This window comes from Calonectris borealis, chromosome W (genome assembly GCF_964195595.1).
Source record: "Calonectris borealis chromosome W, bCalBor7.hap1.2, whole genome shotgun sequence".
Lineage (NCBI taxonomy): Eukaryota > Metazoa > Chordata > Aves > Procellariiformes > Procellariidae > Calonectris > Calonectris borealis.
In genome coordinates, this window is record NC_134351.1 from 44727944 (window position 1) to 45881376 (window position 1153433).

General features: G+C 42.5%; 7 protein-coding genes, 2 long non-coding RNA genes and 1 pseudogene across 42 annotated transcripts; 4 read left to right on the forward strand and 6 right to left on the reverse strand.

The window, feature by feature from the left end:
* Nucleotides 1–1642: 1642 nt before the first annotated feature.
* On the reverse strand, nucleotides 1643–55873 carry LOC142075057 (uncharacterized). 8 transcript variants are annotated; one of them, XM_075136051.1, is made up of 16 exons: nucleotides 55658–55687; nucleotides 46392–46419; nucleotides 46286–46314; nucleotides 42365–43669; nucleotides 40103–40166; nucleotides 38933–39056; nucleotides 38527–38642; nucleotides 29512–29676; nucleotides 28317–28495; nucleotides 27574–27704; nucleotides 25915–26029; nucleotides 23238–23357; nucleotides 20311–20880; nucleotides 7078–7173; nucleotides 6082–6217; nucleotides 1643–4342 (listed from the first exon to the last, which is right to left on the reverse strand). In XM_075136051.1, the coding sequence occupies exons 7-16, from the start codon at nucleotides 38587–38589 to the stop codon at nucleotides 4190–4192; spliced, it is 1728 nt and encodes a 575-aa protein (XP_074992152.1). In that variant the 5' UTR covers nucleotides 38590–38642; nucleotides 38933–39056; nucleotides 40103–40166; nucleotides 42365–43669; nucleotides 46286–46314; nucleotides 46392–46419; nucleotides 55658–55687; the 3' UTR covers nucleotides 1643–4189. The 8 variants fall into 8 exon arrangements, with proteins under 8 accessions (XP_074992152.1, XP_074992154.1, XP_074992153.1 ...); XM_075136053.1 differs by lacking the exons at nucleotides 46286–46314; nucleotides 46392–46419; nucleotides 55658–55687 and adding an exon at nucleotides 44593–44839; XM_075136052.1 differs by lacking the exons at nucleotides 46286–46314; nucleotides 46392–46419; nucleotides 55658–55687 and adding an exon at nucleotides 44589–44839.
* Nucleotides 55874–92370: 36497 nt separating this feature from the next.
* LOC142074733 (erbin-like) lies at nucleotides 92371–273678 on the reverse strand. Of its 20 annotated transcripts, none has more exons than XM_075135580.1 (29): nucleotides 273300–273677; nucleotides 272891–273076; nucleotides 226665–226709; nucleotides 224828–224884; nucleotides 200934–201131; nucleotides 195454–195571; nucleotides 175822–175900; nucleotides 174945–175034; nucleotides 160548–160604; nucleotides 153765–153828; nucleotides 152009–152083; nucleotides 150535–150679; nucleotides 150017–150089; nucleotides 148779–148908; nucleotides 148316–148431; nucleotides 147135–147204; nucleotides 145998–146097; nucleotides 143269–143390; nucleotides 134915–135085; nucleotides 131998–132180; nucleotides 129603–129720; nucleotides 127684–127867; nucleotides 125246–126767; nucleotides 117481–117624; nucleotides 116513–116644; nucleotides 108039–108248; nucleotides 106768–106860; nucleotides 106106–106180; nucleotides 100904–101117 (listed from the first exon to the last, which is right to left on the reverse strand). In XM_075135580.1, exons 5-29 carry the CDS (start codon nucleotides 201120–201122, stop codon nucleotides 100989–100991), a joined length of 4389 nt encoding a protein of 1462 aa, XP_074991681.1. In that variant the 5' UTR covers nucleotides 201123–201131; nucleotides 224828–224884; nucleotides 226665–226709; nucleotides 272891–273076; nucleotides 273300–273677; the 3' UTR covers nucleotides 100904–100988. The 20 variants fall into 20 exon arrangements, with proteins under 20 accessions (XP_074991692.1, XP_074991675.1, XP_074991690.1 ...); XM_075135579.1 differs by having other exon boundaries at nucleotides 272891–273137; XM_075135577.1 differs by having other exon boundaries at nucleotides 272891–273142.
* Nucleotides 273679–343492: 69814 nt separating this feature from the next.
* LOC142074738 (uncharacterized) lies at nucleotides 343493–525431 on the reverse strand. Of its 2 annotated transcripts, none has more exons than XR_012670688.1 (3): nucleotides 525407–525431; nucleotides 345174–345459; nucleotides 343493–344615 (listed from the first exon to the last, which is right to left on the reverse strand). It is a non-coding gene; the product is annotated as an uncharacterized LOC142074738 (long non-coding RNA). The 2 variants fall into 2 exon arrangements; XR_012670687.1 differs by lacking the exon at nucleotides 525407–525431 and adding an exon at nucleotides 348963–349109.
* Nucleotides 349220–386814, forward strand: LOC142074734 (small glutamine-rich tetratricopeptide repeat-containing protein beta). The gene is made up of 11 exons (XM_075135593.1): nucleotides 349220–349305; nucleotides 350851–350977; nucleotides 367723–367826; nucleotides 368607–368676; nucleotides 375167–375266; nucleotides 377554–377658; nucleotides 382524–382662; nucleotides 382750–382812; nucleotides 384775–384812; nucleotides 385059–385142; nucleotides 386621–386814. Exons 2-11 carry the CDS (start codon nucleotides 350878–350880, stop codon nucleotides 386730–386732), a joined length of 915 nt encoding a protein of 304 aa, XP_074991694.1. The 5' UTR covers nucleotides 349220–349305; nucleotides 350851–350877; the 3' UTR covers nucleotides 386733–386814.
* On the reverse strand, nucleotides 450644–468952 carry LOC142074737 (trafficking protein particle complex subunit 13-like). The gene is made up of 5 exons (XM_075135600.1): nucleotides 468899–468952; nucleotides 456862–456961; nucleotides 454760–454844; nucleotides 453893–454020; nucleotides 450644–450701 (listed from the first exon to the last, which is right to left on the reverse strand). The coding sequence occupies exons 2-5, from the start codon at nucleotides 456939–456941 to the stop codon at nucleotides 450686–450688; spliced, it is 309 nt and encodes a 102-aa protein (XP_074991701.1). The 5' UTR covers nucleotides 456942–456961; nucleotides 468899–468952; the 3' UTR covers nucleotides 450644–450685.
* Nucleotides 468776–469555, reverse strand: LOC142074987 (shieldin complex subunit 3 pseudogene; annotated as a pseudogene).
* Nucleotides 473043–923942, forward strand: LOC142074739 (uncharacterized). Its single transcript, XR_012670689.1, has 5 exons — nucleotides 473043–473135; nucleotides 474059–474221; nucleotides 482761–482882; nucleotides 489738–489872; nucleotides 923931–923942. It is a non-coding gene; the product is annotated as an uncharacterized LOC142074739 (long non-coding RNA).
* LOC142074735 (centromere protein K-like) lies at nucleotides 492173–522970 on the forward strand. Of its 4 annotated transcripts, XM_075135597.1 has the most exons (10): nucleotides 492173–492255; nucleotides 501889–501990; nucleotides 507948–508004; nucleotides 510675–510747; nucleotides 515002–515048; nucleotides 515460–515542; nucleotides 515664–515762; nucleotides 516055–516187; nucleotides 519507–519560; nucleotides 522511–522970. In XM_075135597.1, exons 1-10 carry the CDS (start codon nucleotides 492253–492255, stop codon nucleotides 522667–522669), a joined length of 810 nt encoding a protein of 269 aa, XP_074991698.1. In that variant the 5' UTR covers nucleotides 492173–492252; the 3' UTR covers nucleotides 522670–522970. The 4 variants fall into 4 exon arrangements, with proteins under 4 accessions (XP_074991698.1, XP_074991695.1, XP_074991697.1 ...); XM_075135594.1 differs by lacking the exon at nucleotides 515460–515542 and having other exon boundaries at nucleotides 515614–515762; XM_075135595.1 differs by lacking the exon at nucleotides 515460–515542 and having other exon boundaries at nucleotides 492227–492255; nucleotides 501935–501990; nucleotides 515614–515762.
* Nucleotides 596736–800894, forward strand: LOC142074782 (A disintegrin and metalloproteinase with thrombospondin motifs 6-like). Of its 3 annotated transcripts, none has more exons than XM_075135655.1 (24): nucleotides 596736–596832; nucleotides 597611–597975; nucleotides 608769–608937; nucleotides 616237–616454; nucleotides 616990–617073; nucleotides 617564–617709; nucleotides 683372–683415; nucleotides 696091–696196; nucleotides 707336–707482; nucleotides 716190–716331; nucleotides 727096–727203; nucleotides 733825–733970; nucleotides 736179–736242; nucleotides 746618–746720; nucleotides 747858–747991; nucleotides 750562–750685; nucleotides 751937–752017; nucleotides 756847–757010; nucleotides 758748–758886; nucleotides 779533–779662; nucleotides 783136–783340; nucleotides 793048–793224; nucleotides 794519–794675; nucleotides 800785–800894. In XM_075135655.1, exons 1-24 carry the CDS (start codon nucleotides 596736–596738, stop codon nucleotides 800892–800894), a joined length of 3360 nt encoding a protein of 1119 aa, XP_074991756.1. The 3 variants fall into 3 exon arrangements, with proteins under 3 accessions (XP_074991756.1, XP_074991757.1, XP_074991755.1); XM_075135656.1 differs by having other exon boundaries at nucleotides 616240–616454; XM_075135654.1 differs by lacking the exon at nucleotides 596736–596832 and having other exon boundaries at nucleotides 597490–597975.
* Nucleotides 923943–1008415: 84473 nt separating the features above from the next.
* Nucleotides 1008416–1112429, reverse strand: LOC142074736 (regulator of G-protein signaling 7-binding protein-like). Of its 2 annotated transcripts, XM_075135598.1 has the most exons (6): nucleotides 1112271–1112429; nucleotides 1104193–1104359; nucleotides 1048288–1048418; nucleotides 1014043–1014190; nucleotides 1011205–1011275; nucleotides 1008416–1008507 (listed from the first exon to the last, which is right to left on the reverse strand). In XM_075135598.1, the coding sequence occupies exons 1-6, from the start codon at nucleotides 1112427–1112429 to the stop codon at nucleotides 1008416–1008418; spliced, it is 768 nt and encodes a 255-aa protein (XP_074991699.1). The 2 variants fall into 2 exon arrangements, with proteins under 2 accessions (XP_074991699.1, XP_074991700.1); XM_075135599.1 differs by lacking the exons at nucleotides 1008416–1008507; nucleotides 1104193–1104359; nucleotides 1112271–1112429 and having other exon boundaries at nucleotides 1011243–1011273; nucleotides 1048288–1048351.
* Between the last annotated feature and the right edge of the window lie 41004 nt (nucleotides 1112430–1153433).

Sequence of the window (1153433 nt, forward strand, 5' to 3'; positions counted from 1 at the left end):
GCTATAAAACTGAAAGTATCACCAAGTGGCAGACGGGACCCATAATATGCCCCAATTTGCAACACTTCGTTGTTCAGAATTCACGTCTTTAAAATTATATGGTTTACCATTATAATGCAATTTTCAAACTAAGAAAAAAAAATTTCATTACAAACTAACAAAAAGACAGTGATGCAGAGATGCTTCAGACCTGAAAGTAGAAGATACACACATCGTTATGGCATTACTGCTCGCAACAGTCATACACATGAATGAAAAAAATAACTGATCACAGTAATAAGGACAAGTATGCAGTATACAAGAATTTGTATCATACAAAGCAGCCTTTACTTATTATCTCTTCCTTAGACCAAAAGAAAAATCACAGAAATCCCTAAATCTAAAAACTATTACAAAATACCAGTTCAAGCTAAGGGCAACACAGATAAGCTACCACGTAACAAACAGATTTGCAGAGTTTCAAATTAATTTCAGGTATTGCCTTAGATGTAACTGGGCTGGAGAACACTAGCAAGCAATGACAAGCATGCTTCAGACTGCAGAATTTACCTTCTTAGCAGCAGAGTAAATGCACTCAAATGGTCAGCTCATTTCAGAATCCAAGCTGTATGTAGGTTGCCACTGTTAGCCAGCTAATTTAAAGCTAGTTCAGATGTATCTATCTGAAATTGCAATCAAAGAAATTAGCGGGTGACTAATGAGTAGGCAGAACCCACGTCTCACCGATTTCTCAGGCATTGTTCAGATGTTTCTAGTTTCCAACTTAAGTGCTTTTTTCCCCTCTTAGTTCTAATTCTGAAATCCAAGATTTTTTACACACCATACTATTAACAGTGTTTGCAAACAAAATTTCATCCCTCACATCTGGGTTTACCATTTACTTCAATGAATTTATCTAAGTCACAGCCACCTCTATTTTGAGCTTGGAATCCTGCTTCATCCACCAGCAGTTGTCTTCTGCTACCTTCCTCTTTTAAAATCCAAAGAAAAATCCTATCTGTTTTCCAGAAACACTGTTGTGAAATAACTGTGGTCACTAATGGAAGCTTCCAAATAAGTGCTTTACATGGTCTTAGCAAAATGGCACAATATCACTTTTCTGAGCAATTACGAGTCACAACTTTTTCAAATAAAGGCTGATTCAAATGAAATTACATTTAAAACAATACAGCTATCATGAACTACACTGTTCTCAAAACCTCCACTCAATTTCATCTCATTTATAAAGTGCAAAACCAAACAACCTGACATGGCAGCGCAGCATGCAAACTTATTAACGATGAAGGCAATGAACTTCCAGTGGAAGATGTACACATTTAATGGATGATGCATACAATCCTGGCGGAACAAGCAGGAACTTCATTACTGTGCTATGCTACTGGTTTAAAAATGAGCTACCCTCTGCAGAGATAGGCATTTTACAGAATAATAGTTCTCTAGTGGTGGCTTTTTAGGAAGAGGGGAACCGTAAAACACCTAATACGAATAGATATAACTTAACTACTTCACAGATCTGCACAGTATTTACAAAGCAAAACCAGAAAATACAGCATTTGTAAGAAAATATGACTTGGGGTGGGGAGGAAATTTATGTGTTTGGTGGATTTTCTTTTGTTTGTTTGTTTGTTCACCTTTTAAAAAAAAAAACAAACCAAACAACTTTTTGTAAAGGAACCATTAATTCACATACAATATAACAATGTGCTGCATATGGACTTACACATGTGATAAGTTAGCTAGTAAGGCTGCCATCCTTAACTATTAATTTTCAAAGGCATGTTTCTTAGCTAACTGTACACAATCCTTTACATATTCTGTAACTGCTATATAATAGAGCTATGCAATTTCAGGATAACAAAACTCAGGAAATCAAACTAATCTCAGCTGAAACATGATACACTGCAAGAATTCTAATTTATCCCAAAGGAAAAACTTAGCTTTTCAAAGATATTATAAATAATACATGTATATTTTCACTTGTATCCACATTTCAAATCAAAGAAGCTGCCTGAATAAGATCAGATCAACTAAAAGTATGTATCAGCACAAACTACCCTCTAAAATACTTAATTTTATTAGTGAAATGGTACCAAAGATAACAAGTATACAAAGAATCTCTTTGCTCTATGCTACTTACACATCATAAATAAGACAGCTGTTGTTGCAAGACACAATCCTTCACAGTCTTTCTATAAGCATACATATTTGTCATTCTTTTATCAGAATAAGCTGTTTACCAGTCAACAGCATGTGGCTTAAACATCACAAAAATGACTGTCTATACTTTACATGGTAAAGCATTTTCTGTAGTCTTAAATTTACACAGTGGCAAGAACATAAAATCCTATAAAAAAAAAAAAAGAGTGATGAAGCAGCTTCACAATCAAATTGGGTTTCATTACCTTAGGAATTGGGCAAATTTTTCATTCCCTGTAATAAGCTTTGCTTTTTATTTTTTTTTTTTGTAAGAATCAACTATGCAAAGGAAAAGAAAAACAAATTGAAAGCAAATAGCTAATATGCTATTAAGTTTTTTTTAACTGAAAGAAAGAACTCTTCCCATGAGGTAAGGCAATTAAGTCATTTGATTGTATTAAGTTGTATTAAAAATAATCTACTTGATTTTAGGTATAAATTTTAAAGGTATGACTCTTAAGAAATCTCACAATGATGAAACTGATTAAATTAGTTCAGAGAGTACAAGCCATGTTTTACCTTGACAAAAATATTTGCTTTGTCATTCTCTTCTTACATGCTTTCTCTTTAAAGAATGAAAAAAGAATCTCTACCATATAACTCCTGTGTAAATTAGAACTCTTTTTTCCCAAATTATTTATCCCCTCAGCTTTGCATACGATTCCTTTTATATCACCCAACAGGTATGAGAGATGATGATGGAGAGGTAACAAGGCCATCCAAATGTAGATTAAATGTCTAAAGGGCTGTCTGATGCAGGTGATCAGAAAATGCTTTGTATTCAGCTACTACTTTTGTACAGTGGTGGTACCCAAAATGCATCTTTGCTTTCACCTATAAATCGCTTCTAAAAAAAAAAGTAAAAATGGAGCTTTAGTATTTTAACAAGTGAATCAAACAATTGTTCTGACAAATCACTTGCATTCTTGTCTACAGTATGGTGGTGGCAAAATAGCAATAGAGATCATGTAAGATTTAGCTGAAAATGAGTAATAGCACATATACATTTCTAGAAAATACCACATTGTTTTAAGAAGGCACTAAAGCTTCTGCTTGTGCTCCCATTTTTTTTTTAAGCAAATAAGAAAAAAATTATTTTCATAATGGCACCTGTACCATTTACAGCTGAACAGACACACTGCAGTACGGCTCAGAACAAAGCTGTAAGTTCTAATAATATCATACAGATGTGCTCACTTCTGGAAGGACAAAAGAAAACAAGAAAACAAAACAACCCCAAAATAACCCAGTAAGCTAACTTATTATCTATAACACAGCAATGTTCCTTTTGGGAACAGAAAAGTAGCATGCATTGTTCAAATACTTTAAAAGAAATATTCATTTTAGGGATATTAGTAAGAAATTGTTTTAAATAAAACCCAAGAATACCAAGCAGTGAGCAAATGAAAAACAAACTAGTCAGTGGGCATTTAATATAAGAACTGTAAAACTGTGTTTATGTTTAAAAACCCTTTTTCTATAGTTTTCATTTACAACAAAAGAAATTGTGTATATTTATGCACCATTTCCAAGCACATCAAACAGTACACATTGAAGTTTTTGTGGATTTTTTTAACCCACAAAGTAAAACAATACAAAATTCATCAACGAGCAGTATTTTAAACAACCTTCAATGCATATCTTCAGCTTTTTTTGGATAGTACAGGTTTACATCTTTCAGTTTCTACTTATTTGTAACAGCTTATGGCAAAAATAACGTAAATCATTTTACAAATAAGCACAGCCATCATGGAAATGCATGGATTTTCAGAGATGAATAGTTCTGATGGCATCTGCCTTTTCATGGTATAACTACTGGTCCATGCTCTCTTGCTTTACAGCAAGAAATCAATGAAGCTATCGCAAGAATTGGAAGAGCTACTAGTACTATCACCATGTTCAGGTTGATTGCTTTGACATTTTCTTCCTCATTCTGGGAAATAAAAAGCTTTGGATTTCATTCCTTAGTTGAGTCAGAGGTCCATTCTTCGTTTTAAACCTCTTCCATTTTAACTGAGAGGTTTTCGTCATTTGGTTGACAGTTCCCATTCTGTTGTAGTTTGACTTCATCTGTCCTTTGTGTATCTCTATTGCCTACTTCCTTGTCAGTTTCTGAATTCAGATCCTCTTTAGTGTGATCTTTGTCCTACCAAAGATAAAATTATTTTACAAAAAAAAAAAAAAATAATCATACTCTTAGCATTACAGGATACGACTTCCAACCAACTCTTGGTATTTTGATTGCCTCAATTTCTACACACCTATCTTGTCTCAGCAATTTTCAGAATAAAGGTGTCAGCTCTTTTTTTTTTTTTTTTAAAAAAAAAAAAAAAAAGCTTTCTTTTCCATTGGCTGAAGTTAGGCACTCATAACAATGCATCACCCAAGAAATCATTGCCATAAAGTCATCTGTCTTTATCATCAATACTCAGGTAAAACAGAATAAGCAGCATCGTGGGACCTATGAGAAACAGCTCCAGAAATTAAGACTTCACCATATTTTCTAAATAAAACAGGATTACAATTTTTCTTTCATATTTTTTGTCAGGTAACTGATAAATTTTAAGAGAATTCTTGGGTAAGACAATTATTTAAGCATGTGGACAGAGTCACCTAAATCAGCTGTTTTATAACAGCTGAATAATTCAGAGTACCACAAACTACTCTTTAAAGGCATGCTGCTTTTCAAATTCTAAGATTAAACAATTTGAAGATGTTTCTTTTCTTAATCACACCACCTTTATTTTGCAAGGGAAAAATCCCATACTGCTCTTCCCCAAATCTTCAACTTTACTCCTGGAGAGTCCAATATGCAGCCCAGGACCAAAGCAACCAAGGGAGAGGCTGAACCACAGAGTGAAAGTTTATTAAAAATCTTTTCAGCTTGACAGCCTGTGCTGGTTTTGGCTGGGATAGAGTTAATTTTCTTCACAGAAGCTAATATGGGGCTATGTTTTGGATTTGTGCTGAAAACAGCGTTGATAACACAGGGATGTTTTGGTTACTGCTGAGCAGTGCTTACACAGAGTCAAGGTCTTCTCTGCTTCTCACACCACCCCACCAGCAAGGAGGCTGGGGGTGCACAAGAAGTTGGGAGGGGACACAGCTGGGACAGCTGACCCCAACTGACCAAAGGGATATTCCATACCATATGATGTCATGCTCAGCATATAAGGCTGGGGGAAGAAGGAGGAAGGGGGGGAACTTCGGAGTGATGGCGTTTGTCTTCCCAAGTAACCGTTACGCATGATGGAGCCCTACTTTCCTGGAGATGGCTGAACACCTGCCTGCCAATGGGAAGTAGTGAATGAATTCCTTGGTTTGCTTTGCTTGCGCGCGCAGCTTTTGCTTTCCCTATTAAACTGTCTTTATCTCAACCCATGAGTTTTCTCACTTTTACCCTTCCCATCTCACTTTTACTCTCCCCCATCCCACCGTGGGGGAGTGAGCGAGTGGCTGTGTGGTGCTTAGTTGCCGGCTGGGGTTAAACCACGACACAACCAAGCTAACCCTGAACCCTGCTGCTTAGTTACACAGTCTGCTTCCTGCCTGCTCATACAGATAGGCAGCCAGCCAACTCCTAACATATGGCACAGAACAGAAAAGAGAGCGAAAGGAAAACAAAGTGTTTCCATAACCTATTCACACAAGCTCCTATAGGTCCAGTAAAGTTCAAACACACAGACTTCTCAAACTGGCCTAACATCAACTGGAGAATGACTTTCATGTCTCCGACTGGCAAAACCTAAACCCAAGTGGCAATAATTTGGTAAGAAAAACAGGGGAAAAAGGGTGAGGAAAAGAAAGAAAAAGAAGGGAGGGAATTCCAATAATCATTCCACTTGCAGCACTCCACTCTGCTTATCACTTGGTCACACAGCTTACCTTCAAAATAGTGGTGCTTTTGTCAGATTTCTCCTTTCCCTCTTTTTCTTTACTGCTTTTTTTCTTGGAGGTAGAGCATTCCCTTTCTCTTCTTTCATTATTTGTATCCTTTACTCTTTTTCTTTCTTTCTTGTTTCTGTTTAAGAAAATTTTTACTCAAATCAGAATTTGATCCAACAGCAACAAATGTACTACCAATGCATACTTGAGTGTACTGTACAGTAAATTGCACAGTACAGTAACTAAGAATGTTGGTATCCTGGTTTGCTTTCCTTCAGAAAGGTTCAGTCACCTTCAAACCATTTAACTGCAAACTAAACTCTCATCTGGGGGGTTTCCAAAAAAAACCCAAAAAACAAAACAAAACAAACAAAAAACCCAAACAAACAAAAACAAACAAAACAAACAAACAAAAAAACAAACACACTCCCAAAACATAACAAAAACCCCTTCATAAAGACAAGGGGAATTTTTGATTGAAGAGAGCTAAAGAACACGTGTTCAGTATACATGGTATTTGCAAAGAGAAAACCAAATTAATCTGTATCCAATGAAGGGCTTTTATTGATTTGAAGCAAATTTGCATCGCTAACAGATATAAAACTCTCTAATTGAAAGCATACCAAAGATCAAATCCATGACGTGTTTTTTTTGTTTTGTTTTAAATTAGAACTGAATCATACCGACCAATTAAAATTATCTGAGATGACTAGTGAAAAGTCAGTAAATCAATGAAAATACTTCCCAAATTGTTTTCAATATATGTATCTGCATCCACCTTCTAGTGTTCTGTTTATTGAAAAACAAACCTTTTCCTTAGAAAATAAAATTATTATTAAAGAGCTTCTTGCATAACAAAAAAAATCCAGAAGAAACACAAACTGAGTTAGCTCCTTTCATAACACTGATCTCTATGTCATATTTCAATTTAACAAAAATACTATAACTTTTTCCTCCTTTACTGCTCATTAACTTTTATGTTTATATCAAACCGACCTTCTCGGAGAAGGAGTCTGTGAAGACTTTCTTTTTGTTGTTTTAGATGTTTTGGGAGACTTGGAGGGACTTCTGCTCTTCCTTATACGCCTTTCTCTGGAGGACCAAGAAATTCAAGATCACCAAAGAAGAAAAATAATAAACTCAGGAACTGCATAAAAACAGAAAGCTCTTAAAATGATCTGACACAACTAAATAAATATCCCTGAATTTAACAGTATATATCACCAATAATATATGAAGTGTACAAAGCAAAAAAAAAAATTTTCATATGTTTCAGTTTGATGGGAAAGGGGAGAATGGAAGTGGGAAGTAGGAAAAAAAAAGTTGTGCCCTTTCAGATTTTAGTTTTATGTTTATCCTCACATGCTTGTACTTATACCTGATAACAATGGAAACACACTGAATTCACTAATCCTGTATTAAGTAAGAGTTTCTTCAGTCAGGAAAAGAATCCAATTGAATGAAAAGCCACATTAAGACAAAAGGCATAACTTGAGCAATACAAACACCAAAACTTAACATTACAAGCTTAAGATCACCGGAATTTCAGTTCAGCTTGACTGAAGTTTAATTCCTGAATACATAAGCTAGCATTCCTATTGGTTTAGAAGCAAACAGTGCAAAATGAAGCTTAAGCTGTTGTCAAAATCAAAATGAATAAGTTAATATCTATTGTTTTCCTAGCAGTTCATGCTCAGCAAACCTATGTATCATTCTATAACGCACTGAAGAGCTCTTAGTATTTTACAAAATAGCTGTTTTACACAAATGTATGGAATTTGCTGAAGTTGCTGTTATGGAGTCTGATCTCTAATAGAACAGAACATTAAATAACTGGTTGCAAACACACTGAGGCACATGTTAAAATAAAGTAAAAACTGAGCAAGTAAAGCTTCATTCAATGTAAACGTAGAACCTATCTCTGTCAAAGTAAGATGACTCTTTCCTATCACCTCTTCATAGAGCAGGAAAAGCAGACAGGAAGAACCATCAAAAAAACCAGGGAAATTAAAAACTAATTGACAGGGCACTTGAAGATACAGCACAAAATCTACAATTACGCATACCAGCTTTTTCAATTCACACCTAATTTCTTTAATATTTAGAAAGACCAAGAAAACAACAGTTATTAGATAAATTACAAAAGGATATATTAAGATATACCTAGTATCATTATCTGGATTCATACTCTGACAATATCATCTAGCCTGACCTCCTGAAGCTGCACAGGACAAAAGTTCATAACTATTTTGTTCAGCAAGCTCTTAAGTTTGATTCGATCCTTGGTAAACAAAAATATAAAGTGGTCTCAAAATCATGGAAAAAAAAAACCCACAATCATTGATCAGCTGTTCACTGGTTAACATGCACCTCATTTTGAACATCCTCACATTTATCATCACCTTTTTTCAAATTAGGATATTGGAAATGAATATATTATTCTGACAGTGCTCCCACTTGGTCTACATTGAGTACATCTCCACTTTATTTTGCTTTTCTGCATACATATCTGTGAGCAACCAAGTAAGTGCCCTAGTAATTGCGTTCAAACTAGAAACTGTTTATTCATGAAATCTAATTTTCAGTTTCTGCTTTTCATATTTCAAGTTGAAGAACTACAGCTGTGTCTGACAGCATTCCTATCTCTATGTTACATTTGTCTATAAAAAGATTTTTGTGCACCTGTTTTTAATAAAACTCTTAGGCAAAACTAATACAGCAAAAATTAAGAAAAAGAAGTTTGAAAACTTTGATAGTGATCCCATGTCTCTAAATCATACACAGAACTAACATTCTTGTCTCAAAGGAAAAATCCCACAGGCTCATGACTGGAGGCAAATTCCGGTTGATTTAAATAAAGTTAACTAGGAACGGCTCCAAGATTTGCCTTAGACCAACACTGGGTCTAGCACTGCTAGGATCTTTTAATTCTGAGACAGAGAGAAGCTTTGGGGCAGAGAGATTTCTCAACACCTGTCTCCAACTAGCAGTACTTGGAAGAATGGTGGCAGTGTGAACCAACTCCCTGGAAAAAGAGGTAGCTTTCAGCCTCTTCATATTCTGTTTACCCCTAATTAAGGCACAAATTTTGTTTTTGACCCTGATGGAATCTAAGCCTTGCTAATGCCAGCAGAAATTGCCAGTGGAATATATGGGGTCCCTCTGCCTTCTTTAGGTAAAAAAAAAAAAGCAAAAAATTAAGAAAAAATCCCAGACAGACAATATTTAATGGGTAAGACTGACTGGACTTGATATTACCAACTTCAGGTTGGGCCATTACTGGGTTACAAAGGAAGATACCACTTCAGCCATCAAGAAGTCTTCTCTTTGGACAAAGCCCCTACCTATCGCCTTTGCTGACCTGTAGATGTCTCTTGGAAAAGGAGCCAGATTCTCCTCTTCCTCTGGTCAGTGTCTCTTCCTTCAGCTAGTGTCTTGGTTTTGGCTGGGATAGAGTTAAATTTCTTCCTAGTGCTCTGTTTTGGATTTAGTATGAGAAGAATGTTGACAGCAACAACTGAAAACATCAGTGTGTTAAGTACCCTGCTAGTCAAGGACATTCAGCTTCCATGCTCTACCAAGCGCTGGGAAGGAGCACAGCCGGGACAGCTGGCCCAGCTGGCTAATGGGGTATTCCATACCGTGTGACGTCATGCTCAGTATATGAATGGTAGGCGTGATCCAGGAAGTACCGATCCCTACTTGGTTATCGGTCAGCGCGGGTGGTGAGCAACTGCAATGTGCATCACTCACTTTGTGTATCCCATTATTATTATTATTATTATTTCTTTTTCTGTTCTATTAAACTGTCTTTATCTCAATCCACGAGTTCTTTTTTTTTTTTTTTCCTCCCCGATTCTGTAGCCCATCCCACTGGGGGTGGGGAGCGAGCGAGCAGCTGCGTGGTGTTTGGCTGCCTGCCAGGTTAAACCACGACAGTCCTTTTTGGCGCCCAACGTGGGGCACGAAGGGTTGAGATAACGACACATCTGACCCGAACGGGTTAAAACAAATTTGTTATAAGCATTCATTATATCAGTTTAGTAGTCACTGGTCACAATGTTGGTTTATTTGCTCTCAGAGTTGTTGGATCTGTACTTGGAGATTTGGTATATAGCACCTCTTACTGGCTGTATATACTGCTGATAATCAGTATTTACGTGGGGTTTATCATCTCTGGGAGATGGATTAAGGTCATCGCTTTGCTAAACTGTCTAACACTGGCTTTATGATATGATAAAATTATTGGTCAGGAGACTGTACTAAGCACTGCCGTCATCCCTGTGCTTCAGGAGCTATCTCTCGGAAACTATTAGTAATTACACTTTTTACCTCTTCTCCTTGAAGAGCCAATTTACGGGGGAGACAGCTTCCTTCACCTTCCCCTTCTCCTCCAGGCTGATTACAATAGCTCTTGAGGATTTTGAATATCCCTGGGATGTTCAAACCAGCATGTTCCTATTGCTATGTCTCCTGAGTGTGTTTCAGGCCTTGTTTAAGGTTAAACAACTATTGAATACCACCCAGAGATCTGCCCTGAGGCTGGATAGTTATGAGTAGCAGGGTGTGTGGGATAGTATGGGCAAGTGCCTAGGACAGTGGGCACCTCCAATGTTTTGAAGCGTCACCCCTGAACAAGTGCAGAATGCTGAAAAACTAGTAAAATATTTGGAAAACGTATGCTGTCACCCTGGCAATTCCAGAGAGACCCAGATTACTACAATGTGAAGGGGCCTGGCCCACGCCTACCGAGCCCTGTTCAACACTATTCAGAACCCTCAAGGGGGAAAGAAGGTCTCCGGATCTGATGACAAAATGACAAGCACTGCGGCTACTCCAACCCCCGCGACGGGCACTGCAGCTGAACCAGAGGACCAACCCTTGCTGGTATCAGTCACCCCTGTACAGAAGAGGAAATCTTGGAAGCGGAAGTCAGGTCATTTAGAAAGGAATGATGAAAAAGCAGGGCCATCACGAGGAGGGGAGGAGGAAGAAAAAGAAGAACTCCTAAACGAGACAGAAACCACCTGATCCCTATCCCTGCGTGAGTTGTGAGATATGCAAAAAGATTTCAGTCATCGTTCAGGCGAGCATATTGTCACCTGGCTGCTCCGATGCTGGGATAATGGGGCCAGTAGCCTGGAATTAGAGGGGAAGGAAGCCAAACAGCTGGGAACCCTTGCTAGGGAAGGGGGCATTGACAAAGCGATTGGAAAACGGGCACAAGTCCTCAGCCTCTGGAGGCGACTCCTATCAGGCGTGAAGGAAAGGTATCCCTTCAAAGATGATGTTATATATCGCCTAGGCAAGTGGACCACTATGGAGAGGTATCGAGTACCTGAGAGAATTAGCCATGCTGGAGATGGTTTATAGTGACCTGGACAACAACCAAATGCCCAAAGATCCAGATGAAGTCCAGTGCACGCGACCCATGTGGCAGAAGTTGGTACGGAGCGCACCAGCGTCATATGCCAGTTCGTTGGCAGTACTTTCCTGGAAAGCGGAAGAAGCACCAACGGTGGATGAGGTGGTTAGCAGACTTCGGGATTTTGAAGAAACAGTCTCCTTCTGTGGAGAAACTGTCCCGGGAGGTCCAGCAACTCAAAGAGGAGATGTCCTATTCTCCACATGTACAGCCCAGTATCTCAGCCATTAGGAGTCAGCGTCCTACTGCTCAAGACAGAGGATATAGAAGGTACACACCACGGGGCTCCCTGTGGTTTTACCTGCGCAACCACGGAGAGGACATGAGGCAGTGGGATGGAAAACCTACCTTGACCCTAGAGGCACGGGTACGTGAGTTGCAAGGAAAAACAATGACACAAGGGGGTTCTCCAAGGAAAAATGCTGCTCCAGTTTTCAGGAAAAACCTGTCTCACGATGGTCCAGTTTCCAGTGAACAGTTCCCCAGACAGAGTAGAAGGGTTGATCTTACTTTGGATTGTAATGAAGAAATTCTGGACTCGCGATTGCAAGAAGTGAGTAAGGAATACTATGACCAGGACTAGAGGGGCCCTGCCTCCAGCCAGGTGGAGGAAAGGGACAACCGGGTTTACTGGACTGTGTGGATTCAATGGCCTGGCACATCAGACCCACAGGAGTATAAGGCTCTCGTAGACACCGGTGCACAGTCTACCCTGATGCCATCAAGCTATGAAGGGGCAGAATCCATCTGTATTTCTGGAGTGACAGGGGGATCCCAAGAGTTAACTGCATTGGAGGCCGAAGTGAGCCTGACCGGGAATGAGTGGCAAAAGCACCCCATTGTGACTGGCCCAGAGGCTCCGTGCATCCTTGGCATAGACTACCTCAGGAGAGGGTATTTCAAGGACCCAAAAGGGTACCGGTGGGCTTTTGTAATAGCTGCCCTGGAGACGGAGGAAATTAAACAGCTGTCTACCTTACCCGGTCTCTCGTAGGACCCTTCTGTTGTGGGGTTGCTGAGGGTTGAAGAACAACAAGTACCAATCGCTACCACAAAAGTGCACTGGCGGCAATATCGCACCAACCAAGACTCCCTGCTTCCCATCCATAAGCTGATTTGTCGACTGGAGAGCCAAGGAGTGATCAGCAAGACTCGCTCACCCTTTAACAGTCCCTAACAGTAGACTGCCGTGGCCTGAACAAAGTCACGCTGCCACTGAGTGCTGCCGTGCCAGACATGCTAGAACTTCAATACGAACTGGAGTCAAAGGTAGCCAAGTGGTTCGCCACAAATGATATCGCTAATGCGTTCTTCTCAATCCCTTTGGCGGCAGAGTGCAGGCCACAGTTTGCTTTCACTTGGAGGGGCGTCCAGTACACCTGGAACCGACTGCCCCAGGGGTGGAAACACAGCCCTACCATTTGCCATGGACTGATCCAGACTGCACTGGAACAGGGTGAGGCTCCAGAACACCTGCAATACATTGATGACATCATTGTATGGGGCAACACAGCAGAAGAAGTTTTTGAGAAAGGGGAGAGAATAGTCCAAATTCTTCTGAAGGCTGGTTTTGCCATAAAACAAAGTAAGGTCAAGGGACCTGCACAGGAGATCCAGTTTTTAGGAATAACATGGCAAGGTGGATGTCGTCGTCAGATCCCAATGGATGTGATCAACAAAATAACAGCCATGTCCCCACCAACTAGCAAAAAGGAAACACAAGCTTTCTTAGGCGTTGTGGGCTTTTGGAGAATGCATATTCCAGATTACAGCCTGATTGTAAGCCCTCTCTATCAAGTGACCAGGAAGAAGAAGGATTTCACATGGGGCCCTGAGCAACAACAAGCCTTTGACCAAATTAAACGGGAGATAGTTCAGGCAGTAGCCCTTGGGCCAGTCCGGGCAGAACAAAATGTAAAGAATGTGCAGCTGGGGAGAATAGCCCTACCTGGAGCCTCTGGCAAAAAGCACCAGTGGAGACTCGAGGTCAACCCTCAGGGTTTTGGAGTCAGGGACACGGAGGATCCGAGGCCCGCTATACTCCAACTGAGAAGGAGATATTAGAATCACAGAATCATTAAGATTGGAAAAGACCTCTAAGATCATCGAGTCCAACAGTCAACCCAACACCACCATGCCCTAGTGGGGGGGCATGTCCCTAAGCGCCTCATCTACACGTCTTTTAAATACCTCCAGGGATGGTGACTCAACCACTTCCCTGGGCAGCCTGTTCCAAGGCCTGACCACTCTTTCAGTAAAGAAATTTCTCCTAACGTCCAATCTAAACCTCCCTTGGCGCAACTTGAGGCCATTTCCTCTCATCCTATCACTAGTTACTTGGCAGAAGAGACCAACACCCACCTCGCTACAACCTCCTTTCAGGTAGTTGTAGAGCGCGATGAGGTCTCCCCTCAGCCTCCTCTTCCCCAGACTAAACAGTCCCAGTTCCCTCAGCTACTCCTCATAGGACTTGTTCTCTAGACCCTTCACCAGCTTCGTTGCCCTTCTCTGGACACGCTCCAACACCTCAATGTCTTTCTTGTAGTTAGGGGCCCAAAACTGAACACTATTCAAGGTGTGGCCTCACCAGAGCCGATGACAGGGGGACGATCACTTCCCTGCTCCTGCTGGCCACACTATTTCTGATACAGGCCAGGAATTGATATTGGCAGCATATGAAGGGATTTAAGCTGCTTCGGAAGTGGTTGGTACTGAAGCACAGCTCCTCCTGGCACCCCAACTGCCAGTGCTGGGCTGGATGTTGAAAAGGGAGGGTCCCCTCTACACATCATGCAACCGATGCTACGTGGAGTAAGTGGGTCGCACTGATAACACAACGCGCCCAATTAGGAAACCCCAGTCGCCCAGGAATCTTGGAAGTGATCACAAACTGGCCAGAAGGCAAAGATTTTGGAATATCCCCAGAGGAGGAGGTGACGCGTGCTGAAGAGGCCCCACTGTATAACAAACTACCAGAAAATGAGAAGCAATATGCCCTCTTCACTAACGGGTCCTGTCGCCTTGTGGGAAAGCATCGGAGGTGGAAAGCTGCTGTATGGAGTCCTATACGCCAAGTTGCAGAAACTGCTGAAGGAGAAGGTGAATTGAGCCAGTTTGCAGAGGTGAAAGCCATCCAGCTGGCCTTGGACATTGCTGAACGAGAAAAATGGCCAGTACTTTATCTCTATACTGACTCATGGATGGTGGCAAATGCCCTGTGGGGGTGGTTGCAGCAGTGGAAGCAGAACAACTGGCAGCGCAGAGGCAAACCCATCTGGGCTGCCGCATTGGGGCAAGATATTGCTGCCCGAGTAGAGAACCTGACTGTAAAAGTACGTCACGTAGATGCTCACGTACCCAAGAGTCGGGCCACTGAAGAACACCAAAACCACCAGCAGGTGGACCAGGCTGCTAAGATTGAAGTGGCTCAGGTGGATCTGGACTGGCAACATAAGGGTGAATTATTTATAGCTCTGTGGGCCCATGACACCTCAGGCCATCAAGGAAGAGATGCAACATACAGATGGGCTCGTGATCGAGGGGTGGACTTGACCATGGACGCTATTGCATAGGTTATCCATGAATGTGAAACGTGCACTGCAATCAAACAAGCCAAGCAAGTAAAGCCTCTTTGGTATGGGGGACGATGGTTGAAATATAAATATGGGGAGGCCTGGCAGACTGATTATATCACACTCCCACAAACCCAACAAGGCAAGCGCTATGTGCTCACCATGGTGGAAACAATCACTGGGTGGTTAGAAACATATCCTGTGCCCCATGCCACCGCCCGGAACACCATCCTGGGCCTTGAAAAGCAAGTCTTATGGAGACATGGCACCCCAGAAAGAATTGAGTCAGACAACAGGACTCACTTCCGAAACACCCTCATAGACACCTGGGCCAAAGAGCATGGCATTGAGTGGGTATATCACATCCCCTACCATGCACCAGCCTCCGGGAAAATCGAACGATACAATGGACTGCTAAAGACTACGCTGAGGGCAATGGGTGGTGGGACATTCAAGCATTGGGACACACATTTAGCAAAGGCCACCTGGTTAGTCAACACTAGGGGATCTTTCAACCGAGCTGGCCCTGCCCAATCCAAACCCTTACGTACTGTAGAGGGGGATAAAGTCCCTGTCATGCACATCGGAAATATGCTGGGAAAGACAGTCTGGGTTACTCCTGCCTCTGGCAAGGGAAAACCCATTCGTGGGATTGCTTTTGCTCAAGGACCTGGGTGCACTTGGTAGGTAATGTGAAAGGATGGGGAGGTCCGGTGTGTACCTCAAGGGGATTTGATTTTGGGAGAAAATAGCCAATGAACTGAATTGTATGATGTTAATTGTTATATGATATTGTATATCATTATTTCTATGGTTGCTATCAATGGTATAGCAGTAAAAATCACCCAGATTAATGAAGAAGGAACTCTGATGAAACCGAGCAAAGTGCAACGATGATAGAACCGGCCGAGCGCAGCAATACTGGAATCAGAACTGGCTTCAGGATGCAACAGCTCAACACCACACCCCATCTCTCCTGCCCTGAAAGACTGTTATGACAGATGGAGCCCAAAGTCATGGACTAAATGAACTCAATGGGCAGTTTAGAGGGATGGCCCATAGACTAAGAGAATGATATCTCTGTGTGTGTGTGTGCGCACGTAAAAAATATATATGTAAAGACAAGAAAGGTGGTGGTGATTAATTGGAATGTATTAGAAAATGTGAGACCTAAGCATAACGTAAATGGTATAGAATAAGGGGTGGATACTGTCCTGGTTCCGGCTGGGACAGAGTTAATTTTCTTCCTAGTGCTGTGTTTTGGATTTAGTATGAGAAAATGTTGATAACACACTGATGTTTTCAGTTGTTGCTAAGTACCCTGCTATTTAAGGACATTCAGCTTCCATGCTCTAGAAGAGGCTGGGAGGGAGGATAGCCGGGACAGCTAGCCCAGCTGGCCCACGGTATATTCCATACCATGTGATGTCATGCTCAGTATATGAATGGTAGGCGTGATCCAGGAAGTAGCGATCGCTACTTGGTTATCGGTCAGCAGGTGGTGAGCAATTGCATTGTGCATCACTCAATTTGTATATTCCATTATTATTATTATTTCTTTTTCTGTTCTATTAAACTGTCTTTATCTCAATCCATGAGGGTTTTTTTTTTGTTTTTTTTGGGGGTTTTTTTGTTTGTTTTGGGTTTGTTTTTTTTTTTCTCCCCAATTCTGTCCCCCATCCCACTGGGGGCGGGGAGTGAGCGAGCAGCTGCGTGGTGTTTGGCTGCCTGCCGGGTTAAACCACAACAGCTAGCCATCAAAAATAGCCATCTGATTTCTAGTACTTGCATGCTGTTTGTCAGTAAAGCAAGGTGAGCTGCCACCTAGTTCTTCGAAGGTCATGTATGTTCTTTTCCACCTCTTCTCCAGAAAGACTAGAAGACTATTTGTCCAATATTTTACGCTCTTCAGAAAAAGGATCTGCATCTTCAAAAACAGTCCCAATTCAATGCTGAGCGTCAATCCAGACAGCTGAAATGCCAGGTTGTTGGATAATCTTCCCCTGAATGGTTTGTAACCATTTCAACTAGGCAAAATCAATCACGAAAGTAAATGGACACCCCTAAATACAAGCTAACTGGGATTTGGTAGCCAAACCTATTGACAAATACTTTTCAGAATAACAGAATTACTGAGGTTGGAAGAGCACTCTGGAGAACACCTAGTCCAGACCCCCACCCTTCCAAAACAGGATCAACTAAAGCAGGTTACTCAGTGTCATGGCCAGTCAGGTTTTTAATATCTCCAGGGATGGAGACTCCACAATCTCTCTGGGCAACTGGTTCCAGTTTGCCCAGAAAACACACAATTTAAACATTAGAAAAAACCTTTTGTTTCCCATATTTCAATATATGTCCACTGCCTCTTGCCCTGTCACTGGCCATCACTGAGAAGAGTCAGGCTCCATCTTCTTAACACTCTCCCATCAGGTATTCAATACGCACTAGTAAGATACCCCCTCAGCCTTCTCTTCTCCAGGCTAAACAATCCCAGCCCTCTCAGCCTCTCCTTGTATGACGGATACATATAAAAAACAGTGTATTTCTCCCATCCTCCATCTTCCAAAAGAACATTGTCCCTGTTTAATAGCATCTGGACAAAAAATTAATTTAATATCAAAGTAGGGCTTTGTACTGTGAGTCCATTAGAAGAGATGCACTTAATTTCACTAGAATTCTCTGCCCAAGTACATGACATTTGAGCCTTCCATGACGATTTCTTAAATAGCGGGATGCTTAAAGGGGAGCATAACTGTTGCAAACTAGAGTATGAATTTTTTGTAACATCCAGCTAACTACATTTGTTATTTGACATTAGGAACTGGGTCTTCCATCAAGGCTCTTATATAAGCTACACATTACTGTATTGGGTTTGTGTGGCAAGGTTTTGGTAGCAGGGGGGCTACAGGGGTGGCTTCTGTGAGAAGATGCCAGAAGCTGCCCCTGTGTCCGACAGAGCCAGTATCAGCCGGCTCCAAGACAGACCCACCACTGACCAAAGCTGAGCCAATCAGCAACGGTGGTAGTGCCTCTGTGATAACATATTTAAGAAGGGGGAAAAAACTGCTGCACAGCAGCAGCCAGAAGAGAGGAGTGAGAATATGTGAGAGAAACAACTCTGCAGACACCAAGGTCAGTGAAGAAGGAGGGGGAGGAGGTGCTCCAGGTGCCAGAGCAGAGATTCCCCTGCAGCCCGTGGCGAAGACCATGGTGAAGCAGGTTGTCCCCCTGCAGCCCATGGAGGTCCATGGTGGAGCAGATATCCACCTGCAGCCCATGGAGGACCCCATGCCAGAGCAGGTAGATGCGCCCGAAGGAGGCTGTGACCCCGTGGAGAGAGGAGCCCATGCTGGAGCAGGTTTGCTGGGCAGGACTTGTGACCCCGCGTGGGGGACCCATGCTGGAGCAGTCCTTTCCTGAAGGACTGCACCCTATGGAAAAGGGCCCACGTTGGAGCAGTTCGCGAAGAACTGCAGCTCGTGGGAAGGACCCACGCTGGAGCAGTTCGTGGAGGACTGTCTCCCATGGGAGGGACCCCACGCTGGAGCAGGGGAAGAGTGTGAGGAGGAAGGAGCAGCAGAGACAACGTGTGATGAACTGATGGCAACCCCTATTCCCCACCCCCCTGCGCCACTCGGTGAGGGAAGGAGGTAGAGAAATTGGGAGTGAAGTTGAGCCTGGGCAGAAGGGAGGGGTGGGGGGAAGGTGTTTTAAGATTTGGTTTTATTTCTCATTACCCTACTCTGATTTGATTGGCAACAAATTAAACTAATTTCCCCGAGTTGAGTCTGTTTTGCCCATGACAGTAATTGGTGAGTGATCTCCTCCTGTCCTTATCTTGACCTACAAGCCTTTCGTTATATTTTTTCTCCCCCTGTGCAGCTGAGAAGGGGGAGTGATAGAGTGACTTGGTGGGCACCTGGTGTCCAGCCAAGGTCAACCCACCACAATTACTTATCTAATTCAACACTCCTGAGGCATACAGGCAGAAAATATTATGTTTTCAAAACTGACAGAACTATCTCTGCTCTGTGCAGGTATTCAACCCATAAAATAATGTTAACAATGCATTAAAATAGGAAGCTGCATATGCTTAAAGAAGCCACAGTGTTTTGCCCACAAACCTCCAAAACAACATGGACATTTCATATAACCCAAACAGAATGTTCAGAAACCATTACAGCCTTTTCTGCATTATATGAACCATGAACTCCTGAATTCTGAGGGCTATGGAAATTTTGCTTTTGCCCAGGGAAGTGATTATAATACGTAGAACTTTTCCCAATTCATCCAGCATTTAATTCTCTCAAGGTAACAGATAAAATTTGGTATCTAAATTTGACATGTGATATTATTGAACTCCGTAATTGCTGAGGTTTTCAGAAAGGACTTTTTCCACCAAAGCTTCTGAACTTAAGTTAGCTGCAACGCTTTTAGAATATGCCCGAGTTAGTCCACTTACAGAGCTTATAATCAATCTCACAGCCTCCTTTTGCTATACTGAATTTATCCAGACTTCCACCCAGTTTACCCTCCCTCAGAGGCAAAAACAACAGCTAGATTAACCTTGACTGCTTTCCTGTTTACTGTCAGCATGGTTAAGGAATGTTAATTTTTACTTGTATCTGGCCACCTAACCAGCAAAACAAGGTATCCTTATCTTCCAACTGAGATACATTCACTTTCTGAATAGCTAGCCAGCCAAGTGACATGCTTGCTTCCTGCTGTTCAGCCATCCAGCCAAGAAAATTCATTGCTCGCCATCCTTAAGGTGGCCAAGTGGCAAATACTACCACCCAACTGTTCATAAGCGCAAGGAATTGCTCTACAGACCAACACTGTACAGTATGTAAGTAACCAAGGAACTATGTAACAGTGACTCAAACTTTCATCAGGACAAAGATGATATTTGATGTCCCTCTATCATAACTTTTGGATGGCTCCAACAGAGAAATGGCATAAGAACCATCTACTTACTGTCCTCAAGGACTATACTATACAGTTATGTGAAAGGCAAGCACCAGCTGCCCAACAAGAAACTATTTTCTATCAAGCATTGTACAGAGCTCTTTGTAATACATTTTACTTTATAGGAAAATCTACAAAACAGAAAGAATACAAATTGAATTAGTGACATGGTGATATTGATACATAAAAATTAGGATGCACGTTTTTCATGGTGCGTCACTGTACTGACAAGTCCAAAAAGGCATGAAAAAATTCTAAACAAACCTGCTGGAGCTACGAGATCTTCTTGAAGAGCTATAGCTTCTTGGGGGTGTTCTGGATCTTTTCTCTTTCTTCTTTTTATCATCTCTCTCTTTTTCTCTTTCTCGCTCCTTCTTCTCCTTATCCTCATCTTTTTCCTTTTCTTTGTCTCTGTCCTTCTCTTTGTCCCCTCCTTTGTCCTTATCTCCCTCCTTGTCCTTAATCTTCTCTCTGTCCTTCTCCCCCTCTTTCTCAACATCATCTTTTTCCTTGTTCTGGTCTACCTCTTCCCTGTCTTTTTCCTTCTCCTTATCTTTGTCCTTTTCCCTGTCCTTGTCCCTGTCTTTGTCCTTATCCTTGTCCCTGTCTCTATCCCTATCCTTGTCTCTGACTATCTCTCGATCTTTGTTTCGCTCTCTCCCCCTCTCCCGGTCCTTCTTGTCCTTATCCCTGTTTCTCTCTTTATCTCGCTCTCTTTCCCTTTCTTTGTCTCTGTCCCGGTCTCTCTCCTTCTCTTTGTCTCGGTCTCTCTCTTTCTCCTTTTCTTTGGCCTTTTCTTTTTCCTTGACCTTTTCTTTGTCTCTTTTCTTGTCCCTGTGAAAAGCCAAACACAAATCCATTAATTCATCTTTGAACTTTCCAGTAAAAATTACAACTAACTCTTTAGCATACATTAATTGTTCAAGAGAAAATATGTGTTTCTGTTGAAAAATAATAATTACTCAAAATTTTAATTTTCCACCCCTGTTCACCATGAGGGAGAGGCTATATAGCTAGGAAAAATTTGGAAACCAAATTGGGGAAGGGGGGGCCAAAATCAAATCAAACCGTGATCTTCAAAGTGATGTTATTACACGTTGAAAGAATATGTCTTTTCATCTCACAGCTACATTACTATACATACATATATTTTCTACATTTTGTCAGGAGTGAGACAAACTCTACAATTTGTAAATCCATTCTTTACTAAAAGTGTGTCCACGTAAAATGGACTGCAGATTAACCACCCCCACATGAATAATGACAGCTGACTGGACAGAAGTCTTTATTCTACAGTGTTCTCTCACATAAATATCCTGGAACTGCTTGGAAGTCCAACATCAATTAATACACAGAAACAAAAAACCAGGGATAAAATTTCACCAAATTCCCTCAAAAGGCAAATATAAGGTCAAAACTCAACCAAGACAATTCAATCATCTGTAATGTCATTAGGAATTTGAAAATTATTGAAAAATTGTTAAGACAGTAAAAACAGAAGCAAGGTAACAGAACAAGTCAGCTTCTTTGGAATAGGCAGAATGATACATGTTCATAAAAACAGTGAGGAAAATTCCAGTGGATGTTCTAGTAGTCAAGCCAAATAAAAATTTATTAGATCACAGCTTTGGCTGGAAGATTACATTTTGGTAAAGGATTATTTGGAAGCGCAAGACTCTGAACCATCTTTCCTTTCTAGCAAAGAGAAGAGAGACACACGACTCCTAGACCTGCCTCTAGGACATATGAAAATGAACAATTGTTCAGAGAGAGAAACAGGAGAAAGCACAAGAGAAGTTGATCAGCAGGCCTTTTCATGTCCAAGAGAACCAGACTGACAGAAGTTGCTGTGTCTATTGGTATTGGTACCTATTCTAGGATTTTTAAAGATTCTTAAAGAGAGTCTTTCAGACATGAAAGGCTCTACACACAGCCCCCACCTTTCTTCTTTGGAACAAGTGTTTGGCTACTAATAAATAGTAGGCTTGTTTCATGGTCTGTGACCTGAAGACTTTGGTTCCCATCAGGTTTTGGCAAATACCTCTTTAGATGTCTCACAGAAGGAATGTAAGATCATAAAGATGAAACAGCACACAATCCCTGCAATAGCAAGGGGTCTCACAATGACCCAAGAAGCGCCTTCCAGTTATTTATCACAGAGATTTCATCGGGCTTGCCCCTTCCAGTGAGCAGATATCTCAAGAAGCTCCAGACAACAGCAACAGAGAGTCAAAAGGATCCATCAATGAAGCCCAGCTATGTAGCCTACTCCTAACTGTTCCCACCGAGGTCCACAGATCTGCAGTTCTCTTCCCCACAAAACTTCTCCCCTCAGAAAACAAGAGACAACTGCACAACCTAAGTATGAAGCTCCCTTTAAATGAGTCAGGGGAATTACAGAAAGAAAAGTACCAAGGCTTCTATTCATGAAGCTACTTTCATAGGCACTTTTGTTTTGTGAATATTCACTATTTCATCCCTCAGAAAATTACGTTATCACCCAAGGAGATAAAGGAATTATCTTGTTGGAATTTCACAGTTCAATAATTAGACAATCAGACTTAAAAATTAATAGACCAGGTAAAATATAGATGTATTAGATCCTGAAATGTAAATATGCCACATAACAGACATATGCATTTGTGCCTATAGCAGTGTATGGCCAATATGAAATAGCCAAAGGCAAAAATAAAAGCTCATGCACAAAAACTTTATACATGTTCTCAGAATGCAGGATCAAGTTCAGCCTGAATCCAATCTTCTCAACAGATATAGATTGAAGAAGCATCATCCACTTTTTTGTGCGTTGCACAGGCTACACAGAACATACCTAATCCGTTGGTTTAAGTCTGACAATTAAAGTTACCTATTTTTGATCAGCTTGCACATTGGTATAAATGTAGACTAGACTTTGGTATCAAAGTTTAGGTACCTCAGTGTTGTGGTTTAACCCCCGTAGGCACCACATGAGTTACTATGAAGAAAATTAACTATATCCCAACCAAAACCAGTACACTCAGCATAAAAATTTACTTTCTATTCTTTTGTCCCACAAACAAAGCCTAGAGACAGGCTAAAGCATTTAGAGATTCCATCTTTTACCATCACCTAAAAGGTTTGTTAGATTTTTTTCAAAAACTTTGTACTGTGTGCTAAGAACAACAGTATCATTTCTTAGGAATGGAACTCACCGAGAATGAGAACGACTTCTTGATTTCCGCCTTTCCCTAGATCTAGACCGTTTTTTCAGGGGACTTCTGGATCTGCGTCTGTCCTTGTGTCTTGAGAGCGATCTGTTGCCAGATCTACTTCTATATGAACAACGCCAGAAGAAAAAGACTTTAATATTGAAACTTCGTAAAAATTAGGTCAACCAAGAAGGGAAAAAAACCACATAAATCTTGCCTCACTACATAAAACTATATAGAGTTACATCTCAGTAATATACTGCCTACCAACATTTTTGTAAATATGGATACTTTAAGCTTCACCAGGTGCACATGCTCTCCTTTGAAACAATGCACCATTTAAGTAATACTCATGTTTCATAATAACTTCCATGAATATTCTGGAAAATATAAATTCATATCATATTAGGATAGCTGTCCTTATTAAATCTAGTGCATAAAATCTACTATAGACAATTTCTAGCAGCTTGTAAAAATAATTAGTTACATTTTTCTTCTTTTCCAGGCCCAGTCACTTATTGCAGTCTTGGTCAATGAAGAAAGATGGCTTTAACTGGCCTCTTTGTTCTCCAGCCTTACAATTTAATTGAACTTTTTTTTTTTTTTTTAAAAAAAAAAAAAACCCACTATCTGTGGTTCAGCATTTAGTCAAGTTACCTTTTCAGTTGAAAGGATATGTTAGCATGGATTTGAATTATAAGAGTTCTCAAGAAAAGGAATGAGCATTTACTACATGATAAATAAGGAATGCAAATAATGTGCAGATACTCCAATAGAAATCCAATTAAAGTCTTCTGATAAACATATATAGTATAGTCTCAGATTTGATGAAGAAAACAAGACTTTTAAAAATTACTATACTCTTTTTTCCCAAAATATTCCCTATATTTGGAAGATCATATTCCCTAGGAAAACAAAAATAAAAAGCTGAATTTGAACATTAAGTTTCAAAAGAACGCATCATGGGATACTTTGCCTGAGAGGTTAAGGTACAATGAAGTTAAACTTACCAAAGACAGAAATTCATGTATATTACTCAATAAATTCTGAAGAACAGGGAGATACAAAAAATACCAGCTCCACCTGTCTTCTGCAGCTCAAGACACACAGAGTAAGATATACCAAGAGGAGAGGAGAGGCAATCATTTTTTACCTACAGCTTTGCTCCACGTATCAGTGTAGAAATACAAACTAATTACAGGGAAAATTAATTACAATTTAGTCCAAATAAGACCTTGAATAAATTTTATATCATAGAGATGAAAGCGATTTAGGGGTTTTATAAAAACAGTAAAACTGGAAAGTGGTAAGGATAGTTTATTCTTAGGGATGAAGTTGCCTCAACAGATCAGACCGGCCTTTTTTCAGCATGTTCTCAAAACTGACAGTAACGGTGGTAAAATCATTAAAAATAAAAAATAACTATCAACAATTGTTTAAAGCATAGGTTTTCTGCAAGTAAAAAAAATGCAAATTTATCTTCTAAAAATCAATTTGGTTTGTGTCAGTACAAAATAGCACTGAGATTACTGCAGTGTTACACAAAACTAAGACTGTTTTTCAGTTATGTCCTGAGTTAGAGAAACAGAAGAGAAGCAAGCAATAAGGAAATGAACAAATGATTCTTCTTGCATTAAAAAGGTACCCAATGTTTTGATGTCATTAGATAACATGTACTGTATAACACTATTACAAAACGGAAGCCTGCACTTAGATCATATTTGTTTGGTAGTGTAACTGATGTGGTGTGTCCCTCTGGCCAGCTTTTCTGTATGTAAAAGAATTCTAGTTGCCCTGTTAAAAGGCAATGGATGAAAGAATGCAACAATGCTGTCGCTGCAACACTGATAACACTCACGTTTTTAAAGTGTAAGCTATCAAATACATTTTGAGTTTGTTTTTTTTTTTTGATACTTAATGTATCCAAATATCTTTAGATTGATTATGTAAATTATCAGAAGACATTCCTGACATTGAACCATTTCAGGAAGCATTTGTAAGTCTCACATAGCAAGACTGTCTCATTCTTGGAAAAAAAATCTTAATGGGTAAACTTTAAGGGTGATCTAGTAATTTTATTTCCTCCTATATTTCAAAGCCTGTTTCAGAACTGAACAAATTAGCAAGGCAAACAAACTCTGAAGAATGAAAAACTGCCCCTAAAGCCTTTTTCTTCTGGCTTTTAAAAAATATAGCTTTACATTTACAGTACAGTAAATAAAAATACTGCATTTGTTAACTAGATGTTTAGAAGTTCAGGACAGCAGGAACTTTCTACTAGCAAAACCAGCCAGCCTATCTGTTCAGTGTTAACAGTAAACTAAATGTTCCATCCACAAAACACAGATAACTATTTCTTTTTAAAATACAGAGGTCACAAAATGAAATTAGGCTACATGGCACATAAAGGACCTTCTAGCGTGTTTTACCTGAAAGTAATCCTGAAAACATTTAGCATTTAGAGGGAAAGAGTATCTGTTCAGAAACAAAATTCCTAGTTACTCTGATCTGGTCAGTGTAAGTTACTAATCTTCTCTACAGGGATACTTGTCTCATAACTCAGTAAGAAATCTCAGTAACCACTACCAGGGAAAAAAAAAACCAACCAACAAAACAAACAAACAAAAAACCAAACAACAGTAGTATGATTTCTTAGTCCAAAATAAAAAAATATACCTACCTGTGTTTTGAGTGTGATCTTTTCCTTCTAGATCGGGATTTTGAGCTAGACCTGGATTCTGAACGAGAATGGGAACGAGATCGACCGCCTTTTCTTTCACTGCTCTTTCCAGACTCTGAGAGGAAAAAACCACTTTGCAGTGTAAGCTCAGAACATTTAAAGATCCCAGTTAACAATCTGGCACAAGTGGAATGTACCACACATATAGTGCAAGGGGCCTATGCTTTGCACATCTTCCTTCTTTGCAAATATCCTTCAGAAACATCCAAGAAAGTCATTGCATATACTCGTTGAGTGCAGCCATCCTGCAGCAGTACACATAAACCAGATAATTATAAACAGCTAGCTCTGTTAGGAATGGGATTTATGTTGCTGCCACAATGCACAAGATTACAACACGTTCTCCTCTGGTATATTATGTAATATAACTACTTCTTTTTTTTTTTAAAATAACCTCGGAAGAATAGAGTAAATTTAGAGGGCATAAATTTGAAAACAAGCATAAAATGTAAATAATAATTAGTACTTTCTATACTTTTAGATATTCCAACCACTGTACAAATATTGAAGTTCTATTCCTCGAACACTGTTTTGGGGGAGGAAGGGATGGAGAAAAGGGGGTGAAAAGTTTGATCCAAAGGCCAGGAAGTCAACAGAAAGCTTACCAGTGACCTCAGCAGACTTTGGTTCAGACTCTAAAAGATTATTATTCTGCTGCTTAACACTGAGGAAATGTTAGAACTATTTTTCTCCCAACCCTAAAAAACAACAGAAAATACTCCCCTTCCCTCCCACCCCACCCCCACCCCCCACCCCACCCCCCCCCCCACCCCCCCACAAAAAAAAAAAAACCTCCTCAAGACCCTCCACTATCTAACCTACATAAGTCAATGTCTGGGTTTCTTAGTAAGAAGAATGACAAAATCTTGCTGATGAAAAGAAAAAGGACGATTTCAACTTTAAGTTTAACAAGTTGAGAATTTTTATGCTGTGGTTTTGCAATCAGTTTAAGTCAGCATAAATCAGCACCGAAATGTCTGTCTAACCACTCAACCCACCAACACCTTTCTCCTTGACCTGGCGTTTCAGTGTTAACAGGGATCAGGGAACCAATCTGGATGAAAAAAGTCCATTACAATATGTTAAGTTTTATCCCAGATTCATTCTCTGATCCCATTTGCTATGAGGATGCACATAGTCTTGAGCTAGCATGAAAAAGCATAGCACAGTGACAAAATTAACTTGCTGAAGGAAAGCATAATATTGCTGCTTTCAGCAGCATGCTAGCTCCCCCTGATCATGAAACTATGGCATTAATGGGTGTTAGAGAACAAAACAAAATATAAAGCATTTTTTTTAAGTTTATAAGTACTTTGAACTTTAAAAGCACCAACATTAAGTTTTAATTTAGTATTGACTTAGTATTTTTAAAAACATTCAGTGAGCATGCATCTGAAAATAAGATATGATGAAATAAAAAGTCAGCTTCATTCCACTGCTTTGTTGCATGAAGACAATTTTGATTCTTTTCTTTTGTTTTCCCCCACACATGTTGTTCACCTTTGAGTACCCTTTTCCTGTGTTTGAAAGTGCTCTTAAAAGCATGTGCCAAAGTACACACAGAACATGTCTGTTAGGTAATGAAGATAATATACCTACCTGGCTCAATAGCAGCAGATATGAAAGACTGGGCTTCCCTTACTCTCTTCATCACTTCTTCCAGTTCTTTGGCAGCAGCTTGTGGTGTCATTTCAGGAGGCTTCACTATTGCATTATTGGAGTGATTTATTCTAAATTAAGGAAAAATAAAACCTTTAACTCCCAAACACTTTAAAAGGGAAAATGAAAAACAAATAAGAAAAGAAAACACCTCAACTTCCACATATGACTAAAAACTTCAAAGTTCAGCAAAACTACAGATTTTTCCTAACACTCATCTGTTCTAAGTATCTGAAATATGTCTTTTATTGCTTTCAAATCTTACCACTTTTAAATAAATGCGGCACAATATTTCTGTGTTAAAATATTTTCTAGTAGAAGCCTGGAAATCTGTTTCTCTATTTCAGATCAAATCTCTACATTAAGACCTACTAATTACATACACATCATATATAAAGCTTAATTAGTACCAAGGACTTTGCAAATTCTCTCACTGTTATGGCTTTCACTAATTCAAGATTAAATGTAGAAATATTTTACTCGATACCATCCATATTCTTCTTGGAGAAAGTTATGCCCAACCTTGAAATTGGAGTTCATAAAAGTGTTCCAGTTTACTAACAATAGGTCCTTATATTGAAAAAATATTCATCACAGCAGTTTCCTGCACATCAGAGTCATAAATGTATAAGTATACTAAGAAATCTCTCATTCAATATTCATATGGATAATTAATTTCTTACTTCAGTGGCCTGTCTCCAAACATAACTCCATTAAAGGCAAGAGCTCGAGGTACAGAATTTTGGTCTGCAAATTCCACAAAAGCAAATCGTGTTGGTTGTGTCTCATCACCTGCCATTCGCACAAATTTGACTTCTCCAACTTGCTTAAAGAATTCAAGCAGCTGATCTGCTGTTGTAGTCTAGAAAGAGTCAAAGACCTCAGCTGAAGTAAAATATATAATGAAAACCACTTATCCAACATATCAGGTAATCTAAGAGCTACAGATTTTGGAACCATTATTACACAAGTGTCATGAATTTAGTAATGTTACACTTTAAGAGAGAAAGGTATTTTTTCTTCCATTAATCTAAAGAATATACTACAATTTAAAATAGTGCAACCACAAGCCCTGAAGTCCTACATCTAGGTTAAAAAAGCACTTGCACAGGATTTTGCACTTTTCAGGCAACTCATTTGAGATAACTGATGAGGAATTTCCTTATACACCTATGTCCAAGCTATTGATTGTGAATTTTGTTCAATGAAAAAAAAAATCCAAACAGTATTACAAGACTTTGCTTTTATCCGTTTTTCTACTAGCTTCCAGCTTGTTTTATTTTATTGCAATCAACAGTACTTTTACACTCTAGTAGCTACTTTGGCAGTCAAAAAAACCCAAAATCAAATACTTATAGTGCCATCATTCAACAGCAAATTGTTTTTCAATTAATTCAATCAATTACTGAAAAAACAAATTTCTGACAGACCTAACTTTCCTGTCAGAGAAACTCAAAGGTATTTATGCTAATTTTGCAACTTCCACTAGGACAAATCATTCCTTCTTACTGTACTTAAACAACTGCACAGTGTTGTGGGGGACAGCTACCATGATCTCACGACTTCTGAGGCATTGTTCAGCTAACACAACCCAGCTGGACATTTGATCAACACACACAATCATAAGTATGTTTCTTGAATTCAGCTACAGTGTGATTTCTCTGGTATCCTGCTAGAATGAATTCCACAGTCTGGTATGATCGGCAAAGGAGCATTCAGAATTTGAAATATCACTAGTAACCAAAAAGAGTATTTTTTTTTTGTTGTTTAAATTCCTATTGGCATCAACTAACAAAAACTCTTAACATGTAAGTTTATAATTCATAAATTACAATTCTGCATCTTCCATTAGTATTGCCAATAAAAAAAAAAAGCTACCTGTGAATTCAAGTTTCCAACGTAGACTGTTCTTCTGATTTCATCAATTTTGGATGGGTCCACATTCCCCATAATTGGTGGCTGTGGTATTTCTCCCAGTGCTGCAATGTTAGGGTCTAATGCTGCTGCTGGTATAGCCCCCAAAGTGCCAAGTGAAACACCAAGCTGGAAAACACAAAAATAGAATATGCTTTGCAAACAAGCACTGGTGGGAGATACTTCACTTGTTAATACCTGCCTGCCTTGTGCATTTCTATAAAAATAAATCTAATGAATATAGGCAAGACTTTAAACTGTAAGGTCCCAGCTGAGTACTGTATTGGGTTTATGCGGCAAGGTTTTAGTAGCAGAGGAGGTGCCCTGAAGGAAGCTGTGACCCTGTGGAGAGCCTGCGCTGGAGCAGGCTCCTGGCAGGACCTGTAGCACCATAGAGAGAGGAGCCCACACTGGAGCAGGTTTTCTGGCAGGACCTGTGACCACGTGGGGGACCCACACTGGAGCTGTCCTTTCCTGAAGGACTGCACCCCATGGAAAGGACACGTGGAAAGGACCCACGCTGGAGCAGTTTGTAAAGAAATGCAGCTCGTGGGAAGGACCCACATTGGAGAAGTTCGTGAAGGACTGTCTCCTGTGGGAGGGACCCCACACTGGAGCAGGGGAAGAGTGTGAGGAGGAAGGAGCGGCAGAGACAACGTGTGATGAACTGACTGCAACCCCCATTACCCGTCCCCCTGCTCCACTGTGGGGGGAGGAGGTAGAGAAAATCGGGAGTGAAGTTGAGCCCATGAAGAAGGGAGGGGTGGGGGGAAGGTGTTTTTAGATTTGTTCTTATTTCTCATTATCCTACTCTGTTGTTAATTGGCAATAAATTAAATTAATTTTCCCCAAGTCGAGTCTGTTTTGCCCGTGACGGTAATTGGTGAGTGATCTCTCCCTGTCCTTATCTCGACCCACGAGCCTTTCGTTATATTTTTCTCTCCCCTATCCAGCTGAGGATGGGAGTGATAGTGGCTTGGTGGGCACCTGGCGTCCAGCCAAGATCAACCCACCACAATTACTTTTTTTAAAGAATAAAAATCTACCCATAAATAACCTTCTACAGTTAAGATTTTCTGTGTGCTATCAGTTACCATCTTATCAAAGATGTCTGGCCAGGGATGCAGTATATCAATCAGAAAACATACAGGCTTGAATTTCTAATGCTTACAGTCAATCAAATTGAGTAAGATGCCTTCAAACACTGTTAATATTCTTATTTTTTGCCACAACATGTATTATAAGTGGATGAGGAATTGCTGAGGCCTTGCCCAGCAAGGGAAGAAGGGAATTTGCAGTGCCCAGGGCCAATTTGTTCCATAACAGACATCAGTCCATCAAAGGGACAGATAAGGTACCTTTTGGACAAACATATCACGTAAGGCAAGATTAAATACAGTTGAAACGCGAAGGATATTAAGTCTAAGAACTTTCCCTACAAACACAGTCACTTCCTAGAGAATGAGGACAATACAACTCTCATTTTTAGAATTGGGAATTGAAATCTCTCCTGGGGAATGTTATAAATAAAAGTCACTTAAAAATCACTACTAAATTGGTCTGCTGAGTTCCTGGTTTGAATTTTATTTTCTCCACCCAAAAAAGCAACTGCCTTTCCAGCAAACGAAGTTTCTAACAAGTGTTAGACATTCTCAACAAGCCACCAGTAATTTTTTTTTTATATAAGAAGAGAAAACTACTCTGTCTTTACTTGAAATCAGCCTTTTATTATTGAACAGAGGGTTATACAGCTTGACTTCCTCTTTGATATTCTAAAACTCACAGATAATTTATTAAAGATGTATATAAAAACAAAGTGAATTTACCTTAGAAGGTTAGTTTAGAAATTAATGTCTCTAAACACCGCTATTAGAATCATAGAATCATAGAATCATACAGGTTGGAAAAGACCTCTAAGATCATCGTGTCCAACCGTCAACCCAACACCACCATGCCCACTACACCATGTCCCTAAGGGCCTCATCTACACGTCTTTTAAATACCTCCAGGGATGGTGACTCCACCACTTCCCTGGGCAGCCTGTTCCAAGGCCTGACCACTCTTTCAGTAAAGAAATTTTTCCTAATGTTCAATCTAAACCTCCCTTGGCGCAACTTGAGGCCATTTCCTCTTGTCCTATCGCTAGTTACTTGGCAGAAGAGACCAACACCCACCTCGCTACACCCTCCTTTCAGGTAGTTGTAGAGCGCGATGAGGTCTCCCCTCAGCCTCCTCTTCTCCAGGCTAAACAACCCCAGTTCCCTCAGCCACTCCTCATAAGACTTGTGCTCCAGGCCCTTCACCAGCTTCGTTGCCCTCCTCTGGACGCGCTCCAGCACCTCCATGTCCTTCTTGTAGTGAGGGGCCCAAAACTGAACACAGTATTCGAGGTGCGGCCTCACCAGTGCCGAGTACAGGGGCACGATCACCTCCCTGCTCCTGCTGGCCACACTATTTCTGATACAGGCCAGGATGCCGTTGGCCTTCTTGGCCACCTGAGCACACTGCCGGCTCATGTTCAGCCGGCTGTCAACCAGTACCCCCAGGTCCTTTTCCTCTGGGCAGCTGTCCAGCCACTCTTCCCCAAGCCTGTAGCGTTGCCTGGGGTTGTTGTGGCCGAAGTGCAGGACGCGGCACTTGGCCTTGTTGAACCTCATACAGTTGGCCTCGGCCCATCGATCCAGCCTGTCCAGGTCCCTCTGCAGAGCCTTCCTACCCTCCAGCAGATCAACACTCCCGCCCAACTTGGTGTCATCTGCAAACTTACTGAGGGAGCACTCAATCCCCTCATCCAGATCGTTGATAAAGATATTGAACAGGACCGGCCCCAAAACTGAGCCCTGGGGAACACCGCTCGTGACCGGCCGCCAACTGGATTTAACTCCGTTCACCACAACTCTCTGGGCTCGGCCGTCCAGCCAGTTTTCTACCCAGCGAAGAGTGTACCTGTCTAGGCCGTGAGCCGCCAGCTTCTCTAGGAGAATGCTGTGGGAGACAGTGTCAAAGGCCTTACTGAAGTCCAAGTAGACCACATCCACTGCCTTTCCCTCATCCACTAGGCGGGTCACCTGGTCATAGAAGGAGATCAGGTTGGTCAAGCAGGACCTGCCTTCCATGAACCCGTGCTGGCTGGGCCTGATCCCCTGGTTGTCCCGGACATGGCTCGTGAGCACCCTCAAAACCAACCGCTCCATGATCTTCCCCGGCACCGAGGTCAGGCTGACCGGCCTGTAGTTCCCCGGATCCTCCTTCCGGCCCTTCTTGTAGATGGGAGTCACATTGGCGAGCCTCCAGTCGTCCGGGACCTCCCCAGTTAACCAGGACTGCTGGTAAATGATGGAGAGCGGCTCGGCAAGCTCCTCCGCCAGCTCCCTCAGAACCCTCGGGTGGATCCCATCCGGCCCCATAGACTTGTGAACATCCAGGTGGCATAGCAGGTCATGAACTTCATCCTCTTGAATTATGGGGGGTTTATCCTGCTCGTCGTCCCTGTCTTCCAGCTCAGGGGGCTGAGTACCCTGAGGATAACCACTCTGACTACTAAAGACTGAGGCAAAGAAGGCATTGAGTACCTCAGCCTTTTCCTCATCCTTGGTGGCAACGTTCCCCCCCGCATCCAGTAGAGGATGGAGATTCTCCTTGGCTCTCCTTTTGTCATTAACATACTTATAAAAGCATTTTTTGTTGTCTCTCACGACAGTGGCCAGGTTGAGTTCTAGCTGGGCTTTTGCCTTTCTAATTTCCTCTCTGCACGACCTAACGCGATCCCTGTACTCTTCTTGAGTTGCCTGACCCTTCCTCCACAAGTGATAAACTCTCCTTTTTTCCCTGAGTCCCAGCCAGAGCTCCCCGTTCAGCCAGGCCGGTCGCCTTCCCCGCCCGTTCTTCTTGCGGCACATGGGGACAGCCCGCTCCTGCGCCTTTAAGACTTCCTTCTTGAAGAACGTCCAGCCTTCCTGGACCCCTTTGCCCTTCAGGACCGTCTCCCAAGGGACCCTCTCGACCAGTGTCCTGAGCAGGCCAAAGTCCGCCCGCCGGAAGTCCATGGTAGCGGTTTTGCTGGCCCCCCTCTTTACTTCACCAAGTATCGAGAATTCTACCATTTCATGGTCGCTAAGCCCAAGCCGGCCTCCGACCACCACATCTCCCACCAGCCCTTCTCTGTTCGTGAACAGCAGGTCAAGCGAGGCATCTCCCCTGGTGGGCTCGCTTACCAGCTGCGTCAGGAAGTTATCCTCCACACACTCCAGGAACCTCCTCGACTGTTTCCTCTCTGCCGTGTGGTATTTCCAGCAGACATCCGGAAAGTTGAAGTCCCCCACAAGAACAAGGGCTAGCAACTGGGAGACTTCTGCCAGCCTCTGGTAGAATATTTCGTCTGCCTCCTCTTCCTGGCCAGGTGGTCTATAACAGACCCCCAGCAGGATATCTGCCTTGTTGGCCTTCCCCCTCATCCTTACCCACAAGCACTCGACCTCGTCATCACTACCATCGAGCTCTAGACAGTCGAAGCACTCCCTAACATACAGGGCTACCCCACCGCCTCTCCTTCCTCGCCTGTTCCTTCTGAAAAGCTTATAGCCGTCCATTGCAGCACTCCAATCGTGCGACTCATCCCACCATGTTTCCGTGATGGCGACTAAGTCATAGCTACCCCGCTGCACAATGGCTTCCAGCTCCTCCTGTTTGCCGCCCATGCTGCGTGCATTGGTATAGATGCACTTGAGCTGGGCTGCCGATTTCTCCCCCGACAATGGCGTGCGGACCCTAGGCTCTTCTCTAGAGAGCCTGGTTTTATCCCCGTCCCCCTTCGAATCTAGTTTAAAGCCCTCTCGATGAGCCCGGCCAACTCACACGCGAGAATCCTTTTCCCCCTGCGAGACAGCTGAACTCCGTCCGTCGCCAGCAGGCCCGGTGCCATGTAAACCTCCCCGTGGTCAAAGAAGCCAAAATTCTGTCGATGGCACCAGCCCCTGAGCCACGTGTTGATCCGATGAGTTTTCCTGTTCCTTTCGGTGTTCTGCCCTGCCACTAAAGGGATCGAGGAAAAAACTACCTGTGCTCCCGATCCTCCCACCAGTCGCCCCAGCGCCCTGAAGTCCCTTTTGATCCCTTCGGGACTTCTCCCTGCAACCTCCTCACTGCCAGCCTGTATAACCAGTAGTGGGTAGTAATCGGAGGCCTGCACGAGACTAGGGAGTTTCCTAGTAATGTCCTTCACCCGGGCCCCAGGGAGGCAGCAGACTTCCCTGTGGGATGGGTCCGGCCGACAAATTGGGCCCTCGGTCCCCCTCAGAAGGGAATCACCAATGACAATTACCCTCCTTTTTTTCTTAGCGGAGGCAGTCGTAATTTGTGGGGCTGGCTGCCTCTCCTCGGGCAACCCCCTGGATGGGCCTTCATCTTCGTCCTCGTTCGTCTGGCCCTCAAGTTCCAGAGCCCCGTATCTGTTGTGTAGGGGCAGCTGGGAAGGTTGAGGCGAGGAAGGCCGGCCGGGGGTTCGCCTGGCGCCCCGAGCAGGGACCTGTGTCCATTCCCCTCCGTCGCCTGGGTCTCCTCCTTCTGCCTGGTGGCAAGAGGGCAGGGGTTCCTCTGCTTCTTGCGGAGCCTCCGTGTGCTGCCCTTGCCTCAGGGATGGCAGGGTGCGGCTCCACCAATCTATCTCTCTCTCGCACTCCCTGATGCTCCTTAGCCTCTCCACTTCCTCCTTCAGCTCTGCCACCAGGCTGAGCAGATCATCCACCTGGTCGCAACGCACGCAGGCGTCGTCTCTGCTGCCCTCCTGTACAAGGGACAGCCTCAGGCACTCCCTGCAGCCGGAGGCCTGGACAGATGTGTGTTTGCGTAGGGGCTCCGTCTGGGTAGCCACGTTTCTCCTGGCGATGGCTTTCGGCCGAGTGGATACCATGGCCAGGTCCTCTTCTGGGAGGGCAACGACCACGAGCTGAGCTGGCCTCTGGAGCCTGGAGGAGGGCTGCGCCCTGCTCGCACGAACTGCCGCGCAAACTGCCGCGCCACGCCCTTCTGACGCGCCACGCCCTGTTTGCCCGCCCTGTTCGCCGCGCTCCGGGTCGCTCGCGCTCCCTGGGGGCTGCTCTTGTACCTGAGGGGGTTCGGCTGCCGTCCCTCCTGGCCCCGCCCACGCTGAGTCAGAGCTGCCGCTCGTCAGGAGCTCGCTCCGCCGGCTCGGGGGAGGGGGGCTGGGGCACCCTCTCGCTCCCCTGCGCTGTTGCCGCCGCGGTTTCGCCGCTTCAGGAAGGGTCCCCCGGCGCGATCCTCCGCTCCGGAGCCCTTCGCCTCGGTGGCTTCGAATGAAACGAAATGGCGGGTGCCCTGGGTTTTAAACTGCCGCCGTCCCTCCTGGCCCCGCCCACGCTGAGTCAGAGCTGCCGCTCGTCAGGAGCTCGCTCCGCCGGCTCGGGGGAGGGGGGCTGGGGCACCCTCTCGCTCCCCTGCGCTGTTGCCTTCGCGGTTTTCGCCGCAGTTTCGCCGCTTCAGGAAGGGTCCCCCGGCGCGATCCTCCGCTCCGGAGCCCTTCGCCTCGGTGGCTTCGAATGAAACGAAATGGCGGGTGCCCTGGGTTTTAAACTGCCACCGTCCCTCCTGGCCCCGCCCACGCTGAGTCAGAGCTGCCGCTCGTCAGGAGCTCGCTCCGCCGGCTCGGGGGAGGGGGGCTGGGGCACCCTCTCGCTCCCCTGCGCTGTTGCCTTCGCGGTTTTCGCCGCGGTTTCGCCGCTTCAGGAAGGGTCCCCCGGCGCGATCCTCCGCTCCGGAGCCCTTCGCCTCGGTTCTGTTTAATATCTTTATCAATGATGTGGATGAGGGGATCGAGTGCACCCTCAGTAAGTTTGCAGACGACACCAAGTTGGGTGGGAGTGTTGATCTGCTCGAGGGTAGGAAGGCTCTGCAGAGGGACCTGGACAGGCTGGATCAATGGGCTGAGGCCAATTGTACAAGATTCAACAAGGCCAAGTGCCGGGTCCTGCACTTCGGCCACAACAACCCCAGGCAACGCTACAGGCTTGGGGAAGAGTGGCTGGAAAGCTGCCCAGAGGAAAAGGACCTGGGGGTGGTGTTGGTCGACAGTCGGCTGCATATGAGCTGGCAGTGTGCCCAGGTGGCCAAGAAGGCCAACGGCATCCTGGCCTGTATCAGAAATAGTGTGGCCAGCAGGAGTAGGGAGGTGATCGTCCCCCTGTACTCTGCACTGGTGAGGCCACACCTCGAATACTGTGTTCCGTTTTGGGCCCCTCACTACAAGAAGGACATGGAGGTGCTGGAGCGTGTCCAGAGGAGTGCAACGAAGCTGGTGAAGGGCCTGGAGCACAAGTCTTATGAGGAGTGGCTGAGGGAACTGGGACTGTTTAGTCTGGAGAAAAGGAGGCTGAGGGAAGACCTCATTGCGCTCTACAACTACCTGAAGGGAGGTTGTAGCGAGGTAGGTGTTGGTCTCTTCTCCCAAGTACCAAGTGATAGGATGAGAGGAAATAGCCTCAAGTTGCACCAGGGGAGGTTTAGATTGGATATTAGGAAAAATTTCTTCACCGAAAGGGTTGTCAGGCCTTGGAACAGGCTGCCCAGGGAAGTGGTTGAGTCACCATCCCTGGAGGTATTTAAAAGATGTGTAGACGTGGCGCTTAGGGACATGGTTTAGCGGTGGACTTGGTCGTGTTAGGTTTACGGTTGGACTCGATGATCTTAAAGGTTTTTTCCAACCTAAATGATTCTATGATTCTATGATTATTTATATTTCATTAGCAGCAATTATGCAGCGGAACCATGAGTAAGCACATTTTGTTTTATGAAATGCCTAAACTATTACTTCACATATCAATGAGGGCAGTATCACCCATTTTAAGACAAAAAAAGCCAACATTCTTGTGAACTAAAAATGTTTTTCGAAGTCATGCAATTTCTCTTATACAATGACAGTTATGAACCATAAACAGAATTAGCCTAAACCTCTAACTGGTGACTTTGATTCCACTGTTTCATTATAATAAGTTGTACACTCTAAAACAGCTGTTGGAGTACAAGCTTCAAAAAGCATGCTGACCTTTGTGCATGTTTTTGAAACATTGCAGAAGAAATTAAACTTGGTTAAAGCAATTTTTTTATGGAAGGAAGGAAAGAAGGAAGACACAAATACATTCATTTCTTTTAGGATGCTGATCAGTATCAGCTAAGAACATGAGAGTGGGAATAATGTTTCTGGTAATGGAGACAGATGAGGAATCATTTAAGGACAGATAGGTTTAGGAATCTGCAGGACACCCTTAACACGAGTCAAAAATCCAGGATGGTACCAGTAACAACATCAATACACACACTGCACCAATATGTTTGGAAGACTGAGGACTTTCATCTTCAAATAACATGGGGTTAGTGACATTAAGCCCAATTTTTTTCAAGTAGGATTTACTATTTCCAGAATTCTCGCTGAATAGGGCACAGCAGCCTGCTGATGTCAAGAAAGGCTTACAGAGGCAAAAGGGAACTGAGCAGAAGCAGCAGCAGCTAGCTCCTATGCTTTTTGCAGTGAAAACATTGTTAGGCTAACAGTCAAAAACCCTGTCATAGAGATATCAAGTAAAAGCACCCTAATGCAGCATTTTAATATTCCGAAGAACTGTGTCAATTTAACTATTATGTTTTAACAAATTTTTAGGAGGTGGATAGCATTGCCACTGGATCAAATTAATGGGTCTAGGGAAGGGACAACAATTAAAATGGACACAACCAAAACCAGTATTTACCCACTATTTTGCAAAACAAGAATCTGAAAGAAACACCCAGGAAAGGTAGTGCATGGACATCTTGTGATCTACCCTCAAAAGAGGCACCACAGCTAAATCCTCACTGATTTAGCATATAAGAGGACAACATCCACGGATCAGATAGTTCTTGTTCTCTGAACACAGAAAGGCTACTGAGTATAGAGGAAAACCAGAAATCACACAGGGACTGAATTTTACTTACTGTAGTCAAAGGGGTTGGTGTAGGTATAGGAAGCAACCCTGCACCAGGCATCAGGCTTGTCATAGTAGGAGCAGGCGCCAATAGAGAAAGGGCTTTGGCTTCATCTGGGATTTTACCTGAAGAAGCAAATGAAAGTGTTACACAGAGTTGGAATACTGCACAGATGTTATTCTTTCTATGATTTTACAATTACCCTTGCATTTAAAAAAGTAATAAATAAGAATGAATCTATCTACCAGATCCTTACAAAGAAACAAATACAAACTTAAGTATTTCCTTTTACCCTGCTCTACTAGGAAAAACAAAAGTGAGCAAAACTTCAAAGACTAGCAATCTCATTAATGGATTATTATTTTAAAAACTGAATAATGTACACAATTATTTAACACTTTGAGCTATGGGTCACCTGTACTGGAAACTTAATGTTCATGAACCAAACGATATCAAGCATGGACGCTTTCCCAGGGCGGTGTTTTCACGGTGATCGAAAGTTGTTTTACACATGACAACCGTTCGTGTTGGCTGCATCACTAATAGCACACAGAACATCAGATACAGAAAAGAAGAACATTTTTTAAAGTTTAATCCCCAGAAATGGCAAATAACCAAATCAGTTAAAAAAAAAAAAAAAAAAAAAAAAAAAGAAGAGAACAAAGTATGTGCTAACTGAAATTAGTGCGCTTTTTCCCCCTCTGGTGTTACCTACTTTTGATGTAAAAATAAATAATAATAAAATAAAAACTATTGTGACTCAACACAAGACATACTACAAGTGAAGTTGGGAGTGGAGGAGGAGGGCGGAAAAATTCAGATTTGTACTGTCTTACATTCTAGGTCACCTCAGTTTATCTGAAACTTTGATAAATTAGCTTTAAATTTACTGAGATTGAAGAAAATCATAACTGATCAGCTAAACAAGCTATATTTTCCTAAAATATGTATTTCCTACTATTATAACCATATTATATTCCCCATCATGCTAAAAGTTTAAGTAATATCTAATCTGAACTAAACACAGGTTTCATTCAAAGTTAGTTACAATTAGACTGCTAAACGAACCCCCAAAAAATCTTCAAAAATCAAAAGATGTAATAGTTAATTACAAATACAATTAAATGTATGTATTAAATTTGAAATACAAAGGGATTTAAACTGGTACAAACATTAAACACTGAACTGAAAAACTACAGAAAGGAAGTTCTAATTATACTAGGTATCTATGATCTATTCAAAATTACTGGCGTAACTGTATATATGCTATCCAACTGAGCCCTTTGGTATTACCCCATGCACTTTAATAAAGTAAATGCTTTTATTTAAACAATGTTTTAAAAGTCAAGGTATATACAAATACTGTGCCAGTGGCTTTTACTGCTTTGGTTCAAACTGTATATGTTTTAACTATAAACCCCCTAACTTCAGGATTTAAAAATTAATATATAAATATTGTTATCAAAAAGCAAAATATGAGATAAGTTTCAAAACACTGTGCAATTTTAGCTATATGAGTTCCAATAAACCCCACAGGAATCATACTACTTTAAAAAAATAAAAAGAAGACAAAAGTGTTGCAAACCTGTTCTACAGATCTGCAGCAAGGACTGGGTTACAGTTGGATATGACCAAAGGACAAAACAAATCTAAATGAAAATTAATTTATATGTAGCATGGGTGGAATAGAAAAGATAAAATAACAGTACTCTCTTTTTTTTTTTTCTCATGCCTCCTATTTAGATTTATTTTTTTTACATTAAGTTTTGAGGCACCTTGCTCCTTAACATGTAACAAACCACTTGATTTTGCTATCTAAAGGAGAAAAATAGGAAATTAGCACTTAAGAATTAACTGCACAATTATGCCTTCCAGGGCTTTTTTAAAAACATGCATGAATCTGAGTCGTCGTCATAATGTTCAGCACTCTTTACAGGTCTCATTTTGAAGTCAGGCATGCAATGAGAGGTGTACCCAATTTGCCTGACTGCTCATGAGAATCGGGTACTTTGCTGCACATCCTGCCTACTACGTAGCTAACTAACAGGCTTCCACATATACAGTTCCAGCAACTGTGCGTGCAAATTAGGCATACAATTATATACCAGTTCTTCTGAAAATCAAAATACTTAAGTGTTTTCAAAAGATTGATGAACCAGACCTTATCCTGAACAGCCAGCATCTTGCAATTAACTGGATACTCATACAGGTTTCTACAGGATCAACAGGCATGGCTTAAGTAAATCCAATGGCAGAAATGGCTCCTAAAGTGGTGCATCTGCATTCTAATTTAGATCCTTGGTCAGTAATGTACATAAGCATATGCCTAATCTAAGTATGCACTTACATACAGCCAATTCAATATACACTTAACCAGATAAACTTAAGAGATGCTTAAGGCATTTAGCCCTTTTAAATAGGAACTGAGTTATGCACATAACTAAACAGACAGGGAGTCAAGTTCAGAAAGGTACTTAAATACAATTCTAAACTTTAAGCATATGGGTCATCTTACTGAAATAATTGGAATTATTCATTTGCTCAAACGTTGCTTAAGGAATCCACTGAACACTTTCAATTAAGTAAACTATTATAGCAGTTCAAAAAATGAATAACATGCATATCTAAATTATAAAGTTAGCAGTATTATTTACAGGATACTTTGGTCCCTCAACAACTTAATGTTTTATTTTAAATACAAAATCTAGTTGGTCAGTTCCATGCCACAAACAAAGATCTGCTCGTTTATTTTATTCAAGAATGAGGAATCTGTATCTCTACAGACAGAATCCTGAAAATTTGCCTGTATTTTCAGAGATACTGTCTTTTCAAAAGATCCCCCTCTAGTTTTTAAGATCGGGTCAAACTTTTTAACAATTCTATAGAAAATAAACTGTTGGGGGGGGAACAAAACAACAAAAAAACACCACAAAACCTGAAATATCTTGCAAATTTACTTCCCTGTTCTTTAGACAGTTTTGAAAAACAAATTAATATGTGAGGCCAAATAACCTCACGAGTTACAGCCTTTAAGTTTTGGAATGATATCTCCATGAATTTATTTATAAAAGGAATACAAGCCCTTAAAGATACAACAAAACATGTGGGTAATGACAAATTAGGACACTTGAGTTTAAGAATAACTGTTTCGGTTTTTAAACTCATGGTATTTAAAAGCTGAATGGAAATGAGGTAAAGATATTTATTTTCTAATAAGGGAAACAGACAAAATAAATATGCCACATCTATACCACATCCTTAGAACCTTATGAGTGTTTAGTAAATTACAGATTCTATGATCATTTATTTATTTATTCTTCGCTTTGCAAAGGAATCTGGAAGCAAATGTAGATTAGCTCTGCATTGCCTAGAGATACCTTATGCTTCTTCAGAAATGTACAGTTGTCCTAAATATCAGTTATGATTGTTACTTTTTTTTTTGTATCATCAAAGTGCTTAAGAGCCCTAGTCAACCTAGTCCATACCAGAATCCATTTTGCTAAATGCTGAACAGAAGTATCTGTGTTAAGCAGGTACTAATCACAGTATTTTTATCCCCCTCCATGTGCTCAGAAGAAATTAATTTTCTACTCTTTGTACTGAAACTACATGGTTAATCCTCCCCTCCCCCCAAAACTGCTTCAGCAATAAGTACATATGTTTGTTTTAAAAATACTTTCTGTTCACATCTATTCGAAACATAATTAAAGGAATTGTTATTTTCCTACTATTTTAAATCAATGGAAAATGCACACTTACAAATAAAATAATTTCTGTGTGATCCAATTCATGATTCTTATTGGATTTAGCAGCAGAGATTAAAGAGATTACAACTACTGGCAATTACCTCAACTGGCACAGCTAAATCCAACAGAGATCACAAAGCAAAGCTCTTCCCAGCTGCAGTTCACAGCCTGGTGCATTACCAGTGAAACCACTTGGTCCCAATGCAGCTGGCTGGGAAGAGCAATGCCTGAGGACTAGACACACCACCTGGTCCAGCACTTCTGTTTCAGGGCTTCCGTTTCACATGAAAGAAGAACGAACATCATTTAGGGATGAGAACCTTCTCAATCACTCCAGCATGAACTGCCAGGGCTTCTGAGATTGTGAGATGACACTTTTTTTTTTTTAAACTCTTCTTGAAATAATCACCATTGGAGCATGTAAAAGCGCAATACACACATACATACACACATACATACACACACACGCACACAGAACTTTTCAATCTTCCCACAAATAACAGTGTTAAAAGACAATGTGCCTCACATAACACATTCCAACCAAAACCTCAGGCTGCATTTGTACTTATGAGTGGTAAACAGTTTTTTCTAAAAATTACAAAAATAAAAGGATGAAATCTTACTGCCACTGACCTCACTGGAGCAAGGTTTCATCAGAAGCAAACAAATATTTCATGACATTCAATATTCATGAAAGTTGAATATCAGAAATAATTATTTTAAACTCTTCATATTAGACATAAATAGAAAGCCTTCTTTTAAACAGACCATGCAACCTAAAATAAAACTACTCTGCTGAGAAGAGGAAAAATAGCAGAGAAAGATCATGATTTTACTTTGTAAAGTTAATTTCTCCAGAAAGTAAGAGTTTCAACTGTCCTCTTCCAAGATAAGCTCATGAAGCATAACATATGAAAGAATGCATCTTAAAACTGATATATTTTTCACTATTCCAGTCTGACACAATGTGCTCATCTGTTGAATTTGGATGCTTAAGTGTATTCCAAACCAAATTTATCCATAATTCACAGCATAAAACTTAGTTAATCATATTCTAAATTCTGTGTATACCATCCACAAGCAGCTTCAGGTCAACTTCAAAATGAAACACTGTGAACCCTTTACAAAACATCATTTTTTCAGAACTGAATTACCAGTTCACAAGTACAAGGGAAAGAGATTTAACAGAACAAAACAAAAAAGGGAAAAAATAAAAGAAAAATAAAAGAAACAAAGGAAAGAAAGCAAAATAAAATAAAAACAGAGACAGGGCGTCCATCTTCAGCAGGCCAGACTTCGATCTCATTTCCCCCATGAAGGTTTCACTTGGCGGCAGGTTTAGTGGCATGGCAAACAATGCCTAACTCAGGCAAGTGTAACAGGTCTGCCTTGGCCAGTCTAGTCATCTAATAATGCACAAATATCACACAGAAAGAACATACAAAACCAAATTAATAGTCAAAATCCATCTACTAGACAATGTGGACATAAAATTTAGAATGATTAGGGTGGCATCTTTGTTTATCTTTCAACCTTTGCGTTCTCAAAGTATAACGTTTAAAGAAAAACCTACTGATACACACAAAAGAAAGTCATATTTTGACAACTCGATAATGTTACTTCATTTACAATTACATTTTTGTTAAATTGTTTATTAAATGTCACAAAATTAACATTGTTTTCATTGTGTAGCGATTCCCTCCTCATACTCCCTTGATTTACCACTGTTTAAATACACTCCAAATTTCAGATTTTATTCTGGTTTTTAAAACCAAGTTTTCAGAGTTCCGTTTTACCTCTCCTCTATGCTCGATTCGGCGCATGAAACGTTTTATTACTGGCACTGTTGGCCATAGATATAATTTAACCTTCCAGTAGAATATAGCCATTGCTACTTTTAAAGCCCATGATACACTCCACTGACTCAGTTAACAATGATACATAGTGAATCAAAAATGTTGCACTGTGGTCTCCAAAGCCATGCTTATTCCACAGAATAAATTCCTCAGAAAGTTAAACCTATATGAATTCACATCTTTACAAATTAAAACTAGTGATTCTGTTAAAAAGTTACATGGAAACAGCATTCTGACTTTAAAAAAATTTGACCTCACAACCCAATCACTTGTTCACCTAATTATGCATAAATCTCTCTGGGGTCCAGAATGATCTGGAACAGTGACAATTTTTCTGTAATACATTTTCTCAGAAATGCCTAATAAGTCAGCTACAAACAGGGTTGGAACAAGATTTCTCAGAACTTTGATTTTATTCTCCTTCCACTCATTGTCTACCATCAAGAGACACAGGAAAATGTAGCTTTACCTGCCTGTTGCCATATCACGTCAGGCAGTGATCTCATCACAAGAAAAACACCAGGAAGTGTTGTTCATTCATTAGGTGGCAATCTTTCCTCTCTGGCAGTACTGAACCAGTGTTAAGGTCTTTTCAATGAAACGTAAAACTAAGATCCTAAAGAATTTGTAGTCAATTATTTAAGGGCAATTTTTCAATAATAAGGACTGGTCTGATACATTTTGCCTACCCAAAGCCTCTACAAAGCTTCAAGTGGATACAGCAATATCCTCTTTGTGGTTTAAGAACAAGTTCCAAAAATAAAACCAAAAAGCCCCCAAAACAAAGCATAAAAGCAACTAAAAATCTAAGCTTCACAAAGACTTGTTAATATGCCCATATTAGCAAGGCTACAAGAATAGACAATATATTGTAGGTCATTTTAGAGTCTATGAAATTTTGGAGACTTGTCAGAGTTTGCTAGGAACACCCTAGACCATTATTATAGCAGCACTAATCTCATGCTATCCAGATCATGATGTGGCAAACATGCTAAAAAATGGTACTCTAGGACCACTGTTAACAAACTCCAAGAAGTCAACAGTATTTTTTGAACCAAAACCTGACTCTTGCAGTTAGAAAAGTCCTGTTAATAGGACTGTTAAAAGTCCAGATCCAAATGGGCAGATGCTCAATTCCCACAATGATCCCAATGAAGTCAATGGGGCTCTGCCTAACTCCAGTGATCTGCCTACAGTAGAGCCATGCTTCATAGAACTGTATTCAGATCTGGGATAGTATACTAACAAGAACAACTACCTTGTATTCAACACATCTGTAAAAGCATGACCTCAAAGCTAGTTAAAGGAACACTTGTAAATTTAGTATTCGCCAAGCATTTTATTTTATTAAGAGTTATAAAAATATTTTACACTAGAAACATTCTGTACAGCTGATGGAATTTTTAAAGAGATATCTAAAATCAAAAAGGAGTACCAGTATGCATAAGAAAGCCTTTTTATTGCACACAAAGTAATATTTTCCACAGGAACAAGAAAGGAAAACTGAATTTTTTTTTTTATTAAACTAGCAGGTAAACATTTATATTCAAACAGTAATTATCACCACAAATGCAAAATATTTTAGATTACATGAATCTAAAATGGTCAAATGCATATATCACATGTCTACAAGACAAAATTAGGATTCAGTCTAAAAAAAATGGAAAAATAATTAGTATCTAAAAAAAAAAAAAAACCCACAAACCAAAAAAAAACCCAAACAAACAAACAAAAAAAACACCAAACAAAAAACCCCACCACACCAAGAGCGGTACATTAAGATCCAAACTGCAATGTTATCGGTGCCAGGAAATTGCCTAATCTTTTCAGTGCTCCATTGACTTCAGTGAGAACTTTGTGTGGGAATAAGCTTGCCAACACAAACAATATTGAAGGGAATTATTTTACCTTCTTTTCCCCCAAAATATGTAATAACTATGGAAAATTGAATTATCCTAATTTAAATCAACTAATTTTTTCTAATGCTGAATTTCAATTAAATCTATATAATTGGGTTTCTTCATTCAATTTTCAATTTTGTTTCAAGACTTTTTTTTAAAAAGCAATAAAATAACAATAGAGCACCACCTCCTTACATAGAAAGCTTAAAACAATTAGCAGACAGGACAAAGATCAACATTACAGAAGAATGTCTAAAATACCAACCTTCTGCGCAGGGCACAACTATCAAAGCTCTGTCAATAAAAACCGTGTTAGTTAGATGCTGGGCCACACCAACACTTGATGCTTCACGAAACTTAATATAACATACTTTGGAGGAAAAAGCAAGAGGTGCGTTGCTGCAAGATAAAAGGAAAAAAAAACAATTAGCCACATTAAATAATTGTATGCATGTATTTTCAAATATTATTTCTTAATTAAAAAAAAAAAAAAAAAAAAAAGGTTTTAGACTTCCTGGAAAAGGTACCCAAAAGACAAGAGTATAGAAATTTACTAATTTGCCTACCTACTAAGTCACTAAAAAAAGCATAGCATAGCCCCTCCTCCTTTTTAATGGAAACTTACAGAAGCCAAAATCCCAAATTAACAAGGCTGATTTTCTTTACAAATCTTGCTAAACAACATTCACCAGTATATTCCAAATTACTATTGTAAGTAGCACATTTACTTGACACATTTGTCAAGTAAATAATTTATAGTTTATCTTTTATCCTCCAAAAGTCAGACAATAAGCCCAGTCATTTTTAGTGGGTCCTTCAGATATTAGCCCATATTAACCAATACTCTTTCTTAGGCCCTCACGAAAGAAGTTTTGTTAATTCATATTAAGATAAAAGCAGTTCTTGAGAGTTCTTTCAAATGTTAGGTCTTAGAGTTCACTAATGTAACAAAAATCCTTTTTATCATCTGCCTTAGTTTGGCATAGTGTAGTACAGGATAACACTGGAGGAGGTAGGAGGAATTCACTATTAGGCTAGAATAAGGAAAAAAATTAAAAATATGTATGTTGGGTAATTTGCTTTTTCATTAGAAAGTACACCAACAGAGACATCAGAAAGCACAATAGATAAACTTTGTAATCTTGATCGAAAACAAAGTTTGCTTTAAAAAATGTATTCCCTAGTCAAGCTTTATACTCTTTATACAAGAAGTTTATTTCTTCATATGAAGTAAGTACAGGTGAAGCCTTTAAAGACAGAATACAATAGGATATTGCTGGAACATCAGCAAGTACCATTTGAAAAAAACATCTGTCTTCTAGCAAAGTAGTAAATCATGGAAAATACCCTGCATGAACTGTTTAATCCTGACCCTCCCTCAACTGAAACAGAAACACTTGTCAACTTTCTGGAAGTACCAGAAGCAGTTCAAGTTTAGCCCAATCCATCTTGTAGTCCCTCAAATTCCAAGCAGGTACTCCCAAAGTTGTTGTATGGAATTAATCAGGCTTTAATATTTAAATACAAACTCAGAAGTTTTAGACACATTATTTCATCATATTAATTGCATAAATGAACCAAGAACTTAGTCTGAGGCAGGCAGATTGGCACATTTCTGGTTACCAGAAAGATAACATCTAGGTAAAATATCTAGAGAGCTGGCCAACTTCAGAATGGCAATCAGAAACATTTATGATGGAAAATTCTGTGAAAACAGAGACATTGAAGAAGCAAAAATAAACAGGGAGTGGGAGAAACATAAATATGAAAGTCAACCTTATACAATTTAGAAAAACATTGCAAGATGACTACATTTCTTCTGTCCATTTAGCTTGTCTGTAGTGGACAATGTTTTCACAGTTTCAAGTTTTCACGTTCAGGAAGGAAATAAATGTATAAAATGGCTTTTGAGCCATCTGTAAGGTCTTGGTTCAGAACACTTTCCATCAGAGCTGACAAAGAGCTATGACTTTCTCAGTACTCAGCAGAAATGTTTGCATACAACTTGCAATCTTAGATATTCTGAAGAGCCAGACTTTGCTCACTGCAAAGATATTTTTTTTTTAATGGCCACAGTTTTTTTTGTTTGGTTTGGTTTGGGGGGTGGGGGGATGGAAGGAGGTCTGTGTGAGTGGGTTTGGAGGGGAGGGTGTTTTGGTTTTTTTTGTTGTTGTTTGGGGTTTGTTTGTTTTTAAATGCACATGCCAGTGTTACAATCCAAATGGCTGAAGCCTCCGCTGAAGATTCTGTGGTCCAGACTTCTAACATCTCTTGGCTTTTTCCTTTTTTGTTTTCATTGCTAACTCAAAACCATAATTCTGTTCCAGGCAGTTCCAGGCTCCATAAATAATCCTTATAAATTTCAACATCTATAGAGCCAGCTATGACAAGTGTATTTTTTATAATATTTCCCCCCCTGTATTTCCTGGATTTCAATCACAAAAGCTATCTGGAAAGTATGTTAAAAAATATTAACATCAGAACACTGCTGCAACAAGGCTCTAAAAAGAAGTCTTGATACGAAGTGTTTTCTGAAGGTTAAGCTAATCATGCAATTCACTGGAGAAGTGATGAAGAGGAGAAATTCTCTTATAAGGAGACCACCTCTGCTGAAAACACATCAATGCTGCATCTACATCGAGGGAGACAATTAAGATCCAAAAGATCTAAAATTCTAAAAGGTTTCACAGTGATTGAGTCCTCTCCTTTTACAAAGTGGGCCTCCTAAACTTCCACAGTAGGCTTCGTAAGAAGTCTTTCTTAAAACAGAAAAGTCCTATTCTTTTTTAATTTCTTCTGTTCCATTTTTTCTGCCAACCTTTTCTGAGGTTGAATTGAGGTAGAGTCATAGTCTTCTTCCTAGGGTTACAAAGCACCGATGCAAAAAAGCAAGTCCTACATCTCTGATTTAAAGTTACTATAATCCAGTTTCTTTAGGAAAGCAAGAAAACTCAAAAAGGAAATCAAGATCTGAATAGTATTCAGATGTTTCTGCCATTTTTGTTTTCCTTTGTAGGGAGACAGTAACATCCATCTCCCAACAGAACCACCACCAATCAAAAACATAAGAATGACCTATTCAGAAAGCTACAGTGAAAAATCAAATAAAAGGCTACAAAACATCCCTCTAAGGGTCCAAATTTTCTCAGGGTGGTGGTGGTGGTGGAGAAGACAACAGAAATGAATAACCTATCAAAATAAGTAGTTCTGGAATAATTGTGCAGATCACATTTAAATAAGGCTCTGCGTGTTTTATCTCAAAGGCCTTATCTATACCACAGTCACTGCAGGATATAACGATGTCTAAAACACTCGCTTGTACTAGCCTCCAAAACCACTCCAGAACATCCAGAAGCAAACAGTATTATAGCAGGGCTTTCAACACCTAATGCAGACAGTTTGTGCCTCCCTGCTTTCAAACAATTCATTCCGCAAAAATTCAATTGTTGCTCAATAAAGCTTTTCAACATTTTACTGTTCAAAAATCCTCTTACAGCCACATTTGAAGGCTTCTCACTACAAATGTAATTTTGAAGGCTTCTCTGAAACACAGACTTCAACTGGGTGACAAGTGTAACGCAAAAGCATGACTGGGACTAAGAATCTGATTACAGATGTCACTGGTCTCCTAGTGTGCCGAAAAACAATTCTAAGCTGTGTGAGTAGTTGGCATACTGGAGTACATACCCAAGGCAAAAGACCTGTCACACCCTGCAAACCAGCTTCAGATTTCAACTGTACTGCAAACTGAAAGTGATCTATAAAGACTGGTCTCGGTCTTGTTCAGAACTGTGAGAAAAAGAAGCCATACTTCATCTTTGCACAAAAGTCTATTTAAACAACCAACAGAAAGGTACCAAATACTTTCTTGGACAACACATTTTGTAAGTTTAAGCATAAGTAACTTTAGGCTGATAAAAAACAACAACAAAAAAAAAACCACCCACACAGCAAAGAGACAAAAGTTTCAGAGAATATTCTACAAAGCAGGGAACACAGCATACCCTCTCATGCTCCTGGCATCACCACGCGAGTGTGGTTTCTCAGAGATCTTTTGCATGCACGGGCTTGCAGGATGCCTCCCTCCTATCTCCTTAATGGCCTCTGCGTATTCCCACTTGAGAAAACTCAATAAGCACTGAAAGTTTTGCAAATGGCAAACTGAGGAACACTTGTTAAACAATGACAGCAATTATCCATTCTCAACATGGGAATTCAGATCTCTAGCCAAATCAGGACCATACACAGATATTCAAAACTTCAGGAGTTTTTCCTCAGACTTTGATGACAAAATATCACTGAAGCTGACAGTGAAGCCCCACTAAAGCCACCCTCTTCTACACAGAAGTGGCAAATCCACACCGAGGCCCTGATGTAGTAACAACTCTTAGTACATAAACTAATTCTCTTACACAGGCTGTGACTGTAATATTATTTTCTGGTCTTGTTGACTGTTTCACCCTATCTAATCATAATTTTCCAAGTCATTTTCATATATACACCTTTAACTTCTCTTTACGATATTTAAGTCTTTAGCTTCAGGAAGAAACCAGATCTCATTTGGTAAAATTAGAAACCTGCAATTCAGTCATCCTATTTTCCTCAAGATGTAAGCAAAAGGGAAAATACTATACGTACAAGTAAATTAAAAAACCCAACAACATAGAAAACCTATTTTCTGAAAGGATTTTACAATCATCCCTTACTTTCATTTCTGAGCAGTTGGTAAAAAAAAAAAAAAAATTCTCTGAATATCCTTCTTCTCAAGGCTAAAGCTCTGTTTATGGGACAGGGAAGAAGAGGTAACCAAAATGCTTGGCAATAGTAATGAAATGGAATAAAAGGGGTCTCTGAGCACTGAAAGCCACCTACAGCAGTCTTTAAGAGACAAGTCTTACAAGGAAAGGGTTAAAAATCTCATGAAGTCAAATTTTCTTGGGCAAGTTTTTGATATCAATTTTAAACCAATACAGCAGACAGTTGCAGCATGACAAAACATAAACTCTGCTAGTCTCTTTAAGATTTGATAATCAAATACAAATTACTTAAGAGTAAAATGAGTGGATAAAAAAAAAAAATACCACCTTTTTTCCCACCTCCACATAACTTATACTTGTTTACTGATGTTATTCATCAAATAGGTGCTTTCAATTTTTAGATTAAAGTTTCAACGGAAAGCCTTCCAGAGAGCAGAACAGTATATAGTTGTACCATCAAGTCAAATTTAAAATTTTCTTGTAAGAAAATAGGTAAATACAGCCACCAGTAACAAGCATCTCTGACCCACTGAAAGATGATTCACGTTAATGGTTTTTCAATAAAAATAAATATTGCTTTCAGTGCCAATGAAGCCTCACTGACAAGTAGCTAAAATCAGGATGATGACCATATGGAAACAACTTCTTCAGTGCCAAGAGTTTCCAATGCCCTCAATGCTGAATCTGAAAGTGGACTACTCGCAGTTCACACAGGCCTCTTTGGAAAATAACAATAATAATAAAGTAGCATTTACTGCCATCTGCATAAAGTGGAAAGCCTCTAATACACGAGATAGACACTTCCTCATGGAGAACTAGGCTTTCAGGAACATGACAGGTATGAAATCATCCTTCTTAAAGGGATGTCTGATTAGCAGTGACTGAAGAAACTGAAGGGCTTTGATGAATGAAGATAAAACGTGAAGTGACAAACTACCAAAGAGCATAGTGTGATTTAACTCAACATTCATAAAAGTCCTCCCAATCAATTCAGTATACAAAATAAAGGACCCTAACAGAAACTGCTACTTTAAAACCACAGTCTTAAGATATTAATTGCTGGGAAAAGTCACCGGGTTCAGGAAGCTCGCTAGGAATACTGAAGAGTCATCTTAAAGAACCTGCAGTTTATTTAATGCATTAAAAAACTGAGGTGGTTTCTCTCTCTCTTCCCCTCCACATTTTGCATGCTTACAAGAACTTTAAGTGAACTAATCTAACATGAATATGCTTTCTATTTAATGTAATCTGTAAGTAATTATATTCAACAATTGAGACTTCCTGTTAGTTTTTTAAAGAAATTCTCTGTTGCACCCTATAAAACCAAGGGACATGTTAATGATAGGAGACTGGAGAAATGTAGAAAATGGATAAAAAGGAACTCTTCTCTCTTATAATGCTAGTTCAGAAAACCATAGCATAGCCCTATACTTTGTTCTACAATCATTGAAGAGCCTATAGGTGCCAGATACATCATCCTCGCTCCCCAGTAAGTCATAAACCTTCTCTTTTTTTTTTTTTTCATTCAAGTCAGCAGTAGGGTGCTGCACAATGAATTATAGTGGAACAGTGTTATCAAAGGAATTTCCTATAAGGTTGAAATGATCACCTGATCAAATTCACCACTTCTACAAACCTCTTGGATTGCTCTGACAGAGAAAAATATCAGAGGATTAGGAAGAAAAAAAAAATCCAAAGCTAACATGTAATGCTGCATCTTCCAAGAATGGGAAAAAGTATTTAAAAAAGAAATTAAATTATCAAGAGCAATGCTCCAAAATGGTCCATATCCTTGACCAAGTTAATTCACAAATACCAGAATGAGATTTATTTCCTTTCAATCAAAAAAAAAAAAAGTAGTTTTGTTATTAAAAAATTTAAGTATTTAATACAATCAGATTTTATGGATTAGACTTCAGCAGATTAAGGGAAAAAGTAGAAGGCTGACAAACATGACTGACTTGGAAGAGGTGAAGGATAATTTATACTCTTATTTGGAAAAACCATAATGCTGGATTAGAAAAAGGGGACTTTATATGCTTTATAAAGTGTGTGTATGCATGTAAATATACATACATATGTCTACATATTCTGTTTACTGTTGAGCATCAACAGAGCTAGAAGTTCATATCCATTAGAAATAAACATGCCCAGCAAAGGCAATGGGATTGCAAATATTACAGTAAATCTCTTAACTTAAACGCCCCCCTTTTTTTTTATACATGAGATGATGCATACAGAAGAGAACACAACTTCACTCTGCTCTGCAAACTCATGCTTGACTAAGTAAACGTATTCTGTGTGTACGCTCAATATTTGCAATACAGAATTAGAGAGAAAACAGGTTACAATTCTACACAACGCAACATGTAACTTCATTTCACCACATCGCTTTATCTATAAAAAAGTTAGGATAATACTCTTTTAATATTACACTATATATTATTCTTGAAACAAGAACTGTTGGCTTTATGTTTTTAACTATGTGCTTCTGTACAAAGGCTAGCAAATGGGGTCCCAATCTCAGTGAAAACTTTTACTTAACTTAGGTAACACAAATATTCTGGAACAACTGAAAGCTACCATGTCACCTTCCTCTTATTCCTCAGCATGAAATAAATTTAAAAGAGCATATTAATATTTGTCGTTCAGTAGTCAATATCCATGAGACCTGTAATTCACTAATTCAGTTTACTGAATTATATTTTTCAGCTAGAAACCGGACTGAAAAGTGAATTTCCCACTGTTCCATGAAGGTAACAAAATTCATGCTCTAGAATACATCGGAAGTTTAGATTTCTTACAGAAATGTTTTTAAAGCAAAGACTAGGATGACATGAATTTTTGTCTAATGTTGACTCTAATGTAAAAAGCAAACTTCCTTTTTAATTGAATTAATAGAAAGAATGTATTTTAAAAAAATCTAAGCCTTAAATCATTAAACACCTAAGGAAAAAATAGGAGCAGAAAATAATTTTAACAAACTGCAGACATCTATTGTAGCATCTTTTTGCTTGAGATACCTTTGCTACCCATGCACTTGTCAATGAAACACTATTTTCTAAACTTATCATAATATTATTAAAATATATTTTCAGAGAGTCAATAGGAAGCATGTTTTTACTGTTTCACAAGAAGGGCATTAGATTAAATACTTAATTTTTTTCCAAGGCAATAATTTGAAAGTCAGGTCAAATGTCCAGAACTATTTGGCAAGGAAATGCATATTTCTAAAAGTTATGCATAAAAATTGTAAAAAAACCCAAGAGTAAAATAAGTAATCACAATCCCACATCCTATCTCTGAAAACTAAATCATTTAGAACTGATCTTTACTGCATTATAAACTTGACATTTCCAAGTCAAATCCTGCTATGGTACTGGATTTTAATATTTTATGCATATACACAGACTGGCAAAATTTTATACATAGGCACAAACATTATTTGCATACAAACGTCAAGAAAATATCTATTTGCCTTAAAATCTGCTATATAACTTAGTGAAAAATAAGAGCAACAGCTATAACAAAAAATATATTAAGTCAGGAGAAAACAAGTGTATTAAGTGTATTGTGGAACAAGTCCAAAGTAAAAACCTAGAAAACTGTACTAAAATCACCATAAATCTATTAAAGAGTGTTTAAAATTTGGTAAGGCTGTTTTATCTTTACATGAATGGATGCCTATTACATATAATTTATATACATATTAAATCATATTTAATTTTTCTGAATGGTCCTCATTCAAACCTAACCAAGTATAATCTAGAAACTGATAAAAATGGACAAATACCAACTTTTTTGCTATTTAGTTTTAAAAAAAAAATTGAAATTTTATTCCTCTGTCTTCTTTGTATCAGAATTGAAGTATGGATGTGAATGACTCCCCCTGCCCCTTTCTGCTATTCCTATTTAATTTTCATAAGGAAAAAGATAAATGGTTTGAAAGGGCACGTCTGTCATTCACTTCCTAATACAACAGATGCGTTAAGAAAAAAATATTTATTTTCCTCCCCTGTTCTGTTGGCCACCATCTGCTTGGAAGAAACACCGAGGTTCGCAAAATAACATTATCTCCCATCTGAGAGGATCCCTCGCATGCAGCTGACGTAATGAGGACAGCTACAATTTTGAGAAACGTGTAATGTCCGTTATTAACTTTCATTTACTGCAAACGTCTTATCGGGAGCATTTCTGAGCACAGGGCAAGTACCGTTCCTCTGTTAACAGCTATGCTGGCTTCTGTTCGAGCGGCCCTTTCTCGAAGGATAAAAGAGCCCTTCGAACAAAAAGAGTTGGTCCCGTCGGCACGCATCGCCCGGGCGGCGCGGCCTGGCAGCCAGCCGGGTGGGTGTCGGGCCTAGGGCGCTCCCGCCCGACCCCCCTCCACTTGAGATGAGTCCGAGTGAAGAGAAAGGTGGGCCACAGAAAAGAGGTTTTCAGGAAAAGGGGGGAAACGAGACCTGCGCCGGGGAAGCGCTTCGAGGCAGCCTGGGAGCACGGTTCTCGCCAGGCCTTAGGCTGTGACTCAGTGCCAGCAGTCCCCACCAGGTGACCGCGGCCCTGGCCGCCACCACGATAACACAAAACCCGCCGTGTTTCTACAAGCCGCTCGGGAGATGCTGCAGCTGCTCCCCTCCTCCGGACCAGGGCCGCCATCTTAGGTCCGGGCGAAGCCCCTTTCCCCTAACGCTTCTGCCCCATACAAAGGGGTGGGACCACGTGACCCCCCTCCCTGTGCGGGAGACTCTGGTGCTCACGCTCAAGATGGCACATAGGGCCTTCTGCCTCTTCCCTTCCTTCCATCCTCCCGACCCCTCTAGACCTCTTCCTCATCCTAAGTCTCTATCGCTCCAGAGGCCGGCGCAGGCCTTACTTACTCCGGGGGATAGAGGCGTAACTCCTCGATATCTCCCAGGAAGCCGAAGAGAGTCCGCATCTGCTCACTGGTCACTGCCGAGGACAGGTTCGTGACCTGGATGACAGACGTGGGGCCCAAGGGGAAGCCAAGCGGCACCCCGATCCCTCCGCTGTTCATCATGGCGGAGCCTGCACAACCGCTCCGCTCGCGGCGGTGCCACACACAGCCGGAGAGGCGGGCCTGACGACAGAGAGGAGCGCGCGGCGCCTGCTAGAGCGTCCTAGCACGCGGGCGCTCTAGCGGCGAACTCAACTGCTCCCTGGAGGTGTTTCTGGGCGGGCAGCCGTTCTTTCTGTGCCGGCTGGGGCTCACGGGGTAGCGGGCGCCCTCGCTCCGCGCAGACGAGACTCCAAGCTCGGCCGCGAGGGCTCCCCTGCAAGAGGGGAGGGGAAAAAAAACCTCTCTTCCCTCCGGTTTCTCAAGGAGCCAGCCCGGGGCCGCGTCCCCCCCTCCCTTCACGCACACGCTACCCGCCCCTGGCTGCCAGGGGCCCGGACCGCAGATCCTGCGGGGGGTGGGGGGGCGCGGGAAGGAGCAGCCCCGGCGGCCGCATAGCAGAGGAAGCGAACACGACGGCCCGGACGCCGCACGCACCGGCCTGCTGGGGTGACTGAGGTGGTTAGATAGCTCCATCACACGTGGGGAAGGTGCAGCTGTGAGCACATCTGACGAACGGGGCCTGAGTACCTTGTTAAATGGTTTCCTTGTCCTTTAGCAAAGCGAAAGGCTGCTTATTTTAAAACTGGAATATCAAAGAGTCTAGGTACAAAACCCCACCTTTAATAGGTCAGGTTTAGCTCTATTAATCGATTTGGCATGAAATCCACTGAATGCTCTGCTAGCAAATTAAAACATGCCCACAAGAAATGGAAGGAAAAATAGATTTCCCATTTAAATGCTCTTTTGGTAGCCAAGTTAAATAAGAGGCAGTTTAATTACCCTAGGGAATAAACCCTTGAAAACTTACCCTAACTACGTTTAAACGGGAAGGGTTGTAATGGAATAGGTTGTTAATGGTTTTGTTATAATTTGACTGGTGTCCTGGTTTCGGCTGGGATAGAGTTAAATTTCTTCCTAGTGCTGTGTTTTGGATTTAGTATGAGAAGAATGTTGATAACACATTGATGTTTTTAGTTGTTGCTAAGTACCCTGCTATTTAAGGACTTTTCAGCTTCCCATGCACAAGAGGTTGGGAGGGAGCATAGCCAGTCCAGCTAGCTAATGGGGTATTCCATACCATGTGATGTCATGCTCACTATATGAATGGTAGGCGTGTTCCAGGAAGTAGCGATCACTACTTGGTTATCAGTCAGAGGGTGGTGAGCAATTGCATTGTGCATCACTCATTTTGTATATTCTATCATTATTATTATTATTATTTTCCCTTCCTTTTCTGTTCCATGAAACTGTCTTTCTCTCAACCCACGAGTTTTTCTCACTCTTAACCTTCCGATTCTCTCCCGGTGGGGGGAGTGAGCGAACGGCTGCGTGGTGTTTGGCTGCCTGCTGGGTTAAACCACGACAACTGGGAATCTATACCAATTAAATTGATTTTACCTGGAGTTACAGTTCAAGTTCTCTTTAAAAGTTAAATTGACTGGAGAAAATGAGACTGAGCACTATGCATGTGGGTGATCAGTATTAAGGATCTAACTGCAGTCTTTCTTAGGTGGTAAAGAACTATGTATCTTGGCACTGAAAGACTTAAGGTTTCAGGCATGAATATTTTAGCTTTTAAGACCTTCCATACCCCAAGCCTGAACTGAGAAGGGACTGAAGTATTTTTTAAGCTAGCTATATCTGGGCTGAAAAAGATTGCAAATTTGTGATACTTCCCTGAGCAAGTAGGTCAGTTGTCTTGGAATCTTCATAGATAAGCCTGGGTAGTGCTTCCTTTATTGATGCTTAATATGTTACAGGATTTTAAGTAATTCCAAGCAATTGTCAGAGCTTTATTTTATTTAAAAATGCCTACGCATATGTTTCAGGTAGTACTTATTTCAAAATGCTAATCTGTGCACTCATATTCTTTTTCTAAATGGAATCCAGATTCCAAAAATAAAAGATTTAAGATCCAAGTTAAATCCTTTCTTTCAGCCATCCTAATAGCTTCTTAATTAGCTTAAGCTTAGAGAAGTTTAACTGGAGAATTCAAGATCTTTTGTTATATATTATGCAAAATTAAACTCTGGTATGATTATTCTATCTATAGGAATATTACATAAAGATTTCCTGTGTTTTCACTAGTAGATTTCATCCGAAGACAGTTAGCAGAGGTGTAGAAGCTATTACTGCTTTGAACATTCGTGTCCTTTCTCCTTGCATCTCTCAGTGAAGGGTACCAGAAAAATGACCTCTAAAATACACAAACAGAAAAATTCTGTGCTGTCAGAACTGACTGGGATACCCCGCCTCAGGTAAAGCCTTTAATAGTAAATATGAAATTCTGAGCTACTGGTCTTATTCCCAAAAACAAAACAAAAGCAAAACACTGTTTAAATTTTATATTTGTCAGTCCCTACCACAGGACAAAATTAGCTTGGAAAATAATATGAAAAAAATTAATTTGGATTTCAGAAGAATAGCAAATAAAAAAAGAAACAATGCCGAAAGCCTTGGTTCACACAGGCTGCCATTAAAATGCCAGATGCAAACAAAGAATCTGTTTTAGCCAAACTGTTCAAAATTTAAAAGTATTTAAGAGCCGCTCCCTCTCCTATGATAAAAAACAGCTATTGAGGAGAAAAAGTTAAATAAAATGGGTAGACATGCAGGAGGGGAATCAATGTACAAGCACTGCCCTAACATCATCTTCTCTCTAACCAATGGTTAACAGACCTGCCCTAACATCTTCTTACAGGATGCTGTAGGCCAAGAGAAAACGTTAGCTCTGATGTAAGTGCTAGAATAATACATGTAGGGGCTTCTTTTCAGTTTTGCTCACCTGTTTTTATACTTTTAGTAGCTGGATTGTTGCACTTAGATTCAGTAAATAAATTCTTTCATTTTACCTTCAACTTACTCATACGAGCAATAATGTCAGGTTAACTAGCAAAGACCAAGGTATTCCATGCCTGCAGTGCCGAAATCCTTAAACTTCTCTGTCGTGGTTTAACCTGGCAGGCAGCGAAATACCACGCAGCCGCTCGCTCACTCCCGCCACAAACAGTGGGACGGGGAGAGAATCGGAAGGGTAAGAGTGAGAAAAACTCGTGGCTTGAGATAAAGACAGTTTAATAGAACAGAAAAAGGGAAAATAATAATGATAATGATAGAATATACAATATGAGTGATGTACGATGCAATTGCTCACCACCTGTGCTGACCGATAACCAAGTAGCAATTGCTACTTCCTGGAACACGCCTACCATTTATATACTGAGCATGACGTCACATCGTATGGAATACCCCATTGGCCAGCTGGGCTAGCTGTCCTGGCTGTGCTCCCTCCCAACGCTTGTTTTCTTTTGTTTTTGTTTTCTTGAGCTGAATGTCCTTGACTAGCAGGGTACTTAGCAACAACTGAAAACAGCAGTGTGTTATCAACATTCTTCTAATACTAAATCCAAAACACAGCACTAGGAAGAAATTTAACCCTATTCCAGCCGAAACTAGGACAGTATCTACCCCTTATTCTATACCATTTACGTCATGCCTAAGTCTCACATTTTTCAATACATTCCAATTAATCACCACCACCTTTCTTGTCTTTATATATATATATATACACACACACACACAGAGATATCAATCCCTTAGTCTATGGGCCATCCCTCTAAAATGTCCACTGAGTTCATTTAGTCCACGATTTTGGGCTCCATCTGTCATAACAGTCTTTCAGGGCAGGAGAGATGGTGTGTGGTGTTGGACTGTTGCATCCTGAAGCCAGTTCTCATTTCAGTAGTGCTGCGCTCGTCCGGTTCTATCATCGTTGCACTTTGCTCGGTTTCATCGGAGATAGTTCATTCTTTGTTAATCCAGGTGATTTTCACTGCTATACCAATGATAGCAACCATAGAAATAATGATATACAATATCATATAACAATTGACATCATACAATTCAGTTCATTGGCTATTTTCACCCAAAATCAAGTCCCCTTGAGGTACACACCGGACCTCCCCATCCTTTCGCATTACCCACCAAGTGCACCCAGGTCCTTGAGCAAAAGCAATCCCACGGATGGGTTTTCCCTTGCCCGAGGCAGGAGTAACCCAGACTGTCTTCCCCAGCATATTTCTGATGTCCACAACAGGGACTTTATCTCCATCTACAGTACGTAAGGGTTTTGATTGGGCAGGGCCAGCTCGATTGAAAGATCCCCTAGTGTTGACTAACCACGTGGCTTTTGCTAAATGTGTATCCCAATGCTTGAATGTTCCACCACCCATTGCCCTCAGAGTAGTCTTTAGCAGTCCGTTGTATCGTTCGATTTTCCTGGAGGCTGGTGCATGATAGGGGATGTGATAGACCCACTCAATGCCATGCTCTTTAGCCCAGGTGTCTATGAGGGTGTTTCGGAAATGAGTCCCGTTGTCTGACTCAATTCTTTCTGGGGTGCCATGTCGCCATAAGACTTGCTTTTCAAGGCCCAGGATGGTGTTCCGGGCGGTGGCATGGGGCACGGGATATGTTTCCAGCCATCCGGTGGTTGCTTCCACCATGGTGAGCACATAGCACTTGCCGTGGCGGGTTTGTGGGAGTGTAATATAATCAATCTGCCAGGCCTCCCCATATTTATATTTCAGCCATCGTCCCCCATACCAGAGAGGCTTTTCTCGCTTGACTTGCTTGATTGCAGCGCATGTTTCACATTCATGGATAACCTGTGCAATAGCGTCCATGGTCAAGTCCACTCCTCGATCACGAGCCCATCTGTATGTTGCATCTCTTCCTTGATGGCCCGAGGCATCATGGGCCCACTGGTCTATAAATAATTCACCCTTATGTTGCCAGTCCAGATCCACCTGAGCCACTTCAATCTTAGCAGCCTGGTCTACCTGCTGGTTGTTTTGGTGTTCTTCAGTGGCCCGACTCTTGGGTACGTGAGCATCTACGTGACGTACTTTTACAGTCAGGTTCTCTACCCAGGCAGCAATATCTTGCCACAACGCGGCAGCCCAGATGGGTTTACCTCTGTGGCTGCCATTTGTTCTGCTTCCATTGCTGCAACCACCCCCACAGGGCATTTGCCACCATCCATGATTCAGTATAGAGATAAAGTACTGGCCATTTTTCTTGTTCAGCAGTATCCAAAGTGTCCTGGTTCCGGCTGGGACAGAGTTAACTTTCTTCCCAGTAGCTGGGGGGGTGTGCTGTGTTTTGGGTTTGGTATGAGAGGAGCGTTGATGGCCCATTGATGCTTTGATTGTTGCTGGATGGTGCTTGCACAGGGGACTTTTTTTTTGGCCTCCCATGCGCTGCCAAGTGCTGGGGAAGCTGGGGGAGGGGGGAGCATAGCCGGGGCGGTTGACCCAACTGGCCAATGGGGTATTCTATACCATGTGACGTCATGCTCAGTATAAAAACCAGGGGGGTGGGGTGGGGCTCACCCCCCCCCCCCGTTCGTGACACGCGGTCAGTGGTCAGTGAGCAGTTGCATTGTGCATTGCCTGCTTTGTACATTCTGTTATTGTTGTTCTTATCATTGTTATTATTACTGTTCTACTTTGGTTTATTTCCATTATTAAACTGCTTTTATCTCAACCCGCGAGTTTTCCTACTTGTGCCCTCCCGATTCTCTCCCCCATCCTACCGGAGTGGGGGGTGAGCGAGAGGCTGCGTGGTGTTTAGCTGATGGCTAGTGTTAAACCACGACAGTCCTTTTTGGCCCCCTGAATTTTTGATTCCTCTGTTCTTGATATTAATTTATCTGATCTGCACCATGCTCTTCTTTTTACTGTACATGTTAAAGATTGGTTTTGGGTTTTGCAGTCTGCTGTGCTCTGCAGTGATTAGTGATGTTTTGCCTGGGAGATTTGTTACTAAAACGCTGGCATTCGGGGATATTTGGTATTTGGGATTTGTACTGAAGCCGTTTCTGTATTTCGGGTACCACCTCATGGAGACCATTAGCAATTATACCTCTTCCTCTGAGAGATTTTTTATGGAGGAAATAGAGAATGGCACCCTCGCTACCTTTCTCTATGATGTCGTCTCCTTTGTTAAAATAACTTGCCAGTACCTTGAACATCCCTGGGTAGTTAAGATACATCTTTTGGTATTCCTTGGGAATATTGTTTTGGTTTTGTCTAAGCAATTTAAGAATATCATCCAGAGATCTGCCCCGAGGCTGGATAGTTTTGAGTGACAGGGTGTGTGGGATAGCATGGGCAAATGCCTAGGACAGTGGGCACCCCCAGTGTTTTGGAACTTCACCCCTGAGCAAGTGCAGAATCCTGAAAAATTAGTAGAATATTTGGAAGAAGTATGCTGTCACCCTGGCCATTCTAGGGAGACGCAAATCACTGCAATGTGCTGGGGCCTGACCCATGCCTACCGAGCCCTGTTTAACACTACTCAGAATCCTCAAGGGGAAGAGAAGGTCTCTGCATCTGATGACATAATAACAGGCCCTGAGGCTACCCCACCCCCCACGGCAGGCATGGTGGCTACTCCACCCCCTGCGACATAGAACCAACACATGCCGGTATCAGTCGCCCCTATACAAAAAAGAAAATGCACAAGAAAATCAGCTCGTTTAGTAAGGGATGAAAATGAACCAGGGCCATCACGAGAACAGGAGGAGGAGGAGGCAGAACCCATAAATGAGATGGTAACCACCCGATCCCTATCTCTGGGTGAGCTGCGAGATGTGCGGAAAGATTTCAGTCCTTGTCCAGGCGAGCACATTGTCACCTGGCTGCTCCGATGCTGGGATAACGGGGCCAGTAGCCTGGAATTAGAGGGTAGGGAAGCCAAGCAGCTGGGATCCCTTGCTAGGGAAGGGGGCATTGACAAAGCCATTGGACAAGGGGCACAAGTCCTCAGCCTCTGGAGGCGACTCCTGTCAGGCGTGAAGGAAAGGTATCCCTTCAAGGAAGATGTTATATGTCACCCAGGCAAGTGGACCACCATGGAGAGAGGTATCCAGTACCTGAGGGAATTAGCCATGCTGGAGGTGATTTATGATGACCTGAACAACGAGCAATTACCCAAAGATCCAGATGAAGTCAAATGCACCTGACCCATGTGGCGCACCATCATCGTATGCCAACTCATTGGCAGTAATGACCTGGAAAGATGGAGAGGAACAAACGGTGGATGAACTGGCTGGCCAACTGCGGCAGTACGATGAAAGTCTCTCTTCCTCCCTATGGGCCTGCGTCTCTGCTGTGGAGAAACTGTCTTGTGATGCCCAGCAACTTAAGGAAGACATGTCCTACTCCCCACCTGTACGGACCAGTATCTCAGCCATTAGGAGAAAGCGTCCCTCTGCTCAAGAGAGAAGATATCATGGATACACACCCCGGGGCACCCTGTGGTTTTACTTGCGTGACCATGGAGAGGACATGAGGCACTGGGATGGAAAATCTAACTCGACCCTAGAGGCACGGGTACGTTAGTTGCAAGGAAAAACAACCACAAAAGGGGGTTCTTCAAGGAAAACTGCTGCTCCAGTCTCCAGTGAGCAGTTCCCCAGAAAGAGTAGAAGGGCTGATTCCACTTCCGACCTTAATAAAGGGACATCTGATTCGTACTTACAAGAAGTGAGTAGCGAATACGATGACCAGGACTAGAGGGGCCCTGCCTCCAGCCAGGTGGAGGAAAGGGGCAACCGGGTTTACTGGACTGTGTGGATTCGATGGCCTGGCACATCAGACCCACAGGAGTATAAGGCTCTCATAGACACCGGTGCACAGTCTACCCTGATGCCATCAAGCTATAAAGGGGCAGAACCCATCTGTATTTCTGGAGTGACAGGGGGATCCCAAGAGTTAACTGTGTTGGAGGCCGAAGTGAGCCTAACCGGGAACGAGTGGCAGAAGCACCCCATTGTGACTGGCCCAGAGGCTCCGTGCATCCTTGGCATAGACTACCTCAGGAGAGGGTATTTCAAGGACCCAAAAGGGTACCGGTGGGCTTTTGGTATAGCTGCCCTGGAGACGGAGGAAATTAAACAGCTGTCCACCTTGCCTGGTCTCTCGGAGGACCCTTCTGTTGTGGGGTTGCTGAGGGTCGAAGAACAACAGGTGCCGATCGCTACCACAACAGTGCATCAGAGGCAATATTGCACCAACCGAGACTCCCTGCTTCCCATCCATAAGCTGATTCGTCGACCGGAGAGCCAAGGAGTGATCAGCAAGATTCGCTCACCTTTTAACAGTCCCATATGGCCAGTGCGAAAGTCCAATGGAGAGTGGAGACTAACAGTAGACTACCGTGGCCTGAACAAAGTCACGCTGCCACTGAGTGCTGCCGTGCCGGACATGCTAGAACTCCAATATGAACTGGAGTCAAAGGCAGCCAAGTGGTTCGCCACAAATGATATCGCTAATGCGTTCTTCTCAATCTCTTTGGCGGCAGAGTGCAGGCCACAGTTTGCTTTCACTTGGAGGGGCGTCCAGTACACCTGGAACCGACTGCCCCAGGGGTGGAAACACAGCCCTACCATTTGCCATGGACTGATCCACACCGCACTGGAACAGGGTGAGGCTCCAGAACACCTCCAATACATTGATGACATCATCGTATGGGGCAACACAGCAGAAGAAGTTTTTGAGAAAGGGGAGAGAATAGTCCAAATCCTTCTGAAGGCCAGTTTTGCCATAAAACAAAGTAAGGTCAAGGGACCTGCTCAGGAGATCCAGTTTTTAGGAATAAAAAGGCAGGCCGGACGTCGTCAGATCCCAATGGATGTGATCAACAAAATAACAGCCATGTCCCCACCAACTAGCAAAAAGGAAACACAAGCCACCTTAGGCGTGGTGGGTTTTTGGAGAATGCATATTCCAGACTACAGCCTGATTGTAAGCCCTCTCTATCACGTGACTAGGAAGAAGAACGACTTCAAAAGGGGCCCTGAGCAACGAAAAGCCTTTGACCAAATTAAACGGGAGATAGTTCATGCAGTAGCCCTTGGGCCAGTCCGGGCAGGACAAGATGTTTAAGAATGTGCTCTACACCGCAGCCGGGGAGAATGGCCCTACCTGGAGCCTCTGGCAGAAAGCACCAGGGGAGACTCGAGGTCGACCCTTAGGGTTCTGGAGTCGGGGATACAGAGGATCCGAGGCACGCTACACTCCAACTGAGAAGGAGATATTGGCAGCATATGAAGGGATTCGAGCTGCTTTGGAAGTGGTTGGTACTGAAGCACAGCTCCTCCTGGCACCCCGACTGCCGGTGCTGGGCTGCATGTTCAAAGGGAGGGTCCCCTCTACACAACATGCAACCGATGCTACGTGGAGTAAGTGGGTCGCACTGATCACACAACAGGCCCAAATAGGAAATCCCAGTCGCCCAGGAATCTTGGAAGTGATTACGAACTGGCCAGAAGGCAAGGATTTCATAATATCCCCAGAGGAGGAGGTGACGCGTGCTGAAGAGCCCCCACTGTATAACAAACTACCAGAAAATGCGAAGCAATATGCCCTGTTCACTGATGGGTCCTGTCGCCTTGTGGGAAAGCATCGGAGGTGGAAAGCTGCTGTATGGAGTCCTATACGCCAAGTTGCAGAAACTGCTGAAGGAGAAGGTGAATTGAGCCAGTTTGCAGAGGTGAAAGCCATCCAGCTGCCTTTGTGTCCTGGTTTAACCCCAGCCAGCAACTAAACACCACGCAGCCATTCGCTCACCCCCCACTCCGGTAGGATGGGGGAGATAATCGGGAGGGTACAAGTAGGAAAACTCACGGATTGAGATAAAAGCAGTATAATAATGGAAATAAAACAAAATAGAACAGTAATAATAACAATGATAACAACAGTAATAGAATATACGAAGCAGGTGATGCACAATGCAACTGCTCACCACCTGACAACTGACGCCCAGCCTGTCCCGAGCCGCGAGAGCCACCCCTTCCCGGACCACGCCTCCTAATTATATACTGAGCATGATGTCACATGGTATGGAATACCCCATTGGCCAGCTGGGTCAACTGCCCCGGCTATGCTCCCCCCGCCAGCTTCCCATGCACCTGGCAGCGCATGGGAGGCTGAAGAGTCCCTGGTGCAAGCCCCACTCAGCAACAACCAAAACATCAATGGGCCATCAACATTCCTCTCATACCAAACCCAAAACACAGCACCCCCACCAGCTACTAGAAAGAAAGTTAACTCTATCCCAGCCAAAACCAGGACACACCTTTCCTGGAAGAAGAAAGTTATTATTTAATAATTCCTATTCTTAATGTGTAAAAAGAAGTGCAAATTATGCTTCGAAGAGAACTGATTTATCCGCAACCATTGCTTAGTCAAAACACTTACATTCCCTTTTTTCTTTCCCTTTCCTTCAAAGTTGCTCCAGAAATTAGACTGAGTGGGACTTTGCAATTCAGAGGGTTCCCCTGGTGAGCACAGTTTTCAGATACTGTGAAGGCAAATGATAAGTGATAAACCATCCATGCATCAACAATATGAGTGTTCATGAGGACAAATAAGCAATCCTTTCTGAAAACAAAAAAGTGGGGTTTTTTAGAGGTACAGAGCAAATCTCAGAATATGGAGCATTTGCTTGTCCTTACAACAACATACTTTTTTTGTTTCATTAAGCAGCTGAGTTTTTCCTGTGTATAGAAAATAATCTTCCCCTAAAACTGCATCATTCCCTCTTCCTTTTAGCTTCTGAAAAACCAACAGCAATACATTACCCTTACAGAGATAATGAAACTTAAATTCCATGTTACCTATGTGTAAAAAGGTAAAGTCTTTAAACAAAAGCAACTATTAACCTTTTGTCTAAGATTGTATTTCCTGGTCTTTCCACAAGGTTTAAAAAGCATTTACTGGGAAATGTTAATTGCAAGTAGCAGTAGCAAAATATTTGCAATTCAGAAGGAGGTTACAGTAAAACCTGTTTTAAATTATCAGGAGAAAAGTCTTTTTCCTTACAAGAAGTCACCTTTAAAGTAGACAGCAGGTAGTCTGTTAGAGGTGGACATCAGTATGGCATTTACTGCACTTCCCATGCTTAGGGAATGGAAATCAAATGAGGTAAGATAAAGACAGAAACATTAGAAAGCCTTCTTTAAATGGAGCCTTAAAGACTTCCAAAACAATGTTATCCACAGAGTGCATATATTTGACATAAAATCTAATAGTTCTAAGTCTTGAGTAATTTACAAAAGGTAAAATTTAACTTCAGATTCAACTACTACTGGAGCACTTAAGGCTGCACAGCCTAAATACTATGACCATTAGATGGTGGTGATGAGCAGAAACAAACTCTACAACTCACAAAGAGTTATAAAGCAGGTATGTTTATTACGGCGCCGGGTGCAAGGGGGATCGCTCCTCCTAACTTGCACACCGGATCATGAAACAAGCATCCATTTATTACACAAAACATGCATATTCATTACGGTAGGTTGGGTTATTACAATTAATAGGCATAACTATGATGTCATCCTCAGGTACTCAGTACCATAAATCTCCTCCTTCTGGCGCTTGCGCACTGCCATCGGGTGGTCATCTGTTGGGGTCTTTTGGATGAAGGCTCACAGTCTTCACCATGTATTTTCACCTTTGGCCCAGAATGCTGAGTTGGCAGATGACTGCTTCTTGTAGACAATGGAGTTCCTGTTATCTATGCAATTCTTGCTTGCACCAAGGTTGCAGCGTCTTGCCTTATTCTTCAGTGTGTTTACAACAGCATCTATCTTATCTAAGTTGCTAAGCTACAAATAGGTCGCATCATTAACTTTTATCATCCTATTCTTCAATTCAGTGGAGTTTGGGTCCTGAGAGGAGGGAACAAAGCAAATAGCAGGATCACAACCCTCCACTTCAGGAGAGCAGGCCTTTGCCTGCTCATGGACTGGCCTGGAAGACTCCCATGGGAGATGGTTCTAAAAAGAAGAAGGGCCCAAGAGAGCTGAGGGTTTTTTAAGGATCACCTCCTCCAAGCTCAGGAAGTCAAGCCTAGGTTGTAGGAGGCTTGTAGAAGTAAACAGGGAGCTCCTGACAGAAGTAAAACATAGTAAACAAACATACATGAGGTAGAAGCAGGGTCAGATCACCCAGAAGGAATACAGAGGCACTATCTGAGTGTACAAAGACAAGGTTAGGAAAGCCAAAGCCCATCTAGAGTTGAATCAAGTGAGGGAGGTGAATAGCAACAAGACGGCCTTCTACAAACATAGCAGAAGGAAGATGAGGGAAAGCATGGGCCCGCTGCTGAATGGGGCAGGGGTCCTGGTGACAAAGTATATGGAAAAGGCTAGAGTACTTAATGCCTTCTTCATCTCAGTCTTTACTGGTAAGACTTGCTTCTGGAAATTGCAAGCCCCTGAGACCAGTGGGAAAGTCTGGAGCAAGGAAGATGTACCTTTGACAGAGGAGAATCAGATTAGGGAATATTGAAATGAATTGGACATACACAAGTCCATGGGACCTGATGGGATGTTCCTGTGAGTGTTGAGGAAACTAGCCAATGTCACTGCGAGACCACCATTAATTATCTTTGAAAGGTTGTGGTGTTTGGGGGAGGTGAATGTCACCCCTAGATTCCAGATGGGCAAGAAGGAGCATTTGGAAAACTACGGGCCAGTCAGCCTCACCTCAATCCCTGGGAAAGTGACAGAGCAAATCCTCCTGGAAGCCATTTTCAAACATATTAAGGACAAGAAGGTGATCGGGAGTTATGAGCATGGATTTATGAAGAGAAAATCATGCCTGACCAACCTGATAGCCTTCTGCAATGAAATGACTGGCTCCATGAATGAGGGGAGAACAGCTGATAGTGTTTATCTTGACTTTAGCAAGGCTTTTGTGACTGCATCCCATAACATCCTCATAGACAAACTGATGAAGTGCAGACTAGATGAGTGGGCAATCAGGTGCAATGGAAGCTGGCTGAACTGCCCTGCTCAAAGGGTTGGGATCAGTGGCACAAAATCCAGCTAGCAATGAGTCAATAGTGGTGTACCCCAGGGTCAATAATGGGTCCAATACTATTATATCTTCATTAATGATCTGGACAGTGGGGCAGAGTGCAACCTCAGCAGGTTTGCAGATGATACAGAATTCAGAGAAGCAGCTGATACATCAGAGTGTACATGCTGCCATTCAGAGGGACCTCAAAAGATTGGAGAAATGGGCTGACAGGCATCTCATCTTGTCGAGCAAAGGGAAATGCAAAGTCCTGTACCTGGGCAGGAATAACCCCATGCACCAGTACATGCTGGGGGCCAACTGGCTGGAAAGCCAGCTGGCAGAAAAGGACCTAGGAATCCTGTTGAATACGTTTAACGTGAGCAAGCAACGCACCCTTGTTGTAAAGAAGGCCAACAGACCCCTGGGCTGCATTAGCAAGATCAGCAGCAGGTTGAGGAAGGTGATCCTTGCCCTCTACTCAGTACTGGTGAGGCCACATCTGGAACGTTGTGTCCGGTGCTGAGCTCCCCAGCTCAGGAGGCTTCTTATCAATGTGAATAAGTACCAGATGGAAGAGTATAAACAAGACAGCCAGACTCTTCTCAGTGGTGTCCAATGACAGGACAAGAGGCAATGGGCACAAACTGAAATACAGGAATATTAGATATTAGATATTCAAAACCTGACTGGTTGTGGCCCTGAGTAACCTGCTCTAGTTGACCTTGTTTTGAGCAGGGTGGGGTTGGACTGGGTGATCTCCAGAGGTCCCTTCCAGCCTCAGGAATTCTGTGATTCTGTGAGAATAAACGGTGCTTTCCTGAACTGAGTTCACTTATTCACTGGGCAATCACCAAGCGTATGAAATTTAACAAGACCAAGTGTTGGATTCTGCACCTGGGATGGGGTAATCCTGGTTATACATAGCTAGCCAGTCGAGGGAGGCGATTGTCCCCCTCTACACTGCACTGGTGCGGCCCCACCTCGAGTACTGTGTGCAGTTTTGGGCGCCTCAGTATAAGGACATCAAAATATTAGAGTGTGTCCAGAGGAGGGTGACCAAGATGGTGAAAGGTCTCGAGGGCAAGACTTATGAGGAGCAGCTGAGGTCACTTGGCTTGTTCAGCTTGGAGAAGAGAAGGCTGAGGGGTGACCTCATCACAGTCTACAACTTCCTCAAGGGGGGCAGCGGAGGGGGAGGTGCTGATCTCCTCTCTCTGGTGACCAGCAATAGGACACAAGGAAATGGTATGAAGCTGCATCAGGGGAAGTTCAGATTGGACATTAGGAAAAGGTTCTTCACTGAGAGGGTGGTCGGTCACTGGAACAGGCTCCCCAGGGAAGTGGTCACGGCACCAAGCCTGTCAGCATTCAAGGAGCATCTGGACGATGCTCTTAGTCATATGGTTTAGTGTTAGGTAGTCCTGCAAGGAGCAGGGAGTTGGACGTGATGATCCTTATGGGTCCCTTCCAACTCGAGATATTCTATGATTCTTCAAGGAAAGAGAATCTAACAGACTTTAATTCTTACTGTCATTGCCAAAACCATTGATTAGAGAGAACCAGCGATGCTTTGCTCAGTTGCTGTCGCGAATGAGTGGTTTAGAGGCCCCTTAAAGAATCACCATCAAAGTATTAGCAGAAAGTGATTTTAATAGAGATTTATAAAAGTACGACTTAACAGAGTTCGATGGCAAGGTTCACTCTATCACTTACTACATGGATAAAGTATACAAAGGAAAATCGTGTTAGAATTGAGTTGGAATGATTTATACAGAGACTGAGGACGTAAAAGTGTAAGGGAGACCCTCCCGTTGAGTCACAAGGTTCAGAGAGGACCCCCTTGCTTTCTAAACTCCTGATGGAGCTTAGGTGCGGCTGGATCCACTCTTAGTCTCAGACTTGGTCAACAGTTTATGTCTAAGGGATTATATGTGTTTAGCAGCAGTCTAAGGTTCATTCACAGTTTTAAGATAGATCATAAGATTTTAGCAGACTATATTTGCCAACGGGTACCTCCATCAATTCACACACACACGCACACAGACACAGAGATAGATAAATATACAAAGGTATACATGTTAAAAATTCCCCTCGAGTTCAGAGAAATATTCACGTCAAACGTCTCAGCATTACTCAAAGGGCGAGGCATGAGCCTCGAGGAGTGAAGGGTTTCAGCCCAGGTCCCGTCATCAGCTTTCAGTGACAGTCCTCCGAATATCGCAGACTCGAGAGTTTGCGAGCTCTGAGAGGCGTCCCACTCAGAGGGAGATGCTGGGCGCAGCCTGCTGCAGTCCAGGAGAGCTCAAAGGGTCTCACTTAGGACCACCGTTTATAGGTTCGCAAGATGATTGGCTTTAGTCATCCATAAATTTCCATCCTGGCCACAGTCCCAGGTGGTAATTACTAAAATTCTCAAGGTTTCAGTAACAATGATATCATTCCACTTGAGCTACGACTCAGATAAGGGTATTAGGGGATGACACCTGGGGCAGGCAGTGGGAGTACGTTCCCAGCCTCAGCTATGCAGAGTTTCTGATACGGTCAAGGAGCGCTTAACCGCCAGACTCATTACACCAAGGCCAAGGTTTCACGGGAATTTCTGAGGTCAACAAGCAGCCCAGATCAACAAGCAGCCCAGGAGAAAGGGGGGAAGGAATGCACTACCACAATCTACCCTGTGACTAAAGTAAATCCATCTTGATCACAGAGTGGCAGTGTGGTCGCCTCTTGCCTCTGTGCCTATAAACAGATCAATGCCATATTCCAATTGTAATTTGAGGGAAATTTTTGGTTGGTATACTTAATTATTAAGGTTTTATTAAATACAATTAAGCAATGTTATATATGCGAAGAGGTTTTGGTAATAGTGCTACCTGTCTAGTTATCTCCCACACTCTAACATATAGAACAATGTTCAACAGCAAGCATAATACAACAGAAATTAGTAAAATTGCAATGGGATGTAACATCCAATTCAAAGTTCCTGTTGCTGTCAGTGACCATCTGTCGTGGTTTAACCTGGCAGGCAGCCAAATACCACGCAGCCGCTCACTCACTCCCCCCGCCTCAGCGGGGCGGGGAGAGAATCGGAAGGGTGAGCGTGAGGAAAGAAACTCGTGGGTTGAGATAAAGATAGTTTAATAGAAGAGAAAAGAGAAAATAATAATAATAACAATAAATAATATATACAAAATGAGTGATGAACAATGCAATTGCTCACCACCCGCGCTGACCGATAACCAAGTAGCGATCGGTACTTCCTGGATCACGCCTACCCTTCATATACTGAGCATGACGTCACATGGTATGGAATACCCCGTTTGCCAGCTGGGCTAGCTGTCCTGGCTGTGTTCCCTCCTCCCAGTCTTGGGGGGGTAGTAGCTTGTAGCTTCCTGGAGGATAGTTGTCCTTGACAAGATACTTAGCAACAACTGAAAACATCAGTGTGTTATCAACATTCTTCTCATACTAAATCCAAAACACAGCACTAGGAAGAAATGTTACCTCTCTCCCAGCCGAAACCAAGACAGTATCCACCCCTTATTCTATACCATTTACGTCATGCTTAGATTTCAGAATTTCTAATACATTCTAATTAATCACCATCACCTCTCTCGTCTTTATATTTATATATACACAGATATCATTCCCTTAGTCTATGGGCCATCCCTCTAAAATGTCCATTGAGTTCATTTAGTCCATGACTTCAGGCTCCATCTGTCATAACAGTCTTTCAGGGCAGGAGAGATGATGTGTGGTATTGGACTGTTGCATCCTGAAGCCAGTTCTGATTTCCAGTATTGCTGCGCTCGTCCGGTTCTACCATCGTTGCACTTGGCTCAGTTTCATTGAAGTTAGTTCGTTCTTCATTAATCCAGGTGATTTTGCTGCTATAGCAACTATAGAGATAATGATGATATACAATATCATATAACAATTAACATCATACAATTCGGTTCATTGGCTATTTTCACCCAAAATCAAATCCCCTTGAGGTACACACCGGACTTCCCCATCCTTTCGCATTACCCACCAAGTGCACCAAGGTCCTTGAGTAAAAGCAATCCCACGGATGGGTTTTCCCTTGCCAGAAGCAGGAGTAACCCAGACCGCCTTCCCCAGCATATTTTTTATGTGCACGACAGGGACTTTATCTCCATCTACAGTACGTAAGAGTTTTGATTGGGCAGGGCCAGCTCGATTGAAAGATCCCCTGGTGTTGACTAACCAGGTAGCTTTTGCTAAATGTGTATCCCAATGCTTGAATGTCCCACCACCCATTGCCCTCAGCGTAGTCTTTAGCAGTCCATTGCATCGTTCGATTTTCCTGGAGGCTGGTGCATGATAGGGAATGTGATATACCCACTCAATGCCATGCTCTTTGGCCCAGGTGTCTATGAGGGTGTTTTGGAAATGAGTCCTGTTGTCTGACTCAATTCTTTCTGGGGTGCCATGTCGCCATAAGACTTGCTTTTCAAGGCCCAGGATGGTGTTCCGGGCAGTGGCATGGGGCACGGGATATGTGTCCAGCCATCCGGTGGTTGCTTCCACCATGGTGAGCACATAGCACTTGCCTTGTTGGGTTTGTGGGAGTGTGATATAATCAATCTGCCAGGCCTCCCCATATTTGTATTTCAGCCATCGTCCTCCATACCAGAGAGGCTTTACTCGCTTGGCTTGCTTGATGGCAGCGCATGTTTCACATTCGTGGATAACCTGTGCAATAGCGTCCATGGTCAAGTCCACCCCTCGATCACGAGCCCATCTATATGTTGCATCTCTTCCTTGATGGCCTGAGGCATCATGGGCCCACAGAGCTATAAATAATTCACCCTTATGTTGCCAGTCCAGATCCACCTGGGCCACTTCAATCTTAGCAGCCTGGTCCACCTGCTGGTTGTTTTGGTGCTCTTCAGTGGCCCGACTCTTGGGTACGTGAGCATCTATGTGACGTACTTTTACAGTCAGGTTCTCTACCCGGGCAGCAATATCTTGCCACAATGCGGCAGCCCAGGTGGGTTTGCCTCTGCGCTGCCAGTTGTTCTGCTTCCATTGCTGCAACCACCCCCACAGGGCATTTGCCACCATCCATGATTCAGTATAGAGATAAAGTACTGGCCATTTTTCTCGTTCAGCAATGTCCAAGGCCAGCTGGATGGCTTTCACCTCTGCAAACTGGCTTGACACACCTTCTCCCTCAGCAGATTCTGTGACTTGTCATGTAGGACTCCATACAGCAGCTTTCCACCTCCGATGCTTTCCCACAAGGCGACAGGACCCATCAGTGAACAGGGCATATTGCTTCTCATTTTCTGGTAGTTTGTTATATGGTGGGGCCTCTTCAGCACGCGTCACCTCCTCCTCTGGGGATATTCCAAATTCTTTGCCTTCTGGACACTTCGTGATCACTTCCAAGATTCCTGGGCGACTGGGGTTTCCTATTCGGGCCTGTTGTGTGATCATAGAATCATAGAATCATAGAATCATTAAGGTTGGAAAAGACCTCTAAGATCATCGTGTCCAACCGTCAACCCAACATACCATGCCCACTACACCATGTCCCAAAGGGCCTCATCTACACGTCTTTTAAATACTTCCAGGGATGGTGACTCAACCACTTCCCTGGGCAGCCTGTTCCAAGGCCTGACCACTCTTTCAGTAAAGAAATTTCTCCTAATGTCCAATCTAAACCTCCCTTGGCGCAACTTGAGGCCATGTCCTCTCGTCCTATCGCTAGTTACTTGGCAGAAGAGACCAACACCCACCTCGCTACAACCTCCCTTCAGGTAGTTGCAGAGCGCGATGAGGTCTCCCCTCAGCCTCCTCTTCTCCAGACTAAACAGTCCCAGTTCCCTCAGCCGCTCCTCATAAGACTTGTGCTCCAGGCCCTTCACCAGCTTCGTTGCACTCCTCTGGACACGCTCCAGCACCTCCATTTCCTTCTTGTAGTGAGGGGCCCAAAACGGAACACAGTATTCGAGGTGTGGCCTCACCAGTGCCGAGTACAGGGGCACGATCACCTCCCTACTCCTGCTGGCCACACTATTTCTGATACAGGCCAGGATGCCGTTGGCCTTCTTGGCCACCTGGGCACACTGCCGGCTCATGTTCAGCCGGCTGTCAATCAGCACCCCCAGGTCCTTTTCCTCTGGGCAGCTTTCCAGCCACTCTTCCCCAAGCCTGTAGCGTTGCCTGGGGTTGTTGTGGCCGAAGTGCAGGATCCGGCACTTGGCCTTGTTGAACCTCATACAGTTGGCCTCGGCCCATCGATCCAGCCTGTCCAGGTCCCTCTGCAGAGCCTTCCTACCCTCGAGCAGATCAACACTCCCGCCCAACTTGGTGTTGTCTGCAAACTTACTGAGGGAGCACTCGATCCCCTCATCCAGATCGTTGATAAAGATATTGAACAGGACCGGCCCCAGTACTGAGCCCTGGGGAACACCGCTCGTGACCGGCCGCCAACTGGATTTAACTCCGTTGACCACAACTCTCTGGGCTCGGCCGTCCAGCCAGTTTTTTACCCAGCAAAGAGTGTACCTGTCTAGGCTGTGAGCCGCCAGCTTCTCTAGGAGAATGCTGTGGGAGACATCGTCAAAGGCTTTACTGAAGTCCAGGTAGACCACATCCACAGCCTTTCCCTAATCCACGAGGCGGGTCACCTGGTCATAGAAGGAGATCAGGTTGGTCAAGCAGGACCTGCCTTCCATGAACCCGTGCTGGCTGGGCCTGATCCCCTGGTTGTCCCGGACATGGCTTGTGAGCGCCCTCAAAACTAACTGCTCCAGAATCTTCCCCAGCACCGAGGTCAGAGCGCATTCTTTACATCTTTTCCTGCCCGGACTGGCCCAAGGCCTACTGCATGAACTATCTCCTGTTTAATTTGTTCAAAGGCTTGTCGTTGCTCAGGGCCCCATTTGAAGTCGTTCTTCTTCCTGGTCACGTGATAGAGAGGGCTTACAATCTGACTGTAATTTGGAATATGCATTCTCCAAAAACCCACCACGCCTAAGAAAGCTTGTGTTTCCTTTTTGCTAGTTGGTGGGGACATGGCTGTTATTTTGTTGATCACATCCATTGGGGTCTGACGATGTCCATCTTGCCATTTTATTCCTAAAAACTGGATCTCCTGTGCAGGTCCCTTGACCTTACTTTGTTTTATGGCAAAACCAGATTTCAGAAGGATTTGAATTATTTTCTTCCCCTTCTCAAAAAATTCTTCTGCTGTGTTGCCCCATACGATGACGTCATCAATGTACTGCAGGTGCTCTGGAGCCTCACCCTGTTCCAGTGCGGTGTGGATCAGTCCATGGCAAATGGTAGGGCTGTGTTTCCACCCCTGGGGCAGTCGGTTCCAGGTGTACTGGATGCCCCTCCAAGTGAAAGCAAACTGTGGCCTGCACTCTGCCGCCAACGGGATTGAGAAGAACGCATTAGCAATATCAGTTGTGGCGTACCACTTGGCTGCCTTTGGCTCCAGTTCGTATTGGAGTTCTAGCATGTCCGGCACGGCAGCACTCAGTGGCAGCGTGACTTTGTTCAGGCCACGGTAGTCTACTGTTAGTCTCCACTCTCCATTGGACTTTCGCACTGGCCATATGGGACTGTTAAAGGGTGAGCGAGTCTTGCTGATCACTCCTTGGCTCTCCGGTCGACGAATCAGCTTATGGATGGGAAGCAGGGAATCTCGGTTGGTGCAATATTGCCTCTGGTGCACCGTTGTGGTAGCAATCGGCACCTGTTGTTCTTCGGCCCTCAGCAACCCCACAACAGAAGGGTCCTCCGAGAGACCGGGCAAGGTGGACAGCTGTTTAATTTCCTCCGTCTCCAAGGCAGCTATACCAAAAGCCCACCGGTACCCTTTTGGGTCCTTGAAATACCCTCTCCTGAGGTAGTCTATGCCAAGGATGCACGGAGCTTCTGGGCCAGTCACAATGGGGTGCTTTTGCCACTCATTCCCAGTTAGGCTCGCTTCGGCCTCCAATACAGTTAACTCTTGGGATCCCCCTGTCACTCCAGAAATACAAATGGGTTCTGCCCCTTTATAGCTTGATGGCATCAGGGTACGCTGTGCACCGGTGTCTACGAGGGCCTTATACTCCTGTGGGTCTGATGTGCCAGGCCATCGAATCCACACAGTCCAGTAAACCCGGTTGTCCCTTTCCTCCACCTGGCTGGAGGCAGGGCCCCTCTAGTTCTGGTCATAATATCTCTCACTTCTTGCAAACGCGAGTTAAGAATTTCTTCATTACAATCCAAAGTAAGATCAGCCCTTCTACTCTGTGTGGGGAACTGTTCACTGGAAACTGGACCGTCGTGAGACAGATTTTTCCTGAAAACTGGAGCAGCATTTTTCCTGAGAGAACCCCCTTGTGTGATTGTTTTTTCTTGCAAGTCACGTACCCGTGCCTCTAGGGTCAAGGTAGGTTTTCCATCCCACTGCCTCATGTCCTCTCCGTGGTCACGCAGGTAAAACCACAGGGAGCCCCGGGGTGTGTACTTTCTATATCCTCTTGAGCAGTAGGACGCTGACTCCTTATGGCTGAGATACTGGTCCGTACAGGTGGAGAATAGTACATATCCTCTTTGATTTGCTGGACCTTCCGGGACAGTTTCTCCACAGCCGAGACAAGGGAGGAGGAGAGAGTTTCTTCGAAATCCCGGAGTCTGCTAACCACGACATCCACCGTTGGTGCTTCTTCCTCTGGCCAGGAAAATGTTGCCAACGAACTGGCATATGACGCTGGTGCGCTCCGTACCAACTTCCGCCACGTGGGTCGCGTGCACTGGACTTCATCTGGATCTTTGGGTGTTTGGTTGTTGTCCAGGTCACTATAAACCACCTCCAGCACACCTAGTTCTCTCAGGTACTGGATACCTCTCTCCATAGTGGTCCATTTGCCTGGGCGATATATAACATCTTCCTTGAAGGGATACCTTTCCTTCACGCTTGACAGGAGTCGCCTCCAGAGGCTGAGGACCTGTGTCCCTTTTCCAATGGCTTTGTCAATGCCCCCTTCCCTAGCAAGGGATCCCAGCTGTTTGGCTTCCTTCCCCTCTACTTCCAGGCTACTGGCCCCATTATCCCAGCATCGGAGCAGCCAGGTAACAATATGCTCGCCTGGACGACAGCTGAAATGTTTCCGCATATCTCGCAACTCACTCAGGGATAGGGACCGGGTGGTTTCTGTCTCATTTATGAGTTCTTCCTCTTCCTCCTCCCCTCCTCGTGATGGCCCTGCTTTTCCATCATCCTTTTCTAAACGACCTGACTTCCGCTTCCAAGATTTCCTCTTCTGTACAGGGGCGACGGATACCAGCAAGGGTTGGTCCTCTTGTTCAGCTGTAGTGCCTGTTGCTGGGGTTTGGGTAGCTGCAGTGCCTGTCGCGGGTGTTGGAGTAACTGTGGTGACTGTTGCCGGAGTTTGAGTGGCTGCAGTGCCTGTGACGGGGGTTGGAGTACCAGCAGTGTCTGTTGTTGGGGTTTGAGTAGCCACAGTGCCTGTTGCAGGGGTTGGAGTAACTGTGGTGACTGTTGCTGGGGTTTGAGTAGCCACAGTGCCTGTCGTGGGCGTTGAAGTACCTGCAGTGTCTGTCGTGGGGGTTTGAGTAGCCACTGTGTCTGTTGCCGGGGTTGATCTCTGGACAATATTCCTAAATAGTTGTTTAACCCTAAAGAAGACCTGAACCACATTCAGGAGACATAGCAATAGGAACATGCTTGTTTGAACATCCTAGGGATATTCAAAATTCTCAGGGAGTATTGTGGACGTATTTATGAAGAGGATAGAAGAAAAAGGACTTTCTGAAGTTATGGAAGGGAAGATGAACAAGTCGGACAAAGTTTCCCATCCTGTCTCCCCCTTAGATTCATTCTCCAAGGGGAAAAAAGTGTAATTACTAATAGTTTCTAAGAGGTGGTTCCCAAGGTACAGAGGTGACAGCAGTGCTGAGTACAGGTACCAGATTAGTCTTACAATCAACGATTTTATTACATCTTAAAACAGCAGCAAAATGATAATCTTGGCCCAGTTCTGAATAGCAATAAACAGCACAACCGGGAACATATACTGTAAGCAAGGTATTACATATTGCTATTTTAACTCTATCCCAGCCGAAACCAAGACACCATCCAAATAAGGCATCCCACCAGTGATGTTCTCCATCCTTCTTGTCCTTTTCTAGGACATGATGTATCTTCTCTGCATCATGATGGACGGTAATCAGAGTTCTTTGTCTGTTGTTTTGAATTTGTTTTGGCAATTGACTCAGGTCATCGTGTTGTAACAGTTTTCGTACTAATGTAAGATTCATTCCAATGGGGGTAGCTAGTAGATCTTGATAAGATGTATAGCTTGATTGTAACAGCTGATGGGTTGTAACAGGAGTTGAATAGTTCAAGTCGCATCCCATCATTTTGTTAAAGTTACAAATACAGATATTTGGAGATTATATATTTCCACAGTGGTGTTGTCTGTAAATATAGAATCACAAAGGGTTCTCATACAAGCACATCCATTTCCAACATATTTAAGTACAGTTTCAGAGGTTTCATCAGGATGTATTTCAAAATGACAAACATTTTGTCCAGTGTCAAGACAAATGTCTTGGGCCTTAATGGTATTGCTTTCACAAATAAATCCCTGTTGTTCCCGTATAATACATGCATCAACATCAATAGTTTGCCATTTGTTCCCATTTTGTTGGGCCCATACTCTATGTTCTAACGGATAGAGGACAGTTCCGTTGTGATTTAATCCCAGCGCAATGATTGGGTATATGGTGTATACCAAAGCATTGCATATTGTCAAAACAAAAGCTGTGACTTTGCTGTCAGTGGGGTCATAAGTAAAATTAACTAGACGCCACCGAGATTGGAATTCCCCTTCAAATTTAGTTGCGTTATCCCAAATTAGTTTTCGGATTTCAGTGGGCAAGGTGCCCTCATCACTTTCCCTTATAATTGCTGCCATTGCAGATTGTATCCATAATTGAGCTTGGATGCAGCTAAGAGCTAGAGAAACGTTATTTTGAATTATGCCAAATGCATCTATAATTAGTCGGTGGTCTTCTTCATTAATTCTTTTCCATTTAGGCAATATATTAGCCAAAAGCCATTGACTAGTTCATAGTGCTGTCAAAGAAGATCGTAATGGGTGTTCTAATTTATGTAAATCACTTGTTGCCGCACTTAGTTTTATTGCTAAAACTTGAGCATCTATGCTGTTCAGTATTCCTAGTCCTGTTCCCAGAATGCCAGTCACATCTCTCCTTCATCGTTTTGGAGAGGTGAGGGTTCGTCCATGCAGCCACACTAACCATCCTGAATAAGATGTATTCAGGAATGGTGAGCAGGTATGTTTAATTGCAGAGATATTAACTTGCATTGATAGCTCCACTCATTTGAGAGACCATGATGGATTAAATAGCATTTGCTGCCAATTGCCTGGTTAATGTTGTAGCAAACAATATTTGGAATTGCTCAGTAAATCGTATAAAGTAATACTTTTTATTGGCCAAGCAGCATATAGAATATCAAGCATATTATTGTCAACCTAAGTACAACTGTAAGATAGTGTACAAAGAGCTTTGTCTGATAAACCTTCTGTGGGTACATGAAAATCTCAATGAATTTGCACCACTGTGTCCTGGTTTTGGCTGGGATAGAGTTAATTTTCTTCCTAGTAGCTGGTATAGTGCTGTGTTTTGGATTTAGTATGAGAAGAATGTTGATAACACACTGATGTTTTTAGTTGTTGCTAAGTACCCTGCTAGTCAAGGACTCTTCAGAGTCTGGGAGGGAGCATAGCCGGGACAGCTGGCCAACGGGGGGTATTCCATACCATATGACGTCATGCTCAGTATATAAGGCTGGGGGAAGAAGAAGGAGGGGGGACGTTCGGAGTGATGGCATTTGTCTTCCCAAGTAACCGTTACGTGTGATGGAGCCCTGCTTTCCTGGAGATGGTTGAACACCTGCCTGCCGATGGGAAGTAGTGAATGAATTCCTTGGTTTGCTTTGCTTGTGTGCGCGGCTTTTGCTTTCCCTATTAAACTGTCTTTATCTCAACCCACGAGTTTTCTCACTCTTACCCTTCCAATTCTCTCCCCATCCCACTGGTGGTGGGGGGAGTGAGCGAGCAGCTGCGTGGTGTTTGGCTGCCTGCCAGGTTAAATCATGACAGTCCTTTTTGGCGCCCAACGTGGGGCTCGAAGGCTTCAAGATAACAAGAGGTTTGATTGGAATGTGCTAGATATTGAATTTATAGCTGTTATTGGTGTTCAGCTATTAATTGGCAGGCTCCTGTGCTTGCCATGGGGCTTGCTTGCCTTCCTGTGTATTAAAGTCTAGTGCTCGTTAGTGGCTGCTTTTTGCTTTCGCTGCTTGCTGTACTGCTGTGCTGCTTATCATCTGACTCTGCTGTGCCTGGGAACATTTTGATAATAGCAATGGCCATGCGCCTGGGCTGGCAGATGGCCAGGGCATCGCTGCTGTTTCTGTGCTGCTGTACTGGACAGGCTGGAACTCCAGTGTGAACTCGAGTCGAAGGGACCGTGACCTGTGGATGAGTCCACGTGGGAGCAGGACACCCCGAGGCATCTGTGGCCGTGGATAAGCCCATGCCAGAGCAGGTACATCTTGAAGCATCTGTGGCCGTGGTTATGTCTGTGCCGCAGCAGGTATACCTCTGAAGGGATTGTGGCCTAAGGATAAGTCCACGCTGGAGAAGTGTCCTGGTTTCGGCTGGGATAGGGTTAAATTTCTTCCTAGTGCTGTGTTTTGGATTTAGTATGAGGAGAATGTTGATAACACACTGATGTTTTCAGTTGTTGCTAAGTACCCTGCTAGCCAAGGACAGCTCCCATGCCTACTGACTGAGCTAGGTACACAAGATGGGAGGGAACATAATCAGGACAGCCAGCCCAGCTGGCTAATGGGGTATTCCATACTATGTGACGTCATGCTCAGTATATGAAGGGTAGGCGTGTTCCAGGAAGTACCGATCGCTACTTGGTTATCGGTCAGCATGGGTGGTGAGCAATTGCATTGTGCATCACTCATTTTGTATATTTTATCATTATCATTATTATTTTCCCTTTTTCTGTTCTATTAAACTGTCTTTATCTCAACCCACGAGTTTTTCTCACTCTTACCCTTCCGATTCTCTCCCTGTCCCACTGGGGGGGTGGGGGGAGTGAGTGAGCGGCTGTGTGGTATTTGGCTGCCTGCCAGGTTAAACCATGACAAGAAGGTACACCTCAAAGCATCTGTGGCTGTGGATAAGTCCATGCTACAGCAGGAACACCTTGAAGCATCAGTGGCTATGGATGCGGTCATGATGGAGCACCTCAAAGCGTGTGGCCATGGATAAGCCCACGACAGAGCAGGTACACCCCTGGAGGGACTGCAGCCATGGGTAAGGCCATGTTGGAGCAGGTTTACTCCTGAAGGGACTGTGGCTGTGGGTAAGGCCACGCTGGAGCAGGTATATCTCTGAAGGCATTGTGGCCCATGGAGAAGGCCACGCTGGAACGGGTGCACCTCAAAGCGACTGTGGCTGTGGATAAGTCCATGCCGCAGCAGGTATACCCCTGGAGAGACTGTGGCTCATAGATGAGGCTCCACTTGGAGCAGGTACTCCCCTAAGGAACTGCAGTCTGTGGATAAGTCCAAACCAGAGCAGGGGCAAGGGGAGGAGTTCATCGCAACGTTAAACCCTATGGTCTGGTCCAAAGGGACCAGGGGTGGAGACTGTAATGGATATACCTTTAAATTGTTGTAACCCATTATTTGAGTTGCATGTTATGGGAATTGCTATAGCAGAAACCCCTTGTTGCTAGCCAGTCTAGGAGCAAGGGGAGGAGTTCAGCAAAAACAGCTAATCTCAGAGATTTGTATCTGTCAAAGTATTTGCCTGTATATCAAACTGCTTTTCCCACTTGTCATAATATTTTTCTCAATCACCAGTTATTCTTTGTGTGGTGTTGTAGCACCTGTTACTCACCTGACTTACTGTAATGCTCTGTTAAATAAATAGACCAATAGGTACATTGTTCAGGGAAGAACTGCACATGTGGTGGTAGGATGGCCGTATGACTGATATTCCTTTCAGCGGATGTTTCTTAGCTGATTTTGGTTGTCAAATGACTAGATGTTTCAGTGTAGGCTATTTAAGTATCAACTCACATTAATATATTTGCAGGATGCTAAACGACACACTCTTTGTTCTGTTTTTCAGTCAGGCTTTCATAATTCTGCAATTATGCACTGAACTCAAAAAAAGCTAGCGGTCTTTAGGGAAAAAAATGTCCAAACATTAACCATTGTATAACCCAGTTTGAATTTAGGGAACTTTTGACATCTTATTGAGACTTCAAGAAAAGTTTGAGTGAATAGTACAAATTTTTAAAATACTGCCATCATTTAACCATAGCTAGCACCTTTGGGTCTCATTAAAGCATTCAAGTTGCGTTAAGTTGTTGTGGTTTAACCTGGCAGGCAGCCAAATACCATGCAGCCGCTTGCTCACTCCCCCCACCCCGCAGTGGGATGGGGAGAGAATCGGAAGGGTGAGAGTGAGAAAAAAATCGTGGGTTGAGATAAAGACAGTTTAATAGGACAGAAAAGAGAAAATAATAATAATAATAGAATATACAAAATGAGTGATGCACAATGCAATTGCTCACCACCCACGCTGACTGATAACCAAGTAGCGATCGGTACTTCCTGGATCATGCCTACCGTTCATATACTGAGCATGACGTCACATGGTATGGAATACCCCATTAGCCAGCTGGGCTGACTGTCCTGATTATGTTCCCTCCCATCTTGTGTACCTAGCTCAGTCAGTAGGCACGGGAGCTGTCCTTGGACTAGGAGGGCACGTAGCAACAACTGAAAACATCAGTGTGTTATCAACATTCTCCTCATACTAAATCCAAAACACAGCACTAGGAAGAAATTTAACCCTGTCCCAGCCGAAACCAGGACAAGGCCCCACTGTATAAGAAACTACCAGAAAATGAGAAGCAATATGCCCTGTTCACTGATGGGTCCTGTCGCCTTGTGGGTAAGCATCGGAGATGGAAAGCTGCTGTATGGAGTCCTATACGCCAAGTTGCAGAAACTGCTGAAGGAGAAGGTGAATCGAGCCAGTTTGCAGAGGTGAAAGCCATCCAGCTGGCTTTGGACATTGCTGAACGTGAAAAATGGCCAGTACTTTATCTCTATACTGACTCATGGATGGTGGCAAATGCCCTGTGGGGGTGGTTGCAGCAGTGGAAGCAGAACAACTGGCAGCGCAGAGGCAAACCCACCTGGGCTGCCGCATTGGGGCAAGATATTGCTGCCCGAGTAGAGAACCTGACTGTAAAAGTACGTCACGTAGATGCTCACGTACCCAAGAGTCGGGCCAATGAAGAACATCAAAACAACCAGCAGGTGGACCAGGCTGCTAAGATTGAAGTGGCTCAGGTGGATCTGGACTGGCAACATAAGGGTGAATTATTTATAGCTCTGTGGGCCCATGACGCCTCAGGCCATCAAGGAAGAGATGCAACATATAGATGGGCTCGTGATCGAGGGGTGGACTTGACAATGGATGCTATTGCACAGGTTATCCACGAATGTGAAACATGCGCTGCAATCAAGCAAGTCAAGCGAGTAAAGCCTCTTTGGTATGGAGGACGATGGTTGAAATACAAATATGGGGAGGCCTGGCAGATTGATTATATCACACTCCCACAAACCCACCAAGGCAAGCGCTATGTGCTCACCATGGTGGAAGCAACCACCGGCTGGCTAGAAACATACCCTATGCCCCATGCCACTGCCCGGAACACCATCCTGGGCCTTGAAAAGCAAGTCTTATGGCGACATGGCACCCCAGAAAGAATTGAGTCAGACAACGGGACTCACTTCCGAAACACCCTCATAGACACCTAGGCCAAAGAGCATGACATTGAGTGGGTCTATCACATCCCCTACCATGCACCAGCCTCCGGGAAAATTGAACGATACAATGGACTGCTAAAGACAACACTGAGGGCAATGGGTGGTGGGACATTCAAGCATTGGGATACACATTTAGCAAAAGCCACCTGGTTAGTCAACACCAGGGGATCTTTCAATCGAGCTGGCCCTGCCCAATCAAGACTCTTACGTACTGTAGATGGAGATAAAGTCCCTGTCGTGCACATAAGAAATATGCTGGGGAAGACAGTCTGGGTTACTCCTGCCTCTGGCAAGGGAAAACCCATTCGTGGGATTGCTTTTGCTCAACGACCTGGGTGCACTTGGTGGGTAATGTGAAAGGATGGGGAGGTTCAGTATGTACCTCAAGGGGATTTGATTTTGGGTGAAAATAGCCAATGAACTGAATTTTATGATGTCAGTTGTTATATGATATTGTATATCATTATTTCTATGGTTGCTATCAATGGTATAGCAGTGAAAATCACCCAGATTAATGAAGAATGAACTAACTCCGATGAAACCGAGCAAAGTGCAACGATGATAGAACTGAATGAGTGCAGCAGTACCGAAATGAGAACTGGCTTCAGGATGCAACAGCCCAACACCACACACCATCTCTCTGGCCCTGAAAGACTGTTATGACAGATGGAGCCCAAAGTTGTGGACTAAAAGAACTCAATGGACATTTGTATATATTTATGTATATATATGTATGTATATGTATTATATGTATATATGTATGTATATGTATTATATATGTATATATATATAAAAGATAGTGGTGATTAATTGAAATGTATCGAAAAATGTGATACCTAAGCATAACGTAAATGGTATGGAATAAGGGGTGGATACTGTCCTGGTTTCGGCTGGGATAGGGTTAAATTTCTTCCTAGTGCTGTGTTTTGGATTTAGTATGAGGAGAATGTTGATAACACACTGATGTTTTCAGTTGTTGCTAAGTGCCCTCCTAGTCCAAGGACAGCTCCCGTGCCTACTGACTGAGCTAGGTACACAAGGTGGGAGGGAACATAATCAGGACAGTTGGCCCAGCTGGCTAATGGGGTATTCCATACCATGTGACGTCATGCTCAGTATATGAATGGTAGGCGTGATCCAGGAAGTACCGATCGCTACTTGGTTATCGGTCAGCGCGGGTGGTGAGCAATTGCATTGTGCATCACTCATTTTGTATATTCTATCATTATTTATTATCATTATTTTCCCTTTTCTGTTCTATTAAACTGTCTTTATCTCAACCCACGAGTTTTCCTCACTCTTACCCTTCCGATTCTCTCCCCGTCCCATTGGGGGGTGGGGGGAGTGAGTGAGCGGCTGCGTGGTATTTGGCTGCCTGCCAGATTAAACCAGCTAGCAGCTGGTGTGGTACTGTGTTTTGGGTGTGGTATGAGAGGAATGTTGATGGCACATTGATGCTTTAGTTGTTTTTAAGTAGTGCTTACATGGTCAAGGACTTTTCGGCTTCCCATGCTCTGCCGGATGCATGAGAAGCTGGGAGGGAGCATAGCCAGGACAGCTAACCCAACTGGCCAATGGGGTATTCCATACCATGTGACGTCATGCTCATTATATAAATAGGAGGCGTGTTCTGGGAAGTGGGGTGGCTCTTGCAGCTTGGGACAGGCTGGGTGTCGGTTGGCAGGTGGGGAGCAGTTGCATTGTGCATCGCCTGCTTTGTATATGCTATTATTGTTGTTATCATTGTTATTATTACTGTTCTACTTTGTTTTATTTCCATTATTAAATTGTTTTTATCTCAACCCACGAGTTTTCCTATTTGTGCCCTCCTGATTCTCTCCCCCATCCTACCGGAGTTGGGGAGTGAGTGAGTGGCTGCGTGGTGTTTAGTTGCTGGCTAGGGTTAAACCACAACAATATCCCTACCCAACAAAATTCTGGAAAGATTTTTCTAGCATAAAATTTCTCTAGTAGTGTTGTGTTTGTTTGTTTGTTTGTTTTTTCCCCCAGATGAAACTTGAGTTTGAAATCTTAAAATCCTACTGACATTGAGATTAACAGATGAACACTACATAATCAATGGTAGCAGCTGAAACCTTTTCAAACTTCCTGCTTCTGGATGGCAGTCAACTATATAAACTGACATTGGTAAACTGAAACAGCTGTGAGATTTCTGCATCTGCTTTTTATCTGGTTTATGGCAAACACATGATAAAAGTTAGGATTGTTGTATTTAGCATAGTAGTATCAGTTATAAGAGTCACGTTAGCAGCTATATGAGTGTGTTTTATCTTGAAGTTCCCCTTCTCCCCATAAAATTGTTTAAATCCAAGATGGAGTAGCACTTCTCAGCTTTCAGTTCTTTTTGAACTTACTCCAAAATAAGATGAGGGACTTAGCTGACAACCAATAGCATCTCGATAGTACTTTTATCTCTGGATCTCCAAGTGCATATTAACAAAGGAAAATTATCACTACCATTTACAGACTGGGAAAATGCACCCAAGCAGGTAAAAGATAGATCTGAGAACAGATTCTGCATCCAATTATCATTTCAGGGCAGCATTTCTTCAGTCACTTATAAAATCTAGTATCTGTTTTCCAGACAACAGTACTTGGATTACAGAAGCATGTCTTCTTCAAAAGGGATTTTTAAAAGACCCTCTTTTAAGCTGTATAAAATTCTACCTATTAATTTTTTAAGTTTATATTAAACTAAAAATTTTTTAATATACTTTTAAAACCAGTATGTGTAAATATGTCTGTGTAGGAGAAGGAAAATAAAATGTTTAAAATCAGCTTTTTTTTTTTTTTTAATTTAATTGAGTGTTTGCTGACAGATGTGCTACTTGCTCTTTTTCTGGCAGGACATGCTATTGGAACTGTTCAGGTCCCTGCTATTTCTGGAGGAAAAAAAAGCATCTTTTTCCTTTGCTGTGAGGTTCATCCTGCTGTGAGTCACAGTATATAACTCTATATAAAGGGGAGATGTTTTTAAATCTCAAAAATACCTATCTGAAGAGGATAGTTCAAAGGAGTTGGATAGAAAATTCTGGAATTCACTTGGAAGTACTTCCTTTGCCTTCCAGCCAGAGTTTGTAGGATCAGGGCAAGAAGTTTAAATACATTTAGGACATTGACACCAAAGTCTCATTCCTCTAAAGCCAAATAATTTCACATATAGTGCAGAAACTGAGGAAATGGGCCTTTCTATTTTAGTGCTTGACTCTGGCACACAAACACAGTTCCAGTCTACCCATTAGATAAGAAATTTCCTTTTTTTTTTTTGCAATATTTGAATTACTGTCTTCATACATATTGGTTTGGTAAACTGGAATTCATAGAGTATCATCTTCAGATGGATAATATCACCTGGAACTGGAAAATCACAACAGTAGTGAGTTTTTGGTTTGGGGATATTGTTTTGAAGGAAGATAATCCAGGTATTGTCGCAGCTAAAGTGGCTGCTTTACTTTGCTCTCACATGCTGAATTTAAAAGAATTTTTTTTTGGCCTTAAATTGGAAAAATAATATCAGTATTGCTCATATCAGTCAACCAAATTCTTTTTATCTGTGACATAGAAAAAATATGAATAATGGTAGATTGCACACTTTTAAAAAAAAAAATCTGATCATGCATGTCTTGCTGCGTTTCAAGATGAGGAGGTCTGGGCACAATCACACTTTGCCAGTAGTTCTAGTTCCCAGCCTCCTTCATTGCATCAGAATACAGGCTTCCAATGACAATAAAAGGATTAGAACCTTTATAATTGTAAAGTTAGAAAATATACCAGAATATAACTCAGTGTGAATAAACATTAACATTTTATTTATAACTTTTATTTGAAAGTGGTATAAAATATACATTATTGCAAAACAAATTGAGTTCAGTAAGTACTAATGCTGAAAATTCTTTTTGGTATCTTAAGATGTTTTGGTATCTTAAGATGCCTTAAAATATAAGCACATCACGATTAACACTATAATAGAATAATTACAATCTCCAATTAAAAAAACACTACATGTCACTTACTGCAGAGTCAGTCCCATTATTCAAATCACCAAGTGTATTTTCATAGCTTTTTTAATTAAAATGCAGTAGAAACAAAATTGTTTGGAGGTTTTACAGCATGGTTTCTAACCCTTGCATGCATCAACTCCAACCTCATCAGTCATTTCACATTACAGTCAGCAAATGAGAAAATTTTACATGATTATTTCCTTTTTCCCAGGACTTAATGTCAGCTAACCAGCTGTTAAAATCTCTTTCAATGTTTATTAAAAAAAACCTCACTTTTTCAGTAGAGGAGCCATGGCTTTCAACTGAAGAATGGCAGAAACATTCTCAGCAAAAATACCTTCTCCATATTCAAAACCAGTTGTTGATTATTCTATTGTGAGTGGAAGTTGTTACAGACAAAAATCAATCAAACGTGCCAAAATGTTATGATGTTAGGAGCTTCGACACAATACTTTCGAATCACGTATTTTGCCAGTGCATACTTATAATTCAGTAGAAAGCTTTTTCCCCCTTATTGTTGGTTTGTTGTTTTTTTTTCCCCAGAGTTTCTTTCACAAATCATCAACATCAGCAATTGAATGAGAATTTCTCTGTAGAGCATCTGGTTCATCTGCTACCAGTTTCTCTATTAAGAGACAGTCCTTAAGTTTATCCAAATCGGTATTTTCACACATCTGACACAGAAGGGTGAATATTCCGTAGTTTTTTCATTAATTTGTACAACATAAATAGTTCAGCAATTTACAGTGTCCAACCATGCCTCATGAAATGTATGCAGTGCAGAGCCATACTCCCCTTTTTGTTATGCAGCTGCAAAAATAGATGTTGCAGACTACTGTAATTGGAAATGTAATTCCTGATGCTCAAAAGTTCGGGCCATGCAGAAAAGCTACATAATTTCAGTAATATGACCTTTAACGTGGAACTGTTCTTGGCCATCTCGGGACCCTTGCCAGCCAAGTCACATGATACTTGTTCTCTTGCATCTTCTTACATCTCTAAAACTTTTAATCAGGTATTCATATAAATGTGAGTGGCTGAAAGTGTCCTCACTCAGCCATTAAGATACACAAGCTATATGTTAACTGAATCTTTCACAGCTCAGTAATATTTATCCATAGCTACTTAATAGATTTTTCCCTTAAATGGGATAATTGTAACCTACTTTTGAAATGCACAAAATCTTGTGCAGAGTATTTCCAATGTAGTCGAAAATATGTAAGTTGTAATGCTTATTTCATGTTTTCTCCTCTTTTAGGCCAAATAGCTGCTTCTTTTTCTATACTTAATTCTTGTCCTTAATACAAAGCAATATTTCAAATTGCAGTACAGAAATACAAGTCATGTTCTTGCAGACAATATCAGGAAAAGCAAACACAAGAAGGCAGAGAGCTGAAAATCAGGGAGTGCGACAGAGGAGAGGGGCTGGACTGCAAGGAGTGGTGATGCCATACTTGAAATGAGGCTCTTGGAAAGTGGTAGAAGAGGGGGAACTCCTGGGAACCCTCTGAGAAACTTGAGGGTACCTGCTGCTGCCAGGTAAGGACAAGGCAAGGGGAGCCACAGGGCTGCAGGCCTGGGGAAGCTCTGGCAGCTTTTAGCAAGCATGGTCAGCTGCCCTTGATGCAGGGTGCCTGGAGCCTTTGTTGCAGCTACCCCTGCTTTGGGACGGTGAAGCTCCCACCTTTTTAGCTGGTGCTAGGGAGAGGCCTGTCTCAGAGCTTGGTGGATCAGAGGGAGTGTCTGGGGCCTCTCCCAGACCTTTCCTGCAGGAGGTGCACTGCTCTTGGAGAGCTGTGCTGCCAAGTGGAGGAGTTATGGAAGTCAGCAGGCTGCACAGCATCAGAGAGAGACAGGATCTCCTCAGAGACCCTACAGCTTCAAGAGCCCTGGACCCCTGCCACAGTGCAGGCCTGGGCAGAGCCTGTCAGAACCCCAAGTGGAAAATCTGTGGAAGGCGATGGCTGGAAGCTGGTGTCTTCCAGCACCACATATAATGCTCCTGCTCCACCTGCAATTCATTGCCCTCAAAGCTGAGGAAGACCTGGGGTGCTTTCAAGCAAAGCATCTGGACAGACTGACCTGAGCCATGCCAGACACCTGGAGGAAGCAGTGAGTGATGTAGTGGGCAACTCCCAGCTGTGGGGCACAGAGGCACCCACCTGCCAACCTGACCTGCTGGCTAGAGAAGCTTGATGTTTGCCAGGGGCCTGGATCCAGGATGTTGTGGAGAGACTGCCAAAGTTTGTCCAACCCCCTGACTATGACCCCTTGCTGTTCTTCCATGTGGGCACCAGCAATACCTCCAGGGCAACCAGTCTCTGGGGGGAATGGTCAGGGGCATGGGGTCCCAGGTGCTCTTCTCCTCAATCCTGCTAGAGAGGGGAGAGGGCATGAGGAGGAGGGGACTGATACTGAGCATCAACAATTGGTCAGCAACATGGTTTTGGTTTCTATCAGCATGGGACCCTCTTTGAGGATCAATGTCTGCTTGGAGAAATGGGATCCACCTCACTAAGCACTGGTGGGGATGTAGCAACTCTTAATATTCACATAATTAAGTAATCATATAATCTCTATGTCGCAGGTGAATTATTAAGAGAAGTCATCATTGTGGGATTAACTAAAAGGGCTTTACTAATGATGATCAAATGGTAATTAATCGACGATTGAAAATCAAATGGTAATCAAATGGTGATTAAGCAATAATTGAATGGTAATTAAACAGTGATTTGATGATGATTTAAATGATTTAAATGATGATTTAGACAATGATTTAGACAGCGGTCAAACACTCTACTACTTACTACACTTCTAATAATTAAGCTATAGCTGGATATATAAATGTCGCTAGCATACAATATACTTTTAGGCCTAATGTAAAATGTCGCTTACCTCATTATAGATATCAGATGCCGGGTAAGGGGTCTCTCAACCTCGAGGAGTAAACCTGAGAAACATCCCTGCTCAAGGGGGAGATCACTGCCGTGCATCCTGCTGCTGTACAGGAGAGCTCAATGGGCTCGGAGGGGCTACAGATATTTATAGCGTAAAGTGATTGACTCGTAGTCAAACCCCCCTTTGGTGTACGTGCAGGTATGCAGCTGTAGCAGTTTTAGTTTTGTCTAGTCCCAGCTCAGGCTGGTACTGTTAGCTCCTGCTAAGACGTGGCCTAGACTCCGTGTCTCCTGAGAAGATATGGCCTAGCACAATTCTCAAGGTTTGCACAGCAAGGCTGATTTCAGTCAGGCCTACTTGTTGGTGATGCCTGAACCAAAGTACTGTTCACTCGGTCAGAGTGGGTGCATCTGTTACACTCTAGCCATCACTTTCAAAAATATGACAAGTCTAGAAATTTAAAATCTTTTCACTATTGGAACATATGTCTGTACAGAAACGGTGTGTGCACCTCCTCTGTGTAACCTGAAAGCCCTGGCTACTGAATAAATAACATGGATAGCTGTAGAAAGCTTAATTTCTTAAACAAAAATAAACTACAAAGACAGCAATATGATGTGAAATGTGATATGAAATTGATTTTTATCAGTTTCCAGTGGCTTTTTTTCTTAGCTCATCATTATAAAAGCTTCCTCTCCCTGCCAACAGTCATAATTAGTTTTCTTTAGTCTTCATAATTGTAAGAAGAATCATATGGAGTCATGTCACAGAAAATTAAATCATGTATTTTATTGCTTACTTGTTGAGGATGAATAAGAACGTGAATTAAAAACAGTGGGTTCCTAAGCCTGGAAGCAACCGCCTCGTAGATATATAATGCTTTTATCAGCTTGTTGCAGTAATACTTCTGTACATTGGAGATCATTCTGCTTAGTGAAACAGTAACATTTAGCATTTCAGGAAAACTGTCAGTTCAAGTATAAAATGATAAATTCTTAAAGAACCTTCACTGTTATATGGGCAAAGCAAGAACTACCTAAATGACCTCTGCTGTGATAAGTATGCATCAATGCTTTAGTGGAACAGCACATTAGGTTCATTCACTCTTGACAAATGTGAATGTACTCTTAAACTTTCTCAACTGGAGTGAGAATATACAAGATGTCACTTAAAATACAATTTTGTGGAACAAGTAAAGACAAAACCAGTTTTTCCAAAATCACCCCCTGTGGCATGAGATAAGGTTTTCTTTTTGGATGTTTACTTTCAAACCCAAGTTGTAAGGCAGAACTTGACGTTCATTTGGCATTAGCCAATCATTCGAGTAGCTCTTTACTTACTTTACCACATAACCCTTATGTATCTCATTAGAGCACTCCCAAGACGCTCTTAATTTTAACCCTGCTCCTTGACTTAACCACCCCTCTCTGCTATTGAAACTTCTTAATTTGCATCAAAGACTACTCATCTCTTCAGGAGAGCAGCCACTGGCTGCCCTAGCTGATTTCATTGCAAGATCGGGTTATTCACAAAGGTATTTATTCTGAATAACCTGGTCTTGCAATGAAATCAGCTAGAGCAGACCCCTGGGCACTGAGATGCACAGAGCCAGAAACACAAATAAGCCTTTACTAACAGATATTGATAGAGGACTAAGGTCTACAGAAACTATAGAAGAATAAAAACATGTTATGGAGAATTGCCTATAAGTTAAAGAAGTCAATTACACACAGCTTTAAAGAGCATTAGTTTATTATCTATTGTCTGTGTGTTATCTCAGAAAGTCTAATTATATACAAAAATTTGGAATGTTGAATAAATGCTGATCAATAAAAACATTTAATAGCTGTTGACAAGGTAATATTTCTAAACAAAAACAAAATAATCATAAAGGTTTGATTCTGTGTGTTGCTTATTGCTATGTTTGTGTTCATAGAATGCTTTCAAGTATATACACATTTTTTTAACTCCAGTCCAAAAAAGAAACTAAAAAATATTTACATAATAAATATGTGGGAGACTTCATCTTTTCATTACATCAGTTGAACTGATTATTTAATGACCTATTAAGAATAGAAAGAATTAACAGAGTTTGCATCAACTCATTGCCATGCTGAGTAACTTAGGCTGCTGATGGATTTTATTCTGTTCCAAAATGTAGTTTAAGATGCATTCAAAATGAAAAGTGCCAATATTGTCTCTTCTCCTGCTGAATCCTGACTGGACTAGTTCAGGAGACATCTTTCTCCCACTCTCTGCAAAATCATCTAGTTTGACATGTGTTTACCTTTACACACAGACACTGAAGGAACAAACACATTTCAGTCCACTGAAAACTCCAATGTTTACTGAATAACTCATGTTTTATTAGATAGTTAATTTGCTAATTTACTGAAGACGAGCTTTGGCCAAGTATTTATATTTTTTAAGTACGTTAATAGCAAGAGGAGGTCTAAAGAAAACGTTGGCCCAATACTTGTTGAAGATGGTCACTTGACAAATAGGGATGAAGAAAAAGCGGAGGCATTCAATGCTTTTTTTCCCCCCCCCTCAGTCTTTAATAATACTGACAGACCTTGGACTGTCCAGTCCTCTGAGTCGGAGGACCACGGGTGCGGAAACAGTGACTTTCCATTTGTGGACACTGAAATTGTAAGGGACCAGCTGTATCAGCTGAATGTTCACAGGTCCATGGGGCCTGATGGGATTCATCCCAGAGTACTGAAGGAGCTAGCGGATGTTATGGCAGGACCCCTCTCGATCATCTACCAAAGGTCTTGGGAGTCTGGGGAGGTCCCCGCTGAATGGAAGCTAGCCAATGTTATGCCAATTTACAAGCAGGGCGAGAGGGAAGACCCAGGAAACTACAGACCTGTTAGTCTAACCTCAGTTCCTGGAAAAAATATGGAGCAGATCATACTGGGTGCTACTGAAAGGCATTTAAAGGACAATGCAATCATCAGGCACAGTCAACATGGGTTCACAAAGGGAAAGTCCTGTTTAACTAATTTGATATCCTTCTACGATAAGGTCACCTGCCTAGTGGATGAAGGGAAGGCGGTGGATGTAGTTTTTCTGGATTATAGTAAGGCTTTTGATACTGTCCCTCACAGCATCCTTCTGGACAAGTTGTCCAACCATGGGATGAGCGGGTTCACGGTGCGCTGGGTGAAGAACTGGCTGAACAACAGGGCTCAAAGGGTTGTAGTGAATGGGGCTACATCTGGCTGGCGACCGGTCACCAGCAGTGTTCCTCAGGGGTCAATTCTAGGGCCAGTTCTGTTCAATATATTTATCAACGATCTGGATGCAGGAGTTGAATGCACCATTAGCAAGTTTGCTGATGATACCAAACTGGGAAGTGCTGTTGACTCTCTTGAGGGACAAGAGGCCTTGCAGAGGGATCTGGATAGATTGGAGCACTGGGCAATCATCAGTGGCATGAAATTTGACAAGTCCAAATGCCAGATTCTGCACCTGGGATGGAGTAATGCCAGGCATAAGTATAAATTGGGAGAGGAGTGGCTGGAGAGCAGCCCTGCAGAAAGGGATCTGGGGCTGCCGGTCAACAGCAGGCTCTGTATGAGTCAGCAGCGTGCCCTGGCAGCCAAGAGGGCAAACCGCATCCTGAGGTGCATCAAACACACTATAACCAGCCGGTCAAGAGAGGTGATTATCCCACTGTATTTAGCGTTGGTGCAGCCTCACCTTGAGTACTGTGTGCAGTTTTGGGCCCCACAATTTAAGAAGGATGTTCAGGTCCTTGAATACATCCAGAGAAGGGCAACAAAGCTGGTGAAAGGGCTGGAAGGCAAGTCCTATGAGGAGTGGCTAAGGACTCTGGGTTTGTCTAGTTTGGAGAAAAGGAGGCTGAGGGACGACCTCATTGCTCTCTACAGCTTCCTGAGGAGGGGAAGTGGAGAGGGAGGGGCTGAGCTCTTCTCCCTGGTATCCAGTGACAGGACGCGTGGGAATGGTTCAAAGCTGCGCCAGGGGAGGTTAGACTGGACATTAGGAAGCATTTCTTTACCGAGAGGGTGGTCAAACACTGAAAGAGGCTTCCTAGAGAGGTGGTCGATGCCCCATGCCTGTCAGTGTTTAAGAGGCATCTTGACAATGCCCTTAATAACATGCTTTAACTTGATCAGCCCTGAATTGGTCAGGCAGTTGGACTAGATGATCGTTGTAGGTCCCTTCCAACTATTCTATTCTATTTCCACAAGAAGTACTAAACTTCTTGCTATAAATCTCTACTCCTACAGTTCTACCAGAGCCAAACAGTTTTTGGTAGAATTTTCCTGTGATAAGTAAATCTGAAAATTAAGTTTAAAACTTCTGTTACCATTAAAGTAAAATACAATACAGTATAATTCCTCAGTGATATATTTAAATGTACTGCAAAATGTATACAAAGTCAGTCCAAGATCAGTAAAGAATCAGTTCTGCTTTTTGGACTTTTCCCCTTCCCAAAGATACAGGTTATGTAGAAGACCAAGTTAATTTAGGACTTGTCTGTATGCATTCCCTTTAAAAGGCAGTGTGAACATTTTGCATTTTCAGTTAAAAAACCAGAAACTAAACAACAACAAAACACATCTTAGAAGGGGAACACTGAAGCCTGCCATTATATAGCTATGCTTCTCATTCTTTTCTTCGAAGATTAACAGCACACAGAAAATAAGTGAATTTTATCAAAATACAGCACATTTCTGCTAATATATCAAAAAAATCACTTCCTCTGTAAATATTACCAAAAATCAATTAAAAAGAATTAAAATATACAAAGAGTAGCTAAAGGGTTTCAATTAAAATTATTAGAACTATACACAGTACAATAACCAATAGTTAACATCTTTGAAAGAAGTGCAATAATATTGGAGTTCACTTATCTAAGTACTGCCTGTTTATTACCACTAGCTATGTATAATTCCTCTCTCTTCCAGCTCGTTGTCCCAAAACTACAGAAGGCTGGTGTTTTTGCTAGCTTTATTAAAAGCATTTACTTTTGTACACATGGGTTGAAAAAAGCAACTTATACCCGTTTCAAACCACCAACTTATATATAATTAAAAATGAACTGCAATAACTGAATATTGCTCCAATGACAGGCTAATGATTAGCCCTGATTAAAAACAGTTATTGGTCTTCTATGGCACTTTTCCCTGGTCCATAACAACTGCATATTAATTATCACTGCAGATTATGCAGTCTCTATTCAATTACAAAGGAGAAAGAGAAAAATAAAGTTAATGTTTCTGGTAAACAAAATTAATAAAAGCATAATTGAATACTTTATACAGTAATAAGGAACAAAGGCAGCCTGTGATAAATCACTATTACATTAATATAGTTAGAAACTGTTTAATGACTCTGAAGTGTCTAGTTCACCTTTAATATTACCTGTAGGAACAGCCCTTTAAGAAACATCATTATGAACTGGTGAGTTGTAAGTACACCCTCCCTTTGCTCTCCATCTCACCACAGCAATTCTCCATCACTGTTCAAAGTTTCAAAAACTTGCTTTGGTTACCTAGCTCCATATGTATGGTTTCCTTTTTGATTAACAAGGCAATGCAAAGGCCAAACAAAATCGAGATGACTTTCATAACCTTTCCTGCATCATTTACTTTGTTTGTGTTTAAATATATATTACAGGCAACAACCTTAAAAACTAGCCATTTCAGTTTCATTTTTAAAATCTTTAAGGTTAAAATAGAGTACTTTTTATAAAGATAAGTATCACCATTTGCACAAAATTGGGGATTTCCATGGCAGAGAAAAACCTCTGGGCACATTTCCACAGTACAGTTGAAAAAATTCTATATGCAATAAAACCCAACTAAACATGAATCACATGTGGCAAATGAATATTCAATGACTACATTAAGAACAAATCCTGTAGAATATCACAAATTTGTAGCTACAGTCTTCCTAAAAAAACACCGTAAGCTTTTATTACATTTTCTATTGGTAGACATACACTCCAGAACTAAACACTTTTTCTTCTTTCTTGATTCCAGATTTAGATAGCAGATAGTTGTTTCACCTGACCTTTATTTCTGTCCAACCAGCACCACCTTCCATCTACCCATTCATCTATACAATGTGCACATAGCAAAGCCAATGTTTCATATCTTCTGTCCACATCTACAGAAGTGGTTTCAGCATAACACATTAATATCTGGTGAATAAAAATAAAGGCAATAAACAGCTACAGGACAGACAGTCCTGCCATCTGTCCATTGGCTACAACCAAGGCTTCGCAAAGCCTTGCACAAAGTTTAGTAATGTGTATGAATTATCCAAAAATAAACCTACCATCTGTACAAAAAAACCCCACAGGTTTGTTCATGGAGGAGTGTTCCTTAGATTGCTATAATGCTTAAAAACAAGTTTATTCACCATATGAATTTCCAAAATGATTTCTTGAACGTTCTATACAGTGCTTTTTCCCCCTTTAACCACAAGTTCAGGATTTAATTTCCTGTACAAATTTTGATCATAATTCTTTTCAAGTTCCTTTCGTGTATAAAAATAGGCAAAATATTCAGTTTCCCATAAGTCTTTCAATGAATCCTGCTGGCTTTTCCCGTCAATCCACAGTATTTATGAAGAAACTTCTCGTACAATGACGAGTTCCACTGCATTCTGAAAACTCTTTAGCAAAGATACTGCTTTTCCATGATCAATATTGATGAAACTGTATCCATTTGCCTAAAAAGAAAATTTTAAAATTGAAAATTAGTCTCACATTTCACGTTAGTTTAAGCTTGAACTAAGTGTAAAATAATCAAATTTTATATGAATGCAGACAATAAAACACTGCAGCTTTGCAGACTACATTGTTGATATGAGTTGAACACGTACCTATAAGCTACAAGAAATTAAACAATTGCGTTAGCCTTCTGTCATGGTTTAACCCCAGTCAGCAACTAAATACAACACAGCCGCTTGCTCACCCTCCCCCCCACCCCGGTGGGATGGGGGAGAGAATGGGGGGAAAAAAAGTAAAACCCGTGGGTTGAGATAAAGACAGTTTAATAGGACAGCAAAGGAAGAGAAAATAATAATAACAACAATAATAATGATAAAAGAATATACAAAACAAGTGATGCACAATGCAATTGCTCACCACCTGACGACCGATGCCCAGCCTGTCCCCAAGCAGCGATAACTGTGCCCCGGCCAACTCCCCCCAGTTTATATACTGAGCTGTGCTGCCCCATATGATGATGTCATCAATGTATCGGAGGTGTTCCGGAGCCTCACCCTCTTCCAGTGCGGTGTGGATCAGTCCATGGCAAATGGTAGGGCTGTGTTTCCACCCCTGGGGCAGTTGGTTCCAGGTGTACTGGACGCCCCTCCAAGTGAAAGCAAACTGTGGCCTGCACTCTGCTGCCAAAGGGATGGAGAAGAACGCATTAGCAATATCAGTTGTGGCGTACCACTTGGCTGCCTTTGACTCCAGTTCGTATTGGAGTTCTAGCATGTCTGGCACGGCAGCACTCACTGGTGGCGTGACTTCGTTCAGGCCACGGCAGTCTACTGTTAGTCTCCACTCTCCATTGGACTTTCGCACTGGCCATATGGGACTGTTAAAGGGTGAGCGAGTCTTGCTGATCACTCCTTGGCTCTCCAGTCGACGAATCAGCTTATGGATGGGAAGCAGGGAGTCTCGGTTGGTGCGATATTGCCACCGGTGCACTGTTGTAGTAGCGATTGGTACCTGTTTTTCTTCGACCCTCAGCAACCCCACAACAGAAGGGTCCTCCGAGAGACCGGGCAAGGTGGACAGCTGTTTAGTTTCCTCCGTCTCCAGGGCAGCTATACCAAAAGCCCACCGGTACCCTTTTGGGTCCTTGAAATACCCTCTCCTGAGGTAGTCTATGCCAAGGATGCACGGAGCCTCTGGGCCAGTCACAATGGGGTGCTTCTGCCACTCCTTCCTGGTTAGGCTCACTTCGGCCTCCAATACAGTTAACTCTTGGGATCCCCCTGTCACTCCAGAAATACAAATGGGTTCTGCCCCTTCATAGCTTGATGGCATCAGGGTAGACTGTGCACCGGTGTCTACGAGAGCCTTATACTCCTGTGGGTCTGATGTGCCAGGCCATCGAATCCACACAGTCCAGTAAACCCGGTTGTCCCTTTCCTCCACCTGGCTGGAGGCAGGGCCCCTCTAGTCCTGGTCATAGTACTCGTTACTTCTTGTAAATGCGAATCAGAAGTCTCTTCATTAAGATCAGAAGGAAGATCAGCCCTTCTACTCTGTCTGGGGAACTGCTCACTGGAGACTGGAGCAGCAATTTTCCTGGAAGAACCCCCTTGTGTCATTGTTTTTCCTTGCAACTCACGTACCCGTGCCTCTAGGGTCGAGGTAGGTTTTCCATCCCAATTCCTCATGTCCTCTCCGTGGTCACGCAGGTAAAACCACAGGGTGCCCCGGGGTGTGTATCCACGATATCTTCTCTCTTGAAGAGAGGGACGCTTACTCCTAATGGCTGAGATACTGGTCCGTAGAGGCGGGGAGTAGGACATATCCTCTTTGAATTGCTGGAACTCTCGGGACAGTTTCTCGGCTATCATGTCCGGCAGTTTCTCCACAGCCGAGACGCAGGCCCGTAGGGAGGAAGAGAGACTTTCTTCATATTGCCAGAGTTAGCCAGTCAATTCATCCACCATTTGTTCCTCTCTGTCTTTCCAGGTCATTACTGCCAATGAGTTGGCGTACGATGATGGTGCGCTCCGTACAAACTTCTGCCACATGGGTCGCGTGCACTTGACTTCATCTGGATCTTTGGGTAATTGCTCGTTGTTCAGGTCATCATAAATCACCTCCAGCATGGCTAATTCCCTCAGGTAATGGATACCTCTCCCCATGGTGGTCCACTTGCCTGGGTGGCATATAACATCTTCCTTGAAGGGATACCTTTCCTTCACGCCTGACAGCAGTCGCCTCCAGAGGCTGAGGACCTGTGTCCCTTTTCTAATCGCTTTGTCAATGCCCCCTTCCCTAGCAAGGGATCCCAGCTGTTTGGCTTCCCTACCCTCTAATTCCAGGCTACTGGCCCCATTATCCCAGCATCGGAGCAGGCAGGTAACAATATGCTCGCCTGGACGACGGCTGAAATCTTTCCGCATATCTCGCAGCTCACTCAGGGATAGGGATCGGGTGGTTACCATCTCGTTTATGAGTTCTCCCTCTCCCTCTGAGGAAGAGGAGGAACCCTCTTGCTGAGTTCTTCCTTGAGGGGGAAGTGGGGAATTCTTCCTCTTCCTCCTCCTGTTCTCGTGATGGCCTTGCTTCAGAGTAGTCTGCCTCCTCGCTGGCGGGGCAGTATGCTTCTTCCTCCTGCTCCCTCTTATGAGGAGCTTCTTCATCCCTTACTAAAAGAGCTGACTTTCGCTTCCAAGGTTTCTTCTTGTGTATGGGGGCGACTGATACCAGCACGGGTTGGTTCTCTGGTTCAGCTGCAGTGCCTGTCTCAGGGGTTGGAGTAGCCGCAGTGCCTGTTGCTGGGGTTGGAGTAGACGCAGTATTTTTAAATGTTTTTTTAATCCTAAGCAAGACCTGACATACATTCAGGAGACATAGCAATAGGAACATGCTGGTTTGAACATCCCAAGGATATTCAAAATTCTCAAGAGCTATTGTAATTAGCCTGGAGGAGAAGGGGAAGATGGAGGAAGGTGTCTCCCCCTATGCCTAGTGGATGAGGGAAAGGCTGTGGATGTGGTCTACCTGGACTTCAGTAAAGCCTTTGACACTGTCTCCCACAGCATTCTCCTAGAGAAGCTGGCGGCTCACGGCTTAGACAGGTACACTCTTCGCTGGGTAAAAAACTGGCTGGACGGCCGAGCCCAGAGAGTTGTGGTGAACGGAGTTAAATCCATTTGGCGGCCGGTCATGAGCGGTGTTCCCCAGGGCTCAGTTTTGGGGCCGGTCTTGTTCAATATCTTTATCAATGATCTGGACGAGGGGATCGAGTGCTCCCTCAGTAAGTTTGCAGATGACACCAAGTTGGGTGGGAGTGTTGATCTGCTCGAGGGTAGGAAGGCTCTGCAGAGGGACCTGGACAGGCTGGATCGATGGGCCGAGGCCAACTGTATGAGTGCCGGGTCCTGCACTTCGGCCACCACAACCCCATGCAATGCTACAGGCTTGGGCAAGAGTGGCTGGAAAGCTGCCCAGAGGAAAAGGACCTGGGGGTGCTGGTCAACAGCCGGCTGAACATGAGCCGGCAGTGTGCCCAGGTGGCCAAGAAGGCCAACGGCATCCTGGCCTGTATCAGAAATAGTGTGGCCAGCAGGACTAGGGAGGTGATCGTGCCCCTGTACTCGGCACTGGTGAGGCTGCACCTCGAATCCTGTGTTCACTTTTGGGCCCCTCACTACAAGAAGGACATGGAGGTGCTGTAGCGTGTCCAGAGGAGGGCAACGAAGCTGGTGAAGGGCCTGGAGCACAAGTCCTATGAGGAGTGGCTGAGGGAACTGGGGTTGTTTAGCCTGGAGAAGAGGAGGCTGAGGGGAGACCTCATCGCGCTCTACAACTACCTGAAAGGAGGTTGTAGTGAGGTGGGTGTTGGTCTCTTCTGCCAAGTAACTAGCGATAGGACGAGAGGAAATGGCCTCAAGTTGCGCCAAGGGAGGTTTAGATTGGACATTAGGAGAAATTTCTTTACTGAAAGAGTGGTCAGGCCTTGGAACAGGCTGCCCAGGGAAGTGGTTGAGTCACCATCCCTGGAAGTATTTAAAAGACGTGTAGATGAGGCGCTTAGGGACATGGTGTAGTGGATATGGTGCTGTTGGGTTGACGGTTGGACTCGATGATCTTAGAGGTCTTTTCCAACCTGTATGATTCTATGATTCTATGATTCTAGGTTGGCTCTCCGAGGAGAAAAAGTAAAAAGTGTAATTATTAATAGTTTTCGATAGATGGCTCCCGAAGTACAGAGGTGATGGCAACGCTGAGTACAAATACCAGATTGGTCTCATGACCAATAATTTTATCATACCATAAGCCAGTGTTACACAGTACAGCAAAGCGATAACGTTAATCCAATCCCAGAGGTGATAAACAGCACATAAATACTGAGAAACAGTATATACGGCAAGTAAGGTGTTATATAACACAACTCTGAGAATAAATACAACTTTGAGAGCAAATAAATCAACATTGTGACCAGTGACTACTTAACTCATATAATGAATGCTTATAACAAATTTGTTTTAACACGCTCTGGTCAGACCTGTTTTTATCTCAACCCTTCGAGCCCCACGTTGGGTGCCAAAAAGGACTGTCATGGTTTAACCCCAGTTGGCAACTAAGTACCACACAGCTGCTCGCTCACCCTTCCCCCCCCCCCCCGGTGGGATGGGGGAAAGAATCAGGGGAAAAAAAAAGTATAATTCGTGGGTTGAGATAAAGACAGTTTAATAGGACAGCAAAGGAAGAGAAAATAATAACAATCATAGAATCATAGAACCATTAAGGTTGGAAAAGACCTCTAAGATCATCGAGTCCAACTGTCAACCCAACACCACCATACCCACTACACCATGTCCCTAAGGGCCTCATCTACACGTCTTTTAAATACTTCCAGGGATGGTGACTCAACCACTTCCCTGGGCAGCCTGTTCCAAAATAACAATAATAATAACAATAGTAATGATAAAAGAATATACAAAACAAGTGATGTACAATGCAATTGCTCACCACCTGCTGATCGATGCCCAGCCCGTCCCCGAGCAGCGATCGCTGCTTCCGGGACCATGCCTCCTAGTTTATATACTGAGCATGACGTCATATGGTATGGAATATCCCTTTGGCCAGTTTGGGTCAGCTGTCCTGGCTACGCTCCCTCCCAGCTTCTTGTGCACCTCCTCGCTTGACTAGAATAAGCACTACTTAGCAACAACTAAAACATCAACATTCTTCTCATACTAAATCCAAAACACAGCACTATACAAGCTACTAGGAAGAAAATTAACTCTATTCCAGCCGAAACCAGAACACCTTGGAAGAATTTTGGTCCGAAGGTATTTAATATATTTGCATATAACCAAAAGAGAAAGCTGAACTTTAAGCCATTAACATCAGGCATCAAATTCATCAGCCTTAATACAGCCACACCAAAAAAAGAAAATGCAGTACAAATGATACATCCCAGTTTAAATACTAGAAATGGCATTTGTGATAAATTAAAACTATTGAAGCCTTCAACAAAAAAACATTCATGGCATTGGGAGCCATTTTAGTAGGACTTTACTCCCCTTTCTAGCACTCCAGTTTCTTCCCATGCTTTGGGTGTTCTCCTCTGTGTTCCTCTGTATCCTCAAAAATCCAGTACCTTTAATTCCTTATGAAATATGTATCTAGGGGAACTCTCACCTTTCATGTGAGGGGTTGATTTCACAAGAAGGAGAGCATGTTATCATTCAGCAATTAAATCCAGACAATTTAAACAGGCAATCTGGTGGGAACTGATCCAACTTACCACAAGGCCTGCTATTATAGCTTGGGAGTTGAGACAGTAGTAATAGGAAGTAGAAAAGAGCTTAGAATACTTGTTACTAACAGTAAAACCATTATATTGTGACACACTAATTCCACACCCCTACCAGTCTACCCTTTTGCGGAACACAGTTCAGACTGGATGTAATGAAAATTCCCGTCCCCCTGCCATGTCTAGCAGTGGACCAGGTTGCTCTGAGAGGTTATAGACTGTTCAGAGAGCAAAAGTGGCAATAACCCTTCCAAATCATCATCTGTACAGAATGTCCTAGCCCTAACCTAATATGCAACAATATCTTAAGAGTTACATGCAATTATCTAGTCACTAGTCACGTAAAATATTTTTATTAGACATATGTATTAGACACGCATTATAATATGCATGTCTAATGCATGTTTTACAGAGAATGTTGCAAAATCAAGCATAGCAAAGTCATTTTGGGAGAGATGATATTCAGTCAAAAACTGCAGATGTCTAAGCGGCAACAAGACAGTAGGACTGTTGTTACATTGTCACTGGGATTATCACGAGTATAAAGAACATGCTGTTACACAAAAAAAATATTGTTAGTTATGAGAAATGAAACAGCCTGTAATTGTCTAAGCATGCAAATGCATGCAAATGCAACTTCTTCAGCTCTTTTTCAAACTATGAATTCCTCATTAAACAAAAAGCAAAACCCAAGCAGAGCGCCAGCATGACAAAAGGAAACTTCATTATAAATGTCACACAGACAAATGAAATTCCATAAATACAGGAATAAACTAATAAAACTAAAGTCACCCTTTCACACATGTTCCACTCTATAAATATGTAACGAATATGCTTCCAGTATTTTCAAAGGTTTAACATGCTTCTTGTTCCTGTATGGAGTGTTGGAGGGTTCCCCTCCTTCCTATATCAGTAAGAGAACTAGGACTTAAAGCCAGCTTTCTCTTGCCCCAATGAGGAAGAACAAGTACAGAACTATTTGCCACGATCAAAAACAAGCTATCTTTTAGTTGGAACAACTTGATCTCTTAGTTTTTTTTTTGTCTGTGTGCTTGTTGGCTTTTTCTTTCATTGGAATAATTATGCTGTGTGTTCAGGGTTTTTTTTTTTTAGAAAACAGAAATGCAGCAGAGTTGACTCTATAAGCATTCTCAAACTAGCAATGTGGTGAATAATTAATAATTTTTAACAAGCTCTGCAACTTTAAGGGTGGCTACAGCACTGTTCAAATGTCCTGTTAGCCTGTTTCCCTAAGAAAGTAAGGCTTATATAATCCCTTTGTCCATTTCCTTGACCCCTTCCCAAATAACTTATGAGCCCATCAGATAAATTTCAAACAAATCTGATACAATAGAGGTTTGAAAGGTACCGACTTCCTACAGAAGAGAACTGCACAGCTGCAGCCCAGAAGCCATGGCTCCTGAAGCAATCTACTTGGCTCGCCTGCAGTAGATGGGGCAGCCAGGAGGTACATGCTGTGATCAGACAGATATCAGCCAGCTAAGAGGTAGCTTCTGCCCAGCCTTTCAGCTGGAGGAGAGGCAGCAAAGACTGGCAAGAACTGCAGGATGGAGGGGGATGTAAGAGTTGCATCTGGGGAGAGGGGTTGTGAGGGGCAACTGCTGGTGTTCAGACAACGCATTATTCAGAAAACTGCATGTGAATAACCACAAGTTAAATAACTGAATGATAGTAAAGCCTAATGAAAACGCTCATCTTCCATCTTGAATGACAACATTAGGCCTGTTTTTTGTCTTTAAAAGTGTGAAAAATGTCCAGAATTTGAAAAATGATCCAACTGATTAATGCTTCAGCCTGTGTCACCTATCCTAATGTTAGGTGGAAGAAAACTAAAAGCATAATCCCAGAATATAAGAATGCTTCTGGAAAAGATACTGGCAATCTATATAAAAATTAAATATTCAGCTCTTAGAAAAGGTGCAAACTAAAAATGAACTGTTATATTACACAGGCTAGTTAATTAGAGGACTACAGTACCTGAATTATTTTATCTCCAGGCTGCAACAACTTAGACGCTGGTCCTTTTGGTTGCACTCTGGTTACAAATATACCCTTGAAAAACAGAGGTGGAAAACATCTTTAACAACTTATTTCATAAATATTGTGGTAGCAGGAAACAGATGCAATTCAAAACATCTCAATTTTCCATCCTAAGTAGAAGAGAATGCGATATTATTCTACAGATCTACTGGCTTTTGTGACTGTCTTCCTTTTCTGATGTTAAATCCAGGAGAATTGCCTTTAAAAGAATATTGAAGGGCAAATTCTGACTGCCTTTGTTTAATTTGGCAGATGTACATGTCAAGATGAATTATCAACCACCAGAAATAAGGCTGTAGGCTAAATCATGTTCTCTTTTAAGAGGCTTCCTAATTGTAAACTCCATAATTCGCTTTCTCAAATCTGTTGACTGATATCTAGAACAGTGCAAGAAACACTCAGACAGAATAATCCTCTGTGACCACAGTGGTTGCCTACCACCTTGATTTTCCATAATAATTTGTCCTCAATTTTCTCCCATCAAGCCCTGGAATTTAGTGGCTTGGGTTTGGGGGATATACATATTTTTTAATTTGGTAAAAACTAGAAAAAAAAATTAATCAGAATGATTTTAAGATGCATTAGTATAAAATACTCACATCATCTTCAGGTCTGAATGGATTCCCTCTACCACCAACTCCTCCTGATATACTAAATCCAAGTTCTGGATCCTTGTCAATTCTCACTCGAATCTAAATAGTTACATCCAAAGTTAGAAGAACTGGCTGAAAATTTGCATCCAAAGCTACCATAATGAAATTATTATTAAGGAATTCAGTTGAACAAAAGCTTTTAAAAAGAAAAAAAAACCTCAGAAAAAACATTTATCACAATTCAAGAAAGTATTATATTTCATAATATTAATTCAGAACAAGATTCCAATACAACAGCATCTTGTATCATTGTACACAAGTTTTACTCCAATATCGCTATGATTATAATCATAGTAGTCCATGTAGGCTTTAAATTCAGATATTTAGATATTGTGTAAATGAATTTAATGTCCCCAGCAAATATACATGTTCATATGAAAGAACTTGTTCTTCCTATTTCTTTGCTACTTCTAGCTGAATTTTAAAAATCAAACCTAGTTCCTACTTTCACTTTAAGTTCTACACAGCCAACACTGTCTCCCCTTTCTCTTGCCAGAAGAGTTGACTAGAAAACTTATTTTACACAAAAAGTGGACGTTCTCATTCTAGCACAGAATTAAAACACAGCTCTCAGTATTTTCTTAAAAAAAAAACAAAAAACAATACAGAGGAAACATCCTGTGTCCAAGAACAGAAAGTTAGTTGCCCACAATGAAAGAGCCATTAAATTGTATAAGAATTTCTTATCCACATCTGTCTATCATAAATAAAACTGATAATTATAAGGCACACATCAGATGCTTACACTTTTTTTATCCTGGTTTTTGTTTAGGGCTGCACACTTCTACATTTGCAGGTTTTTGAACCATTCTGGATAGCAATGAATAGATGCAAAGTACTCTAAGTTGTACTGCTACTTTGTATTTTTTCAGTTACTACATCAATAATTAGTTGGTGATCAATAAATGTAGTCAAGAAATAAATTTCTATCTCAGTATAAAGATGCAAGCATAAGTTTCTGGTACATGCTGTTAAGAAACTACCGCATTTCTCTTTAAAAAATGTTCACATTAAAAGGAAAAAGAGCTCAAAACTAGAAGGAATGTGCGATTTCATTAGTAGAACTGCACTGAGATAACATTGTCTTCTGCTGGAGATAAATTCCTATATGATTTCTGTCACCATCTACAGAGAAACAGTAATAAAAAAACCCAATATAACAATTCATTGTCACTGACAGACAGATGTCATATATTCAAGTTAGATTTTATCCTTACCTCTTGCTTTGCCAATTCGTGGCTTTGTCTGGGGGAACAATGAGACTGGGTATAGGGAGGTTGGTGGGCAACTTTCAACATCAGATAATCAATTAATTGTTCTCTAGATGGATGTATTGCTACTGATGATTGAGGAAGGAGATGATGGACTTGGCTGTAGATTGCCTGAGGTCTTTGAGGCTGGCACATTTGTCCATTTGTCAAAGGTATCTGAATAAAACATGAATACTCAATGTCATACTTTTTATAAGTAGCAATCCTCAATTCCTCCTTTATTATTTCAATATTTCTCACGCTTGACTGCTTTTAATTCTAGGAACATTACTAAAGCAACTCTTCTGGATCATGTACAATTGCACTCAATTTTCATTATATTCATCAGCTCTGACCTCCTGAGAAAAAAATCTGAAAAACAAAAACTTACTCTGAGTGCTAATCTACTAGAACAGACTAGACAAGGTCTTTGCTTTTAGCACTTGCTTCACTGAGTTATCTCAATCATTATTTTCTGGCAGTGCAACTGGTAGTATTGACACTTGGTTGATATCATTATAGTTTGCACTTTTATTGCATAAAATTCAGAGATTTTTGTTACAGTTCCCAGTAGATCATACACAAAATAAGAATCCCACACAGCTAGCAGACAGAAATTATATGGTCTCTGAGCATCTTTTGGTGACTACTTCACAAGAAAACCTGAGCAAATTCACATACAAGCTCAAGATTTTAATATGAAAACTGTAATGATATTTCCAATAAATGTTATTTTACTAAAACATGTGTCATTGATTTGATAGGTATAATGATGACAGCAGTAAGGTACACAACTGTAAAGACATACAGTGCATTCAAACCATTTCACTAAGAACGATGCTGAAGATGATGTTTCTTACTGAAGCATCAGAGTTACTGTTCAGCTCTACAGCTCAGTGTTGAGATGGGCAGCCTTTTCCCTCCTCGCCCGTATGCCTCGTGCTCTTACCCAGCCTAAGTAGTCACTCATCCAACTGTATGATTCCCACATTAAAAAAATGCTAGTCTTGAGTTACAGATTTTTCTGACTACCACCATTATCCCACTAGTTATAGGATACAAGGATATTAAAATACTCTATTTCTCAATATTATAAATACCTGAAGAGTGCAAATTTCAACCTTTAACCATGCTACGTGAATGGACACATATCAGAACCTATTCTGTTAAGATGAGTTTTTTATGCCAAAATGATTCTGAGAAATGGTAATGTGTGTGCGTAATTTTTTTTAGATTATTTACAGATCAGATGTATTAAATTTACATGATTTTCTACTGCCTTTTCTGAAAATCTAAAGCATGACAGGTGTTGTGGTTTAACCTGGCAGGCAGCCAAATACCACACAGCCGCTCACTCACACCCCCCGCCCCCTCAGTGGGACGGGGAGAGAATCGGAAGGGTAAGAGTGAGAAAAACTCGTGGGTTGAGATAAAGACAGTTTAATAGAACAGAAAAAGGGAAAATAATAATGATGATGATAAAATATACAAAATGAGTGATGCACAATGCAATTGCTCACCACCCACGCTGACCGATAACCAAGTAGCGATCGGTAGTTCCTGGATCACGCCTACCATTCATATACTGAGCATGATGTCACATGGTATGGAATACCCCATTGGCCAGCTGGGCCAGCTGTCCTGGCTATGCTCCCTCCCAGCCTCTGCTTGGTAGCACGGAAGCGGTCCTTGACAAGGTACTTAGCAACAACTGAAAACATCAGTGTGTTATCAACATTCTTCTCATAATAAATCCAAAACACAGCACTAGGAAGAAATTTAACCCTATCCCAGCCGAAACCACCCCTTATTCTATACCATCTACGTCATGCCTAGGTCTCACATTTTTCAATACATTCCAATTAATCACCACCACCTTTCTTGTCTTTTTATATATATATATATACATATACACACACACAGATATCATTCCCTTAGTCTATGGGCCATCCCTCTAAAATGTCCATTGAGTTCATTTAGTCCACAACTTTGAGCTCCATCTGTCATAACAGTCTTTCAGGGCAGGAGAGATGGTGTGTGGTATTGGACTGTTGCATCCTGAAGCCAGTTCTGGTTCCATTATCGCTGCGCTCGTCCGGTTCTATCATCGTTGGACTTTGCTCGGTTTCATCAGAGTTAGTTCATTCTTCATTAATCTGGGTGATTTTTACTGCTATACCATTGATAGCAACCATAGAAATGATGATATACAATATCATATAACAATTAACATCATACAATCCAGTTCATTGGCTATTTTCACCCAAAATCAAATCCCCTTGAGGTACACACCAGACTTCCCCATCCTTTCGCATCACCCACCAAGTGCACACAGGTCCTTGAGCAAAAGCAAACCCACGGATGGGTTTTCCCTTGCCAGAGGCAGGAGTAACCCAGACTGTCTTCCCCAGCATATTTCTTATGTGCACGACAGGGACTTTATCTCCATCTACAGTACGTAAGGGTTTTGATTGGGCAGGGCCAGCTCGAGTGACAGATCCCCTGGTGTAGACTAACCAGGTGGCTTTTGCCAAATGTGTATCCCAATGCTTGAATGTCCCACCACCCATTGCTCTCAGCGTAGTCTTTAGCAGTCCATCGTATCGTTCGATTTTCCCAGAGGCTGGTGCATGGTAGGGGATGTGATATACCCACTCAATGCCATGCTCTTTGGCCCAGGTGTCTATGAGGGTGTTTTGGAAATGAGACCCACTGTCTGACTCAATTCTTTCTGGGGTGCCATGTCGCCATAAGACTTGCTTTTCAAGGCCCGGGATGGTGTTCTGGGCGGTGGCATGGGGCACGGGATATGTTTCCAGTGATCCGGTGGTTGCTTCCACCATGGTGAGCACATGGCGCTTGCCTTGTTGGGTTTGTGGGAGTGTGATATAATCAATATGCCAGGCCTTCCCATATTTATATTTCAACCATCGTCCTCCATACCAGAGAGGCTTTACTCGCTTGGCTTGCTTGACTGCAGCGCACGTTTCACATTCATGGATAACCTGTGCAATAGCGTCCATGGTCAAGTCCACCCCTCAATCACGAGCCCATCTATATGTTGCATCTCTTCCTTGATGGCCTGAGGTGTCATGGGCCCACTAAGCTATCAATAATTCACCCTTATGTTGCCAGTCCAGATCCACCTGAGCCACTTCAATCTTAGCAGCCTGGTCCACCTGCTGGTTGTTTTGGTGTTCTTCAGTGGCCCGACTCTTGGGTACGTGAGCATCTACGTGACATGTTTTTACAGCCAGGTTCTCTACCCAGGCAGCAATATCTTGCCACAATGCGGCAGCCCAGATGGGTTTGCCTCTGCGCTGCCAGTTGTTCTGCTTCCACTGCTGCAACCACCCCCACAGGGCATTTGCCACCATCCATGAGTCAGTATAGAGATAAAGTACTGGCCATTTTTCACGTTCAGCAATGTCCAAGGCCAGCTGGATGGCTTTCACCTCTGCAAACTGGCTCGATTCTCCTTCTCCTTCAGCAGTTTCTGCAACTTGGCGTATAGGACTCCATACAGCAGCTTTCCACCTCCGATGCTTTCCCACAAGGCGACAGGACCCATCAGTGAACAGGGCATATTGCTTCTCATTTTCTGGTAGTTTATTATAGAGTGGGGCCTCTTCAGCACGCATCACCTCCTCCGCTGGGGATATTCCAAAATCTTTGCCTTCTGGCCAGCTCGTGATCACCTCCAAGATTCCTGGGCGACTGGGGTTTCCTATTTGGGCCCGTTGTGTGATCAGTGTGACCCACTTACTCCACGTAGCATCGGTTGCATGATGTGTAGAGGGGACCCTCCCTTTGAACATCCAGACCAGCACCGGCAGTCGGGGTGCCAGGAGGAGCTGTGCTTCAGTACCAACCACTTCCAAAGCAGCTCGAACCCCTTCATATGCTGCCAATATCTCCTTCTCAGTTGGAGTGTAGCGGGCCTCGGATCCTCTGTATCCCCGACTCCAGAACCCTAAGGGTCGACCTCGAGTCTCCCCTGGTGCTTTCTGCCAGAGGCTCCAGGTAGGGCCATTCTCCCTGGCTGCGGTGTAGAGCACATTCTTTACATCTTGTCCTGCCCGGACTGGCCCAAGGGCTACTGCATGAACTATCTCCCATTTAATTTGGTCAAAGGCTTGTTGTTGCTCAGGGCCCCATTTGAAGTCGTTCTTCTTCCTAGTCACGTGATAGAGAGGGCTTACAATCAGGCTGTAGTCTGGAATATGCATTCTCCAAAAGCCCACAATGCCTAAGAAAGGTTGTGTTTCCTTTTTGCTAGTTGGTGGGGACATGGCTGTTATTTTGTTGATCACATCCATTGGGATCTGACGACGTCCATCTTGCCATTTTATTCCTAAAAACTGGATCTCCTGTGCAGGTCCCTTGACCTTACTTTGTTTTATGGCAAAACCAGCCTTCAGAAGGATTTGAATTATTTTCTTCCCTTTCTCAAAAACTTCTTCTGCTGTGCTGCCCCACACAATGATGTCATCAATGTATTGGAGGTGTTCGGGAGCCTCACCCTGTTTCAGTGCGGTGTGGATCAGTCCATGGCAAATGGTAGGGCTGTGTTTCCACCCCTGGGGCAGTCGGTTCCAGGTGTACTGGACGCCCCTCCAAGTGAAAGCAAACTGTGGCCTGCACTCTGCCGCCAACGGGATTGAGAAGAACGCAATAGCGATGTCAATTGTGGCGTACCACTTGGCTGCCTTTGACGCCAGTTCATATTGAAGTTCTAGCATGTCCGGCACGGCAGCACTCAGTGGCGGTGTGACTTCATTCAGGGCACGGTAGTCCACTGTTAGTCTCCACTGTCCATTGGACTTTCGCACTGGCCATATGGGACTGTTAAAGGGTGAGCGAGTCTTGCTGATCACTCCTTGGCTCTCCAGTCGACGAATCAGCTTATGGATGGGAAGCAGGGAGTCTTGGTTGGTGCGATAGTGCCGCCAGTGCACCGTTGTGGTAGCGATCGGCACCTGTTGTTCTTTGACCCTCAGCAACCCCACAACAGAAGGGTCCTCCGAGAGACCAGGCAAGGTGGACAGCTGTTTAGTTTCCTCCGTCTCCAGGGCAGCTATACCAAAAGCCCACCGGTACCCTTTTGGGTCCTTGAAATACCCTCTCCTGAGGTAGTCTATGCCAAGGATGCACGGAGCCTCTGGGCCAGTCACAATAGGGTGCTTCTGCCTCTCATTCCCGGTTAGGCTCACTTCGGCCTCCAATACAGTTAACTCTTGGGATCCCCCTGTCACTCCAGAAATACAAATGGGTTCTGCCCCTTCATAGCTTGATGGCATCAGGGTACACTGTGCACTGGTGTCTATGAGAGCTTTATACTCCTGTGGGTCTGATGTGCCAGGCCATCGAATCCACACAGTCCAGTAAACCCGGTTGTCCCTTTCCTCCACCTGGCTGGAGGCAGGGCCCCTCTAGTTCTGGTCATAGTATCCATCTCTCATTTCTTGCAAACGTGAGTCAAGAATTCCTTCATTACAATCCAAAGTAAGATCAGCCCTTCTACTCTGTCTGGGGAACTGTTCACTGGAAACTGAACCGTCATGAGACAGATTTTTCCTGAAAACTGGAGCAGCATTTTTCCTGGGAGAACCCCCTTGTGTGATTGTTTTTCCTTGCAACTCACGTACACATGCCTCTAGGGTCAAGGTAGGTTTTCCATCCCACTGCCTCATGTCCTCTCCGTGGTCACAGAAGTAAATCCACAGGGAGCCCCATGGTGTGTACCTTCTATATCCTCTCTCTTGAGCAGGAAAAACACTGACTCCTAATGACTGAGATACTAGTCCATACAGGTGGAGAATAGGACATATCCTCTTTGAATTGCTGGACCTCCCGGGACAGTTTCTCCACAGCCGAGACAGGGGAGGAGGAGACAGTTTCTTCGTATTCCCGGAGTCTGCTAACAACATCATCCACCGTTGGTGCTTCTTCCTCTTTCCAGGACAGTACTGCCAACGAACTGGCATACGATACTGGTGTGCTCCGTACCAACTTCCTCCACATGGGTCGCGTGCACTGGTGTCCTGGTTTCTGCAGGATCTTTGGGCGTTTGGTTGTTGTCCAGGTCACTATAAACCACCTCCAGCACACCTAGTTCTCTCAGGTACTGGATACCTCTCTCCATAGTGGTCCGTTTGCCTAGGCGATATAGAACATCTTCTTTGAAGGGATACCTTTCCTTCAAGCCTGACAGCAGTCACCTCCAGAGGCTGAGGACCTGTGTCCCTTTTCCAATTGCTTTGTCAATGCCCCCTTCCCTAGCAAGGGATCCCAGCTGCTTGGCTTCCTTCCCCTCTAATTCCAGGCTACTGGCCCCATTATCCCAGCATCGGAGCAGCCAGGTAACAATATGCTCGCCTGGACGACGGCTGAAATCTTTCCGCATATCTCGCAACTCACTCAGGGATAGGGATCGGGTGGTTTCCGTCTCGTTTATGAGTTCTTCCTCTTCCTCCTCCCCTCCTCGTGATGGCCCTGCTTTTCCATCATCCCTTTCTAAACGACCTGACTTTTGCTTCCAAGATTTCCTCTTATGTATAGGGGTGACGGATACCAGCAAGGGTTGGTCCTCTGGTTCAGCTGTAGTGCCTGTTGCCGGGGTTTGAGTAGCCACAGTGCTTGTCATGGGGGTTGGAGTAGCCGCAGTGCCTGTCGTGGGGGTTTGAGCAGCCACCGTGTCTGTTGCCGGGGTTGGTCTCTGGACAGTATTCCTGAATAGTTGTTTAACCCTAAACAAGACCTGAACCACATTCAGGAGACATAGCAATAGGAACATGCTTGTTTGAACATCCCAAGGATATTCAAAATTCTCAGGGAGTATTGTGGACGTATTTATGAAGAGGATAGAAGAAAAAGGAGTTTCTGACGATATGGAAGGGAAGATGAACAAGTGGGGGTAAGTCTTCCCCCGTCTCCCCCATAAATTCATTCTCCGAGGAGAAAAAAGTGTAATTACTAATAGTTTCTAAGAGGTGGTTCCCGAGGCACAGAGATGACGGCAGTGCCGAGTACAGATACCAGATTAGACTTCCGACCAATGATTTCATCACATCATAAAATAGCAGCAAAATGGTAAACTTGGCCCAGTTCTGAATAGTGATAAACAGCACAAAAGGGAACATATACTGCAAGGAAGGTATTACATAACCCAACACTGAGAGTCAGCCCCACAACTTTGAGAGCCAATAAATCAACATTGTGACCAATCAATATAATGAATGCTTATAACCAATTTTGCCTTAACACGCTTTGGTCAGATCTATCGTTATCTCAACCCTTCGAGCCCCACGTTGGGCGTCAAAAAGGACTTTCGTGGTTTAACCTGGCAGGCAGTCAAACACCACGCAGCCGGTCACTCACTCCCCCACCCCCAAAGTGGGACGGGGAGAGAATCGGAAGGGTAAGAGTGAGAAAAACTCGTGGGTTGAGATAAAGACAGTTTAATAGAACAGAAAAGGGAAAATAAGAATAATAATGATAGAATATACAAAATGAGTGATGCACAGTGCAATTGCTCACCACCCGCGCTGACCGATAACCAAGTAGCGATCGCTACTTCCTGGATCACGCCTACCATTCATATACTGAGCATGATGTCACATGGTATGGAATACCCCGTTGGCCAGCTGGGCCAGCTGTCCTGGCTATGCTCCCTCCCAGCCTCTGCTTGGTAGCACGGAAGCGGTCCTTGACAAGGTACTTAGCAACAACTAAAAACATCAGTGTGTTATCAACATTCTTCTCATACTAAATCTAAAACACAGCACTAGGAAGAAATTTAACTCTATCCCAGCCGAAACCAGGACAACAGGAAAACTATTTTTTGTTGCATTGCCAGAAGTAGAGTTTACATAGGCAACATGTATCAACAACTATGCAAATTCCCAATATCCAATGTCTGTAGAAATGCAACTGAAATTACTGAATTTATAAAAAGAAAATAGATTGCTGCATCATAATAACTTACAAGCATCCGTTTAGTTTCATTGTAGTAAGTCCTGCCTGTGTAGATGGTCCTTAGAGATGAATACAGAATGTCTCCTACAAATTCTAGTTTATCATCAGAATTTCATCACAATAGATTTCAAGTTTGTTCTCTAAAAGGTTTAATCAGCTTCAATTTGCTTTCCTGAAATCATCTGCCATATTCCAATTTCCACTTTCAATTATGTCTTTTGCTGCAAATTTCTTCTTTCAAAGCCCCTGCTGAAGAAAAATGAAAACTATCCCCTTTCATATAGTTAACTATTTTGTCTTCCAAAAAGAGGATGCTATTTCAGTTACGCCACATTCAATACCTGGGTGAAAGTCAAATCCTGTTTTAGATTTTAAAGAAGCACCAGTTCCAACTGCTATCCCAGCGTATGTTTCTATAAATAATAATAAATATATCCTATCCATAGTGTCATGTAGATCATTACCTGCACAGCTATTTTCTTCATGCTGTCCAGAGGAATATCTTTGAGACTAAGCATGGTAGATGAGTAATTCTGCTGTCCTGAAATGAATACCTCATCCTGGCATTGGTCTCGTGGAGTAGAAGCCTGGGGATGCTTAAAACAGAATGGAGCAGTAAAAGAAGAATGTCCTCATATTATTCAAATTAAAAAATTCTCATAAGAAGCCCAGAATAAAACATTTTAAGGGCTTTATCATTCTTTATCTTCTTTGATTAACTAGTACATTGTTTATGTAGAAAAATCTTACTAGCCAAAACACCACACACATAAAATATTGCTGGATATTTACAAAAACTAGCAACTGCAGAGGTGTCTTTGATCACCAATACATTGATAAGAAAACTCAACAAATGCTAAAGACTGCCTATTCAAGGATTCACATGGTTAAAAGAAGTCTTCTGTTGACTTTATCCTGCTCACTACGGATACCATAACATCACTCAGGATGCTCAGAGTTAAGGAGTCATTTCCTCACATTTTCTTACAAACTAGAAAATTTTCTTGAATGCCTAAAGTATCTTACAGTACAGTTTACATCATCAGAATTTGTTTGGGGGAGGAAAAAGCATAATAAAATTTTGTTCAAACCTTTATCAACCTAGGTTAAATTCAGAATGGTAATCTCTTGTTCACATATGTACAACGAAACCAGACAGTTTTACATATGTTCAACCATCTATAAAAGCCAATTAGAAAACTCAACTTCATGACATTAAATTGAAAAGCCTTGCAATAAAGTTAAAGCATATGAAGTGAAGGCAAAGTCTTTGATTTAATGTCTATAAAAAAAAATCCAGCACATAAATTACATTATTTTTATTGAAAGCATTGTCCGTATATAAAAGGATAACTCTATCAATTTAAGGACACCTCTCACAGTTTATTCTTTCCCCTTCTATATATTGCAATAGCCTCCTGTAGGTACTCACTCGAACAATGTGCACACCAGAACCTCTTCTGTCTGCAACACTCAAGGCAACACTACCCTGGCTGCCATGCAGATCCCTAGAGCTGCCATAGTGAAAGCTGCTAACTGCAGCATAATTGGAATTAAAGGACCTAGACAGCATGCTCTGAATGAAGAGGGGACAGATTTAACACAGATTAGTGCAGCATGCATAAACCACAAGACATGTTATACATAGACTAATACAAACATATTCCATTGTCATGCAAGATAAAAAACATGCAAGAACAGTGCCACTGTGATGAATAAAACAACTCAGTGACCCCTATTTACCTTTATTTACTGTAAATCAGCATGCAATCAGCAGTTTACATGCAGAATTACATGTAAATAAAGTAATTCAAATGTTCATGTATCTGGAAAAACAACAAAGGTGCACAGCTTATCAAAATTTCTAGGTTTTCATTAAATTTGCAATATATAAAATATGTTGTAGGAAGAGGAGCTGGCAGTCAAGATACACACCTGTGGAAAACCATCTAATTACCAGTCATTATTTTGTCTCATTTTTTCCCCCCATTACTGGTACAGTACAAATAAAAATTTACACAGAGATTTGACTGTTTGACTGGGTTTTCTTGTTATTGCAATGCTGTCAACATCCACAATGCATTCCAATAACACTTCATTCAAGAACGTGAATGAGCCTCATTTAAAGAAAAAGAGGCTGGTAAGAAACCTTGGAGTCCATCCCTGTGCCACTGTAGGCAATCAAACAGGTAATGTGAGCTCATGGACAGAAGTGATAGTGGTTTGGTTTTGAGCTTCATTACCTTGCAAACCTGACCTCTGCAGTATTGGCAAGGGTAATAGAAAGAAAGCAGTAGACATTACCGTCTTGCCACCATGGACTTTTGTAGTTATAAGAACAAAACAAAATAAAAACACTGCACAAAAGAAGAAAAGGAAACCCCCTGTGTGCCACCTGAGAAATGAAACAAACCTATCTTAAAACAGTGACAAAGACCCATGAAAAAATATGATCATAGTAAAAGATATACCACAAAGCATCAAAACTCAGCAAATCCAAAGTTGTTTTTTTTTAAAGTTTCTAATTTTTCCAAGTAAAAAAAAGTTCAAAATATATATTGTTTGACTAAGATACTGCAACAACTCTTACATGAACAAATACATTTTGGTGTTTGTCTGTTGACTACACATACTAATCTGATTTTGAAAATAGTCACTAGTCTTCAGGCAGACATTTGCTCTTTCATACTAGCTTTATCTTGTGAAACTAAAACTAGTTTAATAATCAAAGTCATATGCCTCTGCATATTCATACTCCCCAGATGCTCTGGTAGCACAATCATTTGAAACCCCCTTGGAAAATAGTATTTACTGACAATACTTGGCTTTTCTTGGCCAAGGCTCTTGGATAACACTCACTCAATGGCACAGTGAGCTTTCTTCATGCTCCTCTTCTACACATATCTTGTTCTCTAGTCAATATATTTTTCAAGCTTCCAGACAAGTCTCCAGAAGCTTTTCCCCTCTTGAGAAGGGAAAATTGTACTCAGCATTCAAGTCTCTCTTTACTAAACATTCTATCTGAGCTTACTGCTCCTCTAAGTTTTGGTCCAAACACCCAAATGAAACTGCTAAAGCCAGTTTTCCTTAGCTCCTTAGTGTCTCAAAGCATCTTCCTACAACTCTTAAAATATTCTATATAATTAGCCAGGTGGCCTTTTCCCCGCTTGTACAGGCAACTCCCTGAAGTCTCCTTACAGGAAGCTTCTCTCAGAGGCTCCTATATCTCTACATCTTCTGTAAATGGCAAAAAGACAAATAAAAATAGAAGGAATGCATGGTGAGACTAGAAAGTTATCTTCTGAAAGTGTCTCTAGCAGATCATCTTACTATAAAGATCCCTAGATCCATTAGATTCACTCTTCTCTTAGAAGGACCCAAAGAGATGGTCAATAAATAGTGACAATCTAAGGTAGATCTGCAATAGGAGGTAGAACTTTCCTACAATTTGTAGAGGCATGAACTTTTCCATCAGGAATTAAGATTTCAGTTAACTCAGTTTAGTGTAGTTCAAGGTGATTACATAGCCTGAGAGTAGTTTTATTCAAGGGTTTATAAAATCTCCTTTCTTGGTAGAGACTTTTTCCAAAATACAGAAACCGATTGTGCAATTGATGTAGGGAAGACATGAGAAGTACTGCAAAAAACATTTTTCTCCTTCTCTACATTGGGCACAGTGTCTCAACACTAAATTAGAAGGAACCCACAAGTACAAACTGTACAGAAAAAATACTATTTTAAATTACATGGAGTTGTAAGAAAGCTTTAGTTTAACACAAGAAGATATTCCCAGTGACAAATCTAGGAAGTATTCTTCCTCTACCTATTTTTAGCTGGGAAGAGAGAAACTGAGGCATTTGGAGAGTGAATGGTATCCCTCTTAATTTTGCTTCTCAACACAAGCACGATGAAGGTAGTACATTTCCTAGGAAGATTTCTGAAGATTGCTGCACCAGAGAAGACACTTCCAGAAATATGAATATGCAGATGCCACAAAAAACCCCCGATTTTAATTTCAATTTATTAAAAATAAATTAAATATGGAATAAATGTATGGTCTAAACTTCAGATTAAATATGAATGTTAATTCCAAGTACCACCTGCATTCTCTACCTGATTTGCTACAGTGTCTTAGGGCATAATGACCTGCAAAATAATAATTCAAATATTTGAGACTTGAGAAATCTCATTTCAGCTACTCTAAACTAATATACACTAACAAATATACATGCTATGTTCCATTATATTTTTGTGAAAGCTAAGTTTACTAGAAATCAGTTATTCAGCTGTGAAGAACACATATTAAAAGCTACAATATATCAAGAAAAAATGGCTATGTATAAAGTAAAAAAGTATTCGGCATATAAATCAGGATTTGTAGTCAAAATCAGCCTCTAAAGGAATCAGTTTAGATGCAGGCAGCTAGTAGCATAGTTTTGGGGTTTATTTACATTCTTTTTGAATGCTAAGAATCAGAAAATATTCTCTATTTTGCAGCTTACAAGAGAATTAACAATTTCAGATTTCAAAAGGGTGTCTTTCGGGAATTGAAGTGCCTTAACACATTTACTTAGGTGCAAGACAATAGTGGAATTTACGTAGAAGAATTTCTATTGGATAATACTGTCGTAATTTTAAGACTGGCTAGAGTCTCTCATGGCAATCCATTAAATTTTGGTATAGAAAGGAACTAATAAAATTCAAATATCTGCAGGGAACAAGACTCTACATTCTACTTATCTTAGAATAGCCTTAACTGGTAATTTAACTTCTAAGCTTAAGTATTAGCCTTTTTAAGAATGTATTTATTTTATAGTACTTAGAATCAATTGCCAGCTAAAGGTGGACATAAATAATCCTTTGAGGCTATATTAAATGTCTAGAAATCCCTTCACTTTTCATTCCCACCTTGACTATCTAAAATTCTTTAGTTAAATTTGATTGGAAAAAGTTTGCTCAAAGTATTCTGGAACACTTGAAATGCTTAAAATTGATGCTTAAAGCCTTTCTGAATAAAAGCACGCAAGCTAAAAAAGCTTTGTTTGAAATCTTATAGAATTCTAGTAAGATACCAGTTTATCCCAAAGAAGAGGAACTTAAACATTATGAAACTATTCTCCTTCAGTCACGAGGGAGGGGAAAAAAAAATTATTAGGTTTCTGATCCTGCAAAAAAAAAAAAAAAGTATCTTCAATAAGTGACAGCATTCCTATTGAAGTTACATATGGAAAATTACATATAATTTAAATTCTACTGTCATAAAATGTTTGCGGGGTCAGAACTTTTGTTGTTTACATTCAAAATGCACAAGAATTTTATTCCTTTTGAAGTGTGATGTATTGATTTCTGAACTCCACAAAATATCATTATAACACATTGATGGTTCAGTAGTCCATTAAAAATGGAGAAACAAAATAAAACTGAAATAAAAATTTAAAACTGACAGCTAGTGAATGGATAGCATTCCTGTAATTTATCAGTGTCAAAATATTCTTCAGGCTATGATCTTACAAATACTTAAGCACTTAATTTTATGTGTGCACAGACCCACTGTAGTTACTTCCCTTGACATATTTAAACAAGCTTAATTTGGAAAGAATCTGAGGCCATACCAATTAAAATATTTTTCTAAATTAGGTATGTAGAGAAAAAAAACAACTCAGGAAAAAAATTCAAACTTTGATTAAAACTGCAATTCTATATCAATACTGAAACACTTGGACTTTTTTTTTTAAAATAAGGCACCATACACTGGCAACTTTGAGAATAAAACCACCTATTTTAATTTCTGAAATGGAAAGTAGGAATCTAACTTTATGACCTCTTCTCTGAAAGCTCTGCCATTCTAGATAAATAGTAGATAAAGTAGATAAAAAATAGAGCACTTAATTCCAGATGAAATTAGAATTGAAAGCAAACATGCACCTGATGAACTCCCAAGAGATCCACAACAACAAAAAAAGAAAATATACATATGTAAGGAAAGGATAGAATCAGGCCCAGCAACTGTTTCTGCCTACTCAGCACATAGAAATATAATAGATATTTGCAGATAACCATTGCAGATATTTATTATTGCAGTTTACAGATGAGAAATTCCTCTACCACACAATAAAATGTGTGTGACTAGTGTTTTACACAGGCAGTATTAGTTTAAATTCCTAAATGAAAACTTTCAACAAGAGTACTATAGAACACTACTGTGACATATCAGGTAGTAAAATTGGCAAGTCACACTCCAAAAGAAAATATGTTGAAAAATATTACTGTTCTTAAAAACTCACCTGTACACTAAATTTATAAGGTTGGGGGGTGGGGCAGAATTGATTGCATACTTTCCAACAGCTTACATATATAACCACTAGAGAGAGAGCAGCTTGACATTTAAAGAAGCCCTTTTCTCTATCCCACAATAAAATATGCTCTGTATCAGGTAAGCAAATAGTTTCTCCTGAATATATGCAAAATTTCTATTTACAAATAGTCTCATGAACTGTTTTCACCTTCCTTCAACCAGATGGATAATTTTAGTTGATCGGAGTATGCCCCCTTACATCTTGTCAAAGGTTACAAATGCTGGTTACTTGGCTGGAATCCATTGTTAATAATTTTTGCTGGACTTAAAACTATCCTGTATCTCTCCTCATGCAAATTAAACTCTTGAAAGGTTTTTTTTCCACCTGTATCAGGTAAAAAGGGCTAATAAAAAAACCAAGAACTAGCTTCTCCAATTTTGACCAATAATCAGACACTGTTTATTTAAGTGGGTTCACCCACCCCACCCCCCTCCAGTTACTAAATTTCATAAAAACAAAACCAAACAAGTACTTCAGGAGTTTAAAAAAAAAAAACAACAAAACCAACCCCAAAAAACCCACTACACACTCTTTCCTAAGAAGCACAGCATAGAAATAATAAACATGATTAAATTCAATAACAGACTCTGAAGAGTCACAGCAAAGGCAATACTATTAACCTATACTCTTCTGTATAACCACAGGCAAGAAGATATGAATTAAATATTCATCATAAGGCTTAATTTTGTATACCTGTTTTTGTCAGTGTTGTATCTTATGCTTTTAAAAAAAGAAACACCATTTTAAATCCATGAAAGCTTTGTCAAAGCAATTTCCAATAAATGCTTGTTCCTTAAATAAGCTCTGTAATTACTGAAATTTTTTTCAGACTTCAAAACATTTCAGAAGTCTGGTTTAAGCCTCCTCACAAAAAGCTAATTTTTAATTACAAACAGAAATATCTGAAAACATTATTTTAAAAGAACAAAGAAATATCCAGTGAATCCCTAGATTTTCCACATTATCTTATTTGCCAGCTACCATATAGGATCATATCTACATTTTTCACAGTTCAGATTTTTTTTTTAAAAAGTCAGTCATATCCCAGAGAATATAAAGTAGACAATTATATACACATTCACTTTTAAACCCATAAATAAGTCTCAGATTGCTAAGTAAAAGCTACTTTAAAACTCTTCAAGGCCAGAACAAAAGAAATACATACAAAACAGACTTCTAAAGATCTGTTAAATTAGATGCACAGCTAAGAACTCAATAACAGCTATTCCATATCAATCTAGTAGGAAACAAAAATTAAAGTTTACATATAAAGCATGATAGAAAGTATGGACAGATATAAAAGGAATCAAGTCAGGCAATCAACTTCACTTCAGTCAAGGTGACTACACTGCTACAATACCTGAACAGATCTCACTGGCATATTAAACATCGTTCCTAACATGTCAAATGTAGATGATATAGGAAGGAGCTATAAACAAATTGCATTAGCAGTATGCTGAAGTTTTGTTTCCCTCTCCATTCAAGTATTGCTGGGGTTCTTACTTCTCTATTGTTTCATGTAAGATTTGATATGTGCATCCAGGAGAACAGAAGATCAAAGAATGCACTATTAGGGTTGGAACATGGTGAGGTTTGTGATCGCCTCATGGGACAAAGGGTCCCCACACTACAGCACAGTACTGTGAAAGTCTTAAAATATTTTATGTTGTACCTGACTCAAAATGGATCAGAACAACAGGTGTGGCTGTTGCACAGGCCTCTTTAAAACCAAACAAAACCCATCCCTTTCTATCAACAGAAGTTATGCAACTTAAAACAAACAAAACCAAACCCATCCCTCCAAATACTTGGATTTTCAAAGAAAAATCATAGTTAAAAGTAATTTTTTCAACCATCTCCAATTAAATTTCTTTAGCTATCAAGGATATTGAAGTATTTAGCACAATAATCACAAACCAAACTATGTTCTTTCAAAAGAAAAAGAAAATCCATCTAGCTGGCATAATCAAAACGTGTTTTAGCTTTTTTACTTCCCCTCCAAGGAAACAGGATCAGGTAATGACATTCTGCCCAATATTTAGTGATGATATTTAAAATTGGTTTAGCTGGACAGCATAGATTTCACTCTTCCAGTCTCAAATTCTTTGAAGATATATAATTGTTAAACTCTACATATCAGCTCAAATTCTTGATAGCGTTTACAGTACATAAAGAATCCTTTTCATCATCTCTAGTTATATCAAAACCTCCTATGATTTCCTGAAATGAACAAGATTTTTAAGTTTTCTCATCTCACAGAAATAAATATTCATTCAACAATCTGTCAAATATCCAACTTCAAAAGACAACTGGCTTGGAGGCAAATATATGTTAATTATGGCTTTTGAATTCTTCAGCAACTGAAGCTGTAGACCTATACTTCCAAATATATTTTACTGATTTTCTTTTCCTTGTTCTTAAAGTGAAGAAATAGGGGAAAAAGGCAAAACAGAAATATCAAGAAGCGTAAGGGAATATTTTAGTATAATATGAATACAATGCTACAACAACAATAAAAATTACCTGGCTTAAAAGAGCTGGCCTTGAAGTCCAGCAGGTCAATATGACATTATTTAATGTATTCTAAAGTAATTGGACTAAGCTGGCATGTATGATGTAAAAACAACAGGGACTTTTTTTTTCTTTGGGGGAAAAGTTCATTTACAGTCTACCATTTGACTGTTTCTCACATATTCAGCACAAACATGTTTATCCCTTTTAAGGCAGAATCAGAAGTACATTTTCACTGGTAATTAAAAGCAGTTCAAAACACAGAATATTTAACTTATTCCATATCCAGATAACAGAAAGGTAGAAAAGTTTAAAAATTATTATTTTTACCTTTTCTAGCTTTTTAGCCTCAATATGTCGCAGCACCTGTTCCCTCCAGTCATGAGGGACTTTACTTTTTCCTGGAGGGTCTAATAAAGAGTGGTCAGAGTTAACCCTTGGGTTTGATCTCTTTGAAGGGCTAGTCCATGAGTAATTAAAGTCACTAACTGACATAGTTCTTTCTGGTATTTCATTCACCGATGGCTGAGCACTCTGTGGTCGAGATACATTTGGACCATCAATGCTATATGTCCTGGCAGAAAGAGGTCTCTGTTGCCCAGACATTACTGGTGGAGCTCTTCCCACTGAATGCAAGTCTCTGTATGTTAAATAGTCCCCTTCAGGAACCTGGGCCCGCCTTGAAGGTCCAGTATCCCCAACATTTATAGAAGCTGTAGAGGATACACTGCTCTGCCTTTGAAGAGTGTGTCTGGTTACTCCTGGGAGCAGTCTATCATTCGGTGGAATAGCCCACACATCTACGTGTCTCCCAGCCATCTGTTGATGAGTGTTATACGCAGCGCTGGCTCGGACATTGTTATGATTGGATAAATTCATATTGGCAGAATGCTTTACATAGCTGGGGATTTCTGTGCTGTCAGACCTAAGCAGACGTGAAGGAGGTAAGCTGCCTTGTTCTACTTGGGTGTTTTGTTTCTGGGGCCACAAGGTGTCTTTCGTTGTTGCACTGCTGCTGTACTGAATATTATACTGGGGAGTACAGAACATCTGTGCACCACTTGTCACTGATCCTCTCACTGCATTAGCACCTTCAGGATTGTGATTTGAGTCAAACTTGAACACAGTTTTTGTAGAAGATACTAAATCAGATGACAATGATGGCCCAGGAAAAACCTGCAAAGGCTGATCATACAGAAGAGTAGCAGATTTACTTCGGACTATGTTTTTTCCATCTGCACTACCAGATGCTGATTTTACCACTGAGTTTGGCTGTTGAGATCCATTCTCATTGACAATATCATAGATTTTCAGACCAGTGTCCATACTGGTGATGCTGTGAGATTTCATCACAGGAACACTTCTCTGTGGGGACAAATCTTCAGTACTCCTTGAAACAGACAGCTCAGCAGAAGAATCACCATCAACTGTAGTGCTTCTCGTTAGTTCGTCTTTACTGGGAGACTGTACTGCTTCCTCAGGATGTCCATTTACTTTATTTATAGGATATTTATTTCCATTTTCCAAGTACTCGCTTTCTTCTTTCATATTGTTAATCAAAAAGCCCTTTACTGAAACTATTTCCTGTGTTTGTAACCTTTCTACAGTAACTGGCACTGCCTCTTCACTAACCAGTTTATTGATATTCATGTTTATTTGGTCTGATTTGTGAGACTCCTCCGTAGGAGTACTTAGATCAACACCTTTTCTTATCAGGCCTAATCTTTCTTCAATGCTTAATTCGTATTCTGACAAATTTGTAAACTTCTCTTGCACATTTATTTTTTCTTCTACTGTAATGCTCAATTCACCTCCATTTTGCAAAAGATTATTCAAATTTTCATCTTCTTGCCTGGAAAAAAAGATGGCTCTTAAAAGAAATTCCAAAAGGAACCAACATATTCCTTTAAGAACTGTTTTAGAAAAAATAATCATTAACATGCAACACAGCCATACTGTACACACAATACAGGACAAAGACCAATATACAACCAAATTCATTATTTGCTATCTTACCATTACAAAAATATATTATACAGAGGGCTCATTTTGGCAACTCTTGTTTGTGTCATCAATTACGTGACCATGTTCTGATTTCAGATGTTTAATTAAATTCAACAGGAATTATTAAAGACAGTTTAAAAGTGTCAAAAAGTACAAAGCAACAATAACTCAATTATTTTTAATCAAATACTTGCAAGTTCCATGAGAATTTTGGATAAATGTCTTGTTTCTATTGGCAAATTAAAAAAAAAAAAGGCACCTTTTTAACTAGAACCACAAAAAGAGAAACAACCTGTAAGTCCATTCTTTATAAGTTTCTAAATGCTTTTTATAATTAAGTTAGTAATCAAATTGATCTTCAACATTATGCAAATAAAAACACAGAGCTTTTAAAATGGTGTTTTGAAAGTATTTTGCAGGGAAAACAAATTATTAAGGATGAAATTATTATACCATATTAATAGAACAGATGGGAACCATGTCTTATATACTAAAATTGGCCTCTGAATTTTATTGTCCTCCTTGTTTTTTGTTGGTTTTGGGTTTGGTGTTGTTTTGGGTGGGGTTTTTTTTTTGTTTGTTTTGTTTTGTTTTTTTAAGAGAACTATTCCATTATTTAACATTATTTTAAAACATTAAAATTTAAATTATTTCATGAATTATAAAGGAATCATTAATGAATTAAAGGAATGGACATGTAATATGAAAGATTAAGTAACATTTGTCTATTATATTTGCTCAGTGGTATACAGTATTTTACAAACCTGATCTTGGATAAAACAGCAGCATGTGTTTCTTTGTCTGGAGAACAGAGAGAAATATCTTGGCTACTATCAGTATTTAAGGAAACAGAATCTGACATTCGAGAAGGAGAGGAACAGTTGCTGTTATTTTGATTGCTATTGTGGGTAGCTTCATCTGATAAGGAATCAGCATCTTTTGAATCATCTGAAATAAAAATTTGCCAATTTAGTTAAATGGCTATTAAACAGATGTCTGTAACGTGTATGTTACAGTGTTTAGAAATTGTATCTTGTTCTTCAGTAATACTTATTACTGGAAACTAACATATAAGCTAACACCTTTGCAAACTTTGTATAAACTTACAAAAGACTGTTGGCAATAGTTCCTATTTTTTATATATTTGTCTCAATGTAAACAGCCCTCACCTGTTAATGAAATTTAACTTGTTGCTTTATTCCAAGTTTTCTCGGCATAAGCTAGTGCACTACATTATGTAATATTTCCCAAAAATATCTATCAAATCATATTTCTGTTTTTGCAATGATTCCAAAGTTTTCAATTACATGAGTCTATTGGCCCTTATGAATACAAAGTACACTGCTTCACATGCAGGATTTTGAAAGTGTACACAATTCCTGCTTTTAAACATTCTATCATTGTTAAATATCTATTTATTAGACCAAACAGTCTGGAAAGACCTAGATCACTGGATGAGCTCTATATAGTTTTATAAATGGAAAAAACAGGAAAGAAAAATGTTCTTCTGCAGAGTTGGAACCAACGCATTCCCATGCTTTGCAGATCACTTAGGACAACATTTTCAGAGTCATTTACACCTGTTCACATTGATTCTTGCATAATGCATGCATACTCACATCATACATCCATATAAAAATCATTTATCTGCAGGACTTCAAGCCAGCCATGATTTTGACATGGGCAAACATAAGTGTACAAACAAATACATTTAAATTTTTACTTCAAGACACAGTTACAGGTGCCAAAAGCATAAATTTTGTGAAACTAATTTCTATCTCCAGAGACAAGAAAGAAGTTTTGACTTAGTACTTTAGCCAGTCATAAAAACCCAAATATGGCATTGATAAACATCAGTCTTTTCACCTGCATGTGATCCTCAGCAGACTCTTCTTGCTACCTCCACGTGGTTTTCCTTCATCCTCACTAAATCTTACCCTTTTACATGTAATGGCCAGAAAAGCCTTTTGTCCTGGAAAGTACTGGACTAGGATATCATATGAAGCAAAATACAATTTGCTCTTCAACTGTTAAATTTTGTTTTCTCTGAATCCTAGGTCATTCCTTACTCTTAAGGAAATGGTTACCCAGACTGAAATTATCTTTCGGAAAATATAAAACTTAGTTAACAAAAACAATGTTCTGAAGTTTCCTGTGAGAGGAAAGAAGAAAAAATAAGAGTAAAGCGATTCTGGAGAAGGAGTTGCCACAAGAGAAGTTTATTCTTAAACCTCAGGAAGAGAGCACAGCTTCTCTGAGAAATTTAAACAAGTGATATTGCTGCCAAAAGCAGCAATAGTCCACAAAATCGGGGGGTGGGGGGAATATGGAATATTTCCAAGGTAAATACCACTTTCTGCAATCCTTTTCTTAAACATATCAAGAGTGTGTTCAAGCTAAAGGTCCCCCAAAACACAAGCATCCCCTTTCCCCCTCTGCTTTTAAACTAATGACAAGAATCAAGAAAATTAGGATGTGAACACAGCTTTCTCTACCACACACTCAAGTATAAGATAATGCAGAATTTTTTTTCTGCTTTCATTACTTAACTAGAGAATTGATCATCTATCTTAAAACACAAAAATCTACTTTTACATAATTCAATTGGAAAAACCAGCCATTTTGAGTCATGAAATTATCAGAATCATACACCACTTCTATTGTTTTTTTAATGGTATCTAACCTTTTTTGTTATTGCTAAGAGCTATCACTTTTGGTTGATTTATGGAGGTTTCTATCAGCGGTGGTCGCATTTCTGCCATTTTCATCTCTTCATCAGAGGAGAGTTCTTCTGATTCCTGCTAAAGGAAGACCAGCTTTATTATGCTGTGCATTTTAAAGAAGTGCTTAAAAGGTTAAGTAAATGCTATCTAAACTGTCACCCACTGAACAATAAAAGGGAAAAAGATAAACAAGCAACATAACAGAAGTATAACATAGCAACTGTGTAGTGCATTTGTAGTGCGAGTCAACTGAATTTAGTAATATTTGCCATTGAATTATCTTTAAGCAGCAGCATAGGCAGATTTGCATTGTCACTGATGAACAGTCAAACCGGTACTAACTTCAGCTACAAGAACCTACTCGGAGCAAGCAGATGCAGCCTCTGTTCCGCCACTGGAGAGAACCTCCAGTTGAGTTCAAGTCAGAAAGTTATCACTGAACCAGCGAACACCCCAGACTGACTATCTGGGTATTGGTTTTGCAGAAAAGAGCTCAAACTGAAACAGCTACAGAGTAGCATTACCAAGACAACCTTAGGAATGGAGAGCTATGCTGTGAGAAAAGACTGAATGACCTTGGCTTGCCTAGTCTAGCAAAAAAAAAGAGCAAGCGTAGCTTGGGTTGATACCTTTAAGTTTACATTGGGGGTAAATTCCAAAAGGAACAGAAGTTATTTATCTTCAGGAACAACAGTGGCAGAAGAATAAAGTGATGCTGAAAACATTTCGTCTAGAAATCACTAGTTCCTAACTATAAGATGGAGCTCAGTGCACTTAAGAAAGAGATTAACTGACAAAGCTGCTGCAAGAGCAGCCATGCGACTGATTCAGTATCCTACTGCCAGGCCTATATCCCTATCATCTTCAAAAAACAATTGTTTTCAGTAATATTTTGAAGGGAAAAAGCCTTCTTTCCCTAAAGTAGAAACTTCTTGCTAGTAAGAATGCTTCCTCTTTCAAATGCTACAAAAATCTATGTCACAGATTGCAAAAATAGTCTGTCAATGTTCACTTTTTCTTACAAGTTTCAGAACATTTAATGTGTAGAACCTACTGGAACACCATCTTTCCCATGATACTACCTACCTGGCCAGTTCTTTGCACTGAAGGAAGGACAAACCTGACTGAGATGTAGCAAACAATGTATGATAGTCTTAATTAAAAAAATCCACTTGTTTCTCTGCAATCGGAACAAACCACCTCTTCACTGCCTTTACAACATTGCCTTTCCCCTTGGATGTAACATACAAGAAGTGTAATCAATGTTGAAATGAAAAAAACCCACAAACTTATATGCATGCAAAGTTTAGATATCTGGATTCAACTGCAATAGAGTTACCAGCAGGTTATTACATGGAAGTAAGGAATTCAGTATCCCTGATCGACTACGCACTGCTGCCTCATTTACTTACTGGCATACAGCCAGCTTCAAAGAATTGCTGTCACTATCATTAGACAACTAATATGATTTTCTGAAATTATATATTTAAAATAAAGAAAAATATCAAAACCAATATTTTCAGAAAGGATGTAGAAGCAGGAACACGCTAGTGGGGAAAGAGCCAGCAACAGCCACAACTGCTTGTCACAAAGCCTCTTCAGCAAAAGCGCGATATACACATGTTCCACTGCTTACACAACACAGGCAAAAATAATCTGCTCGTGAAATTATGAAAAAAGCATTTTACAGGTTGTGATTGGCAACTGATGAAGTGACAAGTTCCAAAATTTGTCATAAGTCTGAAACACATTCTAAATAAAAAACGAATACATGGTGTTTGTCACAGAGACGTACAAAGAGTTCAGAAGTTAAAAATTTCTGACTCTTTATAAGGAGTAGATACAATTTCAGTCATAGTCATGACAGTTCACTAAGAAATACAGAGGAATACATTTTTTTAAACCTACCTTTTACTTTTCATTCCAAATGAATGGGCACAGTCACTTAGATATACAAGTTTTTGATTGCTCCCACAAATCAGATATACTGACATTTCAGTGACAATTATAATCAATTATTTACTGAACAACTGACAATCAAGCAAAAACTGGAAAATCCTATCTAAGTACGAGTCTTTTCACAGTTTGATACTTAGGTCAAGTTTTAATTGAGTTTGCTTTATTTTTCTTTAAATGTATACATCTTTCATTATGAACTTTTTATTAGCTATTTCAACTTTTACTTAATATAGTCTGAAGTGAGGAAAATATCGCATTACAAACCATCTGTACTTACAGCACTTATGGATGGCTATTTTCTATCGTCAACATAAATTTTCATCTCTCAGAGTAACAAATTCAATACAACACCAGCACAATTCTTTGACTGCTATGATGTTCATCGCAATGCTATACCTTGAGCATGTCTTCACGGTTGACAATTGTTTTCGTGTTCTGCAAGGTTTTAACAAGTGCAGTCATCTGTGAATTTGCAGTGCCGTGCTCAGCTTCTGGTTCAGTAGGCTTCTGCACAGAGCTTCCTGCTGAATACTGCTTTCTCTCATCTGCTTTGTTCTTTATTGAAGCAATTTCTGAAGTCTACAGGATTAAGAACATTAGCAGAAAAAACAACCTGAAAGGTTTTCTTTCAGTAACATATGATAGTTAGTTGAATCAGAAAAAAAAGGAGAGTTTATCACTTGTGGAAGAAGGGGCAGGCAACTCGAGAAGAGTACAGGGATCTCATTAGGTCATGCAGAGAGGAAATTAGAAAGGCAAAAGCCCAGCTAGAACTCAACCTGGCCACTGTCGTGAGAGACAACAAAAAATGTTTTTACAAATCTATTAATGACAAAAAGAGAGCCAAGGAGAATCTCCATCCTTTATTGGATGCAGGGGGGAACATTGCCACCGAGGACGAGGAAAAGGCTGAGGTACTCAGTGCCTTCTTTGCCTCAGTCTTTAACAGCCAGACCAGTTATCCTCAGGATACTCAGCCCCCTGAGCTGGAAGACAGGGACAGCGAGCAGGATAAACCCCCCATAATCCAAGAGGAAGCAGTTAACGACCTGCTACGCCACCTGGATGCTCACAAGTCTATGGGGCCGGATGGGATCCACCTGAGGGTACTGAGGGAGCTGGCGGAGGAGCTTGCCAAGCCACTCTCCATCATTTACCAGCAGTCCTGGTTAACTGGGGAGGTCCCGGATGACTGGAGGCTTGCCAATGTGACGCCCATCTACAAGAAGGGCCGGAAGGAGGATCCGGGGAACTACAGGCCGGTCAGCCTGACCTCGGTGCCAGGGGAGATTATGGAGCGGTTCATCTTAAGGGCGCTCACAAGCCATGTCCGGGACAACCAGGGGATCAGGTCCAGCCAGCACAGGTTCATGGAAGGCAGGTCCTGCTTGACCAACCTGATCTCCTTCTATGACCAGGTGACCTGCCTAGTGGATGAGGGAAAGGCTGTGGATGTGGTCTACCTGGACTTCAGTAAAGCCTTTGACACTGTCTCCCACAGCATTCTCCTAGAGAAGCTGGCGGCTCACGGCTTAGACAGGTACACTCTTCGCTGGGTAAAAAACTGGCTGGACGGCCGAGCCCAGAGAGTTGTGGTCAACGGAGTTAAATCCAGTTGGCGGCTGGTCACGAGCGGTGTTCCCCAGGGCTCAGTACTGGGGCCGGTCCTCTTCAATATCTTTATGAATGATCTGGATGAGGGGATTGAGTGCTCCCTCAGTAAGTTTGCAGACGACACCAAGTTGGGCGGGAGTGTTGATCTGCTCGAGGGTAGGAAGGCTCTGCAGAGGGACCTGGACAGGCTGGATCGATGGGCCGAGGCCAACTGTATGAGGTTCAACAAGGCCAAGTGCCGGGTCCTGCACTTCGGCCACCACAACCCCAGGCAACGCTACAGGCTTGGGGAAGAGTGGCTGGAAAGCTGCCCAGAGGAAAAGGACCTGGGGGTGCTGGCTGACAGCCGGCTGAACATGAGCCGGCAGTGTGCCCAGGTGGCCAAGAAGGCCAACGGCATCCTGGCCTGTATCAGGAATAGTGTGGCCAGCAGGAGCAGGGAGGTGATCGTGCCCCTGTACTCGGCACTGGTGAGGCCGCACCTCGAATACTGTGTTCCGTTTTGGGCCCCTCACTACAAGAAGGACACTGAGGTGCTGGAGCGTGTCCAGAGAAGGGCAACGAAGCTGGTGAAGGGCCTGGAGCACAAGCCTTATGAGGAGCGGCTGAGGGAACTGGGACTGTTTAGCCTGGAGAAGAGGAGGCTGAGGGGAGACCTCATCGCGCTCTACAACTACCTGAAAGGAGGTTGTAGAGAGGCCGGTGTCAGTCTCTTCTGCCAAGTAACTAGCAATAGGACGAGAGGAAATGGCCTCAAGTTGCACCAGGGGAGGTTTAGATTGGACATTAGGAAAAATTTCTTTACTGAAAGAGTGGTCAGGCCTTGGAACAGGCTGCCCAGGGAAGTGGTTGAGTCAGCATCCCTGGAGGTATTTAAAAAACATGTAGATGAGGCGCTTAGGGACATGGTTTAGTGGGCATGGTGTGTTGGGTTGACGGTTGGACTCAATGATCTTAGAGGTCTTTTCCAACCTTAATGGTTCTATGATTCTATGATTCTCGAGTTAACATTATATATTTTGGGAAACTATGGAAAGGAAAATCTGAGCTTTGAAATTATAAAGTATGAAATGCACCAGGTTGAGAGAAATCTCTGCAGATTACTGAGGTACAGTCCCTACCCTTTGCCAATCAGTTTGACTCTCCTCCTTATTGGGGTCAATTTGTTCCATTAAATTTCCAGTTAAATAAAAAAAGGCCAAGAATATCTACAATGAGAAATGTCAGCACCAAACAGTAGTCCTATCACGCTACATCAACCTGTTAGCAACTCCTGTGCCAACTTGCTACAATTGCCTTCCCAACTTATCGTCCAAAACCTTCAGTCATGAGGGCAGTGGCAAAATCCTTAGAGATTATCCTGATTTTCATTGTGAAGTCTGGCAGACAAAGGAGGATCAGAGGATGACAAAGATGCCATCCTCGAGAAAACGAAGCAGCTAGCTTCTTAACACATCCATAGTTTGTATTTGCCTGAGAAACAAGTCACTTTCCTTGTTCTTAGTCTCAGAGGAAAATTGCTACTGCAAAACAGACATTTATTACAGACTTCTTTAGACAGTGAAGAAGTAAGTTCTGTTCTTTGACATTTTTTCCTGCTAAAGCATTAACGTTGAGAAAGAAGATAATTAAAAGGAATCAGTGACACTCTAGATCTTTGGAATTTCTTGCAAAGTCAGAAGAGAATATTATATCTAACCTTTACCCCCACATCTTTTACAGAAACTGTCTGGCCTTCTCGTTTTGACTCCTTGGCAATATTTTCAGTAGATTCTTCATCCTTTAGCCTATGTACAATTGTCTGGACTGTTTTAACCATATTCTTCAGTTCATCAGGATACGGAGTTGGATATCTCTTCAGGTTGCCTTCCTGTGTAACAAAAAGCAATAATGTTCCGAATTTAATTAAATGCTATAATTAAAACATCAGTTTTAAAACAGACAATGAATTAGGACAAAACACTCAGCAGAGCAATCCAGGATCTCCACTTTGCTGTTCGAGTCTACCTGGATGTGGTGGGTTGACCCTGGCTGGACGCCAGGTGCCCACCAAAGCCACTCTATCACTCCCCCTCCTCAGCTGGACAGGGGAGAGAAAATATGATGAAAGGCTCGTGGGTCGAGATAAGGACAGGGAGAGATCACTCACCAATTACCATCACGGGCAAAACAGACTCAACTTGGGGAAAATTAATTTAATTTATTACCAATCAAATGAGAGTAAGATAATGAGAAATTAAAACTAAATCTTAAAACACCTTCCCCCCACCCCTCCCTTCTTCCCGGGCTCAACTTTGCTCCTGATTTTCTCTACCTCCTCCCCCCTAGTGGCACAGGGGGATGGGGAATGGGGGTTGCAGTCAGTTCATCACACGTTGTCTCTGCTGCCCCTTCCTCCTCAGCGGGAGGACTCCTCACACTCTTCCCCTGCTCCAGCGTGGGGTCCCACCCATGGGAGACAGTCCTCCATGAACTTCTCCAACGTGGGTCCTTCCCATGGGCTGCAGTTCTTCACGAATTGCTCCAGTGTGGGTCCTTTCCACGGGGTGCAGTCCTTCAGGAACAGACTGCTCCAGCGTGGGTCCCCCACAGGGCTCTAGCGCGGGCTCTCCACGGGGTCACAGCTTCCTTCGGGTGCATCTACCTGCTCTGGCATGGGGTCCTCCACGGGCTGCAGGTGGATATCTGCTCCACCATTAACCTCCATGGGCTGCAGGGGGACAGCCTGCTTCACCATGGTCTTCACCACAGGCTCTTTTCCGGCTTGTCCTGGTTTCGGCTGGGATAGGGTTAAATTTCTCCCTAGTGCTGTGTTTTGGATTTAGTATGAGGAGAATGTTGATAACACACTGATGTTTTCAGTTGTTGCTAAGTGCCCTCCTAGTCCAAGGACAGCTCCCAGGCCTACTGACTGAGCTAGGTACACAAGATGGGAGGGAACATAATCAGGACAGCCAGCCCAGCTGGCCAATGGGGTATTCCATACCATGTGACGTCATGCTCAGTATATGAACGGTAGGCGTGATCCAGGAAGTACCGATCGCTACTTGGTTATCGGTCAGCGCGGGTGGTGAGCAATTGCATTGTGCATCACTCATTTTGTATATTCTATCATTATTTATTATCATTATTCTCCCTTTTCTGTTCTATTAAACTGTCTTTATCTCAACCCACGAGTTTTTCTCACTCTTACCCTTCCGATTCTCTCCCCGTCCCATTGGGGGGCGGGGGGAGTGAGTGAGCGGCTGTGTGGTATTTGGCTGCCTGCCAGGTTAAACCACGACAGTCCTTTTTGGCGCCCAACATGGGGCACGAAGGGTTGAGATAACGATAGATCTGACCAAAGTGTGTTAAGGCAAAATTGTTATAAGCATCCATTATATTGATTGGTCACAATGTTGATGTATTGGCTGTCAAAGTTGTGGGGCTGGCTCTCAATGTTGGGTCATGTAATACCTTGCTTGCAGTATGTGTTCCCGTTTGTGCTGTTTATCATTATTCGGAACTGGGCCAAGATTATCATTTTGTTGCTGTTTTATGAGGTGATAAAATCATTGGTCGTAAGTCTAATCTGGTATCTGCACTCGGCACTGCCGTCATTTCTGTACCTCGGGAACCACCTCTTAGAGATTATTGGTAATTGCACTTGTTTCTCCTCGGAGAATGAATTTAAGGGGGAGACAGGATGGGACACTCTCTCCCACTTGTTCATCTTCCCTTCCATATCGTCAGAAACTCCTTTTTCTTCTATCCTCTTCACAAAGATGTCCACAATATTCCCTGAGAATTTTGAATATCCTTGGGATGTTCAAACAAGCATGTTCATATTGCTATGTCTCCTGAATGTGGTTCAGGCCTTGTTTAGGGTTAAACAACTATTCAGGAATACTGTCCAGAGATCAACCCTCAGGAACAAGAAAAGAGGGAGGGCAAGCAGCGGTGCCTCATCGGGGCGGGCGGAGCGGCGAGTCTCGGGGGCGGCTACAGACACGGTGGCTACTCAAAACCCCACGACAGGCACTGCGGCTACTCCAACCCCCATGACAACCCCTGTGGCTACTCAAACCCCGGCAACAGTCACCGTAGCTTCTCCAACCCCTGCGACAGGCACTGCAGCCACTCAAGCTCCGGCAACAGGCACTACAGTTACTCCAACCCCCATGACAAGCACTGCAGCTACCCAAACCCCAGCAACAGGCACTACAGCTGAACCAGAGGACCAACCCTTGCTGGTATCCGTTGCCCCTGTACAGAAGAGGAAATCTTGGAAGCGGAGATCAGGTCGTTTAGAAAGAGATGATGAAAGAGCAGGGCCATCACAAGGAGGGGAGGAGGAAGAGGAAGAACTCATAAACGAGACGGAAACCACCCGATCCCTATCCCTGAGTGAGCTGCGAGATATGCGGAAAGATTTTAGCCGTCGTCCAGGCGAGCATATTGTTACCTGGCTGCTCCGATGCTGGGATAATGGGGCCAGTAGCCTGGAAGTAGAGGGGAAGGAAGCCAAACAGCTGGGATCCCTTGCTAGGGAAGGGGGCATTGACAAAGCCATTGGAAAAGGGACACAGGTCCTCAGCCTCTGGAGGTGACTCCTGTCAGGCGTGAAGGAAAGGTATCCCTTCAAGGAAGATGTTATATATCGCCTAGGCAAATGGACCACTATGGAGAGAGGTATCCATTACCTGAGAGAATTAGGCGTGCTGGAGGTGGTTTATAGTGACCTGAACGACAACCAAACGCCCAAAGATCCAGATGACATCCAGTGCACGCGACCCATGTGGCGGAAGTTGGTACGGAGTGCACCAGCATCGTACGCCAGTTCGTTGGCAGTACTGTGCTGGAAAGAGGAAGAAGCACCAACGGTGGATGAGGTGGATAGCAGACTTCGGGATTTTGAAGAAACTATCTCCTCCTCCCTTGTCTCGGCTGTAGAGAAACTGTCCCGAGAGGTCCAGCAACTCAAAGACAATAGGTCCTATTCTCCACCTGTACGGACCAGTATCTCAGCCATTAGGAGTCAGCGTTTTTATCCTCAAGAGAGAGGATATCGAAAGTACACACCACGGGGCACCCTGTGGTTTCACCTGCGTGACCACAGAGAGGACATGAGGCAGTGGGATGGAAAACCTACCTTCATCCTAGAGGCACGTGTACGTGAGTTGCAAGGAAAAACAATCACACAAGGGGGTTCTCCCAGGAAAAATGCTGCTCCAGTTTTCAGGAAAACCCTGTCTCATGACGGTCCAGTTTCCAGTGAACAGTTCCCCAGACAGAGTAGAAGGGCTGATCTTACTTTGGACTGTAATGAAGGAATTCTTGACTCACGTTTGCAAGAAGTGAGAAGCGGATACTATGACCAGAACTAGAGGGGCCCTGCCTCCGGCCAGGTGGAGGAAAGGGACAACCGGGTTTACTGGACTGTGTGGATTCGATGGCCTGGCACATCAGACCCACAGGAGTATAAGGCTCTCGTAGACACTGGTGCACAGTGCACCCTAATGCCATCAAGCTATAAAGGGGCAGAACCCATCTGTATTTCTGGAGTGACAGGGGGATCCCAAGAGTTAACTGTGTTGGAGGCCGAAGTGAGCCTAACTGGGAACGAGTGGCAGAAGCACCCCATTGTGACTGGCCCAGAGGCTCCGTGCATCCTTGGCATAGACTACCTCAAGAGAAGGTATTTTAAGGACCCAAAAGGATATCGGTGGGCTTTTGGTATAGCTGCCCTGGAGACGGAGGAAATTAAACAGCTGTCCACCCTGCCAGGTCTCTCGGAGGACCCTTCTGTTGTGGGGTTGCTGAGGGTTGAAGAACAACAAATACCAATCGCTACCACAACAGTGCATCGGCGACAATACCGCACCAACCGAGATTCCCTGATCCCCATCCATGAGCTGATTCGTCGACTGGAGAGCCAAGGAGTGATCAGCAAGACTCACTCACCCTTTAACAGTCCCATATGGCCAGTGCGAAAGTCCAATGGAGAGTGGAGACTAACAGTAGACTACCGTGGCCTGAACGAAGTCACGCCGCCACTGAGTGCTGCCGTGCCGGACATGCTAGAACTTCAATACGAACTGGAGTCGAAGGCAGCCAAGTGGTACGCCACCACTGACATTGCTAATGCCTTCTTCTCCATCCCTTTGGCAGCAGAGTGCAGGCCACAGTTTGCTTTCACTTGGAGGGGCGTCCAGTACACCTGGAACCGACTGCCCCAGGGGTGGAAACACAGCCCTACCATTTGCCATGGACTGATCCACACCGCACTGGAACAGGGTGAGGCTCCAGAACACCTGCAATACATTGATGACATCATCGTGTGGGGCAACACAGCAGAAGAAGTTTTTGAGAAAGGGGAGAGAATAATTCAAATCCTTCTGAAAGCCGGTTTTGCCATAAAACAAAGTAAGGTCAAGGGACCTGCACAGGAGATCCAGTTTTTAGGAATAAAATGGCAAGATGGACGTCGTCAGATCCCAATGGATGTGATCAACAAAATAACAGCCATGTCCCCACCAACTAGCAAAAGGGAAACACAAGCTTTCTTAGGCGTTGTGGGCTTTTGGAGAATGCATATTCCAAATTACAGTCAGATCGTAAGCCCCCTCTATCAAGTGACCAGGAAGAAGAACGACTTCAGATGGGGCCCTGAGCAACGACAAGCCTTTGAACAAATTAAACAGGAGATAGTTCATGCAGTAGCGCTTGGGCCAGTCTGGGCAGGACAAGATGTGAAGAATGTGCTCTACAACGCAGCCGGGGAGAATGGCCCTACCTGGAGCCTCTGGCAGAAAGCACCAGGGGAGACTCGAGGTCGACCCTTAGGGTTCTGGAGTCGGGGATACAGAGGATCCGAGGCCCGCTACACTCCAACTGAGAAGGAGATATTGGCAGCATATGAAGGGATTCGAGCTGCTTCGGAAGTGGTTGGCACTGAAGCACAGCTCCTCCTGGCACCCCGACTGCCGGTGCTGGGCTGGATGTTCAAAGGGAGGGTCCCCTCCACACATCATGCAACCGATGCTACGTGGAGTAAGTGGGTCGCACTGATCACACAACGGGCCCAAATAGGAAACCCCAGTCGCCCAGGAATCTTGGAAGTGATCACAAACTGGCCAGAAGGCAAAGATTTTGGCATATCCACAGAGGAGGAGGTGACACGTGCTGAAGAAGCCCCACTGTATAATAAACTACCAGAAAACGAGAAGCAATATGCCCTGTTCACTGATGGGTTCTGTCGCCTTGTGGGAAAACATCGGAGGTGGAAAGCTGCTGTATGGAGTCCTATACGCCAAGTTGCAGAAAATGCTGAAGGAGAAGGTGAATCGAGCCAGTTTGCAGAGGTGAAAGCCATCCAGCTGGCCTTGGATATTGCTGAACGAGAAAAATGGCCAGTACTTTATCTCTATACTGACTCATGGATGGTGGCAAATGCCCTGTGGGGGTGGTTGCAGCAATGGAAGCAGAACAACTGGCAGCGCAGAGGTAAACCCATCTGGGCTGCCACGTTGTGGCGAGATATTGCTGCCCGAGTAGAGAACCTGGCTGTAAAAGTACGTCACGTAGATGCTCACGTACCCAAGAGTCGGGCCAATGAAGAACATCAAAACAACCAGCAGGTGGACCAGGCTGCTAAGATTGAAGTGGCTCAGGTGGATCTGGACTGGCAACATAAGGGTGAATTATTTATAGCTCGGTGGGCCCATGATGCCTCAGGCCATCAAGGAAGAGATGCAACATATAGATGGGCTCATGATCGAGGGGTGGACTTAACCATGGACGCTATTGCACAGGTTATCCATGAATGTGAAACGTGCGCTGCAATCAAACAAGCCAAGCGAGTAAAGCCTCTTTGGTATGGAGGACGATGGTTGAAATACAAATATGGGGAGGCCTGGCAGATTGATTATATCACACTCCCACAAACCCGGCATGGCAAACGCTATGTGCTCACCATGGTGGAAGCAACCACCGGCTGGCTAGAAACATACCCTGTGCCTCATGCCACTGCCCGGAACACCATCCTGGGCCTTGAAAAGCAAGTCCTATGGCGACATGGCACCCCAGAAAGAATTGAGTCAGACAACGGGACTCATTTCCAAAACACCCTCATAGACACCTGGGCCAAAGAGCATGGCATTGAGTGGGTCTATCACATCCCCTACCATGCACCAGCCTCCGGGAAAATCGAACGATACAACGGGCTGCTAAAGACAACACTGAGGGCAATGGGTGGTGGGACATTCAAGCATTGGGATACACATTTAGCAAAAGCCACCTGGTTAGTCAACACCAGGGGGTCTGTTAATCGAGCTGGCCCTGCCCAGTCAAGACTCTTACGTACTGTAGATGGAGATAAAGTCCCTGTCGTGCACATAAGAAATATCCTTGGGAAGACAGTCTGGGTTACTCCTGCCTCTGGCAAGGGAAAACCCATCCGTGGGATTGCTTTTGCTCAAGGACCTGGGTGCACTTGGTGGGTGATGCGAAAGGATGGGCAAGTCCGGTGTGTACCTCAAGGGGATTTGATTTTGGGTGAAAATAGCCAATGAACTGAATTTTATGATGTCAATTGTTATATGATATTGTATATCATTATTTCTATGGTTGCTATCAATGGTATAGCAGTGAAAATCACCCAGATTAATGAATGAACTAACTCCGATGAAACCGAGCAAAGTGCAACGATGATAGAACTGAACGAGTGCAGCAGTACCGAAATGAGAACTGGCTTCAGGATGCAACAGCCCAACACCACACACCATCCTTCTGGCCCTGAAAGACTGTTATGACAGATGGAGCCCAAAGTTGTGGACTAAAAGAACTCAGTGGACATTTATATATATTTATGTGTATATATGTATGTATATGTATTATATGTATATATGTATGTATATGTATTATATATGTATATATATAAAAAGATAGTGGTGATTAATTGAAAGGTATCGAAAAATGTGAGACCTAAGCATAAAGTAAATGGTATGGAATAAGGGGTGGATACTGTCCTGGTTTCGGCTGGGATAGGGTTAAATTTCTTCCTAGTGCTGTGTTTTGGATTTAGTATGAGGAGAATGTTGATAACACACTGATGTTTTCAGTTGTTGCTAAGTGCCCTCCTAGTCCAAGGACAGCTCCCGTGCCTACTGACTGAGCTAGGTACACAAGATGGGAGGGAACATAATCAGGACAGCCAGCCCAGCTGGCCAATGGGGTATTGCATACCATGTGACGTCATGCTCAGTATATGAAGGGTAGGCGTGATCCAGGAAGTACCGATCGCTACTTGGTTATCGGTCAGCGCGGGTGGTGAGCAATTGCATTGTGCATCACTCATTTTGTATATTCTATCATTATTTATTATCATTATTCTCCCTTTTCTGTTCTATTAAACTGTCTTTATCTCAACCCACGAGTTTTTCTCACTCTTACCCTTCCGATTCTCTCCCCGTCCCATTGGGGGGCGGGGGGAGTGAGTGAGCGGCTGCGTGGTATTTGGCTGCCTGCCAGGTTAAACCACGACACGGCTGCTGTTGTGCAGCAGTTTTTTCCCCCCTTCTTAAATATGTTATCACAGAGGCGCTACCACCATCATTGATTGGCTCAGCCTTGGCCAGTGGCGGGTCCGTCTTGGAGCTGGCTGGCATTGGCTCTATTAGACATGGGGGAAGCTTCTGGCATCTTCTCACAGAAGCCACCCCTGTAGCCCTCCCTCCTACCAAAACCTTGCCACGCAAACCCAATACACTGGATTAACTCAGACTTAAGTTTATAAAACTCAGCAAGATTACAAATAATTATGCCCTACATTGGCTTACATCAGCTGTGAATTTTCCCCTTGTGTTCCACTTTAAATGATCGGGGGGGGCGGGGGGCGCGCGCAGGGTGAAGTGTTTCATCCTGTTAGATACTCTTAAACTAATAACTGAAGACTTGATTTCTTCAGCAGAGCAAAATCCACAGCCAGAGTAAGGAAAATGATGGGATTCGGGGGTAGGAGGAGGAGAAGAGGGAGCGAAGACCCAAGTATTAAAAAATAAATTCAATACTAACCCGAGGCGGTGCCTCTCTCTCATCTTTGTCTTCATCACACTCAAACGCCACCTGAGCACGCTGTTTCCTCTGTTCCTCCCACAAAGATGGATTGAAACTTTCATTATCAGATATGAACATAACTAAATAATAATAAAAAAAGACTCTCGTAAGAATAAGATACATTATGTAAAATAAAAATCCTCTTTTTCTTTTTCTTGGATGGGATTGGTGGTTTTTTGTATGTATTCTTAAAAGATAAGAGACTAGTAGCACCATAAATTGACGACTAGCTGCGCTGCTACTGTTTTATGAACTTGGCTGTATTTTCATAATAGTAAAATCCCTATCTGTAAAGTAAAAAAAATTTCATACACAGAGCTGTACACTAGTTTGAACACTCACAGTTGCAAATTTTCAGCAGAACTCTGCTGCAAAGTATTTTTATTCATATATGTATAAATATGAAAATATGTATTTTATATATAAACAAGTAAATGATACATATATATATTTATGTAGCCTGACTTCAGTGAGGTGGTCTCATTAAGCATGTATAAGAGCATTCACCTGATTTCACTTAATGAAAATTAAAAAAAAAAAAAGGAAGAATAAAAATGACTTACTGAGAAAAACCTGCATTATTACTAATCCTGAAAAAAACAAAAGCACCTAAAACTTAAGGTAAACACATGATTTTGCAGAAGTTATATAAACGACAGGAGCTTTACAAAGTATTACTTGCATAATTTTACAAGAGAAAAAAAAATAAAGTCTTTTGGTTACCCATTGTCTCTTATTCTAGCATGTCGCCATGCCTTGTGTTACATTAGCCAGGTTCTACTTTAGCATGCCAAATAGTCTAATAAATCTGTCACCACCATCCCAGCAAACCTATATACTTCACTGGCAATGCCAAGACTGTTCATATTAACTATATCTTGTCCTGGTTTCAGCTGGGATAGAGTTCAATTTCTTCCTAGTGTTGTGTTTTGGATTTAGTATGAGAAGAATGTTGATAACACACTGATGTTTTTAGTTGTTGCTAAGTAGTCTAGTAGTCAAGGACTTTTCAGCTTCCCATGCTGTGCCAGGTGCACAAGAAGCTGGGAGGGAGCATAGCCGGGACAGCTGGCCCAGCTGGCCAATGGGGTATTCCATACCATATGACGTCATGCTCAGTATATAAATAAGAGGCATGGTCCAGGAAGTAGCGATCGCTGCTTGGGCATTGCTTGGCGGGTGGTGAGCAATTGTATTGTGCATCACTCATTTTGTATATTCTATCATTATTGTTATTATTACTATTATCATCATTTTCCCTTCCTTTTCTGTTCTATTAAGCTGTCTTTATCTCAATCCACAAATTTTACTTTTTTTTTCTGATTCTCTCCCCCATCCCACTGTGGGGGGTGGGGAGTGAGCAAGCGGCTGTGTGGTGTTTGGCTGCCTGCTGGGTTAAACCACAACAATCTGAAATAGAAAAATGCTTAATTATAGGGCTCACCAAATGCATTGGAATATTTGTTACATTGCGTTTATTGCGTAAACTTACAATTTTAACACATCTGAAAAATATTCTGATAGACTTCACTATCACTGAAACAGTTCCTGGCACAAAAAAAGAACTTTCTAAAGTATTTTAGGAATTTTAAAAAGGTTATCTATTAAATTTTAAACTTTCTGTTTGGAATGACTGCCTCAGATGGAGATATTCTGCCAAACAAGCACCCCTTTCCTCATCTACAATAAGAAACCTCGCTACTGGGGTAAAATAAAGTTCAAATGGAGAGAACGCTTTCAGGAACTATCTTCAGCTTCGCTGACAATTTCCAAATGATTTTATAATTCTCACATTCTATCAGAGGTATTGCACATGCGTTATCTGCATTAGAAGGTGCTAAAACTGATGTACAATTTACTGTTTTTGCAGATATTTTTGATTACTCAGTGTACTAGATACTTGTGCCATTTAACAGAAAATGTTGCCACTTTTCAATTTTCAATTATTCCCATTGATACCTGCCCTCCCATTTCTGTTAAAGAAGCACAAGTTTTTTCCTTTTGCCCGTGGGGGAAGGAAAGTAGAGAAATATAGAGACTTTACTCTCTTTCTCTAACTCCTGATGGGGTTACTCATGGAATGTTACTCATTTTCCTAAATATTTCATAAGTGTGCAGAAATAACTTTCTGGCGAGGTCTTAATGTTCTGGGCCTAACCTTTTATAAAACAGTTTGAACTAAATGTGAGGAAAATGCATTTTTTTTCTGGACTGATTTTTTTTTCTTCTTTTAAAATAAAATACAGAATGCTATGTACTTTTCAGAAAATACGTACTCAGTAATGGATGAAACATTTTGTCTAACATTTTGTTAAAATAGTCAGTCTGAGGCAGACACCTGGCAAGGAGAATTTCAACCCAAACCATTAAGCACTGCCGGAATGAAACAGGGTGTCACACTGGGAAGTGGCAACCATCAAAGAACGTGATCCCACCAGTCCATTCCTCACCTCACTCCCCATACATGCACACTTCCAACTGGAACAGTTTCACCTAGAATTTACTAATATGTGGATCACATTTTTAAGTTACTGTTCTCATTCTTCAGATGTAACTCTTCATCACTTACAAGTTTACTTCAAACTTGTATTTAAGTATTATCTAGTGAAAATCATGTTAGCTGGACTGTCTTCCCATTATTATTTTCAAAAGTGAGCATTCTGACAGGGTATTTCAGAAATTCTTACCATCCTCGGTCCTTGGTTGCTGGGGGAACATGTAATTAGTAAGCACTGTTTTCTGTGTGTCAGGGTCAGCTTCTTTTTGAAGAGGGATAAGTGGTTTAGACTAAGAAGCAAATGAAAGGAGGGTATGTTATAAGAATATATATGTGTAAAAAGTAAATATGATCTACATATCACAGAGCATGCCTGCCCCACTACTTTGAAGATTACTCTGCCTTGTATTAAACCATTTCTCCTCTGAATAATTTTCACAAAAAGAAGTTATTAACATGTCTGTCTTTGATTGACGACTGGCTTTGACTGAGAACTGAAACTCAGTAACAGCTTTAAGAGAAGAGCAAACACTGGATATTCTAAAAGTAACCCAGTTTCTTGCTAGGACTTATTACTGTCCCAAAGGAGGCTGATGTGGAATACACAGATATATTTAGCCATTTAAAGCTGTGGACAATCATATATAGAGAAAAATTTTGTACTCAATTTTTTATATTGACACCAGATTGAATATCCCCCACCCCTTACATAAAAGGGCAGGGGATTCTTGAAATTACTGTATTGGTAAAAGTGCTTTCATTATACTACACCTGAGGTTAGTGGATTTCTGGCAGCCCTGTACACCTTAATGCCATTCAGGAAATCAGCATAGTACAGAGGGCTTCAATACACAGGAAAAATACAAGCCACAAGCCCATGAGTTACTTCTCAATAGCTTGAAACTTGGATAGTCACAGAGTTCAAAGGTGGGACAAGAAACCCAGCACAAAAAAAGGCATGCTAAGTTTCCCCAATGGTATATCTGTGGAAGAAACAGCATGCTACACATTCAAGTACTAGCTTATCAAGCACTACCTTTCCTGTGTAAACAAGCCTGAACTAAGAAAAAAACAAAAACCAAAAAAACATCATCTGTTAAATTGCATTTCCTAATGGCACAGAACTTTGCCAGAAATATGAAAGTCTCCAAAGTCAGGTAGGCTCAGTGTTGTTTGTTTTAGGAGAACCAACACAAGTAACAATGTCAAGGAAGTACTGATGTATATACACGGTACCACGTCTCATTATTTAACAGATGGCTCTGTACTTGTCAATTCCATTAGGAATAAAGTCAACATCATTATTTTTAATTTTTAAAAACTTAACCTGATTGTCTGATAGCCACATAGCAGTGAGCTGTTGCAGTTTTGTAAAGGTAAATGGCAAATTCTTCAGTCTGTAAATCACAAGAAGAGTTTATGTAAGTACACTTATCATACACTTATCAATACTGTTAAGAAACAATGCTGCATTAGCCTGTAAAATGCTTAAAAAAAAGACATTTACAGATATAGTTAAATGAATAAACTATTGACAGTTGAAAGGCAACAGCTTTTATTTTAGATTCAAAGCTATACCCAGAATTAAAAAAAAAACACATTTCTGTCCAGTTTAGCAAGCAGATTAAAAAAATGAGACAATGTAACTTGAATTTAACTCAGTTCAGTGAACTGAATACAATTTTGAAGACAATCATTGGCATTGTGTGTAAATCAACTATCCAACTTAAAATCAAGGCTATTTTCATATTTTAATCTGAATCCTCAGCAATTTTATCTTTCAATACACATGCACTCCAATTAAGAAAAAAGTGCTACACCTGAAAAAAAGTGCTGTTTTTCCCCAAGAAACATGTATGGGAATGGGGCTGCCCTGGTAAATGAAAGCTGTGGCATTAATGGATAAATCAAGCTATAGATGGAGTACAGAGAAGCTGGATTGGCAGAACAGGATGGAGAGCTCAGTCTTATCTCTCCCAATACATTGAAATTCTACAAATTGGCAATTCCCAAAAGAGAAATGTTTTGTCAGTTTTTAATGACCAGCTCTAATAAAACACAACTCCCTTTTTCCCCCTTCTCCAGCACACTCAAGTGTTTTACAATATACTGTGATACTGTTTTGTGTCCTCCATATGCAACACAGGAAGCTATTAATTTTTAAGTAAGAATCAAAGTTTTATGAAAATAACCAAACTAATTCCCTAGAAAAATACATGCTAACAATCATCAATGTTTTGAAGCTGTGCTTCGATGCATGTGATTAAGTCATTAAAATAAATACAGCTTAATACAATGGAACTGCAAGATCCAGAATACAACAATAATACATTAAATACATGCATCTCAGTCAGCTTCTAAGCTCTGGGTGAGATAAGGAAAGATAGCATAATATATTCATAACAATACCTCTACTTACATTTGGGGGATAGACATCAGTTACAATACAATATATGCAATGTGATTGGATTTTACACAGCTTCTATTTGAATTAATGTATTCACAAACCTATTGTCACTCAGATTGATGACTTTTAATTTCTGCATATCACCCATTTCTTCAGGGAGAAATTCAAGCTTATTAGAATGCAGAAACAACACTGTTAAATGCTTCCAGTTTCCAATCTGAAAAAAAAACCCCAAAGAATTAATTCATCTTCACAACTCTAAATACACAAATTTTTACTGTTTTAAAACAATTAGTATTACAGCTATTTTTGCTTGTAAAGTACAATTAGATTTATTCTTACATATTAAACCTTCTTTTAGCTTCAATACACTAGCAACAAATTTCTACTTCTTCCTTAAAAAAAATTCAGAATTTCATTATTTGAAAGTTTGCATATTTGTATACACCTGCCTTTAAAAACATACACACAGAAAATCTACTCAAGAATTAACTTATCCAAAAGTTGTACAGACTATATAGTTTAAGATACATAAAAATTTTAGTTTTGTAACTAAATACATACCTCCGATGGCAGCTGTGTTAAAAAGTTATGATCTGCAGCAAATGTCCTTATGTTAGAGAGTTGCCCAACAGACGAAGGCAATGTTTCAATCTCATTGAAACTACAGTCCAGTTCTTCTACTGATAGTAACCTGAAGAATAAAAAAGAAAAAGAAAAAAGAAAAAGAAAAAGAAAAAAGAATTACTCCTCTATACAGGTTAATTCATCCAACATTAATTGAATACTTTAAGTTTAAGTTAAGTTAATACCACTATCCATCACGAATCTCAAATTAAATTCAAAATAAAACTCTGAAACCCAAGGGAATTCAAATCCAAGAGAAATCCTTTACTAATTGCCTAAATTGTGTTTGGGTTTTGGGTTTTTTTTTGTTGGTTGGTGGGTTGCTTTTTGGTTTTGTTTTTTAAAATCTCCTTTACACTGTCCTCATAAGAGAGCTTTCAGCAAAAACAGGGGGGTCAGCAACATCAAATGCTTGTGTACTACATGAAAACGTGCTAGTGCAAGGCACTGAAACATTCAGAGTGGGACAGATCATAGCCAAACAGGAGTCGAGGGCAGTTTCTGAACAAGAAAAGAATTTAAAGAGTTAGAGACAGTGAACCTAAGCCTTTGGCAGCAAAGAAGTATTTTTTAAATTCTGACAACAAAACATAACCTACATTAATTATAATAGGAGAACAGAAATTGGAACAAATACCCTTCATTTGTATAGCACTTAATTCTGAACCAATTATTTTTGCTGTCATTTGTGAGTTTTAAATTAAATTGCTGAACACCAAATTATACATTAAAAAATCCCGCTGATTAACAGGTGAAAATTCTCCTTATAATATAAAAAAGATAAACGTGTGTGTTCAGATTCACTTTTTAAAAGCTTTTTGATACTGGTTCAATCATTTGCAATATTTACCACAGCTATGTTACTGCCAAAAAAACACTTTCAGACAGCTGACTGCCTTTTTAAACATCTTTTCTTTCACATTCAATTTTTCTTTTATAAATTGGTGGCTGCATTAATGAGTGAGGAACATAGGTCTTTTGATATTAAATAATACGTAAATAATATATATGCTATGAACTAGAAGTAAAAATTGAAAGCAAGTGCTTTCATATCTAAGACGTTTATATGGAAAAAATTAAATCAAGTAGGTGTAAAAACATTCAAAAGAGGAGCCACTGTTACAGAAAAGTGTGCAGAAAGGCAATGCAACCTTTTATTCAGGTGAAATACCTACCCTCCTATGGAGTCTGGCAAATAAATTAATTGGTTTTCATCAATTTTAAGTGTTGTTACCTTCTTCAGGGAACCTGTAGTAAAATGAACAAGTAAATCAAAAAGGGCATTTCAGTTCATTAAATTTAGTTTTAATTTTAAATTAAGGGGAAAAAAACCTATGGGCAAGCAACCACATCTTCTGTATTCCCTTGGCATGCCTATGGTGCTATATATCTACTAAAGAAATAAGCAGACAAGCTTACAGAACTTGTTTGCCAGCTTACCATTGGCCAGCCATGGGGGGGATCTTTTTACTGTTACAGTCAACAGTTTCTCATCCATTTACAAACTACTGTATAAAGCCAAGAATGCTCCAAAACAAATATAAATGTTATTATTCAGCTATACATTACAGCTTTATCCAAAACAGGAACAAATCAATTGAAACTTAGATCTAAAATGCCATTTGTCTATTTTCAAGTGTTCTGTGTCTAAACTATAAGCTTTTAAGAACATGAATTAACTGAAAATACAAACCAATAGACTCTGGCAGTTGCTGAAGTGAATTACTGGATAACAGTAGGTCTTGTAGGCTTTCACAACCTGAAATACCTTCTTCAACTACTTCAATGTTGTTTTTAGAAACATCCAAGTAGGTCAGTAGTTTCAAAGTTCCTATGAACTAAAAGCAAGAGAAAATAATGCATTCTAGGAAGTACAAGTTCAAAACAAAAAAAGCTGGCAGATTTGACAACAAACTGTCTCTCAAGTGTAATGCCACAGGAAAAGAGAAATCCTATTTATAGTGCTGAAATACAATTTTATGCAAAATATCCAAACTTTATAATGAAATATTTTGTGCAGATATGCACAGTTGATGTTTTTCCACACACACAGACACACCACAGTTATTCTGCAGGTGTCTCTAAAGTCAGTCTGCTGTAAATTCAACTGTTTGATCAGTTATCATGAATCAAGTGACTGAAGCTTTAGAACAGACTTCAGAGAAATGTACACAGTGTAACATAAGGACATAATTAAGGCTCCAGTAAAGTCTTTTAATGCTTATTTTTTGCCTTTTGTGTAAAACTGCATCCTATTTAACCTAAAAACCAACAACGATGAATCCCTAATTGTACTAAACTGAAAAAACAAGCCAAAATATAAGTTTGCATTACATTTCCATATGAACCAAGAATAAGCTTAAAGATTTGTGCACACTACTCTACTGAAATCTTCACAGGGAAGATGCAGTCACTTTCACAAATACAGTTTTACTTTTACTGTAGAGTAGAAAGGTTTAATACATCCACTCAACTCTTCTTCAAAGAAGAATTAGCTGAAGTGAGGAAAGACAGTAGAGAAGGCAAGAAACCCTCATATCAGAAGATTGCTAGCTATTTTAAGTCTGAAAACAGACCAGCTGCTTCCCAAATTTCAAATACTAGTTTACTCGATCGTAAACACAGGTTCACAAATGCTGCAATAATAGGTCATCTCGGACCTCATGTAATTCTAAGAGATGTCAGGAAAACCTGGTTTTAGTCAACAGAACATTTTCTCAGGAACTGGCTATACTCCATGTATACACGGCAAAAAATTCTGAACAGTCATTGCTTGTTTTACAGCCGTGACCAGTAAAAATTCACACAACATATTTATCCCGTAAATACCTGCTTGCTGTCTAACACAAAATAATTCTTTTTTGGAAGGACCAGTCAACGCTAAATTTCATCCAGCATTTGATGTAGGATTTTTACTCCTTTCCTAAACTGTAACATAATTTTTAGATGAGAGGATTATAACTTTCAGTGAAAGAAAAGCTGTGTACCCAACTCTTATGATCAGTGACAATTTCTAAGTAGACTAGTCAAGCATTTAAGTGGCATTTAGCCTTTTGGCTTTAAGTAACATTAAAATTATATAGCAACTTTAACATATATGATAGCTGACAAAGCAAATACCACTGTAAATTAAAATACTAAATGTTTAACACAGTAAAAGGATTTACCCCTGGAATAAGTGTTAGTCTATTACCATCCATCCAAAATTCCTTTAACCCACTCAGTTGTTCAAGTACTTCAGGCTGTAAAGGAAACAGTTTTTTAAAAACTTCATACAAAAATAGTGAAAGGCAAAAACAACTTCAGTGATTAATCTATTGCAACTTTAAGTAACGTCTTATAGCTGTTATATACACTGTTTCATTGGGTCATCAAATAAAACCCAGATAATTCACTTTTTAAAATGTAAATACATACTAGATATACAAAAATCTTTTAAAAACTTAAATTCCATCAACTCAGAAGAGCTGTTTTCCAAAAACCACAAAGTTTTTGTGGGTTTTGGGAAATGGGAAAGAAATTTTAATTTTCTAGCAGCAAACAAAGGATGCATCTGCCTGATACAAGCAAACCACTCTATCCATAAAGTGAAGTGCAGGATATGCTCCCACTACAACTTAATGTTAGAAGTATCTTATGTATCAGGGAAAGACCATGTCTTGATAAACATCCATGTTGCATATGCTTTCCTATTTAAACTTCCCTCCTGAGAAAGTAATACAAAACAGGTGCTACTGCACCTTAACAACTACAACCAAGTTCAGTCAAACGCAGAACTCAATTTTGTTATATTGTAAGTATACAGTATTCCTGCATAAATTGCAGTCTTGGCTCCCAATAATTAATTTTCCAAGAGAAAATCTTAACTGAAGACTACCTTTCAGACATATCTTTACCCAAAAAGCAGTTTCAAACCTTTCTGTGCTTTTACCAAAAGATCTTAATGAAATAAGTTACCAGTAGTTGACTCTTCCAGATAAAAGGCTGGTAGAGATGAAGCAATCTGCCAAAAATATACCCAAACAGGTAATTTTACAGCCTATACTTGGTTCCTGACTGTTATGGCTTAATGTGGGCCTGAGCATGTTAGTTTAAGGCTCCCACATGAATATCTACAGTGTAATGAGAATATGGCAGTAACGGTAACGGCTAGAAGTATAATACTAAAGAACAATTCCTTAAATACACTTCCTTATCTGCCAAACCATACAGCTAGACAAGTGTTCAGCTCTGCATGATCTGTGGCTAATGAAGTACCCTACTGGTGGCACACAGAGGCTTGACTTTGTTATACAGCAGGTCAGTATGTCCCACTATACTTCTATTTCAATTCCCTTATACAGGAAAGTACTTGTAGAAGCAGAGGGATGTTAAGTGATTGTAAAAGGAAGATGTATTTGTCTGACATCATGAACAGGAAACAAGCTGATCCATATTGAAGGAAAAATCTGAGCACCTCAACTGTAAATACTATTTTGAATAATATTCAAACTTATAATTAATATAGTTTCCTTTGGATCTAAATAGTTTGTACACACTAATAAAAGTAGGTTATGCACAGCTTATACAGAACTTGCAACATTAAATACATTATGACCAATAAGTGTTTAGAATTTATTATAAGTCAAATGATTATGTTTATAATTCAAACACATATTACCATTAACTTTTTACCAGTAATGTAGCCACACTATACCACAGTGTTTTATTTTCAAATTGAGGAAGAACACATACTCATATTCATAAGAATATGCACATAATTTTTATAACAGGCTCTATAAAGTAGCATAAGGTATACATAATATTTGCTCAGTAGCAAAACTCTTAAAGCTGATTTTTACATTTTCATATTGATTAAAAATAGATTAAAGGATAAAGAGATTTATAAAAGATACAAAGCCTTGTTACTTAGGCAAAACTCACCACTTCTGTGAATTCATTACTTCCTAAGTCCAGTCTCTCCAGCTGAGTCAGTCTGGACATGGTTCTGCACAAGAAGGGGATTAATAAGGAATTAGATTTAAGAAAATACCAGTTACATCCAATCTTCCTGTATTCATACAAATATATTATTTTAATCAGTATTAAGTAGTGATGCTGTTCTGTTACTGGACTGATATCTAAATAAGGTCAAATTTTCACACACTGTTCAACTAGGCACACATTAATGATCATGCTGACTGTGACTCACACAAAGAGTACACTGCAACTCATCTACAGATTAGTTTACAAAAACTAAAGACCACTAGAGTCATCCTTATGATAAAGAGTAACTCTGAAGTTACTCTTCTTTTGAGTGCCTTTCACCTCCAGTCCTTTGAATGCTTTTCACCTCCAGTCATAATCAACGTTCTCAGTAGCCACAGGCTAGTTAACTACATGTTTTACTCCCAAAGAAAGACCACTGCCTAATGATTAGATAAAACAGAAAAGACCACTGTTGAATCACAGTAACCACCAACACCTTTCTCCCTCTCCAGGCTGCTGACAAAGTTGCTTCCATATGATATGGTCTGGAATCCTAATTATTCCTCTAGTCCTACAACAAATCAGATTACTAAATTGGATTTCATGACACATCAATACTCTTCAAGCCATCTTAGGGCAAAGATTAAATCAATGACTGAAATAAAGTAAAATCCATTCTTTCAAGCTGTGTTTTGGCAAAATTTTTCCTCCATTTAAGTTTACTTTGGGGACCCCACTGCACGTGGTTGTCTACACGATCAGTCAACAGCAGTACTACCTAAAAATATTTTCAAAGGGGCTGTGAATCCCTCATATGATGTTATGTTCTGTATTTATTTAATAATAGCTTTCAAAAGAACAATTAATATATCAAAAACTTTCAAATATAAACCATAAGTGTGTACATACTATAAAATTCTGGAAAAACTAAATAAGAGCTTCTAACTGGGAGAATCTTTTGTATTATCAGAATATAAGTATGAACACTAATATCTTTAAAAAACATCTGCATGAGCACAAGATGCTCTATGCAGATATTCAAAGTTCCAGTTGTTCTTCAAAGACCTTACACTATTACAGTTATTCTGAATACACAGTTCAAAAATTACATTCTACTGAAAAATGCCTTATTTATTGAAAGTAAGTTTAAGCGATTATTAATATTATCCATGAAATAATCTCCAAAAAGGATTACACTCAACATCTATCTATAGACTTGATTTTCATTACATTATAGTAATCATGCTAGGGACAAACTAGGAATTTAGCATAAATAAGTAAAGACATGACCAAGACAAAAGCAGAAGCCATTTTTATTGCACTGCACACACAGTATACACAGGCTTTAGGGGAAAGCCTTTAACTCGCATTCCCACTGTCTCAAAGAAGAAAAAAACAAAAACAAAAACAAAAACACAACACAACACGAGAAGGCTACCTCCAGAAGAATCCAAGAAACATTTTCCCTCATTTCTCGAGGCTCATAAACAGGATGAACAATAAGCCAACTGCTAAAATTCATTTTCCAAATTCTAACAAATTATTTAAGTCCCTCTGAAATACTGCGTAAGCTGAATTTCTCAAAGCTTTATGAGACTGTGCCAATACCAATTTTAGTGCCATATGCTGTGAATAAATTTGCCCCAATGCATCTCCCTGAAGCACAGCTGAAGACTCACTTAAAGGATCTAGCATATCATTTTGCAGCTTTCAGAACTTTGTGGGCAACACCATAATCTACTTTTACTGATGGCTTCAATTTAAAAAGGTTTTCCATTTCTTCTGTTTTCAAGCTATGCTAGCTAGACTGTGGGCTACTAGAGAGCAGTCCAAAACTCCACTGACAATCTAAGTTTCAGCCTCAAAAAGCAGATTAAGGGAGATCACAGCTATGTGGGATGGAATTTGACAAATTAGTTTCAATACAGATAAATGATTATTTGGGGGAAAAAAAAGGCTTATTTTAACATTTTTATAGTCCTTTCGTTTCAACAGTTTTTAGACAGTGCCTTGATTTTTATTTGAACTGAATTTTCAGCTTAAAAATAAACACAAATTTTAAAAATGAAGGAAAAAAACAGGTAACAAAATTTAAAAAGTTCAATCTGATTTAAGTGAATTTTGATGAGGCTGAATTGAAACAAAGTTGGCTGGGGCTTTTTACTGCAGTTTGAGATAAAAGGATTTTTTTCTTTCAGTTCAACATGAACTCTTCTCTTTTTATTTTAATGGTTTGGTAAAAATAAAAAAAAAAATCAATCTCCCAAACCAATAAACTCGAAGGTCTGAGTGATTTTTTTTTCCCCTTCCTCCTGTACACCATTCAACTCTGAGGCCAAACTCTTTTACACAGCTAACACCAGATTCACAGAATCTAAGCAATAATGCCCGCCCCTCCCTGCTGCCAAATTACACCAGATACACAAATTCCACTCCAAACAAACCCAAGATCTAGGTGATCCCTCCCCTTCCCATCCTGCTAGTGCTACATCCTCAATGGCTTTAAGGCAACCCAAAGTTGCCATTCTTGCCTCAATCTTCACTGTCTTATTTACAAAAACAACCCCATGTGGTGGTGCATTCCTTTCCCCCCTTTTTCCCAGGGTCACTCTTTGACCTCAGGAACTCCTGATAAACTTTGGCCCTCCTGTAATGAGTTGGGCAGTGAAGCATCCCTTGACTGTTCCCAGAACTCTTGCATGGCCGAAGTGAGGAACAGCACTGACCGTAACAGAACTTTCGTTACCTAACCCAGGTGGGGGACAAAGTTGGGGATAATCTGTCATTCCCTGACACCCCTATCTGAGTTGTAACTTGAGTGGAACGGCACCATTGTTGAAATCCTGGGAATTGTCACGGATGACTAAAGCCAATCTGACAAATCTATAAACAGTGGTCCTTAGTGAGACCCTTTGAGCTCTCCTGGACCGCAGCAGGCTGCACCCAGCATCTCCCTCTGAGTGGGATGCCTCTCAGAGTTCGCAAACTCTCAAGTTTGTGATATTCGGAGGACCACTGGGACCTGGGCTGAAACACTCCTTGGCTGAGACACTCCTCGGGGCTCAACCCTTCGCCCGTTGAGAAATGCCAAGGAATTTAACATGAGTATTTCACGAGACTCAAGGGAAATTTTTAACAGGTATACCTTTATACATTTATCTAGCTCTAGGCCTTTATAAATTTATTTAGCTTTGGGCCCTTACATGTGAATTGATCTAGGTCTTTTGTGTGTGTGTGTGTTTGTGTGTATTGATTTAGATAATCAGTAATAAGCATAATCTGTAATCAAGTCACTTTAGTAGATGTAGTAAACTTGATTACCTCACCTTGTAACTGCTAAATTAGTCAATGATTAAGTGCTGTTAAAATCTTATGATCTACCTTAAAACTGTGAATGAACTTTAGGTCGCTGCTAAACACATATAACCCCTTAGGCATAAAACCGTTGCCCAGGTCTGAGACTAGGGGTAGATCCAGCCGCACCTAGACTCCTCTCTGAGAAGGAGTTTAGAGAGCAAGGGGGTCTACTCTGAACCTTGTGACTCAACGGAAGGGTCTCCCTTACACTTTTTCCCTCAATCTCAGCACAAATCATTCCAACACAACTCTGACAGGATTTTCCCCTGTGTATATTTAATCCGTGTAATAAGTAATAGAGTGAACCTTGCCATCGAATTCTGTTAAGTCACGCTTTTATAAATTTCTATTAAAATCACTTTTGCTGATACCTTTGCCAGTGATTCTTTAAGCGGCTTCAAAACCACTCATTCGTGACACCCCAAAAAACAACAAAAACAACCCCACACAAACAAACTGTTACAGTTTTTCCAGCAAGGGCCCTGGCCTTACCATTTGGATCCAGAACAAATATCTGCAAATCTCTCTCAAGTATCTGCAAAATTAATGTTACGTAACTTTGACAGTATAACAAAGCAACTTTACTGATTTTACGCTGCCTTCTTTTTTTGCCAAAATGTCTCTAATCTAGCAAACATAGCCACTCAACTGTAACACACACACAATGTGTTTGCAAGACCAGGGCCTCAGTTATTTTCCTCCCCTTCCCTACTGCCTGCCTAATTTATAGCACTTTCAGCTATTTTATGACAATGTTTCCTAAAACTAATATCTATTTGCTTTTCTGTGTTGTTTATAGAGCAACAATACCTTCAGACAAAATGCAAACAAATCTTCTCATACACTGAAAATGTTAAAGTAACAGGAAAATTCAATGCTAAAGGAAGAGGAACACAGGACTGGAAACAAAAATTTACTAGATCACTGAATTACACCTATTTCTATCTCTGCCACAGCATTATGTAATCCCTTTCATAAACTGAAAAATCTGTTTCGTAATTCATATTATTGAACTTGCTGTCAGCACGTACACATGCATGCTCAGCATGTACTGTATGTAGATCGTTATGGAGGTGCTGCAGAGGACATCATCATGACATCCACTGTTTAGTTTTTCAGCAAGGATGAAACCCTGAAAACACTGAATTCAAGAAAAAAATTCCCAGCAATTTCAACAGAAGTGTTTGGCTTAAATATATTACAGCATTTAAGTGTCTCTTATCACTACAAGAGACCTCCGTAAACTATTCTTTTTAAAATATCGCATGTAATTCATGCTATTTGTGTTAATTATGGCAATTAAAGTCAGACTAATTTTATAAACAAAATCTGTATTAGCTATAAGTTTTAATTATAACTACTGTTCCTCAGTTGGGAGTAACTTAATTTACAGAGCTACTACCCCAAATTACATGTCCTCTATTTTTTTCTACTGAAAATAAGCAATAGCAGAAAGAGCAAAGAAGGATACAGAATATTTATATCACATGAATGAGTAGAATATTTCACACTTGGAAGATTTAAATTCACACTTTTTGATGCTATACGTTTCATTCCAGATGCGAGTTTTGGCATTTTCATACAGCAGACACCACAGTATGGTATCTAGGCACACAAAAAGGGAATTCCAATAGAACATACCCCTTGTTCATGTCTTAGGCACATAGTTAGCTAGTCACTAGAAAAGCTGGCTGTTGTACTTAAAAGGGCTGGCAACTCAAACTTCAGCCTACTGCATGCAAGTCTCTGCTAGCATATGAGCTGGACAGAATGAATATTCAATTGTTAGTGCCTCCTCTTCTCCACTGTCCTGGTTTTGGCTGGGATGGAGTTGATTTTCTTCCTATTAACTGGTATAGTGCTGTGTTTTGGATGTAGTGTGAGAATAATGTTGATGACACACTGATGTTTTGGTTGTTGCTAGGTAATGTTTACGCTAGTCAAGGACTTTTCATCTTCCCATGCCCTGCCAGATGTGCAGGGGGCTGGGAGGGAGCGTGGCCAGGACGGCTGGCCCAGCTGGCCAATGGGCTATTCCATACCATATGACGTCATGCTCAGCATATAAGGCTGGGCGAAGAAGAAGGAGGGGGGGCGTTCGGAGTGATGGCGTTTGTCTTCCCAAGTAACCGTTATGCATGATGGAGCCCTGCTTTCCTGGCGATGGCTGAACACCTGCCTGCCGATGGGAAGTAGTGAATGAATTCCTTGTTTTGCTTTGCTTGCGTGCGCGGCTTTTGCTTTCCCTATTAAACTGTCTTTATCTCAACCCATGAGTTTTTCTCACTTTTACCCTTCTGATTCTCTCCCCCATCACACCCGGTGGGGGGGTGAGCGAGCGGCTGCGTGGTGCTCAGTGGCCGGCTGGGGTTAAACCACGACATCCACCAAAACATCTGAAACCAGTACCTCTCTTTACCAGTGTTTGTTGCCAGAGGAGGACCCCTTTCATTGCACACCACAACATATTTAGGACTCTACAGCTAGTTATTCACATCCCATCTTTGGGATCTCTGTTTCTCTCTTCATTGGCCTTTTATACCTCTGGGGTCCAAGTCAGAAAATTCAGAGCAATACTCTAGCTCATAGAAACAGCAGGAACTGCAACACCGTCAACCTGGGTTTGTTTGATGAAGTGAGTGAGATTTGCAAGGCAGGGCTTAGAAGGGTGCTAGACTTTAAGAGATAAGTACAATTGCATTTACTGTTAAAACAAATCCTATAACAATTTCCATAGCTATTTTACAATTACAGAAAACACAGCTGACTAATATGCATCCATTATGTTAAACAAGCCTGTTGCATTACAGAATACATACTGCATAAACAGACTCTGTGCGACACAGTAAGGAGTTTTTACTTTCTTTAGCAGTGAAGTATATTAAACAGAAAAAAATTTGTTCACATCACGTGAATCACATTCCCTCAGTCATTCTGAGCAAGCATCTCAAACTCCACATTTGACTTAGAGATAATGCCTAAGTTTCAGGCACTCAGCCATCAGAACGGTACCCAGACAGGCATCTGGGCACCAATACAATGCTGTGTGCAAAAAGCATCAGACACCTCAGAACGATCATCCTGAAGTGCCCACATGCTGACTTAAAAGCTTGACAGGTGGATCAGAAATTGAGAGCTGGAGAGGGACAGGAAAAATTCAGAAATCTTTGAATAGGCAAATCTCTGAATAGGAAGACCAGTGAGTCTGAAAAGAGATATAATTTCAGCAGGATGAAGGGAAAGTTCCTCGTGAGAACTTAGCCCAGTTACGTAGCTACATGTTTTAAGCTGTGATCTACTTTTCAATATGCACTACATTATTAGTATAACTACAGAAAAAAACCCTCCAAAGTATTTTAAATAAATTTCATAAATACTTACTTTGGCAATATTTTTAACTGGTTTTCTCTAAGTTCCAATATCTGGAGTTTAGTTAATCTGTAACAGAAAGGCATAACAAATTATCACAATATACTGTACTTTATGACAAAAGCAATCTCACAACTTATTTACGTTGCTAAATTTCAAAAAAGATCTAGCAGTTTGAAATATTTTTTGTGTAAGAATACAAGTATGTTTTCTGCAGAAATCTGCATGTTATTTTAAATTCATTTATTCATTGGGGTTTGATTTTGGTAAAGCAGCAAACTGGATCTTGCCTGCTTTTCTGCATCTGCTTGAACACAGTTATTTTCCATCATCCCATAGATTTTTATGGGTACAAGTTATCATCATATACAGAAGTAAACAGGAAATAATAGAAGAAAGGCAGGATCAGTCTGCACAAGTTAAGATGCTGAATTTCTAATACAGGCAATGTAACAAACCATTTGTTTTGGTTTAACCCTAGCCAGCAACTAAACACCACACAGCTGCTCGCTCTCTCCCCCGACTCTGGTGGGATGGGGGAGAGAATCGGAAGAGTAAAAGTAAGAAAAACTCGTGGGTTGAGATAACAACAGTTTAATAATTGAAAAAAAGTAAAATAGTAGTAGTAGTAGTAATAATAATAAAGAAAAAATAATATACAAAGCAAGTGATGCAAAAAGGCAATTGCTCACCACCTGCCAAACGATGCCCAGCGAGCCCCCGAGCAGTGATCGCTGCTCCCCAGACGACTCCCCACCAGACCTCTCCCCCAGTTTATATACTGAGCAAGACATCATATGGTATGGAATACCCCGTTGGCCAGTTTGGGTCAGCTGTCCTGACTATGCTCCCTCCCAGCTTCTTGTGCACCGGGCAGAGCATGGGAAGCTGAAAAGTCCTTGACTAGGGTAAATACTACTTCGCAACAACTAAAACATCAGTGTGTTATCAACATTCTTCTCATACTAAATCCAAAACATGGCACTATACCAGCTACTAGGAAGAAAATTAACTCTATCCCAGCTGAAACCAGGACAGTATCCACCTCTTATTCTAAACCATCTATGTCATGCCTAGGTCTCACATTTTCCACTACATTCCAATTAATCACCACCACCTTTCCTGTCTTTTGATATATACACGCAGATATCACTCCCTTAGTCTATGGGCCATCCCTCTAAAATGTCCATTGAGTTCATTTAGTCCACGACTTTGGGCTCCATCTGTCATAACAGTCTTTCAGGGCAGGAGAGATGGTGTGTGGTGTTGGGCTGTTGCATCCTGAAGCCAGTTCTGATTCCATTATTGCTGTGCTTGTCCAGTTCCATCATTGCTGCACTTTGCTCGGTTTCATCAGAGCTCCTTCTTCATTAATCTGGGCGATTCTTACTGCAATACCGTTGATATGACATATATCAACCATAGAAGTGATAACATACAGTATTATATAACAATCAACATCATACAATTCAGTTCATTGGCTATTTTCACCCAAAATCAAATCCCCTTGAGGTACACACCAGACTTCCCCATCCTTTCGCATTACCCACCAAGTGCACCCAGGTCCCTGAGCAAAAGCAATCCCACAGATGGGTTTTCCCTCGCCCGAGGCAGGAAAACCCCAGACTGTCTTCCCCAGCATATTCTTTATGTGCACGACAGGGACTTTATCCCCCTCTACCGTACGTAATGGTTTGGATTGGGCAGGGCCAGCTCGAGTGACAGATCCCCTGGTGTAGACTAACCAGGTGGCTTTTGCTAAATGTGTATCCCAATGCTTGAATGTCCCACCACTCATTGCCCTCAGTGTTGTCTTTAGCAGCCCGTTGTATCGTTCAATTTTTCCCAGAGGCTGGTGCATGGTAGGGGATGTGATAGACCCACTCAATGCCATGCTCTTTGGCCCAGGTGTCTATGAGGGTGTTTCGGAAATGAGTCCCGTTGTCTGACTCAATTCTTCCTGGGGTGCCATGTCGCCATAGGACTTGCTTTTCAAGGCCCAGGATGGTGTTCCGGGCGGTGGCATGGGGCACGGGATATGTTTCCAGCCATCCGGTGGTTGCTTCCACCATGGTGAGCACGTGGCGCTTGCCTTGGTGGGTTTGTGGGAGTGTGATATAATCAATCTGCCAGGCCTCCCCATATTTATATTTCAACCATCGTCCTCCATACCAAAGAGGCTTTACTCGCTTCGCTTGTTTGATTGCAGCGCATGTTTCACATTCATGGATAACCTGTGCAATAGCGTCCATGGTCAAGTCCACCCCTCAATCACGAGCCCATCTATATGTTGCATCTCTTCCTTGATGGCCTGAGGTGTCATGGGCCCACAGAGCTATAAATAATTCACCCTTATGTTGCCAGTCCAGATCCACCTGAGCCACTTCAATCTTAGCAGCCTGGTCCACCTGCTGGTTGTTTTGATGTTCCTCAGTGGCCCGACTCCTGGGTACGTGAGCATCTACGTGACGTACTTTTACACTCAGGTTCTCTACCCGGGCAGCAATATCTTGCCACAATGCGGCAGCCCAGATGGGTTTACCTCTGTGGCTGCCAGTTGTTCTGCTTCCACTGCTGCAACCACCCCCACAGGGCGTTTGCCACCATCCATGAGTCAGTATAGAGATAAAGTACTGGCCATTTTTCTCGTTCAGCAATGTCCAAGGCCAGCTGGATGGCTTTCACCTCTGCAAACTGGCTCGATTCACCTTCTCCTTCAGTAGTTCCTGCAACTTGGCGTATAGGACTCCATACAGCAGCTTTCCATCTCCGATGCTTTCCCACAAGGCGACAGGACCCATCAGTGAACAGGGCATATTGCTTCTCCTTTTCTGGTAGTTTTTTATACAGTGGGGCCTCTTCAGCACGTGTCACCTCCTCCTCTGGGGATATTCCAAATTCTTTGCCTTCTGGCCAGATCGTGATCACTTCCAAGATTCCTGGGCGACTGGGGGTTCCTATTCGGGCCCGTTGTATGATCTGTGAGACCCACTTATTCCACGTAGCATCGGTTGCATGATGTGTAGAGGGGACCCTCCCTTTGAACATCCAGCCCAGCACCGGCAGTCGGGGTGCCAGGAGGAGCTGTGCTTCAGTACCAACCACTTCCAAAGCAGCTCGAACCCCTTCATATGCTGCCAATATCTCCTTCTCAGTTGGAGTGTAGCGGGCCTCGGATCCTCTGTATCCCCGATTCCAGAACCCTAAGGGTCGACCTCGAGTCTCCCCTGGTGCTTTCTGCCAGAGGCTCCAGGTAGGGCCATTCTCCCTGGCTGCGGTGTAGAGCACATTCTTCACATCGTGTCCTGCCCAGACTGGCCCAAGGGCTACTGCCTGTACTATCTCCCGTTTAATTTATTCAAAGGCTTGTTGTTGCTCAGGGCCCCATTTGAAATTGTTCTTCTTCTGAGTCATTTGATAGAGAGAGCTTACGATCAGGCTGTAATCTGGAATATGCATTCTCCAAAAGCCCACAATGCCTAAGAAAGCTTGTGTTTCCTTTTTGCTAGTTGGTGGGGACATGGCTGTTATTTTGTTGATCACATCCATTGGGATCTGATGATGCCCATCTTGCCATTTTATTCCTAAAAATGGGATCTCCTGTGCAGGTCCCTTCAGATTGAGAAGAATGCATTAGCGATATCAGTTGTGGCGTACCACTTGGCTGCCTTCGACTCCAGTTCATATTGGAGTTCTAGCATGTCCGGCACGGCAGCACTCAGTGGCGGCGTGACTTCGTTCAGGCCACGGTACTCCACTGTTAGTCTCCACTCCCCATTGGACTTTCGCACTGGCCATATGGGGCTGTTGAAGGGTGAGCGAGTCTTGCTGATCACTCCTTGGCTCTCCAGTCGACGAATCAGCTTATGGATGGGAAGCAGTGAGTCTCGGTTGGTGCGATATTGCCGCCAGTGCACTGTTGTGGTAGCGATCGGCAGCTGTTGTTCTTGGACCCTCAGCAACCCCGCAACAGAAGGGTCCTCCGAGAGACCAGGCAAGGTGGACAGCTGTTTAATTTCCTCCGTCTCCAGGGCAGCTATACCAAAAGCCCACCGGTACCCTTTTGGGTCCTTGAAATACCCTCTGCTGAGGTAGTCTATGCCAAGGATGCACGGAGCCTCTGGGCCAGTCACAATGGGGTGCTTCTGCCACTCATTCCCGGTCAGGCTCACTTCGGCCTCCAATACAGTTAACTCTTGGGATCCCCCTGTCACTCCAGAAATACAGATGGGTTCTGCCCCTTCATAGCTTGATGGCATCAGGGTACACTGTGCACCAGTGTCTACGAGAGCCTTATACTCCTGTGGGTCTGATGTGCCAGGCCATCGAATCCACACAGTCCAGTAAACCCGGTTGCCCCTTTCCTCCACCTGGCTGGAGGCAGGGCCCCTCTAGTCCTGGTCATCGTATTCGCTACTCACTTCTTGTAAGTACGAATCAGATGTCCCTTTATTAAGGTCGGAAGTGGAATCAGCCCTTCTGCTCTGTCTGGGGAACAGCTCACTGGAGACTGGAGCATCTTTTGTGGTTGTGTTTCCTTGCAACTCACGTATCCGTGCCTCTAGGGTCAAGGTAGATTTTCCATCCCACTTCCTCATGTCCTCTCCGTGGTCATGCAGGTAAAACCACAGGGTGCCCTGGGGTGTCTATCCACGATATCTCCTCTCTTGAGCAGAGGGACACTTACTCCTAATGGCTGAGACACTGGTCCATACAGGTGGGGAGTAGGACATAACCTCTTTGAGTTGCTGGACCTCCTGAGACAGTTTCTCCACAGCAGAGACACAGGCCCGTAGGGAGGAGGAGAGACTTTATTCATATTGCCGTAGTTGGCCAGCCAGTTCATCCACCGTTTGTTCCTCTCCATCTTTCCAGGTCATTACTGCCAATGGGTTTGCATACGATGCTGGTGTGCTCCATACAAACTTCCGCCACATGGGTCGGGTGCATTTGACTTCATCTGGATCTTTGGGTAATTGCTTGTTGTTCAGGTCATCACAAATCACCTCCAGCATGGCTAATTCCCTCAAGTACTGGATACCTCTCTCCATGGTGGTCCACTTGCCTGGGTGGCATATAACATCTTCCTTGAAGGGATACCTTTCCTTCACACCTGACAGGAGTCGCCTCCAGAGGCTGAGAGCTTCTGCCCCTTGTCCAATCGCTTTGTCAATGCCCCCTTCCCTAGAAAGGGATCCCAGCTGCTTGGCTTCCCTACCCTCTAATTCCAGGCTACCGGCCCCATTATCCCAGAATCGGAACAGCCAGGTGACAATGTGCTCGCCTGGACGACGAGTGAAATCTTTTCGCATATCTCGCAGCTCAGCCAGGGATAGGGATCGGGTGGTTACCATCTCATTTATGGCTTCTGCCTTTTCCTCCTCTTTTTGTCGTGATGGCCCTGGTTCATCTTCATCCCTTACTAAATGAGCTGATTTTCTTGTGTATTTCTTCTTCTGTATAGGGGCGACTGATACCGGCACAGGTCGGTTCTCTGTCATGGGGGTTGGAGTAGCTGCCGTGCCTGTCGTTTTGTCATCAGATCCAGAGACCTTTTCTTTACCTTGAGGGTTCTGAGTAGCGTTGAACAGGGCTCAGTAGGCATGGGCCAGGCCCCAGCACATTGCAGTGATTTGTGTCTCCCTAGAATGGCCATGGTGACAAAATACTTTTCCCAAATATTCTACTAATTTTTCAGGATTCTGCACTTGTTCAGGGGTGAAGTTTCAAAACACTGGAGGTGCCCACTGTCCTAGGTACTTGACCATACTATCCCACTCACCCTGCCACTCATAACTATCCGGCCTCGGGGCAGATCTCTGGATCATATTCTTAAATTGCTTATTAACGTTAGACAAAACCAAAACAATATTCCCAAGAAATACCAATAGATGCATCTTAAATACCCAAGGATGTTCAAGATACTGAAAAGTTATTGTAATGAAGGAGCAAACATCATAGAGGAAGGTAGTGAAGGTGCCATCCTGTATTTCCTCCATAAAAAACCTCTCAGAGGAAGAGGTATAATTGCTAATGGTCTCCATGAGGTGGGACCCAAAATACAGTAACGGCTTCATTACAAATCCCAAATAACCCCCAATGCCAGCGTTTTAATAACATATCTCCCAGGCAAAACATCACTAATCACTGCAGAGCACAGCAGACTGCAAAACCCAACACCAGTCTTTAACATGTACAGCAAAAACAAGAGCATGGTGCAGATCAGATAAATTAATATCGAGACCAGATGAATCAATATTGTGACCGGCAACTGTTAACAGATATAAATTCCTTAGTACGCTCTAGTTAATCTGTTGTCATCTCAACCCTTCGTGCCCCACGTTGGGGGCTAAAAAGGACTGTCGTGGTTTAACCCTAGCCAGCAACTAAACACCACACAGTCGCTCGCTCACTCCCCCCACCTCCAGTGGGATGGGGGAGAGAATCAGAAGAGTAAAAGTAAGAAAACTCGTGCATTGACATAAAAATAGTTTAATAATTGAAATAAAGTAAAATAATAATAATAATAATAATAATAATAATAATAATAATAATAATAGAACATACAAAGCAGGCGATGCAGTTGCTCACCACCCGCTAACCGATGCCCGGCCAGTCCCCGAGCAGCGATCGCTGCCCCCGCACCTAACTCCCCCCAGCTTATACACTGAGCATGACATCATATGGTATGGAATATCCCTTTGGCCATTTTGGGTCAGCTGTCTTAGCTATGCTCCCTCCCAGCTTCCTGTGCACCTGGCAGAGCATGGGAAGCTGAAAAGTCCTTGACTACTGTAACCACTACTTAGCAACAACTACAACATCAGTGTGTTATCTACATTATTCTCATACTAAATCTAAGACACAGCACTATACCAGCTACTAGGAAGAAAATTCACTCTATCCCAGCCGAAACCAGGACACTGGGATGGAGTTAACTTTCCCCATAGCAGCCCTCATAGTGATGTGCTTTGTATTGGTAGCTAGAAAGGTGTTGATAACGCACCAGTGTTTTGGCTACTGCTGAGCAGTGCTGGCACAGCATCAAGGCTGCGTCTCCAACATCCCCCCTCACCCCCAAAGGCCAGTAGGCTGGGGGTGGGCAAGAGCTTGGGAGGGGACATAGCCAGGACAGCTGACCCAAACTGACCAAAGGGATATTCCATACCATGTGACATCTGCTCAGCAATAAAAGCTAAGAGAAAGGAGGAGGAGGGGGGGCATTTGTTATTAAGGCGTTTGTCTTCCGGAGGAACCGCTATGCGTACTGAAGCCCTACTTCCCGGGAAGTGGCTGGACATCGCCTGCTCATGGGAAGTAGGGAATAATTTCTTTTTGTTTTCCTTTGCTTCCATACGCAGCCTTTGCTTTTCTTTATTAAACTGCCTTTATCTTGACCCACGAGGTTTTTTCCATCTTATTTTCTCCCCGCTTTCCTGCTGAGGAGGGGAGTGATACAGCGGCTTGGTGGGCACTTGGCGGCCAGCCAAGGTCAACCCACCACAGTCCTCTTTGGCACCCAACATGGGGCACAAGACAACGGCAGTTTTGTATTAACTGTGCTATAGCTATAGTAGTTACTAAGTGGCAAGCTTCTGTGCGGGTCATGGAGTTTGTTGGCTGCCCTGCTTATCTCTCTATTCTCCTGAGCTTGGGAACATGTTAGTACAAACAATGGCTATGTGCTTTGCCCTGGCATTGATGCCCTTACTGTGCTGGGGGAGCTATCTTGTGGAGAGGATGAGGGAATACACCTCCCTCTTCCTACCCGGGATTGATGTGGGTGGTTTTATTACGCAGGCTCCCGAGGTCCTTGTTCACCCTTACGTGAGCTGTTTAATACTACTAATTAACACAGTCGGCATACTGTGGGGGTTGCGGAATCTGGTGTCGTCCCGGTGTAAGAGGAGACAACTTTTGGGTGAGGTGATACTGAAACGTGCCCTGAGGCGGCCGGTCCCTGGGAGGCAGGGTGTGTGGAAGGATTTGGGCAGGTGCCTAGGATGGTGATCATCTCCCATAGCCTGGGACTTTATACCTGAACAGGCAAGTAACCCTGGTAAACTGACGCGCCACCTGATAGAAGGGTGCCTTGCCTACCCCAATGAAACCCAGCAGCTTCTAGCACTGTACTGGGGCCTGGCCTGTTCCTACCAAGCCACAGTTCAGTACTCTCAGAGGGCTGAGGTTAAGGCAGGGACCCAAACCACCTCTGAGAACACCTTGACTGAGACCGGGGTGTAAACTACATCTGAGGACATGATAGTAGAGATAGGGACCCAAACCGCATCTGAGGACACCATGGTTGAGATAGGGACCCAAACAACAACTACTACAGTAGGTGCCCCAGTAGTGAAAAAGAAATAGTGGACAAGGAGGTCAACGGGTCCATATCATTGATTAGTAAGGGAGGAAGAGGAAGAGGAAGGGTTTGATCAAGAAGCCAGTCCTTCAGCAGAGAAACGGGAGGAAGGAGTGAGAGAAATCAGACAAGAGGCAGAAACTACCTGGTCCCTGACCTCAAAAGAACTTCGAGACATGCGGAAAGATTACAGCTGCCAGCCAGGTGAGCAGATTGCTGCCTGGCTGCTCCGATGCTGGGATAGCGGGGCCGACAGTCAGCAATTGGAAGCTAAGGAAGCCCAACAGCTGGGATCCCTTGCTAGAAACCGGGGAATTGACAGAGGAATTGGAAAAGAGGCAGCAATTTGCAGTCTCTGGAGATGGCTCCTCTCAAGTGTGAGGGCAAGATATCCATTCAAGGAAGATCTTGTGAACTCCCCAGGAAAGTGGACTACTGCAGATGAAGGCATCCAGTACCTGAGAGAATTAGCGGTGCTGGAAGTCATCTACAGTGATCCAGATGATGTCAAGGTGTGGTGGTGCATTCCTCCCCCCTTCTTTTCCTTTGGGCTACAATACGATCTCAGAACCTTCTGTTAAGCTTTAGCTTAACAGTGTATGAGTGGGGCGGTTAAGCGTCCCTTGGCCGTACGAAGCACTCTTGCATGGCTAAGGTGGGGAACAACACTGATCGTACCAGGGACACTAGCTACATGATCAAGGTAGGGAACAGAAACAAGAGATAATTCGTCATCTCTGACAGCTCTGAAGCTTTCCCTACCTGGATCATAGCTCAAGTGGAACAATACCATTGTTACCGTGAAACAATACCATAATTACTACCCTGGACCACCTCGGATAGTAGCCAAAATGGAAATTTACTGATGACTAAAGCCAATCATCTTGCAAACCTATAAACAGCGGTACCAAGTGAGACCCTTTGAGCTCTCCTGGACCGCAGCGGGCTGCATCCAGAATCTCCCTCTGAGTGGGACGCTTCTCAGAGTCCGCTAACTCGAATTTGCGATACTCGGAGGATCACCGAGATTTTGGGCTGAGACACTCCTCGGGGCTCAGCTCTCCGCCCATTGGGAAATGCCAAGCATTTGACGTGAGTATTTCACGGGACTCGAGGGGAATTTTTAACAGGTATACCTTTATAAATTAACTAACTCTAGGCCTTTCATTTAGCTTTGGTACCATATTCATATGCATATATATATATGTATTGATTGATCTAGATCTTTTTGCGTGCTTATCTATATAATTACTAACAAGTATAACCTGTAGTTAAGTTGTTTTAATCTTTGTAGTATTTGTAGCAACTTGACTAATTCTTTGTGCAAGCTGTCAAATTGATCAATGCTTAAGCATTGTAAGACTCTAAGTTGCTGCTAAAACCCTTAACCCTTGAGTCATAAACCGTTGCCCAGGTCTGAGACTAAGGGTAGATCCAGCCGCACCTAGGCTCCTTTTTGAGAAGGAGTTTAGAAAGCAAAGGGATCTACCTCCCAACGGGAGGTCCTTCCTATCCCTTTCTGTATTAGACATAAACCGTTGTCCAAGTCTGAGACTAAGATTGGGTCCAGTGGGATCTCTTCTGAACCTCGTGACTCAACGGGAGGGTCCCCCTTTTACCTTTTACCTTTTTTACCCTTTTACCCTTCTACCCTTAATCTCTGTACAAATCATTCCAACACAATTCTAATACGATTTTCCCCTGTGTAACTTAATCCGTGTAATAAGTAATAGAGGGAACCTTGCCATCAAATTCTGTTAAGTCACGTTTCTATAAATTTCTATTAAAATCACCCTTTGCCAATACCTTGCCAGTGATTCTTTACGCGGCCTTAAAACCACCCATTCGTGACACAAGGTCGCCAAAGATCCAGAGGATGTCCTGTGCATACGGGCCATGTGGAGGAAGGGGGGTCCAAAATACCCCAGCGTCATATTCTAACAGCTTGGCAGCAATGTATTGCCCAGATATGGATACACCAACTGTGGAGAGAGTGTCTTCTCGGCTCCAAAACTTTGAAGAAAATCTCTGTCCCTCCTCATCCCAACAGGCCAGCGCCTCGGCTGTCAGGGGCACCCCACGGAGTCAGTCCCCTCCTGCCCCGGTCAGAGGGAAAGGGAGCCCCAGGCGCATACCGCGTGGCACGCTCTGGTTCTTCCTGTGTGACCAGGGGGAGGACATGAGGAAGTGGGATGGTGAACCCACCTTTAAGCTGGAAGCCCGTGTACGCGAACTGAGAGGGAAGACAGCTGTTAAGAAGAGGCCACCCAAGACGACTGTCAGCTTAGTTGCTGTAGAGACACAAGAAGGCAATCTCCCAGACAAGGAAGGACTGAGATCACCTCCCTTGATCCCGGTGAGGGGACTTCTGGTCTGGCACTGCAAGGGTCAGACAGTGAATACTCCGACCAGGAACAGGACTAGAGGGTCCCTGCCTTCGGCCAGGAGGAGGAAAGGGATGACCGGGTATACTGGACTGCGTGGATTCGATGGCCTGGCACATCAGACCCACAGAAGTATAAGGCTCTCGTAGACACTGGTGCACAGTGTACCCTGATGCCATCAGGGTATAGGGGCACGGAATGCATCTGGATCTCTGGAGTGACAGGGGGATGCCAACAATTGTCTGTATTGGAGGCTGAGGTGAGCTTAACAGGGGACAAGTGGCAAAAGCACCCCATTGTGACCAGCCCAGAGGCCCCTTGTATCCTTGGCATAGACTACCTCAAGAGAGGGTATTTCAAAGACCCAAAAGGGTACCGGTGGGCTTTTGGTATAGCTGCCTTGGAGACGGAGGAAATTAAAGAGCTGTCCACCTTGCCTGGTCTCTCGGAGGACCCTTCTGTTGTGGGGCTGCTGAGGGTCGAGGAACAACAGGTGCCGATTGCTATCACAACGGTGCACTGGCAGCAATATCGCACCAACCAAGATTCCCTGCTTCCCATCCATGAGCTGATTCGTCGACTGGAGAGCCAAGGAGTGATCAGCAAGACTCGCTCACCCTTTAACAGTCCCATATGGCCAGTGCGAAAGTCCAATGGAGAGTGGAGACTAACAGTAGACTACCGTGGCCTGAACAAAGTCACGCCACCACCGAGTGCTGCTGTACCAGACGTGCTAGAGCTCCAATACGAACTGGAGTCAAAGGCAGCCAAGTGGTATGCTACAATTTACATTGCCAATGCGCTTTTTTCAAGTCCTTTGGCAGCAGAATGCAGGCCACAGTTTGCTTTCCCGTGGAGGGGTGTCCAGTACACCTGGAACCGACTGCCCCAGGGGTGGAAACACAGCCCTACCATTTGTCATGGACTAATCCAAACTGCACTGGAAAAGGGTGATGCCCCTGAACATCTACAATATATCGATGACATCATCGTGTGGGGCAACAAGGCAGAAGAAGTGTTTGAGAAGGGAAAAAGAGTGATTCAGATTCTTCTGAAAGCTGGTTTCGCCATAAAAAGAAGCAAGGTCAAGGGACCTGCACAGGAGATCCAGTTCTTGGGAGTAAAATGGCAGGATGGACGCCGTCATGTCCCTATGGATTTGGTCAACAAGATAGCAACTATGTCTCCACCAGCTAACAAGAAGGAAACTGTCCTGGTTTCAGCTGGGATAGAGTTAATTTTCTTCCTAGTAGCTGGTATAGTGCTGTGTTTTGGATTTAGTATGAGAAGAATGTTGATAACACACTGATGTTTTAGTTGTTGCGAAGTAGTGCTTACCCTAGTCAAGGACTTTTCAGCTTCCCATGCTCTGCCAGGTGCACAAGAAGCTGGGAGGGAGCACAGCCAGGACAGCTAACCCAAAATGGCCAACGGGGTATTCCATATCATATGACGTCAAGCTCAGTACATAAACTGGGGGTTGGTCGGGGAGGGGGATCGCTGCTTGGGGATGGGATGGGCATCGGTCGGCGGGTGGTGAGCAATTGCATTGTGCATCACTCATTTTGTATATTCTACCATTATTATTATTATTTTCCCTTCCTTTTCTGTTCTATTAAACTGTCTTTATCTCAATCCACAAATTTTACTTTTTTTTCCAATTCTCTCCCCCATCCCACTGACGGGGAGGGGAGTGAGTGAGAAGCTGTGTGTTGTTCGGCTGCCTGCCGGGTTAAAACACAACAGAAACACAAGCTTTCCTAGGCCTTGTGGGATTCTGGAGAATGCATATTCCAGGTCATAGTCAACTTGTGAGCCCTCTGTATCGAGTAAACCGAAAGAAGAACTATTCTGAGTGGGGCCTTGAGCAACAACAAACCTTTGAGCAGATCAAACAGGAGATAGCTCATGCGGTAGCTCTTGGGCCTGTCCGGACAGGAGCAGCTGTGCAAAATGTACTCTACACTGCAGCTGGGAAGCATGGTCTCACCTGGAGCCTCTGGCAGAAAACACCAGGAGAAACCCGAGGTCGACCTCTAGGGTTTTGGAGCCGGGGCTATCGAGGATCAGAAGGCCACTACACCCTGACTGAAAAAGAGATACTAGCAGCATATGAGGGGGTTTGAGCCGCTTCAGAAGTTGTTGGTACAGAAGCATATCTCCTCTTGGCACCGCAATTGCCCGTGCTACACTGGATGTTCAAAGGAACCATCCCCTCTACACATCACGCAACCAGCGCTACATGGAGTAAGCGGGTAGCATTGATCACGCAACGGGCTCGACTGGGGTAACCCAACCGCCCAGGAATCCTGGAAGAGATCATGGACTGGCCAGAAGGCAGAGATTTTGGAGCATCGCCTGAGGAGGTGGCTCGTGCCCAAGAGTCATCACCATATAATGAGTTATCAGAAGATGAAAGGCATTATGCTTTGTTTACTGATGGATCCTGTCGTGTGGTAGGAAACCATCGGAAGTGGAAAGCTGCTGTGTGGAGTCCCACACGACAAGTTGTTGAAGCCACTGAAGGAGAAGGTGAGTCCAAGTCAGTTTGCAGAAGTGAAAGCCATCCAACTAGCCCTAGAGATTGCTGAAGGAGAAAAGTGGCCAGTACTCTATCTCTGTACTGACTCCTGGATGGTGGCTAATGCCCTATGGGGGTGGCTACAGCAGTGGAAGACGACCAATTGGCAGCGCAGGGGTAAACCCATCTGGGCTGCTGCGTTGTAGCAAGACATCGCTGCCCGGGTAGAAAACATTGCTCTAAAGGTACATCATGTAGATGCTCACATGCCCAAAAGCCACGGCACTGAAGAACATCGAAACAATGAACAGGTAGTCAAGGTTGTCAAAATTGAAGTAGCTCAGGTAGACCTGGACTGGGAGCATAAGGGTGAGCTATTTGTAGCTTGATGGGCCCACAAAACATCGGGACATCTAGGGAGAGATGCAACATACAGATGGGCTCGTGATCGAGGGGTGGACTTGACCATGGAGGCCATCACACAGGTCACCCATGAATGTGAAACATGTGCCACAATCAAGCGAGCCACACGAGTAAAGTCTCCCTGGAATAGAGGGCGGTGGCTGGGTTCTTCCTTTTAGCAATATTATCCTTTCTCTTTTGCTCCCAAGATTTAATCCATTTTAAAGAGGTAGGGATTTATTATTTGTCTCTTATTTAAGCTATTACATGGAACAATTTTGCTTAGTCAGCACACCATAAATATGCTGTCTCTTAAAGATTCCTGACAACAAGGCACTCAAGAATTATAGATGTGCATGAAGGAATCTGTGCATCCAGGAGAGGACAAGTGGAATTACATATGTCTCTATTTCCTCCACTTCAATTACTAAATAATAACCAGGCCATATTTCAGAAATACTAGTCTCCCATACTTATCAGACTTGTGTTGTAGAAGCAGCAAGTATGTAAATGAGTTTTATTTCTTGGGTCTTTATAAGCATTCTGTCTGTCCCTCAAAAGTCCAGTTTAAATAATGGTGATAAAGATTTGGGGTTTTTTTGTAACTGATATGTTGCATAAATGGATCGGTAATGTATACTTCTTCCCCTCCTCCAGTTCACACTGCTTAAGAAGCAGCAGAAACTGCTCTGCATAAATTTAAAACTAAATATAGATACTAAGTTTCAAATTCAACTTACCTGCCAAAGTTGGCTGGCAAAAACTCAAGAAAAGCATCATTCAGGTACAGCTGCGTTAGGTTTAACAGTTGGGAAAATCCATCTGGAAGCCTATATAGAAATAAAATAATGTAGTGCCTTTGTTTCAATTATATTCAGGGCATTACGTCATATTTTGTTAAACAACAGCATAGTATTGAAGTCCTACATATTGATAACATTAAAATTAAGGTGGTACCAGAATTTCTACAAAATTGCACTAGATACCTGTTCACTATAAGATTAGTTTCAAAATTATTTTTAAGTATTGAGGACAATATCTACAGGCAATAAAAACTACAAACAACAAATGTAGTCTTGCTATGTATTTGTGATCTCCTAACACCTAATGTGGAGGAGGCATTCATTAGAGAAGATAAATTAAAACCTATGCAACACTTTTTTTTCCCCCAGAAGAGTTACCTTGCGCAAAGTTTATATCTCTGGCAGTGCTACTTCCGGCAAATTAATTTTGTCACTATAGAAGGTGACAGGGAAATCTACTCATATAAGCTGAGTTTGAAAAAACAGTGGTACAGGCTTTAGAGTAAAATTAATTATTGTTATTAAGAAACAAAACTCTGCGTATTTCTCTAACTTCACAGAGAAGTGATGGACTTAAAGCTGAGAAAGCCACATGGTATAACGTAGGATTGCTCACATAGCCTATTAACTTGGGCAAAATATTTTACTGACATAGCTATACTGTATTCCAGTGCAATGAGGTTAATGAAGATACTTCTCAGGTAACTCTGCTCCTTGCCTCCAAAGGTTGGCTCATGAAAAGTTGTCTGGGGCATGTTTGAGACTCAGCAGTGTTTGCATAAAATACAAAACATGACAAAAATGACAAACTTACTTTGAAATTGGATTTACACTGGCCTCAACAACTGCCAAGACTTTACAGTTTTTTATATTTTCTGGAAACTCCTGTATGCCTGCAAGATACAGGGAGAGGTAGGGAAACATTCATTTAGCAACCATTGGACTGGTTCTCTGATATTTCATTTTAGATACAGTTTTCATTAAAAAAACCACTCTTATGCAATATCAATTCTTTTACTATTTTATTCCTAAAGCATTTCATACTGCCACTTAGCAGGCAGCTCAAACAGCATTATAAACACACAGTGCACTAACAATTCCCACTGCTCATTACCAAATATTAAAGTACTTGTACTTTGTAATGTACTTAAGATCAGGCCCTCAGTCTCAATTTTTTATTTTTTATTTTTTTTAAAAGGCATTCATACACATGGTAGAACAAAGTTTCCAACAGGATTTGTTTGTCAAATGCATGGCTTGTATGACATCCAGGTTAAATGGTAAGGCTTCAAGTCCTAAAGTAGGTTTACAGCATTCATGGTTCTGAACAGATCTCTCAAAATGTGACATATGCTTGGTGTTAGCTTCAAATTATTTGTAGAGAAGGAAAAAAAATGCTGCAGACACATTTATGTCTTAAAACTAAAACAATAAGGAACCTCCTCATCTTCTAAGGTTATCTCCTTAGAAGTGATAACCTTATCCCTGCCAGAGTGAATTTGCAACCCACATATCTGCCAAAATTTCTATTTGTCAGAAGCTGACAAAACAGACCTTGAAAACAGAAGACAGGTATCCGCCATGTCAGTAAGAAACCATTCTGCTGACTTTCACCTCAATCTTTACTATACAATAAAACCAAATAAAACCATGGTTATCACATCTGCATTTGCTTTTGCAGTGTATCACTACATTGTTCTTATACCCTGGGACAGGTGTTTTTGTTTTAAACAAACTCATCTTAAGTATAACAAACATTTATACTGTGATCTTTCCACTTGGATTAAAAATACACTAATTTTTTTCAAGAAAAACCCATATGCTAGTAAAACAAAGTTAGTTTAAAAAAACTGTTTTTTTCAGGTAATACATCTTAGCTATTTGTCTTTCAATTACTGCATGCAATTGTGTCTGCTTCTAGAGTGCTTTATCAGGTGTGTGGAGAGGGCAGCCTGAACCCAGGGAACAAGACCACTAAGAAGGAACTATACTCTGTGCATGCTCTCTTTTAGTCTAGTGACAGAGTGAAATTTCATGCTGCTCCAAGCAACATTAACTCTCTTACAGTCCAGCTGCAGAGAGAAAGACAAGGGCAGCGTGTCTTCTAATTCAGATTAGCAGGTGGAACTTGGTTTCGTCTCTCCATGTGTGTGTTCTGAGAATATGGAAACAGAAAAAAATGTGGTGAAGCATCAACTGCTAAGTAAAGTTTTTACTTACATAAGAAATTACACAATTTCTGATGCTAGCTTAGAGTTTGGTTCTTTCTATGTTTGTGCAGTAACAAGACTGAACTGGTATATTATGACATGAGAGGTGACAATACCACCTGACAAGAAAAGTAGCCACAAAATACATACTTTCACATTAAGTCAATTGGTGATGTTGAGGGGGAAAGTCACTATGCTGACTTTTCTATAAATTCAACTTGAGTAGAAACTCCAATTCTGCCAAAGTAGCCTTTTAGGTCTTTCTTGACAGAAACTTGTTTGTCATACAAAATGGTTGAAACACTTACTTTTGACTCATACCAGGTGTTGTACTCTATTATCGAGAGGTGAAAGGTAAGAAAAGCACACTAAGTCACACAGTTAATCCAAGTGTTTAAATATCTCTAAGTATCACGGATCCTTTTGGGAAATAGCTTGTTGAACTCAAGGACAATAAAATATAGAAGTGGAGGGGGCCAGGAGGAATTGAATCATCAACTGTAATATAGGCCAAGATTTCTGACACTTCTGGTTTACTACCATGTGTGTGCATGTATATGCACACATGTGTAAATAAATATATAGCTTTATATATATGGCTTTAGCCATGTAAATTTTACTGAGGTTGTGAGTGGGGTCAAAGCAGGAGGAGAAGGCAGGGGTTACTGATTCAATTCACTATCACTCTCACAGTTCAGGATCAAAACTAAAAAGATAATACTTATAATGTAATGAAGCTTCATTTCTGGAAAGCAGCAGTGATATTTTTCAAGTCCAAAGGCAGGTTTAAAGAAAGATTAGAAAAATACCATAGAAAGACTAAAAATATACCTTACTTATTGCTGTCATATAGTCTTTGTATTAAGAGAAACACATTTCCAAGAAATTTAAATATGTATTATCTTAATTCCAGTTGTAGCAATAAGCCTCTTTCACCAAACAAGAATATCCAAACATGCACATGGAAAGCATCCAACATGACACAGAATCCTGAACCATGGCAGATGCAGAAAAATCTAGCACATAAGAGGCCTGTATAAATGAAGCTATGGACAATTTGTATGAAGTGGTCTTCCATTGTCTAAAAAGTACATCAAGACCCCTTTATTGCTGATGATATAACTTTGCCTTCTTAAAATAAGTGTCTACAATAACCAGAGTAAACTGCTGCTAAGCTCTTCCTTGGAGTTAGAGTTGTGTTTCAGATTCACTCTGCGCCATTAGTTTTGCTGTTTGAATCACATAGAGAGATTCTCTAAGCTCAGTTGTTCTGAAAGATGGTCATACTACTGGGTCTTGGCTTGGTCCTTGGATGAAAGATTGCTCTGGTCCAACATGTTAAAACTCATGTTTTTAATACTAATATTAGTTTCCACTGCCTGTGTCAAGAATTTATTGAAACACAGAAGACTTAAGTCTGTGATAACTACCTAGAAAACAAAACACACAGCACATCTGCTAGAGAGAAGAATGTCAATGTAAACTTACTCTCAAAAGAACAGCCAAATAAAATATTAGCTATGCAAATACAGACATGTTAAATCAGTATGCTTTTGTATATAATCAGAGGACTCTACAGTAGTCTCTTCTTTGACTATGCCTTGGGCAAGAGGCAGCAACAGTTTTAACAACAAATTAACAACAGAAATGCAACTGATGAGAAAGCTAACAATGAAGGAGCCCATTAATTTAATTTTGCTTGTTCTTAGAGCCAGGATTGTTATAGTATACACAGTCTTTACCAACCTCACTCAACACTTCAGTACGGATAAGTGGCAGCCATCATTCAAAAGAGCAGTAAATTGGGAATGACAGCATGAAATACACCTAATGTTTGTAGTACAGATTCAGAAGATAGAAAAAAAATTAGGAGACTGCTCCTCTCTGCCAGATGATAGAAAGTTGCATTTACTAACTGGCTATACAACAACCTTCAGACACTCACTTTTCCTCAGCTATATCCCTCCTGCATGCTAGAAACATGGAGATACTGTTGGATTAGTATTCTTTCCGTTCTCTCACCAAGAAAGCAAATTCAAAAAGCAAGTAAGAAAGAGAGAAGGCAGAGACACACTGGAGAAAGAGATGAGAGAAGGACAAAGGGCTGTAAGGAGCACTTTATAAGAGGAGCTGTTGTTCTTTCTCTGCTTTCCATCTATCCTTAGTGTCCTGAACCTTCTTCCCCTGTTAAGAAAGCTCAGCAAATCTCGAGGATCTCTGTGACCACATCTTTCCACACTCCTTTTGTAAGACTGTGCTAATTAATCCATTTGATAGCCACCCCCCCACCCTCCATAAGCATCTGTTCAAATGAACACTGTAAACTGAGATCCACATTCCTTTCTAAACCCCATTTTCCTTTAGGGTCTTTTACTGCTTCCTTCATACACTGATACTCAAGGATTATAGAAGAGGAAGACAGTGCTACAGATTACTTGGGAGTTATCTAGTCTGTTGCAGCCTTATCCCACTTACCTTGAGAAGCATCATGTGGACAGGTTCTTCATCCTGCTGTTTCCTACTTTACATGATAACAACCATCACCCCCAACCCATTTCAGTGCTGTAGCTGATTTACAGATCACGCTTACTATTTTACAAAAAAACCACAAACCATCACACTTGTGGACTATGACCATCTGCAGAGCACAACAGGAGAAAATGCGATTTGCTGGTAATCTTTAATTCTAACCACCAGATCCACAAACTGAATTGAGAGTAAAGTTCTTTTTGTAGTGTAGTTTCCCACAGAAATGAGATTTGCGTAATAGCATTTAGTATTTACTTGTCTGTTTCTTTCCCAAATTTGAGGCACTTTTAAACTCACTGGCCAGTTTCTACCAAAAACAATACTTAAAAAAAAAGGGGGGGGGGAATGGAGACACGACACAACAGCTGGAAGACCATTAAGGAAAATTTGGCAGTAAGGTAAGGAAGAGGAATCTAAAATTCTTGTCTGGACTGAGCCAAAAGCAGAAAGCTTTCATCATTCAGAACTCTACTTGGCAAAAATTCGCCAGCTAACCAGCCTAACCTACAGAGTGGTGTTTAATCAGGATCCCAGACCAGCTGCAGCACACGCCCAAAGGGGATACCAAAAAGGTCATATAGGGATTTTGGGTCAATGGCCATAAGTCTGAAGGTAATCAACCTCAGTTCTGGATCACATAGCACGGCTGAAGTAAGGAATTTCGCCTGATCTCTAACTCCCCGAGATTTTTCACTCAGAAATACTGGCAATTCCAGATTTACAGAAAATTGTGCAAGTTGCATCTGCTGCTGGCAGAAGCCTTCACTGCAATGGATCCCAGAGCTGACACCCCAGTACACTGCTGTTTCAGCTCTACTGCAGATGGGGGCTTGCTCTGCTGTTCATACTCTAGTCATGTAGTTGTATTTTTCTTCACAATCAAATGCTATAAGTAGTATGCCCAAACTTCAGTTATTCAAACCATTAGTGCTAGACAGCAGTGGCAGTGCCTCCAAATCAAGTTCTACCTCTTCTCACACAGAAACGTTTTAAACCAGCTTGCCAAAAAAAAGTATTAGCTCAATTCCTAAAAAGCACAGAGAAAGAAAATCACTAACAAATGAGACCTGCGGAAGCCATATGGGTGATGTCCCTAAAGGAAAGTGTTTACAGATGGATCTCTCAGTTTGTGGGGAATGTGAGAAAAAAAAAATTTTCTCTCCAAACAACAAGCAGAGAGCGCCACACCAAAAAGCCCTCTTGCTGCAAGACAAATGAAACTACAGCCCACTGTGCACCCTTCCCACTCTGTACCCTTACAAGTGTAGAGGACACAGAGGCAAACATACAGGCTCAGTTTGCATGAATACAAAAGCAACCTTAATTACGTACATTCCTCCCTCAGCTAATCTATTCATCCTGGTCTCAACTTCTGGGCAAGCAGCTATTAGGACCTGCCTGAAAGCAGCACCACCATAAAAAGAGCAGCTTTTGTCTGTTCTTCCACTCAGGCCTCTGCTACAACTGTCCTTCCAGCATATATGGATCAAACATGGCAATCAAAATATTTTAAGAGCTCAAGAATACATGCCACAACTGTCCCAAAGATTATGTAAAAATGTTTGTAAAAGCTGAAAGTTTAAACTGAAAACTTAAAGTAAAGTATCAGTCACAGTCTGTATTATACATTTATATAATTTGCTTTAATTTAGGATTTCTGCATACCTTCTGAATCAAAAGCAGCATTTTTCATTATTGAAAGTAAGCAGTGTGTTCGAGCCCAATCAATTCACTGCACAATGCTGACTCATCCATCCTTCCTTTTGAACATTCATTACTCTTTCCAAAATTCTTAAAGGATCCCCTGCCACAGCTAGTTTCAGATCAACCAGGATCTCAGGTTTCCAGAAGATGCCTGACCAGTCTGTAGGGCAGCAGTAACACCTTCCTGCTCAGAGCTGGAGTCGCAGCTCGGCACAAGGTTGGCCTCTGTGTACAAGGTGGTACTCAGTACACTAGTAGTCTCCAAACAGCTTAGGAGCCTCTGGCTTATTTAGTGAAAACCTATCCTAAATCAATCATTTCAAGAGAAAGGAGCAACTATTGCATATATACTTCTGTCTAGTTCTGCAAACAGATATCCCAAAGCTTTTTGAAACCTGCTATATGTCACATCAGTTGCTCCTCTTGCACTCTCATAAGGAAGATGGTGACAACTGCTGGAGCACTAAAACTAGTAAAATCCCTTGCAACTTGGTTTTCCTTGTATATGAGCATTACAGAAGCCGTGGTTTTCTGTCTGTCTCTTACTAAAGGCAAAAATATATAAGCTTGGAGACATGTGGAAGAAGCCTACCTTTCTCAAGAAGTACAACTCAAATAACAAATCTGTCATAGGTTTAACCTATCATTATTAAACTTGTTATAGATTTAATAAAACACAGATTTTAATACACTTATACAGCTTTTCATTCTCTACTCTCTCCACTTTGTTCACACAGAAAAGTTCCCTTATTAAAAAACATTTGCTTTTATCAAGGAAATCAATAATCTAAAAAAAACTTACAAAATGTTTACAAAATTCTGAAAACAAACTCCATTGGATTCCCTGATTTTTATTTGAAGCGACTTTGCTTGACAAGAATCTACTTACAGCTTAGTAAGCAGATTCACCTCTCCATCTTCACTTTACAAAGTCCTTTTCTCCAGTTCTACATGTTCTGAAAGTTTTAAAGTTTCCTTTCCCGTTTTTCTTCCCTTTAACAATGGTCACTTGGAGGTTTGTAAGCTACGACTACACTGGGGGCTGCTTTGTTAAGTTTATACAATGAAAAATGGAAGTTGAATCTTTATTTGGAGGGTTCTTTGGAGTTTTTTTGGAAGGGAAAAAGAGATAACATTTGTACAGTCCATGTAATGATTAATGCAAAAATGTCAGTCGAGCTACAAATCTGACAGGAGCAAGTTAAACAGTATTTTCATTTAAAAAAAAAAAAAAAGAAAGGAAAAAAAAAAGGGAAATACTTCCATAGGGAGATTTTTAAGCTTTTCTAATGTGATTTAAAGAAAAATGTACTCTTATTGGTTGTGATAACTATTACAATATATTTAGTTTTACAATAAAATACAGCATTGGCAATATATTTGGTGTTCATTTTGCTAATGAGGCGGGTACTTAACTACATACATTTATATAGTAATAAAACATGTTTACTCACAATTAAGACAAAAGGCTCTTTTGCAAAATAAGCGTCCACATGTGGAAAAATCAGCAGCATTAAGATGCAAACTGCTTTTTTATAGCATTTCTCATCTTTTAAAAATAAAGATTCTATGCTCACATGTATGCCATATTTACAAAGTTGGCTCTCAAAAATAAGCTTTTCATCTTCATGCTGCTTTGAACCCATTAGAAGTCTGAGTCAAGTTTAGTATTTCTAAAATTTTTGTTTTGAGAGCGCTTGTGAAATTCAAAATTTTAAATTTTTAATCTGAAAGCTAAAAACTCATGCCAATTCTGTGAAGTTCAGACAGTAATGAATCCTATTTTATGTTGTATGTTAGCCTCCTGATCTGTTTAAATGGATAATGCCTCCTCATCACTTTCTCCAACAACCATAACTTGTGCTGCTAAATTATCAGAGCTGATGCAGGGCAGAGAAAGCAAGAGGACAGTCACAGGGGTTTAAAGTTGGTTTTGTGGAGTTTTGGTTTGGTTTTTTTATTCCTTGTATACACATGTACTGGCACAACTAGGATACTCTAGCAAGCCCACAAGAGTCTTACAAGTGTTCATCCTCAAACCGTTTGGAAGAGCTTCAATTTTTAGAGTAAGGTATCTCTAGGTCTGCTCTAGCTATTATTGTTGTTGTTATCATTGTTATTATTACTGTTCTACTTTGTTTTATTTCCATTATTAAACTGTTTTTATCTCAACCCACGAGTTTTCCTCCTTGTGCCCTCCCGATTCTCTCCCCCATCCTACCGGAGTGGGGGGTGAGCAAGCAGCTGCGTGGTGTTTAGTTGCTGGCTGGGGTTAAACCATGACAGGGGAGTATGTGTTTGTTTTCTTGGTTTTAGTTTGTGTATTTTTCCACTAAGGTTCCCCTGCAATGCAGACTGACAAATTATCATGTTTAAATTTGCTGTAACATCGCAGTGAAAGAGAACCACTCTAATATATTAAGAGACTGTTAAAGATACCTTTATTTCTAAAACACCATGTTTCTTTTGGTCTTAACTAGTTATTTTCTAATCTTGCTATTTAATACTCCAAAGGCCTGAATAATATAGAACTTAAAAATTCAATCTTTTTCTTTCACCACCTGTGAGCAGGGAAAAACGGACCGTCTCACCACTTCCCACTATGCTAGCTCCACAGGCACAAGGGGTTTCAAGTGCATTTCTCAGGCTTCCAGGGAAGCCAGATTTCCCTGGCAGTCACCTCATCGTATGCTTCAGCCTTTCGAATCACTTGGTTCTAGTAACCTGTAAAGCTAACTCTTCTGTCCATTTATAAACGTCATCATACACTGTACATGCATGCTTTCCCCTTCTTCAAAGAGGAGGTAAAAATATTTCCATGACAGTCCTCCACATTGTCCCAGATGCAGACTAAGGCTGGCATCCCAGAGCCATAAGGAAATGACTGTCCCCTAAAGGTTAATAAACCCAGAAAGAGACAAATTTAGTGATGAAGAGAGTTGTTGTGGGGTTTTTTGGTGTTTGGTTGTTTTTTTTTCCTGTACAACTGCTGATATATAAATAATTTAGCCATAGAGGATTAAAAAAAAAATAATTGAAGTTTTTCTTTAGCTTCATAAATAAAACACTTGTTTTTTCTATGTAGGCCTTAAATTATGTTGCAACTTCTCTTTAGGATGTAACCCAGTAGGACTGGGAGAAAAGGGCATCTCTTCATGCTTTATACAATGCAGGATGTAATTAGTAACGCAGTTTATTTATTGTACCATTTGTTCAAGAATCATTTCATCTTTGTGACTAGGATAGCATCAAGCTTCAGGTAAAAGCTCCAAAGCTGAAGCGTACCTGGAAAGAAGTAATGGAACACCTTTGATATTAAGGGCTCACAATAGCCTTGGGAATTAAGTTAAAATGCTATAAAAGGACAACTCACTACTTGCAAAAAACTACAGAATTTATTGCCTTTAGTCTTGGCAAGAGGCAGAGTTAAAACTAACTCTATTTCATGTTTGCCGCACACATAGCAGCGGTTTGATATTTTAGGCTACATCTATGTCATGACCTCTTCAGCAGCCATGAATAATATATTCCCAACCAAACAGATGTACAAAGACTTCTGTATGCTCCAGAACATACAACCATTACAGGCTTGTACTCTGTAATTCAGCACATGCCTTAAAATATCCATCACTTCATGTGAAGACTAGATATATTGACAGAGGAGTCAAATGAAGACTACTGAATAAAAACTCCACCCTGTCTGGCTCAAGAAGGCCCAATAACAAAAGGTGCTGGATGCTGGGAGCATACAGGGAAACATGCATGTCTCCTGGCTTTTCTGTACTTTACTAAATCTTCCCTAGGATTCTGCTTTTGGCCACTGTCGGAGACAGGACACTAGACTAGGTGAATGTCCTGGTTCCAGCTGGGACAGGGTTAACTTTCTTCCCAGTAGCTTGGGGGGTGTGCTGTGTTTTGGGTTTAGTGTGAAAGGAGAGTTGATGGCCCATTGATGCTTTGGCTGTTGCTGGGTGATGCTTGCACCGGGAGGGGGGAGCACAGCCGGGGTGGTGGACCCAGCTGGCCAATGGGGTATTCTATACCATGTGACATCAAGCTCAGTATAAAAACCAGGTGGGGGGGGGGGCTTGCCCGCCGTTCGTGACACGCGGTCGGCGGTCGGTGAGCGGTTGTGTTGTGCATTGCCTGCTTTGTGTATTCTGTTATTGTTGTTGTTCTCATTGTTATTATTACTGTTCTACTCAGTTTTATTTCAATTATTAAACTGTTTTTATCTCAACCCGGGAGCTTTCCTACTTGTGCCCTCCCGATTCTCTCCCCCATCCCACTGGAGGTGGGGGTGATCGAGCGGCTGCATGGAGTTTATTTTTGCTGGCTGGGGTTAAACCACGACAGTCCTTTTTGGCGCCCAACGTGGGGCACGAAGGGTTGAGATAACGACAGATTATTTAGAGCATATTAAGGAATTTATATCTGGTAACATATTAATTTGTTCTGCACCATGCTCTTGTTTTTACTGTACCTGTTAAAAATTGGAGTTGGGTTTTGTAGTCTGTTGTGCTCTGCCGTGATTAATGATGTTTTGCCTGGGAGATTTGTTACTAAAACGCTGGCACTGGGGGTTATTTGGTATTTGGGATTCGTAATGAAGCCGTTTCTGCATTTCGGGTACCACCTCATGGAGACCATTAGCAATTATACCTTTTCCTCTGAGAGATTTTTTATGGAGGAAATAGAGAATGGCACCCTCGCTACCTTTCTCTATGATGTCGTCTCCTTCGTTAAAATAACTTGCCAGTACCTTGAACATCCCTGGGTAGTTAAGATACATCTTTTGGTACTCCTTGGGAATATTGTTTTGGTTTTATCCAAGGTTAGTAAGCAATTTAAGAATGTCATCCAGAGATCTGCCCAAAGGCTGGACAGTTATGAGTGGCAGGGCGAGTGGGATAGCATGGGCAAATGCCTAGGACGATGGGCACCCCCAGTGTTCTGGAACTTTACCCCTGAACAAGTGCAGAACCCTGAAAAATTAGTAGAATATTTGGAAGAAGTATGCTGTCACCCTGGCCATTCTAGGGAGACACAAATCACTACAATGTGCTGGGACCTGGCCCATGCCTACCAAGCCCTATTTAACACCACTCAGAACCCCCAAGGGGAAGAAAACCTCTCTGCAGCTGATGACAAAGCAACAGGCCCTGTGGCTACCCCATCCCCCAAGGCAAGCACAGCGGCTACCCCACCCCCCACGGCAAGCACAGCGGTTACCCCACGGCAGGCACGGCAGCTGCTCTGCACCCTGCGACAGAGAACCAACCCATGCCAGTATCAGTTGCCCCTATACAAAAAAGAAAATGCACAAGAAAATCAGCTCATTTAGTAAGGGATGAAGATGAACCAGGGCCATCACGAGAACAGGAGGAGGAGGAGGCAGAACCCGTAAATGAGATGTTAACCACCCGATCCCTATCTCTGGGTGAGCTGCGAGATATGCGAAAAGACTTCAGCCATCTCCAGGCGAGCACATTGTCACCTGGCTGCTCTGATGCTGGGATAACGGGGCCAGTAGCCTGGAATTAGAGGGTAGGGAAGCCAAGCAGCTGGGATCCCTTGCTAGGGAAGGGGGCATTGACAAAGCGATTGGACAAGGGGCACAAGTCCTCAGCCTCTGGAGGCGACTCCTGTCAGGTGTGAAGGAAAGGTATCCCTTCAAGGAAGATGTTATATGCCACCCAGGCAAGTGGACCACCATGGAGAGAGGTATCCAGTACCTGAGGGAATTAGCCATGCTGGAAGTGATTTATGATGACCTGAACAATGAGCAGTTATCCAAAGACCCAGATGAAGTCAAATGCAACCGACCGATGTGGCGGAAGTTTGTATGGAGCGCACCAGCGTCACATACAAACTCATTGGCAATAATGACCTGGAGAGATGGAGAGGAACAAACAGTGGATGAACTGGCTGGCCAACTCTGGCAATATGAAGAAAGTCTCTCTTCCTCCCTACGGGCCTGTGTCTCTGCTGTGGAGAAACTGTCTTGGGAGGTCCAGCAACTCAAAGAGGATATGTCCTGCTCCCCATCTGCACGGGCCAGTGTCTCAGCCATTAGGAGCAAGCGTCCCTCTGCTCAAGAGAGGAGACATCGTGGGTACACACCCCGGGGCACCCTGTGGTTTTACCTGCGTGACCACGGGGAGGACATGAGGAAGTGGGATGGAAAACCTACCTCAGCCCTAGAGGCACGGGTACATGAGTTGCAAGGAAAAACAACCACAAAAGGGGGTTCTTCCAGGAAAACTGCTGCTCCAGTCTCCAGTGAGTTCCCCAGACTGAGTAGAAGGGCTGATTCCACTTCCGACCTTAACAAAGGGACTTCTGACTCATACTTACAAGAAGTGGATAGCAAATATGATGACCAGGACTAGAGGGGCCCTGCCTCCGGCCAGGTGGAGGAAAGGGACAACCGGGTTTACTGGACTGTGTGGATTCGATGGCCTGGCACATCAGACCCACAGGAGTATAAGGCTCTCGTAGACACCGGTGCACAGTGTACCCTGATGCCATCAAGCTATGAAGGGGCAGAACCCATCTGTATTTCTGGAGTGACAGGGGGATCCCAAGAGTTAACTGTATTGGAGGCCGAAGTGAGCCTAACCGGGAATGAGTGGCAGAAGCACCCCATTGTGACTGGCCCAGAGGCTCCGTGCATCCTTGGCATAGACTACCTCAGGAGAGGGTATTTCAAGGACCCAAAAGGGTACCGGTGGGCTTTTGGTATAGCTGCCCTGGAGACGGAGGAAATTAAACAGCTGTCCACCTTGCCCGGTCTCTCGGAGGATCCTTCTGTTGTGGGGTTGTTGAAGGTCCAAGAACAATAGGTACCAATTGCTACCACAACAGTGCACCGGTGACAATACCGCACCAACCGAGACTCCCTGATCCCCATCCATGAGCTGATTCGTCGACTGGAGAGCCAAGGAGTGATCAGCAAGACTCGCTCACCCTTTAACAGTCCCATATGGCCAGTGCAAAAGTCCAATGGAGAGTGGAGACTAACAGTAGTCTACCGTGGCCTGAACGAAGTCACGCCGCCACTGAGTGCTGCCGTGCCGGACATGCTAGAACTTCAATACGAACTGGAGCCAAAGGCAGCCAAGTGGTATGCCAGAATTGACATCGCTAATGCATTCTTCTCCATCCCTTTGGCGGCAGAGTGCAGGCCACAGTTTGCTTTCACTTGGAGGGGCGTCCAGTACACCTGGAACCGACTGCCCCAGGGGTGGAAACACAGCCCTACCATTTGCCATGGACTGATCCACACCGCACTGGAACAGGGTGAGGCTCCAGAACACCTGCAATACATTGATGACATCATTGTGTGGGGCAGCACAGCAGAGGAAGTTTTTGAGAAAGGGGAGAGAATAGTCCAAATCCTTCTGAAGGCCGGCTTTGCCATAAAACAAAGTAACGTCAAGGGACCTGCACAGGAGATCCAGTTTTTAGGAATAAAATGGCAAGATGGACATCGTCAGATCCCAACGGATGTGATCAACAAAATAACAGCCATGTCTCCACCAACTAACAAAAAGGAAACGCAAGCTTTCTTAGGCGTTGTGGGTTTTTGGAGAATGCATATTCCAAATTACAGTCAGATCGTAAGCCCTCTCTATCACGTGACCAGGAAGAAGAACGACTTCAGATGGGGCCCTGAGCAACGACAAGCCTTTGAACAAATTAAACAGGAGATAGTTCAGGCAGTAGCCCTTGGGCCAGTCTGGGCAGGACAAGATGTAAAGAATTTGCTCTACACCGCAGCCGGGGAGAATGGCCCTACCTGGAGCCTCTGGCAGAAAGCACCAGGGGAGACTCGAGGTCGACCCTTAGGGTTCTGGAGTCGGGGATACAGAGGATCCGAGGCCCGCTACACTCCAACTGAGAAGGAGATATTGGCAGCATATGCAGGGGTTCAAGCTGCTTCGGAAGTGGTTGGCACTGAAGCACAGCTCCTCCTGGCACCCCGACTGCCGGTGCTGGGCTGGATGTTCAAAGGGAGGGTCCCCTCTACACATCATGCAACTGATGCTACGTGGAGTAAGTGGGTCGCACTGATCACACAACGGGCCCAAATAGGAAACCCCAGTCGCCCAGGAATCTTGGAGGTGATCACGAACTGGCCAGAAGGCAAAGATTTTGGAATATCCCCAGAGGAGGAGGTGACACGTGCTGAAGAGGCCCCGCCATATAACAAACTACCAGAAAACGAGAAGCAATATGCACTGTTCACTGATGGGTCCTGTTGCCTTGTGGGAAAACATCGGAGATGGAAGGCTGCGGTATGGAGTCCTATATGCCAAGTTGCAGAAAATGCTGAAGGAGAAGGTGAATCGAGTCAGTTTGCAGAGGTGAAAGACATCCAGCTGGCCTTGGACATTGCTGAACGAGAAAAATGGCCAGTACTTTATCTCTATACTGACTCATGGATGGTGGCAAATGCCCTGTGGGGATGGCTGCAGCAGTGGAAGCAGAACAACTGGCAGCGCAGAGGTAAACCCATCTGGGCTGCCGCATTGTGGCAAGATATTGCTGCCCGGGTAGAGAACCTGACTGTAAAAGTACGTCATGTAGATGCTCACGTACCCAAGAGTTGGGCCACTGAAGAACACCAAAACAACCAGCAGGTGGACCAGGCTGCTAAGATTGAAGTGGCCCAGGTGGATCTGGACTGGCAACATAAGGGTGAATTATTTATAGCTCGGTGGGCCCATGACACTTCAGGCCACCAAGGGAGAGATGCAACATATAGATGGGCTCGTGAGCGAGGGGTGGACTTGACCATGGACACTATTGCACAGGTTATCCATGAATGTGAAACATGCGCTGCAATCAAACAAGCCAAGTGAGTAAAGCCTCTTTGGTATGGAGGACGATGGTTGAAATACAAATATGGGGAGGCCTGGCAGATTGATTATATCACACTCCCACAAACCCGCCAAGGCAAGCGCTATGTGCTCACCATGGTGGAAGCAACCACAGGATGGCTGGAAACATATCCTGTGCCCCATGCCACTGCCCGGAACACCATCCTGGGCCTTGAAAAACAAGTCCTGTGGCGACATGGCACCCCAGAAAGAATTGAGTCAGACAACGGGACTCACTTCCAAAACACCCTCATAGACACCTGGGCCAAAGAGCATGGCATTGAGTGGGTCTATCACATCCCCTACCATGCACCAGCCTCCGGAAAAATCGAACGATACAACGGGCTGTTAAAGACAACACTGAGGGCAATGGGAGGTGGGACATTCAAGCATTGGGACACACATTTAGCAAAGGCCACCTGGTTAGTCAACACTAGGGGATCTGTCACTCGAGCTGGCCCTGCCCAGTCCAAACTCTTACGTACTGTAGAGGGAGATAAAGTCCCTGTCATGCACATAAGAAATATGCTGGGGAAGACAGTCTGGGTTACTCCTGCCTCTGGCAAGGGAAAACCCATCCGTGGGATTGCTTTTGCTCAGGGACCTGGGTGCACTTGGTGGGTGATGCGAAAGGATGGGGAAGTCCAATGTGTACCTCAAGGGGATTTAATTTTGGGTGAAAATAGCCAATGAACTGAATTGTACGATGTTAGTTATTACATAGTACTGTATGTCATCACTTCTATGGTTACCATATGCCATATTAACAGTATTACAGTAAGAATCACCCAGATTAATGTAGAATGAACTCCGATGAAACTGAGCAAGGTGCAAGGATGATAGAACCGGACGAGCGCCCAGAACTGGCCTCCGCATGCAAGAGCCCAACACCACACACCATCTCTCCTGCCCTGCAAGACTGTTATGACAGGTGGAACCCGAAGTCATGGACTAAATGAACTCAACGGACATTTTAGAGGGATGGCCCATGGACTAAGGGAATGATATCTCTGTGTGCGTATATATCAAAAGGCAGGGAAAAGTAGCGGTGACTAATTGGAATGTATGGGAAAATGTGAGACCTGGGCATGATGTAGATGGTATAGAATATGGGGTGGATATTGTCCTGGTTCCAGCTGGGACAGGGTTAACTTTCTTCCCAGTAGCTTGGGGGGTTGTCGTGGTTTAACCTGGCAGGCAGCCAAAATACCACGCAGCCGCTCGCTCACTCCCCCCGCCCCCCCAGCGGGACGGGGAGAGAATCGGAAGGGTAAGAGTGAGAAAAACTCGTGGGTTGAGATAAAGACAGTTTAATAGAACAGAAAAGGGAAAATAATGATAATAAATAATGATAGAATATACAAAATGAGTGATGCACAATGCAATTGCTCACCACCCGCGCTGACCGATAACCAAGTAGCGATCGGTACTTCCTGGAACACGCCTACCCTTCATATACTGAACATGACGTCACATGGTATGGAATACCCCGTTGGCCAGCTGGGCTGGCTGTCCTGATTATGTTCCCTCCCATCTTGTGTACCTAGCTCAGTCAGTAGGCACGGGAGCTGTCCTTGGACTAGGAGGGCACTTAGCAACAACTGAAAACATCGGTGTGTTATCAACATTCTCCTCATACTAAATCCAAAACACAGCACTAGGAAGAAATTTAACCCTATCCCAGCCGAAACCAGGACAGGGGTGTGCTGTGTTTTGGGTTTAGTGTGAAAGGAGAGTTGATGGCCCATTGATGCTTTGGCTGTTGCTGGGTGATGCTTGCACCGGGAGGGGGAAGCACAGCCGGGGTGGTGGACCCAGCTGGCCAATGGGGTATTCTATACCATGTGACATCATGCTGAGTATAAAAACCAGGTGGGGGGGGGCTTGCCCGCCGTTCGTGACACGCGGTCGGCGGTCGGTGAGCGGTTGTGTTGTGCATTGCCTGCTTTGTGTATTCTGTTATTGTTGTTGTTCTCATTGTTATTATTACTGTTCTACTTAGTTTTATTTCAATTATTAAACTGTTTTTATCTCAACCCGGGAGCTTTCCTACTTGTGCCCTCCCGATTCTCTCCCCCATTCCACCGGGGGGGGTGATCGAGCGGCTGCGTGGTGTTTATTTTGCTGGCTGGGGTTAAACCACGACAGTGAATCTTTGTTCTGATTAAATACGATTAAATATTAATTATCCACATTTGCACATCTGCTGTGCCTCTATTATACAGTTTTATATTTAAATCTGAAATGAAAAAGGCAAGACATTTTATGAGCTATTAAAACATCATAAAGATTGCTTTCTTAGACTAATACCTTTTATGTAAAGCACCTGCTATCTTGAAGAATTTCTACAATTTTGATTTTTCATCTAAATGTCAAAACAAATATTATGCGTGTGTGTGTGTAGTTCTACTTGGGAAGCTGGATGCTCTCTTGTGCAACAGGTCTCCCTCTGTCCTGTGTGAGCTAGCTGCGGAGCCAGACTCCGCATTTAATGAGGTAACCTGACCACATTTTAAAATTGAAGCTTCATTCATTTTTCTATCAGCTCTTTAGAAAATTAAATACTTCTCTCTGGTCAATACATTCCATTATGCCTGTGCCATAAACAGCTCAACTATCTTATATGAAAACCCTATCATATTTCATGTGTATTGGTATTTGAAAATTAAAGTCTAACTAACTATCCTTCAAAAATGCAACCTTTATAACTAAATGCATATTTGATCTACAAGCATCTATACTCCATGCTTTAGCTCCATCTACATCAGAAGAAAACACTTATGGTATATTAATACTACAAGAAAAAATAAGGAACTATCACCTGCATTTGCCACAACTGCAGGAATCTGAAAAACACACTCTATTTTAGAATTTGGCATCTCTCATCATCCTTCACTAAGATTAATCCCCTGCAATTTTTTTTAATAAATTAAGAGAAAGCAACCCCTGTGCTTCCCACAGTGTCTACTGCTTCCACACTGTATTATTTCAATATCTAACAAAGAAAAAGGAATAATCAGAGATATTTAATCAGTTTTGCTAGTCTTGGAAAACTAACAAAAAACCTTGCATTTAGCTCCATTATAGAGGAACATCACAACAATCATGGACAGTGAGAAACTGAGCTGTAAATTCTTACCAAGAGAAGAGGGAGACACAAGGGAAAAGAATAGGCTTGCAGTTATCAAGAAAAAAAAAATGTTCTGTGATTGCAACAGTGGATAGCTAAACAGAAAAGGCACTTAAGCCAACAAACTGAAGTCTCAAATATTACCAAATGTATTAGGATCCAAAATAAACAACACTATTTCTTACCTTGCCCAACAGGGACAAACAGGGACCCTGATTTGGGGTGGGTTTTTTGGTTTGGTTTTATTTTGGGTTTTTTCGTTTTTTTGTTTTTTTTTTTTTTTTTGGGGGGGTGGGGTGGGGTGGTGTGGTTTGTTTGGGTTTTTTTGTTTTGTTTTTTTTTTGTTGTTTTTTGTTTTTTGTTTTACAGAGCTTTGAGGAATGGTGGGAGACAAGATGTCCCAAGTAAATAAGCATGTGATCTCAGGACTATTTTTGATGTGCAACACTAGGCAGAGAAGCTATCCAAACCGTGATAAGATTGAGAACAGGCACATGATAATAGTTTAAATAAGTTTGTGTCCTATCATTTCTCTGAAAGGTGTTAAAAACAAAACAAAACAACCCCTAGAAAACAGAGCTTCATAGTTTACTGAGATAGCATATCATTCAGCTATTGCCTCCTTAAATTCTTTATATGCCTCAGAGGAACAAGTGCTCTTTCAGCAACTCTCTGAAGGCTTAGCTAAAGGTTACGCTATTTTGGATGGACAACTAACTCTCTAGCTGGTAAGTGACCAGCTGCCTACTTATGTACGTAAGCTAAGGAATTTGCCAGCACTAGAACTCAAAACCCCTTTTGCTGCTTTCAAGTCTTCTGCATTGTGAACTTGTGTTGGAAACAGTTAATCCTTTTAACAGTTCAGTCTAGGACAAAAAGATGATTCTTTCTCTGTTGCGTGTCACTGAAAGTTTAAGGCCAGTGTTCTTTAAGACAGACTATTAATCCACTTGTACCAGGAACAGAGCAGTGACAATCAGGTCAATTTATCACACTAAATGCTGTGTTCATTAGGCAGAAATAATAAAGTAACAGTTTAAGTATAGATTGGGCTACAATGGACAATAAAGGAGAATGCCAACACCTCAACAACTGGAATACTTTCTTAATAAAGCAGAACTTAGTTTTGTGGAGTCATAATTAGCTAGCTGTCCAAATAAAACAATGAATTTGATATGATAAAATCTTTGGCATATTTATATAATCCTTATTTTCAAATAATGTTTCAAGGAGAGGTCCTCTAACTTCACTTTGAATTAGTAAGACAAGACTATTATATCCTCATCAATTAGCATGATTGAATTCCCCCCCTCCCCCAAATAAGCCACGCAAACAAGTCTGATGAAAATATAAGTTATTTCAATTTCCTCACAGTTGCACGCATCTGCCAACTTGCCAAAACATCACCATTAATAAGATCCCATGCATACAATACTTGGCTGATGTTTCATAATTTATAAAAGGCTGACTTACACAGAATGATAGATTTTTAACAAGTCAGACAAGTGAACCAGTCATTGTCCATAGTCACTACTTCTCCCCATACAACAGAGGTTACCATCTGACAGCACAGCAGCCAAGTCCTACTACAATTTTCAGACAGCTCATTAAAATAAACTGAAAACAATTTTTTAATGAAACCAAATAGAACAGAGAATCCAGCAAAATTTTACAAATTCTTGTGCAAACTCTCTTCAGTATAGTGAAACATGAGGAAAGCCACTAAAAGTAATAAATTTGAGCGTATGCATTTTTGAAAGGATATAGAAATATTTTCACCTCAAAGTACAAACCAATTTGATAGAGATAATTAAAAACAAATATCACAGATCATAAGAGTATCTTTTATGTTAAGCAGTGATTTAGAGTAGTAATTTAAAATTTACTAGCTATGTAGCTTCTAGAAATTATAATTTCACTAGTATCTTTGTACAGTCAATGGCGATTTGCCTTTTAGCTACCCCAATATAATAAGTGAAGTGACTTACCATTCTTGCTGACATCCAGTTCCCTGAGATTAATGAGATTTGCAATGGATGCTGGCAATGTGGTTAGATCATTGTCTGGCAAACTCAGCTTGTGCAGAGACTGACAGTTAAAAAGTTGCTGTTGAAACAAAGAAAAAAAGTGAACGCGACTTTCTCTTAGTTTCCTCTATATATCTTTTATTTTTAATCCCTTTAAACTTCTGACCTTACGGCTTGAAGGCCAGACTGTTCAAAGTCTTTGGCTACAAAAACTTTATTTAACTAGTTTTATTCAAAATTGACTAAGTTTATGATGCTTAGGAAAGCAAAAAACTGCAAATGGTCACAACAAGCCAGCAGCTATGCTTAACACTTCCTACAAATTCCTTCCAGTATCTCAGAAATTGTGACCTGTAGTTACACATAGTCCTGCAAACACTGCAAAATATTTTCCATAATAAATATGCCGTGTGATACCCCAGAAGTAATTAGTTTCTTCAAAAAAGAAAAAAAAAAAAAGATACATTTTTAAAAGTCGAATAGTTCTGGAACACAGAATTTGATCTTCTCTAAAAGTTTAAATTTTATTCCATTATATCTTACAAGAAGTTCTGGGGGTTTTCCCCTTCCATGCTTCCTAGCTGAAGTACACCAAAATCCAACAAAATTATGATGAAAGCTAGTGAAAGTTTGATCTAAGGATATAGCAAACTGTATAATCTCTTCTGTATATATATGTATTATAATTTGTATCAAATATTAGCTCAGAGCCAGATCTCTTCCTATATGCAAGGCACCTTGAGATTCTTACCCAAAGCTTTACAAATTGACAAAATAGGGCAAGTAATATTACTGTAACAGTAGAAAAATATCCTCAAATGATACTCAAAGCTTACAGATAGTACAGAATAAATATCTGTAAGAAAGTGGATGAAAAGGTTCATCTGAACAATTTATGATGAAATATTCTTTTCCCAACAATTTTGGATAAGTTCATTCATAAATATCTGAGCTTAGTGTTCTTTTCTTACGGAATTCTGAGAAAAGATCAGACAAAACCAGGAAGTCTTCTACAACTAAAAAAAAAATTTATCCCGATCAATATCCTAGCAACAGGTTTAGTTCAACTGAAATTTCTTGGGTCTTTCTCAATTATGAGGCCATTATTTCAACCACAAACCATCGAACAAGCCCCATTCATTTAATGTTTGCATATACCACCCCAGAAAAAAAGCAGACAAATTAGCAAGGTGGACAGCTCAAGGAATGAGCTTTAACTTGCCTACTGATGTTTCCAATTCCTCAGAAATGTGTACCTGTTAGAACTAGTTGATATCATTAAGGCTCTGAAGAGTTAAAGCTACCTTAGAATATTATATGGGAATGAGAACTTTGATGAGCAAGAATATATACTTAAAACTCATCCCTGAAAACAATAATCTGGACTCCTGGAATCATTAGAAATTTCCCTGATTAGTCAGGTGAAAACAAATGCAGCACAAGGAATTGCAAGATCCCTAAAGGAAAAGAGAGGGGGGAAGGGGAGTTTTGTAGGGTGTTGACTTTGTAGTTGTTCCTTTTGTTGTTGTTGTTGTTTAATGTTTGCATATTCAGTGATTAAGTAGATCATCATTACTGGTAGTAAACATGAGAAGTAATATAATTAAGCTCTATTTTACTATAGGATTCCAATTTCTTCCCAACAGCAAAGTGAGCAGGAAAACTAAAACTGCTGCAGTTTGAGCTTCTTGGCTCAAATGCACACCGTGGCACTTGGGATAAACAGGGTACCTTTTCAGATGTGATTTAGCACACAAGATGAAAGCATTTCAAATGCCCAGTCACTTTTGAAACTGAGACTACAGCATTTCAGGTAAAGTGAATTCCTTCTCTACCACCATCTTTCTCCCCATCACAGTTTGCTCATGCTGCACCCTCGGCCAGTCAAATTAATTGAGAAACTATACTGTAAGAACCAATTTTTGAAGTATGTTGGGATTCTGAAAAGATTGAGGGCAATTAAAAACAAACAAACGAAAAAAAACCTAACCAACCACATACACTGACAGGCCATTTCAGCGATCAGGTTGACAAGACAGCCCAAAAACAGTTGTGTTGTGGCATACAAAGGGCAAATTGCAAAAGAGGAATAAGAACACACCACCAGGGCAAAGAGTAAAGGGGAAGAGTGGGAATTTCTTAATCAGGCTTCACAAAGCTGGAGACAGCCTAATAAGTACCACACCCTTCATCTGAGAGGATGGCTTAATTAGAAGCCTTTTTCAGAGTTGAAAGACTAAAAAAGCTTGGGTTAGGGAAAAGGCATACACAGCTTGAAACTCTGGCTCCAAATCAGCTAGGATCATTTCAAACATTACAGGCCTTCCCTTATGGACCTTCTATGGATAGTTTTAAGATTACAATTTCTATCAAATAATTAAATAAAACATTTTTACTATGTCTTTACTACTCCCTAATCTCTCTTCTTGTTTCCTTTACAGTATTTGAATTTACATGTGGGGTTTTTTTCTTATGAAAATTGAAAAGGTAGTAAAAAATAATGACCAAAATTACTTAAAAGCTGAAAAGAATACTTAGCTTCTCAAAAATAAGCCTATAAGGATGATTTATTACAATGTACAAATACATTAACATGAAGCAAGTGTAGGGTATTACAGGTCCCTGCAGTCCATCAAAGAAAAGCAAAAAGGAAAAAAACACAAATGTTCAAGCAGTCTTTCTAATTGTGTGGATAATTTAATCTTAGACTAGATCAAGGCAAGTAGTAGACTGCCCACCTTTCAGTTTACTCACGTATCAAAACTGGATTTCATATAGGAACTGATTAATGAAATCAAATGGCATGTAACAGAAAAGGAAGACAAAGCAGACTAACAGCCTCTTCTGGTCTAGAATGCCAACATGCATTAATTTGATCACTACAGTACAGTCTTTCTTCCTCTTTTAAGATTACTAAAAGGAATTTTTTAGAGAATTATCAGTTTGGAAAATGTTTGCTTAGTTTTTATGATTTGGGAAATAAATTAGAAATTTAATGCAAGAGGAGTTCAGAAGACTTAATTTTTTTGGCTAAGAAAGGTATTTTATTCTGTTTTTTAAGCATTCAATTTTATTCTTCTTTAATAAAGAATGAGAGACAGGAATGAAGTTCCGAAATCATCTGAAAAAATCTCAAAGGCTGATACAAAGTCTTTATAAGCAAGCTACTAAAACCTAAAGTATCTAAGTCTAGAGTAAAGAAATATCTGCTTGGGAAGAGACAAGAATAAAATAGTGGAAGTTCTAAACTGTAACAGACTTTGACAAAATGTCTAGTTTTAACTAATATGTTATTAGCTCTATTCAATGTACAAATACAGATTTTCATCGATGGCTTCTCAGGAGCATTTAAGGGTGGAGTTTCAAAAGCACTCAGCTGGTTTAAGTCAGCTTCACTGGAATCCAGGGCTTCTGATAAAGCAATTTCAGGATAGTAACTCAACAGTTATTTCCTTATTAGTTTCATTTATCTTTCAAAAAATACAAACCAGCAAAACCTGAAGTGGTTATAGGAAACTTTCCAAAAATCTAACAAGGCATTCTAAAGTTGTCCTGCCTGACAGTGAAGATTCGCACACAACTGTGACAAAAGTATTTTAAATATTAAATCTTTAATCTAACTATTAAGTCTTTAATTCCATCAAGGTAGGACCTAGTAATGGAAACAAGTCTATTGTAATGGTCTATTGTAATGATCACTTTGTACTTCCCAAAAGTCTCACTGGCACAAATTTTCATTCTTTTCTCTAGTATACTGTTAATTCAGTGTGCAGTTTGTCCTCAGATTTCAGAACAAACAACAAATATTAATTTCTATAATAAAGATGTAATCAAAGTGGCATTCCAGCTCTCTAGTTTTTGAACTTAAGTATACTTCAGAAAATCTCTTCAGTCACGTACCAAAGAAGAAAGCAGGACTTCAAGTGAATAGATACTTTGGACTGTAGTTGCATTTTGTGGGCACAGAGATCTGAACAAGACATTAATCTTGCTGCTTCTAACCTTTATGTGTTATCAGAGATTCAAAATAATGCAGCAATTTGTTGAATATAGTTAGTCAATTTGAGCAGACACTGCCACAGAAATAAATTAGCCTGCCTCTTCTGCTAGGTACCTTTCTTGGGCTGGATCAGTTGTTTAAGCAGTTTCATCCCAATTCAGTACAGCAAACTAGTCAAGCTGGAACGCATAAACATTCCTTAGAATCATAGAATCATTAAGGTTGGAAAAGACCTCTAAGATCATTGAGTCCAACCGTCAACCCAACACCACCATACCCACTACACCATGTCCCTAAGTGCCTCATCTACACGTCTTTTAAATACCTCCAGGGATGGTGACTCAACCACTTCCCTGGGCAGCCTGTTCCAAGGCCTGACCACTCTCTCAGTAAAGAAATTTTTCCTAATGTCCAATCTAAACCTCCCTTGGCGCAACTTGAGGCCATTTCCTCTCGCCCTATCGCTAGTTACTTGGCAGAAGAGACCAACACCCACCTCACTACAACCTCCCTTTAGGTAGTTGTAGAGCGCGATAAGGTCTCCCCTCAGCCTCCTCTTCTCCAGACTAAACAGTCCCAGTTCCCTCAGCCGCTCCTCATAAGGCTTGTGCACCAGACCCTTCACCAGCTTCGTTGCCCTCCTCTGGACACCCTCCAGCACCTCCATGTCCTTCTTGTAGTGAGGGGCCCAAAACGGAACACAGTATTCGAGGTGCGGCCTCACCAGGGCCGAGTACAGGGGCACGATCACCTCTCTAGTCCTGCTGGCCACACTATTTCTGATACAGGCCAGGATGCCGTTGGCCACCTTGGCCACCTGGGCACACTGCCGGCTCATGTTCAGCCGGCTGTCAATCAGCACCCCCAGGTCCTTTTCCTCTGGGCAGCTTTCCAGCCACTCTTCCCCAAGCCTGTAGCGTTGCCTGGGGTTGTTGTGGCCCAAGTGCAGGACCCGGAACTTGGCCTTGTTGAACCTCATACAGTTGGCCTCGGCCCATCGATCCAGCCTGTCCAGGTCCCTCTGCAGAGCCTTCCTACCCTCGAGCAGATCAACACTCCCGCCCAACTTGGTGTCGTCTGCAAACTTACTGAGGGAGCACTCGATCCCCTCATCCAGATCATTGATAAAGATATTGAACAGGACTGGCCCCAAAACTGAGCACTGGGGAACACCACTCATGATCGACCGCCAACTGGATTTAACTCCATTCACCACAACTCTCTGGGCTTGGCTGTCCAGCCAGTTTTTTACCCAGCGAAGAATACACCTGTCTAAGCCTTCTACTAGGGTTGCTTCTGCTGGGACCAACATTTACTTAAAAGTATTTGGCAAACTGCAGCCTAAAAGCTGAACCATGAAGCTAGACACTACCAGCTTCTACAAAGCTGATGAAGTAACAGAGTTAATAAATTTAACTAAAAGGAAAGCCACCCAACATACCTTTGGAAGCTCTTCGATTTGATTAGCATCTAAATAGAGCTCTTCCAAGGTCTTTTCAAAAGTAAAAATCTCCTTAGGCACCTGTTCCAGGCTGCAGTGAGAATAATCAAGCGTAGTGACAGTTTCCTCCTCCCCACGCAGACAGCGGCATGGCACCAGCCGCACAAACAAATTCCGCTTTGTTGTCATTTTCAGGCACTGTAAAACAGAAATTGGTCGATTTAAAAACCAACAAGACAACTTCAGAAATACTTGTGTGGGCAGCTTCTCAAACTTCCCCTTGGCTGCTAAATACTTAAAAAAGGAAGAAGTGTATACATACCTGCATATATGTGCGTGTGTGTATACACATATATGGGGGAGGGGGGAGAGAGAATTTATTTATTTTCTTTTAAACACAACAGATCTGTAGCAGTATTAAGTGTGGTTAAAACACCTACAGACCCCAGAGGATGAAGGAAAAATTTAGCCTGTAAACTGGTCACCCAACACAGCCCTACAATGCAGAGAAGCAGAAAATTTTGAAGCAGTTCTGAAGTGTCAATTCTGTTTTTACAACATAGCTTATCCTTACCTTTACAGAGGTTATTGGGATGATATTTTTGCTTAATACAACAAAATCCACCCTCTACAGAGCATTAAAATTTAGCTATAGGAAATCTAAATATTTTTTTGTGATGAATAAGATTAAATTCATGTACCTTAATTTCAAATCCCTCATTTAAAGACAGAATACAACACACAGAACCAGCATGGTTTCTACCAACTCTTCTATCTACAGTTTAAAAGGAAAGGTTTCCAAGTGCACAGATAAAGAAGTTCCTTCAATTTTTGCAATTCCATTCAGTTTGGAAAACTTCAACACATCTTGTTGTGCACACTGGAACTAATGAAACTTCACCTTGCTATGGAAATGTATCTTCCTCTAAACTCAGTCATTGCTACAGCAGTCCCCTCTACTCTCCATGGCTTCTATAATATTCCTCCTCAGCAGGAGAGACAAATCTAAATAGTGCAAACTGGCTAGCTGATTACCGACCACGTACACCAGCCACGTTCTGCCTCCTTTCTCTTCAGCAAGAGCACAAGTTTAGGTCTCTTTATTCTAATTAGCAACCAATTTTCACAAAATTCAGAAACAATAATCTTCAAAGTGTTACCTCAAGTTTCAAGTTTAGCTGAACTCAAATGACAGGCTCAATTTTTCAGGAAGGACCAACATGTGCAGACCGACAACATGATCATGTAAGCTTCATTTCCTCAGGAAATTGGTCTAAAAATACATACTTTTCCAAAACAGCACTGAATATTTATTTTTCTTAGTCAAACTACCAACACTCCAAATTAAAATATGCTTTTTTTAAAACCTTTTTTTTTTTTAATTGCAGAAATTATATTTGAACTTCTGGATTGGTGACAGGAAACTTACTTCTATAAGTGCAAAAAAAGTCTTTCAGACACATTTAGCAGAATTTACTTCAACATACACAAAGTACGTTAGGAATACAGGGAGAAAATAAAATACCGTGGTCACTGTGCTATATGAAGTCACAGGCTGCGTGACCCCTCTTCTTACTAAGACATGAAAAAAGGTCATGCACTTGGATTTTCATCTAGAAGCAGCTAGCTTGCCAAGTACTTCACAGTATGTTGAATTTATATGACAACAGGTCAAGGGGCTGCTGTACTTTAGTGTTTTCACTAAACAGAAATACATCTTACCACTCAGGCTGGATACAGCCAGATTCTACATCGATCCATTAAAAGGATGGAAAAAAACTCTTCATTAAGATGGTGGGATGTCAAGACTTCCTTCTTTAACAATGCATTAATGTTGCTAGGATTTTATTACAGTGTTGATTATGTATCAAAACACTTAACACTTTCCATAAAACTCCATCTCTGTTATTTAAATAAAAAGTGATCTAAAAAGAAGAATATTTAAATGTTTAGCAATGCAAAGCATTTCAAGACTGCAAATTCTATGCTGGGGATTTCCACAGAATGGGAAAGTCAACAAAAGAGACAGTATAACCTCCTCCTGCTTCTTCCACAGGAACAGGCTCCAGCATGGCATCCTCAAGCCACCCACAGCCAGATGCCAAAGATGCTACTGAAGCTGACGTACTCACTGAGTCAGAGCTACCCATGCCTTCTCCAAACCTCAGAGGCCACACGTGAAGACACAAGAGAAATTCCACTGCCAACATTTACAAATGAAAAAGCCTTTAATAAAAAGAAATATTGTCTCATTTTGTTCTATCGTTTCAGCGATCTGCAGAGCCGTGGAAAAACACACCACTTCAAAAAGAAGCACCAACAGCAGTCTCTTCAAACAGGAGTATAAACAGAAGAACATATGCCTTGGAAACAACAAGGACTGGAAGCAGAGATTTTACATGTGAGTTGATATGCTGGTTTTGGCTGGGATAGAATTAATTTTCAGGGATGTTTTAGTTATTGCTGAGCAGTGCTTACACAGAGTCAAGGCCTTCTCTGCTTCTCACACCACCCCACCAGCAAGGAGGCTGGGGGTGCACAAGAAGTTGGGAGGGGACACAGCTGGGACAGCTGACCCCAACTGACAAAAGGGATATTCCAGACCATATGATCTCATGCTCAGCATATAAAGCTGGGGGAAGAAGGAGGAAGGGGGGGACGTTCGGAGTGATGGCGTTTGTCTTCCCAAGTAACCGTTACGCATGATGGAGCCCTGCTTTCCTGGAGATGGCTGAACACCTGCCAGCCAATGGGAAGTAGTGAATGAATTCCTTGATTTGCTTTGCTTGCGTGCGTGGCTTTTGCTTTCCCTATTAAACCGTTTTTATCTCAACCCACGAGTTTTCTCACTTTTACTCTTCCGATTCTCCCCCATCCCATCAGAAGGGAGTGAGTGAGTGGCTGTGTGGTGCGTAGCTGCTGGCTGGGATTAAACCACAACAGCTGATTACCAGAAGCCTGGCAGGGGAAGAGATGCCTATATCATACTAGCTGTAGCCATCAATAAGTTTGCTTTGTCAAGTCGTTTCAACTTCTGAGAAATATGTTTTGGTTTCTAGAATATGAAAAAGTTAACTAGATGGTTCATATAAATATAGAAATAAGACACTCTTTTTCATTCAAATCCCTCACAAAGAGCACACATTACATAGGTAAAACCATCTGCCCCTTCTTTTTCAGTGGCTATTGTTTTCATACCTACTCTTACTTGCTCAGGTCTCAAAAGGTTCTGAAGCAACAAAACTCAAGGCCTAACAATGCAAAACACACATACTTAGTTTTCCTAACTTATTCCTTTATTCTGTAAGAGAGATCTTGAGATTTTGGCGGGGTTGGGGAGGAAGGGTTTTTAAAAAGATCACATGCATCCACAGCACCGGAAACATGCATGAATAAACAAATGCCTGTACAACATCACAATGTTAGGTCAAATCTCCAGTTGGTTATCACGTCAGTTAAAGTACCGAAACTAACAGCTCATGTACCAAGCCAAAATATTAAAACTCATATAAAAGTATCAAATAAAAAACCCTCTAAAAAAGGCCTACCCACCCAAACCCATTGATTTCACCAACTTGAGCATATATCTAATTAGAACGCTTAAACAACCAGAATGAACCAAGAGAGCTCCATATCCTGGTTTCGGCTAGAACAGAGTTAATTTTATTCCTAGTAGTTGGTATAGTGCTGTGTTTTGGATTTAGTATGAGAAGAATGTCGATAACACACTGATGTTTTCAGTTGTTGCTAAGTAGTGTTTACTCTAGTCAAGGACTTTTCAGCTTCCCATGCTCTGCCAGGTGCACAAGAAGCTAGGAGGGAATATAGACAGGACAGGTAACCCAACTGGCCAATGCGGTATTCCATACAATATGACATCATGCTCAGTATAAAAACTAGGAGGAGTAGTTCGGGAAGCAGCGATCGCTGCTCAGGGACTGGCTGCGCATCGGTCGGCGGGTGGTGAGCAACTGCAATGTGCATCACTCATCGTGTATAGCCTACAATTCTTGTAGTTGTTGTTGTTGTTATTATTATTGTTTTCCCTTCCTTTTCTGTTCGATTAAACTGACTTTATCTCAATCCACGAATTTCACTTTTTTTTTCCCCGATTCTCTCCCCCATCCCACTGGTACGGGGTGGGGAGTGAGAGAGCAGCTGTGTGGTTTTTGGCTGCCTGCCGGGTTAAACCACAACAGTCCTATTAGGTGCCCAACGTGGGGCACGAAGTGTTGAGATAACGACAGATCTGACCAAAGCGTGTTAAGGCAAAATTGGTTATAAGCAGTCATTATATTGGTTTAATAGTCACTGGTCACAATGTTGATTTATCGGCTCTCAAAGTTGTGGGGCTGGCTCTCAATGTTGGGTTATGTAATACCTTACTTGCAGTATATATCCCCTGTTGTGCTGTTTATCACTGCTTGGAACTGGGTCAAGGTTATCATTTTGCTGCACTGTGGAACACTGTTTTATGATATGATAAAATCATTGGTCGTGAGTCTAATCTGGTATCTGTACTCAGCATTGCCATCATCTCCATACCTTGGGAGCCACATCTTGAAAACTATTAATAACTACACTCTACCTTTTCTCCTCGGAAAACCAATCTATGGGGGAGACAGGGTGGGACACTTCCCCCCACTCCTTCACCTTCCCTTCCATATCTCCAGAAACTCCTTTTTCTTCTATCCTCTTCATGAAGCCATCCACAACAGTTCTTGAGAATTGTGAATATCCTTGGAATGTTCAAACAAGCATGTTCCTATGGCTATGTCTCCTGAATGTGGTTCAGGTCTTGTTTAGGGTTAAACAACTATTTAGGAATACCGTCCGGATATCAAGCCTGGCAACAGGCACCGCAGCTACTCCAGCCCCCTCAATAGGCACTGCAGCTATTCCAAGCCCCTCAACAGGCACTGCAGCTACTCCAACCTCAGTGACAGTCACCGCGGCTGAACCAGAGAACCAACCCGTGCCAGTATCAGTCACCCCTATACAGAAGAAGAAATACACAAGAAAATCAGCTCATTTAGTAAGGGATGAAAATGAACCAGGGCAATCACGACAACAGGAGGAGGAGGAGGCAGAACCCGTAAATGAGATGGTAACCACCCGATCCCTATCCCTGGGTGAGCTGCGAGATATGCGAAAAGACTTCAGCCGTCGTCCAGGCGAGCACATTGTCACCTGGCTGCTCCGATGCTGGGATAATGGGACCAATAGCCTGGAATTAGAGGGGAAGGAAGCCAAGCAGCTGGGATCCCTTGCTAGGGAGGGGGGCATTGACAAAGCGATTGGACAAGGGGCACAAGTCCTCAGCCTCTGGAGGCGACTCCTGTCAGGCGTGAAGGAAAGGTATCCCTTCAAGGAAGATGTTATATGCCACCCAGGCAAGTGGACCACCATGGAGAGAGGTATCCAGTACCTGAGGGAATTAGCCATGGTGGAGGTGATTTATGATGACCTGAACAACGAGCAATTACCCAAAGATCCAGATGAAGTCAAGTGCACCCGGCCCACGTGGCGGAAGTTTGTACGGAGCGCACCAGCATCGTATGCAAACTCATTGGCAATAATGACCTGGAAAGATGGAGAGGAAAAAACAGTGGAAGAACTGGCTGGCCAGCTCCGGCAATATGAAGAAAGTCTCTCTTTCTCCCTGCGGGCCTGCATCTCGGCTGTGGAGAAACTGCCGGACATGATAGCCGAGAAACTGTCCCGGGAATCCCAGCAACTCAAAGAGGATATGTCCTACTCCCCACCTGCATGGACCAGTATCTCAGCCATTAGGAGTAAGCGTCCCTCTGCTCAAGAGAGAAGATATCATGGGTACACACCCCGGGGCACCATGTGCTTTTACATACGTGACCACAGACAGAACATGAGGAAGTGGGATGGAAAATCTACCTTGACCCTGGAGGCACGGGTGAGTGACTTGCAAGGAAAAACAACCACAAAAGGGGGTTCTTCCAGGAAAACTGCTGCTCCAGTCTCCAGTGAGCAGTTCCCCAGAAACAGTAGAAGGCCTGATTCCACTTCCGACCTTAATAAAGGGACTTCTGACTCATACTTACAAGAAGTGGATAGCGAATATGATGACCAGGACTAGAGGGGCCCTGCCTCCGGCCAGGTGGAGGAAAGGGACAACCGGGTTTACTGGACTGTGTGGATTCGATGGCCTGGCACATCAGACCCACAGGAGTATAACGCTCTAGTAGACACTGGTGCACAGTGTACCCTGATGCCATCAAGCTATAAAGGGGCAGAACCCATTTGTATTTCTGGAGTGACAGGGGGATCCCAAGAGTTAACTGTATTGGAGGCCGAAGTGAGCCTAACCGGGAATGAGTGGCAGAAGCACCCCATTGTGACTGGCCCAGAGGCTCCGTGCATCCTTGGCATCGACTACCTCAGGAGAGGGTATTTCAAAGACCCAAAAGGGTACCAGTGGGCTTTTGGTATAGCTGCCCTGGAGACGGAGGAAATTAAACAGCTGTCCACCTTGCCTGGTCTCTCAAAGGATCCTTCTGTTGTGGGGCTGCTGAGGGTTGAAGAACAACACGTGCCGATCCCTACCACAACGGTGCACCAGCGGCAATATCGCACCAACCGAGACTCCCTGCTTCCCATCCATAAGCTGATTCATCGACTGGAGAGCCAAGGAGTGATCAGCAAGACTCGCTCACTCTTTAACAGTCCCATATGGCCAGTGCAAAAGTCCAATGGAGAGTGGAGACTAACAGTAGACTACCGTGGTCTAAACACCACTGTTGAGTGCTGCTGTGCCAGACGTGCTAGAACTTCAACACGAATTAAAGTAAAAGGCAGCCAGGTGGTACGCCACAATTCATATCGCTAATGCGTTCTTCTCAATCCCTTTGGCGGCAGAGTACAGGCCACAGTTTGCTTTCACTTGGAGGGGCGTCCAGTACACCTGGAACCGACTGCCCCAGGGGTGGAAACACAGCCCTACCATTTGCCATGGAGTGATCCACACCGCACTGGAACAGGGTGAGGCTCCAGAACACCTGCAATACATTGATGACATCATCGTGTGGGGCAGCACAGCAGAAGAAGTGTTTGAGAAAGGGGAGAGAATAATTCAAATCCTTCTGAAGGCCGGCTTTGCCATAAAACAAAGTAAGGTCAAGGGACCTGCACAGGAGATCCAGTTTTTAGGAATAAAATGGCAAGACGGACATCGTCAGATCCCAACGGATGTGATGAAGAAAATAACAGCCATGTCCCCACCAACTAGCAAAAAGGAAAAACAAGCTTTCTTAGGCGTTGTGGGTTTTTGGAGAATGCATATTCCAAATTACAGTCAGATCGTAAGCCCTCTCTATCACGTGACCAGGAAGAAGAATGACTTCAAATGGGGCCCTGAGCAACGACAAGCCTTTGAACAAATTAAACAGGAGATAGGAGAAGGAGATATTGGCAGCATATGAAGGGATTCGAGCTGCTTCGGAAGTGGTTGGTACTGAAGCACAGCTCCTCCTGGCACCCCGACTGCCGGTGCTGGGCTGGATGTTCAAAGGGAGGGTCCCCTCTACACATCATGCAACCGATGCTACGTGGAGTAAGTGGGTTGCACTGATCACACAACGGGCCCAAATAGGAAACCCCAGTCGCCCAGGAATCTTGGAAGTGATCACGAACTGGCCAGAAGGCAAAGATTTTGGAATATCCCCAGAGGAGGAGGTGACGCGTGCTGAAGAGGCCCCACCGTATAATAAACTACCAGAAAAAGAGAAGCAATATGCCCTGTTCACTGATGGGTCCTGTCGCCTTGTGGGAAAGCATCGGAGGTGGAAGGCTGCTGTACGGAGGCCTATACGCCAAGGTGCAGAAACTGCTGAGGGAGAAGGTGAGTCGAGCCAGTTTGCAGAGGTGAAGGCCATCCAGCTGGCCTTGGATATTGTTGAACAAGAAAAATGGCCAGTACTTTATCTCTGTACTGACTCATGGATGGTGTCAAAGGCCCTGTGGAAGCAGAAAAACTGGCAGCCGCATTGTGGCAAGATATTGCTGCCTGGGTAGAGAATCTGGCTGTAACAGTATATCATATAGATAGAATCATAGAATCATCAAGGTTGGAAAAGACCTCTAAGGTCATGGAGTCCAACCGTCAACCCAACACCACCATGCCCACTAAACCATGTCCCTAAGTGCCTCATCTACAGGTCTTTTAAATACTTCCAGGGATGGTGACTCAACCACTTTCGTGGGGAGCCTGTTGCAAGGCTTGACCACTCTTTCAGTAAAGAAATTTTTCCTAATGTCCAATCTAAACCTCCCTTGGCGCAACTTGAGGCCATAATGCTCATGTACCCAAGAGTCGGGCCACTGAGGAACATCAAAACAACCAGCAGGTGGACCAGGCTGCTAAGATTGAAGTGGCTCAGGTGGATCTGGACTGGCAACATAAGGGTGAATTATTTATAGCTCTGTGGGCCCATGACACCTCAGGCCATCAAGGAAGAGATGCAACATATAGATGGGCTCGTGATCGAGGGGGTGGACTTAACCATGGACGCTATTGCACAGGTTATCCATGAATGTGAAACATGCGCTGCCATCAAGCAAGCCAAGCGAGTAAAGCCTCTCTGGTATGGAGGACGATGGCTGAAATATAAATATGGGAAGGCCTGGCAGATTGATTATATCACACTCCCACAAACCCGCCAAGGCAAGTGCTATGTGCTCACCATGGTGGAAGCAACCACCGGATGGCTAGAAACATATCCCGTGCCCCATGCCACCGCCCGGAACACCATCCTGGGCCTTGAAAAGCAAGTCCTATGGCGACATGGCACCCCAGAAAGAATTGAGTCAGACAACGGGACTCATTTCCAAAACACCCTCATAGACACCTGGGCCAAAGAGCATGGCATTGAGTGGGTATATCACATCCCCTATCATGCACCAGCCTCCAGGAAAATCGAACGATACTGCTAAAGACTATGCTGAGGGCAATGGGTGGTGGGATATTCAAGCATTGGGATACACATTCAGCAAAAGCCACCTGGTTAGTCAACTCAAGGGGATCTGTCACTCGAGCTGGCCCTGCCCAATCAAAACCCTTACGTACTGTAGATGGAGATAAAGTCCCTGTCGTGCACATAAAAAATATGCTGGGGAAGACAGTCTGGGTTACTCCTGCCTCTGGCAAGGGAAAACCCATCCATGGGATGGCTTTTGCTCAAGGACCTGGGTGCACTTGGTGGGTAATGCAAAAGGATGGGGAAGTCTGGTGTGTACCTCAAGGGGATTTGATTTTGGGTGAAAATAGCCAATGAACTGAATTGTATGATGTCAATTGTTATATTATATGGTATGTCATCATTTCTATGGTTGCTATCAATGGTAACCCAAATTAACGAAGAATGAACTAACTCCGATGAAACTGAGCAAAGTGCAATGATGACAGACACGGACGAGCACAGCAGTACGGAAATGAGAACTGGCTGCAGGCTGCAGAAGCCTAGCACCACACACCATCTCTCCCGCCCTGAAAGACTGTTATGACAGATGGAGCCCAAAGTCATGGACTAAATGAACTCAATGGACATTTTAGAGGGATAGTCCATAGACTAAGGGAATGGTGTCTGTGTGTGCATATATATATATGTATATATAAAAAGAAAGATAGTGGCGATTAATTGAAATGTATCGAAAAATTTAAGACTTAAGCACGACATAAATGGTGTAGAATAAGGGGTGGATACTGTCCTGGTTTCAGCTGGGATAGGGTTAAATTTCTTCCTAGGGCTGTGTTTTGGATTTAGTATGAGGAGAATGTTGATAACACACTGATGTTTTCAGTTGTTGCTAAGTGCCCTCCTAGTCCAAGGACAGCTCCCGTGCCTACTGACTGAGCTAGGTACACAAGATGGGAGGGAACATAATCAGGACAGCTAGCCCAGCTGGCCAACGGGGTATTCCATACCATGTGACATCATGCTCAGTATATGAAGGGTAGGCGTGATCCAGGAAGTACCGATCGCTACTTGGAAGCAAGTGGAAAAGGGACATAGGCCCTCAGCCTCTGGAGGCGACTGCTGTCAGGCGTGAAGGAAAGGTATCCCTTCAAGGAAGATGTTACATATCGCCCAGGCAAATGGACTACTATGGAGAGATGTATCTGAGGGAATTAGGCGTGCTGGAGGTGGTTTATAGTGACCTGGACAACAACCAAACGTCCAAAGATCCAGATGACGTCCAGTGCACGCGACCCATGTGGCGGAAGTTGGTACGGAGTGCACCAGCGTCGTATGCCAGTTCGTTGGCAGTACTGTGCTGGAAAGAGGAAGAAGCACCAATGGTGGACGACATTGTTCGCAGACTCCGGGAATACGAAGAAACTGTCTCCTCCTCCCTTGTCTCGGCTGTGGAGAAACTGTCCCGGGAGGTCCAGAAACTCGAAGAGGGTATGTCCTATTCTCCACCTGTATGGACCAGTATCTCAGCCATTAGGAGTCAGTGTTCTTCTGCTCAAGAGAGAGGATATAGAAGGTACACACCACGGGGCACCCTGTGGTTTTACACGCGTGACCACAGAGAGGACATGAGGCAGTGGGATGGAAAACCTACCTTGAACCTAGAGGCACGGGTACCTGAGTTGCAAGGAAAAATAATCACACAAGGAGGTTTTTCCAGGAAAAATGCTGCTCCAATTGTCAGGAAAAACCTGTCTTACGACGGTCCAGTTTCCAGTGAACAGTTCCCCAGACAGAGTAGAAGGGCTGATCTTACTTTGGATTGTAATGAAGGAATTCTTGAGTCACATTTGCAAGAAGTGATAAACGAATACTATGACAAGGACTAGAGGGGCCCTGCCTCCAGCCAGGTGGAGGAAAGGGACAACCAGGTTTACTGGCCTGCGTCTGAGCTGTGGAGAAACTGCCTGACATGCTAGCCGAGAAATTGTCCTGGGAGTTCCAGTGATTCAAAGAGGATATGTACTAATCCCCACCTCTAAGAACCAGTATGTCAGCCATTAGGAGTAAGCGTCCTTCTGCTCAAGAGAGAAGATATCGTGGGTACACATAACGGGCCACCCTGTGGTTTTACCTGCACGACCACGGAGAGGACATGAGGAAGTGGGATGGAAAACCTACCTTCACCCTGGAGGAACGTGTACGAGAGTTGCAAGGAAAAACAACCACAAAAGGGGGTTCTTCCAGGAAAAACTGCTGCTCCAGTCTCCAGTGAGCAGTTCCCCATACAGAGTAGAAGGGCTGATTCCACTCCCGATCTCAATAAACGGACTTCTGATTCGTACTTACAAGAAGTGGGTAGCTGTCGTGGTTTAACCTGGCAGGCAGCCAAATACCACGCAGCCGCTCGCTCACTCCCCCCACCCCCCCCAGTGGGACAGGAAGAGAATCGGAAGGGTAAGAGTGAGGAAAAACTCGTTGGTTGAGATAAAGACAGTTTAATAGAACAGAAAAGGGAAAATAATGATAATAAATAATGATAGAATATACAAAATGAGTGATGCACAATGCAATTGCTCACCACCCACGAAGAAATGCCCAAAAACCAGCGATCGCTACTTCCTGGAACACGCCTACCATTCATATACTGAGCATGACGTCACATGGTATGGAATACCTCGTTGACCAGCTGGGCCAGCTTTCCCGGCTATGCTCCGTCCCAGCCTCTTGTGCACTTGGCAGAGCATGGGAAGCTGAATGTCCTTGACTACCAGGGTACTTAGCAACAACTGAAAACATCAGTGTGTTATCAACAGTCTTCTCATACTAAATCCAAAACACAGCACTAGGAAGAAATTTAACCCTATCCCAGCTGAAACCAGGACACATAGAATCATAGAATAGAATCGTAGAATAGTTTGGATTGGAAGGGACCTTTAAAGGTCATCTAGTCCAACCCCCCTGCCGTGGGCAGGGACATCTTCAACTAGATCAGGGTGCTCAGAGCCCCGTCCAACCTGACCTTGAATGTTTCCAGGGATGGGGCATCTACCACCTCTCCGGGCAACCTGTTCCAGTGTTTCACCACCCTCACAGTAAAGAATTTCTTCCTTCTATCTAGTCTAAATCTACCCTCTCTTAGTTTAAAACCATTCCCCCTTGTCCTGTCACAACAGGCCCTGCTAAAAAGTCTGCCCCCATCTTTCTTATAAGCCCCCTTTAAGTACTGATAGGCTGCAATAAGGTCTCCCCCAAGCCTTCTCTTCTCCAGGCTGAACAACCCCAACTCTCTCAGCCTTTCTTCATAGGAGAGGCGTTCCATCCCCCTGATCATTTTTGTGGCCCTCCTCTGGACCCGCTCCAACAGGACCATGTCTTTCCTGTGCTGAGGGCTCCAGAGCTGGACGCAGTACTCCAGGTGGGGTCTCACCAGAGCGTAGTAGAGGGTCAGAATCACCTCCCTCGACCTGCTGGCCATGCTTCTTTTGATGCAGCCCAGGATACGGTTGGCCTTCTGGGCTGTGACCGCACATTGCTGGCTCATGTCCAGCTTTTCATCCACCAACACCCCCCAAGTCCTTCTCGGCAGGGCTGCTCTCAATCCCTTCATCCCCCAGCCTGTATTGATACTGGGGGTTGCCCTGACCCAGGTGCAGGATCTTGCACTTGGCCTTGTTGAACCTCATGAGGTTCACATGGGCCCACTTCTCAAGCTTGTCCAGGTCCCTCTGGATGGCATCCCGTCCCTCGGGCATGTCGACCGCACCACTCAGCTTGGTGTCATCTGCAAACTTGCTGAGGGTGCACTCGATCCCACTGTCTATGTCATTGATGAAGATATTAAACAGTACTGGTCCCAATACAGACCCCTGAGGGACACCACTCGTCACCGATCTCCATCTGGACATTGAGCCGTTGACCACTACCCTCTGGATGCGACCATCCAACCAATTCCTCATCCACCGGACAGTTCACCCATCAAATCCATACCTCTTCAGTTTAGAGAGAAGGATGTTGTGGGGACAACTCACGCTTTTTACAAGTAGAATCTATTTTCACAGTAATTTTTTTCCTAATGTCTTAATTTGCTCTAAATATAATAGTTTCACTGTACCATTAGTCCCTTAAATTTCCTGTCTGATGCTAAGAGGATGGGACCGCTCATGCTCTAAGCTGGTGAAAGCACTTTAAAAAGGGCGTTTACCAGTTATATCAGCAGCAGAGCTGAAAATGAAACCAGCTATCAGATGTTTATAGAGAAAGGCAAGAACAATTAGGCACAAAAATATCTGGTCAGGTTCTTTTTAGTCCACTCCACTATCTACAAAGAAGTTCAGAATTATGGAGCTGAGTATGTGTAAACACAGGAAAGGCAAAGAAGTGAGGGGGTGGGTCATGTAACCTAACATGCAACCTAACAAACACAAAGAGGTTTATTTGGCCAACTGACAGAAGCCCCAACATACTCCTGTTGAAACAGAGAATTATTAAGAAAAAAAATTTGTTGTTTATTAAGAATCTTATTTAATCCACTAAAAAAACCAAAAATAATTGATTACTACTTCTACATTAAAAAATTAGTAAGAAATGAAGCTTCCTGTACTGGAAATAAAAAAAAGAACCAGTCTGTCTTTAGATATGTTAAAGGTTTTTCCTCTTCCTAAAGCAGCAACACACACCACAGAAGGTACCCAGATACAGGCTATTTGGCTTGCTGTTAAAAGAGGCTATACTGTGAAAACTCCCAGCACAATTTAAGTGAATCTCTTCCAGGTAACAACAGCACTAGTCCTCGTGAATTTGGGGAAACTGTAAGCATCTTAGTACTTGAAGGAACACAAAACATCCTCGGCTCTTACAGGAAATAAAGAACACAGTTCTTAGAAATTCTTTACAAGTATCTTGTTCTCTTTAGGAGAGGTAAGTATGACTCAAACCTGACAGCCCCTGACAAGGAGCTGAAACGTGAAAAGACAGTGTGTACTTTGACGAGACTGCCTCTTTGTAAGAGGCATTGGCATTCTCTGGTTGTGGTGTCAAAACCACATTTGGTGACAATGCCAAGTTTAAGATATTTTCACCTCCTCCTCCCTCCCATCCAAGCTATTTCTTTCTGTCTCTTATAGAAAAAAAAAAATATTTTTTAAAACTGGATTGGTTACATCATTCATTTCACTGAATGAGACTGGCAAACACTCAGGTCAGTACAAAACTATGAACCACAGTGCTGCACTCTGGGGGAGAGAACAAGCAGTAGGAAATAAAAGTGTTTTTTTGAACCATTTCACCATTTTAATGTGAAGCTATAGTCTGAGTCTCCCCGCTCGTCATATGAAAACAATGCTCAACTGCATCCATGCCTGCATGTCCTCACACAGGCAGGGAACACCAAAAACTACTATGTACTTGCTCACATACAGCATTCAGAGCAAATGAAATAAAAGGCATTACTCATGAAACAACAACGGGGAATGGTAACAACAGGAGGAGAAACATGTAAGTAAATACAGTAAATAACCAATTATTAAATGCAAAAATATGAAGGATGCTTACTACATTTTTGTGAGAAAATAAAGGGAACAGAGAGGGCAAAGATCAGTTTTGCTTTTACTGATTCAACAGCCACTAAGATACAAGCAAAACCAGTGATACTCTACTCCTAGCTCGCTCAAATACAAAAGCTGCTAACAAAACTCTAAGCTTCTCTTGGAGTTAACTACTTTCCAAGTTCTCAGTGTCTCTCTATATATTTTTTTAAAAACACACACACACACAACCAAAAAACACCCACCCACCTCCAAGGGCCAGGGCAGCAAGATAATTTCAGGTAACTCCAAGAAGATCAATACCAGGTATGAATTCTGGAGACATTTGCTGAAATCATCTGTTTCTTGTGTTCTATGAAGTAAATTCTAATTCTATTTACTATTTCTATTTGGTTTGGTTTGAAATATTCAGAAATCCTTCATACAATTAAGATCTGAAGTTCTTGATCAAACTGTTTTATAAAACCTCTTTACTTATTTATAATGGTGTTGATGGTATCAAAAACATTTTCTTGGTTCAACAACAGCATTCTCCTGCTTTATCTAAACTAGAGAGTACCTAACCAGATATTTGTTGCAACAGATATTTTCCAGCTTAAAAATTCATCTAAAGTGACTATGCTAAAACAAACCTGAAGTTATTATGACAAGTAAAACCCACCATAAGTATATCAAAAGAAATCTTTGGAATATTTATTTCTATTCATTTCCGTAACTGTAAAAAAGCAGCAATACAACAAAGCAGTCAGTACTTGGCCTTATCATGCCAAAAGCTTAACAATGACAGAAACAGATAGACTTTGTTAAAAAAACCCAGAAGTATTCTTTTTAAACTGAGAAAAGAAGCAACAAAACCTCTTGGCAAATACCTGCACAATAAGATATCCTACACACCCTTTAACTGAAATGCAGTAATATTCAATAGTCTGTTAAATTCCTAGACTAAGGCATAAGTAAGGCACAGGTATACAGGAGTACAGATCTGTAATTTAAAGGTAAGATACATTACAGAAACACCTTTAACAAAAAAGAGGACAAGGAAAATTATAGATTAAGTTTACAGTAAAAAATAAATTAGAATATGTTCAGATACCCAAACAATTGTAATTTTGGCTTTTTTTATATTTATATTGACTTTTTATATTAACACTACATAATAAACTCCCTCCCCCTTCATCACTACACAACCACAGTCCAGGTAGTTGCAATTTAGTTCTATCACATTTCCTTTTGCTCTGTTTTTAAGGCAGCTCTAGAAACTAACTTCCATCTGGACAGCCAAATTATTCAAGAAAGTGCCACTATAACATTTCATCTGAAGAATGATCTCTAGTTGTATACATTAACAATGCTGCCAAGATTAGTATTAGATCTGAGCTTAATTTCTGATGTTTGACTTGACTGCATATTCTTTGGGTAAGTACTTGTAGCGTTACTAAGAAAACATTAGAAGGAATAAATTGATTTCCAAACCCACTGTGCTTGAGTCTCACTTGTTTCTCCTCCCCAGATATCATTCCCTTAGTCTATGGCCCATCCCTCTGAAATGTCCATTGAGTTCATTTAGTCCATGACTTTGGGCTACATGTGCCATAACAGTCTTTCAGGGCAGGAGAGATGGTGTGTGGTATTGGACTGTTGCATCCTGAAGCCAGTTCTGATTCCATTATCGCTGCACTCATCCGGTTCTATCATTGTTGCACTTTGCTTGGTTTCATCAGAGTTCCTTCTTCATTAATCTGGGTGATTCCTACTGCTACACCATTGATATGGCATATCGCAACCATAGAAGTGATGATCATAGAATCATAGAATCATTAAGGTTGGAAAAGACCTCTATGATCATTGAGTCCAACCATCAACCCAACACCACCATACACACTACACCATGTCCCTAAGTGCCTCATCTACACATCTTTTAAATACCTCCAGGGATGGTGACTCAACCACTTCCCTGGGCAGCCTGTTCCAAGGCCTGACCACTCTTTCAGTAAAGAAATTTCTCTTAATGTCCAGCCTAAACCTCCCTTGGCACAACTTGAGGCCATTTCCTCTCGTCCTATCGCTAGTTACTTGGCAGAAGAGACCAACACCCACCTCACTACAACCTCCTTTCAGGTAGTTGTAGAGCACGATGAGGTCTCCCCTCAGCCTCCTCTTCTCCAGACTAAGAGACTATATAATATCATATAGCAATTAACATCAAACAATTCAGTTCATTGGCTATTTTGACCCAAAATCAAATCCCCTTGAGGTACACAACGGACTTCCCCATCCTTTCGCATTACCCACCAAGTGTACCCAGGTCCCTGAGCAAAAGCAATCCCACAGATGGGTTTTCCCTTGCCAGAGGCAGGAGTAACCCAGACTGTCTTCCCCAGCATATTTCTGATGTGCATGACAGGGACTTTATCTCCATCTACAGTATGTAAAAGTATTGATTGGGCAGGGCCAGCTCGACTGAAAGATCCCCTGGTGTTGACTAACTAACCAGGTGGCCTTTGCTAAATGTGTATCCCAATGCTTGAATGTCCCACCACCCATTGCCCTCAGTGTAGTCTTTAGCAGTCCGTTGTATCGTTTGATTTTCCCAGAGGCTGGTGCATGGTAGGGGATGTGATAGACCCACTCAATGCCATGCTCTTTGGCCCAGGTGTCTATGAGGGTGTTTCGGAAGTGAGTCCCATTGTCTGACTCAATTCTTTCTGGGGTGCCATGTCACCATAAGACTTGCTTTTCAAGGCCCAGGATAGTGTTCCTGGCGGTGGCATGGGGCACAGGATACGCTTCCACCATGGTGAGCACATAGTGCTTGCCTTGGCGGGTTTGTGGGAGTGTGATATAATCAGTCTGCCAGGCCTCCCCATATTTATATTTCAACCATCGTCCCCCATACCAAAGAGGCTTTTCTCGCTTGGCTTGCTTGATAGCAGCGCATGTTTCACATTCATGGATAACCTGTGCAATAGCGTCCATGGTCAAGTCCACCCCTCGATCACGAGCCCATCTATATGTTGCATCTCTTCCTTGATGGCCTGAGGCATCATGGGCCCACAGAGCTATAAATAATTCACCCTTATGTTGCCAGTCCAGATCCACCTGGGCCACTTCAATCTTAGCAGCCTGGTCCACCTGCTGGTTGTTTTGATGTTCCTCAGTGGCCCGACTCTTGGGTACGTGAGCATCTACGTGACGTACTTTGACAACCAGGTTCTCTACCCGGGCAGCAATATCTTGCCACAATGAGGCAGCCCAGATGGGTTTGCCTCTGCGCTGCCAGATGTTCTGCTTCCATTGCTGCAACCACCCCCACAGGGCATTTGCCACCATCCATGAGTCAGTACAGAGATAAAGTACTGGCCATTTTTCTCGTTCAGCAATGTCCAAGGCCAGCTGGATGGCTTTCACCTCTGCAAACTGGCTCGACTCACCTCCTTCAGCAGTTTCTGTGACTTGTCGTATAGGACTCCATACAGCAGCTTTCCACCTCCGATGCTTTCCCACAAGGCAACAGGACCCATCAGTGAACAGGGCATATTGCTTCTCATTTTCTGGTAGTTTGTTATTCAGTGGGGCCTCTTCAGCACGCATCACCTCCTCCTCTGGGGATATTCCAAAACCTTTGCCTTCTGGCCAGTTCGTGATCACCTCCAAGATTCCTGGGCGACTGGGGTTTCCTATTCGGGCCCGTTGTGTGATCAGTGCGACCCACTTACTCCACGTAGCATCGGTTGCATGATGTGTAGAGGGGACCCTCCCTTTGAACATCCAGCCCAGCACCGGCAGTCGGGGTGCCAGGAGGAGCTGTGCTTCAGTACCAACCACTTCCGAAGCAGCTCGAATCCCTTCATATGCTGCCAATATCTCCTTCTCAGTTGGAGTGTAGCGGGCCTCGGATCCTCTGTATCCCCGACTCCAGAACCCTAAGGGTTGACCTCGAGTCTCCCCTGGTGCTTTCTGCCAGAGGTTCCAGGCAGGGCCATTCTCCCTGGCTGCGGTGTAGAGCACATCCTTTACATCTTGTCCTGCCCAGACTGGCCCAAGGGCTACTGCCTGTACTATCTCCCGTTTAATTTGTTCAGAGGCTTGTTGCTATGCAGGGCCCCATTTGGAATCGTTCTTCTTCCGAGTCACTTGATAGAGAGAGCTTACGATCAGGCTGTAATCTGGAATATGCATTCTCCAAAAGCCCACAACGCCTAAGAAAGCTTGCGTTTCCTTTTTGCTAGTTGGTGAAGACATGGCTGTTATTTTGTTGATCACATCCATTGGGATCTGACGATGCCCATCTTGCCATTTTATTTCTAAAAATGGGATCTCCTGTGCAGGTCCCTTCAGATTGAGAAGAACGCATTAGCGATATCATTTGTGGCGTACCACTTGGCTGCCTTTGATTCCAGTTCATATTGAAGTTCTAGCATGTCCGGCACGGCAGCACTCAGTGGCGGCGTGACTTCGTTCAGGCCACGGTAGTCTACTGTTAGTCTCCACTCTCCATTGGACTTTCGCACTGGCCATATGGGACTGTTGAAGAGTGAGCGAGTCTTGCTGATCACTCCTTGGCTCTCCAGTCGACGAATCAGCTTATGGATGGGAAGCAGGGAGTCTTGGTTGGTGCGATATTGCCGCCAGTGCACTGTTGTGGTAGCAATTGGTACCTGTTGTTCTTCGACCCTCAGCAACCCCACAACAGAAGGGTCCTCCGAGAGACCGGGCAAGGTGGACAGCTGTTTAATTTCCTCCGTCTCCGGGGCAGCTATACCAAAAGCCCACCGGTACCCTTTTGGGTCCTTGAAATACCCTCTCCTGAGGTAGTCTATGCCAAGGATGCACGGAGCCTCTGGGCCAGTCACAATGGGGTGCTTTTGCCACTCCTTCCCGGTTAGGCTCACTCCAGCTTCCAATACAATTAAGTCTTGGGATCCCCCTGTCACTCCAGAAATACAAATGGGTTCTGCCCCTTCGTAGCTTGATGGCATCAGGGTACACTGTGCACCGGTGTCTACGAGAGCCTTATACTCCTGTGGGTCTGATGTGCCAGGCCATCGAATCCACACAGTCCAGTAAACCCGGTTGTCCCTTTCCTCCACCTGGCTGGAGGCAGGGCCCCTCTAGTCCTGGTCATCGTATTCGTTACCCACTTCTTGTAAGTATGAATCAGAAGTCCGTTTATTAAGATCAGAAGTGAAAACAGCCCTTCTACTCTGTCTGGGGAACGGCTCACTGGAGACTGGAGCAGCAGTTTTCCTGGAAGAACCCCCTTTTGTGATTGTTTTTCCTTGCGACTCATGTACCCGTGCCTCTAGGGTCGATGTAGATTTTCCATCCCACTTCCTCACGTCCTCTCTGTGGTCATGCAGGTAAAATCAGAGGGTGCCCCAGGGTGTTTATCCACGATATCTTCTCTCTTGAGCAGAGGGATGCTTACTCCTAATGGCTGAGATACTGGTCCATACAGGTGGGGACTAGGACATATCTTCTTTGAGTTGCTGGAACTCCACGTCACTATTGCCAATGAGTTTCCATGTGACAATGGTGTGCTCCGTACAAACTTCCGCCACATGGGTCGGGTGCACTTGACTTCATCTGGATCTTTGGGTAATTGCTTGTTGTTCAGGTCATCATAAATCACCTCCAGCATGGCTAATTCCCTCAGGTACTGGATACCTCTCTCCATGGTGGTCCACTTGCCTGGGTGGCATGTAACATATTCCTTGAAGGGATACCTTTCCTTCACACCTGACAGGAGTCGCCTCCAGAGGCTGAGGGCTTGTGCCCCTTGTCCAATCGCTTTGTCAATGCCCCCTTCCCTAGCAAGGGATCCCAGCTGCTTGGCTTCCCTACCCTCTAATTCCAGGCTACCGGCCCCATTATCCCAGAATCGGAGCAGCCAGGTGACAATGTGCTTGCCTGGACGACGACTGAAATCTTTTCGCATATCTCGCAGCTCACCCAGGGATAGGGATCGGGTAGTTACCATCTCATTTACGGGTTCTGCCTCTTCCTCCTCCTGTTCTCATGATGGCCCTGGTTCCTTTTCATCCCTTACTAAATGAGCTGATTTTCTTGTGTATTTCTTCTTCTGTATAGGGGCGAGTGATACCGTCACAGGTTGGTTCTCTGGTTCAGCCGCGGTGACTGTCGCTGGGATTTGAGTAGCTGCAGTGCCTGTTGAGGGGGTTGGAATAGTTGCAATGCCTGTTGCCAGGGTTTGAGTAGCTGCAGTGCCTGTGACGGGGGTTGGACTAACTGCAGTGCCTGTTGCCGGGCTTGGAATAGCTGCAGTGCCTGTGACAGGGGTTGGAATACCCGCGGTGTCTGTCGCCTGGGTTTGGGTGGCCACAGTGCCTGTTGCGGGGGTTTGAGTAGCTGCAGTGCCTGTCGCGGGGGTTGAAGTAGCCGCAGTACACGTGACGGGGGTTGAAGTAGCCGCAGTGCACGTGACGGGGGTTGAAGTAGCTGCAGTGCACGTGACGGGGGTTGAAGTAGCCGCAGTGCACGTGACGGGGGTTGAAGTAGCCGCAGTGCACGTGACGGGGGTTGATCTCCGGACAGTATTCCTAAATAGTTGTTTAACCCTAAACAAGACCTGAACCACATTCAGGAGACATAGCAATAGGAACATGCTTGTTTGAACATTCCAAGGATATTCAAAATTCTCAGGGAATATTGTGGACGGCTTCATGAAGATGATAGAAGAAAAAGGAGTTTCTGGAGATATGGAAGGGAAGGTGAAGGAGTGGGGGGAAGTGTCCCACCCCGTCTCCCCCTTAAATTCATTCTCTGAGGAGAAAAATGTGTAATTACTAATAGTTTCTGAGAGGTGGCTCCCGAGGTATGGAGATGACGGCAATGCTGAGTACAGATACCAGATTAGACTCACGACCAATGATTTTATCATATCATAGAACAGTGTTACACAGTGCAGCAAAATGATAACCTTGACCCAGTTCCGAACAGCGATAAACAGCACAGCAGGGAACATATACTGCAAGGAAGGTATTACATAACCCAACATTGAGAGCCAGCCCCACAACTTTGGGAGCCAATAAATCAACATTGTGACCAGCGACTATTAAACCAATATAATGAATGCTTATAACCAATTTTGCCTTAACACGCTTTGGTCAGATCTGTCGTTATCTCAACCCTTCGAGCCCTACGTTGGGTGCCAAAAAGGACTGTTGTGGTTTAACCTGGCAGGCAGCCAAACACCACACAGCCGCTCACTCACTCCCCCCACACACAGTGGGATGGGGGAGAGAATTGAAATAAAAGAAATCAAATTTGTGGATTGAGATAAAGACAGTTTAATCGAACAGAAAAGGAAGGGAAAATAATAATAATAAACATGATGGCAGAATATACAGAATGAGTGATGCACAACGTACTTGCTCACCACCCACCGACCGATAACCAAGTAGCGATCGCTACTTCCTGGATCATGCCTACCATTCATATACTGAGCATGACGTTATATGGTATGGAATACCCCGTTGGCCAGCTGGGCCAGCTGTCCTGGCTATGCTCCCTCCCAGCCTTTGAAGAGTCCTTGACTAGCAGCATACTCAGCAACAACTAAAAACATCAGTGTGTTATCAACATTCTTCTCATACTCAATCCAAAACACAGCATTAGGAAGAAATTTAAGCCGAAACCAGGACACTGGGAATATGAAATATTTATCCCAGTAGAATACTGAAGTGAACTCCATCCCGCACTAGCCACCATATCCCATTTTTTTTTTTTTTTTAAACATGTAGTACAAATAATCATGGCTACTGTACAGCTAGTCATCACAGCTATTTGGTACAGCTAGCTGTACCAAGCTACTTCAGAACAGCTTTGCTGTCAGAATTCACTAGTTTCTACATCAAATAACTCCATTTTCTTTTCCTTGTTGCTGTGATAAAGATCCATGGAAACATATAGGACAAGTTCCTGACTTTCTAGACAAAGAAAACAATGAAAATTAAATACACGGAGCAACCAGTCTAAGAGATGGTAAGCCTCTATAAGAGGTATAAAACCATATTAAACTGCTTATACTTCTGGCTTAGTCCTTTGAGGGATTATGTCTGGATCTACTGTACAATTAAGTGCTTTGTATCACAAACTGTCAACATCTATTCAAACAGAAAGGAAGAGATACTGTCTTGATTCCTTCAGTTATAACAACATAGTCAAAAGAGATGAACCAGCATAGGGGAAGGGAAGAGGCAATGCTAGTCATTTGTCCATAGGAAGCCACAAACCTTATGGAGCAGTAAGCACAGCTGAGGCAGTGTGGCAACAGCACAGTTTCTTAGCTCAGCAGAGAATGCCAAAGCACACAAAGCCTCCAGCCTTGCAGACTACACAAAAGGCTGGAAAAAAGCAAGCATGTGCACATGCTTCTACCTCCTTAAGTTACACGCTGTTTGTAGCAATGCCAGATAAAATATGCAGAAGATTTTGTATGTTTTAAACAGGTATTTTATAGTAAGTCTCAAAATTACAGTCACTGAAGTGTCAATATTTATTAGCATTTCCACAATCTGAGCAGCACTATTAATAAAATCGGAGCAGATGGAAGCTGCTGTCATATGTTGGGGTTTTTTTGGTGGGGGGGACACAACAACTCCTCCACAGAAATTCATACAGAAGTTCTGAAGACAAAATATTCTATTGGGCATTCTTTTTATTCTTGAGAAATACTTGCCTCTAGAAATCCTTACAATATGAGGCGAAAGCAACTTAGTGCCATCTCCACTGACATCATTTAATAAAGAAAAAGGCTGATTCTCAACATGTGTTGCTTTTCCACAGAGCTTTCAACAGAAAATTGAACTTTATTTGGCTTCTTAATACTTTTGATATTCTTAAATATGCTCTCTAGCTAAATAATGTTAATACACCAGTAAGAGAGAAATGACATGATACGATGTTCGCCTGGGCTTTAGATCAGCAAACCAGAAAGAAGAACAGTAAGAGGCCCAACAAGCATTCAAAGCATTTTTTCCAAGCAACTTTTATCCAAGTTTTCTGAAAACATGCTTATACTGCTTTTTAAAATTTTTTTTTTTAGTTGTTAGGAAAGATAAAATGCTAAAGCTCCACAAGTCAAAACATTTAATAATAGATATTAAGCTTTAAAACAGACACTTATTTTCTTGCAACTTAGTTTCCCATATATTCCCCTTTCTATATATGCACCCAATTACATGTAAATACATATCATTCACTTGGCTCTTCAACAGATATTTATAACTAAAAAAGTTGCCTTCAGAAGAACATGAGAGATGATGCAGAGTAAAATTCAAGTACTTTGGAGGTGATTATTACAACATATGAATAAAGAAAAGGATTTATATTTTAATATATTGTGCAGCTGGTTCAGAAGAAATAAAAATAATGTACTTACCACTGTGTTACTTTTTTCTCCCTGCTGTTTCTTCCCTGAGCTTTCAAAGTCAACATTCTGTTTAAGACAAAGGTACAAAAATTTTAGTCAACGCTATCCCTACTAGATAAGAATAAAATGATATTTTATTGTATTGGATATTTATTTTGCTTTCAGAGTTCTAGGTTGTGGTGTTTTTTTTTTTTTTTTTTTTTTACTTCATCACACCCACATGTTGTGTATCATCTTTTATTAGACATTGAAATACTTTAGGGAGGGACATATCTAATTTTATTTGCGCAGTACTTAAGAAATATGGCACCATGTCTTATAGGGACCATGGGAGTGCATAAAATGCTGGTGACACCCAACACACACTTCTGTAAGCAAGGAATGATTGGCTAAACACTGCATTAAGCAGATGCTGACTCACTAACACAGATAGCCTGTTAACTTAGTATGAGGAAGATAGACATCATCTAGATACTAAAGTGAATATGACTACCAAGCAGGAGAAAGAGAAGCACAGGGAATAAGAACCTTTGGCAAAGATTTTGGGCACAATATTTAACTGTATACTAAATTTTCCAACAGAAACTTGTGAAACTTAATCAAACGAGTCCCAGGATGAGTCATTCATCTGAATGACCCAAAGATTTTCACAGAGTGTGCACTCCTGTCCTAAAATACAAATGACCTGAGATTCAAGTCCTCTTGGACAACATTTAAGTGTAGGTTTCCAGCATCCCAGATGAATAACCTATTACTTATACCCCATTAATTAGAACTATAAAGGTGGTATATTTCCCTCCATTTAAAACCTACTCAGGTATACTCTGAATATACCTCCTGTATCAGGCAGACACTTTGTCATTTATGCCACAGCTTATGCACAAAATTGGATCCTAGAGCTGTTTAAGCTTATTAAAATACAGAAGGCTGTGGATACATGCTACAGCAGAAACCTAGGCATAGACGGAATTCAGACTGCAAATTTTACAGACTCTGTGAATGCTCGTGGCACTCTAAATGCATCAATTTGTCTTGTGCCTGTGGCCTTTTATTGCTACTGGCTAGTCCAGGAGATTCCGCACCACAGTTTGAGCTGCTAACCATCTGAGTTTTATATCTGAATTTATCAAATTAAGCATAAAATATACTGGACTCAATTGTTAGAACCAATAACCACCTAGTAGTTGTCTGAAATTAGGTTAGAAAATAGGTATTAGGAACTTGATGAATCTTTTACATTTCCCATATTTCAGAAACACAATTTTATAGCATAATAGATTTCGAATTAAAATTGTTAAAAAATAGCAACTGTTTGCTGTTAGTTTCTGCTATAATTGCATACTTAATTATAGATCTCACTCTACCAGCCAAGTCATGTTAGGGTAAGTAAATTGCCGAGTTCTCTTTCCTTCCAGGGCAGAGGTGAGCAGTGATAGTTGAGTAACACTGAAATCTATTTTTAGATGTCATCTCCCCCCACACACATGTACAGGCATAACTTTCCAATTAACAATTGCTATTATGAACCTTTTACTTCCTTCTGCCTTTATTTTGTTCCTCATTGCTTTACAAAGTTGAATGAGGAGATATCACTGACCAGTTTGATTACAGATACAATTAGCAATCTGAGAACTTACTTTCAAAATTGCTAAACATTCATAGCTACAAATGAAGATAACCTCTGCTGTGCTCTGAACATACAAAATGATACAAAAATATTAGGGTGTTATTGCTTGTTTGGGTGGGTTTAAAGAAAAAAAAAAAGAAGTCAGATACTTTTTTTAGCTTCAACTGTCAATTATTGTGCACATCAATTCACTGTCATAACAGTATATTATTAACTCACCCCATATGCCCATTATGAAGATCAATTCTTGAAAGTCAGTGTTCTCTATAAACAATAACAAAGGAAGAAACCAGGAGGAATAACAAACTTCTATATTCAAAACAGGAATTAGATAGTAGAGCAGGAACAAAGCAGAGAGATGAATTTTTATAAATGCACTGATTTGAAGTAGGGATATACCCTCAAGGCAAGTGTCCTATATTAAAACTTTTTAGTAAGCTGTGAACAACTGAACAGGTGTCTTACTGGAAGTTGAAATTTCCTGTTTGAACTGATATTAAATTCATAAGTAATGGCAACAGCTACTGATTGTGACTAACCATATACAACATCATAGCAAAATGTATTTTTACTCTATTACACTTCACACGGGCATGTGCCATCTGCCACTGAGGTATGCTCCATTTCTCCGTGACATTATCACATTACTCTTGAAAAGACTAATGCTGCTGCTTAATCTCATGGTTTGAGCCAATTTATAAACACTAAGCCTTGGCTTGCTGTCAGATCTCTTCACTACCTGCCTGAGAATCAATGATGACAAAGAGAGCAGATTGTCACTTTTTACCATATAATTTAAAGCTACCCAAACCCCTATTGCAAAGCTAATTTACATTCTGCAAATACTGTTCTAGAAGCGATTTGTTTTATGGATGGAATGGAGCTATACAATCCCCTTGGGTTTTTACTATGTAACAGGATTACAATCCTCTTCCAACACACAAAAACAATCTAGGACCACGAGCCACCTGAACTAAAAAGGCAAACAGTTCATTAAGGTAATAAAGATTTCTATAATTTGAAATCGCAAAGCTGCAAGGTAATTAATCCCCAGCTCGCAAGAAAGTTTAAGGAAATTAATATGCTGAATTCAACTGATTGGAAAATGGTCCTAGTTTTTTCTGAAACAAAAAAAAAAAAACCACAAACCACCAAACCACAAAAAACCACAAACAAACAAAACCACAACACTAAACCACTCTGCAGATGGAACTTGGACGTAACCAATGCAGAGATAGCTTTTGAATCTGAAAAAAACAAGAACACAATTGTTATTTAAAACCCTGAATAGAAGATGGCAGTGTCCGGAAAAGAACAGGATAGAGTTTTGCTGTGTTCCCTCTGATAATCATAGAATCATAGAATCATACAGGTTGGAAAAGACCTCTAAGATCATCGTGTCCAACCGTCAACCCAACACACCATGCCCACTACACCATGTCCCTAAGGGCCTCATCTACACGTCTTTTAAATACCTCCAGGGATGGTGACTCCACCACTTCCCTGGGCAGCCTGTTCCAAGGCCTGACCACTCTCTCAGTAAAGAAATTTCTCCTAATGTCCAATCTAAACCTCCCTTGGCGCAACTTGAGGCCATTTCCTCTCATCCTATCGCTAGTTACTTGGCAGAAGAGACCAACACCCACCTCGCTACAACCTCCTTTCAGGTAGTTGCAGAGCGCGATGAGGTCTCCCCTCAGCCTCCTCTTCTCCAGGCTAAACAGTCCCAGTTCCCTCAGCCGCTCCTCATAGGACTTGTGCTCCAGGCCCTTCACCAGCTTCGTTGCCCTTCTCTGGACACGCTCCAGCACCTCAATGTCCTTCTTGTAGTGAGGGGCCCAAAACGGAACACAGTATTCGAGGTTCTAGTGAGGGTTATTTTGCCTCAATTCTTAATGGCTTTTTATTAAACTTGATCTAAACTAATACAGCATAAGTGTAACATGCAGAAACTGCTGTTTGTGCATAGTCTGCAAATCATCAGTAGGTTTCTCCTCATTCCCAATTTCTCATTCTTTGAAGGGTCATCTTGGAGAAATACACTTCCTGGAGGAATGTGCCCTTCACATATTGACAGAAGTGCTACCAAACTGCATGCCCTGAAATGCATTTTGAAGATTATATTCATGCATTTTCCAAAACTCTTTTTACAGCAGTTGCCCATTCCAGTTCACAATATCTTCCAGTAATACATGAAATGGATTATTAGATCTGACAGACAAACAATGTTTTTTGTTTTGGTTTTATACATACAGCTCCATTCTCACTTCTGAGTGAAGAAGAAATCAGGATGTGAGCTCTAAAAACAACCTGATACCTGTTTAATCTCAAATCAATTCTTCTGGATCTTCCAGATCTTCTCCAACAAGCCAATATAAGATCTGGCCAAAAAAATTAAGTCTGTATTTAAACCTTTCATAGCAATAAAGCAAATCACCTGTTTACCTGATTACTGAATTTTTACTTCTTAGAGAGAAAAATGGACATTTATTCAACTGCATTAGATGACATCTCTGTGCAATATTCTGTCTAGCAATAAGACACTGCAACTAAAAAAAAAACCTTTTCCAACAGGTTGGGAAAAAAAAAGCACTAAAAAAATTTTTTTCTAGTAGGGAAAAATCTCAGTAATAAAGATCAGTACTGAGATTAACGGACTAATCCAATCTAGATACCAGTTTTCATTTTGATACCATTAAGGGATCAGAACTGAGACAGACTGATAATGTCATGGATAAAATCATTCAACACAGCTTTAATTCATGTGCTCCAAGACTAAGCACATAGTCCAGTTTTCCCATAAAACTATACAGATCTAGAAAAGAACGTATTTGAAGTTAACAGTAGTCTGGTGTTCACACCAATGAGAGACTGGACTGAGAATAAATGCTAACAAGCATGATCTATAAAAATAGAGACCAGAATAAGCACTAGCAGTTAGATATCAGTAGTGCTATTAGCACTCCAGTTAAAGAGAAACATTCTCAACAGCTTCAACTAGATCTGGCAGGCTAGTATCTAAATCAAAAATAGCAAACACTAAGAGCTTAACCAATTTATCTAACACCCACTAGTTTAATGAGTCTTAAACTTAAATCTTGCTAGATGTAAAAATGCCTGGGTAATCACTCCCTACAGAAACCACATCTCTATCTCCACTCAGTCGGTTATTGTTTGCTTTAAAAGCACATTTAAAGAAAACTACAGCTGACATGCTTCAAAAGGAGGGAAATTTAAAAGAGGAGCCTTTACTCTCAGTCAAAATTTTCTCTCTTGAGAGGTATGGGAATAAAAAGGAAAGTAAGGAAAGCCATATAAAAAAGGGAAAATAAAAACTTTGTTGGTTTGCTAACATGCCTTCTATCAGTCCAAGGTTTCTCAGACAACTAATACTACTTTACAGGCGATCCTTCCATTGACAGTGTCCTCAATAAAGACAAGAGCCCCGAAAGAGTAATTTCTTCTGTGTCTTCATCCATTCCATTGCAATTTCTTGCACTGGTGGTTAACCCATTCCTCTCCACTTCTGCTTGTTCCTCTTCTTCAGTATGTTTTTTCTGACCCCAAGTTGCTTCCCTTGCCTTTCTAACACTACAGTATCCCTTCCATCTCACAGGAAAGCCCTGGATGATGAGCACCTCTGGGGATTGCCTACTTAAATTCAGTGCACATAAAACCAGAACTTGATCTCAACCACCACCAACAACTGTTCTTATCACATGCTTTGATTACTTCTGTGGAAATCACTAGCATCCTGCCCATTACTCTGACCCACAACTCTGCTCAGTTGTTTCTCCCTTGAGTTGCTGTATTCATACCTCCCCCCTGGCCCAAACACCCAAACCAAAACCTTAAATACACAAACTTGCTCCGCTTACTATAAAAATAATTTCTACGACACTGCTTGACTGTGTTGCTGTTTTAGGTACCCCTATTTTCCCCCTTATCTATTAGACAGATAAGCAGCTTAGTTTCACTTATTTTTCCCCCAAACTATTTTCTTATTCAAAAATCAAGAGGGAGACTCCTAACCAGTCAACAAAGTTAGCTTCTATCACCATCATCAATTTTTCAAAACAATGTTTGAAAGCATCCACACACAGATATATAAAATTAATTCACTATTAATTCCTTCATCTTCTTCCTTATCACTTGCCTTCACAACAACGCTTAAAAATAAAATCCTGACAATTACCAGGCTACTGATGTGCAAATATCATTGCTCATCAAGCTAACCAATACTTACCACCACTCTCAACATCATGTGCTCCTCTATCCATCTAGGTCATTTTAACCTGTCCTGGAGGACATACAATCTGTTGTCTATCCCACACTTGCGTTGAATCATGATAGGTAATTCCTGTTTGTTAACTAAAACTCATTTGGGTTACATCATCAAAAAGGGTGATCATACTGTTCGGGAAAAAAATTCTTTTTAACCATACTGCTTTAAAACACATTAAAATGCATTACACATGTGACATCTGTACCAACATATGCATAATAAAACAGCAGAGTCGTACTAGTACTAGCATTTAGGCTTTCTAACTAGAACATTTAAAGCAGAGATATTTATCTGGTCTGTTTCTTTACTGTCCCAAAGAGCAGCAAGCAAAAATAAAAACAAAGTTTAAAAAACCATAAAATTCAAGAGAAGAAATACACTATGTCCTGACTGTCTTCCCATATAACGGAAATGAACAAACTGTGAGAATTAGCCCACAATTCTACCTTGCTATGTGCTGCGAGGAAAGACAGAAGGCTGTAGTCAAGCAATTTCGTTGACATCTTGCCCTGGTTTCGGCTGGGATAGAGTTAATTTTCTTCCTAGTAGCTGGTATAGTGCTGTGGTTTGGATTTAGTATGAGAAGAATGTTGATAACACACTGATGTTTCAGTTGTTGCTAAGTAGTGTTTATGGTAGTCAAGGACTTTTCAGCTTCCCATGCTCTGCCAGGTGCACAAGAAGCTGGGAGGGAACATAGCCAGGACAGCTGACCCAACTGGCCAATGAGGTATTCCATACCATATAACGTCATGCTCAGTAAAAAAACTAGGGGGAGTTGTCCTGGAAGCAGCGATCGCTGCTCAGGGACTGGCTGGGCATCGGTCGGCGGGTGGTGAGCAATTACGTTGTGCATCACTCATTCTGTATATTATACCACCATTATAATTATAATTATTTTCCCTTCCTTTTCTGTTCTATTAAACTGTCTTTATCTCATTCCACGAATTTTACTTTTTTTTTTTTTCTTCTTTTTCTTCTTTCTTCAATTCTCTCCCCCATCCCACTGGTGGGGGGTGGGGAGTAAGTGAGCGGCTGCATGGTGTTTTGCTGCCTGCCGGGTTAAACCACAACACATCTGAAATAACGTTGGTTTTTGGTTTGTTCCCCCCGCCCCTCCGTGCTTCGATTAGCTCAAATCACAGCTATAGAAACTGCCTTTATGCTTTCAGAGATTTTATCCTCTGGATTAGAGGGGAGGTGTTTCAGCTCCTAAATAAATGTGAATATATTTAGAACTGTGTATAGAGATACAGAATAAGTCTGGAATACCTTTTAATTGAAGTCTGTATTTTAGCAAAAATGGTAGGGAAGGAATGAAGGACCATCAGCAGCCATATAAGCATCTAGTTTGTGCAAGGGAATGGCTTGAGTTCTAAATAGCCTGGTAGTAGCAAAAAGACCGCAAGAGGCTTCTTCGTCTAGCCAAGGATGAGAGGTGGATCAAGCAGTTTCATATCCTCAAATAGCAACAGTAACATACTAAACATGAGCAGTGCTCCTTTCACACATATGCAACTAGTTCAAGGGGTAGAGGAGGGGAGCATAAGAAGAAAACATTTCACATTATATACCAGGGAAAAAATGAATCCTCTAACCTAAAAACAGATGGAAACAAATTCATTATAGGATTATAGTGAGTGATCAAGAAATTTAAAAAAAATGAGCCACTTGTCTGTTGAACAAGTCTACAAAGAAGTCAGATTTTTAAGTTTGATCATCAAGTCCTTCTGGATTTTCTCTAAGTCTCCTATTTTGCCAAGTAACTGAAACGTATCTGTTAAGCATATCAAAAACAAAGGGTTGGTATATTTTGTCTCATTCTCAAGCACCTTAGTGGCCCTAACATTAGTTTCCAAAATATTTTGGGTGGACTTCCTGCATCCTTCACTTTCTGCAGTCTTTAGCTTCTAACCCATAACTCATTGCTGTAGCTTTTTTCCTTCATTTAACTAACAGATGGACACTTTTCACTACTACAACATTACCTCATTTTAGATGTGATGTTTTCTAAGCATCTATTAAAACATCCTTAACTGATTTCCCTTTAAAACTGGAGTAGAAAAGAAATTTCTGTACAGATGATTTGGCTGAATGGCTTCCATGTTTTTTTTTTAAAAAGGAACAAATAAATGCTGCTGATTAAACTTTATTTTTATTATGTACAGTCAATATCAATTCATAGTCATTTATACTTTATCAAAAACAAAGAGGTTTTAAATATGCAGTTGGTTACTTGGCACCTTTCAATGTCAGGTGTTACTCCAAATCCTTCTACAATGACTTCTAAGAATATTGCATCCATCATCTTTTTTAATGAACATTAGCAGTATGAGACCACCTGCACATAAAAATTAAGTTTTCTGTACGTGACTGTAATTTGATGGTCGATAGCAAGCTATTTATGCTGTGGCTTACCAGAGAGAATACTGATTAACAGTCAAAAACAGGTAAAGTTATTTTAATCAAAATAGCACTATCCTTTTCCCTCACTTGGTCCTTCCTAAAATATAGGCAGCTATTTCAACAAACACATCACTCTTCCTACCAAGGGCCAGTAATACTAAACATACCAAGTATAAGCTTTTTAGCTACTCTTGTTTGAGGGGGAAAAAGTAACACTTCTTTCTTTATAACGATCCTTAGAATTATAGAATCAATTAGGTTGGAAAAGACCTTTAAGATCATCAAGTCCAACCATTAACCTAAAACTGCCAAGTCCACCACTAAACCATGTCCTTAAGTGCCACATCAACACGTCTTTTAAATACCTCCAGGGATGGTGACTCAACCACTTCCCTGGGCCATCAGTCCTTGATGACTTGTATTTTCAATATCTTGGTTTTGTATTAGAATAAAGTTTTTGTCTTTCTGCACATGCTTTATTTACTATTCTATTTGCCTCTCCTCTGTAACTGATGTTCACTTCAAGTTACTCTCTTCAGAGAAAAATCCATCATCTCTTTTTGCCCTAAAACCAAGCTACTGTTTCGTAATAGGAAAACCCACCACTTCCACACCACAGGAGGAATGTCAGAAGATCACCTGGACCTCTGGAAACACAGCGCACCTGCCTTTTGTTAATTCATACATTACAGTCTTCTAATTGTCTTCGTGTAAAATCGCTCAGAAGGAGAGTTTGTCTGTCTCAGACAGCTAAAGATCTTCATGGATGTGAAATCTGCAGGATGACAACTTGCACTCTTCCCATACTACCCCTTCCCTAAAAATCAAAGGCGATTCATTCTTCCTGCTTTCTGGGTACAAAGCTTCTTGCACTCTTCCCATACTACCCCTTCCCTAAAAATCAAAGGCAATTCATTCTTCCTGCTTTCTGGGTACAAAGCTTCTTTGGTCTGAACTAGCTGCAAACTAGCCAGCTGCATTTTCCACTCTTGTTCAGTGATAGCCAATATTTCTCATACTGATAGGGAGTTTTATAATACATCAGTCTGTGCAGCTCTCCACACCATTGTTGTATGACCCTCCAGACATAGTAACAGTACTGGAAGAAATCTGTACTTCATATAAATTCATACAATTAAATTTGTAAACTTGTACAATTTGTACTTCATATAAAAGAAAATATTTTGGCAGAAAAACAAACTATGGCACATCCATTACAGCTCCCCACAGTTGCTTATGACATCATTGGAAGTAAAGCATTTTACTAGTTAGGCATTTCTGCCTCATCGTCATTTCTTCCCATTAGCAGGGAAATATACTTTCATATTATAACGGATACAATTACATCATTAAGAAAAAAAAAATCAACGAAAAAAATAAATAAAAGGAGGAAATAGTCAGTTAGGTCTGTGAGTGACATAGAAACTGTATCTTAACTGAAGAAATAGGCACAGACATTCTTGAACCAGCAAACTGCATTGGCCAAGACCTTTAAAGACAACTGTCAAAAGGAAGTTTGCTTGCATAAATTAGTTAGCACTTAATTCTATCTCCACTAAACAATGTAGCTGGAAAAGAAGAGAAAGGAAAGAAGAAGAGGAAGCCAGAATGCGCCATGCTATTTAAATAAGTTAGACAGAAGTATTCTCTACATACTTTTCCTCCGAAACCAACCACACATGTTTATGGCACTGTATAAGAAGTGTTTATTTGCTAGTTGCTGAATTGACAAGTAGGATCCAAGAACTGCTTATGCAATACAAGAGGGAGTTTCCTAATGCCTAGCATTTGCATAGAACCAAACAAATTTGCCTAGATGCATTCAGGATGAACATTGTTTTCGTTAGACTATCCAATTCTGGCCATGTGACAACCAGGAAGCTTATCATGCAAGCCAACCCTCTGATAACCTAATCTTGTTTTAGACAGACTCCGTTAGCAGTATGCACATTTTAAGTGACAAACTAACTACTATTCTCCATAAATCCTCAAACTAAAATAACATTCAGCAAAGCAGTCTAAAATATTTTAGTGTTGAATGCCCATGGGCCCAAGAATCATTTCACCTATCAAGATAGCTTGTCCATACCTCTTCTGCGCTACAGGGAACACCAGGCTGATGGAACAACAGGTTCCCAACGCACATTGCCAAGATAAAACACATCTTGTGCTGACTGGATTAATCTTCATAGCTGAACCACCTGAGATACGTTTGAGCAGGCACTTCATGCCAGAACTTGTCAATAGAACTAGAAAGGGGGAGGTTTGGGCCAACATTTATTGCTACAAGGAGAAATGAATCAGCAACTCAAGAGGGCTCACAGAGTAAATATGCAAACCAGAGCTTATATAAGAAGCTTGGAACATTTCCAAAAACTACTGAAATAAAGGAGCCACAAGAATACTGAAGGGATGGGATACAGGGGCCCCTCTTTAGCCAATGTTGTTTTCTTTATTCAGGTGGAAGCTTTGAAGGCAGGACAATGAAACAGGATTTTCCTTGACTGACTCTAATTACACACAGCTTCAAAACTGCATCCTTAAATAAAGCATAGTCAGAAGACCAAATATACAATATTACTCCATTGCAAAAGAAGCTGCAATACTCTGTACAAGTGAAGATTTCAGGGACTTGTCAAATTCATCTATTAGGCAGAGTAGGGATTACAAAAAGTAAAAAAAAGAAATCTTACAAATTTTAGCATTTAACATCTGGTCTTAAAGTTCCTATCATATATTTCAGCTATACACAAGTAAGAACTCATTTATAACCTGTATGTTCACCATGTATTTCAGTACCTGTAAATATACTTTGATACATTACCTTCGTGCTGGACCTAAGCATTTAGTGGTGTGTTAATTGTGGATTTAGCAGCATGACAAATTATGGCACCTTTTCCAGAAATCTGTTCATTATAACACTTTGAGAAGCTGGAGAACACACACTCAATTGGTACTAAGAACCCTCTATCCAAAAGAATCACAAAACATCAGAAACACTTACTAGGTTTCTTAGGATACCTACAGTAAATACTTCATCATAACATGCTTTACAATTCAACTATTCAAGATCTGCTTGCAGCCACAAGCATACTGCAAAGCCAACGTTTGCTTCCTAATCCTGTTCTTTTTAGCTAGTAGAGATTTTCTTCCCCCAATAACGGCTCATTAATCAAGTCTGCCAATGAACCAACAATTAAGAGTTAACAAGGGATTAGACATAAAATAAGAGCAAACTACTGCAAAGCACCAAAAAATAAACTATAGATTAACCACTCCATTTGAGTTATCTTAATAAGACTTAACACAAGCGTTTCAATGCCAGAACAAGCAGATCCACAATGAAACTAGGATTATAAAACAAGACTCTAATTCAACATAAAATTATTCTCAACAAATAGGAGTATCAGCCTATTTTCTTATGCACATTAGGGAATGTTATTGAACAACATGAATAGCATAACACAGGAAAGGACCCTCTCTAAATCCAAGCTGTGCACTGTTGCTTGAACTCCCTGCTTTGTTATTGTTAGCTTAACAGTAAATAGGACAGTAATAGCTTATTAAAAGTCTCAGCCTATCCACATGATAAAATCTTTTGTGATGATTACTTCACAGTACCACTCACTAGTCAGAGAACTGTGAAAAAACTCTCAGAAGTTTAACAGAGAAAAATGGCACTTTATCCAATTCTCTGTAACCAAGGATCGATAGAAACAATAATTCTGAAGTTCTCACACAGTATATCAAGTACTTTTAGTAAATATAATCAAGATTTTCCTCTCAAAAAAAAAAAAAATTCTGTTCCTCAATATATTCTTGTCATTCATCTTTACTAACCTGTTTTATTAAAAAACTTTCCACATGTATTGGGTTTGCATGGCAAGGTTTTGGTAGTGGGGGGGCTACAGGGGTGGCTTCTGTGAGAAGATGCCAGAAGCTGCTCCCATGTCCGACAGAGCCAGTGCCAGCCGGCTCCAAGACAGACCCACCGCTGGCCAAAGCTGAGCCAATCAGCAATGATGGTAGTGCCTCTGTGATAACATATTTAAGAAGGGGAAAAAACTGCTGCGCAACAGCAGCCAGAAGAGAGGAGTGAGAATATGTGAGAGAAACAACTCTGCAGACACCAAGGTCAGTGATGAAGGAGGGGGAGGAGGTGCTCCAGGCGCTGGAGCAGAGATTCCCCTGCAGCCAGTGGTGAAGACCATGGTGAGGCAGGCTGTCCCCCTGCAGCCCATGGAGGTCCACGGTGGAGCAAATATCCACCTGCAGCCCATGGAGGACCCCATGCCAGAGCAGGTGGATGTGCCCGGAGGAAGCTGTGACCCCGTGGAAAGCCCATGCTGGAGCAGGCTCCTGGCAGGACCTGTGGCCCCATGGAGAGAGGAGTCCACGCTGGAGCAGGTTTTCTGGCAGGACTTGTGACCCCATGGGGGACCCACGCTGGAGCAGTCTGTTCCTGAAGGACTGCACCCCGTGGAAAGGACCCACACTGGAGCAGTTCATGAAGAACTGCAGCGCTTGGGAAGGACCCATGTTGGAGAAGTTCGTGGAGGACTGTCTCCCGTGGGAGGGACCCCATGCTGGAGCAGGGGAAGAGTGTGAGGATGTGGAGAAGAATTGTGGAATCAGGAGTTTCGGCCAAGATAAGATAGGACTTCGGCCTGTGCGCAAAGAACTAGCAGACGCATACATACGCCTGAGAATAAGACCTGAACACCTGGTTTAGTTGTCTCCTCTGTAAGGAAACTGTAAACATCAAAATGAAAAAGCTCTCAGCTAGGGATGCTGCTTGCAGTCACCCTGAGGTGGCAGATGTGGAAGCCAAAGAAGAATTGAATAAGGCAGAAGAGGTGGCCTAATGAGCACCAGCTGATTCAAGAGCTGAAACAGGTGAAGGGAATTGTGAGCAGACATGTGATAGTTGCTGGAAGGAAGAGAGACTGTTTTTCTTAGTATATAAGGGAGACGAATTGGGTGAAGAGAGAGGCAAAGGAGAGAGAGACAGGCAGACAGTGGGACTGCCCTGTTATGATAAAGGCTCCAGTATTGTAACAGTAAAGGATTCTGTGCATGTATATGTGAGGGTCTGCAATCATACACCACATGAGGAGGAAGGCGTGGCAGAGACAACGTATGATGAACTGACCGCCACACCCATTCCCCATCCCCCTGTGCCACTTGGGGGGAGGAGGCAGAGAAAATCAGGAGTGAAGTTGAGACTGGGGAGAAGGGAGGGATGGGGGGGAAGGTGTTCTAAGATTTGGTTTTATTTCTCATTACCCTACTCTGATTTGATTGGTAATAAATTAATTTAATTTCCCTGAGTCAAGTCTGTTTTGCCCGTGACAGTAATTGCTGAGTGATCTCCCTGTCCTTATCTCGACCCATGAGCCTTTTGTTATATTTTCTCTCCCCTGTGCAGCTGAGGAGGGGGAGTAATAGAGCAGCTTGGTGGGCACCTAGCATCCAGCCAAGGTCAACCCACCACACCCCACAAACCCATTTTCAAGCAAAAGTTCCAACACTTGTACTATCTTTTCATAATGGTTCCTAATTTAAATCTCGTAAGGCACCTGTATTTCCAAGCACATCATTTCTATAGTACTATTAAGCATTTAAGACAGTATTTTTGCTATTAAAATATTTCCCCTCTCGAAAGTCAAGCATTTTATATGGACATTTACAAATATTTGTGTGCATATTCTACCTTCATTCTTGAATCAGAGCAAGAGATGGAGAGAGGAGGGTGAAAAATGCGTTTGCTCAATGGTCCTAACTAGGATTAAGACAATATATTAAGATCAAACTTATCCTATTGGAGACACTACTCCAGTATATTAAGATCAAAACCTACAGTGATCTATTAAAGATTTTTGCAACGCTTCAATTAGGCATATACTTACTAAAAAAACTCCACACCATTCTGGTTATATTGTCCCTATAATTCTTTATGAGGAGCTATGTGTGACTGCTGTTGAATTAGGGGATTAAAAGAAGTTTAAATAAAAAACCCTTCAGTCTCAGCATCCCTCAGAAACGTACCACTAACAACTAAATTTATGTAAATGTAACAAGCATACAAAACCAAAACAGTACATCCTTTCAACTGCAAAAAAAATCCCAATCATATTAACCTTTCGCTGGATAGGATAAGAGCATTTAAGTTCGCTTACCCAGGGCAGAAGTATTTGTTTGAAACTGCTTTTATTTTTTGCATAGAGCTACCTGAATACATTACCATAAAATGGGTTACTGCCTTGCATACATTATGTAGCATTCAAAGTAAAAAAGTAATGCAGAAAATTATACCAGAAGCAATGGAAGCCAGACTGCCTATACACAAGTGCTCACACAGAGCCATATGAACATGTTAAAACCGCAGATACACAGACCATGTTCTGTGACCCAAGTGTGACAGACCCGTTCCACTGCAGTGAATAACCCTAGCACTTCTTGCCAGAAAACAGCCAGAGTTCTCACGCATCTTCCCTGCAAGCTATTATAATACAAATTCAGCAATTAAAACAAAAGTTTGTCATTCTTACATGTGAGGGTGAGAGAAGATATTAGTACACTGTAGAGTAACTGAAACAGTAAGTGCACTCAAAACATTTCTTTCCCCTTATCTCCTTCAACACATCTGGACAGTCACCTACCCAAATCACTCCACCACTGCCAATTCACACCATAGGAGTCTCAATTAGTTTCTGAACTTGGACCACAGAATCACCAGGACACAAAACAGAGTTTATGAAACCATCCACATGGATCTGTGAAAAAGAATTAAGAACTGTTTTCAAGATGATGAGTATAAGAGGCCTTGCACAAAAACTAAGACAGTTTCAAATCCACACATTAACTTTGTTTTACTTTAGAACTAAACACAGGAGACACAGAAGTGGTAACACGTAACTTACCACCACAACCACCATTCTACAATTACTCATTTTTGTCCTCTGCCAAATCTCAAAGTAATGCAAACAGAGGCAGCAGTGTACCAAAACACAAAAAAGGTAGAACTGATAATCATCTCATCCTTCTATGCCAGCCAAAAATAAAACATACACATTGATAGCAAGCTTGAGTTCTAAACAGCTCCCTTTCTGTTACTGGTATGAATGGAGTTTTAATGTAATTATCAAGTTAACAAACTGTAACTAAAACAAACAAGTAGTTATGTGCAGGACCTCAACTAGATGACTTCCTCTTAAAGCACTGCTGTTCTGGTGAGTCTGAAGTACATTCTCTAAAAGAGAACCTATACCACCCACGCTGTCACAAATACTCCCACAGCCCTCATGAGGAAATACAACTCCTTGCAAAAGATGAGGCTTTAAAAAAGCTGCAATTATTTTAATTGGACCCGCCAGCTGCCTTTCATTTAGCTTAACATGAGGTTTTATTGAAAGTCTGCAGTCACAGCCATTGGCAAGAGAGGAGACAGTTGCTTACAAGTAGGTTGGACCTATTTCTGAGAAGCTTACTCTGCCCGGTGAGCTTTTGTGGAGTACTGCCATATACTCTATATGTTGAGGATACAAAGTTTTATTATGTGGTCCTGGCTAGTAGGCTGGAATAATGCAGTAAGTCTAAGATGTATATGGAACACATCCATAGCCTCATCTTGACAACATTTGTTGGGGCCAGTTCAAATAAGGTGCCAAAATACAGAAGAAAGAGAGAACGATAAATTACAGAAGGATAGTTTTGTCATCTGCTTTCAAAACAGCAAACACATCACACACGCACAAAAAAAAAGAATTGTGTCTAATAAATCTAGGTAGGTTGATAACTGGAATCTTTCTTGAAAGAAAAAGATTCCTCAGGAACCAGATTCTAATTAGCATACTCTTTTCAGAAAGTATTCAATATACAGACACAAAACTGAGTTTTGAGATTCCTAAAACTTCTAAGACAAAGAACAGCAAGAGAATCGCCATTAAAATAACTGTTTCTGCTACTTCCAGAACACTCTGTGAGATTTAGCAAACTCTAAAACCTCCATACTAATAGGATTGTTTAACAGATCTCAGCTACCTTTTCCAAAACACTGCTGGTATCAGCTTCCCACAGTGCCATGGCCAGCACATCTAGAAACTGAAGGATGCCAGGGTTGATGACTGTACTGCTACTTTCCTGGCTTGCTTGGGAATAAAAAAATTGGGTTGCTGTCCCTTATGGTGGTGGCTCTGGAACTTTCCTTCTGGAATTTTCCTACTGCTTTCCCACCTACAGCCAAAATTTTTGTATGACTAAAATTATTAAAATAAGTATAGTATTAAATCAAGTTTATATCTGGCCAGCAACTCCCTTCATACACACCCCATTTAGGAACTGCTGCTCTATGATGTAAAGACTGAAACAGCTTTCTTGGCTCTTAACTAACAAGGGCTGAATAACTTCCCTCTCCCTTGTCTTGCAGTCTTCCACAGAAGGTTAAACTTTCAGTTCAATTTGAGATTTAAGTGGCATCCTTACAGATAGACAGTGGACTGCTGAACATGCCAACTCCTCCAGATTACGTGTCCGAGTTTGTGACTACCTCTAGCAAGTCTTAAATTCTGCAGTACCCTCCATTAGTGCTTCAATCACTGACCCTTCCACTATATCCCAGGTAGCAAGAAACAGAATACAGTAACTGTAGGGTTATATGAACAATTGCACAGATCATTACATGAAAGATGATTATCCAAGGACTGGAAAAGAGGACTGAAACACTCCTCTATCCTCCATTCTCTCCCCCTACTGACAAATAAGATGATGTTATACAAGTTCAAAAGACAGACATCAATTTAACTCCACTGGCAATTGCAATGCATTTCCCGTGACCATTAACCACTTTCTTGTTACTGAGTCAAAAATTCAAGGTTTTTCTCTTTAATAAAAAATTGACTACCCTGGCATACATGCTACAGGTGCTCAGTGTTGAGCTAGACCCCAAAAGTTAAGGGTTGGGGAGAAGGAGTAGGAAAATAAGCATTTTACACATCTTTAGAAGAAAGATCTTCTGCTCTGGCACTTCTTCCCTTAATTTAAGTTTTTCCCACAACATAACTTAGAAATTAAGTCGAACTAAGGCTACAGCTTACTCCTAGCTTTTTCATTATCACATACTACTTTTTTTTTTTTTTATTAAAAACACACGCTGCCTAATTAACACCAAGAACCAATTCCAACTCAAAGCCCTGATGGGCAGGTCACTGTATGAAAAAGCATCCATATTACATTTGAGTTATAAACTGTCCTGGTTCCAGCTGGGACAGAATTAACTTTCTTCCCAGTAGCTGGGGGGGTGCTGTGTTTTGGGTTTGGTATGAGAGGAATGTTGATGGCCCATTGATGCTTTGGTTGTTGGCCAGTGGAGCTTGCACCTGGGACTGTTTGGCTTCCCATGCTCTGCCAGGTGCATAGGAAGTTGGGTGGGGGGAGCACAGCCAGGGTGGCTGACCCAGCTGGCCAATGGGGTATTCCATACCATGTGACATCATGCTCAGTATATAATTAGGAGGCGTGGCCCAGGAAGGGGTGGGCTCTCACGGTTTGGGACAGGATGGGCGTCAGTTGGTGAGCAGTTGCATTGTGCATCACCTGCTTTGTATATCCTATTACTGTTGTTATCATTGTTATTATTACTGTTCTACTTTGTTTTATTTCCATTATTATACTGCTTTTATCTCAACCCACGAGTTTTCCTACTTGTGCCCTCCCGATTCTCTCCCCCATCCTACCGGAGTTGGGGGGTAAGCGAGCGGCTGCGTGGTGTTTAGTTGCTGGCTAGGGTTAAACCATGACAAAACTAATTTCAGAAGACTTATGAACAACCAGGACTTATCAGAACTAGATAGATTTGCACCGTTGAATGCACAAAATCATCCCTTGCAGACAATATCTGACAGAGAACAAGTATTTTTGTGGCTGCAAAGCCAAGTATGAGAACAATCAACTTGGATTTTATTCCACCTACCACACTTGTGAAAATCATGCTGCATTTCAAAAAAAAGTTGTGAATTAAAAAACAGAAGAAAATGTTTTCATTGTACTCTGTTTCTGGTCTTCTGTTACTGTTGTTCCTTTTTTCAATACCTCGACAACATTAAAGATCGGGGTCTGCCTAGCTATATGAAGTTTTGTTTAGCTATTGCAAAAAAGAAGGTGGGGTTAGTACTGCTATCAAACACTTCAGACTTTGAAAGAACATATCCTACAGCCCATGCTTAAATCAGTAGTAATATTATATTATAATCCAAGTTCATCTATCACTTTGACTAGACCTACTGGAGGAAGATGCCAGATGGAACATCGTAATGGACACTACTCTCATTTCATTACACATTCCACACAAAGCCAAAAAGCATCATCGCACCACTATCTTAACAATACAGGTGCGATTATTGATAGCAGTGTGCAATCAAAATGATCACTTAAAGCAGCAAAATTCATTAGAAATATTCCATTAATCAGGTTTTAAGAGGGTCAAAAAGACTATTTGAGATATTTGTTAGTCAGTTCTACTGCATCAGTAGATCTTGAATAAAAACTATCATTTTGCTTTCACAAGGAACAGAAAAAAATTCAGTTACTATTACATGATTCTCCTCTTTCCATTTTCATCTACCATGACAAAGGAAAAAAAGGATATTTAGATTTGTTTTAAGCATAGTTTAACTGAATCCATCATTCAAAAATAAGAGAAAAATAAGAGAAAAACATGAACTTATGAATTCATGAACACAATTACTAGGAGTGCACATACAAAATTGATAATTTAGCAGCTACATTAACGCAATTGGGTATGAACAGAATAAACAAATGTTCTCTGCAGTTACTTTCTGAAAGCAACTAAATACTTTGTATAACTGATTTTTTTAAGCGGGGCAAACAAAGGATGCATATAATTACAGATTACACACAACCAAATTATTTAGCCTATATTACAAGAAATTAGAATCATAGAATCATTAAGGTTGGAAAAGACCTCTGAGATCATTGAGTCCAACCGTCAACCCAACACCATGTCCACTAAACCATGTCCCTAAGCGCCTCATCTACACGTCTTTTAAATACCTCCAGGGATGGTGACTCAACCACTTCCCTGGGCAGCCTGTTCCAAGGCCTGACCACTCTTTCAGTAAAGAAATTTTTCCTAATGACCAATCTAAACCTCCCTTGGCGCAACTTGAGGCCATTTCCTCTCGTCCTATCGCTAGTTACTTGGCAGAAGAGACCAACAACCACCTCGCTACAACCTCCTTCCAGGTAGTTGTAGAGCGCAATGAGGTCTCCCCTGAGCCTCCTCTTCTCCAGGCTAAACAGTCCCAGTTCCCTCAGCTGCTCCTCATAGGACTTGTGCTCCAGGCCCTTCACCAGCTTCGTTGCCCTTCTCTGGACACGCTCCACCACCTCCATGTCCTTCTTGTAGTGAGGGGCCCAAAATGGAACACAGTATTCGAGGTGTGGCCTCACCAGGGCCGAGTACAGGGGCATGATCACCTCCCTACTCCTGCTGGCCCCACTATTTCTGATACAGGCCAGGATGCCATTGGCCTTCTTGGCCACCTGGGCACACTGCCGGCTCATGTTCAGCCGGCTGTCGACCAGCACCCCCAGGTCCTTTTCCTCTGGGCAGCTTTCCAGCCACTCTTCCCCAAGCCTGTAGCGTTGCCTGGGGTTGTTGTGGCCAAAGTGCAGGACCCGGAACTTGGCCTTGTTGAACCTCATACAGTTGGCCTCGGCCCATCGATCCAGCCTGTCCAGGTCCCTCTGCAGAGCCTTCCTACCCTCGAGCAGATCAACACTCCCACCCAACTTGGAGTCGTCTGCAAACTTACTGAGGGAGCACTCGATCCCCTCATCCAGATCATTGATAAAGATATTGAACAAGACCGGCCCCAGTACTGAGCCCTGGGGAACACCGCTCGTGACCGGCCGCCAACTGGATTTAACTCCGTTCACGACAACTCTCTGGGCTCGGCCGTCCAGCCAGTTTTTTACCCAGTGAAGAGTGTACCTGTCTAGGCCGTGAGCCGCCAGCTTCTCTAGGAGAATGCTGTGGGAGACAGCGTCAAAGGCTTTACTGAAGTCCAGGTAGACCACATCCACAGCCTTTCCCTCATCCACAAGGCGGGTCACCTTGTCATAGAAGGAGATCAGGTTGGTCAAGCAGGACCTGCCTTCCATGAACCCGTGCTGGCTGGGCCTGATCCCCTGGTTGTCCCGGACATGGCTCGTGAGCGCCCTCAAAACCAACCACTCCATGATCTTCCCCAGCACCGAGGTCAGGCTGACCGGCCTGTAATTCCCTGGATCCTCCTTCCGGCCCTTCTTGTAGATGGGAGTCACATTGGCAAGCCTCCAGTCGTCCGGGACTTCCCCAGTTAACCAGGACTGCTGGTAAATGATGGAGAGTGGCTCGGCAAGCTCCTCCGCCAGCTCCCTCAGTACCCTCGGGTGGATCCCATCTGGCCCCATAGACTTGTGAGCATCCAGGTGGCGTAGCAGGTCGTTAACTACTTCCTCTTGGATTATGGGGGGTTTATCCTGCTCGCTGTCCCTGTCTTCCAGCTCAGGGGGCTGAGTACCCTGAGGATAACTGCTCTGACTATTAAAGACTGAGGCAAAGAAGGCGTTGAATACCTCAGCCTTTTCCTCGTCCTTGGTGGCAACGTTCCCTCCCGCATCCAATAAAGGATGGAGATTCTCCTTGGCTCTCCTTTTGTCATTAATATACTTATAAAAGCATTTTTTGTTGTCTCTTACGACAGTGGCCAGGTTGAGTTCTATCTGGGCTTTTGCCTTTCTAATTTCCTCTCTGCACAACCTAACGAGATCCCTGTACTCTTCTTGAGTTGCCTACCCCTTCTTCCAAAGGTGATAAACTCTCCTTTCTTTCCTGAGTCCCAGCCAGAGCTCCCTGTTCAGCCAGGCCGGTCGTCTTCCCCGCCCGTTCTTCTTACGGCACATGGGGACAGCTTGCTCCTGCGCCTTTAAGACTTCCTTCTTGAAGAACGTCCAGCCTTCCTGGACCCCTTTGCCCTTCAGGACTGTCTCCCAAGGGACCCTCTCGACCAGTGTCCTGAGCAGGCCAAAGTCCGCCCGCCGGAAGTCCATGGGAGCGGTTTTGCTGGCCCCCCTCCTTACTTCACTAATTATTGAGTATTTTATCATTTCATGGTCGCTAAGCCCAAGCCGGCCTCCGACCACCACATCTCCCACCAGTCCTTCTCTGTTTGTGAACAGCAGGTCAAGCGATGTACCTCCCCTGGTAGGCTCGCTTACCAGCTGCGTCAGGAAGTTATCTTCCACACACTCCAGGAACCTCCTCGACTTGTTTCCTCTCTGCCGTGTGGTATTTCCAGCAGACATCCGGAAAGTTGAAGTCCCCCACGAGAACAAGGGCTAGCGACTGTGAGACTTCTGCCAGCCTCTGGTAGAATATTTCGTCTGCCTCCTCATCCTGGCTAGGTGGTCTATAACAGACTCCCAGCAGGATATCTGCCTTGTTGGCCTTCCCCCTCATCCTTACCCACAAGCACTCGACCTCGTCATCACTACCATTGAGCTCTAGACAGTCGAAGCACTCCCTAACATACAGGGCTACCCCACCGCCTCTCCTTCCTCGCCTGTCCCTTCTGAAGAGCTTATAGCCATCCGTTGATGGCTATAAGTTGTTTTGACACATTTATTCCACTCTTAAAAAAAAAAAAATCAGTAAGAAGTGCTTAAACATACTTCACTACTATCCTTCAAAGTATTAATAGATAATTTGGTTATACAGAAATTCAGTTTGCTGGAAGCTAAGCAATTGACAGGAGAGGGCATCAACTTGCAGGTGCTTTGTGAGCTTAGGTACTTGCCATTGAGCAGCTAAACTGTTTTTTTTACGCAACCTAAACACATAAATTTGACATTGGATCCTAGTTTCTTCTCCAGATGAATGACTCGAGGGGAAGGGAGGAAGGGGACCCTCCTCAGCAGTGTATGTTAATCTCACTAAACTCACCTTTACTACTGGCTATAATTTCAGCATGCAAGACTCACAGTTCATATCCAAGAATCAGGACTGATACCAGAAAATTTATTATCTTAGCAGAGACAGAGTCATTTCTGTTTTTTGGATCTTAAAATATCAATTTTCCCCTCTTATTTCAAGATATATACATATAAATATATACACGTATAATTAAAAAGCACTGTCCAACTTGTATTCTAATCACACAGCAGAATAAATGTAAAAATATGTATACAGTTATCTTTCATGAACCTTTTCTGCCCAGCGTTTTAAGACATGACAGAAGCACTGAAAATAGACTCCAGTCTCTCAAAAGTCTCTGACTCTTCCCCAAAAGAGACAAGACTATCTACAACATCCAAAAAAAACCCCCAAAAAAACAGAAAAAAAACCTACTTCACATTTTAAGTCAGAAAAACCCAGAAGGAAGATAACTAAAAAAACAGAAAAAGTGAATGCAGTTCATATTTCAGTCAAATACACACTTGGAGGGGGAGGGAGGAATACAAACATGAAGTTATGCCAAAAGAAAAAAAAACAAAACACAACACATGCCCTCAGGTTCAGAGTCAATTCCAATTTACCACACTCTAGATTCTTATTACAGATAGACTATCACAAATGAAGTAGACACGAGGGAAACATGAAAAAAAAGTACAATTATTTCATGCTCGCTTGCAAGGTCAACAGACACTTCATTTTTTAATTCCTAACTAGACTGTGAATGCATTTTTTAAGACAAATCCTAGTATATTTTGAATCGGGGGCGGGGGGGGGGAGGGGGGAAGACACTGCACCACATTATCTTGGTTTCACAAGGTAAAATTTCAGTCCCAGAGAATTTAATATCATTACAGTAGTTCCTCTCAAGTATGCAGAAGATCACCTTTCGGAAACTACCTTAAGGAAAGAATTCACTATCTCCAGATCCTGCATAGGTTAATCCTTGTACTACACAATTTGAAAGAAAAAACCACATTAGTTATCTTCTTGAATATAACACTCAAAATAATTTGGGACTTAATATATTCTACTGAGCTTTGTTTCCATTCTTGCACCCTATGAAAAGAAATTATCTTCCAGCAATCACTATTTCCTCTGACATGCTACATGAAATACTTATCAATCAACCAGAAGATAAGCAGTTATTTTGCAGATCAAAGAGCAGGACATACAAATAGGCAACTACTGGCATTAGAAATAGCTTATCTGCTTAAGGATAACTATCCATTTGACACATTGCTACTCCAATAAGTAGGCAACGTACAGCAAAGCTTCTCTTGCAGAAGTAATTGTTGCTACTACTGGTGTGTCTGAAGAAGGAAAAAAATCCACACAACTCAACTTAAATGTTTGTCATGCAGTGGCTCTAAAAATGCATTGCAGGGAACAGCAATGTAAACTCAGATCAAGAAATGAATGTTACTTGAGACTATAGGAACCAGGATACTTTCCCCCCCTCCATTAGGAAGGGGACAAAAACTCACTAGTGCTTTTCCACATCACTCCCACTCTAATCTCTTCAGAGAACCAGAGAGAAGCACAGTATTAAAAGTCTTAAAATGCTGATATCAAATCAAGAAAAACCTGTTTCTGTCTACCTCTTGCCAATCAATGCCACCTCCTCCCTACTGTATGGGCTTGGCCCTTCAGGGAGAGATGAGAGAAGGATCAGAAGCTTTGTTACCTGCACTTCATGAGTGCAGGACAGCCAAGTGTATGTGGCCCCATGCCACAGTCACAAGACACCTTCACACCAGGGTGGTAAATTTCCCAGATTTTAGAATTATGAAGCTAAATGCCTTCTGTTCTTCCATCCCCTGCCCCCTAAATTATGTTGCACCTTTAATCCCTCCATGAATGAAGGTGGTTCTACATTGCCCATCTGAGATTAAAAAGTAAAATATAATAATGGCACCCCACATTATCAGTGACAGACATTTCTAATTGCATCATTCCACCAGTGATAATACATAACATATGAACTTGTTTACTAATCACACTGACTGCCCATCACTTGTCAGTTCTCCATTCACACTAGCCTTGGGGTCTAACTTGAAAGCAGAGCATCCCACATGCAAGCACTGTTGACATACACATTTCAATCAAGAGATCCCTCCAGACGATGAAAAATATAAAGCCACCAGAAATCCCTAGGAACTAAAGAAACTAGGTACAAAAGTCTCAAGAGCAAGTACTCTGGAAGGTAGCTTTCAAGAAGAAAAGAAAAAAAAAAAAAAAATTACTTGACGCCCTCAGCAATGAAGGACTGAGCAGCTCTCCACTCTTCCTTTTCCAATTTCAGTCTTTACCGCGGTTAGTTATTTCCCACCACTACAGCAATTACAAACTATTTTACAGATAGGCATGAAATTCCCAGCCTACTGTCCAAAGTCTAGAAGTCAACCTGCATATGGCAAAAAAGCAGGAAAGACAGGGGGTGGTACACTTTATATCTGCCCCAAAAGAGACATAACTGGGTAAGTATTCCAGGTTTTAACTGTACTTTTGACTTTTATGGAAGGATTATTGAGGAACAAATCAGTGATGAAGAAAAGAACAAAATTTAAATTTACTGTGATTGAGTAAGAATGTTCCAACCCAGCAACTGGAACTCAAAAAAGCAAGTGAATTCCCATTGTGCTTAATCCAAACTAGAGACCGCTAAAGAAAGAGCAAGCCCTGCTTTCCCCTACTCACACCTGCCTTTTGTTAAATCTAAGGTTTGCCTAAACACACCATGAGTGCAATCAGTAACTGACTCAAAAAGACTAACCCTGCAAGATATTGGGGGGAATTTTTTTTCTAATTAGATCAGCTTACTAATCAACTCATTCACTGACCTTCAGTACCAAGTCTTCACAAATGAAGCAAAGGACCCACACAGGAAGAAGAGAACAGGAAGCATACTGCCTACTGTTGAAGGAGATTCAGGAGCTTGTAAGACTATATATTCAGTCACAGTCTTTCTAAATTAAGACTCCTTTAAATTAAAGGTGATAACTTTATTATTATTGATATTTTTCTCTTAGTATCAAAAAACATATGCAAGCATAGTTTAATGCTCACAACAGCACATTCAGGTAGCAAAATTCATTCATATGGGTCACATTTTATAATTTAGTCTGCCTTGGGTTCATAGTTGCCCTGGTTTCGGCTGGGATAGGGTTAAATTTCTTCCTAGGGCTGTGTTTTGGATTTAGTATGAGGAGAATGTTGATAACACACTGATGTTTTCAGTTGTTGCCAAGTACCCTCCTAGCCCAAGGACAGCTCCCATGCCTACTGACTGAGCTAGGTACACGAGATGGGAGGGAACATAATCAGGACAGCCAGCCCAGCTGGCTAATGGGGTATTCCATACCATGTGACGTCATGCTCAGTATATGAACGGTAGGCGTGATCCAGGAAGTACCGATCGCTACTTGGTTATCGGTCAGCGCGGGTGGTGAGCAATTGCATTGTTCATCACTCATATTGTATATTTTATCATTATTATTCTTATTTTCCCTTTTCTATTAAACTGTCTTTATCTCAACCCACGAGTTTTTCTCACTCTTACCCTTCCGATTCTCTCCCCGTCCCACTGTGGGGTGGGGAGTGAGCGAGCGGTTGCGTGGTGTTTGGCTGTCTGCCAGGTTAAACCACGACAATAGTTTTGATGGGTTTTTTTCTGAAAGAATCAACCAGTGAAGACAAGAAGTTTGGGGAGGGGGCAGGGGGGAACAATTAAAAAAAAAAAAAATTTAACCATGCCAAATATCTCAGTCCTGCAGGTATTCCAGGCAACCAAGAAGCAGCGAAGACACTCAGTCAGGTCAGCAAATAGTTATGGTCCAGACAGTGATTATGTCAGCAGTTCATGTTCTACATTGAGTTCAGAACTGAAAGAAATATTTACAGGATGTGGTCTTCTTAACTGGAAGACACCCTTGCTCAGCAAGTGCTATGCATATTTTTGCGACAAGAAGTCAATTACTTGCCTACAAAGCAATGCTTTACATTTTTAAAAGGCTTGAGGGAATGGGACTACAGTATTCAAAACAGACCAGCATCCCCAACATGGCAAGTTTAAATATTTTTTACACTTTCTTTTAACCAAAAAAACCCTCTTAAATTCCAAACTGACCAATACAAGGTGTCATGTCAAGAAGTGCTCATGGTAAACAGTTTTAATTGTTCAGTGGGGCTTAATTGTAATACTAAGGTTTAAAATATTTTGTAGAAAAATATTCAGTGAATATCAACCTGTAATTGAAACCGTGAATACTAAATAAATTTGTAAAAAGAAAAAAAATTGAGGCCTGAAATACAAAAGAGCCACTGCTGAGACAGGACACTGATCTAGATGAATCTTTCATCTGTCCCAGAGCTCTTAAAAAGCAACTGAAGATTCACAAGATGCACCTCAAACTTCCTATAGCATCAGAAGCTGCCATTTTATAGCAGATGATGCCCATTACTTAGAGCAGGATGCACCCTATTTCCAATCTTAAAAAGAAAGATGATTTCTCTCATATGAAGTCCATGTAATAAAACAGTTCCTGTTAACCTTTAGGTGTTGGGATGTAAAGCAAGTCTAATAATTGGAATGGATGAAACCAGTCTCTCTGCAGTGCACACAAGCTTCTAATCCAAATTCCTCTTCTACTGTCCCTCCTATAGTTGATTAATTAAAAGCCACCCACATCATGCACCTGAAAAAACACACCTAACAGTAAATCCTTATAGGAAGAAAGGGAAACAGCTTTTTTTTTTTAAAAAAAAAAAAAAAAGAAAAAAAAAGCTTCTGTGATGCTGTCTTCTGGCCTGCTCCCAAGTCAACATTATTAATGTCTTGGAGAGCCTAAGGAGAAGGGACACATTCAGGAAGAAACCACAAGAAAGGATGAAACAAAGCATAACAGCCAATATGCTTTTAAAAGTGACATCAATTATATGTCATGATTAATTAAATCACACAGAGTAGAATTAAATTGCAAAGTACCTTAAAAAAAAAAAAGTATCAAGACAACTATTTAATGGAGAGGTAACAAAAGAGATACTGGGTAAATCCAAGAAGTTGGTTCTACAATGCTATCAACAGCACAGAAAGATGTTAACAGAAAATCTGAAATGAACTCTAAAGAGGGGGAAAAAAAAAAAAACAAAAAACAAACAAACAAAAAAAACCCCACAAAACAAAAAAACCCCAAAACCTCAGTAGACTCCATAGCCTTACTTGTCTATTAAAACCAGAAATGGCAAGGGCTTTGATGAGAGTGTAAGTTGGTCAAACAATGAGAGAAGACAACATATTATAACTGCTGCAAATAAACTGCAGTTTGCCTCCTTTTACAGGTTCTGAACAGCAAAAACCAACCTTGTATTAAGATTAGGTTTTGTGGAACTGCATTAACACTATGATAGTAGCAAGTCCAACCTGAACAAGGATCTGTGAACTACTTTCCAAGTTCATTTGAAAGTGAATTCCTGTCACTAGTGAGGACCAAGACTGAACTGGGAATAAGTTTTTAACTTTTGATATTTCACACTGAAAATGTCAGAAAACCAGGACAGACTCTAAAGAAATAACAGATACCTCTAAGGTGGGGTGAGGAGGGGGACACCCATAGACACTTGCTACAGTGCAATGGAAGTACATTTCAGAAACACAAAAGGACAGAAAGAAAACATAGATCTGACAGAACACTTCTTCATGCTACTATTTCTGGTACTTCCTACACCTCAGTATCTACAGAACAGAGCTGTAGCCACTGATACCTGGGAGATGAGTAGAAACACTGAAATGAAACATGCAGGTCGGGCCACCCCTTGACTAGCAGGACCACTACTCGTTCATGAAACACAAAATTTGGCGAATAGAACGAAGACAGATGCCACACTTGACAGAAGAATTAAGGCTGAGAAGGAGGACAGTTCCTTTATTCCTGAACATGTTTTCTATAGATTCTCCCATAACTATTCCAAAGAAGGCTGAGACCAGACAAACTAACATACACCACAACCGGGGAAGACAGGTGGACTGCCAGAACAAATATGAAAGCACATGAGAACCCAACTGATGTGGGACTAGACACAAACAAGCAACTCCAGAAGTTGTTTTGGACTGTACACCTCGTATCTCAGCAGATGAGCACATCCTTAGTTGGTGGTATCATTACCACGGAACAGCTAAAAATTTCAGGGAGCAGGAAGGATAGAATTTAAAACAGAAAAAGAAACACAGGCATCTCCTCTTTCAATCCAGGAGACAGAAACAAATCAAGCTTCCACTCTGCTTCACATCTGAGCTCTTAATATCACCAAAAAAAAAAAAAAAAAAAGCATAGAAATGCTGATAATTATGGCCTCTACTACAGCCAGGCTTCAGATGAAACTACTTTATTATTAAATGTTTAGTTTAAGTAAATATATGCCTTCCACAGCTAGGAAAAGAAAACACTTGCCCTCATTCCCTCCTCTTTCAGGGACCTATAGCTTCCTACACAAGACAGAACAACACTAAGGACCTTACGCAAGATAATTCACCGAAGATGATTTTTAACTGTATGTTGTAATCATAGTGACGGAAAAGAAAAAGCAATTGAGAAACAAAAGACTCAGAAAGGACAAGGAAAATTGCTTTAAACATAAACAAACCCAGAGAAAGGAAGCATGTAAGAGACATATAAAATCAAGGCTTTCAAATTATTTCAGATAAGAAAAATCTATGCAAAATATTAGTTAGAAACAGATGCAATGGAATTACAGCTTCTAGAGAAACACGTATTTTTCTGTCAATTCAATTTTTCATGTCTTTGCCTTCCAACTAGGAGGAATCAAAATAACTACCACCTTCTTTGCAAACAAGGAAGTAATATGCAACAAAACACGCTCCGCCCTAGGCTTCTTTCTTTCTCATAATGAAATTCTGCAATATTTGGAGCTATTGTAAATGTTCCCACTTAGTGTCTTGAAAACTTGCTGAAATTACAGTTTCGGCAGAAGCAACATCCTTCACTGCTCATTTTTATTTTTTATTTTTTTTTATTTTCTTATTTAAACAACCCTTTTTTTCTATCTGCTGTATCAAGAACTTACATACAACTCTTAGGGATATAAAGAAACACAAAAGCTACCAGCCTTAAAAAAAAAAAACACATCACGCAAAAAATTAAAAAAACAAACAAACAAAACCCAAAAACACCACAAAACACCACCACCCCCCAAAATAAAACCCCAAAACAAACAAAACCAACCCCCACACCAGAAACCCGTATGCCTAGATATCCAAGAAGGAAAAAATAATACTCTTCTTCCTATACAGTACCCCTATTGATAAGTCTCTGTCCTGGTTTCAGCGGAGATAGAGTTCAATTTCTTCCTAGCGCTGTGTTTTGGATTTAGTATGAGAAGAATGTTGATAACACACTGATGTTTTCAGTTGTTGCTAAGTACCCTGCTAGTCAAGGACTTTTCAGCTTCCCATGCTGTGCCAGGTGCACAAGAAGCTGGGAGGGAGCATAGCCAGGACAGTTGGCCCACCTGGCCAACGGGGTATTCCATAACATATAACATCATGCTCAGTAAATATAAATAGGAGGCGTGGTCCAGCAAGTAGAGATCACTGCTTGGGTATCGCTCGGCAGGTGGTGAGCAACTGCACTGTGCATCACTCATTTTGTGTATTCTACCATCATTATTATTATTATCCCTTCCTTTTCTATTCTACTAAACTGTCTTTATCTCAAGCCACGAATTTTACTTTTTTTTTCCTTTTTCCTATTCTCTCCCCCATCCCACTGTGGGGGGAAGTGACAGAGCGGCTGTGTGGTGTTTGGCTGCCTGCCAGGTTTAACCACAACAGTCCTTTTTGGCGCCCAACGTGGGGCACGAAGGGTTGAGATAACAACAGATCTGACCAAAGCACGTTAAGGCAAAATTGGTTATAATCATTCATTATATAGGTTTAATAATTCCTGGTGACAATGTTTATTTATCAGCTCTCAAAGTTGTAGGGCTGCCTCTCAGTGTTGGGTTATGTAATACCTTGCTTGCAGTATATATTCCCTGTTGTGCTGTTTATCACTACTCAGAACTGGGTCAAGGTCATCATTTTGCTGCACTGTGTAACACTGTTCTATGATATAATAAAATCATTGGTCATAAGTCTAATCTAGTATCTAAACTCAGCACTGCCGTCATCTCTGTACCTCGGGAACCACCTCTAAGAAACTATTAGTAATTGCACCTTTTTCTCCTCGGAGAATGAATTTAAAGGGGAGACAGGATGGGACACTTTCTCCCACTTGTTCATCTTCCCTTCCATATCGTCAGAAACTCCTTTTTCCTCCATCCTCTTCACGAAGATGTCCACAACATTCCCTGAGAATTTTGAATATCCTTGGGATGTTCAAACAAGCATGATCATATTGCTATGTCTCCTGAATGTGGTTCAGGTCTTGTTTAAGGTTAAACAACTATTTGGGAATACCGTCCGGAGATCAACCCTCAGCAACAGGCACTGTGGCTACTCAAACCCCCGTCACAGGCACTATGCCTACTCAAACCCCGGCGACAGGCACTGCAGTTACTCCAACCCCCGCGACAGGCACTGCAGCTGAACCAAAGGACCAACCCTTGCTGGTACACGTTGCCCCTGTACAGAACAAGAAATCTTGGAAGCGGAAGTCAGGTCGTTTAGAAAGGGATGACGGAAAAGCAGGGCCATCACGAGGAGGGGAGGAGGAAGAGGAAGAACTCATAAACGAGACGGAAACCACCTGATCCATATCCCTGGGTGAGCTGCGAGATATGCGGAAAGATTTCAGCCGTCGTCCAGGCGAGCATATTGTCACCTGGCTGCTCCGATGCTGGGATAATGGGACCAGTAGCCTGGAATTAGAGGGGAAGGAAGCCAAACAGCTGGGATCCCTTGATAGGGAAGGGGGCATTGACAAAGCGATTGGAAAAGGTGCACAGGCCCTCAGCCTCTGGAGATGACTCCTGTCAGGCATGAAGGAAAGGTATCCCTTCAAGGAAGATGATATATGCCACCCAAGCAAATGCACCACTATGGAGAGAGGTATCCAGTACCTGAGAGAATTAGGCATGCTGGAGGTGGTTTATAGTGACCTGGACAACGAGCAAGTACCCAAAGATCCAGATGACGTCCAGTGCACGCGACCCATGTGGCGGAAGTTGGTACGGAGCGCACCAGCGTCATATGCCAATTCGTTGGCAGTACTGTGCTGGACAGAGGAAGAAGCACCAACGGTGGATGACGTGGTTGGCAGACTCTGGGAATACGAAGAAACTGTCTCCTCCTCCCTTGTCCCGGCTGTGGAGAAACTGTCCCGGGAGGTCCATCAACTCAAAGAGGACATGTCCTATTCTCCGCCTCTACGGACCAGTATCTCAGCCATTAGGAGTCAGCGTCCTACTGCTCAAGACAGAGGATATAGAAGCTACACACCACGGGGCACCCTGTGCTTTTACCTGTGTGACCACGGAGAGGACATGAGGCAGTGGGATGGAAAACCTACCTTGACCCTAGAGGCACGGGTACGTGAGTTGCAAGGAAAAACAATCACACAAGGGGGTTCTCCCAGGAAAAATGCTGCTCCAGTTTTCAGGAAAAACCTGTCTCACGACAGTCCAGTTTCCAGTGAACAGTTCCCCAGACAGAGCAGAAGGGCTGATCTTTGGATTGTAATGAAGAAATTTTTGACACGCGTTTGCAATAAGTGACAAATGAATACTATAACCAGAATTAGAGGGGCCCTGCCTCCGGCCAGGTGGAGGAAAGGGACAACCGGGTTTACTGGACTGTGTGGATTCGATGGCCTGGCACATCAGATCCACAGGAGTATAAGGCTCTCGTAGACACTGGTGCACAGTGTACCCTGATGCCATCAAGCTATAAAGGGGCAGAACCCATTTGTATTTCTGGAGTGACAGGGGGATCCCAAGAGTTAACTGTATTGGAGGCCAAAATGAGCCTGACCGGGAATGAGTGGCAAAACCACCCCATTGTGACTGGCCCAGAGGCTCCGTGCATCCTTGGCATAGACTACCTCAGGAGAGGGTATTTCAAGGACCCAAAAGGGTACCGGTGGGCTTTTGGTATAGCTGCCGTGGAGACGGAGGAAACTAAACAGCTGTCCACCTTGCCTGGTCTCTCGGAGGACCCTTCTGTTGTGGGGTTGCTGAGGGTTGAAGAACAACAAGTACCAATCGCTACCACAACAGTGCACCGGTGGCAATACCGCACCAACCGAGACACTCTGATCCCCATCCATGAGCTGATTTGTCGACTGGAGAGCCAAGGAGTGATCAGCAAGACTCGCTCACCCTTCAACAGTCCCATATGGCCAGTGCGAAAGTCCAATGGAGAGTGGAGACTAACAGTAGACTATCGTGGCCTGAACGAAGTCACGCCGCCACTGAGTGCTGCCGTGCCGGACATGCTAGAATTCCAATATGAACTGGAGTCGAAGGCAGCCAAGTGGTACGCCACAATTGACATTGCTAATGCCTTCTTCTCCATCCCTTTGGTGGCAGAGTGCAGGCCACAGTTTGCTTTCACTTGGAGGGGCGTCCAGTACACCTGGAACCGACTGCCCCAGGGGTGGAAACACAGCCCTACCATTTGCCATGGACTGATCCACACTACACTGGAACAGGGTGAGGCTCCAGAGCACCTGCAGTACATTGATGACATCATCGTATGGGGCAACACAGCAGAAGAAGTTTTTGAGAAAGGGAAGAAAATAATTCAAATCCTTCTGAAATCTGGTTTTGCCATAAAACAAAGTAAGGTCAAGGGACCTGCACAGGAGATCCAGTTGTTAGGAATAAAATGGCAAGATGGACGTCGTCAGATCCCAATGGATGTGATCAACAAAATAACAGCCATGTCTCCACCAACTAGCAAAAAGGAAACACAAGCTTTCTTAGGCGTTGTGGGCTTTTGGAGAATGCATATTCCAAATTACAGTCAGATCGTAAGCCCCCTCTATCAAGTGACCAGGAAGAAGAACAATTTCAAATGGGGCCCTGAGCAAAAACAAGCCTTTGAACAAATTAAACGGGAGATAGTTCATGCAGTAGCCCTTGGGCCAGTCCGGGCAGGACAAGATGTAAAGAATGTGCTCTACACCCCAGCCGGGGAGAATGGCCCTACCTGGAGCCTCTGGCAGAAAGCACCAGGGGAGACTCGAGGTCGACCCTTAGGGTTCTGGAGTCGGGGATACAGAGGATCCGAGGCCTGTTACACTCCAACTGAGAAGGAGATATTGGCAGCATATGAAGGGATTCGAGCTGCTTCGGAAGTGGTTGGTACTGAAGCACAGCTCCTCCTGGCACCCCGACTGCCGGTGCTGGGCTGGATGTTCAAGGGGAGGGTCCCCTCTACACATCATGCAACCGATGCTACGTGGAGTAAGTGGGTTGCACTGATCACACAACGGGCCCGAATAGGAAACCCCAGTCGCCCAGGAATCTTGGAGGTGATCACGAACTGGCCAGAAGGCAAAGATTTTGGCATATCCACAGAGGAGGAGGTAACACGTGCTGAAGAAGCCCCACCGTATAATAAACTACCAGAAAAAGAGAAGCAATATGCCCTGTTCACTGATGGGTCCTGTCGCCTTGTGGGAAAGCATCGGAGGTGGAAAGCTGCTGTATGGAGTCCTATACGCCAAGTTGCAGAAACTGCTGAGGGAGAAGGTGAATCGAGCCAGTTTGCAGAGGTGAAAGCCATCCAGCTGGCCTTGGACATTGCTGAACGAGAAAAATGGCCAGTACTTTATCTCTATACTGACTCATGGATGGTGGCAAATGCCCTGTGGGGGTGGCTGCAGCAGTGGAAGCAGAACAACTGGCAGCGCAGAGGTAAACCCATCTGGGCTGCCGCATTGTGGCAAGATATTGCTGCCCTGGTAGAGAACCTGACTGTAAAAGTACGTCACGTAGATGCTCATGTACCCAAGAGTCGGGCCACTGAAGAACACCAAAACCACCAGCAGGTGGACCAGGCTGCTAGGATTGAAGTGGCTCAGGTGGACCTGGACTGGCAACATAAGGGTGAATTATTGATAGCTTGGTGGGCCCATGACACCTCGGGCCATCAAGGAAGAGATGCAACATACAGATGGGCTCATGATTGAGGGGTGGACTTGACCATGGACGCTATTGCACAGGTTATCCATGAATGTGAAACATGCGCTGCAGTCAAGCAAGCCAAGCGAGTAAAGCCTCTCTGGTATGGAGGACGATGGTTGAAATATAAATATGGGGAGGCCTGGCAGATTGATTATATCACACTCCCCCAAACCCAACAAGGCAAGCGCTATGTGCTCACCATGGTGTAAGCAACCACCGGATGGCTAGAAACATACCCTATGCCCCATGCCACCGCCCGGAACACCATACCAGGCCTTGAAAAGCAAGTCTTATGGCGACATGGCACCCCAGAAAGAATTGAGTCAGACAACGGGACTCATTTCCAAAACACCCTCATAGACACCTGGGCCAAAGAGCATGGCATTGAGTGGGTCTATCACATCCCCTACCATGCACCAGCCTCCAGGAAAATCGAACGATACAATGGACTGCTAAAGACTACGCTGAGAGCAATGGGTGGTGGGACATTCAAGCATTGGGATACACATTTGGCAAAAGCCACCTGGTTAGTCAACACCAGGGGGTCTGTCACTCGAGCTGGCCCTGCCCAATCAAAACCATTACGTACTATAGAGGGGGATAAAGTCCCTGTCGTGCACATAAAGAATATGCTGGGGAAGACAGTCTGGGTTACTCCTGCCTCGGGCAAGGGAAAACCCATCCGTGGGATTGCTTTTGCTCAAGGGCCTGGGTGCACTTGGTGCGTGATGCGAAAGGATGGGGAAGTCCGATGTGTACCTCAAGGGGATTTGATTTTGGGTGAAAATAGCCAATGAACTGGATTGTATGATGTTAATTGCTGTATAATACTGTATGTCATCACTTCTATGGTTGATATATGTCATATCAACGGTATTGCAGTAAGAATCACCCAGATTAATGAAGAATGAACTCTGATGAAACCTCGCAAAGTGCAACAATGATAGAACCGGACGAGCGCAGCGATAATGGAATCAGAACTGGCTTCAGGATGCAACAGCCCAACACCACACACCATCTCTCCTGCCCTGAAAGACTGTTATGACAGATGGAGCCCAAAGTCATGGACTAAATGAACTCAATGGACATTTTAGAGGGATGGCCCATAGACTAAGGGAATGATATCTGTGCGTATACATCCTAAGACAGTGAATGTGGTGGTAATTAATTGGGATGTAGTGGAAAATGTGAGACCTGGGCGTGACGTAGATGGTATAGAATAAGGGGTGGATACTGTCCTGGTTTCGGCTGGGATAGAGTTAAATTTCTTCCTAGTGCTGTGTTTTGGATTTAGTATGAGAAGCATGTTGATGACACACTGATGTTTTCAGTTGTTGCCAAGTACCCTGCTAGTCAAGGACTTTTCAGCTTCCCGTGCTCTGCCAGGTGCACAAGAAGCTGGGAGGGAGCACAGCCAGGACAGCTGGCCCAGCTGGCCAATGGGGTATTCCATACCATGTGACATCATGCTCAGTATATGAATGGTAGGCGTGATCCAGGAAGTAGTGATCGCTCCGTGGTTATTGGTCAGCGCGGGTGGTGAGCAATTGCCTTGTGCATCACTCATTTTGTATATTCTACTATTATTATTATTTTCCCTTCCTTTTCTGTTCTATTAAACTGTCTTTATCTCAGTCCACGAATTTTACTTCCCCCCCTCCCCCCCAGTTCTCTCCCCCATCCCACTGTGTGGGGTGGGGATTGAGCGAGCAGCTGCATGGTGTTTGGCTGCCTGCTGGGTTAAACCACCACAGCCTCCTTGTTTCAATTTCAGTCTATGGCATATGTTAATCAAAAGAAAAAAAAAAGTCTATGGGGAAACAAACAGTATTGAAAATGCTGGAAGTATAAGTCAGCAATTGATATTCAATGCTATCCTCAATAATTAATACAAGAAGTCCTTTTTAACCCCTTAATTCAGGAAAGGAAACAGATTTGAAAAACTTAACTACCACATTCTGTTTCGTATGAGAGTGATATTTTTATTCATTTGACATATATTTTGGCATTCCAGAACAAAACTGCTCTCAACATGTTTGGCATTTCATGTACAATGCAGCCAGGAAACCAGTCCTTAGACTATGCAGCCATCTGCAGCAGATACCAAAGGTTTTTAAACAAGCAAGCTGCACTGCTGTAAATATGCAGCATTTCAATACACAGCGTAATTTCTCATCTATTAACTAGAGTTTCCATCTAATTGCCTGCAGATGAATTCAGGCAACCTGCAACGCATAACAGTTCAGCACAAACTAAAGCAGAAAGGGAAAAAAAAGAAAGTACTTCTTATCAGAAGATTCCTGGTTACTTGATTATTTTGTTTTCTAGATTGCATGGTCCTTGTATAAAAACAAAACAGCTCCCGATGCCCTGCTTTACATACACTTCCCCCAAAAAGTAATTGCCAGAATCCCTAGTTAAAGCTAGGATCATCAAACAACAGAGGTCAGAAGAACATAGGGGGCCCAAAACAATATGAGACTGAGAAACAAAGCAAGCAGAGGTTGGGTACATGGGAGGAGAAGGAGGAACCACACTCAAAACCCTCTAGCCAATAACAAAATGGATAAACTGCCCAAAAAAACTGCTGCACCAAATCTGAACAGGTTATACAACTCAGTCTGTTGTGAGAGGAACAGAAGTGGAAACACATTCTTAGACCAGAGTTTAAAAAAGAGTGGAGTGTACCTGGATGTGTGTATTCATTCTCCCTTTGGGGCTTGTTAGATTTCAAAAAAAAAAAAAAAAATCCTACCAAAAACACGCAAGTAAAGATGCATCCTGACACTTAAAATACTACGTAATGCCCTAATGAAAATTACTACTTACAGAAACAGCATACACAACTGGACTTCCATTTTACTTTAGAATACTTCCCCCTTAAAGAACACTTCTTTCTCTGTTTTATAAGTGTTACCCACCTCAACAAGGTAGGTTTTTTTTTGCTTTTGCATTTGTTTAGTATAAAATGCAGTACTACTAACAGTAAGCTTTTATTTACAATGCAGCTTTAAAAGAAGAGTTTTCCTTTAATACACCTTTTTCACTGCTACAATAAGGAGTAGCCACTATTTTTGTAAAGAGCAAAAGTTGAAAAATATTTAGGAAAACAGTATTTTCCAGATTCTAAGAATCTTCTCCCTCTAGTTTATACAATAATTATGACACATATTAGCTCAATATTATTCTCGGCAGTTTTAAGTCACTGTCCTGGCCAAATACAGGAATCCCTGAACTGTACCTATTGTCTATTTTATCTTCTACATTCATTTTACAACTGATACATAATTCCAGATCCATCCCAATTAGTAGCTCACAATTGTGATGCACAGGAATTAATCTTCTTCACCTGAACTGTGGTTCTAACTACAAGACTCTTCACATCTCCCATGTGGCTAAGCACAATTATTCTTGTCCTCTATTTACTCAGCTTTGCTCTCACAATGTGCATTTGTTTTTTGCCAACTTATATCTCCTTTCACTCCCAACACAGTAATGAAGCATTTAAACTAATATTTTTTGCACTAAATTATTTTTCTCTTCACTTAGTGTTGTGTTTCTCTATGCCAACAGATGATGACTAAAGAAAAAAAGAAGAGATCTTATGTTATTTTTATTTTACTACATCAGGCATTTTGAAGATCAGATAAGCAACTGTTACAACAAAATTAACAGATATTCTTGAATGGTTTCCAAAGTATTTTTGCCTCTCTAGATAGGGGAAGAACAATAGCTTACTGCTTACAATAAAAAAAAAAGAATTACTTGGAATTTAGACAATTATATTGAAGCACAGTTTCTCTTAAAGCGCTGTTATCAACACAGATGATAATTCACTATCTAAAGTTAAAAACAAGTTTTTCACCTGGCAGGAGTTTTAAGTAGAACTAAGATTCTTCCTTCCCATCACGGTGCAAATTATAGCCTCAAAACTGAATTCAAAGTTATTTTAATAACTTAGCTTAAAGTGTTACTTAACTTCTGACATCCTGTGCTTTCTAGCAGGAGGAAAAAAAAAAAAAAAAAGAGAGACTTACAATACTACTTTGACACTATTGAAGTAAAAACGTGGGACAGTGCCCTACTGATTTGCTATTAACACATCAGCCTCTTTCTCAGAATAGGAAAAGTGAACTGAATAGCACAATGTAGGAATTTCAGAAAATTTCATAACTGATTTCAAATAATTTTAATTGTCCAGTGGGTACTTCCCTTCAGACTTTTAAAAGATTAAAAGCAAGTTAATACAAGTTTGGGGAAAATGAGTAACATTCCGATTTTGAGTGAAAGTCATTCCTCTATAGATATTTCATACTCTGAAGTTGAAATTTAGAACTTTATCGAGATTTAACACAAATGGAATGATGGATTATCTATGAACCTAAAATGAGCAAATATATACTTGAATTCAGTGGAAACAGGCGGGGACTCACTCCATCTGGGACAGACGAAAGAGGGAGAGCACCATTTTTAAAAGTTTAAGGAACATCTTGTTGGTTCTTGACCAGTTGATTTATGTAGAGGGAAGAAAGAAGTAATAAAGAGGACAAGAAAAAAGTAGTGATTAAAGACTTATTTCTCTCCCATCCCATAACACTTTCTTTTAACCTGCTCCATCGGCAGGGCCATAATCTTTCCCTTGAGGCGTCACAGACTGCTGCAAAACCAATTCAGTAACACTAATGTCATGAAAGACTACAGGACATTTGAAATCTTGACAATACCTCTCCCACAGATTTCTTACAGGAAAATCCCACAGAAAAGTTTGCCTGCTCCGCTGCTTTTCTCTAGTAAGAGCAGCATTGCAAAAAGCACACAGGAATGCCGTGATCCTCAGCACTTCTGCTTTGCTTCAGTAAAGCAAGACAAAATAAATGCTCCTTGATAAACAGAGGAGCTCACCCAGATAAATACAAATGGAAGAGTAAATTATTCTCATCTAAGTCAATTAAAGTCTATTTTAAGTCTATCTTGCTTTTCTAGTATTTGTATTGTTTACTTTTTTTATTTGTTTAGATGAAACCTCTGGTACTGGACCCAAAGCATTAAAGTCTAGATTAAGAATAATGCACAGGAAGAACAGGATTTTCTAATAGTCACAGAAAGCTCCCTCCCCCACAAAATATCATTCAGAAAAAAGTATCCTAAAAGAAAAGACACAAATAAGATGCACTATAGTTAAACAACAGTATAGTAAAATAGTAAAGCTCCGATAGTTTCTCCCATATTAATGTTTCTGACCTTATCCATCAGAATCAGAGCTAGATGGCTTGCCAAATTCAGAGTTCCAATTGATTTCCCCTTCCTGTCACATTCCCAGAAAGGATGGAAACTCGCAGGTTTAACCATCTTTTTCTCCTCTTCCTACTTAGAATTGAGTCCTTAACTTAATTTTTACCTTGTTTTTAATAGTTTTCCAACACCTGTATGTGAACCAACAAAAGTGACCTTAAAGTAAAATTCTAGGTTTGTTCCAAATATTATTTTCTAGCATTCTTCACTCGATTCCCTCTGCCTGTAATTCCTCCCCAGAAAGAGATCTACTAAAGAATTCATAAATATTCTCCATTACTTACAATAAACCATCCTGTATAAGTTTACTAAAGCACAACTGAAATAAATGGTATAGAGGCTGGATCAGAAATATGTGAACTTTTGAATTTTCTTCCTCAGTGATGAGCTTTATTGCCAACCCAAAAAAAAAAAAAATTATAAAGCACCTCAGAATTTAAATGACCTGCAGCTCCAGGGTTAACATCACATATGATTATGTGACCAGAAGTAACCCAAAATAACTATGTTCTCCTAAAAGGAGCTAGCTACCAAGCTGACATTCCAGGTCACCACAGACTAATTTGCCACAGCAAGCAAGTGTACCAGCAGGCTATCAGTGCACATGAACAGCTGTCTGCATATCCATCTCCTCCTTCAGGTACGCCTACCAAAGTGTGGCCAAAGTGGAAACTAATTAAATTCAACATCTGCATGTAATACTCTGTAGCATAAGCATGGAAAGTGAGTATTTACAGAGCATTTAAGTCATGAAAGATTTAGACTGCCATACTTTTCAGTCTACTTTTACTGAAAATACAGGCCTCAACCTTGTAAATGCTTCTGCAGCCAAGCTTTTTGTTTGTTTTAACCACAAGCATGCATAAGCACGTACAGATTATTAAGCATAGCATTTCCACAGAGGAAAAAAAAACCCCACACTATAATTTACATTAGTATCATTATTTAAATATGAGTTCTCTGATATCCAGTTTCAAATATAAACCTCCATCCTATCTTCAGGGTTACCTGTAAGTACAGGCAGAAGACCTGCAGTAATTTGATCAAATTGCTGACAGTTGGGTTCATCTTCTAAACTATCATTTCTCCCCTCAAGGAGATTAATTCCAGGATGACTACAGTCACACGTGGGGGAAAAAAGCAGCAGTTCTTGAAAAGTTTCTTTACAGCCTACCAGAAGTCTTCCAGACAAGCCTGGAAACACTTTCCACCATCCAAACACTTAAAATGACATCCATAGTAATTTTGGATGACTGAACCTGTGACTGACGTTCACAGGCATCTGGCATTGCATTTCAGACATTTGTTTAGATGTACTGATGCAGCTCAAAACATCTATGCCCTCTCCTTCTTAGGAGGCTTTGGAAGTTTTAGAAGATACGTACTGAAAAACTCCAAAGACAAGGAGGGCAAAGAAGGCTAGGAAGGCTGAAGTAGTAATTTCTGCAACTGTACTAAACGCAGACCCCACATTAGGGGACAGAGGACTATGGAAGAACATGAAACTTTTCTTCCAGAACTGTCTGGGAAGACAGAGGGCCCCCCACACACACACAGGTGCTACAGGAACTTCCCATGCCAACTAGAGCTGAAACCTGATGAGAAGGCTCCAAAGGCAGCAGTAAAACTCAAAGCACAGTACTTCAGACACCAAGAGAGATACTGTTTTTCAACCATCCTTCTGCAGCTACCTTTAACAAACTAAAAGAACTTCAAATATTTTTAATTCGGTTATTAACATTGGAGCTTTCCCCACCAAGGAGAATAAGCCCCTGGCCACTTCAGAGGGAGATACCATCCATTCCAAATTAAAGTTGCATTAGAAATGTTTCATTTCAAGTATTTGTAACTTTTAGTAAGACTTCAAACCACTTCAGAGCTCCTTTACTCCTAAAGCTAGCCCCAGACAACTGACACAAGAAGTAGCCGCTGAGCACTAAGAGCTCACAGGAAGACAACTACACCCCAAGCATCTACTTCAGAAGTGCAATTTTAAGTTCAAAAGAACACAAAGCTCAACACTTTTAAAACAAGTATTTCCTTCCTAGCTGTTCCTAGAAAGGAAATTCTACTCAAATAGCTGCAGTCTCCTCCACTGGAAGTGTGTGATAATCCAGAATAGTCAGACGATTCACTACCTGGACCATGTTTATATATCTCTGTTCATTCCACCCCAGCCAACTTCATGACAGGGTCTACAAGACATGAAGCACAGCACTGTACATGTTGAGCTATACAAACTTGGAGAATTCAGTGTGCTTAGAAGACTTTTGTGTTTGGAAAGGGAGCTCATGCACCCAGTGAATTCTGAACTGATCACTCTGAGGATACCAATTTGCAATTTCTTCTAGTTATTATTCTCACAATGTGCATCTAAATAAGAGAATCGTAAAGAATGTTTGCTTTTAACAGTTGTTTTACTTTGCATATATAACAGTTTTATACTTGCAGAATTCAGTTATACAAAAGCATGAAACAAAAGTTTGAGAAACCATAGTTCTATTTACAAAAGATTCAAGGGTATATAATATTGCATTTTTTAAAATTGAGAAGCTATGAAAAGAGTTGTGCATTTTGGAATCACTTACCTTCTTTCTGGTAGCTTTGCTCTTACAGGGACAGAAGTTGTCTTTACTATCATAAGTAATCTTCAGGGCCTAGACTGTGCCTAATCATTGGACAGATACAGAACAGAGGAAGGCACAAAGCATTCCCCCGCCTTCTTTAATCAACAAAGTTGTGTAAAAGACTTGTTACCTAACGTTTTCTTGGCCTTGCCAAAAGATAGGACAGAAGAGTATGGCCATCCCATTCATTATCTACTGAAGTGGATAAAGAGGGGAGGAGAGTACACACTATCTTATCTAACAAGATTCAGCCTTCAAATGCAAGAAGCTCCAGAGGCTCCGCTTCTGACATTATTACAACTTCCAGAACAGCCACAGCAGCCAAGATAGTTCATATTGTCCTCAGGCTCTGCTTAATCATCACTCCTTGTTCCTATGTATAACGATCGCTTAGTATCAAGTATTTACAAATTAGTTCCGGATACAGAAACAACTAATCTACTTTTCAACTTAAACCACCCTAGGGAAGCTAGTCACAATGCTGATGTTCTCCAACATAAGTATGCTTCAGTTTGGTTTCATTTAGATCAAAAGAAGAGGTTTGTTTAGTGTTATTTCTCAATCATGCAAAGTCACAATGTATTTTTAAAGGTGGAAGGTGCAATTTAGTGTTGAAACATTATGCCCCTGTATCACCTTCAGGGGAAGTACAGGTGAAACTAAACAAAGAGTAATAAGCCAAATGCCCATATTGAAATGTAAGCATCTGTCCTGGTTTCGGCTGGGATAGAGTTAATTTTCTTCCTAGTAGCTGGTATAGTGCTGTGTTTTGGATGTAGTATGAGAATAATGTTGATAACACACTGATGTTTCAGTTGTTGCTAAGTAGTGCTTATGCTAGTCAAGGACTCTTCAGCTTCCCGTGCTCTGCCAGGTGCACAAGAAGCTGGGAGGGAACACAGCCAGGACAGCTAGCCCAACTGGCCAATGGGGTATTCCATACCATATAACGTCATGCTCAGCATATAAGGCTGGGGGAAGAAGGAGGAAGGGGGGGATGTTTGGAGTGATGGCATTTGTCTTCCCAAGTAACCATTACGCATGATGGAGCCCTGCTTTCCTGGAGATGGCTGAACACCTGCCTGCCGATGGGAAGTAGTGAATGAACTCCCAAGTTGGGTGGGAGTGTTGATCTGCTCGAGGGTAGGAAGGCTCTGCAGAGGGACCTGGACAGGCTGGATCGATGGGCCGAGGCCAACTGTACGAGGTTCAACAAGGCCAAGTGCCGGGTCCTGCACTTCGGCCACAACAACCCCAGGCAACGCTACAGGCTTGGGGAAGAGTGGCTGGAAAGCTGCCCAGAGGAAAAGGACCTGGGGGTGCTGGTCGACAGCCGGCTGAACATGAGCCGGCAGTGTGCCCAGGTGGCCAAGAAGGCCAATGGCATCCTGGCCTGTATCAGAAATAGTGGGGCCAGCAGGAGCAGGGAGGTGATCGTGCCCCTGTACTCGGCACTGGTGAGGCCGCACCTCGAATACTGTGTTCCGTTTTGGGCCCCTCACTACAAGAAGGACATGGAGGTGCTGGAGCGTGTCCAGAGGAGGGCAACGAAGCTGGTGAAGGGCCTGGAGCACAAGTCTTATGAGGAGCGGCTGAGGGAACTGGGGTTGTTTAGCCTGGAGAAGAGGAGGCTGAGGGGAGACCTCATCGCGCTCTACAACTACCTGAAAGGAGGTTGTAGTGAGGTGGGTGTTGGTCTCTTCTGCCAAGTAACTAGCGATAGGACAAGAGGAAATGGCCTCAAGTTGCGCCAAGGGGGGTTTAGATTGGACATTAGGAGAAATTTCTTTACTGAAAGAGTGGTCAGGCCTTGGAACAGGCTGCCCAGGGAAGTGGTGGAGTCACCATCCCTGGAGGTATTTAAAAGACGTGTAGATGAGGCGCTTAGGGACATGGTGTAGTGGACATGGTGTGTTGGGTTGACGGTTGGACACGATGATCTTGGAGGTCTTTTCCAACCTGTATGATTCTATGAATTCCTCGGTTTGCTTTGCTTGCGTGCGCGGCTTTTGCTTTCCCTATTAAACTGTCTTTTAACTCAACCCACGAGTTTTCTCACTTTTACCCTTCTGATTCTCTCCCCCATCCCACTGGAGGGGGAGTGAGCGAGTGGCTGAGTGGTGCTTAGTTGCTGGCTGGGGTTAAACCACAACAGCATCATAGAAACAAGTATCTTAGAAAGAACTGGTAACTAATGAGGAAGAGCAGCAGAAAAAGCAAAATTATCCCAATTACTATATAATAAAAATACTACCAATTCCAGTATAACAATATTCACTTTTTCCATTTTTCTTACACAGACAGAAGATGAGATTTATAAATCTCTCCTAAATCAGCATCCTCGCTCTCAAAACTTAACATTTATAAGGTTTTACTCACAATACACAAACATTGTATTCTTAATTAGAATGAAGGCTGTATTTCAATAAAGTAATCTTTTCACAACAAAAATATCCTTCAAAAAACCCCACACCCATCTTTTCATTAGAGCAGTCAAGTTTCTCTCTGTATCATCTGTCCCCTTATAATCTTAAGCTCAGTAGAATTGCTTAACAATTAATTATTACTGAAGTATCCTAGGCAGTGTTATTTAGGCCCACTAATTTTTACTGATATTTACTCAGCAGGAGATAGTGTGCCAGCTGTGCTGATACAGCAGGCTCTGCATGCCACCTTCACAGTTGGAAACTGCAGTGGCACACTGCAGCTGCTCTCCAAGAGATGAAAAGAACTATAAGGATTACAGAAAATCCATGTTTGAAGCTTTGACAAGCTCCCACCCTGTCAAAAAAAGTATTTCTTGTCCAGAACTGGACCAGAGTCTGCCGTGCAAGTAGCCACAGAACTGTTTACAAGTTACCCACAACACTAAAGTTCCTAACACTAAGTTCCAAAGACACTAAGCTAGCAATTTAATAGGTTACTGCAAATATTGTGCTTTTTAAATGTGAAAAAAAAAAGTTATTTATGGACTATTTACTACATAAACTGATAAACATGTTACCGTTAACGTTTTCATTCTGATGTGAAAAGTGTTGTCTGACATATTGTTTTACTTAAGTTGACAAAGGTAAAATAGTGATGTTTCTAAATCTTCATTTTCCAGATAATTCACATTTAACTACCTATATCAACTGTCACCATCAACATCTGCATGCTCACATAGAGATACAACCTACTATTTTCATACCCGCAAGTGTAGCTTTTCCATCAACTCAACTAGTTACTTGTTCGGAAAAGGTTAGATTTGTAATTCCTCTGTGTGGAGTAAACATCAGACCCTCCTTTAGCAGATCAGGTTATTCCATAGGGAGAATCTACTGAAAAGATGACATATCAAACATTTGATCTTTACGTAACATTTTCCCTAGAAGATTTTCCTTTTTGCTTGGGAGCAGGAAGGACAAACAAAACAAGAAACCAAAGCGGACAGCCAATGATTCATTACACTCCTACAGGAAAGCTGAGTTGAGGAATATGCTTCCATCCCCTTCTATTTCTAGAACCTACACTAACATGCTACCTTTAATGTATGTTACATATGTGCAAGCCTTCCCTTAGCTTTGATGTTCCAAGCATGGCGCTCTATGCCTAGGACTACAGACTCCAAATGAATTCCACTGAGGACAAATCATAACACTGTTTTCTTACATCACCAGCTTAATACACTAAGCAACTTTCAAATCAGTAATACTTTCTCCATGGAGTCCCCTAATCAATTCTATATGAATATGATGTGCAAACAGATACCCTATTGAGCACTACATTTATACCAAACATTATCTACTGGGCAGCTTATTCGTAAGACAAATCTATTCATATTTTTACTAATATGATAATCATTCTCATGATAATCATATTCCATAGTATGCCATATGCTGTAACTTCTAGCTCTTTGATTGCAAGCATACCTACTTAAAATTACCGAAGTTTACATGAGTTTAATTTAATTCATGAGCAAGGAACAGCCAGGTCAAAAGAATGTTTCCCCAAGCAATCGACACGTACCTATGAAAGTGTTGTTTCAAACACGAGCTACCGTGTGTATACTTAAATCATTTTATTCATAATATGAATATCAATGTCAGCCCAATTTTTAGTTGAGATGGTTGATCTCGAGAAAGAATACACTCCTTCATAACTCCTAATCTATGTTAATGACATGAATGGCATTCTACGATATAACTATTAGCTGTAAAAGCAGTACTGAATTACACTTTCATGATTAAAAATGACCTTATCCATAGCTACCATGGTGACAAAACACTGATGTAAAAAGTTGTGGCTCCACTACAAGGATCTATTCTTCTACACGACATTGAAAAATATCAAGTGGATCATGAGAAACAGAAAAGGTCTGAAAAGAAACAAAATTGCATCCGTTAAGAACATAGTGGTTTACAACTAAATTTGTCATGCATTGCTACATTTCCCACCCCCCCAAGAATCTCAAGTCATTATTAGGACTGAAACACTGCTTTGGAAAGCAATCGTTCTTTGTGAAAGGATTACTCTATTTAGACTCCATTGCTTTTCTGCCAAGCATCAGCCATATAAGGAAAATGAAGTTCACTGTCATTTATTTTGTTCAGCCCTTTCAAACGCCTACTAAGAATAACCTTTATTGCTGCCTGGAAAGGTAAGTCTATAAATTGCAAGCTAAATCATTTACTTGTTATCAGCCACAGAAGCCACTTTAGGTCAGTTAAATGTTAACATTTTTCCCCTCACACTATATCAAACATATGGAGCTGGATTAATAACTTTTTCATCATACACTACATTACTTGGTGCTGTTAAAGAACTACATATGTAGGACTCTTAAAATTTTTTTGCATAGAAATGACTTTGTCCAAGTCTCACAAATACCAACACATCTCAGACACTTGAGAGACTGAAGCACGCACATCCTACCTGACCAACATGCTGCTTTTGAATTTGTCAAACAGGAACAAAAATTTAAATAAGCTAATACAGAGCTATGGCTTCTAGCTCATTTTGAATGTTCACAATACGAGAAATTCCTTGCCTTCACGAAAGAACTAACCCATAATTGCCTCTTTGAGGCATGTGAAATGAATCTGTGGTGAGCAATACTGCTTTCACTACATGCAACTAGTTAGTTGGCATAACATCACAAGCACCAGCAGTACAAAACCTTACACCAAAACTTCGCATTTAGTTTCCCCTCCAACAGCTTCAAACGGAACTCCTTTAAAAAATGATAAAGGAGAAAGTGGTCACCAAAACCAAACAAGGCTACATTAACTCAGAGGTTCAACTACACATACTTTTAATAAGTCAGACCACTAGCTAGCTTTTTTTTTTTTTTTTAAATTGAGGTTCTTAAGATAAACTTGTGCAAGGATCAAAATGCAATACAGACCTCTCCTATACAAGCTGAAAAATATGCAATCCAATTCGTCATCTTGAGGACAGAAAGGGGGCAGAGGGGAGGAAGAGAGGTGGTGGCAGCAGTCGAGGGGAAAAACTGCAACAACATTTACAGGGGACTACGAGGAAACATTTTTACAAAGAAATTTAACAGCTATCTTGAAGACGACCGGCTAGACACTAACCGATATTCCAGAAAACAAGGTAAAAGACAAACAAGAAACAGCAGATACAGGGAGCACCAAGCCTCAAGATCTTTCGATTAAATAAAAGAGATTACCTCCTTTAGAACTTTCTTATTTCCTGAGAACTTAATTATACTTGCAGGGTTAGCAATCGTTTTGGAAGGGAAGGAGCTGAAGAAGCACAGTCACGGAGTCGAGCAGTTTCAGTTCAATACGAACAAAGAGACTTCTGTGTCTGAGGAGCTTAAAAACTTTCGATCTCCCCAGATTCTTTCTTCAATCTCCATGATCACGTCCATACAAACAGCATTTCGGCAAGAGGGGGAGAAACACAAAGGACAGCTAAACTATGCAAGGCAGAAAAAAAAACAAAAAAATAAAGGCCAAAAACAGGATATCAAAATGAAGCGTAAACTCCTTCCTTCTTCCCCGCCCCCTTCAGCAGAGGAAGGATTTTTCTGTTGTTGTTGCTGCTGCTCCCCAAGCCTTTACCATTTAATTTACCTTGTCTGTCGAACGCCTAAACCAGATCCAGCAGGCAGGAGTTTCTTCCGAACCCAAGGAAATATATTAAATCCAATCGAGTTTTCTTCTCGTTAAGGGGGAAGGGGGGAAAGGAGAGCGAGGGGAAAGAAAAAAGAAAAAAGATGCAACAGCTTTCGACGACGACGGGGGCGCTTGCGGAGTGCAGCGTGCGACGTGCGTGTGCACTGGGGGAGGACGTCAGCGGAGCCGGGCTCCTCCCGGCTCCTGCCGGCGGCGGCGCCGAAGTCTGCCCCGCGACCGCCCGACAGAAACGATGCCCGGCGGCGAGACCGCAGTGCCCCTCGCCCACCTGCCTCCCCGGCGCGCTCAGCGCCGCCACTCCGCCCCCAACTCCTCACCCCGAAGCCGCGCTGCCCGAGAGCGGCGGCCACCGCCTCCGCACTGCCGCCGCGGGCACGAGGGGAGCGGGATGGCCGCCTCCCTCACCTGCCCGCCCGCTGCCGCCCTCTCTCCCCGCCTCCTTTCGCACACTTCCCCCTTCTCCCTCCGATTCAGCCTCCCGCCCCCTCCCTGGCCTCAGCGAGGACCGGGGGAGACAGCAGATCTATAGAGTAGAGGAATGCCCTACAGGGGAAGGAACGGGGACGGTAAGAAGACGCAGCGCCACGAACCACCGCCCAGGCTGGGGGAGGTACCACAGCGGCGGGGGTGGGGGTGAGCGGAGCGGGCAGGCGCGGCGCTCGCGCCCCCACTGGTCGCAACGGAAGGAGGGAGGGAGGGAGGGAGGGAACGAGCGAGAGCCGCCACTACCGAGCCCCACTGGCCTCCCCTCTCCCCGCACTGGTGTGAGGCTGAGCCGCGGCTCAGGCAATCCCGAGCCAGGGGCGTCGTGAGGGACGGGCCGCCGCAGCCAATGGCGCTCAGCGGGGGGCGGGAGCGCGCTGTGTAGGAATGGGGCGAGGTGGGGGCTGGGGGCGTTAGCGCGGGGGTCAGGGGCCGGGGTGCAAAGGGCAGGGACGGGGCGGGGGCGCGGTTGTGAGGGCGGGGGGGGGGGCCAGGAGAGCTGACGGGGAGAGGTGGGAGTGGTGCGCTGCAGAGGGGACGTGTCCCGGGGCTGTGTAACGGGCCCTCCCGCCTCTGCCCGACGTGCGGTCCGGGTCGGGCCGGGGACTGGGATGGGGCCTGTCTGCGGGCCGGGCCAGGCCGCGGCGGGTGCCTGCGGGGGCCCTTCCTGTCCCGGTAACCACACGGGACTGAGGGACCCCTGCTCTAGGGTACAGGTGTTGCTGGTTTCCCCCCGCGTTTTTGGCATAGTTTGTCTTCTGCAGAGGCACGTCAGTTGCCCAGACAAATTCAATCCCGAATGACAAATGTTTCCTCGGGCATAAGCAGCTCAGCTTCCTAATTTAATAATTGCACGTATTATATCCAAATCACTGAAACGATTGATCACGTATCCGGCATTTGATGTCTTACGTTCATGGCCGTCCCAGCAGCTGCCACCCCATAGTGCCTTACACTCCCTAACTTTCAGTTACCAGGAATTGGGAGAACAAACACATCTGGGAAAACCTAACAACCTCCACCCAAACACAATGTTTGAATATATTATATTAAACTTTGATGCAAACAACAATTAAAGTAATGCCACATATATACTCACACTGTTTCACATAAACCCCAGAATACAGTTGTATTTTTTCTTCAAATATTTCAACCCCTCGGTGCAACATTACGTTATTGAAAATGCTGTTAACTGTAACATAGTAATGTACAAATATGTTTGAAAAGCAGCCAATGGGTTTATTGTAGGTCACACGACTTCAATATTCATGTTTGTTAGATCTCAACAGTACATTGATGGAAATGTTTTTCTGTTTAATTTCCTTGTTTGTTTGAAATAGGTATTTGATAACCTATTGTGTATACAATATGCCATTTTAACAGTCCTGGAGCCTGAAGTTCTGCTCAGCCACAAAACAGTGCACAAAGCTGACAGCAGGGTGGATTTGCACATGCTGCTCACCTTATGCTCCTTAATTGTGTTCTGCAGACACCACGTCTAAGGACAGAGGTAGTTTTGTTTTCACGCCCATTTAATCCCTGGCTTCTCTACTGGGACTGCCACCAGCTAAGCTGGGATCGTGTTTTATTATGATAATCTGTTTACTGAGAAATGGACAAAATGCTAAAAAATGCCATTTTACATGAGCCACTGAACAGCAACAGAAAATGGTATGTCAGGTTAGTATCGACCTGCCCCTGATTTTAGCATACAACTAGAAGTGAAAAGTCCTTTAAACCCTCACCAGTCCCTGAATGTAACTCCAATTGATAATTCCTGTTCAGGATCATTAGTTGCTTTGTTCAGTTTCTTAGGAGGCTTTGGATGAAGATGGTTTAATCTTTAGCAACAAAACATACAGTTCATCACATTTATAAAAGTCCACTATGTTTGTCGTGGTTTAACCCCGGCCGGCAACTAAGCACCACACAGCCGCTTGCTCACTCCCCCACGGTGGGATGGGGGAGAGAAGCAGAAGAGTAAAAGTGAGAAAGAAACTCATGGGTTGAGATAAAAACAGTTTAATAGGTAAAGCAAAAGCCACGCATGCAAGCAAAGCAAACCAAGGAATTCATTCCCTACTTCCCATCGGCAGGCAGGTGTTCAGCCATCTTCAGGATAGCAGGGCTCCATCATGCGTAATGGTTACTTGGGAAGACAGAACGCCATCACTCCAAACATCCCCCCCTTCCTCCTTCTTCCCCCAGCTTTATATGCTGAGCATGACGTCATATGGTATGGAATGTCCCTTTGGTCAGTTGGGGTCAGCTGTCCCGGCTGTGTCCCCTCCCAACTTCTTGTGCACCCCCAGCCTACTCGCTGGTGGGGTGGTGTGAGAAGCAGAAAAGGCCTTGACTCTGCGTAAGCACTGCTCAGCAATAATGAAAACATCCCTGTGTTATCAACACTGTTTCCAGCACAAATCCAAAACATAGCCCCATACAAGCTACTATGAAGGAAATTAACTCTATCCCAGCCAAAACCAGCACAATGTTTAACAATACTGTTATTTATTTAAAACTTCTTGTCTGTGTATGGGCATTGCATGTTTGACTATCCAATTTGTATCCAGATATAGAAAATGAGCATGCATTTCTACTAGGGTAATAATATTCACTTATTGTTTCTTTACTTTTCTACAAATCCTCTCTCCATCTTTACAGAGCATACAGTCCTCTTCGGGGACTACATCTATGCCTAAATTTAAATAATTAAACTAAATTAAATATAACCATCAGAGTTTGTAAAAAATAAAATTATATACATATATATATTTCCCAAAACATTAAATCACCTCCATTTTTTCTTGTTCAGATAAGCCATTTTCTTCAAATGACTCACCTTTGGACTAAGGCCGAGTATGAGAACTTCAGCCCCTCAAGTTAAAAGCACTGACAACAGATTTAGAATTTCTCGCTATAGTGCACTACACCAGTGCTATAATAAAATTACTAATATTTTATCTCATGAGAACAATTGATCATTCCTGTCTAATACCCAATAATGTATCTTTATCATAATTAATATGAATGCCTCTCTGTAACTGATGTCCTCCATCACGAACTCTTCAAGGAACCCATTTTATGCATGAATTATCAGAACCTTTTTTAATGTGAAAATGTTTGCTGCAAATTGCTCAATACATTTATTAATGCAGCGGGGAAATAGATGGGTGTGGGAAATTTATAGCAACTGTTGCTCCCATGGTGAATCTACCATGGTTGTAACGTTAGTTTCAGTGTAAGCACTGAAACTGAAGTTTCAGTGTACACACTTACGGTTTTAGCCATCAAAAATAAAAGCCTATCCAAAGTCTGCTGAAACTATAGCTAGTGTCGTGGTTTAACCCCAGCCGGCAACTAAGCACCACACAGCCGCTCGCTCACTCCCCCCACAATGGGATGGGGGAGAGAATCAGAAGGGTAAAAGTGAGAAAACTCATGGGTTGAGATAAAGACGGTTTAATAGGGAAAGCAAAAGCCGCACACGCAAGCAAAGCAAAACAAGGAATTCATTCACTACTTCCCATCAGCAGGCAGGTCTTCAGCCATCTCCAGGAAAGCAGGGCTCCATCATGCATAACGGTTACTTAGGAAGACAAACGCCATCACTCCAAACGTCCCCCCCTTCTTCTTCTTCACCCAGCCTTATATGCTGAGCATGACGTCATATGGTATGGAATAGCCCATTGGCCAGCTGGGCCAGCCGTCCTGGCCATGCTCCCTCCCAGCCCCCCGCACACCTGGTAGGGCACGGGAAGATGAAAAGTCCTTGACTAGCGTAAACATTACTTAGCAACAACTAAAACATCAGTGTGTTATCACCATTATTCTCATACTACATCCAAAACACAGCACTATACCAGTTAATAGGAAGAAAATCAACTCCATCCCAGCCAAAACCAGGACAGTATCCACCCCTTATTCCATACCATTTACGTCATGCTCAGGTCCCACACTATCCAATACATTCTCATTAACCGCCACCCCCCTTCCCATCTCCTTTGATACAATACACAGATATCATTCCCTTAGTCTATGGATCAACCCTGTAAAATGTCTGTAAAATGTCCATAAATGTCCACAAAATGTCCACTGCGTTCATTTAGTCCATGACTTTGGGCTCCATCTGTTATGGTGGTCACTCAGGTCAGCAGAGGTGGTGTGTTGCGTTGAGTTACTGGGCACCAAAGCCGGCTCAGGTCAGGTCACTGCTGCACTTGCACTGCTTCTTGTAAGGCTTGTCCTGCGTTGGTTCAGGTGGTTCCTGCTATAGTAATTCCTATAACATTCAACTCAAATCCCAGGTTACAACAATTTAAAGGTATATCCATTACAATCTCCACCCCTGGTCCCTTTGGACCAGACCATCGGGTTTAACATTGCAATGAACTCCTCCCCTTGCTCTGCTCCGGCTTGGACTTATCCACAGACTGCAGTCCCTTAGGGGTGTACCTGCCCCAAGTGGAGCCTTATCTATGAGCCACAGTCTCTCCAGGGGTATACCTGCTGCGGCATAGACTTATCCACGGCCACAGATGCTTTGAGGTGCGCCAGCTCCAGCGTGGCCTTATCCTTAGGCCACAATCCCTTCAGAGGTATATCTGCTGCGGCACGGACATAATCACAGCCACAGGCACTTCGAGATGTACCTGCTTGGGCTTATCCATGGCCACAGATGCCTCGGGGTGTCCTGCTCCCACGTGGACTCATCCACAGGTCACAGTCCCTTTGACTCGAGTTCACACTGGAGTTCCAGCCTGTCCAGTACAGCAGCACAGAAACAGCAGCGATGCCCTGGCCATCTGCCAGCCCAGGCGCATGGCCATTGCTGTTATCAGAATGTTCCCAGGCACAGCAGAGTAAGATGATAAGCAGCACAGCAAGCAGCGAAAGCAAAAAGCAGCCACTAACGAGCACTAGGCTCTCATACACAGTAAGGCAAGCAAGCCCCATGGCAAGCACAGAAGCCTGCCAATTAATAGCTGAACAGCAATAACAGCTATAAATTCGATCTAGCACATTCCAATCAAACCTGTCATTATCTCGAACCCTTCGAGCCCCATGTTGGGTGCCAAAAAGGACTGTCGTGGTTTAACCCCAGCCGGCAACTAAGCACCACACAGCCACTCGCTCACTCCCCCCAGGTGGGGTGGGGGAGAGAATCAGAAGGGTAAAAGTGAGAAAACTCGTGGCTTGAGATAAAGACAGTTTAATAGGGAAAGCAAAAGCCGCGCACGCAAGCAAAGCAAAACAAGGAATTCATTCACTACTTCCCATCGGCAGGCAGGCGTTCAGCCATCTCCAGGAAAGCAGGGCTCCATCACGTGTAACGGTTACTTGGGAAGACAAACGCCATCACTCCGAACGTCCCCCCCTTCTTCTTCCCCCAGCCTTATATGCTGAGCATGACGTCATATGGTATGGAATAGCCCATTGGCCAGCTGGGCCAGCCATCCTGGCCACGCTCCCTCCCAGCCCCCTGCACACCTCGCAGGGCATAGGAAGATGAAAAGTCCTTGACTAGCGTAAACATTACTTAGCAACAACTAAAACATCAGTGTGTTATCACCATTAATCTCATACTACATCCAAAACACAGCACTATACCAGTTAATAGAAGAAAATCAACTCCATCCCAGCTGAAACCAGGACAGCTAGCCAGACCACAGCTCCTGAAGACATTTTACATAGACAAGATACAAATATCTATATAAATTCAGAAAATACCAGGAGTTATCCCAGGGATTTAAAAGTGCTATAAATATAAAGACAATATTTAGATTACAGCTTCAACAGTCTCCAGCAACATTAATTCCCAGAGTTGGTATCCCAGTTACCATATAATTACAGATTAAGTGCACAAAGTACAAAATATAGTTACATAATGAGTCTTTTAAATGAGACTATGCAAGTGATCCCGCTGAAAGTTTAAACAAATTCTGAACGATTTCAAAGTAGACACCAAGCCCAAACTTCTCTCATTCAAATCTCTATTTTTACATTTGAACAGCAACATTAGTAAATACTGCAACAACATGCAGCTAAGCTGAAAGAACAATTGGTGAGACAGCCGCCTCTATGTTTGTCCCTTTCAAGAATTCAATGGTCTGAACAATGTATACATAGCTTTTCAGAGTAACAAGGTTTCATTGCTGCTTTTCCCTATTCTTACTACTGTTGTTCGTTATGTTCATGTGTGCTGTGGTTTAACCTGGCAGACAGCCAAACACCACACAGCCACTCGCTCACTCCCCTCACACACAGTGGGATGGGGGAGAGAATCGGAAAAAAAAAGTAAAATTCGTGGTTTGAGATAAAGACAGCTTAATAGAACAGAAAAGGAAGGAATAATGATGATGATGATGATGATGATGATGATGATGATGATAGAATATACAATATGAGTGATGCACAATGCAATTGCTCACCACCCGCTGACCGATAACCAAGCAGCGATTGCTACTTCCTGGAACACACCTCCTATTTATATACTGAGCATGATGTCACATGGTATGGAATACCCCGTTGGCCAGTTGGGTCAGCTGTCCTGGCTATGCTCCCTCCCAGCTTCTTGTGCACCTGGCAGAGCATGGGAAGCTGAAAAATCCTTGAGTAGAAGGGTACTTGGCAACAACTGAAAACATCAGTGTGTCATCAACATTCTTCTCATACTAAATCCAAAACACAGCACTAGGAAGAAATTGAACTCTATCCCAGCCGAAACCAGGATAATGTGTTTCCACTTTTCCAAGAGCTAGACTGAAAGGCCTCCAGGCTTCTTCTCATTACGTGCTCAGGTAGTGACTTGAATAGTGGATTTTAAGGTGATTTGAATTGGGACTTCTGGACATCATTGCAATATAAATATTAATAATTTCTGGAAGTAATAACTACCTGAAAGACATAATGAGACAATAAGTAATCTTTTCTCTAACAAGTGTATATTGAAGTTTGGTTGTTTATTTTGGATACTCCAGAATTTACATCTGCCCATGGTCCATTCAAAATGTCTTATTGTAACATTTTCTGAATTTATCTGACTCATAACTGGATTAAACCACATTTATGCTGGTGAAATCAACAAAAAAATGGTATAATTCAGTGGCAATTAAGGCTTAGATGTATATTGTTATGACTTCCTAAATGCATAATGCCTATCTACTATATTTAAAGAGAAGCTATGTAAACAACCTCTGTTCAATTTAACTTTGATACAATCCCAAATTTACCCTGTTTAAATATTGCGTTACGCCATACAAAGAGGTTTTCTCTATATTTGGTTGCATTATTTTTCAAATAGTGAAATCAAATAGAGCAATGAACATAAATGTATTGTGTGACTAAGTTTTGGAGTATTATGCAAGTACTAATAGAAAACCTTTGTAACACCACAACCTATTTTGTATGTGCTGTGTTCCAGAAATGGTTAGGAATGTTTTAGAACTATTTTTAAACATTTTATTGTGACTTTTTGTTTGTATTTCTCTAACTTGGTTACCATGGGTGAGCTCCTGAATTCTGACCAAGGAACGCTTGACACGGTGTTTTACATGGAGGAGAAAAGACAAAAAGGTGATGTTCCCTGATTTGGACAGTCTCCTTAACACGGACTTTAAGCTATGCTGCAGCCTCTTAGCCTAAGAGTCTGTTTTGACAGCTGATGCCCCCACATGAATCTTGCACTGGTCAAAACAAATGGAAAGGAATGAAAACTACAGCCATACCGTGTGAGGACATGGACATCTGCGGCTCATAATCATCAATCCTTTGCTCATAAGCTCCTGCAGAGCTGCTTCTGGCCACACTACAGACAAAGAGTTAAACGTGAAGTTGTCAGAAAAAGCCAACTATGAAGTTGCCTAAAATAAGCTATTTGCTCAGTATTTTGCCTATGCACTCATGATGGTTTTGAACTGCCTTTGGTAAGGTTCTTGGGTCTAAAAAGGGTAACAATGAATGCTGCTGAGGATATTTGTGTCCAAAAAACAATCCTAAAAAAATACTGTACCAACTTCTAATCAGACGTGGAATAGCTTTTCTATAGGAAATAAGTTACGCTAGCTCTATAGTAGCTCTATACTGGTTATATTGCTCTTCCAAGGTGTGATGGGTGCACTCCTCCTGTTTGAACTAACTATACTTTGGTTCAGGCAGTTGCTCAACAAGTAGGCCTAACTGAAGTTAACCCTGTTGTGCAAGGCTGTGCCACATCAGCGAGAACCCAGCAACAAACCACAAAACCAGTTTGGGCTGGAGACTGGGCTGATAAGTGTCAGAAACTGCATGAACACAGCAGAAAAATGACTACGAGCCAACCACTTTACGCTATAAATATCTGCAGCCACCAGGGTCTGCTGAGTTCTCCTGCACGGCAGTGGGCTGCATGGCGGTGATCTCCCCATGAGTAGGGACGCTCTCTCAAGGTTACTCCTCGAGGTTGAGAGATCCCTTACCCAGCATCTGATGTCTACAGTGAGGTAAGAGACATTTTTTACACATCAAACTATAGCTTAATTATTAAACGTGTAGTAAGTAGTAGAGTGCTTGACCGCCATTTAATCATTGTTTAATAAAACCTTTTGGTTAACCCCATGATGAGGACTCATCTCAATAATTCTCCTGCGACACAAGGTCAGTAATTAGTGCTGCATCCTGTAAAAAAACTATCACTCCTCTCTCTCCACTGGTAGGAAAGAAGAATTTCTGTGGCAAGTTTGTTTAAAATTAATTATGGTGGATTTTTTTAAGCTGATGAAAACCCATGAGAATGAGTTCTGGAGTAACAAGTTGGTGAATAGGTGATGTATAAATAGACACTGTAAATGTTATCACAAATATCATTCCAGAATTATTCTATATAGGCACATATATGATAATGATACATTATGATAATGATACCCATCATGCTAATCATTAAATAAATCCAGATTTCTCTAACTGTAGGATGAATTGCATTTATTTTACATTTTATGGCTTCCTCATCTCTATTCTGACCATTAATTTTTCTTACAAGGGGCTAACAATGACAATCCAAATCTCTTAGTAGTTTTTAGCAACACTGTTGTATATATGTGCACACTTAACAAATTCCTTACTTTTTACTTGTCATCTTATTTTCTGTGAATAATCTCAGTCATGTAAAAACAAGGACTAACAATATGTGAATTCCTGGCTTCAGTGTTGGCTCAATGATATTTAAGGTTGAATTTCTTATGGACTGCCATGTTTGGAACCACAGGTTAAATCCCTTTGAAGCAAGGAGATCCAGGCAGTCCAGTGAGATGAACTATCCTGTCTCTAGGCCTGTTAGACTAACAGATTGTACTTTAAGTAAAGAGTTTTTGATTTGTAGAAAAACTACCATGAAACATTTTTAGGAGAGTTCAAAAAACAATCCTTTTGATTATCCTCCATCTGTAAAATAGGGTTCATGATAAAAGATAACTTTAGTTTGGGGAAAATAATTACTTTTTTTCAGAATCTGTTAAAACAGTTGTAGATTTTTTTCATCATATAAGATTTTTAATTTTAAGTGTAATTAAAGGAGAATCAGTTTGTCTTCCCCGTTTCTCTTCTTTATGAAGTCTTCAGTTCACTTTCTTCAGTTATTTTTTCCCTTTCTTCTTCCCACCTGACAAATATAAATGACACAGTTCTAGGTGTTAAGAAATGTTCTCCATTTTTTAGTATTTTATCCCTTCTCCTTTGAACAAACAAAATATAAAAGATTGCCCTTGTATGACTAGCGGAACTGAAAACCATTATAGACATTTTTCATTTTCATATGGGAAGAATGGTTTCAGAGTGGCTTTTTAAAATCTAAAATAGACATTTTCAGTTATATCTGTCTTAAGTTCTAAGACATGAGAGTTGCAAACAGTGAAACTAAAGTATATTTTTAATGTTTTAATTCACAGGTTTCATCTACTAGTTTCTTCCATCAAAAGGATATTTTAATACAAGCCTTACATGGCAGATATGAGTAATATGCTAAATCAGTAAGGAAATATTGACTTTCCAGGCCTCAAAGGTGAAAAAGATGTGTATTAACTTATTTCCATGCTTGCAAACAAGCAAAAGCTCTCAACAGAGAAAGTGGCTTTACCAAGTGCTTCTGAGAAGAGCGCTTTAGTCTAGAGCTGTAATTACTCTTTATTATGATTTCTATAAATAAAATATTTTAAATAATTTACTTTGTTAAACTAAGGTTGAGAAAATGCATAGATTCTGATTAACCATGCTATTAGCAACATAGCAGAGTTTACAACTGAGCATCATGACAGCATCAACTCAACACATTTTTCATGAACATATTTCAAAGTGTTGTGATTAGACAGTGTACATTCAGATTAAACAGACACACAACTTTGGCGAGAAAGCCCCCCTTTGAATTTGCACAGAAAAGATTTAAGCAAGAAAAAAATAGCCTTGTTCTTTACTGTTGGTGAGACAAATCCACTTAAATCTAAATACAGGTGGCACAGAAACCTATCAATTAATGGAAAAACGTTCAGTGTAAAATACAGTTGCTGTTATAAGGCGCTTAGGGCATTGCTTTCCAACCTTCATATAGTGGTCTGTCTTTATCTGAAGTTAAAATTTATTGTATTATTTCCCTCTTCCTCCTATACCCATTTCATTTGCTGTAAGTTTATCTCACTTCTGTGCATTTTGAGAGTGCAGTTATGATGCTGTGGCTATTATACTGTGTGATACAAGTGAGACAAGGTTTGTAGAAGAGGTGCTATCTTTAATTAGACCAACTGATAGAACTGGAAAAAACAAACTAACTTTTGGACTTGACTGACATCCATTAATCAGATCTGACAAGTAGCAAAATCCAAACTAAATACAAGTGGGACATGATTTTTCTTAGTATAATAAAATTATTTTAATCAATTAAACCACTGGAGAGAAAACAGTTGCTAACATGAATGTACAGGGATGAATCAGCAAGAAAACTGTAAGCTTTAAAAACAATATTGCTAGTGAGCCCACAATTTGTTTATCCACCATTAAGAATTTAGTTCCCAGGATTATTTTTTAAATATGACTTGTAGGTCCCCTGTGAGGATGTGGACTGTGCAAGAGATGGAATATTTTCTTTATGACAAAAATATTCTCCTATCCTTTTCTGTGTTTTGTCCTTGATCAGTTATAGAATCATAGAATCATAGAATAGTTTGGATTGGAAGGGACCTTTAAAGGTCATCTAGTCCAACCCCCCTGCCGTGGGCAGGGACATCTTCAACTAGATCAGGGTGCTCAGAAGCCCGTCCAACCTGACCTTGAATGTTTCCAGGGATGGGGCATCTACCACCTCTCCGGGCAACCTGTTCCAGTGTTTCACCACCCTCACAGTAAAGAATTTCTTCCTTCTATCTGGTCTAAATCTACCCTCTTTTAGTTTAAAACCATTCCCCCTTGTCCTGTTGCAACAGGCCCTGCTAAAAAGTCTGTCCCCCTCTTTCTTATAAGCCCCCTTTAAGTATTGAAAGGCTGCAATAAGGTCTCCCCGAAGCCTTCTCTTCTCCAGGCTGAATAACCCCAACTCTCTCAGCCTTTCTTCATAGGAGAGGCGTTCCATCCCCCTGATCATTTTTGTGGCCCTCCTCTGGACCCGCTCCAACAGGTCCATGTCTTTCCTGTGCTGAGGGCTCCAGAGCTGGACGCAGTACTCCAGGTGGGGTCTCACCAGAGCAGAGTAGAGGGGCAGAATCACCTCCCTCGACCTGCTGGCCACGCTTCTTTGATGCAGCCCAAGATACGGTTGGCCTTCTGGGCTGCGAGCGCACATTGTCGGCTCAATATATCACATTTTAAAAGTGTATGAACAAGACCCATGGAAATTAATAGTTCTTTGGGGCACTGACATCAATTATGTTAAATACATTGGTATTCATGAATTTTGCATTTGCTGTGCCAGCAAGGTTTGTTTCTGATGGGTGTTTGTTAGTACAGGGGAAATTTGCTTTTGGATTGCAAGTTTAATACTGGAAGCGTTGTTTGAAAAGAGAGGTGGAAAAGGGCTCAAGGAAGAACTCTTCAAGGATGTGTTTTAGTAGATGCTGTAATTATTTAACAATTTTCTGTATACATACCAGCATTGAATAGTATGTATTAGACAGGAACATACTGTCAGTGAGGGTTTCCTTTCTGCATTGTTAGATTCATAGATGGTATTCAGGTGGCTAATTCAAATACACAGCCTGATTCTTGCAGGACAGTTCCAGAGAATTTTTTCTAGTGTCTTTTGCATGGTGGCTGATTTTGTGAAGAGTGTGTTGATTTGTGGTTTCCTATACAGGGTAATTTGTATTGTCACTTTTTGTCAGCCATGTTATCTAGAAAGATGATGTTCATATTCTAGTACGGGAAGAGCAGTAAATACTGAATTAGCAATGGAAATCAGTGGAGAAGTTCAGGTGATAAAGATGTGTATCTTTTAGATACAGAGTAGGTTTGGTGGCACAGTTCTCTGAAACACCTTCCAATGAGTAGTTCATGAACAGGCTGGCATACTGGTATGAGGGAGAAATTTTAAAACTTTTTCAAACATTGGTTGCCCCATCCTACTGATTTGCACAATTCTTTATGAGTAGCAGCCACCTCCATCTGAAAACCACTGATTTAGGTGTATCAGCATTTTATTAAAGGAGAGAAAAAATTGTACTCTTTTTTGGGTCTTTACCTTCAACAAAAACCATCTTGAATTAATCCACTGTACAACCAAGAGGCCTTTGGGAGAGAAATCCTCAAAGATGCAAATATACATAAATTACTTTTTAAGACATTCACATGTTGAATGACACTGTCCTTGTCAGGCTGTTCAGCATTTTAAATCTGCATAGACATTTTCTCATGCTAACTCTGAAGAAATAGGAAATTGCCAGGGTATGGTTGCATTCTTTTCCATGACATATCTATATTTACTATATGAGCTAATTTGCCTGCAATTCAGCTGTGTATTTATGTTTCAATATAACTATTAATAAATAGAGTTCTGTATATATATACACACATCAATCTGCTAAAGCCTAAATCTGAAATATGATATAAGTGATGAGCATTCATCCTTATAGTGTAAAACCTCTATAGCATAAGTTTAATTACTCTCTAATTTTAAGGCAAATAATTGTCAATAAAAATGTATGGACATGAAAGCTATGTGAATCACATGTAACTTTGGAAAAAAAATGAATGATGTCCCAGAAAGTTAGGTAATTGAACATGCATGCTGCTGCCACAGAGATTTAAAATATAAGGATCTGCTTTTTCAAATGTGGAGGTATTATTTTTCACATGACTAAGCTTGTTACCTTCACTGGGATTGTTAATAGAAATAGAGTTGTACACCTGACTAGATCTGTGACCTAAGAGCTTCTTTACATGCAGTCAGAAAAGTACACTAAATCTACATACGTTGAAACACCTTAATTTCATGTGATACAGTTTTTATGGACTACTCAGGCTGGCAATCTTGAAAAAGGAACATCAGCCGGTAAATCTCCTTGTTTTGCCTGGTTAATATGCTGTTAACGTGAAAAGTTGCACAAGACGTAGTTTTCTTCTGGTTCTCAGGTGAGGGAGTACGACTTGCAATGTTGCTGTGGGTATTTTAAATTTCTCTGCTCCTAACAACTGGCTGCACCCCTGCAGATCTCTCTTATTTCCCTAACCGCTCATTTCAGTTGCCTCCATTTGTACATTCCAGGCAGTGACCATGCCAGAAGTTTCAAGAGCTAGTTAAAAATGATATCTCAGCAAATATAATAGTATACTCACTCTCAGATGTTCAGTGGAAAATGCTCCTTTCTTTCCCTTGCTCTCCTTCCCCACCACATGCATTTTCTCTTTTCTCACCACCCCCTCAACTGCTTGAGCTTAGAAGGGATAACTCCTGAAAATCTCAGTATTGCAGCAAACAAGTCAAAGCTGTCTGTCATCACCTGTCAGCAATAATAAAAGAGGCACAAACCACTGTTAGCTACTGAAATTTTGAATAACCAAGCTTCACTGGAAACTTGGAACATTTCTTTAGGGAATAAAAATTTAATTTAAAATGCCAAAACGATTATTTTACAGCTGTCTTGTCCCTCACCCCAACAGGGAAAGCTATGCCTTCCCAGCCATATGTGATTACACTTCCAGAGGAGATTAGACTGCTTCTGTTCCACCATGTATAGGAAACATCCTCATTGTCACTCACTATTCAATGTGGAAAGCATTTTACTTTTGATGGATTACAATCATCAACAAGATGCTATAAATACTTAGTAAAGACAGTTGAGGTATTTTAAGGATGGAAGACTGTTGGACATACTAGTTTAAGAAAGCAAATGATTAGGCCTGTGTCACGAATGAGTGGTTTAGAGGCCGCTCATAGAATCACTGTCAAAGGTATTAGCAGAAAGTGATTTTAATAGAAATTTATAAAAGCGTGACTTAACAGAGTTCGATGGCAAGGTTCACTCTATCACTTACTACACGGATGAAGCATACAAAGGAAAAGAGCATGGGAAGCTGAATAGTCCTTGGCTAGGGTAACCACTACTTAGCAACAACTAAAACATCAGTGTGTTATCAACCTTATCCTCATACTAAATCCAAAACACAGCACTATACCAGCTACTAGGAAGAAAATTAACTCTATCCCAGCTGAAACCAGGGTATCGTGTTAGAATTGAGTTGGAATGATTTATACAGAGGCCGAGGACGAAAAGGTTAAGGGAGACCCTCCCGTTGAGTCACGAGGTTCAGAGAAGACCCGGCTGGATCCAATCTTAGTCTCAGACTTGGTCAATGGTTTATGTCTAATACAAAAAGGGTAAGGAGACCCTCCCATTGAGTCACGAGGTTCAGAGTAGGCCCGGCTAGATCTAGCCCTAGTCTCAGACTTGGTCAACGGTATATATCTAAGGGATTATATGTGTTTAGCAGCAGTCTACAGTTCGTTCACAATCTTAAGATAGATCATAAGATTTTAGCAGCCTATATTTGCTAGCGGATACCTCCATCAATTCACACACACACACACACAAAGATAAATATACAAAGGTATACCTGTTAAAAATCCCCCTCGAGTTCAGTGAAATACTCACGTCAAATGTCTTGGCATTTCTCAACGGGCGAAGGGTTGAGTCTCGAGGAGTGTTGCAGCCCAGGTCCTGTGCCAGTCGGCGACGGTCCTCTGAATATCGCAAACTTGAGAGTTTGCAAACTCTGAGGAGCGTTCCACTCAGAGAGAGATGCTGGGCGCATCCCGCTGCAGTCCAGGAGAGCTCAAAGGGCCTCACTTGAGAATGCTGTTTATAGGGTCACAAGATGATTGACTTTAGTCATCCGTCAAAACTCTCAAGGTTTCAGTAACAATGGTATCGTTCCACTTGAGCTACAACTCAGATAAGGGTATCAGGGGATGACAATTATCCCCGCTCTCGTCCTCCACTTGGGCCAGGCAGCGGAAGTTTCTGGTACAATCAGTACATTCCCCAACCTCAGCTATGAAACAGTTCCTGATACGGTAAAGGGACACTTCACCGCCTGACTCATTACACCAAGGCCAAGGTTTAACGGGAGTTTCTGAGATCATGGAGTGGCCCAGGAAGGGTGGGAGGGATGCACCACCACAGCCTGCTAAACAATTACCAAATGTACAGGTATGTGGACAGTATATGAACAGTTAAAATGAAGAGATTAACCTGAAACAAAGCGAAGAATGCATTTTTTATTTTGTGCACTGCTCCATGATTTTTATTTTTCTCACTTTTTACATGCAATGCTCTTAACTTCATCACCTTTTTTTTCATCACCCTTCCTTCTCCTTTTCTTTCATCTAAGTCTTCTTACCACCCTTTCTGCCACAACACCCCCCCACAACATGCAAACTGTTCTTTTCCTATGAATTCTTTCTTCCTGTAATGATTGCATGAAGAAGAAAATCACCTGGAGCACAGTGCTGCATTCTGTCTCCTATTTATGGGACTGGTGGGATGACTCACACAACTGGAGTGCTGCAATGGGGTAGCCCTGTATGTTTGGGAGTGTTTTGACTGTCTAGAGCTTGACGATGGTGATGAAAGGGTCAAGTGTTTATGGGTAAGAATCAGGGGGAAGGCCAATAAAGCAGATATCATGGTGGGAGTCTGTTATAGACCAACCAACCAGGATGAAGAGGCAGATGAAATATTCTATAATAGCTGGGAGAAGTCTCACAATCGCTAGCCCTTGTTCTCGTGGGGGACTTCAACTTATCAGATGTCTGCTGGAAATACAATACAGCGGAGAGGAAACAGTCTAGGAGGTTCCTGGAGGGTGTGGAAGATAACTTCCTGGCACAGTTGGTGAGTGAGCCAACTAGGGAAGGCGCCCCGCTGGACCTGTTGTTTGGGAACAGAGAAGGGCTTGTGGGTGATGTGATGGTTGGAGGCCATCTTGGGCATAGCGATCATGAAATGATAAGAGTTTTCGATTCTCAGAGAAGTAAGGAGGGAGGTTAGCAGAACTGCTACCTTGGACTTCCGGAGGGCAGACTTCGGCCTGTTTAGGGGCCTGGTTGACAGAGTCCCTTGGGAGGCAGTCCTGACGGGCAAAGGAGTCCAGGAAGGCTGGACATTCTTCAAGAAGGAAATCTTAAAGGCACAGGAGCAGGCCGTCCCTATGTGCCGAAAGATGAGCCGGCGGGGAAGGAGACTGGCCTGGCTGAACAAACAGCTTTGGCTGGAACTCAGGAAAAAAAAAAAAGAGAGTTTACGACCTTTGGAAGAAGGGGCAGGCAACTCAGGAGGACTACAAAGATGTCATGAGGCTATGCAGGGAGAAAATTAGAAGGGCCAAAGCCCAACTAGAACTTAATTTGGCTGCTGTGGTAAAAGACAATGAAAAATGTTTCTATAAATACATTAACAACAAAAGGAGGGCTAAGGAGAATCTCCATCCTTTATTGGATGCAGGGGGAAACATAGCGAGACAAAGGATGAGGAAAAGGCTGAGGTACTTAATGCCTTCTTTGCCTCAGTCTTTAAGAGTAAGACCAAATGTTCTCAGGGTACCCAGTCCCCTGAGCTGGAAGACAGGGACGGGGAGCAGAATGAAGCCCCCATAATCCAAGGGGAAATGGGTAGCGACCTGCTACACCTCTTAGACACACACAAGTCTATGGGGCCGGGTGGGATCCACCCAAGGGTACTGAGGGAGCTGGTGGAAGTGCTCACCAAGCCACTTTCAATCATGTATCAGCAGTCCTGGCTAAGCGGGGAGGTCCCCGTGGACTGGAGGTTAGCAAATGTGACGCTCATCTACAAGAAGGGCCGGAAGGAGGATCCGGGGAACTACAGGCCGGTCAGCCTGACCTCGGTGCCGGGGAAGGTCGTGGAGCAGATCATCTTGAGTGCCATCACGTGGCACGTACAGGACAACCAGGGGATCAGGCCCAGTCAGCATGGGTTTATGAAAGGCAGGTCCTGCTTGACTAACCTGATCTCCTTCTATGACAAGGTGACCCGCCTAGTGGATGAGGGAAAGGCTGTGGATGTGGTCTACCTGGACTTCAGTAAAGCCTTTGACACCGTCTCCCACAGCATTCTCCTAGAGAAGCTGGCTGCTCGTGGCTTGGACGGGCGTACTCTTCGCTGGGTAAAAAACTGTCTGGATGGCCAAGCCCAGAGAGTTGTGGTGAATGGAGTTAAATCCAGTTGGCGGCCGGTCACGAGCGGTGTTCCCCAGGGCTCAGTACTGGGGCCGGTCCTGTTCAATATCTTTATCAATGATCTGGATGAGGGGATCGAGTGCTCCCTCAGTAAGTTTGCAGACGACACCAAGCTGGGCGGGAGTGTTGATCTGCTCGAGGGTAGGAAGGCTCTGCAGAGGGACCTGGACAGGCTGGATCGATGGGCCGAGGCCAACTGTATGAGGTTTAACAAGGCCAAGTGCCGGGTCCTGCACTTGGATCACAACAATCCCATGCGACGCTACAGGCTTGGGGAAGAGTGGCTGGAAAGCTGCCCGGAGGAAAAGGACCTGGGGGTGCTGGTTGACAGCCGGCTGAACATGAGCCAGCAGTGTGCCCAGACGGCCAAGAGCATCCTGGCTTGTATCAGAAACAGTGTGGCCAGGAGGACTAGGGAGGTGATCGTGCCCCTGTACTCGGCCCTGGTGAGGCCGCACCTTGAATACTGTGTTCAGTTTTGGGCCCCTCACTACAAGAAAGACATTGAGGTGCTGGAGCGTGTCCAAAGAAGGGCAACGAAGCTGGTGAAGGGCCTGGAGCACAAGTCCTATGAGGAGCGGCTGAGGGAACTGGGGCTGTTTAGTCTGGAGAAGAGGAGGCTCAGGGGAGACCTTATCTCTCTCTACAACTACCTGAAAGCAGGTTGTAGTGAGGTGGGTGTCAGTCTCTTTTCCCAAGTACCAAGTGATAGGGAGAGAGGAAACAGCCTCAAGTTGCACCAGGGGAGGTTTAGATTGGATATTAGGAAAAATTTCTTCACCAAAAGGGTTGTCAAGCATTGGAACAGGCTGCCCAGGGAAGTGGTTGAGTCACCATCTCTGAGAGTATTTAAAAGACCTGTAGACGTGGTGCTTAGGGACATGGTTTAGTGGTGGACTTGGCAGTGTTAGGTTAACGGTTGGACTCGATGATCTTAAAGGTCTTTTCCAACCTAGATAATTCTATGATTCTATGATAAATGCTGATGGGAGCACAGATGCAGTCCTTCAAACATGTTCAAGATAGTTTTTCCACAGCTCATATTCTTAACATGCAAGTTTCAAGCAAACCCATCTACAATTAGGTCATTTTTTCTCCCCTCCCTCCTCAAGACCGTGCTATGTAGTCCTGGCAGCTCCTGGGCACAGCCACCGTTATACTCAGAAATCGGTGGCTAGAGCTGAGATGAAGCACTCTGAGCCCAGGTCAGGCCAACAGAGCCTTTTAAGGAGACACTGGAGGAACACACAGACAAAACTGCTTCCATGGCACGTACTGAATTTAAATCTGACGTGACCGAACCTTTCATAGTCTCCACCACATGCTGAGTGCACATCCAGCCATATGACAGGGGACAATTGCTTTTGGTCCCACAAAGGGTACACAAAGTAGTCACATGGCAGGATATGTCCCCCCACACACACACGCCAGGCAACCAGGAGGGTACGCTGTTGTATCATGTTAACAGATACCCATCCACCACGTTCTGGGGCGAGGATGGGAGTAGTCTAGGCACTTGCTCGTTCTGACAGCTCTGTCACGGCACTGAAGTGCTGCTGTGGTTTGAGCGAAGTGTATGGGAAGGAGCTGGATGAAGGCCATATCCTACGGGCATCCCCACACCCCTCAAATACATGCATGTGCTGCGACTTACTCCATTACACCAGCAAGAACCTGATCTCTGGGGGGCCACTTTGTTGCTAATCCTCAGCAGACCCTAAAAAATACAGAGACTGCAGGTGGCAATATTGTAAGGAAGAAAGAAATGGGTCTGTTGGAAAAGGTGGTGAAGGAGAAGGAATAGGGGAGGACTACCTCTGCTGCAAGAGAAGCTAGGGAAAGTTTGCGGCTGGATTTTTGTGGGAGATCAGCTTAAGTCTCCATTGGGTTCTGGATTTCTTTGCCAAAGATATATTTTAAACATAAGGTTTGTCTGTGACTTTTTCTTTCCCTGAGACAATTCATTATTTTGGCCCACCTTCATCTAGTACTGCTTGTGCATAAAGCAATCCTTCATACAGACAGGTCATAAACGTCAGGAAAGAATTTATAATAGAAATTCTGAGACCAATCTAAGTGCCCAATGCCAGGAACTGCTCTGCGGCACTGTGTGCACCCAGCCCTTTGTAAGAAACCTGGCCCATTAAAACTCTTGTTTATGGAAGATCCACTTGTTCTGGCTCTCAGTGGCATCTAGGACGTCAGCAGAGCTGTTGATCAGGACAAACTACTGCTTCTAATGCCATTAAGCAGAAGACTTCAGCGTGGCAGCACTGTGTATTTAAGTACCGGGACATCTGCTCTTTCATGGCACAAGTTATTTTAAGTAGGAAAGTATTCATAATGTCATGGGAGCTATTAAAAATAAAAGACATGTCAGTAGTATAACTTTCAAACAGCCTCACAACTGACATGTGACTGTATCTGTATGATCAAGGTAGCATTTCCAAACAGAGGCACTTTTACACTTTACCATTAGAGTTGTGGTTTTTTTACTAAATATACATACAGTATAAAATCTAAATGTTTTACAGTTCCAGGCAATTTAATGTAACTTAGTTTTTGGGTGGTCTGCTGTTATCAAAATCTCTCTCAATCTTGTTTTCAGAGAGAAAGGATAATCTTGTTAATTAGCTGATCTAGGATTTAGAAGCTCTGAACTCTGCATCCCAGTCTGCCACGGACCATTCGTAGCAGGAACACCGTAATCCCTCTAGCTTTGGATCGTATGCAACCTGGGACAGGGAACCTCCCTTATTTAGTATTTGCAGCATGACAGCACTCGGTACACCACTGTAATACAAATAATAGATACTGTAGTGTGAGAGGAACCTATCAAAGTTGTTAAACTCTTCTTGGTCACGTGCCAGTATCTGCTGAAACACTGCAGGAAACGTGACTGACAGAAGCAGCAGTCCTATGGAGTTGGAACGTTTGTCAGACAGACATGTCCCACCTGACAAAGCAATCTGTAGCTAATGTGCAACCACACAGAAAACACAGGAGTAACACGATGGCCCTTTAACCCCGAGTGTAAGGACATTAGTAAAATAATAAGAAGCTGAATGAGGACAAGAGGATGGCACAAGATGTCTTAGCCTCATACCATTGTCTCCATGTACACACACTATCAAAGTTTGATACTCAGTAACATGGTTTGTTCCAGTAAGTAGAAGGATCCAAGGAAAGCAGGCAGGCTCTACAGCATAAACATCCCAAGAACAGAGTACATCTTTCCCTTTCCCAATACAGGGACTAGTTGTGGTTAATAACCATGTAACTTGTCAGTAAAATAACAGGAGCACTGTATGAAGGTTATTATCAACAATTCTATATCTCCTTCCCCTGCCCCCAAGTTTGCTAGCCACCAAAACCTCTTTTTTCTTTCTTTTCTAGAAAAGGTAGGCCCATCACTTTGAGTTTTATCCCTTGCTAGTATATTAAGGGTTTTGCTGTGTAGAGGACAGTATAGCTTAGTTGTGAGGTATCTCTTAGCATGGAAAAGCCCTATGAACTTAAATTGATCTTTCTTTGCTTGAAATTAGGGAAGATAAAGCATGCCCAAGTATTAACTGTCACTTATTTTAGATATGTAGAATTAGAAAACTGATCCTGTGTCATAAAAGCAATGCCAAGATTAAAAGGAAATAAATAAAACAAATGCAAATATTTAAGGTCCTACATTCTGACATAAGTAATTAAAGTGCGTGCCCTGTTCTTCAAAATTGATGATTATCCAGTTCCTCCTTAAATTCTAAGACACCATATATTATTTAGCTATGATTTATCTATTGTTCTTATTTATTTCTTTTAAATAAACAGGATAGGTATAATCTCACTGTAAATAGCAGACTTGCTCAAGAGTGAAATTTAATATTAATTGCAGAATTGAATAAACTTTAATTAAACAAAAAGAAATGTATTAGCTAACAAAAATTTTCTTTTTAAAGTGTATCAGTGCTAATCAGAAAAAAATTAATATTTCTAGATGTTAATATTTCTAGAAGCATGGGAAAGGAATCAATGCTACATAATCCTTATGATCCTTATTTCATTATGATGTCATATTTTTAATATGCCCTATAGAGGCACCTGTTTGTAAAGCCAAACATTTTGCTCTCCCTGTTGGAGTGCTCTTGTTGGAGCTTGTTTTGAGCTCTGAAGCTCACCCAGGCAGAAAATAGGATACCTTATGATTTTCTCTTGCTCACGACTCCACTAAGATCACTTCAGAACTTTCACTCCAGAGCATGGCAATGTCACGCTTGGCTTTGCTGAGCACATGAATAACCAGCCACAACAGTCTGGAATCGTTTCTGCTTCATAAAGAAAACATGAACAGTTTGTGTTTACAACATGTGGGGATAAAACACAGTTACGTGCTAAAAGCTTAAATATCTAAGAAGTTGCTGCAGAAGTTGCTGCAGCTGATGGCAGCCTAAGTAAGTTTAACACTGACTGTAGGACAATGACATAAACCACGCCAAATACAGTCTGTTTACAATTTCAGACATGCTTGAAGCACTGGTGGGAATTTCTTTTTTGAAATTTGCCTAGCAGACAAGGCCCAAGAGTCAGGAAGTGGCAGAGCTGTTGTTCTCAGCCCAGGAGGCTGCAGAAAAAAATAGTTGCTGAGTCAGACAGAATTTCCCCTGAGGACTCTGGCTGCAGCCCAGCCTTTAGAAGACCTGCCAGTTCACCTAAGGGTAAAATCAAAGCTTTAAAAAAGCCTATACAGCTTACAAAGAGGGAATCTCATTATTAGGATAGCTTTTTGATATTTTAAGTTAGATCTGTGGCAAAGAAATCTCTGGAGTCTTGGAAAATCTGTACGCGCAATTTGTATAATATCTTTCCGAACTCAGCCACCACTGACGTAGCCCAGAGCTCTGAGCTGCTTGGCTGAATGCTGCTGTACCTGCTCCTGTTACCATGGAAATGGACATTGGCAAAAATAGGATAAGAGCTTTAAAGTAATTACCAATATCATTAGCACTTTCACCTTTTTGGAGATTGGCTCCCCCCAAAACCCCCAAATAGCGAAATCGTCCAATTCAGACTCATCAATACAGCAATTAGTGTCTAAAGAGGCATCAGTTAACATGATCAATGTGGGAATGACACAAGAAAGGAAGGCATTGTTGGAGCTCGGAAACAGTGGATTCCTGTGATGACTTTTGCTTATTAGTAATAAGAAACTCTTCTCCTTTGCTATGAGTCACTGTTCCAGTTTCACCCTTAATTAATTCAGAGTCAAGAGAAAGGGCACTAACGTGAAGAGAAGCTCCCAGCTGATGGCTCAATAAAGTTTGCAGAAGGAACTGAAGAGGGGGAGGGGAAAGAATTCATTATAGCAACAAATCTCGAGATAATAGAGAAGAAGAGACCTCAACAGACACGCTGTACAGCAGCCATATTGGGAAATCTAAGTACCAGTGCTTTTCATATTACACTGCAATTGTCTGAATGAAACGCATCAGACAATTAAATGCTCGTCAGAGCAGTGCTACCCAGCCATTATGCACACCACCAATCTTTCATCCAGGCAGGAAGTGCATCAGTTAGTACATTGTGATCTGCATCAGTTTCTACAACATTTCTAAAGCCATCAAAGGTCTCTTGCCTTTTCCAGCAACATCCCTTTTACCTACAGAGAAGTCACAAGGGAATTTTAGTTTCTGATCTATAATTTCATGCTGCTTCACTAAAAACACAATAGCCTGCTTGTATTCAGGTTGGATGCAGAACTCACCTTCAGTGACCAGTGAAGTGACTGTTTGCATAATTATTACTGCTTCTAACAACATTAACATTTGGCTGGATACAGCCTGAAATGTTTTTGCTATGGTTATTTAGCAGAAAGAAGATGCACTTTCAGAAGAAACTGATGAATGTTCTGAAGAAAGTTAGGGCAAGATAGTAGGCATACTTTTGTAGTAGATTTCTTGCTTTACTAGTGGATTTTGACAATCCCTAAACACATATTGTAATTTAAAAAAAATTGTTACTAATTTCCTTTGTTCATCTCATACTATTCTTTCAGAGTCTCATGAGACTGTGGGCTGCCTATGAGCAGGGCTGGGCAACAGAGTCGAGCTCCAGGTAGAGCCATCCAAAATGATGCTGTGTCCCTAGGGATGTCTTTTGTGCAAGTTCTACTTGCTAGTGCATCCATCCCCCCTCACCTGTTCCCTTTGGAATGTCTTGTTACTTAAGTGTTGTCATAGAGCCTAGTCACTGCACAGCAGAGCAAATAAAGCTGCTTTGTACCTCCTGCCCCCATCAAAAGGTAGCAAGATTCAACAGCACTAGGTGGTCTTTCACTTTGTTAGCTAAATACTGTTTTTTGCTTTAAGCTATGTATTGTTGTACAGCTGTTTCTCATACATCTGGATTTTCAGGATCCTTTAAGATGACAAGTAGTTTTCTCTTACTTATTCAGTGCAGGAATTTTTCTTAAAGACACTGAAATCCAAAGCTGTTGTTATTTTTCATAGAAATACTGTTGAGACAAAAGATTATATCATTTGGATACATTTGTCATAGTCTGTCTCCCTGCCTTACTGCTGTTAAGTGTTTTCAAATGAATGTGAGGATTAGGCTAAGTTCTTCCATTAAGGGCAAAACATCGCTGTGGGTGGAACACTTCTCTGCTTTCACCATGATGACATAGACCTAACTGGCTGGACAGCTTCCTTACAATAGAGAGCCCTTGAGATATATGCACACGAGACACACATTTTATCATAGCTCGTTTCAGAGAAGACCGAGTTTTTTTCCCACAAAGAAAGGTAAGTAGGGGCAAGAGTGGTGAAGATCATCCAGGCAGAGTGCTGGAGGGAACTGTCATGCCACGTGACTCCAGCAGGAAGTACTGTGGCTGCTGGGGACTGCGTTTTGCTCCGACACTCAGTTTGGACAATGACACTATCTGCTCCAAACGCTCTGAGAAGCTTCCAAGATTCCTGGGCTCCCTAGCTGCTACCCTGAGCCCTCCTGAATGGCTCTAATTCCCCAGAAAAACAAGACAGCCAAAGCTCTTGGTAACAACTTTACTTTCTTCAAAGTCTACTGCCAAATTTCTTCACTAACTAGCTTAAAAAAGTTAAACACATACAGAAAACCCACTGATGTTTGCATTAACCAAGTAACCATCTTTAGCAATAAGAGGGTCACAGCTGATACAGCCATGGTGTGTTTCGTAGGCCAGCAGAGCTACACCAGACTGAGTTCCAAGGCAAGCACTCAAAGAGTTAGGAGGTGCTATAATTAAGGTACATAAGGTTAGGAGGTGCATAATTACATTCAACCATAATTACACCCATTGGTGACTCTGCTTTATGATATAGTCTTCAATTACATGACCACCTCCTTTCTTCTTTTCCCTATGGGATCTTCAGCTGTGTCAGGACCATCTCCATGGCACAGCGCTGCAGAATTGCCCAAGTTGCCATTAAACATGCTGTTTAGGACACTGGGAAGTGCAGTAGCATTTGCATTGCACTGTGTCCAGGACAATCAGCCGTCATATGAAGTTAGGCTCAAGATAGAAATGTCTGAGGCATGAGAAGTCTGAACTCACAACTTAAAATGTTCTCATGCAGATTTGCAAAAAATTTACAGATTTGCATGTCTGGTTTGCATATTATTAAAGCCTGTATTTATAAATCTCTGCTGATATGCAACATCTTTATGAGCTGCTTTCTTAACTATAGGATAAGAAGCTACTTATCAGGACTGAACTTTTTCCACACAAAAGGCCTTATCCAGCCTCTATTTCTGTGGTAAAATTCTTATTGACTAAAATGGGAGCAGGATCATGCCTTTGGTACCTGCTATCCCCTCCGACTCCCAACAAAGCATTGTTCAGTTCAGCCAAACCAACAGAAAAAAATTCTGCAAGAGTCGTTTCTCAATTCATAGCACAAATATATGCACATAGCATGACAGACTGAAAGGCTATTACTACTGCTTACACTGAAAAAGTGAGCTGGTTTTTCAGATATACCTGGCAAATCTTTGTGTGTATGCTGAAGAGCAGAATGGAGCACTCATCTTTTACAGACAGTCACATGTCAGCGTCCCGAAGAAATATTTACATTGTGAGCAGCTAGTAGTAATCTTTCATAATTGCTGCTTATTAACACCTCTATACTTTTGAAGCATGGTAGAATCATAGTTTCAGTGTTACTTTTGAAATAACTAATGCAATGGCAATACAGAAGATTAGCTATTCATAATCTTAGGCTGTCTGAAATGAATGTAAATAATCTATATAGCAATTACATTGGTGGTACTAAAACACAGTCCCAAATGACAGGCCAACCTAAATCTGATTTTTAAAAAGATACCATTAAACTATATATCTCTTTATCATGTAAAACTAGACAACTAAATCATGGAGCTTGGTCTATAAGTGTACTTGAAAATTCAAAAAGATCATATGCTTCACCCAGTGCATGTAAAGACCTTATTTTGGTTTACTTAGCAGTATAACTATCTAACTTCTGAAATAGGAAGAATTGAAAAAGAAATTAGAAATATGCATCTATCAGACAAATATGCTGTATGCAAAAGGGGTACAGACTTACTAAGGGAGTCCAAACAAGAAGAGACCACAGGTTTCAGAATTAATTTAATTTTAATTTGCTGTGACCAACTTGGGAAACCATTTGTTACGGGCAAAAAGCAGGTGTGGATCCCTCAGGGATGAGGCACAACACTCAGCAAGTGAAAGTTTTGGCTTTATTGAAAGCATAGCGTTACCACAGTGGGAGCCCTGGGACACTGATGCTAGTCAAAATGGGGACACAACGCAGCGGAGCCCTGCTCAGGGGTGAAGCTCAAGGGAAAGCACCGCAGGGGTGGATAATAAAACTTGCGCTGATTAATGTATCATACATATGCAATGTCTTGTTTTGCTCATTAGTGAACTTGCTGATGTAATGCAGGTGCTGTTGTCCGAATTATGAGATCTGCAGCTGGCCGCCACGTTGGTGCCCGTGCAAGGGTATGTGCAGATGGGGGGGAGCAAACTATCCCGAGTTACCGTGACAAAGTCTTAGAATCATAGAATCATAGAATCATTAAGGTTGGAAAAGACCTCTAAGATCATCGAGTCTAACCGTCAACCCAACACCACCATGCCCACTAAACCATGTCCCTAAGCGCCTCATTTACACGTCTTTTAAATACTTCCAGGGATGGTGACTCAACCACTTCCCTGGGCAGCCTGTTCCAAGGCCTGGGCAGCCTGTTCGAAGGCCTGACCACTCTTTCAGTAAAGAAATTTCTCCTAATGTCCAGTCTAAACCTCCCTTGGCGCAACTTGAGGCCATTTCCTCTTGTCCTATCACTTGTTACTTGGGAGAAGAGACCAACACCCACCTCGCTACAACCTCCTTCCAGGTAGTTGTAGAGCGCGATGAGGTCTCCCCTCAGCCTCCTCTTCTCCGGGCTAAACAGTCCCAGTTCCCTCAGCCGCTCCTCATAAGGCTTGTGCTCCAGGCCCTTCACCAGCTTCGTTGCCCTTCTCTGGACATGCTCCAGCACCTCCATGACCTTCTTGTAGTGAGGGGCCCAAAACGGAACACAGTATTCGAGGTGCGGCCTCACCAGTGCCGAGTACAGGGGCACGATCACCTCCCTAGTCCTGCTGGCCCCACTATTTCTGATACAGGCCAGGATGCCGTTGGCCTTCTTGGCCACCTGGGCACACTGCCGGCTCATGTTCAGCCGGCTGTCAATCAGCACCCCCAGGTCCTTTTCCTCTGGGCAGCTTTCCAGCCACTCTTGCCCAAGCCTGTAGCGTTGCCTGGGGTTGTTGTGACCCAAGTGCAGGACCCGGCACTTGGCCTTCTTGAACCTCATACAATTGGCCTCAGTCCATCGATCCAGCCTGTCCAGGTCCCTCTGCAGAGCCTTCCTACCCTCGAGCAGATCAACACTCCCGCCCAGCTTGGTGTCGTCTGCAAACTTACTGAGGGAGCACTCAATCCCCTCGTCTAGATCATTGATAAAGATATTGAACAGGACCGGCCCCAGTACTGAGCCCTGGGGAACACCGCTCGTGACCGGCCGCCAACTGGATTTAACTCCGTTCACCACAACTCTCTGGGCTCGGCCGTCCAGCCAGTTTTTTTACCCAGCGAAGAGTGTACCTGTCTAGGCCGTGAGCCGCCAGCTTCTCTAGGAGAACGCCGTGGGAGACAGTGTCAAAGGCTTTACTGAAGTCCAGGTAGACCACATCCACAGCCCTTCCCTCATCCACTAGGCGGGTCACCTTGTCATAGAAGGAGATCAGGTTGGTCAAGCAGGACCTGCCTTCCATGAACCCGTGCTGGCTTTGCCTGATCCCCTGGTTGTCCCGGACATGGCTTGTGAGCGCCCTCAAAACAAACCGCTCCATGATCTTCCCCGGCACTGAGGTCAGGCTGACCGGCCTGTAGTTCCCCGGATCCTCCTTCCGGCCCTTCTTGTAGATGGGCGTCACATTGGCAAGCCTCCAGTCATCCGGGACCTCCCCTGTTAACCAGGACTGCTGGTAAATGATGGAGAGCAGCTCGGCAAGCTCCTCCGCCAGCTCTCTCAGTACCCTCGGGTGGATCCCATCCGGCCCCATAGACTTGTGAGCATCCAGGTGGCGTAGCAGGTCATTAACTTCTTCCTCTTGGATTATGGGGGGTTTATCCTGCTCGCCGTCCCTGTCTTCCAGCTCAGGGGGCTGAGTACCCTGAGGATAACTGCTCTGACTATTAAAGACTGAGGCAAAGAAGGCGTTAAGTACCTCAGCCTTATCCTCATCCTTGGTGGCAACGTTCCCCCCCGCATCCAATAGAGGATGGAGATTCTCCTTGGCTCTCCTTTTGTCATTAATATGCTTGTAAAAGCATTTTTTGTTGTCTCTCATGACAGTGGCCAGGTTGAGTTCTAGCTGGGCTTTTGCCTTTCTAATTTCCTCTCTGCACGACCTAACGAGATCCCTGTACTCTTCCTGAGTTGCCTGCCCCTTCTTCCAAAGGTGATAAACTCTCCTTTTTTTCCTGAGTCCCAGCCAGAGCTTCCCGTTCAGCCAGGCCGGTCGTCTTCCCCGCCTGTTCTTACGGCACATAGGGACAGCCTGCTCCTGCGCCTTTAAGACTTCCTTCTTGAAGAACGTCCAGCCTTCCTGGACCCCTTTGCCCTTCAGGACTGTCTCCCAAGGGACCCTCTCGACCAGTGTCCTGAGCAGGCCAAAGTCCGCCCTCCGGAAGTCCATGGGAGCGGTTTTGCTGGCCCCCCTCCTTACTTGACCAAGAATCGAGAATTCTATCATTTCATGGTTGCTAAGCCCAAGCCGGCCTCCGACCACCACATCTCCCACCAGTCCTTCTCTGTTTGTGAACACGCACCCTACACCATTCTATAAAATAACTCACTGAATGTACTTACCTTCCTGCAGCAGACCACTTGGCATGGTATTCTTGTTCAGCACCACAAATTCCATGAATAAAAACTTAGCAAGATTTTTGGCAGCAGGAACCGAACTATTTCTACCTTTACACTGGACAACCCAGATCTGTTATGACTCAGTGCCCCTGGAACAACTGGAGAAGGTTATCTGATATATTACATTACACCGTGATAAATAAGATTAAAGATCTTCTTATATATCTGGAAAAAACCCAAGTGTTTCAAATAAAGTTGTATTCCCTTCCTCCACCCTCCCACAGCAATAAATATTTTTAACTTCAATCTCTTATTTATAACCTGTTTGTAAACATGCACAACCTTAAATTTTCTTACTAATATCTCATTTACTCTAGGCCATACTCCTGGTGATATCTTTTCATGTTTCCACTTTTAAAAGTTAAACATCATGATATCAGATTTCACTATCAAGGAAGGATTAACTCTGAAGTTGAAGATTACAGTCATCTTCCTGTTTACTCCTATAATTGCTACCTCACTAAAGTGTCATCCTGCTTTTAGTTTCAACACGTCTTCCAATGAAGTACATATTGTTGTCATTTGGCAAGTTGCTTTCATGCCCTTGGCATTAAATACAATGCTCCTTTCTTAGTGTGTGACATCTACATTTGCATCTGTCAACCTGACATCCTTTTATTCATATCTCCAAGTGTTACACGTAGAGGAGAAGCCACATGGATATCTAGCACATTTTTCTTGCTGCAGCAGCCTTGTCAATAGTTGTTCTCACCAATAACTGTCAACCCTGGCTTGGATGTGTTGTGGGTTCTCTTCTGGGAGATAGTTCTAACTTCTTTTTTCAGTCTTTGAGCATACAGTTGTTTGAAATAACTGCCTTGATAGTTTCCTTAGCTGAGAAAGAGTATCTATATGTCTTTCAGGCTTTTGTTTTACAGCTCTTTCCACAGTGCGAGATTTCAGGTCTAAGTGAGAACCTAGAGGTAGCACTAATACATATCAATTAAATAATATGATGGCTAAAGTAAATCTAGCCCTTACAGAAAACATGGTATATTCTCTTTTTAAAGTTAACCACAAAGTTACCTTAGCAGACATTTAAATATTTGATGATCCTCACAGTTCATTTATTCTGTTAATGCAAGCTGACTAGACAGCTCACTTAACAAGCTTACCCTTGTACACCAAATTTATGTTTTACCTAAGCAAGAGTATCATCCCCCTTAAGTTCTCCCCTAAAAAAACCTGACCCACTGCATTGCAACCCAGAAATCATGTTATCTTTCTATTCAGACTGAACAGACCATTTAGGAAGACCTCTTCCCTTTTTGTCTTCATGGCAGACAGGTTCCTAGGTACAGCTCTACTGAAAACTTATCACACTGGATAGCAGGTGGTACAACAGGAATGCTAAAATTAAACCAATTTGTGATTTACACAATTTCTATCAGAACTCAAGCAAACCCAGCATCATCTCTAGGGAATGAGAGAGATGAAAGTCAGCCACCTTAAGCTTCATCCATGCTTCTACCAAGTACTATGTCACTGAAAAAATGTGGTTCGGTTCTTGAGAGCCATCCTAGACCAGAAGTTCCTCCTTCAGGTTAAGGGGTACTGCCTGAAGTCTCCAGCAGAGTAAACATGCATACAGTGCAAAAAGTGCATACAACAACCTGAAGGAAAAAAAGATGGCTATTTACCAGTAAATCAGAAGACCTTCATGTGTGTTTTTTTTTGTCTATATGCAGATTCATGCTTGCTCAATCTTTCCCTTGCTCACTAAGTTCCATAAGAAATGATGGAGGGGCCTATGGCTGGGCTTACCCAGGGTTTACCATGCCCGACAGGAAAGAGAACGAGCATGCCCCTGTAGGAAGAGATAAGGCATAAGTATACTTGGGCATAAGCACATTCATAATGTGAATATGTATACAGACAACATATCTACAACACCTTTCAACTTCCGATGATTTTCCTTTCCTGTAAAGAATGTGAGATTATTTGTATAAAAATAAAAATTCATTCTAAGGGGCAAATGCTATTAACGCTATTAAGTTTAATTGCATTATATTCATAAATATTTTACAGATAGCTGATTTAAACCCTGTAATCTTATGGGTCTTAATTCTGAATTTTCAATAGGATAAAATTCTCTTACTTCTTGACTAGTCTTGAAATATAAAAATAAACTTTTTAAAAATTATCAAGGTGACTAAAATGCATTCCTCTCAGTGCTTCCTCTCAAAGCACAATGTGCCATATATGTGTGCTTTGCAACATTTCTCATCAATATTTTAGGCCAAAACTCTTTCATGTTTAGAGTATAGAATCAACTAGTCCTTGTAAAAACCTTCTATTATTGACTATATTCATAACATTTTATACAGTATATGGTTGTATAAATCTGACAGATTTTGGCTGTAACTTATTTTGGATGTTGAGCCATGACTGGTTCTTAGCAAATAAAGAGTTTAATAAAAGAATAAGGAAAAAAACAAATTGATCAATTCTTTGCCAAGTGCTTCTCCTAGGTTTAAAGCATAAATCTCAGCTAACATGTGTGGTGGGTTGACCTTGGCTGGACACTAGGTGCCCACTAAGCCACTCGATCACTCCCCCTCCGCGGTGGGAAAGGGGGAAGAAAATGAGATGAAAAACTCATGGGTCAAGAAAAGGCAGTTTAATAAAGAAAAGCAAAGGCTGCGTATGGAAGCAAAGGAAAACAAAAAGAAATTATTCTCTACTTCCCGTGAGCAGGCGATGTCCAGCCACTTCCCGGGAAGTAGGGCTTCAGTACGCATAGCGGTTCCTCCGGAAGACAAACGCCTTAATAACAAATGCCCCCCCTCCTCCTCCTTTCTCTTAGCTTTTATTGCTGAGCAGATGTCACATGGTATGGAATATCCCTTTGGTCAGTTTGGGTCAGCTGTCCTGGCTATGTCCCCTCCCAAGCTCTTGCCCACCCCCAGCCTACTGGCCTTTGGGGGTGAGGGGGGATGTTGGAGACGCAGCCTTGATGCTGTGCCAGCACTGCTCAGCAGTAGCCAAAACACTGGTGTGTTATCAACACCTTTCTAGCTACCAATACAAAGCATAGCACTATGAGGGCTGCTATGGGAAAAATAACTCCATCTCAGCCAGAACCAATAAAATCTCCACCCCTTATTCCATACCATTTGTGTCATGCTCAGGTCCCACATAATTTAATACATATATCTATCTATATATATATATCTTCTAACCATCCCATTGTATTTAATTCTCATTACTGAAATCCCTTCTTACCAACACTTACAACTTATACTACATACTTAAACCATCTTTATACCCAACATACAGATTTATACATTTGCATTAACTACTGTCCCCTGTCCTTTAACAGATAGATATTGCTCTCCCATTCCACGGGCTTCCTCCAGTCCTCCAGATGATCGTAAGAACAGTCTATGACTTGGGCCCCATCTGTCAAGATGGGCGCTCAGGACAGGAGAAGCAGTATGTTCAATTGTTGGGCACCAACACCGGCTTGGTTTGGGTCATCGTTACACTTGCCCAGTTCCTTGCGAAGTTCGTGCTTCGTCAGTTCAGGTCCTTCCTGCCACATTACTTCCTACAACATACAACTCACATCACAAATTATTTTTCCCCCAAGGTTAAATCTCCTTCAGGCACACACCGGGTCTCCCTATCCTTCCACATTACCCACCAAGTACACCCAGTTCCTTGAGCGAAGACAATCCCATGTGATTCTTGGCCATGTAGTTTATGAGGTTATTTCAGAAATGAGTCCCATTGTCTGACTCAATTCTTTCTGGGGTATCATGTCGCCACAAAATTTGCCTTTCAAGGCCTAAAATGGTGTTTCGGGCAGTGGAATGGTTTACAGGGTATGTTTCTAGCCAACCAGTAGTTACTTCCACCATGGCGAGTATGTAGCACTTGCCTTGGCATGTTCTTGGCAGCGGTCCAATATAGTCAATTTGCCAGGCCTCGCCATATCAAAAACCCAGCCATGGCCCTCTATTCCAGGGAGACTTTACTTGTGTGGCTCGCTTGATTGCGGCACATGTTTCACATTGTCCTGGTTTTGGCTGGGATAGAGTTCAATTTCTTCCTAGTGCTGTGTTTTGGATTTAGTATGAGAAGAATGTTGATAACACACTGATGTTTTCAGTTGTTGCTAAGTACCCTGCTAGTCAAGGACTTTTCAGCTTCCCATGCTGTGCCAGGTGCACAAGAGGCTGGGAGGGAGCATAGCCGGGACAGCTGGCCCAACTGGCCAACGGGGTATTCCATACCATATGACATCATGCTCAGTATATAAATAGGAGGCGTGGTCTGGGAAGTAGCGATTGCTGCTTGGTTATCGGTCGGCAGGTGGTGAGCAATTGCATTGTGCATCACTCATTTTGTATATTCAACTATTATTATTATTATTATTATTATTATTATTATTATTATTATTATTATTATTATTATTATTATTATTTTCCCTTCCTTTTCTGTTCAATTAAACTGTCTTTATCTAGATCCACGAATTTTACTTTTTTTTTCCGATTCTCTCCCCCATCCCACTGTGGGCGGTGGGGAGTGAGCAAGTGGCTGTGTGGTGTTTGGCTGCCTGCCAGGTTAAACCACAACAGTCCTTTTTGGCACCCAACATGGGGCACGAAGGGTTGAGATAACGACAGATCTGACCAAAGTGCGTTAAGGCAAAATTGGTTATAAGCATTCATTATATTGGTTTAATAGTCACTGGTCACAATGTTGATTTATTGGCTCTCAAAGTTGTGGGGCTGGCTCTCAATGTTCGGTTATGTAATACCTTACTTGCAGTATATGTTCCCTGCTGTGCTGTTTATCACCGCTCGGAACTGGGTCAAGGTTATCATTTTGCTGCACTGTGTAACACTGTTTTATGATATGATAAAATCATTGGTCATGAGTCTAATCTGGTATCTGTACTCAGCATTGCCGTCATCTCTGTACCTCGGGAACTACCTCTTGGAAACTATTAATAATTGCACTCTTTTTTCCTCGGAGAACCAATCTATGGGGGAGACAGGGTGGAACACTTTCTCCCACTCCTTCACCTTCCCTTTCATATCTCTAGAAACTTCTTCTTCTTGAATCCTCTTCATGAAGCCCTCCACAACAGTTCTTGAGAATTTTGAATATCCTTGGGATGTTCAAACAAGCATGTTCCTATTGCTATGTCTCCTGAATGTGGTTCAGGTCTTGTTTAGGGTTAAACAACTATTTAGGAATACCGTCCAGAGATCAACCCTGGCAACAGACACTGTGGCTACTCAAACCCCAGCAACAGGCACTGTGGCTACCCAAACCCTGGCGACAGGCACCGCAGGTACTCCATCCCCTGCGACAGGCACTGCAGCTATTCCAACTCCGGCAACAGGCACTGCAGCTGAATCAGAGAACCAACCTGTGCTGGTATCAGTTGCCCCTATACAGAAGAAGAAATACACAAGAAAATCAGCTCATTTAGTAAGGGATGAAGATGAACCAGGGCCATCACGAGAACAGGAGGAGGAAGAGGCAGAAGCCATAAATGAGATGGTAACCACCCGATCCCTATTCCTGAATGAGCTGCGAGATATGTGAAAAGATTTCAGTCATCGTCCAGGCTGCCATCGGTTGGCGGGTCGTGAGCAGTTGCATTGTGCATCACCTGCTTTGTATATTCTATTATTATAATTTTTATCATTGTTATTATGACTGTTCTACTTTGGTTTATTTCCATTATTAAACTGTTTTTATCTCAACCCGCGCATTTTCCTACTTGTGCCCTCCCGGTTCTCTCCCCCATCTTACCGGAGTTGGGGGGTGAGCGAGCGGCTGCGTGGTGTTTAGCTGATGGCTAGGGTTAAACCATGACAGTCCTTTTTGGCCATCAATGTGGAGCACGAAGGGTTGAGATAACAACAGATTAACTAGACCGTATTAAGGAATTTATATCTGTTAACGGTTGCTGGTCACACTATTGATTCATCTGTTCTCAATATTAGTTTATCTGATCTGCACCATGCTCTTGTTTTTTGCTGTACATGTTAAAGATTGGTGTTGGGTTTTGTAGTCTGCTGTGCTCTGCAGTGATTAATGATGTTTTGCCTGGGAGATTTGTTATTAAAACACTGGCATTGGGGGTTATTTGGTATTTGGGATTTGTAATGAAGTTGTTACTGTATTTCGGGTACCACCTCATGGAGCAATTATACCGCTTCCTCTGAGAGGTTTTTTATGGAGGAAATACAGGATGGCACCTTCACTACCTTCCTCTATGATGTCGTCTCCTTCGTTAAGATAACTTGTCAGTACCTTGAACATCCCTGGGTAGTTAAGATACATCTACTGGTATTCCTTGGGAATATTGTTTTGGTTTTGCTAAGCAATTTAAGAATATCATCCAGAGATCTGCCCCAAGGCTGGATAGTTTTGAGTGGCAGGATGTGTGGCATAGCATGGGCAAATGCCTAGGACGGTGGGCACCCCCAGTGTTCTGGAACTTCACCCCTGAACAAGTGCAGAATCCTGAAAAATTAGTAGAATATTTGGAAGAAGTATGCTGTCACCCTGGCCATTCTAGGGAGACGCAAATCACTACAATGTGCTGGGGCCTGGCCCATGCCTACCAAGCCCTGTTCAACACTATTCAGAACATTCAAGGGGAAGAGAAGGTCTCTGCATCTGAGGACAAAACAACAGGCCCTGCGGCTCCCCCACCCCCCACGGCAGGCATGGCGGCTACCCCAAGCCCCATGGCAGGCATGGCAGCTACTCCACCCCCTGCGACAGAGAACCAACCTGTGCCAGTATCATAGAATCACAGAATCATAGAATCATTAAGGTTGGAAAAGACCTCAAAGATCATCGAGTCCAACCATCAAACCAACACCACCATGCCCACTACACCATGTCCCTAAGCGCCTCATCTACACGTCTTTTAAATACCTCCAGGGATGGTGACTCAACCACTTCCCTGGGCAGCCTGTTCCAAGGCTTGACCACTCTTTCAGTAAAGAAATTTCTCCTAATGTCCAGTCTAAACCTCCCTTGGCGCAACTTGAGGCCATTTCCTCTCGTCCTATCGCTAGTTACTTGGCAGAAGAGACCAACACCGGCCCCTCTACAACCTCCTTCCAGGTAGTTGTAGAGCGCGATGAGGTCTCCCCTCAGCCTCCTCTTCTCCGGGCTAAACAAGCCCAGTTCCCTCAGCTGCTCCTCATAAGGCTTGTGCTCCAGGCCCTTCACCAGCTTCGTTGCCCTTCTCTGGACATGCTCCAGCACCTCCATGACCTTCTTGTAGTGAGGGGCCCAAAACGGAACACAGTATTCAAGGTGCGGCCTCACCAGGGCCAAGTACAGGGGCACGATCACCTCCCTAGTCCTGCTGGCCACGCTATTTCTGATACAGGCCAGGATGCCATTGGCCTTCTTGGCCACCTGGGCACACTGCCGGCTCATGTTCAGCCGGCTGTTGACCAGCACCCCCAGGTCCTTTTCCTCTGGGCAGCTTTCCAGCCACTCTTCCCCAAGCCTGTAGCGTTGCATGGGGTTGTTGTGACCCAAGTGCAGGACCCGGCACTTGGCCTTGTTGAACCTCATACAGTTGGCCTCGGCCCATCGATCCAGCCTGTCCAGGTCCCTCTGCAGAGCCTTCCTACCCTCGAGCAGATCAACACTCCCGCCCAGCTTGGTGTCGTCTGCAAACTTACTGAGGGAGCACTCGTTCCCCTCATCCAGATCAGTCGCGCCTATAAAAAAAGAGAACACACAAGGAAATCAGGATATTTAGTAAGGGATGAAAATGAACCAGGGCCATGATGGGAACAGAAGGAGGAAGAGGCAGAACCAATAAATGAGATGATAACCACCCGATCCGTATCCCTATCCCTGAGTGAGCTGCGAGATATGCGGAAAGATTTCAGTCGTCGTCCAGGCAAGCACATTGTCACCTGGCTGCTCCGATGCTGGGATAACGGGGCCAGTAGCCTGGAATTAGAGGGTAGGGAAGCCAAGCAGCTGGGATCCTTTTCCAGGGAAGGGGCATTGACAAAGCCATTGGACAAGGGGCAGAAGCTCTCAGCCTCTGGAGGCGAATCCTGTCAGGCGGGAAGGAAAGGTATCCCTTCAAGGAAGATGTTACATGTCACCCAGGCAAGTGGACCACCATGGAGAGAGGTATCCAGTACCTGAGGGAATTAGGCATGCTGGAGGTGATTTATGACGACCTGAACAACGAGCAATTACCCAAAGATCCAGATGAAGTCAAGTGCACTCAACTCATGTGGCGGAAGTTTGTACGGAGCGCACCAGCATCGTATGCAAACTCATTGGCAATAATGACCTGGAAAGATGGAGAGGAACAAACGGTGGATGAAATGGCTGGCCAGCTCCGGCAATACGAATAAAGTCTCTCTTCCTCCCTACGGGCCTGCATCTCGGCTGTGGAGAAACTGCTGGACCCGCTAGCCGAGAAACTGTCCCGGGAGTTCCAGCAACTCAAAGAGGATATGTCCTACTCCCCACCTGCATGGACCAGTGTCTCAGCCATTAGGAGTAAGCGTCCCTCTGCTCAAGAGGGGAGATATCATGGGTACACACCCCGGGGCACCCTGTGGTTTTACCTGCGTGACCACGGAGAGGACATGACGAAGTGGGATGGAAAATCTACCTCAGCCCTAGAGGCAGGGGTACATGAGTTGCAAGGAAAAACAACCACACAAGGGGGTTCTTTCAGAAAAACTGCTGTTCCATTTTCCAGTGAGCAGTTTGCCAGACAGAGTATAAGACCTGACTTTACTTCCGATCTTAATAAAGGGACTTTTGATTCGCATCTAGAAGAAGTGAGTAACGAGTACTATGACCAGAACTAGAGGGGCCCTGCCTCCGGCCAGGTGGAGGAAAGGGACAACTGGGTTTACTGGACTGTGTGGATTCGATGGCCTGGCACATCAGATCCACAGGAGTATAAGGCTCTAGTGGACACCGGTGCACAGTGTACCCTGATGCCATCAAGCTATAAAGGGGCAGAACCCATTTGTATTTCTGGAGTGACAGGGGGATCCCAAGAGTTAACTGTATTGGAGGCCGAAGTGAGCCTAACCGGGAATGAGTGGCAGAAGCACCCCATTGTGACTGGCCCAGAGGCTCCGTGCATCCTTGGCATAGACTACCTCAGGAGAGGGTATTTCAAGGACCCAAAAGGGTACCGGTGGGCTTTTGGTATAGCTGCCCTGGAGACAGAGGAAATTAAACAGCTGTCCACCTTGCCTGGTCTCTCGGAGGACCCTTCTGTTGTGGGGTTGCTGAGGGTTGAAGAACAACAGGTACCAATCGCTACCACAACAGTGCACCGGCGACAATATCGCACCAACCGAGATTCCCTGCTTCCCATTCATAAGCTGATTTGTCGACTGGAGAGCCAAGGAGTGATCAGCAAGACTCGCTCACCCTTTAACAGCCCCATATGGCCAGTGCGAAAGTCCAATGGAGAGTGGAGACTAACAGTAGACTACCGTGGCCTGAACGAAGTCACGCCGCCACTGAGTGCTGCCGTGCCGGACGTGCTAGAACTCCAATATGAACTGGAGTCAAAGGCAGCCAAGTGGTACGCCACAATGGATATCGCTAATGCGTTCTTCTCAATCCCTTTGGTGGTGGAGTGCAGGCCACAGTTTGCTTTCACTTGGAGGGGCGTCCAGTACACCTGGAACCAACTGCCCAGGGGTGGAAACACAGCCCTACCATTTGCCATGGACTGATCCACACTACACTGGAACAGGGTGAGGCTCCAGAACACCTGCAATGCATTGATGACATTATCATATGGGGCAACACAGCAGAAGAAGCTTTTGAGAAAGGGAAGAGAATAGTCCAAATCCTTCTGAAGGTCGGTTTTGCCATAATAGAAAGTAAGGTCAAGGGACCTGCACAGGAGATCCAGTTGTTAGGAATAAAATGGCAAGATGGATGTTGTCAGATCCCAATGGATGTGATCAACAAAATAACAGCCATGTCCCCACCAACTAGCAAAAAGGAAACACAAGCCTTCTTAGGCGTTGTGGGCTTTTGGAGAATGTATATTCCAGACTACAGCCTGATTGTAAGCCCCCTCTATCAAGTGACTCGGAAGAAGAAGGATTTCAAATGGGGCCCTGAGCAACAACAAGCCTTTGAACAAATTAAACAGGAGATAGTTCAGGCAGTAGCCCTTGGGCCAGTCCGGGCAGGACAAGATGTTTAAGAATGTGCTCTACACCGCAGCCTGGGAGAATGGCCCTACCTGGAGCCTCTGGCAGAAAGCACCAGGGGAGACTCGAGGTCGACCCTTAGGGTTCTGGAGTCGGGGATACAGAGGATCCGAGGCTCGCTACACTCCAACTGAGAAGGAGATATTGGCAGCATATGAAGGGATTCGAGCTGCTTCGGAAGGGGTTGGTACTGAAGCACAGCTCCTCCTGGCACCCCGACTGCCGGTGCTGGGCTGGATGTTCAAAGGGAGGGTCCCCTCTACACATCATGCAACCGACGCGACGTGGAGTAAGTGGGTCGCACTGATCACACAACGGGCCGGAATAGGAAACCCCGGTCGCCCAGGAATCTTGGAAGTGATCACGAACTGGCCAGAAGGCAAAGATTTTGGAATATCCCCAGAGGAGGAGGTGACACGTGCTGAAGAGGCCCCACTGTATAATAAACGACCAGAAAACGAGAAGCAATATGCCCTGTTCACTGATGGGTCCTGTCGCATTGTGGGAAAGCATCGGAGGTGGAAAGCTGCTGTATGGAGTCCTATACGCCAAGTTGCAGAAACTGCTGAAGGAGAAAGTGAATCGAGCCAGTTTGCAGAGGTGAAAGCCATCCAGCTGGCCTTGGATATTGCTGAACGAGAAAAATGGCCAGTACTTTATCTCTATACTGACTCATGGATGGTGGCAAATGCCCTGTGGGGGTGGTTGCAGCAGTGGAAGCAGAACAACTGGCAGCCACAGAGGTAAACCCATCTGGACTGCTGCATTGTGACAAGATATTGCTGCCCGAGTAGAGAACCTGACTGTAAAAGCATGTCACGTAGATGCTCACGTACCCAAGAGTCGGGCCACTGAGGAACATCAAAACAACCAGCAGGTGGACCAGGCTGCTAAGATTGAAGTGGCTCAGGTGACGCCTCGGGCCATCAAGGAAGAGATGCAACATACAGATGGGCTTGTGATTGAAGTGTGGACTTGACCATGGACGCTATTGCACAGGTTATCCATGAATGTGTAACATGCGCTGCAATCAAGCAAGCCAAGCGAGTAAAGCCTCTCTGGTATGGAGGACGATGGTTGAAATATAAATATGGGGAGGCCTGGCAGATTGATTATATCACACTCCCACAAACCCAACAAGGCAAGTGCTATGTGCTCACCATGGTGGAAGCAACCACCAGAGGGCTGGAAACATATCCTGTGCCCCATGTCACCACCCGGAACATCATCCCGGGCCTTGAAAAGCAAGTCTTATGGTGACATGGCACCCCAGAAAGAATTGAGTCAGACAACGGGACTCATTTCCGAAACACCCTCATAGACACCTGGGCCAAAGAGCATGGCATTGAGTGGGTATATCACATCCCCTACCATGCACCAGCCTCCGGGAAAATCGAACGATACTATGGACTGCTAAAGACTACGCTGAGAGCAATGGGTGGTGGGACATTCAAGCATTGGGATACACATTTAGCAAAGGCCACCTGGTTAGTCAACACCAGGGGATCTGTCACTCGAGCTGGCCCTGCCCAATCAAAACCCTTACGTACTGTAGAGGGGCATAAAGTCCCTGTCGTGCACATCAGAAATATGCTGGGGAAGACAGTCTGGGTTACTCCTGCCTCTGGCAAGGGAAAACCCATCCGTGGGATTGCTTTTGCTCAAGGACCTGGGTGCACTTGGTGGGTAATGCAAAAGGATGGGGAAGTCCGATGTGTACCTCAAGGGGATTTGATTTTGGGTGAAAATAGCCAATGAACTGGATTGTATGATGTTAATTGCTGTATAATACTGTATGTCATCACTTCTATGGTTGATATATGTCATATTAACGGTATTGCAGTAAGAATCACCCAGATTAATGAAGAAGGAACTCTGATAAAACCAAGCAAAGTGCAACAATGATGGAAATGGACAAGCACAGCAATAATGGAATCAGAATTGGCTTCAGGATGCAACAATCCAACACCACACACCATCTCTCCTGCCCTGAAAGACTGTTATGACAGATGGAGCCCAAAGTCATGGACTAAATGAACTCAACGGACATTTCAGAGGGATGGCCCATAGACTAAGGGAATGATATCTGTGTGTGTATATATCAAAAGACAAGGAAAATGGTGGTGATTAATTGGAATGTATTGGAAAATGTGAGTCCTAGGCATGACGTAGATGGTACAGAATAAGGGGTGGATACTGTCCTGGTTTCGGCTGGGATAGAGTTCAATTTCTTCCTAGTGCTGTGTTTTGGATTTAGTATGAGAAGCATGTTGATGACACACTGATGTTTTCAGTTGTTGATAAGTACCCTGCTAGTCAAGGACTTTTCAGCTTCCCATGCTGTGCCAGGTGCACAAGAAGCTGGGAGGGAGCATAGCCAGGACAGCTGACCCAACTGGCCAGCGGAGTATTCTATACCATATGACATCATGCTCAGTATATAAATAGGAGGCGTGGTCCGGGAAGTAGCGATTGCTGCTTGGTTATTGGTCAGCGGGTGGTGAGCAATTGCATTGCGCATCATTCATTTTGTATATTCAACCATTTTTTTATTATTGTTATAATTACTAATTATTTTCCCTTCCTTTTCTGTTCTATTAAACTGTCTTTAACTCAACCCACGAATTTTACGTTTTTTTTTTTGATTCTCTCCCCCATCCCACTGTGGGGTGGGGGCAGTGAGCGAGCAGCTTTGTGATGTTTGGCTGCCTGCAAGGTTAAACCACAACACACATTCATGGGTGACCTGTGTGATGGCCTCCATGGTCAAGTCCACCCCTCGATCACGAGCCCATCTGTATGTTGCATCTCTCCCTAGATGTCCCGATGTTTCGTGGGCCCATCAAGCTACAAATAGCTCACCCTTATGCTCCCAGTCCAGGTCTACCTGAGCTACTTCAATTTTGACAACCTTGACTACCTGTTCATTGTTTCGATGTTCTTCAGTGCCGTGGCTTTTGGGCATGTGAGCATCTACATGATGTACCTTTAGAGCAATGTTTTCTACCCGGGCAGCGATGTCTTGCTACAACGCAGCAGCCCAGATGGGTTTACCCCTGCGCTGCCAATTGGTCGTCTTCCACTGCTGTAGCCACCCCCATAGGGCATTAGCCACCATCCAGGAGTCAGTACAGAGATAGAGTACTGGCCACTTTTCTCCTTCAGCAATCTCTAGGGCTAGTTGGATGGCTTTCACTTCTGCAAACTGACTTGGACTCACCTTCTCCTTCAGTGGCTTCAACAACTTGTCGTGTGGGACTCCACACAGCAGCTTTCCACTTCCGATGGTTTCCTACCACACGACAGGATCCATCAGTAAACAAAGCATAACGCTTTTCATCTTCTGATAACTCATTATATGGTGATGACTCTTGGGCACGAGCCACCTCCTCAGGCAATGCTCCAAAATCTCTGCCTTCTGGCCAGTCCATGATCTCTTCCAGGATTCCTGGGCGGTTGGGTTACCCCAGTCGAGCCCGTTGCGTGATCAATGCTACCCGCTTACTCCATGTAGCGCTGGTTGCGTGATGTGTAGAGGGGATGGTTCCTTTGAACATCCAGTGTAGCACGGGCAATTGCGGTGCCAAGAGGAGATATGCTTCTGTACCAACAACTTCTGAAGCGGCTCAAACCCCCTCATATGCTGCTAGTATCTCTTTTTCAGTCAGGGTGTAGTGGCCTTCTGATCCTCGATAGCCCCAGCTCCAAAACCCTAGAGGTCGACCTCAGGTTCTCCTGGTGTTTTCTGCCAGAGGCTCCAGGTGAGACCATGCTCCCCAGCTGCAGTGTAGAGTACATTTTGCACAGCTGCTCCTGTCCAGACAGGCCCAAGAGCTACCGCATGAGCTATCTCCTGTTTTATTCTGTTCAAAGGTTTGTTGTTGCTCAAGGCCCCACTCAAAATAGGTCTTCTTTTGGTTTACTCGATAGAGAGGGCTCACAAGCTGACTATAACCTGGAATATGCATTCTCCAGAATCCCACAAGGCCTAGGAAAGTTTGTGTTTCTTTCTTGTTAGCTGGTGGAGACATAGTTGCTATCTTGTTGACCACATCCATAGGGACATGATGGTGTCCATCTTGCCATTTTACTCCCAAGAACTGGATCTCCTGTGCAGGTCCCTTGACCTTGCTTCTTTTTACGGTGAAACCAGCTTTCAGAAGAATCTGAATCACTCTTTTTCCCTTCTCAAACACTTCTTCTGCCTTGTTGTCCCACATGATGATGTCATAGATGTATCGCAGGTGTTCAGGGGCATCACTCTGTTCCCGTGCAGTTTGGATCAGTCCACGACAAATGGTAGGGCTGTGTTTCCACCCCTGGGGCAGTCGGTTCCAGGTGTACTGGACGCCCCTCCAAGTGAAAGCAAACTGTGGCCTGCACTCTGCCGCCAAAGGGATTGAGAAGAACGCATTAGCGATATCCTTTGTGGCGTACCACTTGGCTGCCTTTGACTCCAGTTCCTATCAGAGTTCTAGCATGTCCGGCACGGCAGCACCCAACGGCGGCGTGACTTTGTTCAGGCCACGATAGTCTACTGTGAACCTCCACTCTCCGTCAGACTTTTGCACTGGCCATATGGGACTATTAAAGGGTGAGTGAGTCTTGCTGATCACTCTCCTTGGCTCTCCAATTGATGAATCAGCTCATGGATGGGAGCCGGGGAGTCCCAGCTCGTGCGGTATTGCTGCCGGTGCACCATCCTGGTAGGAATTGGCACCTGCTGTTCTTCAACTCGCAGCAATCCCACAACGAAGGGATCTTCCAAGAGGCCAGGCAGGGTAGACAGCTGTTTGATCTTCTCTGTGTTCACGTTGGCTACACCAAAAGCCCATCGGTACTCCTTTGGGTCCTTGAAGTACCCTCTCCTGAGGTAGTCTATGCCAAGGATACAAGGGGCCTCTGGGCTGGTCACAATGGGGTGCTTTTGCCACTTGTCCCCTGTTAAGCTCACCTCAGCCTCCAATACAGACAATTGTTGGCATCCCCCTGTCACTCCAGAGATCCAGATGGGTTCCGTGCCCCTATACCCTGATGGCACCAGCGTACACTGTGCACCAGTGTCTGCCAAAGCCTTATACTTCTGTGGGTCTGATGTGCCAGGCCATCGAATCCACGCAGTCCAGTATACCCGGTCATCCCTTTCTTCCTCCTGGCCGAAGGCAGGGACCCTCTAGTCCTGTTCCTGGTCGGAGTATTCACTGTCTGACCCTTGCAGTGCCAGACCAGAAGTCCCCTCACCGGGATCAAGGGAGGTGATCTCAGTCCTTCCTTGTCTGGGAGATCGCTGATTGCCTTCTTGTGTCTCTACAGCAACTAAGCTGACAGTCGTCTTGGGTGGCCTCTTCTTAACAGCTGTCTTCCCTCTCAGTTCGCGTACACGGGCTTCCAGCTTAAAGGTGGGTTCACCATCCCACTTCCTCATGTCCTCCCCCTGGTCACACAGGAAGAACCAGAGTGTGCCACGTGGCATGCGCCTGGGGCTCCCTTTCCCTCTGACCGGGGCAGGAGGGGACTGACTCCGTGGGGTGCCCCTGACAGCCGAGGCGCTGGCCTGTTGGGATGAGGAGGGACAGAGATTTTCTTCAAAGTTTTGGAGCCGAGAAGACACTCTCTCCACAGTTGGTGTATCCATATCTGGGCAATACATTGCTGCCAAGCTGTTAGAATATGACGCTGGGGTATTTTGGACCCCCCTTCCTCCACATGGCCCGTATGCACAGGACATCCTCTGGATCTTTGGAGACCTTGATGTCATCTGGATCACTGTAGATGACTTCCAGCACCGCTAATTCTCTCAGGTACTGGATGCCTTCATCTGCGGTAGTCCACTTTCCTGGGGAGTTCACAAGATCTTCTTTGAACGGACATCTTGCCCTCACACTTGAGGGGAGCCGTCTCCAGAGACTGCAAATTGCTGCCTCTTTTCCAATTCCTCTGTCAATTCCCCGGTTTCTAGCAAGGGATCCCAGCTGTTGGGCTTCCTTAGCTTCCAATTGCTGACTGTCAGTCCCGCTATCCCAGCATCGGAGCAGCCAGGCAGCAATCTGCTCACCTGGCTGGCAGCTGTAATCTTTCCGCATGTCTCGAAGTTCTTTTGAGGTCAGGGACCAGGTAGTTTCCGCCTCTTGTCTGATTTCTCTCACTCCTTCCTCCCGTTTCTCTGCTGAAGGACTGGCTTCTTGATCAAACCCTTCCTCTTCTTCTTCCTCCCTTACTAATCAATGATATGGACCCGTTGACCTCCTTGTCCACTATTTCTTTTTCACTACTGGGGCACCTACTGTAGTAGTTGTTGTTTGGGTCCCTATCTCAACCATGGTGTCCTCAGATGCGGTTTGGGTCCCTGTCTCAATGATCATGTTCTTAGATGCAGTTTGGGTCCCTATCTCTACTATCATGTTGTGCTGGTTTTGGCTGGGATAGAGTTAATTTTCTTCACAGTAGCTAGTATGGGGCTATGTTTTGGATTTGTGCTGAAAACAGTGTTGATAACACAGGGATGTTTTCGTTACTGCTGAGCAGTGCTTACACAGAGTCAAGGCCTTTTCTGCTTCTCACACCGCCCCACCAGCGAGCAGGCTGGGGGTGCACAAGAAGTTGAGAGGGGACACAGCCGGGACAGCTGACCCCAACTGACCAAAGGGACATTCCATACCATATGATGTCATGCTCAGCTGTTGCGAATGAGTGGTTTAGAGGCTGCTCAAAGAATCACTGTTGAAGTTATTAGCAGAAAGTGATTTTAATAGAAATTTATAAAAGCGTGACTTAACAGAGTTCGATGGCAAGGTTCACTCTATCACTTACTACACGGATGAAGCATACAAAGGAAAAGAGCATGGGAAGCTGAATAGTCCTTGGCTAGGGTAACCACTACTTAGCAACAACTAAAACATCAGTGTGTTATCAACCTTATCCTCATACTAAATCCAAAACACAGCACTATACCAGCTACTAGGAAGAAAATTAACTCTATCCCAGCTGAAACCAGGGTATCGTGTTAGAATTGAGTTGGAATGATTTATACAGAGGCCGAGGACGAAAAGGTTAAGGGAGACCCTCCCGTTGAGTCACGAGGTTCAGAGAAGACCCGGCTGGATCCAATCTTAGTCTCAGACTTGGTCAATGGTTTATGTCTAATACAAAAAGGGTAAGGAGACCCTCCCATTGAGTCACGAGGTTCAGAGTAGGCCCGGCTAGATCTACCCCTAGTCTCAGACTTGGTCAACGGTATATGTCTAAGGGATTATATGTGTTTAGCAGCAGTCTACAGTTCATTCACAATCTTAAGATAGATCATAAGATTTTAGCAGACTATATTTGCTAGCAGGTACTTCCATCAATTCACACACACACGCACACGGATGCAAAGATGGATAAATATACAAAGGTATACCTGTTAAAAATCCCCCTCGAGTTCAGTGAAATACTCACGCAAAATGTCTTGGCATCTCTCAGCGGGCAAAGGGTTGAGCCTCGAGGAGTATTGCAGCTCAGGTCCCGTGCCAGCCGGCAACGGTCCTCCAAATATCGCAAACTCGAGAGTTTGCAAACTCTGAGGAGCATTCATCTCAGAGGGAGATTCTGGGCGCATCCCGCTGCGGTCCAGGAGAGCTCAAAGGGTCTCACTTGGGACGGCTGTTTATAGGGTCGCAAGATGATTGACTTTAGTCATCTGTAAATTTCCATCCTGGCCACAGTCCAAGGCGGTAGTGACTAAAATTCTGAAGGTTTCAGTGTTGTTACAATTGAGCTACAACTCAGATAAGATGGCGCCTGGGCCAGGCAGTGGGAGTACGTTCCCAGCCTCAGCCATGCAGAGTTTCTGATATGGTCAAGGAGCGCTCAACCGCCAGACTCGGTGCACTAAGGCCGAGGTTTCATGGGAATTTCTGAGATCAACGAGCGGCCCAGGAAAAGCGGGGGAATGCACCACCACATCAGCATATAAAGCTGGCGGACGGAGGAAAGGGGGACGTTCGGAGTGATGGCGTTTGTCTTCCCAAGTAACCATTACACGTGATGGAGCCCTGCTTTCCTGGAGATGGCTGAACACCTGCCTGCCGATGGGAAGTAGGGAATGAATTCCTTGCTTTGCTTTGCTTGCATGCGCGGCTTTTGCTTTACCTATTGAACTGTCTTTATCTCAACCCACGAGTTTTCTCACTTTTACTCTTCTGATTCTCTCCGCCATCCCACTGGAGGGGGAGTGAGCGAGCGGCTGTGTGGTGCTTAGTTGCCAGCTGGGGTTAAACCACGACAGTCCTTTTTGGTACCCAACGTGGGGCTCGAAGGGTTCGAGATAACGACAGGTTTGATTGGAATGTGCTAGATCGAATTTATAGCTGTTATTGCTGTTCAGCTATTAATTGGCAGGCTTCTGTGCTTGCCATGGGGCTTGCTTGCCTTACTGTATATGAGAGCCTAGTGCTCGTTAGTGGCTGCTTTTTGCTTTCGCTGCTTGCTGTGCTGCTTATCATCTTACTCTGCTGTGCCTGGGAACATTTTGATAACAGCAATGGCCATGCACCTGGGCTGGCAGATGGCCAGGGCATCGCTGCTGTTTCTGTGCTGCTGTACTGGACAGGCTGGAACTCCAGTGTGAACTCAAGTCGAAGGGACTATGACCTGTGGATGAGTCTACATGGGAGCAGGACACCCCGAAGCATCTGTGGCCATGGATAAGCCCATACCAGAGCAGGTACATCTTGAAGCATCTGTGGCCGTGGTTATGTCTGTGCCGCAGCAGGTATACCTCTGAAGGGATTGTGGCCTAAGGATAATTCCACGCTGGAGAAGGTACACCTTGAAGCATCTGTGGCTGTGGATAAGTCCATGCTACAGCAGGAACACCTTGAAGCATCAGTGGCTGTGCATGAGGTCATGCTGGAGCACCTCAAAGTGTGTGGCCGTAGATAAGCCCACGACAGAGCAGGTACACCCCTGGAGGGACTGCAGCCATGGGTAAGGCCATGTTGGAGCAGGTTTACTCCTGAAGGGACTGTGGCTGTGGGTAAGGCCACGCTGGAGCAGGTATATCTCTGAAGGCATTGTGGCCCATGGAGAAGGCCACGCTGGAACGGGTGCACCTCAAAGCGACTGTGGCTGTGGATAAGTCTATGCCGCAGCAGGTATACCCCCTGGAGAGACTGTGGCTCATAGATGAGGCTCCACTTGGAGCAGGTACACCCCTAAGGGACTGCAGTCTGTGGATAAGTCCAAGCCGGAGCAGGGGCAAGGAGAGTATATCACCAGCCATTCCATTTCACCCAGTCTAATACATTGTGTTTGGTGAAAGCATATCTCCTAGAAGAGCTTTCACTTTTCTTGATTTGAAGACATCAAGAGCTGACAACTCTACCAATTTTCTGAGCAGTTTGATCCAATATTTAGTCTTCACTGTTAAAAATGCTGTTATTTTCTCTTTGAAATGACTGGCCTCAGCTTCCAGCTGACATTCTCCTACTAGACTAAAGAACCTTTTAATATGTAATGGCTTACATCAAGATTCTGTGATGACTTAATTTTTTTTTTTCCCTAAGCTGAAAAGATAAAGCTTTTAAAAGTCTGTCTTTGAAAGTTTTCTCCAGCTCTCCGGTAAGCTCTGTGACTCTCTTCTGCTCTTTCTCCAATTTCCATACTGTATCAAACAGCAGGTTGATCTGGTACAGTATCCTATCTCTAACAGTGGCTAAAAGCAAATGCCTAAGAGAAGTATGAATAGGGCCGCCATATATGATATTTCCTCTGATCTCCACCCTCTACTTTGCAGGGAATTCCTGAGAAGGAAAATGGTTTTATGTATTTAAATACCTTCCATGGATTTCTCTTCCAAGACTGGAACTTGTTGAGTCTTATTTTGAACCCATGTAAACCTATCACCTCTACAATATCCTTGGCAAGGAGTTCCACAGCTTAACTCTATTCTACCTGCAGAACCACCGGTGTTTATTTGTAATAACAAGTCCTACTAGCCTCAGTTAAAAATTCAGTCACCAAAACTGCATGCAATTGCTGTGCCCATTTTACTACTGCCATATACAGAAAAAGCATCAGTAACCTGCTCTTATGCGATATTCTTGCACTCATCCATCATAAGATTGCTTAACCATTTTTGCTATAGTCTCATAACAATTCAGATTGAACCAACTACTATAACCAGCCTCAAGGTACTTTCAGAAGTCAGTACTTTCTAGAATACAGTCCACCAAGCTGTAGTTTTAACCTACCTACATTTTTAGTTACTACAGGCATGTTATATGTTACTTTGCCCATGCTACAGAATTTTTTAGGCTGAATGCCCAAAGCTTTCAAACAATCCAGAGAATTCTGTGACTGCTTTTTTTGGTTACTTACTGTCCTGGTTTCGGCTGGGATAGGGTTAAATTTCTTCCTAGGGCTGTGTTTTGGATTTAGTATGAGGAGAATGTTGATAACACACTGATGTTTTCAGTTGTTGCTAAGTACCCTGCTAGTCAAGGACTTTTCAGCTTCCCATGCTCTGCCAAGTGCACAAGAGGCTGGGAGGGAGCATAGCCGGGACAGCTGGCCCAACTGGCCAACGGGGTATTCCATACCATGTGACATCATGCTCAGTATATGAATGGTAGGCGTGTTCCAGGAAGTAGCGATCGTTGTTTTTTGGGCATTGCTCGGCAAGTGGTGAGCAATTGCATTGTGCATCACTCATTTTGTATATTCTATCATTATTGTTGTTGTTGTTATTATTATTATTTATTTTCCCTTCCTTTTCTGTTCTATTAAACTGTCTTTATCTCAATCCACGAATTTTACTTATTTTTTTTCGATTCTCTCCCCCATCCCACTGCAGGGGGTGGGGGGGAGTGAGCGAGCGGCTGTGTGGTGTTTGGCTGCCTGCCGGGTTAAACCATAACAGTCCTATAGTGTTATTTCAAATGAAAATATACAGCAATAAGTCAAATACCCCTTACATAAACCTCTCTACAATCACCTTCATCAGGCTTGTAATGGCCATAAATGATTATATCACACTTGTCTGACAAAGCTTGTTTTTCATAAAGCCACTTGCACTGTATTAATTACACTCATTGTTTAATTCTTCAGCAACAGAACTATATTTATTCTTTCCCACTGTTTTGCTGAAGACAGATTTCAAGCTATGTGACCAATAGTCACCTATTCACTCTTTTTGAACGCTGGAACTCATTAGCACTGTTCTAGTACAATGGTATATGCCCCATATCCCAAGATTAACAGCACTGGGAAAAAATCCCCCCCCCCAATTCTTGTAAGTTCATAGAGTGCAAGTTATTAAATCCTACTCATGTCAAAATATTTATTTTTAGTAGGTGGTGCTTAATATCCTCCTCAGTTATTAATGGATTGGAAAGTACCCCATTGTTCCCATATGATATAATTACATCATATTGCTTCTTTCTAAATGCAGAAGAGAAACAGTAATTAAAAATTGTCTTTTTTGTCATTTGCAATATTAGCATTTCTATCTACTAAAGGGTCTGTAACATAAATAGGATTTATTAGTTATTAATACATTAAATTACACATCTTATTGGCTATAATTCTTTCATCCATTTTTTCTTGATGGTATTAGCTTTCTTTATCATTTTTAACACTTTACAATTCCTTATTTTATAACTATTTCCTACTCCTGACTCCCCACTTCTGTTTTGTTTATTTTTAATTGCTGTTTTTACTGGTGGACAAATTGGTTCTTAATCAGAATTGTTCTCTAAATTGTGAAACTGTGGGATTTTGGCCAATTACATTTTAAAGACATACCACTTCTCATTCACAATTTTTCTTCCAATTTATTTTACTCATTGGCTCTCTTACCACTGATATCTTTAGCCTTTTTAATCCATCAGGAATATAGTGCAAGCAAGTATTGGTTGAGTCTATCCCTCTGTTAATCAATACTGAACAAAATTAGGTCATAATTATAGGTTTCTAGGCAACCACTAACTTTCAATTAATTTAATTTCTTCATCTTTATCTATCCTAATTAGGTCTAAAATAGATTGATTGTTGTTTGGTACCATGTCTTTTCTATCATCTACACTTTTTACAATGGCTAATGATAACTAGCTATACAGGATTTCCAGCATAGGCCCCACAAACTGAACTTCCCCCATAACATCGCACTTTTTCCTTCCGCCATGGGAAACTTTTAAAATATATTCATGAAGAAAATAATGGTGAAACAAAAAATAATCTCCAGATGTCAGGAAGAAGCACAAGTATTCAAGCAACAAGCTGGTGCATAATCTCATGTTCTTTGGAATGCAGACAAAAAGATAAGAAATCTATTCAGAGACAAACATGTCTTGTTTCTAATTCATAAAACAATGAAAAGCATTCACAGTAGCCTTTCATAAATCAGTATGCATTAAGCTACTGTCTTTTTCCTGCTATCTTCCTCTGACATTCATCCCAACCCTTCTACAACTATTGTCAAAACACCCTGCTCCAACTTCATCCTTCCACCTTGTGCTGGTTTTGGCTGGGATAGAGTTAATATTCTTCATAGTAGCTAGTATGGGGCTATGTTTTGGATTTGTGCTGAAAACAGCGTTGATAACACAGGGATGTTTTTGTTATTGCTGAGCAGTTCTTACACAGAGTCAAGGCCTTCTCTGCTTCTCACACCACCCCACCAGCAAGGAGGCTGGGGGTGCACAAGAAGTTGGGAGGGGACACAGCCAGGACAGCTGACCCCAACTGACCAAAGGGATATTCCAGACCATATGACATCATGCTCAGCATATAAAGCTGGGGGAAGAAGGAGGAAGCAGGGGACGTTCGGAGTGATGGCGTTTGTCTTCCCAAGTAACCGTTACACGTGATGGAGCCCTGCTTTCCTGGAGATGGCTGAACACCTGCCGGCCGATGGGAAGTAGGGAATGAATTCCTTGTTTTGCTTTGCTTGCATGCGCGACTTTTGCTTTACCTATTGAACTGTCTTTATCTCAACCCACGAGTTTTCTCACTTTTACTCTTCCGATTCTCTCCCCCATCCCACCGGGGAGGAGGGAGTGAGCGAGCGGCTGTGTGGTGCTTAGTTGCCGGCTGGGGTTAAACCACGACACACCTACTGCTTTCCTTCCTTTCCCTTTGACATGTGCTACCACATAACCTCCTGATGTCTAGCCTCTCTAATCCCTCCCAGTAACTGTTTCAGTCCTCAACACCCCCAGACATGTAACTCCCACTCGGCACATCCCCAGCTGCCACCTCTGTCCTTACCACTCACTATTCAACCAGCTCTATGCTTCTGGAAAACCCCTTCAGGAGTCTCTATTTAACTCAACTACCCCCCACTACCTGGGGGGGTACTGAAGGTATTTGTAAATTGTTTCATTTTTCAGAGGGGAAGCTGAGATCTTGACCTTGCGATTCACTTCTTTTTGCAGTAATTTTACTTCTCCCATACCAAATTACTACAGCCATTAGAATCAGTTGCTGCCTGGTTATCTGTTAAAACAGGGTTTAACAAAATTGTTAAACAAGATCAGCAGTTGACTGACCCTGATTAAAATGAGGAAGGTTTTTCTGCAATGTTGTTATATCAATAACATACAATAGAGAGCTATTTGTATAGGAAAACCAACTGTAGTAGTATTAGAAGCTCAAGTGACAGAGTCAATACTCCACTCACCTGATCTCTACAAACATGGACTCCCTAAGTCTTAATGCTCTCTCTTTATTAAGTCAGCATAATAACTGATAGCCACCACAGCTCAGAGAGCAAAATTTAAACTTTTTCTTCAGGCTGCTTTTACCATTCAGGTTTGATCACATGGCTTGCAAGCAATCCAGAGACAACCTACATGCTGGACCTATATCAGACAACTAGCAGCAGGGGCTGCTGAAGCCATTACCTAGCCATCTTGTGACCCAGTTGCATGGCCAACCCATTCTATCTTTTGCAGTGAAGCAGCAGAATAAGAAAGCCGTTACCTGTTAACCACTTCCTGAATGGTTAACACCACCCTCTCCTGAGTCTCCCATTTTACCCTTTCCCTTTTATTTGAAGCTTTTGTCGTGAATCCACCCAAAGTCCAATTTGAATATCTGACACAGGAAAAAAATTAATCCTAAATACTTCAGTATCTTAGTTACTATATACTGTATAACACACACTCTCTAAAGAACAGGAAAATAAACAATTAAATTATCATCATTAGCATCAGTACCGTCCTAAATCTAACTTTTAAATGTTATCACCATATATTTTTGTTTATAATTACTGCATTTGCAATTATCTACCTTGATCTGAGACTGCTGGTTTATGCAGAGAAAGGTCACCCTCATGTGGAAATCTGCCTAGCAGCTGTAAAAAGAAATACTGCATTTTGCTTCTTAATAAAGCTTCCATTGCTTAGATTTGCAGATTCATTTTTGGAAAGTATCACGTAGTAGATTTTTTTTACAACATTTTAGTTCATCGGAGCTCTCATTAAAGTGTGAAAGGGAAAAACCTTTGATAAGATAGGATTACAAGAATTTAAACACATGTTTAAAAAGAAAGCAAAATACATCCAAATCCAGTCAGAATGTAATGGAAATTAATCTGGGCAAAATTCACAGGTTTTATGATAATCTTGCATCCATCCTTTATAGCTGTTTTGAATACCATTCAAGAGGTTCTCTTATATGTGATTTTCACGTATCACATTTTCATGTCCCAGCAGAACTGGGGTCTAAAACTGTAACTGACTATGAGAATTAGGATTTACTTAATTATGTGCTCTAGTAAGACTACACAGTTAATATGTTTTGGCTACAAACTTTTATGTTTCCTCACATCCATAACTAGTGTGGTTCAAAAATAAGTCCTGTCAAATTTTCCATTTGAGAAACCAATCAAGTTCCTTTTTTTTTCTCCAGTTTAAATGCTTTAAAAGAAAAACACAGAAATAGTTTCAACTGAACATTCACAATTGGTTTTTTTTCCTCTGAAACACATAGATTTGACCCAAAGTGAATGCTTTCAGTTTTCTTTTGCTAGAAAAAGAGGCATAAGTCTTTTGAGTTGACCAGGAACATTTTCTTACTTTGCGGTTGAACAAACAAACAAAAATACCAACCATGTTTACAGCTATGGTTCAAATGTCTAAAATATATTAGCTAGTAACCAAAACTACTTTTTTTTCATATACATGTTGTAATACCAAAACCAAAGTAAGGTATGATACCTAAAGACATGAAAAGTGCACCTGGATTAGCAGTTTTATTTGGGTGGTGTAGAATTGGCTTGTGAGACTCATTTTTCCTGATCTTGCAGAAAAACTGCAAAAAAATTGATTACTTTCAAACTCCCACAACTGAAATCATTAAATCTATGAAGCTTTTTTGTAGCAATTCTGCATGCCACACTGGAAAGGAACAGGAAAATCTTGTATTGACTTTTACCATTCCCACCGGGGACATCATCTTCCCGTCCTTCCTTATATGTATCTCAAAATACTTCACAAACCAACTGAAACCATTATAATTGCTCAAGTATAACTTTTTAGTGCCAGTGTTGATATAATTTGGAAAACAAAGACCTGATTTGTGATCATCAACAAGAAATAAAAAGTGGTGGGAGAACCATAGGTTTTGGCTGTTTTTCCTCAATGAAGGGAAGAAAATGGTAGCTCAAATGGTAGGGTGTTTTTCTTTTTAGTTATACTATATAAGTTTCTAAATGATACAAGAATTTAACATGCATCAGAATGAAATCTAAAAGTATCACACAAGTTATCTCTGCTGTAAAGCAGTCTGGGGCGGATTCTCAGTCTTGAAATTTGTCAGGAAGCTAGACTGAACCCAAACCATGATTAAATCAAACACACTTCTTCTCCATCAAAAATATTCGTGAGCCATCAATACAATAGAATACAGAATAAAAAAGAATCTGTTTCTTTTATTGCTGGTAGTGTCCTTTTTTTCCCCTCCAGTTTTAAAATTCGTTCACAAGACATAGTTTAAGTGCATCTATTAAAAGAGAAACAAGGCATCAACTCCCCATACTGATTAGTATTATTTCATAAAAATTCAAAGAAATTACCATCCAAATTTCTCAGCTTCTGCACCTCTCAGAATTTTTCCCCATGTTCAATGTTGTAGTCCTACGCAATTTATAAATCACATTTTTACTTACGCAATTTAAAAAATCATCAAAAATTGACCCAAGTTCCCTAGAATGATACATAGTTAAGATGTGAAATACACTGACATTTCCAGCTCATTCCATACTTATATGCCATTACAAAGGAACCATAATCTTACTGAACACGTAACCCCTTACTCAATAGGAAAGCTCTCTGGCTTGGTTTACGCTCCAAGAAATTCTGAAGCATATCCGTCCCATCCAAAGATCCTCCAGGTTTCAAAATGAGGTTTCTGTATTTCATCCCAGCCTGATAAAAGGTAAAGTAGAATATGTTAGTATTTCTTATCTTGCAAACTGCCTCTTTTCTGTATTTGATGTGTATTTAAAAATCTACACGATTAAACATCTTCTCTCCTTCCAGATTTTCTTAATACCAAATCAGAATATACCACAAGTATAATTTAGATCTGCTGGAAGAACTCAAGACAGCAAAAGTTTAACCTATTCTCTAAGAAATCCTTTTTCTTGTGGTTTTACACTGAATTTACAATCACAACTTGTCTGGAAGACATTCTATAATGCATAACAAACACACAATCTCCACACAGTCTTCAGTGATGGATTATCCCTGTGACTGACTGGCAGGAAAAGGGAACCTAACATCCATTCGCTCTTAATTGATGATTTCTCTTTCTTTAATCTCTGTTTGGAGAACAGAGATGATAGTTCAGAGGTAGATATAGCACTGAGGAATAACATGGCACATTGTCGTGGTTTAACCCCAGCCAGCAACTAAGCACCACTCAGCCACTCGCTCACTCCCCCTCCAGTGGGATGGGGGAGACAATCAGAAGAGTAAAAGTGAGAAAACTCGTGGGTTGAGATAAAGACGGTTTAATAGGTAAAGCAAAAGCCGCACACGCAAGCAAAGCAAAACAAGGAATTCATTCCCTACTTCCCATCGGCCGGCAGGCAGGCGTTCAGCCATCTCCAGGAAAGCAGGGCTCCATCATGCATAACGGTTACTTGGGAAGACAAACGCCATCACTCCGAACGTCCCCCCCTTCCTCCTTCTTCCCCCAGCTTTATATGCTGAGCATGATGTCATATGGTCTGGAATATCCCTTTGGTCAGTTGGGGTCAGCTGTCCCAGCTGTGTCCCGTCCCAACTTCTTGTGCACCCCCAGCCTACTGGCTGGTGGGGTGGTGTGAGAAGCAGAGAAGGCCTTGACTCTGTGTAAGCACTGCTCAGCAGTAACCAAAACATCCCTGTGTTATCAACGCTGTTTTCAGCACAAATCCAAAACATAGCCCCATACTAGCTACTATGAAGAATATTAACTCTATCCCAGCCAAAACCAGCACATACATATATATACTGCTATGCATATAATACATTTATAATATATACAAACACATCTAACTCCCCTATTAAAGTATCTTAAGGTAATGGAGACTTAATTCAGGCTTTGTTTTCAGGAGGAAACATTATTACTTTAGAAGGAATGGATTCCTTTAAAAAGAATGAACCGAACTTCTGAGACAATAGTAAGTAATGAGGACTTTCTTAACAAGAGGTCATATTTTAAAGAACATATCTGGAAAATTTTGCGCCTCTGAGACATGACTATCATGACTATTTTGCATGTAGATGTCCTAGATACTTTTGATATTGAAGAAAACAATGTTCTTCCTTTTAGTCACTGTATATACACATATATATTTCCCACACACATCAAAGCTATAAGATTACAGAACTACACCGCTTCCTGATAGCTGTACTGCAAAAACAAGCAAAAGTCTTTTTAGCTGATGGACTTCCATGACTTAATTGCATTACCAATTGCATTGTCTGAATTAACAGCTGGAAAAAACTAAAATGGAAAATAATAATAATAATAATAAAAAATCACTGAAGCATTGCTTATATTTCTCTATTTGTGTCAGTTTCCTGAATATTAGCAGCAAATGAAGATATTGTTCCTTTTAGTTTAAAAGTGTTATTTGAGTAGACTTGAGTCTTTGCTGATGTCTGTCCAGAGTCAGTACATTGCTCAGTTCTAGGAAGACCAGAGATAATTTCAGATAATGGGCAAGAATCGAGGAGTGTGACAACTAACGAAGTTAGAGTTAAGTGTTTGCTGAAGAATTTTTATAGATACAGTCTCTGAAACTAGTTTCTATAACGGTTGCTCAAAACAGGAAGAGAGGTTTTATTCTAACAGGAAGAGGTAAGCCAATTTTCTAAAAGCCCTAGTCATGATAGCATAACTGTTTTCCTTTCCTGCTGTTCTGAACACTAGTCTAAATCTAGATATAATGAAGTATGAGTAACTACAAAATTCATATTGGTATCTAGTATTTGTTTAAAAAAGATTGTCCCACCTTGTGGAACTCTATTACACTTACATGGAATGCAAATAAGAAAAACAAGTTGAAAGAGAACCCATTTGAGAAGATAGCATTGCTCTGAGGAGGGAGGGCAAATCTCCACAGAGTTACCCCTGGAGTTATATCAGCATCCAAGCAAAGCGTGTGTCCGCACACATGTGCAAGAGCGCAAGTCACACACACACACACACACACGAATAAGATACAAGATAAGGTACAAGATGTGGAAAGAGAAGAGAATTGGGACCTTAAAATGGGAAGGCAGTGTATCTGCTGGGAAGGTGGAGAACGTGGACCCAGAGTTCTGGATTAAGAAGTTAAGAGGCTGTTTGAGCAACGCAGGGCTACAACACTTCTGTCTGGGATATGTTATGCACATTCAGTTAATTTGCCAACAGCTTTCATGTCTGTCAAGTGTTATGTGCAAATCAAATATAGACAATACATGCAGAAAATCTGATACTGTATTCATGCACAGTGCCTGCCTTGGGCTACCAGGAAAAAAAACCAAACAAACAAACAGAAAACCAAGGACCTTTCCCCACCCCCCCAATCTTAAATGAGCAAAGTTGGTGGGTAAAAAAGTCACATGGAGAGAAATGTAAAGGTATTTTAGTCCTGTGGGTAGCCTGGAAAACCAGAGCTGCTACTGTTCCTACAAATAGCGGTATCTGTCATCATAGCCTTTACTAATGGTGGTACCCATGCAAATAAATCCAGGAATTATTAATTCAATGAACTTAACTTTTTTAAGCTCTCACTTAATTCTTGATGGCACTGACAGTGATAGCGTACACAGAGAAGAAATGTAGTGGGCTGCTTATGTTTTACAGAGGATATTGTCTTTAAAGTTTCCCAGCAATTTTTTAAACGATATATTTTTATACGTATACTGGGGGGGGAGAGGGGAAAGATATACCTGTATTAGCGAGTCTAGACGCAGCAAGTTTCTCAAGGACAGTGTCTGCAACATGGCTCTCACCTTTATAATGTCTTGACATTTGTTGTAATGGTTCTTTATCCCACACCCAGTTCTCAAGCATTTGTGAAGATAACTCTACAAAGTCTGTTTCCACATGAGTTCCACTAAACCTAGCAAAATCAGTCTAAAAGGAAAAAACATTGTTTTAAATGAAAATAGAAGCCAGGATTTCTAGCAGAAACTTTCAGGTGCCAAAATTTCAGTGTTAATCACAACAAAAGGAATAATTTAAATGGGTCAACAATAAAAAAACAAACACTTGAAAGACAGGAGAGCAAAACACAGATAGAAGACTATCACCAAGCAACAAAATAGATTACTCGGTATTTATTTACTGCATTCTCTACTGGTGGGAAACACTACCTCAATTTTCTTAATATTATTGATTTTACCTTTGTCGTGGTTTAACCCGGCAGACAGCCAAACACCACAAAGCCGCTCGCTCACTGCCCCCCCACCCCCCCACTGGGATGGGGAGAGAATCGGAAGGGTAAGAGTGAAAAAAAGACCGTGGCTTGAGATAAAGACAGTTTAATGGAACAGAAAAGGAAGGGAAAATAATTAGTAGTAATAATAATAATAATGATAGAATATACAAAATGAGTGTAATTGCCGAGCAATGCCCAAAAAACAGCAATCGCTACTTCCTGGACATGTCTACCATTAATATACTAAGCATGACGTCACATGGTATGGAATACCCCGTTGGCCAGCTGGGACAGCTGTCCCGGCTACGCTCCCTCCCAGCTTCTTGTGCACGGGAAGCTGAGAAGTCCTTGACTAGCAGGGTAATTAGCAACAACTAAAAACATCAGTGTGTTATCAACATTCTTCTCATACTGATTCCAAAACACAGCACTAGGAAGAAATTGAACTCTATCCCAGCCAAAACCAGGACAGTATCCACCCCTTATTCTATACCATCTACGTCATGCCTAGGTCTCACATTTTCCAATACATTCCAATTAATCATCGCCACCGTCCTTGTCTTTTGATATATACACACAGATATCAATCCCTTAGTCTATGGGCCATCCCTCTAAAATGTCCATTGAGTTCATTTAGTCCACGACTTTGGGCTCCATCTGTCATAACAGTCTTTCAGGGCAGGAGAGATGGTGTGTGGTGTTGGATTGTTGCATCCTGAAGCCAGTCCTGATTCCATTATCGCTGCGCTCATCCGGTTCTATCATCGTTGCATTTTTCTCAGTTTCGTCAGAGTTCATTCTTCATTAATCTGGGTGATTTTTACTGCAATACCATTGATAGCAACCATAGAAGTGATGACATACGTTATTATACAGCAATCAATATCAGACAATTCAGTTCATTGGCTATTTTCACCCAAAATCAAATCCCCTTGAGGTACACACCGGACTTCCCCATCCTTTTGCATTACCCACCAAGTGCACCCAGGTCCTTGAGCAAAAGCAATCCCACGGATGGGTTTTCCCTTGCCAGAGGCAGGAGTAACCCAGACTGTCTTCCCCAGCATATTCTTTATATGCACGACAGGGACATTATCCCCCTCACAGTAGATAAGGGTTTTGATCGGGCAGGGCCAGCTCGGTTGAAAGATCCCCTAGTGTTGACTAACCAGGTGGCTTTTGCTAAATGTGTGTCCCAATGCTTGAATGTCCCACCACCCATTGCTCTCAGCGTAGTCTTTAGCAGTCCATTGTATCGTTCGATTTTCCCAGAGGCTGGTGCATGGTAGGGGATGTGATAGACCCACTCAATGCCATGCTCTTTAGCCCAGGTCTCTATGAGGGTGTTTCGGAAATGAGTCCTGTTGTCTGACTCAATTCTTTCTGGGGTGCCATGTTGCCATAGGACTTGCTTTTCAAGGCCCAGGATGGTGTTCCGGGCGGTGGCATGGGGCACAGGATATGTTTCCAGCCATCCTGTGGTTGCTTCCACCATGGTGAGCACATAGCGCTTGCTGTGGCGGGTTTGTGGGAGTGTGATATAATCAGTCTGCCAGGCCTCTCCATATTTATATTTCAACCATCGTCCTCCATACCAAAGAGGCTTTACTCGCTTGGCTTGCTTGATCGCAGCACGTGTTTCACATTCATGGATAACCTGGGCAATAGCGTCCATGGTCAAGTCCACCCCTCGATCACGAGCCCATCTGTATGTTGCATCTCTTCCTTGATGGCCTGAAAGTGTCATAGGCCTACCGAGCTATAAATAATTCACCCTTATGTTGCCAGTCCAGATCCACCTGAGCCACTTCAATCTTAGCAGCCTGGTCCACCTGCTGGTTGTTTTGATGTTCCTCAGTGGCCTGACTCCTGGGTACGTGAGCATCTATGTGACGTACTTTTACAGCCAGGTTCTCTACTCGGGCAGCAATATCTTGCCACAACGCGGCAGCCCAGGTGGGTTTACCTCTGCGCTGCCAGTTGTTCTGCTTCCACTGCTGCAACCACCCCCACAGGGCATTTGCCACCATCCATGAGTCAGTATAGAGATAAAGTACTGGCCATTTTTCTCGTTCAGCAATGTCCAAGGCCAGCTGGATGGCTTTCACCTCTGCAAACTGACCCGACTCACCTTCTCCTTCAGCAGTTTCTGCAACTTGGCGTATAGGACTCCATACAGCAGCTTTCCACCTCCGATGCTTTCCCACAAGGCGACAGGACCCATCAGTGAACAGGGCATATTGCTTCTCGTTTTCTGGTCGTTTATTATACAGTGGGGCCTCTTCAGCACGTGTCACCTCCTCCTCTGGGGATATTCCAAAATCTTTGCCTTCTGGCCAGTTCGTGATCACCTCCAAGATTCCTGGGCGACTGGGGTTTCCTATTCGGGCCCGTTGTGTGATCAGCGTGACCCACTTACTCCACGTCGCGTCGGTTGCATGATGTGTAGAGGGGACCCTCCCTTTGAACATCCAGCCCAGCACCGGCAGTCGGGGTGCCAGGAGGAGCTGTGCTTCAGTACCAACCACTTCCGAAGCAGCTCGAATCCCTTCATATGCTGCCAATATCTCCTTCTCAGTTGGAGTGTAGCGGGCCTCGGATCCTCTGTATCCCAGAACCCTAAGGGTCGACCTCGAGTCTCCCCTGGTGCTTTCTGCCAGAGGCTCCAGGTAGGGCCATTCTCCCCGGCTGCGGTGTAGAGCACATTCTTTACATCTTGTCCTGCCTGGACTGGCCCAAGGGCTACTACATGAACCAGCACCCGTTTAATTTGTTCAAAGGCTTGTCGTTGCTCAGGACCCCATTTGAAATCCTTCTTCTTCCGAGTCACTTGATAGAGAGGTCTTACGATCAGGCTGTAATTTGGAATATGCATCCTCCAAAAGCCCACAACGCCTAAGAAAGCTTGTGTTTCCTTTTTGCTAGTTGGTGGAGACATGGCTGTTATTTTGTTGATCACATCCATTGGGATCTGACGACGTCCATCTTGCCATTTTATTCCTAACAACTGGATCTCCTGTGCAGGTCCCTTGACCTTACTTTGTTTTATGGCAAAACCGGCCTTCAGAAGGATTTGAATTATTCTCTCCCCTTTCTCAAAAACTTCTTCTGCTGTGTTGCCCCATACAATGATGTCATCAATGTACTGCAGATGTTCCGGAGCCTCACCCTGTTCCAGTGCAGTCTGGATCAGTCCATGGCAAATGGTAGGGCTGTGTTTCCACCCCTGGGGCAGTCGGTTCCAGGTGTACTGGACGCCCCTCCAAGTGAAAGCAAACTGTGGCCTGCACTCTGCCGCCAAAGGGATTGAGAAGAACGCATTAGCGATATCAATTGTAGCGTACCACTTGGCTGCCTTTGACTCCAGTTCATATTGAAGTTCTAGCATGTCCGGCACGGCAGCACTCAGTGGCGGCGTGACTTCATTCAGGCCACGGTAGACTACTGTTAGTCTCCACTCTCCATTGGACTTTCGCGCTGGCCATATGGGACTGTTAAAGGGCGAGCGAGTCTTGCTGATCACTCCTTGGCTCTCCAGTCGACAAATCAGCTCATGGATGGGAATCAGGAAGTCTCGGTTGGTGAAATACTGCCACCGGTGCACTGTTGTGGTAGCGATCGGTACCTGTTGTTCTTCGACCCTCAGCAACCCCGCAACAGAAGGGTCCTCCGAGAGACCGGGCAAGGTGGACAGCTGTTTAGTTTCCTCCGTCTCCAAGGCAGCTATACCAAAAGCCCACCGATACCCTTTTGGGTCTTTGAAATACCTTCTCTTGAGGTAGTCTATGCCAAGGATGCACGGAGCCTCTGGGCCAGTCACAATGGGGTGCTTCTGCCACTCATTCCCGGTCAGGCTCACTTCGGCCTCCAATACAGTTAACTCTTGGGATCCCCCTGTCACTCCAGAAATACAGATGGGTTCTGCCCCTTTATAGCTTGATGGCATCAGAGTACACTGTGCACCAGTGTCTACGAGAGCCTTATACTCCTGTGGGTCTGATGTGCCAGGCCATTGAATCCACACAGTCCAGTAAACCCGGTTGTCCCTTTCCTCCACCTGGCCGGAGGCAGGGCCCCTCTATTTCTGATCAAAGTATCCATCTCTCACTTCTTGCAAACGTGAGTCAAGAATTTCTTCATCGCAATTACAATCCAAAGTAAGATCAGCCCTTCTACTCTGTCTGGGGAACTGTTCACTGGAAACTGGACCGTCGTGAGACAGGTTTTTCCTGAAAACTGGAGCAGCATTTTTCCTGGGAGAACCCCCTTGTGTGATTGTTTTTCCTTGCAACTCACGTACCCGTGCCTCTAGGATGAAGGTAGGTTTTCCATCCCACTGCCTCATGTCCTCTCCATGGTCATGCAGGTAAAACCACAGGGTGCCCCGTGGTGTGTACTTTCTATATCCTCTCTCTTGAGGAGAAAAACGCTGACACCTAATGGCTGAGATACTGGTCCGTACAGGTGGAGAATAGGACATACCCTCTTCAAGTTGCTGGACCTTCCGGGACAGTTTCTCCACAGCCGAGACAAGGGAGGAGGAGACAGTTTCTTCGAAATCCCGGAGTCTGCTAACCACGTCATCCACCGTTGGTGCTTCTTCCTCTTTCCAGGACAGGAGTGCCAACGAACTGGCATACGACGCTGATGCGCTCCGTACCAACTTCCACCACATGGGTCGCGTGCACTGGACGTCATCTGGATCTTTGGGCGTTTGGTCGTTGTCCAGGTCACTATAAACCACCTCCAGCACGCCTAATTCTCTCCGGTACTGGATACCTCTCTCCATAGTGGTCCACTTGCTTGGGTGATATATAACATCTTCCTTGAAGGGATACCTTTCCTTCACACCTGACAGCAGTCGCCTCCAGAGGCTGAGGACCTGTGTCCCTTTTCCAATCGCTTTGTCAATGCCCCCTTCCCTAGCAAGGGATCCCAGCTGTTTGGCTTCCTTCCCCTCTACTTCCAGGCTACTGGCCCCATTATCCCAGCATCGGAGCAGCCAGGTAACAATATGCTCGCCTGGACGACGGCTGAAATCTTTCCTCATATCTCGCAGCTCACTCAGGGATAGGGATCGGGTGGTTTCCGTCTCATTTATGAGTTCTTCCTCTTCCTCCTCCCCTCCTTGTGATGGCCCTGCTTTTCCATCATCCCTCTCTAAACGACCTGACTTCCGCTTCCAAGATTTCTTCTTCTGTACAGGGGCGACGGATACCAGCGACGGTTAGTCCTCTGGTTCAGCTGTAGTACCTGTCGCGAGGGTTTGGGTAGCTGCAGTGCCTGTCGCGGGGGTTGGAGTAATTGTAGTGACTGTTGCCGGGGTTTGAGTAGCCATAGTGGTTGTCGTGGGGGTTGAAGTAGCCACAGTGCCTGTCGTGGGGGTTTGAGTAGTCACCGTGTCTGTTGCTGGGATTGACCTCTGGACAGCATTCCTGAATAGTTGTTTAACTCTAAACAAGACCTGAACCACATTCAGGAGACATAGCAATATGATCATGCTCGTTTGAACATCCCAAGGATATTCAAAATTCTCAGGGAATATTGTGGACGTCTTCATGAAGAGGATAGAAGAAAAAGGAGTTTCTGACGATATGGAAGGGAAGATGAACAAGTGGGAGAAAGTGTCCCATCCTGTCTCCCCCCTAAATTCATCCTCCGAGGTGAAGAGGTAAAAAGTGTAATTATTAATAGTTTCCAAAAGATAGCTCCCGAAGAACAGGAATGACGGCAGTGCTGAGTACAGGCTCGTGACCAATAATTTTATCATAGCATAAAGCCAGGTCACACAGTATAGCAAAGCAATGACCTTAATCCATTTCCCAGAGATGACCAACCCCACATAAACACTGATAATCAGCAGTATAGACAGCCAGTAAGGTGCTACATACCAAAACTGCAAGAACAGATCCAACAACTCTGAGAGCAAATAAACCAACATTGTGAACATCGAGTACTAAACTGATATAATGAATGCGTATAACAAATTTGTTTTAACCCGTTTGGGTCAGATGTGTCGTTGTCTCATCCCTTTGAGCCCCACGTTGGGCGCCAAAACGGACTGTCGTGGTTTAACCTGGCAGGCAGCCAAACACCACGCAGCCGCTCACTCACTCCCCCACCCCCAGCGGGACGGGGAGAGAATCGAAAGGGTAAAAGTGAGAAAAACTCGTGGGTTGAGATAAAGACAGTTTAATAGAACAGAAAAAGGGAAAATGATAATGATAATGATAAAATATACAAAATGAGTGATGCACAATGCAATTGCTCACCACCCGCGCTGACTGATAACCAAGTAGCGATCGGTACTTCCTGGATCACGCCTACCATTCATATACTGAGCATGACGTCACATGGTATGGAATACCCCATTAGCCAGCTGGGCTGGCTGTCCTGATTATGTTCCCTCCCATCTCGTGTACCTAGCTCAGTCAGTAGGCATGGGAGCTGTCCTTGGACTAGGAGGGCACTTAGCAACAACTGAAAACATCAGTGTGTTATCAACATTCTCCTCATACTAAATCCAAAACACAGCCCTAGGAAGAAATTTAACCCTATCCCAGCCGAAACCAGGACAGTCATACTTTGAAAAGAGTCAGGGCAGCATACAGGTGAAAAAATGAAGCAGACCAAAAAAAATGGAGTGGGGGGGGCAGCTTTTTTTCAGCTTATCAGTTCCATCATCTATTTGATGTGTGACTTCAAAACAGTTGTACTGGCATAAACAAAGGGTCAAAAGAGCGCCAATAGCCACCTAAGCCTGCACTACTGCTAGAAAATACACGGGTTTAGTCTAGCAAAAGAGTCTCAAGATGATTGCTGTCATTAAGCATACCAGTTAAATGCCCCAAAGTGAAAAGAGCTATTGATGCTAAGAGGTAATACTGACATAAGAACAAATTAGAATAAATTGGTCAGGAATACATGTAAGCTAGAAATTTAAGAAACATTTGTAACCATCAGGGCAGTGAGATTCCGAAACAGCTGCCCAATAAGCATCATGGAAGTAAAAACAGCTCAATTTCTTTTTTATAACATGGAGCTTGACCAGTTTATAAAATGGATCATATTACTTGGTTACCTAAGGTAGCACAGGACTAGACTTGATCACCCCAATTGTCCCTTCCAGTCCCTATGTTCCTGTGAGGTCCTTCAAAATTAAAGCACCTTTATTTACCTTGTATTTTTACTATGAATATCTAACTGGCCTCTGCTAGCAACTTGCACTGGCCTTTTTTTGGGGTGAGTCCTATGGCATCTAATGATGTCAGTGGAATGACATACAGGGCAGACTGAAACATATTATGCATTTGTGTACTGCTTCATCCATCTATGAGAAGTTCAGGAGGAATGGCAGAGGTTTGGTTTGGACTTTCAGCTACAACAAAGACTATTATAGAAGCAGCTGTTTTCACAAATTATGGTATTAATCTGCCAATCCCAAAAGCAGTAACAATGACAGTTTTACCAAAAGCAGTGTAAGTTGAATAATAATTTAAAAGCTTAGTAGCTACTTCTACAAGAGGATTTTTAAGAAGAAATCAAAGCTTCTAAGTTATAGACTGCAACCATTGCTATTTTTGCTAGAATGCCAGGTAATTTATTTTATCCCACTGTCGTGAGAGACAACAAAAAATGCTTTTACAAGTATATTAATGACAAAAGGAGAGCCAAGGAGAATCTCCATCCTCTATTGGATGCGGGGGGGAACGTTGCCACCAAGGATGAGGATAAGGCTGAGGTACTCAACGCCTTCTTTGCCTCAGTCTTTAATAGTCAGAGCAGTTATCCTCAGGGTACTCAGCCCCCTGAGCTGGAAGACAGGGACGGCGAGCAGGATAAACCCTCCATAATCCAAGAGGAAGAAGTTAATGACCTGCTACGCCACCTGGACGCTCACAAGTCTATGGGGCCGGATGGGATCCACCCGAGGGTACTGAGGGAGCTGGCGGAGGAGCTTGCCGAGCCACTCTCCATCATTTACCAGCAGTCCTGGTTAACTGGGGAAGTCCCGGACGACTGGAGGCTCGCCAATGTGACGCCCATCTACAAGAAGGGCCGGAAGGAGGATCCGGAGAACTACAGGCCGGTCAGCCTGACCTCGGTGCCAGGGAAGATCATGGAGCGGTTCGTTTTGAGGGCGCTCACGAGCCATGTCTGGGACAACCAGGGGATCAGGCCCAGCCAGCACGGGTTCATGGAAGGCAGGTCCTGCTTGACCAACCTGATCTCCTTCTATGACAAGGTGACCCGCCTAGTGGATGAGGGAAAGGCTGTGGATGTGGTCTACCTGGACTTCAGTAAAGCCTTTGACACTGTCTCCCACAGCATTCTCCTAGAGAAGCTGGCGGCTCACGGCCTAGACAGGTACACTCTTCGCTGGGTAAAAAACTGGCTGGACGGCCGAGCCCAGAGAGTTGTGGTCAACGGAGTTAAATCCAGTTGGCGGCCGGTCACGAGCGGTGTTCCCCAGGGCTCAGTTTTGGGGCCGGTCCTGTTCAATATCTTTATCAATGATCTGGATGAGGGGATTGAGTGCTCCCTCAGTAAGTTTGCAGACGACACCAAGCTGGGCGGGAGTGTTGATCTGCTCGAGGGTAGGAAGGCTCTGCAGAGGGACCTGGACAGGCTGGATCGATGGGCCGAGGCCAACTGTATGAGGTTCAACAAGGCCAAGTGCCGGGTCCTGCACTTTGGCCACAACAACCCCAGGCAACGCTACAGGCTTGGGGAAGAGTGGCTGGAAAGCTGCCCAGAGGAAAAGGACCTGGGGGTGCTGGTCAACAGCCGGCTGAACATGAGCCGGCAGTGTGCCCAGGTGGCCAAGAAGGCCAACGGCATCCTGGCCTGTATTAGAAATAGTGTGGCCAGCAGGAGCAGGGAGGTGATCGTGCCCCTGTACTTGGCACTGGTGAGGCCACACCTCGAATACTGTGTTCCGTTTTGGGCCCCTCACTACAAGAAAGACATTGAGGTGCTGGAGCGTGTCCAGAGGAGGACAACGAAGCTGGTGAAGGGCCTGGAGCACAAGCCTTATGAGGAGCGGCTGAGGGAACTGGGGTTGTTTAGTCTGGAGAAGAGGAGGCTGAGGGGAGACCTCATCGCGCTCTACAACTACCTGAAAGGAGGTTGTAGTGAGGTGGGTGTTGGTCTCTTCTGCCAAGTAACTAGCGATAGGACGAGAGGAAATGGCCTCAAGTTGCGCCAAGGAAGGTTTAGATTGGACATTAGGAGAAATTTCTTTACTGAAAGAGTGGTCAGGCCTTGGAACAGGCTGCCCAGGGAAGTGGTTGAGTCACCGACCCTGGAAGTATTTAAAAGACGTGTAGATGAGGCCCTTAGGGACATGGTGTAGTGGGCATGGTGGTGTTGAGTTGACGGTTGGACACGATGATCTTAGAGGTCTTTTCCAACCTTAATGATTCTATGATTTTACCAACAAATCTACAATTTGATTACTTGCTGCTTCTGGAAAATATAAATTTGATTTTACAAATGAGAAGGACCTTTATAACACTCTTACAGCAATACAGTGGCCAACATAACTGCTGCAAAGACAAAGCAACTGAATTTACGGGCTGATTTTTAACTCGTGTAGTAAATATTTTAAACATATTAAACATTTATGTAAGTCTAGTTTTGTTTAAAAACATTTTCCATGACTGGAACATGCCAAGCAACCCTTTGTAATAGCACACTATTAAAATAAAACAAAAAAGCCACAATCTGTGAAGCAGAAGCAGCAAAGGGTAGTACCAGCTTTAGAAAATACAAACACAAGAACCTGCAAGCTTGTCCACAAGACGCTCCTACTAATGATTATCACTTTCTAATACAGTCAAGATTTAAGTCTGCTGTCTCATTTAATTCTGATTACATAGGGATAGCTATGATTCCATCCAAGACTCTTTAATGGTATTTTTAGTTTTCAAATTAGTCTTCCCCTAAACAGTATTAGTTACAATGACAAGTACAGTTTTACAGAATAATAAAATGTATTTACAAATGTATTTCTGGGAAACATATATACACATAGGTTTATTGTACTTGCTCATAGATCTGACAGTTCCATGTAGCCACACAAAATTCAGAGTACATCAGCTTCATGTAGGATGGAAAACTATATTCTCTGCTGACAAGAGGTCTGGGATAACAGCTTCAGGGGTAAAGTGGGAGCCAAGACAGGAGATTTTAAAAGGGAGGGGGGGGGGGGGGAGGGACTGTCACATTCAGATGATTTAGTCATCTTCTAGTTTTTAAATACTCTAAGGGCAAATAAATACAAAGATGCTTTTCTTGCTGCACCTTATGTACACTTCGGGAGGCATTCCTATGGATATAAATAAGAGCAGATTTGCAAATCACAACGAACACAATGAACTTATTTTTTAAGCAGTAATTTACTGTATGAAGCTTTGTAAAAGCTGCTAATTGAAAAATAAGAACAGCAAGATCATTTTGGTCTTTCTATCTTTTGAAATAGCAGATCTTAGTTAAACAACACTTCCTAGTCTTACAGGCTGCAGGAGAACCAGCGCTGCATGCTGGAAGCCAGCATTGTGTATGTGAAAACCATATTCATCAGGTAACTGCAATCAATCTTCACAGGGCCTCAATACTTTGACTCCACCTAGCAGCCTTGTTAAAAAAAAAATAGACACGTCCCATTAAGGCAACATAAAAACTGACAGTTTCCCTCAGGACAAATTATTTAATACTTGAATAATATGCCATATGTTGGCATTTCCCTGAAAGTAAGACTCAAGTGCTACCAAACATATATAAATGATAGCAGACAGGCATGGTTTAAGTAAAGCTTTCTAACAGCCAAGCCTCATATTCAGTGGAACATAAGACTTTTTTTTTTTCTTCAAATGAAGAAGTTAAAAAGCATTTCAGAAACAAACCACAGTAAGTATTCAGCAGCATCTAATATAATGTAAGATATACTGCAGTTGGTCTGTGTTCTCAGGATGGATTTTAACACAGAAATTTAACAGGCTACAATCTTTGCACTATTTAGATAACCTTAATTCTTGCTTGAATTTTAAATATATCTCCATATTGTTTCAGTTTTGACTCACAGTTTCAGACAAGAAGTAATTGTGTATTTTGTAGTAAAGCAAGGACAAAAATCAAGCAAAGTAAGCAGAGGACTGAGTAACCCAAGGCAAAATCAAGAATAAGTTTTTAAAAAAAAAAAAAAGCTAATCACAGGGCAACACTATTTCAATTGAGCTAAAGGAATGAGACCACAGCCCCAAAATATAAGTCATCACTTTTTCCTGCTGGACAAACACATTTGAAGTCCTCGTTACACTTCACTTCTCAGTCCTTTCACCCATTTGGCGCTTGACAGTGTCTAGAACAGTGAATACATGCCTTGAATTCTTGGGCCATTTTCCTTAGAAAAGTACTTGGCTCTGTGTCAGGACTGTGTTTGGCACAGACAGATCTCACTATGGCAAGAGGATAGCATGTTTAGTACTTCCTAATTTAAAGCTCCATAACTGCCATTAGAAACTTTTTTTCTTAAGCTGCATTTGAAGGAATAGAAGATGATCTAGCACCTTTTAACACTAAACCATTAATTTTGTCACTACACCTTTAGGGAAAAAAAAGGATTCTCTGCAACTTAGTTCACTATAAGCTCTACATTGATCATACTCCTATAATAGATATACTTTTAGCTCTTCAGATCAATGTGAGCGAATCAAAAAAGCTGCAAGTCATACAAACATTTTTAAATCTTTACTGATACATATATTACCCTCAGTGCTGCTTTTATGATCTTACTATCTGGCAACAAACACTTACTGGTTTCTCTGATACAATTAACATCAACAGCAAAGTAATTGAAAAAGGCACACTGTGGCAACTAATGGAAAATCCAGAACTTAAGTAGGAACTCATACATGAGCATAACATGTTACACTGTACTTGCATCCTCTCCCTTCCCCCCCGACCCCCTCCAACAGTCTTTAAACAAAAGGAATTTGGAAACTGGTGTGACTGACTTTTGTAAGAGGAGGCGATTTCCACACAGTAGTCTGGAGTGGACCACACAGAAGTGTCAGAGTACTGTTTTTGCAGTGTCTGATCTCTTCTCTCCCCACTCCTAAAATTAGGGTATCCATGGTTCTAGGGAAAAAAGAAGGAAAAAAAAAAAAAACAAAAAACCAACAAACAAACGAAAACCCAAACTTACTAGGACTGCTAAACTAGGCTTCAAACCCATTCTGTGAACTGAATCCTTTCTGTGTCACAGCAAACCTCCATCACAGCACACCTTGCTCGGAGGATCTGAGAAAGGAAGTTGAGCGATTTTTCAACACTCGCATGTAGACAATAAGTGTACTACACAATTTAATGCAGGAGGTGCTCATTAGGGTTATCTTATTGCTTGGTTCTACCATCAGGTGAACCATGCAATACACGGTGGAAAAAATATTGGTTTTAAGGCCCTACAGCTCTCTCAGGTGCTGCTGCATAAGCATATGTCTATCATGCCAGCAATATAAATAGCAGGTAAAGTGCATGCTATTTAGTGCAAACACCACACACTATTACTGCCAGGATAGTTCAGTACTTGAATGCAACCAGCTAATGCATGAAAAACAGCTTGTTGACTCCAACTAAAAAAGAAGTGGTGCTGCAGGACAGAGAAAACTATTAAGGAAGGTTTGTAAATGCAAAAGGTTTCTTTGATTTACACCCACAGTTAATCAGTTCAGCCTGTACCATAGTAATGTCCTTTGATTTCCCATTGATCTTAAGTCTCATACAGTCAAAACAGTGAGAAATGTTCTTTGCTATCACTAGTTGGTTGGAAAACTCTATGCCTTCATGGCAGATGATGACCTAATCTTGCTTATATGCACCACTTTAAGTCACTGTTCTTCTTGGGAAGACAGTGCATTATAGCATGCCATGATTGCTTCAATGCTTGCAAAATCCCCCCAAAAAACTGCTGCTGCAGTACACAGAGGAGGTTGTGCAGTCCACAGAGCACAGAGAAAGGGAAAAATTTTCCAAGTGTCCTGTCCGGCCCTTGCCATTGCTGAGGTGTTGGACCTGATAGTTTAATGAAAGTATACACACTCTCTCTACGGTGATAAGTATGATATAAGAAAGTGACTATAGAAGTTCTTCCTGTTTCTTTGCCTTCCAGTGCCATTCCCTGCTCCTCCTGCCTCTTTTCCCCAGACCCAGTTTCTTGCTGGTTTACTTCCTCATCAAGAGAAAAGCCAGTGTTCAGAGTTTTTCCAGAGTCCATGTATGTATATTTTCCTATTCAAAACCTGATTTTGAAAGAAAGACCCCAGAATTCTTTAATCCTAGAGAATTATTTTAGGACACTGAAATTAAATAAGTCACACTGCTTTTATTCCAATTTTTTCCATTACTAGGAATATCTATACTCAGACTACTGTGCTAATTTCATTAACCTACATTTTAGCCTTTTTCCATGCATTTTGTTAAAATAAATGTTAATCTTTGAATCTTTTGGATTCTAATAGGTAAGGTATTTAACTGGAAATAGCCTCCTTCCCAAAAGCTGCCTATTTTAACCAGAAGAATCAAACTTTCAGCGTTGTTTTATTCAACATAAGACATGCTTCTTGAAACTTGCTAAGAACTGTCATTTTTATCTCACATTAAGATGCCTGTGACCATTTGCTTAACTTTTTGAAGTTAGAGGTCACTATTTGGCATTCAAGATCACTCTCTTTTGTGAAATAATTATTTGGGCACACTCAAATGATGACTGACCAAAACAAAACAAACAAACAAAAAAATCACAATTAACAAACTGCAGTGATCATTTCCAGCTGTACTTACAACAAGCAATGAAAAAAATAAAATATTTAAATCAATATCTAATACTTTATTATTACTTAAGAAGGAGGTATCTTTAGTTTCCAAACGCAAATTGCAAATTTTTTTTTCCTAAAGAAAAAACCTTCCATCCTTCAAACACTTCCTTTCCTTTTTTCGTTTGAAAAATCTGTAGGACAAACAAGGACAGTCAACACAAAACATGGAGAACAGTGAAAATGACTATAGACAAAGAATGTAAATGTATATTGGGAGGAAAAAAAAATACTTGTGTACTTTATTTGACAACAGTAAATTGATCGATTCATTTACAACAGCAGAAGCTTTATGAAAAGATTCTGAATCTTATTTTCTAACTGCTAGTACCCCTCAATACTAATTCAACCTGAACAAAGGCTGTGAAATGAGACAAAAATGGTACGTTTTATGCAGTAAGCACATAATTGTCATTTCTCAAAAGTCCACAAGAGGTAACCATCTTCTTCATTTTACACTCAAGTTGAGCTCCATTCTCACCACCACGACATATTTACATTGTGACCTTTCAACTATTTCCATATTCTCTATTAAATCTGGTCCTTTGCTTATGTTCTTTTGTCCTCTCAATTTCCCCAGTGATGCTAATTTCAGGTTCTCATTTGTCTAGTTCATCTAGTACTGCCTACAAGCCTTCTTCCACACTGGTTTTCTGGGTCCATTTAGACCTAGTATTCATTACAAAGAAAACAATTACCACCTTATTTTAAAATCAATAATATATTTGTACTCGTCTCATCCCTCATATAATGTTAAATAGTGACACGCCTTTTTGTAAAGCTATTAAAAACACATTGCCCTGTCTTGTTTCACACATATCTTGCTGAAAAGCCCCACTGCTATAGTCTTAGCCTTGCTCTATTGCTTTCCTGCCCATTTCTTCTGCGGTACATCTGATACTCGGTGCAAGAATTATAAGACAGAGACCTCGCCTCACCCGCACTGTCCACCTGGAAGCTGTACCATAACGGTGGTTATTTCAGGGAAGGTGGACTGCGGGAAACACGCCAAGAGCTAAAGAAATAAACCCCACAGGATGTTGTCCTGGTTTCAGCTGGGATGGAGTTGATTTTCTTCCTATTAACTGGTATAGTGCTGTGTTTTGGATGTAGTATGAGAATAGTGTTGATAACACACTGATGTTTTAGTTGTTGCTCAGTAATGTTTATGCTAGTCAAGGACTTTTCATCTTCCCATGCCCTGCCAGGTGCGCAGGGGGCTGGGAGGGAGCGTGGCCAGGATGGCTGGCCCAGCTGGCCAATGGGCTATTCCATACCATATGACATCATGCTCAGCATATAAGGCTGGGCGAAGAAGAAGGAAGGGGGGGACATTTGGAGTGATGGTGTTTTGTCTTCCCAAGTAACCATTACACGCGATGGAGCCCTGCTTTCTTGGAGATGGCTGAACACCTGCCTGCCAATGGGAAGTAGGGAATGAATTCCTTGCTTTGCTTTGCTTGCATGCGCGGCTTTTGCTTTACCTATTGAACTGTCTTTATCTCAACCCATGAGTTTTTCTCACTTTTACCCTTCTGATTCTCTCCCCCATCCCACTGTGGGGGGAGTGAGCGAGCAGCTGTGTGGTGCTTAGTTGCCGGCTGGGGTTAAACCACGACAGTTTCCTGCCCTATTGTTTGCCTGGCCCCTCGGAGCACGCCCCGCACACCTGCAGCCCACCGCCCGGCCCGCCCCACCCCGCAGGCGACCGGGCGTTTCTCTCCTCAGAGCCGCTCAGCAGCTCCCCCCTCAGCCCGGCCGCACGGGGGTCAGCCAGACCCCACCGCCGCGCCAGGACGCCCGGCCACAGCCCAGGCCCATCTCCCCAAAGGACGAAAATCTCCCTGTCAGCCGCGGGCGGCTCAGGGCTCCCACACCAGAGACCACCCGCCGCGGCTGGCCATGAGGCGCCCCCCTCCCCTCCACGCCTACCTGCAAGCCGCGCCCACGCACAGGGCCAGCATAAGGAGGACGACGCGAAGGGAGGCGGGGTCGGAGAAGGAAGGTGCAGCTTCATGCCAGCTGCCGCAGGCATAGCCTACCGACCTGCGCATGCGCTTCCGTCTTCTCACGCCCTTCCCGCCGCTACCGAATGAGCGCGTGCCCGCTATGAGCACGCGCAGACACCGCACGTGCCCTCCCCCTGTGCCCTCTTACCCCCCGCGCTATCTTCCTCCCGTGCGCTGGCCCTCGCGTCCCTTTTCTCTCCCATCCAGCGGCGGTGCTGACAGGGACTGGGACGGTGTTTGTCGCGGGGTTCGCTGCGTCTCGCACGGTAAAGGTGGTGCCCGGTCTCTGTAGGGAGCCCCGCTCTGCGGGGGTGGGGAGGTTGCGCGCCTTCTCCCCGGAGCCCCTCGTCTCCGGAGCTCGGGGATGGGGGGTCGGATCAGGCCCCATCCGGGCGCTCACTGGGCCCGAGGCGGCGGGAGGGGCCGGGCGGTGCGACCGCTGTCCCCGCGGTGCCGAGGGGTCCCGCGGGTGGCGGGGCAGACCTACTCTCCGGGCCTGAGCGAGCGGCCCTGCGCCCGGGCCTGCCGCGGGACCGGGAGGTGGACGCGGGGGAGGGGAGGGGGGGTGGCGGCGGGCGGATCGTGGCCCCCACCTATAGAATCATAGAATAGTTTGGGTTGGAAGGGACCTTTAAAGGTCATCTAGTCTAACCCTCCCTGCAATGAGCAGGGACATCTTCAACTAGATCAGGTTGCTCAGAGCCCCGTCCAACCTGACCTTGAATGTTTCCAGGGATGGGGCATCTACCACCCTCACTGTAAAAAGTTTCTTCCTTATATTTAGTCTAAATCTACCCTCTTTTTGTTTAAAACCATTACCCCTATGCCCATGGGGGCCCGCCCGAGCCAACGGGGCCCCGTGCTGCCCGTCTGGTGGGGCCTCTCGGTGAGGAGTAGGGTACGGCGGCGGCCGCCACTTCCTCGACCCTTCTGTGCGGGGAGCTCAAACACGGCGGGCACCGCCGCTGTGCACCTCTGGCAGCGTCCCCGCGGTGGCGGTTGCTCGGCGTGAGTTTGGCTGCACATCGGTTTGCTCGGGGGTTGTAGAGGGAAAATAACTTAGCGAGGGTTGGCCCTAGTCTTGCCATTCATTTTATGCTTTTTTTTAACCTGCTTCCCCCGACGACTGGATAAGGTTGTGCCCTTTTAAATCGAAACGGTTTAAGGAAAAATAACTCAGAAAATTGGAACTAAAATTTTCCTCAAAGTTATGTAACTCCCAGCTGATGTGGAATGCAAATCAGACTGAGCCAGTAGTGTCACTAATCACAAGTGTGCGTTGAGGTCACAGTGTTCCAGTTTTTTGTCCAAAGTGAATATAAACCATTAAGCAGAGCACAATGTCAGAAAATAGAATAGCTTTTATTAAAGCATGTTTCATTATGTCATTATATTTATCAATGCAGCTTTTTAAACGATCATTTCTTAAGCATGTGTTCCTGCTTCAAAGTGCATGTGTCTTAGAAATAAAATCCAAACTATGTCCTTCAGAAAAAAAGTTGCTAAATTATCCTCGATGAACTCTCCCACAGGAATGAATCTGAAGAAATCTGCTCTTTTGCTGATAGTTAAATTAAATTATTACAGGAGTTCTCTATAATCCATACAATTTAATGAGTTGTTTCAAGGCATCGCTTTGTTGGGCTTTCTGCTGAAGGATAAGTTTTTGGGTATTGTGTGTACTTCTTACTGAGGTCAGTGGGAGGTTGGAATACTCAAGGAATTAACGGATGGGCCCAAAGCATGTGTCCTGACATATTCTAAAGCTTTTCTTATTTTTTTTTGAAATAAGAGATCCTATTCTTTTTAAGACATAGGAGAAACTCATCAATTTCAAAATGTCATCAGTCAAACGCTTGGTTTATGCAGTCATCCATTTCTTGAGAGAGCAGAGTCAGATGGATACTTTCACTCCAGATGAACAAGAAAGCTTGGAAGGTAAGTGATAAAGGTGCTAATGCTTGGGTAGGTATTATACATACATATGTTAAATTGCTTGATGTATATTATCATAGAAAGTAACTGGAGTGACCTAACTGCCACTACATATCTGTGAATAAGATCACGATCTTAATATTTCTGAGATTATTAATTTTAAAACATCTCTCACTTAAAAAATGTTCTAAAGTTATGAAATTTGTACTACCTTAATTTTGAGCAACAGTGTCATGGTTTAACCCCAGCTGGCAACTGAGCACCACACAGCCGCTCGCTCACTCCCCCAGGTGGGATGGGGGAAAGAATCAGAAGGGTAAAAGTGAGAAAACTTGTGGGTTGAGATAAAGACAGTTTAATAGGGAAAGCAAAAGCCACGCGCGCAAGCAAAGCAAAACAAGGAATTCATTCCCTACTTCCCATCGGCAGGCAGGCGTTCAGCCATCTCCAGGAAAGCAGGGCTCCATCACGCGTAATGGTTACTTGGGAAGACAAACGCCATCACTCCCAACGTCCCCCCCTTATTCTTCTTCACCCAGCCTTATATGCTGAGCATGACGTCATATGGTATGGAATAGCCCATTGGCCAGCTGGGCCAGCCATCCCGGCCACGCTCCCTCCCAGCTCCCCGTGTACCTGGCACGGCATGGGAAGATGAAAAGTCCTTGACTAGCGTAAACATTACTTAGCAACAACTAAAACATCAGTGTGTTATCAACATTATTCTCGTACTAAATCCAAAACACAGCACTATACCAGCTACTAGGAAGAAAATTAACTCTATATCCCAGCCGAAACCAGGACAAACAGGAACTTTGAATCACATCAAGTTAGGCAGTGCCATTATGCAGACTATGGGATGATTTGTCTATGTGTCCCACAACTTATTGCCAGCTGATTCTTTTTCACTTTACTTCTATGTTTGGTTTCTTTCTACATTTTATGTGTGATGGTAGCTGTGCTGGCTACGGAGGAAGTAAAACAATTACCATATATCAGTTTTGGTATATGGGAAGAACTCCTGTTTCATACTTGCAAGAATTCTGTGTAATTTATGAGGGAAGGCTAAGATATCCTAAGAATGTGGAAAATAAAATAAATGCTTTGCATTGCTTTTTCACTTGAATAGTGATTCGAAAGAGCACATGGTCGTGAATATTTTCAGTATGGTGTAGTTTCTATTAACAGAAGACATAGCTACAAAAAGATGGGCTTCCGTGTGTATTACTCTGTTGACAGACATTCATTAAGTCTTTGTAACTTCATAGTATCTATCTTTCTCCTTCATATTGCTCTCATTCCTTTTCCCTAATTCCTGGAGACTTCATGGGAGATGGTATCACAATGTGGAATTAAGCAAGAGAAGAACAAAGAGAGTCTTAATTCTGCAATGAGCTTTTCATAGAATCTATTTAAAAGACCTGTGCACTGTTTCAAGCAGTCTTTTGGTTGTATGACTCAACCAGAGGAGGAATTTGGAGGTAAGAGGGGGAAGTCTAGGACCAGCAGTGCAATAAACAACATCCAGGCAGTTGATCATTGAGTTACCTGAAATCTGAGGTGTGGGGAGTGGACTTTCCACAGGTGCAAAGCAAGTCCTGCTTCTCGGAGGCATAAACTTAAAAAGATAAAGCTGGAATGTTTTTCCTTCCAGTGTCTATTGGTTTTACAGTGCAGTTGTTCACTAATGTAAGCAAGAAAGAAACATTTGTACTATGATATTCAAAGGATATTTCCAAAAGAATAAAAACCAAAAGATTTGGTTTTACATCAGAATCTGGAGCATTTTGTAGATTTGAAAAGTGGTAGTCATCTATGAATTTAACCTGTATCAGGTTATGATGGTGTTCAGCTGATGAAAGAAAGCAATGTTTTTGGAAATCATATAATGAGAAATGAAGATATTCCTTTTGTTTTTATAATAAAACTGATAAACATTGGGTTGTGACTATGAAGGTTTACCTGATTACATGTCTTAGAGCAGCCTTAGCCAATATCTATATGAAGGTATGAACAATTTTAAGATTCTATTTTCTGAACAAAAAATATTATAAAACTTCAGTTGTGCTTAAATGCTGATGTAAAAAATACCATTTTAATACAGATATGAAATCCTAATTTTAGAGCTGTACCCTGCCAAAAGTATGGTACCATATGCTATGTGTTAGAGGATCAGAGGCGGGCATTCTGAATAATTGACTCATTTTAGTTGAGCAAAATATATTTAGTGCATGTGGAATAGCAATAGCCCAAGTACCACCCATTGAAGTGGTTAATGTTAGGTGGAGACATAAGGGATTAAAGAATTTGACTGTTGTTTTTCATTGGTACCTTATGTACTTTCTTGGTGCCTATGAAAAGATAAAAAAAGACACTGTATGATTAAATGTATGTGCCAAGAAGTAATTTAAACAGTTCCCATTCCCCAGAAAACAACAAAAAGCTAAAACATTACAAATAAAATTTAGACTTTATCAAAATAGAAGTCTAGCATGTATTCAAACTCCATTTATTTTGATAACCTGCATTCTGCATGTTTGAATTATAAAATTATGTCAATGATAGTGTAAATTTTCTCTAGGAATTTTGTACTTGATGAATAAAAATGTCTTAATTTGAGAAAACAGAGTAATCGGAAGGTAGACTGGAGAAATATATTCCCAACAATCTAGGATCTAGAGCAGTGATATAGATCTCTGGTGGTTAATGCTCAACCCTATTGTATGAACTAGCAACTTCTTTCAAGTTATATTTTAGATAGTGTGTTTAAATGGCAGTTATTTCCCTTTCCTGTTTATAGTTTCTAGGTTTTTTTCTTGTCTATAGCACCTATTTCTGTGGGATTAAAGTAGAAACTCCCTACAACGTGCACAAGGCTGTGATTTTTTTTCTTACTTCTGAGATCACTGTACCACAATGAATTTCTCTAAGGCAGTGTTTCCAAAACTGTGGGATGCACCCCTTAAGGTGAGGGATGCATGTAATACTTGAGATGGGGGAAGGTTATGTGTAAGATGAAGCAAGATGATATCAAGTACTAAAGGGGCCTCAGCAGCCCAATTAATATTCATTATTCAGTGATCAACAGCCTGCATGTGTGCTGTGACGCCTTGATGTTGCTCACAGCTTGTGCAAAAGATCCTGGAGCTGTGTGGCACTGGGAATGCTGAGCTGGGCTCCAGCATAGCCCAAGTGTTCTTGTTGCCAGGTAGTAGGTGTTTGCGTGAGCCCCGGCTGTTCAGCAGGGAGGTAGGTATCTGTACTGGTTTGCAAGGTGGTCAGTACAAGCTTCAGCAACTGCCTAGGCCTCTGAAAGTGTGTGTGACGATGGAGGTAATAGAGAGAACAGATAGCTTTGGCCTCTGAAATCAGACACAGGAAAAATCTTAGATTAATAGCTCGTGGTACAGCAAGTCTTTCCCAACTTACTGATGACTTCGAGCTTGCGGCAGTTGACAGTGCCTCGCTTTGGTAATGGGATAGTGAGATGCTGGCAGTTGAGTCTCTTGAGACACTTTTCAGACAAAAACAAATCTTCCCCCCTTTGACTTTACTGGGGTCAGGTTTTTACTTCACATTAAAACAGGGTAGTTATTGATCTTGTCACAACTTAATACATCTTCTGATTTGGAAAAGTTTCAGCTTTGGCTATGTTTATTTTTACACAGGTTTCTATTGTTGGCTTGCATGTTAAGCAGTGGTTATTATTCTAACCTACAGATTGATCCCATAAGAGTTCCTAATTTTGTTCTGCCTGTGATAGATTATAAGGATTATAAATTCAATTTTTCAGTCAAAGGAGAAATGTGGGAGTTCACTGTAACAACTGATTATTTCATGGAAATGCTTACTGGTAATAATACTGTACTCAGGATTATTTTGTTTAAGCATAATTTGCACTGCTGCACTTTGCAAAAATCTCATGTATGACAGAGAGTTGGTGTCACAGACTTAATGCCTTGAGAAAGATAAAGGGGGGGTTCTAATTTAAACTTATGAAAAACTAAAAATGAGGTGAGCCATTCAGGAAAGGGAATGCCTTCAGGTGAAAATAAGTTTGAGGGAAAAATTGGTAAGTATACTATAGGCAGTGGCTTCCTATTAAGTCACATAAGGAAAAACAAGATATGTAATTCCACTGATTTTATGATAAACCTGGTAAGAAATACTATTAATATATTGACTTGCGGAAACCGGACTCCACAATCTATGAGATTGTAAAGTAGGTATGTTTATTCAGCGCTGGGCGGCACGGGGGAGTAATCCCACCAAAATCGTGCGCGCCTCAATGCGGCACTCACCATAAATATATACAGTAAAATATTACATATTCATAAAGTTTTGTAATACGCCTATACATATGCATGACCTGTCCCTGCTTTGTATTAAAATGAGTTCCAAGAAGTCATTTCCATAGACCCCTCCCATCTGCGCTTGCGCATTGCCTCCTAGTGGTGGTCGTCGGGGGTCGTGGGGATGAAGGCTGATAGTTCCTCTTCGTCACCGCTAGTAACCTTTTGTTCTTGCGCAGGCTCAGTTGTCTTCTTGCTTTTGTCCAAACCGCAGGGTCAGTTTTAGCTGGCTTCTTGAGACAAGTTTTTAGTCTTTATCAGGAGCTGTCCTTGTGAGGCGCCTCAGTTAATTTACACCATAGCTAAGTCGGCCTTATCAGGCTGAGCCGGCCTTGTGAGGAACAAAGTATCAAGCCCCTACCTACTGATTCAATCTTCTACCTACTATTAATCATTCAACTACTAAAATTCCTTAATCCCTTGTCTCAGTCCCCCCTTTTCTAAAAAGTTAGTAAATTCTTTTACTCTATACTAAACCCTATACTAATTTTCTTTATATTATCCCATTCTTCTCCAGGTCCTTTATAAGATTTCTGCCTGTTTCAATTTGTTGTCGGTGCTGATAGACATACCTCAAGTGCCTTATTTGTTTTATCATTCGCCAATTTAAAACATACAGTATTGCAGATAAAGCAATACTAATAAGAACTAGAATTAGGAGAACAACAATAGGGTGACACAAGGTATTAAGGATACCTGTAGCAGTGGGCGACCATCCGAAAAGTATTTCCCACCATTTGTGTTCTCCATCCTTTTTTACCCACTTTAGAACTTTTTTTATTTTGTCTATGTCATGATGCACCGTTATCAAGGTCTCCTTTCCATTGTTTTTAACTTCTTCTAGTATCCGTGTTAAATCGTGATGCTGTAGTAATTCCTTCGTTCGAGCTAAATCCATCCCGAGGGATGTAGGTATCAATTCATGGAATAATGTATAATTAGATCTAAGAACCTGATGGGATATGACTGGAGCTATATAATTAAAGTCACATCCAATGATTTTAGTAAAATTGCAAATGCAAAAATTTGAGTGATTTTTAGTGTCTACCTTCGTGTCCTCTACAGATATAAAACTACAAGTAGTTCTCAAACATACGCAACCTTTGCCAGTGTATATTAATATGGTTTTAAGGTCAGCACTGGGGCGAATTTCAAAATGACAAACTTTCTGATCAGTGTCAAGACAAATATCTTGAGCATCGATAGCATTATTCTCACAAATGAACCCTTGTTGTTCTCGTACAATGCAAGATTCTAAATCTACAGTTTGCCATTCATTCCCTGTTTTTCGAGCCCATGCCCTATGTTCAAAAGGGTAAAGTAGAGTCTTGTTGTGATTCAGTCCTAACGCTATAATAGGGTGGATCATATATACTGTAGCTTTGCTAATAGTTAATACAAAAGCCTCGACTGTGTTTGTAGCAGGATCATAAGTAAAATTCACTAAGTTCCACCAAGACTGAAGTTTCTTTTCGAAGTCATTTGCATTGTCCCAAATTATTTTCCGAATTTCAGTGGGGAAGATTCCCTCTTCACCCTCTCTTAGGACTGAAGCAGTTACTGATTGCATCCACAATTGTGCCTGAATACAGCTGAGAGCTAGAGAAACATTATTTTGGAGCCCACCGAGTGAATTCATGATTATCTCATGGTCTCCTATGTTTATTCTTTCCCAATCAGGTAACACTTTTGACAGTAGCCACTGATGGGTTCCCAGAGCCAATAGGGAAGATCGTAAAGGCTGGTGTAATTTTGTCAGCTCGGTAGTAGAGGCAGCCAATTTATTCATTATTACCTCTGCGTCAATGCTATTTAGGACCCCTAACCCTGTACCTAAAATACCAGTTAAGTCTCTTGATATTCGTCTTTTATGCAGCCAGGTAGTCCACCCCTCGTAAGAGGTTTGCAAAAAAGGAGAACAGGCCGGTTGAATTTCTGAGACATTGTTCTGCATTTGCAATTTAACTTGTTTAAGGGACCAATCCGGGTTAAATAGCATTTGTTGTTGTCCTGTATTCCTTATTACATACGGCCCGACTTCATACACTCTAGGTTTGAGCTTGAGTGCATGAGGTGTGACCGGTGTGACCGTTGCAACAGGCCTTGCCACAGCATTTATCCTAAATTTAAATGAGAGTCCAATATTATCTCTGGCCCAGAGACAAACCACCTCAGTGGTTCTTATTAGTGTGAAGTTATGCCAACATTCTAATTCCCTTCCGGTACAGGCTGTTATGTTACTTGGAGGACAGGCTTCTGTGGTATCATCTATGGGACAGATGTTCCGATTACTAATCTGGGATGCCTTTTTATGGGTAGTAGTCCCATTAGTCATTCGGCATCCCACTTTGATTTCTTCTCCTACAGTCCCCTGGAGTTGATGAATTTCTGTAGTGTTACCCCATTCCCCTCTCAAGTATACCTGGCTTCCGTGTATGACCACGGTAGATAGATTTAAGCCTCTCAGATCAGACAATTTCCCCATGGATCTGGTATATTTGATATAAGCCTGAGACCAAAGCTGCTTAGTATTATCCTGGCTAGTAGTGCTTTCCCACCCCCAAATCATAATTATGACCGTGAAAAAAATAATTTTCCCGGTTGGGCTTGCGTGACCTTCCATGGAGATTTTTGTGCCTTCTTCACTCTGGTATGATGGATCCAGGCATTCTGTTCTTTGATTTTGATTGCTGTGAAGGAGGTGAGGAGTACTTGGAATGGTCCTTCCCACTGCGGCTCCAAAGTTTTCTCTGCAAGAGACTTTACATACACATAGTCTCCAGGTTGTATGTTATGTACAGGCCCATCCAAACCCCTGCTTCGAGTCCCAATCACATATTTCTCAACCTTCCTGAGTTGTTTCCCCAATGCAACCATGTAGGAGGTCATGATTTCATCCCCAACTTGCATGGACATCCCTTTCTGTACTCTGTAGGGTCGTCCATACAAGATTTCAAAAGGGCTCAGTCCTTCCTTTGCTCTTGGCCTAGTTCGTATGTGCAAAAGAGCCAAAGGGAGAGACTGAGGCCAGGCCAAGTTAGTTTCCTGTCCCAATTTCACAATCTGCTGTTTGATTAAGTGGTTCATTTTTTCTACTTGGCCACTCGACTGAGGGCGATATGGGGTATGAAGCTGCCAATCTATGCCCAAATGGCGGCTAATTTGTTGTACTACTTTGGAGATGAAATGTGGTCCTCTGTCAGAAGATATGGTTGCTGGAACCCCAAAACGTGGTATTATTTCTTGTATTAATATTTTAGTTACCTCCTGAGCCTTGGCTGTCCTGGTAGGGAATGCCTCTGGCCAACCTGAAAAGGTATCAGTTAATACCAATAAATATCGATACCCCCCTTTTCTTGGGAGTTCTGAAAAATCAATCTGCCATTGTTGCCCAGGCCCATTGCCTTTTCCAATTTGGCCCATTTCTGGTTTGGGGGTATTCTTGGGATTCGTCTGGAGACAGAGATCGCACTGCTGTGTCACTTGCCTTACAGTAGTGTATAAATTCCTAGCTATGATTTCTTTGATTAGTTGTTTATATAGGGCCTCTGCCCCCCAATGCCTCTTCCTATGTTCTTCCCTTATCAGAGACCATGTTAGATAGGAGGGAATGATTAGTTTCCCTTGTGGGGTGAGAGCCCACCCCTCTTTATTATATGACCCTTCTAGATCTGCAATAAGCTTCTGATCTTCTTTTGTATATCCTGGCTTACCTTCTAGGGAGATTCGCCCATCAGGGACTAAAGCCCCTTCTATTTTTACTTTTGCCTTGGCTGCCTGTTTTGCCTCTCTGTCCACCAGCTCATTTCCCCTTTCCAATTCCGAGCTCACTTTCTGGTGTGCCTTGATGTGTATAATTGCCACTTTCTCAGGGAGTTGTACTGCCTCCAACAGTCTCAAAATTTCCTCTGCGTGTTTAATATTCTTCCCTTGAGAGCTCAATAACCCTCTCTCTTTCCAGATTGCTCCATGTGCATGCACAACTCCGAAGGCATATCTTGAGTCTGTATAAATGTTTACAATTTTTCCTTGGGCCAATTCCAAGGCACGGGTTAGAGCGATTATCTCCGCTTTCTGTGCCGAGGTATTTAGGGGCAAAGGCTTTGATTCTATTATCTCCTGACTAGTGGTAATAGCATATCCCGCGTATCTTTTACCACTCAGGACATAGCTGCTTCCGTCTGTGAACCAGTTTTCTCTGTCTTCTACGGGGCTGTCTTTCAGATCTTGTCGGCTTGCATATGTTGCTTCAATGGTTTCTAAGCAGTCATGATGCACTGGTTCTCCTGTGTTTCCCTCTAGGAAAGAAGCTGGGTTGGCAATGTTAGTGACTGTTATTTCTACATCATCCTGTTCTACCAATATAGCCTGATATCTTGGAAATCTTTGTTGAGAAAGCCAATGTCCACCCTTCGCTTCCAGTACTGCAGATACTGTATGGGACACCAGCACAGTCATTTTCTGACCCAGGGTGAATTTTTGGGCTTCTTGTATGTTTAGTATTACAGCTGCGACTGCCCGCAAGCATCCAGGCCAGCCCTTCGCAGTTGTATCCAACTGTTTGGAAAAGTAGGCAACTGCTCGTCGATCGGGACCCAAATTCTGTGCTAGTATCCCCAGAGCAACCCCTTGTTTTTCGTGGGAAAAGAGGAGAAATGGCTGACTCACATCTGGGAGCCCCAAGGCTGGAGCTGACATCAAGGCTTTCTTTAGTTTCTCAAAGGCTCGTACGGCCTGGTTGTTCCATTCAAGGTGTCCCTGGTTGGTAGTTATTAGGGCATATAATGGTTTAACAAGCAGTCCATAATTATAAATCCACAGCCGACACCACCCAGTCATTCCCAAGAAAGTCCATAACTCTTTCACTGTTCGAGGTCTCTGGGTTTGGCAGATTGCCTCTTTGCGGGCTTGTCCCAAAGTTCTTTCCCCAGCACTGATTTCATAGCCTAAATAAATCACTTTGCGCTGTATTACTTGGGCTTTCTTCTTAGACACCCGGTACCCTTGGAGCCCCAAGAAATTTAATAGACTCACCGTCCAGGTGATACAATCGTTCTCTGTTTCGGTGGCAATCAGGATATCGTCCACGTATTGTAGCAGTTTTCCTTTTTCAGATGGGATTTCCCATGATTCCAAGTCCTTCGCAAGCTGATTGCCAAAAATGGTAGGGCTATTTTTGAATCCTTGTGGCAACACCGTCCAGGTGAGTTGAGTCTTGCGACCGGTTTTGGGGTTTTCCCATTCGAATGCAAACAATCTTTGGCTGGCTTCATGGAGAGGGAGGCAAAAGAAGGCATCTTTCAAGTCTATAACAGTAAACCAGGCTAATTCAGGTGTTAGTGTAGTCAACAGAGTATATGGATTCGCCACCACAGGGTAGAGATCCTCAGTTACCTTGTTTACAGCCCGTAGATCCTGGACCACACGGTACGACCCGTCAGGCTTACGAACTGGTAATATGGGTGTGTTAAAATTAGACTCACATTCTTTTAATAGTTCGAATTGTAAAAATTTTTCGATTATCGGCCGAATCCCTTCTCTATCTTCTCTCTTTAGGGGATATTGCTTAATCCTTACTGGTTGTTGGTTTCCCTTTTTAAGTTTAACTTCAACAGGTAATGCATTCTTTGCTCTTCCGGGTACATCGGTAGCCCATACCCCAGGGTATACCTGATTTAAGACTTCCTCCCTAATTTCTCCTTTTATGGAAGGACTGGTTAAGAATAAACTCAGGATTTGAATGTATTGTTGATCTTTTACTTTCAGAGAAATTTCTCCTTTTTCGAATATAATTTTTGCACCTAATTGTTCTAGCAAGTCTCTTCCCAATAGGGCCTTTGGAGAGTTGGGCATATATAGAAATCTGTGAATTCCCCATTGTTTTCCCAGTTTATATTTTAAAGGTTTACAAAAATACGCCTTTTCACTTTGGCCAGTTGCCCCCTTTACCATGATGTAATCATTCTCCAGGGGCATCAAGGCTTGATTCAAAACTGAGTATGTTGCCCCTGTATCAACTAAAAATTCTACCTCTTGTTGTTCCTTCCCTAGCTTTATTATAACCAGTGGATCCGCTAGGGTGGATTCCCCAGGTTCCCGTCAGTCCTTTTTCACATGAGCTACCACTTTCCTTGCCTGATAACTTCGTCCTCTTCCCCTATTCATCGGACATTCTCCTTTCCAATGACGAAACTTTTTGCATCGTGCACATTGATTTTTTTCTAAGCGAGGCGGTTCTCGCCTAGGTCTCCTTTCCTCTTTTTTCCTTACAACTGCCACTGTTCTCCTTTGTACCTGTTTGTATGCTTCTTCTCTGTTACTAAATACTCTCCATGCTTCATCTAGCAACACCTCCAAATTTCTACTTTCTGTAGTGCGTAGCTTCTGGAGCTTGCGCCTAATGTCCCCTGTGGACTGACCCAAAAACAGAGAGACTAGTTGTTGTATTCCTACCTCGGATCCAGGATCCAGCGGTGTGTTACGGCGCATTGCATCCCTCAGTCGATCCAGGAATTCAGATGGGGACTTGGAGGGACCTTGCTTAATTGCATATAGAGCCGACCAGTTTATGGTTTTGGGTATAGCCTTTTCCATTCCTCTCGAAATCCACTCCTGATACCCCTGTAGTTTTACCATTTCTGCAGATCTGTTCGCATCCCATTTTGGATCTTGTAGAGGGAAATATTCCTTAACATCCCCTCCTGTAGTCCTATAGTATTCATCAGCCAAACTCCCTGCTGTTTTTAAAATCAATTGCTTTTCTGTTTCAGTCATATAGTCTAATAATAATTGTATGTCCTTCCAATCAGGGTTATGTTGTTTCACAATAAACTGAAAATGTTTAGCTACACCGATCGGATCGCTCCTATAATCTTTTGCAACCCTTTTCCATTCCCCTAAATCAGTAGTGGAAAAAGGTACCTTGATTAGCATCGTCCCGCCATCAGGCGCCACCGCCTCTCGAAGAGGTGCCTGTAAGACTACTGGGGCAGTTTTCTTTCTGGTGCGGGAAGATACAGGGCTGTCCGGGGGGGTGGAAGTTTCGTCCGAGTCCGCATCCTGTTCCTGTGGTCGAGGGGGAGGCTTAAACAGGTCAGTTAGATCTGGTTCCGGCACCTGGTGAATTTTGTTTGCTTTCATATACCTCTGTCCAATACTGCATGCCGAGCAACACCGCTTCAGTTTACCTTTAAATTCTTTATTTTCTCGCTCAAGTGCGAGTACCATAGGGTCCTGTGGTGGCGCCGTTCCACAGTCCCTTTGCCACTCCGGATGGTTTCGGAGGGTGAAAAACATGTCTGCATATGAAACTTCATCCCACTTCCCTTCTCTCCTTAGAAATAGCATCAGTTGTAGGAGAGTATTGTAGTCTATTGATCCATTAAGTGGCCATTTAGCCTCACTTTCTAATTTATACAATGGCCACCATTGATTACAATATTTAATAAGAATTTTTCTATTTTCCGTCCCTCCGATCCCAACGATATCTCTCCAATGAGCAAGCACACAGCCCAAGGGGCTTTTCTTCAAGACTCCCTTTTGAGTGTTACCCATTTCGTATCTTCCCTTTATTGATCTTTTCTTTTAACCTTTAATAAGATGCCGGGACTGGTTTTCCTTCCCGCACTGTCTTAGTGACTTTATCGGAGGTTTTCTTATCATAGAACCCTCTAGATATACAATACTGCTTTTTCACAAAATTCTACAATGTTTTTGTACACAAAAGACGAAGGCTCGATCCTATCATTCACTTCATTCATCTCCGGCCGCTCTCCTTGCGGAGATTACAGAGCCGCGGATCAGAACTCCGCACTCGCTTCGCAGCTGTGCTGCGTCTCACTCATACAACACAGACACTCAGTCACACAATAAATTGTTGCAACAGATGATAATACTTATGGCCATGCCACGTACAACTCCTCAGACTAGTTGTACACCCACCCAGCAGCTGCAACCGTAAAGATGACCCAATCGCAATTGCAAGGAGGTCCGCTTACCCTTCTCCTGCTTCTTATATACCAGTCATTAGCAGGTCCGTCCTGGCTCCCAACACTGGGATGCAGCAGAAACCTCGGATTCACTCGATCTACTCCCAAGATTGCTAGCGGCCGCTCTATCGGTCAGCGAATCCTCCCTATTACCGTGCAGGGTACCCTCCTACCATACGGGGACTATGCTGCACGCCAGACGTCTCTGCGCGATTTACCAGCAGCCCCAGCCATGCGTACGACTTACAGGCCCCTCTCCTAAAACATACCTTTTCTTTCCGCGGACTCAGGAGGTTCTTGTCTACTCCCACGGTGAGCGGCTGGCAGCGGAGTCCCCTCCGAGGAAATGCTCGGGGCGCGCCCAGGGGCGTCCGCTCCTCAGCCGATCCCGCGGTGAAGCAGAGAGTCTCCTGCCTGGCTCGCCAAAACTGACTTGCAGAAACCGGACTCCACAATCTATGAGATTGTAAAGTAGGTATGTTTATTCAGCGCTGGGCGGCACGGGGGAGTAATCCCACCAAAATCGTGCGTGCCTCAATGCGGCACTTACCATAAATATATACAGTAAAATATTACATATTCATAGTTTTGTAATACGCCTATACATATGCATGACCTGTCCCTGCTTTGTATTAAAATGAGTTCCAAGAAGTCATTTCCATAGACCCCTCCCATCTGCGCTTGCGCATTGCCTCCTAGTGGTGGTCGTCGGGGGTCGTGGGGATGAAGGCTGATAGTTCCTCTTCGTCACCGCTAGTAACCTTTTGTTCTTGCGCAGGCTCAGTTGTCTTCTTACTTCTGTCCATACCGCAGGGTCAGTTTTAGCTGGCTTCTTGAGACAAGTTTTTAGTCTTTATCAGGAGCTGTCCTTGTGAGGTGCCTCAGTTAATTTACACCATAGCTAAGTCGGCCTTATCAGGCTGAGCCGGCCTTGTGAGGAACAAAGTATCAAGCCCCTACCTACTGATTCAATCTTCTAACTACTATTAATCATTCAACTACTAAAATTCCTTAATCCCTTGTCTCAATATAATTCAGAATTCAGCATAATCAGTGCTCACTTTACTATAATTAAGTTTTTCTACATAGCAGGAGACAAAGGAGTTTAACCCAAATCCTTCAGCACTCTTACTGAGTAGTTTAGAACCTGGCAAATTGATACATTTTTAGCATTTATAGGTTATAGGAGCAAGTTGTATGCATATTTAGCCATGTATTCAATTAGTGTTACATGTTATCAACATTAAATTTGTATCATACTTGACTTTTTCTGAATAATTTCTATTGTATGTTATCAGAGTTTTAAAAAAAAAAAGATTACCTCTTCCAAGTTTTACTATTTATTTTACAAGTTTACTTTTTCCTCCTTTCTCCCAGCTGTGATGTAGAAAATAGGCTCCTCAAACTGGCCTTACTGTTGTTAACCTTAAGTAATTTTACTTTTCTAATTTTGGATCAGCGTTAAGGTTCATTATAATGCAAATAAGAATTCAAATTATATTTATTATATTAACATTGGACTGAAATTCAATTTAAATTCTAAGACTCAGTTTTTACTGATACTTAATTTGAATTCAGCTACTCCTGGTTATAGAATCATAGAATAGTTTGGATTCGAAGGGACCTTTAAAGGTCATCTAGTCCAACCCCCCTGCCGTGGGCAGGGACATCTTCAACTAGATCAGGGTGCTCAGAGCCCCGTCCAACCTGACCTTGAATGTTTCCAGGGATGGGGCATCTACCACCTCTCCGGGCAACCTGTTCCAGTGTTTCACCACCCTCACAGTAAAGAATTTCTTCCTTCTATCTAGTCTAAATCTACCCTCTCTTAGTTTAAAACCATTCCCCCTTGTCCTGTCACAACAGGCCCTGCTAAAAAGTATGTCCCCATCTTTCTTATAAGCCCCCTTTAAGTACTGATAGGCTGCAATAAGGTCTCCCCCAAGCCTTCTCTTCTCCAGGCTGAATAACCCCAACTCTCTCAGCCTGTCCTCATAGGAGAGGCGTTCCATCCCCCTGATCATTTTTGTGGCCCTCCTCTGGACCCGCTCCAACAGGTCCATGTCTTTCCTGTGCTGAGGATTCCAGAGCTGGACGCAGTACTCCAGGTGGGGTCTCACCAGAGCAGAGTAGAGGGGCAGAATCACCTCCCTCGACCTGCTGGCCATGCTTCTTTTGATGCAGCCCAGGATACGGTTGGCCTTCTGGGCTGTGACCGCACATTGCTGGCTCACGTCCAGCTTTTCATCCACCAACACCCCCCAAGTCCTTCTCGGCAGGGCTGCTCTCAATCCCTTCATCCCCCAGCCTGTATTGATACTGGGGGTTGCCCTGACCCAGGTGCAGGACCTTGCACTTGGCCTTGTTGAATCTCATGAGGTTCACACGGGCCCACTTCTCGAGCTTGTCCAGGTCCCTCTGGATGGCATCCCGTCCCTCGGGCATGTCGACCGCACCACTCAGCTTGGTGTCATCTGCAAACTTGCTGAGGGTGCACTCAATCCCACTATGTCATTGATGAAGATATTAAACAGTACTGGTCCCAATACGGACCCCTGTGGGACACCACTCGTCACCAATCTCCATCTGGACATTGAGCCGTTGACCACTACCCTCTGGATGCGACCATCCAACCAATTCCTCACCCACCGGACAGTCCACCCATCAAATCCATACCTCTCCAGTTTAGAGAGAAGGATGTTGTGGGGGACCGTGTCAAAGGCCTTACAGAGGCCCAGATAGACGACATCGGTAGCCCTTCCCATGTCCACTGATGTAGTCACTCCATCATAGAAGGTCACTAGGTTGGTCAGGCAGGACTTGCCCTTGGTGAAGGGTTGTCTAGCTGTCTTGAATCACCTCCCTGTCCTCCATGTGCCTCAGCATAGCTTCCAGGAGGATCTGTTCCATGATCTTCCCAGGCACAGAGATGAGGCTGACTGGCCTGTAGTTCCCCGGGTCTTCCTTTTTTTCCCCTTTTTAAAAATGGGGGTTATGTTTCCCCTTTTCCAGTCAGCAGGAACTTCACCGGACTGCCACGACTTCTCAAATACGATGGATAGTGGCTTAGCAACTTCATCCACCAGTTCCCTCGGGACCCTTGGATGGATCTCATCGGGTCCCATGGACTTGTGCACCTTCAGGTTCCTTACATGGTCTCGATCTTGATCATGATCTTCTCCTACAGTGGGCAGCTCTTCATTCTCCCAGTCCCCGCCTTTGCCTTCTGCGGCTTGGGTGGTGAGGCTCAAGCACTTGCCGGTGAAGACTGTGGCAAAAAAGTCATTGAGTACCTCCGCCTTCTCCATATCCCGAGTAACCAGGTCTCTCATTTCCTTCCAGAGAGGGCCCACATTTTCCCTAGTCTTCCTTTTATCCCCGACGTACCTGTAGAAGCTTTTCTTGTTGCCCTTGACGTCCCTGGCCAGATTTAATTCTATCAGGGCTTTATCTCTAGTTCGGGTTAAAAAAGTAATATTTATAAAATAAAATATAACATAAAACTAATTTTTTTGTTCAAACTAGGCTTTACAAAGATTCTTCTTTGTTCCTCCTCAGTTTTCAGTCTAAAACATTTAGATGATATACCTTAATAAAAACATTCTACTAGATTCTCAAAATGAAAGGGAAAATATTAATATAATTTGAGATATTATAATTAACAGAATATATGTGTATAGAGGATTGTATATAGTAATTGCCATTTATCTTCTTTTGTTTAAAAATATGTGAGTGCATTTAAAACTTCATTTTGGTATTTGCTTCTACTTTTTTCAGAATTGCTTATTGTGAGTGTACTTGCGTTATTGCAGGATTGGGAGGGCCATTTAATCCTTACACAACAGAACATGTGAAAGGATACTGCAGATGTATTTTCTTATTAATGAAGCATTTTATTAATAAACAGTGTCTTCAAATCAATATATTTAATTCTAAAAAAGATAAGAGTAATAAGTATCTTGCATTTATTCTTTATTGTAAAGATGAGCCATTTTCTTCCAACTGTTATGCCACACAAATATATGGCAGTTTGGTTCTGGTGTTTTGGGGTGAGGTGTGTCACACATGCATAGTTGTATTATGAATTGTGGTGCTTTTTTATATACTCATATTTTTATGTAAAAAAGAAAAAAAAGACATCAAATGACTGAAAGAATTGAAATGAAAGTTTTAAATTTGTTTAAGAATAATGGCCGAACTATGTATAGATTCCTTATAGCTTATACTATTTTCCAGGCAGTCAATTCTGTGGGGATCAGGTAGCCTCTCTTTATTTTATGATGTGTTCCAAGGAGCTGCTTTTACTAGGTGAATAAGGAAATGAATCACAGCTTTATAAATAAATTAATGAAATTACACTTCTAAGAAACTGGTGACTTTTTTTCTTTTTTTTTTTTTTTCCTGTAAGTTGCAATTCAGTGTCTGGAGACTGTTTTTAAGATTAACCTGGAAGATACTCATCTTGCACCTCCACAGCATTTGATAGAAATGTTCACAAATTCTTTTTACAAGGTAAGAATTTAATTTAGATTTTAGAGTTACTTTGACAATATGTGCTGAGATTTCATATTGTATACACAACCTTAAAGTGCTGTATAGGTCAAAATGATGAGGAAACTTAAGGAAAACTTGAAAAAAGTGACACTTCCATAAAAGCTAGCAGAATGAGAATCTTTTGGGGCAGTGGGAGGAATTAATTTCAGCTAGACAAGGACAATTCCACATAGAAAATTAATAAACAGTGGATGTCTCGTTCTCACTTGAAGCATTTTATCTTTCAGTTAAGCATTTTGCAATTCCCAGAGATAAATGTCTGCAAAGTGCTTGAGGTCATCCGCAGTTTTCTGATGCTTCTCACTCCCTTCTGGAAATAATTTAGTTGTTCAGTTTTAAAAACATCCCATGAAGATTAACCTTAAAATGGGAACTTTAAAAATGTGTACTAATAATAGGTTCTATCTGGGAGTCCCCAGTACAGGAAGCACAGGAACCACCAGGATGGCAAATAGGAGAGTCAGAAGTAAAAAAACCCAAGATTGTAGAGACATGTTAACTCTCTTCACCTTGACTTCCTTAAAATGTGTGGTGAGCCATAAGATTTTTTTAGTAGTAGAAAGCAAGCTATCTTTCTCTTGTAAGGATGTTTTAGTGACATTTTAGTTCTTTCATACTTCCTGTGCGCTACAGAAAATCTGGTTGCTTGTTGATACAATGCTGCCCAGGATGAAATAACTTTTTAATATAATCAGGGCTTATATTTTAATGAAAAAATTTTGGTTTGTTTACGTACAGAATGACATGCTGCCTCTCTCAGATTCTTTACCAGAGGATGTTGAAAAAGCTGACCAACTGAAGGATGAAGGTTTGTAATAAACATAGAAATAAACATCTTATGCTTTTATTAAGATTTTTGGGTTATCATGGATAGTGATAGTATAGCAGCTGGGCAACACACACCCCGCACAAAAACTTAAACTTACATTCCATGGCGATTGTTATGTTGTAAGAGGGCTAAGTGATTTGCTCCATCTGGGGTTTAAGAAAATATAGCCTATTCTCTCCCTTGCTCAGGAGGTTGCTTAAAAACTACTCCTGGGCAGCATTCCTGAGTAGTAGAAGCTTTAAAGAATTAACAAGAATTAACAGTTATTGTTCGGTATATTATAGATGTGCCTGTTTGTCCATGGGATTTCTATACAGGTTTCTACTTTGTTGAAAAGGTTGTGTGATGTCAAGGATTATATGCTAGTTGAATATTAAAACATCGGTAACTGAAGCCAACGGAAAAATTCCTGTCAGCTTACTAGGGTTAGTATTTCACATGTGTGAAATAACTTGTGCGCTCTATAAAAACTGCAGAAAAGCCAGTTGGTTGTTTTCCCTTTGATAGATGTTATTGCTATTGATGTGAGGAAAAGCAGCTGTACCATAGAAGTCTTCACTAATACTACTCAAGAAGTAATCCATTTTATTTCCCCTAAAAAAAAAAAAGAAAGTAGCATGTAGCACCGATAACTGATATGAATTGGTATCAGGTGGATAGATGCTTTATAAATCACATTTTTTTATGACCTGTTGGATTTTCAGATATTTGAGTTTTATAGAAAAAATAAGTAAGTTTCTAATTGCAAGACAGATGTAATCGTCTCAAAAATTTCAGGATAATCATGTGGAATAAGTTCTACTGTATTTGAGAACAAGTTCCATGTCTGTCTTATCTTAAAACTGGTCATCTGTAGTCATGAATGCAGTCCATTACTGGCTCTGAAAGTAAGATTTGCTAATTGTTGAAGTTGCTCATTAGCTCTTTAATGCTAAGGATAAGAGCTCAAACAAGGTTAGGTCACAAGTGAAAATTAGTTTGTGAGTTATAATATACCTGCCGTGCATGCTGGCTTTTCATTTTGCTGTCTGTTACTGCCAGCTCATGGAAAGTGAAGAATACCTGCAGCACTCAGTATGGTTATTGGACTGTAGGGATAGATATTCAGCACTTTCCAGGTGTAGGTATTATAGCAATGCATGTTATAAATCATAGAATCATTTAGGATGGAAAAGACCCTTAAGACCATTGAGTCCAACCGTACACCTAACACTGCCAAGTCCACCACTAAACCATGTCCCTAAGCGCCACATCTACACGTCTTTTAAATACCTCCAGGGATGGTGACTCAACCACTTCCCTGGGCAGCCTGTTCCAAGGCTTGACAACCCTTTCGGTGAAGAAATTTTTCCTAATATCCAATCTAAACCTCCCCTGGCGCAACTTGAGGCCATTTCCTCTCGTCCTATCACTTGTTACTTGGCAGAAGAGACCAACACCCACCTCGCTACAACCTCCTTCCAGGTAGTTGCAGAGCGCGATGAGGTCTCCCCTCAGCCTCCTCTTCTCCAGGCTAAACAGTCCCAGTTCCCTCAGCCACTCCTCATAGGACTTGTTCTCCAGACCCTTCACCAGCTTCGTTGTCCTCCTCTGGACACGCTCCAGCACCTCAATGTCTTTGTTGTAGTGAGGGGCCCAAAACTGAACACAGTATTTGAGGTGCGGCCTCACCAGTGCTGAGTACAGGGGGACGATTGCTTCCCTACTCCTGCTGGCCCCACTATTTCTGATACAGGCCAGGATGCTGTTGGCCTTCTTGGCCACCTGGGCACACTGCCGGCTCATGTTCAGCCGGCTGTCGACCAGCACCCCCAGGTCCTTTTCCTCTGGGCAGCTTTCCAGCCACTCTTCCCCAAGCCTGTAGCGTTGCATGGGGTTGTGGTGGCCGAAGTGCAGGACCCGGCACTTGGCCTTGTTGAACCTCATACAGTTGGCCTCGGCCCATCGATCCAGCCTGTCCAGGTCCCTCTGCAGAGCCTTCCTACCCTCCAGCAGATCAACACTCCCGCCCAGCTTGGTGTCATCTGCAAACTTACCGGGGGTGCACTCGATCCCCTTGTCCAGATCATTGATAAAGATATTGAACAGGACCGGCCCCAGTACTGAGCCCTGGGGAACACCGCTCGTGACTGGCCGCCAACTGGATTTAACTCCGTTGACCACAACTCTCTGGGCTCGGCCGTCCAGCCATTTTTTTACCCAGCGAAGAGTACGCCCGTCCAAGCCATGAGCAGCCAGCTTCTCTAGGAGAATGCTGTGGGAGACAGTGTCAAAGGCTTTACTGAAGTCCAGGTAGACCACATCCACAGCCTTTCCCTCATCCACTAGGCGGGTCACCCGGTCATAGAAGGAGATCAGGTTGGTCAAGCAGGACCTGCCTTTCATAAACCCATGCTGACTGGGCCTGATCCCCTGGTTGTCCTGTACGTGCCGCGTGATGGCACTCAAGATGATCTGCTCCACGACCTTCCCCGGCACCGAGGTCAGGCTGACAGGCCTGTAGTTCCCCGGATCCTCCTTCCGGCCCTTCTTGTAGATGGGCGTCACATTTGCTAACCTCCAGTCCACGGGGACCTCCCCGCTTAGCCAGGACTGCTGATACATGATTGAAAGTGGCTTGGTGAGCACTTCCGCCAGCTCCCTCGGTACCCTTGGATGGATCCCATCTGGCCCCATAGACTTTTGTGTGTCTAAGAGGTCACTAACCATTTCCCTTTGGATTATGGGGGCTTCATTCTGCTCGCCGTCCCTGTCTTCCAGCTCAGGGGGCTGGGTACCCTGAGAACATCTGGTCTTACTCTTAAAGACTGAGGCAAAGAAGGCATTAAGTACCTCAGCCTTTTCCTCATCCTTTGTCTCGCTATGTTTCCCCCTGCATCCAATAAAGGATGGAGATTCTCCTTAGCCCTCCTTTTGTTGTTAATGTATTTATAGAAACATTTTTCATTGTCTTTTACCACAGCAGCCAAATTAAGTTCTAGTTGGGCTTTGGCCCTTCTAATTTTCTCCCTGCATAGCCTCATGACATCTTTGTAGTCCTCCTGAGTTGCCTGCCCCTTCTTCCAAAGGTCGTAAACTCTCTTTTTTTTTTTTCCTGAGTTCCAGCCAAAGCTGTTTGTTCAGCCAGGCCAGTCTCCTTCCCCGCCGGCTCATCTTTCGGCACATAGGGACGGCCTGCTCCTGTGCCTTTAAGATTTCCTTCTTGAAGAATGTCCAGCCTTCCTGGACTCCTTTGCCCGTCAGGACTGCCTCCCAAGGGACTCTGTCAACCAGGCCCCTAAACAGGCCGAAGTCTGCCCTCCGGAAGTCCAAGGTAGCAGTTCTGCTAACCTCCCTCCTTACTTCTCTGAGAATCGAAAACTCTTATCATTTCATGATCGCTATGCCCAAGATGGCCTCCAACCATCACATCACCCACAAGCCCTTCTCTGTTCCCAAACAACAGGTCCAGCGGGGCGCCTTCCCTAGTTGGCTCACTCACCAACTGTGCCAGGAAGTTATCTTCCACACCCTCCAGGAACCTCCTAGACTGTTTCCTCTCCGCTGTATTGTATTTCCAGCAGACATCTGATAAGTTGAAGTCCCCCACGAGAACAAGGGCTAGCGATTGTGAGACTTCTCCCAGCTATTATAGAATATTTCGTCTGCCTCTTCATCCTGGTTGGTTGGTCTATAACAGACTCCCACCATGATATCTGCTTTATTGGCCTTCCCCCTGATTCTTACCCATAAACACTTGACCCTTTCATCACCATCGTCAAGCTCTAGACAGTCAAAACACTCCCTAACATACAGGGCTACCCCACCGCCTCTCCTTGCTTGCCTATCCCTTCTGAAGAGCTTATAGCCATCCATTGCAACACTCCAGTTGTGTGAGTCATCCCACCATGTTTCCATGATTGCAACTATATCTTTCAGCCCTCAGGGATTTGTGAAATGGGCTAAGAAAATGAAATTAATGTGTACTATGCGTTAGTTGTTGTGTGGTGCTACTAAAGCAATTCCAAGTCTCTACTAAAAAAAGTGGAAGGGGTTTAAACAAAAGGCCATTTAAAGTGTCAGCTATCAGGGGCATTAGTAAGCAGTTTGGAACTGCTTGAAATGCTTTTGGTTAATTTCCCATAATAAAATTAAAACTTCTTGTCCTGTTTTCTAGTGCTGCTCTGTCATATTAATCCTTCTCATTTTCACACATGTATATCTATCACCAGTATCATGTTTTTTAGTTAAGAGTACTTTTCTGCCCAGGGTTAGGGAGATAAATTAAATAACTTGGTGAAGTCCATTTGAGTCATATCTTCTATAATACTGTAATTCTTTAACTCTGTCATTTCCTTGTTTCTATCTGTATGTCCTTACCTATGGAATAAGTTCCCTCACTGTTTTGGCTACCAGCCTGCTCCTCCTCTGCTCTCAAACCAGTCCTGGAACCTGTAGAAATTGGCTAATGAATGGTGAAACAAAATCAGATAGTTGAGTTTTCTTTTTTGGTTGTTATGAAACCAGGAAGCAATATACCCTCTGGACTAGTAAATACTTGAATTTATTTGCCTATCACTTGACACTTTGGCTTTATGTAAGCTACGTAGAGCACAGATTGTGTGCAGGTTTATATAATGTGACTGTGGCTGAATCCTAAAAAGAGCTGGGTATTACCACAGTGTAAATTATAACAATAGGTAGTATTTTTGTTATAAAGGACACACATTCAAAAGTATAACCATTTGTTTCTTTTTGTTTTGTCTTAAGAATTTTTGTCTTGCGTTAAAAGAAAATATTACAGTTGCTTTTCCTATTGTCCCAAATTGCTTAATCTCAGCAGAAATAGTAGGTCTAGCTATTTTTCTGTTTTCCTTTAGCCAATTTTGAGCTGGAGAGAGAGAGCAAGAATGGTACCCATTGATACTAGCTCCAACTTAGCCCCGTATCCCAGGTCATCTTTGGTTCAGAGCAGTATCAGAAATTCTAACTTTGATAGTCATCAATAGCAGTTTTGTTTTAGAGAAATGTTAACTGCTGCAATCTTGTTGAGTGCAGCTAACTTGCAAGTCTTTTAACTGACAATAGGATTTAGTGTGCAGACCTTTACCTTAGATCAAAGGAAAGATGTGTAGATGGTGGACCTAAAAATTAGGCAGATATGGTTACATTCTGTGTATATTTTGAAGGTATACATGCAACTACAGTTTCAATTTGCCTTCTCACTGGCAGGGATTGCTGACTACAGTTACAGTCTAGTATATCACTATTGTGAAGAGGTGATTTTGTACTACATTGATGATATTTAGTTACTTTAATCTCATTTTGTTTATTAAGCTCTCCATGTTCACAACTAAGTGCAAGTATAGTTGTTTTCATTTAGTACTGGCACCTGGAACTGCTTACTCCACAGCCTCTTGCTTTCTAGCAGAGATAAAATTGTTGCACTGACTGAAATTTTCCAGCCTTTGCTTATGCAGTTTTATACATCTGTAGTAACCTGTTGACCTATCCCTTCTCTTGCTTGTTTTGGGAGAGGGTTGAAATATTTTGCCAAAATACAAGGAAGTCAGTGAAAGTCTATAATTTTCCTAACAATTTATTGATGTTTTTGGGGAACCAAGGCTTCTGTAGGATCTAGCAGGCCAAGGATCCATAGTGGTGGGACCTTAAGCTTGGGCACTCTGAACTAGGACTTTTTTTCTACTACTTTATCATGAGGAGAGAAAGAAACTACCAGGACTGCCCTGTGTTGGGGAGGAAAGAATGTGTAAGATATCTTTTGTTTTGAAAGACCTTACTCCAGAATTTTCTTTCCATAGAAAAGTTACATTTTTCTAGTTTTTTCACTTTACTAGGCTTAAAAAATATGAAACTTCATTATAGAGCAGAAGTTCTGAGCTTTGAAGGTGAGAAATTTTACCTCTGAATCATTTTAGATTGCCTGTGCTATATGTGCTTTTCATTATCTTACTGAATGAATTATGTGACAACATCACAGAAATGGGGCTTATGCACTTGGTTTTGCTTTTGTTTGATTTTCCATGTTATATGGGTAGTTACAGGCAAGTCGTTGGGAGATGTGAGAAGATGAGACCAAAAAGGAATTAACATATAGCCTATTGGATTATGAGGCTTGCAAAGATAGTTAAGACTGATGAATCTATATTAGAGTGGAACTGCAATTACAATTACACTTCTCAACAAAGTGATCTTTGCTTTAACAGCAGAAACTATCTGGGAAGTGTGAAATAGCAAGATGAGAAGGGGAAGGTTTATGTGATGGACTACAATGTACATAATAAACTTGACAGACATAGTAGATATTTTTATTTGCATTATTCCATGCCAATTCAATTTAAAAGAATGTATCTCAAAAAAGTACAGTCATAACTGCCTTATATAGATGCTATAATGTGGCTGCTCTATTTCTTTCAAACATAGCACTGTATCTTTTAAATACTTAAGAGCTTTTTATAATTTATTTCAGGTAACAATCATATGAAAGAAGAAAATTATGGTGCTGCAGTGGATTGTTATACTAGTGCTATAGAACTGGATCCAAACAATGCAGTCTATTACTGCAACAGGTAAAAACAAAATAATATACACTTTTCATTCCTGAACTTCATGAACATTATTTTAAAGATAAATTGTGAAGTAGATCAAAACAACATGAGGCTAGAAAAACCCGCAATTCAGAAATGTATCGTGTTAAATTTGTAACAGATTTAAAGGAAAAGTGAGCTAATTCAGCATATCTGTATCAGTTAAAGGTGTAATATGGGCTTTAAAATTACTTGTAACACCTTGAGATCAGGTTTTTGTGAGTTAGGATGTCTATATTAAATTATAACTTAGGCTGTGGTTTCCAGTCCGTTGAGAGTAGTAAGAGCCTTTTTTCTGGTGTTCTAGTGACTTAGCTGCCATCTCTATCTCCCCTAGTATTGACTTTCCCTGGAAAAAAAATCATCAATGTGGATATACCATTTTGGAGATTTCAAGCACTGTATAAATACTCAGCATTTTTATGCATGACCTTTTGAAAAATAACAAGACTGTTGTAGTTTCATTGTATAATCAATTCTTCGCTGTAGTACTGAGATGGGACCAGAGGAAGTCTGGAAGGGCACGTTATCCCAGTAGCAGCAGTATGCTCTTTCAGTATACTGCCCTAAAGACCAGCATAAGAACAAAGGCAGTATAGTCTATGAGCCCTACTGGAACTGGCCTCCCTCTAGAGCCCCTCTGCTCTACACTTTTCAGTGCCTCTCTTGCCAGAAGGATTTACTAACTTAAGTGCAGTCAATCTGGCCTTGTGGCACTGTACCCAGTGGATTTTTCCATTTTTGGAGCTGTGCTTTCAGTACTTCAGAGTTTAGTTTGCGATAAATACAAGTGAATGATTCAGTGTTTCGCGGCAAGCATAAAGAGAAAGGGAATGCACAGTTTATTAATATTTTGCGTCTTTAAGACAGTAGTTCAAAGTGTAAATCATCTATTTTCCTTGAGAAAACTGACCACATATGTGATTTTAGGTAATATAAGTCCTGATTCAAAAGCCTCCCAAAATCACTGAATGGGCTTAAGCGCCAAATCTGTAATTGGCAAAAGAGTGGAAATACTTCACTGTGTGCTACATCATCACATATTACATTTGTGAGGACCAAAATGAATATTGATGTCAGTGAGCACGGTATATATATTTTGAGGGTGATGTGGTATCTTGAATAAACATAAGCCTTATCTTACTTAAGCTAGTATGGAAGCAATGGAGAATTATTGCCTTCAACAGTATTGCTTTTTACTCGCAACAGTGGAGAAAAAGAGAGAGCTGAGATGCCCTTGAAGTTTTAACTGGCCATATAATTTTTTGTAAACATGGAAAAAACATTTTCTGTTCAAACACGTGAGACTAAGCATTGTCCCCAATTTTTATCCATACATCTTCACTGGCATCTGCAGAGTTGGACAACTGTTAAGTAGCCTGAATATTTAAAAGATACAAGTAGTTCCATTCAGAAGAGATTTTAATCAAATTCAGAAAAAACATGCAATTTGGAGGTTATCACAGGATTGAATAGTGATGATTGTAGCATCTAGCATTCCTAATAAAAATGAAAAATGCTTTATGCAATGGAAATATTGTCATTTCTACTATAGTTTTTTAATCAAGGAAGAACAAATTAGAGTGTTTTGAGGCTTTTTAAGCAGGTAAAATTTTGAGTACTAATCTTTTCCAATGTCCTTTTTAATTTGGGCAAGTCTTTAGTCTTATTATATAAATGTCCACAACATTTAGTATTTCTCTGGTATAGAGATGCAATTCTAATTTAGTAATTCAGAGATTATTGAGAAATGTTATCCCAATTTACCTGCAAGCATGAGTTGCCTGCTAAAAAATTGAGCAGGGAAAAATCACAGCATTCCTTTGAGTGGCAGTAAAACTATACTTCTTACTGAAAAAGCGCAATTGTATAAAATACTTGTATTTAAACTACTACTTGAGAGTTTCACTTCTTGTAATAGGTTTTGTGATGTATTTTGTGCATAGTCATATGCTGGATCTAAAACAGTTCCTTAGAATTATTTATCCTTTATGTCTTCAAAGGTGAGTGTGTGTTCTTCAAAGCCCTAGTCTAGCAATGCACTTAAACACGTACTTAATTCAGAACATTTGCTTGTCCTGCTTAATTGAGGAAAGCTGAGGCATTGCCTAAATAGTGAATGAAAAGTCAGTAAGATTAAACAAGTCTAAAGTTAGTCATGGACACATGAATATCTAAGCTGTTTTTCGTTTGGGTTTTTTTTTTGCTGTTATTGGTGGGTTTTTTTTTTTTACAAAGCTCTGTCCCTTCCCTCCCCTCTTCCTCTTAGGGCTGCTGCTCAAAGTAAGCTCAACAACTACAGTGAAGCAATAAAGGACTGTGAGAGAGCCATAGCAATAGATCCAAAGTACAGCAAAGCATATGGGAGAATGGGGTAAGCTAATACAAATCTGAGTAAACGCTGAAGACCCAAGTGTAAATCACCATAGATTTTCTGAAATAAGTGGAACTATGTTGTTTTACTTAGCTGATATTCTTGTTCTGAAAGTGTAGCAACTTTCTGAAGATGACCCTATCAGGCTGTCAGCTTTAAGTTATATATAGGTAGTTGATCTCAGCATTTTCATATCAGATTTCGTCAGTTTGCTTTTTTTTTCTTTCAGTTTATCTGCAAGAAAAAGCTTTAACTTTGCAAATTTAGTTTAGGAAGTCATGCTATGTTTTTCTACCTCCTACCTAGTTATGAGTAATAAACATTCTGCAGTTGGAACAGTGAATCTGTTAATGATGCTGTTAGAGAACAGGATCCTAAAAGTATTGAGGCTTCACACTAGCAGGAATAGAGGCTTAATTTTTCTGTTCAATAACTCTCAGGAAGCAGATATTTTAGCAAGACTAAGCTATGTCCCTTTAGTAGTTTTTCTCAGTCATGTCTGAGAGATTAACAGTATTGCCTCTTTAGGCGGTGGGTCTGATTAAGTGCTATCTCAAAATAAATGATGCTCCTGAATGGGATATCTACTTGAGTGAAGGGCCGTTCTTCCGAGATGTGTAGCTTTTGCATTTTCAATAATGAAACATTGTGGGTGTGGGCTGAATGCTGCTTAAGGCTTTTGAGGTTATACCTACACTAGTAAATTAAAAAATACTTGGGATTGTTCTTTAGGGTGAGCTGGCACAAAATGGCCCATGTCCATATTATTAAAATCTAGTTTGCAGTATGGAGTGAGCACATCCAAACTGCCTATTGCTAAATTGCCTTGGCCTGTGTTAAATTCTGAACCATGCCCCAAAATTGTATGGGATAATGCTTGTTGGCTTGGGACAAAACCATGCCAGGGGGTGTTTATTTAAGATCAAAGATGATCGAATTCCATCACTTGTGTCCTGGTTTTGGCTGGGATAGGGTTAAATTTCTTCCTAGTGCTGTGTTTTGGATTTAGTATGAGGAGAATGTTGATAACACACTGATGTTTTCAGTTGTTGCCAAGTACCCTCCTAGTCCAAGGACAGCTCCCATGCCTACTGACTGAGCTAGGTACACAAGATGGGCGGGAACATAATCAGGACAGCCAGCCCAGCTGGCCAACGGGGTATTCCATACCATGTGACATCATGCTCAGTATATGAATGGTAGGCGTGATCCAGGAAGTAGTGATTGCTAGCCTCTTCAGCACGCATCACCTCCTCCTCTGGGGATATTCCAAAATCTTTGCCTTCTGGCCAGTTCGTGATCGAGGGGTGGACTTAACCATCCAGACTAACAGTAGACTACCGTGGCCTGAATGAAGTCACGCTGCCACCGAGTGCTGCCGTGACGGACATGCTAGAACTCCAATACGAACTGGAGTCAAGTTAGCCAAGTGGTACGCCACAACTGATATGGCTCATGCGTTCTTCTCAATCCCTTTGGCGGCAGAGTGCAGGCCACAGTTTGCTTTCACTTGGAGGGGCGTCCAGTACACCTGGAACCGACTGCCCCAGGGGTGGATACACAGCCCTCTCTATCAAGTGACCAGGAAGAAGAACGACTTCAAATGGGGCCCTGAGCAACAACAAGCCACTTTTCCTGATACAGTTTATTTTACTAGTACAAATGTAGCCTGACTGGCTTTTGAGATGGTTAATTCGCTTGGAAATTTTAGGGACTGTTGCATTGGTTTTGTCCTATTTAACTCTCTTGAGATCGTTTCTTCATATAGCACAACCCGAGATCCCCTGATTTCGGTGAGATGGAGGGAAGCTATAGGCTGATTTAACTGAAAATTCGAGGTTATTTTAGAGTTTTGGGTGTAAGACCAGTGTGCCTTTTGATACACAATGTAAGTGTGATCATTCTCAGGCAATCAAATGTCTCCTTTTTTTTTTTTTTTATTATTATTATTGTCTGGTTGTTTTGATAGAGGATATATTTTGAGCTACAGGCTGTTGCTTAACTCAGCAGATGGATATAATAATACATTTGGCATAGGCTGAATGAGGAAACAGTGCTTTTTTAGTAATAACTGAAAAAAGTGCAGAAAACACCTCAACAAAAAATACTTATGAGAAAGCTATGTTTTCTGACTGCATTATGCAGGCATATAATTTTTTCAGAGGATTTGACAGAAACTCTGTATGTGTCACAGAAAGAAGCAGAAGTGCCGCAGAAATATGCAGAGATGGGAGCCATGCAGACAGTTAAAGAGCATGACCCTGAGAGAGCACTTCTCTGGGTAGGAGGTGGGCTTGGAATTGTGAGAAAAGAAACTGTCGCCCGCTGTTCTGACTTGTATTGTGTTCCAAGAAGCAAATTTTTACATACTTTCTCTGTAAAAAAAAAAAAACAAACCACCACAATTGCATCACAGAAACACCAGATTGCATTTCTCGTCTGGTCAGAAACTATTCTGGCAAATTAACGGCCCAACAGGGAGAATGTTGTTTATGGGAGTAACTGTATTGAGGGAGATCATGGAACAGATCCTCCTGGAAGCTATGCTGAGGCACATGGAGGACAGGGAGGTGATTCAAGACAGCTAGACAACCCTTCACCAAGGGCAAGTCCTGCCTGACCAACCTAGTGGCCTTCTATGATGGAGTGACTACATCAGTGGACATGGGAAGGGCTACAGATGTCGTCTATCTGGGCCTCTGTAAGGCCTTTGACACGGTCCCCCACAACATCCCTCTCTCTAAACTGGAGAGGTATGGATTTGATGGGTGGACTGTCCGGTGGGTGAGGAATTGGTTGGATGGTCGCATCCAGAGGGTAGTGGTCAACGGCTCAATGTCCAGATGGAGATTGGTGACGAGTGGTGTCCCACAGGGGTCCGTATTGGGACCGGTACTGTTTAATATCTTCATCAATGACATAGACAGTGGGATTGAGTGCACCCTCAGCAAGTTTGCAGATGACACCAAGCTGAGTGGTGCGGTCGACACGCCCGAGGGACGGGATGCCATCCAGAGGGACCTGGACAAGCTCGAGAAGTGGGCCCGTGTGAACCTCATGAGATTCAACAAGGCCAAGTGCAAGGTCCTGCACCTGGGTCAGGGCAACCCCCAGTATCAATACAGGCTGGGGGATGAAGGGATTGAGAGCAGCCCTGCCGAGAAGGACTTGGGGGGTGTTGGTGGATGAAAAGCTGGACGTGAGCCAGCAATGTGCGGTCACAGCCCAGAAGGCCAACCGTATCCTGGGCTGCATCAAAAGAAGCATGGCCAGCAGGTCGAGGGAGGTGATTCTGACCCTCTACTACGCTCTGGTGAGACCCCACCTGGAGTACTGCGTCCAGCTCTGGAATCCTCAGCACAGGAAAGACATGGACCTGTTGGAGCGGGTCCAGAGGAGGGCCACAAAAATGATCAGGGGGATGGAACGCCTCTCCTATGAGGACAGGCTGAGAGAGTTGGGGTTATTCAGCCTGGAGAAGAGAAGGCTTGGGGGAGACCTTATTGCAGCCTATCAGTACTTAAAGGGGGCTTATAAGAAAGATGGGGGCAGACTTTTTAGCAGGGCCTGTTGTGACAGGACAAGGGGGAATGGTTTTAAACTAAGAGAGGGTAGATTTAGACTAGATAGAAGGAAGAAATTCTTTACTGTGAGGGTGGTGAAACACTGGAACAGGTTGCCCGGAGAGGTGGTAGATGCCCCATCCCTGGAAACATTCAAGGTCAGGTTGGACGGGGCTCTGAGCACCCTGATCTAGTTGAAGATGTCCCTGCCCACGGCAGGGGGGTTGGACTAGATGACCTTTAAAGGTCCCTTCGAATCCAAACTATTCTATGATTATATGACTTCTGGAATAGCTCAAAGAAAGATGATGTTTTAAATGTAGAAGCTAATAAAATTTCAAAACAAATACTCTTTCAAAAGTAGTAGATAATCTTGTCCTGTGCTCTCCTGAGCTGCTGGAGAAGAATCTTTTTCGAAACATAAAGCAGGCTTCCCTGATACAAGGGTTTCTTATAGAGTCTTACAGATGTTACTACTATCCCGTATAACCCCTTTGTCAAGCTGTTGAAGTAGAAGATCGAAGAGGAGAATCTTGCACTGATCCTAAGAAAAAATCTGTTACGCTGAAACTTGTGGTTCCAGTATTTGGTTTCTTGAAGCTGCAGTATCTTCACTGTACTTACCCACGTACCCTTATGAATAATATCTTGGATCAAAAGGACTGGAGGAAACATTTAGAGGAATTCCTGATTGTCAAACACCACACAGCCGCTCACTCACTCCCCCCACCCCCGCAGTGGGACAGGGAGAGAATCGGAAGGGTAGGACTGAGAAAACTCATGGGTTGAGATAAAGACAGTTTAATAGAACAGAAAAGGAAGGGAAAATAAATAATAATAATAATAGAATATACAAAATGAGTGTGTTATCATCATTCATCATATAACATCAGTGTGTTATCGACATTCTTCTCATACTAAATCCAAAACACAGCACTAGGAAGAAATTTAACTCTATCCCAGCTGAAACCAGGACACTGAGCTTATGCGAAATGTCCCGGATGCTGGATCCAGCTTGTGCTCTCAAATACAGACTAAATCACTTGATGATGCCAAAGACTTTTTAATGAAACTTGAATATATATGGAACAGACAGTGCAAGATGAGTTCTTGAGGGTTCATCTGTTCTGCAAAAATAAGGGCTTACACTAAGCAATAGTAGCACAATAGCAAAACTTGCTTTAACTTCGTGCTCATGGTAAAAATTAGTTGTGCAATACTGTTTTACTTAGAACAGGAAGTGTATCATTATCTTTTCATGCTCATTTATGTTCTACCTGGGATTTCTTTATTTCACGTTAGGTTGGCTCTGACCTCAGTGAATAAATATGAAGAAGCGGTTACAAGTTACCAAAAAGCACTGGATCTTGATCCAGAAAATGACTCTTATAAGTCAAATTTGAAAATAGCAGAACAGAAACTAAGAGACGTGTCCAGTCCCGTAAGTTAGCTCTGCATCTATTTATTTACAATAGTTTTAACTGGGATTTTGTAGGTAAACTTATCTTCAATTGTATTTTTTTTGTAGACTGGAACTGGACTGAGTTTTGACATGGCAAGCTTGATAAACAATCCTGCCTTCATTAGTATGGTGAGTATATTTCAAGCTTTACATTATATTGTTTTTAAAACTGAAGTTTTAAGAACAACTCTTGTTTAATAACACAAGTGATTTTAATCCTTATTATAATGGCAATGGTTTCATTATACTGAATTTAAACTTTTCTAAGTAATTTTATACTCAAACCAAGAAGTGAAGCATAAATCTCCTATAATGCCTGTCTTATTTCCAATTGATTCTATCCTACTTATGAACAACAACGTGCATAGATTGGCTATGCTGTTTTTATAGATGGCATGAATAGCAAAACACTTGTCAACAGCATGGTGAAAATATCTTTTCTGTTCTCCACATAGCAGCGAACAATGAATACAAAGAAATCACCTCTTAAGTGAATAGCAAACACACAGTGCTTTCCTTTACTTCCAGTACAATGGCAAATTGTGGTTTTGTTCCTCTGTAGTTTTTCTCCATGCATGGCTTTCTTAGCCAAATTGTATGAATTAACTTTGAAGAATAGAATTTGGAGAAAAAAAAATGTAAAAAATACTTATTTCCTTTGAGAACTCAGTTAAAACTTTGCTCCCCATCCGGTAGCTTCATTAGGACAGGACATTTTAACCAGTGCTTCAGTGTGGAAATGCACTGCATGCGAGAGAGATCAATACATTTGGTCTGATACTGTGGTCTAAATAATAGAGATGGTAGGCAAGGAAGAAGTGAACGAGTTCTCCAATGGCATTAGTGATTAAATAGCACTAGAACTCCTCATACCACTTCAATGGCCACGTGACTTATTCAGTCTGCATCTGTTTAGAGACAAAGATGTCCTCTTAAATATGGAGCTAACTATAGGGAAAGGGTTTTTGCATCATTTCCAGAAGATGCATGGTCAAGTGGATAGAACACAGGGCATTCAGCCAGGAATGAATGAATTATTTTCCTGTGGTGTGTTTTTTTGCTTTGTTTTGGTTTTAAGGAAAAAATTGACTCACTGTCTGACCTTGAGAAAGTTATTTCTCCATTTTGGGCCCCTAACCTAGATCAGACTTGTTACTGATGGAAGAGAGAAAAAATCCTATACTTCCCATAGAATTGACCCGAATTTGGCATTTTATATCCAACTGTAGACTAGAGAAAACAGTTGATTTACTTTTGAGAGGTTGTATGGAAATATATCAATCGATAAAATTAATACTGTGTATATCTGGTTTCTGTAGTACCTTTAATAAGATAGTGAATGAGCAGATACTGCATTGTGCCTATTGGTCTTGTATTCATAGAGATGGTGATTTCTGTAGGAATTACATTACTAACTTTAAACCATCACCTGGTTTATTCTATAGCATCTGTCCATATACACCCTTACACTGTGGTAAACTATAATTTTTGAGGTACCTTATGAATGATAAATTTAAATAACCTCATGCTTACTACAAAGCAAGAAGATATGCAAGTTATCACAGAAGATATATGTTACCACAAAACCATGGTACAAAGTAAGTCCCCACTGGTTTACTCTGCAATATTTTGTGGCCGTAATATTAACAGTTTATACCCACTAGTAATAATAGTTGCAAAACTGATTTATCCAGGCTGGGAATCGACAAAATACAGACCTTTCTCCAAAAAGCCCAATAGACAACCTTTGTTCTTGGAAGTCTTAAGTTAATTTTTTTTTTTTAAGTTTTCCGGTACTGGGTTTTTATGTTTAATATCTTGTTGTCATATTTTTCATGTCTGAATCTGTAACCAGTATTTGTTATCTAACATGTAACAAATTGTCTCAGCTTCATATCCTTGAAATACTTTCCTGTAATGATTCTTTTTGCTGGGGACCATACATCTCTGTGCACATAAACTTAGCTTAATTTTGTAATAAAACATAGAATACACCTTGTGGGTTTTTCTTTTTTTTTTTTTCCACATTTTCCTCAGTGATACCTAAGTAGTAAATGTGTTATAATTTCAGCTATATGTTGTCTATTCTAGGCAGCAAGCTTAATGCAGAATCCTCAAGTTCAACAATTGTAAGTATTAAAATGGAGTACCATTGAAACAAATGTCTTTAGGGGTTTGAATTAACAAGAGAAAAGGTGGATAGTACTGTATTCCTGAAAACGTAATTTTATTTTTGCTTACTGTAAATAGAACTACTGCAGTTTCTTCCTCTTGCAGCTTATTTCCTCCCAGCAATTCAACAAGGAACTACAGTTTATTGCTTACTGTAAAAGTCCCTGCATACCCCAATGCCAACACTGTGTTAACTGTTTCAGGATGTCGGGGATGATGTCAAATGCCATTGGTGGCCCTGCTGCGGGTGTTGGTGGCCTGTCGGATTTGTCCAGCCTGATCCATGCGTAAGTGTTATGAATTGCATAGTTTTAACCGTTACATTTGTAGAAGCATCATTGTGCACCATCTATTTAAAAGGGATAGTGTCAAGCCAATTATACTGTGGCCTGTCCTCATTGTATACCTGATTATTATTAAAACTGAGAACTTGAAGACTTATTTTCCACTATCTTGTTTGTTTGCTATCTACATTTCCATCAATTGGAATGACTGAACTGTGTGCTCAGTTTCACTTTCTGGTTCTCATACACTGTTTACTTTCTAAATGCCAGTTATTAAAAATGTTCCTTTAAACCTTTAGGTACTCCTACGTGTGCTTTCAAATTGTGTTAATCAATTTATTACCGGATATCCCAGACACTAGTTAGAAAAGCTACAGATTTATTTAGCACAGGTTTCAACAAGTTCTAAAGTTGACTCCTGACTGACCATGCCCTGACATCCCTCCATTTGGACTAGGAAGGCTTCAGGGAACTCGGTATACTAAGGAGAGGAGTGGCTTTTACAAAAATCAGGACCCAAGTCTTTTATAATATAATAATGATAATCCATCTGGAAGAGTCTGCACAAAAACATGCAATTTGCTTATATGGCAAGACCTCTTAACAAGCATCCAATTTCACTTTATTTCAGCATTCTAGCCTGTTTCAAACTATTTTTAAGTTTTGCCCCTTCAGGGCAAAAGTAATTTATAATTCACATCACAGACAGGAATGTGCCCCCACAAAATCAAGGGCTGTTTTCACAAAAATCATGTGCTATGCCTAGATCTATGAAAATGGTGGCTTTCCTTCAACCTGCACTGTGGTTTAAAGGAGTCTTGATAATTTGCTACTTGGAAAAATGCAGAAGTTACAGAGAATGCCATGAAGTAATATGTTTTACTTACTTGCTTTTTCTAGTAAACCAGGGTTATGCTTATCTTTTACACGGAATTAATCTCACCTATTAATTTTACTCTTAAGCTACAACTGTTATGGAGATGGATCTGTCATTACTTCAGTCATACAGGTGTAATTGTATGCTTGCTTTCTACTAATGACATCTTGTTGGCCATACAAGTTGGCAGCTGCATACTGTATTTCTGGAAAAAACAGAACTTCAACTATAAGAGTAGTTATCTTAAACAACTAGAATGGATCCTCTCAAAAAGAAGGGAGCAAATCACTGGAGCAGATTTGTTGCTAAATTTTAGTTTTAGCAAGTAAGATAATACTTTTTCCTCCATGCTATCAAGTAGAAGTAATAGTCCTAAAGAATGAAAATGAAGACCTGATGATAATCCTGTTTGGAGAGACTTTAACTAGATAAAGTGGTAATACTACAGATATCTTGCTGTATAGTCTTAATCAAGATATCTTTAGTCTTAACTTTCATTTAATGCAGCTTTCAGTTATATTAGGATATCCTGTTTTCTTACAAATGCTGCTTGTCAGGTTTTTTTTTTCCATTTGTTGATTTTACTTAAAACTGTTCAACACAGGGGGCAGCAGTTTGCACAGCAGATACAGCAGCAGAATCCAGAGCTCATAGAGCAACTGAGAAATCATGTCCGGAGCAGATCTTTCAGTGGCAGCACTGAAGAGCATTCCTGACTTAAAGGAGGCATGTGAATTGGAATGGTATATAACCCCAAAATGAATACCATAGTTAGTAGCAAAAGCACCACTGTAACTTCTGCTTTGAATAGAAGACAGAAAATTCTTTGTGCATGTTTGCAAACAAGAATAAATCTGTTAAACAGACCTATTGCACATAATTTGGAACATATCATTTATGTGTAGTTACTCCTCTGAAAATGAATACACTAAATAGATTAAGTGGTTAATTAAAATCCCTACGTACAAGTCATTTTCAGTATGTGCATTAGATTGATCTCCAGGGCTGTTGAGTGGGGAGGAGTTTCGTAGTAGGCTGATCTTGCATAACAGCTTAATTCTAAAATCCTAGTGTAAAAGGCACATTATTCTTATGGTGAAAATCGTTATGGCTGTACTCCCTGTCAAATATGCTATTGAAACAATAGGCCCATCTGATGTGCCCTTGTATAATGAGCATAAATCAGTGTTGGAGTATAGAATGTACTTAAAAATAATGCTTTAAAAGTTTCTTTAAGCCTGTGGAGGGGCTGTCATTAGTAACATGAAATACTTTTCAACTTCATTTGGCAGGAGAGAGGGAGATGATTGCATATGAAGGAGTACCACAAATTGTAGAGAAAGAGAAGACACTAATCCTGACTAGAATAATACACAGAAACCAAAATAGAACTTGGCTTGGGAAAGGAAAGATTATTAAGAACTTTTAGGCTTTTCTACTGCCGTGTCTACCCTCAAATCATGATGGTAGCCTTGGAGGTCAGCATTATGGCACTATTTTCCTAGGCATGGCAAACTGTATTACATTCCGTATTTATGCAGTATTTAATATAAGCTTAAAATTCTTAACTGTAATAAGCTAAAACTGATCCTATGATTGTACAAATAACTAGTACTGAAAATTTATCAAAAAATAACTGCCTTAGAAAGAAGGATTCTCTTTCTGTTCTTGTGTGGTAAATTACTGGCTTAAACAACTAAGGATTTTTAAGTTTCATTACATATATCTATCTTAAGTGATGGTTATATGGCCAAGTTAAAGATTTCTCCAGTCCACAGCATTTCTCTTCCTACCCTGCTCAGCTAATCTTACTCTTTCAGAGACCACTGATTTTCTGTATTTTATTATGTTACTGTCCTGGTTTCGGCTGGGATAGAGTTAAATTTCATCCTAGTGCTGTGTTTTGGATTTAGTATGAGAAGAATGTTGATAACACACTGATGTTTTCAGTTGTTGCTAAGTACCCTGTCAAGGACAGCTTCCATGCTCTACCAAGCAGAGGCTGGGAGGAGGGAGCATAGCCGGGACAGCTGGCCCAGCTGGCCAATGGGGTATTCCATACCATGTGATGTCATGCTCAGTATATGAATGGTAGGCGTGATCCAGGAAGTAGCAATCGCTACTTGGTTATCGGTCAGCACGGGTGGTGAGCAATTGCATTGTGCATCACTCATTTTGTATATTCCATCATCATCATTTTCCCTTTTCTGTTCTATTAAACTGTCACTACTTCAAAACCAATTTGATTCCTAAGACAAAGTGACCTCTGCTGGCCAGTTAGACTGGAGAAAGTATGTGGAGGAGTAACAATAGAGACTGCCAAATGGAGAAATACACAGGAACTCCTGGACCTCAGACATTAGATCTGATTCATCTTGTGGTCAAAAAAAGAGCACTTTGAGTAGAAGCAAATGCAAAATTTGGGGCTAAATCAGGCACTTGACTGTAACAAATGCTAGTTGTGCATCTATTGTATGAGTCGTCATCTACTAAAACAGGGGGAAAAATGCAGCTGGATCCAAGGAGAAATTAAAAGAATTGGAGAAAACACAAAAATAGGAAATCTATATTACCATCTGTTAAATAAAGAGGTAAAGCTTAATAGAGCAACTTAAACAACTGTAAGACATTTCATACTTTATTCGATAGAGCTTGCCTACACACAGCATTAAAATGTGTGGGTTTTTTTAAATTCTCTATATAAGTTGCTGTAGCTGCCTTTTTGAGGCTGTAGAGCTACTTAAGCTTTACATTAAATAGATTTCCAAATAACAGCTTCTGACTTAATATCTGATGACAAAGAAGAAAATCCCTAACACGATCTTCTTTCAGAGGTTGTTCCAATTCTGAATCTAATCCATTCAAGAAAACTGCTACTTAAGTTCAGTCACATTTAATAAGACAGAATACCATTTACAAGAAAGATCGATGGAGGCTGTAGGTGGGCTACAACTACTGTACAAACATTGCTTGGAGTAGTGTGTTGTGTCAGGAGAGAAGCATTGCTCCTAGCATATCTCCTATTAAACTTCATGTTTATTCTTAGTTCTCTCTTTCATATTTTCAACTGCTCACTACTAACTTTGATAAAGGGAACCAATAAATCCAGAGTGGACTGGACAGCACTGCAAGATCTCTCAACACTCAATTAATCCTTACTGTGTGACAGTGTAGTGGGTTGACCTTGGGCTGGACACTAGGTGCCTACCAAGCCGCTCTATCACTCCCCCTCCTCAGCAGGAAAGGGGGGAGAAAATAAGATGAAAAAGAACTCATGGGTCAAGATAAAGGCAGTTTAATAAAGCAAAAGCAAAGGCCGTGTGCAGAAGCAAAGGAAAACAAAAGATTTCTTCTTTACTTCCCACCAGCAGGCGATGTCCAGCCACTTCCCGGGAAGTAGGGCCTCAGCACGAGTAGCAGTTGCTCCGGAAGACAAATGCCTTAATAACAAATGCCCCCTGTCCTCCTCCTTTCTCTTAGCTTTTATTGCTGAGCAGATGTCATATGGTATGGAATATCCCTTTGGTCAGTTTGGGTCAGCTGTCCTGGCTATGTCCCCTCCCAAGCTCTTGCCCACCCCCAGCCTACTGGCCTTTGGGGGTGAGGGGGGATGTTGGAGAGGCAGCCTTGATGCTGTGCCAGCACTGCTCAGCAGTAGCCAAAACACTGGTGTGTTATCAACACCTTTCTAGCTACCAATACAAAGCACAGCACTATGAGGGCTGCTATGGGGAAAGTTAACTCCATCCCAGCCAGACCCAATATAGGCAGCAATCTTCATGCAGTCGGTTACCTTTCTCCTTCAAAACAGAAAGAGTATCAGGAACCTCTTCAGAGTTCCTTAAGAACTGCAAAATGTGATAATATTCAAAGACTGGCTATAGAAGTTGTACTGTCAAGTACAAGCCCTATAGCTTACTGGATTTTATGGGAGAACTATCCCCAAGGCTAAATGGAATGAAGCACTGATTAGTTATCTGAAAATTTCTCTTGAAATAATCTTTATAGAGCAGCAACTTTCATTTCGCATACTACACTATTGTCACGTTTAGGTTTTACTCCAGTACAGATCATATGTAACCAGAGTCTTTATTAAAACGTTGATGGCATTAGCTAACCCTTTAGGAATTTGCTACAACTGGCACAATACTTAACTTGTAAACATTCTTTGTTTCTTGTATATTAAAAGAAAGGGCTTTATAGCCTAAATAAAAAACAGTGAAACCAATAACAGGAGCTATCATTACATGCTTTTCCACTGAAGCCAGGAACAGAGAGATCATTTATGCTAAAATCTATTTTGCCTTAAATAGGCTAGATTGTTTCACAGAGTCATGCAATATGTCTTAATCACAGGGTAAGGAAGGAATCTTTTCCTGTGTAATAACTGCACTTTATTTTGCACTAAAATTTTTCATCCTGCTAGATCAAGTGGTAAATGAAACTACCAGTAAGTACTGCTTTAATTTAAGGTCAATTGCAGTTTATCATTCAATTGAACAAATATGCATTTAACACCTAATTGGTTTTGTATCATTACTGTTCCAGCATATAAGTGTGATAATTATTAGAGAAGAAAAAAGTTTTGCACTCAAATTGTAAACTCCTGTAACCTGCTTGTATGGAAATATATTCTTCTAACTATACCTGATAAGAAAAACAGCTAATGAAATATTCAGTGTAGAAATTGTTTCAGTTGCACTTCTGGTTTTGTAACAAGTACAAAGTAAAATCACTCACTCATACTGAGAAAGAACTAAGACTGCAACTTCGAAAGAAATCTTGATACACTGTTTGAAGGCTACAGATAGTCATACTGACAAAATGCAACTTGACTACCATATCTGTATCTCTCCTACCTCTGATTACCATATAGTTACATCTCCTTCAACTTGTGTCATTTTAACTTGAAAATAGATTATAAATAAAGCTATTTACATTTTTTGTGTGGATAGTTGTGGTTTTACTGGTTTGGTTTGTTGATATAGCTAGAGTAACAGGTAAATTGTATTCTTTTTTTTAAATTCTATTGGGTTAGCATGGCAAGGTTTTGGTGGTGGGGGGGCTACAGAGGTGGCTTCTGTGAGAAGATGCCAGAAGCTTCCCCTATTGTCCGATAGAGCCAGTGCCAGCCGGCTCCAGGATGAACCCACTGCTGGCCAAGGCTGAGCCAATCAGCGACGGTGGTAGCGCCTCTGTGATAACATATTTAAGAAGGGGAAAAAACTGCTGCACAACAGCAGCCGGGAGAGAGGAGTGAAAATATGTGAGAGCAACAACTCTGCAGATACCAAGGTCAGTGAAGAAGGAGGGGGAGGAGGTGCTCCAGGTGCCAGAGCAGAGATTCCCCTGCAGCCCGTGGTGAAGACCATGGTGAGGTAGGCTGTCCCCCTGCAGCCCATGGAGGTTAATGGTGGAGCAGATATCCACCTGCAGCCCGTGGAGGACCCCATGCCGGAACAGGTGGATGCGCCTGAAGGAAGCTGTGACCCCGTGGAGAGCCCATGCTGGAGCAGGCTCCTGGCAGGACCTGTGACCCCATGGAGAGAGGAGCCCACGCTGGAGCAGGTTTTCTGGCAGGACTTGTGACCCTGTGGAAAGGACCCATGCTAGAGCAGTTCGTGAAGAACTGTAGCCCGTGTGAAGAACCTATGTTGGAGAAGTTCGTGGAGGACTGTCTCCCGTGGGAGGGACCTCACGCTGGAACAGGGAAAGAGTGTGAGGAGGAAGGAGTGGTAGAGACAACGTGTGATGAACTGACCACCACCCCCATTCCCTGTCCCCCTGTGCCGCTTGTGGGGAGGAGGTAGAGAAATCAGGAGTGAAGTTGAGCCCGGGAAGAAGGGAGGGGTGGGGGGAAGGTGTTTTAAGATTTGTTCTTATTTCTCATTATCCTACTCTGATTTGATTGGCAACAAATTAAATTAATTTCCCCAAGTTGAGTCTGTTTTGCCTGTGTTGGTATTTGGTGAGTGATCTCTCCCTGTCCTTATCTCGACCCACGAGCCTTTCATCATATTTTTCTTCCCCTGTCCAGCTGAGGAGGAGGAGTGACAGAGCGGCTTGGTGGGCACCTGGCATCCAAGCCAAGGTCAACCCACCACATAAATACCTGTTTATATTGGTTGCTATGCATTTTATTAGATGTGCAGGATATAGGTTTTTTCTTTTTAAATTTCATACATAGGAAGGTCTTAAATAAATACTGTCAAAACTAACTAAGGTTGCTAAGTGCCAATACAGTAGCTGAGAAATATGATAAGCCACTGAGTAGACTTTTTAACACTAGTTAACTAGGAAGGCCAGTCACGATTTTCTGTATTAAATGGCTACCTTTAGGTGACCTTAGATATTTCAGCCAAACATATTTCCATACTTTGTCAAAAGAAAAGCTAGGGAAAAGTGCATTTCAGTGCTTAACCAAGTCCTGAATTCCTTCCTGCATATACTTTGGACTACTTGATCTAGGGCAGATATGCAGGCTTTTTCTCATTTTCCTAAAAATCTCCTTAAATGCCTGTTGTGGTTTAACCCAGCAGGCAGCCAAACACCACACAGCCGCTTGCTCACTCCCCCCACCCCCCCAGTGGGACAGGGAGAGAATCTGAAGGGTAAGAGTGAGAAAAACTCATAGGCTGAGATAAAGACAGTTTAATAGAACAGAAAAGGAAGGGGGGGAAAAAAAGAAACAATAACAATAATAATAATAATAGACTATACAAAATGAATGTACTCGCTGAGCAATGCCCAAAAACCAGCGATCGGTACTTCCTGGATCACGCCTACCATTCATATACTGAGCATGATGTCACATGGTATGGAATACCCCATTGGCCAGCTAGGCTAGCTGTCCCGGCTATGCTCCCTCCCAGCCTCTTCCAGAGCATGGAAGCTGAATGTTCTTGACTATCAGGGTACTTAGCAACAACTGAAAACATCAGTGTGTTATCAACATTCTTCTCATACTAAATCCAAAACACAGCACTAGGAAGAAATTTGACTCTATCCCAGCCGAAACCAGGACAGTATCCACCCCTTATTCTATACCATCTACGTCATGCCTAGGTCTCACATTTTCCAATACATTCCAATTAATCACCACCACCTTTATTGTCTTTTGATATATATACACACAGATATCATTCCCTTAGTCTATGGGCCATCCCTCTAAAATGTCCGTTGAGTTCATTTAGTCCATGCCTTTGGGCTCCATCTGTCATAACAGTCTTTCAGGGCAGGAGAGATGGTGTGTGGTGTTGGGCTGTTGCATCCTGAAGCAGGTCTGATGCCATTATTGCTGTGCTGTCCGGTTCTATCATCGTTGCACTTTGCTCGGTTTCATCAGAGTTCCTTCTTCATTAATCTGGGTGATTCTTACTGCAATACCATTGATAGCAACCATAGAAATAATGATATACAACATCATATAACAATTAACATCATACAATTCAGTTCATTGGCTATTTTCACCCAAAATCAAATCCCCTTGAGGTACACATCGGACCTCCACATCCTTTCGCATCACCCACCAAGTGCACCCAGGTCCTTGAGCAAAAGCAATCCCACGAATGGGTTTTCCCTTGCCAGAGGCAGGAGTAACCCAGACTGTCTTCCCCAGCATATTTCTGATGTGCACGACAGGGACTTTATCCCCCTCTACAGTACGTAAGGGTTTGGATTGGGCAGGGCCAGCTCGGTTGAAAGATCCCCTCGTGTTGACTAACCAGGTAGCTTTTGCTAAATGTGTGTCCCAATGCTTGAATGTCCCACCACCCATTGCTCTCAGCGTAGTCTTTAAAAGCCCGTTGTATCGTTCGATTTTCCCAGAGGCTGGTGCATGGTAGGGGATGTGATAGACCCACTCAATGCCATGCTCTTTGGCCCAGGTGTCTATGAGGGTGTTTCAGAAATGAGTCCCGTTGTCTGACTCAGTTCTTTCTGGGGTGCCATGTCGCCATAGGACTTGCTTTTCAAGGCCCAGGATGGTGTTCCGGGCAGTGGCATGGGGCACAGGATATGTTTCCAGCGATCCGGTGGTTGCTTCCACCATGGTGAGCACATAGCGCTTGCCCTGTCGGGTTTGTGGGAGTGTGATATAATCAATCTGCCAGACCTTCCCATATTTGTATTTCAACCATCGTCCTCCATACCAGAGAGGCTTTACTCACTTGGCTTGCTTAATTGCAGCGCATGTTTCACATTCATGGATAACCTGTGCAATAGCGTCCATGGTCAAGTCCACCCCTCGATCACGAGCCCATCTGTATGTTGCATCTCTTCCTTGATGGCCCAAAGCATCATGGGCCCACCAAGCTATAAATAATTCACCCTTATGTTGCCAGTCCAGATCCACCTGAGCCACTTCAATCTTAGCAGCCTGGTCCACCTGCTGGTTGTTTTGGTGTTCTTCAGTGGCCTGACTCCTGGGTACGTGAGCATCTACGTGACGTACTTTTACAGTCAGGTTCTCTACCCGGGCAGCAATATCTTGCCCCAATGCGGCAGCCCAGATGGGTTTGCCTCTGCGCTGCCAGTTGTTCTGCTTCCACTGCTGCAAGCACCCCCACAGGGCATTTGCCACCATCCATGAGTCAGTATAGAGATAAAGTACTGGCCATTTTTCTCGTTCAGCAATGTCCAAGGCCAGCTGGATGGCTTTCACCTCTGCAAACTGGCTCGATTCACCTTCTCCTTCAGCAGTTTCTGCAACTTCACGTATAGGACTCCATACAGCAGCTTTCCACCTCCAATGCTTTCCCACAAGGCGACAGGACCCATCAGTGAACAGGGCATATTGCTTCTCATTTTCTGATAGTTCATTATAGAGTGGGGCCTCTTCAGCACGTGTCACCTCCTCCTCTGGGGATATTCCAAAATCTTTGCCTTCTGGCCAGTTCGTGATCACCTCCAAGATTTCTGAGCGGCTGGGATTTGCGGTTTGGGCCCGTTGTGTGATCAGTGTGACCCACTTACTCCACGTAGCATCGGTTGCATGATGTGTAGAGGGGACCCTCCCTTTGAACATCCAGCCCAGCACCGGCAGTCGGGGTGCCAGGAGGAGCTGTGCTTCAGTGCCAACCACTTCCAAAGCAGCTCGAATCCCTTCATATGCTGCCAATATCTCCTTCTCAGTTGGAGTGTAGCAGGCCTCGGATTCTCTGTATCCCTGACTCCAGAACCCCAGGGGTCGACCTCGAGTCTCCCCTGGTGCTTTCTGCCAGGAGGCTCCAGGTAGGGCCATTCTCCCCAGCTGCGGTGTAGAGCACATTCTTCACATCTTGTCCTGCCTGGAGTGGCCCAAGGGCTACTGCCTGAACTATCTCCTGTTTAATTTGTTCAAAGGCTTGTTGTTGCTCAGGGCCCCATTTGAAGTCGTTCTTCTTCCTGGTCACTTGATAGAGAGGGCTTACAATCTGACTGGAATTTGGGATATGCATTCTCCAAAAGCCTACAACACCGAAGAAAGCTTGTGTTTCCTTTTTGCTAGCTTCTAGAGACATGGCTGTTATTTTGTTGATCACATCCATTGGGATCTGATGACGTCCATCTTGCCATTTCATTCCTAAAAACTGGATCTCCTGTGCAGGACCCTTGACCTTACTTTCTTTTATGGCAAAACCGGCCTTCAGAAGGATTTGAATTATTTTCTTCCCTTTCTCAAAAACTTCTTCTGCTGTGTTGCCCCATACAATGATGTCATCAATGTATTGCAGGTGTTCTGGAGCCTCACCCTGTTCTAGTGCGGTGTGGATCAGTCCATGGCAAATGGTAGGGCTGTGTTTCCACCCCTGGGGCAGTCGGTTCCAGGTGTACTGGACGCCCCTCCAAATGAAAGCAAACTGTGGCCTGCACTCTGCTGCCAAAGGGATTGAGAAGAACGCATTAGCGATATCATTTGTGGCGTACCACTTGTCTGCCTTTGACTCCAGTTCGTATTGGAGTTCTAGCATGTCCGGCACGGCAGGACTCAGTGGCACTCAGTGAAATACCCTCTCCTGAGGTAGTCGATGCCAAGGAAGCACGGAGCCTCTGGGCCAGTCACAATGGGGTGCTTCTGCCACTCATTCCCGGTTAGGCTCACTTCGGCCTCCAATACAGTTAACTCTTGGGATCCCCCTGTCACTCCAGAAATACAAATGGGTTCTGTCCCTTTATAGTTTGATGGCATCAGGGTAGACTGTGCACCAGTGTCTACTAGAGCTTTATACTCCTGTGGGTCTGATGTGCCAGGCCATTGAATCCACACAGTCCAGTAAACCCGGTTGTCCCTTTCCTCCACCTGGCTGGAGGCAGGGCCTCTCTAATTCTGATCATAGTATCCATCTCTCACTTCTTGCAAACCTGAGTCAAGAATTTCTTCATCGCAATTACAATCCAAAGTAAGATCAGCCCTTCTACTCTGTCTGGGGACCTGTTCACTGGAAACTGGACCGTCATGAGACAGGTTTTTCCTGAAAACTGGAGCAGCATTTTTCCTGGGAGAACCCCCTTGTGTCATTGTTTTTCCTTGCAACTCATGTACCCGTGCCTCTCGGATGAAGGTAGGTTTTCCATCCCACTGCCTCATGTCCTCTCCGTGGTCACGCAGGTAAAACCACAGGGTGCCCCGTGGTGTGTACTTTCTATATCCTCTCTCTTGAGGAGAAAAACGCTGACTCCTAATGGCTGAGATACTGGTCCGTACAGGTGGAGAATAGGACATAGCCTCTTTGAGTTGCTGGACCTTCCGGGACAGTTTCTCCACAGCCGAGACAAGGGAGGAGGAGACAGTTTCTTCGAAATCCCGGAGTCTGCTAACCACGTCATCCACCGTTGGTGCTTCTTCCTCTTTCCAGGACAGGAGTGCCAACGAACTGGCATACGATGCTGGTGCGCTCCGTACCAACTTCCACCACATGGGTCGCGTGCACTGGACGTCATCTGGATCTTTGGGCGTTTGGTTGTTGTCCAGGTCACTATAAACTACCTCCAACACATCTAATTCTCTCCGGTACTGGATACCTCTCTCCATAGTGGTCCATTTGCCTGGGCGATATATAACATCTTCCTTGAAGGGATACCTTTCCTTCACACCTGACAGCAGTCGCCTCCAGAGGCTGAGGACCTGTGTCCCTTTTCCAATCTCTTTGTCAATGCCCCCTTCCCTAGCAAGGGATCCCAGCTGTTTGGCTTCCTTCCCCTCTACTTCCAGGCTACTGGCCCCATTATCCCAGCATCAGAGCAGCCAAGTAACAATATGCTCGCCTGGACGACGGCTGAAATCTTTCCGCATATCTCGCAGCTCACTCAGGGATAGGGATCGGGTGGTTTCCGTCTCATTTATGAGTTCTTCCTCTTCCTCCTCCGCTCCTTGTGATGGCCCTGCTTTTCCATCATCCCTCTCTAAATGACCTGACTTCCGCTTCCAAGATTTCTTCTTCTGTACAGGGGCGACGGATACCAGCGACGGTTAGTCCTCTGGTTCAGCTGTAGTACCCGTCGCGAGGGTTTGGGTAGCTGCAGTGCCTGTCGCGGGGGTTGGAGTATTTGTAGTGACTGTTGCCGGGGTTTGAGTGGCTGCAGTGCTTGTCGCACTGGTTGGAGTAACTGCAGTGACTGTTGGCGGAGTTTGAGTAGCTGCAGTGCCTGTTGCGGGGGTTGGAGTAACTATAGTGACTGTTGCCGGGGTCTGAGTAGCCATAGTGGTTGTCGTGGGGGTTGAAGTAGCCACAGTGCCTGTCGCAGGGTTTTGAGTAGCCACAGTGGTTGTTGTGCGGGTTGAAGTAGCTACAGTGCCTGTCGTGGGGTTTTGAGTAGCCACAGTGCCTGTCGTGGGGGTTTGAGTAGTCACCGTGTCTGTTGCCGGGGTTGATCTCTGGACAGTATTCCTGAATAGTTGTTTAACTCTAAACAAGACCTGAACCACATTCAGGAGACATAGCAATATGATCATGCTTGTTTGAACATCCCAAGGATATTCAAGATTCTCAGGGAATATTGTGGACGTCTTCATGAAGAGGATAGAAGAAAAAGGAGTTTCTGAAGATATGGAAGGGAAGGTGAACAAGTGGGAGAAAGTGTCCCATCCTGTCTCCCCCCTAAATTCATCCTCTGAGGTGAAGAGGTAAAAAGTGTAATTATTAATAGTTTCCAAAAGATAGCTCCCAAAGAACAGGAATGATGGCAGTGCTGAGTACAGGCTTGTGACCAATAATTTTATCATAGCATAAAGCCAGGTCACACAGTATAGCAAAGCAATGACCTTAATCCATTTCCCAGAAATGACCAACCCCACATAAAAACTGATAATCAGCAGTATAGACAGCCAGTAAGGTGCTACATATCAAAACTCCAAGAACAGATCCAACAACTCTGAGAGCAAATAAACCAACATTGTGAACAGCGACTACTAAACTGATATAATGAATGCTTATAACAAATTTGTTTTAACCCGTTTGGGTCAGATGTGTCGTTATCTCATCCCTTTGAGCCCCACGTTGGGCGCCAAAAAGGACTGTCGTGGTTTAACCTGGCAGGCAGCCAAATACCACGCAGCCGCTCACTCACTCCCCCCGCCCCCAGCGGGACAGGGAGAGAATCGGAAGGGTAAGAGTGAGAAAAACTCGTGGGCTGAGATAAAGACAGTTTAATAGAACAGAAAAAGGGAAAATAATAATGATAATGATAAAATATACAAAATGAGTGATGTCCTTTTATGTTCCCTCCCATGTTGTGTACCTAGCTCAGTCAGTAGGCACGGGAGCTGTCCTTGGACTAGGAGGGCACTTAGCAACAACTGGAAACATCAGTGTGTTATCAACATTCTCCTCATACTAAATCCAAAACACAGCACTAGGGAGAAATTTAACCCTATCCCTGCCGAAACCAGGACAAGAGTAGAGGGGCAGAATCACCTCCCTCGACCTGCTGGCCACGTTTCTTTTGATGCAGCCCAGGATACGGTTGGACTTCTGGGCTACGAGCGCACATTGCTGGCTAATGTCCAACTTGCTGAGGGTGCACTCGATCCCACTGTCTATGTCATTGATGAAGATATTAAACAGTACTGGTCCCAATACGGACCCCTGCGGGACACCACTCGTCACCGACCTCCATCTGGACATTGAGCCGTTGACCACTACCCTCTGGATGCGACCATCCAACCAATTCCTCACCCACCGGACAGTCCACCCATCAAATCCATGTCCCTCCAGTTTAGAGAGAAGGATGTTTTGGGGGACCTGGCTTAGACAGGTACACTATTCGCTGGGTAAAACACTGGTTGGACGGCCGAGCCCAGAGAGTTGTGGTGAACAGAGTTAAATCCAGTTGGCGGCCGTTCACAAGCGGTGTTCCCCAGGGCTGAGTTTTGGGGCCGGTCCTGTTCAATATCTTTATCAACGATCGGGATGAGGGGATCGAGTGCTCCCTCAGTAAGTTTGCAGATGACACCAAGTTGGGCGGGAGTGTTGATCTGCTGGAGGGTAGGAAGGCTCTGCAGAGGGACCTGGACAGGCTGGATCGATGGGCTGAGGCCAACTGTATGAGGTTCAACAAGGCCAAGTTCCGGGTCCTGCACTTTGGCCACAACAACCCCATGCAATGCTACAGGCTTGGGGAAGAGTGGCTGGAAAGCTGCCCAGAGGAAAAGGACCCGGGGGTGCTGGTTGACAGCTGGCTGAACATGAGCCGGCAGTGTGCCCAGGTGGCCAAGAAGGCCAACGGCATCCTGGCCTGTATCAGAAATAGTGTGGCCAGCAGGACTAGGGAGGTGATCGTGCCCCTGTACTCGGCACTGGTGAGGCCGCACCTCGAATCCTGTGTTCACTTTTGGGCCCCTCACTACAAGAAGGACATGGAGGTGCTGGAGCGTGTCCAGAGAAGGGCAACGAAGCTGGTGAAGGGTCTGGAGCAGAAGTCCTATGAGGAGCGGCTGAGGGAACTGGGGTTGTTTAGCCTGGAGAAGAGGAGGCTGAGGGGAGACCTCATCGCGCTCTGCAACTACCTGAAAGGAGGTTGTAGCGAGGTGGGTGTTGGTCTCTTCTGCCAAGTAACTAGCGATAGGATGAGAGGAAATGGCCTCAAGTTGCGCCAAGGGAGGTTTAGATTGGACATTAGGAGAAATTTCTTTACTGAAAGAGTGGTCAGGCCTTGGAACAGGCTGCCCAGGGAAGTGGTTGAGTCACCATCCCTGGAGATATTTAAAAGACGTGTAAATGAGGCGCTTAGGGACATGGTGTAGTGGGCATGGTGGTGTTGGGTTGACGGTTAGACTCAGTTATCTTAGAGGTCTTTTCCAACCTTAATGATTCTAAAGGCCTTACAGAGGTCCAGATAGATGAAATCGGTAGCCCTTCCCATGTCCACTGATGTAGCCACTCCATCATAGAAGGTCACTAGGTTGGTCAGGCAGGAGTTGCCCTTGGTGAAGGGTTGTCTAGCTGTCTCGAATCACCTCCCTGTCCTCCATGTGCCTCAGCATAGCTTCCAGGAGGATCTGTTCCATGATCTTCCCAGGCACAGAGATGAGGCTGACTGGCCTGTAGTTCCCCGGGTCTTCCTTTTTTCCCCTTTTTAAAAATGGGGGTTATGTTTCCCCTTTTCCAGTCAGCGGGAACTTCACCGGACTGCCACGACTTCTCAAATACGATGGATAGTGGCTTAGCAACTTCATCCACCAGTTCCCTCAGGACCCTTGGATGGATCTCATCGGGTCCCATGGACTTGTGCACCTTCAGGTTCCTTACATGGTCTCGATCTTGATCATGATCTTCTCCTACAGTGGGCAGCTCTTCATTCTCCCAGTCCCCGCCTTTGCCTTCTGCGGCTTGGGTGGTGAGGCTCAAGCACTTGCCGGTGAAGACTGTGGCAAAAAAGTCATTGAGTACCTCCGCCTTCTCCATATCCCGGGTAACCAGGTCTCCCATTTCCTTCCAGAGAGGGCCCACATTTTCCCTAGTCTTCCTTTTATCCCCGACGTACCTGTAGAAGCTTTTCTTGTTGCCCTTGACGTCCCTGGCCAGATTTAATTCTATCAGGGCTTTAGCTTTCCTAACCTGATCCCTGGCTGCTCGGACAATTTCTCTGTATTCCTCCCAGGCTACCTGTCCTTGCTTCCACCCTCTGTAGGCTTCCTTTTTGTGTTTGAGTGTGTCCAGGAGCTCCTTGTTCATCCATGCAGGCCTCCTGGCGTTTTTGCCTGACTTCCTCTTTGTTGGGATGCATCGCTCCTGAGTTTGAAGGAGGTGATCCTTGAATATTAACCAGCTATCTTGGGGCCCTCTTCCCTCCAGGGCTTTGTCCCATGGCACTCTGCCAAGCAGATCCCTGAAGAGGCCAAAGTCTGCTCTCCTGAAGTCCAGGGTAGTGAGCTTGCTGCACGCCCTCCTCGGTGCCCTAAGGATCTTGAACTCCACCATTTCCTGGTGACTGCAGCCAAGGCTGCCCTTGACATCACCAATTAGCTCACTTGCATTGGTGACCATCAGGTCCACTATCGCATCCCCTCTGGTAGGGCTGTCTATTACCTGGCCTAAGAAGTTATCCTCGATGCACTCCAGGAGTCTCCTGGATTGCCTGCAGCTCGCTGTGCTACTTTTCCAGCAGATGTCGGGGTGGTTGAAGTCCCCCAGCAGGATGAGAGCCTGCGAGCGCGATGCCTCCTGTAGCTGGAGTAAAGAGGCTTCGTCAATAGGCTCCCCTTGATTGGGTGGCCTGTAGTAAACACCGACCACAAGGTTCCCTTTGTTGGCTCGGTCTCTAATTCTTACCCATAAGCTTTCAACCTGCTCATGGCTATTCTTTAGAGAAAGCTCTTCACAATCAACCATAATTTGGTTTGTTTTGTGGAGTGGTCTTGGAATTCACAAACTGTGTTCTTTTTGGATGGCATTAAACCAGACGATGCATGTCCACAGTATGCCAAGGGTGCTCCATCTGCTCATGGACATTCAGTCCAGGACTAGACTAGAACCAGTCCAAAGTAAACCCCAGGGCACATATGGAATAGATGTCAGGTCCTCAGCACCAACTGGTTTGCTGTACACACTGTCTCCTGCATCACTTGTTAATGTAGATGTAGCCTCAGTGAATTAGGGAGGATTACCTATGACAGTGCATGCCATTCCATTTTGCAAAAATCTCCTTGACTTTGCCACATTTGCCTTACAACAATTTTTTTGCTAAACATGGATATAGGAGAGCGTTCTTTTCCTTCTAGCTGCTTCTCCTAAAACAGTTGGCTTTGTGCTCGCCCATACTACAGAGACTGCCCTTGTCTGGGTGGTGGGCTTCCTTCTGATTAGCTCTCTGTGTAGCTTTTAAGAACGTTATTCTTGAGTAGCACAAGCAAGGAATTGTTTAGTTGATTCCATACTCTGAGCAATTCTTTCATTTTTGGATGAAGACTACATTCCTCCTTTTGGTTTTATTGTAAGGCCTTTACCTCTAGCCATCAGTTCTTGCAGTTATCTCATTGTTAAGGCCAACAGGTATGTGCTGGTTTAGGCCTTCTCATCTACTCTGATCCTGTCTTCGTTTTGTCAATTGCTGCGAAGTTTATTCTATAAAATACTGCTTTTATTGGTTTTTTTTCTTAATATATATCTGTCTTAATAGAGGAGACTAATGTTATGGCAAACTACCTGTTGTTTAGGGAATTAGGTATAATTTTTCCAGTAGATTCCTTCCTGTCACCTAATACAGCTGAAAATGTGTGCCCTTTTCCAGTGGTGGATAATTAGTTCTCTTTCTTGTAAGGTTCCAAACTTAGATTGCTCTACTGGTCTGAATTCTCCATCAGTTTGACATCCCTTTGCTCACTCTAATGTCCAATTTAATATGCTTTCTAAAAATGTCATCTGTCTTCAGTCTGTAATGAACCGTATATGACTAAAACCTGTTCCTAACCTGTCAATCACAGGCTTTCTGGGCCTCTTTGGGACTATCTTTTAATTGAGTTGTAAATGTAACTTTTACTACAGCATTCTTCTATCAGCAGAATTGGAACGTGTCACAACTAAGCCTTGTCAGGGAGGAGAAATTTTTCCCTTTTTTTTTCTTTCCTTAAAATCTATCATTTGTGGGGACTGAAAATCTAAAGCTTTTTATCTGCAGGTTACTGTCTTGAATCAGCCCCGGTTGGTAGTAACTAGGGTATTTATCATAGGTTTGTTAGTAGACCATATGAAATGTGTTCGGCTCTTGACAGAATTGGATAGTTGACAAGAGTTCATATCATGTGCCTTTCTAACTGGTGGCAATTAATTATTTTGGCAGAGGCTTGGAGGACTGAAATGGCAAGGAGGATGAACAATCTCTCAATTTCTTAGGAACAATGCTTTTTCTAACTATGTAGAATAGTGGTGGGCTTATGCAGGAAAACTATACTGATGTTGTCCATAGTATATCTGTTATCTGTCTAACAGAGAGGTCTTAGAATAAAGCTGATCTTCTCAGGAACCATATATGAGTATTCAAACTTTGAGGATGTGAACTATCTGAAAAACTTAGTAATAAAGTGTGTATTGTTTCCTATAAATAAACTGCACAGATCATCCTTGTCTAATGAATTGTTAAACGTATCAAGAAGGTGGTATTCGGTAGTGGATGGAGCACTGCTGTGATTTGGGAACAAATCAAAAGCATGAAGAGTCAATCTTCTTTCTTCAAATTGCTCTTATTTTAAGCTTGTTGCAGTAAATTAAAACTTAAGTAGTAAAAATTTCAACTTTGCTATCCAGTGTCTGAGAAATATGCATTCTTGTACCTTCTCAGGCTCCTGGTTATGGTAACGTAAGGCTTTCTCTGGAGACAATACCAGACACCGTAAATTTGGAAGAACCTTTTGACGTTACATGTAAAATAACAAATTGCAGGTAATGATGTCACGTGATTCTTGTGCTTTTTCCTGAGTGGGTAAGTTGTGGCTGTCTTGGTTTTATTTTTCAATACTTTCTCCTGAAACAACTCAAATCTGGTCTTTGCTATGAGTTGTAGCAACATGAAACTACTGGTCTATTACTTGAAACACATCTTTTGGATTACAATGATTTAAAAAAACCCAAACAAAAACAACTTCCATAATGATCTGTTAATACTGTTTGAACTAGGAAATTGCCAAAAATCTGTAGTGGAATTCCATGGAACTGGCTGCAGTATCTAAGATTGCACCCCATACTTAAATCACAAATCATCTTAGTTCTTAAACAAAATTAGTGCTTATATAGAATTTTTTTAAACTACAAGTAATTTTATGAGAATAAATGATGCCATTTGTATCCAGTCTGATTTTACTGCTAGTTCTGCACCACTCCTAGAATGCCTGCTAAACTTTGTTGACGTAGTCTTTTGTACGTAGTTATCCATGTTTTGACTTGATTTGTGTTTACACTATGATCCATGGTAGTCCTTTATAAAAGGGTTGCAAGAGTGACATTTAAATAAAGTAATTCTAAATAGAAGTTGAAGCCAGGGACTAAAGCATCTATCCATTTCTTGATGTAGAGGGCAACCCCTCCACCCCTCCTTCCTTGCCTGTCCCTTCTGAACAGCCTGTAGCCATCGATAGCCACACTCCAGTCATGGGATTTGTCCCACCATGTTTCAGTAATGGCAACCAGGTCGTAGCTTTCTAGCAGCACAGTGGCTTCCAACTCTTCCTGTTTGTTGCCCATGCTGCGTGCATTGGTGTAGAGGCACTTCAGCTGGGCTGTCAGCCATGTCACCTTCTTAGAGGAACACACCTTAATTCCTTTGAGGTATTTCACTGGTCTTTCCCTGTTGGCTCCTATTACCTCAGGAGCCCCTGGCTCATCTCCGTAAGACTTCAAGTGTGCTCCAGTGCACCCTGCACGTCACAGAGCAACAGGCTGAGGGTCCTCGCTAGTACCCCGTCCCTCAAATCTTGGCGTGTCATCCCACAGCTTGTCATGGGCAGGCCTGATGTTATCCCCTTCCCCCTTCAAGTCTAGTTTAAAGCTCTGTCAATGAGCCCTGCTAGCTCATGAGCAAAGACCCTCTTCCCCCTTTCAGAAAGGTGAATCCCATCCGACACCAGCAGGTCTGGTGCCATGTAGACCATCCCATTATCGAAAAACCCAAAATTCTGGTGCTGACACCAGCCACGGAGCCATGTGTCAATAGACTGAGTCCGTCTGTTTCTTCCAATGTCGCTGCCCGCAACTGGAAGGATAGAGGAAAAAATTACCTGTGCTCCAGATTCCCTTACCAACCGTCCCAAGGCCCTGAAGTCTCTTTTGATTGCCCTTGGACTACGTGTTGCAGCTTCATTGCCACCCACATGGAAGAGCAATAATGGGTAATAGTCCGAGGGCCGTACCAGGCTAGGAAGTTTCCTAGTGATGTCCTTAACCCGGGCCCCAGGGAGGCAGCAGACTTCCCTAAGAGGAGGGTCTGTCTGGCATATTGGACACTGTTCCCCTCAGAAGGGAGTCACCTACAACTATAACCTGTCTTTTCTTCCTCGAGGAGGTGGTCGTGATACAGGGGGTAGGCCTTTCTGACCTTGGCAACACCTCTGGTGTAGATGGACCGTCATCCACATCATCCATTGACTGGCCTTCCAAATCCAGAGCCTCATACCTGTTGTACAGAGGCACCCGGGAAGGCGAGGTGGGCAAGGAGAGGATTTGCCTTATGCACCAAGCGTGGACTTGCCTCAATTCACTCCTTTCCTTTAAGCTACTGCCTTCTGCCTGGCAGGGGGAGGATATAGGATCCCCTCGATCTTGTGTTTTTTTCTGGTGGCTGTTCCTGTTTCTGTCTCAGGGAGGGCAGAGCACGGTTCCACCAGTCTATCTCTTTCTCAGACTCCCTGGTGCTCCTTAACCTTTCTACTTCCTCTCGTAGCTCTGCCACCAGGCTGAGCAGATCGTCCACTTGGTCCCACCTCACAGAGCTGTTCTCACTACTGCCATCCATTACCAGTAAAAGGCTCTGGCACTCCCTGCAGCCTGAGACCTGGATGTCTGCATGTTTTCGTGGGAGCTCTGTCTAGGTTACCACATCCATTCTGGCGAGTGCAGAGGACATCGCTTTCTGCCGGGTGGATACCATAGCTAAGCTCCTTCTGAGAGGGTGAAGACCACCAAAGGAACTCGCCTCTTGAGTTGGTAGGGTGACTACGCCCTTCCGCGCAAGCTGACGCGCCACGCTCTGTTTGCCCGCTCTGTTCACAGCGCTCCCTAGGCTGCTTTTTAGAGTTGTGGGGGCTGGACGCGGTTGCTCTGGCAACGCCCAGGCCTCGTCAGCGTCTCTCGCGAGAGCTGCCGGCTCCTAGCTGGTCTCTCCGCTGCCCTGGCGTTTCCTTGCCTCAGGAAACACCCCTGCGCGCCAAGGTCTGCCGCTCCGCTGCGGATCGGGCCGGCTCCGGAGCAGCTACCCTCGGCGACTGACTGCTACCCTCGGTGACTGACCGCTACCCTCGGTGACTGACCATTTATTACCAATCAAATTTATTTATTTATTACCAATCAAATCAGAGCAGGGTAATGAGAAATAAAAACAAATCTTAAAACACCTTCCCCCTACCCCTCCCTTCTTCCCGGGCTCAACTCCCCAAATCTCTACCTCCTCCTTACGAGTGGCGCAGGGGGACGGCGAACGGTGATTGCAGTCAGTTCATCACGCGTTGTCTCTGCCGCTCCTTCCTCCTCACACTCTTCCCCTGCTCCAGCGTGGGGTCCCTCCCACAGGAGACAGTCCTCCACGAACTTCTCCAATGTGGGTCCTTCCCACGGGGCTGCAGTTCTTCAGGAACTGCTCCAGCGTGGGTCCTTTCCACGGGGTGCAGTCCTTCAGGAACAGACTGCTCCAGCGTAGGTCCCCCATGGGGTCACAAGTCCTGCCAGAAAACCTGTTCCAGCGTGGGCTCCTCTCTCCATGGGGCCACAGGTCCAGCCAGGAGCCTGCTCCAGCGTGGGCTTCCCACGGGGTCACAGCCTCCTTCGGGTACATCCACCTGCTCTGGCGTGGGGTCCTCCACGGGCTGCAGGTGGATATCTGCTCCACCGTGGACCTCCATGGGCTGAAGGGGGACAATCTGCTTCATCATATACTCAGATACAAGAGCAGCCCCCAGGGAGTGCGAGCGACCCGGAGCGCGGCGACCAGGGCGGGCAAACAGGACGTGGCGCGGCAGAAGGACGTGGCGCGGCAGTTCGCGCAGGCAGGGCGTGCAGGGAAGGCGAGCGGGCAGGGCACAGCCCCCCTCGAGGCTCTAGAGGGTAACTCAGCTAGTGGTCATCACCCTACCAGAAGAGGACCTAGCTATGGTTTCCACTCGGCCGAAAGCCATCGCCAGAAGGAATGTGGCGACCCAGACAGAGCCCCCACATAAACATAGAGCTGTCCAGGTCTCCGGCTGCAGGGAGTGCCTGAGCCTGTCCCTTGTACAGGAGGGCAGCAGAGACAATGCCTGTGTGAGGTGTGACCAGGTGGATGATCTGCTCAGACTGGTGGCAGAGCTGAAGGAAGAAGTGGAGAGGTTAAGGAGTATCAGGGAGTGTGAGAGGGAGATAGATTGGTGGAGCCACATCCTACCATCCCTGAGGCAAGGGCAGCACATGGAGGCTCCACAAGAAGCAGAGGATCCCCTGCCCTCTTGCCACCAGGCAGAAGGAGGGGACCTAGGGGACAGGGGGGAATGGACACAGGTCCCTGCTCGGGGCGCCAGGCGAACCCCCGCCCGGCCTCCCTCACCTCAACCTTCCCAGTTGCCCTTACACAACAGATATGGGGCCCTGGAACTTGAGGGCCAGACAAATGAGGATGCAGATGAAGGTCCATCCAGGGGGTTGCCCAGGGTGAGTAAGTCAGCCCCACACATTACGACTGCCTCTGCTAAGAAAAAAAGGAGGGTAATCATCATAGGTGATTCCCTTCTGAGGGGGACGGAGGGCCCAATATGCCAGCCAGACCCATCCCACAGGGAAGTCTGCTGCCTCCCTGGGGCCCGGGTTAAGGACATTACTAGGAAACTCCCCGGTCTGATACGGACCCCTGATTACTACCCACTGTTGGTTATGCAGGCTGGCAGTGAGGAGGTTGCAGAGAAAAGTCCCGAAGGGATCAAAAGGGACTTCAGGGCACTGGGGCAACTGGTGGAAGGATCGGGAGCACAGGTAGTGTATTCCTCAATCCCTTCAGTGGCAGGGAAGAATACTGAAGGGAACAGGAAAACTCACCGGATCAACACGTGGCTCAGGGGCTGGTGTCATTGGTGGAATTCTGGCTTCTTTGATCATGGGGAGGTTTACACGGAACCGGGCCTGCTGGCGACAGATGGAGTTCAGCTGTCTCACAGGGGGAAAAGGATTCTCGCGTATGAGTTGGCCAGGCTCATCGAGGGGGCTTTAAACTAGGTTCGAAGGGGGAAGGGGATAAAACCAGGCTCACTAGAGAAGAGCCTAGGGGTGGCATGCCAATGTTGGGGGCAAAATCGGTAGCCCAGCTCAAGTGCATCTACACCAATGCACGCAGCATGGGAGGCAAACAGGAGGAGCTGGAAGCCATTGTGCAGTGGGATAGCTATGACTTAGTCGCCATCACGGAAACATGGTGGGATGAGTCTCACGATTGGAGTGCTGCAATGGATGGCTATAAGCTCTTCAGAAGGGACAGGCGAGGAAGGAGAGGCGGTGGGGTAGCCCTGTATGTTAGGGAGTGCTTCAATTGTCTAGAGCTCAACAATTGTGATGATGAGGTCGAGTGCTTGTGGGTAAGGATGAGGGGGAAGGCCAACAAGGCAGATATCCTGCTGGGAGTCTGTTATAGACCACCTAACCAGGATGAGGAGGCAGACGAAATATTCTACCAGAGGCTGGCAGAAGTCTCACAGTCGCTAGCCCTTGTTCTCGTGGGGGACTTCAACTTTCCGGACGTCTGCTGGAAATACCACACGGCAGAGAGGAAACAGTCGAGGAGGTTCCTGGAGTGTGTGGAGGATAACTTCCTGACGCAGCTGGTAAGCGAGCCTACCAGGGGAGGTGCCTCGCTTGACCTGCTGTTCACAAACAGAGAAGGACTGGTGGGAGATGTGGTGGTCGGAGGCCGACTTGGGCTTAGCAACCATGAAATGATAGAATTCTCGATTCTTGGTCAAGTAAGGAGGGGGGCCAGCAAAACCGCTCCCATGGACTTCCGGAGGGCGGACTTTGGCCTGCTCAGGACACTGGTCGAGAGGGTCCCTTGGGAGACAGTCCGGAAGGGCAAAGGGGTCCAGGAAGGCTGGACGTTCTTCAAGAAGGAAGTCTTAAAGGCGCAGGAGCAAGCTGTCCCCATGTGCCGAAAGAAAAATGGGCGGGGAAGATGACCAGCCTGGCTGAACAGGGAGCTCTTGCTGGGACTCAGGAAAAAAAGGAGAGTTTATCACCTTTGGAAGAAGGGGCAGGCAACTCAAGAAGAGTACAGGGATCTCGTTAGGTCGTGCAGAGAGGAAATTAGAAATGGAAAAGCCCGACTAGAACTTAACCTGGCCACTGTCGTAAGAGACAACAAAAAATGTTTTTACAAATATATTAATGACAAAAAGAGAGCCAAGGAGAATCTCCATCCTTTATTGGATGCAGGGGGGAACATTGCCACCGAGGACGAGGAAAAGGCTGACGTAATTAATGCTTTCTTTGCCTCAATCTTTAATAGTCAGAGCAGTTATCCTCAGGGTACTCAGCCCCCTGAGCTGGAAGACAGGGATGGTGAGCAGGATAAACCCCCCATAATCCAAGAGGAAGCAGTTAACGACCTGCTACGCCACCTGGATGCTCACAAGTCTATGGGACCGGATGGGATCCACCCGAGGGTACTGAGGGAGCTGGCGGAGGAGCTTGCCAAGCCACTCTCCATCATTTACCAGCAGTCCTGGTTAACAGGGGAGGTCCCGGATGACTGGAGGCTTGCCAATGTGACGCCCATCTACAAGAAGGGCCGGAAGGAGGATCCGGGGAACTACAGGCCGGTCAGCCTGACCTTGGTGCCGGGGAAGATTATGGAGCGGTTCATCTTGAGGGTGCTCACAAGCCATGTGTGGGACAACCAGGGGATCAGGCCCAGCCAGCACGGGTTCATGGAAGGCAGGTCCTGCTTGACCAACCTGATCTTCTATGACCAGGTGACCTGCCTAGTGGATGAGGGAAAGGCTGTGGATCTGGTCTACCTGGACTTCAGTAAGGCCTTTGACACTGTCTCCCACAGCATTCTCCTAGAGAAGCTGGCGGCTCATGGCTTAGACAGGTGTACTCTTCGCTGGGTAAAAAACTGGCTGGACGGCCGAGCCCAGAGAGTTGTGGTCAACGGAGTTAAATCCAGTTGGTGGCCGGTCACGAGCGGTGTTCCCCAGGGCTCAGTTTTGGGGCCAGTCCTGTTCAATATCTTTATGAATGATCTGGACGAGGGGATCGAGTGCTCCCTCAGTAAGTTTGCAGACGACACCAAGCTGGGCGGGAGTGTTGATCTGCTCGAGGGTAGGAAGGCTCTGCAGAGGGACCTGGACAGGCTGGTTCGATGGGCTGAGGCCAACTGTATGAGGTTCAACAAGGCCAAGTGCCGGGTCCTGCACTTGGGTCACAACAACCCCATGCGACGCTACAGGCTTGGGGAAGAGTGGCTGGAAAGCTGCCCAGAGGAAAAGGACCTGGGGGTGCTGGTTCACATGAGCTGGCAGTGTGCCCAGGTGGCCAAGAAGGCCAATGGCATCCTGGCCTGTATCAGAAATGGTGTGGCCAGCAGGAGCAGGGAGGTGATCGTGCCCCTGTACTTGGCCCTGGTGAGGCCGCACCTCGAATACTGTGTTCCGTTTTGGGCCCCTCACTACAAGAAGGACATGGAGGTGCTGGAGCGTGTCCAGAGAAGGGCAACGAAGCTGGTGAAGGGCCTGGAGCACAAGTCTTATGAGGAGCGGCTGAGGGAACTGGGCTTGTTTAGCCCGGAGAAGAGGAGGCTGAGGGGAGACCTCATCGCGCTCTACAACTACCTGGAAGGAGGTTGTAGTGAGGTGGGTGTTGGTCTCTTCTGCCAAGTAACTAGCGATAGGACGAGAGGAAATGGCCTCAAGTTGTGCCAAGGGAGGTTTAGATTGGACATGAGGAAAAATTTCTTTACTGAAAGAGTGGTCAAGCCTTGGAACAAGCTGCCCAGGGAAGTGGTTGAGTCACCATCCCTGGAAGTATTTAAAAGACCTGTAGATGAGGCACTTAGGGACATGGTTTAGTGGGCATGGTGGTGTTGGGTTGATGGTTGGACTCGATGATCTTAGAGGTCTTTTCCAACCTTAATGATTCTATGATCATGGTCTTCACCACAGGCTGCAGGGGAATCTGATCCGGCGCCTAGAGCACCTCCTCCCCCTCCTTCTTCTCTGACCTTGGTGTCTGCATAGTTGTTTCTCTCACATATTCTCACTCCTCTCTTCTGGCTGCTGTTGCGCAGCAGGTTTTTTTCCCTTAAACACTGCTTCTGCCTTGTTGCCTCACACAATGATGTCATTGATGTATTGCAGATGTTCAGGGGCATCACTCTGTTCCCGTGCAGTTTGGATCAGTCCACGACAAATGGTAGGGCTGTGTTTCCACCCCTGGGGCAGTCGGTTCCAGGTGTACTGGACGCCCCTCCAAGTGAAAGCAAACTGTGGCCTGCACTCTGCCGCCAAAGGGATTGAGAAGAACGCATTAGCGATATCCTTTGTGGCGTACCACTTGGCTGCCTTTGACTCCAGTTCGTATTGAAGTTCTAACATGTCCGGCACGGCAGCACCCAACGGCGGCGTGACTTTGTTCAGGCCACGATAGTCTACTGTGAACCTCCACCCTCCGTCAGACTTTTGCACTGGCCATATGGGACTATTAAAGGGTGAGTGAGTCTTGCTGATCACTCTCCTTGGCTCTCCAATTGATGAATCAGCTCATGGATGGGAGCCGGGGAGTCCCAGCTCGTGCGTTATTGCTGCCGGTGCACCATCCTGGTAGGAATTGGCACCTGCTGTTCTTCAACTCGCAGCAATCCCACAACGAAGGGATCTTCCAAGAGGCCAGGCAGGGTAGACAGCTGTTTGATCTTCTCTGTGTTCACGTTGGCTACACCAAAAGCCCATCGGTACTCCTTTGGGTCCTTGAAGTACCCTCTCCTGAGGTAGTCTATGCCAAGGATACAAGGGGCCTCTGGGCTGGTCACAATGGGGTGCTTTTGCCACTTGTCCCCTGTTAAGCTCACCTCAGCCTCCAATACAGACAATTGTTGGCATCCCCCTGTCACTCCAGAGATCCAGATGGGTTCCGTGCCCCTATACCCTGATGGCACCAGCGTACACTGTGCACCAGTGTCTGCCAAAGCCTTATACTTCTGTGGGTCTGATGTGCCAGGCCATCGAATCCACGCAGTCCAGTATACCCGGTCATCCCTTTCTTCCTCCTGGCCGAAGGCAGGGACCCTCTAGTCCTGTTCCTGGTCGGAGTATTCACTGTCTGACCCTTGCAGTGCCAGACCAGAAGTCCCCTCACCGGGATCAAGGGAGGTGATCTCAGTCCTTCCTTGTCTGGGAGATCGCTGATTGCCTTCTTGTGTCTCTACAGCAACTAAGCTGACAGTCGTCTTGGGTGGCCTCTTCTTAACAGCTGTCTTCCCTCTCAGTTCGCGTACACGGGCTTCCAGCTTAAAGGTGGGTTCACCATCCCACTTCCTCATGTCCTCCCCCTGGTCACACAGGAAGAACCAGAGTGTGCCACGTGGCATGCGCCTGGGGCTCCCTTTCCCTCTGACCGGGGCAGGAGGGGACTGACTCCGTGGGGTGCCCCTGACAGCCGAGGCGCTGGCCTGTTGGGATGAGGAGGGACAGAGATTTTCTTCAAAGTTTTGGAGCCGAGAAGACACTCTCTCCACAGTTGGTGTATCCATATCTGGGCAATACATTGCTGCCAAGCTGTTAGAATATGACGCTGGGGTATTTTGGACCCCCCTTCCTCCACATGGCCCGTATGCACAGGACATCCTCTGGATCTTTGGAGACCTTGATGTCATCTGGATCACTGTAGATGACTTCCAGCACCGCTAATTCTCTCAGGTACTGGATGCCTTCATCTGCGGTAGTCCACTTTCCTGGGGAGTTCACAAGATCTTCTTTGAACGGACATCTTGCCCTCACACTTGAGGGGAGCCGTCTCCAGAGACTGCAAATTGCTGCCTCTTTTCCAATTCCTCTGTCAATTCCCCGGTTTCTAGCAAGGGATCCCAGCTGTTGGGCTTCCTTAGCTTCCAATTGCTGACTGTCAGTCCCGCTATCCCAGCATCGGAGCAGCCAGGCAGCAATCTGCTCACCTGGCTGGCAGCTGTAATCTTTCCGCATGTCTCGAAGTTCTTTTGAGGTCAGGGACCAGGTAGTTTCCGCCTCTTGTCTGATTTCTCTCACTCCTTCCTCCCGTTTCTCTGCTGAAGGACTGGCTTCTTGATCAAACCCTTCCTCTTCTTCTTCCTCCCTTACTAATCAATGATATGGACCCGTTGACCTCCTTGTCCACTATTTCTTTTTCACTACTGGGGCACCTACTGTAGTAGTTGTTGTTTGGGTCCCTATCTCAACCATGGTGTCCTCAGATGCGGTTTGGGTCCCTGTCTCAATGATCATGTTCTTAGATGCAGTTTGGGTCCCTATCTCTACTATCATGTTGTGCTGGTTTTGGCTGGGATAGAGTTAATTTTCTTCACAGTAGCTAGTATGGGGCTATGTTTTGGATTTGTGCTGAAAACAGTGTTGATAACACAGGGATGTTTTCGTTACTGCTGAGCAGTGCTTACACAGAGTCAAGGCCTTTTCTGCTTCTCACACCGCCCCACCAGCGAGCAGGCTGGGGGTGCACAAGAAGTTGAGAGGGGACACAGCCGGGACAGCTGACCCCAACTGACCAAAGGGACATTCCATACCATATGATGTCATGCTCAGCTGTTGCGAATGAGTGGTTTAGAGGCTGCTCAAAGAATCACTGTTGAAGTTATTAGCAGAAAGTGATTTTAATAGAAATTTATAAAAGCGTGACTTAACAGAGTTCGATGGCAAGGTTCACTCTATCACTTACTACACGGATGAAGCATACAAAGGAAAAGAGCATGGGAAGCTGAATAGTCCTTGGCTAGGGTAACCACTACTTAGCAACAACTAAAACATCAGTGTGTTATCAACCTTATCCTCATACTAAATCCAAAACACAGCACTATACCAGCTACTAGGAAGAAAATTAACTCTATCCCAGCTGAAACCAGGGTATCGTGTTAGAATTGAGTTGGAATGATTTATACAGAGGCCGAGGACGAAAAGGTTAAGGGAGACCCTCCCGTTGAGTCACGAGGTTCAGAGAAGACCCGGCTGGATCCAATCTTAGTCTCAGACTTGGTCAATGGTTTATGTCTAATACAAAAAGGGTAAGGAGACCCTCCCATTGAGTCACGAGGTTCAGAGTAGGCCCGGCTAGATCTACCCCTAGTCTCAGACTTGGTCAACGGTATATGTCTAAGGGATTATATGTGTTTAGCAGCAGTCTACAGTTCATTCACAATCTTAAGATAGATCATAAGATTTTAGCAGACTATATTTGCTAGCAGGTACTTCCATCAATTCACACACACACGCACACGGATGCAAAGATGGATAAATATACAAAGGTATACCTGTTAAAAATCCCCCTCGAGTTCAGTGAAATACTCACGCAAAATGTCTTGGCATCTCTCAGCGGGCAAAGGGTTGAGCCTCGAGGAGTATTGCAGCTCAGGTCCCGTGCCAGCCGGCAACGGTCCTCCAAATATCGCAAACTCGAGAGTTTGCAAACTCTGAGGAGCATTCATCTCAGAGGGAGATTCTGGGCGCATCCCGCTGCGGTCCAGGAGAGCTCAAAGGGTCTCACTTGGGACGGCTGTTTATAGGGTCGCAAGATGATTGACTTTAGTCATCTGTAAATTTCCATCCTGGCCACAGTCCAAGGCGGTAGTGACTAAAATTCTGAAGGTTTCAGTGTTGTTACAATTGAGCTACAACTCAGATAAGATGGCGCCTGGGCCAGGCAGTGGGAGTACGTTCCCAGCCTCAGCCATGCAGAGTTTCTGATATGGTCAAGGAGCGCTCAACCGCCAGACTCGGTGCACTAAGGCCGAGGTTTCATGGGAATTTCTGAGATCAACGAGCGGCCCAGGAAAAGCGGGGGAATGCACCACCACATCAGCATATAAAGCTGGCGGACGGAGGAAAGGGGGACGTTCGGAGTGATGGCGTTTGTCTTCCCAAGTAACCATTACACGTGATGGAGCCCTGCTTTCCTGGAGATGGCTGAACACCTGCCTGCCGATGGGAAGTAGGGAATGAATTCCTTGCTTTGCTTTGCTTGCATGCGCGGCTTTTGCTTTACCTATTGAACTGTCTTTATCTCAACCCACGAGTTTTCTCACTTTTACTCTTCTGATTCTCTCCGCCATCCCACTGGAGGGGGAGTGAGCGAGCGGCTGTGTGGTGCTTAGTTGCCAGCTGGGGTTAAACCACGACAGTCCTTTTTGGTACCCAACGTGGGGCTCGAAGGGTTCGAGATAACGACAGGTTTGATTGGAATGTGCTAGATCGAATTTATAGCTGTTATTGCTGTTCAGCTATTAATTGGCAGGCTTCTGTGCTTGCCATGGGGCTTGCTTGCCTTACTGTATATGAGAGCCTAGTGCTCGTTAGTGGCTGCTTTTTGCTTTCGCTGCTTGCTGTGCTGCTTATCATCTTACTCTGCTGTGCCTGGGAACATTTTGATAACAGCAATGGCCATGCACCTGGGCTGGCAGATGGCCAGGGCATCGCTGCTGTTTCTGTGCTGCTGTACTGGACAGGCTGGAACTCCAGTGTGAACTCAAGTCGAAGGGACTATGACCTGTGGATGAGTCTACATGGGAGCAGGACACCCCGAAGCATCTGTGGCCATGGATAAGCCCATACCAGAGCAGGTACATCTTGAAGCATCTGTGGCCGTGGTTATGTCTGTGCCGCAGCAGGTATACCTCTGAAGGGATTGTGGCCTAAGGATAATTCCACGCTGGAGAAGGTACACCTTGAAGCATCTGTGGCTGTGGATAAGTCCATGCTACAGCAGGAACACCTTGAAGCATCAGTGGCTGTGCATGAGGTCATGCTGGAGCACCTCAAAGTGTGTGGCCGTAGATAAGCCCACGACAGAGCAGGTACACCCCTGGAGGGACTGCAGCCATGGGTAAGGCCATGTTGGAGCAGGTTTACTCCTGAAGGGACTGTGGCTGTGGGTAAGGCCACGCTGGAGCAGGTATATCTCTGAAGGCATTGTGGCCCATGGAGAAGGCCACGCTGGAACGGGTGCACCTCAAAGCGACTGTGGCTGTGGATAAGTCTATGCCGCAGCAGGTATACCCCCTGGAGAGACTGTGGCTCATAGATGAGGCTCCACTTGGAGCAGGTACACCCCTAAGGGACTGCAGTCTGTGGATAAGTCCAAGCCGGAGCAGGGGCAAGGAGAGTATATCACCAGCCATTCCATTTCACCCAGTCTAATACATTGTGTTTGGTGAAAGCATATCTCCTAGAAGAGCTTTCACTTTTCTTGATTTGAAGACATCAAGAGCTGACAACTCTACCAATTTTCTGAGCAGTTTGATCCAATATTTAGTCTTCACTGTTAAAAATGCTGTTATTTTCTCTTTGAAATGACTGGCCTCAGCTTCCAGCTGACATTCTCCTACTAGACTAAAGAACCTTTTAATATGTAATGGCTTACATCAAGATTCTGTGATGACTTAATTTTTTTTTTTCCCTAAGCTGAAAAGATAAAGCTTTTAAAAGTCTGTCTTTGAAAGTTTTCTCCAGCTCTCCGGTAAGCTCTGTGACTCTCTTCTGCTCTTTCTCCAATTTCCATACTGTATCAAACAGCAGGTTGATCTGGTACAGTATCCTATCTCTAACAGTGGCTAAAAGCAAATGCCTAAGAGAAGTATGAATAGGGCCGCCATATATGATATTTCCTCTGATCTCCACCCTCTACTTTGCAGGGAATTCCTGAGAAGGAAAATGGTTTTATGTATTTAAATACCTTCCATGGATTTCTCTTCCAAGACTGGAACTTGTTGAGTCTTATTTTGAACCCATGTAAACCTATCACCTCTACAATATCCTTGGCAAGGAGTTCCACAGCTTAACTCTATTCTACCTGCAGAACCACCGGTGTTTATTTGTAATAACAAGTCCTACTAGCCTCAGTTAAAAATTCAGTCACCAAAACTGCATGCAATTGCTGTGCCCATTTTACTACTGCCATATACAGAAAAAGCATCAGTAACCTGCTCTTATGCGATATTCTTGCACTCATCCATCATAAGATTGCTTAACCATTTTTGCTATAGTCTCATAACAATTCAGATTGAACCAACTACTATAACCAGCCTCAAGGTACTTTCAGAAGTCAGTACTTTCTAGAATACAGTCCACCAAGCTGTAGTTTTAACCTACCTACATTTTTAGTTACTACAGGCATGTTATATGTTACTTTGCCCATGCTACAGAATTTTTTAGGCTGAATGCCCAAAGCTTTCAAACAATCCAGAGAATTCTGTGACTGCTTTTTTTGGTTACTTACTGTCCTGGTTTCGGCTGGGATAGGGTTAAATTTCTTCCTAGGGCTGTGTTTTGGATTTAGTATGAGGAGAATGTTGATAACACACTGATGTTTTCAGTTGTTGCTAAGTACCCTGCTAGTCAAGGACTTTTCAGCTTCCCATGCTCTGCCAAGTGCACAAGAGGCTGGGAGGGAGCATAGCCGGGACAGCTGGCCCAACTGGCCAACGGGGTATTCCATACCATGTGACATCATGCTCAGTATATGAATGGTAGGCGTGTTCCAGGAAGTAGCGATCGTTGTTTTTTGGGCATTGCTCGGCAAGTGGTGAGCAATTGCATTGTGCATCACTCATTTTGTATATTCTATCATTATTGTTGTTGTTGTTATTATTATTATTTATTTTCCCTTCCTTTTCTGTTCTATTAAACTGTCTTTATCTCAATCCACGAATTTTACTTATTTTTTTTCGATTCTCTCCCCCATCCCACTGCAGGGGGTGGGGGGGAGTGAGCGAGCGGCTGTGTGGTGTTTGGCTGCCTGCCGGGTTAAACCATAACAGTCCTATAGTGTTATTTCAAATGAAAATATACAGCAATAAGTCAAATACCCCTTACATAAACCTCTCTACAATCACCTTCATCAGGCTTGTAATGGCCATAAATGATTATATCACACTTGTCTGACAAAGCTTGTTTTTCATAAAGCCACTTGCACTGTATTAATTACACTCATTGTTTAATTCTTCAGCAACAGAACTATATTTATTCTTTCCCACTGTTTTGCTGAAGACAGATTTCAAGCTATGTGACCAATAGTCACCTATTCACTCTTTTTGAACGCTGGAACTCATTAGCACTGTTCTAGTACAATAGTATATGCCCCATATCCCAAGATTAACAGCACTGGGAAAAAATCCCCCCCCCCAATTCTTGTAAGTTCATAGAGTGCAAGTTATTAAATCCTACTCATGTCAAAATATTTATTTTTAGTAGGTGGTGCTTAATATCCTCCTCAGTTATTAATGGATTGGAAAGTACCCCATTGTTCCCATATGATATAATTACATCATATTGCTTCTTTCTAAATGCAGAAGAGAAACAGTAATTAAAAATTGTCTTTTTTGTCATTTGCAATATTAGCATTTCTATCTACTAAAGGGTCTGTAACATAAATAGGATTTATTAGTTATTAATACATTAAATTACACATCTTATTGGCTATAATTCTTTCATCCATTTTTTCTTGATGGTATTAGCTTTCTTTATCATTTTTAACACTTTACAATTCCTTATTTTATAACTATTTCCTACTCCTGACTCCCCACTTCTGTTTTGTTTATTTTTAATTGCTGTTTTTACTGGTGGACAAATTGGTTCTTAATCAGAATTGTTCTCTAAATTGTGAAACTGTGGGATTTTGGCCAATTACATTTTAAAGACATACCACTTCTCATTCACAATTTTTCTTCCAATTTATTTTACTCATTGGCTCTCTTACCACTGATATCTTTAGCCTTTTTAATCCATCAGGAATATAGTGCAAGCAAGTATTGGTTGAGTCTATCCCTCTGTTAATCAATACTGAACAAAATTAGGTCATAATTATAGGTTTCTAGGCAACCACTAACTTTCAATTAATTTAATTTCTTCATCTTTATCTATCCTAATTAGGTCTAAAATAGATTGATTGTTGTTTGGTACCATGTCTTTTCTATCATCTACACTTTTTACAATGGCTAATGATAACTAGCTATACAGGATTTCCAGCATAGGCCCCACAAACTGAACTTCCCCCATAACATCGCACTTTTTCCTTCCGCCATGGGAAACTTTTAAAATATATTCATGAAGAAAATAATGGTGAAACAAAAAATAATCTCCAGATGTCAGGAAGAAGCACAAGTATTCAAGCAACAAGCTGGTGCATAATCTCATGTTCTTTGGAATGCAGACAAAAAGATAAGAAATCTATTCAGAGACAAACATGTCTTGTTTCTAATTCATAAAACAATGAAAAGCATTCACAGTAGCCTTTCATAAATCAGTATGCATTAAGCTACTGTCTTTTTCCTGCTATCTTCCTCTGACATTCATCCCAACCCTTCTACAACTATTGTCAAAACACCCTGCTCCAACTTCATCCTTCCACCTTGTGCTGGTTTTGGCTGGGATAGAGTTAATATTCTTCATAGTAGCTAGTATGGGGCTATGTTTTGGATTTGTGCTGAAAACAGCGTTGATAACACAGGGATGTTTTTGTTATTGCTGAGCAGTTCTTACACAGAGTCAAGGCCTTCTCTGCTTCTCACACCACCCCACCAGCAAGGAGGCTGGGGGTGCACAAGAAGTTGGGAGGGGACACAGCCAGGACAGCTGACCCCAACTGACCAAAGGGATATTCCAGACCATATGACATCATGCTCAGCATATAAAGCTGGGGGAAGAAGGAGGAAGCAGGGGACGTTCGGAGTGATGGCGTTTGTCTTCCCAAGTAACCGTTACACGTGATGGAGCCCTGCTTTCCTGGAGATGGCTGAACACCTGCCGGCCGATGGGAAGTAGGGAATGAATTCCTTGTTTTGCTTTGCTTGCATGCGCGACTTTTGCTTTACCTATTGAACTGTCTTTATCTCAACCCACGAGTTTTCTCACTTTTACTCTTCCGATTCTCTCCCCCATCCCACCGGGGAGGAGGGAGTGAGCGAGCGGCTGTGTGGTGCTTAGTTGCCGGCTGGGGTTAAACCACGACACACCTACTGCTTTCCTTCCTTTCCCTTTGACATGTGCTACCACATAACCTCCTGATGTCTAGCCTCTCTAATCCCTCCCAGTAACTGTTTCAGTCCTCAACACCCCCAGACATGTAACTCCCACTCGGCACATCCCCAGCTGCCACCTCTGTCCTTACCACTCACTATTCAACCAGCTCTATGCTTCTGGAAAACCCCTTCAGGAGTCTCTATTTAACTCAACTACCCCCCACTACCTGGGGGGGTACTGAAGGTATTTGTAAATTGTTTCATTTTTCAGAGGGGAAGCTGAGATCTTGACCTTGCGATTCACTTCTTTTTGCAGTAATTTTACTTCTCCCATACCAAATTACTACAGCCATTAGAATCAGTTGCTGCCTGGTTATCTGTTAAAACAGGGTTTAACAAAATTGTTAAACAAGATCAGCAGTTGACTGACCCTGATTAAAATGAGGAAGGTTTTTCTGCAATGTTGTTATATCAATAACATACAATAGAGAGCTATTTGTATAGGAAAACCAACTGTAGTAGTATTAGAAGCTCAAGTGACAGAGTCAATACTCCACTCACCTGATCTCTACAAACATGGACTCCCTAAGTCTTAATGCTCTCTCTTTATTAAGTCAGCATAATAACTGATAGCCACCACAGCTCAGAGAGCAAAATTTAAACTTTTTCTTCAGGCTGCTTTTACCATTCAGGTTTGATCACATGGCTTGCAAGCAATCCAGAGACAACCTACATGCTGGACCTATATCAGACAACTAGCAGCAGGGGCTGCTGAAGCCATTACCTAGCCATCTTGTGACCCAGTTGCATGGCCAACCCATTCTATCTTTTGCAGTGAAGCAGCAGAATAAGAAAGCCGTTACCTGTTAACCACTTCCTGAATGGTTAACACCACCCTCTCCTGAGTCTCCCATTTTACCCTTTCCCTTTTATTTGAAGCTTTTGTCGTGAATCCACCCAAAGTCCAATTTGAATATCTGACACAGGAAAAAAATTAATCCTAAATACTTCAGTATCTTAGTTACTATATACTGTATAACACACACTCTCTAAAGAACAGGAAAATAAACAATTAAATTATCATCATTAGCATCAGTACCGTCCTAAATCTAACTTTTAAATGTTATCACCATATATTTTTGTTTATAATTACTGCATTTGCAATTATCTACCTTGATCTGAGACTGCTGGTTTATGCAGAGAAAGGTCACCCTCATGTGGAAATCTGCCTAGCAGCTGTAAAAAGAAATACTGCATTTTGCTTCTTAATAAAGCTTCCATTGCTTAGATTTGCAGATTCATTTTTGGAAAGTATCACGTAGTAGATTTTTTTTACAACATTTTAGTTCATCGGAGCTCTCATTAAAGTGTGAAAGGGAAAAACCTTTGATAAGATAGGATTACAAGAATTTAAACACATGTTTAAAAAGAAAGCAAAATACATCCAAATCCAGTCAGAATGTAATGGAAATTAATCTGGGCAAAATTCACAGGTTTTATGATAATCTTGCATCCATCCTTTATAGCTGTTTTGAATACCATTCAAGAGGTTCTCTTATATGTGATTTTCACGTATCACATTTTCATGTCCCAGCAGAACTGGGGTCTAAAACTGTAACTGACTATGAGAATTAGGATTTACTTAATTATGTGCTCTAGTAAGACTACACAGTTAATATGTTTTGGCTACAAACTTTTATGTTTCCTCACATCCATAACTAGTGTGGTTCAAAAATAAGTCCTGTCAAATTTTCCATTTGAGAAACCAATCAAGTTCCTTTTTTTTTCTCCAGTTTAAATGCTTTAAAAGAAAAACACAGAAATAGTTTCAACTGAACATTCACAATTGGTTTTTTTTCCTCTGAAACACATAGATTTGACCCAAAGTGAATGCTTTCAGTTTTCTTTTGCTAGAAAAAGAGGCATAAGTCTTTTGAGTTGACCAGGAACATTTTCTTACTTTGCGGTTGAACAAACAAACAAAAATACCAACCATGTTTACAGCTATGGTTCAAATGTCTAAAATATATTAGCTAGTAACCAAAACTACTTTTTTTTCATATACATGTTGTAATACCAAAACCAAAGTAAGGTATGATACCTAAAGACATGAAAAGTGCACCTGGATTAGCAGTTTTATTTGGGTGGTGTAGAATTGGCTTGTGAGACTCATTTTTCCTGATCTTGCAGAAAAACTGCAAAAAAATTGATTACTTTCAAACTCCCACAACTGAAATCATTAAATCTATGAAGCTTTTTTGTAGCAATTCTGCATGCCACACTGGAAAGGAACAGGAAAATCTTGTATTGACTTTTACCATTCCCACCGGGGACATCATCTTCCCGTCCTTCCTTATATGTATCTCAAAATACTTCACAAACCAACTGAAACCATTATAATTGCTCAAGTATAACTTTTTAGTGCCAGTGTTGATATAATTTGGAAAACAAAGACCTGATTTGTGATCATCAACAAGAAATAAAAAGTGGTGGGAGAACCATAGGTTTTGGCTGTTTTTCCTCAATGAAGGGAAGAAAATGGTAGCTCAAATGGTAGGGTGTTTTTCTTTTTAGTTATACTATATAAGTTTCTAAATGATACAAGAATTTAACATGCATCAGAATGAAATCTAAAAGTATCACACAAGTTATCTCTGCTGTAAAGCAGTCTGGGGCGGATTCTCAGTCTTGAAATTTGTCAGGAAGCTAGACTGAACCCAAACCATGATTAAATCAAACACACTTCTTCTCCATCAAAAATATTCGTGAGCCATCAATACAATAGAATACAGAATAAAAAAGAATCTGTTTCTTTTATTGCTGGTAGTGTCCTTTTTTTCCCCTCCAGTTTTAAAATTCGTTCACAAGACATAGTTTAAGTGCATCTATTAAAAGAGAAACAAGGCATCAACTCCCCATACTGATTAGTATTATTTCATAAAAATTCAAAGAAATTACCATCCAAATTTCTCAGCTTCTGCACCTCTCAGAATTTTTCCCCATGTTCAATGTTGTAGTCCTACGCAATTTATAAATCACATTTTTACTTACGCAATTTAAAAAATCATCAAAAATTGACCCAAGTTCCCTAGAATGATACATAGTTAAGATGTGAAATACACTGACATTTCCAGCTCATTCCATACTTATATGCCATTACAAAGGAACCATAATCTTACTGAACACGTAACCCCTTACTCAATAGGAAAGCTCTCTGGCTTGGTTTACGCTCCAAGAAATTCTGAAGCATATCCGTCCCATCCAAAGATCCTCCAGGTTTCAAAATGAGGTTTCTGTATTTCATCCCAGCCTGATAAAAGGTAAAGTAGAATATGTTAGTATTTCTTATCTTGCAAACTGCCTCTTTTCTGTATTTGATGTGTATTTAAAAATCTACACGATTAAACATCTTCTCTCCTTCCAGATTTTCTTAATACCAAATCAGAATATACCACAAGTATAATTTAGATCTGCTGGAAGAACTCAAGACAGCAAAAGTTTAACCTATTCTCTAAGAAATCCTTTTTCTTGTGGTTTTACACTGAATTTACAATCACAACTTGTCTGGAAGACATTCTATAATGCATAACAAACACACAATCTCCACACAGTCTTCAGTGATGGATTATCCCTGTGACTGACTGGCAGGAAAAGGGAACCTAACATCCATTCGCTCTTAATTGATGATTTCTCTTTCTTTAATCTCTGTTTGGAGAACAGAGATGATAGTTCAGAGGTAGATATAGCACTGAGGAATAACATGGCACATTGTCGTGGTTTAACCCCAGCCAGCAACTAAGCACCACTCAGCCACTCGCTCACTCCCCCTCCAGTGGGATGGGGGAGACAATCAGAAGAGTAAAAGTGAGAAAACTCGTGGGTTGAGATAAAGACGGTTTAATAGGTAAAGCAAAAGCCGCACACGCAAGCAAAGCAAAACAAGGAATTCATTCCCTACTTCCCATCGGCCGGCAGGCAGGCGTTCAGCCATCTCCAGGAAAGCAGGGCTCCATCATGCATAACGGTTACTTGGGAAGACAAACGCCATCACTCCGAACGTCCCCCCCTTCCTCCTTCTTCCCCCAGCTTTATATGCTGAGCATGATGTCATATGGTCTGGAATATCCCTTTGGTCAGTTGGGGTCAGCTGTCCCAGCTGTGTCCCGTCCCAACTTCTTGTGCACCCCCAGCCTACTGGCTGGTGGGGTGGTGTGAGAAGCAGAGAAGGCCTTGACTCTGTGTAAGCACTGCTCAGCAGTAACCAAAACATCCCTGTGTTATCAACGCTGTTTTCAGCACAAATCCAAAACATAGCCCCATACTAGCTACTATGAAGAATATTAACTCTATCCCAGCCAAAACCAGCACATACATATATATACTGCTATGCATATAATACATTTATAATATATACAAACACATCTAACTCCCCTATTAAAGTATCTTAAGGTAATGGAGACTTAATTCAGGCTTTGTTTTCAGGAGGAAACATTATTACTTTAGAAGGAATGGATTCCTTTAAAAAGAATGAACCGAACTTCTGAGACAATAGTAAGTAATGAGGACTTTCTTAACAAGAGGTCATATTTTAAAGAACATATCTGGAAAATTTTGCGCCTCTGAGACATGACTATCATGACTATTTTGCATGTAGATGTCCTAGATACTTTTGATATTGAAGAAAACAATGTTCTTCCTTTTAGTCACTGTATATACACATATATATTTCCCACACACATCAAAGCTATAAGATTACAGAACTACACCGCTTCCTGATAGCTGTACTGCAAAAACAAGCAAAAGTCTTTTTAGCTGATGGACTTCCATGACTTAATTGCATTACCAATTGCATTGTCTGAATTAACAGCTGGAAAAAACTAAAATGGAAAATAATAATAATAATAATAAAAAATCACTGAAGCATTGCTTATATTTCTCTATTTGTGTCAGTTTCCTGAATATTAGCAGCAAATGAAGATATTGTTCCTTTTAGTTTAAAAGTGTTATTTGAGTAGACTTGAGTCTTTGCTGATGTCTGTCCAGAGTCAGTACATTGCTCAGTTCTAGGAAGACCAGAGATAATTTCAGATAATGGGCAAGAATCGAGGAGTGTGACAACTAACGAAGTTAGAGTTAAGTGTTTGCTGAAGAATTTTTATAGATACAGTCTCTGAAACTAGTTTCTATAACGGTTGCTCAAAACAGGAAGAGAGGTTTTATTCTAACAGGAAGAGGTAAGCCAATTTTCTAAAAGCCCTAGTCATGATAGCATAACTGTTTTCCTTTCCTGCTGTTCTGAACACTAGTCTAAATCTAGATATAATGAAGTATGAGTAACTACAAAATTCATATTGGTATCTAGTATTTGTTTAAAAAAGATTGTCCCACCTTGTGGAACTCTATTACACTTACATGGAATGCAAATAAGAAAAACAAGTTGAAAGAGAACCCATTTGAGAAGATAGCATTGCTCTGAGGAGGGAGGGCAAATCTCCACAGAGTTACCCCTGGAGTTATATCAGCATCCAAGCAAAGCGTGTGTCCGCACACATGTGCAAGAGCGCAAGTCACACACACACACACACACACGAATAAGATACAAGATAAGGTACAAGATGTGGAAAGAGAAGAGAATTGGGACCTTAAAATGGGAAGGCAGTGTATCTGCTGGGAAGGTGGAGAACGTGGACCCAGAGTTCTGGATTAAGAAGTTAAGAGGCTGTTTGAGCAACGCAGGGCTACAACACTTCTGTCTGGGATATGTTATGCACATTCAGTTAATTTGCCAACAGCTTTCATGTCTGTCAAGTGTTATGTGCAAATCAAATATAGACAATACATGCAGAAAATCTGATACTGTATTCATGCACAGTGCCTGCCTTGGGCTACCAGGAAAAAAAACCAAACAAACAAACAGAAAACCAAGGACCTTTCCCCACCCCCCCAATCTTAAATGAGCAAAGTTGGTGGGTAAAAAAGTCACATGGAGAGAAATGTAAAGGTATTTTAGTCCTGTGGGTAGCCTGGAAAACCAGAGCTGCTACTGTTCCTACAAATAGCGGTATCTGTCATCATAGCCTTTACTAATGGTGGTACCCATGCAAATAAATCCAGGAATTATTAATTCAATGAACTTAACTTTTTTAAGCTCTCACTTAATTCTTGATGGCACTGACAGTGATAGCGTACACAGAGAAGAAATGTAGTGGGCTGCTTATGTTTTACAGAGGATATTGTCTTTAAAGTTTCCCAGCAATTTTTTAAACGATATATTTTTATACGTATACTGGGGGGGGAGAGGGGAAAGATATACCTGTATTAGCGAGTCTAGACGCAGCAAGTTTCTCAAGGACAGTGTCTGCAACATGGCTCTCACCTTTATAATGTCTTGACATTTGTTGTAATGGTTCTTTATCCCACACCCAGTTCTCAAGCATTTGTGAAGATAACTCTACAAAGTCTGTTTCCACATGAGTTCCACTAAACCTAGCAAAATCAGTCTAAAAGGAAAAAACATTGTTTTAAATGAAAATAGAAGCCAGGATTTCTAGCAGAAACTTTCAGGTGCCAAAATTTCAGTGTTAATCACAACAAAAGGAATAATTTAAATGGGTCAACAATAAAAAAACAAACACTTGAAAGACAGGAGAGCAAAACACAGATAGAAGACTATCACCAAGCAACAAAATAGATTACTCAGTATTTATTTACTGCATTCTCTACTGGTGGGAAACACTACCTCAATTTTCTTAATATTATTGATTTTACCTTTGTCGTGGTTTAACCCGGCAGACAGCCAAACACCACAAAGCCGCTCGCTCACTGCCCCCCCACCCCCCCACTGGGATGGGGAGAGAATCGGAAGGGTAAGAGTGAAAAAAAGACCGTGGCTTGAGATAAAGACAGTTTAATGGAACAGAAAAGGAAGGGAAAATAATTAGTAGTAATAATAATAATAATGATAGAATATACAAAATGAGTGTAATTGCCGAGCAATGCCCAAAAAACAGCAATCGCTACTTCCTGGACATGTCTACCATTAATATACTAAGCATGACGTCACATGGTATGGAATACCCCGTTGGCCAGCTGGGACAGCTGTCCCGGCTACGCTCCCTCCCAGCTTCTTGTGCACGGGAAGCTGAGAAGTCCTTGACTAGCAGGGTAATTAGCAACAACTAAAAACATCAGTGTGTTATCAACATTCTTCTCATACTGATTCCAAAACACAGCACTAGGAAGAAATTGAACTCTATCCCAGCCAAAACCAGGACAGTATCCACCCCTTATTCTATACCATCTACGTCATGCCTAGGTCTCACATTTTCCAATACATTCCAATTAATCATCGCCACCGTCCTTGTCTTTTGATATATACACACAGATATCAATCCCTTAGTCTATGGGCCATCCCTCTAAAATGTCCATTGAGTTCATTTAGTCCACGACTTTGGGCTCCATCTGTCATAACAGTCTTTCAGGGCAGGAGAGATGGTGTGTGGTGTTGGATTGTTGCATCCTGAAGCCAGTCCTGATTCCATTATCGCTGCGCTCATCCGGTTCTATCATCGTTGCATTTTCCTCAGTTTCGTCAGAGTTCATTCTTCATTAATCTGGGTGATTTTTACTGCAATACCATTGATAGCAACCATAGAAGTGATGACATACGTTATTATACAGCAATCAATATCAGACAATTCAGTTCATTGGCTATTTTCACCCAAAATCAAATCCCCTTGAGGTACACACCGGACTTCCCCATCCTTTTGCATTACCCACCAAGTGCACCCAGGTCCTTGAGCAAAAGCAATCCCACGGATGGGTTTTCCCTTGCCAGAGGCAGGAGTAACCCAGACTGTCTTCCCCAGCATATTCTTTATATGCACGACAGGGACTTTATCCCCTTCACAGTAGATAAGGGTTTGGATTGGGCAGGGCCAGCTCGGTTGAAAGATCCCCTAGTGTTGACTAACCAGGTGGCTTTTGCTAAATGTGTGTCCCAATGCTTGAATGTCCCACCACCCATTGCTCTCAGCGTAGTCTTTAGCAGTCCATTGTATCGTTCGATTTTCCCAGAGGCTGGTGCATGGTAGGGGATGTGATAGACCCACTCAATGCCATGCTCTTTAGCCCAGGTGTCTATGAGGGTGTTTCGGAAATGAGTCCTGTTGTCTGACTGTCGTGGTTTAACCTGGCAGGCAGCCAAATACCACACAGCCGCTCACTCACTCCCCCCGCCCCCCAATGGGACGGGGAGAGAATCGGAAGGGTAAGAGTGAGAAAAACTCGTGGGTTGAGATAAAGACAGTTTAATAGAACAGAAAAGGGAGAATAATGATAATAAATAATGATAGAATATACAAAATGAGTGATGCACAATGCAATTGCTCACCACCCGCGCTGACCGATAACCAAGTAGCGATCGGTACTTCCTGGATCACGCCTACCGTTCATATACTGAGCATGACGTCACATGGTATGGAATACCCCATTAGCCAGCTGGGCTGGCTGTCCTGATTATGTTCCCTCCCATCTTGTGTACCTAGCTCAGTCAGTAGGCACGGGAGCTGTCCTTGGACTAGGAGGGCACTTAGCAACAACTGAAAACATCAGTGTGTTATCAACATTCTTCTCATACTAAATCCAAAACACAGCACTAGGAAGAAATTTAACCCTATCCCTGCCGAAACTAGGACACTGACTCAATTCTTTCTGGGGTGCCATGTCGCCATAGGACTTGCTTTTCAAGGCCCAGGATGGTGTTCCGGGCGGTGGCATGGGGCACAGGATATGTTTCCAGCCATCCTGTGGTTGCTTCCACCATGGTGAGCACATAGCGCTTGCTGTGGCGGGTTTGTGGGAGTGTGATATAATCAGTCTGCCAGGCCTCTCCATATTTATATTTCAACCATCGTCCTCCATACCAAAGAGGCTTTACTCGCTTGGCTTGCTTGATCGCAGCACGTGTTTCACATTCATGGATAACCTGGGCAATAGCGTCCATGGTCAAGTCCACCCCTCGATCACGAGCCCATCTGTATGTTGCATCTCTTCCTTGATGGCCTGAAAGTGTCATAGGCCTACCGAGCTATAAATAATTCACCCTTATGTTGCCAGTCCAGATCCACCTGAGCCACTTCAATCTTAGCAGCCTGGTCCACCTGCTGGTTGTTTTGATGTTCCTCAGTGGCCTGACTCCTGGGTACGTGAGCATCTATGTGACGTACTTTTACAGTCAGGTTCTCTACTCGGGCAGCAATATCTTGCCACAACGCGGCAGCCCAGGTGGGTTTACCTCTGCGCTGCCAGTTGTTCTGCTTCCACTGCTGCAAGCACCCCCACAGGGCGTTTACCACCATCCATGAGTCAGTATAGAGATAAAGTACTGGCCATTTTTCTCATTCAGCAATGTCCAAGGCCAGCTGGATGGCTTTCACCTCTGCAAACTGGCTCGATTCACCTTCTCCTTCAGCAGTTTCTGTGACTTGTCGTATAGGACTCCATACAGCAGCTTTCCACCTCCGATGCTTTCCCACAAGGCGACAGGACCCATCAGTGAACAGGGCATATTGCTTCTCGTTTTCTGGTCGTTTGTTATACAGTGGGGCCTCTTCAGCACGTGTCACCTCCTCCTCTGGGGATATTCCAAAATCTTTGCCTTCTGGCCAGTTCGTGATTACCTCCAATATTCCTGGGCGACTGGGGTTTCCTATTCGGGCCCGTTGTGTGATCAGCGTGACCCACTTACTCCACGTCGCGTCAGTTGCATGATGTGTAGAGGGGACCCTCCCTCTCCATTGGAGTTTTGCACTGGCCATATGAGACTGTTAAAGGGTGAGCGAGTCTTGCTGATCACTCCTTGGCTCTCCAGTTGACGAATCAGTTTATGTATAGGAATCAAGGAGTCTCGGTTGGTGCGATATTGCCGCCAGTGCACTGTTGTGGTAGCGATTGGTACCTGTTGTTCTTCAACCCTCAGCAACCCCACAACAGAAGGGTCCTCCGAGAGACCAGGCAAGGTGGACAGCTGTTTAATTTCCTCCGTCTCCAGGGCAGCTATACCAAAAGCCCACCGGTACCCTTTTGGGTCCTTGAAATACCCTCTCCTGAGGTAGTCGATGCCAAGGATGCACGGAGCCTCTGGGCCAGTCACAATGGGGTGCTTCTGCCACTCATTCCCGGTTAGGCTCACTTTGGCCTCCAATACAGTTAACTCTTGGGATCCCCCTGTCACTCCAGAAATACAAATGGGTTCTGCCCCTTTATAGCTTGATGGCATCAGGGTACACTGTGCACCGGTGTCTACGAGACCCTTATACTCCTGTGGGTCTGATGTGCCAGGCCATCGAATCCACACAGTCCAGTAAACCCGGTTGTCCCTTTCCTCCACCTGGCTGGAGGCAGGGCCCCTCTAGTTCTGGTCATAGTGCTCGTTACTCACTTCCTGTAAATGCGAATCAAAAGTCCCTTTATTAAGATCAGAAGTGGAATCAGCCCTTCCACTCTGTCTGGGGAACTGCTCACCGGAAACTGGAACAGCAGTTTTCCTGGAAGAACCCCCTTGTGTGACTGTTTTTCCTTGCAACTCACGTACCCGTGCTTCTAGAGTCAATGTAGGTTTTCCATCCCACTTAGAATCATAGAATCATACAATCATTAAGGTTGGAAAAGACCTCTATGATCATCGAGTCCAACCATCAACTCAACACCACCATGCCCACTAAACCATGTCCCTAAGCGCCTCATCTACACGTCTTTTAAATACCTCCAGGGACCGTGACTCAACCACTTCCCTGGGCAGACTGTTCCAAGGCTTGACCACTCTTTGAGTAAAGAAATTTTTCCTAATGTCCAATCTAAACCTCCCTTGGTGCAACTTGAGGCCATTTCCTCTCGTCCTATCGCTAGTTACTTGGCAGAAGAGACCAACACCGGCCCCTCTACAACCTCCTTCCAGGTAGTTGTAGAGCGCGATGAGGTCTCCCCTCAGCCTCCTCTTCTCCAGACTAAACAACCCCAGTTCCCTCAGCTGCTCCTCATAAGACTTGTGCTCCAGGCCCTTCACCAGCTTCGTTGCCCTCCTCTGGACACACTCCAGCACCTCCATGTCCTTCTTGTAGTGAGGGGCCCAAAACTGAACACAGTATTCAAGGTGCAGCCTCACCAGGGACAAGTACAGGGGCACCATCACCTCCTTTCTCCTGCTGGCCACACTATTTCTGATACAGGCCAGGATGCCGTTGGCCTTCTTGGCCACCTGGGCACACTGCCGGCTCATGTTCAGCCGGCTGTCAATCAGCACCCCCAGGTCCTTTTCCTCTGGGCAGCTTTCCAGCCACTCTTCCCCAAGCCTGTAGCGTTGCATGGGGTTGTTGTGGCCGAAGTGCAGGACGCGGCACTTGGCCTTGTTGAACCTCATACAGTTGGCCTCGTCCCATCGATCCAGCCTGTCCAGGTCCCTCTGCAGAGCCTTCCTACCCTCGAGCAGATCAACACTCCCGCCCAGCTTGGTGTCGTCTGCAAACTTACTGAGGGAGCACTCGATCCCCTCGTCCAGATCATTGATAAAGATATTGAACAGGACCGGCCCCAGTACTGAGCCCTGGGGAACACTGCTCGTGACCGGCCACCAACTGGATTTAACTCCGTTGACCACAACTCTCTGGGTCCAGCCAGATTTTTTACCCAGCAAAGAGTGTACCTGTCTTAGCCATGAGCCGCCAACTTCTCTAGGAGAATGCTGTGGGAGACAGTGTCAAAGGCTTTACTGAAGTCCAGGTAGACCACATCCACAGCCTTTCCCTCATCCACTAGGCGGGTCACCCGGTTATAGAAGGAGATCAGGTTGGTCAAGCAGGACCTGCCTTCCATGAACCCGTGCTGGCTGGGCCTGATCCCCTGGTTGTCCCGGACATGGCTTGTGAGCGCCCTCAAAACGAACCGCTCCATAATTTTTCCTGGCACCGAGGTCAGGCTGACAGGTCTGTAGTTCCCCGGATCCTCCTTCCTCATGTCCTCTCTGTGTTTATGCAGGTAAAACCACAGGGTGCCCCGGGGCTTGTACCTTCTATATCTTCTTGCTCGAGCCGAGGTACACTTGCTCCTAATGGCTGAGATACTGGTCCATACAGGTGGGGAGTAGGACATATCTTTGAGTTGATGGAACTCCCGGGACAGTTTTTCAGACAGTTTCTCCACAGCAGAGACACAGGCCCGTAGGGAGGAAGAGAGACTTTCTTCATATTGCCGGAGTTGGCCAGCCAATTCATCCACCGTTTGTTCCTCTCCATCTTTCCAGGTCATTATTGCCAATGAGTTTGCATGCGATGCTGGTGCACTCTGTACAAACTTCCGCCACATGGGTCGCGTGCATTTGACTTCATCTGGATCTTTGGGTGATTTCTTGTTGTTCAGGTAATCATAAATCACCACCAGCATGGCTAATTCCCTCAGGTACTGGATACCTCTCTCCATGGTGGTCCATTTGCTTGGGTGATATATAACATCTTCCTTGAAGGGATACCTTTCCTTCACGCCTGACAGGAGTTGCCTCCAGAGGTTGAGGGCTTGTGCCCCTTGTCCAATCCCCCCTTCCCTAGAAAGGGATCCCAGCTGCTTGGCTTCCCTACCCTCTAATTCCAGGCTACTGGCCCCATTCTCCCAGCATCGGAGCAGCCAGGTGACAATGTGCTTGCCTGGATGACAACTGAAGTCTTTTCGCATATCTCACAGCTCACCCAGGGATAGGGATCGGGTGGTTACCATCTCATTTATGGCTTCTGCCTCTTCCTCCTCCTGTTCTCGTGATGGCCCTGGTTCATCTTCATCCCTTACTAAATGAGCTGATTTTCTTGTGTATTTCTTCTTCTGTATAGGGGCAACTGATACCAGCACAGGTTGGTTCTCTGGTTCAGTTGCAGCGTCTTTCGCCGGGGTTTGAGTAGCCACAGTGCCTGTCGCAGGGGTTTGAGTAGCCACAGTGCTTGCCGTGGGGGTTGGAGTAGATGTGGTGCCTGTCGCCGTGGTTTGAGTAGCCACCATGTCTGTTGCCGGGGTTGATTTCCGGATGGTGTTCCTAAATAGTTGTTTAACCCTAAACAAGACCTGAACCACATTCAGGAGACATAGCAATAGGAACATGCTTGTTTGAACATCCCAAGGATATTCAAAATTCTCAGGGAATATTGTGGACGTCTTCATGAAGAGGATAGAAGAAAAAGGAGTTTCTGAATATATGGAAGGGAAGATGAACAAGTGGGGGTAAGTGTCCCACCCTGTCTCCCCCATAGATTGGTTCTCCGAGGAGAAAAGAGTGTAATTACTAATAGTTTCTGGGAGGTGGTTCCCGAGGTACAGAGATGACGGCAATGCTGAGTACAGATACCAGATTAGACTCATGACCAATGATTTATCATATCAATCATTTCATAAAACAGTGTTACACAGTGCAGCAAAATGATAACCTTGACCCCGTTCCGAGCAGTGATAAACAGCACAGCAGGGAACATATACTGCAAGTAAGGTATTACATAACCCAACATTGAGAGCCAGCCCCACAACTTTGAGAGCCAATAAATCAACATTGTGACCAGCGACTATTAAACCAATATAATGACTGCTTATAACCAATTTTGCCTTAACACGCTTTGGTCAGATCTGTCATTATCTCAATGATTCGTGCCCCACGTTGGGCGCCAAAAAGGACTGTTGTGGTTTAACCTGGCAGGCAGCCAAACACCACACAGCCGCTCGTTCATTCCCCCACACACAGTGGGATGGGGGAGAGAATTGCAAAAAAATAAATATAAAATTTGTGGATTGAGATAAAGACAGTTTAATAGAACAGAAAAGAAAGGAGTAATAATAATAATAACAACAACAATAATAATAATAATAATGGTAGAATATACAAAATGAGTGATGCACAGTGCAATTGCTCACCACCCACCGACCGATACCCAAGCAGCAATCGCTACTTCCTGGACCACGCCTCCTATTTATATACTGAGCATGACGTCATATGGTATGGAATACCCCGTTGGCCAGTTGCGTTAGCTGTCCTGGCTGTGCTCTCTCCAAGCTTCTTCTGCACCTGGCAGAGCATGGGAAGCTGAAAAGTCCTTGACTAGCATAAACAGTACTTAGCAACAACTGAAAACATCAGTGTGTTATCAACATTCTTCTTATACTAAATCCAAAACACAGCACTAGGAAGAAATTGAACTCTATCCCAGCCGAAACCAGGACACACAGATAAGGTATGGTAGATAAAATTGACCCAAAAAAAGAGTTAGCTTTTTAGCAAGTTTAAAGTTTTTCCTGATTTTAAATCCATGCAATGGTTTGTATTTGAAATGTAAAAAAACAGTCCTTGTCATTTCACAGATTATTTTTATTTTGAGACCTTATATATGTGGATACTTCAAATTATGTGGTAACGTGTTCTAACAAAGCTACAATACTGCAGCTTATAACAAAATTTGGCATAATATAATCAGGAAAAACTCTTTTTGGAATATCCATCATTCCCAAAACCCAACTTGAATTGCAAACTTTATTTTCTTAAGCATCAGCATGTTTGTCTCCCTATATATGTTTGCAGGAACAGAACCTTTTACAGAGCCTTTTCCACGGCCCACCAAAGTCAGTGAGAGACTTTCTACAGACCGGGGCAGGTAATTCAATCCCGGGATTGCAGCAGGTTAGGATGACAGGGCATGCATTCTATGCACGAATTTCAGTGATCAACTTGTTTTGGATGCTACCTCAATATGAGTGTAGTGGTTTAACCCCAGCCGGCAACTAAGCACCACACAGCCACTCACTCACTCCCCCTCCAGTGGGATGGGGGAGACAATCAGAAGGGTAAAAGTGAGAAAACTCGTGGGTTGAGATAAAGACAGTTTAATAGGGAAAGCAAAAGCTGCGCACACAAGCAAAGCAAAACAAGGAATTCATTCACTACTTCCCATCAGCAGGCAGGTCTTCAGCCATCTCCAGGAAAGCAGGGCTCCATCATGTGTAACGGTTACTTGGGAAGACAAAACTGGCTGGACGGCCGAGCCCAGAGAGTTGTGGTCAACGGAGTTAAATCCAGTTGGCGGCCGGTCACGAGCGGTGTTCCCCAGGGCTCAGTACTGGGGCCGGTCTTGTTCAATATCTTTATCAACGATCTGGATGAGGGGATCGAGTGCTCCCTCAGTAAGTTTGCAGACGACACCAAGCTGGGCGGGAGTGTTGATCTGCTCGAGGGTAGGAAGGCTCTGCAGAGGGACCTGGACAGGCTGGATCGATGGAACGAGGCCAACTGTATGAGGTTCAACAAGGCCAAGTGCCGCGTCCTGCACTTCGGCCACAACAACCCCATGCAACGCTACAGGCTTGGGGAAGAGTGGCTGGAAAGCTGCCCGGAGGAAAAGGACCTGGGGGTGCTGATTGACAGCCGGCTGAACATGAGCCGGCAGTGTGCCCAGGTGGCCAAGAAGGCCAACGGCATCCTGGCCTGTATCAGAAATAGTGGGGCCAGCAGGAGTAGGGAGGTGATCGTGCCCCTGTACTCGGCACTGGTGAGGCCGCACCTCGAATACTGTGTTCCGTTTTGGGCCCCTCACTACAAGAAGGACATGGAGGTGCTGGAGTGTGTCCAGAGGAGGGCAACGAAGCTGGTGAAGGGTCTGGAGCACAAGCCTTATGAGGAGCGGCTGAGGGAACTGGGGTTGTTTAGCCTGGAGAAGAGGAGGCTGAGGGGAGACCTCATCGCGCTCTACAACTACCTGGAAGGAGGTTGTAGCGAAGTGGGTGTTGGTCTCTTCTGCCAAGTAACTAGCGATAGGACAAGAGGAAATGGCCTCAAGTTGCACCAAGGGAGGTTTAGATTGAACATTAGGAGAAATTTCTTTACTGAAAGAGTGGTCAGGCCTTGGAACAGGCTGCCCAGGGAAGTGGTGGAGTCACCATCCCTGGAGGTATTTAAAAGACGTGTAGATGAGGCCCTTAGGGACATGGTGTAGTGGGCATGGTGTGTTGGGTTGACGGTTGGACTCGATGATCTTAGAGGTCTTTTCCAACCTGTATGATTCTATGATTCTATGATTCTATGAAATGCCATCACTCCAAACGTCCCCCCCTTCCTCCTTCTTCCCCCAGCTTTATATGCTGAGCATGACGTCATATGGTATGGAATATCCCTTTGGTCAGTGTGGTGGTGCATTCATACCCCCCCTTTCTTCCCTGGGCCACTTGTTGATCTCAGAAATTTCCATGAAACCTTGGCCTTGATGTATTGAGTCTGGCGGTTGAGCGCTCCTTGACTGTATCAGAAACTCTGCATAGCTGAGGCTGGGAACATACTCCTACTGCCTGGCCCAGGTGTCCAGTAGAACAACACTGAAACCTTGAGAATTTTTTAGTAATTACCACCTGGGACTGTGGCCAGGATGGAAATTTACGGATGACTAAAGCCAACCATCTTGCGAACCTATAAACGGTGGTCCTAAGTGAGGCCCTTTGAGCTCTCCTGGACCGCAGCGGGCTGCACCCAGCATCTCCCTCTGAGTGGGACGCCTCTCAGAGCTTGCAATCTTTCGGGCCTACGATATTTGGAGGACCACTGGGTCCTGGGTGAGTCCCTTTCGAAGCGCAACCCTTCGCTCATTGAAAGGGAATGCCTAGACTTTCGACGTGAATATTTCTTCACTGAAATCGAGGGGAATTTTTAACAGGTACCTTCTGTATATTTTTTTTATATATATATTTCTCTGTGTGTGTGAACTGATAGTAAGCATAATCTGTAATTAAGTTGTGATTGGAGTAGACTTACTAACTCACTTTGCAAATATTGAATTAGTTAATGATTAAGCGTTACTAAAGTTTGTTAATGATTAGTTGATAATTAGGTGTTGCTAAATTGTGAATGAAACCTAGACTGCTGCCAAACACATATAGTCCCTGAAATATAAACCCTTAGATGATTTTCCTTTATATGTTTCTGTCCTGGTTCCAGCTGGGACAGGGTTAACTTTCTTCCCAGTAGCCTGGGGGGTGTGCTGTGTTTTGGGTTCGGTGTGAAAGGAGCGTTGATGGCCCATTGATGCTTTGGCTGTTGCTGGGTGATGCTTGCACCGGGAGGGGGGAGCACAGCCGGGGTGGTGGACCCAGCTGGCCAATGGGGTATTCTATACCATGTGACATCATGCTCAGTATAAAAACCAGGTGTGTGGGGGGGCTCGCCCCCCGTTCGTGACACGCGGTCGGCGGTCGGTGAGCGGTTCTGTTGTGCATTGCCTGCTTTGTGTATTCTGTTATTGTTGTTGTTCTCACTGTTATTATTACTGTTCTACTTAGTTTTATTTCAATTATTAAACTGTTTTTATCTCAACCCGGGAGCTTTCCTACTTGTGCCCTCCCGATTCTCTCCCCCATCCCACCGGGGGGGGGGTGATCGAGCGGCTGCGTGGCGTTTATTTTTGCTGGCTGGGGTTAAACCACGACAGTCCTTTTTGGCGCCCAACGTGGGGCACGAAGGGTTGAGATAACGACAGATTATTTAGAACATATTAAGGAATTTATATCTGGTAACATATTCGTTTGTTCTGCACCATGCTCTTGTTTTTACTGTACCTGTTAAAAATTGGAGTTGGGTTTTGTAGTCTGTTGTGCTCTGCCGTGATTAATGATGTTTTGCCTGGGAGATTTGTTACTAAAACGCTGGGATTGGGGGTTATTTGGTATTTGGGATTCGTAATGAAGCCGTTTCTGCATTTCGGGTACCACCTCATGGAGACCATTAGCAATTATACCTTTTCCTCCGAGAGATTTTTTATGGAGGAAATAGAGAATGGCACCCTCACTACCTTCATCTCCTTTGTTAAAATAACTTGCCAGTACCTTGAACATCCCTGGGTAGTTAAGATATATCTCTTGGTACTCCTTGGGAATATTGTTGCGGTTTTCTCCAAGGTTAGTAAGCAATTTAAGAATGTCATCCAGAGATCTGCCCCAAGGTTGGATAGTTATGAGTGGCAGGGCGAGTGGGATAGCATGGGCAAATGCCTAGGGCGATGGGCACCCCCAGTGTTCTGGAACTTTACCCCTGAACAAGTGAAGAACCCTGAAAAATTAGTAGAATATTTGGAAGAAGTATGCTGTCACCCTGGCCATTCCAGGGAGACGCAAAACACTACAATGTGCTGGGGCCTGGCCCACGCCTACCGAGCCCTGTTTAACACCACTCAGAACCCCCAAGGGGAAGGAAATGTCTCTGCAGCTGATGACAAAGCAACAGGCCCTGCGGCTACCCCACCCCCCACGGCAAGCACAGCGGCTCCCTCACCCCCCAGGGCAAGCACAGCAGCTACTCCGCCCCCTGCGACAGAGAACCAACCCACACCGGTATCAGTCGCCCCTATACAAAAAAGAAAATGCACAAGAAAATCAGCTCGTCTAGTAAGGGATGAAGATGAACCAGGGCCATCACGAGAACAGGAGGAGGAGGAGGCAGAACCCGTAAATGAGATGGTGACCACCCGATCCCTATCTCTGGGTGAGCTGCGAGATATGCGAAAAGACTTCAGCCGTCGTCCAGGGGAGCACATTGTCACCTGGCTGCTCCGATGCTGGGATAACGGGGCCAGTAGCCTGGAATTAGAGGGTAGGGAAGCCAAGCAGCTGGGATCCCTTTCTAGGGAAGGGGGCATTGACAAAGCAATTGGACAAGGGGCACAAGTCCTCAGCCTCTGGAGGCGACTCCTGTCAGGTGTGAAGGAAAGGTATCCCTTCAAGGAAGATGTTATATGCCACCCAGGCAAGTGGACCACCGTGGAGAGAGGTATCCAGTACCTGAGAGAATTAGCCGTGCTGGAAGTGATTTATGATGACCTGAACAACGAGCAGTTATCCAAAGACCCAGATGAGGTCAAATGCAACCGACCCATGTGGCGGAAGTTTGTACGGAGCGCACCAGCGTCACATGCAAACTCATTGGCAGTAATGACCTGGAGAGATGGAGAGGAACAAACAGTGGATGAACTGGCTGGCCAACTCCGGCAATATGAAGAAAGTCTCTCTTCCTCCCTACGGGCCTGTGTCTCTGCTGTGGAGAAACTGTCTCAGGAGGTCCAGCAAATCAAAGAGGATATGTCCTGCTTCCCCCCTGCACGGGCCAGCGTCTCAGCCATTAGGAGCAAACGTCCCTCTGCTCAAGAGAGGAGACATCGTGGGTACACACCCCGGGGCACCCTGTGGTTTTACCTGCGTGACCACGGAGAGGACATGAGGAAGTGGGATGGAAAACCTACCTCAGTCCTACAGGCACGGGTACATGAGTTGCAAGGGAAAACAACCACAAAAGGGGGTTCTTCCAGGAAAACCGCTGCTCCGATCTCCAGTGAGTTCCCCAGACAGAGTAGAAGGGCTGATTCCACTTCCGACCTTAACAAAGGGACTTCTGACTCATACTTACAAGAAGTAGATAGCGAATATGATGACCAGGACTAGAGGGGCCCTGCCTCCAGCCAGGTGGAGGAAAGGGACAACCGGGTTTACTGGACTGTGTGGATTCGATGGCCTGGCACATCAGATCCACAAGAATATAAGGCTCTCGTAGACACCGGTGCGCAGTGTACCCTGATGCCATCAGGCTATAAAGGGGCAGAACCCATTTGTATTTCTGGAGTGACAGGGGGATCCCAAGAGTTAACTGTGTTGGAGGCGGAAGTGAGCCTAACCGGGAAGGAGTGGCAGAAGCACCCCATTGTGACTGGCCCAGAAGCTCCGTGCATCCTTGGCATAGACTACCTCAGGAGAGGGTATTTCAAGGACCCAAAAGGGTACCGGTGGGCTTTTGGTATAGCTGCCCTGGAGACGGAGGAAATTAAACAGCTGTCCACCTTGCCCGGTCTTTCAGAGGATCCTTCTGTTGTGGGGTTGTTAAAGGTCCAAGAACAACAGGTGCCGATCGCTACCACAACAGTGCATCGGCGGCAATACCGCACCAACCGAGACTCCTTGATCCCCATCCATGTGCTGATTCGTCGACTGGAGAGCCAAGGAGTGATCAGCAAGACTCGCTCACCCTTTAACAGTCCCATATGGCCAGTGCGAAAGTCCAATGGAGAGTGGAGGCTAACAGTAGACTACCGTGGCCTGAACGAAGTGACGCCACCACTGAGTGCTGCCGTGCCGGACATGCTGGAACTTCAATACGAACTGGAGTCAAAGGCAGCCAAGTGGTACGCCACCATTGATATCGCTAATGCATTCTTCTCCATCCCTTTGGCGGCAGAGTGCAGGCCACAGTTTGCTTTCACTTGGAGGGGCGTCCAGTACACCTGGAACCGACTGCCCCAGGGGTGGAAACACAGCCCTACCATTTGCCATGGACTGATCCACACCACACTGGAACAGGGTGAGGCTCCAGAACACCTGCAATACATTGATGACATCATCGTGTGGGGCAACACAGCAGAGGAAGTTTTCAAGAAAGGGGAGAGAATAGTCCAAATCCTTCTGAAGGCCGGCTTTGCAATAAAACGAAGTAAGGTCAAGGGACCTGCACAGGAGATCCAGTTTTTAGGAATAAAATGGCAAGATGGACGTCGTCAGATCCCAACAGATGTGATCAATAAAATAACAGCCATGTCTCCACCAACTAACAAAAAGGAAACGCAAGCTTTCTTAGGCGTTGTGGGTTTTTGGAGAATGCATATTCCAAATTACAGTCAGATCGTAAGCCCTCTCTATCACGTGACCAGGAAGAAGAACGACTTCAGATGGGGCCCTGAGCAACGACAAGCATTTGAGCAAATTAAACAGGAGATAGTTCATGCAGTAGCCCTTGGGCCAGTCCGGGCAGGACAAGATGTGAAGAATGTGCTCTACACCGCAGCCGGGGAGAATGGCCCTACCTGGAGCCTCTGGCAGAAAGCACCAGGGGAGACTCGAGGTCGACCCTTAGGGTTCTGGAGTCGGGGATACAGAGGATCCGAGGCCCGCTACACTCCAACTGAGAAGGAGATATTGGCAGCATATGAAGGGGTTCAAGCTGCTTCGGAAGTGGTTGGCACTGAAGCACAGCTCCTCCTGGCACCCCGACTGCCGGTGCTGGGCTGGATGTTCAAAGGGAGCGTCCTCTCTACACATCATGCAACTGATGCTACGTGGAGTAAGTGGGTCGCGCTGATCACACAACGGGCCCGAATAGGAAACCCCAGTCGCCCAGGAATCTTGGAGGTGATCACGAACTGGCCAGAAGGCAAAGATTTTGGAATATCCCCAGAGGAGGAGGTGATGCGTGCTGAAGAGGCCCCACCATATAACAAACTACCAGAAAACGAGAAGCAATATGCCCTGTTCACGGATGGGTCCTGTCGCCTTGTGGGAAAACATCGGAGATGGAAGGCTGCTGTATGGAGTCCTATACGCCAAGTTGCAGAAACTGCTGAAGGAGAAGGTGAATCGAGTCAGTTTGCAGAGGTGAAAGCCATCCAGCTGGCCTTGGGCATTGCTGAACGAGAAAAATGGCCAGTACTTTATCTCTATACTGACTCATGGATGGTGGCAAATGCCCTGTGGGGGTGGTTGCAGCAGTGGAAGCAGAACAACTGGCAGCGCAGAGGTAAACCCATCTGGGCTGCCGCATTGTGGCAAGATATTGCTGCCCAGGTAGAGAACCTGACTGTAAAAGTACGACACGTAGATGCTCACGTACCCAAGAGTCGGGCCAGTGAAGAGCACCAAAACAACCAGCAGGTGGATCAGGCTGCCAAGATCGAAGTAGCTCAGGTAGATCTGGACTGGCAACATAAAGGTGAATTATTTATAGCTCGGTGGGCCCATGACACTTCAGGCCACCAAGGGAGAGATGCAACATATAGATGGGCTCGTGATCGAGGGGTGGACTTAACCATGGACACTATTGCACAGGTTATCCATGAATGTGAAACATGCGCTGCAATCAAGCAAGCCAAACGAGTAAAGCCTCTTTGGTATGGAGGACGATGGTTGAAGTATAAATATGGGGAGGCCTGGCAGATTGATTATATCACGCTCCCACAAACCCGACAGGGCAAGCGCTATGTGCTCACCATGGTGGAAGCAACCACAGGATGGCTGGAAACATATCCTGTGCCCCATGCCACCGCCCGGAACACCATCCTGGGCCTTGAAAAGCAAATCCTGTGGCGACATGGCACCCCAGAAAGAATTGAGTCAGACAACGGGACTCACTTCCGAAACGCCCTCATAGACACCTGGGCCAAAGAGCATGGCATTGAGTGGGTCTATCACATCCCCTACCATGCACCAGCCTCCGGGAAAATTGAACGATACAACGGGCTGCTAAAGACAACACTGAGGGCAATGGGTGGTGGGACATTCAAGCATTGGGACACACATTTAGCAAAGGCCACCTGGTTAGTGAACACTAGGGGATCTGTCACTCGAGCTGGCCCTGCCCAATCCAAACCCTTACGTGCTGTAGAGGGGGATAAAGTCCCTGTCGTGCATATGAGAAATATGCTGGGGAAGACAGTCTGGGTTGCTCCTGCCTCTGGCAAGGGAAAACCCATCCGTGGGATTGCTTTTGCTCAGGGACCTGGGTGCACTTGGTGGGTGATGAGAAAGGATGGGGAAGTCCAGTGTGTACCTCAGGGGGATTTAATTTTGGGTGAAAATAGCCAATGAACTGAATTGTACGATGTTAGTTATTACATAGTACTGTATGTCATCACTTTTATGGTTACCATATGCCATATTAACAGTATTACAGTAAGAATCACCCAGATTAATTTAGGATGAACGCCGATGAAACTGAGCAAGGTGCAACAATGATAGAACCAGACGAGCGCCCAGAACTGGCCTCCGCATGCAAGAGCCCAACACCACACACCATCTCTCCTGCCCTGCAAGACTGTTATGACAGGTGGAACCCGAAGTCATGGACTAAATGAACTCAACGGACGTTTTAGAGGGATGGCCCATGGACTAAGGGAATGATATCTCTGTGTGCGTATATATCAAAAGGCAGGGAAAAGGAGCGGTGACTAATTGGAATGTATGGGAAAATGTGAGACCTGGGCATGATGTAGATGGTATAGAATAAGGGGTGGATATTGTCCTGGTTCCAGCTGGGACAGGGTTAACTTTCTTCCCAGTAGCCTGGGGGGTGTGCTGTGTTTTGGGTTCGGTGTGAAAGGAGCGTTGATGGCCCATTGATGCTTTGGCTGTTGCTGGGTGATGCTTGCACCGGGAGGGGGGAGCACAGCCGGGGTGGTGGACCCAGCTGGCCAATGGGGTATTCTATACCATGTGACATCATGCTCAGTATAAAAACCAGGTGTGTGGGGGGGCTCGCCCCCCGTTCGTGACACGCGGTCGGCGGTCGGTGAGCGGTTCTGTTGTGCATTGCCTGCTTTGTGTATTCTGTTATTGTTGTTGTTCTCACTGTTATTATTACTGTTCTACTTAGTTTTATTTCAATTATTAAACTGTTTTTATCTCAACCCGGGAGCTTTCCTACTTGTGCCCTCCCGATTCTCTCCCCCATCCCACCGGGGGGGGGGTGATCGAGCGGCTGCGTGGCGTTTATTTTTGCTGGCTGGGGTTAAACCACGACAGTTTCATCCGTGTAATAAGTAATAGAGTGAACCTTGCCATCGAATTCTGTTAGGTCACACCTTTATAAATCTCTATTAAAATCACTTTCTGCTAATTTCTTTGATGGTGATTCTTTAAGCGGCCTCTAAACCACTCATTCGCGACAGTCAGTTGGGGTCAGGTGTCCTGGCTGTGTCCCCTCCCAGCTTGTCCCCTCCCATCCTACTCGCTGGTGGGGTGGTGTGAGAAGCAGAAAAGGCCTTGACTCTGTGTAAGCACTGCTCAGCAATAACGAAAACATCCCTGTGTTATCAATGCTGTTTCCAGCACAAATCCAAAACATAGCCCCATACTAGCTATTATGAAGAAAATTAACTCTACCCCAGCCAAAACCAGAACATTCTCCACCCCTTATTCCATACCATTTACGTCATGCTCAGGTCCTACACTGTCCAATACATCCTCATTAACCACCACCACCACCCTTCCCATCTTTTGATATAGTACGCAGATATCATTCCCTTAGTCTATGGACCACCCCTGTAAAATGTCTGTAAAATGTCCATAAATGTCCACAAAATGTCCACTGAGTTCTTTTAGTCCATGACTTTGGGCTCCATCTGTTATGGTGGTCGCTCAGGACAGGAGAGGTGGTGTGTTGCGTGGAGTTATTGGGCACCAAAGCCAGCTCAGGTCGTGTCACTGCTGCACTTGCACTGCTTGTTGTAAGGTTTGTCCTCCATTGGTTCAGGTGGTTCCTGCTATAGTAATTCCTATAACATGCAACTCAAATCATGGGTTACAACAATTTAAAGGTATATCCATTACAATCTCCACCCCTGGTCCCTTTGGACCAGACCATCGGGTTTAACATTGCAATGAATTCCTCCCCTTGCTCCTAGCCTGGCTAGCAACAAGGGGTTCCTGCTATAGTAATTCCCATAACATGCAACTCAAGTCCCGGGTTACAACAATTTAAAGGTATTTCCATTACAATCTCCACCCCTGGTCCCTTTGGGCCAGACCATAGGGTTTAATGTTGCAATGAACTCCTCCCCTTGCCTCTGCTCCGGCTTGGACTTATCCACAGACTGCAGTTCCTTAGGGGTGTACCTGCCCCAAGTGGAGCCTTATCTATGAGCCACAGTCTCTCCAGGGGTATACCTGCTGCGGCACGGACATAACCACGGCCTCAGACGCTTCGAGATGTACCTGCTCTGGCATGGGCTTATCCATGGCCACAGATGCTTCGGGGTGTCCTGCTCCCATGTGGACTCATCCATAGGTCACGGTCCCTTCGACTTGAGTTCACACTGGAGTTCCAGCCTGTCCAGTACAGCAGCACAGAAACAGCAGCGATGCCCTGGCCATCTGCCAGCCCAGGCGTGTGGCCACTGCTGTTATCAAAATGTTCCCAGGCACGACAGAGTCAGATGATAAGTAGCACAGCAAGCAGCGAAAGCAAAAAGCAGCCACTAACGAGCACTAGGCTCTCATATACAGTAAGGCAAGCAAGCCCCATGGCAAGCATAGAAGCCTGCCAATTAATAGCTGAACAGCAATAACAGCTATAAATTCCATCTAGCACATTCCAATCAAACTTGACAGCATCTCAAATGCTTTGAGCCCCACGTTGGGTACCAAAAAGGACTGTCATGGTTTAACCCCAGCTAGCAACTAAGCACCACACAGCCACTCACGCACTCCCCCACAGTGGGATGGGGGAGAGAATCAGAAAAGTGAGAAAACTCGTGGGTTGAGATAAAGACAAATAGGTAAAGCAAAAGCCGCGCATGCAAGCAAAGCAAAACAAGGAATTCATTCATCACTTCCCATCGGCAGGCAGGTGTTCAGCCATCTCCAGGAAAGCAGGGCTCCATCATGCGTAATGGTTACTTGGGAAGACAAACGCCATCACTCTGAACGTCCCCCCCTTCCTCCTTCTTCCCCCAGCTTTATATGCTGAGCATGACGTCATATGGTATGGAATATCCCTTTGGTCAGCTGGGGTCAGCTCTCCCAGCTGTGTCCCCTCCCATCTTCTTGTGCACCCCCAGCCTACTCGCTGGTGGGGTGGGGTGGTGGTGCATCTCCCCCACCCCTTTCTCCTGGGCCGCTCGTTGATCTCAGAAATTTCCATGAAACCTCGGCCTTAGTGCACTGAGTCTGGCAGTTGAGCGCTCCTTGACCATATCAGAAACTCTGCATGGCTGAGGCTGGGAACATACTCCCACTGCCTGGCCCAGGCGCCATCTTATCTGAGTTGTAGCTCAGTTGAAACAGCACCGAAACCTTCAGAATTTTAGTCACTACCGCCTTGGACTGTGGCCAGGATGGAAATTTACAGATGACTAAAGTCAATCATCTTGCGACCCTATAAACAGCCGTCCCAAGTGAGACCCTTTGAGCTCTCCTGGACCGCAGCGGGTTGCGCCCAGAATCTCCCTCTGAGATGAATGCTCCTCAGAGTTTGCAAACTCTCGAGTTTGCGATATTTGGAGGACCGTCGCCGGCTGGCACGGGACCTGAGCTGCAATACTCCTCGAGGCTCAACCCTTTGCCCGCTGAGAGATGCCAAGACATTTTGCGTGAGTATTTCACTGAATTCGAGGGGGATTTTTAACAGGTATACCTTTGTATATTCATCCATCTTTGCATCCGTGTGCGTGTGTGTGTGAATTGATGGAAGTACCTGCTAGCAAATATAGTCTGCTAAAATCTTATGATCTATCTTAAGATTGTGAATGAACCTTAGACTGCTGCTAAACACACAATCTTTAGACATATACCGTTGACCAAGTCTGGGACTAGGGGTAGGCCCAGCCAGGTCTTCTCTGCACCTCGTGACTCAACGGGAGGGTCTCCCTTAACCTTTTCATTCTCGGCCTCTGTATAAATCATTCCAACTCAATTCTAACACGATACCCTGGCTTCAGCTGGGATAGAGGTAATTTTCTTGCTAATTGCTGGCATAGTGCTGTGTTTTGGATTTAATATGAGAATAATGTTGATAACACGCTCACGTTTTAGTTGTTGCTAAGTAGCGTTTACATTAACCAAGGACTCCTCAGTTTCCCATGCTCTTTTCCTTTGTATGCTTCATCCGTGTAGTAAGTGATAGAGTGAACCTTGCCATCGAACTCTGCTAAGTCGCGCTTTTATAAATTTCTATTAAAATCACTTTCTGCTAATACCGTCAACAGTGATTCTTTGAGTGGCCTCTAAAACACTCATTTGCGACAGGTGGTGTGAGAAGCAGAAAAGGCCTTGATTCTGTGTAAGCACTGCTCAGCAATAATGAAAACATCCCTGTATTATCAACACTGTTTTCAGCACAAATCCAAAACATAGCCCCATACTAGCTACTATGAAGAAAATTAACTCTATCCCAGACAAAACCAGCACAATGAGTAACAAGCAAAAAGATTAAGGTTCAGCAGCATTCCTTGTCTTAGAAAAAAATGAAATTATGGATTACATTTTCTAGTAGAAAATAATTTTAGTGATAGACTTTATGAACAGATAGCATGAAATCTGTAACATTAATGGTAACAGTTTAACTGGTTAGTCAGCCTTTAAAGACCTTTAGTTAATCAATAACTGACACATACAATTTTTTTTTCTCCCCTGCTCCCATGGATAACAGTCTTCCTTAATATTCAGGATGAAGGTCTTGGTGCTTCTGACAGCAATGTAGTATCACATATAACATCTAACCAAAGACTTATTTCTAGTTTTGTTTTTGTTTTTTTAATATTATTTGACTTCTGTGGTCACAACACATAGCAACACTTTATATACTTTCAGAAATGAAATCAGAATGGTACTATATCAGTTTGCTAGGCAAATGAAAATCCCTCAGTTAATATCATCCACAGTCTTTAAAAAAAAAAAAAATTCAATCACATGGATACTATGGTAATGGGAGTCACATAAATTCCTGGACGGAAAGAACAAAAGGCATCAAAGCAGCCTTTTAAAACCTTTATGGGGTGGGAAAAAAAAGCAAAAAAAGAAAAATCCACAAATACCAGCTCAGACACCAAAGCTTCTCATAGATCTTTATCATGAGGAATTGGTAGCTAATTGAGGAATGGAGATATTTTATTCAGTCCTTTATCAAGGCCAATCAGTGTCGTGGTTTAACCCCAGCCGGCCACTGAGCACCACGCAGCCGCTCACCCCCCCCACAATGGGATGGGGGAAAGAATCAAAAGGGTAAAAGTGAGAAAACTCGTGGGTTGAGATAAAGACAGTTTAATAGGGAAAGCAAAAGCCGCGCACGCAAGCAAAGCAAACCAAGGAATTCATTCCCTACTTCCCATCGGCAGGCAGGTGTTCAGCCATCGCCAGGAAAGCAGGGCTCCATCACACGTAACGGTTACTTGGGAAGACAAACGCCATCACTCCGAACGTCCCCCCTCCTTCTTCTTCACCCAGCCTTATATGCTGAGCATAATGCCATATGGTATGGAATAGCCCATTGGCCAGCTGGACCAGCCGTCCCAACCACGCTCCCTCCCAGCCCCCCGCGCACCTGGCAGGGCACAGGAAGATGAAAAGTCCTTGACTAGGGTAAACATTACTTAGCAACAACTAAAACATCAGTGTGTTATCAACACTATTCTCATACTACATCCAAAACACAGCACTATACCAGTTAATAGGAAGAAAATCAACTCCATCCCAGCCGAAACCAGGACAATCAGTAAAACATTTTTGTAAGAAAAGAATACTTTTGACCTATGTCAAAAGTTTGCTGAAAATTTACCTTAGAAGGGTTTTATTTCCATTTGTTATGAAGTGTTTCAGCACAAAACAAAACTTACACCTGAAGTATAGAGACAGCAACATTTACTTTAAGATATCTGTCCCTCTTTCCTCTACCACATATTTTCTATCTGAAACAATAATATAATCCATGTACAAAATGGAGGTTTATTTTGTTCCCAGAGGAATTACCTAGTCTCTTAGGATTATTTTTGTTCTTAAGTCACAGCAGAAGACATTTCCAGACATTCCCATTTACATATAACGCTAGTTCTATAAAGCACTCGACCAGTGGTATGTGCTAACATTCTGACCCTACTTGGGTATCTCACGCCTAGTCAACCTAAGGACTGAAAAGCCTGTGGCCTAGATACATGTACCAAGATATTTTTAGGAAAACGTTTTTCTCTTTTTTCCTCTGTACTATGATATTTAAATCCCTTATGACCTATGCCTTGATTTATCCTCCTTCTAAATAAATTACACGCTATATATTAAAAGTCTCATAATTTACATGCTATTCATTCACAGCAGAGAAAAAAATCTTTATGGAAAATTCCCTGTACAACCCTGAACAAGACAGATCTTTGCATCTGGAATCCTCATTTGTAGACCAGAAATTATTATCTGTTATTTCTCCCTTCTGTTTTCTCTGTTGATACTGTCAGGAAGGGAAAGAAATATATCTTTTGCACCTCTATAGCCATAATCTTGCATGATGAACCGCAGGTGTGACTATGATGGAGCGAAATAGTTAGAACAATAGATTTGGAGACTCTCTGCTTTTCTACATGCAGATTCATAGCATGTATATCTGCTTAGTTAAAAACAAACAGGATAGCAAAATATTTTCTACTTAGTTTAACACAAGTTATTTTTCAAATTGCCAAAATTCCAAATATTTTCTTCTCCTCTCTCCCTGACACTTTGATCTTTTTTCCCCCGTCTACTATTCACTGCAGCATAAAGCACCTGCAACTTCACTGTATCTTTTAAACTATTTCAATGAAACTATTTCAGAATACTAATGAAGGTTTTCAACCAAATGAATAGCAGTGTAATAGTTGCCCATATGTCAGGGGTTATGGAATAAGTTTAATACTCATAATGGAAGCTCTCAAAGTACTTTGCAAGTATCATTCTGAGCTTCGTACAACCAATACAGAACATGCTCACTATCACAAAGCAAGTAAGTGATAACGATGGAAACAAATGTTCTAACTTCCTATGTTATGAACTACTCCTAATGAGATATTGTGGAAGTTTATACCCTACAACAGACCCATACAATACATATATCCACAGGGAATGTCTACAAATAAAAAGAATGCTGTATGCAATTTTTAAGAGTTTCCACTATCTGAGTCACCTTCAATTAAAATTCTTCCTGTAAATAGCTGAAGACAGATGCCTGAGTATGTCCAAAAAATATTTAGTGCATATATAAGGTCATTTAGTTTTGAAGTACTGTGTATAACTGCCACAAACCTAAAAATTAAATAATTTAACAGAGGGGTCATATTTACACCGGAAAAAAATAAATTTAAATTTCCCCAGTCTGGTAAATTATTATCTGCTTTCCAAACAATTAATCTCCCTTACAGTAAGTACTCTATCAGCCTAAATATACAAGCAATAACTGCAAATATTTGAGTTCATGGGAAAGCAGAAAATATGCAAAATTTTCAGTCAATTACATTAAGGTCCTGATGTGTCTGCCTTAGATACCATCTCTTTTCCCCTTCATCAAAAATAGATATTTTTTTAAACTAATTTATATAAATCCACCACCTAATTTTTTCCCTTTAGAACAGATCATCTTTCTAAGAAACTGCATACTTAAGAAGCTCTTTGAATTTAATCTAACCACCTAATGTGAAGTAATAAAAACCCAGCACACCAGAACAAACCCAAATACACACAGCTCTCACCTCAGCATTGCAGAATTTGGTTTTCACATCTAGTGGTTTAAGAACCTGAATAAAATGAAAAAAAAAGAGATTGACAATTGGTTTCTCAGACAACTTCAGCATAAACTGTTTATAAGCGTAGGATCTTTACTAAATTGTTATTTTTCTTTTTTTATCTTAAGCAGAAGAGATGCGTAATGGAATATATGATAGAATCAACTCATCTAAAACCTCACAATTTATAGTATATGCTAGCTGCTTCTTATTTACACACTTTACTGCTTTGCTACTGAGCAGTTTTCTCAGACTGATAACAAATACTTTTCCACCTAAGCACTGGCCTCTTACGAAACCAGACAAATCCAGTGCACTGAGTAGATCTAGGTCTTTAAAAGAACATTACATCCATCTTGTATCCTGAAGTGGTCTGCACTTGCTTTCAAGACGGAGCAAGAACCATGTAATATTTACAAGTCCTTCAGTGTTTTGCAGCAAACAAAAGCTGCTGAGGGCTTCTCTAAAAATAAATGATATAGAGAACTATTCATGTGATTAGCTTAAGAAACAAACCATTACTAGCCTTCACTTCCTTCTTGAAAATGCAACTGTTACAAGAAATTAAAAAAAAACAACCAACAATAAAACCCCACAAAAAAACACACCACACACAAAACCCCAACATTTTAATCACATAAGATTAAATCAGCAAGAGAGAACAATTTGATGATGTAAAAGGTGATAATAAAATGTTGGTTCTTAAGTGCTTGAATTTTGTGCATAAAGCCCCTACAGGTAACACATTCAAATATGAAATGGATATGCATTGATATAACTCAGAAATAATCTTCTATTATACTTATAAGGAAACAAATTTAAATTATCTTGCTGAAGACATTTATTTTCCTTTACACAGGGAAAATTTTCTTTTGTTTACATATAAATGTACAGCATCTTGAGAGACCCCTAAAGTTCCAAGTTGTGAACAAAGTTTTTAGCCCTGAAGAATTCAAGGTTAAAAAGTAGTCTTCATAGAGATTTTTGCATAACAGCCATAATGTTAAAAATCTTTCAAATAATCATAACTATCTCTCTCTCTAGTCGGGAAAAAAAGTCAAAATTTTAATGTAGGTGTTTGTTGGTTCCCCCCCCAAATATTTTACTTCAGTGAGCTGCTTATTCATTTCCCTAAATTCCGATGTTTTCTATCTCCTTCTGATAAACAAAGTCTTTCTGTTCATTCCAGTAAATTTCAAGTGGCATTCCAGTAAAGATCAAATAAGTATTGTGAGGTTCACAAAAAAAAAAAAAACCCAAACAAACAACAACCAAACCCTAGAAAGAATCATTCCTTCTCCATATAAAAATAATGGTGTTAATTACTCAGAGAAAGCTCTGGAACAAAAAGGCACTATTGATCAATATTAAAGTACATATATGGTTGAAAAAGAAGCTGTTTAAAGCCAATTGTAACAATAGTTCAACTTAAACGACCCTAGAAAACATAATGGAAAATGTTCAGAATCTGTCAAACAGAAAATGGTTTTTATGTTATAAAGTAGCTGGCGGCACCTCGATCACTAGCAGCCATCAATTCCTGTTATAAACACTGTTCAGTTGTCTGTAACGTTTTTTTTTGTTTGTTCATTCTCAGATTTTCTACCTGGGGTCTCCATGTCAAATTTAAAAAATAACAACCAAAATTACTCAGTGAAGTGTTTTTCTCATAATGAATCAGAGAGTATTTACAGAACGGTGTTAAAGTGTACATATACTTTTTTAGAAGCTCTTATGCTTCCTTTTTTTGAAGGAAAAGCTTCAAATTTGACAGATGATAACTGGCCTTAGCTATTTTGACATTAAAGTTGCCTGTGTTGGATTAAGTTAAAAAAACATATAGAAATTACAATATGTATGTAGACCCCTGAAAAACGTGTCCAAATAAGTGTCTGTATCAAATGTAAAGGAGACAAATCAACAATCCTGAATGAGGCTCTGGCAAGAACAAAGGTAGGGAGGGGAGAGAAGATGAGAACTGGAAGCCTGCAGATGCATACATCAGAGATCAGAGAAAGCCTAGAGGAGACAGAGGGACAGAATACTTAACACCTCGGGGACAAAGAAAGGAGAAATTGAAAGGGAAACACTTTCACAAGGAGAGCAAGACAAAACACACAAAGATGAAAATCAACTTCAATAAAGATGAAGAAATACTGCAGAGTTTCTGAGTTCAGAGGAGAGTATAACACAAAAATTGGTAGGGATCATTCCCTAGGACTGTCTATAAACATCTTGCCTAATCAATACCTGGCATTTCAAGGCCCACAAGTACTAACAGCACTAGGGTGTTCTTTGTCTGTAGCACATGGCAATTTAGCCTTCTAAAGACTGAAATACTTTTGTCTGAAGTATCTAGATTGAATATAGGGCTAAAAGAGCAAAATTAAATCACTTGTAACTTGCAAAAGATACAGGTCTGTGACGATATCTAAAAATGTATTCAGTAAAGCATGTCGCCTAATCCTCCTTTCTATGGAAAAGGGCCCACAATTACCCAAGTCTCAGCATATTTCTCTAAAAAATAAACATCCATTAAATAAACACACACATACATTAAGTTCCAATTTAAAAAAGGTTACACACAATAAAACAAAACAAGAATTTTACAATCTAAACTCAAAGGTTACATGTGTCAAAGTCAGAATGAACAATACTTGTTCTGTTTAAAAATAATCATAAAGCTGGCTGCTATAAAAAGATTTTTTAAAGGGTTGATTTTTCTTTCCCAATAAATGAATAAAAATTATAAGAGGTAATATTTATTACTTCTGAAATGTTTAACTGCATGGTAATTAGAAATCATCAGTTCATGTGAAGTTTGAAGCTATAGTTTTTACTGGTTCAATTTTAAAAGTAAAATATATTTTTAGTATGTAAAAGTGCTTTTAAAGTTATCAACTCTTTTAAAATGGGTTTTCCAGATTTACCTACTTATTACGAGTAGAATACTTCATGCAATACCTGAAATTTGAAGAACTTTCTGAAGTACATCTTCTCTCCTGTCTGCATAGTGTAACTTACTGCACAAGCTAAGCTGAAAGAAACAATTTTTTAAAAAATAATTTTTAATTACTTTAAATTTTGTGCCTATATCAAAGCAGAAACAGAATAGCATGCATGTGCTGCAGTTTCATCTAAGCTTGATTAAGCTCTGCCATAATTTAAAAAAAAAAAAAACAGAGAAAAATTTAAAACCTTACATGTGTGTTCCTATTTCCTTTACTTCATGATGGATCACATCATCAATACAACAGTCAGGTTTAAGTTCTGCCACTGCAGCACTAGAAGCTGAAAGGTTCAGGCACTGAGAACTTGTCTGAAGATCAGCCTGGGGACAGAAAAACAAAGCATTGGTTAGAACTACAGCTGCTTAAAGCAATCTGAAGAAAAATAACTTAGGTTGAAAAGTACTAGGTTTCACTGAGCATTCTGTAGCTACACACTTTTATACATATAATACAACTAAGATATGTTAAGATGACAAGATACTTGTCAAAGCTAAAGACAATTCTAAAATATATATAAATGGTCCAATCCTTTAACATGCAGCTTATAAAAAAATCTCCATTTACTTTTTACATTGAGTTCCACAATGATTTCTAGAATTTCTATTCTCAACGTATTGTTTGCTCAGCAGAAAATGCAAAAAAAAGATGCACTAGAAAAGAACTCATTTGAAATATAAGCAAAATAAAAGTTAACACATGCTTTACAGAGACTCGCTTCAATTACCTCATTGAAAGTGCAAGTAAGAGAATATAACCCCAATTTTTCGGCTGTGGAAGTTTAGCTACACCAATTCTCCAGAGAAGCTTTACAACCTATTCTTTTTTTTTTTTTTAAATACAATCCTAATTTTTTATTTTAATCTTTAAAGATTTCTATCATAATTCCTATTTTGATTTCTTATTGTTTCCAATTTCCAGGGATATTTTCTGGATTGGAAAAAGGGACAGATATTTCTTAAAGTCTATATATTAGCATTAAACATACCAGATATTGTCAGAAAACCTACTCAACATATTTTATTTTTTATAAATCCAGTAAGTAGATTTATCTTCACATACCTTCACTAGTATGTCCTTGACAACTTGATTACTATCATTATGTACACTAATGTAACTGGAAAACATCTCTCCCAGAAATATATTTCTGTGTTAAAAAAAAAAAAGTTTAGTAACAATTATTTTTTAAAAAAATACATAACATTTCACTAAAACACCTTTAAGTTTTAATTAATATATATACATCTATATAAATGTATTGGGTTTGCATGGCAAGGTTTCGGTAGCGGCGGGGGTTACAGGGGTGGCTTCTGTGAGGAGATGCCAGAAGCTTCCCCCATGTCCAATAGAGCCAGTGCCAGCCAGCTCCAAGAGGGACCCGCCACTGGCCAAGGCTGAGCCAATCAGCGACGGTGGTAGCACCTCTGTGATAACATATTCAAGAAGGGGGAAAAAACTGCTGCACAACAGCAGCCGGAAAAGAGGAGTGAGAATATGTGAGAGAAACAACTCTGCAGATACCAAGGTCAGTGATGAAGGAGGGGGAGGAGGTGCTCCAGGCGCCAGAGCAGAGATTCCCCTGCAGCCCGTGGTGAAGACCATGGTGAAGCAGGCTGTCCCCCTGCAGCCCATGGAGGTTAATGGTGGAGCAGATATCCACCTGCAGCCCGTGGAGGACCCCATGCCGGAGCAGGTGGATGCACCCCAAAGGAGACTGTGACCCCATGGAGAGCCCACACTGGACCAGGCTCTTGGCAGGACCTGTGACCCCGTGGAGAGAGGAGTCCACGCTGGAGCAGGTTTTCTGGCAGGACTTGTGACCCCGTGGGGGACCCATGCTGGAGCAGTCTGTTCCTGAAGGACTGCACCCCGTGGAAAGGACATGTGGAAAGGACCCACGCTGGAGCAGTTCGTGAAGAACTGCAGCCCTGTGGGAAGGACCCATGTTGGAGAAGTTCGTGGAGGACTGTCTCCCGTGGGAGGGACCCCGCGCTGGAGCAGGGGAAGAGTGTGAGGAGGAAGGAGTGGCATAGACAATACGTGATAAACTGACTGCAACCCCTATTCCCCATCCCCCTGCGCCGCTCGAGGGGAGGAGGTAGAGAAATCAGGAGTGAAGTTGAGCCTGGGAAGAAGGGAGGGGTGGGGGGGAGGTGTTTTAAGATTTGGTTTTATTTCTCATTACCCTACTCTGATTTGATTGGCAATAAATTAAATTAATTTCCCTGAGTCAAGTCTGTTTTGTCTGTGACAGTAATTGTTGAGTGATGTCCCTGTCCTTATCTCGACCCATGAGCCTTTCATTATATTTTTCTCTCCCCCTGTCCTGCTGAGGATGGGGAGTGATAGAGCAGCTTGGTGGGCACCTGGCATCCAGCCAGAGTCAACCCACCACAATATTTTAAGCTGTTCAGCAACCTTGCCAATACCAATTACTAGCTCCAGTTCTTATAATGCTACATAGAGGCAGTCTGTGAAGGCCCTAGAAGAGGCTTACATATAAGTTGCAGTAAACCCTACTCAGAGCACACAAGTCAATATAGTGCTTAAATTAGAAGCAACGGGTTCTATTATGGGAATCCCATTTGCTATGATTACAGAGCTGCATCAGACATAGCGGTCAAATGTTTTTCTCTCTCTTTATATCCAGAAGGCAACAGGATTCTTCCCAAGAGTCAAATGTGAGAATAGCTTAAGAGTTTGCCAGATCAAAGCCTAAAAGTACATTGGCAATTTCACACCCATACTTCTAAATGTCATCCTTCTAAGAGAAACAATTTCAAAAGAGAACAAACCAACCAGAATTTTTTTCTAGACAAAAATCTGAGAAGAAGATAGCTTACAGTATCCACAAAAAACACCATAGTAAACTCTGTCAGTATAAGCTGTGGTTTATAGTAGTGCATTATGTTAGAAATTCACCCACAGGTGCAAATTTATTTCAACTTCCAATCCTTATTACATTCAGAGTTAGGCTACAGACAAAGAACATCAGGCAGCACACATTTATACATTATTTCACATTATAAATCAAGCCACAGATTATTTTTAAAATGATTGCACATCTCATTGCATAACAATGATGTTCAAAAAAAGTAATAAACACATTACTGTTAAATGAATCCTAAACCTTGCATGCTACAATTATAATAATTCATTCTTACCCAAAATTTTGAGGCAAAGTCAGCATTTCTCCCAGCATCAAAGTTTCTGCTCCCTTTACAGTAGAAGGATCATCTTTCATGAGCTGGTTAAATAGGTTACCTGTAGAAACATCAAAATGCTAGTATCTAAATATTTGCCAACTCTAAAGCTTTGTCTGCATTTAAGTTACGACACTTAATCACTTATTTAGTCATAATTTATTTTAGACATACTTAATTTACAACCAACTTATTTAGGGATAAAATACATATCTATATGTCTGTCTATAAATTATAACTTACTTCCAGGCATTTGTGTCCATTAAATCATTCAGTATACATGCTGAAGGGCCCAATCCCAAAGGCCTTGCTCAAATTAACATTAAACTTTAAGGGAAATTCTGCCCGAGTAAAGCATATTACATAACAGAACTAATCAGCCCCACTTACTTTCTTCCCTCACTTGCTTTGCAGTTCCACACAATCCTCTTTTCTTGGATCTTTCCTTTGCCTCTTTCTTATACTTGACTTCTAGACTGCAACTATTACTGAGGGACAACCCAGAAACTTCCAATTTATGCCTTTCTATACACCAAGCATAACACAATTCAAAAGTGGTGATGCTTGCAAAATCATTTTCCATAGAACATTCATGTGTTGGTTCTAATTAGCAGGGAGTTTTCTCCAGATAAAGATAGTAATGCCAAACTTGTTTTCTACAATTACACATTTCTCTTTCTTACAGCTGCCTTCCATCTTACAATATATGCATGCTCCCTACCCCACAACAGCATCTACAGGGATATTGTGCTTAATTGCTCAGACTTTGAGGTCACGTGTTTGCAATATAATCACCAAGCTCTCAAAGCTGTAGGTCAATAGTTGTAGAGTGCACCTTGGTATTTGCCTATAGCCATCACCAAACATAAAATATATTGCTGTTTCAGATTACCGTCTATGGGAGGTTGTAAAACACCTCTAACATCTCAGTGTCTCAGACACTCATATTGCTTAAGCCTGGTAATACGTACATAATAACCAGTTAGTAGAAAAGACATACCTGGCAAATCTCTTTCTTCACAAGTCACTGGAATATTAGTGAATAAAGTAGGTTTGGTTAGCCTCATCACTGGGGGGGCGGGGGGGAGAAAAGGTCAATGAAACAAGTTTTTTGTGGGGTTTTGTTTTTTGGGTATGAAACCTCGGGAGGGTAACACCTTTTTGGATGACCTGGCCATTTTCAATGTAACAAATTCTCTGCTAACTATGAGATCCAAGAGCACTGCTGATGCCATTGCTCCCTCTTGCTTTATTCCCCTGGCACGCTTCTTGTCCCTCAAGCAGGGTCCATTACCCGGTGTGCAATAAGCCAATCTCATACACAGAGCCGAGATATTTATTTATTTCATGTCTGCGCAGAGATGAGTGCTAGGTGGTAACTCCGCAAAGCTAGCACACCTCAATTAACACACGGTAAACATTTTATACTCTCCGAGCAAAAGTTACCAGTACTTTTACATTTACACTTAGTCATCCTTACTTCTATTGGTTCTTGCAATGCCTCGTCTTCACTTAAAGCCACAGTGTCCTCTCTTCTTACTGCGCATATTCTGTGGGGAAGGGGCTTTGGTTGGTAGGAGGCTTTCCTGCCCGTGGGTGGGTTTTTTACCATGCTAATCAGGATAGTTCACCCGTAGTTCAAGTAGTTGTTTCTTTAGTTTTACCTGCAGTTTCTGTTCTCTTAGTGCTTATCTTGGTACTCCCTTATTTGGCCGACTTATCATGTTTCTTCCCCCAAGGCCATGCCCAGTTAACTCTCTACAGAGGTTGAATAATGTCTTCATGCCTTTATCTCACCAGAGCCTTCCTGGGATTCACCATCCTTGGTGCATCTAATCCCTCAGATAAACAATGTCAATGTAACCTAAAAGCTAACTCAAACATATGGATTTGATTAGACTACACACTAACATCTACTGCTTTCAATCTTATGTGCTAAAGGTTTTATATCTGTTACAGCGTTAAGTGCTTTGTGGACTTCAGGAGAAGTGTACCAGTTTCATCTTTTTGTGGACTCTTCTAGGCTAAAAGCCTGTTCTGTGATCCTGGTTGCTCTAGAATGGGACACTATGACTAATACGGACGCTTTCAGTCACACACTCCAGGATAAAAGGGATTGCATTATCACCCCAATCTCCAAAACATATGCAAGATAGACATACAACTCTAAAAGCCTAGATTATTTATACAACTGCTTTTTCTTTTAGTCACAAACTTTAAAATCAAACCAGCAAAAAAAATCACAAAAAACTCAGGAACCCAATTACAAAAAATATTTTATCGATACTGACAAATTCAAAAATCATTGAGATGTTGCTATTAAAAACCCCCCTGCTTCAAGAAAGCTGTATTTTCAAAGGCTATTTTAACTCAGAATACTCAAAATTACATTATATTTATTTGTATTACACATTTAAGATGTTGCTCCCTATTCATATAAACCACTGTCCCTGTCCTGGTTTCAGCTGGGATAGAATTAAATTTCTTCCTAGTGCTGTGTTTTGGATTTAGTATGAGAAGAATATTGATAACAAACTGATATTTTCAGTTGCTGCTAAGTACCCTGCTAGTCAAGGACTTTTCAGCTTCCAATGCTCTTGCAGGTGCACAAGAGGCTGGGAGGGAGCATAGCCGGGACAGCTGGCCCAGCTGGCCAACAGGGTATTCCATACCATGTGACGTCATGCTCAGTATATGAATGGTAGGCATGTCCAGGAAGTAGCGATCGCTGGTTTTTGGTCATTGCTCGGCGGGTGGTAAGCAATTGCATTGTGCTTCACTCATTTTGTATATTCTATTTTTTTTTTTTCCCTTCCTTTTCTGTTCTATTAAACTGTCTTCATCTCAACCCACGACTTTTCTCACTCTTACCCTTCTGATTCCCTCCACATCCCACTGTGTGTGGGGAGTGAGCAAGCAGCTGTGTAGTGTTTCGGTGCCTGCCAGGTTAAACCACAACAGTCCTTTTTGGCGCCCAATGTGGGGCTCGAAGGATTGACATAACGACACATCTGACCTAAGCAGGTTAAAACAAATTGTTATAAGCATTCATTATATCAGTTTAGTAGTCGCTGGTCACAATGTTGGTTTATTGCTCTCAGAGTTGTTGGATCTGTACTTGAAGTTTTGGTATGTAGCACCTTACTGGCTGTATATACTGCTGTTTGTCGGTATTTTTGTGGGGATTACCATCTCTGGGAGATGGATTAAGGTTATTGCTTTGCTACACTGTGTAACACTGGCTTATGGTATGATAAAAGTATTGGTCATGGGATTGTACTCAGCACTGCCATCATTCCCGTGCTTCAGGAGCTATTTCTCGGAAACTATTAGTAATTACACTTTTTACCTCTTCTCCTTGGAGAGCCAATTTACGGGGGAGACAGCTTCCTTCACCTTCCCCTTCTCTGCCAGGCTGATTACAATAGCTCTTGAGGATTTTGAATATCCTTGGGATGTTCAAACCAGCGTGTTCCTATTGCTATGTCTCCTGAATGCGTTTCAGGCCTTGTTTAAGGTTAAACAACTATTTAAGAATACCACCCAGAGATCTGCCCCAAGGCTGGATAGTTATGAGTGGCAGGGTAGTGGGGTAGTACGGGCAAGTGCCTAGGACAGTGGGCACCTCCAATGTTTTGGAGCTTCACCCCTGAACAAGTGCAGAATCCTGAAAAACTAGTGAAATATTTGGAAAACGTATGCTGTCACCCTGGCAATTCCAGAGAGACCCAGATTACTGCAACGTGCTGGGGCCTGGCCCATGCCTACCAAGCCCTGTTCAACACTATTCAGAACCCTCAAGGGGGAGAGAAGGTCTCTGGATCTGATAACAAAAAGACGGGCACTGCGGTCACTCCAACGTCCACAACAGACACTGCGCCTACTACAACCCCCGCAACGGGGGGCACTGCGGCTACTCCAACCCCCACGACGGGCACTGCGGCTACTCCAACCCCTGCAACAGGTACTACAGCTGAACCAGAGGACCAACCCTTGCTGGTATCCGTCGTCCCTGTACAGAAGAAGAAATCTTGTAAGGCGAAGTCAGGTTGTTTAGAAAGGGATGATGGAAAAGCAGGGCCATCACGAGGAGGGCAGGAGGAAGAGGAAGAACTCATAAACGAGACGGAAACCACCTGATCCCTATCCCTGAATGAGTTGCAAGTTATGCGGAAAGATTTCGGCCATCGTCCAGGCGAGCATATTGTCACCTGGCTGCTCCGATGCTGGGATAATGGGGCCAGTAGCCTGGAATTAGAGGGGAAGGAAGCCAAACAGCTGGGATCCCTTGCTAGGGAAGGGGGCATTGACAAAGCGATTGGAAAAGGGGCACAGGTCCTCAGCCTCTGGAGGCGACTGCTGTCAGGTGTGAAGGAAAGGTATCCCTTCAAGGAAGATGTTATATGCCACCCAGGCAAGTGGACCACCATGGAGAGAGGTATCCAGTACCTGAGAGAATTAGGCGTGCTGGAGGTGATTTATAGTGACCTGGACAACGAGCAAGTACCCAAAGATCCAGATGAAGTCCAGTGCATGCGACCCATGTGGCAGAAGTTAGTATGGAGTGCACTAGCATCACATGCTAGTTCGTTGGCAGTACTGTGCTGGAAAGAGGAAGAAGCACCAACGGTGGATGACGCGGTTGGCAGACTCCGGGAATACGAAGAAAGTCTCTCTTCCTCCCTTGTCTCAGCTGTGGAGAAACTGTCCCGGGAGTTCCAGCAACTCAAAGAGGATATGTCCTATTCTCCACCTGTACAGACCAGTATCTCAGCCATTAGGAGTCAGCGTTCTTCTGCTCAAGAGAGAGGATATAGAAAGTACACACCACGGGGCACCCTGCGGTTTTACCTGCATGACCACGGAGAGGACATGAGGCAGTGGGATGGAAAACCTACCTCGACCCTAGAGGCACAGGTACGTGAGTTGCAAAAAATAATCACACAAGGGGGTTCTCCCAGGAAAAATGCTGCTCCAACTTTCAGAAAAAAGCTGTCTCACGACGGTCCAGTTTCCAGTGAACAGTTCCCCAGACAGAGTAGAAGGCCTGATCTTACTTTGGATTGTAATGAAGAGATTCTTGACTTGCCTTTGCAAGAAGTGAGTAAGGAATACTATGACCAGGACTAGAGGGGCCCTGCCTCCAGCCAGGTAGAGGAAAGGGACAACCGGGTTTACTGGACTGTGTGGATTCGATGGCCTGGCACATCAGACCCACAGGAGTATAAGGCTCTCGTAGACACCGGTGCGCAGTGCACCCTGATGCCATCAAGCTATGAAGGGGCAGAACCCATTTGTATTTCTGGAGTGACAGGGGGATCCCAAGAGTTAACTGTATTGGAGGCCGAAGTGAGCCTAACCGGGAATGAGTGGCAGAAGCACCCCATTGTGACTGGCCCAGAGGCTCCGTGCATCCTTGGCATAGACTACCTCAGGAGAGGGTATTTCAAGGACCCAAAAGGGTACCGGTGGGCTTTTGGTATAGCTGCCCTGGAGACGGAGGAAATTAAACAGCTGTCCACGTTGCCTGGTCTCTCGGAGGACCCTTCTGTTGTGGGGTTGCTGAGGGTCGAAGAACAACAGGTACCAATCGCTACCACAACAGTGCACTGGCGGCAATATCGCACCAACCGAGACTCCTTGATTCCTATACATAAACTGATTCGTGAACTGGAGAGCCAAGGAATGATCAGCAAGACTCACTCACCCTTTAACAGTCTCATATGGCCAGTGCAAAACTCCAATGGAGAGTGGAGATTAACAGTAGACTACCGTGGCCTGAACGAAGTCACGCCGCCACTGAGTGCTGCCGTGCCAGACATGCTAGAACTTCAATATGAACTGGAATCAAAGGCAGCCAAGTGGTACGCCACAATTGACATTGCTAATGCATTCTTCTCAATCCCTTTGGCAGCAGAATGCAGGCCACAGATTCCTTTCACTTGGAGGGGCGTCCAGTACACCTGGAACCGACTGCCCCAGGGGTGGAAACACAGCCCTACCATTTGCCATGGACTGATCCACACCACACTGGAACAGGGTGAGGCTCCAGAACACCTGCAATAAATTGATGACATCATTGTATGGGGCAACACAGCAGAAGAAGTTTTTGAGAAAGGGGAGAGAATAGTCCAAATCCTTCTGAAGACCGGCTTTGCCATAAAACAAAGTAAGGTCAAGGGACCTGCACAGGAGATCCAGTTTTTAGGAATATAATGGCAGGACAGACGTTGTCAGATCCCAATGGATGTGATCAACAAAATAACAGCCATGTCCCCACCAATTAGCAAAAAGGAAACACAAGCTTTCTTAGGCGTTGTGGGCTTTTGGAGAATGCATATTCCAGATTACAGCCTGATTGTAAGCCCTCTCTATCAAGTGACCTGGAAGAAGAACGACTTCAAATGGGGCCCTGAGCAACAACAAGCCTTTGAACAAATTAAATGGGAGATAGTTCATGCAGTAGCCCTTGGGCCAGTCCAGGCAGGACAAGATGTAAAGAATGTGCTCTACACCGCAGCCGGGGAGAATGGCCCTACCTGGAGCCTCTGGCAGAAAGCACCAGGGGAGACTCAAGGTCGACCCTTAGGGTTCTGGAGTCGGGGATACAGAGGATCCGAGGCCAGGAATCTTGGAAGTGATCACGAACTGGCCAGAAGGCAAAGATTTTGGAATATGCCCAGAGGAGGAGGCGACATGTGCTGAAGAGGCCCCACTGTAAAAGAAACTGCCAGAAAATGAGAAGCAATATGCCCTGTTCACTGATAGGTCCTGTCGCCTTGTGGGAAAGCATCGGAGGTGGAAGGCTGCTGTATGGAGTCCTATACGCCAAGTTGCAGAAACTGCTGAAGGAGAAGGTGAATCGAGCCAGTTTGCAGAGGTGAAAGCCATCCAGCTGGCCTTGGACATTGCTGAACGAGAAAAATGGCCAGTACTTTATCTCTATACTGACTCATGGTTGGTGGCAAATGCCCTGTGGGGGTGGTTGAAGCAATGGAAGCAGAACAACTGGCAGCGCAGAGGTAAACCCATTTGGGCTGCCGCGTTGTGGCAAGATATTGCTGCCCGGGTAGAGAACCTGGTTGTCAAAGTACGTCATGTAGATGCTCACATACCCAAGAGTCGGGCCACTGAAGAACACCAAAACAACCAGCAGGTGGACCAGGCTGCTAAGATTGAAGTGGCTCAGGTGGATCTGGACTGGCAACAGAAGGGTGAATTAATTATAGCTCTGTGGGCCCATGACACCTCAGGCCATCAAGGCAGAGATGCAACATATAGATGGGCTCGTGATCGAGGGGTGGACTTAACCATGGATGCTATTGCCCAGGTTATCCATGAATGTGAATTGTGCGCTGCCATCAAGCAAGCCAAGCGAGTAAAGCCTCTTTGATATGGAGGACGATGGTTGAAATATAAATATGGGGAGGCCTGGCAGATTGATTATATCACACTCCCACAAACCCAACAAGGCAAGCGCTATGCGCTCACCATGGTGGAAGCAACCACCGGATGGCTGGAAACATATCCCGTGCCCCATGCCACTGCCCAGAACACCATCCTGGGCCTTGAAAAGCAAGTCCTATGGCGACATGGCACCCCAGAGAGAATTGAGTCAGACAACGGGACTCATTTCCGAAACACCCTCATAGACACCTGGGCCAAAGAGCATGGCATTGAGTGGGTCTATCACTTCCCCTACCATGCACCAGCCTCTGGGAAAATCGAATGATACAACGGGCTGCTGAAGACTACGCTGAGAGCAATGGGTGGTGGGACATTCAAGCATTGGGACACACATTTAGCAAAAGCCACCTGGTTAGTTAGTCAACACCAGGGGATCTTTCAATCGAGATGGCCCTGCGCAATCAAAGCTTTTTCTTACTGTAGAGGGGCATAACGTCCCTGTTGTGCACATAAGAAATATGCTGGGGAAGACAGTCTGGGTTACTCCTGCCTCTGGCAAGGGAAAACCCATCTGTGGGATTGCTTTTGCTCAAGGACCTGGGTGCACTTGGTGGGTAATGCGAAAGGATGGGGAAGTCTGGTGTGTACCTCAAGGGGATTTGATTTTGGGTGAAAATAGCCAGTGAACTGGATTGTAAGATGTTAATTGCTATGTGATATTGTATATCATCACTTCTATGGTTGCTATCAATGGTATTGTAGTAAAAATTACCCAGATTAATGAAGAATGAACTCCGATGAAACTGAGCAAAGTGCAACAATGATAGAACCGGACGAGCGCAGCAATACTGGAATCAGAACTGGCTTCAGGATGCAACAGTCCAACACCACACACCATCTCTCTGGCCCTGCAAGACTGTTATGACAGATGGAGCCCAAAGTCATGGACTAAATGAACTCAATGGACATTTTAGAGGGATGGCCCATAGACTAAGGGAATGATATCTCTGTGTATATATCAAAAGACAAGAAAGGTGGTGGTGATTAATTGGAATGTATTGGAAAATGTGAGACCTAGGCATGACGTAGATGGTATAGAATAAGGGGTGGATACTGTCTTGGTTTTGGCTGGGATAGAGTTCAATTTCTTCCTAGTGCTGTGTTTTGGATTTAGTATGAGAAGAATGTTGATAACACACTGATGTTTTCAGTTGTTTCCAAGTACCCTGCTAGTCAAGGACTTTTCAGCTTCCCATGCTGTGCCAGGTGCACAAGAAGCTGGGAGGGAGCATAGCCAGGACAGCCAGCCAGCCCAGCTGGCTAATGGGGTATTCCATACCATGTGACGTCATGCTCAGTATATGAATGGTAGGCGTGTCCAGGAAGTAGCAATCGCTGTTTTTTGGGCATTGCTCGGCTTGTACACTCAATTTGTATATTCTATCATTATTATTGTTATTATTATTATTATTTCCCTTCCTTTTCTGTTCTATTAAATTGTCTTTATCTCAACCCACGAGTTTTTCTCACTCTTACCCTTCCGATTCTCTCCCCCATCCCAGTGTGGGGTGGGTGGAGTGAGCAAGCGGCTTTGTGGTGTTTGGCTGCCTGCCGGGTTAAACCACAACAGTCCCTAGTCGTGCACATAGCTTCACATGAAAGCATTTGCATTAAACTTAAAGTTGAGCATTTGTAAACTTAGGTGTTGATCTGAATATGTAAAAATCGCTCATTCGTTTTTCTTCTAAACTTAACAAACATAAAACCATATATTTTCTGAAAACTAAAACTAAAAAAATGAAGGGATTTCTCTTAAATGCAACAAGTTAATCTACATCCTTAAACTGACACATGTATTGTACTTTTATCTTTATTGTACTTTTGTATATCTTATATGCTATCTTATACATCCAGTCAGCATTCACTATTTCCAACTGTAAAATATTCAATTATTTTGATACACATTTGGATGTAGTGGGCTGTATTGGTTCACAAGAACTTACACTACCATACAGCAGACCTATGCAAGTTAGCATCGACATGAACAAATCTCAGTTTTCACATTAAAATGGTAATACATTCTCTTTGTTATGGTGAAAAGTTGACAAACATCACCTCTGAAGGCTTAAAACCATGAGGTAAATAAAAAGCCCCAAAATATACAAAACAGAGTAAATGGAGAACCAGATTCAACATTGAAAATGAAAAAGATAGATACTGAATTATACATGCATATGAACTAAGGATTTCTGGAAGAGTTCAAAATGAAATTCTGGATTTCAGCTTGTACATTGGTGCTATCCAAGACTGTAAGAATTCTATAGAGAAACCCAATGCGGTGTTCACGTTTTATTACATGACAGTTATCCAGCTGAGGTGCTCACAGCTGGTAGTGTATGTATCATTATTCATATACAAGCCAACCCAAAGCAGCAGAAAGCTGACAGCTACCTCTGAATGGTGACACTGATCTCTCCTATTTAGCATGATGTTTGTTTAGCTCCATTGTCAGTGTATTAAATAAATATAGTGGAATTGTATTATTAGCAGTTACCTAATTGTATTCAGTTCTACAGTAAGCTCATATAAACTAGTACTTGCTGACTGTTTCTAAAGGAACAGTTACAGCTCAAGTTTAGTCACATGTTTAAAACAAAGATAACAGCAATAAATAAAATTAAAATAAAAACACTGAATGAAGTCAAAACACACATAAATTAAGATATGTAGATTATCGTATTTGATGGGACTACTAAATTAATATTAGAAAATATTGTATCTTTGCAGGACTACCTCTCATCTCTTGCTTTTCTTCTAAGATCCTAGATACAAAATACAACATTAAATGAAACTCAAATCACGTTGCATTCTACTACATTATATCTTTAAAAATTCTGACTGCACAAAGTAACTTTGTTACTATTAGTGTTAAGCTCAGAAGAATAATTTCAATGAAATAACTCAGCTATATAAGTGTTAAAACTAATAAAGACCCTCAGTTACTCCAGACAGCATTTTACATCAATTTTGCTAAGCGGTAATATTAAATGTCACATAAACACCCCAAATGTCAATATAAGACCGCCTTAACATTCAAAGTTTAGAAATACATGTCAATGATCCAAATTGAGCAATATCCTTAATTTTAAGCTACAAAGAGATATGTAATGCCTATAATAAAATATAATTATTCCAACATAAGGATGTCATCAAAAGAAAAATGTAAGTAAAAGTCCAAGGGGATTTTATTTAGTTTTCACACAGAGGGATCTCTGTTATGTTTATGTTCACTTTTATTTGATCGGTCTTAATGATAATCTAACAATCTGCAAATACCATTCACTTATTTTCCTCCTTTTCCAGATGCCACAGACCTTGATCTCCAGCTACAGCAAAATTATCTGGAGAGGAGTTAGGAGGGGTCCCTAAGAGAAATACATACCCATGCAGTCATATAGATCCCAGTTTATTTTCTCCACTGACCCTCCAAATATCACACTGAGCAGGGACAGCGTGACCTTGAAACAGTTTATTCTTTCAGGTGACAAAAAGTCATACTGAACTCAGCTTTTTACCACCATAAAACACATCCATATCCTCAGAGATCATTACCTCCCATAATGACAACAAATAGAGGTTTACAGATAGAAGTCCGATTTCTTCATTTCCTGACCTGTAGGAAGTTAGTGTTTTCTTGTTCCCCAATATAATTAGAGGCTCCCATATTGGTCATAGACAAAAGACCAGAAACATCGGGGGGGGAAATAATAATCTTATTACCAAAGTCATAAAACAGCAAATGCTAAAGTTGTTCATTATTCTTCAGCACACAACTTCCACTGAAATTTTCATTAATATTTCTGGGAAAATATGGATAACATTATTAAGACAGCATATCCATGCAACAGAAAGTAAGTCTGTATTTCATGCGAGGGCTACGCCTTCATTTAAAAAAAATAAAAAAAAACCCCAAACAACACCACACACACTACTTTCAGGAAATAATCAGATCTTGAAAGTCTCAGTGTCAAAAATAACTACAGATCCTTGTAGTGATTATAACAACTCACTTAATATTTTCCATCTCCTTCTAAATTCAAACAAAGCAGCACAGTGAGGATGTACTTTGCTTGACTGAAAGCATAACTTTTATTATCTGACACAGCTTGCCATAATAGCCTGGAATTTTTATTTTTACTTTTTTCCTTTAGACCACTGAGGTAGAGAAAAGCTACAAAATGCAGTACTAAACCAAACAGAAACTTACTAATCTTAATAGAACCATTCATAAGTTTCCTGGCAAAAAAAAAGTTAAATAAATATATTATTACAATTTAAAAACTGTAGCAAAGTAATATTAAATATTTTCTGCTCGTTAATTCATCAGTTGTTCTAAAGTTTGTATATTCTAAGCTGCTTAAAAACTCCAGTACTTCAGACAGCAATATTATGAAACTCTAACTTACAATTATAAACTAAATATAATTACAAATTTATGTACAAGCAAATTCATTTTATCAGTAAGGCTTAGCTTTTCCCTAAGAATATTTCTAACATATTCACAGTATAACATATCACAGAAAATCCATACCTGTCCCACAGATCTTTGGATAGTAGCATTGCAAGATGGCAATTCATTCTGTTTGATGGGTCTATTCAGTTTTATCCAGATGACCTCCAAATTCTGATTATTACATATAGACTTCAATTGTCCACTTTGCTCTGTAAAACACATGCAGTTTTAGTCTTTCCAAATTATTCCAGAGTTCTTGAGATACAGGAAGAATCTTTTCTTTAAGCTTAGGGCTAGGGAGAGAGACACTCCAAGACCTTTTCAATTTTTGTTTTCCATTAAGTTTCCATTAAGTGGTGGTTCTCCTTGATTGTCCAAGTTAATTGATCTGTGAACAGTTTGTGCTTGGATTAAAGTCTGCCCATGTTTCATGTTAGACTGAAACTCAATGAGATTTTTTGTGCAGTCATAATCAGGAGATCCTACAATATATTCTGAAGGTGTAGAAAATTGCTTCAATTCTTCTGCTTCCTCACAAGAAATAACAGGTGGTTGCTTTTTTGTTTTGAGGGGAAGTCTGTATAGATCATTTGGAAACCAGGGTGTAAATCTCAGTAACTGATGAATGGGAAACTCCCTCACTGCTGCTTCTGCAAATTTCTGCAGTTTTATTAGCTCTCTCTGATGTGGTCAACAATGCAAGACCACTTCCATGCTTGTACAGTAGGAATCCAGTTATTCTTAAGAAAAGGAACAGTCTCTTGATTAAGATTCTCAAATCTAGACCAAAGCATCCTATTTACAAGAATTTCCTTGCCCCGTGCTGCAAAGATCAGTGGAAAACAGGACCTAAAGCAGAAGTAGTATAAAAAAAATAAGATACTACCATATTAAGAAAAACATTGCTAGGATATTTTGCAAAAAAACCAACATGTAGTAAAAATAAGCTAGAGATATATATCAGAACATTCTCCTTTACTCACGTTGAACATTAGCGACTGTATTCCATCATTACCCGTGTAACTTCAGTACGCTGAACATTACCCGTATGCACGCAGTTTACTCAACATTGTCCCTCCCAAGAGGGACTTTTACTGTCACCATCTCATACTTGCCATCCATTTGTCATTATTCTTGCTATATTGTTGTGATGCGTATTAAAAAGAAAATTTTTCCCATTAAGGACAACTCAGAAGTTATCTCAGATGTCAAATTTTACATACTAAGGTAACCATCATTATCTTTTCCTAGAGATTATGTAAACATATGACTGTATTTCTAATAAGCGTAACACAGTATGAAGTGAAAAATTCATTTAAAACATCATCTTTAATAAGACATACAATTACTACTGCCTATTTTATAAAATTTACCAAATATATTTTTTTTAAGTATTTTCCTCCTACACTTCAACATGCTAAGCCAGGGCATATAAAGCAACTAGAAAACACATCGTATGTGATAAAAACCCTTCCTGAAATAGTACCGACAGATATAGCAGTTTTTAAAGTCACAGGTTAAAAGGGAAGTGCTATGGGCAAACTAAAGTTGTCTGCTTTTTTCCATTTTATATCAGAACTACACGTTTAGTTTTACTCTCAGAGCTTCTGAGCAATGCATGCAGACATCCTTTTGGAATAACTTAAGGACTTGATAATTCCTTAATTTATTAGACTTTTAGAATAACTTTTAGAATAACTGAAGAACTTGATAAGTCCTTACAGATTTTATACTCTAAAAAAATCCATCATTGCTTTCTTTCATACAAAGATTATATTAAATGCTGGGGGGGGGAGAAGAACTACAAACACTACTGTGAAACATAACATAACATGCACTCTCTTGCTCTCCTGGTTTTTTTTTCCTCCCTAACACATTCTGCAATCATTTCAGGCTCCCTGCCAGAGATCAGCAACATACAATGATATTAAAATCAATAAAACCTAGGATTGCTTAATCATTTCACTGTCAAGATTTTGTTTAAAATGAACACAATGCAAAGAAACCCTGATACCTTTCTCACTTCTATTTGCAAAATCTACAGCCTGGACACTGCACCAAATTCAATACAAGCCCAAGGATTCCATTGATTTCTCACAAAAGCAAAACAATTCATCATAAAACTTTTTGCTTTGAATTAATTACTGTCAGAATGCATTTGTAATGGCAGCTGATGGTGGGAGGGGAGGGCAGGGCAGGGCAGGCGGAGGCGCCGCAGCTACCGCCGCGGCACGAGCAGGCACGGCGGGTCGTGCTGTTGGTATCTTTTAGAGCCAGCAAGTGCTCCTGCTTGTGCTTGTTAACGTCCATGGCGCCAGCCTTCGCCCCTACGGGAGGGTAGACAGGCCAAAACGCTACCGGTAGCAGAAAACACGCAGATAGGAGAGACAGAATAAATGCGTATGCAAAACCCAGGCGCGGCAAATACCTCTGAACTCGGAAACAGCTGTCCCAGGATGCAACTCGTCACCGTCACAGCACCAGCACGGCGGGCGAAACTACAGCACCCAGAACGAATTGCCTCTTGCTTCCCCTCTCGCGGACGGGGTGGACGTTCCGAGAAGCCGCCTCGTCCTCCGTTGTGTGCTGGGATATGTAGTTCTTCATAAGCCACGGAGGTGGCTATGCCGCGCGGCACGACACCAAGTTGGGCGGGAGTGTTGATTTGCTCGAGGGTAGGAAGGCTCTGCAGAGGGACCTGGACAGGCTGGATCGATGGGCCGAGGCCAACTGTATGAGGTTCAACAAGGCCAAGTGCCGGGTCCTGCACTTGGGTCACAACAACCCCATGCAACGCTACAGGCTTGGGGAAGAGTGGCTGGAAAGCTGCCCAGAGGAAAAGGACCTGGGGGTGCTGGTCGACAGCCGGCTGAACATGAGCCAGCAGTGTGCCCAGGTGGCCAAGAAGGCCAACAGCATCCTGGCCTGTATCAGAAATAGTGTGGCCAGCAGGAGTAGGGAGGTGATCGTGCCCCTGTACTCGGCCCTGGTGAGGCCGCACCTCGAATACTATGTTCCGTTTTGGGCCCCTCACTACAAGAAGGACATGGAGGTGCTGGAGCGTGTCCAGAGAAGGGCAACGAAGCTGGTGAAGGGTCTAGAGAACAAGTCCTATGAGGAGCGGCTGAGGGAACTGGGACTGTTTAGTCTGGAGAAGAGGAGGCTGAGGGGAGACATCGCTCTCTACAACTACCTGAAAGGAGGTTGTAGCGTGGTGGGTGTCGGTCTCTTTTCCCAAGTACCAAACGGCCTCAAGTTGCGCCAGGGGAGGTTTAGATTGGATATTAGGAAAAATTTCTTCACCGAAAGGGTTGTCAAGCCTTGGAACAGGCTGCCCAGGGAAGTGGTTGAGTCACCATCCCTGGAGGTATTTAAAAGACGTGTAGATGTGTTGTCCCTCAAGCAGGGTCCGTTACCCGGTGTGCAATAAGCCAATCTCATACACAGAGCCGAGATATTTATTTATTTCATGTCTGCGCAGAGATGAGTGCTAGGTGGTAACTCCGCAAAGCTAGCACACCTCAATTAACACACGGTAAACATTTTATACTCTCCGAGCAAAAGTTACCAGTACTTTTACATTTACACTTAGTCATCCTTACTTCTATTGGTTCTTGCAATGCCTCGTCTTCACTTAAAGCCACAGTGTCCTCTCTTCTTACTGCGCATATTCTGTGGGGAAGGGGCTTTGGTTGGTAGGAGGCTTTCCTGCCCGTGGGTGGGTTTTTTACCATGCTAATCAGGATAGTTCACCCGTAGTTCAAGTAGTTGTTTCTTTAGTTTTACCTGCAGTTTCTGTTCTCTTAGTGCTTATCTTGGTACTCCCTTATTTGGCCGACTCATGGTGTCATGCTGTCTCTTCAAAGTCTTCCTGGAATTCATTACCTTTAGTACATCTAATAATGTCAAGATAACCTATAAGCTAACTCAAACATATAGATTTCATCAGTCTAGAGATGTTGTGCTTAAGGACATGGTTTAGTGGTGGACTTGGCAGCGTTAGGTTAACGGTTGGACTCGATGATCTTAAAGGTCTTTTCCAACCTAAATGATTCTATGATTTTACGATGGGAACCGTAGTTCTCTGGTGCAAATCAAAGGAGGCGGGCGCAGACCGGCTCGGTGTAGGAGTGCATGCGCTTACTGGGGCGGTGCTTGAGGGGTGGGTGATTGCTGGCTCCTTTCTGCTGGTGGCTGCTCTGCTCTTCCCAAGATGGCGGCCCTGGGTTTAAACAAGGTCGGGGCCGGTGCTGGGTTGGACGGCAGCTGGGGCTCCGGCGGCAGTGGCCGGGGCCCGGCTGGTGTCGTGGTGAAGGTGAGATGGGCTGACTGGTTCTTTGTGCTGTCCGGCTCGGCTGCCTCCTGCGGCAGGCCGGGCTGTGGCGGCTGGGGTTGCGCTGTAGTGAGGGGTCTCCGGGGCAGGAGGCTTTCCCTGAGGCGGTGGGGCTCGGGCCGGGCCTGGAGGCCGCTTTGGGGGTTCTTTCGTTGCCTTATCTGCGCAGAAGCCGCTCTGCCGCGGGGTGCCTCGGAGCGGGCTGCGAGGCCTCCGTGTGAGGGGAAGGGTAGCTGCCTCAAAGCGGGTAGCTGTCTCGGAAAAAATGTAACGCCTGGGCTCCGTGAAGGAGGACGGCCCGACGGGGAGGCTCTTGGTTAGCTGACGCAATTGTCTTACGGATTGTTGATTTTTTTGTTTTTAAATGACGATTAATTTTGCTTTTTTATTAGCGGTTTAATACGTTCTGGTCTCCCACTGTTTGTTCCTGGTACCTCGATGCTGCGTTTCTAGCTTCATAAATGATGAATTTGGTCTGACTGACCTTTTTATGTGGATCAGCTATGAATAGAAACTTTCTCCCCCTGTCTGCTTTGGCAGGGTCTTGCCCCCCCCCCCCCCCCCCCCCCCCCCCCCCGTTTCCTTTTCCTGAGAGGAAGTTTCTGCTTACTTAGTTGTACTGATTGACCAGTGGGCTTTTCTTGTGGCAGTGCATTAAATGAAGCAGGAAAGAACTAGTGGTGATCAGGTGGGATGCTGAAGAGTTAAAATGTTCTGTTCATGTCTATTTATTTTTTAACTGTCATTCTTATGATCATTATTTGTGTGTACAAAACAAAATTAATGACTCTATCTGCTGTGATTGCAGGAACTTTTATAAAATAAACTGTGTCAAATGGCTTACTGTAAGAAGTTTTGCTTTTTTATCAGCTTGAAAACAAATACGGTCTCTTCTTAAATTACAGGTTCTTGAGTGTGGAGTCTGTGAAGATGTATTTTCTTTGCAAGGTGACAAAGTTCCCTGGCTGCTTTTGTGTGGCCATACTGTCTGCCATGACTGTCTTACCCAGCTTCACCTTCATGGTAGAGCGGTTTGTTGTCCTTTTGATTGACAAGTTATTGAACTAGGTAAGAAAATGTAAGCCTAAAGTACTTAAAACCTGTCAGCCAAGACTGTAAGACTGTGAAATTTTAGCAAAAAATATACAAGAGCTAATTCCTGTTTGTGGGCTAGCAAACTCTGTTGCATGCTATGGCTATATCAGAATCTTTACAATTCATAGCTTTGATTTTGCTGAAAATCCATGAAAAGAGGGGAGGTACAGGAAAAGGAAAATGAATAGCTGGATGGTGTATGTAGATAATGCACAGGGCCCAATAATATGGGTGTACTAAATACATTGGTTTTGTGCAATGGTCTTTCTTAATGCTCCACTTCAGTGATAGTTAATATTTCCAAGTAATGAATGTGGAATGTTCTTTTTCATTCAGAGAAGCTCATAGCACTGTTAAGCATTAGTAAAATAGATATCTTAGAAAAAGGAAGTGATAAGATTTTATCTTTTTCTTCTCCTTGAACCTGGGCTTGCACCTATATTTACAAAGGGACTACTCTATTTTAAATTATTGTCTAAGGGTTCCTGCATGGGTATTGGTTTCCTGTTGTCCTAAACACTAAATAAACCATGCAATTAAATAGGTAGTTTCTTTGACAAACAGATGTGTCCAGATTCACGATGAAGTGATATTGAGGGAAGTATCAGTGTTAACAAACCTGTTTTTAAAGTATAAAGTAATTCTATACATGTGATAATTGATAGTGGCAGGTTATCAACAGGAATTTCACTACTGTAGAAGCATCTGCAGACAGTATTTGAAAGGATAAGATACAGCTTTTATCCTACAGTGGGAGTTTATTTTAGGCAAAAGATGACAAATGCTTATAATTCCTTCAGAATAGGAATTGCCTATTCAACATAGGGTTACAGAGAAGACAAGTTATCGGAAGAATTTGTACTGAGAACTTGTTAATAGAACTGGCTGCACTGGCTTTGAATAGTGGGGGGGAAAGGAGGAAAATCATCAGAGAAGGAGATATATAATGTAGTAATCCATGAAAGAAATGTTTAAATATCAAATTAGCTTGAATAAGAATTTACTTTGAAGTAAGAGAATCTGCTAGAGTGTAGATTAAACTGAGAGGAATACTAAGGCACTCTCTGGGATGCTTTCATGGAAATGGGAGTCAGGAAAAGAAATTGTGTGTTGTATGAAAGAGGGGGTTGTTTGGGGGGGTGGGGGGGAGAGTATGAGCATCATGAATGATTGACAATCTAGAAGATGTGGTTAAAAGTCACAATTTGTTTTACTTCTATCTATGACTGTACAGCTACATGAGATTTCTTGAAGTATGCTTTTAAGGGGGGTATGTTAGTGAATAAGACTCAATCCTACTGTTATGAAACATTTCTGTGTAAGACCACTGCTTGTATCTTGTAAACTAAAAGTAGCATTTTTATTCTAATAGGGAACTTGTCACTTTTTCATTGTGCATTTTTTTTTTCACCAGACATCTGAAAGTATCCTATCGTAATTTTTTATGGGTTTCAGGTTTAACAAAAATGAAGCTTTATAAATACATTTAAAGTTTCTTCATCTTTTATAATACTGATGAGCTTCTGATGAAACAGTGAAATGTTATTAAACCTGTAAGGCTTCTAACAGAAAGGAGGAGGGAAGAAAAGCTTCAGCTTTTGTGTCTAGGATAGTAGACTTGCAGCATACTGGCTAGTTCTAGAAAGAAGGGTGTTATGTTGTGACCAGCAGTTGCTCAAAAAACTGATAGGTGGAAAACTTTAGCAAAACAGCTTGAAAGTAAAAATACTTCTGTGAATAAAAATGTTCTGCCTGGTGATTTGGGGCAGAAGAGGGGTCATAGCCACTCTTAGTCTCACCACGTCCATAAGAACTGTCTTAAGAAATATTATAGCTTCCAGCATGTAAAGATGGGGTGTTTTGTGGAGTGCATCTCATCATGGCCCCTCTTTGAGGTGTCTGTGTGTTTGTTGTCTTGCGCTAATCACCTAGTAGTTACTGCTGTTGGTTAAATCCACTGAGCTTGTGGTTCTGTTTCCTTCTGAGAGCTCAGGAGTGGAGCTGGGAGGGAGGCATGGCAACTCTGGGCCTGTTACAGGGAAATTCTCATCCTTTCCTCCCTTCCATTTGAGGACCTGTGAGGAAACAAGCTCCATTTTCACCCATTTCTGCAATTGCCATTCTGCCCTTTAATGAGGTAGTCTCAAGAAGCTGTTTATTATCTAAATCTAGATTATAGGATCGCTGTCAAGAGAAAGTTCTGTCAAAAGAAAAGCTGTATAATCAGGGCATAAAGCTACCTGTGTTGAACAAAGTTCCTTAATCAGTAACTATGGGTTTTATGGATGCTTTTAGTTGGTCATTTAACCTATACAATTCAGCAGATAAACTTACTTGTTTTCCTTTGCTCTTATTACTAAATCACTTAATCCTATATTCATCCAAGTTTTCAGAAGGAGTCTTGGGAATTTTTTGAAAGAGATACTTGGGGATATATAAGAAAGCTGTATTTTTTTGTGGACACTTGGTTTAAATTTGCTGTCTTCTATACATATATAACTGTATGGGAAGGCAGGGTTAGAAGTACTTTGTCAATCAGGATTTGTGGAAATATGGAGTCTGCAAGTGAAAATTGACAACACATTGTTTACATCCTTAGCAAAATGTTCTAATAGTTCATAAAATCTTGCCATGAGAGGAAAAATATTTAGTCATGAACTGGTAGGACTAAAGCCTGTCCAAACCATATTACTTTGCAGAGTAGACTAAACTTTTTTTTTTTTGAGAGTTCTTTAATGAAGTTGCCTGTGACTAATTTTCCAGTGGAGAATTTTAAATGAGCATGTACGTGTTGAAGGTATGAGAGTTGTCTAGTGGTTATCTTCAACTGGATTAACATTCTTTAACCAAAAAGATGTAATGGAAAAGCTTTTTCAATTTTCAAGCTTTTGAAGCCATATATTCTGGAGATGATGTTGATTCAGGCAGTATATTGGGGGGAATATATAAAATGGTCTTTTTAGAAGACAACTCCTCTTAAAGCTTTTTCCTTAAAGTATCCTGATTTGGGAGAAGAGGTGAATCGTTTCTTGCAGCCTGCTTTCTCTCTTCTCCTTCCTGCGTGGGATTAGGTTTTTTTGAAATATGTAGACCAGGGAACTGTGGGGAAGGATGTGCTTATATAAATTTTGGAGGCTCTGGCTTCTCACTTTAGCTGAGCAGCTCTGCTAAGGAAGCCTTTAACAGTTTATGGCTCAGGTGAACTCTCCCTGCCATCATCACATAACAGGGCTGAAACTACTTTCTATCATTAGAACTTGTTGAACTGATGTATGCAAGTTCTGACATCCTTCATGAAATCCATTCCATTAGTATTGTCTACATTCATATATTTTTGCTAGTGTTTGAGTGCTAAGATAAAACTTGAAAACATTGTGCAAGAAAATGTGGCTATAACATAACATTCTCTCTGCTTTGTTCAGACATTTAGACACAAGTTGCTCTTTTATTCCTTGCATTATTTATAATCCTTTCACAGACAAGCTTCATGCTTTTTGAAAATGACATTTGTATTGTTGGCTGGAGTTGGTCTTGATATCTTCACACAGCTCTGTCACTATCTCATTCCTGGCTGACATACTTCCTGCTATTCATGTCTTACTCTTCTTTTGAGAAGAGACAGTCAGATTGTGTAGTGGTTTTGCAATGGGCACAAACATCCCCTGTAGGCACAAGGATGAGATCACTAGACTCTTTTACACTTGTGACCAAAGCAGAATTTGAATTAAAGTCTAAAAAATTAAATAGATGTATTTACGCGATTCATCTTTTAGTGTTTTTAATATAAAATAAACACTTGATCAGATGTGTTGAAAATGTGTATGTTGAGTATGCAGTAATTTTATAGTAGGTTTAGTGTAAAAAGAAGCAAAGTGGCTTTTTCTCAAATATGTAAACTTTATGGTAGATACCAGTGAAATGAGATGTGAATTTCTATATGATAATGCATGTTTTATAGGGTGTTTACTGGTTATAAATTTTGTTTTAGTAGATTAATAGTTGAGATGTATACTTGTAAGCTTTGCCTGTTTTTCCATCTGTGCCCAAGATTGACAGTGCATACCATATATACCCCGAGATTTGCGAATATAATAAAAAGCTAAAGTAAGAATGTAAAAGCAAGAGTGGGTTGAGATAAAGACAGTTTAATAGGTAAAGCAAAAGCCACGCATGCAAGCAAAGCAAAACAAGGAATTCATTCACTACTTCCCATCGGCAGGCAGGTGTTCAGCCATCCCCAGGAAAGCAGGGCTCCATCACGCGTAACGGTTACTGGGGAAGACAAACGCCATCACTCTGAACGTCCCCCCCCTTCCTCCTTCTTCCCCCAGCTTTATATGCTGAGCATGACGTCATATGGTCTGGAATATCCCTTTGGCCAGTTGGGGTCAGCTGTCCCGGCTGTGTCCCCTCCCAACTTCTTGTGCATCCCCAGCCTACTCACTGGTGGGGCGGCGTGAGAAACAGAAAAAAGCCTTGACTCTGTGTAAGCACTGCTCAGCAATAATGAAAACATCCTTGTGTTATCAACACTGTTTTCAGCACAAATCCAAAACATAGCCCCATACAAGCTACTATGAAGAAAATTAACTCTACCCCAGCCAAAACCACTACAGAGAATGATTCTTAACAAGCTGAAGATAGGAGAACTTGGAGATCCATTTTTGGCTTTTGTCGTCCCTTCCTTACAAACAATATTGTAACATATCTAGCTCTAAAAGCTTTGCCTTTTATGTAGTGAATATATTTGAACAGTGTTTATGTAATTCTACAAAGAGCCTTTATAGCAGTGTATACTCTTTGTGTTGCAAATCCAGACTCCTGTGGGAACTGAAGATCTGTATTGTTAGAACCATGAAAATGCTGATTATTCTCTGTCTATGTGTACCAAGCTGAGGAGCAGTGAAACATGAGTATTTGTGATGGGTACTTCATTTTGCTGGTTCTCATAACTGCCTGCTACTCATAGTAGTTGGTGTCTGTTCATTTGGAACAGCACTTTCACTCTAATGATGTATCAAAATCTATGGAGTGTTTGACAAATCTCAGTATTGAAGAAGAAAGACTTAATGTCTGTATAAGATCAGTGAGATGACATCTGAATTCCAGAAGGATGCAGAGGGCATACACCTACCAGGCCACCACAGGGCAGCATAATTTAGGAGTTATAAAACAACACTCAGGAGAACCAGACAAGTCAAATAGCCTGGGCTTTCTCTTTGGGAAAACATGTGGGATATAGTTTCTGTGAGTTCACGTCAGATGCGGACTTCTGTCAGACACCAGATATGTGCACTGAAAACGTCAAGAGTTTTTAGAGATCATCTGGAACCAACCTCAGGCTTCAGTTGCTGTTCTGCTAGTCTTTGCATCTGGATTATGAGAGGCAGCCCAACTTTTTTCTGGATCTGGCATTGTTTTCTAAAACTGTGTCTTCCAGATGATGCATGAAGCAAAGCGTAAATCAAATAAAGCATTTACAATAGTTCTTTATTAAATTTGAGTATGTTTGTTTGGGTTGTTTTTGTTTTTTTTACCATGACTAGCAGAAGTGCACTAAAGGGTTGGCTTATATTCTTAGATTGGTATGTTTGCATGAAGTATGAAAAATACTTGAATTACAAAAGCAGTATGCCATATGTAGTTTTGTCCAGATAGTGGTGTACCACACACTAAAAAGTAACCGCAGCTGCCTTTCCTTGTCTTATGAACACAGTTCAAAAGTTCTGTAATAAAATAGATGAGTCAATTTCTGGTCATACAGATTCTGTTTAAATACAAGGTGGTGCTTCCAGGTACCTTCTTAGCTACATGACTGTACATGTGTCACTACCCGAGGTGCTACTGGTAATGTTGTGCCTTCTGTCGTTCTACTCAAAGCTAGCAAAACCCCTGTATTTCTTTTTCTGAAGTTTGTACTTTGTGTACACTTCTGTAAACATCTGATAAAGAGATAAGGGCAATGTTATGTGACAAAACTAATGTCCTTCACATCTTGTCTTCCTTTCAGTGCACAAAAGAAGTACTCTATTAGTATTCAGTGGTAATGTTGAATATAATTAAGTAACTTCTTGAGCTTGCCTTTGTTCTCAGATATGTAGTTCCAAGAGCTGGTGAAAATAATTTGTTATGAGATAATAGGCATTGATGGGTTAACTCTGTGGTATTTGTTAGGAAAACAGGATGTTTGGAGGTTTAATGAGGATTGGTTTATATATCTGTTCTACCAATTTTGGTGAACTGAACATAATAAAATCCCTATGACAACAGCAGAAGACATCTTTTTTTTAAGTTCATTGTAGCGTTGAGGCAGGAGGAAGAGCACATGTGTTTCTTTACTTGTCCCTTCCAAATCAGGAATCATTAACAAGTAATTACACCCTGTGGCATGTATTGATCTATATATGAACAGCCTTGTTAGTGTCAATTAAGACTTAAACTGATTCTAAACTGTGAAGTAATAAGGGTTTAGTTTGGGCAGCAGACAACTACAAAAGTTGATCTGCCCCTGATTTTAAAGAAGAAGGGGGGGGAAGGAGGAAAAAAAAAAAAAACCACCACAGAAATCACACACTCATTCTGGAAATTCATAGTGAATTCAACACTAAGCTCCATTAAAAACACCTCTCTATAATCTCAGATCATTCAGCTGTAATTGGTCATTCCTGATTTCCAAAAGTATATAGTTGTGATTCAGCAGTGGTAGTCAGCCTATTGCAGTTAATAAAATATAACTCTCTAGATGTATATTGAGGAGAACCTCATATTCTGTATACTCAGTCCTTGAAAATGGCAAACATGCCATTTGAGGAATATCTGATAGCATACTACTAAAATATGTATTTTTAATTTTATATATAGCAACTCTGCTGAGAGGAAGTTGCTAGATGTTTTCTGCATTAGAAGTAAATAATTCTCTCATTCAGAAAGAGAATGAGAAAAGAATGAGCCAACCAGCTGGAGGGCAGCTTTGCAGAAAAGGACCTGGGGGTCCTGGTGGACTTGGTGTGCCCTTGCAGCGAAGGTGGCTAACAGCATCCTGGGCTGCATTAGAAGGAGTGTTGACAGCAAGTCCAGGGAGGTGATCCTTCCCCTCTCCTCAGCACTGGTGAAGTCACACCTGGAGTCCTGTGTCGAGTTCTGGGCTTCCCAGTACAAGAGAGATGGAGCTACTGGAAAGAGTCCAGTGAAAGGCCGCTAAGATGATGAAGGGACTGGAGTATCCCTCATATGAGGAAAGGGTAAGAGAGCTGGGACTGTTCAGTCTAGAGAAGAGAAGGCTCAGGGGGGAATCTCATCAATTTTTACGAATATCTGAAGGGAGGGTGGAAAGAAGACAGAACCAAGCAGTGTGTCCAGTGACAGGACAAGAGGCAGTGGGCACAAACTGAAACACAGGAAGTTCTGCCTGCACATAAGGAAACACTTTTTTACTGTGAGAGTGACTAAGCACAGGCACAGGTTGTTCAGAGAGATGGTGGAGTCTCCCTCCTTGGAGATCTTCAAAAGCTGTCTGGACATGGTCCTGGGCAACCAGCTCTAGGTGACCCTGCTTAAGCAGAGGGGCTGGGAAAGGTGACATCCAGAGGTCCCTTCCAACCTCAACCATTCTGTGGTTCTGTAATGACTAAAAAGTAATGACCCAGTGCTCAAAGATGATGCTTCATCTCTGAGGCACCTTTACCCTGCAACAGAGAAAATGTCTTTAAATTTATGACAGTGACGCTGAAAAAAGTCAAGGGATGATATTTTCTTGGAGAAGCAATCACTAGGGTTCTCGTATACTACATAGCCTATGCAGGTAGCATTTAGCAGCAGTCATTGGGATGCAATTCTGGTTTTGCTTCTCATCATGTTGCTTCATGTTAACCTCTACAAAATGAGGATGATAGAGGAGTAGACATGGACTTCTGCTTTGCTCTAGCGAGTATGAGAACTTCTTTTTTGCTGTATTGAAGTATTGTATGTGGGTCCTTCTTTATGAATTTTGTTTTAACTCTTATTCAGGTTTTTACTGGACTGAGAACTGCAATAGCTGTTGCATCTTGCTATTCAGGGAATATGAAGTTTGTCAGTGAATTCTTCACAGCTTCTGTTAGTACGGTAGAAATGTTCGCTGTACATAGTTATGCAAAATGTATTAATTTTTATGATACACATTATAGTTTGTGTGTTCCCTGTAGTCCTTAGTTGTTAGCTATCACAGATAATTATATAAGTGTTTTTACTGAGTTTTTGTAAATTTTAATAATCTTGGCATCTTCTAAGTAGGGAAAATCTGCATAAATATTAAATAGTTCCGTGATGGAAGGAAGGAAGAGGATGGAAAGGTAGTGTGAGCTTAAATAGAAAAAGTGGTAGCTGTATCTCACTCTAGTTAATATCACTGTAGTTAATGTCCTCTTAATATTTGTCAGAATCTTACCTGTGGTTTGTGGAGCTTCTCATGATGGTATTTGCTTGAGGCTTTACATGCTCTACTCCCTTTCATTTAACTCTTCCTCAAAAATAGGAGATTCTGGCGTCTGGGGCTTGAAAAAGAATTTTGCTTTGTTGGAACTCTTGGAATGGTTGCAGAATGGACATGCTGGGCAATGTGGGACAGCAGAAGAAGCCATTCGTCTGTCTGGAGAGGTACTGAGTTTTAAAAAAGCAAAAAAGTTTGTTACATTTGCTTAAAACTATCTTTAGATTTTAAAAAAAAAAGAAAGTCGCTTCCTTGCCAAATTTAATTTCACTAATAATGCTGCTGTTTTCTTTCAGTATATAGTATTAAGGCTTTAATTAATTGTTTCATAACTAAATGCTAATATGCACTGAATAAAGCAGCCCCACAACAGAAGGGTCCTCCGAGAGACCAGGCAAGGTGGACAGCTGTTTAATTTCCTCCGTCTCCAGGGCAGCTATACCAAAAGCCCACCGGTACCCTTTTGGGTCCTTGAAATACCCTCTCCTGAGGTAGTCGATGCCAAGGATGCACGGAGCCTCTGGGCCAGTCACAATGGGGTGCTTCTGCCACTCATTCCCGGTTAGGCTCACTTCGGCCTCCAATACAGTTAACTCTTGGGATCCCCCTGTCACTCCAGAAATACAGATGGGTTCTGCCCCTTTATAGCTTGATGGCATCAGGGTACACTGTGCACCAGTGTCTACGAGAGCCTTAAACTTCTGTGGGTCTGATGTGCCAGGCCATCGAATCCACACAGTCCAGTAAACCCGGTTGTCCCTTTCCTCCACCTGGCTGGAGGCAGGGCCCCTCTAGTCCTGGTCTTCATATTCGCTATCCACTTGTAAGTATGAATCAGAAGTCCCTTTATTAAGGTTGGAAGTGGAATCTGCCCTTCTACTCTGTCTGGGGAACTGCTCACTGGAGACTGGACCGTCGTGAGACAGGTTTTTTCTGAAAGCTGGAGCAGCATTTTTCCTGGGAGAACCCCCTTGTGTGATTGTTTTTCCTTGCAACTCACTCACCTGTGCCTCTAGGGTCGAGGTAGGTTTTCCATCCCACTGCCTCATGTCCTCTCCGTGGTCACGCAGGTAAAACCACAGGGTGCCCCCTGGATACCTCTCTCCATGGTGGTCCACTTGCCTGGGTGACATATAACGTCTTCCTTGAAGGGATACCTTTCCTTCACGCCTGACAGGAGTCGCCTCCAGAGGCTGAGGGCCTGTGTCCCTTTTCCAATCGCTTTGTCAATGCCCCCTTCACTAGCAAGGGATCCCAGCTGTTTGCCTTCCTTCTCCTCTAATTCCGGGCTACTGGCCCTGTTATCCCAGCATTGGAGCAGGCAGGTAACAATATGCTCGCCTGGACGACGGCTGAAATCTTTCTGCATATCTTGCAACTCACTCAGGGATAGGGATCGGGTGGTTTCCATCTCATTTATGAGTTCTTTCTCTTCCTCCTCCGCTCTTTGTGATGGCCCTGCTTTTCTATCATCCCTTTCTAAATTACCTGACTTTCACTTGCAAGATTTCCTTTTATGTATAGGGGCGACTGATACCAGCACGTGTAGGTCCTCTGGTTCAGCCGCAGTGCCCGTCGTGGGGGTGGAGTAGCCGCAGTGCCTGTCACGGGGGTTGGAGTAGGCGCAGTGCCTGTCATTTTGTCATCAGATCCGGAGACCTTCTCTTCCCCTTGAGGGTTCTGAATAGTGTTGAACAGGGCTCGGTAGGCATGGGCCAGGCCCCAGCACATTGCAGTGATCTGAGTCTCTCTGGAATTGCCAGGGTGACAGCATGCTTTCTCAAATATTTTACTAGTTTTTCAGGATTCTGCACTTGTTCAGGGGTGAAGCTCCAAAACATTGGAGGTGACCACTGTCCTAGGCACTTGCCCATACTACCCCACACACCCTGCCACTCATAACTATCCAGCCTTGGGGCAGATCTCTGGGTGGTATTCTTAAATAGTTGTTTAACCTTAAACAAGGCCTGAAACGCATTCAGGAGACATAGCAATAGGAACATGCTGGTTTGAACATCCCAAGGATATTCAAAATCCTCAAGAGCTATTGTAATCAGCCTGGCAGAGAAGGGGAAGGTGAAGGAAGCTGTCTCCCCCGTAAATTGGCTCTCCAAGGAGAAGAGGTAAAAAGTGTAATTTTTAATAGTTTCCGAGAGATAGCTCCTGAAGCACAGGAACGATGGCAGTGATGAGTACAATTCCATGACCAATGCTTTTATCATACCATAAGCCAGTGTTACACAGTGTAGCAAAGCGATAACCTTAATCCATCTCCCAGAGATGACAATCCCCATATAAATACCGACAAACAGCAGTATATACAGCCAGTAAGGTGCTACATACCAAAACTTCAAGTACAGATCCGACAACTCTGAGAGCAAATAAACCAACATTGTGACCAGCGACTACTAAACTGATATAATGAATGCTTATAACAATTTGTTTTAACTCGCTCAGGTCAGATGTGTCGTTATGTCAATCCTTCGAGCCCCATGTTGGGCGCCAAAAAGGACTGTCATGGTTTAACCCGGCAGGCAGCCAAACATCACACAGCTACTCGCTTACTCCCCACATCCCCCCATTGTGGCAGGGAGAGAATCGGAAGTGAAGTTTTTCACTCTTAGTGGAAAAAAACTCATGGGTTGAGATAAAGACAGTTTAATAGAACAGAAAAGGCAGGGAAATAATAATAATAATAATGATGATGATGATGATGATGATGATAATGATAGAATATATAAAATGAGTGATGCACGATGCAATTGCTCACCACCCGCACTGACCGATAACCAAGTAGCAATTGCTACTTCCTGGATCACGCCTACCATTCATATACTGAGCATGACATCACATGGTATGGAATACCCCATTGGCCAGCTGGGCTAGCTGTCCTGGCTATGCTCCCTCCCAGCCTCTTGTGCACTTGGCAGAGCATGGAAAATGTCCTTGACTAGCGGGGTTCTTAGTAACAACTAAAAACATCAGTGTGTTTTCAATATTCTTCTCATACTAAATCCAAAACACAGCACTAGGAAGAAATTTAACCCTATCCCAGCCGAAACCAGGACAGTTACTCATTTGGATATTTTAGTTACAGTGTTTTAAGGATAGTTTTCTAAAACTTCTTAGAAACTCTTCCTAAAGACTTTAATTCTTTTTCCCACGTAGTTGCCTTTTATAGTCATTTGATATCACTGCATCATGTGATAGCACTTCATTATCAAAACTGGCTGCTTTAATCATCTTAGTATTAACAACTGGTATGCAAAAGGTATGGTGCAGTGCCATTCTAGGAATATATAAGTGTCCTAAGTGCATATTTGTCCATTGGTGTTTTGTCTGCCTAACTTTGTAATTCTTTGTTCTGTAATGCCTGCTTTGGAGGAAATGAGTGGAGCCTGAATTATTTTAGCCTCCAAACATTTCCAACTTCCACACTATTTCTAAGACCACAGTAAGTTATTTATATATTAAGATGGACAGTCCCTTTATTTGATGCTTTTCTGAACTTCTCACAGCATTGAATCACCAGTTCTGAAAGTTGTTTTCATCATGCAAACACTAGGTTCACCCAACCTGGTGCAGTCCAACCACTCTACTTTTTTTTATAAGTGATTATGGGAAACAGGCAAATTTGTATGTTTACTTGTGTAATTGCTAGATGCCTATCTTATTCTCAGCATAATCTGTAATTCCTGATTGCATTTTAGATTGCAAGATGGTTTTAAATTCTTACTTGTCTTTCCTAAAAAAAAAAAATAAAATTTTAAATATGTAGTAAAATAAAAAAGATAATTAAGGAAGATACTTATGCTTGATCTTTGATATGTTGCTTTTAATTAATAGCATTTTGTCTTGGAACCAGAAGCAAACCAGATTTGTGCATCCATTTTAGACTTGGCTCACTGTATAAGAACCTTCACAGAAGAAATCTCAGATTATTCCAGAAAATTAGTTGGAATTGTTCAGCATAGAGAAGGAGGAGAACAAATAGTTGAAGATGGAGTTGGAATGGCCCATAGTGAACATGTATGCTTTTATTTTTTTCCACATGCACGCTTTTATTTTTTTCCACATGCACTGAATATTTGCTTTTTGTAATAACTGAGATGTAGTTTATGAGGTTGTTTTTAATCTTCTAACAAATGAAGAATTTTTCAGGGCAGTAAATTGTGCCATTTTAAGGAATTTCTTTGAAAATGATACATAGGTTTTGTAAGACAAGACCTTAAGTTCTTATCTCTGCCAAGTCGGTATTGAGGCTTAAGACAGCAGATAGAGGGGACCTTGTAGTCCATCACAATGTTTTTAGTCTACATGAAAATAGAGAGGCAGTAGGGAAAGCTGTTTAACTGCAAGTACAATATTGAAGTACTATGACAGATTGCACATCTGTTCTCAGGTGTTATGATACTATTGAAGCTTTTTTCCCCTGGTCATTTCTACTAAGATGTGTATATATACAAATAAGCTACTTGATTATTGGAGTAACTTCTTGAAGGATCTTGGTCTTAGGGCTTTTTAGACTTTCTATATAACTGGGACTTGAACTGTGAGGTAGCCAAGCAGATGTGAACATAAGTTAGAAATTGGAATAAAATGAAAAATGAACTTCTGGAATCAGCTGGTGTCCTTAATCCTCTTGATTTCTCGACTGCAACACTGTAGGTACCAGGGACTGCAGAGAATGCTTGCTCATGTGTTCAAACCTATTTTTCTGATCTTCCTGAAACCCTTTGTTGTCAGGAGGAAATGGCTCTTAGTGTTGTTGATGCTCATGTGAGAGAGAAGTTGATTTGGCTTAGACAACAGCAAGAAGACATGGCCATCCTCTTGCCACAGGTTTCAACAGCTTGCCTTCATTGTGAAAAGACTTTACAACAGGTAGGTTGGCAAGTGAGCCGTTACATCGGGCAAGATATGTGGAACTGCAAATTAAGTTTAGGCTACAAACGAAAAGGTTAAATGGTACTTTGCATTTTTGTTTCCTTTACAATGTTAAAACAATAATGGTATAACATGAGATTGGAAGTATTAATTACAAGGGGGTGTTAGACAAGGATAATCAGTACAAAAGCATCAAGTCCTCCAGTTGCTGGAAATTGTGTGGTGTGACTCTCTAGTCTAGAGTAATTTCTGGTTATTTGTGAGGTTAGTGGGAAGGAGAGATGAAACTGAAGGAAAAAACCTACAAGATTTATGGGAAGGATTTTATAGTTGCAGTTACCAGTGTAAGTGTTGGAAGGTAGTTGTCATGTGAGGCTGGTAGGAAAAAATGTGTTTGGACTAAATAACTTTCTGTAGCACTTGTAATACAGGTAATTCAAGATCATATTAAATGTGTGAAGAAAGTGGCTATATGAGAGTATCTGGTTGGTCCATTATTCACTTGATTTAATGACAGCAAAAAGTAGATAGCATATGTACTGAACAGTTGTATTGGGTTTATGTGGCAAGGTTTCGGTAGCGGCAGGGGGAGCGGGGCGGGGCTGCAGGGGTGGCTTCTGTGAGAAGATGCCAGAAGCTTCCCCCATGTCCAATAGAGCCAATGCCAGCTGGCTGCAAGATGGACCCACCGCTGGCCAAGGCCAAGCCAATCAGCGATGGTGGTAGCGCCTCTGTGATAACATATTCAAGAAGGGGGAAAAAACTGCTGCGCAACAGCAGCCGAAAGAGAGGAGTGAGAATATGTGAGAGAAACAACTCTGCAGACACCAAGGTCAGTGAAGAAGGAGGGGGAGGAGGTGCTCCAGGCGCCAGAGCAGAGATTCCCCTGCAGCCCGTGGTGAAGACCATGGTGAAGCAGGCTGTCCCCCTGCAGCCCATGGAGGTTAATGGTGGAGCATATATCCACCTGCAGCCCGTGGAGGACCCCACGCTGGAGCAGGTGGATGCACCCCAAAGGAGGCTGTGACCCCATGGAGAGCCCGCGCTGGAGCAGGCTCCTGGCAGGACCTGTGGCCCCGTGTAGAGAGAGGAGCCCACGCTGGAGCAGGTTTTCTGGCAGGACTTGTGACCCCGTGGGGGACCCACGCTGGAGCAGTCTGCTCCTGAAGGACTACAGCCCGTGGGAAGGACCTATGTTGGAGAAGTTCGTGAAGGACTGTCTCACGTGGGAGGGACCCCATGCTGGAGCAGGGGAAGAGTGTGAGGAGGAAGGAGTGGCATAGACAATACGTGATAAACTGACTGCAACCCCTATTCCCCATCCCCCTGCGCCGCTCGAGGGGAGGAGGTAGAGAAATCAGGAGTGAAGTTGAGCCTGGGAAGAAGGGAGGGGTGGGGGGAAGGTGTTTTAAGATTTGGTTTTATTTCTCATTACCCTACTCTGATTTGATTGGTAATAAATTAAATTAATTTTTCCCCAAGTCGAGTCTGTTTTGCCCGTGACAGTAATCGGTGAGTGATCTCCCTGTCCTTATCTTGACCCATGAGCCTTTTGTCATATTTTCTCTCCCCTGTCCAGTTGAGGAGGGGGAGTGATAGAGCGGCTCGGTGGACACCTGGCATCCACCCAAGGTCAACAGTAAATTGAGTGTGAGAAATTTTTTTAACCTGTTTAGAGATAGCGTCTGGTTGCTTATTCAAATGTACGTTTAACCATGCAAATGTTCCCATCATTAATGGGTGGATATTAATCTTCTTTTTGTGTTGTGTTCCTGTATGCTGCAAAGTAGCTGCTGGGATGATATATGAATAATATAAATATCCTTTATATATTACATTACTCTTTTATAATTTATATTCTTATTCCTACAGGACTAAGAGAGGTCAAAGAAAAAGGTGTTTTGTTTTTTAAACTGCAGAACTATTTAGTCTCTATTAGTATTAAGGAAGAATAACAAGGCCTTCACATCTGCATCGCAATTTTATATAAATCTTTTTTGTAAATATGCGTTTCTTTAACTAGAGTATTTCTATTTAAAATGCTTTATTTCCAGCCATCATATTTACATTGTGTTTGGTTGTATTAAGTAAGTTACTGAAGGAAAGGCATACTTTTGTTTTCTTTGTCTGTTTAGGATGACCACAGAGTAGTGTTGGCCAAACAGGAAATTACAAGATTGCTAGAAACATTACAGAAACAGCAGCAGCAGTTTACAGAACTTGCAGATCACGTACAGCTGCATGCTAGCATATCTATCACTTTTACAAAGGTATTCTTAATCTCATGAAAACATAGCTATCCACTTTATGAAGTCCCAAATGCCCCATTTGAAGTCGTTCTTCTTCCTGGTCACTTGATAGAGGGGGCTTACAGTCAGGCTGTAATCTGGAATATGCATTCTCCAAAAGCCCACAACACCTAAGAAAGCTTGTGTTTCCCTTTTGCTAGTTGGTGGGGACATGGCTGTTATTTTATTGATCACATCCATTGGGATCTGACGACATCCATCTTGCCATTTTAGTCCTAAAAACTGGATCTCCTGTGCAGGTCCCTTGACCTTACTTTGTTTTATGGCTCACCACCCGCCAACCAATGCCCAACCAGTCCCCAAGCAGCGATTGCTCCTCCCCAAACAACTCCCCCTAGCTTATATACTGAGCATGATGTCATATGGTATGGAATACCCCATTGGTCAGTTTGGGTCAGCTGTCCTGGCTGTGCCCCCTCACAGCTTCTTGTGCACCTGGCAGAGCATGGGAAGCTGAAAAGTCCTTGACTAGGGTAAACACTACTTTGCAACAACTAAAACATCAGTGTGTTAACATTCTTCTCATCCTAAATCCAAAACACAGCACTATGCCAGCTACTAGGAAGAAAATTAACTCTATCCCAGCCGAAACCAGGACAGGACTTTAAGAACCCCTTTTAGTCTATTTAAACAATTTTTATATTGCTTCTCAGTACACCCTTTCCTCTGCACTTAGTTTTCAAAAAAACTTAAAATACCACCTCTGGACATAATAACTTACCATTATTAAACTTCTACAATGAAAACTTCCTAGCATATACAAATATACAAAAATACATCTCTGACAATGAGATACAGTGGGGGGGGAAGACAGTACATGCTACATGTGTAATGACATCTCTGTGCATGTAACTGCATTCATACATCAAAGCACATGGTAGATTTTCAAGATAAACATGTTCAAATTCGAGGACTAAACAGAATAAGAAGAAAAATGAAGAAATTTTTTTTTTCATAAAGGTGCTTTTAGCTTTTGTTCTCCCTTAATTACCCTTGAATAGCTTACTCCAATTTTAGTCAAGAATATGCTAGGATTTTGTGCAAACATAATAAAAGGGGTTTCCACTGTGGCTTTGTGCTCAGACTTCTAGATTCTTGGTAGACTAAAGCCACTCAAACTCCACTTTCGCCCATACGGATGCTGCCTTTTAAAGCGACTATTACCTTGGTTTTCTGAATGTATACAAAGAATTTCAGCACAACATTTTTTAAGGTACTGCCAGAAAACAGAAGATCAACTGCACCTCATTTACTTCCAAAAACAAATGTATCCCTGTTGTTGTTAAGAGATTCAAGGTCCCACTCAGGTATCATAGCTTAAATTCTAAGCACTGGCATTTACCTATTTCATTGTTTAACTGGCCCACCTAAAATAATCTGTTTTTCTGGTTTTGTCTCTGATTTTTACATCCTAACTGTTAATACCTGTGCAATAGCATTTGTTACTGAATTGGCAGGCTTGCATCTGTTGAACAGTGTTAAACTCACATTTACATTACAATCATACCCACAGAGCTTTGAGTTGCTAGACACATCCATATGTGGACACATCAATACCATATGTCAAAATACAGCCTAGAGGCTTCTCCTACTCCTCCAGCTTAGGGCAGTGATCCAGAAGACAGTTAATTCCACAGCTATAAGCATCACTGCTTCAGCAATACAGACGCTGCAAAGCAGTGCCTCTTAGCCTAAGGGTGTCTTCCCGATGAAGTAGAAATATGGTATCCCTGGCCTATAATTCTGCACAGTGGTCAACTGCACCCGAGAAATCCCTCCGCAAAAAGCTCAGTCATTTTACGTACGAGACACCGCTTCAGGCAACAGGTTTCCACCCAAACACGAACACACCCACCCATGCGCCCCCAGCCCGGGGAGCGGGGGAACCGCCCAAGGGCGCTCCAGCTGCCAGGCGCCCCCACCCCGGGACCGCTCCCGCTCCCGCTCCCGGCGGGGCCTGCAGCCCCGACGCGAACCCAGCGCTCAGGACTCGGCCCGAGGCAGCACTGCGGACGCCTCACGGACCCCCACCCCACGCTCCAGAGAAGAGGCAGGCGGGTGAAGGCTCCACTCTTCCCGTTATCTCTCCTATTTTTCGCCTGCGCGGCCTACCCCCAGGAGCAGCCCGACCCAGCGCTCACGCTGCTGCTACTCATCCACCGCCTCTTCGCCACCGCCCACCGTCTTGGGCTGCTTTCGCTTACGTTCCGAGTCGGACGACGCCACGTTGCCCAACGTCACTTTCTCCGCCTCCCCCTCTGTGTCACAGCTAGTGAGCGCGGAGCGAACGCAGACGGGGACGTGGACTGGGCAGAACCGAGCGGAGCGCCGCGGAGCTGCCATGGTAATGGGCGCGAAGGGGGCGGCGGCGGCCGCGGGCCCCTGCCCCTCGGGCCGCCCGGGTGCCCGGAGCGTCGCCGCCGGCCCGAGGGGAGCTCTCAGGTTTTGGCGACTGAGCAGAGCAACTCCTTGCCCGTGGAGCCGGGGCAGCTGCGGCGCCTCGGGGCGGGGAGGCTCGCGGCCGTTAGGCCTGCGGGGGTGCTGGGGCGGGAGCGGGCTGGCCCCTGCGGCTATGTCCGCCTGTTCCTGCGTGGGAAAAGGATAGACTCAGCCCTAGCGTACGAGTCATAATCTCCTTTCCCATGTTTTCCTGTCGCTGGCTGTAGTTCCGGGGTTTATGTTAGGGAGAATGGGAGCTTCCTGTCTAACCTTTTTTTGTGATGTTATTTGTATCCTGCTTTTATTACTCTCCTTCCTAAGGTGAACTCCCGGTTTTCAGTCTTTTTTTTCCTATCGGTTTTCCCAGGGCTGCTGTTACTTTCCTTTCTCATCTCTGAATTTCTTCCACTAGTTGGTCGTTTTGTATTTGTTGACATGAGACACTTCCCATAAAGCTTACCTATTCCCTTGCCTAGTATAGAGCTCTCTTCAATTTCATGGTCTCTTCTGGTTCTGACGAATATAATGTGCCGTTTCCACACTTCTTGTTGATATTCCTTATCCAAAAGTGAAAGGTGAGAACTTTACAGAAATTTTGAAACCAGGAAAGAAAAACATTTTTCCTCTTAGGCGGGATTTTTTTTTTTTCTCATTTCTTTCGCAAACTAAACTTGTTTGCAAGCTGCCCAATTTATCCCAAGCTTATAATTCTTTAACAGGAGGCTTTGTTTTTTGAAAACTTTTGTAGGAAGGGTTTAGTATATTTATGAAATGAAAAAGTCTTTATTTTTAAACTACAACAGATAAACCTGCTATTTGAAAATTACCTATAATACACACTTGTCCCTGTGTGTATTTTTTACCTAATTATGTAGTTCCAAAATGAGGTATGAAGGAATAACATGTTGAAAGTGGAATGCATTAATATTAATGACACACACACACAAAAAAAAAGTCTTCAGTTTTCAGGTATGGCATACAGATAGAATCCTAATCTTACCATACAGAAATAGGGAAATTGCAAGCTACAAAGAAAAACATCTGAACAAACGTGACACTTTTTGATGCTTATACTTTATAAGGTAATTAACAGCACAGTATTAGGGACCACAAGTCAATTTGGCTTGCAGTACAGAGGCCTGTAGTATCTCCTCATAATACGTATATGTCCTGGTTCCACCTGGGACAGGGTTAACTTTCTTCCCAGTAGCTTGGGGGGTGTGCTGTGTTTTGGGTTTGGTGTGAAAGGAGAGTTGATGGCCCATTGATGCTTTGGCTGTTGCTGGGTGATGCTTGCACCGGGAGGGGGGAGCACAGCCGGGGTGGTGGACCCAGCTGGCCAATGGGGTATTCTATACCATGTGACATCATGCTGAGTATAAAAAACAGGTGTGTGGGGGGGGGCTTGCCCCCCCCCCCCCCGTTCGTGACACGCGGTCGGTGAGCAGTTGCGTTGTGCATTGCCTGCTTTGTGTATTCTGTTATTGTTGTTGTTCTCATTATTATTATTACTGTTCTACTCAGTTTTATTTCAATTATTAAACTGTTTTTATCTCAACCCGGGAGCTTTCCTACTTGTGCCCTCCCGATTCTCTCCCCCATCCCACCGGGGGGGGGGTGATCGAGCGGCTGCGTGGCGTTTATTTTTGCTGGCTGGGGTTAAACCACGACAGTCCTTTTTGGCGCCCAACGTGGGGCACGAAGGGTTGAGATAACGACAGATTATTTAGAACATATTAAGGAATTTATATCTGGTAACATATTCGTTTGTTCTGCACCATGCTCTTGTTTTTACTGTACCTGTTAAAAATTGGAGTTGGGTTTTGTAGTCTGTTGTGCTCTGCCGTGATTAATGATGTTTTGCCTGGGAGATTTGTTACTAAAACGCTGGGATTGGGGGTTATTTGGTATTTGGGATTCGTAATGAAGCCGTTTCTGCATTTCGGGTACCACCTCATGGAGACCATTAGCAATTATACCTTTTCCTCTGAGAGATTTTTTATGGAGGAAATAGAGAATGGCACCCTCGCTACCTTTCTCTATGATGTCGTCTCCTTCGTTAAAATAACTTGCCAGTACCTTGAACATCCCTGGGTAGTTAAGATACATCTCTTGGTACTCCTTGGGAATATTGTTGCGGTTTTCTCCAAGGTTAGTAAGCAATTTAAGAATGTCATCCAGAGATCTGCCCCAAGGCTGGATAGTTATGAGTGGCAGGGCGAGTGGGATAGCATGGGCAAATGCCTAGGGCGATGGGCACCCCCAGTGTTCTGGGACTTTACCCCTGAACAAGTGAAGAACCCTGAAAAATTAGTAGAATATTTGGAAGAAGTATGCTGTCACCCTGGCCATTCTAGGGAGATGCAAATCACTACAATGTGCTGGGGCCTGGCCCACGCCTACCGAGCCCTGCTTAACACCACTCAGAACCCCCAAGGGGAAGGAAACGTCTCTGCAGCTGATGACAAAGCAACAGGCCCTGTGGCTACCCCACCCCCCACGGCAAGCACAGCGGCTCCCTCACCCCCCAGGGCAGGCAAGGCAGCTACTCCGCCCCCTGCGACAGAGAACCAACCCATGCCGGTATCAGTCGCCCCTATACAAAAAAGAAAATGCACAAGAAAATCAGCTCGTCTAGTAAGGGATGAAGATGAACCAGGGCCATCACGAGAACAGGAGGAGGAGGAGGCAGAACCCGTAAATGAGATGGTGACCACCCGATCCCTATCTCTGAGTGAGCTGCGAGATATGCGAAAAGACTTCAGTCCTTGCCCAGGCGAGCACATTGTCACCTGGCTGCTCCGATGCTGGGATAACGGGGCCAGTAGCCTGGAATTAGAGGGTAGGGAAGCCAAGCAGCTGGGATCCCTTTCTAGGGAAGGGGGCATTGACAAAGCAATTGGACAAGGGGCACAAGTCATCAGCCTCTGGAGGCGACTCCTGTCAGGTGTGAAGGAAAGGTATCCCTTCAAGGAAGATGTTATATGCCACCCAGGCAAGTGGACCACCATGGAGAGAGGTATCCAGTACCTGAGGGAATTAGCCGTGCTGGAAGTGATTTATGATGACTTGAACAACGAGCAGTTATCCAAAGACCCAGATGAAGTCAAATGCAACCGACCGATGTGGCGGAAGTTTGTACGGAGCGCACCAGCATCACATGCAAACTCATTGGCAATAATGACCTGGAGAGATGGAGAGGAACAAACAGTGGATGAACTGGCTGGCCAACACCGGCAATATGAAGAAAGTCTCTCTTCCTCCCTACGGGCCTGTGTCTCTGCTGTGGAGAAACTGTCTCAGGAGGTCCAGCAACTCAAAGAGGATATGTCCTGCTCCCCACCTGCACGGGCCAGTGTCTCAGCCATTAGGAGCACACGTACCTCTGCTCAAGAGAGGAGACATCGTGGGTACACACCCCAGGGCACCCTGTGGTTTTACCTGCGTGACCACGGAGAGGACATGAGGAAGTGGGATGGAAAACCTACCTCAGCCCTAGAGGCACGGGTACATGAGTTGCAAGGAAAAACAACCACACAAGGGGGTTCTTCCAGGAAAACTGCTGCTCCAGTCTCCAGTGAGTTCCCCAGGCAGAGTAGAAGGGCTGATTCCACTTCCGACCTTAACGAAGGGACTTCTGATTCATACTTACAAGAAGTGGATAGCGAATATGATGACCAGGACTAGAGGGGCCCTGCCTCCAGCCAGGTGGAGGAAAGGGACAACTGGGTTTACTGGACTGTGTGGATTCGATGGCCTGGCACATCAGATCCACAAGAATATAAGGCTCTCGTAGACACCGGTGCGCAGTGTACCCTGATGCCATCAATCTATAAAGGGTCAGAACCCATTTGTATTTCTGGAGTGACAGGGGGATCCCAAGAGATAACTCTATTGGAGGCCAAAGTGAGCCTAACCGGGAATGAGTGGCAGAAGCACCCCATTGTGACTGGCCCAGAGGCTCCGTGCATCCTTGGCATCGACTACCTCAGGAGAGGGTATTTCAAGGACCCAAAAGGGTACCGGTGGGCTTTTGGTATAGCTGCCCTGGAGACGGAGGAAATGAAACAGCTGTCCACCTTGCCTGGTCTCTCAAAGGATCCTTCTGTTGTGGGGTTGTTGAAGGTCCAAGAACAACAGGTACCAATTGCTACCACAACAGTGTACCGGCGGCAATACCGCACAAACCGAGACTCCCTGATCCCCATCCATGAGCTGATTCGTCAACTGGAGAGCCAAGGAGTGATCAGCAAGACTCGCTCACCCTTCAACAGTCCCATATGGCCAGTGCGAAAGTCCAATGGAGAGTGGAGACTAACAGTAGACTACCGTGGCCTGAACGAAGTCACGCCGCCACTGAGTGCTGCCGTGCCGGACATGCTGGAGTACGAACTGGAGTCAAAGGCAGCCAAGTGGTACGCCACCATTGATATCGCTAATGCGTTCTTCTCAATCCCTTTGGCAGCAGAGTGCAGGCCACAGTTTGCTTTCACTTGGAGGGGCGTCCAGTAAACCTGGAACCGACTGCCCCAGGGGTGGAAACACAGCCCTACCATTTGCCATGGACTGATCCACACCGCACTGGAACAGGGTGAGGCTCCAGAGCACCTGCAATACATTGATGACATCATCGTGTGGGGCAACACAGCAGAGGAAGTTTTCGAGAAAGGGGAGAGAATAGTCCAAATCCTTCTGAAGGCCGGCTTTGCAATAAAACGAAGTAAGGTCAAGGGACCTGCACAGGAGATCCAGTTTTTAGGAATAAAATGGCAAGATGGACATCGTCAGATCCCAATGGCTGTGATCAACAAAATAACAGCCATGTCCCCACCAACTAGCAAAAAGGAAACACAAGCTTTCTTAGGCGTTGTGGGTTTTTGGAGAATGCATATTCCAAATTACAGTCAGATCGTAAGCCCTCTCTATCATGTCACCAGGAAGAAGAATGACTTCAAATGGGGCCCTGAGCAACGAAAAGCCTTTGAACAAATTAAACAGGAGATAGTTCAGGCAGTAGCCCTTGGGCCAGTCTGGGCAGGACAAGATGTGAAGAATGTGCTCTACACCGCAGCCGGGGAGAATGGTCCTACCTGGAGCCACTGGCAGAAAGCACCAGGGGAGACTCGAGGTCGACCCTTAGGGTTCTGGAGTCGGGGATACAGAGGATCTGAGGCCCGCTACACTCCAACTGAGAAGGAGATATTGGCAGCATATGAAGGGGTTCGAGCTGCTTCGGAAGTGGTTGGCACTGAAGCACAGCTCCTCCTGGCACCCCGACTGCCGGTGCTGGGCTGGATGTTCAAAGGGAGCGTCCCCTCTACACATCATGCAACTGATGCTACGTGGAGTAAGTGGGTCGCACTGATCACACAACGGGCCCGAATAGGAAACCCCAGTCGCCCAGGAATCTTGGAGGTGATCACGAACTGGCCAGAAGGCAAAGATTTTGGAATATCCCCAGAGGAGGAGGTGACGCGTGCTGAAGAGGCCTCACCATATAACAAACTACCAGAAAACGAGAAGCAATATGCCCTGTTCACTGATGGGTCCTGTCGCCTTGTGGGAAAACATCGGAGATGGAAGGCTGCGGTATGGAGTCCTATACGCCAAGTCGCAGAAACTGCTGAAGGAGAAGGTGAATCGAGTCAGTTTGCAGAGGTGAAAGCCATCCAGCTGGCCTTGGACATTGCCGAACGAGAAAAATGGCCAGTACTTTATCTCTATACTGACTCATGGATGGTGGCAAATGCCCTGTGGGGGTGGTTGCAGCAGTGGAAGCAGAACAACTGGCAGCGCAGAGGTAAACCCATCTGGGCTGCCGCATTGTGGCAAGATATTGCTGCCCAGGTAGAGAATCTGGTTGTAAAAGTACGTCACGTAGATGCTCACGTACCCAAGAGTCGGGCCAGTGAAGAGCACCAAAACAACCAGCAGGTGGATCAGGCTGCCAAGATCGAAGTAGCTCAGGTGGATCTGGACTGGCAACAGAAGGGTGAATTATTTATAGCTCGGTGGGCCCATGACACTTCAGGCCACCAAGGGAGAGATGCAACATATAGATGGGCTCATGATCGAGGGGTGGACTTGACCATGGACGCTATTGCACAGGTTATCCACGAATGTGAAACATGCGCTGCAATCAAGCAAGCCAAGCGAGTAAAGCCTCTTTGGTATGGAGGACGATGGCTGAAATACAAATATGGGGAGGCCTGGCAGATTGATTATATCACACTCCCACAAACCCAACAAGGCAAGCGCTATGTGCTCACCATGGTGGAAGCAACCACAGGATGGCTAGAAACATATCCTGTGCCCCATGCCACCGCCCGGAACACCATCCTGGGCCTTGAAAAGCAAGTCTTATGGCGACATGGCACCCCAGAAAGAATTGAGTCAGACAACGGGACTCATTTCCGAAACACCCTCATAGACACCTGGGCTAAAGAGCATGGCATTGAGTGGGTATATCACATCCCCTACCATGCACCAGCCTCCGGAAAAATTGAACGATACAACGGGCTGTTAAAGACTACGCTGAGGGCAATGGGTGGTGGGACATTCAAGCATTGGGACACACATTTAGCAAAGGCCACCTGGTTAGTCAACACTAGGGGATCTGTCACTCGAGCTGGCCCTGCCCAATCCAAACCCTTACGTGCTGTAGAGGGGGATAAAGTCCCTGTCGTGCATATGAGAAATATGCTGGGGAAGACAGTCTGGGTTGCTCCTGCCTCTGGCAAGGGAAAACCCATCCGTGGGATTGCTTTTGCTCAAGGACCTGGGTGCACTTGGTGGGTGATGAGAAAGGATGGGGAAGTCTGGTGTGTACCTCAAGGGGATTTAATTTTGGGTGAAAATAGCCAATGAACTGAATTGTACGATGTTAGTTATTACATAGTACTGTATGTCATCACTTCTATGGTTTCCATATGCCATATTAACAGTATTACAGTAAGAATCACCCAGATTAATGTAGGATGAACTCTGATGAAACTGAGCAAGGTGCAACAATGATAGAACCGGACGAGCGCCCAGACCTGGCCTCCGCATGCAAGAGCCCAACACCACACACCATCTCTCCTGCCCTGCAAGACTTTTATGACAGGTGGAACCCCAAGTCATGGACTAAATGAACTCAACGGATGTTTTAGAGGGATGGCCCATGGACTAAGGGAATGATATCTCTGCGTGCCTATATATCAAAAGGCAGGGAAAAGTAGCGGTGACTAATTGGAATGTATGGGGAAATGTGAGACCTGGGCATGATGTAGATGGTATAGAATAAGGGGTGGATATTGTCCTGGTTCCGGCTGGGACAGAGTTAACTTTCTTCCCAGTAGCTTGGGGGGTGTGCTGTGTTTTGGGTTTGGTGTGAAAGGAGCGTTGATGGCCCATTGATTCTTTGGCTGTTGCTGGGTGATGCTTGCACCGGGAGGGGGGAGCACAGCCGGAGTGGTGGACCCAGCTGGCCAATGGGGTATTCTATACCATGTGACATCATGCTGAGTATAAAAACCAGGTGTGGGGGGGGGCTCGCCCCCCGTTCGTGACACGCGGTCGGTGAGCGGTTGTGTTGTGCATTGCCTGCTTTGTGTATTCTGTTATTGTTGTTGTTCTCATTGTTATTATTACTGTTCTACTCAGTTTTATTTCAATTATTAAACTGTTTTTATCTCAACCCGGGAGCTTTCCTACTTGTGCCCTCCCAATTCTCTCCCCCATCCCACCGGGGGGGGTGTGATCGAGCGGCTGCGTGGTGTTTATTTTGCTGGCTGGGGTTAAACCACGACAGTATATTTTGAAACTTTGGGTAAAATCAATCATGGAAATTTTGAAGGTCAACAATAATCATTATAATTACTTAAACAGTTTTGGGTGTTAGTTTTTTTGGCTATATATTCAGAGATTTATTTCATATAATGTTTTCATGTTGATGGATCATATTATTGGGGGTGGTGGAGAGGGGGATAGGACTTTTTGTTCCACCCCAATACCCCTTTCCAATTTCCAAAGGTTTTTGTGTTGTTTTTTTTTTTTGTTCGGGCCCTCTCAGCTCTGCTGCTGAGCCTTTTTGCCATGATGAAAATTATCTGTTCAGGCTTTTTTGTTTGTTTGTCTTCTTGCCAGTTTTTGGTCTGAGGGGGGAAAAAAAAAGTATATCACCTCTCAAGACTGCTTAGTTTCTTTATTAGCCTTCTGGGGGGGGGGCTTTGCTGGAGGCATTTCAGAAGTCTTAATAAATTATGTGAACTAGTTCTCTTTTCTGTTATGGAGACATTCCAAGACTCTTAAGAAGATAAGGATTTTCCTTTGCAAAAACTGCGCTTGTTAGACCTTATCAGATCATGACAATCCAGACATTCTAGTGTTCTGTTTTTAATTATTGATGCAACAAATTTGCCAGGAAGGCTAAGTAGAAGTATTGCTACCTTTCAGTTCTCTAGAATGCTTCCAGTGTTCAGTGAGACATTCTGATTTTTTTTCTTAGCCACTCTACTATGGCATACTTAAACTTCGGAAGGACTAGTTGAATATTTCGCTCCTTTTAAATTATTTGTTTTTTCAACATATTTTTCTCTGATACCTCATTTTTGTTCTGAAAATGAACAAAAGGTTGACTTAGGAATTTATGCATCATTAAGAAGGCAGAGATGTGTTTTTCTTCTTTAGGTCTTTATCTTTTTTAATGTCTCCTTGTAATCTCTACCTATTTGGTGGGCTTACTGATCCATTTAAGTATTTTTAAAGGCTTCCTGCATCTTGTACAATTAGGAAATTTCTGTTGGTTGTTTTACCTTAAAAAAAAAAAAAATATACCCTTTGAGTGCCATTTTGGCCCTTCTGTTTTTTCCCCTCTTAATTGCTGTTGTCTTTTATGTATCTCTTTAGATTTAACTAGTATTACATTTCTGAATTTGTATTTGTTTCTGTTTGACCCAACAGTTTCTCAAACTTTTTAATTTAACCTGTGATGATTTTCTCTTGGCTGTCCTGGTGCCCTGTTTACTTGGTCGCCTGCATATATTTCAGGTTCTTTTGTTATTTGTTTTTCTAGTAACCTCCAGGACACTTGAATTCAGAGTCTTTGATTAACAAATGAAAGTTATCATAAGGAGAAATAGATTAGCACATTTATTAGAAGACAGAGTAGAAATAACTATGCTTAAGAACTTTGCAGATATATGGAAGAAAAGCATGGCTTTGTAGATGTGTACTTATTCTCTCATTGTTTCTTTAATAAAATTGTCAGAAAATAAAAAACACAAGTGCAGATAATCAAAGCAGTTTTGAAAATTTAGTACTTTGTGATTCAATAAAAAAAGTTATCAGTGTCTTCAAATTTTACTATAGTAATATGGTTAGCTGATTTTACTGAATGATTGGGTGCTGCCTAGAAATACAGGGAGTTAACTGAAAACTTTGGATTCAAAGGGATTGCTCTGTTACATATTTGACCTAAAGTAGCAGGTATGATTCAGTAACCCATTAATATTTATTGTAGATCTACATGGTAACTGTTCTGTTTGCTTGTTAATAGGCTGAAAAATTACCAGAAATCATCAATGACTCGGTTTCTCCTGTAGATGCCAAGGAAGAACTCTTGGATGAATGTGAGAGTATTTGGAAGCAGATGGAAGAGGTATGCAAATCACGAGTGTTGGACTAGATTTGTTGTAAACTTTTCTCAGTGGTTTTTGTTCATCTCCCCATCCTTCACTGCATGCTTACCTCACCCCCTCCAAAGAAACCACCACAAAAAAAAAAAAAAAAAAAAGAGGAAGAAGAAAAGATCTTCAAAAAGGTCAAAGGTAGAAGTGCTGGCAGGGGTGAAGAATGCCTTGCAGCGTTAAACTTTGTTTACAGTGTGCTGATGTTATGATTTAATTAAATAGAATGGGAGTATATGTTAAAACTAGGGAAAATATAAGTGTCCTGGTTCCGGCTGGGACAGAGTAAACTTTCTTCTCAGTAGCATGGGGGGTGTGCTGTGATTTGGGTTTAGTGTGAAAGGAGCGTTGATGGCCCATTGATGCTTTGGCTGTTGCTGGGGGAAGGAAGCACAGCCGGGGTGGTGGACCCAGCTGGCCAATGGGGCATTCTATACCATGTGACATCATGCTCAGTATAAAAACCAGGTGTGTGGGGGGCTCAGCACCCCCGTTCGTGACACGCGGTCGGTAAGCAGTTGCATTGTGCATCACCTGCTTTGTATATTCTGTTCTTGTTGTTGTTCTCATTGTTATTATTACTGTTCTACTTCGTTTTATTTCAATTATTAAACTGTTTTTATCTCAACCCGGGAGTTTTCCTACTTGTGCCCTCCCGATGCTCTCCCCCATCCCACCGGAGGTGGGGGGTGAGCGAGCGGCTGCGTGGGGTTTATTTGCTGGCTGGGGTTAAACCACGACAGTCCTTTTTGACGCCCAACCCGAAGGTTTGAGATAACAACAGATTAATTAGGAGCAAGCCTCCCTCTGCTCAAGAGAGGAGATATCATGGGTACACAGCCCGGGGCACCCTGTGGTTTTACCTGCGTGACCACGGAGAGGACATGAGGAAGTGGGATGGAAAACCTACCTCAGCCCTAGAGGCACGGGTACATGAGTTGCAAGGAAAAACAACCACACAAGGGGGTTCTTCCAGGAAAACTGCTGCTCCAGTCTCCAGTGAGCAGTTTCCCAGGCAGAGTAGAAGGGCTGATTCCACTTCCGACCTTAACGAAGGGACTTCTGATTCATACTTACAAGAAGTGGATAGCGAATATGATGACCAGGACTAGAGGGGCCCTGCCTCCAGCCAGGTGGAGGAAAGGGACAACCGGGTTTACTGGACTGTGTGGATTCGATGGCCTGGCACATCAGACCCACAGGAGTATAAGGCTCTCATAGACACCGGTGCACAGTCTACCCTGATGCCATCAAGCTATGAAGGGGCAGAACCCATCTGTATTTCTGGAGTGACAGGGGGATCCCAAGAGTTAACTGTATTGGAGGCCGAAGTGAGCCTAACCGGGAAGGAGTGGCAGAAGCACCCCATTGTGACTGGCCCAGAGGCTCCGTGCATCCTTGGCATAGACTACCTCAGGAGAGGGTATTTCAAGGACCCAAAAGGGTACCGGTGGGCTTTTGGTATAGCTGCCCTGGAGACGGAGGAAATTAAACAGCTGTCCACCTTGCCTGGTCTCTCGGAGGACCCTTCTGTTGTGGGGTTGCTGAGGGTCGAAGAACAACAGGTGCCAGTCGCTACCACAACAGTGCACCAGCGGCAATATCGCACCAACCGAGACTCCCTGCTTCCCATCCATGAGCTGATTCGTCGACTGGAGAGCCAAGGAGTGATCAGCAAGACTCGCTCACCCTTTAACAGTCCCATACGGCCAGTGCAAAAGTCTAATGGAGAGTGGAGACTAACAGTAGACTATTGTGGCTTGAACGAAGTCACGCAGCCACTGAGTGCTGCTGTGCCGGACATGCTAGAACTCCAATATGAACTGGAGTCAAAGGCAGCCAAGTGGTACGCCACAAATGATATCGATAATGCGTTCTTCTCAATCCCTTTGGCGGCAGAGTGCAGGCCACAGTTTGCTTTCACTTGGAGGGGCGTCCAGTAAACCTGGAACCGACTGCCCCAGGGGTGGAAACACAGCCCTACCATTTGCCATGGACTGATCCACACCGCACTGGAACAGGGTGAGGCTCCAGAGCACCTGCAATACATTGATGACATCATCGTGTGGGGCAACACAGCAGAGGAAGTTTTTGAGAAAGGGGAGAGAATAGTCCAAATCCTTCTGATGCCAGCTTTTGCCATAAAACAAAGTAAGGTCAAGGGACCTGCACAGGAGATCCAGTTTTTAGGAATAAAATGGCAAGATGGACGTTGTCAGATCCCAATGGCTGTGATCAATAAAATAACAGCCATGTCCCCACCAACTAGCAAAAAGGAAACGCAAGCTTTCTTAGGCATTGTGGGCTTTTGGAGAATGCATCTTCCAGACTACAGCCTGATTGTAAGCCCCCTCTATCAAGTGACTCGGAAGAAGAACAATGTCAAATGGGGCCCTGAGCAACAATAAGCCTTTGAACAAATTAAACACAGCTCCTCCTGGCACCCCGACTGCCGGTGCTGGGCTGGTTGTTCAAAGGGAGGGTCCCCTCTATACATCATGCAACCGATGCTACGTGGAGTAAGAGGGTCACACTGATCACACAAGGAGCCCGAATAGGAAACCCCAGTCGCCCAGGAATCTTGGAAGTGATCACGAACTGGCCAGAAGGCAAAGATTTTGGAATATCCCCAGCGGAGGAGGTGACGCGTGCTGAAGAGGCCCCACCATATAACAAACTACCAGAAAACGAGAAGCAATATGCCCTGTTCACTGATGGGTCCTGTCGCCTTGTGGGAAAGCATCGGGGCTGGAAAGCTGCGGTATGGAGTCCTATACGACACGTCACAGGTTATCCATGAATGTGAAACATGCGCTGCCATCAAGCAAGCCAAGCGAGTAAAGCCTCTTTGGTATGGAGGACGATGGTTGAAATACAAATATGGGGAGGCCTGGCAGGTGGATTATATCACGCTCCCACAAACCCAACAAGGCAAGCGCTATGTGCTCACCATGGTGGAAGTAACCACAGGATGGCTGGAAACATATCCCGTGCCCCATGCCACTGCCCGGAACACTCTCCTGGGCCTTGAAAAGCAAGTCCTATGGCGACATGGCACCCCAGAAAGAATTGAGTCAGACAACGGGACTCACTTCCGAAACACCCTCATAGACACCTGGGCCAAAGAGCATGGTTTTGAGTGGGTATATCACATCCCCTACCATGCACCAGCCTCCGGGAAAATCGAACGATACAACGGGCTGCTAAAGACTACGCTGAGGGCAATGGGTGGTGGGACATTCATGCATTGGGACACACATTTAGCAAAGGCCACCTGGTTAGTCAACACTCAGGGATCTGTCACTCGAGCTGGCCCTGCCCAGTCCAAACCCTTAAGTACTGTAGAGGGGGATAAAGTCCCTGTCGTGCATATGAGAAATATGCTGGGGAAGACGGTCTGGGTTACTCCTGCCTCTGGCAAGGGAAAACCCATCTGTGGGATTGCTTTTGCTCAGGGACCTGGGTGCACTTGGTGGGTAATGCGAAAGGATGGGGAAGTCCAATGTGTACCTCAAGGGGATTTGATTTTGGGTGAAAATAGCCAATGAACTGAATTGTATGTTGATAGTTACTATATAATACTGTATGTCATCACTTCTATGGTTACCATATGCCATATTAACAGTATTATAGTAAGAATCACCCAGATTAATGAAGAATGAACTCCGATGAAACCGAGCAAAGTGCAACAATGATAGAACCAGACGAGCGCCCAGAACTGGCCTCAGCATGCAACAGTCCAACACCACACACCATCTCTCCTGCCCTGAAAGACTGTTACGACAGATGGAACCCCAAGTCATGGACTAAATGAACTCAACGGACATTTTAGAGGGATGGCCCATGGACTAAGGGAATGATATCTTTGTGTGTGTATACATCAAAAGGCAGGAAAAGTAGTGATGACTAATTGGAATGTATGGGAAAATGTGAGACCTGGGCACGACGTAAGTGGTATAGAATAAGGGGTGGATATTGTCCTGGTTCCAGCTCGGACAGGGTTAATTTTCTTTCTAGTAGCTGGTGGGTGCTGTGTTTTGGGTTTGGTGTGAAAGGAGCGTTGATGGCCCATTGATGCTTTGGCTGTTGCTGGGTGGTGCTTGCACTGGGGGGAGCACAGCCAGGGTGGTGGACCCAGCTGGCCAATGGGGTATTCTATACCATGTGACATCATGCTGAGTATAAAAACCTCGCGGTCGGCGAGCAGTTGCATTGTGCATTGCCTGCTTTGTATATTCTGTTCTTGTTGTTGTTCTCATTGTTATTATTGCTGTTCTACTTTGTTTTATTTCAATTATTAAACTGTTTTTATCTCAACCCGGGAGTTTTCCTACTTGTGCCCTCCCGATTCTCTCCCCCATCCCACCGGAGGCGGGGGGTGAGCGAGCGGCTGCGTGGGGTTTATTTGCTGGCTGGGGTTAAACCACGACAATAAGCAATTTACTTGTGTTCTGGTAGTACCAGCAAAGTGAGACTTGAGATCCTTCTCTCTTTAGCGTCATGCAAGATGGGATTCAACTGCTGTTCACAAGTACTTTGGATCTTAAAGGAGAGAGAATGGAAGGTGAAAGAGGCTTAGAAGGACGATGGTGTTGGCATACGCTCGTGTAAGCTGACAGTTACATCCTCAAGAATAAAATTTCTCTCTCTCTCGATATGTGGTCCAATATGCTAATAATAACAACATTTTAGAGCGAGTTTTTTATTTACAGGAATCCCAGGAAAGATAAACTTTTTCTGTTATGTGTAAACTTAATGCTTGTTTATGTTATTAAGAAATTGGCACAATGCATATCTTAATATTGAACAAGTGGCAGGGAATCCTGTATCTAGGTTTCTGAAGTATTGTAATAAGTTATCAACAGAAGTTTTTGTTTGGCACCACTTCAGAGGATGTGAACTTTCTTTGAAATTTTCAGATTAGAAGGGAAGTTAGAATGTTTATTATTTTTAATTTAATTGAAAATCTTTGAAATCTTGTATCTCGTTTCCAGCGTCCCCAAAACAATACAGGAAATGATAATATGCATTATTTTTGGAAGTTGATTAAAAACAGTAGGATTTTTATTGCTTTGTGATTGTTGCATCCTGGATGCAAGCATGTTTCAGCAAAAAGTTTAAAGAACTAATAGTTATTGAATTAGCTCCCCAGGTTATATGGTTTATGATGTAATGTTCCGGTGACTGTCAGCATTAGCAATTTTTATTGGAGAAATCCTATATTGTGTTTGGTTCCAAATACTGCTTAGTAGAATACATCCTGCCCTGTCATGCGGCAGGATAAATTGCTGACAGTTATAAAACAAGAAGGAGTTTAGCAGGTGTCTCCTGCTGAAGCCTTGGATATCTGTGGTGGCCTGAATTTCAGACTTGATGTACATCCCATTGCAGTCAATGGGAGCTTATGTAGAGCACTCTTAAAAATCAGACTGTTTCTGAAGCGTATAGTATATTGCCCTGCTAAAGGAGTTGAAACAAAAAATGTGTATTATACTGTGATTGCTCTGTTTGGAGAGCCAGAATGGTAGCACCAAGTGTGTGAACTTGACAGCAGCTTCTCCGTTCAGCCTTTGTCATTGTCCATGACTCTCCTCTCTTCCCAGTTTCTTGTGTTCTTCATCTGTTCAGTGTCTTTCCCCATATCAACTTTTCCATAACTTGCCTTTTTCCTCAAATCATACATCATCTTTTGTTAGCTGCTGCTTTTCTACTTATCAATTAATTGAAGTTCTACTTTTTTACTGCAGTATGATTTCAAAATATTTATTCTTTGCTGTTCTGAGTCAGGCTCTGAGGGACATGGTAGGAGCCAAGTCAAAACTCTTTTTCCTATAGTAAACAACTTTTGTTGGAATTTCTAAACATCATGTTTCTTTCCTACAAAAGGGAAGATTAAGTAAACATTGTGTTTTGTTTGTTTTCTACCAAGTGTCAGAGCAAGCTAATGCTTCTAGGAACAGAAACACTGCAAAAATCAGATGCCAAGGTAAGACAGTATTTTTTTTTTTATTCTTCACAAAATATTTAGTTTTCTGTAAAAAAATGGCATGCTTCCAAAAGAAGGAAACTGAATTATCTTCACTTAGTCTCTAAAGCTGAGAGCTGTATTCTTATTAACTTTGAAGGTTTATTCTGAAGTATGTGTCCAGCAAATACTGAAAAGTTTCATTTATGTATAGCAAAGGTTCCGTGCAGTCCTGCCACACAATCTGATAAATGACTAACATAGGCAGCAAAATAGAGGGATGTGTAACTTTAATAGCCATTTGGACTATTTCCTAATCGGTGTATATGTAATTTGTGAAACTGTATATGGATCCCTTTAGTTTTTCTCTGGAACTTTGTATTTGCAAACTACAGTTGTTCCCCATTTGTGGATATCATTAAAAAACTGATGTGCTTGAATTAGAAATGAACTGGGCGATGTGGAGTGTGTGAATGTGAGCTCCCGTATCCCTCAAATTTTGGGGAACATGCAAAAAGGTAATGCTGGCTTACTGTTTAGTTGCTTGTAAATTCTAAATAGGAACCTTTAAAATGGAATTTATATGAGGACATGAAATCTGGAAAATATAAATAGTTAAACATTGACCTGGTCGGGTGGAATATGTAGGTTTTATAAATCTCCATCTTGCATGACTTCAGTAAGTGTATTCAGATAGTTAATTTATTTGACTGATTAAAAAAACGAGCACTTTTCTTCAGAGATATATCTGTTGATACATTCAGATATTTAGTTACTAGTTAATTACTAACATTAATCTCTTGCTAGTAATAAACTATGTTCTAAACTATTATTTAATCAGAACAAATTAAAAAAATGAAGATACATATTCAAATGCATAAAATACAATCTTTTTCTCCTTTTAGGACTCTCGATAAAATCATAAAAGTAGAAATAAATTTTGTATAATTTTAATTGGGTGTAGACTCAGGTTTTTATGTTTCTTTGCAGCTTTATTGAAGCACATCATACCTTTGCAATTAATACTTAAACTTTGGAGATGTGCTTTTCTTGAAAACTGCCATAGCAAGACAATGATTAAATGGAGTTGCAAGGGTAGATTGCACTTCATGATAGAAAGTAGGGAGGAAAGGACAAGGTCATGTTATACCCTCTGTCAGCAACTTTCATGGGATCTTATTGCAGCCCTAACATAGGCACTTGTATTTTCATTGTAGCTGGCAAAGAAGCTGTCGGTTTTTTCCTTGCTGTTGACCTTGTCACTGATGTTCGCTCCTTAATCACCTCAAGATTGTAATCTTGAAATGTATTCTGTGTGGTTTTATGCTTTAAATTTGGGGACTGATTCTGGTCTACAATGTAATAGTTTGCTTACTGAGCAGCATATTTTGCTGGGAATATATAAGGCATGAGAGAGAGACATCTGATGTACATATTTGCTGTATGCATTTGTTGAAAAGACTGTCCTTGATTTAAGGTTGCTGAATGGTAGTGTTAATTTAGTTGTAAGTTTTTTGTCGAGTTACTGGAATATCCAGAACATTTCATACATCCTTTTCTATCAAGTTTAAAGGATCAAAGAATGAGCTGATGGTGTTGTCAAGAGTAGTACTCCAGTATTACGAAAGAGATGACACCACCTGATTTGGAAAATAAGAAATGTTTGTCTGGTGATTATTTCTTTTGTTTTGTGTTTGTTTTCTTTTCCTTTATTTTAAAAGGTTGTCTTTTAAAGATGCACTTTACAAAGTTATTTTGAGTAGTGAAAAGCCAAACTTAAGTTTTCAATTCTTGAAATTTTTATTATGAGAGCTTGGCTGATGATTCTTAGCACATTTTTCTCTTAAATTTTTTTTTAGTTGATGAAAAGCCAAATGCAGTCTGCAGTGCCTTTTATGGAATGCTTGACCATATCAGCAGTACCTTTTGTATTTAAATGTATGCTTAATTTCTTATCAGATTACTTGTAATATGATATCTATATGTAATATATAATGTATTTGAAGAAAAATTATAGGTGCAGTCCCCAATTTCAGGAAGTGGAATAGTAATAATGAATATATTGTTTCTCTAGAACATAGTAAGATGTTAAAATAAGTACACTTTTTAAAATCTACAGTCATTTAGTTTGGGTTTTTCTTCATAAACTTCCCTGAACTGATGTTTTGTCTAATTGTTTCTATATTTTCAGTGATTACAGTGAGCTAGAACAGTAGTTCTAAAGGATTTTTGTTGAGTCCACAGATGTGGTTTTGATAGAAGATATATTTGACTACTGTTTTTTTGGAAGACAATCTTTTGTTTAGTCATCACACATATCTATCACAGTCCATTTAACCTTAAATGTGTATCAACCATGCATCTAAGGAGGAGCGAGGATGTGAAGTATTGTCATTGCTTCTAGTGGCTCATCTTCAGTTGTGGTAATTGTCTGATATTGCAAAGGAAATTAGGGGGAAAATTCCAACTCTAACTACTTCTGATTTCCCCCTTTTGAAAAAAAAGAATGAAAATGTTTCTTGATTCCTGCAAGTGGCTTTTTGAATCCTTTAAAGAAATAAGTGGTCTTTTGCGATAGGTGCTCTTTCATTTTGTGTAAACTTAATAATTGAATTTCTATCCCGTTCTGTCTCATTTTACTCCATTGCAACTCGGCACGCTTCAAAAGATGCTTCTTTTCTTGTTATACAGCTTTCCTTGTTAATGATGCGAGTGAAAGCTTTAACAGCGGAGTATAATCAATGGCAAAAAAGAAGTCCTGAAAGTAAGTAACTGCTTACATGTAAGGTATACGCATATAAACTTCTGCAAAGTCCCTTTCATCTAGGCATCTTAAACTGTGTATATATTGAATGTCTGCTAATTTGTATTATTATACTGTAACTACTTAAAATTAAATATTTCCCACAATAGCATGTACATTTCATTTCTATATCCTTTTAGCACTTTAGTTCTAAGTGAATTTAGAATTGCAAGTGAATTCTATTTTAACTTAATATTATGATTCTGGACAAATAAATGCATAATTTGTATCACTATTCATCAGTCAGAAAAGAACTGTTAGCACATCTCCTAAAATGTTTTGCCCCAAAAAAAAGTTCATTATGCTGTTACCCTCCTTCAGTGTTTTTTTTTTTTTCCTTTCTGTGCTTGTTTCTTCTCCTTCTTTTATTTGTACTTCCTTTTTAGGACAGTACTACTTTGGCAAAGAATTTTGTCTTTATTTTGTCTTTTAAGAAGCTGATATATTTTCTGTCTTTGCAAGTATTGCTAATAAACTAACAATAATTTACTCAGACATATTTTTAACCATACCTCCTTTGAAATTTTTTTTATTATTATTAATATTTCACAGAAGTGTTTTGTATTATAACGTACTAGCTGAAACTTTGAAATAAACCTTTAGTGGTAAGCCCACTACACTCTAATAAAATATCTAGCTTGGATTTAACAGGGGTCAAGATTTCAGGTCAAGAAAAAGTGGTAAAAGACACTTTAGTTCATTTTAACAGCACAGGAATCCAGATCACTTATTGATCCCAAGAAACACAAACCACTGAGACAAGTGGTAGCTTTTATAGTTGTTAGGCATTATCAGTCAAAAGGTATAAATTCCTCAGTTCTTCAAAATGCCTTCTGTACATAAGCATCAGTGCTAACTGATTTCATTCTTGTTGCAAGGCTGATGTGGCTAGACACTGATAAAATAAAACCATTCAGAATCTAAGTGTGAGTAAAGTGATCTGGTCTTTCAGATGTCCCATTTGGAGACTCCTAAAACAGTTTACACTGCACTATCATTAGTATTCTGGTAGCATTCACTGTTATGTCTCCTGTCAAGGACTCATTGGCATCTTTCAACCCGGTAAAACTTATTAGTTAATCTTTAAATGGATACATTGACTCATTTGAATATTTCTATGCCAGAAGAGGCTTGTTTGTTTTAGTCTTTTCAAAATGACAGAAATGTGTTGTAGACAGCAAATGGTGATTTCCAATACTTTGTCATTTGGCCAAATTGGAATGCATTTTCAGATGAACATTGAAGTCACTTCTTCAGTTTCTTTCCAAGTTCATGTACTTGTTGCATATCGTGATCAAGTAATAGGAGCTGGAAAAAATATTTCTTCTTTCTTATAAATAGATATTGTTGCTTTATTAGAATAAATTCATAGTTCATGTGCTTTGTAAGCCTGTCTCTAAGAATGATCAGCCTCAACTGCTTCTTAGAGGTATGTAGACCAAGAGTATGACATTGAATGAATTTGGGAAATACTTGTTCTTGGCTGCTATTCATGAATAAGCTGCTGTCTTAAAGCAAATGAATTGAAAGCACTTACAGTTTTTATCTGGGTAAAATACCTGGAAGTGTTAGGTTTCCTTACTAAAATATGTAATTATTTTAAACTTTGAGCTATTTGCTTAAAAATATTCTTGGGACTTGACCTATTTTTATTGACTTGCTGAATTGCTTCGCTCAACCATTCTTACTTGTTCCCAGGTCATAAGATTCATTATTAGAAATCTTAATTTTATACTAGAGAAATGATCTATGTGTATTATAATGCAAATAATATCATTTTGCAGTCAAAGCTTTGCCTTTTTGGCTATCTTTCTGAGGGAAGGAAAAAGAAATTGCTGCTAAGAATTTGAATAGAGTTATAGTGCTTGTATGAAAATGAAGAGTCTACTGTGTTTACATCTTCTGTGTCCATTTTGGCTTCTTTCTACCTATTGTAGAATGTCTGAATGAACCTAAATAGGAATAGCAGAAATACTAATTTCATACAATTTACTAATAGAGCATGAATGTCAGGCTGTCTTGTTAGTTTGGTTTCTGATTTTAGTAATGGCCAGTTCATTTCTTATAAATGAGGTCCTGTCAGCATTTCAATTTTAAACCTTATTTTCAGAGGTTATAACTTGGCAGTTCTATGTTTCTTTGGGCACAATATTGGCAAACAGGCTTGAATCCACAATGCAAATTTTATTTTTACAAAGCTTTTACTTTAGTCTCTTGTTCTTTCTCAATTTCTGGTACTATTTCTTTAGCTCTAGAGCTGCTAAATCAGCTAAATTAAAACTTTTTAATAAGCATTTGGCTCATATAAATAGAATTTAACTTTTACCTTTGCAAAATTAAGAAGTGGAAGCAACCATATCTTAAACTGTATAAAACAGTTGGGGGCTCTGCATAATTTCTGTTTTTCTTTGCAAAAATATCAGTATTCTGCCAAATTCTTCTTATTTTAATAGGAGTTTCTGTATATACGTGCATAGTAGTTGCTTTTACATTCCTAGCATCTGGTAGTATTTTGCTTTAGTAATTGTACTATGTATCACTAGGCAATTCTGTTTGTGACATTTGATTTTTGCAAGTGTAGTGATTCATATCTGAAAAAGCTTTAACTGCTTTTTTTAAAAGCAGCTGCCATAAATGTGTTGTTCCAGTGTTTTATGATCTGCACTGTCCCTTCACTAAATTAGGGTTAGTGATTTCTTTCCTGGGAAGATGTGGCTTCCTATTCTGATACTCATACAATCTGCAATACTATTGAATGGGAATCACATACTCAGGATGAGGTATTTAACAATGAAGTGTTAGAAACCAATAGTGGAAACTGAGAATTCCAGATAGTGAGGGCTCACGATAATTACAGGGGGTGGGGGGAAGAGTTGTATGGGTTTCTTCAAATATGCCAGTGAATCTGAATAAAAGCACACCAATGAATTTTATCATGTGTATGTAGGATATTTGTGTCATTAAAAAAAATTTGCTCTAATAATAATACAGACCGCTACCTCCCACAGCTCTTAAACATAAGCTTAATTTGGGAGCACTCTACTCAAATTTTGTGTCAAGATTTAGAGACAGTAATTCTCTAAGTAAAAGGGATTTTATTGCGACATGTAATTTAATGCTTTTTGAACTCAGTAGTTTTGCTGATTTTCATCTCTGAACAAACACTGCTTTTAAAACTACTAATTTCAAAATTTGTGGAGATTTAAAGCTATAAAATTACTTTATCAAAAAAAGTACTTTTATAAATTTATGAAATCAACTGTATTGTATTTAGGAGACATTTAATGTTTTTATGAGAGGGTTAAGGTTTTTCCTTTTTGTTAAAGGAAAACCTTTTATTGGAATAATTATTTTTTGTTAAAATTAGAGATTTGAAGCCCAAGCTTGGACAAAAAATATCCCTGTCATATTAAGATTTAAATCTCTTACAGTAGCTTTCATTTCTCCTGTTAATAGAGAGATTCAAATGTTTCACTTTTGAAAAAGTCATACATTTATCCAGATGCTGCAAGTTGACATGGAATTGAGAATTGATCAGAGTCCATTGAAGGCTATTAAATACAACAATTCACTTTTTATTCAGAAAATCCATGAGCCATAAATCACTGCGTTTTGCAGAAGCGTTCTGGGGAAATGTTACCACATCCTTGAATAGTACCATACTTGCCCTTAAGTACTGCTGTTGCTCAGGGTTGGAGTTAGGATATTAGCCTTGCTGGGCCTTTTGTCTCCCTGCATGTTGCTGTTCTTGTGAACAGTAAGGATCATGCCTTGCTTTGTAAGTTGTTTAAATCTGATAGATTTTACAATCCTGATCAAGCAGTTGGGAGGCTGTTTTACAAGGAATTGGAACACTGGAGGAATTTGATTGCCCATGTTGGTAATGTTGATGGAATCCCTTCCACTGAAAAATCAGGCTTGCTTATCTTGAAATATGACTGTACTTCACATTTCAATATTATGTACCTGAACTAGCTCAGGTACAAAAAAAAAACGCAGAAGCATTAACATCACACTTTTTTCAGTCTAATTTAATTTGCTGAAAAGTAACAGTAGATTAGCCCAGCAGGACACCACAAAATGTAGTTTAACTGCTGCTGATAGCCAAGCTAGTTTTTTAGAGGCTACACAAGTTTCTCTCTAGCCAGACTGATTTTCAGTATAAACAAGTCTACATCATACAATGCAAAAAACCCAATTAATTTTATTTTTCAGTAATTTCTACCAATCCAGGTGTACTGGTAGCATTAGGAAAAGAAGAGGTAAGTCTCTTCATTGAGATGATAAACTTTTGTTAAAAAAATGAAAAAAGTATATACAATTGCTACATTTTCCTATGACTACTCCTGTGGTGGACTACTGCTAAGATATTGTGTATGTTTCTTCAGGCACTGTTGTTGTTCTAATGTTTTTCTTCCCTTGTATTATAATTATTAAAATTTCCTGGTTGTAATGAATGATTTTTTTTTAAACAAAAAGAAAACTTTATTTATTGCATTTTATTATTAAAACTTTATATATTGCATTTCATACTTTATATAAAATAACATAACATTATATGTTACACAGAAGAGTCAGTATTCTTAGATCTAGAGTTCTGTGGAAATCTGCAAATATTTTGTTGAGTTCTTCCAGACTCTGCAAACTGTAGGTTCATTTTTGCTTTTTTATAGTTGCAGAAAGTAAAGAACGATCTCGAAATGGTGCTGTCAACAGTTCAGTCCAAGAATAAAAAAATTGAAGAAGACCTGAAAAGGTAATATGATAATTTGGACTTATGAATGCTGTAAACTTTTTTTACCACACCTTATTTTTTTGACTGTCCAGGAAAACTCTATTTATCTGTTGTGCCATTTCCTACTTCTCATGTTTCAAAGAGAACAGCAGTGGCATGAGGAACAGGAGCAGATACTAGATGCTCTTAATGGAATTGAAGAAGAGATGAAAAAACAAGTTGTACGATTTTCTGAAAAAAGGTATTTCTATAGTGTTGAGGGGTTTTTTTTATATTGAAGAATTTAAATATCAACAAGAGCAACTGAGCAAACAAACTCTTAAAAACATACTACTTGTTTTGTTAAATAGATGAAATAACTACTCAGTAATGCATATTTGAAACATGGAAAATATTGCTTATATCCTGTGATTCAAGATGTTGAACTTATAACAAAAGAAAATAAGGGATTTTTTACTTAAGAACAACTTTTTAATTATTTTCTTGGATTTCATATTCTATTGCTATGTTTTTACTATTGCTTTGGATACTAGAGCCTTTCAAGAACTGAAAAATAAAATGTTGAAACTAAGGGCGTATAAGGAAGAACTCGTGAATGCTTTGGGTGAATTCCTAGAAGAACATTTTCCCCTTCCACAGAAAGGTGGAAGTGCTAAAAAGAAAAAGGTAAGACTTTCTTATTAACTATTAAATTTGGAATGTTCAATTTTTATTTAATTACGCATAATATCTTTTTAAAGTCACTAGCATACAATCTTCAGTTATATTTTGAAATAACTATAGTTCTTACAGCTGATCCTTTATGTTTAATTGATATTTTTCAAGTTGGTTTATATTATTTAAGGCTGTTCCCAGCTGGATATTTTCTTTTTTAATGCATATATCCTTTACCAAATAAGATGCATAGCAATGTATTGTATTTCTTACTGAACTGCAAGCTGTGCCAAATTTGGAAATAGTGAGGGGTTCACTCCAAATTGTTCCGCTTTTTTTTTCTTTCTTTTTTTTTTTTTTACTGGACTAGGCAAGTGGATTCATATTTTCCTTGGCAAAGCAAATTTTAATTGTCTGACAATGTTTTTGGAACAATAATAAGGACAAGTGTTTATAATTACAGTGTAGTTTAGAATGTTAACCATCAGTTTCTCTTCAGGCAAACTCGGCCAAAAATTATCTTAAAACTTTAGGGAAAACAGGCAGTCAGGGAGTATTTTGCATAATAAATTCAAAGTCTACATTACCATTTGAAAGAATAGTTACAAAATAGCTACAAAAAAAGTGGGGGTTGATTTGTATTTCAGACACACTTAAGAACACAGAAATAGAAAGGATTTCTTGAATCCGGTTCCCTGTTATTGCAGACAACCACATAATTTCTTTAATACTATCATTGAGCTCCATTTTAAAACTAATTATTTTTGTTACTACTCTTTCTATTGGAGTTTGTTCTAGTGCCTCAGTACTTAAGATCATCGAGTCCACCACTAAAGCATGTCCCTAAGTGCCACAGTCTACATGTCTTTTAAATACTTCCAGGGATGGTGACTCAACCACTTCCCTGGGCAGCCTGTTCCAAGGCTTGACAACCCTTTCGGTGAAGAAATTTTTCCTAATATCCAATCTAAACCTCCCCTGGTGCAAATTGAGGCTATTTCCTCTCATCCTATCACTTGGTACTTGGGAAAAGAGACCGACACCCACCTCGCTACAACCTCCTTTCAGGTAGTTGTAGAGAGTGATAAGGTCTCCCCTCAGCCTCCTTTTCTCCAGACTAAACAGTCCCAGTTCCCTCAGCTGCTCCTCATAGGACTTGTTCTCTAGACCCTTCACCAGCTTCGTTGCCCTTCTTTGGACGCGCTCCACCACCTCCATGTCCTTCTTGTAGTGAGGGGCCCAAAACGGAACACAGTATTCGAGGTGCGGCCTCACCAGGGCCGAGTACAGGGGCACGATCACCTCCCTACTCCTGCTGGCCACACTATTTCTGATACAGGCCAGGATGCTGTTGGCCGCCTTGGCCACCTGGGCACACTGCCGGCTCATGTTCAGCCGGCTGTCAACCAGCACCCCCAGGTCCTTTTCCTCTGGGCAACTTTCCAGCCACTCTTCCCCAAGCCTGTAGCGTTGCCTGGGGTTGTTGTGGCCGAAGTGCAGGACCCGGCACTTGGCCTTGTTGAACCTCATACAGTTGGCCTCGTCCCATCGATCCAGCCTGTCCAGGTCCCTCTGCAGAGCCTTCCTACCCTCGAGCAGATCAACACTCCCGCCCAACTTGGTGTCGTCTGCAAACTTACTGAGGGAGCACTCGATCCCCTCATCCAGATCATTGATAAAGCTGTTTAACAAAATTGGCCCCAATACTGAGATACTTTTTTATCTCAGATAAAAAAAGACACATTTTTTCAACATAAGAAATATGAAAATTCATTTGTTGAGGAATATTCTTTATGCAAATCTATCTCGTGGAAGGGAGATGAAAGGTGCCTTTCAGGTTAAATAAATAAATGCTGAGCATCCTGCTTAAAAGTGACTTTATAAGTATTATTTAGAGGTGCTATTATATTGGTGACACTTAAAATATGTAAGTAATATAATTTTATAAAACAGTATACAAAATGTATATTATAGACCTAGCAAATTAAGTTTGCTAGTTCTGTGAGAGTGCAAACCTCTTTACACTAATATCCTTAGGTTTTTATTCTTTGTCGATCACTTTTAGTAATTACTGAAGTCATAACCTAATTTCAACTTTGAAATATGAATATTGAACCCACTACCTAAGTTACAAAGTAATATTTTTGGGTAGAGAAATGCAACAGTCAAGGCTACGAAGTATCTTCATGATTGCTCCAAGGAAGCTTTTGCAGCTTCTTAGCGTAGATTCTATTTCCTCAGCCTAGTATCAAGATAAAGGCACAAAGTTTTGCATTATTGAGCCCTAGCTCCATCATGGTTTGCAAGGTTTCCATGGAGCAGGCAGTATGTCCTCTTTTCTGAAGGTGAGAATATTAAGAACTGTGATGGAAAAAGGAGCCAGAATTTGCCTTTCATGAATTCTTCTTTATTGCCTGTATTCCTCTTCTGTTCCAGAAGTGGAGTTTGTGTAAGGTGCTGCACATCTGTTAGTGTCTTAGGACTTAAGTCAACACATTCAACAGCAGTGTTGAATAAGCAGCCACCAGCCACCAATGCTGTGTTATCTCCTTTATTTTGTTGAACATGAAGTAGATGGGGAAAACTGATAAAATTGAAAAATAAAAGAAGCAGGTTCACCATGCAACAGCACAAGCAGTTTTGTTAGCATTGCTGCCTAAGGAATCCATATCAATTTATAGGCAAATGGCTTGATTTGCTTGCTGCAAATGAAAACAAGTAATTTTCTAATGGATTGCTGTACAAATGATGTTTTATCAAGGACTTTTTTTTTTCTTCTAACTTTTTATGATTCTATTTCTTAAACTTGGCCAATTTTTTTAATTAAAGTCAGGGTAAGAGTAAACAAATATTCATTGGCAAATAATGAAAAAATATTAAGGTACTATGAACTGAAGTCTTGAGCTGTGTCAACTTTGCAGCTCATTGTAAACATTCTCTGAAGTCCAAGAAAAACATTATTATTTTTCCTAACAGATCATATTCACAGAATGTTTTGCACTGTACAACATTTATAAATATTATGTACTTGGTTTTATTTAAATGTAAACCCAGGTAGATATACTATAATCACTTAAGATTAATCTTCTTAACTAATAATTAATTCAAAAAATGTTACATTTAAAGTTTATGATATTGAACTGGTGGATGAATGTTTAAAACCTACCTTGTATTTGTGTCATGACTGAATGTAAGTAAAAGTCTTCATCTGTTGTGTACTATGCAATCAAATAATTGTGTGATTATTTTTCTTTGTCAGTTAAGACTTTTTCCTGAATATTTTTAGTTTTGGTTTTCTGTTAATATGGCTGGGGGGTGGTTATCCTTGCAGAATTCTTCTGAAGAGCCAGCTGTACAACTGATAACACTGCATGAAATTTTAGAGGTAAGATGGCTTTGTTATGTAGAGATTTGGGGGATTTTCTAATAATCAGATCTGATCACAATATATTAATAAGATACACTTAAGATAGTTAAATGAAAAGTAGAATGTTTAAGAATGTTATGTCAGATTTCTATTTTAATTCCTATCAAATTAAAACCCCAAATTTTTACGAGAGATGTGGCAATAATTTAGATAACTAAATCTTCAGTTTGAGCTGGAGAATTATTATCCCTTATTTCTTAATTTTATAATTATTTTAAAGAAGTTTTATGAGCCTTAGTGGCTCATATTAGGGGAGACATGCTATGCTTAACAAAAAAAATAAGTGTTCCATTTCATGCTATATTTTGTACTGTTTCAATAAAGTATTTCTGAAATGTAATACAAAAAGTTATCAAAGGACCAGTTAATGTGTAGTCTCTTGTATTAACTGGATTATCTTCTCATATGAGGAAATTAATGAATCTGATACATGTATTTCTAATCAATTTTATAAGTATGCCAACATATCTCAGTGTGTATTTTTAATCACGGTGCAATTTATGATTTTGAATTGCAAAGCATAATTTTGAAGGAGCATTAAAAATCTTTTCACTAGCATTGTTCCTTCACTTTGAAGTGAAATTTCCTATTCCTCCTCCATCCTCACTCTTCAGACAGTTGTAAGCATCTATGTGTAAGACCTTCTGGGGGGGAAGGGGAGGAAGTTTTTTTTCCTGAGGGAAAACTTGATGAATAACAACTTTCTGGTATTAAGATGCTACGATCTAGTCACTGTGACATTGTTGTACTTTAAAGCCCAGACACTGAATCTGTACTTGCATCATCAAAATCATTTTACATGTTTCAAGTATCTCAGCGTGCCTATTAATGCCAAATTAGGCAGAGCTTGAAAACAGATCAGAATTTAAAATAGCCATATTTCCTATGGAATTAAAATTTTGAAGCTTTTTTAATGCTTTATAATTGCCCTTTGTGGTTTTTTTTTTTTAATAATATTAATCTCCTCAAAATGTGAACACATCCAAGTAATGTCTGATTTCCATTTGGAAGAACATACTAGTTCCAGAAATTCAGACTTATTTTTAATTTTAACTATCTTGGTGTAAACTGTGAATGACCCTTATCTTTGTTTTATGTTTTGGGGTTTTTTTGTTGAGCAACTTGGTTCTAGCTTCAAGTGCCTGTTAAATTTCAAAACTGTTTTCTTAGGTACAGATAATAGTTTCTTAGAGACAAATGCGAAGTCATCTTTGCATTGTAATTACAGATTTAGGATTTGCTGCTGTACAAATGTAATTCATTCCCAGAATTACAACCAATGCATATGTTCCTAACCATGTCTCCTCAATACCCGTGTGTTTACTTTTTAAATAATGAAAGTGTACATTTTCAATAAATCCACTTTGATAAGCTATATGTATATATTTATATTACATAGGTATATCAGTACCTACTTCATTAAATTAGCATAAGATACCACAGCAAGCAGTAAACTCTTTTCTCATGCAAACCTCAGAATTTTTATTATACTACTTTTTATTTTAGTAATGAGCTGTATTTCTTTTTTAAAAATGTAGTCATTCTTTTCCTTTTAAACAGTTTGAGGATTATTCCTATCTGTTGAGAATTTAGTGAACTAGTTTAAGATTTGAAAGAATGTTTGCAATACAAATGTATGTAAAGTTATAGCCATAAAGGCTATTTTGGAATATCAGATGTCAGAAAAGTAACAGTTCATCTAAAATAATGTGTTTGGAGTAAATATTCAGAATTGGGGCAGATAAGTATAACAGACATAAACTGAAACAGTTCTTTGGAATGTTCTGAAAAAAGGAAGAGCAGTATTTTTAGAAAATAGCAATAGGTGAAAAAAAGAATAAAGTCTGGTAATGAGGATTTTGATGAGGTTTTCTTTAGCAGTAGAGAGGCAGGCAGAATATTTTGTACTTACTGAAATTGGGAAAGCTAGAATATTTAGAAGCTCTGAGTAGAAAGATGAAGTATCTGGGATGAATAGAGAGAGCACCATAAGATGGGTAATATTAAATAATCTGTAGGTATGTCTGCAGTATTCCCCGTGAGCAATATTATGAGGACATAAACATGGTCTCCAAGAACAGAAAAAGAATGTCAAAACTGATCTTTATTTTTAATTCCACTAACTAATACTATATTTAGATAAGGAAGGAAGGAGAAGTAAGGAAGTATCAAGAGGAGGTGAATTGTTGTAAGGTGCTTGTCATGCCCAAACAAGAAGTGATATTAAGAATTTGGATAATCCATTTGAGATGAGCAAAAAGATTTGATGTGCAAAAGTAGTGAAGTTGTAAACTATGACTGCGATGTTTAACTTTTGATAGGTGCAAACTAAAAATAATTCTTTCCAATCTAAGATGACAGATTATTTTTTTTAGTTTATTAGTGAGATGAAATTTAGAAAAATTGTAAAATGGACATTCTTCTCTGCTAAAATCTGAAAGAGTGAGGGAGAAAGACTATTTGTTGGTAGTAAGTCACTACGGTTTTGAGACAAGTGTTTTCCAAAAAATCTAGCTTTCCCTCTTTATTTAATGCTTTTAATCCCAAATTGACAGATATTGATTTAAAGATTAATTATATAAGGATTTTACCATCTTTATGTTCAGATTTTTTTAGACACTACCTAAAATACACTAAGAATTTTTGACAGATGGTGAAAAACTTAGTCTGGATAAAAGGAGAATTCTGGTTCTAATTTTTACATCAAAAAAGATGTAATGAAGTTAACTGGAAGTTCTTCATTTTACTTCTACCTTGAACAGGTCTTGTATTTCTCCTGTAGCCTTGTATTTCTTACGTAGGCAATATAACTGTCTCTTATTACAATAATTTGTACAAATTTGGCTAAAGTAGATCAAAATCTAGCTGTTTTGTTCATTTTCTAAATCTCATCCTTTTGATCTTCCAGATTCTTATAAAAAAATTAATGAGCACACCACATGAACCTTATTTAACAATCAATGACTCATTTTGGCCACCTTATATTGAGCTGCTGCTGCGATATGGAATTGCCCTGAGACATCCACAAGATCCAAACAGAATACGCCTAGAAGCCTTTCACCAATAGCGTGACCTACATGTTTACTTTAAAACAAAACAAAGCACCAGTACTCTTACTTGGAGGGAAGACATACTAATGTTTTATGATAAGCTTTTTTCATATCAGCAAACTCTTCTTGTTGGATAGGTTTGACTTTTTTTTTTTTTTTTAATAAAGTGTACATTTGGTCAGAGTGTGAAATATGAATAAAAGACAAAAATTTCTGCTTTAACTGCTCACAGTTAGAGTTGTTTTTCGGTTTTATGGCAAGTGATGCCAAGGTTTGCATTCTGGAGGGTTTTTTTCAGCTGCTTAAATAAGATGCAAATTCAGGTAATAGAAAAAGTAAAGATGTTTATCAGTCCTTTTAACTTTAAAAATCATATTTTTATATGTGACTTCTCTTTTATGTTAATTGCTTAGATTGCTTTAACTATTCTCAATTTACTTTAGTATTTTGTTGTGTTCTGTAGAGGTGTCCTGGTTTCGGCTGGGATAGAGTTAATTTTCTTCCTAGTAGCTGGTATAGTGCTGTGTTTTGGATTTAGGATGAGAATAATGTTGATAACACACTGATGTTGTAGTTGTTGCTAAGTAGTGTTTACCCTAGTCAAGGACTTTTCAGCTTCCCATGCTGTGCCAGGTGCACAAGAAGCTGTGAGGGGGCACAGCCAGGACAGCTGACCCAAACTGGCCAACGGGGTATTCCATACCATATGACATCATGCTCAGTATATAAACTGGGGGAGTTGGCTGGGGGGTGGCGACCGCTGCTCGGGAACTGGCTGAGCATTGGTTGGTGGGTGGTGAGCAATTACATTGTGCATTTTTTTTTATATTCTATTATTATTATTATTATTATTATTATTATTATTATTATTATTATTATTCCCTTCCTTTTCTGTTCTATTAAACTGTCTTTATCTCAATCCATGAATTTTACTTTTTTTTTTTTTTTATTCTCTCCCCCATCCCACTGTGGGTGGGGAATGAGCGAGCGGCTGTGTGGTGTTTCGCTGCCTGCCAGGTTAAACCACAAGAGGCAAAATTTGAAATAACTCAGGTCCTCCTATATGTGGCCTTGCAGACATTTGGAACTAACAGTGAAGTAGCATCTCAAGAATATGTTGTTTTTCAGAGGCTTTGCAAAAAAATATATTGGTTTTAAGATAAACACTTAGGAAAGCTGATGCATCTTTCTGTGCAAAGGGCTGCAGATGTTGAGCATGCAACTCTACAACTGCATGTTTCCTAAACAGCCTCTTTTTGTGTTATGCTATATTGCCTAACAGTATCTGTCTTCACTTTTCAGATCTAGTTAATCAAGGCTTATAACAGATCTCTGTTCTGTAGATTTCTACAGTTTCTAAGTTATATCAATTGACAGTTACCTTCTGAATAAATGCTGGCATTCTGTGTCATCCTGATCTGCTTTTCTATAGCCCTCGTTATTGTAGTCCATTTGTGCACAAATGATAACTTGCCCAATTTTACACAAATAGTCTCAAATTAACCCTAGAATTGAAACTGTAAATTCTACTCTTGCAGATCTGTAGTTACTATAACCTTGGGAAATTAAATCTGGTTAATAAAAGGCATATTTTAGTTTATTGAGGTAGGAACTTTTAATGATTTTTTTCAGTTCATAGAAAAATAAAGGATTGTATAGTTAAAGAAACTAAATGCAATGACTGAAATCAGGCTATTTTTTGCAGTTAGGTCTTGCAGCTACTGAAAATTACTACGAAAGTCTCTTCCTGAACAGGGCTCAATAGAGTATATCACATGACGACTTTACAAGGTGATATAAGGATACTTGGGGGAGGAAGGGGGGACCAATCCAGTGCAGGTTCTAGCATAATTGCCTCTTTTAGCCCTACTAAACATTAAGCAAAAAAAATTCATTGTCTTGTATTTTTTGAGTCAATGCTGTTAATTTTACCCACATAATTGGTGATTAGGCATGAGTATAGATTCTGGTGTGTGCTGTTGTGCATGAACATAGACTTTTATTTGTTTCATACTGCTTGTTCAACTGCCCTCCATTTTCTGAAGTCTAGCTCTGACTAATCTATATATATTTACCTTACAGTTTTTTTACTTAATTATTCAAATAGCTAAGTTTCTTGGCTTTGCTTTCTAGCATTGTGTCATGGTTTAACCCTAGCCGGCAACTAAGCACCACTCAGCCACTTGCTCACTCCCCCTCCAGTGGGATGGGGGAGAGAATCAGAAGGGTAAAAGTGAGAAAACTCGTGGGTTGAGATAAAGACAGTTTAATAGGGAAAGCAAAAGCTGCATGCGCAAGCAAAGCAAAACAAGGAATTCATTCGCTGCTTCTCCTCGGCAGGCAGGTGTTCAGCCATCTCCAGGAAAGCAGGGCTCCATCGCGTGTAACGGTTACTTGGGAAGACAAACGCCATCACTCCAAACGTGCCCCCTTTCCTTCTTCTTCCCCCAGCTTTATGTGCTGAGCATGATATCATATGGTATGGAATACCTCATTGGTCAGTTGGGTTAGCTGTCCTGGCTATGCTCCCTCCCAGCTTCTTGTGCACCTGGCCAAGCATGGGAAGCTGAGAAGTCCTTGACTAGAGTAAACACTACTTAGCAACAACTGAAACATCAGTGTGTTATCAACATTCTTATACTAAATCCAAAACACAGCACTAGGAAGAAATTGAACTCTATCCCAGCTGAAACCAGGACAGTATCCACCTTATTTCATACCATTTACACTATGCAATACATTCTCATTACTCACCATCCCCCTTCCCATCCTTTGATATAATACACAGCTATCATTCCCTTAGTGTATGGACCACCCCTGTAAAATGTCCATAAATGTCCACAAAATGTCCACTGAGTTCTTTTATTCTATGACTTTGGGTTCCATCTGTTATGGTGGTCACTCAGGACAGGAGAGGTGGTGTGTTGCATGGAGTTATTGGGCACCAAAGCCAGCTCAGGTCGGGTCACTGCTGCACTTGCACTGCTTCTTGTAAGGCTTGTCCTCCATTGGTTCAGGTGGTTCCTGCTATAGTAATTCCTATAACATTCAACTCAAATCCCAGGTTACAACAATTTAAAGGTATATCCATTACAATCTCCACCCCTGGTCCCTTTGGACCAGACCATCGGGTTTAACATTGCAATGAACTCCTCCCCTTGCTCTGCTCCGGCTTGGACTTATCCACAGACTGCAGTCCCTTAGGGGTGTATCTGCTCCAAGTGGAGCCTTATCTATGAGCCACAGTCTCTCCAGGGGTACACCTGCTGCATCATGGACTTATCCACAGCCACAGTCGCTTTGAGGTGCACTGGCTCCAGTGTGGCCTTACAGCCACAGTCCCTTCAGGAGTAAACCTGCTCCAACATGGCCTTACCCATGGCTGCAGTCCCTCCAGGGGTGTACCTGCTCTGTCGTGGGCTTATCCATGGCCACACGCTTTGAGGTGCTCCAGCATGACCTCATGCATAGCCACAGATGCTTCGAGGTGTACCTTCTCCAGCGTGGAATTATCCTTAGGCCACAATCCCTTCAGAGGTATATCTGCTGCGGCACGGACATAATCACAGCCACAGGCACTTCGAGATGTACCTGCTCTGGCATGGGCTTATCCACGGCCACAGACGCCTCGGGGTGTCCTGCTCCTGTGTGGACTCATCCACAGGTCACAGTCCCTTCGACTTGAGTTCACACTGGAGTTCCAGCCTGTCCAGTACAGCAGCACAGAAACAGCAGCGATGCCCTGGCCATCTGCCAGCCCAGGCGCATGGCCACTGCTGTTATCAAAATGTTTCCAGGCACAGCAGAGTCAGATGATAAGCAGCACAGCAAGCAGCGAAAGCAAAAAGCAGCCACTAACGAGCACTAGGCTCTCATATACAGTAAGGCAAGCAAGCCCCATGGCAAGCACAGAAGCCTGCCAATTAATAGCTGAACAGCAATAACAGCTATAAATTCCATCTAGCACATTCCAATCAAACCTGTCGTTATCTCAAACCTTTGGAGCCCCACGTTGGGCACCAAAAAGGACTCGTGGTTTAACCCCAGCTGGCAACTAAGCACCACACAGCCGCTCGCTCACTCCCCCACAGTGGGATGGGGGAGAGAATCAGAAGGGTAAAAGTGAGAAAACTCGTGGGTTGAGATAAAGACAGTTCAATAGGTAAAGCAAAAGCCATGCACGCAAGCAAAGCAAACCAAGGAATTCATTCACTACTTCCCATCGGCAGGCAGGTGTTCAGCCATCCCCAGGAAAGCAGGGCTCCATCATGCGTAATGGTTACTTGGGAAGACAACGCCATCACTCCTACCATCCCCCTTCCTCCTTATTCCCCGAGCTTTATATGCTGAGCGTGATGTCATATGGTATGGAATATCCCTTTGGTCAGCTGGGTTAGCTGTCCCGACTATGCTCCCTCTCAGCTTCTTGTGCACTTGGCAGAGCATGGGAGCTGTCCTTGACTGGCAGGGTACTTAGCAACAACTGAAAACATCAGTGTGTTATCAACATTCTTCTCATACTAAATCCAAAACACAGCACTATACCAGCTACTGGGAAGAAAATTGACTCTATCTCAGCTGAAACCAGGACACATTGTCTTGTTAGATTTTTTTTCTTCATTTGTTTTTAAATACTTAGTATTCTGCTATCCTTTCACCTTATTACTAATATTACAAAGCTCAAATACTTCATTAACCCTGGATGCCTGCTTCTGTGGTGACGTTGGTAAGTTGAATAAAAAAATGTTAAGCACTAAGTAGCTTCTCCAGTTTTAAAAAGAAAAAAAAACAACAAACCCAAAAAACCAAAAAACCAACCACCACCCCTCCCCCCCAAAAAAACCACCACAACTGAGAAGGCGATAGGATAGTCTATAAATAAGTGCTCTAGCGAAAATGAAATATTTGTTATTATTCATAACACAAACCAAATCTCATCCAAGTAAATTATCAGAATAGGTTTAAAAGAAAGCATTTATTCATATAAAGCTTTATATTAAATTATGGAACTCACTGCCATAAAATGTGCTGTAAAGGTTAAGTAAATTTTTTAAAAATGCCAATTTATAGAATTTAGATTCATGAGTTGTTATTAAACAAATTTGGCAATCGGCTGTTTCAGAAATCCCTATCCTGCCAATTGTTAGACCCTGAGAAGATATACATAGATATTCCTTGAGACTCTCTTGCAGCTCCACAGTATCTTATTGCCCTCCAGAAAGCCTTTTTCCTCAGGCTTCGGACATGCTCAGAACCCAATACTTCAGTGTAGAGCTTTTTCCTTAGGCTCAGTTAAGTCACTTACTACAGCAAAAGAAAAGCTGTAGAAAGCTGTAATCCATTTTCTCTCATGGCCTAAAATGCATTATCAGTTTTTAAGGGAAACTGATTCAGACTGAAACTGGGCTAGCTGGAAGCTGTTGCTCTTGGCAAGTAAATGGAAGAAGTTCAAGGCAGTAATGAAGAACAGATCTTCCTTATGAGAACAGCCTGGAATAGGATCTTCCATCAGTAGTATCAACAATCAGGAAGGTTGGGGAGTACATCTAAAGACAGAGTGTAGGGTAACTTATCAATTTTTTTTCTTCCGTGCATGTCTAATTGGCAGTTGTTTAATTGGAATTAACACTTCTGTAAATGCTAATATTGGGACTCTACCTATGTGCATTCTATGAAATAAGGATTTGCTTAGCTTAATGACAATTTTTAACTCTACAAAGCTAACATTAAAAAAGGCTGGGAAGTTTGATTAACATTCAGAGCTACCAGCCTGAGTAAGATGAAAATTTGATCTAACCCACAGTCGTCCATTCTTTGATTGTGACCTTTTAGTGGATAGTGTGACTATGGATAGTTATGAATTTTCTTAGGGGAGAGATACTGACAGGTTCAATTAACTGGACCTCTCTGTCATTTCACAATAATCATTTTGTGCCTGGTCCCAGTCAAGGGCCAACAATGAGCAACCTGCATTTACTTTCTTTAGATAAGTGTATAATCAAGTACGTTTGCTAGTGTAGAAATTAATACACAGGTACAAAACACTTCATTGTGAAAAAGCCACAAAGGATCAGAGGAAAGAGGTGAGCTTTCTACCCATGGTAAAGCTAAGGCACTAGAACTGCTTAACAGGTGCTTAGCTTCCAGTATGTTGTTGGGTTTTCAAAATGAGCCTGTATGTCCCCTTTCAGCTGTATGGGCCAGGAAGAGAGCCAAGTGTTCTCATAATGACCAATATTAAGTCCTTAACCAAGATTCCTATACATTTGTGTAGTCACTTTTTGAATTTTTTAATATCCAGAATGTCCTGTGACAAATAGTTTCACAGTTTAGCTACCTATTATATGAAGTAGAATATCCATTTGTTTACCAGACATGATACTGATCTGTCCTGGATAATATCAATAGACTTTTTCTGTTAGGGCTCATTTTTACATGGGTGAATTCCACTGAGCAACTCACAGTATAGAGGTCTACACAGTAAATCTGCTTTAGGGTGTGTTGTCCGAAAAGCGGATTCGTGCCCGGCGTGCAAGTAACCAATTCCACACGCTCAGGAGAGATATTGTTTTATTCAGGCCTGGGTGCTCGGTGGACTTGCCACAAATCAAGCACACCTGGTCTAGTCACCTTTCTGTTTATATCCATGCTTCTCATACATATTTTAAGATTCTTTTTTACATATTCATTAAATTTCCGAGAACTAATTATAATATTACATCATCCTAGACACATGCGCACTAAAGCCTTTAGGGTCTCCTTGAGGGTCTCGAGTGGTCTCTGGTGGTCGGTAGGGTAGTGAACTCTTCATGAACCCGTTCCTTTCTTTCCTTATAAGGTCGAGGTTTGTCTCCGAGCCATGTCTGGACCACGTTCATTTATGGTTCTTAATTTCAAGGTTAATCATTACTAGGGTCTAACAATACTACACACCTGCAAACACAATACCTGCTAGTTACCTAACTCCTAAGCAACAAGTCTTCATTGTTTAGAACTACAGAAGCGAGCAGTATGGAATAAGAAGTACTGTAACAGACTGTACCTACTGCATCAATTCCCCCCTTTGAGACTTATGATGTTGAGCATCATGAGTCTCACACTATTCACTTATAAGCATTTGGTCTACAAAAAGACATACATTGAAACATACAACAAGTAATTATAGCTAAGATGATGACCAGTATTGCAAGTAAAAATAACTGAGCTAATTTAAATTTGGAAGCCATGAAAATTTACTTCTCGGGTTAAAAGTTCCCAGATATTTCGATTTCTATTCCATTTTGGCAATAGAAATTGGGATTGAGCTTTACTGATCGCCGTAACTAATATCAACAGGCTCCACATTTTCTATTCCTAAACCCACAATTCCTAATTAATTTGGTTTCCTTTCTAACAATAAATATTTTAAATATCACAAATAATTCAGCAACATCTCTGGTGACTCATCAAGTACGCCTTAAAGTTAATTTCAATGGTTCCTTAGGTGTAGATGTCCACGGTCTAGGAGGTATTTTCTTTATTCTGATGTAATGAATCCAAGAGTTTATTTCTTCTAATTTTACAGCAGTGGTTGTTGTTAATAACACTTGGAAGGGTCCTTTCCACTTTTCTCCAAAGGGGTTGTCCTTCCACGTTCGCAGGTAGACTTGGTCTCCTGGACTGAATGAACGTACCAGAAATTCAAGGGGTAAAAGTGTGCTCAAAAGAATATATTTGTGTAAAGAACTCGCCATTTTACTCAGAGACAAGAGATATTCAGTTAACACTTTTTTCTCCTATTATGTGCATTTGTTCAAACCTTCCTGTTAGATTGACGTTATAAGGTTTGCCATACAGAATTTCAAATGGACTTATTTTTTCTCTAGCTCTCGGGGTCACCCTAATTCTTAACAAGGCAAGCGGTAAAGCTTCAATCCATTTCAACTGAGCTTCCTGACATATTTTAGAAATTTGTCTTTTTAATGTTTGGTTCATTCTCTCTATTTGTCTACTAAATTGTGATCTTCTTAGTGTCTTACTCACATTCATAATAACCTCCGCCACAAAATGTGGACCTCTGTCCGAGGATATCCCTAAAGGGACTCCAAATCTTGGAATAATTTCCTTTAATAAGTGTTTTGTTACCTTTTTTGCTTTGTTGGTTCGACACGGGAAAGCTTCTGGCCATTCAGAGAAGGTATCTACCAATACCAATAAATATCGGTATTGATTGCATCTTGGTAATTCTGAAAAATCTATTTGCCAATACTCACCGGGAGTTATGCTTTTCCTTACCTCTCCAGGAGGGGGTCGGATTTGTATTTTCGGATTGTTCCTAAGACAAATCTCACATTTATTACTCACAATTTTAGCAATCAATAGTATTTTAGTCCCTATTGCATATCTTTTTACCGACTCGACCATTGCTTCTGCTCCCATATATGTCTCAGCATGGCTTGTGACCATCAATTTCTTCATGATTTCGGGAGTTACTATACATTGTCCATGTGAAGTAATCCATCATCCTAGATCATTCTTTTTGCACTGTAATAGTTCAGCCAACTTTTTTTTTTTTTTTTCATTATAATTTGGGGTGTGGTATTCAGCGCTACATGCTTGGCAGCTTCATTTGCCTTTCAATTTCTTTGTATTACTTTTGAGTTTCCTCTTTGATGCGCTTTACAATGAATCACAGCAACTTCTTTGGGGTTTTTTTTTTGTACTGCTTTCAATAAATTTAAAATCTCTGTTCCATACTTCATAGGTGAGCCACTGGCAGACAAAGTTCTCGCTCTTTCTATATCGCTCCATGGGCATGAACAACTCCAAAAGCATATTTAGAGTCTGTATAAATATTAACTCTTTTACCTTTAGCCAGATCTAAAGCTCTTGTCAAAGCTGTTATCTTTGCCTTCTGGGCGGATGTATTTGGAGGTAATGCTTTTACTTCTCGATCTTCGGTTAAAGTTACCACGGCATAGCCAGCCCTCCTTGCTCCTTTCACAGCAAAGCTGCTTCCATCAGTAAATAATTCTTCATCCGCAGTCTGGAGAGGGACATCTTTCAGGTCTGGCCTGCTGGCATATACCTGTTTGATAATTCAAAATTATGTCATCTTGTTCCACTAACAGAGCTTGATATTGTAGATTGAGGGGGTGCCATCTTGCAAATGGCTTTTTTCCTATTATTTCCCAATCTTCATTGTCCTTGGGAAATCTCAAACCCCAAATAAATTACAGTTTGTTTTGCAATTTGTGCTTTCTTTTCTGACACCCTGTACCCAGCCATTCCCAAAAAATTTAGGAGGCTAACAGTCTTTTCTTTGCAGATCTCAATAGTATCTGCTCCCAATAGGATGTCATCAACATACTGAAGGAGGGTGATTTGATCTTCCTTACCGGACCACTGTTCCAGTTCCTTATTCAGGGCTGCTCCAAAGATAGTTGGGCTATTTTTAAACCCTCGTGGCAGCACAGTCCATCAGAGCTGAGTCCTCCTCCCAGTCGACAGATCTTCCCATTCAAAGGCAAAAATCTTTTGACTGTTTTCTTCCAAAGGTATACAAAAGAAAGCATCTTTCAGATCTATAACTGAGAAATATGCATTTGATTCATTGATAGTTGTTAGCAGCGTATATGGATTAGGGACTACTGGATGAATGTCCACCACTAACTGGTTTATTGCTCTTAGATCTTGAACCAGCCTATATCCTTGGTTATGTGGCTTTTTCACTGGAAGGACAGGAGTATTGTAATCAGATTGACATTCTCTTAAAAGTCCATATTTAAGTTATTTATTATTGGTTCCAAACCTTTTCTGGCTTCTATACTAATAGGATATTGTTTCTTTCTTACCGGTCGAACTCCTGTTTTCAATTCAACTTTTACCGGTTCCACATTTTTCACTCTTCCTGGTTTCTCCGTTGCCCAAACAAAAGGGTAAACTGCATCTTTAATCTCTTCTGGAATTTCTTCAGATTCATCTGTATTTGTCTGTAATAAATAAACTTGGGCTTGCCAGGCATTAGCTTCAGGAAAATGAACTTGGATTTTTCCTTTTTTAAAGGTAATTTGTGCTCCCAATTTATTCAATAAATCCCATCCTAAGAGAGGCATGGTGCATTCCGGTATATATAAAAATTCATGCATCAATGTTTTTACTCCAATTTTACATTTTAAAGGTTTCAACAAAGGCCTTACCTCTTTCTTTCCCATGACCCCAACAATAGATACATTAAATTTACTCATTGGTAATATTTTGCAACTATTTTATTTCCCAGCTTTACTGGAACCAGGGGCTCGGCTGGGAAAATATCTTCTTTTACCCCCGGTCCCCATCATTCAGATTCCTCTCCCATCATAAGCAGATCAGCTTCGGGTGGAATCTGTCGTGACTGACTAACTTTTCTATTTTCTGGACACTCGTTTTTCCAGTGTCCTTGTTTCTTACATGCAGCACATTGATTGATCCCTACTGGAGCAGACTGTCTAAATATATTTCCACATCCTCTACCTTTGCTTCTTAAATACCCTCTGCCTCTACCTTTCAAATATCTTCTTCCCTTACCTTCAGCACATCCTTGAGCATTCACAAAAGCAGCTGCCAGAATAGCAGCTTTCTGCTTCCTATCTTTTATTTTTTCTTTCTCCTGGTTTTTTTTTTCTTCTTCTTCTCTATTATTATATACTTTATAGGCAATCTCAGTCAACTGTGATATAGTCATCCCTGTAATGCCATCCACTTTCTGCAATTTCTTTCGAATATCAGGGGCTGCTTGTCCAACAAACAAAGTAGTGAATATTGCCCTGTTCTCATCACTTTCAGGCTCTAAATCCGTCCATTTTCTGGCTGCCTCACATAAGCATTCATAGAAGGTGGATGGGTCTTCTGTTTTCCCTTGAATTATCTGGGTTAATTTTGCTAAATTCTTTGGACGGGATATTCCATTTTTCACCCCATATAAAATCAATTGTTGATACTGTTTTATCATTAATTTCCCATCATTACTATTAGGATTCCAGTTTGGGTCCTGTGTCAGCATAAAATGAGCAGGACCTTCTCTTGCATTTATTCTTTCGTTTTCTATATTAGCTTTTTCCAATACTACCCTCTTTTCTTCAGGAGTTAACAAATTATTTAAAAAAATTTAAATATCTTGCCAATCTGGATTATGACTGTTAATAATTGTCTTAAAAGATCTATACACCTTTGCAGGATTTTCTCTATACGATCCTACCAATTCTTTCCAATTAATCAAATCAGAAGTAGTAAAAGGTATTTTCACAAACACTGGTTCCCCTCTTAGGCCCACAGCCTGATGAAGGGGTGCTAATAAGACAGACCCCTGCTGGGTCCTAGTTCTGCCAGCTATTGGACTAAATGTATTACTTCCCCTTGCTTCATTTTCAAAACTTTCATTTTTACTCGGTGCCATCAACATCTGTATATCTTCTTCCTCTTCTGGTTTTAAACACCGTTTTCCTATACTACAAGCAGAACAACAATGTGTTTTTGGTTCCTTGTCCTCCATCATCATCATCATCACATTAGAATCTGAGTCTAAAAGTTTACATTTCTTCCGAATTTCATGATCATTTCTCAAGCTAAAAAACAAGTCCACATAAGGGACCTCATCCCATTTACTCTGGTTGTCCACAAAATAACATAAGTTGCAAGATAGTACTATATTGCAAAGTTCCCAATTCTGGACATTTTATCTCATCTTCTAATTTATACATTGGCCACCATTTAGTACAATACTCAATTAATTTCTCCTTTCTCAAAGGATCTCCCCCAAATTTTCCCCAATGTTTTATGATGCATCCAAGGGGAGAGCAAGGTGTTACTTTAGACTGTTGAGTTCTGTGGTGGTGCATTCATACCCCCCCTTTCTTCCCTGGGCCACTTGTTGATCTGGGCCGCCTGTTGATCTCAGAAATTTCCATGAAACCTCAGCCTTGGTGTATTGAGTCTGGCAGTTGAGCACTCCTTGACTGTATCAGAAACTCTGCATAGCTGAGGCTGGGAACATCCTCCTACTGCCTGGCCCAGGTGTCCAGCAGAACAACACTGAAACCTTGAGAATTTTTTAGTAATTACCACCTGGACTGTGGCCAGGATGGAAATTTATGGATGACTAAAGCCAACCATCTTGCGAACCTATAAACGGTGGTCCTAAGTGAGGCCCTTTGAGCTCTCCTGGACCGCAGCGGCTGCACCCAGCATCTCCCTCTGAGTGGGACGCCTCTCAGAGCTTGCGATCTTTCAGGCCTGCGATATTCGGAGGACCACTGGGTCCTGGGTGAGTCCCTTTTGAAGCTCAACCCTTCGCCCGTTGAGAGGGAATGCCTAGACATTCGACGTGAATATTTCTTCACTGAAATCGAGGGGAATTTTTAACAGGTATACCTTCTGTATATTTTTATATATATATATGTTTCTCTGTGTATGTGAACTAATAGTAAGCATAATCTGTAATTAAGTTGTGATTGTAGTAGACTTACTAACCCACTTTGCAAATATTGAATAGTTAATGATTAGGCGTTACTAAAGTTTGTTAATGATTAGTTGATAATTAAGTGTTGCTAAATTGTGAATGAAACCTAGACTGTCCCTGAAATATAAACCCTTAGATGATTTTCCTTTATATGTTTCACCCGTGTAATAAGTAATAGAGTGAACCTTGCCATCGAATTCTATTAGGTCGCACCTTTATAAATCTCTATTAAAATCACTTTCTGCTAATTTCTTTGACGGTGATTCTTTAAGCGGCCTCTAAACCACTCACTTCCCATATTTTTACCTCAAAAGAACGTTCTTAACCACGACTTCATATACTCCAGTCGTCACTGTCAAACATATGAATGTACCTTTTACCTTTGGCGCCACAATTTCATATACTCCAGTCGTCACTGTCAAACGCATATGAATATACCTTTTTACCTTTGGCCACAATTCCTTACCAAATGCATGCGCAATTTTATACCCCAGAACAATATCTCATTTACCTTAGCGTTGCACCGTTGAGTCGCTCACCTGCTCTGGTTGGGGAGGATACTCATGGAGTCCCCGATCAAAAGGTCGGTGCGCGCTGGAGTCCAGAGAGCAGGGTCTCCCCACCGAGAGCCGGCAAGTCGATCCGGGCAAGGCTTCACAGCAGTCCCATCTGGGTCGCCAAACACTGTTGTCCGAAAAGCGGATTCGTGCCCGGCGTGCAAGTAACCAATTCCACACGCTCAGGAGAGATATTGTTTTATTCAGGCCTGGGTGCTCGGTGGACTTGCCACAAATCAAGCACACCTGATCTAATCACCTTTTTGCTTATATCTATGCTTCTCATACATATTTTAAGATTCTTTTTTACATATTCATTAAATTTCCGAGAACTAATTATAATATTACATCATCCTAGACACATGCGCACTAAAGCCTTTAGGGTCTCCTTGAGGGTCTCGGGTGGTCTCTGGTGGTCGGTAGGGTAGTGAACTCTTCATGAACCCGTTCCTTTCTTTCCTTATAAGGTCGAGGTTTGTCTCCGAGCCATGTCTGGACCACGTTCATTTATGGTTCTTAATTTCAAGGTTAATCATTACTAGGGTCTAACAATACTACACACCTGCAAACACAACACCTGCTAGTTACCTAACTCCTAAGCAACAAGTCTTCATTGTTTAGAATTAAAGAAGCGAGCAGTATGGAATAAGAGGTACTGTAACAGACTGTACCTACCGCATCAGGTGCATTTTGATACCCATTTGTTCTGGCCTTCTACTGCTGGTTACGAAGGTCGTGTACCCTATTCCTCCCTACTCAATTTTCCCCAGGCTTCCTTTCTCATTTCCTGCTACTTAGGATAAATTGTCTTGGTGACGAGAAACCTCAGTAGAAAGGGCAGACCTGTACAGTGGGTTTAAAACTAACACCGAGTATTAAATCTGTCACTTGAGTATGCTGTCCCTCTTCATGGAAAAAATTTCTATTTTGCATGTAGTTTGGCATAGATTCCATTGTACATACCTTTGTACCTTAGGTATGTAAGTTCATAAACTCTTAAATAGCTTTTTCGTAAAGCTATATATACACACCTCATGCATTAGTGTAAGGGAAAGGTCAGGATGGCATTGAAACTCTCCCTCTTATTGCTCATGGCAAGAAGACGCAGTCTGGATCAGTATAAATTCAAATCCTATCCTTGAAGAGAAAAAGTACTCTGTGAATTTAACTTTATTTCATGAGCTCATTAAGAAATATAATAAACAAACACGACAAACAGGGGCTCAATCCCCTTTTGCCCAAACTAGTCTATCATGTGAATTCACTTATTCACCATTCAAGTCATAAGGTTTCATAACTTATAACCCATAACTCTTAATTCGTGCACCTATGAGCAAAAGAAAAGAATTGGTTACCTAGCTGACGGTCACGGTGCGGGCGTCCCCTGTATCATACCAGAAAGCACGAAAGCCTCAGCAGTCCAGCTGCTGTTGGATCTGCTTCAAAAGCTTTTTGCGTAAGCTGATGTTTTATACCTTCCAGCTTGGAGGTTTGGTCTATACCATTTCCATGTTAGTGGATTTTGAGGAAACAGCTAGACAAAAGATAATGGCTGCTGGAGACAGCAATCTGCAGGTGATAATGGCTGCATAATGGCCCTTTAGCTCTTTCTGGCCACCTCTCCTGCCTACATGGTGCTCTTGCTTTGACCTAATGGCACTGCTCCCAGCATACATCAGGCCTTAGCATGAGCTGGGTTAGCCAAAATCTAAGCAGGAGTTGAGTGAACAGTCACACTCCACCCCTTGGTATAGACCAAACGTCTAGCAAACCCATTGCCTCAGTGAGTGGAGGTACTGTTACTCCTCTTGCCTTGTCAGGGGTGAGGGTAGGGGAAAGTTTTGAGCACTTTCACTGAAGTCTGGCTCCACAGTTTGTAATCAGGTACCAATTGATGGTACATGCTTTCAACATGGTGAGATAAGCAATAAACATGGATATTCAAGCACACTTAATAGCAAAGCTAATAAAATAGAACACAATAATACAATAATCATAGGATGTAACATAAGATGCAATATGCCAGTTGCAGATGGTGCATATCCCATAAAAATGTTATACCAGTGATGTCCAGCAGTTTGTTCAATTTCTGTTGCAATTCTGACAATTCAGCCGGTATCGTGTTTGATAGCAATAGTCACTTGTTTTTGATATGTAATAGCTTTTTCATAGCTGGCGATTAAGGACTCCGGTTCTTCAATTTGAGAGTATACTATATGTCCCATATTGGTCCGGACCAAGTTGTAGGCCAGAATTCCACCAGCACTGATCTGAGGTGTTGGATATGTTGGGCCTCACTGTCCATGTTATAGCGGAGGTTACCAGCTTCTGTGGGTTTGTTTGATTATCGCATAGTACATCAACATTTATGTGATAGAATGCCAGATGTCCCAATGTGAGGATTAGAATTGTCCAATGCATGAAGGCTCTTGTCTTTTTAGATTATGTCAACACTTCACCATAGTGAGTATTAACAAAGTTCCAGGGAACACTTAGTGTACTTTCTAGATGGATACTTTCCATAGTATGCAGGTCAAATGACAGATTTTCGCGTATTCGTCCAGAAGTTCAACAGTTCCTAGGGAGAGAGAAAGAAGGCCTAGGTCTTGGATCGTATCCAAGCCTCAGTAATGATTAATTTCACTCCAACAGCATCCACAGTTTCCCATATTTGTTTCCCATATTCCTTTCCCTTGAAAGTGCTGCAAAGTGACCCAGCATTTTCTGAATGATGGGTGCTGAATTCTCACCTGATCTCCTGGATGCCACACAGAGGTATTCAAAGCATCCTGCTGGTGTTGGTTCAGCACAGGGGATTGTTCATAACCTCTATATAGTGGACTGCCAGTAGGAGTCTGCCATGAGTTCAATGCTCGTACGGCTTCCCATAAGTTCATCCCCCAATTAGCATTACTGTTTTGCCATTTGAGCTGTTGTTTAAGCAACCCATTCCATCTTTCTACTATACCATTACTCTGACGTCAATAGGGTAAGTGGAAAGTCCACTTAACTCCATGCTTAAGACACCATTCCCATACTATTTTATTTTTAAAAGATATCACTTATACTAGGAACAGATGTAGTGAGCGGTTCAGTGGCAGCGTTCAAGACTCGGTAATCTACTGTTAGTTGCCACTTGCCATTAGGTTTCTTTACTGGCCATACAGGAGAATTGTAGGGGGAATGAGACTTGACAATGATTCCCAGTTCTTCCAGCTCCTTTATCAATTCAGTAACAGGACGAATAGCATCAGAAGGCAATTTGTATTGTGGTATATTAACTAGCTTGCTATAGGGTAAAGGAGCAGCTGTTTGCAACAGATTAACAGTCAGGGATGCATTTGTAGGAGGTAAACTGTGGCTGTGGGGCAAAGAGGGTGGTGTCCCTATTTCCCATTTTCCCCAGAGTCCACCCACAACTGACCCTTCAATACATCCATACCTAATATATTACGGGAACCCAAAAGTAAGGTCGGGCGGACTGTCTGTCCATTAGACAGAATTAGTTTAGCCCTGACCAGTGAGTGAGTAGTGATTTTCCTATTAACGCCTACAATAGAAACCAACTGCTTGCTAAATGGGGGATGTCCTTTGTAAGTGTCTTTATCTACCATCAATATTTGGGCTCCTGTGTCAATGAGGAATGTTGTAAGGTAGCAATCATTAACTGCAACCATCATCTCGGGATCCTCAGCAGTGGGAGTAGTGGCCGCCAGTACTTCCACTGAACCAAGCCCCGCCCCTAGTTTCCCACATATTCACGGTCTAGGTTTAGTGCTGATAGATTTGGGTATATCCCCAAGCTCACTTCCCTTGCATCCTATGGCTCCCTAGTCGTTATCCCTTTAAATCTTACGGTGTCACCCCCATCTCCTGACACAGGTCCCAGAGGGCTATCACGAGAAGTCAATGAGGGAAACCCAGCCAGTTGCCATAGGACAGGAGTTGGCAGCCCATTTAACTGGGAGAGAGCGGCTTATCTAAACACATTTTCCATAATCTCTTAGGATCAGTAGTAACTGAGGGCGTTTCCCAATTTCCTCTTTTTGCTTTTGTCTTTTGCATGGAGACAGCTGTCTCTTTTCTATTACATTTACTTTATCTGAGGTTCTCCCCTGGTTTTTATCATGTGGGGCGTATAGTGGTAAATCTGCTAGCATACATTGAAGGACCTCTTGGAAAGTAATACTGTTTAAGCCTGTCTTAATGGCTAAAGCTAAAGATTTCAACACTCCCTCAGCTCCCTTTATTATAGGTGGGAAGTGTACAGGCTCACAAGTCACCTCCCAAGGATTCGGTTCTGTGGGAGGGGGTTGTCTGGCACCCAGGGCAACAGGTGCTGGTCCTTCTGATTCAGCTAAAATAGCAGTTTTCAGCAGGGAGGTTTGCAGGCTGGCTGCCAAGTTCCAGGGCCACGCACCTTTTCCCCCACGGTCAGTGGGACGGATAGTGCGTCCTGATAGGGATTAACATCAAATACAAAGGAACAATGAAGAGATTTACAGTTCTTTGGTTGAAATGATGCAGATGGTTAGGAATACCTTGTGAATAGGCCGACCTGACACATAGTAGATAAAAAGGCCTTGAAACTTAATATTCTAGATAAGGAGGCCAACCTTGTATCTTGAGATAAGAGGGTGGTGCTAGTGAGAATTACACTACTTAAGCCAGGAGCTAGAACTAAGTATGTGTGAAGACTGAGACTTTTGCATATGTTAATGAATTCTGGGAAATGTAATGAATATGTATACTCTGATTGCATTTAACCCCTATGGTTAAGTGATTTGGCACGCACACTAGGTGGAGCGATCCCCTGTGCATCCAGCGCTGCAATAAAGAATACCTGCTTTCTAAAACTCTAAATTGAGTCTTAGAGAGTTTTTCGGAGACTTCTTCGTTTCAGTCCCTAGCGCAAAGCGCAAGTCCATAAGGGACTGGTAATATTTGGTATCTAACAATATTCCCGGACCTAATGCCAACGATCAAGCTTCAGCTGGGGCAAGGTGGAGCTGGTTGGCTCTGGCTGTCCAGATCCGAGCTAGCCAGTCCATGGGTGTTTCCCCTGGGTTAGCTCAGTATCCTCTCCTCCAGATCTCTTAACTCTAGGGCAGTAAACCCTCAAGTAGTTGTTGTGGAGGGAGGTGGGTTTTGTGCTCTGTTGTTCAGTCTTGATTACTGGTACCAAGAGGGCAGGGAATCATTTGTATTATCACCTTGCCCTGAGGGAAGGGTATGCAGGCCTGCTTGTTTCCAGATATCCCCATCCCAATCATCATCATACATGGCACAACAGACTTTAACCGGGTCTACCTTAGTAGCTTCCAACAACTTCCTCCTGTGCTCTTCAGCTTCTGCAATTATCTGGGGCTGAAGTTTTGACTCAGTTTCTTTCATAAACATTTTTTTTTCTGGGTATTGTAGACCCTTCCTCCACCAAATAAGTTACAAAACACTCAGGAATAGACACAGATCTTCCCCCCCCTTTCAGCTATTGATAATGACTGAAATTAGTCTGTCATAACTGTTTCACATCATTAATCAACAAACATAGCAGGTAAATCTTCTGCCCAAAGAGAGGAGACATCCCTGACAAATGCTACAGCCATTGCTCTTGCTCTCTTTAATCCTGCACCTGAATACTCAGATACAGCACTTAAGCTATTCTTATCTGTTACTGTCCTTCGGCCAAAATTTAGGAAACTTTAACAGTTACCCTTACTTCAAAGTAAGACATCTGTAATTCCAAGGGGAAGAAATATAAAAAGCATTGTGACCATTGATACCAACATGTTTATAATTAGATGCACATTGGAGTCTATGACTTTGACATTAATTTCATCAGCATCAGCTCTGTTGTTGTCCGAAAAGCGGATTCGTGCCCGGCGTGCAAGTAACCAATTCCACACGCTCAGGAGAGATATTGTTTTATTCAGGCCTGGGTGCTCGGTGGACTTGCCACAAATCAAGCACACCTGATCTAATCACCTTTTTGCTTATATCTATGCTTCTCATACATATTTTAAGATTCTTTTTTACATATTCATTAAATTTCCGAGAACTAATTATAATATTACATCATCCTAGACACATGCGCACTAAAGCCTTTAGGGTCTCCTTGAGGGTCTCGGGTGGTCTCTGGTGGTCGGTAGGGTAGTGAACTCTTCATGAACCCGTTCCTTTCTTTCCTTATAAGGTCGAGGTTTGTCTCCGAGCCATGTCTGGACCACGTTCATTTATGGTTCTTAATTTCAAGGTTAATCATTACTAGGGTCTAACAATACTACACACCTGCAAACACAACACCTGCTAGTTACCTAACTCCTAAGCAACAAGTCTTCATTGTTTAGAATTAAAGAAGCGAGCAGTATGGAATAAGAGGTACTGTAACAGACTGTACCTACTGCATCACTGTGACCAAGAGATCACATTTTCAGTTTCATATGCCTAGTGCCATATTTATAAATTAGTACAAATGCATCCAACTTATAAAGAAAAGTCAAGCAAAGCCAATTCATTAAAACATTTGTGGAATAATAACAAAAGGCAGTGTTAATAACAAAAAAGGTTTCACTGCTGAGACCTAAGTATACTAGCCTAGACAAGCAAGTTCTTCCTGGTACCAAAATAAGTCTTTGAAAACACTTTGTCCATCTTGACATATCAGATATGGCAGTAGTAATCACAAACAAAACTAAAATCGGGAAAGCATCCCATAGTGAGGTCCAACACATGAATGATGGCAAACAGACCACCTGTGGATTGCTGTAACTGTTGTCATCTTTGAGATCCCTTTTTTATGTCCTGAACTAAAGTTCTGTCACACATCTTGGAAAAAAAAAAGTGTTTCCTACCACCTACAGGTGATGTTTATTCAGACAGTTTTTATTGTATTTAGAGGAATCTCTCGCTGGAGTGTAGTATGGCTCAGGAGAAAATTCATTCCTTCCCAAGGCCAAGTGCCGGGTCCTGCACTTCGGCCACAACAACCCCATGCAACGCTACAGGCTTGGGGAAGAGTGGCTGGAAAGCTGCCCAGAGGAAAAGGACCTGGGGGTGCTGGTTGACAGCCGGCTGAACATGAGCCGGCAGTGTGCCCAGGTGGCCAAGAAGGCCAACAGCATCCTGGCCTGTATCAGAAATAGTGGGGCCAGCAGGAGTAGGGAGGTGATCGTGCCCCTGTACTCGGCACTGGTGAGGCCGCACCTCGAATACTGTGTTCCATTTTGGGCCCCTCACTACAAGGACATTGAGGTGCTGGAGCGTGTCCAGAGAAGGGCAACGAAGCTGGTGAAGGGTCTGGAGCACAAGTCTTATGAGGAGTGGCTGAGGAAACTGGGACTGTTTAGCCTGGAGAAGAGGAGGCTGAGGGGAGACCTCATCGCGCTCTACAACTACCTGAAAGGAGGTTGTAGCGAGGTGGGTGTTGGTCTCTTCTCCCAAGTAACTAGCGATAGGACGAGAGGAAATGGCCTCAAGTTGCACCAAGGGAGGTTTAGATTGGACATTAGGAAAAATTTCTTTACTGAAAGAGTGGTCAAGCCTTGGAACAGGCTGCCCAGGGAAGTGGTTGAGTCACCATCCCTGGAAGTATTTAAAAGACGTGTAGATGAGGTGCTTAGGGACATGGTGTAGTGGGCATGGTGGTGTTGGGTTGACGGTTGGACTCGATGATCTTAGAGGTCTTTTCCAACCTTAATGATTCTATGATTCTATGATCTTTTTAGGAAATCTTCCATTTTTCAGATGCATTTGTTCTCTTAGTCTGTCAGGCTGTCAATAACCTACAGATCTAAAAGCAGCTCTTGTAAATAATTTGGAGCTTAAAATTAAGGCAACAGTGATCCAAGAGAATGTACCCAGGTTATTCATATCTTTATTGTCAGCTCTCTAGTGTTCATATGGATCATCTGTGTAATGAAAGAGTTTTTAGCATGCTTGATCCATGGCTGCAGGAGTCACAATTCAGACACCTATTTAAAGGTGTCTGGGATTCCAGCTGAGGACAATATCTCATCTGTCTGTTCTTAAAAGAATTGATTGCCTAGTCTGCAGTTTCATGACATGAGCATGAATCACATTAAAACCATCCTGGAGCTGACTTTTGGAAACCCGGTTTCCACTGGACATGGTCAGAGACTACAGTTGATACTTGAACAGTAGACATTGTCAGCAATGGCAAACATATCTCATTTTATGCTCATATGGGAATTTTTGCACCTCACTCTTCAATAATTCTTTTCAAGGAGTTTATTATAAAAAGAAGTGGTTGCTTTGATTTACTTAGTTGTAGGAGAGATCATGCAGAAGTGTAAGCAGATATTTTTCTTATTTCCTTATTCTGAAGAAGAGGAAACTTCATCATATCCCAGATCAGAGGAAACCAAACACTACATATGTTATCATGGCTTCTGAATGGCGATACTTGTTTCTATCACTTCAGAGTCATGTTTTTTACTTAGAGGTTGTTTACATCATATTGCTATCCATCTGAGCTATAAGAAATATACCTGAGATTCACAGCTGAGCCAATCTTACTAGCACACAGAACTGCCCTTGGACTCTGAGATCTTAATTAAAACCTTGTCTGTCAATTCACATTTAGACAATTGGCTGATCATAACAGAACAATCTTGAGAAGTTTCATCCAGGCTTCTTGGTCAGCCACAATGAATCTTTGTGTTTTCTATATAAACCAATAGTGATCAAGATAGATGCCATGATAGCAACGAGCAGTAAGAACAGATTTCTTTGATCCTTACTAAGGTAGTGTTGTACTTGGCTGGGTTTATTTGATTAGGCCCATATCTCTGGAGTATTGATGCTGCTTAAAACCCCTCACAACTCTGACTCTGCTAAGCGTCAGATAAGCAGGAGGCTTCTCCATCTAACCCATATCATATTCTCCCAGTATTGAGCCAGTGGCTGCACCTTTAATATGGTCAAAAAAAAGATGTCAGTCACAACCCTGTCACCATCCAGGACATAATTCATGGATAAATGATCACCTGCTGAATCATAGGCCAAATCTGGGAGAATGATGCTTTAGGTTGTGACTGATTCAGTAGAAAATCTCAACCTAAGGGAGTGCTACTTGCCATTCAGCTTTGATGTGATCCAAATTGGCACGTACGTGAAGAGGAAAAAATGATGCATTCTACAGTAACTATTCTTCTGGACTGCGCGTACAGTGTAGAGCCCCTGATTCTTCTCGCTTTTCAGAATACATAGTTACAGCAAACTTCATATTGCAAGGAAATTGATTTAGCAACATGAACACCTTCTTGCAGGTAGTATTACAAGATTACAAGGAAGTGCAGACCATGTCTGCCCTCACAAACTCAACTCTACAAAAGATTACGATTGGTACAAACTTACCGTCATCACTTCCTAGTGAATTAACTAAATTGTTCTGGGTAATTTTTCAACTTTTGATGGTGGCATTAAAATTAACTGTTGTATTTGTCTGCATTTTGCTGCAGGTAAAAGAACTGTGATTTTGAAAGACTGGCATAAAAATTTCTGGATATAAAGTTTTGGCAGAAATATAGATGAGCTTTTTGCTTGTGTTTTTGGGAGAGAACAGGTGATGTTAATGAAGACTGCTACGGCTAGTTACAGGCATATAACCTTAGAAAAATAAGTGCACCTTGAAACCTAGAATAATCTTTAGTATTTTGGTACAACAGCACCACATTTTCTGTATCTTATATTGTATTTGAAACTTAAAAAAAAAAAGGAATTGTCAAATAAACAGCACATAAAACTTAGTCTGGGAAGGTATTGCTACCTTGCACCTGTTTACTTTAAGTCTCCAATACATCCTTTATGAGTTATTTATTCACAAAAGATAGCCAATCCATGTACTTTCTGAGAGAAAGTTTGTTTTTTTCAGTGCTTTGGTTTGGTTCACTGTTTTTTTCTTGTTGGATTTTTATTTTATTTGCTTGTTTATTTATTTTGCTTCAAACTGTTTTAGCATAGCAACTTTCTGATCACAATACTTTTACTTATTCTCATAGGTGAAATTTTAGTGATTAAGCCAGTGAGACTCTTTTTTCATGCATATTCTCAGGCAATACTAACACTATGTTTTAGTTCAGATTGTTTTCAGGTTAAACAATGTGCATTCCAAGGTACATCAGCAGTGCTGAACTACTCGTAATTATAATCAGCCATGGTTACAAAAAGTTCTTTGTTCTGCAAAAGTTTTAAATTCTGTACTTCACAAAATTTATTGTGTCAAATGAAACATAATCTTGCCTTCTCTATTTGGCAACAAATGCTGCTTGCAGATGCTTCCAAATGAGCTTTTGGTTTATAGTTAGCCAAGACAAATGTAATTTTGGTGGTATTCCTATTGTAACTGTAATTTAGGTTGCATTTAAATAAGTTCCTGGAGACTGTTTCAGGCAGAAAGACTTAAAATACAAATTAAAATAGCTTAATGTTGCAATCGACTTAATAAATAACCACTCCTTTACTATTTATAAATCATTTCCCCAACAATCAATTGCTCAAGTTTCCTTAAGATTATAAAGTGCTTTTATTTTGTTTAATAGAACACTGGGGAATTTTGATTGGTGACAAGGTGAGTCACTATTCTTGGTGTCATGATCTTCTAGAGACATCTTTGCCAGAATACTAAATTATCCACAATGGGTTTGCGTGGCAAGGTTTTGGTAGGAGGGGGGGTACAGGGGTGGCTTCTGTGAGAAGATGCCAGAAGCTTCCCCCATGTCCAATAGAGCCAATGCCAGTCAGCTCCAAGACGGACCCGCCACTGGCCAAGGCTGAGCCAATCAATGATGGTGGTAGCGCCTCTGTGATAACATATTTAAGAAGGGGGAAAAAACTGCTGCACAACAGCAGCCGGAAAAGAGGAGTGAGAATATGTGAGAGAAACAACTCTGCAGACACCAAGGTCAGTGAAGAAGGAGGGGGAGGAGGTGCACCAGGCGCCAGAGCAGAGATTCCCCTGCAGCCTGTGGTGAAGACCATGGTGAAGCAGGTTGTCCCCCTGCAGCCCATGGAGGTTAATGGTGGAGCAGATATCCACCTGCAGCCTGTGGAGGACCCCATGCCAGAGCAGGTGGATGCGCCCGAAGAAAGCTGTGACCCTGTGGAAAGCCCGTGCTGGAGCAGGCTCCTGGCAGGACCTGTGACCCCATGGAGAGAGGAGCCCACGCTGGAGCAGGTTTTCTGGCAGGACTTGTGACCCCATGGGGGACCCATGCTGGAGCAGTCTGTTCCTGAAGGACTGCACCCTGTGGAAAGGACCCACGCTGGAGCAGTTCGTGAAGAACTGCAGCCCGTGGGAAGGACCCATGTTGGAGAAGTTCGTGGAGGACTGTCTCCCGTGGGAGGGACCCCACGCTGGAGCAGGGGAAGAGTGAGGAGGAAGGAGCAGCAGAGACAACATCTGATGAACTGACTGCAACACCCATTTCCCATCCCCCTGCACTGCTCGAGGGGAGGAGGTAGAGAAATCTGGAGTGAAGTTGAGCCCGGGAAGAAGGGAGGGGTGGGGGGAAGGTGTTCTAAGATTTGGTTTTATTTCTCATTATCCTACTCTGATTTGATTGGTAATAAATTAAATTAATTTTCCCGAGTTGAGTCTGTTTTGCCTGTGATGGTAATTGGTGAGTGATCTCCCTGTCCTTATCTTGACCCATGAGCCTTTTGTTATATTTTCTCTCCCCTGTCCAGTTGAGGAGGGGGAGTGACAAAGCGGCTTGGTGGGCACCTGGCGTCCAGCCAAGGTCAACCCACCACACACAGAAACAAATTATAGTGATTAAAATTGCTATCTCATAATAGTTCATCTTTGGTACTTTTGCTTTTATTTAACAGAACTGTTCAATTTTCTGTGTGTTTGCATTGAATATAAAGCTCTTATGCTTAAATTATTAAATTATATTAATATATTATCAATTATAATTACCATAATTTAATTAATATTCAATACTTCATAATTAACTATTATTAATTTATATTAATAAATGAAGAGCGAGTGTTAATTTATGTTACTTTGCATGTGTAACTGGATGGAGTTGCATCTAGTTTTTTTATTTGAATGTGCAGCATGCTTTTATTTTAGTATGTGATAGAGAGCAATATCATAAGTCTCAAATTGATGTAGTGGATATAGTTTGTTAAGATTTGTTGTTTAAAGTTAGGTAACTAACGGGTGTTGTGTTTGTAGGTATGTAGATAAATTGTGTATCTTGAAAGCATTGTTAGGCTCCAGTAAGCAGTAATCACGGAAGTGGAACAGCCTTATAAGGAAGGAAAGGAACAGTGAAGAGACATGAGATTCCTTGGTTCGAATGATGTAGATGGGTTAGGAATGCTTCATGAATAGATAGGCCGGACATTCAATAGATAAAAGAACCTTGAAACTTTGTACTCTATGTTAATTAGATAGAGAAGCTAACCTTGTAGGGTTGATAGGGAAGGTATACTGGAATAAGCTAGCTTGTTACAAGTGAAAAACATGTAAACTAGGCCAAGGGACTAACAGAGCATGCGTGAAGACTGAGTTCAACCAGAGGGCACCGTGATGAAGACTATCGACGACCACCAGAGGACCCCGAAAGACCACAAGGGCGCATGCATCAGGGACATTTGCATATGTTAATGAATTCCGGGAAATAACATGAATATTCGGATTATTTCTCGGAAATGTAATGAATATGTATACTCTAATTGCATTTAACCCCTATGGTTACGTGATTTGGCACGCACACTAGGTGGAGCGATCCCCTGTGCGTCCAGTGCTGCAATAAAGAATACCTGCTTTCTAAAACTCTAAATTGAGTCTTAGAGAGTTTTTCGGAGACTTCTTCGTTTCAGATTGGCACCCCAGATGGGACCTCCTCTGCTTGCCTGCGGGACCCGCTGAGAAGAAGGACTCCCTTGGGTACCCCCAGAGACTTCTCCGGACGGACTCCTCACCTCATCCGGATCACCGCAGGAGCAGACAAAGGACTATCTATTTGATAAAGGTATTCTTTAACTTTTTGGCCAATTTGGGAGTAAGGGGATACCTGTAAGTCGTGAGGAGACGTCCTATGCGAGGTAAAGAGCATTGGTGCTCGCCCCTGGAAAATTTGGGAGTAAGGGGATACCTGTAAGTCGTGAGGAGACGTCCTACACGAGGTAAGGAGCATTGGTGCTCGCCCCTGGAAAGGTGGTACCCTCAAGTGCCTTGGGGTCTCCTAACTGTAGTGATAGGAGTTGTATGTGGCATTGCCATAATTATAGTCATCTGTTGTAAAATCCGGTACTGTGTATTATGGTTTAAACTGATCTGTGTGGACTTGTGGCAAACGGTTTACGGTTAACGATTTATGCTATATGTGAGCTTGATTGCTATTCTAATTGATACAGTTTGTGGTGTGAGTGAGAAGCATAATGGGCCCATTTGTGTGACTGAGTGTCTGCATTGTACGTGTGAGACGCAGCGCAGCTGCGAAGCGAGTGTGGAGTTCTGATCCGCGGTTCCGTGTTCTCTGCGAGGAGAGCGGCCAGAGATGAACGAAGTAGATGAAATGATATATGTATGAGTGTCTGAGAAAAATGTTCCCTACATACTGAAAATAGTTGTACCCCTATATTTATATTGGAGTATATTTGGTGTAATCAGAGGATAACTGTAAACAATGGGAATGAAATAATTTGTCAAATTTGGTTTAGTTAAAAGTGAAAAGGCTTTCCCTTTTCTATACAACAAATGTAAAAGTTGCCAGCCTATTATAGTGACCCGGTGTTTGAGGCATGAAAAGGTGATTAAGATAGACTCGCGAGGCAAGTCAGTCCACTGTTTTGGGTGTTGGGGGTGGAAAATTTTAGTGATTTTAAATCTAATTTTAACTACTCTTTGTGTAGGCAAGCAGGATGGGGGTCAACAGAGTGGAGGCATTGTGAAAAAGAGCTCCCATTTGGTAAAATCTGAATAAGCCCGCGGTAACTATTGTAAATATTTGTCCGTTTGCTGAGAGTGACATGACACAGGGGTTCAAGTCCCCTTCAATTGTTTTGTGTAAAGGTATTTTCTATCGTCATAGTGATTGAATATTTGTGTTGTTATGTGAAAAGTTTGTTTGTTTATGTGATTTCCTGTGTGTAAAATGGGATGAAGTAACGTATGCAGATATATTTTTCACTTTGCGAAACCATCCGGAATGGCACAAGGAGTGCGGTATAAATTTAGCACCTGAAGACCCTTTTGTATTGGCATTAGAAAAGGAACGACAGAAGGATCAGGGAAAGTCAAAGTGGTGTTGTTCAGCATGTAGCGTTGAGCAGAGATGTTTTGAGAACAAAGGAACAAGATAAAGAGGAAGAACTGGAAATGTTGATAGCGCCTCAGGCTAGGTTGCTAGAAAGGGGGGCAGAGGGGGTGTTGACTCATCTCCGAGTGAGAGTGATTTAGAAATTGCTGAGAACAAGAAATTTGGAGGTTTTACTAGATGAAGCATGGAGAGTGTTTAGTAATAGGGAGGAGGAGGACCGAAGGAAAGACAAGCGGGCGTTGGTAGCGGCGTTACAAGAAAATAAAGGATTTAGAAGTATGGGACTTAAGAGGCCTTTGGGAAAGGACCAATGTGCATGGTGTAGACAGAGGGGGCATTGGAAAGATGAGTGTCCAGAGAGACGGAAAGAAAAAGGGAGAATACAGGCACACGTTAAGGGGGATTGACGGGGACCTGGGGAATCTATCCTAGCGGATCCACTGGTTAAAATGAAGCTAGGAAAGCAGAGTAAAGAGGTTGAATTTTTGGTGGACACGGGTGCCTCTTACTCTGTATTAAACCAAGAATTAATACCTGTGGATAAGGATTTTGTGACTGTAATAGGAGCTACTGGCCAACAAGAGAAAGCTTTCTTTTTACAGCCGCTAAAATACAAGTTAGGAAAACAAATAGGGATACATAAGTTTTTGTATATGCCAAATTCTCCAAAATCCCTATTGGGACGAGATTTATTAGAACAATTGGGAGCAGAAATAACATTCAAAAGAGATAGGATGGAATTTAAAATTAAAAATGAACAATTAATCGAAGTCTTAAGTCTGGCTCTAATACAAGCTGAAAAAATAAAACAAATACCCCAAGAAATTTTAGATCAGGTATATCCAGGGGTGTGGGCCTCCGGGATACCTGGCAAGGCCAAAACTGCAGCACCAATAAAGATAGAATTAAAGCCAGGGGCTGGCCCAGTTAGAGTTAAACAGTATCCATTAAGGCTAGAAGATCGAAAGGGAATCAAAGAAATAATTGACAATTTCTTGCAATTTGGACTACTTGTGGAATGTGAGTCAAAGTATAATACTCCTATCTTACCTGTGAAAAAGCCGGATGGCAAAAGTTACAGATTGGTTCAAGATTTGAGAGCAATAAACAAAATTGTAGAAGACTTACACCCTGTGGTAGCGAATCCTTATACATTGCTAACTAAATTAAAGAATAGTCAAATGTGGTTTACTGTACTGGATTTAAAAGATGCCTTTTTCTGTCTGGCTTTGGCAAAAGAAAGCCAAAAATTATTTGCATTTGAATAGGAAAATCCCGATACAGGAAGAAAGACCCAATTAACCTGGACAGTGTTACCCCAAGGATTCAAGAATAGTCCTACTATCTTCGGTAATCAATTAGCACGAGAGATTGAAGCTTGGAATCCCCCGTCACAAGGCGGTACTCTATTACAATATGTGGATGACCTTTTAATTGCTACAGAAACAGAAAAAGAATGTGTGCAATGGACTGTAAATTTGCTTAACTTTTTGGGATTACGTGGATATTGAGTCTCTCAACAGAAAGCTCAGCTGGTACAATCACAAGTGACATATCTCGGATTTGAAATCTCGGGAGGACAAAGAGAACTCGGAGCGGAACGAAAAGAAGCTATTTGCCTCACACCAGAACCCAGGATGGTAAAAGAACTCAGAACCTTTCTTGGAATGACAGGTTGGTGCAGATTATGGATATATAATTATGGACTTTTGGTGAAACCACTGTATGAACTACTGAAAGAAAATCCGTTAGAACTAGTTTGGACAAGGGAAGCAAAGAGGGCATTTCAACAGTTAAAAATGGAACTTATGAGAGCCCCAGCTTTAGGCCTCCTAGATATTTCAAAACCCTTTTGGCTGTTTTCTCATGAGAGACAGGGCATAGCGCTGGGAGTGCTTGCTCAACGATTAGGACCCTACAAGAGAGCGGTTGCATACTTCTCCAAACAATTAGATGAAGTGAGTAAAGGATGGCCCAGATGCCTGCGAGCAGTGGCAGCGGTCGTCCTCAATACTCAGGAAGCTCGCAAGTTTACTATGGGTCAGAAAATAACGGTATTGGTCTCTCATACAGTTTCAGCAGTATTAGAACAAAAGGGGAGTCACTGGCTTTCTCCTCCTTGATTTTTGAAGTGCCAAGCTATTTTGGTAGAGCAGGATGATGTTAATGTACAGACTACTAATATTGTAAACCCAGCATCTTTCCTCAGTGGAGATACCTCAGAACCTGTGATGCATGACTGTTTGGAGACAATGGAAGCCGTCTATTCAAGTCGACCAGACCTAAAAGAAGAACCACTGGAGGATGCTGAGGACTCATGGTTCACAGATGGGAGCAGCTTTGTGAAGCAAGGAGAACGTAAAGCTGGGTATGCTGTGACTACCACCCATAAGGTAATAGAGGCTAAATCTTTACCTGTTGGGACATCTGCACAGAAGGCCGAAATAATTGCTTTGACTCGAGCCCTAGAATTGTCAAAAGGGAAGAAAATTAATATATGGACTGATTCTAAATATGCCTTTGGAGTGGTACATGCCCACGGAGCCATTTGGAAAGAACAAGGATTGCTTACAGCCCAAGGAAAACAGATAAAACATGCAAAACAAATTTTACAACTCCTAGAAGCTGTAAAATTGCCAGAGAAAGTGGCTATTATGCATTGCAGAGGACACCAAAAAGGTAACACTGAACAGGAAATTGGAAATTGGCAGATCATGAGGCCAGGCAAGCTGCAGAAAAGATGGAAGTTGAGGCATTGGCTTTGATTCCAGACGGTAAATTTCAAGTGTTAAAATTAAATTTAGGCTCTGAAAAATATTCAAAGGAAGATAGGAATTTGATTGATGACTTAGGAGAGAAAGAAAAAGATGACGGATGGGTATATACACCAGATGAACATATTATAATACCCTCCAGAATATTGTGGAAATTAATTTTAGATGAGCACAGCAAAACCATTGGGGAGCAGATGCTTTGTACAAGGATCTAAACAAAAGAATAGTAGGTTGTAATTTGTATACTGTGGTAAAACAAGTAACGCAGCAGTGTGAAATTTGTTTGAAAAATAACCCTAACACAACCAATAGGGTACAGGTAGGGACAATTGGAACAGGGCAACAATGGCAAATAGACTTTTCTGAACTCCCAAGAAAAAGGGGGGTATCGGTACTTGTTAGTGTTAACAGACACATTCTCAGGTTGGCCAGAAGCTTTCCCTTGCAGAACAAATAAAGCTCGAGAAGTCATCTGAGTATTGCTGAATGAAATTATACCTCGATTTGGAATACCAGCAGTAATATCATCAGATAGAGGTACTCACTTTTGCGCACAAATAGTTCAACAACTTAGTAAAATGCTAGGGGTTGAGTGGCAGTTACATACGCCACATCGACCCCAAGCAAGTGGGCAGGTTGAGAAGATGAATCATTTGATAAAACAACAATTAGCTAAAATTTGTCAAGAAACTAATCTATATTGGTATCAAGCGCTCCCACTTGCGTTGCTTAGGATCAGAACAAAACCGAGAACTAAGGAAAGCATAAGTCCTTTTGAAATTCTGTTTGGAAGGCCATACCAATTGCAATATAGAGGAGAAGATTTGAATCAATTAGGAGAAGGATATTTGCAACAGTATATGATTGCTCTAGGAAAACAATTGGGCCAAATAGAAAAGGTTGTCTTAGGAACCAGAGCTAGGGGCCTAGACCAACCGGTTCACCCTTTTAAGCCAGGGGATTGGGTTTATGTTAAAGTTTTTGCAGGTCAACGGCTAGAAGAAAAGTGGAAGGGACCATTCCAGGTGTTGCTGACGACCTTTACTGCAATCAAGATCAAGGAGCAGACACCCTGAATACACCATACTCGAGTGAAGAAAGCTTCACCTGGAGAATGGACTTCTGAGAGGACAGGACCATTAAAATTGAAACTTTCTTGAATGCGGTAAATTACACATGGGACTTTGACGTATTATACACTCATATTAGCTTTTGAGTAAGGAATGAAAACACTAAGAGACTTGATATTCCTTTGTTGCTTTTGGATAGAATTACTCCATGAGGGGTCAGGGAATCCATGGAAAAGAAACCTACATACAGACTTGTTACAAAGAACAGTCCAGATCGCTAATAAGTCAGACTGTTGGGCCTGTACTTATTTTCCGGAGCACTCAAAGAGGGGAGTTCCTTTAATTGGAATCCCTATACCAGATAGTATATCTTGGAACACTCTGTGGGTAAACACTTCTTTTAATGTAAGTAGGGAAATGAAAGAACAGGAATGGATAATTGAGACCCCAACTCCAGGACAAAACTATTGTACCTGTGTACAATGGTGTAACCCCCCACGAGGAATGGACAAAATCAGATGCCTAACAAAGACTGATTTTGTTGGAAATTATTCTAATTGTAATAAGACTATAAATAATAGGGGCTTAAGACTTGTTGAATCTTTTGAATGGCCGGTACCCAAAGGAAAAGGTTGGTATTGGATTTGTGGAAACAAGGCCCGCAAGGTCTTGCCACCAAATTGGTCAGGGATATGCGCTTTGGGAGCAGTAGTACCACACATTACTATGATTGAGAAGTTAGAATCTAAAATGTGGCTAAGAAAATACCTTTGAAGAAGTAAGAGAAGTGGAAATAACCCATTAGTAGAGACACCCACCGGGTTCCATTCTTTCACACGATGGTTTCTCCCATGGTTAGGAGTTGGTGAATTAGAGAAAGCTATATGTCGTGGTTTAATATGGCAGGCAGCCAAATACCATGCAGCCGCTCGCTCACTCCCCCCACCCCCCAGTGGGACGGGGAGAGAATCGGAAGGGTAGGAGCGAGAAAAACTCATGGGTTGAGATAAAGACAGTTTAATAGAACAGAAAAGGGAACATAATAATAATAATAATGATAGAATATACAAAATGAGTGATGCACAACGCAATTGCTCACCACCCGCGCTGACCGATAACCAAGTAGCGATCGGTACTTCCTGGATCACGCCTACCATTCATATACTGAGCATGACGTCACATGGTATGGAATACCCCATTAGCCAGCTGGGCTGGCTGTCCTGATTATGTTCCCTCCCATCTTGTGTACCTAGCTCAGTCAGTAGGCATGGGAGCTGTCCTTGGACTAGGAGGGCACTTAGCAACAACTGAAAACATCAGTGTGTTATCAACATTCTCCTCATACTAAATCCAAAACACAGCACTAGGAAGAAATTTAACACTATCCCAGCTGAAACCAGGACAGTATCCACCCCTTATTCCATACCATTTACGTTATGCTTAGGTCTCACAGTTTTCGATACATTTCAATTAATCACCACTATCTTTCTTTTTATATATACATATATATATGCGCACACACAGATATCATTCCCTTAGTCTATGGACTATCCCTTTAAAATGTCCACTGAGTTCATTTAGTCGATGACTTTGGGCTCCATCTGTCATAACAGTCTTTCAGGGCCGAAGAGATGGTGTGTGGTGTTGGGCTGTTGCATCCTGAAGCCAGTTCTCATTTCAGTACTGCTGCGCTCGTCCGGTTCAATCATCATTGCACTTCGCTAGGTTTCATCGCAGTTAGTTCATTCTTCATTAATCTGGGTGATTTTTACTGCTACACCATTGATAGCAACCATAGAAATAATGATATGCAATATCATATAACAATTGACATCATAAAATTCAGTTCATTGGCTATTTTCACCCAAAATCAAATCCCCTTGAGGTACACACCGGACCTCCCCATCCTTTCGCATCACCCACCCAGTGCACCCAGGTCCTTGAGCAAAAGCAATCCCACGGATGGGTTTTCCCTTGCCAGAGGCAGGAGTAACCCAGACTGTCTTCCCCAGCATATTTCTTATGTGCACGACAGGGACTTTATCTCCATCTACAGTACGTAAGGGTTTGGATTGGGCAGGGCCAGCTCGATTAACAGACCCCCTCGTGTTGACTAACCAGGTGGCTTTTGCTAAATGTGTATCCCAATGCTTGAATGTCCCACCACCCATTGCTCTCAGCGTAGTCTTTAGCAGCCCGTTGTATCGTTCGATTTTCCCGGAGGCTGGTGCATGGCAGGGGATGTGATAGACCCACTCAATGCCATGCTCTTTGGCCCAGGTGTCTATGAGGGTGTTTCGGAAATGAGTCCCATTGTCTGACTCAATTCTTTCTGGGGTGCCATGTCGCCATAGGACTTGCTTTTCAAGGCCCAGGATGGTGTTCCGGGAAGTGGCATGGGGCACAGCATATGTTTCCAGCCATCCGGTGGTTGCTTCCACCATGGTGAGCACATAGCGCTTGCCTTGTTGGGTTTGTGGGAGTGTGATATAATCAATCTGCCAGGCCTCCCCATATTTGTATTTCAGCCATCGTCCTCCATACCAAAGAGGCCTTACTCGCTTGGCTTGCTTGATTGCAGCACGTTTCACATTCATGGATAACCTGTGCAATAGCGTCCATGGTTAAGTCCACCCCTCGATCACGAGCCCATCTATATGTTGCATCTCTTCCTTGATGGCCCGAGGCGTCATGGGCCCACTGGTCTATAAATAATTCACCCTTATGTTGCCAGTCCAGACCCACTTCAATCTTAGCAGCCTGGTCCACCTGCTGGTTGTTTTGGTGTTCTTCAGTGGCCCGACTCTTGGGTACGTGAGCATCTACGTGACGTACTTTTACAGTCAGGTTCTCTACCCGGGCAGCAATATCTTGCCCCAATGCGGCAGCCCAGATGGGTTTACCTCTGCGCTGCCAGTTGTTCTGCTTCCACTGCTGCAACCACCCCCACAGGGCATTTGCCACCATCCATGAGTCAGTATAGAGATAAAGTACTGGCCATTTTTCTCGTTCAGCAATGTCCAAGGCCAGCTGGATGGCTTTCACCTCTGCAAACTGGCTTGATTCACCTTCTCCTTCAGCAGTTTCTGCAACTTCACGTATAGGACTCCATATAGCAGCTTTCCACCTCCAATGCTTTCCCACAAGGCGACAGGACCCATCAGTGAACAGGGCATATTGCTTCTCGTTTTCTGGTAGTTTGTTATTCAGTGGGGCCTCTTCAGCACGCGTCACCTCCTCCTCTGGGGATATTCCAAAATCTTTGCCTTCTGGCCAGTTTGTGATCACCTCCAAGATTCCTGGGCGACTGGGGTTTCCTATTCGGGCCTGTTGTGTGATCAGTGCGACCCACTTACTCCACGTAGCATCGGTTGCATGATGTGTAGAGGGGACCCTCCCTTTGAACATCCAGCCCAGCACCGGCAGTCGGGGTGCCAGGAGGAGCTGTGCTTCAGTACCAACCACTTCCGAAGCAGCTCGAACCCCTTCATATGCTGCCAATATCTCCTTCTCAGTTGGAGTGTAGCGGGCCTCGGATCCTCTGTATCCCCGACTCCAGAACCCTAAGGGTCGACCTCAAGTCTCCCCTGGTGCTTTCTGCCAGAGGCTCCAGGTAGGGCCATTCTCCCTGGCTGCGGTGTAGAGCACATTCTTTACATCTTGTCCTGCCCGGACTGGCCCAAGGGCTACTGCCTGAACTATCTCCCGTTTAATTTGTTCAAAGGCTTGTTGTTGCTCAGGGCCCCATTTGAAATCCTTCTTCTTCCGAGCCACTTGATAGAGGGGGCTTACAATCAGGCTGTAATTTGGAATATGCATTCTCCAATCGCCTAAGAAATGAGAGCTGTCCTTGGACTAGGAGGGTACTTAGCAACAACTGAAAACATCAGTGTGTTATCAACATTCTCCTCATACTAAATCCAAAACACAGCACTAGGAAGAAATTTAACCCTATCCCAGCCGAAACTAGGACACTATAGTAAATATATCTGCTATGATTGAGAAAATTGGGCACGAAACCTCTGATGCTATAAAGGCCTTGCAAGAAGTGTCTGAAATGGCAGAAATAAGCCTCCAGAATAGAATGGCTTTGGACATGATGTTAATCTCTCAAGGAGGAGTATGCACAATGCTAAACACAAGCTGTTGTGTATACGTAGATCAAAGTGGTAGAATTTCTACTGATCTAGAGGAAATCTGGAAACAAACAAAAATACTTCATGAAATACAGAAGGATGACACTTCATATGGAGTAGGGGAAACATTCAAATGGTTAACTTCATGGATTCCCGACCTTAGTCAATGGGTGAAAAAGCTGTTAGGTATTCTTATGATTGTTATATTAGGCTTTGTTTGCATATATGTAATAGTACAGTGTTTTTGGAAATGTTGTTCTGTAATTGGAAACCAAAGTTCTGAGAGAGTGAGACTAATATAAGAACTACAGTGAAGTTCCCCTTCTATGGTCTCAAAGGAGTTTAATTTATTGAGGGATATAGCTTTAACTATATACCCTCAAAAGAAAAGGGGAGATTGATAGAGAGCAATATCATAAGTCTCAAATTGATGTAGTGGATATAGTTTGTTAAGATTTGTTGTTTAAAGTTAGGTAACTAACGGGTGTTGTGTTTGTAGGTATGTAGATAAATTGTGTATCTTGAAAGCATTGTTAGGCTCCAGTAAGCAGTAATCACGGAAGTGGAACAGCCTTATAAGGAAGGAAAGGAACAGTGAAGAGACATGAGATTCCTTGGTTCGAATGATGTAGATGGGTTAGGAATGCTTCATGAATAGATAGGCCGGACATTCAATAGATAAAAGAACCTTGAAACTTTGTACTCTATGTTAATTAGATAGAGAAGCTAACCTTGTAGGGTTGATAGGGAAGGTATACTGGAATAAGCTAGCTTGTTACAAGTGAAAAACATGTAAACTAGGCCAAGGGACTAACAGAGCATGCGTGAAGACTGAGTTCAACCAGAGGGCACCGTGATGAAGACTATTGACGACCACCAGAGGACCCCGAAAGACCACCAAAGAGCACAAGGGCGCATGCATCAGGGACATTTGCATATGTTAATGAATTCCAGGAAATAACATGAATATTTGGATTATTTCTCAGATATGTAATGAATATGTATACTCTAATTGCATTTAACCCCTATGGTTACGTGATTTGGCACGCACACTAGGTGGAGCGATCCCCTGTGCGTCCAGTGCTGCAATAAAGAATACCCGCTTTCTAAAACTCTAAATTGAGTCTTAGAGAGTTTTCGGAGACTTCTTCGTTTCAGATGATTCCTTTTTGGACTTGAGTCTATTTCACTATTAGAGGGGTTTGTTTTGTGAAAGTCATTGCATTGACAGTTGTATTTTGATTAAGTCCAGGAACATGTTGGTTATAGTCCTGCAACACTGAACTGCAACACTGGAAAACTAGGTAACTGCTTTGTTGTATTTAAGAGAAGAATCCAAAGGCTGAGGTCAACGTGAATGAAGGGAACAGATCTGTGTTTCATCATGGAAAGGTGAAACTGTTCAACTGAGCTGAATTTAAAGTTAGATAGTCTGTTCAGAATAGTCCTCCTACCTGTTTTGCAAATTAAAAATTCAACTAAACTTTATCAGGTAGTTCCCAGATGGCTCTAACCTTGGAGGGCAAACCCTGACTGCAAACAAGAGCTTAGTTTTGACGCTCTCTGCGCATGAAGGCTAATGCTGCACAGTCAATACGTTCTTTGACTGACTGTTCAAGCTTTACAAAAATAGTGTAACCTGATCAAAGTCCCTTGTATATGACAGGATTCTGGTAACATTGCACGTAGCCTATGATTTGCAAAGATGAAATATTGAAAAGCTGGCAAAAGTATAAAAATAATACCATAACTGCATATGTGAGAGTCTCAGCGGAATTCTGCTAAGAACAACATATGAATTCGTATGTAACTTTCCTCCTACAGCTAGGACTGATGTGGGCAGTAACAAAAAAGCTGAATTTAAAAAACATTTGCAAGTCTCTTGACTGCTAACTTTGAGATGATTAACTCAGAAAGAAAGCTCTTACATATGGGTTACAGTTCAGGAACATTGAAGCTGACCTTGAGAATAACAACTATGTCTTGACTGAATTTGTCAAACAGTGACTGTTCTACATCAAGAAAAGTGTAGCTGCAGCAGTGTTCAAATTTTATAATGTAACACAGATACTAATTTTATGAAATACTACATCTCTACATCAACTGTGAATTACCACAAGAGAAGCAGCATTTGTTAGAGAGCTGAGTCACGTAAAGCAAATGAAATTGGGAGAAGACAGATGGAGCCCTGGTAGAATGTATGATAGGAATAGTACTTACAATGAAAAGTCTCCTATACCATGCCAGAAAAATCCTAAAACTCTATATAGAACTATCAGGAGTTAGATGTAAACCTTCACCTTAAATCTAGAGAGAGTTATTTTACTCAGCCAAATTAATTCCTGCACTAATTCTTTTCCATTAGAGATAGGACTGTCCGTGGGGCTATACCAGGGATGAAACTGTCCCACTGGATTACTGCAGCAGCAATGTTTACAAAGAAGCATTGTTGTGATTGTTTAACAAAGTTATCTTTGCAACATTTTAGCAGGGTTGTTTTCAAGCTGCTATTATTCAAAAATGCAATCAGTAAGATAGTCAGAATGCGCTTAATTCTGTGTGGGGTCACAAACCCGCTGCCAATTTTAAAAAGCAGGAGTACCTAGAAAAAATTAGAGACTGAAATGATCAAACTGAAGTTGATGTGTTTCACTTTCAAATATTTAATTTGTGGTAGCAGTTCAGAACTCAATTTAAGTAGTAAATTATATTGAAGTAATATTAGTATGTGATTTTCCAATAAACATGCATATGTATGGCAGGGATCAGGCTTATGTGAAAAAACATTATCAGCTATGGGAGTTTAGCAAATTATTAGCAAACTACACAATTGTCCATAATTGACAAATCAGTCTGAATCAGACCAAATGGAATATTTTTAGTATATTAAATAGAATGTTATATTTTCCCATGAAAATGTTTTATTTCAAAGATTTATGCCTGCTTTTTGGATGGTTATGGAAATCCTTTGCATAAATTTACTGACAATAGTAATAGTGATCAAAATTTCATTCTTGACTAACAGTATATTTCAAGTAAACTTAAGCGGTAAGCAATCATTGTAATGCTTTACTAATACTCTATGGCAGCTAGATATTAAAATAGTAATGTTTTTGTTTATAATCACTATTACTTTCCAAAACATTTGATAATTAATGGATAAGACAAGATGTGATCAATTTTAGAAAGTTGTTTTCCTATTTTGGCACAGTAATACATAATTAAGTACACATAACATGCTACTGTTTTTATATACTACTCAATATATGAAGCACTTATGTAACCTTTAGTAGTTGCCCTGGTTTCAGCTGGGGTAGAGTTAAATTTCTTCCTAGTGCTGTGTTTTGGATTTAGTATGAGAAGAATGTTGATAACACACTGATGTTTTCAGTTGTTGCTAAGTACTCTGCTAGTCAAGGACATTCAGCTTAAAAACAAAACAAAACAAAACAAAACAAGCATTGGGAGGGAGCACAGCCAGGACAGCTGGCCCAGCTGGCCAATGGGGTATTCCATACCATGTGACGTCATGCTCAGTATATGAATGGTAGGTGTGATCCAGGAAGAACCGATCGCTACTTGGTTATCGGTCAGCGCGGGTGGTGAGCAATTGCATTGTGCATCACTTATTTTGTATATTCTATCATTATCATTATTATTATTATTATTATTATTATTTTCCCTTTTCTGTTCTATTAAACTGTCTTTATCTCAATCCATGAGTTTTTCTCACTCTTACCATTTCAATTCTCTCCCCATCCCGCTGAGAGTGGGGGGAGTGAGTGAGCGGCTGCGTGGTATTTGGCTGCCTGCCAGGTTAAACCATGACAGTCCTTTTTGGCGCCCAACATGGGGCTCAAAGGGTTGAGATAACGACACATCTGACCCGAACGGGTTAAAACAAATTTGTTATAAGCATTCATTATATCAGTTTAGTACTTGCTGTTCACAATGTTGGTTTATTTGCTCTCAGAGTTGTTGGATCTGTTTTTGGAGTTGTGGTATATAGCACCTTACTGGACTGTGTGGATTCAATGGCCTGGCACATCAGACCCACAGGAGTAAAAGGCTCTCGTGGACACTGGTGCACAGTGTACCCTGATGCCATCAAGCTATGAAGGGGCAGAACCCATCTGTATTTCTGGAGTGACAGGGGGATCCCAAGAGTTAACTGTATTGGAGGCCGAAGTGAGCCTGACCGGGAATGAGTGGCAGAAGCACCCCATTGTGACTGGCCCAGAGGCTCCGTGCATCCTTGGCATAGACTACCTCAGGAGAGGGTATGTCAAGGACCCAAAAGGGTACCGGTGGGCTTTTGGTATAGCTGCCCTGGAGACGGAGGAAATTAAACATCTCTCCACCTTGCCCAGTCTCTCAGAGGACCCTTCTGTTGTGGGGTTGCTGAGGGTTGAAGAACAACAGGTACCAATCGCTACCACAACAGTGCACCGGCGGCAATATCGCACCAAGCGAGACTCTCTGATTCCCATCCATAAGCTGATTCGTCGACTGGAGAGCCAAGGAGTGATCAGCAAGACTTGCTCACCCTTTTACAGGCCCATATGGCCAGTGCGAAAGTCCAATGGAGAGTGGAGACTAACAGTAGACTACCGTGGCCTGAACGAAGTCACGCCGCCACTGAGTGCTGCCGTGCCGGACATGCTAGAACTCCAATACGAACTGGAGTCAAAGGCAGACAAGTGGTACGCCACAATTGACATAGCTAATGCATTCTTCTCAAGCCCTTTGGCGGCAGAGTGCAGGCCACAGTTTGCTTTCACTTGGAGGGGCGTCCACTGCCCCAGGGGTGGAAACACAGCCCTACCATTTGCAATGGACTGATCCAGACTGCCCTGGAACAGGGTGAGGCTCCAGAGCACCTGCAGTACATTGATGACATCATTGTGTGGGGCAACACAGCAGAAGCAGCTTTTGAGAAAGGGGAGAGAATAGTCCAAATCCTTCTGAAGGCCGGTTTTGCCATAAAACAAAGTAAGGTCAAGGGACCTGCACAGGAGATCCAGTTTTTAGGAATAAAATGGCAAGATGGACGTCGTCAGATCCCAATGGATGTGATCAACAAAATAACAGCCATGTCCCCACCAACTAGCAAAAAGGAAACACAAGCTTTCTTAGGCGTTGTGGGCTTTTGGAGAATGCATATTCCACATTACAGCCTGATTGTAAGCCCTCTCTATCAAGTGACCAGGAAGAAGAACGACTTTAAATGGGGCCCTGAGCAACAACAAGCCTTTGAACAAATTAAACAGGAGATAGTTCAGGCAGTAGCCCTTGGGCCAGTCCGGGCAGGACAAGATGTAAAGAATGTGCTCTACACCGCAGCCAGGGAGAATGGCCCTACCTGGAGCCTCTGGCAGAAAGCACCAGGGGAGACTCGAGGTCGACCCTTAGGGTTCTGGAGTCGGGGATACAGAGGATCCGAGGGCCGCTACACTCTAACCGAGAAAGAGATATTGGCAGCATATGAAGGGATTCGAGCTGCTTCGGAAGTGGTTGGTACTGAAGCACAGCTCCTCCTGGCACCCCGACTGCCGGTGCTGGGCTGGATGTTCAAAGGGACGGTCCCCTCTACACATCATGCAACCGATGCTACGTGGAGTAAGTGGGTCGCACTGATCACACAATGGGCCCGAATAGGAAACCCCAGTCGCCCAGGAATCTTGGAGGTGATCACAAACTGGCCAGAAGGCGAAGATTTTGGAATATCCCCAGAGGATGAGGTGACGCGTGCTGAAGAGGCCCCACTGAATAACAAACTACCAGAAAACGAGAAGCAATATGCCCTGTTCACTGATGGGTCCTGTCGCCTTGTGGGAAAACATCGGAGGTGGAAAACTGCTGTATGGTGTCCTATACGACAAGTCACAGAAACTGCTGAAGGAGAAGGTGAAACAAGTCAGTTTGCAGAGGTGAAAGCCATCCAGCTGGCCTTGGACATTGCTGAACGAGAAAAATGGCCAGTACTTTATCTCTGTACTGACTCATAGATGGTGGGAAATGCCCTGTGGGGGTGGTTGCAGCAGTGGAAGCAGAACAACTGGCAGCGTAGAGGTAAACCCATCTGGGCTGCCGCATTGGGGCAAGATATTGCTGCCCGGGTAGAGAACCTGACTGTAAAAGTACGTCACGTAGATGCTCACGTACCCAAGAGTCGGGCCACTGAAGAACACCAAAACAACCAGCAGGTGGACCAGGCTGCTAAGATTGAAGTGGGTCTGGACTGGCAACATAAGGGTGAATTATTTATAGACCAGTGGGCCCATGACACCTCGGGCCATCAAGAGATGCAACATATAGATGGGCTCGAGATCTAGGGGTGGACTTGACCATGGATGCTATTGCACAGGTTATCCATGAATGTGAAACGTGTGCTGCAATCAAGCAAGCCAAGCGAGTAAAGCCTCTCTGGTATGGGGGACAATGGTTGAAATATAAATATGGGGAGGCCTGGCAGATTGATTATATCACACTCCCACAAGCCCGCCAAGACAAGCGCTATGTGCTCACCATGGTGGAAGCAACCACCGGATGGCTGGAAACATGACCCGTGCCCCTATGCCACCGCCTGGAACACCATCCTGGGCCTTGAAAAGCAAGTCCTATGGAGACATGGCACCCCAGAAAGAATTGAGTCAGACAACGGGACTCATTTCCGAAACACCCTCATAGTCACCTGGGCCAAAGAGCACGGCATTGAGTGGGTCTATCACATCCCCTGCCATGCACCAGCCTCCGGGAAAATTGAACGATACAACGGGCTGCTAAAGACTACGCTGAGAGCAATGGGTGGTGGGACATTCAAGCATTGGGACACACATTTAGCAAAGGCCACCTGGTTAGTCAACACGAGGGGGTCTGTTAATCGAGCTGGCCCTGCCCAATCCAAACCCTTATGTACTGTAGAGGGGGATAAAGTCCCTGTCGTGCACATAAGAAATATGCTGGGGAAGACAGTCTGGGTTACTCCTGCCTCTGGCAAGGGAAAACCCATTCGTGGGATTGCTTTTGCTCAAGGACCTGGGTGCACTGGGTGGGTGATGCGAAAGGATGGGTAAGTCCGATGTGTACCTCAAGGGGATTTGATTTTGGGTGAAAATAGCCAATGAACTGGACTGTATGATGTTAATTGTTATATGATATTGTATATTATTATTTCTATGGTTTCTATCAATGGTATAGCAGTAAAAATCACCCAGATTAATGAAGAAGGAACTCCAATGAAACTAAGCAAAGTGCAACGATGATAGAACCAGATGAGCACAGCAATAATGGAATCAGACCTGGCTTCAGGATGCAACAGCCCAACACCACACACCATCTCTCCTGCCCTGAAAGACTGCTATGACAGATGGAGCCCAAAGTCATGGACTAAATGAACTCAATGGACATTTCAGAGGGATAGTCCATAGACTAAGGGAATGATATCTCTGTGTGTGTGTGTGTGTATATATATATAGACAAGAAAGTTGGTGGTGATTAATTGGAATGTATTAGAAAATGTGAGACCTAGGCATGACGTAGCTGGTATAGAAAAAGGGGTGGATACTGTCCTGGTTTCGTCTGGGATAGAGTTCGATTTCTTCCTAGTGCTGTGTTTTGGATTTAGTATGAGAAGAATGTTGATAACACACTGATGTTTTCAGTTGTTGCTAAGTACCCTGCTAGTGAAGGACATTCAGCTTAAAAAAACAAACCAAACCAAACCAAAACAAGCTTTGGGAGGGAGCATAGCCAGGACAGCTGGGCCAGCTGGCAATGGGGTATTCCGTACCAGGTAACGTCATGCTCGGTATATGAATGGTAGGCGTGTTCCAGGAAGTACCAATCGCTACTTGGTTATCGGTCGGTATGGGTGGTGAGCAATTGCATTGTGCATCACTCATTCTGTATATTCTATCATTATCAGTATTATTTTCCCTTTTCTGTTCTATTAAACTGTCTTTATCTCAACGCACGAGTTTTTCTCACTCTTACCCTTCCGGTTCTTTCCCCGTCCCACTGTCTGTGGGAAGTGAGTGAGTGGCTACATGGTATTTGGCTGCCTGAAAGGTTATACCAGGACAGTAGTCTAAATTAAAACAACAAAGAGCAAAATAGTTGTTACATTGTATGCTATGATGTTAAAATCTCAGTCCATATATTGCTTATAGAATAATTCTAGAGTAAGAATTGCCATTTCATTTTGGAAAACTGCCATTTTTTTCTTTTTTTTTTTTTGCTTCTATCATATTCACACCATTAGTTCATGCCACTAAAAAAGATCGTACAATAGATTTTTTGGAGAGTTTTTGTGTCTATTTCTTCTTTCCATCTTCTCCATACAAATTTTAAGTTTTCTTTCTCTATATTTTGTTCTTGACTTTCTCTTTTATGTTTTCTATTTCCTTTCTTCTCCCGTTTCTCCTTCCAAAGTCAGTACCGTCTAGGTCAAGCAGTATTCACAATGGGGTGTTCCCTAGCCCTATTGTAACTCAAAACAGACCTGTCTTTGGCTCTGAGCCTCTATCCAGATGCTTTCTTTGTGGCACAGCTTGCTCTGAAGATTTTTCTCTTCAAAGCTAATACATTAAAAAATTTTCATTTGGTTTCTGAGGCAATTCTGAGGGATGCATCTCTTTTTTTCTTACAGAAGCTAAGGGGCAAGAAATGGTCCCTTTCCCATTAAGAATGTTACCAGATGCACAGTTTTAGCTGCTTTGTGAACAGGACACTGCTTGCAATTGTTCCTCATTCAAATTAGTGAAAAATTCTCAGTTTAGGACATGTTTTTCTTTTTTAGAGTTTTCCAAAAACTTCCCTATAAACATGGGGTTATTAGTACATATATTATTATATTATTACATATATAAGGAAGAAATTTTTTACTATGAGGGTGGTGAGACACTGGAACAGGTTGCCCGGAGAGGTGGTAGATGCCCCATCCCTGGAAACATTCAAGGTCAGGTTGGATGGGGCTCTGAGCAACCTGATCTAGTTGAAGATGTTCCTGCTCACTGCAGCGGGGTTGGACTAGATGACCTTTAAAGGTCCCTTCCAACCCAAACTATTCTATGATTCTATGATTCTATTTCCCAATAATACAAGTGTGAGTTAACCCATTATGTTGTAAAACTGTGAAAGAAAATTTGGAGAATCTCACTGAATCATGTTAAAAGGAAAAGCCCTTGTATGAAGAATAAAAACAAAAAGTCTGTATCCCTCCCAACACGTTAGAAGGTATATGGGAAGAGCATCCTCCTCCAGCAGCTCATTATGTCATGTTTTAACCAGTGGAAAAAGAGTCAGCCTTGTTACAGACCATCAGCTATTGGGAATCATCTTGGATCTTCAGCTGCCTTCTTGTTCTGGGCAGTCAGCCTTCATCTGATCAGGATGCTGCTGCAAAGAGCAAGGAGATAAATACATTCAGAGAAGGGTAGATGCATCCCCCTTCCATTTCCAGCTTCTAGGAAACCCAGAGGACCTGGTAAGTCTCCTTATGGAGGAATGAACAGTTGCATTCCATGCAACTACAAAGCCTGTAAAATTTTTGATCCAGATACCATAACAATATTTCCTGGGGAGATAATTCTTCGTCTGTCACTTGTTGCTGACTCCAAAGAAGCAAGTCATCAGCACAAATATCAAACTCTGTGAGGGGTGCATACCTGAGCTGCTAAAGCAACAAAGAGGAGCTGTGGATGGAGGCGAGATGCAGATAGTTTGGTTAGCTCTGTGAATCATTCAGTTGTCCCTCTCCCATCTTCAGTGGAACACTTGTCAGATTAGCATATGAAACTGATAAACCAGAAGATATTTAGTATTACACGGAAAAACTACCTTGGGTTCCAATATCAACATGGAAAAAAGATGAGGGACAACTGACCCTGGTAATCACGTACCTGCACAGAGACAAATCTGGACCCTGCAGGGGAAGTCTGAAAGCATTGTGAGTGAACCTGCATGCCAGGTCCAGCTGGAAAATGCTAAAATACTACAAAAATGATTCCCACAGAAGCAAGCTGTGGGCCTCTCTTCTAGGTGCCCTTAGACTCTGTTATGATTTCCTTCCTACTAGCCTACTGCTTGATGCCAAGCCACTGATAGTGAAAATATTTAAAAAAAAAAAAAAAGATCACGCAAACAGGCCATAGGGATCCAGGTCATAGCTTTTGTTGGGCCTTCCAGTCCTTTGTTCCTAGAACATAAGAATGTCTTTCCATCAGAAAAGGACGTCATTTTCTTAACAATAGATTTTGGTACAAGGCAAACTCTGCCACACACAAAACTGGGAAGGTGGAAAAAGGAATTACAATCGCAAAAACAAGTTTGTTGGAAGAGGTTGACGAACAGCATTTTAGAGGCAAATTATGAATTTGTGCTATGCACTTAGCTCTGTATTTAGTCTATAGCCTAAGCGACCAGATTTTTAAGCATGTTGAATGTCTAGAGCTTCCATTACACTTTTTATACCAGGAACACTGTGGATCAAAGATCAAGCACGTGCTATGTACTACATTTCTATTTGCTATTTATTTATTACTGTTTTCTATCCTTACTTATTTAAAAAAAAAATGGTTACCAGTTAAGAGTTTGAAAGGGAGCATCTTTTCTTTACAAAGGTTTTGTACTTTGCTTGCCGATTACTGGCATTCTTTGGTCCTGGCAGATCAATTTATAGGAGCATAGTCCAAATTGTACTCCCTCTCTTAAGCTTTATGAAAAGTAAGAAAACTGGAAAATAACAACTTTTCAAAAAGTTGAATTTGGAACATGTTTCTGTAAATGTAGTGATGGAATAGTTGGAAATCTTTCAGTGTAAGGTGTGCCATTTAATTGACTTTTTTTTCCAGTTTTATGGAAGTTAAAATCCAGGCCATAGCTTGTTGTATTCTTTTTATGGAAAGGTTTCTCAGCTCTACAAAGGCCAAAAACAAAAAAAAAAAAGAAAGAACACCCCCCCCCCCAATCTATTTGGACTCCCAGATAGGATGTTAAAACCTTGGTACAAAGCAAAGGTGTGAACCTTGATTTGTATTACTGAATACCAGGACAACAAACCTATTTACCAGTCAAGAATAGATCTCTCCCCAGTTTTATGTTAAATCAATTCCAGTTACTCTAAATAATATTGACTTATTTGAAACAGGGTCATGAAACTGGGTCTCTCACATCTCAGCTAAGTGCTCTGGCTGTACAGTTTAACAGAAGACTGTATTTTGTCTCATTAAATGGGAAGACTTCCTTTTCAACTTCACCATCACTATTCCTGAACTCTCAAACTCAAAGAAAGGAGATGAAAACTGTGACCCATTGTAAGAGACTAATCACTGGTGGATATAAGCCCAAAGATATGTTCACTAGGTTTTCTTTGTTTTTTCTACAAACAAATTCTACAAATTTGAGGGGTGTTTATGGCTCCAAACACAAATTGTGTATTGGCAAGGAATGAAACAGCAGTGGAGGCAGTGCAACCTTGTCCTGGTTTTGGCTGGGACAGAGTTAAATTTCTTCCTAGTAGCTGGTATAGCACTGTGTTTTGGATTTAGTATGAGAAGAATGTTGATAACACACTGATGTTGTAGTTGTTGCCGAGTAGTGCTTACACTAGTCAAGGATGTTTCAGCTTCCCATGCTTGGCCAGGTGCACAAGAAGCCAGGAGGGAGCATAGCCAGGACAGCTGACCCAAACTGGCCAACGGGGTATTCCATACCATATGACGTCATGCTCAGCATATAAAGCTGGGGGAAGAAGAAGGAAGGGGGGCACGTTTGGAGTGATGGCGTTTGTCTTCCCAAATAACCGTTACGCATGATGGAGCCCTGCTTTCCTGGGGATGGCTGAACACCTGCCTGCCGATGGGAAGCAGTGAATGAATTCCTTGTTTTGCTTTGCTTGCGTGCACAGCTTTTGCTTTCCCTATTAAACTGTCTTTATCTCAACCCACGGGTTTTCTCACTTTCACTCTTCCGATTCTCTCCCCTATCCCACTGGGGGAGAGTGAGTGAGCGGCTGTGTGGTGCTTAGTTGCTGGCTGGGGTTAAACCACGACAAACCTGAAAAGCATTTGGCTCAGATAAAGACTGTTTTCTGCTAAACCGTTATTTTATTCAAGAAATATTGTGAGCAATATTAACTCTGTTGCTTCATTATATTTAGACTTAATATGGGATAGACATTAGAATATGAATGTCACACAGAAAAAAATCCCAAAGTTCTCGGTCTAAAAACACAATGGAAAAATCTCTATTTTCTATTTAATTTAAGGGATATGCATAAGGATTCTGAACATCTGACAATCATTTTCTTTTTCTGTCAAGTTGGTATACATTCATCTCAATGTTAGTATACATACTAAGGGTGGCTGTAAGATGTTTTAATGGGTCATTCCATCTTGCCTCCACATAAAAAGGGTTTGTAGGAATAATGGAAACTGGAGACAGACAGTCCTGTGTGTCAAAATTAGATTAGTAAAAATAAAGAAGCCAATCCTGCTTTCCTTGAAACCAAACACAATTACCTTGATTTCATTGTTTACAAAATCAGAGAATCATGCTGCTTCTTCTGTAATAGTTGTATTTTATTATTGATCTCTTAAACCAGAGTTCTTCATATTTATTCATCTCCTATCTAGTATCCATCAGGCTTACAACATACATGGCTAGTTTATAACATAATCTAATTTGAGATAAAGATACTAATTCTGCAATTAAGTTTTCTCTAGAATAAATGGACATCAGAGAACTCATAAACATCTGGGTTAAATTAATGTCTGCTGAGTCACACAGCCAACATTTGTTCATTTTAGTGGCACTTATTTTAAACAATCACAAGAGTGTGATACAATGATTCTTCCATATGATGTTGGATGAATCTCATATAGAAGTCCCAGGAACAGTTGAGAACCCTAACTAAAATTTGTTTTCTTTAAGTAAAAGTGACTATTCAAACTATTTTCCTCTTCCATTCCTTTCTAGAAAATCTGCATTCGGTTCAGATTTGCTGGTTAAACATGCACAGTGCTACAGATGACAGTAATTCATGAGAGAAATAAAGCAGTGCAATTGGATGCAGACTGGTGCAGGTAATAGAGCCAAAATGATTGTCAATGGCATGTTAGGTTGGCTGTATCTGCCACTTTTTCCATCTCCCTGAAACTTCCTTTTAGTACTATGAAGGAAAGGAAAGCAAAGCATCATTTTCACTAAATTTATTGATGGCTAAGATCCCTTTCTGAATCCAAGCTGGCCAAATCATAGGAGTTCAGTGTTGAACCAGATACAAAGGAATTTAAATTTAGTAGCTGCTGTGTGCCAAGCATATAGTCATTTTTCTTCAGCGAATTGGTTGAGTCCAGCACATTGGCAATGGGTAAGGGGAAACCTATTCTGCTTCCAGCTGGCCACTCTATAGCTCAGGGGTTTAAAGTATTATGCTGCCTGACGTGGGATGATTGCCTGATGACCAAGTGTGAAGTTGGGAAATACAAATTACCTACTCTGACAGAGCTGTAATATTTGTAGGGAGATTCTGATCTTGTTACCAGTATTATGTAAAAAACAATTAAGTATGTTTATTTTGGTAAAATAACAGGAAGAAAGATGGATAAGAAGTATATCCAAAATAAACTGTATTTTAAAAGGGGAATTCCTTTTAATTACTTTTTTTTCCTAAAGGGTAAAAGGCAGTGTTTGTTAATCATGCAAATTACCCTCTAACTGTACAGTTAATTAGTCCAAGTTAAATTTGACTGTGTTTAAAAAAAATTATTTGGGTAATCTAGACTACTTTTATTCAACCTCAAAAGCAGAACTACTTGTTGTGAGGGCCTGTACACCTGTCTGAAAAGCTGAATCTAAACTAGAGTATCAACAACAGGAAAGCCCTTTCCCCTTTCTCAGCTAATTCTCACAACTCAAAGTCCCGAATCTTCACCTGCCATTACGCTTTATGCTCAGCTTGTGAAGACAAATATAGTCATGAGTATTAAGAACGTCTTAATTGTAAATCTACAGTGCTTATAAGTTCACTATTATCAAACCATCTGAATGTTTCAGAAAATGCTTATTCAAAAACAAAGATGAGAAAAGCTAGGAATTTGAGATTAAACACAGTACTCTAACCAGAAGACAAGATCAGTTTGTTTTTTTAATAGCAAAGCATTATTTTATGAAAATTATAAAGAATTAATTAAAATAGTAGCCCTGCCCACCCTCCCAAAACTAGCATATGAACATTTTACATTTATAGATACATATTGGTTTTATATATATATATGAAACAAATCTATATTTAAATCTATATAAATAGACCTGAATAAAATAGTTTAATTTTTTTAATATGCATTTAAGTCACTAAGCTTGTGTGACCTTGCCAACTAATATACAGTAATATGTTTCTCATTTGTGAAAAGATGTTCAGTAAGCTAAGAGAGAAGGACCCGCTGGATTGCACATACTTACCATTAATATCCTTAATGCATCTCAGAGGTTAGGGGGAGAATTCACATTCCCTCTAAATAGGATCAGAGAAGGAGACAGAAGAGACAGAAGTAGGATAGCCGTGATATATTGTTGATTCCACTGCTGATGGTAGTTCGTTGTTGATGGACAAAGCACAGCATTCATTATTGTTGATCAGTGTCACTGTCTCACCTGAAAACACTGTAAGATTCAATGAGTGTATATTGCATACTTAAGTGCTTCATAACTGAGAAAAAACAAAAAGTAGCGATGGTCATCTTTTTCTACAGCTTTTTCATATTGAATCATATGAGATTCATTCCTGTGTTCCATGTAAAATACATACATGAAACAACTGGAAGAACTTCTGAGATGTTTAAAGGCCTAAATGTTAGCAAGGGGCAGAAGACACTTTGGTAGCAACACGTCCACCCAGGCACATTTACTTAGACATAAGTGATGTTTAATAGCACAAGCATAATGAGGTTCGTTCTTTGAGAAAAACAATCGTAGTATATCATACTCTACACAGTGTGGGCATTTTGTCACAGAGTTCTGTTCTCAAGATGAAAAAATCCTTTTCTGCACATCACATTTTGTTAAACTCCCCAAGTTATTGAACTAAAAATAAATAAAAAAGCACCTAGCCTCTGTCCTTCTTAGTTAGAGAGCAGCGATTAAACAAACAAGTGCAAAACTTTTTATCTTCAAAACTACATTTGGATTTCAAAAGAATTATAGTAATGTATTTTACACTCCATCTTTGGCAAGAAACCATGTAGTTGGTAAGAGATTTGTGTGTAGTTTTACTGTAGAGCAGTGCGTGAGGAATGCTGGGCTGCCCTGCCTATTCTGAAAGTTTTGCATCAGGCATTTCAAGCTTCTGAATTTCTTTTTTCCATGGAGTCTCAGAAAAAAACTTTGCAGAGATAGTGCACAAAGTGAATTCCCTGGTATTCTTTTGCAGTCAATTTGTTTCATCCCCCAAAAGAAAGACCTCAATAGAAGAGTATCCATTCACGTGCAAAGCCGAGAATCTGGGGCAAAACAAGAGCAAAGGTTAGCCCTGCACGCTCCCCCAAGCCTATTCAGAGAGAATCCCAATTCTCTTTCTCACCTCGGAAAGTCAGATATTGTATCTGGGGACAGAGAAAGAGAATGGCCCGGGGACAGCTATTCGAAAATGAGAAATAAAAATGCTCTGTGTGTAGACTTTAAATAGAAATGACAGGCTATACCCACAGGTGGTGCATAAAATTAATGATACTTTAAAAGAGGTATGAGCCTAGGCTAGGGAAATAAGCAGTCTTGCAGGGGTGGAAGTAGCTGTAAATGACCTCATTTTTACAATTACTAAAATGTACTTGGGCCTGATCTAAAATTTGTATCAGCTGAACTAAAGGTGTGATGTTGCACAAATTTAGTTAAACTATTTGATTTATGCAGATCCTTGAATTATAAAGTAATTAATGTTTAATTACACCTAGATCCTTTGTAGTCCCATTTGATCTCTTGGCAAATACCAACCATATCTGGTAAAACACAAACCTAAACTTTCAACTTCTGCACTACTCAGGATGATCTTTAACTGGCTTAGGAAATGGGAAAACCTTCCTCTTTAAGTTCTTGTTTTAAAGACAGCAGGAAAAATTCACAGTAGATACACATTCGCAGGTGGGATATCTCTGTCTGTGTTTGTACTCCTTGTGTGTGTACCTGGTTGCCCTTGTAAATACACTGTTAAATCATGATAGCTGTAGGTGTTGTCCGAAAAGCGGATTTGTGCCCGGCGTGCAAGTAACCAATTCCACACGCTCAGGAGAGATATTGTTTTATTCAGGCCTGGGTGCTCGGTGGACTTGCCACAAATCAAGCACACCTGGTCTAATCACCTTTCTGTTTATATCCATGCTTCTCATACATATTTTAAGATTCTCTTTTACATATTCATTAAATTTCCAAGAACTAATTATAATATTACATCATCCTAGACACATGCGCACTAAAGTCTTTGGGGTCTTCTTGAGGGTCTCGGGTGGTCTCTGGTGGTCGGCAGGGTAGTGAACTCTTCGTGAACCTGTTCCTTTCTTCCCTTATAAGGTCGAGGTTTGTCTCCGAGCCACGTCTGGATCACGTTCATTTATGGTTCTTGATTTTAAGGTTAATCTTTACTAGAGTCTAACAATACTACACACCTGCAAACACAATACCTAATTTTTTAAGCATCACATCTTCATTGTTTTAAAATTACAGAAACGAAGAGAACAGTATACAATGTTCGAAATTACAAAACGAACAAACTATACCTACTACATCAATTCCCCCCTTTGAGACTTATGATGTTAAGCATCATGAGTCTCACACCATTTACTTATAAACATTTGGTCTACAAAAAGACATACATTGAATCATACAACAAGTAATTATAACTAAAATGACGATCAGTATCGCAAATAAAAACAATTGCCTGAGCCAATTCAAATTTGGAAGCCACGAAAATAACCAAGAAAGGTCTAACCCTTCTCGTTCCTTAAATCCAGATGCTAAATTGTTCAATTGTTGAATTTTTTTCTCAACTAACTGTGAATTATCACTTAAATTAAAACAACACATACCTTTAAACTCTTCACAACCATGATTATGTCTTAAAAGTAAATAATCAATTGCAGCCCTGTTCTCAAGAGTAGCTTCTCTTATTTGTGTCATTTCCATGCCAATAGCTGAAAGTGCCTGAGAAGTATAATTTATATCTTTAACTAAAGCACAAGTAATTCTCCTTATGGTGTGATAATTCATGGCTACTCCAACTCCGGGTGCTAGGATAGCTGCAGCTGACATTTCACTTGAACTATATAAAGTGACTTGCGAGTCACAATCTTCTGATACTTGGTGTATACTCCTTTTAGCTTGTTCACTATGTTCTAAGTCCTTTTTATTTATCAGCAACGGAGCCATCCTCCCAATTGAACATGGACCTCCTGTTACATTTGCTGGGATATAAGAATATGCTATTCGCCCGCATAATAAAAACCATCCAAGAGGTAATTTAGTATGGGCCCAGGCATAACTCAGAAGATGAGTAGAGTTACACCTCAAAGGGGGTTGCAAACGTGTTAAATTTTCACATTTAGAAGTACAATTTACAAACTTAACACAATGTCCAGCTGGGAGTGTTCCTCGTACCTTAACTCTTAACATCCCTCTCTCCTTGTATCTAGTTGTTTTTCCCAGACTATAAATACTATGGTAAGTTAACTTGATGTCAAAGCTCTGAAACATCGTGTAGTTCCTTATCAATTCTAGAGGAGTTGGTATTCCTACAAGGCAAGAACTGTACGTTCCTCCTACTGAATTCTCTGCTGCAATACAAAAAGAAGACATGTTGGTTACTTCTCGGGCTAAAAGCTCCCAGATATTTCGATTTCTATCCCATTTTGGCAATAAAAATTGGGATTCAGCTTTACTGATCATCATAACTAATATCAACAAACTCCACGTTTTTACTTCTAAACCTCAATTTTTAAATAATTTGATTCCTCTTCTAACAGTAAAAATTTAACTATTACAAATAGTTCAGTAGTATTTCTTGGTGATTCATCAAGTACACCTTAAAGTTAACTTCAATGGTCCTTTAGGTATAGATGTCCACAATCTAGGAGGTATTTTCTTTATTCTAGTGTAGTGAATCCAAGAATCTATTCCTTCTAATTTTACAGCAGTGTTTGTTGTCAATAACACTTGAAAAGGTCCCTTCCACTTTTCTCCAAGGGGGTCGTCCTTCCACGTTCACAGGTAAACTTGATCTCCTGGACTGAATGAATGTACTGGAAATTCAAGAGGTAAAGGTGTCTTCAAAAGAACATACTTGTGTAAAGAACTCAGCACTTTACTCAAAGACAAGAGATACTCAGTTAATACTTTTTCCCCTATCACATGCATTTGTTCAGATTTTCCTGTTAGATTAACATTGTAAGGTTTACCATACAAAATTTCGAATGGACTTATTTTTTCTCTAGCTCTCAGGGTCACCCTAATTCTTAACAAGGCAAGTGGTAAAGCTTCGATCCATTTCAACTGAGCTTCCTGACATATCTTAGAAATCTGTCTCTTTAATGTTTGGTTCATTCTTTCTACTTGTCCACTAGATTGTGGCCTCCAAGGGGCATGCAAATCCCACTTGATTCCTAGTGTCTTACTCGTATTCTTAATAACCTCCGCCACAAAATGTGGACCTCTGTCCGAGGATATCCCTAAAGGGACTCCAAATCTTGGAATAATTTCCTTTAATAAGTGTTTTGTTACCTCTTTTGCCTTGTTGGTTCGACACGGGAAAGCTTCTGGCCATCCAGAGAAGGTATCTACCAATACCAATAAATATCGGTATTGATTGCACCTTGGTAATTCTGAAAAATCTATTTGCCAATACTCACTGGGAGTTATGCCTCTCCTTACCTCTCCAGGAGGGGGTCGGATTTGTATTTTCGGATTGTTCCTAAGACAAATCTCACATTTATTACTCACACTTTTAGCAATCAATAACATTTTAGTCCCTATTGCATATCTTTTTACCGATTCAACCATTGCTTCTGCTCCCATATGTGTCTCAGTATGGGTTTTGACCATCAGTTTTCTCATAATTTCGGGGGTTACTATACATTGTCCATGTGAAGTTATTCACCATCCTTGATCATTCTTTTTGCATTGTAATAGTTCAGCCAACTTATTCTCTTTTTTGTTATAATTTGGGGATTCTAGATGAATTTCTTTTGATGGAATTAAAACATAGATTGTGGTACTTAGCGCTACACACTTGGCAGCTTCATCTGCCTTTCAATTTCCTTGTATTGTTTTTGAATTCCCCTTTTGATGCGCTTTACAATGAATTACTGCAACTTCTTTAGGCTTCTGTACAGCTTCTAATAAATTTAAAATCTCTGCTCCATACTTTATAGGTGAACCACTGGCAGACAAAAGTCCTCGCTCTTTCCATATCGCTCCATGGGCATGAACAACTCCAAAAGCATATTTAGAATCTGTATAAATATTAACTCTTTTACCTTTAGCCAGATTTAAAGCTCTTGTCAAAGCTATGATCTCTGCCTTCTGGGCGGATGTATTTGGAGGTAATGCTTTTACTTCTCGATCTTCAGTTAAAGTTACCACGGCATAGCCAGCCTTCCTTTCTCCTTTCACAACAAAGCTGCTTCCATCAGTAAATAACTCTTCATCTGGAGTTTGGAGAGGAACATCTTTCAGGTCTGGCCTGCTGGCATATACCTGTTCAATAACTTGTAAACAATCATGATTAGGACCACTTTCTTTTTCAGTTGGCATTAAAGAAGCAGGGTTTAAAATTGCACTTACTTTCAAGGCGATATCATCTTGTTCCACTAACAGAGCTTGATATTGTAACAAGCGACTAGGGGTAAGCCAATGATGTCCTTTTTGTTCCAATACTGCAAGTACCGCATGTGGGATGTGAACCGTTATTTTCTGTCCCAATGTCAATTTTCTAGCTTCTTGAATGATAAGAACCGTTGCCGCAACTGCCCGCAAGCAGCTAGGCCATCCTGAGCTTACTTTATCTAATTGTTAGGAAAAGTAAGCCACTGGTCTTTTCCAGTCTCCCAAAAGTTGAGTTAAAACCCCCATAGCTACATGTCTCTTCTCATGAACAAATAGCTCAAAGGGTTTGGTCAGATTTGGGAGTCCTAAGGCTGGAGCTTTCATTAAAGTCCGTTTAATGTCATCAAAACTTTTTCGGCACTCTGGAGTCCATTCTAACAATTCTTCAGGGCCTTTGGTTGCCTCATACAATGGTTTTGCCATCAAACCATAATTTGGAATCCAAAGGCGACACCATCCAGTCATTCCTAGAAATCCTCTCAACTCTCTTTTGGATTGAGGGGGTGCCATCCTGCAAATGGCTTCTTTTCTACCATTTCCCAATCTTCACTGTCCTTGGGAAATCTCAAACCCCAAATAAATTACAGTTTGTTTTGCAATTTGTGCTTTCTTTTCTGACACCCTGTACCCAGCCATTCCCAAAAAATTTAGGAGGCTAACAGTCTTTTCTTTGCAGATTTCAATAGTATCTGCTCCCAATAGGATGTCATCAACATACTGAAGGACGGTGATTTGATCTTCCTTACCGGACCACTGTTCCAGTTCCTTATTCAGGGCTGCTCCAAAGATAGTTGGGCTATTTTTAAACCCTTGTGGCAGCACAGTCCAGCAGAGCTGAGTCCTCCTCCCAGTTGACGGATCTTCCCATTCAAAGGCAAAAATTTTTTGACTGTTTTCTTCCAGAGGTATACAAAAGAAAGCATCTTTCAGATCTATAACTGAGAAATATGCATTTGATTCATTGATAGTTGTTAGCAGCGTATATGGATTAGGGACTACTGGATGAATGTCCACCACTAACTGATTTATTGCTCTTAAATCTTGAACCAGCCTATATCCTTGGTTATGTGGCTTTTTCACTGGAAGGATAGGAGTATTGTAATCAGATTGGCATTCTCTTAAAAGTCCATATTTAAGAAAGTTATTTATTATTGGTTCCAAACCCTTTCTGGCTTCTATACTAATAGGATATTGTTTCTTTCTTACCGGTCGAACTCCTGTTTTCAATTCAACTTTTACCGGTTCCACATTCTTCGCTCTTCCTGGTTTCTCTGTTGCCCAGACAAAAGGGTAAACTGCATCTTTAATCTCTTCTGGAATTTCTTCAGATTCATCTGTATTTGTCTGTAATAAATAAACTTGGGCTTGCCAGGCATTAGCTTCAGGAAAATGAACTTGGATTTTTCCTTTTTTAAAGGTAATTTGTGCTCCCAATTTATTCAATAAATCCCATCCTAAGAGAGGCATGGTGCATTCCGGTATATATAAAAATTCATGCATCAATGTTTTTACTCCAATTTTACATTTTAAAGGTTTCAACAAAGGCCTTACCTCTTTCTTTCCCGTGACCCCAACAATAGGTACATTAAATTTACTTATTGGTCCTTTACATGTATTTATAACAGAATATTTTGCTGCAGTGTCCACTAAGAAATTGACTACTTCATCTCCCAGCTCTACTGGAACCAGGGGCTCGGCTGGGAAAATATCTTCTTTTACCCCCGGTTCCCATCATTCAGATTCCTCTCCCATCATAAGCAGATCAGCTTCAGGTGGAATCTGTCGTGGCTGACTAACTTTTCTATTTTCTGGACACTCGTTTTTCCAGTGTCCTTGTTTCTTACAGGCAGCACATTGATTAATCCCTACTGGAGAAGACTGTCTAAATATATTTCCACATCCTCTACCTTTGCCCCTTAAATACCCTCTGCCTCTACCTTTCAAATATCTTCTTCCCCTACCTTCAGCACATCCTTGAGCATTCACAAAAGCAGCTGCCAGAATAGCAGCTTTCTGCTTCCTATCTTTTATTTTTTCTTTCTCCTGGTTTTTTTTTTCTTCTTCTTCTCTATTATTATATACTTTATAGGCAATCTCAATCAACTGTGATATAGTCATCCCTGTAATGCCATCCACTTTCTGCAATTTCTTTCGAATATCAGGGGCTGCTTGTCCAACAAACAAAGTAGTGAATATTGCCCTGTTCTCATCACTTTCAGGCTCTAAATCCGTCCATTTTCTGGCTGCCTCACATAAGCGTTCATAGAAGGTGGATGGATCTTCTGTTTTCCCTTGAATTATCTGGGTTAATTTTGCCAAATTCTTTGGACGGGATATTCCATTTTTCACTCCATATAAAATCAATTGTTGATACTGTTTTATCATTAATTTCCCATCATTAGTATTAGGATTCCAGTTTGGGTCCTGTGTCGGCATAAAATGAGCAGGACCTTCTCTTGCATTTATTCTTTCGTTTTCCATATTAGCTTTTTCCAATACTACCCTCTTTTCTTCAGGAGTAAGCAAATTATTTAAAAGAATTTTAATATCTTGCCAATCTGGATTATGATTTTCAATAATTGTCCTAAAGGATCTATACATCTTTTCAGGGTTTTCTCTATATGACCCTGCTAGTTCTTTCCAATTCATTAAGTCAGAAGTTGTAAAAGGTACTTTCACAAATACGGGTTCCCCCCTTGGGCCCACAGCCTGACGAAGGGGTGCTAGTAAAACAGACCCCTGCTGGGTCCTAGTTCTGCCAGGTATTGGACTAAATGTATTACTTCCCCTTGCTCCAATTTCAGAACTTTCATTTCTACTCGGTGCCATCAACATCTGTATATCTTCTTCCTCTTCTCCTAGTTTTAAACACTGTTTTCCTATACTACAAGCAGAACAACAATGCGCTTTTGGTTCCTTGTCCTCCATCATCATCATCATTACATTAGAATCTGAGTCTAAAAGTTTACATTTCTTCCGAATCTCATGATCATTTCTCAAGCTAAAAAACAAGTCCACATAAGGGACCTCATCCCATTTACCCTGTAGTCTACAAAATAACATCAGTTGCAAGATAGTATTATACTGTAGAGTTCCCAATTCTGGCCATTTTTCCTCATCTTCCAATTTATACATTGGCCACCATCTAGTACAATACTCAATTAATTTCTCCTTTCTCAAAGGATCTCCCCCAAATTTTCCCCAATGTTTTATGATGCATCCAAGGGGAGAACAAGGAGTTACTTTAGACTATTGAGTTCCCATATTTTTACCCCAAAAGAACGTTCTTAACCACGACTTCATATACTCCAGTCGTCACTGTCAAACGTATATGAATGTACCTTTTACCTTTGGCGCCACAATTTCATATACTCCAGTCGTCACTGTCAAACGCATATGAATATACCTTTTTACCTTTGGCCACAATTCCTTACCAAATGCATGCGCAATTTTATACCTCAGAACAATATCTCATTTACCTTAGCGTTGCACCGTTGAGTCGCTCACCTGCTCTGGTCGGGGAGGATACTCACGGAGTCCCCGATCAAAAGGTCGGTGCGCGCTGGAGTCCGGAGAGCAGGGTCTCCCCACTGAGAGCCGGCAAGTCGATCCGGGCAAGGCTTCACAGCAGTCCCACCTGGGTCGCCAAAAACTGTTGTCCGAAAAGCGGATTCGTGCCCGGCGTGCAAGTTTTATTCAGGCCTGGGTGCTCGGTGGACTTGCCACAAATCAAGCACACCTGATCTAATCACCTTTCTGTTTATATCCATGCTTCTCATACATATTTTAAGATTCTCTTTTACATATTCATTAAATTTCCAAGAACTAATTATAATATTACATCATCCTAGACACATGCGCACTAAAGTCTTTGGGGTCTCCTTGAGGGTCTCGGGTGGTCTCTGGTGGTCGGCAGGGTAGTGAACTCTTCGTGAACCTGTTCCTTTCTTCCCTTATAAGGTCGAGGTTTGTCTCCGAGCCACGTCTGGATCACGTTCATTTATGGTTCTTGATTTTAAGGTTAATCTTTACTAGAGTCTAACAATACTACACACCTGCAAACACAATACCTAATTTTTTAAGCATCACATCTTCATTGTTTTAAAATTACAGAAATGAAGAGAACAGTATACAATGTTCGAAATTACAAAACGAACAAACTATACCTACTACATCATAGGTACTTACCGTTAGCTGAACTTTATACAGACTGGCATTACTGGAAGAGTTGTGTTATGTTTATAATTAAATCTATGCAGAAAACTGTTCATGTAATAATTTATATAAGAGCTTACTCTATTTATTGCCAGATAACCTAATCTGTGGATGAAATTGTGTAGATTTATAGATAGCTGGAATTGTGGATGCAATGAGCTAAAAATAAATGTCCAGTATTTTCTTCAAGCATGTAGATTTCTTTAGCTGTTACTCCATTTGCTTTGAATACTTTTATTTTGTCTGACAAATCTCTTGGTATACTATTAATTACAAAGTTTACAAAAATAATACATAGAAGTTATTACCACTAATTGAGTTTCAGGCATGGTGGGAATACAGAGAATGATTAAAAAAAAAAAAAAAGAAAGAAAAGAAAAACAGAAGTTAGAAGAAATTAGTGTTTCAGGAGCTCAGAAGGTTGCTGCTAGAATCAGCTTGAATCCTTATCAGAGTTTTCAGAGATGACCACATGGAGGATGAGGCCTCTTTTGATCTTGGCTCATCATGTAAGTACAAACACAGGAACAAGTTGCTTTTCCCTCCTCCTTTACCCTCAAACCTCTGTGAACAGCCACACACCATCATCTTCATATCTCTGGATAGTTTTATGGTTATTTCATGTTAGAATGCAAAACTGATAGCATATACTGTACAAGCCTGCTGAACCATAATATTGAGCTTCCTGAAAGTTTTTGATAAAAATTGAATCTTATCCTTTTTCAGTATAACTTGCCTATTGGTGCAAATAATCACTTAATGGCTATAGCAGGAACAGAAGTATGCTAAACCCAGTTCATATTTCAGTTCACAGATTGTGCCCAGAATATAGGCCTGTAACTAAGAAATGTAATCTTTTGACTCCCTAGAAACAAAAAGTTGTTTGTGATTCTAATGCACAGCTGATTTTTCAGCAAAATGTGAAAAAGACATTTTTGATGCTGGAAAACTTATGTTGTGATCTCTGATCTTTTATTGGAAGTCCTTTATTTTAGTTTTATCTTTAGAATATAACAGTATCCTTTTACCAAAAAATAACCAAAGATAAGTGCAAGACTGAACATATTTCAAGAATATTTAGTGGAATATCAGAAGATTCATAGGATTAAGTCCTATCAAAGGGTTATATAAATTTCAACCATCATGGTGTTTGCTCTTGCTCCCAGGCTTTGTAAAAGTGGCAGAGGGCTCTGAGAGGTTCATTTGACAAATAGCTGCAGTCATAACTAGGGGAACAGAAACTGTTCTTTTTTGGGACTTCTTTTTATTCCTTTTCTTTCATGGGAGATCACTGCTCTCACAGCAGAGTGCAAAATGCAATATATGGATACTCCTGAGCTGCCTCAGTGTGAAATCCAACAGCGTAGTGGACTCCAGTGGATGTCAGTGGACTCCAGTGGAAACTAGTGGGAAGTGCTTTTAAGTTAAGCCACTTACAATTTGTATTGAAGAAGCTGAAGAGTGCTCAACATAAAAACAGCTGCTGGGTCATACCAAAAGATTCGTCTGGCCCTGGATCTTGTCTCCAAGAGTGGCTACAAGGGTATAACTAGGGATAACTGGGCAAAGAACAGGGCAAGCATATATGGCAGTTCCCCTTTCTACTCCCCAGTGTCTAACCAGTTCCAGGTTAGGGACATATATGAAGGTCAGAGCCCTTACTGCCGCACAAACCATCTTCACGCAAAACCAGCCAATCCTAAATAAGCTGTAAAAGGGAAATGAAGGACATTTTAAGGGGGCCTTAAAAAAAACCTCAAGCAGAACACTGTCTTCCCTAAAAAAGGAGCTGTTAGTGCTGTGATAATCCTGTAAGAAAATGAACAATGAAGTTACTTGTGAGATAAGAGGAAAGAAATGTATTTACTAACCACATTCATATAATACCTTTACTGCATTTACAATAAGTCTTTGCATTTTTGGGGGATACCCAAAATTTACAAGGGGAGAGGTGAGCATTATAATTTTTTTTCCAATTCTTCTTTGAACCATTGGCTTAACAGCTTTTATTAAAGATAGTTCCATTTATAAACTGTTGCAAGACACTGTGGTAGAAAGAATTCCAGAAAACCATCTAAATTAGACAAAGTTGTAATCTGTGTCCAAAGCAGTATGTACTGTATGCTCTAGAGTCTTTAATAAATCTTTTCCAACTATACAGTCCAGGAATATGGAAAGGAAAGTCCAATTCTTTCCATTCAAAATAAATCCGTGCTCATTTCATGATCCAATTTTACAATCTCTGACATTAATGTATGCGTTCATGCTTTTATATAAAGCATACCAAGAAATGGGGAATCACCACATATTTCAGCAGATGCTAAATAAGCAGTCTGTGATGCTCATCAGTATGAGTACTGTAATTCTCCTTCAATTCAGAAACTAAACAAGTCACTTAAGTTCTTAGACTAATTCTGCACTGGGAGTGTCATTCCTAGAGCTGAGCACCAGACTGCAGAACGCTGCAGAATGCGCTGCATGGTAATAGCCAAGTCTTCTTGTGAGTTAATTCCAGATTTTTCATTCTAAAATCAAAATAACTGAATTCTTATGTATTTGCTAAGATTTTCTGCATAGCTTATATATGTTTCTGTGTATACTAATCTTTGAGGAATACCATTTGCCAAATTTTTCCATAGAGATTTTCCATATACATTTTCCACACATTGTACAATTTGTCTCAACTTTGTTCTCCATAACTCTTACAGATTGTTCAGATCTTATGAACAACTTTCTCTGGAAATAGGAAAATAACAAAACAAGAATACATAGAAAAACTATAATAAATATAGCTGGAAAATGCTCCCTTTAAACAAACTGTTATGCCTACTGAGCTAATCTTCTTTCTGGTATCTATCTCTTGACTTGGAAATCTGGAACTAGACAAAGCGGGGAAAAAATACTGTTTTTTACATAAAACAACTCCCTCAGATGAGTTATCTCTTGTTTTCTGCTTAGTACTATTCCTGTTCTTGTGTGGAACTGTATTATTTTTTCTATACTTTCTACTTTAATCTTAATGAGGATAGGATCAGTTCCATCTATTTGCCTGGAAAATTTGAGGCCAAAATCCATTCTGCTATAGGGATTCTCTAATCAGCTTGAGTGGTATAAGACTCTTCATTTCAGGTTTACTAGAGAGATATTTAATCTTACCCCTCCCACTGTCCATCCCTTCCACGTTTTGAGCAAGCTCAGAGTGTTACTCTCACCACATCCATATTCTCTGATCTTCTCTCTGCCCTGCCTCATCTGTGTTCCACCAGGGAGGAAACCGGCCAGGACATGCTGGAGGATGCCAAGCTTACATGACCTGAGTTTTCCAGTTTTATTTCCAAATCTTATACTAAAATAGTCGGGTTGGCCAGGTTCACAGAGTCTTGCAGAAACAAGGAGGCTTGGGTGACTATAAGCCCCACATCAGCATAACATATTGTGGTGGTGCATTCATACCCCCCCTTTCTTCCCTGGGCCACTTGTTGATCTGGGCCGCTTGTTGATGGTGACACATACACAGCTGATCGCAAGGAGCATCCTAGAAAAGGATGGTCTATCATCTTGCCTTGGGTAAGGCTCTTCGTATTTAAATGAAGACATTCTTGGATATCCGTATTGCTGGGCAGAAGTAGCCTCAAGGCCATACTTGAAACCAAATGCATCACTGTGAATTTTGTTTTAGAGGGCCATCAAGGACAGCTCAACTCAAAAGGGGTGCATTTTTCCAATTGAAAGTACACTTTGATATGCATTCTCTCTCTGAAATACAATGTGCCAGGCATAATAGCTTTTACTTCTCTCATTAGCCCTTGAGATGATGGCAAGTGGTTGGTATTAGGCTGAACACATGGCCCAGGGTCATTTCTAGAGATGTTTTTAGATCTCTTCCTGCAAGGGGAGATGAGATTTGTAAGCTATCTGAATTCAGGCTATTTACAGGGAAATGTCAGTGAAAAAGACTGGATCTCTATAGCACCATTACCTTCAAGCACCCCTAGAATCTTTTAGTTCAGGGGACTAAAAATGAAGCCCTTACGCACATCAAGAGCTTTTCTCCCTATAAGCACAGATAAAGCACAGAACCTATAGCACACATAAACGCAAGGTTATCATGTATTTTTTTTTTCCACTATATGGTCAACCAAAGTATTTTAGCAAGTGTATTTTTGTCATTTATAACATCATTTTATATTTAATTTAAAAAAAATTATTATTCTCTCCCCAAACACTGCTGGGATATTTCTAAATATGATAGGTTATTATCCTCAAGTCTTCACTGACCAGATCAAGATATATCTTGGGGAAAAAAACCCCCACACTTTCAAGCATGTCTATCCAAATGTATAGGTAACAAGAATCTCATCTTACAGCAACGCACTGCTCACCAAAGACTTATAGCTATCTTTTCTATATCTATTTCAGTTAATAGCAAGATTCCTGGAGTCAATCCCAAATACCTCTGAATATATCTAGCAATGTTAAATTGAAGTTTAATATAAATATTTATTTAAACAAAAAAAGTGTCTTTGCCAATCCTATCAGTTGTTGACTGACATACTAAAGGATTCAATGGCCTAAAGTAGAGAGTGCTTAATGCTTTAGCTAACTACTTCCATGGTCAGCAAAGACTAACAAACTGGTTAAGACATGGAGTAATATACTCTGCGCTCAATAAATGTGTGATCCTGTCCAGAGCTTCTGAGACACAGTTGCCCAAATGGGTTATACATATTATCAGAATTCACAATAGAATTCCTATCTCTGCTACAAAGACTTCTACTTGCAGCAAAGAAAAATTTATGCTAAGAATCTGCGTACTACTTTCCATGCAAGTTTCTTTTCTAAAAAGTTGCAGATCATCAAAAACATATATAGATATTATTTGGACTGAAGAAACAAAAATAAAAGTCATCAAATAAGCTCACTGTTTTTATTTGAATGAGGTTCACTCTGAAAAATTATTTTATGTAATAAAGCAAAACAAGTAAGTCAAACTGTATTGGGAATTCCGTCAGAAATTCTAATCACAGATGGTCAGGAATTTTTTTAACTGGAGCCAAAGCTTTTCCTAGTAATATACCAGTTTTGACAAAATTACTATTGGAAACATTTTCTCAGCTCCAGCAGCGGGTGTAGGCAAGAAAATGTAGTTGTCTGGGACAGGGAATAAATAACTTGTTGGTCTGGGCAAGCAGCTGGGTTTTGCAGAGCCCGTATATCTTTGCTTTGCTTGATTTAGAGCAGGGAGTTGAACCCATGTGAGGGCCCTAACCAGACAGTGATAAGCTGTCTTTCTTTTTAGCTTGATGAGTATTTAATCAGTTATACACAGTGGAGCAGCTCCAGCCACGGAGAGGCCAGTCTTCCACACCAGAATAGTCCCCAGCCTAGCCGTCAGACAGCAATGTGAGCATTCCCGAGTCTTATTCAGGCAGGATCTGATTTGAAGGCAGGTCTTCCAAATCCCATGAGGATACCATGAGCATGAGGCAATTGGCTATGATATGTGTCTGTCTGTTCAAAAGGTTATTTTTGGTCCTGATGCAGAATGGGGAAAAAACTCTCTCTTCACAATCTGTCCTTTCAAAAGGATAGACTCTCCCTGTTCTCCATACCACTGCGTTTGCAGAAAAGGTTGAGCAGAACCTGTCACAATGTCTATCCATGGAGACAGATGATGCAGCTAAGGTACACCTGGCTGCATCTGCTGCACAGCTTGCTCTGTGACTGTGGTTTATTTGTGTGGTTTATTCATCTTATAAATGAATTTGCTGCAGAAGCAGGAACTTTGGAATAGTAATAAAAAATACTCATCCATGCTCAACATTACAAATACCTGTTTTAATTAAGTAGACATACCCAGAAATACACACCAAAGCAGCAATTACCCATGCGCGTATATGATAAAGAAGAGGAAACGGAGGAACTCGCTCCCTGTGTGTCACATGGCAGTGAGCAGCGCTGCACCGCCCAGGGCACTCTCCCGCGCTCCTTCCCCGCTCGCCGACGCAGGATGGCGCTCTCGGTATGAGCAATTAAACCGGGGGTGGGGGCAGGTTGACAACGTATTTTGAGAATAAAGCGTTTCTCTCTCTGAATGCCTGTATTCCTAAGGAGCATTGGTTTTACAGCTCCGGTTTTCAATACGCTGATATATTCTGCTACTCCCCGAACCACTGTAACATTAATTTGCCCAAAGACTGTAAAAGGATCTCACAAATAAGTGTTTATTGTATTTAGTGGGAAGTTTCAGTATGACTGATGACAAATGTGACTACCTTTTTAAGGGGTTGTGCTTATTTTGTCATAACTACTGTTAAAAGAAATTTCACATACTTATATGTAGAAAACTAATTCCACTATAGCAGTGCTTCATATTAAAAAATGTGTGCAGTGTTTATTTGAAACGGTGAATGCCAGCCACAGGTCTGACTTCTCCATCTCACATGGCATGCAGCCAGCCCTAAGTGACCATTACTATGATGAGGACTGTTGACTCTGCAGGCTGATCCTGTTCTTTCAATCCTCGGAGAAATCCCAGAGTAGCTGTACTCTTTGACCTTTCACTGTGAATCATTTCACAGTTCAGCCAACTATTATAGATTCACCAGAAGAATTACACCTACTACCTCCAGCTCAGGAGGAAAACGTGCACACGCACACACACCACTTGGGAAATACTGTTAGCGGAAGCTTGAAACCTTAGAACCTAGATTCAGGAAGGATTTTTTTTTCTCTTTTTTTGGCTATCAGAAATTAACTTGGCGGTTACGAGAGCAAGTCTCAGATTCCACCCTCTCCCTCCCCCAGCAGCTTCTATCCCCTCACCACCGTTAGCTTCACTGAACACAAACGATCCCGCAGATCGCCGAGCTACCCTGTATCATTTGCACCTTTCTCCTGCTTTCGACGCGTACGCCAGATTGGGCTGGCGATCCCGCGACACGACGACCGCATCCGGATCGCCCCGCTCCCCCCCGCCCAGTGCCACCAGGTTCCTCGCCGCAAATGAAAGTGAAAGCGCTACGTGTGGCACCGCGCGGTGTGCGCGGGCAGGGTCGGGCCGGGCCCACGCGGGACCCCCGGCCGGTCGGCCAGGCCCCGGCCCCGCTGCGCTGCAGCCCCGGTGCGGCCGCGCTGCGGTGGTTACTCAGCTGCCGCTCGCTGCGCGGGCTTCAGAAACCGCCTCCCCAGCGCCGGCCGCTCGCCTCCCCTCAGCTGGAAATGATGGGGTTTTATTATTTTTCTTTTAATAAAGCTCGTTATGGAGCGCCTGCCCGGCGCCAACCGACTGCACACCGGAGCTGCGGCAGCTGTAGCACGGCCACCCCAGCACCTCCCTGCGGCGAGACTGGGCTCCTCGCTGGCGACGCTGCTCCCGCCTCACCCCGCGGCACCGGACGGGGGTCGCGCCGGGGACACCGACACCGACACCGACACCACCCCCTCCGCCGCGAAGTGCACGCAACCTCCCCCCCTCGCTGTTTTTCGTTACCCCGACTGTACCCCTGCCTCCCCCGCCGCCACGTGACGCGGCGCGCATGCGCGGCCACGCCGCCGGCTCGGGGCACATCTGCAGACTGACGTCAGTGTGCTCCGCGCCGTTCCCCGGGCGAGGCTGCCAAGGTTCCCTGCTGCTGCTGCTGCGTTCGGCTTGGCCAGGGGCCGGCAGGGAGAGGAGGTCTGGGGCTACTTCAACAAACTTTCCTGAGTCCTTCCTGCTCTGCCTGCCTTCCCCTCCCCCCCCCAACTCAGATGATATTCATATGGTATTTTGCACAGAGGACGCTGCTCAAGAGGAGGGCACCCACCCTAATATAAGCCTGTTTTTCCTTCCTTCCTTCCTTCCTCCCCCTCTTTTTGTTGGAAAGACAAAATGTGCAGGGTGATAGGTTGGGTGAATTGATGGCATCCTTCCTCCTGCCAAGCTAGACCGTTTTCTAAAAAACCCTTTTAGGAAGGCTAGAGAATTTTATTCTGTTGGAGAATATAACCCCGATGGTTGCTTGCACAGAGGGGAAAAGCAGAGAGGAATACGGGAATCGTCCTGTGCAATTTCTATTGTTTGAAACTTACTTTATATCAGAAATTGAAGATGAAAACGGTAAGGAAGATTTCACGCTATTCAATGAAACTTTTGCTTTTCTTGTGTCCCGAATAATGGTGTGTGCAGGGCTTTGGGGAGCGGGGGGAGGTTTATATTGCATTAGGCGAGGTGGATTTGGAGTAATTTCAGAGAAAAACCTTTGAGGATGGGGGAAGGGGGTGCGAGGATTTTCAACCGAAAAGAGTAGTGATTTATGAAATACGGTCTCGAATAGTGAAACTTTTAAAAATTTTTTTTCATATGTTAATACTAAATCGTTGGTAGAGGGAAAGGAAAAAAAAAAGAAAACCAAAGCAGCCCCCAAACCCCAACGACAACCCACAGCTAATCTGGATTGTTTTAAATTTAAAAAGCCCAGCGTTTTGTCGTGCCGTGTCCGGTGTCTGCTTTAGCGGTCAGACAAGTGCATATTTTGTACTGGAGCTCGAAAGGTCGGCGCGGCCGCGGTCCCGCAGCCTGATGCTGGCGGAGATGTCGGGCTCTCGGCGGGCTCATCAGGAAGATGGAAGCGTGTGGTTTTGATTTACTTCGAGCCGCTTGGGATTTGCCAGACTCTTAACCCCGCGGAGCCGTATCTATCGGCGTGTGTCTGTCTCCGTAGTGGCCCGGGGTTCAAAGGGACTTTGGTGGGGGGAGGTAAGTGGGCTCTCGCTCCCTGGCGATGTGTGTGCGGATTTTGTCTTCGCTAATTTATTTCATTGTTGTACAAGAAGAAAGAGAGAGAGAGAGAGAGAGAGAGAGAGAGAGAGATTGACTCTTGTTTTTGTTTGGGCTGCCGGTGCAACGCGTTTGGGCCAAACGCCAAGTGTCTGGGTCACACGCGTTTTATCCAAATAGATTCAGCGCTGCTGTCTGGAAATGGGCTGCTGAAAGTTAACTTTGGGATCAACTCGACCACAGCAACCAGACTCTTCCCTTCAGCCTCTCTAGGGAGGAGGGCGTGGCTTGCTTCCCCCCGCTCCCTTCTGAATTTTCTTTGAGGGATATGTGTCTGGTGACCTCCAACTTACTTCAATACTAGTATTTGCCGCTGTTTGTTTTTTTTTTTAAAAAAACTTTTTGTGTGTGCAGACGTGTGTTTGTGTGTATATAATATGCATGTGTATACGTGTTGGGCTGTGTGTGTAGACATTTTTCTAGCCTGTTGTTTTGGGTTTTTTTTTGTTTGCTTTTTCGCCTCCCCCCCCCCCCCCCCCCCCCCCTTAAAAATACAATTACAGCTGATCCCTCGGCAGGGGCAGAGGGGAGGCATGGGGCAGGCGGAGGGGAGAGGCTGTTCAGACAACAGCAGACCCTTCCCCTCCGGGGGGCGGCCGGCTGCGTCGTACATCGGGGCACGCACAGCAGCACTTTTATTCTTAACGCCTCGGTTTCTGATTAATACCCGGGGAGGAAAGATCCGTCTTTTCCCTTTGTACGTACCTCCCCCCCCCCCCCCCCCGCTTTCCCCAGCCTCCTCCCCGTTACCCCCCGGCCCCCGTTTCTTTTCACCAAGCCCTTCCAAGCGCGGTACTGTGCGTCGCTATTTACGCCTGGGGAGCTCCCAGGGGCATGGCTAATCCCCGGCTTTTCACGGCCAGCCCCGATACCTGTAATTGAATTTGTGTGATTGATGCCCGCCCTCCCCATTTCCTTAGCAACCACTCGTACCGCCGCCCTCCCGGACTGGGGAAGGCGGCGGGCACCTCGCGGCGGCAGGGGAAGCTCGCGCCCGCCCCCTCCCCCCGCGGGCAGGGGCGGCGCGCGGGCCGGCGGCCGTTGCTCGTGGGGGCCGAGCCGTCGAGGTGGGACGTGATGACAGCCCACCCCCCCCGCCCGCCAGGGAGCGGCGGAACCGTTTCCCGCTCGACGCGTTCGTCACTCTCCTCGGTCCGTCGGTTCCGCCCCGAAGCGTAACCCCCGGTTGGTCTGTGTGATCCGGCGCTGCTGTTTCGTGTTGTTTTGCACCTCGGCTGCTACCACGAGACCTCGTCGCCGCCAAGCGCGCGAGAGCCTGGCGGTTCTGTGGTGGCTGCCCCTGGTGTGGATACCCTGGGAGCGGTGGGGCCGTGGCTGTCCCTAGGAGCGGCGGTACAGGGAGGGGGAGGCGGCACGTGTGGTGATGCTCTGCCCGGCTCTGGGGATAGTGGTCTCTTGGCAGCTTGACTATCCTAAAATCATAGAATCATTAAGGTTGGAAAAGACCTCTAAGATCATCAAGTCCAACCATCAACACCACCATGCCCACTAAACCATGTCCCTAAGCGCCTCATCTACACGTCTTTTAAATACCTCCAGGGATGGTGACTCAACCACTTCCCTGGGCAGCCTGTTCCAAGGCTTGACCACTCTTTCAGTAAAGAAATTTTTCCTAATGTCCAATCTAAACCTCCCTTGGTGCAACTTGAGGCCATTTCCTCTCGTCCTATCGCTAGTTACTTGGCAGAAGAGACCAATACCCACCTCGCTACAACCTCCTTTCAGGTAGTTGTAGAGCATGATAAGGTCTCCCCTCAGCCTCCTCTTCTCCAAACTAAACAGTCCCAGTTCCCTCAGCCGCTCCTCATAAGACTTGTTCTCTAGGCCCTTCACCAGCTTCATTGCCCTTCTCTGGACACGCTCCAGCACCTCAATGTCCTTCTCGTAGTGAGGGGCCCAAAACTGAACACAGTATTCAAGGTACGGCCTCACCAGTGCCAAGTACAGGGGCACGATCACCTCCCTGCTCCTGCTGGCCACACCGTTTCTGATACAGGCCAGGATGCCGTTGGCCGCCTTGGCCACACTGCTGGCTCATGTTCAGCCGGTTGTCAGCCAGCACCCCCAGGTCCTTTTCCTCTGGGCAGCTTTCCAGCCACTCTTCCCCAAGCCTGTAGCGTTGCATGGGGTTGTTGTGGCCGAAGTGCAGGACCCGGCACTTGGCCTTGTTGAACCTCATACAGTTGGCCTCGGCCCATCGATCCAGCCTGTCCAGGTCCCTCTGCAGAGCCTTCCTACCCTCGAGCAGATCAACACTCCCGCCCAACTTGGTGTCGTCTGCAAACTTACTGAGGGTGCACTCGATCCCCTCATCCAGATGGTTGATAAAGATATTGAACAAGACTGGCCCCAGTACTGAGCCCTGGGGAACACCGCTCGTGACCGGCCACCAACTGGATTTAACTCCGTTCACCACAACTCTCTGGGCTCGGCCGTCCAGCCATTTTTTTACCCAGTGAAGAGTGTACCTGTCTAAGCCATGAGCCGCCAGCTTCTCTAGGAGAATGCCGTGGGAGACAGTGTCAAAGGCCTTACTGAAGTCCAGGTAGACCACATCCACAGTCTTTCCCTCATCCACTAGGCGGGTCACCTGGTCATAGAAGGAGATCAGGTTGGTCAAGCAGGACCTGCCTTCCATGAACCCGTACTGGCTGGGCCTGATCCCCTGTTTGCCCCGCACATGGCTTGTGAGCGCCCTCAAGATGAACCACTCCATAATCTTCCCTGGCACTGAGATCAGGCTGACCTTCAGCTACCTTCAGTTTAAGGGACGCCTTAGTTGCCCAAGGCGCCTTAACTATATCCCTTTGCTTAGATGGAGGTTCCCAAGGTGATTGGTCTGAGCAGTTTGTCTAGCCCCCCCCAAATCCACGTTCTGCCCCAAAGTAGTCTTCCTGTATGTGTTTGTGGCCTTTTTATTTTTCCCTCGTTGAGTTTTGGTGGGTAGGAAGCTCGTGGCACCAGTGACAGGACTGCCACTCTGTCGTCAGTGCCTCTGCAGAAATGCCAGTGCCATGCATCCGCTTCATCATTGGCATCTTGGATTTTGAAAAACGTCTTGTACTTTTTCTTTGCTACTCGGCAGAGCTTTTATAATTAGTCAGGAACTGTGGTTTTAGGTAAATGTTCAGGAAATGGAACCATACCTGCTCTTACTGTGGGTGAACATTTAGTTCAGCCACAAGGCAGAGGAAACATTTTTTATTGTAAGCTTAGTGTTGACAAAATATGTCATCTTCAGCACAATCAAAAGTGGAATGCTGAATATGTGCTATCTAGGCAGATAGAAAGAAAAAGGGTATAGACAGTGGATACTTTGAGGTTCCTACCTAACTTCATACTGGAAGTACTATATCTGGAGTTACTGGAGTGCTTTATCCTTCATGTCCATTACTACTCCTTAATTCAGAGCATTAATACAGCTACGTGTGGTCTATTTGTGTCAGTGCTCAAGCTGGATATAGTACTTTTGGAAAGGAGGCTAAAAATTCTTCTGAAACTTTCAGCAAGCTTAATGTGAAAGGAGATTTTTCTTGTGTGAAGCTTAGAATGAGGGAGGCTGTTTTGCACAGACCCCTGAAAAGATACTTAGATGCGGATGATTTGGACACTGTTGACCAAGGCTTAACATGGGCCAGTGGTGTCTAAATAATGGACGCTGTAGTTTAGTTTCAGTATTCTGAGCTACCTAGCACCTTAGGCGCTGTAGTTGCTGGAGATCTTAATGTTAGGGTAATTTATGATCAGCCTAACAGGCTGAACATGAGCTCCCTGTTATGATTTTTTTGGCTAAGTAAAAGCTGTGAGGCAATGTTATCTCTATATATGGCAATAATGAGCCGTTACTGGACTACAGTGTCCAATTGTGGTGTCTGTGCATAAAAAGGGATGCTGACAAATTGGAAAGGGTTCAGAAAAAAGCTGCAGAAATAATTAGACATCTGGAAACTGGATTGTATGGAGTGAGGTAAACCAAATAGGTTGAGCTGCTTATCAGGAAGCGTCAAGAGGTGCTTGTATCAGATTATAACTATCCATGCAAGGAGAAGAAAGCAGATCATTAGCAGACAGGGGTAAAGCAAGATTCAGTGACTGGAATTTGAAACTGGATGTTCTCAGATTGGAAATAAGCATGAATGTAGCTGAAGAGTATGGGATTGATTATGTCTCTTCAAAACTTGTAAAAGTCTAAAAGCTGTAATTAAATATTAGGTAGAAAATAAAGGTTTTACATGGAAGGCCAGACCAGAGATTTTATTAATATCCTTTGAGGCTTTGCCACATGTGAATGGCATCACTAAATCCTTATGCTTTCCCAGAAAAAAAATACTACTAAGTCTAAGCTATGCTTGCAAAGTATCTTTTATTCCCTCTACAAACCCGATTAAATCCTGTGTGCTGTCTTGAAAGATATTTAAAAAGTAGGTATTGGAATGATCAGATTAACCTCATTTACATAGTAATAATTAGATGCATTTCAAATTGGCTAAGAAGTTTCCTAATATTCACTGTGATGTTAGTAAATAGGATTTGCATGATGTTGATTTCTTTTTGAGATGACATGCTATGATTCTTTAACCTTTACAAATAATCCACTGGCTGCAGGGGTATTACCTGTCTGAATGAATGTTGTAAATCACTCCCAGAATTTTAGAAAGGCAAATTTATCTGGTGCGTGTATAAATGACTATGTATGCTTTTGGAAATTTGTTTTTAAACAGTTTTCCCTTCTCAGGTGTTCTGTTTCTCTATTGTCTGCCTCTGCAGAGTTTGCTCTATGCACAGGTGTGCTGAGCATGCTTAAGAGGACTGATTAGTACCAGCTGACACAACACATGGTTTGGTATCCCATGATACTGGACTGTTAGTTGGCTATGTAGACGTTCCATTTAACCCCCGGCCACAGCTAAAGCTGCTTTTTAGTATTGCTGCAATAGTGTTTTAAATGCCAAAAAAAAGGGGGGGGGAGTAACATGTTATTTGTTCAATCCTGTGACCTGCAAAATGAAAATAAAAATATATTCTACTATATCAAATTGTAGTTAATATGTATACAACAAACATTTGAAAACTTAGAATGTGTATGATGAATAGTTTCAAATACAGAATTTTGTTCTTTGGTAAATAACAAAATACATGCTGCAGAAAGATCAGATAACTGTACTCTGGATTCTTTCTCAGGTTCTTCCTTTGTCTGCCAGTCTATTGGGTCTAGTTATTCACTGCTGAAATCAATGAGTGCATAGCATTGATTATAGCTGGAACAAGTCTGAACACAGTATTTGAGCAACAAGAAACCTTAATTTTATGAATTCTTACACCTATTTAACATAAAGCAGATATGTGCATCTTAAGTTGTATGGAACTAGTAGTTCAAAGTTAATGGTAATTTATGGTTTTTGTAAGGTTGTGACCTTGGACCATGAAAGTGATAATGGTTGAATATTATTTCAAAAAGTTATATTGCATAGTTCACTATGATGACTTAGTGTTTTGCAGTATAGATCTGTTTTAACAGAAAGAATTTGCCTTGACTCGTTTTCTTTTGTTTTTCAGGAAAAGAAATGGAGCAAGTTCAGTTAACTATCCAGTCTAATGTCTTACTGATATCTTAAGGAATCTTACAAATACTTATTTTGAATTGAGAAAATGACTGCAGATATAGAAGAAAATACAGGTTGTTGGAAAAGAATACCTGTCAAAAAGTGAAACATCCAATAGTTAATTTGGAAGTAGTATAAAATACATATACCTGTTATGGTGCGATTCTGGAGTGGAGTTAACTCTGTAGCACGCAGGTAGCCCTCCAAGGAGGGGGGGGGGAAAAAGCAGCTTTCTGTTTTTCTAAATTATGGAAATTTTTTGGAAGATGTGGACATGGATTTTGAGCCTAGTCATGGTTTCATCGGAATTTCACAGTGACAACAGGCTTTCGTATAGTTCTCAAGGTAGGGGTCAGACCTCTGTAGCTGACAAGAAGCATTGATTTTTGCATTGCATTTGGGTAGCATTTTCTAAACCATGTTTATATAATTCATGAGATCATATGGGTTCTGCTCTTAGTTTTATCATGATTCATTGTCATGGAAGTTTAAATACAGCAAATCTGATTAAATTGTTGTTTTAATTTGTTTTTGTCTACTTTTAACTGTAGGAAAGCCTTGCAAATTAAATCTAGTAAAATGTTGTACTTGATAATAGTTTAGAGACTTGCCATAACATCATTAACATGTTTTTAAACTAGGAAGTAAGGATCTAATCTTACTTTGTTAATTTATAGGTTTTTAATGAAATGAAGAGTAGTTTACATGTTTTTACAGTATAATACTTTTCATTACTACTGTTTTTATTCTTGCAGGTGGATCTAATAGCTTTTGTCTTTGAATGGTATCACTGGGAAGAATACGTCCTTCTTAGGTAGAATTTAGCCCCAAATGTTCACATATTTTGGGTAAATAGGAAAAAGATATGTAGTTAAAAACTTTTGTATTTCCAGTGAAATCAAATTAATAGGAAACTGAACATGTTTTCTTGACTTAGAAAGACGTTTTCTTTTATTTAGTAAAACTCTTCATCTTGTGTTTACCTGAAAAGGACTTTTACTCATGAGGGTGATGAGATTTAGCCAAATATGGTTTATGTTTATACTACTACTTGTTGTTTCCTGTTATATTTTCTTCTCTTCTATGCCCATTACCTGGATTGTCTTACCTTGTGATTACAAAGAGGAATTCCTGTCTTACCTTGAACACTACCAACTAACAATCCCAATAAGGGTTGATCAAAATGGAGCCTTCCTCAGCTTTACTGTGAAAAATGCTAAACCTTCAAGAAGGAGGAGGAGTACAGACCCTTATGACCAAGAACTGGCAGCATCTAAATTATTTTTTAAACTTTCTGCCTATGGCAAGCACTTTCATTTAAACCTGACTCTCAACACAGATTTGGTGTCTAGACATTTTACAGTAGAATACTGGGGGAAAGATGGACCTCAATGGAAGCACGATTTTTTAGACCACTGTCATTACACAGGATATTTGCAAGACCAACACAGTACAACTAAAGTGGCCTTAAGCAACTGCAATGGTCTGGTAAGTGCACATTACATGTTCTAGTATAATAGTGTGCTTGTCCCTTTTTAAATTACAGAAGAACTACTTAATTGGCATATCTTTCAGTTTTTTGAGTCCCTGCGAGAAGCAAGCAGACAGGAAGGTGCAAAAACCCCCTAAAACCTGGTCTGGGTCCTGGGGAAAAGTTTTTCCAAGATCAATTGTAACTACTAAGACCCAATTCTGTAGTCCTTTAGCAGGCAACATTTTAAGTGTTTACACACACTAGGGCTGCAAGATTAGGTCTGTGCTGAGATCATTACAGGTTATAAAAATGTTACAAACTCAAGGAGGGGGAGGAAAACAGTGGGTCCTTTAGGATGCTGAATCTCTCTGGAGAGACATTGATTGAACTGAACACCCGCTTGCATTTTTGAGAATTTGGGTTTAGAAACTTTGAGTAAATAACAGAGAAGAGGAATTGCTTGGTGTAGAAGTCATCATTGCCATAAAATCAAAGAGTGAAGAAGAGAGCAGATCCTTTGCAAATACCAGCATCAGAAAGTAATTATTTACCTTTTTTAAAAATATTTTGTTTACAAATCATAAACAGTTGCATTTAAAAGTAGGATTAGAAATTCTCATCTCTTCTTTTACTGTTGATCACATGACAGTAGTACTTGCATGGGAAAAAGCTGCTTTTATTCCCAACAGAAATTAGAAAATAAATGCAAAAAATTAAAAACCAAACTATTGAGTAACAAAATACTAAAATAGAAGGGCATGACTAGAAAATACTAAATCAAGAGCCTAGTAATTTCTCTAGTAAAAATATATGTATATATTGTGGTTATTCATTCTGATTTTAATTATGGTAGAACGCTGGTCAATCATCTTGTTAGGAGTAGACAGATCTAACTAATTGCTAAAGGAAATAAAAAAAAAAGATTACACAGACTTGCTAAACTAATTCCTATTTATCCTTGGAAGTGCTGTTGAATAATGCATCTTGGGATGTTATTTACAAACAAGAGCCTGCTGCTTCAGACCTAGATAAGGATGCATTATATCCAGCTATTTGTGATGTCCCTGATACAGTCTAGGTTAACATTTTGGAGTACTCTTGAGGAAAAAGAATTTAATGGGGATTTCCAGGGCTAAGTGAAACTTTCGAAGAAATGTAGTTAAAATGGTGTTCCATTGAGTGTGGTATCACAGTTTGGTTAATGTAGACTTGCAGCTGATAGGTCTGAATGTAGTACAATTTTCACTTTAGTTTTGCAGTTCCTATGTAATAACATTTTTGTCACAGTTATTTAAGCTCTTAATATACTAGATCATTTTGCTTTAGAGTTCTTTTCAGCTAAAAATACTATGGAGAACAAATCCCTGCTTTCAGGACTCACTTCTTTAAAAGAGGCTGCGTACCTCTATATCTCCAGAATTTCTGCTGGTTGAGGCACAGACTGGTTGGCCCCCTTGGAACTTGCAGTCTGTGCCACAGTGCTCCTGTTTTGGTTCTTCTCTGACCTTGGCCAGGGAGTGAGCCAAGAATGCCTGCTCTTGCCTTAGCCGACTCTCGTTTTCCTTTCATGTTAGGAAAACAAGAGTGGGGATGAAGCAGGAAAAAGTCCATGTTTTCCTATCAGCTTTCCCCATCTCTCGCTCCTCATGGCACTAGTTTTCTTCAAAGAATTTAGCAGCACGGTAGGTGTCACTTCTAAATGAAGTTTTTGCTTCTGTGCCTCAGGCCCTGAGGTGACTTTTAGCACTCCTATTGCTGTGTGTTTTCCCTCTGCCCTCAGCCTTGCTGTTTTGCTGGAGTGGAGCTGTCTTGTTCTGTGGTTCAAGGTGTCAGTACATTAACTTAGTCTGTAAGTTAACTAGTGTGGAGTGCTTCCCAGTTAAATAGTCATCTTTGGTGCTTTTAGCTGTTGTCAGCTCTTCCGTATTTCTTCCAGGTATTCCTGGTCTGGATTAAGGCAGCCTCAGTTCTCTGGGCACACTGACTGGCACTCTCGAGTTCTTCTTGGTCATGCCTCTTACTTGGGACTGCAAGTGTCAGGTGTCTGCTGCATCTCCTAGAAAAGCCAAGTCACAAGTATGTGAGGCTCCTGTCATGCTCCGGAAGCAGCAGCAGGGGTGACACAAGGCTCTTTCTCAGAGAGGCAGGGATTCTGCAAAGGGGTGCAGTGGTAGGCTGTACTCATTATCATCCTCTACCGTACAGAAATTCCTCTGTCATACAGTGTTGGCAGGGCCTTCCAGAGCACTGAGTATAGGAGTTACCACTCCATTCAGATAAATCCATCACAGACTTATTTTTAAATGATGATTCCTACTGACAAATATTTTGTTATATAGCTGCTGGTTAGAACATGTTTAATAAAGCAATTGGCAGTGAATATTGAAGACACTATTACTTGTTTTAGAATTGGTGATAGTTTGGAATATGTTGTGCTCGAGACATTCATATTTTCCAGTCTGATTGTTGGTCTGTAAGAGACTGCCAGTCATATTCTGCATAGTCCTTGATTAACATCTGTCCCAGAGCCAGTCATTTTAAGTTGTCAGTAACTCTAAAACAAGTAGTAGCCTTTAGCATGAGTGTCACTCACAAGCAAAATTTAAGCATTCCATTTATACCAGTTGTCCTGTTAGACTTTGCTATTGCCAAATTTCTTCCCCTTAGTGAATGTTTTGAGTTATTCTGTTTAGTTATTCAGGGTGGGCAGGTAAGGCTATGGTTTAATTAACATAAGTTGTATGACTTTGAAGAACACTTGTAGTATCTTGAGATGAGTTCTAGTGCAAGAAGGACTTTCTCTCAGTTTCGTTATAACAAGTGACCAGCAGTCAGTTAATTTCCCTGTCACTATTTCCTGTTTCAGCCTCTCCCTCTATATTTCTCATTACCAAGCGCCCCAGAATTACAGGCTGCTACTTACTGAAGTTTCATTCCAGCAGTTTCCATCTGCTGGGCCCTGATTATGCTATATAAATTGTCTTAAGTTATGAGGAAAGCTCTATAATCCAGTGAGCAGTCATGTGAGGAAATTGAAGGTCTTGTTGGGCAGGCTTGCTGGCTTCCAAACTCATATTTACTTTAGTGGATGTTACATTTGTGGATGGATTGCAGGTTTGGCCTTCTCATGAAAGAGCCTGCAAAGAGCAGTATTTTGGGGCCTTTGAATGTTCGGTGCAAGGCAACAAGGCTGAAGCAGAAGTAGCTGAGGCATTGTCTCAGCTGAGTATGTCATACTGAAGAAAAGAAGAGAAGAAACAGTGGTAGACTGGCTGAAGAGAGAACTTCACCTCAAGGGAAAGAAGTTTGTTTAATTCTGAGGGGAGCAAGTCTTAAAGAAGAAAAGTTTTGGGGCTCATAGTAGTGGAATGAGCAGAAACCAAACTTTTTGCATTCTGACCCACCTCTGTCCTCTGCCAGGTGTCCAAGCTCTTAACTGAGTGCTCAAACAAGTTTTCTACAGTAGCAGATTTTCTCATTTTGAGCTGAAAAGCCCAGTAGTGGGAAACACTTTAAAACATGTAGAAAGTGATTATTATTAGGAAAGTGAATCGGAGGTTAAATCGTATTTTGGGGCTACTATGGTTCCAAGGAAATGTTTAGTGTAAAATGCCAAGTATTTCCATGGCATGTGAAGTTCCATGCACTGAGCAATGTTTGTGCTGGTGTGGTGGTGCATTCATACCCCCCTTCTTCCCTGGGCCACTTGTTGATCTGGGCCGCTCATTCGCGACAGCTGGGTAGCACAGATGTTTCCATCCAAACAGAAATTATAAAGAAAGCCCAAGCAGTAGACATTGGCTAAAAGCATGACCTTACTTGGTTAAAGGAAGAATTATTTTGCTGGAAGACTTCATGTTTTTTTCATGTATTCCTAAATTCATATGTGTATAAATTATTCACATTATTAAATTAGCTCATTTGAAAGCTGATTCTACCATAAAGAATGTATCTACTTTTATAGATCATAAATTGCATATAGTATGGTATTTTTGAATCATATGTAAAATAATGTATAATTTATAAAATAATTTATAAAGATAAGAAATTATATTGAAAGAGATTTAGTATTCTAGATCGATGTCTTTGGAGTTCTCTTTGGTACTAATGTGTATTTGCAGTATAGACTTAGTATTCAGAAAATTATATAAAAGCTGTCCCTGTTCTAGTTTTAAGATGTCTTGTAAGATTCCATGATGTACTGTCCCAGACCAGATCATTATTTTTTTTAATCTTTGGGAACACACTAAGCTAATGCAGTCTGTTTCCTCAGTCATAAAACCACACTGAAGTGTAGAGCCAGCTGTAGACATACTGAACAAGACTGACACATTTTCAGAACCTTCCATTACTACTGCTTTATATTAAAAATGGATAAAGCATAAAGTCTAGAAAGGTTCAAAGCAGGGAGAAATTGGAAAACAGTAGTACTGTGTGGAACAGGCACTTACTTGTCCTCCATAATTCAATTTGCTTCTGTGACTGATGGACATCCCCCATATGAAGTAGGGTAAGGCCCCAGCTAGACAGCCTGACACAAAAAGATTCCTTTTCACAAATTCAGGGGAACTCCATGTGGATTCACAGATTTGTCTGAGCATGTCAAACTGCTAGATCCAGACCTTATATATGTTAGCAGGAGTTGACAGTCTGTAGTGGGACTGGATAACACAGGACCTCAAACAATCTGTTTTAGATAATAATCTTGGGAATGTTGCTTGTAGTAACCTACTTGGGGCATTCAGCTTGTTTCTTAAATTCATGGTATTTTTGTCAAAACCTTTTGCTGGTCATTCTTATGTCTTAATGATATTTCTTATGCTTTGGAGCAGAAGTTTAATGTACAAACTGTTTAAGTTCAAATACAATGGCAAAACTAAAAAAAAAAAGCTAATTCCTTTTAATGCTTCAAAAAGGCATTATTTCAATCTCCTTTAGCAACTGAAACTGTGTTGTGCTCAAATAGTAGATAAGCCAAAAGTGTGTTTTAGAAAGTCGATTCGGATATAATAGCGTAATTCCCACTATTAATCAGGCATTGCTGAATGCATATACAATGGAAGCATCTCTAGCCACATGAATTTTCTAAACTCCTAATTAGAATAAATGGTGGTTGTCACTGAAATAGGTATTATGTACAGAATTTGGAGTGCTTGTTAAAAATCATTCACTTTGATTCAACAAGACCACTTGCATCAGTTTAATATTGGAAGAACAGTTTTGTTTGCAAGCAAATTTAATATATGTTAGGTTTAAAATGGTGTATATATATGCAGGGTTTACATGAAGGGCATATACAGGGAAAGTTGAGTTTCCAGTGTTTATCAAATCACTTAGCTAGCTGCAGCAACTGACCATATGCATATTCTGACTACCTGGTGGCAGGTGTGAGTTAAAATTTATTTGCAGTTCCTCAACTAAATGTTATTAAAATCTGTTTTTTTCTTAAACCACCATAGTGTTTGGGCAGATGAGATTACATGTTGACTAGGCATAGGAAAAATTGGTGATACTCTCCTAACCTTTTTCACTGCTGGTACCTGAAGGAACTGTGATGATAGTTTGCAGACATTAATAATAGTTTTTGCTTATTTTATATGCAATTTGTTTAGAGAATTAATGCTGCATTTTAGAGCTTGATGATGGTGATGAAAGGGTCGAGTGTTTATGGGTAAGAATCAGGGGGAAGGCCAACAAGGCAGACCACCCAACCAGGATGAAGAGGCAGACGAAATATTCTATAAGCAGCTGGGAGAAGTGTCACAATCGCTAGCCCTTGTTCTCGTGGGGGACTTCAACTTACCAGATGTCTGCTGGAAATACAATACAGCAGAGAGGAAACAGTCTAGGAGGTTCCTGGAGGGTGTGGAAGATAACTTCCTGGCACAGTTGGTGAGTGAGCCAACTAGGGAAGGCGCCCCGCTGGACCTGTTGTTTGGGAATAGAGAAGGGCTTGTGGGTGATGTGATGGTTGGAGGCCGTCTTGGGCATAGCGATCATGAAATGATAAGAGTTTTCGATTCTCGGAGAAGTAAGGAGGGTGGTTAGCAGAACTGCTACCTTGGACTTCCGGAGGGCAGACTTTGGCCTGTTTAGGGGCCTGGTTGACAGAGTCCCTTGGGAGGCAGTCCTGAAGGGCAAAGGAGTCCAGGAAGGCTGGACATTCTTCAAGAAGGAAATCTTAAAGGCGCAGGAGCAGGCCGTCCCCATGTGCCGAAAGACGAGCCGGCGGGGAAGAAGACTGGCCTGGCTGAACAGAGAGCTTTGGCTGGGACTCAGGAAAAAAAGGAGAGTTTACGACCTTTGGAAGAAGGGGCAGGCAACTCAGGAGGACTACAAGGATGTCATGAGGTTATGCAGGCAGAAAATTAGAAGGGCCAAAGCCCAACTAGAACTTAATTTGGCTGCTGTGGTAAAAGACAATGAAAAATGTGTCTATAAATACATTAGCAACAAAAGGAGGGCTAAGGAGAATCTCCATCCATTATTGGATGCAAGGGGAAATGTAGTGACAAAGGATGAGGAAAAGGCTGAGGTACTTAATGCCTTCTTTGCCTCAGTCTTTAATAGTAAGACCAGTTGTTCTTGGGGTACCCAGCCCCCTGAGCTGGAAGACAGGGACAGAGAGCAGAATGAAGCTACCATAATGCAAGGGGAAATGGTTAGTGACCTGCTACACCTCTTAGACACACACAAGTCTATGGGGCCGGGTGGGATCCACCCAAGGGTACTGAGGGAGCTGGCAGAAGTGCTCACCAAGCCACTTTCAATCCTTTATCAGCAGTCCTGGCTAAGCGGGGAGGTCCCCATGGACTGGAGGTTAGCAAATGTGACGCCCACCTACAAGAAGGGCCGGAAGGAGGATCCGGGGAACTACAGGCCTGTCAGCCTGACCTCAGTGCCGGGGAAGGTTATGGAGCAGATCGTCTTGAGTGCCATCACGTGGCACGTACAGGACAACCAGGTGATCAGGCCCAGTCAGCATGGGTTTATGAAAGGCAGGTCCTGCTTGACTAACATGATCTCCTTCTATGACAAGGTGACCCGCCTAGTGGATGAGGGAAAGGCTGTGGATGTGGTCTACCTGGACTTCAGTAAAGCCTTTGACACTGTCTCCCACAGCATTCTCCTAGAGAAGCTGGCGGCTCACGGCTTGGACGGGTGTACTCTTTGCTGGGTAAAAAACTGGCTGGATGGCCAGGCCCAAAGAGTTGTGGTGAATGGAGTTAAATCCAGTTGGCAGCCGGTCACGAGCGGTGTTCCCCAGGGCTCAGTATTGGGGCCAGTTCTGTTTAATATCTTTATCAATGATCTGGATGAGGGGATCGAGTGCTCCCTCAGTAAGTTTGCAGACGACACCAAGTTGGGCGGGAGTGTTGATCTGCTCGAGGGTAGGAAGGCTCTGCAGAGGGACCTGGACAGGCTGGATCGATGGGCCGAGGCCAACTGTATGAGGTTCAACAAGGCCAAGGGCCGGGTCCTGCACTTCGGCCACCACAACCCCATGCAACGCTACAGGCTTGGGGAAGAGTGGCTGGAAAGTTGCCCAGAGGAAAAGGACCTGGGGGTGCTGGTTGACAGCCGGCTGAACATGAGCCGGCAGTGTGCCCAGGTGGCCAAGGCGGCCAACAGCATCCTGGCCTGTATCAGAAATAGTGTGGCCAGCAGGAGTAGGGAGGTGATCGTGCCCCTGTACTCGGCCCTGGTGAGGCCGCACCTCGAATACTGTGTTCCGTTTTGGGCCCCTCACTGCAAGAAGGACATGGAGGTGCTGGAGCGTGTCCAGAGAAGGGCAACGAAGCTGGTGAAGGGCCTGGAGCACAAGTCTTATGAGGAGTGCCTGAGGGAACTGGGGCTGTTTAGCCTGGAGAAGAGGAGGCTGAGGGGAGACCTCATCGCACTCTACAACTACCTGAAAGGAGGTTGTAGTGAGGTGGGTGTTGGTCTCTTTTCCCAAGTACCAAGTGATAGGACGAGAGGAAATGGCCTCAAGTTGCACCAGGGGAGGTTTAGATTGGACATTAGGAGAAATTTCTTTACTGAAAGAGTGGTCAGGCCTTGGAACAGGCTGCCCAGGAAAGTGGTTGAGTCACCATCCCTGGAGGTACTTAAAAGACATGTAGACGTGGCGCCTAGGGACATGGTTTAGTGGTGGACTTGGCAGTGTTAGGTTTACGGTTGGACTTGATGATCTTAAAGGTCTTTTCCAACCTTAATGATTCTATGATTCTATGAATTAAGTGTTGTTTATGGCATCTGAATTGACTTGCTCAACTGAGGTAATCTCAGTGCTTAAAACTATTGGTTTCAGTATCTGATATAAATGCCTTATTCATGCTTAGACTTGTTAACCTGACTGGATTTGAGTACAGACATGAAGGATGTATGCCCTGGAGTAATCACCTTTAGGTTAAGGCCCTTCTGTTGTAGAGACAGGGCCACAGTTTGGATGATACCTCTGTCTCCTCAGGCTTGGCACGAAGCACACAGCCTGATGGTGTTGGCCAGAGCCACTCTGCAGGACTCTCTTTTCCTGTGGGAACATAATAATAGAGCTTATAATGGCTCAGGATTTGCTTGAACCCAGATGTCTGACATCTAGACTGGATGCAGTCCAGACTGTCAAGGTTCTTTCCGCACATCTGGCAAACCTAGTTATAATTTGGTTTATGTTTTCAAGACTATTTAAGCAGCAGTATACCAGTAAATGATTTATTTTATAGTAAAATCTTAGATTCCAAGTAAAAAGAAGGCATTGTGAGAGAAATTTGGTACCAGCATCATCCAGGTGAATATAGAATCATAGAATCATTAAGGTTGGAAAAGACCTCTAAGATCATCGAGTCCAACTGTCAACCCAACACCACCATACCCACTACACCATGTCCCTAAGCGCCTCATCTACACGTCTTTTAAATACTTCCAGGGATGGTGACTCAACCACTTCCCTGGGCAGCCTGTTCCAAGGCTTGACCACTCTATTTCAGTAAAGAAATTTTTCCTAATGTCCAATCTAAACCTCCCTTGGCACAACTTGAGGCCATTTCCTCTCGTCCTATTGCTAGTGACTTGGGAGAAGAGACCAACACCCACCTCGCTACAACCTCCTTTCAGGTAGTTGTAGAGCGCGATGAGGTCTCCCCTCAGCCTCCTCTTCTCCAGGCTAAACAACCCCAGTTCCCTCAGCCGCTCCTCATAAGGCTTGTGCTCCAGACCCTTCACCAGCTTCGTTGCCCTCCTCTGGACACGCTCCAGCACCTCCATGTCCTTCTTGTAGTGAGGGGCCCAAAACTGAACACGGTATTCGAGGTGCGGCCTCACCAGGGCCGAGTACAGGGGCACGATCACCTCCCTCCTCCTGCTGGCCCCACTATTTCTGATACAGGCCAGGATGCCGTTGGCCGCCTTGGCCACCTGGGCACACTGCCGGCTCATGTTCAGCCGGCTGTCAATCAGCACCCCCAGGTCCTTTTCCTCTGGGCAGCTTTCCAGCCCCTCTTCCCCAAGCCTGTAGCGTTGCCTGGGGTTGTGGTGGCCGAAGTGCAGGACCTGGCACTTGGCCTTGTTGAATCTCATACAGTTGGCCTCGGCCCATCGATCCAGCCTGTCCAGGTCCCTCTGCAGAGCCTTCCTACCCTCGAGCAGATCAACACTCCCGCCCAACTTGGTGTCATCTGCAAACTTACTGAGGGAGCACTCGATCCCCTCGTCCAGATCATTGATAAAGTTATTGAACAGGACCAGCCCCAAAAGTGTGCCCTGGGGAATACCACTTGTGACCGGCCGCCAACTGGATTTAACTCTGGGCTCGGCCGTCCAGCCAGTTTTTTACCCAGCGAAGAGTGTACCTGTCTAAGCCATGAGCCGCCAGCTTCTCTAGGAGAATGCTGTGGGAGACAGCGTCAAAGGCTTTACTGAAGTCCAGGTAGACTACATCCACAGCCTTTCAGTTTTAATTGATGAAGGTTGAGGAGATTGCATATCTCAACTTGGCCTGAAATCTCCCCTTTCTTCCGTAAACCACTTCCTGTTTGGAAGAAGCTGAATTGACAAATGTGAAAGTTATGAGAATAAAATATCTACTGTTCTGCACTGCAGTGTGAGGGGAAAAAATACGTTCATTTGTTATGGAGAATGAGGTCTAGTGCACAGTCTGCAACAACTTGGATTTACCAAAGATTTGTGGCGAGACCTTTTAAGGAATAAATGCTTTGTAGATAGTGTAGCCTAAGTTAATACTAATAATTTGATTTTAATAACTAGCTCAGTTCTGGAATTAAGCATCTGGGTGTAAAATGCTGAATGGTTTCCCTGAATGTATTTTCTAGAATTAATCCTTCATGTGGTTTTTCTTTGATGCAGTATGTGGCATTAAGCATCTACTGGTATGGCATCACAGAGGGATATCAGGCTCACCTTTTGAGCAAGGCCACTTTGGCTTGGCATCACTTTTAATGGGTAGGAATCACATAGTTTTGGAACATCTCTGTGAACAGATTGTTTGTCATATACCAAGAATATATCTTGCTTTCTTACCACATCTACCAAAAATGATAGGAAAAACTCCAGAAACAGGGCAATGATATTTTAATTCTTTTCTCATTGTGTTGCTTATAGGCACTTACTCCTGCTCCCACTAAAGTCAGTGGAGGAGAGCTGACTCATGCATTGTTTTCTGTGTTGGCTTATAGTTGTAGATTTCTTCACAGAAATAAATGATAATCAAATGTTATTTAAAATTAAGCTTTTTAAAAGGAGTTTTATATTGTCTTTTGCAAGTTTTTATTTTCTTCTTTTCTCCTTTAAGCATGGAGTCATTGCTACAGAAGATGAAGAGTATTTTATTGAGCCTTTAAGGAATCTAACAAAAAATTCCAGTAACTTTAGTTATGAGAATGGTCATCCTCATGTTATATACAAAAAATCTACCATGCACCAGCAACATCTCTATGATCATGGTCACTGTGGAGTCTCAGGTAAGTGAGTATGAGCGTTATTCCTTTTAAAAAATTATAACTTAAGACTTATTTTGAAGTATCTTGCTTGGTTCACATGTAAGGTACAGTGGAGAATGTAGCAATAGGAATCCTCCTTTTGGGTGATGCAGTGACTACTGTTAAAAAGTAGTTTTGCTTTTTTTCACATTCGGATCAAGAGTGTAGTGTCTTTCAAAAACTAATATACTGGGAGTAAGCCTTGTTTTATTCCTGTGTTGTGTACAGTGGTAATGATGAGCACAGGCTTCCTCAAAATGTGCTATAAATGTACTTTGTTCCCTGACTGGAAGGTGTGATTGAGTGACTAAGTATTACAGCTCAATGTTTAGTAAGTGTTCCATCTCATTTGAGGAAACTTGATGTGTAATAAATATGTGTTAGTATTATGATTTGTAATAAATTTGTAACTGGAGTCCACATCTTTCTCATTTATGGAGGTTTATGGTGTTTTGATACTGGCTTTTGGTTCAGTGGGTTAACATTATTCCATGATAGTTGAGATGTGATTTACAGGTGCCTTACAGGAAGGATTATATAGTTTTGATTGAGACATTTTCCTTGTAAAGCAGTTTTAACTTTCACAAAAACAATTTTTCAAGTACTCTCTGACATGATTTTCACTTGCTTAAACTGAAGCTGAAAACCAGTTTTTTGAAGACAGCTTGGAGTAAATCTGACATTACTTTAGAGTACTAAAATAATGGGTTTTTACGTAATAGAAAAATGTTCTAACCTTGTCATTTGTTTATATCTCAGAAATAGCTTGTTCTTAAAAGTTCAATCCTGGGCAGTTGTATTCCATAAGATTCAGTGCACAGGACAGGCTGACAAATACTAATCTTAAATTAAAACAATATCACTGTTCATTGATGTAACTTATTTCAGTTTCTTTTGGAGGTCATAACTTTTACTGGCACCAGCTGACTAAACTTACAGTGCAGATTGTCTTGTCCTGGTTTCGGCTGGGATAGAGTTAATTTTCTTCCTAGTAGCTGGTATAGTGCTATGTTTTGGACTTAGTATGAGAAGAATGTTGATAACAACACACTGATGTTTTAGTTGTTGCCAAGTAGTGCTTGCGCTAATCAAGGACTTTTCAGCTTCCCATGCTCTGCCAGGTGCACAAGAAGCTGGGAGGGAGCATAGCCAGGACAGCTAACCCAAACTGGCCAAAGGGATATTCCATACCATACGATGTCATGCTCAGTATATAAACTGGGGGGAGTTGGCCGGGGAGCAGTGACTGCTGCTCAGGGACTGGCTGGGCATCAGTTGGTGAGCAATTGTATTGTGCATCACTTATTTTGTATATTCTATCATCATTATTATTATTATTTTCCCTTCCTTTTCTGTTCTATTAAACTGTCTTTATCTCAATCCACGAATTTTACTTTTTTTTTTCGATTCTCTTCTCCATCCCACTGGTGGGGGGTGGGGAGCGAGCAAGCATCTGTGTGGTGTTTAGCTTCTGGCTGGGGCTAAACCACGACAGTCTACAAAGGCCCATGCTTGGGAGACAGTTTTTCCTGAGTGGTTCAGTTAACTGTGTTTAGACTCTACTTGTAGTGAATGTCAAACTTTATGTATGTAAGTTTGGAAGTGTTATTCCATCTACATGCTTCTAATGATTGCAAAACAAGTCTCCTAACTACTACTGTCTGCTAACTGATTGTAAAATAAGAGTACTAATGTATGTGGATGCTCCAATTTATGCATTTTACAACAGACATCTGTGAAGCATCCATCTTTTTCTTTCATTTTGTGGGGAATGCTGTCACTTAAGCCTCTTGAAATAAGTGGAAGGATCATGAAATGTAGGACAATGCTATTTTTACCATTATAATATTACTAGAAAAAGAAAATCTATTGGCCTCTGTCAGATGTTATCTTTTAGATTAATGCTTAGGAAGTCACTCTCTAAGTGAGGATGAAGCAGTGGCAGCTAGTTTGATCATGTTGCATCTAACTGTTCTGGTGGTATCTGTCGTATGGATCATAGGTCGATCAGAGCTACACATCTTGTGTGCATTTTTTTGTGAAACGTGCAGTAATCTTTATTATTTTAATGCTTTTCTCCTGGGTACCAAAACCTTTTAAACTCGTTTTCTGAGTGCTGTTTCAGCTTTGTCCCAAAGTGATATGGCATCCAAAGCATTTCCAGAATATCTAAAAAGTAAAATCAAATATTAATTTTCAGTTTCTCAGCTTTTAGACCCTAGGACTAAAGCCAGGTTTAGAGTAATAACATTTTGCTAGTAGAGTAAATCTTTGCGGCATTTAACTTTTTTTGGGAATTTTGAACACTCCAATTTTGTGGTTGGTTTTTATTTATTTATTTTAAAAAGTCTAAATGCAGTTGTAATAAAACTGTAACTGTATTTTTGCCAGTATATAATTTATTTTGTCTGGGGGACTGATTTTTTTTAGCTCTACCTTCAGAACACTTTTGCCAGTACAACATGCTGGGAGGAATCTGCTTGTGTAGCTGTGCCATTATTCATGGTCTGGCAAGTTTCCCCTACTGTAATCTAGACCTAAATTTATCATGTACCTGTTCTGTATCAGGGAAGTGGTCAGGATTTTGAAGTGTTGATAGAGACAAGGGGAGTGTTATTTTTGACCTTTCTGAGAAATGGCAATAATTGACAGAAAGTGGGGTAGGGAGTATGGAGAAAGGATGATCAGAATTGGTTGGTATGAGCAAGTGATGGACTACTTCATAGTAGATAGTAGAATTATGGTGGCAAATACAAGAGAAGAATTGGAGAGGCAGAGATAAAAATACTTCCCTATTTGACAGATAGTTTAGGTTCAGATAAGAAGATGGGATAGAATTGTGGCTGGTTTTCATAACCTAAATTAGATTTTAAGCAGTTAGACATAAGAATATTTTAAAAATACAAAATGTTAAAATTAATAGTTCATGTATATATTGTCATCAAGTTTACTATGTTTTATGAAATATAGCTGAAATCATTAAGGCCTTGCTAAGAAGTTGAGCACCTTCAAATTCTAATTGCTTCAATGGGATTTGAGGCCACTGGATTATCTTGCAGAATGCTTTGTGGGATCATCCTCTAGAAGAGTTAGATTTTATTCATATATATTCTGTGCAAAACAGTAACAACATCTAGGTGGTTCTCCAAACAAAGGATATCTCTAAGCCATGGAGTAGGCAGGTATAACTGGGATGCCAAATGGAATTTGGTTTATAGCTTATAATTTTAATATTAAAGTAAATATTTAGAGATGGCATGTTAAAATCCTCCATTTTGCAACAAATTTTTTATCTTATGGACTGCTTTCTGTGGTATCCTTGTTTGACTGCATAGTTTATTGAAACGCTTATTTTGCCTGATGCCTAATAGCATGCACTACATTAAGGTTGCAAAATAATTTTTGTTATGATCCATTATTTTTGCATTTGCACCATTTCAAGAAATATGTTTTTCTACTGAAAAGCTGTATGCTTGTATTTGTGCCTAGAGTTGAAATTCTGTTTTGTTGGAATTATGAATAAAATTTCTTTACCTGCTTTGGAGCTGCAAGAATTTAAAAAACAACCCTCTCAAAACAAAAAAAAACCAGCCCTTGTTACAAATATACAGACTGTGTTTGGATAGGATTGAGAAACAACAAAAATTGACATATGAAAGCTGCAAAGTGGCAGATCATTTAGGGATGGCTCTACTACATGCTGCCTCATGTAGTGGTTTTACTCGTGCCAGACTTTACAGTCAGTGTATTCTAAAATGAAAAAATGCTTGTATATACATTAAATGATGTTGTTAAAATAGTAAGAAAAAGCAGCACATAGTCCTTCACTTTAAAATATTCTCACAGTTACATCTTACGTAAGTAGTTTTCTATTGCATTTTGAGATCTTTTTCTGTTTGTGTTTGTGTGCTCTCTTCTCTCTCTTCACCTTCCATCCCCACCTAGGATCTTTAGAGGACTGACTTAGGAAAACTTGGGTACCATGCTTGTGAACTCCATGTCTCTACACATTTGGATTTCTTTTCAGTTGCAATTTTAAACCTAATTTGCTGCTTTTGTAATCGTTACTTTGGGGTTAATTACAGTGTGTGATTTTTTTTCATTGTTGCTTTCTTTTACTTTCCAATAGCTATGTTCAATGTTAATGCAAGTTTGTGGTGAACGGAGTTAAATCCAGTTGGCGGCCGGTCACAAGTGGTGTTCCCCAGGGCTCAGTTTTGGGGCCGGTCCTGTTCAATAACTTTATCAATGATCTGGACGAGGGGATCGAGTGCTCCCTCAGTAAGTTTGCAGATGACACCAAGTTGGGCGGGAGTGTTGATCTGCTCGAGGGTAGGAAGGCTCTGCAGAGGGACCTGGACAGGCTGGATCGATGGGCTGAGGCCAACTGTATGAGGTTCAACAAGGCCAAGTGCCGGGTCCTGCACTTGGGTCACAACAACCCCATGCAACGCTACAGGCTTGGGGAAGAGTGGCTGGAAAGCTGCCCGGAGGAAAAGGACCTGGGGGTGCTGGTTGACAGCCGGCTGAACATGAGCCGGCAGTGTGCCCAGGTGGCCAAGAAGGCCAACGGCATCCTGGCCTGTATCAGAAATAGTGTGGCCAGCAGGAGTAGGGAGGTGATCGTGCCCCTGTACTCAGCATTGGTGAGGCCGCACCTCGAATACTGTGTTCCGTTTTGGGCCCCTCACTACAAGAAGGACATGGAGGTGCTGGAGCGTGTCCAGAGAAGGGCAACGAAGCTGGTGAAGGGCCTGGAGCACAGGTCTTATGAGGAGTGGCTGAGGGAACTGGGACTGTTTAGCCTGGAGAAGAGGAGGCTGAGGGGAGACCTTATCGCGCTCTACAACTACCTGAAAGGAGGTTGTAGTGAGGTGGGTGTTGGTCTCTTCTGCCAAGTAACTAGTGATAGGACGAGAGGAAATGGCCTCAAGTTGCGCCAAGGGAGGTTTAGATTGGACATTAGGAAAAATTTCTTTACTGAAAGAGTGGTCAGGCCTTGGAACAGGCTGCCCAGGGAAGTGGTTGAGTCACCATCCCTGGAAGTATTTAAAAGACGTGTAGATGAGGTGCTTAGGGACATGGTTTAGTGGGCATGGTGGTGTTGGGTTGACGGTTGGACTCAATGATCTTAGAGGTCTTTTCCAACCTTAATGATTCTATGATTCTAAGTTTAAGGGTTTTTTAAATCTAGGAATATGGTGGAAAAATGACATAACTTGCCACAGAACTGTTTTTGTTAAATATATTGCAAACTTTTATTGACATGTTTTAGCTTTTTAAAGAAAATTGTCAGCATTATTTAGTGTTTTTAAAGTAAAACAGCATAAGCATTGATAGATCCTGGAGTGTGAGCCTGAGTACTCAGGATTGTTTTCAACTTTCCCATTACTTTGAGACCAGCCTAAGCTTCTCACCTGATAAGAAAAGGAGAAATGTTTGTTTTTGTGAAGTCTTCGGAGACCTTTGTTTGAAAGATGCTATCAAGATGAGTCCAAAAGAATCTTATCTTTTTTTTTTCTCTGAAAGTTTTCTGCATGAGCTCATCAGTTTTATAATGTTTAGAATGGATTTGCATATTTGAGTGAAAAATTATGAATGAATGTTGAAGCAGTGTTGCATTTCTAAAGTACTCTTAGCACTCTAAGAGCATCAGAAACCCTCAGACATCATCATTTGCTATTTGGCAATGAACAGTGGCTTTTTAAAAATTTTACTACAGAAGTTGTCAGAGAAAATTCCAGACATTCCTAAATCACTACTTGTGAGATGAAAATCTTTGAGCAATTAAAGCAACTTTGAATTTCCTAGAACAGAGATGAAAAACAGGAAAAAGCTTGGTATTGATTATAGAATCTTCAACAGGCTTTAATACTTGATACTATTTTTTAGAATGGGTGTGATCTTATACCCATTGCAGAATGAAGATTATTTCATTACTGGCATTTTGTCAACTACCAGGTTTATTTTCATTTTTTAACTTTTATAAAATATTTACCTTTTGAGTCCACAGTGTTGGCTTTAACAATTATGAAACACTGCAACAGTGGGAATGCAGAAGCTTTGTATTCCTGGTTTTGACCTGAACATACATTTTTGTCATGTGTTATTGCCCTTTGAAAATAGTGTGCTTAGTTGAATTGCATAAAGCATTGTTTTTTCACAGAAGGTACTGGTCCTATCTCAACTCATCCTTTAGCTGAATCCGTTTTAGTTGAGGTAAGGATGCATCTCAGGAATTGCTCACTTGAGCAGTCCTATTCAGTCAATTATAAATGTATCTAACTGTTAATGTTCTTATGTTCATTCATAACTAGCAAGAATACCTTAAAAATTTTGAAATCCTACTTAGGTAAAGCCAGCCTAATTATATACTTAAATAAATTTAAGATTGAGATCTGTGTGGGCCTTTGTGGAAAAGGAATACTTAATACACACAAAAATGTCAGTTTTGCAGGGAAGGGTGGGTTCAATTTTGCCCCGAGGACAGGAATTAAAATTTAAAATAGGTTTGTAGTGTTTGTTTTGCTGATAATTACAGCTGTTTGAATTTTTAATAATCAGTTGCATGCAAAAAATATTTTTTTCTATATGTCTCGTGAAACAAGTACAAGAATCAACATATTTGAATTAAAATTAGTGTTAAAAATAACTATAGAAATTATTCCATGTCAGGCCATTTTAAACTTCCCATTATAGTTAATTCATGAGGAAGATAAAATATAATCTGATAGCTTTCTGAAGAGAAAAGTAATTTTATTTGGCCCAAAAACTATTAGGCATGTAAGCATAATTGCTTAATAATTACAGAGTTTCACAGGAGGGAAAAAGCTTTTTTGGTGCCTTATCAGCGTGTTTAATTCCTTAGTATATTTTGATACCTTTTACCTTAATTTTGAATTTTTGATTTCCAGTTTGTTTTTTTTCCAAATATTATAGCTGTTTTGTTTTTATCCTTAAAATTCTGAAATGTGCTTGTGGTTAACTATAACTAATATTTAGTATTAACATAGATGTGTAGAATCAAATCTGTTAAGAGAAGATGATAATTTAGTATCCTAAGTCAGGTTAAGGAGAGTTGAGAATATTAGAACTCAAAGTTGTTTTTCCATTATATAAGGTATTTAAAAATAAAATTTAGACAATAAAATTAATTTTCCTTTGCCTCAAGGAAGACTTCTTTTTAGAAGCTTGAAGATTATAATCTCAACATAAACCAGCTGCATTTGAATGAGTTTTGCTAGTGACCCCTCTGAAGTGGTTAATTATTTTGGTTCCTAGAAGACCTCACAAGAAGCGGTAAACCTTGGTGGATGAGTGATGCATCTGCTTTTCCAACTTCACTTCCAGTCAATGACACGTTAAGTAGTCATAGTCGACAGAAGAGATCAGTAAGCCTTGAACGGTTTGTGGAAACGCTGGTAGTAGCAGACAAAATGATGGTGGGATACCATGGTCGCAAAGACATTGAGCACTACGTTTTGAGTGTAATGAATATTGTAAGTTTCATCCCTCTCTGTGTTCATATCAATATGCATGTTCTGAAATGATAAAGCAACTGTAAAGTATTTCTTTATTGGCATGAATAATGCCTTAAAATGTGTATCAGCTTGCAGGAATTAATAGTTGAAATATGGCAAATGTTAGCATTGTGGGAAAAATGCAGTACTGTTTCTGTCGAGAAATACGCTGTGATCACTTTTAAATTATGTCTTTGATTTTACATTCATATCATTACATTTAGATTATACAGTTTTATTCTGTTTAAGTCAACAGTCTAAATGTTCCTTATGCTGGATAGATTATGAAACAAGGTATAAATGGTTTTGACTGAAAAGTATGACTGAAGAAGTTTTTTTTTTTTTAACTGAATGGTCATTTGTTGGCCCCAAAATAACTCTTATTCATGTGATAATGATAATTAACATTATGAAATTACATTGAGCAGGAAAATAGGTTAATTTTTAACCATTTAGGAAATAAGTAGTGTTTCTTGTCTGACTTTTGTGCCTTTTCTTATTTTCTGGAGGTCAGGTTGCCAAACTTTATCGTGATTCCAGTCTAGGAAACGTTGTGAATATTATAGTGACACGTTTAATTGTCCTCACTGAAGATCAGGTAAGAGCTGTTGCACTTAAGTTTTATATTCCTGAAATACAAGTTATGCTATTGTGTAATATAGGTTTAATTTAATTGTTGCTTGAAATGGCTGCATCTGAGTACAAAACTTACCTTGTAATCTTTCACTACTTTAATCAAGATGAAACAGTTCAAAGGAATATTCCTCACGTATCATCTCAAAGATATCTGTTCTTTACTTCAGGCAAATATTAATACACCTTCGGGGATGTCAGTTTTATTTTTAGATCTATATTTTGATATTCTGATTTTTTTTTTTATTGACATAATCATCATTAAAGTTAGAGCAGAAAGAATGCCTGTTCAGCTGAACTTGGGGTCAGATTTTACAGAGATAAAATTTGGCAAGAAGAGTTTATTCCTAGAAACCACTGCTTCTAATTATAGTCCCATTTTAGTCTTCAAAAGGCTTAACAACTGACCTTAGTAATTTGTTTGGAACATTTCTGGTATGCATGTTGTATTGCAGCCAAACTTGGAGATAAACCACCATGCAGACAAGTCCCTCGATAGCTTCTGTAAGTGGCAGAAATCCATTCTCTCCCACCAAAGTGATGGAAACACCATTCCAGAAAATGGGATTGCCCACCATGATAATGCGGTTCTTATTACTAGGTATGGTCATTAAAAGTATTGTGTCTATTTTATTTTATTTCTGTAGCTTTCTTGTTCTTATTTTTTTATATATATATATAGGCTAGTTTTAAAGTAATATAATTGGTAGGTAATCTTAAGAGGAGGAAAAATAATAGATGGCTTGTCTTAAATATATCAGACTATTAAACTATAGATTAAGAATTTGGAAAAGAAAGATCTACAAATTACTTGCTTCTGATGTTATTTTCACTTCATAATTGCCAATGCAAAGTATTCCAGTAGAACAGATGGATCCTGTTGAGTGTTTTATACTTTTATAATTGAAAAGAATTCATAAGATTATGGAGAATAAAAGTAGGAAATGTTTTGTTAACCATATATAATGTTTTTTATAAGAATTTCAAGCTAGAACCTCAACTACTGTAATAGTATTTTCCTGCTGAAACAACAGGTTCTTGCAGATTCAGGCAATGTGAGAATCTGCTTTGCAGCTGTTTTGATTTATTATGCTTAGTTAAGATGAGAACTGTCAGTTTTAATAGGTAGTTTCAAAGCCTGCATGTGTGCACATTTGTTTGCTTCTATTCCACCCTTACTGTGATAGATTCAACAAAGCTTGTGCTGTAATCTTGCAATCCTGGTTTGTCCTCTGCAGTTTGTCCTTTGCTGTTTGTCCTCTGCAGTTATGGGTAGGCAACTGTACCTTATTAGGAGATCAGTTTCCCCATTGTTTAAGGACAGTATTTATTCTTTTCTATTTTGTTTAAATAGCAGCAGGTGCAGCAGCACTAATTTGGATTAGGTTCTTTGTATTATAATTTCTGCTTTCCAGGACAAATTCTGTACTGCTCTGTATGTGACCTATTTGTGGAATCATTGTGTTCACTGCAGAAATTTTTAAAATAGTGATTATAATAATTGATCTTTCCTGGAATTTTGCATAAAAGGTGTAATAGTGGCTGGGTTTTTGGGGGCTGGGTGGTTTTTGTTTGTTTCGGTTTTTGTATAAGGAACAATTTTATTGGTGAGGAAAGAAAAGCTAATGAATCTCTTGCATGTATTTTTTGCATTCATATTTCAAATATAATTGTTATTGGTGGTCATTAATACTACATTATAACAATTAGAATGATTAAATGCCAAAGTAATTTAGAGAGCAGTTATAGTCCAGGAAGCTTAAAAAAAAAAGTCTCTAATATTAAAAAAAATTTGAATGAAATTAAAAAAAAAAAAAGTTATATTCTAAGATCTTGATTCCGCCCCCCCCGAGGCCTTCATTTATGCTCAATTTTTTGCATACAGGTAGTTCCTTCACTAGGGCTGCTCACATGTGAAATTAAATACATCTTTACAGCTGTGCTACACATCAAGCTTTTACTGGCATAATTTAGGCAGTGAGTGAAAAATTATAATCCATTGGTGGTACGGGTGTGTGAGTCGAAGCTCCCCAGTATGTATAAGCTGCGTTGGCAACACTACATTTTTACTGTTATGGCTGAATAACTGGATGTTTTGTTAGTGTTATTCTGGCACTGCAAAGCACAGTTGTTTATTTTCTTTCACTGTTGTGCTTTAATACATTTTGTTACTGAATATTCTGTACTGGCTTCCCTGTTCTGGTAGGATGTTCCCAGCATAGTTATGAACAGTTCTGTGTTCCAGATGAAGGCTTAAGTCAATGCTAACTTGCAGGCCTTTAACTGCAAAAGGAGCAAGTTTCCAGAGAACATGAATAATATCTGTTGAAAATTAAGTTTTTCAGCAAGTAGTAGTAAATATTAAGGACTTACTTTATTCTTCATTATGGGGGCTTAGTAATTATATAAGTATGCTGCAGAGTTTCTTTAGGACTTGTGTATGCTATCTTTTAAAAAGGACATAAGAGTTATAAAAATAACTTCAAGTTTACTTTTAAGAAGTTTACACTTCTAAGTATATACCTATATTTTAAATTAATAAAGTGCCTCAATGTAGTATCAGCAGGCTAGTAATACCTACCTTTATAAAGCATTGCTGAACTTTTAAGTTCGGTTATATATGCTTTCACGATAGAATGTTTGTATTCATTTATTTAATATAATAATTGTAATTTCTAAAAATAATCCCAAATGCTATGCTAATCAATTTGAATGGATCAATCAGGCTTTTACTGAAACTGCTAGCTATCCTGGCTCTTACTAATAAAATGTATCAGCATATATGAAAAATGGATTTTTCTTTTTTTTTTTTTGGGGGGGGGGTGTTGGTATGAGTAAAGATAAATTTATATTAATATAAACATGTAAATACATTATTTTTAAATAATTCTAAATGACTTACTGAAATGGTAATGTGCTTGTTTTTATTCTGTTTTGGATATCTCACCTGATGAACCAGAGTTAATGCATTATATGTAAAAGAGAAGGGTGTAGCTACTGTGCTTTAAACTCCTAAAGTGTTGGAGAGCTCTTTAGTAACCTCTTCTACCTGAAGGAATTTGAACCTATACTACCAAATTTAAGGTCATGTTTTAGCTGCTGTAATAGTGTTTTGAAAGCAGTTTCCTGAATCTCTCCCACTGGTGCTGCTCTGCTTTGTATGGGATAATTACATTTTTCATTAGATTTGACACTGGAACTGTATTTGGTCATTGTGTGTATTACTATTTTATGGAAAGTAGGAAAGCTTCAGTTCACCGTTATGAATAGTTCTGCATTGATTAAAACCAGATTTTTCAGTAATCAATTTATTTGAAAATATTACCTAGTCCTAGCTGAGTACTTAGGTTTGCAACTATAACAATCTTTATCTGACATGTGGGACAAATTTGTTAAGAAAAGGAGTCATTATCTTCATCCGTGCAAATGAAGACAGCACCCCAGCTTTTCTTAGAAACAGATGGCTTTCCTCCATGATACTTTCAAAGATGGCATGCTCTGATCTGGAAGAAAAACAAACCAGTATTATGGGTGCTGATTCCCTAGGGGTGTCTTCTTGACCAATGTAGACAGACTTTTGTACTCTAAACTAGCTGTATGCTAAAACCAGGTAGCCTCACTGGCATGGAGGTGTGCCCAGGCTAATCTACTCAGTCCCATGGAGATGATGTTACCATGCCTGCTAAGCCACTGGTCTTTGGACAAGAGCCTACCTGTGTTCAGTGTGCCTGGTGTACGGGCTTCTCTGTCATGGTCCTGCAGGCACCCCGCAGAGCACTTATTTTACTAGGTGGGTAGGGGATTGCAGAAAACTTCTTAGCTGATAATAAAAAATAAGGCAGATAAGAGACTGGTCCAAGTAAGAGCCTGATTCCCAATCTGTAGAGCAAAATCGTGGTGGTGGAAGTATGGTATTGCTTGCACAAATATGGTAACAAAAATAATGTGCATTTTCAACTTGCTGTGGTGAGTATTAGGACTGGTTTAACTTCTTTAATGCTGCCAGATTTTATGCTGTAGGCATAAAAATGATGATTAGCAGGAACATTTCCTGATGATATTGACAGCAGAAGCATCTTCCTTCAGTTTCACTGGGGAGCTTCTGAGCATCCCTGAAATTGGTGAGAATTAGATACCTTCTTGTGAAATGAACCCAAGGGTGGGTAATAGGCCTCATACAGGGTGCTTATTAGAGAGTCTTGGGATATCGGGTGACTTTGTATAACGTGAATAGCAATTACCCAGAACACTGATGATACTTTTGTGAGTGTTATTGTGCCTTTGCCACCTTTTATTCATTTATTTCAGAACTTTTGTTCATATTTTCTGAGTCTTAAATCAAGTTAAGTGCTTAATGTTATTTCAAGATAAGACTGTGATTGAATTAAGGTTCTAAACCAATGAGAGCTGTTTTTTTGTATAGAGTTCCCTCTTTGAAATTTCACCTAGACTTTTTCTGTTGGAGACTATATTTAAGTCTCAGACTTTAATATTTTATTCTGTAATTGTCTAAATTGGGTTCTTGGGGGCGAGTGACAGTAAAATACTTAGACAGATTTTATTTATTAAGTTGATTGATAATGTAATGCTGTTTTGACAGTGTCTTCTTTTTTCCATGAAGTGACTTTGACTTTAGATAAACCTAGTGAATCCTTAAAATTCTTTCATATTAAAAAAAAAAAAAAAAAGAAGGGATAAAACCTTGTATGATTCTCTTATCTCAAGTCTTTTGATAGACAAAAATTAGTCTTTGTATTTGGTTCCTGTACTCCTGCATTGCTAATATGATAATATCATTTTTTAGCAGAATTAATGTCAGGTTCTCTGATTTGTCATTTTAGGACTCAGTCTAAGTTATGAGAGTCTCTGTATATTCTCCCTTGTGCATTCCACAGCCAATTTAGAAGTATCTATTTGCCTTTTTGAAGTGAGTTCTTGCTTGTTTGCTGGGATTGTGGGGTTTTTTGGGTTTTGTGTGTGTGGTGTGGTATTGTGGTTTTAGTAGCCTGCTGACTTTTTTGTTTCTTCAGAAACTCTAAGAAAGATAGTCTACATAGTTTACCTTAAAAACAAAATTTTTCAGGTCCCAATGTATGCTATGATAGTTACTTATTTTTGAAGAACACTTAACCCAGCTTCCCTTCCATTTCAATCAATTGCTTCCTTCTCTCGATCTTAAAGATCATAAAGTAGGGAAATTGTTAAAATGGTATGTCATTTTGGGTTCCTGGCACTTTTAGATCATGAAATTCCTGAGCAATGCCTTGGTTAACTTGCAAGCATATACATTATGAACAAAACTTTCCTTGTCCTGTGCACCTGCACAGAATTGTAAGGGCCAGAGGGTTGCGTTCTGGGTTACACTTGGTAGCAAGGGTGGAGAGGATGACAAAACTGAAAAATCTCTTTTTTTTTCTTTTTCTTTTTTTCTTCTTTTATACCCTATGAGTTTTCTGATACTACATTTTTTTCTGTAGCTCCAGATGGTTAGTTTATTTTGTCCAGGTACTAAATAGCTGTTTTTCCAAATGACATATGTGACTGACTGTATAAACTTTGCAGCAATGGAGTCTTTTCCTGCTGGGAGGGAAGATCCAGAGCTATTCATTTGCCTCCTGGTGTGTCAGTAGACCAAATAAAAGGTGTACCAAACAGCCCATAGGGAAGACAGTTTCAGAGGGAAGTTGAGATGTCCGTGTGGATCTCCAAAGGGGCAGAACTTGGTCTTTGAGATACAAATGTTTTAAACGGAGAAACATTTGAAACTTTACTCACTTAAAGAGATAGTACTTCTCAAAAGTTATTGCATGAAATGTCATTTCCTGTTGGTAGCATCACATATAAAGAGTTTGTTTTATGTTTTTTTACAAAGAAAACCAAATCCACTATGCTTGACAAAAGCATCAAGATCTCTTCGATGCAGCTACAGTGCTTTTTATAGGAACATAACTGATTCCAAACCATGCAAAAAAACTTCCTGGAAGCTTTTTTTTCATAAAACTGTAGTTTTGAGGCTATAAACCTGCATCTTTCCCCCACCCCGCCACGTATACCATTAGAGATACACTTATGTAGATACAGCTTCTGAAATTAATGACTTAAATACCTCTGTCGTGGTTTAATCTGGCAGGCAGCCAAATACCACGCAGCCGCTCGCTCACTCCCCCCGCCCCCCCAGTGGGATGGGGAGAGAATTGGAAGGGTAAGAGTGAGAAAAACTCGTGGGTTGAGATAAAGACAGTTTAATAGAACAGAAGAGAGAAAATAATAATAATAATAATAATAATGACAGAATATACAAAATGAGTGATGCACAATGCAATTGCTCACCACCCGCGCTGACCGATAACCAAGATCGGTACTTCCTGGATCACGCCTACCATTCATATACTGAGCATGATGTCACATGGTATGGAATACCCCATTAGCCAGCTGGGCTGGCTGTCCTGATTATGTTCCCTCCCATCTTGTGTACCTAGCTCAGTCAGTAGGCATGGGAGCTGTCCTTGGACTAGGAGGGCACTTAGCAACAACTGAAAACATCAGTGTGTTATCAACATTCTCCTCATACTAAATCCAAAACACAGCACTAGGAAGAAATTTAACACTATCCCAGCTGAAACCAGGACAGTATCCACCCCTTATTCCATACCATTTACGTTATGCTTAGGTCTCACAGTTTTCGATACATTTCAATTAATCACCACTATCTTTCTTTTTATATATACATATATATATGCACACACAGATATCGTTCCCTTAGTCTATGGACTATCCCTTTAAAATGTCCACTGAGTTCATTTAGTTCATGACATTGGGCTCCATCTGTCATAACAGTCTTTCAGGGCAGGAGAGATGGTGTGTGGTGTTGGGCTGTTGCGTCCTGAAGCCAGTTCTCATTTCAGTACTGCTGCGCTCGTCCAGTTCTATCATTGTTGCACTTTGCTCGATTTCGTCGGAGTTAGTTCATTCTTCATTAATCTGGGTGATTTTCAGTGCTATACCATTGATAGCAACCATAGAAATAATGATATACAATATCATATAACAATTGACATCATAAAAATTCAGTTCATTGGCTATTTTCACCCAAAATCAAATCCCCTTGAGGTACACACCGGACCTCCCCATCCTTTCACATCATGCACCAAGTGCACCCAGGTCCTTGAGCAAAAGCAATCCCACGAATGGGTTTTCCCTTGCCCGAGGCAGGAGTAACCCAGACTGTCTTCCCCAGCATATTTCTTATGTGCACGACAGGGACTTTATCTCCATCTACAGTACGTAAGGGTTTTGATTGGGCAGGGCCAGCTCGATTAACAGACCCCCTAGTGTTGACTAACCAGGTGGCTTTTGCTAAATGTGTATCCCAATGCTTGAATGTCCCACCACCCATTGCTCTCAGTGTTGTCTTTAGCAGTCCATAGTACCGTTCGATTTTCCCAGAGGCTGGTGCATGGCAGGGGATGTGATAGACCCACTCAATGCCATGCTCTTTGGCCCAGGTGTCTATGAGGGTGTTTCGGAAATGAGTCCCGTTGTCTGACTCAATTCTTTCTGGGGTGCCATGTCGCCATAGGACTTGCTTTTCAAGGCCCAGGATGGTGTTCCAGGCAGTGGCATGGGGCACAGGGTATATTTCCAGCCATCTGGTGGTTGCTTCCACCATGGTGAGCACATAGCGCTTGCTGGGGCGGGTTTGTGGGAGTGTGATATAATCAATCTGCCAGGCCTCCCCATATTTATATTTCAACCATCGTCCTCCATACCAGAGAGGCTTTTCTCGCTTGGCTTGCTTGATTGCAGCGCATGTTTCACATTCATGGATAACCTGTGCAATAGCATCCATGGTTAAGTCCACCCCTTGATCACGAGTCCATTTATATGTTGCGTCTCTTCCTTGATGGCCTGAGGCATCATGGGCCCACAGAGCTATAAATAATTCACCCTTATGTTGCCAGTCCAGATCCACCTGAGCCACTTCAATCTTAGCAGCCTGGTCCACCTGCTGGTTGTTTTGATGTTCTTCAGTGGCCCGACTCTTGGGTACGTGAGCATCTACCTGACGTACTTTTACAGCCAGGTTCTCTACCCGGGCAGCAATATCTTGCCACAATGCGGCAGCCCAGATGGGTATACCTCTGCGCTGCCAGTTGTTCTGCTTCCACTGCTGCAACCACCCCCACAGGGCATTTGCCACCATCCATGAGTCAGTATAAAGATAAAGTACTGGCCATTTTTCTCGTTCAGCAATGTCCAAGGCCAGCTGGATGGCTTTCCCCTCTGCAAACTGACTCGATTCACCTTCTCCTTCAGCAGTTTCTGCGACTTGTCGTATAGGACTCCATACAGCAGCTTTCCATCTCCGATGCTTTCCCACAAGGCGACAGGACCCATCAGTGAACAGGGCATATTGCTTCTCGTTTTCTGGTAGTTTGTTATTCAGTGGGGCCTCTTCAGCACGCGTCACCTCCTCCTCTGGGGATATTCCAAAATCTTTGCCTTCTGGCCAGTTCGTGATCACTTCTAAGATTCCTGGGTGACTGGGGTTTCCTATTCGGGCCCGTTGTGTGATCAGTGCGACCGACTTACTCCACGCACCATTGGTTGCATGATGTGTAGAGGGGACCCTCCCTTTGAACATCCAGCCCAGCACCGGCAGTCGGGGTGCCAGGAGGAGCTGTGCTTCAGTACCAACCACTTCCAAAGCAGCTCGAATCCCTTCATATGCTGCCAATATCTCCTTCTCAGTTGGAGTGTAGCGGGCCTCGGATCCTCTGTATCCCCGACTCCAGAACCCTAAGGGTCGACCTCGAGTCTCCCCTGGTGCTTTCTGCCAGAGGCTCCAGGTAGGGCCATTCTCCCCGGCTGCGGTGTAGAGCACATTCTTCACATCTTGTCCTGCCCGGACTGGCCCAAGGGCTACTGCATGAACTATCTCCCGTTTTAATTTATTCAAAGGCTTGTTGTTGCTCAGGGCCCCATTTGAAATCGTTCTTCTTCCGAGTCACTTGATAGAGAGGGCTTACAATCAGGCTGTAATCTGGAATATGCATTCTCCAAAAGCTCACAACGCCTAAGAAAGCTTGTGTTTCCTTTTTGCTAGTTGGTGGGGACATGGCTGTTATTTTGTTGATCACATCCATTGCGTTCTGACGACGTCCATCTTGCCATTTTATTCCTAACAACTGGATCTCCTGTGCAGGTCCCTTGACCTTACTTTGTTTTATGGCAAAACCGGCCTTCAGAAGGATTTGAATTATTCTGTCCCCTTTCTCAAAATCTTCTTCTGCTGTGTTGCCCCATACGATGATGTCATCAATGTATTGCAGGTGTTCTGGAGCCTCACCCTGTTCCAGTGCGGTGTGGATCAGTCCATGGCAAATGGTAGGGCTGTGTTTCCACCCCTGGGGCAGTCGGTTCCAGGTGTACTGGACGCCCCTCCAAGTGAAAGCAAACTGTGGCCTGCACTCTGCTGCCAAAGGGATTGAGAAGAATGCATTAGCAATGTCAATTGTGGCGTACCACTTGGCTGCCTTTGACTCCAGTTCATATTGGCGTTCTAGCATGTTCGGCACGGCAGCACTCAGTGGCGGCGTGACTTCGTTCAGACCACGGTAGTCTACTGTTAGTCTCCACTCTCCATTGGACTTTTGCACTGGCCATATGGGACTGTTAAAGGGTGAGCGAGTCTTGCTGATCACTGCTTGGCTCTCCAGTCGACGAATCAGCTCATGGATGGGGATCAGGGAATCTCGGTTGGCGCGATATTGCCGCCGGTGCACTGTTGTGGTAGCGATTGGTACCTGCTGTTCTTCATTCTTCAGCAACCCCACAACAGAAGGATCCTCCGAGAGACCAGGCAAGGTGGACAGCTGTTTCATTTCCTCCGTCTCCAGGGCAGCTATACCAAAAGCCCACCGGTACCCTTTTGGGTCCTTGAAATACCCTCTCCTGAGGTAGTCTATGCCAAGGATGCACGGAGCCTCTGGGCCAGTCACAATGGGGTGCTTCTGCCACTCCTTCCCGGTTAGGCTCACTTCGGCCTCCAATACAGTTAACTCTTGGGATCCCCCTGTCACTCCAGAAATACAAATGGGTTCTGCCCCTTTATAGCCTGATGGCATCAGGGTGCACTGTGCACCGTTGTCTGCGAGACCCTTATACTCCTGTGGGTCTGATGTGCCAGGCCATCGAATCCACACAGTCCAGTAAACCCGGTTGTCCCTTTCCTCCACCTGGCTGGAGGCAGGGCCCCTCTAGTTCTGGTCATTATATCTGTTTCTCACTTCTTGCAAGCGTGAGGCAAGAATTTCTTCATTACAATCCAAAGTAAGATCAGCCCTTCTACTCTGTCTGGGGAACTGTTCACTGGAAACTGGACCGTCGTGAGACAGGGTTTTCCTGAAAACTGGAGCAGCATTTTTCCTGAGAGAACCCCCTTGTGTGATTTTTTTTCCTTGCAACTCACGTACCCGTGCCTCTAGGGTCAAGGTAGGTTTTCCATCCCACTGCCTCATGTCCTCTCCGTGGTCACGCAGGTAAAACCACAGGGTGCCCCGTGGTGTGTACCTTCTATATCCTTTCTCTTGAGCAGAAGAACGCTGACCCTTAATGGCTGAGATACTGGTCCATACAGGTGGAGAATAGGACATAGCCTCTTTGAGTTGCTGGACCTCCCGGGACAGTTTCTCCACAGCCGGGACAAGGGAGGAGGAGACAGTTTCTTCGTATTCCCGGAGATTGCTAACCATGTCATCCACTGTTGGTGCTTCTTCCTTTTTCGAGCACAGTACTGCCAATGAACTGGCATATGACGCTGGTGCGCTCCGTGCTAATTTCCGCCACATGGGTCGCGTGCACTGGACTTCATCTGGATCTTTGGGTGTTTGGTCATCGTCCAGGTCACTATAAACCACCTCCAGCACATCTAGTTCTCTCAGGTACTGGATACCTCTCTCCATGGTGGTCCACTTGCCTAGGCGATATATAACATCTTCCTTAAAGGGATATCTTTCCTTCACGCCTGACAGCAGTCGCCTCCAGAGGCTGAGGACATGTGTCCCTTTTCCAATTGCTTTGTCAATGCCCCCTTCCCTAGCAAGGGATCCCAGCTGTTTGGCTTCCTTCCCCTCTAATTCCAGGCTACTGGCCCCATTATCCCAGTATCGGAGCAGCCGTGTAACAATATGCTCGCCTGGACGACGGCTGAAATCTTTCCGCATGTCTCGCAGCTCACTCAGGGATAGGGATCGGGTGGTTTCCATTTCGTTTATGAGTTCTTCCTCTTCCTCCTCCCCTCCTCGTGGTGGCCCTGCTCTTCCATCATCCCTTTCTAAACGACCTGACCTCCGCTTCCAAGATTTCCTCTTCTGTACAGGGGCAACGGATACCATTGACGGTTGGTCCTCTGGTTCAGCTGTAGTGCCTGTTGCTGGGGTTTGGGTATCTGCAGTGCTTGTCATGGGGGTTGGATTAACTGTAGTGCCTGTTGCCGGAGTTTGAGTGGCTGCAGTGCCTGTTGCAGGGGTTGAAGACGCTACGGTGACTGTTGCCGGGGTGTGAGTAGCCACAGGGGTTGTCGTGGGGGTTGAAGTAGCCGCCGTGGCTGTCGTGGGGTTTTGAGTAGCCACCGTGTCTGTAGCCGCCCCTGAGACTCGACGCTCTGCCCGCCCCGATGAGGCACCGCCGCTTGCCCTCCTTCTTTTCTTGTTCCTGAGGTTTGACCTCTGGACAGTATTCCTGAATAGTTGTTTAACCCTAAACAAGGCCTGAACCACATTCAGGAGACATAGTAGCAATATGAACATGCTTGTTTGAACATCCCAAGGATATTCAAGATTCTCAGGGAATATTGTGGACATCTTCGTGAAGAGGGTAGAAGAAAAAGGAGTTTCTGACGATATGGAAGGGAAGATTAACAAGTGGGAGAAAGTGTCCCATCCTGTCTCCCCCTTAAATTCATTCTCCAAGTAGAAAAAAGTGCAATTACCAATAATTTCTAAGAGGTGGTTCCCAAGGTACAGAAATGACGGCAGTGCCGAGTGCAGATACCAGATTAGACTTACGACCAATGATTTTATCATCTCATAAAACAGCAGCAGAATGATAATCTTGGCCCAGTTCCGACTAATGATAAACAGCACAAAAGGGAACACATACTGCAAGCAAGGTATTACATACTGCAACATTGAGAGCCAGCCCCACAACTTTGACAGCCAATACATCAACATTGTGATCAATCAATATAATGGATGCTTATAACAATTTTGCCTTAACACACTTTGGTCAGATCTATCGTTATCTCAACCCTTCGAGCCCCACGTTGGGCGCAAAATATAGGAATGGTTTACTTGGATTGGAGACTGCCTGAGTTAGTTTTACGAGTGGTTTACTGTTTTAGCAACAATCTATTCGGCAGCCCCACTGAACTGATGTACTCTGTTTTTGGAGGGATCTTTATTTGCTTGAATATAGAATCAGGGCCATAAGATGTTTTTATTGACTAAGCCAAATACACCTCGTTTTGTAGGTTAGACCAGTGTCAGTAAAAATGTTCAGTACCACAGATAGTATAATTTTTCCATTTCTCTGTGTTTTAGATGAGCTTGTACATGTTAATTTTTGTGAGACAGTGAATGAGCTCTCTCTTAATACAGACTCTTGCATTTTTGCCAGGTACCACTGTACTTGTAATTCAGTAAGTGTATTGCTAAACAGTGTGATATGGCTGCTGTTAGCATTAACCCCCATATGTATGCAAATGGTATTAATATGCAACATGTGTCTAGCAACACTGCTGAAGCCCATATGGGAGGCATTAGCATTATTACACAATTGGTGGATTTTTCAAATCTTTAAAGGAGAGAAATTTTACAGAACTGGTTTATGTTTATTGTATATGTACAAGATTAACTTCACGATGCTTCAGTTAGTCATTCCCTCATTCGTGTGCCCTCATGGGCAAGCTATACTCTCTCATTTGTCTGTGAGAGATGTATCCCCAGCGCAGACCAGTGCTGCCAGTTTTCTAAGGGGGCAGAAGGTATATGTATGTGGCAGCAATCCTAAACTCTTGTAAAACTTGTGGTTCATAATCTAAAGAACTGCAATGTTTCTAGCATTGCTGTAGATCCTTGAGAGGGGCAAAAGGTTTCTTGTTTCATTTTGCATACCTGTGTAGAGCTGACCACAATCATGCCTTTTTTTTTTTTAAAAAAAAAAAAAAACAACAACCAACATTAAAGTGTTTTAGGCAGCCGGGGATGATTTGGAAGTTGCATTGTCCAAATAGCAGTCCTAAAAGGAAATGTATTTTATGAGCACAGTTGTCCTTTTGTATGTCAGTTGCTTATAGGTTAGTAATATATTTTTATTCTGAAATAACAAGTAACACTTCCCCATCAGGTTCTGTACTAGTTAAGACATTTGGTAGTGGTGTAGGGCCAGCCAGGACTCTGCACATTCCTTTCCTCCTGCAGGTCCAAGATTGTTATGCTTCTTTTCTGAGGCACTTTTCCACTTTTTTTCTGCACTTCTTAACTTGTTGCAAATATTTCTTTTCTATGCAAGGCAATCTCACGTTGCTCTGTCAGGACAATTTCCTAGCCTTGTCCAATAAATCTGAACATCCAAAGTGTTTCTGTTCCCATGAAGCCCTGTCTTCGATCCTCATCCTGCGGTTTCTTCCTCCATTAATGAGAAAGGCTCTGATTTCAAGAAGTAATTCTGATGTCGGTTGTATCTGTTTGCTTCTTTCTTCCTTGACTCTTAATACATTAAGTGGTTTTCACCCTTGTTTGTTATGCAGCCTTTCAAATTGTTCTACTGGAGTTCCTTACAGTGAATTTAAGCCCCTGATAGGAGGCTGTTTTTCCTTAGTTAATTTTTGTGCAAAAATCATAAGATTGTCCATTGACGTAGTGTCCTGGAGACCACGTGTGTAAGATGACTACTCAGAGAGTAGAAAAGCTGAGATGTGTCTGTTGCCCTTAATTTCTGCCTCTGCAGATATTTAAAATGCGAGGAGCCCGCTTTCCAAATAACAACACTAAATTCCCCATGCCTCTTTGTTCTCAGGGAATTGAAGGGGAATAAGTGAAAAATGTATCTGCATATTTAAAATGACTTATTTGGGGAAAAAAAAACCCAAACCTACAAACTAACTTGAAATGTACTAGGACTCTGCTGCAGCAGATTGAAGTAAGTAAGGTATTTGATCTTGTTTGCATGGTGTTTTGCCTAATAGGAATGTTTGTGTGGTGGGTTGACCCTGGCTGGATGCCAGGTGCCCACCAAAGCTGCTCTGTCACTCCCCCTCCTCAGCTGGACAGGGGAGAGAAAATATAACGAAAGGCTTGTGGGTCGAGATAAGGACAGGAAGATCACTCAGCAATTACCGTTATGGGCAAAACAGACTCGACTTGGGGAAAAATTAATTTAATTTGTTGCCAATCAAATCAGAGTAGGATAATGAGAAATAAGAACAAATCTTAAAACACCTTCCCCCCACCCCTCCCTTCTTCCCGGGCTCAACTTCACTCCCAATTTTTCTCTACCTTCTCCCCCCGAGCGGCACAGGGGGACAGGGAATGGAGGTTGCGATCAGTTCATCACATGTTGTCTCTGCTGCTACTTCCTCCTCAGGGCGAGGACTCCTCAAACTCTTCCCCTGCTCCAGCGTGGGGTCCCACCCACGGGAGACAGTCCTCCACGAACTGCTCCAGCGTGGGTCCTTTCACCAGGGTGCAGTCCTTCAGGAACAGACTGCGCCAGCGTGGGTCCCCCACAGGGTCACAAGTCCTGCCAGCAAACCTGCTCCAGCGTGGACTCCTCTCTCCATGGGGTCACAGGTCCTGCCAGGAGCCTGCTCTAGCATGGGCTCTCCACAGGGTCACAGCCTCCTTCAGGCGCATCCACCTGCTCTGGCATGGGGTCTTCCACGGGCTGCAGGTGGATATCTGCTCCACCGTGGACCTCCATGGGCTGCAGGGGGACAGCCTGCCTCACCATGGTCTTCACCCCGGGCTGCAGGAGAATCTCTGCTCTGGCGCCTGGAGCACCTCCTCCCCCTCCTTCTTCACTGACCTTGGTGTCTGCAGAGTTGTTTCTCTCACATATTCTCACTCCTCTCTCCCAGCTGCTGTTGTACAGCAGTTTTTTCCCCTTCTTAAATATGTTATCACAGAGGCGCTACCACCGTTGCTGATTGGCTCAGCCTTGGCCAGCGGTGGGTCCGTCTTGGTGCCAGCTGGCATTGGCTCTATCGGACATGGGGGAAGCTTCTGGCAGCTTCTCACAGAAGCCGCCCCTGTAGCCCCCCTCGCTACCAAACCCTTGCCGCGCAAACCCAATACAATTTGTACCAGGGTTTCTGTACATGACGTTCCTTATACTCCTTTTTAGATACCTGCTACTGACAGAGTCAGTATATTGACCTAGATATAGAGCCGGTACCACAGTTCTTGTATTGTGTCAAAAACATTTTGTAGGCCTTTACTATCCTAAGGCATATTCTTTGGAATGACTACCCTAAGACTGACAAAAAGAGAAGCTGTGACCGAGAGATACAGCATAACAACTGTGAGCCATTACAGCGATACAGGATCTCTGTGTAGATTTGTTTTAGATACATACAGGTCTAGAGCCATGTTCCAAGACTGCAAGCCCTGCACGTTCAGTGGGGAAAAAAAACATATACAAAGACTTCAATGGAGAGTTTTCCCTCATTGATTTTCTGTACGTCTTTTTGTGAGCCGAGAAGGCTGTAGGCTGTGGAATGATGGTAGAAAATTAAATCAGATAACACAGGCAATATAGAAAAATGTGAGATAGTTGGAAAGTAATAAAATCAGTTGGTATATTACATAATTTGCCTTTATGTGATAGTTATACACTTCTTGGGTGGGTTTTTTGTTCCCCCACCCCACATTAACAGAATAAGGCCTGAAATGTAATTCAGGTTTCCATTCTTGGGTGTGAATTTCTTTGGGTTTTGGAGGGCAGGAGGTTAGTGTAAATTGCATCTTTAAAATTTATTCCTAGATTTTGTAGCTGAAGGGAATCAAATAGACTCTGTGGGATTTGAGGGAACTCACATGGAACAATAAAGTAGCTAGAATGTGAATCTGAAAAACTGCTTATTGCATGGCAAATGTCAACCAGCAGGTGATTTGCAGCTAATTAACAAGCACACTGTGTGAGTGGAATGTTTTCTAATCGCTAAAAAGGCTGTTACTTTAAATTTGTGATGCCATTAGTTGACTCTTAGTTTACAGTTGGTTGGTTAGATGATGTGTATTCTGATTTAGTTTATAAAGTTTGACACTCTGAGGGTGGAAGGGTAGAAAAGGTATAAGGTATACCCAGAGTTTGCCTAATCCATTCCAGATAGGCAAAATGTGTTCAAAATGTGTTTTACTTAATTCCAAATCCAGAAGTGACCGGTGTCGTGTAGCAAAGCTCAGACTTTCATGCTCTGACTGGAGACTTCAAGTCTGAAAGCTGTTTTCCTTTTTTAATTTTTTTTTTTTTGGTAGATGGATTGAAATACTTGATATTGAGTAAAAAGACAAATAACACTCTCCTATCTCAATTTAAGACAGAAACTTTGAGTGTAATCCCACAGACCTCTTAAGATATGCTCACTGAGTAACAAATGCACTGAGTGGAACTGGTCACACACCTAATGATTTCCTCAACTGGAAAATCTGAGAATATCTACCAGCACGCAACGTGGGCAGTGCAACTCCTTACTGCCCCCAGTTAAAGGCTTTCTCTAAATGAGGCAATGAAGCCTTCAGTAATTAAAAATGCATTGGGATAAATCCATAAAATATCAAACTACATTTTCTGTTGATAGTAATGGTATATTAATGCCTGCTGTAGTTTACAAATAGAACTTTTCCTTTTACAGACTAGACTTATTACAGAAGAAAAAAATAAATGAAAAATACTTTTGTATGCCCTATTTTCCCTGCCCCCCCCCCCCCTTTTTTTTTTCTCCAGGCATTTACCTTCTGAGTCACACAAAGGGTCATAAAAGTATTCAAATCATAGTTTTTCCAGGAAATGTTTGGTGGTAATAGTTTGGGATATCTGTTAGAACACTCAGTTACTGCTTGGCCAGATATCTGAGGAAGGGCTTTCTAGCAGTTTGAAATGTCATATTTTGCCTTCTTTTTTTTTTTTTTTAAAGAACAGAGACTTGTTTAAAAATATCTCATTTTTAATTTTTCTTAGTCTGAGTAGAATCCTAGCAGTCTTCTCCTCCCCCCCCCTTTGCTTAAGTACAATATCAGGGCTGTTATTATTTTCACAACTTACAATGACTGGCAAAATAATACATTTGCGAGTGAGTATCCGTGCTCCTCGTTCTTAACAATCCAGAAAAACACATTAGGCCAATTTCTACCCTGGATTTTCATCAGCTTTGGATTTTGTCTGCAATCTGTTGCATAAATTCTGTCTCTCGACACACATGAATATATACTACGTTTTCATGGTGTTTTTCACATTTTAAACATCAGTCTGGACTATTTAGCTGAATTTTATAGCTACATTTTATTAGATTGCTTCTGTATAAGAATACATCAAAAGCATGTGCTTTTAATTAAGACACAGGTTGTAAATTAATTCTTTTAGTGGCAACATCATATCCATTTAATTTTAGTATTCAATATTCTTCAGTTTCTGCTAGTTTACACAAATCTGTCCTAACAAAGGGCATGATTGTTTATGGTTTGAAGTCAATGGCAGCATGCTCATTATTTCTGTAGAATTTTGATAAGATTTCAATTTGAGTTCATAGCTTGTTCATTTTAATTATGCAAATAGTCATGTAAAACCTAAAGTGAGCACTGTTTGTTCCATGCTACTTAATAACTTTTTGAAATATATTACAGCTTTAAAATGTGGATTAATGAAGTTAGGTGTGTGAGTGTCTAAACCATTTTTCAGCTAGGAATGGTATTTTCTCTGAACTTGCACCCATTTCTGTATTAAATGCACTGCTTTTATAAGCATCCATTATGCATGGATATAGATAATTTCCTAACTAATTTTAAACTATATTCAGTGTGTTAAAAGTACTTTCCAAAGTGATTAGCACTACTTACAGGTGATTTTTTTTTTTTTGCTTGCTTTATTAGTGAATTTACAGCAAAGAAATGACACTTGAAAGGAAATGTTTGGAAACTTTCCAGTCAAAGAGCAGATGTGAGTAGGCAGGACCAGAGGATACTACAGAATTGTTCCGAGTATAGAAATACCTTGTAGTTCGTGTCTGCAGTTGTAGCTGTTCAGTTTCACTTTTATAATGTATGATGAAATGTAGCTTAAAAGGCTGTTAAAATTCTGAAAGAACTGGATGATAGAGGTAAAATAAAAACCCAAAGTTAAAATTCCATACTTGAATATTTTGCAATTGCCATGCTGGCCTAATCATGTGTGCTTGGTTAATTGGTACTAAAGTTGATTCTGAAATCAGATCTGTTTAAACAATAGATAAAATTTTGCTTTAAACTCAAATCAAACTCTTGTTCTAAACTCAAATAAAAACATTTTAATGAATAAGAAATTTGATGAAGAAAATAAGTCACATTTGTTTATATGTGGTATATTCAGAATTAAATTACCACCTGTGTTGCATTCTCAATTATTTTCTTAACTGACACTTTTCTGAAGGTATGTTTCATAGTCTTTATAATATGAAGTAAACACTGGAAAATATGATTGAAACAAACATTTCGATAACACTGAGAACTAACTGAAATTCTGGTCAAACCATTTATTTTGCAACAGCGTATGAAGGAACGGTAGTCTGGCCAACTGTAAAGAATTATGTATGAAACTGTAAACACGTTTAATGACTAGCAAGACTTGTGTATATTTGCTCTTTCATGCGCTATATTCCAATTCTTCCTACCATTGTTTATTTTCTGTTCTCTTCTGTTGCTGCCACGTTGACTTATTATCAGCAGGTGAAACTATAGCACATGGGAATATTCCAATGGGAATATACTCAGCAAAGGTAACAACCTATCTTTTTTAATGCTTTTTCTTTCACTTTTTTCTTTCGTTCTTCATCTTTCTGTATCTTCATGATTCTTCGCATACCTCTGTCGTGGTTTAACCCCAGCCAGCAAAAATAAACCTCACGCAGCCGCTCGATCACCCCCCCACTCCGGTGGGATGGGGGAGAGAATCAGGAGGGCACAAGTAGGAAAGCTCCCGGGTTGAGATAAAAACAGTTTAATAATTGAAATAAAACTAAGTAGAACAGTAATAATAACAGTGAGAACAACAACAATAACAGAATACACAAAGCAGGCAATGCACAACACAACCGCCCGCGTGTCACGAATGGGGGGTGAGCCCCCCCCCCACACCTGGTTTTTATACTCAGCATGATGTCACATGGTATAGAATACCCCATTGGCCAGCTGGGTCCACCACCCAGGCTGTGCTCCCCCCTCCCGGTGCAAGCACCACCCAGCAACAGCCAAAGCATCAATGGGCCATCAACGCTCCTTTCACACCGAACCCAAAACAAAGCACACCCCCCAAGCTACTGGGAAGAAAGTTAACTCTGTCCCAGCCGGAACCAGGACAATATCCACCCCTTATTCTATACCATCTACATCATGCCCAGGTCAAACATTTTCCCATACATTCCAATTAGTCACCACTACTTTTCCTGCCTTTTGATATATACACACACAGAGATATCATTCCCTTAGTCCATGGGCCATCCCTCTAAAATGTCCGTTGAGTTCATTTAGTCCATGACTTTGGGCTCCATCTGTCATAACAGTCTTTCAGGGCAGGAGAGATGGTGTGTGGTCTTGGATTGTTCCGTGCTGAGGCCAGTTCTGGGCACTTGTCCAGTTCTATCATCGTTGCATTTGCTCAGTTTCATCAGAGTTCATTCTACATTAATCTGGGTGATTCTTACTATAATACTGTTAATATGGCATATGGAAACCATAGAAGGGATGACATACATTACTATATAATAACTAACATCATGCAATTCAGTTCATTGGCTATTTTCACCCAAAATTAAATCCCCCTGAGGTACACACCGGACTTACCCATTCTTTCACATTACCCACCAAGTGCACCCAGGTCCCTGAGCAAAAGCAATCCCATGGATGGGTTTTCCCTTGCCAGAGGCAGGAGTAACCCAGACTGTCTTCCCCAGCATATTTCTTATGTGCACGACAGGGACTTTATCCCCCTCTACAGTACATAAGGGTTTGGATTGGGCAGGGCCAGCTCGAGTGACAGATGCCCTCGTGTTGACTAACCAGGTGGCCTTTGCTAAATGTGTGTCCCAATGCTTGAATGTCCCACCACCCATTGCTCTCAGCGTAGTCTTTAGCAGCCCGTTGTATCGTTCAATTTTTCCGGAGGCTGGTGCATGGTAGGGGATGTGATAGACCCACTCAATGCCATGCTCTTTGGCCCAGGTGACTATGAGGGTGTTTCGGAAATGAGTCCCTTTGTCTGACTCAATTCTTTCTGGGGTGCCATGTCACCATAGGACTTGCTTTTCAAGGCCCAGGATGGTGTTCCGGGCGGTGGCATGGGGCACAGGATATGTTTCCAGCCATCCTGTGGTTGCTTCCACCATGGTGAGCACATAGCGCTTGCCATGGCGGGTTTGTGGGAGTGTGATATAATCAATCTGCCAGGCCTCCCCATATTTATATTTCAACCATCGTCCTCCATACCAAAGAGGCTTTACTCGGTTGGCTTGCTTGATTGCAGCACATGTTTCACATTCATGGATAACCTGTGCAATAGTGTCCATGGTCAAGTCCACGCTTCGATCACGAGCCTATCTACATGTTGCATCTCTTCCTTGGTGGCCTGAAGTGTCATGGGCCCACAGAGCTATAAATAATTCACCCTTATGTTGCCAGTCCAGATCCACCTGAGCCACTTCAATCTTGGCAGTCTGATCCACCTGCTGGTTGATTTGGTGTTGTTCAGTGGCCTGACTCTTGGGTACGTGAGCATCTACCTGACGTACTTTTACAGCCAGGTTCTCTACTCGGGCAGCAATATCTCGCCACAGTGCAGCAGCCCAGATGGGTTTACCTCTGCGCTGCCAGCTGTTCTGCTTCCATTGCTGCAACCACCCCCACAGGGCATTTGCCACCATCTATGAGTCAGTATAGAGATAAAGTACTGGCCATTTTTCTCGTTCAGCAATGTCCAAGGCCAGCTGGATGGCTTTCACCTCTGCAAACTGGCTCGATTCACCTTCTCCTTCAGCAGTTTCTGCAACTTGTCGTATAGGACTCCATACAGCAGCTTTCCATCTCCGATGCTTTCCCACAAGGCGACAGGACCCATCAGTGAACAGGGCATATTGCTTCTCATTTTCTGGTAGTTTGTTATTCAGTGGGGCCTCTTCAGCACGCGTCACCTCCTCCTCTGGGGATATTCCAAAATCTTTGCCTTCTGGCCAGTTTGTGATCACCTCCAAGATTCCTGGGCGACTGGGGTTTCCTATTCGGGCCCGTTGTGTGATCAGTGCGACCGACTTACTCCACGTAGCATCGGTTGCATGATGTGTAGAGGGGACCCTCCCTTTGAACATCCAGCCCAGCACCGGCAGTCGGGGTGCCAGGAGGAGCTGTGCTTCAGTACCAACCACTTCCGAAGCAGCTCGAATCCCTTCATATGCTGCCAATATCTCCTTCTCAGTTGGAGTGTAGCGGGCCTCGGATCCTCTGTATCCCCGACTCCAGAACCCTAAGGGTCGACCTCGAGTCTCCCCTGGTGCTTTCTGCCAGAGGCTCCAGGTAGGGCCATTCTCCCCGGCTGCGGTGTAGAGCACATTCTTCACATCTTGTCCTGCCCGGACTGGCCCAAGGGCTACAGCCTGAACTATCTCCTGTTTAAATTGTTCAAAGGCTTGTTGTTGCTCAGGGCCCCATTTGAAGTCATTCTTCTTCCTGGTCACTTGATAGAGGGGGCTTACGATCTGACTGTAATCTGGAATATGCATTCTCCAAAAGCCCATAACGCCTAAGGAAACTTGTGTTTCCCTTTTGCTACTTGGTGGGGACATGGCTGTTATACTGTTGATCACATCCATTGGGATCTGACGACGTCCATCTTGCCATTTTATTCCTAACAACTGGATCTCCTGTGCAGGTCCCTTGACCTTACTTTGTTTTATGGCAAAACCGGCCTTCAGAAGGATTTGGACTATTCTCTCCCCTTTCTCAAAAAATTCTTCTGCTGTGTTGCCCCATACAATGATGTCATCAATGTATTGCAGGTGTTCCGGAGCTTCACCCTGTTCCAGTGCAGTCTGGATCAGTCCATGGCATATGGTAGGGCTGTGTTTCCACCCCTGGGGCAGTCAGTTCCAGGTGTACTGGACGCCCCTCCAAGTGAAAGCAAACTGTGGCCTGCACTCTGCCCCCAAAGGGATTGAGAAGAACGCATTAGCAATGTCAATTGTGGCGTACCACTTGGCTGCCTTTGACTCCAGTTCATATTGGCGTTCTAGCATGTCCGGCATGGCAGCACTTGGTGGCAGCATGACTTCGTTCAGGCCACGGTAGTCCGCTGTTAGTCTCCACTCTCCATTGGACTTTTGCACTGGCCATATGGGACTGTTAAAGGGTGAGTGAGTCTTGCTGATCACTCCTTGGCTCTCCAGTCGACGAATCTGCTTATGGATGGGGATCAGGGAGTCTCGGTTGGTGCGGTATTGCCACCGGTGCACTGTTGTGGTAGCGATTGGTACCTGCTGTTCTTCAACCTTCAACAACCCCACAACAGAAGGATCCTCCGAGAGACCAGGCAAAGTGGACAGCTGTTTAATTTCCTCCGTCTCCAGGGCAGCTATACCAAAAGCCCACCGGTACCCTTTTGGGTCCTTGAAATACCCTCTCCTGAGGTAGTCGATGCCAAGGATGCACGGAGCCTCTGGGCCAGTCACAATGGGGTGCTTCTGCCACTCCTTCCCGGTTAGGCTCACTTCGGCCTCCAATACAGTTAACTCTTGGGATCCCCCTGTCACTCCAGAAATACAGATGGGTTCTGCCCCTTTATAGCCTGATGGCATCAGGGTACACTGTGCACCGGTGTCTACGAGACCCTTATACTCCTGTGGGTCTGATGTGCCAGGCCATCGAATCCATACAGTCCAGTAAACCCAGTTGTCCCTTTCCTCCACCTGGCGGGAGGCAGGGCCCCTCTAGTCCTGGTCATCATATTCGCTATCCACTTCTTGTAAGTATGAATCAGAAGTCCCTTTGTTAAGGTCGGAAGTGGAATCAGCCCTTCTACTCTGTCTGGGGAACTGCTCACTGGAGACTGGAGCAGTATTTTTCCTGGAAGAACCCCCTTTTGTGGTTGTTTTTCCTTGCAACTCATGTACCCTTGCCTCTAGGGTCAAGGTAGGTTTTCCATCCCACTTCCTCATGTCCTCTCCGTGGTCACGCAGGTAAAACCACAGGGTGCCCTGGGGTGTGTACCCACGATGTCTCCTCTCTTGAGCAGAGGTACGTGTGCTCCTAATGGCTGAGACACTGGCCCATGCAGGGGAGCAAGACATATCCTCTTTGAGTTGCTGGAGCTCCTGAGACAGTTTCTCCACAGCAGAGACACAGGCCCATAGGGAGGAAGAGAGACTTTCTTCGTATTGCCGGAGTTGGCCAGCCAGTTCATCCACCGTTTGTTCCTCTCCATCTCTCCAGGTCATTATTGCCAATGAGTTTGCGTGTGACGCTGGTGCACTCCGTACAAACTTCCGCCACATGGGTCAGGTGCATTTGACTTCATCTGGGTCTTTGGATAACTGCTTATTGTTCAGGTCATCATAAATCATCTCCAGCACGGCTAATTCCCTCAGGTACTGGATACCTCTCTCCATGGTGGTCCACTTGCCTGGGTGGCATATAACATCTTCTCTGAAGGGATACCTTTCATTCATGCCTGACGGGAGTCACCTCCAGAGGCTGAGGGCTTGTGCCCCTTGTCCAATCGCTTTGTCAATGCCCCCTTCCCTAGAAAGGGATCCCAGTTTCTTGGCTTCCCTACCCGCTAATTCCAGGCTACCAGCCCCGTTATCCTAGCATCGGAGCAGCCAGGTGACAATGTGCTCGCCTGGACGATGGCTGAAGTCTTTTCGCATATCTCGCAGCTCACCCAGGGATAGGGATCGGGTGGTTACCATCTCATTTACGGGTTCTGCCTCCTCCTCCTCCTCCTGTTCTCATGATGGCCCTGGTTCATCTTCATCCCTCACTAAACGAGCTGATTTCCTTGTGCATTTTCTTTTTTGTATAGGGGCGACTGATACCCGTGTGGGTTGGTTCTCTGTCGCAGGGGGCAGAGTAGCTGCCGTGACTGCCGTGGGGGGTTGGGTAGCTGCTGTGCTTGCCGTGGGGTTTGGGGGTAGCCACAGGGCCTGTTGCTTTGTCATCAGCTGCAGAGACCTTCTCTTCCCCTTGGGGGTTCTGAGTGGTGTTAAGCAGGGCTTGGTAGGCATGGGCCAGGCCCCAGCACATTGTAGTGATTTGTGTCTCCCTAGAATGGCCAGGGTGACAGCATACTTCTTCCAAATATTCTACTAATTTTTCAGGGTTCTTCACTTGTTCAGGGGTAAAGTCCCAGAACACTGGGGGTGCCCATCGCCCTAGGCATTTGCCCATGCTATCCCACTCGCCCTGCCACTCATAACTATCCAGCCTTGGGGCAGATCTCTGGATGACATTCTTAAATTGCTTACTAACCTTGGATAAAACCAAAACAATATTCCCAAGGAGTACCAATAGATGTATCTTAACTACCCAGGGATGTTCAAGGTATTGGCAAGTTATTTTAACAAAGGAGATGACATCATAGAGAAAGGTAGTGAGGGTGCCATTCTCTATTTCCTCCATAAAAAAATCTCTCAGAGGAAAAGGTATAATTGCTAATGGTCTCCATGAGGTGGTACCCGAAATACAGTAACGGCTTCATTACAAATCCCAAATACCAAATAACCCCCAATGCCAGCGTTTTAGTAACAAACCTCCCAGGCAAAACATCATTAATCACTGCAGAGCACAGTAGACTACAAAACCCAACTCCAATCTTTAACAGGTACAGTAAAAACAAGAGCATGGTGCAGAACAAATTAATATGTTAATAGATATCAATTCCTTAATATGCTTTAAATAATCTGTTGTTATCTCAACCCTTCGTGCCCCACGTTGGGCGCCAAAAAGGACTGTCGTGGTTTAACCCCAGCCAGCAAAAATAAACGCCACGCAGCCGCTCGATCACCCCCCCCCCGGTGGGATGGGGGAGAGAATCGGGAGGGCACAAGTAGGAAAGCTCCCGGGTTGAGATAAAAACAGTTTAATAATTGAAATAAAACTGAGTAGAACAGTAATAATAACAATGAGAACAACAAAAATAACAGAATACACAAAGCAGGCAATGCACAACGCAACTGCTCACCGACCGCGTGTCATTAACGGGGCCGAGCCCCCCCCACCTGGTTTTTATACTGAGCATGATGTCACATGGTATAGAATACCCCATTGGCCAGCTGGGTCCACCACCCCGGCTGTGCTCCCCCCTCCCGGTGCAAGCATCACCCAGCAACAGCCAAAGCATCAATGGGCCATCAACTCTCCTTTCACACCAAACCCAAAACACAGCACACCCCCCAAGCTACTGGGAAGAAAGTTAACCCTGTCCCAGCCGGAACCAGGACAACCTCTTTCTTTTCTTTCCGTTGATTCACTTGCTATAGCCTACATAATGCACTTTCAGCCTGAGCTTCTGGGATACTAAGGCTGTTTTGCACTCCTCTGATCTTGGTGAAACCCAGAGGTCATATTAAATTGAATTGATATAAATTAAAGCTTTTGGAGGGGAGGAGTTATACATTCTCAAGGAACAGGAATTTCAAGAAAATTTTTAAATTAAAATATGACAATAGACAGTTTTCTGGGGGTAATATTTTTTAATCTTCAGGTGCAGTTTTATGTACTAAATATTTTCACATGCTGAGAAGTGAGGGGGTTAATTGCCTGAGGGAATCTTAATTGCTTTGATTGGATAGCTGAGTGTCTTTAGATCTTGCTGCTCAATATCTTAAGTTCCATATGTGCTTTGAAAACACCTTCTTTCTTTTTTTTTTTTTTAAATCTTGTAGTAGAAATTCTGTGACCACTTCAGAGAAATTATATAATACTACTTTTGTTCTGAAGAAAATATAGAACTAAAACAATAGCCTTAAACAGTTAGCTTTTTCTTACAATTTTCATATTGCGTTTAATTGATTTGGTTGTCTCTTATCACTGATGTTTAACTGATCTTATAGGTTGTCATTAAGTAGCGCTGCTTAAGGAGGAAAAGAGCTGTGATAGATCTGGGGAGGAAGCTGAAGATGGATTGTTGCACTGCAAAAGCCTGTTAGGGCTGTCAGTATTGAAGTTGAAGAGGTGGGCAAAAATAGGAAGTGATATGATACCTAGAAAATTGGAGGAAGAATGATATAAATCAGAGTAGTTGGATAACTGCTCCAAAATGTGAGGTTCCAGACTGTTAACTAGTCTGATTAAACCTAAGCAACCAACAAAAACAACTTGGTACGCCCCACAAGCAGCATCCTGAAGGATGTGTCTGTACTGCGGATGCCAAGATGCCAAAGCAGACTCTGGCTACCCCAGCCTAAAGCGGATGGATCTATGAGGGGTCACACAAGCTGGCTGTCTACGTGTCTGTTCGAGGCGAGACAGAGGTTAGCTGCACATGCATAGCACTGTACCTGATGCAGTAACCTCTGCCGAGAGAGCACAGGTTTACCCCCAAATTTGGCTAGGCTGCTTCTGGATGTGCGTTGATGGATCAAAGTACCATTTGTGTCCTGTGGATTTATAAGTTTGACTCTTTGCCCTATGATGAAGATCTCTGCTGCAGAGCATTCTGAGGGGGTAGATATGTCTGCAGAGAATGGGTGTAGCCTAGAGATGGTAAAAGAAATACTGTGTAAATCAAGGTAATTAAGAGGAGGAAAGTTCTGAAGCTCATTACCATCAGTTATTGGGGGTGTTAGGGACTAATGGCAAGCTGTATCTCAGAGAGAATGATGAAGTGGTTTTTTTTTGTTGTGGGTTTTTTTTTTTTAAATCACAAAGGAAGATTATTTAACTAGTGAGCTTGACTAATTGAAGCATGAAGACTATAATAATGCGGAATCTGAAGCAACAGTTGCATCTGATATTGGAAAAGTCAAGGTCACATGACTTTATGCAAGAAACGGTGGCTTCTGCAACTAACAGTGTATCAGGGTGTATATGCAGCTCTGTTATTAATTAAATGGCAGGCCCAGGTAGAAGGGATAAGAATGCAAAATTTTGCTTACTCAGCAAATTTGGGTGTCTCAAGAAATATAGTGGAGAATCTCAACTCTGTTATACTTTTTATTAACTCTAAAAACAACTGTTTTCTCAGGCTGTTTGAAATGCTGGTACCTGAATCATTTTTCCTACTGGAGGAAAAGGAGAGGGAAGCTATAAAATTTACTTGCTTGTTTGTGAGTCAGATTGGAATACTCTTTAAAAAGTCATACCAATGTCCAGTCTACTTCTGTGTAGTTAATTCTGAAAGATATGAAAGAATAATTCTGGCAATTCAGTTTGAAACTCTTCGTACTTCTGGTGATTTGGCCTTTACTAGCTGTATTTCTACTGGCTAAGCCAATACAGACCAGTAATTACAACATTATCAACAGTGTGAATAATAAAAAATAAAACAAACCAAACCTCTTGTAACGCTGCATAATCAAATATCTTTTTCAGACCATTGGTCAGTAATCTTCCACACATGCAGTTATGCAAAATTCTAGACACTCCTAGTTTAAACTCTGATATACATACCACTATTTATAGTATCTCAGAACTATATCAAAGTAGTAAGTGAACGCTATGGAGATAACTAAAAGCTGTTGAATGTGCGTGGCCGGGGCCTACCACTGCTGATACATGTGGTAGTGGTACCTCAAGCTAATAAAGTTAATCAATAATTTAAATTAATTTTTTTCAAATTACGTGCAGTTGTCTTGGTTTGAGTAATGTCTGATCACTTCTTTAACAGGCAATACTTTTATTCAAGCAATTTTTTATGATTTAGTGAGTCAAAATGTTAGTTTGCCAATAATGATAGGTATTCTAATATTTAACGCTTTGGTACAGTACTGTGTGTAGATCCTTTGTTCTGAATATTTCACATGCTTTGCCTCTCTTGCATCTTGTAACTATTATATAGCAAGAGAGAAGTGGCTTTCAATTATAAGTGCTGTTGAATTAGACTTGAAGAATGGTCAAGACCAGTTTCAACTATTTATCACAGATAGGAAAATACTCTTTCTGTATGAAAAATATTTCTATGCTAAATAAGCTTTTTATATTTAGGCTTTGTGTATTATATATAAACATGAAGTTTTTTGTAAGTGCAACAAATTGTAAAATGAGTAGGGATGTGCATCCTTTATTTTAACATGTATTATCATAATAGTTAGGAAGGTAAATTCCAGAAATGTAGTAACTAACAACAGAAAACATTAGACTCAGTGAGGGGGAGCCCTTGGATGATGTCAACTCATTGCCCTGTATGTTGTTGCTTATAATTTGACTTGCAAAATTGCACCAGCAGTCACTAAGTTTTAAGGACACATTACAATAGTGAATCTTCACAATATAATTTTATGTCAGAATTGTTTCTAAATTTCTCTGATTAGTGGAAGCAAGCTTAAAACCATGATTGTTTTTTAAGTACCTGATTTGTAGCTTCAGAATAACTGCTCAAGTATTCAAAGCAAGTAATCTGCAAAGAATCATAGAATCATAGAATCATAGAATCATACAGGTTGGAAAAGACCTCTAAGATCATCGTGTCCAACCGTCAACCCAACACCACCATGCCCACTACACCATGTCCCTAAGGGCCTCATCTACACGTCTTTTAAATACCTCCAGGGATGGTGACTCCACCACTTCCCTGGGCAGCCTGTTCCAAGGCCTGACCACTCTTTCAGTAAAGAAATTTCTCCTAATGTTCAATCTAAACCTCCCTTGGTGCAACTTGAGGCCATTTCCTCTCGTCCTATCGCTAGTTACTTGGCAGAAGAGACCAACACCCACCTCACTACAACCTCCTTTCAGGTAGTTGTAGAGCGCGATGAGGTCTCCCCTCAGCCTCCTCTTCTCCAGGCTAAACAACCCCAGTTCCCTCAGCCGCTCCTCATAAGGCTTGTGCTCCAGGCCCTTCACCAGCTTCGTTGCCCTCCTCTGGACACGCTCCAGCACCTCCATGTCCTTCTTGTAGTGAGGGGCCCAAAACTGAACACAGTATTCGAGGTGCGGCCTCACCAGTGCCGAGTACAGGGGCACGATCACCTCCCTACTCCTGCTGGCCACACTATTTCTGATACAGGCCAGGATGCCGTTGACCTTCTTGGCCACCTGAGCACACTGCCGGCTCATGTTCAGCCGGCTGTCAATCAGCACCCCCAGGTCCTTTTCCTCTGGGCAGCTTTCCAGCCACTCTTCCCCAAGCCTGTAGCGTTGCCTGGGGTTGTTGTGGCCGAAGTGCAGGACCCGGCACTTGGCCTTGTTGAATCTCATACAGTTGGCCTCGGCCCATCGATCCAGCCTGTCCAGGTCCCTCTGCAGAGCCTTCCTACCCTCGAGCAGATCAACACTCCCGCCCAACTTGGTGTCATCTGCAAACTTACTGAGGGAGCACTCGATCCCCTCATCCAGATCGTTGATAAAGATATTGAACAGGACCGGCCCCAGTACTGAGCCCTGGGGAACACTGCTCGTGACCGGCCGCCAACTGGATTTAACTCCGTTGACCACAACTCTCTGGGCTCGGCCGTCCAGCCAGTTTTTTACCCAGCGAAGAGTGTACCTGTCTAGGCCGTGAGCCGCCAGCTTCTCTAGGAGAATGCTGTGGGAGACAGTGTCAAAGGCCTTACTGAAGTCCAGGTAGACCACATCCACAGCCTTTCCCTCATCCACTAGGCGGGTCACCTGGTCATAGAAGGAGATCAGGTTGGTCAAGCAGGACCTGCCTTCCATGAACCCGTGCTGGCTGGGCCTGATCCCCTGGTTGTCCCGGACATGGCTCGTGAGCACCCTCAAAACCAACCGCTCCATGATCTTCCCCGGCACCGAGGTCAGGCTGACCGGTCTGTAGTTCCCCGGATCCTCCCTCCGGCCCTTCTTGTAGATGGGAGTCACATTGGCGAGCCTCCAGTCGTCCGGGACCTCCCCAGTTAACCAGGACTGCTGGTAAATGATGGAGAGTGGCTCGACAAGCTCCTCCGCCAGCTCCCTCAGTACCCTCGGGTGGATCCCATCCGGCCCCATAGACTTGTGAACGTCCAGGTGGCATAGCAGGTCATTAACTTCATCCTCTTGAATTATGGGGGGTTTATCCTGCTCGTCGTCCATGTCTTCCAGCTCAGGGGGCTGAGTACCCTGAGGATAACCATTCTGACTACTAAAGACTGAGGCAAAGAAGGCGTTGAGTACCTCAGCCTTTTCCTCGTCCTTGGTGGCAATGTTCCCCCCCGCATCCAATAGAGGATGGAGATTCTCCTTGGCTCTCCTTTTGTCATTAACATACTTATAAAAGCATTTTTTGTTGTCTCTCACGACAGTGGCCAGGTTGAGTTCTAGCCGGGCTTTTGCCTTTCTAATTTCCTCTCTGCACGATCTAACGCGATCCCTGTACTCTTCCTGAGTTGCCTGACCCTTCCTCCACAAGTGATAAACTCTCCTTTTTTCCCTGAGTCCCAGCCAGAGCTCCCCGTTCAGCCAGGCCGGTCGCCTTCCCCGCCCGTTCTTCTTGCGGCACATGGGGACAGCCCGCTCCTGCGCCTTTAAGACTTCTTTCTTGAAGAACGTCCAGCCTTCCTGGACCCCTTTGCCCTTCAGGACTGTCTCCCAAGGGACCCTCTCGACCAGTGTCCTGAGCAGGCCAAAGTCCGCCCGCCGGAAGTCCATGGTAGCGGTTTTGCTGGCCCCCCTCTTTACTTCACCAAGTATCGAAAATTCTACCATTTCATGGTCGCTAAGCCCAAGCCGGCCTCCGACCACCACATCTCCCACCAGCCCTTCTCTGTTCGTGAACAGCAGGTCAAGCGAGGCATCTCCCCTGGTGGGCTCGCTTACCAGCTGCGTCAGGAAGTTATCCTCCACACACTCCAGGAACCTCCTCGACTGTTTCCTCTCTGCCGTGTGGTATTTCCAGCAGACATCCGGAAAGTTGAAGTCCCCCACGAGAACAAGGACTAGCGACTGGGAGACTTCTGCCAGCCTCTGGTAGAATATTTCATCTGCCTCCTCGTCCTGGCTAGGTGGTCTATAACAGACTCCCAGCAGGATATCTGCCTTGTTGGCCTTCCCCCTCATCCTCACCCACAAGCACTCGACCTCGTCATCACTACTATCGAGCTCTAGACAGTCGAAGCATTCCCTAACATACAGGGCTACCCCACCGCCTCTCCTTCCTCGCCTGTCCCTTCTGAAGAGCTTATAGCCTTCCATTGCAGCACTCCAATCGTGCGACTCATCCCACCATGTTTCCATGATGGCGACTAAGTCATAGCTACCCCTTAACCAGCTAAAAACACAGAAATCCCTACCAGTCCCAATCCCAATCCCTACCAATCCCAATCCCTAACCCCTACCAGTCTTAACCAGCTAAAAACACAGAAATCTTTTCTGTCACCTTTGCATCTGTCTCTTCTCATCTATTTTTCATCATGCATGGTGTAAGCATTCTTTAATTTGGACCAGAAGTCCTTCTGTACCTTCTTCTCTATTTCATAATGGTTTATAGAAGCTTTCAATTGCAACAATTTATTCAGGCAAGCATGGAATATACCAAGTGTTTTAAGGTGAAAGTATGTAGTGGTGAACTTGCATTCTTTCAGAGAGAGGGGAGGTATTTCTTTTCAGAATGTATTTGCCTGCCTTAAGATTAAGATTTCCTCTAATACTCGTTATACCACAGTATGAAATGTTTCTTGGCGGTAGCATAATGCAGTGAAATACACTGCATTCTAATTGCAGGAAAGTTGCTATTTGGTACATGTAGCAGTTTTATATCCATAAATTAGATATGTTTCTTTATGTGTAATGAAGGAATTACAATTGTTCTGGCCATTAGAAAAATCCAGAATATAATCTAAAAACATTTAGCTGTTAGATATCAGACACATTATACAGTGGGGCTTCTTTGGCTGTAAAAGAAGATTTTGATCTTCCTCAGCCTCATCCAAAAGACCTTTTTGCCATCAGAATAACATAATTTTATCTTCCTTTGCCTATGACCTCTATACATTTAACTTCTCATCAGGTGGTTCTGTTTAGTGAGTTATCGGGAAGAGTATTTACTATGACTGCAGTCCTGCATTTTGATCTATAAGTCAAACTCTCATGCTTATGCCAAGTACCTTAAATATTAACTTGGCTCTGCACAATTATAAAAAACCAAAACAACAAAAAACAAAAACACCCCACCAAACCACCCAAAACCCTGCATGAGTATATCATATTGAAGGATTTAGACCATATAGAGGGCAGAGTACTTTCTTATTCTTGCTCACTGGTGATAACATCTCCATTTAGTGTATGGGAGGGAGGGGAAGGAACACGAGGACATTTTGTGTGTATGTGTGCATGCATGTGTGTGTGTGGAACAACACCTAAAGCCTCTCTTTCCACACTTCAAAACAAACAAACCCCTATGGATTCCTCAGCCTGAAACACCAGTGTCACTTTTTAAAACTGTAGTACTTAGGACTTCTTTTACAATGTCAGTGTTATTTTTAAAAGGCATTTGTTCTGACTTTGCTTGTTTTTCTTGTCATGCTAATGTTGTGATTTTTTAGTTCAAGTAATATGACTTTTGTAGAACTAGGAAGGAAAATAAGAATGTTAACTGTATTTTCTTTAAGCCTGCAAAATTATTTTTATTACTTCAGTAAACTAACTTTGAGCTATGCCTTCTGGTAAAGGTCACTGTCACTGATCTACTTACATGTTGCAAATGATGTGTGCCATAAGCTTTTCTGTTATCCTTGAGGTTCAGGTGCATCCTCTGCTCCCCTGCTGCATGTTAAAGAGATTCTTCTTCCACACAGAGCTTGCATCACTTGTTCCCCAAGTGTCTGGTGCAGCTGTATGGAAGTATTTTCTGTGAGGTGGTCTGGAGCAATGTTTTGTGGTACTGGTGATACAGATGTGTTTTAGTGTCTTATTTCTAAAATTACCTCATCTGTAGAAATAGAATGCTCTATTGTTAAACAGTTATTTGGAATCACAGACCCATAGCAGTGTAAAATAAATGTGTACTTCAGAAATACTTTTATTTTTTAAATTATGAGAGAATAGATATATAATAAATAGTACTTGAATTAATTCCAAAGATACCTGTCACTTCATATATATCAAGCTGACAAAGCTGAAAGGTTCATCAAGGCCATTTGGCTGAGAGTTTAGTTCCTGTGCTACTCTGTTGTCTTGTGGAAAATTTTGCAATGGGGACCCATGCTCTGTTGTTAGGGATTTTTCTCATTTGAAATTCTTTCCATCCTCATAGGGTATTTTTATTAAGGAATTTCAACCTTTCTGCTGCTAGACCATTATCTTTACCTTTGGAAATGCTGGTGTTCCTTGATAGGATGTAATTAGAAAGTGTGCTGTCTGTAAAGTCTGTTCAAAGGCTCAGAGGGAAAACATTTTCATATTTAGTAAGACAATATACAGTTCTCAGTGTGAACCTTCTTCATATAAGTACATGAATTTTGTATTTTGTATACAGTTGTAAATGTATTTGATGCTTGTAAATGGCAAGCATATGACAGAATTTATCTGTGTGTGTTTTCAGAGACAAGACACTTCGATATGATAATAAGTTTGAGATGAGCTGTTCCCCAAGTTGTCTTTTAGCATTACTTTGTCAGTGTGTAGTTTCTTCTAGCTTACAACAAAATACTTAATTTCTGGAATTAGTGTTTCCATTGTGTAAAATACTGTGATTTTTGTAGATAAAGTACTTCATAAGATGCTAGATTAAAAACTGAATATAAATTAAGGAACAGAGTATAATGAAAAAAATAATTTATTTTGTGTCTGATATCACAATATCAAAGATACTTACATATGTGAAGTGATGGTTTAGTGTAATATTTGGAGGGGAGTGGGTTATAAAGACATAACAGAGCAAAGGCCGTGACTACATCATACATTGAAGGCTGGTGCAACTCTGCAAAATCAGGAGGAAAATGGGATTGAAACCTTGACTTTAGTAGAAATGCTTACATAAATTATGGTTTACAGGTTCAGATGCTTTATTTGTGGGTGTTTCTTTCTTGTCTGTTAAGCATGTAAGTTTGAACTAAGTGGAGAAGAGTGCTTCTTCCTAAATCACGTCTGTGATATGTTCACTTCTGCTTTTCTGTTGAACATTATACTAATACAGTATTTTAAAATATTTAAGTTTCTTGCAGTTCTGTTTCTTTGGGCCAGTGCTGTTCTAGTTTCATATTGATTTTCATGCTGTGAACATAGAAAACTCCAAGTCATATTGATCCAAGTCTTTTTCCAGTCTTGAGGAAAAGGATTTTGGATTAGAAGATGGAGAATGATTATTTTTTTTTTTTTTAGGTTCATTTCTCTATCCAGAAAACCAGATTGTTTGGAGTTGCATAGTATATTTTTAAAGCAGCTTAAGGAACTGTATGTAGTGTAAAAAGATTGCAATGCTTCTGTGAACCTTTCAAACATAATCTGCCTTTTTCTAATTTAATTATTAAATAGAAGTGCTTGATCTGTTGTGATCAGCTCACAGTAATATAATTTGAAAGTGACAGGCCTAGCTAATTATTCTTGCCTATGTATGTTTACATAACACATAGGTATCTTAAGCACTCTAGTTCTAGACTTTTTGCCTTGGGTCTATCTGTATTGTATGTCTATGATCTCCCCATTCATGAACAGCAGCCTGTCTCTTCTCTTCTCAATTGTCCTAAGTTGAGATAGACCATTTTCTTCTTGCAGTAGGTCAAACCTCCCTTCTCCTAGCCTCCTAGCTGTTTTGTTATAACCTCTTTTACTTAGTGTAAAGAGATTCATTTGCATATGACTAAACTTATTATTAAAACCAAAAAAACTTCTCCACTGCTACTTACCTCTATAGCTGAAAGATCTGAAGTAGCAGCAGTTTAGTAAAAATTACTAAATGGATAATGGTCTATTAAGGAAGTCCTTGCCTTAATCTTCAGAGCCCATTCTACCATGCTTGTTGTGGTAGCTTTGTTGAAAAATATTTCTAAACCTGACCTCTTTAAGACAGGCATCAGAGTTCACTGCAAGCACTAGATGGTTGCTTGGGATTGATTGGGATGGATGCTGCACTGGATAGAGATACACAATCGCTGTTGCCCTGGATCCCAGGAACGGTCTCCAGCAATTTAGTGCTACACTGGAGTCTTCTGTAATAAAGATGATGTGAATTGATGGCACTACAAGAAAGAAGTACAATTACTGCTGGTGTCTGCTGTGCGTCAAAACTTATTATCGTGATGTACCATGCTTTCCCATCCTCCTTTCTGCTTCCTCAATCTCTAGACAGCCTGGGTTTTGAAGATGAGAGAAAATGGTGTGGGTGGGTACAAGTGTGAGTGTGTGTGGAGGGGGGGAAATCATATCATGGTCAGTGCAGAGCAGGAAGAGAGAATGGTTGTCTGTCAATACTATGGCAAAAAAGAAGTCCATAATCATATTGGTGTATTTGGACAATGTATTTTGAAGAACTCAATCTGATAACTTTTTTATTCATGCAGTCCACCAAAATCTCTTGGGTTTTTTTTAATGTCATTTTGCCTTTAAGGCTGTCACAGCATGTATTGTTCTCAGGAATTATTTCAGTTTTATATGCTGAAACCAAGCTTGAGACACTCTTGTTTTTCAATAGTATAGATTCCCTGAATACTATGAGACATAACTTTATAGTTGCTCTCAAAATAAAATCTTGATGGTCTACTATTCCACACATCTATATATTTTTCCCAAATAGTTACCAAGTAATTTCCTGTTACATATGGTGAGGTCAAAACCAAGACTGCCAGCTCATGATTGCTTCATATTTTCAAATACAGCTTTTTGGAGGAAATCTTAGAAACAAGATCAGATGTCTCTGAAGTTTTGCTTTCCACAGGTTAAATCTTTGGAAACAAAGTTGACTTTTTTTTTTTTTTTAAATAGCCATTATAAAACTGCTGTTGATTACACTTGAACAAACTGTCATCTGTATGTATTTGAATGTGTTTTCCCACTAAGTTAGTAAAACACAAGTGAGGCTGAGCTATTTGGTTGAAAAATTTAATGGGAGAGCTGAAGGACTGGAAAGGGAATGCTATACAAGTACTGTAATAGTCTTCGCACAGTTAAGTTCTGCATGGGTTCCAATAAGGCAGTTTTCTATTGTTTTTACTATGCTATCTTTGTAGTAAACATGTGAAAGTGTCTTAGCCAAGCTTTTAAAAATAAAGGATCTCTATACCATACTGTTTTGTAAAATATTTTTAATGTTTCCACCTCCATTGAACTCCAATGAAAGCTGCTTAGGGCTAAGCACTTCTGAAGCATCTTTCTGCTTTTTAAATTGCCAATGTGGAAGGTTTTTTTATTTTGAGTTCCTTATTCTCAGAAACACTATTGGCAAATAGGCAAGTAAGATTGTGATTCTGTCAAATATGCAGTAATTAAAATTGTCAAATCCAAAAGGAGCTTTTCGTAAGCAAATAGGGCATGTCAGAGGTACTAGTGTGGGACTATATCTAAGCTCCATATCCAGCTGATTGCTCAGATCCTCCAATTACTGTAACACGAGTTCTTTGTGGAAGGCAGACTGTCTACAAGGAAGGACAGTCCATACGAAATAGCTGTTTTTTAATGTCTAGAAGCTTGCAGAATCTAAATTATGACTGAGTTTCTACCCCCCCTTTTTTTTTTTCTTCCCTGTATTGCTTGTTCACTGCTGAGTGTTGTGTGGAAATAAAGGTTTGATTTTGTGCGATATAGCAGCTTGAGGCACTTAGTTGACAAAATCATATTTTCTGTGTATCCTCTTAAATGTTTCAGAATAGGAACTGTTGTATCAGTTCACTCCTTGTAAATATTGCCTTTACAAACATCATGGAGGAAGAGATGTTCTTTTTTTTTTTAGAGCTTGTATGATAGGATGATTTTCTGTTTTAATTAATCTCTTTACTGAAATAGCTTTTGTGTATTGATTAATATTTTTTAGAGGAGGTAATTTCTGAGAGTAAATTTAAAACAAAATTCAAGATATACACATGCCTTTCAAAGAGACATTGGCAATGCAGGTTATGCTCCATTTCTAGTAATTTTCATTGACTAGATTTCAGGTGTGTATCGTACACTGTGCAAATGTATAAAGGGCACAGCAGGAATTGGTTCACAAACATCCAGAACTAATCACTTGCGTTCTACAATTAAGGTAAAGAATTTGGAATCTATAGATAAATAATGTTCTTCTGTATTTGGCAAAGAGACCCAGAACACACTTAAGGGTTATGTACTTTCCTTTGACCACTGTACATATTTCTAGAAGTAGTTATTTTTTCTGCAAAGGTATGCTTTCATATGTTGCAAGGTTGATTATCAAGAAACTTGTTAACCCAAAGGTCAAGTAAATTAAGAATATCTTCAGTAACTGATTCTTCATGTTTTTCTTTTTTAATATTTTGTCCTCTGACATAGTTGAACTCATATTCCAGAATCTTTTAAAAAGAAAAAAAGAAAAGGAGTAAAGGCCTACTTTTCCAAACATAATTTGATGTGTAATTTTGAGCATCTTCATGTTTCTATGTCCAACTGTGAGGGATTTTAAAGAGGCAGAATATTCAGAAAGTGATATCTTCCCTTTGTAAACTAAAGCTCTTTTAATTATTTATAAATAGAGGCATCAGAAACCTTTCAGAAATATTTTAGGTGTAAGTATTAATTTGGCTAAAACACTAGCTCACTTGTATAGAAACATAGAATCGCTATCATATAAATTGCAGTAACATTTCAAAAAAAAAAGCTTTAGATTTTCAATAGGGAGTAGAAAACTCTTTAAATATCACTTAAAACTTCCTTTTCTGTTTCATGACAATTATGTGATTTGTTGGTTTTATTATAATTAAGTTGTTGACTCAGGTGGCACTCTTCCCTCTGAGTCACCAAGCTGCCTAGGTTGTCTGTATTTCAGGTTCCCTTTTTTAAATACAGTATAGAATAGATCCTGACTGCTTCTACTCGTTAGAAGAAGAACATCAGTTGTGATATTCTGACAAAATTTCTGTTTAAGCATTATATCCTTGCTTGTCTCAATCTTGGTTATTACTGCTGCTGGATAACAATTTTTTCTCTGAACTGTTGCGTGTTTGTTAGCGTTAAAATAGTTTGGTTTGTAACACACCCTCATACACACATTCCTTCATCCCCCACTCCTCAATTTCCACCTAACATTTGGCAGTTGCAAACCATACTGAAAGCTACAAATGATCACAGGGCCTGACTGTCAAATCTTTACTCACATAACTCTTATGACTTCAGCAGGGTTATTTTCATATTAAGGTGAAAATTCCCTGTCTAAAACTTATGCATCAGTTAACTTTCAGTAAATTTTATGTGAGACTTTGAGGCATGCAGTTGTGCTGATATTCTGCGCTCATAGTATCAAAACGGGATCTCTTGCTGTGGCTTCTTATCTGCTTAAAGGTCTGATTCTGCTGCTACGGACATAAAATGCAAATCACTAGTAAACTATTTTAACTGTAAAATACAGTCTTTAAATACATGCTCTTCACATGTATGTTATTGCAGTTCATTTGAAAATTGAATTTTACTGCTAACATGCTCGGGTCATATAAAGTTACAATCTTATAATTTTGACTATCAGTACCTTTGGCCATGCCATGCCATGCTGTGGTTGTCCATGTCCCCTGAACCCATGGCAACAAGGGAAATTTGGCTTCACTATCTCTTTCATTATTCTTAATACTTATGCCAGCGACACAGAACTTCTATGTGATCCATAGATTTGCACACCATGTGCTTTTTCTTTTAGCCTTTTATATAGCAGATTAGGGTAGTCTAGCTTTTTCTGGTTTTATGCAGCCTGGTCACTGAAAAACAAAACCACACAATCGTCAGAACTTTTTTCCAGTTTCTATGGTAAGAGGATTTAGCTAGTTTGGATGGAAATAAGTTCCAGGGTTTGAAATCCACCCTTCTTAGGCCTTTTTTAGTATTCATTGAGAGCTTCCTTAAAGCAGAAAACAATACTAGCTTATGCTGAACAGGCATCTTCTGCTATTTCTCCTACATTTGTTTTACTCTTTAAGGAAGGAACTTTATTCATAGGGCGTGAAGCTTTTCCTTTTCCTTGGGATCTGGTAAAATGAAAAGATAAATCCTACTCAGCTTCCCAGATAGAATGCAATTTATAACTTGGATGTGTCCCTCTGATGTTTTGTGGCACTTTGGTTCTGATACCTGTGATACATTCTCAACCAGCAATCCATAGCTGGTTTAGTAAAAGCCATCAGTTATCAGTGCCCTCAGGGCTGGTGATACCCGATCTGTGATATGGTGATGAGCACTGAGGAGTAGATCCTCCCAGAACCAAGTTTCTTTCTGTGGTGACTTTGAAAGCAGAATCATTGGTTTGTGTCCTCTGCTGTTGTAATGCCCTTTTAATGCATTACCAGTCACAACTTTTGTTCTCCAGATTGGGTAGTAGAAGACCCATCTTTCTCTAGATTTTTTTTTTTTTTATGTTCTTGTCCTGGTTTTGGCTGGGATAGAGTTAATTTTCTTCCTAGTAGCTGGTATAGGGCTGTGTTTTGGATTTAGTATGAGAAGAATGTTGATAACACACTGATGTTGTAGTTGTTGTTAAGTAGTGCTTATGCTAGTCAAGGACTCTTCAGCTTCCCATGCTCTGCCAGGTGCACAAGAAGCTGGGAGGGAGCATAGCCAGGACAGCTAACCCAAACTGGCCAAAGTGATATTCCATACCATATGATGTCATGCTCAGTATATAAACTAGGGGGAGTTGGCTGGGGGGCAGCGATCACTGCTTTGGGACTGGCTGGGCGTCAGTCAGCGGGTGGTGAGCAGTTGCATCGTGCATCACTTGCTTTGTATATTCTATTATTATTATTACTACTACTACTACTATTTTACTTTATTTCAATTATTAAACTGTCTTTATCTCAACCCACGAGTTTTCTCACTTTTACCCTCCTGGTTCTCTCCCCCATCCCACCAGAGGTGGGGGGAGTGAGCAAGCGGCTGTGTGGTGTTTAGTTGCTGGCTGGGGTTAAACCACGACAGTTCTATTTCTAGTTTTTTATATTTTTAGATTATTTTTTCTTCTCTAGAAGAAAAATTGCTTGTTTTCTTTCTTTCTCCTAAACTTCTTAAGGTATCTTCATGTGACTTGAAATAAATAATGCTCTTTTGCACAAGCCTTACTGGTCCAACAGATTATCCTGAAGATGTCCCCACAGCTTAAGCCCATAATAATTTTGAATGGATACCTACACGAGTACTTGGAGTTTTGACAGTTTACTGCTACTCTGTGAGTATTTGTCCATGTGGTGTGCAGCTTGCTAGGAAGATACAGTGTGTTCTAGATACTGCAGAAAAAGGATGCTTCTACACATGTGCACTCACCACTCTATTTTTCAGTTAATGAGCAATCATTGTGACATTTTTTTGGAATTGAAAGTTTTTGTATTATCTCTCAGAACATAGTTACCATTCGGGACAATTCTCTGTGGCTTACTTGAACTTTATCATTAGTGTCTTTCCAGGTGGAGGAGGATATGTGTCCGTATTACAAAAGTTGTCAGAGTGACTGGTATTGTTTTTAGCAATCAGACAGCACAAACATATTAATGATCTTTGATACCTGAATCTTGTATCGGTTTTGGAAGGCTTCAGCCAGACCCATGGCAAATCTCTCATTCATTACTCTTGGCAGCTTGAAAAAGGGAGTGCTAAGTGATTGGATAAATGGGAAAAAGAGGTACAGGCAGTTCTTTAGCTTGCACATTAATTTAGCTGTAATGAAAGTTATTTGCTTATATTGTAATTTTAGGATAGTTAGTCCTGCTTCAAAATTGCAAGGTCATAAGTAATGCTGACAGATATTCATTGTCCAGATTCTTTCAGAAGAAATGTCAACTCTGTGAGCTCTCTCAACCACCTGCCAAAGTGGAGTGAGATATATTAAGCAATCCTGAACAATATGTTTGGAAACACTAAAGAACAAGAAATTGTACTCCAAACACTAGCAAAACCAAGGATTTTTTCAGATGTGTGAAATGCAATCTGTTAAGCCATGAAAGTGACTTAACCAAGATTGGTTTTGAAACTATTCCATTTCAGTCATATTTTGGCTAAGAATGTTAATTATTTAGTGGTTAAAAAAATTAGCAGCAAACAGTAGCATTAATAAGAGATGCAATTGGTCAGGAGAATTGTGATGTTTTGCAATTATTTTTTTGGTTATGTCTTGAGCCAAACGGATTGCTTGGCAATCTGAAAAACTTTGTTCCTGTACATGACCCTTTTTAAGAAGGGGATTCTAAATAGTGTGGTGCTATGCTAGGGGTAGTAACTTCACTGAAATGCGTGGCTCTTTGTAGCCTTTGCACCACTGAATTTGGTATCTCTCCCTGGATTACTGGAAGGAAACTCTCTATCTGCATATTCTTTTAAGTAGCTCTAGAACTTAAATAAATTTATTCATCTTAATATTTTTACTTTTTTTAGTAATTGAAAAATAATTTTTTACTTCAGATTTTTTGCTTTAGGCTTTTACAAGCTCTTCCAAGGAAAAGTGGGAATTTGATTAAAATATTTACATTTGTAAATGATTTGTATTTATTGAATAAAACCACACTTAACATTAATAAAAACACCAAATTAACTAAAACTGAAAGAATTAAGAACCAGACTATTTTGCACAACAGAAATTAAAGTTAATACATTGAGGGGGAAAAAAATCAAATACCAGTATCTTCTGCATGTTATCCAACCTCTTTCTAAGCATCCTTACTTTATTAAACTTCTATATTGAGTCTTATTTCTGTATAATTCGGGTGGAAGTTAGTGTGTTTCAATTCACTAACTCTGATCTATGTAAAGTAGTAAGATAATTTTGTGATTTAAGAACAATGAAATTCTCCCTCTTTTTCAGCCACAGTGGAGAGTAGAAATGTTTTATTGGATGTTAACTTTTCTTGTTTGCAGATCTTATGGTAGTTACTTGCATTTATTTATTATGGTAGTTACTTCATTAATTGCCAAAACTTACCAAGCTGAAAAAAATAAGGCATATTTATTTCTTCTTTCAAATTGAAGAACTTCTTGGATTTCTTACAGTTAGTGTTTTAGGCAGTTGTGTTTGCATTGCAGAAGAGAATGTTTTTTACAGGACAACGTCGGGCACTTTAAATCTTAACAGTGAACTAATTGGGGGATGTGGTCCAAGAGGTTTCATGTGGAGTTGTTAGTAAGATGTACGACTGTTCCAACTCAGAGTGGGATGGGTCAGGGAGATTCTTTTTTCCTGTTTTCTATATAGATAAAATATTTAGACTACGATAACTATGGCTGTAATGAAGCTTCCATTTTGGATATACATTTTACTTTCCTTTTCAATGAATATTCTGAAGAGTTGTATTAAAATGTCATTTTTATTATTCCATGATTATTAAATAAACATTTTGAAGATTTTCAGATAACACCTACTTAGATTCTATGGGATTCAGGTTGGAAGGGACCTCTGGAGGTCTTTAATCCAATGTCCTGCTCCAAGCAGGGTGAGGTATGAGATCAGACCAGTTGCACAAGGCTTTATCCAATCAAGTCTTGCACAACCTGTTTGGGCAACCCGCTTTACTGCTCGACTGTCCTCATGGGGAAAAAGGTTCTCTTTATAGCTAGTCAAAATTTCTGCTCAGTGTTTAAAATTTTATAAGACTTGGGGGAATAATTATTTTAATAGTCTCATGCTAATATTCAGTATGTGGTAAAAATAAAAAGCATAAGTTCAGGTCACTTTTAATACAAAGGACTAGTCTGTCCATTCAAAAAATAATGGAGTTATTCTTTCATAACGTTTGTAGAGGAAACCAAACTAGTTTCAGAAATACAACTGCAGGTGTGGGGTGGTGTTTTTTTTTTTTTAAAGTGGTTAAATACTTAGTGGGCTTAATAAAAGTACTGAAGAGGAATTTATTTTCCCACTTCAAGATAGGTTAGCTTTGAAAGACTAGTTTACAAAATTAAGACTTGAATAAGGTATGGAAGGTAAGAACAACTATGGAATCAGTGAGGAATTCCTTTTGACAATCAGGTAGTTTTAATATGGATTTAATAGCTTAGTTTGAAGAATTCATACACATAGAAAGGAATCTGACAAGTGCATCCCTTTGCAAGACACATCGCTGTTGCTGCAGCCCATTTTCTTTCCCAGCTAGTATTGAGTCTTCTGGGATTCTTTATTGGCATAAGTACTAAAAAAAGTTATACCTGTTGCACTCTTATATTCCTTAAGGTATAGGGAACTAAGTATGCATGTGTGCAGACAGTCTTGATAGACACTGTTAACTAATCCCAACTTGTATACATAAGAATAACGTGGTTTGTGAAGAGCCACTGTTGTAAAGTAAGTTACTGTTCTCATGGTATTTGGCCATTCATTCACAACAGTTGGTTGCAGCTGTCATTAAAAAGATTTTTTTAAAAAATAAATAAGCTAGACAGAAAGTGATAATGTATGCCACACAGACTTTTTTTTGTCTTGAACAGAGCAAATATTTCTTCTTGCTGTGTATTGGTTATTGAGAAGAAAATGAAACAAAGATTTACATGGATTTTTGGATTGGAAGCATGGGTTCTACTTTTTGATACAGACAGACTTCAGAGATCAGACTTGTGCAGGTATTCCATTTGCCAGCACATTTAAAGAAAACCAAAACAAACAAACAAAACGCCAACCAAAACAAACAAACAAAAAAACCCCCAACAAAACAAATTAAGTTCCTTTTGGTCTTAACATGACAGGACCCTTGGGTAGATGCACTGTCACAAACTTGGACAAGATCTCAGTCACGTTATTCCTCTTGCAGACTTATTCTCTGTTCACTTCTTTTAAACTTACCTTTTGTTACAACAACCATTGCTTCTGCCTCTGTTTCATTCTGTCACTGCATTACTCTTCCTCTCAGTTCGCAGGCAGTCTACAAAATTAGTTAGCTTCAAAATTTGTTAGCTGTTGAACACAGCAGCCTGTTTAATAGATTTTATGCATGTCATCTGGAGAACTACCACAGATGTCCAGCACTTGATTGGCTTTGTATTGTCCTTTAATTACTGGCAATTAAATTAGTTGCTGTCATTTCTTGAAGAGGAGAAATCCTTTATTTTAATTTATTTTAACACATGCTTATAGAGACAAGCACTGAACTTGTAAAATAGATTGTTTTGAGTTTACTGTTAAAGCAAAAATTCCTTTTGATACTAGTCAGGGTTAAAATCATTTTAATGGAGTGATGATTGTCTTTCCTTTTTACCTTAAAAAGAAGTCAGCAAATAGATTTTTATTTAATTGACTGAAGAAGTTTTTAAATACCGTGTTAAGCTACTGAAATTTAGCTCTCTATGTAAATACAACTCTCTTATTACCCAGATACTTTGTGATTGTTTAATTGGGCCCAAGCACAGGGCATATTGTTCTCATGTTCAGGAAAAATAAGTTGTAACACTACATGCTTAAGAGTTTCAGTCCTTTTTCCAGGACTTTTTGTAAAAATATCAACCAGAAGTAACAGGGGAAAAAAAAAAATCACTGCTTTTCTTTTCTCTTTTAATTCTTTCTGCATTAGCACTAGCACAAAGCTACTACAAAAATCCAAGATAATATTATGATTTTACTAAAAAGATTTGGGCTATGTCTAAAATGTGTTGTTAATCCAGCAAATTAAGTATTAACAATTATTGGGAAAAGAATAAAGAACCTTATGCCATTGAGTAAACTGGGCATGATATGCCTACATCTTGAATAGTTTGTGTCATTCTGACCCTCTTATCTGAAAAGGTTTTAGGAGAATTGGAAAAAATTTGGAAAAGAGAAGCAAGGATGATCAAAAAATATGGGACTTTCTTCAGAAGGAATGACTAAGTTGAGGAATCTCTTACTTGGAGGAGTCAAATTTTGGAAAAGTCAAATTTGGGAGGATATTATAGTGGTCTACAAAGTTACAGATGGTATGGAGGACATGAATAAGGAACAGTTGTTCATTGTCTCTTTCAGTACAAGAACTAGGGACTGCCCAATAAACTTAGCAGGAGAGAGGCTCGGAACAAGAAGGGAGGCAGCCACTTATGCAAGAGTTAGTTGATATTGAAACTCCTTGGCAGGTCACTTCATAAAGCTTGACATTTGCATAGGTTGAAAGGTCAGCTGGGCAAGTTCACAGAAGAAAAATCAATTGAGAGTTACTAAATACCCAGAAGCACATCAGTCTCAAAAAAAATCTGAGCTCAAAATATAGTTGAAGTTGAGGAGAGTATTGGGGTAATTGCCACTTTATGCTTGCACTAGTGTTGTTCTTTCTCGGGCATTCTCTTGGGGCATTGTGAAGGCAGGGTACTGGGATAGCAGAACCTTTGGTCTGGCCCATGTTGCACTTCTTATGTTCTTATTTTTGTACCAGGTGTGGTCTGTCATACTAATGAACTGCTACTCTTTACAAACTACCTTTAGTACCAAGCCTTTTATCCCATATACAGTGTGAGTAAGGGCAGATAAAGTAGACATTTTGTGGATAAAGACGTGTGTGATCTTCTTGGACTTGTAAAATAATAGTTTACAATATACAGAAAGTTAGAAAAGAAAGAAAGGCTATATCCACAACAAAACTTATAAATATATTTGCAATCTGTTATTGCTATAATTTATCTCACTTATTTCTGTACAACAGAACTAAAACTTGGTTAGTAATCGTAGCTGCCAGCTGTGTTTCCCTCCTGCCAGAGGTCTAGACTAGTGGCTTCCTATAAATGGTTTAGCATAATATATTTTCTGCTGTGTGGCAGGATGCCCCCAACTATGCCTATGTAATTAGTTTTGCTAGTTTTTCTTTTTCCCAGACTCTCTTGCATTAGAACACTCCAAAAAGCATTGCCCTACAAGCTGCTTGAGCTGCTCTGAGTGAATGTCCTTTGAACAAAGGCTTTATGTATTAGTTGCCAGACTTTTCCTGAATGCACTTATTACAAAAATTATTAGCAGTGTACTTGGAGTAGGTATGCAGAAATTTCTGTTCTGTTCTCTAAGCCAGCTTTAGCTAATCACATCCATGTACCTCCATCTAAATTTTGGCTAGGTACTGAGAACACAATAAAACTATGGAACCACTTTTGAGGAACAGAATACAGCAAGTTAAATATTACCTACATTCTGGTGACAGTGCAAATCCTCAATTGTCTCTGGTTATGAAGTCATGATTGTCACTCAGGTGGGTAGCTCTACATTTATGATGCACTAGTATAAATAATTTTACTGTGGATCAGGAGCTGTCCCATGGAAAGAAAATTAGATATACCACAAAAAAACTTTGAAACACTCCTTGTAGTTCAGCTAGATTTAAACTCTGATTATTTTTATGGGTTCACAGTCTCCAGCTTGCAAGTCTTGTGCCTTACTATCATAATTTTCAAAATTCTACAATTTTGACTTCCACATAGGGTTATTCTGAGAAAGGTGGTTTTTTTTTTTAATGATTTTCTTGATAGATGCCTGGTTGAAGAGTCTCATTGTTGAAGGGGACCTAAAACCTAGTTTGAAATAGAATTAACATGTTCTGAAGAAGAAGGATGGATTCACCTAAGATTGGGCTAAAACTGCTAAAACAGCTCCTTCTGTATGATGCCTTATGCTATCTGTACTGCTATCAGTAAAGTGATTTCAATATACTGAAGACATACTCAAACCTCTAACTAGCTTGTGTGCTGACACTAAATGCAGAACCACAGAAATTGGTGCAGGGTGTAAAAATGGAAAGAAGCAAGATGGATCTTTGGGTAGCTAGTCTAGGCTGAACCTACTGATGCTGCTATGACTGCTGTGTTGATATCCCTCAAAAATATTTTTATAGTAGGATAGGCCTATTTGTAGAAGCTAGCTGATGATAGCTTGAGCCATCAATCAATCTCTGGTAATCTTAAAGCTGTGGAGAGAGAACTCTGCTGGAACTTACGTTCACTGAGGATCACAAAAGAAAATACATGGAGGAGGGGAGGAATGAGTTAAAGCATCAAGTCTGTACATTTTGGATACAGAATAGAAAAAAGGAAGAAATAACTTCTAATGACGGAGAAATCAAGGCAGAGCAGAGTGTGAAGTGACACTGCTAGTCCGAAGCATGCAAGGGGGCAGGCTTTGGAACCGAAAGTGCCTGGCTGTTTCTTTAGTGCTAGAGTTTGCTTATAAAGCTGTCTCTAGAGTAATTGTAGGGTCTATATTGTCAACTAAAATAGTCTAATGAGTTTGTAGAATGTTCATTTGCCTTCGTGATATTGCGGTTGAGCTGATACTTAATTTCTTTGTAGTCATGTATGGTCTGCAGAAAGGTTCTGATTAGAAGAAGAGCACAGGGAAGGGAAGTATTCTGTCTTTTCCAGAGCTTCAGATGATGTTAACAATATGTCAGTGGACAGCAAGGAATTGTCTATATTTTTACGCTACCTAATTTTAATCCATGAAATAGTACTTTTAAAGGAATGAAGAATGCTCAGTGATAAGTGTCGTATCTGAACCAGTCAGCAGTATTGGTGCTATTTGAGTATTTTTTTATATACTAGCAGAATACTGACATTGTCCTGTTAAGCTTCTGTAGGTGTCTGTCTTGGATACTTAACTAGATCGCGATCTAACAGTTTGCAGCACTTGTTATTCTGTACTTTCCATTCTTTTATTCTCTTTGCATTATATTTGCTGTAGCTGGTAAGGACATGTTGCTATATCATGGCTTACATTGGAAAAAGAAGCTTTTAGTCTGGATGACTGTAGAGTAAACCCTGAAAAGTACCAAAAATGTACATAAATACGGATAGTCTTAGAAAGCAGAAAATGACTAAAAAGTCTAAGTGTATTCCTTAAAATCACAAGACTTCAAAGCTAGTCCTCTGATTTTTGGAATGATTACTTTTTAACAGTGATTTGAAATGGTGTATCATGGCCTAGGGTGTGTCTCAAGCTGAGAACTGTCTCAGGTTCTTTATATTGTCTTTAGAACTATTTTTGTTTACAAACTAATCTATGAAGTACTCTATTTTCATGTAATTGCTATCTTTTGCAATAGCTCTACTATATGCTCACATGACACATAAAGATAGTGTTGAAGAAAAACCTCTCAGTTGATATATTTTTCAAGAACGTAGTTAAAAAATTTTTTTAGACACTCTAGGGGTGGAATTTGTGTTCAGAGAATATTTTATTAAATCATAATCTCAAAATCAACTTTGTACATATGTCCTAAATGCACCAATAATACCACTGATTATGGTAAATTTGCAACTGCTATTCTAATGTTAAATTGCCAAAACTGATGAAGACAAATGACAGCATTAAAAAAAAAATGTTTCAGAACAGAATTTATTTCTACTGTTCTGACTGCATTTGCATTTTAGAAAGTAGTATTTAAATGTTTCATCTACAGTGCAATTATTTAAAATATTTCTGTCGTGGTTTAACCCCAGCCAGCAAATAAACCCCACGCAGCCGCTCGCTCACCCCCCTCCTCCGGTAGGATGGGGAAGAGAATCGGGAGGGCACAAGTAGGAAAGCTCCCGGACTGAGATAAAAACAGTATAATCACTGAAATAAAACTAAGGAGAACAGTAATAATAACAATGAGAGCAACAACAATAACAGAATATACAAAGCAGGCGATGCACAATGCAACTGCTCGCCGACTGTGTGTCACGAACGGGGGGGCCGAGCCCCCCCACACACCTGGTTTTTATACTCAGCATGATGTCACATGGTATAGAATACCCCATTGGCCAGCTGGGTCCACCACCCCGGCTGTGCTCCCCCATCCCGGTGCAAGCACCACCCAGCAACAGCCAAAGCATCAATGGGCCATCAACGCTCCTCTCATACCAAACCCAAAACACAGCACACCCTCCAAGCTACTGGGAAGAAAGTTAACTCTGTCCCAGCCGGAACCAGGACAGTATCCACCCCTTATTCTATACCATCTACGTCATGCCAAGGTCTCACATTTTCCAATACATTCCAATTAGTCATCACCACTTTTCCTGCCTTTTGATATACACACACACACAGATATCATTCCCTTAGTCCATGGGCCATCCCTCTAAAATGTCCGTTGAGTTCTTTTAGTCCATGACTTTGGGCTCCATCTGTCATAACAGTCTTTCAGGGCAGGAGAGATGGTGTGGTGTTGGGCTCTTGCATGCGGAGGCCAGTTCTGGGCACTTGTCCAGTTCTATCATCGTTGCATTTGCTCAGTTTCATCAGAGTTCATTCTACATTAATCTGGGTGATTCTTACTGTAATACTGTTAATATGGCATATGGTAACCATAGAAGTGATGACATACAGTATTATATAGTAACTAATATCATACAATCCAGTTCATTGGCTATTTTCACCCAAAAGTAAATCCCCTTGAGGTACACACCGGACTTCCCCATCCTTTCGCGTTACCCACCAAGTGCACCCAGGTCCCTGAGCAAAAGCAATCCCACGGGTGGGTTTTCCCTTGCCAGAGGCAGGAGTAACCCAGACTGTCTTCCCCAGCATATTTCTCATATGCACGCCAGGGACTTTATCCCCCTCTACAGTACATAAGGGTTTGGATTGGGCAGGGCCAGCTCGAGTGACAGATGCCCTCGTGTTGACTAACCAGGTGGCCGTTGCTAAATGTGTGTCCCAATGCTTGAATGTCCCACCACCCATTGCTCTCAGCGTAGTCTTGTAGCAGCCCGTTGTATCGTTCAATTTTCCCGGAGGCTGGTGCATGGTAGGGGATGTGATAGACCCACTCAATGCCATGCTCTTTGGCCCAGGTGTCTATGAGGGTGTTTCGGAAGTGAGTCCCGTTGTCTGACTCAATTCTTTCTGGGGTGCCATGTTGCCATAGGACTTGCTTTTCAAGGCCCAGGATGGTGTTCCTGGTGGTGGCATGGGGCACAGGGTATGTTTCTAGCCATCCTGTGGTTACTTCCACCATGGTGAGCACATAGTGCTTGCCCTGTCGGGTTTGTGGGAGTGTGATATAATCAATCTGCCAGGCCTCCCCGTATTTATATTTCAACCATCGTCCTCCATACCAGAGAGGCTTTACTCGCTTGCCTTGCTTGATTGCAGCGCATGTTTTACATTCATGGATAACCTGGGCAATAGCGTCCATGGTCAAGTCCACCCCTCGATCACGAGCCCATCTGTATGTTGCATCTCTTCCTTGATGGCCTGAGGCATCATGGGCCCACAGAGCTATAAATAATTCACCCTTCTGTTGCCAGTCCAGACCCACCTGAGCCACTTCAATCTTAGCAGCCTGGTCCACCTGCTGGTTGTTCTTCACCTGCTGGTGTTCACCTGCTGGTGTTCTTCAGTGGCCCGACTCTTGGGTATGTGAGCATCTACGTGACATACTCTTACAACCAGGTTCTCTACTTGGGCAGCAATATCTTGCCACAATGCAGCAGCCCAGATGGGTTTACCTCTGTGCTGCCAGCTGTTCTGTTTTCATTGCTGCAACCACCCCCACAGGGCATTTGCCACCATCCATGAGTCAGTATAGAGATAAAGTACTGGCCATTTTTCTCATTCAGCAATGTCCAAGGCCAGCTGGATGGCTTTCACCTCTGCAAACTGGCTCGATTCACCTTCTCCTTCAGTAATTTCTGGAACTTGTCGTATAGGACTCCATACAGCAGCTTTCCACCTCCGATGCTTTCCCACAAGGCGACAGGACCCATCAGTGAACAGGGCATATTGGTTCTCGTTTTCTGGTCGTTTGTTATACAGTGCGGCCTCTTCAGCACGTGTCACCTCCTCCTCTGGGGATATTCCAAAATCTTTGCCTTCTGGCCAGTTTGTGATCACTTCCAAGATTCCTGGGTGACTGGGGTTTCCTATTCGGGCCCGTTGTGTGATCAGCGTGACCCACTTACTCCACGCACCATCGGTTGCATGATGTGTAGAGGGGACCCTCCCTTTGAACATCCAGCCCAGCACCGGCAGTCGGGGTGCCAGGAGGAGCTGTGCTTCAGTACCAACCACTTCCGAAGCAGCTCGAATCCCTTCATATGCTGCCAGTATCTCCTTCTCAGTTGGAGTGTAGCGGGCCTTGGATCCTCTGTATCCCCGACTCCAGAACCCTAAGGGTCGACCTCGAGTCTCCCCTGGTGCTTTCTGCCAGAGGCTCCAGGTAGGACCATTCTCCCCGGCTGCGGTGTAGAGCACATTCTTCACATCCTGTCCTGCCCGGACTGGCCCAAGGGCTACTGCCTGAACTATCTCCTGTTTAAATTGTTCAAAGGCTTGTTGTTGCTCAGGGCCCCATTTGAAGTCATTCTTCTTCCTGGTCACGTGATAGAGAGGGCTTACGATCTGACTGTAATTTGGAATATGCATTCTCCAAAAACCCACAACGCCTAAGAAAGCTTGTTTTTCCTTTTTGCTAGTTGGTGGGGACATGGCTGTTATTTTCTTCATCACATCCGTTGGGATCTGACGATGTCCGTCTTGCCATTTTATTCCTAAAAACTGGATCTCCTGTGCAGGTCCCTTGACCTTACTTTGTTTTATGGCAAAGCCGGCTGTCGTGGTTTAACCCCAGCCAGCAAAAATAAACCCCACGCGGCTGCTCGATCATCCCCCCACTCCGGTGGGATGCGGGAGAGAATCGGGAGGGCACAAGTAGGAAAGCTCCCGGGTTGAGATAAAAACAGTTTAATAATTGAAATAAAACCAAGTAGAACAGTAATAAGAACAATGAGAACAACAACAACAAGAGAATACTCAGAGCAGGCAATGCGCAATGCAACTGCTCACCGACCGCCGACCGCGTGTCACGAACCGGGGGTGAGGCCCCCCCCCACACCTGGTTTTATACTGAGCATGATGTCACATGGTATAGAGTACCCCAGTGGCCAGCTGGGTCCACCACCCCGGCTGTGCTCCCCACTCCCGGTGCAAGCACCACCCAGCCACAGCCAAAGCATAAATGGGCCATCAACGCTCCTTTCACACCGAACCCAAAACACAGCACACCCCCCAAGCTGCTGGGAAGAAAGTTAACTCTGTCCCAGTCGGAAGCAGGACACCGGCCTTCAGAAGGATTTGGACTGTTCTCTTCCATTTCTCAAAAACTTCTTCTGCTGTGCTGCCCCACACAATGATGTCATCAATGTATTGCAGGTGTTCGGGAGACTCACCCTGTTTCAGTGCGGTGTGGATCAGTCCATGGCAAATGGTAGGGCTGTGTTTCCACCCCTGGGGCAGTCGGTTCCAGGTGTACTGGACGCCCCTCCAAGTGAAAGCAAACTGTGGCCTGCACTCTGCCACCAAAGGGATTGAGAAGAACGCATTAGCGATATCATTTGTGGCGTACCACTTGGCTGCCTTTGACTCCAGTTCGTATTGGAGTTCTAGCATGTCCGGCATGGCAGCACTCAGTGGCAGCGTGACTTTGTTCAGGCCACAGTAGTCTACTGTTAGTCTCCACTCTCCATTGGACTTTCGCACTGGCCATATGGGACTGTTAAAGGGTGAGCGAGTCTTGCTGATCACTCCTTGGCTCTCCAGGCGACGAATCAGCTTATGTATGGGGATCAGGGAGTCTCGTTTGGTGCGATATTGCTGCCGGTGCACTGTTGTGGTAGCGATTGGTACCTGTTGTTCTTTGACCTTCAGCAACCCCACAACAGAAGGATCCTCCGAGAGACCAGGCAAGGTGGACAGCTGTTTAATTTCCTCCGTCTCCAGGGCAGCTATTCCAAAAGCCCACCGGTACCCTTTTGGGTCCTTGAAATACCCTCTCCTGAGGTAGTCTATGCCAAGGATGCACGGAGCCTCTGGGCCAGTCACAATGGGGTGCTTCTGCCACTCCTTCCCGGTTAGGCTCACTTCGGCCTCCAATACAGTTAACTCTTGGGATCCCCCTGTCACTCTAGAAATACAAATGGGTTCTGCCCCTTCATAGCCTGATGGCATCAGGGTACACTGTGCACCGGTGTCTACGAGAGCCTTTTACTCCTGTGGGTCTGATGTGCCAGGCCATCGAATCCACACAGTCCAGTAAACCCGGTTGTCCCTTTCCTCCACCTGGCTGGAGGCAGGGCCCCTCTAGTTCTGGTCATCATATTCGCTATCCACTTCTTGTAAGTATGAATCAGCAGTTTTCCTGGAAGAACCCCCTTGTGTGGTTGTTTTTCCTTGCAACTCATGTACCCGTGCCTGTAGGACTGAGGTAGGTTTTCCATCCCACTTCCTCATGTCCTCTCTGTGGTCACGCAGGTAAAACCACAGGGTGCCCCGGGGTGTGTACCCACGATATCTCCTCTCTTGAGCAGAGGGACGCTTACTCCTAATAGCTGAGACACTGGCCCGTGCAGGTGGGGAGTAGGACATATCGTCTTTAAGTTGCTGGACCTCCTGAGACAGTTTCTCCACAGCAGAGACACAGGCCCATAGGGAGGAAGAGAGACATTTTTCGTATTGCCGGAGTTGGCCAGCCAGTTCATCCACCGTTTGTTCCTCTCCATCTTTCCAGGTCATTATTGCCAATGAGTTTGCGTGTGACGCTGGTGCGCTCCGTACAAACTTCCGCCACATGGGTCAGGTGCATTTGACTTCATCTGGGTCTTTGGATAACTGCTCGTTGTTCAGGTCATCATAAATCATCTCCAGCACGGCTAATTCCCTCAGGTACTGGATACCTCTCTCCATGGTGGTCCACTTGCCTGGGTGGCATATAACATCTTCCTTGAAGGGATACCTTTCTTTCACGCCTGACAGGAGTCGCCTCCAGAGGCTGAGGACCTGTGTCCCTTGTTCAATTGCTTTGTCAATGCCCCCTTCCCTAGCAAGGGATCCCATCTGCTTGGCTTCCCTACCCTCTAATTCCAGGCTACTGGCCCCATTATCCCAGCATCGGAGCAGCCAGGTGACAATGTGCTCGCCTGGACGACGGCTGAAATCTTTTCGCATATCTCGCAGCTCACCCAGGGATAGGGATCGGGTGGTCACCATCTCATTTATGGCTTCTGCCTCTTCCTCCTCCTGTGATGGCCCTGGTTTATCTTCGTCCCTTACTAAACGAGCTGAATTTCTTGTGTATTTTCTTTTTTGTATAGGGGCGACTGATACCAGCATGGGTTGGTTCTCTGTCGCAGGGGGCGGAGTAGCCGCCCTGCCTGCCGTGGGGGGTGGGGGAACCACAGGGCCTGTTGCTTTGTCATCAGCTGCAGAGACGTTTCCTTCCCCTTGGGGGTTCTGAGTGGTGTTAAACAGGGCTCGGTAGGCGTGGGCTAGGCCCCAGCACATTGCAGTGATTTGTGTCTCCCTAGAATGGCCAGGGTGACAGCATACTTTTTCCAAATATTCTGCTAATTTTTCAGGAACCTGCACTTGTTCAGGGGTGAATTTCCAGAACACTGGGGGTGCCCACCGTCCTAGGCATTTGCCTATGCTATCCCACTCGCCCTGCCACTCATAAGTATCCAACCTTGGGGCAGATCTCTGGATGACATTCTTAAATTACTTACTAACCTTGGATAAAACCAAAACAATATTCCCAAGGAGTACCAATAGATGTATCTTAACTACCCAGGGATGTTCAAGGTACTGACAAGTTATTTTAACAAAGGAGACGACATCATAGAGGAAGGTAGCAAGGGTGCCATTCTCTATTTCCTCCACAAAAAATCTCTCAGAGGAAAAGGTATAATTGCTAATGGTCTCCATGAGGTGGTACCCGAAATACAGTAACGGCTTCATTACGAATCCCAAATCCCAAATAATCCCCAATGCCAGCGTTTTAGTAACAAATCTCCCAGGCAAAACATCATTAATCACTGCAGAGCACAGCAGACTACAAAACCCAACTCCAATCTTTAACAGGTACAGTAAAAACAAGAGCATGGTGCAGAACAAATTAATATGTTAACAGATATAAATTCCTCAGTATGCTCTAGTTAATCTGTTGTTATCTCAACCCTTCGCTGCCCCACGTTGGGCGCCAAAAAGGACTGTCGTGGTTTAACCCCAGCCAGCAAATAAACCCCATGCAGCCGCTCGCTCACCCCCCCAACTCCGGTGGGATGGGGGAGAGAATCGGGAGGGCACATGTGGGAAAGCTCCCGGGTTGAGATAAAAACAGTTTAATAATTGAAATAAAACTGAGTAGAACAGTAATAATAACAATGAGAACAACAACAATAACAGAATATACAAAGCAGGGATGCACAATGCAACTGCTCACCGACTGCCGACCGCGTGTCACGAACGGAGGCCGAGCCCCCCCCACACCCCTGGTTGTTATACTGACCATGAATGTCACATGGTGTAGAATACCCCATTGGCCAGCTGGGTCCACCACCCCGGCTGTGCTTCCCACCCCGGTGCAAGCACCACCCAGCAACAGCCAAAGCATCAATGGGCCATCAACGCTCCTACCGAAAACACCCCACACCCCCCAAGCTGCTGGGAAGAAAGTTAACTCTGTCCCAGCCGGAACCAGGACAATTTCTTTTCGTATAAATTAGGAGACTTAGAGCAGTAATAGTTTTTCTATCTATAACTCAATTTCATTTATCCACCCAATTTAAGTATCAGAAGAAAGTCCAATAGAGCCAGACTTTGGTTGTCTGTGGCAGTTTTAAAGACATGGAAAACTAATAATAGAAAAAGCTATTTCTGTTAAGTGATGTGTAACATGTATATTATGCTTTTCCTTCCTTGGTTTAAATAGCTCTTTTTGGTTTGAGGTTTTTGAGGAAGAAACCAAATAAGACATGTACTTTATTTTAAGGCAGAATGCTGTTGCGGTGTACCACTTTCTGTAAGGCTAAGCATATGCTATAGTAAAGGTTTTAGAAAGACATCAAAAAGTTTTGTTTTATAAAGTGTATTGCTGTTTATAACCTGTGCAAATCTAATGAATGACCAAATTATCTTAAAAGTGGTGAACTGTTGAAGAATTATGATAAAAAGCTTTTTATAAAAACAAATGAAAAGTCAGTATTTGTTTTATAACTATTTTTTTTCACACAATTCTCTAGCATTAGTGACATTGTCTGCACTTGCAAAATAACCACTTTTTTTTATCATTATAGCCAAGTATATATATACAAAAGGATATGGTGAAACTACAAGCTACTGACTGTTTTTTCATTTTTATTTTCCATAATTTAGAAATAGAAGTTGGAATTGTCAGATAGTTTGAGGTTTTTGATCCCTTTAAGGGAGGTCTGAGATTTGTTTGATTTAACAGTAGTTCAGTTTATAGTTCTAGGTGTTAGAACTAGGTTAACTTAATTTTTTTAAATAGTTTTTTTTTGACTGGCCTTTTAACTGTTATTCAGATGTAAGATATATATGATTGGGTGCATACATAAATCATATTGCATAGCATGAAGAATAAAAAAAAGTAAAAAAAATCAAATTCTAATGAACCAGTTATGTTTATCATTGAGCAAGTGTGTATGAAAGGGACAGTCCTTATTTGAATAGCTTATTGTCAAAGCATATGATAATAAAAAGCAAGTGTCAAAAAGTAAGATTTGGTTTCAAACAAATGAAAAATAAAACCTTCCTTTCAGGGATAATATATTTGGAAATGTTTTCTAAAAATCAACTCCTAATAATTTGTAGTAGTTAGCTCTGTTTCCTCTTAGTCAGGAAAGAATGAGTTGTCCCGGTTTCGGCTGGGATAGAGTTAAATTTCTTCCTAGTGCTGTGTTTTGGATTTAGTATGAGAAGAATGTTGATAACACACTGATGTTTTCAGTTGTTGCTAAGTATCCTGCTAGTCAAGGACATTCAGCTCAAAAAAAAAAACCACAAAACAAAACAAGCGTTGGGAGGGAGCACAGCCAGGACAGCTAGCCCAGCTGGCCAACGGGGTATTCCATACCATGTGACGTAATGCTCAATATATAAATGGTAGGCATGTTCCAGGAAGTAGCAATCGCTACTTGGTTATCGGTCAGCGCGGGTGGTGAGCAATTGCATTGTGCATCACTCATTTTGTATATTCTATCATTATCATTATTATTTTCCCTTTTCTGTTCTATTAAACTGTCTTTATCTCAACCCATGAGTTTTTCTCACTCTTACCCTTCAGATTCTCTCCCCGTCCCACTGTGTGTGTGGGGAGTGAGCGAGCGGCTGCGTGGTATTTGGCTGCCTGCCAGGTTAAACCACGACAGTCCTTTTTGGCACCCAACGTGGGGCTTGAAGGGTTGAGATAACGACACATCTGACCCGAACGGGTTAAAACAAATTTGTTATAAGCATTTATTATATCAGTTTAGTAGTCGCTGGTCACAATGTTGGTTTATTTGCTCTCAGAGTTTTTGGATCTGTTTTTGGAGCTGTGGTATATAGCACCTTACTGGCTGTTTATACTGCTGATTATCAGTTTTTATGTGGGGTTGGTCATCTCTGGGAAATGGATTAAGGTCATTGCTTTGCTATACTGTGTGACACTGGTTTATGTTATGATAAAATTAGTGGTCACGAGCCTGTATTCAGCACTGCCGTCATTCCTGTTCTTTGGGAGCTATCTTTTGGAACCTATTTATAACTACACTTTTCACCTCTTCACCTCGGAGGATGAATTTAGGGGGGAGACAGGATGGGACACTTTCTCCCACTTGTTCACCTTCCCTTCCATATCTTCAGAAACTCCTTTTTCTTCTATCCTCTTCATGAAGACGTCCACAATATTCCCTGAGGATTTTGAATATCCTTGGGATGTTCAAACAAGCATGTTCATATTGCTATGTCTCCTGAATGTGGTTCAGGCCTTGTTTAGGGTTAAACAACTATTCAGGAATACTGTCCAGAGATCAACCTCGGCAACAGACATGGTGGCTACTCAAACCCCCACGACAGGCACTAGGGCTACTCAAACCCCGGCAACAGTCACTACAGTTACTCCAACCCCCGCGACAAGCACTGCAGCTACCCAAACCCCAGCAACAGGCACTACAGCTGAACCAGAGGACCGACCCTTGCTGGTATCAGTCGCCCCTGTACAGAAGAAGAAATCTTTGAAGCGGAAGTCAGGTCATTTAGAAAGGGATGATGGAAAAGCAGGGCCATCACAAGGAGGGCAGGAGGAAGAGGAAGAACTCATAAACGAGGCAACCAGGCAAATGGACCACTATGGAGAGATGTATCCAGTACCTGAGAGAACTAGGTGTGCTGAGGTGGTTTATAGTGACCTGGACGATGACCAAACGCCCAAAGATCCAGATGAAGTCCAGTGCACGCGACCCATGTGGCAGAAGTTGGTATGGAGCGCACCAGCGTCGTATGCCAATTCATTGGCAGTGCTGTGCTGGAAAGAGGAAGAAGCACCAACGGTGGATGACGTGATTGGCAGACTCCGGGAATACAAAGAAACTGTCTCCTCCTCCCTTGTCTCGGCTGTGGAGAAACTGTCCCGGGAGGTCCAGCAACTCAAAGAGGCTATGTCCTATTCTCCACCTGTACGGACCAGTATCTCAGCCATTAGGAGTCAGCGTTTTTCTCCTCAAGAGAGAGGATATAGAAAGTACACACCACGGGGCACCCTGTGGTTTTACCTGCGTGACCACGGAGAGGACATGAGGCAGTGGGATGGAAAACCTACCTTGACCCTAGAGGCACAGGTACGTGAGTTGCAAGGAAAAACAATGACACAAGGGGGTTCTCCCAGGAAAAATGCTGCTCCAGTTTCCAGAAAAAACCTGTCTCACGACGGTCCAGTTTCCAGTGAACAGTTCCCCAGACAGAGTAGAAGGGCTGATCTTACTTTGGATAGTAATTGTAACGAAGGAATTCTTGACTCACGTTTGCAAGAAGTGAGAGATGGATACTATGACCAGAACTAGAGGGGCCCTGCCTCCAGCCAGGTGGAGGAAAGGGACAACCGGGTTTACTGGACTGTGTGGATTCGATGGCCTGGCACATCAGACCCACAGGAGTAAAAGGCTCTCGTAGACACCGGTGCACAGTGTACCCTGATGCCATCAAGCTATAAAGGGGCAGAACCCATTTGTATTTCTGGAGTGACAGGGGGATCCCAAGAGTTAACTGTATTGGAGGCCGAAGTGAGCCTAACCGGGAATGAGTGGCAGAAGCACCCCATTGTGACTGGCCCAGAGGCTCCGTGCATCCTTGGCATAGACTACCTCAGGAGAGGGTATGTCAAGGACCCAAAAGGGTACCGGTGGGCTTTTGGTATAGCTGCCCTGGAGACGGAGGAAATTAAACAGCTGTCCACCTTGCCTGGTCTCTCAGAGGACCCTTCTGTTGTGGGGCTGCTGAGGGTCGAGGAACAACAGGTACCAATCCCTACCGCAACAGTGCACCGGTGGCAATATTGCACCAACCGAGGTTCCCTGATTCCCATCCATAAGCTGATTCGTCGCCTGGAGAGCCAAGGAGTGATCAGCAAGACTCGCTCACCCTTTAACAGTCCCATATGGCCAGTGCGAAAGTCCAATGGAGAGTGGCTGCCTGCCAGGTTAAGCCACGACACCAGTTCTTAGGCTTTATTTTGTTTTCTGACAACCTTTTAAAGTATATTATTCAGCAAATCCTGTAGTATTATTTATGAAGTATGTGTTCAACCATCTCAAAGTTATGAAGAGCTTTATGTCCAGTTTTACCTATTTGTTGGCTTTGTCTATCCTGAATTTTCATACATTCCTGTACATTTACGTTTATATTCCAGCCATCTTGGTAGGTTTTTCCTCAGCAATTTGCTGTGATAATAGTTTTTTGGGTTCCTAAACTCTTTAATTAAAAAAATATTCCTTCAAAAGGTTCGGTTATTTTTGTCCATATCTGAAATATTACTTGGGCATCTTGGAGAGGAAGCTTTCAGGTGATTTTTATAGTAGGTTTATGTATTTATAAGTAGCTTGTGTTTCATATTAGTTTTGAACAGTTTGCATTTCTAATAAGAGTTTTTATGCTTTCTTCATTTATCATACTTGAATAACCCACAGCATATATTTTATTTCTGGTGGTTAGTTAAATTCTTTAAAGTGTATCCAATGCTAGTATTCGTGTATGTTTCCAATCCTGTTACAGGTATATTGCTATCTCAATGTTAATTTCATGCAGATAGTCATCCTTTCTGGCACAGTGGACATTTCCAATAACACATAGCTAGTAATAACAGTGCTTTATAGAGACTCTTTTCCTTTAATGGGCAATTTCACTTAATCACACTGGTGAAAAGGGCAACATTATCCTTAAATGTATTAATACAGATTATCATGTTAGAATAGGTCATTCGTTTTGCCTTTGTATCTACTACTGTTAATAGCACTATTAGAACAACTTTTTGAATTGTAATACAAATATGCTTCAGAAAGTTTAAAAAGGCCTAGAGCTCAAAGGAAGGCGGCAGAAAGGCCACATCGTAGTGGTGTGACACTGACAAAGTTCAATTTATTCATCTGATTAAAGAGAAAATAAAAAAATTACTTCAGCATGAACGAGATCTCTACTGGGATAGAAGGACTCAACTTTGCTGATAAAGCATAACGACATCCCCCAGATGGACACTGAAATTAATTTCTTTTAGATTGAAGAGGAATTAACTAAGTGCTGAAAACATTAGAAAAAAAATCAATTAAATACTAAGATTTAAACTCTGCCTCTGAAGTTCCCTAAGCCACAGAGCTGGGAGGTTGTATCAGGGGAGGTATCAGTCTGCTGTCCTGTTATCCCTGTAAGCACTCACAAATGACTGCTGTTGAGGGGAAAGGCAGATGAACCAGATAGCCTAGTACAGATGTTCTTAAATTCTTATTTTGAGAACAACTCTTAATGTGAGATTTGATAGCTTTTAAGGAACAGCTTTTTATCCTATGTAGCTTCTAGAATAAATTACTTACTTACCTTTTTATGCTAGGAGTGGGTGGAGGCATTACTGAATCATTGTGATGCTTTCTAGCCTTCAAATCTGTGAATGTGTGCCTTTATTTTTTAATAGAGGGAACACACTTTCTTACATAGAACTTGTTGTGCAACTATGAAGTTCACACATACATGTATTAGGCCCACAACCTGACAGATTGCAGAGATCAGAAAGAATCCTCTCTCCCTTCCCTAAATGTAGAGCTAGATGGGAGAGAAACATCTGTCTTCCCCTAAGGCATCTGCGATTGGCTGTAGCTGCAAATAAGTTATCTGACAAGATGGAACAGTGCTTACAGTATTTACAGAGAACCCATCTTTCTTATGTATTTGACTTAAGTGTCCTACTCAAGTGATCGGGATCATACTACTCATCAGATTTGCAAAGGAAAGGGATTTTTCCACAAGTCGGATTTGTAGATAAATGAGGCTTCTTCAAGAGATAGTCTGTAGCTTACATCTATGCTAATAAATTAAACAAACATGTTTGTGACTGTTTTATTGCACTGAGGACTGCTGGCACAGAACTTCTTGTGTCCACATTAATAAGCTGACTTCTCCAGAACAGAGTAGCTGCATGTGTTTTGCTTGTTGATAATTGCGTGGCCACCTTCTGAACTTTTCCTGGGAATTCTTTGAGATTAGTTGTTGTCATGGGCCAAATCTGTGCAAGGGACTTTTTTTTTTTAACAATTTGATGGACTTTTAAAACAGTTTGATAATACAGATAATAGAATTTCAGTGTCCAGGAGCGGTCCCTTTCACTGTTTAATTCAGTGGTATAGATATACCTACATGTATATTTCAGCATGGGGCATGCTCATATCCTGTCAAAAAAGACTAGAAGTTTTTCCTTTGGCAGAGCCCTTGGAGGGGCACACTAACACTTCCTGTTTGATTCATGGCATGACAGGAGGCTATTACCACTCCAATTCTTGACCATCCTGTTGACTTGATGATAGTCTATCTCTGCAGTTTCCTTCTGGCTGATGTTTCATTTGGAGTTGTCAGTGACAGCTGTACATCCATGTCGTGGTTTAACCCCAGCCGGCAACTAAGCACCACACAGCCGCTCGCTCACTCCCCCCACAATGGGATGGGGGAGAGAATCAGAAGGGTAAAAGTGAGAAAACTCATGGGTTGAGATAAAGACAGTTTAATAGGGAAAGCAAAAGCTGCGCGCGCAAGCAAAGCAAACCAAGGAATTCATTCACTACTTCCTATCGGCAAGCAGGTGTTCAGCCATCCCCAGGAAAGCAGGGCTCCATCACGCATAATGGTTACTTGGGAAGACAAACGCCATCACTCCGAACGTCCCCCCCTTCTTCCCCCAGCCTTATATGCTGAGCATGACGTCATATGGTATGGAATAGCCCATTGGCCAGCTGGACCAGCCGTCCTGACCATGCTCCCTCCCAGCACCCTGCACACCTTGCAGGGCACGGGAAGACGAAAAGTCCTTGACTAGCGTAAACATTACTTAGCAACAACTAAAACATCAGTGTGTCATCAACATTATTCTCACACTACATCCAAAACACAGCACTATACCAGTTAATAGGAAGAAAATCAACTCCATCCCAGCCAAAACCAGGACAATCCCTCATGCATTTCCCACCTGTCTGATGTGGCTCTTCAGCAGTCCTGCAAGTGTGTCCAGAAGTCCCAAACCTCTTCCCCATCTGTCTCATCAAATGACTTCTGATCCATTCAGGGTGTGAATGGACATGTAATCAACAATCTTGCTTCTTTCCACATTTCACTTCCCCAGATTGGTCACCCACTTTATCAGGAGGCATATGATCTTTTCTTACAACTTGGGCAAAGGATTTACTTTGTCTCAAAATAAACAGGCTGCCATCTCATCCTGAGGTTTTTTGCAGCCTGCATATTTGTATTTTTACATTCAAATTTTGTGTGGTGGCCTTCTTACACATTGTCAGTGAATAAAAAAGAAAATATATTCACATCTTGCAAACTGCATTTTTGTATAACCCTCGTGACTGTTATCTTTTTTTAATGGTTGGTTGAGATTGTTGTTGGCTTGAGAACTTAACTTTTTGTTGTCTGTGGTTCCTGAATTATTTACTAAGGTCCTGGTGACAACTATGACCCATCTTCACCTTTGGTTTGGTGGTGGTTTTTTTGTGGGGTGTGGTGTTTTTTATTTGGTTGGTAGGTTTTTTTTTTGGGTGGTTTGTTTGGGGTTGATTTTTTTTTTTGGTGTGTTTTTGCTGGTTTTTTTTTGGTGTGTGTTTTTTTTTTTAATAGCAATTAGACCTGTCTAATCTAATGGGTAATCTGGATGATTTGTCATTTTGGGGGTTTCTTGGCTTGAAGCTATTATCTGGCAAGTATTGACTCTGTAGTCTTCTGTGTTTTGGAACCCAACATCTGTGGGTTAAATGGATTCCTTGGAAATTCAAAATAAAGTTAGAGGAAGTGGTGTCAAAATCAAAAAAGACAAGTTAGGCTGATTTGGTTAAATCATATGGAGAAGCAAATGATGGAATCGAGCAGTTCAGTGCACAAAAATTATATGAGCTTTCAAACAAATCACAAGCAGAAACCATCCATATGGGGGTGGGGGGGGAAGAAAAAAAAAAGAGCTTGAAGATGATGTAGGTAAAGTCAGTCATTTGACATTGAAAACTTAGAGGTTTTTCCTATTAAACTGAGGAATAATAGAGTGTATGAATGCTCCTTACAGGAAATTATTATTGCCTATAAAATTTGAATACTTAATGAAGCCATAATTAGAATATCATTACTATCTGGGTATGTTCTTGCAAAATTAGTTATTGTATTGGAAAATAAAATTATATTTTCCTTAGTTTTATTATCTAATTTAAGTTTCATTATCATCACATTTTCTTACAAATATTAGCCTATGCATAATGAAGAATACTCGTTACCCAGCACTAACAGAAGGATACCATGGTCTTTGTTTTTCAAAAGCGTAACAGAAAAAAGGGATTTAATTCATATCACTCTCTCCTATCACAGTTCCTTGTGAAACTGAACCAAATGTGAGGAGTAACTTCAGATTCATACCTGTATGAGAGTAAGCAGATTCAGGCCATAAGGGCAAATTTTCAGCTCCACTGAAATCAGTGACAGCATTTTACTTGAGTTTAGTGGAACTGGCTTTCTTCTTAAACATCCATTTTATCTAAGGATGTATGACTTTATTTTTTCTTTTCCTATTAGTATTATATATTAAATAAAACTCGAAGACCAATACTTCCTGTGTATTGCACAGACTTCCTTGTGTTGAGTTCTAAACTACATTTTAAAGGAATTCGGGCATATTTGGGTTCTCTCACTAAATAAGCCTGAGCCCTGTCTGCTTTCTTTGAGGAATAATTTTGCAGGAACTTCAATAGGGTTAGGTTCAGGCTCTGTCCTAAATGCAGAAATAAGAAGTTTGTTTCCTTAAATATGTAAAAGGCAGGAAATGTTCAGTAAAAAGAATCTTTCTCTCTGTATCTGTGTTGTCTTATAGCTTTGTGACATACAAATTATATTCCAACACATTTTATATAAGAATGCTGATTTGATTACCTCCCCCTCTCCAAACAGCAAATGGGAAATCCAGTGAGAGCTTTATGTGCACATAGAATGGCAGAGTTTGAGCCACCTCGGTGAGATCAATGCATATGAACGTTTGAGTTCAAAATTAGAGCTTAATTCCGCAAACTGCTCCACACCCAGTACCTTTAAAAATTAGAGGAATTCCATATGGTCACAGCAGTCTACATGCAGAGAGTTTACTAGATTTGTTCCAAATTTTAAGCTTTGTTATTTTGTCTATGGATTTGGCTTACAGACAGACCTTAACTCTGTTAGCACTGAAAGGTATATATCTCATGATCAGACCCCTATGTGATAACCCATTTGAAAACAGTCCTTATATGTTATTTTTAACAGAAATGTCTGGTGGCCTGAAATTAGTAAATATTTGGGTTAAAAATTAAAGCCATAAAGATGGTATCTTTTTATCTTTGTTTTCACTCACCATTCAAAATAATGGAAATTATTCTGAAACATACTGCAAGGAAATCAGTATAAATCCTCTAAAATCAAAGGCATTGTTAGAGTGTTCTCATATCACTAGCCATATCATAGGGTTGCGTATTCAAAATATGAAAGTGTAATTAATGAATTGACTGCTGTGTGACCACTGCTGCTGCTATTAGCTATGCTGCAGAAAACATTTTAATTCCATTTTCAGCTCCAGATACTTACATGTTAACTACACAAAAACTCATTGAGCTTCTGTATTTCAAGGATCGTATCTAAAATGATGAAAATTCTCCTTTGAAGACATTATTTAGCTTTTGGCAAAAATATGTTTTTCATTTTAGTTTGTTACAGTGTACTCTTAAGACACATATAATCACTAGAAGATAATGAGAAGGGAACTATAATGGCAGTTCATAAGATTTTTTTTTTTTAATAATTTTTGATGTAATAATTGAGAGTTATAGTTTTTAATTATAATCAAAGTTTAAATAGTAGGAGTTACAATTAATATTGTTTAGTTGATAAGTATGAGACTGTAAGAGGATTCCAATATGTTCAAAAAGTAAGTGTTTTGAATCAGTAGCAGTCTACAGACATGCTGCTATAACTTCGTAACAGCATGGTAGACTGCTTTATGGAGCCAGTAATTACAAAGATCCACTTTAACCTTTTTTTTTTTTTTTTTTTTTACTGGCAGGTGTCCCACTGTCCCACTGGCATGAGGCCAGCCGCTATGAGTGTACTGCAGCTTGTGGTTTACACCAGAGTGTAGAAAATGCTGACACCAGCTGGCTGCACATAATTAAGCTGATTGCAGTCTGACAACTTGAACTATGATACAGATATGTGATAAATATACAAAATATCTTACAAATTTGATTCTCTGACATATTTTATCTACTTTTTTTTCTCCTTAACAGATATGATATCTGCACTTATAAAAACAAGCCTTGTGGAACACTGGGTAAGATTATAAAGAGAAATTTCAGCTTGTATTTGCTGTTTGTTTCCTTGCTTTATACTTGGTTATTAATTTATTGGCTGATTAGATCTTTTTAAGTTTATGCTTTCAAAATTTTGCATTTTTATAAACATGAATAATAAAGGGTAACCTAGATGGTTTTATGCTTTGATAGATTGCTAGAAGTTTAAGTGAGCTGCTGATGGGCCTTTCTTCTCTGGCAGCTGTAATGCTGATAAAACCTAGCAGATGACTCAAACTTACCAAGCAATAATTAGAGGAGAGGACTTACTGTTTATTTCTATTTAACCTGTCTCCATGATCAATTTAAAAAAAATACAAATAAAAGACCTTAGGAAAGTTTAAACAAAAAAACCACAACAACAACACCACCACCCACCAAAACCAACAAAAACCACAAACCACAAACAAAACCACCCTTTGAGATTTACACTGTTGGTCTGTTGTACACAAGGAGTACAGCTTCAGACTGTTACTTTCACAGACGTAGAGAAAAATAACACAGTGATATAAATTACAGTAATATTGAACTCCTTAAAACAGTGCTTTGACAATGGAGAAACACAAGCAACCTTGAGTACAGGATGGAGAGCTATTGTTCTCTCCATACCTAAATTTGTCACCAAAAGTTATTTACTATACTATAGTTGTTACCTTTCGTAGTGCTTTCATATATGAAAGAAACATTATTCAAAGAGTGTATATATATCCCCCCCCCAATTTGGATCCTTTCATATAAGCCTCTTTCTCAGAAATAATTAAAGATATCATTCTAATTCAGTTAGTTCAGGTTATTAATACTTTTCTCATAATCAGAGCTCATAATTTTATTTGCTTTGTCTTTCCCTGTATTACTGTATGCTTTGCTAGCTTTAACTCATGTTGATTTTTCTACAAGTCTTGCTCAAGTCAGCATGATGCTTGTGGCACAGGGAAGTAGTTTACATGGGGAAAGGTATCAGAATTTCGCCTGCTGTAAATATAAACAATATCCACAGCATGTTTTAGTAAAAGGCAAATGATGATGAATTTCTAAATGTAATTGATTTTCTTTTGACATCTGTTGGAAGAGACAAAACTGAAGAGACTGTCTATAATGATGTCATAGAATTGTCTTTGCAATTGTAGTCTTAAAAGAAGGAAGTTTTAAAGGGCGTACATTCACCAATGAACTATTTGATATTTTTAAGTGATATTTTTAACACAGATCATTAGTGTACTATTTCTTACTGTATCAGACTTTGGCATAAAGGCAAATACTGCTTCACTTGAATCCAGCATAACAGGGGATAGACTTTGGCAAATGATTTTTTTTTTTAAAAAAAAAAAAAATTACATATGGTATCAGTTCCAACTCACTGTTATGGGACCCTTGGCAACAGAACCATGACACTTTATTTGCATTATAGGCATTGAATGGGAGAAGAGACAAGGCCCTGTGGCCCTCTTTTGCAAGGCATTTAATATGCTTAAGTCCCACTGACCTCCAGTAACTAAAGTTAAGCATATATTTAAGGTGTATGTGAACAAAAGTCTCAGGTCTCAAAAGGTCAGAATAAACCTGAATCATTGGTGTTCTAGGAAGAAACAGAAGTAAAGGATTTACTGTGGCATAGATGTGTCTCTCCAATTCCAGTTTCCTAAAATAGGGAATCTTGCATGGAAACTCTTAGAAAAGATAGACCTCAGATGTCTTTGCAGCACCCCTGTGGCTCCAGTGAAGACCAATTTTTTTAAATCTGAGCCATAGATTGGGTTCTGGACTTGATCTCTGCCACTTTCTGCAAGCGTGGTATGGAATTATAAATCATTAATCTGGTCATGTAAGTCACTGAAGCAAGTGCTCAGTTATAAGATCTGAAGATAGAGATGACTTCATCACTCAAATCATAAAATAGTTTGGGTTGGAAGGGACCTTTAAAGGTCATCTCGTCCAACCCCACTGCAACGAGCAGGGACATCTTCAACTAGATCAGGGTGCTCAGAGCCCCGTCCAACCTGACCTTGAATGCTTCCAGGGATGGGGCATCTACAACCTCTCTGGGCAACCTGTGCCAGTGTTTCACCACCCTCATTGTAAAAAAATTTCTTCCTTATATCTAGTCTAAATCAACCCTCTTTCAGTTTAAAACCATTCCCCCTTGTCCTGTCGCTACAGGCTCTACTAAAAAGTTTGTCCCCATCTTTCTTATAAGCCCCCTTTAAGTACTGATAGGCTGCAATAAGGTCTCCCTGGAGCCTTCTCTTCTCCAGGCTGAACAACCCCAACTCTCTCAGCCTTTCTTCATAGGAGAGGCGTTCCATCCCCCTGATCATTTTTGTGGCCCTCCTCTGGACCCACTCCAACAGGTCCATGTCTTTCTTGTGCTGAGGACTCCAGAGCTGGACGCAGTACTCCAGGTGGGGTCTCACCAGAGCAGAGTAGAGGGGCAGGATCACCTCCCTCGACCTGTTGGCCATGCTTCTTTTGATGCAGCCCAGGATACGGTTGGCCTTCTGGGCTGCGAGTGCACATTGCCAGGTCATGTCCAGCTTTTCGTCCACCAGTACCCCCAAGTCCTTCTCAGCAGGGCTGCTCTCAATCCCTTCCTCCCCCAGCCTGTATTGATACTGGGGGTTGCCCTGACCCAGGTGCAGGACCTTGCACTTGGCCTTGTTGAACCTCATGAGGTTCACATGGGCCCACTTCTTGAGCTTGTCCAGGTCCCTCTGGATGGCATCCCATCCCTTGGGCGTGTCGACTGCACCACTCAGCTTGGTGTCATCTGCAAACTTGCTGAGGGTGCACTCGATCCCACTGTCTATGTCATTGATGAAGATATTAAATAGTACTGGTCCCAATACGGACCCCTGAGGGATACCACTTGTCACTGATCTCCATCCGAACATTGAGCACCCTCTGGATGCGACCATCCAACCAATTCCTCACCCACTGGACAGTCTATCCATCAAATCCATATCCCCCCAATTTTGAGAGAAGGATGTTGTGGGGGACCGTGTCAGAGGCCTTACAGAAGTCCAGCTAGATGACATCTGTAGCCCTTCCCTTGTCCACTGATGTAGTCACTCCATCATAGAAGGCCACTAGGTTGGTCAGGCAGGACTTGCCCTTGGTGAAGCCATGCTGACTGTCTCGAATCACCTCCCTGTCCTCCATGTGCCTCAGCATAGCTTCCAGGAGGATCTGTTCCATGATCTTCCCAGGCACAGAGGTGAGGCTGACAGGTCGGTAGTTCCCAGGGTCCTCCTTTCTACCCTTTTTAAAAATGGGTGCAATGTTTCCCCTTTTCCAGTCGCCGGGGACTTCACCTGACTGCCATGACTTTTCAAATATCATGGAGGGTGGCTTGGCAACTACACCAGCCGATTCCCTCAGGAGTCTGGGATGCATCTCGTCAGGTCCCATAGACTTATGTATGTTCAGGTTCCTCAGGTGGTCTCGAACCTGATCTTCTCTTACAGTGGGAGACACTTTGCTCCCCCAGTCCCCACCCTGAGGTCCATCCACTCGAGAGGTGTGGGAAGAGAGATTGCCAGTGAAGACTGAGGCAAAAATGTTGTTGAGTACCTCAGCCTTCTCCTCGTCCGTTGTTACCAGTTTGCCAGTCGTGTTCATCAGTGGGGGGTATGCTTTCTTTGACCTTCCTTTTCTGGCTGACATACTTGTAGAAGCCCTTCTTGTTATTCTTTGCGTCCCTTGCCAAGTTCAGCTCCAGCTGCGCCTTGACCTTCCTGACCCCATCCCTACACGACCGGGCAGCGTCCCTATACTCTTCCCAGGATACCTGTCCCTGCTTCCATTGCCTATGCATTTCCTTCTTGCCCTTTAGTTTGACCAGCAGGTCTTGACTCAGCCATGCTGGTCTCTTGCTTTCCTTTCCTGATTTCTTACACCTGGGGATCAAGAGCTCTTGCGTTCTATGGAAAGCGTCCTTAAAGATCTGCCAGCTCTGTTCTGCTCCCTTGTCCCTGAGGGCAGTTTCCCAGGGGGTCCTATTGACTAACTCCTTGAACAGCTGGAAGTTTGCTTGCCTAAAATTCAGGGTCCTGACTTTACTCTTCGCCTGTCCCATGTCCCTCAGGACTGCGAACTCCACCAGTGCATGATCACTGCAGCCCAGGCTGCCTCCAATCTTGACGTCTCTGATTAGCTCACTTACGTTGGTGACCATCAGGTCCAGTATCACATCCCCTCTGGTAGGGCTGTCTATTACCTGGCCTAAGAAATTATCTTCAGTGCACTCCAGGAGTCTCCTGGATTGCCTGCAGCTCGCCATACTGCTTTTCCAGCAGATGTCGGGGTGGTTGAAGTCCCCCAGCAGGATGAGAGCCTGAGAGTGTGATGCCTCCTGTAGCTGGAGTAAGAAGGCTTCATCAATAGGCTCCCCTTGATCGGGTAGCCTGTAGTAAACACCAACCACAAGGGTTCCCTTTGTTGGCTCGGTCTCTAATTCTTACCCATAAGCTTTCAACCTGCTCATGGCTATTCTTCAGAGACAGCTCTTCACAATCTATCAGTTTCTTGATGTTAGAGGGCAACCCCTCCACCCCTCTTTCCTCGCCTGTCCCTTCTGAACAAATGTGGTGAACTTTTCAGGGGAACATGACAGTTGTTATGTAAGTATTGCCATATTGTCTTCAGAATGTCTGTCGTGGTTTAACCCCAGCCAGCAAAAATAAACGCCACGCAGCCGCTCGATCACCCCCACCCCCGGTGGGATGGGGGAGAGAATTGGGAGGGCACAAGTAGGAAAGCTCCCGGGTTGAGATAAAAACAGTTTAATAATTGAAATAAAACTAAGTAGAACAGTAATAATAACAGTGAGAACAACAACAATAACAGAATACACAAAGCAGGCAATGCACAACAGAACCGCTCACCGACCGCCGACCACGTGTCACGAACGGGGGGTGAGCCCCCCCACACACCTGGTTTTTATACTGAGCATGATGTCACATGGTATAGAATACCCCATTGGCCAGCTGGGTCCACCACCCCGGCTGTGCTCCCCCCTCCCGGTGCAAGCATCACCCAGCAACAGCCAAAGCATCAATGGGCCATCAACGCTCCTTTCACACCGAACCCAAAACACAGCACACCCCCCAAGCTACTGGGAAGAAAGTTAACCCTGTCCCAGCTGGAACCAGGACAATATCCACCCCTTATTCTATACCATCTACATCATACCCAGGTCTCACATTTTCCCATACATTCCAATTAGTCACCGCTACTTTTCCCTGCCTTTTGATATATACGCACACAGAGATATCATTCCCTTAGTCCATGGGCCATCCCTCTAAAACGTCCGTTGAGTTCATTTAGTCCATGACTTGGGGTTCCACCTGTCATAACAGTCTTGCAGGGCAGGAGAGATGGTGTGTGGTGTTGGGCTCTTGCATGCGGAGGCCAGTTCTGGGCGCTCATCTTGTTCTATCATTGTTGCACTTTGCTCAGTTTCATCGGCGTTCATCCTAAATTAATCTGGGTGATTCTTACTGTAATACTGTTAATATGGCATATGGTAACCATAAAAGTAATGACATACAGTACTATGTAATAACTAACATCATACAATTCAGTTCATTGGCTATTTTCACCCAAAATTAAATCCCCCTGAGGTACACACCGGACTTCCCCATCCTTTCTCATCACCCACCAAGTGCACCCAGGTCCCTGAGCAAAAGCAATCCCACGGATGGGTTTTCCCTTGCCAGAAGCAGGAGCAACCCAGACTGTCTTCCCCAGCATATTTCTCATATGCACGACAGGGACTTTATCCCCCTCTACAGTACGTAAGGGTTTGGATTGGGCAGGGCCAGCGCGAGTGACAGATCCCCTAGTGTTGACTAACCAGGTGGCCTTTGCTAAATGTGTGTCCCAATGCTTGAATGTCCCACCACCCATTGCCCTCAGTGTTGTCTTTAACAGCCCGTTGTATCGTTCAATTTTTCCGGAGGCTGGTGCATGGTAGGGGATGTGATAGACCCACTCAATGCCGTGCTCTTTGGCCCAGGTGTCCATGAGGGCATTTCGGAAGTGAGTCCCGTTGTCTGACTCAATTCTTTCTGGGGTGCCATGTCGCCATAGGACTTGCTTTTCAAGGCCCAGGATGGTGTTCCGGGCGGTGACATGGGGCACAGGATATGTTTCCAGCCATCTGGTGGTTGCTTCCACCATGGTGAGCACATAGCGCTTGCCCTGTCGGGTTTGTGGGAGCGTGATATAATCAATCTGCCAAGCCTCCCCATATTTATACTTCAACCATCGTCCTCCATACCAAAGAGGCTTTACTCGCTTGGCTTGCTTGATTGCAGCGCATGTTTCACATTCGTGGATAACTTGTGCAATAGTGTCCATGGTCAAGTCCACCCCTCGATCACGAGCCCATCTATATGTTGCATCTGTCCCTTGGTGGCCTGAAGTGTCATGGGCCCACCGAGCTATAAATAATTCACCTTTATGTTGCCAGTCCAGATCTACCTGAGCTACTTCGATCTTGGCAGCCTGATCCACCTGCTGGTTGTTTTGGTGCTCTTCACTGGCCCGACTCTTGGGTACGTGAGCATCTACGTGACGTACTTTTACAGTCAGGTTCTCTACCCGGGCAGCAATATCTTGCCACAATGCAGCAGCCCAGATGGGTTTACCTCTGCGCTGCCAGTTGTTCTGCTTCCACTGCTGCAACCACCCCCACAGGGCATTTGCCACCATCCATGAGTCAGTATAGAGATAAAGTACTGGCCATTTTTCTCGTTCAGCAATGCCCAAGGCCAGCTGGATGGCTTTCACCTCTGTAAACTGGCTCGATTCACCTTCTCCTTCAGCAGTTTCTGCAACTTGGCGTATGGGACTCCATACCGCAGCCTTCCATCTCTGATGTTTTCCCACAAGGCGACAGGACCCATCCGTGAACAGGGCATATTGCTTCTCATTTTCTGGTAGTTTGTTATATGGTGGGGCCTCTTCAGCACGCATCACCTCCTCCTCTGGGGATATTCCAAAATCTTTGCCTTCTGGCCAGTTCGTGATCACCTCCAAGATTCCTGGGCGACTGGGGTTTCCTATTCGGGCCCGTTGTGTGATCAGCACGACCCACTTACTCCACGTAGCATCAGTTGCATGATGTGTAGAGGGGACCCTCCCTTTGAACATCCAGCCCAGCACCGGCAGTCGGGGTGCCAGGAGGAGCTGTGCTTCAGTACCAACCACTTCCGAAGCAGCTTGAACCCCTTCATATGCTGCCAATATCTCCTTCTCAGTTGGAGTGTAGCGGGCCTCGGATCCTCTGTATCCCCGACTCCAGAACCCTAAGGGTCGACCTCGAGTCTCCCCTGGTGCTTTCTGCCAGAGGCTCCAGGTAGGGCCATTCTCCCCGGCTGCGGTGTAGAGCACATTCTTCACATCTTGTCCTGCCCGGACTGGCCCAAGGGCTACTGCCTGAACTATCTCCTGTTTAATTTGCTCAAATGCTTGTCATTGCTCAGGGCCCCATCTGAAGTCATTCTTCTTCCTGGTCACGTGATAGAGAGGGCTTACGATCTGACTGTAATTTGGAATATGCATTCTCCAAAAGCCCACAACGCCTAAGAAAGCTTGCGTTTCCTTTTTGTTAGTTGGTGGAGACATGGCTGTTATTTTATTGATCACATCTGTTGGGATCTGACGACGTCCATCTTGCCATTTTATTCCTAAAAACTGGATCTCCTGTGCAGGTCCCTTGACCTTACTTCGTTTTATTGCAAAGCCGGCCTTCAGAAGGATTTGGACTATTCTCTCCCCTTTCTTGAAAACTTCCTCTGCTGTGTTGCCCCACACGATGATGTCATCAATGTATTGCAGGTGTTCTGGAGCCTCACCCTGTTCCAGTGCGGTGTGGATCAGTCCATGGCAAATGGTAGGGCTGTGTTTCCACCCCTGGGGCAGTCGGTTCCAGGTGTACTGGACGCCCCTCCAAGTGAAAGCAAACTGTGGCCTGCACTCTGCCGCCAAAGGGATGGAGAAGAATGCATTAGCGATATCAATGGTGGCGTACCACTTGGCTGCCTTTGACTCCAGTTCGTATTGAAGTTCCAACATGTCCGGCACGGCAGCACTCAGTGGTGGCGTCACTTCGTTCAGGCCACGGTAGTCTACTGTTAGCCTCCACTCTCCATTGGACTTTCGCACTGGCCATATGGGACTGTTGAAGGGTGAGCGAGTCTTACTGATCACTCCTTGGCTCTCCAGTCGACGAATCAGCTCATGGATGGGGATCAAGGAGTCTCGGTTGGTGCGGTATTGCCGCCGGTGCACTGTTGTGGTAGCGATCGGCACCTGTTGTTCTTGGACCTTTAACAACCCCACAACAGAAGGATCCTCTGAGAGACCGGGCAAGGTGGACAGCTGTTTGATTTCCTCTGTCTCCAGGGCAGCTATACCAAAAGCCCACCGGTACCCTTTTGGGTCCTTGAAATACCCTCTCCTGAGGTAGTCTATGCCAAGGATGCACGGAGCTTCTGGGCCAGTCACAATGGGGTGCTTCTGCCACTCATTCCCGGTTAGACTTACTTCCGCCTCCAATACAGTTAACTCTTGGGATCCCCCTGTCACTCCAGAAATACAAATGGGTTCTGCCCCTTTATAGCTTGATGGCATCAGGGTACACTGTGCACCGGTGTCTACGAGAGCCTTATATTCTTGTGGGTCTGATGTGCCAGGCCATCGAATCCACACAGTCCAGTAAACCCGGTTGTCCCTTTCCTCCACCTGGCTGGAGGCAGGGCCCCTCTAGTCCTGGTCATCATATTCGCTATCCACTTCTTGTAAGTATGAATCAGCAGTTTTCCTGGAAGAACCCCCTTGTGTGGTTGTTTTTCCTTGCAACTCATGTACCCGTGCCTGTAGGACTGAGGTAGGTTTTCCATCCCACTTCCTCATGTCCTCTCTGTGGTCACGCAGGTAAAACCACAGGGTGCCCCGGGGTGTGTACCCACGATGTCTCCTCTCTTGAGCAGAGGGACGTTTGCTCCTAATGGCTGAGATGCTGGCCCGTGCAGGGGGGGAGCAGGACATATCCTCTTTGAGTTGCTGGACCTCCTGAGACAGTTTCTCCACAGCAGAGACACAGGCCCATAGGGAGGAAGAGAGACTTTCTTCATATTGCCGGTGTTGGCCAGCCAGTTCATCCACCGTTTGTTCCTCTCCATCTCTCCAGGTCATTACTGCCAATGAGTTTGCATGTGACGCTGGTGCGCTCCGTACCAACTTCCGCCACATGGGTCGGGTGCACTGGACTTCATCTGGGTCTTTGGATAACTGCTCGTTGTTCAGGTCATCATAAATCACTTCCAGCACAGCTAATTCTCTCAGGTACTGGATACCTCTCTCCATGGTGGTCCACTTGCCTGGGTGGCATATAACATCTTCCTTGAAGGGATACCTTTCCTTCACACCTGACAGGAGTCGCCTCCAGAGGCTGAGGACTTGTGCCCCTTGTCCAATTGCTTTGTCAATGCCCCCTTCCCTAGAAAGGGATCCCAGCTGCTTGGCTTCCCTACCCTCTAATTCCAGGCTACTGGCCCCGTTATCCCAGCACCGGAGCAGCCAGGTGACAATGTGCTCGCCTGGATGATGGCTGAAGTCTTTTCGCATATCTCGCAGCTCACCCAGAGATAGGGATCGGGTGGTCACCATCTCATTTACGGGTTCTGCCTCCTCCTCCTCCTGTTCTCGTGATGGCCCTGGTTCATCTTCATCCCTTACTAGACGAGCTGATTTTCTTGTGCATTTTCTTTTTTGTATAGGGGCGACTGATACCGGCATGGGTTGGTTCTCTGTCGCAGGGGGCGGAGTAGCTGCCGTGCCTGCCCTGGGGGGTGAGGGAGCCGCTGTGCTTGCCGTGGGGGGTGGGGTAGCCACAGGGCCTGTTGCTTTGTCATCAGCTGCAGAGACGTTTCCTTCCCCTTGGGTGTTCTGAGTGGTGTTAAATAGGGCTCGGTAGGCGTGGGCCAGGCCCCAGCACATTGTAGTAATTTGCGTCTCCCTAGAATGGCCAGGGTGACAGCATACTTCTTCCAAATATTCTACTAATTTTTCAGGGTTCTGCACTTGTTCAGGGGTAAAGTTCCAGAACACTGGGGGTGCCCATCGCCCTAGGCATTTGCCCATGCTATCCCACTCGCCCTGCCACTCATAACTATCCAGCCTTGGGGCAGATCTCTGGATGACATTCTTGCATTGCTTACTAACCTTGGATAAAACCGCAACAATATTCCCAAGGAGTACCAAGAGATGTATCTTAACTACCCAGGGATGTTCAAGGTACTGGCAAGTTATTTTAACAAAGGAGATGAAGGTAGTGAGGGTGCCATTCTCTATTTCCTCCATAAAAAATCTCTCGGAGGAAAAGGTATAATTGCTAATGGTCTCCATGAGGTGGTACCCGAAATGCAGAAATGGCTTCATTACGAATCCCAAATACCAAATAACCCCCAATGCCAGCGTTTTAGTAACAAATCTCCCAGGCAAAACATCATTAATCACGGCAGAGCACAACAGACTACAAAACCCAACTCCAATTTTTAACAGGTACAGTAAAAACAAGAGCATGGTGCAGAACAAACGAATATGTTACCAGATATAAATTCCTTAATATGTTCTAAATAATCTGTCGTTATCTCAACCCTTCGCTGCCCCACGTTGGGCGCCAAAAAGGACTGTCGTGGTTTAACCCCAGCCAGCAAAAATAAACTCCACGCAGCCGCTCGATCACCCCCACCCCCGGTGGGATGGGGGAGAGAATCGGGAGGGCACAAGTAGGAAAGCTCCCGGGTTGAGATAAAAACAGTTTAATAATTGAAATAAAACTAAGTAGAACAGTAATAATAACAGTGAGAACAACAACAATAACAGAATACACAAAGCAGGCAATGCACAACAGAACCGACCGCCGACCGCGTGTCACGAACGGGGGGCGAGCCCCCCCTCACACCTGGTTTTTATACTGAGCATGATGTCACATGGTATAGAATACCCCATTGGCCAGCTGGGTCCACCACCCCGGCTGTGCTCCCCCCTCCCGGTGCAAGCATCACCCAGCAACAGCCAAAGCATCAATGGGCCATCAACGCTCCTTTCACACCGAACCCAAAACACAGCACACCCCCCAAGCTACTGGGAAGAAAGTTAACCCTGTCCCAGCTGGAACCAGGACAATGTCCTACTCAATTAGAATAGCATAGTTTAGGCAGGTGAACTGCAATTATTGCATTTTCTACAGGTTGCACAGTGCAAACAATTTACAGTTTTTTCTTAATGGATAGTTGTTTTTCTTCTGATGTTTCATCCTGTCCTCTGGGCGTGTCTACACCGGTGATTTGATTTAGAGCAGTAGTACTGTTTTGATGCAATTTCTACAGACATACATTGTCGCCTTTTGCCCATGTCAGTTTGGTTATCAGAGTAGTTTTGATATGTGCAAACTAGATTTGTTTTGGAGAAAATTAAGTCGGAACACATACTCCCCAAATGCTCCATATGTGCCTGTGGGAGATGTTAAGGTCTAAATCACTACATGGGCTGTATTCTCATGATATCCTGTAATATTTTTTCCTTTTGAAAGCTTTGAACTACATATGTAGTGAATATGTTCGGCCTACGGGATTAAACTAGTCCAAAGTAGAATGTCCAACCCACATACAAACATATGTGAGGAGCCTCAATATCAGTGTTTAACTCCGCTGACCAGCTCCTATGGCTCCAAATTACTTGCTAATGTGGACACAGCCAGGAAGCACTTGTCATCTTATTACTTGCTTCTGTTAGTCCAAACAGAATAATTTTAAGTAGCACTTTTTCCAGTCATTGTTTTGTTATAGTGTAGTTAACTGAGCAGGTAATTTCCTTAAAGAAAGGATTACTGCTTTTTTTAGATAAGAAACCCTAGGGAGGAATACATTAAATAAATCTGATGTTTAGAGCTTTCTCTAGTGGCAGCAAATTTTGTCTGCAGTATGTTGTGTGATACTCTGTTGCTGAAGAATGTATAAGATAAGGAAGAGCTTTCTCTCTCTAAAGAAAGTTTTTAAAAGCACTTGTAATACAGTAAGGTTTTAATTCCAGAAGATGATGGGTGATAAATGGAAAAGACTTCAATGGTTAAATGAATGCTTGTTATTAACATCTCCTCTCTCTTCATTGATGCATTCAGTTTTGCTTTTATAATTTTTTTAAATGTACCATGTGGGGCTTTTCATAGCTAAAAAAGTTGCTTGTATGTTTTTACAAACCTACTAAACTTAAGCATTTCTTTAGAAAAATAATGTGGATACATTTTGCTTTCTTCAGGCTCAAGAATGTTAAAATAGAAATGCTTTCTTGAATTTCCTCTCCTGGCTCAAGTTACTAGGTGGTCCCAAGTTTACCAGAAGTAAAATTTATAAATCTAACCCCTAGTCTAGACAGTTTCCAGCACTGACTGCAGTTCAAAAAATATTAATGTCTAGCTGGCAAAGTGAAATTCCCCCCAGTGATTTTTGCAAATGACTAGGAAGTTAACCTTTTGCCAACTGCTCCTTCTGTGAATAGAGGTTATTAAAAAGAATCCAGGCATTTATAACAAGGGCTTTTAAGACTGAAACACCTTGGCGTGACCTTTGTGTCTCCTTCTGTTTATTCAGGTTTGGCCTCTGTGGCTGGAATGTGTGAGCCTGAAAGGAGCTGCAGCATTAATGAAGACATTGGCCTAGGTTCAGCTTTTACCATTGCACATGAGATTGGTCACAAGTGAGTGAGTTTAAAAAAAGAATATGTCTTAATGTATCACCTTTTTAGTATTAGTTTAATAATAGATATTATTTTTCCTGCATGGCTGTACCATCTCTATTCTGGTGCTCCATGTTTCTGTATATAGCATTCATGAGTGGCAGTACATTTTATTTAGTACATATTTCCAAGGGCTTTCACTTTAGTACTGAAGACTCGTTGTTTACCCTTTGATTTCAGATTCCAGTTTAATCTGTGCTTTTGAGATTTGGCTCACAACCTTCCTACTCTGTTTGATATTTTAAAATATTTGGCTTTGAAAATTTTCTTCCCCCCTCCCCCGTCTACCTTTCTTTATGAAACAAAAGCGGTTAAAAGGTAATTTTTTTTGCTTTTTGTTATTTTGTCTTACATATAATTCAGACTGTTTTCGTTAAAACATTGATTCTGTTGTCAATATTCATACACTTTTAGTCATCTTTCACTCAAGCATGAAATATATAAAACAGTCATAGTATCACTTATTACATTTTAAGCACCAGCATATCATTTTAAAGAGCATGATGTTATGAGACTGATAAAATCTGAGTAGAGTTTGGTCTGGAGATATTTCAGGTCTTCCTTCAAAAGACAAGACAGCATTTTTAGTATGTTGTGATGACTCTAAAAATACTAGGCACCTTCTATTATCAGGAAGTTTCCTTCTTTATTTACGTGGGTTGACCAACACTGAGTTATGGATGACATGTTTTTCCAATCATTAGCTGATGCAACTGCTAAAAGTTCCAATGCAGACTGAAATGGAAGCTATCAATCTGCTGATCAAAAGCAGGAGTTGGAAGTAAACACTTATTTCCAGCCCACCTATCATGCGAGATAATCACTGGGCAAGTATGATCTCATTTATATTATGTATGAAAAAAACACTAAAGTTGCACTGAAGTAGATGAATTCTAGAATCCAAAAACAATTGTATAATACCTGAACAAAAACACGTGTAATTCTCATCATCTTCATTTCCTTCCTCCTTTACTTGCATGAGTTGAAAAAGATAGGATAAAGGAAAATATATTTCCACTGTTGAGGAAAGAGCTCCTCCAAATCACTCATAGTTCTGCAATTCTTGTTAATAACATCTCTTATAGTAATATGTGACCTTGCTGTGAATTTAAGTCACGTGTTTAACAACAAAAAAACCTACAATACCACATCTTCATTCTAATCCATGTGTCATGTAACTATATCTTTTATGCAGGTTATTCCACAGATACATGAAAAAAATTTAAATATATGCAGCTATTTTATCATGTAAAGCTGGCATGATGACAACAATTGATTTGAAGAGCTTAGACTTTGATTAGAACCTGAGAAAAACAATATAGCCATTGTATATATCCTGTGAACACAGGTGTTTTTTTTTTTTCCTTTTTTACCATCTGTGTTTTCTTCAATCCATATCTTTTGGCTTCTTATACATAAGGTCTTTTAAAATTCTGAAATCTCAGCTCTTTGAGGCTTTCGCCTCCTCCTGTAGCTTGCATGACATGTCAAATGCTGGTTTGAAATAAAAGTAGAAATCATATTCATTAGATTTTATCCGATGTACAGTGATTAAAGAAAGTTGCACTGCAAGCATGGTGTTAAATGAACATACCATGTAGATAAAGCTGAAGGAAGAAGAAGGAAGGGGGGAATGTTTGGAGTTATGGCATTTGTCTTCCCAAGTAACCATTATGTGTGATGGAGCCCTGCTTTCCTGGAGATGGCTGAACATCTGCCTGCCGGCCAATGGGAAGTAGCGAATGAATTCCTTGTTTTGCTTTGCTTGCGTGCGCGGCTTTTGCTTTCCCTATTAAACTGTCTTTATCTCAACCCACGAGTTTTCTCACTTTTACCCTTCTGATTCTCTCCCCCATCCCACCTTGGGGGAGTGAGTGAGCGGCTGCGTGGTGTTTAGTTGCCAGCTGGGGTTAAACCATGACAATACCTTCAGTAAAAGCTGGAAAGAATATGTGGGCAAAAAATCTTCAAGGCTTATAACAGTTTGTGCTGTCCACACTCATCACCCCCCATTCACCCATAATGTGACTGAATGCCTCTCTGACTAAATCAAGCAAGTTATTACTTTCTCTCAACTTCCTTCTTCCTTGAGTGGGTATTATTAATGAATGTACTAGAAGATACTTGCATATGTGAGTAAAATAATAGTTTCAAAGAGCATTGTAAATTTTTTTCTTTGGCTGTGCCACAATGATTGCTTTTCTCTTCAGACATACATGGGAAATAGGAAATTGGCTTCATTGTCAAATGAAAAATAGAAGCATTTAAGTGACATGTCTACACTGAATATATAACATACACTAAAAAAACACTCAAATTAGAATGGGAGGATTGCATTTTTAGAGATCATGTTTTTATTAATTATATAGTTGCTGTGGAATACTGAGTTTGTTAAAAAATGTTGAACTGAGGAATAAAATTCTCTTGTGATTTAAAGAGAATGGTAATAGTAATATATATATTCTGGTAGATTCTTCACAATTTCTCCAAAATTGGATTTGTAAGATCTCTGATGGGAAGTATGGCTCAACTTGTTATTAGTTTCTAGTAGTTCATTAAATTATAAAGTGATGAGAAGTCATTAGATCATCCAATCTGACTTTCTGTATATTGCAGTGTATTAAATTTAACTCATTTACCCTTGTATTGATCCAAATAACTTGCATTTGGTTGAGGAATAGTATCCAGAAAAGCACTTAGTCTTGAAGACTTAGAGACTGAGTGTGTGAGTGTGATTATTATGGTCAGTCATACTTTCTGTTAAACATTTATAAGTAATTTTTAAAATATGTTTTTGACTTATGTTCCTTACCACTTTAAAGTTTTTATTATAGTTTTGATATTTGTATAACCCAGTTTTGGTGCAGATAAGCTGCGTGCAGTCGAGACTCATAACTAGCTGTTATCATTGAAGACGACCATACACTGTGATTAACTCTGTGTTTCTTGAGGGCATAAAGAATGGTGTTAGATTAACAGTTTTATGGTTGTTTCTCCCTATGCATGGTTCTGAGAACAGCCTTGTATTACTCTTAATACTTCCGTGAATCATATAAAATTCAGAGTGAGCCCTTCAGCCTTCAGAATAGTGTCTCTAGAAATTTGATTTGTGATGCTTGACTTTCAGGATTGCTTAAGATTTCTGGTAAGCAAAAATCACAACCAGTGATTTCTCATGGCAGGAGTGAGAATTGAATGTGTATCCCCTGCATTGTCAAAGTTTGACTTTCTCTTCTTAGTGAAGAAAGGAACTATTTGCTGGCTTAAATATGCTCTTATGCTCAGACAAGTGTAAGACTTAAGATCCAGTCCCATTTTGTGTTTCCCTACCAGCCGAGTTAGGGGGTTTTCCGCTCTGTGCTTTTTTATTTGAATACTTTCTGAACTGCCTAACTCGCCCCATGCACACTGTACAGGATGGTTAGTTGAATTGATAGGGAATTCCAGGTTCCATTGAAAGGGGTATGTCCCTAAAAGAAAGGCATTGTGCCACTCATTGTTGCAGTCCTATTGAGTGAGCTGAGATCTAGAAACTAAATAACAAAGTGAAAAAGAATAAGTAAGATAAAAGGGGGGTGGGAATTGAAACGTCAAAACATGAGGATAGTGGACTAGACTTAGAACAGAGAACTGCCCATAAAACTCTGAGTAGGGAAAGAATTTACCAGTGACAGAAAAGTCAGAATTGTCTTGATTTATAGATGTAATGAATTGAAATTCAGAGGAGTTTGACAGTCATATCTTGATGAAAAGGTGTAAGAAATAGTAAGGAAATAGATTGTAGTCTAATGAAGTAAATTGGCTGCAAGATGAAGAAGAAAAATAATATTTCCTAGCATGCATTTAGTTCTGAATTAGTTCATACGGCTAAAACGTGCCTGCAATTGTAGCATTTTTTTAAAGTCTTTTTTAGTCTGTATGCAAAGTAGAAAAATAGCATAAATACCCCTACTGCCCATATGAGAAAGTTGGTCTTCAGTGCTGGAGTAGAAATTTCTAATCTAGGTAATGTTTTCCTAGAGGTACTTTCAGAAGCTGATTGTCTTTTCCTCATTCTTCAGTGATCAGAGAGCTTCATGTTTGATCGGTCAAATCTCAGCTGCATTATAGGACCTGAGTTTGAGTGAGATATTTTCTAGAAGAAACGTGTCTCCAAGGAATATATGTATTGTATAACTAGTAGGAAAATACTCCAATCTGAGGTAATAGGGACACATATACCAAACTTCAAAATATGAAGCACAACTAGGATGAATTGTACTAACACCACTTCCCATCAGCTCTCCCATGAACAGATCTCCAGTTGATGGTGTCATTGTTTTATCTATGATGATGATGTCTTCCATCTTCAACTATAGCAGGGCTGACACAGTCTCAAATCTACATTGTATGAACACCTCAACACCAGCCAGAACAAGTTAAACCTTGTTCTTGCTAGATGCCTAGGGTCCTGCTAGATGCCTAGGATTGTCTGAGAATGATGACTTAAATTTTTAGGGACAGTTTAATGTGCCAGCAATGTGCGCTCGCAGCCCAGAAGGCCAACCGTATCCTGGGCTGTATCAAAAGAAGCGTGGCCAGCAGGTCGAGGGAGGCGATTCTGCCCCTCTACTCTGCTCTGGTGAGACCCCACCTGGAGTACTGCGTCCAGCTCTGGAGCCCTCAGCACAAGAAAGACATGGACCTGTTGGAGTGGGTCCAGAGGAGGGCCACAAAAATGATCAGGGGGATGGAACGCCTCTCCTATGAGGAAAGGCTGAGAGAGTTGGGGTTGTTCAGCCTGGAGAAGAGAAGGCTTCGGGGAGACCTTATTGCAGCCTATCAGTACTTAAAGGGGGCTTATAAGAAAGATGGGGACAAACTTTTTAGCAGGGCCTGTTGTGACAGGACAAGGGGGAATGGTTTTAAACTAAAAGAGGGTAGATTTAGACTAGATATAAGGAAGAAATTCTTTACTGTGAGGGTGGTGAAACACTGGAACAGGTTGCCCAGAGAGGTTGTAGATGCCCCGTCCCTGGGAACATTCAAGGTCAGGTTGGACGGGGCTCTGAGCAACCTGATCTAGTTGAAGATGTCCCTGCCCATGGCAGGGGGGTTGGAGGAGATGACCTTTAAAGGTCCCTTCCAATCCAAACTATTCTATGATTCTAACATTGTTTTAGGTCTGCCTTTATAATACTGCAGGTATAAAAGCAGGAAACTTCTATTAAAAAAAAATCTTTATTGGGACTTTAATAATGTATTGTGCATTATAAAATGAAATGTCATAAACAGACTAGAAAAACAATTCTGGTTTCTGTGATATGTTTATATTTAAAATATGGAAACTGTTTGTGTCTGTGTAAAATATTATTTGAAGTATAGAATTAACAATACTAAAATAATTTGTCTAACATTAAAGCATTCTAATCAAGGAAAAGGAATGTAATAACATTTCACAGATCTTAACAAAAGTATAAGAATAAATGGGGGTGAAGAGGAAGGTTATAGAAACCTTCAGGGCATCATGAATTTCCAAAGGAAATCTGAGCTCAGAAGTTTGCTTCCTGATTAGAGGCAATACTTTCCACTTTGACCTACAGTGTAGAGACCTGTTGCATGCTGAAACATGCTCGTTTTCCCTTTCTTCCCTCCTTGCATATGTTCTAATGTCACTAAGAAAAGGCAATGTAAAGCTATAGTAACATTTACAGATACAGTGAAGCTGTCTCTTAATTTTCTTATTTTTTCAATGTAGGCTGAAAATAGACATTCTAAGCTATATGAAATACATATATAGATTTAAATGACATCTTTTTAATAATTATGGGAATAAGTACAACACTAAAAAATACAAAGTTTATGAAAAAGTTGATATATCTTATCTAAACAAATAAGCTGGCAGTTTTTACAAGCAAATTATAATTTTCCCTTTAGATCTTATATCTAATACAAGAATACTTGTTCAAGCATGCCTTCCATCTTCTCACTGTAGTGGAGATTTACTGTTTGAAATTTGTAAAGTATTCTTCATTGGTGCACTTCATGACCCTTCCCTGCCCCTTGCTTCATTCTCCATAAATGTTATGAGAGCAGTGCATCTAATATGCTGAGGCAGTGAAGGAAAATCTAGCAATGTACCTGGGTCAAGATACTTAGCTTGAAAATGACCCATTTCACTCTTAGTATATATGTTTATTTTGTCTTTCCTAGTGCAAATAATTAGTATAATAAAACTTCTTAAGGTTAAAGTTTCTTTTCTCTCTTAAAAAGAAACGTTTATTTTTCCCCAAAGAGTTACATGTAGTTATGCAGCTGTAAATCAGCCTCTGATAGTGGACAAGAAGATAAAGAGCTAGATTTTACAATATCTCTCTTGCTTGTATTCCTGTAACTTTGTTGCCTCACCTGACTCAAGATTCTCAGTCTCTGGTACTTTCTTCCTTATGCTGTTATACAAGTGGTGGAGCAAACTAAGAGCCACTGGTTTAAAAGAATTAGTCCAAATTCTCCCTATAACTCATGAATCTGTAAGTGACTGAAAAATGAACATACTCTGTTGTATTTAGAGAAAAAAAAAATTAGCATTCTCTGCAGTTCTGAATGCTCCAAACTCTAAGAAAGCTAGGAAATGGCTTGATATGCAGATCATTCGTACTACAATTGGAAAGCAGAGATAATTGATTGCTAACGAGTGAGAAAAAAACAGTTCACCCGAGTAGCACATTTCAGATAACTTCAGTGCTATAAAAGTGCATGGTATACAAAATAAACCTCTGTGAGCATTACTGAGGAGCATTCAGATTGGTTTGGATCTGTCTTGTCTGAATCTTAAATGTTTGGATAATAAATCAAGATGGAAGCATCCTGGCTGTCTCTCAAAAATAACTGCTGTCATTTCAGATACATCAGCAACAAGTGTTTTGGCAACTATAGCCATCATAATTTAGAACCACCCAATAAATCAGCAATCTCATCTTAAATACAAATGAAATTGTAGGGACCTGCAGTATTGCTCTGTCATAAGATAAAGGAATGGTAGACAAGAAGTTTACATTCCCATCCTTCCCTCTGTTTATACTCCAGTGTCTCTGGTTATCTATTGCTGTTTTATTCAGTGCAGCTGAGAGCAGTTATCTCCCCTGTGATTTTTGAGGTCAAATCTTAAGTTGGATGTGTATTACAAATAATTCCCTCATATATTTTTTTCAGATATAAAGAAAAAGATTGCCAAGGAAAAAAAATAATCTGTTCCATTGCAGATGTTAGTAAATGAAACAGACACAGAGCACTAGTCAGATGTGCTGCTGCCTTAGCATTTTTTAAGAAGTATAGAAACTATAGAGAAATTGCAGGAGATTTTCAATTATGATTTTAAAGTTCTTGGTGCTGCTGCTTTGCACAGTTCTTAAATGTAATGTAGGCTCTCTCTTGGGAAAAGAGGAGCAATAATGCTTGGAAAAATGTGATTCAGAGCTGCTGGGCTAAACATCTTTCCTTGAAATGGTAGGTGAAAAAGGTAACTTCATAGAAAAACTCCTGTGTCAGCTGAGAAGACTTCTCACTCTCTCCTTGCTCATCTGGCTGTCTTTTTAAAGCCAGAATTATACTGGTAGTTTTAGACAGGCTCTTTAAGCCAGTGAAAGAAATACAGTCTGCATGTGTTTAGTCAGTTTGAAAAAGGTAAGTAAATTATAACACTGGCTCTATGAGGAGTATTTTATGTTCCTTCCTTTCTTCCCTGCCTTTCCACCCCAATCTAATTGCAAACATGCTTTTGTAAAAGATGTAGCCTTAACGTAATGATGACCAAATATAACCAACATATTCTGGTGGAAATAAAACTGGTACTTTGGACAGAAACGTGTTTTCATCTGCAATCCTGGCCATAGGAGTGCAAATTACTGGGCTGTAATGGCATGCTGCCACTACCATCTTCAGAAAAAGATGACAGTAATTGCAAAACCCCTTTCCAAGCATCAGAAAAAATTACTTGCACCTAATGATCAGTTTCCTCCTAAATTCAGAAGCAGAGGCAAGTAGAAGAGCCTTCTTGGAAGGGAATAGATGATTTAGGTGAATGAATAGTTATAAAAAATGAGAATACCATCAGCTCATGAAAAGGCATTGAGTTCCTGTGTGCATCAGGAATAGTAGCTTCATAGGCGTGCTTTTTATCAGACATACCACTTCCACCATCAGCAACAACGTCTTTTTCATAAGGAGAGCGGGTAGAAGAAGGAAAGCTATTAAACTACAAACTTTGTTGTTTTGTTTTGTTTTGTTTTTTTTTTTGATAGGCCCAAAAGATATTAATTTCCCAGGCAGTTGAAGTCTATGTCATTTCTTTGACAAAGGGAATATACTAACTAGGGATAAGCTTGGATATCAGAAATAGTCAACACGATCCAATTCAACTCTTTCCCACATACCCAAATGCCCATTTCTATAAAGGGAGTCATTCATAGAGATTATTAAAAACCAAGGTTTTCTATTTTAAGAAATTGTACAGAGGTAATTCAAAAGGAAATGTTTCCATTTGAGGTACCCCTAATTCTAGGAAATGGTGGCAGTTGAGAGCTAGGCCAATAAAGTACTTACTTTCATTGTAAAATTCTGATTCAGTTTGTTGCATTGGACATCTAACTCTTTCCCTCCCAAAATATATATCAATATTGAAGACTGATCATAATAATTAACACTGGTCTGAAAGTTTCATTATAGCACATACGTTGCTCAGATGAGTATTTTTAAAGCTGTATTTTTTTATATGCTGGGGGTATTCTTTGTTTGATGATATAATAATCTAAGGTGTCAGTCAGACCTTTCTCATGTATAATATAGCATATGACTTTCTGCATTTATGAGACATCACACACTAAACTAGATACATGCAGACATTGCTACAGAGTAGGTATTCCACAGGGAGACATCCTATAGGCATGGAAGTGATGCTTTTTTGTTGGTGAAGTCCTTCCCCAGCCTGTAGGAAACATCCATCATTCACTGATGTTCCTTTTCTTATATCCATGCACTTAATGGGTTTTGGGAGTAGTGGTTAGCAATATCTTGTGCTTTTAGTTTGTTATGATCAGCTGAAGAGGTGAAACAGTACCCAGTGTATTGAAGCTCAGAGTCACATGAAAGTCTTGTATTTTTATACCACATTCTGGAGCAATATGTTCAGATTAATATAACAACACTGTCACTGTTTTCAGTAAAGAAAGTGGTATGAAATACTCTTGTCAGTAGATAAGTGGCCAACCTCTAATCTACCACCATTTGTATCTTCTGGCAGTCAGTCCTAAAAGTTTCTAGAAAATAAAAATGGAGTGCCTCAACACATTTGTATTCCTGAATGATGAGTAAGAAATCAGGGAGTCAGACTTTTTAGCATTTGTAATAGAGAAGGCTCCAACGACTGACCTCTTAAATGACATGTCAAGAAGTGACAGTTTTGCTGCTCTGGGTATGCAGAAGCTCAGTTATGGCATTCCCTTTGACTACTTCTCTGTCCCATGGTCAGGAAGGCACCTATGTATCTCACTACCCATCCCTCTGATTTCATAAGCCTTGTGCCATGTTTGGGAAGGAGGAATTAACTTGGCCGAAGGTTAATATTTAAAGAAATAAGTTTCCCCCCCAAGTGATTGAGAGGAAATTAATCAAAGGCAGAGTAAGAAAATGGAGTTTTTAAAAAGTGTATACTATTAAGAAAGGTCATAGTTTTGCATATTCTCTTCAAGTGCTTCATTTATGTCAGACCAGTCAGGTATATGTTGTTGATTGTTTAGGAATAACAGTAATAATTTAATTAAAGATAGTTTAATACATATAATGAGTGTCTTTTCAAATAGTGTGCTGGTTTTGGCTGGTTTTGGCTGGGATAGAGTTAATTTTGTTTGTAGTAGCATAGCTGCCTTCCAAGCAGTTGACCGGGGTTTGATTCCCAGCCAGCGTGCCAAAAAATTGCTCACCACCAACCGACCGATGCCCAGCCTGTCCCTGAGCAGCGGCCCCCTGGCCAGCTTTCCCCTAGTTTATATACTGAGCATGATGTCATATGGTATGGAATATCCTGTTGGCCAGTTTGGGTCAGCTATCCTGGCTATGCTCCCTCCCAGCTTCTTGTGTATCTCCAGCCTTCTCAGTGGGTACAGCATGAGAAGCTGAGAAGGCCTTGACTCTGTGTAAGCGCTACTCAGCCATAATGAAAACATCTCTATATTATCAACACTGTTTTCAGCACAAATCCAAAACATAGCCCCATACTAGGTACTACGAACAAAATTAACTCTATCCCAGCCAAAACCAGCACAAATAGATTTTCTGTGAGTTAACTTCTAGTTTTAATTTGATGATTATGTTGGCTATCTCTAGCTCCAAGGGTGTCTTTCAGTAGCACAGGATTTCTAGGGCATAAGGATACTTTTGCCATATTTCTTTTTCCAGAGTCATATAATCTTTGCTGAAAGTTAATTAATTTGTTGCCTGAAAATCTCTGTTGGCCAAGTGCCACCTAGAGGTTTCTTACTGTATTTTCTGCTGATTTTGTCTCCTTCATTCTGAAGTTCCATGACAAAGGAGAGCGCTAATAGAAGGGCTCCAAGTCGCCCTGTGAGTGGATACATAGAGGGAGCGTGCATACAGCATGGCCCTGGGAATTGCAAAACCCATGTTCTGCTTGAACTCTCATTGGCTACTGTGTGCCTATACTGTACTGTTACAGCAACATCACGTACTCCCTGTTTGTCCCTGTTTACTAATCCAAGTGTCAGTGCCACAATGTGTATTCCTTATCCAGGTACAATACCCAAATAAGGACTGAGTGCTCTGTATTTATCTTGCAAGAATATTGTTAAATTTTCTTTAAAAGCTTTAGAAAATAAGTAAAATGCTTTCAAAAGTCTGTGAAAAAAAAACGTTATGTAGTTGCGCAGTGTTCCGAGATCTGAATAAACTAAACAGAACTTAACTGATCCTGATTCTCCACTTAGACTTCTCTGTACTAAGTATGTTCTTTTAAGTCCAAGCATGATTTCTGTAAAAATCACATTAAGTTTTAAGAGATGTCTGATGCTGCAGAAGAATAATGGGCGGTTTCTCTCCTCTTTTGGGCAGTTTTGGTATGAATCATGATGGAATTGGAAATTCTTGTGGGACCAAAGGTCATGAAGCAGCAAAGCTAATGGCAGCTCATATTACAGCAAACACCAACCCTTTCTCTTGGTCAGCCTGCAGTCGGGATTACATCACAAGTTTTTTAGAGTAAGTAATCTCTCAAGAAAAATCATGAGTTGTTACAAAAATTCACACCTTTCAGAATAAATAGTAGAGACACAGTGACCTGTTCTGATGGTTTACATTTTTAGAATGAACAGACGGACGTATAGCAAGTTACTTAAGGCTTTTATATTGTAGAGTCCTTTTCCTATGTAATGGCAAAAGCTTCTTCTGCTCCATTCCCCATCTTACAGTTCTCATTTTTAATCTATTCAAAACATTTTAAAGTGCTGATCATGTTTTATTACTAAATTAATCTGAGGATGAGAAATAGAGAAGGGCTGAATTTGTCTATGAATGATGGGAAGTATTTTTTTTTAAATACATGCATAATGTGAGGGAATCGAATGAAAGGAACAAGGTACTAGCCCTGTTCCTTGCACATTTCATTCTCCTGATTTTTTTAATGCAGTCTTGTGGGTTTTTTCTATCAATGTTCTTTGGTACCTTTAGTGAGAATATAAAGATCATAGGAGAGGATGGCATAGATCTTTATATTAATACCTTAAAATTGTGCTAACCTATACTTCTGTGGTGATTTTTATCCAGAAATAGATTGCTACCCGAAATTTTACTTCTGTATGAAAAAATTAAAATAGTCAAAATATGTTAGTCTCAAAAATGTGCTCATATCAATGTATACATTGGTATACATGATGCATAATGAAGCCTTTGTATGTATTTTAAGTTGTGGAAGACACAGAACTGTTAGTTCACTGAGAACACGTTAATAACGGGATTTTTAAAAATGCGCGTAAGACGGGCTTTATGGGAGCAAATGGCAGTTGGTTGGTAGGTTCAGTGTCATCAGTGCAATCGTTCCTTTTAGAAATAAAGGTTGTTTAATAATTCAGACACTGTGTTTTAGGAGATGGACTTAAACCAGTCAAGTGGTCTAACCACTAGACTACTAAGAACAAACTGGGCTTCTCCTCCTCTTTCAGGCATCTAACCTCAGAATAAGGTGCTGTATTCTGAATCTTACCTGAAGGAACCCATCTAGACCAATAAATTTTCTTTAGATTGGTTCAAATGTAGCTTCCCACACAATGTACAGGAGCACTGAATTGTTCTGAAGAGGTGTTTGAGCTCCCTATAGAGTCAGTGGGCAGAGACAGATGTTTCATGTTGGTGTTCCTCAGTTTCTGTATCAGGTTAAGGCATTTTGTATCACCCCACTGAACTATGCACCCAACCAATTTTATGTACTGGAATGTTTAAAATGAGTGTCTAAACTAAAGCACACTGAATAAGTCATACTACATGTATGTGTGATACAGGTTTCTCACAATATAAGTTGATTTTCTCAGGAGAGATATATATGTATTCATTTAACACTAGCATTATAAAAAAAATACAGGGTAGACTTGTTTCATCATTGCCAATCATTTCTGTTAATTCAACTCTGTTCCCATTAGTAGTCTTTCTAGTATGTCATGCAGCCTAGTTTTAACTATGACAAAGAATAGGGTTTTTGCATCTCTTCTGAGAGATTATTTCACAGCTTGGTAGTTCTGACTGTCAGTTTACAGTTCAGGTTTTTTCTTGTAGCATTTGGGGGTTTGTTTCTTACTGTTTCAGTTCTGCTCTTCTCTGTCTCATCTTACTTCTATTTGTTGCTCTTTTCTGAACTCCATTTTGAACTCATAATTTTTCTGAAAATAAGTTGTCTATTGATGAAGATGTAATTCCACAGGTAACTAAGCAGTCATTTCTTATTTATGGCTTTTGAGAAAGAAACATGGTAAAATTCTGTGGCTTGTATTATGCTGCAAATGTAATAGAGCTGAATATTTGTTCATGAAGTTCCCGCACAGTTTTAAATTTCAGTCTGAACAAACTTTCTTGTTTCTTTATTTGATATATATGTAGTGATCTTTCAATTTTTTACTGTCAGTTAAAAAACATGTTTAGCTTGTGCCTCCTCTACTTTATGTTTAAATGTTTTTATTTATTTTATTTTTTACTGTTAGCATCTCCATTATTCTTTTCCATTCCCCAGGTTTGATTCACTATTAAGTTTCATTTTTAAGTCTGGGAGATGCCACTGAAATTGTGGTTATATTCGCATAAAGCCAGAATAGTACTCTGGTGAATCTATTCCCGTAGTTCTAATCTCTTCAGTTTTTTTGAGATACTTCTCCATCATTGCCAGTGTTTGCAACTCTACTTGAATTACTACCATCTGTGAATTTCATAAAAAATCTTTACTGAAGATACTAGGTGATATTTGAGATAGAGTAAAAAAATCCCCTAGAAATAGCAGCTCCAATAATAAATTATCTTTTATAATATTTTAGCTATATTTTTGTAACTCAGAATGTAGATGTTATTTTTTTTCAAAGCCACCTTGGATAAACATTCTTCTACGCATTGCAATTATGAATAGATTTTCCAATTGTATAGGATACTGTGTTAAATAACATACTAAGAGCCAAAGATAACTTCTCCTTCATCTACTAATTTTGCAATCTATCTTTAAAAATGTCAGATTTCTCAAACATGATCTGTTCATTATAAATCCATGCTTCTTATTGTTTGTGGTTCTAATATCCTATAAATGAGATGATACTTTTTTTTTAAATAGTTGTTTTATTAATTCACAAAGTAGAATAGTCTGTAAAACTGTAGTTTTTTTCTCGTTTCTAGTCTTCTCCCCAGCTTTTCATGTCATCTCCTCAATGACAGCAGGAAGCTGTTAAGATAGAGTTACACAGGTACCTGAAGGACAGCTGTCAGAAGCCTAGATCACTTCTTTTTTACCCATTCACACCTTTCCTTGAGGCAGAACAGCTTTAAGAGCAGAGGCTTTTCTGTTGCAGGTAATGATTAGTGAGCAAGAAGCAAAGAAAAATAGTGAGTTTCATGTGGTAGCAATTCCCTGACTGCTCCTATAAATAGCAGAACAGTCTGCATCCAGACAGGAAAAATGATTCCATTTTTTTTCTAATACTTTTTCACAACTTAGCAACAGATGAGGAAGATGCTGATTTAGAGCTTTAGAGGCAAACCCTCAAGATTCTGTTATCTGTGTCTGCAGATGTTTATTCCAGATAGATTAGACTCTGCCTCCTTTCTCTCCATTTGTCCTCAAGAATGGGAAAACAGCTGGGACAGGACCCACTAGACCACAAACAAGGAAGACAAGTGGTTTTTTCTGTGCTTAGTGAGTATGGCTAGTTTAGGATTCATTTAGCTATGTCTAGCAAGAAAGATAGAGCACGGTGGGATGAAATGCAGATACCTAAGCAGAAACCTGAGGCCATGAGTCTGTATGACATAACACAACACCTTTTAGATTTATAGGCTTGGATCTGGATACAAGTTCGGGCAGGGCTGTCATGGCACCAAGATAATGCAGCTGGAATGAATTCGGCTAGAAGCTCATTAAGTGTTTAGAGTATTATATGGTAAGGTAGATTCATGTGGATTTACCAGTTTACCAACTTGGGTCACCATTTGCTACAGCAGTTTTGCACTGTGTGCCATTTTGTAGTGTAGATACCATACTGTCCTTTCTCATCAGGCAGAAGAATTTTGAAACAGAAGTCATCCTGGTGATGTTCAAAGTTGAGCCTCAGCTTCACCCTCCTCTTTCTCAAGGCTTTCTAAAAACTACACCCAGAAACAAATTTTCCAGACTGATGGTACTGAGGAACAGCCATTAAATATCACTTGGAAGGTATCAATTCAGTCAGACACTAGTTGGGAAAACAATTTATTTTGCAGGATGGCCGGATAGAGGATGAATATGGCTTTAAGGATGTGAATAAAGACAAAGCAAAGCTATGTATTGCTAATAGATCATTCAAAACTCCCAAGAAGGATGACCAGTCAGCATAGGCTTTGAAATGGCCAAGGAAAACCATTTTTTTCCTGGGGAAAGCTTTCCTTCTAGCACATAATAGCTGTTGTGTGTCAAGCTTTATGTTAGAGTGAAAGATTGACTTAATTCAATTTATCAACTGAATTGTTGATAAGTGCTTTACAATGGCTTTAAATTTCACTAACCTTTTTATGGAGTTAAATGCAGAAGTACTCACTTAGAATTGAAGGGTTGGAGAGCAGTGTCAGAGGACAAAGATTCCTGTGAGAGGAGTAGAAACCCTTAATATCTGTCTATAGGAGAAATGAACCAACCCTAAAAATATTGTCTGTGATTGAAAACCAATTGGTATAAATTCCATTCTATGCAGCATATATATACAAAAATAAATATATATATATAGCATGCAAGTTTCATTATATCCAGCATATATTTATGCAGTGTGCCTATAGAGCCATGTAGATCCCTAGGCATAAAAAAGAGAACTTTCTACTTAGAATTCTTTATTCAGTTACTTTTATGTTTTGTAATAACATAATCTGGATGATTTCTGGAATCATAGTTGCTTAAGCTTGTCATTATCAGATAGGAGAAGGTGTTACAAGAAGCCAGATGGCCAACTCTGTCTTTCAAAGGCAGGATTGTCTTTTGAAGAGGAATGAAGAACCAAGAGTCTTTAAACTATTTGAATAAGTAAGATCTATCACAGGAAATTCTTGGAGAGTCTCTAGAATTGCCATACAGCAGGATTTAGATCTCAGAGACTACACCTTTCTAACTCTGGAAAGGAGCCAAAACTACCTTGGTCCAAGCAAGCCCATGTAGACAATATCAAAAATTTTCCAATGTCTGGGCACAGGCATCATCTGGCCAAGAATCTTGGACATACAAGTAGATATGCAAGATAAATATAGGATACTTCTATATATGCCTCATTTGCTGCCCATGGCATATTGGCCAATCCCCTGGTACTCCAGAAATTTAAATTAATTTTTTAAAAAAGTACAAGCCAAGACTAGTTTTGTAAAATACGGTCACATCAATCATATAAAAAATTTCATATCTCTCTCTCTACAAATCAATGGAGAAATTTTACATTCAGTATTATCTATTGACCTACACTTTGGATTATAATTTGCCTCTTTTTTCTTTAAAGTTTAGTAGGAGATTTTTTTTTTTAGCTAACATAATTGGATAAAAAGGATACGTCCCCAATTATTGTAGATTTCTCAAAATTCAAAAGTGTGTTTTGCTTAAAAGGCTACCCTATCAAAAAAAAAGAGAAGCAGTTTGTGTAATCATTATAATACATTTATTATATGATTGTTAATCATAGCTTGCATTATAGTCCACATCATTATTATGAATGAGCCAATTATTTAACATTCAAAACCTATTTTCAGTGCCAGTAATCTGGGATATTTTCCTCAACCATTGAAGGAGTTATGTTGTACTGTGTGCGTTGCTGAGATATTTGGGAATAGATATTGTAATATAAGCATAAACTCTGAGAGGTCTATATCCATGGTTTTTGCTTTTTCTCTTTAGTGGCCTTGGATATAAAAGTGATGTCTGCACAGAGATGGTGATCCTCAGTATTGCATTGTTCAGTCTGTAAAGATTCTAACGTTGAATCCCTGGTTGCTGTTATATTGATCAAGCAGTTAGCAGTGATAGCATGTCTGAGATCTTAAGCTTTCAGAGAATGCTCTAGTATCCTTGATATCCTTCCAAAGAGAAGATTAATTTGCTATCTTGTAATATTAAAATACAAAATAATGTTTACACTATGTTGTAGAGTGTTTTACAAAGATCTCTTGACACGCTACATTGGAATACTGAGATGAAATGACATCAAGCCTAGCTATTTTATAATTGAAACTAGCCCCACTATGTCCCATATAATAAACTCATAAAATTAACTTAAAATTGGGAAAATGAGAAAGTCCTTGAGTACTAGTAGTATCTTGTGGAGTAAATAGAATGTATGGTGAGTTAGAGATCGTCTTATTTCTATTGCAGACACTAAAGATTTATCCACTCCCTCTTCAAAAATGTAAATGCTCTGGCAGGGATATCCAGTAGTTTTTTTTTACTTTACAAAGTAAAGTAAATATGCTTCCTATATAAGATAAAATCACAAAACACAAAACTGATTGTGAGTAGAAATTTTCTAAAATTGCAGAGATGAAGGTATTTGGGCATTCTTTTCCTTCCCATTATCTTTTTTACATCTACACAAAGGGCTTTTTTCACTTTTGTAGGCTTGATAATAACTGTTAGATCTCTGTTTAGAAAGTGCTCCAATACCATTATTCTTTTTGCACCCTTTTGGTTCGTTCCCCTAGATTTAGCAGAATTCTTTTGTGAAGTATCTGGGTTTTGCCTTGGTGGAGCAAAGAGAAAGGGAGAAGAACAAGGACATAGACTCAAGAGTTTTACACCATTCCTGAGTCCAGTAGAAGTTGTCTGGAAAGGTTCCAAAACCCTCAGCCTGTATTCATCCTTTGCCCAGCTTTGGTGAGACCCTTCATTACCAATGGAAAGTCCCTGGTTTTACAAATGTGTTTTATAACACATGGTATTTCTTTTCCAGAATACTTCAATTCACACAATACAGTATCAGGTTTCCACACTAAGTTTGTAAAATGTGTCAATTTTGTTCAAGTACTTGAGAGAAATAATAGAACTGAAGCAGAAGGAAAGAGAGAAACAAATTTTCAGTCTGAAAGATGGTGATGTAATGTAGCTAGTAAGTGAATGACTGCTTAGTAGTAATTTTCTTGCTTTTTTACTACTACAACATTTCATTATGGTGAAAATCCTGTCATTAGAGCAGAACAGGCATATTTTTGTATTTACTACAAGGATTTTGACTTACATTTCTGCAATTATATGTCTTGTAGAGTAGGTATAGACTTTAATTTACAGGTTCGGTGCATTTAAAGATTTAGATCTGATTCTGTAATCTAATCTGTTCAGGGGTCCATATGCCTACGGAGAGAGTCGTCAAAGGTAATAAGAGTTTTTAAATGCTGTGCCCTTGGCTGTCTGTTTACAGGATCACAGTTTACAGATCAACCTCTACACTATTGGAATCTATGGAAATATTCCCATCATATGCAACATGAGCTCAAGCTGATGTCAAATGCTAAACTTCCCACTGCTTGTTTAAGCAAAGTTCCTATCTGCAGTTTGGTCCAAACAATACAGAAAGATCAGATTGTATTTGAGTTATTTCCATATTGGAATTATTAACATGTACTCCTCATACATGCAAAATACAACACTGAAATATTTAGATTCAAAAGAATGTAGGATAGTTTCCCAACTTCTGCTATTAGAAAATATATATATGCTTGCAATAATTAAAACTGGAATAAAGGGACAAGTACATTATTTTTTATGCCAGAACCACCTATTTTAAAGGTAGATTTCAACTGAGTTGGGGGTGTGTGGGGTGTGTTATGTGCAGGTGAATCACATTAAATTCATTGGGATTAGTAACTGAATATCATTTTTCTGTATTTACCTGCTTATTACTTTAGCTGCTGTTTGCATTCTTCTGAAATGGTTGGCAGTTGTTTGTTTCTTTGTTTTTCCAAAGGGTTTGTTGTAGTATTTCAAAGAAATGAATAAAATAGGGTTAAAATGAGAACATAAAATGTATGGTTAAAGGGGGCTTTTTTCTCTTTTTTATCTGCAGATAAAAAGTATAGAAAATTGGAGAGCTCCAAAAAACAGTGTAGAACATTCACTTCTGAAATTATGTTCCTTTGGCAAGGTGCATGGAAAAGATTTGGAAAAAAAACATAAGTCCTGGCAAAATTTGTAGGAATGTTGGAAAAAAATTTAAAGTGTTCGCATAAGAATTCTTTAAAAATCCTCACTTATTCACATGTGAAATGAAAGTAAAAAAGCATCTGTCCTCTTATGCACACTGACTAAATAAAACTGAATAATTATATTTAGCAAATTACAAAGTATTCTAAACAAAAGAACTCTGTCTGCCTTTGGCTTTTGTTGTTATTTGTTCCACTACACTAAAATATTGTGGTTCAATATGGGCATATTTTGAAAAAAAAAAAAAAACCAAAAACCCACCAAAAAAAACAGTGAAAAGAAGAGAATATTAGTTTTCAAAGATGATGATCTTAGTTCTAACATGAATTTTTGAAGACTAAATATTATTAATACTATAGAAAAGATTCTTGGATCCATACAAATTTTGTCACTCACCCAAGTATAGGTAAATTTGAAGATCCTGGAGAATTTTTACCACTGTAACTATTTTGTTCACTCAAATGGAAGAAAAGCATGCATGTTAAGGTCCTAATCCTATAAACATTTAGTCATGTTGAAATTTAAATTTGTTTTATTTTTATATAAACCAATTGAGCTGCTCATATCTATAAGATTGTACTTAGCTGTTTGAAGGATCAGAAGGGTCATTAAGAATTGTAAATTTAATTTCTTTTATTTCCTTAATTTGTTTATTTTTCATTCTATGACCAAATGTAGCTATTCTTCAGTGAAAACAAATAGGAATCTTAAAACAAAAATGAAAATCAGTCTTGTGTGGCTCAGAAATTATTGTACTTTTAAAAAGGATAATATATGAAATATATTTCACAATCTAAAATAAGCATTTTTGTTAATAATAATGATGAAAATTATTTTAATCTCTTAATTCCCTCTAATTATTTTTTATCTTTACTATGGGTGTACCATCTTACTGTTTTTTTATTGCAATCATATTTGTTTCACACCCAGTGCTGTTAAAAGTAAGAACTAGATACATGATATCGTTACTGTGATTTACAGTCAGTAGAATTCCTAATTCCTTTGGTCCTTTATGTTGAACAGTTCAGGCCGTGGTACTTGCCTTGATAATGAGCCTCCCAAGCGTGAATTTCTTTATCCAGCTGTGGCCCCAGGTCAGGTGTATGATGCTGATGAACAGTGTCGCTTCCAGTATGGAGCAACATCCCGCCAATGTAAATATGGGGTAAGAAGTCTTAATCCTTATGCTGAGTGTTCTGCTTAGTCATTTGTATATATTCCTTTATAACATAAATCTTTAGTTAGATGCAGTAGTGGGTTACAGATTTCTGATAGCATACTGTCCAGTGCCATCATATGTAAGTAAAGGGTACATTTTAATCCTTATGCTGCATCTTTTGCTTGAGTCATTTGTGTGTACTGTACACCAAAATGTGTGGGTTACAATGAGCTAGAGAAGCATTCTTTAATTTTAGGAAAAAAAAGGAGCCCAGAACACGTGATTCTGCTCCTTGTAGTGTACTACAGAATTTTCCCTGATTTCAGTTAAATGAGACCAGGTTCATGTTGTATTAATCTTGAAACATGAAATCTGTTGTGTTGGCTTTAACTTTTCAATTTAAAGCTACATTTTGAAGTTACTTTTGTACTTGTATTGATTTGTCAGGTCTGTTTGGTTTTATTTTAATTTTTTTTGCTGGCATTGAGTTTATTGTTTCTCACATTGTTCAGATCTCTTTTTGAAAAGAAGAATAATTGGTTATAGAAACAGAGGAACATGAAGCTAGATAGCTGAATAGAATACTGAATAGCTAAGTACTAGCAAAGCTTTGGCTGCAAGTACCAGTGTGCAATATTTAAGGTAAAGAAATTTACAGTATAAATAAAAACCTGCACACTTACACCATTATGCAATAAATTTATAAATATTACTTAAAATCTTGCAGCCCAAAATATGTAGTAAAAGGATGCATTCTGCTGTGCTTGTCATCAAATAATCAGCTGAGACTAAATTAAATAAACCCTGAAAACATATCTAGTGGTTTAAAAATATATAGTTTTAATAATATTTTAATTATTAAATTATTCAAATAAAACAATGTAATCATTGAATTTATTCACTTCTCTAAAGGCTAGCTACAAAGAAAGTACATTTTTAATATCCTTGGGGTGATAAATACAATATTATTCTTGGGATGCTTCTTTGGCAGATCGCATTGTGCAAAGGATTTAAAAGTTGTATGTAGTTGGCTGACTAGCTCACTGGATCTTCTATTCCTGATCCATCATCAAACCTCTTTTGGCCTTTATTGTTCCTCTTTAAGTTCTCACTTCCCACCACTGTTCTTTAAGGGCCCTGTTTCCTGTCACTACATCTAAGGCATACCCTTTTTTTTTTTCTTTTTTCTTACAAATTCTCACCACACACACTATTTTCAGACTAAGGAAGTCTGCAGGTATTTAATCCATGATTTATAGCACAGCCTTTGGAAATATACTGCATTTTAAATTAAACTGGAAAGTTAATAATGTGCAAAACCTGGCTTTTCCACATGTATGTGGTTGTGTTGGTTTTTTTTTCTCTCTTCAAACTCTGTTAAACTATGTAATTGTTGTTGTGATGATCACGCTGCACAGTACACTTCTATTCTTAAACCAGTTTCTAAAACGCAAACAATTGGAAGCAATGAAGATGTAGGTAATCTTGGCTTTATGTGTTCTGCTTTCTTTTTGTTTTAAAGTTTTTGTTGGGATTCCCTTATAGTTACAAAAAAGAGGTTGACACTTAATTGAGGCAATAGTTAAAAGAAGTTAAGTCTTCATGTGACATTACCAGTCCTCTGAATTGATATAGTGTATTGTATTCCATCAGTGTGCCATCAGTGTGAGCATGACTTATAAGTGTTTCTGAAAAAAAAACCCTTTTTTTAATAATAGGATTCAGACTGTATATATTTATATAACAGGTTATTGTAGAACTCTGGTAATATCCACTCTAAGAAATTATATGCATTTAAAATAATATCTACATTTAAAAATATTATCTGCCATGGCCATAATGCTCTGAAAATGCCATCATGATGATTATGATCGTACAGATTTCAAGTGATAATTTTGAAAGGAAAAAATTAATCTTTGCAAGCTGATAGTGCACATGGAAAATATCCACACAAGAAAGATCTATTCATATATGAAAGGGTTTTTAGAACTGAGTAGTGGAACTAGATCTAAATACCAGGAAAAGTTAAGTTGAATACTCTGTTCTACACTTTCAATGTCAAAAGTAAACAGTCAGTGCTTTGGATGTTCCTATTTGATGTACTATTCACATGAAGATGCCATTAATAGTTCATTGATCTTATTCTAACAGACACATGTGCAACTATGAATGGAAAAACATAGTAAAATCCCCAATTGACAGTGGACTTAATTCGTATACTAACTCCTTTCTAGCACTTCTTTCAGCACTTTTTATTTGAAGTGCCTGGTAAAAAAGGGATAGAGCAGGTTTTCCAATGTGGGATTTAGTGACCCAGAAGTAAATAAATTCTAAAACAAAGGGAAATCTCAGAGAAAATTGCTTGCCTTTTTCTCTTGCTCATGTTCTTTACTGATTTGTGATGGCAAGACATGACAAGAGAAACAGTTGAACTCTCAAATCAAAGGCAAAAAAATTACAAGTCTCCTTTGGGCTCTGATATAGCTGTCGAGATAGTTGGTTTTTTTAAAGTAACTTGGAAAATCTTCATGTTCTTTCTGCTTTGGAATTCTGTCCTAATGTCTTATTAACCTTTAGAAAAAATACCTCTTTCAACCATCTAGCTTTGATGTTCATCTGTATTCATTGCCTTTTCTCCCATATTTCCTCATCCATTCCCTCTGTATGTTTATTTTAAACTGTTTGTTGCTTTTGATCATAAATTAGGTCCTAATCCTGCAAAGAATTTTGCACATTTAAGTACATGAAGCCTTCCTCACTTATGAACTTGAAGTTAAATACCTGGAGTGGTGTTTGAATGATTAAGGCATCAGAACTAAAGTACTAAAGGGACTGCAAGGATCTGCCTTTCTGTGTGTGTGTTTACTGACAAGGAGCCAATTTGACCTTGAAAGGAGCTCTTTGGTAGTTGTACTGATACTGTTATGAGTACTAGACCTAATTAAACTTTTTAGTCACTTATGGACAAAACTGTTCCAGCAAAAACATTGTGGCTATTGGTCAGATTTCCCTATATCGTTCAGCACATTAAGTCGGACAAGAATTCAAAGAGATGCTTTAGCTCTTTGAGCTAAAAAACTAAGACTACATGTTTGCAAGAAGACAGTGATCCTTCTAATGTCACATGTGCATTGTTCTTTATACTATACTTTCCACCATCTCTGATACAGGGGCAATTTTAGAGAATTTAAGTGAAGAAACAGATACTTTGAATAAAGAATTGAGAGGCAATGTCTCAAGATACTATTTCATTTTTAGGGTACACTTTCAGATTCAGGAGAACATTAAATTTATGACTTCCAGTGAGCCAAATCGTAATGGTGGAAATTTCGCCATATAATACCGATGCATAGCTTTTTCTTAAAGGCAATACATGCTTTCAATCATCATACTGGATTCACTGCAGTGGGTGATTTTGAGGTTATTAGGAACAGTGCTAGTTCCTGTTCTTTTATGTAGGTAGTAGATATGCTACATCTTCTAGGGTGATGCAGTGTGAATTCTCTGCTGATTGTCAGGTGTGGCTCAGTTGTTCTCTGCTCTGTTTGTGTGCCAGTTCCCCTGAAAGTTCAGAAACTTTTTCAATCCTTTTATTTAGATGAGTGTAAGGAGAACTTTTTTTTTTCCTTACCTCCTTAACCTTTGAGCATCTGCCTAATAACAGTTGGCTGTTGGCTGTCTCTGCGTTAACTCAGGAAAGAATTCCAGTCTTGACTTTGAATTTCTCTGTTATATGAGTTTAAATAATACCTGGAATATGCCTGACTGTAACTTACAGATTTTGTGGTTCAAAATAATGCTTTGCTGTAGAGCTGGTCCCCACGTTTTTAGGACAGAGGCTAAAACCTCAGACATTTTAATAGCAGTTAATACTTTATGCATATGATTGATATTGCTGTGGTGCATTTTATGATCTGTGAAGCTGTTGGCAGCTAGCATGGATTTCAGAGATAGTGCCTAACAATTCTTTGGTATATTTTTTTGCATTAAAATGCAAAACCATCATTGGTGTCAGTAAATACTTTGAGTAGAGGGATAAGGGGACAAAGTTTCCTTTCCTTTGCATACATGGCTTCACTGAAATCAGCAGGGCCAATCTATTCATATTTCACACTAGAGTTTAACACATCAAGTAACGTATTTTAGCTGATGACAGGTAGCTCTCTTTGTCATGGTCTTATGTTTGCAATTAAGTTCTCCAGTTAGTTTGCCAACAAAAATAGCTTAAAACTCAAATACCAGTTTTTATTCACATTTTGTTAGTGCGTTTTGGAGGACAGATAGAGTTCAAGCTATGAACTTACTGCTTGTAAACAGGCAGAATGAAGATATATTCTCAGGATGAGAAGTCCTCCTGCTGCCTTCAGTAGCTCCCTTGTACTATTTGTCTCTAGGAAGCTTTTAATGAATTATGAGGCATGGCCATAAAGTTAATTACCATTAATAGAAAGTTGCTGGGAAAGCATCAACTACAGAAATACAGAACATGCAGTTGTCATACCTTCACTACTTCCTAGTTTTCCACATGCCAGTTCAGAGACAGAATAGTGTAACTGAATTAGTTAGTAATGAGCAAAACAAAAAAGCATCTGGTCAGCTAACTTTTAAATCCAGGAGAGTAAACAAATTGCTATATACAACAGTTCTACAATATTTCTTAGAAAAGAAATTTCAGGCAAAATAGCCTGAATTACAATTGACCTTTGTAATCAGGTGATGCAAATTTTAATGTTAGTGAATTAAACTGTCATTGTTTTCATGAAACACTGATGTGAGTTACTCCAGTTAAATAAAGAGAGGTATTTAGCTTGATGTAGGGCTTTTATAGGAAGGTGGAAGCAGATTCTGGAAGCTGTTTTTTCAAAAAGGAAAGGCAGAGAAGCCACTGGTGTGTATCTTTGCACCAGAACTACCGGTTCCCTTCTGTTCCCTCACCCGTTGATACTATGACTAGGATTGTGCATTCAATTGAATCTGTACATAGTACTTAGTAACTCATTGAAAAGTGACTTTTTTCCCCTGGCTTCATACTTCATACCATGGTTAAGTCACTTTATACTTGGTGTTTGCTAGCAGAGTGTAAATAGTTCGATCAGATTGATTTATATTACGTTGCTCACAAATTGGTGTTAAAAGTATGTGTAGGCAAAGAGAGGAATTGAAGACCCTGGTATTATACTCTCATTTTTATCAACCTTTCCATTATTTTTTATTTCATAAGGTCTTGCCTGTCAAGTGCAAAAACTCTCATCATTATTGTGCAGACCTTTTGCATTTAGAATGATTAAAGTTTTGAGCTTTTCTTGTGTAAGGACTTACACGATCATGTTTGAAACGCTTTCAGCTTTATTCTTAAAGTGAATTTTGTTCCCTTTTTGGTAAGATTAGGAGGTGTATAGCCAAGGGAAATCCCAGTTTTCCTCTTTCTGAATCCTAAAGTGGTTTTAAATCCTTTTTGTATCTTTTTTAAACAAGTTCCCATAGTCCCCTTTCTTCTTTCCTAGGACTGTCTTGTCTCCAAACCCCCTTTCCCTTTCTCTCTTTCTCTCTCTCTTTTTTCTCTCTCTCACAAGAGACATAGACATAACACGAATGTACCTGGATCTTATGAAAGTTGTTTAAAAAGTGCAAGGGGAAGCCAGTGATGAAAGCAGGAAGAGTGCATTAGATGATTGTAGAAGCAATAATGAGATTCCAGATACTGGAATTTGGTTGGAATAAAGATGGGATAGATTGCATGGGTTTGAAAGGGAAGATGCTACTTGGAGCGTATTGATCTTGTGGGGCTTCTGTAGTTTCCATAAGGTTCACATAAGCACCCAATATTTAGGAAAGAACGCTGGTAACATAATACGAATGTACGACCTAAGCTTTGGATTCTATTTCACATTCTTTCAGCATGTTGTGATTCATAACATGCTGTACCACTTAATGAGCATTTGGTAGTGGAGCACTAAAATGGTTACTTTTGGGTGCTTATCTGAACTAAACTTTGAACCTTCTAAAGTTCACCCATAATTATAATCAGCCTTCTAGTTTTAATCATGTTGCCATCAGTATTTCAGCAATATGAGGCTGAAAATACTCTAGGTTGATGCTTTTCAGATCGGAATTGTAAGTTACAATTCAAGCTAGTTATTTTTATGCTCTATTTTAGCAAATGCTCATCAAGAGGTGCAGCATATTATAGATGAAACATGCTGAAGTAACATAAAATCCTAATTAACATTTTAAAATTTTATGAAAAAAAAAATCCCAAATTATCATAGTTTAATATGCATTGTGAACGTATTTCCCATCTTTTTTTTTTTTTCTTAATTGTGGGCCAAACCGCTAACTTTTGTTGGAGGCTTTCATTAGTGTTGAAAACATTAAGAACAGCACAGCAATTTGATCTTTGCTCATATTACCAAGTTTTCATTGTGCTGTATTGTTACCATTTATGATGATTATGATGTAGGATGCTTAGATGTTACATAATTTGAAATGCCTATGTGTAACTCTGCATGACACAACAGAAAGAGGCTCCATCATTGATAACACTTAGGCAAAAGGAAGATAATTTGATTTGCTGTTTTTTTTCTCTAGATGGGTTCAGCTTTGTTTAATTTACTGCAAATACAAGCATCCGAATTCCAAACTGAAGTCATGGAGCCCTAAGATACACCGTTACAGGTTGTCATCTATCTTGTCTTGATCTTGTGAAAGGCCTCAGCTTCAGTTTATGTTTCCTGAATTTTTAAAACACTTTCCCTTATCTGCTTTACAAATTAATAGTTATTAAATCCACACACTTGGAGACTGACTTTGCGGTCATTGATTAATTTTCAGATTATGCTTCTTTCTCTTAGTTTCAGTAAATTATTCACACAAATTTAACGTTGGCAAAAGATATGTTAGCTTCATCCTATGTCCACCAATGAAGAAAAGGCTACCATAAAGGGTCACCTTATGTTTGTGAGTGGGGGAGAGTGGGTGGGTGGGGGAGAGTGGGTGGGTGCGTGTTAGTGTGTGAAAAAAAAGCAGTATACTTTCTACTAGTGATTTTGGGCCTGACCTTTCCAGGGCAGTTTCTCATATGTTTTTAAGGCTGGCTTATTCAAAACAGCTGTTTAGAGATGTTACTGATAGGATAGTGGTAATAAGGAAATATCTCAAATCAATAACTATGAAACTAAGGTAGTACCAGGTATAGGGTTGAGCTGGAGAATAGAAAGCTTTATGCACCTTAGAAGAATTTCTCTGTTAACTTTCCAAAATCAGCTGAAAATAAAGAAGATATAGCCATAGTAGTACCTGGTATAATTCCATTTTCATTTAATGAAATAAGAGCAGACATGGATTTTCCACTTCTTTTTAGATATCTTATTTGTTTTCAAATGACTATTGATGTTATTTTTCATTTCATGTACAGGCTGATGGAGAATGTACTTCAAATTCTACTCTCTTAAATGCAAAGCAGCAGGGAAAAATAAACAACTTTTTAAATAAGTGTGGCTATGTTTAAAAGAAATTACAAAAATACATTCTTTCATTTCTTGTTTTTAATATAAATTATTTCTACAAATTGATACATTGTGTTGTTTTAGTTAATAAGTCCTCTGTGTTTCACATAGTTTTCCATAAGGAAATATTCTGTTGATTTTGGGATATTGTATGTCTGTCTCGGACAGAACTCCTTTCTGATTTAAGCAGAGGTTTTTGCTCAAATATTAATAGTATGATACAGCCCATAGTAATTTTACATTACTTTTGTTTTGTCTTTAGGGATTTACTGAGGCAAACTCCTGCTGAAATTAAGGTCTGAATAAGGACTACCATACTATGTCAGTAATAATATCTAGTTTCGATGTAGTGCTTTTCATTCTATCTCCCAAAGCAATTTAGGAGGAAGGAAACTATTTTTCTCATTTTATGGAGTAGGGAGGTGAGCTGACATGCTTAGAATAATTCTGCAAACAGATGAATGACTAAAATAGTTTTGGAGCGCTATATCCATTAATTCACACAGTTCAGCTGATTATTTGTTTGGAATTACAATGTCTGGGAGATATTAGTTCCGTGAGGAGTCTAGTGCTACAAAGAAGCCTGAGTATACAGAAAGAATGCATTTCCTATTGGAAGGAAATTGTTAAATACTCTCATTTGTGGATACATTAGCCTGGCAATGAAATACATGTTTTAATTATTACTTCCCCTTTTATGTTAATATATAGATGGTGTACTTGTGTAGGCATACCAAAAGTGAAATTCTGCAAGTAAACCCTGGAACACAAACCAGAATTCTGGATTCAAATCACCCTGAAATATAGATGTTTTCAAATTCCAGACTGTTATCCAGATCTGATTTTTTGCTTCTGTCTATATTGGAATGGTTGAAATCTTTGTTTCTTAATGCAGTTGAATTTTTGGCTTTTCAGAACATTGAACCAAACTTCACAAAGTCAGCATAGCTATTAATTTAAACATTTGAACTTGATCAGATGCAAAATAAACACAGAGTCAGAAGTAGAATTGTCACAGTCTGACACTTTTAATTACAATTTGACAATATAAACCATACATGAAACATAAGCAAATAAATTAGACGAATTTTGCTCAACAAAATGAGCAAGTAAATTAGATGAAAAAGTATATAAGGCAGGATTATGATAGGAGCACCTCATACTGTGTCTGAAAGGAACCAATTTTAGGTTTTCACTTTAAAATCAATACTGGGTTGAGGTTTGGATTCATGGTTGATTTTGATGTGAATTTGATTTAGTGTTGAATTTTAACAACTTAATGGCTGTGAAATTTGTAATCTATTTAAAGAGATTTTTCAAGAATCTTTGTGATGTATCTTCTGTGCTTTCCCTGTTCTATTTGATATTTTAAACCATATGTTTATTCATGAATGTGTATCTTAATCTGAAAATGTTATCAGCTGAGTGGCAAAAGCAAGTGTTTTATTCACAGATTTAAGTAAGTAAATATTTATACTGTTTGCATTTCTTCAACGAAAAATTCTAATTTGAAAAGTAAGATAGTCTACATTGGCTGCAGGTATGCTTTTACAAGTGGCAATATTTCTCCTAAAAAGAGGCTCAAGAATGTCAATTTATTCCACGACTTGCTCAAGTTTTCATAGAGCCACCCACCAAATGGGAGTTGGCGCATAACAATATAATGAAATAGCTTAGGCCTAATTGTCAAAAATTGGATGGAAACTCCAGAAATCATCAGTACTCATTCCTCATCATTTCAGACCATTCTAATATGGTATGTTTTTAATGGATTTTTAAAAAGATATCTTGCTTCTACCAATCGTGAAACTAAATACGCTGTATATATCAATCCTGCAGGAATGGCACCAGCTGATTTTAAACTTGGAAAAGAATTTTGCATTATTCAAGAAAAGCTTGTACTGTTGAACTGTTACTGCAGCTGCTAGTGAATAATGTATAAATAAATCCATTTCTATACGCAGTACAATGCAAGAAACATGAATCTTAGGGTAAAACTTAACAGTTGTTCCTGTTGAGATGTATAGAAAAGATAGCCTAGGTGCCAGATACTCATTAATTTACTCAGAGAAATAATGAATTTTTTGGGGGGGACATAATAACTTTTATTTACTCACACTGTCTTTTCCTTTTTGCTCTGTACCAAGGTTCAGCCATAGAATCTGTACAAGAATTATTTGTAGGGTATGATTTCAAGCAGTTGTTAAATAAAATGCAATAGTAAGGACTATCATAAGATCATTTTAAAAATCTGAGTATCTTTCCAATTTTAAAAAATACTTAAAAATAAAAAATATCTATAAGCAGTTTGTGAACTCTTACACAGATCACAAAGTAATACAAAGATTATCATGTAAGTCAGTTACTATAAAAACAAAACACTTCTGATTCCATTCTGTATACATTGCCCAATCCACAGGCAACTGAAGTGACTATGAAGATTTCCAAACTGTTCAGCCAACTTTAGATCATGCCCACGTTATGAATTTCAACCCTTAGATAGTTTTAACAATGAATCTCTAATGTCAACAGAACTGGCTTAATTTAAATGAGTAAATGTGCAAAACCAAATGAGAAAATATTGTAGGAAAAAAGATTATTTGAAAAAACTGTGTTTGTTTAACATTGACAATGTAGGGAAATAGGATAGGCTAAATCATTTATGAAATATCAGCCACAAATCTAAAAAGCCTAAAAGAAATATTTTAGTACGTAGCTCAATTGGTACTAAATACACGTGCACTGTTTTAGCATGTGTTACAGAAGATGAGCGCAAGTAGTCTGAGCTCAGAAACTTTTTGGTTTAAAATAAAGGAAACAAAAATAAATGTTGCTGTTTCATATTTCAAAATGAATAGTATCCTTTTACCATGGAATTTTGAGGCAGATAATGACAGTAATGGAGATACTACAGCACATCTGAAGACTACTTTTACAACAACACTAAAATATACTGAGCCCAGTATTAGCACTAATCAAGAAAAAAAACAACTATAAAACATTACTTGCATGACAGGTGTGAAAAATACATTCTTGTAGTCTACAATTTGATGCTTCCAGATTTTTTTTGGCAGAATATTCTTAGGTAAAATATGGTGCCTTTGAAATTGCTCCAGAGTATTTCACAACCATCTATAGATTTATCTCTCCAGCCCAATTCTTATAGTCTCTGTTCAAAACAAATTTGTGTATACGTGTGTGTATGAGGACTGGAAGCAATTTTAGGCTGTTATTCTGATCAACTTACTTCTGCCTTCTTTCCTAGGAAGTGTGTAGAGAGCTCTGGTGCCTCAGCAAAAGTAACCGCTGTGTTACCAACAGCATTCCAGCAGCTGAAGGTACTCTTTGCCAAACAGGGAGCATTGAAAAGGGGGTGAGTACAAATAATTTATTGTTTGAAGACTACAGGAAGAAACAACTAGAAAATTAAAGTCCTTATGAGCAATTATAACAGTTCAAAAAGTTAGTTATTAGTTCAGAATACATTTGCATCCTAATGGAAGTGTCCTACAGAATTTATTTAACAATTATTTTATATATGTAATTTAATAAAACATTTATCCTTGCTATAAAATTCTATAGCCTGGATCAAAAAAAATCCCGTTACATACTCTGTATATTTTTTGAGTAATTTCTGTAAAAACTCTATTAGTTTTATCTTTATTAAATTTTATAGCACTCTTCTGTAAAGGACTGTTAAACTCTAGGTCTGTTATGGACTCTAAAAATATGTAACATAGATCTAGAGCCTGAAATCTGTTATTTTGTTAGAAGATAAAAAAACTTTATTCCTTCACATATAAGCTGAATCATACAAGCATATAGAAAAAAAGTTGCCTTAATAAAAGGGTTTTCTAAAAGCCCATATTTCCCAGTGACCATTCTATTTTGACTTTGAATTATTCCTTTAATATTCAGTTATACTTGCATAACTGTTTAGCTTGAAAGGATTTTGCTATGCAGTTTGATAAACTTTCCTACCTAACAGAAAAGTACAGAAAGTCAGTGTTGCAATAGATAAGCCTAGTGCTACTGTATCTGTCTGAACATTTGAATTTTGATTTTAAAACATTGACTGTATATATCAGTAGTTTCAGACAAAGTTCTGAAAATGTGTTTTAGATTAAGAAGAATAGTAAAAGAGTGTTTCTCAATTACAAGGCAAAATCTATACAGTTCTTAAAGAGGAGAGAAAAATATTTTAATTATTGATTTACAGGATATGTGCTGGGAAAAAAAAGTGAATTCCATATACCTTTTTTCAAGATAATACATTTTATGCAGGTTTTTACAAAGTGAAGAGAACTTATTATATTAAACAATTTCCAGTATCTCTCCAAGAGTTGCTGCATCTATCCTTAAGATTTACTGCTCCAGATTGGATTTTTTCCTAACAATGACTACTGTCATCTGTTGTCTGTTCTGACTCTTGCCATGCTAGCTGGGCTAGTTTCAACAAAGATTACACTGCATTTTGACTTGCAATCTGATGTTTAAATAAAAAGAATGAAAGCTTTTGGGCAGCTGTCACAGTTTATTAATCCTTGCTGACGGCTTCATTCAGGATCCATGACCTAGTGTCATTCTGATGGCTTTTCCATGCTGAGTTTGGAAATATTGGTAAACCATGTTAAATAAATTCATTGAAGGGGTCACTTAAAAAAAATAGAGTTCTTAGACTTAGTCAATGAAAATAGAGAGACCTTCACATTCTACCAAAAATGTTACCTTTTATTAGAGTAATAGAAAATGCTAGGAGCCCTACTCTTAAATCAACAGTCTAGGTTTATTTTGGAACCACCACTCCTTGTCAATGACAAGGAGCAATTTACCTCAATTTATATTTTTTTAAACCATGAGACTACAGTGAACAAGTCGAGATGCTTTAAGATGCTATTGCTGTGTCCATTTGCCAGAGGCTTTAATCAGTTTGCTCTCTACAAAACATCTTTTCCAGTCATCAGTATCTTGTTCCATCATTAGATTTTAGAGGGAAATGAGAGAATTGGTATTGTTTTACAAAGGTAAACTGTTCGTGCCTTTAAACAGCAGAGAATTGTATCTATAAACTGCAGCTTCAAAGGTTCCTGTAAATTAATGGTTCCTGATAGCAAAAAACCCAGAAAACACAAGTTCTTTCCAAATATGTATTACTCTTCACCACACGCTAAGGAGAAAATAATAGGTTACAATTCTATAACACTTTATTATTATTATTGTTATTATTATTATTATTATTACATTTATATTGCAGTCACGCCTAAAGGCCACAACCAAATTAGGCCCTATTTTGCTGGGCTCTGTCCAAATATATAATAAATGACGTTCCCTGCTCTAAATGCCTAACAAGATCCCAGAGTACTTTATCATATTTGGAGGGTCAATTTCTGCTTTTAGTTACACTGATGTAAATTTGGTGTAACTATTAACTCAAAGCAAAATTTGATGCAGTGTGCATTAATGTCTTATTGGCAGAGTTGGGAGGGATTTCTACAATTAAAATTGCCTAACGCTCTATTATAAAAATTTCTTTCAGTTGCTTATATAAACCTGCCAAACTTTAACTCTTTGGGTTGAAATTTTCCACAGTAGATGTCTGCCTATGCCTGAAGGTTTTTAGAGTGTTTTCCATAAAGGTTACTCAGCTGTTTTCTGCATACAGGGAAAGAGAATAATGTGGGGTTTTGCCACTGACAGAACTTGTACATCTATTCTGTTTTGAAGCTTTAACATGTTCATGCTTTGGTGAAGGGTTTTACATATCATCTGGGTTCAAAAAGGTGCACTTTTTCCTAATCTTGTAGTAATAATTTTAAATATACATGAAGCGTCTCTCTGGTCATGTATACCCAGAGATGTGTTTGTGAAGGTAAACTAACTGATAGATTTAAAAATACTCTGATGAGGAAATAGTGCATATAAAACAAAAAGACAAAACTGATAGGAATGTTTATTTTTGTCTTTGAATTTAAAGTAATAAAAAAGTAACCTTTTCTAACATCATTGTATAGACCCATGCTAGGGATTTAAATGAGGGAAAAATGTGCAAAAAGTGAAAACACAGTGTGCTGAAAGCACAGTTTAAATAGCTGGATTGTGTGGTGATCTAAATTCAAGTTATTACTGGACATTAAGTTTCCTTGCAAAATAATTGTAGAAGCACTGATTGAAAATTCATTGTTAAAGATGAGATGGCAACCTTAATTGAATTAATCTTCTTTTTTTCCCTATGAAAAATGAAATTGATTTTCTTCACTATTACAGTACTTGCTGTATGAGTTTTCTAAATGCATGCTGTTGTAAATCTTAGTTCTGTTAAACAGCTAAAATTCATATCAAAAGTGATTTCAAATGTGCCACAATGTCATATTTTGTTTTATTGTTAATGATCTGAAAAATCCCAGACTGCTCACATTAATTCACAGGGTTAAAATTTTGTGCACATTTTATATGTATTCAAATGCATCACCACTGTCCTTCTAGTTGAACTAATTGAAAGTTGCTTCTTCAGTGGGAGAGAAGAATTAACATTTCAGTTCTAAATCTTTCATGAAGGGTTGTTCTTTTAAAATAGCTGTCACCTCCTCTTGTTTCTTCATATACTGGTTACTCAGTAGTCCTTACCTCATTATAGCAGATGGGGTTGCTATAATTCATGGAGGAAGCATATTTCTGTAGTCCCATTAGAAATAATGACGATTTTGGTCATTTTGAATTACTCTGACAGAGATTCTATGCATCACTGGCCTCTGGTGAAAGATAAATTTTCACTAGAAAATTAAAAAGAGATGGCAAAGTGAGCAGCAAGTCCTCAGATTTAACTTCAGTAGAGAAGAAAAAACAGCATTTAAGGAGTTTTTACAGGGGAATATGGGAATGTGGAAGAAAGAAATGTTTGGATGACAGAGGAAATTACAGAGCACAGGGATTTTATACAGCTTTGGAAAAATAAGGCAGGTGAAATGCACCTGCCTATTGTATACAGTCATAATAATATAGAGTTTGCGGGTTTAACTTTAACTCTGAGTGTCTTTCATTTATTAACTGATTTTGACATGTTTGTAATATTTATAATGTATTTTAAATTAAATTATTAGCATACATTTTTACTCTTAGAAACATTTTAATTTCTAGCTTTTGATTTCAGCATTAGATACCTGATCATGTACTCCTGTGGCCTCTTTAATAGAATGCTGCAAGGGGATTATTGTCTTTAGTTAATAAAATCATTGTCACTTAATTTATCACTATAATGAGAAGAAAAAAAAAATTTAATCCTTCATGTGTAATTCACATAAATACTTCATTCTCCATCATAATTGCACCATTAGAGGCATTGCAAAACACTGTGCCATGTGGTTATATCTATACTAGCTAAAAATATTTGAGTTCACTATATGGACTGCATTATGTGTTATGCAAATATTCAGTGATAGTCTGGATTTAAGAGAAGCTCCATATGAAGGGTATGTTCCTCTGACAGATGTCTGCTTATTGGCATAAACCTCCGAGTTGTAAATTTAGAACTGCAAGAAGGATAAACCTTCCTTTCCACAGTACAACTCCATGAAATCTTGTGTCCTTGTTTTTTTTCTGAAGAAGGGTGTGGTGAGTTGACCCTGGCTGGCAGCTAAGCCCCCACCCAGTCACTTGCTCATTTCCCCCCCCCCCCCCAAAAGATGGAAGAGAGAATCAGAACAGCAAAAATGAGAAAAACTCATGGGTTGAGATAGAGACAGTTTAGTAAGTGAATGGAAAAGAAAGAAAAAACAAACAAGAGATGCAAAGGCAACCACTCACCACCTCCCACCAACAGACTGATGCCCAGCCAGTCTCCGAGCAATGGCTACTTTGGAAACACCCCCAGTTTTATTGCTGAGCATGATGTTATAGGGTATGGGATATCCCTTTGGTCAGTTGAGGTCAGCTGTCCCTGCTGTGTCCCCTCCCAACCTCTTGCCCACCCCCAGCCTGCTCACTGGGGTAGCAGAGTGAGAAACAGAGAAAGCCTTGATGCTGTGCAAGCACTATTCAGCAATAGCTAAAACATCGGTGTGTTATCATCAACACTGGTCACAAACCTAAAACGCAGCACCATACTGGCTGCTATGCGGAAAACTCTGTCCCAACCAGACCTGGTAGAAAAGGCAATGCATTTTGATCTTGAGATTTACAATAGTCTGCTTTATATGTAGACACATGAATGCTGGTTTTTTGTTTCTCTAACTGATAGAGGATGAGGTTTATAAACAGAAATGTGCTGGATTGTAACAGCTGTTTTAAAACAGGTACAGCACATACAGAGAAAAAAGAGGAGGATAAGAATGTTTTGAGAGAAGAAACAAGTATGAATGTAGCTAGAAAAATAATGCTACAGGTTTCACTTCTATTAATGTTAAATGGTAGCATGTGTTCATATGCAAAACTACTTTGTATTTAGGTGCATTTGTTCATGAAAAGCTACACATTTTATTATTTGTTGTTTTAATGTACATTCCTGAGAGCTGGCACTTAGACTCTGACATGTTTGACAATCTAGAAGTACCTTTTTATTCAAAATGAAATTTCTAATGAAAAATTAAGGATTTTTATTCATTTTCTTTGACTAACACTGTACAATCCTTGTTCATATCAAACTCCTATTAATTCTTTTTTTTTTCTGAGTAATGACTGAAGGTTAAATTCTCTTTTCAGTTTCTTTCATAAAAATCCAGAGTAATTCAGGTCATTGTGAGTGACTGCATTTACTTATTTACATATGTCCCACGTTGCCAGGACTGAGGCTTTAGGTGAGCCTTAGGACTCAGGAAAAGAGAAAACTTGGCTTTGCAGTATCGATTAGTATAAAGTCAACACTGAGTCTTCCAGTAGTGCTTATGGGTGGACAGGGATATGTCTATCTGTCCGTGTCTTCTGTGTATGTCTCAGTGCTTTTTGTCAAATTCATATGGCTGATTTTGGACACAGAAGTTGTCTGGGTTTCTTTTTGGAAAGGGTCAATACTGTGTCTGTTATGGGAATTCAAGGGAGTTAAACAGCAGATGCTCACCTTTTGGAAGTGAAATGTACAGATTCAGGTCACAGTAAACCTGAGGCCATGCTCTACTCTGTCGCCTAAGCCAATAACGGCAAGAAAGGCTTATCTAATTGAGCTACTCCAGATTCTCAGTGATGCAATAGACACCAAAATGTGGATCAAACTATGGGCTCCAGGATTATTTCTAAACGGTTTAAAAAAGGTTTCTGACTAAGGAAATGATAAATTTATTTTGACAATTAGCCATTGTGTGAATTGTCTGTCATTTTGTATGTCCGATGTAAGTAACAATATTGCAAAGGTTCAGTGTTTGCATGAATAAAGTACGCATGTTAATTCTGTCCCTGAACAAATGGCCAGTCACTATTATATAGTGATTTTCTGTATTGTGTCTAATGCCTTGGCACTACTTTTATTATGTCTGTAGGGTTAGTATAAATGAAGTACTGCAACAAATTCTTCTTCCATTGTAACCTAGTCCAGATTTTCTTTTTTAAAATGTAAGGGAATACTTTCTTAAAAATACTATCGGGGGGAATTTTTCATTTTGCGTAATGAAGCCCCTACATGAATCCTAAGTGGAGGGTGTTTTACTAAACTAATCTTAGAAATGCATCTTAGTGTTTAAAAGACTGTAAGCTACTTGCAGTTCCTTTAATGTGAAACATTAAGGAGGATGTATGAAGAAAAAAGAAAATCTTTTTATTTTAAGCTTGCTTTAATTTGTGGTGTGTGTTAGGGACCTATAATTCAGGACTTAGTGAAGATAATTAACAAATCACACACACCCTCACCAATGTCTAAACATGGCTAGAAAAAGTAAAATATTAGTCTTTTTATCTATACAGAGAATGCTAATGCCTATAATTTTCATTGCCTGACCCTTATATTTTTCTGTCCTGATAACTCTGTCAGCCTGGAAGCTAATTTTGTGGGTTTTTTTGTGAAATCTTTCAGTGGTGTTATCAGGGAGAGTGCGTACCTTTTGGCACTTGGCCCCAGAGCATAGATGGGGGCTGGGGTTCGTGGTCAATATGGGGAGAGTGCAGCAGGACCTGCGGGGGAGGAGTCTCCTCATCTATAAGACACTGTGACAGTCCAGCGTAAGTAGCTAAAGTAAGCCGTTGGAGCAGCTCACTAGACATACTTTTAACAGTTTTTAATGTATGTTATGTATGTACTGTAAAGATAGCTGGATTTATATTTAGTAGTAACCAGAACAGTTTTCTTTCTGCAACTTACAAAATATATTTAAATTATGCCTTAGATAGGTTTCTTTCTTCTTAAGACATTATCTCTGATGCTTGTCTAGGATATAAAGTAACTATTGCCAGTTACTTATTAAAAAAGCAACACAGTATTTCCAAGATTTTGCATACAACTGCTTACATATAAACCATAATTAGTATTATTATGTTGCATACAATACATTTATACGCTATCACGTCCAACACTTAGTTGTGACTTCCCACTGACTCTTAAAACAATTCAGCAACTTCTCTCCCTGCCACTACTTCCTATTGGTCCATCTACTCTCTCAAGATGGGCCAGCTTCTCCACTACAGCTTGGTCTGTTGTGTGTATCTGTACTGGTCCTTTCATCTGTCTACTTCCCAATGTCCTGAGCACTGTTCCAGAGAAGGTCTGTCAGGTAAGTGCTCCTCTCTCTGTCACTAGCGCTTCTCAGATGAGGAATGCTTACTTATTTCCATTGCTGTTCTTTGCTGAATGAATCACTGCTTTTTTTTCTGTTGCTGCTTTTTCTTGTTGCTGCTTCTGTTCTGGTTACCTCATCACAGCTATAGGTCTTAGTGGAAGGACGGTTTTATTACTCCATACTTTGTTCTTGTCATGTCCCATAATCTCTATTTCCATCACCATTGTTAGTTTTTAAGACCACTTTTTCTTGAAAACATGAAGCTTTTGTGCTTATTTCATGAAAATCCATTCTGTGACTTTTGTCGCTCCTTTCTTATCTTCTCCTCTCTGCACACTTCGGTTCTTCGTTGCTTGTACCCATGTTTTGCAAGCTAGGCTGTACTTCAGCTTTCCACTGCGCTCTGCAAGACAGACACCATAATGTCACATTACTGCTGTTTAAGGTGGTCTGTTCACCTCCTATCATTAGCAATAACTATCAATCAAATTAGCAAATATCACTACTTACTGAATAAATTAAAAAGCAAAAATTATCCATATGCATTGATAACAATTCAGACTATGTTACTGAGAGAATAATAAATTAAATACATTAATTTTTTCGCAGCAGCATGTAAAAATGCTAGTGAAATGTTTGTTTGGAGCGTGAGTAATTTCCTAAGATTTCTTAACTACTCCTGTCACCATGTATATCAGTTGGTATGCTGAAAGATGATTAAATTTTAAATGTTTAACAGTGCAGCAAGCAAATGCAATATTTTTTAAAATTTTCTTTTGTGTGTGTCTGCATTAGGAAAAAATTCCCTTTGGTTCATTAATTAACTTGAGTTTCTAGGATAGTGTTGCCTGCTTAAATATCTGTAATGTGAAAAATAGTATTGATTTTCTGTTTAGTTAATTGTAAATTCTTTTATTTCTTTATTATAAAACAAACACCAAGTTTTTTTCCATTCTGCTTTTAAGATATGAGCCAAAGATCTGATGTCTGATTAATCTTCCATTTAAGTCAATGTTAATTCAGTATTTGACCTCTGTGGAAGATAGATAAGGTTCTTGAACAATTTGAGAATTTAAGAGCCAATGTCTTAATCACACTAATAGAAACCTGCTTACTCTGGAGTTTCCTCAGATTTAATACTGTTTAATTCAAATCAGATTCTTGAACTAGAAAATGCAGTCTTTGCTGCTGGCTCCAGTATTTAGCAGACAGTGTTTCTTCATTTTATTATATTTTCAAGTGTAATATGAGAAGATTTTAAAAAAAAGTATCATGTAGGTTGTTTACACATTTCTCGTTCTAGTTTTACAAAGCAAGCAAATATTAAAAGCAATGCCTTTTTAATATGTTCAAAATACAATTAAACTGTATTGCTTGGGATCTATGCAAACTAGATGAATACTATATGAGTGAAGATTTTCAAGTACCCAGTATTGTTTTGTATCTGCTCCAATTCAAGTCAATGCTACAATTCTTATTAAATAAAATATTTTAAAATCTCACCTTAAAACTTCTATGTACTTTATTTATTTATTTATATGTTACATAATATATATCTCTTGGACTTGTATTTATATTAATAATACATAAATATATATCATGAACTTGTGTTTATACTAATACATATACTAACACATAAAACATGTTTTTCCAGGCCTTCAGGTGGAGGCAAATATTGTCTTGGAGAAAGGAAGCGGTATCGCTCCTGTAATACTGATGTAAGTAAATTTTGTTCCACTGTAAAAGTACAATCTCAACTTGTCTGTTTTTTGTTTCAGCAGCAATGGATGCATTTTTTCCCAGTTCAGAAAAGCTGTGAATTCTGCATTTTTTTGCAAACAGTCCTGTCGGGCACCTCTATATTGCAAGCACCCTACGTGTTCTGCTAAATGTTGGGATCCCTATCTCACTGTGATGCCCAGCTGGTGCCTTCATATTAAGGCTTTGAGTGAGTTCAACTTGAGCATCTATGTTTAAGGTGAATAAGTAGCATTCCACATCAGACCAAAGGTCTATCTAGCCCAGTGTCTTGTCTCCCAGCAGTTGCAAATAACAGGTGCTTAGGGAAAAATTATAAACTTCTGGCTGCCAAGGCATGACTTTTCCATGGATATACTGTATGAGTTTCCAGAAGCTGGGTGTTAAAGATTTCTTGAGCTCCACATCATATCTGTACCATGTTGCTTAACTGCCACAAATGGAAGTATCCTCCATGAATCCACTTTTAAACCCTCTTACCCTTTTTATGCCTTTATAACTTCAGTGCTAATGTGTTACACAATTCTCTTATACATTCTGTGAAAATGTGTTTCTTCTGGTGTATTTTAAACCTGCTGCTTTGCCATCAGGTATCCACTGGTTCTTGTGTTACCAGAATGATCATGCAGTTTCATTTTAGAGCTGAGCCCATCAAATAATGAAGTACCACTGAGGGGGCGGGACAGGGTATAAATGTATAAAATCAAATTATGAACCAAAATTACAAATTCAGGTAAGTTAAAAATTGTACCAGAAAAAAGTACACACCAATAAAGAATTTCACTAGTAAGTTTCCAAGTCAGTAGCAGTACAAACATAAACAGGCTTCCATATTATTTTAGCTTCAAATTTGTCTTAATTTTCTTCTTAAATCAAGGCAGTTCATAACAGCGTGAGAGTCTGTGTACCTAATGCTGCTGTTTCACCTGTTCATCTTCTGATATATTTCAGAAAAAAATACAATAGTTAATATGCTGGTTCCTTGATAAAACCTCATTTTTATGATTGTTATTAATTATCATAAGTATTAGTTCTGCAAACTTCTCTGTGTGGAGGTTATCCTCATTGTTAGGAAGTATTACAAATTTCCAAATTCAGAATTACTTTGCTACTGCTAATCACAGCTGTTCTGTTAGTACAGCCAAGTAGTGTGTTAGGCCTTTGGGCACAGTGTTGTGAGAGAAACTGAAGCTGAGCTGCTTGTCCAGTATGAGCTGTAAAACTTTTCCAGCCATGCAACCTTCCAAATTACAGTGTACCATTCTGAAACTTTGACCATCTTATTTTTTTCATAGATGTATATCTTTGTGGTTGGCTGTCTTTGTGCAATTTTCATTTGAATGAATCCAGCTTACCGGATGATACGCTGTAATTAATTTACTTTCATCTTATTTTTCACTCAGATGGTCTTTTTGTAATTGGAAAACTTCATAAGCAAGAATTTTGTTTATAGTTCCAATTCACAAATGAAAATGTTGAGTAACATTGAACATATTTTTCGTTCTTACAGTTGATAGGAAATTCACCTATGAATTCACCAACTAAGTGATAATTCCTTATTGAAATGTGTCAGTAAATATTTAATAAATTTATTGTGTGCTTTACTGAACTAGTACAGGTTTGTTTCTAGTTTTTTAGTCTGGATGTTGTGCACTACTAAGTTAAGTGCCTTATAAAAATCTAAGCATATTCCATTATCCTTTTAATTTTACCAGGAAATTTAAAAAGTTTTAGTTGATAAAACCTATTCTTATACAAAATACTGATTTGTATTATTATTTATATTTCTTTTAATCCTGTATCAGTCAAGTCTCTACCAACTTTTCTGTTTATTTGGGATTGATGTCAGGCAAACTGTAACCTAGAATATTCTATTTGTCCTTCTCAAATAATGAACTTTTTACATTAGCACTATTTCAGTTTGTACATACAGTCTAAGATTTCTTTAAAAATTCATGTTTGCAGACTGGAGTCCTCCTCCCTTAACTCTTTGAGGACTCTTGCAAGGTAGTTGTCCAGGCATTCTTATTTAAAATGTTTATCTCCAATAGATATTATTTAGCATCTGCCACAGTAACTGGTACACAAGTGTCCTGGTTTCGGCTGGGATAGAGTTAATTTTCTTCCTAGTAGCTGGTATAGGGCTGTGTTTTAGATTTAGTATGAAAAGAATGTTGATAACACACTGATGTTTTTAGTTGTTGCTAAGTACCCTGCTAGTCAAGGTCTTTTCAGCTTCCCATGCTCTGCCAGGTGCACAAGAAGCTGGGAGGGAGCATAGCCAGGACAGCTAGCCCAACTGGCCAATGGGGTATTCCATACCATATGATGTCATGCTCAGTATATAAGCTGGGGGGAGCTGGCCGGGGGGCAGTGACCGCTGCTCGGGGACTGGCTGGGCGTCGGTCGGCAGGTGGTGAGCAGTTGCATTGTGCATCACTTGCTTTGTATATTTTTTTATTATTATTATTAGTAGTAGTAGTAGTAGTATTACTACTACTACTACTACTACTACTTCTTCTTCTTCTTCTTCTTTACTTTATTTTATTTCAATTATTAAACTGTTCTTATCTCAACCCACGAGTTTTCTCACTTTTACTCTTCCAATTCTCTCCCCCATCCTACCGGGGGCGGAGTGAGCGAGCAGCTGTGTGGTGCTTAGTTGCTGGCTAGGGTTAAACCTCGACAACAAGAAACTTTACATAATATGTAAATCTGCTCCCTCACAAATATACAACAATTTTTTAATGCTTTTAATGCTTTTTGTTATTAACAATCGTACCATAGCTACCTCGTGATATAATTGGAATGTTGCTAGGATTTCTTTTATTCTTATATTTTATTTCTTGTTGTTAGACACTTTTCAGACAGTTTTATTCTTAGTTGGTTTTGCTTCCCTTATTCTCTCTATACTTGTTTATTACTGAGAGGAAGCTTATAGGGTCACAGAAGGAACATCTAGAAGGTATCTGAGGAGGACATTCAGGCTATTCCCTGGCTCAAAGGCAAAATCAACTGTCATTAAACCGTTCTCAACTGATGGTTAGTCCGATCTGTTTTGAAATACCTTCAGTCAGGGAGATATCAGTAGGATTCTTTAGTATCTTTACTGTCAGGACAGTTTTCCTGAAATATAGTGTATGTTTTCCCACCCTTTAAGATCCTTGCTTACTCTGTCCCCAGTAAGAAGACAGCTGATCATATTCCCTCTGTGGCAGCTTTTCTTGTGTTTGCACACCACTATCATGTCTCTTCTTGGTCTTCTTTACACTATACAATCTCTGTATCAATAGCCTTTGGGATCGTAGTAGTGCACATCTTGAAGCGTGGTGCCCAAACTTCCACACAGGGTTCTAGCTGAGGCCTGTCAGAGCTAAGTACAACTTAGAGCTAAGTCTGTCATCTTAGTGATGAGATTCCGTTTATTCATTTCAGTATTGTGTTCGCTTTTCTTACAGCAGTGACAATATTTATTCAGTCTGTGTTGATCCGTAATGCCCAAATCCCTTTCTAAAGAGCTGCTGTTTAGGAAGTCATTCCTCAGCTTGTGCTTGCACAGTTGATTGTTCCTACCCAAGTGTAGTAATTTGCATCCATTGCTTTATTTCAAACCACTGCTCCAATTTATCAAAATATTTAAAAATTGTAGTCCTCTATTCCAAAATGTGTGTTCCCTACCTATCCTCAGATTTCAATCAATAATTTAAACAAGAAATCGGAAAGGAAACTTTGCATTTCATTGTCTAGGTCTTAAAAACAAACCATTAAGAACATGCAAATCTGTCTTTTTTTTTTTTTTATGAAAAATGTGTTGTTTGTACATCTTTTCTCATCAAGACTTCCAAAGCCATATATGACTTTCTTAATTCAAAAGGCATCTGCTAATGGAAACACTGAGATCAGCAGAAAAGAATATTAGCTACTGAGTTCTGGAAACAAAAGGGTGGTAGAAAGAACACACTCAACAGAAACTTAGTTTCTTCCACCAACGACACTACACCTTACAAAAAATTATGTATTTTTCCAACCAAGGCATTTTTAATTAAAAAAAAAAAAAACCAAAACAAAAACCAAAAAACAAAACAAAAACCAAAACAAAACCAAAATGCTAATAGAATTGCAAGGCACATAGTTACTCAAAGTAACTCATTGTCTGATTTAAAATATGTATAGGATGTGAAGCTTAATTTCATATACATCTAAAACTAAAAGCTTCCTAATTTTAAAAATACAGTAAGAAACATGTTTTGCTTACAGGTTCTGTGAATGCTTTATTTGTATAGAACTATGTATGTATACATACCTTTAAAAGATTCTTGTTATTCAGCCTTTTCTCTTAACAGAATGTAGGCAAGTGATTTTTGTTGGTTCCTTCCATTATGCATACATTCACAGATATTGTTCGTTACTTTCATAATTTAAATATTTTCAAGACTATTTTTTCTAAAATGCATTCATGTGAGGGGCTACCTCTTGGAACAGTACCTGAGTTTCAGCTGTCACCCTTCTGGCTGTGTTTCTCATCTTCTGTGAGGTGTAGTATAGCTCTTTGTTAATAGAAAACCCAATGACTTCAACTACTGAAGTCTGCCTGACTTGAAGCTCCAAGATAAACAGATTTCTGAGAGAGAAGATGTTTGATGTTGTGTCAACATTGATTCAATGATTTTTTAACACTCTTTAGATGATTTATTTTTGCTTCAGTCTTAAAAATTTTGATGTTCTTCTTAAAGTCAGTACTTTTTTGACTCAAAATTTTAATTTTTTCATTATCATCTTCTCAGGACATTCTTCAGACCTGATTATAAGTTCTTATACATTTGTTAGATTCCTACCTCATGATTTGCAGTCTCCTAAAAGAGCATTTGGAAACACAAGCAGCCTGTTGGTTGACAAGAGTTATCCATGTACATACTGTAACTCCTTGAAAAAAGTGAACTATTTTACCCAATAAAGAGAAGCAATTATTGCACAATTAATTTTGGGAGAAGAGTGTGTACACAGAGAGACAGTGCCAAAGAGCAGACATTTCGTAAATGCATATTGTAGCTTACCTTGCAGTAACCTTTTTGCATTTCTATACCTGTGATTTTGAATACATTTCTTGAGGACATTGTCTTTAGTTTTACTTCCTGTCAGGTATTAGTGAGATACTAAAAAAGATAGAAAAATTATGGAACAAAAATAAATTTAAGTATAAGTTGCCTTTTATGCTTATACAGAATGTTTCAGGTTTCAGGCTATCATTATGTAACTGTAGTTTTCAAAAGGACTGCCTGAAAACTGTACTGAACCCACCTGAAACTGGATTCAAACTAATGATTCAGAGTGTTCAAATTAATGATTTGGATGAAGAGCAAGATCCTGAGATAAGGGCTAGCACTTGTCAGTATTCACTGAGAGGACTTAGCCACTAAAATGGAAACTTATTTTATTGTAGAGGTCACCAAATCTGTCTATGGATTGATGGATTTGCATTTTTAGAGCCAAAGACACTGGGTTATGTAAAAGCTTTGATATCATTGGTATATTAGTTTGTGAAATTAAATCAACAGTACTTGCAGTATAGGAAACCAGAATTTAATCTGCAGGACTACCAAAAACCAGATAAAATATCAAGAAAGCAGGAACATTGTATGAGTAGCTTTGCTCCCACAGTTCCTTTAACTGCTCCCAGGTATTCCTAGCCTTGTCTGCTGTTCTTGTCAGCAGTGAGATTCCAGGCTAAGCATGCTTGTGTGTAGCTGGTTTTCTCTGAGACTTCCAGAGCTGTCTTTGAGGAGAAAAGAGGATACAAACAGTGATTTTAGCAGTTTAAATAGTAGCAAAAACTGAATCAATATTTAATAGGGTAAAAGAAAGACTTTGCTTTGCTTACAGAATCACTGAATGACTGAGGTTGGAAGGGACCTCTCGACGTCATCTTGTCCAGCTCCCTTTGCTCAAACCTTGAAGAGGTTGCCCAGGACCATGTCCAGATGGCTTTTGAATATCTCCAAGGAGGGAGATTCTACCACCTCTCTGGGCAACCTGTGCAAGTGCTTGGTCACCCTCACAGTAAAAAAGTGTTTCCTGATGTTCAGGAGGAACCTTCTGTGTTTCCGTTTGTGCCCATTGCCTCTGGTCCGGTCACTGGGCACCACTGGAAAGAGCCTGGCTCCGTCCTCTTTCCACCCTCCCTTCAGATATTTGTACACACTGATGAGATCCCCCTGAGCCTTCTCTTCTCTAGGCTGAACAGTCCCAGCTCTCTCAGCCTCTCCTCATATGAGAGATGCTCCAGGCCCTTTGTGGCCATTTGTTGGACTCTCTCCAGTATGGCCATGTCTCTCCTGTACTGGGGAGCCCAGAACTGGACACAGTACTGTAGGTGTGACCTCACCAGTGCTGAGTAGAGGGGAAGGATCACCTCCCTGGACTTGCTGAACATGAGCCGGCAGTGTGCCCAGGTGGCCAAGAAGGCCAATAGCATCCTGGCTTGTATCAGAAATAGTGTGGCCAGCAGGAGTAGGGAGGTGATTGTGCCCCTGTACTTGGCACTGGTGAGGCTGCACCTCAAATACTATGTTCCGTTTTGGGCCCCTCACTACAAGAAAGACATGGAGGTGCTGGAGCGTGTCCAGAGGAGGGCAACGAAGCTGGTGAAGGGCCTGGAGCACAAGTCCTATGAGGAGTGGCTGAGGAAACTGGGGTTGTTTAGCCTGGAGAAGAGGCTGAGGGGAGACCTCATCGTGCTCTACAACTACCTGGAAGGAGGTTGTAGCGAGGTGGGTGTTGGTCTCTTCTGCCAAGTAACTAGCGATAGGACGAGAGGAAATGGCCTCAAGTTGTACCAAGGGAGGTTTAGATTGGACATTAGGAAAAATTTCTTTACTGAAAGAGTGGTCAGGCCTTGGAACAGGCTGCCCAGGGAAGTGGTTGAGTCACCATCCCTGGAAGTATTTAAAAGACCTGTAGATGAGGCGCTTAGGGACATGGTTTAGTGGGCATGGTGGTGCTGAGTTGATGGTTGGACTTGTTGATCTTAGAGGTCTTTTCCAACCTTAATGATTCTATGATTCTATGCTGTTGACACTCCTAATGCAGCGCAGAATACCATTAGCCTTCTTTGCCACAAGAGCACGTTGCTGGCTGATGTTCAACTTGGTGTCCACCAGGACCCCCAGGTCCTTTTCTGCAAAGCTCCTTTCCAGCTGGGCAGCCCCCAGCATGTGTACTGGTGCATGGGGTTGTTTCTCCCCAGGTGCAGGACTTTGCAATTCTCCTTGTTGAACTTCATGAGGTTCCTGTGGGCCCATTTCTCCAGCGTGTCAAGGTCCCTCTGGATGGCAGCACAACCCTCTGGCATATCAGCCACTCCTCCCAGTTTTGTGTTATCAGCAAACTTGTTGAGGGTACGCTCTTCCCCATCATCCAGATCATTTATGAAGATGATATTGTTGCCTCAAAATACATCCAAGATCACCATCAAACAAGAGAAGTAAGACTACATCTCAAAGATCAGATTGCAAGATTTTTTTTTAAGAGTATAAATATGGAAATCATGATCCTTCTTTACTAATCTTCATATTTTATAGTTTTGTCCTGGTGTAACTATTTAGAAAAAGGATTTCATTGGGGGTGGTGGTGTGTAATTTAATTAACTTGTAAGGGTAACTTGATGCAGTTAAAATATCAGCCATGTAAATTAATACCTAAGCATGTGGGACTGAAGAATAGGGTGTAGTGACCAGTATCAGAGATATGCGGACTCAAGCTTTGTGGTAGGTCAAGACTGGTCCTTCTACTGCTTGGAGAATATGATGCAAAAAGGCAAATTTAATTTGTGTTGCTAATTAAATTTTTTTTTAAGTTCTTATTTTATTTACATAGTTATTTTTTATTCTCACTATTATGATCTGAAGGATTATTGAATTAAAGTAGCAACAGTACCTTTTTTTTACCAGTAAATGAATTATATTCAAAAATGTATTTTTAATTAGGAGATAATAAAGTGATATATAGCGAAAATTTAAAATTTCAGTACTAATGTCCATGTCGTGGTTTAACCTGGCAGGCAGCCAAATACCACGCAGCCACTTGCTCACTCCCCCTCCCCGGTGGGACAGGGAGAGAATCGGAAGGGTGAGAGTGAGAAAAAGTCATGGGCTGAGATAAAGCTATTTTAATAGAACAGAAAAGAGAAAATAATAATAATAATGATGGAATATACAAAATGAGCGATGCACAATGGAATTGCTCACCACCTGCGCTGACCGATAACCAAGTAGCGATCGCTACTTCCTGGATCACGCCTACCCTTCATATACTGAGCATGACGTCACATGGTATGGAATACCCCATTAGCCAGCTGGGCTGGCTGTCCTGATTATGTTCCCTCCCATCTTGTGTACCTAGCTCAGTCAGTAGGCACGGGAGCTGTCCTTGGACTAGGAGGGCACTTAGCAACAACTGAAAACATCAGTGTGTTATCAACATTCTCCTCATACTGAATCCAAAACACAGCACTAGGAAGAAATTTAACCCTATCCCAGCCGAAACCAGGACAGTCCAGTATTTTCATTTATATTGTAACAGCTTCAAAATTGGAGAAAAATTCTGTAGTTTCTGAATCATATTGCAATGGGCTGGCTTGATTAATGTATACTGAGAATTATAATTATTATGTTAATATTTGCATTGTGCAGTAAATTTTTATCATGTATGTTTATACAGACCCTTTCATTTGAATGCGTTTCAGATTCCTGAACAATGCTAACTGGCTGAGATATGTAGGAAGACTAGTAAAACTGCCATAAAATGGACTTTTCTCTTGCTCATAAAGTAGTAATATTTGTTAACACCTCTAATTTCTGTCAAACAAATTCTTTTCTCGTTCAGTCTACAAGTTATTTTAATCTGTATTTCAAATACTTTGTCTGATGAAGCTTGCAATTGCAGCAGGTACTTAAACATTGATAACAATGTTTAATGTACTATCTAAATTCTGGGTGTATTCAAGATTATTTGTCATTATTTTGAACTTGCTGATGAAAAATGTGAGAAATAGCTGTCGTGGTTTAACCCCAGCCAGCAACTAAGCACAACACAGCCGCTCGCTCGCTCCCCCCTGGTGGGATGGGGGAGAGAATCGGAAGGGTAAAAGTGAGAAAACTCGTGGGTTGAGATAAAAGACAGTTTAATAGGGAAAGCAAAAGCCGCGCACGCAAGCAAAGCAAAACAAGGAATTCATTCACTACTACTCATCGGCAGGCAGGTGTTCAGCCATCTTCAGGAAAGCAGGGCTCCATCATGCGTAACGGTTACTTGGGAAGACAAACGCCATCACTCCGAAGTTCCCCCCCTTCCTCCTTCTTCCCCCAGCCTTATATGCTGAGCATGACGTCATGTGGTATGGAATACCCCATTGGCCAGTTGGGTTAGCTGTCCTGACTAGGCTCCCTCCCAGCTTCTTGTGCACCTGGCAGAGCATGGGAAGCTGAAGAGTCCTTGACTAGCGTAAGCACTACTTCACAACAACTAAAACATCAGTGTGTTATCAACATTCTTCTCATACTAAATCCAAAACACAGCACTATACCAGCTACTAGGAAGAAAATTAACTCTATCCCAGCCGAAACCAGGACAATAGCAAAGAATTAAATTTCTCCTATAATTCTTTCCTGAGATGAATTTCACTTATACCTACCCTTATTCCAAGTAAAAAAGCTATTTTTCAGTTTCGTAATTGGTAATGCGAAGTGATGAAAATTTAAATCAAAGTAGTTTTTATTTCTTCGTGCTTGGAGACTGGTAAGAATCGGGACCAAGCATGATATCTAGTCTCATTCTCAGCCTTAATACAATGCTTTTATCAAGGCTACAAGTAAGCAAAGGTGATACAGCTCTCTAGAAAATGTTTTAATTTTTTTCTCAGTGTCTTAAAAACATAGCTCAGTACAGCTGCTTAGTACAGTACAACTGAGTCTAGAGCTCTTACCAAAATGATTTTGTGTTTTAATTTTTTTCAGCTGTTTTTATGTGTGTTTATAAGGAGATAGCTGATGGATTGGTTATGAAACATAGTTTGACATGATTTTGATTGACCAGTTTTATGGAAACTGTTATATAACTTACCTTTTTTTAAATTACTTCAGTTACTTCATACCAGCCTAAGATTGCAAAATAGACACTTCAACTGTAAAGCAATAAAGCAAGAGTCAGCATCAGAGCCACAAGATAAGGCAGGGAACCACCTCCTAGTCTCTTGCATGATTATGTTTGTAATATAAGCATATAAGTATTTTATGTTGATCTTTAGAAGAAATTAACCTTTTTTCGTCTTTATTATTTTAGCCATGTCCTCCAGGGGCCCGTGATTTTCGAGAAAAGCAATGTGCAGACTTTGACAATATGCCTTTCCGGGGAAAGTATTATAACTGGAAACCCTACACTGGAGGTATGGTGTAGCTTTGCAAAAATGTTATCATATGTGAAGTCTTCAAAATTATATAAATGTTATATATAAAGTAATGTTTGTAAATTTAATGTTTCAATTAAGATACAACGAGCGAAGTTTGCTAAGCTTGTACTTTTGTCAGTTGCTGAAAATGTTACAGAAGAGCCATCTCTGTTCTGGTAGAGTTTTGTTTTACTGTGAAGGGGAGTGAGCATCATTGTAGGGACTCCACTTTAAAATATGGAGCCCTTCTCCACCTGCAGTTGCAATAGAATTAGAGATTACATAGGTGATCTGTAAGTGCCTTTGATGCTATGGTGACGAGTTCAGTATAAAAAATCTCAATATAAGTTTTCCTTACTTAAGGTCAGAAGAGTAGGAAAAGGAGAAAGAGGAAAAAGTATTTATAAGAGTCTCTAAAGACTGCTTCAATAGTTGAATTATAAATAAATGCACTGTGCAGTAAAAGGGTATTTTGGGGCAGGGAAGAGGGTTTTAATTTCTTTTTCTCTTTGGGACAGTTTAATCAAGCTTAGTTATGTTTCTGTCATTCTTCAAAGTTCGTAGGTTGCCCTTTGATTGTTTTGTCTTTTCCTGTTCTAAACCCTGAGTGAATAAGTCCATGTTCCCCTTTGTGCTTTTGTATTTTATTGGATTGAATGGTTTTATTCTTAGTTTTTTAGACCAAAATCCTAAAAAGGACCATTGTGATCACGTGGTCTGAGCTGTAGTGTAATTCAAGTAATAGGACTAAATTCCTAATTGAAATAGTCTGATCTTGTTTTTGAAATTTACCCTGACATACTTCTAGCACTACATTCTTTCGTTTTTCATGTTTTTCAAATGATGAAGTCGTATCCTTATTGTTTTAAATTGTTCAATAATCATTAGGGTTGTATTAACATAATGGAACCATTATGGAGCCAGACATCCTTGCCATATCTTACTATGAGAAATAATCTTTTTTGCAAGAAAGAAGAGTCAAGTAGAGAAATCAATAAAGGGAAGTAAAATAAAGTGTATACATTATATGTGTCAGGTATGAGATAAGATTATACATTTCAGATCTGTTTATGCATATATATTTTTAATTAATTATTAACTTTGTTTGTTTGTTTGTTTGTTTTTGTTGTCCAGGTGGGGTTAAACCATGTGCATTAAACTGCTTGGCTGAAGGTTATAATTTTTACACTGAACGTGCTCCTGCAGTAATAGATGGGACTCAGTGCAATGCTGATTCACTGGATATCTGTATCAATGGAGAATGCAAGGTTACAAATGTTTTATATAATACTTCTGGATTACTTTGTTGTGTCTGCTATCTCCTACATTTAATTATGGTACTTGTTTGTTACTTATATGAAATGGGAGTGTTTACAAGTCAAGTTGTTAATGAAAGAGTAAGATTGAGACAAAAAGAAAAAAAAGGTATTGCATAAATAAGACAAATAATTTTAATTTCAGTAGCTTCTCACAGACATTCATAGAATCCTTCATTTCGTCTTCTTTTTTCTTGCTTTGTGGTTTCTGTTGAAGAACTGGTGGAAAGGGCAACAGGAGATGAACAGATTCCTTGCCCTGTTCCAAGGCCTGTTCCATCATTCCAATTAGAACACCACTCTGGATGAAAAACAGTAAATGTGAACATACTAATCTGTTTCTCTCTAACTAGTTCATCCTGTTGCAAACAATTCTGCTTTTAATGTAATTGAAACAGAAAGTTGTCACTATTGCTTGGTAGTTCTATGAAAAAGTGTATAATGATGCAAGTATTTGCCATTTACTAAAAATCTGATTATCTTGTAAAATTCCTATAGAACTGCATTGCATGAATTTGCAGAGAATTGGAGGTCTGTGCCATATTTTTGTTTATATTCATCCCACTGCTGCTTCAGTTTAGCAAAAAGTGTTTAATTATGTACTTAAGTCTAAACATCTGAACAGTGCTGGTGACTAAAAATTATTTGATTTCACTGAAACCACTAACATAACTAAAACTTAACCCGATTGTCGTGGTTTAACCCCAGCCGCCCACTGAGCACCACGCAGCTGCTTGCTCACCCCCCCTGCCGGGTGGGATGGGGGAGAGAATCAGAAGGGTAAAAGTGAGAAATCTCGTGGGTTGAGATAAAGACAGTTTAATAGGGAAAGCAAAAGCCGCGCACGCAAGCAAAGCAAAACAAGGAATTCATTCACTACTTCCCATCGGCAGGCAGGTGTTCAGCCATCGCCAGGAAAGCAGGGCTCCATCACGCGTAACGGTTACTTGGGAAGACAAACGCCATCACTCCGAACGCCCCCCCTCCTTCTTCTTCACCCAGCCTTATATGCTGAGCATGACGTCATATGGTATGGAATACCCTGTTGGCCAGCTGGGCCAGCCGTCCTGGCCACGCTCCCTCCCAGCCCCCTGCACATCTGGCAGGGCATGGGAAGATGAAAAGTCCTTGACTAGCGTAAACATTACCTAGCAACAACCAAAACATCAGTGTGTCATCAACATTATTCTCACACTACATCCAAAACACAGCACTATACCAGTTAATAGGAAGAAAATCAACTCCATCCCAGCCAAAACCAGGACACCGATGCTTAAGTGCTTTGCTAAATTGAGTGCTGAAGATGTATGTTTATTGAATAACATGATGAGATCAAAAGCATTTGCCATGTATTAGTAAACTAACAAAAAAAAGCACAAGAAATAACGTGCGGAATTCTGGTGTACTTTATAGATAAGAAGATTTTAGTACTTTTGAGAAATCTTTTAAAACTAATAATCAGACTAAAACTCAAGTTGAGAATGAGCTATTTTTATTACAAAATTGGGTCTCTGTCTTCTTGGTGAATCAGAAAATTGAAATGTAAATGGTTATAATAATACTATTTTGCAAATTATTTGAAGTATTTTTACTTCTCTTATGACCTATGAATTACCTGTTTAATATTGCTAGACAGTAAACCAAGTTATGTAGCTGCCTCCTTTTTTGTATAAATCCCAGAAAAAATTGGCAAGTTGCAGTGTTCATTCTGTTTACATCCTACTTGTTCATTCTTTTTTTTTTTTTTTTTTAAGGATCCAGCTGTCTATATTTTCATTAGCTTTGTAATAGGGATGAATCAATAAGTTATAGGGAGTTAATAATTGTTCACTGTATATAGATTTCTCAAATAGATAATCAGAAATGTAATGTACTTTTAACGATCAGTTATAGACACCTCTCTCTTTTTTCCAAAGGCTTTTGAATCCTATCCAATACAGCATGTAATTCAGCCTTTCACTAAGTTTCATTCTGCATTCATTCTTACAGTGAAGTAATTTACACTTTATGTTCAACCTTATAAAAATAATTGCAAGTTTTGCCTGGAGGATGTGGAAAGATGGTCTATGAAGCTGTAAATACCTTTGGGAACAATAATACTATTTATGCTGCATAAATGTTTAAGGAACACACAGCAAATGTTTCCCTTAACAAAGCAATATAGATGGAACACAATTAGCTGTTGTGATATTAAATAAAAATGTCACTAATCATTTATTGATAACTGTAATAATTACATTGCTTGTAAAATGCTGTGAAATCCCTTCCTGAAAGTCACAGTAGAAATACAAAGTATTTATTAATCATGATTTGGTAACAAACCAAAATGTGGATTGTTCTACTTTTTTATTTTCTTCCTCTGGTAAGCGAAAACCCACTTACGGTAATAGCTATCAAAACCAGAGTAGATAAAAAGAACAACTGAATATCTCAAACTTGAGAGAAACACTTCAGAAAACTATGAAGATAATGGTGCAAGAAACCATCATCCTGTTAAAATATTTGTTCTTATCTGTTCTCAGCATGTAGGTTGTGATAATATTTTGGGGTCTGATGCTAAGGAAGATAGATGCCGTGTTTGTGGAGGAGATGGGAGTACATGTGAAGCCATTGAAGGTTTCTTCAATGATTCATTGCCCAGAGGAGGTATGCACATATACGTCCATTCTGTTGCACAATGCATTTAGATGACTGTTTAGCAAATAACAGTGCTGCATTGATTTCCAGCATGGCATTGCTGCTGGTCATTCACTTTGACTCCTTTTGCCTCGTTGTTTCCTCTTTCTGTATTAGTTTGGATTTATGTCAAATACAACAATATGTTTCATTACTGAATACTTAGTTCTCATGGTCTTTAATGCACTTAAAAAGAAGTGGGTGCATTTTTTTTAATTCATTAGTTATGGTTGTATGGTAAAAGTAATTTTGTGTATGATTTTAATGCATATGGTAGAATCTGATAGTCATACATGAAATTTTAGAATAGAAAGAATCCAGAAATGTCTCTTAAGTTCATGTTATTAAGAACTCAGGAAGTGTGTATGGGCAATTAGTTGAAAGCTTAGCTCAAAAAAGACAATGTTAGTGTTGCAATCTTAGTGTTATCAGTTTTGGGCCCCCGAATACAGGAAAAGGATTGATTCACTGGAGTGAGTTCAGTTCAGTGAGGGGCCACTAAGATTATCGGGGGCTGGTGCACTTGCCCCTCTGTGAGGAGAGGCTGAGGGAACTGGGTTTATTTAGCCTGGAGAAGAGAAGGTTTGTGGGGATCTAGTATCAACCTTCCAATACCTATGAGGAGGAGGTTATGGAGAAGACCGAGCCAGACTGTTCACAGTGGTGGGTACACGGTGGGAGGAGAGACAATGGCTATAAATTGAAACAAGAGAGGTGCTGACCAAATGGAAGGAAAAACTTTTTCCCCAGGAGGACAGTCCAGTAGTGGATCAGGTTGCCCAGAAAGGTATTACAGTTTCCATCTTTGGAGGTTTTCACGACCCAGCCGGGTAAAGCACTGAGTAACTTGGTCTGATCTCCTAGCTGACCCTGCTTGTAGCAGGAGGTTGGACTAAATGACTCTCTGAGGTCCTTTCCAGCCTGAATTATCCTATGATCATTTTATACATTAATTACTTGTGATACACTGTTGAAAAAACTTTATTAGCATTTAAAAAAAGGAATTCCTGACTACATGGTAAATTCTTGCTATCACTTTCAAATTTGTGTCTGAAATTTGAAGAGTTTTCTGTTATATCACATGAAAGAAAATGTTGAAGTACATTTGAATCCCATATCTCTTACTAATTTTTAGTAGTAAGTAATTTATTAATGGTTAGTTTCATGACTAATATTGTTTAAGATAAACAACAAGAAATAAAATTTATCTTTATCTTATAGGCTATATGGAAGTGATTCAAATTCCAAGAGGTTCTGTGCACATTGAAATAAGAGAAGTGGCAATGTCAAAGAACTACATTGGTAAGAGCATGATTTAAAAAGCAGACTGTTATTAAGTTAGAGTTTATGATGTGATTTGAAGGTACATTTTCTGGTTTAGCCAAACCATACACATAGTAGAAGCAGCAGAGGGAATGGTAGCTGTTAATATTAGGTTGTGGTCAGACAGTTGCAGCAGTTGGTTAGGATGTATTCTCCTGAGTGGAGCTAATGAAATACATCATGTGATTCCTCCTTGTCCACTCAGTGCAAAATCAGGTCAACTTCACTATAGTTATAGTGTCAGACTTGAGCTGAAGTGAATAAGGAACATTCAAATGATATACTGTCCCACTCTGAGGTAGTGTCTTCCACCTGGGGAAGTCTCTGATCTTGGGGAATTGTACTGTTTTAAAACACCATTTTATTCTTGGAATGATTATTAAGTAACCATGGCTGTTGATGAAATGCTCCTTATCTTAAGGCAATTTAATGTATGTATTCCACAGTGTTTCTGTGTTGCTGTGTTGTAGGGACTTAATGCCATCCCTGTTTTATAGATAAGGAAAATGAGGTGCAGAAAAACTAGGTGCTTAATTGAGATAATTCAGGAAGCTTGTGGTGAAGCACAGAATTAAATTCAAATTCCCAGATTATCGTTCCTTTCTTCAAAGACTGTGCTAAATTTGCTTTCTGTTTTTTTAATATTGATGCATACAAATCTGGCTTTGTTGAACTCAAGACAACATGCATTTCTGAAAGTCTCTGTACCCTGATTTGCATATCATTCAGTTCATAGTACTTAGTCAAAAATAGATCAGAGAGCTGATTAGTTAATTGTACAGCAAACTAACAGATTAACACAACCAAAAACTATTACTTGTTTAGGCTGAACAGCAGCTGACTAGGCTACTTTGTCAGTCTGTGCCTCATGTAGTTATATATAACACTAGCGTGTTGAAAAGAATTATGATGCCTGTATGTGTGAGTTTGAAGGGCAATTATTCTCCTAGGTACATTAATCCTAAATTGATTCTATTGATAATAATGGTACCTTTTACTGTTGGATGCCTACTTTTCTTTCTGCCTGCCCCCCCACCCTCCTGTAATTCAGCAGATTATCAATCTCCCTCCATTCTGCAGGAATAACAACACCACTACTCCAGCAATAGTGTGCTTATTATTCTTTCAGCATCACGCTCCCCCTGGCCCCTCCCCTATGTCAAAATATACTGTGGGTAAGGTTGCTCATATATCCTATATTGACATTTCAGAGATGGTGGGAGAGACATACAATGCATCCTATCATGGTCGTTTTCTGCTAAGAACCATATTGTCAAAAGAGCATTTTGTAACATTGAAATCTACACCAATATTAGTGTCATTATATTTAATACACAGATTCATATTGTGTTTCTGATTCCATGGGTAGCTGAAAACCAGAATAAAGAAGATACTTAGCTACTACAATTAAGTTTGTTATTCCTCTAATTTATAAGCAGAGGAAAGTGATCTGGAAAAGCATTTAGATCAGCACCATCTGTATAAAATGAATGAAAAATGTCAATTTTTTGGCTTAAATAAAAAATATAGACAACTTCTTTGGTATTTAATCTGGCCACAGATCTAAAAATATAAAGCGGTACATAAATACTTTTTTAATGTGTTTGTCACAATTTCAAGGGGTTTCCTGAGTTTCAGGCTCTCTCCTCACTGCCTTGCTTCATGCCACAGAAGCCCTGGTTAACACCAATGGGGGATTCCTCTCCTTCACTAGTTCCTTGTGTTTCCAACTTTCAAAGCTGCGATTATATCCTAATGAAAGATAATTTTACTAAGTCGCAGGGGCCATTTCATTTTGTGTTGGGATGTTTTGTACTGTGAGTGTGAACCAGATCACTATTTTAGGATCACCAGTTTCTGGGGAAAGAAAAGCTTCTAGTTTGTCTGCTCCCTAAAAAGAACTGTACAAGCACTATGGTAATTAAAAATGAGTTTATGTTAAAATACATACCTTGAGGGTATTGTTTTATAGATATTTCTTTAGTGGCAGTGTCAACTTCACAGCTCCTTCCCTGTCTTTATGGAGTTCCCTCTGTTGTTCCAGGACAACTGTTTGTGTGGCCACACCATGAACCAGATTAGAGAACTGATTCAGCTGAAAATAACCATTTACACATATTTTGTTTTATGTGCACTGCTGCCAAATATGTGACCACAGTCTAAAAAATCAATTTCTCCATTTGGAAATATACAAAAAAGGAAAAAATAAAACCCTCTTCCTCTGTAGCTCCTCACACTGGCTTCAAGGTTTCTTCTATGTTCCTTTCAGTTAGCAGGCTTTCAAACTAACTTACAACAAATATCTCACAGTTCCTTAAACTAAGATCCAGTTCTTTTGCAAGCCATGGCCTCAAATTTAGGCTGCAGTTACACATTTGGCAACTTCAGTTAGCTCAATCAGCACCTGTCCTCCCTCCCCCTGTCTCTGGCTGATCGTTTCTGCACCAATATGACTCCTAGTGTTGTGACAGCAAAAGCACGTTTCTGCAGCTGCATAAATAATTCAATATTTTCAACTGATCTTTCAAAAAAATAACCCAGCAACAGCAAAATTGCCTGTTTTCAGAGCTGCTGAAAAAATGTATGTTTAGTAATGCTGTTATCTTCCCTTAAATGGATTGATCTGAGGTGACATCTTCCCTTATATTCCCCTTATGCAACAGGGTGTTGTGTGCTAATTTCTTGTGGGCTTCCTGCATTCTCAAGTTCTCATAAATTATTTGATTAGGATATTAACTTGTTCCTTCTGTCTCATATGCTAATAGCATTATGCCACTGCTTCATCATTGTCATATAATTATATTATTGGAATGCTATTCACAGCTGTGTGGCCTTCACCTATGTATAACAACTGACGTTAAGCTAATCTATTTACAGAATGCAAATGCATTTTTCTTTGGCAGTCAGGTAAAAAATGAACTGCTTTGCTTCTGGGTATACATTAATTTAAGTGTATATAGCATACATACAATTGATAGCATATAATTTCAGAATGATTAATTATGTAAACAATGTATGAGAACATTTGTTCTCCTGTGCTCATTTATATGTCTCATTTGTTGTTGTTCATATGTCTCAAATAATATAAGTAAAGTATTCACTTCATTATTTGCTCTTAGTAGATACTAGACATACTGACGAGAAAATGTTTGGGATTGAGTGGCACAGTAAGAGACTTTAATATGTCTTGGTGGCTTTGGGAGACCCTGTGACCCTCTTTTAATTAAGCTAGATTTTGTGAAAGCAGGATGGATAGAAATTTTTGCTATGTGGAAATAAGACCACTAATGAAAAAAATACTGATGTTCAGCTGTAACATAGTTATTTCATATACCCGCTTAAAATAGATAAACAGTGGAAGTACTGTTCCTTTCTTTTAGTACAGTACTGCTTGCAATTTGTCATCTTCTCCTATACTCACTTTTTTTACTATCTCCTTCTTGTACTACAAAACCTATATGGACAATAAGGAATCTGAATTACTTCAAGAATTCCATATAAGTGAATGTGTCAGAGCTAGTTTCTTCACTCAAAGCACATACGTGTTTCCAGAGTAAATCCAGGGAAGTCAATGGAATAAGAGTTATGCTATGGAAAGACATTTCTTTAAAGACCTTATGGTGCTGATGGAAATGGTTACTAATCCCTGCTGAATATGGCTGTCACCAACAGAACGTTACTGCCTCTCAACTATCTCCTGTTCATATGAATGCTCTCTCATCTCTTTTAGAAAATTTGAGCATCATTCAGACATTTTTCCTAACTGTTTAAGGTATCCATCTGTCCACACAGATGTAGCTGAGAATAAAACTTGATCCTAAGTTGTCTTATTCCTTATGATTGTGACATGAGTTTATAAATTCCCTATCTAGTAAAGTCAGTGATTTGTCTCAACAAAAAATGACATGGCTGTTTGATCATGTATTTCCAACCATCATTTTGCCTTTAAGAACATGTTTTATTTAGAGTAAATATGAATGCTGAATAACTCGGTAAACTTCACCTTAAGTCAAGAAGTCAATGTCTAATTAACAGAATATTCACCTTAAGATACAAAGTCAGTTTCTTGTTTAGAAACTTAATCTAATATTATTGATAAAAAAAATCAAAGTTCCTGAATAATATCTGCTTGTCCAGCCTAATTGGTTGGTTAGCTAAGAAATTTATGTTTTGTCTACAGTACTTTTATGGTTTAAGGCTGCAAATTAGGTATAATAAAATATCTTGGCAGATTAAATAGCTAGTATTTGGTTTTGTAGTAGAAATATCTTGGATTTATGCTTTAAGAAGGAAAAAAAAAAAACAGTGGACAAAGACAACAAAGCAAGAGCTGATTGGGACCATATGTCAGACTCAATGTTCCTTCTCTTTTTTTCCTCTGCACATTATCTGAGATACCTATCCCATGCCCCAACATCTTAATCTAAAGATTAGATTGATAATTGATTATACTTTTGAGACCTACATATATCTTAAGTAGAACAGCATACACTGCACATGGGCTCAGTTTTAAAGTTGAAGATATATTGCAAGTTGCATGAGGCATTCTGTTTTGTTCCATATAGCATCTGCATGTTGAAATCTGCAAAGTATACCTGCACGTTGAAGGTTATTGAAGAGGCAATATTGTCAAACTCCATGAGGGATATTTTGACCAGGGCTAAAGAAAAGGTTTTATATTGCTTGAAAAAACAGTGATGTTGCGCTGAAGCTCACATACTTCTAACAGATTAGTAGTTTAATTTGCAATGGCTTCTCCATTATAAATGCTGCTTCCAATTTTTAGGTGGCTTGTATTTTTTTTTAAGCTTTAAAATCTGAAGAGGATGACTACTATATTAATGGTGCCTGGACTATTGACTGGCCAAGAAAATTTGATGTTGCTGGAACAGCTTTCCATTACAAGAGGCCGACAGATGAACCAGAGTCTTTGGAAGCACTAGGCCCTACTTCAGAAAATCTCATAGTCATGGTAAAGTTATAATTAATATATTTCTGAAATTTGAAATACATATTTATGTTCTTAGGAAAGACAAGGCCATGAATGAAATCAAAATAGGTTGTGTTTACAAAGAGCATACAGCTTGCCTTGCTGGGACTAGCTGGGACACAGCTTTTTAACACAGCTTGCTTATCTTTCAAAACTGACAGGCAAACATTGTGATGAAAAAGGGATAAAGTCAGAAGAGCCCCAGGAAATCTCCCAGAAAATGCCACATCTGTGTTAAATGTGCTTTGGAATAATGGTAGCAGAAATTGTAAATGGGACATATAATGTATCTCTGCATACTGCTGATACATGGAAGTGTCAAGATATAGCATGACAGTTCCTGACAGTTCTGTAGATGTCAGTGTTTTTAAGCCTGGCCTGAGTGTGAAGTATACTTTTATCACAGCAAGAGTATCATGATTTGACCTGTATTAAAGTATGTTGCTGTGACATACATTGCTCTGAATAGATTGTACAAAATATGAGAATGTAACAGAAGATGTGACCAGGGTCCTGGTACCCTGTCTCTGACGGCAGGCAATAGTGGGCCTACTGTTGCTCTACTGTGTTGAGGAGGAGTATAAGAACAGGGTGATACTTGCCCAGTATATTCTATCAGCTGCCAGATTTGCAGTTCAGGGATTGCCTGAGCCAGACAGGATATTTTTGTGTATAGAATGATTGTTGCATGGATATTCACATTTTAGGTGACATTTTCAAACACCCAAATCCTGTTTTTTTTCTGCTGTAGCTGTGGATAAGCTAGAGTCCATATAGAATGAGTTACACAATGATTAATAGTGTCTTTTCTCATTCAGTCAGTGCCACTGACTTTCTTACTGAAAGTTCTCTGCTCTTTTGTCCAATGGAGATAGGCAAATATGCCTCTGCAAAATATCACAGAAGGTAGAAGGGGATGAGAAATAGCTCTAAGATGTGTCAGATTGCTGCATCTTATCATGTTATATATTATTAGTAACAGAAAGAAAAATTTAGGTAGAGAATCAAAGATTAGTGTTGGACAGGTGGTATGTGGAAGTGCAGTTCAACAGTGAGGGTAGATGAAAGCTCATAGTGATTGTTGCACTTCCATCTGTATCACTTGCAGTGATATAGCTGCAGCGAAAGTTTTGATATTCCTTTAAAGGAACCACAGGTGTGATTACACCAAGCTAATGCTGTTGGCTATTGCATTAGGGGAAAACAATGACCTCAGCAACAGTCTGTTGCTGTTACTATTATTACTATTATTATAGTCACTAGAAGTGTAAGCAAGGGCAGAGCTAGGTTCATAATTGCTATGTGGGTAGCTCCTCACAAGATTTCAGTGAGGACTGCTGCATGTTTGCACAGTAATGTCCTTAACCAACTTTGACCTCACGTAATTATTCAGCTACCAAATTAACTTCCATTAAGACATTAATTTTATGAAAACTGGCTTTTTAGAACAATTATGTCAAGAATAAAGAACTTACAGAAGTTATAAAGTTATGTCAAGGGAAAAAAAGACAAAGCTCACCTTAGACAATAATACTTTTCTTTTATATATGTTTTAAAAGTTAGTCCAGATTCTTTTGGGAATACCTAAAAGAACTACTATGGCTTCCTTTATTACTTTTTTCCCTTCCACATGACATAACACATACCTAGATTAAATGTCACTGTAGTTGCTCTCTGCTTGCCTGTTTTAATGGTATAACCAGTTGTTTTCAACTACAGATTCTGCTACAGGAACAAAATTTGGGTATAAGGTATAAATTCAGTGTTCCCATCTCTCGCACTGGCAGTGGAGACAATGAAGTTGGCTTTGCATGGAATCATCTGCCTTGGTCAGAATGTTCTGCCACTTGTGCTGGAGGTAAGACAAGCTTCAGGGTAAACTGAATTGCAAGATACAGTTTACTACATAATTATGTAGGTAACTAATTGAAAACATTTCTTTCAGACATGCCTCAAACCTTAATTTAGTGAAAGAACATTTATTTTATCACAACGGATTTTGTTGTTTTCAAGTACATTTAATATGTTCAGATCTTTTTGTTAAATACAGTGTATCTTGGCACAGTGTGTCTCTGTCTGCTGATGCTTCTTCTGAGATTCTATTGAAGCTGGGATGTTTGCTTTTCACAGGAGCTTTCTTGATAAAGGACATCAGAAGTTTTAAGTAAGGAGATTAAAAACCAGAAGGCAAATAAGGCAACTGTAAATAAAGGGATGTGTCTTTGTGTGTTTGTAGGTATGCTTCACAAGATCCTAGTCAGCCCTCCTATCTTCCAGCCACCAAAGTTTAGGATACATACTAGCAGCTCCTCTGTAGCAGATGATAACAACTCGATTATACTTCCCAGCCCATAGCAGTATCTGAGAATTATTGCCTATTGGCAGCGGTGGGGGATTTGTAGGTTGTCCCATATGATTCATCATGGGTGCCTTTTGCCCACAATTTACTATATTCCTAATCCTCCCTCTAGTGGCCACCAATGCAATTCTTTACCTCTGGCTGGGAGAGCAGGACAGTTGGCTTCCTTCAAAGCCAACACCATTGCTGCTGCATGGACTGGTGAGTAGAAGTGCTGTGTGAACAGTATCTTTCTTCTCTCTGGAGACTGAATGCATCATCTCCCCAACATACCTCAATTTCAGAAGATATGGGAGAGAGCTTTAAATCTGCCTCAGAATTTCAGTTTTCTACTGCACTGTGCACTGCCCATAGCAAGAGGAAGACACCGTATTTTTTTAAAGAACCTTTGGACCAAATATTTGTCCTTTTCCTTTTTTTACGGCTACTGGAAGTATTCATGTTTAGAATCATCTTGACTCATCTTTCTGCTGGATCCTGCTGTGTCTGTTACTAGTTGTTTGCTGTTTAAATACAGCAGTTTGCTTAGCCATATGTAAGATACAAATGACAGCACAAATTCTATTCTGTGCAGCTAAATAGAGAAAGTCTTGAAACAAAATAGAGGAAGGTGCCAACTTTCTCCAATATTTTTATTGTTCATTTGTTGGCTTCTTGTAATCAAATGAGTGACAGATTGCTTTTTTAACTACTATTTTAACAATGGTGAGTCTGGTAGGAAAAGGAACATTTTAAAAAATCTCATAGCAAAAGACAGTTCCAAGTATCAGTACTGCCAAATCCTATTTTTATGATGGCAATGAGTTAATGATCTTTTTGAAGTCATGGGAAAACTCCCATTGATTTAGGTAGAGACAAGATTTTAGCCATGGATCTTCTGTCATGCAGGTCATTGTCACTTCACAGATTCGAAAGTATACAACAGAAAAAATAATTGGCTCTGAAGGAGTAGGCACTTGTCTAGATAAGAACATTTTGACATAATTAATTAACTTTTAAGGGAAAATTTGTGAATCCGTGATAACTGCATATATTTATTATTCATTTGAAACTTTGGGGGGGGAGGGGGAGGGAAAGATTTTCTTCAGTAGCTTATAGTGGCTAAACCAGGCACTTTTCTCTCCTTTCAACTTAGTATGAGGATATACTGTGGTCACTTATTTTCACTGAGCTCTGTGCTCTGTGTTCATTTAGCTATGATTCGTGTTAAAAACTGTATCTGCTTTCTCCATATGAGTACCTGCTATTCTCCCCAGTTTATGAAGCACCTTTTGCCATATGCCAAAAGAAAACACAATTCTAAAAAGGAGCTGAGTCAGGGAAAAAGAAAGGGAGACAAGGATTGTAGAGACAGAGACCATAACTGGAAAAGCTGGCTAATATAAATATGAAGTGTTGAGAAATCTTAGAAATGAAACCACTGCATGGCTTTGTTTATTTCTATAGGATTCATTATGAAGTCCATTATTGAAATTCTATTATTTACTTGAACTCTGTCTTTAGAAGAGAAATTTTGCTCTGCATCAAAGGATAACAAAATATTCAACAGTTAAAGGATTTCTCACTGAAAGTAAAAAAAGGGCAATAAGCATGTGTGAGGAATATTAGTATGGAAATTATTTTTTATTTATGAGGTTAAAAAAAATATGTAGTGACTTTGGGACAGACTGTGAACAGGTTAAAGGCATCAACATTTTCCTGCCTCTCATTGTAGTTGGTGTAGCACACCTGTAGTGCATGGACTGATCAAGGTTTGATCATATGATATTCCATCTTGATCCAGGAAAGCTCTAGATGATGTAGAGCCAGATATACTTTTATATCAAAGCATAGGCTTTATATCAAAGCTGTAGGCAAATCTAAATTCTAATCAACACATTTAACTTCTTTCCATCTCTGAACATGTCTATATTCTAATGTTGTCTTTTTGTCTAGGTGTATGTTACACTTAAAAAGATGTTTTAAAAGAACATCAATTTTGCAAGTTTTTAGATGCCAGGAAACGACAGAATTAAGGATGACTATGAAATCTTAAATTGTTTTCTGTGGTTGTGGCTGTTCTGTGAAACAGGGACCAGTTGAGCAGGGACCATTCTCTGATCCTGAGGCTGTGTCACAGACTAGCTCATGTCTACTCCACACTATTTAGGTCTAGTTCTCTCTAAATCAGGCTGACTGTATCTGCATTACATAGCATTTGACCAAGTCTGTGACTCAAAACATAGTTATTACTTAGTGTATATTTTTTAATTCAAAGTGTCTAAAAAAGAAAAAGTGAGAACTGCGTACAGCCCACCAGAGTGATATGAACTTGAGGATATGTGCTGAATGTCATGAAGTAGAGCACAAAGGCTAGAGCAGCATTTTGGCAGTGCAAAGTTTAAATAGTTTTGGAGTACTGTATATTGCAGAAGTGTCCGAACTTTGTGCAATCTCTTCTTCATAGTCTTTTGAGAGCAATCCACTGCATTCAGCAATTCCTAGAGCTGCCTGTAGGCCTTGTCTTGGAGAAGGATAACTGGAGCAGCCAGGAGCCAAGGAGCAAGCTAAGAGCAACCTACAATCTTTATTAGGTTGTAACGTGCTGTGTTTTCCACTGGACTTCTATCTTACATTCATCTCTGCTGTGCTGATGAGTCACATCTGAACAGTAAAAGCGCTTTAACTTTTAAAACAGGACCTCTGTTCAGGGCCTGTCTCACTTTTGCAGAATAGGAAGAGCATGCTGTAAATGGAATGGTAGGAAGAAGGAGGAGGGTTTCCTGCTTACGACAGCTCAGTGCGGTGCGAGAGCTCTGGATTCCATTCCTGCCTTCCTTGTGTGGTTCTCATGTGATACTGAGCAACTCAAAGTGTACATTACAGTCTTACTTACTAATTCTCAGTTCATCGTTATCTGGGTACCTCTCAAATGTCTGAGCTCTGAAGCACGCAATGAAGTTCATCAAATGTCTGTAAAGTGAAGTATTCTGAAAACTCAGCTGGGCACCTGAAATCAATGGACTCTTTCCACAGTAGACATTATTCTTCATAGGGGAGTATAGGAGATAAAGTTTGCGAAACAAACAGTTGCATGTTTAGTTGCATTTAAAAACCAGAAGGAAGTTAGTCCTTCTTTAATGAGAGATAGAATAGAATAGTTTGGTTGGAAGGAACCTACAATGATCATCTAGTCCAACTGCCTGACCAATTCAGGGCTGACCACAAGTTAAAGCATGTTATTAAGGGCATTGTCCAAATGCCTCTTAAACACTGACAGGCATGGGGCATCAACCACCTCTCTAGGAAGCCTCTTCCAGTGTTTGATCACCCTCTCGGTAAAGAAATGCTTCCTAATGTTCAATCTAAACCTCCTCTGGTGCAGCTTTGAACCATTCCCATGCGTCCTATCACTGGATACTAGGGAGAAGAGCTCAGCCCCTCCCTCTCCACTTCCCCTCCTCAGGAAGCTGCAGAGAGCAATGAGGTCGCCCCTCAGCCTCCTTTTCTATAAACTAGACAAGCCCAGAGTCCTTAGCTGCTCCTCATAGGACATGCCTTCCAGCCCTTTCACCAGCTTTGTTGCCCTTCTCTGGACGCATTCAAGGACCTTCACATCCTTCTTAAATTGCGGGGCCCGGAACTGCACACAGTACTCAAGGTGAGGCTACACCAACACTGAATACAGCGGGATAATCACCTCTCTTGACAGGCTGGTTATACTGTGTTTGATACACCCCAGGATGCGGTTTGCCCTCTTGGCTGCCAGGGCACGCTGCTGACTCATATTGAGCCTGCTGTCAACCAGCACCCCCAGATCCCTTTCTGCAGGGCTGCTCTCCAGCCACTCCTCTCCCAATTTGTACTTGTGCCTAGCGTTACTCCATCCTAGGTGCAGAATCCGGCATTTGTTCTTGTTAAATTTCATGTCATTAATCATAGCCCAATGCTCCAATCTATCTAGATCCCTCTGCAAGGCCTCTTGTCCCTCAAGAGAGTCAACAGCACTTCCCAGTTTGGTATCATCAGCAAACTTCCTAATGGTGCATTCAACTCCTTGTGTATTTAGTAGTGTAGATTGTGTATTTAATAGTGTCATTCACGTTAAAGGAGAAAAGAACAAAATCATAGAATCATAGAATCATTAAGGTTGGAAAAGACCTCTAAGATCATCGAGTCCAACACCACCATGCCCACTAAACCATGTCCCTAAGCGCCTCATCTACACGCCTTTTAAATACTTCCAGGGATGGTGACTCAACCACTTCCCTGGGCAGCCTGTTCCAAGGCTTGACCACTCTTTCAGTAAAGAAATTTTTCCTAATGTCCAATCTAAACCTCCCTTGGTGCAACTTGAGGCCATGTCCTCTCGTCCTATCACTAGTTACTTGGCAGAAGAGACCAACACCCACCTCACTACAACCTCCTTTCAGGTAGTTGTAGAGAGCAATAAGGTCTCCCCTGAGCCTCCTCTTCTCCAGACTAAACAACCCCAGTTCCCTCAGCCGCTCCTCATAAGGCTTGTGCTCCAGGCCCTTCACCAGCTTCGTTGCCCTTCTCTGGACACCCTCCAGCACCTCAGTGTCCTTCTTGTAGTGAGGGGCCCAAAACGGAACACAGGATTCGAGGTGCGGCCTCACCAGGGCCAAGTACAGGGGCACCATCACCTCCCTACTCCTGCTGGCCACACTATTTCTGATACAGGCCAGGATGCCATTGGCCTTCTTGGCCACCTGGGCACACTGCCAGCTCATGTTCAGCCGGCTGTCAACCAGCACCCCCAGATCCTTTTCCTCTGGGCAGCTTTCCAGCCACTCTTCCCCAAGCCTGTAGCGTTGCATGGGGTTGTTGTGACCCAAGTGCAGGACCCGGCACTTGGCCTTGTTGAACCTCATACAGTTGGCCTCGGCCCATCGATCCAGCCTGTCCAGGTCCCTCTGCAGAGCCTTCCTACCCTCGAGCAGATCAACACTCCCGCCCAACTTGGTGCCATCTGCAAACTTACTGAGGGAGCACTCGATCCCCTCGTCCAGATCATTGATAAAGATATTGAACAGGACCGGCCCCAGTACTGAGCCCTGGGGAACACCGCTCATGACCGGCCGCCAAATGGATTTAACTCCATTCACCACAACTCTCTGGGCTCGGCCGTCCAGCCAGTTTTTTACCCAGCGAAGAGTACACCTGTCTAAGCCATGAGCCGCCAGCTTCTCTAGGAGAATGCTGTGGGAGACAGTGTCAAAGGCTTTACTGAAGCCCAGGTAGACCACATCCACAGCCTTTCCCTCATCCACTAGGCGGGTCACCTGGTCATAGAAGGAGATCAGGTTGGTCAAGCAGGACCTGCCTTCCAGGAACCCCTGCTGGCTGGGCCTGATCCCCTGGTTGTCCCGCACATGCCTTGTGAGTACCCTCAAGACGAACTGCTCCATAATCTTCCCCGGCACCGAGGTCAGGCTGACAGGCCTGTAGTTCCCCGGATCCTCCTTCCGGCCCTTCTTGTAGATGGGCGTCACATTGGCAAGCCTCCAGTCATCCGGGACCTCCCCTGTTAACCAGGACTGCTGATAAATGATGGAGAGTGCCTTGGCAAGCTCCTCCGCCAGCTCCCTCAGTACCCTCGGGTGGATCCCATCCGGCCCCATAGACTTGTGAGCATCCAGGTGGCGTAGCAGGTCGTTAACTGCTTCCTCTTGGATTATGGGGGGGTTTATCCTGCTCGCTGTCCCTGTCTTCCTGCTCAGGGGGCTGAGTACCCTGAGGATAACTGGTCTGACTATTAAAGACTGTGGCAAAGAAGGCATAAATATTCCATAGCTGCTCTGCAAGTGAGCATCATATCCTGTAGAGTGAATTAAGCAGAAACCATATCTCCAAAATCTGAGTTTTATTTTGGTATTTTCTTGAGTTTTCCTAAAAATAGGTTCTTCAGATTTACCAGGTAGTTAAAAGAGCTTGCCTGGTAACAGACAACTCTCTTCTTTTCCTGGATTCATGTACTCATATGTAGGATGAGAATATAATTTCATTCATTTTTAATATCTGTGTCTCAATATCTGTTCTTAGGCTTGGAAATCCAGAATTGCAGCTTTTCTTTTTGTATACTAGAACCAGTATTTTCTGTATTGAAAAACTTTTCTTTAAAATACAAGTTTATACTATCTGAGCTAGTCTTTCCTCTCTGGGAACATTATGTAAAACTGAGCTACATGTTTCTCCATATTAATTCCCTTTCCTGAAAGTTCACTGATAACTGTTCTACTCTGAGTCAAGAGTTTTCAGAAGGAAAGTTTGTTACTATCTTGTATAGGTCTTTATAGCTGGTGGCAGACTTGGACAAGACTACAGGAAAACAATGCCAGAGAATACCAGAATGTACAGTGCAAGTTTATCTAGACAGAGAAGAGTGGGAGAGGAAAGAACACAGGGAATTTAGAAGGTATGGATGGATGAACAGGTTGCTGGAATTCAGAAAAAATTAATGACAACAGAAGATTTTTTAAGGACCTGATTATTTAATTATTTAATGAGAAAAATCTAAGAAAGGGGAAACTAGAATACTTAGAAATAGGAAATAAAACAATAAAATGAAGGCTGGAAAGAGAAGGAAGTGCTAAAATAGAAAAGGATGATCTATATCACTGACAGATCACAGAATTGCAGTTTATTTACTCTCATGCCTGTCTTTCCTTATATGATATCTTGTAGCTTTCCAAGGGCAAGTATATGACTTTGTCCAGATCCATAAGTATTCTTAATAAAAAAGTGAACTGCTGGTGGTATTGTTTAAAAAAATCCAACAAAGGAAAAAAATCCTTCTGTGTATTTTTACTTTTGTATACATTAAAAATAAACTCCAATAAGTGCATACCCCCTTTTTTTATTTTCTTCCATGCTTAATAGAATTCTAGCAATAAATGGCAACAAATGACAGCATTTATTATCTGGAATTTACCAGGTACCCTAAGCATTGGTTTTGATTTCATTCATTCTATTAGAGTTCATCTCCAGATGAGTCAAATACCTTACATATTCATGTTTTTTTTATGAAATATTCAGTCAGTATATTATTATAAGTAAATCGATTGCTCTCCAGTTTCCTTTGCTGCTCATCACTCTTTGTAGAGTGGTGCCTACTATGTTTTTCTTTCATGCCCTCAGATGAATTATGAAACTGTCTTTAGACAAATAACACATACTTGTCCTCATCAAGGAAAATGTAAGTTTGGCTCTGTGATGAACATCTTATGATCTGATGAGTGAGCTCAGAAAGTATGTCTGGATTAACCAGCATGCACTAGTTTTAGTGATGCAAGATTCACTATGTATTGGTACTAGCATCTTTATAATTAACTGTTGCAATCGCAAACCACAATTTTTGGGGATTGCTTTTAAAAATAGATATAGTATTTACATGCCTGCAATTTTAATTCAAGAATAAAATGTTGTCCTAGTTTCGGCTGGGATAGGGTTAAATTTCTTCCTAGTGCTGTGTTTTGGATTTAGTATGAGGAGAATGTTGATAACACACTGATGTTTTCAGTTGTTGCTAAGTGCCCTCCTAGTCCAAGGACAGCTCCCGTGCCTACTGACTGAGCTAGGTACACAAGATGGGAGGGAACATAATCAGGACAGCCAGCCCAGCTGGCCAATGGGGTATTCCATACCATGTGACGTCATGCTCAGTATATGAATGGTAGGCGTGATCCAGGAAGTACCGATCGCTACTTGGTTATCGGTCAGCGCGGGTGGTGAGCAATTGCATTGTGCATCACTCATTTTGTATATTCTATCATTATTTATTATCATTATTTTCCCTTTTCTGTTCTATTAAACTGTCTTTATCTCAACCCACGAGTTTTTCTCGCTCTTACCCTTCCGATTCTCTCCCCGTCCCACTGGGGGAGGGGGGAGAGTGAGCGAGCGGCTGCGTGGTATTTGGCTGCCTGCCAGGTTAAACCACGACAAATGTGCTCCATGTAATTTAAAATTTGGCTACTGAAAGTCATGCAGACTATTTGTGAATTGAAATCTGCAAAACATCTCAGTTCTCTGGAGAATATAGTCACTAAACCACTGGAGTTTTGTTTTCTATTAGAATTGTGTTGACCAGTCATGAGGACATTTTATGTCTTTTATTATAAACTATAGATCTGTAGATTTGAAAGCAGAGTGTTTCTGTCTAACTGCTTGTAATTATTTCCCCAAGAGTTTAAATGAACTTGTTTAGCTGTGCTTTTTATATTATTTTAAGAGAGACCATATACTCAGAGAAGAGTTGATAATTTAAAAAGATTTTTTCAAGGCCCACAGGGCTTAACCAAATTGTAGCTGTTGTCTGGGTAAAAACTGCACTTCCAGACTTTTCCATTTATTTTTCTTGACTTAAAGTTAGAGTCTGAATTTTGTTTCTGAGATGTTATTTTAAATAACACTGTAATTAGACAGCAATGATGTAAAGTTTCCTTAATCCATACCTATGTTTCTTGTATCACAAATCACATACTGTGTGGCAAGATGCTGCAGAACATTTTAAAACTGGATTAACATATCTGCCTGGCATGGATTAAAGATTCTTCACTATGTGAGTGAATAGTGGTGTCTTAGGGGTGATATGCTACCTGACTAATGTTCAATAAATAACATGGCTGGTTTAAATTTTTTTGAAAACTGAGCACAATGATACTTTGTGTTCATAGTACTTCAGAATACTTTGTTATTACATAGCTCCTCAGAAATGAATTTACTAGGGCTGCCAATTTTTAGCCAAAGCCTGGAAGGAAATGTGTCTGATACCAGTAGGAAATTTAGTGAAAACATAACATTAATATCTATGCTATCCCATAAATATATTTGAGAAAATAGTATGCATCATTACAATGCTTAATTATAAAATGTGTATAAATTATTATTTTTTAAGCAATTATATTTGAGGGAAATTTGAGGGAAACCTATTATTTTATCAGCCACCAAGACAATTAAGGCAGCTTGTGATAGAAAGGATAAATGATTATTCATCAGTCAGAGCTGAACATAAATTCTATGTCAACTAGCAGCGCCATGTTACTAGCATTACTGTTTGACTAGTCCTTTTAAATCTTATTTCTCGTTATGGTGAAGTTTGAGTAGAAAACTGCAAAAGAAATACTCCTACTCAGGTTGTCAGATCTGATTTTAATTATTCTCATCTGTTGGCAGTGCTTGCATAGATTTATAGAATTTAAAGTGAATCATCTTGTCACAGCTTCTCAAATATTTAGATCTTCCACTTATTTGTCAAGAACGAAAGGAAGAGATTATAAAGGAGAGCCTAATATGGTAAACATTTTTCTCTCTCTTTCATGCTGCAATTGATATGTCTTTTCTCTACTAAAATAGTACTAAAGGAGGAAAGAACTGAAGAAAATCATGTCTCACTCTGTGTGTGTGTATATAGAAAAATATATATAACAACAACATTGAAGTGTGTCCTGGTTTCGGCTGGGATAGAGTTAAATTTCTTCCTAGTGCTGTGTTTTGGATTTAGTATGAGGAGAATGTTGATAACACACTGATGTTTTCAGTTGTTGCTAAGTACCCTGCTAGTCAAGGACATTTCAGCTTCCCATGTTCTGCCAGGTGCACAAGAAGCTGGGAGGGAGCATAGCCAGGACAGCTAACCCAACTGGCCAGCGGGATATTCCATACCATATGATGTCATGCTCACTATATAAATAAGAGGCATGGTCCAGGAAGTAACGATTGCTGTTTGGGCATTGCTCGGCGAGTGGTGAGCAATTGCATTGTCCGTCACTCATTTTGTATATTCTATCATTATTATTATTATTTTTTTTTTTTTCCCTTCCTTTCTGTTCTATTAAACTGTCTTTATCTCAATCCACGAATTTTACTTTTTTTTTCCCGATTCTCTCCCCCATCCCACTGTGGGGCAGGGGGTGGTGGGGGGAGTGAGTGAGCAGCTGTGTGGTGTTTGGCTGCCTGCTGGGTTAAACCACAACAGTCCTTTTTGGCACCCAACCTGGGGCACAAAGGGTTGAGATAACGACACATCTGACCCAAACAGATTAAAACAAATTTGTTATAAGCATTCATTATATCAGTTTAGTAGTCGCTGGTCACAATGTTGGTTTATTTGCTCTCAGAGTTGTTGCATCTGTTCTTGGAGTTTTGGTATGTAGCACCTTACTGGCTGTATATACTGCTGTTTGTCGGTATTTTTGTGGGGATTGTCATCTCTGGGAAATGGATTAAGGTTATCGCTTTGCTACACTGTGTAACACTGGCTTATGGTATGATAAAAGTATTGGTCATGGGCTTGTACTCAGCACTGCCATCGTTCCCGTGCTTCAGGAGCTATTTCTCTTTTTACCTCTTCTCCTCGAAGAGCCAATTTACGGGGGAGACAGCTTCCTTCACCTTCCCCTTCTCTGCCAGGCTGATTACAATAGCTCTTGAGGATTTTGAATATCCTTGGGATGTTCAAACCAGCATGTTCCTATTGCTATGTCTCCTGAATGTGTTTCAGGCCTTGTTTAAGGTTAGACAACTATTTAAGAATACCACCCAGAGATCTGCCCCGAGGCTGGATAGTTATGAGTGGCAGGGTGTGTGGGATAGTATGGGCAAGTGCCTAGGACAGTGGGCACCTCCAATGTTTTGGAACTTCACCCGTGAGCAAGTGCAGAATCCTGAAAAACTAGTGAAATATTTGGAAAATGTATGCTGTCACCCTGGCAATTCCAGAGAGACCCAGATTACTGCAATGTGCTGGGGCCTGGCCCATGCCTACCGAGCCCTGTTCAACACTATTCAGAACCCTCAAGGGGAAGAGGTGATCTCTGGATCTGATGACAAAATGACAGGCACTGCGGCTACTCCAACCCCAGCGACGGGCACTGCAGCTACTCCTACCCCTGCAACAGGTACTATAGCTGAACCAGAGGACCAACCCTTGCTGGTATCAGTCGTCCCTGTACATAAGAAGAAATCTTTGAAGTGAAAGTCAGGTCATTTAGAAAGGGATGATGGAAATGCAAGACCATCATGAGGAGGGGAGGAGGAAGAGGAAGAACTCATAAATGAGATGGAAACCACCCAATTGCTGAGTGAGTTGTGAGATATGCAGAAAGATTTCAGCCGTTGTCCAGGCAAGCATATTGTTACCTGGCTGCTCCGATGCTGGGATAATGGGGCCAGTAGCCTGGAAGTAGAGGGGAAGGAAGCCAAACAGCTGGGATCCCTTGCTAGGGAAGGGGACATAGACAAAGCGATTGGAAAAGGGACAAAAGCCCACAGCCTCTGGAGGCGACTGCTGTCAGGCATGAAGGAAAGGTATCCCTTCAAGGAAGATGTTATATGCCACCCAGGCAAGTGGACCACCATGGAGAGAGGTATCCAGTACCTGAGGGAGTTAGGCGTGCTGGAGGTGGTTTATAGTGACCTGGACAACAAGCACGTACCTAAGGATCAAGATGAAGTCCAGTTCACGCGACCCATGTGGCGGAAGTTGGTACGGAGCGCACCAGCATCGTATGCCAGTTCGTTGGCAGTACTGTGCTGGAAAGAGGAAGAAGCACCAACGGTGGATGACGCGGTTAGCAAACTCTGGGAATACTAAGACATTGTCTCCTCCTCCCTTGTCTCGGCTGTGGAGAAACTGTCCCGGGAGGTGCAGCAACTCAAAGAGGATATGTCCTACTCTCCACCTGTATGGACCAGTATCTCAGCCATTAGGGGTCAGCGTTTTTCTACTCAAGAGAGAGGATATAGAAAGTACACACCACGGGGCACCCTGTGGTTTTACCTGCGTGACCACGGAGAGGACATGAGGCAGTGGGATGGAAAACCTACCTTCATCCTAGAGGCACGGGTACGTGAGTTGCAAGGAAAAACAGTCACACAAGGGGGTTCTCCCAGGAAAAATGCTGCTCCAGTTTCCAGAAAAAACCTGTCTCATGACGGTCCAGTTTCCAGTGAACAGTTCCCCAGACAGAGTAGAAGGCCTGATCTTACTTTGGATTGCAATGAAGGAATTCTTGACTCACGCTTGCAAGAAGTGAGAAACAAATACTATGACCAGGACTAGAGGGGCCCTGCCTCCGGCCAGGTGGAGGAAAGGGACAACCGGGTTTACTGGACTGTGTGGATTCGATGGCCTGGCACATCAGACCCACAGGAGTATAAGGCTCTGGTGGACACCGGTGAACAGTGTACCCTGATGCCATCAAGCTACAAATGGGCAGAACCCATTTGTATTTCTGGAGTGACAGGGGGATCCCAAGAGTTAACTGTATTGGAGGCCGAAGTGAGCCTAACCGGGAAGGAGTGGCAGAAGCACCCCATTGTGACTGGCCCAGAGGCTCCGTGCATCCTTGGCATAGACTACCTCAGGAGAGGGTATTTCAAGGACCCAAAAGGGTATCGGTGGGCTTTTGGAATAGCTGCCCTGGAGACAGAGGAAATTAAACAGCTGTCCACCTTGCCTGGTCTCTCGGAGGATCCTTCTGTTGTGGGGTTGCTGAGGGTTGAAGAACAACATGTGCCGATCGCTACCACAACAGTGCACCGGTGGCACTATCGCAACAACCGAAACTCCCTGCTTCCCATCCATAAGCTGATTCGTCGACTGGAGAGCCAAGCAGTGATCAGCAAGACTCGCTCGCCCTTTAACAGTCCCATATGGCCAGTGCAAAAGTCCAATGGAGAGTGGAGACTAACAGCGGACTACCGTGGCCTGAATGAAGTCACGCCACCACCGAGTGCTGCCGTGCCGGACATGCTAGAACTTCAATATGAACTGGAGTCAAAGGCAGCCAAGTGGTTCGCCACAATTGACATTGCTAATGCGTTCTTCTCAATCCCTTTGGCGGCAGAGTGCAGGCCACAGTTTGCTTTCACTTGGAGGGGCGTCCAGTACACCTGGAACCGACTGCCCCAGGGGTGGAAACACAGCCCTACCATTTGCCATGGACTGATCCAGACTTCACTGGAACAGGGTGAGGCTCCAGAACACCTGCAATACATTGATGACATCATCGTATGGGGCAACACAGCAGAAGAAGTTTTTGAGAAAGGGAAGAAAATAATTCAAATCCTTCTGAAGGCTGGTTTTGCCATAAAACAAAGTAAGGTCAAGGGACCTGCACAGGAGATCCAGTTGTTAGGAATATAATGGCAAGATGGATGTCGTCAGATCCCAATGGATGTGATCAACAAAATAACAGCCATGTCCCCACCAACTAGCAAAAAGGAAACGCAAGCTTTCTTAGGCGTTGTGGGCTTTTGGAGAATGCATATTCCAGATTACAGCCTGATTGTAAGCCCCCTCTATCAAGTGACTTGGAAGAAGAAGGATTTCAAATGGGGCCCTGAGCAACAACAAGCCTTTGAAGAAATTAAACAGGAGCTGGTTCATGCAGTAGCCCTTGGGCCAGTCCGGGCAGGACAAGATGTAAAGAATGTGCTCTACACCGCAGCCGGGGAGAATGGCCCTACCTGGAGCCTCTGGCAGAAAGCACCAGGGGAGACTCGAGGTCGACCCTTAGGGTTCTGGAGTCGGGGATACAGAGGATCCGAGGCCCGCTACACTCCAACTGAGAAGGAGATATTGGCAGTATATGAAGGGATTCGAGCTGCTTCGGAAGTGGTTGGTACTGAAGCACAGCTCCTCCTGGCACCCCGACTGCCGGTGCTGGGCTGGATGTTCAAAGGGAGGGTCCCCTCTACACATCACGCAACCGATGCTACGTGGAGTAAGTGGGTCACGCTGATCACACAACGGGCCCGAATAGGAAATCCCAGTCGCCCAGGAATCTTGGAAGCGATCAGGGACTGGCCAGAAGGCAAAGATTTCGGAATATCCCCAGAGGAGGAGGTGACGCATACTGAAGAGGCCCCACTGTATAATAAACTACCAGAAAACGAGAAGCAATATGCCCTGTTCACTGATGGGTCCTGTCGCCTTGTGGGAAAGCATCGGAGGTGGAAGGCTGCTGTATGGAGTCCTATACGCCAAGTCGCAGAAACTGCTGAAGGAGAAGGTGAATCGAGTCAGTTTGCAGAGGGGAAAGCCATCCAGCTGGCCTTGGATATTGCTGAACGAGAAAAATGGCCAGTACTTTATCTCTATACTGACTCATGGATGGTGGCAAATGCCCTGTGGGGGTGGTTGCAGCAGTGGAAGCAGAACAACTGGCAGCGCAGAGGCAAACCCATCTGGGCTGCTGCATTGTGGCAAGATATTGCTGCCCGGGTAGAGAACCTCGTTGTAAGAGTACGTCACGTAGATGCTCACGTAGCCAAGAGTTGGGCCACTGAAGAACATCAAAACAACCAACAGGTGGACCAGGCTGCTAAGATTGAAGTGGCTCAGGTGGATCTGGACTGGCAACATAAGGGTGAATTATTTATAGCTCTGTGGGCCCATGACACCTCAGGCCATCAAGGAAGAGACGCAACATATAGATGGGCTCGTGATCGAGGGGTGGACTTGACCATGGATGCTATTGCACAGGTTATCCATGAATGTGAAACATGTGCTGCAATCAAGCAAGCCAAGCGAGTAAAGCCTCTTTGGTATGGAGGACGATGCTTGAAATATAAATATGGGGAGGCCTGGCAGATTGATTATATCACACTCCCACAAACCCGACAGGGCAAGCGCCATGTGCTCACCATGGTGGAAGCAACCACCAGATGGCTGGAAACATATCCTGTGCCCCATGCCACTGCCCGGAACACCATCCCGGGCCTTGAAAAGCAAGTCCTATGGAGACATGGCACCCCAGAAAGAATTGAGTCAGACAACGGGACTCACTTCCAAAACACCCTCATAGACACCTGGGCCAAAGAGCATGGCATTGAGTGGGTCTATCACATCCCCTACCATGCACCAGCCTCTGGGAAAATCGAACGATACAACGGACTGCTAAAGACTACACTGAGAGCAATGGGTGGTGGGACATTCAAGCATTGGGATACACATTTAGCAAAAGCCACCTGGTTAGTCAACACTAGGGGATCTTTCAATCGAGCTGGCCCTGCCCAATCCAAACCCTTACGTACTGTAGAGGAGGATAAAGTCCCTGTTGTGCACATAAGAAATATGCTGGGGAAGACAGTCTGGGTTACTCCTGCCTCTGGCAAGGGAAAACCCATCCGTGGGATTGCTTTTGCTCAAGGACCTGGGTGCACTTGGTGGGTAATGCAAAAGGATGGGGAAGTCCAGTGTGTACCTCAAGGGGATTTGATTTTGGGTGAAAATAGCCAATGAACTGAATTGTATGATGTTAATTGTTATATGATATTGTATATTATTATTCCTATGGTTGCTATCAATGGTATAGCAGTAAAAATCACTCAGATTAATGAAGAAGGAACTCTAATGAATCTAAGCAAAGTGCGACAATGATAGAACCGGACTAGCGCAGCGATCATGGAATCAGAATTGGCTTCAGGATGCAACAGTCCGACACCACACACCATCTCTCCTGCCCTGAAAGACTGTTATGACAGATGGAACCCGAAGTCATGGACTAAATGAACTCAGTGGACATTTTAGAGGGATGGCCCATAGACTAATGGAGTGATATCTCTTTGTATATATATCAAAAGACAAGAAAGGTGGTGGTGATTAATTGGAATGTATTGGAAAATGTGAGACCTAGGCATGACGTAGATGGTATAGAATAAGGGGTGGATACTGTCCTGGTTTTGGCTGGGATAGAGTTAAATTTCTTCCTAGTGCTGTGTTTTGGATTTAGTATGAGAAGAATGTTGATAACACACTGATGGTTTTAGTTGTTTCCAAGTACCCTGCTAGTCAAGGACTTTTCAGCTTCCCATGCTCTGTCAAGTGCACAAGAAGCTGGGAGGGAGCATAGCCAGGACAGCTAGCCCAACTGGCCAGCGGGGTATTCCCTACCATATGATGTCATGCTCACTATATAAATAAGAGGCGTGGTCCAGGAAGTAGCAATTGCTGCTTGGGCATTGCTCGGCGAGTGGTGAGCAATTGCATTGTCCATCACTCATTTTGTATATTCCATAATTATTGTTGTTATTATTATTATTGTTATTATCATTTTCCCTTCCTTTCTGTTCTCTTAAACTGTCTTTATCTCAATCCATGAATTTTACTTTTTTTTCCCGATTCTCTCCCCCATCCCACTGTGGGGCGGGTGGTGGTGGCGGATTTAGTGAGTGGCTGTGTGGTGTTTGGCTGCCTGCTGGGTTAAACCACAGCGAAGTGCTAACTGATTTGAAATTTTGAAGATATCTAAAGATCTAGAAATAAATGACAAATGAGGTAAAGTGTAACATGGTAGGTAATGCTTGACTAGCCAGATATTTTTATATATATAACTCATTTTCTAGACCAAGGAAATGTAGTAGATTAATTCATCTAGACTTTCCTAATACTTTTATTGTCACCTACATTTAATAAAGAATTAGAAAAGCTTAGTAGACAAGAGGCACACTTAAAATGTAAATTACTGGGCCAAAAGGCAGTGAGCCTAGTGGACTGTTTAAAGACCTTTCACATGGCTCATCAGACTTCAGTTTTTCTTGTTCTGATGGTAGCATAAAAAGTCGAAAGCTCTGATGAAATTTGCTGACAATGCAGCGCTAGGAGACATGAGGAAGACTGGGATATGTTGTAGTCACGATAAAGGCAGATTTGATTTTAGTATGTATTTCTTTAAAGGTATTAATGACGCTGGATAAGGTACTAGTAAAATCCCTCTGGAGTACTGGGCACAGTTTGTATTGTGGCTGACATAAACTCAAGTGTGAACAGATGCACAGAAGTGTTATGAGGCTGACCAGAGGAATTGCGTATCTAACACAGAGACTGCAAGAGTTTACTTGGTTAACAGAATAAAGTTCCTTAAACTGAAAGACCATTTTGACTTTAAAAATAGTATTATTTGGCAATAAATGCATCTAGAATGGAAATTAGAATGCTTATAGTAGTCAAAGGTGTGAAGTTCAGAGAAGGAAAATGTACCTGTGTTTAAGGTGGATCTTGATCAGTTTATGAAAGGGGCTATATAGAGTGGTTCTCAACAGTAGAAGGGTGTTGCTTCTAGTTGTATGTTCCAAGTTCCTGTGTTCCAAATTTATTTAATTGCCTTAATAGTGTAAGATCTCACTGAATTTCAGCTTTATATCATTTCATGTAATTGAAATATTAGGTGCTGAGAATGCTTTGAATGGAACATCTTTGTGTGAAGCTCTAAAATCTTTGATACCTGATGGATGAATATCTGAAAGAGAATATTTGTGTGTTAACACAGCCAACCAACAGCTGTGGGGAGGCATGTACTTCAGGTCCTTGAGGGCCCCTCATGCTAATGATTTGAGTTGTTTCTCAATTCCAACTGGACCTAGCTATCTAGCAAAATGATTTTTTTCCAACGTGTAAAGCACATAAATTGAAAATTAGCAAAAAAATGGAGGTTGAATACTGTTCAAAAATGGTATTTTCTTTTTAGCTTGTTCATGTAGATTTGTGTATGTAGGATACACTTGGAAAACAGTCTGACAGTCTTCTGCGCTGTTTAGTGATACCTACTGTTGTCTAATGTTGTGGCATCCAGATACATGTAGAAAGAAGAGCAAATGGAAGAAGCTGATTGGTTTACCTGGCTCACCTGTAAGACATCTCATATGAATCAATATCTTTTTCATAAATAAAGCTTACTTTAAAATGATTGTGATGTTTATGGATAACCTGAGATGTCAGACGTGTGAAATGATTGGCAACCTGATTTAAAGTGCCTACTTTGGGAAGGTTATGTGTAGATGTAATCAAAAAGGAGATATCCCAGCAGCAAAGCTGGGACTCTGGATTTAGGTACTGCAGTAGAGTGAAGACTTCATCATTAGGCATCTTTGGTCTCAACATAGTTAATGGTTTTGAGGTAAGGTGAGGAGGCAGGTGATTTTGAGGGATGATACAAAGTTCTCACCTGCTAAACAGGCAGCCTATAAGAAGCAGTATGTTGAGTGATGAATCTAACTCCTACCCTGGTTGTCAGGAGCATGCACATTTGAGTTGAGGCCACACATGGAACATTTTTATGTGCTTAGGATCCAGACTGCTGTGTTTTCCTGAAAGTATTTGAATTAACAAGACTATATTTTTACATAAGGGATAATACCCATATTTTGCAGGATGCCATGGCAGTTATTAAATAGCAATTACCTATATCAGACTGAAGAGATTTCAACTGGGAGTACATCTCCAGAAGAGTACTCTAACTGTGTGCCATACAATAGTTGAGGAGTCTAAGATGGGTAGAGAAAGGGAAGATTTTTTTAATAAGCATTCTGGGCCACAGTGCAATCAGGGATACAAGATTCATGGGGCCAATGGCAGGAAGACAAGAAAGGGGCTTAATCTGTTACCAGCAAATAAGACATTCATATAGCACAGGCAGGTATGGATTTTCAACCCTGCTCTCAAGATGGTTTAGACATTTTACATCAGACTGTAACTGAATAAAAACTAGAAATAATTTACACACTAGAAACCACAGTCTTGCCACCTTAGCTAAAATAATCACTAAGTCACAGAAGTTAGTGTATGTTCATGGGAAGTAGGAATCCCCTCAGGGTTGAGAAGGGATCATACCTACTACTTCTGGAGCTGCAGCCTCATGGGGGACTGCATGCCATCCTCAAGACTCGTGAAAAAGGAGGTTACCATTTTCCCCAGGTCCTTTGCACATAACGTCATAGAGACATTTCACATGCCTCTGTGCTTAGACTGGGAGACTTCTGTTCATAGCCAAGCAGGATGCTTTGCGGGCCAAACTTAAGGCATCTCAAGGCTAAGCTTGACTCACTATTGGAATTAAATACCTAAATTTCATATAGGTCTCATTTTAGGAACCAAAGTAGGAGTTTTGATTCTTGTCCATAATGAATAACAAACAAAACAATTGCAAGGTAAGTTGTTTAGCTAGTTTAAAATGAGCAAAAGGACTACAAATGTTTGGTGAAAGAAAACCCCATGTTTTTAGTGGGTGTTCAGTGTCTGAAAAACATATTTATACAATTAATTTTATTACTGCACATCTACCTCCTATAAAATGCTTGTCTTAAAATGAAGAGAGGGTTGTAAAGTAAAGTTGGCAGATATTTGAAGCTAGGATGTTTTAATCCCTATTTATTTGTATGCATTTCACAATTTGGAAAAAGTTAAATAATTGTTTCTGTTTTTAAGAAAGGTTTAGGGCTTTTTTGCAACTTATATTATACAAATAATCCTATTATTTCAGTATTACGACTACTCATGTTCAATAAGAACTGCATATGAATTGCAGATCCACAGTCTTTTTATGCTAGCAAACATCGTACAGCTTGTTCTAAAAACAGAGGAGGAGGCCGTGTGTTACCACTGTTTACAGCAATACTCTGAGCTGTACTGTTGTCATATCAATGGTTCTTTAATGCCTTTCTTTAGATCCTGTTTTTTTAAAAATTGGAAAATCTGCTTAATGTGTTACCTTATAATGTTGCCTTGGCAGTGATATGTCATTATGTTTTGGGAATAATAATCAATTCTGAACTGCCCTGTTGGTGGTTAACAGTGAAAGAGGAGCTGGGAGCTCCAGACAAAATGAGAGTTCACAGAGACAAACTGCATCTTTCAGAATGAATAATACTTCTATTATTTTAATGAAGAAAATGTTTATAGGATGACGTATAAAAATGCAACACTGTATCCCAGTATTGCTGTTTTATTTTAAACCAGAGCACATAAACAATAATTCTGCATTGAAGTGTGACCACATTCTATTTGGTAATGTTTTCTTTGGAAATTGAAGTGTCTTTTACTAGGAGAGGAGGGTAGACAGAAAATGGATTTTGTGCACTATACAAATAAAAACAATCTGTTAGTAAATCTATAAATATATTCCCTTTGTTTTAGGGAACAACAGCAATTTAACATCCTCTCTCAGTGGGGTAGCCTAAAATTGAAGGAAAATGAAAGATTTTGTGTGGTCAGGGGGCATTCAGTCAATTGGAATTCACACACCTGGAGCATTCAGCCAATTAAAGTGGGGATAGTAGGTTTAATAATCAATAGGTGAAATACACTTTAACTCAACAAGTAGAAGAGCAAGAATGATTAATTGTGTTTCATTTCATCCCAAGGTGTGCAGAAACAAGAGGTGGTGTGTAAAAGGCTGGATGACAACTCCATTGTACAAAACAATTACTGTGACCCTGACAGTAAGCCTCCAGAAAACCAAAGAGCCTGCAACACTGAGCCTTGCCCACCTGAGTAAGTCATTAATCACTAAGATCTGTTTTGCATAGATAGAAAAGTCTTTGTAATATATAATAAATCCGTTTGACCAAAGGTGGTATAAAATTCTGATCTAGCATTAGGGTCCTGTCTTTATCAGACAGGATATTTGGTTTTGTTTTTTGGTTATGGTTTCTTGTTCCTCTGGAATCAGTTGTGGAAAATACATACTTTGACCTAGAGGAGGCCTGATTTGACTGAGGAACAGTGGTGTTTAAAGTACACAAAGCAACTCAGACATTGTAAGTAAAAAGATACTAGCAAAGCAGTTTCTTATGATGGAAGTGTCAGGTGTGGTGAATAGTGCTCAGAAAAGAACTGGGGGCCATTCTTAAGGCAATAATGACAGAAGAATCTTGAGGTGAGGGGAGACTAACTTTCCCATAGATATTTACATTGCATACTAAATGTTTGCCATATTTTTAAGTATAGTATATTAAAATTTGGGTTAAAGTGTTCAGATGAGAAATGGTAAACATAGAAACTGCTTAGTAGACCAAACCATTTACTAATAATAGTTTTGTCAAACAACCTTTCTCTCCAGGGTGCTCAGTGTTGTACAGTAATGCTGTGTGCCTTTAGGATTAGGTGCATACTTGGTTAAGTCTATTTAGTTTTATTTTTAAAGTAGCTGTATGCTACATATTGAAAAGATAATTTAAAACACAGCAGCTCATTTGTTCAAAAATGAAATTTGGTAAGGACAAAAACTGTTTAGAAACAGCTGTGATATTTTGCACTAGAAAATAATTTCAGCATATGCACAACAGCTCCTTCTTACGTTTTGAGACAAATAATACAACAGTTTATTGATTCACGAGCTCTGGTTAGTTTAAGTTTCATGATAATCTGTAGCTAATTCTAATTGGGCATGAAAATCATTAATACTGATTAAGTGTAGATATCGCACAGTAAAGAAATACTGTGGTCTCTTTTAAATGTCTCTCAGAAACTGTAAAACTATAGCATGAAGGACACCAGGAGGAATGAGACAATACTATAATGCATTAAAATCTAACAGGTCTTCATGAAGCCAGTTTCTTCCTAGAGTATCAACTGCTTCCCTGGGTGTTGTGACAGGTTGCAGGATGGCAGAGCAATGTCTTCTACACTTATTCCCCCTGTGCCATGTACCATAGTCATTTAACATAAAGTAAACAGAAGTGAAGCCATTACGCTGCTCTCACCTTGAGTGTGTTTGAAGGTGGATGTGCTGTCTAACAAACAGGTCTAAATTATTGTCCCCATAGTCTATGTGTAAATATATGCTTATCCTACAAGGATATGCACTTGATTTCTGTTTGTATAACACTGTTTAGCATGGCTATAAGTGCACTAACTAAACTCTCACACCATGTACCTGAGAGCAGAACTTGGGAAGTGGTCATGTTTGGTCAGTTCCTTTTTACCAAACACATCCCTATCCCTTCCTTTGTGTGGTTTAACTATTAACAAATTAGCACTTTGAAAAGTAGTGTTAACATAGTTATTCTAACATAGTTAATTTTTATTTTTTGCACTGACATTATTTAAAAAACAAAAACAAACAAAAGCAAAAAAAAAAAACCACAAAGTGGGACACTTCTGGATTCTCCATCCAGTACAGCAGGGACATTGATGAACATGGTGAAACTCAAGTCATCAAGATTCAGAAAGTGGGTAGTGTGTATTAATCAGCATCTGCTTGAATATGTCAGAGCAGTTCAGCCCACATCTGCCTCCATTCTCATGTTCACCACAGGGTGAATACAAAGTGCCAATCTCCTAAGGAAGGGTTCTTGATTCCTGATCCTGTAAGTAGTCTAGAACTCTGTTCAAATACCATCTTTTGAGATAGTTTCCCAAAGAAGTTTGACCCTTTTGGCTGGAAGATTTATCACCCAGTAAGGCTTACTCTTTAAATAGTGGCCAAATATTTCCTTTTCTTAATTAACACAATTCCACTTTACTTGTGGTGAAAATGTTACTCCTTCTAACTGAATGCCAGTTACCTTATACTTGAGGCTCCTGAACAGCAGCGTAGACTGTGTTTGTTCACAGTATTTTGTTTGTTATTGCAATAAGTAACTCCTAAAGTTCCAGATTTCAAGAAAAGATATAGGTAACTCTCTCTGGATCCTATGAACAGTACTGTCATGTGAGATACAGTATAAACATAAAAGGTACCTGAGAATGCACTTGAGCAAATCTTAATACCAACTAAAAATTAACACTTCAGCCTCCTCAAAGCTGTGAAGAGCTTCTAATTCTCCCTAGTGTGGTAAAAGCATAAGTTTGGTGGTGAATAATCACAAATTAATTCTCTTTCACTGGGAAAATAATGACAGAATATGGCATATTTGTTTGCATCTCTGCATTGATCTAGGTTCATATTAGAATATATTACATATTCTGTAACACAAGACAGGATAGCAGCACATCTTTTTGACAGAGGCTTCAGAAAATGACAAATCTTGTGAGGCAGCTCCAAGCATACCTCCAGGAACATTCACAGTGACTGACATGCCTGACATTTTTGGCATGTTGGCAGCATGTGATAGCATATTAGACTTCACCTTCATCCTTTGCAAGGATGATTCAGGTGAATGTATCTAATCAACATGAAATATTGAAGACCCAATGTGTTCAACAATGTGAAGAGATATTTCCAGTGAATTGAGCTGCATTAACCATTCATCAGTAGAAAAAAATTAATATAAATTTACAGCCAGATTAACAGCTGCTTTAATCTCTGCGGCATCACAAAGTAATCTAAATATACTGTACAACTCTCAACTTTTACTATGTACACACAAACACTCAGAAGGTCCCTCTAGCAGCTATCATGCTTTACATTTTTAAAATATTTGTTGAGGTCTTTTTATGTGATGAATTATGTTTTACTAGTGTTTGCTTTAATAAATGAGAATATTTTGCATTTCAGTATAGCCTTCTATAAAAAAATTTAGAAATGTTTCATAATCAGATGAGAATTAAATCTCAGAAAGCCCAATTTTGAGATCAAATTATTTTATTGCAATGATACTAAAGAGGCAAGCATCTTAGCTTTTAACTTGTGCTTTAATCTACAGCAGTGATTCCCAAACTTTTCCAGTTGCAAACCACTTTCAGAGGAATAATTTCATACAAGTCCAGTACAAATCTACTTAAATAGCTGCAGTTTTGTCAGGCTCAACACTCCTTTCTAACTACTGTAGCCTAGGCTGGAAATTGCTGCTCTAGAAAAATGCAAAGTATTATTATTATTGGAAGATATGATTGCAGTGAGGCATAAATTAAAATGCTCAGTGAAAAGACCTATAAGTTTCTACTTTATTTCACTGTGAATACATGTATTGTTAACGATGATTTAGGTTTAGTAATTTAAACTATTTGGATTCTGGGTTTGTGCAATTATCTACTCCATTTCTGAAATGCATTAACTGAGTCTCCTAACTTTTTCTATCCAGATGGTTTATAGGAGATTGGTCAGAATGCAGTAAGACCTGTGATGGAGGAATGCGTTCACGAACAGTTCTCTGTATCAGAAAGATTGGACCTTCTGAGGAGGAGACACTGGACAATACCAACTGTTTAACACACCAGCCTATTGAAAAAGAGCCCTGTAACAATCAGTCCTGTCCCCCACAGTGGGTCACTTTGGACTGGTCAGAAGTAAGGAAATTTTGCTATGTTAGCTTATTGACAATAGTGAAGACAAGAGCTCTGACCACTGAATATTAGTACATTTTCTATTGCTGCTTGCTAAGTAAAGGATTAATAAGAAATTCAAAACCTGATAGTTTTAGAGTATTGAAGCAGGTTTTTGTCATTCATATTTCTTTTTTTCTTTTCTTCTATGTTGTCAGTTCTGTTGTTTTGTCAAATGATTATGACCTGTTGTTATTAATCATAACAGAAAAATAGTAAAATACAAAATAGAATAGTAAAGTAGTAAAAAAACCCAAAAACACACACACACACACAAAAACCCCAAAAAAACCAACCCCTAGAATAGCAATTTGGTATGAGATAATTGTCTTAAAGAAAAAAGCAATTTCCATTTCCATTGGTTCCTGAAACGGCAAATAGCTGGAGAGTAGCGATGATGGGTTTACAATATCAGAAGCCAGAATAATCTGCTAGGTTTTTTTCTGAAGTAACCATACTGATGTAAAGCATCACCTTTCTTAGCAACATATCTTCAGAAGCAGACCTGAAAATTGGTATTCTCTTTAATAAAAGAAAGAACATCTTTTGTTAAATATGGTGATATCTCTTATAGTATAAGCCAAATTGTGACCTTATACTGATTCAAGTATTAAATTTGAAGGCTGTGAACCAGTGCAGCTGAAAGAAGATAGATTGATATGTGATACATTTGAATGGGACTGCATCACATGCAAATCAGAGTGCAAAAATGTCTGGTTTAAAATTAGTTAATTTGGGGTTTTGTCCTACTGCTTCTTGGAAAACTATTCCTGAACTTTAGTCTTTGAATTGCAAGAAGTGTTTATACCTGTTTGCTTTTGTTATCTGAAACAGCTCCTCTTCCTTTCCAGTTATTATTTGTCAGAAAGGACTTAATCTTGACCACATTCTGCTTTCATGTTTCAGTTTGAAGTCGTCTTTTTGGGAATGGATTGCTAGAGTTAAATGTATATAATATCCCAGAGAAGGCTTCACATGTGCCTCGTCCTTTTGTTTCCTGCCTCTATTGAAAATACCCATAACCTAAAGTGTATCAGTATACCCTAAATAACCTCCTTCTGTTCCACAGCTATCACATATTGATTACTTAGTCATCTTATGCTCTGTTAATATATCCAGACCTTTATCCTCCTTTTTTCATTTCAGTTAGTGATCTCCCAGTTTAAATAGAGGTTCTTGGGGTGTTTTTTGGAAATGTATGCTCTTGCACATCATACTGCCAAATTTCACTTCATTTCAATTATTCATGTCTTCACGGTTGTCCAGTTCTTTCTGTAGAGCATACCTCTGTAGCATCAAGGTCAGTTAGTTACCTGTGCTAGCCACTAATTTCAGTAATGCTGAACAACTGAAACTAATTTTGTATGAACATCATTAAGTAGACTATAAAGAAATATTAATCAGATCAGTCCCATGACTGATCCTAGAAGGTCTTTGCAGGTTGCATCTCTCAAATCCTAAACTTTACCCAGTTGTAATCCCCCTTTCAAATACTTTACTGAAGCCCAGGTAAGTTAGAACTGTTCCACTTACTTTGTCTAAAAAAAAGAAAGGAGACTATTAGAGTAAACTGGAATGATCTACCAGTGATATATCCATGATTCATTGTATCCCATTTTCTGTGTATTTGCTTGCCTTTAAACAGTCTTTAATTCAAAATAAATTATAAATCACTGCATACTATAAAGAAGATTAATGTGCCTGTAGTTGCACAGATCTCTTTTATGCACAGATACTTTTAGCTCCAAAAAATGTTACAGCCTCTCGAAATTCAAAGCATAAAGAAGGAGGCTTACTAGCATCACTGTGAGCACCCATAGAAGTGGTGCAGAACAGCTCTTACCATAATATGTTAATACAGGTAATATAGTTTGCAGAATCACAGAATGGTTGAAGTTGGAAGGGACCTCTGGAGGTCATCTTGTCCAATCCCCCCTGCTCAAGCAGGGCCACCTAGAGCCGACTGCCCAGGACCATGTCCAGACAGTTTTTGAATATCTCCAAGGATGGAGACACCATCCATTATTAGTTAACAATAGTCTAAGCATAGCAGTACTTAAAAATAGTAATATCTGCATCTTAAATCACAGTGCTCTGAGCTGCCATGGAAGCTGTTGTTGTTAATCTCCTTGCTGTTTGAATTTTACACTTCTATAATCTCCATCTGTTCTTCTTAGCTGAAGAAACTACTTGTGTAGACAAATTGTGGTGGGTTGACCTTGGCTGGCTGCCAGGTGCCCACCAAGCCGCTCTATCACTCCCCCTCCTCAGCTGGGCAGGGGGAGAGAAAATATAATGAAAGGCTCGTGGGTCAAGATAAGGACAGGGAGATGACTCACCAATTACCATCATGGGCAAAACAGACTCGACTTGGGGAAAAATTAATTTAATTTATTACCACTCAAATCAGAGTAGGATAATGAGAAATAAGAACAAATCTTAAAACACCTTCCCCCCACCCCTCCCTTCTTCCCAGGCTCAACTTCACTCCCAATTTTTCTCTACCTCCTCCCCCCGAGCGGCACAGGGGGATGGGGAATGGGGGTTGCGGTCAGTTCATCACACGTTGCCTCTGCCGCTCCTTCCTCATCACACTCTTCCCCTGCTCCAGCGTGGGCTCTTCTCCATGGGGCTACAGGTCCTGCCAGGAGCCTTCTCCAGCACGGGCTCTCCACGGGGTCACAACTTCCTTCAGGGCACATCCACCTGCTCCGGCATGGGGTCCTCCATGGGCTGCAGAGTGGATATCTGCTCCACCATTAACCTCCATGAGCTGCAGGGGAACAACCTGCCTTACCATGGTCTTCACCACGGGCTGCAGGGGAATCTCTGCTCTGGCGCCTGGAGCACCTCCTCCCCCTCCTTCTTCACTGACCTTGGTGTCTGCAGAGTTGTTTCTCTCACATATTCTCACTCCTCTCTCCCAGCTGCTGTTGCACAGCACTTTTTACCTCTTCTTAAATATGTTATCACAGAGGCGCTACCACTGTTGCTGATTGACTCAGCCTTGGCCAGCGGCAGGTCCGTCTTGGAGCCAGCTGGCATTGGCTCTATCGGACATGGGGGAAGCTTCTGGCATCTTCTCACAGAAGCCGCCCCTGTAGCCCTCCCTTCTACCAAAACCTTGCCACGCAAACCCAATACACAAATAAATTTTTTTCCATTATATATGTTGTTTTTCTTTGACCAAAAGAAAAATGTGTCAATTTGCTGTATTGCTCAACTGTTTGGTTTTGTTCCATAAGGAATTATGAATGAAATGCCATTTTAGTGAGCTTTTATATCAAAGAAAATTTTTCTAAAAATTATATGAACTTCTGAAAATTTTTTGTTTTCATTAATTTATCATACAGATGCTTTTGCTTATATTCTGAATCTCCTGTTATTTGTAACAGGTTTTGTAAATAATCCACTATCATAAAACAGATAGTCATTCCCAGACTATACCCTAATCTGTCTCTAGTTTTATTCAGGTTTAAGATAAAATATTTTTTGGAATCAGTTCTGTAAAAAGTTGTCAGCTTTATATCCTGAAACCTGTAGGTAAGCAGTTTCTTTCAGCAACTTTTCTCAGTGTAGACCAGGACCTCAAGAAACCTAGAAATGGCACAGTGAATCTTAAAGTGTGTCTTGTTCTACATGCAGAACAATATTTTTTTTTACCCCACTGTTAGCCAGCATTTCACACAAGAAGTAGGGCACCAAAATCAAGGCAGAAAAGGTTTTAAATGGTCCTTGTCCCTACCTGAAAAGGTACAGTGTATTCCAGCCCTTTGAAAATGAATCTTACATGGAAAGAGTAGAAAGGAAAGGAGTGAGAAGGAAAGAATGGATGAGTAGAAAGGGATGTTCAGTTGAAGACTCTTTCATACCACATCCGTGGCATTGATAGTTTGTAAGTTCATTGTGTGCATTATCATGATACTTTATTTCTGATTGGAATATCTAGGCATCATCTCAGTACTAACAAATAATAGTATCCATATGACAAGTTACAGAGCCATAAATATGTTGACTATATACTATTCCTCTTTAGCTACCTCCTCTAGACTTTGCTCACTAATACATCATCCTTAGATCTATCGACATTGCCAGCCTCATAAGAAGCTTGAACAGCTTTTAAAGGCCTTCACAACCAGCCTTTTATACAACAGGAGTGTATTATAATTTTGAACAAAAATGTTCTAATCTAAAGATTAAAGCTCTGCTAAGCTTCTGGTTGGGGTGGTATTTCGTCAGGATTGTGAAAAAGTGCTGACTTCTTTCTGGTATGAATTTTGCCTGGTGTACTTTGGCAGAGTGTCTTGACTGATGATACCATTTTAATACAATGAAAGTGGGCCCGTGTGAACCTCATGAGGTTCAACAAGGCCAAGTGCAAGGTACTGCACCTGGGTTGGGGCAACCCCTGGTATCAATACAGGCTGGGGGATGAAGGGATTGAGAGCAGCCCTGCCGAGAAGGACTTGGGGGTGTTGGTGGATGAAAAGCTGGACATGAGCCGGCAATGTGTGCTCGCAGCCCAGGCAGCCAACCGTATCCTGGGCTGCATCAAAAGAAGCGTGGCCAGCAGGTCGAGGGAGGTGATTCTGCCCCTCTACTCTGCTCTGGTGAGACCCCACCTGGAGTACTGCATCCAGCTCTGGAGTCCTCAGCACAAGAAAGACATGGACCTGTTGGAGTGGGTCCAGAGGAGGGCCACAAAAATGATCAGGGGATGGAACGCCTCTCCTATGAGGAAAGGCTGAGAGAGTTGGGGTTGTTTAGCCTGGAGAAGAGAAGGCTCCGGGGAGACCTTATTGAGGCCTTTCAATACTTAAAGGGGGCTTATAAGAAAGATGGCGGCAAACTTTTTAGCAGGGCCTGTTGCAACAGGACAAGGGGGAATGGTTTTAAACTAAAAGAGGGTAGATTTAGACTAGATATAAGGAAGAAATTCTTTACAATGAGGGTGGTGAAACACTGTCACAGGTTACCCAGAGAGGTGGTAGATGCCCCATCCCTGGAAACATTCAAGGTCAGGTTGGACGGGGCTCTGAGCACCCTGATCTAGTTGAAGATGTCCCTGCCCATGGCAGGGGGGTTGGACTAGATGACCTTTAAAGGTCCCTTCCAACCCAAACTATTCTATGATTCTATGAAAAATGGCTTTTTTTTCTGTTCAGTGTTCCCAGAAATATAGTGTATTTAAATCCCTATAGTAATATACATATAAACATTTATATATATATATATATGTGTATTTATATGATTTTCTGACGGAAGCATGAAAATGAAAACAAGAGTGAACTCAAGAAGTGGAAGAGTTGAATACTGCTTCCATTGAAGCCAATGGCAAATCTTGTTACTTTTCTCTGGAATGCAAGTTCTAAAGCTTTGTTTTAATAGTCAAAAGAAGCAATACTTGATACAAATTAAGCAATTTTAGAACTTTTATATGCTAATGCACTTGAGCATCAATATAGTTATATTTTTTTTAGTCTTCAGTGATAATTAGCAAGAAATTCTGTATCTTTTTGGTCAGAGAAACAAAAACATTTTGTAAACATAGAGATTAATGTCCTTAGGAGAATGTAAAAGTGCTTATATCAAATAGTAATTAAAGCTAACAGTGGCTTGCCCAGCAGAATGTAGTCATTCTCAGGTAACATCAGTTTTGCCATAAAATTTTTTACACTTTGCAATAGTTGAGCTTTGACTGAATTATTCTGCCCACTGTAAATTACTTCTTTTATATTTTTACAGATAATAAAATATAAACCAGCAAAAAATAATCTAAGGATTTCTTGGGAAGAGCCTTATCAGACAAGCACTTTTACTTTGCATTCATATTACCGTTAGTCATGACTTCCACTGAGTGAGTCAAAAATTCTAGAAGCATGTGGTAATGGGAGACACTGTTTCCTGGCTTTTTTTGTCTGTGTATTTTGTCTTTCGTTTGCTGTGGAGACATAAATTTTTTGTTAAATTCTACTGATGCTTTTTATTTTTGGTGATTCAGTATTATTGTAGGCAACCTATTTCCTTACTTCACTTTCATTTCTGGGGACAGGGTGTAGTCCATCTTATTTAGTGGAATTTTGACTATGACTCCAAAAAAGTGTTTTTTTAAGGGATGTTGTTTTCTTCTGGTAGCAGTAGCTGAAAGATTTTTCTCAAATGGCAGCTTAGACATAGATAAAAGAACTTGTCTTCAAGCAGGACTAGAAAATGGATTCACCTAAACTCAAATTTTGATCCTCAAACTCTTGCTTATTTGCTACCACGTTTTAGACATTATGAAACTCCATAGGCACATTGGGTTTTGACATTTATTCACTGATTATCGGATGTTCTACTTGCCTGTCTTGACACATAAGAGAAGCTGAGTGCCAACCTCTTGCCAAAGCCACACAGTGATTCACACACTAGACATTTCTCCACATATCCTCTCCAAAGGCCTCAATTTAGAAGGCATTCTTAGAGCATGTCTAATGAACTGAGTTCCACATGAGGTACAGCAATAGCTACTGGTCTATTTTAAGAGTCGGCTGGTGATAGCTTGCTTTTTTGCATTTTTATAATATTTCAGGTTTTAGAATGCAACACCCAGAGTGCAGAACACAGCTCTGTACAACTCAGAGGGGTTTCAAGCCTCTCTGTCTCCTGCTGTTCTACAAAGTGAACTGATCACTAATCTGTAGACTACTCTTACGATGGCAAGCGGGTCCTTTCAACCTCATCTCTTTTCTGTTTGCTTTTCACGGAATGCTCAGTCCCTGGAAAGAGGAGATCAAGTGCAAGTGATTTTAAGCACTCAGCTAGGAAGGGGCACTTGCTTCTAGTTCCTGCTTAAAAGTCTTATGCATTTTATATGAAATATTTGTGGGAGGAAATACACACAACATTCCATGGAATTTGGACCAGAACTGAGGAGTCATGATCATAATGCTGAAGACCTGACATATTCATTGTCATTCTTTTTTGGTCTCTATTTAGCATTAATATTTAATTCTTTTTGCAGTTCAACCAGAGAGATAGAGATCTTTCTTCTCTTCCTTCCCTCCTTCCCCTAGTTTTCTAGTAGGCAGGTACTTAGGGTACACAATATTTGGGGTTAAAGCCCCTTCAGCATGAGGAGGATTGAACCTGGCTATTCTGTGTGAGAATTCTGAACACTGAACTATTGTAGATAAGGAGGCAGTACCTTGATAGGAAAGGCTAGAATAGGACAGGAAAGGAAAGGTTAGATTTTAAGGAAAGTGTTTATATACCCACTTTGCAGTTCTGGATTATAAAGTCCAAATGGAGGACCCATCTCTTTGCAGCCCAGTTTAAGATCCTAAATCTAAGTGGAGATAAGATTTAGGATAAAACTGTCCATTCTGTATTGACTAGTTTAGGTGACTTCCACTGAGAGATTTTCTTAAAGATCTTGTATCATAGAATCATAGAATGGTTTGGGTTGGAAGGGATCTTAAAGATCATCTAGTTCCAACCCCCCTGCCATGGGCAGGGACACCTTCCACTAGACCAGGTTGCTCAAAGCCCCATCCAACCTGGCCTTGAACACTTCCAGGGAGGGGGCATCCACAACTTCTGTGGGCAACCTGTTCCAGTGTCTCACCACCCTCACAGTAAAGAATTTCTTCCTAATATCTAATCTAAATCTATCCTCTTTCAGTTTAAAACTGTTACCCCTCGTCTTATCACTACACTCCCTGATAAAGAGTTCCTCCCCATCTTTCCTGTACTGGAAGGCCGCTATAAGGTCTCCCTGGAGCCTTCTCTTCTCCAGGCTAAACAACCCCAACTCTCTCAGCCTGTCCTCATAGGGGAGGTGCTCCAGCCCCCTGGTCATCTTTGTGGCCCTCCTCTGGACCCGCTCCAACAGGTCCATGTCTTTCTTATGCTGGGGGCCCCAGAGCTGGACACAGTACTCCAGGTGGGGTCTCACCAGAGCAGAGTAGAGGGGCAGAATCACCTCCCTCGACCTGCTAGCCATGCTTCTTTTGATGCAGCCCAGGATACGGTTGGCCTTCTGGGCTGCGAGCACACATTGCTGGCTCATGTCCAGCTTTTCATCCACCAACACCCCCCAAGTCCTTCTCGACAGGGCTGCTCTCAATCCCTTCATCCCCCAGCCTGTATTGATACTGGGGGTTGCCCCGACCCAGGTGCAGGACCTTGCACTTGGCCTTGTTGAACCTCATGAGGTTCACATGGGCCCACTTCTCGAGCTTGTCCAGGTCCCTCTGGATGGCATCCCGTCCCTCAGGCATTTCGACTGCACCACTCAGCTTGGTGTCATCTGCAAACTTGCTGAGGGTGCACTCAATCCCACTGTGTATGTATATATACATATATACACCTTTACATATTTATAGGGAATATTGATGCCTTACATAGTACTGTGGAACTGCTTTAAAGTGTCTTTAAGTTAGGCAGAGATGCTTCAGAATTAGGCATACAACAGTAAAGTTTGGATCACTCGTCATTTTCTGAAAACGAATCTTAGGGGTTTTTCTTTTTTCCCCAATTATATAATGTCCTGTTTTGATGGGTAGAAGGTCTTCAGTGTGCCACCTCTTGAATTTTGCTTCAGTTCCACATAGTATTATTTCCCAGATAATGTTTTGTCTCTGCAGCTGCTTTCATATGAAAGGCAGTTCCACTCTTGACAGGTTTAGCATAATCTGTATGTAGAATTTATGGTATCAGAAATCGATTCTGATTCAAATACTGCAGATAGATATGCTTACGGGATAAAGGTTAACATGCCTATAGGGAATTCTAAAACTGTGCTTGCAAAAACTCCTGCTCAACTGTTAAAGAGGGACTGATTTGGGGAAGGTCTTAATTTTGTCTCTGCAGTTATGCTAATGTAAATGACAGTTAATAGTCAGTAGGAAAAAGGAAGGAGAAGGCGGGGGAACCAATATGAAGAAAGAGGAGGAAAAGCAGAGGTCTCCAGACCTGCTTCTTTTCAAATTAATGTTTTATTATCTGCTTGCTGTTAGAACGAGCAGAGGAGCGATAAAGGGAGGAAAAACAAGAACTGTGAGAAAACAGAATTAAAATTTACATAGGAAAGGAGAGAGAAGCATGCATTGTAGGGGAGAGGGTACAGTATTTCTATCTGAACCAATAATCTGGTTTCTATGGAGTCCAGTAAAGCATTTATCTTCCCATATGTTTATTGGGGAAATATGTGTTCATTGTAGCTCAGTGGTCTGTAAGTGAGGTGGAGAAAGACTGTACTAAGGTCATATTAAGAACAGAGAGTTCTACTTTTAATTTCTGAAATGCACACTCAAGTTTGTTTTATAATAATGTTACACGTGGCAGACCTTTCCACTTTGCAGAAAAGTGCTTTTCTTAAACCTAACCTAAAGGCTTTTTATATATAAAATTAAATAGTAACACAATAGCCTAAATATAAATAGCAAAGGAAATCTACTTTTATCGAATTAAAACTTACAAAAATTTTAACTTAAGAAAGCAATCATCAGTCAGTTTTTTTGTGTTTCTAAACATTTTAAAATTATCATTATCATCTTGGGAAAATTGTGATTATAGTTTAATTATAAGAACATAAACATATTCTCCTATTTTCCATAATAGCATTTCTGACACTTTTATTGACTTTTTACTGAGATTTCCATTATTCATTTATATAAATATTTTTTCAGTGCACACCAAAGTGTGGCCCAGGATTCAAACACCGAATTGTTCTGTGCAAAAGCAGCGATCTTTTAAAAACTTTTCCAGCTGCGCAATGCCAAGAGGAAAGCAAACCTCCAGTCCGCATCCGCTGTAGTTTAGGCCGATGTCCTCCTCCTCGCTGGGTTACTGGAGACTGGGGACAGGTAAGATAGTACATATAAGTATTTATTGCTGTTAGTCCCCTACACATTAGTACCTTTAAGGATAAGATGTTGCTGGAAATGGATAAGAGATGGTTCCCATGACTGAAGCAAAAGCTTCTCACCTGTTTGTCTCAAATTGAAATGTTATTTTGAATGATAGTTGTCTGCTGAACTATAAAGGATTTGCTGACAGTAATCTAGTTTCTACTGGATGAGTTTCCGTATGCATTTTTTAAAAAATTAAATAGTCCTTATTACAGCGTTTTAGAAGGGGATTTTGGGATACAGCAATGTTGCAAAGTTTAGTATTTTTAAAACACATTTAACTTAGTTGAGAAACATGATGGAAATACAAAGCCAATTAAAATTTTACTAAGATATATAGCCACTCAAAAAACTTTCCGAGATCTATATAATTTTACATAAAATATGCTTAATTACCAGACAGGGTAATTAGAATAGAATCATAGAATCATTAAGGCTGGAAAAGACCTCTAAGATCATCGAGTCCAAATTGTTACAGCACAGGCTGAATGGTGCTGCCGTTATGCAGTGTTTCTAAATAGGATATACTGAATTTCCTTCTTTCATTATGTTTTTGCATCTCAGTTATGATCAATGGCCTGTTATTAAACAATAACTTGATATTTCAGTTTCTAAGTTTGCTCAGTAATTTGCCACTAATGAAAATAAAACACCTTAACTTAACTAACCAGGGGACAATAATTTGTGGTATTACAGTCTAATTGACTTTTCTTTTATGCTAGTTGTCCAGGTGCGCATTTATCTTAAATTGATATGTCCTAAAAACACTGTTTAGTTATAGAAATTCAAAAATATTTTGAAACAGCAAAGTATTTTTGTTTGGAAGATACTTTCCTTTTTCCATAAAAAAGTCCTCTAGTAGATTTGAATTCTTGTTCTCCTTGGTTTTTCTTCTTTGTTCTAAAGTAAATGATTTCTCTCTTGAAAACATGCACTTAAACTCAGACATGATATATGAAATAGTGTAAATTATATTCTCATACCTCAAATCCAAGCTGTTCAGGGAGCTAACATTGCATTGTGTTTTATTTTCTTTAAAAGTCAAGTGGTTGCATATACTGCTGAAAAAAACAAAAAAAAATCTAAGCTATTTTATGAAAATTATTTTATGTATTAACCAAATCTCTTCAGATGCTTGTCTTTTTTTTAATTTGTGTATGTGTACTGTTCCTGATTGCTTTCCTGTTATCTTGTTTTATATTTAAAAATTGGATCCAAGTTGTTTTACTTTTTTATCTCTTATTTTTAGTGTTCTGCACAGTGTGGTCTTGGGCAACAGATGCGAACAGTACAGTGCCTCTCGTACACCGGACAAGCATCCAGTGAGTGTCCAGAAACACTTAGACCTCCATCAATGCAGCAGTGTGAAAGTAAATGTGACAGTACTCCCATTTCCAACACAGAAGGTAAGTTTGCCATCTTAATATAATTTATTCTGGAAAGAGTAAAGTGACATGGTCAGTATTACTGCATTAATTTATTAGTAAAAGTCTACATTACATCATCTCTCAGACTGTGAATGAATTTTTTACAACTATTTTCTAATTAGTCATTGTAGTTCAAAGGTGAAGTCAATAAAAACCTAAATACAGGTTCTTCATTTAAAAAAACACCCTTAAAAATATATAGCCTAAGTCATGGACAAAATACTATCATTTTGTGTCATTAATTTTCCAGTCTCTTTATTGGTTCAATGGAAATGTCCATCATAGCAGGGGGAGCATGATATACTTCTCATCCACTGAACTGTTACCTGCTCCATCAGTGGTTAACATAACAATGTAGTGGCAAAAATAGTTGATCACATGTTCATTGAAAGACTGGAACCACAGATTTAATGCTGCACAGTGCTACAGGCCTGTTCTTATACTTTGACTGACTTTTCAGCTTCTTCTAATTAACTTTGAATTTCTTGGATTTATAATGCCTGTTTGAAATAATTACAGTATTTTTTACATGATACAGCCTAATTTAATCAGACTATTAACTAACTTCATCATAACATATTTTTGCTAGAGGATATATTAGATAATAATGTCAAAATAAGCTTATTAATGTTTATGAAAGGCTCCAGATCTGGACTCATAAATTGCCCAAGCCAATCTATTAGGAAATTCTGTCGTCAAAGTACAATTTGAGTGCTAGGCAGTAAAAAAAAGTTTCCTTACTGATTGTAAAAATTTAGAGTAGTTGCTCACCAGATGAGTACATTCCATTTTGTGTGGAAGGGGAAAAGGAATCAAAAATTACCAAAACATACATGTCCAAAAATAAAGAAAGATTGCACAGCAATAATAGTTCTCTTAAAACAGGTATTCCCTAAATTTTGAGTGCTTGACTTCACAATTTCACTAAAGCTGCTCCTTTTAACATAACTAATCTTTGTGCAGTATATAATGGAGTGTCTTTTATACAGGTTCTCCAACTACACTGAAGTTTAATATCCTAATTAGATGGAACAAATACTCTGATTTTAAATCAAAAAAAGGCAAATTTATGCTACAGTCTTCCCTGATTTGGTGTTCATTTAATACCTTCTGTATCCATTCAAATTCACGCCATAGATTCAAAGTTGTCATAAAAGTCTGTCAAATTGAGATGTCTGTAATGAAATGGAGCATACTAAAATCTTCCCAGAAATACACTGATGATTCACTATGAGCACCGTAATTTACTGCTTGGAAGTTTTAATTTTAAATAGAGGCTTATCATCCCATGTTGTCATTTGAAAAGCATCTTCATAATAGAATTTTACTTGGTTACTTTAATTCCCATTTTTATGTTTCATTCTCTTAAGTAATCTTTAGATGATGATTATCAATCTAGGAAACATTCTGCCCTTTAAAGCTCAAAGGCTAACTGATATTTTATTTCCAAACACAGATGTCTTTCTCCAAAGAAAGGAAGTAATAAAGTACTTCTAAGTGCATGATTAGTCTCAATCTCCTCTTAATTTCAAGATGAAAAAATCATGTTCTTATTTATAGTTCTTATGTTAGTAATTCTTTAATATTATCAGGAAAATACACTGATCTCCTATAGATGAATACAATCAGAGATTTTCTGTGTGTGATCTATGGACACTGGGTGGCCATGGACTTCTTTAAAGTAGAACTGTGCAGGGAAACTATGAAAAGCAAGCCTGTTGGCAATAGTGTTTTCCAGGGACCTACACCTTCACTGGAAAATTTTTGGGATCCACAAATTAAAAATGTTGAAAACCACTTACATAGTATTCCAGATGGACTTCAGCTCTTTGGTCTGCACTCTGAGTTGGCCAGGCATGAGCCAGCTCCTTACTGACAGTCATGCAGCCTCATTAGCACAGTACTTTGCTTGAGCTAATAAGTCCTAGGAAGAATTGAGGGGAAAAAGATATAGCACAATCTCTTCCAGTAGATACAGTTCCCAACACATTGCCACTTAGCACCCCATGTTTGCTTTTGTCCCATATTGAAGGTATTTACTGGAAACCACTGATTATTTGTCAGCAGTTAAGTGGCTCAAATGGCTCAAAAGTAAATGTAATCTCAAAGTTCATTTAACAATTTAAAATACCTACATCCTTTCAGAAGAACCTAGTTGCAATCCATGAAATACTAAGGGGGCCCTATCCCAAAATTAGACAAAAAATTTGTCTTCAAGGTATTTTTTTCAATATTTTGGCAAGCATTTCTTAAATATATATCCTAATTTATAAACATTTCAGAGCTACTATTAAATGCTGAATTTAAGAAGCACAAACTGTGAGTGTTTGCAGAATAATGTGCATGTATTGCTTACACTTTTGGCTTTAAAAAAATCCTCTTAGACTCAAGAGGAGCTGACATCTCTTGTGTTAGTAAAGTGTTACCCTTTAAACAGGGAGGCATATTTATTTCAGCATACTAGAGATGATGGAAAGCTTTTAAGATTTCAAGAACTAACTAATCCTAAAGAGCACAACTATTTTTGGAAAGATAATACTTTCTAAGCAAAAAGTATTTGAGTTCTGGTATTTCCTTGTGGATGTATTTGTGAAAGGAGTATTCTGTGCCTGTATGCATGCATCTGTCTCTCTCCAGGTGCAGTGGGATGTGAACTGTGTATCTGTATTTGGGTTTCAGGGAAGGAGTCAGGCCTCTCAGAGGGAGGGTTCTGCCCCTTGGGAGTGCATGTGTGTAGCAGAGCATATCTGCTTGCACACAGAGACTTTGTCCACATGCCACCTAGTAGCACTGCCTTGTGCTTTGGGCCCCACTGTAGGGCAAAAGCAACTTCAACAACAGGTCATTGGTTTGCAGCAGGGTCAGACTAGCTGAGGGGATTCCCTTCCCATTTCAAACCCCAGCGAACCTCCTGATTCCTTTCACTCCCCAAACTCCAGTGCTCGCAGCCTATGGGACCCATTTATCAATTTCCGGACAATTTAATTTTGGTAACCCAACATACATGTTTTTGAGAAAGCTTGAGCCACTCCACAGTATAATGATCATGTTAGTAAAGTTTAAAAGCACTTTCTTGGGGAAAGTAAAGGTTGTTTACATAAAATGAGTCAAAATTTTGGGGATATAGAAATAGTAAAAGAAAGTTACAATATATCTGGTCGCATTTTACATCTGCTTTAGCTCTTTGTTTTCTTTAAACTCTTCGTTGGAGATTTAGAATATTGTAGACAAGGTTTTGACAGACTGCCACTGATGAGGGTAACGTTACATTTGCTGTTGGAAGTGAACTACAGGCAGCATGTACCACATAATTTGAAATGTATTCAGAATGATTTTATTCTCTAAGTGTGTGTGTGTATATATATATCTCTGCTGAATCTAGACTGCTAATGGCCATCTGAAACTTTACCTGAAAAACTATTTTATCTATTTTTATGTCATTTCCGTTTTCCTTGTATTTTTTGTGGTATGTCTTTGCAGTCTCTTTAGCTGAAGGCACAGTGACATTCTGTGTTTTTATTACTGTAATGTGATACTTAATATCATAATATTGTCTCATCTGGCCACAAAGTTCAGGAAAGGAGAGATTAATGCATGTAGATTATTTAAACTTATTGACAGTAGTTACTAGGAACAAAAAGGGCTCTGCTAAACCTCTTCCATTCAACCACAGTCCTATGAATAATAGGCTACTTCATCAGACACCATATCTATTTCAAAACTGATTTTTAAAACAGAAGTTGTGGGCAACTTCCAGAATATTGTCTCACTGCTGTCCAAATGGCATTGGCTGAACAGGGTCCAGTTTTAGTCAAGAGGAAGAATAACGTAAAGGAATATGAAATGGGATAATTTCAAATCCTACTTTTAGCACAAATGAAGTTAGTGGCTTTACCTGTATTTAACTAAATACAACGTATATAAGGGTTATTTTTGGGATTGAGTGAACTTTTTACATTTCATCAAGATCAAGTGAACCTTTTTTTTCCTCACTTCATTTATAATTCACCATCTGTCTCTCCTATATTCCCAGTCTCCACAAACATAAGGACCTGAAATATTTCTGGAAGATATTTGACCTTTTTTGGGAAGAGTTTTTGAAATAAAATAGTGACCATGTGTGGTTGCTGATAGAGAAATATGTCTGTTTCAACCAGCTACCCCCAATGTCTTTTCTGCTGACATCCAACTCTGTTTCCAAATTGAGAACTTAAAAAGTAGAAAAGTAGTACATAAAACATTGGGTAGGTGGAGTAAAAAATTACAACGAAAGCACTATATCTGTGTTAATGAAAGGAAAGTTTAAATCATTTCATGACTTCTACTTGTCTATACACATTGCCATTATCGGAAATACTGTTCAGTACAGACCCTGAAGTTCAACCTCACTAATGCTTTCCTAGGTTCAAATACTAAAAATTCTCATCTGCACTTAACTTGCTACTACAGTATGCTTGCAGCATGAATGCACTGTCCATAACTACCTGTTCTGGAGCAAAAATATTGTACTAGGAGGTCATATGTAGAAGGAAGACAAATAGGAGTAGCTGAAGGATTGTACATGATGATTGTGTTTGTTTCACTATTACTTTTTTCTTTTCCTGTTTGGTGTGTCTGTCTGTTGTCTCTTTCATATTTGGCTTACAGACATCTTGGAGTCAAGGACTGTTGTTCCGTCAGGCCTTGGAGCAACAGCATCCTGGCCTCCAGTCTTCACTTCTAGATATCAAATCAATACAAAATATGATAATAGTCAAAGTACTGCTAGTTTCTCTCCTTTTTATTCACATTTTCTTTATAGCTGTTGTAATTTGAGAAAGATTGTAGGAGGAAGCCAGTATCAAATGCAACCTTAAAACAGTAAAAATTTACAGCATTCTTTTGAGACAAATTATTTTCTGATAAATTAATCTAATTTCATTCTTCCCACCACTTCATTTTTGCAATTCAAACTTGTGGGTTTTGCTTTTTCTCCGTATACATCTCTTCCATCTTCCTATACATGAAGCAAGGCTCCTTGCCAGAGTCCTATTTTAATATCAGTCTGGAAGAAACTGTGCAAATGCTTTTAACTAAAAATCCCCTATCAGGCATCTATCACAATATTCACTCCAGCGCAAAGCAAATCTGCAGTAGCAACATCTGAACTGTAGAACCTGAGCATACCATTTGAGCTCTCAGATACAGCCGTATCTCCAGCTATAATCAGAATAAGAACTGGGCATGGACCAAACTATTCCATTCCCTATTCCCACCTTCTTTCTACAGAAAGGAAACTGAGCCAGAGGAGAACCACGGCATACTCCAGCAGTGCTCCTGTAATGTACATCCACAAATCACTTTAGATACAACCTGTGTGGGATGGAAAAGAAGTAATCCTTCCTCTGCGTGGTTGAGCTCTTGTTCTCCCTTCCTGGAAGAGTTACCTGCCAGTATGACAAGAGCTGCTGAGGCAGTAAGCCCAGCATATAGGGAAAACACAAGTATGAAAAAAGCTCTTACATGTCTATTACAGGCATAAAAATGTTTTTTCCTCCTGCATAAAAGACAGCGTGGATGTATGGAACCAAGCCTAAAGTATAATCCACCATTCAGTCCAGTCACTGAACTCACACCGTTGGTGCCTTTATTTATAACACTTGTTGTTTTCTCCACCCCTGTTAGCTGCAATGCATATTCTATTTCAAGGATTCTTACAAATGCACAAGCATGGTACCAAATAGTGCAAATCGTGTTAGATTTTGGATAACCTCTCATGGATGAATAAAATAACTCCTGAGAAAGAAGATATAAAAGTATTGTAAGAAAAATGACTCATATTTCCTAGCTGTCTAAAGTGATCATTTGTCCCAATAAATGGTAATTCTTTCAAGACAAAGTGGGCACACTTCTAAATGTCTGGGAGAGAAGCCCTGCAAACATTTTTATGGCTTTTTAAAATATATTGTGTGCACTAGGCTGGACTAGAAAGAGTAGTTACAAAGAGGGCAAGGTGGATGGATAGAGAAGCAGCATGTTAAATGTAAAATTTTCTTTGTACTTTAATTTTTATTTCTGATTTTTTCTCTTTAATGCCCTTAATTATTAGAGTGCAAAGATGTGAACAAAGTGGCATATTGCCCACTGGTGTTGAAGTTCAAGTTCTGCAGTCGAGCATACTTCAGACAGATGTGCTGCAAGACCTGCCAAGGACACTGACCTACAGAAAGCATGAGAATGTGCCTTGTTATTATTGTGGAAAAGTGTCCATCGAAGAGAGCCACACAGTGGAATGAGATTGACGTCCTTGCAAATGCATTACCCTGTGGAAAACGTAACCACTGGTCAGCCCCAGCTGACAGGATTTCAATATTATTTTAACTTCTGTGAAGTGGGATTTATTCATCCAAAGTGCTGGACACAGTATAAGGAGGGCATGCCAAATTGGAAAGATCCACACAGCGCATATAGAATAGCTTACTGTGGAACATTTGTGTTCTTTTGACTAAATCCAATAGTCTGTTTACCTCCTTGGACCATTAAAATAATTTTTATTATGGACTTAGCAATGACACTGAATCCATTTGTATTTAAAACTTTTAAAAATGTAGCTGTTATGACTTGGTCTACTATGGAAGTAAAGAAGAATCAAAAAAATGTTACGTCATAGCTTAAAAATGTTAACTATTTTATCTCACAACACAGCACCACAATTTAAATTATAAAATGAGCTTGGAAATGTTATTTAAGGAGCGGAAATTAAAACAATATGTATTTTTCCTTCATTCCACCTAATTCCCTTTGGAGTAATCCATATTTCCTGAACACTGCTGTGAGCCATATATAAAGCTATACTAAACAGAACAACCATGAGGGACTTAGTTTTAAGAGGTGCAACAGTTATTGCAGTGGTGCATGAAATACAAGTGTGCTATGAAACGAAATGAAATCTGTGTTGCAGGTTTATAGCCATCTTACCATTGTAAAAGTGAAGCTGAGATTTCCACTGAAAGGGAACATATTTCAGTATCATGGAGGAGGCAGACTCCAATAGTGGTGAAGACCGTCTTGCCAGCTCCTTCACTACTACCATACAGGTTGCTTAGAACTTCCACTTTGACTCCAGCTCACTTTTGTTTACAACACCAGCCACAAAGAAGATACAACTTTGTGGGCATCTAGATCTGGTTTACATGTTACTTTTGATTCTCCAACACCAAGGAGTTCCAGTGCAAAAGATAAGCCTACTGTGTAATAGCAACAATCCTTTGCAAAGCTGAAAGTTAAAATGGATTCCAGATGTTCCCTTCTTTGATACTATAGCAGAAGGGCATTTGTTTATGAGAAAGAATATGTGAATGTGCAGTTCAGGAGACCGCATCTGAGTGGGCAAGGATTACAACCAAAGAATAAAAGACTCGTGGAGATATCTAGGTTCTGTTCAAATGAGAAGTCAAAAGTGTGCTTGAGCCAAGAGGCCTGTTGGGCTATCAGGAGAAAGGGCACTGGAAAAGGGGTGGCTAGAATGAAGTCTGGCCACCTTCACCTAAATGGCCAGGTACATATTTAAAACTGGACCATATTTAAAGCTAGGGGCAGCTTTCAGTGTGAGACTGGAACAAACTCATGCCTCTAGATTAGTAGCTAGATGCCTTAACTATTCTGCTGCCATACTCCACTTATTTCATATTACCGTATTTTTAATATTCACCAAATACTTTGCCTTTTTAAATGTGAAACCAAACTACTTAGGCAAGTCACATTCAAGAATCTACCATAAAAAAGTTTAATGTCATGCTCCTCTTCCCCTTCACTTTTCAGTAAGAGACTCAACAAGGAGATAAGGAAAGTGGGTACTTGTTTATATTAATATATTGTACTTGAACACTTGCAGTTTGCAGCAGGTACTTAATGAATGTGCTTTTGTGTCCAACTATGTCTCCTTTGTTGTAGTGCAATTAAAATTATGTGAACAAAAACGTGTTACAAATTCTAACTCAAATAGCACTTTTTTTAAAAAGTACTCTTTTTAGTGAAAAATAATTTCAAAATATCATGAGATTGAAGTGTATCGGTGTATTTTACCAATAACAAGCCAAATGTGTTGCACACTATTTACTAATGTGAATTAACATGGAACAATAGATATTGTTAACAGGACTCATACTATGAAATCCCCCCAACATATTGACAATCTATCATCTGTGGGGTTTTGTGTAGCCCACGTATCCATGACCATCAAATTCCTGTCATCTGCTACCTCTTTCCAGTATTTCCACTTCCATATGCCTGTGACCAGTGGAATTCATTTTCAGTTGGCTTGCATGTATTCACAAATGCTTATCTGCTGCTCTCATCACCATATAAACAACTCCTGTTAAAACTGACACCAGAAGATAAAAAAACCCCAATCTTTAGGAGCTGCACATATGGATTAAGGGCAGTATGTAGTCTTTCTCTGTTAAGTGAATCGACTTTCTATATCCTTTTGAAAAAACACCTTGGTGCTAGCATACCCTGGTTCGGTCAAATAAACGATAAAAGGGAAAGGGGTTGCTATGGCATTCTCTAAGCAAGAGGCCTCTTTGTATCAGGGTCCGGTTTTCTCCAGGGCATGATTTTGTTTATCAGCTAATGTGTCTTTTCAGCTAACAAGAAAAGGGTTTTCTATGTATTCAAAAGAAACCTTTTTTTTTTTTTTCACCTCACTTAGGACATTAAAATTGTAAGGAGTGTTTCCAAAGATGCATTTTGCTCTCTTACTGGTGCTAGAACACTAGGGAGTCTGATGTTTACTCTGCAACATAACAGCACTAAGGCTGGAATTTAAAGAACTCCCTGGAGCAACGTTGAATTGTATTGTTAAAGGGAACAAAACACAGAATGTACATGGATTTATAAACTAAGCAATGCTTCAGACTAAGACCGAAAAATGAAACCTAATTCAAAGAAAAATAATAGATTTCCACAGCACAGTTCATTGCTGCTGTTACACTGTAGCCATCTATATAATCTAACCTTTCTGGAGAGCAGCCCTGCAGAAAGGGATCTGGGGGTGCTGGTTGGCAGCAGGCTCAATACGAGTCAGCAGCATGCCCTGGCAGCCAAGAGGGCAAACCGCATCCTGGGGTGCATCAGACACAGTATAACCAGCCTGTCAAGAGAGGTGATTATCCCGCTGTATTCAGCGTTGGTGCGGCCTCACCTTGGGTACTGTGTGCAGTTCTGGGCCCCACAATTTAAGAAGGATGTGAAGGTCCTTGAATGCGTCCAGAGAAGGGCAACAAAGCTGGTGAAAGGGCTGGAAGGCAAGTCCTATGAGGAGCGGCTAAGGACTCTGGGTTTGTCTAGTTTGGAGAAAAGGAGGCTGAGGGGCGACCTCATTGCTCTCTGCAGCTTCCTGAGGAGGGGAAGTGGAGAGGGAGGGGCTGAGCTCTTCTCCCTGGTATCCAGTGACAGGACGCGTGGGAATGGTTCAAAGCAGGAGGTTCGGAGTTGACATTAGGAAGCATTTCTTTACCGAGAGGGTGGTCAAACACTGGAAGAGGCTTCCTAGAGAGGTGGTTGATGCCCCATGCCTGTCAGTTTTTAAGAGGCATTTGGACAATGCCCTTAATAACATGCTTTAACTTTTGGTCAGCCCTGCATTGGTCAGGCAGTTGGACTAGATGATCGTTGTAGGTCCCTTCCAACTGAAATAGTCTATTCTATTCTAAGCTAAATAGCGTTATATTCCTAAATAGTGACAATAGGACTATTTGTATAGGCTATAAATATGACAAGCCTAGAATCAAATAGTAGAATACTAAATGCAGAAAACAATCTGGTGCCAGTACTTCCACAGAGCAATACTATCAGCTGAAGAAGATCAAAACAGAAAGAAAAATCTACAGATTAACCCCTCAAGGTGTATACAACCAAAAATAGTCCATTTTGTTAGGAACTTTGTAATGGAGTGAATGTCACATAGATATCCTTAATAATACAGACTGAAATTACCTTTATATTATTGTGATTAGTTGCTTATTATTTTATACTCGGTATCAATGTGATACACTGTTACTTTCTTATTATTATTTTTTGCTTTTGTAAATTATATTCTAATTTATTGTCATGTTTCTTAACACTTGTTCTACATGCATTCTCCTGCTTGTAATGAAAACAAAAATATTGTAACACTTGATGCAGTGAAATTCCACACCAGGCACAGATTTGTTTTTAACATAGATAATTTAGTAAAATAAAACTGCAGCTTTTAAGAATGATACCCATGGTACAGTTGTCTATTCCCTGACTTACAGTTGCTGGAATTCTGTATGCTTAACATTTGCTTCATCAGATGCATCAAAATATATATGTTTTCTTTCAAGTAACATCTATATGTTATGCCAGAATTCTGTCCTTGGCAGCAGCAATGTTTGTCATATATAAGCAAAACAAAAAGGAAAAGGAAAAGTCAAGAACGTGATCGTGTACATTATTAGATAATATTTTAGCTTAAGCAATAAATGTAGATCAAGAATGAAATTAATGGCAGCAAAATATCCTGTACTTGGAATGATTTCATTAACAGCCAGTCAATAATAACAAAATAAAATGTCCTTCTTGCATTGAGCTTTTAAGATTTTATCTGAAGCTATAATGTTTTTAAATATGAAAAACAAAGTCATTTCAGAAGACTTGGTGCTTAGGTCACTGTTGCTGAGAGATGCTTCTTTTCTTACCTGATACAGTAAAAATATCCTGTACTGAAACGTCTGATCAAGTCCTATGAAACAGAATCGTAGAATCATTAAGGCTGGAAAAGACCTCTAAGATCATCGTGTCCAACCGTCAACTCAACACCACCATGCCCACTAAACCATGTTCCTAAGCGCCTCATCTACACGTCTTTTAAATACCTCCAGGGATGGTGACTCCACCACTTCCCTGGGCAGCCTGTTCCAAGGCCTGACCACTCTTTCAGTAAAGAAATTTCTCCTAATGTCCAATCTAAACCTCCCTTGGCGCAACTTGAGGCCATTTCCTCTCGTCCTATTCTAGTTACTTGGCAGAAGAGGCCAACATCCACCTCACTACAACCTCCCTTCAGGTAGTTGTAGAGTGCGATAAGGTCTCCCCTGAGCCTCCTTTTCTCCAGACTAAACAGTCCCAGTTCCCTCAGCCGCTCCTCATAAGACTTGTTCTCCAGGCCCTTCACCAGCTTCGTTGCCCTTCTCTGGACACGCTCCAGCACCTCAATGTCTTTCTTGTAGTGAGGGGCCCAAAACGGAACACAGTATTCGAGGTGCGGCCTCACCAGGGCCGAGTACAGGGGCATGATCACCTCCCTGCTCCTGCTGGCCACACTATTTCTGATACAGGCCAGGATGCCGTTGGCCTTCTTGGCCACCTGGGCACACTGCCGGCTCATGTTCAGCCAGCTGTCAACCAGCACCCCCAGGTCCTTTTCCTCTGGGCAGCTTTCCAGCCCCTCTTCCCCAAGCCTGTAGCGTTGCATGGGGTTGTTGTGGCCAAAGTGCAGGACCCGGCACTTGGCCTTGTTGAACCTCATACAGTTGGCCTCGGCCCATCGATCCAGCCTGTCCAGGTCCCTCTGCAGAGCCTTCCTACCCTCCAGCAGATCAACACTCCCGCCCAACTTGGTGTCATCTGCAAACTTACTGAGGGAGCACTCGATCCCCTCGTCCAGATCATTGATAAAGATATTGAACAGGACCGGCCCCAGTACTGAGCCCTGGGGAACACCGCTCGTGACCGGCCACCAACTGGATTTAAGTCCGTTGACCACAACTCTCTGGGCTCGGCCGTCCAGCCAGTTTTTTACCCAGCGAAGAGTGTACCTGTCTAAGCCGTGAGCCGCCAGCTTCTCTAGGAGAATGCTGTGGGAGACAGTGTCAAAGGCTTTACTGAAGTCCAGGTAGACCACATCCACAGCCTTTCCCTCATCCACTAGACAGGTCACCTGGTCATAGAAGGAGATCAGGTTGGTCAAGCAGGACCTGCCTTCCATGAACCCGTGCTGGCTGGGCCTGATCCTCTGGTTGTCCCGGACATGCCTTGTGAGTACCCTCAAGACGAACTGCTCCATGATCTTCCCCGGCACCGAGGTCAGGCTGACAGGCCTGCAGTTCCCCAGATCCTCCTTCCAGCCCTTCTTGTAGATGGGTGTCACATTGGCAAGCCTCCAGTCGTCCGGGACCTCCCCTGTTAACCAGGACTGCTGATAAATGATGGAGAGTGCCTTGGCAAGCTCCTCCGCCAGCTCCCTCAGTACCCTCGGGTGGATCCCATCCGGCCCCATAGACTTGTGAACGTCCAGGTGGCGTAGCTCTTGGATTATGGGGGGTTTATCCTGCTTGCCGTCCCTGTCTTCCAGCTCAGGGGGCTGAGTACCCTGAGGATAACTGGTCTGACTATTAAAGATTGAGGCAAAGAAGGCATTAAGTACCTCAGCCTTTTCCTCATCCTCAGTCGCAATGTTCCCCCCGCATCCAATAAAGGATGGAGATTCTCCTTGGCTCTCCTTTTGTCATTAATATACTTGTAAAAGCATTTTTTGTTGTCTCTCACGACAGTGGCCAGGTTGAGTTCTAGCCGGGCTTTTGCCTTTCTAATTTCCTCTCTGCATGACCTAATGAGATCCCTGTACTCTTCTCAAGTTGCCTGCCCCTTCTTCCACAAGTGATAAACTCTCCTTTTTTTCCTGAGTCCCAGTCAGAGCTCCCTGTTCAGCCAGGCTGGTCGTCCTCCCCGCCCGTTCTTCTTACGGCACATGGGGACAGCCCGCTCCTGCGCCTTTAAGACTTCCTTCTTGAAGAAGGTCCAGCCTTCCTGGACCCCTTTGCCCTTCAGGACTGTCTCCCAAGGGACCCTCTCGACCAGTGTCCTGAGCAGGCCAAAGTCCGCCCTCCGGAAGTCCATGGGAGCGGTTTTGCTGGCCCCCCTCCTTACTTGACCAAGAATCGAGAATTCTATCATTTAATGGTCGCTAAGCCCAAGCCGGCCTCCGACCACCACATCTCCCACCCGTCCTTCTCTGTTTGTGAACAGCAGGTCAAGCGAGGCACCTCCCCTGGTAGGCTTGCTTACCAGCTGTGTCAGGAAGTTATCCTCCACACACTCCAGGAACCTCCTCGACTTGTTTCCTCTCTGCCGTGTGGTATTTCCAGCAGACGTCCGGTAAGTTGAAGTCCCCCACGAGAACAAGGGCTAGCGACTGTGAGACTTCTGCCAGCCTCTGGTAGAATATTTCGTCTGCCTCCTTGTCCTGGTTAGGTGGTCTATAACAGACTCCCAGCAGGATATCTGCCTTGTTGGTCTTCCCTCTCATCCTTACCCACAAGCACTCGACCTCATCATCACTACCATTGAGCTCTAGACAGTCGAAGCACTCCCTAACATACAGGGCTACCCCACCGCCTCTCCTTCCTCGCCTGTCCCTTCTGAAGAGCTTATAGCCATCCACTGCAGCACTCCAATCGTGAGACTCATCCCACCATGTTTCCGTGATGGCGACTAAGTCATAGCTACCCCGCTGCACAATGGCTTCCAGCTCCTCCTGTTTGCCGCCCATGCTGCGTGCATTGGTGTAGATGCACTTGAGCTGGGCTACCGATTTTGCCCCCAACATTGGCGTGCCGTCCCTAGGCTCTTCTCTAGTGAGCCTGGTTTTATCCCCTTCCCCCTTCGAACCTAGTTTAAAGCCCTCTCGATGAGCCTGGCCAACTCATACGTGAGAATCCTTTTCCCCCTATGAGACAGCTGAACTCCGTCTGTCGCCAGCAGGCCCGGTTCCATGTAAACCTCCCCATGATCAAAAAAGCCAGAATTCCACCAATGACACCAGTCCCTGAGCCACGTGTTGATCCGGCGTGTTTTCCTGTTCCCTTCAGTATTCTTCCCTGCCACTGAAGGGATTAAGGAGAACACTACCTGTGCTCCCGATCCTCCCACCAGTCGCCCCAGTGCCCTGAAGTCCCTTTTGATCCCTTCGGGACTTCTCTCTGCAACCTCCTCACTGCCAGCCTGCATAACCAATAGCAGGTAGTAATCGGAGGGCTGTACCAGACTAGGGAGTTTCCTAGTAATGTCCTTCACCCGGGCCCCAGGGAGGCAGCAGACTTCCCTGTGGGATGGGTCTGGCCGACAAATTGGGCCCTCCGTCCCCCTCAGAAGGGAATCACCTATGACAATTACCCTCCTTTTTTTCTTAGCAGAGGCAGTCGTAATGTGTGGGGCTGACTGACTCGCCCTGGGCAACCCCCTGGATGGACCTTCATCTGCATCCTCGTTTTTCTGGCCCTCAAGTTCCAGGGCCCCATATCTGTTGTGTAAGGGCAACTGGGAAGGTAAGGAAGGCCGGGCGGGGGTTCGCCTGGCGCCCCGAGCAGGGACCTGTGTCCATTCCCCCCTGTCCCCTAGGTCCCCTCCTTCTGCCTGGTGGCAAGAGGGCAGGGGATCCTCTGCTTCTTGCGGAGCCTCCATCTGCTGCCCTTGCCTCAGGGATGGTAGGGTGTGGCTCCACCAATCTATCTCCCTCTCACACTCCCTGATACTCCTTAACCTCTCCACCTCCTCCTTCAGCTCTGCCACCAGGCTGAGCAGATCATCCACCTGGTCACACCTCACACAGGCATTGTCTCTGCTGCCCTCCTGTACAAGGGACAGGCACTCCCTGCAGCCGGAGACCTGGACAGCTCTATGTTTCTGTGGGGGCTCGGTCTGGGTCGCCACATTCCTTCTGGCGATGGCTTTCGGCCGAGTGAAAACCATAGCTAGGTCCTCTTCTGGTAGGGTGATGACCACTAGCTGAGTTACCCTCTAGAGCCTGGAGTGGGGCTGCGCCCTGCCCGCTCGCCTTCCCCGGGCGCCCTGCCTGCGCGAACTGCCGCGCCACGCCCTTCTAACGCGCCACGCCCTGTTTGCCCGCCCTGGTCGCCGCGCTCCGGGTCACTCGCGCTCCCTGGGGTCTGCTCTTGTACCTGAGGGGGTTTGGCCGCCGTCCCTCCTGTCCCCGGCCACGCTGAGTCAGAGCTGCCGCTCGTCAGGAGCTCACTCCTCCGGCTCGGGGGAGTGGGGGGGCTGGGGCACCCTCTCGCTCCCTGCGCTTTTGCCTTCGCGGTTTTTGCCGCGGTTTTTCCGCTTTAGGAAGGGTCCCCCGGCGCGATCCTCCGCTCCGGAGCCCTTCGCCTCGGTGGCTTCGCTTGTTTCTCTAGAATAACAGTTAAAATCTAGTTTAATGAAAATAATCAAGCTACTACTATGAGTAAGATGTTAAAGAAAGTACAGAGAACCTTAAATGTTTTGATAAGGCATTTAATAATTTTGGTTATTCTTTTTCTTCTGTTTACTAATGAGGATTCAAAAACCAATAACCTGTTTTAAAGGTACTGATATTTCCGCCTGTGCTCTATCACAAAGTTTTATTGCCCTACAGATAAGAAGTTAAAGATGGAATAGTCTTAGTAAATTACAGAGTCTATTAACGGTTTTCTCTGTCATTCCAAAACTCTGTTGACTTTCCTCCCATACATTCACACTACAAATTATTACCTGATAGGTTTCCCACTATTGTTCAGTTTTGAGTATTATTCTTTCCCCCTGGAGCAACTGTGTTTTGGATTATAACGACAAACTGCATGCACTGAAGCAGATGCTGTTGTGTTTCCCTCTCTTTTCCTACTCCTGCTACCTTATACCTAACATCACCCATGCTAACTATAGAATTCCTGGCACACAAAACTCCCTTCAGTCTTCTTAAAATACACTCTTCTTGCACCTGAACTTCCTTCTGGAGCCAACCCTGCTATTATAATTCTCTGTTATACTGTTTCAATTTATTTCTTGAGGAAATGGACACCATTTTTACCTGAGGTACTGCTTATCCATTCTCTGATTTCCCTTGCTATACCCCACAATTGTTCCTTCATCAGTAAACTCCCTGTTCTCTCTGAAGCTATCTGATCTACAAGAAGGACTTTTAAGTATCCTCTGTTGAATGCTGAACAGGCCTTGGTTATTTTGCTGACTTTTTTATTATTATTATTTTTATTACTAGGAACTAGGATCCAGGACTCTTCTATGGACGTTTACAGCAATAGACTTTGGATGAGTCCTGTGAGCCTCATCTGGAGTCAGTCATCAATCTGAGTCTTAAGAGAAGGCCATTACTAAGCTGAGGCTGTCATTCTGTGAGAAGTGACACCCTATCTGGCTGTCTTCCCTTCACCACAAACAACAATTAGGTGGAAGGAATGGATCATTGCTTCTGTGTGGTCCCTCCAATCTTTGTCCTAGACAGAATGGTGTAAGAGCATTTGCATGCAGTAATCAGGATGGAATCCGAAACAGATTTATAAGGGCTCAGTCAGCCACATAACAAGGTTTGCTACAGCACTAGCAACTTGGTAGCTTCCCAAGTATATTTGGCCCAGCTAAAGGGGGAGTTTATGACCAGTTTAGGAAATTGAGCTGCTCAGAATGCGGTACAGTGTGCATTTAAGGATACTGCATCCCTTAAAATGGCGTATCACCTAAGCACCACACGTCATTTATTTTCTTCTATTTCTGCACAGGACTGACATTTTCATTGAGCTGGATAGGCTATGGGACACATAGTTTATGCTCATCAGAAGTCGTATAGCTACCAGTCAGAAAATTACTGAAATCTGACCTGGAAAGGATAAGTATGTATTTCTACATTAAGAGTGGGAAGATGCCATTTCTATAAGCTGAAGACCTGTTCAGAGAAGACCTAGCAAGGTCACTAGATGAATAATCTCACTTCTTTAGTAATCCTGTTTGGAATGAATTCATCGGATCACAGCTTGAGATAGAAAAGGAAGTGTTTTGGAAGCTAGAAGTGAAGGCACAGCCAGAGAGAGCTCCAGGCTTCGGTTGCTATGACCACCCAGAGGGATCAGATTTAGCCTTGCTGGTAAGGGATAAGCCATGGCTTTTGGAAACTCAATTTCTTCAATGCTAAGCACATCAAATAAGTGTATTTGTTTACTCTCCCCCCCGCCCCCCTTGACATCAAAGTCTTTATAACTGTACACACTCTTGCAATGTTTATAACATAACAAAACTATCTTTCATATTATTTGAAAACCCATCTCGCAATATGATTTATCTTTTGTAATGAAGATCAGTCTTCTGTGTAGGTTTCAAGATCTCCCTCCCCTTGGAAATAGATTGGTACTGGGTAACACTTTGTATGCAAGTAAGTTGAGGTAACAGTTCTGCACATGTAGGAATGTCTTCCGGTTATATCTCTGGAAAGACATGGACCCTAGAGTTAACTGGAATTTCAGGAGAGAAACTTAAGTTGAGAGTGCATTTTAAGTTCTTATTGTCACATTTGTTCAGAGGTCAACTATGCTTTATAAAGCAAATTATTTTACAGAAGTGCAATGCACTTAATAGGGTCACTGCCTTCTAACACCTTTGAATACTGATCAGAGACAGGGTCAGGGCCTCGCACACACACGACGTGTGTTTGAAAAGTTTGCAGTCCGTTTCCAGGATGCTCTCTTCCATTTCTCACAATCCACACACTGGGACAGGACTTCTCTTCCCTCCATCATCTTCTTCCCTCTGGTGACTGCTTCTCCTCTTTCTCATTGCTTTCACATGTCTGTGGAGTCTCATATTCAGTGTATAGTATTGCTGTCTTTGATCTGATATTTTAATGTGAATGTTATTAAGAGTTTTCACATCTGTAACAACACTGTGTTGTATGTTAAAAATGCTAATTTTAGGCTGGTTTTGTGAATTATTGAAGTGTAAAAACTAATATAAAATCTAAATAAGAATTTAAAGAAACAAATGCTAGAGATGCATTAAAATATTATTACTTTTTTTCAAATAAGATACCAGATAAAGATAATTTTTGACAATTTTTCTACCACAATAATTAAAAACCCCCTCAAGATCCTGTTTCCTATTATGAAAAACACTGAGTTAGGAACAAATATAAACAGAGGGAACTGAGCCTCTCTTTTGGTCTCAGATTCTCTTTCACGTTTAGTCTTTGCTATTGACGTGCACTTATCAAAACAAGACCTTCTTCAGCAAAAAGGAATCTCAAACATCTCATTTGCCCTTTCTGGCTCAAAGTTTCCTTAGAAGTTTATTTACCTAAGATAAGGTTACATTATTGAAACCATCCTGTCAATTAGCAGATAACATTTGACTTCAGATATATTATTCTTCACAAGCATTTTGTCAAGGATATGGATGGTAACTAAGTTTCTAGGGAGGAGGGAAGGTATGACACATATCAATTAACTATAGCTTGCTCAGAGTCGTTGTGAAATAGAATGCAAAGCAGCCTATTTAAATAAAAGGAAAAAAGAATTTTTGCATTTTGCACCAGATGCAAAGGGAAAATACAGTGAAAGAAAAATATTCTATCTTGGGATTTTCAGTGAGGTTTAAGAAGTTGGCTCAGCTTTGGTTACTCAGTGCAATCCTTGGTAAAATGTTTGTAATGCTGAAGGAGCATGGCCTGAATTCTATTAACATGGATTATTTTTTTTAACTTTCTTATCCTAATCAGCCTAAGAAAGATCTCAAGCGTTAAGACAAACATCTTTCTATAAAGTATCCCTCCCCAGATTTGTGAAGTTGCTATACTGTTTTTGCCACTTCTTGCAGATGTGATGATCACAAATTTTAATGAAAGAAAAACTATGGAGAACTACAGGTTTGGGGCCTCGGTTTCATGGCTCTGGATGCTTACCCTCAGCTCCCTTTCTCCTTTGGATGGAAAACTCTGCTATGTGGCCCTTCCCTGCCCCCCCCCCCCCCCAGTATGAGCAAAACACTTTTCTGGTACCACAGACTCGCTGACTGCTTCTCGGCACTTCCAGGCTGTGGGCCGACGCTCAGTAAAATGGGGGGATGTGGCTTCAGACATTGCAGTTGCCTCTGCCTGTGGCACCTGGGACAGCACTGCATCAAATCGGTTTCTGTGGGATGTGGCCTTCCCATCACCTGGCAGACACAGCAGGGACGGGCTGCACTCAAGAAACATGCTGTTTCCAGGGCATCTTTCAAATTCAGCCAGCAGCCTGCTCTCAGCCTCCCTGCCCTCGGCACCGGGTGTCCCTTGGTCCTTTTTGGGAGCCCAGCTGTGGCCCCTGGCAGCTCAGAGCTGCAGCCAGGCCAGGGTGCTGGTGTGCATGCGCCTGTCACGGGGCGTGGCTGGGGCTGGGGGTTGCCCTGGTCGCTTGTGTGTGGTGTGGAGAGCTGTTGAGCTCCCTGCTGTGACAGGTCTCCTCTGCTGGCAGCCAGCACCTAAGGGGAGGCTGAGAGCTGGATGTGAGTCAGCTTTACACTGGGAAGCCCTGGGTCAGCGGAGCGCCCTGGGTAAGGAGCGCCCATGGCCCTCACCAGCTGCCTGGGCCAGGCTGAGCAGCAATTGCTGCCCAGCCTCTGGCTCACGGGGGCTGCCCCCTCGCCTGGAGAAGTGAAAGGGATGCTGTGGTGAGCAGCCACGCAGCTCTGAGGGAGAAGTCCCTCCATGTGAGCGGGAGGGCTCAAGCTGAGGTGGAAGGCAGGCGGCGGGGCTGGGGGAGCCACGGTGGGGCCACCACTCTGAGGCGTGCTCATCGGCAGGGCTGCCCCGTGAGGGAGGGATGCCGCTGGGCTGGGAGAGCTGCAGATGTGGCCCCCAGGGCCAGAGGGTGGGGAGGGAGAGCGGGTCCATGAGCTGGAGTAGGGGAGCTGGGAGGGCATGAGGGGCTGAGGAAATCCCAGGTAGTGAGGGGATCCCGGGGCAGGGGTTGGATGAGTTGGTGGAGACCTCAGGCCCTGTCCAGGCCCCGTCCCAAGGTGCCCCTACAGTGGAGAGGAGATGACTCCTGTGGGTAGGCGGAGTGTGCAAGCCCCGTGGAAAAGCCTCGTGCTCGGAGAGGCCAAAGGGACCCCCTTGCAGAAGCTCAGTCCTCAGGATGGAGAGTGGAGGGCCTAGGGGAAAAACTATGGAGAGCCCATGCAGGGACTGCAGAGACAGAGACACCTTGGTCAGTTTAAACCCTTCAGTGAACTCCTGAAATACTATATATATGCTATTAAAAGAAAGAAGCTGTGACTCTGTATTACTTGTAGCAGCGTGCTGAACTCTATACCTCGTTGGATAGCCTGTTTTAATTGGCTATGCTGTATTTAGCAGATGAGTGAACTGCAAATGATCACGAAGAGTAGCAGTTGCAAAAATGATGTCCATAAATCTGCCTGCCACAAAGACAGCAGTATTCTCTAATGCCAGATGCTCACTGAGTCCTGTGTAATTCTGCTGAGCTGATGAACAAATGCTTACAGTGTGTGTTGACTCTCAGCTGGTCATCAGGATAGCAAAGAGCTGTTGCTTGTTAACAATGTGAGACTTAAAGCCTTCAAAACAATAAACCTTAAATATCCTTTAAAAAAAAGGGTAAGAGAGTGGTAACATGTTTTGATAAACTTTGGACTGAAATTTTGATCATTCCTCTGTGGCTTGAGCAACTTAATTACAAAAGCAGTCACCTCGCATAGGGTGTCCAGAATTTTGCAATAGAGCGCTGTGGTTAAGTGTAAAACATCAGCTTGGTTTTGCTCATGTTTTCCTTATTATACCTTGTGTTTCATTCAACAGTATATGTTTATCTTTATTTTGATCAAGTTCAGACTGTTCTTGGCGGTTCCTTTTAAAGGCCCGTACTTACCTGGACTTAGTCTATGGAAAGACCCACCACATCAGGAGAGATGCTGGAGCTGAGTAAGGCAGCCCAATCTGCCCCCCGTATAACAACCAGTGCAACTAAGAAAAGACGATGGGTGATAGTAGTAGGCGACTCTCTTCTGAGAGGTACTGAGGCACCCATTTGCCGACCGGACGCACTCTCTAGAGAGGTGTGCTGCTTACCGGGCGCTCGTATCAGGGATGTCACTGAGAGACTACCAAGCCTCGTACAGTCCACTGAGTATTATCCGCTGCTGTTGTTTCACGTGGACACCAGTGATACAGCCAGGAGCAGTCTGAGGAGCATCAAGAAGGATTACAGAGCCCTGGGAGCGATGATAAGGGACTCTGGAGTGCAGGTGGTTTTTTCATCAATCCTGCCAGTCAAAGGGAAGGGGTTTGAAAGGGCCAGTCAAATCTGGCGAATCAACAAATGGTTACAGGACTGGTGCCACAGCCAGGGGTTCAGCTACCTAGACCATGGGACTCGCTTTGAGAAACCTGGTCTACTAGGGGCTGATGGGGTCCATCTGTCAGAGAAGGGGAAGAGCATCTTCGAGCATAGACTTACCAAGCTGGTGAAGAGGGCTTTAAACTAAAGTTGCCGGGGGAGGGGAACCTCAATCCATCCCACTCCTACCAGTTTGATGCCAGGGCCAGCAATAGATGCCCAGAGCCTGGAGAAGGATCACAGGTCAGCAGGAGAGCGCCTGAAGAGCAGCACAAGGGAACTCCAGCCAGTAAGACAGCTTCATCAGGGGCCCAACTTAAATGCCTCTATGCAAACGCACATAGCATGGGGAATAAACAAGAGGAGTTAGAGACGTGCGCACGCCTGCAGGGCTACGATCTTATTGGCATCATGGAGACGTGGTGGGATGGCTCCTATGATTGGAGTGTTGGGATGGAGGGATACAGGCTCTTTAGGAAGGACAGGCAGGGGAGATGAGGAGGGGGTGTTGCCCTCTATGTCAATGACCAGCTGGAGTGCATGGAGCTCTGCCTGGGGATGGATGAGGAGCCGACCGAGAGCTTATGGGTCAGGATTAAAGGGAGGGCAGGGACAGGTGACATTACGGTGGGGGTCTACCACAGGCCACCCGACCAGGAAGACCGAGCGGATGAGGCCCTCTATAGACAGATAGGAGCAGCCTCACGTTCACAAGCCCTGGTCCTCATGGGGGACTTCAACCACCCCGATATCTGTTGGAGGGACAACACGGCAGGGCATAAGCAATCCGAGAGGTTCCTGGAATGCGTCGATGATAACTTCCTTCTCCAAGTGGTAGAGGAGCCAACGAGGAGAGGTGCTATGCTGGACCTTGTTCTCACCAACAAGGAGGGGCTGGTGGGGAATGTGAAGCTCAAGGGCAGCCTTGGCTGCAGTGACCATGAAATGGTGGAGTTCAAGATCCTTAGGGCACCGAGGAGGGCACAGAGCAAGCTCACTACCCTGGACTTCAGGAGAGCAGACTTTGGCTTCTTCAGGGATCTGCTTGGCAGAGTGCCATGGGACAAAGCCCTGGAGGGAAGAGGGGCCCAAGAAAGATGGTTAATATTCAAGGATCACCTCCTCCAAGCTCCGTAGCGATGCATCCCAACAAAGAGGAAGTCAGGCAAAAACGCCAGGAGGCCTGCATGGATGAACAAGGAGCTCCTGGACACACTCAAACACAAAAAGGAAGCCTACAGAGGGTGGAAGCAAGGACAGGTAGCCTGGGAGGAATACAGAGAAATTGTCCGAGCAGCCAGGGATCAGGTTAGGAAAGCTAAAGCCCTGATAGAATTAAATCTGGCCAGGGACGTCAAGGGCAACAAGAAAAGCTTCTACAGGTACGTCGGGGATAAAAGGAAGACTAGGGAAAATGTGGGCCCTCTCCGGAACAAAATGGGAGACCTGGTTACCCGGGATATGGAGAAGGCGGAGGTACTCAATGACTTTTTTGCCTTGGTCTTCACCAGCAAGTGCTCAAGCCTCACAGCCCAAGCCGCAGAAGGCAAAGGCAGGGGCTGGGAGAATGAAGAGCCACCCACTGTAGGAGAAGACCAGGTTCAAGACCATGTAAGGAACCTGAAGGTGCACAAGTCCATGGGACCCGATGAGATCCATCCAAGGGTCCTGAGGGAACTGGCGGATGAAGTTGCTAAGCCACTATCCATCGTATTTGAGAAGTCGTGGCAGGCTGGTGAAGTTCCCACTGACTGGAAAAGGGGAAACATAACCCCCATTTTTAAAAAGGGGAAAAAAGGAAGACCCGGGGAACTACAGGCCAGTCAGCCTCATCTCTGTGCCTGGGAAGATCATGGAGCAGATCCTCCTGGAAGCTATGCTGAGGCACATGGAGGACAGGGAGGTGATTCAAGACAGCCAGCATGGCTTCACCAAGGGCAAGTCCTGCCTGACCAACCTAGTGGCCTTCTACGATGGAGTGGCTACATCAGTGGACATGGGAAGGGCTACCGATGTCGTCTATCTGGACCTCTGTAAGGCCTTTGATACAGTCCCCCACAACATCTTTCTCTCTAAACTGGAGAGACATGGATTTGATGGGTGGACTGTCCGGTGGGTGAGGAATTGGTTGGATGGTCGCATCCAGAGGGTAGTGGTCAACGACTCAATGTCCAGATGGAGATCGGTGATGAGTGGTATCCCGCAGGGGTCCGTATTGGGACCGGTACTGTTTAATATCTTCATCAATGACATAGACAGTGGGATTGAGTGCACCCTCAGCAAGTTTGCAGATGACACCAAGCTGAGTGGTGCAGTTGACATGCCTGAGGGACGGGATGCCATCCAGAGGGACCTGGACAAGCTCGAGAAGTGGGCCCATGTGAACCTCATGAGGTTCAACAAGGCCAAGTGCAAGATCCTGCACCTGGGTCAGGGCAACCCCCAGTATCAATACAGGCTGGGGGATGAAGGGATTGAGAGCAGCCCTGCCGAGAAGGACTTTGGGGGTACTGGTGGATGAAAAGCTGGACATGAGCCAGCAATGTGCGCTGGCAGCCCAGAAGGCCAACCGTATCCTGGGCTGCATCAAAAGAAGCATGGCCAGCAGGTCGAGGGAGGTGATTCTGCCCCTCTACTCTGCTCTGGTGAGACCCCACCTGGAGTACTGCGTCCAGCTCTGGAGTCCTCAGCACAGGAAAGACATGGTCCTGTTGGAGTGGGTCCAGAGGAGGGCCACGAAAATGATCAGGGGGATGGAACGCCTCTCCTATGAAGAAAGGATGAGAGAGCTGGGGTTGTTCAGCCTGGGGAAGAGAAGGCTCCGGGGAGACCTTATTGCGGCCTTTCAGTACTTAAAGGGGGCTTATAAGAAAGATGGGGACAGACTTTTTAGCAGGTCCTGTTGCGACAGGACAAGGGGGAATGGTTTTAAACTAAAAGAGGGTAGATTCAGACTAGATATAAGGAAGAAATTCTTTACAATGAGGGTGGTGAAACACTGGCACAGGTTCCATCCCTGGAAGCATTCAAGGTCAGGTTGGACGGATCTCTGAGCACCCTGATCTAGTTGAAGATGTCCCTGCCCATTGCAGGGGGGTTGGAGGAGATAACCTTTAAAGGTCCCTTCCAACCCAAACTATTCTATGATTCTATAAGTTCAGAAAAGGATGCACAGATGAATAGTCAGACCTACTGCTCAAAAATCTTGAGCCAGGATTGAAAAAAATCATGAAACGGTCTTTGGGGAAAAAACCCCACCAAACCAAAACCAAATCTCTGAGTTATTATTCTCTTATTAGCCTTTTTTTTAAGCCTTATGGTTTACTTGCATCACACTTTTTCCCCCTCTGTATACTGAGGAAAGCTAGAAAATTACTTTTTTAAGGGTGAGAAGAAAGGCAGGAAACTCAACAGCTGGATTCATGTCATTGCAGAAGTCTTTCGGTAGAAAACACATTCTCATACGTTATAAAATTACAAGGACTGGCAGGATAAATATCCCATTCTGATTGAGAATCGAATGTCCACCACACTTTAAGAAGTGTCAATTATACTTATCTTTCTCAGTGAAGGCAACTGTTTCATAAAATTTTAAGCTTTGCTCCCCATTTTATAAAAATAATGACCTGACTTAATGAAATGCTACTTCCTCCTGGGTCGTTTCAAGGGATTGCCTTCAAGGTGGAAACTGCCAAAGCCCAGATGTGTTCTGCCTACGCTCTCCTTGTCTCTAACATTTGTGATCTACTAGAAAAGAGAAGGATGCAATGCCAGCTCTATACTAATTAGTAATCCTCAACAACAATCTAGCAGCATCCTGTCTTACTTATATTACTTCTCTTGTGAAGGTGCCCAGCGAACCTGAACTTGTGCTCTGCTGAAGGACTCCTTGGAGAGTACAAAGGTAATGTTATCTTCATCCTACAACAGTCTTGCTCTGCCAGAAAGACTGTAAGTCTGTATCCTGGTTTCGGCTGGGATAGGGTTAAATTTCTTCCTAGTGCTGTGTTTTGGATTTAGTATGAGGAGAACGTTGATAACACACTGATGTTTTCAGTTGTTGCTAAGTGCCCTCCTAGTCCTAGGACAGCTCCCATGCTTACTGACTGAGCTAGGTACACAAGATGAGAGGGAACATAATCAGGACAGCCAGCCCAGCTGGCCAATGGGGTATTCCATACCATGTGACATCATGCTCAGTATATGAATGGTAGGCGTGTTCAAGGAAGTACCGATCGCTACTTGGTTATCGGTCAGCGCGGGTGGTGAGCAATTGCATTGTGCATCACTCATTTTGTATATTCTATCATTATTATTATTATTTTCCCTTTTCTTTTCTATTAAACTGTCTTTATCTCAACCCACGAGTTTTTCTCACTCTTACCCTTCCGATTCTCTCCCCGCCCCACCAGCGGGGGGAGTGAGTGAGCGGCTGCGTCGTGTTTGGTTGTCTGCCAGGTTAAACCACAACAGTCCTTTTTGGTGCCCGATGTGGAGCTTGAAGGGTTGAGATAATGATAGATCTGACCAAACTGTGTTAAGGCAAGATTGTTATAAGCATTCATTATATTGATTGGTCACAATGTTGATGTATTGGCTGTCAAAGTTGTGGGGCTGGCTCTCAATGTTGGGTTATGTAATACCTTGCTTGCAGTATATGTTCCTTTTTGTGCTGTTTATCATTATTCGGAACTGGGCCAAGGTTATCATTTTGCTGCTGTTTTATGAGGTGATAAAATCATTGATCGTAAGTCTAATCTGGTATCTGCACTCAGCACTGCCGTCATCTCTGTATCTCGGGAACCACCTCTTAGAAACTATTAGTAATTACACCTTTTTCTCCTTGGAGAATGAATTTAGGGTGGAGACAGGATGGGACACTTTCTCCCACTTGTTCACCTTCCCTTCCATATCTTCAGAAACTCCTTTTTCTTCTATCCTCTTCACGAAGATGTCCACAATATTCCCTGAGGATTTTGTATATCCTTGGGATGTTCAAACAATCGTGTTCATATTGCTATGTCTCCTGAATGTGGTTCAGGCCTTGTTTAGGGTTAAACAACTATTCAGGAATACTGTCCAGAGATCAACCCTCAGCAACAAGAAAAGAGGGAGGGCGAACAACGGCACCTTATCGGGGCGGGCTGAGCAGCGGGTCCGGGGGCGGCGGGTAGTGGGAGATCAACCCCGGCAACAGACACGGTGGCTGCCCAAACCCCCATGACAGGCACTGCAGCTACTTCAACCCCCACGACAACCCCTGTGGCTACGCAAACCCTGGCAACAGTCACTACAGTTACTCCAACCCCCGCGACAAGCACTGCAGCTACCCAAACCCCACCAACAGACACTACAGCTGAACCAGAGGACCAACCCTTGCTGGTATCCGTCGCCCCTGTACAGAAGAAGAAATCTTTGAGGCGGAAGTCAGGTCGTTTAGAAAGGGATCATGGAAAAGCAGGGCCATCGCGAGGAGAGGAGGAGGAAGAGGAAGAACTCATAAACGAGACAGAAACCACCGGATCCCCATCCCTGAGTGAGCTGCGAGATATGCGGAAAAATTTCAGCCGTCGTTCAGGCGAGCATATTGTTACCTGGCTGCTCCGATGCTGGGATAATGGGACCAGTAGCCTGGAATTAGAGAGGAAGGAAGCCAAACAGCTGGGATCCCTTGCTAGGGAAGGGGGCATTGACAAAGTGATTGGAAAAGGGACACAGGCCCTCAGCCTCTGGAGGTGACTGCTGTCAGGCATGAAGGAAAGGTATCCCTTCAAGGAAGACGTTATATATCGCCCAGGCAAATGGACCACCATGGAGAGAGGTATCCAGTACCTGAGAGAACTAGGCGTGCTGGAGGTGGTTTATAGTGACCTGGGCAACGACCAAATGCCCAAAGATCCAGCTGAAGTCCAGTGCACGCGACCCATGTGGCGGAAGTTGGTACAGAGCGCCCCAGCATCATATGCCAGTTCGTCGGCAGTATTGCACTGGAAAGAGGAAGAAGCACCAACGGTGCATGACGTGGTTAGCAGACTCCGTGATTTCAAAGAAACTGTCTCCTCCTCCCTTGTCTCGGCTGTGGAGCAACTGTCCCGGAAGGTCCAGCAACTCAAAGAAAATAGGTCCTATTCTCCACCTGTATGGAACTGTATCTCAGCCATTAGGAGTCAGCGTTCTTCTGCTCAAGAGAGAGGATAAAGAAAGTACACACCACGGGGCACCCTGTGGTTTTACCTGTGTGACCACGGAGAGGACATGAGGCAGTGGGATGGAAAACCTACCTTGACCCTAGAGGCACGTGTACGTGTGTTGCAAGGAAAAAAAATCATCACACAAGGGGGTTTTCTCAGGAAAAATGCTGCTCCAGTTTCCAGAAAAAACCTGTCTCACGACGGTCCAGTTTCCAGTGAAAAGTTCAGTGAAGAGTTAACTGTATTGGAGGCCAAAGTGAGCCTAAATGGGAATGAGTGGCAGAAGCACCCCATTGTGACTGGCCCAGAGGCTCCGTGCATCCTTGGCATAGACTACCTCAGGAGAGGGTATTTCAAGGACCCAAAAGGGTACCGGTGGGCTTTTGGTATAGCTGCCCTGGAGACCGAGGAAATTAAACAGCTGTCCACCTTGCCTGGTCTCTTGGAGGACCCTTCTGTTGTGGGGTTGCTGAGGGTTGAAGAACAACAGGTACCAATCGCTACCACAACAGTGCACCGGCGACCATTTCGTACCAACCGAGACTCCCTGATTCCCATCCATGAGCTGATTCATCGACTGGAGAGCCAAGGAGTGATCAGCAAGACTCGCTCACCCTTTAACAGTCCCATATGGCCAGTGCAAAAGTCCAATGGAGAGTGGAGACTAACAGTAGTCTACCGTGGCCTGAACGAAGTCACGCCGCCACTGAGTGCTCCCGTGCTGGGCATGCTAGAAGTCCAACACGAACTGGAGTCAAAGGCAGCCAAGTGGTACGCCACAATTGACATCGCTAATGCGTTCTTCTCAATCCCTTTGGCGGCAGAGTGCAGGCCACAGTTTGCTTTCACTTGGAGGGGCGTCCAGTACACCTGGAACCGACTGCCCCAGGGGTGGAAACACAGCCCTACCATTTGCCATGGACTGATCCACACCGCACTGGAACAGGGTGAGGCTCCAGAACACCTGCAATACATCGATGACGTCATCGTATGGGGCAGCACAGCAGAAGAAGATTTTGAGAAAGGGGAGAGAATAGTCCAAATCCTTCTGAAGGCCGGTTTTGCCATAAAACAAAGTAAGGTCAAGGGACCTGCACAGGAGATCCAGTTGTTAGGAATAAAATGGCAAGATGGACGTCGTCAGATCCCAATGGATGTGATCAACAAAATAACAGCCATGTCCCCACCAACTAGCAAAAAGGAAACACAAGCTTTCTTAGGCGTTGTGGGCTTTTGGAGAATGCATATCCCAAATTCCAGTCAGATCGTAAGCCCCCTCTATCAAGTGACCAGGAAGAAGAATGATTTCAAATGGGGCCCTGAGCAACAACAAGCCTTTGAATAAATTAAATGGGAGATAGTTCAGGCAGTAGCCCTTGGGCCAGTCCGGGCAGGACAAGATGTAAAGAATGTGCTCTACACCGCAGCCGGGGAGAATGGCCCTACCTGGAGCCTCTGGCAGAAAGCACCAAGGGAGACTCGAGGTCAGAAAACGAGAAGCAATATGCCCTGTTCACTGATGGGTCCTGTCGCCTCGTGGGAAAGCATCAGAGGTGGAAAGCTGCTGTATGGAGTCCTATACGCCAAGTCGCAGAAACTGCTGAAGGAGAAGGTGAATCGAGTCAGTTTGCAGAGGTGAAAGCCATCCAGCTGGCCTTGGATATTGCTGAAAGAAAAATGGCCAGTACTTTATCTCTGTACTGACTCATGGATGGTGGCAAATGCCCTGTGGGGGTGGCAGATTGATTATACCACACTCCCACAAACCCAAGAAGGCAAGCGCTATGTGCTCACCATGGTGGAAGCAACCACCAGATGGCTAGAAACATACGCTGTGCCCCATGCCACTTCCCGGAACACCATCCTGGGCCTTGAAAAGCAAGTCCTATGGAGACATGGCACCCCAGAAAGAACTGAGTCAGACAACGGGACTCATTTCCGAAACACCCTCATAGACACCTGAGCCAAAGAGCATGGCATTGAGTGGGTCTATCACATCCCCTATCATGCACCAGCCTCCAGGAAAATCGAACGATACAATGGGCTGCTAAAGACTACGCTGAGGGCAATGGGTGGTGGGACATTCAAGCATTGGGATACACATTTAGCAAAAGCCACCTGGTTAGTCAACACCAGGGGATCTGCCAATCGAGCTGGCCCTGCCCAATCAAAACCCTTATGTACTGTAGAGGGGGATAAAGTCCCTGTCGTGCACATAAGAAATATGCTGGGGAAGACAGTCTGGGTTACTCCTGCCTCTGGCAAGGGAAAACCCATCCGTGGGATTGCTTTTGCTCAAGGACCTGGGTGCACTTGGTGGGTGATGCGAAAGGATGGGGAGGTCCGGTGTGTACCTCAAGGGGATTTGATTTTGGGTGAAAATATCCAATGAACTGAATTGTATGATGTTAATTGCTATATGATATTGTATATCACTATTTCTGTGGTTGCTATCAATGGTATAGCGGTAAAAAAAACCACAAACCATATTAATTAAGAAGGAACTCCGATGAAACTAAGCAAACTGCAACGATGATAGAACCAGACGAGCGCAGCAATACTGGAATCAGAACTGGCTTCAGGATGCAGCAATCCAACACCACACACCATCTCTCCTGCCCTGAAAGACTGCTATGACAGATGGAGCCTAAAGCCATGGACTAGATGAACTCAATGGACATTTTAGCGGGATGGCCCATAGACTAAGGGAATGAGATCTGTGTGTGTATATAAATATAAAGACAAGAATGGTGATGGTGATTAATTAGAATGTATTAGAAAATGTGAAACCTAAGCATGACGTAGATGGTATAGAATAAGGGGTGGATACTGTCCTGGTTTCGGCTGGGATAGAGTTAAATTTCTTCCTAGTGCTGTGTTTTGGATTTAGTATGAGGAGAATGTTGATAACACACTGATGTTTTTAGTTGTTGCTAAGTACCCTGCTAGTCAAGGACAGCTTCCATGCTACCAAGTGCAGAGGCTGGCAAGAGGGAGCATTATTGTTACAGCTTGCCCAGCTGGCCAACGGGGTATTCCATACCATGTGACATCATGCTCAGTATATGAATAGTAGGCATGATCCAGGAAGTAGTGATCGCTGCTTGGTTATTGGTCAGCGCAGGTGGTGAGCAATTGCATTGTGCATCACTCATTTTGTATATTCTATCATTATCATCATTATTATTAGTATTATTTTCCCTTTTGTGTTTTATTAAACTGTCTTTGTCTCAACCCACGAGTTTTTCTCACTCTTACCCTTCCGATTCTCTCCCCATCCCACTGTGGGGTGGGGATTGAGCGAGCGGCTGCGTGGTATTTGGCTGCCTGCCAGGTTAAACCACGACAATGTTGATGCATTTTACAGAAATCAGTTAATGCTTCAGAAAGTTACCAGTGTTCTCAAGATCATGTGTAAAATGAGCATACCCAGGCACCAAGTTATTTATTCACTGATTTTCAAATAAGCATTGCATCCATGTTATACACAATCTTTGGGAATTTCCAGCTGTGTCTTATGCTACGTTGTCACAGGTATTTTTTTCTGTTAAAGAGGCATTTTTGGAAAAGCAGTTGGGAATGATTTTGTGCCAGAAGTTACCTGTCACTCCCTTTTTGAAAACTGGCCACTAGCAGTCATATTAAACCTTATTCCATAAGTACCTGGAATCAAGTGCAAAATTATAGAAGTTGCATGTTATGACATTTATTTTAACATCCTCCTCTCTTCAGACTAGTTACAAGTTTCCTGGAGATTAACAAGAACCAATACAGTGTCATGAGGTGTGTTTACACCGCTTTCTGGTTAATGTGAAATATATTTATTTGGACAAATATATTTTAACAGAACTACTTTGTCACAGAACGAGCTTGTTTTAAAATAGTCCTTTACCTATTGTGAGCATTGTGCCACATGATGTTCCCCAAGGTACTCGAATCAAGCAGTTCAGATTGCGTCACACACTTCTTGACTGTCTCTTCCTATGTCTGGACAGCTTTTTTTCCTCTCTGCTTTCAAGTTCAGCTCTGGATCGTCCCTTCTCTCTAAAAAGAAACAAATCTCACTCTTGATGCAGCTTTAAAAGGTCTCTATCAAAACTGAGCTCACCTTCCTGTTCCATGTAATCCACAGTAACTCCTCTGTTACCTTTATGAAGAACCTGTTCTAGGCAAGGCATAGCTCTTACATTTGTGCCATGCAGACACAGGGGCAGTGATGCCACAGAAAGGAGGGAATGCACTTGCTGAACTGGCTTGCAGCAGAGGGGTTTCAGCACAAACCCACTTTTCCTGTTTCAAAAAACTCTGAGATATGACTAACCCAAAAGGAAGTGAATTGATAATACATGTGAGATGTAGTACAGTGTTTGCTTAATTTACAAACACATAAGATGTTGCACTGAAATAGTTACGCTTGTGTATTACTCTGCCTGGTTTGGTGCTGTCCGCAGCTGTGAGAAATGCCATATACAGATAGATTTTGGACTGTATACAAACAAAGTCAAGTACTCATACATTTGGAGATGAGAGACTCCGAAATGCTTGTGCAACAGAAGCAGAGTTAGAATTTCTTCCCCTTGAAGTCATGTAGGTGCTTCCTCTGCTACTTTGGGTGTATTAGGGAACTGATGACTTCATCGTCACTCAGCCTCCAGCTAGGCATCGGAAACACAGGAAGGTTTGAAAGAGTTTGGAAATTGTCTGTGAACCCTTTGCTGAGAGTTTTGAGAAAACATTAGTCCTAGGTAACCCCAGGCACTTTCTAAAACTAATAGAAGTAGCTGTCAGACTGTGAAGTGTGTTGATCCACGGCTCTTAAAGTTCCTCTCAAAACTGCCTTTAGGTGGCTGTCCTCATTGGGAGGCTTCTGAAGAGGAGGTTGTCGTGGTTTAACCTGGCAGGCAGCCAAATACCACGCAGCCGCTCACTCACTCCCCCCACCCCCAGCGGGACGGGGAGAGAATCGGAAGGGTAAGAGTGAGAAAAACTCGTGGGTTGAGATAAAGACAGTTTAATAGAACAGAAAAGGGAAAATAATAATGATAATGATAAAATATACAAAATGAGTGATGCACAATGCAATTGCTCACCACCCGCGCTGACCGAAAACCAAGTAGCGATCGGTACTTCCTGGATCACGCCTACCATTCATCTGTCTACCATTCTACCATTCATCACGCCTACATACATCTGTCCAGGTCTCCGGCTGCAGGGAGTGCCTGAGCCTGTCACTTGTACTGGAGGGCGACTGTCGTGGTTTAACCTGGCAGGTAGCCAAATACCACGCAGCCGCTCACTCACTCCCCCCCACCCCCAGCGGGACGGGGAGAGAATCGGAAGGGTAAGAGTGAGAAAAACTCGTGGGTTGAGATAAAGACAGTTTAATAGAACAGAAAAAGGGAAAATAATAATGATAATGATAAAATATACAAAATGAGTGATGCACAATGCAATTGCTCACCACCCGCGCTGACCGATAACCAAGTAGCGATCGCTACTTCCTGGATCACGCCTACCCTTCATATACTGAGCATGACGTCACATGGTATGGAATACCCCATTAGCCAGCTGGGCTGGCTGTCCTGATTATGTTCCCTCCCATCTTGTGTACCTAGCTCAGTCAGTAGGCATGGGAGCTGTCCTTGGACTAGGAGGGCACTTAGCAACAACTGAAAACATCAGTGTGTTATCAACATTCTCCTCATACTAAATCCAAAACACAGCACTAGGAAGAAATTTAACCCTATCCCAGCCGAAACCAGGACAGTATCCACCCCTTATTCCATACCATTTACGTCGTGCTTAGGTCTCACATCTTTTTTAATACATTTCAATTAACCACCACTATCTTTCTTTATATATACACACATACATATATATGCACGCACAGATATCATTCCCTCGGTCTATGGACTATCCCTCTAAAATGTCCACTGAGTTCATTTAGTCCATGACTTTGGGCTCCATCTGTTATAACAGTCTTTCAGGGCCGAAGAGATGGTGTGCGGTGTTGGGCCGTTGCATCCTGAAGCCAGTTCTCATTTCGGTACTGCTGCGCTCGTCCAGTTCTATCATCGTTGCACTTCGCTCGGTTTCATCGGAGTTAGTTCATTCTTCACTAATCTGGGTGACTTTCACTGCTATACCACTGCTATATCATAGAAATAATGACATACAATATCATGTAACAGTTGACATCAAAATTCAGTTCATTGGCTATTTTCACCCAAAATCAAATCCCCTTGAGGTACACACCGGACTTACCCATCCTTTCGCATCACCCACCAAGTGTACCCAGGTCCTTGAGCAAAAGCAATCCCACGGATGGGTTTTCCCTTGCCAGAGGCAGGAGTAACCCAGACTGTCTTCCCCAGCATATTCCTTATGTGCACGACAGGGACTTTATCTCCATCTACAGTACGTAAGAGTCTTGATTGGGCAGGGCCAGCTCGATTGGCAGATCCCCTGGTATTGACTAACCAGGTGGCCTTTGCTAAATGTGTGTCCCAGTGTTTGAATGTCCCACCACCCATTGCTCTCAGCGTAGTCTTTAGCAGTCCATTGTATCGTTCGATTTTCCCGGAGGCTGGTGCATGGTAGGGGATGTGATAGACCCACTCAATGCCATGCTCTTTGGCCCAGGTGTCTATCAGAGTGTTTCGGAAGTGAGTCCCATTGTCTGACTCAATTCTTTCTGGGGTGCCATGTCGCCACAGGACTTGCTTTTCAAGGCCCAGGATGGTGTTCCGGGCAGTGGCATGGGGCACAGCGTATGTTTCTAGCCATCCGGTGGTTGCTTCCACCATGGTGAGCACATAGCGCTTGCCGTGCCGGGTTTGTGGGAGTGTGATATAATCAATCTGCCAGGCCTCCCCATATTTGTATTTCAACCATCGTCCTCCATACCAAAGAGGCTTTACTCGCTTGGCTTGTTTGATTGCAGCACACGTTTCACATTCGTGGATAACCTGTGCAATAGCGTCCATGGTTAAGTCCACCCCTCGATCACGAGCCCATCTATATGTTGCATCTCTTCCTTGATGGCCTGACGCGTCATGGGCCCACCGAGCTATAAATAATTCACCCTTATGTTGCCAGTCCAAATCCACCTGGGCCACTTCAATTTTAGCAGCCTGGTCCACCTGCTGGTTATTTTGATGTTCCTCAGTGGCCCGACTCTTGGGCATGTGAGCATCTACATGACGTACTTTTACAACCAGGTTCTCTACCCGGGCAGCAATATCTTGCCACAATGCGGCAGCCCAGATGGGTTTACCTCTGCGCTGCCAGTTGTTCTGCTTCCACTGCTGCAGCCACCCCCACAGGGCATTTGCTACCATCCATGAGTCAGTATAGAGATAAAGTACTGGCCATTTTTCTCGTTCAGCAATGTCCAAGGCCAGCTGGATGGCTTTCACCTCTGCAAACTGGCTCGATTCACCTTCTCCTTCAGCAGTTTCTGCAACTTGGCGTATAGGACTCCATACAGCAGCTTTCCATCTCCGATGTTTTCCCACAAGGCGACAGGATCCATCAGTGAACAGGGCATATTGCTTCTCATTTTCTGGTCGTTTATTATACAGTGGGGCTTCTTCAGCACGTGTCACCTCCTCCTCTGTGGATATGCCAAAATCTTTGCCTTCTGGCCAGTTCGTGATCACCTCCAAGATTCCTGGGCGACTGGGGTTTCCTATTCGGGCCCGTTGTGTGATCAGTGCGACCCTGTCCTGGTTTTGGCTGGGATGGAGTTGATTTTCTTCCTATTAACTGGTATAGTGCTGTGTTTTGGATGTAGTGTGAGAATAATGTTGATGACACGCTGATGTTTTGGTTGTTGCTAGGTATTGTTTATGCTAGTCAAGGACTTTTCATCTTCCCATGCCCTGCCAGATGTGCAGGGGGCTGGGAGGGAGCGCGGCCAGGGCGGCTGGCCCAGCTGGCCAATAGGCTATTCCATACCATATGACGTCATGCTCAGCATATAAGGCTGGGTGAAGAAGAAGGAGGGGGGGCGTTCGGAGTGATGGCGTGTGTCTTCCCAAGTAACCGTTACGCGTGATGGAGCCCTGCTTTCCTGGCGATGGCTGAACACCTGCCTGCCGATGGGAAGTAGTGAATGAATTCCTTGTTTTGCTTTGCTTGCGTGCGCGGCTTTTGCTTTCCCTATTAAACTGTCTTTATCTCAGCCCACGAGTTTTTCTCACTTTTACCCTTCTGATTCTCTCCCCCATCCCACCCGGCGGGGGGGTGAGCGAGCGGCTGCGTAGTATTTGGCTGCTGCCAGGTTAAACCACGACAGACCCACTTACTCCACGTAGCATCAGTTGCATGATGTGTAGAGGGGACCCTCCCCTTGAACATCCAGCCCAGCACCGGCAGTCGGGGTGCCAGGAGGAGCTGTGCTTCAGTACCAACCACTTCCGAAGCAGCTCGAATCCCTTCATATGCTGCCAATATCTCCTTCTCAGTTGGAGTGTAGCGGGCCTCAGATCCTCTGTATCCCCGACTCCAGAACCCTAAGGGTCGACCTCGAGTCTCCCCTGGTGCTTTCTGCCAGAGGCTCCAGGTAGGGCCATTCTCCCCGGCTGCGGTGTAGAGCACATTCTTCACATCTTGTCCTGCCCGGACTGGCCCAAGGGCTACTGCCTGAACTATCTCCTGTTTAATTTGTTCAAAGGCTTGTTGTTGCTCAGGGCCCCATTTGAAGTTGTTCTTCTTCCTGGTCACTTGATAGAGAGGGCTTATATCTGACTGTAATCTGGAATATGCATTCTCCAAAAACCCACAACGCCTAAGAAAGCTTGTGTTTCCTTTTTGCTAGTTGGTGGGGACATGGCTGTTATTTTGTTGATCACATCCATTGGGATCTGACGACGTCCATCTTGCCATTTTATTCCTAAAAACTGGATCTCCTGTGCAGGTCCCTTGACCTTACTTTGTTTTATGGCAAAACCGGCCTTCAGAAGGATTTGAATTATTTTCTTCCCTTTCTCAAAAACTTCTTCTGCTCTGTTGCCCCATACGATGATGTCATCAATGTATTGGAGGTGTTCTGGAGCCTCACCCTGTTCCAGTGTGGTGTGGATCAGTCCATGGCAAACAGTAGGGCTGTGTTTCCACCCCTGGGGCAGTCGGTTCCAGGTGTACTGGACGCCCCTCCAAGTGAAAGCAAACTGTGGCCTGCACTCCGCCGCCAAAGGGATTGAGAAGAACGCATTAGCGATGTCAATTGTGGCGTACCACTTGGCTGCCTTTGACTCCAGTTCATATTGGAGTTCTAGCATGTTCGGCACGGCAGCACTCAGTGGCAGCGTGACTTTGTTCAGGCCACGGTAGTCTACTGTTAGTCTCCACTCTCCATTAGACTTTCGCACTGGCCATATGGGACTGTTAAAGGGTGAGCGAGTCTTGCTGATCACTCCTTGGCTCTCCAGTCGATGAATCAGCTCATGGATGGGGATCAGGGAGTCTCGGTTGGTACAAAATGGTCGCCGGTGCACTGTTGTGGTAGCGATTGGTACCTGCTGTTCTTCGACCCTCAGCAACCCCACAACAGAAGGGTCCTCCGAGAGACCAGGCAAGGTGGACAGCTGTTTAATTTCCTCCGTCTCCAGGGCAGCTATTCCAAAAGCCCACCGGTACCCTTTTGGGTCCTTGAAATACCCTCTCCTGAGGTAGTCTATGCCAAGGATGCACGGAGCCTCTGGGCCAGTCACAATGGGGTGCTTCTGCCACTCCTTCCCGGTTAGGCTCACTTCGGCCTCCAATACAGTTAACTCTTGGGATCCCCCTGTCACTCCAGAAATACAGATGGGTTCTGCCCCTTCATAGCTTGGTGGCATCAGGGTACACTGTGCACCGGTGTCTACGAGAGCCTTATCCTCCTGTGGGTCTGATGTGCCAGGCCATCGAATCCACACAGTCCAGTAAACCCGGTTGTCCCTTTCCTCCACCTGGCCGGAGGCAGGGCCCCTCTAGTTCTGGTCATAGTATCCATCTCTCACTTCTTGCAAACGTGAGTTAAGAATTTCTTCATCGCAATTACAATCCAAAGTAAGATCAGCCCTTCTACTCTGTCTGGGGAACTGTTCACTGGAAACTGGACCGTCGTGAGACAGGTTTTTCCTGAAAACTGGAGCAGCATTTTTCCTGGGAGAACCCCCTTGTGTGATTGTTTTTCCTTGCAACTCACGTACCCGTGCCTCTAGGACGAAGGTAGGTTTTCCATCCCACTGCCTCATGTCCTCTCCGTGGTCACGCAGGTGAAACCACAGGGTGCCCCGTGGTGTGTACTTTCTATATCCTCTCTCTCGAGCAGAAGAACGCTGACTCCTAATGGCTGAGATACTGGTCCGTACAGGTGGGGTATAGGACATATCCTCATCGAGTTGCTGGACCTTCCGGGACAGCTTCTCCACAGCCGAGACAAGGGAGGACGAGATAGTTTCTTTGAAATCCCGAAGTCTGCTAACCACGTCATCCACCATTGGTGCTTCTTCCTCTGCCCAGGACAGTACTGCCAATGAACTGGCATACGATGCTGGTGCGCTCCGTACCAACTTCCGCCACATGGGTCGCGTGCACTGGACGTCATCTGGATCTTTGGGTGTTCGGGGGTCATCCAGGTCACTATAAACCACCTCCAGCACGCCTAGTTCTCTCAGGTACTGGATACCTCTCTCCATAGTGGTCCATTTGCCTAGGCGATATATAACATCTTCCTTGAAGGGATACCTTTCCTTTACGCCTGACAGCAGTCGCCTCCAGAGGCTGAGGACCTGTGTCCCTTTTCCAATTGCTTTGTCAATACCCGCTTCCCTAGCAAGGGATCCCAGCTGTTTGGCCTCCTTCCCCTCTACTTCCAGGCTACTGGCCCCATTATCCCAGCATCGGAGCAGCCAGGTAACAATATGCTCGCCTGGACGACGGCCGAAATCTTTCCGCATATCTCGCAACTCATTCAGGGATAAGGATCGGGTGGTTTCCGTCTCGTTTATGAGTTCTTCCTCTTCCTCCTCCCCTCCTCGTGATGGCCCTGGTTTTCCATCATCCTTCTCTACACGACCTGACTTCCGCTTCAAAGATTTCTTCTTCTGTACAGGGGCAACGGATACCAGCGACTGTTGGTCCTCTGGTTCAGCTGTAGTACCCGTCGCGAGGGTTTGGGTAGCTGCAGTGCCTGTTGCGGGGGTTGGAGTAACTGTAGTGACTGTTGCCGGGGTCTGAGTAGCCATAGTGGTTGTTGTGGGGGTTGAAGTAGCCACAGTGCCTGTCGCAGGGGTTTGAGTAGTCACCATGTCTGTTGCTGGGGTTGATCTCTGGACAGTATTCCTGAAGAGGTGTTTAACTCTAAACAAGGCCTGAACCACATTCAGGAGACATAGCAATATGATCATGCTTGTTTGAACATCCCAAGGATATTCAAAATTCTCAGGGAATATTGTGGACGTCTTCATGAAGAGGATAGAAGAAAAAGGAGTTTCTGAAGATATGGAGGGGAAGGTGAACAAGTGGGAGAAAGTGTCCCATCCTGTCTCCCCCCTAAATCCATCCTCTGAGGTGAAGAGGTAAAAAGTGTAGTTATTAATAGTTTCCAAAAGATAGCTCCCAAAGAACAGGAATGATGGCAGTGCTGAGTACAGGCTCGTGACCAATAATTTTATCATAACATAAAGCCAGGTCACACAGTATAGCAAAGCAATGACCTTAATCCATTTCCCAGAGATGACCAACCCCACATAAAAACTGATAATCAGCAGTATAGACAGCCAGTAAGGTGCTATATACCACAGCTCCAAAAACAGATCCAAAAACTCTGAGAGCAAATAAACCAACATTGTGAACATCGAGTACTAAACTGATATAATGAATGCTTATAACAAATTTGTTTTAACCCGTTCGGGTCAGATGTGTCGTTATCTCAACCCTTCGAGCCCCATGTTGGGCGCCAAAAAGGACTGTCGTGGTTTAACCTGGCAGGCAGCCAAATACCACGCAGCCGCTCACTCACTCCCCCCACCCCCAGTGGGACGGGGAGAGAATCGGAAGGGTAAGAGTGAGAAAAACTCGTGGGCTGAGATAAAGACAGTTTAATAGGACAGGGAAAAAAAGGGAAAATAATAATGATAATGATAAAATATACAAAATGAGTGATGCACAATGCAATTGCTCACCACCCGCGCTGACCGATAACCAAGTAGCGATCGCTACTTCCTGGAACACGCCTCCCATTCATATACTGAGCATGACGTCACATGGTATGGAATACCCCATTGGCCAGCTGGGCTGGCTGTCCTGATTATGTTCCCTCCCACCTTGTGTACCTAGCTCAGTCAGTAGGCACGGGAGCTGTCCTTGGACTAGGAGGGCACTTAGCAACAACTGAAAACATCAGTGTGTTATCAACATTCTCCTCATACTAAATCCAAACCACAGCACTAGGAAGAAATTTAACCCTATCCCAGCCGAAACCAGGACAGAGGTTAAGCAGGGTTGTCGATAGGCTCTTTGGTGCTTCCTTTGTGGTTCTGAAGGGTGTTTCTGGAGTTGCTGCTGGAGCAATTCTGTCAAAAGGAAAGCTGAACCTCTTAATGGCGTTCCTGTGACTTGGGACTGGAGCATACAATTCTAGTGAATAGAAAGGTGCTCCCAAATCTTTTTTGGCAAGTCTTTGTGCTGCTCTTAAGAGTTGGTTTCTTGAAGTGATAAAGCAGTCCATAGGGATGCTTGGATTTCCCAGGGTATGCCTGATATCTGGAGCTGTGAAGAGCAGCAAATCCATGGAGCTCATGGGGATTTGGTGTGGAGCAAGTGACCAGGTTTAGTTGGTTCTAGACATTCTGTATTACTCAATGAAGTTGCATGATGGCAAATAGGAAGGCACATAGGCAGATCCCAGGCTGGCCATGTGTCCTGGTTTTGGCTGGGATGGAGTTGATTTTCTTCCTATTAACTGGTATAGTGCTGTGTTTTGGATGTAGTGTGAGAATAATGTTGATGACACACTGATGTTTTGGTTGTTGCTAGGTATTGTTTACCCTAGTCAAGGACTTTTCATCTTCCCATGCCCTGCCAGATGTGCAGGGAGCTGGGAGGGAGCGTGGCCAGGACGGCTGGCCCAGCTGGCCAATAGGCTATTCCATACCATATGACGTCATGCTCAGCATATAAGGCTGGGTGAAGAAGAAGGAGGGGGGGCGTTCGGAGTGATGGCGTTTGTCTTCCCAAGTAACCGTTACGCGTGATGGAGCCCTGCTTTCCTGGCGATGGCTGAACACCTGCCTGCCGATGGGAAGTGGTGAATGAATTCCTTGTTTTGCTTTGCTTGCGTGTGCGGCTTTTGCTTTCCCTATTAAACTGTCTTTATCTCAACCCACGAGTTTTCTCACTTTTACCCTTCTGATTCTCTCCCCCATCACACCCGGTGGGGGGGTGAGCGAGCGGCTGCGTGGTGCTCAGTGGCCGGCTGGGGTTAAACCACGACACCATGGTGTCGCTGAGTTTCATAACCTATGAGATATATATATATGTATATATCTCAAATTTTTTTCAGCAATTAATCTCTTACCCTGTGGGGCATTCAATAAAGGGTTGAGATATAGGGGATGGTTGCTGTTCGTAATCCCTTTCAAAGGTTAGAAGAAAAAGTTCTTTATCACTGATGGAGAGTAACACTTTTTCCCTAGCAAGTTCTGTGTTTTTTAGATCTCTGCTTAGAACAAAGAGGTAGTAAAACAGGCCTGGTCTGATAATCCCCTAGTACTGAGAACTCATTACTAAGCCTGCCAGCAGTCAGACGACCTTCAGTGCTGATGGTGCCAAAGCACTTGGAGCCAACAATTCCTCTGATACTATACTGATTAGTGCTGAGATACTCTTGGTTTTCAGGTAGTTAGCGCCGTTTTACTGATGTTGCTTTGCATGGTGGCAAGGGAGGTCACTTCACTGCTGTGAGAGGCAACAAGGGTTTGGTATCTGGTAATTTGGTGAAAGTGTACCTTTCAGAGGTTGTGGTTCATGCAGACGTTAGCAGGGTAAGAATAAGTAGAGATTTGGTCTCTTGACCTGACTAACTAGGTCTGATGATGTATGCCTGCTTTCAGAAGATATAGCATCAATCTGACTGTCTTTGCTTTGAAATCAAGCAGTGCTCTGGCATGTGTGCACATTAAGAGGCAATTCAAACGGTCACCACTGAGCTTTGTTACACTCCAGGAGAATTAGATCTTGCATTTGTGTGATTAGCTATTTTGAGCCCTGTTAGCAGGGATAGAGAGACAGAAATTCTATTAATACGCTGTTTTCATATAGATCTTAAATTACTTTTTTTTTAAACAGCTGGTAATAAATTGAAACAGCAGCAGCTTGAATGTTGCTATTTTTAATCTCAGTTATTCGATTCTTGGTGATCAAGGAATTATAGATGCTGCAAGCCCAGGTGGTAAAAAGAAACTGAGAAGTATTTGAAGCTGCTGTCTTGCTGAGTAGCTAATCACTTGAGGAGCAGGGCATTATAAAAGAGAAAATCTAGTAATCTTAATAACAAGCATTGCTACCAGTCAAGCTTACACTGTGTTGGTTAGAAATAAGCAATTATGGTTTCTCTTTTCCCTATCTCAGGGAATCTTAGGACAAAGTCAGTAAAGTGAGATTCCCCTCTTTGCCTGTTTATAATCTGTTCATTGGCCTCCCTATTAATATGAAGCCAAAAATCATTTGGTATTATATTTACTGAATTTATACTGTGTTACTGAACTTTGTCTTATTCTAAAAGCAGTAGAAGAAACTGAGGTGCTTGCTGTCTGTGCCAGAACCTGTAAGCTCTAGAAAAAAAATTAAACGCATGGCTCTAATCAGACTCCCTGTGTCCAAGTGTGGTTTCACAATGGCAGTATTTGAAACCCGCAGTCAGAATGTGTATTTATCCCATCTAATGCTTATCACCATGTATCTGTCACTTGCTATGTGATGTTGAAACAGGCAGAAGTTATATGAAAAGATGAAGCTAAGCATGGCTAGATAAACTCGGGAGAAATATAGCTCAGAGTGTGTTCAAAATATGAGAGTCTTCTAAGATCTGCTGAGCAAGGCAGAACTATGATGAGACAAAAAAGAAAAAAAAAGAAAAAAGAAAGAAAGAAAGAAAGGTGTAAAAACAGATGCAACTTTCCTGTTTTTAAGTACTACTTTATTTCCACTTTACTTCCTTTGGTTCCACCAGTGTTTTTGTAACTGTCAGTCATTACAGCTTGAGACTGTAAGGATAAATGGAAAGCTTAAATTATAAGTATCCATTTTCTAGATGTGTTATCACTCTGAATAGCATCCTTAAAAATGAAAGTTTTTTTTTCAAAGGTTATTTGCCCATTTCTTTATTTTTAAATCTAAGTGTTAGGTTATGTGATAAAACACCCACAAAGGAGCTGAGAGAGACAATGGCAGGAGGGGGAGCCCAAATAATATCCTGCCAGGCCCATCACAGGAGCCAGCAGCTCACTAAAGGCCCATCTGCACAAGCCCAGAGGAGCTGAGGGATGCACCATGGCAGGTGGGAACCCAAAGCAAGAACTCCTGAGGAATGACCACCTTGTCCGGTCTGCTCCCAAAAAATTGAAAAAATGAAGCGACAGGGGAGGACCAGAACTATGTAAGGAGTAGTGTTGTGGTTTAACCTAGCAGGCAGCTGAGCACCACACAGCTGCTCACTCACTCCCCTCCCTGCAGTGGGATGGGGGGAGAAACGGGAAGAAAAAAAGTAAAAATCGTGGACTGAGATAAAGACAGTTTAATAGAACAGAAAAATAAAATAATAATGATGATGATGATGATGATGATAGAATATACAGAATGAGTGATGCACAATGCAATTGCTCACCACCTGCTGACCAATAACCAAGTAGCGATCGCTACTTCCTGGACCACGTCTCTTACTTATATACTGAGCATGACATCATATGGTATGGAATACCCCGTTGGCCAGCTGGGCCAGCTGTCCCAGCTATGCTCCCTCCCAGCCTCTGAAGAGTCCTTGACTAGCAGGGTACTTAGCAACAACTAAAAACATTCTTCTCATACTAAATCCAAAACATAGCACTAGGAAGAAATTGAACTCTAACCCAGCCAAAACTAGGACAGTATCCACCCCTTATTCTATACCATCTACGTCATGGCTAGGTCTCACATTTTCCAATACATTCCAATTAATCACCACCACTTTTCCTGTCTTTTGATATATACACACACAGATCTCATTCCCTTAGTCTATGGGCCATCCCTCTAAAATGCCCATTGAGTTCATTTAGTCCATGACTTTGGGTTCCATCTGTCATAACAGTCTTTCAGGGCAGGAGAGATGGGGTGTGGTGTTGGATTGTTGTTCTGATTCCATTATCGCTGCTCTCGTCCGGTTTTATCATCGTTGCACTTTGCTTGGTTTTATCAGAGTTCATTCTTCATTAATCTGGGTGATTTTTACTGCTATGCCATGGATAGCAACCATAGAAGTGATGATGCATGGAGCCTCTGGGCCAGTTACAATGGGGTGCTTTTGCCACTCGTTCCCAGTTAGGCTCACTTTGGCCTTATACTCCTGTGGATCTGATGTGCCAGGCCATCGAATCCACACAGTCCGGTAAACCCGGTTGTCCCTTTCCTCCACCTGGCCGGAGGCAGGGCCCCTCTAGTTCTGGTCATAGTATTCATTACTCACTTCTTGCAAAGGCGAGTCAAGATTCTCTTCATTACAATCCAAAGTTAGATCAGTCCTTCTACTCTGTCTGGGGAACTATTCACTGGAAACTGGACCGTCGTGAGACAGGTTTTTCCTGAAAACTGGAGCAGCATTTTTCCTGGGAGAACCCCCTTGTGTCATTGTTTTTCCTTGCAACTCAGGTACCCGTGCCTCTAGGGTCAAGGTAGGTTTTCCATCCCACTGCCTCATGTCCTCTCTGTGGACACACAGGTAAAACCACAGGGTGCCCCGTGGTGTGTACTTTCTATATCCTCTCTCTTGAGCAGAAGAACGCTGACTCCTAATGGCTGAGATACTGGTCCGTACAGGTGGAGAATAGGACATATCCTCTTTGAGTTGCTGGACCTCCCGGGACAGTTTCTCCACAGCCAAGACAAGGGAGGAGGAGACAGTTTCTTTGTATTCCCGGAGTCTGCCAACCACGTCATCCACCGTTGGTGCTTCTTCCTCTCTCCAGCACAGTACTGCCAATGAACTGGCATACGACACTGGTGCGCTCTGTACCAACTTCTGCCACATGGGTCGCATGCACTGGACTTCATCTGGATCTTTGGGCGTTTGGTTGTTGTCCAGGTCACTATAAACCACCTCCAGCACGCCTAATTCTCTCAGGTACTGGATACCTCTCTCCATGTTTGTCCACTTGCCTGGGTGACATATAACGTCTTCCTTGAAGGGATACCTTTCCTTCACGCCTGACAGGACTCACCTTCAGAGGCTGAGGACCTGTGCCCCTTTTCCAATCGCTTTGTCAATGCCCCCTTCCCTAGCAAGGGATCCCAGCTGTTTGACTTCCTTCCCCTCTAATTCCAGGCTACTGGCCCCATTATCCCAGCATCGGAGCAGCCAGGTGACAATGTGCTCGCCTGGACGACGGCTGAAATCTTTCCGCATATCTCGCAACTTGCTCAGGGATAGGGATTGGGTGTTTTCCGTCTCGTTTATGAGTTCTTCCTCTTCCTCCTCCCCTCCTCGTGATGGCCCTGCTTTTCCATCATCCCTTTCTGAACAACCTGACTTTTGCTTCCAAGATTTCTTCTTACGTATGGGGGCAACTGACACCAGCAAGGGTTGGTCCTTTGGTTCAGCTGTAGTGCCCATCGCAGGGGTTGGAGTAGCTGCAGTGCCCATCGCTGGGGTTGGAGTAGCTGCAGTGCCCATCGTTTTGTCATCAGATCCGGAGACCTTCTCTTCCCCTTGAGGGTTCTGAATAGTGTTGAACAGGGCTCGGTAGGCATGGGCCAGGCCCCAGCACATTGCAGTGATCTGGGTCTCTCTGGAATTGCCAGGGTGACAGCATGCTTTCTCCAAATATTTTACTAGTTTTTCAGGATTCTGCACTTGTTCAGGGGTGAAGCTCCAAAACATTGGAGGTGACCACTGTCCTAGGCACTTGCCCATACTACCCCACACACCCTGCCACTCATAACTATCCAGCCTTGGGGCAGATCTCTGGGTGGTATTCTTAAATAGTTGTTTAACCTTACACAAGGCCTGAAACACATTCAGGAGACATAGCAATAGGAACATGCTGGTTTGAACATCCCAAGGATATTCAAAATCCTCAAGAGCTATTGTAATCAGCCTGGCGGAGAAGGGGAAGGGGAAGGAAGCTGTCTCCCCCGTAAATTGGCTCTCCGAGGAGAAGAGGTAAAAAGTGTAATTACTAATAGTTTCCGAGAGATAGCTCCTGAAGCACAGGGATGACGGCAGTGGTGAGTACAATTCCATGACCAATGCTTTTATCATACCATAAGCCAGTGTCACACAGTGTAGCAAAGCGATAACCTTAATCCATTTCCCAGAGATGACAATCCCCACATAAATACCGACAAACAGCAGTATATACAGCCAATAAGGATTATTCCTGATGAAGATAATTTATTGGAAATCTGCACTCTTAATAAGCTTCTGCTAAACTGAAATTCTGTTTTATTAGTTTAAACTGGAGGGGGAGTTTTTGATTTGAGCACTGTGAAAATTAGACCAAGGTATGTTTTCAGCATACCTGTTTTTCAGGTTGCTCCCTTGCAAGATGACATCTGTTTGAATATGATTCTTGGGCCCGTATTCATCTGATCTCTACCTAAATGCCTAAATGCCTACCTAGTGTTCTACCTAAGTGTTTCACCTAGATGCCTGTACCTGGTGCTTGTACAGCCTTTGATCAACTGTCTGTGGCCTTGGTAGTCACCTAGCCAGTAAGAAATATGTCACAACAATGTAGGTGGGATTTAACCTCTGTAAATCTGGGTCTATCATTGTCTCTTGATCTTTGGCTTCTAGTTTAGGGAGAAATAAGGTGTGCAGATATGCCCAGGATAAGGACAATGAAGTATTGATTTGTAAATGGGAGACCAAAACTTGGTCAGAATGATTTTGATTTTATTTCTTTTTACCTTGTAATTCATATATGTGGATACTCTTACTTGGTGACATATATTGTACCTATTTTGTACTTGTTGTTTACCTTGGACCAAGATAATACTTCTATAACATACTACACTGTTATAAATCAAGACATATTTTGGGATTGAGCATCTGTAAATGATGTCTACCATATATTTTAGAACTGTTCTCCATAAGGTAAACCAGTAGCATTGCTGATGTTGCCAACACAGGGAAAGCTTCCATTTAAGGAGCTTTTATTGAAATACAGCTTTCTACATTCAGAACTAGCCACTTGGATTTTTACATATTTGTTTACTATGTTTCCTTCCTATGCCTTGAGGAAGGGAGGCAGCCCACTGTCAAACATAGATACGTAGGTTTTGAGGAATGGGAGGGAACAAAAAAGAAGTCCAGTACAACCCTATTAGTCAGATGTTTACCTCCATGCTATGAAGTGACATCTGCAGATAAAACACAGTCCTGTGATTAAAACCAATTACCAAAGCATGCAAAATTGAGAGATGAAGAGCCATGTCTTAGTCAGGGATACTTTGTACAAGTTTCTTATACCACCAAAACTGAAGAACTAACCTGTCCTTTAACCCAGAGGCTTAAGGCACCCAAATAAAACATCCCAGTTTTTATACGTGTCTTTTCATGTAAAGGTGAAGTTTAAAATATACCAATACTGAATGACTTTTAACCTCTGTACAGATTAGAAAGCAATCTGATGGCTCTTATTTTTTGAGGTTTAATCAATGCGCATTACATTTATTTAGCTCATTACCGAAACTATTCAGTACTTCAGCTAACCAACCTCAATCAGCTTGTTAGCGGAAAAAGCACCTAAGATGGCCAAGAACACTCCTGCCTCAAACGACCTTAAAGGTAGAGATTTCTCTGTTCCTCTTTAAACAGTTTTGACCCATCTCTTATCTTTCTTTGTTCTGGCTGCAGTATCCCAAAGTAAGCTAATGGATAGAAGATGACTAGTACAATTAAGCTCTATTGTTATTCAAAATAAGGGCTTTATAACAGAGAGTCCTCTTCTCAGTATCTAGATTGCAAGGTGTGCTTCATGCTCTATCCTAGCTTGGTGTGGTGGTGCATTCACACCTCCCTTTCTTCCCTGGGCTGCTTGTTGATCTCAGAAATTTCCATGAAACCTCGGCCTTGATGTATTGAGTCTGGCGGTTGAGCGCTCCTTGACTGTATCAGAAACTCTGCATAGCTGAGGCTGGGAAAGTACTCCTACTGCCTGGCCCAGGTGTCCAGTAGAACAACACTGAAACCTTGAGAATTCTTTAGTAATTACCACCTGGGACTGTGGCCAGGATGGAAATTTACAGATGACTAAAGCCAATCAATCATCTTGCGAACCTATAAACGGTGGTCCTAAGTGAGGCCCTTTGAGCTCTCCTGGACCGCAGCAGCTGCACCCAGCATCTCCCTCTGAGTGGGACGCCTCTCAGAGCTCACGACCTCTCGGGTCTGCGATATTCGGAGGACCGTTGGGTCCTGGGCTGAATCTCCTTCGAAGCTCAACCCTTCGCCTGTTGAGAGGGAATGCCTAGACATTCAACGTGAATATTTTTCACTGAAATCGAGGGGAATTTTTAACAGGTACCTTCTGTATTTTATTTTATATATATATTTCTCTGTATGTGTGAACTGATAGTAAGCATAATCTGTAATTAAGTTGTGATTGTAGTAGACTTACTAACTCACTTTGTAAATATTGAATTAGTTAATGATTAGGCGTTACTAAAGTTTGTTAATGATTAGTTGATAATTAAGTGTTGCTAAACTGTGAATGAACCCTAGACTGCTGCTAAACACATATAGTCCCTGAAATATAAACCCTTAGATGATTTCCCTTTATATGATTCATCTGTATAGTAAGTAATAGAGTGGACCTTGCCATTGAATTCTGTTAGGTCGCACCTTTATAAATCTCTCTTAAAATCACTTTCTGCTAATACCTTTGATGGTGATTCTTTAAGCAGCCTCTAAACCACTCATTCACGACAAATTGGCGTAGTCGGCAGGATGGCAAGTAGTATCACTGATTACTTACAAAAACATGGAATAAATCCAAGTCCCAAATTCTCAGAAGAATGGGCTCGTAATAATTGGCATGATTGGGAAGCTGTGGAAAAACAACTAAAAGTAGCTAAGGGCTATATAAAAGATGGAGAAGGAATTATTTGCAAAATGTTAGGCACCTGTTTGGAAGCTGCTTATCAGTACAGAAAGAATAACAATAGAAGGGAGCAGGACCTGAAAGAAGAAATAGAAGGCAGAAAGGAAGCTGAATTAATACTGTCCTTGAAAATTGAGCAGCTGCAAAAACAGTTACAGGAAGAAAAGGAGAAATCACAAAAGTTGGAAGAAAAGATCGAGACGATGCTTATGCGGGCTCCCAACCCCCCTGACATTGTACAGATTAGGAAATTAATTGTATCCGCTGAGGAACGGGATGGTGATATTTGTGGTGATCCTGATGACTATGATGAGGGAAATGATGACCCCTTGTTCCCCTCAGATTCCTCTGAATATGAGGCTACACCCATCATTAAAGCAAAATATATTTTAATTCCAGTTGGTCCTCGACAACAATTGGTAAACTTTCTAATAGATACGGGAGCACAAATTTCAATACTAACACAACAAGATGCCAAGAAGCTGGGTGTACGACCTGGACGGCAAAAAGTTAAAATCACTGGAGTGAATGGAGCAAGTGTTATGTGCCAAGCTGCAAAAGTTAATTTATGGCTCCCGGGTGAGAAGCGTATATCATCTACTCGCTTTGCAATTAAAGATCACAATGAAAATATTTTAGGTTTCGATGTTTTGAACGGCCAAACCTGGTGTCTGCTGGACGGCAGCGTGTGGTCCTTCGGTTCAAATGTCAACCCTAACCCTGATACAAAGCAGGAGGCTGTAGTGCATCTTCTCCGTGCAGCCCCTGCACGGCCTGATTCAAAAATCACCAATGATGTCCCGCAGTATCCGATTTCTGCTGCGGCACGAGCTGGAATCTCTGAAGTAATAGCAGATTTGGAAAAACGGCACATTATTTCCAAAACCCACTCCCCATATGATTCACCGGTTTGGCCAGTGCGAAAACCAGACGGGAGGTGGCGACTAACACTTGATTATCGGCGCTTAAATGCCAACACAGCTCCGCTAATGGCTGCAGTACCCAATATTGCAACTTTAACAGCCACACTACAAGCAGCCGCACACCCATGGATGGCAGCATTAGATGTAAAGGATATGTTCTTTATGGTCCCCTTGCAGGAAAAGGATAAAGAGAAATTTGCTTTTACTTGGGAATAATACAATACACCTTTAACAGACTCCCACAGGGGTATAAACATTCACCCACAATTGCTCATGCTGCACTTGCTGAACTTTTACAAACAGTCTCACTTCCCCAGAATGTGAAACTGTACCAATATATAGATGATATTCTAATCGGAGGAGATTCCTCTGAAGAGGTAGGGGAAGCAGCAACAGCAGTGTGGCAAGTGTTACATAAAGCAGAAATTGAAATCCCCTCTGAGAAATGTCAGGGACCAAGTAAAGAAGTAAAATTTCTAGGTACTTGGTGGATTGCAGGTAGTGCAACAATTCCACCGGACACCCTGAGTAAAATAGAACAATTGCAGATGCCCCGATCTAGAAAAGAATTACAACAGTTTATGGGTACTTTAGGATATTGGAGAAAACATGTACCTGGATTTTCTATCGTTGCTTGCCCACTCCACTCACTTTTATGAAAGGGAAAACCGTGGGAATGGAATTCAGAACATGAAGAGGCAGTCAAAACTCTAATTCAGGAATTAAAAGCATATCAATCATTGGGACCACTACACCCCCACAACCCTATTATAGCAGAATGGGGTTTTGCTGAACAGGGTACTTACTGTAACCTGTTCCAAACTGGCCCTGATGGACCAAAAAGACCTTTGATGTTCAGTTTGACTGCATTTAAAGAGACAGAACAGTGGGAAAAGGGACTATTGTCTTTAGTCCGAGCAGTGAAACAAGCTGAGAAAATACACCAGGAACAACCTGTACAAACCAGAGATCCATTTATTTTACTAGAAGCAGTTTTAAAGGGGACTACTTCCCCAGAAGGAGTTGCACAAAAGCCTACAATTAGGAAATGGTATGCCTATTTGACAGGAATTGCAGAGGAAATAAAATTAACTGAAGGACATACTAAAATTTCCAAATTACAGATGCCTATAAATGCAGACCCATTAGCATTACAACAACCTTTTAAACCCTCACCTAATTTAAACACACCTCCTCTCACCGAGGGAACACCAGTTGAAGACATTTGGCTTACTGATGCCTCAGCAAAAAGAATAGATGGCAAATGGCAATACAAGGCTGCTGCATTAAACATCAACACTGGCAAACAAATTATAGAAGAAGGTGAAGGTAGTGCACAAGTAGGAGAATTAAGGGCAGTTGTTCTAGCAGCACAAAATGGAGAAAAAGTTATCTATGTCGACTCCTATGCCGTGTGGGTGGTGCATTCCAGGGTGGCAACAAACTGGAAGCCCTGTGAGCTTGGCACAAGTGAAATGCGTTCTTTGACTATACTGATATATTTTTGATCATATATACACATTCTAGCAATTTGAGGCTTTCACTAATAGAGAAAATAATACTCTGTAACTGTCAATGAGATTATAATGAGTCAGGAAGGGTCTTTAACTAAACAGCTTTTGAAGTTCTGTTAAGTGCAGTAATATGAAAATACTATTTTTGGAAGTACCCGCTTTAAGCATGCATCAGGTTGCACAAGCTCTTTCAACAGTTATAAGAAATTTGAACTGTAAAGAGACTAAGGAAGAAAGAACTTATCACTTGATTTAATTTTTTTGCTCAAAGTCTCGATCCAGACCGTGTTCCATGTTTTGCGACTTGGCAATCTTCACTTTTTGAATAGGTCTACCCTCCTGTTCTTATATTAGCACAGGATGTTGTAGTTGTGTGGCCAAAGTTTCACGTTTTAAATAAATTATTTAATTTATTGTACCTTTTGTTTAAATAAAACCTGAATTTCAGGTCTAATTTGAATAGTCGATGACTTTGCTGTTTTTAAAAAGGAGAAAAAAAATCCTGGATCCAGTTTTGTTTATTGATATATCAGCTTGACTCTTACTGTCATTGCTGACATGATTATTCATGTCTCTTTAGTAAGAGGATTTAGGTAATACTTAAGCTAAAACTGAAGAAAAAAAAATTAAGAACAAGCTTTTTTATGATTACCTTCAGAGAGCTTGAGGGTAGGGACAAAAATGTTTAATTGTTCATTTGCTAGATGCTGTCCTGTGCAAGCCACTGGAGATAACTGAATGTATGACAAACTTTTCCTATTCTAATTCTTTTATAAATTGAGAAAGTAAAGTAGGAGGGGAAGGAGGAGTGGGAGTGGAAATAGTTGTACAACAGTAACAGATGATTGCCTACACTTCCTCCTTCCTTTCGGTGGGCCTGTCCCCCTTAATTTCATCTTGTGGTCTGTGGTCTTACCATCTAATCTTTGGTAAGCAGAGTCTTGGGGGCAGGAAGTTAGAAAAACATTCACTCTTGCTGTGTGATGTTTAGAAATCTCATTGTGTTCCATCATGTGGAAAAAGCCTCCTAAGATCCCTTGAAGACCTGGAAGACCTTGGTTACAACTGATCCTTAATTAAAGTTTCCCTTCTTTTGGCTGGAGAGACCCAACATCTCTAAGATTGTGAACAAACACCTGTAAGAAGGACCTTCCAGCTCCTCAAGCAACATGACCAGCCTTTATGTTTTGGTTCTTCTATAATTCTGGGTTTTTGTTGGGACAAAAGCTATTTACATTATCCAAGCTGTGGGGATAGACCAATATGGATGCTTAACAAACAGCTAGGACCCACATTTTATGTTTGTTGCCATGGATAAATGGTCACATGTGGACTTCTGAAGAAAAGGATATGAAAGAAGGAAAAAGCAAGAATATGAATGCTCATGGTCTAGCTTCAGTGAATGAATATAATTTTGTATTACAAATTATTACAAAGTATTTACAGACTTTCTTTCCATAGTCAGGATTTGGCTCTGCTACTTGAGACATCTATAGCTCTTCTAATCTTCCCTCACGAAGTGAACTCCTTTCAGGTTGTTTTTCTCTTGATGATTAATTTGATTTGTCAGTAATTTTTTTAAGGGATCAGTGCCAATAATCAGGACAATATTCTGACGAAGGCATTAAAAATTGTATTTCCTTTCCATTTTCAACAGTCACAAAAGAACATGTGTGTGATTACCTGCTAGTTAATGACAGACTCTTCTCAACAGTTTTCTTTAGTTTAGCAAAAAATAAGGGGTTAAATAATACTTTATGGAAATTGTTAATATCCTTCTGGTGTGCAAGGTTATTCTATATGGTCAGTCATGCTGTGAAGAATTATCTGAATTTGAAATATCCTCTATATTGCAGTGAAATAGCTTAGTGATGTAAACTTGATGCCCAGAGGGATGCTCATTTCTTCTTCCTTTCAGTAACTTCTGCTTTCTTTGACAACCATGATGGCGATTTCTTCAGCCAATAGACGACAAGGAAGCATTTGTTTCCTCTGTGTTAATCACTCAGGGTATGTCCATCAAAATAGGCCACACAGGTTACATTCTTGAATTCCTGACTTTACTCGCTACACACTAAATGGAAAGAGGTTTGAAGAAGCTGAGAATATCTTTTTGTGTAATGGTAAGAATCCTCTCCTGACAACACATTTGAACAAAGACTAAAAAGTTTATAGAAAGATCTCACATGTGACAGAATGCTATTTTTCTTAATATTGATTTGCTTGAATTTTTAATGGGATCTTTCATATTCCAGCAGTTAAACTATTCCATTGTACTTCGTTTTCAGCACCTGCAAAATATTTCCATGCTATGGTTAAAATGTTTCCTTTTGCTGGCATGAAACAAGATTAAAGATTTGTGCATAGCTTATCTGTACAAACACAATGGATTTGCTTCCTCAAAGCAAATTTATATGTAATATAGAATTTGTAATGGATTTTTCTGCAAATAAAAAAAAACAATCGGTGTGCATTATCAGTTGCCTAGAAAGTCAAATCTAACCTCACATCTTCAAAAGAAGATGACAAATAAGATACTTTCAAATATGAAATATGGATATATGCCAGTTAAATACTATCATGCTAAGTGCCATATCCCAGAATATGCTCAAAGGCTTCTGAGTATGTAATAATGGCTTCTGAGTATATAATAATAACTTCTGAGCAATGAGGAAACATCCTAAATAGTAAATAATCTCATAAACCTTGGAACAAATTTGACATTATGTGCAGTCTAAAAGAACTTTTTTCTCTTAATCTAAGCCATAACAATGATATTCAACCAGAAAAAGTAATTTATGTACCTTATATGTATCAAATTGTCCCTCTTGAACATGGCATGGGAGGTATGTGGGCTTGATTTTTTTTTTTTTTATTGCCTGGTAGGATTATGGTAATTAGGATGTACTTCAGTCTAGACTCAGCAAGAAGCTTCTCAGAATCTTAAGCGTTACCACTAGCAAGCATAGTAACAAAACCAAAACAAGACACACACCTCTCTCTCATTTTTTAGGGAGAGTTTTCTGAATTATGGGCAGCCTGGAATTCACTGTTAGAGGAAATTTTCTTTCTCCCAGATGTGGTCCAAAAAACAAAGCAAGGAAGGTATGAAGTGTCAAGTAAGCCTAACATTGCAGGAGAAGAAACCAATTCATTTTAAGATTAATCCATGTAGGAAAAACACAATTTGTCTGTGAAGAGGAGAAAAATCACAAGTTAATTGTTTAGTATTTTGCAATGATTTTGGAATATATGTAGCCTGAAGTCCTGTGGTCAAACCAGTATCAGCTGAAGGCAGTTTATAACAAAGAAGAAGGAATAAAAAAAAAAAATCTTTTTTTGACCCTGTAATTACTTGTCAATTTTTGTAATAGAGTTCTCTGTATTTTACAGGCTGTAAAGAAGGAATGTACTTTCTGTCCTGAGGAAAAAGCTTTACTGCAAACTGCTGAGTTCCTTCCATTTAACATTACTTTTCCAAAAAGTTTTAAATTTTAGAAAGTTTTAAAGACTTTGTCTGTGAATCCTTGGAAAGGAAACAGGCCTCTAAGTAATATTTCCTTAGTGTAAGCTTTCCATTAATGAAGATCTAGAACAAGGTGTAAAAATGTAAATGTAGTTTTCTGTATTGAAGATAAAGAGGATCATCTTAGATGCTTTAGAGTTTCAGAAGTTTTGCACAGAATAAGAGAAAGTGGGCTCTTTTTCATCTTCCTCTAACATGTTGTTTGTTAATGATGGTATAAGAAATAAGACCTCCCTCCTCAAATCTGCTGTTGCTTTTCTATTTTAGAAATTTAATCATGCCTAACCATAGTGACTGTGGCAACAGCAAAACTGTTCAGAATTCTGGACTGTTAACAAAATTCAATATTTTAAAACAGGTTCTTAATGAAATGTGCAGTAGTTTTGCATATAGAATCACAGAATCATTTAGGTTGGAAAAGACCTCTAAGATCATCGAGTCCAACCGTCAACCTAACACTGCCAAGTCCACCACTAAACCATGTCCCTAAGCACCACGTCTACATGTCTTTTAAGTACCTCCAGGGATGGTGACTCAACCACTTCCCTGGGCAGCCTGTTCCAAGGCTTGACAACCCTTTCGGTGAAGAAATTTTTCCTAATATCCAATCTAAACCTCCCCTGGTGCAACTTGAGGTCATTTCCTCTCATCCTATCACTTGGTACTTGGGAAAAGAGACCAACACCCACCTCGCTGCAACCTCCTTACAGGTAGTTGTAGAGAGTGATAAGATCTCCCCTCAGCCTCCTTTTCTCCAGACTAAACAACCCCAGTGCCCTCAGCCACTCCTCGTAGGACTTGTTCTCCAGACCCTTCACTAGCTTCATTGCCCTTCTCTGGACATGCTCCATTGCCCTTCTCTGGACATGCTCCAGCACCTCCATGTCCTTCTTGTAGTGAGGGGCCCAAAACTGAACACAGTATTCGAGGTGCGGCCTCACCCGTGCCGAGTACAGGGGCATGGTCGCTTCCCTAGTCCTGCTGGCCACCCTGTTTCTGATACAGACCAGGATGCCGTTGGCCTTCTTGGCCACCTGGGCACACTGCCGGCTCATGTTCAGCTGTCTGTCAACCAGCACCCCCAGGTCCTTTTCCTCTGGGCAGCTTCCCAGCCACTCTTCCCCAAGCCTGTAGCGTTGCCTGGGGTTGTTGTGGCCAAAGTGCAGGACCCAGCACTTGGCCTTGTTGAACCTCATACAGTTGGCCTCGGCCCATCGATCCAGCCTGTCCAGGTCCCTCTGCAGAGCCTTCCTACCCTCGAGCAGATCAACGCTCCCGCCCAACTTGGTGTCATCTGCAAACTTACTGAGGGTGCACTCAATCCCCTCGTCCAGATCACTGATAAAGATATTAAACAGAACTGGCCCCAATACTGAGCCCTGGGGAACACCACTTGTGACCGGCCGCCAACTGGATTTAACTCCATTCACCGCAACTCTCTGGGCCTGGACATCCAGCCAGTTTTTTACCCAGCGAAGAGTACACCCGTCCAAGCCACGAGCAGCCAGTTTCTTCAGGAGAATGCTGTGGGAGACAGTGTCAAAGGCTTTACTGAAGTCCAGGTAGACCACATCCACAACCTTTCCCTCATCCACTAAGCAGGTCACCTTGTCATAGAAGGAGATCAGGTTAGTCAAGCAGGACCTGCCTTTCATAAGCCCATGCTGACTGGGCCTGATCACCTGGTTGTCCTGTACGTGCCATGTGATGGCACTCAAGATGATCTGCTCCATAACCTTCCCCGGCACCGAGGTCAGGCTGACCGGCCTGCAGTTCCCCGGATCCTCCTTCCGGCCCTTCCTGTAGATGGGTGTCACATTTGCTAACCTCCAATCCACGGGGACCTCCCTGGTTAACCAGGACTGCTGATAGAGGATTGAAAGTGGCTTGGTGAGCACTTCTGCCAGCTCCCTCAGTATCCTTGGGTGGATAGCAGAGTTCGCACCTGCAGTTGCTTTTTCAGCCTTTGTACTCTCTGCAATTGATTGCTCAGAGGCCCCTGAGGCTGTCCAAGATGATATGGTCTGATGTGGTAAGATGAAAAGTCAAAATAAGAGGTAAAAAAAAAAAGAGCAAAGAAAAATTGTATGCGCAGAGAAAGTGTGTCAGAAATTGAATTAGCAGCTAATTATTCTGTGTTGAGTCAAAAAACATCACAGCTCTTATTCGTTTTTGATCTTATTGTATATAACTAGCAAGTGTGCTCCTGACTGTTGTTGTGTTGCACTTTTAATGCCAGCTGTGTTAATTTCATACCATGTGATGGTATGGTTATTCCATACCATGTGACGTCATGGTCAGTATATGAATGGGAGGCATGATCCAGGAAGTAGCGATTGCTACTTGGTTATCGGTCAGCGCGTGTGGTGAGCAATTGCATTGTGCATCACTCATTCTGTATATTCTATTATTATTATTATTATTTTCCCTTTTCTTTTCTATTAAACTGTCTTTATCTCAACCCACGAGTTTTTCTCACTCTTACCCTTCTGGTTCTCTCCCCGTCCCACTGTGTATGGGGGGAGTGAGCGAGCGGCTGCGTGGTATTTGGCGGCCTGCCAGGTTAAACCACGACACCTTTCCCTCTGAGATCTAACAAATGATGAATAGTAATCTGTCACTTACAGATAAAACAAAACCTCAGTTCCTGGAGAAATTATGGAGAAGTTATACTGTGTACTATTGAAGGGCATTTAAAGAATAATGCAATCATCAGGCACAGTCAACATGGGTTCACAAAGGGAAAGTCCTGTTTAACTAATTCCATATCCTTCTATGATAATGTCACCTACCTAGTGGATGAAGGGAAGGTGGTGGATGTAGTTTTTCTGGATTTTAGTAAGGCTTTTGATACTGTCCCTCACAGCATCCTTCTGGACAAGTTGTCTAACTGTGGGATGAGCGGGTTCACGGTGTGCTGGGTGAAGAACTGGCTGGACGGAAGGGCTCAAAGGGTTGTAGTGAATGGGGCTACATCTGGCTGGCGACCGGTCACCAGCAGCGTTCCTCAGGACTCAATTCTAGGGCCAGTTCTGTTCAATATTTTTATCAATGATCTGGATGCAGGAGTTGAATGCACCATTAGCAAGTTTGCTGATGATACCAAACTGGGAAGTGCTGTTGACTCTCTTGAGGGACAAGAGGCCTTGCAGAGGGATCTAGATAGATTGGAGCATTGGGCTATGATTAATGGCATGAAATTTAACAAGTCCAAATGCCGGATTCTGCACCTAGGATGGAGTAACGCTAGGCACAAGTATAAATTGGGAGAGGAATGGCTGGAGAGCAGCCCTGCAGAAAGGGATCTGGGGGTGCTGGTTGGCAGCAGGCTCAATATGAGTCAGCAGCGTGCCCTGGCAGCCAAGAGGGCAAACCGCATCCTGGGGTGCATCAAACACAGTATAACCAGCCTGTCAAGAGAGGTGATTATCCCGCTGTATTCAGCGTTGGTGCGGCCTCACCTTGAATACTGTGTGCAGTTCTGGGCCCCACAATTTAAGAAGGATGTGAAGGTCCTTGAATGCGTCCAGAGAAGGGCAACAAAGCTGGTGAAAGGGCTGGAAGGCATGTCCTATGAGGAGCGGCTAAGGACTCTGGGTTTGTCTAGTTTGGAGAAAAGGAGGCTGAGGGGCGACCTCATTGCTTTCTGCAGCTTCCTGAGGAGGGGAAGTGGAGAGGGAGGGGTTGAGCTCTTCTCCCTGGTATCCAATGATAGGATGTGTGAGAATGGTTCAAAGCTGCATCAGGGGAGGTTTGGACTGGACATTAGGAAGCATTTCTTTACCGAGAGGGTGGTCAAACACTGGAAGAGGCTTCCTAGAGAGGTGGTTGATGCCCCATGCCTGTCAGTGTTTAAAAGGCATTTGGACAATGCCCTTAATAACATGCTTTAACTTTTGGTCAGCCCTGAATTGGTCAGGCAGTTGGACTAGATGATCGTTGTAGGTCCCTTCCAACTGCAACTATTCTATTCTATTCTAAAATTATTTGATTTCCAGACACTTTCAGTAACATATCCCCTTTCATGAGTGCTTAGCATCTTCATATATTCTGCATCCTTTCAGAGTTTGATTTTCCAGCCTCTATTGCAATTTTTTTGGTAATCATACTCCTCTTTGGACTGACATCCTAAAATCCCTATATTCTTTCCCAAGAGAGACCTAAATTTGACCATGGGTGAACTGTCCTGTGAGACCACCGACATGGCCTCCCAGAGGTTTAATCTTCCTGTCTATCTATCCTGCCCCAACCTTAGGACACTGTGAGAGCACCTGTATGCTTGGATGGAGCAAGGATGAAGCCTTGGCAGACAGGCTGTCCTTACTGAGTCTACCCACATGCAGTTTGTGCATCCTTCATGGAGAGCTCCCCATATTTACTGATGTACAGCACGTGTCGTTGGTTGCACCAGCACACTCACATGCTGTGTTGCCAGCATTTCATAACAAGCATCTTCAAAGTCAGTGGCACAGGCATAATGCAGAGGCCTCTTGTTGATTAATATGGTACTGAAGTGCCTATCCTGTTGTGTTAATGCACTTACTGCTTGGTGGCACAGCATGGCCCCATACAGAGCAAGTATACAAATTCAGGAAGGCCACATGACCACCGCCCGGAGGGCCCAGCTGGGATAGGAGACCACTTTATTGGAGAAAAAAAAGTCTAAAATGAACTGCTGAAGAACAGTCTCTCCAAGGTAGAGAATAGTAACTTCTTATTGCCCTTCCCCTAGACAGACTTGAGATGGCATCAGGAGGGCTGGAGGAAAAAGTCACTGCTCACCCTGTGACTCTGAAAAACACCATCCTTGTGGGGTGATGTCCTGGTTCCGGCTGGGACAGAGTTAACTTCCCCATAGCTTGGGGGGTGTGCTGTGTTTCGGGTTTGGTATGAGAGGAGCGTTGATGGCCCATTGATGCTTTGGTTGTTGCTGGGTGGTGCTTGCACCCGGGAGTTTTTGTTTCTCTTTTCGGCCTCCCATGCCCTGCCAAGTGCAGGGGAACCTGTGGGAGGGGGAAAGCCTAGCCGGGGTGGTTGACCCAGCTGGCCAATGGGGTATTCTATACCATGTGACATCACGCTCAGTATAAAAACCAGGGGTGTGGGGGGGCTCGCCCCGTTCGTGACACGCGGTCGGCGGTCGGTGAGCAGTTGCATTGTGCATCGCCTGCTTTGTATATTCTGTTATTGTTGTTGTTCTCATTGTTATTATTACTATTCTACTTTGTTTTATTTCCATTATTAAACTGTTTTTGTCTCAACCTGGGAGTTTTCCTACTTGTGCCCTCCCGATTCTCTCCCCTATCCCACTGGAGTTGGGGGGTGATCGAGCGGCTGTGTGGGGTTTATTTGCTGGCTGGGGTGAGAAAAATCCCTTGTCACCCGCTGGGGAGAGGAGGAAAAGCAGTTCAAAGTGAACATCCATGCCTCCATCCTCATGCTTCCTCCAGAATGGATGATGGTGAGACTTGCTGCCACTTCTTAGCCAGGCTGGTGATCTGGTTGTGTGTTAAGATTACTCTGTGGTGGTGGTAGGATGGCTTCTCTTCCAATTAGGTCCATTTGGTATGGGTTACTGCATGAACTCACAGGCCCCTCCTTTAAGGCAGACTTCTTCCATGTTTTCTTCAGAGAGTCATCTTGCAGACTACTCCAAGGAGCTTGCGTCAGCTGGGCTGTGGTTGATGATCTCTCTCTGAGGGAGAAAACCTGTGCTGAGCATTATACCTAGGAACTCTGCTGCTTCTACAAAGATTGTGGGGCATGCAAGAACTATCCAGGATTGGGAACAGAGGGTGAAATGCAAGCATTCTTCTTTGGGAGAGCTGTCCCACCCTCCCATTTTTGGGTTCATGCTCCTGTGAACAGCCCAAAGGCTTAGTTGTCCTACCAGCTGTGGCACTTGGAAACCCAGTCAGGCTAACTGAGAAGGCGGCACCTACTGCATCCATTATGTTACCACAGGAGAGACTGGATGAAGTCACTGGACTGGTACCTACAGATGGTGGGAGTGAGTAGCTGCTTGTCATAGAAACCTGCAGAAGCACTAAGGGACAGGAGGTTATGTCTCCTTTTTTTGTTGCTTTCTATTGTTAAAAAAAAAAATTGTCCCCTCCCTTCCTGAAAGGTGGAATGCCTTATTTATATCACTCTGCAGACTGTGAAAATGAACAGGTTTCATTGAGCTCCAGGGCAGACAGCCCATTATCTGGATTTGAGATTCCTAGTTAAAAAGCAAAAAGGGCTTTTGGCCCTGACTCTTTTACTGTACTTCTGTAGTACATTTGGTGTTAAAGGGGCATTCTTTTATTTCTCAGCTGTGTCTAATGGTCCTTGTTTATGTTCTGTGTCCTTTCTGAGTCATCTCCCGCTGGCCAAAGCCATTAGGGGGGCTGTAGAGGTCCTTTATTCTGGATGGATTCTGAAGGATCATAGATGGTCCCATAAAAAGGGGCCTTTCTCTCAGTGTTTGTGACTGGACTGTACCTAACCTGAGCTGGTCCTCATAAGCCAGGGTGGTCCACCTAGGAACGATGACTAGCTGTGAATTCTTCCCATTTTGAAATGGCTTAACCACAAGGAAATGCATTTTGGTGCTACTCTGACCAGTGTGAACTAGTCTGAATGAGAAGGTGGGGCTGTAAACAATACAAAATCTCCCAATTTGTTTGTCTGTTTTACAAACAAAATTTCTAGAATGATATTATATCTGCCTTAACAGCAGCTGCTGTGTGTGAGGCCTTTGCCATTAGCTTGCACTGAACAATTTGGAAAATAGTATATACTGAAGTGCAAATGTCTGTCCGATTTCTTGCCTTAATTCTCTTAAGGGAAAGCTGAATATGCTTGTACCCTGACATGTGTATCATCCAGCTAGTCTTGTTCCCAAATCGGCAGCAAGCCTGGAGCCTCCCATAGGAGAGGAACCAGCTGATGTTGTATGCCAAGGAGGCAGGGGAAGGATAAATTTCCAGAGGTCTTGGCCTTTTCAGTAATGTGTGGTGTATTGGCTGGCTTGTCCTTAAGAAACAGCCCCTAGCGAGGAGCTACAGTGGTGATATAACTAGGGGAGAAGGTCTGACAGATGGTGAGGTGGGATATGAGAATGCAGTTATGATTAGCAAAGGGTCTTTGCTTGCCCCAGCAGTATCCTGGGATTTTTTTTTTTTTAAGGTGAGGAAGAACCTTTGTAGTCAGATGTAAAAGACTCCTAGCAAAGAGATAGAGGAGGAGGTACAGAGGAGTCACAGAAGTCAGGTGGAGTCAGGCTGCTATATTTAACTGTGGCAAGAGAAGACAAGCATGTGGCTTTGCAAAGAGAAAGGATAGAAGAAACCTATTTGAAAATAAGGAAGACTGAGGGGGTTTTAAAGAAACTCTAGAAAGGTGGAAGGAGAGAGAAAGAAAATGAGGGAGAAACTGAGCTGTGTCATCTATTTGTTTTTTTCCTCATATTGGTTCTTTTTCTCGCTTCTGAGTGCTATATATAATTCTAAATAGACCTTTTATACTATAAAGAAATCTAGTAATGACTTCAGAATTGAGAGTATGCTGAAAATTATTTTGAAAGAATGACTAAGACTTATTTCATATGATAAATTTTTTATTTCATGCAATAATTATGTTTAAAAGCTAGGAATTAAGTTTTTGCCTCAGTGACTCCTTGGAGGAGAGCTGACTTTCCATTCAACAGTTTCTAATAAGTTGGAGAGAGAGGAGAATGACTCTCTTCTACAGAAGTAATATCTTTTTTTAGCACAAATATAGCTGGAAGGTTGATTTACATGAGGACACTGTGTGAGCCCTTAGTGAGATTTTTCTGTATGATTACCTGTTTAAACATGTTTTTATTTTATTAAACATGCTTTTATTTCACTTCAGAGAGAAAACATTCATATGCCATACAGTTCAAAATTAATTTTTGTGCAATACTGAGTACTAACTGTGATCTTGCCATAATATGCTGATTGTGGAGAGGAGAAAAAGCTTTCTGTAATCTGCCCAGAGACTGCTTCTTCAGCAATCTCCAAGCTTGCTGTTTGATGATACCTTTTCAGATAGTTAGTGAACAAAGCAAATCAATCTTAGTCTATTTTAATGGTATTTGCATTCAATCCATTTTATGTGTCTAACAGATTTGCTCCATAAAAATCTTCCCAGAACTCTGTTGAACAGGAATTCAGAAAACAATCTCTAAACACCATGATAACGCATGATTATAATTTTTCTCAAGGTTAAAAACTGTAGTTTAATGTTTACAGTTTTCAAGACTTTGTCAGTTTTGAAACTCCAAAGTACTTCAGAATGGCTTTTATCTGAATTTTAAGGTCTCTAACTAGTCTAAAACTAAAGTCCTGAGCTTGAGAGCTGGTCTCCTGGAAATACTGGGTCAGTACTCAATACCTGAGACTTCCACATCTGCCTGGATGTAAAAAACAACCAGCGTCCAAGTACTGAGCAGGGATATGTTCTCTTTGGATTCCAGGGGAATGAAGTGCTGTCTTCAAGCACTTCATTTAATTTTTGATTGTGAGCAATGGGCCAATGTAGCAAGAGACTACAGCTGCATTACTTTGGAAGTGAGTTGAACTGCTTTCAAATAGCATTGTCCCGTCTGTCTTCTGCCTCCCTACAGCCTAAAAGTAAGTTTGGCATGGGTGCTATGGAAAAAACACTTGTGTCGTGGTTTAACCTGGCAGGCAGCCAAATACCACGCAGCCGCTCACTCACTCCCCCCACCCCCAGCGGGACGGGGAGAGAATCGGAAGGGTAAGAGTGAGAAAAACTCGTGGGTTGAGATAAAGACAGTTTAATAGGACAGGGAAAAAAAGGGAAAATAATAATGATAATGATAATGATAAAATATACAAAATGAGTGATGCACAATGCAATTGCTCACCACCCGCGCTGACCGATAACCAAGTAGCGATCGGTACTTCCTGGATCACGCCTACCGTTCATATACTGAGCATGACGTCACATGGTATGGAATACCCCATTGGCCAGCTGGGCTGGCTGTCCTGATTATGTTCCCTCCCATCTTGTGTACCTAGCTCAGTCAGTAGGCACGGGAGCTGTCCTTGGACTAGGAGGGCACTTAGCAACAACTGAAAACATCAGTGTGTTATCAACATTCTCCTCATACTAAATCCAAAACACAGCACTAGGAAGAAATTTAACCCTATCCCAGCCGAAACCAGGACAGTATCCACCCCTTATTCTACACCATTTACGTCGTGCTTAGGTCTCACATCTTTTTTAATACATTTCAATTAACCACCACTATCTTTCTTTATATATACACACATACATATATATGCACGCACAGATATCATTCCCTTGGTCTATGGAATATCCCTCTAAAATGTCCACTGAGTTCATTTAGTCCATGACTTTGGGCTCCATCTGTTATAACAGTCTTTCAGGGCCGAAGAGATGGTGTGCGGTGCTGGGCCGTTGCATCCTGAAGCCAGTTCTCATTTCGGTACTGCTGCTCTCGTCCAGTTCTATCATTGTTGCACTTCGCTCGGTTTCATTGGAGTTAGTTCATTCTTCACTAATCTGGGTGATTTTCACTGCTATACCACTGCTATATCATAGAAATAATGACATACAATATCATGTAACAGTTGACATCAAAATTCAGTTCATTGGCTATTTTCACCCAAAATCAAATCCCCTTGAGGTACACACCGGACCTCCCCATCCTTTCGCATCACCCACCAAGTGTACCCAGGTCCTTGAGCAAAAGCAATCCCACGGATGGGTTTTCCCTTGCCAGAGGCAGGAGTAACCCAGACTGTCTTCCCCAGCATATTTCTGATGTGCACGACAGGGACTTTATCCCACTCTACAGTACGTAAGAGTCTTGATTGAGCAGGGCCAGCTCGATTGGCAGATCCCCTGGTATTGACTAACCAGGTGGCCTTTGCTAAATGTGTGTCCCAATGTTTGAATGTCCCACCACCCATTGCTCTCAGCGTAGTTTTTAGCAGTCCATTGTATCGTTCGATTTTCCCGGAGGCTGGTGCATGGTAGGGGATGTGATAGACCCACTCAATGCCATGCTCTTTGGCCCAGGTGTCTATGAGGGCGTTTCGGAAGTGAGTCCCGTTGTCTGACTCAATTCTTTCTGGGGTGCCATGTCGCCACAGGACTTGCTTTTCAAGGCCCAGGATGGTGTTCCGGGCGGTGGCATGGGGCACAGGGTATGTTTCCAGCCATCCGGTGGTTGCTTCCACCATGGTGAGCACATAGCGCTTGCCATGGCGGGTTTGTGTGAGTGTGATATAATCAGTCTGCCAGGCCTCCCCATATTTGTATTTCAACCATCGTCCTCCATACCAGAGAGGCTTTACTCGCTTGGCTTGTTTGATTGCAGCGCACATTTCACATTCGTGGATAACCTGTGCAATAGCGTCCATGGTTAAGTCCACCCCTCGATCACGAGCCCATCTATATGTTGCATCTCTTCCTTGATAGCCTGACGCGTCATGGGCCCACCGAGCTATAAATAGTTCACCCTTATGTTGCCAGTCCAAATCCACCTGAGCCACTTCAATCTTAGCAGCCTGGTCCACCTGCTCGTTATTTTGATGTTCCTCAGTAGCCCGACTCTTGGGTACGTGAGCATCTACGTGACGTACTTTTACAACCAGGTTCTCTACCCGGGCAGCAATATCTTGCCACAACGTGGCAGCCCAGATGGGTTTGCCTCTGCGCTGCCAGTTGTTCTGCTTCCACTGCTGCAACCACCCCCACAGGGCATTTGCCACCATCCATGAGTCAGTATAGAGATAAAGTACTGGCCATTTTTCTAGTTCAGCAATGTCCAAGGCCAGCTGGATGGCTTTCACCTCTGCAAACTGGCTCGATTCACCTTCTCCTTCAGCAGTTTCTGCAACTTGGCGTATAGGACTCCATACAGCAGCTTTCCATCTCCGATGTTTTCCCACAAGGCGACAGGATCCATCAGTGAACAGGGCATATTGCTTCTCGTTTTCTGGTCGTTTATTATACAGTGGGGCTTCTTCAGCACGTGTCACCTCCTCCTCTGTGGATATGTCAAAATCTTTGCCTTCTGGCCAGTTTGTGATCACCTCCAAGATTCCTGGGCGACTGGGGTTTCCTATTCGGGCCCGTTGTGTGATCAGTGCGACCCACTTACTCCACGTAGCATCGGTTGCATGATGTGTAGAGGGGACCCTCCCTTTGAACATCCAGCCCAGCACCGGCAGTCGGGGTGCCAGGAGGAGCTGTGCTTCAGTACCAACCACTTCCGAAGCAGCTCGAACCCCTTCATATGCTGCCAATATCTCCTTCTCAGTTGGAGTGTAGCGGTCCTCGGATCCTCTGTATCCCCGACTCCAGAACCCTAAGGGTCGACCTCGAGTCTTCCCTGGTGCTTTCTGCCAGAGGCTCCAGGTAGGGCCATTCTCCCCGGCTGCGGTGTAGAGCACATTCTTTACATCTTGTCCTGCCCGGACTGGCCCAAGGGCTACTGCCTGAACTATCTCCTGTTTAATTTGTTCAAAGGCTTGTCATTGCTCAGGGCCCCATCTGAAGTCGTTCTTCTTCCTGGTCACGTGATAGAGAGGGCTTACGATCTGACTGTAATTTGGAATATGCATTCTTCAAAAACCCACAACGCCTAAGAAAGCTTGCGTTTCCTTTTTGTTAGTTGGTGGAGACATGGCTGTTATTTTATTGATCACATCTGTTGGGATCTGACGACGTCCATCTTGCCATTTTATTCCTAAAAACTGGATCTCCTGTGCAGGTCCCTTGACCTTACTTTGTTTTATGGCAAAACCGGCCTTCAGAAGGATTTGAATTATTTTCTTCCCTTTCTCAAAAACTTCTTCTGCTGTGTTGCCCCATACGATGATGTCATCAATGTACTGCAGGTGTTCTGGAGCCTCACCCTGTTCCAGTGCGGTGTGGATCAGTCCATGGCAAATGGTAGGGCTGTGTTTCCAGCCTTGGGGCAGTCGGTTCCAGGTGTACTGGACGCCCCTCCAAGTGAAAGCAAACTGTGGCCTGCACTCTGCCGCCAAAGGGATGGAGAAGAAGGCATTAGCAATGTCAATTGTGGCGTACCACTTGGCTGCCTTTGACTCCAGTTCATATTGAAGTTCTAGCATGTCCGGCACGGCAGCACTCAGTGGCGGCGTGACTTCGTTCAGGCCATGGTAGTCTACTGTTAGTCTCCACTCTCCATTGGACTTTCGCACTGGCCGTATGGGACTGTTGAAGGGTGAGCGAGTCTTGCTGATCACTCCTTGGCTCTCCAAGCGACGAATCAGCTCATGGATGGGGATCAGGGAGTCTCGGTTGGTGCGGTATTGCCGCCGGTGCATTGTTGTGGTAGAGATTGGTACCTGTTGTTCTTCAACCCTCAGCAACCCCACAACAGAAGGGTCCTCCGAGAGACCGGGCAAGGTGGACAGCTGTTTAATTTCCTCGGTCTCCAGGGCAGCTATACCAAAAGCCCACCGGTACTCTTTTGGGTCCTTAAAATACCCTCTCCTGAGGTAGTCTATGCCAAGGATGCACGGAGCCTCTGGGGCAGTCACAATGGGGTGCTTCTGCCACTCATTCCCGGTCAGGCTCACTTCGGCCTCCAATACAGTTAACTCTTGGGATCCCCCTGTCACTCCAGAAATACAAATGGGTTCTGCCCCTTTATAGCTTGATGGCATCAGGGTGCACTGTGCACCGGTGTCTACGAGAGCCTTATACTCCTGTGGGTCTGATGTGCCAGGCCATCGAATCCACACAGTCCAGTAAACCCGGTTGTCCCTTTCCTCCACCTGGCCGGAGGCAGGGCCCCTCCAGTTCTGGTCATAGTATCCATCTCTCACTTCTTGCAAACGTGAGTCAAGAATTTCTTCATTGCAATTACAATCCAAAGTAAGATCAGCCCTTCTACTCTGTCTGGGGAACTGTTCACTGGAAACTGGACCGTCGTGAGACAGGTTTTTCCTGAAAACTGGAGGAGCATTTTTCCTGGGAGAACCCCCTTGTGTGATTGTTTTTCCTTGCAACTCACGTACCCGTGCCTCTAGGATGAAGGTAGGTTTTCCATCCCACTGCCTAATGTCCTCTCCGTGGTCACGCAGGTAAAACCACAGGGTGCCCCGTGGTGTGTACTTTCTATATCCTCTCTCTTGAGGAGAAAAACGCTGACTCCTAATGGCTGAGATACTGGTCCGTACAGGTGGAGAATAAGACATACCCTCTTTGAGTTGCTGGACCTCCCGGGACAGTTTCTCCACAGCCGAGACAAGGGAGGAGGAGATAGTTTCTTCAAAATCCCGAAGTCTGCTAACCACCTCATCCACCGTTGGTGCTTCTTCCTCTTTCCAGCACAGTACTGCCAATGAACTGGCATACGATGCTGGTGCGCTCCGTACCAACTTCCGCCACATGGGTCGCGTGCACTGGACGTCATCTGGATCTTTGGGTGTTCGGGGGTCATCCAGGTCACTATAAACCACCTCCAGCACGCCTAGTTCTCTCAGGTACTGGATACCTCTCTCCATAGTGGTCCATTTGCCTAGGCGATATATAACATCTTCCTTGAAGGGATACCTTTCCTTTACGCCTGACAGCAGTCGCCTCCAGAGGCTGAGGACCTGTGTCCCTTTTCCAATTGCTTTGTCAATACCCGCTTCCCTAGCAAGGGATCCCAGCTGTTTGGCCTCCTTCCCCTCTACTTCCAGGCTACTGGCCCCATTATCCCAGCATCGGAGCAGCCAGGTAACAATATGCTCGCCTGGACGACGGCCGAAATCTTTCCGCATATCTCGCAACTCATTCAGGGATAAGGATCGGGTGGTTTCCGTCTCGTTTATGAGTTCTTCCTCTTCCTCCTCCCCTCCTCGTGATGGCCCTGGTTTTCCATCATCCTTCTCTACACGACCTGACTTCCGCTTCAAAGATTTCTTCTTCTGTACAGGGGCAACGGATACCAGCGACTGTTGGTCCTCTGGTTCAGCTGTAGTACCCGTCGCGAGGGTTTGGGTAGCTGCAGTGCCTGTTGCGGGGGTTGGAGTATTTGTAGTGACTGTTGGCGGGGTTTGAGTAGCTGCAGTGCCTGTTGCGGGGGTTGGAGTAACTGTAGTGACTGTTGCCGGGGTCTGAGTAGCCATAGTGGTTGTTGTGGGCGTTGAAGTAGCCACGGTGCCTGTCGCAGGGGTTTGAGTAGCCATAGTGGTTGTCGTGCGGGTTGAAGGAGCTACAGTGCCTGTCGTGGGGGTTTGAGTAGTCACCGTGTCTGTTGCTGGGGTTGATCTCTGGACAGTATTCCTGAATAGTTGTTTAACTCTAAACAAGGCCTGAACCACATTCAGAAGACATAGCAATATGATCATGCTTGTTTGAACATCCCAAGGATATTCAAAATTCTCAGGGAATATTGTAGACGTCTTCATGAAGAGGATAGAAGAAAAAGGAGTTTCTGAAGATATGGAGGGGAAGGTGAACAAGTGGGAGAAAGTGTCCCATCTTGTCTCCCCCCTAAATTCATCCTCTGAGGTGAAGACGTAAGAAGTGTAATTATTAATAGTTTCCAAAAGATAGCTCCCGAAGAACAGGAATGATGGCAGTGCTGAGTACAGGCTCGTGACCAATAATTTTATCATAACATAAAGCCAGGTCACACAGTATAGCAAAGCAATGACCTTAATCCATTTCCCAGAGATGACCAACCCCACATACAAACTGATAATCAGCAGTATAGACAGCCAGTAAGGTGCTACATACCACAACTGCAAGAACAGATCCAAAAACTCTGAGAGCAAATAAACCAACATTGTGAACATCGAGTACTAAACTGATATAATGAATGCTTATAACAAATTTGTTTTAACCCGTTCGGGTCAGATGTGTCGTTATCTCAACCCTTCGAGCCCCATGTTGGGCACCAAAAAGGACTGTCGTGGTTTAACCTGGCAGGCAGCCAAATACCACGCAGCCGCTCACTCACTCCCCCCACCCCCAGCGGGACGGGGAGAGAATCGGAAGGGTAAGAGTGAGAAAAACTCGTGGGTTGAGATAAAGACAGTTTAATAGGACAGGGAAAAAAAGGGAAAATAATAATGATAATGATAATGATAGAATATACAAAATGAGTGATGCACAATGCAATTGCTCACCACCCGCGCTGACCGATAACCAAGTAGCGATCGGTACTTCCTGGATCACGCCTACCCTTCATATACTGAGCATGACGTCACATGGTATGGAATACCCCATTGGCCAGCTGGGCTGGCTGTCCTGATTATGTTCCCTCCCATCTTGTGTACCTAGCTCAGTCAGTAGGCATGGGAGCTGTCCTTGGACTAGGAGGGCACTTAGCAACAACTGAAAACATCAGTGTGTTATCAACATTCTCCTCGTACTAAATCCAAAACACAGCACTAGGAAGAAATTTAACCCTATCCCAGCCGAAACCAGGACAACTTGTAAAGAGAAAAAAATCACATTTGTGAAATCCATGCAATAAGATGGAAGGTTTAAAATATGCTTTTCTGTTTGGTCTTCCTCCAAGACAGTTTTTGGCCAAAAACCCCCCCAAACAAACCATAGTTCCACTTAGCTACTTGGTAACAATAACTTCTAATATCAAGTAAGTAAAAATAATATCATATTAGGTAAAAGAGAAGCAACTGTTTTGGTGCAACCAGTGTATAAAGTAGTGCTTTTTATTCCTGACACCTAGTGCTTTGCTCTAACAAGAAAACAATTTTTTTTTCAATGCACAGCATCAATGCAGAAATGAGGTGCAAGCAGACAGAGGAGATAAGTTAGCACTGTGTTTGAAGCGGCATGCTAGTGTTACCATCTAAGATAGGCTGAGATTCTGTAATGTGCTTCTCAGAAGCGCAGCCCAGACTGCAGCGCTTGGTCGTGGCCATGTTTTGCCCGACAGGTTCTAGGCTCTGCTTGGGAGGAGAGAGGCTGGCGGTACAGTCTGACTCCGATTCAACCCTGATGCAGGACTGCTTTCATTCAATTATGAAAAGATCAAATTTTAATCTTTCTCTTTAGACCTGAAAAGAGGTTCTGTACTGTGGATCGTACTCTGGAGGGTTTCAGCCTTGCTTGTCATGTTAAAATCTTCTCATTTCAGAAAAATGAATCTAGTGTGTGCCTTTTCTAGGGGCTGCATCCCTGACCATTGTTTGACCAGCTGTTTCTTATTGTCCTGGGAACAAAAATTTGGAGACCTAAGGCACAAACTACTCCTATAATAGCCACATCTGTTCTGATTAGGTAATGACCACTGAAAAAGAATTTATGAAGAAATGCAGAAGTGTTCATTTAGTCAGACGTTATTGGGTCTGAGGAAAGCAGTGGCTCTGTTCAAGAAGTGTCTGATTTAAGAATGGTCAAAATTTTGATCATGTGATGGGATAGTCTTACAGAAAGCATCAACAGCAGAGCATTAAGGACTGCATTGATACCAACAAGTAACCACATTCTAGTACCAATATCTCCCAGGAAACAACTGTCACTCTTTTTTACTTGTACCTTGTAATGGATTGCTCTAGTAATTTCCAGAATTAGAGCAGTATATGGAAACACTACTCCTCTAAACTGTACTGGTATGCCAGCAGGAACAAGAAAAGGCAATTGCTTCCCAGTTCAACAGACTTTTCAAGAAAATATATATTGTTTTTCTTGAATTCTGTTTAATGAACCACCAGGCCCCATTCATAAAAATATATTCTTTGATCCTGAGAAGATAGCCAAATCAAGCTATCTAAAGTCTCACTGGTGTGCAGAGAAAAATCAAGGCACCAGAATCAAGGGCTGGATGATAGCAAAGACTGCACTGCACAGGACAGATACATTTGGACCTGCTTAATCACAACAATTGGAATAGAAGATGCATCCTGATTATATGTCCAATATTTCAGAAGATAAAAACACCCTCAGCCTGACCGCTGACAGATTCTGTTTTCACATGCAAGGCTGGGGGTCATCTTAGAGAACATCCTATTATCTTACCCTAAGTCCAGTTGGCTTTCACAAATGTGAAATGCTGTTTTACATTCACAGTCACCACTAAGTATTTCACACACAGCATCTCCCTTATCTTCCTTCTCTGTAGCATGTGGGCTTCCTCTCACTGGCAGTACGCTTGACTAAAGTGTAAAGAACCATGTGGAAATCAGTCTAAAAACAATTGCTGGAGGCCTTTCACTTCCTTTGTGCAGACATGGCAGATCAGTTATCAAATGACAGATGAGAACAGTTGTTCTGACACTTTAATTCCTTGCCTTTTCACGTTTTTCCTTCATAAGAGGAATTATAACCATTCATATGAGGACATTTAGAAAATTAAATTGTTTTCATTACTGTGTCTAGATGACACAATTTGCCATGTCAACGCAAGGAAGAAGCCTCTACAGATTCCCTTTTTTAAGAAGGAGCTCTGTACACTTGCTGACATAAAAAGATTGAGAAAGCTTGGTAGTGTTTACCTCCCTAGTCTCGTGCAGGCCTCCGATTACTACCCGCTATTGGTTATACAGGCTGGCAGTGAGGAGGTTGCAGAGAGAAGTCCCGAAGGGATCAAAAGGAACTTCAGGGCACTGGGGCGACTGGTGGAAGGATCGGGAGCACAGGTAGTGTTTTCCTCAATCCCTTTAGTGGCGGGGAGGAATACTGAAGGGAACAGGAAAACTCATCGGATCAACACATGGCTTAGGGGCTGGTGCCATCGGCGGAATTTTGGCTTCTTTGACCACGGGGAGGTTTACACGGCACCGGGCCTGCTGGCAACAGATGGAGTGCAGCTGTCTCACAGGGGGAAAAGGATTCTCGCGTGTGAGTTGGCGGGGCTCATCGAGAGGGCTTTAAACTAGGTTCGAAGGGGGAAGGGGATAAAACCAGGCTCACTAGAGAAGAGCCTAGGGGCAGTACGCCAATGTCGGGGGAGAAATCGGCAGCCCAGCTCAAGTGCATCTACACCAATGCACGCAGCATGGGCGGCAAACAGGAGGAGCTGGAAGCCATTGTGCAGCGGGGTAGCTATGACTTAGTCGCCATTACGGAAACATGGTGGGATGAGTCTCACGATTGGAGTGCTGCAATGGATGGCTATAAGCTCTTCAGAAGGGACAGGCGAGGAAGGAGAGGCGGTGGGGTAGCCCTGTATGTTAGGGAGTGCTTCGACTGTCTAGAGCTCAATGGTAGTGATGACGAGGTCGAGTGCTTGTGGGTAAGGATGAGGGGGAAGGCCAACAAGGCAGATATCCTGCTGGGAGTCTGTTATAGACCACCTAACCAGGATGAGGAGGCAGACGAAATATTCTACCAGAGACTGGCAGAAGTCTCCCAGTCGCTAGCCCTTGTTCTCGTGGGGGACTTCAACTTTCTGGACGTCTGCTGGAAATACCACAGGGCAGAGAGGAAACAGTCGAGGAGGTTCCTGGAGTGTGTGGAGGATAACTTCCTGACGCAGCTGGTAAGCGAGCCCACCAGGGGAGATGCCTCGCTTGACCTGCTGTTTACAAACAGAGAAGGAGTGGTGGGAGATGTGGTGGTCGGAGGCCGGCTTGGGCTTAGCGACCATGAAATGATAGAATACTCAATAATTAGTGAAGTAAGGAGGGGGGCCAGCAAAACTGCTACCATGGACTTCCGGCGGGCGGACTTTGGCCTGCTCAGGACACTGGTCGAGAGGGTCCCTTGGGAGACAGTCCTGAAGGGCAAAGGGGTCCAGGAAGGCTGGACGTTCTTCAAGAAGGAAGTCTTAAAGGCGCAGGAGTGGGCTGTCCCCATGTGCCGTAAGAACGGGCGGGGAAGATGACTGGCCTGGCTGAACGGGGAGCTCTGGCTGGGACTCAGGAAAAAAAGGAGAGTTCACCACTTGTGGAAGAAGGGGCAGGCAACTCAAGAAGAGTACAGGGATCTCGTTAGGTCGTGCAGAGAGGAAATTAGAAAGGCAAAAGCCCAGCTAGAACTCAACCTGGCCACTGTCGTGAGAGACAACAAAAAATGCTTTTACAAGTATGTTAATGACAAAAGGAGAGCCAAGGAGAATCTCCATCCTCTGTTGGATGCGGGGGGGAACGTTGCCACCAAGGATGAGGATAAGGCTGAGGTACTTAACGCCTTCTTTGCCTCAGTCTTTAATAGTCAGACCAGTTATCCTCAGGGTACTCAGCCCCCTGAGCTGGAAGACAGGGACGGCGAGCAGGATAAACCCCCCATAATCCAAGAGGATGAAGTTAATGACCTGCTATGCCACCTGGACGTTCACAAGTCTATGGGGCCGGATGGGATCCACCCGAGGGTACTGAGGGAGCTGGCGGAGGAGCTTGCCGAGCCACTCTCCATCATTTACCAGCAGTCGTGGTTAACAGGGGAAGTCCCGGACGACTGGAGGCTCGCCAATGTGACGCCAATCTACAAGAAGGGCCGGAAGGAGGATCCGGGGAACTACAGGCCGGTCAGCCTGACCTCGGTGCCGGGGAAGATTATGGAGCGGTTCTTTTTGAGGGCGCTCACGAGCCATGTCTGGGACAACCAGGGGATGAGGCCCAGCCAACACGGGTTCATGGAAGGCAGGTCCTGCTTGACCAACCTGATCTCCTTCTATGACCAGGTGACCCGCCTAGTGGATGAGGGAAAGGCTGTGGATGTGGTCTACCTGGACTTCAGTAAGGCCTTTGACGCTGTCTCCCACAGCATTCTCCTAGAGAAGCTGGCGGCTCACGGCTTAGACAGGTGTACTCTTCGCTGTGTAAAAAACTGGCTGGACGGCCGAGTGGGATGGGGGAGAGAATCGGGAAAAAAAAAGTAAAATTCGTGGATTGAGATAAAGACAGTTTAATAGAACAGAAAGGAAGGGAAAAAAAAAAAAAAAAAAAAATAATGATAGAATATACAAAATGAGTGATGGACAATGCAATTGCTCACCACTCGCCGAGCAATGCCCAAACAGCAATCGTTACTTCCTGGACCATGCCTCTTATTTATATAGTGAGCATGACATCATATGGTATGGAATATCCCGCTGGCCAGTTGGGTTAGCTGTCCTGGCTATGCTCCCTCCCAGCTTCTTGTGCACCTGGCAGAACATGGGAAGCTGAAATGTCCTTGACTAGCAGGGTACTTAGCAACAACTGAAAACATCAGTGTGTTATCAACATTCTCCTCATACTAAATCCAAAACACAGCACTAGGAAGAAATTTAACTCTATCCCAGCCGAAACCAGGACACACTTCAATGTTGTTGTTATATATATTTTTCTATATACACACACACAGAGTGAGACATGATTTTCTTCAGTTCTTTCCTCCTTTAGTACTATTTTAGTAGAGAAAAGACATATCAATTGCAGCATGAAAGAGAGAGAAAAATGTTTACCATATTAGGCTCTCCTTTATAATCTCTTCCTTTCGTTCTTGACAAATAAGTGGAAGATCTAAATATTTGAGAAGCTGTGACAAGATGATTCACTTTAAATTCTATAAATCTATGCAAGCACTGCCAACAGATGAGAATAATTAAAATCAGATCTGACAACCTGAGTAGGAGTATTTCTTTTGCAGTTTTCTACTCAAACTTCACCATAACGAGAAATAAGATTTAAAAGGACTAGTCAAACAGTAATGCTAGTAACATGGCGCTGCTAGTTGACATAGAATTTATGTTCAGCTCTGACTGATGAATAATCATTTATCCTTTCTATCACAAGCTGCCTTAATTGTCTTGGTGGCTGATAAAATAATAGGTTTCCCTCAAATTTCCCTCAAATATAATTGCTTAAAAAATAATAATTTATACACATTTTATAATTAAGCATTGTAATGATGCATACTATTTTCTCAAATATATTTATGGGATAGCATAGATATTAATGTTATGTTTTCACTAAATTTCCTACTGGTATCAGACACATTTCCTTCCAGGCTTTGGCTAAAAATTGGCAGCCCTAGTAAATTCATTTCTGAGGAGCTATGTAATAACAAAGTATTCTGAAGTACTATGAACACAAAGTATCATTGTGCTCAGTTTTCAAAAAAATTTAAACCAGCCATGTTATTTATTGAACATTAGTCAGGTAGCATATCACCCCTAAGACACCACTATTCACTCACATAGTGAAGAATCTTTAATCCATGCCAGGCAGATATGTTAATCCAGTTTTAAAATGTTCTGCAGCATCTTGCCACACAGTATGTGATTTGTGATACAAGAAACATAGGTATGGATTAAGGAAACTTTACATCATTGCTGTCTAATTACAGTGTTATTTAAAATAACATCTCAGAAACAAAATTCAGACTCTAACTTTAAGTCAAGAAAAATAAATGGAAAAGTCTGGAAGTGCAGTTTTTACCCAGACAACAGCTACAATTTGGTTAAGCCCTGTGGGCCTTGAAAAAATCTTTTTAAATTATCAACTCTTCTCTGAGTATATGGTCTCTCTTAAAATAATATAAAAAGCACAGCTAAACAAGTTCATTTAAACTCTTGGGGAAATAATTACAAGCAGTTAGACAGAAACACTCTGCTTTCAAATCTACAGATCTATAGTTTATAATAAAAGACATAAAATGTCCTCATGACTGGTCAACACAATTCTAATAGAAAACAAAACTCCAGTGGTTTAGTGACTATATTCTCCAGAGAACTGAGATGTTTTGCAGATTTCAATTCACAAATAGTCTGCATGACTTTCAGTAGCCAAATTTTAAATTACATGGAGCACATTTGTCGTGGTTTAACCTGGCAGGCAGCCAAATACCACGCAGCCGCTCGCTCACTCTCCCCCCTCCCCCAGTGGGACGGGGAGAGAATCGGAAGGGTAAGAGTGAGAAAAACTCGTGGGTTGAGATAAAGACAGTTTAATAGAACAGAAAAGGGGAAATAATTATAATAAATAATGATAGAATATACAAAATGAGTGATGCACAATGCAATTGCTCACCACCCGCGCTGACCGATAACCAAGTAGCGATCGGTACTTCCTGGATCACGCCTACCATTCATATACTGAGCATGACGTCACATGGTATGGAATACCCCATTGGCCAGCTGGGCTGGCTGTCCTGATTATGTTCCCTCCCATCTTGTGTACCTAGCTCAGTCAGTAGGCACGGGAGCTGTCCTTGACTAGGAGAGTACTTAGCAACAACTGAAAACATCAGTGTGTTATCAACATTCTCCTCATACTAAATCCAAAACACAGCACTAGGAAGAAATTTAACCCTATCCCAGCCGAAACTAGGACAACATTTTATTCTTGAATTAAAATTGCAGGCATGTAAATACTATATCTATTTTTAAAAGCAATCCCCAAAAATTGTGGTTTGCGATTGCAACAGTTAATTATAAAGATGCTAGTACCAATACATAGTGAATCTTGCATCACTAAAACTAGTGCATGCTGGTTAATCCAGACATACTTTCTGAGCTCACTCATCAGATCATAAGATGTTCATCACAGAGCCAAACTTACATTTTCCTTGATGAGGACAAGTATGTGTTATTTGTCTAAAGACAGTTTCATAATTCATCTGAGGGCATGAAAGAAAAACATAGTAGGCACCACTCTACAAAGAGTGATGAGCAGCAAAGGAAACTGGAGAGCAATCGATTTACTTATAATAATATACTGACTGAATATTTCATAAAAAAAACATGAATATGTAAGGTATTTGACTCATCTGGAGATGAACTCTAATAGAATGAATGAAATCAAAACCAATGCTTAGGGTACCTGGTAAATTCCAGATAATAAATGCTGTCATTTGTTGCCATTTATTGCTAGAATTCTATTAAGCATGGAAGAAAATAAAAAAAGGGGGTATGCACTTATTGGAGTTTATTTTTAATGTATACAAAAGTAAAAATACACAGAAGGATTTTTTTCCTTTGTTGGATTTTTTTAAACAATACCACCAGCAGTTCACTTTTTTATTAAGAATACTTATGGATCTGGACAAAGTCATATACTTGCCCTTGGAAAGCTACAAGATATCATATAAGGAAAGACAGGCATGAGAGTAAATAAACTGCAATTCTGTGATCTGTCAGTGATATAGATCATCCTTTTCTATTTTAGCACTTCCTTCTCTTTCCAGCCTTCATTTTATTGTTTTATTTCCTATTTCTAAGTATTCTAGTTTCCCCTTTCTTAGATTTTTCTCATTAAATAATTAAATAATCAGGTCCTTAAAAAATCTTCTGTTGTCATTAATTTTTTCTGAATTCCAGCAACCTGTTCATCCATCCATACCTTCTAAATTCCCTGTGTTCTTTCCTCTCCCACTCTTCTCTGTCTAGATAAACTTGCACTGTACATTCTGGTATTCTCTGGCATTGTTTTCCTGTAGTCTTGTCCAAGTCTGCCACCAGCTATAAAGACCTATACAAGATAGTAACAAACTTTCCTTCTGAAAACTCTTGACTCAGAGTAGAACAGTTATCAGTGAACTTTCAGGAAAGGGAATTAATATGGAGAAACATGTAGCTCAGTTTTACATAATGTTCCCAGAGAGGAAAGACTAGCTCAGATAGTATAAACTTGTATTTTAAAGAAAAGTTTTTCAATACAGAAAATACTGGTTCTAGTATACAAAAAGAAAAGCTGCAATTCTGGATTTCCAAGCCTAAGAACAGATATTGAGACACAGATATTAAAAATGAATGAAATTATATTCTCATCCTACATATGAGTACATGAATCCAGGAAAAGAAGAGAGTTGTCTGTTACCAGGCAAGCTCTTTTAACTACCTGGTAAATCTGAAGAACCTATTTTTAGGAAAACTCAAGAAAATACCAAAATAAAACTCAGATTTTGGAGATATGGTTTCTGCTTAATTCACTCTACAGGATATGATGCTCACTTGCAGAGCAGCTATGGAATATTTATGCCTTCTTTGCCACAGTCTTTAATAGTCAGACCAGTTATCCTCAGGGTACTCAGCCCCCTGAGCAGGAAGACAGGGACAGCGAGCAGGATAAACCCCCCCATAATCCAAGAGGAAGCAGTTAACGACCTGCTACGCCACCTGGATGCTCACAAGTCTATGGGGCCGGATGGGATCCACCCGAGGGTACTGAGGGAGCTGGCGGAGGAGCTTGCCAAGGCACTCTCCATCATTTATCAGCAGTCCTGGTTAACAGGGGAGGTCCCGGATGACTGGAGGCTTGCCAATGTGACGCCCATCTACAAGAAGGGCCGGAAGGAGGATCCGGGGAACTACAGGCCTGTCAGCCTGACCTCGGTGCCGGGGAAGATTATGGAGTGGTTTGTTTTGAGGGCGCTAACGAGCCATGTGCGGGACAACCAGGGGATCAGGCCCAGCCAGCACGGGTTCATGGAAGGCAGGTCCTGCTTGACCAACCTGATCTCCTTCTATGACCAGGTGACCCGCCTAGTGGATGAGGGAAAGGCTGTGGATGTGGTCTACCTGGACTTCAGTAAGGCCTTTGACGCTGTCTCCCACAGCATTCTCCTAGAGAAGCTGGCGGCTCATGGCTTAGACAGGTGTACTCTTCGCTGTGTAAAAAACTGGCTGGACGGCCGAGCCCAGAGAGTTGTGGTGAACGGACTTAAATCCAGTTGGTGGCCGGTCACGAGTGGTGTTCCCCAGGGCTCAGTACTGGGGCCGGTCTTGTTCAATATCTTTATCAATGATCTGGATGAGGGGATCGAGTGCTCCCTCAGTAAGTTTGCAGATGACACCAAGTTGGGTGGGAGCGTTGATTTGCTCGAGGGTAGGAAGGCTCTGCAGAGGGACCTGGACAGGCTGGATCGATGGGCCGAGGCCAACTGTATGAGGTTCAACAAGGCCAAGTGCCGGGTCCTGCACTTGGGTCACAACAACCCCATGCAACGCTACAGGCTTGGGGAAGAGTGGCTGGAAAGCTGCCCAGAGGAAAAGGACCTGGGGGTGCTGGTTGACAGCCGGCTGAACATGAGCCGGCAGTGTGCCCAGGTGGCCAAGAATGCCAATGGCATCCTGACCTGTATCAGAAATAGTGTGGCCAGCAGGAGCAGGGAGGTGATCGTGCTCCTGTACTTGGCACTGGTGAGGCCGCACCTCGAATCCTGTGTTCAGTTTTGGGCCCCTCACTACAAGAAGGACATTGAGGTGCTGGAGCGTGTCCAGAGAAGGGCAACGAAGCTGGTGAAGGGCCTGGAGCACAAGTCTTATGAGGAGTGGCTGAGGGAACTGGGACTGTTTAGCCTGGAGAAGAGGAGGCTGAGGGGAGACCTTATCGCGCTCTACAACTACCTGAAAGGAGGTTGTAGTGAGGTGGGTGTTGGTCTCTTCTCCCAAGTAACTAGCGATAGGACGAGAGGAAATGGCCTCAAGTTGCGCCAAGGGAGGTTTAGATTGGACATTAGGAAAAATTTCTTTACTGAAAGAGTGGTCAGGCCTTGGAACAGGCTGCCCAGGGAAGTGGTTGAGTCACCATCCCTGGAGGTATTTAAAAGACGTGTAGATGAGGCGCTTAGGGACATGGTGTAGTGGGTATGGTGATGTTGGGTTGATGGTTGGACTCGATGATCTTAGAGGTCTTTTCCAACCTTAATGATTCTATGATTCTATGTTCCATTCATCTTTTTTATTTCATAATCATTGTCATGGCCAACTAGTATCAGATCTACTCCATGGATATTCTGTGCAGGTCTGATGTTATTAATTCACTTCATTTGTGTCATAAACTGTGATAAGCTCTGCTCCTTCTGCTTTAAGTTTTGCAGATATTTCATTAGCTACTTTGATATAACCTGTATAGTTTAGGTTAATTTGTTTACAGTAGTGAAGGTATCGAGCCTGTTAACCCAATATTTATACTATTTTATTTAACTACTTTTTTTTACTGTGCTGTGACTTAACGGTTCCAACGTAAATCAGTCACATACATTGCAGAGGAAACCTGGAAAACTGCATTTGTTGTACGTATTCTTCCAGAACATCCAACACAAAAATCAAACTCATGGTTTCCTAAACATAAGGTCAGAAACTAATTTTTTAAAATTAATACAAATTACTGCAAATTTTAACCAAGTGCTGCTTTTATATATAGAATCATAGAATAGTTTGGGATGGGACCTTTAATGGTCATCTAGTCCAACCTCCCTGCCATGGGCAGGGACATCTTCAACTAGATCAGGGTGCTCAGAGCCCCGTCCAACCTGACCTTGAATGTTTCCAGGGATGGGGCATCTACCACCTCTCCGGGCAACCTGTTCCAGTGTTTCACCACCCTCATCGTAAAAAATTTCTTCCTTATATCTAGTCTAAATCTACCCTCTTTTAGTTTAAAACTATTACCCCTTGACCTGTCGCAACAGGCCCTGCTAAAAAGTCTGTCCCCATCTTTCTTATAAGCCCCCTTTAAGTACTGAAAGGCCGCAATAAGGTCTCCCCGAAGTCTTCTCTTCTCCAGGCTGAATAACACCAGCTCTCTCAGCCTTTCTTCATAGGAGAGGCGTTCCATCCCCCTGATCATTTTCGTGGCCCTCCTCTGGACCCACTCCAACAGGACCATGTCTTTCTTGTGCTGAGGACTCCAGAGCTGGATGCAGTACTCCAGGTGGGGTCTCACCAGAGCAGAGTAGAGGGGCAGAATCACCTCCCTCGACCTGCTGGCCATGCTTCTTTTGATGCAGCCCAGGATACGGTTGGCCTTCTGGGCTGCCAGCGCACATTGCCGGCTCATGTCCAGCTTTTCATCCACCAGTACCCCCAAGTCCTTCTCGGCAGGGCTGCTCTCAATCCCTTCATCCCCCAGCCTGTACTGATACCGGGGGTTGCCCCGACCCAGGTGCAGGATCTTGCACTTGGCCTTGTTGAACCTCATGAGGTTCACATGGGCCCACTTCTCGAGCTTGTCCAGGTCCCTCTGGATGGCATCCTGTCCCTCAAGCGTGTCAACCGCACCACTCAGCTTGGTGTCGTCTGCAAACTTGCTGAGGGTGCACTCAATCCCACTGTCTATGTCATTGATGAAGATATTAAACAGTACTGGTCCCAATACGGACCCCTGCGGGACACCGCTCGTCACCGATCTCCATCTGGACATTGAGCCGTTGACCACTACCCTCTGGATGCGACCATCCAACCAATTCCTCACCCACCGGACAGTCCACCCATCAAATCCATGTCTCTCCAGTTTAGAGAGAAAGATGTTGTGGGGGACTGTATCAAAGGCCTTACAGAGGTCCAGATAGACGACATCGGTAGCCCTTCCCATGTCCACTGATGTAGCCACTCCATCGTAGAAGGCCACTAGGTTGGTCAGGCAGGACTTGCCCTTGGTGAAGCCATGCTGGCTGTCTTGAATCACCTCCCTGTCCTCCATGTGCCTTAGCATAGCTTCCAGGAGGATCTGTTCCAGGATCTTCCCAGGCACAGAGGTGAGGCTGACTGGCCTGTAGTTCCCCTTTTTTCCCTTTTTAAAAATGGGGGTTATGTTTCCCCTTTTCCAGTCAGCGGGAACTTCACTGGACTGCCACGACTTCTCAAATATGATGGATAGTGGCTTAGCAACTGCGTCCGCCAGTTCCTTCAGGACCCTCGGATGGATCTCATTGGGTCCCATGGACTTGTGCACCTTCAGGTTCCTTAGATCGTCTCGAACCTGATCATGTCCTACAGTGGGCTGCTCTTCATTCTCCCAGTCCCTGCCTTTGCTTTCTGCGGCTTGGGCAGTGAGGCTTGAGCACTTGCCAGTGAAGACCGAGGCAAAGAAGTCATTGAGTACCTCCGCCTTCTCCGTATCCTGGGTAACCAGGTCTCCCGTTTTGTTCCGGAGAGGGCCCACATTTTCCCTAGTCTTCCTTTTATCCCCGACGTACCTATAGAAGCTTTTCTTGTTGCCCTTGACATCCCTGGCCAGATTTAATTCTATCAGGGCTTTAGCTTTCCTAACCTGATCCCTGGCTGCTCGGACAATTTCTCTGTATTCCTCCCAGGCTACCTGTCCTTGCTTCCACCCTCTGTAGGCTTCCTTTTTGTGTTTGAGTGTGTCCAGGAGCTCCTTGTTCATCCATGCAGGCCTCCTGGCGTTTTTGCCTGACTTCCTCTTTGATGGGATGCATCGCTCCTGAGCTTGGAGGAGGTGATCCTTGAATATTAACCATCTTTCTTGGGCCCCTCTTCCCTCCAGGGCTTTGTCCCATGGCACTCTGCCAAGCAGATCCCTGAAGAAGCCAAAGTCTGCTCTCCTGAAGTCCAGGGTAGTGAGCTTGCTGTGTGTCCTCCTCGGTGCCCTAAGGATCTTGAACTCCACCATTTCATGGTCAGTGCAGCCAAGGCTGCCCTTGAGCTTCATATTCCCCACCAGTTCCTCCTTGTTGGTGAGAACAAGGTCCAGCATAGCACCTCTCCTCATTTGCTCCTTGTCGTGGTTTAACCTGGCAGGCAGCCAAATACCACGCAGCCGCTCGCTCGCTCTCCCCACCCCACAGTGGGACGGAGAGAGAATCGGAAGGGTAAGAGTGAGAAAAACTCGTGGGTTGAGATAAAGACAGTTTAATAGAACAGAAAAGAGAAAATAATAATGATAATGATATAATATACAATATGAGTGATGCACAATGCAATTGGACACCACACGCGCTGACCGATAACCAAGTAGCGATCGGTACTTCCTGGAACACGCCTACCATTCATATACTGAGCATGACGTCACATGGTATGGAATACTCAGTTGGCCAGCTGGGCTATCTGTCCTGGCTGTGCTCCCTCCCAACACTTGTTTTTTTTTTTTTAAAGCTGAATGTCCTTGAATAGCAGAGCACTTAGCAACAACTGAAAACATCAGTGTGTTATCAACATTCTCCTCATACTAAATCCAAAACACAGCACTAGGAAGAAATTTAACCCTATCCCAGCCGAAACCAGGACAGTATCCACCCCTTATTCTATACCATTTACGTCATGCTTAGGTTTCACAGTTTCTAATACATTCCAAATAATCACGACCACCTTTCTTGTCTTTATATATATATTTATATATACACACACAGATATCATTCCCTTAGTCCATGGGCCATCCCTCTAAAATGTTCACTGAGATCATCCAGTCCATGACTTTGGGCTCCATCTGTCATAACAGTCTTTCAGGGCAGGAGAGATGGTGTGTAGTGTTGGGCTGTTGCATCCTGAAGCCAGTTCTGATTCCAGTATTGCTGCGCTCGTCCGGTTCTATCATTGTTGCACTTTGCTTGGTTCCATTGGAGTTAGTTCCTTCTTCATTAATCTGGGTGATTTTTTCTGCTATACCATTGATAGCAACCATGGAAACAATGATATACAATATCGTATAAAATTTGACATCATACAATTCAGTTCATTGGCTATTTTCACCCAAAATCAAATCCCCTTGAGGTACACACCGGACTTACCCATCCTTTCGCATTACCCACCAAGTGCACCCAGGCCCTTGAGCAAAAGCAATCCCATGAATGGGTTTTCCCTTGCCAGAGGCAGGAGTAACCCAGACTGTCTTCCCCAGCATATTTCTGATGTGCACGACAGGGACTTTATCCCGCTCTACAGTACGTAAGAGTCTTGATTGGGCAGGGCCAGCTCAATTGAAAGATCCCCTGGTGTTGACTAACCAGGTGGCTTTTGCTAAATGTGTATCGCAATGCTTGAATGTCCCACCACCCATTGCTCTCAGCGTAGTCTTTAAAAGCCCGTTGTATCGTTCGATTTTCCCGGAGGCTGGTGCATGATAGGGGATGTGATAGACCCACTCAATGCCATGCTCTTTGGCCCAGGTGTCTATGAGGGTGTTACGGAAATGAGTCCCGTTGTCTGACTCAATTCTTTCTGGGGTGCCATGTCGCCATAAGACTTGCTTTTCAAGGCCCAGGATGGTGTTCCGGGCGGTGGCATGGGGCACAGGGTCTGTTTCTAGCCATCTGGTGGTTGCTTCCACCATGGTGAGCACATAGCGCTTGCCTTGGCGGGTTTGTGGGAGTGTGATATAATCAATCTGCCAGGCCTCCCCATATTTATATTTCAACCATCATCCTCCATACCAGAGAGGCTTTACTCACTTGGCTTGCTTGATTGCAGCGCATGTTTCGCATTCATGGATAACCTGTGCAATATCGTCCATGGTCAAGTCCACCCCTCGATCACGGATCACGAGCCCATCTGTATGTTGCATCTCTTCCTTCATGGTCTGAGGTGTCATGGGCCCACAGAGCTATAAATAATTCACCCTTATGTTGCCAGTCCAGATCCACCTGAGCCACTTCAATCTTGGCAGCCTGGTCCACCTGCTGGTTGTTTTGGTGTTCTTCAGTGGCCTGACTCTTGGGTACGTGAGCATCTACATGACGTACTTTTACAAAGAGGTTCTCTACTCGGGCAGCAATATCTTGCCACAATGCGGCAGCCCAGATGGGTTTGCCTCTGCGCTGCCAGTTGTTCTGCTTCCACTGCTGCAACCACCCCCACAGGGCATTTGCCACCATCCATGAGTCAGTATAGAGATAAAGTACTGGCCATTTTTCTCATTCAGCAATGTCCAAGGCCAGCTGGATGGCTTTCACCTCTGCAAACTGGCTCGATTCACCTTCTCCTTCAGCAGTTTCTGTGACTTGTCGTATAGGACTCCATACAGCAGCCTTCCACCTCCGATGCTTTCCCACAAGGCGACAGGACCCATCAGTGAACAGGGTATATTGCTTCTCGTTTTCTGGTAGTTTATTATACAGTGGGGCCTCTTCAGCACGCGTCACCTCCTCCTCTGGGGATATTCCAAAATCTTTCCCTTCTGGCCAGTTAGTGATCACCTCCAAGATTCCTGGGCGACTGGGGGTTCCTATTCGGGCCCGTTGTGTGATCAGTGCAACCCACTGGGTTGCACAGTTGCAACTGTTGCACAGTTGTTGTTGCAGAGTTCCACATAGCATCAGTTGCATGATGTGTAGAGGGGAACCTCCCTTTGAACATCCAGCCCAGCACCGGCAGTCGGGGTGCCAGGAGGAGCTGTGCTTCAGTACCAACCACTTCCGAAGCAGCTCGAATCCCTTCATATGCTGCCAATATCTCCTTCTCAGTTGGAGTGTAGCGGGCCTCGGATCCTCTGTATCCCCGACTCCAGAACCCTAAGGGTCGACCTCGAGTCTCCCCTGGTGCTTTCTGCCAGAGGCTCCAGGTAGGGCCATTCTCCCCGGCTGCGGTGTAGAGCACATTCTTTACATCTTGTCCTGCTCCGACTGGCCCAAGGGCTACTGCCTGAACTATCTCCTGTTTAATTTGTTCAAAGGCTTGTCGTTGCTCAGGGCCCCATTTGAAGTCGTTCTTCTTCCTGGTCACTTGATAGAGAGGGCTTACAATCAGGCTGTAATCTGGATTATGCATTCTCCAAAAGCCCACAACGCCTAAGAAAGCTTGTGTTTCCTTTTTGCTAGTTGGTGGGGACATGGCTGTTATTTTGTTGATCACATCCATTGCGATCTGACAATGTCCATCTTGCCATTTTATTCCTAATAACTGGATCTCCTGTGCAGGTCCCTTGACCTTACTTTGTTTTATGGCAAAACCGGCCTTCAGAAGGATTTGGACTATTCTCTCCCCTTTCTCAAAAACTTCTTCTGCTGTGCTGCCCCACACGATGACGTCATCAATGTATTGCAGGTGTTCGGGAGCCTCACCCTGTTCCAGGGCAGTCTGGATCAGTCCATGGCAAATGGTAGGGCTGTGTTTCCACCCCTGGGGCAGTCGGTTCCAGGTATACTGGACGCCCCTCCAAGTGAAAGCAAACTGTGGCCTGCACTCTGCCACCAAAGGGATTGAGAAGAACGCATTAGCGATATCATTTGTGGCGAACCACTTGGCTACCTTTGACTCCAGTTCGTATTGGAGTTCTAGCATGTCTGGCACGGCAGCACTCAGTGGCGGCATGACTTTGTTCAGGCCATGGTAGTCTACTGTTAGTCTCCACTCTCCATTGGACTTTCGCACTGGCCATATGGGACTGTTAAAGGGTGAGCGAGTCTTGCTGATCACTCCTTGGCTCTCCAGTCGACGAATCAACTTATGGATGGGAATCAGGGAGTCTCGGTTGGTGCGATATTGCCGTCGGTGCACTGTTGTGGTAGAGATTGGTACCTGCTGTTCTTCACCCCTCAGCAACCCCACAACAGAAGGGTCCTCCGAGAGACCGGGCAAATTTGACAGCTGTTTAATTTCCTCGGTCTCCAGGGCAGCTATACCAAAAGCCCACCGGTACCCTTTTGGGTCCTTAAAATACCCTCTCCTGAGGTAGTCTATGCCAAGGATGCACGGAGCCTCTGGGGCAGTCACAATGGGGTGCTTCTGCCACTCATTCCCGGTCAGGCTCTTGTTGGCCTCCAATACAGTTAACTCTTGGGATCCCCCTGTCACTCCAGAAATACAAACGGGTTCTGCCCCTTCATAGCTTGATGGCATCAGGGTAGACTGTGCACCGGTGTCTACGAGAGCCTTATCCTCCTGTGGGTCTGATGTGCCAGGCCATCGAATCCACACAGTCCAGTAAACCCGGTTGTCCCTTTCCTCCACCTGGCCGGAGGCAGGGCCCCTCTTGTTCTGGTCAGAGTATCCATCTCTCACTTCTTGCAAACGTGAGTTAAGAATTTCTTCATCGCAATTACAATCCAAAGTAAGATCAGCCCTTCTACTCTGTCTGGGGAACTGTTCACTGGAAACTGGACCGTCGTGAGACAGGTTTTTCCTGAAAACTGGAGGAGCATTTTTCCTGGGAGAACCCCCTTGTGTGATTGTTTTTCCTTGCAACTCACGTACCCGTGCCTCTAGGATGAAGGTAGGTTTTCCATCCCACTGCCTCATATCCAGCTGGCCTTGGATATTGCTGAACGAGAAAAATGGCCAGTACTTTATCTCTATACTGACTCATGGATGGTGGCAAATGCCCTGTGGGGGTGGTTGCAGCAGTGGAAGCAGAACAACTGGCAGCGCAGAGGTAAACCCATCTGGGCTGCCACATTGTGGCAAGATATTGCTGCCCGGGTAGAGAACCTGGTTGTTAAAGTACGTCACGTAGATTCTCACGTACCCAAGAGTCAGGCCACTGAGGAACATCAAAACAACCAGCAGGTGGACCAGGCTGCTAAGATTGAAGTGGCCCAGGTGGATCTGGACTGGCAACATAAGGATGAATTATTTATAGCTCTGTGGGCCCATGATGCCTCAGGCCATGAAGGAAGAGATGCAACATATAGATGGGCTCGTGATCGAGGGGTGGACTTAACCATGGACGCTATTGCACAGGTTATCCATGAATGTGAAACATGTGCTGCAATCAAGGAAGCCAAGCGAGTAAGGCCTCTCTGGTATGGAGGACGATGGTTGAAATACAAATATGGGGAGGCCTGGCAGATTGATTATATCACACTCCCACAAACCCGCCAAGGCAAGCGCTATGTGCTCACCATGGTGGAAGCAACCACCAGATGGCTAGAAACATACCCTGTGCCCCATGCCACTGCCCGGAACACCATCCTGGGCCTTGAAAAGCAAGTCCTGTGGCAACATGGCACCCCAGAAAGAATTGAGTCAGACAACGGGACTCATTTCCGAAACACCCTCATAGACACCTGGGCCAAAGACCATGGCATTGAGTGGGTCTATCACATCCCCTACCATGCACCTGCCTCCGGGAAAATTGAACGATACAATGGACTGCTAAAGACAACACTGAGAGCAATGGGTGGTGGGACATTCAAGCATTGGGACACACATTTAGCAAAAGCCACCTGGTTAGTCAACACTAGGGGATCTTTCAATTGAGCTGGCCCTGCCCAATCAAGACTCTTACGTACTGTAGATGGAGATAAAGTCCCTGTCGTGCACATAAGAAATATGCTGGGGAAGACAGTCTGGGTTACTCCTGCCTCTGGCAAGGGAAAACCCATCCGTGGGATTGCTTTTGCTCAAGGACCTGGGTGCACTTGGTGGGTGATGCGAAAGGATGGGTAAGTCCGGTGTGTACCTCAAGGGGATTTGATTTTGGGTGAAAATAGCCAATGAACTGAATTGTGTGATGTCAATTGTTATATGATATTGTATATCATTATTTCTATGGTTGCTATCAGTGGTATAGCAGTGAAAATCACCCAGATTAATGAAGAATGAACTAACTGCGATGAAACCGAGCAAAGTGCAACGATGATAGAACTGGACGAGCGCAGCAGTACTGAAATGAGAACTGGCTTCAGGATGCAACAGCCCAACACCACACACCATCTTTCTGGCCCTGAAAGACTGTTATGACAGATGGAGCCCAAAGTTGTGGACTAAATGAACTCAGTGGACATTTGTATATATATTTTTGTATATATATGTATGTATATGTATTATATGTATATATGTATGTATATGTATTATATATGTATATATATAAAAAAGATAGTGGTGATTAATTGAAATGTATCGAAAAAATGTGAGACCTAAGCATAACGTAAATGGTATGGAATAAGGGGTGGATACTGTCCCGGTTTCGGCTGGAATAGGGTTAAATTTCTTCCTAGTGCTGTGTTTTGGATTTAGTATGAGAAGAATGTTGATAACACACTGATGTTTTCAGTTGTTGCTAAGTGCCCTCCTAGTCCAAGGACAGCTCCCATGCCTACTGACTGAGCTAGGTACACAAGATGGGAGGGAACATAATCAGGACAGCCAGCCCAGCTGGCTAATGGGGTATTCCATACCATGTGACGTCATGCTCAGTATATGAAGGGTAGGCGTGATCCAGGAAGTAGCGATCGCTACTTGGTTATCGGTCAGCGCGGGTGGTGAGCAATTGCATTGTGCATCACTCATTTTGTATATTCTATCATTATTTATTATAATTATTTTCCCTTTTCTGTTCTATTAAACTGTCTTTATCTCAACCCACGAGTTTTTCTCACTCTTACCCTTCCGATTCTCTCCCCGTCCCACTGCGGGTGGGGGGGCGGGGGGAGTGAGTGAGCAGCTGTGTGGTATTTGGTGCCTGCCAGGTTAAACCACGACATAGTTTTAACTCATTTCTAATGTTCTCATAGTGTAGTGTATGTCAGTCCTTTGTGCTAGGAAAGTTTTGTCAGTGTGTTGAATGAAGCCATAATAAGATCAGGAATGCCTTTTAAAATTGCCTTCCTTAAAAATGGAAGGTAATTTACTGCATAAGTGTGGTTTCTTTCCTACAAGCATAGTTTTGTTCTTTCCCTAGGGAAGGAATAAAGGCAGATCTTTTTCTTATCTTGAAGAAATATTGATTTGCATTAATACAGGTGAACTGAGAACTCTGAGAAAAGCTTAGTCAATGAACGCTGAATTAGCTGATTAGTCCTGAAGACTAGTATAACTTGTAACAATCACTTGTAATTATTAAAAACTGTTTAGAGGCTCTATGTTTCTGGGAAATAAATATTATAGAATATTTTTATCACGTAGAATTGTAACTAAAACCTGCTTGAATTAATTTATTTGTACCATTTCTCATTGATGCTCCCTCATGGCAAGTTCTGTCTGCACAAGGCCCTGTGCCAAGCCCCTGTGACTTAGGGATGATTTTGGACACAAGTAGTCCAAATGTCTTCACAAAGCGTCTAGGGCCTGGCACTTCTAGTTGTCCTCATCAAGGTGAAGTGGATTTTTCCATTCATAATCACAACAAAATTGAAGTTTTTTAATCCAATTATCCTTACCCTTACTTATGGGTTTGATACAGAGCAAAATGTAAACTGCCAGGGAAGTTGATCCCAGCTCTCGTTTAAAAAAAAAAACTAAACCCAAACCCCACTTCCTTTCCAAAAGGCTTTCCTCTTCTGTATCTAGATAGCCAGCCTTAGTGCAAACCACATGCCAGCTTACTACTGGGAACCTGCGCTTAATGCAGTAAATGTCCATTACACCTGAAGTGATTTCATTAGACATGGAAAGACTGCTGCTTGGGGTAAGCATCCTTCCACTGTGACAAGTCCTTGTGCTCTCCTAGCACAAAGCATAACAGCGTAGTACTTAAAATTAGCTTAAACAGGCAACACATTTGGTTTCAACTGTAGCATTAATTACATAAGATATATTATCTCTGGAAAAATGTTTACTAATTTTCAGTACACACTTCACTTATCAAGAAAATGTCAACATAGAGTTACTCTCTTTTTCTTGTGACGTTATCACAGTCCTGTGTATGCACAGTCCAGTCTTTCAGACCTCTTCTTACTGAGCAGAGCCCTAAACCCTGAGTTAAGCTTTTCTCCCTGTGCTTGTCTAGTGCTTAAAAATGGGGAGCATCAAATACAGCACACAGAGAGCTGCTGCAGGTTGCCGGCAAAAAAAATTCAGCTAAAAGGGATGTTAATCAACTTGCCCATTCATTGACTCATGCATCCTACTTTAGCTTACAGGAAAACTATGTAATTAGAACATTTTTCTATTACAGGGTCAGTAGCCGTCTCCTGGAATTGATGCTCAAGTTTCTTTCTAGATCTAGCCCTCACTTTCCCCATGCTGACCTCCTCTGCCAACACACACGCACACACACACGCGCACACAAACACACACACATTCTCTCTTCCTCCTTCCCATATCCATTAGAATGAGTATTTGATTTGCTCATTTCCTGTAATGCCTGTTTTAAAACTTTCTCCACAAACAAAGCAATGAATAGAAATAACTTAGCATGTGACATTAGATGTTCTTGATTTTACCAATAGCAGCCCGACAGAAAATGACTTAATGATTAAAAAACTTTGACTCACTAGTTTGTGAATGGCTGTGTTTAAGAATGTAACCCCTCTTAACTTCTTTACACCATGGTACAGTATAATTCACTCAGCCTAAGAGGAGGATAATGACAGCTTTATGCAGAATCTCACATCACACCTCCAAGTTTTCTTCTTATCTCAAAGGTTGCACCGCGCATTAAAGCAATAGTCTGCATTAATCTAACCTCTGACATTTGGGCCATATTAACCCACCAATGCAGTTTTATGTATCTCACACCTCAGACCCTATCAAGAAATTTGGCAGTGGCAGCTTGATAAGGACACCATACCTTACTGAACTTGTTCTAAAAACATCATCAACAAAACATTCCTCTGGTCACACTTTTTAATGACCTTGCTCACTTGTGTCCCTCTTCTTTAGCTATTGCCCATATGAGTAGGCCATGCTTCTATGGCATCAGAAATGCTGTAAAGAAGGAGCACTGAAAATTCCCATTTTCTGTAAAAATATTAGCACGGGGGGTGGGGGGGCAGAAAAATCTGTGGAAAGACTATAATCTGGAAACTTGAGAAGCCATTCATTTTTAGATGGTAAAATAATTGTTAAAAACAGGATTATGTTTTTAATGAGACTGATCACATTTTTCATTTCTGGACTAATTAACAAACCAACCTTAATTACCAGCTACTTTACAGTGAAAATTCTACCAGAGGGATGTTCTAGTATTGCAACAGTTTAAGCAACTGCTACAGTACATTCAGTTTCTCTTTTTCTTAATGTGGTACAGTTAGTGAAATAAAACTCCCCAAATTATGTATTATCCCAGCTTCCCAAGCTGGGATCTGTATTGGAATACGTATTTCAAAAAAAGGAGAAAATAACCAAATCCTCAAATTAAACTTAGTTTGTTTCAAGAAAGCTGGGACCATTCTAAGGAATTCTGCAAGTGCAGCGTCATCTTAATTCTGTGACAGAGTGGTTCAGGCAGGCAGCGGTTACTGCTGTAATGTTTATATGCCTTATCAAAAAATAATAAAAATAATTAAAATTATACTTTCAGAAAATCTCAACAGCCTGCAGCTGGGGTTTCTATCTTCTAATTTCACCCTTACTTAGACAAATTCTCATTTGTTATGTTGAAAACTTTTTGATTACCATATGTTGATTAAACAATGATGGTGACTATCGTAATTAAACTACAGACAAAAGCCAAGTCAGCTGTTTTATTAAATACATAATTCTAAAAACCTTTAGAGAGCTTGGATAATGAATGCACTGAGAACACTTGACTGCACAACTTAAGTAACAAATGATAGCTCTACTTCAAAACCGCATGACAAGTTCTTGAGAGATTCCTTTTCACACTTGTCCAGTGATATTTTTAGGAACTACAGCTTACAAAAGAGCCAGTGCTTTATTGCAGTCACTTTTCAAGGCAGCTCTGGCTAGATTTACATTCTTTTTATCTCCTTTCCTTTTTTTCTCTCATTATCTTCTTGCTTTTTTCTCTTCTCTTAGTTACAGGATTCTGTGGATCATAGATCTCAAAAGTGTCTTCATCCTGCATGCTTGCATCTTTCACCTTTCTGCTTCTATCTTCAAACCGAAGCACATGTGACATCCTACAAAACAAATAACCATAGCTCAAACTCAGTGAAAGAACAGAAAGCTATGATTTGTAATTATGATATGCAGGGCAAGATTTTAGCACCATGATTTATTTTTGTGTAGAGCAAGAAAGATCCGAGTTTTGCTGTTTTGTTTTGTTTTGTTTTGTTTTGTTTTTCTCAGTAGAGCCTAATGTTATAGGGTAACCACTTTTGTGAAGACCCATTTTGAAAAATACAGCTAGAGTTTGCTCTGCTGGATTTTAGTTCAGGCACTGAACTTTCCTGTCTTGTCTACTTAACATATCTTCCCAAATGCACTGAACAATTTTCCCAGGAACAGGGAGTGTTTCTAAAGTTTTCCTATTAGTCACTTTGGACTTCCTTTCACCGTTAGGGTTTTGAAAAAGGGAGGAAGAGCTTGCGTGGAAAATGCTTAAAGTAGGTACACAGAAGATCAAAAAGGGAATGCTTCAAGTCCTACTGCTCCACCTTAAATTGGTTCAGATCATGCTTTTTAATTCTTTGAATACCAGACTAAACTAATGCTTTATTCAATCCAATGTTTTTTTCTGCTGTTGATTAGAAATCTTCCCCATTAGATATTTCCCCATTTCAGCAAATTCCCAGTAGTCTGAAAACATCGCCATAACCTGGAGTCAAAAGTCGCTTGTTAGCTGTAGTCAGTGGCAGGAAAGCCTGGAGCTGATCAGCTATGGCCTTATTAGCAGGTGTCACTGAGGTGGGAATTAATATGGAAGCTGTCAGAAAACTACGAATTTTAGCTTTGACAAACAAAATCTTAAACAAAAAGATAAATTGCTCTACTTAAAGAAAAAGAGAGGTGAGAGGAAAAGAGAAGAAAACCAAACCACAGATGCTTGCAAGTTGACCGACTGTAAACCTATTGATCTTTACTGACAAGTTAGCTACTTTTCTGTATCACGGGATGTGGTTTTATTTTAAGTATCAAAACCTGGGTATAGGATTAACACTTTTCACCACATCTGTAATAGTTTAAATGAAAAACCCACTCAATTATTTAACAAGACATTTGAATATACAGTTGTAGTAAAGATGCTACTTATGAACCAGGAGAACAAGTATAAAATTCATATTTTCAATTAAAAAAAACCCCAAAACAGAATTAAAGATTTTTCAGTGCATACAAACATGCCTAGCCAAAAAACTCACTTACGTTTGGATTCTGTATTAATCGATTGCAAAAACGTCTTTGACTTTGATGGGACAACTTAAAATAATAAGAACTATACTGAACTGAATCTAAGCATATCAATCTTTACAGCATTAGATGTCTTTGTCTACAGTCTTTGTGAAATAGAAAATGCAGGAAAACCAAGTCAGTATCAGAATTAAAGTTTTGTTGCCGATGAAATATTGCTTTATCAGTCTCTCGCAACATGTAAGAGGTCCTGAATTAAACAGGTTTTTGAAAGAGCTCTAGTGCAAATCTCTATACATAAAGAAAGGGAGAGAGGAGAACCAGCTCAGTTACTGTAACAATATAGTCCTACTAAAGAAATCAGACAAAATTCAAAGCTATAGACTATACGGGATCTGTTTGACTGTTTTGGAAAAAATTTTTAAAACCAATAATTGAGACTTTTCAGCACAATTGATTCTTGACATATAGGTTTCATAAATCTCTTACTGTACAGCATTGACAGCATGCCTGCATATTACTCTGTCCTATGGAAATACTTCCTAAGAGTGTATAAAACTTATTTTTTTAGTCATATCTACAATTCAGAATAACACAATGTACCATCTGAGTGATTCATGATTGCGTATTTGTAGTTTAATTATAAAAATATTGTCTCACAGTGGAAGGACTGAAGTAATTTATTTTAGTTAACATGCTGTCTACATTTGTCATATTCTTCTCAACTTATTAAACATGAGCATTAGAATATTTTTTTAAGAGCACATACTGAATCACACTATCCTAGTCTGAATTAAAATATAGGCCCAAAGAGATGGAGTCATCCCTTGGTGAGTGGTTTTAGAGCATGTTATATGAGTGTATGTAGAAGTGTAGTCACACTTAGCCATTTCATCAACCCAGGTTTTCAAAGAATGCCACAACACACTTGCAGGATACAATTAATAGGAATTAAAAAATACATACATCTCTAATTCTTGGGTCAGACCATACTGCATCCCAGGTAGTTCGGAAATCAGATGCAGTAGATACAGACTAAGCAATGTTTACTCCTGTCCAAGAGCTGAAAGAAGTCATAGTCTCTGATTCCTACTCATAACTTTCCACAGAAGTCTGGTATCACAACAGCTCTGGCCTTTCCAGAACTGCCCTTTGGGAGAAACTGAAGTGGCAATCAGTGAACTGAATAATTTTGAATGTCAGCAAGAGCAAGGAAGCACTATGCTTTTGCACTACTGATGAAGCTCCGATCTCCACATACAATGCACTACATGCATCAGTGATTTTTATACTAGCTGAATGCAAGTGCAAAGCTGCATTTCTTAATTTCACACTTGCTTATCAAACTGACACAGCTGTTGGGTGTTACCAGGAACCTCCACCACTTCAGTGGAGAGTCTGGGATGTTATCTTACACTCACCTATGTCAGCATTTTAAACAGCTGAGCTTTGCAGTACATCATCAACAGGTGTGGACAGAAGTTACATTCTGCCAACTCTGCTGTGAGAGCAGTAACTTCTTAAGCAGCTCTAGCCAGGATTCATTTGGAGGTGCCTGCGTAAAACATGGCAGCTGGTGATATATTCTTTGTTTCTGCAATCAATAGGCACTGACAAAAAGTAACACACACAGCTTTTCACTTTCCAGATGCAGAACTGTATGTTACTAAAAATGCACTACTTACAGACAGTACATCTAAACTGATACACAGAACATGGGCAAAAATTACATACTGCTTCTAAATGCATATTAAATGAATTAAGCAACTAATCACCTTGCTATAAAATTTACAATATCAGAATCTTGCAAATTATTGCTATATTTTATGAAGGTTATTGGTTGTCTCCATCGGGATGTTTAAAATGAACAAAGCAGGAGTAAGTATCTGTGTCAAGAAATTCAGTGCTTTTTCTTGCATTGTACAGGCTGTCTAAAAAAGAAAGTAGAGAGCAATATGGACCATAACTACCAGTACTACCGTTTGTTTCTGAGTTCAACATTGCTTGCAAGTAACACGCTACCTATGTGGTGGTGCATTTCCCCCCTTCCCCTGGGCCACTCTACAATCTCAGGAACTCCTGTTAGGCCTTAGCCATTGTGTAACGAGTTGGGTGGTTGAGCGTCCCTTGACCGTACTAGGCAGTCTTGCATGGCTAAGGTGGGGAGTGACACTGATCGTACCAGGAATACCAGCTACCTGATCAAGGTAGGGAACAAGAGCAGGGGATAATTCGTCATCTCCGACAGCCCTGAAGCATTCCCTACCTGGATCATAGCTCAAGTGGAACGATACCATGGTTACCATGGAACAATACCATAATTACTACCCCGGACCACCTCGGATAGTGGCCAAGATGGAAATTTACTGATGACTAAAGCCAATCATCTTGCAAACCTATAAACAGCGGTCCCAAGCGAGACCCTTTGAGTTCTCCTGGACTGCAGCGGGCTGTGCCTAGAGTCTCCCTCTGAGTGGGACGGCTCTCAGAGTTCACAAACTCTCAAGTTTGTGATATTCGGAGGACCATCGGGACCTGGGCTGAAACACTCCTTGGCCGAGACACTCCTCGGGGCTCAACCCTTCGCCCGTCGAGAAATGCCAAGGCATATAACGTATTTCACAGACTCGAGGGGAATTTTTAACTGGTATCTTTATCTAGCTTTAGGCCTTTGTCTTTCATGAATTTACCTAGCTATGCGCCCTTGTGTGTGAATAGATCTATATTGTGTGTGTATTGATTTAGATAACTAACAATAAGCATAATCTGAAATTTAGTAATTATAGTAAACTTGATTAACTTGCTTTGTAACTGTTAAATTAGTCAATGATTAAGTGCTGTCAAAATCTTATGATCTACCTTAAAACTGCGAATGAACTTTAGGTCGCTGCTAAATATATATAACCCTTAGGCATAAACCGCTGACCAGGTCTGAGACTAGGGGTAGATCCAGCCGCACCTAGACTCCTCTCTGAGAAGGAGTTAAGAAAGCAAGGGGGTCTTCTTTGAACCTCGTGGACTCAACGGGAGGGTCTCCCTTACCCTTTTTGTTCTTGGTCTTTCTATAAAATATTCCAACACAATTCTGACACGATTTTCCCTGTGTATACTTAATCCATGTAATGAGTAATAGAGTGAACCTTGCCATCAAATTCTGTTAAGTCGCGCTTTTACAAATTTCTATTAAAATCACCTTTTGCTGATACCTTTGCCAGTGATTCTTTAAGCGGCCTCAAAACCACTCATTCACGACAACCTACTTCTCTCAATTATCACCAATGCTCCATATACTTAAAAATAATGATCAGTACTCAAGAACTACTGCTTTCCTTAAATTATATTCTATTTGCCACTTACATTTTCCTTCAAATACTGTAAATGTGTGTACTGGTTTTGGCTGGGATAGAGTTAAATTTCTTCATAGTAGATTGTATGGGGCTATGTTTTGGATTTGTGCTGAAAACAGTCCTGATAACAGAGAGATGTTTTCGTTATTGCTGAGCAGTGCTTACAAAGAGTCAAAGCCTTCTCTGCTTCTCACACCACCCCACCAGCGAGCAGGCTGGGGGTGCACAAGAAGTTGGGAGGGGACACGGCTGGGACAGCCGACCCCAACTGACCAAAGGGATATTCCATACCATATGACATCATGCTCAGCAATAAAAGCTGGGGGGAAGAAGGAGGAAGGGGGAACATTCGGAGTGATGGCCTTTGTCTTCCCAAGTAACCATTACGCGTGATGGAGACCTGCTTTCCTGGAGATGGTTATGTCCTGGTTTCGGCTGGGATAAAGTTAAATTTCATCCTAGTGCTGTGTTTTGGATTTAGTATGAGAAGAATGTTGATAACACACTGATGTTTTCAGTTGTTGCTAAGTACCCTGATAGTCAAGGACATTCAGCTTAAGAAAACAAAACAAAACAAAACAAAACAAGTGTTGGGAGGGAGCATAGCTGGGAGAGCTAGCCCAACTGGCCAACGAGGTATTCCATACCATGTGATGTCATGCTCAGTATATGAATGGTAGGCGTGATCCAGGAAGTAGCGATTGCTACTTGGATATCGGTCAGCGCGGGTGGTGAGCAATTGCATTGTGCATCACTCATTTTGTATATTCTATCATTATCATCATTATTTTCCCTTTCTGTTCTATTAAACTGTCTTTATCTCAACCCACGAGTTTCTCTCACTCCTACCCTTCTGGTTCTCTCCCCGTCCCACTGGGGGTGGGGGGAGTGAGCGAGCGGCTGCATGGTATTTGGCTGCCTGCCAGGTTAAACCACAAAAGTCCTTTTTGGCGCCCAACGTGGGGCTCGAAGGGTTGAGATAACGACACATCTGACCCAAATGGGTTAAAACAAATTTCTTATAAGCATTCATTTATATCAGTTCAGTACTCGCTGGTCACAATGTTGGTTTATTTGCTCTAAGAGTTGTTGTATCTGTTCTTGGAGTTGTGGTATGTAGCACCTTACTGGCTGTCTATACTGCTGATTATCAGTTTTTATGTGGGGTTGGTCATCTCTGGGAAATGGATTAAGGTCATTGCTTTGCTATACTGTGTGACACTGGCTTATGCTATCATAAAATTATTGGTAACGAGCCTGTATTCAGCACTGCCATCATTCCTGTTCTTTGGGAGCTATCTTTTGGAAACTATTAATAATTACACTTTTTACCTCTTCACCTTGGAGAATGAATTTAGGGGGGAGACAGGATGGGACACTTTCTCCCACTTGTTCACCTTCCCTTCCATATCTTCAGAAACTCCTTTTTCTTCTGTACTCTTCATGAAGACGTCCACAATATTCCCTGAGAATTTTGAATATCCTTGGGATGTTCAAACAAGCATGATCATATTGCTATGTCTCCTGAATGTGGTTCAGGCCTTGTTTAGGGTTAAACAACTATTCAGGAATACTGTCCAGAGATCAACCCCAGCAACAGACATGGTGACTACTCAAACCCCCACGACAGGCACTGTGGCTACTTCAACCCCCACGACAACCAGTGTGGCTACTCAAACCTCCGCGACAGGCACTGTAGCTTCTCCAACCCCTGCGACAGGCACTATGGCTACTCAAACCCCGGCGACAGTCACTGCAGTTACTCCAACCCCTGCGACAGGAACTGTGGCTACTCAAACCCCGGTGACAGACACCGCAGGTACTCCAACCCCAGTCACAGGCACTGCAGCCACTCAAACCCCAGCAACAGTCACTACAGTTACTCCAACCCCCGCGACAAGCACTGCAGCTACCCAAACCCCACCAACAGACACTACAGCTGAACCAGAGGACCAACCCTTGCTGGTATCCGTCGCCCTTGTACAGAAGAAGAAAACTTTGACGCAGAAGTCAGGTCGTTTAGAAAGGGATGATGGAGAAGCAGGGCCATCACGAGGAGGGGAGGAGGAAGAGGAAGAACTCATAAATGAGATGGAAACCACCCGATCCCTATCCCTGAGAGAGCTGCGAGATATGCGGAAAGATTTCAGCCGTCGTCCAGGCGAGCATATTGTTACCTGGCTGCTCCGATGCTGGGATAATGGGGCCAGTAGCCTGGAAGTAGAGGGGAAGGAAGCCAAACAGCTGGGATGCCTTGCTGGGGAAGGGGGCATTGACAAAGTCATTGTAAAAGGGACACAGGTCCTCAGCCTCTGGAGGCGACTGCTGTCAGGCGTGAAGGAAAGGTATTCCTTCAAGGAAGACATTATATATCGCCCAGGCAAATGGACCACTATGGAGAGAGGTATGCAGTACTTGAGAGAACTAGGCGTGCTGGAGGTGGTTTATAGTGACCTGGACAATGAGCAAACACACAAAGATCCAGATGAAGTCCAGTGCACGCGACCCATGTGGCAGAAGTTGGTACAGAGCGCACCAGTGTCGTATGCCAGTTCGCTGGCAGTACTGTGCTGGAGAGAGGAAGAAGCACCAACGGTGGATGACGTGGTTAGCAGACTCCGGGAATACGAAGAAACTGTCTCCTCCTCCCTTGTCCCGGCTGTGGAGAAACTGTCCCGGGAGGTCCAGCAATTCAAAGAGGGTATGTCCTATTCTCCACCTGTACGGACCAGTATCTCAGCCCTTAGGAGTCAGCGTTCTTCTGCTCAAGAGAGAGGATATAAAAGGTACACACCACGGGGCACCCTGTGGTTTTACCTGCGTGACCATGGAGAGGACATGAGGCAGTGGGATGGAAAACCTACCTTCATCCTAGAGGCACGTGTACGTGAGTTGCAAGGAAAAACAATCACACAAGGGGGTTCTCCCAGGAAAAATGCTCCTCCAGTTTTCAGGAAAAACCTGTCTCACGACAGTCCAGTTTCCAGTGAACAGTTCCCCACACAGAGTAGAAGGGCTGATCTTACTTTGGATTGTAATCGTGATGAAGAAATTCTTGACTCGCGTTTGTAAGAAGTGAAGGATGGATACCATGACCAGAACTAGAGGGGCCCTGCCTCCGGCCAGGTGGAGGAAAGGGACAACCGGGTTTACTGGACTGTGTGGATTCAATGGCCTGGCACATCAGAGCCACAGGAGTATAAGGCTCTCGTAGACACCGGTGCACAGTGTACCCTAATGCCATCAAGCTATGAAGGGGCAGAACCCATTTGTATTTCTGGAGTGACAGGGGGATCCCAAGAGTTAACTGTATTGGAGGCCGAAGTGAGCCTAACCGGGAAGGAGTGGCAGAAGCACCCCATTGTGACTGGCCCAGAGGCTCCGTGCATCCTTGGCATAGACTACCTCAGGAGAGGGTATTTCAAGGAGCCAAAAGGGTACTGGTGGGCTTTTGGTATAGCTGCCCTGGAGACGGAGGAAATTAAACAGCTGTCCACCTTGCCTGGTCTCTCGGAGGACCCTTCTGTTGTGTGGCTGCTGAGGGTTGAAGAACAACAGGTACCAATCGCCACCACAACAGTGCACCGGCGGCAATATTGCGCCAACCGAGACTCCCTGCTTCCCATCCGTGAGCTGATTCGTCGACTGGAGAGCCAAGGAATGATCAGCAAGACTCGCTCACCCTTTAACAGTCCCATATGGCCAGTGCGAAAGTCTAATGGAGAGTGGAGACTAACAGTAGACTGCCGTGGCCTGAACGAAGTCACGTTGCCACTGAGTGCAGCCGTGCCAGACATGCTAGAACTCCAATACGTAGTGGAGTCAAAGGCAGCCAGGTGGAACGCCACAATTGACATTGCTAATGCGTTCTTCTCAATCCCTTTGGCGGCGGAGTGCAGGCCACAGTTTGCTTTCACTTGGAGGGGCGTCCAGTACACCTGGAACCGACTGCCCCAGGAGTGGAAACACACCCCTACCATTTGCCATGGACTGATCCAGACTGCCCTGGAACAGGGTGAGGCTCCAGAACACCTGCAATACATTGATGACATCATTTTATGGGGCAACAGAGCAGAAGAAGTTTTTGAGAAAGGGAAGAAAATAATTCAAATCCTTCTGAAGGCCGGTTTTGCCATAAAACAAAGTAAGGTCAAGGGACCTGCACAGGAGATCCAGTTTTTAGGAATAAAATGGCAAGATGGACGTCGTCAGATCCCAATGGATGTGATCAACAAAATAACAGCCATGTCCCCACCAACTAGCAAAAGGGAAACACAAGCATTCTTAGGCGTTGTGGGCTTTTGGAGAATGCATATTCCAGATTACAGTCTGAGTGTAAGCCCCCTCTATCAAGTGACCAGGAAGAAGAACGATTTCAAATGGGGCCCTGAGCAACAACAAGCCTTTGAACAAATTACACGGGTGCTGGTTCATGTAGTAGCCCTTGGGCCAGTCCGGGCAGGACAAGATGTAAAGAATGTGCTCTACACCCCAGCCGGGGAGAATGGCCCTACCTGGAGCCTCTGGCAGAAAGCACCAGGGGAGACTCGAGGTCGACCCTTAGGGATCTGGAGTCGGGGACACAGAGGATCCGAGGCCAGATACACTCCAACTGAGAAGGAGATCTTGGCAGCATATGAAGGGATTCGAGCTGCTTCGGAAGTGGTTGGTACTGAAGCACAGCTCCTCCTGGCACCCCGACTGCCGGTGCTGGGCTGGATGTTCAAAGGGAGCGTCCCCTCTACACATCATGCAACCGATGCTACGTGGAGTAAGTGGGTCGCACTGAACACACAACGGGCCCGAATAGGAAACCCCAGTCGCCCAGGAATCTTGGAAGTGATCACAAACTGGCCAGAAGGCAAAGATTTTGGAATATCCCCAGAGGAGGAGGGCTGAAGAGGCCCCACTGTATAACAAAATACCAGAAAATGAGAAGCAATATGCCCTGTTCACTGATGGGTCCTGTCGCATTGTGGGAAAGTATTGGTGGTGGAAGGCTGCTGTGTGGAGTCCTATACACCAAGTCGCAGAAAATGCTGAAGGAGAAGGTGAATCGAGCCAGTTTGCAGAGGTGAAGGCCATCCAGCTGGCCTTGGACATTGCTGAATGAGAAAAATGGCCAGTACTTTATCTCTATACTGACTCATGGATGGTGGCAAATGCCCTGTGGGGGTGGTTGCAGCAGTGGAAGCAGAACAACTGGCAGCGCAGAGGTAAACCCATCTGGACTGCCACATTGTGGCAAGATATTGCTGCCTGGGTAGAGAACCTGGCTGTAAAAGTACGTCACGTAGATGCTCACGTACCCAAGAGTCGGGCCACTGAGGAACATCAAAACAACCAGCAGGTGGACCAGGCTGCTAAGATTGAAGTGGCTCAGGTGGATCTGGACTGGCAACATAAGGGTGAATTATTTATCGCTCGGTGGGCCCATGACGCCTCGGGCCATGAAGGAAGAGATGCAACATATAGATGGGCTCATGATCGAGGGGTGGACTTGACCATGGATGCTATTGCACAGGTTATCCATGAATGTAGAAACTTGCGCTGCCATCAAGCAAGGCAAGCGAGTAAAGCCTCTTTGGTATGGGGGACGATGGTTGAAATATAAATATGGGGAGGCCTGGCAGATTGATTATATCACACTCCCACAAACCCGCCACGGCAAGCGCTATGTGCTCACCATGGTGGAATCAACCACCGGCTGGCTAGAAACATATCCCATGTCCCATGCCACCGCCCGGAACACCATCCTGGGCCTTGAAAAGTAAGTCTTATGGTGACATGGCACCCCAGAAAGAATTGAGTCAGACAATGGGACTCATTTCCGAAACACCCTCATAGACACCTGGGCCAAAGAGCATGGCATTGAGTGGGTATATCACATCCCCTGCAATGCACCAGCCTCCGGGAAAATCGAACGATACAACGGGCTGCTAAAGACTACGCTGAGAGCAATGGGTGGTGGGACATTCAAGCATTGGGATACACATTTAGCAAAAGCCACCTGGTTAGTCAACACTAGGGGATCTGTCACTCGAGCTGGCCCTGCCCAATCCAAACTCTTACGTACTGTAGATGGAGATAAAGTCCCTGTCGTGCACATCAGAAATATGCTGGGGAAGACAGTCTGGGTTACTCCTGCCTCTGGCAAGGGAAAACCCATCTGTGGGATTGCTTTTGCTCAAGGACCTGGGTGCACTTGGTGGGTAATGCGAAAGGATGGGTAAGTCCGGTGTGTACCTCAAGGGGATTTGATTTTGGGTGAAAATAGCCAATGAACTGAATTGTATGATGTCAGTTGTTATATGATATTGTATATCATTATTTCTGTGGTTGCTATCAATGGTATAGCAGTGAAAATCACCCAGATTAATGAATAATGAGCTAACTTAGGTGAAACCGAGCAAAGTGCAATGATGATAGAACCGGACGAGCGCAGTAATACTGAAATGAGAACTGGCTTCAGGATTTAACAGTCCAACACCACACACCATCTCTCCTGCCCTGAAAGACTGTTATGACAGATGGAGCCCAAAGTCGTGGACTAAATGAACTCAACGGACGTTTTAGAGGGATGGCCCATGGACTAAGGGAATGATATCTCTGTGTTTGTGTGTATATATATATATATAGACAAGAAAGGTGGTGGTGATTAATTGGAATGTATTGAAAAATGTGAGACTAGGCATGACGTAAATGGTGTAGAATAAGGGGTGGATACTGTCCTGGTTTTGGCTGGGATAGAGTTAAATTTCTTCCTAGTGCTGTGTTTTGGATTTAGTATGAGGAGAATGTTGATAACACACTGATGTTTTCAGTTGTTGCTAAGTACCCTGCTAGTCAAGGACATTCAGCTTAAGAAAAAGAAACCAAAAGAAAACAAGCATTGGGAGGGAGCACAGCCAGGACAGCTAGCCCAGTTGGCCAACAGGGTATTCCATACCATGTGACGTCATGCTCAGTATATGAATGGTAGGCGTGTTCCAGGAAGTAGCGATTGCTCCTTGTTTATCGATCAGCATGGGTGGTGAGCAATTGCATTGTGCATCACTCATTTTGTATATTTTATCATTATCATTATTATTTTCCCTTTTCTGTTCTATTAAACTGTCTTTATCTCAACCCACGAGTTTTTCTCACTCCTACCCTTCCGGTTCTCTCCCCATCCCGCTGTGTGTGTGGGGAGTGAGTGAGCGGCTGCGTGGTATTTGGCTGCCTTCCAGGTTAAACCTCGACAGGCTGAACTCCTGCGTGCCGATGGGAAGTAGTAAATGAATTCCTTGTTTTGTTTTGCTTGCATGTGTGGCTTTTGCTTTACTTATTAAACCGTTTTTATCTCAACCCATGGGTTTTCTCACTTTTACTCTTCCGATTCTCTCCCCCATCCCACTCAGCTGGGTGGCCCTTATTTGCCTACTGCGGTTAAACCATGACAATGTGTATGTTAAACTATAAGCATTAATGTAGTAAATATTACAACACTTTCCTCCCATCACCCTCATGATACATAGGCAGTGGATAGAAAAGTAGCTCGTGAACAGATGAGAAAACTGATCAGTGAATCCACAGATCAAAGCAAATGAGATCTCTCTCCCAATGAAAAAAAATGTTGGCTGTTCTGGAAGGGTGAACTCACTGGCACTCTTTTCACTTCCAGCAGAGTAGTGGGTGGCACAGGAAGAGGAGAGACAGTTGAGAAAGAGAGAGACCAAAAAGAAAAATAAATTGAGGGAGGTAAATAATAAAAAAAGGATAGGAATGAGAAACAAAAACAGAGTAAAAGAGACTGACCAAAATGTAAATAAAATGAAGAAAAATGTCAAATGACAATTGAAAACAAGCAAAAATTTTAAATCAAGGCAAGAAAACAAGAGTACAAACAAGACATAAAGAATGTCAAAACCATAAAACAATGAAAATTTTAAAGATGGAAATACGTTGATAAAATCTAATCTTCTTTCCACTTTCTTTCAGAATTGAGATACTACAACCAAAACAAGCCTTTTGGCTCAGGCTGCCGTCACCGCTTCTTGCGTAAGTGTCCCAGAGCTTTACAAATAATTTTGTAAACACAATCCAGCAGGAGAGAGGAAATATGTTTATGTCTCTAATGAAACCTGCAACCATCATTAAGTGCTTTGTGCAACACAGCTCTTGCAGGCAAGTTCCCTGGTTTCTGTGTGCCCTATCTCACCATCCAGTTTTGTTTTTCTTTTCGTGTAAGAGATAACCCATGATCCCTCTCTTCATGCAAAGAAATCCTGTAATGCAAGTTTCTCTCTCTTACAGATCATGAGAAGAAAAATATTTTTTTCCCAAGTACTTAAAGTAGGTTCCAATTCTTATAGCAATGATGGTTGATAGCTTAAGTACTGCTATAAACAGTCTCAAACCTGGATTCATCTCTTTAATTCTCACTGTTTCACACAGCCACTGCTATCATAAAAAAGATGTGCACAGGAAACAAGTTTCCACGAGTATGCTTTGTCTCATTAACCCACAGTATCTGAGCTGTGCTAAATTACCTATAAAAGCCCCTACCCTTCTGAAGCACTTGGTACTTAAACCTTCCACTGTATCACACACTGTTCCTGTTTGAGGCCTAGTTTGCCAAACCGTGTTTGATTTCACTTTAACAAAGTTTATAATGCCCCCTAGTAATAATCTGTGGTCATAGGATTCTGCTGTGATTGTTACAGCCAAGAGATTTCACTGTTTCTTGTTTCATTGCTTGTTTCCACCATTCCACGTTCCTTTGTTCCTCTTTCCCCATCTCCTTTCCTAATAATCGGACCACTTGTCCCTTCAACTTTTTGTACTTTCATAAAACCTTCTGGTTTTCAAATTTATTAACTTGCTATTTGAAAAGAGAAATAAGATTTGCTATTCAGGTCTAGCCAAATTCAAATCATTAGTTATTCCATAGAAGCTACTAATATAAAAAATGGTTAGAAGAGTATTGAGAAAATTGCTATAAATACAGATGTTTGCCATATTGCAGTCAATTTCACAAGTATTTAATTCTACATCAAGGTAATACTGTGTCAATCAATTCATATTAGTGAATATGGTACAGAGCACAGATTTTAGACTGAAATTTAAGAATCAATATAATACTCCTTTTTCACTATTGCTATAAATACCATTTATAACCCCCACCTCAAGCACTCTCCTGAGGTTAATTTCATTTCTGCAAGACCTGAAAGCGGTATTTTGTAGCTTTTGGATGAATGTAATACTATTAGCCTACAATATTTCAGCATTTGGATGTTAACAATGGAGGTAACATTATTGCTGCTATTGCACAGAGCAAAAATCTCCCCAATTCTAAGCAAGCAAAACTGATTGATAAAAATATACTTTAAAAATATTCTACAAAGTCAGACTGTACTCTTCTGTTAACTTTGACTAGCCCTTTGAAATTGTATTACAAGTACTGGAAGATGAAAAAATTGGCTTCACCTCTTCAGAATAACCAGCAAGTTGTGGGTCCTCCATAGGCCAAAGAATGAATTGTTTATATTTTTTTCTTGGTGTAGGCCTACAGCATAAAATGATCAGAACAGAACTTTTGCAGCTATTTCTAATATAATACTTTCTTGAGATATTCTATTCAAATGGTATAGACTCAGTTTTACCCCCAAAAATTCACTGCAAAAATAATAAGAAAGGAATAGTTTCACTAAGTATAGGGTTATCCAGGTTAAAAAACCCAAAAGATACTTCAGTATTTGCAAAACTAACAACAAAGTAAACTATTCTTAGTAAAGACTAATGTAATAGAGTATCCTTCCATTGTTCGAGATATTGCTCAGCATTTTTTTTCTCTTGAAATAAGATTTAACTGTAAGTAACCTTCTAAGGGAAAGCGAAAATCAACTTAACTACAAAAAAGCTCATCCAATTCAAAAGATAATCAAAGCACTGGGGGAAAATGTGATTGGTTTTCTCATAGTATTAGAATTAGAAATATGTAAAACTGTGATGACATATTTTAAGCAATAAATATTTTTCCATAAAAAATTAAGTTATCATATTTTTATATTGTATCATCTCATCATGGTTTAACCAGCTACTAGGAAGAAAATTAACTCTATCCCAGCCAAAACCAGGACACATCCGTTCAGTAACAAATCATATAAAGTATATTAACACTATATCCTTATACCCTTCACAAAAATGTTAAGTAGTTTGATGAAAGAACCTGGGTGCTTTAAATAGACAACTGCTCCTGGTAGAGTAGATTGGTATGGAAGACCATAATGCAAATTCCAGATGTTGTTCTAGACAGTGTACCAGCATAGAAAAACTTTACACAGCATTTACTATAAGGACATGGGAACCGCCATACCAGAATAGACCAATGATCTATCCAGTCTAGCATCCTGTCTCTGGCAATAGCTTGTACAATATCTGATACTCTAGAAGTCAGCAAATCGCCTCCCCAAGTTAACACAGTCAGGCAGTATTGTATCACCAGAGCACAGAGTAGGAGTGAGGGGAAGGAGAGGAGAGCATTTCTAGCACAAAAATACTCCAATTTTCATAACATTCAACATTTTCTGGACACCCTCCCTTCTCTTTTGTCCTTTCCTCTCCCCATTCTGAGTATATGTCATTGAACGAGATGAAGTTGGGGTGCTTAAAAAGGTGTGCAAATATGCAGGAAGCTTAAGCTAGGCTATTAAAGATTTAGAAGATTATTTCTTCATTCTTCACTAGGTTTGCTGGCAATAAATAAAATGTAAGGTTTCCAGACAGTAAATGTAATACTAGATATCCCTTGAGTAAAGCATGGATCATCTCTGAATTTAAGTCAAACAGTAGTCGATTCCAGGCCCAGATGCCTAGTCCAAATAAACTTAGACATGGAGGAATTGACAAAAAATAAACAAACAAAAAACCCACCCCAAATGCCCTGAGTTTCTCAGGCATGCAGAACAGCAAGAAGCAATAAATATACAACTTCAGCAGCAGAACAATTTGTTAATACAAAATCAGTGGCTGAAGCAGTGGGCTAGCAGCTAGCATTGACATATCAAGGTTTGACCACATTCTAGCAGTAGAGGGGTGAAGTTGGAGAGAAAATTGGAGAAAAAAAAAAGATTTATAGCAGAAGGTTTTATTCTTTCTTCCTTTAAATGTTAGTGGCAATACAAAAACCCAAGCAAACACTTATTTTTTGCCAAACAGAGAAGAAACCCCTCTTTCCAATGTGTTTCTAATACAGACCTCTGGCATTCATTTATCCTTTGTAACAATCAAGTAAGTATTTTGTCAACTTTTTAAAAATGTAGTTGAGTAAATCAATGGCCTTAGCAGGAGAGACGTAATATAGAGCCAATTTTTCCAGACTAATGGAGGAACATTGGCTCAAGTCTGGATGGGAGGAGGGGAGCAAACATGGCTTTAATCCATCTTTGTGCCTCACTGGTATAAATTATAGCAGCAATTTTTCTTTCATTCCCCAAGCTAGCATCAGCATGGGAAAGACTGCTGCTTAGTTTTCAGGAGCTTACTGTGTTTGTCACAGTTAAGCTTCTGCAACTGAATCTGCAGAGACTGGTGCTAATCTTGAGGAATCCATATTTCATAACCTTCAGTCTAAGGTATTATAGCAAAGAAAGAGACTGCATTTTAGAAAACATGTATAAAGGTAGGTTTATGAAATAAATAAACCCAATATTTTTAGGTGTTTATCCAGAAGAATTTCACAATGCAAAGTTTGATAGTAGATGCTGTATTAAATAAGAAATCCTGGAAATGAAACCTGGAAGACATTATCAAATTTATGTGGAGTAGATATTAACAGTGTGCATCACTGATTTAGTTCTTAATATAAATAAAATCTTGTAATATAAAAACAGTCTGGCTAACTTCAACATTTTCCTGATTCTGTAATTGCTATTTCAATTAAAAAAAAACCCAAACCAAACCAGTTCTAGCTTACTCTCTACAGCAGACATTGGAAAGGTAAGTGCCTTGATACTTTTTATTAGACCCAAATCTCTCTCAGTCACAAAACCTTTTACTGGGAGAATACGAAATAAATCAAATACTGTGTGTTCCCACTCCTAACTGCACCAGATTTCTCATTGAAACCAATGCTAAATATTCTGAGAGAAATTTTCCTTGTATTATTAACAAAAACATTTTTTTTTAAAGAAGGTAAAGAACATAACTATTGATACTAGATCTGAATGTACAGATTTATTTTTTGTTTGTTCTGGAGTAAAATATAACTGTCTCTACAAACTGGGTAAAAAATTGCAAGTCAAATTGCAATGAATGTCCTGGCAAAAAGGACTTGGCATTAGCACCCAATGTTGTCAAAATATTTAACTGGCCTCAGTGGTAGTTTTGCAAAATTCAGAACTAGGAACAGATTTGACATATATAAATCAGGCTGCACTTTAAATGGTTAGCACTGAACTTCAGTGAGGTTTTTGTCCACAGAAGCAATAAATTAATAAAATAGACCCATTCCCTTTATTTTTTGCTATAATCAGATCTATGCAAAGCATCACTGTGCAAATCAAAATAATATTTTGTGACCAAGGAGATATCTTTAAAAGCCTTCTAAGAGCCACAAGATTTTAAACAGTCTATTTAAGTGAACAGTGGCATTCAATTCCCATTTGAATTGTTTTTAGTCCTTGCTATCATAAGTGAGATTTGTCACAAAAAACTAAGATGACAATAGTCATGCAAACATCAGTAATTACACAACATGCATATGAAACAATCTATTAAGCAAGATCTGAAATGCCTTTTTGTTTGAGATGGAAGACCTTTACTCTCACCTAATTTTTACAACATTCTTTTGACTGTGAGTTGAAAGGTATTTTCAGTCATTGACTTATTCACTTTGATTTAAAAAAATGCCTATTTTTCCTATCCCTCAAATTAAGCAACATTTAGAATAATAATCTACATATAGATTAAGCAAAGCTCAGACTCAACACAGGTAACTCACCATAAAAGAATTTTAAACTGAAAAACCATGTGAAAAGCCATCACCTCATTCCAAATTCCCATTTTGCTCATTTTTTCTTGACCCACAGTATATCTGAAAGCTGAATGGATTTATGTTATTTAATATCAAAAGAAAAAGTAAGTTTTAGAGTCTAGATGCCCTCCCAAAAATACTTAAGTGATTGTCTCACTTACATTTGTTGCTTAGTTACAGCTATGACAGTGTTCCATGAGGAAGGAAAAAGCTGATCTCTTTTAAAGATTAAGAAGCTTTATAGTTCACATCTAACACCTTAGATTTCACCCAGGAAACACTGCAGTGGTTCAGTTATGAAGCACTGGCATCACGTGCTATTAATTAAACAAACTATGTAGCATACTGGCAGTCACAGTCAAATTCTAGATGGCTGTAGCGTGCATTGCTGAGAGTAAAGAGAGGCCAATGATGAGATCTGAATCCAGAAGAAGAAATCCTAAACTTCTAGCTGGGTGCAGAATGAAGGAAAAATTACTAGTTTCCACTGTAACACAAACTCTAAAATCAACTGGAGGTCTACTTGCAGCCCTGACTTGTGAATTGACAGGATTAATAATAGACCAAACCCCTCTACTGAGGATGATACAAACTTTGGCTATTTCCCTGGTGGCAAAAATAGTTGAAATGCACTTCACATAATCGTGTTCATCTGGTAAGAAACAGCTTTCACATGTTAATATTCCAGTTTCTAACACTGAATGTTGAAGGTCCAGCAGGATGAATTGGGCGTCTTCCATCAAATCCAAACTGAAGAAGCAACAATAATGTAAAACTGTACTTATCAGGACTCAGATTACCACCATGGAAACAGGTTTCAAGCAAGAACAGAATATTGCCTCAATGCAATGTTCAGCATATACCAATACCTTCTGGTGCTCTTCTAGCATTTGTTGCTTATTAGCTATTATGTACTTCAACTAAGAACTTTGCTTAGAATTGAATAGATGGGCATATCTTTTCAATCAATCCACAAAAAAAATCACCATGATTTTCTAGCCTATGTGACTTTCAGGTATTATAAGGTATTGTAAACTTGGTTGGTTTAGTGTGTGATATATTTGGTTTTTTAGTGGTATGGAGTGCTGCTCCTTGTGAGTTTTGGGTTACTTGATCATGACAATTAAGCTTTAAATTCAAGAATGGTACTGGAGTTGGTTCATAAATCTTATTCATTTTATCTGTGAGAATGCACAAACCATGGTGACCCTTCATAGAAATGTGGTAAGTTGATTTGGCAACCAGGTTCAAAGATCAGAGAGAGAAGAGCAGAAGATACTCCAGAATTTTGCTTAAGGATATGACAGGTGGATTTTCATAGCAGAGAATCTGTTCCTTCCACAAAGACAAGTATTCCATTTGGAAAAGTGTAGATATATTTCTTACATTTCATAAGGATGTAAGGCTGGTGAAAATTAAGCTGGAGCGCCGTATTTTTAGGAGTAGATAGCCATAGTTTAATGTCAAAGTGAAAAAATGAATTTGGTAGGGTTGTTTAGTTCACTTCCACTTATGACGTTACTGGAGAAGAATATAATTACAGAATGTATGTGCAATATGAAGTTTTGTGAAGAAGGGTTTTGAAAGTTTATTGGAGTATTTAGAATTTATGTGATTTTGGCAAACCGGAGTAGTAGTATGAAAAATAGGATACAATTCAGAAAGTGCAATGGATGAATTTCAATAAGAGCACTCAACAGCATGGGTACAGGACAGAGCTAGGTTAGAGAACCATTCAGTAGGAAAAGATTTGTGGCTTAGAATGGATTGGAAACCAGGCATGAAAGAAACAATGACAAATAAAGTAATCCTTCCATTCAACACTGACAAAGACTTATCTGAGTGTTGTACCTAGTCTCAAATTTCATGCTTTGAAAGAGAGATGAACCGCTCAGAACTTTCAGAATTACTTGATGAGACGGTGTTTCAGAGTACTAAGTATCATTCTTATCCTATTTGAAGAGGAATATTTTGCACAGATTGACTAAAGCAATCAATCTTTGAATATACTTGATTGCATCTGAATTTTTTCCCCCATAGCTGGATTCTCTCCATGGATGATATTTTATGTTGTGTTCACAGGATCTGCATCATTATCTGCAGTTGCCATAATACTTTCTGGACTGAAATTTGGGGTTTACTATAGCTGTAACTATTTGATATTATAATCAAAGCCCTGAAGTGGCACTACAACCTGACTAGGTGTCACATGCATGCAACTATATGTATACAGCAGTCCAAAAAGTCCTAAAGAAGATGAGCAGCAGTGTTCTGTATAAAGTGTAGCCTGTGCAGTGTAAAGTGTAGCCAGTACACTTTCAAATTCAGGCATATCCACTAATCCATATGTGAAATACCAAGTAGATGAATTACTCCAGCTGGGTCTTCAGCTGTGACATATTTGGTTTTCATACTATTAGTCTCTAAGCAGATGACACCTCATTGCCTCTGTGATGGATCTCATGTACATTTTGGGGAAAAGTCTGTCATATGAACCCCTGGGTAAGTCTTTCAGCACAGAATGAGCAACTGAGTTCTGCCAGATCATCTCTACCTACCTCTGCTGCACTCTGTACAACCTTTGTGAAAGAAAAGAATGAAGTCATACATCTGACTCTTTCTTGTAAGGACTGTAAGCAAATAAAGAACAACTAATGATCAAATAGTACTGAAGACATCTGACAAATCATAAAAAAAAAAAAAGGCATAAGCAATAGTTCTCAATATAGAACCATAAGGACAATAATGTGTGCGCCTGGAAGAACTAGGGTCAAGCATATCTTCCTGATGTACCTAGATGCTGTAAAAATGTGTCTGTCTACTTGTTTGCAGACATTTTTATTGTTACGAGTACCCTTTCTGGCAGTACATACCATGTTTATTTTGATACTTTTGAATTCTGCAGGGGAAATTGGATTTTGATTGCTGCAGACAGATACATATAATCGTTCTCACATAGCAGTAGAGTTTGCAGTAGAATGTCTCAGCAAAGATTCTGGTATTTCATGTTAAAACATAATATTATGCCTTTCTCTTCAGATCTCTTCACAGCGCTGCCTCAGATGCTTTCTTAGACAGTAAAATCTGGTAATAATTATCAAACACCATACACACTGTTTACAATAGAGTCATATTTCTTTTTTTTTGCATAAATGTAGAATGTTGCTGAAAAGTGCCCAAATGTCTGCTGTGCTCTATGCCAATACAGCAGCTCAGCCAAATATGCAGAAAGAAGTATGCCAACTAAAAGAAAACATAACAAATTGGTAATGGTTTCTATCTTGACAGAAAATGAAAATTATACCTCAATGTGTGGCCACTCATGTGGACACATAAAAATGTCATTTTACCTCAGATAACACACCCTAACAGTAGAGCAAAGCATACTGGCTGGCTTTCACTTCCCATAAAAACAGCAACCATGACCTACAAAATGGCCTGGAGGAATCACATAATTTGTGCATATCATATATGCATATGTGACCTGGTTTTGGCTGGGATAGAGTTAATTTTCTTCCTAGTAGCTGGTATAGTGCTGTGTTTTGGATTTAGTATGACAAGAATGTTGATAACACACTGATGTTTTAGTTGTTGCTGAGCAGTGCTTACACAGAGTCAAGGCCTTTTCCTGCTTCTCACCCCACCAGTGAGTAGGCTGGGAGTGCACAAGAAGCTGGGAGGAGGCACAGCCACGACAGCTGACCTGAACTAACCAAAGGGATATTCCATACCATATGACATGATGCTCAGTATATAAACTAGGGGAAAAGCTGGCTGGGGGTCCGCTGCTCGGGAACTGGCTGGGCATCGGTCAGTGTGTGGTGAGCAATTGCATTGTGCATCACTTGTTTTGTATATTCTTTTATCATTATTATTATTATTTTCTTCCTTTTCTGTCCTATTAAATTGTCTTTATCTCAGCCCACAAGTTTTACCTTTTTTTTTCGATTCTCTCCCCCATCCCACTGAGGGGGAGTGAGCAAGCAGCTGTGTGGTGCTTAGTTGCCAAGTGGGTTAAACCACGACAGTCCTTTTTGACGCCCAAAGTGGGGCAGCGAAGGGTTGAGATAACGAAAGATCTGACCAGAGCATGTTAAGGCAAATTTGTTAAAAGCATTCATTATGTCCTGCTTTCGGCTGGGATAGGGTTAAATTTCTTCCTAGTGCTGTGTTTTGGATTTAGTATGAGGAGAATGTTGATAACCCTTCCGATTCTCTCCCCGTCCCGCTGAGGGGGTGGGGGGAGTGAGTGAGTGGCTGCATGGTATTTGGCTGCCTGCCAGGTTAAACCATGACAGTCCTTTTTGGCGCCCAACGTGGGGCTCAAAGGGTTGAGATAACGACACATCTGACCCGAACGGTTTAAAACAAATTTGTTATAAGCATTCATTATATCAGTTTAGTACTCGATGTTCACAATGTTGGTTTATTTGCTCTCAGAGTTGTTGGATCTGTTTTTGGAGTTGTGGTATGTAGCACCTTACTGGCTGTCTATACTGCTGATAATCAGTTTTTATGTGGAGTTGGTCATCTCTGGGAAATGGATTAAGGTCATTGCTTTGCTATACTGTGTGACCTGGCTTTATGTTATGACAAAATTATTGGTCACGAGCCTGTATTCAGCACTGCCGTCATTCCTGTTCTTCGGGAGCTATCTTTTGGAAACTATTAATAATTACACTTCTTACGTCTTCACCTCAGAGGATGAATTTAGGGGGGAGATAGGATGGGACACTTTCTCCCACTTGTTCATCTTCCCTTCCATATCTTCAGAAACTCCTTTTTCTTCTATCCTCTTCATGAAGACGTCCACAATATTCCCTGAGAATTTTGAATATCCTTGGGATGTTCAAACAAGCATGATCATATTGCTATGTCTCCTGAATGTGGTTCAGGCCTTGTTTAGAGTTAAACAACTATTCAGGAATACTGTCCAGAGATCAACCCCAGCAACAGATACGGTGACTACTCAAACCCCCACGACAACCACTATGGCTACTCAGACCCCGGCAACAGTCACTACAGTTACTTCAACCCCCACAACAGGCACTGCAGCTACTCAAACTCCGCCAACAGTCACTGCAGTTACTCCAACCAGTGCGACAAGCACTGCAGCCACTCAAACCCCGGCAACAGTCACTACAGTTACTCCAAACCCCACAACAGGCACTGCAGCTACCCAAACCCTCGCGACGGGTACTACAGCTGAACCAGAGGACCAACCATCGCTGGTATCCGTCGCCCCTGTACAGAAGAGGAAATCTTGGAAGCGGAAGTCAGGTCATTTAGAAAAGGATGATGGAAAAACAGGGCCATCATGAGGAAGGGAGGAGGAAGAGGAAGAACTCATAAATGAGACGGAAACCACCCGATCCTTATCCCTGAATGAGTTGCGAGATATGCGGAAAGATTTCAGCCGTTGTCCAGGCGAGCATATTGTTACCTGGCTGCTCCAATGCTGGGATAATGGGGCCAGTAGCCTGGAAGTAGAGGGGAAGGAAGCCAAACAGCTGGGATCCCTTGCTAGGGAAGCGGGTATTGACAAAGCAATTGGAAAAGGGACACAGGTCCTCAGCCTCTGGAGGCGACTGCTGTCAGGTGTGAAGGAAAGGTATCCCTTCAAGGAAGATGTTATATATCGCCCAGGCAAATGGACCACCATGGAGAGAGGTATCCAGTACCTGAGAGAATTAGGTGTGCTGGAGGTAGTTTATAGTGACCTGGACGATGTCCGAACACCCAAAGACCCAGATGACGTCCAGTGCACGCGACCCATGTGGCGGAAGTTGGTACGGAGCGCACCAGCATCGTATGCCAGTTCATTGGCAGTACTGTCCTGGGCAGAGGAAGAAGCACCAATGGTGGATATCTTAGGAGACTTCGGGATTACGAAGAAACTATCTCGACCTCCCTTGTCTCGGCTGTGGAGAAGCTGTCCCGGAAGGTCCAGCAACTCAAAGAGGGTATGTCCTATTCTCCACCTGTACGGACCAGTATCTCAGCCATTAGGAGTCAGCGTTCTTCTGCTCAAGAGAGAGGATATCGAAAGTACACACCACGGGGCACACTGTGGTTTTACCTGCGTGACCATGGAGAGAATATGAGGCAGTGGGATGGAAAACCTACCTTCAGTGGGCTTTTGGAATAGCTGCCCTGGAGACGGAGGAAATTAAACAGCTGTCCACCTTGCCTGGTCTCTCGGAGGACCCTTCTGTTGTGGGGTTGCTGAGGGTTGAAGAACAGCAGGTACCAATCGCCACCACAACAGTGCACCGGCGGCAATATCGCACCAACCGAGACTCTCTGATCCCCATCCATGAGCTGATTCGTCGACTGGAGAGCCAAGGAGTGATCAGCAAGACTCGCTCACCCTTTAACAGGCCCATATGGCCAGTGCGAAAGTCTAATGGAGAGTGGAGACTAACAGTAGACTACCGTGGCCTGAACGAAGTCACGCCGCCACTGAGTGCTGCCGTGCCGGACATGCTAGAACTTCAATATGAACTGGAGTCAAAGGCAGCCAGGTGGTACGCCACAATTGACATCGCTAATGCGTTCTTCTCAATCCCTTTGGCGGCGGAGTGCAGGCCACAGTTTGCTTTCACTTGGAGGGGCGTCCAGTACACCTGGAACCGACTGCCCCAGGGGTGGAAACACAGCCCTACCATTTGCCATGGAGTGATCCACACCGCACTGGAACAGGGTGAGGCTCTGGAACACCTGCAATACATTGATGACATCATCGTATGGGGCAACAGAGCAGAAGAAGTTTTTGAGAAAGGGAAGAAAATAATTCAAATCCTTCTGAAGGCCGGCTTTGCCATAAAATGAAGTAAGGTCAAGGGACCTGCACAGGAGATCCAGTTTTTAGGAATAAAATGGCAAGATGGACGTCGTCAGATCCCAATGGATGTGATCAACAAAATAACAGCCATGTCCCCACCAACTAGCAAAAGGGAAACACAAGCTTTCTTAGGCATTGTGGGTTTTTGGAAAATGCATATTCCAAATTACAGCCTGATTGTAAGCCCCCTCTATCAAGTGACCAGGAAGAAGAACGACTTCAAATGGGGCCCTGAGCAACGACAAGCCTTTGAACAAATTAAACGGGAGATAGTTCATGCAGTAGCCCTTGGGCCAGTCCGGGCAGGACAAGATGTAAAGAATGTGCTCTACACCGCAGCCGGGGAGAATGGCCCTACCTGGAGCCTCTGGCAGAAAGCACCAGGGGAGACTCGAGGTCGACCCTTAGGGTTCTGGAGTCAGGGACACAGAGGATCCGAGGCTTGAAACACTCCAACTGAGAAGGAGATATTGGCAGCATATGAAGGGGTTCGAGCTGCTTCGGAAGTGGTTGGTACTGAAGCACAGCTCCTCCTGGCACCCCGACTGCCGGTGCTGGGCTGGATGTTCAAAGGGAGGGTCCCCTGTACACATCATGCAACCGATGCTACATGGAGTAAGTGGGTCGCACTGAACACACAACGGGCCCGAATAGGAAACCCCAGTCGCCCAGGAATCTTGGAAGTGATCATGAACTGGCCAGAAGGCAAAGATTTTGGAATATCGCCCAAGGAGGAGGTGACGTGTGCTGAAGAGGCCCCACTGTATAATAAACGACCAGAAAACGAGAAGCAATATGCCCTGTTCACTGATGGGTCCTGTCGCCTTGTGGGAAAGCATCGGAGGTGGAAAGCTGCTGTATGGAGTCCTATACGCCAAGTTGCAGAAACTGCTGAAGGAGAAGGTGAATCGAGTCAGTTTGCAGAGGTGAAAGCCATCCAGCTGTCCCTGGACATTGCTGAACGAGAAAAATGGCCAGTACTTTATCTCTATACTGACTCATGGATGGTGGCAAATGCCCTGTGGGGGTGGTTGTAGCAGTGGAAGCCGAACAACTGGCAGCGCAGAGGTAAACCCATCTGGGCTGCCGCATTGGGGCAAGATATCGCTGCCCGGGTAGAGAACCTGGCTGTAAAAGTACGTCATGTAGATGCTCACGTACCCAAGAGTCGGGCCACTGAAGAACATCAAAACAACGAGCAGGTGGACCAGGCTGCTAAGATTTAAGTGGCCCAGGTGGATTTGGACTGGCAACATAAAGGTGAATTATTTATCGCTCGGTGGGCCCATGACGCGTCAGGCTACCAAGGGAGAGATGCAACATATAGATGGGCTCATGATCGAGGGGTGGACTTAACCATGGACACTATTGCACAGGTTATCCATGAATGTGAAACGTGCGCTACAATCAAAAAAGCCAAGCGAGTAAAGCCTCTTTGGTATGGAGGACGATGGTTGAAATATAAATATGGAGAGGCCTGGCAGATTGATTATATCACACTCCCACAAACCCGCCACGGCAAGCGCTATGTGCTCACCATGGTGAAAGCAACCACAGGATGGCTGGAAACATACCCTGTGCCCCCTGCCACTGCCCGGAACACCATCCTGGGCCTTGAAAAGCAAGTCCTGTGGCGACATGGCACCCCAGAAAGAATTGAGTCAGACAACGGGACTCATTTCCGAAACACCCTCATAGACACCTGGGCCAAAGAGCATGGCATTGAGTGGGTCTATCACATCCCCTACCATGCACCAGCCTCCGGGAAAATCGAACGATACAATGGACTGCTAAAGACTACGCTGAGAGCAATGGGTGGTGGGACATTCAAGCATTGGGACACACATTTGGCAAAAGCCACCTGGTTAGTCAACACCAGGGGATCTGCCAATCGAGCTGGCCCTGCCCAATCAAGACTCTTACATACTGTAGATGGAGATAAAGTCCCTGTCGTGCACATAAAAAATATGCTGGGGAAGACAGTCTGGGTTACTCCTGCCTCGGGCAAGGGAAAACCCATCTGTGGGATTGCTTTTGCTCAAGGGCCTGGGTGCACTTGGTGGGTGATGCGAAAGGATGGGGAAGTCCGGTGTGTACCTCAAGGGGATTTGATTTTGGGTGAAAATAGCCAATGAACTGAATTTTTATGTCAACTGTTACATGATATTGTTTATCATTATTTCTATGGTTGCTATCAATGGTATAGCAGTGAAAATCACCCAGATTAGTGAAGAATGAACTAACTCTGATGAAACCGAGCAAAGTGCAACGATGATAGAACTGGACGAGAGCAGCAGTACCGAAATGAGAACTGGCTTCAGGATGCAACAGCCCAACACCACACACCATCTCTTCGGCCCTGAAAGAGTGTTATAACAGATGGAGCCCAAAGTCATGGACTAAATGAACTCAGTGGACATTTTAGAGGGATAGTCCATAGACCAAGGGAATGATATCTGTGCGTGCATATATATATATGTGTGTATATATAAAGAAAGATAGTGGTGGTTAATTGAAATGTATTAAAAAAAGATGTGAGACTTAAGCACGACGTAAATGGTATTAGAATAAGGGGTGGATACTGTCCTGGTTTCGGCTGGGATAGGGTTAAATTTCTTCCTAGTGCTGTGTTTTGGATTTAGTATGAGGAGAATGTTGATAACACACTGATGTTTTCAGTTGTTGCTAAGTGCCCTCCTAGTCCAAGGACAGCTCCCGTGCCTCCTGACTGAGCTAGGTACACAAGATGGGAGGGAACATAATCAGGACAGCCAGCCCAGCTGGCCAATGGGGTATTCCATACCATGTGACGTCATGCTCAGTATATGAATGGTAGACGTGATCCAGGAAGTACCGATCGCTACTTGGTTATCGGTCAGCGCGGGTGGTGAGCAATTGCATTGTGCATCACTCATTTTGTATATTTTATCATAATCATTATCATTTTCCCTTTTTCTGTCCTATTAAACTGTCTTTATCTCAACCCACGAGTTTTTCTCACTCTTACCCTTCCGATTCTCTCCCCATCCCGCTGTGTGTGTGTGGAGTGAGTGAGCGGCTGTGTGGTATTTGGCTGCCTGCCAGGTTAAACCACGACACCTACCTTCATCCTAGAGGCACATGTACGTGAGTTGCAAGGAAAAACAATCACACAAGGGGGTTCTCCCAGGAAAAATGCTGCTCCATTTTCCAGAAAAAACCTGTCTCACAACGGTCCAGTTTCCAGTGAACAGTTCCCCAGACAGAATAGAAGGACTGATCTTACTTTGGATTGTAGTCGTGATGAAGAAATTTTTGGCTCGCGTTTGCAAGAAGTGAGAAACAGATACTATGACCAGAACTAGAGGGGCCCTGCCTCCGGCCAGGTGGAGGAAAGGGACAACTGGGTTTACTGGACTGTGTGGATTCGATGGCCTGGCACATCAGACCCACAGGAGGATAAGGCTCTAGTAGACACCGGTGCACAGTCTACCCTGATGCCATCAAGCTATAAAGGGGCAGAACCCATTTGTATTTCTGGAGTGACAGGGGGATCCCAAGAGTTAACTGTATTGGAGGCCGAAGTGAGCCTAACCGGGAATGAGTGGCAGAAGCACCCCATTGTGACTGGCCCAGAGGCTCCGTGCATCCTTGGCATAGACTACCTCAGGAGAGGGTATTTCAAGGACCCAAAAGGGTACCGGTGGGCTTTTGGTATAGCTGCCCTGGAGACGGAGGAAATAAAACAGCTGTCCACCTTGCCCGGTCTCTCGGAAGACCCTTCTGTTTTGGGGTTGCTGAGGGTTGAAGAACAACAGGTAATAATCTCTACCACAACAGTGCACTGGCGGCAATATCGCACCAACCGAGACTCTCTGATCCCCATCCATGAGCTGATTCGTCGACTGGAGAGCCAAGGAGTGATCAGCAAGACTCGCTCACCCTTTAACAGTCCCATATGGCCAGTGCGAAAGTCTAATGGAGAGTGGAGACTAACAGTAGACTATCGTGGCCTGAACGAAGTCACGCCGCCACTGAGTGCTGCCGTGCCGGACATGCTAGAACTCCAATATGAACTGGAGTAAAAGGCAGCCAAGTGGTACGCCACAAATGATATCGCTAATGCGTTCTTCTCCATCCCTTTGGCGGCAGAGTGCAGGCCACAGTTTGCTTTCACTTGGAGGAGCGTCCAGTACACCTGGAACCGACTGCCCCAGGGGTGGAAACACAGCCCTACCATTTGCCATGGACTGATCCAGACTGCCCTGGAACAGGGTGAGGCTCCAGAACACCTGCAATACATTGATGACATCATCGTATGGGGCAACAGAGCAGAAGAAGTTTTTGAGAAAGGGAAGAAAATAATTCAAATCCTTCTGAAGGCCGGTTTTGCCATAAAACAAAGTAAGGTCAAGGGACCTGCACAGGAGATCCAGTTTTTAGGAATAAAATGGCAAGATGGACGTCGTCAGATCCCAATGGATGTGATCAGCAAAATAACAGCCATGTCCCCACCAACTAGCAAAAAGGAAACACAAGCTTTCTTAGGCGTTGTGGGCTTTTGGAGAATGCATATTCCAGATTACAGTCAGATCGTAAGCCCTCTCTATCACGTGACCAGGAAGAAGAACGAATTCAAATGGGGCCCTGAGCAACAGCAAGCTTTTGAACAAATTAAACGGGAGATAGTTCAGGCAGTAGCCCTTGGGCCAGTCCGGGCAGGACAAGATGTAAAGAATGTGCTCTACACCGCAGCCGGGGAGAATGGCCCTACCTGGAGCCTCTGGCAGAAAGCACCAGGGGAGACTCGAGGTCGACCCTTAGGGTTCTGGAGTCGGGGATACAGAGGATCCGAGGGCCGCTACACTCCAACTGAGAAGGAGATATTGGCAGCATATGAAGGGATCCGAGCTGCTTCGGAAGTGGTTGGTACTGAAGCACAGCTCCTCCTGGCACCCCGACTGCCGGTGCTTGGCTGGATGTTCAAAGGGAGGGTCCCCTCTACACATCATGCAACCGATGCTGCGTGGAGTAAGTGGGTTGCGCTGATCACACAACGGGCCCGAATAGGAAACCCCAGTCGCCCAGGAATCTTGGAAGTGATCACAAACTGGCCAGAAGGCAAAGATTTTGGAATATCCCCAGAGGAGGAGGTGACACGTGCTGAAGAGGCCCCACTGTATAATAAACTACCAGAAAACGAGAAGCAATATCCCCCGTTCACTGATGGGTCCTGTCGCCTTGTGGGAAAGCATCGGAGGTGGAAAGCTGCTGTATGGAGTCCTATACGCCAAGTCGCAGAAAATGCTGAAGGAGAAGATGAATCGAGCCAGTTTGCAGAGGTGAAAGCCATCCAGCTGGCCTTGGACATTGCTGAATGAGAAAAATGGCCAGTACTTTATCTCTATACTGACTCATGGCCTGTGGGGGTCTGTGGTGGTGCATTCATACCCCCCTTCTTCCCTGGGCCACTTGTTGATCTGGGCCGCCTGTTGATCTCAGAAATTTCCATGAAACCTCGGCCTTGGTGTATTGAGTCTGGCAGTTGAGCGCTCCTTGACTGTATCAGAAACTCTGCATAGCTGAGGCTGGGAACATACTCCTACTGTCTGGCCCGGGTGTCCAGCAGAACAACACCGAAACCTTGAGAATTCTTTAGTAATTACCACTTGGGACTGTGGCCAGGATGGAAATTTACGGATGACTAAAGCCAACCATCTTGCGAACCTATAAACGGTGGTCCTAAGTGAGGCCCTTTGAGCTCTCCTGGACCGCAGCAGCTGCACCCAGCATCTCCCTCTGAGTGGGACGCCTCTCAGAGCTTGCGATCTTTCAGGCCTGCGATATTCGGAGGACCACTGGGTCCTGGGTGAGTCCCTTTTGAAGCTCAACCCTTCGCCCGTTGAGAGGGAATGCCTAGACATTCGACGTGAATATTTCTTCACTGAAATCGAGGGGAATTTTTAACAGGTATACCTTCTGTATATTTTTATATATATATATGTTTCTCTGTGTGTGTGAACTAATAGTAAGCATAATCTGTAATTAAGTTGTGATTGTAGTAGACTTACTAACCTATTTTGCAAATATTGAATAGTTAATGATTAGGCGTTACTAAAGTTTGTTAATGATTAGTTGATAACTAAGTGTTGCTAAATTGTGAATGAAACCTAGACTGTCCCTGAAATATAAACCCTTAGATGATTTTCCCTTGTATGTTTCACCCATGTAATAAGTAATAGAGTGAACCTTGCCATCGAATTCTATTAGGTTGCACCTTTATAAATCTCTATTAAAATCACTTTCTGCTAATTTCTTTGACGGTGATTCTTTAAGCGGCCTCTAAACCACTCACTCGCGACAAATTGGCGTAGTCGGCAGGATGGCAAGTAGTATCACTGATTACTTACAAAAAACATGGAATAAATGCAAATCTTAAATTCTCAGAAGAATGGGCTCGTAATAATTGGCATGATTGGGAAGCTGTGGAAAAACAACTAAAAGTAGCTAAGGGCTATATAAAAGATGGAAAAGGAATTATTTGCAAAATGTTAGGCACCTGTTTGGATGCTGCTTATCAGTACAGAAAGAATAACAATAGAAGGGAGCAGGACCTGAAAGAAGAAATAGAAGGCAGAAAGGAAGCTGAATTAATACTGTCCTTGAAAATCGAGCAGCTGCAAAAACAGTTACAGGAAGAAAAGGAGAAATCACAAAAGTTGGAAGAAAAGATCGAGACGATGCTTATGCGGGCTCCCAATCCCCCTGACATTGTACAGATTAGGAAATTAATTGTATCCGCTGAGGAACTGGATGGTGATATTTGTGGTGATCCTGATGACTATGATGAGGGAAATGATGACCCCTTGTTCCCCTTAGATTCCTCTGAATATGAGGCTACACCCATCATTAAAGCAAAATATATTTTAATTCCAGTTGGTCCTCGACAACAATTGGTAAAATTTTTAATAGATACGGGAGCACAAATTTCAATATTAACACAGCAAGATGCCGAGAAGCTGGGTGTACGACCTGGACGGCAAAGAGTTAAAATCACTGGAGTGAACGGAGGAAGTGTTATGTGCCAAACTGCAAAAGTTAATTTATGGCTCCCGGGTGAGAAACGTGTATCATCTACTTGCTTTGCAATTAAAGATCACAATGAAAATATTTTAGGTTTCGATGTTTTGAACAGTCGAACCTGGTGTCTGCCGGAGGGCAGCGTGTGGTCCTTCAGTTCAAATGTCGACCCTAACCCTGATAAAAATCAGGGAATGATAGTGCGCGTACTCCATGCAACTCCTGTATTCCCTGATTCAAAAATCACTAACGTCCCGCAGTATCCGATTTCTGCTGCGGCACGAGCTGGAATCTCTGAAGTAATAGCAGATCTGGAAAAGCGGCATATTATTTCCAGAACCCACTCCCCATATAATTCACCAGTTTGGCCAGTGGGAAAACCAGACGGGAGGTGGCGATTAACAATTGATTATCGGCGCTTAAATGCCAACACAGCTCCGCTAACAGCTGCCGTACCTAATATTGCAACTTTAACAGCCACATTACAAGCAGCCGCACACCCATGGATGGCAGCATTAGATGTAAAGGATATGTTCTTTATGATTGCTTTACAGGAAAAAGATAAAGAGAAGTTTGCTTTTACTTGGGAAGGTATACAATACACCTTTAACAGACTCCCACAGGGGTATAAACATTCACCCACAATTGCTCATGCCGCGCTTGCTGAGCTTTTACAAACAGTCTCACTTCCCCAGAATGTGAAACTGTACCAATATATAGATGATATTCTAATCGGAGGAGATTCCTCTGAAGAGGTAGGGGAAGCAGCAACAGCAGTGTGGCAAGTGTTACATAATGCAGAAATTGAAATTCCCTCTGAGAAATGTCAGGGACCAAGTAAAGAAGTAAAATTTTTAGGTATTTGGTGGATTGCAGGTAGTGCAACTATTCCACCAGACACCCTAAGTAAAATAGAACAATTGCAGATGCCCCGATCTAGAAAAGAATTGCAACAGTTTATGGGTACTTTAGGATATTGGAGGAAACATGTACCTGGATTTTCTATCATTGCTCGCCCGCTATATTCACTTTTACGAAAAGGAAAATCATGGGAATGGAATTCAGAACATGAAGAGGCAGTCAAAACTCTAATTCAGGAATTAAAAGCATATCAATCATTGGGACCACTACACCCCCACGACCCTATTATAGCAGAATGGGTTTTTGCTGAACACGGTACTTACTGTAACCTGTTCCAAACTGGCCCTGACGGACCAAAAAGACCTTTGATGTTCAGTTCGACTGCACTTAAAGAGACAGAACAGAGATATTCCGAGTGGGAAAAAGGACTTTTATCTTTAGTCCGAGCAGTGAAACAAGCTGAGAAAATACACCAGGAACAACCTGTACAAACCAGAGGTCCATTTAATTTATTAGAAGCAGTTCTAAAGGGGACTGCCCCCCCAGAAGGAATTGCAGAAAAGCCTACAATTAGGAAATGGTATGCTTATTTGACAGAAATTGCAGAGGAAATAAGATTAACTGAAGGACACACTAAACTCCCTAAATTACAGATGCCTATAAATGCAGACCCATTAGCATTACAACAACCTTTTAAACCCTCACCTATTTTAAATGCACCTCCCTTTACCGAGGGAACACCATCAGAAGATATTTGGTTTACTGATGCCTCAGCAAGGAGAATAAATGGCAGATGGCAATACAAGGCTGCTGCATTAAACATCAACACTGGCAAACAAATCATAGGAAAAGGTGAAGGTAGTGCACAAGTAGGAGAATTAAGGGCAGTTGTTTTAGCAGCACAAAACGGAGCTATGTTGACTCCTATGCCGTGTGGGCAGGTGCCACGCAGTGGCTTTGTCAGTGGGAAGTCCTGAACTGGGAAGTAAATAGATCTCCAGTTTGGAGATCTCAAGATTGGCAACTATTCCTTAAAATAGCCAGAAACACTCCATTCAAGATGGGATGGGTGAAAGCTCATGCCAAAAATAATGAACCAGCCACAAACTGGAATCAAAAGGTAGATGAATTGGCAAAAATTAGAAAAATAAAAATAGGAAATTCCTTAAATTCTGAGTGGTATCGATTGGGAGAATGGCTACATCAAAAATTAGGTCATACAGGTAAAGAAGCACTTTATTTTGTTGCACAAAGTAAGGGTTGGTCCCTAAACAGGAAAACCTGTGAAATTATTCTTACAGAATGTCCTCAATGTAGATTAAAATTACAAATGAATCATCCTGCTAAAGCACCCCCCTTACATATCAGTCAGGGAAAGACTTTGTGGTCTACATGGCAAATTGATTACATTGGACCACTAAAATCTTCTGCAGGATATCGATATATCCTCACAGGGGTAGAAGTAGTCTCCAGCTTGCTTATGGTAACTAAATGCCGAAAAGCTGATGGGAAAAACACAGTACGAGGACTATCTTCTTGGTTCTCTAGTCTACCTACTCCTGATGCTATCCAAAGTGATAATGGCTCACATTTCACAAATAGGGAAGTGCAAGAATGGGCAAAACAGAAAGAAATTCAATGGGTATTCCATACCCCTTACTACCCCCAATCAAATGGGATGATAGAACGAGCTAATGGCTTATTAAAACAGAGTCTTAAGCCACACGAAGTCCGGTGGGATACACAACTTTTCGAAGTACTCCATCAATTAAACAATCGATACGGACCCACTGGAAGCCCTGTGAGCTGAGCATTCTTTGTAAAAGCTAAATCTAATACCCCCCCTACTGATGAAAGAAAATGTCCACTAACATTACAGCCAGGACAACCTGTTATGGTAAATTTACCACAAATTGGAACTGTGCCTATGACTTTAACTAAACCCCGTGGCCCACTGGCTTGGGAAGCTACTGATAGCAGTGATGCAAAACATAGAATCAGTACTAGATGGATTCTTCCTTCTTTCTAAAAGGGGTAACCCGTTCGGCCTTCCCCACCGAAACGTCTTCTTTCTTTTTTTTTAAACAGGAGAAGATGAACCTATACCGATGGCAACAACAGCAGCAGCATCTCCCCAACCCAATTTTATTCTTCCTTTTAGTCGAGATAAGTATAATCCTTTTAGTTCAGACACAAGATCCCTGGGACCATGCACTACTAAATTACACTGGAAATATGGGAACCCTACCAACAGAAAAGACAAACCTGAACCTTGCTATTTTAGTTATACATGGGAATGAGACATATTCAAAAGATGAATGGAGATGGGAGACACTACACCAGAAAGAAATTAAGATATCTCACAATAATAATAACATTCATCAAATTTTATCACTTCAAGCCACACCAGGGGAAGAAATAAAAATAGGATGCCATGCAATCAATGGATGTACCCACAGAAAATCCACTAAAATTAAAATATACTACACCAATTTCTCTAAACCTAAAACCAATGAGAAGTCTTGCTATAAAACACCAGAACCAGGTTGTTGGTACAATTTCACTTTCACGCAACCTGTACTCACTTTTTGCTTCTGAAGTAATTGTGGTGTAGAACTATTGTTTGATTTTATGATTAGTGAATGAAAAATTTGGAATTTGTGTACGACAAGGTGGCCGTGGATTGATGCATATGTGTCTTTTAACATACCTACATCTAATTTAAATTTATGTGCAATAGCACTACACAATAACATCACCTTTCATAGGCAGGAATGGATTATTAAAGACGAAAATGAAAACCAACAAATTCCATCCTTAAAAGGAACCAAAGGAGACACCATTTTGATAAGATGCTGAATTGAAAATCATACTAAATGTATGACAACAACCTTACACATTGTTGTAAACAACATTGAAGGAAAAGACAACATACATACCTGTCCTTTTCAACAAGAATGTTGGTATACCTTTACTATATCCCATTCAGTACTTGTAAGGTGTCTTTGGACAAACCCTAACTCTCATTCCAGCTTAGGTTTTCAATTCAGGATTGATACCGCACAACCACATTCACCAACTCAGCCTCCTATCAAACTGTCTCCTCACATTTATAACATTGATCCCTATATAATCAAGAACATAGGACAACAGCAAGTGCTATTTAATCCATCGTGGTCTCTAAAACGAGTGGAGCTATCAATGCAAGTTGATATCTCTACAATTAAACCTGCTTGCTCACCATTCCTGAATACGTCTTTTACAGGATGGTTAGCGTGGCTACATGGACGAACCCTCACCTCTCCAAAACGATCAAGGAGAGATGTAACTGGCATCCTGGGAATGGGACTAGGAATATTGAACAGCATGGATGCTGAAGTTTTAAGCAAACAAAATAAATTTGGCAACAAGTGATTTACATAAATTAGAACACCCATTACAATCATCTTTGACAGCATTAGGAACAAGCCAGTGGCTTTTGGCTAATATATTGCCTACATGGGAAAGAATTAATGAAAAGGACCACCAACTAATCACAAATGCATTTGGCACAATTCAAAATAATATTTCTCTAGCTCTTAGCTGCATCCAGGCTCAATTATGGATACAATCTACCGTGGCAGCTATTATAAGGGAAGGTGATGAGGGCACCTTGCCCACTGAAATCCGAAAGGTAGTTTGGGATAATGCAACTAAATTTGAAAAAGAATTTCAAGCTTGGTGGCGTCTAGTCAATTTTACTTACGACTCCACTGACAGCAGAGTCACAGCTTTTGTTTTGACAATACGCAATGCTTCAGTATATATCATATGCCCAATCATTGCGCTAGGATTAAATCACAATGGAACGGTACTCTACCCGTTAGAACATAGAGTATGGACCCAAAAAAATGGGAATAACTGGCAAACTATTGATGTTGATGCACGTGTTTTGTGAGAACAACAGGGATTTATTTGTGAAAGCAATACCATCAAAGCTCAAGACATTTGTCTTGACACTGAACAAAATGTTTGTAATTTTGAAATACATCCTGATGAAACCCCTGAAACTGTACTTATATATGTTGGAAATGCATGTGTTTGCATGAGAACTCTTTGTGATTCTATATTTACAGATAACGTAATTGTGGAAACATCTAACCACTCAAATATCTGTATTTGTAATTTTACTAAGATTATGGGATGCAACTTCAACTATTCAGCTCCCGTTACAACCCATCAGTTGCTACAATCAAGCTATACATCTTATCAAGATCTACTACCTACCCCCATTGGAATGAATCTCACATTAGTACGAAAACTGTTACAACATGATGACCTAAGTCAATTGCTAAACCAGATTCGAAACAACGGACAAAGAACTCTGGTTACGGTCCATCATGATGCAGAGAAGATACATGATGTCCTAGAAAAGGTGAAGAAGGATGGAGAACATCACTAGTGGGATGATTTATTTAGATGGTCACCAACAGGAACTTTGAATTGGGTTTTACATCCCATAACAATTTTATTAATTTCTATTCTGCTATGCTTATTGTTGAACATTATTCTATGTGTTAAAGTGTGGAAAATAACTAAACAAATGGCACTAATACCAAAACCTCCTCGCATATATAACATTGCTTAATTGTACTTAATAAAACCTTAATAGTTAAGTATATTAATAATTAAGTATACCAACCAAAAATTTCCCTCAAATTACAATTGGAATATGACATTGATCTGTTTATAGGCACAGAGGCAAGAGGCGACCACACCGCCACTCTGTGATCAAGATGGATTGACTTTAGTCACGGGGTGGATTGTGGTGGTGCATTCATACCCCCCTTCTTCCCTGGGCCACTTGTTGATCTGGGCCGCCTGTTGATCTCAGAAATTTCCATGAAACCTCGGCCTTGGTGTATTGAGTCTGGCAGTTGAGCGCTCCTTGACTGTATCAGAAACTCTGCATAGCTGAGGCTGGGAACATACTCCTACTGTCTGGCCCGGGTGTCCAGCAGAACAACACCGAAACCTTGAGAATTCTTTAGTAATTACCACTTGGGACTGTGGCCAGGATGGAAATTTACGGATGACTAAAGCCAACCATCTTGCGAACCTATAAACGGTGGTCCTGAGTGAGGCCCTTTGAGCTCTCCTGGACCGCAGCAGCTGCACCCAGCATCTCCCTCTGAGTGGGACGCCTCTCAGAGCTTGCGAACTTTCAGGCCTGCGATATTCGGAGGACCACTGGGTCCTGGGTGAGTCCCTTTCGAAGCTCAACCCTTCGCCCGTTGAGAGGGAATGCCTAGACATTCGACGTGAATATTTCTTCACTGAAATCGAGGGGAATTTTTAACAGGTATACCTTCTGTATATTTTTATATATATATGTTTCTCTGTGTGTGTGAACTAATAGTAAGCATAATCTGTAATTAAGTTGTGATTGTAGTAGACTTACTAACCTATTTTGCAAATATTGAATAGTTAATGATTAGGCGTTACTAAAGTTTGTTAATGATTAGTTGATAACTAAGTGTTGCTAAATTGTGAATGAAACCTAGACTGTCCCTGAAATATAAACCCTTAGATGATTTTCCCTTGTATGTTTCACCCATGTAATAAGTAATAGAGTGAACCTTGCCATCGAATTCTATTAGGTCGCACCTTTATAAATCTCTATTAAAATCACTTTCTGCTAATTTCTTTGACGGTGATTCTTTAAGCGGCCTCTAAACAACTCACTCGCGACAGGGTCGTTGCAAGATATTGCTGCCCGGGTAGAGAACCTGGTTGTAAGAGTATGTCACGTAGATGCTCACATACCCAAGAGTCAGGCCACTGAAGAACATCAAAACAACGAGCAGGTGGACTAGGCTGCTAAGATTGAAGTGGCTCAGGTGGATCTGGACTGGCAACATAAAGGTGAATTATTTATCGCTCGGTGGGCCCATGACGCCTCGGGCCATGAAAGAAGAGATGCAACATATAGATGGGCTCGTGATCGAGGGGTGGACTTAACCATGGACGCTATTGCACAGGTTATCCATGAATGTAGAAACTTGCGCTGCCATCAAGCAAGGCAAGCGAGTAAAGCCTCTTTGGTATGGGGGACGATGGTTGAAATATAAATATGGGGAGGCCTGGCAGGTGGATTATATCACACTCCCAGAAACCCGCCACGGCAAGCGCTATGTGCTCACCATGGTGGAAGCAACCACCGGCTGGCTAGAAACATATCCCGTGTCCCATGCCACCGCCCGGAACACCATCCTGGGCCTTGAAAAGCAAGTCCTATGGCAACATGGCACCCCAGAAAGAATTGAGTCAGACAACGGGACTCATTTCCGAAACACCCTCATAGACACCTGGGCCAAAGAGCATGGCATTGAGTGGGTATATCACATCCCCTACCATGCACCAGCCTCCGGGAAAATCGAACGATACAATGGACTGCTAAAGACTACGCTGAGAGCAATGGGTGGTGGGACATTCAAGCATTGGGATACACATTTAGCAAAAGCCACCTGGTTAGTCAACACCAGGGGATCTGTCACTCGAGCTGGCCCTGCCCAATCCAAACCCTTATGTACTGTAGATGGAGATAAAGTCCCTGTCGTGCACATCAGAAATATGCTGGGGAAGACAGTCTGGGTTACTCCTGCCTCTGGCAAGGGAAAACCCATCTGTGGGATTGCTTTTGCTCAAGGACCTGGGTGCACTTGGTGGGTAATGCGAAAGGATGGGGAAGTCCGGTGTGTACCTCAAGGGGATTTGATTTTGGGTGAAAATAGCCAATGAACTGAATTGTATCATGTTAGTTACTTTATAACACTGTATGTCATCACTTCTGTGGTTACTATATGTCATTTCAATGGTTTTGCACTAAGAATCACCCATATTAATGAAGAATGAACTTTGATGAAACCAAGGCAAGTGCAGCAATACTGGAATCAGAACTGGCTTCAGGATGCAACAGTCCAACACCACACACCATCTCTCCTGCCCTGAAAGACTGTTATGACAGATGGAGCCCAAAGTCGTGGACTAAATGAACTCAATGGACATTTTAGAGGGATGGCCCATAGACTAAGGGAATGATATCTGTGTGTATATATCAGAAGACAGGAAAAGTGGTGGTGATCAATTGGAATGTATAGAAAAATGTGAGACCTAGGCATGACGTAGATGATATGGAATAAGGGGTGGATACTGTCCTGGTTTTGACTGGGATAGAGTTAATTTTCTTCCTAGTAGCTGGTGTAGTGCTGTGTTTTGGATTTAGTATGAGAATAATGTTGTTAACACACTGATGTTTTAGTTGTTGCTAAGTAGTGTTTATACTAAGTCAAGGAGTTTTCAGCTTCCCATGCACTGCCAGGTGCACAAGAAGCTGGGAGGGAGCATAGCCAGGACAGCTAGCCCAAACTGGCCAACGGGGTATTCCATACCATATGACGTCATGGTCAGTTCTTAAACTGGGGGTTGGTGGAGGAGGGGGATCGCTGCTTGGGCATCGGTCGGCGGGTGGTGAGCAATTGCATTGTGCATCACTCATTTTGTATATTCTATTTTTTATTTTCCCTTCCTTTTCTGTTCTTTTAAACTGTCTTTATCTCAATCCACGAAGTTTACTTTTTTTTCCGATTCTGTCCCCCATCCCACTGGTGGGGGGGGTAGTGAGCGAGCAGCTGTGTGGTGTTTGGCTGCCTGCAGGGTTAAACCACAACACATTGTTACATTGTTATGGTAATATTCTCTTTGAAAGTATATATATATATACTGTAATTAAGTCACTGTACATGGAAAAGATGATAGTGAATTAATCATTTGTTGTTGCTTTTGTTGTCGTAGAAGATATGGGGCCATGTTAACTTTTATGGATATATTTGCCCTCTTTAAGATAGCATTCCCAAACAAGTAAGTTGTATGGCTGTTTTTGTGACTAGAACACAAAATGGGGAAAAAAAAATACTTTTATTGTGAATTGAGTTCAGCAGTTGCGTAATCACCTCCAGGAAAATAGGATGGACTTAATATGTTCAGCTTCCTCTGAACTGCAATTTTTTTTTTCTTCATTTTAGTGCATACTATCTGTGAAAGACTCAAACTGACAGCTTCTTCAAGACTTCCTTAGGGATATTAATTATAATTTGGAGTATTCTGATGAATTATTATATAATGAAGATGAGATCCAGGTTTCAGATTGTTTCATAGATCCTTTATGTACTAATTTTTTTCTTATAATTCAACATTGAGTAATTTACTGTTCATTTACAGTAGCCTAAGACAGATAGTTACTAAACTATCTCTTAGGGATGTTCAAGTTGCTAACTGTTTTGATTATAAGATGTAGTATCTGAAACTAGCCATTATGTTAAATTGCCCATACAAAAACAGATTGTAAGACTTATAACAAACAAACAAATCACTTCAGCCCTCTAAAATGCAAATTTGTATATCAGGGTTATAGTATGTTTGAAGCTAAAGTAACCCTTCATCAACAAAGTATGTTTTTCTCATTTGCAAAAGTAACTGCGTAAATGAAAAATAAATCTTTGGTTACTTAAAGTAGCTGTATTTTTTTATGTCGTGGCCTCTCTTGTATTCCATGCTGAGGATACTATCTTTATGATAAATATTTTTAATGGAAAATGTCATTGAATTAAATGTGGCAATAATCTTCAATTGCTGTAAAAGTGTAGAAGTTGATTTAAAAGCAAATTATTATTTTTAAAAACAAGTGCATGATCCAATGAAAGCAATCTTTTTAATTGAAGCTGTTGGGTTTTTTAAAACCACCCCCACCCAGAAAAAAGAATTTTAGTTGATGGAATTTTATCAGGATTTTAAAGCAACATTGAGACACCACTTTATACCCTTCCTGAATAACTCAATTCAAACCTCTTTGCAAAAAGACTTATACCTACCAAGAAAGCAATATTTATACTGTTTTATGTATGAATCAAAATCCAATGATACTTTTAAAGGATTATTATTACTATTAAAACTGTTAGAATCTTCTTATTTTTGTTTGGCAATTCTTCAACAAAGATGGTCAAAATAATATGATCATCCTTAATCAGAGATGATTTTTAACAGTCGCATAAACCTGACCTGGAAAGCAATCTATATTATGGGATGTCCCTCAAATCCTGTCCACAATTTTTATGATTAGAAGTTTCTCCTGTGAAATTTCCAGTGGCCAGGCAAAAAAGGAACTGTTATTGACTGTTAAATAGATGTTGGGTTCTCCCACTTTTAAAGTTCAAGGAAAAAGATGAGCATGTTTAACTTGTTCTAAGTCATACAAAATAGTTCTATTTTGCATCTGCAAAATTGTATCTGCAATCTGTCCATTGCAGATATTAATATAAGATTATAGCAAAGCTTCTTTAAAGTTGTTGTAGTGGCCATTTTCTGATGGGAAGTTTAAAGGATTAAGTGGCTGTTTTCATAGCTGTGTAATCAATAAAGTTGTAGAATATTGCGGGGGGGGGGGGGGGAATGTGTTCACAGGTGTTTGTGTTTTCATTCAAGCACTTCCTCCACAAATTCACTGCCTAGTAACCTTTAGGCTCACTGTGTTGTTTTTGGTTGGTTTTTTTTCTTTTTTCATTGACTGCTGAAATGGTAGTTGCAGCCTGTTGGCAGAAAAGGAGAGTTTTGAGGAGGATCAGCAAGAATGCCTGCTAAGATAAAGTGACAATGTTGTCTCCTGGTCATGGGAATAACTTGCTGATAAGTTATGACAGTATGAAAAGCCTCAAGGGCTGAGGGTGGGAAAACCTATATTATCCTTCATGTATTGCTCAGCAGAATTCTTATTTACAAGCTAATTCATCCATTAGTACATATTAGGAAGTATGAATTCTAAATGCATCTTGCACAAATAAACGTTAGTTATTTGTGCTGTTCCGTTTTATAAAATAATTCTTGAAACAATCACGAATCATGGGATTTTATTTCTGTGTCTGTGCTTTCATATGTTATTTTTTGATGCCAGAATGTTTAAGGCATCATTTGATCCTTACAGTGCAAGGAGTTATGTAATGATTATTAAATAAGTATATTTCCAGTACTCGTACTCAAACTTGTATGCCAAAAGGCTAAATAATAAGTTCCTCTCTTTCTCAAGCCTCCAAATCTTTGGGTAATATAATTCTTAAGTTCAGGCTAACTGTAGATAAAGTTTGGTGCCATTGTTGTTTCATTCAAGCTCTGCTAAAATACTCCAAAAGATACTCAGCTTGATTTAAATAATTTATAATAATTAAGTATTGTTTGTGATTAATATAGTGTTATAAAAATGCATGCTCCTAAATACCTCTGGAAATAAAATGTTCTGTCGGTTTCTTGAAACATTTTAGTATGTACTGAAGGCTGGAATTCTCAGACACTGATATTTCAGCCTTACAGTAATGTATGCTTACATTGGAATGGGACATTTCAGCCTTACAGTAATGTATGCTTACATAGAACGGGACATCACCCATTCCGTCTTTGCCCAAAGAGTGGAGGAGGTCTGTTCCATCTGCCAAGAGAATCTCTCAAAAATTGCGGTTATGGGAACTCTGACCTGATTTCCTCAAAACCGCAGGTTCTTGCGTTGCCAGAGGACAGGACTTAAAGTTGTAAAAACCTTTGTATACCAGCTGAGATTCTTTTTATGAAGCATCCTCTGCAAGGGCAGGGTCAATCATCTTAAGCTTTGCAAGCTCAACAATACATACTGCCCACACCAATCAAAATTTTTGCCATACACAGGCTCCATTCCCCTTTAGGACAAAAGATCTGGTGTTATACCACGGGATCTTTAATTGGTCATTCTGATACTAGACAAGACATTTGGTAGTATCGTTTCCAAGCCTTTTTTTCCCTTTTGTAAGTATGCTCCTTTGCACTTTCTTTTCATGCTTAATTTTGGTCTTGGTTATGTTAATTTACAGTTTGAAGCCTTATAGTTACCAAGAAAACAAAAAACTTGTGTTCGAAATGGGTACTTAAATGGTTACAGAGGACTGTTGTTGGAAAAGTGTCTTAAGGAGCTCTCAACAGAAGTAAAAGTTTCAGCTTCTGTGGTTCATATTTCACAGTATAGCAATGTATTTCATATCTTAAGATATCTTCCTACAGTCTGTCCTTTTTCTCCTCATAAATCAGCCAAGAAATATATTTGTCCTGGTTTCGGCTGAGGTAGAGTTAATTTTCTTCCTAGTAGCTGGTGTAGTGCTGTGTTTTGGATTTAGTATGAGAATAATGTTGTTAACACACTGATGTTTTAGTTGTTGCTAAGTAGTGTTTACAGTAGTCAAGGAGTTTTCAGCTTCCCATGCTCTGCCAGGTGCACAAGAAGCTGGGAGGGAGCACAGTCAGGACAGCTAACCCAACTGGCCAACAGGGTATTCCATACCATGTGACGTCATGGTCAGTTCTTAAACCGGGGGTTGGTGGAGGAGGGGGATCGCTGCTTGGGCATCGGTCGGCGGGTGGTGAGCAATTGCATTGTGCATCACTCATTTTGTATATTCTATTATTATTTTTTTTTTCCCTTCCTTTTCTGTTCTATTAAACTGTCTTTATCTCAATCCATGAATTTTACTTTTTTATTTTTTCTGATTCTCTCCCCCATCCCACTGGTGGGGGGGGGAGTGAGCAAGTGGCTGTGTGGTGTTTGGCTGCCTGCCGGCTTAAACCACAACAATATTTTATGCCAGCATTGATGTAAAGAGTAAAAAATTCTTATTCTTGCATTCTTAGGGATCTAAAATTAAAGGAAATAGGTTTTCCATTGATATGAGAGGTCATTTATATTTATTGAAGAGAGAGGATTTTTTTAAAAAAAAACAACTTATTTTTTCAACATTAAAATCAAGATATAAAATACATGCAATTAAATGAACTTCCCAATAGCATAAATTCATTATATAAATATTGATCACACGTATTTTTTTATCTCCGAGTTTTGTGGTTGTATGCTAAAAGGGTATGTTCCCTCAATGTAGGTACGCAGAAGCAGAACAGATAACAAATCTGACAAATACCATAAACTAGCTTACTGGTGGTGAGGATTTAAAGAATGACCTAAAAACCTAAACAATAGGGGGGTAACCAGATTACTCAGTGAATATGAAAATTTGTCAATTCCTTGTTAAATAATGAGCAGGTATGCAGTTTTATATAGACCGGATGAATTTACCTAACTCTTTTTAATGACTTCCCCCCCCGCCCCGTACCCCCAGCTCCTGCTTGCACATTTTTGCCATTTACTGTGAGTGCCTGTCCCAGCCCTCATCAGAATGTCACTGACTTATTTCACTTTCCTGTAAGAAAATTAACTGAGCAAAAGACATTAAAAGTATTCTTTTGGAAAGGGAATAAGGCTGACTAAACTAGATGTTGTGGTAGAGGAAGGAGGAGCAGATTAGGAGGGAACAGTAGCGCAAGACCTTCCGTTTTCAGTGTCAGCAGACTATTAAATCAGCTGAGCTGTTCATGAGACCTTCATCTATGCATACTGGTAAATCTCAAACAGTTTCTGTAGTATTTCATGATCTTGGTTTCCAGCTGTCAAATTGTATTAAAGCATATTCAATAATTTCCTATTTTCTTAACTTTACCTTTCCGTTAAATCTTTGTTATAGTTACAGATAGAGATGTTATTTAACTGTGAATGAGAAATGTGGACTGTTGTGATGTTATGATAGAAAATCTTTGTGGAAAATATATGAAATAGTATCATTTCTGTAGAATTGTTGCTATTGGAGCACTCACCCTGGAAAAGAGGAGGAATGCCAGACAAGTTATTTGGTACAGAAACCCCTAATTTAAGATCAGATGTATAGTTTTCTCTCCCTATTGCATCTGCCCGTCCTGCAATAGTAGGATGTAATAGTATGTCCTGGGAAAGACAGAAGATCTCAGTTTATTAATAGAAGGTGGTGGGGGAATAGTATCTTTCAATTCTTTTAAAAATTATTTTCTTATTGCCATTAGAAATTGAGGGACATTCTTGTAATAACCTGAGAGGCCTTATATTCTTTCATAGCATGTTGCTGTTAACAAAATTTTCCGTTTCAATATGAATGAAAGAGTACATCAGCGAAACTTATATGGTCAAAGTTTTGCCACTTCTGTGCAGACACTTGAATCCATTTTTTCAGTATTGAGGAGGATAGCCTGATGCAGAACAGCAAGTTTCTTCCTACTACTTCCTTTGGAACTTATTTTACTTCATGAATCCATCATGCTGAATTCAAATACATCATCAGATGCTTTCTTTCCTTCAAACGTGTTTTCTAGCACTCACATGGTATCGGTTCTGCTCACTTTGTTGGGTTCAGGTAGACCCGAAAAGAATTGAAGAGGAATTTTTTTAAAAGTTGATTTCCCTCTCTCCCTTAAACTTTTTGAACAGAAAGCTAGACAAGTTACTGATTACTTGAAAATTATGTTTTCTTTTCTGTAGCATACCTACTGCTGTAGCTTTGCTTTATGAGCAATCTGCCACTGTGAGATCTTGTTATCCTGGTTTTAATATCTGCATAGTTCGTCTCTCTCTCGCAGTTTTTCTCTTTCCTATTTAATTTTTGTCTGATTTACTTTGATCTCATGTTGAGCATTATCACAAATTAGATGATTTTTTTTCTTTCTTTCTTCTGTTTCCTCCTGCTTCTCTCCAGTTGGTGATAAGTTATATTATCCACTGCCTAGACTGATTTAGGATTTTAAATGTATGCTATCAAAAATCCTAAATATTTTCATTGTTTTAATTTTATAGCTTTATTTTTTTATAGCAGGACATTTTAAAACCTGATTTATTTCATACTGATTTCTTGAAAAATATGCCAAAATGGAATTCATGTGCACTCGAAGCTATTTTCAAGCTTTAAGTGCTTCTAACTAATAAAACAGGAAAACATTTCCATGATGCAAAATGAACCATTATATGCCCTCCAACTCACCCTCCACAGAAGAGTCTAGGGTTACATGAACTTTTTGCTGACCCATCAATAAAACTGCATTTTATTCATGGCTGTCATAAGAGTTATGGATTTCATGATTTTAATGTTTGTTTTAAAATATACATGACTTTTGACATTTTGGTTTTTTGCATGTATGTGGGAGGATGTGATGGTAAACAGTTTGAACCATTTTCAGTGAGAACTTTCAGAGATGCCAAGTTAAGCTTTGAGCTCCATGGGAAGCAAGTGAACAGGAGCTCAGCAGCAGTTCTGCAGTGACACACAGGATTAGACATGCAAACTCTCAGTGAGAACTTCTAATTCTTTCAGAGGTAGTTATGCTTCCACTTCCTCAGGAGGGTGGGGTTTTTTAATACTCTTACTTAGAAAGGTCAATAACTATATAGTGATTTCTGTTTCAGATGAGGCTGCGGTTCTCAGAGCAAACTCCACTTTGTTTTTTGGGGGTTTTTTTTGTGTTGGTTCACTGGAAACTGGACCGTCGTGAGACAGGTTTTTCCTGAAAACTGGAGCAGCATTTTTCCTTGGAGAACCCCCTTGTGTCATTGTTTTTCCTTGCAACTCTCGTACCCGTAACTAGGGTCAAGGTAGGTTTTCCATCCCACTGCCTCATGTCCTCTCTGTGGACACACAGGTAAAACCACAGGGTACCCCATGGTGTGTACCTTCTATATCCTCTCTCTTGAGTAGAAAAACACTGACTCCTAATGGCTGAGATACTGGTCTGTACAGGTGGAGAATAGGACATAGCCTCTTTGAGTTGCTGGACCTCCCGGGACAGTTTCACCACAGCCGAGACAAGGGAGGAGGAGACAGTTTCTTCGCATTCCCGGAGTCTGCTAACCACCTCATCCACCGTTGGTGCTTCTTCCTCTTTCCAGCACAGTACTGCCAACGAACTGGCATACGACGCTGGTGCGCTCCGTACTAATTTCCGCCACATGGGTCGCGTGCACTGGACTTCATCTGGATCTTTGGCCGTTTGCTTGTTGTCCAGGTCACTATAAACCACCTCCAGCACGCCTAATTCTCTCAGGTACTGGATACCTCTCTCCATAGTGGTCCATTTGCCTGGGCGATATATAACGTCTTCCTTGAAGGGATACCTTTCCTTCACGCCTGACAGCAGTCGCCTCCAGAGGCTGAGGACCTGTGTCCCTTTTCCAATGGCTTTGTCAATGCCCCCTTCCCTGGAAAGGGATCCCAGCTGTTTGGCTTCCTTCCCCTCTAATTCCAGGCTACTGGCCCCATTATCCCAGCATTGGAGCATGGGGTTTTTTTTTGTGTTGGGAGGGAGGGGGGTGGTTGTTGGGTTTTTTTTTTGGTGGAATCAAGTACTTGAAATTCTTGGTATGAGAAACAATGGCTTATGACACTTTCCACTTTTTTATCCTTTTACTCCAACTTATGATCTTAGCGTTTTAGCTTATAAAAAATATCTAAGGAAGAGCCCTTACACATGGTTGTTGATTATAAACACTTGAATCAATTTCAAATAATGCTTTTTTCTGTTCTGCTTTGAAGATATGATAAATTAAAATATCAAAAACACTCAGTTTGTGGGTTTTGTGGTTCCTGAATTTGGCTGGGACTAAGGTTTGCAGATAACTTCAGGGGCATTAATTAAAACTGCATTGGATTAAATAATGGTTTAGAAATTTAATCTGTTTTTACTTTAAATGCCTCCATCTTTCCCACTTGTCTATACATATGTGCCAGTGCCTCATAATTTGAAATCTAACAGATTTTTTGGATGACAGATTGGCTTTCAAAAGCACACAAAAATAATATGCAACTAAGCTTTGTATTACAGATTGGTCTTGAAGAGAGTTATTTACATCCGTGTATGACATGCTTATGTTAAACTCTGCTCTTGATAATCTGTGGCACTTTGTAATCTCTGTCTCAAAGGGTCTACCCTTATGATTGTAAAGAGATGCAAAACTAGTTATGCTTAATCAGGAAGTATTTTAATCCATCCATGCTTTCTCTTATGAAGGGGTCTGTTTTGGGAGTTTTTCTGTCTGTCTAGGCGTATTGGGTTTGCGTGGCAAGGTTTTGATAGTGGGGGAGCTACAGGGGTGGCTTCTGTGAGAAGCTGCTAGAAGCTTCCCCCATGTCCGATAGAGCCAATGCCAGCCAGCTCCAAGACGGACCCACCGCCTCCTTCGGGCACATCCACCTGCTCTTGCGTGGGGTCCTCCACAGGCTGCAGGTGGATATTTGCTCCACTGTGGACCTCCATGGGCTGCAGGGGGACAGCCTGCCTCACCATGGTCTTCACCATGGGCTGCAGAGGAATCTCTGCTCTGGTGCCTGGAGCACCTCCTCCCTCTCCTTCTTCACTGACCTTGGTGTCTGCAGAGTTGTTTCTCTCACTTATTCTCACTCCTCTCTTCCGGCTGCTATTGTGCAGCAGTTTTTTCCCCTTCTTAAATATGTTATCACAGAGGCACTACCACTGTCACTCATTGGCTCAGCCTTGGCCAGTGGTGGGGTCCATCTTGGAGCCGGCTGGCATTGGCTCTGTTGGACATAGGGGAAGCTTCTGGCATTTTCTCACAGAAGCCACCCCTGTAGCCCCCTGTGAGAGACTGAAATAGTTAATGTGAAGTTGATGTCTCAAACTTTGTGGCAAAACAAGTTCTGTTTAGCAACGATAAGCCGCAAGTGAGAAGTTGATTAACACAGGACCCGGAGGGCGTGCTGGAGGATGCGCAGTTCCGAGTTCTGCCAAGTAACGATGACTCACCATATCTGGCAAAAGGTCATACAGAGTTTATCTGAGGAAGGGGCTCGTGACCACCCGAAGACCACCCAAAAGACCCCTCACCACCACCCCCCCCCCAGTGGCGCCTGCGCAGAAACCCAAAAGCTATGTGACTGACATAATCGGGGGGGGGTGTGTGGAAACAAGACTATAAAAGGACACCAACTGTCCTGGTTTCGGCTGGGATAGAGTTAATTTTCTTCCTAGTAGCTGGTATAGTGCTGTGTTTTGGATTTAGTACGAGAATAATGTTGATAACACACTGATGTTTGAGTTGTTGCTAAGTAATGTTTATCTAGTCAAGGACTTTTCAGCTTCCCATGCTCTGCCAGGTGCACAAGAAGATGGGACGGAGCATAGCCAGGACAGCTAACCCAAATGGCCAACGGGGTATTCCATACCATATGACGTCATGCTCAGCATATAAGGCTGGGGGAAGAAGGAGGAAGGGGGGGACGTTGGGAGTGATGGCGTTTGTCTTCCCAAGTAACCGTTATGCATGATGGAGCCCTGCTTTCCTGGAGACGGCTGAACACCTGCCTGCCGATGGGAAGGAGTGAATGAATTCCTTGTTTTGCTTTGCTTGCGCGCACGGCTTTTGCTTTCCCTATTAAACTGTCTTTATCTCAACACATGAGTTTTCTCACTTTTACTCTTACGATTCTCTCCCCCATCCCACCTGGAGGGAGTGATCGAGAGGCTGTGTGGTGCTTAGTTGCTGGCTGGGGTTAAACCACGACACCAACCCAAGGAGCCAGCGTGTGCCCATCACTGGAGGATTGCCACATTCGTCATCATGGGATCCAAGGGTGGTGATATGTCTCTATCTCCGTTCTCTCTCTCTCTCCTTTTTCTTTTCCTCTCTTTCCTCCTCTTTTCCTAAATGTTTCAACAGAACCCACGTTGCCTACCGTTATGCTTTCCAAGTTCAGGTTGTTTATTGTTATGCTTTCCAAGTTCAGGTTGCTTCTACCTTAAATAAAATGTTTAATCAATTGTTTGGTGTCGTTTCACCTTAATTTAGCCCAAGGGAATTTTGAAACCTCTACGACCCCCCCTGCCCCGGTTTGCCCACTCCAGGTCGTAACATTTTTAAATTGTCATAGTCAGCAGGATCCCTCGTTAGTGCTAAAGCGATCGTTGGGACCAGGCCTTTATGGCAGCCCCTCTCTGAGAGGATTCATACATAAGGGGAGATAGTCCTCAGAGGACTAACAAGGGATCTGTTCCCTATAATTGTATACCCATTACGGCCTCCCTGGGAGGTCCGACTGTAGAACCCATTATGTAGACTGTACCCCTCTCCTGGAGAGATTAGAGGGCTATAACGCCCAACCTTCTCCCCCTGGTATGACTTGGGCCCATAATAATTGGCATGATCCGCAAGCCGTAGAGGACAGAATCTCCACTTTGGCTAAAGAACGAAGGTTGAAGCAAGGAGAGGGGAAAGCGTTAGTCTGTGCGGTTTTAGGAGCCACCTTGGTGGCAGCGCAGCGGGATAAAAATGTGAACAGGAAGGAAGAAGAGGGGCCAATAAAATCCCTTCAAGATCTAGTGAAGGCTTTGCAGAGACAATTAGAAAATGAGACAAGAAGTCTCTCTGACCAACTTGCCGCCGAGCAAGTGTAGTGGTTTAACCTGGCAGGCAGCCAAACACCACACATACGCTCGCTCACTCCCCGCCCCCACAGTGGGATGGGGAGAGAATCAGAAGGGTAAGAGTGAGGAAAAACTCGTGGGTTGAGATAAAGACAGTTTAATGGAACAGAAAAGGAAGGGAAAATAATAATAATAATAATGATGATGATGATAATGATAGAATATACAAAATGAGTGATGCACAATGCAATTGGTCACCACCCGCGCTGACCGATAACCAAGTAGCAATCGGTACTTCCTGGAACATGCCTACCATTCATATACTGAGCATGACGTCACATGGTATGGAATGCCCCATTGGCCAGCTGGGCCAGCTGTCCCGGCTACACTCCCTCCCAGCTTCTTGTGCACTTAGAAGAGTTTTTTTTTTAAAGCTGAATGTCCTTGACTAGCAGGGTACTTAGCAACAACTGAAAACATCAGTGTGTTATCAACATTCTCCTCATATTAAATCCAAAACACAGCACTAGGAAGAAATTGAACCCTATCCCAGCCGAAACCGGGACAGTATCCACCCCTTATTCCATACCATTTACGTTATGCTGCCAATATCTTTTTCTCAGATGGAGTGTAGCGGGCCTCGGATCCTCTGTATCCCTGACTCCAGAACCCTAAGGGTCGACCTCGAGTCTCCCCTGGTGCTTTCTGCCAGAGGCTCCAGGTAGGGCCATTCTCCCCGGCTGCGGTGTAGAGCACATTCTTTACATCTTGTCCTGCCCGGACTGGCCCAAGGGCTACTGCCTGAACTATCTCCTGTTTAATTTGTTCAAAGGCTTGTCGTTGCTCAGGGCCCCATTTGAAGTCGTTCTTCTTCCTGGTCACTTGATAGAGGGGGCTTACAATCAGGCTGTAATCTGGAATATGCATTCTCCAAAAGCCCACAACGCCTAAGAAAGCTTGTGTTTCCCTTTTGCTAGTTGGTGGGGACATGGCTGTTATTTTGTTGATCACATCCATTGGGATCTGACGACGTCCATCTTGCCATTTTATTCCTAACAACTGGATCTCCTGTGCAGGTCCCTTGACCTTACTTTGTTTATGTCAAAACTGGCCTTCAGAAGGACTTGGACTATTCTCTCCCCTTTCTCAAAAACTTCTTCTGCTGTGTTGCCCCATACAATGATGTCATCAATGTATTGCAGGTGTTCTGGAGCCTCACCCTTTTCTTTTGGGGTCTGGATTAGTCCATGGCAAATGGTAGGGCTGTGTTTCCACCCCTGGGGCAGTCAATTCCAGGTGTACTGGACGCCCCTCCAAGTGAAAGCAAACTGTGGCCTGCACTCTGCCGCCAAAGGGATTGAGAAGAACGCATTAGCGATATCATTTGTGGCGTACCACTTGGCTGCCTGTCATTCCAGTTCATATTGGAGTTGTAGCATGTCCGGCACGGCAGCACTCAGTGGCAGCGTGACTTCGTTCAGGCCACGGTAGTCCGCTGTTAGTCTCCACTCTCCATTGGACTTTTGCACTGGCCATATGGGACTGTTAAAGGGTGAGCGAGTCTTGCTGATCACTCCTTGGCTCTCCAAGCGACGAATCAGCTCATGGATGGGAATCAGGGAATCTCGGTTGGTGCGGTATTGCTGTGGGTGCACCGTTGTGGTAGAGATTGGTACCTGTTTTTCCTCGACCCTCAGCAACCTCACAACAGAAGGGTCCTCCGAGAGACCAGGCAAGGTGGACAACTGTTTAATTTCCTCCGTCTCCAGGGCAGCTATACCAAAAGCCCACCGGTACCCTTTTGGGTCCTTAAAATACCCTCTCCTGAGGTAGTCGATGCCAAGGATGCACGGAGCCTCTGGGCCAGTCACAATGGGGTGCTTCTGCCACTCCTTCCCGGTTAGGCTCACTTCGGCCTCCAATACAGTTAACTCTTGGGATCCCCCTGTCACTCCAGAAATACAGATGGGTTCTGCCCCTTTATAGCCTGATGGCATCAGGGTAGACTGTGCACCAGTGTCTATGAGAGCCTTATACTCCTGTGGCTCTGATGTGCCAGGCCATCGAAGCCACACAGTCCAGTAAACCCGGTTGTCCCTTTCCTCCACCTGGCCGGAGGCAGGGTTCCTCTAGTCATAGTATTCATTACTCACTTCTTGCAAAGGCGCACCAAGAATTTCTCCGTTACAATCCAAAGTAAGATCAGACCTTCTACTCTGTGTGGGGAACTGTTCACTGGAAACTGGACCGTCGTGAGACAGGTTTTTCCTGAAAACTGGAGCAGCATTTTTCCTGGGAGAACCCCCTTGTGTGATTGTTTTTCCTTGCAACTCACGTACCCGTGCCTCTAGGGTCAAGGTAGGTTTTCCATCCCACTGTCTCATGTCCTCTCCGTGGTCACGCAGGTAAAACCACAGGGTGCCTCATCATGTGTACTTTCTATATCTCCTTCTATGACCAGGTGACCCACCTAGTGGATGAGGGAAAGACTGTGGACGTGGTCTACCTGGACTTCAGTAAAGCCTTTGACACTGTCTCCCGCAGCATTCTCCTAGAGAAGCTGGCAGCTCACAGTTTACACAGGTACACTCTTCGCTGGTTGAAAAACTGGCTGGACAGCCAAGCCCAGAGACTTGTGGTGAACGGAGTTAAATCCAGTTGGAAGCTGGTCACAAGCGGTGTTCCCCAGGGCTCAGTTTTGGGGCCGGTCTTGTTCAATATCTTTATCAATGATCTGGACGATGGGATCGAGTGCACCCTCAGTAAGTTTGCAGACGACACCAAGCTGGGCGGGAGTGTTGATCTTCTCAAGGGTAGGAAGGCTCTGCAGAGGGACCTGGACAGGCTGGATCGATGGGCCGAGGCCAACTGTATGAGGTTTAACAAGGTCACATGCCAGGTCCTGCACTTCGGCCACAACAACCCCATGCAACGCTACAGGCTTGGGGAAGAGTGGCTGGAAAGCTGCCCAGAGGAAAAGGACCTGGGGGTGCTGGTTGACAGCCGGCTGAACATGAGCCGGCAGTGTGCCCAGGTGGCCAAGAAGGCCAACGGCATCCTGGCTTGTATTAGAAATAGTGTGGCCAGCAGGAGCAGGGAGGTGATCGTGCCCCTGTACTCGGCACTGGTGAGGCCGCACCTCGAATCCTGTGTTCCGTTTTGGGCCCCTCACTACAAGAAGGACACTGAGGTGCTGGAGCGTGTCCAGAGAAGGGCAACGAAGCTGGTGAAGGGCCTGGAGCACAAGTCTTATGAGGAGCGGCTGAGGGAACTGGGACTGTTTAGCCTGGAGAAGAGGAGGCTGAGGGGAGACCTCATCGCGCTCTACAACTACCTGAAAGGAGGTTGTAGTGAGGTGGGTGTTGGTCTCTTCTGCCAAGTAACTAGTGATAGGACGAGAGGAAATGGCCTCAAGTTGCACCAAGGGAGGTTTAGATTGGACATTAGGAAAAATTTCTTTACTGAGAGAGTGGTCAAGCCTTGGAACAGGCTGCCCAGGGAAGTGGTTGAGTCACCATCCCTGGAGGTATTTAAAAGACCTGTAGATGAGGCGCTTAGGGACATGGTTTAGTGGGCATGGTGGTGTTGGGTTGACGGTTGGACTCGATGATCTTAGAGGTCTTTTCCAACCTTAATGATTCTATGATTCTAGTTGAAGATGTCCCTGCCCATGGCAGGGGGGTTGGACTAGATGACCTTTAAGGTCCCTTCCAACCCAAACTATTCTATGATTCTACTCTGATTTGATTGGTAATAAATTAAGTTAATTTCCCCAAGTCGAGTCTGTTTCACCCATGATGGTAATTGCTGAGTGATGTCCCTGTCCTTATCTCGACCCATGAGCCTTTCATTATATTTTCCCTCCCCTGTCCATCTGATGAGGGGGAGTGATAGAGTGGCTTGGTGGGCACCTGGAGGCCAGTCGAGGTCAAACCCACCACACCTTATAATTCTACAAGGGGTCAATTTATAATGTTATGTGATCCATAGTATGGCATCGAATCACTCACTGCAAAAATGTCTGCTAAGCTATTTTGAAATTATTTCTATCACCAGGTCTATTCCCACGAATGTTGGCAGCAGAAAAAATTAGACAAGGTACAAGGAATGTGGCTTTGATTGGTCACAATTTCATGTAAAAAGGGTTAGTTTTTTTCGTCTGATGGCCTCGGCAGAGATTTACTCTCTCAGATATTGCAAGTATGGAGTTCGTTTACAATAGCATGGAAAGCTATAGAATTTGAATGATTTGCAAGCCCAAATATTTTTGTAATTTTCCTCTCTCCCATCTTTTTTCTCCTTGGAGAATGAATTTAGGGGAGACAGGGTGGGACACTTTCCCCTACTTGATCGTCTTCCCTTCTATACCTCCAGAAACTCCTATTTCTTCTATCCTCTTCATGAAGCAGTCCACAATATTCCCTGAGAATTTTGAATACCCTTGGGATGTTCAAACAAGCATGTTCATATTGCTATGTCTCCTGAATGTGGTTCAGGCCTTGTTTAGGGTTAAACACCTCTTCAGGAATACTGTCCAGAGATCAACCCCAGCAACAGACATGGTGGCTACTCAAACCCGCACGACAGGCACTGTGGCTACTTCGACCCCCACGACAAACACTGTGGCTACTCCAACCCCCGCGACAGGCACTGCGGCTACTCAAACCCCAGCGACAGACACCGTTGGTACTCCAACCCCCGTCACAGGCACTGCAGCTACCCAAACTCCAGCAACAGGTACTACAGCTGAACCAGAGGACCAATCTTTGCTGGTATCCATCGCCCCTGTACAGAAGAAATCTTGGAAGCGGAAGTCAGGTCATTTAGAAAGGGATGATGGAAAAACAGGGCCATCACGAGGAGGGGAGGAGGAAGAGGAAGAACTCATGAACGAGATGGAAACCACCCGATCCCTATCCCTGAATGAGTTGCGAGATATGCGGAAAGATTTCAGCCGTCGTCCAGGCGAGCATATTGTTACCTGCCTGCTCCGATGCTGGGATAATGGGGCCAGTAGCCTGGAAGTAGAGGGGAAGGAAGCCAAACAGCTGGGATCCCTTTCCAGGGAAGGGGGCATTGACAAAGCCATTGGAAAAGGGACACAGGTCCTCAGCCTCTGGAGGCGACTGCTGTCAGGCGTGAAGGAAAGGTATCCCTTCAAGGAAGACGTTATATATCGCCCAGGCAAATGGACCACTATGGAGAGAGGTATCCAGTACCTGAGAGAATTAGGCGTGCTGGAGGTGGTTTATAGTGACCTGGACAACAAGCAAACGGCCAAAGATCCAGATGAAGTCCAGTGCACGCGACCCATGTGGCGGAAATTAGTACGGAGCGCACCAGCGTCGTATGCCAGTTCGTTGGCAGTACTGTGCTGGAAAGAGGAAGAAGCACCAACGGTGGATGAGGTGGTTAGCAGACTCCAGGAATGCGAAGAAACTGTCTCCTCCTCCCTTGTCTCGGCTGTGGTGAAACTGTCCCGGGAGGTCCAGCAACTCAAAGAGGCTATGTCCTATTCTCCACCTGTACAGACCAGTATCTCAGCCATTAGGAGTCAGTGTTTTTCTACTCAAGAGAGAGGATATAGAAGGTACACACCATGGGGTACCCTGTGGTTTTACCTGTGTGTCCACAGAGAGGACATGAGGCAGTGGGATGGAAAACCTACCTTGACCCTAGTTACGGGTACGAGAGTTGCAAGGAAAAACAATGACACAAGGGGGTTCTCCAAGGAAAAATGCTGCTCCAGTTTTCAGGAAAAACCTGTCTCACGACGGTCCAGTTTCCAGTGAACCAACACAAAAAAAACCCCCAAAAAACAAAGTGGAGTTTGCTCTGAGAACCGCAGCCTCATCTGAAACAGAAATCACTATATAGTTATTGACCTTTCTAAGTAAGAGTATTAAAAAACCCCACCCTCCTGAGGAAGTGGAAGCATAACTACCTCTGAAAGAATTAGAAGTTCTCACTGAGAGTTTGCATGTCTAATCCTGTGTGTCACTGCAGAACTGCTGCTGAGCTCCTGTTCACTTGCTTCCCATGGAGCTCAAAGCTTAACTTGGCATCTCTGAAAGTTCTCACTGAAAATGGTTCAAACTGTTTACCATCACATCCTCCCACATACATGCAAAAAACCAAAATGTCAAAAGTCATGTATATTTTAAAACAAACATTAAAATCATGAAATCCATAACTCTTATGACAGCCATGAATAAAATGCAGTTTTATTGATGGGTCAGCAAAAAGTTCATGTAACCCTAGACTCTTCTGTGGAGGGTGAGTTGGAGGGCATATAATGGTTCATTTTGCATCATGGAAATGTTTTCCTGTTTTATTAGTTAGAAGCACTTAAAGCTTGAAAATAGCTTCGAGTGCACATGAATTCCATTTTGGCATATTTTTCAAGAAATCAGTATGAAATAAATCAGGTTTTAAAATGTCCTGCTATAAAAAAATAAAGCTATAAAATTAAAACAATGAAAATATTTAGGATTTTTGATAGCATACATTTAAAATCCTAAATCAGTCTAGGCAGTGGATAATATAACTTATCACCAACTGGAGAGAAGCAGGAGGAAACAGAAGAAAGAAAGAAAAAAAATCATCTAATTTGTGATAATGCTCAACATGAGATCAAAGTAAATCAGACAAAAATTAAATAGGAAAGAGAAAAACTGCGAGAGAGAGACGAACTATGCAGATATTAAAACCAGGATAACAAGATCTCACAGTGGCAGATTGCTCATAAAGCAAAGCTACAGCAGTAGGTATGCTACAGAAAAGAAAACATAATTTTCAAGTAATCAGTAACTTGTCTAGCTTTCTGTTCAAAAAGTTTAAGGGAGAGAGGGAAATCAACTTTTAAAAAAATTCCTCTTCAATTCTTTTCGGGTCTACCTGAACCCAACAAAGTGAGCAGAACCGATACCATGTGAGTGCTAGAAAACACGTTTGAAGGAAAGAAAGCATCTGATGATGTATTTGAATTCAGCATGATGGATTCATGAAGTAAAATAAGTTCCAAAGGAAGTAGTAGGAAGAAACTTGCTGTTCTGCATCAGGCTATCCTCCTCAATACTGAAAAAATGGATTCAAGTGTCTGCACAGAAGTGGCAAAACTTTGACCATATAAGTTTCGCTGATGTACTCTTTCATTCATATTGAAACGGAAAATTTTGTTAACAGCAACATGCTATGAAAGAATATAAGGCCTCTCAGGTTATTACAAGAATGTCCCTCAATTTCTAATGGCAATAAGAAAATAATTTTTAAAAGAATTGAAAGATACTATTCCCCCACCACCTTCTATTAATAAACTGAGATCTTCTGTCTTTCCCAGGACATACTATTACATCCTACTATTGCAGGACGGGCAGATGCAATAGGGAGAGAAAACTATACATCTGATCTTAAATTAGGGGTTTCTGTACCAAATAACTTGTCTGGCATTCCTCCTCTTTTCCAGGGTGAGTGCTCCAATAGCAACAATTCTACAGAAATGATACTATTTCATATATTTTCCACAAAGATTTTCTATCATAACATCACAACAGTCCACATTTCTCATTCACAGTTAAATAACATCTCTATCTGTAACTATAACAAAGATTTAACGGAAAGGTAAAGTTAAGAAAATAGGAAATTATTGAATATGCTTTAATACAATTTGACAGCTGGAAACCAAGATCATGAAATACTACAGAAACTGTTTGAGATTTACCAGTATGCATAGATGAAGGTCTCATGAACAGCTCAGCTGATTTAATAGTCTGCTGACACTGAAAACGGAAGGTCTTGCGCTACTGTTCCCTCCTAATCTGCTCCTCCTTCCTCTACCACAACATCTAGTTTAGTCAGCCTTATTCCCTTTCCAAAAGAATACTTTTAATGTCTTTTGCTCAGTTAATTTTCTTACAGGAAAGTGAAATAAGTCAGTGACATTCTGATGAGGGCTGGGACAGGCACTCACAGTAAATGGCAAAAATGTGCAAGCAGGAGCTGGGGGTACGGGGCGGGGGGGGAAGTCATTAAAAAGAGTTAGGTAAATTCATCCGGTCTATATAAAACTGCATACCTGCTCATTATTTAACAAGGAATTGACAAATTTTCATATTCACTGAGTAATCTGGTTACCCCCCTATTGTTTAGGTTTTTAGGTCATTCTTTAAATCCTCACCACCAGTAAGCTAGTTTATGGTATTTGTCAGATTTGTTATCTGTTCTGCTTCTGCGTACCTACATTGAGGGAACATACCCTTTTAGCATACAACCACAAAACTCGGAGATAAAAAAATACGTGTGATCAATATTTATATAATGAATTTATGCTATTGGGAAGTTCATTTAATTGCATGTATTTTATATCTTGATTTTAATGTTGAAAAAATAAGTTGTTTTTTTTTAAAAAAATCCTCTCTCTTCAATAAATATAAATGACCTCTCATATCAATGGAAAACCTATTTCCTTTAATTTTAGATCCCTAAGAATGCAAGAATAAGAATTTTTTACTCTTTACATCAATGCTGGCATAAAATATTGTTGTGGTTTAAGCCGGCAGGCAGCCAAACACCACACAGCCACTTGCTCACTCCCCCCCCCACCAGTGGGATGGGGGAGAGAATCAGAAAAAATAAAAAAGTAAAATTCATGGATTGAGATAAAGACAGTTTAATAGAACAGAAAAGGAAGGGAAAAAAAAAATAATAATAGAATATACAAAATGAGTGATGCACAATGCAATTGCTCACCACCCGCCGACCGATGCCCAAGCAGCGATCCCCCTCCTCCACCAACCCCCGGTTTAAGAACTGACCATGACGTCACATGGTATGGAATACCCTGTTGGCCAGTTGGGTTAGCTGTCCTGACTGTGCTCCCTCCCAGCTTCTTGTGCACCTGGCAGAGCATGGGAAGCTGAAAACTCCTTGACTACTGTAAACACTACTTAGCAACAACTAAAACATCAGTGTGTTAACAACATTATTCTCATACTAAATCCAAAACACAGCACTACACCAGCTACTAGGAAGAAAATTAACTCTACCTCAGCCGAAACCAGGACAAATATATTTCTTGGCTGATTTATGAGGAGAAAAAGGACAGACTGTAGGAAGATATCTTAAGATATGAAATACATTGCTATACTGTGAAATATGAACCACAGAAGCTGAAACTTTTACTTCTGTTGAGAGCTCCTTAAGACACTTTTCCAACAACAGTCCTCTGTAACCATTTAAGTACCCATTTCGAACACAAGTTTTTTGTTTTCTTGGTAACTATAAGGCTTCAAACTGTAAATTAACATAACCAAGACCAAAATTAAGCATGAAAAGAAAGTGCAAAGGAGCATACTTACAAAAGGGAAAAAAAGGCTTGGAAACGATACTACCAAATGTCTTGTCTAGTATCAGAATGACCAATTAAAGATCCCGTGGTATAACACCAGATCTTTTGTCCTAAAGGGGAATGGAGCCTGTGTATGGCAAAAATTTTGATTGGTGTGGGCAGTATGTATTGTTGAGCTTGCAAAGCTTAAGATGATTGACCCTGCCCTTGCAGAGGATGCTTCATAAAAAGAATCTCAGCTGGTATACAAAGGTTTTTACAACTTTAAGTCCTGTCCTCTGGCAACGCAAGAACCTGCGGTTTTGAGGAAATCAGGTCAGAGTTCCCATAACCGCAATTTTTGAGAGATTCTCTTGGCAGATGGAACAGACCTCCTCCACTCTTTGGGCAAAGACGGAATGGGTGATGTCCCGTTCTATGTAAGCATACATTACTGTAAGGCTGAAATGTCCCATTCCAATGTAAGCATACATTACTGTAAGGCTGAAATATCAGTGTCTGAGAATTCCAGCCTTCAGTACATACTAAAATGTTTCAAGAAACCGACAGAACATTTTATTTCCAGAGGTATTTAGGAGCATGCATTTTTATAACACTATATTAATCACAAACAATACTTAATTATTATAAATTATTTAAATCAAGCTGAGTATCTTTTGGAGTATTTTAGCAGAGCTTGAATGAAACAACAATGGCACCAAACTTTATCTACAGTTAGCCTGAACTTAAGAATTATATTACCCAAAGATTTGGAGGCTTGAGAAAGAGAGGAACTTATTATTTAGCCTTTTGGCATACAAGTTTGAGTACGAGTACTGGAAATATACTTATTTAATAATCATTACATAACTCCTTGCACTGTAAGGATCAAATGATGCCTTAAACATTCTGGCATCAAAAAATAACATATGAAAGCACAGACACAGAAATAAAATCCCATGATTCGTGATTGTTTCAAGAATTATTTTATAAAACGGAACAGCACAAATAACTAACGTTTATTTGTGCAAGATGCATTTAGAATTCATACTTCCTAATATGTACTAATGGATGAATTAGCTTGTAAATAAGAATTCTGCTGAGCAATACATGAAGGATAATATAGGTTTTCCCACCCTCAGCCCTTGAGGCTTTTCATACTGTCATAACTTATCAGCAAGTTATTCCCATGACCAGGAGACAACATTGTCACTTTATCTTAGCAGGCATTCTTGCTGATCCTCCTCAAAACTCTCCTTTTCTGCCAACAGGCTGCAACTACCATTTCAGCAGTCAATGAAAAAAGAAAAAAAACCAACCAAAAACAACACAGTGAGCCTAAAGGTTACTAGGCAGTGAATTTGTGGAGGAAGTGCTTGAATGAAAACACAAACACCTGTGAACACATTCCCCCCCCCCCCCCCCGCAATATTCTACAACTTTATTGATTACACAGCTATGAAAACAGCCACTTAATCCTTTAAACTTCCCATCAGAAAATGGCCACTACAACAACTTTAAAGAAGCTTTGCTATAATCTTATATTAATATCTGCAATGGACAGATTGCAGATACAATTTTGCAGATGCAAAATAGAACTATTTTGTATGACTTAGAACAAGTTAAACATGCTCATCTTTTTCCTTGAACTTTAAAAGTGGGAGAACCCAACATCTATTTAACAGTCAATAACAGTTCCTTTTTTGCCTGGCCACTGGAAATTTCACAGGAGAAACTTCTAATCATAAAAATTGTGGACAGGATTTGAGGGACATCCCATAATATAGATTGCTTTCCAGGTCAGGTTTATGCGACTGTTAAAAATCATCTCTGATTAAGGATGATCATATTATTTTGACCATCTTTGTTGAAGAATTGCCAAACAAAAATAAGAAGATTCTAACAGTTTTAATAGTAATAATAATCCTTTAAAAGTATCATTGGATTTTGATTCATACATAAAACAGTATAAATATTGCTTTCTTGGTAGGTATAAGTCTTTTTGCAAAGAGGTTTGAATTGAGTTATTCAGGAAGGGTATAAAGTGGTGTCTCAATGTTGCTTTAAAATCCTGATAAAATTCCATCAACTAAAATTCTTTTTTCTGGGTGGGGGTGGTTTTAAAAAACCCAACAGCTTCAATTAAAAAGATTGCTTTCATTGGATCATGCACTTGTTTTTAAAAATAATAATTTGCTTTTAAATCAACTTCTACACTTTTACAGCAATTGAAGATTATTGCCACATTTAATTCAATGACATTTTCCATTAAAAATATTTATCATAAAGATAGTATCCTCAGCATGGAATACAAGAGAGGCCACGACATAAAAAAATACAGCTACTTTAAGTAACCAAAGATTTATTTTTCATTTACGCAGTTACTTTTGCAAATGAGAAAAACATACTTTGTTGATGAAGGGTTACTTTAGCTTCAAACATACTATAACCCTGATATACAAATTTGCATTTTAGAGGGCTGAAGTGATTTGTTTGTTTGTTATAAGTCTTACAATCTGTTTTTGTATGGGCAATTTAACATAATGGCTAGTTTCAGATACTACATCTTATAATCAAAACAGTTAGCAACTTGAACATCCCTAAGAGATAGTTTAGTAACTATCTGTCTTAGGCTACTGTAAATGAACAGTAAATTACTCAATGTTGAATTATAAGAAAAAAATTAGTACATAAAGGATCTATGAAACAATCTGAAACCTGGATCTCATCTTCATTATATAATAATTCATCAGAATACTCCAAATTATAATTAATATCCCTAAGGAAGTCTTGAAGAAGCTGTCAGTTTGAGTCTTTCACAGATAGTATGCACTAAAATGAAGAAAAAAAAAATTGCAGTTCAGAGGAAGCTGAACATATTAAGTCCATCCTATTTTCCTGGAGGTGATTACGCAACTGCTGAACTCAATTCACAATAAAAGTATTTTTTTTTCCCCATTTTGTGTTCTAGTCACAAAAACAGCCATACAACTTACTTGTTTGGGAATGCTATCTTAAAGAGGGCAAATATATCCATAAAAGTTAACATGGCCCCATATCTTCTACGACAACAAAAGCAACAACAAATGATTAATTCACTATCATCTTTTCCATGTACAGTGACTTAATTACAGTATATATATATATACTTTCAAAGAGAATATTACCATAACAATGTAACAATGTGTTGTGGTTTAACCCTGCAGGCAGCCAAACACCACACAGCTGCTCGCTCACTACCCCCCCCACCAGTGGGATGGGGGACAGAATCGGAAAAAAAAGTAAACTTCGTGGATTGAGATAAAGACAGTTTAAAAGAACAGAAAAGGAAGGGAAAATAAAAAATAGAATATACAAAATGAGTGATGCACAATGCAATTGCTCACCACCCGCCGACCGATGCCCAAGCAGCGATCCCCCTCCTCCACCAACCCCCAGTTTAAGAACTGACCATGACGTCATATGGTATGGAATACCCCGTTGGCCAGTTTGGGCTAGCTGTCCTGGCTATGCTCCCTCCCAGCTTCTTGTGCACCTGGCAGTGCATGGGAAGCTGAAAACTCCTTGACTTAGTATAAACACTACTTAGCAACAACTAAAACATCAGTGTGTTAACAACATTATTCTCATACTAAATCCAAAACACAGCACTACACCAGCTACTAGGAAGAAAATTAACTCTATCCCAGTCAAAACCAGGACAGTATCCACCCCTTATTCCATATCATCTACGTCATGCCTAGGTCTCACATTTTTCTATACATTCCAATTGATCACCACCACTTTTCCTGTCTTCTGATATATACACACAGATATCATTCCCTTAGTCTATGGGCCATCCCTCTAAAATGTCCATTGAGTTCATTTAGTCCACGACTTTGGGCTCCATCTGTCATAACAGTCTTTCAGGGCAGGAGAGATGGTGTGTGGTGTTGGACTGTTGCATCCTGAAGCCAGTTCTGATTCCAGTATTGCTGCACTTGCCTTGGTTTCATCAAAGTTCATTCTTCATTAATATGGGTGATTCTTAGTGCAAAACCATTGAAATGACATATAGTAACCACAGAAGTGATGACATACAGTGTTATAAAGTAACTAACATGATACAATTCAGTTCATTGGCTATTTTCACCCAAAATCAAATCCCCTTGAGGTACACACCGGACTTCCCCATCCTTTCGCATTACCCACCAAGTGCACCCAGGTCCTTGAGCAAAAGCAATCCCACAGATGGGTTTTCCCTTGCCAGAGGCAGGAGTAACCCAGACTGTCTTCCCCAGCATATTTCTGATGTGCACGACAGGGACTTTATCTCCATCTACAGTACATAAGGGTTTGGATTGGGCAGGGCCAGCTCGAGTGACAGATCCCCTGGTGTTGACTAACCAGGTGGCTTTTGCTAAATGTGTATCCCAATGCTTGAATGTCCCACCACCCATTGCTCTCAGCGTAGTCTTTAGCAGTCCATTGTATCGTTCGATTTTCCCGGAGGCTGGTGCATGGTAGGGGATGTGATATACCCACTCAATGCCATGCTCTTTGGCCCAGGTGTCTATGAGGGTGTTTCGGAAATGAGTCCCGTTGTCTGACTCAATTCTTTCTGGGGTGCCATGTTGCCATAGGACTTGCTTTTCAAGGCCCAGGATGGTGTTCCGGGCGGTGGCATGGGACACGGGATATGTTTCTAGCCAGCCGGTGGTTGCTTCCACCATGGTGAGCACATAGCGCTTGCCGTGGCGGGTTTCTGGGAGTGTGATATAATCCACCTGCCAGGCCTCCCCATATTTATATTTCAACCATCGTCCCCCATACCAAAGAGGCTTTACTCGCTTGCCTTGCTTGATGGCAGCGCAAGTTTCTACATTCATGGATAACCTGTGCAATAGCGTCCATGGTTAAGTCCACCCCTCGATCACGAGCCCATCTATATGTTGCATCTCTTCTTTCATGGCCCGAGGCGTCATGGGCCCACCGAGCGATAAATAATTCACCTTTATGTTGCCAGTCCAGATCCACCTGAGCCACTTCAATCTTAGCAGCCTAGTCCACCTGCTCGTTGTTTTGATGTTCTTCAGTGGCCTGACTCTTAGGTATGTGAGCATCTACGTGACATACTCTTACAACCAGGTTCTCTACCCGGGCAGCAATATCTTGCAACGACCCTGTCGCGAGTGAGTTGTTTAGAGGCCGCTTAAAGAATCACCGTCAAAGAAATTAGCAGAAAGTGATTTTAATAGAGATTTATAAAGGTGCGACCTAATAGAATTCGATGGCAAGGTTCACTCTATTACTTATTACATGGGTGAAACATACAAGGGAAAATCATCTAAGGGTTTATATTTCAGGGACAGTCTAGGTTTCATTCACAATTTAGCAACACTTAGTTATCAACTAATCATTAACAAACTTTAGTAACGCCTAATCATTAACTATTCAATATTTGCAAAATAGGTTAGTAAGTCTACTACAATCACAACTTAATTACAGATTATGCTTACTATTAGTTCACACACACAGAGAAACATATATATATAAAAATATACAGAAGGTATACCTGTTAAAAATTCCCCTCGATTTCAGTGAAGAAATATTCACGTCGAATGTCTAGGCATTCCCTCTCAACGGGCGAAGGGTTGAGCTTCGAAAGGGACTCACCCAGGACCCAGTGGTCCTCCGAATATCGCAGGCCTGAAAGATCGCAAGCTCTGAGAGGCGTCCCACTCAGAGGGAGATGCTGGGTGCAGCTGCTGCGGTCCAGGAGAGCTCAAAGGGCCTCACTCAGGACCACCGTTTATAGGTTCGCAAGATGGTTGGCTTTAGTCATCCGTAAATTTCCATCCTGGCCACAGTCCCAAGTGGTAATTACTAAAGAATTCTCAAGGTTTCGGTGTTGTTCTGCTGGACACCCGGGCCAGACAGTAGGAGTATGTTCCCAGCCTCAGCTATGCAGAGTTTCTGATACAGTCAAGGAGCGCTCAACTGCCAGACTCAATACACCAAGGCCGAGGTTTCATGGAAATTTCTGAGATCAACAGGCGGCCCAGATCAACAAGTGGCCCAGGGAAGAAGGGGGGTATGAATGCACCACCACAATCCACCCCGTGACTAAAGTCAATCCATCTTGATCACAGAGTGGCGGTGTGGTCGCCTCTTGCCTCTGTGCCTATAAACAGATCAATGTCATATTCCAATTGTAATTTGAGGGAAATTTTTGGTTGGTATACTTAATTATTAATATACTTAACTATTAAGGTTTTATTAAGTACAATTAAGCAATGTTATATATGCGAGGAGGTTTTGGTATTAGTGCCATTTGTTTAGTTATTTTCCACACTTTAACACATAGAATAATGTTCAACAATAAGCATAGCAGAATAGAAATTAATAAAATTGTTATGGGATGTAAAACCCAATTCAAAGTTCCTGTTGGTGACCATCTAAATAAATCATCCCACTAGTGATGTTCTCCATCCTTCTTCACCTTTTCTAGGACATCATGTATCTTCTCTGCATCATGATGGACCGTAACCAGAGTTCTTTGTCTGTTGTTTCGAATCTGGTTTAGCAATTGACTTAGGTCATCATGTTGTAACAGTTTTCGTACTAATGTGAGATTCATTCCAATGGGGGTAGGTAGTAGATCTTGATAAGATGTATAGCTTGATTGTAGCAACTGATGGGTTGTAACGGGAGCTTGTAATGTTGGAGTTCTGATCCGCGGTTCCGTAATCTCCGCGAGAAGAGCAGCCGGAGACGAACGAAGTGAATGATAGGATCGAGCCTTTGTCTTTTGTGTACGAAAACATTGTAGAATTTTGTGAGAAAGCAGTATTGTATATCTAGAGGGTTCTATGATAAGAAAACCTCCGATAAAGTCACTAAGACAGTGCGGGAAGGAAAACCAGTCCTGGCATCTTATTAAAGGTTAAAAGAAAAGATCAATAAAGGGAAGATACGAAATGGGTAACACTCAAAAGGGAGTCTTGAAGAAAAGCCCCTTGGGCTGTGTGCTTGCTCATTGGAGAGATATCGTTGGGATCGGAGGGACGGAAAATAGAAAAATTCTTATTAAATATTGTAATCAATGGTGGCCATTGTATAAATTGGAAAGTGAGGCTAAATGGCCACTTAATGGATCAATAGACTACAATACTCTCCTACAATTGATGCTATTTCTAAGGAGAGAAGGGAAGTGGGATGAAGTTTCATATGCAGATATGTTTTTCACCCTCCGAAACCATCCGGAGTGGCAAAGGGACTGTGGAATGGCACCACCACAGGACCCTATGGTACTCGCACTTGAGCGAGAAAATAAAGAATTTAAAGGTAAACTGAAGCGGTGTTGCTCGGCATGCAGTATTGGACAGAGGTGTTTGAAAGCAAACAAAATTCACCAGGCACCGGAACCAGATCTAACTGACCTGTTTAAGCCTCCCCCTCGACCACAGGAACAGGATGCGGACTCGGACGAAACTTCCACCCCCCCCCGGACAGCCCTGTATCTTCCCGCACCAGAAAGAAAACTGCCCCAGTAGCCTTACAGGCACCTCTTCGAGAGGCGGTGGCGCCTGATGGCGGGACGATGCTAATCAAGGTACCTTTTTCCACTACTGATTTAGGGGAATGGAAAAGGGTTGCAAAAGATTATAGGAGCGATCCGATCGGTGTAGCTAAACATTTTCAGTTTATTGTGAAACAACATAACCCTGATTGGAAGGACATACAATTATTATTAGACTATATGACTGAAACAGAAAAGCAATTGATTTTAAAAACAGCAGGGACTACAGGAGGGGATGTTAAGGAATATTTCCCTCTACAAGATCCAAAATGGGATGCGAACAGATCTGCAGAAATGGTAAAACTACAGGGGTATCAGGAGTGGATTTCGAGAGGAATGGAAAAGGCTATACCCAAAACCATAAACTGGTCGGCTCTATATGCAATTAAGCAAGGTCCCTCCAAGTCCCCATCTGAATTCCTGGATCGACTGAGGGATGCAATGCGCCGTAACACACCGCTGGATCCTGGATCCGAGGTAGGAATACAACAACTAGTCTCTCTGTTTTTGGGTCAGTCCACAGGGGACATTAGGCGCAAGCTCCAGAAGCTACGCACTACAGAAAGTAGAAATTTGGAGGTGTTGCTAGATGAAGCATGGAGAGTATTTAGTAACAGGGAAGAAGCATACAAACAGGTACGAAGGAGAATAATAGCAGCTGTCAGGGAAGAGGAAGAAAGGAGGCCTAGACGAGAACCATCTCGGTTAGGCAAGGATCAATGTGCACTGTGCAAGGAATTTGGTCATTGGAAAAGGGAATGTCCAATAAACTGAATCAAGGCTTGATGCCCCTGGAGAACGATTACATCATGGTAAAGGGGGCAACTGGCCAAAGTGAAAAGGCGTATTTCTGTAAACCTTTGAAATATAAACTGGGAAAACAATGGGGAATTCACAGATTTCTATATATGCCCGACTCTCCAAAGGCCCTATGGGGAAGAGACTTGCTAGAACAATTAGGTGCAAAAATTATATTCGAAAAAGGAGAAATTTCTCTGAAAGTAAAAGATCAAGAATACATTCAAATCCTGAGTTTATTCTTAACCAGTCCTTCCATAAAAGGAGAAATTAGGGAGGAAGTCTTAAATCAGGTATACCCTGGGGTATGGGCTACCGATGTACCAGGAAGAGCAAAGAATGCATTACCTGTTGAAGTTAAACTTAAAAAGGGAAACCAACAACCAGTAAGGATTAAGCAATATCCCCTAAAGAGAGAAGATAGAGAAGGGATTCGGCCGATAATTGAAAAATTTTTACAATTCGGACTATTAAAAGAATGTGAGTCTAATTTTAACACACCCATATTACCAGTTCGGAAACCTGACGAGTCGTATCGTGTAGTCCAGGATCTACGGGCCGTAAACAAGGTAACTGAGGATCTCTACCCCGTGGTGGCAAATCCATATACTCTGTTGACTACACTAACACCTGAATTAGCCTGGTTTACTGTTATAGACTTGAAAGATGCCTTCTTTTGCCTCCCTCTCCATGAATCCAGCCAAAGATTGTTTGCATTCGAATGGGAAAACCCCAAAACTGGTCGCAAGACTCAACTCACCTGGACGGTGTTGCCACAAGGATTCAAAAATAGCCCTACCATTTTTGGCAATCAGCTTGCAAAGGACTTGGAATCATGGGAAATCCTGTCTGAAAAGGGAAAACTGCTACAATACGTGGACGATATCCTGATTGCCACCAAAACAGAGAACGATTGTGTCACCTGGACGGTGAGTCTGTTAAATTTCTTGGGGCTCCAAGGGTACCGGGTGTCTAAGAAGAAAGCCCAAGTAATACAGCGCAAAGTGATTTATTTAGGCTATGAAATCAGTGCTGGGGAAAGAACTTTGGGACAAGCCCGCAAAGAGGCAATCTGCCAAACCCCAAGACCTCGAACAGTGAAAGAGTTACGGACTTTCTTGGGAATGACTGGGTGGTGTCGGCTGTGGATTTATAATTATGGACTGCTTGTTAAACCATTATATGCCCTAATAACTACCAGCCAGGGACACCTTGAATGGAACAACCAGGCCGTACGAGCCTTTGAAAAACTAAAGAAAGCCTTGATGTCAGCTCCAGCCTTGGGGCTCCCAGATGTGAGTAAGCCATTTCTCCTCTTTTCCCACAAAAAACAAGGGGTTGCTCTGGGGATACTAGCACAGAATTTGGGTCCCGATCGACGAGCAGTTACCTACTTTTCCAAACAGTTGGATACAACTGCGAAGGGCTGGCCTGGATGCTTGCGGGCAGTCGCAGCTGTAATACTAAACATACAAGAAGCCCGAAAATTCACTCTGAGTCAGAAAATGACTGTGCTGGTGTCCCATACAGTATCTGCAGTACTGGAAGCGAAGGGTGGACATTGGCTTTCTCAACAAAGATTTCTAAGATATCAGGCTATATTGGTAGAACAGGATGATGTGGCACTAACATTGCCAACCCAGCTTCCTTCCTAGAGGGAAACACAGGAGAACCAGTGCATCATGACTGCTTAGAAACCATTGAAGCAACATACGCAAGCCGACCAGATTTGAAAGACAGCCCCATAGAAGACGGAGAAAACTGGTTCACAGATGGAAGCAGCTATGTCCTGAGTGGTAAAAGATACGCGGGATACGCTATTACCACTCGTCAGGAGATAATAGAATTAAGGCCTTTGCCCCTAAATACCTCGGCACAGAAAGCGGAGGCCCTATATAAACAACTAATCAAAGAAATCGTAGCTAGGAATTTATACACTACTGTAAGGCAAGTGACACAGCAGTGTGATCTCTGCCTCCAGACAAATCCCAAGAATACCCCCAAACCAGAAATGGGCCAAATTGGTAAAGGTAATGGGCCTGGGCAACAGTGGCAGATCGATTTTTCAGAACTCCCAAGAAAAGGGGGGTATCGATATTTATTGGTATTAACTGACACCTTTTCAGGTTGGCCAGAGGCATTCCCTACCAGGACAGCCAAGGCTCGGGAGGTAACTAGAACATTAATACAAGAAATAATACCACGTTTTGGGGTTCCAGCAACCATATCTTCTGACAGAGGACCACATTTCATCTCCAAAGTAGTACAACAAATTAGCCGCTATTTGGGCATAGATTGGCAGCTTCATACCCCATATCGCCCTCAGTCGAGTGGCCAAGTAGAAAAAAATGAACCACTTAATTAAACAGCAGATTGTGAAATTGGGATAGGAAACTAACTTGGCCTGGCCTTAGTCTCTTCCTTTGGCTCTTTTGCGCATACGAACTAGGCCAAGAGCAAAGGAAGGACTGACCCCTTTTGAAATCTTGTGTGGACGACCCTATAGAATACAGAAAGGGATGTCCACACAAGTCGGGGATGAAATCATGACCTCCTACATGGTTGCATTGGGGAAACAACTCAGGAAGGTTGAGAAATATGTGATTGGGACTCGAAGCAGGGGTTTGGATGGTCGCCCACTGCTACAGGTATTCTTAATACCTTATGTCACCCTATTGTTTTTCTCCTAATTCTAGTTTTTATTAGTATTGCTTTATCTGCAATACTGTATGTTTTAAATTGGCGAATGATAAAACAAATAAGGCACTTGAGGTATGACTATCAGCACCGACAACAAATTGAAACAGGCAGAAATCTTATAAAGGACCTGGAGAAGAATGGGATAATATAAAGAAAATTAGTATAGGGTTTAGTATAGAGTAAAAGAATTTACTAACTTTTTAGAAAAGGGGGGACTGAGACAAGGGATTAAGGAATTTTAGTAGTTGAATGATTAATAGTAGTTAGAAGATTGAATCAGTAGGTAGGGGCTAGATACTTTTTTCCTCACAAGGCCAGCTCAGCCTGATAAGGCCGACTTAGCTATGGTGTAAATTAACTGAGGCGCCTCACAAGGACAGCTCCTGATAAAGACTAAAAACTTGTCTCAAGAAGCCAGCTAAAACTGACCCTGCGGTACGGACAAAAGTAAGAAGACAACTGAGTCTGCGCAAGAACAAAAGGTTACTAGCGGTGACGAAGAGGAACTATCAGCCTTCATCCCCACGACCCCTGACGACCACCACTAGGAGGCAATGCGCAAGCGCAGATGGGAGGGGTCTATGGAAATGACTTCTTGGAACTCATTTTAATACAAAGCGGGGACAGGTCATGCATATGTATAGGCATATTACAAAACTTTATGAATATGTAATATTTTACTGTATATATTTATGGTGAGTGCCGCATTGAGGCGCGCACGATTTTGGTGGGACTACCCCCCGTGCCGCCCAGCGCTGAATAAACATACCTACTTTACAATCTCATAGATTGTGGAGTCCGGTTTCCGCAAGTCAGTACTGTGTTTTGGATTTAGTATGAGGAGAATGTTGATAACACACTGATGTTTTCAGTTGTTGCTACGTGCCCTCCTAGTCCAAGGACAGCTCCCGTGCCTACTGACTGAGCTAGGTACACAAGATGGGAGGGAACATAATCAGGATAGCCAGTCCAGCTGGCTAATGGGGTATTCCATACCATGTGACATCATGCTCAGTATATGAATGGTAGGCGTGATCCAGGAAGTACCGATCGCTACTTGGTTATCGGTCAGCGCGGGTGGTGAGCAATTGCATTGTGCATCACTCATTTTGTATATTCTATCATTATTATTATTATTTTCCCTTTTCTGTTCTATTAAACTGTCTTTATCTCAGCACACGAGTTTTTCTCACTCTTACCCTTCCGATTCTCTCCCCGTCCCGCTGAGGGGGGCGGGGGGAGTGAGTGAGCGGCTGCGTGGTATTTGGCTGCCTGCCAGGTTAAACCACGACAGGGCATTTGGTTGTTGTCCAGGTCACTATAAACTACCTCCAGCACGCCTAATTCTCTCAGGTACTGGATACCTCTCTCCATAGTGGTCCATTTGTCTGGGCGATATATAACATCTTCCTTGAAGGGATACCTTTCCTTCACGCCTGACAGCAGTCGCCTCCAGAGGCTGAGGACCTGTGTCCCTTTTCCAATGGCTTTGTCAATGCCCCCTTCCCTGGAAAGGGATCCCAGCTGTTTGGCTTCCTTCCCCTCTACTTCCAGGCTACTGGCCCCATTATCCCAGCATCGGAGCAGGCAGGTAACAATAGGCTCGCCTGGACGACGGCTGAAATCTTTCCGCATATCTCGCAACTCACTCAGGGATAGGGATCGGGTGGTTTCCATCTCGTTTACGAGTTCTTCCTCTTCCTCCTCCCCTCCTCGTGATGGCCCTGCTTTTCCATCTTCCCTTTCTAAACGACCTCACTTCCGCTTCCAAGATTTCTTCTGGTGTATAGGGGCGACTGATACCAGCACAGGTTGGTCCTCTGGTTCAGCTGCAGTGGCTGTCGCAGGGGTTTGAGTAGCCGTAGTGCCTGTCGCGGGGTTTGGAGTAGCCACCGTGTCTGTTGCTGAGGTTGATCTGTGGACAGTATTCCTGAAGAGGTGTTTAACCCTAAACAAGGCCTGAACCACATTCAGGAGACATAGCAATATGAACATGCTTGTTTGAACATCCCAAGGGTATTCAAAATTCTCAGGGAATATTGTGGACTGCTTCATGAAGAGGATAGAAGAAATAGGAGTTTCTGGAGGTATAGAAGGGAAGACGATCAAGTAGGGGAAAGTGTCCCACCCTGTCTCCCCTAAATTCATTCTCCAAGGAGAAAAAAGATGGGAGAGAGGAAAATTACAAAAATATTTGGGCTTGCAAATCATTCAAATTCTATAGCTTTCCATGCTATTGTAAACGAACTCCATACTTGCAATATCTGAGAGAGTAAATCTCTGCCGAGGCCATCAGACGAAAAAAACTAACCCTTTTTACATGAAATTGTGACCAATCAAAGCCACATTCCTTGTACCTTGTCTAATTTTTTCTGCTGCCAACATTCGTGGGAATAGACCTGGTGATAGAAATAATTTCAAAATAGCTTAGCAGACATTTTTGCAGTGAGTGATTCGATGCCATACTATGGATCACATAACATTATAAATTGACCCCTTGTAGAATTATAAGGTGTGGTGGGTTTGACCTCGACTGGCCTCCAGGTGCCCACCAAGCCACTCTATCACTCCCCCTCATCAGATGGACAGGGGAGGGAAAATATAATGAAAGGCTCATGGGTCGAGATAAGGACAGGGACATCACTCAGCAATTACCATCATGGGTGAAACAGACTCGACTTGGGGAAATTAACTTAATTTATTACCAATCAAATCAGAGTAGAATCATAGAATAGTTTGGGTTGGAAGGGACCTTAAAGGTCATCTAGTCCAACCCCCCTGCCATGGGCAGGGACATCTTCAACTAGAATCATAGAATCATTAAGGTTGGAAAAGACCTCTAAGATCATCGAGTCCAACCGTCAACCCAACACCACCATGCCCACTAAACCATGTCCCTAAGCGCCTCATCTACACGTCTTTTAAATACCTCCAGGGATGGTGACTCAACCACTTCCCTGGGCAGCCTGTTCCAAGGCTTGACCACTCTCTCAGTAAAGAAATTTTTCCTAATGTCCAATCTAAACCTCCCTTGGTGCAACTTGAGGCCATTTCCTCTCGTCCTATCACTAGTTACTTGGCAGAAGAGACCAACACCCACCTCACTACAACCTCCTTTCAGGTAGTTGTAGAGCGCGATGAGGTCTCCCCTCAGCCTCCTCTTCTCCAGGCTAAACAGTCCCAGTTCCCTCAGCCGCTCCTCATAAGACTTGTGCTCCAGGCCCTTCACCAGCTTCGTTGCCCTCCTCTGGACACGCTCCAGCACCTCAGTGTCCTTCTTGTAGTGAGGGGCCCAAAACGGAACACAGGATTCGAGGTGCGGCCTCACCAGTGCCGAGTACAGGGGCACGATCACCTCCCTACTCCTGCTGGCCACACTATTTCTGATACAGGTCAGGATGCCATTGGCCTTCTTGGCCACCTGGGCACACTGCCGGCTCATGTTCAGCCGGCTGTCAACCAGCACCCCCAGGTCCTTTTCCTCTGGGCAGCTTTCCAGCCACTCTTCCCCAAGCCTGTAGCGTTGCCTGAGGTTGTTGTGGCCGAAGTGCAGGACCCGGCACTTGGCCTTGTTGAACCTCATACAGTTGGCCTCGGCCCATCGATCCAGCCTGTCCAGGTCCCTCTGCAGAGCCTTCCTACCCTCCAGCAGATCAACACTCCCGCCCAGCTTGGTGTCGTCTGCAAACTTACTGAGGGAGCACTCGATCCCCTCATCCAGATCATTGATAAAGATATTGAACAAGACCGGCCCCAGTACTGAGCCCTGGGGAACACCGCTTGTGACCAGCTGCTAAATGGATTTAACTCCGTTCACCACAAGTCTCTGGGCTTGGCCGTCCAGCCAGTTTTTCAACCAGCAAAGAGTGTACCTGTGTAAACCGTGAGCTGCCAGCTTCTCTAGGAGAATGCTGTGGGAGACAGTGTCAAAGGCTTTACTGAAGTCCAGGTAGACCACATCCACAGCCTTTTCCTCATCCACTAGGTGGGTCACCTGGTCATAGAAGGAGATATGGAAGGTGGTACACACGACGGGGCACCCTGTGGTTTTACCTGCGTGACCACGGAGAGGACATGAGACAGTGGGATGGAAAACCTACCTTGACCCTAGAGGCACGAGTACATGGCTACTGGCCCCATTATCCCAGCATCGGAGCAGCCAGGTAACAATATGCTCACCTGGACGACGGCTGAAATCTTTCCGCGTATCTCACAACTCACTCAGGGATAGGGATCGGGTGGTTTCCGTGTCATTTATGAGTTCTGTCTCTTCCTCCTCCTGTCCTTTTGATGGCCCTGCTTTTCCATCTTCCCTTTCTAAACGACCTCACTTCCGCTTCCAAGATTTCTTCTGGTGTATAGGGGCGACTGATACCAGCACAGGTTGGTCTTCTGGTTCAGCCGCAGTGCCTGTCGCAGGGGTTTGAGTAGCCACAGTGGCTGTCGCGGGGGTTTGAGTAGCTGCAGTGCCTGTTACAGTGGCTGGAGTAGCCACAGTGCCTGTCGAGGGGGTTGGAGTAGCCACCGTGTCTGTTGCCGGGGTTGATCTCTGGACAGTATTCCTAAATAGTTGTTTAACCCTAAGCAAGACCCAAACCACATTCAGGAGACATAGCAATAGGAACATTCTTGTTTGAACATCCCAAGGATATTCAGAAGTCTCAAAAACTGTTGTGGACGGCTTCACGAAGAGGATAGAAGAAAAAGGAGTTTCTGAAGATATAAAAGGGAAGGTGAAGGAAGCTGTCTCCCCCGTAAGTTGGCTCTCCAAGGAGAAGAGGTAAAAAGCGTAATTACTAATAGTTTCCAAGAGATAGCTCCCAAAGCACAGGGATGACGGCAGTGCTGAGTACAGTCTCCTGACCAATAAGTTTGTCATACCATAAGCCAGTGTTACACAGTGTAGCAAAGCAATAACCTTAATCCATCTCCCAGAGGTGATAAACAGCAAATAAATACTGATAAACAGTATATACAGCAAGTAAGGTGTTACATAACACAACTCCAAGAACAAATCCAACAACTCTGAGAGCAAATAAACCAACATTGTGACCAGCGTCTACTAAACTGATATAATGAATGCTTATAACAAATTTGTTTTAACCTGTTCGGGTCAGATGTGTCGTTATCTCATCCTTTCGAGCCCCACGTTGGGCGCCAAAAAGGACTGTCATGGTTCAACCCGGCAGGCAGCGAAACACCACACAGCCGCTCGCTCACTCCCCCCCACCCACCAGTGGGATGGGGGAGAGAATCAGAAAAAAAAAAAAAGAGTAAAATTCATGGATTGAGATAAAGACAGTTTAATAGAACAGAAAAGGAAGGGAAAATAATAATAATAATGGTAGAATATACAAAATGAGTGATGCACAATGCAATTGCTCACCACCCACCGACCAATGCCCAGCCCGTCCCCAAGCAGGAATCGCCCCTCCCTGACCAACCCCCAGTTTATGTACTGAGCATGATGTCATATGGTATGGAATACCCCGTTGGCCAGTTGGGTTAGCTGTCCTAGCTATGCTCCCTCCCAGCTTCTTGTGCACCTGGCAGAGCATGGGAAGCTGAAGAGTCCTTGACTACTGTAAACACTACTTAGCGACAACTAAATCATCAGTGTGTTATTAACATTATTCTCATACTAAATCCAAAACACAGCACTACACCAGCTACTAGGAAGAAAATTAACTCTATCCCAGCCGAAACCAGGACATGCTATGCTTAAAGTCACTGCTACCACTTGCTGAATTTTTTCAGAAATAATGAATCACAAGCACTGGTACTATAATAGTATTTAACATACATTCATTCAGAAATATTCTCCATTCGATATACAACCAACCACTTCCAAATTAGATGTTATGATCCCTTAATTAATATTCAAATTTGAAATCCATCATGAAAACCCTACCATCTTATTCCCTTCTCTGAAGAAACATGATTCATCTTCCTGCAGCCCATGGCGCCAGGAGATGCATCTCAGAACTGTGCATGTGAGAGAGAATGAGAAAAACTCATCCTTTCCTTCAGTCAGATTCTCCATTATCTATCCATTCTCACTCTATCCTGCCAGTCACTTGAATTTCCTTACTCATTCTCCCAGAAGCCTCTACCCATCACAGCCTAATCCTGGCATTCTCATTCATGTACTCCTCTGCCTGGTCCTTATATTCTTTTCACATTTTCAATCTTCCTGGTTTTGTCTACTATATTCTTCTCACTCTTCACTTTCTTGCCTTTTTCTATCGACATCCCTCATCCTTTGTTGTTCCCACCCATACTCCTCTCCTGTTTTCTGAGAAGACGATCTCATTTCAACTCCACAGGGAAGACAGAGGCGATATTTTTGCTTGAAGCATCTTCATTTGGACCATCTACATATATTAAAGGAAAATGGGGACCATTTTGGTCAGATCAGGCTATAGTTTTAATATTATTTACAGTGACAGAATGTGGAAGCTAATGTTGTTCCATAAAGCTTCATGAATTTAGAATAGAATAGAATAGTTCAGTTGAAAGGGACCTACAATGAGCATCTAGTCCAACTGCCTGACCAATTCAGGGCTGACTGAAAGTTAAAGCATAGGGCAAAAAAAAAGGGCAAATGCCTCTTAAACAGTGACAGGCTCGGGGCATCGACCACCTCTCTAGGAAGCCTCTTCCAGTGTTTGACCACCCTCTCGGTAAAGAAATGCTTCCTAATGTCCAGTCTAAACTTCCCCTGGAGCAGCTTTGAACCATTCCCACGCGTCCTGTCACTGGATACCAGGGAGAAGAGATCAGCACCTCCCTCTCTGCTTCCCCTCCTCAGGAAGCTGTAGAGAGCAATGAGGTTGTTCTTTTTAAACAAAAAAAAAAAACAAACAAAAAAAAACAAACCAAAACCCACAACTTAAATTCCTACTGAAAAGCTTAAGGAAAAAGTTCAGATTCTGCAAAGGGCCTATGGAAAGGACAAATCACGTCCTATCCTCTAAAAAAGAAATTACAGATTTACCTGTTCATCCAGGCAGAATTCTTTAATTAGTGGCCTAACAGAACTGTATTACATTTTTAAGGGAGGTGGCCAAGGCACAATATTTGAAGACCACTCTGATCCAATTTATATACATTATTTAAATATAATAACCTACTGTAGGCCATCTATATTAAAGTATAAGTGTTGTCACATACTGTAGTATCAAGAATTTCTGTGAATTCTGAACCACACCAACTGAAGTTATTAATGCAATATATTCAAAAACAGAGGAAAAAAGTGAACGATAATCTAAACAGGAGTCGCAAGACATTGTCTAGAGTGAGCTAGACATAACATCCCATACCTATTAATGTATATTACACCATTATAGTACATATCATGATTTTTAGCAAGAACATTCCTATTTGATAAAGAATGTTACAAGAGAATCAGTCAAGTAATGCAAAATATCACTTGTTAAACTTGCTTATTTTCTTAACAGCATCCATTAACACCAAAATCCTGTTTTATCACATCTTCTGTACACTTGTAGGCTTCTGAAATTTACAGTAGAATAGCAAAATACGTATAGCACAAAATGTTATGAAATTTCTAAACTTAGAAAATTTCTAAGTTCCATTCAATGGTATGAGAACTGCTTCTCTGAAACAGGATGATAATGCACCAGTATTCTGCACTTATGTGATCTAATTAGCTTATTCAAATCATCTAAACAAGTTTGAAAACTTGCTCATTATAAAATGTATGAAAATTTCAAAGCATACAAATTATCTCAAATTCTAGCACCCAAGATACTCAAATGTACTTTCACAATTCATACACAGTATGAACATATGTAGAAACCAAGTATTTTCAAGATGTATCGAAGAACTCAAAACTATCTAACTACCTGAAAAACATACTGGAATTAAAAGACAGTTTAAGTATATAAATAGTAGGTAACAGCAACATAATTATTCATATAAGATAACTATAGTGAAAATTCAATCCCCCCAATAGGATCATGTGATAAAATGCAGCACAATGAAAAGGCACCTGAGACAGCTGAGGACCCAAACTCTATGATATGGAAGGGACATCTGAATACTAATACATACGTGCATGTATTATTCATGAGTATTCAACTCAGCTCACGTCATGAGTTGAAAAGTGACAATTTGAATACTCATTATTCATGAGTATTCAACTCAGCTCACGTCATGAGTTGAAAAGTGACAATTTGAATTTAACAAGCACAACAGGTTGCCAAACTAAGATTACAGCTAACAATGTTTCCCAGTGCACCAGGCTCTTTCCTGCTCCTCCTGACCTTTCAACACATGGTTCAGAGACTACTGGATTAGAGCTGTTAACAAGTGACAGGTGCAGCCAATTAACCAAGCAATGATGTAACTGTGACTTCCAGTCTTAAGCATGAGGCTTGTTGAATGAACTCAGTATGGCTGCTTGTCAGCCAAACTTAAGAACAACTTCAAAAGCTCTCTACTGCTGATATACTTCTCATTAAAAAGTGATTTTGCTGTGAAATTATCCAACTGTGTCTATGGTATGCTTTGCTGTTCTCCAACTTGGGAAGTTGTCAAACAATGTGCATTAACCCTTTTACTGGGAGGATCACAAAATTTCAAGTACACAATGAGTCAAAATGAGAACTAATGGAAATGGTGATGAGAATTATATATCAGTTTAAATCTATCAAAAAAGGATACAAGAAACCAAGTAGCTGCAATATAGCCAAGCAACGAGTATGAACAAAATATTTTGATATCACAATTTGGAATACAGTGTTCACTCAATTTCAGTTCTTCTCCATGATGGTCCAAACCATTTTTAGAAACAGTTCAAAACTAAATCAATCTATAATCCTATCAATAGTCCTTTCCTAATGTTAGTTACCACATAGTCTATAGCGATTAAAAATTTCCTAGGTTTGTCTTTTACATTACAATTTGAGGCAGAACGTGTAGGAAAGCATTAAACGTCTGCTTATCTAAGGATGTATCTCACTATCAAATTGGCCTGTCAAGATCATTACTGTTTCATGTTTTAGACTGTGTCTTATGTCTATTAATGGATGAATATATATTAAACTGTAACTTCTTTGAGATTGATACTTATTTTATTTATCCATTATTTTTCACAAAAAAAAAAAACAAAACTGCCATATAAAGTGTCTAGGTAGCAGTTACCAGATTTTCTGGACCATGAACAACCCCTCAGAGTTAATTGTAGACTACAAATACATCCTCATCACACATCTAACTGAATATACTAAAAAAAGTATGTAGATCTGTAAACTACTTATTATAATAAGACCACATTACAGTCAATGGATGGCAACTTGGAACAACTCAGTTATAACGCAGACAAGCTTCCCCCATGTCCGATAGAGCCAATGCCAGCCAGCTCCAAGATGGACACACCACTGGCCAAGGCTGAGCCAATCAGCGATGGTGGTAGCGCCTCTGTGATAACATATTTAAGAAGGGGAAAATGTTGTTGCACAACAGCAGCCAGAAGAGAGAGAGGAGTGAGACTATGTGAGAGAAACAACTCTGCAGACACCAAGGTCAGTGAAGAAGGAGGGGGAGGAGGTGCTCCAGGCGCCAGAGCAGAGATTCCCCTGCAGCCTGTGGTGAAGACCATGGTGAGGCAGGCTGTCCCCCTACAGCCCACTCCACAGCCTGTGGAGGACTCCATGCTGGAGCAGGTGGATGCACCCAAAGGACACTGTGACCCCGTGGGAAGCTTGCACTGGAGCAGGCTCCTGGCAGGACCTGTGGACCCATGGAGAGAAGCCCATGCTGGAGCAGGTTTGCTGGCAGGACTTGTGACCCTGTGGAGGACTCCACCCTGGAGCAGTCTGTTCCTGAAGGACCGCACCCCATGGGAGGGACCCATGCTGGAGCAGTTCGCGAAGAACTGCAGCCCGTGGGAAGGACCCATGTTGGAGAAGTTTGTGGAGGACTGTCTCCCGTAGGAGGGACCCCACGCTGGAGCAGGGGAAGTGTGTGAGGAGGAAGGAGTGGCAGAGACAACATGTGATGAACTGACTGCAACCCCCATTCCCCATCCCCCTGCGCCACTCAGGGGGAGGAGATAGAGAATTGGGGAGTGAAGTTGAGCCTGGGAAGAAGGGAGGGGTGGGGGGAAGGTGGTTTAAGATTTGGTTTTATTTCTCATTACTCTGATTTGATTGGCAATAAATTAAATTAATTTCCCCGAGTCCAGTCTGTTTTGCCTGTGACGGTAATTGCTCTCCCTGTCCTTATCTCGACCCATGAGCCTTTCATTATATTTTCCCTCCCCTGTCCAGCTGAGGAGGGGGAGTGATAGAGCGGCTTGGTGGGCACCTGGCAGCCAGCCAAGGTCAACCCACCACATTCCCTCATGTGAGATGCTCTAATGTCCTAATATCCCTGAGAGTAACAAGCTGACTGGATAGCCATCCTGTAGCATTAGTCCAGCCCTTTAACTCTTTCTTGGCAATAAAGGCAGTCTCTACAACATGCCATCCTCTATAGAGGATGGCAGTACCTGGTCTAGTTATTAGTAAAGGTAGCTTGGGACAAAGACCATTTTATCATGGTATTCTCCAGAAAAACAAGAAGAAACTACATGAATTCACAAAATCAGTTTTCTGTGAGGTGTTCATTTATAGAGACACCTATTTTTAACTTTTAACATATTAGAATACAACAGAAACATTATTTTCTTATAACAGTTTCATTTAAAAAGATGTCCTAAACATATGATTCATACTTTGATTTTACCAGCATCTTTAATTTTATATTCAAGGTACAGGGCAGTACAAAGAATAAATAGCTGTATAGAGAAAAGGGTGAAGCTGGTTATTTGTAATTTGCTGCCAAAATGCCTGAATAAAAAATGGTACCAGACAGGAAAAAAACAAAAAATAATTTTTTTCTTAATTTGGCCTTGGATGTTATTTTAACAAGGTAAAATATATTTTTAAATAGAAAAATGATCCATTAGATAACCGTTGTCCATTTATAACAATAGAGACGGCTAAAGTTATATGGGTATGCATCTTTGAGCACATTTAGAAAAAACACATTTTGAAATTTTCTTTTTATGTTAGGGATTAAAGCCTAAAAATGGAAAAGGACTAACAAGGGGGGGGGGGGAGGGGAAAAGATTCAATAGCTCTTTCTGTTCTCTGAGAAAGCCAGATATGATGTCTGAAGTTGATATATTTTTCTGTCGTCTTGAGTTACCCTCGAAGTGGAAAGAACAACTACTAAAAATTAAGCAGTCCAAAAAAAAAGCAACAGGGCCAGGCAATTTGCATCCAAATGTTTTAAAAAAGAAGCTTAAAGAGATTTCTGAACCATGGGGAACGCTGGTTGTGAATAACACAGAACAGGAGGGAAATTCTAGAGAAGTGAAGGGAGAAAGAAGGGGGGGGGGAATCGTAATGCTATATCACTATTTATAAAGAGAAAATATAACTCAGATGATAATTATAAGCCTGACATTGATAAACTGTTCTTGAGCAAAAATAACAGAACCATTAACATAGAACCACAAAAAAAATGACTTTAATTTTATTTCTACTACTTATGGACATAGAGAAAAGAGAGACTGTCAAACTACCTTGTGTGAAGGAACAAAACACAGAATAATTTCTGACCAAGTTTACACATGACAAAGACTGGGGAAACAGTAAAATGCCACAAAAGGAAGGTTAATATTCAATCTACTTAATTTATCATACAAAGTTCAAGGGTGATTTGGTCACGGTTTGCAAGCGAAGATGAATGTGCTAACAGAAGGCTAGCAGACAAAAGTGAAAAGGGGTCTAATGGCTCTAAGAAGAAGCAAGGCAAAAGGCAGACCAAAAAGCAGCAGCATTTTTATTTATTTAACAAGAAAGGCAATTAACCAAAGAAAATTTTAGTGAGGTATCTTTCAGCATAAATTTCTACATTAAAATGGATTTTTTTTCCACCAAAAGATGAGTGAGAGAAGAGAATTTAAGAGTTTCTTGTGTGCTCTATTAGGTAAAACACTAGATTAAATGATCACAGCAGTCTATTAGTTCCAGCAGTCATGACACTTGCAGCAGAAGGTTGGAGGATCTAGCTTGAAAGTGCCATGTTTTACTCCCTTGTTCTCAAATAAACTCCTGTATCCTCAAACAGACAAAAAATTGAGCTGCAAGAAGTTATCCAACTTATCACTCATTTCAAGCAAGTAATCTCACGGAAAGGAAACTGAGGGGAAAAGAAAACAAACTCCAAATTCCTTACCAAAATGTAACAGTAAAGATACATTCACAAAAAAAAAAAGCGCTTAACATTGTTGATACTTTATTATGAAAATATTCTATTCTATTTATTTATTGCATAAATATCTACGATGAATATAGATTACACTCATAAGCACACAGGGCACTGAAATGGGTTTATGAGCAGGTAATTCATAAATATATATTAAAAAATAATCACTTTACAAGATTATAGCAAAATATTAGTCATACTTAATATCCTATCAACATTGTCTGTAAGATTGCCTCTGAGTACAATGCAGGTAGGTTTTCAAACAGAGGTAATAGCTTTTTATTGTCTCTATGACCATAAATTCCATGTACAGTGCTGTATGTTGAGACCTAATACTGTTTGCACTACAGTCATTCAATGTAAAATTCAAGAGATCAGTATAAAGAGGCAGAAACCAATACATATCATCACTGGTTGCATGTCTATGTTGACAACACAGCTGATCAACTAATAAAAAAAAAATAAACAGTTTTGCAAGTAAAATGCTTCACTGCTTAAGTGAAGTATGTGTAATCTTAACTGGGATAGTTATGATTAAGTACGTATAATCTTAACTGGGACAGTATGCAACCAGAGAGTTGTCATTTATACCCAATATAATTTTGAAACTGTGAAGTTTATCACATAATGGTAAAATGATTGAACCTGAAGGATATTATTAATAGTATTACTATCTCTTAGCTACCTAGATAAAAGTTTAAATTGTTCATGTGGAAAGCAAAACACTATGTCATAATTGCATTCACTCTTTAAAAAAAAACCCAATGGAAAAAAAAAAAAATCTAAATTGAGTAACTTGAATTTCTTTATGAGAGCTTTTGCAGAAGCAGCACAAATATTTAACAATATTTAACAAATATGTTTGTGGAAATTCATCAACCAGTAATAAGATATTAACAAAACACAGACTGAAATTGCAACTACTACCATTTACAACAAAAATTAGGCTGTTTATGGGAGAAACACATACATTGTACACATGTACACATGCATTGTTTTAACTTCCATAGAACCTGCTATATAATTTCTATTTAAAACACAACCATAGCCTTCTCATTCTGGTAGTTCACAGCTGTAAGGAAACAGTATTATTATCACTCAAGAAATCAGAAAGAACAACTGAAAGACTTTTGCAAGTCTGGATTTGTTAAGTTCACTGCAGAATTTAGTCCAGGAATGCTAACCTATAAATATGGTCCACAATGATCCATTCAGTAATACTTGAAAGTGTTATAGATTTAGACCATAAGAACAGTGCAATGCTCAGGATTTGGTTTGTTCCTTTTTTTGGTAAATATTAACCATAAAGAATAGATTTCTAAAAGTAAAAATGCACATTTTACAAAGCATCTCCTCGGGAAAAGTGTGGGTCAATATAGTGTATTCTGGTCTTCAGTTCTAGAAAATACCACTGCTTTTTTTGCTTTTAAATATAAAGAACAAGTTGTCTATTAAGCTAGAAGAATAATTGCCTTCAACAAAATTGTGAATTTGATTGCTAGAAACACTGAAGAATCATTTAATCTGAAATAGCATTCCTGAAATCAAATCCTTAGGATTCATACAATAGCCACCAGAAGCATGCAGGCAGCAATGCAGCTAACAATCTGTAATTAATATAAATGTATCTGTGAAAAGTCTTGAAAACGCCCTCTTAAAATAAAATAAAAGTAGTAGACTAAATGATCAGGGGGGTGGAACGCCTCTCCTATGAAGAAAGGCTGAGAGAGCTGGGGTTGTTCAGCCTGGGGAAGAGAAGGCTTCGGGGAGACCTTATTGCAGCCTTTCAGTACTTAAAGGGGGCTTATAAGAAAGAGGGGGACAGACTTTTTAGCAGGGCCTGTTGCGACAGGACAAGGGGGAATGGTTTTAAACTAAAAGAGGGCAGATTCAGACCAGATATAAGGAAGAAATTCTTTACTGTGAGGGTGGTGAAACACTGGCACAGGTTGCCCAGAGAGGTGGTAGATGCCCCATCCCTGGGAACATTCAAGGTCAGGTTGGACGGGGCTCTGAGCACCCTGATCTAGTTGAAGATGTCCCTGCCCATGGCAGGGGGGTTGGACTAGATGACCTTTAAAGGTCCCTTCCAACCCAAACTATTCTATGATTCTATGATTCTAAATGCAACTACCATCATTAGCTATTAAAGTTCCTCTCAAATGATTTCCTTTACCATTTTCAGAGAAAACAGATTTAAACATGAGCATACTGGAAAAAAAAGTCTTCAAAATTTCTTCAAATATTCTATGCCCACATTCAGAAGAAACAGGAGAAAACCACAAAGCTAAGAAGGTAAATTATCTAGATAGAAATGTATTCACAAAAATTATACATACTTTTATACAGAAATTCTAATTATTATTGTATTTAAGGACAGTCACCATTTAATTTAAAAATTTCAAAGTGATTTAGAAAAGCTGATGTATCATAAATGAAATAACCACCATTTTACTATGCAAATCTGCTCAACTCACAAAGTTGATAATTTATTTTGTTATTACCAAACTACCAATTACTACTGTTAACTATTAACTATCAAAAACTTAACACAACCACCTTTTAGGCAAGAATGGAATTTCACTTCTTTTTATTCATGCAACATTATTAATTATAAAGATTCCACAACCAGAATCTGATAACCAACATGACTTGTTCTACACGATATTAAAAATATCTATTACCTATTTGGCTCTTTAATATTTTTATTATTTTACATGACTTACTACATTATACCACAACTTGACTGTCTAGTGACAAACAGCAGTGTGATGAATAAAGAAAAATATTTTAACATACTGTAGTCATCCTTCACTCCAGTACCACTAAGATGTACTGTTCATATTTACCAATAATGTATTCTGTAATAGAAACAAAAACCTCAAAGTGTCTCTTCCCATGCTACTCAACTCTGAAACAAAGAAAGGAAACAGAGCATGAACATTTAGCAATTAAAAAGTACATGGCTATACCACTGTGAAATCCGTCTTGTTATGTTACAAAAAAAAAAAAAAATCACACGTGCAGCTAAACAACTGAGAGCACTCCAGCGCTTTGAAATTATATTTTGCCTACAATATAGTGCTAACAACTCACTGTATAATAAGGATTACACATTCTCACCTTCCATCATGCTAACTGCGTTTTCACAGGTCATCTACACATCCTTTTTTCCAGGTGACTGGATGAATGCACAAACTTCACCTAAAAATACACTGACTCTTGCCAAGTAGCAGCAGGATGAAATGTACCACAGTAACAATCCCATCTTTGTCCCAGGCTAACACTATACCTATTAACATGCTTTGATGCTTAGCCAAGAAAAATCTCAGTGCTGGTATTCTGGGTTTTGTGCCCAAACAATCTGGGTTTGTGTTTAACATAGTATAGTCTGCTTTTAAATTACTGCTAATCATTAACTCTACAAAGAGTATATCAGATTATTTTTTCTTCACAATGAATGTTATTAAGGTAAAGAATACAGAAAAATCTACATTATTTTGAGAAGAATAAATGAATAATGCAATTCTTAGCACTAAGTAAATGGTCTTATTCAGAAAAATAAAGTATTTCTAAAACCAATTCTGAAGTAATCTTTCTTTCCTGTATGTCAGTTTTACATCTGAAACACTGAATTTCTTGAACAAAATATAAAAATGCAAATGAAAAAGAACACACTAGCTTCTTAAACTTACAGATAACTTCAGGATTGATTTTTACCAAAGGAAAAGATGATCATTCTTTTCATTTTCTGAAAAAATTAAAAAGAGGACCTCATCAATTAAAAAGTAACTGATCACCAGTTTTAAAGAGTGGATAAAATTTAAAACATTACACTTAGCTAAAAATCAAATATTATTGCTTTCCTTAAAGAAAATTAGTCAGACTGAAGCGTATGATCTCTCATGCATTGAGGAAAAGTAGTATATAAATCAAAAGAAAATATTAAATGTACTTTAAAAGCATTAGTACTACAATATCACCTGAGAAGATGAGAAAAATCCTAATACCAAATGACTTGATAAAACGTATGATAAGGATTAATACAAAAGTGAGCATCATTCAAGGTTCTAATCCCAGCAAGATGCCATCCCTGATTTTAAGATTGATGTCTATGTATTTCATGCGGTGTGCTGCAGGCAGAAGGTAATGCACACTTTCTACAGCATTAAAACTTGCTTGTCTTTGACAGCTAGCTTCTGGCCCTGGCTTTGTAGCTGACTTTTTAAATTTTGTTTTACTGAGATTGTATGAGAGATCTATTTTACAAGGAACTCCATAAGCAACTATAACACTAATTGAGGCAAAACCAGTAAGAACAAGTGGCCAAGGGGACAGGAAAGGAAGGTGATAATCTCTTGAGTGAGCCTTATGAAAAAGAAAAAAAGAAGTTACTCAATCCCAAGGGTAAGGACTTGTTCTGTCATTTTAGCCAAAATATTGCTTCCTCTCCTTTATCCTTCATACCACACAATGATTGTCAAATTACAGTCCCAAGGAATTTCAGTGGTTCTAAGGCTTATTTTTATGAACTTTTACTTACATGAATAGTTTCACTAGAATCATTGAGTCATGTAAACATTTGCAGAAGTGAGCAATTTCCATATGACTGTGGATAAATTGCAATTTATAAGTTAGCACCTTGGTTTCAAATCCATATTGAATTTATATGCCATAAGTCACTCAAAGCATACTAAATACACACAAATTAATGTGAAAGCATATCAAAACAAACATCTGACATGTAGGTAGGTATGACTGTAAGGTATTATATGGCCTGTGTGTAAGTCTGTGTATGGTATCATTACAAAATTAGGATATCAATACCAGAACAAAAGATTCAGAAACCATTCCCTTCTTTCAGACACTCTTGAAATGTATAGGATTAAACCTCTTTCTTTTTTCCTCTTATATCTAAAGTGAATTTGTGTGTGTGTGATTTGCTAGTTTAGTCATAGTCAAGATCAAGCAAGGCACCATAAAAATATCTAACATTCATTTTCTGGGGATCTAATTTATAAAGATACGTTCACGAGCAGACAAAAAAAAAAGTTCAGTTTATAAATTACAAAGATAAGTTAGGTGGAAGTTTATATGTTTATACTTTTCAAAAGGCAGAAGCTTAAAACAGCTACTACATTAATCAAACACACACTCAACCACGGAACTAGAATTTAAAAGAATTCATTCTTTTAAGCACTAATTTAAAAGAATACATCAAAATAAATTTCCATTTCAGATTTCTTCATGAAAGTCACATTAGCTTAGCTTACACCAACACCATTCCCACTGTTTTTTGATACCTAGACAATGAATTCCCACCAACTTGCGTCTGTCCTTTTTCTTAACACCATGGGGGGGGAGTTTTCCCTTTTATATCGGGTAGCTCCAGCTCACACATCTGCTTACCATAGCTGTGGCAATAAAGCACAACAGACATGTTCTCTCAGGTAACACAGACTTAAAATTATTTAGGATTCAAAAGAGTTCCACCTGCAAAGCCACAGGAGGCATGTGTAAATCAGAACCAGTACAATGCACCTTGTGTCAACTAGGTATTATACTGTATAATAATGTTTCATAGGCCATTATTTTGTCTACTTAATTTCTGACATAATCTCTAAATTCTCCAAAGGTAGTGCCCCACTTAAAGCATGTCACAACTCTGAGTTTGAGCTGAGTTTGGGGTATTTGTGGCAAGGACTGTATGTAGAAGCAGCACCTACACTTACAGAGCAAAACCAGGAAAATGTGTTGATCTTGATATGTGGCAGCAGCTTTCTGTATTCTTATGCTGTAAAGTCAATTCATAATTAATGGAATAACTTAATCCCTCCCTCACAGCTAATACTCCAAACTCTTTACCTCTTTATCTGGGCTGTCTTGTCCAGATTCCCAGAGTGTTCCTCTAGTGAAAGAGCATTATTCCTCACGTATAATGAAAATATTTAGGTAGGTGTGTGGTGGTGCATTCATACCCCCCCCTTTCTTCCCTGGGCCACTTGTTGATCTGGGCCGCTTGTTGATCTCAGAAATTTCCATGAAACCTCAACCTCAACCGTTCGCCCGTTGAGAGGGAATGCCTAGACATTCGACGTGAGTATTTCTTCACTGAAATCGAGGGGAATTTTTAACAGGTATACCTTCTGTATATTTTTATATATATATATGTTTCTCTGTGTGTGTGAACTAATAGTAAGCATAATCTGTAATTAAGTTGTGATTGTAGTAGACTTACTAACCTATTTTGCAAATATTGAATAGTTAATGATTAGGCGTTACTAAAGTTTGTTAATGATTAGTTGATAATTAAGTGTTGCTAAATTGTGAATAGAATTCGATGGCAAGGTTCACTCTATTACTTATTACGTGGGTGAAACATACAAGGGAAAATCATCTAAGGGTTTATATTTCAGGGACAGTCTAGATTTCATTCACAATTTAACTATTCAATATTTGCAAAATAGGTTAGTAAGTCTACTACAATCACAACTTAATTACAGATTATGCTTACTATTAGTTCACACACACAGAGAAACATATATATATATAAAAATATACAGAAGGTATACCTGTTAAAAATTCCCCTCGATTTCAGTGAAGAAATACTCACGTCGAATGTCTAGGCATTCCCTCTCAACGGGCGAATGGTTGAGCTTCGAAAGGGACTCACCCAGGACCCAGTGGTCCTCCGAATATCGCAGGCCTGAAAGATCGCAAGCTCTGAGAGGCGTCCCACTCAGAGGGAGATGCTGGGTGCAGCTGCTGCGGTCCAGGAGGGCTCAAAGGGCCTCACTTAGGACCACCGTTTATAGGTTCGCAAGATGGTTGGCTTTAGTCATCCGTAAATTTCCATCCTGGCCACAGTCCCAGGTGGTAATTACTAAAGAATTCTCAAGGTTTCGGTGTTGTTCTGCTGGACACCCGGGCCAGACAGTAGGAGTATGTTCCCAGCCTCAGCTATGCAGAGTTTCTGATACAGTCAAGGAGCGCTCAACTGCCAGACTCAATACACCAAGGCCGAGGTTTCATGGAAATTTCTGAGATCAACAGGCGGCCCAGATCAACAAGTGGCCCAGGGAAGAAGGGGGGTATGAATGCACCACCACAATCCACCCCGTGACTAAAGTCAATCCATCTTGATCACAGAGTGGCGGTGTGGTCGCCTCTTGCCTCTGTGCCTATAAACAGATCAATGTCATATTCCAATTGTAATTTGAGGGAAATTTTTGGTTGGTATACTTAATTATTAATATACTTAACTATTAAGGTTTTATTAAGTACAATTAAGCAATGTTATATATGCGAGGAGGTTTTGGTATTAGTGCCATTTGTTTAGTTATTTTCCACACTTTAACACATAGAATAATGTTCAACAATAAGCATAGCACAATAGAAATTAGTAAAATTGTCATGGGATGTAAAACCCAATTCAAAGTTCCTGTTGCTGTTGGTGACTATCTAAATAAATCATCCCACTAGTGATGTTCTCCATCCTTCTTCACCTTTTCTAGGACATCATGTATCTTCTCTGCATCATGATGGACCGTAACCAGAGTTCTTTGTCCGTTGTTTCGAATCTGGTTTAGCAATTGACTTAGGTCATCATGTTGTAACAGTTTTCGTATTAATGTAAGATTCATTCCAATGGGGGTAGGTAGTAGATCTTGATAAGATGTATAGCTTGATTGTAGCAACTGATGGGTTGTAACGGGAGCTGAATAGTTGAAGTTGCATCCCATAATCTTAGTAAAATTACAAATACAGATATTTGAGTGGTTAGATGTTTCCACAGTTACGTTATCTGTAAATATAGAATCACAAAGAGTTCTCATGCAAACACATGCATTTCCAACATATATAAGTACAGTTTCAGGGGTTTCATCAGGATGTATTTCAAAATTACAAACATTTTGTTCAGTGTCAAGACAAATGTCTTGAGCTTTGATGGTATTGCTTTCACAAATAAATCCCTGTTGTTCTCACAAAACACGTGCATCAACATCAATAGTTTGCCAGTTATTCCCATTTTTTTGGGTCCATACTCTATGTTCTAACGGGTAGAGTACCGTTCCATTGTGATTTAATCCTAGCGCAATGATTGGGTATATGATATATACTGAAGCATTGCGTATTGTCAAAATAAAAGCTCTGACTTTGCTGTCAGTGGAGTCGTAAGTAAAATTGACTAGACGCCACCAAGCTTGAAATTCTTTTTCAAATTTAGTTGCATTATCCCAAACTACCTTTCGGATTTCAGTGGGCAAGGTGCCCTCATCACCTTCCCTTATAATAGCTGCCACGGTAGATTGTATCCATAATTGAGCCTGGATGCAGCTAAGAGCTAGAGAAATATTATTTTGAATTGTGCCAAATGCATTTGTGATTAGTTGGTGGTCCTTTTCATTAATTCTTTCCCATGTAGGCAATATATTAGCCAAAAGCCACTGGCTTGTTCCTAATGCTGTCAAAGATGATTGTAATGGGTGTTCTAATTTATGTAAATCACTTGTTGCCAAATTTATTTTGTTTGCTTAAAACTTCAGCATCCATGCTGTTCAATATTCCTAGTCCCATTCCCAGGATGCCAGTTACATCTCTCCTTGATCGTTTTGGAGAGGTGAGGGTTCGTCCATGTAGCCACGCTAACCATCCTGTAAAAGACGTATTCAGGAATGGTGAGCAAGCAGGTTTAATTGTAGAGATATCAACTTGCATTGATAGCTCCACTCGTTTTAGAGACCACGATGGATTAAATAGCACTTGCTGTTGTCCTATGTTCTTGATTATATAGGGATCAATGTTATAAATGTGAGGAGACAGTTTGATAGGAGGCTGAGTTGGTGAATGTGGTTGTGCGGTATCAATCCTGAATTGAAAACCTAAGCTGGAATGAGAGTTAGGGTTTGTCCAAAGACACCTTACAAGTACTGAATGGGATATAGTAAAGGTATACCAACATTCTTGTTGAAAAGGACAGGTATGTATGTTGTCTTTTCCTTCAATGTTGTTTACAACAATGTGTAAGGTTGTTGTCATACATTTAGTATGATTTTCAATTCGGCATCCTATCGAAATGGTGTCTCCTTTGGTTGCCTTTAAGGATGGAATTTGTTGATTTTCATTTTCGTCTTTAATAATCCATTCCTGCCTATGAAAGGTGATGTTATTGTGTAGTGCTATTGCACATAAATTTAAATTAGATGTAGGTATGTTAAAAGACACATATGCATCAATCCACGGCCACCTTGTCGTACACAAATTCCAAATTTTTCGTTCACTAATCATAAAATCAAACAATAGTTCTACACCACAATTACTTCAGAAGCAAAAAGTGAGTACAGGTTGCGTGAAAGTGAAATTGTACCAACAACCTGGTTCTGGTGTCTTATAGCAAGATTTCTCATTGTCTTTCCGTTTAGAAAAATCAGTGTAGTATATTTTAATTTTAGTGGATTTTCTGTGGGTACATCCATTGATTGCATGGCATCCTATTTTTATTTCTTCCCCTGGTGTGGCTTGAAGTGATAAAATTTGATGAATGTTATTATTATTGTGAGATATCTTAATTTCTTTCTGGTGTAGTGTCTCCCATCTCCATTCATCTTTTGAATATGTCTCATTCCCATGTATAACTAAAATAGCAAGGTTCAGGTTTGTCTTTTCTGTTGGTAGGGTTCCCATATTTCCAGTGTAATTTAGTAGTGCATGGTCCCAGGGATCTTGTGTCTGAACTAAAAGGATTATACTTATCTCGACTAAAAGGAAGAATAAAATTGGGTTGGGGAGATGCTGCTGCTGTTGTTGCCATCGGTATAGGTTCATCTTCTCCTGTTTAAAAAAAAAGAAAGAAGACGTTTCGGTGGGGAAGGCCGAACGGGTTACCCCTTTTAGAAAGAAGGAAGAATCCATCTAGTACTGATTCTATGTTTTGCATCACTGCTATCAGTAGCTTCCCAAGCCAGTGGGCCACGGGGTTTAGTTAAAGTCATAGGCACAGTTCCAATTTGTGGTAAATTTACCATAACAGGTTGTCCTGGCTGTAATGTTAGTGGACATTTTCTTTCATCAGTAGGGGGGGTATTAGATTTAGCTTTTACAAAGAATGCTCAGCTCACAGGGCTTCCAGTGGGTCCGTATCGATTGTTTAATTGATGGAGTACTTCGAAAAGTTGTGTATCCCACCGGACTTCGTGTGGCTTAAGACTCTGTTTTAATAAGCCATTAGCTCGTTCTATCATCCCATTTGATTGGGGGTAGTAAGGGGTATGGAATACCCATTGAATTTCTTTCTGTTTTGCCCATTCTTGCACTTCCCTATTTGTGAAATGTGTGCTTTGGATAGCATCAGGAGTAGGTAGACTAGAGAACCAAGAAGATAGTCCTCGTACTGTGTTTTTCCCATCAGCTTTTCGGCATTTAGTTACCATAAGCAAGCTGGAGACTACTTCTACCCCTGTGAGGATATATCGATATCCTGCAGAAGATTTTAGTGGCCCAATGTAATCAATTTGCCATGTAGACCACAGAGTCTTTCCCTGACTGATATGTAAGGGGGGTGCTTTAGCAGGGCAATTCATTTGTAATTTTAATCTACATTGAGGACATTCTGTAAGAATAATTTCACAGGTTTTCCTGTTTAGGGGCCAACCCTTACTTTGTGCAGCAAAATAAAGTGCTTCTTTACCTGTATGACCTAATTTTTGATGTAGCCATTCTCCCAATCGATACCACTCAGAATTTAAGGAATTTCCTATTTTTATTTTTCTAATTTTTGCCAATTCATCTACCTTTTGATTCCAGTTTGTGGCTGGTTCATTATTTTTGGCATGAGCTTTCACCCATCCCATCTTGAATGGAGTGTTTCTGGCTATTTTAAGGAATAGTTGCCAATCTTGAGATCTCCAAACTGGAGATCTATTTACTTCCCAGTTCAGGACTTCCCACTGACAAAGCCACTGCGTGGCACCTGCCCACACGGCATAGGAGTCGACATAGATAACTTTTTCTCCATTTTGTGCTGCTAGAACAACTGCCCTTAATTCTCCTACTTGTGCACTACCTTCACCTTTTTCTATGATTTGTTTGCCAGTGTTGATGTTTAATGCAGCAGCCTTGTATTGCCATCTGCCATTTATTCTCCTTGCTGAGGCATCGGTAAACCAAATATCTTCTGATGGTGTTCCCTCGGTAAAGGGAGGTGCATTTAAAATAGGTGAGGGTTTAAAAGGCTGTTGTAATGCTAATGTGTCTGCATTTATAGGCATCTGTAATTTAGGGAGTTTAGTGTGTCCTTCAGTTAATCTTATTTCCTCTGCAATTTCTGTCAAATAAGCATACCATTTCCTAATTGTAGGCTTTTGTGCAAGTCCTTCTGGGGGTGCAGTCCCCTTTAGAACTGCTTCTAATAAATTAAATGGACCTCTGGTTTGTACAGGTTGTTCCTGGTGTATTTTCTCAGCTTGTTTCACTGCTCGGACTAAAGACAAAAGTCCTTTTTCCCACTCGGAATATCTCTGTTCTGTCGAACTGAACATCAAAGGTCTTTTTGGTCCTCCAGGGCCAGTTTGGAACAGGTTACAGTAAGTACCGTGTTCAGCAAAAACCCATTCTGCTATAATAGGGTCGTGGGGGTGTAGTGGTCCCAATGATTTTAATTCCTGAATTAGAGTTTTGACTGCCTCTTCATGTTCTGAATTCCATTCCCATGATTTTCCTTTTCATAAAAGTGAATATAGCGGGCGAGCAATGATAGAAAATCCAGGTACATGTTTCCTCCAATATCCTAAAGTACCCATAAGCTGTTGCAATTCTTTTCTAGATCGGGGCATCTGCAATTGTTCTATTTTACTTAGGGTGTCTGGTGGAATAGTTGCACTACCTGCAATCCACCAAATACCTAAAAATTTTACTTCTTTACTTGGTCCCTGACATTTCTCAGAGGGAATTTCAATTTCTGCTTCATGTAACGCTTGCCACACTGCTGTTGCTGCTTCCCCTACCTCTTCAGAGGAATCTCCTCCGATTAGAATATCATCTATATATTGGTACAGTTTCACATTCTGGGGAAGTGAGACTGTTTGTAAAAGCTCAGCAAGCGCGGCATGAGCAATTGTGGGTGAATGTTTATACCCCTGTGGGAGTCTGTTAAAGGTGTATTGTATACCTTCCCAAGTAAAAGCAAACTTCTCTTTATCTTTTTCCTGTAAAGCGATCATAAAGAACATATCCTTTACATCTAATGCTGCCATCCATGGGTGTGCGGCTGCTTGTAATGTGGCTGTTAAAGTTGCAATATTAGGTACGGCAGCTGTTAGCGGAGCTGTGTTGGCATTTAAGCGCCGATAATCAATTGTTAATCGCCACCTCCCGTCTGGTTTTTGGGCTGGCCAAACCGGTGAATCATATGGGGAGTGGGTTTTGGAAATAATGTGCCATTTTTCCAAATCTGTTATTACTTCAGAGATTCCAACTCGTGCCGCAGCAGAAATCGGATACTGCGGAACGTTAGTGATTTTTGAATCAGGGAATACAGGAGCTGCATGGAGTACGCGCACTATCATTTCCTGATTTTTATCAGGGTTAGGGTCGACATTTGAACTGAAGGACCACACGCTGCCCTCCGGCAGACACCAGGTTCGACTGTTCAAAACATCGAAACCTAAAATATTTTCATTGTGATCTTTAATTGCAAAGCAAGTAGATGATACACGTTTCTCACCCGGGAGCCATAAATTAACTTTTGCAGTTTGGCACATAACACTTCCTCCGTTCACTCCAGTGATTTTAACTCTTTGCCGTCCAGGTCGTACACCCAGCTTCTCGGCATCTTGCTGTGTTAATATTGAAATTTGTGCTCCCGTATCTATTAAAAATTTTACCAATTGTTGTCGAGGACCAACTGGAATTAAAATATATTTTGCTTTAATGATGGGTGTAGCCTCATATTCAGAGGAATCTAAGGGGAACAAGGGGTCATCATTTCCCTCATCATAGTCATCAGGATCACCACAAATATCACCATCCAGTTCCTCAGCGGATACAATTAATTTCCTAATCTGTACAATGTCAGGGGGGTTGGGAGCCCGCATAAGCATCGTCTCGATCTTTTCTTCCAACTTTTGTGATTTCTCCTTTTCTTCCTGTAACTGTTTTTGCAGCTGCTCGATTTTCAAGGACAGTATTAATTCAGCTTCCTTTCTGCCTTCTATTTCTTCTTTCAGGTCCTGCTCCCTTCTATTGTTATTCTTTCTGTACTGATAAGCAGCTTCCAAACAGGTGCCTAACATTTTGCAAATAATTCCTTTTCCATCTTTTATATAGCCCTTAGCTACTTTTAGTTGTTTTTCCACAGCTTCCCAATCATGCCAATTATTACGAGCCCATTCTTCTGAGAATTTGGGACTTGGATTTATTCCATGTTTTTGTAAGTAATCAGTGATACTACTTGCCATCCTGCCGACTACGCCAATTTGTCGCGAGAGAGTGGTTTAGAGGCCGCTTAAAGAATCACCGTCAAAGAAATTAGCAGAAAGTGATTTTAATAGAGATTTATAAAGGTGCAACCTAATAGAATTCGATGGCAAGGTTCACTCTATTACTTATTACACGGATGAAACATATAAAGGAAAATCATCTAAGGGTTTATATTTCAGGGACAGTCTAGGTTTCATTCACAATTTAGCAACACTTAATTATCAACTAATCATTAACAAACTTTAGTAACGCCTAATCATTAACTATTCAATATTTGCAAAATAGGTTAGTAAGTCTACTACAATCACAACTTAATTACAGATTATGCTTACTATTAGTTCACACACACAGAGAAACATATATATATATAAAAATATACAGAAGGTATACCTGTTAAAAATTCCCCTCGATTTCAGTGAAGAAATACTCACGTCGAATGTCTAGGCATTCCCTCTCAATGGGCGAACGGTTGAGCTTCGAAAGGGACTCACCCAGGACCCAGTGGTCCTCCGAATATTGTAGGCCTGAAAGATCGCAAGCTCTGAGAGGCGTCCCACTCAGAGGGAGATGCTGGGTGCAGCCCGCTGCGGTCCAGGAGAGCTCAAAGGGCCTCACTTAGGACCACCGTTTATAGGTTCGCAAGATGGTTGGCTTTAGTCATCCGTAAATTTCCATCCTGGCCACAGTCCCAGGTGGTAATTACTAAAGAATTCTCAAGGTTTCGGTGTTGTTCTGCTGGACACCCGGGCCAGACAGTAGGAGTATGTTCCCAGCCTCAGCTATGCAGAGTTTCTGATACAGTCAAGGAGCGCTCAACTGCCAGACTCAATACACCAAGGCCGAGGTTTCATGGAAATTTCTGAGATCAACAGGCGGCCCAGATCAACAAGTGGCCCAGGGAAGAAGGGGGGTATGAATGCACCACCACAGCCTCCTACAGGATACCACCTACCAGTTCAACAAATAAACCCAAGTCTAATTCTCTTGATGTCCAAGGTCTGCACTCTGCTATTTGCCTTCCCCACTTCACTCAGGAACCACTGATAATGATGGAGATACAGAGATGAAAGAGTATTACTGTCCTCCTTAATTCATTACTAAAATATCTTCTTTAGTAAACCACTGCTAAAATAGGGACACTTGAAATCTTGTAGAACAGCCTGATTTTTTGGTAAGCTAGAATTATAGAAGCTAATTTCTGAGGTCACATCTATCAATAAATTTGCTTTCTGTGGGGAAAAGAAGTTTATTTAAATCAAAGGTCTATATTAGACCACAGAAATTCAGGGAGGGGAATCACTTTACTGTACCCCAACATATGCAAACAAAATTGTTAATGTGTTCACATAACAATCTTCAACATATGATGCATGTAACTGCACACACAAATGACCAAGATACAGATCATACACAACAATCCAAGACAATTTTCATGATTGTAAATTAACTGTTTCCTATACTTCAGCTCATATCTTTGATAGGGGTAAAGAATCATGGACAATACATATTTTAAAGTCTTCATTCCAAAGGCATTTACAGCAACTTCATACTAAATATTTTCTGAAAAAATAGGAGCTAGAAGCTGACATCATTTACGACTGAAATTAAGAATGTTTATACCTGAGAGGTAAAGCACTTATAGTAACACTCAAGTTTGTACCTGTGAATGGAGAACATGGTGATACATAACGCATGCGATTCCCTCAACAGCAAGGAAATGAGAAGTGTACAAAAAATGTTGCATAGAAATGTAACTGTTATAAACAACAAAGAAGTTACAGATTTTCAACAATTACAAGAATTACAAGAATTCTTCCATTCTAGAGTTATGGGAGTCTCCAAAATGATTTTTATTTCTTTTCATTATGATGCCTGCATTACAAGCACAAGGTAACAAGTGCACAGTAAATGCATTTAGAACAAAATATTCTACCATATATTATTAATTTATGAATAAAAATTATCAATTCTTCGTTTATAGCAATTGCAGATTTACAAAGAGAAGAAAAAGTCTTGATTTAAAGGTCTTAAAAGACTTCCATGAGATCACACATAAAATTGCCTTTGGCTGTTCTACACCACAGTACTATGGGAGAGCTTTAGGAAAGCAATCTTGCATGCTCAGTGTGTCAGTGTTTATTCAGATGCTAAGAAAATGTCATGGTGTCTTAGAAGTATATGCATTTTATTCTAGAGTGCTTTTAGATAACTTTTACTGCATGGTCTGAAATGGACTTAACAAGAACTTGAGCATGTCTGCCTAGCATTATTAACTATTTTTATTACTATTGTGCCTAGATGACAGTGGGGATGCAAGTCATTTGACCAAGTGCAGATATCTGTAAGTAAACTAGTTATTTCATCCTGCCTTTTAACAAATGGAGAAAAAAAAAAAAAAGTCAGAGGAATTACACCTCAAAAAGTGTTACAGACTTTTATTTTGAGAATGAAGCAAATAATTTCTTGTATATACACACACAGTAGATGTCTAAAGCTTCACGAGATGATTTTTATTTTACCTATGACAAGCAACATGCATTCTACATACAAAAACTAGGAATGCAAAGGAGTGGCAATATAGCTACTATTAACTACAATAGTAGTTACTAGTAACTACTACTATTACTATTTATCTCCTTATGGTAGTCACTGATGACTTATAAGCCAAAAGAAATGCAATTACTTAGTTCAACTGCACTTCATAGGATTATTAGGAGAAAAATATACAACAGGAAATACAAACACAGAGTTAAATTCAAGTGATGCTAACTACTCAAAAAGAAGAGTCAGCTTTTCTTCCTCAGTTTAGCTATTCTAGACACCTATTTCATATTGCTATTTAATAGCACATCCATTATAAGGGTGCAACTGAAATTTTTGACTGTACAATGAAAAACTGTACAATCAGTTGTACTCTATTTGCACACTGCATGTCTTGCAAACAAGAAGCAGCGAAAATTTTTAAAAGCTGGTAACCACAAACGTGTAGCACCTGAGCTCCACCTACAGGATGAAAACAAATGTAAAAATAATATTTTTAATTACCAAACTAGAAGAGGACCGTTTACTCTGAAGCCTTCAGACTATCATCTCAAGCCACTGCCATTTTACAAACTTGATGTAATGCTCATAAATTTGATTCCCATTGCAATGATGGCAAACACTTCTTTTATTTGTATACATTCCTTCATGTAAACAGCTATTCTATATTTTGAAGTTTAGGTTTAAACTTTCTAAAAGAAACAACAGACCTGTGGAATTTCTTTAACAACTTGCCAGAATGAGTGGGAAATTCTTTTTCCCCGAGGTTTCGTATCTAATACAAAATTAGAAAGGGTCTCAAATTATTTTTTAAAACATACAAAAAAGGTTCAATTGCATACTGAAATGACTAAAATTAACTTCACCATCTGAGCACTCCAAGTATGATTGCATTTAGAAGTGGTCTTGGATCTCAGTACCATGAGTTTGAAAAGGTGTCTATTGTTTCCATATTATTTCTCTGAAACAGATGTGTAAACTCCTGACTTCACAAATGATTTGTATTAAAAGAAACATGACTGATACAAATGAATATAGATTTGTAGAAAAAGTCATGCATGTTAAAAGACATTATTCTGAAAAAAATATTTTTAGTTCAATTATTCTATTAACACATTTAAGTATCTGATGAGAACAATTCTGATAGATATCAGATGTTTCTTGGTCCTCTGATATGTTAGTAGACATTCCCCTTCAAGCTATGTATGGTGGATCCAACTTTTTGTTTGATATTCACACCTCCCACATCTCCGCCTGCTCAACACACACTTGGACTACGGTGAAGTCCCATGAGAATATCAATCATCTCCAGTACACTTACAAAAAAAGGTCACTATTCCAGACAATGAAACTTGATAATGTTTATCTTGCTTTATCTCATCAGACCTCAAAGTTAATAACACCTTATTTATATCAAACACTACTATACCTTTGATTTTCATGCCAGAGGATGCCAGGCTATGGTTTGGAAAATAATAAGAGTCTAGAAATTGATGTTACTTGTGGTACTAAGCAGTGTCTCCCAAGGCTATGGCTCCCAACTGCTAAAAACTCATCCAATAAAATCCTCTTAAGTCAAGATAACCCATTTGGCTATAATACTACTGCTACTGTGTTGGAGTGACCATGGGTCGGAATAGGAGCGCGTTCCCGGAGTAATGAGGAGTCCCAATGTGGGTATGGTCATTCTCCTTTATTTCAAGATATTGTGCTACTTTTATAAGCTAGCCACACTAACACGCGCACCTACGAATCCTCTATTGGTTTACAGTCAGCAAGCACACGAATCTTAACATACACAGATTGGTCAAAAGCAGGTGTCCACGCGAACGCTTCCTGCGCCTGCATTCCGTTACATAATCTACTGATATTTACATTCCTCAGCCTGTTTTTCCTACTCTACTATCACTTCAGAGACTCTAAAACTACAATTGCTCTTTAGCAGCCTTATACTATTACTAACAAATCCTCAGTGCTTGGAATGTTCATAGGATGTCCGTTATTTAATAAAAATCCCTCCACAAATTCCCCCTTTTTGTTTTTGAACAATCCAAGCCTGATTTACTACTTTCGATACAGCCTTTTTTATACAACTAAAAGCAATACAAAAGCATACACACAATATTAAGATGATAATCAATATACGCAAGCCTTCTTTTATCAGAGCTATCAGCCATTGCAGCAACTCTCTAAAAATATTCATGAGCCATTCATCTAAAATGCCATGATTTTGTGGTATCATGCTTACATGGTTTTTTAACCATTGTAATTGTTTATGTGTAGACTCACCATGATCGGATAGGTTCATGCAACACATAAACTCTTCTATCCAGAAACCAGGCACGCCCACCAAACAGGTTCTGAAAGGCTCAGTTGCCGTAGCAAGAAACAAAACAAAACGCAGATTGATCTGTTTTTGTTTGCCCAGGTAACCCCTTATGAGAGTGCAGGCTTCACCGCTCGGCTAGGCACCCATATTGGTCCCTTATCTGTGGAAACACACATGTATCCCCTCCCATTAAATATTACCGAAACTGGGCCCAGCCACATGCCAGTGATTGGGTCTCGATACATTACTTTTAGTTTCGGAAGCGTTGTATGAGAGTTAAACTTAAGGTTTTGGTGATGGATTATAATCGATGGCTCTTCTCTGTCTCCCATCAGACACAAATAATTTAGGGTAAATAGGACTTTATGCAGTCTCATCTGCGGGTCCTTTTCTCCCTCCTTTTGCTTTGCTAGATAGTCCTTCAATACCTGATGCGTGCGTTCTACAAGGCTCTGCCCCGTCGGTGAGTGTGGGATGCCAGTAATATGCTTGACCCCCCATCTCATCAGAAAGGTTCTCAACTTCTGACTGGTGTAAGCAGGGCCATTGTCTGTTTTCAGTTGTTCTGGCACACTCAACACCGCGAAGCAAGCAAGGAGGTGCTTACACACGATGAGCCTTCTCACCCGATAAAGCCGTGGCCCATATTACTTTAGAGAAGGTATCTATGGTGACATGCACATATTTGAGCTGCCCAAATTCAGCAATGTGAGTGACGTCAGTCTGCCAGAGCTCTAAAGCCTTGAGACCTTTTGGATTAACGCCCAGCCCTATTCCAGGTCCATGATTTCCACACTTGGGACAGGCCTGTATGATAGAGCGAGCTTCGTTTTCTGATAACCCATATTGCCTTCTTAAACCCTTTGAGTTTTGATGAAATATTTCATGACCCTGCCTAGCTTGTAAAAATTTATCTACAGGTGGTACATGACACGCTGGACTGACAAGATTGTCCGCTATCTGATTGCCTTGTCCTAAACCCAACTCCCATTGATGGCTACGGATATGAATAACACAGCACGGAGCCACTCGCTGGGAGATGGTCGATCTTAATTGAATAAATAATTTCCCTAGCTGAGGATTATTTGTTTCCCTAATCAGTGTGTCTTGAATTCTTGGTATAAGCCCAGCTACATATAGAGAATCAGTCACCACATTCAAAGGATGATCAAGCCAGTTCCCTAATGCCCATACCACCGCCATTAATTCTAAAGTCTGTAAGGTATCTCCAGCTTGCCCTTGCAAAATCTTTTTGCACCATTGATCTGTTTCCCACCATACGCATGCAGCTTGTCTAGAGCGTTTTCCCGCATCTGTGTATACCGTCAACCCCTCGAGTATCGGGCTAACAATCACTTTAGGTTTTTCTAGCCACTAATTTCGTTTTAGAATCTGCCACAATTTCCCTTGAGGTTGCTGAGAGTGCACCTTTCCGCTAAATCCCAACAGAGATTCTTGAATAGCCAGCATGTGGCGTATCCACCATTCTAAATCTACAGCGTTAACAGGGATACTGATGTCTGCTGGTTCCTGTCCTGTCAGCTCTATAATTCGCGTTCTCCCTTTTCGGATTAATTCCCCTACGGCTTCAGGACGAGTTTGTATACTGCAACGTGGTTGTACCCGTAAGAAAACCCATTCCAAAATTTGAAAAAGGGAGGAATTTGGCGAGTTATCATTACTCTTGTTGTCAATGGCAATCACGGAGTTCATTCCCTGTTGTCCCTTCATCTCCCCCTTCTTGTTTTGCCATTGACATATAACAGCAAAAGGTGATTCTTCGGTGTTACAGATAAGCAAAGAAAGTGGCAGTTCAAGAATTCTTCTTGCAGTCCAGGCTATAGTAACTTTGTTTATAATGTGCTGTAAGGCTACGTGATGTTTGTCCGTCATATGAATTTCAGCTGCAGGCTGAGTGCCTCGCAGTAATTCAATTAGTGGTTTAATGTCTGCATTGGTAATGCCAGCGCAATTGCGAACCCATTGGATGTCGCCTAAGACCGTTTGCACATCAGCCAATGTTTTAAGAGGAGTTTTTAGTGCTATTTTTTGAGGACAAATTTTTGCCTGTTCAATGATCCACCCTAGGTATTTCCAAGGTGGAGACCTTTGGATCTTTTCTGGTGCAATTACAAGTCCCTTGTCTGCTAGCATGGTTGTTAATTGTCGTATATGATGCACTTCAAAAGGAACTTGTTGACAACACAAAATATCATCCATATAATGATAGATGATAGTGTCAGGCCATTTTTCTCTTATTGGTTGCAGTGCCCAGGCGACATATAATTGGCACAATGTAGGAGAGTTTTTCATCCCTTGTGGAAGTACCACCCACTCATACCGTTCTGCTGGTGCTGCTTTATTTATCGAGGGTATGGAAAAGGCAAATCTCTGAGTGTCCTGAGGGTGCAATGGGATTGTGAAAAAGCAGTCCTTTAAGTCAACTATAAGTATGTGCCAATTTTCAGGTAACATATTAGGTGATGGCATTCCAGGTTGTAAGGCTCCCATAGGCAACATTTGGTCATTTATTTTCCTCAAATCATGTAGTAAACGCCACTTCCCACTTTTCTTAGGGATGACAAAAATAGGAGTATTCCATGGACTGACAGATGGTTTGATATGTCCCTCTATAAGTTGTTCGGATACCAGTTGTTTAGTTATTTGCAATCGCTCTTTAGTCATGGGCCACTGGTCAACCCAAACAGGGTCATTGGAGATCCATGTTAACGGTGGGTTGGGCGATTGCTCCCCAGTGCCCATGACTAAAAATGCTTTGTAGTCAGCATTGCCCCGATCTGACTGAGAACATCACGTCCGATTAATGCTTCCAATCCTCCAGGGAGCGACAAAACATGGACCTTCAGTGTTGCCCTCTGGCCTTCTGGGAAACTCACTTGAACCGGTTTACTACTTATATATGAGGCTGAGTTCCCTCCCACTCCTGCAATTAATGCCTTTGGGGTTTCTATTTCCCACTGCAACGGCCAATTTGCTCGATTTATAATAGTTATGTCGGCACCAGTGTCTAACATTGCATTGATTCTTATTGAAAGGTTATCCTGAGTCAAAGTCACAGTTTCGAGTGGGCGATGGTCTAATTTTGTAGTGAAACATACAGCAGGTCCAGTAGAACCAAATCCTTTACACCCACGTTCTTCCCAATCTTGGTTTGATCGATTTAAAGGATTTTTAAAAGCTAATATCTGGGCTATCTGACTGCCTTTTGGGATGAAGAGAGGAGGACTAATTGTATAGGCCATAATATGAATTTGACCAGTATAGTCTGCATCAATGACTCCAGGAATTACAATCAATCCTTTTATTCCTGCAGAAGATCGACCTAAAAGGATTCCACCTATCCTATTACTATCAGCTACTAAAGGCCCTACTGCATTGCTAGGGATTTTGCACACTTCTGTATTGGTTAAAGTGAAATCTATTGTTGTTTCCAGGTCGACTCCCAAACTTCCTTTGGTGGCAGCCGAGTGTTTTAGTAAAAACCCTGATTGCTGCTGTTGTTCTGAGGGGGCATTTGTTTCTGCACGCGGCCTCTCCCCGCGCTCAATTTGAAGTTTCCCGAACAGGCCTTAGTAGCATGGGTATTTTTTTGACACCTATCACACCATACGGGAGCACGACAATTTCGCTTGCTATGCCCCTGTTCCCCGCAACGATAGCAGATGCCTTTAAAGGGCTGAACTATTCCTGGAGAGTGTTTTCGCCTAACAACAGCTGCCAATGGTTGTACTACTTCTTTGACAGCACTTTGCAGCACAGCTGCCATCGACTCATTTTGTTGTTGAACTCCTGCTCTTTCCACCCGAGAAAGCATTTCTTCCACTCCTGCCCCTTTGGGCAGACTGGCTAGAATGGCCCTGGTAGTGTTATTGGCGTTATCAAAGGCCAAAATTCTAAACATTTGTTGTTTATTGTTCTCTCCCAAATCTGGGTGGTTCATTACTGCATCCCAAAGCCTATCAATAAAGTTGCTATACTTCTCAGTTGCACCTTGCGTCACCGAGCTGAAAGAAGGGCCTTCCGATCCTGGTAAGGAAAGAAACGCATCTAAAGCAAGCTTAGAAGATAACTGTAACATATTGACAGGAAAAGTTAGTTGGACATTTATATCCGCATAACGTCCCCCACCAATGAGCATTTCTGCTGTGATCCCATATAATGGATCCCCTGGCTGCTGATGTTGGGCAGCAGCATTCACTGCCCTCTGAGACCATGATGATCCCCATAACAAAAACTGTGTAGGAGTCAACAGAAGTCTCATCAGACTTTGACAATCATGAGGACACATCAAATCAGCAGAAAAAATCCAAATAACAATTTGTCGCAAGGCTTCCGATTTAACACCATACTGCGATATAGTATTTTTGGCTTGTTGTAGAATCTTCCAATCATGCGGTTCCCATTTTCCTTGACCGTTTTGCTGTACCACCGGAAAAGCCATGGGGCCAATGTTGGATACAACTCCCCACTGTCCATCCAAAATAGCATCCCGAACAACTCCACTCCATCGGCCAGGATGGGTAGCCACGGTAGGTCCGGAGAAACAGGGTGGCAAGTTGTCTCTCGAACCGACGGTTGACCAAGGTTCTCCTTTTTGCTGAGTCTGTGTAGTTAAGTCCTTTAGTTGTCGCACAACGTCTTTTAACAGCTGATTAATACTGTCTGTTGAATTTTTCTCTTTTCCGCTAGATGGCGGTGTGGCAGCACCGGAGGAATCATTGGAGAGTGGCAAGGGGGGGTAGAGAGGAGGGGCGGTGGGAGGAGGGCGGCACGTTTCCCCGCCTGGAATCGGGGGGGTGGGTGGAGCTGGCCACTCCTCCCCCTTCGTGCCCAGCGGTTGCTCTTCTGCTTTCGCCTCACACTGCTGCTCCGCTTTAGCTCCGGCAACTTCCGGCTGCTGTGGCGCAGATGATATTGTCGGGCAAGATGGCGAACATAGACTGTCGGGCGTTTTTAAGTCCCGCTCAACTCTATCGCGCAATTCGGCAACAGTCTTACAGGTGGACCCCGTCATACCCTTCACAGCAGGCAGCCCAAAAAATCGCGCGAAAGGTCCCACCTTGGATTCCATGCTCTTAGACTGTTCCGGCATGGGGTCCGGAGCCAGCATCTGAACAGCCGCACACGCCACCTCCCGTTCAGCTTTCATAGCTCTTAAAGTGTCTAGTACGTCTCCCCACAAGTCTGACACAGACTTAATGTCCTTCTCAAATTTTTTATCACCTCCAGTAAGCTTCTGCCACATTAGTTCTCCCAGCTCCCGCCATTCAAGCACAGAAAACAACGTGTGAGTGTCTTTAAAATGTCCCAAACGTTGTCCTAACTTAATTAGCTTGATAAGCTGTTTCACCGTTGTCTCGATCCCTCTCTTAGAGAGTAGTCCTACGAGCAACGCAGCTGCTGCCTCATTCTCCATAATAGCAGCGCACCCTCTGGGAGGCAGTTGGCCACTCTGCACCGATATCTATTCTATCTGTTTGAGCAATAGAATAGTACAACTCCCAGTCGCTGGTTTCCCACTCCCCTTCTCTCGCTGCGCTTACCGCAGTCTCGAAGAATTGTAGTCTCTGCTACCAGACCTCTGGGTTACGAGCCCAGCATGTTTCCGCATCCTCTGCTACCAGATGTTGGAGTGACCATGGGTCGGAATAGGAGCGCGTTCCCGGAGTAATGAGGAGTCCCAATGTGGGTATGGTCATTCTCCTTTATTTCAAGATATTGTGCTACTTTTATAAGCTAGCCACACTAACACGCGCATCTACGAATCCTCTATTGGTTTACAGTCAGCAAGCACACGAATCTTAACATACACAGATTGGTCAAAAGCAGGTGTCCACGCGAACGCTTCCTGTGCCTGCATTCCGTTACATAATCTACTGATATTTACATTCCTCAGCCTGTTTTTCCTACTCTACTATCACTTCAGAGACTCTAAAACTACAATTGCTCTTTAGCAGCCTTATACTATTACTAACAAATCCTCAGTGCTTGGAATGTTCATAGGATGACCGTTATTTAATAAAAATCCCTCCACACTACTGCCCTAAAAGAGTGGAATAACCACAAACACAGCACACCGACCTTCCATGAGCAGAGCCAGCAGCTTACGGAATGCCTACACAAATGTACCTGAAAATGGGATAAAATATCATGCAAGCTTGGGCATAGAATATCTCATTCCTAAGGGTATGCTCTAGCTTTGTGTTCCCTTCATGCTACAAACTTGCTATTATACCTTAAGCAAGTTTGGTTCTAGCAGCCATTGCTGCAAAACCCCACAGACAGTTAAACAGATTGGTGGACAGGTTGTTGTACAGATAGGTAGGTAGTAAGAACATACCACGTCCAATGTCTTTTGCTATTCCAAAGATGCTGTTTGGCTTCCATGTACCTGAAGGTACTTTTTCAGAAAAAGCTTTCCTTGGAGAACTTTTTAATTTCTGGCTCCTTCCCTCCACTATCTGATACAACTATCTAACACTAATCTTTATTTTCCAATGCTGACCACATAAGAATCTACTCTAGGTCATTCCTAATTGTTTACAAATTCATAAGACTGACTTCACAGATTTTATTAATATTTGTCTCCATGATCAAGGACAGTTCATTGACTCTGAGAAGCTTATACTTATTCTGTATTGAGGAATATTACAGGTAATGTCACAAACATTACTGGGGTGCTGGATTAATCAATTACTGAAGACACAGTACTGAAAAACAGGAACTACTTCTTTTTGCAGTCAGGAAACTGCTTCAGCACAATGTTTCTGCAAGATTTGAGACTGAAAACTACCTGTGTATTCTCCTCCCACATACTGACATATAATCATTTTAATTGACACAAGATAAATATTCATGTAATTTACCACTGGGATTATGCATTGATCTCAACTGTAGGACTAATAACCAGATTTTGAGATCCAAGTTATCCATCATCCTCCTCAATCTCAGTATACTTCCTGTGGACCAGCTGTCTACAGCAGAGATAGTACAGCCACCAACTTCCAAAGCAGCCACACAGTACAACTTCAAAGATGGCAAAAAGGAAAAGTAGTCGATAGGTTTTTAGAAGATATCTTGTATATGTCCTCTGAAATAATACCTAGTTATAACTAGCACAGCCAAGAAAACAAAGGTGATTCAAATTATGAAGAGATCAGATATCTTCCCTCCAATTAATGTTTTATACTCACTAGATGTCACCAGCCCCTTCAAATCTGCAAAAAAGCACTAAATTTCATGTAGTGTGATTTAGGTGCTCTTACAGATTTGTCCTGGTTCTGGCTGGGACAGAGTTAACTTTCTTCCCAGTAGCTTGTGGGGGTGTGCTGTGTTTTGGGTTCAGTGTGAAAGGAGCGTTGATGGCCCACTGATGCTTTGGCTGTTGCTGGGTGGTGCTTGCACCAGGGGGAGCACAGCCAGGGTGGTGGACCCAGCTGGCCAATGGGGTATTCTATACCATGTGACATCATGCTCATATAAAAACCAGGTGGGGGGGGCTCTTCCCCCCGTTCGTGACACGTGGTCGTCGGTCAGTGAGCCGTTGCATTGTGCATCGCCTGCTTTATATATTCTGTTATTGTTGTTGTTCTCATTGTTATTATTACTGTTCTACTTAGTTTTATTTCAATTATTAAACTGTTTTTATCTCAACCCGGGAGCTTTCCTACTTGTGCCCTCCTGATTCTCTCCCCCATCCCACCGGAGTTGGGGGGTGATCGAGCGGCTGCGTGGGGTTTATTTGCTGGCTGGGGTTCAACCACGACAAGATTAAAGAAGAATGAAAAACAGAAAGCCAGCACTCGGGAAATAGTTTTATGCTGGTGTACATAACACTACATGATTCTACAAAGAGATCAGATTTATGTATGGTCCCAAAAGAAATAGATTAACATCAGTTTACAGATCTGACCACACACATCTTGTTGACTACATAAAGCTTTGCAAAAGCATGGAAGTTAGTTGCTTTGCCTCTAACTAAAAGTAAAATCATATGACAGGAAAAACTAATGCCCGTTTAAATTACAGATTTTGTTTACTATAACCTTCTATGTTATTGTGCTGGATTTTTGATGTCAAATCCTCTTGCTCATTTATCTCCAGCTGTTAAGTATATTGGGTCTTCTCTTCAGCAAACACAAAATTATGAGGAACTTTGGAAGTGACATCATCTAGGCCTGAAAAAGAACTGCCTGGAACCTACTCGGATTTGCTCAAATCACAAAGACTCCTGTACCATACCTAGCGTCCTTCTCAGACTCAAATCAATACCAGAGAAGATGTAGCAAAGGACACGATCTCCTGCTTAAATCCCATGAATATTTTATTTTCGGGAGCTATTCAAACTTATTAAAGTGGTTAATAAAAATTCTTTTCTTGGCTCTCTTGACTGCTAATCACTACAAATGTTCACAAAGGCTGGCACAGCTATATCACATGACTGGAACCTATGCTTTTATGTCTGTAAAGAGCTGAAAACTGCTACAGAAACCATAATTTGTCTAGAGCTAGTTTAATTACTTGAAAAAAGTGTTACAATACTGTCCTGGCTTCGGCTGGGATAGAGTTAAATTTCTTCCTAGTGCTGTGTTTTGGATTTAGTATGAGGAGAATGTTGATAACACACTGATGTTTTTAGTTGTTGTTAGGTACCCTGCTAGTCAAGGACATTCAGCTTCCATGCTCTGGAAGAGGCTGGGAGGGAGCATATCCGGGACAGTTGGCCCAGCTGGCTAATGAGGTATTCCATACCATGTGACATCATGCTCAGTATATGAAGGGTAGGCGTGTTCCAGGAAGTAGTGATCGTTACTTGGTTATCGATCACTGTGGGTGGTGAGCAATTGCATTGTGCATCACTCATTTTGTATATTTTATCATTATTATTATTTTCCCTTTTCTGTTCTATTAAACTGTCTTTATCTCAACCCACGAGTTTCTCTCACTCTTACACTTCCGATTCTCTCCCTGTCCCACTGTGTGTGGAGAGTGAGCAAGCATCTGTGTGGTGTTTGGCTGCCTGCCGGGTTAAACCACGACAGTCCTTTTTGACGCCCAATGTGGGGCCCGAAGGGTTGAGATAACAATAGATCTGACCAAAGCGTGTTAAGGCAAAATTGTTATAAGCATTCATTATATTGGTTTAAAGGTCGCTGGTCACAATGTTGATTTATTGGCTATAAAGGTGTGGGGCTGGCTCTCAATATTGGGTTATGTAATATCTTGCTTGCAGTATATGTTCCCTGCTGTGCTGTTTATCACTATTCAGAACTGGGCCAAGGTTATCATTTTGCTGCACTGTGTAACACTGTTTTATGATATGATAAAATCATTGGTCGTGAGTCTAATCTGGTATCTGTACTCAGCATTGCCATCATCTCTGTACCTCGGGAACCATCTCTTAGAAACTTTTAGTAATTACACCTTTTCCTCCTCGGAGAATGAATTCAGGGGGGAGACAGGGTGGGACACTTTCTCCCACTTGTTCATCTTCCCTTTCATATCTCCAGAAAGTCCTTTTTCTTCTATTCTCTTCATGAAGCCCTCCACAACAGTTATTGAGAATTTTGAATATCCTTGGGAAGTTCAAACAAGCATGTTCATATTGCTATGTCTCCTGAATGTGGTTCAGGTCTTGTTTAGGATTAAACAACTATTCAGGAATATTGTCCAGAGATCAACCCCGGCAACAGACACAGTGGCTACTCAAAGCCCCACGACAGGCACTGTGGCTACTCAAACCCCCACGACAGGCACTGTAGCTTCTCCAACTGCTGCGACAGGCACTGTGGCTGAACCAGAGAACCAACCTGAGCCGGTATCAGTTGCCCCTATACAGAAGAAGAAATACACAAGAAAATCAGCTCGTTCAGTAAGGGATGAAAATGAACCAGGGCCATCACGAGAACAGGAGGAGGAAGAGGCAGAAGCCATAAATGAGATGGTAACCACCCGATCCCTATCCCTGAGTGAGCTGCGAGATATGCAGAAAGATTTCAGCCGTCATCCAGGTGAGCACATTGTCACCTGACTGCTCCAATGCTGGGATAATGGGGCCAGTAGCCTGGAAGTAGAGGGGAAGGAAGCCAAACAGCTGGGATCCCTTGCTAGGGAAGGGGGCAGCGACAAAGCGATTAGAAAAGGGACACAAGTCCTCAGCCTCTGGAGGCGACTCCTGTCAGGCGTGAAGGAAATGTATCCCTTCAAGGAAGATGTTATATATCGCCCAGGCAAATGGACCACTATGGAGAGAGGTATCCAGTACCTGAGAGAATTAGGCATGCTGGAGGTGGTTTATAGTGACCTGGACAACGAGTACACGCCCAAAGATCCAGATGAAATCCAGTGCACGTGACCCATGTGGCGGAAGTTAGTACGGAGTGCACCAGCGTCGTATGCCAGTTCGTTGGCAGTACTGTGCTGGAAAGAGGAAGAAGCACCAACGGTGGATGACTTGGCTGGCCAACTCCGGCAATACGAATAAAGTCTCTCTTCCTCCCTACGAGCCTGCATCTTGGCTGCGGAGAAACTGTCCTGGGAGGTCCAGCAACTCAGAGAGGATATGTCCTATTCTCCACCTGTACGGGCCAGTATCTCAGACATTAGGAGCAACCGTCCCTCTGCTCAAGAGAGGAGACATCGTGGATATACACCCTGGGGCACCCTGTGGTTTTACCTGCGTGACCACGGAGAGGACAGGAGGCAGTGGGATGGAAAACCTACCTTGACCGTAGAGGCATGGGTACGTGAGTTGCAAGGAAAAACAATCACACAAGGGGGTTCTCCCAGGAAAAATGCTGCTCCAGTCTCCAGTGAGCAGCCCCCCAGACACAGTAGAAGGGCTGACACTACTTCCGATCTTAATAAAGGGACTTTTGATTCGCATCTACAAGAAGTGAGTAACGAATACTATGACCAGGACTAGAGGCGCCCTGCCTCCAGCCAGGTGGAGGAAAGGGACAACCGGGTGTACTGGACTGTGTGGATTCGATGGCCTGGCACATCAGACCCACAGGAGTATAAGGCTCTCGTAGACACTGGTGCACAGTGTACCCTGATGCCATCAAGCTATGAAGGGGCAGAACCCATCTGTATTTCTGGAGTGACAGGGGGATCCCAAGAGTTAACTGTATTGGAGGCCGAAGTGAGCCTGACCGGGAATGAGTGGCAAAAGCACCCTATTGTGACTGGCCCAGAGGCTCCGTGCATCCTTGGCATAGACTACCTCAGGAGAGGGTATTTTAAGGACCCAAAAGGGTACCGGTGGGCTTTTGGTATCGCTGCCCTGGAGACGGAGGAAATTAAACAGCTGTCCACCTTGCCTGGTCTCTCGGAGGACCCTTCTGTTGTGGGGTTGCTGAGGGTTGAAGAACAAGCAAGTACCAATTGCTACCACAACGGTGCACCGGCGGCAATATCGCACCAACCGAGACTCCCTGATCCCCATCCATAAGCTGATTCGTCGACTGGAGAGCCAAGGAGTGATCAGCAAGACTCGCTCACCCTTTAACAGTCCCATATGGCCAGTGCAAAAGTCCAATGGAGAGTGGAGACTAACAGTGGACTACCGTGGCCTGAACGAAGTCACGTTGCCACTGAGTGCTGCCGTGCCGGACATGCTAGAACTCCAATACGAACTGGAGTGAAAGGCAGCCAAGTGGCACGCCACAAATGATATCGCTAATGCGTTCTTCTCAATCCCTTTGGCGGCAGAGTGCAGGCCACAGTTTGCTTTCACTTGGAGGGGCGTCCAGTACACCTTGAATAGACTGCCCCAGGGGTGGAAACACAGCCCTACCATTTGCCATGGACTGATCCACACCGCACTGGAACAGGGTGAGGCTCCAGAACACCTGCAATACATTGATGACATCATCGTATGGGGCAACACAGCAGAAGAAGTTTTTGAGAAAGGGGAGAGAATAGTCCAAATCCTTCTGAAGGCTGGCTTTGCCATAAAATGAAGTAAGGTCAAGGGACCTGCACAGGAGATCCAGTTTTTAGGAATAAAATGGCAAGATGGACGTCGTCAGATCCCAATGGATGTGATCAACAAAATAACAGCCATGTCCCCACCAACTAGCAAAAAGGAAAAGCAAGCTTTCTTAGGCGTTGTGGGATTTTGGAGAATGCATATTCCACATTACAGTCATATCTTGAGCCCTCTCTATCACGTGACCAGGAAGAAGAAGGATTTCAAATGGGGCCCTGAGCAACAACAAGCCTTTGAACAAATTAAATGGGAGATAGTTCAGGCAGTAGCCCTTGGGCCAGTCCGGGCAGGACAAGATGTAAAGAATGTGCTCTACACCGCAGCCGGAGAGAATGGTCCTACCTGGAGCCTCTGGCAGAAAGCACCAGGGGAGACTCGAGGTCGACCCTTAGGGTTCTGGAGTCAGGGACACAGAGGATCCGAGGCCCGCTACACTCCAACGGAGAAAGAGATATTGGCAGCATATGAAGGGATTCGAGCTGCTTCGGAAGTGGTTGGTACTGAAGCACAGCTCCTCCTGGCACCCCGACTGCCGGTGCTGGGCTGCATGTTCAAAGGGAGGGTCCCCTCTACACATCATGCAACCGATGCTACATGGAGTAAGTGGGTCGCACTGAACACACAACGGGCTCAAATAGGAAACCCCAGTCGCCCAGGAATCTTGGAAGTGATCACGAACTGGCCAGAAGGCAAAGTGTCCTGGTTCCAGCTGGGACAGGGTTAACTTTCTTCCCAGTAGCCTGGGGGGTGTGCTGTGTTTTGGGTTCGGTGTGAAAGGAGCGTTGATGGCCCATTGATGCTTTGGCTGTTGCTGGGTGATGCTTGCACCGGGAGGGGGGAGCACAGCCGGGGTGGTGGACCCAGCTGGCCAATGGGGTATTCTATACCATGTGACATCATGCTCAGTATAAAAACCAGGTGTGGGGGGGGGCTCGCCCCCCGTTTGTGACACGCGGTCGGCGGTCGGTGAGCGGTTCTGTTGTGCATTGCCTGCTTTGTGTATTCTGTTATTGTTGTTGTTCTCACTGTTATTATTACTGTTCTACTTAGTTTTATTTCAATTATTAAACTGTTTTTATCTCAACCCGGGAGCTTTCCTACTTGTACCCTCCCGATTCTCTCCCCCATCCCACCGGGGGGGGGTGATCGAGCGGCTGCGTGGCGTTTATTTTTTTTGCTGGCTGGGGTTAAACCACGACACAAAGATTTTGGAATATCCCCAGAGGAGGAGGTGACACGTGCTGAAGAGGCCCCACTGTATAACAAACTACCAGAAAACGAGAAGCAATATGCCCTGTTCACTGATGGGTCCTGTCGCCTTGTGGGAAAGCATCGGAGGTGGAAAGCTGCTGTATGGAGTCCTATACGCCAAGTTGCAGAAACTGCTGAAGAAGAAGATGAATCGAGTCAGTTTGCAGAGGTGAAAGCCATCCAGCTGGCCTTGGACATTGCTGAACGAGAAAAATGGCCAGTACTTTATCTCTATACTGACTCATGCCCTGTGGGGGTGGTTGCAGCAGTGGAAGCAGAACAACTGGCAGCGCAGAGGTAAACCCATCTGGGCTGCCGCATTGTGGCAAGATATTGCTGCCCGAGTAGAGAACCTGGTTGTAAAAGTACATCACGTAGATGCTCACGCACTCAAGAGTCAGGCCACTGAAGAACACCAAAACAACCAGCAGGTGGACCAGGCTGCTAAGATTGAAGTGGCCCAGGTGGATCTGGACTGGCCACATAAGGGCGAATTATTTATAGCTTGGTGGGCCCATGATGCCTCAGGCCATGAAGGAAGAGATGCAACATATAGATGGGCTCATGATCGAGGGGTGGACTTGACCATGGACGCTATTGCGCAGGTTATCCATGAATGCGAAACATGCGCTGCTATCAAGGAAGCCAAGCGAGTAAGGCCTCTCTGGTATGGAGGACGATGGTTGAAATATAAATATGGGGAGGTCTGGCAGATTGATTATATCACGCTCCCACAAACCTGCCAAGGCAAGCGCTATGTGCTCACCATGGTGGAAGCAACCACCGGATGGCTAGAAACATATCCCGTGCCCCATGCCACCATCCGGAACACCATCCTGGGCCTTGAAAAGCAAGTCCTATGGCCACATGGCACCCCAGAAAGAATTGAGTCAGAGAACGGGACTCACTTCCGAAACACCCTCATAGACACCTGGGCCAAAGAGCATGGCATTGAGTGGGTCTATCACATCCCCTACCATGCACCAGCCTCCGGGAAAATCGAACGATACAATGGACTGCTAAAGACTACACTGAGGGCAATGGGTGGTGGGACATTCAAGCATTGGGATACACATTTAGCAAAAGCCACCTGGTTAGTCAACACCAGGGGATCTGCCAATCGAGCTGGCCCTGCCCAATCAAAACCCTTATGTACTGTAGAGGGAGATAAAGTCCCTGTCGTGCACATAAAGAATATGCTGGGGAAGACAGTCTGGGTTACTCCTGCCTCTGGCAAGGGAAAACCCATCCGTGGGATTGCTTTTGCTCAAGGACCTGGGTGCGCTTGGTGGGTAATGCGAAAAGATGGGGAGGTCTGGTGTGTACCTCAAGGGTATACTCTATTATTACTATTATCATCATCATTACTTTTTTACTTTATTTTATTTCAGTTATTAAACTATGTTTATCTCAACCCACGAGTTTTCTCACTTTTACCGTCCCAATTCTCTCCCCCGTCCCACCAGAGGTGGGGGGAGTGAGCAAGCGGCTGTGTGGTGTTTACTTGCTGGCTAGGTTTAAACCACAACATTCGTTAACTTTAATTACAGATCATGTCCTCAGACAATATTTTTAATAGCCATTAAGTATCAGGAGTTGTTTTTCAAAGTTTTAACAGTTGTAAAACCTGTTGTATTTCTTGGGATGGAATCATAGAGCTAGTCTATCTGTTTGTAGACTTAAAATGAAAACATGTCAGTGTTGTCATCTTTTGGACATTCTTTAACAACTTATTACAGAAAACTAGGATATGATTAACAAGGACATTGTTCGTGAGGGATGTGGGGAAAATGTCTAAGAATTAATTTTGAAAAAACATCCTGCTGTGGACTTTGATTCCATTCTTAGAAATGCATTCATGCTCACAAGTACACACTGTTTTGTGAGCGTATAGTGGTCTCCCCATGTTAAATGCTGTGTACTTTGAAGAATAGTTTGTGACTTGAAATCTTATAACACATTGCAGTTACATATGCTTGGAGCTATATGCTCTTTTAGTATTTAGTCATGCATTCCTCGGATGGAATTAATTTTGCTTATGGAAACACAATTTCCATGAGGGCATTTTAGATGTATTTGTCCTCATTGCATTTAAAGTATTTATTTGGGGGCCTGATTATTCAAAAATATATTTTCTGTCTGGGAGCCTGAAAGGTGAACAGATCAGTCCAACCTGGAAAAAAACAAAACACACTGCTGTATCTGAGTGAAAAGAAAAATATCCTTCCAGAGAAATGCTGGATGCTCAGTTATATGATTTCCTAAAACTGGAATGGTGTGTCTCTGACTGGATCACTGTTCAGAAAGAAAAATTCCTGCCTTCCCATCTTTGGATTAAACTAGAACTCAATTTTTGGGCCTTGCTATAGACAGAACACTAATATTTCTGACAATGTGGGTGTTTCCTTCCTTTTTCAGCAAACAGCATTCCAGGAGAAAAAAAAAATGGTAGAAAAATCAGTCATATCAAACTTTGTAGGTGCCAGATATAGTTTGGTGAATAGCTATCCCTAACAAACTGCTTTTGGGAGTGTACTAATATCCTACGAAAAAAACACGGAGCATATAAGTGTATGGGTGTTTCCTGTGACAAGAAAACAATACCTCCTTACCCACCACTAAACCCTTACGCGGTAAGAAGGAATTTGGTTCCTGTTGGCATGCTGGGTCATGGTGGAGTGGCAGAAGGGCTCATAGTCACCTTCCTCATATTACTGACTACAAGGGTATGGTGACCTGCTCTATATGGCAGTTACAGATTGTTATGGGTTTCTTAGTGTTGCAGTCTAGCACAAGTTTAGTTGTGGTGCCTTGCCTATCATTCTGAAATATCAGTACAATGAGTCTGTGTGGTGGTGCATTCCTCCCCCCCTTTCTCCTGGGCCACTTGTTGATCTGGGCCACTTGTTGATCTCAGAAATTCCCATGAAACCTTGGCCTTGGTGTACTGAGTCTGGTGGTTAAACGCTCCTTGACCATATCAGAAACTCTGCATAGCTGAGGCTGGGAACGTACTACTACTGCCTGGCCCAGGTGTCATCTTATCTGAGTCGTAGCTCAAGTGGAACAACACTGAAACTTTGAGAATTTTTAGTAATTACCACCTGGGACTGTGGCCAGGATGGAAATTTATGGATGACTAAAGCCAATCATCTTGCGAACCTATAAACGATGGTCCTAAGTGAGACCCTTTGAGCTCTCCTGGACTGCAGCAGGCTGCGCCCAGCATCTCCCTCTGAGTGGGACGCCTCTCAGAGCTTGCGAACTCTCAAGTTTGCAATATTCAGAGGACCGTCGCCAACTGCCACGGGACCTGGGCTGAAACTCTCCTTGGCCGAAACACTCCTCGAGGCTCAACCCTTCGCCTGTTCAGAAATGCCAAGACATTTGACGTGAATATTTCACTGAACTCGAGGGGAATTTTTAACAGGTACCTTTTGTACATTTATATATTTCTCTGTGTGTGTGTGTGTGAACTAATAGTAAGCATAATCTGTAATTAAGTCACTGTCGTGATTGTAGTAGACTCTACTAACTTACTTTGTAAATGTTAAATTAGTTAATGATTAAGTGCTGCTAAAATCTTGTGATCCACCTTAAAACTGTGAATGAACCTTAGACTGCTGCTAAACACATATGTCCTAGTTTCAGCTGGGATAGGGTTAAATTTCTTCCTAGTGCTGTGTTTTGGATTTAGCATGAGGAGAATGTTGATAACACACTGATGTTTTCAGTTGTTGCTAAGTGCCCTCCTAGTCCAAGGACAGCTCCCATGCCTACTGACTGAGCTAGGTACACAAGATGGGAGGGAACATAATCAGGACAGCCAGCCCAGCTGGCTAATGGGGTATTCCATACCATGTGACGTCATGCTCAGTATATGAAGGGTAGGCGTGATCCAGGAAGTACCGATCGCTACTTGGTTATCGGACAGCGCGGGTGGTGAGCAACTGCATTGTGCATCACTCATTTTGTATATTCTATCATTATTTATTATAATTATTTTCCCTTTTCTGTTCTATTAAACTGTCTTTATCTCAACCCACGAGTTTTTCTCACTCTTACCCTTCCGATTCTCTCCCCGTCCCGCTGAGGGGGGCGGGGGGAGTGAGCGAGCGGCTGCGTGGTATTTGGCTGCCTGCCAGATTAAACCACGACAGTCCTTTTTGGCGCCCAACGTGGGGCAGCACAGCAGAAGAAGTTTTTGAGAAAGGGGACAACATATAATCCTTTAGACATAAACCATTGACCAAGTCTGAGACTAGGGGTAGATCCAGCCGTACCTAGACTCCTCTCTGAGAAGGAGTTTAGAGAGCAAGGGGGTCTACTCTGAACCTCGTGACTCAACGGGAGGGTCTCCTTACCCTTTTTCTATTAGATATAAACCATTGTCCAAGTCTGAGACTAAGATTGGATCCAGCCGCACCTAAGCTCCATCAGGAGTTTAGAAAGCAAGGGGGTCTTCTCTGAACCTCGTGACTCAACGGGAGGGTCTCCCTTACCCTTTTTCATCCTTGGTCTCTGTATAAATCATTCCAGTTCAATTCTAACACGATTTTCCTTTGTATGCTTCACCCATGTAGTAAGTGATAGAGTGAACCTTGCCATCGAACTCTGTTAAGTTGCACTTTTATAAATTTCTATTAAAATCACTTTCTGCTAATACCTTTGACAGTGATTTTTTAAGCAGCCTTTAAACCACTCATTCGCGACAGTCTGACCTATTCATATCTATTGCTGCTACTAGCTGTCATTTTAGCATTTATATATTCATCATAATTTTTTGTCTGTCTTTGTAAACATACATCTTGAAATGGAAAAATTACCAAAACTTTTTGTAGTACTCTGACAGCAAAATTAGAAAAAAAAGATATATTCTGGCAGTATAACTAGAAACAAGACAACATTTAATTTAAATAAAAAACTTTATTAACAATGTAAAATGTTTAATATCTTACAGTCTGAGATAATTCTGGCATGCCTTATAAGTTAATACTTAGTGATATGCAGACATCATGCTATAAATTCTTTTGGAAACAAAATGGATTGGTGTTGTGTTTTACATTGTTTATTTTAATACACCTTCTTTTAATAAATTATATATTTTTTCCAAAAGCTTGTAGAGATACTATCGGCTTAAAAGGAAATCTGTTACTTCTATGCATTGTACAGTATGTAGATATTATGATTTCTCTGTATTTACAAGTTCTAAGTATTTTCATATATGGTTTGTGTATCATAAATTAAGGTATTTTTCTATGAAGCTTTTAAATCGAGATATAGTGGAAGACTAAATATGAATGAGAGCACAAAAAGCAACTGGAAATTTTGTGCAATATTGTTTAAATGTTTTAGAACTACAATACTTTTGCTGTTAAATAGTTTTCTATGCTTAAATACTGTTAGAATATGATCAAGTATTTTAATATGATACTAATAAGAGTACTGTACTATGCACAAACTTTTAGCTGTAGTTCAAACAATAAAAAAAAACTTAAAAATTATCTATTATCCATAATTCATGTGTCTTTTCTCTGAGTGGTTGAAAGTAAGCATGCAAAACATACTTTAAAAAGTTTTAAAAACATTCTTAGTTATGCTAGATCTATTCCACAGCTGGTTCTTGACCACCATAACTTTAGACTATTAAAACCCTTATTTTGAAAAGGAGAATGGAGCAGAAGAGAAAAAGCAATAGGCTAGTGTAGAAAATATACTTTATAATCAAAAGTAGTAATGTTTATCTTTTCAATGGTCAAATGATAGTGGTTTAATCAAAGTTATGATTTTCTTGGTGTTTCTGTACCTAATCTTCTAACTTGAGACAAGACAACACAGTCCAAAGAATCTTCGCTTCCGTCTTCTTACTAATGGGTAAGGAGTCAAGTTTAGGAGGCTGCTATCATCTGTGATGGAAAAACTCACATTTTAATACAGCACGTACACATGCACACACACAAAAGACTTTATATCATTTATGTGTCCTAACAGCACCTACAAGATCAAGTAGTAGATCACATTGTTTCTAGGCGTAGAGCAAATAATAAACTGATTTTTGTATATAAGAGTCTTAAAATGCTAATTATCAGGATCTCCATGATAATGCAACAGAAATTTTGGCAAGAAGAATACCAGTTCAATGATGAAACCTAAAGGAAATTACACCTTCACTACTGGGAGACCTAAGCCACAATATTCCTGCATGGATGAATAATATTAGGGTCCCAAATAAAACCTAAAGATAAGTAGTTTGAGATCTTGAAGACATGCAAGTTCAGAAATGTTGATCCTAAGGTTAAATTCTGGCTTAATTTAAAGATGAAAAAAAATATTATTGAGTGGTTGTTTGTGCACATCAGTGAGAATTTCCATTTAAAACTCCAACATTGGAACATCTTGGCACATCAAGACTAAAATCACTTGTCTGGGAAAGTTAGCACAATATGCTCACCCTGTTTCTGGTTAGCTTTCTACCTTGTATATTAACTCCTTTTAAATTCATACAAAATTTATATATTATTGCCTATACTTATGTTAACTCATGTACTGTCAGCGAACTGTCTCAAAAAATCTTTATAATTTACTTTGAATTTGAGCCATCCAGGCATGGTTTCAGGCTAAGAACTATGCCTCATTATGTTCCTATTCTTGTTACATCAGGGATCTAGTTTTGATTGTAGGCTCTAGACACTACTGTAATACAAATACTTAACTATAAGGATATAGGTAAGAGTTCTGAATTTCTTAGCATAATAACTTTCCTGCTGTCACTTAAGAGAATTCCATACAAAAAAACAGGTCTGTGAGCAGTCAGTAACATTATGTAAAGCTTTTGTGGGCTTACAGTCTTAACTCCTTTCTGGCTGTCACTGAAATCAACAGCAACTCATTTAACTGAAAGCAGGATCAGGTCTTGTAAAGATCAGTTCATTCAATAGCATTCAGTCATCTCATAATCATTCTCTTAAACCGTGCTTGTAATTCATATAAATGTAAAAATTATAGTCCAGACCACTGGAACAGGCTTCCTAGAGAGGTGGTCGATGCCCCATGCCTGTCAGTGTTTAAAAGGCATTTGGACAATGCCCTTAATAACATGCTTTAACTTTTGGTCAGCCCTGAATTGGTCAGGCAGTTGGACTAGATGATTGTTGTAGGTCCCTTCCAACTGAACTATTCTATTCTATTCTATTCTATTCTATTCTATTCTATTCTATTCTATTCTATTCTATATTAATTACCTATAATGTTGTTTGTTTGTTTGTTCTATTTACTTATACTGTTATCTAGGTTTAATTTATTAAAGGTCTTGGAATATTTAAAAGAAATTAAGTGCTGTATGAATAATGAGTATGACTGTCCATTCTCGAGGCATTGATTCTCAGAGGTCATCTGTAAACTATGATCACAGTTGTAGTCTGTGGGAGCAGCAAAAACACCACTTATGATTCCCTGATCCTGGGGCACATCTCAGAGCTTTTAAACTCTAGCTGACACATTTCCCATCCTGCTGCATAGGTGATCAGCGATTTTCTGGCCAGTGTTGAAGGGCGGTGTAGACACCAGACAGCAGAGAAGAATTCTGTATGCCTTTGTTCTGAATTCAAGTTGGTACATGCTTTATACCCCCCAAATTTGTCTTTTCTTTCCTTATTTCCACCATGCTCCTTTCTTCTAGGCTAGGCACAGACTTTATGGCATTTTTCCAGTGTCTGTAATGGCACATCTGTATCATGTATCATAAGCAATTCCCTTTCTCCTTTCAAATAGTTTTCTATCAAGCCATCCTGCCATAAACTCTTACTTGTATAATGAATTCATCCATTCTATATTCATCTTTTACCATATTATGATGAACGTTAGACTGCTTAGTTACTTGGGACAAGATCTAGGACACATACTTCATCAGCTGCCAGTGTGCAAAGACTACACAGCATTTAAGAAATACACATCATCAAGAAGAAACAAAAAAGGAAAATGGTTATCTTTTTAATGTTGTTCACATGAAGAAAGAGAGTCCCTGTAGATGTGGAGTATTTAAGACTGCTGGGCCACAAAATGAAGGCCCATTGCTAAATACACACATAGGGTGCAGATCCTGTCCCCTGTGCATTTGTATAGGGTGCCTCATAGCTGGCTACTGGGAAAAGCAAGCTGTTAGCAGTCTCAAGGCAAGTATCTCTTCTGCATAAGGTCAGTGTCATATCACAGAAGCTACAAGCCTTGCAGGGGTAAAGTAAACTGCATCACTCAGCAGGATCCCTATCATAGTCTGTGCAATTTACACCTTCATCACCTTTGAAAAAGAAAGCCTCCAGACACAGGGAATTAGTTGTGCTGCTGCCTTCATGTCACCAGGAAAAGTCTATTATTTTATCTATAGATATCATGTCTATAAACTTCCAGAATACCTCATGTGAAACTCAAGAGGATAAAGTTCACATATTAAATTCTGGCTCCACTGAATCAGTAGGGAAGGGACTTCACCTAGATTTTTCTTTTTGTAATTTCTACCAAAAAAACCCTAGATTTTTCAGATCTAATGGAAGGTAAAACCTTTAATTATCTTAATTTTCCTTACATGAAGAAAATATAAAACCTACCTTGATTTTTCAGTGGTAAAGGCATAGTGTCCCTGAGTTTACTTAAAAGGTTTTTCATTTCTCTCATATCTCTGTGGAAACAAAAGTTGAAAGAGATGAAATAGAACAGCAGTTGAAGACTGAATGGGGAATGGCTCACAGTATAGCTTTATATGCTGAAATAATGGAGAAATAAACCAAACTAAATATTAAAAAAATCTATTGGGCAAGCATTTGGTTCAAACACATGTATCAGAAGATGCATACCAAAATAAAGGGCAGTAGATTTAATAAGGGAGCACTTTTAAGCCAGTCTGATTTTAACACGTAGCATCCAGTCCAAATTTATGATCTATTCTGGCTCTTGAGTATTAAATGAGTTGGTGGACACAATGCGATCCTAGAGGCAAAATACACAATATGCCTTAAAATTAGCACAAGCCAGTACTAATGTTAACTTAATATCCCTTATCAGCATTTCGTAGCTTGTGCCATGAATGTTTTTCATTGTTTATAAGGAAATTATAATACACTAGCTAATCCGTGTCACGTAAGCTCCCTGCGCATTAAGTGCAAATTTTAGAAACAGCGCTGTCACACTCACCCCCTCTTAAGAGGACTTTGGCATGAAATTTGCTAAAAGGCAGAAGATGGAAAATATGATAACACCATCTCACAAAGCAAGTTACATATGGATATGTTTTGAGAGAGGCCATAAGTTGCAAAAAGATTCCTGTTTTACAGATAGATGGCAGACCAGCAATTTTGTGTGTAGACTTGTAATGTCTTAAGGCTTTCAGGATTTAAAAACAATGTGTTCTTGCCTCATTTATCTACATATAAAATGGTTCTTAGAAATGAAGCAGCATGACTTTCTTATTGCTCAGTTTTATAATCCGAGTTACTCTCTCAGTAGAACAGGACTTTATTTTATATAAATAAACATGGTAACCATTAAAATCTCAGCAGCAACTTAATATACAAAGCCATCAAAACAGGTATTTTTTGCAAAGAAATGTTGGCCATCAGGATTACTCCCTACTAAAGGGTCTCAGTTTTGTCTTTCAACTGCATAGTTAAGAGGGTAAGAGAAGTCCACTTTGACATATCTGTGGATGATGTTCCCCTCCCCTCCTAAGGCTTCCACATTCATAACTATGGGCGGGCAGAAACAACTGACATGAACTAGATTCTGTGCTTTCGATTTACAAATGCAGAACCGCAGGTCAGCAGATTTCAGGTACAAATTAATAACCACTTAAGATGAGACAAAAGCTGCCTCTTTTAGAGAACCTGGCCTGCTAACACTATAATTTCCTACCCTTTGTTTTTGACAATTACCCTCTGGTAATTAGTCAAATTAAGGATGTCACTTCTCTCTGCCCTTCTTTTAGGAGTTGCTCTCAGATATGTTATAGAATCATAGAATCAGAATAGTTTGGGTTGGAAGGGACCTTTAAAGGTCATCTAGTCCAACCCCCCTGCCAAGGGCAGGGTCATCTTCAACTAGATGAGGGTGCTCAGAGCCCCGTCCAACCTGACCTTGAATGTTTCCAGGGATGGGGCATCTACCACCTCTCTGGGCAACCTGAGCCAGTGTTTCACCACCCTCATCGTAAAAAATGGCTTCCTTATATCTAGTCTAAATCTACCCTCTCTTAGTTTAAAACCATTACCCCTTGTCCTGTCGCAACAGGCCCTGCTCAAAAGTCTGTCCCCATCTTTCTTATAAGCCTCCTTTAAGTACTGAAAGGCCGCAATAAGGTCTCCCTGAAGCCTTCTCTTCTCCAGGCTGAAAAACGCCAGCTCTCTCAGCCTTTCCTCATAGGAGAGGCGTTCCATCCCCCTGATCATTTTCGTGGCCCTCCTCTGGACCCACTCCAACAGGACCATGTCTTTCTTGTGCTGAGGGCTCCAGAGCTGGATGCAGTACTCCAGGTGGGGTCTCACCAGAGCAGAGTAGAGGGGCAGAATCACCTCCCTCGACCTGCTGGCCATGCTTCTTTTGATGCAGCCCAGGATACGGTTGGCCTTCTGGGCTGCCAGCGCACATTGCCGGCTCATGTCCAGCTTTTCATCCACCAGTACCCCCAAGTCCTTCTCGGCAGGGCTGCTCTCAATCCCTTCATCCCCCAGCCTGTATTGATACTGGGGGTTGCCCCGACCCAGGTGCAGGACCTTGCACTTGGCCTTGTTGAACCTCATGAGGTTCACACGGGCCCACTTCTCGAGCTTGTCCAGGTCCCTCTGGATGGCATCTCGTCCCTCAGGCGTGTCAACCGCACCACTCAGCTTGGTGTCGTCTGCAAACTTGCTGAGGGTGCACTCGATCCCACTGTCTATGTCATTGATGAAGATGTTAAACAGTACCGGTCCCAATACGGACCCCTGAGGGACACCACTCGTCACCGACCTCCATCTGGACATTGAGCCGTTGACCACTACCCTCTGGATGCGACCATCCAACCAATTCCTCACCCACCGGACAGTCCACCCATCAAATCCATACCTCTTCAGTTTAGAGAGAAGGATGTTGTGGGGGACCGTGTCAAAGGCCTTACAGAGGCCCAGATAGACGACATCTGTAGCCCTTCCCATGTCCACTGATGTAGCCACTCCATCATAGAAGGCCACTAGGTTGGTCAGGCAGGACTTGCCCTTGGTGAAGCCATGCTGGCTGTCTCAAATCACCTCCCTGTCCTCCATATGCCTCCATATGTTAAATGTAACAGAAATGTTAACAGGCTATTTAATTTACTAACACCTTTTATAGTAGCAATACTGGCTGCCTTATTGGCAAAGACTAAATAAACCCTAGACAGAAATTTGTTTTATTTAGGAATGAAGTTCTATACATACCTTTCAGTGTTTTCAATATCTGTAGAAACCTGCCATAAATGCTGTTGAATATCTGTTGGTGATGATGACGTGTCTTCTAAAATAGGTACTTTGGAACTCTCCTCCACTTTAGTATCTAGGATCTTGGGTGGGGAACAAGGCTCTTTTCCTTTAAAATATTTAAACAAAACATGTATCCCCATTATTTATTAATTAAAATATATGTTCAGATTATATCATTGATGTTTCGAGCTTGATCTTGCACTGAGTAAGAACTGTTCAGAAAGAGAGCAGACCACACCAATCTGCTAATCAGAGTGCTGCTATATGTTACTTCTACCAAACAAAACTAAGAGAAATCCCATGCAGGCATGTGTGGAGCTTAGAATTTTACTTAGTATTATGAAGAGTTTCAGTTAAACTCCAGTGGCTCACATGTGACACAAAATAAGAGCCAGAGGATAAACCAGAACAAAATAAACAGGGAACTAGAGCATACATTCTGAAAGCAACTTCAAAAACTTTGACATTAAAGAACATTGCAATCCATGTCTCCTAGTATTACTGCAATACTAAGGGAAAACAAAAGACAAAAATGTGCAATTTTGTAGTTGATGATTTTAAAAGCAATACATGGCTGCCACCATTCACAGCCCAATACGCATTATATTCTGAATTTCCATGCTTACACTTGCCTAATTCATGCTTACTATATGAAAATGAAATGCAGTGTTGGAACTGAGTGGGGACTTTATGACAGATCTGCCAGGGCTTTTGTTAGGGAGAGAATGGGATAAAGGATGTGGGCCATGATAGTGGAACATGCAAGAGAGTTAAGTACTGGTGGGATTTTTTTGTATCCTTGCAAACCTCCTGTGGATTGTCTGATGGTATTCCTTTTCTGTAGCGGCAAGTACAGCCCTGGCACCAAGTACAGGATGGGAAAAATTCTTTTTGTGAGCATCATTTAAATGAGAATTTTCAAATTGGAGTGCATCCCAGACACGTTATAGAGAAATTAAAGTTTTTCCCCTCTTAGTTCTCTCACAGAATGGAGTAAACAATTCTCAGAAAGAAACAAATAAAACCTTCTAAAAATAGAGAAAACAACATCAATGTTTAAACTAGTGGTATGAGGAGTTGAGTAGGAAATGTTTTTTCATCTCACAATTTTTGCAATTTGATAAATTTTCACATCAGGACAAACCTGAGTACTTCCTGTAAGGTTTGACAAAGAACAGCAAGAACAAGAACAGCTAATAGAGTAGTGGTTATTTAGCCCATTTTTCTGGGACACTAGAGACTAAGGTTGCAGACCATGCTATATTTCTCTTCCACATCACAAATAAGTATCCCAGCTATCAGGCTTGTAACCTGTTGAGTTTTTTTTTAAACTAGAAATTCCTGGATCTTAAGAAACTCTTTTTGGGCAGGTTCTCTAAACTGTTGTATTCTGGTAAATTATTCCTTTGTTGAAAAAAAATAATTCTTAGCTACTTGTCTGAATGTCAAATAGACATTACTTATACTACAGAGGATATTTGCTTAATGTTTTCATTATCCTTTAAAGTCAGTAGGAAGCCCTTTTCCCTGCTTCCCCCTCACTAAGTCATCTAACTGATTCCAAGACATGGCATGACTTGACATAACAAGTTTATCATCTATAAAAGAATGATATTCTGTGTCCTTTCTCTGCTGCTTACTTTGACATCCACTGATAACTTCTGCTTAGCCAGATCCCTCTGTGAGCCACTTTAAGCCATCAAATGGTAGATTACCCCAACAAAAGGAAAAATAAAAGGTGAATAGTTTTCGGATGTTGCAGTGATTTAAATCAGGTCAGTAAAGAACCCAGCATGTTCCAGAGCAAGTGCCAGAGAAGGAGGTTGATCATATGGCCAGAAGCAGCGTAAGGGAGGAAGAAGTGAAGGCAAGATAAGGGCGGGGTGTCCTGGATTCGGCTGGGATAGGGTTAAATTTCTTCCTAGTGCTGTGTTTTGGATTTAGTATGAGAAGAATGTTGATAACACACTGATGTTTTCAGTTGTTGCTAAGTACCCTGCTAGTCAAAGACATTCAGCTCCCATGCTCTACGGACTGAGCTAGGTACACAAGATGGGAGGGAACATAGTCAGGATAGCTAGCCAAGCTGGCCAATGGGGTATTCCATACCATGTGACATCATGATCAGTATATGAATGGTAGGCGTGGTCCAGGAAGTAGCGATCGCTACTTGGTTATTGGTCAGCGCGGGTGGTGAGCAATTGCATTGTGCATCACTCATTCTGTATATTCTATTATTATTATTTTCCCTTTTCTATTCTATTAAACTGTCTTTATCTCAACCCACGAGTTTTTCTCACTCTTACCCTTCCGATTCTCTCCCCGTCCCACTGGGGGTGTGGGGGAGAGTGACCGAGCGGCTGTGCAGGGTTTGACTGCCTTCCAGGTTAAACCACGACAGTCCTTTTTGGCACCCAACGTGGGGCACAAAGGGTTGAGATAATGATAGATCTGACCAAAGCACGTTAAGGCAAAATTGTTATAAGCATTCATTATATTGATTGGTCACAATGTTGATGTATTGGCTCTCAAAGCTGTGGGACTGGCTCTCAGTGTTGGGTTATGTAATACCTTGCTTGCAGTATATGTTCCCTGCTGTGCTGTTTATCACTATTCAGAACTGGGCCAAGGTTATCATTTTGTTGCTGTTTTATGAGGTGATAAAATCATTGGTCGTAAGTCTAATCTGGTATCTGTACTCGGCACTGCCGTCATTTCTGTACCTCGGGAACCACCTCTTAGAAACTTTTAGTAATTACACTTTTTTCTCCTCGGAGAATGAATTTAAGGGGGAAACAGGATGGGACACTTTCTCCCACTTGTTCACCTTCCCTTCCATATCTTCAAAAACTCCTTTTTCTGCTATCCTCTTCATGAAGCCCTCCACAACAGTTACTGAGAATTTTGAATATCCTTGGGATGTTCAAACAAGCATGATCATATTGCTATGTCTCCTGAATGTGGTTCAGGCCTTGTTTAGAGTTAAACAACGATTCAGGAATACTGTCCAGAGATCAACCCAGGCAACAGACATGGTGGCTGCTCAAACCCCCACAACAGGCACAACGGCTACTCCAACCCCCATGACAAGCACTGTGGCTACTCAAACCTGGGAACAGCCACTACAGTTACACGAATCCTCGCGACAGGCACTGCAGCAACTCAAACCCCGGCAACAGTCACTGCAGTTACTCCAACCCCCGTGACAGGCACTGCAGCTACCCAAATCCAAGCAACAGGTACTACAGCTGAACCAGAGGACCAACCCTTGCTGGTATGCGTCACCCCTGTACAGAAGAAGAAATCTTGGAAGCGGAAGTCAGGTCGTTTAGAAAGGGACGATGGAAAAGCAGGGCCATCAAGAGGAGGGGAGGAGGAAGAGGAAGAACTCGTAAACGAGACGGAAACCACCCGATCCCTATCCCTGAATGAGTTGCGAGATATGCAGAAAGATTTCAGCCGTCATCCAGGCGAGCATATTGTTACCTGGCTGCTCCGATGCTGGGATAATGGGGCCAGTAGCCTGGAAGTAGAGGGGAAGGAAGCCAAACAGCTGGGATCCCTTTCCAGGGAAGGGGGCATTGACAAAGCGATTGGAAAAGGGACACAGGCCCTCAGCCTCTGGAGGCGACTGCTGTCAGGCGTGAAGGAAAGGTATCCCTTCAAGGAAGACGTTATATATCGCCCAGGCAAATGGACCATTATGGAGAGAGGTATCCAGTACCTGAGAGAATTAGGCGTGCTGGAGGTGATTTATAGTGACCTGGACAACAAGCAAATGGCCAAAGATCCAGATGAAGTCCAGTGCACGTGACCCATGTGGAGGAAGTTGGTACGGAGCGCACCAGCGTCGTATGTCAGTTCATTGGCAGTACTGTGCTGGAAAGAGGAAGAAGCACCAACAGTGGATGACGTGGTTGGCAGACTCCGGGAATACGAAGAAACTGTCTCCTCCTCCCTTGTCTCGGCTGTGGAGAAACTGTCCCGGGAGTTCCAGCAACTCAAAGAGGCTATGTCCTATTCTCCACCTGTACGGACCAGTATCTCAGCCATTAGGAGTCAGCGTTTTTCTCCTCAAGAGAGAGGATATCGAAAGTACACACCACGGGGCACCCTGTGGTTTTACCTGCGTGACGACGGAGAGGACATGAGGCAGTGGGATGGAAAACCTACCTTGACCCTAGAGGCACGGGTACGTGACTTGCAAGGAAAAACAATCACAAAAGCGGGTTCTCCTAGGAAAAATGCTGCTCCAGTTTTCAGGAAAAACCTGTCTCACGATGGTCCAGTTTCCAGTGAACAGTTCCCCAGACAGAGTAGAAGGGCTGATCTTACTTTGGATTGTAATGAAGAAATTCTTAACTCTCGTTTGCAAGAAGTGAGAAACGGATACTATGACCAGAACTAGAGGGGCCCTGCCTCCAGCCGGGTGGAGGAAAGGGACAACCGGGTTTACTGGACTGTGTGGATTCGATGGCCTGGCACATCAGACCCACAGGAGGATAAGGCTCTCGTAGACACCGGTGCACAGTGTACCCTGATGCCATCAAGCTATAAAGGGGCAGAACCCATTTGTATTTCTGGAGTGACAGGGGGATCCCAAGAGTTAACTGTATTGGAGGCCGAAGTGAGCCTAACCGGGAATGAGAGGCAGAAGCACCCCATTGTGACTGGCCCAGAGGCTCCGTGCATCCTTGGCATAGACTACCTCAGGAGAGGGTATTTCAAGGACCCAAAAGGGTACTGGTGGGCTTTTGGTATAGCTACCTTGGAGATGGAGGAAATTAAACAGCCGTCCACCTTGCCTGGTCTCTCGGAGGACCCTTCTGTTGTGGGGCTGCTGAGGGTTGAAGAACAACAGGTACCAATTGCTACCACAACGGTGCACCGGCGGCAATATCGCACCAACCAAGACTCCCTGATTCCCATCCATGAGCTGATTCGTCGCCTGGAGAGCCAAGGAGTGATCAGCAAGACTCGCTCACCCTTTAACAGTCCCATATGGCCAGTGCGAAAGTCCAATGGAGAGTGGAGGCTAACAGTAGACTATCGTGGCCTGAACAAAGTCACGTTGCCACTGAGTGCTGCCGTGCCGGACATGCTAGAACTTCAATATGAACTGGAGTCAAAGGCAGCCAAGTGGCATGCCACAATGGATATCGCTAATGCGTTCTTCTCGATCCCTTTGGCGGCAGAGTGCAGGCCACAGTTTGCTTTCACTTGGAGGGGCGTCCAGTACACCTTGAATAGACTGCTCCAGGGGTGGAAACACAGCCCTACCATTTGCCATGGACTGATCCACACCGCACTGGAACAGGGTGAGGCTCCCAAACACCTGCAATACATTGATGACATCATTGTATGGGGCAACACAGCAGAAGAAGTTTTTGAGAAAAGGGAGAGAATAATTCAAATCCTTCTGAAGGCTGGTTTTGCCATAAAACAAAGTAAGGTCAAGGGACCTGCACAGGAGATCCAGTTTTTAGGAATAAAATGGCAAGATGCACATTGTCAGATCGCAATGGATGTGATCAACAAAATAACAGCCATGTCCACACCAACTAGCAAAAAGGAAACAAAAGCATTCTTAGGCGTTGTGGGCTTTTGGAGAATGCATATTCCAGATTACAGCCTGATTGTAAGCCCTCTCTATCATGTGACCCAGAAGAATAACAATTACATTTATGGGGACGCCTGGCAGATTGATTATATCTCACTCCCACAAACTCGCCACGGCAAGCGCTTTGTGCTCACCATGGTGGAAGCAACCACCAGATGGCTAGAAACATATCCCGTGTCCCATGCCACTGCCCGGAACACCATCCTGGGCCTTAAAATAAGTCTTATGGCAACATGGCATCCCAGAAAGCACTGAGTCAGACAACGGGACTCATTTCCGAAACACCCTCATAGACACCTGGGCCAAAGAGCATGGCATTGAGTGGGTCTATCACATCCCCTACCATGCACCAGCCTCCGGGAAAATCGAATGATACAATGGACTGCTAAAGACTACGCTGAGGGCAATGGGTGGTGGGACATTCAAGCATTGGGATACACATTTAGCAAAAGCCACCTGGTTAGTCAACACCAGGGGGTCTGTTAATCAAGCTGGCCCTGCCCAATCAAGACTCTTACATACTGTAGATGGAGATAAAGTTCCTGTCGTGCACATCAGAAATATGCTGGGGAAGACAGTCTGGGTTACTCCTGCCTCTGGCAAGGGAAAACCCATGCGTGGGATTGCTTTTGCTCAAGGACCTGGGTGCACTTGGTGGGTGATGCGAAAGGATGGGGAAGTCTGGTGTGTACCTCAAGGGGATTTGATTTTGGGTGAAACTAGCCAATGAACTGAATTGTATGATGTCAATTGTTATATAATATTGTATATCATTATTTCTATGGTTGCTATCAATGGTATAGCAGTAAAAATCACCCAGATGAATGAAGAAGGAACTAACTCTAATGGAACCAAGCAAAGTGCAACGATGATTGAACCGGATGAGCGCAGCGATACTGGAAATCAGAATGGGCTTCAGGATGCAACAGCCCAACACCACACACCATCTCTCCTGCCCTGAAAGACTGTTATGACAGATGGAGCCCAAATTCATGGACTAAATGAACTCAGTGGACATTTTAGAGGGATGGTCCATGGACTAAGGGAATGATATCTGTGTGTATATCTATATATATAAAGAAAGATGGTGGTGATTAATTGGAATGTATTGAAAAATGTGAGACCTAAGCATGACGTAGATGGTATAGAATAAGGGGTGGATACTGTCCTGGTTTCGGCTGGGATAGAATCATAGAATCATAGAATCATAGAATCATACAGGTTGGAAAAGACCTCTAAGATCATCGTGTCCAACCGTCAACCCAACACCACCATGCCCTCTACACCATGTCCCTAAGGGCCTCATCTACACGTCTTTTAAATACCTCCAGGGATGGTGACTCCACCACTTCCCTGGGCAGCCTGTTCCAAGGCCTGACCACTCTTTCAGTAAAGAAATTTCTCCTAATGTCCAATCTAAACCTCCCTTGGAGCAACTTGAGGCCATGTCCTCTTGTCCTAACGCTAGTTACTTGGGAGAAGAGACCAACACCCACCTCGCTACAACCTCCTTTCAGGTAGTTGTAGAGCGCGATGAGGTCTCCCCTCAGCCTCCTCTTCTCCAGGCTAAACAGTCCCAGTTCCCTCAGCCGCTCCTCATAAGACTTGTTCTCCAGGCCCTTCACCAGCTTCGTTGCCCTCCTCTGGACACGCTCCAGCACCTCAATGTCCTTCTTGTAGTGAGGGGCCCAAAACGGAACACAGGATTCGAGGTGCGGCCTCACCAGTGCCGAGTACAGGGGCACGATCACCTCCCTACTCCTGCTGGCCACACTATTTCTGATACAGACCAGGATGCTGTTGGCCTTCTTGGCCACCTGAGTACACTGCCGGCTCATGTTCAGCCGGTTGTCAATCAGCACCCCCAGGTCCTTTTCCTCTGGGCAGCTTTCCAGCCACTCTTCCCCAAGCCTGTAGCGTTGCCTGGGGTTGTTGTGGCCAAAGTGCAGGACCCGGCACTTGGCCTTGTTGAACCTCATACAGTTGGCCTCAGCCCATCGATCCAGCCTGTCCAGGTCCCTCTGCAGAGCCTTCCTACCCTCCAGCAGATCAACACTCCCGCCCAACTTGGTGTCGTCTGCAAACTTACTGAGGGAGCACTCGATCCCCTCGTCCAGATCGTTGATAAAGATATTGAACAAGACCGGCCCCAAAACTGAGCCCTGGGGAACACCGCTCGTGACCGGCCGCCAACTGGATTTAACTCCGTTCACCACAACTCTCTGGGCTCGGCCGTCCAGCCAGTTTTTTACCCAGCGAAGAGTGTACTTGTCTAGGCCGTGAGCCGCCAGCTTCTCTAGGAGAATGCTGTGGGAGACAGCGTCAAAGGCCTTACTGAAGTCCAAGTAGACCACATCCACAGCCTTTCCCTCATCCACTAGGCGGGTCACCTGGTCATAGAAGGAGATCAGGTTGGTCAAGCAGGACCTGCCTTCCATGAACCCGTGCTGGCTGGGCCTGATCCCCTGGTTGTCCCGGACATGGCTCGTGAGCACCCTCAAAACCAACCGCTCCATGATCTTCCCCGGCACCGAGGTCAGGCTGACCGGTCTGTAGTTCCCCGGATCCTCCTTCCGGCCCTTCTTGTCGATGGGCTTCACATTGGCGAGCCTCCAGTCGTCCGGGACCTCCCCTGTTAACCAGGACTGCTGGTAAATGATGGAGAGTGGCTCGGCAAGCTCCTCCGCCAGCTCCCTCAGTACCCTCGGGTGGATCCCATCCGGCCCCATAGACTTGTGAACGTCCAGGTGGCATAGCAGGTCATTAACTTCATCCTCTTGAATTATGGGGGGTTTATCCTGCTCGTCGTCCCTGTCTTCCAGCTCAGGGGGCTGAGTACCCTGAGGATAACCACTCTGACTACTAAAGACTGAGGCAAAGAAGGCGTTGAGTACCTCAGCCTTTTCCTCGTCCTTGGTGGCAACGTTCCCCCCCGCATCCAACAGAGGATGGAGATTCTCCTTGGCTCTCCTTTTGTCATTAACATACTTATAAAAGCATTTTTTGTTGTCTCTCACGACAGTGGCCAGGTTGAGTTCTAGCCGGGCTTTTGCCTTTCTAATTTCCTCTCTGCACGACCTAACGCGATCCCTGTACTCTTCCTGAGTTGCCTGCCCCTTTTTCCACAAGTGATAAACTCTCCTTTTTTCCCTGAGTCCCAGCCAGAGCTCCCCGTTCAGCCAGGCCGGTCGCCTTCCCCGCCCGTTCTTCTTGCGGCACATGGGGACAGCCCGCTCCTGCGCCTTTAAGACTTCCTTCTTGAAGAACGTCCAGCCTTCCTGGACCCCTTTGCCCTTCAGGACTGTCTCCCAAGGGACCCTCTCGACCAGTGTCCTGAGCAGGCCAAAGTCCGCCCGCCGGAAGTCCATGGTAGCGGTTTTGCTGGCCCCCCTCTTTACTTCACCAAGTATCGAGAATTCTACCATTTCATGGTCGCTAAGCCCAAGCCGGCCTCCGACCACCACATCTCCCACCAGCCCTTCTCTGTTCGTGAACAGCAGGTCAAGCGAGGCATCTCCCCTGGTGGGCTCGCTTACCAGCTGCGTCAGGAAGTTATCCTCCACACACTCCAGGAACCTCCTCGACTGTTTCCTCTCTGCCGTGTTGTATTTCCAGCAGACGTCCGGTAAGTTGAAGTCCCCCACGAGAACAAGGGCTAGCGACTGTGAGACTTCTGCCAGCCTCTGGTAGAATATTTCGTCTGCCTCCTCGTCCTGGCTAGGTGGTCTATAACAGACTCTCAGCAGGATATCTGCCTTGTTGGCCTTCCCCCTCATCCTTACCCACAAGCACTCGACCTCGTCATCACTACCATCGAGCTCTAGACAGTCGAAGCATTCCCTAACATACAGGGCTACTCCACCGCCTCTCCTTCCTCGCCTGTCCCTTCTGAAGAGCTTAGGGTTAAATTTCTTCCTAGTGCTGTGTTTTGGATTTAGTATGAGGAGAATGTTGATAACACACTGATGTTTTCAGTTGTTGCTAAGTACCCTCCTAGTCAAGGACATTCAGCTCCCATGCTCTACCGACTGAGCTAGGTGCACAAGATGGGAGGGAACATAATCAGGACAGCCAGCCCAGCTGGCTAATGGGGTATTCCATACCATGTGGCATCATGCTCAGTATATGAATGGTAGACGTGGTCCAGGAAGTAGCGATCGCTACTTGGTTATCGGTCAGCGCGGGTGGTGAGCAATTGCATTGTGCATCACTCATTCTGTATATTCTATTATTATTATTATTCTTTTCTGTTCTATTAAGCTGTCTTTATCTGAATCCATGAGTTTTTCTCACTCTTACCCTTCCGATTCTCTCCCCGTCCCACTGTGGGGGTGGGGGAGTGAGTGAGCGGCTGCGTGGTATTTGGCTGCCTTCTACGTTAAACCACAACACGGCGGGGGAGAGGGAGAAGAAGGGATCAAGACCTTTCTGGTGGTAACAACCTTTTATGCTGACTCAATTGCTTGTGGAACAGCAGCAGCCTAAGCCTACTTCCCAGATTATGTTTTACTGTGTATCAACCTGTAGGTATAACTTCCAAATTCTTTCTAGTTGTTAACTGCAGCTTATGGTGTTATTTTAAGGTAGTTCATATTGTACAATTTTAATTGTTCATTTGTGTAAGCTTCATTATTCTTTACTTTTCCCATTATAAGAAGCCCATAACACAATATACTGCTACCAATATCTCATTTACCACTTCTTTGTAAAAGAGGGTTGCCCCAGGGAAACCATCTCATTTGCCATTGATATCACAAGTTGTTATTGCTGGAACTGGGTATTAGTTAATTCTCCCATTATTTTGAAGTGTTATGTTGGAACTCCAACCTGACCTTTGGTGACATGCTGTCAAGAACAGCCCTGTCTATAGATGCATCCTTCAGGGATGTGAAAAGTGATTCAATGGAAACAATAACAAGTTGACTAGACAGAGGCTCTTTTTACTGTGAAATTTTAATATAAAACTTGATGTATTCTTTGTCTTCTGGCCTCTAATTCAGCATATCTTTTTATTTTAAGAAGTGGAAAATGCCTTTGGTATGAAATTAAATTCATTGAATTAAATAATGCTGAAGATCCAACTTGAGTGATGATAAATAAGTGGGTAGAAAATGATCAGTTCAGTAAGGCTACATACATCACCTACGATGACTGTGCTTTATGTTCCTCACCTGTTGTGCTCCTTACTGCTTCTGTGGTGACCTCTGTGTTTGCTTCTGTCATGCTACCTCTATGCACCTACTCTTAATCATCACCTGCTTCCTAGAAAAACTTACATAATGAAAAAAAATCTATTATAGGTCCCTCAGAGCTAGTTAGATTTCACTGCAGATGAATTAGAAAGATCTTTGAGGGGAATAACAGAATTTAACAAAGCTGAGAGAACCCATCTCTCAAAAAGAAGGCAGCATTTGTATCAGACTTCTAACCTGGCAATTAAGGATAAATGCACAAGCTCTAGATCACAGCTAAAGTAAATGAAGAGGAGAACATAAAAAAGGGAATAGGAAAGAATCATGTAGAAAGTAAAAAAGAAATGTGGCAAATATGGCTAACAGTCTGATGAACTTCATTCCTGACTTACACTTGGGATCTGCAGAACTCAGATATTGTCTCATTGGAAATATTATTATCCAGGAAAATGCAATGGGAACAAGAAGTCTGTGGTGGAAATTGTGTTTTCCTCCTTCCATGCCTGTTTTTGTTCTATTCATTTTGGCCTCTTCACAGTGTCCACATGAGAATGGGTGATTCTCTGGATTTTTTAAGTGCTTGTTTCTCCACACCTGTGTGCTTCTTTTCTTTATCACATCTTATCCCTCTTACTTACACATATCTACCAGTCTTTAAATAGAATGCTGAGATTGTAGCACATCAGTTAAACAATCCTTCCTTTCTCCTTCAAAACTCTAAATAGCATGTAATTTAAACAAAGCCAAATAAAACAAAATTCCTTTCACTGAATTGAGGGTTTCTTTTTGTAATCTGTAATATAAGCTATCACAGGCTTTTAGGTACTATTTTAAGGAAATATATGTTGTTTTCACAAAACACATACTGGAAAAACAACAATTATACTATGAACTTCTTGTATGGTATATGATAGAGAGTTATCTGTGATTTGGTATCATTCTGATGTACCAACAATGCAGGAATGAGTTCAGTCTGAATTTACATCACAAAAGCCTAATGTTTTCTGTCCATAGTATGTACACATGAATTTCCCATAAAACTCAATTCTTCCCTTTTTTACCTAAGTATTCAGGTACCTACCACTCTGGTTAGTGCTGGTATCCTTCTGCCCTCAGCTATGTTTATACAAGTCAGATGGGGCCCACACATCTCAATTACAGTGATAGAACTGTAATTTTTAATTCAAGGCTTCCAAATAGACTTGTGGTAAGAATAAACAATATGTAGGTTACAAGTATTTTGCATCTTATTCTGAGAAATTATTCATGTATAAACACATCATTTAGAAAAAGACACAGGAAAAAATAAGACTTTGAGACCATTTCATACAAGAAACTGTAAGATTCTGGGAATCTAATATATCCTGGACTCATTTTTTCCCATAGATATTCAAATTCTATTAAAATGACTAGAGCTATGTGTAAATAACTGAAAGCAGGAATTACCTCTCCTTGGTTGTACACTCCTTTTTCAACAAGTTACAAACAATATAGTAGGTTCACCTGATTCTGGACCATAAGAATAATATATTCTTATAACTGTACATGAGCAGTGACTTATTTTGTTCAAATTCAGCATAAATGGCTACCAGCTTCAATCCTTGTACTTCTTTGACAAGGTAGCTTTAACTATTTTTACAGCATGTTTTGAACTCTGGAAAACACCTCCAGTTCATTTTAACCATCAAAATTTCTGTCCTCTCTTTTCTTTGATTTGTTATATGGGCTTACTCCCTTAATTAGAAAAATGAGTGCCTTGCTCAAATGCTGCATAGCTAGCTAATAGAATGATTGCAATCTGCAATTTAGGGTTTTAAAAAACATTTTCTAATATATGTAATTTTATAACCAAACAAGTCAATTATATCTGTAGATGATCCTAAGAAATTAATGGTTTCTATGTAAACATTTACGGGCATTAAACTTCGGTAACGTGCACTTCCATAGTGACATGCTATAATGATCCAATGATAATAATAGTAGTATTTTACAGTTCCATACAATAAAAGGAATATATTATTATTGTGGATATATGAATCAGCAAAGCTCTTTTATCTGTTATGTTTACACATTCAAATGCAATTAAGTCCTTTATAAGGTATCAATGAAAAACTTTGACCCCAAAATATTTGTGACTGAATACAGCAACGTATGCTGAAGTGTACTTAAGAACTTTGAGGTAATTCTGGGTTTTCTCAGATCTTGACAACCTCAGTATTCATTTGGAAAAAGGGTAATCACATCCAGCAGCTTCCATGGACAGAAATTATGTCAACTACTTCCTCTAATACCTTGCTAGCTAAGCCAGGATTTGCTTATTTAATCAAAAGGATAGTCAATGTTGGGAACATGCAATGTCAATAAAGTAAGCATATAGCATTTAAAGGAATTAGAGTTGAATTTTGTAAACACTTCAGAGAGGTACCTAAGCTCGTTCAGAATATCTTCCTTTCCATGAAAATCTAATTCAATTTTTTAAAAGTATTATCAGGTTTAAGACCTGTGTTTGACACTGCTCCCTAAGGCACAAAGCTATATAATTCAAATGATGGAGGGGAACAAATAAAGCAAAGCCAGTATTAGGAGAGAAGCTCCAGGTCCCAGGTAAGTGAACTCATCTGTTGCTTGACAAAGTCTGAGAAAGATGATTCTATCCATAGAAGTTCTGCCTGAGTGTGGGAATGATGCAGAAGAAAACTAGGTGTAATGTGCTAGGGGTAAACAAATGCAGTGAGAAGTTTCAGAAGATTTCCTGGAAGAGCTGGAACATGAGCTGCCATCTGCCATATCTGCCATCTCCCCAATATGTATTTGCTATAACAAAAGGAACAGCAAGATCCTTAAAGCCATTATGTTAGGGACCGCAGGAAGACACAGGAGAGTTTCTCACAGTGCTGCCCTGAAAACTGGACTCTATACCTACTCAGAGTTTTCATGTGATCCTATCCAAGTTGCTTAAACTCAGCTCCTCAAAATAGTTATTGAAAAGTATTTCTAATTCTCTGGTTGCTCAACCCAAAGACTCTTTGCACTCAGCTGCAACTGAAGCTACTGAGAAATTAATCTATAAACACATACAGCACTGCATAAAGTACACTGCAATCTCAGATTCTAAATTAGCACTCTTTAGCTTAATCTCTCTTTGTTCCTTCTTTACAATGGGAAAAATTGCTACTACCTCACTACTCAAGGCAGTTCTGAAGACACTGCCATCAGTGTATGAGTTACTGAGAAAGGTCTGAGGAACAGAAGGATTCTGCCTTTAGAACAGAATTGTGTGCAATAAATACAACATATGACGCTGAACAATTAGGATAAAAGAAAGATGAATGCCCAAGTAAATATTAACATGTGTATTAGTTAGCTAGGACTCTTGGGATTGCGGAAAGGAGTGATAAAATATATGATCAGGTAACCAAAGACTTAATACATACAAAAAAGTTGAATTAAGGCTACTTGGGCACATTTCATTCTGTCCTTTGCAAACTTTCTGAATGTTGACCTTTGCAAACATAATGTATTTTCAACATTGGGCTTTTTTGGTCTATGTATCTTAGAAACAAATTTATTAGACAGCACTTACCTCGGTTTACTTACTGCATAACACAGCTGGAAATATTTATGGCTTTTGGCCCCACTGTGACTGTTGCATCTCAAAGAAATAACAGACTGTCTGATTTTTCTAGCAGAGGTTGTATGACAGTAGTAAGTTAATCTGAAGTACTGTAAATGTGCAAGAAATTTCTGTACAGGAAGCTTGATATATATAATATAGTATATATAGGAATGTTTGTTCAGTAGAACAGAAAGATGAGAGATGAGAAGATCAGTGCTGCGAAAGACAGTGAAAATACCCAGAGCTCAGCCCTTCAAACTGTAATGTGATGTTTCATAAAAGAGCATCTGTTTCCCAGTAGGGAGCATTGGCCGAGGTCCTCTTGGGAAAAGAGCATCAGCATCAGATCACTGCCTTAGCTTTATCAGTTCTATAGTTTGTTTGATAATGTCTAGTCAAGATACCAGTACCCACATTATTATTTGTTAGATGCAGATTGGTGAGAACAGCCTGCATGTTATTCTATTTGAGTCTCTGCTGGCTCCAAAGTAAGAACATAAATTGGTGAAATCTCATGGGAGATTTAAAAACCCAACAAAACACTTATCCAACAGGCAAGAGGACTAGAAAATGGAAAATATTACATCCAAAGGAAAAATATTACCTTCAAAGATGAACTTCAAGACACAGCAAGAAATTACATGCAGGGAATAACATCAGATGTGCATTTAGGAATTAAGCAAAGATAATACATATTGGAAATGTTCACTGTTTCTAAGGTAGTACTCTTCATAGACAAGGAAAATATATTTTTTTTTTTAATATCGTCACTTGGCGAAAAACTAAAAAAGTGAAAAAGTAAAAAAGCTATATACTAGTGACATGGTTTAACCCGGCAGGCAGCCAAACACCACGCAGCTGCTTGCTCACTCACTCCCCCACCCCCCCAGTGGGACGGGGAGAGAATCGGAAGGGTAAGAGTGAGAAAAACTCGTGGGTTGAGATAAAGACAGTTTAATAGAACAGAAAAGGGAAAATAATAATAATAATAATAATAATGATGATAGAATATACAAAATGAGTAATGCACAACGCAGTTGCTCGCCACCAGCGCTGACCGATAACCAAGTAGCAATCGCAACTTCCTGGACAGGCCTACCATTCATATACTGAGCATGACGTTACATGGTATGGAATACCCCGTTGGCCAGCTGGGCCAGCTGTCCTGGCTATGCTCCCACCCAGCATCTTCCAGAGCATGGAAGCTGAATGTCCTTGACTAGTAGGGTACTTAGCAACAAATAAAAACATCAGTGTGTCATCAACATTCTTCTCATACTAAATCCAAAACACAGCACTAGGAAGAAATTTAACTCTATCCCAGCCGAATCCAGGACACTGGGGTGCCATGTCGCCATAAGACTTGCTTTTCAAGGCCCAGGATAGTGTTCCGGGCGGTGGCATGGGGCACGGGATATGTTTCCAGCCATCCGGTGGTTGCTTCCACCATGGTGAGCACATAGCGCTTGCCGTGGCAGGTTTGTGGGAGCGTGATATAATCAATCTGCCAGGCCTCCCTATATTTATATTTCAACCATCGTCCTCCATACCAAAGAGGCTTTACTCACTGTCCTAGTTTCGGCAGGGATAGGGTTAAATTTCTTCCTAGTGCTGTGTTTTGGATTTAGTATGAGGAGAATGTTGATAACACACTGATGTTTTCAGTTGTTGCTAAGTACCCTGCTAGTCCAAGGACAGCTCCCGTGCCTACTGACTGAGCTAGGTACACAAGATGGGAGGGAACATAATCAGGACAGCCAGCCCAGCTGGCCAATGGGGTATTCCATACCATGTGACGTCATGCTCAGTATATGAACGGTAGGCGTGATCCAGGAAGTACCGATCGCTACTTGGTTATCGGTCAGCGCGGGTGGTGAGCAATTGCATTGTGCATCACTCATTTTGTATATTCTATCATTATTTATTATCATTATTCTCCCTTTTCTGTTCTATTAAACTGTCTTTATCTCAACTCACGAGTTTTTCTCACTCCTACCCTTCCGATTCTCTCCCCCGTCCCACTGGAGGGGCGGGGGGAGTGAGTGAGCGGCTGCGTGGTATTTGGCTGCCTGCCAGGTTAAACCACGACAGTCCTTTTTGGCGCCCAACGTGGGGCTCGAAGGGTTGAGATAACGATAGATCTGACCAAAGTGTGTTAAGGCAAAATTGTTAAAAGCATCCATTATATTGATTGGTCACAATGTTGATGTATTGGCTGTCAAAGTTGTGGGGCTGGCTCTCAATGTTGGGTCATGTAATACCTTGCTTGCAGTATGTGTTCCCTTTTGTGCTGTTTATCATCAGTCGGAACTGGGCCAAGATTATCATTTTGTTGCTGTTTTATGAGGTGATAAAATCATTGGTCGTAAGTCTAATCTGGTATCTGTACTCGGCACTGCCATCATTTCTGTACCTCGGGAACCACCTCTTAGAAATTATTGGTAATTGCACTTGTTCCTCCTCGGAGAATGAATTTAAGGGGGAGACGGGATGGGACACTCTCTCCCACTTGTTCATCTTCCCTTCCATATCGTCAGAAACTCCTTTTTCTTCTATCCTCTTCACAAAGATGTCCACAATATTCCCTGAGAATTTTGAATATCCTTGGGATGTTCAAACAAGCATGTTCATATTGCTATGTCTCCTGAATGTGGTTCAGGCCTTGTTTAGGGTTAAACAACTATTCAGGAATACTGTCCAGAGATCAACCCTCAGGAACAAGAAAAGAGGGAGGGCAAGCAGCGGTGCCTCATCGGGGCGGGCGGAGCGGTGAGTCTCGGGGGCGGCTACAGACACGGTGGCTACTCAAAACCCCACGACAGGCACTGCGGCTACTCCAACCCCCATGACAACCCCTGTGGCTACTCAAACCCCGGCAACAGTCACCGTAGCTTCTCCAACCCCTGCGACAAGCACTGCAGCCACTCAAGCTCCGGCAACAGGCACTACAATTACTCCAACCACCATGACAAGCACTGCAGCTACCCAAACCCCAGCAACAGGCACTACAGCTGAACCAGAGGACCAACCCTTGCTGGTATCCGTTGCCCCTGTACAGAAGAGGAAATCTTGGAAGCGGAGATCAGGTCGTTTAGAAAGGGATGATGAAAGAGCAGGGCCATCACGAGGAGAGGAGGAGGAAGAGGAAGAACTCATAAACGAGACGGAAACCACCCGATCCCTATCCCTGAGTGAGCTGCGAGATATGCGGAAAGATTTCAGCCGTCGTCCAGGCGAGCATATTGTTACCTGGCTGCTCCGATGCTGGGATAATGGGGCCAGTAGCTTGGAATTAGAGGGGAAGGAGGCCAAACAGCTGGGATCCCTTGCTAGGGAAGCGGGTATTGACAAAGCAATCGGAAAAGGGACACAGGTCCTCAGCCTCTGGAGGCGACTGCTGTCAGGCGTAAAGGAAAGGTATCCCTTCAAGGAAGATGTTATATATTGCCTAGGCAAATGGACCACTATGGAGAGAGGTATCCAGTACCTGAGAGAACTAGGCGTGCTGGAGGTGGTTTATAGTGACCTGGACGACACCCGAACACCCAAAGATCCAGATGACGTCCAGTGCACCCGACCCATGTGGCGGAAGTTGGTACGGAGCGCACCAGCATCGTATGCCAGTTCGTTGGCAGTACTGTGCTGGAAAGAGGAAAAAGTACCAACGGTGGATGAGGTGGTTAACAGACTTCGGGATTTCGAAGAAACTATCTCCTCCTCCCTTGTCTCGGCTGTAGAGAAACTATCCCGAGAGGTCCAGCAACTCAAAGACGATAGGTCCTATTCTCCACCTGTACGGACCAGTATCTCAGCCATTAGGAGTCAGCGTTTTTCTCCTCAAGAGAGAGGATGTCGAAAGTACACACCACGGGGCACCCTGTGGTTTTACCTGCGTGACCACGGAGAGGACATGAGGCAGTGGGATGGAAAACCTACCTTGACCCTAGAGGCACGTGTACGTGAGTTGCAAGGAAAAACAATCACACAAGGGGGTTCTCCCAGGAAAAATGCTCCTCCAGTTTTCAGGAAAAACCTGTCTCACGACGGTCCAGTTTCCAGTGAACAGTTCCCCAGACAGAGTAGAAGGGCTGATCTTACTTTGGATTGCAATGAAGGAATTCTTGACTCACGTTTGCAAGAAGTGAGAAGCGGATACTATGACCAGAACTAGAGGGGCCCTGCCTCCGGCCAGGTGGAGGAAAGGGACAACCGGGTTTACTGGACTGTGTGGATTCGATGGCCTGGCACATCAGAGCCACAGGAGTATAAGGCTCTCATAGACACTGGTGCACAGTGCACCCTTATGCCATCAAGCTATAAAGGGGCAGAACCCATTTGTATTTCTGGAGTGACAGGGGGATCCCAAGAGTTAACTGTATTGGAGGCCGAAGTGAGCCTAACCGGGAACGAGTGGCAGAAGCACCCCATTGTGACTGGCCCAGAGGCTCCGTGCATCCTTGGCATAGACTACCTCAGGAGAGGGTATTTCAAGGACCCAAAAGGGTATCGGTGGGCTTTTGGTATAGCTGCCCTGGAGACGGAGGAAATTAAACAGCTGTCCACCTTGCCCGGTCTCTCAGAGGACCCTTCTGTTGTGGGGTTGTTGAGGGTTGAAGAACAACAGGTACCAATCGCTACCACAACAGTGCATCGGCGACAATACCGCACCAACCGAGATTCCCTGATCCCCATCCATGAGCTGATTCGTCGACTGGAGAGCCAAGGAGTGATCAGCAAGACTCGCTCACCCTTCAACAGTCCCATATGGCCAGTGCGAAAGTCCAATGGAGAGTGGAGACTAACAGTAGACTACCGTGGCCTGAACGAAGTCACGCCGCCACTGAGTGCTGCCGTGCCGGACATGCTAGAACTTCAATACGAACTGGAGTCAAAGGCAGCCAAGTGGTACGCCACAATTGACATTGCTAATGCCTTCTTCTCCATCCCTTTGGAAGTAGAGTGCAGGCCACAGTTTGCTTTCACTTGGAGGGGCGTCCAGTACACCTGGAACCGACTGCCCCAGGGGTGGAAACACAGCCCTACCATTTGCCATGGACTGATCCAGACTGCCCTGGAACAGGGTGAGGCTCCAGAACACCTGCAATACATTGATGACATCATCATGTGGGGCAACACAGCAGAAGAAGTTTTTGAGAAAGGGGAGAGAATAATTCAAATCCTTCTGAAAGCCGGTTTTGCCATAAAACAAAGTAAGGTCAAGGGACCTGCACAGGAGATCCAGTTTTTAGGAATAAAATGGCAAGACGGACGTCGTCAGATTCCAATGGATGTGATCAACAAAATAACAGCCATGTCCCCACCAACTAGCAAAAGGGAAACACAAGCTTTCTTAGGCGTTGTGGGCTTTTGGAGAATGCATATTCCAGATTACAGCCTGATTGTAAGCCCTCTCTATCACGTGACCAGGAAGAAGAACGATTTCAAATGGGGCCCTGAGCAACAACAAGCCTTTGAACAAATTAAACAGGAGATAGTCCATGCAGTAGCCCTTGGGCCAGTCCGGGCAGGACAAGATGTGAAGAATGTGCTCTACACCGCAGCCGGGGAGAATGGCCCTACCTGGAGCCTCTGGCAGAAAGCACCAGGGGAGACTCGAGGTTGACCCTTAGGGTTCTGGAGTCGGGGATACAGAGGATCCGAGGCCCGCTACACTCCAACGGAGAAAGAGATATTGGCAGCATATGAAGGGATTCGAGCTGCTTCGGAAGTGGTTGGTACTGAAGCACAGCTCCTCCTGGCACCCCGACTGCCGGTGCTGGGCTGGATGTTCAAGGGGAGGGTCCCCTCTACACATCATGCAACCGATGCTACGTGGAGTAAGTGGGTCGCACTGATCACACAACGGGCCCGAATAGGAAACCCCAGTCGCCCAGGAATCTTGGAGGTGATCACGAACTGGCCAGAAGGCAAAGATTTTGGAATATCCCCAGAGGAGGAGGTGACACGTGCTGAAGAGGCCCCACTGTATAATAAACTACCAGAAAACGAGAAGCAATATGCCCTGTTCACTGATGGGTCCTGTCGCCTTGTGGGAAAGCATCGGAGGTGGAAAGCTGCTGTATGGAGTCCTATACGCCAAGTTGCAGAAACTGCTGAAGGAGAAGGTGAATCGAGCCAGTTTGCAGAGGTGAAAGCCATCCAGCTGGCCTTGGACATTGCTGAACGAGAAAAATGGCCAGTACTTTATCTCTATACTGACTCATGGATGGTGGCAAATGCCCTGTGGGGGTGGCTGCAGCAGTGGAAGCAGAACAACTGGCAGCGCAGAGGTAAACCCATCTGGGCTGCCGCATTGTGGCAAGATATTGCTGCCCGGGTAGAGAACCTCGTTGTAAAAGTACGTCACGTAGATGCTCACGTACCCAAGAGTCGGGCCACTGAAGAACATCAAAACAACCAGCAGGTGGACCAGGCTGCTAAGATTGAAGTGGCCCAGGTGGATTTGGACTGGCAACATAAGGGTGAATTATTTATAGCTCGGTGGGCCCATGATGCCTCAGGCCATCAAGGAAGAGATGCAACATTTAGATGGGCTCGTGATCGAGGGGTGGACTTAACCATGGATGCTATTGCACAGGTTATCCATGAATGTGAAACGTGCGCTGCAATCAAACAAGCCAAGCGAGTAAAGCCTCTTTGGTATGGAGGACGATGGTTGAAATACAAATATGGGGAGGCCTGGCAGATTGATTATATCACACTCCCACGAACCCGGCACGGCAAACGCTATGTGCTCACCATGGTGGAAGCAACCACCGGCTGGCTAGAAACATACCCTGTGCCCCATGCCACTGCCCGGAACACCATCCTGGGCCTTGAAAAGCAAGTCCTATGGCGACATGGCACCCCAGAAAGAATTGAGTCAGACAACGGGACTCATTTCCGAAACACCCTCATAGACACCTGGGCCAAAGAGCATGGCATTGAGTGGGTCTATCACATCCCCTACCACGCACCAGCCTCCGGGAAAATCGAACGATACAACGGGCTGTTAAAGACAACACTGAGGGCAATGGGTGGTGGGACATTCAAGCATTGGGATACACATTTAGCAAAAGCCACCTGGTTAGTCAACACTAGGGGGTCTGTTAATCGAGCTGGCCCTGCCCAATCAAGACTCTTACGTACTGTAGATGGAGATAAAGTCCCTGTCGTGCACATAAGAAATATGCTGGGGAAGACAGTCTGGGTTACTCCTGCCTCTGGCAAGGGAAAACCCATCCATGGGATTGCTTTTGCTCACGGACCTGGGTGCACTTGGTGGGTGATGAGAAAGGATGGGGAAGTCCGGTGTGTACCTCAGGGGGATTTAATTTTGGGTGAAAATAGCCAATGAACTGAATTTTATGATGTCAATTGTTATATGATATTGTATATCATTATTTCTATGGTTGCTATCAATGGTGTAGCAGTGAAAATCACCCAGATTAATGAAGAATGAACTAACTCCGATGAAACCGAGCAAAGTGCAACGATGATAGAACTGAACTAGTGCATCAGTACCGAAATGAGAACTGGCTTCAGGATGCAACAGCCCAACACCACACACCATCCTTCTGGCCCTGAAAGACTGTTATGACAGATGGAGCCCAAAGTTGTGGACTAAAAGAACTCAATGGACATTTATATATATTTATGTATATATATGTATGTATATGTATTATATGTATATATGTATGTATATGTATTATATATGTATATATATAAAAAAGATAGTGGTGATTAATTGAAAGGTATCGAAAAATGTGAGACCTAAGCATAACGTAAATGGTATGGAATAAGGGGTGGATACTGTCCTAGTTTCGGCAGGGATAGGGTTAAATTTCTTCCTAGTGCTGTGTTTTGGATTTAGTATGAGGAGAATGTTGATAACACACTGATGTTTTCAGTTGTTGCTAAGTGCCCTGCTAGTCCAAGGACAGCTCCCGTGCCTACTGACTGAGCTAGGTACACAAGATGGGAGGGAACATAATCAGGACAGCCAGCCCAGCTGGCCAATGGGGTATTCCATACCATGTGACGTCATGCTCAGTATATGAACGGTAGGCGTGATCCAGGAAGTACCGATCGCTACTTGGTTATCGGTCAGCGCGGGTGGTGAGCAATTGCATTGTGCATCACTCATTTTGTATATTCTATCATTATTTATTATCATTATTCTCCCTTTTCTGTTCTATTAAACTGTCTTTATCTCAACTCACGAGTTTTTCTCACTCCTACCCTTCCGATTCTCTCCCCCGTCCCACTGTGGGGGCGGGGGGAGTGAGTGAGCGGCTGCGTGGTATTTGGCTGCCTGCCAGGTTAAACCACGACAGTCCTTTTTGGCGCCCAACGTGGGGCTCGAAGGGTTGAGATAACGATAGATCTGACCAAAGTGTGTTAAGGCAAAATTGTTAAAAGCATCCATTATATTGATTGGTCACAATGTTGATGTATTGGCTGTCAAAGTTGTGGGGCTGGCTCTCAATGTTGGGTCATGTAATACCTTGCTTGCAGTATGTGTTCCCTTTTGTGCTGTTTATCATCAGTCGGAACTGGGCCAAGATTATCATTTTGTTGCTGTTTTATGAGGTGATAAAATCATTGGTCGTAAGTCTAATCTGGTATCTGTACTCGGCACTGCCATCATTTCTGTACCTCGGGAACCACCTCTTAGAAATTATTGGTAATTGCACTTGTTCCTCCTCGGAGAATGAATTTAAGGGGGAGACGGGATGGGACACTCTCTCCCACTTGTTCATCTTCCCTTCCATATCGTCAGAAACTCCTTTTTCTTCTATCCTCTTCACAAAGATGTCCACAATATTCCCTGAGAATTTTGAATATCCTTGGGATGTTCAAACAAGCATGTTCATATTGCTATGTCTCCTGAATGTGGTTCAGGCCTTGTTTAGGGTTAAACAACTATTCAGGAATACTGTCCAGAGATCAACCCTCAGGAACAAGAAAAGAGGGAGGGCAAGCAGCGGTGCCTCATCGGGGCGGGCGGAGCGGTGAGTCTCGGGGGCGGCTACAGACACGGTGGCTACTCAAAACCCCACGACAGGCACTGCGGCTACTCCAACCCCCATGACAACCCCTGTGGCTACTCAAACCCCGGCAACAGTCACCGTAGCTTCTCCAACCCCTGCGACAAGCACTGCAGCCACTCAAGCTCCGGCAACAGGCACTACAATTACTCCAACCACCATGACAAGCACTGCAGCTACCCAAACCCCAGCAACAGGCACTACAGCTGAACCAGAGGACCAACCCTTGCTGGTATCCGTTGCCCCTGTACAGAAGAGGAAATCTTGGAAGCGGAGATCAGGTCGTTTAGAAAGGGATGATGAAAGAGCAGGGCCATCACGAGGAGAGGAGGAGGAAGAGGAAGAACTCATAAACGAGACGGAAACCACCCGATCCCTATCCCTGAGTGAGCTGCGAGATATGCGGAAAGATTTCAGCCGTCGTCCAGGCGAGCATATTGTTACCTGGCTGCTCCGATGCTGGGATAATGGGGCCAGTAGCTTGGAATTAGAGGGGAAGGAGGCCAAACAGCTGGGATCCCTTGCTAGGGAAGCGGGTATTGACAAAGCAATCGGAAAAGGGACACAGGTCCTCAGCCTCTGGAGGCGACTGCTGTCAGGCGTAAAGGAAAGGTATCCCTTCAAGGAAGATGTTATATATTGCCTAGGCAAATGGACCACTATGGAGAGAGGTATCCAGTACCTGAGAGAACTAGGCGTGCTGGAGGTGGTTTATAGTGACCTGGACGACACCCGAACACCCAAAGATCCAGATGACGTCCAGTGCACCCGACCCATGTGGCGGAAGTTGGTACGGAGCGCACCAGCATCGTATGCCAGTTCGTTGGCAGTACTGTGCTGGAAAGAGGAAAAAGTACCAACGGTGGATGAGGTGGTTAACAGACTTCGGGATTTCGAAGAAACTATCTCCTCCTCCCTTGTCTCGGCTGTAGAGAAACTATCCCGAGAGGTCCAGCAACTCAAAGACGATAGGTCCTATTCTCCACCTGTACGGACCAGTATCTCAGCCATTAGGAGTCAGCGTTTTTCTCCTCAAGAGAGAGGATGTCGAAAGTACACACCACGGGGCACCCTGTGGTTTTACCTGCGTGACCACGGAGAGGACATGAGGCAGTGGGATGGAAAACCTACCTTGACCCTAGAGGCACGTGTACGTGAGTTGCAAGGAAAAACAATCACACAAGGGGGTTCTCCCAGGAAAAATGCTCCTCCAGTTTTCAGGAAAAACCTGTCTCACGACGGTCCAGTTTCCAGTGAACAGTTCCCCAGACAGAGTAGAAGGGCTGATCTTACTTTGGATTGCAATGAAGGAATTCTTGACTCACGTTTGCAAGAAGTGAGAAGCGGATACTATGACCAGAACTAGAGGGGCCCTGCCTCCGGCCAGGTGGAGGAAAGGGACAACCGGGTTTACTGGACTGTGTGGATTCGATGGCCTGGCACATCAGAGCCACAGGAGTATAAGGCTCTCATAGACACTGGTGCACAGTGCACCCTTATGCCATCAAGCTATAAAGGGGCAGAACCCATTTGTATTTCTGGAGTGACAGGGGGATCCCAAGAGTTAACTGTATTGGAGGCCGAAGTGAGCCTAACCGGGAACGAGTGGCAGAAGCACCCCATTGTGACTGGCCCAGAGGCTCCGTGCATCCTTGGCATAGACTACCTCAGGAGAGGGTATTTCAAGGACCCAAAAGGGTATCGGTGGGCTTTTGGTATAGCTGCCCTGGAGACGGAGGAAATTAAACAGCTGTCCACCTTGCCCGGTCTCTCAGAGGACCCTTCTGTTGTGGGGTTGTTGAGGGTTGAAGAACAACAGGTACCAATCGCTACCACAACAGTGCATCGGCGACAATACCGCACCAACCGAGATTCCCTGATCCCCATCCATGAGCTGATTCGTCGACTGGAGAGCCAAGGAGTGATCAGCAAGACTCGCTCACCCTTCAACAGTCCCATATGGCCAGTGCGAAAGTCCAATGGAGAGTGGAGACTAACAGTAGACTACCGTGGCCTGAACGAAGTCACGCCGCCACTGAGTGCTGCCGTGCCGGACATGCTAGAACTTCAATACGAACTGGAGTCAAAGGCAGCCAAGTGGTACGCCACAATTGACATTGCTAATGCCTTCTTCTCCATCCCTTTGGAAGTAGAGTGCAGGCCACAGTTTGCTTTCACTTGGAGGGGCGTCCAGTACACCTGGAACCGACTGCCCCAGGGGTGGAAACACAGCCCTACCATTTGCCATGGACTGATCCAGACTGCCCTGGAACAGGGTGAGGCTCCAGAACACCTGCAATACATTGATGACATCATCATGTGGGGCAACACAGCAGAAGAAGTTTTTGAGAAAGGGGAGAGAATAATTCAAATCCTTCTGAAAGCCGGTTTTGCCATAAAACAAAGTAAGGTCAAGGGACCTGCACAGGAGATCCAGTTTTTAGGAATAAAATGGCAAGACGGACGTCGTCAGATTCCAATGGATGTGATCAACAAAATAACAGCCATGTCCCCACCAACTAGCAAAAGGGAAACACAAGCTTTCTTAGGCGTTGTGGGCTTTTGGAGAATGCATATTCCAGATTACAGCCTGATTGTAAGCCCTCTCTATCACGTGACCAGGAAGAAGAACGATTTCAAATGGGGCCCTGAGCAACAACAAGCCTTTGAACAAATTAAACAGGAGATAGTCCATGCAGTAGCCCTTGGGCCAGTCCGGGCAGGACAAGATGTGAAGAATGTGCTCTACACCGCAGCCGGGGAGAATGGCCCTACCTGGAGCCTCTGGCAGAAAGCACCAGGGGAGACTCGAGGTTGACCCTTAGGGTTCTGGAGTCGGGGATACAGAGGATCCGAGGCCCGCTACACTCCAACGGAGAAAGAGATATTGGCAGCATATGAAGGGATTCGAGCTGCTTCGGAAGTGGTTGGTACTGAAGCACAGCTCCTCCTGGCACCCCGACTGCCGGTGCTGGGCTGGATGTTCAAGGGGAGGGTCCCCTCTACACATCATGCAACCGATGCTACGTGGAGTAAGTGGGTCGCACTGATCACACAACGGGCCCGAATAGGAAACCCCAGTCGCCCAGGAATCTTGGAGGTGATCACGAACTGGCCAGAAGGCAAAGATTTTGGAATATCCCCAGAGGAGGAGGTGACACGTGCTGAAGAGGCCCCACTGTATAATAAACTACCAGAAAACGAGAAGCAATATGCCCTGTTCACTGATGGGTCCTGTCGCCTTGTGGGAAAGCATCGGAGGTGGAAAGCTGCTGTATGGAGTCCTATACGCCAAGTTGCAGAAACTGCTGAAGGAGAAGGTGAATCGAGCCAGTTTGCAGAGGTGAAAGCCATCCAGCTGGCCTTGGACATTGCTGAACGAGAAAAATGGCCAGTACTTTATCTCTATACTGACTCATGGATGGTGGCAAATGCCCTGTGGGGGTGGCTGCAGCAGTGGAAGCAGAACAACTGGCAGCGCAGAGGTAAACCCATCTGGGCTGCCGCATTGTGGCAAGATATTGCTGCCCGGGTAGAGAACCTCGTTGTAAAAGTACGTCACGTAGATGCTCACGTACCCAAGAGTCGGGCCACTGAAGAACATCAAAACAACCAGCAGGTGGACCAGGCTGCTAAGATTGAAGTGGCCCAGGTGGATTTGGACTGGCAACATAAGGGTGAATTATTTATAGCTCGGTGGGCCCATGATGCCTCAGGCCATCAAGGAAGAGATGCAACATTTAGATGGGCTCGTGATCGAGGGGTGGACTTAACCATGGATGCTATTGCACAGGTTATCCATGAATGTGAAACGTGCGCTGCAATCAAACAAGCCAAGCGAGTAAAGCCTCTTTGGTATGGAGGACGATGGTTGAAATACAAATATGGGGAGGCCTGGCAGATTGATTATATCACACTCCCACGAACCCGGCACGGCAAACGCTATGTGCTCACCATGGTGGAAGCAACCACCGGCTGGCTAGAAACATACCCTGTGCCCCATGCCACTGCCCGGAACACCATCCTGGGCCTTGAAAAGCAAGTCCTATGGCGACATGGCACCCCAGAAAGAATTGAGTCAGACAACGGGACTCATTTCCGAAACACCCTCATAGACACCTGGGCCAAAGAGCATGGCATTGAGTGGGTCTATCACATCCCCTACCACGCACCAGCCTCCGGGAAAATCGAACGATACAACGGGCTGTTAAAGACAACACTGAGGGCAATGGGTGGTGGGACATTCAAGCATTGGGATACACATTTAGCAAAAGCCACCTGGTTAGTCAACACTAGGGGGTCTGTTAATCGAGCTGGCCCTGCCCAATCAAGACTCTTACGTACTGTAGATGGAGATAAAGTCCCTGTCGTGCACATAAGAAATATGCTGGGGAAGACAGTCTGGGTTACTCCTGCCTCTGGCAAGGGAAAACCCATCCATGGGATTGCTTTTGCTCACGGACCTGGGTGCACTTGGTGGGTGATGAGAAAGGATGGGGAAGTCCGGTGTGTACCTCAGGGGGATTTAATTTTGGGTGAAAATAGCCAATGAACTGAATTTTATGATGTCAATTGTTATATGATATTGTATATCATTATTTCTATGGTTGCTATCAATGGTGTAGCAGTGAAAATCACCCAGATTAATGAAGAATGAACTAACTCCGATGAAACCGAGCAAAGTGCAACGATGATAGAACTGAACTAGTGCATCAGTACCGAAATGAGAACTGGCTTCAGGATGCAACAGCCCAACACCACACACCATCCTTCTGGCCCTGAAAGACTGTTATGACAGATGGAGCCCAAAGTTGTGGACTAAAAGAACTCAATGGACATTTATATATATTTATGTATATATATGTATGTATATGTATTATATGTATATATGTATGTATATGTATTATATATGTATATATATAAAAAAGATAGTGGTGATTAATTGAAAGGTATCGAAAAATGTGAGACCTAAGCATAACGTAAATGGTATGGAATAAGGGGTGGATACTGTCCTAGTTTCGGCAGGGATAGGGTTAAATTTCTTCCTAGTGCTGTGTTTTGGATTTAGTATGAGGAGAATGTTGATAACACACTGATGTTTTCAGTTGTTGCTAAGTGCCCTGCTAGTCCAAGGACAGCTCCCGTGCCTACTGACTGAGCTAGGTACACAAGATGGGAGGGAACATAATCAGGACAGCCAGCCCAGCTGGCCAATGGGGTATTCCATACCATGTGACGTCATGCTCAGTATATGAACGGTAGGCGTGATCCAGGAAGTACCGATCACTACTTGGTTATCGGTCAGCGCGGGTGGTGAGCAATTGCATTGTGTATCACTCATTTTGTATATTCTATCATTATTTATTATCATTATTCTCCCTTTTCTGTTCTATTAAACTGTCTTTATCTCAACCCACGAGTTTTTCTCACTCCTACCCTTCCGATTCTCTCCCCCGTCCCACTGTGGGGGCGGGGGGAGTGAGTGAGCGGCTGCGTGGTATTTGGCTGCCTGCCAGGTTAAACCACGACACTCACTTGCCTTGCTTGATGGCAGCGCATGTTTCGCATTCATGGATAACCTGTGCAATAGCGTCCATGGACAAGTCCACCCCTCGATCACGAGCCCATCTATATGTTGCATCTCTTCCTTGATGGCCTGAGGCATCATGGGCCCACAGAGCTATAAATAATTCACCCTTCTGTTGCCAGTCCAGATCCACCTGAGCCACTTCAATCTTAGCAGCCTGGTCCACCTGCTGGTTGTTTTGGTGTTCTTCCGTGGCCCGACTCTTGGGTACGTGAGCATCTATGTGACGTACTTTTACAAAGAGGTTCTCTACCCGGGCAGCAATATCTTGCCACAATGCGGCAGCCCAGATGGGTTTACCTCTGCGCTGCCAGTTGTTCTGCTTCCATTGCTGCAATTGCCCCACGTTGGGCACCAAAAAGGACTGTCCTTGTTTAACCCGGCAGGCAGCCAAACACCACACAGCCGCTTGCTCACTCCCCCCACCCCACAGTTGGAAGGGGAGAGAATTAGCAGGGTAAGAGTGAGAAAACTCGTGGGTGGAAATAAAGACAGTTTAATAGAACAGAAAAGGAAGGGAAAATAATAATAATAATAATAATAATAGTAGTAGTAGTAATAATGATGATGATGATGATGATGATAGAATATATAAAATGAGTGATGCACAATGCAATTGCTCACCACCTGCCGAGCAATGTCCAAAAAACAGCGATCGCTACTTCCTGTACACGCCTACCATTCATATACTGAGCATGACGTCACATGGTATGGAATACCCCGTTGGCCAGCTGGGCCAGCTGTCCCTCCCAGGGACAGGAGGGACGGCGGCAGTTTAAAACCCTGGGTACCCGCCATTTCATTCGAAGCCACCGAGGCGAAGGGCTCCGGAGCAGAGGATCGCGCCGGGGGACCCTTCCTGAAGCGGCAAAACCGCGGCAAAAACCGCGAAGGCAAAAGCGCAGGGAGCGAGAGGGTGCCCCAGCCTCCATCCCCTCCTCCGAGCCGGAGGAGTGAGCTCCTGACGAGCGGCAGCTCTGACTCAGCGTGGGCGGGGACAGGAGGGACGGCGGCCAAACCCCCTCAGATACAAGAGCAGCCCCCAGGGAGCGCGAGCGACCCGGAGCGCGGGCAAACAGGGCGTGGCGCGGCAGTTTGCGCGGCAGTTCTTGTGGGCAGGGCGCAGCCTCCCCTCCAGGCTCTAGAGGCTAGCTCAACTCGTGGTCGTCGCCCTCCCAGAAGAGGATCTGACCATGGTTTCCACTCGGCCAAAAGCCATCGGCAGAAGAAATATGGCGACCCAGACTGAGCCCCTATGCAAACATACATCTGTCCAGGTCTCCGGCTGCAGGGAGTGCCTGAGCCTGTCCCTTGTACAGGAGGGCAGCAGAGACGACACCTGTGTGCGCTGTGACCAGGTGGATGATCTGCTCAGCCTGGTGGCAGAGCTGAAGGAGGAAGTGGAGAGGTTAAGGAGTATCGGGGAGTGTGAGAGGCAGATAGATTGGTGGAGCTGCACCCTACCATCCCTGAGGCAAGGGAAGCAGATGGAGGCTCCGCAAGAAGCGGAGGATCCCCTGCCCTCTTGCCACCAGGCAGAAGGAGGGGACCCAGGCGACGGAGGGGAATGGACACAGGTCCCTGCTCGGAGCACCAGGCGAATCCCTGCCCGGCCTCCCTCACCTCAACCTTCCCAGTTGCCCTTACAGAACAGATATGGGGCTCTGGAACTTGAGGGCCAGACAAACGAGGATGCAGATGAAGGCCCATCCAGGGGGTTGCCTGAGGCGAGGCAGTCAGCCCCACGCATTACGACTGCCTCCGCTAAGAAAAAAAGGAGGGTAATTGTCATAGGGGACGGAGGGCCCAATATGCCGGCCAGACCCATCCCACAGGGAAGTCTGCTGCCTCCCTGGGGCCCGGGTTAAGGACATTACTAGGAAGCTCCCTAGTCTGGTACAGGCCTCTGATTACTACCCACTATTGGTTATGCAGGCTGGCAGTGAGGAGGTTGCAGAGAGAAGTCCCGAAGGGATCAAAAGGGACTTCAGGGCACTGGGGCGACTGGTGGGAGGATCGGGAGCACAGGTAGTGTTTTCCTCAATCCCTTCAGTGGCAGGGAGGAATACTGAAGGGAACAGGAAAACTCATCGGATCAACACGTGGCTTAGGGGCTGGTGCCATCGGCGGAATTTTGGCTTCTTTGACCACGGGGAGGTTTACACGGAACCGGGCCTGCTGGCAACAGATGGAGTGCAGCTGTCTCACAGGGGGAAAAGGATTCTCACGTATGAGTTGGCCAGGCTCATCGAGAGGGCTTTAAACTAGGTTCGAAGGGGGAAGGGGATAAAACCAGGCTCACTAGAGAAGAGCCTAGGGGCAGTACGCCAATGTCGGGGGAGAAATCGGCAGCCCAGCTCAAGTGCATCTACACCAATGCACGCAGCATGGGCGGCAAACAGGAGGAGCTGGAAGCCATTGTGCAGCGGGGTAGCTATGACTTAGTCGCCATTACGGAAACATGGTGGGATGAGTCTCACGATTGGAGTGCTGCAATGGATGGCTATAAGCTCTTCAGAAGGGACAGGCGAGGAAGGAGAGGCGGTGGGGTAGCCCTGTATGTTAGGGAGTGCTTCGACTGTCTAGAGCTCAATGGTAGTGATGACGAGGTCGAGTGCTTGTGGGTAAGGATGAGGGGGAAGGCCAACAAGGCAGATATCCTGCTGAGAGTCTGTTATAGACCACCTAGCCAGGACGAGGAGGCAGACGAAATATTCTACCAGAGGCTGGCAGAAGTCTCCCAGTCGCTAGCCCTTGTTCTCGTGGGGGACTTCAACTTACCGGACGTCTGCTGGAAATACCACACGGCAGAGAGGAAACAGTCGAGGAGGTTCCTGGAGTGTGTGGAGGATAACTTCCTGACGCAGCTGGTAAGCGAGCCCACCAGGGGAGATGCCTCGCTTGACCTGCTGTTCACGAACAGAGAAGGGCTGGTGGGAGATGTGGTGGTCGGAGGCCGGCTTGGGCTTAGCGACCATGAAATGGTAGAATTCTCGATACTTGGTGAAGTAAAGAGGGGGGCCAGCAAAACCGCTACCATGGACTTCCGGCGGGCGGACTTTGGCCTGCTCAGGACACTGGTCGAGAGGGTCCCTTGGGAGACAGTCCTGAAGGGCAAAGGGGTCCAGGAAGGCTGGACGTTCTTCAAGAAGGAAGTCTTAAAGGCGCAGGAGCGGGCTGTCCCCATGTGCCGCAAGAAGAATAGGCAGGGAAGACGACCGGCCTGGCTGAACAGGGAGCTCTGGCTGGGACTCAGGAAAAAAAGGAGAGTTTATCACCTTTGGAAGAAGGGGCAGGCAACTCAAGAAGAGTACAGGGATCTCGTTAGGTCGTGCAGAGTGGAAATTAGAAAGGCAAAAGCCCAGCTAGAACTCAACCTGGCCACTGTCGTGAGAGACAACAAAAAATGCTTTTATAAGTATGTTAATGACAAAAGGAGAGCCAAGGAGAATCTCCATCCTCTATTGGATGCGGGGGGGAACGTTGCCACCGAGGATGAGGATAAGGCTGAGGTATTTACCGCCTTCTTTGCCTCAGTCTTTAATAGTCAGAGCAGTTATCCACAGGGTGCTCAGCCCCCTGAGCTGGAAGACAGGGATGGCGAGCAGGATAAACCCCCCATAATCCAAGAGGAAGCAGTTAACGACCTGCTATGCCACCTGGACGTTCACAAGTCTATGGGGCCAGATGGGATCCACCCGAGGGTACTGAGGGAGCTGGCGGAGGAGCTTGCCAAGCCACTCTCCATCATTTACCAGCAGTCCTGGTTAACAGGGGAGGTCCCGGACGACTGGAGGCTCGCCAATGTGACGCCCATCTACAAGAAGGGCCAGAAGGAGGGTCCAGGGAACTACAGGCCGGTCAGCCTGACCTCGGTGCCGGGGAAGATTATGGAGCGGTTCTTTTTGAGGGCGCTCACAAGCCATGCCCAGGACAACCAGGGGATCAGGCCCAGCCAGCATGGGTTCATGGAAGGCAGGTCCTGCTTGACCAACCTGATCTCCTTCTATGATCAGGTGACCCGCCTAGTGGATGAGGGAAAGGCTGTGGATGTGGTCTACCTGGACTTCAGTAAGGCCTTTGACGCTGTCTCCCACAGCATTCTCCTAGAGAAGCTGGCGGCTCACGGCTTAGACAGGTACACTCTTCGCTGGGTAAAAAACTGGCTGGACGGCCGAGCCCAGAGAGTTGTGGTCAATGGAGTTAAATCCAGTTGGTGGCCGGTCACGAGCGGTGTTCCCCAGGGCTCAGTTTTGGGGCCGGTCCTGTTCAATATCTTTATCAATGATCTGGATGAGGGGATCGAGTGCTCCCTCAGTAAGTTTGCAGACGACACCAAGTTGGGCGGGAGTGTTGATCTGCTGGAGGGTAGGAAGGCTCTGCAGAGGGACCTGGACAGGCTGGATCGATGGACCGAGGCCAACTGTATGAGGTTCAACAAGGCCAAGTGCCGGGTCCTGCACTTCGGCCACAACAACCCCATGCAACGCTACAGGCTTGGGGAAGAGTGGCTGGAAAGCTGCCCAGAGGAAAAGGACCTGGGGGTGCTGGTCGACAGCCGGCTGAACATGAGCCGACAGTGTGCCCAGGTGGCACACTGTCCTACCGACATCCTCTGACTACTGAGCATGACTGGAATTACAGTCTGGCTAGACAGATTCTTCTATGAAGAAAAACATGGACACTGGGCATCCTGGCTGTAACTCCTATAAAGCTCATAACAAAGCAAACACATGTTAGTGTTGAAACCTGACCTGAAGCAAAACACCATGATATGCATGAACTGAAATTTTTCAAAACCTTTCATTTTGCAGTAGTTACTCTAATAAAATGAGTAAGATAGCTTGCTCACTGATCTGACTAATGACAGCTAAAACTTTTGGTTTGGGACCACTCTTTTAAAAAAATTTTCAGTCTTCTAAACCATAAGGACATTAGTGATACATGCCTAATATGACACACTTCTGTAATAATGATGATAATGAAAGAGAAATACAACTTTTTTTCAGTAGCTGAAAAGCTTCAGTGGTATAGTTCATTTTACATTTTGGTGCTTTGTCTTTCATGAATACCCACGCATGCCCCAAAAGACTGTTCTTTTTTTAAATCAGCATCTGTATATTTGTGCAATTCAATACCTTTCCGATGAAACTGCAGCGATCCTAGCAGACATATGGACTTAAGCATTTCTGTTGTGTACATTTCTAAGCAACACTGCAACTGGATGTATAATCTACAGATTTCAGGATGAATTTCACCATCTTCTGGGCTGCAATAAAAGAGAAAAATTTTAGTTAGGAATGGGACTGGGAGGACCTGAGAGTCATCAAATCCACTTCCCTACTATTTCAAGCAATCACATCATAATCTGCTTCATAAACTATTAAGCTATGTGTATATGATAAAAAAGCTGTTTCTACCAAACTATATTTAGAAACAATTCTTTAGCTCTGTAAAGCTCTAGGCTTAAAACAGCTAAACTTGGGTTGTCTTTGATAAGATTGCATGGTCCTTATTTTCCCCTCTGCATATTTTTGGAAAAGGGACAAATAAGTGACTGAGCTCTCTCCTCCTCTTTAAAAGCTTTGGCAAAGTATTTTCTGGTAGATTCAAGGGTTCTTTTGCCATCCAGTTTCAGTTACCCTTGGTCCTGGTGCAGGTGCAGAAGGAGATTGCAGGGCCACTTTCACGGTCACTGTTCAGGTTACAAATCCTGGATCAGGCATAATCAACCCTACTTTGAAGACACTCTAATCAGAAACAAGTCAGTTGTAGTCTTTTGGTTCTATAGTTTCTGCCTGAATTTCCTTTTTCCCCCTGTGTTTAAATTATTAGTCATGTGATACTGCACTGTGAGGAGAATGGAAGGTTCAAGAATTTTTTCAGAAAATTAATAACAATTTTTAAAATATAAATTGAAATCAGGACTGTCGTGGTTTAACCCCAGCTGGCATCTAAACACCACACAGCCGCTCGCTCACTCCCCCTCCAGTGGGATGGGGGAGAATTGGAAGAGTAAAAGTGAGAAAACTCGTGGGTTGAGATAAAGACAATTCAATAGGTAAAGCAAAAGCCACGCACGCAAGCAAAGCAAAGCAAGGAATTCGTTCACTACTTCCCATTGGCAGGCAGGTGTTCAGCCATCTCCAGGAAAGCAGGGCTCCATCATACGTAACGGTTACTTGGGAAGACAAACGCCATCACTCCCAACGTCCCCCCTTCTTCCTTCTTCCCCCAGCTTTATATGCTGAGCATGACGTCATGTGGTATGGAATACCCTGTTGGCCAGTTGGGTTAGCTGTCCTGGCTATGCTCCGTCCCATCTTCTTGTGCACCTGGCAGAGCATGGGAAGCTGAAAAGTCCTTGACTACAGGGCACTTAGCAACAACTGAAAACATCAGTGTGTTATCCACATTCTTCTCATACTAAATCCAAAACACAGCACTATACCAGCTACTAGGAAGAAATTTAACTCTATCCCAGCCGAAACCAGGACAAAGAGTAATCCTACACCTCCAATTAATTGTTTAGGACACTAAGAAAATAATGTACCCAGATCCAGGAACCAATTCTCATGCCTGGCTGTACAATCGGACATCAAATCTCACTTTTGTAGGCTGAGAATGCTGCACGGGAATAAATATACTATTTTATAAACTTAACTGTTTCTGTGAGTGCTAAAGAAGTGATTTACCCAGTCCTACCCGAGAATTAGGTTTTCAATGCCCCTTCCAAAGGTACTTTCAATAGGCAGTAAGTGGCAAGATTGAAGAGTTAGGATTTCAGCCATTTCATGTTCAGACATTCTTGCTATCGATTTGCTACATAATGATGTTAAATGGTAAGACAACCCCCAAAACTGGGTTTTATAACAACTAGAGAAACTTGCTTTTCTAAATAACCTAAACCTAATGGCATTTCTGAATACTACTGCTAAGAAACAAAAAAAAAAAAATTCAGCACGCTTTCAGATTTCTAGCCTATGAATAATATAAATGAAGCTTTCACAATAAAAGGTTGCTAGCATTCTTTACAGTGATTGAATTTCCTGTGGTTAAACTGATACTTCAAACGACCCTCCTGTATATGAAATAAAATTAGACTTGTGGACTTCCTCACAGGCACCAAAGCAACTTACCTGATAAATTATTTGCAGCAACACTAGATTGGGCTGCTATGCTCAAATAATTTCTTAATACCAATCTAGGCCAAACACTGCAAGACCTACAGCAGACAATGTCTATTTAAACTAGTAAAATAGGTTCTTTCTGACCTAAGGTAAGAGGTCATTATTTATACCTAGATCCAGGGTCCAGCCAAAATATTAAGTCCAGCTCTTTTGTCAAGAACAAAGCTTAAACACTCTATTTTAAGGAAAATCCTATCTGTGCTAATACAATTTTACTGAAGTTCAGTTCAAATGAATACCACATACTAAAACCTGTTAATTTTTGTACTTGAGTTTCACCATTATTTCTAACAAAGGAGACCATATGTTGCCTAGAAAGCATGTACCTTCTGCCACTGATTTCAGTGACATCAAGGAAGAATATGCTCAGTCATATCCTGGGATAAGAAAACAGACAGGGCCAGTATAAGATAGGCCCTGTTTTATTTCTGTATATGTGGCTCAGTGGGCAGGAAAAGGGAGCAATCTCAAAGGAATATTTGATGCAAGGACTTGCCATAATCTGTCTCCAATGAGGGAAATACTGTGTGGTTTTCCAAGGTCCTCAAGGGTTCCTGTCCCTCCAAGTGACATCAGAAATCAAATGGGACCATGAAGGTTTCACAGAATTGGCCAGAACCTTCCTAAAAGGAAAGAACAACCTTAGCACTTCCACAGCATATCAAGGAAGACTACTGATGTTTGTACATGCCAATGAAAACTGGTAAGAATCACAGTAGTGGTAAGCTGTACAATCAAGAATGCTTAAACAAGCAAAAAATGCAGCCAAAAAGGAAAAAAGAGACTGTTGGAAAAGACTGAAGATTGAAAAGAAATCATGCTGGACTTAGTCAGAAGGGACAAAGGAAGATCGGTCCCACCTGCCAATCCATTACAAAGTAGAACTCATCAAAAAGGCAGGAAATGACTGGAGTACAAATTGCAATTGCTGTGGTCTGTGTTACTTCAGAAGCAATACCATACACATGATAATAAAACTGCCCATCCTAGAAGCTTTATTTCTTTTGGCTAGACAACTATATATTCATTTCTCTTAAGCCACATCAAGTTTCACTTTTAAAGTGAAGTCTGCATTTGTTGAAAAATTATACCATACATGATATGGTCTTTCCTGCATCTTAGCGTAAATACAGAATAAAACTATGGTGGCAGAACAAAAAGCATTCCCTCCCCAATACCTTAAAGATGTCTTTTCAGGCGCTTGCTATAATATTTCTTCCTATTCTCAGTGATTCCAACTCTGAAAACATTTGATAGCCTTAAGGCCCTGAATATTTTTCCTGAAAAATTAGCTACCGGACAGAAATTTTTTGTTTATTCAGTCAAATCCTCAACTGCATATGAAAACATATATTTGCTGGAAATGGATCAAATCTCACATTCTTTTCAAAGGATATGAACATAAGTATTTTTAGTGACTGCATAAGCAGCAGTATAACAGAATAAAGAACTCTAATTCTGAAACACTGAAAATTATGCTTAGAAGACACACAGCGATACAACACACATACATGCACACAAAATTACTTTGGGATTGTCCTAGTTTCGTCTGGGATAGAGTTAAATTTCTTCCTAGTGCTGTGTTTTGGATTTAGTATGAGGAGAATGTTGATAACACACTGATGTTTTCAGTTGTTGCTAAGTGCCCTCCTAGTCCAAGGACAGCTCCCATGCCTACTAACTGAGCTAGGTACATGAGATGGGAGGGAACATAATCAGGACAGCCAGCCCAGCTGGCTAATGGGGTATTCCATACCATGTGACGTCATGCTCAGTATATGAATGGTAGGCGTGATCCAGGAAGTAGCAATCGCTACTTGGTTATTGGTCAGTGCGGGTGGTGAGCAATTGCATTGTGCATCACTCATTTTGTATATTCTATTATTATTATTATTATTTTCCCTTTTCTGTTCTATTAAACTGTCTTTATCTGAACCCACGAGTTTTTCTCACTCCTACCCTTCCGATTCTCTCCCCGTCCCACCGGGGAGGGGGAGTGAGCGAGTGGCTGCGTGGTATTTGGCTGCCTGCCAGGTTAAACCATGACAGGGATAAACTAAATTTGAATTTTTAAAAACTGTACCTAATTGCAGACTCCTCAGATACTTAGAAGTTCTACTTTGTATATTACAATATTTTATACTTTTTTATCTTGCATTAAGTATCTAGTACTTTTTATCTTGCTTTAATCCATAGTATCTAGTACTGGTTTAACAAGATTTAAATCTTAACAGTCTCTGCAGTTATGTTTGCTGTTTCTTTCATTTTTAACCAATCTATTTGTTATATGAATTACAGCTGTTAGATCTGTGATCACTTAGCTAATTAGAAATTGACTGTTCTCTCTGCATAAATAATAACCATAAATTTAACAGCTTTTCTTTTGAAATTGGCAGATGGCAAGAAGGGTTTTTAATGTAATCATATTGGTATTAACCAAAGAAGTTAAAACACATGTAGCTCAGATTTAAACTTATTTTTTTTTAATATAAATCAGGAGCAGTTCTTCAGAAGTAGACTGTTATTTCTAAATCTTAACCAGCATATTCAAGACCAGCATCTAGTCCTTCATTTTGCATGTACTGCTCCTAATGATTTCAACATCTTCTGTAAAAGAATTGCTACAAAATTGGATGAATCTTAGAGCAGAATTGGATTCTGATGTTTGATGCAAGAGGCAGTCTCAGGAGTAAATGTAACCTTACAGAACTCATCTAACCAAATACAGCAAAAGTACAGCACACCACATTTTCGTCCTCTGGAAAAGTATTTTAATTTTCTGAACTTTGGGTCTTATATACATGTTTTTATTCTCTGATCACTAAATTTAAGAACCATGCGATACACATTTAGATAATACATGGCCTCTTGGAGGCTTTTACCATCCTGATTTGTCCTACCTTTTAGCTTACAGATGAGATTTTTTTATACCCCTTAGTGTCACATATTCTTACATGTGTATTGAACACTATTCCCCAGTTCAGCACCATGGAATTACTGCAGTAGATGGGGATACAGCTTTTTTCTTTCCCATCGTCTGCATCATTTACTGTTGCAGCTCTTGTTTCCACCTGAGCACACATACAGTAATTTCCTTTGAGCTATCCTTACCAATAAAGGGATTACAAAAGGACTTAGGAGTGTAGAATTCCATTTACTTTCCATATTTAACACCCAGCTCCAAAATTTAGCTCTTCAAAATCATTGCTCATTTCATGTAATACCTAAGTCCTTGAGCCCCACCAATATACACACAAGCACATTCAGTTTCTGCTTGAGTTTCATAGATGCCTAAACTTTTCTTTCTGAGCAGGGTTTCCTCTGTCCTTAAGACAAGCAGTTACACAACTAGTAATGGATAAATGAGTCATTCACTTCCCTATTCCACCTGCAGGGCATTGCCACATTAACATTCACGTGCAAAATGGAACCTGCACAAAATAAAGCCACCACAGATGGCAACAATGACCTTTTTCTGCTCAGTGATGAGAGCACTCTCTGATAGGGAGATACAGATCTACTCCACTCTCTTACCCGAGTAAAGCTGAATCTGTTTCTTCTGAAAGCTAGGATTCTTTAACCACAAGACTATCACTAACAAGAGTATGGAAACTTACATCATGAGAACATAATTTCCTTGTAGCAGATTTAGATAAAACTGGATTATTGTTGTCCTATTTTTCTTTGCATTGTTTCAAATGTTAGAAATCCTTAGATTTTTTAGGAATCATGGTCATTACGGGAACTTTATTTACAATGTTGAATGTATTTCTTCCTTTCTAGCTGTCACCGGCAAAAAGATTGAGGGTCTGCACACAGGTGTAAGAAAACAGTATATTCCTCATACAGCTATTTCATTTATAAGAAGCAAAAATGGTGAAAACCTTTCTTTAAGACTTTTTTGGTCTTACTGACAGAATTTTTAATTGTGCAGACTAAGAAAGCAGCAATTATATACAAGAAGATTGGCTCATAAGCCAATTTGAATTTGTCAGTGGCTTTCTATTCACAGATGAGCTGGAAGAGTAATTGGAAAGCACAGTAATAGGTATTTTAATTGACTTTTTTTTGCTGTTGTAAATCTAATATATTTTTCTTGTAAACTCACATTTCTGAATAGCACAAGAATAAGAACTAGAGGCATCTCTGATATATGCATGTTCTGACCCATTCTTGGTTTTTTTCAATAATATGGAACATTTGCAATTGTACTGCGGGCAAAATTCTTCTCTCATTTGCAAATCCAGAGTAACAGCAGTGACATCTGAGAAAAATATTTTAATTACCCATAGGTTGTCCAATGAGAATTATTTCCAGGCCACTACCCTCACTGACTGTCTCAAACTGTTTAATTAGTGTTTAAATACAATAATGACCACAAGAATTCCATTAGCTTTCAACCAAACAATTTTCTCCTATGCATGTATATAGGCCTCATTTTCATTTCTGAAAGCTACATGCTCCGATGCCAACGCACATAAAGATTTCTTTTATAACCCCTGATGTACATTCTGTGTGGTGGGCTTAAAATTTCCCTTTAAAGAATCATCAGTTTCACTTCTCTCTAATTTTCTATTCCTATATGTTCAGTGTCATGTCATGAGAAATGTTAAACAGGGGACTAGTACAGACATAACTTTCAGAATGCTGATTATGATATGTTTATTATTAAATAGCTATATACCAAATTGGTATTTATTTACATAGAAAAGTTCATGCAAACTTGTATTATTACCCCCTAAAATCAGCTACCTCTGTTTCAGTTAGTCCAGCTGATTTCTTTATGAAGACCACTTAGATATTTAAGAGAAAACTCATATAACACAATCTCATACAACTACTGTGATAAATTGTGTTGTCAATGTAGTTGTTTAATAGCTTAAGTGCAGCTGGACATACAAGAGCTAGCACAGCACCAAGCACCTGCCCATGAACCAAAGACCAGTTCCTCATCACTGGCTTCTGAGCACAGCTGCCACAAGGCTGTGAATAGCAATTTTGCTCACTTCCTGCATCCATTGTGGAACAGAAATTTTCTTGCTTCTCCCTATCCACTCAGGTAAAATAAAGAGGTACTGATAACCTTTAGAGGATTTGGATACACAGGTTGTGGCTTCTTGGGGATACTTCATCTGACAGGGGAGCACTGCTGCCTTTCACAAGATGAATGCAATGAATGGCCCACGTAGAGAGGGACCAAAGATAGAATTTATTGAATTCTACTGCTCTGAAAAAGCCTCTGGATTTGCCAGTGAAGCTGCAATACGCACATGTTCCTGTACATGAGGAAGGGGAAATGGTGAGATGGGTGTACACGTGCTTAAGCAAATATTTTGCATGTAGGGTAAAGTTTATAGGTCCATACAAGCTGGCATATTGCTTAATAACTGTCAGGCTTCACTCCTGCCTGATCTTCACTAGAAAACTGTATGCTTTGATTTTCAAATAGGACTCAGAGAATGGGTTCCTTCATACAGAGATTTTTTGGTTTTGTTTTTAATAATAAAAACTCTGTATGAAAGAAAGCCAGATGGTTAGCTTATTACTAACAACCACATTTCCCATCATGAGGTCTGTAGGATTACTTGTTTGACCTAGAAACACTTGCTGATGTCTAGGGAAAACTGGAAGATCATTTGGCTCTGATTTTCCTTTTTTCTCTCTCTGCTAAATTATGCTGATAGCTGCATATTAAATACTTTCAAATATCCTGTCTCTCCCTTACTAGGAATTTCTGTAGTTATCACATGAATACTATACCACCAGGGTGCCATAAAGGGTAGAAGTCCTTATTCAAAGATGTGAATACTACTCAGTTGATGAGAAACTCGTACTACTGTGAGACATACTTCTGCAGTTTGAGAGCTCTGATATCTACATGTATTAAAAGTAGTTACAAAAGAGAAAATGCTGGTTTATTTCTTTATATAACAGTAGCTTAAGTCGCACAGTTTATCAGGCTGCTATTAAAATTAAAAGTATAAATTTTTGTAAATACAACTTAAATAAATCTATAACATTATTATATTTTTTTCATACTTTAACCATTGGTAAAATTGATGGTTTTCTTTCCATGAAATCCTGCTTTTTAAAAGTCAGGTAATGTTGTTCAACTGAATATGTTTATGAAGCACTGACAAGAGGTGGAATTTACTTTCCCTATATTTTCCTAAGCTGATATTTAAAATAAAACCCATAGAGGGAGCTCTTATACTAACCATATACTACCTGGTATAAGTAAGAAAGGTGAATGCAGCACTTTGGATAATAATTATAAAATAAAAGAATAAACATGATTAAAATGTCCCTCCTTAACATGAAAAGGTAAAGAGTGAAAACTCCATAAAAAAACCTGATTTTTTTCCAAAATAGTTGACAGATGATTTTATTGTACTGCCAAAATGTTGTTTAGAACTGAAAAACACCTTCAGGTTTTCCTGAATTCCCACCGGTGTCCAGCATTCATACTTCCATTGAAATTAATGAAACTTAAGACTGCTAAAAGTGAACAAAGCTTCTGGTCTAATTCTGAATTTAACTTAAAAATTTTAGTCACACATTTACAACAGAGCAGTATTTTACTATTACTGTCAACAACATTTAAAAATACATGTTGTTGTATTATCTATTGTTAAAAGAATGCCTAAGTTATATAAAGGGTTTGATATACTTTTTTGTAAAAGTATTGTTTTGATAAATTCTATGCTTAACTCTAAGGAAAAGTATCAGTTTTATGAACAACATCAATAGTTCGAAAACATTATGAGCTAAAAGAACTGTCTAAACATATAATGAAGACTGTTTATTTTAGATATCAGCTAAAGGAAAGTAAACCTTTGGCAAATCAGAAGTGAAAATTAATTCATCAAATTCTGCCTTACACGCAAATTTGCCTTAACATGCTTTGGTCAGATCTGTTGTTATCTCAACCCTTCGTGCCCCACGTTGGGCACCAAAAAGGACTGTCGTGGTTTAGTCTGGCAGACAGGCAAATACCACACAGCTGCTCGCTCACTTCCCCCCACCACAGTGGGACAGGGGGGAGAATCGGGAAAAAAAAAAGTAAAATTCATGGATTGAGATAAAGACAGTTTAATAGAACAGAAAAGGAAGGGAAAATAATAATAATAATAATAATAATAATAATAATAATAATAATAATAATAATAATGGTAGAATATACAAAATGAGTGATGCACAATGCAATTGCTCACCACCCGCGCTGACCGATAACCAAGCAGCGATCGCTACTTCCTGTACCATGCCTCCTATTTATATACTGAGCATGACGTCATATGGTATGGAATACCCCATTGGCCAGTTGGGTTAGCTGTCCTGGCTATGCTCCCTCCCAGCTTCTTGTGCACCTGGCAGAGCATGGGAAGCTGAAAAGTCCTTGAAGAGCAGGGTACTTAACAACAACTGAAAACATCAGTGTGTTATCAACATTCTTCTCATACTAAATCCAAAACACAGCACTAGGAAGAAATTTAACTCTATCCCAGCCGAAACCAGGATAACCCTATATATGTATTTCCCGTGAAAACTAATGGAAATTGGCTTGATAAGCGGTGGAAAATCACTGTCCACAAATATTATGCTGTAGATTGTCTTTTAATTTAGTACCAGAAACACTGCAGTTTAGAAATATATAGCAGCTACAAAAATACCACAGAAAGGATCTGGATACAAGACCTACCTCAGAGATTATGGTTCTTCTGCTAGAATGAAAAATGTGACAAATACTGCAAAGGAGATATGCTTAATCCCCTTAGACACTGAGAGCAAGAGGCCCCTCTGATTATGGCTCAGGTGCAACAGCCTAATAAACCTGCCTCTGCTTTTGTGTCTTAAACACATCGTTTATTTCTTTATCACTTAACCATTCATCTTTAAAGGTAACAAAGGACTTGCTGATTTATTTTGACCATAAGTAGAAAAGTCATCCAACTACAATGTTTTCTTCTAAACAGATCTTGAGAAAACATTCTTATTTGTGTTCCTCCCATCTGCTGGGTTGGTTTGTTTTTTTTTTCTAAAATATATGTTTCACACAAACTGCTGTCAGTTTCAGTATCATATGTTGGTTTTTTGTTCTCTACTAATGCACTGTAATACTGTGATACAACTGCTAAACAACATCCCAGTCCAGCCAGAGGAAAAGCAGGGCTAATTCTTTCTAGTAGACCTATAAATGGTTGCAATGTTGTTTTTATTAAATCAGATTGTTGTTTCAAAGCAGCTAGAACAGCTCTCTCAATAACAGAAGACGTGATCAGATTTTGTTTAGTTAGACCAGTGTAAATCTCCAAGTACTCTGATAAGGCTGATGGAGTCATTCTGGATATATGATAATACAAGTAGAATAAAAACACAATGCATTGACTCATATTGTAGAAACTTTTCTAACTCCCAAGTTGATGGCAGTTTAGATATTTCCATGCTAGAACAGTTTAGCTAGAACTATAACAGTAGGAAATATACTTTTCTTATCCATTCAAGAAAATCTCACGGACTTCCATAGAAGGTATCTGATAAAACAAGGGCCATGTATGGTCTGCAAATTACAGTCATTGTGAATATGCTGCTGCTTCCTTTTTCTGGCTGGCTCCCCTCTTTCAAAAATACCTCTAAAGGAAAAAAATATAGCATCACTTATTTTATTGAAGTCTTCGACCTTTTTTTCTGTTGAAGTTCTAAAATTCTTTTGCAAACTCACTATATGAGATAATTACTACAGATGCAGTAACCTTGCCTTTAAAATGGATTAAGTAATTACTAATTAATTAATACTGTGATTCTTCCACACCCCTGACTTTATGTTATCAGGAGAACAAGTATCAAACGCTGTTTTTAAGAGCTTTACATGTACTTTGCAGCATATCCAGCAGTTGCAGGTGCTATTCAGAAAATGTTTTTTGAAACGATCAGAATCACAGACTGGAATTTGCTAGATATGTTCCATCAGAAGTGAATTTTACTGGCTGAATTAACTCAAGCATGGGCAAAAAGTAAATTACCAGAGGATTCTCCAAACTATTCCACTAGAGGACAAACCAATTACTACCACTTGGTAAAAATTCTTGAACTTGAGTGAAACAGCACTAATATAGGAAACTTCATTCAAACCTACTCCACTTTAGGTAAGACTAGGTGAATTGGGTGTAGGTGGTGTTGGGGAATTTTTATGGTACACCTCGAGGCGAATTAATCACACGTTTGTGCTTAAATATAAAAAAAAATTAATGAATAACGCATTGGTGTCCTGGTTTCGGCTGGGATAGGGTTAAATTTCTTCCTAGTGCTGTGTTTTTGATTTAGTATGAGGAGAATGTTGATAACACACTGATGTTTTCAGTTGTTGCTAAGTACCCTCCTAGTCCAAGGTCAGCTCCCATGCCTACTGACTGAGCTAGGTACACAAGATGGGAGGGAACATAATCAGGACAGCCAGTCCAGCTGGCTAATGGGGTATTCCATACCCTGTGACGTCATGCTCAGTATATGAAGGGTAGGCGTGATCCAGGAAGTACCGATCGCTACTTGGTTATCAGTCAGCATGGGTGGTGAGCAATTGCATTGTGCATCACTCATTTCGTATATTCTATCCTTATCATTATTATTTTCGCTTTTCTGTTCTATTAAACTGTCTTTATCTGAACCCATGAGTTTTTCTCACTCTTACCCTTCCGATTCTCTCCCCGTCCCACTGCGGGGGGGGGTGGGGGGAGTGAGTGAGCAGCTGTGTGGTATTTGGCTGCCTTCCAGGTTAAACCACGACAGCTCTGTACCAACTTCCGCCCCATGGTTGGCCCACCGAGCTATAAGTAATTCACCCTTATGTTGCCAGTCCAGATCCACCTGAGCCACTTCAATCTTAGCAGCCTGGTCCACCTGCTGGTTGTTTCGGTGCTCTTCACTGGCCCGACTCTTGGGTATGTGAGCATCTATGTGACGTACTTTTACAGCCAGGTTCTCTACCCGGGCAGCAATATCTTGCTACAACGCGGCGGCCCAGATGGGTTTACCTCTGCGCTGCCAGTTGTTCTGCTTCCACTGCTGCAACCACCCCCACAGGGCATTTGCCACCATCCATGAGTCAGTATAGAGATAAAGTACTGGCCATTTTTCTCATTCAGTAATGTCCAAGGCGAGCTGGATGGCTTTCACCTCTGCAAACTGACTCGATTCACCGTCTCCTTCAGCATTTTCTGCGACTTGGCGTATAGGACTCCATACAGCAGCTTTCCATCTCCAATGTTTTCCCACAAGGTGACAGGACCCATCAGTGAACAGGGCATATTGCTTCTCATTTTCTGGTAGTTTGTTATTTAGTGGGGCCTCGTTATGGCAAAGCTGGCCTTCAGAAGGATTTGGAGTATACTCTGCCCTTTCTCAAAAACTTCTTCTGCTGTGTTGCCCCACACGATGATGTCATCAATGTATTGCAGGTGTTCTGCTGCCTCACCCTGTTCCAGGGCAGTCTGGATCAGTCCATGGCAAATGGTAGGGCTGTGTTTCCACCCCTGGGGCAGTCGGTTCCAGGTGTACTGGACGCCCCTCCAAGTGGAAGCAAACTGTGGCCTGCACTCTGCCGCCAAAGGGATTGAGAAGAACGCATTAGCGATATCCTTTGTGGCGTACCATTTGGCTGCCTTTGACTCCAGTTCATATTGGAGTTCTAGCATGTCCGGCACGGCAGCACTTGGTGGCGGCGTGACTTCGTTCAGGCCATGATAGTCTACTGTTAGTCTCCACTCTCCATCAGACTTGCGCACTGGCCATATGGTACTGTTAAAGGGTGAGCGAGTCTTGCTGATCGCTCCTTGGCTCTCCAGTCGACGAATCAGCTCATGGATGGGGATCAGGGAGTCTCGGTTGGTGCGATATTGCTGCCGGTGCACTGTTGTGGTAGCGATTGGTACCTGTTGTTCTCCAACCCTCAGCAACCCCACAACAGAAGGGTCCTCTGAGAGACCAGGCAAGATGGACAGCTGTTTAATTTCCTCCGTCTCCAGGGCAGCTATACCAAAAGCCCACCGGTACCCTTTTGGGTCCTTGAAATACCCTCTCCTGAGGTAGTCTATGCCAAGGATGCACGGAGCCTCTGGGCCAGTCACAATGGGGTGCTTCTGCCACTCATTCCCTGTTAGGCTCACTTTGGCCTCCAATACAGTTAACTCTCGGGATCCCTCTGTCACTCCAGAAATACAAATGGGTTCTGCCCCTTTATAGCTTGATGGCATCAGGGTACACTGTGCACCGGTGTCTATGAGAGCCTTCTACTCCTGTGGGTCTGATGTGCCAGGCCATTGAATCCACACAGTCCAGTAAACCCAGTTGTCCCTTTCCTCCACCTGGCTGGAGGCAGGGCCCCTCTAGTCCTGGTCATCATATTAGCTATCCACTTCTTGTAAGTATGAATCAGAAGTCCCTTTATTAAGGTTGGAAGTGGAATCACCCCTTCTACTCTGTCTGGCGAACTGCTCACTGGAGACTGGAGCAGCAGTTTTCCCGGAAGAACCCCCTTTTGTGGTTGTTTTCCCTTGCAACTCACATACCCGTGCCTCCAGGGTGAAGGTAGATTTTCCATCCCACTTCCTCATGTTGTCTCTGTGGTCTCGCAGGTAAAACACTGGGTGCCCCGGGGTGTGTACCCACGATATCTTCTCTCTTGAGGAGAGGGACGCTTGCTCCTAATGGCTGAGACACTGGCCCGTGCAGGTGGGGAGCAGGACATATCCTCTTTGAGTTGCTGGACCTCCTGGGACAGTTTCTCCACAGCAGAGACACAGGCCCATAGGGAGGAAGAGAGACTTTCTTCGTATTGCCGGAGTTGGCCAGACAATTCATCCACTGTTTGTTCCTCTCCTCCTTTCCAGGTCATTATTGCCAATGAGTTTGCATGTGATGCTGGTGCGCTCCGTACAGACTTCCGCCACATGGGTCGGGTGCATTTGACTTCATCTGGGTCTTTGGATAACTGCTCGTTGTTCAGGTCATCATAAATCACTTCCAGCACGGCTAATTCCCTCAGGTACTGGATATCTCTCTCCATGGTGCTCCACTTGCCTGGGTGGCATATAACATCTTCCTTGAAGGGATACCTTTCCTTCACGCCTGACAGGAGTCGCCTCCAGAGGCTGAGGGCTTGTGCCCCTTGTCCAATTGCTTTGTCAATGCCCCCTTCCCTAGAAAGGGATCCCAGCTGCTTGGCTTCCCTACCCTCCAATTCCAGGCTACTGGCCCCATTATCCCAGCATCGGAGCAGCCAGGTGATAATGTGCTCGCAGCTCACTCAGGGATAGGGATCAGGTGGTTACCATCTCATTTATGGGTTCTGCCTCCCCCTCCTCCTCCTGTTCTCGTGATGGCCCTGGTTCATTTTCATCCCTTACTAAACGAGCTGATTTTCTTGTGCATTTTCTTTTTTGTATAGGGGCGACTGATACCGGCATGGGTTGGTTCCCTGCCGCAGGGGGCAGAGTATCTGCCTTGCCTGCCGTGGGGGGTGGGGTAGCCGCTGTACTTGCCGTGGGCGGTGGGGAAGCCACAGGGGATGTTGCTTTGTCATGAGATGCAGTGACCTTTTCTTCCCCTTGGGGGTTCTGAGTGGTATTGAACAGGGCTCGGTAGGCGTGGGCCAGGCCCCAGCACATTGTAGTGATTTGCGTCTCCCTAGAATGGCCAGGGTGACAGCATACTTCTTCCAAATATTCTACTAATTTTTCAGGGTTCTGCACTTGTTCAGGGGTGAAGTTCCAAAACACTGGGGGTGCCCACCGTCCTAGGCATTTGCCCATGCTATCCCACACGCCCTGCCACTCATAACTGTCCAGCCTTGGGGCAGATCTCTGGATGACATTCTTAAATTGCTTACTAACCTTGGATAAAACCAAAACAATATTCCCAAGGAGTACCAATAGGTGTATCTTAACTACCCAGGGATGTTCAAGGTACTGACAAGTTATTTTAACAAAGGAGATGACATCATAGAGGAAGGTAGTGAGGGTGCCATTCTCTATTTCCTCCATAAAAAATCTCTCAGAGGAAAAGGTATAATTGCTAATGGTCTCCATGAGCTGGTACCCGAAATACAGAAACGGCTTCATTACGAATCCCAAATACCAAATAACCCCCAATGCCAGCGTTTTAGTAACAAATCTCCCAGGCAAAACATCATTAATCACTGCAGAGCACAGCAGACTACAAAACCCAACTCCAATCTTTAACAGGTACAGTAAAAACAAGAGCATGGTGCAGAACAAATTAATATGTTAACAGATATATATTCCTTAATATGATCTAGTTAATCTGTTGTTATCTCAACCCTTTGAGCCAAAAATAGGACTGTCGTGGTTTAACCCCAGCCAGCAAATAAACCCCATGCAGCCGCTCGCTCACCACCATCTGGTGGGATGGGGGAGAGAATCGGGAGGGCACAAGTAGGAAAACTCCCGGGTTGAGATAAAAACAGTTTAATAATTGAAATAAAACTAAGTAGAACAGTAATAACAATGAGAACAACAACAAGAACAGAATATACAAAGCAGGGATGCAGGAAAACTGCATCTTCCAGGAAAACTGCTGCTCCAGTCTCCAGTGAGTTCCCCAGACAGAGTAGAAGGGCTGATTCCACTTCCGACCTTAACAAAGGGACTTCTGACTCATACTTACAAGAAGTAGATAGCGAATATGATGACCAGGACTAGAGGGGCCCTGCCTCCAGCCAGGTGGAGGAAAGGGACAACCGGGTTTACTGGACTGTGTGGATTCGATGGCCTGGCACATCAGATCCACAAGAATATAAGGCTCTCGTAGACACCGGTGCACAGTGTACCCTGATGCCATCAGGCTATAAAGGCGCAGAACCCATTTGTATTTCTGGAGTGACAGGGGGATCCCAAGAGTTAACTGTGTTGGAGGCGGAAGTAAATCTAACCGGGAATGAGTGGCAGAAGCACCCCATTGTGACTGGCCCAGAAGCTCCGTGCATCCTTGGCATAGACTACCTCAGGAGAGGGTATTTCAAGGACCCAAAAGGGTACCGGTGGGCTTTTGGTATAGCTGCCCTGGAGACGGAGGAAATTAAACAGCTGTCCACCTTGCCTGGTCTCTCGGAGGACCCTTCTGTTGTGGGGTTGCTGAGGGTTGGAGAACAACAGGTACCAATCGCTACCACAACAGTGCACCGGCAGCAATATCGCACCAACCGAGACTCCCTGATCCCCATCCATGAGCTGATTCGTCGACTGGAGAGCCAAGGAGTGGTCAGCAAGACTCGCTCACCCTTTAACAGCCCCATGTGGCCAGTGCGAAAGTCCAATGGAGAGTGGAGGCTAACAGTAGACTACCGTGGCCTGAACGAAGTGACGCCACCACTGAGTGCTGCCGTGCCGGACATGCTGGAACTTCAATACGAACTGGAGTCAAAGGCAGCCAAGTGGTACGCCACCATTGATATCGCTAATGCATTCTTCTCCATCCCTTTGGCGGCAGAGTGCAGGCCACAGTTTGCTTTCACTTGGAGGGGTGTCCAGTACACCTGGAACTGACTGCCCCAGGGGTGGAAACACAGCCCTACCATTTGCCATAGACTGATCCACACCACACTAGAACAGGGTGAGGCTCCAGAACACCTGCAGTACATTGATGACATCATCGTGTGGGGCAACACAGCAGAGGAAGTTTTCAAGAAAGGGGAGAGAATAGTCCAAATCCTTCTGAAGGCCGGCTTTGCAATAAAACGAAGTAAGGTCAAGGGACCTGCACAGGAGATCCAGTTTTTAGGAATAAAATGGCAAGATGGGTGTCGTCAGATCCCAACAGATGTGATCAATAAAATAACAGCCATGTCTCCACCAACTAACAAAAAGGAAACGCAAGCTTTCTTAGGCGTTGTGGGCTTTTGGAGAATGCATATTCCAAATTACAGTCAGATCGTAAGCCCTCTCTATCACGTGACCAGGAAGAAGAACGACTTCAGATGGGGCCCTGAGCAACGACAAGCATTTGAGCAAATTAAACAGGAGATAGTTCAGGCGGTAGCCCTTGGGCCAGTCCGGGCAGGACAAGATGTGAAGAATGTGCTCTACACCCCAGCCGGGGAGAATGGTCCTACCTGGAGCCTTGCGACGAGCGAGGGAAGGCAGGCAGTCGACTCAATGTGAGTGATAAGGCCAGCTTCAACTTTATTGTAAAACCCTACACATATTTATACACTAAGTTCTACCTTATGCATACTTGTCTCACAATCATTGGCTTAGCTCTAAAAATTACATTATCATATTCCTCCTACTTTCGGTTACTGCTACGTGGTCCGGGTTCCATCCTGTTTTTCTTATACTGTACTTTCTCAAAGTTGCTTATCTGCACAGAGCAAGGTCAGCATAACTTTCTTTTCTCCCTTCTCAGCATGACTCAGAATTTTCCCACCGCGGCCTAGTCTGGCTAACTTTCTCCAACATTTCCCCCTTTTTCTTTTTGGACCACCAATACATTGTGGTTCATTTTTACAACATTATTTAAAATACAGTGATATGCTATTTTTACTATAACTATAATTGTTAATAAAATACCAAGCCAGCGCTTGCGCAGTGCCTATGTTAGGCACTAGGGAAGCAAATACATTGGCTGTGGTTGACCATAATTCTATATTGTCGTTACAATCTGCCTGCAATTGATGTATAGACCTTTTGTGTCGATTTGTCGCTACTGTAGTTATATTGAGCCAACTTTGTCGGCTAACTGTGAGCAGAGTTAATTTACCTACATAACAAGGCCCTCCAAAGGCGTTCTTTGGAATGCCAGGCCATGCTCGATCCCCACAGATCAAAAAATATCCGGGGGGAAGAGCTTTGGCCATATCATTGTTCCACAAAGAGTTATTGGTTCCCTTCATACTCCGTCCATAGGCACTGAGTGTTTTGGAAACGTTATAATTCCCACAATATTGGCCTATTTCGAATCCTTTCGTAAAAGGTGAAACAACAGTCCAACAGGTGGTATTAACAAAAGGGTTGTTATCATCAGTGCGGCTGCTTATGCCGATCAATGACTGAAAGGTCTGGGCCTGTGCGGCAAAGCGGCTAAAACTGCCAAACACAAAACATGTCTGAGTAGTAACATTATCAGTTGCATTTCCAGTTTTTTCTGACCCCAAAAGGTCAATTTCTTGGGGGTCCCAAGGGAGAGTGTGATTTAGGGCTCTTATTAGTTGTACCGAGCAATTTGCTACAGTAACATTTATACAATTAACTGTTACAGACGTCCAATTATCAAAATCTCTGGCAATAATTTCAGGAAAGCCTATCAGACATGTTTTAAAGGGCTCAGTTGCCGTAGCTGAACTCAGGCAAAAATCTGTCATCCCAGTTTTATTCGCCCACGCCACCCATAAGTTCGCACGGCTGGGCAACGGCATCGCTGGGATCAGTACAGACAGAGCTGCATTGATCATCATCAGCAACAGCAGCTTTGGTCCAGCGGCTTGGAATCCACTTCGGCCCTGTGGGAGTAAGTGTGGAGAAGAATTGTGGAGTTGGGAGTTTCGGCCAAGATAAGACAGGAATTCGGCCTGTGCGCTGAGAACTAGCAGACGCGCACATAAGCCTGAGATAAGACCTGAACACCTGGCTTAGTTGTCTCCTCTGTAAGGAAACTGAAAAACATCAAGAGAATTATGTAACTAACTGGTTAACCGTGAGAATAAGCGGATCTGAGAGCAGTCGTGTGGATCTTTGCCAAAAGGAAGAGAGACTGTTTTTCTTAGTTAATAAGGGATACGAATTGGGTGATGATTGGGGGAGACAGCGGGACCTCCCCGTTATGGTAAAGGATATATTCTCCTGTATTGTAACAATAAATGATTCTGTGCATGCTTATGTGAGAGTCCGTGCAACCATACACCACAAATGGCGCCCAACGTGGGGCACGATTGAGAAAGAAAAAAAAAAAAGGAGACAACGACCTGAAGAAAGAAGGTCTTGAAGAAAGGAAATAGAAATATCCGGTGGTGTACCCCTGTTGAGCTGGACGGAGGATAAACGGAGGATCAACATATCGAGCTCGATTCATCACCGGTCGCAGGACGATTCAGGTGAGCAGCCGCGGGGAAGTTATACGAACTTTATACATTGGTCATGGGGCAGTCGGCATCTCAGTCACAAAAGCTTCAACTTGAAATATTTCAACGTATTTTAAAGGAACAAGGTTTTAAGGTCGCTCCAATACAATTGGTGAGACTCCTTGCGTGGGTCCGGGATCACTGCCCTTGGTTCCCTTCTGTAGGAACGGCTGGGTGTTATGATTTAAAGCAATGGCAAAAAGTGGGTGAGGAATTACAGACTAAACAGATTTTGCAACTAGAAGTTCCAGAGGGAATATTGATTACCTGGCGAGTTGTGTATACGGCTCTGCAAAAGTTATGCCCTGCCGAACAGGTGTTGCAAAATGTGACTGATCCAGCAATACCGGGGGGAGAATCAAAAGATGGGGGAGATTCGTTTGAACTGTTGGCTCCTGATGAAACTGTAATGCCTCACGCGGAGCCCCCGCCTCTGAAGGATGATTCGGAGCCAGACGATCCCCTTGACACGGGCTCGATAGACCCCGAACGAGAGCCTGATTTATACCCTCCACTTTCACCAGTTAAAGCAATGGCTGCATCTGCGCCAACGGCGGATGAAATCTTACATCGACAGAGACAAAAGACACTTTCTCGGTTGTCCGTCATGAAACCACCACCATTTGCCCCCTCCCCCCCACCCGAGGAGATCCGCTGCAGGGATCCGCGCACCCCCCCCACATATCAGCCTTTAGGTACGGTAGCGCCAAGGCTGTCCTTTGATGAGTGTCGTACAGAGGCATTAAAAAAGGGGGATATAACGCTTCTCCAGGCAATGCCTGTAATTTATCAACCTGGCAGAGCACCAGAGTATGCTCATTTACCATATGAGGTGATTAAGGAGGTGCGCAAATCGATAAAGGAGTACGGGTTACAGGCTTCATTTACTATAAACTTACTGCAAGCAATAGGGGAATCTTATACGATGACTCCTTTAGATTGGAAGTCTGTATTACGCCTTGTTTTGTCAGCGGTGCAGTATTCTGTGTGGTTTTTTGAGTATCGTGAACTTGTTATTGCAAAGGTAGTAGACAATTTGGACAATTTGCAACTACCCTATGGGCGAGATCAAATGTTAGGTGAAGGGAATTGGGCGTCACCTGCTGCACAAGCCACCTTACCCCGTGAACTGCTTATACAGGCGGCTGATTTGGCTATGAAAGCATTAAGGCGAGTGCCGGATTCTGGCAAGCCGGAATCATCATTTGCTACGATCCGGCAAGGGGCACAAGAACCCTATGTGCAATTTTTAGATCGATTACAAACTGCTATACAACGTCAGATAGAGTCTCCTGAAGCCGCCGAGTTGTTGCTTTTTCAGCTTGCAATTGAGAATGCTAATTCTGATTGTAGAAAAGCTATAGATCCCATTCGGAATCGGGCAAAGACTTTAACTGATTTGATCAGAGCTTGTCAAAATGTGGGGTCAGAACAGTTTAAAGCGGAGATATTAGCAGCGGCGTTGGCTCAACAACTAACGGTGGCTCGAGCGGCGACTAAGTGTTTTGTATGTGGCCAGGAAGGTCATATTAAAAAAGATTGCCCCAGAGCAAGACGAGGAACAAAGGGCCAAATTAAAGGTCCCGCTCAGCTGTGTCCTCGTTGTCAGAAGGGATATCACTGGGGTAACCAATGTCGATCCAAATTTGATAAGAATGGTAACCTGCTCCCAGGACTGATGCAGGGAAACGGGAGGAGGGGCGCGAGGTCCGGCGCCCCGAGAACCTTCAACAGGACCCCGATTTCAAGGCCGGTGGCTCAAGCCTCAACCTGGGCGGTGAATTCACACGAAGCAAATGTCAACAATTGCCAACCGTCCATGCCCTTAAGCCAGCTACACTCGGAAGCGCCGGGTTGGATCTGGCCACCAGCCAATCAACAGTAATACGAGATCAATCTGTTAACATACTCCCCACTGGAGTGTACGGCCCTTTACCAGCAGGGTTTTGTGCCTTATTGATAGGACGTTCCTCAACCTCCAAGGCAGGACTTTTTGTCCTTCCTGGGGTGATTGATACTGATTATACTGGGGAAATTAAAATTATGGCTTGGACTCCTACTCCTCCGTGTACTATTCCCGCAGGGGAGCGCATTGCTCAGCTAATTTTGTTACCTAATGTTCAAAGGGAGAAGGGAGATCCTATATCAGGCCAGCAGAGGGGGTCAGCAGGATTTGGAAGCACAGGTTTGCCTCGAATATTCTGGACTCAAAAGATAACTACGGGTCAGCCTATGTTGATGTGTAAAGTAAATGGCCGTGCTTTTACTGGACTGGTGGATACAGGGGCGGATGTCTCAATAATTCAGAGATCTGAATGGCCCTCTGATTGGCCATTAGTACAAGTTTTTGCTGCCGTTACCGGAGTTGGTGGTACCCAAATACCATGGCAGAGCTTGCATTCTTTACTGGTGGAAGGTCCGGAAAATAAACATGCCATGCTGAAACCCTATGTTTTAAATGTCCCATGTACCCTATGGGGATGTGATCTGTTGCAACAATGGAATGTAGCACTTAAGACACATTTTTAATGAAGGCCACTGAAGTACAGCCGCGCCTGAAACTGACTTGGCTTACAGACAAGCCAGTGTGGGTTGATCAGTGGCCTTTGAAAGGTGAGCGGCTAGAAAAAGCTTGGGAATTAGTACAGGAGCAATTACAATTAGGACACATAGTGCCATCCACCAGTCCTTGGAACACGCCTATTTTTGTCATACCTAAAAAATCAGGAAAATGGAGATTGTTACAGGATTTGCGAGCTATTAATGCCGTTATGGTATCCATGGGGGCCTTGCAGCCCGGGACCCCAAATCCTACCATGATCCCTGATGAATGGCATTTAAAAGTTATTGATCTCAAAGATTGTTTTTTTACAATTTATCTACACCCAGAGGATTGTATTAGGTTTGCTTTTTCTGTTCCTACAATTAACAATGATCGACCTATGCAACGGTTCCATTGGGTTGTTTTACCTCAAGGCATGAAGAATAGTCCTACCATTTGTCAAATAGTGGTGGGAGAGGCACTTTTGTCAATTCGTCAACGGTATAAAAATATTGTATTGTATCATTATATGGATGATATCTTGTTGGCAGCTGAGACGGAATCATATCTCTCTCAAATTTTTGAGTGTTTGTCCACAGAATTACATCGATATGGATTTCAGATAGCAGCAGAGAAGGTACAGTCAGTTTCTCCTTGGAAATACCTAGGCTGGAAACTCTTCGAGTCGCATGTGTGTCCACAAGCCTTACGGCTTGCCACTACTGTAAGTACTCTGAACGATCTCCAGAAGTTGTTGGGCACAATCAATTGGGTGCGACCTCTATTGGGAATTACCACTCATGAACTGTCACCCTTGTTCTCGTTGCTGAAAGGGGATCCTGATTTGGCATCCCCCAGATCTCTTTCGGAACCAGGCCAAGAAGCATTGCAACAGGTAATGGATAAAATTAATGATACCTTCGCACATCGAATCCGGCTATCGTTGCCAGTTCGATTGTTCCTTATTTACCACTCTTTTCAGCCGTTTGCCTTACTGGGACAATGGGATGCTAGGGCACAAACTGAAAAGGATGCCTTACGCATTCTGGAATGGCTGTTTTTACCTCACTCATTTAGTAAGACGTTGACCACTGCAATTGAAATGATCTCTCGTTTGATATCACAAGGCCGACTACGATGTCAACAATTGACAGGTCGAGATCCAGATGTTATGCATTTGCCTTTCACAGGAGATGAATTTTGGACACTATTACAAAACAGCCTGAGTTTTCAGATTGCAATGGCGGATTACGTTAACTCCATAGAACACAACTTACCACGCCATCGACTTTTGAATTCCTTACAGTCTCTACCACTACAGCCACGCATACTATTAAGTTCTGTGCCTATTCCACAGGCGCAAACTGTTTTCATTGACGGATCTGGAAAAACAGGTAAAGCTGTAGTGGCGTGGAAGACGCCGGGAGGACGGAAAACGTCTGAACACCAAGTGGAGGAAGCAGATCAGGCCCCCTGGTCTTCGGATGTTACTTCTCTACCTGGATCTACGCAGGTAGTTGAATTAGCAGCTGCTGTTCGCGCTTTTGAATTGTTTTCTCAAATACCACTTAATATAGTGGCAGACTCAGCTTATGTCACAGGCATAGTACAGCGCATAGAGACTGCATTTATTCGAGAAGTAGATAATAAGCAACTATTTTCTTTACTAATACAGTTAGCACAGCTGCTGCGTGTTAGACGATTTCCGTATTTTATTATGCATATCCGATCTCATACTAATTTACCAGGACCGCTCATTTCCGGTAATGCTGCTGCGGATGCACTCACTCTGATGGCAGTCCTACCTCGCCGTTTGGAACAAGCAAAATTATCCCATGAATTTTTTCATCAGAATGCTCGCTCCTTACGGAAGCAGTTTTCTCTTACAGCTGAACAGGCCCAGGACATCGTTCGTGCTTGCCCAGATTGTCAGCGGCTCACGCCAATGCCAGTAGTATCTGCTGTGAATCCCAGGGGACTGACTTCCAATGAACTATGGCAGATGGATGTTACTCATGTTTCCTCCTTTGGTCGTTTGCGCTTTGTTCATGTGTCTGTTGATACCTTTTCTGGGTTTTTGGTCGCAACGGCTCATACGGGTGAACGTGTTCGTGATGTTATCAAACATCTTCTTCGATGCTTTGCAGTATTGGGGGTCCCCCGTAAACTCAAAACAGATAATGGACCTGCCTATGTCTCTAAACGGTTGTTATTATTCCTACAGGCATGGGGCGTGTATCATGTTACAGGTATTCCGCATTCCCCCACAGGTCAAGCAATTGTGGAACGTGCTCACTCTTCCTTAAAGCTGATTCTTGAAAAACAAAAAAGGGGGAATCCGCTGGGAACTACCCCTCAAGAGATGTTAGATAAAGCCACATATGTATTAAATTTTTTAAATTTGTCAGGGACAAAGCAGCAATATCATTCAGCTGCTGACCGGCATTTTCGAACAGGAGAGGTTACTGAAGTGTATCCGAAGGTATTTTATAAACACTTAGAATCTGGTCTATGGAAAGGTCCGGTTCCCTTGCTTACCTGGGGACGGGGATACGCTTGTGTTTCTCTTCCTACAGGCCCATATTGGGTCCCTGCGAAGAATGTCAAGCCAGCGCAAGTGTTGGCAGATGGCCCAGAAAAAGGACCCGAGGAAAAACAACACGAGGATGCTGCTCCTACGACGGTTCGGTAATGCAATCAGGTCAACATCAGTAATATGGTCTATAGTGCTGTTTTCTGTTCAATCTTGTCCCACGATAATGCTATGGGGAATTGGCACTACCATGATGTTTCAACCTGTGGAAGCTCACGTTTATTGGGCACATGTGGTGGACCCTCCTTTTTTCCGACCTTTGACATGGTGGGACGCGTCATTACCGATTAGCAATAGTGATACTTTATGGTCAGGTGGCATTTGGGTTCCCCCATCTCTAGATGGGAAAGATGATACATATTATGCTAATGACACAATGTTTGTTTCTGATTTTCCTCCATTATGTCTTACCGTAGATAATAAGTCAGAGTATTGTGTGATCGTTGAAACACAGCAACACTTAGTAGCAGTGTCACATGGAAAATGGGTGAACCTTACTATGGTCACCATTCCTGGGTTGGCATCAAAAAATACTATTAATAATGATATGTTAATTGGTGACTTTGTTCCTGATTTTCCGCAATGCATTTTGCACAAACTCTCATCGATCACACAATTTGGTTGGAAGCCATGCTTGGGAGAACGGCCTCGAGAGCAAAATTTAACCGTTGGTCGTATTATAGATTGGGGCCCTTATGGGTCATTTTGGGATCCATCTTTGAATCAATCTGTTTTGCCTTTTCAGAAAGCCAATCATTCAATAGTCTGGCACAATGGTGGGTCCGCAGGACCCATCCTGCAGATGAAGTATAATGGTTCATTTTCTCCTCCACAACCGAATGTGTGGCGTTTAGCTTTGCCTTTTTTTACGAGGCAACTATCTCAAGTATGGATTGTCAACAAAACACAAGCTAATCTGAGTATAATACATGAAATTAATGTGACTGTATGTACTACTCATCCTTATCTTTTTGCTATGACTTCGCGTGTAAACATTACTCGATGTAATCACTCCTTTTGTATTCAGCTTTATTCTCCTTCTTTTAGAAGTTGTATATCTAAACATGATTTTAATGAAACTGCTTATATTTTTCCCCTTCGACGTCGGGCAGAACTATGGATACCAGTTAATTTAACCAGACAGTGGGAAGGGGAGGATGGTTTGGGTAGATTTGTTAGAATTCTAGTAGAAGATATAGATAAGTCTAAGAAAAGAGCAAAACGATTCTTAGGTTGGTTAATTTTTGCAATTATTTCTGCTGTTATTATTTTAGCAAGTGCCACTGCAGCTATCGCTTCCTTGACACAATCTGTAAAAACTGCACATGAGGTAAGTGAGGCATTGACCAATGTTACTAAAGAATTCCAAATTCAAGAGAAAGTTGATGAGGAGGTATTATCTCGGCTACAAGCCCTAGAGGCTACTGTGATGTGGTTGGGGGATCGGCAGGAAGCGTTAAAAACGAGAATTAGTCTGCCGTGTGATTGGGAACACGTACACAAATCTTTATGTGTAACCCCCTTACCATGGAATTCATCACAACATGATTGGACTTTTATTAAGTGACATTTGATGGGAGCATTCGATTTGTCATTGCAGCGAAATATTCAATCTTTACATGATCAGCTGCAGCATCAGATTCACAGATTACAGGAATTGACTAGCCAAAGTGTGTTTGACAGGTTACATCAAGACTTGTCTTGGATAAATCCAAAAAATTGGTTTAATGGCCTCAATCTACGCATGTGGGTGTTTATTGGCATAGGGGCAGGAATGTTTATTTTGTTCCTAGTGTTCCTGCAGGTCCTTCGGTCTGCGATCCGCAACGTGCGCAAAATGGAAGCTCGCATCATGGTGACCTTACTTACCAATGGGGTGGTGATAAACAAAAAAGGGGGAGATGTGGAGAAGAATTGTGGAGTTGGGAGTTTCGGCCAAGATAAGACAGGAATTCGGCCTGTGCGCTGAGAACTAGCAGACGCGCACATAAGCCTGAGATAAGACCTGAACACCTGGCTTAGTTGTCTCCTCTGTAAGGAAACTGAAAAACATCAAGAGAATTATGTAACTGGTTAACCGTGAGAATAAGCGGATCTGAGAGCAGTCGTGTGGATCTTTGCCAAAAGGAAGAGAGACTGTTTTTCTTAGTTAATAAGGGATACGAATTGGGTGATGATTGGGGGAGACAGCGGGACCTCCCCGTTATGGTAAAGGATATATTCTCCTGTATTGTAACAATAAATGATTCTGTGCATGCTTATGTGAGAGTCCGTGCAACCATACACCACAAGTAAGTACACACATATAACCTCTACCCATATACTTCACTTCTGCTGGACCTTTCCACAGTCCGGTTGCTGGATCTCTATACATAACGAAAACTGGCTTGTCATCCTTATTTTCTTTAGGATAACCATGCACCCATGCTGGTGGCTCTTTCTGATCTGCAAAAATACATAAATGATTTAGCACAAAAAGAGTCTTAACAACTCTTTCTTGTACATCTGAGATTTCCCTAAATTTTTGCAAATATTGTTTCAGCGTTTGATGCGCCCTTTCAATGATAGCTTGTCCCGTGGGTGAGTGCGGAATACCAGCAGTATGTCGCACTCCCCATGTTTGGAAAAAACGTTTCACTTTGGCGCTTGTGTATGCAGGGCCATTGTCAGTTTTTATCGTTTGTGGCACTCCCATAACTGCAAAACAACTAGTCAAATGTCGCATTACGTGGAGTGCTCGTTCTCCTGTTTGTGCCGTGGCCCATATAAATTTGCTATAGGTGTCAATCGTAACATGTATATATCTCAGTCTGCCAAAGTCAGCAACGTGAGTCACATCCACCTGCCACACTTCTCTGGCCTCGAGTCCCCTGGGATTCACGCCGATTCCGAGACCAGGCCCATGGTGGCTACACGTAGGACAGGCCCGCACAATCCCCTGTAAAATGTCCATAAAATATCCATAAATGTACACAAAATGTCCACTGCATTCATTTAGTCCATGACTTTGGGCTCCATCTGTTATGGTGGTCACTCAGGTCAGCAGAGGTGGTGCGTTGCGTGGAGTTACTGGGCACCAAAGCCGGCTCAGGTCGGGTCACTGCTGCACTTGCGCTGCTTCTTGTAAAGTTTGTCCTCCGTTGGTTCAGGTGGTTCCTGCTGCTTGGGCATGGGCTTATCCACAGTCACAGATGCCTCGGGGTGTCCTGTCCCGCATGGACTCAGCCACAGGTCACAGTCCCTTTGATTCGAGTTCACGCTGCAGTTCCAGCCTGTCCAGCACAGCAGCACAGAAGCAGCAGCGATGCCCTGGCCATCTGCCGGCCCAGGCGCATCCCTATTGCTGTTATCAGAATGTTCCCAGGCACAGCACAGTAAGACGATAAGCAGTGCAGCAGTACAGCAAGCAGCAAGAGCAAAAAAGCAGCCACTAACGAGCACAAGACTCTAATACACATTAAGGCAAGCAAGCCCCATGGCAAGCACAAGAGCCTGCGAATTAATAGCTAAACAGCAGTAACAGCTATAAATTCAATCTAGCACATTCCAATCAAACGTGTCGTTATCTTGAATTGTAGTCTTTGGTTGCATTCCGGTAAATATCCATTCTAATACTCTCACAGTCTCCCCCTTTTTCTTTTTGCACTGCGTGAGTGCACCAATAAAATGTGTGGGGCCGTGCAAAATGGTTAAGTCCACAGGTAAGTCAGGGTCAATACGATCCACTGCTCGGTCAACGATGTGGGTACTGAGTTTTTGAATCACAATCGATAAGTCCTCGTAATATAAAAAGTCCTTGGAGACCACTGGATGATCGCCCCAACAACAACGCTCCATGAGATTGTCCATTGATAACTATGGGCCCTTTAATTCCTGTAGCAATTTTTCGCGGCCGGTCGTCAATTAGCGTGACATCTACTGCTGTTGCCAGATCCAGTCCGAGGCTCCCCCTGGTTGCTGGTCGAAGTTGGGTTGCTGGTCGAAGCTGGGCAATGGCGTCTGGTATCTCTGCACTGTCGTTTGGTTGGGGGCTGCCGTTGGCCTGAAGGTGACCGGAGCCGCGATTGGTGTCGGCGCGCTGCGGCTCTTGGCGCTCGGTTTCCCGTTTCCCGAATGCCGGCAGACCGTAGTATTATGATTATTCATTTGACAGTTCTGGCAGCTCCCGACATTGTCGACGCAGATGTCCTGGGTAGCCACATCGGAAGCACTTATACTCTCGTCGGCCAGTCGTCTTACTTTGGTGGGCATCCGGAGGCTTCAGTGGGGCAAGAGCTGCAAACGCCTGTCCCTGCGCCTTGACTAATTTTTCCCCTAGTTCTCTGGTTGTTTCAACTAACATGGCTTGAGCTCCTACAGGAACTCTACTCATTCGCTCTAACATGACTTCTATGGTGGCGTCTAAGGGTAAGGTGACAAGGATGCCCTTCGTATAAGTATTACAAGTCTCTAATACACACTGTCTCAGCAAAGGTCCTTTCATAAAATCTGCCATATCTGCGTGGTCAATAGCGTCTGTGACTCTATCTACAAAAGATGCAAAAGGCTCCTCTCTTCCTTGTTTAATTGACATATATGAGGGAGGAGCTGGTGTAGTTTTAACTTTCTGCAAGGCTTCTCGTGCTAATTTCATAGATTCTAACAACACGTCTGGGCCAGTTTGCATCTGCATTTCTACAGAGGCAAAAGGACCTATACCCATTAGTTGTTCTACAGTTACTCCAGCTAAACGATCATTTGGGGCTCGGGGCGAGTGTGCAGATATTTCACAAAGTCTTTGCCAGTGAGCTTGCCAAAGTAATTGTTGTGATTGCTTCAAAATAAGCCTCATTATGTTCTTAATATCTTCTGGACATAGCATTCCGCTACCCCAGATATAGTTTAGCATTTGCCTTGCACATTAACTGTGTTTCGCAATTGATTTAATATTTTCCAATCTAGGGCCTGATGCACCCCAGTCATAGCCCCCGCGTTATCTACCTGGTAGATTACCGGGAAGGCTTGAGGGCTAATTTGATCTAATAAATCAAAATCTTTTTGTTCAACAGCTTCTCGTGCTATTTTGTCCCAACTAACCTGCACTAAACGCGGCTGTTGATGAGCTTGGGACGGGGTGGGGGGGGTGGGGGGGGGGTGGGGGGGTGGGGGGGGTGAGGGGTGGGGGGGTGGGGGGGTGAGGCCTTTAGAAGACTTTCAGCTTGAGCAGTCTCCTGTCCGCTACCGTCTACCCTCTCATTTTCACTTGGACCCTCCCCCTCCCTTTCCCCCGGCGGTGCGGAGGGACAAGCCCTTTCTGTCGGCGGATCAGGAGGGGGACGAGAGGGTCGGCAAACAACGGGAACAGGAATTCCCGAAGGCGGAGGTGAAAAGTAGTCACCCCCTGCTGTGAGACGTCCAGCGGCAGGATCGGACTGCTCAAGCCGATCGGAGGCGGCTGTAGCTATTCGCCTTTCAGTTTTATATCTTTTTATACAATTAATAACATCTCTCCAAGATTTCATTAATTTTCTTGCTGATTTATCATCATCAATTACTAGATCCCACAAACAATCTCCATAAGAACGCCACTCGTCTACTTCAAACATACTTTCAGGGTCTTTAAAAAACCCTTTCGCTTTCCCTAACGCAATTAACCCAGCCAGGTCTTTTAATTGGCTTACTCCCCGCTCTTCTAAAAAGCATTTTAAAATATCGAAGGCTACCTCTACTTCCATTGCGCGCTTCTCTTGACCCTCTTAATTATCCGGTCGTTTGCAGCCTTTTCCCACGGGTAGCCTTCTATCGGACGGCGAACCCCTTTTAATCATCCTGGGTTCAAGCACGGATCAGGCACGCCGCGACAGCGTCTACTTATCTTCTGCTCCCTGGTCGCTGCTACCAGTGCTTCTCCGATCTCGCTGTCCGGTGGAAAACAGGGATGGGGGGTCCCTGTTCGGGCGCCACTTGCGACGAGCGAGGGAAGGCAGGCAGTCGACTCAATGTGAGTGATAAGGCCAGCTTCAACTTTATTGTAAAACCCTACACATATTTATACACTAAGTTCTACCTTATGCATACTTGTCTCACAATCATTGGCTTAGCTCTAAAAATTACATTATCATATTCCTCCTACTTTCAGTTACTGCTACGTGGTCCGGGTTCCATCCTGTTTTTCTTATACTGTACTTTCTCAAAGTTCCTTATCTGCACAGAGCAAGGTCAGCATGACTTTCTTTTCTCCCTTCTCAGCATGACTCAGAATTTTCCCACCGCGGCCTAGTCTGGCTAACTTTCTCCAACAGAGCCTCTGGCAGAAAGCACCAGGGGAGACTCGAGGTCGACCCTTAGGGTTCTGGAGTCGGGGATACAGAGGATCCGAGGCCCGCTACACTCCAACTGAGAAGGAGATATTGGCAGCATATGAAGGGATTCGAGCTGCTTCGGAAGTGGTTGGTACTGAAGCACAGCTCCTCCTGGCACCCCGACTGCCGGTGCTGGGCTGGATGTTCAAAGGGAGGGTCCCCTGTACACATCATGCAACCGATGCTACGTGGAGTAAGTGGGTCGCACTGATCACACAACGGGCCCCAATAGGAAACCCCAGTCGCCCAGGAATCTTGGAAGTGATCAGGAACTGGCCAAAAGGCAAAGATTTTGGAATATCCCCAGAGGAGGAGGTGACGCGTGCTGAAGAGGCCCCACCATATAACAAACTACCAGAAAATGAGAAGCAATATGCCCTGTTCACGGATGGGTCCTGTCGCCTTGTGGGAAAACATCGGAGATGGAAGGCTCCGGTATGGAGTCCTATACGCCAAGTTGCAGAAACTGCTGAAGGAGAAGGTGAATCGAGTCAGTTTGCAGAGGCGAAAGCCATCCAGCTGGCCTTGGGCATTGCTGAACGAGAAAAATGGCCAGTACTTTATCTCTATACTGACTCATGGATGGTGGCAAATGCCCTGTGGGGATGGTTGCAGTAGTGGAAGCAGAACAACTGGCAGCGCAGGGGTAAACCCATCTGGGCTGCCACGTTGTGGCAAGATATTGCTGCCTGGGTAGAGAACCTGACTGTAAAAGTACGTCACGTAGATGCTCACGTACCCAAGAGTCGGGCCAGTGAAGAGCACCAAAACAACCAGCAGGTGGATCAGGCTGCCAAGATTGAAGTAGCTCAGGTAGATCTGGACTGGCAACATAAAGGTGAATTATTTATAGCTCGGTGGGCCCATGACACTTCAGGCCACCAAGGGAGAGATGCAACATATAAATGGGCTTGTGATCGAGGGGTGGACTTAACCATGGACACTATTGCACAGGTTATCCACGAATGTGAAACATGCGCTGCAATCAAGCAAGCCAAGCGCGTAAAGCCTCTTTAGTATGGAGGACGATGGTTGAAGTATAAATATGGGGAGGCCTGGCAGATTGATTATATCACGCTCCCACAAACCCGACAGGGCAAGCGCTATGTGCTCACCATGGTGCAAGTAACCACAGGATGGCTGGAAAAATATCCTGTGCCCCATGCCACCACCAGGAACACCATCCTGGGCCTTGAAAAGCAAGTCCTATGGCGACATGGCACCCCAGAAAGAATTGAGTTAGACAACGGGACTCACTTCTGAAACGCCCTCATAGACACCTGGGCCAAAGAGCACGGCATTGAGTGGGTCTATCACATCCCCTACCATGCACCAGCCTCCGGGAAAATTGAACGATACAACGGGCTGTTAAAGACAACACTGAGGGCAATGGGTGGTGGGACATTCAAGCATTGGGACACACATTTAGCAAAGGCCACCTGGTTAGTCAACACGAGGGCATCTGTCACTCGAGCTGGCCCTGCCCAATCCAAACCCTTACGTACTGTAGAGGGGGATAAAGTCCCTGTCGTGCATATGAGAAATATGCTGGGGAAGACGGTCTGGGTTGCTCCTGCTTCTGGCAAGGGAAAACCCATCCGTGGGATTGCTTTTGCTCACGGACCTGGGTGCACTTGGTGGGTGATGAGAAAGGATGGGGAAGTCCGGTGTGTACCTCAGGGGGATTTAATTTTGGGTGAAAATAGCCAATGAACTGAATTGTACGATGTTAGTTATTACATAGTACTGTATGTCATCACTTCTATGGTTACCATATGCCATATTAACAGTATTACAGTAAGAATCACCCAGATTAATGTAGAATGAACTCAGATGAAACTGAGCAAGGTACAACAATGATAGAACCAGACGAGCGCCCAGAACTGGCCTCCGCATGCAAGAGCCCAACACCACACACCATCTCTCCTGCCCTGCAAGACTGTTATGACAGGTGGAACCCAAAGTCATGGACTAAATGAACTCAACGGACGTTTTAGAGGGATGGCCCATGGACTAAGGGAATGATATCTCTGTGTGCGTATATATCAAAAGGCAGGGAAAAGTCGCGGTGACTAATTGGAATGTATGGGAAAATGTGAGACCTGGGCATGATGTAGATGGTATAGAATAAGGGGTGGATATTGTCCTGGTTCCAGCTGGGACAGGGTTAACTTTCTTCCCAGTAGCTTGGGGGGTGTGCTGTGTTTTGGGTTTGGTGTGAAAGGAGCGTTGATGGCCCATTGATGCTTTGGCTGTTGCTGGGTGATGCTTGCACCGGGAGGGGGGAGCACAGCCGGGGTGGTGGACCCAGCTGGCCAATGGGGTATTCTATACCATGTGACATCATGCTCAGTATAAAAACCAGGTGTGTGGGGGGGCTCGCCCCCCGTTCGTGACACGCGGTCGGCGGTCGGTGAGCGGTTGTGTTGTGCATTGCCTGTTTTGTGTATTCTGTTATTGTTGTTGTTCTCATTGTTATTATTACTGTTCTACTTAGTTTTATTTCAATTATTAAACTGTTTTTATCTCAACCCGGGAGCTTTCCTACTTGTGCCTTCCGGATTCTCTCCCCCATCCCACCGGAGGTGGGGGGTGATCGAGCGGCTGCGTGGAGTTATTTTTGCTGGCTGGGGTTAAACCATGACACAAAGAAAAACAATGACACAAGGGGGTTCTCCAAGGAAAATTGCTGCTCCAGTTTTCAGGAAAAACCTGTCTCACGACAGTCCAGTTTCCAGTGAACAGTTCCCCAGACAGAGTAGAAGGGCTGATCTTAATTTGGGTCGAAATGAAGAAATTCTGGACTCGCCTTTGCAAGAACTGATAAACAAATACGATGACCAGACATAGAGGGGCCTTGCCTCCGGCCAGGTGGAGGAAAGGGACAACCGGGTGTACTGGACTGTGTGGATTCGATGGCCTGGCACATCAGACCCACAGGAGTATAAGGCTCTAGTAGACACTGGTGCACAGTGTACCCTGATGCCATCAAGCTATAAAGGGGCAGAACCCATTTGTATTTCTGGAGTGACAGGGGGATCCCAAGAGTTCACTGTATTGGAGGCCGAAGTGAGCCTAACCGGGAAGGAGTGGCAGAAGCACCCCATTGTGACTGGCCCGGAGGCTCCGTGCATCCTTGGCATAGACTACCTCAGGAGAGGGTATTTCAAGGACCCAAAAGGGTACCGGTGGGCTTTTGGTATAGCTGCCCTGGAGACGGAGGAAATTAAACAGCTGTCCACCTTGCCTGGTCTCTCAGAGGACCCTTCTGTTGTGGGGTTGTTGAAGGTCAAAGAACAAGCAAGTACCAATCGCTACCACAACAGTGCACCGGTGACAATATCGCACCGAGACTCTCAGCTTACCATCCATGAGCTGATTCGTCGACTGGAGAGCCAAGGAGTGATCAGCAAGACTCGCTCACCCTTTAACAGTCCCATGTGGCCAGTGCGAAAGTCTAATGGAGAGTGGAGACTAACAGTAGACTACCGTGGCCTGAACGAAGTCACGCTGCCACTGAGTGCTGCCGTGCCGGACATGCTAGAACTTCAATATGAACTGGAGTCAAAGGCAGCCAGGTGGTACGCCACAATTGATATCACTAATGCGTTCTTCTCAATCCCTTTGGCGGCAGAGTGCAGGCCACAGTTTGCTTTCACTTGGAGGGGTGTCCAGTACACCTGGAACTGACTGCCCCAGGGGTGGAAACACAGCCCTACCATTTGCCATGGACTGATCCACACTGCACTGGAACAGGGTGAAGCTCCAGAACACCTGCAGTACATTGATGACATCATCGTATGGGGCAACACAGCAGAAGAAGATTTTGAGAAAGGGGAGAGAATAGTCCAAATCCTTCTGAAGGCCGGCTTTGCCATAAAACATAACACCCTCATAGACACCTGGGCCAAAGAGTATGGCATTGAGTGGGTCTATCACATCCCCTACCATGCACCAGCCTCTGGGAAAATCGAACAATAAAATGGACTGCTAAAGACTACGCTGAGAGCAATGGGTGGTGGGACATTCAAGCATTGGGACACACATTTAGCAAAAGCCACCTGGTTAGTCAACACCAGGGGATCTTTCAATCAAGATGGCCCTGCCCAATCAAGACTCTTACATACTGTAGATGGAGATAAAGTCCCTGTCGTGCACATAAGGAATATGCTGGGGAAGACAGTCTGGGTTACTCCTGCCTCAGGCAAGGGAAAACCCATCCGTGGGATTGCTTTTGCTCAAGGACCTGGGTGCACTTGGTGGGTAATGTGAAAGGATGGGGAAGTCCAATGTGTACCTCAAGGGGATTTGATTTTGGGTGAAAAGAGTCAATGAACTGAATTGTATGATGTCAGTTTTTATAATATATTGTATATCATTATTTCTATGGTTGCTATCAATGGTATAGCAGTAAAAATCACCCAGATTAATGAAGAATGAACTCACTCCGATGAAACCAAGTAAAGTGCAACGATGATAGGACTGGACGAGCGCAGCGATAATGGAATCAGAACTGGCTTCAGGATGCAACAGCCCAACACCACACACCGTCTCTGCTGCCCTGAAAGACTGTTATGACAGATGGAGCCCAAAGTCGTGGACTAAATGAACTCAATGGTCATTTTAGAGGGATGGCCCATAGAATAAGGGAATGATATCTCTGTGTATGTGTATGTGTGTATATATATATAGAGAGAGAGAGAGACAAGAAAGGTGGTGGTGATTAATTGGAATGTATTGAAAAATGTGAGACCTACGCATGACATAAATGGTATAGAATAAGGGGTGGATACTGTCCTGGTTTTGGCCAGGATAGGGTTAAATTTCTTCCTAGTGCTGTGTTTTGGATTTAGTATGACAAGAATGTTGATAACACACTGATGTTTTCAGTTGTTTGTAAGTACCCTGCTAGTCAAGGAAATTCAGCTTAAAAAAACTCCAAGCGTTGGGAGGGAGCATAGCTGGGACCCCTAGCCCAGCTGGCCAATGGGGTATTCCATACCATGTGACGTCATGCTCAGTATATGAAGGGTAGGCGTGTTCCAGGAAGTACCGATCGCTACTTGGTTATCGGTCAGCGCGGGTGGTGAGCAATTGCATTGTGCATCACTCATTTTGTATATTCTATCATTATTATTATTATTTTCCCTTTTCTGTTCTATTAAACTGTCTTTATCTCAACCCACGAGTTTTTCTCACTCTTACCCTTCCAAATCTCTCCCTGTCCCGCTGTGTGTGGGGGGCGTGAGCGAGCGGCTGCGTGGTGTTTGGCTGCCTGCCTGGTTAAACCACGACAGTAAGTAATAGAGTGGACCTTGCCATCGAACTCTGTTAAGTTGCACCTTTATAGGTCTCTATTAAAATTACTTTCTGCTTATACCTTTGACGGTGATTCTTTAAGCGGCCTCTAAACCACTCATTCGCGACGAAGTATCTCACACAGCTCCACCAGATATTTCACAGATCAAATCTGTATGAGTAGTTAAGTTAAAAATCACAGCTGAGGGAATGTGAGAAAAAAAGAAAAAAAGAAATATATTAGCTTCCTGAAACATTTAAATTAATATATGGAGAAAGAAATTTTTAAAACCATCTGTTGATAAAATGTGTTCAGGAAGCATAAAGAACTTTGTATTTTTTTCACTTTTTTTTGGTTGAATCCTGCTCTAGTCTCCACTTGACTTTGTGAACTGGTGTTACTTTTTTTCATCTTTGAAATGTCTATTTCTGCTTGGGAAGCAAGGGTGCCTCCACAAAGTCTTCCTTGGGCATCCAATATCCTGTATTAGCAGCTGTACAGACATACTACTCATTTCCATGTCTTGAATGATGTAAAATGAATAGCAAGGCTGTACACACATTACTTTGGGTAGGTCTGCAGCTAAATTAAATGCCCATACTTTGGAATGCCCACGACTTTGGGGCTGTGTTGTTCTTCAACCTGCATGAAAGGACTACTCCCTCAGCACACAGCCTCACATTGCTCAGCCTATGTACAGGGCTATGGTTGCAGTTGTCATACTATCCCAAAGTACCGTAATCTCTGTTTTGTTGGTGGTGGTTTTTTTTGGAGGGGGGTGTAAATGCATATGGGTGGATAGTTCTGCTTCACCACAATAACAGCTCCAGAATTTGTGGAAATAATTGGAGGCTGCTGTATAAACAAGGCACTTTTTAATATTTTGCCACTTAACCGTTTCCCATGCTGACAAGGTTACCAACAGTACATTTGCAATGATATGTCTTGCCATGATAGACAGAGATATGAAGTGTCAGCTTTTCTTTGCCCACCAATAAATGCAAACTTGTTTTCTTCTGCAAGGGGAAGGCAGTTTCTTCAACAACTTTGAGCACATCATTTAATATAATATGAGAGTATTTGAATTCTTATGCCAAATCTGCTGGCAGGAAATGTTCATGCAGAGAGTATTCATACGAAAGATAAGAACAGCAAGGTAAAAAATGGAACATAAGAGAGAAAAGGAAGAACTACAGTGAATAATTGTTCATGTACAAATAACTGAGTGTATTATTTCTCTTATAGTTAAAAATTATGTAGAAAATCTAAATGTAGATCTGTAAATGTATCCAGCAAAGAGGAAATAGTATTCAATAATAGCCAGCACTTCAGTATATGTTTAGTTTTAAAACAGGAATTTAAACATCATTTAATTGATAGTACTGGAAGGATTCCTGATTAAGGAATTCCTAATTTAATGCTTTGTTCAGATGAGAACTTAATGCCTTGTTCAGATGAGACCTTAATGCCTAGATAATGCTTTCAAATATCTAATTATTATGAAACAGAACTATAAAGTATTTAGAAAAACTAGAACAGATTTTACACACCTTATAATAAATTTGGATTTGGTTGGAATTTTCCCTGTGTAAGCCTGACAGATCTGAGATCTCCCTTGGTTGGAGACTGATCTTACAAGTTATTGATGATGCTGTTGAGAGCAGTTATCCTTTATCGTTTGGTACTCAACATCTTACTAGAGCAAATCTCCATGCAACAAAGTTCACAATAAATATGAAGACTTTTCTTAGATGACTCTGCAGGAAGTCTAGCACTTGAAGGGGCATGACAGAACATGGGTGGTGAGAAGGACATGCACTTAATTGCATGGTCCTGCACAATTAACTTAGCAACTGCACTGGCTGATTTCAGTGAGGGGCACAGAATCAAAATTGTTTTTTCTAATTAGAGAAAAGTGTTTCAGAATGTTGAGAACTACTGAGAATTAGTAAAAATATTTGAGTTAACAGGAAAATTTCAGTCTAAAACTTAAAAAGGAGTTAAGAAATCAGAAGCAAAAACCCAGTATACGTGGAATTCTAAGAGCCCATGTTAAAGTCTTTTTCTAATGCACAACTTCATTATCTCATGTTCTCACTTCTCTGAAGATATACGAACATATTGCTAAAATAGTCTGGATTTATAAGAACTTCAGTGAGAATCAGAAGTAATTTTCTGAAAACAATATAATCAAAGCTATACAGAACCAAGGTAAGCAGAGTGTCTAACACTAAAAATTGCAGCAATGTGGGATTTCTTAATCAAACGGTATTTAAGAAAATGATCAGGAAAGAAGCGCTTAAAACTCATGACTAAATTCTCAGCTTTGGCCACAACTGTGTTTCAGTAGAAATCTAGAGAAGAAAATTACTGAAATATGCTGGTGAGACAGATCTCAAAGCAGTGGGCCTAAATGGGTCATAAAGGCGCTCTTCTTGACTGTCTTGGTTATAGGGACAGTTCTTTACCAGTGCAACTGCAACTTTCAGTCACATCTGTGAAGTTAGGCATGAAGCTTCAGTATACTTTTTTTTCAACAAATGTGTTTTTTGCAAAATTTTGCCAAGAAAGAAATTTTCTCTCAGAAATACCGAAATGAAAAAAAATATTTTGGGTTGGTCTAACATGAATTTTGAACCCATGTAGGCTTCTGTGGTGCCCCTAACTTTTGTGAGCATAGGGTCATTATCATGACATGAAAGACTCATAATAAGCTGCATTTGTAAGTCTTTAAATACCTTTTAAAATTTAGTTCTAAATCCCTTTATAAAGCACTATTTACAGATATAAGTTAGTATCACTCAGGTTTTTGCTCAGGAAGAACTTATTCACTGATTCTACTTCATACATACAGGAGTTGCTATGTGCTGTTACATGTTAGGGCCTAAAATTCCAGTAAACTGATAATTTAAAATAAAAATTTGAAGAAATAATTTAGGAAAACAATATGATAAAAATGTAATTTTCACATGCTTTATTTAGGAAACACTGTAGCAATAATAAAATAGGATATTTGAATATTATGCCTTCCCTTGAAAGACTGAAATATGATGTAAAAGCATTAAATAATATACACAGTATTTTTCAGAGATAATAAGTACTGGTACACCTATTTAATAAGTGATTCACCTAAAGGATCAGGCAGAGGTTGAATGAAAGATTTTCAAGACTTTTCCCAAAACATAAAAAAAAAAAATATTCAAAACACTCATTATTCTTGTTAATCATGTTTATTACAGTAATGCCACAGATCTAAAGGAAAATGGATTCCAGTGGGCTTGTTATTATATAAAGTACATTCAGGTCTCTGCTCTGAAGAGTTTCCAAATAGTTAATGTGACAGCAGCAAATGTGATATTAATTTCATTACTGTTTGGAGATGGGCTATGGGGAAGAAAAAGGCAAGAAACAGAAACACTGAAGAAAAGGATGACAACAAGGGAAAAGAGGGTATGAGAAAATTTGGAGTGAAGTGAAGGTAACAATAACTGTCAAAAAAAGAGTCAACACTTAAGTTTTGTAGGCTTTTCCTGCTTCTATAGATGTACCTAACAGCTGGATCCTCTGGCTGATTACTCCCTAAGAAAATTGCTTTCATAGAAAAAGTCTGAAAAGCTTTTTATGTCCAACAGTGATAGCAGGTATTCTGAAGGAAGGACAAAATGGGGCAAGAGAAGGGCATGAAGTTAGAGAATGCTTGCAGAAACATTGAATTGTCTGAACAATGTCAGCTCTGATGCTGCAGCATTTCTAAAGGGACCATGCCAAACTAATTCAGTCCCCAAATCTCTCTGGCTACATATGTTGTTTTCCTTAACTTCAATTTTGTGATGTAAAAGGTTTGTATAGCTCAAAACGGGAGTGTAAAACAGAGTGGTTTTTTCAACCATTGCTACAGATACATAGGCTCACCTATGGCCAGAATACTCCACTATTCCCAAGTTAGATTTAGAGAAACAAACCGCCTGGAATCTAACCGTAGTGGAATGATGATCATGCATAGCAGAGAAGAGCGTTCCAGTGGAGGACTTAAAATATGGCAGCACCTTACTTTTTGGTATCCTCTTCCAGGCTGGAGTTTGGGACCCAGAACGGAGTGCTAAATGCAGAAGGCATGTCAAAATGGAAGCCAAACCACCCTAAACCTGCAGCCTACTCCAACCCTAGACCAAGGTACTGTGTAGATGAATTTACAGTTCACCAGGCTGAAGATGAAGAATGCTGAAAAATACTCAGCATTCATGTGAGTTCTGGATCTCTGCTCCCCTGCATCTTTATGTGTTTTATCTGCTTAAAACACAGAAAAAAACATGGGAGCAAGGACTAGAATACAAGTACTCCTTACCACCAAGGAAGTTCCTTAACAGTCTTCAATGTTTACCTGCACTGGCACTGCTTGAAACACAAATAGACTGCAGACCTCTACACCATTTTGCTCCCTTGTGCACAATACTCTGCCCACTGGGTCAGATGATGGCAATGTGCCCCCTCCTTTCCTGCAATTACCTCACAGTTTCAGGTCACGTCACAGAGGAAAAGCTACAGTGCTCTATTTCTGCCAGGGAGAATATGCCTAATTGTGGTAATCCTTGAGCATGGGGCAGAGTCCCTGGCTGCTGGGCTGGGACACAGCTTCTCTTCTGTTAGAGGACCCTTCACATAAGAGGCAGGCTTACCTTCTTGGCTTACCCAGCATGTGCAGTCCTTGAGTGTCTCGGCAGTGGCAGTGCTGCACTGTGAGGTGCTGTGAATGTGCTGGTTGAGTGTGAGAAGGAAGAAAGGGGCAAATAAGTGACTGACAAAGATGATGTCCATCTTGCTTTTATCTCCCACTTCCCCCTGACTGTAGTCTGGAAGTCATTTTTATGGGAGGTAGGTGCAAGTGCTCTAGAAATTAAGTTGACTCACCTTCAGCTTTGGTTTAAAAGAAAGTAGCAGGTGCCGCTGTGTTTTGTGAGGAGTCCAAAATTGTCAGTGTGTGTTAGGCTCTGAGGATGCTCTGACAGTGCCTATGGGATCAAGCTCATCAGAGCTTGGACAAGCAAGAATGCCTCACTTCTGCCTGCTGATTAGGTTTACCGTTAAGCAAGGTGCTAAGCTCTTCCACTTTGTCAAAACTAAGTTACACTGTGTCACTGCAGATGTAGAACTTTCAGGCTTTTCGGAATTGCTGTTTTGGACATAGAGAAGTAAATGCTAAATTCAGTTTTAGGTAGGTTTGCCCTTTACTAAATCTGGCCCCCGGTTATGAAAGACAGATCTATAAAGGGAGATATTAATACCTTGTATCTTTAAGTCCCAACTGCCTATTAGAGCACAGTTCCAAAGACAAAGGTACAAAGCAAAAGTGAGTCTGTGGAGGTTAGCTATTTTGAGAACTCTAGTTTTAGTAAGTAACCTTGTTTTCTCCTCCATTATTTGCTTTCTGAATTCACCTATTAGAACTTGAGGCATCTGTCTTAAATGATTTCTTTTTCTACTTGCAACTTAAATTGAGTAAATAGATTTTATTCTCAACAACAGAACCCACCTTAACTCAGTTCCACAGAAAATGGTCTTAGATTTTCAATGTCCCTTTCCATCATTTTAGCTTGTATAATCAGAGAATTTTTTGCAAAGGAAACTAGTGAGAGCAATGTATGTGTGTCTTATCCTCTTGAGAAAGGAGTGAGCTATGGTATACTTATCATGCACTAGTTTGTCCATAAAGAGTATGTTCACAAAATATCTGTATCTGAGCTTACTTCCCAAAACATTCCCATGTAGATCAACTCCCATTAGTCAAAAATGGGATTTGAGTCACTGGAACAGGTGCAGTCTCTGATATACAGTAGTAAGTCTGGAGTCACTTCATGACTAAGAAATCAGTGAAGATATTCCAAAGTGGAAAAAACACAGTCAGAATTTGCCCCTAGAATCTGATATGCTCAAAATCACAAGAAAATTGTAAGCATTTAGGAAAGTTACAGTAAATGTTTACAGAAGCTGAATATAAAGTTTGAGGGAAAATGAGACTTTATATGATAAGAATGCTCAGTAATGAACTTGCTCCAGATCCTGAAAGCTCTTCTTTGGAGGGAGAAAAAGATCTCTCTGACTTTTCTCATTTTGGACAGTCCCAGTCAAGTTGTCAGGACAACTTGCTGAGTAAGGTAACTTGCAGGTAAGCCTTGATTGTAAGAATTGTGGGATCTGGCCTGCCAGATTGGAACAACTTACTGAGATGATTTGTAGTATACGCCTGTGAGTGCAAATGGGAAGTTTTATATTTCCCGCAGTTTTCAGAAGTGCAGAATCTCAACATTTTGTACTTACTTAATAGGATTTTTAAGGTCAGATTTTTAAGTTCTTAATGTTTTAAATATCTGCAATATTTTGGCAAAAAAACCCCATATGAATTCAGGGAGCATTATGCCGTTGGTATGCCATGTATAACAGTATTGATTCTTGCAGTGAATATTGACTGCTTGCTTTGTTTTCTTACATGTCACCACATTATTTTTAATATTTAATTATACTCTCAACAGGACACATTCTGGTTATCATGATGCAACCTCTGTGAAGCACTTACCTTATTCTTAACTTTTCGTCTGGCTGTTGAAACAATGCTAACTGTAACTGAGGTAGGATACAGGGGCAGTGCCTGTAATTCAGAACTCCAAGGATCAACATTAACATAACTCTTCCCACCTCTGGCACATATGGTTAGAGGAGTACAATAGCAGTGACTGCAAAGACATCTAGGGAGGGCAGAGATCTCCGTACATGCTGCATGATTGGTATCTAGCTTGGGCAGAGCTCTAGTTTGTTGCTCTATCTGCTGGCATTACCTTGTTTTTGATTCATGATTATAAAAATTCTTCCCTGTTGAGCTAAGTATTGCTATGTTTTATTTCTGCTCAGCTATACTGCCTGCCAGCAGTGCTTTATTTAACATCTTAAGTTAAACAGTTAAAATGGTTTCTATTATGTCTGTCTTAATGCAGCTCTCATCATAAGCCTGAAGTCTCCTTTTCTCTTAATTTGTAAAATATTTTGGAGCAGTTTCACTGTGCCAGGTGCACACAGAAGTACTTGCATTATGTAAGCATATCAAGTGCTTGAGAATATGAAAGGGACATTTACAAAAGTGTGTGCACAGTTGTGCAGACCTGTATCTTAAAATACAGTTCTGAGTTATCTTTCTGTTTACATCCCAAACATAGTGCACTTCACCTATAAAGCTGTCTCTCTATTTGATGACTTCTAAAATATCACCAGAGTCTTTATCATCCCATAAAGCGGATCCCCTTTCAAAACAGAGATTTGAACATTTTCTTTTCATCTTCCTGTTGTTCCAAGTATTTTTCCTTTCTTTTCCTTTGGAAAAAAATCATGCTGATGCATTTTCTTGCTGCTTTACTTTCTCCAATTTTGACCATGACTTCTGATACTGCAAGGGTGCACAATGTAATTCGAGACATTTAATTTCTGATAAATGAATACAGCAGAAAATGTAATGAAAGACCCAAACCTTGCTCACTTCCTTCAGAAGACAGTCTCATTAAAAATCATTAAGAATTTATAGTATGAGTGTGTTGAGCAGGAATTTACCTGAAGTCCTGAGAATACCAACACTGAAAGAAGAGTTTACTTTGACTTGCATTCCTAAAAGATCATCAGCTAGAACTAGAATATTTCAATTTAAAATATTTTTATTTCTAATCTTTATTCCCTGAAAGCCACGATAGCGTTGGTAATCTCAGGCATGCATCTGCTTTTTGGTAAAACTTCACCTATTTCTACAAGAAAAATACATAAGAGAGCAAGTTAAGAAGAGGGTGTAATAGCTATGAGGCCCTATTAGGTTAGAGATGGAATCTGAAGTTTCCCTTCTCAATAAACTTAATCTTAATTTTTAATTGATTTGTGACATATTTAAACACACCGCAGTGTAAAGATGTCATTATTCATCCTCAGCATTTTCTGAGTAAAAGACCTTCATATTTAGACAAATCCTGAAATCTTCTGTGAGAGCTCATATTTGTCAGATACAAATTGTTCAGATGCAGCCTTTGGCTCAGGAAACCCCTAAACTACTGATTGCTGGGAAGTGGCAAGTATACTAGGGAAGGCATCGTTCTATGCACAGCCTGTTTTTTATATGCTTTTTTACAGAATCTCTGCTACTGGCAGCTGTCAGATTTGGGCTAGCTGGGGTGATATGGTCTAATCCAGTGTCCTGGTTTCGGTTGGGATAGGGTTAAATTTCTTCCTAGTGCTGTGTTTTGGATTTAGTATGAGGAGAATGTTGATAACACACTGATGTTTTCAGTTGTTGCTAAGTGCCCTCCTAGTCCAAGGACAGCTCCCGTGCCTACTGACTGAGCTAGGTACACAAGGTGGGAGGGAACATAATCAGGACAGCCAGCCCAGCTGGCTAATGGGGTATTCCATACCATGTGACGTCATGCTCAGTATATGAATGGTAGGCGTGATCCAGGAAGTGCGATCGCTACTTGGTTATCGGTCAGCGCGGGTGGTGAGCAATTGCATTGTGCATCACTCATTTTGTATATTCTATCATTATTTATTATCATTATTCTCCCTTTTCTGTTCTATTAAACTGTCTTTATCTCAAACCACGAGTTTTTCTCACTCTTACCCTTCCGATTCTCTCCCCGTCCCACTGTGGGGGCGGGGGGAGTGAGTGAGCGGCTGCGTGGTATTTGGCTGCCTGCCAGGTTAAACCACGACAGTACACAAGATGGGAGGGAACATAATCAGGACAGCCAGCCCAGCTGGCTAATGGGGTATTCCATACCATGTGACGTCATGCTCAGTATATGAACGGTAGGCGTGATCCAGGAAGTACCGATCTCTACTTGGTTATTGGTCAGCGTGGGTGGTGAGCAATTGCATTGTGCATCACTCATTTTGTATATTCTATCATTATTATTATTATTATTTTCCCTCTTCTGTTCTATTAAACTGTCTTTATCTCAACCCACGAGTTTTTCTCACTCTTACCCTTCCGATTCTCTCCCCGTCCCGCTGGGGGTGGGGGGAGTGAGTGAGCGGCTGCGTGGTATTTGGCTGCCTGCCAGGTTAAACCACGACAGTCCTTTTTTGGCGTCCAACGTGGGGCTTGAAGGGTTGAGATAACGACACATCTGACCCGAACGGGTTAAACCAAATTTGTTATAAGCATTCATTATATCAGTTTAGTAGTCGCTGGTCACAATGTTGGTTTATTTGCTCTCAGAGTTGTTGGATCTGTTTTTGGAGTTGTGGTATATAGCACCTTACTGGCTGTCTATACTGCTGATTATCAGTTTTTATGTGGGGTTGGTCATCTCTGGGAAATGGATTAAGGTCATTGCTTTGCTATACTGTGTGACACTGGTTTACGTTATGATAAAATTATTGGTCACGAGCCTGTACTCAGCACTGCCATCATTCCTGTTCTTCGGGAGCTAACTTTTGGAAACTATTAATAACTACACTTTTTACCTCTTCACCTCAGAGGATGAATGTAGGGGGTAGACAGGATGGGACACTTTCTCCCACTTGTTCACCTTCCCTTCCATATCTTCAGAAACTCCTTTTTCTTCTATCCTCTTCATGAAGACGTCCACAATATTCCCTGAGAATTTTGAATAACCTTGGGATGTTCAAACAAGCATGATCATATTGCTATGTCTCCTGAATGTGGTTCAGGCCTTGTTTAGGGTTAAACAACTATTCAGGAATACTGTCCAGAGATCAACCCCGGCAACAGCCACAGTGACTACTCAAACCCCCACGACAGGCACTGTGGCTACTTCAACCCCCGCGACAACCACTATGGCTATTCAGACCCCGCCAACAGTCACTACAGTTACTCCAACCCCCGCAACAGGCACTGCAGCTACTCAAACTCCGCCAACAGTCACTGCAGTTACTCCAACCAGTGCGACAAGCACTGCAGCCACTCAAACCCCAGCAACAGTCACTACAAGTACTCCAACCCCCGCGACAGGCACTGCAGCTACCCAAAACCTCGCGACGGGTACTACGGTTGAACCAGAGGACCAACCGTCGCTGGTATTCATCAGCCCTGTACAGAAGAAGAAATCTTGTAAGCGGAAGTCAGGTCGTGTAGAAAAGGATGATGGAAAAGCAGGGCCATCACGAGGAGGGGAGGAGGAAGAGGAAGAACTCATAAACGAGACAGAAACCACCCGATCCCTACCCTGAATGAGTTGCGAGATATGCGGAAAGATTTCAGCCGTCGTCCAGGCGAGCATATTGTTACCTGGCTGCTCCGATGCTGGGATAATGGGGCCAGTAGCCTGGAAGTAGAGGGGAAGGAAGCCAAACAGCTAGGATCCCTTGCTAGGGAAGCAGGTATTGACAAAGGAATTGGAAAAGGGACACAGGTCCTCAGCCTCTGGAGGCGACTGCTGTCAGGCGTAAAGGAAAGGTATCCCTTCAAGGAAGATGTTATATATCGCCTAGGCAAATGGACCACTATGGAGAGAGGTATCCAGTACCTGAGAGAATTAGGCATGCTGGAGGTAGTTTATAGTGACCTGGACAACAACCAAATGCCCAAAGATCCAGATGAAGTCCAGTGCATGCAACCCAAGTGGCGGAAGTTGGTACGGAGCGCACCAGCATCGTATGCCAGTTCATTGGCAGTACTGTCCTGGGCAGAGGAAGAAGGACCAATGGTGGATGTCTTAGTTAGCAGACTTCGGGAATACGAAGAAACTAACTCCTCCTCCCTTGAGTCGGCTGTGGAGAAGCTGTCCCAGGAGGTCCAGCAACTCAAAGAGGGTATGTCCTATTCTCCACCTGTACGGACCAGTATCTCAGCCATTAGGAGTCAGCGTTCTTCTGCTCAAGAGAGAGGATATCGAAAGTACACACCACGGGGCACCCTGTGGTTTTACCTGTGTGACCACGGAGAGGACATGAGGCAGTGGGATGGAAAACCTACCTTGACCCTAGAGGCACGTGTACGTGAGTTACAAGGAAAAACAATGACACAAGGGGGTTCTCCCAGGAAAAATGCTGCTCCAGTTGTCAGGAAAAACCTGTCTCACGACGGTCCAGTTTCCAGTGAACAGTTCCCCAGACAGAGTAGAAGGGCTGATCTTACTTTGGATTGTAATTGCGATGAAGAAATTCTTGACTCACGTTTGCAAGAAGTGAGAGATGGATACTATGACCAGGACTAGAGGGGCCCTGCCTCCGGCCAGGTGGAGGAAAGGGACAACCAGGTTTACTGGACTGTGCGGATTCGATGGCCTGGCACATCAGACCCACAGGAGTATAAGGCTCTAGTAGACACTGGTGCACAGTGCACCCTGATGCCATCAAACTATAAAGGGGCAGAACCCATCTGTATTTCTGGAGTGACAGGGGGATCCCAAGAGTTAACTGTATTGGAGGCCGAAGTGAGCCTAACTGGGAATGAGTGGCAGAAGCACCCCATTGTGACTGGCCCAGAGGCTCCGTGCATCCTTGGCATAGACTACCTCAGGAGAGGGTATTTCAAAGACCCAAAAGGGTACCGGTGGGCTTTTGGTATAGCTGCCCCAGAGACGGAGGAAATTAAACAGCTGTCCACCTTGCCTGGTCTCTCAGAGGACCCTTCTGTTGTGGGGATGCTGAGGGTTGAAGAACAACAGGTACCAATCGCTACCACAACAGTGCACCGGCGGCAACACTGCACCAACCGAGACTCTCTGATTCCCATCCATAAGCTGATTCGTCATCTGGAGAGCCAAGGAGTGATCAGCAAGACTCGCTCACCCTTCAACAGTCCCATGTGGCCAGTGCGAAAGTCCAATGGAGAGTGGAGACTAACAGTAGACTACCGTGGCCTGAATGAAGTCACGCCGCCACTGAGTGCTGCCGTGCCGGACATGCTAGAACTCCAATACGAACTGGAGTCAAAGGCAGCCAAGCGGTACGCCACAATTGACATTGCTAATGCGTTCTTCTCAATCCCTTTGGCAGCAGAGTGCAGGCCACAGTTTGCTTTCACTTGGAGGGGCGTCCAGTACACCTGGAACCGACTGCCCCAGGGGTGGAAACACAGCCCTACCATTTGCCATGGACTGATCCACACCGCACTGGAACACGGTGAGGCTCCAGAACACCTGCAATACATTGATGACATCATCGTATGGGGCAACAGAGCAGAAGAAGTTTTTGAGAAAGGGGAGAGAATAGTCCAAATCCTTCTGAAGGCCGCTTTTGCCATAAAACAAAGTAAGGTCAAGGGACCTGCACAGGAGATCCAGTTTTTAGGAATAAAATGGCAAGATGGACGTCATCAGATCCCAATGGATGTGATCAACAAAATAACAGCCATGTCCCCACCAACTAGCAAAAAGGAAACACAAGCTTTCTTAGGCGTGGTGGGTTTTTGGAGAATGCATATTCCAAATTACAGTCAGATTGTAAGCCCTTTCTATCACGTGACCAGGAAGAAGAACGACTTCAAATGGGGCCCTGAGCAACGACAAGCCTTTGAACAAATTAAACAGGAGATAGTTCATGCAGTAGCCCTTGGGCCAGTCCGGGCAGGACAAGATGTGAAGAATGTGCTCTACACCGCAGCCGGGGAGAATGGCCCTACCTGGAGCCTCTGGCAGAAAGCACCAGGGGAGACTCCAGGTCGACCCTTACGGTTCTGGAGTCGGGGATACAGAGGATCCGAGGCCCGCTACACTCCAACTGAGAAGGAGATATTGGCAGCATATGAAGGGATTCGAGCTGCTTCCGAAGTGGTTGGCACTGAAGCACAGCTCCTCCTGGCACCCCGACTGCCGGTGCTGCGCTGGATGTTCAAAGGGACGGTCCCCTCTACACATCATGCAACCGATGCTGCGTGGAGTAAGTGGGTCGCGCTGATCGCACAATGGGTCCGAATAGGAAACCCCTGTCGGCCAGGAATCCTGGAGGTGATCACAAACTGGCCAGAAGGCAAAGATTTTGGAATATCCCCAGAGGAGGAGGTGACGCGTGCTGAAGAGGCCCCACCATAAAACAAACTACCAGAAAATGAGAAGCGATATGCCCTGTTCACTGATGGGTCCTGTCGCCTTGTGGGAAAACATCGGAGATGCAGGGCTGCTGTATGGAGTCCTATACGCCAAGTCACAGAAAATGCTGAAGGAGAAGGTGAATCGAGTCAGTTTGCAGAGGTGAAAGCCATCCAGCTGGCCTTGGACATTGCCGAACGAGAAAAATGGCCAGTACTTTATCTCTATACTGACTCATGGATGGTGGCAAATGCCCTGTGGGGATGGTTGCAGTAGTGGAAGCAGAACAACTGGCAGCGCAGAGGTAAACCCATCTGGGCTGCCGCATTGTGGCAAGATATTGCTGCCCGGGTAGAGAACCTGGCTGTAAAAGTACGTCACGTAGATGCTCACGTACCCAAGAGTCGGGCCACTGAAGAACACCAAAACATCCAGCAGATGGACCAGGCTGCCAAGATCGAAGTAGCTCAGGTGGATCTGGACTGGCAACATAAGGGTGAATTATTTATAGCTCGGTGGGCCCATGACACTTCAGGCCACCAAGGGAGAGATGCAACATATAGATGGGCTCGTGATCGAGGGGTGGACTTGACCATGGACACTATTGCACAAGTTATCCACGAATGTGAAACATGCGCTGCAATCAAGCAAGCCAAGCGAGTAAAGCCTCTTTGGTATGGAGGACGATGGTTGAAATATAAATATGGGGAGGCCTGGCATGTGCTCACCATGGTAGAAGTAACCACAGGATGGCTGGAAACATATCCTGTGCCCCATGCCACCGCCCGGAACACCATCCTGGGCCTTGAAAAGCAAGTCCTATGGCGACATGGCACCCCAGAAAGAATTGAGTCAGACAACGGGACTCACTTCCGAAACGCCCTCATAGACACCTGGGCCAAAGAGCATGGCATTGAGTGGATCTATCACATCCCCTACCATGCACCAGCCGCCGGAAAAATTGAACGATACAACGGGCTGTTAAAGACAACACTGAGGGCAATGGGTGGTGGGACATTCAAGCATTGGGACACACATTTAGCAAAGGCCACCTGGTTAGTCAACACTAGGGGATCTGTCACTCGAGCTGGCCCTGCCCAATCCAAACCCTTATGTACTGTAGAGGGGGATAAAGTCCCTGTCGTGCATATGAGAAATATGCTGGGGAAGACGGTCTGGGTTACTCCTGCCTCGGGCAAGGGAAAACCCATCCGTGGGATTGCTTTTGCTCAAGGACCTGGGTGCACTTGGTGGGTGATGAGAAAGAATGGGTAAGTCCGGTGTGTACCTCAGGGGGATTTAATTTTGGGTGAAAATAGCCAATGAACTGAATTGTACGATGTTAGTTATTACATAGTACTGTATGTCATCACTTCTATGGTTACCATATGCCATATTAACAGTATTACAGTAAGAATCACCCAGATTAATGTAGGATGAACTCCAATGAAACTGAGCAAGGTGCAACAATGATAGAACCGGACGAGCGCCCAGAACTGGCCTCCGCATGCAAGAGTCCCACACCACACACCATCTCTCCTGCCCTGAAAGACTGTTATGACAGGTGGAACCCAAAGTCATGGACTAAATGAACTCAACGGACATTTTAGAGGGATGGCCCATGGACTAAGGGAATGATATCTCTGTGTGTGTGTATATCAAAAGGCAGGGAAAAGTAGCGGTGACTAATTGGAATGTATGGGAAAATGTGAGACCTGGGCGTGATGTAGATGGTATAGAATAAGGGGTGGATATTGTCCTGGTTTCAGCTGGGACAGGGTTAACTTTCTTCCCAGTAGCTTGGGGGGTGTGCTGTGTTTTGGGTTTGGTGTGAAAGGAGCGTTGATGGCCCATTGATGCTTTGGCTGTTGCTGGGTGATGCTTGCACCGAGGAAGGGGAGCACAGCCGGGATGGTGGACCCAGCTGGCCAATGGGGTATTCTATACCATGTGACATCATGCTCAGTATAAAAACCAGGTGTGGGGGGGGGCTCGCCCCCCGTTCGTGACACGCGGTCGGCGGTCAGTGAGCGGTTGCGTTGTGCATTGCCTGTTTTGTGTATTCTGTTATTGTTGTTGTTCTCATTGTTATTATTACTGTTCTACTTAGTTTTATTTCAATTATTAAACTGTTTTTATCTCAACCCGGGAGCTTTCCTACTTGTGCCCTCCCGATTCTCTTCCCCATCCCACCGGAGGAGGGGGGTGATCGAGCGGCTGCGTGGCATTTATTTTTGCTGGCTGGGGTTAAACCACGACAATTATTTATAGCTCTGTGGGCCCATGACGCCTCAGGTCATCAAGGAAGAGATGCAACATATAGATGGGCTTGTGATCGAGGGGTGGACTTAACCATGGACGCTATTGCACAGGTTATCCATGAATGTGAAACGTGCGCTGCAATCAAACAAGGCAAGCGAGTAAAGCCTCTTTGGTATGGAGGACGATGGTTGAAATATAAATATGGGGAGGCCTGGCAGACTGATTATATCACACTCCCACAAACCCGCCACGGTAAGCGCTATGTGCTCACCATGGTGGAAGCAACCACAGGATGGCTAGAAACATACCCTGTGCCCCATGCCACTTCCCGGAACACCATCCTGGGCCTTGAAAAGCAAGTCCTGTGGCCACATGGCACCCCAGAAAGAACTGAGTCAGACAACGGGACTCACTTCCGAAACACCCTCATAGACACCTGGGCCAAAGAGCATGGCATTGAGTGGGTCTATCACATCCCCTACCATGCACCAGCCTCCGGGAAAATCGAACGATACAATGGACTGCTAAAGACTACGCTGAGGGCAATGGGTGGTAGGACATGCAAGCATTGGGACACACATTTAGCAAAAGCCTCCTGGTCAGTCAACACCAGGGGATCTTTCAATCAAGCTGGCCCTGCCCAATCCAAACCCTTATGTACTGTAGATGGAGATAAAGTCCCTGTCGTGCACATAAGAAATATGCTGGGGAAGACGGTCTGGGTTACTCCTGCCTCGGGCAAGGGAAAACCCATCTGTGGGATTACTTTTGCTCAAGGACCTGGGTGCACTTGGTGGGTGATGCGAAAGGATGGGGAAGTCCGGTGTGTACCTCAAGGGGATTTGATTTTGGGTGAAAATAGCCAATGAACTGAATTGTATGATGTTGATTGTTACATGATATTGTATATCATTATTTCTATGGTTGCTATCAATGGTATAGCAGTGAAAATCACCCATATTAATGAAGAATGAACTAACTCTGATGAAACCGAGCAAAGTGCAACGATGATAGAACTGGACGAGTGCAGCAGTACCGAAATGAGAACTGGCTTCAGGATGCAACAGCCCAACACCACACACCTTCTCTCCTGCCCTGAAAGACTGTTATGACAGATGGAGCCCAATGTCATGAACTAAATGAACTCAGTGGACATTTTAGAGGGATAGTCCATAGACCAAGGGAATGATATCTGTGCGTGCATATATATATATGTGTATATATAAAAAGAAAGATAATGGTGGTTAATTGAAATGTATTAAAAAAAATGTGAGACCTAAGCATGACGTAAATGGTATGGAATAAGGGGTGGATACTGTCCTGGTTTCAGCTGGGATAGGGTTAAATTTCTTCCTAGTGCTGTGTTTTGGATTTAGTATGAGGAGAATGTTGATAACACACTGATGTTTTCAGTTGTTGCTAAGTGCCCTCCTAGTCCAAGGACAGCTCCCATGCCTACTGACTGAGCTAGGTACACGAGATGGGAGGGAACATAATCAGGACAGCCAGCCCAGCTGGCTAATGGGGTATTCCATACCATGTGACGTCATGCTCAGTATATGAAGGGTAGGCGTGATCCAGGAAGTACCGATCGCTACTTGGTTATCGGTCAGCGCGGGTGGTGAGCAATTGCATTGTGCATCACTCATTTTGTATATTCTATTATTATTATTATTACTTTTTTCCCTTTTCTGTTCTATTAAACTGTCTTTATCTCAACCCATGAGTTTTTCTCACTCTTACCCTTCCGATTCTCTCCCCGTCCCACTGGGGGGGCGGGGGGAGTGAGCGAGTGGCTGTGTGGTATTTGGCTGCCTGCTAGGTTAAACCACGACATCCAGTACAGACTTCATAAGGTTTTATGTTTCCTTGCTACTTCCTTATCTTTATCGTCATCTCCTTTGTTTTTCTTTCTCTCAGTTTTTAAAATGTAAGTGTGGCTTTCACTCCTTCCATTTCCCTAGCTCAATTTCCTTTTGATGGCTTATCAGTGTATACTTTTTCTACAGCTACAACTGCAGTCTTCTCTTCTTGTTCTTATTACAACACTGTCCTACTCTGATGTCCATCTAATATTCCAGAACTGATATGCCCATGATCAAAGTTTTTTCCTCCTCATAACTTCTTCTATCCTGTTCAGTTCCTAATGTATTATCTCCACCTCAGCATTTCTTTCCCTTCCCACAGTTCCCAATTTTTCTTCCAGAGCTGCCTTTCTCAGCACTAGTGGATCTGTTCCTGTTTCTTTCCTTCTGAGTCTTTGCACCTTTCCTCTTTGTTACCTTCCCTAATCTGGTAGAACAGGTGAGTTATGAAGGGAAATAGGTGCCTCTTCTAGCTGCCTGAATCAGAAGTGCGTTTAAGAGTCTCAAATCCTGATGTATTCAAACAGGAAGCATAAAATGAATCTGTCTGCTAATTTTCCGAGGAAGACATCAGCACAAACAAGATTAATGAACTTAATGTTTGAGACAGTGATGCCAACTTCTTGAAAGAAACTCAGAGTGCCCTGCAACAGCTCAGGTCACTTAGAGACTAACTGAATATTATTGATGACCTTAACTAAAAGAATGCTGATATGTAATGAAATTTTATAGTCTAGTAACATAATTAGCTAATTGTTATTATTCTCTCTGGCTGGGAAAGCAATAGGCTTTCTTTAACAAGCTTTGGAAGATGGAATTGGCTGTGTTACCCAGGAGTTCGCACAGTGCAGTGCTGTGCATTTTGAACTACAGCAGTGAACTAAATGAGCCTTTGTCCCATCTGCTGACTACCAGTGATTTCTGAGCAATACACTACCCTCCTGACTATTTAATACTGGGGATGATTCAATACATTCCTGTCCCTAAATATTTTTCTTCCCAATACTTTTTCTTCCTACCAAATTAGGTTCCCATTCCAGATCCTATGCCATATGCACTACATCGCTCTTCCTGCTGAATTAAAGACTGAACCTCTGAGACTATTACTCCTCTCCTTCTATTTGTTTTCTACACTGAAGCCTTGCTGTACCTTCATCTCCCATCTTTCCTCACAGATACACCAAAAAAAGTTAAGTTGGCTCACATGGCTTTCCTCAGCTGTAGGAGGGTGAGGATGTGAAGCATATCCTGTAAAATGTCTGTCAAACTAAACAAGTAATTTCCAGAGGGTTTCTAACACCTACCAGTTGTTATGGATATCACATTATTATCATAGCTATTTAAAACAGTTTTAGATTAGCTAAATGTCAATCTCGCAGCAACTGCACAACCTTCAGGACATCTTTGTGTATATGACAGACTCCCAACTGTGAAATGATTACTTAAAAAAACTCCATACTTCTAAATGAGCATGTGTCTATGGTTTTCTTTATGGGGAAAAAAAAATCCAAGTTAGGTTCTGCTATTCAGTTGCATTATTTTGGTTTGTATTAGTCTCTCTTTTGAGTCTGAAAGTGCACAAGATCAATTTCACTGCCGTTTGTTTCCACATTTTCAATGCTACAGTACTGAGGTAGTGTACACTGGTTAAAAAGAACTGTATCTTGTGGTTGGTTTGGTTTTTTTAATTCTCACAGACTTTAGTAACTTAAAAGCATGTATTTTGTTTGAGGAACAAATCAGAGGCTGTAATATCAACTTAAGAGTCTTTGCACAAAATCACATCTGAAAATGTTAACAGTTCTACTAAAATGACCAACCAGTGTTTTCTTCTGTTTAGTTTTTTAGTGTGGCCTTCCCTTATACACTAAACCTATGACAGATTTCTCATATACATTAAACTGATGAAAGAACTTCAATGGGGATTAGGCAGAGCTGCAAAAAAAAGAAAGTTTTTTTCCAGTGGCACACAATGGTTTATGTTGGATAAGGCAGGTGCAGAAAGCTCTGATGAAATGTGGTCAGAGAGACAAAACTCAGGAGGTACATGTGTTAATACAAATGCCCCAGTCACCATACTGTGAAGAACCCACAAATAATTAGACTTTGTGTAAGCAGCATGAATTCACGTTTTATAAGATACAGCTATTTATCCTGGTTTATCTTGTACTGAGGCATAGTCTCAAGTATGTGATGATACATTCTGTCACCATGGAAAGGAATGTATATAATGTAATACACTAAGTCCATCAAAGAATAAATTCAAACATTATATGCTGGCAAAGCTTCAATCCTCATTTCAACACAAGGATTTAAAAACATGTAGAACGTAAACACAAGTTTTCATAACAGTATTTATATTCCCCCCTTACGTAATTTTCACCTAATAATTTTTTCCTCTAATTTTTCTAAGTCTTTAGTTGAGCTGAATTAGTTGTCTCTAACTGTTCAATTAGGTATACCCAATGAAGGATTGGGCAGAAAGCTATTGCTATTTCACCCTTGAAAGGCAAGGCTTCTCCCTTGATCTTTTTAAGTTGTCTAGTGATACAGAGTAAAATCCTGTTCATCTTACATAAAAGCATCCAGTGAAATCAGTAAGATACCATCTTGGTAAGGGGACCAGGATTTGACCCAAAATTCCACTATCATAAGGATATGACCATCATGTAGAATTTGTGGTCATACATCTCTATGCCTAAAACAGAAACACAAGTTAATGCTTTTGCTGTAAGTTTCCTCAATGTAGTATTTAGCAAAGATGTGCATATGAGTAAAGCTTTAATTAAACATAAGTAGACTCCTACCCAGAAATTGCTGCTAGTTTTTGATGAGCCTGATAGGCCATCTCACATCCTCGGGTTCGAGTTTTGTGCATTTCTGCATGCAGAGATGGACAGGTGACTGAGACATCCCCAATGGAAATGACCAGCTCCCGGTATAGAGCCACCTGGGTATTGAACTCCTGGACAAGCTGAAAAACAAAGAGGATTTACTTACATGAGACATTTAACTACACTGATAAAAACAATCAAGTTTTTAAAAAACGTCCCCAATCTAGAGCTTGTTCCTGTTGCTCCCAATTTCATGGCATACAGGATCAAGTGTCTAAGATTAAGTAAATGACTAGGGCCTTGTCCTGGTTCCAGCTGGGACAGAGTTAACTTTCTTCCCAGTAGCTTGGGGGGTGTGCTGTGTTTTGGGTTTGGTATGAGAGGAGTGTTGATGGCCCATTGATGCTTTGGTTGTTGCTGGGTGGTGCTTGCACCGGGGAGACTTTTGGTTTCTCTTTTCGGCCTCCCATGCCCTGCCACGTGCAAGGGAACCTGTGGCGGGGGGGAGCACAGACGGGGTGGTTGATCCAGCTGGCCAATGGAGTATTCTATACCATGTGACATCATGCTCAGTATAAAAACCAGGGGTGTGGGGGGGCTTGCCCCCCCGTTCGTGACACGCGGTTGGCAGTCGGAATATTCGGAAAAAGTATGCTGTCACCCGGGCAATTCTAGGGAGAAGCAAATCGCTGCAATGTGCTGGGGTCTGGCCCACGCCTACCAAGCCCTGTTTAACACCACTCAGAACCCCCAAGGGGAAGAAAAGGTCTCTGCATCTCATGACAAAGCAACGGGCCCTGTGGCTCCCCACCCCCCACAACAGGCACGGCAGCTACTCCGCCCTCTGCGACAGAGAACCAACCCATGCCAGTATCAGTCGCCCCTATACAAAAAAGAAAATGCACAAGGAAATCAGCTCCTTTAGTAAGGGATGAAAATGAACCAGGGCCATCACGAGAACAGGAGGAGGAGGAAGAGGCAGAAGCCATAAATGAGATGGTAACCACCCGATCCCTATCCCTGGGTGAGCTGCGAGATATGCGGAAAGATTTCAGTCTTCGTCCAGGCGAGCACATTGTCACCTGGCTGCTCCGATGCTGGGATAACGGGGCCAGTAGCCTGGAATTAGAGGGTAGGGAAGCCAAGCAGCTGGGATCCCTTTCTAGGGAAGGGGGCATTGACAAAGCAATTGGACAAGGGGCACAAGTCCTCAGCCTCTGGAGGCGACTGCTGTCAGGTGTGAAGGAAAGGTATCCCTTCAAGGAAGATGTTATATGCCACCCAGGCAAGTGGACCACCATGGAGAGAGGTATCCAGTACCTGAGAGAATTAGCTGTGCTGGAAGTGATTTATGATGACCTGAACAACGAGCAGTTATCCAAGGACCCAGATGAAGTCAAACGCACCCGACCCATGTGGCGGAAGTTTGTGCGGAGCGCACCAGCGTCACATGCAAACTCATTGGCAATAATAACCTGGAAAGATGGAGAGGAACAGAAGGTGGATGAACTGGCTGGCCAACTCCGGCAATACGAAGAAAGTCTCTCTTCCTCCCTACGAGCTTGCATCTCGGCTGTGGAGAAACTGTCCCGGGAGGTCCAGCAACTCAAAGAGGATATGTCCTACTCCCCACCTGCACGGGCCAGTGTCTCAGCCATTAGGAGCAAGCGTCCCTCTCCTCAAGAGAGAAGATATAGTGGGTACACACCCCGGGGCACCCTGTGGTTTTACCTGCGTGACCACGGAGAGGACATGAGAAAGTAGGATGGAAAATCTACCTCAGCCCTAGAGGCACGTGTACATGAGCTGCAAGGAAAACCAACCACACAAGGGGGTTCTCCCAGGAAAACTGCTGCTCCAGTCTCTGGCGAGCAGTTCCCCAGAGACAGTTAACTGTATTGGAGGCCGAAGTGAGACTAACCGGGAATGAGTGGCAAAACCACCCCATTGTGACTGGCCCAGAGGCTCCGTGCATCCTTGGCATAGACTACCTCAGGAGAGGGTATTTCAAGGACCCAAAAGGGTACCGGTGGGCTTTTGGTATAGCTGCCCTGGAGGCAGAGGAAATCGAACAGCTGTCCACCTTGCCCGGTCTCTCAGAGGACCCTTCTGTTGTGGGGTTGTTGAAGGTCAAAGAACAACAGGTACCAATTGCTACCACAACAGTGCACCGGCGGCAATATCGCACCAACTGAGACTCCCTGCTTCCCATCCATAAGCTGATTCGTCGCCTGGAGAGCCAAGGAGTGATCAGCAAGACTCACTCACCCTTCAACAGTCCCATGTGGCCAGTGCAAAAGTCCAATGGAGAGTGGAGACTAACAGTAGACGATCGTGGCCAGAACGAAGTCACGCTGCCACTGAGTGCTGCCGTGCCGGACATGCTTAGAACATCAATAAAAAGTGGAGTCAAAGGCAGCCAAGTGGTATGCCACAATGGATATCCCTAATGTCTTCTCAATCCCTTTGGCGGCAGAGTGCAGGCCACAGTTTGCTTTCACTTGGAGGGGCGTCCAGTACACCTGGAACCGACTGCCCCAGGGGTGGAAACACAGCCCTACCATTTGCCATGGACTGATCCACACCGCACTGGAACAGGGTGAGGCTCCAGAACACCTGCAATACATTGATGACGTCATTGTATGGGGCAACACAGCAGAAGAAGTTTTTGAGAAAGGGGAGAGAATAGTCCAAATGCTTCTGAAGGCCGGCGTTGCCATAAAACAAAGGTCAAGGGACCTGCACAGGAGATCCAGTTTTTAGGAATAAAATGGCAAGATGGACGTCGTCAGATCCCAACAGATGTGACCAACAAAATAACAGCCATGTCTCCACCAACTAGCAAAAAGGAAACACAAGCTTTCTTAGGCATTGTGGGCTTTTGGAGAATGCATATTCCAAATTACAGTCAGATTGTAAGCCCCCTCTATCGCGTGACCAGGAAGAAGAACGACTTCAAATGGGGCCCTGAGCAACGACAAGCCTTTCAACAAATTAAACAGGAGATAGTTCATGCAGTAGCCCTTGGGCCAGTCCGGGCAGGACAAGATGTAAAGAATGTGCTCTACACCCCGGTCGGGGAGAATGGCCCTGCCTGGAGCCTCTGGCAGAAAGCACCAGGGGAGACTCGAGGTCGACCCTTAGGGTTCTGGAGTCGGGGATACAGAGGATCCGAGGCCCGCTACACTCCAACTGAGAAGGAGATATTGGCAGCATATGAAGGGATTCGAGCTGCTTCGGAAGTGGTTGGTACTGAAGCACAGCTCCTCCTGGCACCCCGACTGCCGGTGCTGGGCTGGATGTTCAAAGGGAGGGTCCCCTCTACACATCATGCAACCGATGCTACGTGGAGTAAGTGGGTCGCACTGATCACACAACGGGCCCGAATAGGAAACCCGAGTCGCCCAGGAATCTTGGAAGTGATCATGAACTGGCCAGAAGGCATAGATTTTGGAATATCCCCAGAGGAGGAGGTGACGCGTGCTGAAGAAGCCCCACTGTATAATAAACTACCAGAAAACGAGAAGCAATATGCCCTGTTCACTGATGGGTCCTGTCGCTTTGTGGGAAAGCATCGGAGGTGGAAAGCTGCTGTATGGAGTCCTATACGACAAGTCACAGAAACTGCTGAAGGAGAAGGTGAATCGAGCCAGTTTGCAGAGGTGAAAGCCATCCAGATGGATGGGCTCGTGATCGAGGGGTGGACTTGACCATGGACACTATTGCACAGGTTATCCATGAATGTGAAACATGCGCTGCAATCAAGCAAGCCAAGCGAGTAAAGCCTCTTTGGTATGGAGGACGATGGTTGAAATATAAATATGGGGAGGCCTGGCATGTGCTCACCACGGTAGAAGTAACCACAGGATGGCTGGAAACATATCCTGTGCCCCATGCCACCGCCCGGAACACCATCCTGGGCCTTGAAAAGCAAGTCCTGTGGCGACATGGCACCCCAGAAAGAATTGAGTCAGAGAACGGGACTCACTTCCGAAACACCCTCATAGACACCTGGGCCAAAGAGCATGGCATTGAGTGGGTCTATCACATCCCCTACCATGCACCAGCCGCCGGAAAAATTGAACGATACAACGGGCTGTTAAAGACAACACTGAGGGCAATGAGTGGTGGGACATTCAAGCATTGGGACACACATTTAGCAAAGGCCACCTGGTTAGTCAACACGAGGGCATCTGTCACTCGATCTGGCCCTGCCCAATCCAAACCCTTACGTACTGTAGAGGGGGATAAAGTCCCTGTCGTGCATATAAGGAATATGCTGGGGAAGACGGTCTGGGTTACTCCTGCCTCGGGCAAGGGAAAACCCATCCGTGGGATTGCTTTTGCTCAAGGACCTGGGTGCACTTGGTGGGTAATGCGAAAGGATGGGGAAGTCCGGTGTGTACCTCAAGGGGATTTAATTGTGAGTGAAAATAGCCAATGAACTGAATTGTACGATGTTAGTTATTACATAGTACTGTATGTCATCACTTCTATGGTTACCATATGCCATATTAACAGTATTACAGTAAGAATCACCCAGATTAATGTAGAATGAACTCAGATGAAACTGAGCAAGGTGCAACGATGATAGAACCGGACGAGCGCCCAGAACTGGCCTCCGCATGCAACAGTCCAACACCACACACCATCTCTCCTGCCTTGAAAGACTGTTATGACAGATGGAGCCCAAAGTCATGGACTAAATGAACTCAATGGACATTTTAGAGGGATGGCCCATGGACTAAGGGAATGATATCTCTGTGTGTGTGTATATCAAAAGGCAGGAAAAGTGGTGATGACTAATTGGAATTTATTGGAAAATGTGAGATCTGGTCATGATGTAGATGGTATAGAATAAGGGGTGGATATTGTCCTGGTTCCGGCTGGGACAGAGTTAACTTTCTTCCCAGTAGCTTGGGGGGTGTGCTGTGTTTTGGGTTTGGTATGAGAGGAGTGTTGTCGGCCCATTGATTCTTTGGTTGTTGCTGGGTGGTGCTTGCACGGGGGTTGGGGGGCAGGTGGAGCACAGCCAGGGTGGTGGACCCAGCTGGCCAATGGGGTAGTCTATACCATGTGACATCATGCTCATATAAAAACCAGGTGGGGGGGGGGCTCTTCCCCCCGTTCGTGACACGTGGTCGTCGGTCAGTGAGCAGTTGCATTGTGCATCGCCTGCTTTGTGTATTCTGTTATTGTTGTTGTTCTCATTGTTATTATTACTGTTCTACTTAGTTTTATTTCAATTATTAAACTGTTTTTATCTCAACCCAGGAATTTTCCTACTTGTGCCCTCCCGATTCTCTCCCCTATCCCACGGGAGTTGGGGGGGTGAGCGAGCGGCTGCGTGGGGTTTATTTGCTGGCTGGGGTTAAACCATGATTCTGGGGTTAAACCACGACAGGCCGCCATGTGAGCTGCCTCTTTTGTGAGCTATAAATGTTCATTTGCAGGAAAGTAGTGTTTCTGCTTTTAATCTCTAAAAGTGTTTGAGTTATTAGTCCTAAATATTAAGCAGACAAAAAAACAGCTGTTTTACTAGTAGCATGAGGTTATTTTTTGCTATCATAAAAGACAAAAATATCTCCAGAAATGATTGTCTTTGCTCCTTCTGCTTCCTGATTAACAGCACATTTAGGGATTGTAATGTAGCATTTGCTTTTACACTAGAGATTTTGCTAATTTATTTTGTAAAGATTTCTGTTCTGTCACTGGCCTCTAACTCAACTTTCAGAATTAAAACTGATCAGAAGCTATTGGCTGAGAAGATGTACCAGAGAGGCACTTTCCAGTTAGGATTCTAGAAAGCACTTTTTCCAATATGGGGGGGGGGGTGGGGAACCCAAAGAAGTAAATAAACACTTCAACCTTTTCACAGAAATCCAATATCCAGCAGATACACATGGATGCTATTGGATAAATGGGTAACTTTTACAGTGATGGAAAGATCATTATTGTTTAGTTCCACTGATCACCTATGTGGGATTATATTTTAAGGAAACAAAGCATTTGCTGTCTTCTGAAAGAAAGCACATCAGACCATTTGCTGCACATGGTGGCGAGGGTGGAAGGCAGGGAGCAATAGAACAGAATATTTATTTATCATTGTTTTGCTGATTTGACCTCAATTCCCAAACTACATAGAAACAGACAAGAGTAACTGCTCATAATTCTGCAGCCATCATCACCACCAGGAGTTCAACATATCCCAACATACAAGCATGCTAAAAACCTGGATCTGGCACCTGGATTCTATCATATCTACCAAATTTTGAAGTCAAGCCCTCAAATTCTCATACTCAGAAAATAAATGAGTCACTTCTCCTGCGACATTCTGGCTCTTCATGCATCCCACTGTAATTACTCTGTATAACTGAGAATAGTATCAGGACTCATTTTTTGGCCATGCTTTCTTAAATTTCATTGTAAGAGTAGCAAATAGGTTTCTCTGCTTCTGGAGCAGCAAAACAATCCCAATGCATTCTGATACATCTGCAAAAAAACACCCCCAAAACCCAAAACAAAAAAAAAAGCACACACCAAAGTCCCAGGCACAATACTTGTACTCTGCTAAACCTGGCTTCAACTCTTTCATTCTGTAGCTTAAGAGGATGCATGAAAGCAATGGAGAAAAATTGTACTACATTGTGTTATAGTGTAATTATTCTGCATTAAGAAAAAGAGAAAAGTGTTTCATCCTGCAACTGGTAACTGGTTGCACCAGGCACATTTTGCCAGTTCTCACCTGATATCCCCTGTCTAAATAGAGGACACATTTAGCTACCTCAGCATTGCCAAGGAAAACAAAACCATACTGATGTTGCAGCATCGAGACAGAGAAAAAGAAAAAACCCATTGGTTTTATCTCCTGAATCTTACTGCATCTTGACAATCCATCTGTAAATCATATTTTATTTCTAATCAGTGAATTCTACCAGATAAACAGTGAAGAAACAAAGCTAGCACTTCTGTTTAACTAACCAAATTATGCTGTCAGGAATGAGAAAAAAGGCAGGACCCAGTAGGATCCGCTTGTTGGGTATATTTATAGAGCTACTGTGGCAGCTTTTGTTCCTTGGCGCACTGGGAGCTGCTCTCTATTTTGAAGTATCAGAGTGGGTATCTGCCAGCACAGTTTGCAATATTAGAGGAAAAAAATTGCCAGAATCCAGCAGAACAGAAGTAGCAGATGATATATTTCCAATGCTACTGGACAGAGCTGTAGCAAGATCCAGATTTTTGAAGTAAAGTAGCAGCAACTTCATTTGTTTTCTATTTCTGTCATTGGTGAGAGGAGCAATTTTGGGGCCCAATGTCCAGCTGACTGTAGCCCAAGGAGCCAAATATGGGGTGTATGGTGCTGGTTTGGAGGAAAGTGTCAGGATTCAAACATTTTGAGCATGAATGGAGAAAAATGTCATATCATAATGTGACAGTCCAAAAATAACATGGATGCAGGTGCTTGATCTGAGATTTTACAATTGCAATCAGCTACTCTGGGGAGACTGGAAACAGGTACCATGTATGTCAGGGACAGAATTTTGGGGCCTCAAATTCTGAATCCTGTTTTAGAAGGATTTTAGGGCAAGAGTGTGGTTACTGCACACAAGACAGCAAGCACAGAGTGCGCTGATGCAGTGGAGGCAACTATTTACCCATTTAGGCTGCAGTGAGTGCAAGTCTGGGGACAGATTTGGCCGGATCTAGCAGAATGCAACTCCAGCTGCTTGGCAGCGCCTCGAAGGAAGCATGTGCTGGGGCGAGGGCTCCTGCTCCTGCAGGGCCAGGCGCCCGGCTCTGGTCCCTACCCTACCTGTCCTGCAGCACCCAGCCGGCTCCCCACAGGTCTCGTTTTTCCCTCCCCTCTCCCGTGTTTGAACCTCTACGAGTTAAGCTACAGGGCAGCGCCCCCGATGGAGACTGCAGTTTTAAAAATAGTGCAACTGCACGTGATGGGAATAGGCAAGCTGGCGGGAGGAGCGGCACCGTCGCCAGCGACGAGAACACTCGGAAAATATAAAAATTAAGGCAAGCCCTTTTGTGGTACCCACCATCTTGCAGTTGTCCAGGGCTCTCTGGGTCTGGTAGGCGCTCTCGGAGCCGCTGAACCGGCGTTCACCGTCGCGGCCGTGCGGAGAGGTCTTGCTGCCCTGGAAGATGGAAGCGGCGGAACGGGGGCGCTTCCTGCGCCCGCTCGGTGCAGAGCTCATGCACACGCATCCGCCGCGCGGAGCCGCCCGCCGCGCGGGGCCCCGCGGGCGCAGGCAGCGCCTTCCCTGAAGAGGGGTGCAGACCCGCGCCACTCGTCGCCTCGGCCCGCCCGGGGCCGCGCTGGTCACGGCAGCGATCGCGGCTGCTGTGGGTGATAGCCTGGCACCTGCGGGAGAGCCCGGGGAGGGCCCTGCAGCATCGCCTTCGCTACCGCGGGGAGAGGCGGAGGGGCTGCCGCCTTCCCTCCTTCAGAAGCATGTCAGTCCCTGCGGAACCGCCCCGCCGGTGGCATGCTCTGCCGTCCTCCTTCCCGCAGCCGGCGTGGGGGGAGAGCGGCCGTGCCCGGCGGAGAAGGGCTCCCATCCAGCGGCCGCCGAAACCTGCCCGATGCTCCCAGAGGGGGAGCCCGCCCTGCCGCGCCGCTACGCGCTCCCCCGCGGCGCGTCTCGCCGGGGCGCCCGCCGGGAGCCGCTTGGAGGGGCCGGTGGGGCGGCTGGGCCCGGCGGGCTGACGCCGTCAACAGCGCGCCGCCCCCACAGGGAGGGAGCGCGAGCGGCAGCCACTCCCCGGGCCTCGCCGCCCTCCCGAGCCCGCCAGCGGCGGCGGCGCCTCGCCCGGCCGTCCGGCCGCCATGGGAGGCGGGTCAGCGCCGGGGCGAAGCGCCCTCCCGGTGCGTGCCCCACGGAGAAGCTGGGCAGCGCCTTCCCTTCGGGTGGCTGCAGCCTCAGCGGGAACTGCCCCGGGGCTGCCGGGGCAGTTTTCCTACGGACGTTAGCTTTTGCCGAAGTTGATACTAATCCTCAAGAAGCTTACTTAGAAAATATTTCTCTATTTAACGAAGACTTGGTTCACTGCTCAGATTTGTTTTCTTTCACTAAAAAACATCTTATTTTGGGTCTCTAAGAAAAATGTTTGGAGAGAGTGATGCAACTGCACTGTAGATTTTATTTGTTCATTGTAGAAAAGATTAAATAATAATCGACTGGAGAAATTGTTCCCCCTGTGCTCCAGCACAACAGTGCAGTTGCAGTTCAACAGGCTGATGCTCACAGTCCCCCCAGGCCTTGGGGACCGGTCCCTCTGATGCAGACGGCTGCGGGGCTGTGCCCATACTGTCTCTGCAGCCACCTTCCCCAGGGCCCTCGGGGACCTCACTGCCCTGTGGCAAGCTACGGGCTGGGCCAGCTTCAGCTCCAGGGCTGGTCCTATTACTGTCTGTAGCCAGGTAGCTATGGCCGTTTAGGAGTTTACCTCACTTCTGGTATAATTTTATTTCTTCGGGACATTAAATAGAAGTTTTTTATGTTTCAGTAATGTTCTTGATACCAAGGGAATGACAAACACATCACACACATAAACCCAGTCTTGCCAAGGAGCCTGAATATGCCAGCAATGGCACTCTGGCAGGTTGAGGACATCTTTACAGGCTTTGCTGAGCATCACTGTAACACGGACACCCTGGTATCTACCTGAGTCTGGACATTGCTGTTGTGGTTTAACGCGGCAGGCAGCCAAACACCACACAGCCGCTCACTCAATCCACACCCCCAGTGGGATGGGGGAGAGAATAAAAAAAAAGAGTAAAATTCGTGGACTGAGATAAAGACAGTTTAATAGAACAGAAAAGGAAGGGAAAATAATAATAATAATAATAATGATAGAATACTCAAACTAAGTGATGCACAATGCAATTGCTCACCACCCACTGACCGATGCCCAGCCAGTCCCCGAGCAGCGATCGCTGCACCCCCAACCAAAACCCCCAGTTTATATACTGAACATGATGTCATATGGTATGGAATACCCCGTTGGCCAGTTTGGATCAGGTGTCCTGGCTATGCCCCCTCCCAGCTTCTTCTGCGCCTGGAAGAGCATGGGAAGCTGTAAAGTCCTTGACTTAGTATAAACGCTACTTAGCAACAACTAAAACATCAGTGTGTTATCAACATTCTTCTAATACTAAATTCAAAACACAGCACTATACCAGCTACTAGGAAGAAAATTAACTCTATCCCAGCTGAAACCAGGACAGTATCCACCACTTATTCTATACCATCTACGTCATGCCCAGGTCCCACACTTTCCAATAGATCCCAATTAATCACCACCACTTTCCCTGTCTTTTGATATATACACAGGGATATCATTCGCTTAGTCTATGGGCCATCCCTCTAAAATGTCCACTGAGTTCATCTACTCCATGACTTTGGGCTCCATCTGTCATAACAGTCTTTCAGGGCAGGAGAGATGGTGTGTGGTGTTGGATTGTTGCATCCTGCACCCAGTTCTGGTTCCATTACTGCTGCACTTTGCTCGGTTTCATCAAAATTCATTCTTCATTAATCTGAGTAATTTTTACTGTAATACCATTGAAATGACATATAGTAACCGTAGAAGTGATGACATACAGTATTATATAGCAATTAACATCATAGAATTCAGTTCATTGGCTATTTTCAAACAAAATCATAGAATCATAGAATCATACAGGTTGGAAAAGACCTCTAAGATCATCGTGTCCAACCATCAACCCAACACACCATGCCCACTACACCATGTCCCTAAGGGCCTCATCTACACGTCTTTTAAATAGCTCCAGGGATGGTGACTCAACCACTTCCCTGGGCAGCCTGTTCCAATGCTTGACCACTCTTTCAGTAAAGAAATTTCTCCTAATGTCCAATCTAAACCTCCCTTGGAGCAACTTGAGGCCATTTCCTCTCGTCCTATCGCTAGTTACTTGGGAGAAGAGACCAACACCCACCTCGCTACAACCTCCTTTCAGGTAGTTGTAGAGCGCGATGAGGTCTCCCCTCAGCCTCCTCTTCTCCAGACTAAACAACCCCAGTTCCCTCAGCCGCTCCTCATAAGGCTTGTGCTCCAGGCCCTTCACCAGCTTCGTTGCCCTCCTCTGGACACGCTCCAGCACCTCAGTGTCCTTCTTGTAGTGAGGGGCCCAAAACTGAACACAGGATTCGAGGTGCGGCCTCACCAGGGCCAAGTACAGGGGCACCATCACCTCCCTACTCCTACTGGCCACACTATTCCTAATGCAGGCCAGGATGCCGTTGGCCTTCTTGGCCACCTGAGCACACTGCCGGCTCATGTTCAGCCGGCTGTCAATCAGCACTCCCAGGTCCTTTTCCTCCGGGCAGCTTTCCAGCCACTCTTCCCCAAGCCTGTAGCGTTGCCTGGGGTTGTTGTGGCCAAAGTGCAGGACCCGGCACTTAGCCTTGTTGAACCTCATACAGTTGGCCTCGGCCCATCGATCCAGCCTGTCCAGGTCCCTCTGCAGAGCCTTCCTACCCTCGAGCAGATCAACACTCCCGCCCAACTTGGTGTCATCTGCAAACTTACTGAGGGAGCACTCGATCCCCTCGTCCAGATCATTGATAAAGATATTGAACAGGACCGGCCCCAAAACTGAGCCCTGGGGAACACCGCTCGTGACCGGCCGCCAACTGGATTTAACTCCGTTGACCACAACTCTCTGGGCTCGGCCGTCCAGCCAGTTTTTTACCCAGCGAAGAGTGTACCTGTCTAGGCCGTGAGCCGCCAGCTTCTCTAGGAGAATGCTGTGGGAGACAGTGTCAAAGGCTTTACTGAAGTCCAGGTAGACCACATCCACAGCCTTTCCCTCATCCACTAGGCGGGTCACCTGGTCATAGAAGGAGATCAGGTTGGTCAAGCAGGACCTGCCTTCCATGAACCCGTGCTGGCTGGGCCTCATCCCCTGGTTGTCCCGGACATGGCTCGTGAGCACCCTCAAAACCAACCGCTCCATGATCTTCCCCGGCACCGAGGTCAGGCTGACAGGCCTGTAGTTCCCCGGATCCTCCTTCCGGCCCTTCTTGTAGATTGGCGTCACATTGGCGAGCCTCCAGTCGTCCGGGACCTCTCCTGTTAACCAGGACTGCTGGTAAATGATGGAGAGTGGCTTGGCAAGCTCCTCCGCCAGCTCCCTCAGTACCCTCGGGTGGATCCCATCCGGCCCCATAGACTTGTGAGCATTCAGGTGGCGTAGCAGGTCATTAACTTCATCCTCTTGAATTATGGGGGGTTTATCCTGCTCGTCGTCCCTGTCTTCCAGCTCAGGGGGCTGAGTACCCTGAGGATAACCACTCTGACTACTAAAGACTGAGGCAAAGAAGGCGTTGAGTACCTCAGCCTTTTCCTCACCCTTGGTGGCAACGTTCCCGCCCGCATCCAATAGAGGATGGAGATTCTCCTTGGCTCTCCTTTTGTCATTAACATACTTATAAAAGCATTTTTTGTTGTCTCTCACGACAGTGGCCAGGTTGAGTTCTAGCTGGGCTTTTGCCTTTCTAATTTCCTCTCTGCATGACCTAACGTGATCCCTGTACTCTTCCTGAGTTGCCTGCCCCTTCTTCCACAAGTGATAAACTCTCCTTTTTCCCCTGAGTCCCAGCCAGAGCTCCCCGTTCAGCCAGGCCGGTCGCCTTCCCCGCCCGTTCTTCTTGCGGCACATGGGGACAGCCCGATTTGTGTACCTCAAATCCCCTTGAGGTACACACCGGACTTCCCCATCCTTTCGCATCACCCACCAAGTGCACCCAGGTCCTTGAGCAAAAGCAATCCCACGGATGGGTTTTCCCTTGCCAGAGGCAGGAGTAACCCAGACTGTCTTCCCCAGCATATTTCTTATGTGCACGACAGGGACTTTATCCTCCTCTACAGTACGTAAGGGTTTGGATTGGGCAGGGCCAGCTCGATTGAAAGATCCCCTAGTGTTGACTAACCAGGTGGCTTTTGCTAAATGTATATCCCAATGCTTGAATGTCCCACCACCCATTGCCCTCAGCGTAGTCTTTAGCAGTCCGTTGTATCGTTCGATTTTCCCGGAGGCTGGTGCATGGCAGGGGATGTGATAGACCCACTCAATGCCATGCTCTTTGGCCCAGGTGTCTATGAGGGTGTTTCGGAAATGAGTCCCGTTGTCTGACTCAATTCTTGCTGGGGTGCCATGTCGCCATAGGACTTGCTTTTCAAGGCCCAGGATAGTGTTCCAGGCAGTCGCATGGGGCACGGGATATGTTTCCAGCCATCCGGTGGTTGCTTCCACCATGGTGAGCACATAGCGCTTACTGTGGCGGGTTTGTGGGAGTGTGATATAATCAATCTGCCAGGCCTCCCCATATTTATATTTCAACCATCATCCTCCATACCAGAGAGGCTTTACTCACTTGCCTTGCTTGATGGCAGTGCATGTTTCACATTCATGGATAACCTGTGCAATAGCGTCCATGGTCAAGTCCACCCCTCGATCACGAGCCCATCTAAATGTTGCATCTCTTCCTCGATGGCCTGAGGTGTCATGGGCCCACCGAGCTATAAATAATTCACCCTTATGTTGCCAGTCCAGATCCACCTGAGCCACTTCAATCTTAGCAGTCTGGCCCACCTGCTGGTTGTTTTGGTGCTCTTCAGTGGCCCGACTCTTGGGTACGTGAGCATCTACGTGACATACCTTTACAGCCAGGTTCTCTACCCGGGCAGCAATATCTTGCCACAATGCGGCAGCCCAGATGGGTTTACCTCTGTGGCTGCCAGTTGTTCTGCTTCCATTGCTGCAACCACCCCCACAGGGCATTTGCCACCATCTATGAGTCAGTATAAATACAAATTATTGGCTATTTTTCTCGTTCAGCAATATCCAAAGCCAGCTGTATGGCTTTCACCTCTGCAAACTGGCTCGATTCACCTTCTCCTTCAGCAGTTTCTGCAACTTGTCGTATAGGACTCCATACAGCAGGTTTCCACCTCCGATGCTTTCCCACAAGGCGACAGGACCCATCAGTGAATAGGGCATATTACCCTGGTTGTTTATTATACAGTGGGGCTTCTTCAGCACGTATCACCTCCTCCTCTGGGGATATTCCAAAATCTTTGCCTTCTGGCCAGTTTGTAATCACTTCCAAGATTCCTGAGCAACTGGAATTTCCTATTCAGGCCCGTTGTGTGATCAGTGTGACCCACTGTCTCTATGTAGCATCGGTTGCAGGATCATAGAATCACAGAATCATCGAATCATTAAGGTTGGAAAAGACCTCTAAGATCATCGAGTCCAACTGTCAACCCAACACCACCATACCCACTACACCATGTCCCTAAGCGCCTCATCTACACGTCTTTTAAATACCTCCGGGGATGGTGACTCCACCACTTCCCTGGGCAGCCTGTTCCAAGGCCTGACCACTCTTTCAGTAAAGAAATTTCTCCTAATGTCCAATCTAAACCTCCCTTGGCACAACTTGAGGCCATGTCCTCTCGTCCTATCACTAGTTACTTGGGAGAAGAGACCAACACCCACCTCGCTACAACCTCCTTTCAGGTAGTTGTAGAGCACGATAAGGTCTCCCCTCAGCCTCCTCTTCTCCAGACTAAACAGTCCCAGTTCCCTCAGCCACTCCTCATAAGACTTGAGCTCCAGGCCCTTCACCAGCTTCGTTGCCCTTCTCTGGACACCCTCCAGCACCTCCATGTCCTTCTTGTAGTGAGGGGCCCAAAACGGAACACAGTATTCGAGGTGCGGCCTCACCAGTGCCGAGTACAGGGGCACGATCACCTCCCTACTCCTGCTGGCCACACTATTTCTGATACAGGCCAGGATGCCATTGGCCTTCTTGGCCACCTGGGCACACTGCCGGCTCATGTTCAGCCGGCTGTCCACCAGCACTCCCATGTCCTTTTCCTCTGGGCGGATTTCCAGCCACTCTTCCCCAAGCCTGTAGCGTTGCCTGGGGTTGTTGTGGCCAAAGTGCAGGACCCGGCACTTGGCCTTGTTGAACCTCATACAGTTGGCCTCAGCCCATTGATCCAGCCTGTCCAGGTCCCTCTGCAGAGCCTTCCTACCCTCCAGCAGATCAACACTCCCGCCCAACTTGGTTTCGTCTGCAAACTTAATGAGGGAGCACTTGATCCCCTCATCCAGATCATTGATAAAGATATTGAACAAGACCGGCCCCAAAACTGAGCCCTGGGGAACACCGCTCGTGACCGGCCACCAACTGGATTTAAGTCCGTTCACCACAACTCTCTGGACTCGGCCGTCCAGCCAGTTTTTTACCCAGCGAAGAGTGTACCTGTCTAAGCCGTGAGCCGCCAGCTTCTCTAGGAGAATGCTGTGGGAGACAGCGTCAAAGGCCTTACTGAAGTCCAGGTAGACCACATCCACAGCCTTTCCCTCATCCACTAGGCGGGTCACCTGGTCATAGAAGGAGATCAGGTTGGTCAAGCAGGACCTGCCTTCCATGAACCCGTGCTGGCTGGGCCTCATCCCCTGGTTGTCCCGCACATGGCTTGTGAGCGCCCTCAAAAAGAACCGCTCCATAATCTTCCCCGGCACCGAGGTCAGACTGACAGGCCTGTAGTTCCCCGGATCCTCCTTCCGGCCCTTCCTGTAGATGGGCGTCACATTGGCAAGCCTCTAGTCGTCCGGGACCTCCCCTGTTAACCAGGACTGCTGGTAAATGATGGAGAGTGGCTCGGCAAGCTCCTCCGCCAGCTCCCTCAGTACCCTCGGGTGGATCCCATCCGGCCCCATAGACTTGTGAGCGTCCAGGTGGTGTAGCAGGTCGTTAGCTGCTTCCTCTTGGATTATGGGGGGGTTTATCCTGCTCGCCGTCCCTGTCTTCCAGCTCAGGGGGCTGAGTACCCTGAGGATAACTGGTCTGACTATTAAAGACTGAGGCAAAGAAGGCATTAAGTACCTCAGCCTTTTCCTCGTCCTCAGTCGCAATGTTCCTCCCCGCATCCAATAAAGGATGGAGATTCTCCTTGGCTCTCCTTTTGTCATTAATATACTTGTAAAAACATTTTTTGTTGTCTCTCACGACAGTGGCCAGGTTGAGTTCTAGCTGGGCTTTTGCCTTTCTAATTTCCTCTCTGCACGACCTAACGAGATCCCTGTACTCTTCTTGAGTTGCCTGCCCCTTCTTCCAAAGGTGATAAACTCTCCTTTTTTTCCTGTGTCCCAGCCAGAGCTTCCCGTTCAGCCAGGCCGGTCGTCTTCCCTGCCTGTTCTTGCGGCACATTGGGACAGTCTTCTCCTGCGCCTTTAAGACTTCCTTCTTGAAGAACGTCCAGCCTTCCTGGACCCCTTTGCCCTTCAGGACTGTCTCCCAAGGGACTCTCTCGACCAGTGTCCTGAGCAGGCCAAAGTCTGCCCTCCGGAAGTCCATGGTAGCGATTTTGCTGACCCCCCTCCTTACTTCACCAAGAATCGAGAATTCTATCATTTCATGGTCGCTAAGTCCAAGCTGGCCTCCGACCACCACATCTCCCACCACTCCTTCTCTGTTTGTAAACAGCAGGTCAAGTGAGGCACCTCCCCTGGTAGGCTCACTCACCAGCTGCGTCGGGAAGTTATCTTCCACACACTCCAGGAACCTCCTCGACTGTTTCCTCTCTGCCGTGTTGTATTTCCAGCAGACATCTGGAAAGTTGAAGTCACATGCATTATGAAATAAAAAAGATGAATGGAACATGCATTATGGAAAAAGTCTGATTTTAGAAATTCCTCAAAATAAAAAAAAAGAAACTTCAGTTCCTCCTTTCAATATAATTTTCAAAGAACTGACATTCTGGGAAATCCGGAAAAAGAACTATGTATAAAATCTGTGAGTATACTCAGAACCTTCAGGTAGGTGTGGTTTTCTTAATGATTTATTTAAATATAAACAGCTAATAAGAATAATTTCAAATTTATTTTAAAAAATAAATCTGTTTTCAATCGCCACATCAGTAATATTGGGCCAGGAAGCATCTCCATATTCCTGAATGTAGAGTTTTACCATGGCTGCATCCTGACTCCATATCTGAGTGTGAATTTAGGGGGTGGGAAGTCCTAAGTGCTCTGTATCCCGTATTCTGTAGTATTCTAGATGCAGTTAACTATACTATATGTACATTGCAGCCATGGGATTTTTCTGCTTTCATAAATATAGTTTAGATTTATTTTTAACAGGAATTTGCGAATTAGTTCGCCCTTCTGTGTTGAAATGAGAACCATATTTCTTCCTGATATAACTCCACTGACTTCAGTAAACTTATACCACAGAGGAATGTGGCCTATTTTTTTTTTAATTGTTTCAGTTTAATTTTTAATGGAAGGTTACTCTAGTGCATCCATGAGTTGATTACTATTAAAAGACATCACCTTATCAAACTTATTTTTAAGCTCACCTATGAAAATGGCATTTAGAAATCTTGTAATTTATCCAGTTCGATCCTAAAATATTACTGTATTTGCAGAATATAGGAAAGCTCATAGCAAGAAACAGTACCCTTAATATCCTCTGCCTGTTACCTCCTGAATTCTTGAGAGAATTAGTTGGTAATAGTATATGAATTATGTGGCATATGAATTATATGAATGGTATATGGATTAATATGAATTAATTTATCTTTGACATAGCTACTCATTCAACAGAAGCAATGGCAGAGTGAAAGAATGCAGCATTCAATAACATTCTGTTTTATGGATGCTGGGGCTTTCTAATTGAAAGATCGCCATCCATAATTAAGATTTTCCTTTATTATTATAGATATTTATTAGTAATACTACTGTAACACTCCAATCTCTAGAGCTTTATACTTAAATCCCTTATGTAGTTATCACTGTTGAGTTGCATAGTGCATTCCCACTGTGAATAAAATATTTCTGTCAAAATATTAAACTTAAATAAGCTGTTTTCTCTGATATGCAGCACTGATACCATATACAGTCAACCACAGGTAGATTCCTATAAAGCCGTCTTTGCCATGCTGTAGTAGTGCATCTGCTATATTCTCTGCTCCTGAGGGGACTCTGGAGATCACAAGACAATTTTAATTAGATCGTTGGTATTCACAAGAGATGCTAAAAACTAGTTGATTGCAATCCCTGATCTTAACTGTTTTTAAACTGCAGAAACGTTTCTGTTGCTGGCCACAGGTGAATTTGTTTTGAACATTTAACTGGGAGAATAGCTAAGAAGATTGCTCAGGAAATGCAAGTGGCTGATGATGGTTCCAAGAATGGATTTAAGCAACAAGTTACAACCTGTTAATTTGATGAACATGGTTATTAGCTCTTACGATGTATTCTCAAGTTCTGGCTAAATTCTTCTCAGTCTTCTTATAGGATTTAGTACAATCATTTGAATCCTCTTACCTTCCCCTTTGCAAAGGCAAGATGAAACAAAAAAGGAAAAATTTGACTTTTCAAAGCTCACAAGTAAAATCCCAGATATCCTTTGCATTTGAGAACTGATTCCCTGCATGAGAACAAACTCCCCTACTTCAGTCACCCACAGAGTCATCTCCTGCAGTCCAGTCAAGCTTTCTACCTAAGGACAATGATGGATAGAACTGTATTTATTACTCTTGCAGGAACGTCTCGGTTTTATTATCTTACAGCAGATCTTGAACAGTTCTGCTGTCCACTATCATTATTATCTGCAAATCATTTATATGGGATATAGTAAGAAGAAATGCTAGATTGGAATTCCCCCTGCTTAGATAAACTCCAGAGTTTTATTTTGTAGCTTTGATGGTATTGTTAAACATCTCGTAAGCATGGACATAGAGTGGAAGCTAGATGGATTTAGAACTGTTAGTATTAATCAAGGCCAAAACAAATGATGTTTTGTTCATCTATTCAGATTTATGGGACTGAAGGGATAATACACTTCTTTCACGTTTTTCTTTTTCTACTGAAAATTATAAAACAAATCTGTTTTTTGAAACAGATTTCTAGAATTAAGGAAATGTTTGTTGCAAATAAACATATTGGGAATCTTATTATTTAGCATCTTTTAGAAGTAGTTCTTTGTCCAGCTGATACAGAATTAGATGGTTGTATAAATACTGTGGGAAGAGCAGAAAGCAGTCTGGGAAGTCCTATAGCCAATGCAATACTAGAAGCTGCTCATGCTGTTGTAGCACTAGCTACTTCAAGTCATCATTTAAAATGTTTTTAGTAATCCAAAGTGTTTTGAATATGTTAATATTTGAATATGTTAATATTTAACCTTGGAAATTGTCGCAAATGAGTGGTTTAGAGGCCGCTTAAAGAATCACCATCAAAGGTATTAGCAGAAAGTGATTTTAAGAGAGATTTATAAAGGCGCGACCTAATAGAATTCGATGGCAAGGTTCACTCTATTACTTATTACACAGATGAAACATATAAAGGAAAATCATCTAAGGGTTTATATTTCAGGGACTATATGTGTTTGGCAGCAGTCTAGGGTTCATTCACAGTTTAGCAACACTTAATTATCAACTAATCATTTACAAACTTTAGTAACGCTTAATCATTAACTAATTCAATATTTGCAAAGTGAGTTAGTAAGTCTACTACAATCACATCTTAATTACAGATTATGCTTACTATCAGTTCACACACACACAGAAATAAATATATATATATAAAAAAATATACAGAAGGTATACCTGTTAAAAATTCCCCTCGATTTCAGTGAAGAAATATTCACGTCAAATGTCTAGGCATTCCCTCTCAATCGGCGAAAGGGTTGAGCTTTGAAGGGGACTCAGCCCAGGACCCAACGGTCCTCCGAATATCGCAGGCCCGAAAGATCGCAAGCTCTGAGAGGCGTCCCACTCAGAGGGAGATGCTGGGTGCAGCCTGCTGCGGTCCAGGAGAGCTCAAAGGGCCTCACTTAGGACCACCGTTTATAGGTTCGCAAGATGGTTGGCTTTAGTCATCCGTAAATTTCCATCCTGGCCACAGTCCCAGGTGGTAATTCCTAAAAAGTTCTCAAGGTTTCGGTGTTGTTCTACTGGACACCTGGGCCAGGCAGTAGGAGTATGTTCCCAGCCTCAGCTATGCAGAGTTTCTGATACAGTCAAGGAGCCCTCAACTGCCAGACTTCAATACACCAAGGCCGAGGTTTCATGGACATTTCTGAGATCAACAAGTGGCCCAGGGAAGAAAAGGGGGGGTATGAATGCACCACCACAATCCACCCCGTGACTAAAGTCAATCCATCTTGATCACAGAGTGGCGGTGTGGTCGCCTCTTGGCTCTGTGCCTATAAACAGATGAATGCCTTATTCCATTTGTAATTTGAGGGAAATTTTTGGTTGGTATACTTAATTATTAATATACTTAACTATTAAGGTTTTATTAAGTACAATTAAGCAATGTTATATATGCGAGGAGGTTTTGGTATTAGTGCCATTTGTTTAGTTATCTTCCACACTCTAACACATAGAATAATGTTCAACAATAAGCATAGCACAATAGAAATTAGTAAAATTGTCATGGGATGTAAAACCCAATTCAAAGTTCCTGTTACTGTTGGTGACCATCCAAATAAAACATCCCACTAGTGATGTTCTCCATCCTTCTTCACCTTTTCTAGGACATCATGTATCTTCTCTGCATCATGATGGACGGTAATCAGAGTTCTTTGTCCGTTGTTTCGAATCTGGTTTAGCAATTGACTCAGGTCATCATGTTGTAACAGTTTTCTCACCAATGTAAGATTCATTCCAATGGGGGTAGGTAGTAGATCTTGATAAGATGTATAGCTTGATTGTAGCAACTGATGGGTTGTAACAGGAGCTGAATAGTTGAAGTCGCATCCCATAATCTTAGTAAAATTACAAACACAGATATTTGAGTGGTTAGATGTTTCCACAATTACGTTATCTGTAAATATAGAATCACAAAGAGTTCTCATGCAAACACATCCATGTCCAACATATATAAGTACAGTTTCAGGGGTTTCATCAGGATGTATTTCAATATGAAAAACATTTTGTTCAGTGTCAAGACAAATGTCTTGGGCCTTAATTGTATTGCTTGCACAAATAAACCCCTGTTGTTCTCGCACAACACATGCATCAACATCAATAGTTTGCCATTTGTTCCCATTTTTTTGGGCCCATACTCTATGTTCTAACGGGTAGAGTACCGTTCCATTGTGATTTAATCCTAGCGCAATGATTGGGTATATGATATATACTGAAGCATTGCGTATTGTCAAAACAAAAGCTCTGACTTTGCTGTCAGTGGGGTCATAAGTAAAATTGACTAGACGCCACCGAGATTGGAATTCCCTTTCAAATTTAGTTGCATTATCCCAAACTACCTTTCGAATTTCAGTGGGCAAGATGCCCTCATCACCTTCCCTTATAATTGCTGCCACGGTTGATGGTATCCATAATTGAGCCTGGATGCAGCTAAGAGCTAGAGAAATATTATTTTGAATTATGCCAAATGCGTTTGTGATTAGTCGGTGGTCCTTTTCAGTAATTCTTTCCCATTTAGGCAATATATTAGCTAAAAGCCATTGACTCATTCCTAGTGCTGTCAAAGAAGATCGTAATGGGTGTTCTAATTTATGTAAATCACTTGTTGCCAAATTTATTTTGTTCACTAAAACTTCAGCATCCATGCTGTTCAATATTCCTAGTCCCGTTCCCAGAATGCCAGTCACATCTCTCCTCGATCATTTTGGAGAGGTGAGGGTTCGCCCATGCACCCACGCTAACCATCCTGTAAAAGACATATTCAGGAATGGTGAGCAAGCAGGTTTAATTGTAGAGATATCAACTTGCATTGATAGCTCCACTCGTTTTAGAGACCACGATGGATTAAATAGCACTTGCTGTTGTCCTATGTTCTTGATTATGTAGGGACCAATGTTAAAAATGTGAGGAGACAGTTTGATAGGAGGCTGAGTTGGTGAATGTGGTTGTGCGGTATCAATCCTGAATTGAAAACCTAAGCTGGAATGAGAGTTAGGGTTTGTCCAAAGACACCTTACGAGTACTGAATGGGATATAGTAAAGGTATACCAACATTCTTGTTGAAAAGGACAGGTATGTATGTTGTCTTTTCCTTCAATGTTGTTTACAACAATGTGTAAGGTTGCTGTCATACATTTAGTATGATTTTCAATTTGGCATCCTATCGAAATGGTGTCTCCTTTAGTTCCCTTTAAGGATGGAATTTGTTGATTTTCATTTTCGTCTTTAATAATCCATTCCTGCCTATGAAAGGTGATGTTATTGTGTAGTGCTGTTGCAGATAAATTTAGATCAGGCGTAGGTACGTTAAAAAGTATGTATGCATCAACCCACGGCCACCCTGTCGTACACAAATTCCAAATTTTTTGTTCACTAATCATAAAATCAAACAATAGTTCTACACCACGATTACTCCAGAAGCAAATGTGAGTACAGGTTGCGTGAAAGTGAAATTGTACCAACAATTTGGTTCTGGTGTTTTATAGCAAGATTTCTCATTGTCTTTAAGTTTAGAAAAATCAGTGTAGTCTATTTTAATTTCAGTGGGTTTTTTTGTGGGTAGATCCATTGATTGCACGGCACCCTGTTTTTATTTCTTTCCCTGGTGTGGCTTGAAGTGATAATATTTGATGAATGTTATTATTAATTTCTTTCTGGTGTAGTGTCTCCCATCTCCATTCATCCTTTGGATATGCCTCATTCCCATGTATAACTAAAATAGCAAGGTTCAGGTTTGTCTTATCTGTTGGTAGGGTTCCCAGACTTCCAGTATAATTTAGTAGTGCATGGTCCCAGGGATCTTGTGTCTGAATTGGGAGGATTATATTTGTCCTGATTAAGAGGGAAAACAAAATTGAGTTGGGGGCATGCTGCTGCTGTTGTTGCCATCGATATAGATTCATCTTCTCCTGTTAAAGAAAAAGAAAGAAGATGTTTTGGTGGGGAAGGCCGAACAGGTTACCCCTTTTAGAAAGAAGGAAAAATCCATCTAGTACTGATTCTATATTTTGCACCACTGCTATCAGTAGCTTCCCAAGCAAGTGGGCCACGGGGTTTAGTTAAAGCCATAGGCACAGTGTGGAGGAATCAATGCCTGAGAGTACAAGCAGTATCATAGCGTTGGTAAACAAGAAGCCATGGGAAGATGGAAAGTGAAAGAAGCCGTGGGAAAAAGGGAGATAAGAGGTGGCAGTTAACGGTTCTGAGGGCGTGACAAAGATAAGGAAATTAGCGGAAGAGTGTCGAGATGACCTTTGCTTAGGGGATGTACTAGGGAATTCTTTGAAGTGCATACGTGGCATAATGTGAGGTATAAAAAGGCGCTTGTGCTGTATAATAGGGGGATTTTCGTCTTCATCTTCGTGCCCACTCAGACGGAGTCCGTGTCCTTATTCGCCACAAATGGCGCCCGAACAGGGACCGGGACATTCTGTCTGAAGGGCCATAAAGTCGGCAATTGTCGATCCGGTGGCGAGCCCCGCTGAACTGCCAAAGCTGTTGAAAAGAAACAGGAAAAAAGCCGTTGGAAGGAAACGGGATAGAAGCTGTTGAAAAGAAACAGGAACAAAAGCTGTTGAAGAGAAACAGAAAAAATAAAGCCGTCGAAAGGAAACGGGAGAAGAGCTGTTGAAAGGAAACAGGATAGTGACGTCGAATCGTCTCTGCAGAACAGAGGTGAGCAGCAGGGGGCGGTAGTCATGGGTTTAAACATGACAAAGGAGGAAAAAACTGTTTGCAGGACCATGGAATTGATCCTGAAAAAATATCAAGTAACCATGGATAATGGGGACTTGCGACGACTCCTGAAGTGGATGACAACCACCGTTAAGGGAGTCGATTCTACTAACATTTATGATCCAAAAATTTGGGATGAAGCTGGCACCCAGCTTTGGGATGCTGCCACTCGTTCGGACTCGGTGGCTGCAGGACTGCTAGCGCCTTGGAGGACTCTGAATGAGACCCTAAAAAAGCACGTCAGTGCTAAAGACAAGCTGAGAGGTGAAAACTCAGGAGGGAGTACATCTGTGGCCAAAGAGCCTTCTGCGCCCCCGGCCACTGAGGCTGGAGTGGTGGCTGCCTGCGGGGAGCAGGGTAGCGGCAGTGATGATCCCAATCCGTTTGATCCGGGACCAGTCGACCCAGAGAAAGAGCCGGATTTATATCCCCCGCATGTGCATGATATGTGGAAGGGGATTCAAAGGGAGGCAGAGAAAGAAGGGGACTCTGACCTCGTGGCTAAGCTCCGTGAGGTCCGGGCGTTCCCGGTGATTTATGAAGCTCATCAAAGGCCCCGGTGGGAGGCTCTGAGTTTCCAAGTAGTGAAGGAGTTGAGAAGGGGAGTGATTGAATTTGGCCTCAGTGCTCCTTACTCTGTGAACATGCTAGGGTCGGTCATGAGGAGTTATACGTTATGTCCGCTCGATTGCAAAACGCTGGCGCAATTGTTGCTCTCCTCTGCTCAGTTTATGCTCTGGAATGGGGAGTGGTGGCGACTCTGTGAGGCAAAAGCCCTGGAATATTTGGAGCGTCCCGCGGCAGATCCAGTGAGATTCTTGGGAGTTGACGCATTGGTAGGAGAGGGTCGATATGCCACTGCCCATGTCCAGGCACAACTCCCAATGGAAGCCCTAAATGATTCAAAGAATCTTGCCTACCTAGCATTTATGAAGGTCCCCGATGTAGGGAAGCCCCAGCGCTCCTTTACTAATATTAGGCAGGGACCGCAGGAACCGTATATGAAATTTATCGAGACATTAAAAGATGCTTTGGACAAACAAGTAGAGAATGAGGAAGCACGGAAAATATTATTACAAAAATTGGCAATTGAGAATGCTAACGCGGATTGCCAGAAGGTGCTCCGTCCGTTAAAAAACCCTACGGTAGTTGAAATGATAGAGGAATGCAACCGTGTGGGGACCACGGAGCACCAGGCTGTGGCAATGGCTACTGCTTTTGCAAACTTTAAGTGCAGCCAACAGACGTGCTTCACCTGTGGCCGTCCCGGTCACTTTAAGAGGCAGTGCCCGCAGACAGGCAGGCGGAGGCGGGAACTGGCTGACTCACAACTGGGAACGTGTCCAAAATGTAGGAAGGGCCGGCACGTTGCGAATCAGTGCCGGTCGCGGTATGATAAAGACGGTCAGCCTATCCAGGGAAACGGATGCAGGAGCGCGGGGAGGGTCCGCGCGATGATACAAGCAGCCCCCCATGCGATGATGGAAACTGCCCCCAGCCCCCCGCCGGCATCCGTGCCTCCGAATTATCCGCCCGAACATGGGGAAGTGCCGGCGTGGACTTGGCCCCCTCCCACCCAGTGAACCTGACTTCTACGGCTGTTCAAGCGGTGCCCACCGGAGTGTGGGGGCCGCTAGGTGGCGGTTACAGCGCACTCTTACTGGGACGTTCATCCGCCACGTTACAGGGCTTATTCGTTCTCCCTGGGGTTATCGATGCAGACTATACGGGAGAAGTTAAAATCATGTTGTGGACGCCTACTCTGCCCTGTTACGTGCCGGCAGGAGCACGAATAGCACAGCTCGTCTACTTTCGAGCTGTCCCTCCTGCGGCGGAGCCTCAGGAATGGGGGAGTGGAGGTTTTGGTTCCACTGGCACGCCACAACTCTGGTGGGCGCAGCCTGTCGCTGCGGGGCGACCACAGCTGACTTGCTGCCTGTCAGGCGGTGGCCCTCAGCAGTCTGTGCGCATCAGCGGCCTTATTAATACCGGAGCTGACGTGACAGTCATTGCGCAGTCACACTGGCCAGCTCAATGGCTGACGAAACAGGTCCCAATTGCCCTTACAGGTATCGGAGGGCAGACAGCACCACTGCAGAGTGTTCAATTAATTCAAATCGAGGGACCGGAGGGTCGGCGGGCCAATGTCCGACCGTTCATTCTTCCGGCCCCTCTCACGCTGTGGGGACGAGACTGTTTGTCACAATGGGGAATCATGCTGGGGACAAATTTATCCTAGGGGCTACTGATCGGCAGCACACCCTGAAGTTGCAATGGTCCTGTGAAAAGCCTATATGGGTGGATCAGTGGCCCCTCCCCACGGACAAGCTGCATCACTTGCAGGACCTAGTTGCTGAGCAGCTGCGCACTGGGCACATTGTGCCATCCACGAGCCCATGGAACTCATCAGTTTTTGTCATCCAGAAGAAATCAGGAAAGTGGAGGCTCCTTCACGATCTAAGACGTATAAATGAGGCTATAGAGGACATGGGAGCTCTACAGCCAGGCCTCCCTTCACCAACCATGATACCTATGAACTGGCACATCACTATAATAGACCTTAAGGACTGTTTTTTTACCATTCCGCTACACCCAGATGACGCGCCGCGGTTTGCTTTTACTGTACCCGCGACCAATGTAGCCCAGCCGAGTCAACGGTACCATTGGACGGTGCTCCCGCAAGGCATGAAGAATAGTCCCACCATATGTCAATGGTTCGTGGCTCGGGCCCTTAGTCCAGCCCGTGCCCAATTGCCTGAAGTCGTAATTTATCATTATATGGATGATATCCTTGTAGCAACCCCCTCTGAGGCCATGATACGAGGGGCCATGGAGGTTGTCGTAACGAGCCTCCAGCGTAACGGCTTGATAGTTGCCCCAGAAAAGGTGCAGCAGACTGCTCCCTGGCAATATCTAGGGTGGCGCATTACTGAGCAAACTGTGGTACCGCAAGGGCTCAAGATCAGTAGTCAGGTCCACACCCTGACTGATTTGCAGAAATTATTGGGCATCATCAATTGGGTAAGGCCTCTGTTGGGAATCAACAACGAGCTGTTGAGACCTCTGTTTAATTTGCTAAAAGGTGATCCGGCGTTGGGGTCTCGACGAACGTTAACCCCTGAGGCTCAGCAAGCATTGCAGTGGATTGCTACAATGATATCGGCTCGGCAAGCACAGCGCTGTGATCCAGAGCTTCCTTTTCAGTTAGCAATAGTGAACACTGACTTCCAACCTGTGGCGAATAAGGACACGGACTCCGTCTGAGTGGGCACGAAGATGAAGACGAAAATCCCTTTATTATACAGCACAAGCGCCTTTTTATACCTCACATTATGCCACGTATGCACTTCAAAGAATTCCCTAGTACATCCCCTAAGCAAAGGTCATCTCGACACTCTTCCGCTAATTTCCTTATCTTTGTCACGCCCTCAGAACCGTTAACTGCCACCTCTTATCTCCCTTTTTCCCACGGCTTCTTTCACTTTCCATCTTCCCATGGCTTCTTGTTTACCAACGCTATGATACTGCTTGTACTCTCAGGCATTGATTCCTCCACACCAACCATATGGTTTGTTGTTTCAATGGAAGCCAACACCCAGCGGCGAACAGTTGTTGGTCATAGAATGGGTGTTTCTTCCCCATCAATTTGGAAAAACCATCACCACTAGAGCAGAAATGTTTGCATCCCTGGTTATGAGAGGGAGGCAACGGTTGATAGCGCTGTGCGGAAAAGAGCCACATACCATTTACATTCCTGTCGTGATGCCTATGTTAACTTGGTTGATGCAAATGTCTGTACCTTTTCAAATGGCTATGGAAGGTTTTACAGGAGCGATTTCTATTCACCCTCCCAGTCATAAATGGCTGCAGTCCCCGCTACCACTGCAGCAATTGCCGAAATGTAGCGTGACCCCTTTGGACGCTCTAACGGTCTTCACGGATGGGTCCGGGCGTACGGGTAAGTCTGTCCTTGTCTGGAAGGACGATCACGATCAATGGCAATCTGATATCCGGAAACAAGATGGTTCACCACAAATCGTGGAGTTGGCGGCAGTGGTACGAGTGTTTGAGAAATGGCAATGCCCCGTCAACATCGTGACTGATTCTGCATATGTTGCAGGGGTAGTGTCCCGCATGGAGTTTGCTTATTTGAAAGATGTAAATAATGCCCAGCTTTTTGCTCTGTTTAAAACCCTCAGAGAACACATTCATCGAAGGATCCACTCTTTTTTTATATTACATATCAGATCTCATACTGCATTGCCGGGGCCCCTGGTTGAGGGAAACTGGTTGGCTGATTCGCTTGCAGGGGCTGTTGTTGTTCCGGGGAAATTTGAGCAAGCGAGGCGTTCACATAACTTTTATCATCAGAACGCTAAGGCCTTGGCTAGAATGTTTCATTTACCACTTATGCAAGCACGCCAAATTGTCACTGCATGCCCTGAGTGCCAGTGTGCGGGCCCTCCACAGCCGGGGGGAGTCAACCCTCGTGGCTTGCAGGCACTCGAACTTTGGCAGACTGATGTTACACATCTTCCCGACTTTGGTCGACTCAAATGTGTCCACGTCTCAGTGGATACGTTTTCGGGAGCAATTGCAGCCACAGCCCACACTGGGGAAAAGTCCCGGGATGTCCGAAAACATTTTCTTCTTGCTTTTTCCATTCTCGGAGTACCGAGCAAAATAAAAACAGATAACGGCCCCGGGTACGTTGCCCAAGCCACACAGACGTTCCTGCAAACATGGGGAATCACTCATATCACGGGAATTCCACACAGTCCCACAGGGCAAGCCATTGTTGAGCGCGCGCACCGTTCGCTCAAAGACATGTTAACAAAACAAAAAGGGGGAGTAGGGGATTTGACCCCACAGGAAAGATTGGCAAAAGCCGTTTATGTTCTTAATTTTCTCAATCGGTGGGCTGAGGAAGGTGGACCCCCAATTTGCAGACATTTCGATTCTGTTGAAGGTCATGAGGCAATCATAAGGGACAAGGCGTGGGTAAAGGTGAGAAACCTGGAATCTCATGAGTGGGAAGGCCCGTTTTCATTGATAACCTGGGGTCGAGGGTATGCTTGTGTCTCCACAGATCGAGGACCAAGATGGGTACCAGCGCGGTCCGTCAAGCCATCTTTTTCGCCGTTGTCGCAGGCGTAAGCACGTTATGGGCCCCATCGCAGCCCAAAGAGAACATCTGGATCACCCTTGCGAATCAGACAGGCCAGGAGACCATTTGCCTTTTGCTCTTGTCACCTGGAGATCCTTTTTTCCACCTGCTTAGTGGGACTCCCATGGAACAATTGGACCCTAGGTCTCACGGAGCTGCATGCAACACTTTGTAGTGGCGGCCGCAATGTGACTGATAATTGGGACGGATGTTTGGTGTACCATCCACTCTGAGCGTAGAGTCACAAGAGATAGAATTATTGGGGCTTGGCAAAATGGGTAATGAGTTTGATTGAACTGGGAATTATACGTTTGATTGTATTCGTATGTATTCTTGTGTGTGTACTATGTTTATTGCAATGTGTGAGATGAATAATAGAAAAGTCAGTTAGCTTAGTGTTTGTTGTAAAAGAAAAAGGGGGAGATGTGGAGGAATCAATGCCTGAGAGTACAAGCAGTATCATAGCGTTGGTAAACAAGAAGCCATGGGAAGATGGAAAGTGAAAGAAGCCGTGGGAAAAAGGGAGATAAGAGGTGGCAGTTCACGGTTCTGAGGGTGTGACAAAGATAAGGAAATTAGAGGAAGAGTGTCGAGATGACTTTTGCTTAGGGGATGTACTAGGGAATTCTTTGAAGTGCATACGTGGCATAATGTGAGGTATAAAAAGGCGCTTGTGCTGTATAATAGGGGGATTTTCGTCTTCGTCTTCGTGCCCTCTCAGACGGAGTCCGTGTCCTTATTCGCCACAGCACAGTTCCAATTTGTGGTAAATTTACCATAACAGGTTGCCCTGGCTGTAATGTTAGCGGACATTTTCTTTCATCAGTGGGGGGGGTATTAGATTTAGCTTTTACAAAGAATGCTCAGCTCACAGGGCTTCCAGTGGGTCCGTATCGATTATTTAATTGATGGAGTACTTCGAAAAGTTGTGTATCCCACCGGACTTCGTGTGGCTTAAGGCTCTTTCTATCATCCCATTTGATTGGGGGTAGTAAGGGGTATGGAATACCCATTGAATTTCTTTCTGTTTTGCCCATTCTTGCACTTCCCTATTTGTGAAATGTGAGCCATTATCACTTTGGATAGCATGAGGAGTAGGTAGACTAGAGAACCAAGAAGATAGTCCTCGTACTGTGTTTTTCCCATCAGCTTTTCGGCATTTAGTTACCATAAGCAAGCTGGAGACTACTTCTACCCCTGTGAGGATATATCGATATCCTGCAGAAGATTTTAGTGGCCCAATGTAATCAATTTGCCATGTAGACCACAGAGTCTTTCCCTGACTGATATGTAAGGGGGGTGCTTTAGCAGGGCAATTCATTTGTAATTTTAATCTACATTGAGGACATTCTGTAAGAATAATTTCACAGGTTTTCCTGTTTAGGGACCAACCCTTACTTTGTGCAGCAAAATAAAGTGCTTCTTTACCTGTATGACCTAATTTTTGATGTAGCCATTCTCCCAATCGATACCACTCAGAATTTAAGGAATTTCCTATTTTTATTTTTCTAATTTTTGCCAATTCATCTACCTTTTGATTCCAGTTTGTGGCTGGTTCATTATTTTTGGCATGAGCTTTCACCCATCCCATCTTGAATGGAGTGTTTCTGGCTATTTTAAGGAATAGTTGCCAATCTTGAGATCTCCAAACTGGAGATCTATTTACTTCCCAGTTCAGGACTTCCCACTGACAAAGCCACTGCGTGGCACCTGCCCACACGGCATAGGAGTCAACATAGCTCCGTTTTGTGCTGCTAAAACAACTGCCCTTAATTCTCCTACTTGTGCACTACCTTCACCTTTTCCTATGATTTGTTTGCCAGTGTTGATGTTTAATGCAGCAGCCTTGTATTGCCATCTGCCATTTATTCTCCTTGCTGAGGCATCAGTAAACCAAATATCTTCTGATGGTGTTCCCTCGGTAAAGGGAGGTGCATTTAAAATAGGTGAGGGTTTAAAAGGTTGTTGTAATGCTAATGGGTCTGCATTTATAGGCATCTGTAATTTAGAGAGTTTAGTGTGTCCTTCAGTTAATCTCATTTCTTCTGCAATTCCTGTCAAATAAGCATACCATTTCCTAATTGTAGGCTTTTGTGCAATTCCTTCTGGGGGGGCAGTCCCCTTTAGAACTGCTTCTAATAAATTAAATGGACCTCTGGTTTGTACAGGTTGTTCCTGGTGTATTTTCTCAGCTTGTTTCACTGCTCGGACTAAAGACAATAGTCCCTTTTCCCACTCGGAATATCTCTGTTCTGTCTCTTTAAATGCAGTCAAACTGAACATCAAAGGTCTTTTTGGTCCATCAGGGCCAGTTTGGAACAGGTTACAGTAAGTACCCTGTTCAGCAAAACCCCATTCTGCTATAATAGGGTTGTGGGGGTGTACTGGTCCCAATGATTGATATGCTTTTAATTCCTGAATTAGAGTTTTGACTGCCTCTTCATGCTCTGAATTCCATTCCCATGATTTTCCTTTTCGTAAAAGTGAATATAGTGGGCGAGCAATGACAGAAAATCCAGGTACATGTTTTCTCCAATATCCTAAAGTACCCATATACTGTTGTAATTCTTTCCTAGATTGGGGCATCTGCAATTGTTCTATTTTGCTTAAGGTGTCTGTTGGAATTTTTGCACTACCTGCAATCCACCAAGTACCTAGAAATTTTACTTCTTTACTTGGTCCCTGACATTTCTCAGAGGGGATTTAAATTTCTGCTTTATGTAACGCTTGCCACACTGCTGTTGCTGCTTCCCCTACCTCTTCAGAGGAATCTCCTCCGATTAGAATATCATCTATATATTGGTACAGTTTCACATTCTGGGGAAGTGAGACTGTTTGTAAAAGTTCAGCAAGTGCAGCATGAGCAATTGTGGGTGAATGTTTATACCCCTGTGGGAGTCTGTTAAAGGTGTATTGTATTATTCCCAAGTAAAAGCAAATTTCTCTTTATCCTTTTCCTGCAAGGGGACCATAAAGAACATATCCTTTACATCTAATGCTGCCATCCATGGGTGTGTGGCTGCTTGTAGTGTGGCTGTTAAAGTTGCAATATTAAGTACCGCAGCCGTTAGCAGAGCTGTGTTGGCATTTAAGCGCCGATAATCAATTGTTAATCGCCACCTCCCGTCTGGTTTTTGGGCTGGCCAAACCGGTGAATTATATGGGGAGTGGGTTTTGGAAATAATGTGCCATTTTTCCAAATCTGCTATTACTTCAGAGATTCCAGCTCGTGCCGCAGCAGAAATCGGATACTGCGGAACGTTAGTGATTTTTGAATCAGGGAGTGCAGGAGCTGCACGGAGTACGCGCACTGTCATTTCCCAATTTTTATCAGGGTTTGGGTCGACATTTGAACTGAAGGACCACACGCTGCCGTCCGGCAGACACCAGGTTCGACTGTTCAAAACATCGAAACCTAAAATATTTTCATTGTGATCTTTAATTGCAAAGCAAGTAGATGATATACGCTTCTCACCCGGGAGCCATAAATTAACTTTTGCAGCTTGGCACATAACACTTGCTCTGTTCACTCCAGTGATTTTAACTCTTTGCCGTCCAGGTCGTACACCCAGCTTCTCGGTATCTTGTTGTGTTAATATTGAAATTTGTGCTCCTGTATCTATTAAAAATTTTACTAATTGTTGCCAAGGACCAACTGGAATTAAAATATATTTTGCTTTAATGATGGGTGTAGCCTCATATTCAGAGGAATCTGAGGGGAACAAGGGGTCATCATTTCCCTCATCATAGTCATCAGGATCACCGCAAATATCACCATCCCATTCCTCAGCGGATACAATTAATTTCCTAATCTGTACAATGTCAGGGGGGTTGGGAGCCCGCATAAGCATCATCTCGATCTTTTCTTCCAGTAACTGTTTTTGCAGCTGCTCAATTTTCAAGGACAGTATTAATTCAGCTTCCTTTCTGCCTTCTATTTCTTCTTTCAGGTCCTGCTCCCTTCTATTGTTATTCTTTCTGTACTGATAAGCAGCTTCCAAACAGGTGCCTAACATTTTGCAAATAATTCCTTTTCCATCTTTTATATAGCCCCTAGCTACTTTTAGTTGTTTTTCCACAGCTTCCCAATCATGCCAATTATTACAAACCCATTCTTCTGAGAATTTAAGACTTGCATTTATTCCATGTTTTTGTAAGTAATCAGTGATACTACTTGCCATCCTGCCGACTACACCAATTTGTCGTGAATGAGTGGTTTAGAGGCTGCTTAAAGAATCACCATCAAAGGTATTAGCAGAAAGTGATTTTAAGAGAGATTTATAAAGGTGCGACCTAACAGAATTTGATGGCAAGGTTCACTCTATTACTTATTACACAGATGAAACATATAAAGGAAAATCATCTAAGGGTTTATATTTCAGGGACTATATGTATTTGGCAGCAGTCTAGGGTTCATTCACAGTTTAGCAACACTTAATTATCAACTAATCATTTACAAACTTTAGTAACGCTTAATCATTAACTAATTCAATATTTGCAAAGTGAGTTAGTAAGTCTACTACAATCACATCTTAATTACAGATTATGCTTACTATCAGTTCACACACACACAGAAATAAATATATATATATAAAAAAATATACAGAAGGTATACCTGTTAAAAATTCCCCTCGATTTCAGTGAAGAAATATTCACGTCAAATGTCTAGGCATTCCCTCTCAATCAGCGAAAGGGTTGAGCTTTGAAGGGGACTCAGCCCAGGACCCAACGGTCCTCCGAATATCGCAGGCCCGAAAGATCGCAAGCTCTGAGAGGCGTCCCACTCAGAGGGAGATGCTGGGTGCAGCCTGCTGCGGTCCAGGAGAGCTCAAAGGGCCTCACTTAGGACCACCGTTTATAGGTTCGCAAGATGGTTGGCTTTAGTCATCCATTAATTTCCATCCTGGCCACAGTCCCAGGTGGTAATTCCTAAAAAGTTCTCAAGGTTTCGGTGTTGTTCTACTGGACACCTGGGCCAGGCAGTAGGAGTATGTTCCCAGCCTCAGCTATGCAGAGTTTCTGATACAGTCAAGGAGCCCTCAACTGCCAGACTTCAATACACCAAGGCTGAGGTTTCATGGATATTTCTGAGATCAACAAGTGGCCCAGGGAAGAAAAGGGGTGTGTGTGAATGCACCACCACAGAAATGTGTCTTAATTATTTAGTTTGGAGTAGCCCTTCCAAAATACCTGAGTAAGAACACATCCAGAAGTCAGGGATTTGTAACACAAAAGAAAGCATTCAGAGATAGTTATATTAGAGGAAACGAAACCTCTGAAGAAATTAGGAACTTAAAATTAGCAAAAAATTGTAAAAGTATCCCTTACTGCTTCATATATCAATACATATACTGAAAATATCAGCATGTTACATGTGAACTAATCACATAAGCTAACTGCTTCAGGTTATGATTGAAGTACAATAACATACATACTGGTGCATATATGAATACATATTCTTATGAGAAATAATTTTAAAATTGGTATTTATAGGTTAGATTGTATTGGTGATTCCCATTACTTAGAAGATCTACTTTTCTGTGCTCTCTCTGTCTTTCTGAGGGTTTTTTTTGTCTTTTAACCTATATAGTATCCAAGGCAGGAATCAAGCATATTGTGTTTGTAGAGCAAATATGGCAAGAGTGAAAAATGCTTAAAGTACAGCAATACTGTAATGAGACAAAATAGCTTGGGTGAAATCCTGGTTGTAGCCTTGAAAGCAACATATTTTTGCAATTAGTTCCACTCCCCGATCAAATAAGAAGCAATTTGAGAACACATCATTTCTTTTCCCACATATAAAACCTTGATCTTACTAAATCTGCAGAGCAATTGGTTTTGCCAAATATGCTTTAAATCAAAATACTACCGAACTATTTAAAAAATGAAAGCTTCTACAAATCTTCATATACAATCAGTTTTGATGGTGTTGCTATCTCCATTTTCCTGTTCTTCCTAGCTAATAATTACTCTCTTTATACTGTTTTTTTGGGTGTGTTTTTGGTTTTTTTTTTTTGAAACAGTATTTTACCTGGTGCCCAGATGGCTTTGGTTTTAAGTTGGCTGTATTATTATTTCATGATGGAAGGGATTATGATTAAGATTTGGCTTCTTCATCTACCCATGTATGCAATATTTAAAAAAAAACCCAAACAACACACCTCTAACTATAGAAGTCATTAAATCAGCATGCTTGCTTAATTTTCTAAGACTGTTTACTGCACATAAAGTTAAGTATGTGTATACATCTTTGCAGTATCGACTCCTACATCACTGTTATTTGAACAACTTTTTTTACACACATCTTTCTTATTTAGCATAACCTCAAACCACAGTTAACCTCAAATCTTTCAACAAGAAAATGTATTAAATAGCCAAATGTTTACAGAAGAAAAACCCTACATGAAATTTCTTTATTTTCTGTTATGATTTTGTAGATACCTTTTGTTTAAAATGAGTATACCCAGCAGAGGATTTTGCTATGCATGATCTTTTTGCTGTTCTCCCTGTTGTAGATCCACTGCTAGTAGTCAGAATTCCAGGGAGACATCTGCTGGAAGCTTTTTAAAAGGAGTTTTACAGATACCCAGCTCTTGATGGAGTGTCTGTATAGTGATCATTCAGTCTGTTCTACCTGTGTATGAAAATATTAATTGTCTTAGAAACTTAAAATGTTTCACACAGTTTCACTTAATGCTGATAATGGTATCACAAACCTTGTGTCATACTTGTACAAAGTATGATGATTACTTCTCTACAAGAAACATTTATAATATTGCTATATTATGTAAATATAAAAACTGGGATAAAAACTTAGATACCTTTCATTTTGTAGTGTCTTAACATAGATGATCAGTTCTGGATTGTTGGCAAGAAGAGTAACAGCTGCTGCCTCAAATACCCTTATATTGTAGGATATTTGGTGCAAGTATGATCTTATTAATCTTGTTATTTTAAGAGTGTGTTGAGCAATGTCTTATTTGCTCTGAGTCTGACACTTACTGCATTATTCTGAATGGTTCATTATTTTGATTTATTCCTTTTTCCTATCCAGTATTTGTCTTCTTAACTTCCAGATTTCCTCAGGTAGCAAGAATAGAATTTGGACTTCATCCAGATGCAGAACCAGGGCACAGAATTGTAGGAGACTCAGTAAAAAATCGAGGACTGTATCTGAAGAAAAGCAAGGTCTACCAACTTGCCATTAAGAAATACTTGGCTAATGTAAGTTGTGATATGTTTATTGTTTCTGAGAATTATTCATGCTTGTGAAGCTTTATTTCCATAAAGAGAGTATACTGGATTATAATTTGATTCTTTTCCCTTTTTTCATCCATCAGCTTTCAAATTTGTTAATTTCCTGATATTCCTATGTGTCTTTAGTTTGATAAATATTCCTGCCATCCTGCAGAAGATTAGAAAACACAGATATCAAGCCTATTTTTTAAACTCTCTTACTCGTCTTCTAGTAAAGTTCACATATGCAAATACTATTTTGCATGCAAAATGTACATGTACAATCTGGAAGTTGTTTAAGAAGGTAGCTCCAAGCAATTTCAACTCACTTTTCCCATGAATAAAAAATTCATAATAAAACAAAAAATGAATAGTTTTATTACTAATGCTTTTGCAACCTTACAATTCAAAATAACTTTGAAATAGGCATTTAAATGTATACGTTTACAGAACTGTCATATATGAGAATGGAACTATTTATTTCTCTTGGAGACTTGTTTTCTATGGTCATCTTTTAATCATCCAGTTTATTGGGAATTTGAATAATGCAAATAAAGCTATAAAATACACAAAATACAAAATATTAGGACATTAGTCTATGGGAACTATACCAGAGTGCAACTGAGAAAAGGAAGGAAAGATCTGTGACAGTTTCTGAATACCCAATCCTGTAAATCCACAGAGCTGCTACTTTATGAATATGGTAATACTTCCTCAGATACAAGCTGCTTCACAGATTATTCACAGTTGATCGTTTTGGGGGTATCACTCATGCAGACATGTAGAGATGGGTTTCTGAAGGGACAGGAAAATGGAGGAAGTAGAAAACACTCTTAAAGAGGTAAAACACTGTTTTGTAATTCTAGTCCCCTTGTAGGGAAGTGGATTTAACATACGGAGGCTTTGAATTTAGCATATAAGGCTTTCAAGGGACAAAAGCCTTTTTAATAAAGTCCCTTCTTTACCCTCACAAAGAGTCTGTGACAAAATTGTTTTTGCAGGATGTAGGTCTACTAATACATCCTGGCACTGTTACCACCTATCTCCTTTTCTTTCTTTGCCTCTCATAAACATCAGTACTAATATCTGGAGAGCGAAAATTGCATTGCTCTATGTCCTCCAGGCACTGGTGGCAGAAGTTGTGTTATACTGGGTTTTCCATGGTACAAAAGTTGGAATTAATTTAAAACAGCATAAATACCAAAAAAGGCGGCTTTAAAGGCAGCTAAGATTATATTGCTATTGGAAGACCCATTTAGCTTTGGTATACCTGAGATTAAAGTGGGATATGTGGATTTTAAGTCCTAATTTACTTAGGCAGGTCTGAAAAATCCCACCTAAGATTTTATTCTTTACAGCCATGAATATGGCCCTTCAGGGTTTTTTTTAGGTTCTTCCCAGTGATACTTGAATAAAGCTGTTTCTTTCAGAACACAATTTACTTACGAGAAGGGACGGATGCTTTAGATGACTGCAATACTAACTTAAAGGTCTTCTCTGTAAGAGACTTTTGCAATCTATTCATGAACTTTACAGGCAGAAATATATTCTTCTTATTTTCATACTGATAAACTGCGCCCAATCCCAAGTTTGAAATGCAGAAGAAAAAGCTAAAAAATAGAATTACAGGCAGTTTAAGACAGTCAGTAAAATCCTTTTAATAGTCCAGAAAGCAGTTCTCCTCTAGTCAAGGACATTCAAAATGCTCAAGAAGTGAGGCATTATCCTCTGTCATCTACATTTTTGCACTTGTCCTGGTTTCGGCTGGGATAGGGTTAAATTTCTTCCTAGTGCTGTGTTTTGGATTTAGTATGAGGAGAATGTTGATAACACACTGATGTTTTCAGTTGTTGCTAAGTGCCCTCCTATTCCAAGGACAGCTCCCATGCCTACTGACTGAGCTAGGTACACAAGATGGGAGGGAACATAATCAGGACAGCCAGCCCAGCTGGCTAATGGGGTATTCCATACCATGTGACGTCATGCTCAGTATATGAAGGGTAGGCGTGTTCCAGGAAGTACTGATCGCTACTTGGTTATCGGTCAGCGCGGGTGGTGAGCAATTGCATTGTGCATCACTCATATTGTATATTTTATCGTTATCATTATTATTTTCTCTTTTCTGTTCTATTAAACTGTCTTTATCTCAGTCCACGAGTTTTTCTCACTCTCACCGTTCCGATTCTTTCCCCATCCCACTGTGGGGTAGGGAGTGAGCGAGCGGCTGCATGGTATTTGGCTGCCTGCCAGGTTAAACCACGACAGTCCTTTTTGGCACCCAACGTGGGGCACAAAGGGTTGAGATAACGATAGATCTGACCAAAGCGTGTTAAGGCAAAATGGTTATAAGCATTCATTATATTGATTGGTCACAATGTTGATGTATTGGCTGTCAAAGTTGTGGGGCTGGCTCTCAATGTTGGGTCATGTAATACCTTGCTTACAGTATATGGTCCCTTTTGTGCTGTTTATCATTATTCGGAACTGGGCCAAGGTTATCATTTTGCTGATGTTTTATGAGGTGATAAAATCATTGGTCGTAAGTCTAATCTGGTATCTGTACTCACTGCCGTCACCTCTGTACCTCGGGAACCACCTCTTAGAAACTTTTAGTAATTACACATTTTTCTCCTTGGAGAATGAATTTAGGGTGGAGACAGGATGCGACACTTTCTCCCACTTGTTCATCTTCCCTTCCATATCTTCAGAAAGTCCTTTTTTCTTCTTCATGAAGCCGTCCACAATATTCCCTGAGAATTTTGAATATCCTTGGGATGTTCAAACAAGCGTGTTCATATTGCTATGTCTCCTGAATGTGGTTCAGGCCTTGTTTAGAGTTAAACTATTCAGGAATACTGTCCAGAGATCAACCCTCAGCAACAAGAAAAGAGGGAGGGCGAAAGGTGGCACCTCATCGGGGCGGACGGAGTGGTGGGTCCCGGAGGCAGCGAGCGGCGGGAGACACGGTGGCTGCTCAAACCCCCATGACAAGCACTGCGGCTACATCAACCCCCACAACAACCCCTGTGGCTCCTCAAACCCCCATAACAGTCACTGTAGCTTCTCCAACCCCCGCAACAGACACTGTGGCTACTCAAACCCCGGCGACAGATACTGCGGATACTCCAACCCCCGTCACAGGCACTGCAGCCACTCAAGCCCCGGCAACAGTCACTACAGATACTCCAACCCCCACGACAGGCACTGCAGCTACCCAAACCCCAGCAACAGGTACTACGGTTGAACCAGAGGACCAACCGTTGCTGGTATCAGTCGCCCCTGTACAGAAGAGGAAATCTTGGAAGCGGAAGTGAGGTCGTTTAGAAAGGGATGATGGAAAAGCAGGGCCATCACGAGGAGGGGAGGAGGAAGAGGAAGAACTCATAAACGAGACGGAAACCACCCGATCCCTATCCCTGAATGAGTTGCGAGATATGCAGAAAGATTTCAGCCGTTGTCCAGGCGAGCATATTGTTACCTGGCTGCTCCGATGTTGGGATAATGGGGCCAGTAGCCTGGAATTAGAGGGGAAGGAAGCCAAACAGCTGGGATCCCTTGCTAGGGAAGGGGACATTGACAAAGCCATTGGAAAAGGGACACAGGTCCTCAGCCTCTGGAGGCGACTGCTGTCAGGCGTGAAGGAAAGGTATCCCTTCAAGGAAGATGTTATATATCGCCCAGGCAAATGGACCACTATGGAGAGACGTATCCAGTACCTGAGAGAACTAGGTGTGCTGGAGGTGGTTTATAGTGATCTGGACAATGATCAAACGCCCAAAGATGCAGATAAAATCCAGTGCACGCGACCCATGTGGCGGAAGATGGTACGGAGTGCCCCAGCGTCGTATGCCAGTTCGTTGGCAGTACTGTCCTGGAAAGAGGAAGAAGCACCAATGGTGGATGACGTGGTTGGCAGACTCCGGGAATACGAAGAAACTGTCTCCTCCTCCCTTGTCTCGGCTATGGAGAAACTGTCCCGGGAGGTCCAGCAACTCAAAGATGATAGGTCCTATTCTCCACCTGTATGGACCAGTATCTCAGCCATTAGGAGTCAGCGTTTTTCTCCTCAAGAGAGAGGATATAGAAAGTACACACCACGGGGCACCCTGTGGTTTTACCTGCGTGACGACGGAGAGGACATGAGGCAGTGGGATGGAAAACCTACCTTGACCCTAGAGGCACGGGTACGAGAGTTGCAAGGAAAAACAATGACACAAGGGGGTTCTCCTACGAAAAATGCTGCTCCAGTTTTCAGGATAAACCTGTCTCACGAGAGGGTATTTCAAGGACCCAAAAGGGTACCGGTGGGCTTTTGGTATAGCTGCCCTGGAGTCGGAGGAAATTAAACAGCTGTCCACCTTGCCTGGTCTCTCAGAGGACCCTTCTGTTGTGGGGTTGCTGAGGGTTGGAGAACAACAGGTACCAATCGCTACCACAACAGTGCACCGGCAGCAATATCGCACCAACCGAGATTCCCTGATCCCCATCCATGAGCTGATTCGTCGACTGGAGAGCCAAGGAGTGGTCAGCAAGACTCGCTCACCCTTCAACAGTCCCATGTGGCCAGTGCGAAAGTCCAATGGAGAGTGGAGACTAACAGTAGACTATCATGGCCTGAACGAAGTCACGCCGCCACTGAGTGCTGCCGTGCCGGACATGCTACAACTTCAATACGAACTGGAGTCAAAGGTAGCCAAGTGGTTCGCCACAAATGATATCGCTAATGCGTTCTTCTCAATCCCTTTGGCGGCAGAGTGCAGGCCACAGTTTGCTTTCACTTGGAGGGGCGTCCAGTACACCTGGAACCGACTGCCCCAGGGGTGGAAACACAGCCCTACCATTTGCCATGGACTGATCCACACCGCACTGGAACAGGGTGAGGCTCCCGAACACCTGCAATACATTGATGACATCATTGTAGGGGGCAGAACAGCAGAAGTAGTTTTTGAGAAAGGGGAGAGAATAATTCAAATCCTTCTGAAGGCTGGCTTTGCCATAAAATGAAGTAAGGTCAAGGGACCTGCACAGGAGATCCAGTTTTTAGGAATAAAAAGGCAAGATGGACGTCATCAGATCCCAATGGATGTGATCAACAAAATAACAGCCATGTCCCCACCAACTAGTAAAAAGTAAACACAAGCTTTCTTAGGCGTTGTGGGCTTTTGGAGAATGCATATTCCAGATTACAGCCTGATTGCCAGCCCTCTCTATCATGTCACCCGGAAGAAGAACAATTTCAAATGGGGCCCTGAGCAACAACAAGCCTTTGAACAAATTAAACGGGAGATAGTTCAGGCAGTAGCCCTTGAGGCATTCCGGGCAGGACAAGATGTAAAGAATGTGCTCTACACCGCAGCCGGGGAGAATGGCCCTACCTGGAGCCTCTGGCAGAAAGCACCAGGGGAGACTCGAGGTCGACCCTTAGGGTTCTGGAGTCGGGGATACAGAGGATCCGAGGCCCACTACACTCCAACTGAGAAGGAGATATTGGCAGCATATGAAGGGGTTCAAGCTGCTTCGGAAGTGGTTGGTACTGAAGCACAGCTCCTCCTGGCACCCCGACTGCCGGTGCTGGGCTGGATGTTCAAAGGGAGGGTCCCCTCTACACATCATGCAACCGATGCTACGTGGAGTAAGTGGGTCGCGCTGATCACACAACGGGCCCGAATAGGAAACCCCAGTCGCCCAGGAATCTTGGAAGTGATCACGAACTGGCCTGAAGGCAAAGATTTTGGAATATCGCCCAAGGAGGAGGTGACGTGTGCTGAAGAGGCCCCACCATATAAAAAACTACCAGAAAATGAGAAGCAATATGCCCTGTTCACTGATGGGTCCTGTCATCTTGTGGGAAAGCATCGGAGGTGGAAAGCTGTGGTATGGAGTCCTATACGACAAGTCGCAGAAACTGCTGAAGGAGAAGGTGAATCGAGCCAGTTTGCAGAGGTGAAAGCCATCCAGCTGGCCTTGGACATTGCTGAACGAGAAAAATGGCCAGTACTTTATCTCTATACTGACTCATGGATGGTGGCAAATGCCCTGTGGGGGTGGTTGCAGCAGTGGAAGCAGAACAACTGGCAGCGCAGGGGTAAACCCATCTGGTATGCCGCATTGTGGCAAGATATTGCTGCCCGGGTAGAGAACCTGGTTGTAAAAGTACGTCACGTAGATGCTCACGTACCCAAGAGTCAGGCCAGTGAAGAGCACCAAAACAACCAGCAGGTGGACCAGGCTGCTAAGATTGAAGTGGCTCAGGTGGATCTGGACTGGCAACATAAGGGTGAATTATTTATCGCTTGGTGGGCCCATGACGCCTCAGGCCATCAAGGAAGAGATGCAACATATAGATGGGCTCGTGATCCGTGATCGAGGGGTGGACTTGACCATGGACGCTGTTGCACAGGTTATCCATGAATGTGAAACATGCGCTGCAACCAAGCAAGGCAAGCGAGTAAAGCCTCTTTGGTATGGAGGACGATGGTTGAAATATAAATATGGGGAGGCCTGGCAGATTGATTATATCACACTCCCACAAACCTGACAAGGCAAGTGCTATGTGCTCACCATGGTGGAAGCAACCACCGGATGGCTGGAAACAGATCCCATGCCCCATGCCACCGCCAAGAACACCATCCTGGGCCTTGGAAAGCAAGTCCTATGGCGACATGGCACCCCAGAAAGAATTGAGTCAGACAACGGGACCCATTTCCGAAACACCCTCATAGACACCTGGGCCAAAGAGCATGGCATTGAGTGGGTATATCACATCCCCTACCATGCACCAGCCTCTGGGAAAATTGAACGATACAGTGGACTGCTAAAGACTACGCTGAGGGCAATGGGTGGTGGGACATTCAAGCATTGGGATACACATTTAGCAAAAGCCACCTAATTAGTCAACACCTGCGACGAGCGAGGGAAGGCAGGCAGTCGACTCAATGTGAGTGATAAGGCCAGCTTCAACTTTATTGTAAAACCCTACACATATTTATACACTAAGTTCTACCTTATGCATACTTGTCTCACAATCATTGGCTTAGCTCTAAAAATTACATTATCATATTCCTCCTACTTTCGGTTACTGCTACGTGGTCCGGGTTCCATCCTGTTTTTCTTATACTGTACTTTCTCAAAGTTGCTTATCTGCACAGAGCAAGGTCAGCATGACTTTCTTTTCTCCCTTCTCAGCATGACTCAGAATTTTCCCACCGCGGCCTAGTCTGGCTAACTTTCTCCAACATTTCCCCCTTTTTCTTTTTGGACCACCAATACATTGTGGTTCATTTTTACAACATTATTTAAAATACAGTGATATGCTATTTTTACTATAACTATAATTGTTAATAAAATACCAAGCCATTTGTCTTATACGTCTCACCTTGCGAACTTGCAATGATGAATCTTATTTAGAATCTTTATTGCTTCATAGACAGGAAATTCAGGATATGTTTTTTTTAAACCGACTGTACTGAGTGACAGAGAAATCAGTTTGTAGTAAATGCAATATCAAATATGTTTTAATCTCTTCCAGAATAGTATAGGGAAGTCTACCTGACATTCTGGGATAAGCAGCTGTCACATATATACTTTTGATCCTGAGAATGGTGTGAAAAGCGAAGATAGTTGAAACCATTTTCATAGATCTAAATTACATAAGCCAGACAAAGGGTCACATGTTCCTATGAATGGTGCTGAAAAGCACAAAAAATTCTGTCTCAAAGCATTCACATTAGCTAAAACTTATTTGTAATTTTTCCAAAGTAATTTATTACCCTATGTCCCCAAAGGTTTCAGAAATTCTGTTGGGAGTAGATGTCTTTGTTTTGAGAAGGTATGAAGGAAATTGGGTCAAAGCCACAGAACAAAACCTAGAAACACTATTAGCATTTCACAATGGAGAGCTCAAGATAATGCAATGATTATCTAATTTCTGATGAAAGTAGATGTCTTAAAGTTCAGTGAGAAACAGAAGTTCCTCATTTTCCTTCTAAATCTTTTCTTTCACTATCCTCCCTTAGGTTCACTGGCTGTGCCTCTTTATCTCCCTATGGCTGTGTGAATTGCTTTATTCCCTTTTTTCCTCTTTGAAAAGCCAATGAAAAAATGTAGCCTTCTTTCTGCTGGACCTACTTCTAGAACAAGCATCGTTTGATCGGTAATAAAAGTGGCCGAATTGATGTCTTCCTTACCTTTCCTTATTGATCCTGTTGCAACAGGCATGTTGGGTGCAGGAAAGAGATCCTATTCACAGCCTGTCCAAAGCTAATACAGCCCACACATTACTTTAAATGGCTCATGAGAACAGTGGGCTGGGGCTCTCTAATGAGCTCCCTGATACATGCATACAGGTCAGGCCAGGTTATTCTCCCTCTTTGAATCACATACTGTCTCCCTCATTATCACCACATCAAATTTAAACTCTTTTTCCTTACACAGAAAATTCAAAATAAATTACTCTTTTTCACGATGCTCCCTCTCTCCTCTCATTGTCTTATTAGTCAAACTCACTAATGACTTTCTTCTATTAGAATAATCAATCATCATATTCACTTTGCACAATATGTGGACTGTTCTTAGTTTGTGGATCAGCAGGAGTTTTCATCCTTGAAAAACTCCTGGGCACTACATGCTCATGCACACCCTATGTGTTAGACTTGGCGTGTATGTAGAACTCTAGTGCATTCACTGCATGGTGTGTTAATAGTATTTCTGGAGGAACAGATAGGCGATGTAGTACTACTGTTAAGATCTTCCTTCAAGCTGAGGATATGGGGGCCAATGTCTTAAAACAGCATTGTGTGTAATTGGCATGTAAGAAATCGCTAGCAAAAAGTAGTAGCAGTACTAACTTTTAGCCTCAACTCATCTGCGTGAGATTGAAAGTAGAGATCTGGTAACGAAGAATAGTTCATCCTACAAAAATTTGAACAACCGGTCATTCCACAATCATAGTCTTTGTATTTATTTCTTTGTAGTCTTTTGTATTTCAGTCTTGTAGTCTTGTTTATTTTAGGTTTTGTAGCTATTTCTTGGATTCTGACATAGGTTCAGGAAGTGAGAGAGTGGTGTCTGGCTCATTTGTTGGTATCTGAACTACTACAGTGTTGAGTTCAAGGTATGCAAAAGACAAAATTATAGAAAATTATGAAGTTTGGATTATTTATCAAATTATAGGTTATAATAAAAAACAGGGATTTAAAGTGTTTATTAAATATACCATAGTTACCAACAGTCAGATTAACATTTAAGTTGCTTAAATGATCAGTAGTTAATATAATTTTTTATTCTATTATTTTATAATGTATATCTATATTACTTTATTACAACATTTTTTGAATTTGCCATAAGCCTTTGAAAAAAGCACAATTAAAAGAACATCAGTAACTGCAGTGCCTGCTATAAAAGGAAGGATTTGTCACATTTCCCAGAAAATGAAGGAACACTCATGACAACTCAGAATGGCGAGATGTTTGCACATGTTCCCCACAGCTCTCAGCAAAGACTGCAGCAACTCTGACTCTGACTGAATGTGATAAACAGCATCAAGTCTAATACAGTATCTAAAAACTGCATCTCCTATAAATTGGTAATGTCAAACACCGATTTCTTAATAAACATTTAGCATACTTATGTTAGTGTTATTTTGCTTTTTCTTTCCATTAAAGTTGAAAAGTTTCATTGTTATAAACATTTATTTGAAATAAATACTGAACATTTTTTGCATTCATCAAATATCTGACAAGAGAAATGTATTTTCTTGTTTTTTAAAAAGGTTTTTAAAAACTTGAGAAACAAATGTTTAGATATTTAGTAATTGACTTCTGTTGGTGGCTTTATTAAACTATTTTTTTCCTATTCTTGCTGATATATTATTGCAGTAAATTTCAATTAATTTTGAAGTCCACTACTTGAAAGTGCTAGCTTGCAATAAATCTATTTGTTTATAATATTAAATTAGAAATCTATTTACCAATACAAAAATAAATGAGAAACCTGCTGGTTTCCAATACAAAAATAACTAGTAAAGTCATAACAATGCTTACCTATGTTATAATAATTATTGCAGGAGGATTCTTAGACAACTGGTATAAATTGACATAGAAAGGGAAAACATTTCTTCAAATATTTTTCCTTATGACTATTTGATGGGAAAGAGAAGTATCTCCAGAGTTTTAATCAGGTATTTACTTTGATATGCTATGGTTTTAATATGCTTAGTACTATAATTATACCTTCTCCCTATATATAGTAAAATATTAAAAAACCCAGCACATTCATATATACTATTGCATTCATTAAATATTAAAAAGTTTTTAAATAGACAGCAGTTTTAGTTGCATTTAACTCTATTTCATTTTTACAGGGCATCACAGAATGTACTGAATGGAGTCTCATCAAGCTGTTGCTGCTTTTAGAACATTGAAATGGGATTTTTTTCAGAAGTACAAACAGTTGTGTTCTAGGATCTGGATTCATGAAGGATCATGATTCCAAAGGGCTCAAGGTATCGACATAGATCTTGAAGTTAGGCATTTACCAAGGGAACAGAAATTCAAAATAGGACTTAGATTCCCTCTATCTAGAAGAGAGAAGATTAGATGCAGGAGAATGGGATTCACAATAGTCATATGCTGACTGGGGGAAACAGCCCCTAAAATGCGAAAGGCATATCCAAGACTAGCATTTGCCCCATTTCCCCTTCTCCCACATACCTCTGAGTAAAGAATGTAACTTAAAGATTAAATTTCTGTGAAATAGGAACTTAGAAACCCCATCTTCTGCACTTAATAATGTATTTAAATTCAGAGAATAGTATCTTTCTTTCACTTGACAGTAAAGTGTTGCTGCACCCTCACATGCTTACATAATCACCTAGTGCTTAGGGCATTTGCTCTGGACAAGGGAAGCTCCTTGGTTCTAGAAGGATATGTTTAAATCTTTTTCCTGGAAGCGCTCTGGCCACTAAACTGTAGAAAAAGATTACCATGATCAGTGATAAGCACATGTATCATTATACATAACAGATACTGCTATTCTAAGGGGAGTTAGGTGCTGAGGACCTTTGGAGGGTATAGGCCTAATTCATTCTACGTTACAGTTCCTTCCTGGGAATAAAGGAGAAATATTTGGAGAGCCGCAGCCACTGAATTTCCACTTTTTGTAACAGTCACCTAGAGCCTGTTCTGGCAGTGCATTGCCTGTTTGCAATGTCATTTGACCATGCTCCCTGCCATCTGTATGATTTCCTAATGCCAAGTAGTATTGCACACAGCCAGCTATGCTGGTTCTAGTCCATGTGAAGATTCCTGCACTAAAAGGGGAGCAGAGCACAGCAATTTCAGATGCAGTATGGCTGTTGCAGCGGTACAGAAAAAGGACTAGTGAGAGACTGGATTTATCCCTAACAGTAGGTTAAAAACAAGGGGCTTGTGGACAACTTTCATTGCTGAATCAGGACTTCATCTGTACCTGTTTGGAAGACTCTCTTTTCTAGGACTTGACATTTTCTCAGTCAAGTCCTTGATTTTAGGTGCACTGTGACTCTGTTACTGTGCAGTGGTCGGACTCACTGCTTTACCTTTCAGGAAGAAACAAATGAATCACAGTTGTTGCATTTGAAGATTTTTTAAAAACTATAATACCATTCATTATGTTTGAAATCATTTGTTACCCTGCTTTTGAAATCTACCCATTATTAATGTCTAAAAAGTGAGTCATTTCAATACATTTAAAAAGATTTTTTTTTGTATTCACCATATATCACAATTGTGCTGTTTTTCTAATATAATGCTGAATTACGCTTATAGTGTCCCCTCCCAACTTCTTGTGCACCCCCAGCCTACTGGCTGGTGGGGTGGTGTGAGAAGCAGAGAAGGCCTTGACTCTGTGTAAGCACTGCTCAGCAATAACGAAAACATCCCTGTGTTATCAACACTGTTTTCAACACAAATCCAAAACATAGCCCCATACCAGCTACTGTGAAGAAAATTAACTCTGTCCCAGCCAAAACCAGCACAATGCTAAACCAGCTTTTTTTTTTAACGTCAATAAAGAATTTAGTTAGCAACTACACAAGCTATACATGTATAATTTGGCTGTCCTTTGATTTAAATTATGATAATAATGATAATTTAGTTACTGTTGCCAAAATATGTGTTAACCTGTTGGATTAACACTGTAATACATGCATTTAGATATCATCTTGTGCTTGTAAAAGTGCCTTTCACTTGAGAGGCTCTAAGTGCTTTGCACATTGAGCATTGTTGCTACTAGACTCTGCATGGGAAATGGAAGTTCTGAAGAACTTGTTTTTAGAGATTCAAAATAATGAGAATTTGACCTGTAAATCACTCTGAAAATAAGGCACTTGAGGAATAATAGCTAAGGAAAGAGAAGGATATCTCGATTTATGGTATTGTTATCATTACACTATATTCCTGTCTTAAGCAGAATTAAATAAAAATACCAGTACAGCTTGGTAATTTAATGTCATTATGTCTTTTTTTGTTGTTTAGAATTTAAGTCACTGTCCAGATGACAAATAAAAATGAGTTTGGGAGCCTTAACTCCTAGGTGAGTATAATACAAAACTATCAGACAATTTTGTAGGTCATGCAATTGCTGTTCATGTAAAATTGCACTATATGCATTGGAAAAATCTGTGCTCTTTAAGACCATTATTATTAACTTCTATGTTCATTTAATTCACAAGTCTTTAAAAAAATAAAAAGTGGGGTCCACTTCTTTAAGATGGAACCAGATAGGGCTATAAATTGCCTGTAACATTAACTTCTTGCAAACATTATCTGCTTGATAAGATATAAAAGAAAATTAGCATATTCTTCCTCCCCTGAAGTCTAATTCAAATTATTTTAGAACTAGTTTAACTTCTGACAGATGAGATGCATGCATTAGCTAGCTAGAGCTAGAGCCATCTGCAAGGCAAACACATTCTTACCTCATATTTTCTAATTATAGAATCATACAGGTTGGAAAAGACCTCTAAGATCATCGTGTCCAACTGTCAAGCCAACACACCATGCCCACTACACCATGTCACTAAGGGCCTCATCTACACGTCTTTTAA

Coding starts and splice junctions, on each gene's coding strand:
- LOC142074782 (XM_075135654.1), top strand. CDS start 597,490: ATGAGGGTGATGAGATTTAGCCAAATATGGTTTATGTTTATACTACTA. Junction 617,710..683,371: donor AATGCGGTTCTTATTACTAG/GTATGGTCATTA, acceptor TCTCCTTAACAG/ATATGATATCTGCACTTATA. Junction 793,225..794,518: donor TTACTGGAGACTGGGGACAG/GTAAGATAGTAC, acceptor TCTTATTTTTAG/TGTTCTGCACAGTGTGGTCT.
- LOC142074733 (XM_075135570.1), bottom strand. CDS start 235,300: ATGTGTTTTATCTTGGCAATGTGCGTTGGGAACCTGTTGTTCCATCAG. Junction 175,901..195,453: donor ACTGGATGTCAGCAAGAATG/GTAAGTCACTTC, acceptor TGTATCTTGCAG/GCATACAGGAGTTTCCAGAA. Junction 148,432..148,778: donor TAACACAGCTGCCATCGGAG/GTATGTATTTAG, acceptor TTTTTTTTTCAG/ATTGGAAACTGGAAGCATTT.
- LOC142075057 (XM_075136049.1), bottom strand. CDS start 55,818: ATGATGAACAGCGGAGGGATCGGGGTGCCGCTTGGCTTCCCCTTGGGC. Junction 27,705..28,316: donor TTTGGAGACAGGCCACTGAA/GTAAGAAATTAA, acceptor TCCTTAATTTAG/AATAAATCACTCCAATAATG. Junction 26,030..27,573: donor ATCTGCTGCTATTGAGCCAG/GTAGGTATATTA, acceptor TTTTCCTCTCAG/AGTCTGGAAAGAGCAGTGAA.
- LOC142074736 (XM_075135598.1), bottom strand. CDS start 1,112,429: ATGAGCTCTGCACCGAGCGGGCGCAGGAAGCGCCCCCGTTCCGCCGCT. Junction 1,104,360..1,112,270: donor CCCTGGACAACTGCAAGATG/GTGGGTACCACA, acceptor TTTGTTTTTCAG/CTTGTCCAGGAGTTCAATAC. Junction 1,014,191..1,048,287: donor GCTGCAGTTTCATCGGAAAG/GTATTGAATTGC, acceptor AATATTTTAAAG/GAAAAGAGCCTTGTTCCCCA.
- LOC142074735 (XM_075135597.1), top strand. Junction 501,991..507,947: donor TTTGGAAGCAGATGGAAGAG/GTATGCAAATCA, acceptor TTTTCTACCAAG/TGTCAGAGCAAGCTAATGCT. Junction 515,543..515,663: donor ATTGAAGAAGACCTGAAAAG/GTAATATGATAA, acceptor CATGTTTCAAAG/AGAACAGCAGTGGCATGAGG.
- LOC142074734 (XM_075135593.1), top strand. CDS start 350,878: ATGTCATCAGTCAAACGCTTGGTTTATGCAGTCATCCATTTCTTGAGA. Junction 350,978..367,722: donor TGAACAAGAAAGCTTGGAAG/GTAAGTGATAAA, acceptor TTTTCCTGTAAG/TTGCAATTCAGTGTCTGGAG. Junction 384,813..385,058: donor AATCCTCAAGTTCAACAATT/GTAAGTATTAAA, acceptor TAACTGTTTCAG/GATGTCGGGGATGATGTCAA.
- LOC142074737 (XM_075135600.1), bottom strand. CDS start 456,941: ATGAAAGATGATCCTTCTACTGTAAAGGGAGCAGAAACTTTGATGCTG. Junction 454,845..456,861: donor ACTTTGCCTCAAAATTTTGG/GTAAGAATGAAT, acceptor TTTTTAACACAG/AAATATATTTCTGGGAGAGA. Junction 454,021..454,759: donor TCAAGGACATACTAGTGAAG/GTATGTGAAGAT, acceptor TTCTGTCCCCAG/GCTGATCTTCAGACAAGTTC.